This window comes from Grus americana, chromosome 20 (genome assembly GCF_028858705.1).
Source record: "Grus americana isolate bGruAme1 chromosome 20, bGruAme1.mat, whole genome shotgun sequence".
Lineage (NCBI taxonomy): Eukaryota > Metazoa > Chordata > Aves > Gruiformes > Gruidae > Grus > Grus americana.
Window position 1 is genome coordinate 9,278,164 of NC_072871.1, and position 1,064,204 is coordinate 10,342,367.

The 1,064,204-nt window shown below is 46.3% G+C and overlaps 24 protein-coding genes and 1 non-coding gene across 99 annotated transcripts; 10 read left to right on the forward strand and 15 right to left on the reverse strand.

Annotated features, from left to right (window-relative positions):
• Positions 1 to 1,125: 1,125 nt before the first annotated feature.
• LHX6 (LIM homeobox 6) lies at positions 1,126 to 24,762 on the forward strand. 8 transcript variants are annotated; one of them, XR_008580019.1, is made up of 11 exons: positions 1,126 to 1,522; positions 2,036 to 2,176; positions 2,310 to 2,492; positions 2,568 to 2,689; positions 8,463 to 8,683; positions 11,350 to 11,450; positions 11,531 to 11,626; positions 13,618 to 13,792; positions 14,490 to 14,593; positions 16,412 to 17,097; positions 24,648 to 24,762. XR_008580019.1 is itself a non-coding variant. In XM_054848847.1 (10 exons), the coding sequence occupies exons 1-10, from the start codon at positions 1,448 to 1,450 to the stop codon at positions 16,430 to 16,432; spliced, it is 1,239 nt and encodes a 412-aa protein (XP_054704822.1). In that variant the 5' UTR covers positions 1,126 to 1,447; the 3' UTR covers positions 16,433 to 20,236. The 8 variants fall into 8 exon arrangements, 4 of the variants coding, with proteins under 4 accessions (XP_054704822.1, XP_054704823.1, XP_054704824.1 ...); XR_008580018.1 differs by lacking the exon at positions 24,648 to 24,762 and adding an exon at positions 21,855 to 22,037; XR_008580016.1 differs by lacking the exon at positions 24,648 to 24,762 and adding an exon at positions 17,318 to 20,236.
• MORN5 (MORN repeat containing 5) lies at positions 19,481 to 34,559 on the reverse strand. Its single transcript, XM_054848851.1, has 6 exons — positions 34,437 to 34,559; positions 34,219 to 34,366; positions 33,773 to 33,884; positions 32,722 to 32,853; positions 20,808 to 20,923; positions 19,481 to 19,577 (listed from the first exon to the last, which is right to left on the reverse strand). Exons 1-5 carry the CDS (start codon positions 34,481 to 34,483, stop codon positions 20,844 to 20,846), a joined length of 519 nt encoding a protein of 172 aa, XP_054704826.1. The 5' UTR covers positions 34,484 to 34,559; the 3' UTR covers positions 19,481 to 19,577; positions 20,808 to 20,843.
• Positions 34,560 to 34,583: 24 nt separating this feature from the next.
• Positions 34,584 to 36,900, forward strand: NDUFA8 (NADH:ubiquinone oxidoreductase subunit A8). Its single transcript, XM_054848853.1, has 4 exons — positions 34,584 to 34,717; positions 34,822 to 34,985; positions 36,036 to 36,201; positions 36,659 to 36,900. Exons 1-4 carry the CDS (start codon positions 34,667 to 34,669, stop codon positions 36,794 to 36,796), a joined length of 519 nt encoding a protein of 172 aa, XP_054704828.1. The 5' UTR covers positions 34,584 to 34,666; the 3' UTR covers positions 36,797 to 36,900.
• Positions 36,901 to 52,317: 15,417 nt separating this feature from the next.
• On the reverse strand, positions 52,318 to 90,215 carry LOC129215576 (carboxyl-terminal PDZ ligand of neuronal nitric oxide synthase protein-like). The gene is made up of 11 exons (XM_054848975.1): positions 89,934 to 90,215; positions 85,976 to 86,047; positions 61,928 to 62,020; positions 61,165 to 61,223; positions 59,586 to 59,694; positions 58,998 to 59,139; positions 58,427 to 58,587; positions 56,709 to 56,876; positions 55,560 to 55,725; positions 54,970 to 55,327; positions 52,318 to 54,507 (listed from the first exon to the last, which is right to left on the reverse strand). The coding sequence occupies exons 1-11, from the start codon at positions 90,036 to 90,038 to the stop codon at positions 54,018 to 54,020; spliced, it is 1,923 nt and encodes a 640-aa protein (XP_054704950.1). The 5' UTR covers positions 90,039 to 90,215; the 3' UTR covers positions 52,318 to 54,017.
• A 9,100-nt stretch (positions 90,216 to 99,315) lies between these two features.
• Positions 99,316 to 154,097, forward strand: TTLL11 (tubulin tyrosine ligase like 11). 2 transcript variants are annotated; one of them, XR_008580013.1, is made up of 10 exons: positions 99,316 to 99,748; positions 106,664 to 106,760; positions 108,563 to 108,696; positions 116,460 to 117,035; positions 117,657 to 117,752; positions 118,289 to 118,407; positions 143,113 to 143,370; positions 145,748 to 145,854; positions 149,846 to 150,641; positions 151,449 to 154,097. XR_008580013.1 is itself a non-coding variant. In XM_054848821.1 (9 exons), exons 1-9 carry the CDS (start codon positions 99,386 to 99,388, stop codon positions 150,133 to 150,135), a joined length of 2,040 nt encoding a protein of 679 aa, XP_054704796.1. In that variant the 5' UTR covers positions 99,316 to 99,385; the 3' UTR covers positions 150,136 to 154,097. The 2 variants fall into 2 exon arrangements, 1 of the variants encoding a protein (XP_054704796.1); XM_054848821.1 differs by having other exon boundaries at positions 149,846 to 154,097.
• A 13,808-nt stretch (positions 154,098 to 167,905) lies between these two features.
• DAB2IP (DAB2 interacting protein) lies at positions 167,906 to 413,454 on the reverse strand. 18 transcript variants are annotated; one of them, XR_008579993.1, is made up of 17 exons: positions 333,509 to 333,872; positions 311,539 to 311,642; positions 288,777 to 288,895; positions 215,488 to 215,641; positions 208,398 to 208,496; positions 205,628 to 206,182; positions 195,116 to 195,260; positions 192,640 to 192,784; positions 188,201 to 188,437; positions 186,334 to 186,535; positions 185,532 to 185,710; positions 183,046 to 183,919; positions 180,019 to 180,171; positions 176,149 to 176,351; positions 175,038 to 175,125; positions 173,191 to 173,417; positions 167,906 to 172,030 (listed from the first exon to the last, which is right to left on the reverse strand). XR_008579993.1 is itself a non-coding variant. In XM_054848432.1 (17 exons), the coding sequence occupies exons 3-17, from the start codon at positions 311,605 to 311,607 to the stop codon at positions 173,250 to 173,252; spliced, it is 3,390 nt and encodes a 1,129-aa protein (XP_054704407.1). In that variant the 5' UTR covers positions 311,608 to 311,642; positions 398,369 to 398,489; positions 413,366 to 413,454; the 3' UTR covers positions 167,906 to 173,249. The 18 variants fall into 18 exon arrangements, 17 of the variants coding, with proteins under 17 accessions (XP_054704407.1, XP_054704401.1, XP_054704400.1 ...); XM_054848432.1 differs by lacking the exon at positions 333,509 to 333,872 and adding exons at positions 398,369 to 398,489; positions 413,366 to 413,454 and having other exon boundaries at positions 167,906 to 173,417; XM_054848426.1 differs by having other exon boundaries at positions 173,347 to 173,417; positions 333,509 to 333,873.
• TRNASTOP-UCA (transfer RNA opal suppressor (anticodon UCA)) lies at positions 264,781 to 264,867 on the reverse strand. The gene has a single exon. It is a non-coding gene; the product is annotated as a tRNA-Sec (tRNA).
• A 658-nt stretch (positions 413,455 to 414,112) lies between the features above and the next one.
• STOM (stomatin) lies at positions 414,113 to 427,494 on the forward strand. The gene is made up of 7 exons (XM_054848262.1): positions 414,113 to 414,269; positions 419,745 to 419,848; positions 420,709 to 420,781; positions 421,662 to 421,744; positions 423,147 to 423,350; positions 423,617 to 423,751; positions 425,603 to 427,494. Exons 1-7 carry the CDS (start codon positions 414,221 to 414,223, stop codon positions 425,795 to 425,797), a joined length of 843 nt encoding a protein of 280 aa, XP_054704237.1. The 5' UTR covers positions 414,113 to 414,220; the 3' UTR covers positions 425,798 to 427,494.
• A 155-nt stretch (positions 427,495 to 427,649) lies between these two features.
• GSN (gelsolin) lies at positions 427,650 to 453,760 on the reverse strand. 3 transcript variants are annotated; one of them, XM_054848259.1, is made up of 18 exons: positions 453,636 to 453,662; positions 452,832 to 452,888; positions 439,452 to 439,653; positions 438,328 to 438,482; positions 437,047 to 437,208; positions 436,660 to 436,809; positions 436,284 to 436,373; positions 435,251 to 435,383; positions 434,711 to 434,799; positions 433,679 to 433,894; positions 432,766 to 432,899; positions 431,884 to 431,974; positions 431,248 to 431,418; positions 430,216 to 430,390; positions 429,822 to 429,946; positions 429,212 to 429,289; positions 428,611 to 428,671; positions 427,650 to 428,135 (listed from the first exon to the last, which is right to left on the reverse strand). In XM_054848259.1, the coding sequence occupies exons 2-18, from the start codon at positions 452,862 to 452,864 to the stop codon at positions 427,966 to 427,968; spliced, it is 2,235 nt and encodes a 744-aa protein (XP_054704234.1). In that variant the 5' UTR covers positions 452,865 to 452,888; positions 453,636 to 453,662; the 3' UTR covers positions 427,650 to 427,965. The 3 variants fall into 3 exon arrangements, with proteins under 3 accessions (XP_054704234.1, XP_054704236.1, XP_054704233.1); XM_054848261.1 differs by lacking the exon at positions 452,832 to 452,888 and having other exon boundaries at positions 453,636 to 453,760; XM_054848258.1 differs by lacking the exons at positions 452,832 to 452,888; positions 453,636 to 453,662 and adding an exon at positions 440,896 to 441,114.
• A 9,454-nt stretch (positions 453,761 to 463,214) lies between these two features.
• Positions 463,215 to 480,062, forward strand: RAB14 (RAB14, member RAS oncogene family). 3 transcript variants are annotated; one of them, XM_054848774.1, is made up of 8 exons: positions 463,215 to 463,434; positions 471,501 to 471,559; positions 472,899 to 472,952; positions 474,473 to 474,650; positions 475,785 to 475,851; positions 476,746 to 476,833; positions 477,152 to 477,182; positions 478,017 to 480,062. In XM_054848774.1, the coding sequence occupies exons 2-8, from the start codon at positions 471,508 to 471,510 to the stop codon at positions 478,192 to 478,194; spliced, it is 648 nt and encodes a 215-aa protein (XP_054704749.1). In that variant the 5' UTR covers positions 463,215 to 463,434; positions 471,501 to 471,507; the 3' UTR covers positions 478,195 to 480,062. The 3 variants fall into 3 exon arrangements, with proteins under 3 accessions (XP_054704749.1, XP_054704751.1, XP_054704750.1); XM_054848775.1 differs by lacking the exon at positions 463,215 to 463,434 and adding an exon at positions 473,805 to 473,898; XM_054848776.1 differs by lacking the exons at positions 471,501 to 471,559; positions 472,899 to 472,952 and having other exon boundaries at positions 463,224 to 463,434.
• Positions 480,063 to 480,704: 642 nt separating this feature from the next.
• Positions 480,705 to 517,488, reverse strand: CNTRL (centriolin). 6 transcript variants are annotated; one of them, XM_054848777.1, is made up of 45 exons: positions 517,077 to 517,480; positions 515,506 to 515,761; positions 514,938 to 515,071; positions 514,247 to 514,377; positions 512,855 to 512,996; positions 511,834 to 512,020; positions 511,542 to 511,735; positions 510,625 to 510,681; positions 509,626 to 509,745; positions 508,542 to 508,767; positions 507,953 to 508,062; positions 506,825 to 507,019; positions 504,096 to 504,249; positions 502,853 to 503,073; positions 501,987 to 502,163; positions 500,895 to 501,029; positions 499,689 to 499,834; positions 499,091 to 499,271; positions 497,918 to 498,097; positions 497,416 to 497,595; positions 496,717 to 496,833; positions 496,165 to 496,309; positions 494,960 to 495,099; positions 494,292 to 494,478; positions 493,712 to 494,022; positions 493,181 to 493,389; positions 492,812 to 493,004; positions 492,301 to 492,431; positions 492,026 to 492,166; positions 491,785 to 491,911; positions 491,153 to 491,317; positions 490,230 to 490,389; positions 489,380 to 489,495; positions 488,132 to 488,349; positions 487,576 to 487,733; positions 487,245 to 487,318; positions 486,378 to 486,566; positions 485,235 to 485,460; positions 484,718 to 484,923; positions 484,280 to 484,420; positions 482,880 to 483,155; positions 482,708 to 482,770; positions 481,951 to 482,154; positions 481,632 to 481,739; positions 480,705 to 481,264 (listed from the first exon to the last, which is right to left on the reverse strand). In XM_054848777.1, the coding sequence occupies exons 2-44, from the start codon at positions 515,726 to 515,728 to the stop codon at positions 481,641 to 481,643; spliced, it is 7,089 nt and encodes a 2,362-aa protein (XP_054704752.1). In that variant the 5' UTR covers positions 515,729 to 515,761; positions 517,077 to 517,480; the 3' UTR covers positions 480,705 to 481,264; positions 481,632 to 481,640. The 6 variants fall into 6 exon arrangements, with proteins under 6 accessions (XP_054704752.1, XP_054704753.1, XP_054704754.1 ...); XM_054848778.1 differs by lacking the exon at positions 517,077 to 517,480 and adding an exon at positions 516,885 to 517,069; XM_054848779.1 differs by lacking the exon at positions 510,625 to 510,681 and having other exon boundaries at positions 517,077 to 517,479.
• Positions 517,489 to 518,914: 1,426 nt separating this feature from the next.
• C5 (complement C5) lies at positions 518,915 to 547,498 on the forward strand. Of its 2 annotated transcripts, XM_054848783.1 has the most exons (41): positions 518,915 to 519,057; positions 520,049 to 520,241; positions 521,148 to 521,310; positions 521,891 to 521,961; positions 522,568 to 522,659; positions 524,718 to 524,800; positions 525,288 to 525,378; positions 525,698 to 525,803; positions 526,528 to 526,654; positions 526,995 to 527,110; positions 527,339 to 527,539; positions 528,127 to 528,330; positions 528,808 to 529,017; positions 529,200 to 529,349; positions 530,243 to 530,372; positions 530,676 to 530,741; positions 531,327 to 531,527; positions 532,186 to 532,276; positions 532,716 to 532,792; positions 533,435 to 533,574; positions 534,194 to 534,415; positions 534,988 to 535,048; positions 535,636 to 535,725; positions 535,997 to 536,209; positions 536,359 to 536,434; positions 537,315 to 537,474; positions 537,950 to 538,045; positions 538,342 to 538,513; positions 539,388 to 539,593; positions 540,379 to 540,531; positions 540,905 to 540,967; positions 541,789 to 541,870; positions 542,484 to 542,535; positions 543,239 to 543,341; positions 544,087 to 544,161; positions 544,258 to 544,363; positions 544,524 to 544,610; positions 545,008 to 545,097; positions 545,643 to 545,726; positions 546,551 to 546,689; positions 546,965 to 547,498. In XM_054848783.1, the coding sequence occupies exons 1-41, from the start codon at positions 518,993 to 518,995 to the stop codon at positions 547,092 to 547,094; spliced, it is 5,037 nt and encodes a 1,678-aa protein (XP_054704758.1). In that variant the 5' UTR covers positions 518,915 to 518,992; the 3' UTR covers positions 547,095 to 547,498. The 2 variants fall into 2 exon arrangements, with proteins under 2 accessions (XP_054704758.1, XP_054704759.1); XM_054848784.1 differs by lacking the exons at positions 518,915 to 519,057; positions 520,049 to 520,241; positions 521,148 to 521,310; positions 521,891 to 521,961; positions 522,568 to 522,659 and adding an exon at positions 522,725 to 522,748.
• Positions 547,499 to 547,630: 132 nt separating this feature from the next.
• On the forward strand, positions 547,631 to 585,141 carry TRAF1 (TNF receptor associated factor 1). 4 transcript variants are annotated; one of them, XM_054848786.1, is made up of 15 exons: positions 547,631 to 551,620; positions 553,088 to 553,186; positions 555,516 to 555,577; positions 556,351 to 556,448; positions 559,420 to 559,547; positions 567,245 to 567,466; positions 569,158 to 569,242; positions 573,108 to 573,206; positions 574,800 to 574,961; positions 578,422 to 578,493; positions 579,285 to 579,350; positions 580,065 to 580,502; positions 580,998 to 581,175; positions 581,754 to 581,902; positions 583,053 to 585,141. In XM_054848786.1, exons 4-15 carry the CDS (start codon positions 556,353 to 556,355, stop codon positions 583,266 to 583,268), a joined length of 1,911 nt encoding a protein of 636 aa, XP_054704761.1. In that variant the 5' UTR covers positions 547,631 to 551,620; positions 553,088 to 553,186; positions 555,516 to 555,577; positions 556,351 to 556,352; the 3' UTR covers positions 583,269 to 585,141. The 4 variants fall into 4 exon arrangements, with proteins under 4 accessions (XP_054704761.1, XP_054704760.1, XP_054704762.1 ...); XM_054848785.1 differs by having other exon boundaries at positions 555,516 to 555,566; XM_054848787.1 differs by lacking the exons at positions 547,631 to 551,620; positions 553,088 to 553,186; positions 555,516 to 555,577; positions 556,351 to 556,448; positions 559,420 to 559,547 and adding an exon at positions 565,348 to 565,724.
• A 6,617-nt stretch (positions 585,142 to 591,758) lies between these two features.
• On the forward strand, positions 591,759 to 601,910 carry PHF19 (PHD finger protein 19). Of its 2 annotated transcripts, XM_054848841.1 has the most exons (15): positions 592,231 to 592,561; positions 593,306 to 593,506; positions 593,748 to 593,829; positions 593,943 to 594,038; positions 594,113 to 594,213; positions 594,329 to 594,477; positions 594,830 to 594,925; positions 595,205 to 595,273; positions 596,505 to 596,625; positions 597,705 to 597,772; positions 597,868 to 598,038; positions 598,106 to 598,193; positions 598,461 to 598,546; positions 598,690 to 598,785; positions 599,091 to 601,910. In XM_054848841.1, the coding sequence occupies exons 2-15, from the start codon at positions 593,315 to 593,317 to the stop codon at positions 599,440 to 599,442; spliced, it is 1,767 nt and encodes a 588-aa protein (XP_054704816.1). In that variant the 5' UTR covers positions 592,231 to 592,561; positions 593,306 to 593,314; the 3' UTR covers positions 599,443 to 601,910. The 2 variants fall into 2 exon arrangements, with proteins under 2 accessions (XP_054704817.1, XP_054704816.1); XM_054848842.1 differs by lacking the exons at positions 592,231 to 592,561; positions 599,091 to 601,910 and adding an exon at positions 591,759 to 591,916 and having other exon boundaries at positions 598,690 to 598,789.
• Positions 601,911 to 602,423: 513 nt separating this feature from the next.
• Positions 602,424 to 613,561, reverse strand: LOC129215532 (translation initiation factor IF-2-like). Of its 2 annotated transcripts, XM_054848843.1 has the most exons (7): positions 612,521 to 613,561; positions 609,698 to 609,846; positions 605,985 to 606,044; positions 604,690 to 604,735; positions 604,286 to 604,335; positions 603,860 to 604,026; positions 602,424 to 603,718 (listed from the first exon to the last, which is right to left on the reverse strand). In XM_054848843.1, the coding sequence occupies exons 1-6, from the start codon at positions 613,427 to 613,429 to the stop codon at positions 603,861 to 603,863; spliced, it is 1,380 nt and encodes a 459-aa protein (XP_054704818.1). In that variant the 5' UTR covers positions 613,430 to 613,561; the 3' UTR covers positions 602,424 to 603,718; position 603,860. The 2 variants fall into 2 exon arrangements, with proteins under 2 accessions (XP_054704818.1, XP_054704819.1); XM_054848844.1 differs by lacking the exon at positions 603,860 to 604,026 and having other exon boundaries at positions 602,427 to 603,718; positions 612,521 to 613,543.
• Positions 613,562 to 613,914: 353 nt separating this feature from the next.
• PSMD5 (proteasome 26S subunit, non-ATPase 5) lies at positions 613,915 to 621,996 on the forward strand. The gene is made up of 10 exons (XM_054849081.1): positions 613,915 to 614,137; positions 614,335 to 614,479; positions 615,159 to 615,272; positions 615,719 to 615,847; positions 616,582 to 616,691; positions 617,116 to 617,258; positions 617,733 to 617,924; positions 618,744 to 618,853; positions 619,513 to 619,653; positions 620,157 to 621,996. Exons 1-10 carry the CDS (start codon positions 613,944 to 613,946, stop codon positions 620,412 to 620,414), a joined length of 1,536 nt encoding a protein of 511 aa, XP_054705056.1. The 5' UTR covers positions 613,915 to 613,943; the 3' UTR covers positions 620,415 to 621,996.
• A 1,609-nt stretch (positions 621,997 to 623,605) lies between these two features.
• Positions 623,606 to 625,174, reverse strand: B3GALT9 (beta-1,3-galactosyltransferase 9). The gene is made up of 2 exons (XM_054849158.1): positions 625,169 to 625,174; positions 623,606 to 624,742 (listed from the first exon to the last, which is right to left on the reverse strand). Exons 1-2 carry the CDS (start codon positions 625,172 to 625,174, stop codon positions 623,606 to 623,608), a joined length of 1,143 nt encoding a protein of 380 aa, XP_054705133.1.
• Positions 625,175 to 634,154: 8,980 nt separating this feature from the next.
• Positions 634,155 to 725,724, forward strand: KCNT1 (potassium sodium-activated channel subfamily T member 1). Of its 12 annotated transcripts, none has more exons than XM_054849141.1 (32): positions 634,155 to 634,740; positions 650,456 to 650,635; positions 697,925 to 698,004; positions 699,092 to 699,191; positions 700,395 to 700,451; positions 700,798 to 700,846; positions 701,429 to 701,488; positions 702,308 to 702,382; positions 702,746 to 702,829; positions 703,183 to 703,277; positions 705,051 to 705,231; positions 705,327 to 705,491; positions 706,346 to 706,482; positions 706,728 to 706,791; positions 707,633 to 707,741; positions 708,264 to 708,372; positions 709,333 to 709,482; positions 709,646 to 709,884; positions 711,402 to 711,618; positions 711,936 to 712,041; positions 712,147 to 712,319; positions 712,544 to 712,615; positions 712,903 to 713,037; positions 713,230 to 713,341; positions 713,996 to 714,097; positions 714,218 to 714,301; positions 714,685 to 714,813; positions 715,194 to 715,214; positions 715,955 to 716,258; positions 718,369 to 718,431; positions 721,389 to 721,473; positions 721,924 to 725,724. In XM_054849141.1, the coding sequence occupies exons 1-32, from the start codon at positions 634,598 to 634,600 to the stop codon at positions 722,042 to 722,044; spliced, it is 3,801 nt and encodes a 1,266-aa protein (XP_054705116.1). In that variant the 5' UTR covers positions 634,155 to 634,597; the 3' UTR covers positions 722,045 to 725,724. The 12 variants fall into 12 exon arrangements, with proteins under 12 accessions (XP_054705116.1, XP_054705118.1, XP_054705117.1 ...); XM_054849143.1 differs by having other exon boundaries at positions 715,961 to 716,258; XM_054849142.1 differs by having other exon boundaries at positions 711,408 to 711,618.
• A 7,210-nt stretch (positions 725,725 to 732,934) lies between these two features.
• CAMSAP1 (calmodulin regulated spectrin associated protein 1) lies at positions 732,935 to 768,875 on the reverse strand. Of its 5 annotated transcripts, none has more exons than XM_054848835.1 (19): positions 768,702 to 768,875; positions 759,409 to 759,571; positions 749,699 to 749,961; positions 749,350 to 749,511; positions 748,451 to 748,531; positions 747,445 to 747,477; positions 743,797 to 743,938; positions 742,704 to 742,843; positions 742,514 to 742,610; positions 741,900 to 742,077; positions 741,091 to 741,185; positions 740,174 to 740,258; positions 737,375 to 739,811; positions 736,060 to 736,196; positions 735,761 to 735,969; positions 735,572 to 735,674; positions 735,074 to 735,189; positions 734,716 to 734,834; positions 732,935 to 734,391 (listed from the first exon to the last, which is right to left on the reverse strand). In XM_054848835.1, the coding sequence occupies exons 2-19, from the start codon at positions 759,569 to 759,571 to the stop codon at positions 734,089 to 734,091; spliced, it is 4,863 nt and encodes a 1,620-aa protein (XP_054704810.1). In that variant the 5' UTR covers positions 768,702 to 768,875; the 3' UTR covers positions 732,935 to 734,088. The 5 variants fall into 5 exon arrangements, with proteins under 5 accessions (XP_054704810.1, XP_054704811.1, XP_054704808.1 ...); XM_054848836.1 differs by lacking the exon at positions 768,702 to 768,875 and adding an exon at positions 760,449 to 760,630; XM_054848833.1 differs by lacking the exon at positions 768,702 to 768,875 and adding an exon at positions 760,098 to 760,241.
• A 4,794-nt stretch (positions 768,876 to 773,669) lies between these two features.
• UBAC1 (UBA domain containing 1) lies at positions 773,670 to 798,411 on the reverse strand. Of its 2 annotated transcripts, none has more exons than XM_054848695.1 (10): positions 797,977 to 798,411; positions 792,202 to 792,322; positions 790,048 to 790,121; positions 788,658 to 788,765; positions 787,503 to 787,605; positions 786,682 to 786,790; positions 785,006 to 785,237; positions 783,372 to 783,458; positions 782,320 to 782,458; positions 773,670 to 779,803 (listed from the first exon to the last, which is right to left on the reverse strand). In XM_054848695.1, the coding sequence occupies exons 1-10, from the start codon at positions 798,112 to 798,114 to the stop codon at positions 779,688 to 779,690; spliced, it is 1,227 nt and encodes a 408-aa protein (XP_054704670.1). In that variant the 5' UTR covers positions 798,115 to 798,411; the 3' UTR covers positions 773,670 to 779,687. The 2 variants fall into 2 exon arrangements, with proteins under 2 accessions (XP_054704670.1, XP_054704668.1); XM_054848693.1 differs by having other exon boundaries at positions 787,503 to 787,620.
• Positions 798,412 to 816,971: 18,560 nt separating this feature from the next.
• On the reverse strand, positions 816,972 to 883,880 carry NACC2 (NACC family member 2). Of its 7 annotated transcripts, XM_054848501.1 has the most exons (8): positions 883,792 to 883,880; positions 882,540 to 882,835; positions 881,551 to 881,610; positions 839,065 to 839,991; positions 828,980 to 829,147; positions 826,021 to 826,126; positions 825,641 to 825,738; positions 816,972 to 822,622 (listed from the first exon to the last, which is right to left on the reverse strand). In XM_054848501.1, the coding sequence occupies exons 4-8, from the start codon at positions 839,927 to 839,929 to the stop codon at positions 822,123 to 822,125; spliced, it is 1,737 nt and encodes a 578-aa protein (XP_054704476.1). In that variant the 5' UTR covers positions 839,930 to 839,991; positions 881,551 to 881,610; positions 882,540 to 882,835; positions 883,792 to 883,880; the 3' UTR covers positions 816,972 to 822,122. The 7 variants fall into 7 exon arrangements, with proteins under 7 accessions (XP_054704476.1, XP_054704477.1, XP_054704474.1 ...); XM_054848502.1 differs by lacking the exon at positions 882,540 to 882,835 and having other exon boundaries at positions 883,792 to 883,872; XM_054848499.1 differs by lacking the exons at positions 881,551 to 881,610; positions 882,540 to 882,835; positions 883,792 to 883,880 and adding an exon at positions 880,575 to 880,749.
• Positions 883,881 to 900,557: 16,677 nt separating this feature from the next.
• On the reverse strand, positions 900,558 to 905,040 carry TMEM250 (transmembrane protein 250). Of its 2 annotated transcripts, none has more exons than XM_054849127.1 (3): positions 904,843 to 905,040; positions 903,267 to 903,447; positions 900,558 to 901,130 (listed from the first exon to the last, which is right to left on the reverse strand). In XM_054849127.1, the coding sequence occupies exon 3, from the start codon at positions 900,993 to 900,995 to the stop codon at positions 900,576 to 900,578; it is 420 nt and encodes a 139-aa protein (XP_054705102.1). In that variant the 5' UTR covers positions 900,996 to 901,130; positions 903,267 to 903,447; positions 904,843 to 905,040; the 3' UTR covers positions 900,558 to 900,575. The 2 variants fall into 2 exon arrangements, with proteins under 2 accessions (XP_054705102.1, XP_054705103.1); XM_054849128.1 differs by lacking the exon at positions 904,843 to 905,040 and adding an exon at positions 904,544 to 904,797.
• Positions 905,041 to 963,013: 57,973 nt separating this feature from the next.
• LHX3 (LIM homeobox 3) lies at positions 963,014 to 969,445 on the reverse strand. The gene is made up of 6 exons (XM_054848830.1): positions 969,376 to 969,445; positions 966,249 to 966,420; positions 965,842 to 966,044; positions 965,485 to 965,636; positions 965,207 to 965,378; positions 963,014 to 963,432 (listed from the first exon to the last, which is right to left on the reverse strand). Exons 1-6 carry the CDS (start codon positions 969,443 to 969,445, stop codon positions 963,014 to 963,016), a joined length of 1,188 nt encoding a protein of 395 aa, XP_054704805.1.
• Positions 969,446 to 972,438: 2,993 nt separating this feature from the next.
• Positions 972,439 to 1,001,364, reverse strand: QSOX2 (quiescin sulfhydryl oxidase 2). The gene is made up of 12 exons (XM_054848856.1): positions 1,001,100 to 1,001,364; positions 996,319 to 996,419; positions 994,988 to 995,036; positions 993,750 to 993,855; positions 993,461 to 993,551; positions 990,952 to 991,097; positions 989,813 to 989,956; positions 987,491 to 987,620; positions 985,053 to 985,175; positions 983,730 to 983,880; positions 979,346 to 979,534; positions 972,439 to 976,790 (listed from the first exon to the last, which is right to left on the reverse strand). The coding sequence occupies exons 1-12, from the start codon at positions 1,001,332 to 1,001,334 to the stop codon at positions 976,240 to 976,242; spliced, it is 2,016 nt and encodes a 671-aa protein (XP_054704831.1). The 5' UTR covers positions 1,001,335 to 1,001,364; the 3' UTR covers positions 972,439 to 976,239.
• A 2,107-nt stretch (positions 1,001,365 to 1,003,471) lies between these two features.
• CCDC187 (coiled-coil domain containing 187) lies at positions 1,003,472 to 1,048,534 on the reverse strand. 12 transcript variants are annotated; one of them, XM_054849100.1, is made up of 34 exons: positions 1,048,419 to 1,048,479; positions 1,048,186 to 1,048,316; positions 1,046,951 to 1,046,994; positions 1,046,039 to 1,046,132; positions 1,044,878 to 1,044,947; positions 1,043,804 to 1,044,327; positions 1,042,299 to 1,042,424; positions 1,041,771 to 1,041,869; positions 1,038,478 to 1,038,606; positions 1,036,995 to 1,037,743; positions 1,036,537 to 1,036,628; positions 1,035,371 to 1,036,050; positions 1,034,463 to 1,034,562; positions 1,029,790 to 1,029,980; positions 1,023,226 to 1,023,332; positions 1,022,712 to 1,022,822; positions 1,021,691 to 1,021,794; positions 1,020,928 to 1,021,061; positions 1,020,262 to 1,020,407; positions 1,019,938 to 1,020,125; positions 1,019,215 to 1,019,302; positions 1,018,243 to 1,018,419; positions 1,017,971 to 1,018,149; positions 1,014,510 to 1,014,694; positions 1,013,830 to 1,013,942; positions 1,013,152 to 1,013,320; positions 1,012,070 to 1,012,188; positions 1,011,695 to 1,011,822; positions 1,011,174 to 1,011,253; positions 1,007,809 to 1,010,708; positions 1,007,074 to 1,007,415; positions 1,006,234 to 1,006,377; positions 1,005,653 to 1,005,778; positions 1,003,472 to 1,005,358 (listed from the first exon to the last, which is right to left on the reverse strand). In XM_054849100.1, the coding sequence occupies exons 2-34, from the start codon at positions 1,048,202 to 1,048,204 to the stop codon at positions 1,005,203 to 1,005,205; spliced, it is 8,613 nt and encodes a 2,870-aa protein (XP_054705075.1). In that variant the 5' UTR covers positions 1,048,205 to 1,048,316; positions 1,048,419 to 1,048,479; the 3' UTR covers positions 1,003,472 to 1,005,202. The 12 variants fall into 12 exon arrangements, with proteins under 12 accessions (XP_054705075.1, XP_054705081.1, XP_054705074.1 ...); XM_054849106.1 differs by having other exon boundaries at positions 1,007,335 to 1,007,415; positions 1,048,186 to 1,048,534; XM_054849099.1 differs by having other exon boundaries at positions 1,048,186 to 1,048,534.
• Positions 1,048,535 to 1,064,204: the final 15,670 nt, after the last annotated feature.

The window sequence follows — 1,064,204 nt, forward strand, 5'->3', positions numbered from 1 at the left end:
GTATTTCGACAATCTTTCTGCCTATGGTGCAACTCTCTCACTTGGGGCAGGTACAAAATTGTGCCTTCACCCCTGGGAACGTGTAACTGCCTAACCCCAAGTCTTGGGATTCTGGCTGGGTTGTTGGTTGACACGCAGGCTCCTTGTCGCTGCCTTGTACAAGCTCCAGTGCTGGTGGGGGGTAAGAAAGGAGGTGAAATGGGTGCTCGTACCCGGTAATTCCACTGCTTTGTGTTCCCTAAGCACTGCCTGGGCCATATTCCTCGTGCTTCGGAGTTCTACCTGCTCTCAGCAGGCAGGGAGGGTGGGGGACCGACTGCCCACAGGGCTGAGACTTGATCCCAAGGCCGGGAAAAGGCAGAGGTTGGGCTGTAGTTGCCTGGTTCCTGAGTGAGTCTGACTGTGGGGCCTGGAGTGCCTGGTCTGTAATTATTAGGGAAAGCCATCAGTGTTACTGTGTTGTGGCGGGCCATGGCTGCTACAGCCCTCTCGGATGCAAACAAAACCCTGTTGCCCTGTTCTGACCTGCACTGTGTAGGGGGCAGACAGCTTTCATGGCTGTGTCTGTGAAAACTCCTACGTGTTTCTTCTGGAGCAGTGGGAGCTAGCTCAGGCCCTGCCAGGGGGATGAGTGGCTTAAATGGTCCTTTCTCAGCGCTGCTCCTCTGCGCTTGTCCGTGTCCCCCCGCTGCTCTGCCCTTGCAGAGCCGAGGACAGAGGGGAGGAAGAGCTGGTGGGCCTTGGGCTGAGTTTCCTAGGGGTTTCTTGGGCTTTCTTGCAACCTCAATGTTTAAACCTAATGTCTTGTATTTATTCTAAAATGGCTTTCATCTGATTTCCCTCTCGGTTAACAATTTAGCTGTCAAAATCAATAACGGCGAGGATCTGTCCCTGGCCGCCATCAGCTCACGTTACCGTCCTGCAATTACTCCGTGGTGGAACCGCTGCCGGGGCTTTGCTGGGGAATTATCAGGTTACTAATGAAGCCCGGGCAGAGGCGGGCGGCCAGACGCCGCGGCGGTGGGTGCGATCCCCGCTGCCGCACCCGATCCCGCCCCGCGGGCAGTGGGGGGCTCCGGGGCCGCGGCCGGTCCCGGCCGTGCGGGGCGGTGCTGCCCCGGAGCCTGCCCGGCCCGTACGCCCCGTCGGGGCGGGCAGCGCCCGTGCGGCGGGGGAGGACCGAACCGGTGTCCCGTCCCCCGTCCCCCTCCCCCCCCGCCGCGCCCGCGGGCGGTGCCGCTGCCGGTGCCGCAGGTAGCGGGGCCCGGCGGGGCGGGCGGCCCCCGGGGCGCGGCGGGGGGGCGCCGCTTCCTGCCCGGCCCGCGGCCGCCCCCGGCGGGGGAGCGGGGCCGGCGCGGCTCCCCGCCCTTCCTGCCGCGGCCGCGGGACGCGCCGCCCGCGGGCACGGAGCGCGGCGGCGGCGGGCGGAGCGGGGCGCGGCCGCCCCATGCACCGGAGCCATGAGGGCGGGCAGCCCCGGGGCCCGGGCCGCCGCGCTCCGGCCGGTGCCGAGGCGGGCAAGGTGAGCGCTGCCGCCGCTGCTGCCGTCGGGGCCGGGAGCGGGGCCGGGCACCCCGGGGCGGACGCGGGCTGGGGCCGGGGCTAGGGCTGGGCCGGGGCCGCTCGGTGCCTCCCGCGCCCGAGGGGAGGATTTTCCATCCCGGCGTTTTCTGGGGCGTTTTGTGCTCGGCGGAGGGAGAGGGGGAAGAATTTCGATTTTTAATTACTACCATTAAAAAAATCAAATTTGCAATTCTTTGGGTGGCCTGATGGATTCCCTGATTGACAGCCGGAATTGACACTCTGGGTACCTCTTATCTCGGGCATTTACGGCAATTTCTAATTGCAGGTAGTTTGTGGGGTTTTTTCAGCGCTTTGGCTCGCATGGGAACCGAGCGATTACTTCAAGAGGCCCGGGTTAAGTGCAGGCAGGGAGAGAATTCAATCCACATTCAAATTGCTTCATTAAAGAGACGCAGCTTTTGTTGCAAAGGATTTAAATGGCCACTAGAAAGTTCTTATTTATTGTTTTGAGGCGGTTTATATAGGGTGCCCCGCGCTCGCCCGGCGCATGGAGCCGCAGCCTCCCTCTCCCGCTCTCTCCCGCAAGGTGATGCCGCCGGAGCCGCTGCCCAAGGGGAGCGCCCGCTGCCTCGACCCTCACTCCCGCGCCATGGTAAGCGGGGCCGGGGGCGGCGGGGACCCGCCGGGTCGGGGATGCTGGGGGGTCTGCGGGGACGCGTCGGGACGCTCCGGGCCGGGACCACCGGGGATGGCGGGGCCCCGGCTAACGGCGGCTCTGCCCGCAGTCGCAGCCCGACGGGGAGCCGCTGCCCGGCGCCCTGGAGAAGGAGGACGCCCGCTCGGCGCCCAGCACGCCCTCCACACCGTCCGTCTGCTCCCCGCCATCCTCCTCCTCCTCCACGCCGTCGGCCGGCAAGAACGTCTGCTCCAGCTGCGGGCTGGAGATCCTCGACCGGTACCTGCTCAAGGTGAGCGGCAGCGGGGGGTGGCGGGCGGCGGGGGGCGGCGGGCGGCCCCGGGTCTCAGCCCCTTCTCTGCCGCAGGTGAACAACCTCATCTGGCACGTCCGCTGCCTGGAGTGCTCCGTGTGCCGCACCTCGCTGCGGCAGCAGCACAGCTGCTACATCAAGAACAAGGAGATCTTCTGCAAGATGGACTACTTCAGGTAGGGGATACGGGCTGGGGCGCAGCTCCGCGCTGAAGCCCCAGCTCCAGGGGGGTTCAGCGTCCTCACTCGGGTTGCCGAGAGGCCGGGTTCGCTCCGGCGCTGGCGGGGAGAAGGTTTGAAAAAGCTACCGGGCTCCCCGGAGCAGCCCGGCGGAGAGGCGTCCCCTCGGGGCACGGGGCGGAAGGAGATTTGGGGTGCAGCTGCACCACCTCCCAGAGGGGTTCCTGACCCCTCGCCTCGCTGCCGGGGTGCCCGTGCCTTCCGGCCGGGGCTGTGCGGGCCGCCCCGAGCCCCGGCGCCCCTCGGCACGGCGGCGGGAGCCTCTCGGCGCCGGCTTCGCGGGGATTGCGCGGCAGGAGAATTGTCCGCTCTCCGGGGAAATGCTGGTTGAACGGCATCTCCCCGGCTTCTGCCAGGAGGGTAAATGTGTACCCAACGGTCTGCGGTGCCGAACGGTTTTTAGAAACCTCTGTCTGCGATGTAGCATCTCAAACACCGAAGCGTCCGTGGCGGGAGCGTGTTAAAGAACCGAAACAAATTCCCGGCGGCGCAAGGTCCTGCGGCCGGGCCGGGGCTCGCCGGGTGCCGTTGTGTTCCGTCCGGACCTGCGTCCCCCGGGGGAGCGCGTCCTGCAGGCAGGCTGTTTCTGGCTTCGACGGTCTTTTGGTTATAAACGTGAAACCACGAGTTTTCCTCAAAAAGAGTGGCACGAGGGGATGGAGGATCCTGAGCTCCTTACTGGGGTTTAACTAAACATCAGAGCTCCCCGCTCTGACTTTCCATCTCATCAGGATGAGGGAATACTGTTTGCCCCGGGGGAAAGGGGAATCGCGGGCAGGCAACGAGAATGACCCCGGCGAGGGGCGCGGAGCGTTCGGCAGCATCCTCCCCGCCGCGGCGGAGCGGGTCCGGGGGTGCCTCCACGGAAAGGAAAGGAAGGAAGGAAGGTTTTTTTTTTCGGGAGGAAAAACCTTGGAGATTTCTCTAGTGTTTTTTATTGTGAGGGTCTCCAAATACTCGCTAAACCGCGGCTCAGCCCCCGTCCCCGCCGGGCTCGGTGCCGCCGCGGGGTGCGCGGCTGCTCGGGCTCCCGGAGGTGGGTGCGGGCGCTGCTCGGAGCCGGATCCGTCCCCGCGGGGCCGCGGCGCTCTGCGTCCTGCCCGGTTATTGCTGTTGTTATTTCTTTAAACTGCTATTTTTTGGTGATTTCACCAAAGCTTCCTTCACTCTCAACAGAAAGGTTCTGGCAAGTCCGAGGTGCTGTTGTGCTGCTTCGGGGCGCTTTCAGCGTTTTTCATTAATTAATAACCGTTCCGATGCCGTTAATGTTTTCTGTTTTTAAGAGTGGATCTTTCCAAAGGCAGTTTTAAAGTAGCGAGTGGATCTCTAAATTGCCTTCGAGCAAATAACAGCGAATAACATCTGTTAAAAATAAACCTATTTAGCTAGAAATCCCGAGCAGCACCGTCCCGCCCGGCGGAGGAGCGGGCGCTGCGCGGGGTCTCTGCCCGTCGGGGTCCGGGGATGCCGAAGGGAAACTAAAACGAAAATCGCTGAAGGCGCCGCAGGACGCCCCCGATTCCTGGGCGGCTGGTTTGGGGGGCGGGGGGGCTCCCAGACCGCACTTCGCACTTGCCTTTTTACTGAAAAATCTGAGTTGGGGGTTTTTTTGAGTGAAAAGCCGTGCGGCGGCAGCGTTCGGGGCCGGGCGGGCATGGGACGGCCCCGTTCCCCCCAGCCCCCTGGTCCGCGGGGCTCGCTGCGACCCTCGGCCGAGCCCCGGGCCGGTCCCGCTGCGGGGGCAGCGGGCGGGGGTCGCTCCCGCCGCCTCCGAGGGCAGCCGCGGCGGAGCCCGCCGGGATGAGCCGCGCTGCCGCTGCCGTCGGTGTCGGTTTGCGGCCGGGAGCCGCTCGCCAGGGCCGGGCGGGTCGGGGCAGACGCGCCCCGGCAAACCCGGCTCGGGGGCCGCTCACCCAGCCCTGGCTCCTGGGAGCATCCCGGCCCGCAGCCTAGCGAGCCCGGGACAGCCGGGACCCGATACTTGGCAAAGGACAAAGCTGACTCTGGAGATGGTTTTTTGTGTGTATTTGTTATTTGCTGCTGCTGAAGTGTGGGTTTTTTCTTAAAAGCAAAGCAGAAAACCCATCCTAACACATGCGGGTCTTTGGAGCCAGGGCAGATGGGAAGGGGCGGCGGGATGCTCTCTGCATGGAGCGCACGGCGGCTTTTATTGCACGGGCGCTAATTCCCCAGGAGCCGGGGCTGTTCACGGGCAGCCAGGGCTCGGGGTCCGTCAGGCGTGGGACCATCCATGGGCACTGCCCCGCTGCCCAAAGATGAATGCATTTTGGCCTGGTCTGTCCGACCTTCCCTTCCTCGTTCACGTGAGGGGCTGTGTAAGTGCTGGCGCTGCCGCAGCTCCGCAGCCTCATGTGCATTTTTAAGCAAACGCTGCTGTTTCCTGTGTCTTGTCAAATAATTGCATTTGGCATCCAGGGCTCCAGCACTTCGAGGAGAACCAAATTAAAATTGGAGCTTATTGAGCAGAACATTGTGTTCCCGGGTGATGCGAGGGCAGCTCACGGCCAAGCTCCCATGGCTGCGGTCGTAGGGAGGCCCGGTGTGATCCTGGTGTGATTCCCTCAGCGTCCCGCTGTGACCCCCGTGGCTCCCTGCTTTGCTGGGCAGCCCTTGGGCACATGAGCGTGGGGTTGCCGGACCCGACGTGTCTCCCTGAGGGCCAGGACAACAAAAGAGCCGTGCCGCGGGTGGGCCAATGCCTGCAGCCCAGCTGCGGCCCAGGTGGCCTCCGTCGGCCCTGCTGGGATGATGGTCCTGCTGGGATGATGGTCCTGCTTGAGCACTGCTGTGGCTCAGCCCACTGCTGGTCTGCTGTACAATTTGGGGTGATGTCTGGAAGCCGCAGCTGACTCCAGTGGCTGTGTTACAGGCTTCCTACAGAGAGGCCCCAGGAGGAAATGGGGACATTTGGAGCTGTGGGTGGCCCTGGGCACCGGGTGTCCCTTGCCCTGTCCCCGCAGGCAGGGATGGACAGCAGGGCTCAGGGAGCTGTACACCCCGGTACAAGCGGTGTGTGAGAACCAGGACACACCAGGGCGTCTTCCCGCCTCTGCATTTCCCGTGCCCCAGATGTTGCAGCTGCTCCTGGGGGAGGCAGAATGAGTCTCTCTGGGATGAGTCTTTCCTGGTAACGTCGCTGGCGCTTTCCATCTCCTGGCGCTAACGGTCGTGGAGAGCCGGCAGCATCCACTCACCTGACCACAAACCACACGTGCGGGGCCTGAGCCAATGGCTCTGGCAGATGTTGGTGATGCCCCGGGCTGTGCTGCAGTGCTGGGCTTGGGGAAAGCCTCTGGCTCTGCATCTCCTGCTGCAGTGCGGCCCCATCCCCATCCCCACCAGGCGGGTGGCAGGAGCCACAGGGAGCCCCTCGCCTTGTGTTTCGCAGCCCCAGTTGGGCAGGGCTTTTTGGGCTATCGCCGCCCTGCAAGCTCGGTGAACTAAAGCCTATTTTATTTTTGAGCTGTTATTTCCAGTGGTGATGGGTCAGGGCACCCTGCTCACCGGCATTTCTCTCTCCATTCCTGCGTCGCTGATGGTAGTGGTCCCTGTGGTGATGGTCCCTGTTGGGTGACAGCGGGTGCCCGTGCCCAGCCCCAGCTCAGCTTGCTTTCTGTAAAACCTGATCGCTGCAATTAGTGCCAGAGGCAGGTGCTGCCCGAGAGCTGTGGGCGCAGCACTGGTGGTTGTCGGTGCCGCAGCCTCTGCAGCCCCTGTGCCTGCGTCTGGCTGCCGAGCCTCAGCCTCTTGCTGCGTGCTGCTTGTGCCGTGGCTCTGCGGGGGACAGCGGCATCAGCCCCTGCCTGTGCTGGCTGCTGCGGCCCTGGGACCCCCTGTGCCCTCAGCAGCCCCTGCCCTGCTCCCTAGGGACCTTGGCTGGGGGGACACCGTGCTGTGGGTCTGGGGCCACCTGGGTCCCACACAGCTGGTGTGTGACAGGGACGGGACGGGTCACCTTTCTGCATGGTGCCCCGTGCCTCGGTTTCCCCTTGGTCCCAGAGGCGCTGGGACGTGCCTGTCCCCGTGCTGCGTTCCCCCCTCCCCGTAGCAGGCTGTGATTCGAGCGGGGAGCAGCGATTACCACGTGCTATTAGCTCGGGTAAGCCAGCCCCTCGTTTGATACCGTTCAGCAAGTACAACTGTTTACATAGCACATTGTTCAAAGTAATTCAATTTACAGGAATGATCTTTACTTCTAAATAAAAAATTAATACAGTTCTTTTGTTTGTGCGTTTATATAAACTAGCTGGCACAAAGTCAGTTTACAATGTTCCCATCTGAAGTAAATTAGTGAAGTCTCTTAGCTAAGTCTCTGTATAATTTCAGCACAGAAATGTCCTCTCTAAAGCAGCCTTTTTTTTTTTTTTTTGGTCAGCTATGGTCAAGCTGAAAAATTTAAACCTTTCTTTTCCTCCCAAATAGTTTTGCACTTAGTAATTCCAGCACAGGATGGTCTTCCCGCATCTCGCTGAGCCTGCGGCAGGCGGCGGCTCTGTAGCATGGGGTCGGGCACGGGCAGCGTGTGTTGGCTGCGGTGGGCTGACCTGGCTCTTCCACTGCCCGCCTGCAGTGGCCGGGGCTGCTCTGGCCAACCGAAACCGAGGGACTCACGGTACGGGGTGTCTCCTGCCGCCTGGTGTGGTCGCCTCGGTGTTTTGTGCCTCCGCTGAGAGATGCTGGAGCCGCTTGGGTAGGGGTGGCAGCGGCTCCGCTCCCCAGCCAGTGTGAGGTTGGGGGCACGTGGGACCCGGCTGCGGTGAGGGGATGGGGGGGAGCCCCCGGGGAGCCCGAGGCAGCGGCGGCAGTGGCTGCGCTGGGGGTGCGCGGGGAAGCGTGGTGGCTGTGATCAGGGCTGTGTCGGAGGCAGCGCCAGCTCTGCGGTGACACAGGAGATGCTCGCTTCTCCCCTGCTGCTCTTGCTGCTGCTCACTGCATTTATTTTTTCAAGCAGCAGTAATATTAAAATGCAGAAGCCAAACCAAGGCCGTGCCTGACCCTGCCCGCACTGCAGGCAGCACCTCCTGGCGGGTGCTGGCCCAGGGGCACAGGGCTGCGGGTCTGTGTCTGCGCCTCCCTGTGAATCGCCCAGCCTTGGCTGGCGGCATCCTGGCAGAAATGGGTTTTTCAGAAGTGCGGGGGTCCTGGCCGTCTTGTTGCCTCTTCGTTGTGCTGCGCTGCTTTCCAGCGTAACTCACTCACTCAAGCACGATCATCATCATCCTCTTGCAGTGAGGAGACTCCTCATAAGAGGAAAAAGCAGATGCATGCGGCTGTACGTGTGAGGAGAAAACACATGGTTTGATTTATGGCAACGGGAGAGAACCAGCTCTGACACAGTTTCCATCTGAGTCTCACACTGGCTGTTATCAAAATAAAAAGCCCATGGGCTTGGAAGCTGATTCATGGTGCTACGTCACCTCAGCCCCTCGGTCGTGTCTGGCGCCTCGGGGCCGCGGTGTATCACGTCCCGCTCCTGCCCGCGCTGCTGCCTGCGCCACTGCCCGCACCGCCCTGCCGCGGGGGAATGGACCGGTGGGATGGTTTCGCTGCAGCCCGTTCCCTGCATCAGTGTTGTGGGATTTGGGCGGGACGGGGCGAGCGATGGGGCTGGCAGCCGTGCCCGTGCCCCAGCATCGTGCTGCCTGCCCTCACCCTGCCTGCCCTCACCTTGCCTCTTCTCCTCCCACAGCCGGTTTGGTACAAAGTGCGCCCGCTGCGGCAGGCAGATCTACGCCAGCGACTGGGTGCGGCGAGCGCGGGGCAACGCCTACCACCTCGCCTGCTTTGCCTGCTTCTCCTGCAAGCGGCAGCTCTCCACCGGTGAGGAGTTCGGCTTGGTGGAGGAGAAGGTGCTGTGCCGGATTCACTACGACACCATGATAGAGAACCTCAAGCGAGCGGCGGAAAACGGTACGCAGCCCCAACGCCGCGGTTGTGGCCTCACCCCAGGCCGTCCCTGTCTCCCACGCTGACCCCTGTCATGGGGTGCCAGGGCCAGTCCTATCATCACCAAAAAGGAGCAATGGGTGGCCCGGAGGGGAGTTGAGTGTGAGGATCTGGGCTGGCAGAGGCCTCCTGGGGATGGCCGATGTGCCGGCAGTGCCCACAGCTCATGGGAGACCCGTGTGCCGTGGGTGATGCCGGGGACAAGCCCCCGGTCCCACGCAGCTTGGCACGCCGCGTGCAGGGAGTGAAGAAGCTACTGGGATTTTGAGGCTGTGAGTCATAAATCTAGAAGGTGGGAAAGCTGGCGATCCGTCAAAACCTTCCCATCATTTTCCACCCGCCCTGTCTGCCCGGGGACGTGCTGCTCCCAGCTGGACTGCGCCGCGCGGTGCCGACCCCACCACGGCACGCCATGAGCAGCTGGCCAGCCTCTGCTTTCCCAGTTGAGTCCCCCTCCCAGTGGGGTTGGGCTGGTGGCACCGAGGTCAGGCAGCGCAGCACCCCCTCCCCTTGGGCACGGCCCAGCCCCATCCTCCTGTGTGGCAGCGGCCAGAGAGATGCTTGGAGGAACGAATCGGTGGGGTTAGTCTGACATAGTGCACAGGGAGGCCAAGCAGTGCTGGGGCTGTCCTGCATTGGAAGCACCCGAGATATGTTGATATGGCAGCGATCGCAGCTCGGGGGAGCAGGCAGCCTCCTGGGCTCAGTGCTGTGGGAGCTCGCCGTGCCCAGGGCAGGAGGGAGCCTGGCTGGGGCAGAGGCCGGGTCCGTCTCGTGCCTGCAGGCAGCAATGGCTGCGGGGCTGTTTGCTTTTATCATGTGGGTGCTGCACCGGGTGAGGGGAGGCTGCCCAGGGACGCTGTGCAGCCGCAGGGTCACTGAGGGACGTGCCTGGGGCTGCCTTCCCATGGGTCCCCATGCCCAGGACCCTCCCAGGGCTGGGGCTGCGTTGGGACATCGCGCCCAGCTGGGAGCAGGGTTCCATCCCTCTGTGCCCCTTGCTAGCGCTTGGTGGGCACCGGGAGGCAAATGCCGTGTCCTGGCCCATGCAGCATGTGGAAACTATTAACAACCTGACGTGAAAATAGTCAGTGTTTCTGTTTACAGTGTTTGAGTAAGAAGATGAGAACAGAGTGCCCGCTTGGGCTGGGAGGGTCCCGGCTCGGGACACGGCTTGCGATGCCTTGGTCCATATGGTCGGCTGCAGCGAAGGTGTGAGCAAGGCAGCAGGGAGCAGGGATGGTGGGGAGTAGGGACAGAGCGGGAGAAGCCATGTGGCCAGGAGGAGCAGGCTGGTGCGAGGACAGGAGGGTCTGGAGCTGTTATCCCAGTTGAGGGTTGGGGCGGTGGGATTGCCACTGCTCGTAGGGTCCTGCTGGTGTGGGCTGAGCCCCAGTGTCGGGGCAGTGCTGGGGCACATGGCGTGTCCCGCGTGGGTACCTGTGTCCAAGTGTCCCCTGGTTTTGAGAAAGGGATGGGATCGCTTTGGAGAGCTGCAGTTGCTGTGGAGTTGGAGGGCCATGCTCCCCCCTCCAGTAATTACCCAGCAATTTCTTCTGCACATGAGGTTTTACATACAAGAAAAATAAACAGATGTTGCTGAAGTCAGAGTCCCATTCATCATCCTAAAAGAACAAGTCAAACTATATGAGAAAGTCCTTCAACTCAAGCCAAGACAATCACAGCCCAGTCCAGCTTGCAGAGCGAGCGACGGGTTGTGCAGGCGCATCCTGGGAGCGGGGCGAGCGCCAGCCCTGCTCAGGCATCCTCCCTCATCCATCACTCGTCGGTGCTTCACCCGCACCGCCGAGAGCAGCGGGGCTGGGTACAACATGGGCTGCAGCGGGGACCCCGGCAAGGAAGAAGGGATCCCAGCTCTGGGCGCTCTCTCCGCAGGCTCCGTAGCTGTGCAAGCACGACTGAGCTCGCCCTGACGCTGTGCTTGGCAAGTGGGTGGACAGACCCCCCCTTAGCGCGTCACCCTGAGTGGGGTTGCTGCTCAGAGCGTGGGCACCCCGAGGCCATGGGCACGGTGTTGCTCCTGTTGCTGCTCCAGGAGCTGGGAGGAGGTTGGGGTGCCGGGATGATTTGGGGCCAGGGAAAGGAGCAAAGAGCCCGTTGAAATGCTGAGCAAATGAAACGACTGATGGAGGCAGCGCCTGCAGGGGAAGACGGGGTCACGGGGAGCAGCGTGGGGCAGGATTGATGGATGTTGGTGAGCCCGGCGGAGGCAGGGTCCCCTTCTGAGCCGCTTGCTGGAGGACGTGGCCAAGTGGTGACCGCGAGTCAGGGCCAGCAGGACATCACCTCAAAATCCATCTTCATGCTGCCATTTCCCCATCCCTCATTCCCTGCATCTTCCACCAACTTGCTGCATTTTTCTTAATTCAACAGTAAACTCCTTGGGGCTGGTGGTGTCTCCTGGAGGGGCTCAGCACCCCAGGGCAGCTCCCGAGCCCCAGAGCTGGCTCCACTCTTTCTGCTACTGCTCGCAGCAAGGGATGCTGCGGGTGCCCACGCTGTGATGTCAGGCGTGTTTTCCCCCGTTGAGTGGCTGTTGCTCGCGGGGGCTGCAGGCAGGCGGGCAGGGGAGTTTCTGACCCGCAGCGCACGGGGTTTCTCTCTTGTAGGTAACGGGATCACGCTGGAGGGGGCTGTGCCCTCGGAGCAGGACAGCCAGCCGAAGCCGGCCAAGAGGGCCCGCACCTCCTTCACCGCCGAGCAGCTGCAGGTAGCGGGGCTGGGCCTGGGGGGCCAGAGGGGCCGTGGCTGCCCAGCCTCATCCTGACCCCCTCTTTCCTCTCCCCCCAGGTCATGCAGGCACAGTTTGCTCAGGACAACAACCCCGACGCACAAACGCTTCAGAAGCTGGCGGACATGACGGGGCTGAGTCGGAGAGTCATTCAGGTGAGGGGCAGCCAGGGGTGGGCAGGGGGCAGGCAGGGCTGGGCAGGGTGCGGGCACCATCGGCCGAGCAGGGCCGAGGAAGGGCAGAGGAGGTGCACCAAAAGGCTGGTGCTAGACAGGGCTCGTGTCCCTGTAGCCCCTCGGTCCCGCACATCAACCCCGGGACTTGCCACATCCAGCAGCTTCGTGCTGCCTCACTGCTGTGTTGGCTTCACCGGGTCCCGTAGCACTGCCGGGACCGTCCTTTCTTTGTTTCTATTTGTTTTTCCCTCTTATGATGTGATGAAAAAAACCCCCAACCATACAGCCTCAGCCAGTCCCAATAAACTGCTGGGTGGGAAAGCTGTGGCTGGCGTGCTGCCCCGGAGCTCTGCTCTGCCCTGACAGCAGGCACGGGCAATGCGGGCGCTTCCCCGACAGCCGTCCCCGCTGGAGCAGGCAAAGCCAGCTGCTTTGGGAAGCGTTGGGATTGAGAAGTTTAAAAAAAAAAAAAAAAAAAAGGATTTTGCAGCCTCAGGGGAAGCAGTGGCAGGAAAGTCCCCGGGGTTGTGCTGTTCAGGAGGGGAGGGAGAGCGGTGCCGCAGGGACTGAGAGAAACGTCCCCTCTGCAGCTCCCAGCTCGCCATCCCCGTAGACAGCCCGGCTCTGCTCCCCGGTGACATTTATACTCTTCACTTTAATGTTCTGCTGACATACTTTCTGCATACAATAAAAACATGAGCGATTAAAATAAATTTGGAGCTTTCATCCAGGATTGTTTTGCCAACGACACATTTAAATTTCATGTGTGAAAATATGGCTCAAGCCTCAGTTATTGAGATTCTCCGTTTAGCTAAAGATCAAGCAGTCTGCAGACTGGGCTATTTTTTATGTGGATAATTTTTAAAGGCGCTTTGAACAGGAAACAATTTGTCAAATGCTTACGACTGTTTCCTTCTCTGTGGTCCAGCATGCGTGGCCTCAGAGAGCTGATCTTCTCTCAGCCTTGGAGAAGATTTTTATTCCCAGCTATCTTTGAAAAATTAAGGCGTAAGAAAGAAATCACCACATTAGCACAGAACCCCCTTCCATGCATGTTTTAATTCTAGGGTGTAATGCCCTAACTATTCCTTTAATTAGAAGCAGTGAGATATGGTCAGAGGGCTCATATCCGCTGCTCGGATGGAGTAGGGCTGTATCCCACAGTACCCTCCTTTCTCAGCTTTAATGTCCTGCTGATGTGGTTTTAAAATACAATAAACCACAAGTGATTAAACCAGTATTGTTTTCATTGTCCCTAAAGTCACATCTTCTCCTAGTCTAAGGTTTTACTCAGCTGTTTCCCCTTGTCTCTTGCCTAGCCGATGCTCACGCATTTCCCAGCCAATCTCAGCTGCGCTTTTAGGCCGGGCTAGCTGGGGTTGAAGGTTAAAATCCAAATAAGATCTCGAAGGGTGCTCCCATCATTTGCTGTGGAAGGCATGCAGGGATGAGGGTTTCTGCCTGCAGGGATGGATGAACCCAGCCAAAGTTCGGGTACGGGGGGTGTTTCTGCCCAGTGTGGTTCCCAAGGGCTTTCACAGCCCTTCGAGCTCAGGAAGCAGCTTGCCGTTAAAATGATTTTAGTGTGGAAGGGAATAGTGCAATCATTAATGTGAATTTCTGCGTCACCTAGTCAGGGTGTTTCACTCAGTGACTCCTGCGACAAACTTCAAGGTTTTAATTACCCTAATAAAGAATAGTGTTAGTTTTAACCAAGACAAATTAATAGCAGAGATGCACTTTGGGCACCCTAATGTCTGTGCTGTCTTGAGACAAAGCTCTTGCTCTAGTGAGTGTAAAACAAAGCTATGGAAGCTGGTGGAACACTGGTGAGGTATTTCAATGTGCAAATGTCTAAATTTGATTGCTTTTTTTAAATATTTGAAAGAGACACCCATCATAGGGTCTTGGTGAAGAACCACGCTTCAATTGTCTCTCCATTGACACAGGGTTTGCTGCTTTTGTTTCAGGTTTGGTTTCAAAACTGCAGAGCCCGCCATAAAAAACACACCCCCCAGCACACGGTGCCGCCCTCGGGAGCCCCCCCACCCCGCATCCCTTCTTCGCTCTCTGATGACATTCACTACTCGCCCTTCAGCAGCCCGGAGCGGGCCAGGATGGTGACGCTGCACGGATACATAGAAAGTAAGTGCTGGTTCGCGGGGCTCCAGCAGCGCGGCGCTCGGGGACGGCGGGGCAGTGGGGTGCTCCCCGGGAGCAGGTGGTAGCACCACGGCACAGGGCGCTGTCAAAAATGCCCTTGTACTGCGGGTGCATGGCTGGTGCGCACGCTGCTCCTCCTCCTCCTCGTGGTCTGATGAACTTTGGGATTTTTTGAAGGGCCCTTTACGGGGAAGCCCCAGATGAGAGAAGGAGGAGGGAAGGGGCTGCTGCGGCCTCTTTCCTTCGGTACCTCATCCCCAGGAAAGTCACTGCCCGGTTTTACCCGACTGGTCCTTGGGCCTCCTTGTTTCTTTGTCATGGAGAAGAGGTGTGAATGTGCTCTGTTGAGCTCGGTGGTCAAGTGGTCTCCTTCCTGCTCACACGATCAGCATTGCTTTCTCTAACAGTTGCTAAGTGCCGGTGAAATCATTTGTGAATGGCTGGCAGCTTTGGTCATGCCTGGACGGAGGTTTTGGCTCCGTGACTCATGAGGCTTCTCCCCTGGCTTGCCCACGCCGCTGTAGTAAAACGTGGCTCCTGCTGCACCTCTGCCTGACCCACCGGGCACCTCTTTTTCCACGCGTGTCCCGAGCTGCTCCCCGGTGCAAGCCCGACTGTGCCGGTTGCAGGGCGTGTGTTGTTTGTAGTAACAGAGGCTGAAGCCTCTTCTCATCCACAGGTCAGGTACAGTGTGGACAAGTGCACTGTAGACTTCCCTACACTGCTCCACCAGTGCACCTCAAAGCAGACATGGAAGGACCACTATCTAATAGGGGTGAGAAGGTAATTGTAGTCCCTGTTTCAGGCTTTGGGGCCAATCCTCAACTGTAGCAAAGATTTTTGTGTAACACCATTGCCACTGCTGTCTCCTGTCAGCATCACTGCTTCTCCATGATCTCTGGCAGCTGCCGCCCGCTCATGTGTCTTTTCTTAATTCGGGTGGTCCTCGATCGACATACCAACCGTTGGTCAAAATGGCATCACTTTGTTCTTCACTAAATGCCCCTCGTTGTCGTGATGTGCTGGGATGCTCTGCCTGCGCTCACTGAAGGCTTTTGACATCCTCCTGCCTGAACTCCTCTCTCTGGTTTCTCCCCTTCCCATGTGCAATGAGCTCCGTCGTCCTGCTCCGTTCCTCGCTGTCTGTGCACGTCGTCGGTGCAAACAGCAACTGGCTGTTAGCAACGGAGCAGGGGGGACCTTTAGCATGTGCTGACTTTCCAGTTTTCCATGAGTAAATAAGAAATATTCGTTTCTAGGGGATTCCAGTATTGCTTAAAAAAATAACAACTGGCTGTTACAATATCTGAAGTAGGAATGTTATTTCACAATGTCTGGCCAGGAAACAATATTGCATATTGATATTTTGCTGTTCAGCATTTAAAGTAGCTGTCTGTTCTAACACAGCATATTTGGGGGCAAGACTTCTGAAATAGGCTTAGGCTCCTAGATTTTATTTAGGATCTCAATTTAAGTGGCTTTGTTTTGAGGAAACGCTGAGCTTTTGGCAACTCTTATTGGTTTTAGCTTTTGTCTTTACTGTTAGAAGTTCTCAACATCTTATTTCAAATCTCTCTATGCAGTGCAGCAACTGCAGATTATTGAGCTCTGTTTCAATAAGCACAAGCAGGGGTACAGCCAAGTTACTTTTTCAGCCTAAACGCTATCATTTTGTGATATCTGCACAGCAAGCTGGAGAGTTTTCAGAAAATATATAAAAATACATTAAAAAAATATAAAAATATTATACAGGCCTGGTGCTGTCATTCAGAGAAACTTCACTGCAGCAAGTAGTTCCTATGATTTAAATGCGATTACGTGCTCGCAGCTGTTGCAGAACTGGGTTCTCAGGACACGGAGCTGCCCCCCAACCAGCTCCTTTTCCAAACAATCACTTGCATGTTGAATTCCTGAAACCTGAAGCAGCCCCTTTTGCAACATCCAAAATTTTTTAAAAGCAGTGATAGCTGAGATCCTGGGAAAACAGATGTAACTGCTAAGTCTCCGTTTTCCTCTGCACGTGGGGCACACTCCCCACTCCTGTCGGGGTACCCAGCGCAGCGGCTGTGGGAGAACCGAGTTGTGCCCAGCTCAGTGGCTGCTTCCCCCGACTGATGGCAAGGACAGATGCTGCATTTGCAGAGCAGCACGGTACAGCGGTTTGGGGGAAGCCTGTGCTGATTAGCAAGTGAGATGGAGAGAGTACCGTCAGCAGTGGTCTTCATCTTTCTTGGTAGCTGCTGTATCACCGAGCAGATAAATGAACTGCTGGTGTCAGTGTGTTGCCCAGCACGGTAGTTTCATGGCTAAAGGTGTGCCTGGAGGTGCCTCTCTCCTTAGGCAGTGTGCTGCCATAGTGCCGTTACCTCCGTCTGGGCTCCTTGGCTGTGGTGCGTGCCTTCCCCGGCCGGCTCCGTTCCGTTCCGTGGCAGGGCTGGCGGCTCCCAGACAGACAGTGGTTCCAGAGAGGGGTTTTCATGGGGAAGCGGCTGCCACAGCGGGGCACGTGTCTGTTCTGTTGGTCCCTGAAAACACATTTTCATCGCGAGGGCTGTCTGTCTCTGAAAGCAGCTAACGCTCCGTTCCCGTTTTTCCCACTAGGTCATCCTCTTTCAGTACTGACCGCGCAAACTCTTCCTCATCTGCCCATGGCGCTACCAGCACCACTGCCCCTCAGCCGCTGAAACACAGCGTCCAGCCCAAGGCAACTGTTATCAGTCATGCAGGAGAAACTCAAATCCAGCACTCTCAGTTGTTTCCATTGACCAGCACCTAACATCCACTATTATTTCTCCAGCGACACTCTGTGTATGTGTGTGTTGAGTGCAGAGTTACATTTTTCACTTGTTTCTTGTGGACTTGTAGAATGACCGTGAGTCTCTCCAAGGCAATGCCAGACACAGTCAAAACTAGTGACTCTACTGTGCTTGCAAATCTTGCTCCCAAACCCATGGGAATACGAACAAACCAGAACATGCTGAATCTCAGGGGGGTCGATGATCACCTCTGAACATAAAGGAAGGAGGAATTTACGTGGTTTGGCCTGATTCTCTTTTTGCACCAGTGAAGCACTGTTGGTTCCCGGACATCCCTCCTTATTTCCACTTGTGAAATCTGAAATGGGCTTTTTTTGGCTCAGCAACTCAATATGTACACAGACCTTCCTGAGCCAAACTTGCGGGTAGCTGAGGCTCCACTAAGTGGAAAACATGATGCCAGCTGGAAATAGGCAGTTTTTCTTCCTCCTCAAAGTGCTTTAGAATCACATGCCCTTTGATCACCCTAAGGTAAGTAAATCTTAGTACTTTTCCCCTCATTTTATAGGAGGGGAAACCGAGATGTCCTAAACTGAGAGGAACCGTGGGGGTTGGTGGCAGAGCCAGGTTTAGCACTCCGAAGCTTTAGATTGCTGACTTGTTCTTAGAGCACTGAATATCTCTCTCCTCTCACAGCCATCTGCCAAATCATCTTTGCTTTTTTATTTTACTCTTGTTCTTTATTAACAAGCTACTTTATTTCCTTGGAGTCATATTGGATCACAGATGGGTGATTTCAGAATGTATCTACACAAAACTCGCAGACACTTCATACTCTGGGACTGGGAAATCCTCAATGGAAGCTGACCATAAATGTGTAGAAATGTTCTGCCCTAGTGTGGACCCAAGTTCAGTTAGTGGAAACAGTGGGGTAGAAACTGGAGACCTGTTAAAACGGTGAAAACCCCAGTAAGGCCAGCAGGAACAGTCACCAGCAGAGTGGACAGCAAGGTGATGGCGTATTCCTTTATCTGGCAGCATCGCTCTGATTCCCTCTGCTCTCCTGTTGCTCTCCCTTGCTGGAGTACGGCTGTTGCTCCTGCCAAGTCCTCAGACGAAGGCGCAGCCCGGGACGACTGCTGCCGGCGGGGCAGGCACCGCAGGGCTCATTGCAACAACAAAGGAAGTGCTCAGCAGCCTGGCCTCAAATCAGGAAAAAAAGCTCCAAAATGATCTTTCATTGATGGTAATAACAAAAAGTAAACAAGTAACCTTTGCCAGCCCTTCTCAGCTTGCAACAAGCCAAGAGCAGGTCTGTAACGAAACCTTTCTCCACGCAAGCGCACGTGTCTGTCTTGCTGCTAAGTGTCTGAGGCCACGTTTCCAAGAATGTGAAAGCCTACTATGAGCCACAGTTAGTGTGTAATATGACTGAACTGTGCCTGAGGAACAGAAGACAGGAATCCATCCGTTACGTAACTTGTTTTTAATGCGAACTGTAGATACGTGTGTTTTCCTCTCTGGGAGATCCTGGATCAATCTCCAACATCGGCAGGGTGGGCAGCCATCCCACTGGTTTGGCCAGTCCGTATTGCACACGTGGCAAGCCTTCTCCTGCCCGTGCTCCCGAGCTCTGTGTGACACTGACGGCCGGACACGCGGCCCCAGCTAACCGTGAGGCACGCTCGCTGCTCTGACTGCACGGGGAGTGGTATACGGAGATGTGGATGTCTGCTGAGGTGGCCACCAAGATCTCTTGGTTTGAGAAGTAACTGCCTACAAGCATGCGTTGATATTTGTTGGGACAAATATATATATACACACACATATATACCTCTGTGTGCGTGTATATATTGAAAAAAAAAACAAAACAGAGAGAGAGAGAGCGATGGTAATACCTTGGACAGTTAGGCCAGTATTCTGTCTAATTACAGCTAGCAGCTCTGTCCCCAATTCAAAATAACATTTGAAAGGAGAGAGGACATTAAGTCCTCCAAGTAGTATTGTCACCTCCTGACGTGCGAATGACCGCTTCCAGTGCGTAGGCAGTGACGAGGCACTCCCGCACACCTGACCTGACTGGAACCAGGGCTGCAGAAATGTCCCCTCAGGGAGGGGACCGGCCACAAGTTGCACCGGTTGCAGTCACTTTTCTCCTGGTCTGTGGCAATGAGCGCAGGACGGGCGTTCCTTTTGTTGACTGTTGGTGGAGCGTTTGTAACCGGGAGGTTGAAGTGGATTGTGTCCACATGCGATAGCCTTGAGACGCTGGTGGTGGTCGGCGGGGTCGCTGGGGCCCGACTTTCTTCTCCATTTGTACTCACGCATCCTAATGATCATTTAGTTGTGGAATTAGTGCTATAAACAAATGGGTGGCTGTTCCATTTAAGACTGAAGGAGAGACTTCAGGCTGTAACATGACCTGACATCCCGCAGTACTCGAGATTTCCACAACCGTTTTGTTGAGGGAGAAAATAGTTTGATGCGTTTCTCTTCTGTCTCGGCAGTGCAATGAAAACGAAACTATAAAATCTGTATCTGCTAGATACCAACTTAGTTACTGAACAAAAAACCCCAGACAACCAAACCCAGTTGTGAAATGTACTGTATAGCAAAGGTTTTGTAACTGATGCCACTGACAGGACCGGAGCGCAAAGCAGAGGCCGAGGGAACGCAGGTGCTTGTCCAGGGGAGCAACTCACGGCTGCCCGCGGGTGAACGGCCCCGCGCAGACTCTGCTCCGGGGCACCTTCTCCCAGAAGTAGCCAGGAGCAGCTTTGCTAATTCAGAAATCAGGCTCTGTTTATATTAAGCCCAAATTGTTTGCAAAAACTGGAAGCAATTCAGCTTGTGCAGTTTTAGAGCTAATTATGTGTATGGAAAATACTCAACTGTACCAAGAATGTAAGAAATCCTCTAATTTATTCAATACATTGTTTCACAACATATTTCACACTGACTGTTGCCACTGAACCAAACCTTATCTCAGGTCATTTGCATTCATCTCCTGTCTGTAGATTAAAAAAAAAAAAATTAAAATCATTCTCATTTTCTTAGTTTATTCAGTAATTGCCAAATGGGTTCTGGTGCAGCAGTGCAGACTCCACGTACTAAACTTTTCCGGTTGCTATTTACAAACCCTTTTGCAGACAAAATCCGAGGAAGATAGCCAGTGAAAGGCTTTTCACTCAAGTTTAATAAGGTAACTAAATATGGCAAGGGTCTGAAAGTGGAATGGTTTACAGTTTTATTAGCAGTTATTTTTTTTTTTGGCTCATGCTGGTTAACCCCAATGCCCGAGCTAAAGGTGCTTACACAACTTACTAGTTGGGACGGGGGAGTGGGAACCAATCCTGCACTACTATCAGTGATATATCTGTAGGATGTCAACTATAGACACATCAGTTTTATTTCATCCGCCAATCATTTTGTTGTAGCATGTTGCAATTCTGCATGTCTTGGCTACAATGGTTAAAAAAAAATTCTCTGAATGAGTGGACAGTCAAGACTAATATTTATTTTAAAAAAGTAAAACTAAATTGTAAGCACTTTTTTGTAAAACCAATGTCTGTTTTGTTACATACTTTTAATGTTGTGCTTTGTAAATGTCTTATTTGTGTAATAAATAAAGTTAATGCAAGTAGAAGTGCTGGCACTTACATCCAGAAAATGATGTAATTCCATTTTATTTTATTTTTAAATACTTTCTGGCTTACTAATCAAGCAGCAACCCACCCAGTTTTCCTCTTTTATTATTTTGTTAAACTCTGGCTTCAGGAGAGTTCAACAAACGTTCGTAGTAAATGGATATAATTTCCTAGTTAGCAAACCAGTCATTAAAGAATACCTCTGGTGTACATTATTACAATGATCAATCAATATCAAAGTACTGAGCAAAAAGAGAGGAAAGGAATTCACCAGGACAGCTAACTAAAATCTGGGAAAATAATGTTGATTAAGATGGATTTGAATGACTTCAAGACCGAATCTGAGGCACTCTTTTTAACAAATTGTTTTCAGGCTTAATAACGTGTATATATAGTACACTACACACCTCTCAGGAATACTATTGTGAGTACAGTCTGCTTTTTTTCCATGGCTGTTTCTCAGCATGACTGATTAAATGATTATTCCCATTTTTGTTTGTGCTGACAAAGATGACAAAAAGATTACATTCCTGTAGAGGGAAAGGGTGAGACAAATCCAGAAGGACAAATTAGATTTATTGTGAGTCAGATTACCTGCTTTGGAATATTATTGTCTAGCAAAAACTGTTTTCATGGTTTTGGTTTATGTTCAATTGTTTCATCCCAAGCTTTCCGGCAGGTCCGAATGATCCATTCATGCTCATCATCGTCTAAAAGGGAGATAAAGAAACACCAAATATCACCGTGTCAGATCTGCTCTTTGCATCACTAGGGTCCCGCTCAAACAAGTGATTTTTCCTTTGAGAAATAAATCAATTTTTAGCCATTGGCATCTCTCAGAACGCTTTTTGTTTGTTTGTTTCTTTAAAAGATTGTGCACTTTTCTGTTGGAATTTGACAAGGCAGGAGATACTGGAACTGTGGCAATGACTCTGCTTATTTGTCTGATAAGATTAGCTTGGGTGAAACTAAGAGAGTTACAAGTATATATTTTATTTTTTGACTTTTTGGCAGGCAATGTGCAGGAGCTATGTTGAAACTATCAGAAATGAAGATACACATTTTTTAAATACTATGTCTGTGTTGCTTGTTGGTTTATGAAAAGCGAAGGTAAAGAAAAATCTATAGTCAAATCGTAGGTTGTCTTCCAGCTTGTCTTGCAGTGCTGTTTTTGAAATGTACATTATGACAGGTATCGATAAGCTGATACAGTGGCTGACGTGTTTTAGACCATCTTCTGTGTCCCTTGTTAGTATTCATGTCTGTCATATTTATTCTCAGAGCATAATGACAGTGTGGAAAGAAAAAAATAATCAAAGACAACGTAGGGAAAAACAACTGTCCAGCAAAGTTTGAATAGACATTTTGTGTATTATTACAAAAAAAAAAAAAAGTTGGCAAATGTTAAGTTGTGGCTTCTTGATTCCAAGGATTTAAATAGTCTTGTCTTCAAAAACTGTTTTGCAGCCTTTTCTTTTGTCTTTGTGTAGGGAAAAAGAGATCTGTGTAGCAGACCAGGAAAAACAAACTTCAAAAAGCCTTGAAAAAAATCAAAGTATTATTTAAAACAATACCTGTATTTATTTTTATATAAATGAAATGTATTAGAGCTACTTCTTGTGTTTACCACTGTCTTAACAGATCCATATTAGCTGCTTGTGATGTGTGCGTCTAACCTGCCTCCATCTAAATTTTAAGGGGTTTGTAGCAGCCCTTATTACCTGAAAAAATAGATGATTGCAAGAAGCCGAGGGGGCTGTAGTCCCGGTACTGTGACCATTGCTTGGCGTTGCACGTAATCCCACTTACGGACACAGCTGCCCTGCCCAGCTGAGCGCCCTGCTTGGGTAGGTCAAAGTAATCAAAAAATAAGAATGTTGCTTGTAAGGAGTCAAATTTTCATGGAGATCTTTTGACTGTGGAGTCATACCTTTATCTTAAAGCGACATAGTAGCATTTGAAATGCAAAAGGTAGGAAGGTTCTGGGAATGAAGTTGTGCTAATCCGAGGAGTGTAAATTCACAGAAGCGTACGTAACAAATTAGGTCTGATGCACAAGTCTTCAGGCTTGGGGGTTCATCTTACTGATTGCAGTGGGTTTTGAATCAAGTCAGCTTTGTCCTTCCTTTTTTTCCTTCCTTTTCTTTTTTCATGCTACCCTCCCCTTTTTCTCATTCCTGGCCGAGTGAGTGGAGCGCAGGCCTTGGCTTCTCCGAAGGCGCTGCTCACGTGCAGCTCTGTTGGCATCCTGGTAAAAGCGGGCTTAAGGAAGGCACGTGCCAAGGCACTTGTCCCTTGTCCGAGCAGCAGCGCTCATCTGCCACCCTTGACAACCGGTAGTCAGAAAGGCCAGTGACTCATGGGAGGTTCTCCCTTAGAGCCTGCTCTCCAGTTTGCTCTTGGCATACAGTCACTGGTTTCCAGACAAAGTGCTGGTTTGCGCCTACTGACCCTCTTCTCATTTCCCTCTCAAGGGTGCTGGCTTGCAAAAGCTTGGGTTTGGTGGTGAGCGCCCACCTCTGAGCAGCACCCCAGTGACCGTGAATGGGTTGGAGAACGCACTTGTACGGCCATTGTTCCAACAGCTCAGCCTGCAGGCTCACTTTAATCACTGAGAAATGGTTACCGTTTGGATAGAATAGCTAAGTTCAGCTCTTTCTGTGCTTCACTGACATGATCTCTTTTTTATTCCCTATGCCTATGAATCAATAGGCCCATAACAAAATACCCTGTTAATGGCATGTTTCTTATTTGGGTATAATCTAGGAGAAAATAAATGCTGAAAAATATGCTAAAAGGGAAATTACAAAGATGAGCTTAAAGACCACGCAATCCTTACAGAGGCAGAGATTCCACTGAGGGCTGCAGCAGGAATGCAAATGTAGTCCTTAAGCTTTCTTAAAAACAACATCAAAGCCATAATCAATGTGCTGGCTTTTGTTCTATGCACTAGGTGTTCCAGCACAGTAATGACGTGATCACGTGAGCCTTGGCTATAACAGAGATTGTCCAGCCTGGGTATCTCTCTGATTTTAGCTGGAATTGCCTTAACAAAAAAAAAAAAAAAAAAAAAAAAAAAAAAGGTTTATCTGAGCTTGTAATAATTGCAAGAAAATGAAACTTTGTCTATTTCTGCCATGGTGAAGGAATAAACAAAACTTACATGTGCTATACATCACCACTATCTGGCTCGTATTTGGGTCTAGATAGACGTGGCTCACTTGAGTACTAGAAATAATCAGTCAGCCTTCCTGGTGAGAAATGTACAGCGCTCGCTTAGCTGAGCAGCGAGGGAGTAAGCACTAAGAAAGGCAGATGCTAACTGGCTTCATCTAACAGGTTTCCAACATCGCCTTGGTTTGCCTAAATTGTTTCCTTCTGCACTCTGGGTTTTCATGGTCTCCTGAGAAAGCACACGAGGCAGGTTGCTCTAGGGATCTTAGCATCACCAGACCCATCCTAAAATGTCTCAGTTTGTGCAGTGATCTGATCCCATGCAAATTAAATACACGTTCATAAGCGCAGCTGAACTTGCATAGAGTTAAATCAGATGTAAAAACTGAATGAGCTATATGAATTTCAACGTTGTATATGAAAAGGAAAAATCGATGTAATGACTCGTAGCATACCGTGCTACTGGTCCTTGGTCTAGGTAAGGGGAAACGAAAGAATTGATCCAGCATAGTGAGAAGAACACAAACCCAGAGATGAGAATGGCTCCAGGGCTAGCTGTGTGAGAAGAGGCAGGGAAATATTAGAATGTAAAGAGTTAAGCTATGGTAAAACATACTTTTGCTACACTAAAGAAGACTGGTTGATAATTACTGTAGTTTTAGGGCTATTTGAATCAGTGCAGCTGCAACCTCTTCAGTAGTAACCCCTGAAACAAGACAAACTGGGTTTATTGTACTGAACAAGTCTTAAAGCTCCTCCCTGATTGTTAGTAATTGGCAGCAATGGACTTAACAGCCTCTTGACTACCCTTTTTACACTCTACCTGACTGTGCAGCTAACAATTTAAATCACAGATGCCGATCCTTCTTTGTGGCAGCTGCTTGTTAACTACACGTTCCTCTTTTTCTGTCACTGGCTGCTTCCATAACCCCGCAACACCAGGGTTAGATTGGAGAATCACATTTCATCAATATTTAAAATGGAATTAAACCTTGAAGTTTGATTAATGCTACCAGATAGTGAGTTGTAATTACTATTTTACAAATTGCAATTGTTTGAATATGTTAATATGATTGTCTAAGCACATCTTCACCTTCAGAAGTAATTTTCTCTTTAAAAAAGATTGGAAAAAAAATACAAACTCTTTAATCAGTGGCAAATTATCACCCTGTGCACAATTAGGTAGTATGGGGTTCTTCATGTTGTGTGCTGAATTTTGTGTCAGCGTATTTATCTTTAAAAGTTTATCCATTTTTTTAGATTTTCCTCAGTAGAATACACATTCATGGAACAGACTTTGCTGAAACTGGACTAACCATGTTGATAGTTGAAGGTAAAGGAAAAAAGCTTTCTCTGAAAATTGTATTGCAATCTGGTGTATCCCTGTTCAGTTAGTAAATGTTAACAAGTTATTTCTTCCAAAGTTAGTGAAATATAATGGTTATTATCATGACATATCATTGAAATCTTGAAACGGAGAGAGATCGTGAGAGATTTTAATAGATGTGCTGTTAGAATATATGTAAGTATTGACTGATTCTTTTGAATTATTTTCTTGTGTCTCAGTCAAAAATAAGATCAGTTTTCTAGCACCCACAAACACATTTTGAATATTATGGGCCAGATCCTCAGCCAGCCCAAACTGGGATAGCTTCTCTTATATTTTTGTAATTAATTCAGGCTGTTTTCATTAAGCAGGCAGAGGCATACGGAGCCAACCCTGGTAGCCACCTGTACAACTGATCCCCAGAAACAGCATCTGCCCCCCCACAGATGATTAACAGGGGTGTGAGTCCTACTGATCTGCTGTTGGACACTGTCTACACAGTCAACAGGTCGGTTTGGATAGAGTCTTTCTAGGCAAATAAGACCCAACTAAATCTGTTGGTCATACCGTGTTCCTGTAAGTAGCCCATTTCAAAATTAGTTCTTCTCAACAGATATTGCTTTGCAAGTTTCTTCCTTGTTTTGGCTGGCTTTAGGGGAAGCTCCAAATGCCAGCAAAGTCCACACAGGTGTCAAAAATGCTGTTAGGTGTATTCCACGGTGAGCTCAAACTGCAGGCCACTTAAATCAGTAGATTTCTGCTCAACATCTCTGCCAAATGAAACCACTTGTCTCATTTTCAACGTTCAGTTTAAAAGTAGTGGCAGAAGAGACTTCCCCAACTACACACTCCAGATTTATCTCTCCACTGGGATTAGAAACAGCTGAAAATTCAGGGTGGGCTTGCTTCAGGGTGCTTCCAAGGGACGACTTGAAAATACTCTGTAATTTAGGTGCATTTAATCTTCCTATATTAAATGCATATTGCAAATTTTAGAATGATTTGCTTCTAGCTATTGCATTTCTGTGTTGCTTATGGAAACCTCAGCTGTGAGAGACTTCTTAGGACTCTGCATGCTTAGGTGTCTGCCATGATGCAGAGTGGAGACCATCAGCAAACAGCAGTATTGCCATCTAGGCTTCCTAATTTGCCCTCTTAACTAATGCTTTCCCAGTAAACCACCTAGAGGTGTGCAGGAAGATGTACTGCATTGAAATAAGAATACTTAGTGGCTTAGGGAAAAAAAACCCTACATTGTTTACCTTAAAAACCTTGTCTGACTCTGTTAGGTCTTCATACCGCACTTTGTAGCTGTATGTGTTCCTGGTGTCTTAAAGGCTTTGTCTACGCTGGAGGCCTGATGCACTCCCTGATGCACTCCAAAATTCAGATCCTTGGCTCCCTCCTCTGCTCAAAGGCGAGCTGGGACCAGATGTGAGTGGGCATCGTCCCTTCCTTCACTCTCGCTTCTGTTAAAGGCCATGCGAGCGAGGAGGGAAGTAGATGTGCCCTGGTATGTCCCTCCATCAGGACGATCAGAGGCTCAAGCTCCAGCGGACCCTGGAGGACACAGCCATGTGGTAAGAGCAGCTTTCCATGACTGGTTTGTAAGAGAGTGTGTTTACAATAGGCAATCCTTGAACCAGAGCTGAGTTTCCTTTCTGTTTGCAGAGGGCCAAGCACACGCAAACCATTGTAAACAACAATATCATTTAATTCTTTCGCATGCCTGACTCCTCCCATCACCCGCGGCGCGGTTTACCGTGTTCTTCCACTACACAATTACAATCACATGTGATAGCATCTCAGCCATGGATTCTGCCTGGCACACCCCTTTCATTTCCACTGCCCCCTCTGGGACCCCAGCACCACTTTCCTTACTGCACCTGACCCTACCAACATCAAGGCTAGCAAGAAAATGGAAAATATGTTTTCAATTAACCTTTGCTTCCACCCACAAATTCTCACCCTTCCATTTACTTTCAATTACTGTAATTCCAAAATGGCCCCCAAATGAACTTTCCATCTCTTGTAAAACTTGTTTTCACACAAACTGTATAGTTGAGTATATGTGCCTATAAGACTTGTGTATAACCTATTTAATGGATTCACAATAGGATGTCTAGCACACAAACAAAGTTGTTATTCTTGGCGTGCCACTATTTGGAACCGAAACTTTTGCAGTTTTCAAAATGGTAAGTATTTTAAGACCAGGAAACCACAAGGAAAAATGTATCTGCAAAAGCTATAGCTACTGAAATTACTATAGTAACTTACATCATGATTCATAGATTAATATTATCATTGTGGGCTATAGTCTTGAATATAAATCATATTGGTTCATAATCTATTTTACCAAATGGAGGATATTTTATATTAAAACAAGTAAGTCAAATTTAATCTAAAAGTATTTTCTTGGTTACATAGATGAGAATTCTCCAACTATCTCTGTCACCTGAGCAGACTTTGACACTGAGAAAGGCATCATAAGTATGCATTTTGCAATGGCATTCAAAATGTGCCTGATCTTAACACATTTCTACATAAAAAGATATGAAAAGAGCATATGATGGGTAGGAGAATTAGTCCAACATTTTAAAATGTGTTTAAAAAAGTAAGAATAGACATGAAGCTACTTCTTGTAGGAGTCTGGGATCTTCTCTTTAAATTAAGTAGACTCAATTTCCTTCTGCCATCTTCAGTTCAATACTCATTCATTTGCCTTGCCCACTCAGCAGTCCCCAGTTTGACACTTGCTAATGTTCTGCCTTTCCTCCTTCTAAGATCTGGCTCCTCAACTAATTTATTTGTTAAGCATTGGAGATAATGTAGGTACAAAGCTCTCACATCAGGACAAAAGCTATCTAACTAAAAAATAGGAAGAGATAGATGAGCAACACTTGGAGATCCAGATGAAAGAGCTATAATGCAATTTCTAACCTTCCAATTAATGTAATATTCTTCAAATCTTCTGACTACCATAGAAGGAGTGAGTCTGGAAAGCAAGGACCAGAAAACTGGAATTGTATGAATGTAGGCAAAAACCCCTATGTCCTGGGACTAGACACAAGAGAAAAAAGTATATGGGAGATGGAGGAGACAAGACCAAAAGGTGAATTTGTACAGACTTGTGTAGAGCCTTGTGGGCAAAGAAAACAAGCTGAGTGCCATGGCAGAGAGAGAAAATATGTTTTGCAATGGTATTTTGGAGGAATATGAACCAAAGAGGCCAGAAAGAGGAGTTAGCAGTAAAAAGGACAAGCACTTCAGCTGTTGCAAGAAAAGCAAAGGGCTACTCGCATTCGTATGCTCTACTTTTGTAAACGGAAAGTAGTATTGGCTCTCTGTTTTACAAAACCCTGTTTTCAGAAATAAGTTTTTCAGCCAAAGTAAAAAGATCAATGGATTGCAATAAACGGCATTTAACATAAAAATGAGTAAAATTTACAATTCAGTTAACTTGTTAAATGTTAAAAAATCAGCAAACAATAGACACAATTTGTTTTGTTCAGAGCCCAGAGGTAGAGACCAAATCCTCTAAATTAATTTCTGCAAAAGCTGGGGTTTTTTTCCAAACAGGTCTGGATCCTATTCGTTGTAGAATATACTGATTACCAACTATTTTTAAGAGCTTTACACAAACATTATTTCTTTTGTTGTGTGAAATGCAGAATCAGCCATCTGGCAAATGCCCCAGAGCTAAAATCTTTTACATGACATATAATTCAAAATGATTAAATATACAACAGAAAATAGCTATAGCATTGCACTTAAAATAGCATGAACTTTTACTGCCGATCAAAACTGATTTCTTTAGCTTAACAAGTATCCAAAGAACAATTATTTGAAGAGCTTTTAAGAGTTTCAATATGTAGGAACTAAACCTCATCTAAATTCAGTATCTTAAGTCAAATAAAAAAGAAACAAATGTACAAAAGATTAAATGGTCCTGTGTTATAAGTAGACATTTAAATCTATGGGAAGCTAAATTCATTCGAACAAAAATACTATATTCCCTCTGTATGTGTATTGCTGGGGCTTTCCTCTCCATTGCTAAGGGCATCTGCCAAAACAACTCTTACATTCTTAGGCAATGACTAGGGACTAGCCTGGATCAGACCGTTCATCCACTCCCTCCATCATCAGAATGGGCAATTTCAAAGAAGAACAGGGAATAAAGCTCCGTGCATGATCCCTAAGTGCAGTCAATCTTTTTTCCTGCACCACGGTTGACTTTAACTTAAACTTGCTGTCTTTTTTCCAGAAATACTCCAGGCCTGAAAAATTGCCAGGTCCTCACCCCACACCCAATTCTCCAGTAGTTTATGAGAAAGAGCACGCAAACATCTGCATGTATTTGGGGTACATGAGGGTAGGTACAGAAATATTACCCTGTGTAATTATTGAGTGGTTATGGCTCTGTTTCTCAACTACATTTTTTCAGACAAGTCAAGTCTACATTTCTCAGAAAGCACTTGGTACAAGTCAGATCTGAGTTGTAAGACAGAGAAGTCTAAATGTAGGAGATTTATCTCATGGATTTGCATACTTGGATAAACCTGAAATGGATGAATAAATCGCTGCCGACGTTAAAAAAAAAATATTGCTTCTAAATTCTTTCAGAACAAGCATTAGAATCTTTTCCCCAAGGTAACAATGCAAGAAAACTGTAAGTCTGTGATTACTAAGGCTTAGAATTAAAATGGCTTTGCACCCTTGCCTGTGGAGTTGGGTCAGCCTCACAACCAGGGAACCTCAGATGTTTTAACCCCAGACTTTTCTAAACTATAATAAAATAATGTTCTTGAATCTTGATCTTTTCAGCTCATAATGACTCCTGAAGCAGCAGGATTTTTCCTGCTGCTTTTTACAAGACTTTCAGGCTTGTAGAAATCCTAAACTGTTTGCTGGCTTGGGATTGCAGCAACACCAAAACCTCTCCTCTTAAAAGGACGCTTGTGCTGGTTTTCCAGGCCTAATCCTGCTCTTAATAACATGCATGTTAATTCAGTTACCTGACCCAGCTTTTAGTGTAAAGGCAGGCTTTGTGTCTTCCTGCTCTTGATGTTATATGAAGAGATGCCTATATTTCAGGTAATATTGACTGGAGTATAGAAAGCTACCCTGTGCACCATACACATACTAATTAAACCTGAAGATGGGATATGAAAGTAGTAGCACAAATAGTCTCATATTACCAAAAGCAAAAGCACGTTTTATAGTATTTAACCCATCCTTGGGAGAACCACAGGAGAAACAGAGCAATTTTCATCAGAAGTATCTTCGCGTTTCATGAAAAGAGAGGTGACCCAGGCAATCTCCTCTAATATCTTCCATCTCATCAGAACAAAATTTCTATTTTTCATAGTATTTTCTCTTTGAAAACTATGGGCTTCTCCGATATTCAGGGGTCCTTAATCCTGAACATCACTGCTCTTCTTGTACCTCCCTGCTTTGCATTAAACGTAACATCATATATTTTCCACTGTTCTACTGAAAAAATTGGGAAATCTTCCCATCTCTCTATTGACCAAACTCTTACAAAGGTGCCAGGCATCCTATTTCTGGAAAAAAAATAAAGTAATACTACTAGTGAAACAGGAGTCTTGTCCCAGTATCTATTCAAAATAAACAACGTATCTTCTTACAAATGAGCATTCCCATTCTTATTTATGTGTCCAATTTTGTGTACTTCGCAATACTGGAAAAAAGAAGAGATTGAAGTACACATGGAGAATCAAGAGAAATTTGAGCATCCCCAAGGAAACAGAGGTTTAGGGTCGGAGTAATAATTGCAAGATTGTAACGAGAATTTGGAAAACTTCGCTAGATAAAAACGTATAACAAAACTGTTGCTGTCATTTCATTCCCTGGGCCTGATTATGTTTTCTTGATGGGCCTTTGCACTGCTTTAACAGTAAGAGCTCTTTAAGTAAATGAGTATCAGACCTCCACGCTAGTGAAATGCAAGGCTTGCCAAATTTAACAGAAGTCTCTACGGTACTCTACATACACTCATCTTGACAAAGAAGTGGTGGAAGCAAACTCAATAGTTTCAAATGGCGTCTATTTTCTTCTCTTTTGGAAAGGTACCTGGATGCTGCCAGTTTGGAGGCAAGTCACTGCCAAGGCTGTAGGTTTCCTTGCCCTTTTTCACAAACATCCAAGAAACAATCAGAAATTGCTTCATAATAGGGCTGGGGTGAAAGGTGAGAACTGGAGTATTCTGAAAGCCTGCTGCCAGACCTGAGGAAGATAGTGTCATTTTGGTAAACCTGTCAAGCTGTTGTAAGAACTTCCTGAATGCTTCCTACCATCTGCTTTTGATGCTTTCAAGACTTGGCTGGAAGCCTGGAGGTTTTCCTGCTCCTTCCTGCCCAACCTATAATGGAGTAATTCTGGATCTGTTCCCTGTCATCCCAGCCTCTTCCTCAGTTTCTTCTGCTTACAGCTGGGTTTTTTTAATATTTTTTTTTTTCTTTACTGCAGTGGCCTTGTGCCCTGAATCATCTCTCCTGGGGCGGTAAGAGTTCCTCTGATGTTGAACAAGTGCCGGGTTTTTCAATTGTGTTCATGTTCTTGAGAGGAAGGGTCTGGCCTACATGACACATTCCTCCTTCACACTCACATCAACAAGTTTAACTTTGTGCAGAGGGCTTTCAATGGAATGGCCACACAAAGCACATCTCCGACAACTCTGTCGGACTGCACGCTGCGCTGCTCTGGTTAGGGAATATTGATTGATATAATTTGTAGGGTTTGAGATAAATGTCATAAAGGACAATGAGTTCAAAGAACAGATTAAAAAACAATAAATTGAATTCCAAGGCGTTCCCTCCTGTACTAATCTGTGCAGGTTCCTGTGTTTTTGGAAAGCATGTTGCTTATCTTCCTCATCAGTAGGCCCACTGCATTCCAGTATTTTGGATCAATGCCATTTGTAATAATCTAGATCAGTTTTTATTCAACATTTATAAAACAGGCCATGTATCATAGGGTATATTTTATAGCAGATGGTATCTCAAATTCATTTAACCCTCCCTTCACTTCCCTCTTCCAATATCACAGTGCATACTTATAAAAGCTCTTGAAAGTAGAGCTGAGTGGAATTTTTTTCAACAAATAGTAAATTTGCTGAATAATGGAGTTTCCAAGCAACAAAACTGTTAAATTGTGGCACACTGAAAATGAAATGTTCTGGCTTCTAGAAACACCAGGTCTTGCAATTTGGACATTTGGGGAAAAAAAAAAACGCAAAAGTGAGGTGGGTGGGTGGTTGCTTTCAGAAAACATTTCATTTAAAAAAATTCTGCACCAAAAAGCTGATAAACACAATGGTTAAATAGTCAGAACACAAAGCGTTTGTCAGATTACATTTTTTTGAGTCATTCCAGTGTCAACTGTTTGGGGATCTTCTGTGTGTTTTTAATTTGAAAAGTTTCCCTCTTGGCTTGACGAGAACTAATTTTCCCCAAGGCTTATTAATTTGGGGACTTATCCACAAGACCCAATATTTGCCAAACTCTACTCAAAACACAGCTCTACATGGTGATGAGTGTTTCCCTCTCATAGCCCTAAGACTCATTTCAATAAAATGGACTACTCTAACATGTAGAGATAAGCAGATACCTAAGCACTTTGCTGGTTCACAACACAAAGTTTATTAACTTTCAGGATCAGTGATGTACACCTTACAACCACTCCCTTGCTTGAGGTCATAATGGAAGAGACTGAAGATTTTCCTGAGATTAACATACCAAATGGTAATAAAATATATTTATTCATAACTGCTTGTGAATACTTCACTGTAATTTTGGAAAACATGATTTATACAACTCTGGGGATACATAAATCACTGATAAAAATAAATAAGTAAAAAAATATTTTAGCTCAGTGAAAACAGAACCAAATAATGGACTTTTTTATGTTTTAGCTTTAATCACGCATCTGAGAAGATATGACAAACAAACTCATCTTAGTTTACCTAGCAGAAGTAGTTAATCATACCTGCATTTCTCAGAAACCTGAGTTTGTAGTCAACAATAACTCTGGTTTCAGGATTATAGAATCCATCACCACAGTCGTAACATCCTTCCGGGATTTTTCTGGGAGTATCCAGATTTGTAAGCTGAGAAATGCCTGAAGAAAAAAAAAAAACAAAGGGTTTGCTTTATTTTGCACTTTTTTTTTTTTTTGTGCATTTGATCAAGGTAACTAACAAATATTACATCTCCATGGCTTTTGCTATAAAAACAACGCAGTTACCTTACAATAAACTCTCCAAAACATTTTGCCAATTTTGCAGATGGAGAAAATGAAAATGGAAAAAACCATACACAAAATGTGTGTGATAAAAAGATATCACTTTGATTTCCTCATTCACGGTCCTGTGATTCACCCCACTAAGCTAACATTACAACTATGACCCCAAACTCCAAAATGGGGCCAGGAGAGTCTTGCTGGCCTCACGGAACAACTACATGTCATCGCTAAAATATTCTATGTATAAAGAAGAGTATTTTCTGTATTACATCATATATTTTACTCGCTTGTTCCTTATAAATCTTTTCACCTTTTGACTACACACAAATAATAATATTATAAAACTATTTAGCAAAAAACCAGACTGGACACAAATGTTTATTTCGGTATCTACTGAAAAGCTACATGGGACAGATGCATTCAAACTTGATTTGATGTTCTGGATGTAAATTAATTGCTTTCGCTCAACTTTTCTACATGAAAAGCACACTGCTAATGTAGTGAAGGTGAAATGTATAAAAGGGTTAATGAGGATATCAAAAGCTGCGGATAACAAAGCCCTGTCCTGCGGGTCATCGCTCCAGAAGAGACCACGCTAAGGATGTAACGCTGCATCCTGCGCTGCACTGGTGGAAGGTGGTGTCAGCATTCTTCTGGCAGCGTCGTATGGTCGGGTCCTGAAATTAGCCAGAGCATTTCTGCTCCATGTTACTCATGTAGCCAAATTAATCTTTCTTAAGCAAGTTGTTAGTTTAATTCCTTCCAGACTCTTAGGATCGCAAACGCAATTCAGTACCTGCTGGTTTAAGACCAGAACAGATTTCTGTATAAAATCTTCTGTTGTAGCCGTCACAGTAATGCCATTTTTTATCTTTGTATTTGAGACCATCTGCAAAAGTGTATTTCCCCTGCAAAACATGTTCGAGCACAGAGTTAATAAACATGATGGATGGATTGAGTACGAACAAGGCCAGTGTTCCCACTGCCAAAACCGCGCGTTAGCTGAGCAGGGCGAGTGCGTGGTTCCGCTCGGGTTTGAGTAGCGTTGGGAACCGCATCTGTGAGACGCCCCTGGGAGCGGCCTCGCCATCACACCTTTGGGTGCGAGACCCCGCCGAGGCGATGAAAAATTGGCGTGGCTTGGAAATCTGCTTATTTCACCCCAAACCTTCTCCGCTCCCCAGTGGCAGGGTCCCCTCGGGGTGAGGTGAGGCGGGGGCTGGCCCCCCCCGTGCAGGGTACCTGTGTGGGCACCCCGCGGTGCCAGACCGCCCAGTATCTGCCGCCGTTGGGGAACACCAGCTCTCCCTCGCCGTCAAACATCCCGTCCCTCAGCGTGCCCCGGTACTCGGTGCCCGTCAGCAGCGTGTAGGAGCCCTGTCCCTCCATCCTGGAAGAGACAGGGCGGTTGGGAAGGGGAGGTCGGGCAGCCCCGCGCCCCCGCGCCCCGCCGGGCCCACCTGCCGCGCACGGTGCTCCCGCTGTATCGGCTGCCCGTCACCTCCATGGCGGCCCGGCCCGACGGCGCGGCCACGTCGCCATGACAACGCCGCCGCTGCCGGGGCGCCGCGGAGACGTAAAGCTCCGCCTCCCGCCCACCACCGCGCATGCGTGCTGCCTATCCCTTGCCGGCGGCGCATGCGCGGTGGTGGGCGGGCGCTGAGGGGAGCTCAAGGAGAGCGGCGCCGCCATGCCCGGCTCCCTGCAGGTGCCCTCCCTGGAGGAGCTCGACGTGCAGGAGGTGAGTGAGCGGCCGCCGCCGCCGCCGGGCCCTTCCCCCGCGGGGCAGCGCGGTGGGCCGGTGCCGAAGCGGGCTGCCCCTATTGCCGCTCTGCCCCGCTGTAGGTGAGCGTCAGCTCGGCCGTGCTGAAGGCCGCGGCCCACCACTACGGCGCGCAGTGCGACCGCCCCAACAAGGAGTTTATGCTGTGCCGCTGGGAGGAGAAGGACCCGCGGAAGTGCCTGCGGGAGGGCCGCCAGGTCAACCAGTGCGCCCTCGACTTCTTCAGGTGAGCGGAGCCCCCAGCGAGTCTCCCCCGGCGGCCGCCCGTCTTCCAGTGCCCCGGAGGGCGCCCGGACGCAGAGACCCGCTGCTGCGGGCGCCGGCGGCCCTCGTCTGCCCTGAAGGTGAAGCTGTTTTGGGGCATCTCCCGGTGTAGTGCGTCCTTGCCGAGTTTTGGTTTTCGAGCGCTGGCAGTCACTCGGCTTAATTAAAAGTGCTGCCACCATCATGGCCTTCAGAGCCTTTATTCTTGCTTCTTAAACGTGAACTTTTAAAGATAGAGGCTGTGCCCTTTTCGTTTTAGTTTATTTATTTGTATGTCAAGTTACCTTTTCAAACAAAGCTCTGTGTTCTCCGCCTCAGAGTAAGCGGCCCAGGTTTTTGTTAGCCTAGCAAAGGACTGAAGGGTGTGTGTGTGTGGAAGGCTTGCTGCTTCTGCACCTGGCATCTATATAATGAAATCCAGGAAACCAACCTAAGCTTTGCATTGTCTGTCCCCTGTTTCACAGGCATACTACTGTGAAGCTCGAGTAGATACACCATTTGCCTCTTTTCACCAAAAATGTAGATCAAGACATGTCCCAGCATCATGTTCTTAAGTTACTAGCAAAAGGCCTAGTTTAATTAGCTCAAAGTGTGTCCACTTCTAGTATAGCAGCTAGTAATCAAAAACTTCTGTCCTAAACATGTTTTCTTGAGCTTAAGACACCAAATGAATTTGGAAGCCTTAGGGCACTGTGTAATGTACACTGTTACTTACCAAAGCAAGCATCCCCTATGGGGAGCTGTAGACACCTACCTAGCCAGAATACCTTCCAAATATTGGTTAAGTTATATTGCTATCCCTACTTGTAGCTACAGTGCTACAAATTTTACTGGTGTTGGTATCGAGTTCTGTTTAATGATGCTTCAAATATTGGCTTGTCTGAAGACTTTAAGTGTTCCCGAGAACTTAAAACTACAAAACCACTTTATCACAAGTTGAAGTTTGATTAAGAGAGAAAAACATTAAAGCTACAACACTTGCTAACCATTTTCTGTCTGCAATCTCTTACAGGAAGATTAAGACGCACTGTGCAGAGCCATTTACTGAGTACTGGACGTGCATTGACTATACCAACTTGCAGGAGCTCCGTCGATGCCGAAAGCAGCAGGCAGTATTTGATAACTGTGTGCTGGAGAAGTTGGGTTGGGTGAGACCTGATCTGGGAGAGCTCTCTAAGGTAACTTCACACCTTTTTGTTTGGATAGCCAGATTCTTCTCTCCCTTCTTGTGGACATTTTGTCCAGATCAGGTCTTAAACTCTTTTCCCGGCCAGAAGGTGATTCATGAACTCAACACGGGAGGCTTGTGGACTAGAAGTCAAGACTCTGTCAGAATTCTCCAGGGTTGCTTTCCCAGAAGACTTGTGCTTTTCTTACGCAACGCCGCTTTTCCTAGCGCAGAGACCTTTCCTTTAGGAGTCAAGCTCACACACGTGCAGAACTACTCTGTAGTTATGAGTGAAATGCCCCTCCCCTCCGTCTTTTTTGGAAGTACTCTGGAGATAGCTTTCATCAGATCAACAATGTGTCCTTAGTGTTGTTTGGAACTTCTTGGTAGTTCTTCCTTCTGACTCAATCTAGCTTTTCTATTAAATGCTGTAAGAAATTGTGTCATTTCTTCTTTTTTCTTTCCAGGTTACAAAAGTGAAGACAGACCGTCCTCTGCCTGAGAATGCCTATCACTCTAGACCTAGACCAGAGCCAAACCCACCCATTGAAGGAGAGCTGAAGCCTTCTCCATTTGGCAGTAGGCTCTTTTTCTGGTCCTGGTAGAGTGGGCAGACCACGCTGTAACTACAGTGCAAAGATGTATTGCTTGCAAATTGTCCAGTATGTGTTGGGTATAACTTTAATGATTAAAGAACCCCAAACTGTTACATGGCTTAGTAGACTTCTTTAAACATACTTAAACATCATAGCAACTAAAAAAACCTACTTCCCTGTTTTGCACAATGCTCTCTGCTGTCATATAGCCCTTAGGACCATCTTAACACTAGTAGTGTCAGTTGCTTGACAGTGGCTACCAGGCTCGTTCGAGACATGTATAAATGTAGCCTGAGTCTTTGACTACTGCTTCAATCAATCAAAAACTGGCGTGAGACTTTATTTGCTTACTGAAAACACTGTCACTTGGATCAAGGAGACTTTGAGAACAAACAAGTTGTTAATGTCTTCGTTTAGTCTTGCAACTGATAATTGTGCATTTTTTTTTTTTCCCCAACGGAATCCTTCTGTATAGGTTTAACCTAAAATCTGTCTTGGAGCAAGGATCTAGTCTGAATCTGTGGCTTTTGCTAGGTATGAAGTCAGTGCTGTTTCTGACACAAAGATCCTTGTTCTGCTTACCAGCTACTCCTCATGCAGCTAGGTTAGTGGCTTCCATTTTTTTTTATGTCTTTATTGGGGGAACACAAGCTATTCATCAGAAAAATTACACTGTATTTTCAACACCTTTAAGGGAAAATTACCTCCTAAAGGATCTTCCTGCCCCATTAAGCAGTGTAAGAAGGTGGCTTGTCTTATGTCTCAAGGCTCTGACTTGAGGCATTTGAGGTAGATCCTTCCCATTGTTTCACTGTTATATTCTTTTTGATAGAGGAGTAAATCAGTTTTGTTTCTTTTCTACAATACCTAAAAGTCATGTTTCATAGGAAGTAGATCTCATCTTTCCTCCACTTCTACCCAATAGCAAAACCTTATTACAAAGGTCAGAAAAAAATTAAATGAACTTGTTTTCATGAAGCTGTGTGCAGTTCAGCTTGCTCTGGGCCAGATTGTGTAGCCTGAACTGTAGCAAATATTTGAACAGTGCTTTGCTCCTTGAGTAGCCTAGCCATTATTAGGATCTGAAGATTTACCATCTCCTTGTTTGAGGTAGGATTAAACTGTAATGGGTTTGTAGCTGCAGCATATGTTTCTGATCCATGGAGCTAGAGGGAAAATTGTGTAACATCTAAAAATAGCTCAGGCACTGTGGCTCATGGGTTCTTGCTACTTTCTGCTTGGGTATGTTGACTGAAACTCAAAGCAGGTGCTATGGCATACATGTTTGCATTTTAATGTACATATCGTGCTGTCTTAGCAGCTCCTTGTCTAAATCAGTGAGGTGGTGTGCACCTTTGTGGTTTCTCCTTCCAGATCCCTGCCAGCATTTCAGAGCACCATGTATTACTGAAGAAAGATAACCTCTTTTCTGCAGAGATTGAAATTAGGACAAGCTTGAGGTCTGATTACATTCAGCTGAGTGAGTGAAATGAGGTTTGGCCAAGTAGAGGATAAATTGTTCTGGGATGTTAACACGTGTCACTTCTGATCTTTTGTTGTTGACCTACTCCAATAGTTAGTCAACCTCGCAGAAAGACTTTTTAGATATTAGTTTGTTTTGCTAATAACTTACTATTGTCAGCATAATGTATGAAACGTTGCACTGCCGAACATCTGCTTTCGCATAAACAGGCATGGGCATTTCAGTAGTCAGCCCCTAATCATAATTAAAGAGTATTTTTCCCATTAAATTGCTTCTGAAAAAAATTACATGCATAAATAGGGGGGCAATTCTTTTAAACAGCCTTTGATGAACCTCACCTTTTAGTTGGCCAGTACTGTAAGACAAAAAATAATCAGTGGTTTATGCTGCATCCTCAAAGGTTTGAGATAGTTCATTCTGACTTTTAAACGTGGTCAATGCATCATTACTGGATCAACCACCTCTGACCCAAGGGGTAGTAGATTCAGCTGGTGTGAAACAGATTAACAATCTGCTCGCCTAGGTTCCCACTTCAGTTTCAAGCAGAAGTGGGCAGGTGAATGTACGAAAGAGAACAGCAGAGGACAGCACTGAAGGGATAAAGTCAAGTAGAATTCAGCTGTACTGTGAGCACTTCTTTCATTAACCTCTTTGTGATAATCGCTTCTTGTCTTTATCTCTTGGCTGAATCTCTGAGAAGTGTTGCCAGAGGTCTGTTTCTTGGTGCTTTGGACAGCACCTGTATGTAGCTATTTCTGTTCAAAATCGTTGTGTGGCTTTACTCAAACATAGATGCCCCCTTTGGAGCTGTAATGTTTTCTTGGAAACTTTAGAACAAGTGAATGTCAAGATTGAGTAAAGACCATAAAAGTATTTTTGAGGAATGTATCTTGACATATTTTTGGCAGATGGAGAGCAGACGCTTACAGATTCAACACAGATATTTTACTGGTGATGTGAGAAGTGTTATTTATTATGTTGTAGGCTCTTAGCTCTGCCAGAGCTTCTAATCACATGTGTCAAATAAGCAACATTTTAAGCCAGTGTTGTGGTAGCTTGCCACACCATGGGCTAGATTAGGCAGAACCTGCTCTGTTCTTCCAGATTATGGGTAGAAAGAGTAACGTCCTAGTGTAATTTCTAATCTTGGAACAGTAGGAGCGTGCATTTCTGGTACAGCAGAATTGCATTGCGCTAGCACAACAGCATCCTTCTGAAGATAAAGTCCTCCTCCAATACACCTGGCAGTTCGACATGCCCTGGTCTCAAATGGTTCTGCTTAACTCCCAAAGCGAAAGGGCTGGAGAAGGTGTGCTGTTAGCCAAAACGGCCAGGAATCCAACAGCAACTCCTACTCTGCTCAAAGCCACCAAATCTGAGCAAGTGGTGGTGTAACTGGTTTTATTTAGCCCTCTTGCCAGTTTGATAATTCTGTTGCATGTCATATTATCCATATTATCATCCCTGATAAAAAGAGACTCCCAGGAGTCAGTTCAGGTGGAACCAACCTTTCAAGCATTTGTAAACTGAGACTGGCTAGGGCACAACCCATTCCTGTACTCCTCTTCCTCTGCCTTTAATTGCAATATGGTTCTAGAATGGGTAAATAAAGGTCGATTTCTCCCCCCCTGCCCTTCATAAGAGAAGAAAAAAACCTGCGTCTTTATATCAAGGATTCATAATTTTAAAGAACCTTTATCTTCAGAACAAGGATACTCCTATAAAGACAGAGAAGACATTTGGAGCTCAGGATAACTTCGCAAAATCCTCTTGAAAGCTTGCTGCGTACTCTCGTACTAGAAGCGTTTTGAAACTGGATCCATTGGATATTAATAGGAGATTAAGACTCCCTCTTGTGGCTGCATTAAGCTGATCTTGGGCATATGTGTGAAGATTTTGCTGTCACAAAAGTCCTAAGGCTACTTCAGTATTGCTAATAGAAACTTAATTAGGTCTTTTGTGGCTGCTACAAAATTCACTTGAAAGTTGTCTCAACTTGATTTTTCCTACACGTGAAAACCCTTGAATTCAGTATGAAGTGAGAAGAGGAAGAAAAACAGTTTGAAAATGTTCTGATCACCTCAGTCACACTTGATGTGACTTAAGGAAGTGAAGGCAGAGCCAAAGTAGATGGTGGTGGTTGGGAAATCCCAGCGTGGATTATATTTGTTTCTCTGAATCCAGAAAGGGGGAGTCCCTGGAGCTGCAGAGACCAGGATGGTTCTGGACCTGTGGGCCAGTGCTAGCAGTGTGACACGCAAACATGGGAAGCACGTTAATAGCACGTTAATTAACTTTGTGTAAAAGCACATTATTTCTTTTTATTAGGAATAGACACAACCTGACTGAATGTCTTAATAATGCAACCTTGCCTTTCTGTTAATAGTTTCATGGTTTTTCATGTGAGCCCTTCTAACTGGGGACTTGATCTAAGTCTAAGACACTTTCTGCACGGTTGAGTGTGGTATAAATAGTACTTTGGCAAAGGGAGAAGATCTGAGAAAATACAGAACAGCAAACTAGAGGCAAAAAGTCTGTAGTATTATTTTGGATGTTAAGGCAGTAAATCAGCCCTGCAAGCAGAAGCAGATGCTGAAAAGGGGGTGGTGGCTCCCAGACCCCAAAGGCAGGTCAGCGACACAGCTCACTCGGTGGTGCAGGGGTTATTCCCGGTTTTGGTTTCTGCTTCAGCAAAAAGTTTCTCCACTACCTTACACATGTTGCAAAAGCTTTGGCAAGCCTAACGTGTGCACTGATGCAGGTTCCTCTTGTGTGTGAGGTCTGTGCTTGACGAGAGCAGGCAATGCGGAGAGCTGCGTTGCCTGTGTGCTCCGAGTCTGCCTGGCTGGTTGAGAGCTGGTCCAGGCTATCACGGGGCTGGGACACGAAGAGCTTTGCTGTACCTGACTGGATCCAGGAATAAGGGCTCAAAGAAATGAAATGTGAGCATTTAATAAGGTAAAAACTCTGCTGTCTTGCCTGCATCCCAAGCATCTCCCCATCGCTGCTGCCCTTTGCTGTCTGTGAAATAGCTTAGATTGTGTTTGTCTGCATTTGTCTGTTGCAGATGCCTGAACAAAAGGATTCCAACCTGTGTGTTCCTGTGCTCTTGGCTGGGCTGGCAAATGCAGATGGTTCAAGTGAGTGTTTCGTTCACGCTGTGTTCTGCAGCACAAAATGGCGAACAGCTTTTGCTGTTTTGATAGGGTTTAAATTAATTTCTCCCTTCTCACCAGGGGAAATGAGGGCTGGGAAGAATGGCCATGCCTGTTGCTTTGTTAAGCTCGGCTTTGGCTCTGATTCTGGCACCAAGAATGGAAATAAAATACAGGGAAGGGGAGCTTTATAAAAGAGCTATGGGTCTGCTCCCAAGTTGATAGGTTAAACTGTACAAAACACTGACTCTGAGGCATTGCTCTAATATTTGTAAAATCAGCATGGCAGCTCTGTTAAGGGCTATGAGTCACCCTGAGGGTGGTTCAGCTCTTTATAAGTAGTAGCTCAGCTTTCTGCTTCCATGCAAACGGGAGCGAGAATTTTAATGGAGTCAGAATTACCCCTTTGGTTACAGCACCGTCTGACCTCTGCTTTGTTCTCGCTGCCTCCCGTTTACAGCTGTGCGGAGAGTGGAACCTGACCCATCTTTGTCTGGGAGAAAAGGACTGGATAGAGCCCTTAAACGTGAATCACATCGATTGTAACCGTCCCCCCGCTCCTGTCCCCCCTCCGCTGCCCCTCAGGTCCCCGGCTCGCAGCTCTCTCCAGACTCCTGTGTCTGAGCTCTGCCCGGCTGCTCCTGCGGGACGCGGTCAGGTGTGGCCCGACTTGGCTTTGGTTTTCAGGAAGCCGCTGACAGCAGGGCTGACCCTGGCCATGTGCACGCAGCGGGAGGCTCTGCCTGTCCCCAGGCACGGCCTCAGGCGCTCGTGGCCAGCCTGCGCTCCAGGCTAAACAGAGGAAGGTGAGGGTCAGCAGCAGAGAGCTCTGCCCAAGACTCAGGAAGCACATTTTGGCAGAGGAAAGAAATACAATACAAGCAGGGAGGGAAACTCAGCTTCCATCCAACCCCCTCCAAGAAGCTTTTGGCTCCCTACAGCTGCTGGAGTCTTTACTATCAGTTATTGGGCTCTTTATTGTTACAGGCTTTCATGTGTTTGTTTTCTGTCTTTTACACCAGCATGTTGCAGAGAACGGAGCAACACCGGAGTAGCACGGACCAGAGGGTAGAGCCCTGCACTGGGGGACAGGCAACCCGCCTTCCCTTTCCTGCTTGTCACTATCTCATTGTGTGGCCTTGGGGCATGTCACTTCCCTCTCTGCCCTGGCTCCTCTGTGTGATGGGGTGGTTCCACCCAACAGAGCACACTCTGCTTGTTTACTCGTCCGTGTCCTTGTGAAATGCCTTAGAGGAGTCTTGGGGGAAGCTCTGCATGGCCAGGGCAGGCACAACCCATCGCTCAAGGGGAGCCGCAGCCGAGTGCTGTTCTCCTTCCCCAGAGCCAGCGCCAGGATCCACGCATAGCGAGGGTGCGCGGGTGGGAGAGAAGTGGCAGGCCCATCGCCCTACCCTTGTCGCTCAGTCCAGCAGCTGCCGGAGGTTTGAAACGCTTTTCTCTGCAGACTCTGCCCGTTCTGCCCTCTGTAAGCATGCCGGCAGGCAGACAGCTCTGCGATGGGGAAGGCAGTTGGAGTTCTCACTGTCTGAGGGACGGGAGATGCGGTGTGTCACTCTGAGCAGTCTTGGAAGGGTATTTCCCAATTCCGAACACCAGGGTCTCTCCTGCCTTTCAGAGATCATAAGGGCAACACCCTGCTTTCAGCTCTGAGCAGTTCCTTGCAGCTGTGGCAGCGTGATGTGTGGAAATGGCTGCATACAGGGAGCCAAGGGCAAGGAGGTGGTTACAGGAGCAAAAGTCCCCAAAACACATGTTGCCCAGTGCACAGCGCTTGTCCTTGCAAACCCGCTCTGCTCCCCATCATCACTTGTTAGAGCCTTTGTTTGTTCTACCCATGAGTGAAACCAGTTGTGGGATGTTGTGTTCAGGGCATGACATAATCCCAGTCTGGGACTCCACTGGAGGAATCCTTTTGAAGATTTACTAGTCTGGCTAATTACAATAAAACTATGAAGGTGCTGCACTCTAAATGATTAACAGTTAATAAGTGGAGGTTTCTGCTTTCTTGTGCTTTTTGCTAGGAGACAAACCAGAGCAATGCTGGCTACGTCAGGGGTGTTTTCTTTTAAGAAGGAGGTCTGTCAGAGGCTTGCTAACACATGTTCACACAGCCACTGTCCAGCTCTGTGTTGCTGGGAGCAGATCATTTGATTAAAAATGTCAGTCGCTTCTTTGCCCCTTTCTCTGTATGTTGCCTTTCTGCGTTTCTTTAAGCAGTGACAATAGCCTGCGGGATTTATTTGCTCTTTGTTGACATTTTCGCTTTCTGATGCGCATCCTTATGTTACCCTGTAGAGTTCAGCTTGTGTCAACCACAGAGGGATGGTTTGAAGAAAGGCAGCATTAGCTGGAAATGCCCCTTCCACCCTCAATCCCTCTCAAAATGCCCATATTTAATACACTTAAAATCTGAATTTGAATATCTGCTTCTATATATAGTCCCATTTAGCTGTTACTGTCCTTAAAATATTTATTCGCTATCCATTCTAGGATCTTTATCATATTTTTGAGACGATGTATCATTACGTGTCATCTGTAACAAAGCCATAGTGTCTCGTTTTCTGCGGTGTGACAGGTTGGTGTCACACCTATAGCTTTAGCAGCCACAGTTCTTAGGTGTGAAATTCTGTGTGCTAAATGGGAGCTGCTAGGGGTGAATGTATAGACATGGGAAAGTGATGAGAGAGGGTTCTGGGCTAAGCTGGCAGCTGATGGGTGGAGGTAGCGGCCTGGCTCCCATGGGACTCCCAAGCCACCGGGAACCTCAGTAACATCAAGCTCCATCTTGGGGTGTCTTTCAGCCATGGCAGGCTGGCTGCCCCGTGGGTCTATGGGGGAGAAAGGCCAAGCCCCACAAGCGCTGCTGGAGCCCCATGGCCACCTGTCTCCAACATTTCCAGAGTACCGGCAGCTCCCGAGGAGCAACCAGAGCTACTGGGTCCTGGCCCTGGGCCGAGCCCGTTGGCGGGATGTGGGTGGCTGGGCCCTGGTGTGGCAGGCGAAGTGCTGTCGGAACAAAACTGAATTGAAGTGATTCTTTTCTTCTCCCCTTGGTCTGTGAGGAAATCTTTTTCCATTTACTATAAAACATGGTCCTTAATAGTGCTGAAGTGTTCTACGTATTTTAAATAAACATGAGTGGATTTGAGCCCAGGAGGACATGAAAGAATGCAGCATTTGCGGGGTACCGGCCCGGCACACATGTCAGCAATTTGGCTGCCTTGTGTACTTTGGCTTTTAAAAAAGCATTTAAAAGTAAACAAATGAAGGAAAATCTGGCAGCTGGATTTCAAAGTAAATTGCTTTCAGCTGATATACCCCGTTTCCAGCTTGCTTGGGTAGTATCAAGCCATACACATCCAGCAAGAAGAGCGAGCGGCCAAGGAGAAGAGCGGGGGCGGGAGGGAGAACAAAAGCAGGGAAGTTCTGTGGATTTAATTCTTCCATTTCCTTCCTTTGCACCACACACTCCCTGCCTGTCACTGCCCTCGTGTCAGACAGGCAGGTTAATGCTTCAGACAGCAAACCATGCTCCATCTTCCCTTGGCCCCCGTTCTGCCAGGCTCTGTCTCTCTTCCATCAGGCCTGGAGCAGGGATGGGATGGGATGGGATGGGAGTAGCATCCATGGCACAGCATTAGTTGGCAAAGAGCTGAGCCTTACGCTTAGCTGCTCCATCAAACCTCCTCCCTCCTGCTGCCCTGACGAGCGTGGGGAGAGCCCCGTCCCGCAGAGGGCACAGCCCAAGCCCCATGGACCAGCAGGATGAATCCATCCCTTGAGGGATCTGCACAGGCGTGGACCAGGGCGCTGCTCCCCCGGGACTGCCAGCCCGGGCAGGGCATCACCCCTCTGCCGGCGGAGGGAAGCGGAGCTGGAAACGCCAGAGATAACACAGTCGTTAGAGGAGCGCGGGCTGTGGCGAGGCCCCGCTCCTCCGGAAGGGCCTGGTGCGTCCCCCGAAGGAGGAGACTCAGCAAATGCTGACAGATAATAACGAGGTCCCAGGCTGGACAAAGAGGGGAGGTTGCTGAGGTCACGCTTTGGCTCAGCTTTGGGCTCCTTCTGCTTTGACTCGCGTTTCCTCAAGTTTATAAAACTTTCTGCGGGTTGGTTTAGTGGAAAGGGCAGAGGAAACTGGTGGGTCTTAAATCCTGGCGGCATGGGGCCGGGGCAGGGCTGCTCCGAGCCCTCCGGCAGGCCCTGCACGCATGGAAAATGTGCCCGGGGCTGTGAGCGGAGCACGCTGTGAGCTCAGGGTGAGGGCAGCAGCCACCAAGTGTCCCTTAGGGGCTTCCAGCAGTGACACGAGCTCCTGCTGTGGCACGGGAGCACCCGGGGGTGCGATGCTGCAGGCAGGGCTGCCCCGGCCTCAGCACCCCTGCAGAGCCTGACGGGCCTGAGCAGAGCACGGGAAGCCCTGGGGTGGCCTCGGTGTGAGCACGGTGGCTCATGGCCCCATGGAACAGTGCACATAGCTGGTGGGACCTGTTGTGCCTTTGGCGTTTGTCCGTTGCCCCTCGAGTACCCACAGGCTGGGGAGGGAGGCAGGCAGCAGCAAAGGGGACAGCATCCCTGCACAGTGCTCCTTGCTGCGAGAGCCAGCTCTGCTCCCTAGCCGTGCTCGTGGCTGCAGACACGGCTCTGTGCAATGCTCGGTGCGATGCTCTGTGCAAGGGAGCAATTAGAATGATCCCCTGCAATGGCTTTTCTCCTCCCTGTAACTCAGCAAACGAGCTCCCTTTCCTGGCTCGGGACTAAACCTCTCGGCTCCTGGCAGCGCAGAGGTGCTGCCAGCTGTAACCTGCAAGGCAAAACCTTCTGGGCGAGCAACACGGAAGGCAGAAGGCAGCCGGGACGCAGCCAGCATCCTCAGCACGTGCTGCCGTGATGGAAGCCAGCGGGGCTGGCTGTGCCCGCGCTCCGGCTCGGCTCTCATTATCCCTTGGCACAGCAGGCCCCTGGCACCGGTGTCGGGAGCTGGCAGTGCCCGCACGCACCTGCCGGCACAGTGAGCTCACCGGCAATTTCTTGGCTCTTGTTAATGTGATGGAAAGTCATTTTTGGGGCCCTTTCCCCTCTGCCACCCACATGGGCTCCAGCACCCTGCCCTGGCTGGTGGGCGCACAGGGAGCGGCTTCTCCCTTCCAGGGAAGGCAGCCTGCCCCCCCCCCCCCCCCAAACACATGCAGGGAAGAGGCCACAGGACATAATGCAGAAGAATCTTCCAATTTGGTTTTTTTTTTAAGAAAGGCAGTTGGCTCCCAGCTGGTCCCCATGGGTAGTAGACAGGGCTGCTGAGCTTTGGTGCAGCTTGGGAGGCATGTCTGCACCCTCTGGGTCCCACCAGCATTTAATCGCTCCTTGGATGTTATTTTTGAGGGCTCAGGGACAGCCTCGTGCCGGCCACGGGGTTTGCAGGAAAGCGGCCACAATGATGGAGGACTCTAGATGCAGCCTCTGGATTTGCTCTGTGTGGGGGAACAGCCGCAGGTATGAGGTGGGGAACACTGCAGCCCTCCTTCGGCAGGAGGAAAACCACCCCCGGTGAAGACAGTTGTTCTGGATGTCCTTGTGATTAACGGGAAGAATATGTAAATGTATATGGCCGTTGCCGTAGCTACGGCAGGAATCCCGGCTGGTGCTGGGGAAGGCAAAGCCCCCGGCCCAGCTTGGGTCAGGATTTGCATTCCCAGCACAGCGGCACCCCGTGAACCCTGCAGCGCTGGTGTGGGAGCAGCCGGGCTGTGCCAACCCCTGTGCCACTGCCGCATCCCCAGCACGGGCAGGGGGACAGTCCCTCAGCGCCCCATCCCACCACTGCATGGCAGCATCAGCCTGGAGGGCTGCAGCCTCTCGCCGAGATGGGTGCACCCCCAGCCTGGTCACGGGGTCCCATGGAGAAAACACCCTCGTGGGAGGGATGTCCCTCAGGTCCCACGGTCAGGTCTTGTCACGCAGCAGCAGCAAGCTGGGTGCAAGCGGGAGATGAACGGGGCTGGGGATGCCCAATGTGCCCATGACCCTCCTGCTCCAGGCGCCCCAAGCCCCCAGGACCACCCAGCCCACCTCACAGCCGGCCAAGGAGAAGCCCTTCCCAGCAGCTCGTTTCTGGCTGATCCTATAAAGCTGGGTGGGAAAAGAGGCTTCTCCCGTATGGAGCCTGTGGAAGCACCCTGCCTGCTTGCGGCTCTGGTGAGTGCTGCGGTTTCAGGGTTGCAGGGGGGTGGGTTGTGCCACCGGTCGGGCTGTGCCACTCACCAGCATGGCTGTCACGAGCCCTGGCAGGAGCCCCTGCCCGTTGGTGAACATCATGCCCGCTGTTGGCAAGCACTTGTGCCCATGCACGAGCCCTGTGCCCTGCAGCCAGAGGGTGAGGATGAAACCTGCTGGTGTTCAAGCACCCAAAGCCAAAAAGTTCCTGGTTATCCGTTGTTTGCACATCTCCTCCTGCCTGCAGGATGGGCGAAGGGAGTTTAAAAGTGTAAAAGAGACCAGTTACTCCCATAAACTGAGAAACGTGGGAGGGATGAGAACTGAGCCTGCACCTGGTGTAACTCACGCTGCGGATGGTGTTGCCAGACCGCGGCCCTTCTGGCGATGACGGTTGCTCAGGGATGGGTTTCATGCTGAAAGTGTTCGTTTTCATATTTATTCTCAAACTACTTTGCAAACCTGACTTGAAGCAAGACTGTAGATTGCCTCTCCCAAACTGAAGCCCCTCCAGGCGTGGTGTGTGGGGCCGGGCTCAGCCCCTGCCTGTCCCCGCACCGGCCGCAGCCCCTCCTGGCTCCGGAGGGCAGCAGGGGCACAGGGACCCCCGGTCCCGCAGCCCCCTCCCTGCCTGGCCCCAGGTTTCTCCGCCGTCCGAGGGCTCAGCCGTTACCAACGGCAGGCGTGCGCGGCCAGGCTCTCTGTCTCCTATTTCCTTATAATTTAAGAGCCTTCCTCACATTAATCTTTTTATTTTTATTTTGACAAATGTATGTTTCCAGGAAGTTGCTGAGGTCAAAGCAGCATCTGTTGCTCGTTATTTTGGGGGATGCAGAGGGTCTTTGTGAGGGTTTCCAAAGCAACAAGGAATTAAGTGGTTTGTAAAGCGGAGAGCAGGAATGAGGAGCGGGCTGGGGCTTCCCGAAAGGCGGCTGAAGATGCTGATGAAAATCAGATCAGCTCGCCTCTATTTTTCTGGAAACTTGATCTATTTTTCTTGTACGACTGTCAGCCTGACTCCCGTATTTCAAGTGCTTGGCTGCCGCAAGCTCTGTGTTTCAGTGCTGGGATTAGCGTGGCCCCGGTCAGATTTGCTTTCCCCGGGCCCACACCGTGCTGTGCTGGCAGGGAGGACACAGGCTCTGCGGGATGGGAGCAGAGCGGAGCTTCTGGGAGCAGCAGGGCAGGTCCCCTGGTGTGGCTCTGGCTGGGAACACAGGCCAGAGACCTCCAGGATGGGCAGCAGCCCCCCCTTCCTCTGCCCCGGGGAGTGCCCTCCTTCCCCAAAATCACAGCATGAGTTGTACAGCACACCCCATGGGGTACCCGTGGCAAAAAGCTGTTTTTTCTTTCAAAACAACCCAAGTCCGGAGCCAAGGCGAGGGCTGCGAGGAGCCCAGGAGATTTATTGCTGAGGAAATACTTTCTCCAGCGAGGGCTGACGGCCGCAGCAGGAACAATGGGAGATTCGCAACGTGAACAAAGCTGATTTCGTTCTTCTTTTTATCAATGCGTTTTTCCTTGCGGAGCCTCCCTTCCTGGAAGTGGGAGATGCAGCTTCCCCCGCACGCTGGCCGTGTAATCAGCAGGAATGGCCATATCCTGGCTGGGAAGCGAGCTGTGAAACGCTGTCGCCTGCTGTGATTTATGAGCCCGTGGCAGCGGCCAGCGGCGGGGCTGGCCTGGGGACAAGGTGCCAGGGCGCGTGCAATATCCACGTATTCTTTCTCCTCTTCGCCGGGTCCCCGGGGAGCTGCCAGAGGAAGTTAATGGATTAGACACACACGTTCCACTTGATTTTTATTTTTTATTGCCGTGTCTTTCCAAACGCCTTTAGCAGACGCGTGAGCACAATGGGGCTGGGCGGCGAGCATCCCGGCCGGGCGGGCAGCGGGGCAGGAGCCTGCCTGGAAAGGTCAATACAGAGAGCGTTTGTCTAGGGACACGGGGACAGCCTGTCCTGAGCAGGTATCATCCTTTCCGCCGGGAAGGGCTCGCAGGGTTGGTGCTCAGCACCGCACAGGGGCAGAGTTAAGGTGACCCCAGCTCCTCCGCAGCCCGTGCTGACCAGCACCCTCGGGGCATCGCAGCACCTTGCCCACAAGGTTACTGGCACCCATCAGAGGCAGCGGGTGCTGAGCAGGTCTCTCGCCGTGCCTGGAGCCATAACGTCCTTCCCGGGGGCTCACAGGTGTGAAAGTGGCCGGTTTTGCTCCCAGGCCCGCGTTCCTGCCACACCGCATTATGCAATCCTTGCCCGATACCGGGAATATGAAATAATTATTCCAAGTGATCAGATTTTAATTATGCGACACAGAGGATGATTATTGTATGCCAAATTGGTGCCGAGTGCTTAGTTATGTATATGCCAAATTTAGTCTATACTATTATACCCAGTGGGTGGCCGTAGACAATCAGGAAGTAATTAGTTTTGCTGGAGGTTGTTCGCCTGCCTGGTTCGCTGTGCTGTCTGGGGAGCGTCTTGCTGCGCTCTGTGAATACCGCGGGCTTTGAGTTCAATACCGTCTTTTTGTGACAAGCTAATAAGCTGTCTGCATGGCGGCCTGTAATTAGCACTGTCGATATTCATTTGGAAAGGGAGACCGCGCTGAGCGGCTCCGCTGACGGCGCTTCCCTTTGTCGAGTCTCTCGGCCGGTCCCTCCTCGCCTCTGAGGAGCAGTGATGGGCGCAGAGAGATGGGGATGCGGCCGGGTGATGGATGTGCCCGTGTGTGTGCAGCACCCGCGGGTCCCCACCCAGGAAAGCACCCAGCTCAGTTGGGCCGAGCCCCCAAATCTGAAACCTGCCCCCCATCCACCTCCATTCCAGCTTGGGCCCATCCTCCAGGGGGGGAGCTGCCATCGGCCCTGGGCGCGGGGTGTCCCTGTGCCCTGTCCTGTGGTGCCAGCCAGGAAGGCTGAGCCAGCGTGGGGTGTGTGTTGTGGGGCAGATGGGGGTGTGCGGGGGGCTTTGGTTGGGGTGGCTGTCCCCTCCCGAGCCGAGGGCTGCTCTCCCTGGGAGCCCCGAGCGTGGCTGGGCAGTGCCAAGGTGGTCGCACCTTTCCAGGCGGCCTGATCCTGCGGGGTCCGGGCTCGTCTGTTGGGGTCTCACATGCAGAATTGCTGGGGTGCCGGGGGCTACATTGGCTGGGAGGTCACTGGGGCATCACCCCCCCGGATGCCGTTTGCAGCCGGTCAGTGTCGGGGGGCACTGGGAACCGGCCGCCCCCACGGGAACAGCCTGGATCTGCTGGGTGGGAATTGTCTGAAGTACGGAGCAACTTTTACCTCTGTTACACAAAGGAAACTTTCCTCCTCTTTTTGTCGGAGATGCTCACTCCATTGAGATGATTGGCATACTGGAGAGCTGAGAAACTAAATTGTTTATACACTAATGAATAGAAGCTTGATTGCAAGATCCTGTTTGGAAAATTATAGTGCTGAATTGAAGCCGTACAATTACATCCAAAATGCTGCATATTCATTTCATCTGCTTTGCATAGAGATTAACAAGCGAGCCCTAAAGCAGACTCTGAAATTAAAGCTAACACCAGATTTAGTCACAGGTTACAAACTAAATGGCATTGTTTGATGGATATGAATCTTTACCACCTGCCTGCCTGATGATTGCTAGCAGCTTACCAGACAGCAAAGGAAAAAGTTTCTTCCCATGAAGGAAGCATAATAAGATGCTGGGCTGGAAGTGCCCCCTCCCCGCGCGGGCGGCCCCCCAGGCAGATGTCTGCGGTGGGCCTGGGGAAAGGGCTCCCTGCGCCCGGTTCTGTCGTGCTGGAGGCTGCACCCGCTCAGGGAAGGGATGGAGAGTGGCCCCGAGACCCCTGCGGAGGTCCGGGGTCTGCTCAACCCCCAGGGCTGGGCTGGGTCCCTCCAGCTGGGTCCCCCCTCCTGCACGGGGTGGGGGGACAATCTCACAGGGTCCCCGTCTGTGCCGGAGCCTCCGTGCTGAATCGCCCATGGGTTCCTTTCCTCACCTCGGGGGGCCAGGGTGCTGCAGAGGGTAGGGGTCTCTTGCTCCTCTTGGCTGCGGGCAGCCCCTGCGGGGTCCCAGCACCCCTGGCACGTGGCTGGTCCCGTCCCGTCCCATGCTGCAGCATCGGGCTTTGCCGCCTGCCTGCGATCTGCTTCCTCCACCCGTGGTGCTCCCATCCTGCGTGCTGGGGCCAGGGTTTATTTTAGGAGCAGAGATGGGGACAAGAAGGGGCAAAGGGGTTGTGTGGAGAGCAGGGCCGTGCCCGGGGGCTGCCTGTCCTGGCAGGGGCGGCAGCAGGCAGCAGCATTTGGTGCCACGCAGTGCAGTGCGGGTGCTGCTGGGCTCGGGGCGGGGGGTTTGCATTGGAAATGGGCCCCGTCCCTGACCGAGGAACCTGTCCCTTGTGTGGGGACACAGGACCTCCTCCTGTCACTGACACCGCAAGGAGGAGCAGATGGGGCTGCTGGGGCCTCTGTTTGAACTGGGGCTGCAGGACTGGGAGGGTGCAGGGGAGCTGGCTGGTGGCTCAAGGCTGTTGTCATTCCCAGCAGGGATCCTTCTTCTTTGGGAATACCTGGGGGATCCCAAATCCACACCCGGGGCAGCGGCACAGCTGGGGGCTCCCTGTGCAGGGGCCCAGGTGGGGCAGAGACCACAGCACTTGTTCTGCAAATTGGACACCTTTATTTTTTCTTTTCTTTAAAAGTCAGTTACAAACTGCAGCGTACTTTATTCCTACAGACGGGCTGGTCTGTCTCTACCACACTACGGGACAGCCCAGCCGCAGCTTTACAAGCCCCCAGGCCCGGTCACCCGTGGTGATGCTGCCAGCCCCCCCCCCCGGCTCCTCCTGGCCAGCTCCGGCATTGCCACGGCTGGCTCTGGGGTGCATGTTCCGTCACCCCCCATCTGCCCCAGGGGACCAGCACCGTGCCAGGAGCAGGCAGCGTGGCTACTCCAAATCTCCATTTCTGCTTGACACTTCCCCAACTCAATCCTCCAAGACTTTCCCAACACCCTCTCACAAACAACCGAGGTACCCTTGGGTACCCTCCCCAAAACCTGCCTGGGCTGAAGGGGAACCGTGGCACCGCCGGGGCCTCGCCTTGGTCCTTCACCCAGGGCTGGGCTTCTTCCTTAAACCTTAACTCATCCCAGGACACTCACACTTCCGAGACCGAACCCAAACCACGCCATAACACCCCAAAATCAGTGCGATAGAGCAGCCTCCTGCCTGCAGCCACCCGCAGCTCGGAGAGGCACGGGAGGGCTCTCCCACCCCGACCCCAAAACATGGGGGGTACCCTCCCTCCGGGGGATCATCTGCTGCACCAGTGGGCTCCCAGGGCCAGCCCCGCACCCCATTAGTGGCCTCTGGGGGGGGTGGCCCCGGCCTGCACAAGCAGTGGGTGCTGGGGCGCGGGAAAAGGCACCTGTGGAGGGAGGCAGTGGTGGCTTTGCTGCGTGGGGACACGGCAGTGGGGCTGCTGTCCCCAAAAGCAGGGCTGGGCTGGGCACAGCGTGGTGGTGGTGGACACAGGCTGCCCTGGAGAGACCCGGCCTGTGGCAGCCTGGCACCCACCGCAGGGAGCCGGGCAGGGGAGCAGCACCGTGGCTGTGCCACACGGCCCCGCTCACGCTGCTACCACGGGTGGCAACCGATGGGCCGGGTTAGTGACACAGCGTTGTGCCTGTGTGTTCACAGCCCTGTGCCATGCCCCTGCCCAGTGGCTCCTGTCGTTCAGCTCCCGGGGATGTTTCTGCTGTGGACATCCCATGGGGAATGCTGGCTGGGTGGGAACCTCCCTGGAGCAAGTCAAACCAGCGCCATTCCTGTCCAGCGTGCCCTGGCCCTCAGCAGCGCTGTCTGCCAGCTCCTCGCCCTCCGGAGCTGCCCGGCAGGCAATGGCACGCATCCTGCCAGGGGCTGGGAAAGGCACCGGGCTGCTGCGGGAAGGCTGGGGCTGGTGCGGGGCTGCCTGCAGCCGCCCGGCCAGCAGAAGGGATGTAGTGATGAACGTGAAACGTGCCTCTGCCAGGCAGCAGCGGAGAGAGCTGCCCAGAGACAGGGACCCTGTGCAGCCCCCCTGGCTGTGTGGGCAGGGACAGGACAGGCAGCAGACCAGAGGATGGGGCAGAGGGAAGGCAGTGTGAGCTGGTGCAGACCGAGGGCAGGGGCTGGCCAGGTCACAACCTGCGTGGCAGCCCCGTACGTGGCAGGAGGAGCGTGTGCGGAATGGGGACAGCAAAGGGACCTGCCTCCCAGCCTGGGCACAGGGGGCCCCAACCCCAGTGTGGGCTGGTGGAGCAGCGTGGACGGAACTGCTGGGACTGCCTGCCAGCCAGCTGCCACCTACTGCGGTCCCACTAAGAGGGGACCCTGCTGGGCCCCCCAGCACTGTCCAGCTCTGGTTCAAGCAGCTCATCTTCTGAGAAGCTGATGTGCAAGCAGGTGTCATCCAGAGGGGAGAAGGGCAGCGTGCTGTCCATGGGGCTGGCCAGGGCGGCCAAGTCCTTGGCCAGAGCCTCGCTGGCTGCAGGGTCACGGATGCTGGCCAGGGGGGACATCTGCCCACTCTCTCCAGTCCTGTCCTTGCCTGGAGCGCGCTGGCAGGTCCCAGCAGGGACGGGCTCTATGCCGGAGGCAGCGCTCCGTGCAGGAGTCCTTGCCTCAGGGTCCAAGAGGGTGAGTGAGCTGGCAGCAATGCTGGTGAGGCTGGAGATGCTGGGGCTGGGCAAGCTCATGTGGGCAGCACTCTCAGGCTTCACCTCTACTTCCAGGCTTGGGGAGGTCTTGCTTGACCTTTTGCGCAGGATGGGCGGTGGTGGGTTGAGCTTGGGAATGGGCTGCTGCCGCCTGGGAAGCAAAAGCAGAGAGGGGAGGTGGCAGACAAGTACTTACCTGCCCGGGGGACTTGGGCTGGATCCCCAGGCTCTCCAAAAGATGTTTGCTGGGTCCCATCAGTGCAACCCGTCACCTACAAGCGTTGGACCTGGGGTGAGGTGATGTGGCAATGACCATTTGTGGCAGGGGGACAGGCGCAGGGCAGGCAGTGACCCCACAGGGGACACGGTGGGTTTCTTGCCCTGGCCTATTGCAGCTCAGCCAGCACAGAGCCCCTGGGCTGTCTGTCCTTGCCTCTGCCTGCCCAGAACACAGCCCTTCGTCCCCAACCTCTGCTGCAGGCTCTGCTGCCATGAGCCCTCCGAAACGTGGCCTGTGCAGTGGGAGCCCTGCCGGGGCAGCAGCGGGGAGCGGGAGGGTCTGCTCGGGGTGTTCCCACTCCAGCCGTTGGGAGACGGAGGTGGCACATCCTACCTGTCCTCGTCCCCTCTGTCTGTGTCATCCACCTTCTGCCGGCTGCTTCCGTTGAGCAGGGTGAAGTCGCTGACCTCGGAGCCCTCCACGCGCCGGCTGAGCCCGTCCTGCCCCTCCAGCACAGCCAGGCACTCGTCCCCCTCCTTGCTGCTGTAGCGGTGGCCGCCCCTCTCCAGGCTGATGAGGTTGAGGTAGGAGTCCCCGGGGCCCAGGGCTGGCAGCGAGCCGGGGGCCACGGGGCTGCCCAGGATGCTGGCGGGGGTGGAGGTGGACGGCAGGTGGACGTCCAAGCTGTAGTGGTTCTTCAGGTTCAGGGAGAGGGACTGAGCCAGGGACAGGTTTTGCAAGGAGCGGTCAACTGGTGAGAGAGAGATAAGGAGTGCATCAAGAGTTGGGGACCTCCAACCCAGCTGCTCCCCTGGACCGTGAGGGGTGCAGAGATGCTCCAGAGTTCCCCAGAGCATGCCGGGCTCATACTGGGAGCACCCCAGCTGCACCAAGGGGTGCAGAGATGCTCCAAAGGGACGGTGCTGGGAGCACCCCAGCACCCAAAGAACCGCCACCCCGGCCAGGGGGGCCACTGCACTCACCCGGCTGCCGGTGTTGCTCCTGGGCTTCCAGCACCGTCAGCTGCCGCACCAGCAAGGAGACGTGCTGCAGCAGGTCGCGGTTGGTCAGCAGGAGCTGCCGTACCCGGGCCTGCGCTTCGATCCGCGCCGCCGTTTCTGCCGCCAGCTGGTCCTTCAGGAGCTGCACCTGGCACGGGGCGATGCGGGCTGGCACCGGCGGCACCGGGAGCGGCGGCGCGCGGCCCTCGAGCGCCCCCTGCCGGCCCCGCCGCGGCACCCCCGCCCGCCGGTCCCTTCCGAACTGGTCCGGCCCGGGGGAGCTGCGGGCGGGGCGATGCGGCCGCATCCCGGGGCGGGGCGGGCTAGGCCGAGGGGGTCCGCTGGGCCCCGGTAACATGAAACGAGCCGGGGAGGTGCCCAGCCGGGGGGGCACCGGGCTCCCCGCTCTGATGCTGGTTTGGGGGAAGAGGCACGGGGGGGGTGGCTTCCAAAAATGGGGTGAAACAGGAGCTGGGGGCTCGGGGGGGGGGGGGCCCTCCATGACCCTGCTAGAGCGGCCTGGGCTCATGCATGCAGCCAGCTCCATGCCTGGGGGAGCTGAGCCATGCTGCGAGCAATGCTGCGAGCTGTGCTGTGAGCAATGCTGCGAGCTGTGCTGTGAGCAATGCTGCGAGCTGTGCTGTAAGCAATGCTGCGAGCAATGCTGCGAGCTATGCTGCGAGCTATGCTGCGAGCTATGCTGTGAGCAATGCTGTAAGCAATGCTGCGAGCTATGCTGCGAGCTATGCTGCGAGCTATGCTGTGAGCAATGCTGTGAGCTATGCTGCGAGCTATGCTGCGAGCTATGCTGTGAGCAATGCTGTGAGCTATGCTGCGAGCTATGCTGCGAGCTATGCTGTGAGCAATGCTGCGAGCTATGCTGTGAGCAATGCTGTAAGCAATGCTGCGAGCTATGCTGTAAGCAATGCTGTAAGCAATGCTGCGAGCTATGCTGTGAGCTACACTGCAAGAAATGCTGTGAGGTATGCTGTGAGCAATACTGCAAGCTCCCCGTATTGCTCCCACACCAGCACAGGGCGCCTGCCCCCGCTGCCAGCCCAGCCTGGCTGGAGTCTGGAGCAGGGAGAGGAGAAGGGCTGGTGCCACCCGAGGGGAGGGCAGGACACGTACCTGGGCCACGGCCACCTGCGTCTGCTGCTGCTGCTGGAGGAGCTGCTGCTGGAGCAGCTGGAGGCAGTGCTGGGAGGCCAGCGGGGTGATGGAGGCTGAGGAGCAGGGGCTGCTTGGGCTGAGCAGCTGCTGGGAGCCAGCCGGGTGGAGGGAGCAGTTCTCGGCATCCTGGGCATAAAGAAATGGGCAGGGTGAGCAGACTGACCAGCTCAGGCTGGGATTTGGATTGTGCTCCCCCACAGCACAGACCCCAGCAACCCTGGCACCAAGGGACTGGTTGAGGGTGGCAACTCGGTGTCAGGCGCTGCACCATCTGCAGCTGGTTGTAGCTGCAAACAGGGAGGGCAGAGCCCAGGGCAGGAGACATCAGGCAGCGACCCCAATACCCCACCACCTTCCCCACAATGCAGCTCCCCAGGCTGGGCGGTTTCTTGCTGCCTGAAGCATTTGCCAGTGGCAGCAGCAGTCGTGTCAGGGCTGTCAGCACATTAAAAACTGCAGGTGGGCAGTGTGGACACTGAAGCAGAGCCGTCCCAGCCCTTGGAGATACCCAGCGTGAGAAGGGCAGTGCAGACACTGACTGATTCCAGAGCAGCCCCTGATCCAGCTGCCAGTCCCCTGCACTCCAGCACGGTGCTCAGAGCCCAGGATCTGCCGGTTCAGCCCAGGCTGGCTGAGCTTGCAGCCACCTCTTGTGCCCTGGGGACCATGTGGTGGCCCTGTGCGTGGCTCACCGGGCCCTCGATGGCACCGGGGGTCTCAGCAAACAGCCCAGAGCCAGGCAGCGCATGCCCCCGGCAGGCAGCCTCCCACCCTGGCAGCGGGGGTGTTTTAGGATGGTTTCCCTTGCAGCGTGCCCTGCTGGGAACTGGCCCACAGCCGCTGCCTTTCCTGCCCCCTGCCCTCCCCTGTTGGGGCAGCTCCAGCACCCAGGAGGAAAGCGCAGGCAAGCTCTGCCTTTCCAGCCACGGAAATGAATCCCATTGAGTGCATTTCACCGCAGCTGTTTTCAGCCAGGCCCTGCAAGCAATACAATTGTGTGAGATGAAGCGATGCCATTCAGGCTGCCGGGAAGCGCTCACGGAGAAGCCCTGCAGAGCAGCTATTCATTACAGCGAAACCACTGCTTGCGCCGAACGCGCCCTGGGTGCCTGTGCTGCCGGGGCCGGGCCCGCTCTGGGATGCTGCTGCCTGGGCCTGGGGGGTGCGGGGAGCCGGGGGTTGCTGCTGGGGCAGTTGGATGAGCGATGGCCGCAGAGCAGCGCTGGGGGCACAGAAACGCATCCCGCACGGTGGGGAGATGGTGGCCTCACCAGAGACGCCTCCTCTTAGTTTCTGCGTGTTCTGTGGATGCTGCTGCGGGAGGGGGGGGTCCTGCCTCGCTTCTCCCTTCTAGCGCTGGGTGATTATTCCAGCAGATCCTCCTGTGCTCTGCCCTGCCTGCACCAGTGGGCTCTCCTGGGTTGCATTTGGAGCCTGCTCAGCCATGCACCGTGGCCCCACTCCCAGCTCTCACCTCTCCCCCGCCCCAGCACTAGGACACAGCTTAGCTGCAGGAAAACCCAGCGCAGAACACCCTGTGCTGCCACGGGGGCTGCGAGAGCAGGGAGCCGGGGTGGGGGGGTCTGCAATGGGGTCTCCATGGTACTGTGACCTCAAGCAGAGGGACCCCAGCAGCAGCAGAGCACGTGGACTGTCCCCCAGCCCACTCCCGTTACCTGGCAGTTCTTATCCTTTGAGGCTTGCCCAGATTTCAGCATGCCGAGGTCCCCCCTGGTAGCGGGCAGCTCTCCGGGTCCCCTCTCGGACGCACAGATGCCATCAGAGTCGATGCCAACCTCGTCCACATCCGTGATCTTGGAGCCCTTTATCTGGTGAACTTCGAACGAGATGGATAAATAAACCCAAGCCCCCCCATCACAGGATCACAGCAAGGAGTGGGGGCCGAGCAGGGCTGGCAGCCAGGGTGGCAGCTTAGGGACAACGGCCAGGACTTGCTCCGAGTCTCGGCATGCTGCGGAGGGGCAGCAGGAAGGGAGCGGGCTGGCGAGGGGCTGGTGCTGCAGACCCTCAGCCCGCTGGACAAGGGGGCTTAACCTCCGCCTTCCTGGTGCCCCGGGCGAGTGGGCAGACAGGGTGGGTTCCCCGTGACCCCCATCGGGAGGGGCCCGAAGCTCTCGCAGTCACTAGAGCTGGCCCACGAAGGAAAGGACGACCCCACCCCAAAGCATCCCTGCCGCTGCTGCCGAGAGAGGGGTTCGCCCACGCGCTGGGGGAGCCGTGTGTCACCTTCCAGCGGCTGCTCCTCGGCCGACTTGTCGCTGGCGCCGTCCGCCTGCCCGTCGGCGTTCTGCAGGGCGTGCTGCAGGCTCAGCTTGTGGCACACCTCGAAGGCCTGTCCCACGGTGCGCACCACCCGCATCGCCTGGCTCTGCAGAGCAAACCCGTGTGCTGCTCAGCCCCGCAGCAGCCCCGCTGCTGCTGCCGGCCCCACTGCTGCCAGGAAAACTGGGAGCCTTCCCCCTGCATCCCACCCTGGGGCTGCCCCACGCTGCCGTGTCCCTTCCCATCCCGGGGGGCTCCAGCGCTGCCCACCGCTGGACCTGACACATGGCATCCCTCCGGTCCCCCGCTCTCGGGGTCTCGGGGTCTGGACTGAGGCAGACGGGCTGTGCTGCTGCCGCGGCTGGGCAAGAGGGGACAGGCACCAGGCACTTTTATTTGGGGACATCCGGCACTGGTGCTGCCTCCATCTCTGCCCAGGGATCTGCACCCTCTGAGCCCGTGGTTACTTTGGCTCCTGCACGGGAAGGTGCGAGGTCCCTGGGAGACTTCTCGCCTGGGGAGGACCCGGCTGGAGCCCCAGCAGCATCCTACCTTCTTCTTCGATTTGAAGACGTTGCACCTGAAGGAGTTGTTAGCGCCGTCCCTTGCGATGTAACTAAATATCTTCAGGTCTTGCGAGTCGTGAGATACATAGAAGATTCTATATGGGAGAGAGACAAAGGGAATTAAACACCCACGGGGGGGCTCTGCCCCCCAGACAACCTCGGAGGCTCCCGTGCGTCCCCAGGACTGGCTGGCTCACGACACCCGGGGCTGGAGGAACGAGGCGGTGCTGGTGCACGGCCCCTTCTGCGATTTTCAAGGCAGGAGACAACAGATTTAGAGAGTACTTCTTGCTTGATGGAAAAACCTTCTGGTTTCTGAAGTACACAAAAGCTTTTCACAGATGTTGTGGGAAAGCTAAAAAATCTATAGTATTGGAAAGCGCGTGGCTATTTTTAGCCCCAGCAATTAATCCCTGCCCCTGCTGCAGTGTGGCACAAGTGCCTGTACAGCGAATGTCCTGCCCGCCTCGTGCGGCCAGCCCGGGGACCCAGCGGGGGTCCCTGCTCAGCAGCAGGCAGGTGGCACAGCACAGAACCCAGCGTCCCCCGGTGCCTCTCCCAAGGATGCTGAGTGTACTCTGCCCCAGCTGACAGGATCTCTCTCGCTCCTGTTCAGGCCAACTCTTTCTCCTCCCTGTGCTGCAAAACCATTTAAAAAGACCTTTTTATATATTTGTTTTAATTGGGTAAAAATGTGACAAGTGAGTTCGGCTCTGAATAGAGAAGAAACCAAAGGGATTCTTGAGATGTTTTTCTTTTACTCTTTTCCGCCACTGGAATTTTTTTTGTGTTGCACTTGCAATCGGAGCAATTATTGCCCACGTACCGCATCTTGCAATAATCCGTACAAAATGCCAGAAGTGAGAGTTGGCTCGGATAATGCGTCAGCACGTCCTCCGCTCCTTAGGGGCTCTGACCCAGAAAACCAGCGTTGGTGATCGCAGCCCTCGGGGCTGTGGCCTTTCTGCTCGTGGTACAATAATTCACCCGACAGATCTAACAGGCTGGTCCAACCTCTGCTCTTCACTGTGTCCTTAGGCTCCGCACTGTTGCTGGGGTTGCCTTCAAGGAAACCATCGCTGATGGCTCCTGAGGCATCTGGGTGGGGCTTGTGGTCTCCAAAATACTTTGAGATCCCTCGGCAGGCGCTATGGAAAGTCAACGCTATCTTACCACGTCCTGTACGGGTTAATTCCCTGTAAGCACTTACACCTTAGAGTAAGGCCCTTCTTCAGAAGCACACGGCGAGCCATGCTGTGAAGGAAAACCGCGGGAAGCCTGTCTTCAGAGGCAGAACCAGAGAGTAATTCGAGTTGAAGGCATCTCTGGGGGTCATCTAGTCTAACCCTGTTCAAAGCAGAGCCAGCTTCAAAGCTAGATCAGTCCCTCTCACTCTCAAAAATGTATGAAAAGGATTCTCCATCAGCACTAATTCTGCAACCTTGTTAACTTTTCATGGTCCTTTGGAAAGCCAGCCTTGGTGGAGGTAACTCAGCAAGCGGGAGGATGGATACGCATCGCTTGGGGCCGATTGGACCCAGCTGGTGTAAATCCCTGCCGCGTACCTGTACACGGGATCGTGCATCACCACCATCTTACTCTCATCCCAGGTCCACTCCTTTCTCTGTAAGCAGAGGGAAGAAACAAAATTACAGCGAGTCAGGTAAAAATGAAACTCCACCATGCTGATGGGCAGGAGCCCTGGAGACTGGTGCGTTTGTCCCGAGCCAAAATCCAGGCTACGGTTTGACTATGTGAGTAATGGCTGTTACATCAGTATCTTGGGTAAAAATAGATTTCTTTGCTCATTTATCATATCTGGTCAACTGATCACAGCCTTCAGGGCTGAAAATGGTCCCTAAGATTAATTTATAGCATCAAATATGCAGAAGAGTAACACGTTTTGGGGAAGAAGGCTCTGAGCTAGGGCTCAGGAGATCTGGATCCAGCTGCTGGCTCAGCTCGGTGGAAGCACAGGCTGGGTGAAGAGCTGAGGGGTGCTCAGCCCAGGCAGCATGGAAAAAGCCTACTGGTATTAACAGGAAAAAGAAACTGTATTTCCTGAAAGCTTGACATTTTTTGATAGAAAAAAAAAAAAATCCTCTTCCCACAGTGTAATTTTCCCACTCTTTTTTCAGCAAGGTTTTGTTATTAGTTTGATGAAAAATGGAGTGTTTTCTTGTGAAAATTCTGGGTGGTTTTTGAGAAAAGGCCAGTTTTGGTCAGAAGCGTGACTATCCTGAGCAGCGGCAATACCCAGGCACGGTCAAAGCCAACATCCCGGGTGCTCTGGCCCCGAGGGCCCCAGCTGGGCTGGAGAAGTCTCACCTTCTGCTTCTTGCGCAGAATCACCTTCACGCCGTCCACGGACACAATGATGCTCACTTTCTTCTTCTTAATGTTCTTGGCTTTGAATTCATACTGATGGGAACAAAACCCCAGGTTAGAAGACAGGGATTGGGGGGTACCTGGGGGGTACCTGGGACAGTGTGTGGTACTAGTCAGGGTTTTACACCAAAATGTCGGGTTTGTGTTTGATCCCAGCTGCTGGGGGATGTGGGAATTTGTTTGATCCTGCTCAGAAAATCCACGTTGGGAAGGACCCACTGTTGTAGCTGGGATGCTGGGCAGGATCCTGGCTTTGTCAGGAGTGTCCCTTGGGAGAGGACAAGGGGAGCTCGATCCTCTGGACTACATCCAGAGACCGTTAATTCGGATCTGGGAGGAACTTTCCTGCTGTGTTGGCCATGCCTAGTCCAGCGGGACTCTGCACCAGAGGCTTGATGGGGAGGTGGCACTTGCTGCGAACACCAAGCAGTGATTTATGGCATCTCCAGTGCCCTTGTATGTCAGTGCTGCAGCGCATGGGGAATATAAAAATCACTTATGAATTGCAGGGAGGGCCAGATGGGTGGCAATAATGCAATTATACCTCAGTCATTTACATAATCACATTAACCTCAGCGGGCTCGGTATCTCTGGAGAAAATCCCAGCTCCTCACCTGCAGGTGTCTGCAGTCTGAACTCACCTCCATTTGTGTTAAAAATTAAACTGCTAGCTTTTAAATGTTGCTTTTGCTGACAGCTAGAAGCGTAGCAGAGCCCTTCCACTCTGGAGACCTGTACTTACGGCACTGATCCTTCCTGGCCCTGTTTTAGGCACTACTTTCAGCTTCCAAATACAGCATTTTGATACCCCATATTTTTCACAGTCCCTATCTGAAATCCAGCTTTCCCGGGCCAGATCCTCAATTTATCTGAACCAGCACATCCATTACTGTCAATGCAGCTACAGTTAACAGCCACCATGTATCTATTAAAAAATAAATCCTTTGGATTAACTCAATGTACAGTTACCATAGCTGGAAAGCAGAGGTTACAAATCCCCCGTTTTAATAATCTAATCATGTAAACGGTGCTGTAATGGGGCTGGGACTCAGCAAGGGGACACCCTGAGGATGCCCATGAGAGAGGCTGCAGCCAGGCTACGAACGTGGGCAAGCGTGGCCGAGCCTCGCCGAGCCTCCCCCTGCGCCCGCTCTGCCCTCGCACCCTGATGGCTCTTGGCTCTCTCCACCTTAGCTATGGTCTACCAGAAAACAGGCTGCAGACAGGCTCTGGCCGCGTCTTCCATCAGTCTGTCAAATTGGAAACAACTTGCAAGCTTTTCCTGCTAAGGTGCTGGGGTGACGCAGCCCCCTCTGTGGCGTCCCGTCCCCCCACGGACAGCCAGACACCGCAGCAGCGAGCACCGTGGCACGGAGCTGACGGGGCCCGGAGGTGCCCCCGCTCCACCACTGTCTCCTGGGATGCCTCTGCCGCATCGCTTCGGAGAAGCAACGCAGACTGCGTGATTCGCAGACATGGAGGACAAGGCGATGCCAAGCGGCAGAGCGCAGCCTGCAGCCTACCAACACCGTGTAATTAGACATCTAATTAGAAATCTTATCTCTTTATTCAGTCAGCGGAGCTGCAGGTAGCAGTTGAGCTGTTAAGGGAGCCCAGGCACCTCTTCCAGGAGCCTGGAGTTGCAGGACTCCGTGTGTGGCACCCAAGCACTGCAGAGAAGATGGGCATCTTTCCAGCTCCTCAGCACCCATTGTAAGCCACGCCAGCCCTCCAGGCAGAAAATTGGGTGGCTTTCATGTTTACCAGGCTTTTGATGCTGCTCATTGAATTCTTAGCACTCTGCAAGGTTTATGGTATCAGACAGACCCCGGATTAAACCATAGCCTTTTGATCTCCCCATGAATTATTACTCTGAGACAAGCTCTTTAAAAGTCTATCTATAGCACCATTGCGTGTGAAGCCAGAGCTAAATTTGCTATACACGTTTTTTATTTATAGGGAGCAGCGAAATGATGGGTGAGGTGGCAAGTGCATCCTGCAGACTGCCGCGGGCCGGGGGGGACCCGCAGGAGATGTACGCGTCTGCAGGGCCAACGCAGCCGGCCGAGCTCGCCAGCCTCAGCACCCGAGAGGGCTTCTCCCACCCTCCACCCAAGCAGCCCCTCGGTGCCCAGCACCCCCAGCCCAGCCTCGCTGGGTGCTCCCAGCTCCACCGGGCTGGAGCTTCCCCCTCCCCTGCACTCAGCACCGCCAAACTGCTTCTCCTTGTCTGCTTGCATGAATGTCAATAAAAGCGGGATAGATTGTTCTGCTCACTAAAGAGCTATTTATCTTTCTTTATAGACAAATGGCTGGGAAAATACTAGCTGAGCTTTCCAAGAAAGAGAGCGCAATACAGTGTATTTTCCCCTTGTAGCAACAGGGGTGCAATTACATTCAAACAAGGCTCTTTTCTCAAAGGCTTTAAGCAAAGTCCAAGTCTGGATTTTGCAGAGATGCTTTTTCTTTCTCTCTTGGACAGAAAGGAACAATCGGGAGCAGCGGCAGCGCATCTCTGGGTGCTGCCAGGAGGGATGGCAAGTCTCTGTAACCCCCGGGACCTCCAGCCAGCTACCACACCGCACCACCCCACCCCAGCCCAGCCTGACTCCAGGACAGGTATGGGGCTTGAGCTCCCAAGCAGAGCTGCACGGCTGGCGCGAGCTGCCCAGCACGCTCTGCCCTTGCCCCCGCTGCTGGCTGGTGCTGAGCCGCCGAGCCGTGCCGCTGCAGCCGGGGCCGGAGAGGCACACGGGGCGGGCAGGAGCTGAGCTCAGAGCTTCTCCCCTGCCCCAGCGACACGCATGCCCCGCACACTGTGTCTGAAGCAGCTTTGACCCGTGCAAACTGCCGGCAGCACCCTCAGGCTCTGCTCGGGGGTAAGCCCTTTGCCACAGCGTCGTCAGGGAGGAAGGAGGCCGATGAGTTTGCCGGTCCTGCTCGCTCTGCGCAGCTCGCGGCCGCTGCTGCTTGTGCTTTGCTGCTGCATCCTCGCCGGAGCACCTGCTGACGGCCAGCACACGCTGCGCACCGCAGAGGTGCCGGGGCCCCAGCCATGGGCAGCACTAGCTTGGCCTGAAAACAGTTAAAACCCATTGGGCCCCAAAATCCCTTCTAAAGCAGCTGGAGCCGTAGGACGGCCCAGCCCGACCTGCTGCTCAGCAGAGCGGTAACGCCAGCTGGGAGAGAGCACTGCGATCCCGAGAGCAGGGCTGGGCGAAACCCCCGCGAGCCCATGCTGCACCGGCTTGGATCGGACTCTCTCTCCATCTCTACACGTAAGAGGCAGATGGGATACAGCTTCAGTCATTTAATTGCTTCCTATCAAGTAGGAATCAGTATTTTGATTAACTGTGATTTATATAACAAAGAAAAGCACATGAAAAAATGCTCTCCAAGGTAGCAGACTTTCTCTCCTATAAAAATGTTCATGCATACACCAACATACATCTGAGCACGAGGCTCCCTGGCTAACCTGGCACTGCCGTCAGAGAGCAAAGCCTGGCCACCGTTTGGGTTTTTTTTCTTACTATTGAATTGATGTGATTTTTTTTTCAATTTTGTCAAGGCTACCGACAAATCCAAACCCACGCAGCAGCGTTCATCTTCTCTGCTGCCTTCTGAGATTCAATCGTTATTCTCATGCTGCTTGTGCTATCCTATGGGGGAAGCTTTCCGCATGTTAAAGGATCCGGAGTTGCCCTTACAAGTGGCGATTCAGCAGGCAAGCCTGGCAGCTTTCTGAGCTATGGAGGCAAGATGGGACATTTTATAAAACATGCAGGTCGAAAAAGGGCAATGCATCTCATTTAATTTAGCAGCTTCATTAATTCTATTTCTGATGTGTCTGACCTGGAATACTTTCCATTTCTGCTTTTAAATCCCTGTGTTCGAGTCCTTGCCTTTCATACGGTCCCACACACTGTTGGCATGTAATATTAACTTACCCAAGAGCTAAAGACTGTATGACTAGAAATGTTAATGGCACCGTGTAATGCATATTTCATCTGATAATTCCACCCAAGCAGATATAAATTACACATGCAGTTACCAGCTTCCATCTGCTGATGAAAGAGATGGGCTAATGCACATTGGAAATCATATGCAGTTTCCTGCACTAAGAACAACTTGCATGAATAGAGTTATTCAAGGAAGCAATTCTTAATGTGATTAATTACTGAAGGTATCAGGGCCTTCATTATGCAAATGAAAACTGTCATAAAATGGAGAGTTTGCAAGTCTTAGAGGCAGCCTCTGTTTCCAAAAAACACATCTTCCTCATTAATAAAGAGCAGAGGAGCCAGACTCGAGAGCTGGCAGAGCCAGGGCATGCTCCCGGCCGTGGTTCAGATGGCGTTTGCTGCTGTGCAGCCCAAGTTGTGCTAAGGGAAACCAAGGCAGAGGCTCTCGAGGTTTTTGGAACAGGAGGACATCAGTGCTCCCGGTCGCTGCTGGGTGAGTACTTTGTTTGCATGCCCAAAGGAAGATGCCACAGGCTTGGAAATGGATGACTTCTTCCTGCAGCTGTAAATTCTCCAGCCAGGCCTGAGCCTGCTGTCCTGCCCCCGGCCTCCCCTCGCCCTGTCCCGGCCTGGCAGGCTGCAGGATGGATGTGTCCATAAACAACCCCTCAACAATAAGCAGTCCCAGCCCCTTCCCAAACCCTGCCCGCCAGACGGACACCGGGAGCATGGCAATGAGGTGGAAACCTGCTCGGCTCTGCCCCCCGACAGACCGGCTCCGGGCAGCGTCACCCCGGCAGGACCCTCCGGTCCCTGCTCCTGCTCCCAGGCTGGCCCACGGCCGCATCCCAGCCGCCCGGGGGGCATCCTTCCCTCCCACTGCAGTACGCAACCTCCGATGCCATACGAGTGCCATTTTAGGAATTAAAGTCGTGACGAATCCAAGTATTTCAAGTTCAGGAATGTTATTAATTTCAAACTAAACTGACCCGCACAGCACGAGGACACGGCGTTCTCTCGACTGCTGTTTGAATTACTGATGCTTGGAGTGCTGCCGCTTGGAACTGATGCTCCAGAGAACTCCTGAGTTCTTCTCCCAGCAAGTGCAGCTTAGCGGAGCGCTGCGTGCGCCTCGGAGCTGACAAACGAGCAGTGTCAGTTCCCATACCCTTTGGACCGCAGGCTGCGGTCCAGCCTCCAATCCCCCTGCGTCACCGTGGCCCCTTCTGCATCACATCACACCTTCCCGCGACAGCCCCGCCAGGCAGCAGCGTTGTCACCGGTCAGCTCCGGCCCGCTCCATCACCGCCTCCGACTGGAAACCGCTGGGTTACGGCCTTTCCTTTGTTCCTCTTGGGAAGCATGTGCCTGTCTGAATCCTCTGAACTCCCAGTGCCCGGCGGCGGGGCGCGCGCTCCCAGGGACATGGCCGGTGTGAATGCGGCCGGGCATAGCCTGGGTCTGTGCTGCAGTAACTGGGCAACGCGGACACAAAAGCGACGCAGGAAGCAGTGGAGTCCAGGAGCGTACCTCCTGCCCGGTGGAAAAATGAGAATTTATGATCCTTGGAAACATAAAACCGTTCAGTGGAAAGCAGAAACCGAAGGGGGAGTACAATAGGCAAGGAGAATGCTGGCAACATACCCAAAGTCTTTTTTTTTTTTTCTCATTTAAATTAGCTCCTTCCACCATCCAACACATTCTCTGTAGATACTGCAGATCGCTCCCCACACAGTGAGCTGAAGGGGGCCGAGGAGCTATCATGGCCCCACTGAGTTTCTGGGAGTCCTTGGAGGGGCGGCAAGGAAATGTGACCACAGCTCATCACACAGGGTTTATTTGTTTATTCCTAGGTCTGTGCTTTGGTGACGGTGCTGCTGCCTGCAGAGCCAGGCAGGATTGGGACTTCTCCAGTGATGCAGGAGAGCGTTTGCAGGTTTGTGCCCCAGCCCGGGAGTTGGGGCTGGGGTGCTGGGACGTGGCTTCAGCTCCCTTGTGGTGCTTCTGCACCAGACCTGGGTCAGGCCCCACCCACGGCTGCAGGCTTCGGCTGGCCCGCGGTCCCCTTCTCACCTTTCCCAATTCTTCTCGGGACCTGGTCGGTCAAGGGCTGAGTTTGCACATCTGAGTGTAACCCTCTCTGTCCCCTTCCTAATCCGAGTGCCCTTGCCCCTCTTAGCACCATCCATGGGGTTCAGGACTCCAGTGACCACCCACCAGAAGGTCCCACCGCACTCTCCTCCCCAGGACTCCTGTGCGTTAGTCCTTTCCTGCCCAGCAGATCACAGAGATAACCTCCAGACGTGGGCAGCAGGAGCAGGGTCCCTGGAGCAGCTCCATATGGTCCTTCCCAAGGACTCCACCTAAACCACAGGCTCAGTCTCCACACAACCCACCCGGCAATGCCGACGTCCCTGGCCACAGCCTGAGCTGCAGAGACCTGCTTACAGACTAAGCTTTGATTAGTCTTGCCAAGAAAAGCACCACGGGATAGACTAGCCACAGGTGATTTATTGAGAGGACTACTGCGGCTGGCCTGCAGCCAGTGCCCTGCGCGCAGCAGATCTGCAGATGCTGCTCAGGTGCAGGAGCTGGAGACAACTTGTTGCAGAGCTGTGATGAAAGGGTTAATGGGAAAAATCCAGTCTACGTGCTCAAAATCTCCCCAGCAGACTGCATCTGCTTCCCAATGCTGGCTTGGTCAGGCAGATGGGAAACTGCTCTTTGAGAGCTGGGAAGTGCAAGCAGAGGTACTCATAGGTTGGCCAAGGGGCAGGGGATGAACTCCAGGATTATGGAGTTCCAGCACTTGGCTCTAGCTGGAGGACAGCCCTCCTGCTCCAAAGCCTCCCAGCCAGCCCAGCTGCCTTGCTGGGACCATCTCTGGTGAGCTGTGCTGACACATCTGGCTCTTCTCACTTTGGCCGCTTCACAGTGACCAGCTGGGAAGAGGTGTTAATGGTTGGGACCAGCCTCACCTGGGGCCTACACCCACACCCTGGTCCACAGGTGTAGGTGGAGCCCATGAGCTCCATTTAAGCTCAGCTCTGGGTCTTTATCCTTTTCCTAAGCTCCAGTATAGGAGTGTTGGTTTCCAGCTCAGTCACAGCCATGCCTGCCCATGGACTTGCTGATCCCAACCTGAAGACTGACCACCCAGCTTGGCCTCAGATCTGTCCCATCAGCATGGATCTGCCTGGTGATCAGGACTCTTGGTTGAACCTGGCCACTACCCAGGGTCTGCTCTGCTCATCTTGCTCAGATATGATGGGATGGGGCCCTGGCTGGTGAGGCCCCTGCCAGCCACGTTATTGTGGTTGGCTTCCAGCCCCTCCTTGCTGAGGGAGCAAAGCCATCCTGGCTGCTCCTGGACCCCAGGGCAGAGTGTGGCTCCTTGCAATGCTGCCTGGGTGTGTGGAGATGCCAATCACCTCACTAATGAGGGGTCTGTGGCCATACACCTTGCCAATGCCCAAACTTGGTGGTCAGCCCCTCACTGCAACTAGAGCTGAGCTGTGGATTGAGGGGGGAGGAGGGATGAAGGGCAGTGGAGGAAATAGTGAAAAACTGAATTAAGCTAAGAAAATATTTGCATTTCTGGAGCCTCCCATTTGGCATTGTCAGCATTATTTTAATTGGTCTAATCTGCAGGTTTTCTTGGACCTGTGCCCCACAACCCCTCAGCCAGCAGGATGGCACTTCAGCTGTGTTCAGCCAATTCCCAGCTTAGCTCACAACTGCAGCTCCAAAAGCAGCTTCTTGGAAGTTGCCTGTAAATGGAAAAGGGTGTGCAAGCTCAGCCCAGTCCTCTTAGGCCTGGCTCTGGCCATGTTTCAGCTTGCCGCAGAGGCACAGCATTTTCTGTCTCTCTTTAAGACCCTTTTCAGGGGGCAGAGGTTTCTGGAAGAGGCAACAGTGTGAATGCTGGGCATGTCTGGCCTGGCTGCCTCCTGCTAACTCCTGGTTTGGCTCTGGAGATGCTCTGGGGTGATGTGTGTGAGTGAAGCTATAACAGTGCTTTGGGTCTAAGGGGGGGGGGAAAATCCCTTAGGAAGCGGTGCCAAGTGCCACACTCCTGCCAGCGCTTTGGAAGCCACAGAGAAGTAGTTTGTGGATAACAGAGCAACCTGTGGATCCAGGCTCTCCAGCCACTCCTTCCCAGCAACAGCTTTAGGGCTCCAATTGTATTGAAATAAAGTACTGACAGGTTGCTTCAGCCCTGCAGCTTGCGTGCCCTCTATGTCCCCTTGCAGACACCCTGCCTGCTATTGTCCTAGACTTCTCCTGCCTGTCACCTTGGTGGAGTGGGAGCTCATGGAGAGACTGAGGTAAACAAGCCTCCAAGCACTGTTTTGGGAAAACTGTTCCTTTCAGGAAAGGAGCTGTACAGCTTAGCAAAGCAAGCCTGACAATCTTCTGCTTTCATAAATATTCAAAACCAGCCACACTGGGAGCTGACTAATCTGAAGACCTTCCCTGAACAGAGCTTTCCATGCTTCAAATTCTTTTGCAGACATGAATCCTGAGCTGTAGCTTTTCCCTGAGGTGGGCAGACATTAGCCAGAGTCCCATCATGGGGAAACTGAGGCTGGCTTGTTCATCAGGAGTTCACCTGGCAAGTCAAGGCAGAGCAGAGAGCTGAAATCAGGAGTTTCCAGCACCCACTCATGGTGAGGATTACGCATCCCCACTGCATGGCATGTGTGAACTTGTGATCCCCAGTGGGGCTGCAGTCCCCAAGGCCACCCAGCAATCACCTATGGAGTAGCTCTGGACCCTGATGTGCCATGTTCTCTCTGACTTTGAGAGCCTATTTACAGTTTAGGTGGATTTGGAGAGAAACACTAAACTGCCCTTTAGTGTAAGGATGGAGAAATGCAAGCAGGGACCCACTTGCATCAGTAGGACCTGAGGTCTGCTCCTCTGGAGCAAGGTGCAGGTAAGGATCTGCCTGATGTCCCCTGCTCAGGAGGGCTGGGAGCCATCAGTTGTACTGGGTGGCCTGAGAAACACAGGTTTCTAGGAGGGCTGCCCTAACTACCAACAGAGAGGGGGTTGCTGTGGGTTGTGCTTCAGTTTGGTCATTAAACCTTTGAGAACCTCTTTCCACCCCTTTGTTTGGCGGAGAAGCTGGGAAGGCTTGTACAGGGTGGCCAGTGGTGCTGCCTGACCTGCAGGTGCAGAGCGAGCAGGGGCTGTGAGGGTCCTGGCTCTGGCTGCAGCAGCTGGAGGTTGGTCAGATAAGGGGGAAGCATGGGAAAGAGCTGCCTTTTATCCAGGTCTCCTTTGCCTTCTGAGAGAATCCTGCTTTCTGAGGCCCTGCAAAGCATTCAGATGTGCATGTTAATACAGGCTTTCCTCTCCATACCCCTTCTCCCCATCTTCAACAGATCTTATCCTTGGGAGGTCTGACTGTTGGGAGTCTCAGGCAGCCTTTTAGGTGGAAAGATCAAGATATCCTTAAAGTGAGGTGATGAAGGCAAAGGATGTGGCTGGAATGAGTTTAGATGTTCCTCTGAGCCAGTCAAAAGGATGTGGAGCAGAGTGGCCAGAGTTACACCCATGGGGGAGAGCAGAGCTCCTGTAGGTGATGGGAGCTGGTGGGGAGACCAGCACTGGCTCTTTAATTAGTTTCTTCCACCTCTGCAAACAGGCAGCCTGTTCTGGAACAAAGCTTCTTTTAAAAAAGGGTGGGATAAAAGCAGCCTTTTCAAGACCTCCTCCCTGTTAGAGATACTGTGATACTGCTGAGCTCCATCCCAAGAGGCACAAGCAGCCTCACAGCCCGGCACAAGGTGACATCATCTGGCCTTTGGTGCCTCTCTGACAAAAGCACCATTGTGTGACTGTCACTTCCAGGAACCCCCTGCTGTCCCCAGGTTTAATAGGGAGCTTTCCCACACACAGCCCTTCAGTCCTTGACTTGCCAGGGCAGGCCAACCCCTGCTCACAGGGAAGCTGGGTCTTATTTTTCCCCTCTACCTCTATTCACTTTGCAGGAGAAAACAAATTACCTTTTCCATCTGCAGTGCTTTGGATGATTAATTAGTTTTAGTAATGAAGTACTGTCTTGGGACCCCACCCCTATGGAGCCTGCTGTACCAAGCACTGAGTGCACAGGAACATGAAAATGGTCCCTACCTCAAAGAGCTGCTAGGTTACTGCAGATAAAAAGTGCTAATTGCATTAGAAGCAGGTCAGATTCACCTGAAATAACCCTTAGAAGTGAAACTGCAATTATACACTCTGATACCTGCAACTAATTCAGTATTTCCCTATAAACATCAGTGTCAAGAGGCCCTGCAGAAAAGGTCTTGGTTTTGTACACATGATATTTCATATCCTAGTTGCCCTCCAGTCTGGTATGTAGGACAAGAGGCAAGTTAGGAGATTGATTTTTTTTTTTTAAACCTTGTTCATCTATGTTCAAACAACAAAGCTGAGAAGAGCAGGAGCCAGGACTCTGCGGCAGGCTCAGAGCTCCATGAAAAAGCCTCAGACCCCCTACACGGCTGTGGGAAGGTAACGCAGTGTTTTGTGCATTGGTTTCTCATCCACAAAGCAAGGATGTTCATTTTCTACTTCATTCATTCAGTTGTTCTGGTTACAGCCAGTGCTCTGCTAAGCGACAGCTACCCAGCACCAAGCCAGCAGAGCCAGGGCACCAGATACTGCTCATACAGAGATGTGAGCAGACAGCAACTGAGGATTTCTGCTGCTCACTCCAAAATCCCTACTGCACGTTTGGTCCCTTCCCATCCCTCCCCATGAGCCTGACAGGCCGCTAAGGCAGCGGCACATCAGCGAGCTGTACGAGCCTGGCGGCAGGTAAAATGCTCCTCACTTGCTTCTTGGTATCATGGCTAAGGTGTGCAGAGAGGGAAAAGAGGAGCTGATGCCCTCACAGAAGCAGGAGGGGGAGATGGGACGGGGTGGTTAACAGGACTGCTTTGCAAGTCTCTGCAAGCTAGTGTTTATTGCTTGGTTGGAGAGAATAAAAATTGAAAGCCAACGTTTAGTTCTTTTGTGGCTCTTCACAGGAGTGTTCGTAACAGTTGTTCTTCAGGGAGCAGAGCACCCATTCAGAGCTGGCAGGACCCACCATGGTGCAACTGTGTGGGTGGAGGGAGCAGCAGGGGTGCTCAATGAGAGCCCTTGCAGGGGCACAGGGAGAAATCCTCATCCCACTGCCATGCTGAGGTGCTGACAAAGGCAGGTGCCAGGATTTCAGGCCTCTAAATAATGTAACGCTTCCCTCCTCATTTATGTAATGATGCTATTTTAGTGTAGGTAGTCCAAGCAAAGGAGGACAGCAAACCGGAGGAAAGGCAGCCAGAGAGGCAGGCTGGGTGAGCCATGTACTGTGTGCAGGGATGGAGAGGAAGCATCAGTGCTCCCAGGGCTCTGTCCAAGCTGGTGAGGTTCAGATGTAGAAGGCAGAAAAGACCCATGTGTTCAAACCGGTAACTAAGTCAGGCCAGCCCCTGCTCCCAAGAGGGCCAGATGTGACCTACTGTGGTTCTTCACTTCCAGAAACCAGGTGGCTGCAGCTTCTTCCTCAAAGCTTCTGACTTCAGGATGCAGGGGAGGGTGATGCTGAGCATGGCCACCTGGGGCAAATGCTTATCTAAAGGAGGAGGAATCTAGCTTGCTTTTGAGAATTGAGAAGCTACATCTGCATGACTAACACCTGCTTTTGGTAAATGCTGCAGGGAGGGACCATCTCCTGGCTTCTAATGTGCTATCACACACCATATGCATCTTGAGTGCTGTCCTACAGCTCTGTCTTGTGGTTTCTCCCAGCCACCTACTAGGGAAATCAGCATTTTCTTTGCGTATCTACAGCAGAGGTAGGAAGCTGGACTTGGCACCTCTATCTTTGAGCAAGCAGAATTCAAGCTAGAATGAAGACTTGATCTCCATTTGCATTCAGAAACAGCACTTGATTACAAACTAGACCAGAATGAAAACGGGAGGGATGCTGAGCTGCCTAGCACACTGCTACGTGCAGACCAGGTTTCATGCACTGTTTGCTAGGTGCAATTAGGCTTTGTTCTCTTTCATGGCAGAGAGCTCTTTGCTAGCTCAAGCCCTGGGTGCAGCTGAACCCTTCTACTTCTCAGTGCCAGCGAGTTTCATGAACAGCCTTGCTAGGTACTGGTCTGAGACAGACAGGAACTGAAATAATCTGCTTTATTCCCAGGCAAGGAGACTTTTCTGTGTAGCTGTTAATACTATTGATCTCCAACAGTTCCACTTGAGAAAAAATTTCTTCCTGAAAGCCTGGTGATTTCTAGTCAGCCTCCAAGTGCTGCACAGAAAGGAGGGATCGGCATCTGAGAGCACCAATACAGCAATTCCATCTGGGAACAGGCCATTGAGCTTGGAGGGGGTCAGTCGCTGCAGGGCCACAGGGACTGTGTGTGCAAGGTCTGTTAGTAAAGACTTGGTGTGCAGTCCTGAAAGATCCTGCCTCCTTACTAAAACCAGCAGTCAGGTCTGATGTTTAGATGCAGCTATTAAAGGGATTTTTCTAAAGCACACAATTCCTAATGCCTGTTGACTTTAGAAGGAATCTTGGTTGTTCTGAACAACACACAGGGCACAAATGTCTTTTGACATCTGCCCAGGAGCTCTTGGATCATGCACGCTTCTGGAATACAGCAAAATAAAGACAGAAGGGAGCTCACCCTTCTCCTGCCAGGCTGCCCCTGGGCAGACATCAGTTGCACACAGGTATTACCCAGATGTGGAGACCTGAGCAGAGGCACAGCACAGCTGGCATGCTGCTTCTTGCTAAGTGCTCCTTGGTTAGAAGTTATTGAATGCTAATAAAATTGCCAACAGACCATGGTACCCCTTCTTTGTGGCAATCCTTAAATCTAAAGGAAGGTCTCTGGGTTCTCCTCGAATTGTCCATAAAATCTTACTCAGATTTGGAAAGAAGACTCTTACTATAAGAGCAAATTCAATGCTAATTGTGTTATTTCCAAAACTCTGGAATATTAAGCAGTTCAAGGACTCTGGTAGCCTCAGGGGAGCTACTGAGGTTAGTGAAACATGATGAGAGAAACAGCCTGAGTTTAGATAGTGGGAATTATGGATAAAGAGGGTTTTATGGTATCAGTATTTATTGTCACAGAGGTCTTATCAAAACTGTACCAGGGCATCACAGCCGAGTGCCAAGGCAGAGGCAAGCGGCCTGAGCTGGGCTTTCAGGCTGTTGGACAAGAGGCTACTGGAAGATTTTTTTTTTTGGTCAGTTTGCAGGCTTGTGGTGCTAGGCAGTATATGTGCCCAGGTCTTCTGGAGGCACACCAGGGTCCTCAGCTGGGTACATGGCTACTTCACAGACAGGTAAGTAAGGATGAAAGACTTGTTAGCCATAAAAGCAGCCACAAAGAGTGGGAGCCCACCCAGATGTGCCTTGTTCAATACAAATACAACTGTGACATGCTGTTGTCCCCCTGCTCAGCAGTGACTGGCAGCCTCCCCTTGGGGCTGATGCTCATTTCTACTTTCCTCCTGTCTGCTCTGCTCCCCAGTGCCAGTCCCAGTGTCCCTGGGCTAGCAGTGCTGTCAGCAGCTAGCTGTGAAGCTGTGGACATTAATGTGTCCTGCACTGCTCACCTACAGCTCAATGATTAACCACAAATGGTGTTCCCTGCCCACAGCTTGCAGCTTCCCCTGCCCGGGGCTTGGATGCAAGGAAGCGAGATCAAGGAGACCAGCGTTGCCCTGGGGGGCAACAACATGAAAAGAAGAAAATGTGCCTGGGCTGGAAGTTTAGACCCTGAAATCATTAACGCAGGAGCACAGGCTGCAGCAGGACCGAACTGGTCCATGATGGCTTGGAATCACTGAACCTTAGTGTTTTGTGAACCATGTACGGCTCTGCAGTAGGTACAGGGCACTCAGAGAGGTGTTAATGGCAGACACCAGCATTTGGGCTGGTTCTACCAAAGGGATGATGTGTCTGAAGAGTAACTGTGTGCCTTACACCCTCCTGGAGCTGGCTGTAAATGCCTAGTCCTCTGTCACACTGCATCTACTCTTAACATGTCTCACTGCTCTTCTGCCTGTGACAAAAATAATTTCTTTTTAGAAAGAAAACCCTGGACCACAGGGGGTTTGGTGGGATTCCTGGGGGTATGCTGGCTGTGCAGGCAGCAGGGTGATTTGGGGCCGTGACTGGCGATGCTCTCTGTGATGCAAGGGACCATGTCCTCCCCTCCAGCAGCCCCACCCTGGCAGTATCTCTGCAGCAGCAGAGTGACAGAAGGATGGAGGAAGGGGGAAGTGACTCAGGTGTCCTGAAAAGAGTCAGGCGATTGCCAATTAGTTCAAATAACCCATCTGGCCCAGGGAAAAGCCATTTAGAGAATGTCTGATCACTACTGCAGGAAAGAAAGAAAACCATTGTGTGATGCCTTTGAAAAATCCCTGCTCCCTCATCAAAGTATCCTTCCCTCCAGGGGCCCATTCAAGATTTTTATTCTGTAGATTTATCATAGAGTTATTTGGTAAAAACATGAAGTAGGTTGTCAAAGTATTATGTTAAGTAGCACCAATTCTGTTTACCTTCAGGCCTCATTTAGTACAGAGCAAAAGCAGAATGAAGAAAGCAAGTGTAGAACCAAGCCCTTGTTAGCAAATCTTGTTTTGCTAGGCAGAATTTTGCTTTGTGGTCGTGGCTCCTTAGGGTTCCCTCTCCTCAAGACACTGATCCATAAAGTACAAAGGACCCTTGCATCGGACAAAACAGAGAGCATCTACAAAGGCACCCACCACTGCAGCACTAGGTCTAACCTTCCTCCCGTGTCCAGTGCAGACACTTTTAACCTAAGAACCAGAGAGGCTGAGGTCAAAGCATGAAGCTGCACCACAGCTACAGGCTATTTTTTCCCTGCATGTAGATAGCTTCCCCCACGGACAGGTTTAAGTGTTTGTATTTTCATGGACCGGTCTGTTTTGTTCCTGAAAGGTGTCAACCTGCTCTGGTGGAAATCAACTCGTGCACTCACGTTAGCTGCACGAGGATGGTCTCTGCTCCACCAGCTTAGCACAAGTGCTCCTCACCATGGGCAGTCCCAACTTGTGTGTCCCTGTCCATGCAGTTGTCACTCAGATGAGGGCACCTCCTCATTAACAAGCTAATCCAAAGTGCTCGCTACCACTCTGGTTGCCATCTCAATTACATTTTTTCAGATGCCAATAAAGAAGCAGCTTTGAGTTGTGGCTGATTGTTCTACACCAGAATGTAATTTGAAAGCCATTATATTTCATCTTTGTAATACTCTACGACCAGTAACATAATTGTTGAAAAAGCTACTTTATTTTAAACTAGATAGAAGCTTTGCAGAGATCTCATACACTGATATTTTAGTGAGTGAAATCAAATGCTTCAGTAATATAATGATAATACTGTTAAACCCACTTTATTTTACAATTAAAAGGTACCTGCCTCATTGCCAAGATCCAGCATCAGACAAAAAGCTCTGTCTTGTTCTATTTAGTACTAACATTTTAATTTAGCTTTTATCTGTTTAACTGCTGCTTTTATTAGCCTTCAACTAAACTCCAATCCATCATGACTCTTATGCAAAACAATATTAATATGCCTGACTAGTTCCACCCCCTCGTTGGAGAAGCCATCCAGTTTCCAGCACTCTGAGGAAGGCATTAAAAGGTTGCTGTTGCTTAGAGATGACACATTTCACTGACTGATCCCTCCATCCATCTGTTATCAATCATACATAGCACACTCTCTGAACAGGGTATAAGACCTGAAGCATCTATAATCACCAGTCACCTCTCAAAAACCAGATCATAGTGTGTGGCTACTGAAAAAGCTCTAAGCTGTCTTCTGTGACAGTGGCCTGTATTCACGGCTACACCAGTCCCCACTCATTTCAGCTCAGAGTGTAAGTGGCAGAAGATAACTAATCATTATTCTGCAGCAAGAAGTCCTGACGTGATTTAGGGTTGGAGATGAGCAGGGTGGAAAACCGCAAGAGATGATAAGTCAGTGGAGCGGCTCTATGGCATGGTGAGACATCCCCAAGCAGTGAGCAGAAGGCTGGATCCTCATGTAATCTCAGAGGTGTTTATTCCTCTCCTCCCACTCAAGACATACAAGCAGAGCACAGTCAGTTCTCCACCATAGCCACACAATGCTGCCTAGAAACACTGCACATGACACCACTGCAGCATCTCATCAAGAGCTTCTTCCCTTTGCGATAATGTGAAGAGCAGAAACAGGATGAAACAAGCTTGGGTTAGTCTGAGATATGGCAGACTCAATTCTTCTAGAAAAGCAGCTTCCACATTTTTAAAGCCATTTCTTCAGCTTATGACAATTAATTTGTTATAAGGCTAGTAAAGCAGCACATGCAGGAAACACACTTGAACCTGCCAACGAGTACAGAACACATGTAGAGAGGCCTGAGGAGCTGCACCTGCATCACCCATTCTTCTAACCCTAGCCTTCCCCCTTCCTTGGGCATTCATGGCAAGGGACCTCTGGGAGATATAGTCCCACCTGGCATTTTGGCTAATTAGGGCTGTGGGGCATACTGGGAAAGGGGAGAGGCTATAAACCTCAGTGGGAGGGCAGGAAACTCTTCCTAGAGGTGGGTGTGGTGGCTGGGAGGCTGCAGCTCAGCCCATTGCAAGAAGGCCTGCAGCCTCAAGCTGTGGCTGCTCATTTTGCCTGGAGAAATGGATTCTTGCCAGAGCTCGCCTGCTTCCTCAGCATCCTGGCAGTGCCTGTGCTGCAGAAAGGTAAGACCTGTAATGTGGTTGTCATCTCCTAATGTAAGGTGGTTTCTTCTCTCAAGGGCACCTGTCGAGTCCATTATCATCTTAAAGACCTGCAAACAGGCTGTGGGAACCCAACTCTGCTGCCATTTGCAGTGTGGAACAGTAAAATGCTTTTCAGTAGAGCAGGGCGCTGAATAGTAGTAGCTTCAGTCCTGCCTGTCCTTGCTAAACCCACTGATCCTCTGGCACAGGAGAGGGCAGAGAATCTGTTAAGGAGGCTGGGGGAGGGTGAAGGCTCCAGTGAAGGAGTAATATGAAGGGATGCAAAATCCACTGTATCATGAAAATGGACTAATGTTTGTGTCTGGGCACACCAGAGACCCCTGTGGAGCTGCTGCCTAGATAGTAACTAGAGCATGCTGTTCTAAGGGCCTCTGTCTCCACACCTGGATCTCCTCCTCTCGGGTAGCAGGAGGTAAGAGGCTCCCTGGCATGGCTCAGGTAGGACCCTTGGAGAATGCTGCAGGACTCCTCTGCCTCCAGGGAAGCCCTGCCTGATCCCCATCCCTGTGCAGGAGACTCTGCTATAGCTGCAACAAATAGAGGAAAACAAACTAATGAGGCATTAGGGCTAAACTTAGCTGCAATTAACACTTAATTACCATCCTGAAAACACTTGCTGTATTTTGCTAGGGCCTGGAAAGGTAAAACCAATTAGCTTAATCTCGTGTGGTAGAAACCTTACACTGCCTCAGATGCTTGACATGGATGGGACCCTGGGAGTAACTGGTGTTGCTGAGACCCTGGAGCTGAGCTGCCCTGCAGACGGGTCAGGTAATGGGACACAGCCCTGCCTGGGGAAGAGAAGGGCTGTATGGCAAGGATGCCTTCAGCCAAGCCATCCCCTCTGCTCTTGATGCCCTCATGCCAAGCTCAGTTTTCTGAGCCTGCTTGTCTGCAAGACTGCTCTTCTGTGTGCCTGTAGCTTTGTTGTGTTGACTAGTATCTTCCCTTAATAAAGCAGATGGCAGGCAAGGTCGCAGGCAAAGGTATGTGGGCTGCTGGACAGGGGGACAGGAGTACAGAAAGACCCAGAGAGTAGGCAGAGGACAGAAAGCCATGCATGATGGCCTGTAAATCTCCTTCCGAGTCACTAGTGCAAGTTCCTTGGGTGTTTTTGCAGCAGACTTGCAGGCTGTTCTGAGGAGGATTGACTATAGTCTGATCACGTACTGCCTGCACGAGTCTTTCTTAGGCCTCTGCTCTGGAGAAGAGCCAAAACTAACACCTGACTTTCTGCAAAAGGTACCAGAGCAAGTTTGTACATGCCAATGTATGGTTGGTTTGGATACCTAAACCCACTGCTCTCTCCTGGAGGCTATAGGATCTAATGTGTCAGTGTAAGCAACCGTTGCACGGTTCTCCAGGGAAGCAGGGAAGGTATCCTAGAAAAAGATGCTCTCTTGGAGCATACTTTGGGGTGAGTACATAGTTCTTTTGCTTTGGGGAGAAGGAGGAAGAGAAACGTACAGGCTTGGGGAAGCTTGTCTCTCTAGTCTTCCTCTCATCTTCCCACACAGTCTGTATGCTTGTCAGTATAAATGTTGATTGGACCCATGACCACAGCATGGGACTATTCTTCTACAGTACTGTTCCTCACGTGATCTAGTGAATGTCACTATGTGATGACAATAATTATTTAAAAGCCTTGGGTGAACTGATATGGCCCAGCTCTCCTGTCTGTAAAGCATCTAGTAAATGAGACTTGGTTACCAACACTGAGCATTTCCCTACCACCACCGTGTACTATCAGCTGTGTCCTGAACTGGCTCAGGGTGCACTAGCAGTCTGGAGTAGACACGAGATGCTTGTGTTTTACACTCTAACCATGTAAAAACTGTCATGTTTTTCCTGCACCTTTCTGTAAATGAAAGGAAGGTGCATGGTATTCTGAGAACTAACGAAAGGTCCACGCCAGCAGTCTGAAGACTGTTGAAATATTTTAAGACACTAGGATTGTTTTCCTTCACAGCCCAGGGCTGTCATTAGCTGAGCACTTGGATGCTCTTCCAAAGAGGCTGAAAGGAAAAGCCCTTCAGGGGCTGCAGCAGAACAAACTTCCATCCAACAACAACAGATCCTGGCATGCAGCTACAGAGGTCTGTACCCAGGCAAGTGCTCCAACAGTTTGCACCTCCCCATTTGAGTCTGTGCTTCAGCTGCAGCAGACCAAATAACTTCACTATAGTGGGAGAGGCTGCAAAGCTAACCAAGAAATCCAGCAGCTGGGAGTTCAGCTTCTATCTTTTTTGAGTACTGATCACAACTCCAGCTCAGATTAACATGAAGCTGGCAGGAAAACTTAGCTCCAAGCATAATAACTCAGGAAGGGCTTATGGGCAGAATATATTGGAGGAATCTATGCAGTGGTTATCTTGGCAAACTTCTCTTCTGTAGTAAGGCGGCTGTCAGCCTGGGAAAAAGGAACTGTATTCTAGAAGAATCTTGTGAACAAGTCTATTAAACATCTCTACATCTGAAGTCTGCCACACAGTGATAAATTAAACTGAGGTGGCTGAAGGCATCACCCTGCCCTCTGCCAGCTATTCACTTGGTTCCTCTCCTTCTGTAGCAAAAGCAGATAAATGACATCCATATTTGCTCCTCAACCACTGCAATTTACAGCCTGGCATGGCTATAAGCGTGCCCAGCTATCAGGCTGGGAGCTGCTGGGGTGCAGGAGAAGCAGGTTCTGTGTGGCTATCCCTGCTGTCTCTGCTTCACAAGGACTGTAACTCTTACTCATTCTCATTTAAACTGATGTCATGTCACACTTCAACACTACCAGTTGATATCTGGCAGTCAATATGACCTACCGTGTGGTCAGATTGCACTTCCTCACTAGAATACCATGTGGAGAAATTGCACAGTGTTGAGGCTCTGCTTAAGAGCATGGATGCAGCAAGAATGATGATGATGATAAGAGGGAGGCTGAAGGGAGAACTTGGTTCTCATGCCAAGGAGAAATCAGGCATTTCTGATGTATCATATGTCAAGATTTATAAATGCTTCGGCTCTTCTGGCACATTGGCCTCTGGGGAAAAAGACTTCTCAATTGAATTAAGTCTAAGAAATGTGGAAGTAACAGAAGAAACACATTAGTCTGGATGCCTGCCTCCTGTTTGTTCCTTCTGGTTCTTGAATGGGCGCAGCACCAGTTGGCTGTTCCCTTATGAAATGATTAAATAATCCAACATCTGGCTCCTTTCTGAGCATTAATACCTGCTTAAGTCCAAGCTAGACCTTCCAAACAGACCTGAAGTTTCTAGGCTTCATAGAATCTTAAGTGCAAATTCCAGGGAAACTGATTCTGTGCCTTAAAGGTAATTAAATGGAGCGACTTGGGGAATTGCTGGCAGCCGGCTGTCTGTGGGGATGACAAGCTTTGACACTTACTCCTACCATGTCCTTGTACAACTTGCCACTCAAAATAGCAGTACTTTACTAGGGCTGCTTGACTGGCTGTGAATTGCTGGACTGAGAGTAGCATTGCTCTAGGTAGGTAACAGCTGGCTGTTTCTCCTCTTGTCAGTGTTAGCTCTGGGGAATGTATGCAGGACATGTTGTGATGTTAACCCTTCACACAAAGCCATCCATTCCATGGTGTCCCAGGGCAAGATTTCCCAAGCAACCTCAGAAGTGTCAAGGAAATGTTTTGCATTTTACAAAACTCATCTTTACCCCAGGCCTGTACCCATAAGCATCTTTGGCAAAGATTTCCTGTTACTCTTTTGGTGTTGTGTGGGCTCCACAACATCTTTCCTCTTAACTTCAGTGAGAGCCTTAACCTGGCTGGGGGAGAACTTGGATATTTAGTCGTTCACTAACAGGCAGCCAGGAGTAGTGTGTCTAGGGAAAGGGGGACTCTGCTGAATTGGGGAGCTATTTGGGTCCTTGAGGAGGACTTCCACATTCTTTGTATTAGCTGCCACTTGACTTCTGCATGAAGAAAAATCTTGTGTTGTACATAAGCTCCCTAGAGTGCTGAGGAGGCTCAAATACCTGCAGATGAATCCACTTCAGCAGAAAGCCAGCTCCACCAGAATGCTGACTCCAAATGCAGGAGCTTGAGCGGGTGCTGCCAGACACCCAGACCTGGATGGCCCTCAGGCAGAAAGAGACAACCGATGTGGCATGCTGCTTCTCCCTGGGAGGTGGAGGAACGCCTGCCTGCGCTGGGTGCGTGGAGCAGCACAATGAATTGGACTCCCATAAACAGCAACCTGATGTGCCTGTCAGAGCACTGCGTACTTATTCAAGTAGCAAACTAATTTCATCACCTCCCTAGCCAGGGCAAGAGGAGGTGGAGGGATTAGTTTGAACTTTGACAATCATGTAATAATATGGCAGCTGTATGCAGCTAATAATCCACTGGAAGGATTAGCAAACTTAAAGTTGTCTAGCTCTGCATAATGGGAAGCTAAGAACAGCAGCTTCCCTGTTGTACCTATTGCATTTGCATTCCCTTCAGTGGAAGCACAGAACATGACGAGACAAGGTTTTCCAGTCTGTTATGAAATGGGAATCTAATGTGTGACTAATGGAGTGTTGCTAGCAATTCCACAGGCATTCATTCAGACAGGAATATGGATTTAAGCTTTACTGTGAGAGTGCATCTAAAACACCTACTGCAAAAGAGCAGATTGCAATTTCAGTGGGCTAATGTTAAAATGTGTCATTTGAGGCTCTCTGGAAGTAATGTCCCATAGCCTGTGTGCTCTGCAGGTCCTGAAGTCTGCAGACTTCTCCGCTAATGCACAGAGAATATCACTGAACTCCTCCCAGGTTCCCTGGCATAATTCATGTGCAACTTGCGAGAGAGCCCAACGCAAAACAGAGGACAGTAAGATGCCAAGGAGTAGACTTGGCAACTGGAGTTGCTACATTCCTTACCACCCTCTCTCTCCCCATGCTCTAAGGAAAACTTTGAGTGCTAGGTAGCTCAAGGTTTTTTCCCTGGGGCAAGTGCTTTTAGTCACAGACTGGAGACCAGAATCAGATGTAGTAGTAGAAGGCAGTTTCAGAGCTTCTATCAATTTACTAATGAATAACTAGAGTCAGCAGCTCTGTCAGAGCCTGGAAAAATACAGGGCTGGGACTCTTCATCCTCCTCCCTGGTGCATTTCTGGAGTGGCAGAAGCAATGAGTAAGACCCTGCCTGTGCTTTGGGCTGCCCTGGTGCTCAGCTGGCTCCGTCACCAACTGCTCGAGTGATGGCTCACGCTGCCTCCTCCCATGTCACAGGGCACAGAGAGCAGCATAGGAAGTGTTGTGCTAGGGCTTGTACCGTGCCACTTCTCTCTTCCGCTCCAGTAGAGAATTCCAGTGGAATACTGGAGTGCACAGAGGATGAAAGCTTCAGCACAATGTGCCCCTGTGCCAACACTTGGCAGGGCTGCAGGACCTTTCTCGCTCTTGCAGTGCAAACAGGCACTACCACTCACAATAAGATGGTAGCAAAATACTAGTTTCCACAAATAGCTTCTTCCAGTGTTTCCTCCCAGTTGCAACTGGTGCTGCTGAGAGTCCATGGGAAAAAGCTCTGGAATAGACAAGGCCTCTGCATGCAAATGAACATTACATAAATAACCCCATCTTCTCTCAGTTCCTAGGTTGTGTACTCTATGCACTAGAATTCTCTTCAAAGACCTCCCAGTTCACTCTTTATGCTCTAATTAAGGATCAGTGCCAATTAACTATCTTCAATAGAGGAGCATCTTCCGCTCAGCAGCCAGGAAGTGTCTGAATGAGATCCTGCTGTACAATACGCACATGAAAAGGGAAGCCCTCCCTTTTTGGAAAGGGCTTCCAAGACTTAAAAACCCAGTATAGAATACAGGATGCCTACTTTAAAAATATTGTGTGATAAGATTAACTGATGGCATCCATGAATGCAGAGTGGTTTCTTATATGCTTCACGTAACACTCAAGCATGTTATTGCACTGCCAAGACTCTGAGCTAGATACTATCATGGCAATAGCAGGTGTGAAAACAGAATGCAACACTTTCCAGAAACTGATATTAAAATACTGTCTGCTTTTTCTTGCAAGGGTGTTATCCAGTCAAAGATCAGTGGAAGCACAGTGCCAAATCTGATGCTAAACATTGATTCAGATCAAAACTTAGCAATAGTTATGCCAGCATCTAAACCGCCCCAGCAGGGCTCACCCATTGTGTTTGCTTCCTATAGATGTTCACCTGTTCCATAAATAACCAGGCAATTTAGATTGCTGCTGGACTGTGTTCTGAGCAAGAGCTGTACTAATAGTCTGAGCAGGCAAAGGCAGGGGAATGTCATTTCTGAGCTTGGCTGGAGATGAATACATCAGCTCCCCAGCCAGTTACAGCCGAAGTTTAAAAAGCGCTATTCTAAATGAAAATTAGATGGTTAAACACTGTGGGGGGAGAGGGCAAATAGCATAATCCCTTCAAAGCTTTAAATGCAAGATTCTCAAACCTGCTTCAGCTTATGTGAGACATATGAACAGCCTCAGAATTAAGACCCCTGCAAAACTTCAGCCAGGCACAACAGCTGTGCTGCCTTTTGGGGTAGATACACTTGAACTGGTTATACACGAAGCAGATGTAAGCTAGCCACCCTGCTAATCATAGCTAAGCCTGCTGACCATTCACAGGCTGTTCTGAAGAGTCAAGGGCTAGAGGAGGAAGAGCACAGACTTGATAATGAGAACCGGGAACTATAAAACTGTATTGGAGGATGGGGGAAAGCAGCAAATTATTCCACGAGCAGCAGAATCCACAAAGTCTAGTCTGATGGGATTTACATCCATAACATCTGCCAGGCCACTGATATTTCAATATAGAATAATATATTTGGAACGGTCAATGAATAAGAGTGCTTTTGTGGAGCAGATTGTGTACATCTCATTTTTCACATACACAGAAACCCAAACAGGCTAAGTCAGTGTCTCGGGTTCAAGGAGAATCCCCATACCTGCTCAGCAGAAACTAGGGATTTAGGCTTGAGTTTTGTTAACTGATCCGTTTGCAAAGAGCAGGGGATGGGTCTATCCTAATATGCCTTTGGAATTTCTGGAGAAGCTTGTTACAATCCCGATTGTGCTGAGATTTGAGCTTCAGATTGGAAGGGTGGGAGGGAATGCAGAACAGTGCACTGCAACCAAGTCACTCAGCTGAATGTAACCTTTTATTTCATGTGAGGTTCAGCTCTTTTGAACTTACCCGAATCCTTCTCATGGCTGCCACAATCTCCACGCGGCTGTTGGGCCTGGGTACGTCCAAGCTACCGATGTACTGAAAGACAGAACAGTGAGATGTCTGTACAGTAATATACAAGCTAATGGTGTAGGCTTCTTCAAAACAAACAGCATCTCTCATTAATTTTGTCCCTGCTTAGTTACTCTTTTGACCCAGGACATGATAGGAATATATCGTGGATATTATCAAAGTCAGGGAGAAGTTAATGGATTTCTAATGTTGGGTGTGACTCTCTGACTTCATTCAGATTCTGGATGTGCCTCTACCAGTGCTTTGCAGAGCAGTGTCTCTTGCTAATCAAGTCACAGTCCTGTGGGTCTGAAAATGGGACTCTACATCCTTTGTCATTCCTCACTACACCCACTTTTAAAAGACTCAAAGCTAAAAGCATATAAGAGTTGGAAAGTTGCCAGGATGTGTAACAACTAGCTTTCCTGGAAAAGGCTCATAATTCCAGCCTAACTTTTCCGTCTGCACCGTCCTCCCTCTGGACACCACTGTCCCTGCTTGGTTGGACCAGCTCAGCTGTCTGCAGAATCCTGGTAAACTTGCTCAAACCTGGTCCTACCCCAGCTCTTTTTAACTATGCTTACAGGAGCTGCAGTCCTGCACAAGCTGTCTGGCTGAGCTTGCACCAATGTCACAGCGGCTGCCCTTGTCATCCAGTGCCTGGAGTTAAGTGTGACCATCAGTCCTAGCAGGGCTGCAGAGCCCCTCACTCGGGGGCTGAGATGCAGGCAGATGGTGGGTTCCCAGCACCTCTGCCTCTACCACTTCACCACACCTACAGCTTTCTGCAAGTTGGTTGCCTGTTCTCTCATGCAGTGTCAGTGTGCTGCTGATGCTGTGCAGGTTGTTAAGGAAGACCTGCAGGCAGACAGCTTTCTGCAGCTGGCGGCTTTCCCTCCCCTGTGCTGTCTGTACTCTCCCCTTATGCTGGGTTGTAACGCTTGTGTACCAAAGCAGACTCTGGTTGTGCACCTGCTGCTGCAGCACAGTGGTACCTGTGACAGCACACATGGCGCAGATGCACAGGAGTGCTGCCTGCACTGCTGCCAAGCAGGGGAGGCACAGAGCTGCCAGCTCAGCCTTGGGAATGAGGAAAACATGCCATGTCCTGGACAGTCACCTCATGTGTGGAGTAAAAAGCCATTACTGTTGTAAAGCGGTGTGGCTCACAGCTCTGAGGAAAGACTTACACATCAAGGGCATGTTGGTGAGGGCAAGAAAAATGCCATCAGAGTGAGAGGGTGTGTGGCTCGATGAGAAATGCCAGCATCCTGCCAGCATGGGCTGGTGCTGGGTGTGGTCCTGTGGCTCTGCAGCTGAGGGAAGGGTGCTGGACTTGGTGCTGGCAGGGTCCCAGTGGGGTCTGTCAGCTCCCTGGCTGTAACACAGCCTGTCTCTGCATGGCTGTCACAAGCAGGTTATTGGAGGGCAGTTTACAAAGTTTAGTCCCCCTCTCAAAGCAGTTGGTTCATGGATCGAGTCCGAGTGTGCGGTTTCAAGTTGTGGGTTGTTTGTTGTTTTTTCCAGAACTTGTTCCCCAGTGGAGAGGGGGCAGCTAGTCAGGAGACCCTTGCAAACATCCAGGGTGATAATATACATGTCAACAGAGACAAAATACTTCATGAAGAGCAGCCCCCTAGCTATTGCTGTTACTGACAGTTCTGGTTTTATTTCTCTACTGTAACGCTTACAGCTTGCGATGGGTTTTATCTTGAAAAACTTCTACTTAATGGGCTTTCAGAGATGAGTTCTCCTGGCTCAGTATTTACTGCTCTTTCATCTGCCTTGAAATAAACACCGCAAACAATCTTGAAAGGTCATCTGGCTTTTCTGATGCTTCTGTAAATGCCTTTGCAAAATGGCATTTTTAAAAGCAGTTAAGTTCAGTTATAGCCTTTGGTAAGCCACAGGAGAGTCAAACCACTCAGACCATGAGAGCTGGAGGGCAGCAGGGAAGGGAGCAACAGAGCTAAGATTTCTCTCTGCCCTGGTGGTGAGGGCGTATCTGTATCGCTCCAGATCGGTGGTGTCTTTGGTTTGCAGGCATCTCTTTCCCTGCTCTGAGGTGGCTGTCAGTGCAGTCATAGGTAATCCAGATCAGTTCAGTGCAGCCGGCTGGCCTTTTGTCTGTGAACAACAGAGCTGCAGTGGAACAGGCCACACTACCAAAAGTAAATTGATGGTGGGGGCAGAAGGAGAGCTGGTGAGTGCTGAGCCCAAAAAGATTCTCCCAGACTGCCTGCTCTGGCCTTGCCGCAGAGTTTGGGTACTCGAGCAGAGCCCTGCCAGCTCACAAAGCTCTGCACCAACAGCCACCTTCCCATGAGCAGCTCCCAGTACTGACCTCCTGAAGTTTGTCCCTGAAGATTATAGGGCAAGTAAGACAGTTTGGTATGCAGAGATTAGAGATTAAACATAGTCAGTAGGATTGCCTGGTGCGAGATACCTGGCAGCTAGTGACAGCCTTGTCATTGTCAGAGCTGCAGCTGACTGATGTGCCCACAATGAGCATCCTAATTGGAGAGACTTCAGAGCAGAACTGAGCAAAGCATGTTACTAAGGTAATGCACACCCCATCTTAGACCCACACATCTTACACTGCCTTATCCACTCTCTGACTAGCTCTGGATGCCTGAAGCTGTCAATCTGATGAAGCCCATTTCACTTGGTTAAAGGTGCAGTTGCTTCACATCTTTTAAAATTCAAAATAAGGATTTTCCTTCTCCTCAGCACAGTCTGTGGCAGAGCAAATGTTAATTTAAAAAAAAATAAAAAAAATTGTTTTTCTTCCCTAAGGAAGGGAGATTTTTAAAATACATTATCAACTGTCTATTCAGATTCATCCTACATCCTGCTTAAATCTTAACAGCTCTTCTAGCAGGAAAACCAAAATGCACAAAATCCACATTTCAAAGCTTTTTTTGAATATATATGCCCCTTCTTTCCAGCTCAGGAGACAGCAGGCGTGAATTCCATTTCTAATCTGTGTTCGGCCACCTGCAAAGAGGGGAAGGGAACCCTAGAGTTGCTCCAGCAAAATGCAATTCTTGTCAGCTGAATTATAAACCCATTCCCTGCACTGTCTACAGAATGTCAATTCCAATGGAGTCACTTTCGGAGAGTGATGCTGTGCTGCCAGACCATTCTTCATGATCAATACAAGATTTCTGACAATATCAGTATTTCTTCACCTGAAGACTGCATGCATTTAAACAAAGACCTTGCCTGCCCAGCTTTGCATGCAGGGAACAGGTCAGTTGGAATGAGGCACTAATATGGTTTTAAGCAGCACGTAACAGTCTGCTGGTTTCCAGGGGAATACAGAGCTGTTACCATCTGCAGCAGAAATGGGGTCCTGCCTGATGGGGGACACAGGACAGGCACTGGACCCAGCAAGGATGTGCATGTGCATCTGGCACAGGCAGTATCCGTTGTGCTGTCAAAAGGGGTCTTTCCAGATCAGCTCTCCAGTGAGGCACACAAGGTGGTTTCTAAGGATTAAATAGCTTAAAAATACTTGGAAAAGAGGAAGAACCTGTTTGATTGTAATAATTAAATACAAGGCTTTCATAATTTATTGGTTTGGGTTTTTTTGTTAAGACTTTCTTAGAAGTGGCACACAGTGGCCTGGGCTAGGGGCACCTTCAGGGTGAAGAAAGGACTGGAGGGGGGCACAGTGTGCCCTGGGCCCCCAGCCCGCGGGGACCTTGCACCTGAGGTCGGTCTGCAACAGGTGAGGGTCAAGGGGGATCTGGCAGGGGAAAGCCTCGGCCTCTGCCGAAGCCCCTGCTGCCTGGAAGGGATGAGGGGCTCTGACAGGCGGGGAGGGGGACGGACCCCGCTGCGCCCCCCGACCGAGGGCTCCGCCGGGCCCGCCGCCGCCCGGGGCTGGGGGAGCGCGGCCGGGTCTCACCTTGGCCTGGAAGTGGATGCCGTGCTGGAAGGCCTCCTCGTTGTGCAGCGGGACGCGGGAGTCGCAGCCATCGTCCACCAGGTTGTACCGGTTCTTCACCGGCATGGCGGCGGGCGGGCGGCCGTCTCAGGCCGCGGCCCCGCCGGGCATCCCCGCCGGCAGCGCCCGGCCCCGCGGAGCCCGGGGGCGGGCGGAGCGGGGGCAGGGGTAGGGGGCTGCCGGCGCCCGAGCCCGGCCGCGTTTTGAATGAGCGTCCGCGGGTGCGAGCGGGGCCCCGGCCCTCGCCGCGGCGCCATTGGCCCGAAGTTCCCTCATGTGATGCGGGGGGCGGCGGGAGCCCGCCCTGCCCGCGGCCGCCCCGCCTCGGCCGGCCCCGCCGCTGGCCCCGCCGCCGTTGGGAGCCGCGGCCCGGTCGCTGCCGGCTGCAGCAGCGTGAAGGTTTCCCGACCCGCATCAGCTCAGCCGCACGCCGCTGCACCGGCTGCCGAAGAGCAGCTGCCCCGGCGCTCCAGGCCTTGCGGTGCCTCCGTTTTGGTAACGACGGTTTCTGTATTGGCTGGGCACCCGGCGAGAGCTGGCCTTGGCCAGAGCTCCGTCAATCTGGGAGGGAGGTTTCACCTGGCAAAAGGTTTGACAATAAACACCTGAAGCATCTTGTTGAAGTTTGGCTTATGGAGGTTTTGTCTTTCTGCGTGTTGGGGGCTATCCTGGCCTGATGGCACCTTTTTAATACTGAGGATCAACACCATATCGTAACCTCCAAGGGCACAAAAATACCAAACCCCAGTTCTCAGCTGTAAGCGTTACAGCGAGGAAGTGTCCCGAGCACTCCTGGAGCAGGTGGTGGTGCCTTGACTGTGGGCTGCAGCACTGCGCTCCTGACGGCAGGGGTTACCGATGGAGTCTCATCTTAATCGAATTGTTTGCTTTTTTGGACAGTGTAAGTCACGCTGTATCTTTGGACAGTGTAAGTCACGCTGTATCTTGTCAGCAGCGCCTGCTCTGTTTCCTGTGTTAGAAATTCTAAAAAGATGGTGTACGCAATGATCTAGGATATCACTGCGGCTCCCACACAAGAACGGGAGGCTAACGCCATTATGTATGTCTGACGTTAACGTGACTTGCAGCTCTGCCAGAAACCGGTCGCACAGTCGGTGTCCACTGCCTGACTCAATGTACAGTCAGGACTTTTGCTGTGGGCAGGGGATGTTACCACTCTACCTGTGTGCTCCGGGCGTCCTTCCCTCCCAGCTCCGTCTGGGTGGTGAGGCACCGCTGGCGGGCCCCTGCGGATGCTGCCTAACAGGCACCAGCATGGGTAAGGGATGGGAGCAGAGGCACGTGCACAGCGCTGATGGCAAGACCCAGGACTTGTCTTCTGACTGCTAGTACAGCCGCGCTCCTAGCCCTTTACTGGAATGATCAGAAATGGGAATTGTGTAGAATCCAAGGGGTGGAGGCTTATATGTGCTCCAACTGATCTCATCTGGGTTCCCCAGAATTATTTTTTGTGTGATCAGTTATAACTGTTTGTAATACAAATAACTCCCCAGCCAGATGTTTGAACGTTGTTGGACACCACCTTTTATGTGGCTTTCACATTAGCAAGAGAGAAAATTTTGGCCACAGGCGGACAGTGCACAACTCCCTGTCTCCACCTCAGCAGCGTAATCATCCTGAGTTTCTTGGCATCTCTGAGTACTTGTAAGTCAGTGGGAGATGGGCAAGAGCCAAAAATCCAGAAACTTATAATTAAGAGAGGGAGAAAAAGCCCAAAGAATTAATATTGGTTCACTGACTGTGAACTACATGTTCAAGTATTTTGTGGTATTAGCAGCTCATTCTGGCACTTGCGCTGGGATGGGTTCTGTGGCCAGCCCCGTCTTTGCTAAGTTCTGTTTCCAGACAGGCTTCTTTTTTATTCTTCCAAGTTATAACATTGCATTACCTTCCCATTTAAATATTCACATGTTTGTGCTAATCCCTCTTTTATAAGGCATAACTCAAAACGGGGTTTGTTTCAGTTATGTGAATACATTAATTGGTTTCTGTCCAATACGCTACTCTAGCTACACATCTCACCTGCAGATTCATCAGTTCTCTGTTGGTGATTTTTTGCGTGTACTTAGGACATTTCATGGGACTTTTCTTATGTTGTATGAATCTTGATTTAAAAAATATCTGTTGACCTGAATGAATAACCTAGATTTCGTATGCAAATGTCCTTGGACTGACTGAGCTAGAGTCAGTCCTTTGGTTCTCCTAAGCCCAAAGAGGAGGAGATGCCACCCAGTCAGCCTATGCTCATGCTTCCTTTGATGCTAACGCCAGCAAAGCTCAACTAGTAAGGAAAAAAACCCGAACACAACCACTACTGGTGAGTTTCTACATTGATTCTGCAATACTGCATTGTAGCTGAGGCATGCATGAACCTGTCATGGTGCTGAGCTGCTTCAAGTTCCTCCACATTACCCTCCCATTGCCACAAGAGCATTCCTGTACAAGTGGGAGCACATGGACTTTGCTTGGGATAGGTACATTTTTTAATCTGATAGAAAGAACAGGATGAAATAACAAGAATGGTCTTTTTATTTCCATTCTGGTGCTCTCCAGTATCCTGCAGATTATAAAATCTTTTGGGTAGGGTGAAAGAAACATCTCATGGGAATCCTGAGAAAAATAAGGCAACTGTGATTTAATAAAGCTTGCAGTGCCAGACTGTGTTAGATCACAATTGAATGGAGGTGTTTAATATTCCATGTTCATTAACTTCTGTGAACTTTTCGTAAGGCTTAGCTCTTCTAAGGTTAATGGTTTGGATCTGTGTTTGAGAATTGAATTTGAAGGCTGCTAAACTTACAAAGCTGTTAACTTTCTGGTTTGTTTGTTGGGCAAAGAAAGTTCTTTGACTCCATTGCAGATAAGAAAGCTGTATGCCTTTTCTTCTGGATAATAAAACTGGGCAAATATCTGGAATTAAAAAGTTACACAGTACATTGTCATGGATTTAGTATAAACAAACCCCTACTAGCATTACCCCTTCTTGACATGAGCAGTTAGCCAAACTTCATAGTGGGTGTTTGCATCAGATGAAGGTACTGAGCTAGTTACTCCTTTGATGTGCAAAGCACACACAGAAAGTCCCATTTCTCTGAACGCAGTAGGAGTGAAGCACCAAAGACAGCTTCTTGGCTCGTAGCTTCAAGAGGTTTTGCAGAGAATAGGTTGATATCAGCTTTCTTTTTCAGGCGCAGGCTACCAGGATTGCGTTCCTTCTCTTTCTCTCACATGGATGCACATTTCTGCCTGCATTGACATTTACTCTGCATGGTAATCTCTCTTCATATATGGCTTCATTTTTTTAAGAGCCCTTGAATGTGGTGTAAATCAGGAAGTGGGTATTCTATGCAGGGTGTTCTTTAATCGTTTCATCAGTTGGTTTGCAGGGAAGGTAGCAGTTGCTCCTGCCTGATCCTGTCAGGTTTCTTCCAAACCCACCTTCACAACTCAGATAAAGGAGTTGCAGAGCACTGCGCGCTTTCCAAAAGAGACCTGGTCTTGATGCCAAGGAATTTTCCTCCCTTCTGCTAACCATTTTAAGCACTTAGTTCTGCACAGCAGAGCTGCAAAGATTCTAAGTGATAAATAAGATGTGACACAGCAAGAACAACCAGACAGACATCCAGTAATGGCCAACAAAACCTCCGTTAGAGAGAATCACTTCCATGTCATACTTGTAAGAGCTGAGAGATCTGTGCGTGCTCACTATCTCAGCTGATCTCGTTTTGTCATGCAACTTTATCGATATTATTAATACTTAGTTGTGCTGGTGCAATTTTTAGAGCAAAGTCTCCGGTGTACTGTCATGCTAGCAGATTGCAGTGTGCCCGTGGACGTCCCTTTGAGATTTAGCAGCTGAATTCACTTGTTGTTCTGCAGGAGATGGGTGTTTGCCTGAAAGCAGCATTTTTCTGTCTACATTTAATAAAGTGGTAGAATGAGGCATAGTACGCTCGATTCATAGTTACTGAGAAACAGCAGTCACTGCCGTAAAGTTTCATCAATGAAGACCCAAGGGACTTCCCTGACTTACTGATGGCTTCATAGGACAGAAGGATGAATGCCAGTGAATCATCTGGGGTGTGCATCAAAGCGATAAAACCTTTCACTAGTTTCAGTGACTTTGGATTTTCTCTCAGTTATATATTATAGTCATTTAAGAGTTTGGGAGTTGCTTTTATGCATAATACTAACAAGCTTCTGTCCCCTCCTACAGAGCAGGATGTGCTGATGTGGGGGAAGGGGAGGACAGCATATCACGGGAATAATGTGCTCTGCTAGTGGAGGGAAAAATTGTATATTGCAGTTGGATTTCCAAAATTTCAGACACATTCCACTTCCCTTACAATTGCCTTCTTTACTCAAGGAACCAAAATGAAGCAGCACTACTACACAGCAAAATCTGTTGGCTTTTCTAGATATCTTAAGACAGTCAGCGATCAAAAGTGAAGACGTAGACTTAAGAGGAGCAGCATGTCAGGAGTTCTCCACAACCATGAAACGTTATCATACAAAGCTACTGCAAGGTCAGAAGGTTACGGATGTGGTTTTCCCTCTGTTGTTCTAGGAAGCTGTGCTCCCCCGTAGTGAAAAAAAGACCTGGAAGCAAAGAGAGGTAAAGATTTGTATTCCCAACCTTCATTTAAATGAATTGATCTTGAGCTTCCATTTAACAGAAAAAATGGGAACCAATCAGAAACCCCAACCATTGCCAAATCGGAACTTTTCTGTAGAGGTAAATTGTCAAAATAAAGATGGATGAAGTAGTTCAGAAATGTGTTTTGACCTGCGGTTCCTCTTGTTTGCTTTACATCAGATAACTCTCTATCACTCATGATCACCAGGCGATAAACTCTTTGTGTAACCAGGTAAGTCTGGAGGCACCAACCATGTCCTATAAATGCTGCTGTGTGATGAAATACGGAGGCAAGAACAGATAAATTAGGTACCGCTGACTGAAATTGTGTGATGTTACCCTCTATTGTTTTGGGGATTTGAGGAAAACAGAAAACTTGCAAGCAAAATCTGTGAGTCTCTGCAGCTGCCACATGACGTGAACTCAGACGTGACATGTGGAACTGTCATTGTTTCAGCCCCCTCAGTCAGTGCCGTATGTGTCCTCTGCGAGTACAGGGTCTGCCTGGTTAGACGATTATACCAGATTTGTGTTGCTCAAGAAGAAACAGAAGCTTAATGTCTTGAAGGTTCAGCTCAACAGCACGGCCAGGCAATCTGCCCGTTAGAACTGCAAGCCTCTTTCATGCATGGCCAGTTCCAAAGTTCTGTGCAGCAGGACACGGGAATGAAAAATGTCATCTACAATTATGCATATTTTCATCATCTTCTATCATGCAAATCCCCCCACCCCAAGTATGCAGCAAATGTTTTGTTTGCATATGTAGGTCAACCGCAAATCTTCAGTGGTCTAGCATAAACATTGGACGCATAGATTGATGTATATGGATTTAAACCCAATCTGAAGCATAACACCACTGCTGACATTTTCCAACTGGAGTCTGTTTACTAGATACATTTTCTTCTCACTTTTCATTTTATAAGGCACTGCTTTCTTATTGATTTGTGAAAGTACAACTGAGAAAAGATACTCACCGTCATTGCAAAAGGAAATATTAACTTCAGACACGGATGGATAGTTCTTAATGAGTAACTTTTTTTTTTAATAATACCTTGAGGAATGCATTCCTTTTTCAATATGGTACATTAAAGTATTTCTGCAAACAATTCTTACTTTGCCACTGGCAGGAGGCCAGTTTTATATGATATTTTAAAAAGATTGCATGTTCTTTTTGCAAATTACATGCTACTTAATGTTTTCCTTGTCTTGGCTATCTTTAAAAAAAGAAAAATATAGAAAAGAACACATTTATTGTCCTTATGATGCTAGATAAAAGATAGAAATTTTGATCTAGACTCAGCAACCAAAAAGCTTACTAGAAGAAGTCAAATTTATTATTTAAGAAAAATGTGACTTATTAAACTCATAAGCTTGATGTGTTTGCATGTCTGACTCGTGAATTCTGCACACCACGAGTTGGCAGTACAGTTCACCATCAGAATGAGCTGCTTGGATCAGCACAGTATTGTGATGTGAAACTTGTACTGTTCAGTTTACTGTCTGGAAAAGTGTAATTCTTAGAATTGGGTTTTTGGTGAGGATATTCCTGCAGATGCCTGCAGAGCGGCAGCTAGCACAGTTCAGGGAAACAGGCCGATCTCTGGAGTGGTACTGCAGCGTGTGAAATCGCTTTGTTACCAGACTCATCTTGCATCTGACGGTTACCTTGCACATCATGGAAAGGCGTGTATTTGCACACACAAACATCAGGTTAGTCATGTCATGGTATAATGACCCAGTAAGTTACGATTTAGGATAAATGAGAGTGAAGTTGTTGGCCCAAGAGATGAGTAAAATACTCTACAATCAGTGTCCTTCCCCATTCCATAAAACTAGACCAACACCTCTGTTGTATTTGATATCCTGAATTTAACTAATAGAAGTACGGGGACATTACAGTAGGAGTCAGGGCTCTTACAAGGCCAAAATACTGTGAGACTGGAGTTGAAGTATCTCTTAAGGTATGTGATATAGTCCCGATAAATGTACATGTGTACCAATACTCTGCCAAATTCCCCCATGTAGGAGAGCACGCTTTGTTCTGTCCTGTCTACAAATACCATTGCCACTGTGACACTGGAAGATGATTCAGAAAAAAAAAAAAATTACTGATTTTTTTCCCAGCATAGTCTAACAGATGTACAGTTCCAGACAGAATACACATTCTTGTTCACTTGGTATCACAAGATAGTAACAATTTGTTCTTAGCAACAACTCCCTCTGAGCAAGGGTAATAAGCTTGTGTTTAAGAGCGCACAGTAACTTTAAATTTCCCCTCTTCTCACAGGGGACAGATGCTCTGAAGTTTCATATTTTTTCTCTCCTGCTGCTACGTCCAGCTTGCAGCATTCAGCACGATACACTCTCCTTCTGCATTACCTTGCTACCTTATTACTACTCAACCTATACTTTACTCCCCTACCTTGCAGTACCTGAATACCATATACAGTCTGACTTCATGCTGCACGCTACAGACCATCTCTATTTATCTCAACATGAAATGAAGGTTTAATCCACACAATACAGTGCAGACCAGGTATCTGATGTATTACAGCTTCTTTGGTAGAGAAACAACTAGTACATTATTATATATTTAATATATATATTTAATAATTAGATATAATATTTCTCCTTTGCGATCATTTTGTTTGGTGTTTCTTTCCCATGCTCCGAAGCCTCTTAATGCCTTGGCCCATCGTAACTATTTCCCTGACTTGCCTTTAGCACCACTGACATTGGTGAGGATAAATCTCTAATATATGTTAAAACATGTTCATCCAGGGGCCTGGCAGTCCAATAAGAGACAGAGTCAGGTCACCATTTTAAATCACACTCCAGCTGGAAGACATCAACATCTGGTGGTGGTTGGTGAGACAACCAGGATGTGCCCTTCAAGGATGGAGAAAGAGAGGACAGATAATCCATGACAAAGTTACAGTCCCCTCTGAGCTCCTGCCAGCACAGGGAAATCCTCCCAAGTTCTTAATTAAGAATTGTCACAGCTTTAAAAAAAATAAACCACATCATTTAATAGCAACCTGAGAGAACTAAGAGTGAGCTACGTGACCTCAGCCTTCCTGGTCATTTCATATTGTAAGACACAACACTGTAATTAATGAATGAATGAGTTTCTTTGTTGCCTGCAAGGGTAAATGGCGGAAGATAGGTGATGCACTGAAAAAATATGGGTAGAGTTAGAATTGCAGGTGAAGCTCTAGTTTGCTGTTGAAATAAGACAGTGTCTTGGGGATTAAACTTTCTTCTTTATAAACTACTGCTGACTTGTGGGAAAGGGTCCATGCATACGGAACCACAGTTACTGGCACATCGTGTCTCATATCTTGGTTTCTATAAAATACCAGGGGGCATGTGAGGTGAAGATGTGATATTAATCCAGATGTTCCTAAAAACAGATCTAGCAGGATAAAAGATACATCCATATTCCTCCTGCCCTGAGGAGTTCCACAGTCAGGAGCTTAGTCTTGATATGACCTTTTAATTTTAACTCATAGCTAACTGCAAGTCCCAACTTCTGGCTGCATTTATTTAAATTTTGCTTTCATTTAAACGATTTCTTCTGACGTCCTGTTTCAGTCCCGCTCCATATGAGCCCCACGACTCTGGTGCCGGCTCCTTCACACAGGATCCCGATTGTGCCTGCCTTTTTTCTCCCCTTCCCAAGCTTTGTCCCCCGAATCCCTGGCAGCCGGGCTGGATATCCCAGGGCGCAGCGCCACCGCCTGCCCACGCCGCCGAGCTGCCCGGAGCTTTCTACCTTCCAGAAATCTCTGTTCTTGCTACTCTGCAGACAACGGCTGGTTCATTCACGTGTTCTCAATTTCATCACCTCTTAACTAACATTGTGAGGGATTCATCTAACCGCTGGTAAGATTATTCGTTCCGTTACTGACACTGTATAAGTGGTTTTCATATTCTCTTGCTGTGCGTTTGACTCAGGCACTGTAGGAGTGTGTTTAAAATCCAGAGATTAAAGCGACTCTAGCAGCACGCATTCAGCTGAATCTGTGCAACACTACATATTTCACAGAAACTCCCGTCTCGGATGTTTCCAGCACAGAGGGTTTATGGCCGAAGGGCCCTTCAGGGAACATGCCCCACGCTGCCCCTCAGAGCGAGGCCCTGGCATGGGCTTTCCAGGTGGCTTTTGATTAAAAACAATTCAATGCAATGCAGAAACTCATCAAACCATGCAGTAGACACTAGTGCAGAATAGCAGGTTGGTCATTACTGGACAAGCGTGAGGAAACTCAAGAGCCAGGCCGCAGTGACGGTCTAAGGCAGAGAAATGGGGCTTTGTCCTGGAGTAACGGCACCGACGCCCCGCCTCACGTGAAATTCACTCCACCAGAAAATACGGAATGGATTTACTTTCTAAGCCACGCGGGCAGCGGTTTCGGTAGCAAAGGCACCGTCTGCCCGGCGCTGCCAGACCCGCACGACCGACCTGATGCGGTGATCACCACCCACGGGAGGGGCTTTCCCGCCCGGCACCGCCCGCTTCCAAGATGGCTGCCCCGCCCCGCCCCGCGCCTTTCCGAAATGGCCTCCCCGGAAGAGCACCCTGCCCGCTCCGAAAATGGCCGAGGCGGCTACAGTACGTCATTGCCGGCAGGGCGGAGCGAGCGGGGTCACCGCCTCACGGCGATTGGCCCCTCGCGCGCCCCGTCCGCCGCTCCGCTCTCATGGCAACGGGCGGGGAGCGGGGGTGGCGGCTGGGCCGAGGCAGCGCCGCAGGATGGAGCCGGCCGGGGCCCCGCCGCAAGGCTGCGCCCCGGCCCGGGAGGCGGAGGAACCCCCGGGGTCCCCGGCCCTCCCCGCGGAGGAGCCGGAGGGTGGCCAGCCCGCCAGGGCGCCCCCGGGGGAAGGGGCGCCGCCGCCGCCCGCCGCCGTCGGGCGGGAGCGGGGCCGCCGCGGTGCCGGCCCGCAGGGCCCGCCCGGTCGGGCGGCGCGGGGCAGGGGGCGGCGGGCCCCGGGCCGGCGCGGAGGGGAAGAGGGGGGCCGCGCCGCCCGGCGGCCCCGCGTCACGGTGGATAGCTCCAAGGCCAAGACCTCGCTGGAGGCGCTGAAGATCAGCCTGCGGCAGCTCCGCTGGAGGGAGGTGAGCGCCCGCCCGCTCCCCTCGAGCCCGGCCCTCAGGAGCACCTGGGACGCTGCCCGGGACCTTCTTCCCCCGGCCCTTCCCTCTGCTCCCCCGCTGCTCTGCCGGGGGTGCTGGGGACGCCTCCCCGCCGTTGCCCTGGGGTCTGCCTCTGGCAAGCGTTTCCCCTTCACCCTCCTCCTCCTGCCCCTGGCTGCCTGAACCAGCGCCAAAGCAGGCTCCTGTAGCCGGGTGCTCATCCCGGCCGGTGTCATCTCGATGCTGGGGTTATTTCTAATTAGATGTCAGGTCTGGAGGCTGATCTGATTCATGATGAAGCCATCACCAGTTATGCAAGCCAAAATAGGGGTAATCGGATATTATGCTTCAAAGCTTAAACTGCTCACTGGAAAGGGCAAGAAGGAAGCCTACCCCAAAGTAGAAATGTTTGGCGTGTTGTGTCGATTTGCACTTCTTTCCTTTCAGCCTTCCCTTGTAGTACGGGTACATGACATAAGGCTCATGACAGAGTACAAAAGGTATGACCTGCTAGATCAGCTGTCTGATCTGATGGCAAAGTCTCTGCATCGCAGATTATCTTGAAGGCGTGTCAAAGAGCATTGTGTATAAATGAAATAGTATTAAACCTCCTAATAAAGCATACATAACAGGCTTTAGCCTTCTAAATTATTGTATGTAGAGAAGGCATGTTTTTTTTTTTCTTTTCCTACAGCTTGAGTCATATGTCTTCTCTGTGCTGTGTGAGGAGTTCAGTGTCTGCCTGTCTATGCTGAACTGGAGACATGACAGTATGGGAGCCTGAACAAAACTGATGCTTTGGAACTTCTTATTTAAATCTCAAAGAGATTTCTAATATATATATTTTTTATATATGCTAAATTGTTCTTAAATTGCAAAGATTTTCTTTCCATAATAACTGTATAAATGGCTTTGTAGAAGTTGAGATGGCTTCTAGGAGCTTTTCAAGGAACTTCTGTAAGAAGAAGGGTACTTGTGTAGTCTGTGTGGAAGAGGGAAGCTGGTGGGGACATAAAGTGGAGGGATAAAACCTGAGGATGAACTCTTTCTTTGTGTGCAGAGCTAGGGTGCAGCAGCGTGATCTATGACACCTGCTCCACTTTACAAAGCTGCCTTTGGGATGCCCACTCACAAGATACTAATATTTCTGGGCACCTGATGCTTTTTTAACAAAACTTATACAGACTTGTGGTAGACAGTATATTCTGTGTTGTTCCTAAACTCAGAGTTAAATGCTACAAATTTATTTTCTGGAGGATTGAGTGGCAGTAAATATTACCTGTGTTTATTCATAGTGTCCTAAATGCCTAATATCATGAAGAGGTATGTACTGCTTGCCAGGAAGAATAATGCCTTCTCACTCTCCATCTTCATGAAATACTATTTCAAGATTTTTATTATTTGAATCCAGCAGGAGAATTTCAAAATCTCATTGCACAAAAGTTACAGTTCTCAACTCCTGCTCTTATGGCAAAATAGTAATGAAATACCAGAGATGTGAAATTAAAACCTCTTACGCTTGACTTCTTTTACCCCTCAGTGCACCTGTGGTGTGTCTGTCAGCAGCCTTGCTCAGTGTTTTGCTTGGTGACATACAGAGCGAGGGGGACTTCACTCTTAATGTCTCCGTTCTTATGGCTAAGTTTTATGTTCAGAGTGCCCAGTGCCATTCCAGTGAGTGTTTCTGAATGGCTGATTTAAGTTAGCCTGCAGATGATGTTGGAAATGAGCCATACTTACTGGTTAATTTTGTCTTTTCTGTTTCCTGAGCTTTTACCATTTTGCATATCTTATCCCCTGGATTCTCTGCATTTGGTATTCCCTCCTACAAATTGACTCATTTCACATGCTCTTGTTCCTCTCTTGAATATCTGCACTGCGTTATCCGTGTTCTCCTTCCTGCTCCGCATCCCACAACAGCAATCGCTTTTGGCTTTACTTCATCTTTCTTTGTTTACTGTCTCATTCAATATCCGCTCTCCTCCATCCATTAGTTCAGTCAATACTTTTCATTTAGTGTGTTGCTTCCCCTTCTGGCCGCTTCATGCTCTTAATAAAGAAGAGACCAAATATGGAATTTTATGCCATTTGACAGTACCATTTAGGTGGCTAGTAATTAATTCCTTGTAAGCAAGTCACTGTAATGTATTTCTGTATTTTTTCAGCTTATTATAATAAAGAGATTAATATGTATGAATGTGTCATTATCTTTTGTTAAGAAAGTCTTTTATCAATGTATATGTGTCAAATCAGTTTTCTCTTTTTTTTTTTTCTTCTTCTTTCCACCCACCCTCAAAGGTGGAAATAGTAATGAAAGGGGAACCAATAGTAACTTATTAGCTATGACTCTAAACTAGTACTGGTTACACTGGGGAAAATAAGAAGATGGGAGCAAGGCAAACTGTTGACTTCAGTAGATGCAGGGAATCAGTAGGCAAGAATCTTGCCTAGATTTGAAGAGAAAAATAAACAACATTAAGAAGAGAAATCCAAGAAAAACTCTTTTATTCAAGTTGCATATAATTTTGCAACCTCTCCCTTTCAAATTTTTAGAAAAACAGCACTGAAGTATTTGCTCAAACAACTGTCCTTGATGGCTGCAGAGCCTTGGAAATGGTTTCACTGTTACAGCAGGACCAGCAGAGGGAACACATATGTTGTTTCTTGCAGGAGCCATAAAAATAATGTAAAAAACCTAAAATCTTAGAAGTAGTAAACAAACGCATATATTTAAATACGGATGTTTTCTACGGACTGGTATTATACTGTTGTCCCTTGTATAACACTTCTCAAGATGATTGCATCGTGGGCTTTGGTTTAGTATATTTGATCCTTCTTCTCCCTCACCACTTCTTTTAAATTTTTTCCCATTGCTGTTTTTGTTTTGTTTCTGTTTGTTCTTCTCCACTGCAGAATGTGGTGGCTTGAATATTTTGTTGGGCAGGAGATATTGTAATAGGCTTTTAAAGTGGGCTCTTTTTTATCGATAATTTTTTCTATCTCATGGATAGCATTATTTCAGTATCATATAGGCTTTTGGTTTGGTTTGATTTTTGGTTTAAGTTGTAAGTTCTGAAATCTCCTTGCTGTGATTACCCTGACTTGCTGGAAGAGCTTTGTTTCAGTAATAATCTGCTATTGCAATATGCTCCCTGATAATTTCTAGAAGTAAGGCATAATGCACTGTGTGATTACACAGTTGTCCACATGGAAGTAGTTCATTTTAATAAATTAACATATGGTAAATGCCACTCTAAAAAAAAAAAAAGGAACAATGCTCTAAACATGGCTAATTTTGGCAAGCAGTTTATTCTATGCCACTGATACATGAGGAAGAGGTGAAAGCGTTCAAGAGCACGCAATTTGACTATCGAGATTCTGTTATCAGAAGCAAAAGATAGAAAAAACTTTTTTTTCAACTCTGGGGGTCTTGAGTAAATTAAATTATCATCCATGATAGCTCTGTCTGGGTAACGCACAGGGGTGGACCTTTTAAAAAGCATTGCAGAGTTTTAATGTGCATGCCAGTGAAGAAATTATTCCCATCACTGTGTTGGACTATCTGATTTGGTGTGTCAGATTCTTTAAATGAACATGATATGCCGAATGAAATAATGGGCACAAATTGAGCTTGCATCCTGAGTTTATTCATCACTTAATAAATTATTTCTTCGGCTAGCTTTCAATTACCAGGAAAATGGAAGAAGCAGATGTCTGAAGCATCAAATATCCCAGCATTAAGTGTTTCATTAGTCTTGCTGTTCAGTAGCTGTGTGGAAGCGTAAAAATAGTTTGAAATTTTATGCTAGGAAGAGTTGACTAGAAGACAAGAGTCATTTAACTTGTCATTAAACATGATGGAACAGACTGATATGACCCGTGAGACAATTTAAATTATTGGCTTCCAATCAAAAGGTAGAAATGACCTGTCAGACCAATTTGACTGTGATTGATTATTAATAGTGTCAAAGTTGTGAAAACAATTCTATTCTCTTTGTGGCTCCTGTTTTGGTTTTTTTTTGGTTTGGGTTTTTTTTTTTGTTACTGGTTTTTGTTGTTGTTCTGACAAATGGCCCCCAACTCTGAATAAAAAAGATTTTAAATACATTCTTGGAAGAGTTAGTGAATTGATTGCAGCCTGGAAGTTGTTTACAGGGACTGATCCTGGGACCAGACTCAGTTTTTCTGCACAGGACGGGCACAGAGCGGTGAGGACGGCTCCAGCCACACGTTTGCCACCTCCATCCCCCGTGGCTGTGGGCACCTTGGCTTTGGCACTGGCTAGTGCAGATTGGAGGCTATTCCAGCTGACAGGGTAGCCAAAGAGAGAAGTTATGAGAACAGCAGACTGCTTCACCTTTCTTTTCAGCTCGAGTCCCCTGCACCGGGAGTGGGGAGGTGGCGGAAAGGCCTCTTCTCCCATGATAAGATTAATTTATATCTGCCTGGTGCTGCCAGAGGGAGCCAAATAATCTAATTTGTTCCTTTCCAAACACTATACTTATGTAAAAGTATAGTGCAGAGGATAAGGAATCCTCCCAGCTCAGGCAGGAGGTGAGTTTGATCCCATCGTTGGATATATCCAAATAATCTTGATCTGCCAGGAGCAGGGAAGTTGCCGCCCTATCTGAATTGCTGATGCAGGGGTGTGATGCTTCCATTTTCCAGTCCAGAGCCGCTTGCTCTTCATCTGTTGTGGAATGATTTCTGTGCGGTGTTTGTAAAGAGCTGTGATATCCTCTGTGGATGAAAGGTGTTATATAAATGCAAATTTCATTCCTTTAATTTCCATTTCATTTAATAAATAAATAAATTGATCAGATTTTAGTGGGAAGGGTGCTCTAAGACCTAATACTGCATCTGTATTCTGGATATACCTGTGGAGAGAGGTTAAGGCCACTGATTGTCTTTCAGAGCCTAACAGAATTAATTTTCACTTGTACAAAAACAGATTTTGCAGGCTGAATAATAATGAAATAAGTGAAGAATCCACTGGCTCTGTTAAATTGGGTATCTCATCCCTATGAGTAAGGAAACAGAGAAAGGATGTATTGCTCAATTTGCATTTTAAATTAATTTTTCAAGGCTATTTACTGAGGAAATTGAAATTTTAATTAAAGTAGCAAATAAAGTAGTTCACTCAAAAGCTTTATGAGATTTTTTTTCTGTCATATTGAAAAAAATCCAGTGCTGAAAGAAATGTTTTAAAGCAAGAAAAGTTACATTTGGAGTAAAGAACAAGTAATTTCTACAAAATATTGTGGGTCTTTCAATAAGTAAATGGTTACTGAAGTCATTGGGTGATGAGGGCAGTAGATATTTAATACAAATGTGTTCTAAAAATGCTGTTGTCAGAAATATAGCATATTTATTTGAAAAAGATGTATCCTAATAATAGAAGAGATTCCTATGAATGTATTCCATATGATATTTAAATGGCAACTACATGGAGTTGCAGATACAATGGGTTTGGGGTTGATAAATGGGACTGTGAGTGAACAAGCATGAAAAAGAAGCATATCTTTTTTACACAAAACTAATTATGTATTATTATTATAACATGGATTACAAATGTTTGATTTTTACTTAGTGGTGGTTTGGGGTTTTTTTTGCTTTGGATTGTTGATACTGCTAATCCATGGGGCTTTTGTTCTTACTGCTGGTAGCTTTTTTTTTTTTTTTTAAAGAAATCACTTTACTACTATTAGGAACTGTTGCTATCAGTATTTGGCAGCACTGTTTCAGAGCTCTTCAGGCCACTTCAGAAAAGGTTAATCTTTTTGATAATAGAAAACAAACTGTATAGTTTTTCAACTTATGGTGAAATGTTATGTGAATGGGGAAAAGAAGCTGGAATATTTAATATTGTTGAAATAATTGCCTAAGTTCTTAATAGTTGAAATATATATGCTCAACAAATGATTAATTGAATTGCAAGCTTTTCTTTTAATTGCAGGCTATTAGTACCAGAAAGGAATTAATACTGTATAAATTAATACATATAACTGAATATATAAAAATGAATAATACAGTTATTTCACTTAAATATCTTGCTTTCAATATCCATTTTAAATTTATTGCAGCTTGGATACCAACGTACATCAGCTTGCTCAGAAAGTGCTTTGCAGTCACAACTTACTATTAATTTACCACAGTATTATGGGCTATATGTATTCCCTGAAAATAAAGAGTAGGGAGCAGAAGTGTTTCATGCTCGCGCGAGACGGAGCATGTGGAGGTGCCACCCGGTTGGGGGTGAAGGGCTCCAGGGGTGTGGGTGCAGTCTGGGAAGGGATGTGGGTTACCAAGCTGCCCAGGGGGACCATAAATACTGGGCGTGGGACTGTCGGCACTAAATGGTGATCTTTCTAAGAACAGGAGTTGATTTAGTAACTGCTAGGAATGACAGTTCCTCTGCGACATGGTTGCTTATCACCTCTTAAACTGAGGAGGGGAAAAAAAAAAAAAACCAACCCAAAACATGTCAGAGTTTGTTTACTTCAAGTGCAACACTTGCTATTGCTGTGCCTTCATGTGCCGGAATTAAGTGCTTCTTAATGAAATTTTATTCCCTGTGATAGTATTTTACATTACAAATGAGTCATGCCTTAATTGTGGTTGATAACAAGCTCGGGGTTTCTCAGTGCAGATCATGCCTCTCAGTCATTTATTTTTAGTTTGTTGAAACCTTTCCCGGTTTGTTAACATCTTGAACTTTAGAGTCTTGAACTGATCAAAATATTGCTAGTTTTGCAACCAAAATAGAGAGCATGTTTTCTTCTGACAGTCAGAAGACTGTTCCTGAATGGTTTATGCTTAATGTGTATGTTTAGAAAAGTAAGGAATGAACCGGTATTGCCAGATTGCTTCAAAACATATCTTCTATCTCTTTTCCAGTTTCCTTTTGGCAGACGCTTGCCATGCGATATCTATTGGCATGGGGTATCATTTCATGATAATGATATATTCTCAGGTCAAGTCAACAAGTTTCCAGGTACCTTACTTCTGTTTCTAGTTTACACAAATGCTTTAAAAACATGATTGTTTTAATTGTTTCTGTGTTTTATTCATTTTTAATGTGAATTATTTGCCTAATTGGCTGATGATAGTTTTACCACATTACCATTTTTGGTAGGAGATTTCTGCTTGGGGGTAAGAATATCAGAACAGGTGTCTCAATTTCTGAACTGAAATTTGCTTTGGAGAGAGAGTGTTTTTGATGAAAAGAATACTTTATACGTATGATTTTAGGAAAAGTAAGAGTGTTAGGCTGTAATTTAAGTGAAGCATGCAATTATTGTCTGTTATCTAGCATAGATATCTAGCATAGATAACAGTGCTGTATCTTTGGATTTGGTTTTGACTCAAAGTGGAAATAATCTGTTTTGTTTCATACTGTGGCCTATCTGAGGGAAAAACTCGAAGTGGAGTTCCTCAAATGGATTTTTTAATATTGAAGAGTTCATGTCAGCCCTCATCTTATGATGCCTCTTCTACTTTTTTAAGCTCTTTTTTCTCATTTAATCCCTGTTGAGATCTCTCTAAATAAGAGCTAAGAGCTTAGGTATTGACTTATCTAAGCCCTTTACTTCAGATTTATTGCTGCTGTTAGTATGCTGTGAGAATAAGAACCCTCGGATATCGAACTTTATGCTTTATTTACCCTGACTTTCTCCTCTCTGTGGGAAGTTCATATTCAAGTATCAGATAGTGTAGTTTCCTGGTGGTTTAAATCTGTGTTAGATGAACGTTACCCTCTCTGTATTCTGGCTTCTACGTGCAAGTGGCACGCATAGTGGTCAAAACCACAGAGTCCTGCAGATCTGGACCTGATTTCCAGGAACATTGCGCTAACTCGATGCTGGGTTTTACTAAATTCTTTCTCTTGAAGAGATCTTGATCCTTCTCTTAGTTGTGAGAGACTCAAAGAATCTGAAAGGGTTGGTCCTCAGAAAGGCTTAGAAACTTTCCCATAAAAATAGCTTTTAAATCATGTTCCCAATGGAAATAAGACTTCAACAAATGCGTGTGTATTCCCTGTCACTTTCTGTCCTTGTACCTTTGGAACCTCCTGGCCAAAATCAGCTGTGCTTGACAGAGGTTGGCAGTCACAGGCTACCAAGTTCCTGTAGGTTTTGTGGAAATTTGCTGACAGTGGAGAAGCCCACAGATGACGTTCTAACTGAGAAAAGTTGCAGCATGAATCTTATAAGCTGTAATACCTGAAAGTATATAAACAGTGTGAGAGTAACCCGTAATGTCCCGACCTCGGGAAAAGCTTCTACTAGAGCTCGCATGGATCTGGACGTGGCGTGATTCAAGCATGAGACTGAAAGCTGCAGGAAAGCAGCGAAGTTTGGCTTCTCGCAAAACAACCTGTTCTTTCTGACATAGTCACTTAAATGAATGCAAAGTAAACACAAAGTGATGGATTATATTTAAATGACATTTTTACCTATTCCTGGAATGATAGCATGCCAGGGCAGTAATTTTGGATTATGCAAAGTCTCAGTAGTTACTATTGGACTAAAACTTTCCCTCTATTCTGAGCTGTGTTTTGGATAACTACTTAATTTTTTCTAATACAATACAGTAATATATACAATATGAAATATGGCAGGGGAATGCTACAAACATTTTATCAGATTTTAAATTTTAAAAAATTTTCAGCTTTATTGAAAGCAATGACTAGAGTGTCTACCAATAGTATGATTAATGGCATAACAATTTACTTTTAGGATGAGACTTCAGTGTGGATTCTTCATTGCTTTTAGACACTGTCTGTTATTTTCCCAGGCATGACAGAGATGGTACGTAAAATTACACTGAGTCGGGCAGTGCGAACAATGCAAGATCTATTTCCTCTTGAATATAACTTCTATCCCCGGTCCTGGATTCTGCCCGAAGAATTTTCCCTCTTTGTGGATGAGGTAGATTACTTTTACTCTCAGAATACTATAACTTGTTGGATATTGTTGCTGTATCAGTCTTTAGTTTTTCATACCTACCAGATTATTTAAAATCACACTTGGGTGCTGTGGATGACAACTTTTCCAGTTTGCCTGAGATCATAGTCTGGATGAACTGCTTTGGTTTGTTACGTTCTAGAATAAACCTAACTCCAATTATGCTTCTTTCCAGTGCCAGAAGAGATGTCTGAAAATTAAGCATGGTAGAACCATAAGCCCTTTCCCTGCATATTCTGCTGAGTTTAAAAGGGCTGAGGAAGTTCCAATACAGTAGTGTGTGGAGTGTGGGACTTCACCAGGTTCATTGTCATTGAAGTCTTTTTAGTCCATCCTGCCTGTTCTAGCCAAATCCTTCAGAACAGCATTTTGTAGTGTGCATTGTTAAATATGCTCACATATTCCTGAATAAGTGTTTGTTTCAATTTCTTGTTAGACTGTTGCTTTGTTTAAATATTCAAAATATAATAAACCACCATTCTTTTTCAGCTTTTTTTTGGAGGGAAAAAAATGATGCTGTGTCTTAGTGTTTGGTTCTGTTATTACAAATATATTTTTACAAATATTGTATGTGTTTGTTTTAACCCTGACTTGCCCAGTGCATTCTTGTATTCTACAGTATCCTCTACTTGGAAAAGCGAGAGAAGAAGGTACGGACTTTAATAGACTTCGATACTGTCTGTTACTTTTTAGATAATTACCATATCCACAATCCAATTAAATCCATGAACATCTTTTAATACATACTCTGCAAGTGTGCTGGGTCAGTGTTGTGGCACTGCTGGTAACAGTACAAATGAATAAAATCCCAACAGTACTTCAGTCTTATTGCTTTAGCTGTAAGACCAATTTGTAAAAGGAGTGTAAATTATCTAATCAATTTAGCTATGACAGGTAGATATGTGCAAATAACTTGGAAGTAAACTTTCAAAGTGGTGCACTGGGGTTCTAGTGATGACCCTCTTGGGAACTGTGCCTGTCTGGGCTACAAGGTTCTGATGAACTGAGCGGCACGTAGCAGTGTGGTCTGTACATCAGCTAAATGCACAGACCCGTGTGCTGTCAGCAGGTGGCACTGCAAATAAATACTTTTCTCTGGTTGAACGGTTACTGGAGTGAAAACGATTCTGTTTTTGTTCCAAGAATAACAGATGTCCAGTAACACACTCCTAGGAGTTTCCTTTGCATATGTTCTTCCATCTGTGTTTGAGAAAAGCATAGTTTGTGTTATCAAACATTATATTTTATGTTGTAAGAGTTTACGTTCTACTTAACACACGTTGGTAATGTAACCCCTCCAAAACAAGAAAAAATACAAAACAAAAAATTCCAAATCCACTGTGAACCATAAATGGTTCAGAATGCTTTTTTCTTGCAGTTTCATGAGTTCTCAGTAGGAGCTCCCCAGTCTTTTATTGTGTTTATTTGTGCATATGTGGTTTATGTTTGCTTTAAAACCAAAGGACCCTAATGCTGCTGAAAATGTCATCTCTCTCAGACTTTTTCAGGTATTCACAAAAAAAGGTACAATACAGCATGTGTGGTGCCTGCATGTTAGTCTTGCCCCTATAGGAACTGGCATGCACTTGAGTATGTGAATGCCATGTGTACATTTATCTGAGCAAAAGAGGATTTAGGCATCTCCGGTACTTCTGGAAGTAAAGCTGTATTGTCACAGGCTGCAGCTGCTAAGTATGTAGCTCTAGATGAGCAGGGCTGTGACTTGCCTTGCTGTGCCTTTGCTATTATTAGTATTCAAGTTAATTACTAAAGGTCACAAATTATGTGTGTCAGTGTAGCTGTAGGTTAGACATGAGAAGATGGTTTGCTGCCATTTGTAGCAGAGGATTTTGTTGCAAAGGGCTGGACTGAGAAATTAACACCTCTGAGAGTTTGTCTGAATAGAAATGACTACTGAAAGAAGAGACTTCTTGAATTTAAATCTCTCTGCCTCCTCCTGAAGCACTACGACATTTCAAAACAATTTCTCTCTCAAAAATTCTTATTGTGCCTCCCTTCTGTAGACGATTGTGAACTTTTATCATACATGCATATAATCTTCTGTGCTTTAAAAGCCAGTGATTGATGAGAAAGCTGTACTCTTAAGTTTGTTGTGGATGAGCTTCATATTGGGAAATACCAACAAAATGGTAGTTCCCTTAGTGTCATTTGCATTGAAACGAAATGGTGATAGGTATTTTTAACAAGGGCTTAAAAGTTCATTTTACTAAGTAAATACATATTTAGCTATTTTCAGTATTCGCCTACTTTTTACCTTCTAAACCACTCTGTACTAGCATGTCACTATAACAGAAGATGAATTACAGATAAGCCAATCTCTCAGGTGCTCTGGTAATCGCCCCTTTGCTAACAGAGAAGAATCGGTTGGAATCTGTGTGTTAAGAACCTATTTCTAACAGGAAACTCCAATTTCTGAAAAGTAACTGGCTTGCGATTCAAACCAGGGCCTTGATTGCTCTCGTACTGCTGCCTTTGTGTTGTCTGTGAGGATGATGAATAGGCCTAGTATGATTAATTTTTAATAAGAATCTAATTTGGACAGTCTAATTTCCAGCACAGCGTATTTTTGGTGCTTTAATCAGGTTTTCAGCTTTTGGATACCTCTTAGGCATAGACATGAATATTTTAGTCTTTTTGCTGTCAAATCTTATAGCCCATTGTATGCATTTTTTTCAGAACATTATTTTCATTCAGCCTGAGTTTGCTCATGAAAGGCAAACCAGCAACTGGATCAGAGTTTCATGCCGTTAGATATCATACTATCCTCTTGCTGTTGGCTGTAAATGGTTAACATGTTTTTAAAGGTAGTTTCCTTCTGTCAAGCTCAGTACACAGAAATACCTCATTTCATATGAACTAATTTTCCTACATGACTGACTTTGCTAAGTCTGGACAAGCCTCCTTATAATGAGAATTTGAAAGAATGTAGTTGAGAGGATTGTGGAGAATTTGAAGACTGTCAGGAATTTCCTTGAAGATCAAGAAACCATCTGCTTTCTTCAAGACAGTCAAGCTGCTGAAAACCAGATTGACTCTGGATTACTATTCCCCCTTTCCCCACCCTCCTATCTTCATCTGCCATGTGTAAGTTTTGATGGACTAGAAAACGATGGAGAAAATTACTTCCATTTCCAGCCTAAGGGAAAAAGTTAAGTATGAGATCTATGACTGATGATTGTTAAAATGCAGGACTTCAAGAGCAGGTTGCTGTTGCATCTTTAACAATAGTCCCTAGAAAGTATTATCCTTTTTGAAAAGGTGCCGCAGTATCAGAGCAGAAGTAGCCTGAGGCGTGAACAGCAGACGTGGGAACGGGAGGCAGATTGCCCCAGCTGGTTTCGTAGAGGTTCTTTATTACTTTCTGCTCTAGCAGACCATGATTGGCACTTCGTACGTACATCTAGAGTCATAGTAGGGTATGTTTAGTTGTGGAGGTTTAAGATTAACCAAGTATCTTTCTGGGATGCTGTCTTTAACAACGCTCCTCTAGTATGCAGAGTAATGTCATGTCAGGGGAAGATTATTCTTTAGTGGTAAAAAGACTAGAGCATAAATCCTGCTTTCCTTCTTGACACATCTAGGCCTGCTGATCTACTTGGACCTATTTATCCACGTGCCACTTATGTAAGCCTGATCTCCATTGTGGCGTTTCATCCCTCAGAGTGACCTGTTTTGAAGAAGGCTCTTGAGTTAGTGTGACGCTTGTCCATGAGAAAAATCCTAGTCCAAATAACTTGAATCTTGAATTTCTGCTGTAGTTAGTAGGAGGGCTTTTAGCAATGTGATTCTGAATGAAATAAATATCCTTCAGGCCTTGGGAACGTAGCCGCTAGCAGAGCTAGCTCTGGGTCAGCAGCCTCATGTAGTCGTAGCAGAGGGTGTTGTCTGAAAATCACGATGATCTGACTGGCGTTCAGCCTTTTCCTGTGTGTTAATATTTTTCTTTCATTCTGCAGTGCCAGGGCCAATGGTGGTAATTGATTCTTTTTTTCTTCGTTAGCTTGTATCCTCAGGCATCTTAAAGTCAATCTCCCGTGGTTGCTGGTGGGCTACAGGCCTGTGTAAAACCAGATCACTGACTTTGTTCAGCAGGTTGCTGGCTGAATGGAGAGAATAGCAGCTGCAGGTCCGGTGCCGTAAAACCTGTGAAAGCAAGAAAAGAGTGGTCTGTACTGTGGCATCCCTCCGTTTTGAGAAGAAGAGGTTTTAAGTGCTTTATTCTTCTGAATCCCATGAGTAACTGATAAACATGTAGCCAGCATCCTGCGTTTTCTTTGGCTGCATCCTTTGTTAGGGATCCCTGTGCCAGTGCTGTTAGGAGTTTCATGAGCTACAGTCCTTCAGCATCTCTTCATTGAAACCTGTATTTTATAGTCCCATTTTGATGAGTTACAATTTGTGCTCTTAACAATTTATTTTCTCCTAAATATTTGTGAATGCAGGGCTACTATATTTACACCAGTAGAGACTTTATCTACGCGCAGAGAACAGCGATAGAGCTGGGGGAGCTACAGAGGCTTCCTCGTTAGAGTTCTGTTGATTTACCATGAAGTTAAAGGGCTGCCCGAGAGGGTAATGCAGCAGTTCATTTTCCAGTTCCAAACCAGTTGCCAATTAATACCACTTCCCTTGGGTTTTCTTTTTGTTCTCGGTATGTGCCAGTTGGATCACTACATTCACACCCCACCTGCCAAACAGCTTCTGATAGCAGCGAGCACCATTGGTGCTGACGGGATTTGGAGAGACAGCAGATGGGTCTTTGGTCAGCCTGTACCCCACGTAGCTGCTTTTTTCCTCCTATGCTTCTGAAGGCTGAGACATGTTAATTCCCTGGCTTAAATATCCTTTCCTTGCTACGTGTTGTAAAACTTGCCATATATAATGAGTAGTTTTTAAAGTTCATCTAAGATAACTCTAAATCCTTCCTGACTTCCTTCCTTTCTTTCTCAGTTTCACCTCTACTAATTGAGGCATCCAAATCTCTGCAGTTCTTACTTTTGCTATACACGTAATAAATAAACTAAAACTTATCTAGGCAGTGAGAGATACGCATGTAACATGAAAGATCTGATATTCAGCAGATGTGTCAGGCCCTTACAGTGACCTAGTTACTGTCTTTGTGATTTTTTTTGTCCTCAAATAAAATGCATGGAAGCTTAGGTTTGCTTCTTGGAAATGTGAGCTTTGTAGGCAATTTAGATGGTGTAATTGCTCTTTTCTCTGATGTAAAAGGATTCCCTAATTATATTGACTTTTTTTTGGAGAGAGAGTTTTGAGTGAATATATGCTGTTTACAAAAATGCAGATTTGAATCCAGCAGTTAGTTATTGGTGCCATGTTTAATTCTGTCTTGCTGTACCCAGTTGGGAATGACACTAGCCTCCAAACATTCCCTGCTAAATGAATCTATCAGTTTAACGTGTTCAAAGGCCAAAACAACCTTATTACAATAATTATGTTTTGGACTGCCAACTATTAACAGTCTGTTCCAGGTGGGATTATCTAATTTTCTCACAGATAACTGATTCTTTAGGAAAGAAAAATGGCCATTTTCCTCTTTTTAATTTTTTTTAAATTTTTGCTACTTTATGTGACTCCTATTCGTTCGTTAAAACCAAAAACTCCAAAGATATTTATTGTTGCTTCCAAGAAGCTAGTTTCTATAAAGGCTGTGTCTGTTATAGTGCCAAGCCCTGTTTATGCCCCAGAAATTAAGCTGCTGATGTCAGTATGTAGAAATGACAGTGCGATTGAGCGAAAAGTTCAGATTCAATTGCCTTTTGAATTGGAGGCATTTGGATCTAGATTTGAGTTTTAGAGCTTTTTGTTTCCTTTATATTCTCCTCACTCTCTGTGTGAGGATAGAGACTCCTCTCTAATCCTATAATTCTCTGTAATTCTGTTAGTTTTGTGTTTTATCTTACTAAGGCCACATCTGGGATTCTGTAGGACGGTTAGGTTCTGACAAACCACGGGTACTTCCCCATCACTGTTCCCGTAATTTTTATTTGTGTTAAACCATTTCACTTAAATGCCCCAAGAATCTAGGGCACAGCGTGGAAAAACCCTCAAGATACAGGTATAATGGCTTATCCTGTACTGATGGATATCTACAAAGCAGCGAGAGAACTGCATACATGAGTATGGAGGTCCGAGCTGCTGTAAACAATACAGAAATAGGTCATACAGTCCTCCAGCAACATTCTTACAGAGTATTAAAGTTGACTTTAACAAACAGAGATCTTTAGTGGCAAGGCACTACAAACAATGGAAAGAAACTGATATGGAAAGGTCCTGGTTTGCTAACCTTTCCTTTTTTTTTTTTTTTTTTTTTTTTTTTTTTCCCTCCCTTCTCTTGCTGTTTCTGTGTCTGGATGATCTTTATACACATGCTCACAGAATGTTAGTAGGTGTCAAAATTTCTTACCTGCTGTTTTCTTTGTAGTGGGGACATCTCCCATCACCCTATACATAGTAAGTTCAATTGTCAATGTGTGTCTTTTGGAAAAAAATGTTTTCCAGAATGATTCTACTAATTTAACTTGTTAGCAGTAAAGAGTATTTGACTTAACTTTTTAAAAAATCTGGAAACTGGAAGTATTTCTCTGTTGGAAAAAAGTGAAATGTATCTAGTGTAATGACTTTTCTAAGCATTTTTGCATATTACAGTGCTGGTAGACATTGGTGTTAGCTGTTTGCGAGCTTGTACACTAGAGCGCACTGTGTTTCACGCTGAATCTGCAGAACGAACGTCTGAACACAGCTTGAACATCTGTACTAGCTTGAGGAGACAACAGGTCAGGCATAGACTGCTTTGTAGATTCATTCAAACGTTTTGGTTTGGTACAAAACACCATCAAATTCTCCCCCAACTTGCCTTGCTTTCCTGATTTCACACTAGGTACATCGAAAGAAAGCATCTGAGTTGTATGTGCTAGGAACAGATCTTCCTAAGACAAATCAAAGCCACTGAGAAGAGTTGTTGAAATTGTGACAGAATTTTCTTTATCTTGCATTGGGTAGAAAGGTAGTAATTGCATGCCAGGCTTGAGGGGAGTTCTGGTATAAATTAGAAAAACCTTAATAAACTCTTTGTTTATTAAATTTGTGGTATTTGTATGATATCTGTACATGGCTCACTATTCCCTAGTTTTACTAACACTGAGTATCTGATTGTGAAAAATATTCAGTGGTGGAAAAAGGTATTATCAGTGCCAAATTTTTACTTTATCTTTCCTTCTCCTGGCATTGTTTGTCTGCATTCATATCTCAATAAATAAGATGCCTTTCCTTAGGTTAATGATTATCTTTGTCAGTCGTTCAAAATGTAGCATAAAAGTTTAGCTTTGCAATTTCATATATGTCAGCGACCAATAACACGGATCTCGTGAGATACACAGCATTTCATTCTGTAAATTGGTATATAACATTAAAATGAAGTTCCTGGAATCATTTATACGAAGACTTGTTAAATAAAATGACCTTTTATCTGCGCTAGTAACTCCTTACTAATGGTTTTTCATTTGTCTTTGTACTCATCAGTACTGTTTATCTTCCACACTTTTGGCATGGTGTTTACTACTATAGCGATGTAGTCATGTTATTTTTATTTATTTTTGTTTATGAATGCAATTTGTTGGCTTTCATAGTATCAGCCCTTCTTCTGCCCTAATTAGTATCTTTCAGTGTAATTCTTTTCCTTATAGGTTCGTATGATGAAAGATGGTGATCCATCCTGGAAGCCCACTTTTATTGTAAAACCTGATGGAGGGTGCCAGGGGGATGGAATCTACCTCATTAAAGACCCAAGTGACATCAGACTGACGGGAAGCATCCAGAGCCGGCCAGCTGTGGTCCAGGAATATATTTGCAAACCACTGCTTGTCGACAAACTGAAATTTGATATTCGTCTTTATGTCTTACTGAAATCTTTAGAACCCTTAGAGATTTATATAGCCAAAGATGGACTTTCTAGATTTTGTACGGAGCCCTATCAAGAACCCACTCTAAAAAATTTGCACCAGGTTTTTATGCACTTAACCAACTATTCACTAAATATCCATAGCGGGAATTTCATCCATTCTGACAATGTAAACACTGGCAGTAAGAGGACTTTTTCAAGCATTCTGTGCAGACTGTCTTCCAAAGGAGCTGATGTCAAAAAGCTGTGGTCAGATATAATTTCACTGGTGATTAAAACAATTATTGCACTGACACCAGAACTGAAAGTTTACTATCAGTCTGACATACCAGCAGGAAAACCTGGGCCAACTTGCTTCCAGGTAGGTTGGAATTTCTGCCAGGAATGCAGTTGTTTCTATGCATGGATTAATTTCCTGGGTGTTTAATTTTAGACAAGTCTAAAAGCTTGCTCTCGTTACGATCACTGGTTGGATGTAGTGCATTGACTGAGTAGTGCAACCCAGGCAATGCATTGCATCAGCTCAGAGCTTAGGTTCTCCTCACCCCAGTTTTACCTTACAAATCTGTCTCCTGACCTATGTTACTACTTGTCATAAACATATATGGAGCATCTTCAATGGGTATCAGTTGTTAGTAGCAGTATTCACTACAGTTTCCATCTTCCAGGTGTTATAACTGTGAAGCTTTGCAGCTTCCTGGTGCAGCTATGATGATGGCAATTTTAAGACCCGCTTGTCATAGGTGCTAAGATTGATTCCATGGTGACAGATGCAGTATTTGGAGATGGGGGTAGCGTGAAAGTAGCTATTAGTATCAAATTATTTCAGTAATTATTCAGCAATATAGCATGTTTCTCAGTTATTTCTCTTTTGTCCCTCAAATGTTTGTTTCTTCTGGATGTTGACACATGGATGACCATTGCGTTCTCTAGAAGAACACTGTGAGTAGAACTGAAGTAACGCATTGCTTGTTGTGCACAGATTTTAGGGTTTGACATTCTCCTGATGAAAAACTTGAAGCCCATGTTACTAGAAGTAAATGCGAACCCCAGCATGAGAATAGAACATGAGCAAGAGGTAAGACCTCTCAATATGATACTGATATTGGAATGAAATTGTTTAGGTTTAGTTTTCTGGTCTTTTTTTCCTCGTTTGAAAGATGAAAGCTGTCTGGTAATATGAAACCTCCAAGGTTCTCTGTAATTTTCTGCTTTGAAATCATTGCTAATCTTATACACTGGAAATATGACTTATTGGAATTGTGAAAGCTCTCCATCATCTTTGTCATAAATACATTTATTCATCATCCCCTGCAGTTGACTTAATTGTGTTTAGGGGATTGCTAATAATTTTCTTCATGTTTATATACATAACATAAATGGTAACATTGGTAACAGGTTTTTTTTAATATTTCAACCTACTAGAGATACTTGCCAAAAATTGTTGTAATATCATACTGAAAACGTTAAGGTATTTGTGTATTCATTAAGAATTATTTTGTAATCTGTCACTGTGTATTTAAAACATATATGACATGCATGAAGTTTGAGCAAATGTGGAATAAATAATCCTTAGTTCTATACTGAATAATCATATCCCTTTGTAATTTAAAGCTTTCTCCTGGAGTATTTGAAAATGTCCCAAGCCCTGTTGACGAAGAAGTGAAAGTAGCGGTTATCAGAGATACTCTTCGTCTAGTGGACCCTCAGAAAAAAAAGAGAAAAGATACTCAGTAAGCATATTGACTTTATTTGGGTTTTGCCTCAGTGTTTTGCAATGATTATAAAAGTGAAATATTTTTTCCCAATTATGTTACTTTATCCAGGATAATGAGTTCCCAAGTATCTGTGTGACTCCTTCTGCATCCACGGGGTAACTCTTTCAAAAAAGCTTGTAGGATTGGTGGCCTGGTGCAAAAAGAGTACTTGGATTTGTGGATCTTCCAGGGGAAGGTCAGGGGAAAAAACCCAATTCTTTACACTCTCTGTTTAGTAGCAGCAGGTCCACCAAATGGTATTCTCACAGCTCGGCACTGACCACTTCACATGCTGCTTTCTTACAGAAACAGTGGAAGTGTGGAAGGAGCCATGCAAGTGCTCTAGCTCAAGGAATTGAAAAGGTCCACAAACTGATAGTAAATCAGGCTTTATCAGTTCCCCTGGAATATCCTACCTTTGATTAGGAACTGGTGCAAACAATTTAGTGACTCAGGTTTATTTATTTGTACTTTTACTTGAGGCCTCTTTTTTTTTTATTTTTCAAAACAGTCATGAGATGTAAACTTGTGTATTTATTAATTTGCTTGTGTATTGGGTCTGGCTGAGATGGAGTTAATTTTCCGCACAGCAGCCCTCGGTGCTGTGCTGTGTATCGGTAGCTAGCAGGGTGTTGATAACACCCCGGTGTTTTGGCTACCGCTGAGCAGCGCTGGCACAGCACCAAGGCTGTCTCTCCAACATCCCCCTCACCAGCATGCTGGGGGCGGGCAAGATCTTGGGAGGGGACACAGCCAGGACAGCTGACCCAGACTGACCAGAGGGATATTCCATACCATATGGCGTCTGCTCAGCAATAAGAAGCTGAGAAAAGGAGGAGGAAGTTGGGGCATTCATTATTTATGATGTTTGTCTTCTGGAGCAAGCGCTACGCATACTGAAGCCCTGCTTCCTGGGAAGTGTCCGGACATCACCCACCGATGGGAAGTAGAGAATAAATCTTTTGATTTTCCTTTGCTTCCATGCACGACCTTTGCTTTTGCTTTATTAAACTGCCTTTATCTTGACCCATGAGGGTTTTTCCATCTTATTTTCTCCCTCTGTCCTGCTGAGGAAGGGAGTGATGGTGATAGAGCGGCTTAGTGAGCACCTGGTGTCTAGCCAAGGTCAACCCACCACAGCTTGTAAGTCACAAATTACTCGGACTGAATTGCCCCACTGGAGCTGAAAAATTCCAATATTGTATTTAGAAATTGCTTCCTTGATCTCTGATAATAAACATAGTTAAATCTATGATTTAGGAATGAGCGGAACTGCCTGAAGCAGCTTGCACAGAAATGCTTGTGGTAGGATCAGGCTCAGAGAAATATCATCTTCCTTTTTGATGAAACACCTTGTCTTAAGCAGCCCCTTGGAGACATGAAAGGGAGATTTTTTGTTTTGTCCCTAGAAATTCTTGCTTATAGACCTGCCTCCATATTAGAATATTGATTTTGTTGTTCTCTTGGCACTTAGTGGCAAGTTTAAATATGTTTTTCATGTTCTATAATGATTTCAAGGGCAAATTTGCTGTCCTTTTGTAGACAGAGTGCCATGAACAAGACATGATTGATAATACAAGTTCTGTATTTTTGTAGTATTATAAGATCAAACTATCCTTTCACAGGCAGTGGCATACATAGAGGTTGCTGTGGTCAGTGTACAGACTGTCTTGCAAAGCAATCTATACTGTGTGTAACCTGTACTTAACCTTCACTCTTAAGATTACTTTGGTGCACAGAGCTGAAAAAAGATCATTTTTTAATCTGTAATTATGTAACTGGTCACGCCTTTTATTTTTTATGCTGAAGTTATGTCAGGTTTTCATTAACTACGTATTAGATATGGAAAAAAAGGCAAATGATAATTACAAATAAATTCCTGGAGAACGCCAGTGTGTGTGTCCTCGTTCAACTGAGGATTCTTCTCTGATACATTTTGAGTCCTAAATAATTTATAACAGGATTAGTCGATGAGATAAACCATTGGCTCTTCACGGCAAGAATTCACGAGCGAAGCAGCTTTTTTCAGGATAATCTGGTTAACAGAGCATCTTGGTGAATATCTGCGTGTCTTCACCATAAATCAGTCCTGTTTCTTATTGCAAAGGGTACTATTCCGGTAACTTTTTGCGTGGATATACAGGAACTCATTTGTGACAACTGCCCACCCATTCAGCTGAGATTTACCCCTTCTACTTCCAAGTACTTTTTATTGAACTGGGGTTGGTAAGTGGAACTTCTTGAGAGACACACGATCTCACCGTCGGCTTCAAGTAAAGGACCTGGTTCTAATCACCTCTGGAGATTTACACCAAAGTAAAGGCACTTGAGAGAGGAACCTAGCACCAGTTGCTTTTGCCTCATCTTCACTAGCAAAGGTTTTGCAATGCTTTTGCTTTGTGTCCTTCCCCTCACTCGTTTCAACCAGCTCTAACGTGCACGCCCATGTTCCCTCCCACTCCTACCAGTAACTACAGAGAAATGGCATTATTCCTCTGCTTCCAGGACAAAGGCAGTAACTAAATAATTGACTGGAGCTAGAAAGCAGTAGATTACCTATCCATTGTAATATTTTTGCTGGCCTAATTGTGCCCGGCAGCAGTGAAAGCAAAATTTGACCTATTAATAGAGAAAAAAAAATCTGAAAGAATTCCTGTTCTGACAGCTAACCAGCAGCAAACATTGCAGACTCTAGTTTTGATGCTAATTAGGTAATGGACATTAATTTAAGTGAAGTTCTAATGATACATATTTGAGTTTGAACACACAGGGGAAATACTGAGAAGTCTGACTGCATCTCAGGTAAATACTCTGCTGTGGAGATGGATTTGATTTCCCTCTAATTATCTCCCAGATTAAAATAAATGAAGCATCTAAATGTAAGTGAGTTTTAGAAGTCATCCTGAAGTACTTCATTATTAGGAAAGATTAATAGCTCAAATTTTTTTTAGTTTAATTTTTCCTCATCTTTATGGAGTTTTGATTATTTTTTTCTCGCTCCTTTCATGTGACATGTAACATTGAAATACAAGTTAAGTCAAATAAGAGCAGTTTATCATGCCATACGTGTCTCTTAATTTTTCCAACACAATTCCAGTCTTTACATGCACAAATCACTAGTAATTATCGTGGCACTGCCAATAATTAGACATTGAAAATCTGCACTGATACAAGTTCAAACAACTGTACTTAAATATACTTAGTGGCTGTTGTTCCACAGTATGACTGATCTTTTTCTTAGTTTTAAGACTTTGTCCTGGCCATTTAAGTACTATGGTATGTGCTTAATATTTTGTGCGTATAACATGTTTAAACAGAAACTTTAAATGCATGTGAAGATTTTTTTTTTATTACTGTTGAGGAAAATCTCATTTTCCAACAGAAGAGGAAATCTCTTCTGTTGTAGAGCTGAGGGAAGGCTTTGTGTTATTCTGTGGTGCAAAGAACATAAGGAATTAAAATAGAATAAAAGGTGACATGGGCACATGTGCGGCTTTTGGGAGGAATGAGCAGGGTGGGTACCGCACAGCGCCTGCCGCTTCTGACGTTGTGCGGGACACATCCCGTGTACCTCATACTCGTACGACCTCTCCTGCCTGTCGGGCTCCTGAAGGCAGCAGGTATCCCTGTAAAGGTTAACGTCCTGCTTTGCTGTACTCATTTCCTTGCTGCTTCTGAATCCTCTATGTTAGTACAACTGTAGCCAAAGTCTGACGGCAGCAGAGTTTCCAAGTAACTATTAATGGAGAGATTTGGAGCCGCATCCTGCTCTGCAGGGTGAAGATGTATGTCAGCAGCGTGGAGCCTCTCAAGAGGAGAATCTGCGAGTGGCTCTGTGGGTTACTTTGTTAGGCTGTGTTCAAGCCATTCTGTAACCCAGAGGGTGAGTGGTGTCTGGCTCTGCCTGACCACCTAAAGCCTGGGTAGCCCTTTCTGAAATGAAAGATGACAGTTAATCATGTTGCATGGTTTGGTTTACATTTTTTCATTTAAAAAAAAAAAATCCAGCTAAAAAAAATTGTTATGGTTAGAAAAAGAGGGTTTCTGAGTTATTTATTTTTCCCTAATGGAATTTTGCAGGAGCCAAAATGTAGAGCCTTTTTTGCCCTTGCTTTGGTTCCTAAACTAGTCCTATTTTCCTTTGGCATCCTTAAGTTGGAACTGAAGTTTCACTCATAATTAAGAAATTAAAACATTTAATAAAATAATATGGAAAATACTAACTCTCTTGTTTGTGCGGCAGTACTGTTCTCATGGATTTTAAGGCTTGAGTAGATCATCGCAATCATCCAGGCTGATGACATGTTGGAACACACACAGTTATTTGTGGCTGAGCTGTTTTCTTGGAAAGATGGAATTTTAAACTCCTCTGTAAATCTGTTAAATATTATCAAACAAGGCTTACTTTCTTCTAGCATTACTAGGGAGTGAATTCAGGGGGTAGTAATGGCCAGTAATCTTGACTTCTATTCTGAACATCTGTCACTGCTAATTTCAGAATTATCGTGGTGTTTTTTCCAGCTTACATTTTTTTCAGCAATGGTAGCTCTTTCGACTGGAATTTATGATCTAGTGAAGACCTTCAGTACCTTATTAGCCAGTTGGGCATTGTATCATCAGGAGGGAGCTTTCCTCCTTGAGTAAAAAAAGATGGGGAAATGTAGGGGTTTTTTACTTAACGTACTCAAAGCATGGTGTAGAGCAGGGTGGCACATGTCCCTTTATAGGGCTGGGAAGCAATCCCAGGATGCGGTTTTGTCCAAGCCTGTAATAGGCAACATGGCCAGAAAGCTCAGCTACGCCCAACTTCGAGTGACATCCTCGTCACGTAGTGGTATAAGGTGAGGGGTTGGACTGTGCTCCATAATGTCTCTACAAAGAGGCTTGTATAAAGCTTGTATAGTATTAAATTTGCTCTGGGTTTACTTCTTGCAGCTCAGGTGCTGTTCACAGTCTGCTGAAGGTGGGAGAAGACTTCAACTAAAGGAAATTTGCACAATTAAAGGAATGGTCTAATGACACTGAGCAACGTTTAAAGTAAATCAACATTACTTATGTAAACAGTAGTTTAATTAAGATAATCACTGATGCAAATCATTGTTTATATTGTGACTCCAACAGAAAATTCACTTTAAAAAGCTTTGCAAACTTCTGCTTTTTTTGTGCCTAATTTTGAGTCTTTATAGTAGTAAAATGTTTTTGGTTTAGTGTTTGTTTAATTATTAGCAATTGATTCTTTTTAAAATTGCATTAGATTTGAGGAGCAAAAGGGAGTCTCAGTCTTGTATGCAAATATTGTATATTCCTGGCTGTTAGCTGTAAACTATTTGACTGGTGGTATAATTGCAAGCCGTGGGTATCATTTGGAGCGAGTCTGCTCTAAATGTCTTAGGAAGATCATTTATATCAGCTCATCAATGCTAATGACCTGCTTTCCGGTCCTGTCAAAAATATTTGTGCCCTAGTTTATTAATGCTAATTAATCCGGAGATAAGAAGAGACTTCTTTATATTTTTCTTGCTGTTGTTTATTCTGTGTCCTGGTATGATCTCTTGCATTTACATGCCTAGTTTCTTACATATTTCAAGACAAAACCCAAGCATTTTATTCTTTTGACAAAGAAGGCATAGTATTATGACGTTTGTCATTAGAAATATGAGTTGCTCATGGAATAAAATCTGCTTTTTACTTGCTAGAGATGATGAAGGTGCAGCCCCCTAAGTAATATAATGACTTATTCAGCACTGAAATAGCCATTGACAGAAGAAGGAATTGAAACACTTTGGAAACGGAATGTAATTTAATCTATGGCTGTTATAAAAACAATCGATTCATTGTGCCCACAAAAATGAGTGGGTTTGTTTTATTACCTGTTATGGTATTGCTGTTTCTTTCCTAGTTTATCTTTTCTTGAGTGCTATTCTCTGTACATACCACTTCAGTGTTCTTCTATTTGAATTCAGCCTTAAAATTTATTTGTGATGTTCTGATTTTTTTTTCTTCTTTTTAAAATACGTCAGGTATGATTCTCTTCTCTGGATTCTGTGGCTCTAGCAAACGTCAAATATGATTAACTAATTTTCTGAGCAGGAGGAACCCCAGTGTGGTGTGTCTCATATTTTTGCAAGATCAGCAGGCAAACGCTGGCTAATGTCACTCTGTTCTGAGAGCACCCTGTAAATATTCATGTATGTCAGTTGAACTTTTTATCTCTACGTGTTATGTAGTTAGGAAGAAATTCCAGTCAAGGTTATGTTGAACTCACTACACAGAAGATCTTACTCTCTTCTTGCACAAAACAAGATGGTTCATTTTTTCTTCTGTGTGGATTACACATCTTTCTCACTTTAAATGATTTATTTCTCTGCTATAGGACAAAAATAACGGTTTCTAGGAGGAGACTATGTGATCTGTATTAAATGAAAACATGAATTAATTTCTGGACATTCTACTCATGTACTTTCTGCCTTAAATGTACCCTCTGTTGAAGTGGGAGCTTCTTCAGGAGGTGTCTCCTGCTGTGCTGGTGACTGGTGGGTCTAACCTTGGCTGCTAAACTTCAAGAGGAACGTGGGTCTTTACTTAAACAGGCCTCTCGGTAATCTTTCTCTTCTGTCTGTTTCAAAGACATTTTCCAAATCCTAATGCTATTCTTAATTTCTTGATATTGAGGAGCCAATTTGTACTTCCTTAAAGAAGAAAAAAAGAAAAAAAAAAGTCAAGAAATCACATGTGTGGCTGTATACCATTTATTTTCCAGGTACTCTTTATTCAGTTTCATAACCTCCTCTGATGTTTGTGTCATGTTTAATGGAAATATGAAAATATACTGTGCAAAGATGCCTGGAGAGTATGATTATCCTAGATTTTGATGATGATAAAGTCATTCTTGCCACTGATTACTGTATTTATCTCACTATCCATATTCTAAGGTTATGATTGTGTGACGGATGGTTTAAGAGGGTCAGAAACTCAGTGCATAAACATCTGGAGAGACTGAACGGGAGAACGCTGGTGTTGCAGCTATCACTGATCGGAAAATAATGACTGTTCTTCAGTCTTGTTGTAATGTATCTGTGAGTAACTGTATTATGTTTCACAGAGATTCATTACTCAGGGTTGTCAGAGCCTTTTGTATTATATGGGCTGGGTTTAGTGCTTATAAAAATAAGCATGTATTGCACCTAGCTATGGTAGTATCAGTGTTTCGGTTTCCATTTGCTAATTGACACTCTGAGCTGACTGCCAGGGCTGTAGGTTGATTCCTGCGTCCCTTTGCTATCACTTGGAAGTCTGGTCAGGTTTTCAGCTATTCAGACGTTTCTCAAGCACCACCTCTTCATTCCAAGCCTTATTTCTGCCCGAGAGTGTATAAACTCATATGTGTGGTTTTCTTGAGATTGATCTCTCTACTCTGGTTCATTTTGGAGGCTGACACAATTTTTTTCTCCATCAGTCGAAATGACACAGCATTCATATTCAGGATCATTCTGCCAAAGCCCTTTCAAAGTACATTGAATTAGACCTTTTCTCTTTCCTAGAGGGCTTTTTGGTTTATTCCTTCGTCAGGCAATCTGCCAACTTCAGTATCAATTCTTGTCTGTTACATTAGCCCATGCAGCTTTTGATGAGTTAGACATGTGAGGGAGACTTTTAAATGTGATGTTTGTCAATGTTACTTCAGTTCAGATTAGTGAAACGTTAACTTCAGGTTTTTTGTATTTGGGGAGTATTTATTTCTACTGCTATTTCTCATCCTGCTCAGAAAGAACTAACCTCAACTACTCTGTTCAGGTTTGTGAAGCAGATGCTGTAGGTGCCTTGATCTTTGCCCTCTGTTCTTGCTTTTCCAATTATTTATCTGCTTCATGCTTAAGAGCTTTTAACCTTTCTGCTATTGATTAGGACAGGTCCTGTTGGAAATTCTACTATCTACAATGCGAGAGATGTCCTTCCGTGAAGGGAAGGATCTGGTAGCGCTTGACTCACAGAATAGTTCTACGTTGGTTTTAAGAGCCACTTAGAGGACAATGCCACCAGACTGTTTACTACAGCAATAGAAAATACTGAGTGCGGAACCATGGCAAATAATTTGAATGTGCTGTGGTCCTAACATAGAAAAGAATAAAATCTGCTGATAAAAGGTCGGATCTTTTAGTTTATGAGTGGCTCTATTTCACACGTAATCTGAAATGCTTTAATTGACTAAAAATGTGTAAATACATGAGCAATAATAATGTTTCTTCAAAAATAGCTAAAACCGTATCCCTAGCATAGATACAGTTTTTTCTCTATCAAACCATTACACGAAAAGTTGGTTTTGTGAAAACTCTGGGCTAGGACATAAAAGATGCAATTTCTGTTCCTGATTCAGCCAGTTTACTCAGTGGCCTTTAAACAAAACGTTTTCCTTCTGGTACCATTTTCATTCTGTGAAAAGAGGATGATGTCTCGCTTCTCCCATGCATTGCCAGTCTTTCTAAATTATAGTGTTCAGGATATGGCCTGTTACTGTGCTTAGTAGTATATGAGGTCAGTTTATTTATTGTTGTTATATAAAAATATTACAGAACAGCTTCAGTTTTCTTCTCTGGAAGACTCTATGTCTGATTCTACACTCTTCAGTAAATATCCCTGGTGGTTACTAAGGTTTGCAAAGCGTTCTGCATGTTTTGCCAACCTGATTGTCATTGGTCACCTCCTTGTCTTTTACTTTCTCCCATACAGTCACTGCATTTTCTATACAATGTCATAACTTGGAGTATGGTGTGCTATTTGAATATTCAGGATATTAAGATTTAAAAAAGGGGTTTTCTCAGTGTCATTCTTTGATGGTGTTATTTTCATCTTCTCATTTTTACAGTCCTTTGTTAATAAAACAGAGAACTTATGGAATATCATTGTAGTGCACACAAACACAGCACTAAATAACCCCATGCCTGACAACAGATAAATTAATGATTATTTCTATTTTAACCTTCACCACTGCAAAAAGTGCTGTTATTCATAGTCCAGTTTTGCAAGTTGGTCTGTGTTTGCTCATATATTGTATTCTCGGCACTAATGTCTTGAATGCAAAGACTGTGTTTTAACTTCGACATAAAGAGTGAATTCAGTCTTATTTTGAATCTCTTGAAATGACCCCATATTGAGGGACAGCTGGAAGCGCTTAGAATGTACTAAGCAAGCAAGCTGATGACAGGCCCAGTTCGTTTAAAAAATTTAATGGACAAGAATTGATATGGGTTGCAGAATTGTAAAAGGTTCCATTTTCAGTGCTGTGAAATTAATTGGTCCAAAACCGTGGTATGCTTTTGCAGTAATTGGCGTGCTGCGGTGCCCCTAGCTCTGGTGTGAACCGAAGTCTGGTTTTATGTTATCAAATTGCGAACGGAGACTGGTTTGTCCAATTAGACTTGAATCACAATGTTTTGAGATGCAGCTAATCTAATTACATTTTTATTGACATTTCTTTCCTTTCTTTTTGCTCTCTAAAATTTCTAGCAAGCAATAGAGGAAGGATTGGAAATAAACTGAGCAATGTGACCTGTCAAGAGTGTTCCCATAAAATCTGAACTTTGTAAACATTCTAATATATCAAAATGTGCTATAGCAATTATGTGTCTTAGATATTCAAACTGTATTACATTTTAAGTTGGTCATTAAGAAGTCTTTTTGCTTTTTTCCCCCCCCCCTCTTACGATGATTCTTAAATGAAAAGAAAACCTTGGTGATAAAATACAGAGAAAAGGAAGGTTTTATCAGAATATGTCACTTTCCTCTAGCCTTTGTAGTGCAGACACAAAAGTTGCTGTAATCTTCAAGGTTTGCTCCAAAAGAAGGGAGGTCAGGAATGAAGTGGGGTGGCTGCTTAGTCTCCTTCCAAATGGCATAAAAAGGAATGTGGAGGCGGTGGGTCTAAGTACATCTTTGAATTCAGTTATTTGATTAGAGATTATAAGTGAGTCTTAATGGTGATAGAATCTGGCTTCAGGCACGCTGTGTTTTGCATCCCTCGCAACCAGTGGTGATGGCTGGGGCAAGAGGAGTCCCGCTGGCTTCACTGAGGTGGGATAAAAGCCCGGTAGCGAGGCTTCGCAGTGCTTGGCGGCTGTTCGAGCCTCGTTCTGTATCTGAGAGCATAGATGTTGGAGCTCCTTTGGTGCGCGCTCCTGCTTTGACTGAATTCTAACAAAGTAAGCTGCTTTTGTGTTGTTTTGGGGTTTTTTGTGTTGTGTGGTTTTTGTTCTTTTTTTTTTTTTTTAAATATAAACTCGGCAATACTTCAAAACATCCCTGGGAGCTTTGTTGCATACGGATGTTTGCTGGATCCAGCCATTGTTGATGGCAAGCTTCAGCTGAAAATTCAGATTGAGCATGGTCAGAAGTTTGCTCAGGTTACATTGGATAGGATATAAAACAAATAGCAATGTTGACCTTAGTCATCAAGCACTTAAGTGCTACTTAAGTGTTTTGTAGAGTTTAGCGTTCTGTACCTTTGAGAGAGTGAAATTACTGTAGTTGTTAAAGCCAGTCACCTTTTCCTTTTACCTCAGAGGTAAACTGGCTTGTAAAAATAATATGGTAGAGGAGTCCTTCATGTTCTTAGATCTTCTTTCCACCGCTCAGGGCTTCTTGTATGTAGCCTTCAAGGCTGACATCTCTTCAGCCTGAAAAGGCTTAGTGGTTTTGTGTTGAACAAGGGCTTAATTTCCAACTAATTTTCAGTACTTGGCTTAGGTTGGTTTGGGCTTCTCTGCCTCAGTCATCTCAGCATCTATCCAGCTCTGAAAGTGTAACACGTTTTGTCAAAAAGCGTTAACCTGGACTAACTCTTAAGTTGAAAAACTGTCGTGTAGAAAAAGCTAAACAAATGTATTTGTGCCTAGTGAATCCACTGAAGAGAGTACCACAGCTTAGCGTGCCGTCTAACGGGAAAACAGACTGTTCAGCAACGCTCCACAGAAGGAAGTAACTTTCTGCTTATAAACTTGATTTAATTGAAATCTAATTTCTTTCTCTTATAGGGAAAGAAAGTTTATTCTGTCTTCTGTGCTCATTCTACAGATGCCATCTCCTTTCTTCCTCTGCTAGACTGCATTAGTCGCAGCCTGTCTAGCGCAGCGCAGGAAAACGAGCAGTTGTTTCCTTTAAGGGAACTGCTTAATTTTTTAAAGTACATTTTTAAGAGATAGTACTACATTTTCTTGCTTTGGGTTTGCTCTATTTTCCTTTTTAGTTTTCCATACAAGAGAGCTGTTGTGTTTTGAAGTTAAAACCACTTTTTTTCTCTCTGTCTTAAAGTATGGGGCAGAGGCAACATCTGCATGCCTTGTCTGTCCAAGTGGGCTCACCGAATTTCCATGTTCATCCAGGGAAGGTGATTAGTAGTTAGACTTGAGTGCAAATTCTTTTTTTTCCTGACACTTCAGTATGCTAATCATTTGAACTGAGGTTCTGCTATCAGCAAAATAATCTTCACCTCTACTTTCCCTGTAGCTTGCTAACATAATCTGGGCTTTGGGTGGTATCTTGAGTTCCTGCAGGAGTAGTGTTTCAGCTGCACTCTTCAGTATATAGCTTTTTCATGGCTTTTGTATATGCCACAATTTCCATTATTAACCTGCAGTTAAATACTTCTTGAAGGAAATTTGATTTTCAGAATGTTAGCTTAGTTGCCTTGTCTAAAATTAAGGATATATGTTTATTTAATTTGACATTTTCCCCTTTTGCCTTCTTGAATGTATGTTTGTGCTGCACAGAAGTAACTCTGCTTTTAAATTAATTTTTCCACTTAATCTATAATGTAAACTCCAGTAACTTCTAATTTACTGTAATCTTTCTGATACTAAATTACTTCCCACCAGATAGTTTTCATAAAATAAGTGTACAAGTGTTTACTACAAAGGTAAATTGTAGTGTATAAAGTGTGTATTTGTGTATATATGTCTGTAGATACAGCATGCCTATATGTATCGTTGTATAAGGTATAAAAATGTCTTATTTCACTTGTCTCCTTGCCATCTTTACAATCTGTATGTTATGTGTACCTAAAACTACGACCAACTGTTATAGTTTTGATTGCATGAAATGTGTGGGGTGAGCCTTGAATACTTTGTCTTGGTTTTCAGTTATATCTTTGTAAATTCTTATGTGCCTGCTGACTTGCAGTATGTACTTTATGTCCTCTCAGGAATGGCACAGGCCACAAACAAATTGATTTAAAAAATAAGTTTTCACGCAAGTTAGATGATGTTGTAACAAATCGATCGGTCAAGGGCATACTGAGGTATATCACCTTACTAATAAAAGAAACAAATCGTTTCTGTGAAGTAGGGCGCCTGGGCCACATAACAGTGTTTTATTAAGGTAACAGTAAAATGGAATAAATGAATGCACGGGCATGGATTATATCCCTGAATACCAGTGGAAAGTTCTTACATGCACATGCCTTCTAAGAATTATTTATTTGCAATGTATTTAGATGTCATGGTTAAGAACGGGAGAACTCGTAGCAAATCGTTGTCAACCTTGGTGCAGCTGTGAACTATAGAGCAAATTTAATGATCTAATTACCCCATGCCATTATAAGAAATAACATAATTCATTTATGTATTTTCATTTGATGCCAACAATCAATTCACTGTACTCTAACGTGAAAGCCCAAGTTTAGTGCTGGTAGTTTGAACAAAATACATTCCGTTCTTTATTTAAGACAGACTGAAGTAACTGATAGTACTTTCCATTGACCGCAAAGTGTGTCTCAGCCGGCAGATTTCACAGACTTGGATGCATGATTTGGGGTGAGCACTGAAAAAAAATCAGCTCAATTCTAACATGAGTTGGAATTTTAATGGAAGGAATTTTTTTCTGCATGATTTTTAGATATTTCCGAATATTGAAAATGGGGCAATACTGTTTGAATGAGGTTATCGTATTCTTTTCAGTCTGAAGAGTGAGTTTGTTTTGAAAAAGCCCTCTTGCTTTTAAAAGGTTTTGAGTAAAACTGTGAGGATACTTGGAGGAAGATAGAAAGGATCCCGGTTTTCATTGCAAATTTAATTTTGCTGATTTTCACACACAGTCATTAATTTTTTTCAACTGAAGTTGCTGAGATCTTAATTCTTTTTCATCCTTTAAAATAAAATAAAGCATTCCTAGGTTTTTCTTTACCCAAATAACCTCTGAAGTGGGATATCAAAATGTGATGTAGGGTCTTCTTCCTTCACAAGAAAATACCAGAACTAGAGGGATTAGAGATTTGGTAGTTTCTGAACAAGTATGTCCTGTAAAATGTAAGTTGTGTGACAGTCCTTAGAGGAGAAGCAAAATCAGCCTAAGGGAGCACAGAAGTAGAAGACAGGGAGATGTGAATAAGATGGAGATTACCTGAGCTAAAACCTGATAGACTAGGGAAATGTAAGAATTTCCTGTTGGAATTAGACTTTTACCCATGGACATTTAACTGGAAATTGTTCCTTAGACTAATTCTAGGGCACTAGAAAGTGCCCTAGTTTAAATGCAGGTTCCTAATCTGTAAAAACAAACTTTACGGCGCTGTCTTGGGACGTATTTAAGTGCATTCACTGTTCCATGCTTTGCACGTCGGTAGGTATGGCGCTGTGTTACGTGTGTGCTCGCTGCTCTAGATCCGGAGCCTTGAAGTGAGCGGGTCGGTCTGTGCTGCCTCTTCGCCGGCCGTCGGGGCAGTCGTCTGCCAGGAGGGACCCGCTCAAGAGCTCTGGGACACATAGGGCAGAAAACAGAGCCACGAAATGGGGCCAGCTTGGGCTGCTCGTATTTTGACAATGTTCCTACTGGAGAGAAAAATCCGTCATTTATACTAACAATTTAATATAAAGATATATAAATAACAAGATTTTTGAGGGTATTTTTAATATAATCTCGGGCCAGGTTTCAGGCCTGAGGAAATTATAACAATTCATGTCAGACATTCTTACAAGACACTTGATATGGTTCTGGAGTTTAAATATTACTGCACTCCTTTAACGTGTTCCCAGCGTTACTGGTTAACGTGTAAACGCTTGTTACTCCAGGGAGACTTACGTGGGCAACTACGGGCACTATCATATCTCTTTGCAGAAACAGTCTTAGATGAAGCACTCAAACCTGCAGTTTTGGATTTTCTTTTTCTTTTGCTACTTGACTTCTGTTCACCTCCTAGGTCTTCCTTCCTCCATTCTCTGTTGCTTTGAACTTCTGTAGATTTTTTCCACTGTGTGGTAATATTGACGGGCTGCTTTGCAATCATCTCTGCTAGCTGCTTTCCTCTCTGGAAGAGCATCACTTTAAAATAACATGGATAAACATGACAGCTGGAAATACCAATTTTTTTGTTTGTTTTATGTCCTTCTACATGAATACTGTGATTTGTTGGGACAAAGTTGAAAATGATATCTTTTCCTGGCAAGACATATACTTTTCAAGACTTTTTTTCTGTTGTAACTATAGGGTAAATGCAAGCATTTATTTTGCTAGCATTTGGTCTTAAATAGACCTGGAATGAGAAGTGAAGGAAAAATGGAGATTATTTCTCTGATTTTTTTGCAGGAACTTTATTATTCTCATCAGCTTCAGGCCATCAGAAAGTTGCGTGTTCTCAGATACTGCACATAGTGAGTATGAATATTAGATCAGAAGCGTATCTGAGAACTGTTTGCTTATTCCCCTGTTTATACTCACATAATAATGGTGAGGGAGTGCAGAGCAGGTTTTTAAGGGACAGCAGAATGAAGTGCTTGGGATTTTGGCTTGACTTAAGCACCGGCATTGAGCAGAAAAATAACATTTTTCCCTCTTACAGATATCCTTCAGGTGTCAGTTCTGCGGGATCCTGGTTTTATTACATCAATCACCAGCAGCTTAAGGCTTCCAAAAACATAGTCACAGACAGATGTTGAGCCTGTCTGGGGATTAGAAATATCCTCTTCCATTAAGTATAAATTAACTTAATCATCAGGTATGAAAGATAAGCAGCATAAACATCATTCCCTGAAGCTTTCATTAAAATTAAAATTCTATTTAAAACTAGGCTCGTATTTTCTATGACTTGATCCCCCTTCAAAGAGATTATATCTGCTGTAAATTTTTACAGTGACAGAGTGACAGAAATTAATGTATTGGGGGCAGTGATGTTCTCTATAATTTAACTTCTGCTGCTAGTCATCTTTTAGCTGGAGAGATGATTGGCTTATTTTTAAGTAATAATTGGTCTCCAGTCTCTGAAAAAATTAGAAAGCAATAAAACTGCCTAGCACCCAGTTGCCACAAAATGAAAGCAGAAAGCCGCATGACTTAGCAGCGCAAGCGGCAGCAGCGTTATTTTGTGTGTGTAGCCTTCACCTGCTTTAATGGGAGGATTACTGCTGCTGAGATGCAATTGCACTGCTGCTTTCTGCTCCGCTGGATGACAAGGGGAAAGCTCCTTTTCCACCCTCGCATAATCACGACTGCTTTCTAAGAATGATTTCCACACGGGAAGAAATACCGTGGGGTTTAGGGGTTTTTTTCTGTTCTACTCTAAGACACTTGGTGGTCTAATTTAATGTTGGTTTCGATATATTATCAGGCTTTACAACTGGGTTTGCCTTTGCAGTATCCTATATTGGTATTTTTCAGGCACACTTTTCTAAAGAAACAAAGGAAACTGGAGAAATAATGAGGCACATAAGTACCTTAAAAGCAAACAGTGAACACAAATAAATCTGCTAGGAATAGTAAAAGCTACCTCCACAAAAAATAAAGTATTGGGGACCATATTTAATGATCTTTGTTCTATAATAATTTTTTTGCTACAGTGGAACAAAGCCTTTCGATGCAGGTTTTGCATTGCTTAGCCATTATTTCATTATAGTAACGCCGTATTTTCTGCAGCACTCAAATAAATGACAGGTAATAGCATAAGCATTCACTGCTTCTGTTACATGAAAAGAAAGAAATCTTTAGTTAATGCAGACTGATATTACCATTATTTTTAAAAAGAGAAAGTTGGAAATAAAGAATCTCAACTAATAATTAGGAAATAACTATTTTTCCAGCGCATTGTACCTGGGACTCCTCAAATGCATTTTTTCACTTAAATTATTTAAACTATGTATTAGGGAGTCCTATGGAAATAAAACCAGAGCTCAGATGCAACTGTTACATCCCGTTGGATGTTTATTCCAGGTGCAGTATCTGCTTTGTATCTCTAAAGGATGTCTCTCCTCTTGCTGGTGTGCCGCTGCACTGATTCCTGCCCTCGCCTAGTAAGGTAGGAGTTTAACAAAACTAGATTTAATCACAGTATCACTGGTGAACGCTTAGAGTGTTGGATATCAAGTTTGAAATGGTTTATTGGATTGAGCTGTAGTTTAAAATACAAGGGAATTAACATAGCTTTTCTGCCTTCTGAATTGTGTAGTAGGCTTGTTGAAAACCTAAACACTTCTTTTCATACATGTTTCTTTTTAAAACACCCTAAAATTAAGCCCTTCCTGATCTGGAAGATACTGAGATCACAAGAACCTAAATTGTCTAGGAGAATAAATTTTTCTAAGGATAGTGGAACAAATCCTCACTTCTTAATCAGGGCAGATAAGATCCATTCCAAACTATGGAGAATTCTTCAGATAACGAAGTGACTTGACTTTTGGGTTTCTCTGAACCAGTGGTTTCTCTGGCTGGGTCATCTGAAATCCTTCCATAGCTGTGTTGTCAAGGGAAGGATGTAAATCTCTTGTGTTCCCAGTGCTTTGGTATTTTACGGACGGCTAACAGTGTTAGCTGTTGCCCATATTTGAGGACAATGGAATCTGAAAGTTTATTCATAATATGAATATTGGAAGCTATTATTTCTGTAGTATTCTCCTTATAAAAGTAGACAACAGGATCTTGAATGGTATCATCTAGGAGTGAACAGAAATGGCCATGTTCGTGTAGGCTAAAAGTGCAAAGTTGACCACAGTGTGCCTCTGGTTCAGAAACTCCTCCGAGCAATGCACGATTCAGGCAGGAAAGGCTCTGTACAACTCCTTTGAAAGGGAAGTCTTCATCCTTGAATAATATTGTTGATACTTGCAGTAAGTATCATTGCTTGTGTGGCTATTGGACATGTTTCCCAATACAAACTGCATTTCTCCCTAAACAAAATGTCCAGGACAGCATGTTAGCTTGTCTTAGGTTTTGAGTTTGAAGTGGAGGCTCTAGTCTTCTCTGCAAACAATATGAAAATGTCAGTAATATTCTCATCCATCGCTTTGTGTCCTTGGAGTGGAGCAAGTCAGGATGCACACTAAGTTTCTGCATCTTGGAAATGCTCATTTAATGATGAGGTAAGGCAGCAAACTTTCAGTCTTCTGTTTTCTTTCAAAAGCTATTTAATCTTTAATGAGAAGTGTTGGTTTTTATAATAAATCCACCCAATCTGAAGAGGCAGCAAAACATCCATCTCAGAAAAGGGAGTGATGTCTGTGGAGCTTACAGAGTATGATAGGTGGTAAATACATAACACTCGAGGGACAGAAAATGGAAATAGCACAAATAGCAATGTTGTGCATGAGAGCTGCTGTGATTGTTGATGACAGTCTGCTGGGACTTTCATTTAACTTTTTCAAGAATCTGATAAATTATTTTGGTTATGTTAAGCAAATGGCAAGGCTATGGAGTACATTTTTAATTTATCCTTGGATTCACCTAAAATGTATTTGCCAGCTCTCAGAAACAAACTTAGTGTGCTCCATTTCTTTCACCCTCCCAGAGTGAATGCAATATTGAAGTTGCAGGCCAAGTTAGACATGGTCATGCTCGTGATGAGGTTAAAGTCGAAGTGAGGTCATTTAACTGCTTTATTTCTTTGAGCCATGAACGCTCCAAGAGAGATGGAAATTGTAACTGCTTTCAGCACTTTTTGCTTCCAGGAGACAGGATAGCTGTTGCGTTTGCCAACTGTATTTTGTATGATGTGAAGTTAGTTGACTGCCAACAACGTGCTGATTTTCAATCCTTATTTTTAATGTGATTGATTCTGCTCTTTGAAATACGGATTCATTGCTGTGGTTGCTTTGACTGCTTCAAAGCATTCTTGAAGCGTTGAGTAAACTATATGTAAGAGCAATAATGTTTCTAACATAACTTCAAAAATCTCTTACTCTGTGGGGTTTAATATTCTTTTAATACTTTTATCTTTGTGCAACCTTATTATTATTTTGAAAGTAGGAAAAGCTAGTGCTATTGATGTTTTTTATTTGCCAGAGGGTGAAGAGGAGAGGAATATTCAGTTTCTTCAAATGAAACTCGCAGGTGGCCGGTACAAACCAGGAGATGCTGATGATTCCCTGAACGCGCAGTCAAACTGTGAAACTTCTTGCTATCACGTACCGTGAGTGCTAGAAGTCTCTCTGTGTTAATACAGTAATGGGATTAGTTCATAAAAGACAATTCATGAATGGTGGATAATACAAAGACCCTGTTCTGGCTTTGACTTACTGTTTCCTAAACAATTTACTTCTGTGAGTGAGCACACATACTCTTGCCTACACACTTCAGTAACAAAACACCTAGCTGTTTTTTGAGAGGTCCATCTACTGTGGTGATAAATGGGTGGATAGATAGATTTGTCGTGCAAAATATTCTCTGCTTTTAACTATGTTAACATAGTCCTTGCTTTGAGAATAGTGGCTCAGCTGAGGGAATAATTATAGCTTCAGAATCCAGAACATAATGTTTTCTTTTATTAGGTAAGCAGTTGTCAGCTGATATAAAAATTGCTAAATTTTTACTTCTAGCAATGCCCTAACTGTTAAATATAGCAAGTAAGCATTCTTAGAAATATTAATATTGCAATTCTTACCTAATTTCACTCTAAACTTGGCAGCTAAATTTTATATACAAGTATACAAAATGTTGGGAATTTTGAAGCCTTTAATTAGTAGTTGCAAATTTGTTTGTCCCTTAGCAACTTGTATTTGCATAAAGAATAAGGCCGGTCAGAATGAAAGGGATAAAACATAGATGGAGGAAGCATTAATAAATTAGTAATCATGTATAAAAGATTAGTCTTAGATGTCGTTTCCATAAGCTTTATTAAAATTGAAATTCTTTTTTAAAGATGCAGTTAATATCGTCTCCACAGTTGATCATTTCTAAAGAGAGATCTGTCATGAGCTGCAGAATTAGAGAAATTAATGTATCGAGGTCAGACATTAGTATGTAAATTAAGCTTTGCTTTTATTCTGTATGGCAACAGAAGCATTACCTTATATTTGACCTTTCATTCATTTAGCCTGACTCAGCTGTGTCAGTCAAAACAATTAATTCTATGGAGTGGCTTTAAAGCGCGAGGCTCAGCTTTCTTCTCCTCCCCTGGCCTGTTGGAAATCCCAGGAGAAAGGAGCTAATGGAGGAAACCTGTGCGAGATTCTCTGTCTGGAGATTTGTTTCAGCATTTTGGGGTTTCTGATCCCTTCCCCACAACTTCACTGCAGCGCTCGGCCACGCATTTTGCCAGGTTTTCAGGGAGACTAGGGCCAGGCGCAAGAACCCTGTGTGGTGTGCCCCGAATGACACAGTGTATAAGATGGTAAATATGCATCCGAGTTTTCAGTAACACTTTGAATCCGACAGGTAACATTACAAAAACGTGTACTTCTGTATTTTCCAATTGACTGATGAGTTAATGGTAGAAATGAAGGTGAAAATCCCCCTTGTATTTTCATTGTTGCCGGACTTTGAGCTGTATTTCTGCTTTTTGTAGGTGCGCTGCCAGTGCTTATACCAGTCTTTGATTGCACGACCCTTGGGGAGTTATGTCATCCGGCTCACCCTTATGGTGTGGCGATGGCAGATGGCAGCGAAACACAGAAGAAAATGTAATGGTGCGTTGCAAGCGAGTGTAATTTATCTAGCACTAGGGCAAAAATATGTTGTGCACTGTTTCCTTGCAAAAATGTGCAGATCACAGTAAAATTCTGTTTTTATAGATACCGAGTCTGGCTGTAATATACCTAGGTAAGCAGTTTTTCTTAATTAGTTGTGTTGAGACCACATTGAGATTGGGTGCATGCAAGTGTGTTGAATAGATCTGCAGAAAATAAACTTTTATTGAAGTACTGTCTGTGGAAGCAGTGGAGAATTATACTCTGAATATAGCCAGTGTAAATGCCTGCAGTTAAGGTGAGCGTGCAGAATAGGCAAGTCTTTGTATCAATTCAGTTTTACAGATACGGACAAGCTCTTGTGCAGGTTTGCTTTGGAAAGTCTTGATTTTATTAAAACCACAAAGTATAACTCTAATTAAAATTAGATGATCAAATTAATTAAGCTTCAGTGCATCAGAAAAGGAAATCTTGGGTGGGAAGCTAAAGAATGAAAACAAATCATTAAACTACATAAAAGAAATAACCTGTAAAAGCAAATTAAGTGTATGTTCTTTTTTATTTCAGGGAAGTAGAAGATTTGGCAATAAAGATTAGAATTAGGTTTTCTTGTTCTGATTTCAATATTTTATAGACATTCCTAATGTATAAGTGGAAAGGAATGAGACATGCAGTAACATGCAAAAAAGCTGGTTTTATTTTAAAAATACTTTTCTAATAAAAAATGTGGTTCTAAGAGCTATTATAGTAAAAGTTTGAAATGGCCTGCTGGTTTTGAGTTTTCATCCGTGACCTCAAAGGCAGCTGTAGGATTTTCTCCATAGAAAGGAGGGGAAGATGGAAATTCTAGATGGTAGTTAGAGCCTCTGTTTTATTACATTCAACAATATTTTTTCTTTGACCAGAATACAGGTGGGTTTTTCTTCTAGGAGCACAATTTTCTATGACCCTAATACAAACCAAACGTCCCATTTAATAATCTGACCGTGTCTGTTCCCCCTCAATTAGGTAGACAGTCTCCTCTGGCTCCCAGCAGCAACATGTCCAGAGTATTTGTTCACCACGATGGTTTGGGTGTTCCCTTCCTGAGCATTTCACCTTTCTTTTGAGGATGGGGGTTTAAGAATGAAAGGCTAAAATAAATCTCTCTTAAACTACTGTGCTTCCCCAGAAGTTCCAGGGACCGTTACTTCAGCAGGAAGCAGTATGGATTTGCAGGTGAAGACCACGCTGAGAGGCGTTGTTCCCCAAGTCTCGGTAACGTAGAGTGGATGGACGCGCTCCAGCCGCCCCGCCGCTGGGCACCACGGGCACCAGAGCCTGGGGCTCTAATTAATTTCCCTGAAGCCGATCCCTTGAACAGTCTCTTCAGGATTTTCTGTAAAAAATGAAATTGAATGAAATTTCCCCAGCTCTGCTTGTGCCTTTTAAAGTAAAGCTTTATATTTTTTTTTAACTGAAAACATTAATGATGAATGAATAATGTACAATCCAAAGGACTGTTGAATTTAGAATGAGAAAGGGTTCGGGGCTTCCAGGCGTCATTAAATAGAGTTCTGTTACAAACAAACAACACAACCGTCTCTCCTACTGAGTGTACTAGGTCTCACATTTGGTCAAGGTCTAGTTCAACTGGCTGAAGATTTTTAAATTCCTGAACAGATCTTTTAAGATTAAAGATAGAAACCTGCATGCTTATTGTTTCTTGGCTGTATGTACTCTCGCTCGTTTGGCAGCCAGAGGGTACTCAATGGCAGTGAAACCATCCAATCTTACATGAGAAATAACAAAACTAATAATTTATTAGTTTAAGCTTTACTTAACTAAAGACAAAAATAACATTATTTTTCTACTTTGCTATCTGCAGCAAAGAGGAACACTACCCAAGCACTACCTAAGATTTTTAGTTACTTTTTAAAGACTTTTTGGAGTCTTTTATCTCAAAAAAATGATCACATTTACGGATACTATTGATGACTGTAAGTGTGGATGCAAAAGAGCTACCATCATTTTAGAAGTTTGTAAAAATAGTCTTAGAAGAACAGATTCTTGGTGAATCCCAGCGTGACAGCCCCATCCGAGGTTCTGAGTACTTAAGCACCAAAAGAGGCCGAACATGGGTGCTTTTCACAAAGAACTGTTGCAAGGTCTGCTGACGTTCAAAGTTCATCTAAATAAACTTGGAGCTGGCATTTGGTGCGGGGAGAAGTTTCCAGCCCCAGTTCTGCATCGAGCATCGGAGGTTACGGTTTGGGCAGGGGCTGCAGCGGATGGCGAGCTCTGCCGTCTGGAGGCGTGAAGGAGTTCAGAGCCCAGATTGAAGCAGGGCTGAAAACTCGGCCCCAAAACCATCTTTTAGAAATTAGAGATCACAATTTAATTCATACTTACTAAAACTTTTTTTTGGCACTTATTACTTTTTTCTTTCTGTAAGGGCCCTTTGTCTTACAGCCGCCATACATTTATTTTCAACGTACCTCTCACTAGCAGTTAAAAGTATAACTTTGAAGTATTCTCTACTGAAAGATGGGACAGTGTGGCAATGGATTAACGTCTTTCAGGGATATTTAGTAGAAAAAGAGAGGCAACAAATCCCATGGGGATATTTATTGATGACTGACTACAGGATGGTTGTACAAGGGCTAAGGAAATCTGCTGCCTTTTGCAGTCGAAGTTGGAAGGTACAGATTTACTGTAGATTTGACTTACCTTTTACGGTGCTGTGGGTGGATGATAATAATGTTGATTGTTATCCTCTGCTGGAACAGAACTTTCTGAAGGACACCAAATCTGCTCAGGAACACAAAAGATCAATGTAGTAAAAGCGCTGATTTTTTTTTTTTTTTAGTACCCAGTGTGAATTATACTTATTCCTGATGATGGGTACTTAGAAAAATGATTGAAAAGAAAATGAAACCCTGCATATGCTTAGTGCGTGCCAAATAATTACCATCAGCTATCAAATTTTCTGAATTTACGAGAATTTTATGTAGATATGTCAAACGTGGAAAAAAGTAAAAAATATGTCATGCTGAATAAACATGTAACATTTATTTTGGAACATCATTATCTCGATCAGCTTTATTTAGGGAATTTGGCAACAACAATGAAGATGAAATAATGTATTTTGACAGTATGCACAGAGGATTTGAAGAAAAAATAATGGGATTGCCCAGAAATTGTCTTCTGAGTAGTGCCAGTGTGCATTTATGTGAACCATATTGCTTCTGAATGTATTGTTAGATTTTCTTTGCAAATATATCTTCCTGTACTTTTTGTACCTTACTTATCAGGGAAGGTAAAAGCTTCTTTATTGGAAAACAAGTTTAAATATCATTAGATTATTACAATCTCTAAGCACTTCCCATGAAATATCCCATGAAACTCCTTTTTTTTCTACGTACCTCTATCCGTTTGATGCTGTTAACACCAATGTGCAGTTACTATCTGGTGTTTCCTCATCTATGCGGAAGAAGATAGCTTGTTATCTTTTGTGAGGTTGTAAAGACCTTTTGAAAGGCATATGGATATTCTACAGCATCCCAACGAATCTACATCGAGAAAAACATTTTCTGTGTTATGGGAAGGTTGAAATGTTTGGCTTTTAATCTTTAACTATGTGGATTTAAAAAAAAATCTTGCTGCCATCTTAGAAAAAATTAACTCAGTGGGGCCTAATTTGTTGAGAACTTGTTGTTACCTTGGCTTTATTAAGCGCTCTAAGGAGCATTAGGACAAGGAAAAGCAAGAAGGGAAGGAAAAAAAAAAACCAAACCAACTTTGATTTTTTTTTTTTTCTAAAAAAAAGATCATGATAGAGAAATATTGTTCCAGATCAGGGATGCAGAAAGGAGCAACACAATCTGCTCTCCGTCCAGGCTTTCTGTTATTAAAGATAAACTAAAATGTCTTTATCAATGGATGCACTATAAATATTTTTGAAGCATTGTAAGGGAATCTTGCAGGCATACCTTGACTAAGATTTTCAGAAGTAACTACTTGTTGTCAGTGCTTCAATTTTGGAATGTTTTCTATGAAATAAGGGAATTTGAATTTCAGAAAATGCTGAAGAGTCATGTGGAAAATTTAATGTCTTAAATTGTCACAATTTTTAGGTCCTAAAATCACCCGTCTTTTCAAAAAATACTCATTTTTGTAATTTTGTAGCTGGATTGATAGCCATCTGCCTGAATTTCTGAACACTGGTAATATTTTCCACGTGTTTCTGCAGCTTGGGCAGTGCCCAGAAGGTACACAGCTAGAATTTGTTGCAATTTAATACCTGCATAGCAAATTACTGACCTCTTCCTAGGAATCAGTAGCCAATGGTCCGTATAAAAAGAACAGCGCGGGGTCAGGACGACTGTGCGATGTCACGGTGACCAGGCGCCCACTCCTGCCTTCTTGGGGTGATAAACCCAAGATTTTGACAAAGGAGCGGTTTTGTATAAAACAAAATTTTAAAACTTACAGAAAAATGGTATGATTGTGTGCATCTCCCCATCGTTTCAAGGGGAGTTATGAGTTAATGGTAGCTCTCACAACCTGGTAATGGTGCAGCGTCTCTTTGTCAGTTGTATTTATAGGTGTTATTTTTGGCATCAGAAAATGATCTGCTTGTTAACCTTTTAAATACTCCTATAACTTGATTTCTGCTTCAGGCAACCTTAATATTTGTTCTCGAGTTTTCATTATTGTAATGATCTCGTAAAATTACTTTCTATAATTAAAAAAAAAAATTCAGGAAGCATATTGACTGTTGTAAGAATAAGCTTAACATAAGCTACAACTATTTTATGTGCCACAGGTGTCAGACTTTGGAGCACGTGCCAGAAGCGAGCGAAGAGCTGCTGGGCACAGGACCGGCAGGCAGAGGGGAAGGCGATACCCCCAGAAGTCCGGAGGCTGGCCTCCCCTCCCTCTGTCTCAAGCAAGTGTTTCCCAAGTACGCCAAGCAATTTAACTATCTGCGACTTGTGGACAGAGTGGCTGCGCTGTTTATCCGATTTCTTGGTGTAAAAGGGACAACAAAGTTGGGGCCAACAGGTTTCCGAACGTTTATAAGGTTAGTAAGGTGAAGGTTTCTTTAGGAATTGCTTAAAGCGTAGTGAACAAGTTAGAAACTCTGGATCCTATGGGGTAGCACTGCTGTCCCTTTGCTTATCTTAAGTTTTGTTCAATAAAAGCAGGCGCTAATTGCTTGTAGGTTTAGTAATGCCTTCTAAAGGAACTTTTCCCCATAAGTTCCATCAAACCATTGCATATTGTTTTATAAAACAGATTTTTATCATTCCAGGCTCCCAAAATACCTGACCTATGAAACCGTGTCTAGTAGGAACCTGGGTCTTTATTCTACAGCAGATCAGTCATGCTTTGGGAGACAGTATTTGCAGTCTTAGTCAACATGTCATGTTCGTGGTAAATCGTAGGAATACCGTTGTGAGAAAGTGCCAGCCGGAATTGGGTCACCGAGATCTGATTGTGCTGGCTGGGGGGCACAGGAAAGGATTTCCAAGTGCCCGTTGCTGATGCATTGTGCACTAAGGATTTGCATTGTGAAACTGCAACTTGCGATGGCAAGGAACTCAATTTATTTTTTCACATACTTTATTTGTGAGAGTTTTTTCATTGTTTTTTATGGATATATCTGTTCTAGTCATGGCACAAATATCTCATTTTCTGTTTTTCATTGACAATGACAAAAAGAATCATCATCAGCAGCAGATGTACTTTTAAAATACAGATCCTGTTTCTATGCAGATGCATTTAGCATTCAGGAATGAATATAAACAATTTCATTTATACGAATTACAATATATAGAAAACAACTGAAGGCATCTGCTCTATCCACAGACCAGTACAGGATTGTTTCCAGTTCTGTATTTTTCTGTTGTTTAGTCCAGCCTTAATTTGGCACTTGTCAGAGGAACACAGAATAAATGCCAACATTTGCTTTTAAGAATATTAAAATAAATTGTCATATCTCTGTGAAACAATGTTTACAGTTTCCTAATGCATGTTAAATCAGACTTTTTAATATTGGCAAATATTTTGTTTATTTTTTCCTAGAGGATCTATAGCAAGTATACAGCCCTTTTCTGACATGCTGTCATTACTGCTCATTGCAGAAATGAGGTCATGTTCCTAAGATGTGTGCTGTATCACTTTTCAAGAATAAAATGGTACACAAGTGTGATTTTGTGTGTACGTGTGGCCAAGTGGTTGCAGAGACTATCCACTCCAATTTTAGCTAATCAAAATCTGTTCCCCTTCAAGAATTTCTTAATTCTAAAAACCAACTAAAAGGGAAACACTGAAGGTGGTGGCTCTAGTCCTTGCTTAGATGCTACCTAAGATTTTTTTTTGGGGGGGACTATCTAGGCCAGACCTTAACTCTCTGTTTTAAAAGAGCTCTGCTCGGGCTACTAAAGAGTAAGATTCTTTTAAATTATCTGGGGTTTTTGTTTGGGTGTTTTGGGTTTTGTTTTTTCTTTCTTTTTCTTTTCTGGCTAGAAGTTTTGGCCAGCTCTTTGGTGTGTGCACTAGTTCCAGCCAGGCTGCCAGACATCTGGAAAATCTGGACAGATGGCCAGTTCTCCTATTCTGATCAACTGCAGGCTCAGACCACACAAGTGTCAGATCTCCTACATGTGCTTATCACCAAACGCCCGAGATGCATCCAGAGATGCTGCTGTTTCCTGTGCAGTGCTCGGTAACACACAGGGTAAATCTGTACAGTGTTCAGGCATGAACAAGTAATTGTGTGCCTGAAAGCTTTCCTCCAACCCTTTTCAAACAGGATCAGTCAGTCAAATAAAAGAGTATTTCTCTGTGCAAACTCTGCCTCATGTAGATAGTCTGTGCAGATTTGTGTTGGGTTTCACAATGTACCATTTAATTCCATTCTGTTACGGCCTTGGAGTACTAGCAATAACCTAGGAGAAAGCTGTACGTAACGATCAAGTTGTATTTTTCATTGAAATATTCAGAGTTTTCTTCCTTTTTGCTTGTTTGTTGAAAACCAAGACAAACCAATTAATCTGTAATCTGACCTGCTGTCTTTTTGCGGCTCGAGATTGACGTGAGATTGCACGTGCAAATTGGATTTAGATGCACACGTGTAAGTGGGCTGCTCCTGCCCAGAGCAGAGGTGGTGCCTGCATGATCTGAGCAGGCAGCAGGACGAAGTACATCCAGGAGACTTTCTGCACGTGAAGAATTCAGGGCCTTTACCATTTCAGATACGGACACTCAATGAACATGGGTTGGTTTGCTGTCTGCTGTACGCGTTTTGTTAACCTAAGCCTGTTACAGTGGGTGTGTACATAGGACACGAGTAAACTTTTCTTCCAATGTCTCTCAGTTGCCCTTGGAGAATTTTTCCTAACTTGGAAGTTCGGATGTAATCAGAATTTTTTCTTTATTTTTTCTATTTTTAACAGAAACTGCAAACTGAGTAACAGCAATTTTTCAATGGCTTCTGTAGATATCTTATATATTGACATCACAAGAAGGTGGAACAGCATGGGAATCGACCACAAAGAATCAGGTAACACTATTTTGTATTTGAAGATTGTGGAAGGTGGGGGGTTTTTTTTGTAGTTTTGGTAGCTCAAGCACACCTCAAACATTCAGTAAAAATAATGGGAACAAGGTATGTACATCTGAGGCATGTACACATTCAACAAATTCTTCTGTTTAGTTCCGTGGCAGTTTCCCTTTATCTATAAAATAGATCACTCTTAGTTTTCAATTTATTTATTGGAACAAATCTTCTGCAAGCCCCTTTTATGGTTGCAGTTTTGCATTTGTAATCCTCGTTGCTGTTTGCAGAGAAGGATTTAAAAACATTCCCCATGGAACCTGCAATTTAATTACAGTATAAGAAGGTATGTCCAAATCAGAGTAGCTTACGTGGTCTAGCAAAAAGCTATGCAGGAGGTAGCAATAAATACACGTAACTTCTCATTTTTATTTCATTCTGTTCCCCAAAAAGGTTACTTTGGGGACAAACATAACTACCTGTATTACTTTGCCTTTCCCAGAGTGTGTGTGTGGGGTGTCCCCATCCAGCAGCACACTTTTTCATCTTCCTTGTCTGTGTGATAGGTAAGGGAAGGACAACAGGACTCTGCACAGACTCGCACAGTGCTCGGTCCCGTTAAGGATGAGTAGCAGTGCTTTTTGCTACAAGCACCCCATGCTGGAAATGGTGCTCCTGTTTGTCCATATAGGAGAACGCGCCAGTTAAGTCACTCTTAAACATTTTCACATCCAACGTGGATTGTAATGCTCCCTGTAAGAGTGTACTCAATGGCTGAAAGGCTTTTTCAAGAAATTCATCTACCCCAAAAAAGGATTCACTGGTCCCGTGGCTTCTTTCCTTTAACTGGGCAGAGGCCCCTTCTGCAGGAGGTGCCAGGTCCACACCGCAGCGTGCCACTCCGTGTCCTTTCCATCCAGCTGTCTCTGGCAGAAACATTACAAGTCATTTATCTAAATTATTTACTTGTAATGTAGGAATATGCATTTAAATTAAAATACAGCACTTTAAAGATATTAGCCAAGAACATAGGCTATGGGAAGTTGTTTGCTAAACAGCAGTAAGGATTTTCTACAGCTTTAAAGCCAAAAGGAAAATGTTTATTAAACTGTGTGATCTTATTCCCAGCTGCTTTGGTGGTTCGCTGTGTTACCACCACATATCTTCTTGGTAGGGCAGTTGAGTGGTTGCAAAAATGAATGTACGTACTCTCCTATTACACAGTTTCATTTAGAATACTAAGCTATTACAAGAAATCTCTCACAATTTAATAAGCAGGCCAGAGGGAGCATTCCATCCAAGTCTGGGTTTCTGCTTAAAGTTTGATTACCTTGTTTGGTTATTTTTTCTGGATTTATACATAAACACGAAAATCAGTTTCATCTCCTAGAAAAAACAGATCTCTCTGCCCAAATCCCGACTGTATAAATCACATTGTTCAGTCTGAAGTTAGAAACTGTCTTCAGTTTACCTGTAGCCATGGTAGAGCTCGTCCACATCCACTTCTTGGGCTTATAAGACAGATTTTTCATAAATTCCTTTCAAAGGAAAACAAACTAATTGAAATGTCAGTGTGGTATTCTTTTGCAAGTTTTGGCTCTTATCTTCTGCTCGCACTAAAGGGTAGGTGTTTTTAGATGTAATTACTTTCCCCACAGTGAAGAATGGTTACAATAGCTTTGGATCCAGCTGATAACCCTTGGACCCCAGAGCTGACTTTGTACGTGCAGATCAGTGAGATAACTTTGATGTAAATATTTTCTGTGTTTGGAAAAGATTTCTATCAAGAAAAAAACTCTTCAAACCTAGTTTTTCTAAATGTTTGAATGCTTAAGTTTTTTCCTAAGTGGTAGCACACTTGCTGCAGCATTAGATACTGGAGATAATACAAGGATGCTCCATTTTCTGCTACTTAATACAAGTTGCATTTTTCCCTGAGGTTGTTCAAGAAAATTACTTGCTTGTGAGAATAGGTGATTACTAAACATCAACAATGGGTTTCTTCTGTTGAATGTCTTATGGACTTAGATTTTTAAAGCAAATATATTTGCTTCATAAATATGTCTGGAATAGAGCGTTCACATGGCTGACGGAGAGAATAAATGCGGACCTAAGATTAGGAGGGAGAAAGTGCAGAGGAGATAGAGTGGTTCATTATGTGGGAACTCCTGTACTACTTTAGGTAGGTTAGGGTCACCTTAGCTTCACAAGCACGTAAAATTTGAGTATTCCCATTTAGCATTTCAGTGTGGGCGTAAGTCATTTATGTGCTTAGCTGATAGACTTTCACTAACAAAAATAGTAGAAATGCAAGTGAATCTTCAGGCTTTCAGTAATGATGAGATTTGCTGAGAATTGCAACGAACCAGATGTTTTCTAGGTGTTAAAACACAAACCCCAACCATTCCTGTTGGCTTTGCGTTTGGCCCACTTCCAGCAGGAACCAACACAGAAGCTATGGCCGTTGTAAACCAGCAGCTTCTAACTTTGTTCATTAAATGCTTCACGTGTGTGTCACTTACAGGGGAGAAAGTGTGTACGCTACCAAAGGTGCTTCCCCTGCCTGCAGCTCACCGTGACTGATAAAATAATTTACTGAGCTGGCAGCTGCTGCTTCCAGATAACCCAACAATTCCTTTGCAAGCTATTTTACAGCCGAGATCGTAAGCGACCCCAGCTGCAGTCTTAGTTGAGAGAAATTATACTTCAGAATGCAATTGTAGTATTTTGAAAAGTTGCCTTTCCTGCAGCATCAGTAAGCCAACATTAAGTTAAAAGCCCCAAACCTTTCAATATCTCATCCTAGAATAATCTTCTTAAGTGTATGTTCAAACTGGGAGGAGCAGTTAAAGCACAAAGCAGCTATAACTGTTCCTTGTTGCTGGCATTCTGCAAAACCGATTGTGGTCTGGCTTCTTAATTAAGAATTAAAGTAGGTATTACTTCAAGGTTTTAAGTACAATAATTAGCGTTAATATGCAGCCCCTCTTTCCATTGGCTGTGGTAATACGTTAGTAGTGAGATGTGATCGAACAGCACCTGAAGAGTCTGTTCTGCAGCATGTGGCTTCTGCAGGGGACTTTTGTTTGTGAAGGGGCAGAGCAGAGGGTTTTCTTATAGCAGAGAAATTTTTTGGCACTGCACCGCTTTCCCTTCGTACACACTTCAACTGTTTGTTTTTCATTCAGCTGAAACAAAACCGCAATTGTGGAGCTACTGGGTATGGCTGAAAAAACGCCCTTTCGCCTTCAGAAGGCAGGCGCAGGACTCATGCCTAGGACGCAGAGGGAAAGCAGCACTTCACATAAACTCATTTCTGCAATAGGGTGATCCTTGGTAATGGGGTCATCTTTGTAGTGCTACAGACTGAAATGCCACGCTCTTTCAGTAGTTCTACATTTGAACTTTTGTTTTAGGTCCATCTGTAAAAATACAAGGTTTAAATAACCTAATTCAGTTGCCGATATAAACTTGTTTTTTCTCTCCAGGTGGATTGTTTTCCTTGAAGCTCAATGTGTTACTGTGCGTCTGATTTGGTTTCAACTTAATATTTGAGGCAGGAGAAATCAAGGCTGATATTAGATCAATTTAATTGTACAATATCTTACACCCGTTTGCCTCTGGGTGCCAGGCTGCTGGGCAGGCTGATGTCTGTAACACTGACACTCCTCAGTGATGGAGTATCGCCCGCCGGTAGCCCAGCCTGGGCTTACCCTCTACTGAAACACTAAATGAGGCCATGTGCATGTTACGTACAAATAAAACGTCTTTTGGTTTCTGAAGGACAGGCAATTTCTTTTGCTAGTGAGCATTCTAGATGGCTGCTGTTTAAATTAAAAGATTAGATGTTAACTAACGCGATTGTGTGTGTCCACGCCCAGCACGTACACGTTTGACCTTGGTGCTAAAGAAACAAGAGATATTATTATGTTTAAAGAATGCAGTTTGCTAGCCAACATTGTGCTATGAAGCTCCTATAAACACCTTCTCCTTGCAGGAATGTGTTTGCAAGCCTTTGTCGAAGCTTTCTTCTGCCTGGCTCAGAAAAAATACAAGTCCCTCCCACTTCACGAGCAAGTGGCATCGCTGATCGATTTTTGTGAGTATCATCTGGCTGCCCTGGATGAAAAGCGCCTGGTTTGTGGCCGCGGGGTCGTGGAGCGCCGAAGTGCAGTAGGTCCTTGTCAGACAGACGGACTTCACCTTACACCAGCGGCACATACACCCCTCCTGAATCGCACGGCCGCAGCCAGTAAATTTGCAGATTATAGAAATCCTCGCTATTAACGGTGCTAATTCACCTGGACAGAACTGAGAATTAATCCCCAGATATGTGCGTGTACTGCAGCAGGAGAGGCAGAGTCTTGAATTCCTTCATCTGATAGCCACAATTATTTATTTCAGCGGTTTTTATTTATGTTCTTCAAAAAGTCTACTGCAAGCTCCCATCCTCAAACGATGATCCTGGCAATGGCTATTGATTTGCCTCTCTGTCGGACCTACAGTACACCTCGTGTGACAAACTCTGCTTTCATCCCGAGCGCACAGAAAAGCACCTGTGAAGACAAGGACCAAAATACCATGGGACGATAACCAGCATCACGGGATCAGTGGCACTGATCGAGGGACACGCTCACATCGAAGGAATTGCATTGCTTCGTATGCACTGGACGTATCATGGAAACTAAGGAGCTGCAGTCCCAAATCCCAGTTGTGGACTTTGGAAAACTGAAACCTGAAATTATGTTTGTGGCCAGACTTCAGGCTTTGACCCTCTTTCGGTGGCCTGGACTGTACGTGTTGGAATCGATACAGATTTGGTCATTGCTTATAGTACTTATTTTTTAAAGTCAGTCTTAAAACACTGAAATCCTGTTTTGGCTTCTACTTCTTTGTACATGTCTTTGCTGTGACAAGTACTGTTAATTTTTTAAAGTAAAACTAAAGGTGTTTATCCTTTTGCTTCCACAGAAACGATAAGCTCACACTTATTCACAGAAAAAATTTACTTCATTCAGTCAAATTTGGTGAATCAAGTGGTGGTATTGTCTTCAGGTACCAAGCACTGCTGCTGCAAAAAACTTTAGAGTGTAGAGGCCTAAGAGTTCATTTAAGTTCCAGTGAAACCAATCCTGTCACTGACTTTAGGCTAAACTAATTGTATTCTAGGTTTGCTTATTTTTTGCCTTTTGCATGTTTGTTACCCTGTTTGGACCTGCAGTAACATCTACAGCAGAGGTTTTTTTTGGTCTTTGCACATATTCTTCATTTTTTCCCTAACAGTATAGCTCTGTACAAATTAGATCTATATTATTTAACAGAATATTTTGTCAGGAGTGCTAGGCTGTACCACTGGAGTTGTACAGAGTAGTCTTATTTTTCAAGAAATGAACCATGGCTTCTGTAATCACGCTCTTGGCGGGGGGGCTAAGCAGAACATGAGACTGGCTGAAAGGACATGAATAACTTGAAACTTCAGGGCTCTTCAGTCAAATTCTTTTTAGTCTCACCTTTTATTACAGTACTGTATGTCTACATTCGAGCTTGATTTTCCTCCTTTGTTCTGTTCTTTAATGCTAATGGGCTTGCTTATGTTCTAGTGTCAAAACCCGCACAGCTGTAAGATGGCGCGACGCCTGGGCATTTACCTTTGGACTGGAGAAAATTCCCTGAGCTGGGTGTCAAAATGTTCCAGTGGTTGGTGTATCAGAACCGTGACCTCGGAAGCACGCTGTCGGTGCAGAGGGAGTCCACCGGTTCAATGCCTGGACTAAATGCACACACAGTATTGAGTGAGTTTTTACTTCAGGAACAATGAGAGTTTCTTTCCTGATGTTCGTTTTAAGCAGCATGCGTTTTTTTGCAAAGTGGCAATCAGCAGCATGGCAATACAATGCTGAGCCCACAAAAAACTAATACCTGGCATGTGTTACTATCCGATGTGGGCGTCCCTTCTCTTGTAACACCAATAAGAGTAGTAGTAGTAGATCTTTTTTTAGTTCAATGGCTGGACTGTTTGAAATTTTATGTATTGTACATAAGAGGACAATTGTAGACTAATGTCACTGCCCTCGGCCTGGTTTAAGTTTCATAAAGATTATTGCAGTATGAAGATAAAATGCCAAACTCCAAGGTCTGGCATCTGTCAGAACAAATGAAGCTGAAAGGGTCATTTTTTTCACACTTTCATTGTAATATATTTGAAGACATTCACAAGTTGAAAAATGGTTACTTCTCATTTTGTGACATCTGACATTTGTCTTGCGATTGGCAGTGTGTTACTAGAAAATAGCTTACAGTTTCTCTTATCATGTGATTGATGTCCTGTAAAGACAGAGTTATAGAAGAGTAGGATTTGAAATGCTACAACTGCGAATGCCTTTCCTTCCAGCTTTCTAGCAGTACAATCCATGGCCTAAAATACCCAGGTTTTGCTATTGTATACGCTACCCTGATAGCGGTGGAATAAATTAACTATTGTATATAATGAACACTGGTAAGATCTCTCTCTATTTTGGAGATCTTTATATTCTCTGGATGTAGTACAGACTTTTATAGCCTGTGCATACGCAGGCTGATGAAGTACGTCCTGTTTATCTCCCACTTCAAATATGAAGGGTCCCTTGTAGAACAGTCAAAATATTCAATTATCTGCCTCTAGCAATCCAGTGTTCATGTATTTATATAATTGGAAAATTGAATGCCATATTATTCTCAGGGGGAGGAGGGGGATAAAACAAGAGGGTACTTTAGAGACTTAATGACAAAGTCAGATTTCTCTTCCCTCCCATCTAATGCCATTTCCTCTGAGTATTACTTAGCATCCAAAGCAATTTCACATAGCCTTTAAGTAACCAGTCTGTGTACACGCAATAAAATGACCAGAGACACTTTATTCAGAACATGAATGCTAATACACTGATAATCACTTAATCTCAAGGTACCTTTCTAGCAAAAGAAACAATACATGAAAGATAGTAGGCGCTGGTTTTTTAATAGTACTTTTCTATACATTATTTTCAGAGAATAACACAGCACTCGCTATTCCATTTATGAGCATATATGATGTGAACATTGCATGCCAGTGAAGTCTTTCTCCTTACCAGACACACTGGATCTGGTATTCCTCACTGGGTATAAATCAGAATAAAACACTTCAACATCTAAGGAAGATTTGAGGCAAGTGAGTCCAGAGTTTCATTCCAGAGATTCCCCTTCCCTGCAGGTTTGTATCTCGCCTGACTGTGCCCAAACTCACTCGGTCACTCCTTGTTCAGTTTTGAGATCTTTCTCTGCATAAGGCTGTTGTAGGCTGTCACCTGAAACTTGTCTTCTGCCTAGTCTGGTTTGGGCTCTTGAAAGTGAATTGCCCTGTGCCCAGCGCCCAGCTCGCCCCGTTACAGCCGTATGCGTTGGGAACGTTAACGTACACCAAGCGGGTTGCTTCGCTTGCCACGCACTTGAGAGACTTTCTTTTAAAACACAGCTGGAGAGGGGGGTACTGGGATAATTCCACACTTACTGTTCAGGTGAGACACCCAAGCCCACCTGCTTCAGCACCCATCTCTCAGCTGGAGCTCGTGTCCGTGCCGTGCAGGTGACTCCTGTTTACTGGCTGCACCCCTCTGGTTGCATTAGTCTTGCTTCAGCCCATCATCAGGAGGTCAAAGCATCCTCCCCAGAGATGGGTGACAGCAGTTTAGGAGCCCTTGTGATGAGGAGGGACCTAGTCCTCCTCCGGCCAGAGCCTCGTGCAGTTCATCGACAGCAAGGTAGGTGCGTGTCCTCTGGCTGCCCGAGTCGGAAGGAGCTGGAGCCTCTGCGGTGATTTTGGGGGTTGGCAAGGGCATTGTTCCTGCACTGCTGGATGTGGAGCCCTCGAGGATTCTCCTAAGGCTGTAGGAAGAGCTGCCCAAGGAGGAGCAGCTGCCAGCTGGGTCCTACCTGGATGATGCCTCAACTCTGCTCTTGTTTACTATGGCATGAGATAGGAACAACTTTCATAGTCACTGTCACAGCTCCTTGTTTCTAGCCAGCACCGTGTCTGACCTTATTCTGATCTCTGCCTGATGGACAGTGACAATCTGCTTCTAAATATTACCCTTTTCCCTCTAATCTGTTTTCTTTTCCATCATGCTTTGCTGTGTTTCTTCCTAATTCCACAGTTTTGCTTCTCAGTTTGCCTAATAAACTGCTGTGGTCAATTTGGCTGAATCCATTAGTTCAGCTTCCTGCGTTGCTGTACAGCCGTTTCTGGCAGACGCGTGTCTTCATTTGGAAGGTGAATCCATCCTGCGTCGTCCCTTCCAGGTGTTATCGTGCATCAGCCTTTGCTGAGTCGGTGCATCAATTTGAGCTTTTCTCTGTGTGCATGGTTAGAGGATCCATCTCCATGGCTCTGTTGGGTGGGTGCCAGCCCTCCAGCCTGCCAGCCCCGCTCCTCTCCGGCCCACGGCCGTGGACACAGTGGTTTCCAGCACGTGGGCTGCCTTGTGGTTTCACAGAGCAGAAATGTGTGATAAATTACTGCTTGGTCAAGTCCTGCCCTGGCAGATGGAGTCCCCATGGGATTCCACGGGAATCTCCATGGAGCAGCCATTTCCCACCCAGGGCAGCTGCGGGGGAGCAACAGTGAGGGAAGGGGTGCCCTGGCCGCAGCGGGGGACCAGCGGGGACCGTCCCTCAGCAGTAGGTTCATCGTCGGAGAGTCCGGAGTGAAGTTGGTCTTTTTCATAAGGATTGCTGTTGTTTATCGAGAAGGAAACAGGCTGCGGGAGCCCGGGCGGGCTGTACGCCGTGAGCAGCCGAGGGGATGCTGCGCAGTTCGTTAGTTTGAGACGGGGAGACGAGGTTGAAGGGATCGGCACATCTGTTCTGGATTGTGCTTTTTCCAGCTCTGACCTCTGCCACCCGCAGGGGCTGATGGAAGCCTCCCGCAGCAGGGAGCTGTGCACGGCATCACCTGTGAGGTGGGGACGGCGCGGTGGCGTCAGCGGGGGGATCCTCTCCGTTGTGAATTCCTCACGAGCGCTGGTAGTCAGCGCTGTGCTTACCGTTGGCTTTGCTAATATTGTTCAATTGCTATTAAACGGACCCAAATTCAGTAGCTATTTATAAATATCAGTAGGAGGTACATCAGTTACAATCCTGGACGGGTTGTGCTGGGACTTGGTGGAGGTGTGGAGATGAACCTGGGTCTCAGTTGCTCCCCAGCACTGGGTGGGAGAGCAGGCGGGATGGCTGCGAGGCCCTGGGGTCACAGCACGTTGAAGGAGCGAGTGATCTTTAGAGGATCATAACCAGATCTTTAGAAAAGGGATTTTTTTTTTTTTTAAATTTTCCTCCCCTCTGCTGACCCGTTCCCCTCTCTGTTTTAATCAAAGAACTTCACTTGGTTTATTTTGCTTGAAACTCTTGTTCTCACAGCTTTTAACTTCTGCATCTTTTCCTTCTGCTTTTCCCTTTTATTTTCCTACCTTTCCCTCCCTTATTGTCATGATGAAGGAGGGGAGAACTGAACTCCCTCACCTTCCCTCTCCCAAGCCTGCTTTTTTTGATATGATCAAGAAGTTAGATTATTGAACTCTACACTTCCTATTGATGTTACCAGTTTTGGAGAGGGTTGCTTTGCAGGGAGGCTTTGTCTGAAGCCCTGGGAGGTCCCCGCGCAGCCCTGGCCAGGGAATCTGGTAGTTGGGCTCTTTCTGCGCCCGTCTCCTCTGAGGGAGCCCCGTTCCCCCTCTCCACTCGCTGCGTGCCCCATGGCTTGTGTGCCGCAGAGCCGGGCTGGGGGTCAGCACAGACCTGGCACTGCCTGATGCCGTTATCCACCAGCGTCTGCCACTGCCCAAACAGTTTTTGTGGCTGTTCCCATTTCTGCGACGCACAAACAGGTCTGTGTGCGGTTACCTCAGTCTGTATTATCCACTATTACAAAATGACTGTCAAAATCTCTCAATAGATTAAAGCAGTGATACCTAGTGCTGCCTTTCACAAGGGTTAGGAACGGCCGCTTTCCCTGCTCTCGCGGCCGTGCTCGTTTGCGGTCCCTCGCTGCCGGCCCTGCAGCAGCTTCCTTGTAGCCTCTCCTGCCAGCTCGCTGTCAGAAACAAGGCTCGTGCCCATCGCTCTGCCTTGCTGACCTGCAGCTCATGCCAGCCCGATCTCCCAGCTGCCTTGTGCAAAGCCTCCGTGTGCCAGGACGGAGTGGCAGGCGAGCTGGCCGGGCTGGAGGCTCCAGAGGTGCCCTGTCCTGTGCAGCTCAGCTTATCTTCTCCTTCTATTAGTGGTCCTGTCTTGGATCTGACAGGACCAAGATGTCCCTCTATACGGACTGGGATTGTTAACTGGGAATGATGTCTCCGTCTCCAGATGATGTCTCCCAGCTGCATTGGAGGGCAAGGACTTGACTTCTCCCCATCCCTGTGGAAAAGAAAGTCTAGCTGTTGGCTGGCACTGGCCCAAGCTGCTTAGCCCAATGGTCCGTCGTGCTTTGCTGTCGTGCTATGTGGGTTATTCACTTCCTGACTGAACTCTGGTAAAATCCCAGACAGCTTTCTGTGCAGTGATAAACTCATCCCGGCTTTGTGCAGCAGCGGTGCCGCTCCCAGCACAGGCTCCTGGCTGCTCCTCCCAAGGAAGCTGCGGCTCCTTGCTGCCCACTTGAGCAAACCCAAAGTACTCCAAGCAAGGGCCGAGCACTCGCTTTTCTCCGGCAATGACTCCGTTTGTATAGCTGTCACCTCCTTTTGGAGGTGCTGACTGGCGTGACTGCTAACGCGCCTCTGCCTGCAAGCGCACGCAGGTTCTGCAGCAGCACTCAAGTGTGTTCAGTAATTAGAAACCTGTCCCAAAAAATGTGAGTGCTGTCACCACCTGTCTTCGTGTCTGTGTCTAGCGGTTCTGCTGCTCGGTTCCCGGCTTTGTTACCTATCTCAGCTTTCAAACTTGTTTTTGCGTGGGAGAGATATTTAGTCCCCTTCTCTTTTGGTGCGTAGTTTTGGGAGGAGGGATGAGAGCACGGTTCCCTTCTGAGTCAGTTTTCCTACCAGCAGAGGCTTCCCGCAGCAGCAGACCGTGAGCGTGCGGAGGTGTAGGATGCCCCAGCAGTAGCCAGGCAGATGGCAGGGCACGGCTGAGACACTTAGCAGTGTTCGCTGCGGTTTTGGCTGGAGCTCTTTTCTGTACCCATCTTTTCTCCCTGAGGTTACTGTAGTCATCTAGAAGCTCAGGGACATCTACGGTGCTTGGAGAGTGACTTGTCAGTCTTGGAGGCTTCTTTTGGTGATACCCTTTCCTGTTGGGGGGCTGTTCAGATCTGTCTGGATGACAGTAAGAGTTGTCTGTAAGGAGATGATGACAAAAAGACCTGGTTTCCAGGTCTGGGCTGCACGCTGTGTCTGTGTCCTACGCTGTGTTCTAGACAGTGCTGATCCAACGCCAGAGGGGCTGCTTAACCGTTTCTGGTGACAGCAAGGGTTGGGAACCTGAGCTCCCAGCTCCTCCTCTGGACTCTGAGTCTGATGTGTCTCTGGTGCAGGGTTGTTGGCCATCGGTCACAAGGCACGAGTACGCTGGGGGCCAGACCAGCGTGCAGGAGCCAGCTCTTTCCCAGCCCTGCTCTGCTACCCCATGAAGCGTGGCGCTGGGGAAACCGGGCGGCTGCTGGCAGGGGCGAGAGCTGGTTGTGCACGCCTGGCACCGAGATGGAGGTGCCTGGACGGCAGCAGCACAGTTTGATCTCTGTATACCATTATCATCAGCCGCTGCAGCTCGCTCCGTGCACGCTCCCTGCTTGTGTCTTCTTGAAAGCGGCAGTACGTGCCGGCATGTGAGAGGCAAGGGGGATGGCATCAGCCATCTCGCTGCATCAGGATTCCCCAGGGAAAAAAGCATCCTGAGGCTGGCGTGCGTACAAAGCGCTGTGAATCCTGGCCGTTTGCAAAGGAGAAATGAGCTCGTTCAGAGCCTCAGCCAGTTTCTGGCTTTCGTGTTATGAGGGACGTGTGTACTGATCCCGCTCAGAGACGCACGGCGTTAGGTTTGCCCAGCTCTGAGCGGAGGAGAGAGGTGTTTGCTGTTGACTTCCCGGATCTGGCTGTATCCCCATCTTCAGCCCACCGCTGCAATTTCTTTTTGTTATTTCTCTCCCACCGTGAGCCTTGTTTCTCTGTCAGTCCCTGCTGCAGCAGTGGTGTCAATTCTGTGCCGCCGGCACACGGAGCCGTTGTCCTCCCCTCTGCATGCCGGCAGTGGGCACGTTGCATTCCCAGGAATGCAGGTGCTGCACAGGAGCTATTAACGCTCCTCGGCTGGATGTGGCCCCATGATCCTGTGCTGGTGTTTCCCAGCACCACTACATCTCAAGGAATTTAATTTAGACTTTATTTATTGCCATCTACTTTATTCCATAACAGCCCTTGTCCAATCTTGCATCCGCCCTTGAACTATAAGGGAGAAAGAACTATGATCAGTTTTGACAATTAAAATTCTTCGCTGAGCATGCTGTCACTTGGTGAGCTGTAATAAGCGTCAGCCATGTGCCACCTCTCTCTTCATAGAGAATCGCTTCTGTTTTCAAGAATGAGCTCATTTACTTGAACACTTAGCTCTGAACTGAGGAGTTTCATTCTGGCTCTGGAAGCCGGTAAGAGGAAATGCTGGGAAGCAGGTTTGGGTGCCAGAGCATCGTTCCCCCCTGCACAGCCCCGGGACGGCGGAGCCTTCCAGCCCAGCGCTCGTCTTCACGTCATCATCATCCTCACTCTGCTGGGGCTCTGCAGCCTCCCAGGGCCAGGAAATGTCCTGGCTGTTAGATGCGGCCAACTGTTGTATTTAACTTATGCCATCATTTCCCTTGTTTACAAAAATGTGAAAATTGGCATCAGCGTGCAGTGTTAAAAGGGGCGTTACGGGGCACTGCCACTCTGCTTCAAAACAGCTCGTCTGTCCCGTCTGCCCCCTCTGAGCTCAGCTGCTGTGAGATGGAGATAGCGGTGTTTTTCACTGCCGGAGCCGTGCACTCTGCGGGGGCCGCGGTTAATCCTGGGATCGTGGGGGGTTACAGCAAAATGACCCTGCTCTTCGTCCCAATAAATAACACGGACTGCAGTTGAGACCTTATCAAATAACCTTAGAGCTAGTTCCCTTTCTGCACTGAGCTTCTGACTATGTCTGAGAGCTGTAAGACAAGTTGGGTTTTGGTTTTAACAACAAAGACCTGTGAATAGCTGCATTGTAAGGAAAAAACCACCCGTGGGAAATGTCTGCTTTATGATGATGATTGGTGTTTTCAACCAAAGACCCACAAATCCAAGCACTGATAATCTGTTTTTCAGCATCTCCAAGTGAAAATTCGAGCAAAAAGTGTGTTTTGGCTCAAGTTTCACATGACTAGCTGAAATGCTGAGATGCTGGGAAGCTGAAATCCGGGGGAAAAGTGATTGAGATTTTTTTTGGATGGCCTAAAATCCCTTTTGTTCCCAAAGGCATTTTGTTTTAACCTCCTAACAGATGCCCTCTGTGAGAGCTCGAGGCGAGTGCCATAGCGCATACGCAGCGGTGCCTGCGTGGCCGGGGCGCTCTGGGCAGGTGACGCGGGCTCTCCAGGGGCCGTGGCTGCAGACCGGGCTCCCCATCTCGGCTGCTGCTAGAGGACCGTTTCCTCTGCACAGGCTGGGCGCTGGGATGCTTTTCCCCAGGCCATATGGATTGTGTAGGCAGTACTGCCCCGGGACTCACCCCACAGCTCCCGGAGGATGTGGCTGCTGCGGAGGACACGCAGTCACATTTCAGCAGCTCTTGTGCAATTTAGAAGGCAGTGGGAAAAACATCTCTGCCTTGTGAGGGTTACAACGCGCACAGAGGGGCAGAGCATCGCTGTGGCTGGACACGGGACCAATTCAATTCCTTCGTGTGCTGCGGAGGTCCTGGGTGGATTAGAGATGGCGTCTGGGCTCGAGTCCTGCAGAAGTCCCAGAAGTCAGGCGTCTAGATCTGCCCCTCGTCTCTGCTCAGCTAGGCTGGCCTTGTCTCACTCTGCCCTCTGGTTGTTCCTCCGTAAGGTGAAACAGATCCATGAACGCTGCCTCGTGAGCATCCTCCTGCTCGCGGGGTTTGTTTCAGCAGGATGAGTCCCGAGCCTCCTGCTAACCGCATGCAGCCGAGCTCATGCTTTTCTCAGATTATTTCTGCCTGCCTTACCTTCACTTCACCTTAAGCACACCAAAAAAAAAAAAAAAAAAAATCAGCACGACCCAGATAAATCCATCTGGTCTCTGTCTCAGCCTCATTTAACCTCCCATTGAGGAGATTGTATCACATGGTATTCAGCTGAAACCTATTACCTTGCATGCCCAAGCATATCATACTGAATTACCTTCACCCGTAGGCCTGGAGTGTTTGCTAATAGCTAATGGCATCTTTTAAGTTTGAGATGATTTATTCGAATGCGCTTCTCTTTCGTGGCGCAGCAGGGGTTGTGCGTTGGTGTTTTAAGCGGAGCTCAGCGAGGGAACGCCAGCGGGCTCCGCAGGGAGGTCAGAGGGGCCGAAGGCGGGCTGGCTTCACGCCTCCCGCGCGAGACAGGGCCGGGCACCGACCTTTCCGAGTGTTCCCGTTCCTCACTGCTGGCCCCAGGCAAAGCAAGCCTTAATAACTGGGAGCGGCTGCTTCAGGGTGCCCAGAGACCCAGAGCGCACAGTGCTCCGTCTGCCTGTTGTCACCATCCGCTGGGTGCCGGGAGCGTGCGGTACGCCCGTGCGTTCAGGGATTTCCCGGGAAGGAGGCAGTGTGCCGTGGACCGCCCCTGCACACCATTCCCTGCTCTCTGCGTTAACTGACCCTACGGGAGATGATTATTTTTTGCAGTTCTGGTGGCAGAAGCAGGTTCAGTCGTGCCATTGCTGATTTTTGACGTTTTACTGTAGGTGTAGGGTAGAACTGGTATGAAATTGCTCTAAAGGGCAAAATCAAAAGCCTGTTATGGTGACGTGATGCAATTTTTCCCTCCTCTTCCTCCTCCTTATCAGTGGAAGTCTAAAAGCCCTGCTGCAGGTCAGGGTCAGATGCGCTAACGAACAAGCAGCCTGGATGTAATCAGGGTCTGGGGTGCGAGCAGCCGTACGGGGGACGCCAGCCACAAGGATCTGAACCACCTCGACGCTACGGCAGCAGTTCAGGAACAGCAGCTGGGCCTCTCAATAACCGGATGGTTTCCATCGTGCTGCAGCAGCCCCCTCCAGCGCCCGTGACGCCCAGCCAGGCGCGTGCGCTCCGGCTGCCGCAGCAGATGTGTAAATCGCCCAAGGACAGAGCACAGGGCCAGGTGTTGCCGGTCGTGTGAAGGAAGGATGGGGGCTGTGGCTCTGCAAACCTCCAGGCTGATTTCTTATCAGCTTGGAGAGGTTTCTGTTAAAAATCAACCCTTGTTGAACCGTTTGATCCTTGCGAGGCTGGTTTCGTAGCGGCTGAGCTGCCAGCAGCACTGCGTCTGTGTGCAAACACACTGCCCATCGCTTGCTGCGCAGTGGGATGGGGGGGGATACGCATTTTCGTGCCCCTCCAGCTCCCTGAAGCCGACAGCAGTATGGCAGGGGGGATGCGCTGGCCTTGGGTGTCCTCTGCGGGGCTGAGCATTTGCAGGGACCCCAGGAGAAAGAACCCCAGGACACAAAGCCAGCTCCCTGATTTGCAGTTTGCAGACCGAGCGTTGAGCCTCACGTTTGTCTTCTCGTCTGCTCGGGTGCCCCCAGCACGTTGCTCTCCTCGCTTGGGGGGTGAGGGAGGACTGTGGCTTCCAGGTGGAAAAACAGTGACTGTAATAAATCAAAGTCAATCAGCCCGGGACCTCTGTTATTCAGGTTTCATTCCTCAAAGATGAGGCACAAAAATCAAATGGTCGAGGTTATTCAATTATCACTCATACCAGTAAAGGGGAAATCTGATAATGTAACGGGGCTGCATCAATATTATTTATGTGAAGAGGAGCTGTGGTGCTGTCAGGTGGGAAGCTGCAGAAATCCTACAGGTGTCCAAGTTTTTCTCTGTCTCCCCCTCACCTCCTTTTTTAATAACCGAGTAACCTAATCTGATGTCTCTCTCTAAGATCAATAATAGTGCAGGGCACATAATGACAAACTGGAAAACATTTTCCCCCGAGTGAAGGGAGCGCAAAGCGGAGCCCGTGAGCAGCTTTCATCCTAATACAGCCAGACGGAGGTGGCACAGCACGGCGCAGTAAATGAAAGCAGCGTGCAGCCTGCTCCTCTCCCGCTGCACCCACCTTGCTAGCCCCGTATCTTTCATCTGCTCTGCCTCTGTTAAGGTTGTTTTCAATTGGTATTTCAGGGCAGCGTTCGGGGGCTGGCTCCCGTTCAGCAGCCTGTGTGCTCCTCCATGTGCTACACGGGGTGCAGGCACGCAGCGCTGGCGTGGAGCTGGCAGCTGTAATTCTGCCTAAGGGCTGGGAGGTGAAGTTTGAAGATACACGTTGTCTCCTCCGGTGCTCAGGGTGCTCTGACTCCTTATCGTGCAAGGAGAGGTGAACCCGGCTGTGCAAGAGCTTCTGCAGCTGCGGAGGTGACGGTGGGGAGGGAAGCACTGCTCGGCAGGGGGGCTCTGCTGCCGGCCATCTCTTTGGGTCGGGGGCTGTTAAACATGGCCCTGACATCCAGCACGGCTGCTCGGGCGCTCAGCACTGGTTATCCGCACGTTACAGTGTGGGTCAGAGCCTCTCTGCGTCTCATCCATGCTGAGGGCAGCGTTCATTAGCATTTGTTGTCTTCAACTGCTCGGCACACAGTGCCATGCGGCGCGCACGTGGCGCCTTAGCAGCGGCTGCACCTTTGTGCCGGCTGCGGCTGTTCCCCGGTGCTGGTGTTGGTGGGTGGCTGTTCGCCCCGGGGCTGACGAGCGGGCTCCTTGGGTGGGGGTTTGGGCAGCAGAGGTGGAGGGGGCACCGCGTGGCGGGAAGCTGGCAGCATCAAGCACAGACTCTGCAATATTTATCTGCCCAGTGCAGACTGCTGCGTGCCAGCGTGTGGGACAGGCGGAGCGTGGTGGAATGGCCGCAGAACATTTCATGCTTCTTTGCAAAGTAACGTTAATTGCACCTCCTACAGACTAATCTGCTGTCTGTTCTGTGCCCTCTCCCCTCCCTTCCCCGGGCACCCAAAGGTCTCCTTGCACCCCTTGCCCCCGCAGCACGGTGCAGCCACCCCCACAGGAGAGCAGCCGCTCCGTGGCAGGCAGCAGTGCTGGGGGAGCGCGTGGGACGGGGAGAGCCCAGCTTGGTGTGGCTGGGTTCAGCTGACACCGGACCACCGGGGATGCGCGTCCCCTTGCAGAAGCCTCGTGCGAGCCCTTAGGCTGTGCGCGTGAGTGCGGGGGGTGTTGTCGCTGGGAAGGACTGGAGGCTTCGTCCCCTGAGCGCCGGGGTCGGCCTCCCCCCGGGTGGCTGGTTGCGCTCCCCCCTGGCACGTGTGTTTGCCTCGTCTTGCTGCGGCTGGTGCTTGCCGCAGTGGGCTCGGGTCAGAGCATCTCACCATCTCCATCCCGCTTGGCTGCGGGCCAGCGTGGCCGGTCCTTCCTGCAGGATGTGGAAGAGCGTGGGCAGTCGATAGACATGGATAAAATAAAGTTGTGAACAGGAGCTGAAATAGCAACATCAATAGCAGTTTCCAGATAATGATCTAATTAGCACAAACAACAAGTTTCCACTAATGACTCTTGTTCTTCCAGCCCCTTCCTTTCTGCTCGCCCGTCATTATTGACTTCTCTGGCAGGGAGCGCCTCCGCTCCCCCCGTCTCTGGGGCCAAGGCTTTGGAGGTTTGTTTACTGGCTGGCTTTGAATTACTTCTCCAGAGGATGTTTGCTCTGGAGCTTGGGCTGACGTGCGTGGGATGGCTGCGTGCAGCAAAGCGGGGCCGGGGGGGGGGGAATCAGCTGTTTGGCTTTCATAGCTTGCTAGAGGCCTTGGGAAAGTTGTGCTCCTACCGCATGTCCCCAGTTGTAAAAATAAGGATGCTGACGTCCCCCCACTGTGGTGGAGGGGGCAGCTGACTGCTTGTGAAGGCTTGCAAAGCTGTGAGTGAAAGATGCTTGACAGGAGCAAAGATTAGAGATTATTATTAGATGAGCAGAAACAAGCTGTTTCTGTCCGTGCCCTGCCTAGCTTAAAGCCTCGTCTCTGCACCTCCCTGCCTCCCACCAAAGAGAAAGGCTCTTTTGTGCCATTAAGGCCCCCGCTTGACAAGTATTGATTTAATGCTGTCACCTCCTCGGCTGCAGTGGCCACCGTGCTGGCTGTTGCTTTGTCCTCAGTTGCGTGGTGCACAGGACCCTCGCGTTTGCCCATTTCAAAGGTGCTGGAAGCCTGCGGCTTCCTCGGGTTTGAGATGGTTGGCAGGAGGTGGCTGAGGGGATCTGAGCCCTGGCACGTGCCCTGGGGATGCGCGTGGTGTGGCCGGAGCTGCAGCCAGCGTGGCCGGGACTCGCCTGGATGGGACGGTGGTTGGAGCAGAGGGAAGGTGGGGGAGTGGCTGCCCGGTCCCTCAGCAGCGTTGGGATCCTGGCGAGTGAGACTGGCGATGCAAAGCTGTGTTACAATCTCAAGGCGCACACGCTGTGTTGGGGATGAGGTGGACGTTTGCTTAGAGGCTTGCTCCTGGTGGCTGGCTCTGGAGCAAGGCAGCACTGGGGTGCTGCACGGGGACGGCAGTCCCTGGGGGTACCCACGCTCCCGGGGATGCCCATGCTCCCCCGTGGCTCCCGGTGGCCTGGTGTATCGGTATTAGCCCAACTTGCTGAAATAGAAAATGGAATTAGCTTTTTCCATGGATGCTTGGGTTTCAGTCACTTCTCAGGAGAGGTTCTCAACCTGCACTGCTGAGGAGATCTGAGATCAAGTTAGTTTTGGGGTTGTTTTTTTTTTTTTTGTCTCAATCCCAAGACCACGCTGCTCAGTCGTATGCAGGGAGCGCCCAGCCCTGTGGCAGCAATGACACGTCTGGGCCGGGAATGAGGGACCCCCATTTGTTTCTGTGTTGATTTTATGCTTCTGGTGATGACGGTGAGAAGAGCAGGGCTCTGGAAGGCTGTGCTGTGATGGGGGTGTGTGTGGGTGGGGGTGTGTGTTTAACAATCACACACACACAAAATGCAGAAATAATTTTTTTAACTTGTTTCTCTTCACTGAAGGTCTTTCAAACCAGCTTTGCCTACACACCAGATGGCTTTGCAGAGCCCTTCCATGCTCTGCTCTGTGTGATGCCCCACTTCTGTGTGCCCTGCACGTGAGGATTTGAGTCCACTCTGGTCCATAAAATCAACAGTCCCAAGTGTTTAACAACCAGCAATCTATCTGTAAGGCTGGCTTAAAAATTATGACACAAATTATTTTGGATGGTTGTTCTTAAGTTTGTCCTCTGCTTGGTAAGGTTTCAGGGTGTCACTGCCAAACTTTGCCCTGCATCTGCAAGGGCTGGGACTCCTGGCTCAGGACCAGGAGAGGTGCTGGATTCATCCCTTACATCATGCACACGTTTCATAGAGTTTTACTGTCTTTGGCCAGTGAGTTTCTCATAGGACGGTCTTGCTCAGGTGTCCCAGTGTTTGTGAAGGATGGCCAGCCTGCACGCCGGCGAGGTGGGCTCAGTCTTGGCCGGTTCTGACATCTGATGCTGGGCGTTGCTGCTGCGGCAGCTGGCTTCGCCCAGGCGATGGAGCGGGACCGTGGCCGCACCACCTCAGCCCTATTTGGGCAAAGGCTCTGCTGCTTGCTGGGTTGTGATGGAGAAGGTGCTGACCGGCACCCTGAGCAGCCCACAGTGTAGTGACTCTCACTTACTAGGCTCGATACAAACCCTGCAAGGGTGCAATTACTAGAACATCGTTATTGCTGATGAGTCTTGAGCCAAAATGACTCTTCAAATTAAAAAAAAAACAACCTCAAACACATACGTCGTGATCCCCAGCCTCCCAGCCCCATGTTCCCCTTGTTGTTCTGGCTGCTGATTTGCAATTCCGAGTCTCACGTCTCCCAGCCTTGCCCTTGTGCCGAGCGGCGCCGGTGCTCGAACCTGCTGGGAGCGGTGGCAGCCAGACTCCGGAGCCTCAGCTGCTGAACGCTGTCAAGTGCACAGAGATGTTCTGGGTATTTTCAGCTGAGAATTTAGCTCTGCTCTAATGGAGCCATAACAGCCTACTAAAGAGGTTTTATTCAAATTAAGGTGTTATTGACTAATCCTTCCTTGCAGCAGCTTCTGAGATGCCCTGTGTTTCCTGGGCTGGTTTGTTTTTTTTTTTTTTGTTTCTCTCTCTCAACCTTCAAAATGAACAAGGTCAAACGTGGAGGCACAGGAGCTCCCCAGCCCGGGCTGGCAGCACCAAGCAGCAGAGCCGTGGGTTGGTGGAGCAGGTGGGACCTTCCCGAGCGGGCTGCGCCACAGGGGCCGGGCTACGGGTGCAGAGCGATGGTCTCGCAGTGGTGCCCAGCAGCAGGCAAGTAGCCGAGGCTCCAGGGATGTGCAGTGAGGACCAAAGGTTCAAACCCCCCCCCCCCCGCCCCGGCAAAGCACAGTTTCAGTGCCCGGGTGTGTCATGAAGAGCAGTCAGGCATTAGCGCTTGGGCCGGGCAGTGTGGAGTGCTCTGCGTGCTGTGGAGCCTGCTCGCGGCTCTCGCAGTCGTGGTGGAAGGGCGGCAGGAGCAGTCGCTGCTACCTGGACGCTGGGGAGCTGCTGCCCAGGGACCTTCACCTTGATCGAGGTGACGCAGGGAGGGTTGTGAGAGCAGCGCAGGCTGTTGGCACCTTCTAATGGGAACCCTGCCTTTCGTGCAGGCTGTGGCCAGCGCAGGCCCTGTGCGGGGCCACGGGGCTCCTGCCCAAAAGCGCTGATGTGGTTAAATGCCAGTGACTGTGCAAAACGCTGCAGGGGGGCAGGAAGGGTCTGAGGGGGAAGGCAGTACCCGGAGGGCGGGGGGAGGATTTTAGCCTGGGCGGCTTTTGCCTTCCCTTCTTGGGCAGCTGCCGGTTCCTGGCAGAAGCAGCAGCGGAGGGGTCTCATCCTGCCTGGCCTGTGCTGCTGGGAGCCAGCAGACCCCAGTGCCCAGCCAGGGCCAGAGCCGCTGCGGAGCTGCTGTCGGAGCGCACAACAGCCACAGGCGCTCTCCATGGGCCCAAGTCATTTTGATGCAGGCAGCCTGTCTTCCCCCTCTCTCGGAGGAGCTAATTATGGTGATGTTAATGAGGCAGAGGTGCTGATGCTGCCCAGGGTTTTAATGACTCTCCTCCAAGTTTTCTGCTGGTTTTACTGGAGAGGCAGAAGAAGGGCGGTTTGGGCGGAGAGGTGGGCAGGGGGTGGGGGTGCACGCAGGCAGGGGTGGGCAGCAGAAGGCCTGCTCGTCCGGGGTCGGCCAGGCAGCAACACGGCCGCACACAGCTCCAGTGCCGGCCGGGCGGCTCGGTGGGACAGTGTGCCCAGCTGTGGGCTGGAGAAGGGCTTTCCTGGGCTGGCAGGGACGGGCTGGTGCCAGAATTCAGCCGGCCTGCCCTCCCTGTCAGGAGGGACAAGTGGGGTGTTCTTCCCTGCGCTGAGTGAGCCCAACCAGTCCTCTGCCGCGTCTGCCCTCCCTCAGGCCTCGGGAGCGTGGGGCCAGCCTGTTCTGCATCTTCAGTCGCAGCTCTGACCCTCAGCGCGCCGGCTGGTGTCGGAGATGGCGGAGCTGCTGTGAGCATTTGCTGCTGCCTCCCACCGAGTCATCGTCTGGCCTCTACCGCTGCTGCAAACGTGCCCGAATCAGGGCTGTGGCTCCTGGCCAAGAGCCCTTGGAGCTGCTTGTCCCCTCAGTGTCCCCTGGTGCCCAGCCGTCCCCCAAAGCCGTGCGCTGTGCCGGACAGGATGGTGCTGGTCAGCTGAAACGCTACTGGGAACAGCATTCCCGATGATCTGTCTGGGGAGACAGGTGAGACAAGTATTTGTGTGCACGTGTGCGAGGATGCTCTAGAGACTGGAAATGACTGAGTAGAGGTGCTGGAGCACTTATGTAAAATATCTAAATAAATCTTTAATATTTCTAATTGCAAATGTACATAAATTGCACGGCCACATCATTTCTTTGAACACCAACAACTTTCTCTGTACATTATTACATAGTTTAAAAGGAGCTGAAGGAGATTCAGCAAACACTTCCACTTTGCTCTTTTTTTTTGTTTTTAAACATACTTACAAAAAAAATTTTTCTTTATAAGAGGATATAAAACATAGCGACTGCTTATCAGGAACAAGTATCAGCCTAAGCAGATATACAGAGAGAGGTATATCTTAAGACACAGTGATGTATGATAAAGGAATATGTGAACATGGAGACTGCACGCTGGGTACTGGTAGCTGATGCAGAACCACATGGCATTTACAGCAATGGCACAGCTCAGGGGATCTGTGCAAGTCGACGCTCGAACATGACGCCCTTTTTTGAAAGCGTGGTCGTTTCTGAACGTTGTGCAACGCCCTCAGGACTGGATTTGGTTTGTAAAGCGCGCGAGCTGCATGTTAGCATGCTGCTGTCCTCCTTCCTCTCCCCTCCGTGTGTCATTTTCCCCAAGGGAAAAGAAAAAGGTAGCAGGGACCCGCGCACGGGGGGAGCGGGGCTTGGCGGGTCTCGGGCAGGGCAGTGCCACACGTCCAAACCCTGCGGCCAAGCAGCCTCCTCCAAAATGGCCCTGAAGAGTCAGAGACCCACTTGGAGACGGGCACTGCCCCTTCCTGCGGCCAGTCAAGGGATCTCCCGGTGGCCATGAGGCCGTGGCCTCTGACGCGGGGTGGAAGCTGGGATTGCTCCGAACCTTTGGGGAAGAGGTTAACCCCAAGAGCCGCTGCGGGCGGAACAGAGGGAATGCTGCACAGGACCCTCCCGCCCACCCTGGGGACGGTGTCACAGTCGTTCCCTTTAGCCTTTCTGCTGCCCGTCGCCAGGCCCAGCCGCGTGACAGACAGGGCAGCGACCGTGGTGGGGCTGCGGGGGCACAGCTGGCCCAAGGTGCTGCTGTCAGAAAGCGTCTCCCAGGGGCTGCTACCCTGCCCTGGGACCGCTGGGGGAAACGAGCCCCTCACCGACCAGAGCTACTACGAGCCATGCCTTGGGGCTCTCCTGGCTGAGTGCATCGGTGCATTTTCCATCTCCTGCGACTACACATCCTCTCCTTGTCCCACACAGACCAGACCTCGGGATGTTTTCTATTGCATCTGGATATGGACATCAGTAACAGGGCAAAGCCTATGAGCGCTCTAAACTTTGGAAATGATTGATTACTTGCTGATTGCTTTCCTAGGAGAGCCTGTGATGCCTAGCTCGGGTCCACCGAGTCCCTTCTCCCTTTAGGAATAGTTGTAGTAGCAGAACCTGTGTCCTGCACCCTGCAGCAACCTACGGGGCTGGCTGCCAGGCCAGAGGCTTCAGCGTGTTCTCACAGTGCAATCAGTGCTTTACAACTGCAAAAGCAGAAAACAAAACCAACCAGACTCAAATGACAATGCAGAGTGACACAGGACTCTTTGGATGGCGGCAGGATTTGCTTAAACTGGTGCAGAGGGGCTGGTGACTACACTGTAGTATTAGTTGGCATGGGGAAGGACTCGGTCCCTCCCATCTTTTGGCACTGAAGCCATAATCCCTGTCCAAAATGATGATACTTACAGTCTGCAGAGACCTTGGGATACTCTTCAGTCCATTTCACACCCCCCCTTCACACAAAACTTTGCTCATTTTTCAGAAGTGTTCACTACAGTTTAACAAAACCCCAAATCAAAACTCTTAAAACAGAATCCTTGAGGTGGACCAACCCCAAATCTGGATCCCCGGCTGCTCCCCCTTCCCTCAGATCCCCAAAGGGAGAAGGCTGAAATCAAAACCTGTGTCCGGATCCAGATTTGCTCATTTGAGTCCACCTCTCCAAAACAGCAGTGAGATACAGCCAAATCCTGACCGAATAAGCAGCACCAGAAGTAAGTTACTATATACAACTGTTAGTGAGATAGATACGTTACAGTAAACACTGAAAACATTTACAAAAAAATATTAAGACTTGTATTAGGATAAAAATCTGAGTGTGTTTTCATTTTGTTTACACTTTGACGCATTTGCACTAGAACAGCCTCTTACTGTAGAAAGCGCAAGAACGAAAAAGAAAATGGAGCCGATCACAAAACGTTACGGATAGTGGTTGCTTTGCTCTGGTGCTGAGCACCTCTGGGGATTGCCTCTGGTATTGCTACGCCAGATACCAGGTCCGAGGCCGCATCGGGTATCCTGGCCATGCGGGGCTCTCGCTGGCTCCCTTGCACACGCGTGTGCACACACGTGCACACGCACACACATAGAGATCAATGTACAGTTTATAAATAACAGAAACACAAACTGAAGCAACAGAACTGAACTGAGCCTGGATCTTAAAAACTGCCCCCAGACCTTTGCGGGGAGGGGGGGTCACGTTTAGGTCCAGTTGTTGGCAGTTGTGGGGAAGCAGCTGGGAAAAGGCGGGGGTGGGGGGGGAAATCTCTACTGTAACGAGACTTCGTTCTGATTTGAATTTCTTTTCGTACTGGCTCAGGAAACTAAGCAACAACTCCAGAAGGTGTTGGCACTGGAACTTCTAAGGTTTTAGTAACTCGCTGTGGAAGGATTTAAGCGTTCCTGCTATTTCAGCAGAACAATGTGTGTTCAGTAATTTGCAAGTTTGAGGTTAAGCAGGAGTTTCTGACAGATCAGGGCAGGGAGGAGCAGTGCCTTGGCTTGTGGTTGAGCAGAAGATTAAGATGTACTGTGCTTAGCTTCGGCACTAAACAATTGTTTTGTGGGTGTTTCTTTTTTCCAGCGCTTACGGAGAGCACTGACTGCATCCCAAAATTACTCCCATGTACGAATGGAAACGTTGCTGGTGGGCGCTCGCCCCCGTGCCCTGCTAGCGTTTCCATTCCTCTACGCCACTTCTCTCTTGAAAACCTTCCGTCTCTCGCAACACAAATATTTTGGAACTCAAAAACAGTATCAGCTCTAAACATACATCTCAGGGCAACAACAGTTTAAAATAGTCTTTTTGCAGGGTTCTTATAATGTGTTTGACTCTGAGGCAAAGGCAGATGTAAGTGTACGTACCCAACGGTTCACAGTACCCTGTGTATTCCTAACCTGTCTGGGTCTTTCTCCAGTTGTAACCGTGTCAGTTTTGTGAGGTTCTTCAAAGCCATCTGTGCTAGTCTCCAAAATTCAAAGGTGACTGTACTTGTCACAAATACTTAGTTATTACTTTTCTCTGAGGAGCTCCGTTTGGGGTCTGCTGTGTGATTGCACCACTCTGCAGGCGTTGGCGGGGTGTGGAGACCTCAGTGCATCACGTTTGCTCCTCCAAGGACCAAGCCGCACCGGGCTTGGCCCAGGGCTTCCAGGGGACAGAAAAACGTTTAGGAAAAAAAGAAAAAAAAAAGCCTCTTTAATTTTGAAAACAATTGCATGTGGAAGAATGCTGTTAATGAGCCTTACGGCAGCGGGGCAGCATGGCAACGCAGAGCTTACTGGCAAACAGTGTCCTGCTCAGGCAGCCTGGGCAGTGTGAGGCTGGAGACGGTACCTAAGCTGTGCAGAGCTCAAGGAACAGCCTAGTCCCTTTGACTGTACATTTACACATGGCAGGAGGAGCTAGGACAGGCGTTGAGCAGTGTATTAAACTTTAGTGGGAGGAATAGGCAGATGTCCTGTACACTGTACACTGTCATCCGTATCTCAGAGAAATCTCTCTGGCTCTCGGTACGAGTGACCTGCTCTGAGAGTGGGAGTCATGAAGTACTAACTTAAAAAAAAAAACAAAACAAACCACAAACCAACAAACACACCGTGGCGGCAGGTCACCGGCACAATCCCCCGTTAAGGAGGTGACCCCTCCGCTGAGCACAACGTGTCTGAATGTGCCAAATCTGCGTGTTTCAGCAGTTAGGAAAGTCTAATCCTGGCTTATGCCTGCACAGTGCTCCTGACAAGGGGGCTTTCGGTGGTGGCTGCTGTTCTTGTTGGTTACTCCCTTATGACCATGTTTTACATTCTTCGAGCCGGTTAATTTCCATGCAGTGCTCATTCCCAATTTAAAGAGGACAGTATTCCAGAAAATGGGATCTTTTTTTTTCTAATGCATACTGTGAAAGAAAAGAAATACAATTACCGATCTTCATGGTTCTTCAGGGCTTTTTCTTGTTTCTTTGTCTGTTTTTCTCCCCAGAAATAGTAAAAATCTCTGCACAGAGCATTACATCCCCATAACGAACCCTTGGTCAAGCAAGAAGCTGGCCATTTCACGTAGCCCCTCGCTCCCCCTCTACCACAACGGGCACCAGGAAATCCAGCCCCTGCACCTCATTCACAGCTCGGGGACCAAGCTCAGGCAACGGTTACTTTATTGAGTGGCTAAAAGTATGCGTGGGGGGACAGCGCCCAGGGGCTATTGCTTACAGAGACTCTTCCCCTTATTTGTGAGAGCAGGATCTGCAGAGAGGAATCAAGTCCCAGTCACCAGGTGCCAGCTCCTCTCTCCACTCGCGTGCCAGAGCCTTGGCCTTGCTCTGCTCCCCCCGGGCTGCCCGGCACCCCCAGGAGCCTCGGCAGAACCCGTTGTGCCCTTCTCCTCTGCCCTGCCGCTGCGGTTCCCCACGCAGCACCCCTTCGGCTACCACACGGCACGGCGTGCACCCTGACCCTTCATCTGGACTGTGCTCCCTATATGGGTGGAGTTAATTAATTAAACACTAATTAGCTGTGTAAATGCCCCGTGGACAGTCACCCGCTGTAAAAAAAGTCAGTGGCCTCCCAAAGGAAAGACGGCTGGGCTGGGCTCGGGGTTTGCTTTGGGAGAGGGCTGTGCTCCAGGGGGAGTCACAGGAGGCGCGGGCCAAGCTTTGCTGCCATCCCTCGTAGGGCTACACCCAGCAGCACGCTTTAACTGGACTCACTGGGCCACTGCCTGCTGCAGGCTCTGCCCAGCTCCCTTTATTTCGCTTACTGCAACGACAAGGACGTTATTCCTTGCTGGGAGGGGTGAGGCATATCCTTTGGGCAGTTTAGAAGGAAAAGGTTACTTCTGTTTAAACATTAAACACTGATTTAAATCCGACAGTGACAGCGATTCTCAAATATATGTTATTTTTCCTTATGCCACTCATCTCACACTCGATCTTTCCGTCCCCTCAATGTGCTGGCATTAGCATCTCCCACAAAGGCTCAGTCAAGCGCGCCGTCCGCAGTAAGGAGCTGGTTTCTCTGGGGGGAGAGAGCAGCCGTTCTTTGAAGCCGCGGCTCACACCTGCTGCTGCACGGTCTCTCTGGCCAGGCCTCCTCTCCTGCGGCAGCGCCCTCCACGCGTTAACAATTACTGCTGTTTCTGAATTCTCCATTCTCTGTAATCTGCAATTTAGTTGGGTTTGTGGGGGAGATCCCATTACGTGTCTGCATGCTGTACCTCTCTTTCAGCTGAGTAAGGGCACTCATTAACCGTGCGTTGGCAGCATCCAATGAAGCAATGCGTTTCTCCTGCAAACAAACGGGCAGAGGGGAACGGTCAGTGGAAACGCAGGAGACCTGTCCCTCTGCCATGCCAGGGCTTGTCCTGAGACACTGACCCAGAGGCCTCTCGGACCAGGACCCTTCTCTTTGGCGTTCTTAGCTGTGGGGTTTTTCTGAGGGCCATGCAGCACGTTTTTAAATCCGCCGCTATTAGCAGGGCCACAAATGTACTTTGCCTGTGGAATGTGAGCTAAATTCATTTTAGCATCCTGAACAAAATGGAGATAACATAGTTTCTCTAATTCTTCAGTTACAGAGAAATTCATTGTACTGTTTGCTCTGGCTGCAGCTGTTACAAAGATGATAAGATTCCTCCTCTAAAACCCAGTGCTCTCCCAAGATAGTTATTCTTGTCAGTGTTTAATTGATTTTGTTAGTGTAAATTAATAGTTTAAATGACTTGTGGCCTCCCAGGATGGCTTTGATGGCAACTCTCACTGATTACAGTATCGTAAGGATGGGAGCAAGAGCTCCCATGTTGCAGCCTGCTTCTGCCACCGCTGCTCCTTGCGACACTGAACGAGTTGTCGTCCTCCTCTGCCTGCCATTAGCGGAACAGAACCGACTCAGAGGGGCGCAGTAGTTTGCCTGTGTGTAACTTTGAACATGTCCAACAGTATTGTACAGCCTGAGATGACAAAAAGAGAACAGTGTAGACTGGCTCATGGGAGGAGCCTCACACGTACCACACAGGGTGGCAGGAGATGGGACAGCCCGTCGAGAGCTGCTGGCAGGCTGCGGTCTGTGCCGCTCACACCTTACAGATACCCCTGTATCTGCTAGGCTTTGCCCCAGCGCAGGAGGGAATGGGATGATTTACTAGCTCTGAACAAATTACTCTACAGAAAAACAGTGATTCTTTTTACAAAGTTACTACTGTCTCATCTCCTTTTAAATTAGCTATACAGTAAATTAGTCATGAGCAGTGACTCACAAGTGATTAATAGGGCTGTTACGAGTAAGCCTAGAATATACTATCACCTAGCCACAAGCTGCTGAGAAGATGCTGATCTCTGCCTAGACAAATTAAAAGATTATGGACTGTATTTTCAGATTCTCCTTTCCAAGCATAGTGTTTTGCACCCATCATCTGATGCTCCTCTGCCACTGTAATCTATAGCAAGAACTGAGCTTCCCAATCCTGCAAGCCACAACCCAAAGGTTGAAAAGACATGTTGGCTCTGCTCTGGCCAGGCTTTATGGTCCTTCTGCCCAGGTCCTGCGAGCAGCACTGGAATATGAAGCACCAAGCAAAGCTCCGGGGACCTCAGACTGAACCAACGAGGGCATGATCCTTCCACAAACTGAATTGTGGGCATGATTCTTCCACAAACTGCCACCCCCAACATCCTCTGTGTCGCCTGCCAAGCTCCAAGGCTGAAGACAGCTGTACCAATGCGAATGCTGGGACGATAAATCGCATCCTGCTGAAGTCTGACCTGCTCTGTCACTGACTGCAGCTTGGTGCTGACTCACCCACGCACAGAGTCTCGCCGTGCTTGTGCTGGCGCTGCTGCATGGCAGGGAGGCTGCGTGTTGGCAGACTCACCCTGGAAAGTGCTGCAGCCCTTGGTATCGGGGACTCACCTGTGCATCGATAATCTTCTGCTTGGAATCCACGGCAGCCTGCATTTCTGCGTGGTCCTTCTTTAATTCCTCCTCAACTGACATCAGTCTGGTGCCAAACAGACAAGAAAAAAAAAATTACATTTGTTGGGCTCTGCTAAGCCCAGATATTAGTCTCATACACATCTAAATCAGCCACCCAGAGTGAATGATACAGATCATGTCCTTGTTTAGTCTTTGACACCAAGGAAGCAAAGGGGTGATCCCTGAAGCACGTAGGAAGAGCTGTGAAATACCAGAGAAGTTGGTCTACAGACAGAACTGGTCTCACACAACAGCCCCATCATCCACACCAGGTCAGACCATCTCATCTGAAATTGCAATGCTGGGGCGTACACGGAGATGCCTCAGGACGCACAGTTGTGCATTTGGGCACAACAGAGACATGCAGTCATTGGCACTACCTCTTCTTACGCACAAACCAACAGTTTAGAACCAGGCTTTATTCTAGCTCTGACTCTTCTCTAGAGACCCTTACAGCAGACTGCCCCAAGGCTTAAGTGACAGAGAACCGTGAAGGCTGACCCATTTATGAGGGCTGATTAAAAGCCCCGGGTCGGCTTGGCTCAGGGGAAGGTGAAGCTGCACTGGAACAGTCTCTGCCCTGGACAAATGTAAACACTGCACCCCACTGGCTGGGAGAAAGGGATTTCTAGCTAGGAGTAATGGGATGGTGAGGAGATCTTTAGCTAAACATCAGAAAAGCACCATTTTGACCATTACATCTATTGCTCATATGAACAGAAGAGCAAGCCTGCCAGGTCCTCCAAGAACTGGGGCGGGCTGCCAGCTCTCCCCTCCTGCAGTTTTGCCTTTGTCAATTAGGAAAATGTCGGGGTTTGCCTTGTCCCAGGTACCACCGATGGGGGGGACCCAAAGAGTCAGGGCTTGAAATCCCCCCCCAGGGGCTGTAACTCAGAAGGGCAGGAAGTGAATTAACTGCTGGAAAACCCACATGGGAAACCTGCCTGCACCGCCAAAGAAACCTGACTCTCCTGAGCAGGGGTCAGCTCTGACGCCAGCCTGGCTGCCTGCCTTCCTGTCATCTCCAGCACTCCCACCTCCTCTGTACCTGCTGATGATGCCCTTCATCTGGATCTCCTTATCCTCCTGCTGTCTCCGGAGCCGCTCCTCGCTCTCCTCCAGCCTGGCCTGGTACTCCAGCATCAGCTTCTGCGTTGTCTCCTCCTGGCACTTGAAGCGAGTCTCATACTCCTCCAGCTTCTTGTTGGAGATGCGAAGCTTGTCCTGCAGCACCACTAGGTCCTGTTGGTACTACAGCACGCAAGGACAGACACAGGAGGAGAAAACACATGTGGCATGTTACCCAGTAGGGCTTTGCCCTTGCCAGGGTTTCCCCACAACCCAGTTATGCCCCTCTCCTTGCATTAGACTAGCTGCAAACCCGTATCAGATAACCCCGCTTGCCGACACCTCCTCTTCAGTCTTCTCCACGCTGCGCTAGGAGCGATGCTGCGTTCCGCTGGGCGGGCAGGTCACTGGCAGGTTCAGAGAATGGGTTGTTAGCAGAGTCTGGCATTTCACATGGGGAATGCAGGTTAGAGTGAGTGAACGGCAAACGCGTCTGGCATCTTCCTCACACTAACAGCGCAGGGCTAAACACAGGCAGGAGCAGCTGCACTGGTGGGAGTTTGGGTTTACACAGGAGCTCTTCAGGCTACGACAATAAATGTGGGCGCTTTGGAGCTGCTGGAAGCCAGGCAGGAGCTGTTAGTGCTGCCTGCCTCCTGCCAGGCTGCAGGCTCTGCGGCAGTGACAGACGTAGGCCACCACCGCCTCGGCACAAAGCGGTCACCCCTCGTCAAGGAGAGGGCAACTCGCTGGCGTGAGCGGGGGCAGTGAGCACCACTGCCCTTTGGGACCCGGCGCTTTAAACAACGCAATCAGATGTCAACCCGCGGTTCAATCTGAGAAGAGCTGCTGCGTGAAGCCAAGACCCCCACAGTTGTACTGTTCATTCAGATGAAGCTAAAGATCAGCAGCAGCAGAACCACATAAAGCAATTAAAAAAACTAAGAGCTTTCTAACTCAGTAAGCTAGGTTCAGCTATTGCAGAAGCACAGCATTCAGTACAACTTGCTTTGCTAAAGGAAAATCCAGTGTGTATCTGTACAAAAAAACCCCACCCCCAAAACAACAGACCTTAATTTCAAAAAAATTATCTTTGGATATTGTTTTAAAAAAAATCTCAACCACAATAACTTTAGAATAATTAACATGCAGCTGATAATTTGACAAGCTGCTTTTAAAGAGTCAGATATGGGAAAAAGATTTCCATGAGAGTCATGAAGTCTGTCACAAAGCTACACGTGTTATTCATGAGCTGATCGAAATGCGCTTAATTGTGTATTGACTTGGCTACCTGAACACACGGCCTTCCCCTTTGGCCATCGCCACTTGTGTTAGCACTCAAACGATGGACTTGGATGGGTCCCAGTTTTCAGAGTCCTGCTGGGACTCCGACCAGCGGATCAGCTCTCTGTGCGAGGGGAACGCAGCCAGGCTGCTGCCTCTGTACCGGGCAGCCGGACCCCCAGCTCGTATAAATCCACGTTGCTTTCCTAGTTTCACTCCGCTGCCTGGCTGACAGCAGAAGTAACTGTAACAACGCCTAAGGATTGAAAATTTGTGATGCTGATGGTCCTCCTGAACTGCCAAAGTATTGGAGCCGTGGCAGGCAGATGGGCAGGACCTCTGAGCTCCTTCTGCCTGGGCAGGGACAGGCACGACAGATCACGCTGCTTTTCCTTTAGCAAAGCTTTTACTGCGGCACTGGAACGACACAGTTTGCACACGTAACCTGGAGCGATGAAGGAACACAAATGCTCATACAGTTGCACAGAAGCACTAAAGAAGTCAGACAGAAGGGAGTTGCTTGAACAGGAAAGATTAAATACCTACCCTAGCCTTAAAATAGAAGCAGCGTAAGTGAGCTCAAATGATAGCAGGAGAGGCCTCAGAGACCGAAGGAGTTGCTCCTGTCTCTAGAACACTTGTCTCATTCTCGGTTACCATTCATGTCTTACAGTCGTGGGGAGAGAGATTATGCTAATGGCGATCTTTAATGTCAGTGACTGATGTGACAGCAAAGTGACAAAAGATGCTGCATGGGAATGAGACAGCGGGCTCCTGGGGGGTGGGGGGGCTCCCTCCGAACTTGGGACAGGGACCGGTTTGCTGCAGTACTGTCAGAGTTTGTCATCCCACCGCTGTCTACCTTAGCAGGGCCCGTGCTGGCAAGCCCCTCCTTGCACAGGACGGGGCGAGCCCGGCACGTCCCAGGGTGCAGTGGCCCCTCGGGCTGGCGTGGAAATAGAGCGGTCCCGAGTGCCCACCTGGTAACAGCTGAGCCCGTTTCATGGGAAAGGGAGCCAGGAAGGGGATTAGTGACAGCGCTGGCATGCACAGTGCCCGTGCTGGAGGGCCATCTGCCTGCCTGCGGGAGCTGGCAGGTGTGAGCTGGAGAAGGCCAGCGCATGTTTCTTAGTGTGTGGTCCTTTGGCGTTTCACCTCACTCCAGTTCCACTGCCACAGTAAAGCTTGCCACATCGTCTCTGTTACAGACTCGAATGAACCCTTTTTGAAGCCCTTCAATGCCTCAATGCAGCACTAACCCGGCACGCGATGCACCAGCCTGACAAAGCCTTCTCTTTGATTTGCTGCCTACTAGTGTCTCTGCTTAGGTGGCACTCAAGATTTCTATACCTCTACAAACAAAGTCTGCTAAACATGCACATTTTCCTGTCTCAGCTGCTCTCTGATCAGTACATGTCTGTATTTTCAGGAATACCCACGGAGCAGAAAGCCAGTAAGAAATGGGCTGAACTCTCACAAAACCCTACCACGCTTTCGCTGGGGCAGCTGGGAGCCGTTGCCTCGTACCTCGCAGTCCCTACGATACCTGCCTTCGGCGTTTCACTTGAATTTAACGGGTGCCAGTCCCAAAATGATACAGTGCAGCAAAATGAGAACAGGAAGGCTATCCTAACAAAACCAGAAACATGTCTGTGCTGGAAAAACAGGAAAGAGGCTCAGGGAGGGTGATGGCTGCAGTTCTGTGGGACCGGGTGGTAACACGTGGCTGGTGTGAGAAGAGAAAACACATTGAGGAAACATCCCAAATGCTAACTGTGCCCAACTGCACCAGTCCTGGCAGAGCCAGGCTGCTGAGAAAGCACCTTGCAGAAGCAGCAATCAGCAAAGATGGGATCTTCTCATTTCCTGACTGCTGGATCAGTATTTCCAACCCTCCTTCTTCACCCCTAGCCAGCCCTACTCTGTCTCTTCTCTGCTTCTCCTGATGAATACTTGGGAACTGACTTCCTGACAGCCCCAGCAGGTCAGGCCCTCGTCTGTGTGACACAGCCGTAGCTCGGGGCAGTGTCACTGCACCACTGGTCACCCCAGGCCCCAGTGCTGTCTCTGGGACCAGAAGATGCACTTAATTTTTAGGTCTGTTTACAGCCTTTTGACATGGAAGCTGCTTCTTGCTACATGTGCGTGTTGTGAGGCATGATGCTGCCTGTACCTTACTCTCACCTCTTCTATAGGTGTATTTAATTCACTTTTTAAGCTTTCTCCCCCTGCAGCCGGGGGTAGTAGGAATGGGGGAAGTAACAGGCACTGGCTGGCTTCAGAGTTTGTTGCGGAGCAGCACCAGCACTTGATTCCTGGCTCCTGTTTTTCTTACTTGCTTTCATCAGAGGGTAAATGCATTCACTGAGTGTGTGGAAACCCCCCCAGCCCTTCCCCAGAAGTGCCCTGTGAGGCTGAGCAGCCAGGCGCAGAGCAACAGGACACCCCTCTCTCCTGGGCAGTGACTGCCACACAGCCCACCGTGTCCCCAGGGTGCTCAGATGAACGACATTCAAGGAAATCCTCTCTCTAGTTAGAAACTTGTTTCAATCCAATCAGGTTTTACCTTTTCTGCTTGGCTGAGCTCGTCCTTATTCCTGAGCTTATCCCTGTGCTTGGAATCTGGGTCAATGCTTTCATCTTCTAAAAACTGCATGTTCATATTCAAAAGCCAAGCAGCAGTGCGGTCCAGGGCATTGGGGTTCACAGGAGAAGGGGCCTACAATGAAACATACAACCATAACAAAAGAAAAACCTGTAACAGAAATGGTCATGAAGCTGGAGAGTGAGAATTTCCTTCCAAGCAAGCCCTCTCCCATGCTGCTCCATCAGCAACGAACAAGTCTGAGCTACCAGAGGGGTTGGGGCTTGGGGGGTAGGAACACCTCCTGGTCTGCACCTGCACATTATTTTAGGTCAAACAGCCTTTGACAGGCCGAATCCTTCCCTGTGCCACCCCCACAGAACAGGCGTACGACGGCGCGCTGCAGGCGTCCTGCTGAAAGTAAGGGGCCTGGGTTTCTGAGCAGGACCTGCCCCTCAGGAGGACACCAGCTGAGAAGGTGCCAAGCTGCAGGCAAATGGAGCGGCTTGACGTGGTGTAGTCACTCTGCAAGCAGAGATTTCACTCAACTCCTCAGCCTCTTCTACTGAGCCGTCTTTTTGCTTGCTGTGGAGATGTCGTACAGATAAAACCAGAACTGCAAACTGAAATGCCCCTTTTGGTCATGCAGGTGCCTTCTTGGAAAAATAAAGGTTTCTTTTTGGCTGAGACTACACTTATGATGCTGGAGAGCTCTAAATGCTTCATCTCTAGGTTTGTTCATGTAGCGATGGGAGCTCAAGGAGTTGTGCTGTTCTACAGAGCCAGAGCCACAGCTGCTGCTTTTCAGTCCTAGTCTGGGCAGGGACTGCAAACGGCATTGCCTATCTATTTTCCACCACATTACAAGGCTGAGGAAGCGAAGCTCTGGCTTTTTCCCCTCCATTCTGGCTCACTATAAACTGCAGTAAACAGTTTCGTGAACACAAGGGATCTGGATGAATTGGTCAAGGGAATTCAAGTTAAGAAGTCAGAAATGTCGGGGACTTTCTCCTTCATTCCAACCTCTGGTCAGTAGAGGAACCAAGTCACCGGCAAGCAGCAGAACGGGAGGTTCTGCACTTGGAAGGAGTGGGGACTGGTTTCATCCCCTCACTGGGACTGAGGGCTTTCCCATGCCATCTTCCAGTCTGGTCTTCTAGAATTTAAACTCAGAAGTTTCAGACTTGGCTCCTGAACATCACTTGCTATAAATCCTCACCCGGCTTGTGGCTTTCTGCTTTTCCTTGCATCTCCAGCTCGGGCACTGCACCTGTGGTGGCTGTTTGGAATTTCTGGCTCCAAGGGACAGTGGCCACCCGGGCTCATTTCAGCAGCGTAAAGACCACTGGTAAAGGATGGCAATGAACAGAGCTCAGCCCACTGTGAACAGGTCCTTCTGCCTCTTTCTTTCTTCTCTGAAGATGTAAAAAAGGACATCCAATCTGGCCTGGGACAGTTTGGAAGTCAGTTCAGCGGATGAACTTACAGAGGTAGAGGAAGTGCTTCTTGCTGGCAGGAACGAAGTTCATGGACTTCTACTAAAGTGCCCACCAAATGGGATTTCTTTGTTCTCAAACAGCATCTAATACCACCAACTATGAGCAAGGAGTTTCATTACGGTTTAGAGATGCTGATAACATACAAGTAAAATGTGCAGATTAAGGGTAGGAGAGGCATTCTGAGGACTTCAGGTCTTGAGGGAAACTTTGAGAGGCCAATAGGGGTGGGTGGAGGAAAATCTGCAAACACAACTTGCCCAGGGCTTTCCGAAGGTCACCCGGAGTCCACCGTTGCCTTCTGGAAGAAACTCTGCTACCAAACAGGCTGCTGCTGCTGGCAGAGCTCTGTGCCCTCTGCACCTAATGAGTACTGATCCACATTATACAAATGCTGCTACACGGCATGCTTGCTACTGTCAGCACTTATGACTCAATAGCGTATGCACAGAACAGCTCCAGATGGGGCTGACAGAAGAGCCTTCCGTGGGCAGCACTGACAAAGGCCTCCACGGCTGCCTTTTCAAGGAGGGGTAGTTACACCAACTCGGTTGCTCTTTCAACACCGTACTGGAGAAAAGGTGCCTTAGTACTGCGTGTGTCTGGGCCGAGATGCAGCGGGCTCTTGTCAGTCGTCCACATTCTCTGGGTTTGCATTACTTTTAAACCTCTTCCTTTAGGCACTGAGAGGCCCTACTGTGTTAATTTTCTATAGGGTTAGTTCTGAAATGTAGAATGAATAAATGAGCACTAGAAAAACAATTTATCCATGCCAGGAGAACCAGAGGGCCCTGGGTCTGTGACCTACTGCTTTCAATTTTAGCACCACAAATAGTGAAATTTATTTCTGTGCAGAGCAGCATGCGGTCTGGGACCTGACTCCCAGCAGTGTTCTGCACAGCAGGAGCTGCGCTCTCGGCGGGGAGCACCCTCCTTCCCTACCGCTCTGACCTCCCTCGGTGCACTTCGCAGGAGGCTCTCACAGAGCAAACAAACAGGAGTGTCCAGGAGTGCCGTGGCTCTGCTGGGACAGGAGCGGCAGCAGGGAGACTCTTGGTTACAGGAGAAGATTAGGGTCTGGTCCAAGTCTGGGAGATGGCGTGGGGTTGACTATGGCATGGGATGAGAGCCTGGGCATGGAGAGGCAAAGCAGTGACAAGATGGTAGCGCAGGACAGAGGCATGGCTGCCATCGTCCTCGTGTCTCTGCCACCTACCGCCCTGCGGCAGTCACACGCCAACGTGCCACGCAACGGAGGAGCACAGAGAACGAACACTGGTCTGTGTCCCCTTCCCTGGAGGCCTCCGGCTCAGGCCAAGCTGGGTGCAAGAGCCAAGGTACATCCCCACACGCAATGCCACCATGGGGTTGGCACTGATGTGGCGGCTCAAAGCCAGAATGACGTCCCCTTCCATTGCAGTACTCCCCACCAGCCAATTTCTTCTCCAAGTCCACAGGCTGACCCCTGCCCGGCGCCTTCAACGCCCCGAGCTGGCAGAGCCCCCGAACTCACCTGTTTGTGCATCGTGCGCTGCTTCATCTCAGGGCTGTCGCCCTTGGAGGAGGAGGACTGCTGCCGGAGGCGAGCCCCGCTGCCGGGCCAGTCTGGCGAGGAGGACATCATGCTGCCGCTGGCGGGTCGCTGGTACTGAACCGTGTTCAGCAGGGAGGGCGGCGTCCGGCCCCGGGTGACAGGCGGGGGCGGCGGGGGCGGCTGGTCTATCCGCCTCTGCGGTCCTGCGCTGTTCTGCCGTGGCATGGTGGGCTGGCCGCCCTTCTCCGTCAGCGAGAGCTGCCGGCGGGCCAGCTCCCCCGTCCGGCGGGTGAAGTCCTCGCTGGCGGCGGGGGCGGCGAAGCCGTGCTTGTTGGCCGTCAGCTCCTCGCTGTTGCTGTGGGAGCTGAGCGAGCTGTGGCACTCGGAGCCGGAGTCGCCCAGGCCGCGGGGGGAGAGCGGCAGCCCGGCGGCCATCTGGTAGACGGGGTTCTGGAAGGAGAGGGGCGCCAGGAGCTGGGGCCGGCCGGGTGCGCTCTCGCCGCTCGGCGTGGTGGGCGTCTGGCCCACCCGGCGCACGGTGGCCATGCCCGTCACGCTGTTCTGCTGAGTCCGTGCGGTCCATACGCCCTGCAACTGCCCGAGGGACGACTGACTGTCATTGAGGGAGTCAGCCGTGCCAGGCGCGTTGGCCCCACTGTCCAAGAGCCGATTGTCCTGCAAGTCCACCATGGACAAACTCTTGCTGCCATTAGACATCTGCACGTCGGGCTCATTGGCCTCTGAGTAACTGGAGCTTCGGGCAGGCGAGGGCTGGGCCCCAGCAGACCTTGTGACAAAAAACAAGTCCTTGTTTTCAGGGGTTGGAGATGGTAACCGTGTGAAATCTATCAGACTGCGGGGAAGTCAGTGCGTAAGGAAGAGGAGAGGAAAACAAAACAAAAAAGAAGAGTTGTGAATGCTGCACCGGAGCAGGAAAACGAAATCACTCAGAAGAAATCAGCGTGGCGCAGCTGTGCGGGACGGGGACGTAATCCAGCCCCTGCGGCAGGGCTGGCCCGGCCAGGGCTGCCTGTGGGGAGGGACAGTGCAAGGGAGCGGGGAGGACGGAGCGGGGAGAGGAGCCCTGGGCCAGCGCTGCAGCAGCAGGCAGGTGTAGGCAGGGGAGCCGGGGCGTGCGTGTGTGTGGCAAGAGCGTGCGCTGTGCAGGAGCCACCACAGGCACGCTCTCGGGGGGCTCTGCCTCCCCGGCTGGATCTGCTCATCATGCCGACAGCACGTGTCACCCTTTCTGCTTCCAGCTGGCTGTATCCATGCCACTGTCATGCCCCTGGCTCTGTCCCTGGGCAGTAAGCTCCTGAGGGCACACTGGCCACCGTTTGGAACACCACGGGGGCCTGATCCACACTGGGCCTCCAAGGGTCAGACAGAGAGCTCTAACAGCAGAGCTCAAGCCTAGCAGCTGAAGGTTATCCACCCAGCCCTCCTGCTGCAGCATACATTCATGCAATATTGATTTCTTGGGGACAGGAAGAAAGAGCTTTGCAGTAGCTTAATGTGAATATACTGCTGATCAAAGATGGTGCATTGTAAGCAAGTATTTGGGTGAAAGCATATTGTCAGAGATCCTCCACAGCATTAGATTTAAATAATTGTACCTCACACTGGGAAGCATTAGAGATGAAAGCTCTGATTAGAGCAAGTCCAGCCCCATTGCTGCCCTTCATTCCTAATTAAACTGTTAAATATTACGTAGTTTCCACTTACAAACTATTTTACTAGCACAGTCTTGCAATTTGTGTGGGCTCCATTTCATTTTCCACAAACAGAAACATTATAGATCTGCAGCAGAGTCATCTTCCCCATGAATGAAACTCCTCACATAATTAGGCCAAAAAGCGTGTTAGGCGACTGTGTCTGTGAATCACTGCTCATCATTAAAAACACACAGTATTATAAAAACTGGACAGAGTGGACTGGAATTCATTGTTAGGCCTCTACAGCTTAGCAACTGTTAGAGAAATGTCCAGATTTGGATCTCAGTCAATTCAGCATATATCCTGTGTCTTACAAAGATGGGTAAGGCCAATCCTATAAATCTTACATACTCAGAGACCTAATGAACTTAATGACGACACCCATCACTTTGAGGTTAGCACAAACAAGCCCTCAAGTCCTCAAAGGATGAACATTTTGCTTCTGCAGCCACATCTCAACAGCTGAGACCAGAACTGCCACGTTCTTGATTTCCCAGAGCACATCCCCAGTTTGGGCTCTCAAGGGACCCAGGATGGAGCCGTGTGTTTGCGCTACCGCCCACGGCTTTGTCTAGATTCAGACCTGAACTACATCCAGTATCATTCTGCGATTGGAAAGTCTAGTCAATGGATCAGGCAACTCCATGCTACACCCTCTCCTGCCTGTCCCCGCAGGTGCCCAGGTTTTGGGGGTAGATGAATATTCAGTATTTCCCTGGTCTGTGGCCAGGCCACCTTTCAGGCTCTTACCCAGATAAGTCATTCTCTATCACCATTTTCTGTAGCCCGGCAGAGATGCTGTTGCCAGCATTAGGTGTGGATGCGGCGTGGTCGGCCGTGACTGAGACCTGCACGCAGGCTGGGTTACTGAGCGCCGAGTTGACATCCCTCAGGATCCGAGGCAGAGGCCCAAGTTTTGTTGCAGTGCCCTGGGCAGAAAAGAGAGCAGAATTACTACCAACATCTTGTATTTTTGCTAGAGAACTGTGGGCTTTGCCAGTTGCTGGACAGTCTCTTCAGCGAATCACGTTAACAACATACATTTTCTCCATCATTTACCCCCACCGCTGAGGCTATGGGATGTCCCAGAACATGTGGCTTTAGAAACCATTAGCTGCTACGGGGCAGAGGAAGCAAGCGTGATTAACAAAGTTCAGATACAGATGAAGACAGCTATAGCCAAGCCTGGTCCAGGTCTCTTGACAAAAATCCTTTTAATTAAAAAGAAACATGTTGAATCTGCTGGGACAGACAAACTCCTGGTGTTCAGCAGCTCTGCCTTCTCATACCACCTGCCCCTCCAACGATAAACAGCAGAGGAGGGAAAAAGCTATACTCCCCTGCCTCCAGGAAGGATGGAAAGAATGAGCTACTTCTGCAGGACGTGCAAAGGCTGGGGAAGTGTGAAGGGTTAGTGACAGCCGTGCTGTGCACAGATACAGCTAACGGATGATTCCTGCTGGACATGGGGAGGTGTGCGGTGTGGTACACATGCCCAGCACCGGCCAGCTGCGCTTCCCCCAAAGCCTGCCCCTGCGATCCCCCCGGATACCTGCTCCAGTTGAGAAATGACTTCCCAGAGTAGTGAGTGCAAAGTGGAGAGTTCCCGGCCCAGGTCAATGTAGCCTTCGAAGCCAGCTGTGTTTGAGATGGTTTCGGGATTGGAAATCTCCAGGAGAAATCTCTGCATGTTAGTCCATTCATGTTCCAGGAACTGATTCATAAAGGACATGTATTCCTCTTTGCTGCCAAACCTATCAAGACAGCAGTATGAATTTCAGCTAAATCTTGTAAACAGAAGTGCAGTCAACAGGACGGGTAGGTACATACGCAGGTAAGAATGCCAGAGCCTTCCTCTGGCATCCGAACCCTTCAAAGCCTTTGGGATCCCTGGGTTGCCAGCAGGCACCTGGTACACCTCACTGATCATGGAACCAAAACTAACTCCAGCCTAATCCAGCTAAGTCCTCATCAGCATGGGATCTCCACAGTGGAAATGAAGGTGAAAGCTAGAGAAACAAAGCCGTTCTTGGCAACGGAACGTATCTGACTGCTGGGTCAGGGCACAGCCTCCAGAAATAGGACCTGTCACTGGAAATAAAGACATTGTAATACCAAGCACCACCAACTGACTGAAGCCCAGTGAATGGTGGTGGTAGGAACGCTGCACTCTCCCCGCTCTCCCACGGGCACTGTGGTTAACCCCAGCAATGCTGGCTGCTGCTGCCCCGGCACAACCGCTCTGGGGATCACCCTGGAGAGGCACACCTGCAGCTGGGCCAGCCTGTTCGTCCCCTCGGGCTTCCTGCAACCCCCTCCTGCAATCTCTTGCTGTCCTTCTGCAACCTCTTCCTGCCCTCCAAGCACTCCACCCAGACTTCACTCCCAGTTAGATGTCTTATTTAGAGTACAACAGGGAGGGCCTCGTGGTTGAACTGTACCAGCAGCGGTTGGTGCTGTGCCAGTGCCGGCGATTCTGTGAGGCTCGGCTCGGCTGTATGCCAGCTGCAGGACCGCTCAGCTTGATCACTTTGGCTTGACTAATGTCAGCTTAGTTAAAGAGTCTTTCCTGCAAAGTGCTGAAAATCTGAAAACCCTTTAGTTAGGGATTGGTCAGGAATATAGAGAATTTCTGTCATCTAGTGTAACACACTTGTATGTCTTCTGTCTGCGTCTGCGTGCATGTATGCGCATTCCTGACTCTGAGCGTGTGTACTAAGCTAGATTCCAAATCTAAGAAGCTTTAGATGGAAACTGTCCATTCATGTTTCGGAAAGCTCACCATTTTATTATCAGAGCTCAGGATAAGTAGCTCAGCGCTGCAGCCAGTGGAAAGATTTTCAGAAATCTCTCGCTTTGTTTCCATCAAACCAATGGGCTTAGTCAGAAATTGATAGTGTCCCCATTCTATTTTCATACCTTCCCAGTTCAGACAACTGCATTTTAACAGAAGGGAAGGTCCCGGAGCTCACAGGAGGGACAGACCAGCTCCTGAGCCATGCACAGCATTGCTGCGGTGTGGGTCGTGGTCCCGCCGGTGCCTCCGAGGGGAGGCAGGCAGTGCACTGCCGCCAGCCGTGCCCCGTGCAGCCGGCACCGGACTAAGCGCCTGGCTGCGCCGGGGCGTTCCTGCTGCCACCCCGCCTGCTTGTCTCTGTGGTCAGAACGGCCCGTTTTCCCGCCCATAAAACATGTCCTGTTTTGGAAACTCAAATGATCTCCCTGACCCGACAGTGAGGGAATGGGTCCCAGAGAGACGTGGGGGGAAAAGCCAACAGGAAACAAGCAGGTCCCTTCCATCGAGAAAGGAGCGGCCAGTGTGGGACTCCTGATGCCGGAGTCGTGGCTCTGCCTACGCACCCGGAGGTTCCTTCCCCTCTCCAGACCTGCCCCCTCCCGCTCCCACACCCCCCGCTTACTTGGCGAAGTTGGCGAGGTTCTGGGTGACCTTGGCAATGAGGGTCAAAGTGCGTGCAGTGCGGTCATCCGGGTACTCCTGCAGGAGACTGAAGAGGGACGGGGACATGATGGCCGGGCAGAGGAACCGGAGGAACAGGGAGGCACTGATCAGTCGCTCACTGATGTCTGGGCGGCCTCGGTTGCTGCATTCTTGTCTCCATGAGGCAAAAACTTCTTTGAGCTCCCTTGGGAAGACGCTGAAACAACAGAAGGACATGCAGGGATGGGAAGTTCAAGGCCAGGGTGTTCAAACCGCCACAGAGCAGTAACCAAACACGGTGCCTATCAGCCGTGGGGCCCGACACCCAGACCTGTACACCAGTAGAGCCCTCTCACCCTGTTGATCCCCAGCAGCGCCGCTATCTACACCAGTCCCAGGCTCTTGTCCTTTCTTTTTGCAGAGTGGCCATTAGGGCACTCAAACTGTACAGGAAAAAGCAAAGCCACTCCGTAAAGTTGTAAGAGAAGCAGCTTACATCAGACTAATGTTCCTGGGTGCGCTGGGTGCCAAAACCCCAGACAACTGGGAAGACAGAGATATGAAACAACCTGCATGAAGCAGCTCAACACAAGCCAGGTGGCTGTGTCATGGGCACTTCAAACTGGTGGGAGCTCAGCCACCAGGCTGGAGAGCTTCTCCTGAAGACACACAGCATCGTGGGACCCCCTCGGCAGGATCACTGGCAGTACCGGGATCACCGGCACAGCTGGGGCTTGGAGGGAGGGCTGTGCAAATTGTAATACTCCTGTTCGAGCACCTGGATCAAAGCCCTCTGTGGCTAGTACAAATGTGGAGCCCCACCGGAGTCACTCCAGCCTTGTAGCTGCTCAGACGTCAGCCTGGCTTTCCTGGATACCAGAATTCCCCCAGGTCCAGCAGACGCTTGCTGCAGCAGCCCTTATCGCCGGAGAACTTGCTGCCTGTTTCTGCTTGGCCCTCCCCAGCTCCCTGCTCCCACCTTATCCTGTTCCCAGCACGTGTTATTTGTTCAGCTGGACGCTCCCACCCACGGGAGCAGGCTGGCAGTGGGTCCCACCGCGCTGCCGTCGGTCCCCGGGGTCCCTGGCACACCCGCCCCGGAGGCTGCCCCGGCCAGCAACCACCGTCTTTGTCTCAAAACCAGAGCTGTTTACCGACAGAGCTGGATGGTACAAAAGCAGACTGGAGAGGGGGCAGACTCCATTTTGGGCCATAAATCTCCTTACCAAACAGCCATTTCAGAGGACGGTGTCCCAGTTTTGCTGCAGGGACTGTCTGGGAGAAGCAAAGCAATGTCAGCTGGCTTCTCACTGCCTGCCTCCTCTCTGGGACTAACCGCCCCGCGGCTGAACCTCACACGAGTCGGGAAGAAGAGAAAAAACACAAGAGTTGCCTGGGCAGAGGCACCATCCACCGTCCGGCAGCAGCAGGAACCAGGTGGGAGGCTCCGAAACGGCAGAGCACGCAGAGCGAAGAACCCGGCCGTGCACGCTGGCCCTGCGGCAGCACCGTCAAGCCTCTGGGAATACAAGGGTGCTCCTCCTGCTGCCAGCACCCCCCGGTCTCCGGCCTCCACTTCCCAGGGCTACGGACACTCACTTCATCAAGCCCAAGTGACTGCTCCTCGCCACAGCTGCAGAGCTCACGACCTGCGGGGTTTGTGGTCCGTCAGAGTGGCACGCACCCTGCAGCCAAACGGCCGTGGCCTCTAGCTCTGCAGCCGTTCTCCGAGCCAACGGGACTGACGCTCAGCAGGCAGAGCCCTGGCCCCTCGTTTCATTAATCTGCCAGCTGCAGACCGCACTGCCCGCCCGCACGGCCCAGGTCTGAGGCTGCTGCTGTCCATCGAGGCAGCGGGCACCCCGCCGCGCGCCTCCCACCCCAGGCAGCCCACTCAGCACAGCACGGCTGCGTACAGAGCCCCACACGGCTGCGCCCCAGGTTTTCAGGGTTCTCTCCGACCTCCTGACATGGGTGGTGACACTCCATGGAAGTGCTTGGCAATGCTGCCATCACGTTCAGCTTCTGCTCCACGTTGGCTCCATGCTCTCACACTCGTGAGCTTTTACCCTGTGCTTTATAAATAACGTTAACTAACATCTTTAGCTGGATAAACTCCCCTTTGTCTTTGGCTTGATCCACACAATTGGACAAAGCCCTTTTACTTCATGGTATTTGCCCAGAAACAGGAGAATCCTTTAAGCAATTTAAGGCTTGAATGATCAGGACAGGTTGTACTGTTACTGGAAAGTAAACCCCTGAAAATGTATGCACCGGCTGCATACAGCCCGTGAGTACTGCTCACTATCACAGGCTGGGAGACCATAAAAGTTTAATTGTGTAACAGCGGATGGAATTCAGTTAGCCGGCTTTATGTGACAAACGGGCCCGTAATTCATTACCCAACTTTCCAGTAACGAGCTTCCACATGCTGAAATTCTGCTTACACTGAAACTTTCCAGATGTCCAAATTATGTCATAATTATAACAATTTTCAGTTATTGTAAACCTCTTCCCTCTCTCTGACTCTCTCCGGCAGATGAGCACGCACACTCTGGCACTCAGTTTAAAGCAGGATTGTTAGCTGTCAGGATACCTCGGCCAATCCCGAACGCTCATCAACCCAATTAATCCCCAAGAACCGCTGAGCACAAAGGACCGAGGGGAACCACTCAGAGCAGCCGCTCAGCTGCTCCAGCCTTCCTTGGAAAGGCAGGACTGGAGCAACAAACTTCCCTGCAGGCCCGGCTTTCCTTAGGTCACTGTTCAAGCCTAGTTTTAGAGTCACCTTTTAGTGCTGCTTTGGGTATTTGTAGGAAGACGTTAATTCAAACCATTATAATCCACTGGTGACTAAAAGCAGTGAATCCCTCCTGGGAGAGCAGGTACACGCCATTCCTGAGTCAGAGTTATTAACTGGCCCAGGATAAGGTATAGGATACCTGTAAAGAAATCTGCCCTTTGCTTATTTGTAGTAGATAAAGGCGGTTCCAGGCTCACTGCTTGTTCTCTCCCTGAGCAGTATCAGGAAAAGCAATTCCCTTCCCACGCTTGCAGGAGGGCACGCTCAGCACCCTGCGAGATTGCATATAATGAGTTTTCAGACCTCAACACAACAGCTGGGATAGGAGAGAAAATGAGAAATCCCTATTATCAAAGAATTCCATCCTCCAATATTATCCTTAGTTGATGTTTTGCAACAACGGTGTTGCTACTAAATACATTAATAAAAACTAAGCCCAGACTTTTAAGCAGGAAGACAGCAAATTCAGCAGTAAGACAAAAATGATCATTCTCTCATACGATCAGGACAAGAGTCTCTGGGTATGTTAGCGAGAAGCAGAAAGCAACTATTTTTATTTCTGCAAGTAAAGAGAGTCACAAGCCCATTTTCCCCCCCCTTTCAGGTCAGCTTTGCAGACAGCATCTGTAAGAGACCCAAGGACTCCTGGCTCCCGTCCCCAGCGCTGAGCAGCAGGTAACCCCGTGAGCACAGCCACGCTTGACAGCCACCGCCACAACCAATTTTGCACACTCGGGCCTGTCCCAACTAGTTGCAAGAACTTGTATCCTGAGAACAAACGACTGGGAAATGCCTCAAACTGCATACCAGGCCGTGAGCCAGGGAGGCGATGGGCTCCCCATCCCCACCTCAGCAACCACCCGGGGCTGGGAGAGAGAGGGGTTAACCCGGAGGAATGCAGGGTGCTGAGCCAAACAGCAACCCGGGAGTACCAGCAGCATCCTCCCGGGCTCCAGTGCTCTGCAACAAGAGAACATCTGCCTCAACAAAAGCTCCCGGTGCTGGTGCAGCTTCCTTGCAGGCAGGCGGAGTGCCAGAGGCCCTGCCTGCTGCAGAGAGGATTCCAGAACTTCACCTGACGCTCTGCGGAGGCAGGCAGAGTCCATCAGTCCGATCCAGACTGACATGGGTAGGAGAGCCAGGATAGGCATTTCTGCCCTTTATTCCAGACTTTCACATACAGTTGGCGTCAAGTCCCTCTGAATTGGTCACACTAGCAAAGGCAATTCGTGTTCCTTGACTCCACTGCCCCGTCCCCATGGCTGTGCTCCAGTAACCCTTCACCACCCCCTGCAAACAAGCGTGACGGAGAATCCGTGAGGCTGTTGCACCCCCAGAGCAGATACTCCAAACTCTGGCTGAGCAGGAGCTGCTGTTTCACCCCCTGGCCATCCTCACCCTTGCTCCAGGACCACCGGGATTTCCTTAAATGCTGCAGGACGTGGGCAGAGCCTCGCAGCTCTCCCTCCGAAGCTGACAAGGTGCCCATCAGCACAGCTAAGGGACGGGTACAAAGAGCCTGAAGATGGACGGTGCCACCCGTGTCCCCTGAAGCTGCATCGCCTCTGCGCTAGCTGAGGGCATGCGGAGGGGAGCGATGCTCGCGGGATACCCACCAGTAGGAGTTGATGATTTTGCAGAAGGCCAGCTCGCAGCACATTTTCAGGTTGCTCTGATGTTCAGGAAGGTCCGAAGATGAACACTTACTGGGATCCACCTCACAATTCTCATCCGATTCGTACAGTGCCTTGATAAATTCCCCTGTAAAACAGACAGTCAGTGATGGGTTTTGGAGACACGAGGGATGCAGCCTTCAGGCAGTTCTGTTCGTAAGCCCCAGTGCCCTACGCCCCATCACGCTGGCTGAACAGAAGCCAGGTACAAGAGCCAGCGGCGGTGGCTCCCGGGGCAGGCTGTGCCCCAGCCAGCTCTCCAGATCTCCGAGCAGACCCAGGAGCAGCCGGCACTGCCCTGGGAGCTCACAAAACAATACAGCACACCCTGCAGAAAGGCACCCGGACTCCCGAGGAGCACGTTTCATCCCTCTTCCCCAGTTGGCAGCTCGGGCTCTGTGGCTATGGGCTATTGCATCAGAACTCCGCTGCCAAAACACCCGCTTCCTCAGCCTGCCCCGACCCCCCATTACACCACTTCCAGAGACGCTCCCTCGGGCTAATCCAGTAGGAAGTATGCTGGCAAGTTCTGTAATTATTTGTAGGATGGCCTGCTACTGCAGACTGTGCCCTGGCGCTGACAAGCCAGTGTGATTCACAGGAGAAATAAGTAATTAAAGGAAAGAAACAATTTACTTGGTTCATTTTGAGCTGAACATCACACGAAATTAAATTATACCATTTCTCTGAGTTTCCCTGCCCTCCTGTTTGCTGCCTGGCTGCTCCTCACCCTTGCGGAGACTCACACCGTGAGCCTGCTTCGCCAGCTCCTCGCTCTCGTGCCACCTCTCACCCCGGGGTACCCAGGCACAGACCCCTGCCGCCCGGGCTGCGGGTGCTTCCCACCACCTGCACACGTGTCCGGCTTGGGGATGGCAGTCCTCCATCCCAGTTAGCACACTGCAGGGGCTGGGGAGACTGGGGAACTGGAGAACAGGGATTAAGAGGCAGCATTTAGCTAGGGACCTGCAGGCTTGCTTTGGTTTTCTTCTAATTCCACTTGGTTTGCTCATCTCCTAACTCCTGACCGTCTTGGATTTTCCCATCCTCCTATTTTTGCCCGCTCTAGTCTGCATTCCTCCCCTATTGCCAAAACAGATTTTAATTACGTACTGGAGAGCCTCTCCAATGTATTTTCAGCTCTGCCTGGGAGCTCTGGAGCCTCTCTGCTCGCCTGCAGGTGATGCCTGCTGTTATTAGCCAGCCCTATTACTTGCTCGTGCTTCATGGTTTAAAGGAAAGCGCTATGCTGTATTGTATTACCTTGTGACACACAGATGAATCATTTCACTGATAAAAGGTCTACACAGAATCAGGGCCCCGAACAGCGAGCGAGAACCGCAGGCTCCTCCTGTACTGGATGGAGCTGGCTTGGCAGCATTTGCATTGAGCCCTGAAAGGGGAATATTTCAAAATTCCCTGCCTTCATTGATCTCCTGGCTTTTTAGAAGTTTTATGAGGTAATCTACTTACAGGCTTGCCTTCAACCAGAAAGCATTACAAGGCAGAAATAAATAATATTCCTCTTCCTATTCTTGTGGGCTATCTCTTGGTTTGACTGACTTTGCTCAACGATCTCCTCTTCCTCAATGTTGTCATTATCATTATTATTATTATTACCTTAATAAAGTATTTAGGGTACTTTCCTCCTTGCTAACATTACACAAATCCATTAGTAGGAACCCAACATACTGAAAAATTAACAGCTCAATAGAAACTCTGCTCATCCTACTGCCAGGCTGTGGATCCAATCTAGCCGCCTTCGGCTGAGGTTCAGACGTAATGCTTCAAAGGCAGCCTCTCCCCAGCCTCGTGCCGTGCTGGCTGCACACACCAACACAGCAATTCCTTCCTGACCTGCCCAGGAGCAAAAGCTCTAATTATTTTCATTTGCATCAAGAGAAATATTTTTGGAGCCATAAACATAGCCAGCACTGAAAGAAAAAAAAAAAAAAATAAAACCACCAGGAGGGTTCCCAGTGCGATCTGGAAGGCAACTCATCACTGTAACTTGGGAGATTTCATCTGACTCACTGGTGCTGCGAGGAACCGGGGGAGCATCTCTGGCGGGGGTGTGCAATCAGGGGAAGGATTCAATCAGCCGCTCTGACACTGCCAGTGCCGAGACAGAAGACTTGGCAGGCAGCATAATGCCTTCAAATATCAATTTGTTATCTCCTCTGAAAGCAGATCAGAGCGCTAACTCAGCGGTGACCTTCACCTTGGAGCAGAGAGCTGCCCGCTGCAGCCATGGCTGAGTCCTGGGCTTGGTCCCTGCTGCCAGAGGAACCCTCCGGCAGGTAAAGGCTGGTGCCTCCCATGGCCATCAGGGCTCAGCTGATGGTCTCCACCGCATGGAGCACCCTGCAGCTGAGAGGAAGACCTCTCCGGGAGAGACTTGCCAACGGTCTGTACGTACCTAAGGCATCTTGCAAGTATTTCTGCCCCACCAGCTTCAGGTATTCTTCGATTGCTTTGGTGGCCAGTGTATTCTCCCTGAAAATGAGATGCTCATTCTCACCACAGCGATCAACTTCAGACATCATCAGGTCAGTCAAGAAATCCTGGAAAGCAAAGCCCACGGTGGGTCACCATGCACTGACAAACGCTTTGTTCAGCATGGCAGGCAGCCTCCCCTTCTCCGGAGAGGTCTCACCTCCATAAGACACAAGAGGGAGTGGAGGTGCTGCGGGTGATCCGGTGTGTGCACACTGCATTACTACCAGCCCGACTCCTCTCCTGTTTCTCCAACCTCATGGAGACAAGAGGAGAAATAAACCTCTGGAGAGTCACAACCTTTGCACCCCAAAAACTCAGTCCTTTCAGGTCTGCACCACGTTCACCCCTCCATCAGTGCCAGTTTTTGGTTGGGTGCTTATATTAGCCTCACGTTTTGTGGGTGAAGTGTTTTCTGCACTGTTGAATTGGCTGCATTTGGTGTCTAACTGCACTGGTTGCAAAACAGGGGCATACTGAGATGTCGTGGGCTGTGCCCCACAGTTAGCGGCTGAGAATCAAGCCTGTAATATGCATCAAGATGCTCAAATGTGCTATTTCCTTAGTATTCATGGACATAAACAGCACTGCTACAGCACCCATTTTTGGGGAACATTTTTGGTCTGATGTGCACACAACCAAATACCATGCAATTTTATAATCCTCTGTGTCGCAGAGCAACGGAAGGGGTGAGCAGGAGCAGACTGCAGGCTGACAGCTGCCCTGTGCATCAGTCTGGGCTACTGAATTGCAAATTCTAAGAGAAAAACAGCACTTCAGACGGAGCTCCATGTCTGCTTCAGCAACAGCATTAACTGATCAGGGAGGGTCACGTAGCTCCCCATGCATTCTGCTGAAAATCCGCTACGTGGTGTAATATTTACCGTGCTGTAGTTAGCGTCAGTGCAGGAGAAATGCCATGCAGTTTTTAATGCTAATACATATTCAGCTTCTGTTCTCTGCACTGCTAACGGGAAAAGCAGCTCTGGGCCCCTGCCCAGCTCCTCGCTGCGCTGGGTGCTGAAAGGGCCGACCTCCTCCCAGCCAGCGCCACTCACCTGGACCCTGGGCAACAAAGGGAAACAGGCTGCTGGCACCGCGTAACTCCCACGCATTAAACCTCTTACTGTTTTGCCGTGCAGGAGACAGAGCAATACTGACATACGAATTCACTTCTACAACGAAGGGCACCTTTTTTAAACTGCCTTCCTCTAAACCAAAATAATCTGCTCAGTTATAACCTTTCACGAAGACATTCTCCTTCATTTGTCACAACCACACCAGATGTCAGGGGCAGCAGGAGCACCCCAAGCTGCCGTGCAGGGACCCTGGTCCTTGCCGTCCCCACGCAGCTCCCAGAGCTCCCCGAAGCGTTGCGGCCGTGACCCAGCCTGCCCCAACCCCGACTCGGCAGCGGGGACACTCAGGTCCCATTTCCTGCCAGCTGCTGTCCGGGAGATTTGCAGGAGAGACACTTAACTCCATTTCATTTTTCATATGGACGCCCCTGCATTGAATCAAGGTGCAACAAACAGCTCTGCCTGAACCCAACGGACCCAAATCATTTAATCCACAGGCCCTTCACTCCTGTACTTCTGTCCCAGACCAAGGAAAACCCAGGCGGCAGGCAGGTACGTCTCCCATCGGAGAGCAGGGGAGGAGGGGAGGAAGGCTGGCACCCCTGCAGCACCTCGTCTCTCCCACCTTCCCACAAGACAGTGACTGGGACCAACGCGCTGCCGTGACCTTCCCAGAAGAGCCTCCAAAAAGGCCAGAAGAGGAGTTTTGGGGGGAAAAAAAAAAGTCAATTCCATTATTTCTTTAGCCAGAAAATCCCGTTCCTCAGATCCCGCTATGTCTGCAATGCTCTGGCAGCTGCAGAGGCAAAAATCCCTCCTGGAAGCAAAGCACGCGCCTCCCCCTCCCATTTTCTCTCATTTTGCCCCTTTTATCAGCCAAGCTGGAATGAAACGTTAAACCCCTGCTCAAATCCCGTTAGCTGCTATCTGGGTAACTGTATCACCTTTATCTTCCTGGGTCTCTCCCGGGGTATGTTTCAATTCCAAGCCACAGCTCAGGCTGACACAAGGTGCTGATTCTTAATTAGCAGCGGCTGACCTTGGCTTTGCTTGATTCTCTTTCCTGTCACTTTCCCAACATACTAATTATCTCAGGAACACTGACTTTTATAGCTTCTCTTAGCCAAGTGTTTGTTTTTTCCCCCTCCTGTCGGCTGAGGACCGGCTGCCGCGGGATGTGGGGCCAAGCTGCGATGCACAGCCCAACTGTGAGCCAAGGCTGCCGGGCGGTGGAAACCCAGGGGCCAAGTTTTAGCCAGCGATAATGTGAGTTTTGATGATTTTAGCTGATCTACAGAATTCACTAGAATTTAAAACGAGGCAAAATTCCAGTGTGGGACTCAACACAAAGCCAGAAAAGATCCTCTGAAATCTCTGCTGCGGTCGTTATCCCCTACGGACCCCTTGTCTCCAAAGTGGAAAGGAAAGCTGCTGAAATCCCGCAGAGCTCCAGCACGGCGCAGCACCCAAAGCTGGGGAGTAACGTGGCCGAATCCAGCCTTTTACTGACCAGGGGATGGAGGCAAGAGCCAGGACACCCAACAGCATCCCCCAGGCCAGGGCTTCTCACCGTCCCCGGCAGGTCCAGCTTCCCTGGGCTGCGGGAGGCATCTCGCCAGGCTCTACGAACCGGCCCCGAGACACATCAGGGATCAAAATACCCACAGCCAGCGTCCCTGTGCGAGCCGCGGGAAAAGAGCCTCGTCCGTGGGTCAGTTCCCATGACATCCTGCAATTTCTGTCCCAGGGCCATCTTCCAGATCTCGTCTTCCCTCCACGGAAAAAAGCCACATCAGCTCTCGATCACACGTCTGGTATCTCTGCCTTAAGTACACCAGCAGCCAGCACTCGGAAGACACAAATGGAATGCAAATACTTGTCGAATCCCTCCGGGGGCCTCACTCACCCACATACAAGGCTCTGAATAAAATGCAATAACTAAAGCCAATAAAACTCCCTGTTTCTGAGCAGCAGAGATCAGCAGGGGGTTGTTTTTAGTTAGGGCCCCTGGCAATGGAAGAAAATAAGATGCTTTATTTCATTACATTGGAGTCGAGAGGGGAAGGAAAAGGTCTACAGTAAAAATTAAGGGCTGTGGCAGTGTTCTTCAGGCTCGCTCCCGTGTTTATTTTTAGGATATTTGCTTCAGACTGGACACAGCTGAACCTGTGCAACTTCAGTCACTGCACATACGCTGATAAAGAAGAGCTATTCATGAATAAATAGATTCAGAGCATGACGGCACAAGGCTGCACTGGTTTCCAGCACTTTTCAAATAAACCAGGCATGAGCCCACAGCAGCATGTGCTATTCTAAGGCAGCTCCTCCACTCCTCTAGAAACGCACACAGGAGTTTCGCTGCTGGAGTGGCAGCCTGGACCCTGCAGCAGGCAGCAGCAGGCAGCAGCAGGCAGGCGGCAGGCAGAGTCCTCAGCACCACCTCAGGGCTCAAACACGCCACCACAAAATACTTCCAGCGCTGCAGCTTCCCCTCTGCCTGGGACGCCCGCGCTGCTCTGCAGCTCACCTCCCCGCATCCTCAGCCACAGCATCCTCCGACGGCCGCCCCGGGCTGCGCGCCACCCCCAGCACCCACCCTGCCTGCACGGGGCAGCCAGCAGCGCTGGCCTGAGCCTCTGTCCCTCAAACCTCTCCATCCTGATTCACCTGTAGCGTAGCCTAAAAACATTTCCATTTCCCCTGGGTCTTCATCCGTTGAGCTTCAGATCCCCTGCCCCACCTGGGTGAATTCATCCTCCTGTGGCAAACCACAACCAAACAGCATCTTCCTGCGGGTGAGGAACCGTGTTCCAACCCCTGCCTCGTCCCTCACACACGCAGCAATTCAGGACATCTGACTAAATAAGTCATCTGGCAGCAGGACTGCTTCACGCTGCCGCGGCGGATCCCCCACACCCTTGCCTGGGGAAGCTGGAAGGAGAATATGGAAATAGGGGTGATGCCCTGGAAATGAGCACGCTGAAGCCCTGTGCCGCTCCGGGTGAGGTCCCCGCGGGCGGATGTCTGAAGCTGCTGCCCCATGTCAGCCGGCATCGGCATCAGTACGGGGGTGGCCAGAATTTGAAAAGGCACGTTGAAAAGCGAAGTCCACTGAGAGAAAAACCAACACCTGCTCAAGGAAACAATCCTTCATTGCCCATGTCAATAGGGCCAAGGAAGCGGACTAATTGCGTTGCTCAAACACAAAATACGGGAAGAAAAAGCTTTTTTGCAGGGGACGAAGTCAGAGCAGAGCAGACAGCTAATTCAGTCACACGTCCGATCAATAGCTGACAGCCCTGCCTGCCCAGAGCACCGCTAGCCCTCAGCCCCGTGCACCCCACCGGGCTGGGGGGGGCAAGCACCCCCGCAGCGCCTGAAACTTCCAGTGCTTGCACTTGCCAGTGCCAGGAAAGCCCAGCTCACCCCGGCAAGGGGTCCGTCTACATCAGCTATCCCAGTCCTGGCGGGGTTCAAGGTGCCGGTCCTTGTGCCGGGGGTGCCACTGAGCAATGCCTCCCTCCTCCAGCTCCTGAGCCCAGGAGGCAGAAAGACAGAGCCAGCCGGTGCCGGGCATGGCGGTGGTGAGAGCGGGAGCATTTCCTAGGAAAAGGGAGCCTTTCCAGAGACATAACCAACAAGCAACACACGTTTTGCAGGACGTATCCTGTCCACGCCCAGGAAGGATTTTGCACCTCGCCACCCTGGTGAAGGTGGGCAGCTGGAGCACGCAGGGTGTCACAGGGCTGATGAGACCCGTGGCCCCGCACACGCCGCTTGGGTCAGGCACCCCCCTGGGCTGGAGCTGAGTGTTCCCAATATCGTCAACTGGCTGATGGGCAGATTGACTTTGAAATAATAAGGGTCTCCACATCACAAGCCTGATTAATAGGATTGACTTAACCTTAAGAGGATTGAATTGATAAAGGTAATAAGATTACTGCTTATTTCAAAGAGTCCAGCTGGGCTTTTATGCAAAGGTGAAAAACACCAGGGGTTGGTAGGGCTGTAGGTTACAGGTAGACGAGTGTCAGGGCACACCTATGTGTCAGCACTGCAGTGGCAGAGAAACGCGGCACTCGATGGTGCTGAGCTGTGCAAGGAGAGCAGCCGACGGGCAGCGACTGGGTCCTGGGCAGACGGTGTGAAACCAGGGACCCCAGCAGCCAGTCCTCAACTCTTCACCACCACGCAGTTCCTCTGAGGAGCTGCGCTGGGCACTTCTCTGCTGGGAAATGCAGTGATGTTCCCTCCTTTCAGCACTGGAGCTCATCCTCGACACTTCTGGCATCTTCTAATTCTCCTTGGGAAAGGAGGTGAAATGGCAGTGCGAGGGTTAATGCACAGGAATCTCTGTCCATCACCTTGCTCAGGAAATAAGAAAACCTAACTGAGGGATGTAACACTAACGTGCTGAGCGACCACACGCCACCCTGACAGCCAGAACCCTGATCTCTACAGCTGCCACTCACCGCCTGTCTCCGTCCTTTCAACCAACCTCACTGTTGTGTTTAGGGAGAGGGGGAAAATCTGTGGCGGTGCTCATAAAACTGATTATAAGACTAATTAGCTCAAGTATGGCTGCTATAAAATATTATCAGTAAGATAAACTCTTTGTTGGGGAAATGATATGGCTGCTGCCAGTCTCGTCTACGGCTGAACACCTGCAGCATCCTCGCTTCCCTGTGTCCGCAGCCTTTCCAGTGCAGATAAGGGAGCGGTGCTCCCCGACGGGACCGACCAAGCCCTGGTGCCACCAGCCCCCAAGCCCAGCCGTGCCACTCATCTCCCGGTCCCCTCCCCGCGCTGAGCAGTCACTTTTAGGCAGCCCTGTGCGATATTTGCAGGTCCTGCACTTGAACTGGTGCTGCCAGCGCAGCTCTGACCAAACGCCCCGCACCGCCGAGGAAGGGAACGTGGGGAGTTTCCAGCAGGCTCGCAGGGGGGAGTAAATACATCTGCTCAGCTGAAGCGAATCCTTGCAGCATAAACAAACAGGGACACATGTTTATTCTTCACTCCATTCACAACCCAATAAATATTTATTTCAAGTGAGCAGCTGGTTAGTTAAAGCTTTGTCTAATGCTGGGTTTGATCTACCAACCATTTGGACAAGATATCTTTTTTAAATATATTTATTGTCATGAAGTGAGCTCCAAATGCTGTAAGACAGCCCTGAAACAAATGTAAGCATGGGCAATACTCTAGAAGCATCAAAAGTCACACTCGGTCTCGCTTTGGGAAGGATGCAGCCTGCCTGTGCACAACCACATCACACCAGCCACATCAAGTCACGCTACTGGCAGGGACGAGCACTCCCAGTAACACCGAGGATGGCAACAGAAAGGCTTTTAATTATGACTTTGTGTCTTTTGTCTATAGGTTGCAAAACACATGAAAATAGTTAGGCATCTCTCCACACCCTTACAGGTAACATTTTACCAATGCTCTCACTGGGAAGATGAAGCACACAACAAGCCAAGGAGAGATGCCGAGAGCCTGTGTCTCTGTGTTGAGCCACAAAACTATCTCCCTCTTACGGCACAGCGATGTCTCTTCCAACCCCTACTTGCCATAAATACAGGTAGCCAACAACCGCTTGCACTGAGAGCGCCGATGCAGTCCTGGATGTTCGTCAGACTTTCCAGCGGGCTGGGGCAGCTCCCTCAGCCAGTCTGTTTGCACTTTTAACTTTATCAAAAGGCTCTTCCCCCTCCTCCCCACCTATTTGCCTTGGCGGCTGCTCAGGGGTTTCCAGGCGTGCCCCGGTGCACACCGAACTCTCGCGCAGCGCTGCAGGAGTGAAGCTTTTCCCTTTCCCAAACAGACATCAAAGGAAGCATGGACTTCGACTCCAGGGAGGACTCTGCTTTCGCTCTCCACCTTTCAATCTATTGTGATACAGCTATGAAGGCCAGGAAGACGCAGATACTTAGGGAGAAATTCAGCTACAGCCCTTGTCCGCCTTCCGCCCGCAGCTGTACGTGCTGTGCCCCTCCGGCAGGAGGGACTCGGGCAGCGCCTCTGGGTTTTGGGAGCTTCAGATAATGCCACCTGGCTGGGGGGGGGGCAGCTCAATATTGCAAGGGAGCGAAGTGGGGTGTCTGCAGGGAAGGATCGCCCTTCTGCCGTCCGTGGGGCTGCACGGGGACGCTGGTGGCTGGGGGTCCGGCTGTGGCGGCACACACGGCGTCATCCGCACAGCACCGCATCACACCTCTCCTGCACGGGAACTCCCGCAGCGTGGCTCTGGGTGGACACGCGTACCCAATCGGCCATGCCTCATTAAGGGATTACACCATATTTACAGCAAATCGCTACAGGAAAACAGGACCTGAAACAGTGCAACAGCAATTAGCTGCTAACGAGTCTTCATAGATAATCTACCGGACACTTGTTTCTCACTCCAACTGTAATTGCTGCTTTAGCGTTGGCTACAGCAGCCAAGATCCACAAAAACCCTTTATCAGCAAAATAAATTAGTGGTTGCCGATTGCCACGTCTGCGCTCTTCGGGGCACCGGAGAGCTCTGAAGAGGTCGTTGGAAAGGCTCTTGGCAAGGCACAAGGACGGGGAACCCACCCCCAGCCCGGGCAAGCTTCGGAGGGTCACAGGAGGACAGAGGCCTGGAGGACACCAGTGCCAGGGAGCAGGGTGCCTGGGTGGAACGAGGTCCTCCCCCAAAGCCAGCAGAGGTGGGACCCAGCCCCACCTTGTGCAGCCTCGAGCCTCAGCCAGCAGCACGGCAGCTCCCCTGGGATCCCTGCCCGCTGGGCTCCCGGCCCTTGGGATCTGTTCTCCTCCCGGGGCCCTGAACCCCATTTCAAAACCCACCGTGCCCCACTTCGGGACGCGGGTGTTTTACCTTCCTGCTCAGTGTCGCCTCGGAACGAGCAGGCGAGTGGTGCTGGGTGAGTCCGGGCTGAAGGGACTGCGTCCTCAGCACCAAAACCAGACACAGCTCAGAGCCAGACCTGCCTGCAGGCGCATGCCTTCCCCGACACACGCACGGAGCCACGCTACCTACGAACAAAAGAAAAATAAATTGTTTCTGCTGCAGACTGGCTGGGAAGAAAAAGTAAGAGACTGTTTCTGCGCTGAAACTCCAGGGAGGTGCTCAGAGCCCTGCTGAGGGGCCGGCCGGCGATGCTCCGGGAGAGTAGGCAGCATGGCAATCGGACTTGTTTTAAGAGCTTGGACTTCTCCTGCCCGGTCCTTCCCCCTGGGGTGGGCGGAGAGGGGCTGCCCGGCTCTGCTGCGGCCGTGTCTCCTCGCTGTGTCGTGGTGCTCAGCCTCACGGGAACTTTCCTGAGTGGTGACAGGGTGCACCATGTCACACAAGCCGGGGTGATGGGGTCTTGTCCTCTCCCATTCATTTTTTTTTTTTTTGCCTTTCTGCTGCTTTTGCCTTTCTCTGCTTGTCCAAGTCCTCTACCGAGCATGCACAACCCTGTTCCCATGCTCCAATAACTCCTGTTGCTCTGACAGCTCCCTAAACCCTCTGCTAATGCTGATGGCAGATGACAGGCGGGGAAAGCAGAAGCTCCATTTTAAAGGGAAATTCATCAAGTCTGTTTACTGTTTGCTGTGTCCCCCGTGTAGAGCCTCTGGGATCTCGAGCACTGATGCAGACACATGTCTAGAAACACACTTGCTCTCTCCAGAGCCTCTCCAGTATCGATGAGAAAAGGAAATGGCAGGAGCAGTGACAACAGCTCTCAGCCATGCCCACACATGATCTGTGGTGACTGAGATCAGGGTGACACCTGAAGCCTTTTGCACCAGAACCGTGTAAGCCACGGGCAGGGTCTTTCACGGCAATGTCACTCCCACAAGAGCCCTGGCACGAGTGCCACCAGAGCTGCCGTGCAGCACAGCCCCGGTGCGCGGGGAGGAGGCAGGGCCGTGCCCAGAAACCCTGCGCTGATGGTGCACAAGGAGCGAGGAGGGGGACACCTACGATGCTCTCCTTGTGTAACCCCAGAGCGTTATTTCACACGTCGGGAATCACAAGCCGCTTCCGTCCCCACTGAGGGCAATGCGGGCAAGGGGACTGGGACTGCCACCCTCCCCTGCGCTCCCGGGGTCTGACACTGCTGCCTGGGATCAGGAAGGCTTTGACAGCTATTTTCTCTGCCTCTGCAATAGCAGGCCCACGGCTTCGCAAGCCTCTCAGCGAGCTTTGCCTGCCTTGAACTAGATCAGGAGGCCAAGCCACTTCTCTGTTCGACAGATGGTAACTAAATCTAATCCACGAACCCTGCCGCGGTCCCAGGCAGCAGCGGCAGCTGCAGAGGAAGCAGAGCCTTGCGACTGCCCCTAAGGTGAGGAGCTCACGTCTCCTCAGCACTGGAAAAGCTTCGGAAATCTTGCTCTTCCCCAGCTCCCCCATGCAGAATTCAGGGAGACGTTAACAGAGAAAAACACTGATGCTTTAACTCCTGCGTGGCTGTGCCATGCCACCTGCGGATGAAGGATGCTCCGTGGCAGATGGGTCCCCACGTGCCAGGGACCTCAGCGCTTGCCTGTGCTCTCCAGTAAGGGGGTTTCCAGCTCTGCTCACCCTGCCCGTACTGTCACAGACCACAACCAGGAATAAATCCTGCTCTCTGCCTCCTCCTGGCCTGCTCCTTCCCCAGACCTGGAGGGGGATTCCCAACCATGAAGGATGTTCAGACAAAGTGGTCCACAAAACCTGAACTTCCACCATTCACAAGTCAGCTGGCATCAGCCCCCCAACGAGCACTGCCCTGGGAGCACCCCAGGACCCGTGGGCTTTCCCGCACTGCTGCCCCCCTCACACCTCCCTTCCGAACGCATCAGGACAGACCCCAAAGACAGAGCCGATTCAGAGACACGCGTGCCCGCAGGCGGGCTTTGCTCTGAGATTCTCAAGAGGCTGTTCACTCCCGTTCGGCTCCCGCGGTGCCGGGTGCTCAGCGCAGCAGCACGGCGGCAGGGAGGGAGCGGGGAACGTGCCGGGTTCCCACAGGAACACCCAGCACACACAGGCTGCTTAGCTTAAGCTGGCATTGCTCACATCTCATCCCTGGAAAGTGCCTTCGTGCTTACGTTCACATTTCTGCCTGTTCATAAAGTAAGAGCCTGGCCCCCGAGCCTCCAGGAGGAGAGAAAAACGACTCGGTTGGTATCTTGTGGTCCCATCGACCTCTTCGCTAATTAGGCTATTCACACTGCATACGCTACCAACTTGTTTGTAATTAAAAGTGAAATCAGAGTGTATTAATGATGGCTAGGCCTGAAGCCCAACCGATGTGGTGATTTCCAACAACCCAACACAGGAGTCTGCTCCTGACGGTCTCTGGTGGGATGGTACGGATGGCGAACGGTCTTACCTTGGCCTTGCCTGTACTCTGCAGGATGTGCACCAGCGCAGACGCCATCTCCTCTTTGTTCTTCACGCTCAGCGAGGGCTCCAGCACCGAGCACAGCACCATGTAATTGTTAGTGATGTACTCGGCAAACTCTTTGTACATCTCCATGGGAAGAATGCTCATGCTCTGGTAGCGTGACTTGATGCGGATCATGGGCCCCGGGGACTTGCCCTTACCGGGGTTGGGGCTGACCACCGGGTACCATTTCTCTACAAACTGCCGGCCCGTGACAGAGCTGACGGGGATGTTCACTTGTCCAATGAAATTGGTCTTGTCCTTCTTTTTCTTCTTGTCAGTCTCTTTGTATAAGTGCACCGTTATGTTTTTGAGCGATGGGAGGTTATTAAATTCAAAGTGCTCCCCCCAAAATACATTATCAGTTTTCAATTTACAGGTAGTTCGTGCATAAAGAACATCATCCAGGCATAATTCACACAAGTACTTTTTCTTAGCTGGCAGGTCCTTGGCTTCAATAATCCATAACTTTAACATATTCTCTACCCTTCTGCTGTTGTCCTGAAAAAAAAGATGCAAAGAAAAAAAGGTCAATAAAAACCCCACAAAGCCAAGCACAACAGAACTGGAGATATGAGTTAATTATTTCGGATGTGCTAAATGAGCAGAGGCTTAATTACATTTTATTTTAAGGAAATACTGGCTCTCAGGAATTTGCATAAAAACACTACTTATGTTAATTTTCCAAATATCACCGTGCTCTCCATGTCTGTTGGTGCCAATTAACATAAGGAACAAGGAGGATAAAACCCCTACAAATCATAAATGTACTGTTTCCCATTCACTGCCAAGAGGGCCTCAGAAGAAACCGAAAGACCCTCACCGATCACTAATGGCTTTTGCAAAACAGAAGCTACGTTACAGGTATCTCCCAGCCACCTTCTTTTTTAGTACAGCTGCTTTACAGCAGCACTGGAATACATTTTCTTTACTGTAACAGAGCAGCAATAAAGGGATCTGATCCCACACCCAGGGATCACCTCATCCACGGCTGCAACGCAAGCACCTCTGGCAGGGAAAGAAGCATTTACAAAACCTCATGATATTTTAGGGCAGAAGTCCAGAGCACATCGAGAGGAGTTATGGGAGACGGAGTGAGTTCCACAGGAGAATCATTACAATTCCGAAATAGGAATTTGGCTTGGGTATCTTTTAAACAATAAAGGAGCAAAGGATACTGTGGATCTTTAAGAGCTCCCCAGTGGCGCTGACCTCATCCTGCAAGAACATCCAGGGGCATTTGCTGCAGCAGCGACTTGAAAGATAAAGCACTCGCAGCTGAACCACGGCTAGGGGTTCTGCAGTAACCTGGTTTGTTTGGAAACCCCTCGCTGAACCAGCAACCACGGCTTACTCTGCTCAGCCTCGGAGTTTGGGCAGGAACATTTCTGCTGGAAGTCCACAATGGGGTACTGTAGGTTCAGGAAGCACACACAGGAACTATACAAGAACACTGAATTCCTGACAGAAAGATCAAGTCAGATATTGAGAGTTTATTGTCTATGAACTCAAAGATGGAAAGTTAGCCATCAGATAATGGCATGTTTTGAGATGAGGGCACACTTCCAAATGAGTTTCCACTGACCACCACATCTCAAAGCTACAGCGACGTGGCCAGCCCCAGCTCACATTCCCGGGACTGTTCTCACGGTAAGTGTGACCACGCAAACCTTACACAGCTCTTTCAGATTGTTACGACCAGGCTGTCGCACTCGGAAAGCACCGGAGTCACTGAACTCCACGTGCAGGAACACGCTGCTCAAGGCAGAAGTCCACCTTTCCCCTCTGCTGCTCCCGTTCTGATATTGAAGGAAATCTTTTATACTGACATTTGGCACTGCGCTGGGAACAATGAACTCTGACACAGAGGGCTCCTTTAGCAACCCGCCAGGCCTGGACCTAACTTGTTCTGTGCACAGCTCTGTGGCTCTGCTGCCAGGAATGAATTCACAGGATCCCATCATTTGTGTCTTCTCTGATCAGCGGGAAAAGACTTGTTGATTGAGCTCATCAGTTGTGAAATCCTGCAGCTGATTAGTCCTGATCAGTCTTTGTTAGCTAACTCCAGCACAGGGAGGGAGAAGCAGCTGTAGATTTTATTTTAGGATGTACTTAGTCTTAGTGGGCCATAAAACCGTGTATTGGGTGTCCCTGTGTTCTAGTGAAGAGAAGGATTCGTTTCTGCAGGCCCCAGAGAGGATGACTTTGCCACCTCAACTGACTGGAGAAGGGAAAGCCACGTTCCACTACCACCTCAGAGAACTTGCTGCGATGGGCAGCTGAGTTTCTCCGTCACTGAGGCAGATGCTGCAAGTACTACCAGAGTCAGGAAAGGTGGTATGGGAACTCCTTCGACTATTCAGTCTTGTGACTTTGCTGGCAGCTATCTGCCATCTGTCCCAGAGCTTCTGGGAGGTGGAAAGTCCTACGTAAGTGGCAAGTATCATCAGTAACAGAGCAAGACTGAAGATTCTTCAGGTCTGATCAATTCTTAGCAACAGCTGAAGCAGCATGTGCTGAGAAAAGAGGGGAAGAAATAATTGGCACTTGCCTGTAAATATAATTGTGGAAGAAAGCAATATGGAAAACGGCTGACCCACGGTTACACTTACTCACTAAAATGACAATACGTCCCCTGCTGCTACTATGCACTGGGCTATAAAATGTAATAATGAGGAACTGAACTATAACAGAGGCAATTCCTCAAAGCCACTACCTTATTTGGGTGCACGGCACGCCTCAGGTTTTCCATCCATTTATCTCGCTCTGCTGCAGAACGACACGAGAAGCACTTACTTCCTGATGAAGTCGTCACCTACAGGGAAAGGAACAGGATTATGTCTTGACCAGCACACTGCAGACTGTGATTTGGGGGGAGAGGGGGACTTAGGAAAGATGCTAGTGGATTTTTTTCTTTTTTTTAAGTAAACAGCTTTACCCAAGCATGAAGCAACAGCCCCTAAGGCTAGCAGAAAAACAGGGCAACTCTGTATGTCACAGAAATAATCATGGAAGCAAATTCCAATTACTTTTCCTCTTGCACACCAGAAAACACTAAATAATGGGGCCCATGCATGCGACACTTTAAACCACCAAGTCCCACAACTGAGGGAGTGCAAATCCTTAGATGAACTAAAGATAACTTGCAACCACTTGGCATTCCTCCAGACTCAACCCAAAGCCTGTGACAGTAACGACCCAGTCCTTGTTTTCAGCAGAACATCACGCCCGGAAAGGCCGGCTTCATACCTTCTCCCTTCATGTCCTGTTCCTTCTGAAGACCACGCTGTGAAGAACCTGGGCCCACAGTCCTGGCAGTGGTAAGAGCAGGACCCTGCAGCCTGGCTGGAGGCACTCCGGTGCTCACAGCACCTGGGGCTCCCGGACCTGGAGGTGGCCAGTGAAGAGGTGCTGAGCCCTCCTCTCACCTCTCACGCTTCCATATCACTCCAAGGGATCTTTCTGAAGTATTTGTGTGACCTTCTCTGGCCATTGGGACTTCATAGCCAGGTTTTGAAGAAGCACACTCACAGCAGTGACACTTCCAGTCGTGCAAATGCCCCTTATTCCTTATCACACCCCTGCTACAACATGGAAACTCAACCCTGTTGAGAGCCCACCAAAGCGACTGCTGCCCAGCAGCCCAGGATGACAGGCACCAAACATTTCCTCCTATCTACCACACCAAGCTTCCTTGGCATCAATTACTGGGCCAAGGTCTAAAAGGCAAATAGTTCTCTGCATCTTCTCACATACACGTACCCCCCAACCCGTTATCTCCTCCAGCCAAGCTGATAGACCAACTCCGCGCTGCCCACAAAGCCCTCCGCCAGCCGCTCTGCCCCCCCTCGCGTTTGGTGATGTGCAGTACTATTCCTTAGGTACAGCTCTGCCCGCAGGCCAAACGGACCCGGCGAGTACTTTAAATAACTTCCCTCCAAGTTTCATTTCTGCCAGTCTCAAGCTGCAGAATTATTTGTGAGTACTTTATCATCTCACAGCGTTTGTGTTTACACTCGCTGGGTTATCTGCTTCTGGGAGACACAATCTCCTCTAATTTCATGTATCTCTCAGAAGCCTAACCTGTTCTTACAGCAGAGCTGGCACTTGCTGAGATTTGTCATTAGCTAACCTCAACGATGAGTTGAACACATCCCTTCCTTTGAACACAGACATCTTCTAACCAGGACAAAATGACAAGAGGCCTATCCTGTCTTTACACAGCAAATGCAAGAAATCTTTCAACTCCTGACATCCCAGAAGCTCTCTCCTTCAGGCAGACACTCTTCCCTGTCCTTACACACTTTCATGCTCTGTCCTGTAAAACTATACATTCTTCTGAGCACAAGTTATCTTCTATTTCCAAGAAAAGACGACTCCAGTAGCACGGTCTTTTCAGCATTCTTTTCACGCTTCAGTGTATTTCCAGCTTCTTCGAAGTTTCCCGTCCCATATCTGGCCTGCTTCATCTCCTGTTTGCTGCTCCAGATGCCCATGTGAACCTTCATCCCTGAACCTTCACAAACGGACTGCTGGTGGTACAAGAGATGTATCACTTGAAGATTGTGCCTACAGCGTGCGATCCCTCCACCTTGCTCTGCCAGAGGGTCTGGCAGTTCTGCATCTCGATCCTCTTCTCAGGAAGAGTTGCTGCAACAGCATTTCAGCTGAGCACAGCCATACAACTGACAGGTAACAGCACAGGAAGAGAAGCAACGCACGGGTGCATTACTGTTGACACGGTGCTGCACCATCTTAGCGCTGAATTACAAATACGAAGGTCCCAGAAGTACCACTTAACAACAGTTTTAAGAATGGAACTTACAGCGAAGTAACATAGAAGATGCACAGCAAACGAGCACTGGTCCAGACAGCTCCCTCGTTGCTCGATCGATGTGAATTTCTAAGGCTTCAAAACTATTCTTCAGGCAAGAACCTAATAATTCAGAACTTGAGCCCTGTCTTATTTGGCCCATCTAATTCAGCTGCGAAAGACTCAAAATCATCCATGTCCAAGTCCAAAACAGCAAAGTCCTGACACTACTGTACAGCCACGCTGCCCCGCCGGTGTTACGGCCGGGTTTCCGCACCCCACAGTGGGAAAAACCCTCCCACTGACAATCTGATTAAGGTCCACAGAAGTCAGGCTCCACTGATTGCTTAGAAATCAGTTAATAGAAGTGGAATAGGTCAAATACACCTTTCAGTAAACTATCCCCTTAGTCCATTTCCTCAAAGACCACTCCTCACCTAGCTTTCTGTTCGGCTCTTTTGCTTTGCTGGGAGTTTGGCGTACAAACGCATTTGAAAACAATGCTCTCGGATATACAGAATTTGGTAGGGAACCTGGAAGCTTTTCCATAAAAGAGAATTATGACTTTGATTGCGGTTGAAAGACGCTCTCTTAAAGACAAGTTCTCCTTGATGACACACATGGATCCCACAGCTGCCTAGAGGATTTGTATCCAAATAAATAAGCATGCAATTTAGCTGTCCTTCTATTGAATCTGTTAATTAAATGCTATCTGTTAGGGTGAATATCTAATATATTTTCTTGCCACACTTAAGTCAACATGTTATCATTGAGTTATCATGGTAAAATTTATGATTCAATTCCAAAACAATTACCGATTAAGTAATCACTCAAAACCTAAAAACCTGTGACTGTCATACTTAAGAGAGAGAAGGGGAAAATCCTCATGTGTCAGACTGATTGATCTGATGGGACTTGAAGGTCGTATCTACCATGTGTGACCAAAAATGTTAATTTTCCCCAGCTCTGCGATAACATTCCAGCTTTGACCTCTGACCTAAACATCATGTGGCATTAATGATCTTCACAAGATATTAATTATCTTGATAAAGAGAGTATTCTGGTCTTGTCAAGATTTTGGATATGCTAGAATACTATTAATGTACAGGGTAAACTCAATTAATAAAACTCATTAATTTCTAAAATGTTACTTATTCACATTCATTATCCACAGTCCTTGGATGGGGGATCTCTTAAGTCAAATAAAATCTTGTCATTTTAAGAACATCTTAGGTGCAGCACGGGTTCCTCAAAGCCCACTTCGAGGAATCTCACCGCTGTAACAACAGAAGACGGTAACTGCGTTACCAAAGCTGCTTCGCTCAACGTGTTCACAAGATTCTACGAGGAGGAGTTGGGGCTCAAGGTGGCAAACACCACCATCCCCAAGAGCAGAAGGCACGTCGGCGATGGCTGGGCCAGCCCCGCAGACCCCCGACGGCTGCACAGGGCGCCCGAAGGGCCATGCCAGCAATGGCAAACATTTCCTCAGCTGGACTAAATTTAGCAAAGCCAAACTTAGCGCCACTAAATTCGCCCTTGCTCAGGCAAGGCCAGGATGCTGCGACACGGTTTCAGTTGCGGTGCAGCAAGTACGGTTCAGCAGTAGCTTTGTCTTTCTCCCGCTCCACATCCCCCAGCTATGTCCTGCAACAGCCCAGACATGAGCTGCGCCACAGGACAAGACTTTGGTCTGCCAAGACAGCAACAGAGCCCTTCGGTCCCAGCTCCCCTGCCGGGCCCAAGTCATGAGGACCCCGCAAATAGCAGAGCCAGGAATAGGCTCTGGGAGTCCGGACTCCGAGTCTCCTTTACGGGACTAAGATGCCCACCGTATATTTAGCACCCGCAGCATGTGCAGTGTCATTAGATGATTGTGCTGACTGGGAAGTCTTACAAGGGGAAAGATGATGCTGAGTAACTTTTTTAAAAAAAATCAATGAAGAAAACAAGTAAATACCAACTGCCAAGTACTCAGCAAGTCAGAAAAAAGCAAGTTTCATAGAACTAAATAAGCAGAAAAAGCCAAATGCAGCATTTGAAAAAGCACTGCATTACTGCCGACTGTCCCTACCCCCGGCAGAGCCCAACTGAGGGGGGGCAGAGCTGAGCAGCCAGCTTCGGCATGTCTTAATGCAGGTCAGTCGAGCCAAAGGAGAGAAACAATTGCACTGTACCTTCCCACAGCCAGCTCCCTCCAAACGAGCCACTTGGTTTTTTTCCACTGCAGATGGCTTTGGCACCTCTTGCTTTTGTCTCCGTTTGGGTGCGCTGCCAGTTCTCTCTCTGAACCTGCCCTCTTCAGCGCGATTCCATCTGCAGCCATGTCAAATCCTGCCGTCTTGTTCTTCGAGCCACGAGGCCGCTGCTGCAACTCGGTGGAGGAGGACCTGTGGCACGCCGTTCCTCGCACTGCCCATGCCGGGCAGCCTGGACCGCAATCAGCTTCTGGAAAAGCTGCTGCACGCTGTTGTTGCTGAGGGACCCCAGAGAGCACGCTGAGCCAGCCCGGCCAACCGAGCACCAAATGAGAACGAAGAGACGCCAGCCAGCTGGTAATGGAAGCGTTCCTAGGCACTGTCCACCACCCCACCGCAAGCAGAAGGTAGTTAAGAGCTGTTTAAGGCTGGCACTGTCCAGCAACTGCAACGCTTCGCTTCTCCATTTGAGACAGTAAACTTGGCCGTTCCTGACAGATCTCCCTAGGGAACGGATCCACAATCACCTCCAAGTGCAGGGACAAGTGCAGCACTTTTGCGATCCACTGTGCAGAAAAGGTCCTGGTTCCCCTCGTCCCCGTGCCTCTGGCAGTAACTTCTCACTCGACGTTTCTTAGTCAGGGCCCCTTTTCCAGGACATCAGCCGAGCTTCTCACTCTTCAGCGTTCCCACACGCAGCAGTGCCACGGCTCTTGGCCATCAGCCTTGGGTTTCCTTGCAGCCTCATGCAGACTTCAACCAGAGCTTTCCCAGTTCCGGGCCACAGGAACCACCACAGGTTTCACTGCTCTTTGCTGAGCTGCCCCTGACGGGCGGCAGCAATCTTTGCCAAGTCTTGCCTGGACTTTCAGATAAAGCAATGCTGAAGGACTCAGGGTCACAGGCCACAGACGGGACCCTCAGGACATGACGATAACTGAAGGCAACATTTGAGCCCCAAAGAGGAGAAGACGCGTGTGCAGTTTTGCTGCTTGACTTTCGCTATTCCCTGACATGGAGAGCCATGTGATAAAGCTGCCCGTGCCGACACAGGCCGGGGTCCGGAGGGGGCAGCCCCCGCCGTCCAGCCCGTCCCAGCACACGCCGCTCCTCTGCCCGGGCCCAAGGCACGTCCCAGGCTCGTCCCTGCCCTGCGCTGCCCAAAGGCAATGCCAACCCTCTGCCTCTGCCAGTGGTCCCGAAGCGCATGGCAGATTGTGGTCACTTCCCGCTACCCACCAGGGATGCCGGGAGATCTGCAAACTCATTTCAGTGCTGACCTCACCCCGAATTTGAAAGAGGCTCTCTGGAGATGCAAGCCCAACACATTAACACAATATGCCATTTAGCTCTCACCTCAGTCCTTCCCGCTGGAGCTTGCTGATGAGTAACCGTCAGTTACAAATCAATGTCCCTTTTGTTTTCTGGCATTCTTCCTTTCCTCTGCAGGATTTGCAGAACAGCAATTAACATGTTCTTTTTTTCTGTATGACTCCTCTTTATCCGACTCACTTAAAAATAAAATTTTCTTCCTCCTTACAAGTGCATGACTTGTGTAATTTCCCTCTCAGTCAACTTTCTACAAGTACTGTTCACATCCCTTCCTCTGCTCTTGTGCGCTGAACAGAATTGGTAAACAACTCTTATATTATGGATGTCACATCTATTTTCCATCTAGCTTCATTTTATCTTTCTTGAGTGGAATGTAATAGAGGCCATATAATTTACAAAACTGTTCTCCTCCTGACCTGCCACACTTGCTCAATTCTACAGAGAATGAACAGCACTGGAAAATTTATACCTCAGCCCACTTCAGAGTTTATGTTTGGGGCTATTTTTTGTAAGACTGTTTTTGTGTTACCTGCTTAAATGGATCTTTTAACTCATTTCCTTCCAAGTGTGCCAATTTCAGTAAAGAAAAAAAATCTTCATCTCTCCAGTCTGACTCCTCTTGCACCCTGCCAAGGCTGTCTTCCCCCAGCACTGCCCATCCGAGAAAGGCTGCCATCCCATCACACCCTACGGTACGATCCAACCATGGACAGACAGTCTATCTGCTCTTCTATGTCCAAGTACAAGCAGGTTACCTTCTCTCCACAGAAACACAAGTATCGACCACCTTATTACTGTAAGGAAACCATTTCCCAGTTCTATATCCAGCCACTGCCATAAGCAATAATACTTTGCCATCCCTGATGCAGGACAAATGATTCCCAAGACATAGTACACTGAATTATCCAACTACAGACTGGTTTGTACGTGTCCTACCACCTCCCGCTAGTACAGACCTAACCACATGCCATAACAGATGTTAAAAAAAAATCTGAAATACTCACAGATTTTTCTATTTACCCAAACAAGTGAAGCTTCAGTTTTCCAGACAAAGTGCTCAACACCCCCACTGACAACAGTAGGCTATCTTTGTGACCACGCATGACGTCTTTGTGAACACTGAGTAGGTATTAGCACTTTCTGATATCTGTATGAACATAAACTACAAATTTATGCTCTGTTAATACACAGCCTGAAGTAGTTCAGCACCCGTGCCAGCAGCAAGCTCTGCTGAGACAACGGTTACGAGGAAAAGAGCCCATTGCTCTGATTTCGTGGATATGATCCTCCTTGGAAAGATGGGAGCAATTTTCTGCCTATAAAACAGTCTCTGTGTAGCAATTCAGGGCAGAAACGTTTTACAACAGCGGGAGCCCAAGACGCAAACCCAAACCTGGCTCCCCAGTCAGCCCCCTCACGTGGCAGGAACGGCCCCAGGATGGACAGAAAGGCACCCTACTTACCTCAAAGCAATAGTCTTGTCCCAGGATGCTACTGTGGACCGGCTTGATGACCACTTCTTCCTCCATGCTGAGATCCAGAGCCTCAACAGCACTACTGGGACTGAGCAAAGACTCGTGGGAGCGCGATTCTTTCAGCCTCGGCATTAGATGGGATCTAGAGGAAAAATGCAATGGTATCAGCGGATGCTTTCCTTCTCAGAGAATTTAGTCCATCTGTTAGCAGCAACTGCAGAATATTCCTGGGAATTTTTTTGCCATGAGATAACCGAGAGCCCAGAATAGCAGGGACTGCTACGTTGTCCCATTTATAATTCGGTGAGCAGGTTCTATTACAAGCTGTACGTTCAGTAAAAACATTTTTTCCAAACTCCGATGCAGTGAGGACTACATTATTAGAGGTTTGCACACTGCAGGTCTCTGCACAGCTGAGTGTGTCTTTAAACAGCCACCATACCTGCTGCGTGAGACTTTCCGGGTGCGCTGCAGCACGAGCGGATCAGGGAGGCCGGCTGGCCCCAGCACGAACTACTGCGCTCATCAGTACCGCAGCCGGGTCTGCAGCACCCGGTGCCGAGTCCCGGTGGTGCTGAGTCCCGGTGGTGCTGAGCCTCGACTGCCAGCACAAGACTGGGTTTGCACGCGCATGGGAGATCCCATTAGCACCCTACTTCACCTCGGGCTGCTTGGCAGCACCCAGTCCCTACTGAGAGAAGGAAGTCACCTGCAAACGGGGAGGAACTAACGACAGATCCTCCCCAAACCCCAGGCCTGCGTTTGCTCCTCCCAGTGCAGGTACCCTTCTCCCCACCAAAACGCACACATCTCCCATCGCAAACGCAGCCGGTGTCTGGATCCGCGCCGTCACCAATAACCCAAGGGCTCGTGTGCTCTCTCCAATTGTTACACGCATCCCCGGGATGGGGACAGTGTGGAAAATAAGGCCATGATAGTCCCATCGATTGATCTAAATGCTCTGGAGTCCCACTGGCAGCATTTAGCAGCAGGGAGCCCACAGACAGCAAGCAGCACACCATTTTTGAGACAGCCAATACAATCAATGGTGCTGTAACTCTTAAAGCAAAACCAGAGAGCTCAAGGGAAAAAAAAAAAAAAAAAGAAAGATAGCTAGGTACTCCCAGGGAAAATGGCAAAACCATAAAGTGGTAAGGGAAAAAATAACTTGAGAGCAAAGGGAGCAGCTGCCTTTTCTATAGCCCACACCATGTAAAATGTTCCTACGCCAGCCAGCTTACAAAAGCTCTGATCCCAGTAACTCTGACCTTTAAAACCTCTGGCAGGCACTTTAGGGTCTTCCAAAGAGACCACACGCCCCTCTGTCTACAAAGAGAGCACGACGCCTTCTTCAAAGGCACGCAAGGATAGAAATAAGGGGGGTTTGAGATATTCTCAGCACAGTCTGAGCGAAACAACAATGCTCCCAGTATACCCTCAGATTGCTTTGCCTATGTGCGTTGAGTTCTGTTGTTCTCTAGAACAAAGCTGACCAAAACACAGAGAAATGTCAATAGTGCATGCAAAATTCAAAGCTTCCAGTGAATCACACGCCAAGCTGAATCTAGAAAACAGCCAAAGGAGAGTCCAAGATAAACAGCAGCGGAAGATAAAGAGGTGCTTCTCTAGATTTGCCATTCAGATTCATGCCACCGGTGAACCCCCAGGTGACAGCGGATCAGCCTGCAGCTGGGCTCTCCAGCTCCGCACGCTAAACGGAGACTCTGCAAGCTGCAGGCCACCCCTCCCTGCCAGCAGCGGGCAGGATAACCAGCCTGGGGACATGCTGCCCGAGGCTTCCGTGGCAGCACAGCCTCCAGACCCTGCGCGCTCCCTGCATCCGCTGCGGCCGGCAGCCAGGACCAGCTGTGGCGATACCTGTTACAGCGTCTGCAGAAAAACAGACGACACAATCTTTTTCTTAGGGGACAACCACCAGCCCTCAAATGTCAAAAGCCCTGGGTTAGCAGAGCCCTGTGCTGGATCAGAAGCGGTGGCTTTGAAGCAAAAGGCTCTCTATCCCATTAGCGATTCTCTAAACTGCCCACTCACCCCATATCTCTATGGTGAATAAATTGATCTTTAGGAACTGAGCACAGTCATTTCTCAGTACTTTGTGGCAATTTTACACTACTTTCACAGAAAAGGGTCCATATCCTTTTCCTCTGAATGATACTGTAAATTAACTCTAATCCAGGCAGACAGATCAAGTTACCTCAGGATGCTGAGTGCAGAACTAATATCCAGCAGCTCCAGAACTGACCATACAGACTGCTCACCAAGCCCTGATAAGCCCAGAATCAAGGCATTTATGGTAAATCTTATTTCCATATTTTACAGTTGAAATTAGAAAAGGTAAGTAACCAAGCTGAGACTTGCACTCTTGTCTGGACAAATACAAATATTGACCATCTAAACCCTCAACTCAGGAACTACATACTGTAATGCACACATGTACATCACTGAGCTGGACTGCCTCATGCTGGCCTATGAATTTTTGTTAAAATTTAAACAAAACAAGTCTATTTTTCATTTAAAACTACTGCAGCTGCAAGGCCACGGGTGGGAGTGCAGATGTGCGATACGAAGAATTACCAAGGGGGAGTTTCTCAGGACATACTGTGTTCTCACCAGATTCAGCAAATGCGTATTTATATCCCTCCATCCTCTGCCATATGCCTCTGGGAATCCTAAAATTAACGGGACTTTTCTTGGGCAGGAGGTTATTTGTCAGGTTCTTGCCTCGGCAGGACCCGCTCCCATGACGTCTTCTACTCCTGAATGCCGATCAGATCCAACCCAGGTCAGTAACAGAAACATTTTTCACCAGATGCTGCTCTGTACGGAGGGAACTCTGCAGGTCTCAAACCAGCCCTAAAAGGCCCAGCATCTGCCTGCGTATCAAGAGCTAAGTGGGAGATGTCATTAATTAGAGACTCTCAGCGGAAGGGCAGGACGAGCGCTGCCTGTGCAGAGCCTCCTCCCAGGGCCACCGGCCCCATCCCCTCCCCAGCACCCGCAGAGCCAGCCCTGACGCTCGGTGCTTAACCCGCGGCAGCCCGGCGTGGTCCGGAGGAGGGCTGCAAACGCAGTGTGAGAAGGGCTGTACACCACCCGTCTTCAAAGGACACACGGCCCTTTCATTTTAATGCCCTGCTCTAGAGGAGCGAGCATTTCTCATGTCCTTCGGTAAGTAACACGACATTTGCGGCAGGAGTCCATTTACGGGAAGATGTTTGCAAGTCCCTGTCGCAGCTCCCACGGTCTTCCCTTTGTATGAAGAAAAAGCTCCTGCTATGGCCATAAGCTGCCTCCCTGACTCAGAGGGTGAGGGCACTCTTCTTACCAAAAGGACCACTCGGCCTTCCCCCCGTTTGGGCAGGGAGAACGTAAACCCGCTGCGTGTGTGTTACAGTGAAGCCCTCGCAGCGGTAACGCCTGTCTTGTACTGCATCGAGCCATAAAAGACCTGGAGGGCTTCATCCAGGGACAATTTACTGGGTGAGGGCTGGCAAGTGCTAAAAAAAACCCCCAACAAATCCACTTGCTGATGAAGTGCAGAAATATCAAGCGCTGCCTGCTTACCACTGAGCTCTGCCTGCTGCCGCCCAGCATGGGCAGTAAGCACCGTCCCTGGGGACAGAGATACCAGAGTCCCTGCAAACTCGTGCTCTTCCCTGGCCATCCCAGAACCATCTAACGTCCTAACAGGCAAGCTCACCTGGAACATCATTTGCTGACCATGTACATACACTTCCAAGATGACAGAGGTACTTTGTTCAAATTCATCTCTCTACCATCACTTTTCAAAAAGCTGCTGTGGGGCCATCCAATCTCTTGCTGTAATAACTCACTGTGTATTCCAGGTCCCGTCCCGGCTTACGTGAGCTGATCAAATTCAGTTCCTACACCTTTGTTTTAATATGGTGGGAACGGCCAGCTGCTCAGAGACATCTCACAGCAGGAAACCCTCTTTCCGAGCAGCACATTCAGTTCCTTTTGCCATGGGCCTTATTTTAATCCCCTTCTACTTGCCTAAAGTTCAGCTGAAATGAAGGGGGGAAAAAATCTCATAAAAGACCACATTAGTTCTAAATAACATTACTGCTACCGGCACTGACCTGGAGAGTCATACGGAGAGGCAGCCAGTCTCTGGTTATTAAAGAAAGAGGTTTACTGCCCAAGAGCAATGAGAGAGGATTGTTGTTCTAAATAATAAAAGTCATAAAACATTACCATGTGAAGGGATGCGATCCCCCTCTGCCTGCTTCCTTCACGGGCAGCCAGAATTAGGGACATCAAGTACTACCAGGCTGTGACAGCACACCTAACCTAACCAAGACCTTGTAGACGGCAGCAAAGACTTTGCGGACACAGAGAGACAAGGATGGAGGGACAATCCATTCTCTCCTGATCAAACTTCATGGCTGGGTTTTGAGCAATGGAGGCGGCAACCATCCGTCGCACCAGCAGCAGCTACAACTGCCGGGGAGTCCAGGCTCGATGTTCTTTCAAGAACAAAGATACTCTGCCGAGGCTACAAGGAAGGAAAAGATTTAGGTGCTGCCTGCACAGAATTATTCTGGAATAGGTCTTGTGTGTTAAACTCATACGCTCTTAGTCCAGAATTGCATTCTTGTGAAGACAAGCCCTCAAAGGGGCAACCCCGTCGGTTTTCATTTCAGAACCTCACCTGCCTGGAACCACCCAGCTGCCGCTTCTGTGGTTTTATGATGAAAATTTTCCTGATCTTTTTGAGACAGAAACAAACAGGGAACCTGCCTGGTTAGCCGCAGAGGGATGGAGCAGACACAAAATGTAACACTGAAACATGAAGAAAAAAACATAAAGAGCCTTCCTTAAATCTCCTACTGTTCACTCTGAGAGCACAAGCAGATTGGGGAATTCTGAAGGAAGCCCAGGCACTAAGCTGAAGGTGTCCCATTAATACCAGCTGCAGAGCCGGCCGTTGCAACGTGAACGCCTCCTCACTGTCAGAGGGATCTGATCTCCTAAATTACAGGTTTTACTCTGTGACACGTCTCCTGGTCAGGAAACATTCCCTGCATGCAGCTTTTCAAGGGCTGATGGTTCTTTTCTCTGACCAACTGGGAAGAGGGTCTTTAGGGCAGTCCTTACCCTCTTACCAGCACACGTCCGCTGCAGGGGGTCCTATGTGCACAAACGCAGCGGAACAGACTGTGAGATCCACGTGCAGCATAGACAGAATTTAAATCTGTCTCCAGCCTGGGGATTAGGTTTTGTTATGACTGAGAACAAAGTGGACAACTCCACCAAATTGATTTGCAACATCAGATGGGAGAAGGATTTTAGCAGTCGCAGATGGGAGTAAATCACACGCCGTCCTCTGCCAGCTTCACCAGGGCAGCACCGTCGGGCGCCGGCAGCTCTGCTGTGCCAGGCTGTCCCACCTGAGGCTTGGACCCGCGCTGAGCCTGGTTACGAACCGGGACTATGCTCTCTGCGGAGCCCAGACTGGTCCGATGGCTGCGTTTCTTCCCGCAGCAGATGCAAACCAGGCTCTCCTACACAGCAGCTCTCCCCCAAGCCCTCTCCTTGCCTCATGCGCAGTGCCTGTGTGACCCCCCTGCCTGGCGCTGACTTCCCGCCAACCTCCTGACCGCTGCTGGGAGTTCTCATCCATTCCTCCCCAGTGTCTCATCCTGCTTCAATTTAACAAATAAATATGAAAGTGATGTTATGGGAATAACCAAGAACAGCAGCAGAAGAGAACTTGCACGCTTCCAGAGGATGACAGAATGTTTTCTTTCCTGTAGGACAGGATGTGTGGATGAAGTCCCAGCATGCAGCATATCCTTCTCCACGTTCCGCTACCATGAACCTTCTCCTGCAGTTTTCTGATCGCCAGCTGCTGATCTCTGCCCTGACAGTGCCGCAGTGGGCTGAAGCGGAGGGGGATGCTCTGCAGTTTTGGGGGCTCTCTGGACAGCAGGGTGCTGGGAAACACCTCTCAGCGCACTCAGGATGGAAAGCTGGTGTCACATGTTACCCTCACTAACGCAACACCTTCGCTGAGCAGCACAAAGGACATGTAATTAAACTTATTAATGCCTGCCCTTGTTTTTAGACTGTTCTCGGTTTTAACTGGCAGCAGAATTAATTACATTCAAAAGGACTCTGTCAGCTCATACCAGATTCCAAATGTTGTTTTTGCCAGAGCAAACCTGAAGGATGATTTCAACTCGTGACATTCCCCTGAGCATGGGTATTTGTTTGTTCAACAACATGCCACTGCAAAGTTTGTCAGTGACAACCTGAAAGTCCAGCACGGTATAACCAGCAAGGACGCCGACTGCATTTGTAACGTGCAAGATGAGAGAAACTGCAAAAGCAAGCAAAACGCATCAAGAGCAAGAAGCAAAAGGTGATCAGAAATATACTTGAGTTTCAATAATCAAAAATGTTGTTAAGAAGCTAAGGAAGTAACTTCTCTCTCTTTCCCGAGAGCAGAATGGCACCACCATCTCGCTTTTAACAGAAATTGACGTTTTATATAAAAATTCACCTTTTCTTATCACATCAGCCTAAGCCAGCACAAATAGTGCTGTATCTGTGATCATGGGATGCAAACAGCAGTAACAGATCCACCACTCCAATCTGGAGCTCAAATCACAGCACAGCCCTGAAAACCAGTCGTTCCCACAGCACCAGTCTCTGGAGCAAGTAGGGACTGTAGGGCCCCAAAAACCACTCGGGGAACTTGCCAGGGGGCACAGGCAAAACCAGGGCATACGGCTGCTGTGAGCGCTGACCTCCCAGACCTCCCAGCTGCCTGCCCCACCACCCACGGGCAGGAGCCACCGAAACACGGGGTGCTGCCCAGCTGTATCTGAGACTCACAAGTTTCCACGGTGGGAGGAGGGTGGGGATAAAGGTTTTGGGTTTTATCACTGAAATTTTGCTTAACGTAAGTCTGGAGGCAGAATCTGGCCAAGAAAGAAAAAGCATCTCTCCTCCTGGATTAACCACAAAAGGAAACTGAAGTCGCAAGCCCCATCTCCCACGCCACGGCCCTCGTTCCTGAGCCCGGCCATGAGCGGCTGCCTGAGGCAGCGACGATGCTTTAATAAATAATGATGAAAACAAATTCTTAACACACAGAATCATGGACGGAGCGCTGCTAAAAATAAACAATCCCTGCCGAGGACCGGGCTGAGCGAGCGGCAGCCTGGAATCACCCAGCGGCGGGTGCCCAACAGCCGCAGTGGCCTCCGGTGCACCCCGGCCCGCTCCGGGTGCCCCGCGCCCCCTGCCCAGCCCCAGCCCCAGCCCCAGCCCCAAACCCAGCCCCAGCCCCAGCCCGCCGGGGGCGCGGGGAGCTGCCGGCAGCCGCTGTGACAACCGGCCCCGCCCGCGCCCGGCCCCGCCGAGGCAGCGCCGCTTCGCCGCCGGGCGATGTGCGGGGCCGGTCCCCGATCGCGGCCGCCCGCAGCCCTGGGCGAGCGCTGCAGCCCGGGCGCGGAGTTTGCTTAGGACGCGCTGGAACCCCGGCCGTGCCCGGCGCTGCGCCACGCGGGGCGCGGACCTCCGCCGGCCCACGCACACGCATGTACACACGCGCGCGCACAAACACACACACACGCACACATGTACACACGCACACACAGACGTACACATGTACACACGCACTCACCCGCAAGGCCCGGCTCCCGCCGCGCCGCCGCGCCGCCGCCCCGCTCCGGCTCGGCCATGCCGCGCTCCCGCCGGCCGCGGGCGGGCCGCCACCACCCCCGGCCCCCGCCGCCCCGGGCCGGCCCCGCCGCCGCCCCGCCCCGCTCGGGCAGCCGCGCCGCGCCGCTGCCGGGGCCGCCGGATTGGCTGCGCTGTAGCTGGGCAGAGCGCCCCGGGCCCGCCGCCCCCGCTCCCCGCTCGCCGGCCGCAGCCCCGGGAGCGGCCCTGGAGGAGCCGCGCGAAACCCGGACTCGGCTCCGGGGGGGTGCGGGAGGAGATGGCGCTTCGCAAAGCGCCGGCGGGGACACACCCCCCCCCCCCCCCGCTTGCCCTCCTGCCGCCGCAGCCCAGCGGCGTTCGCTGCTGCCCGGCGGAGCTGCCACCGCCGCCGCCCGCCCCTCCGCGCACCCCCGCTGGGGCGCCCGCAGCCCGCCCCGATGCCCCGCGGTCGCCGAGCCGCTCACCCCTCGCCAAAGGCGGCCTGTCCCGCGTCCGGTCGCCGCTTTCATTCTGTTGTGATAAACCTCGGGAAAACCCGATTCTCCGGGAGCTTTTTATTTTTGCAAAAACTGCACTAGGGCACTTCTTCCCTGACCACTTCCCTCCTGCGCGGCTCGGAGGCTGTCCTGCAGGTTGACACTACCGGGGAGGGGAGAAAGGCGGCCGCAGCCCGCCCGCCGCCAGGCCGCCCGCTCGGCTGTCCTTGCCCTGGGATGCACACGCACATTCCTTTCCCATTTCGGAAAGCCGAGTCACTGACCTTTGCAACAGCGCAATCCACAGTAAGGAGTAGCGTCTGCAGCAGCAGCCAGCCGCACCTGCGTGAGCCATGATCCGTACCCCGGCGCCCCGCACGCCCAGAGCGATCCCGCATGAGAGCCGGACGCCAGCCGGGGCTGAGGTGAGCACCGCGCTCACGGCCCGGCTGCCCGGCGCTCCCGGCGCAGCTCGGGGGTGCTGAAGTGCAGACTCACGAAACACGGTGCCCGGAGCAGCAGGTAAGTGCGAGAAGACGCGAGACAGCGGAGAACAGAGGGGAAGGCTACACAGCATGGTCCAACTGTCCTCATTGCCACCATCCTCACCCAGCCCACGCCGACACGTTCCCAGAGCCAGACTGCTGCTGTCATCGTGGCGTATTCAAATGCCTCCATTACTCATCAAGAACAAAGTAAGACTATCTAGTAAATGAAAAACCACCACATGGCACTGTCCCCTGCCTGTTATTTATGGCTGCTTCCTTTTCCACTTTTCAAAGGCTACCGTCCATGTCTGCAGCAAATCATAAATCCTCCAGCTCGTGCAAGGCTGCTCCGGATCAGGGGAGAAAGCAGGTACCTGGGCTGCAACCTCTGGTCAGCATTGGAGGGGAAAATGAGAGCAAAGGTAAATATCCCTGATGAAAAAGAAAACTCAGGGTTTCTCCACACCAGAGGGGAAGGAAGCAGGTCTCAGAGTGGGAGAGGGCAGGTCCCGCCCGAGGCAGCAGGCACGAGTCTCGCCTCCTCCAGTGACTTGCAAGCCGGATTCCCAAACGGACTGTCCCTCCAGCCAGCACCACCGTGCACGGTGCTGACAGATGATTCAAAATTCGTAGGTTCTCTGCCCAGTTCCAACACTAACTCCCTGCACATCCTCACTTACGTGCCTCTCCTCCTCAGCCAGAGAGGTGGGCATGACCTTCTCTCACCTCCAAAGGATCCAGAAAATGTGAAGGAGTGGAAGCATTATTGCTGGGCTTGAATAAAAAGGAGCAAAGTCTGTCACCTAAGGCCAGTGGGGTCCTTTTCTTCCTTCCAGGGTAAACTGGTCCCCACCACGCGCCGGGGACAACGGCACCAGCTCACCAGCCATGCTGGCAGCAGAACGCCCCAGTCAGCGCATTTCCCGCCTTGCCTCCTTAGCGGAGCACAGGCAGACCCCTTCCCCTTGCAGTCTGCAAACAGTGCTCTGGATTCAGCACATTTTGCCTCCTTTTTGCCTCCCCCCCGATTTCCCCCGCCAGCGGTTTGAAGTTTTCTCACCCTTTGCTGGCAGATGCCATGCAGAGAGACAAGCTCGCTGTCCTCGATCTGCTTTTCAGGGCTTCTATAAAGTAGGGCACCAGCATCAACCGAGCGTCAGGTTTTTGATACATTGCTGGAGTAGCCAAAAATAATAACAGACAGCTTCAGTCAATCTTTTCGTTCTCAAATCTGCGGCAGCAGCAGCACAGGGGTCCTTTGTGCCGCAGAGCAAAAATACGGTGCACGCCAGACTGAAATCCCGGTCAACAATCCACAGCCATTCCCGCCTGTGAGCCGCGATCGCCAGCAGCTCCCAAGTAGCGCACTTGGGTTCTCAACGGGGAGCCCTTGCCTTGTGGGGTCCCCTTTCCCACGGCCATCAGCACTTTGCTCTCCGTATTTCCTTTAGCACCTTATCTCCCTCGCTGCAGCGAAACGCTAAGGTCAAGTTACAGTTTTACCAACCCTTTTATCTTTCTGGCAAGGCACGAAAATGCAGGACCTGAACTTTGCCATGAGCCCTCCCACTTGCAGTGGGTGGAGAGCGGAGCAGACCGAAGGCAGTGGGAGAAGAGAGAATCCCGGTTCTCTCTGCAGCCCAGCACTGGAACATTTTCTGTTGCACGTTCAGACACATTATTAGGACAATCTGGAAGGAAGTACTGAACCCAACAAGCATGTGCTTTTGGCCTGCGTTCCAGCAGGAAGCCAGATGTGGTGGGAACTGCGGCAGCTCCAGCTGACGTAGGGACCCAGCACAGCTCCACTGCTGCCACCAGACAAGGAAGACCAGCAAGACCCAGCGAAAGGGCTCTGTCTGCTGGGAACTGCCCAGCTGAATTTCCCCTGTCCCAAACCTCAAATTCCAGCTGGTAGATCTGTGCAGGGCTGGCACGTGAGCCAGGCGTTGGGAGATAAAGTGATGTGTGAACGTGGAGCCCCCAGGTGCTCTGTGGTCCTGTCCTGCTGCACATTCACTGCTCACACTCTCACCTCTGCGAATGACAAATGTGTTTCCCGCAGGTAACCCGCTGCCGTGCCCCCGTCCCAGAGGGCTGCCCCATCCATCACGCTGTACTTGGGTTGGTGTCTAAAACACACAAATTTCTTGGGGCTACAGGTCTGTAATGCACAGGTCGTTCATTCCACCCCCACCTTCCCCATGGACTGAATGTCCCTGTGAAGCTCAGCAGATACAGATGCCAAAACTTTGCAGACCAGGGCCTTGGGGACCGCTCCTTCCCCCTCCCCAGGGAGTGCCAGGCAGTGGAGAAACTGCACTCCGTTAACTCAATGCTTAAACACTGCTGCAGTGAGCATTACGACTACCAGAAAAGAAGTCTGTACATTTAAGCCTCACTTAGTTTTATTTCAAGCCAGGGTTTATCCTAGCTTCCTTAAACCAAGCTTGTACCTGACTCCTCATCTGCACCAGGTGGTGTTTCCCTGCAGACTGTTGTTCTCCCCAGAGGCAGCTCCGTTCGGAGGGTGATACGCAGGTGTACAACACGGTCAGAGCTATTACTATCATTGCCAGCGCCGGCGTGCTCCCCGGGGCACCGTGCCTGACCTCTGCTCCTTCTGCACATCTGCGCCTCCTGTTCCTTACGGGATCCCAGCACCCACCCACCCAACTCACTGCTTCAGAAACAGCGTTTGCAAAAGGAAAGCCACTGTGCTTCGTCAGAGGGCAAGTAAATCAGTACCTTCAGTGGGTTATTAGAGTAAGTTTTCCATTCACAGTTAGGCTTGGTGATTATTATTTGTAGTATTTGTAGTCCTCTTTTCTTGGGTCGCTTTTTCTCCTTTGGTCCCGGCCAGGCCTGGCTTATTCTGTTCCCTTGGCTGGACAGGATGGTCAGACACGGCTTTGGCTCCAGCAACCTTTCCAAACTCCTGCTCTGTTTATCTTTTTGAGCTATTAAACCCAGGTATCTCTCACTTTTTATGGACTGTGAAGCCAGTGCTTTACAACCATGCTGTCTATCACTGGGAAATACCAAATTCCCCAATAACCTTGAAGAGTTAGAAGTGGAAAAAGGCACTGTGATTACCCAGATTTATTCCAAATTTACAGTTAAAATCAAATGCCTGTTGGTGTCCTAAAGAGCACTTATTTTAGAAAGTTCGAACAATCCCATATTTCAGCATAAATTAAAATTAAAAGACAGTTGTAATTGCACAACTGGCTGGCTGTTACTGGGTTGCTGCTCAAGCGTTGGGGTGGGCACAGTCATTATTGTGGGGGTCTTCTGAAAAACTCTTCAACGGATATACTACAGCCCATGGCACTGTCAAGCACCGTACAGATTTCCCTGCAGATACCATTAAATCGATGCCCAGGACTCGCAGTGTTCCTCCATCAAACCGCATATTCATACAGCAGCCTCCGAGCGCTCAAGAAGTCCAGCTGAACAGCCCGTAACCCTGACTGCATTTGTGTTTGGGTACTTCGTCCTTCAGTTCAGTTTCAGCAAAAAGGTAATCTGAGGCTGAAGGGCACAAAAATTACCCAGGCCTTGCAGACTACAGGAACAATGGCGAGATTAAACTAAGAGATTATGAAGAGATTTCTTCACCTGCTTTATTAAAATGTGCTCCATGTTCACAAAAGCCGGGCTGCGGCAATGTAGCAGAATTGACATCTAGCACTTCTGAAAAATCAGGCACCCTATCAAATAGTATTTACACTAAAGGAATTTTTAACCTCTGACTAATGCTGCCTTTTACTCCATATTTCAGAGCGGCTAGACAGTAGATCCGGACCGGCCAATTTCTCTTTCTGCTTGTAATTAGCTTCACTTTTCTGCTCTCCTGAACGAGCATTAGACTTTCCTCTAGGAATGTAATCCCCATCAACAGGAAACCTGTCTTTACTGAGATGCCACTCATCTTTTCTGGAGGTTTTATTTAAAACATAACACTGTTATTAGCAGCAGATTTTTATAAACCTTTTTGTGAGGTCCCATTCCTGCAAACATTCAATATCATTTTGTGCTATTAGTCTCGCTTCAGAGACACTACTTAACATTCAACGACGATTTGAGCCAAGAAGCATTTGCAGGAGTCAAGTTTTGAATTTCAAATCTAAACTACACAGGGGTACCAATGGCGTATGGCTTTGAGCCTGACAAACACAAATACATGTTTTAGCATCTAAACTACATTTTATTTTGATTTGTCCTTCTGTCTAACAATATTGGCATATAGAAGAGCTTCAGTTTAATAGGTAATAGCTGACTTCAGAGACTGAACGATCTTCTTAAACTAAATGATGTTCTTAAAAACCAACATCCAATCAATGAAAAGTTTATGCCCAGAATAAAGTTAGGAAAACGTTCTTTTGCTGCTGCTGAACTCTTGCTTAAAAAAAAGGCAGAAGAAAAGCTCAAAGCATTTTAAAGTTTGTTTTGATTGTGTGTATTTTATCCAGAGATGGCACCAGGATATAAAGCTAATTTCTTCCAATTGCTATCTGCCTTCTAGCCAGAGAGATTTCAGTGTCTTTTAGGGATATAAAGCACGTCCGTCTCATGGGAACCTTCTTTTCAGATGGAATGAGAGAATCACACCAATGAAGTCGGTGATTTTTATATGGCTTTCAGAGCTGTAACTGTAGGCAATCCATCCCAGGGAGCGCACACACCATCCCCTGCTCTCCTCTGCCTCCAGCATGTTAAAGGAGACAGAAGCCCTTGGAAGACACCGAATATTTCTGCACTCTTGTACGCAGCATCCGAGCATAGGCTGACAAGGTAAAGGGAAATCAGAGAGCGCTAAGGAATGCTGATGGCAGCCCCGGTGCCTGGGTGGGTGCACGCTCCCAGCCCATTAGCTGTCCCTGGGCTTGTCTCACAGGCACCGATGCTGGAGGTAGCTACGAGCCCCCTTCTCCCGACAGCCTGGGGCTTTCCCTTCTGGGCTGCTCTCCCCAGCCAGCTACCAGCAGAAATCAGTAATGCTGACACAGGAACCACAGTACCTCCACAAACAGCCACATCCATACTAAAAACATCCCCAAATCCCCAAGTAGTAAGACGTGTCTGTCTGCAGAATCCGTGCAGTGATACCTGACAGAACGGGACCTCGGGAAAAGCCATCGGCACCGGAAAACTTGCAAATCCTGCCTGCAGTCCCCATCTACTCCCAATATACAGGTAGGAAAAGGAAAGATATTTTAAAGATCACCTCACTGTTTTTTCCTGGCCTTTCCAAATCTCTTTTCCGACTCACGCTGATAACCCATTTCCAGGGATGACCTGTTTGTTCTTCCCCGAGCAGTGTGTGGTACAGCTCTGCACCGAGCCCGGGTCAGCCCCAGCGACCTGGCTGGGACCCCCGCCTCCCCCCGGCCAGGCTGGCTCCCTGACTCTGGACTCCCTGACCAGGAATTAAACTTTGCAATACTGGGGTGCACTGCATCAGTTCTCCAGCTCGGTTTTTAAAGTGCAAGTGTCATTACTGCATACTTCATGCAATGCCAGGGGCAGCTACTTCCAGAGCTGATGTAAAAATTGTTATTAAAACTTACAAACTGTGAAAAAACTCTTGAAAAGTCCAAATCCTGGCACTGCCCTAAATTAAATTACAGCCGCAGCCTGCTAGGGGTACATGGATAAGCACAGAGCCAAGCCTGCATGCAGCCCTTATCCACAACCCACACCTGCTGCTCCTCCTGAAAGTTTAACTAATGAACACAGTGTACAGCCCAGAGGATTTAAGATATGGAAAAGGTCAGAGTGAAGATTCAGGAGTGAAGAACAGATTGAACGGGGTTCATAAATGACAGCCCCATTTTAAACCGAAAATTAATTTTTTTCAATAAATTAGGGCAAGCGAGCTTTCCTCCAACTCAGAGAATGCAGCTCTCCCCGGATATAGACTGCTGGCGGGAGGAGGAGGGCACGTGCACTCAGGAATCGATGCTAATACCCTAAAAAATTCATCTCTGAAAATTACTTCAATGGAATAGAAATGATTTTATATAAATCTCAGTATAGCAAGAGCTGATAAAGTATAACAGTGATACCTAGAGCAAGTACAGCCTGAAAAAAAAAAGGCTTTGTCTTTTTTACACAGGGTTGGTGCGGCCACTCTGCCTTTTTGTGCCTCAGTTTCCCAGCTGTGGACACAGGCTGTTACATCAGCGAATGTGTGAAAGCTGCCGGGCTCTGTTAAGAGCTAGTTACGGTTACACAGGACTGAGGATAGGATGTGGCTTCCCGAAGATGAAAACTCAGGCTATTCTACTTTAAATGAGAGTCATGGTTTGTGATCTGAAAATGCAGTCGGGATGGCACTCTCCAGGGAAGGGAGGGACAGGCTCTTATCAAAGCCACGGTAAGCGTATTGGGCTCTGAATGCATTTACAAATGCGAATGTGTTTGTCCAGAGTGTGCCTTTTGGTTCCTGCAGGACAAAGCCAGCCATGGTGGCAACGAGCTTTGCAAATCTCAATCAGACCTCAGAAGTACAAAGTCTCTCAACCTGGCTGAATAACAGATTAATTAAAGAAGATGATGAGCAGCTGACCGTTCACTCAGGGAGCTGCAGACCTACAGCCTCCCGTCGCTCCGCCTGAGCCCTGGCAGGGGTGACCTTGCTCCTGCCCCGCTGAAGTCCAGTCCCTTTACTCGCGTCTAGCCCTCGCCTCTGCACAGACCCTGGGGAGGGGGACGTGGAGCCAGGCTGCCAGCCTGGAGGAGAAGGGGCTGCAGAGCCGTTACTGCAAACGCAGAAGCACAGTCCCGTGTTCTCCGCGACACACGTCGGCTCCAATTTACCCTCAAGCCTAGAGAGCAGACGGGGTGCCGGGTTCTCACACCCATCTTCCCTTCGAGGGATGAAAGCTCAACTCTAAATTTGGTCTCGGCTCTCTTTTTAAAGGGTAGTCTGTGATAGCGAAAGATAACAAGTTCAGAAAACCCTAATTGTCGTTACCAACATAGAAGCTTCAGAGAGGTCAACCAACATTTGTTTTCCTAACATTTGATTACTTATTTCTCTCAGAGAGATGAAATTAGACCCAGTCAATCCTTCTGACCAGAAACACTTTTTATCACCTTCTGGATGAGACGTGAAGAGATTCCTGAGGGAGCCTGGTGAGCAGCCCTGTCTGATACATGAACATCTCCATCCTCATCTACTGCATGAAGGAACCAGAAGGGACTTTGACCAAAAGCTTCATACTGCAGGAGGGGAATGGAGGCAGGAACAGGGACAGCTCTGAGCCCCAATTCAGTAGCTGCACAGGAGAAACAATTTCCTTTTGTAACCACGTTATTTTAAATCAATCTGGTTAGACAGATGCAAAGCACTGACACAGATGCACTGAGACTGGTTTGATCCTCGCCTGAACAGGATTAACTTGCCTCAGTTATTAACCAAATTAAACTCCAGCTCATCTTCATTGCAAAAATGGCTGTATTTTGCACTGATAGTTGCGTTGTACAGAATTTTTACAGAGGCATGGTCTGGGAGGGTTTTCCTCTGCAGTAGGCATTTGGGGTCACCACACAGCTCCCCACAACCTGGCTTGGCCTCAGTTAACTCCTCTGAGGTAGAAGTGTGCCTGCCTCTTCTGCAATTTTACTCCGCTCTTAATGTGTAAACCTACAGGTTAGGCCATTAGCCTGTACTGATCACAAGAAGAGTTAAAACCATGTAGATGCACTACACTAAAAGCCTGAGTTGATGTAACTAGATTAAGTTAAAATAAACATAATTGCATGGACCTACTTTTTTCTGCAGATCTAGCCTGGGTTCCACCCCTTACGCACCGTCCTGACTCCTGCCTTTTCCACTCCCTGTCACTGGCTTTGCTTTGTGGTTCCCCAGCTCCGAGGGGTTAAATCTGCATAGCAGAAAACAAAAATTCGTATCCTGCTTTCTTCTCAGAAAATTCAAAACATTTTGATCCGGGAAGTTAGGGGTTAGATTTTGTTCTTGCATTTGATTTCTTAAAACATTGACTTCCACAAATATTCTTCTTCCTCTGCTGGAATAGAAAACCGTCCCTCAAGAGGGAAGAGCCAGCAACCCTCTCTGCCCCACTCCCCACCCCTGAACTGCCACTAGTCCAGTGCCACTAAACCACTTGTTCTTATCCTGACAGATGCCAAGCTTAGGTCAAATCCCGGGGAATACACAGGGCCAGCGTATGTTCACATTAACCAAATTGCAATCTGCTCCTGAGCTGATGAGGCTGCCCCGGATTTACACCATCACAGCTAAAAACGGACTCCGTTTCGGAGGGCTGCGTGTCCGTGGACAGCATGGCTGAGGGCTCGGTGAAGGGCTCTGCGCCTCCTCTGGTGAGAAATAAGGTGAGGCAAAGAGAAGGGGCAGAGTACAATGGGCCATGGAGTTCCCACCCCAACCAGGGTAACACCTCCGGCACGCTGGGGAGGTTTAACCGGCGCAGGGTTACGAAGGTGCCGGACTCCCATCAGCTGGCTGTCAGCGGAGTGATTTACTCTGCTAACGCAAGCTGTAAATCGGTGAATCAGAACCCACTCCACTTGGGGAGGCAGCTGGCAGATTTGTAGGTTTAAGCGGCTGTGAAGATCAGCCTACTTCACCGAGCACGGCCACGCTGGCCCAGGGAGCTGAGCTGCCCGTGGCAGAGGCTGCCGACAGCACGCCAGCATCCGCCCCGGCACGTGCGCTGCCGGCAGCTCCCCTCGCTCGGCTCTGACCGCGCCTGCCGGGCCCCCACCGTCAGACAGGGCACGCACGCAACGGGTCCCAGAAAGCTTCTCCAGAGCCGACAGCTAGGGACTGAACAATGCCAGGGCAGGGTTAAGCCAGAGTGGCCCAAAGCACGAGGCTGAACTCTGGGCTCCAGCTCTGCAAATTCCTTCCCAACATCCACTGCCCTCACTTTGCCCTGTTCCCTCTGCCGCCGCCTCTCCTCACTCCCTACACCTCGTTTCCCAATCAGACGGGAACGCAGGTAGAGGGCCTGAAAGAAAAACAAGCCCCTAGAAACGCAGAGCCGCCCAAGAAGGTGGGTCCCGCAGCATCCGCGGAGCGGGCACGGCTGGAGGCAGAGAGGCAGCAGGCTCCCAGAGGGTACCGGAGCCTGCCCTGAACTCCCAGGCGCAGTGGCCAGCACCGCAGCAAGGAAGCCAGAGAGGGGAACAGCGGGTGGGGTGCCCGGGTGGGCTCCGGGCGGGCAGTGCCAGCAGACAAGCGTGACTCACCTTCCCCCGGCGGCAGGAGCCAGCTGGCCGGCACTGTGCCGCCTCCTCTCCCTGCCAGCCTCGCAAGCGAGAGGCCGGATGTCTTTATATACCATGTCAGTGGATCAAAACTGAAAGCAGCAGGTTAGTTCCCAAATGAGCAACAGCACTGTAAACACCGTGAAGCAAAGTCCAGCCCAGCCCAACCAGTCGCAACTGCTTTGCACTTGCCATCACAAACACGAGCCGTAAGCCACTGCGGTCACCAGTCCTGCACAAGCAGCATTAAAACCTAAAATGGCTTCATAAAATAACTGGAGCCATTTATAAAGTACACGCTGCGTGGCCCTAGATTGTACCGTCTCTCCTTCCCAGGACAGGGCTGACCCCCAGCCAGCTCCAGATGTCTGTGTTACAGGGCTGGAGGCAGAGCAGGATTCATCCGGGCGACACAGGCGCTGCCAAACGCTCGCGATTCAGCTGAAGCTCCCAAACCAGTTCTGGTGAAAGGGGAACTTTTTCCAGCACAAGCTGTGCCACCTCTCCGGCCAGCAGCCCGGTCAGGAGCCCGGCCAGCAGCCCAGCCACCGCTCCCCGGCCAGCTGCCCCTGCCCAGGCTGTGAGGGGAAAGACCTTGGGGGTCTTGGGACCTTGGGACCTTGGGCACCTCATACAGTGCCACTTCTCCAGTGCTCCTCAAAAGCTGCAGCTGGCCATCTCAGTCCACACCGGTTTCAAACTGTGAGGTGAAAACCTCCATTTCCTATTATCAGCCCCCTAGTAGTACTGCTCCCTGCCTGTGCCGTTTTTATAGCTCCCTGCCTCCATCTCCCACACCAGTACAATTGCTGCTAGCTTCCGAAACCCAGACACACACACAAACACACTCGGGAATGGTCTCGCTGGAGGTGATCACGTGAGGGGTGATCCACGCCAGGCCCTGGCTGGCTCTGCGCATGCCTGCGGTGTCAGGGCCATCCTTCCATTAGGAAATCATCAGCTTGTCAACAGGAATTACATGAACGGACCCTGGCTGGTGATGAGTAACTGAGACTGTTTTGTGACTAAGTCACTCCATAACCTCCGGTCATATCTCACTTACAGAGCACGAGGATGACAATTCAAATTGCTGGGCTTGTTCGGCATCAAAAGGGTGGGACAGGGACAGTACTGATAAAATGCAGTCTTAAGAGAAATTAAAACAATTGCCAAGTGAGAAAAATGTTCCACGGTATCTTCACTTCTCCTCCGGACACTTGAGAAATGCACAGCTGATGAGGATCTGGTTGGCTGATTACGGGGGTAAAGCAAGGATAATTCGAGCCCATCTCCCCTGATGCAGAGGGACGGGTTAAACGCTCGGCGCTCTCCAACCCACACGCTTCTGCAAAAACCAGCTGCACCCGCAGCTGCCATGCAGCGTATAGACAACGTCGGAAAAGCTGCCGAGCACCTTCTCTCTGAAGTGCCCACAACGCACACATCCATGTTTACAAATGATGGGATAATAACTTAAATTTTTGTTTAAGGGTTTTTTTAGTTTAGCTTTTTATTTTTTTATAAAGAGGTTAGAGCTGGTGGAAAGTGTTACCCCAGTCCCTGGGCAACAGAGCGATGTAGTTGGGGCTGGCAGCAGCAGCATGGGCTCCCCAGAACGGATCTCCGGGGTTCACCTCTGGGAGGGAGAGCCCAGGCCTGCCCCCGCTCTCCTGCCTACCTGCCCTGGCGGACCCCAAGGATGGCGGCGCCAGGCAAACACTGTTTTTTTGGGTCCCGGTCAGAAGCACTGGTCACTAGCACAGGGTTACATGTGAGCCCTCCTGGGTGAGAAAGGACGCAGCCTTTGGAGCAGTCCAGTCCCTCGGACAAAGCGCATTTTCCTAAGCGTACACATTCCTGCCGAGGTTGAATTAATGACACTCTTTAGCAAAGCTGCTTGGGATGATGAATCATTTTGCTCCCCTTCTGTTTTTATTTTAATAATGACCAACGTAATTGTCTTGACAAAAGGAAAACAGCGCTGGAAGGAAGCTCGGGGAGGAAACCCGAACGCTTGTTCCAATGCCCGCCTGCGATGCGAGGTCAGTCAGACAGCGCCTGACCCGGGTCGTCTTCCTGCTCAGACAGAAAGCACCGAGGATGCAGCAAAGGACTGAACGTTAAATCTAAGTCTGAACGCTATCGTTTGGAACAAGGCAATGAAAAGAAAAACCTGCATTAGGTTGATGTGCAATTTCCACCTTTGACATGTGGCTTCCCTTATACCATCCCTTATACACTTTATTACCTTATACGCTTTACGAAACAGAAATGCTTTTAAATGCCTTCGACTGTAAATCCAATGAGATCCCAAGTGGAGCCAGAAAGCCACTTGAGTTGTGCACCATAAAGACTTCCACGATGTAAATTAATAAGTCTCTCTGAGGATTGGGAAGTGTGCCACATACAGCATTTCTGAGTCCACAGCCCTTTTATCTAAGTTGTTTTTTCCTTTATCCTTGTCTCACTCCATGACAGTTTTGAGATTTTTGGCATCGTAACTGCAGCCTGGCTTGTCAAGCTAAACATCAACAGAGACTTTATATGTACGTGAGAAATGAGAATAGAGATAAAAATAATCATTAACTCTGCTTTTAGAATTCTAAACAAGCAAAACAGCTGTGTTCCAGTGAAGGAAGAGGTTTGAACCATTTCTGATCCACATCTGTTTCACACTGTCCAGTATCACTGGCTTCAGTGGAATTACTCCTCAGGAATGGACGGGAGGGCTTTCCTCCTCCGCACGGTTCTCTTACCCCGACAACGCCGTATTTGGGCTGTGACCTCACCAGCAGGTAGCACGGTGCACCAGGAGCAAACTGTCAGTGGGAAGAGTCGGTGCTGAGGATGGATGCCCCATCTGTACCCCATGGAAGGGGTGGCTGGAGCAACGCCGCTGCTCCTGGAGCGCACCCGTCCGTTCAGCTCCTGCTGAAAGCACTCCAGGGGCTGAGGCTGCTCCGTGGTGCAGACCCAAGCCCAGTAACTGGGAACAACTGGGAAAGTCACCTGAGAAGCACATGCCCGATCCACCCTGAGACACGGACATGGACCCTCTCGGGGACCTCAGCCTTCCAAGCATGAGTGGGAGCAACGTCCATCCCTTGGCGTTCACGGGGCTGGAGAGCTGTGCGGAGACTTTCGTGCTTCCAACACGATGACGCTGCCTTGCTCTAAATCAGATCCAGACAAACTGTTTCTCGGAGACCATCCCAGCTTGCTGCAAACACTAAAACAAGTTTGGAAACACTGGGAACACTGGACTCCATTAAAAAGAGGCGATCCGTGCCAAGGCTGAGAGAACAAGAGTGTGACCTAGCGGGACTGTCTTGGCTTGCAAATGGCTCGTGGACAAAGCTCTCTCTTTCTCCCTTGCTTTTCACCATTGCCAATCAGTGCCCTGCTCCCTTTATTCTGGCAAGCGTCTTAGGTAAAACGTACAAGAATTTCTCTCCATGCCAGTGAATTTTAGAGGAGAAAATGGCAAGCGGCGCTGGGTGACAAGCCAGAGTTCAGCAAGGCGCCCGAGCAAAATCCTGCATACATGCGCAGCAGAGAATGGACCAAACCACTGCAAAACTACCACTGTGCAGAACACCACCTGGGCCCGCTACTGCAGAATGCTGCAATACTTGTGCCACACGCTGAAGAAATTTTAATTATAAATAGGAATAATAGGCATGGGCCAGCTACTCACCCACTGCACGGTACTTTCCCCACGCTTTGAAATAAACCTACTAAAATCAGAGATGTTCAATGTCCATTGTAAGAATGCTAAAACCCCCAGCTACTTTGGCAATTACTATAAAATACTTTCAGGCAGTTTTAAAAGGCATTAGTAAGATAAAACGAAGAAAAGAAGTATTGCTTTTAAAAGGTATGTTAAACATTCGCCTTATCATCCAGCCACTTTATTTTAATGAGGTTTGTTTTACTTCTTCTGGTATTTGCTTTGTCGCACAGTGTAAGTCCCTGAGTATTTCTGTCAACGATAAATGGTTTTGCTTGAGCAGGTGGGGGCCGAGAGTGCTGGTGGGCACCGGCCAGGCAGGGCACGCTGGTACATGCAGTTGCCACTCGTGCCCCGTATCACTGTGGGCAAGCAAAGCCTCTGCTTCCATCACACAAAAGCTTTGAGTCCTGCAGATCAGAGGCGTTAGGAAAGAGCCACAAGCCGATCCCACAAGTGGAAACACAGCTACAGGATTTTTATTTATGGTGATATTAAATATGTAACAATCATTCCCCAACATCAGAGTAATAAACATCACTGCTCCATCTGATCTGAAATCAGCAAGCGTGCTTCTCGCATTCACAGAGAGAGACAAAATGCTAAATTATTGATGCTTTGAATATGAACAAATATAGAGAAATAAGTTAATTCGGTACAATGCAGCAGAGCAGATTCAGGGCAGATTATTGTACATCCTTCAATCAAAACATACTCTCCCATTACTCTGAACAATTGTTTCTCCTCCAAAAAGTGGGTTAAAGAATTCTAATTAAGGGATCAGCAGAATCGTTTCTGACAAGTTTTTTTAGATCTGACTACACATGTAAAACCACCACCCCTCTAAATCCTTGAGCATTTATTGGGATACAGCACCAGGGCTGTGCGCAGCACGCCGACCGCAACAATCAAATTAGGAAAGTAGTGGTTGACTGACTTTCCAGGACACGAGCAGATTCAATTGGTTGGTAGGAGCAAACATATTCCCAACTATGTTCTACAAAACTCCTTCTAAAACCAAACAATTCTATCATCGTGGTCACTAAACACCAAAGAAGCAGAGGCAAAAAAAATTGAACCTTTCTGCCTCATATTTGCACTTCTCCTTATCACTAATCGTACTGTAACAGACTTTTCAAAGCCAGTGTCTGTCTGTCTCAGCAGAGTGATTTATCCTCCTGCCCTGTTCGTCACAGAGTGGAAATAACCCTGCAAATGTCAGTCAGAAGTCACAAAGCTGTCACACAGCTATAAAATGCCGCATCCACACAAACACCGGCACGAGCTGCAGGACCTGCCCTGTGCCCAGAAGCGGGCTGTTGGCTCAGCCAGTGTAATCACAGCCGCGGTGAGGACAGGCATTTCTGAGCGCTGTCACGCAGCCGGTGACACAGGCAGCAGCACCCACGGGCACCGGAGCCCCGAGCCCCCGCTCCTGGCACAGGGCTGCAGCCCCGCGGGGGTCCGGCGGTGGCACAGAGCCCTGGCAGTGCGGGGTGCCACGCTGTCCCTCCAGCCAGGCCGGCCTCAAACCACATCGTCTTCTGGACTAGGTGAGTCATTGCAAGGACAACCAAAAATTTTAAATCCAGCGTCTTCATTGTACCTGCACGGGTTTCTTTATGTTTTATTCAACATTTCCCTGCCCATACAGAAGGCTGTAAATACCAGCACCTTAATGAACTTGCATTATAATCATTATAGCTATTAACCAAGGAGGGCTGTGAAGTTTCGGGGCTGTTGTGCAAGCCTGCACTCTGGGGAGCTACAGAACCAGCCACAGTCTCATCCTCATGCTCTGTCTGAAGCAGAGGAAAAGTTCTCTGAACTTGGGGTCCTGTATGGCGGAGCTGTGCCTCAGCTCTGCCACTGCAGGATTTTAAACATCCCAGAAAGCTCAGTCATTAAATGAATGAAAGATACTCCACGGCTACACAGAAACCTTCCTACTTTCCATATAAATGCAGAATCACTATTACACCTTCCACGCTGACCTAGGGCCAGTATTAGCCAAGTGTTTGTCATGCTCTGCTGACAGTTCCAGCTTGGCAGGAAAAAAAATCCACAGGGAAAGCGGTGCAATTGCAGGAGGAATGACAAGAATTCTGGGACAGGAGTCCCTTCGGGAACAGATTTTTCAGGAACCACATCAAGCCCTCTGCTACCCACGCGTGTGTGCATGTGATAGGGAAGGGGATGAGATGAGAAAGAGGGGATGAGAGCTGTCCTTCAATTTCTCAACAGTTTCTTAACTTAAATCCTTCATTCTGAGCATAAGTACTAAATCAGGCTCAAGGCAGGAAAAACTTAATTAATCAGAGGTAGCTAAGTTCAAAGTGCGCCTGGGGTCAGCTTTATTACTCTCCTTTGCTTTGGAGGTACAGGGTTTATGGATAATCCCTGTCTGCTGCAGAATGACGGCTATGTGGTGCCTAGTATTTTCTGGCGGTAACTAAATTGGAAGGTCTCCTTTCTTTCCACTCATCTTTTTAAAGCTTAATATTGTCACTGAAATATAACCAAGGGCTGTATATAGCACGAGGGGTGACATCATGTACGAGGTCCATGTAGCACCTTGCAGACTCCCCTAACTAAGGCTTTTGAACGCGTGGTTTACGCCGATCCCAGTGAAACCGAGAATTACTGGGGATGAGCAAGGGCTGTGTGGTACCCCGCTGGGTAACAGGCCAAGGAAGCCCATCGTCATCTGCTTATTTAATGTCCCCACATCCACAAATCTACTGTTCAATCCAGGGAACTGAAATCACCATTACAAACACTTTATTATCTGTGCAGACAGAATCACTCAAGAATTTAACCAATACCAACAGCCGTCAGTTAACTGATTAAATACCAGCAACGGTAATGCCATCGAAAGCAAAACCAGGTCTTTGTGCAGTACCTGGCTCGGCAGGCACACCCTGCACGCCGACCAGGGGCCTTGTACCGGCCTACAGACTCACGTATTTTGATCCCTTTCACCAGAGCTGACACATGTTCCCTGACAGCACTGATAACGAGCAGCCGGCCTCTTATCAGACATTTTTCTTGGGTACAGACAACATAGCCACAGTTTCTGTGTTGGGAGAAGGGCGCACAGGGGGTTTCTGTGCCCAGCAGTGGGTTTCCCCCCGGGCTCGGGGAAGAAGGGCTCTCCCACAACACACGCACCAGAGGTACTTGTTTCTGCTCCACAAACCCAGCTGCTGCCTTGGTGTCTGCCATGATTCCCGGCCAGCTGCCAGCAGGCTGGGGTAATTTATTTTTCAGTCCTGGAGACGTTTGGCTACGGATCATCCACGCAGATTTGCAGAGTGTTTTGACTGGGCATAGCAGCCAAGCTGGGAAAGTGCCCACCTCTGCTCCATGGGATGACCCGAGTCTCCATCCAGAGAGGGGTGGGGGGAAATGTCACCCGCTGGGTCGTATTCAGCTCGATGCTGGAGCGTTGTGACACTCGGCTGGCTCAGTCTACAAGAACAGACTGAGGGGCACGAGGACTATACGTAATTCAGAGTGGGTACGTGAGAAAGACAAGAGCTATTCAAGCTGCAGGGCAGCACTGGTGAAACAAGTGGCTAAAAACTGGCTGTGAATAGATTCAGACTTGAAAATCAGAAGAGGGCTTTTAACCACGAGAGAAGTGAAATTTGAGATCAGCCTTCTCGAAGGAGGGAGAATGGGGGAGAAAACCTCAGTGATGGTAAGATGGAGAAAATATGTTTATGAAGGATGTTCTAAAACACGCTCGTCAGGAACAGAACAGGTCTGGATCTGCTGAAGGAAGAGGTCCCTTCTGGTCATATGGAAAATGGCCCGCCTGGTCTAATGATTGCCTAGGAGAGTCTCTTTGGCATGCACAGAGATGTACAGCCAGTTCTCGGATATCCTTCCTGGAGGTCTGGTGAAGAAGGACAAGTTGAGACAGAGGTATCCAGCATAATAGCTGTTCCCAACTACCGCAGCAGCCCTTGCATGAGGAGCGCACATCAGGCCAATCCGGGAGGCTGCGGTCAGCTAGTCTGAGGCTGGATTAGCTCCTGTCCCATAGAGTCAGGCAGGAACGTACATATGGGAGAGGAAGAGCCACGTTCCCGTCAGCCCCACAGCTGTCCGCTGACCTTGCCCGGCATCTAACTCCATGGTGCGGAACGGCTGAATGGGAAGAGCCGCTGGTCCCCGGCCAGGAACAGGCAGGTGCACGGGGCTCCCCAGGGGCTCCCCACAGCACCCTGCGATGGGATCCGCGCCAGAGCCCCATCACCAGCCTCGGCCAGGGAAACATTTGTTGGACCTGGCATGGTGAGTTCTACCCCATGCCTAAATAGTAAAGCCAGCATTTAGTTCCTTCATCTCCACACGAAGTATCTCATTTCAATTTAATTTCACAGTTGTAATGGATTTTTCAAAAATATTCAAGAACATATTTACTTTCCAACATCTTATTTCCTTTCACATTTGAAAAAACTTTCTATCTAATCCCCCAAGTCATCCTACAGTCTGAATAATTTCAGGTTTTTAATCAATAGCTGTCAGACTTGTCAAATTACTTTAGGGACCACAAAGCAATTTTTAAACATTCATAAACCCTCGTAGAACAGTTAAGTGCACTGAATTTTAAAAGAAAGAGGAACTGAATAACACTGATCAAATAGGATTATATTCTGGCAAATTATAAATTAGTTTTTTATGAATCATCTCACAGCTACTTATCTAGTGTCAGGCTTCTACTGCTGTAGGAAGGAGCGACTGTTCACCTCTAGAGAAAGAAGCCTTTTCTCTTTTGCTTCCAGCCCTCCTAAGCAGGAGCAGGGTGCAATGGGGTTTTTTGTTGTCCTTTTTAAAAGCAACATCGTTATCTAGCTAGCTACCTTGGGGTTCTCCACATCATCCTGCTGCCTAGGCCAGACATGGCCAAGCTGCTGCTCCGAAACTGTACAAATGCCTCTTGGCTCCTGGCATCATTCCCAACTCAGTCTTTGCTTCCCAGTGTGCTTCTGGCACGTGAATCTGTCTGACATGTCAGTTTAGAAATGGGGGTCAACGAAAGTTCTCAATTTATTGGACATCTGTACCCAAACCACAGCTTGAACCCTTTATGGGGACGATTTTCCACATTGCACAAAGTCAAACTGTTAGATGGACGTGGGAGCCTGTGCTGCTGTTGCCTGTTTTGTGCCTGTTCTAGGAATAAAGAGAGATCAAGAACGTCTGAAGAAGTCGAACATGTTTATCCAGAAATGACTTTATATATAACAGTCCCACCTCATCATCACAGCGTCTTTCTTAAATTTGAGGGATGTGGCCTGCATAGGGGAAAAAAACCCGGAGCTTCATAGCTACACCAAGAATCTTGGAAGTCTTCCAGGAAAAAGTACGGCTCAGATCAAAGCCGGGATGAAGGATGATCAGAAGGAAGGAACGTTTCAGCTGGCCACATGCAGACTAACAAGTCCGAACCCTCCGCCCTCCCCCTTCCAGCTGAACTTACTCTTCCAGTGCCTCAGAGCCACCCCAAACATACCTGCTCCTGTTCCCGTGAGAGACCGTCTCCCTCTGTGGCAGACCTCCGTGCATTTCGATTAGGAGAGCTGAGCACCGGTGCAGAGCCCACATGGAGCCTCACCGGCCCCGAGGCCGCACTGAAGGACGAGTCGGACTCTGTGGCACTGGATGCACCATGGCACCAGGGAAATTCCCATTCCTTGGCTGCTGAAGACAGGACGGGGCAGGACAGTGTGCTCTCCTGTGGAAGAGCTGCCGACACCAGGGATTACGGCTCAGGTAGGGGCGCGGGAGCCAGGCAGCCCTGCAGGCAGGGCTGTGCGGGACGCATCCTGCCTGCTGCAGGCAGGGCGCGGGGGGACGCAGGGCTGCTGGGCACACGCACTCTGCTACAGCTACACGTCCAGTACAGACATGGCCATGAACCGGAGCACAGGCCTCCGAAGTCCGTCTTTGGAATGATTTACCTTACCCTACGCCGTGTTTCAGCATCGTTTGCCTCCTCTCCCTTTCCCGGAGCTCCGGCACACGCAGATGGGTGGGTGCAGCCAGCACCGTCAGTTCTGCGAGTCGTGCTTCCTATCCCGCAGACTGCTGCTTCCTGAGGCATTAAATACATTCCCTGGCTATCTGCAACCGCTGCAGATGTCCTTTGCCAGAGATGTGCAATTTTATCTGTAAAGCCTCTAAATACCAAACAATGACTGCTTTTAACCTTTACGCTGGTTTCTGGTTTCCCAAAGGACTCTTGCTGTTGCCATCTTAATCAGCGCAGTACTGACAGCAACAGCAGAGACCCATCTCACACAGTCGCGTTGCTGTACGCCGACAGCCCGCAGTTGCCGTACGCTTGCCCAGGCTCAAATGCCCCAGAGCGGAATATCCAGCAAACGCAGATTTTGATATCCAGCTGACCTAGTTTTGACAATGGTTCGATGTCTAAACCATCGCTCTGGAAGCTGAACCTGTCCCGGCTTTGGGAAGCCGTGCTCCGAGAGCCCAGGTGGCCAACATCTGCCCCAAGTGCCGGCTCAGCCTTCGGCTGGGCTCTGGAGAGAATTAACACCAGCGGCTCCGAGCGGGAGGTGGGAGAGGACAGCGTATGAACTGCTGGCTAGGCCACCTCGGAGGAAATGTGGGATTGCCTGACTGTTTAGAGTTGCTTTTTTTTTTTCATAGTTCAAATTGAAGATGCAAAATTACTTCTCAATGAGAACATTTCAGCAAGTTCAGATGTTTTCAAGGCTTACTTTGCGTTTCTTAGTGAGGTGCTTAGTAGGTTTGTCAAGCTAGACATCTCAGACATCAAAAGTCTATTATTCTCATTCAGCTTTCCCAGTATTTAGCTTATTGCTAATTGTTTGCCCAGTGAACTAGAAACCCAAACACACTCAAGCACACTGTGCTAACATACAGAAGCTCATACAAACATAAGTGCAATTACATATATTGTATGTTCTAGGCCAGGACAATATAGCCTCAAGATCTAAATAGTAAAGAACTGAGCAGATCAGTTCAGCATAAATGATGGAGCTAACTTTTCCTTTCAACTTAAATGATTAACCCTTTGAATTAAACTTTATAAGGATTCAAACATTTCATTATTTTGCATTAGTAATAATAATAATAATAATAAAATCAGAGTGCTTTTTGTCTTGAGATACCCTGCCCAGGAATTTGTTAAAGAACGTTTAATTACAAGGCTATTTCATTACATGTAAAAATTAAACTAAAGACAAGAGGCTGTGATTTTGGGGGGGAAGAAAGAAAAAGAAAACAAGGAACATAGTGGAAAAGAGGCACTTACAGGCCATAAAAGGAGATAGAGAAAACACCCTAAGAGAAGCACTGAAGAGCAATTTCTCCTCATATTTAGAGAAAGAAACTTGCCGGGACGCCCCCAGCGCGGTCCCAGCACACGTGGCACGGGCAGGACTACCCCAGCTCAGCCCGGGACCTGCACGGAGCCGGGGAGGACCGGCCAGCACCCATGGGCACCCTGCGGGTGCATGGGCCATCCTGAGGCCACGCTAGCACCCACGTGCCATGCCGTGCTGTGCCGTGCTGTGCTCTGCAAAGCTGCACTCCCACTCCTGCCAGCCCCCGTCCCGCAGCTCAGCCCTCTCCTCCCTGTAACTACAACCAAAGTCAGAATTAAAATGATGGACCTCAAGGAGCTGCGGGTACCTCAGGAAAGCTGGGCCCCGCTCGCCACATCTCAATAAACCAGCGTTACTGGTATTTGAAATGACCAGAAGTCCCTCAGCATTTTGCATTCTCCTTTCGCCTCGGAGACTTTCCCACACAAATAGCTGTCTTTAGGTACGGATTTGCTCAGCACGTAGCAGCAACAGGACGGGACTGCTGTGCATGCTTGGCTGTAATTCAAAGAAGTAATTAATAAATAACATTAGTGACCATGGGGGGCACTGCCAATATGAAAACTACTCAACTTAAAAATGATGAGACAGGGCAGTTTGAGTTCTGGCAGCTGCCGGGGTTGGGTTGTGCTTTCCCTCCAGTGACAGACGCTCGGACTGGTTGTACCGACGAAACCGGAGAGAAGCCGACCGAACAAAACACTATCAAGCAGACAAGGGGGAAAAAGCTTACGAAATGTCGTAAGAAAGCTGAAACAACTTCTTTGAACATGAATCTTCAGTTGACTGTAGTGTCCTCGACCCGTTTCAGCATCAGCTGGGTGTATTTGCCTCCCCGGGAGGGGAAACCAGAGGCAGCAGCGAGGCAGGAGCTGCCCACCCCACGCTCCCCGGCTCTGCCCACCCCACGCTCACAGGCAGAGGAAAGGTCGGGGGAGAGTTCGAGTGTTTGTTTCTCAACTGTTTGTGCTTATCTGTATTTGTGGAAGCATTTCAGAATCTCCGTCAGCGCCTCGGGGAGCTGTTTCCCGGTCTCAGCGGACGGGGAGCTGGGAACGCCTCGGGAACCAGCCGGAGCGGTTCAGCTCCCCCACGCAGAGGAGTGGGAGCGGATCAGATCCTACCTCACTTCAGTCCCGAGGTGGGTGGGAGGGAGAGAAAAATATCAAACAGAAAAGCTTAGATCTAAAGGCACCAGGTTTCTCTTTACCCAGGCTGTACCTTTTCTTTCCAGAACGTCTCCCTCGCACCTGCCAATGCATTTTTTTTTTCCTTTTAAAATAGTTGGTGCCGCTTCCAAACTGCGTTTGCATTACTTCCAAAAGTGATAGTTTCTTTAATATGAAAAATAAAATCCAACCTGAACGAATGTTAACATTAACAATGGCCCCAAAATCATTTACTGTCACGCTGGTATAGTGTTATTACTAAATATACCCAACAGCCATTTAATCTCTACCTGCCAGCTCAAGCCGCCTCTCCGAGCCCAGCTGTGGGACTGGGACTAAATGGACTCCCCACCCAGCTGGGCTTCTGCGAACACTGGTGTTAATGGACACAAACACCCTCTGCTTTCAAATCCATAAGTGCTTTTCACAGCTGAGTAACTCCAGTCACCATCAGCCAGGCTTACAGCTGTATCAGTAAATAAGACAGAAAAAACAGCCATTTGCCTCCAAAAAGTTATATGCTTGTCATCGTCTTTAAAAGGATGCTCTGAATAGAGATCAGCTTATAAAGAGCACGAATACATAAAAATTGAGACACACTTTTTTAAGCTCCGCTGAAATGCTCAATGCCACAGGAAGCTTTCTAGGCGGAAAAGCGGAGAAAATGCCATATAAAGTGCTAAAGTATGTGGACAGTCCTGCTGAGGAGCGTGTTCTGGCGCAGCGCTGCCCAGAAATGTGAACAGTACTGGGACAGACGGGTCTTACAAGTCCAAGACCACACAAGTTACCCTGTATTACAGTTCATTCCTCTCATTAAAACAATAAATCTGGTTTAGGAATACAGTTCCATATAAATACCCTGAGATCTGGCCTTAATACACTCAGCTTTATAATTAACACCAACTTTAGTGTCTACAAAGGCTAAGAGGTCTCTGGGGTTCCTGATGAGGGAATAAGTCTATTTAAGGCCTAGATTTATGGTGTAGCACAGCTGTGTGTTTAGCAGGGTCTCAGGGCTCCCACGGTTTGGTCCGGAGCACTTCCCGGGGATCTTCTCCCGGCGCAGAGGGCATGCACGAGCCCCGTCTCTCAGGTGATGGGTGAGGCTGCCAGGGCAGGGAAGAGACTGGAGCATCGTTTCTAACCAGATCTTGACTAAGCGGGAGGAAGAAGCAGAGATGGAAAATACCCTGAGGTTATGAGATGGTATTTAAAAAAAAGAAGTTCCATTGAGAAACTACTGCTGGGATTTGATTTGCTGCCATTCCCATTGGCATTTCTGAGAAATTTCCTCTTTATAAATAAAACATATTTTAAAGTAAAATGTCTTGCTTCTAGGTGTTCTGGTGCAACCTAGTGAAGAACACTGCACAATATCTTTGTAGAAAATAAAGCTCAATTATCTAATAGGCCTCGGATCTGTGTTGCAATCATAGCGACGGAGATCGGTGCCCCAAGCAACAGGAATTGTACAAATATATAAAATGAGCAAAGCCACAGAGACTCACCGTTCCAAACACAAACCACTACAGTCATCCAGTCACTCAGTTTTGCCATCTGTGAAATGGGAATGCAGTCTACAGCTGCTACCTTGAAGAGGAGGACTTCTGCAGGAGTGATTAGAAAATATTCTTTATGCGTCAGACACTACTTTTCCAAGCGCATTTTCCTGTAAGCTGCTGGGAGGCCTGACTCACTTCGTGGTCTTTGGCGAGATGCTTATCTTCTCTGTCCTTTCATTGATGTTTCTAGTCCAGTATCCCATAACAGCTTCTAGTCTATCTAATATGGTACCCTGCCTCCAGCAGTAGCTAATAGCCGATGTTTCAAAGGAAGGCAATCTTGTTAACAGAGGGAAAATATAGTTCCTGACCCTTGAAGGCAGGCAGGCAGAGCCCTGAAACTTTTGATTTATTCTTCCTGCTGATGTTGGTTGCTTAGCTACAAATATTCTCAATGCTCATAAAAGGCTCTCTCCCCTACTCCTCCTCACCGCTATGTTTTAAGTCCAGCCACAGTTTATTTTTCTTGAAACCTAGGTGATGAAATTTCGTGTTGATGTTACATCTGAGATGTAGAATGCCCCGCTCCCTCCCCAGCGCCTGGCTAATTGCCACGAGCATTAACGGGAGCAGAGGGGGTTCCATTCCACGCACAGGAGACAAGTCACCCTCCGACACCGAAGATGGGCAACAGCGCCCAGCTCCAATGTAGGAGCACTCGTAAAGAAGAAAACAGAAAGGAAAAAAAAAAAGTGAGTAATGAACCAAACTGAACCTGTAGCTAAACCAGACCTGCTGGCAGCTCATTCCATGGACCCATCGAGCGTCCAAGGCAATGCCTCAAAATCTGACGGGTCTCTGACGCGGCGCTCGGCATCTGCTGACGGGCGACGTGTGTAGCCGGAGGGTCCCAGGGTACGCCATCCGCGAGCAAATTAGGCTGGATGGGGTCAGCCGATACACGTCTGCCGTGACAAGGGGCAAAACATCCCGAAGACATGACAACGTCCCCTACAGATCTCCTCCCCGGCCTCTTTGCACGTTTCCAGGACCGAGCGTGCGGCTGCAGCCTTACAGCGCTACTGCTCCCTCCTCTGCGGGGCTTCTCGTGGGGCTGCTGTACGGGTGAGCATGGATTAAACCCGAGGTCCAGCCACCATCTCCATCTCCCGCCCCTGCACCGCAGTTATGTGAGGGACAGGAAGAAGCCATCGACAGGTGACGTGAGTCAATAGGAAACAATGGTCTGGTCTCAGTCAGGGAGAAATAAAATTACTGCAAAAACAATAACCTCGCAGAGCTACCCATAGGAAAACAAAGCAAGCGGTCTGGGTAGGAACACTGGGACAATTGCTAGCACCAGCTGTGGGCACAGGGCAGGCAGCAGAATTCAAAGGTGGGTTTTTTCCTGTCTGCTGAAATTAGAGAACAATGAGCAAAACCTCTCCCGTAGGAAAGGGAAGCAGCTCAGCAGGAACACGTGGCTCTGGCACCCGACTGCCAAGCCCTGCCGTGCTCAGGAGCTGCGCGAGGGTCTGGGGGGCTGCGGAGGAACGGTTGCCTCTCCCGTGCGACGAGTCACTTGGACAAAACACCCGCCCGCTGCTCTGGCTTCTCCTTACTGACCGGGAAGATGTATGGTGCTGTGGGTTCACGTTTGAAAGTGCTTTGAGATCTCTCACCGAACACTGCTAAGAGAGACGTCAGAATTATATCAAGTGTTAATAAGGTTTTTATGCTTCTGCTACACAATGACTCTCCACTTTGTATTTTAGAAGTCATGCACATACACACAGCTGTCCTTGTAAACACACAGACACGTGAACACCGTTTCCCACAGAAGGCCAGGGGATGCTACCTGGAGCTCAGGGAAAAGGAAGCCAGCTGACTTGACAATGACATCAGGTTTCACAGGCCACGTGCAGGAGCCAAGAGCCATTTTTAACTCATTTTACTGTGGCACAGCCCCTTTAAAGCACCTGGGAGTGCTTTAAAACCAGAGCTCAGCCACTCTGTTGCTTCCGTGTAACTGTGGAAAGGAAGAAACAGAGCTTGAGGCAAAGGCCTTTTGGTCCCCGTGAACCTCCTGCTGAAGCCCAAAGAGAAGCTCCTGCGCAGTTTGTTCTTTAAGCCTCCAGCAGACCAGCGGTACCCAGCTCCTCCCAGCCCTAACTGGAAGGCAGATCATTACATGATCCCAAAATTACTGGATAGGAAGCGACAGACAAGTGCAGAGAACTGTTAGTGCTGTCACCTTCTGATGACTAAAAGCTGGAGCAACTTGAACAGTAAAAAGCAGCTTTTGGGCCAACAGCGCCTCATGTTTGGTGAGCAGGTAACAGAGGAGACAGGCGGGTGCTGGGAGTCAAGGGTCTCTGTATCAAATTCATTTTTTAACTAACAACCTTGCAACGATGCCAAGAGAGAACCAGAAAGCTCCCAGTCAGCACTGCACCACAATCAGTGATTAATTTGTTGCATGACACTTTGCTTGCTATACATGACAGAGCTCATAAATTCTCATTTTTATTGATGTTGTCCACAACTCCAGCAGACATCAATGCCCAACAAGTCTTAAAAACTGGGTCTAGAGCACCTAAAATCGGGACTGAACAGATCAGCGCCTTTACATTTTGCTATCCTAGGTGACACAACTCCAAGTTCTTTGAATAGCTCTTCTCAACACAAATGACAATTGTATCTTATATTATTAAATCTGTCATCAAATTGCAGGTCTCTGAAATGGTGAAAGTCAAAGAGAAGCAAAGCAGGGGGTGTTTCTGCACAATACCCAGCGGAGCTGAGGGAGCCTTTTAAAGAAGAAAAGATGTTATTCCTGCCACTTTCAGCAGAAGGAAACTCACAGAATTACTGAGCGCTTTCTCATCCCACTCACTATCTTCCCAGCTTCCCAAGTATGCACCCGAGGCCACGGAAGCCTGGCAAGTTGCTGTGATGAAACACCAGACACGCAGAGGGCTGCTGCTCGGACCGGGAGCGAAGGGCGCACCGCGCGCTGGGATGACGTCTCCTGCTGAAGCTCCCCTTTGTCTACAGCGCTGCTTCTCCACCCACTCCGTGCACATCTCCCTCTTCTAACATTGTCACTAATGAAGCCACAGGAGGTGGTTTAGCCTCACAAGAGTCTGCGTTATTTGTACAAGCCCCATGGCAGCCCTCTTCTCCCGTGCGCTGCAGCCATGCCCAGGGACACCTCCCGCTAATCGCTGTGTAGTGGGAAGGAGGATGGTGCCCAGAGCGCAGCCACGGCGTTGCAGCGTCACGCAGCGCAAACGTGCCGCAAGGCCGTGTGTTCTGCTGGCTGGGGCTCTCCAAAGACCGTCCAGACCCAGCCCTGCTTCATCTGTGCTGCTCAAAGGAAAATGACTGAAATGATGGCTGGGAATCAAAACGAAGCAAGGACAGTCATATCAGCTTACCTCTGAACATTAACATGACTATTAATTACCATTTGCTACATCAAGCTATGATTTAATGAGAACAAATACAGATGCAGCCTGGACCTTCTCTCCCTCACTGCGCACTCCTTTCCTCACGCCCCTCCTAGAAGCCGTGATCCCCGACCATGACCAGGGCAGATGCTCAGCGTCGCTGCTGGGGCAGCCCATCAGCTGTCTCCAGCTCACAAGACCAAACGAAGCTTGGCTTAATACAAGAATTCACTGCTTTTGTTACATTTAGGTGTTCCTAGTTGTAGGTATTATTATAAACATGCTTCATTTTCAAACTGTGATTATTATTTGTTGCATTTATTGACTAGAGAATAGCTGAGAAGGATTCTGATGCTGTTTAAGATATCGCAAGCTATACCGGTCATCCTGCTAATTTTGGGGAAAAAAGAGATGGGAGGGAGGAAGTGTGTCTGAAGCCTAATTAGAACGCAAATGCATGCCAGACTTTAATTTGAAATACTTTTTTTCTTTTCAACAATATCCTTTTCCGCTGGGCTCTGAAAAGAGCGGAGCTGGACAATTGTACAGGAAGCTGGGAGAGACTAACAATAGAGGAGGAGTGGAGAGGGGAGTGAAACCAGCCTATCTCCTTTTACTCAAAATCAAACGTGAAAAGAGACAAATTGCATAAAGGATGACTAACAAAGACAGCTTTAAAAATCATTTCAGGGTTAGTCTTTTCAGGTTCACAGCAAGGACGTCAGGAAAGGACGTTCAGTTTCCTACATTACATAAGTTTTAGGACATCTCCCTTTAAAGTTAGCTCTGCTGTACTCTTACCACGTACACAGCCGCCTACACACAGCCGGGACTGCTTGCAAACACACCCTACCCCCGTCCATGGCCAATTCTTTTTTTACAATCATACAGATCTTTTACAATCGCTTCGAAAAATCTATTAATTCTGTATGCAGTGCCACGGCCACTCCGCACGCTCCACTCCCCGCGGACGTGCGGGAATTGCTTGCCTGTACACCGTGCTCCCAAATCACCGGATCCCTTTTGCAAGAGTACCGGGGCCCTGAGTAACCACCTTTCAAGCAAACCATTTTATCATTTGCTTCCTGCATCTTTCCCTCTCGCCCCGCGAACGTCTAGAGAAAGCGCTGAACGCTCCTTTCCTCGGCGGATGATTGAATGCAGAGGTTGGCTGGAGGCGCAGCTGCCTCGACCCCCACAGGCTGATTTCACAGGAAACAGCACAAACATCTGCACCATTGAACCGACTGACAGACCTCGGGAGATCTCTGTTCAGAGCAATCCAACATTTGAAAATCCAACACATTGCAAGATGCTGTAGCCCCAGCAGTCCCCACCAGCTGAAACAATGTGCTGGAAAGTCTGTTTTCTCCGTATCTGCTCCCTGGCCCTTTTTTAAAAAGCAGTGTATGAATTCAAAGGATTTTAAAGGTCCAGCTTTTCAAATCTGGATCATCCACTTCCAGAGCAAGCTCACGAGGATGCAGGAAATACTTTGTCATTGCAGTTCCATTGTAATTTGGCAAATCCTAGGGAACCACTGAAAAGAAAGGTAAGTGGAAAACTACCAGACACTTACCCAAACCTCCACGGGACAGAAAAATAAGATTGGGATAGAAAACCAATTCTGAGGTCCCCAGGAAAGTCAGCTCCTCCGAGAGCGGTGCAAGTCCATCTTCTGCGCCGCCCTCGCTTGGCTGGGTCGGTCTTGGCTTGTACGATTCAGCTGGCTCTTAAACCGCTCGCAGACTCCGGGACTGCGAGACTTCCTCTGCAGCTGATAGCGGGGTTATTAAAGTAAACTGACTATTGCCCTTTGTGGAGGGAGGTGGAGGGGAGGGAAGCTCAGCCCCTTCCCTTCCTTTGTAATTCAAACCCTTCCTTGAGGCTCACTGCTTTGGAGGAGAGGCATCTGCTCCCAGCCCCTTCCCTGCTGCCTGGGAGCTCACGCAGGTACTGGCTGCGGTCCAGGCTGAAGAAACGGCGCTGCACTCCAAGTTTACATGACAAAGCAGCTCATTCCTAATTAAACTTCATCTAGCATTTTTCTTTCTCATACCTAATTAGTGCAGTACAGCATACATCCAGGTAAGGAGTGAGAGAGTTTGCACATAAGCGCAGGCTCCGCTGTCTGCACCTCTGATTAATTTTAAGATTTCCTCTTCATTTATTCAGCAAGAGGCTCCCGTCACTTCCAAAACGTTACATTTTCACCATCCCTACCAGGGGCACTGGCCAGTCGACACTACAGAAGACTGGGCGGACGCTGGTCGCAGTAGAGGAGTGCACGTTTCCGAACCCTCCCAGAGATGCGCTGCTCCTGAAGCCTGTCATTGCAATGTCAACGTGCTTTCATGGACAGTTGCATCGGGATCGGGCAGCTCTGATCTTTATTACTTCCTGAGGGCAGTTAATCTCTAAAGCTGAAACTATAAATGCTGTCAGCTTAGCTTGCAGCCTTCTTCTATTGGTATTTACAATTCACATCTTAAATTATAAAAAAGTTCAGGCATATAGGAATACATCCACCATCCAGGCCTATAGGAATTAAAGGACATTTTCCTCAAATCCTCTCGAAATCTAAACTTTCGTTATTAGCCATACCCAGTGTGGTAATAAACTCTAGTCCCTGACAGCAACAGACATATCTCATCTCCACTGTATTTCAATATTACAATACTCCACAATGACCGGGTAAGCAGCCTCAATCCAATAGATTTTACTTCACCCTGTCAATCAGAAAATTCTGGCACATCACAGAAGTAAAAGAAAAAACAAACCCTGAACATTTTGTTTGAGGTCCCCCAACTCCCTGTGCCTCCCCCCTTCCCTGAAACACATCCTCCTTGAGGCAGTGGTTTTCACTCTTTTCTGACGGCAAATGTTTAGATTCGCTGCTCTGGTGATGACCGCAAACAGCGGGGACGGTCCGATTATCTATTTCAGCTGTTTGTACCGTTCCCTGAGTTAACGAGAAAGGGCACCGAGAGCATCTGCTATGAACCAGAACTCACTGTGCTTCAGGAGAGCACTGAGCAAGGACCTGGGGTTCTGCTGGACACGTGTGTGCTGGCAGGAGTAAGTGGAAGGGTGGAATTGCAAGGATGTTTTCCATTGCATCCCTGTTCAGGGTCCCAACCTTTTGCTAACAGCTTGGCTGTGACTAGTGCGTAATCACAAGAAGTATTTCAGTGTCACCCCAACGCAGACAGGCATCTTTCTAATCTCCTAAGTGCAATTTGCACAAGGGGCTCTCAGGACACGCGGGCACACCCTCCTTTCACTCTGGGTCCCTTTTCACCCAAACTCAGTTCTTCCACCAGAAATCATGCTACATCCAAAACGGAGGACTAAGAATGAAACCCTTTTTGCAATAGCCATGATGAAGCAGGTGTTTGGTGTCCGCAGGCCAAACGCCACTTCCACTGAAGTCCCATGGTTATGTTCTCATCCACTCGACTATGAAGCAGCCGTCATGGGTAACTGCAAGCCTCCCATTTCCTGGGATCCCTTCCCTGCTCACCCCGATCCTGGGCTGGCTGTGCTACCAAGCTGGCAGACAGGCACGTCACAACTCAACTTAGGGGCACTACTAGTAGGTAAATATGAAATGACACAGTTAAAACATGGACAGTCTAAGCTGAGACTGGTAAAAACGATCAGCTAAGCAAACAAACAAATGTGCGTGTCTGTATTGTTACAAGACATGAGGAACTCGCTTTTCTTCTATATTACGCTGGTATAAGTTCAAACTACTTCCACTCATTTATCCTTTATATACACGGGCATATTAAAATAAGAATTGACCCAGCATCAAATATTCCCTGTCTTAGGAACTATTCCCCGCTGCCAGTAACACAGAAGGTCCATGAGAGCCTGGGAGAATGTATCCATATGCACGCTTATCTCTTCATTTCAGACCATTCATCATTCCTTGCCTGGAAGCAACAGTTAATTTACAATAACTCAATGTCAAGATGGAAGTTTAAAATCCTCTTGAGGATTGCCCTAGGAGAAGATTTTGTCCCAGCCCTCTGTATCCACTGTAGATTCAGCTGAGCCTTTTTTGAAGTCACTTAGTTTTAGAGCATGATAGAAATAAAGAAAGAGAGAAGACCTACTCAGCTGTGGCTACTGCACATCCAAAGCCAATGCAGGATCATCTCTCCAGTGTGTTCAGTTGGGATTTCAGTAGTCACAGAAATTAGAGAGAAAGGAAGAATACAGCCAGTCAGAAACCCCTGCATGCAGCGGAGATGATTTCCTATGGTTTATTGTTTTGTCCAGATACAGATTTCAATAACACATGACTCTTGCACAGAGTAGGAAATACTTCCAACCTGGAGTGGAGGAGAAGGTACCCCTCGGCTAACATCAACAGATCGGACCTTTCGGAAAAGCCACCTCGCAACCTGACCTTCCCCCCAAAACCTTCCAAACAGCAATCCAGACACAAGGACCCTCTGAGCAGAGCTAACTACAGACTGAGTCTCCGTACCCCGCTCTCCCCTCTTCTCTCTCTTACATTTGTTTGGACTCTACTTTGTCATTTCATTTTCAGGACTTTGCTCACCACATTTTACTAGCGTTGATGGCCCTTGCCTTTTATCACGGACCATCTGCATCTACTGTTTTGGAAAGCAATTATTTAAAACTCCGCAGGTAGTGCCGCAGACAATGGCTGACACGCCATCTATGTAAATCAGAAGGTGTCTAAAGAGGGTGTTTACAAGCAGAACGCTGCTAAAAGTCTGCCTTGGTTGCAGATAACAAGGCTGAGACAATGACAGATTTCCTTCTCCTCGCAGCCAAGAGCAGCTCCCTCTGATTGGCTTCGGCGTGTTTATCCAGGATGCTGGGAGAGAGCAGGCACCAAATATGCAATTAATTGGCAGTTTGCGAGAGCATATTGCCTAAAGATAAACAGAGTGGGTGATCGTGTCGTATGTAAAATGGCTGAGTGCTGCAGATGTAGTGTTGACCCAATTTAAAAAAAAAGAGGGGTTTTTTGTTCTCTTGGAAAATAATTGTATTCAAATGAATACTTTTTTGCACGGTCCCTCTGGTCTTTGAATATTTTGTGTACGTAAGCCATTCCAGGTCCTTCCTTAGTCTGGAAGTACTTAGTAAATTAAGAATTTGCTGCAAACTTTTACTGCTGGCATCAGTAGAGCATTTCACCAATGGAAAATGTTTTGCGCAGGAGTAGACAAGTACATTGCGACATGGTGTTAATGGCCTTTACTCTTCACAGCGGGTGTTTTGCAAGCAGGAAAAGACAAGACTACTGGATCTGAGTCTAACTGGGAATCAGGTGACGTGAAAAGGAACGGAACTCCCTAGGACAGACGCAGGTGTGTGAAGGAGATCGGGTCTACAGGACTAGAGGGGAGGACCTGGCGCAGGGGAATGACTGATGCTCAGGAAATGGAGAGTGCTGTGAATGGAAGGGACGGGCTACACTGTCTAAATACAGGCGCTGTCAGACAAAAAGGCACAAGGGTGCCATAAAACCCAGAGTCAGGTAAGGAAATAAAATGATAAGGGCGAAGAGTGAATGCTACTTAGGAGCTCAAGATACACTCTGTGAAAAAATACGTTGAGGCTGGAAAGGGGAAAGGCAACTTGAACGTGATGCTAGACAAGCTGGGTAGCTTGAGAGCCTTGGGAAGGGGTATCTATGACGTCATCAGAGCGGCAGCACAAACTTGTGGATCAAGCGCGAGACACAAATGCTAAACAGAAAAGCTCTCAGTTTCAGGAGAGAGAATGCGTGAGAAGAAAAGTCCTTGATGTGGACTTTCAGACTTCATGTTCTGCAGAACAAAACAGCGGCCCACGCAGCTCCCAGGCGCAGCAGTAACAGGCAATGAAAATCAATGACCTCACCGGACAAAAGGACACTTGCCTCTCTCCGTTTTTATATTTAGTGCTATAAAACTAAAGACTAAAGCATGTAACAAACCTCTCACTTCATTTTACTGAGACGACATCGACATTACCAGCGCCGTTCAGATCGAGCAAGAAAACAAGCCATGATCTGGCAACTGCTTTGCGAGGGACAATGCACAGAGATCGTATCTGGCCTGACCAACGTGACGACTTCAAAAATGCCTTTACCGGAATTACTGATTTTTACAGCATGCATTGACTTGTTGTTTTGCTTGATACTTTCACTTTGCCCTCAGCCTAGGCTGTGAGCTGGCAGCGGACAGTTTCATGTGCACTTCGCCCTCCGCAGATGACGTCCTTCCTTCTTCTATGCCAAGGTGATTCCAGATGAACTCTTCACGCAGGGCTCAGTCCAGCTTCCCTCTGAATCCCCCTGAATGCCAGGGCTCAGCCACGTGCTGAGCTTGGTGTTCCAGAAGCATGGCAAAAATTCTGCAGCGTTTTAAAAAATCTTTTTCTTTTAGATCAAAGTTTCTGTATTTGGGTACCTAAAATTAGCTAGCAAAATAAGTGACATTTTAGTCAGAGATGCAGAACTTCCATTGATTTTAATGGATTCAGCATCCCAGAAAAGTAGGCCACTTATTTATGTACCTACATGAGCATCTGCATGCCTAACTTGAAGGAGCCAAGTTTGTAAATGATGACCTTATGCTTTAAAAATCATGAGACAACTCTGCACGCATCAGTCTGTTATTCCCTTTATTTCTGTCAGCAAGTCTCATTCGAGAAGTAGATTTAAGCTGTAAAATGTGCCTTTTAAAGTTTCTTGCAATAAGGTCTCCTCTATTTAGCAAAACACTTAGGCGCGAGCGTAACGTGCTCCTGAAGAGAGGCACTGCACTGAATCAAGGCTAATGGCTTTCTCACACTCCTCTGCCTGAGACGGGCAACGAATCTTTGTCTCCCCACAGCAAATTTCCGATCCCGATGGGAATGGCTCAGCAGCCTTGAAGCCCGTTTCTGCCTCATCACTTTACCCTAGGAACATACTGTAACATCTTACAGGGCTTCTTCAAAGCACAGCAAGCTAAACAACGCCGGAAAAAACTGCATCACATTCTGCAATGATGCTTTGGGCAGGGGCGCAGGCACCAGCGCCGCGGGTGGAGGGAGGGGAAGGGGGCACCAAGGAGCGGGAGGACGCTGAGCCCGCCGTGTTCCCGGGGAGGGCGGCTGTAAAGCAACGAGGCACGAGCCTCTTGCTAATGCGCGCGAGAGGAACTCCTCAACCTGCTATTTATCTTGCAACTTATCTATTTTAATCTTGTGCAACTGAATGACTATCAATGGACTGCCATTTGGCTGCTTAAGGAAATAGCTGTATAATTTAGCTCTGATTGTTTAAAGCACTTGGCAGGAAACAATAGATAAAAACTGACAGGACTTTCACAGTTAACAATACAAACTAATGAAGTGAAATACTGCTCAGAGAAATATTGTGACGGGTATCCACAGATTGAAATGAAGGAAAAGAAGTGGCAGGGTAGATTCTGCACTGCAGTCCCTCAGTCTTGACTTTGAAGAAAAGTCATCAGATCTTCCTTCTGTCTACTGTGCTATCACGCTGGTTTGGTTACACAGCACTGTGTGCAAGTTTGTAAAATTACACTAGTTAAAAAATTCCCAGAGAGGAACCAGAGATGGGCTTAGCTCAGATCTGCCACACTTTCACATGCCCACAGCTGTTACCAGCAGGAGTTCACCTGTGGAACGACACGGACCACCGAAGGGAAGCGATGGGGAAAAACCCTGAACTCAGAGGAATACACAAGCAGCACCGAGCTTCCAGCACGAGCGTTTGTGTGCAGGTTGTTCACAGCGACGGCGCTACAGGAACCCAGCACGTAGCCAGCACAGGAGCGCAGGACTCTGACCGTCCGACTCACTCCTAAAGGCAATTGCTGGATATTGAACTTTGGTAGAAAGACTTACTATCGCTGCAGACAGCTACAGGCACTTTTTATTTTCCTTTATCTTACAGATTGCAGCTCAGAGTCTGAATTATTCAAAGCAGACTCCGCTGACAGCTTCTTGAAGCAGGGGGGCACACACACACACAGATGGCGACTGTAGTTTTCCCGTGCGCATGGCGTATCCCAATTCCCAAGTGTGTTTAACTGGACAATTAGTGCAATTTGTTAAGCAGGCAGAAGGCAGCGAGGTGGAGCACACGGTGCTGTGCACACAGAGGGCGTCGGTGCAGAGCCCCTCTCATCTTTGTGTCTTCAGGACAGAGGATGCCGCAGAGAGGCAGCAGCCAGCCCGCCCTGCCCACGAGTACCCTTTACAGGATAAACTGGTTTGATTATTTGTGGTCTCACCCACCGGCTCAGCTAAAAGGACATTTTGGGCTCCCTAAGAAACTAATGACCAAAAGCACTATTGGGGAGGATTTCCCTGTTGTATATCTTACCGTAGGCACAAGAAGATTGCCTTGGTGTGCTGCGAGGAGGTTCTAGGCACAGCAGTAGGATCAATAACTGGATGATATATACTGTTGACTGTGATACAGTGCTTGGTATTCCCTAACACACAGCGATACTGCTGGCCGTTTGGCCACCCTCCACGCTACCGGCCTCCTTTCTGCCTTGACCGCACTGGAGGGAGACGTAAGGGTGCAGCTTTCCCAAAAAATTATGTGCACACAGAGCATCTGGACTTTGAGGGAAGTTAAACACTATTAACTAATTTGGTTTCCATGGTGAAGGACTGCAAAGCTTCGCTTACCCTAGGAAGAATGGGAAGTTTACATTTTCTGGCCCCAGGTAAAAGCGTAAGGAAAATGACACCTGGTTGGGAGTGGAGACAACTTACTTGTAGAAAATCAGGAAAAATTTTTTTTGCAGGAAAGTGGCACAGATATAGCAGAGCGCTGCCTGAATGAAACCCAGTGTAATGCACCCTGGCCAAATTTTTGTTATTGCCTGTCCCACTATTTCATACAACTCAATAAAAAACCACCCTGACCTACGGTGGGAATGTGCTCCAGCAGCTCCGAGGAAACAGGCAAATCCCTCGAAAGCCAAGAGGATGAGAATCGTGCCTGCGCGGAGAGCCAGCACGAACCCCGTGCAGGGCTCAAAGCCCACTTAAACCCACTGCTGACCCCTTCATCCCATCCCCTGGCTCCCAGGGCAGATCCACCAGATCTGTGGCCACACACGAGCCCTCCGCACAGGAGTGACTTTATCTGCTCTGAACAAACCTGGAGAGAGAACACTTTTAGAAGCATCTGTATCTGCTCCTAGCAATCCCTTCCAGCATCAAGAGGCTGCATTCCTCAATACTGCAAGCTAAAGCTGTTCAAGTGAACACGGGACGTGCCAGACTCCGTGTTTCTAATGGGAGCTGACACTGCCAGCACTGAAAATCAGACAGGAAGAAGTCCTCAGACAAGGAGACTAATTAACAAACATAACTGACACTGGAAAATAGCTTAAAAGATTTAAAAACCCAAAACCTAAACCCATCCTCATCCCAAAAATAAAACACACAAAAAAATCTTTACTTTTATACAGGTCAGAGTTAATTCAAAAACAAGGAAACACTCTAAAGATCATGTGGATCTTTCGTATGTATCCATATACCTGAAAGTCAAGGCACTCTTTTCAAGTCCCACCTGCAATTTTGAAGTTTACAGATGTTTCTGAACTTCTTACACTAGAGCTGCACAGGAAAAGGCAAATAGGGGCAACCAGATCAGCTCAAACACCGTTTTCTGAATGGTAAGAGGCAAGAGTCCTGCTGCCTGGAGCACCGGCAGCACAGGAACGATGCCAGGAACTCTTTCTTTGAAATGGCTGCCCCTCTCCCCGGGCGGACCTGTGCACCCCAGGCTTTGGAGATGTGTCTCCACTACCCAGCTCCAGCCTCCAAAGGAGAAAAGTCTCACCTCTGCCGCAGAGGCTGCGGTGGTTTGGGGCTGGTACAGCCTGGCCCCACAGGAGGAATTTGCTGCACTGCACAAATGTTCTCACCGGAGAATGCCACCGGTATTGTCTTTCAGCATATTGTTCTCTCTGGGTTAAATATAACTTATGTACCGTTCACAGAAGAAAGCTATTCTTTGTGTGAGAAAACGCGTAGAAGGCTTTTAGTTTGACATTGTTGTTACCACACCACTGCAAAGAAACAATAATAATAGTAACCAAAACAAAAATATCTCTATGCATATTTCACTATGTCAAGAGATTAGGATGCTTACCTCTAAAATTGGGTGAAAGAAAGTATTTAAAATTTGTTTTTGCAATTTTGACTGAAAATACAGGAGACTTTTTTTGTTTCTACCTATTCAATGACTTCATTTCAAGATATTTTTCAACTTTTTCACTACCCAAAAAGGGGAAAAATAGAAGGGAGGAAAGAAATAAAATCATGGCTTTTGACTGGCGAAAACTCAAAGCATGTCAAAGTTTTAAATATGATTTTACGAAAATGAAGGATGTCCTTAACATTGACATGAATCAGGGTAGGTTCCGGAAAGCTGAACTGTTGCAGCCGGTACAACACCCTCTGCCTTTCCAGTCTACGTCGTACCTGCCCACGTGAACTGCGGCGTCCCACGCACGGTTCCTTCAGCCTCAGCCGGTCCTGCCCCTGCCACTCGCTCTGAGCGCTGGCACGCCGCGGCTCTGCAAGTGATACCGGCCTGTTGCTCGAGCCAGGACTAGTATTGCAAGAGAGCAACTCTCTGAAACAAGGTGTTTGAAGACTGCAGACGACCTGGATGTTCAGTGTGGTGAATCACAGCTTGCAGCAGTCCATAAAGACCTCCGTGGCTATTGTGACTATGATTAATCTCTCAGATACATCCCCAAAATCAAAGTTTCAAAGGCCCCTGGCTGCATCCAAGCCGTGACAGTCCTCCTGGGTCACTGGGGTATTAATGCTTCAAACCTGACGCTCCTGAAGGCAATGGCAAAGCTCCCGTTGACTCGAAGGGTAGAGGAACAGACTGCAAAAGGCGCGGACGTAGCTTGAGTTTCCTGGCTGAATCGTGCCGTCAGCTGCTTTGCTGTCGTGAAGGGGGACTGTCCATCACCCTGGGAATACCAGAGGCTGTTTACTGGAAAGGAGCTCAGCAGCTGGGAGGGATCAGGGGCACCTGAGCTTCTACACTGATGTGTAAAGCAGTGGCAGTAGTAACAGACTGTGAGTGGGTACAAAGGGGAAATGTCAGTCTCTGCTTTCTCTGAGCAGACCCGTGCCTCCTGTGGTGTCAGCCCATCGCCCTTCGCCAGTTTGCCAAGCGCTCAGGAACCACAAAGGGAGGGCAGAGAGCAGCCCTGCGGCGTGAAGGTGACTGCAACGAGACGAAGGCACTCTGTCATGTCAGGCAGTGGGGTCGGACTGTGCTGGAGGCTGGACAGTTGAGCTGGAGGCCCCAGCTGTGAGGACAGGTAGCCACATGTGTTGGGTTTGCGTGGCAAGGTTTTGGTAGCGGGGGGGCTACAGGGGTGGCTTCTGTGAGAAGCTGCTAGAAGCTCCCCCTGTGTCTGATAGAGCCAATGCCAGCCGGCTCTAAGACGGGCCCGCCGCTGGCCAAGGCCAAGCCAATCAGCGCCTCTGTGATAACATATTTAAGAAGAAGAAAAACACTGAGAGAGAGAGCTTTTGCAGCCGGAGAGAGGAGTGAGAAGATGTAAGAAACTCTGCAGACACCAAGGTCAGTGCAGATGGAGGGGGAGGAGGAGCTCCAGGTGCCGGAGCAGAGATCCCCCTGCAGCCCGTGGTGAAGGCCATGGTGAAGCAGGCTGTCCCCCTGCAGCCCATGGAGGAAGGATGAGGGGGTGTAGCGATTCCACCTGCAGCCCGTGGAGGACCCCACGCCGGAGCAGGTGGAGGCACCTGAAGGAGGCTGCGGCCCGTGGGAAGCCCACGCTGGAGCAAGTTCCTGGCCGGACCGGTGGACCCGTGAAGAGGGGAGCCCACGCCAGGGCAGGTTTGCTGGCAGGACTTGTGGCCCCGTGGGGGACCCCATGCTGGAGCAGTTTGCTCCTGAAGGTCTGCACCCCGTGAGAGGGACTCCATGCTGGAGCAGGGGAACGATGAGAGGAGTCCTCCCCCTGAGGATGAAGAAGCGGTAGAAACACCGTGAGATGAACTGACCGTAACCCCCATTCCCCGTCCCCCTGTGCCGCTGAGGGGGGGAAGGTTGAAGCCGGGAGTGAAGTTGAGCCCGGGAAGATGGGAGGGGTGGGGGGAAGTGTTTTAAGAGTTGATTTTATTTTCTCATTCCTCTACTCTGTTTTGCCTAGTAATAAATTAGATGAATTCCCTCTCTAAGTTTGGTCTGTTTTGCTCGTGACAACAATTAGAGAGTGATCTCCCCCTGTCCTTATCTCGACCCGCAAGCATTTCGTTATGCCTTTTCTCCCCTGTTTAGTGAATGAGGGGAGTGAGAGAGCGGCTCTGGTGGGCACCTGGCCCCCAGCCAGGCTCAACCCACCACAGTCTTTTTGGCGCCCAACGTGGGGCATGAGAAAATTGAGATAAGGACAGTAATTGGAAGAGGTAACGAGCAAAACATTGACTGAACGTAGATTGAGAGTGAAATAGCGGTGAAGGGACGGGAGGTGGATTCTGTGTGTATTGTCTACTCTTGTTTAGTGTTGTGATAGTGTTGCTTTGATTCTGGTGGGGGGAATTCTTTTTCTTTTTCCTTGTTGATGTGATTAGTGTGTGTGTAGTTTTTCTGTTGAATGTATGTTTTAATAATTCTTAAATATGTGATTCACAGAGGCGAGGGGTGGAAGAATTCCCCCTATCAGACACAAGCCTCTGGAAAGATCGAGAGATATAATGGACTGTTAAAGACTATGTTGAGGGCATTAGGTAATGGGGCATGGAAGCACTGGGATACAAATTTAGCAGAAGCCACTTGGCTGATTAATACCAGAGGATCTGCTAACCGTCCTGGTCCTGCCCAAACGAAACCCCTACATACTGTGGGAGGAGACAAGGTCCCTGTAGTACACATGGGAAAGTGGCTGGGGAAGGCGGTGTGGATTGCTCCTCCCATGGGAAAAGGCAAACCCATTTCTGGGATTGTCTTCGCTCAGGGACCTGGGTGTACTTGGTGGGTAATGCGGAAGGATGGGGAGACCCGGTGTGTGCCTCAAGGAGATTTAACCTTGGGGTAAAATAATCTGTAATGTGAGTTGTACGTTTTAGGAAGTAATGTAGAAGGAATGACCCAAACCAACGAAGAGCAAGTTTCACAAGGAGCCAGATGAATGCAACAACAGCCCGAAGCAAGCCGGTGTTGGTGCCCAACAACTGAACCTGAACAGCCATCCTGACAGATTGGGCCCAAGTCATAGTCGGTTCATGAACATCTGGAGGAGCAGAGGAAGCTCATGGAACGGGAGAGTAACATCCATCTATTAAAGGACTGGAGATTATAGTTAATAAGAACTAAATACAATGAAACGGTTATAAAATATATACATATATGTATTAAAGTGTGTGGAGCGTGAGCATGACACAAATGGTATGGAATAAGGGGTGGAGATTGTATTGGGTCTAGCTGAGATGGAGTTAATTCTCCCCACAGCAGCCCTCATGGTGCTGTGCTGTGTATTGGTAGCTAGCAAACTGTTGATAACACACCAGTGTTTTGGCTACTACTGAGTAGTGCCAGCACACATCAAGGCTGTCTTTCCAACATTTCTTTTTCCCCAGCAGCACGCTGGGGGTGGGCAAGATCTTGGGAGGGGACACAGCTAGGACAGCTGACCCAAACTGACCAAAGAGATATTCCATACCATATGACGTCTGCTCAGCAATAAGAAACTGAGAATAGGGGGAGGAACAGGGCGGGGGCATTCGTTGTTTTTTTTTACAATGTTTGTCTTCCGGAGTAAGGGGTACGCATACTGAAGCCCTACTTCCCAGGAAGTGGCCGAACATCGCCTGCTGATGGGAAGTAGAGAATAATCTTTTGCTTTTTGCTTTGCTTCCGCGCGCGGCTTTTTTTGCTTTAGCTACATTAAACTGCCTTTATCTCGACCCACGAGTTTGGGGTTGTTTTTTTTTCCATCCTCCTTTCTCCCCTCCCTGCCTTACTGAAGAGGGGAGTGATAGAGCGGCTCTGGTGGGCACCTGGCCCCCAGCCAGGCTCAACCCACCACAGTCCTTTTTGGCGCCCGAAAGGTGGAAATGAACCACTCTGTCGCTAGACAGCTACAGGTTTGAAGCCTGCACCCCAGACCACTGAGGGTCATCCGGGCCACAGAAGCCACACAGTCGGTGTTAACCTTCTCTCAGTGTTGCAGGCTTAGAGAAAGGCCAAGGGATGTATGTGACCAAGCTCTACTGTGATTTCCCCAGGGGAGCTCAGAAATGCCTGTTTTTTTGTGATGTTCCCAATTTAATCCCTGCCAAGTCATATTTTTAAAGTTCATAAAAATATATCCCCATATAACAAGGAAGACCAAAACTACACAGTTAACCCCAGAGTCTGTCTAATCAATGTATTATCTTCCTGGTAACTTAGTATAAGCGTAAAGTTTTCTGCAGTCCTCGTAACAGAATCCATCACTTCTGTGTCCTCTGGATATCATTAATAAATAATAAATGAAACCGCTCAGAAAAAGGGAGAAAAAATATATCTGGGATTTTTTGGAGCACATTGAGAGGCCAGTAGCAGTGACAGGCACGAAAGGAAAAGTCTAACGGGACAAGCTCTGGGGAACACCGGCTTTGCATTGTCATGGAGACAGGCAGAAAGAACAGGCAAACGTCCAAGCACAGGCGGGGTGTGCCGGCTCCCCCCGGGAGGCAAAGCAGGCAGCAAAGCCCAGGCCCCGGGCAGTGGCACCGGGCACCCCGACAGGATGGAAATACAGTTTCACTGACAGCACCAACATTTGCCAGAGAAGGTCAATATATTTTTGCTGTCAGCTCTTGGGAGGTTTCTTTTAACATGGTTTAATTGGGGTTTAGCACTGGTGAGAGCCCTGGAGAGAGATAACTTGTGCTTAGTCACAGAAGAGTTATGAGCACTGGCAGTGGTAACGTCCCTCCTCGCACGGTCAACGTACCAACCCGCTCTCTCCTCCCTCTCTGCAGTCCGGCCTGGCCAGATCCAGGAGTCAACCCTCCCTTTTCCTCTTTTCTTCAATGCACAGTATTGTCCATCCCAAAAGTTCCTCTTCCCTCGCACTGTTAATAGCGGTGAGACAGGTGGGTGGTGTCACCGATTGGTGGCACAGGGAAGCTCCTGGTCCTCAGGAAACTGCCTGGATCTGCCTGTCCCTCCTGCTTCATGGATGCTCGTGACCTGGCCTGACCGGAGACGGCTCATTCTCTCCTCTCCACCCCTCCCCATCGCTAGAGCCATGGCATGTACTCCACCTCTTCTCAACCACACCACTTTAAACCATCTTCCCATGAGTGCGGGGCTTGGAGGAAAAGTTTTGACCACCACCCTACCTGCACTGCTCGAGTCAGCTATAGGGAAGCCCTGCTATAGGGAGCTACAGGGAAGCCCCGCATCCCAGTAACTCCGCCGACATCTTAAGGAGTAAATAAATAACGGGCATTCAGTTGTTTCCACAGATTTCTTTCCTAACCCCTGCTCTTTCTCAGCTGCTTTGCACTCACCCTGACTCACAGATATCAGAAAGAAGCAAATAATGAAAATGAACAGTAAGAGGAATTCCTTTTTGTAAAGACAAGCGATAAACTATTCTCAAAACAGCTGCTTTAAAATTAACTAGAAAAGAAAAAAAATCCAAACCCAAAATACAGACAAGTCAAAAACACCCTGTGGTTTGGAGAAAAATGTCTTCATCGTCCTTTCCCTCGTGTCCCAAGCCAGCTAGAGCACAGTGAGGGAAAGCAAGTTGCTTTTCATTTCCTGAACACTTCTTAAACTATGGAAGATTCAAATTCATCATTCCAAACGTGGCTTCAGCCATTTCTCTGCCTCTTCTGTCCTGCTTCTCTCTAAGAACCTCAGTCTGCTGGAGCTTTGTTGCAGCCATTTTCCTTGTTTCAGAAAGTATTATTTTGAGGAATGCACTGCCCCACGTGCAGGAACCAAAGGGTTATTTTCACCCCCACACAAATAATGGCCAGTGAATTTCTTTAATTTACTGTAGCCTGAGATGGGATTTCAAAACGCGTCCGATCTTCCCAAGATCTTGTTCCCGTTCCCACTCCCTACCCCACCCTCTGCTCTTCAGAGTGATCCTTTGGGGCGGCTGAAACTGAAATCCATTTCCTTGCCAAAGAGTTTTCCTTTCCACCACCACCACTTCCACTGGTGCTCACGTGAGGCCCCTGGAGCGTGCTGCTGCTGGCACGCAGTCCCGCTTCGCAAACGTACCTTGCTTGACTGGGACTAAGAGTGGAAGAAATCTGCTTCGCATCAGTTTTTCTAAGTTTGGTTTGTGGGAAGGGTATTATTTCTTAGAGGATGAGTCTGTTTATTGGCTGGGGATATTTCTAGTGCATTTATTTTTTGTTGTTGTGAATTTGGATTAGAGGCATCTCCTTCCTCCTGACAGTTGCTGGCAGCATGCTGTAAAAATATGATTAATTAAAGTGTGACTATGAATCCACTCAGAGGCTTACACTTTTCCTCCTCTAACATTAGATAGAGAAAGGGCCATTTAACAAAGTTCAGATCTTGAAGCAGATGTCAAAGTACACTGCAGTTTAGCTCAGCACAGCTAGGAGGTTCAACCTTCAACATTTAAAAGCATTGAGCCCTTGGAGAGAAGAGACTTTGGCTTCTGCTCCAACCCCAAATAGAGAAATAAATAAATAAGAGATAAACAACCAAGCTATGCTCAAAAAGGACTTCAGCAGCACAGCAGAAATACACTGGTCACCTGAGGGGCTCCTTCTTAGCCTACGTGACATTTGTACCTTTGTAGGCAGTTCAACCACAGAATACACGCAGTCCTGTTGCACTGAGATTTTAGATTAAAACAACACATTCTGGCTCTTGCTCTGCGAGAAGCCACTGGAAATCCTGGAAGACCTTCAAAAATGAGCAGTATAGTACTTGAAAAAAAGATACAACTTTACTAAATTGAAAAATTTGAATTTCCTAACATGGACTTAAAAGGTACTACTGAATCTTTAATGACCGCAATATAGAGATGGCTCAATCTGAGAAGGGCTGAAGGTCTTCCTTTGAAGAAGTCAAACTTGAAAAAAAAATAAGAAGAATGTCTGCTACATTCCAAGGTCACAAAGGGTTTCATGCAACTCTGTATCCCTCCCGACTCTGACTTCCCAAATGATAGTCACTTGTTAATCCAGAGCACCTACTTGAAACCAAACATAATTAGCTGGGGAAAGGAAAAACATGCCAGACTAAAAAAGTATTTCTGTAACAAGAGGTTGCAAGGAGCAATGTGCTGCAGCTACAGATGGAAAATGGGCTATTTATTTATTTCAAGAGCACCGAATTCTTATTCATTAAATGTTACTTTCAAGCTTGACATGTTTTACGCTCTTTGGTATTCTACAGCCTTCTGAATGACTGATAGCTTGGAGGAAAGGATCAAGAACGGGAAGCACGGGCTTTGTTACTCAGCAGCATCCGTGGGGTCAGTTACTAGCCCACTTTTCCAAGCTAGCTGTCACACTATTTCCCGCATCCAGTGTCCTCTTCAGTCCCCACAGTCAGTTCCTCTGTCCGCACCACATTTCAGATCACCACCCACATACTCCACTAGTTTCTCTTGAACAATTTTCTCTTGAGAGCCTTAATGAACAGAACAAACCTCTAGTTTGCTGAATATTGTAGGAAGCGACCTGCTAGACAAAATGTCCCATTTTAACATGTCGGGGCCATGAGGAGTCTCCAGCACGCACAAGGCTCAGAGGTTTTAAAAATAGTGGCTGAGTTGTATGACACAGCCCAGCGCTGGTGCAAGCAATGCAAACCCGGGATCTAGAGACCAGCAACCCACCACGCTGTACCCGTGCTGCCTAAACCTCTGTTCCTGTCAAGCCTACAAACAAGTGTAACATGAAAGAAATAGCCATTTGCTTCTTAAAAAAAATAAATAAACCAATAATTCTCTGTTGTTAGGCAAGAACACAGGCTATAGTAAAGGGCCTGAACAGACAAACTGTTAGGCGAAGCCATAAATTTAGATGGTGCAAGACTAGGAATGTAAATTTAAAATGAAACATTTGAAGTTTGGGTGAGGGTAAAAAATGAATAAACTCTTCGAAAAGACAGTAATTATTAGAGATTATAAATCTTCATGCTGGTTTATGTGATTTCTATTGATGTTTTCTTTCTAATTCAGTTTTTATTCATTTTATTGCATGCAGATAAATTCTAGATAAGAGCATTGTGACATGCAGAAGGCTTAATCCAACAGAAACCCCCTAATATGCAATTTAAGGATCTCAGGTTCATTAACAATCCTGGGAACATCTTGTTTAATCTAGTTTATTTGCATGGAACTGAGTACCTCTGAGTGAGACAGGGTACAGCAGACACTGCCTGCCCTTTGGAGACACCATTTGGTGTGTCCACGCCGGGCACCCTGGGGGGATGGAGCTCCTTTCAAGGGCATTCTCCATCCTCTGTCCATTTACTGGGCAGGTAAAGACTGGCCAACACTAGAAAGGTCCGTTTTGCAGAGATTGCACCATGACCTGTCCTCTCTGCTGGCATTTTGATAAGAAAATAAAATTAATACCCAAACGCTATCCTTCTCATCAATACATCGATTCACCTACTGGCAGTTTCAATAATAAATTAGATCAATATGAATTATTGTGTGTGCAAACAGATGTCCAGTCACAATATGCTATGATCAGATCAGATGGGTGTTTCTTAGAAAAACAGTATTTATCCATATTTGGTAGAGAAGATGCATCTGCTCATCCAGAACCCAAAAGGGGTAAGTCTCCCAGTGAGGCTTGGACACTGTAACTGTTTTGTGGACTAAATCCGGAAAAGAATTGCTTTTACTCTGGGAAACAATTTCTTTTTCCTAGTTCTGTGCTCTATCCAACTGCTTCCTCTTCAATAGATCCAACTGTAAGAAAGCCTAAAACTTCCTTGAACTTTGTAGCTTTCAATCTATGGGCATGTGTCAGTATTTTATGGCCGTGAAAGACAACATCTGAGGCTTATACAGGAGAGCCCAAAGGGAAAAAACAAAGACCCGCACACCTAGCCAACATTTGCTAGAGAACAAAACAGTGCACCCAGGCTAGCATGCTCAAACGATATGCACCAACACATTCTCCCACTCTTCCCCCCCCAGCCCTCCCTTTCCCCCATAAATCTCCCTGCTCTCAGACCCTGATTGGGATCCTCAGCTGCTAATGGAAAGCAGAAGAGACCTGTTGGGTGGTTGACTCCTCCAGCACATCCTCAAGGACCGTGTCAGTCACAGGAGAGCTTTCACTGCTTCTCCAGGCAGCCAGCTCCAGACCGGCACATTGGCGTACGCAGGTAATTTCCTGATGCCTGGATGCCTGCACCTTCCCACCTTGTCCCACATTTATCTGTCAGTTATCCACCCTAAATTCTTTCACCTCCCCACTGTTGACTCCCTTTAAATACATGGTTATGAAATTCATCCTCTGTTATCTCTCAGCCGACCTAGATAACAGAACTGGCTGTGCTCCACACTTCGCTCAGCTTCTCAAAAACTTATTCAGAGAGAGATGTTTCCCAAACCAAACTCGATCCTGTCGAGGGGCTATGTTTAGATCACACATCAGGGCCTCGTCAGACGCCATCCCAAAGAGCATCCATCATGGCTTTATTCTACTTTGCTGCCTCCAATCTAGCTTGTTAACCATTCCCAAAAATGAGTATATTTTAATTACTGTTTTCTGAGAATTGGGATTATTTTCCTCCTAAATGTATTCGTCTGATTATCTCCAGGATGAAATTCATTTGGCTAATTACCATCCTTTTAATTTGTTTAAGACTATGTTTCTGTTTGCTGTGCTGTAACACCTCCCTGCTAGCTCTGCCTGCATGTATTCAGTGTCTCACAGACTCCCATTTTGGGGAACAAACAGAAGATTTCCATAAAAACACACACTGAACGAAGCCTTGCAGGCAGAGCTTGCGATCTCGCCTAAAATCCAACGTAAGAAACATCATTCAGATGTGCATGTTTATTGTTCATGTTTATTACTGGAAGTCCCGACCCTGTGCCCATTTGGGCCCTCCGGTATCACTTCCAATCTGTACGCGTAGTCCCAGCTATCCTCCTGTCAGCCACAATCTTTTCTAACATCTCATTCATGTGCCAAATCCCAACAGTTTTGTACCTAATGTCCAGCTTATTCTACCATTGTCTTATTACTACCCCGAAAGAGAGGTAGTCGAATTCCAATTTCATTATCAAGATCTCAATTCCAGTCAATGACGCACATGCTGGAAGAAACCTAATGTAATTTTATTAGTTTTCTAAACTCTCCTAATTAAAAAAATAATCTTCCATGGATAATGCAAATGAGACCAATGGAGACATTAAGAGAAATTTCAAATATTCTTAAGCCAATGGAAAAGCCTCCCAAGAGGAAAGGTCGTGGCACCTAATTAAATTACATACATAGACTTGAACTGCAGTAACACTAGAGAACATCCGATAGTTTGGGAAAAAACCCAGAGCTGTACACGATTCCTGCTACACGTGTGACACCGCTTGTCCTAGCTGCGTAGACACGAACCTTGCTCTCACTGGTACCGGAGCAAGGACCGTTCCCCTTGTAGTTTACGGGACATTTGGACGGCAGCTCAGGACGCTGCCGCTCGAGCCTGTGCCTGTGCCCCAGCACAGCCCCTGTGCCACCCACGTTTCTCCTCCATGCCAACATATTTCCGTCTTATTCAGAAAGCTGTTTGTCCCTTAATAGGGCACATTTTCCAACGAGCTTTGTTGTTCTGCAAATTATGGGCTATAAAGAATTAATGGCTGAATATAAATCAATTTAGTTCACTGAGAGAGTATGTGTTTTATGTGGCAGAGGTTTTCAAAGAAAAGTAATTAGTTGATTTGGCATTTTAATCTCCAGAAAAATAAAGAAGCTATTTTTCTGCTAAGAGGATGTGTTTGAACACATAAACATATGCTGTATTTTCTGAAACTATATTAAGAAATATTATTTATCGGCTAGATGTGGCATAGCTGATAGTTATTTCTATTGTCTCAAGAAGATTCTTTGTGATAAAGATTTCACCACAGAGACTGCATTGCACTTTCCAAAGTGCCTGACTAGAGGCTTTATGAGAAGCCGGCCGGGTCCCTTTCCCTCCCAGGTAGGTTGCTCCTAGGGACTGTGACAAGGAGATGAAACAAATGAGACGGAGGTCACCCATTCCGACCGGAGCTCGGCTGCAGACGGGGCAGCGGGTGCATCCAGCAGCTGTTGCACAACCTGCAGGAACCCCATCGGGGGGTCTGGGGTTCGCTTTGAACTAACAGGCGCTCACCCAGGACTGCGCGGCCGTCTCCTGGCTGCGGCTGCCACAGGTTCCTCCACGGCTGAACTAGGGACTGGCCATCCGGCCGCTTTCATACAGCAGCAAATACGTACCAAGGAAACAAAAATACTCTTCTGCTGCCTGCGTCTGAGGAACGGACAACCTCGTTCTACACTTGAGAGCCTGAAGGAGCTCAGACAGACCGTGCGGGATGATTCCGACTGACCGACCCACCTCCTGGGGACTATTGCATAAGGTGCCACTGCTTTGCAATTTGCTTTCCTCCATCGTTGGACCATGGATATCTCAAGCCAAAAGGCTGGTTTGTGCTTTGTGAGACAATAAGCCTGTCCCACTGGTGAGTCTCACCTGCCCTCTCTAATGTCCCTGTCATACAAAAGAAATTCCACCTTTCTCCATTTGTTGAATTTCACACATTAATACCCTGGGTGTGTTTAGCAGAGACAAACCAAAGCTACCTTGCAACTCATTTAAGTTTGCTTTCCCCCTACTCCTCACTAACGACTCATTTAACAGCAGCACAGCAATTAGAAAATCGATATTCCATTCAGACACGAACGTTTCGTCTAGAGCATTACTTAAGAAACGTCTCTTGCAGCCTCATCGTTGCCTGGACAAAGGATAAGGCAGAAAGGACACTCTGGCGTTCGGTTATCTGATTGATTTAAGATGATTTCTCTTCAGGCCCACGCGGTATTTGCAAAATGTTTCAGGCTGGGTATAGCCACTGTGGATATGACATTCTACTAATAAACACCTCTGCGCCAGGGAGCGTGCGTATAAATACAGTTGCAGAGAAATGCAAGCTTGCTTTATTGTTTAATATCATACCACCCACCTGAATAAAACAGAGCCTGACACATGTCATAAGGAATTACTCTAAGAATGCAAGGCCCTTAGGCGTTGAAGCCCCATTTGTATTCCAGCCGTATTAACCAAAAATAAAATAAATAAGTAACAATCACATCTTCTTTGCGATGAAAGGATTTTCCAGCCATTCAAGCGCTTACTACCTTGCTGTTACAAGCTCCCTCACTGGAAGCGCAAGGGCAGCAAAGGGGAAGAAAAGCAGAGACAAAGCGAACAGCAGAAATCGCAATGGAGGAATTACTCTGATTTGTGCAGGAAGAGTACAGCACTCGCCAGTACAGCCTTGCACACTCCCGCCCGCCCCCGGTCCGACGCAGCGCAGCAGCCCCGCCGTCTTCCCCGAATTCTATAATTAGTATCAGTGATTATTCAAGCAGGATTCAAAACACTGCCCATCTGCAGCGTCCGGGGTGGGAGCAGTCTGTTTTATTTTCACGTTATTTTAAATAAGAGCTGTAATTGCCAATTGTTGTTGTGGAAAAACCACTCCCTTGCAGGAGGATAAGCAAGGATGGTCAGGCACTACGTGGACTCAGGGAAAGTCACCACCTTTCCGAGTCATTAGAGAGAGTGGCAACAGCAAAAATTCCCTAAGCTCCGAGCTCCTTCCCATCTTCTCCAGAAAACTGAAAAGCAGATAGATGTGTTACTAAATTAAGTAGCAGGAATTCCTTTCGCAGGGAATACTAGTGATGAAAGCTGCACAACGCAGACTTCCCTAATCCATCCTCCATATTAATTCCCTGGTTTGTTTTTTTGTGTGTGTGGTGTGTAAGCCATAATTATGCAATCTCACAATTTACCATTGAGCAGATTCTCAGCTTGTTACAGCTCAGCAACAGACAGCAGCTTATGACCGTAACAAAAAGGCTAGATTTTTCTGCAAATTTACTGACATGGATAATGTGACCTCTTGTATCATGGAAAAGGGCAGTGCAAAGATGAGCTCCGGGAACAGGAGCCACTGCTGACAAAAATTCCTGGCAATGGACTTGGTTCTCTTTCTAGTTAATGCAAAATTAAGCTGATCGTGGGAGCGACCTGCAGAACCTTCACAACAGGTCTGTGATGAGGCTCCTATGAATTGGATGCCACGACACAGAAAAATTGGAGCTCTCTGACCTCAGCAGCAGCAGCACAACCAACTACACAGAGCTAGGCACTTGACTGAGATAAAACATTTTCCAGTGTTCTTTTTGATACAAATGGTAGATAAAATCACTGGACAGAATAGCCCATCTTAAGTAATCTTCACAAACTGCTGAATTTGATGATTTTTTTTTTTTTTTGGTCAGGTGATTAGTCACTCATAATCTTTCAACAAAAAATAATGAATTCTCAGTAGATTTTTCATGTGAGACAACATTAGTATAGTTTTTAAGGTTTACTAACAGTTGTAAACAGTGGTCAGATTACAGGAATAGCTGCAATGCCAGTTCACAATCTTTATTTGAGTTTACTAATCACTGTTTCAAACAGTTGGCCTCCCCTAATCTCCATAGAGATATACACTGGGTTTTAAAGATCTATATATGTTTAATTCAATTATAAGGATGAACATAGTTAGGAGGAGTCAATTGCTCCAACATATTTTACTGATACCAAACAGTGTTATTCTTTATGTACCAGATACCAACAGCACAAATCAAATTTAATCCTGCATTCTTTATGCACTGACATTTATAGAAAGAAAAAAAAAAAAAGAGGAAGAAAAGTGTCCAGAAAAACTACGCAGAGCTGAATGATGCTTTTTCAGCTTATTGGTGACAAGCTCTGTGGTTTTAATACATCACACAGGAGAATATAAAGGTACCAGAGATGCAAGTGATACAGCACTCATCCTATCCTGAAAACACTAACACGTTGCTCTAGCCTGTAACTTCTTGGAGTCAGGAGCAAGAATGTCACGTACTGATTTGAACAGAGTAGGATAACGGGCTGGGTGAAATCAGGGACTGTGGAATTATCTTACATGTTTAAGGGAATTTGATACTTCCAAAACCTTCAGACTTATGATTGAGTTGGTGGAATTATTTAAGCCAAGTCCTGTTTTGCATTTTAATTAAAAAAAATAATAAATAATCTAACCTGAGTCTCAGAACACCAAGGCCAGGACAGTTAGCCCAGGAAATTATTGACAACTCTTCAAACCACAGGTAGTGGTGTAGGACTAAAGCGATTAAGCGTCACCATTCGGTTGCCAGAAAGCAGCCGGGTGACCCGAGCCCAATTCTCAGCAGCGGGAGCCTAATCCTCCGAGAGCCGCCAGCCCCGCTCACAGTAACTGACCGTCCCCGGGGCACGCGTCGGCCGAAGGAGCGCTGGGCACAAACCAGCCTGGCTGCCGTTCGCGGGGTCTCTGCGGGGGGCTCAAGGCATGTTGTCCGGGAGGCAGAAGAGCTGCCATCACCACACATACTGTACCTGTTGGGAGGGCAGGGAGAGGAGATCCCCACGCTGTCAGTCAGAGCTACGTTCATACAGAGGATTTTTTTCATTTCTAAAGGTTGTTATTGGAAAATGTCACTATTCATTGCCGAGAGTTCCCGTGATGCAGTAACTCTCATTACACCTAAGCCCTCTCAGCACAAAATAGCCACACACTGATAACCTGAATATATTTGCTGCAGCTGCTGTTCCATAGACTGCACTCTTGTACAGTCAGGTTATTTTACATGCTTATTAGCCCCATTATTTTATAACTCATTCCTCTGTGTAATGCTGACTCTATATCACTTCATTTTAACAAAAGGATATGTTCCTCCGAGACAAGGAGGGATGAGGAGTCTCAGAGATGGAAAGGGAGGGTGGAGTAAAGGCAGCAGGTCGTGTTGTGCCGGGGCTGAGGAAGTGGCCGGCAACGTGGGGGCCCTGGAGCCCCTGTCCCCGTGGGGGCCCTGGAGCCTCTGTCTCTGTGGGGGCCCTGGAGCCCCTGTCCCCATGGAGGCCCTGGAGCCTCTGTCCCTGTGGGGGCCCTGGAGCCTCTGTCCCCGTGGGGGCCCTGGAGCCTCTGTCCCCTTGGAGCCTCTGTCCCCATGGGGGCCCTGGAGCCTCTGTCCCCGAGGGAGCCCTGGAGCCTCTGTCCCTGCTGCTGCTGCTCTTCCTGCTCCGTACGGTCCCCTCGGGGAGCTCTGCCCTGGACGGGTGCTCCCAGGAGAGCGGAGGCGGGAGGCAGCCTGCACCCTCCTGGGTGCCAGCCAGGAGCACTGTGCTCAGACGCAGCGCAGAGTCCCTCTGCTAGAGGCAGGGGGTTTGCTTGGGCCATGCCACTTCAGCATCTCTGAAACACCTGACACGTACAGCCACGGCACTGCACCAAGGTCGCCGACGCTCTTGCTGTCGGCCATCAGCACCATTCAGGCTGACGGCCTGACCGCCCTGGAGAGGGAAACGGTGCCGAGAGTTCACAGTCTTTGTGCTGCTGCACACACTGCTCCAACCAGCTATCCTTGTACCGCTCATTCAGTAACGCTACCTGCGGAAAAGTCTTCCAGCAGCCAGCCAGCCCGTTTTCTCCCTCCTCCTCCACCCCAGAATTTCTCTTAAAAGTCCCAAAAGTGCAGAATCTGGATGCTACCAAACTAACATCCTCATGTTTCTCATCTTTCAGTCTTCCTCAGTTGCAGCTCCCAGTTCCGCTAAGACACCCATCTTACGGATGCACAGAACATATATGCAAGCGCTTTCAAGAAACACAGATGTAGAAAAGGTGTCTCTTCCAACGGCGCACTAATGTACATGTACAATCCATTTACTAGGGAAAGCCTCAGGAAGTGATATAAACCATGGAAAACCATCTAAGAGGAGTCTCTTTAGCTGGAAAAGACAAGGAGAGACGACATGACAAATGTCCCCTTAGCAAATTATCAGCAAATAATGCATGGTAAAATAAGAAATAAACCATCTGTTTCTATTTACTGTTTTTTGCTAAAATGGCCAAGGAATAGATAATAAAGATGAAAGATAACTAACAATAGATTAAAAAATGATAGTGATATAAATTATGTATCATACGTCTCACTGTGTCTGCGGAACTCAATGATACAAGATGCAATTGAGAACAGAAACTTCATGCGACTCAAACAGGTTTATTATTTTTTAAGACAATGAAACTTTTTACTACATTACAGAGATAACCAAGCTCTTGAGACAGGGAATAAGCCAACTGGGAACCGGCAGCAGGCACTGGGCTCCTTGGGCCATTGCTCTGACGTGCTCTTGTCGTTCTGTTTTCTCACCCCCTGCTATTTAAATGTTTGCTCTAACTGAGGGGTACGAGGAGGCTCTGCCTGTTGGGTGAGAGGGTCGGAACGAAGGCTAATGAAGTGAGTGAGAGCCTCAACGTGAGTGACTTTGTCTGAGGAGGGTAAGACACCCTGACTGGGTTTATACAAAGAAAGAGCTTTAGATATAAAGGCATCAAGTAGGAAAACTTCTCTCAAGTGCATGTCAGAACAGGTACAAGAGGGCCATGGTAATGAAAAAAAGACAAATAATTCTTTGCCCTTTTCTTGCAGGTTTCACTCAAGGACCTGGAATTGCTTTATGAATACATATCACAGAAGCTGCCAACAGTCTTGGGAAGCAGCAATGTTACACAAAGATCGTAAGCCACATTTAAGAGATGAGAGTTAAAAAAAATCAAATGCAGAAGTCAGCTGATGATTTTTCCTAAGTTACATGTTCTGTTAGAACTTGTTAAAACAGAATCAAAATTATTCCCCGCTCTGTAGGGCTCAAATGTCTGTGTAAATGAAGCCAGGAGTAACTAGTTAAAGGAAGAAGGATTGAGGAGATTAATATTAGCTAGACTTACTTCCCTAGATGGCTCATAGAGCTTATAATAGAATAGGGATGCAGGAAAGCAATTAAAAGAACGAACTTAAATAAATCTCTAAGTGCTGAAGGTTTGCCAGCATAAACCTCTAAATTCTTCTGCAATGCAACTGGGCCCCTTCCTCTAGGGACTTTCTAACAACCTTTCAGACATCAGGATAATTATTGCAAAGTGTGACCCAGACTGTGGTTACTGGTGTAATCAAGAAAACCCCTGGAGGTTTCAACATCAGACACAATCTTACCAGTAAAGCAGACTTCCAACTGTTGGCTAACATTTTTGTAATGACTAAACTTAAAATTACATTCTCTGCAACTGGGCGATGCACCCAGAGAGGCTTCGCTATCCATTATGGATCTACCACAGCTGCAATCCCCAGAGAAGACGCATGGCAAAGAGCACACTCAAGGAGTTAGAAAGGGGAGAAGATAGATAGATAATGGATGGAGAGAGACGATACCGAAATGCTCTTATCGTAGGGCAGGATATGGCTAGTGAAGTGTTCCTGCTTTGGCAGACTGCGCACTGCCATTTCCTTGCAACATTTTCTAAGCAAAACTTGCTCCCCTGATGTTTCAACTCCTCAGATTGACCGAGTGTTTTATCTCTTTGGGAAGCTTAAAGACTGCAGTGGGTATGCTAGTTTCTGGTGCACAGGGAACTTCCACCGCTGGGATATAAATCCTTACTTGGTTCTAACATGCAATCTCCAATTTAAGCAAACGGGGAGTAAGGAAAGAAATGAAATACTAATTGCAATCCAAATTGCTCTGTCTTCTATCCACCCCCTGCCAACCCTCCTCCCTGCTCCCTAATCCATAAGGTCTGAGTGATGATTGGTGAATAATTAATTCTGGGTGAACTGGAGAGGTTTCATGCAGAGAGCCTCTGCAGATACGATATCCAGTGGAGGAAACGCATGGCTGGCATTCGGCGGTTCCCATCGGTACCCCTGGGTATCTGGCACTCACCAAGGCACTCCTGTGCACGCAGCCTGGTGTCACCCCACTGATTACACCTCATTGGTCAAACCCTCTATGCTCACCAACACAGACGCTGCACAAACACACACCTCCACGCTCACTTAGAGCATCACTAACAGGTACGGTGAAACGGCACCACATAGGCTAACCGTGAACAGTGCCAGGTCAGTGATTAAAACTATTACGGTATAGCATTAAAGCAACCATTTCAGCGTGTATCAAAAGAAATTTAAAATGCTGCAATGTGGTTTTTAAGCCATGCAAAACTGATCTGAAAGCGCAAAAGTTAAAATAAAAGAGAGCTTATAAACAGCCAAATTCTACACCTCAGTCTCCTCCACTGATTGAGAATGTGAGTGTGTAGGAGAAATGCTGCCCTGCGAATGTCTCTTCCCTTCACAACAGTCCTAAGCCGAACCTCAAGCAACTTGAACCGAGAGAAGATTCCAAAGCATCTGTGTCTCACCCTGTGCTGGTTACAGAATTGGTCTTTCCATGCCTGGAGGGAAATCCAGCGCGCAGTGCGATGGCTGAGCGGGTGGCAATACGGGAGGCACGTTACCCCTCGTCAGGGAAATGTCACATCCCGGCTCAGGAAGAGCTGCCCGGCAGCCTGGAGTCACGTCCCGACAGGACGGCGCTTGGCCATCGTTTGTGCCCGGGAGGATTATGCCCAGGCAGAGGATAAACAACAGATTCCAAGATGAGCTAATAGCAGCCCTCAGCCTTTCATTTCAATTCTCAGAAGCACGGCATTTTTAAAAAATTCTGTTCTCACAAAAAAAAATTTAAAATCTAAATCCTTCTCTCTCTCTCTCTCTGTGTATATACATATCATTTAAAGTGTTACGATATAGCAACAAACACATCCATAATGGAACAAATCTCCCCACACAGCCAGGAGAGCAAAATATTAATTATTCAAGGTACATCCAACAGAGTTATGTAAATCATTTGGTAACTACCGCAGGACTACTTTCCAGAGGGACTCCGACGGGGAAGAAGCACTGAATGCTTCAAATCGGGGATGTGTGTAATCTCTCACATACCAGCCACGGAGCATGGGGGTTATTGTATAGGGTCGGCAAAATCCCAGAGACATTTGTAAATGGGAGCAAAGGGGACAGTCTGATATAATACCTATGGCTTTATAATTACTAATACATTTACATCATTTTGTGAATGAATGCCACCCTCCTGCACGCTATCAATCATGTACAATGCATGCCACATCCCTTTCTCATATAATTACTTATATAACACGTAGATTAAAGCTAAATTCATAATTCTGGCTTTCATTCAAATCAGTTAAGTATTTTTAAACAAATTATGTTTTAATTCCAGCTGCAATGCACTGGTTTAATTCAATTAAAATCAGTTCTTCCTTCTTTGCATCACACCTGACCTGAATTTTGCTGAAGAGAACCTAAGCGAGACATTCTGTAATTGTACTGAAAATTAAAATTATAAACACTGCCAACCAGATAAACAAGATCATAATATCAATATCATAAGAAGATAGCCATATGTGAATGACCGACTTGAAATCTCCCTAATAATCATTTAAGAAGCTCCAAATCATAAGGTATTACTGAAGAGTATGGTAGGGAGGAAGGACAGAGGAGCATATTTTTCCTCAGTCTGTTTTTTTCTTCCCTCCCAGCTGATGGATGAACTTGACATAGTTATTTTATATTCACAAGTCTTGAACATCATTATATGCAGCGCTCTGCACAACTAACTGCCAGCAGTGAGCTCAACGCACAGGCTGCCTCCAGCTACAATCCACGGATTTCTGTGCACGACCACTGCAATATGAAATTGGATAACAAGATATACATGTCAAACATCTGCAGCCGCCAGCGCTCTGAGCAAAGGCTGGGAAACCTTGCCCACCTCGGTAGTTACATGTTCACTTACAACTCTGTCGTTGCCCCTCACACAGACTTTGCAATCGAGGTTTTGCAGAGTTTCAATAAAGAACAGAGCGAAACTTGGTTTTAAACGTTTCCTCCTTCCAAGAGAGAAAGACATTTAATTGCCAGTACTAATTGCCAATAGAAATGAGAGAGTAGAGGACAGAACAATTTGATCCATCAAGCGATGTACCTCTCCTACGAGATGGGAAATTCTGCTTTGAAAGGTGGCAAACTGAGGCAGATGCCGCGTGGATACCCCTGCCCCGTGCCTGCACAGCGCTCGGGGCAGAAACTGGGCGTTCAGTTTGACATTATAGCTCATCAAACGCAACTGCACACTGCGCTGAAAGGAAAAGCCCTTTTCCTGCCATCCTCCCATTGCTCTGGGGTCACAGGAGTTGGTTCAGTGCCCCAACCAAACAGAAAATCACCCCCCTAAATAATAATTTCCCATTGAATCAACTTGCTCGCCTTCCTAAGATTGCGTGATGACTGGATCTGCTGCAAGGGGAACACGTGGCCAGGAGACAGCAGGCTGGGGAAAGCGAGACTGTTCTTCTTCGTTTACAAGTAATGTTTTCATCATGAGCAGTTTTCATTGTGTGCCAGAATGCTTAAGCCCGGGATAGAAGTCTCTTAGTTTTTATTGTAAACAAATAATAATTAAAAAAAGCAAACAGAAGAGTCTAGAACTAACAGAAAGCATCTTCTGGTATAAGAGCTATAGTAATGGCATTTTCCTTCTCTTTTTTTTTCTTTGAGTTTATTGACATGAAGAGTAATGCTAATGTAATTGCACTGAAATTCATGCACATGAAAATCTCACCAGGGCAAAGTCAGAATAAATGGTCTGTTTGGAAACAAAATGTTAACGCAACGGAGTAGCAGTATCCGTCTTCGATCTGAAGAATATCAAGACACCATCAGCCACAATGCAACTGAACTGTCACCCTCGCTTTGCTGAAAGGATACGAACAGAACTATCTGCTTGTAACCCTGGGGTGTACACTGATGCACCACAACATCGCGTCTGCCAGGCAATGGCCAAATGAGTCAATAATATGTATTCAGACTGTGAGAACAGTAAAATGAAAGAAAGCCTCCTTCTATCCATTAATCAACCTGATCTTCCGCTGCAGAAACAATGCCTTCCGATTGTCGGCATTTACCAAACATTCTTCAAATGCTAACCATCTGCAGCTGTAATACAATGCTTTGATTACAAACGTCAAAAAGATAGAGCATAAAATTAACTTCTCCTTATTTAGTAGGTTTAGAGAAATGTGGCTTCACGCTACACTAATTCAGTGCCCTCAGTATGAAAACTCCCCATTATGATGTCTCGTCAAATTAGAGCCAACGATACAACGATGTCATCTCTATCCTCACACAACACTATATTTTGTAATTAAGCAGGACAGTGAAACAATGGCCTTGCTTATAGAGAAAAGGTCAGGAATGCAAAACATATTTTTGCAAGCTAATTGTAAGATGCATGAAGCCAATTATCCCAGTAGCGCTGCATATGCCTAAGCAGGAAGGATTTTATAATTTTGCTACATGACTCCAAGTGGAGTCAAAGCGCGAGCTGTACCCTGTGGGGCACTGTGCTGTTTGTTTGGACTGTTAGGAAACCGGGAAGTGCAGAAACGTGGAGAAGGCTATTAAAATAATTCCAGCCTCTTAGCCCTTCCCTTGACATTCTACTGTGGCTTGAAACATTTCTAGGAATGAATATACAGTCTTTTACTGAGAGGTATTAGAGACAACCTCCCTGGTCAATTAGGAAGTATTTGAATATGTAGGATAAGGGAAAGTGTTTATATATTTCTTTGAGAACGTCGAATACATTTACCTCAGGTAGCCTCAGATGCAAATCACAGATTCACATGCATGTGCAAAATCCTGAACAAATATATATATGTGAATAACAAACTCCAGTTTAACAGGAGAAATAGTTGAGACCTTGCTGTTGCCTTGGCAGAAGCTGAAAGGCACCCCATTGTTGTCATCCGTCTCTGCCCCTCTCGGGGTTATGAAATGGCTTTAGCCACGAGGATCAGCATATTGCTGAACGGGGCATTATAACAAATATTTCTATATGCACGGGCCGGTGCAATTGATCTGCACCCTTCCAGACTTACCAGGAGCCCTACTTCCCGTAGTCAAGAAAATGGAATGCAAAGAGCGCTGACCAGGGAAGGGCTTGAGCTTTGCCGAGCCTCCGTGGTCAGCGCCGGGGCTGCCGTGCTCCAGGGGCTGAACCCGCCGGTTCCAGCCTGGTTTTCACCATGCTCCAGCTCTAACCGCCCTGCCATCATCAGGCTGACGCCAAAGGGGAATAAATGCCACTCTTAACACAAAGGAAACCTGAACCACCTGTATAAGGGAACTGTACGTTATTTTTACAAAGCAGAGTATTAGTCTGTCTTCCTTATAAAGGATATTTTTTTTCAATGCCTCCCAAAAAACCCCTCCAAACTCTCCTCTTTCCATTAAGAGCATTATCCTTTTAAAAATAAATTTGAGTACCAGTTTCTAAACTTCCTAATACCATGAGAAGAAGATGAGGAACGTAACAGTTTCTGGGGAGAACCGGTAATTTCCTCTCACATCTTTCCTTCAAAGCAGTTCTCTCTGATTTTACTCTAGCCTCCTAACACAGCCATTAATTAGAGATCAGTAATTAACTTTCTGGTTGAAGAAATATTTTGCAAAGGAACCCCATTAAAAGGCTGATTTGCATATTCCAGGACAGAGTAGCCTTGATATAAATGCAGGTACTATATGAGGCTAGTCTCAATCCTGAGACTGTCATTGCATCCTTAAGCCACCTCCACGTGTTCCCTGACCGCGGGGTGCAGCGGGGAGAGGCATCACCCACCCCACGAGAAAGCCGACATCGTTACCTGCTGGATGCTCCCGTTCCTGCCTTTGCAAGACGTTCTATTTTGCATTTCAGTTATTGTTGGCGGTGCCGAATGGTTTCCTTATACAAACTCAGCAGTGTTTCCTCAAAATATTTTCATTATGATGAAAACCAGAGGCCCTGCACCGTACTTAACATGCCGTTAGTGTCACCCTTCACATGCACCTACTATTATAAGTCTTCCTACTTAGAAAGCTTCGCTGGCTAACGCCAGTTCAGTAAGGAGGCAGAAGAGAAAGCAAGCTCCCCAGCACTTGTTCACGCAGGTCTGAAAGCCCTTCATGTGCTCTGGGGTCTGCCAGCGTCCCAGTTCTGCTGGATGAGTCATTCCTCTGTCCAAAGGAAACAGTGACTTCTTCAGCCCTTGTAATGCAGCACTCCCCATGTTCTCATCAAACTTAACCAATTTCATCATGCCTAAAAATATTCGGCATATCAAGTTTGTGGGGAATAAACAAATGATAATTAGATCTAAAAAGAATTCACAAACTAAGTTTACTGTAAGAGTACAGATGTTCCTAAGTTATTGATGCTCTCCTATTGCATCAAAATGAGCTTTATGAACATTTGAAAGCCCACACAGCGGACTGCATTAGCACTAACTTAGGAACTAAATGCACTGCAGTACATGACCTGTACACCTCCTCTCCCCTCTGTGGGTTATAAGCAAAAATTTCTGATGGGATTAAAAATAAAAGTAGTTTAACGAGGAAGTAGCAGTAGTGCAAGTCGTTGCTGTTATTAATGCACGGCTGTACCCCTTCCAAGGCTGAGGCTCATTTAACAATCAACCATATGCTCAGGCTTTTGTAGTGCCAAGAACAAGCTTAAATAGAATGTTATCTTCTGGAATTATGAAAAAACCCTTGCAAAATAATCACAAATGTTAGCAATTGAGAGTCCTTTAGGATTAAATGAATTCTAGGTGCACTGAGGTGTCCCTAGGAATGATCAATTTGAGATTACATCAGAATATGGAGTTACACAGAGTACCCATCTTCCTCCAAATCAAGAAAGTCTGAAGGTATTAGTCCCACAAAGTGATACTGTAAAATCATGGCAGCTTTTGCCAGTTCCAGAGGAGTTGGGACCAAGTTCACGAATTTAGATTTAAAAAACCCCAAACAACGCCCATATAAACCTAGTTTTTAAATTCCTGACAGTCAGAAATTCTTTTTAAAAGAATGAAGCGACAGTGGTGACTGAAAAGGTCACTACCACAAGACAACAATCAGAAACCCACTAACAACAGTAATTAACAACTGCAGCAGAATAACCTTCTCCCAGTTCTCTGGCTCTACTCCTGTGCCCAAAGTCCAACCCAGAAACTTTCTACAAATTTTGCAGGAGAAATGTGGGTCCAATTAAGAAAAATCCATCTGCCAAATGCTTGATTTGTGGCTCATTCCAGAGAGGCTGCTACAAAGACAAACATTCAGCGCTCCATGATAAAAACTTTGTTAGCTGCTGTAATAAATCAGGATGTAGGAGACATCGTTAGCAAAAAGCCACTTTAACGGAACCCTTTTTAGCTCTAACAAGCAATCTGACCAGCCAACAAATTGAAAGGAGCGCTCGTCCCACAATCCTCCTGTAAACCTCACATTTATATAAACTGATTGTACCAGATTAATGCACCTCTCCTGCCGAATACCAGTTATACTTGGTCTGATTTTCCTTCTCTAATTCACAATCAATAATTTTATTACTATTACTGTAACAAGACTCCTAGAAAAAAATCCGTATGCGAAAGACTAGCAAAATTTGGCCAGCTACTCCAATTGAACCCCATGGTAATTTACTGAAGTTAGCGTAAACCCCTCATTCCACCTTTTTTCAAACAAAAGGTCTCACCTCAGTCAACGTAAAATCCAGTACTATGAGAAACAAGCATGCTTCTCCTACAAACATAAGCTCTGCTTGACTATAATCAGTGGTTTTTTCCTAACACACCACTTTGAGCAATTCCTCAGATGTTCTCTGTAGAGAAAAAATGGTTGGCCAAGGTTTTACTAAACCAGAAAACTCTGAGTTTTCTTAGTTGCTCCAAACATACGCGCACAGGCCATGGCAGAACTGCAAACAGCTGCCTGGCAATGGGCACAGGACCCTGGTCGATGGCACATCAACCCGACAGAGAACCCCCCGACGCTCTGCAGAGGTGTCAGCTCCTCCCCAGGACGCCGTAACCACGCTTTGTACGAGCAGCTCTGCAAAACTCCACCGGAAACCTGGCCGGCCTCTTTGTGCCAATGCAAGGTAGGAAAACCAGGCACTACGGGCGCAAAATTAACACGGCGATTCTGAACCGACGCCAGTGAGACATTCGGTGACTTTTCCAATGTTTAACGGTACTTCCTCGCTTTCCTTTGTTATAAAACTCACACTGGACAAATTTCTCACTATTGTACGAGGTAATAATTTTCCATTTTAAATATACGTGATGTATTTAAATGCATGTATTAATCAAACACAGGATAAAAAGCATAGATATGTCTGTTTATATTCTCTTCTCTGCTCTGCATACACGACACGACCACCCGTCTGTACATGTATGTGCACATTTCATATACTCATACACATCTGCCATACATAGCAGGGTAAACAGGACATGCAAGAAAAGGAAAAATAAAGAATCTAAGAGGCATGACACAGTACCAATTTAGATACACAGAAGCCAAGTAACGGAATCATTTATGATCTACTATAGCTCAATATTTCAACCTGGAGTGCTTTGACTGCATTTATTGCACTATTCATTCCTGCTATGGCATCTCCTGCAAAAATTCTACAAAGCTCCAGAACACAACGCTGTTATAATGGTTACTTCCATGAGCAAAGGAGCGGTTCACGAACAATCAGCTCGGATACAAGATGGAGTCAAGAATCAAATATTTAAGAGGCAAATATTCCGACACCAGATGCTTCTTTGAAACAGGTCTTGGATTTCAAGACAGACAAGGAAGCACAGCAGAAAATGCACGAGAGTGATCTAAGAGACTCGAGCCCTTTCATATACAGCAGTGAGTTCATTGTGCATTTTAGCAGACGTGGATGGGAACATTCAGGAAGATAAAATTATCCTCCGTAACCAAAACCTCAATGCATGACTGAGAAGCCCAGCTGCTGCTTTTCTTCCACCTCTGCCAGAGCACCAGTACCTAAGGCCAAGATCTTCTGCAGGAGGCTGCTTGCTTACAGTACAGATCTCACACTACTACGAAAGCCAGGGGACGAAAAGCTTGCCGTCAAAAGCTACCTACCGTCAGACAGTTTCCTCCAGATCAGGGCACGTCTATGTATCATAGATGAAGTGTATTTATGAGGGATACCTGCCTAATGGAAGCCTCTCGTTTTCAGTTCCTAAATACTCATAGAAGCAAAACCTTGGGTTTTATTCAAGACTGCCAAACGCTACCTCTCCTCTAACCCAGCCTTTAAGCTCCACACTGAAAACGCACCACAGCCACGCACTGAATCTCTTTAAAGGAAAGTTGCAGTAAATCTGGCGCTGTCTGAAAGGACGCTGCCCAGCAAGCTCCAGGGCTCTTGGGTGGGAGGGCAGGGGAATTACACAGCTTCGTTTGGGAAGAGGACTTTGGCTGCAGGGCTGGCCGAAACAGTTAATTCCCATGTCCTGGACTGTCAGTTCACAGAAAGAAACAAATCTCATCTAGGTGGAAAGAAAACATTGTCTAATTTGCCTGTTCTTTGAGCAAAGCAGCAGCACTGTAGGCAGATTCCTGGCCGCCCGGCTACACTCGCTTCTCTTCCATATGGAACACAGTGCCCTACTTCGAGCGTTTGTGAAAACTGCAGCACAGGAATCAAATCAACTCTGTCTTCCCAGATAGTAACCCCTGAAATATGACTCTGCACTGACCAGCACAATCCTTTTATTTGCAGAATCCAGAGGGAAAAAGCTTAGGAGGCTGTAATAGGTCAGGTAAGGAAAAATCCAGATTGACAATTGTCATTTGCGGGCTTCAGAAATTCATGGCCCCTCCAATGAACGAGCAAGTATAGCTAAAACAAAGTAAAAGTTGTCATTGCTTTTAAAAGTGAAGCATTTACTCAATGGACTCTAAAGTACCGTCTTGATATTTTAAAATGCCACTGCTACAAAATGGTTACATCGGTGTATGTCCAATTTGGCGTATTTTTCAGACACAGACTTTTCTTGGCACTTCAGTACTTCTGTGTCATTCCCCAAAATGATTCACATAAGGTTGAAAGATCTTCCTTTTGGAAGCAAACCACTAGATTGTTTCTGTGGTTTGTAATGGAGTCTGGCTTACCCAACCACGACCTTGATCTGCATGTGAATTTACACATAAATTTACCTAGAATGCGTGTCCGTCTCATGCGCACGCTGACAGAAGTCTACCCGTCCATCCATACATACAAACCCACTAAAGGGCTACTTTACTTTCTAACTGAGCTGAAGAATAAAACCGAGGTCTCATTTCCCCTGTATTTTGCTTGCCATTTGCTCCAGTACTGGCCATCCCACGTTAAATGCCTCCTCTGATCCATCTGCACATTCCCTGCAACGCATCCCTCCTGGACCGAAAGATCCTGTCATGGCTCAGACAGAAAAAGCAGCTTCGGCCACACGCCGAGAATCCATCTCAGTATCGTGACAGCAATCAACGGCTGTGCTGAAGATGTACGCGTGTGGAAGGGGGAGAGGGGATTTGGGGAGATTACGGTGGTTACCGTCCTATGTTACTGTGCATACAACACGTAACCCAGTAATGTTCAGTGCAGTCCAGCGTGCGAGCATCCCTCCCTCCCTCTCTCCCCCACATCAGTCGGCTTTGGCTGCTGCATCTATGTGCTATTTATATGCTGGTGCATCAACTTAGGATTTATTGGGGGAAAGAAAGCAGAGCAGTCGGGCTTCTCTGTACACGTTGTTTAACCTAAAAAGGGAGGGCTTGCACTGTATACTCGCCGACAGATTAAAATTACCCCTCTTGCAATTAAGCGAGTCTACTTCTATCACAGATGTGGCCCTCGCTCTGAATAAGATAAGCAAGATATTAACACTGAATAAGATAAGCGAGATATTAACAAGACTGGAAAAATCGATATCCCCATTCTCTCTCACACACCCTCCTCCCCACCCTCCGAGAACCGTCCCCTTACCTTTCATTGTCCACACTCCTGAAGCCAGGTAAAATGTGCCGGAAGCTGCTGTTCCTGTCGAGCTTCGGTTGGCTCTTTGTCCTTTTGATGGAGCCCTTAAGCCGACGGCTGAGGAACCCCTGTGGGGTGAGACAAGAATACTAAATTACAACAAAAAAGGGAGAAAGAGAGCGCGAGCCCTGAACCTGCTCTCTTGCACCGAGCGCAGCCAGGCAAATTGTCCTCTCCCGCTCCCTTCATGTGCGGCTGCCGGCAGTGCCGCTCCTCGCCGCCAGCCCGGCTCCCCAGCTCGCAGCCAACATCTGCTCCCAGCGCTCGCCGAGGCCAGGGCGCTGCGTCGGCGCGAGACTCCCCGAAGCCTCCGTTGCCCTGGCAACCATCAGCTCACATAAAAATACTGTCTGAAAGACAAGACTAGCACATTGCAACTCCTGACGAGAGGAGCGGCTGCGACGCGGGGCTCCGGCTGGCCCGGCCGGGCTGGCAGCATCCGCTCGCCGGCACGGGGACCTGACACCACCCCATCACCAGCGACCAGGAGACGGGCGAGGACTTCATTACCCGATCGAAACCCCCCAGATTTTCAGCCATGGCTGCCAGCATTGGGCTCAGGTGTTTTAGCTACACGTAAAGATAGCCCATCAGGCGTGCACACACGTATGGACTTGGCAGCTATAGGCACTACCTTTACAGAAGAAAGGGACCCTTGCACTGAACGTACAGCGCCTTCTTCGCCGCCGTGCCTCCTCCCTCATGGAACATAAGTCACGGCTCCTGTAGTGCTCCACGGCAAAGCCAGCACTAAATGTTTTAATAGCAAAGCTTCTAATGTGTTATTTGCTTATTGTTAGGAGTTAATGTTCTACATAATCTGAACATTACATTTAATCTCTTGGCTAAATAAGGCAATAAAAGTACAATACTACTGTGGTGTCCAGCATTTACAGCGTATGAGAATAATCTTAGTGGGTCAAGCACGTTAGCTGGAGAAAGTCGGGTAGCATTTTAAAGAGAAAGCAGGATTTTGGGGTGCAGCCTAAAGAAATGTTCCTTTTACACACCCTCGTAGCAAAGAAATAAATTAGCTAGGTACAAACAACCTGGCAAATCCCTGCACAACCTGAGGTTCTGCACACGCTGCTTCCCTTCCCCATCCCCAGGGAAGGGGGTGAGATATCCACGGGATCAAGCACAGATTTTGACATGCATGAGGAAAGAAAGGTGAGAAGAACGGGTATCTTTGCACTGGGTCCTACACCAGCATCCCAGATGCACCCACGGAGCACTCCTCCACTCCAGGCGTGAGCCTCAGTAGTTTCTCCAGTCAACCTTAAGGAATGGATATAGGTCATGTAGCCCTTAGCAGCTCCCTTTTATAAATTAATACCCTTTATATGTCTTGCAGGAAGATAATCACAGTCTAACTTATGTGTAGCCTGTGATTTGTTCTTGCTATTTAAACACTCCCTCCCCACCTAGGATATTCATGGGTCACATTCTGTCTTTCTCAGGTTGCAAAATTCCCTGGGGCAGTCTGTGCCGCTCTTGTTATGGAAGTGACTTTCCTGTTTGTAAGTGCATCAAGAATTTGAACCATCTAGATAACCAAAGGTGTTTCACATTTATTAAGTGCCACTTTACTTACAAACGAGGTATGTAACATGCATTCATGTGAACTGAATATTTCTCCGGGAGCTATTTGCGTGATTGAAATAGCATGGTGTATATAACACAGGACATCAGGTTATTAAAAAGCCAACACATAGGATAACAAAGGTCTTATCAAAAGATTTCTGTCCAGGAGAATTTTTGAGAATTTTTATAGTATAGAGAAACATGACTGTGAAACAGGGAATTTGAGGATTTGCATTATCTAGAACATTACTAAGATATTTCCCTTGGTACTCAGACATCAGCCAGCCTCATACTTATGATATCAACATGATTATCAGCCTCATACTCATCATATCAACTCTTCATGCTCTTGTTCTTCTGGCTAGATCAGGCCTCTGGTTGCCTGCTATGGAGACTGGCCAATATTTGCTGTGAAGGAAAAGATCAAAAATGTGCAACCGGCCAATCGTGCAGTATTTCCTGAAACGCCACTGGTGAGCAGGTTTTGCCCATAAGCAAGAGATTGGACTTGCTTTATCACTGCCAGCCTAGCCACAAGGATCTCATCATATCATCCAGCCACTTCTTCAAGTCCAGGAATAGCTTTGCACTCTGGACAGGGAATTGATAAGGGAAAAACCAAATACTTTCTGCGGCAAATGATCACAGCTTTCTTTCTTTCACTACCTTGTATTTCACATCTCAACAACTGTTAGATGATTCGTGCAGGATTTGGAAATTAGAATTTAGGGTTGCAGTAAGACATTACTTTCCTTCTGTTTCCCATTGTTTTTACATTCACTGCTAGCAGAAGGAGATCACACTGTGCCATTTTCAGTTTTCATTGCTAGCTTCCTTGGGAGAATGATATGTCAGAGATTTTAACGCTGATAAATTATGCTGCTATAGCAATACTTTGCACCTCCATAGTGTGTGCCAGAGATCAGAAAGTCTAATGTGTGAATTACTACGTTCTGTAATTTTTAGATGGGGTAAGAAAAAAAAAGAGAGAGGAGTTGGTCTCCACAAACACAAGAGAGAGACAATCCGACCTGGGGTGTGACCGCCATGCTTCCCTGGTGAGATCATAAGAACATCATCCATTTCTTCTTCATTTATGACTTTAAACAACATTTGATTCTGATCTCCAGACAAGTGAGGCTAATCCTACCCTATGAACACTGCCTACTCCTCTAGCCTTTCTGCATTCTTGTGAGTTCTAGTAATTAAAGTGTTGCCCTTTATATTACATGTTCTTTATATGCTTTTAAGTTTATATTGAGAGCTGTCTAGGGCAGAATTGTTTCTTCCTATGTGTGGGCAGCATTTACCACCAGTAAAAATATCTTAGAAAAGATGAAACTAATAACTTAGGAAGGTTTCATTCAGAAGAAGTTAATAGACTGTATGAAACGACAATAAATAGAAACCTGCAGGGCCCAAGCCTTCAGAATTTGCCCCAGCAGAAAACCACGAGATGCCCCAACCTGTGGTGCTGAGGGTCCCCACCTGAGCCTGAACTCAGCCCAGCGCAGGGACACCCCGTCCGTACAGGGAAGGGGCACTCGTGGAGCACTTGGCCAGGATGTCGCGTGGCTGCGTTGCTTGCACAACGCGACGTTCTTTTACTCCGCCGCGTTGCGAGGTGTAGCCATGTTAGCTCGCTCCGAACTAGTGCAAATTTCGCACAAATGAGAATAATGCTTCCACTTCATTTAGTACAGATTTGTCTTTGTTTAGCCCAGATGACTTTTCAAGTTCTGCTGGAATACAATGAAGTGAAACTTAGGCTAATATGAACTTCCTTTTAGGCAGCGGACATAAAGTAAATCATGAAATATCCTTTTAAATGTAAGCAGAGGTACTAACTACATAAATTAATCCCTTGCAAAGTCTAACTTCTTCTGAGCAAGAGGAGATATTTTAGGGTCATTGGAGTAGAGACAACCATTCTGGTCAAGAATACCGTTCCACGCAAACCCGCGTAGCTGCAGGGAAATTTGCCATCCATCAAAGCCCCCAGTGGAGTGTGGCACAGAACTCAACTAGAAAAGACATACAGAGCTCACACTGTGCAATGATTTAACTTTCTTAAGTGCAAGGGCCTTCCTTTTCTTGTTTTGTTTCTGCAGTTTTGACCCTGACATCCTCAAGTCTGGAATACAATTGCTCTAATCAGAAGAGCTGACTGAAGTTATAATAAGACACAAAGAACGAAGGCAGAAAAAACCAAAACAAATCCTTTTGAGGAATGGCTTAATCACAACCACTGCTACTCAAGCTAAAACAGGACAGGCACAATTCAAAACAGGCCAATTAAGTCTGCTGTGATTTGGGCTGTTTTTTCTTACATATTTGGACAAACCCAAAATCCAATGCCATCATCTGGCTGCAGCTGGAGGAAGGTGATGAACTCTCATTTTAATCTTTCCTGCTTATCAATTTTGGCATTTCCAATTACTCTAGATGTGGAAATAATCTTACATTATAATATTTGAATATTTTTAATGTTATAATACTTTTAAGATATATGTGCAAACCCATCAGAACCGTATGCCTTTGAGATGCAAGAAGTGTGTACTTCCACACACCCTGGGCCAATGATAAGAAAACTGGAAAGAGAGAAAAAAGGGAGGGGTGCAAAACTGAGGAGACTATTAAAGACAGCAAAATCTTGAGCTCCTGTTTTATTAAACAAAATGTAATGATGCAAGTCTGGAACTGACTCCCACGCTATTAATGTTCATTCGCAGTGAACCCACATGATAAAGTTTTAAAGGTAAAAAGTCAGCACCATGGAAACACAATATATATGAAATAAAAAAAAAAAAAATCAATCAAGCAAGCTGGATGCATCAAGAGCAGCTTTCTTTGGAAGAGTCCTGGCAGCTCTCAGTGTTTTCTAAGCACAATGAGCAAGGAAAGCAGGGAGAGGGAACAGCCAAATGCACATGGAGCAAAGTGTGAGGGTTTGTGCCACGGGCACTGGGCGAGTGCTGGTCCAGCAGGAGCACTGGAGACGCAGACAGAAGTCCTGGTTTGTGCTCTTATCCAAAGACCATACAGAATAACCACTATAGAGACATATCACAGGAGCTAGTGAACAGATGGGGTTATTTTTATAGTTCTTCCATATCTTTTTGTTTCAGTTCAAGCAAATCTCAAGCACAGAGGACTTGAGAGGACATCTTTTCACTACTCATAATAATGAAACTGTCGTGAATAAGTACTTGCCGCAAGTATAAATGTGTAATGCAGTAATTCATATCGGGTGTCCATTTTTTCTAGTATATCAGGGATAAGCCTATAGGTATAAAATTGGGAGTAAATCTTTTCCACCAGACCTGTCCTTATTCTGGGCTTTAGAATCTTAGTTTATTTTGTTATATTAAACTTCTTTAATTCTGGAATCAGGGTTTTTCTGCTCTTGCACAGCACCTATGCTGCTCTTCCACAGCACATGGAAATACCCTTTTACTGAGGCTCCACTGAATGGATAATTAATATTTGTATTTGTGAACCAAGTAGAGCCTTGACAATGCTAAGCATCCTATTATAGCCATAAATGTACAAAAAAGAAGTGAGTTTACCCATTTCTACAATTACCAATGTTAGCCTTAGCTTTCGAAATAAAATAGAAATCTTTTTCAGGCAGCATTTCATACTGCTTGTTACCAGGTAAAGACACCTAAGTGCACATCTCTGCTATTCTCTTTGTAGAACATGACTGCATTAAGCTACAGCAAGAAGTACGCAGACCAAAAAAAACAACTGGGGGTGAGTTTAGGCATCAAATGCGTCTCTGGGAAGCCCAAGAACAGAAGTAATCCACTGAGTGGTCTCCTGGCATTGATACAAGAAAGGAAGGGAATTTCATGCATAGCACTGACCTTTATGGATCAAATATTTTTTATTTGTTCAGTGTATAGAGGCATGTGCCTGTAAGTATATGTATCCTTTCAAACACTTCATATATAATATATTACTGTCGGCTCTTTTGATTTAAACGTGTAAGTTACAAGTTGTTTTCCTATCATCCAGTTCTCCTCCTGCCAGATGTGATAAAGGGCTCTATTCAGGATGTGACCGAACAGACAGCCCCTACGGAGTCCCCCCCTGAAAAGTGCGTTTCTAGCATATGCAATGCTTGCGTAGGATCTGTTTTGAACTTGGGTAGGCGGGAGACGGTCAGCCAGAGTGTCCTTTAAAGACATCCCCAAACTTAGGAGAATCCTGGCCAAGTTAACCTTGAGAAGTTATATTCTTGCAAGTTTATCAACGAGTAAACCCAAATTCTGTTTACCTGACAAAAACCAGCTTGCTGCAATCAGTAAGACTTGCCTAATATGCAAGCCCAGGGAAAGGGCAAAGGAGAGCAATAACCGACAAAAGTCTGCAGAGCACAACAGATGTGAACTTAAAAGGAAAACCAAACCAGTTTATTACCTCTGGACCTAGAAATGCACATGTAGATTAACGTGTACTACTCCTCCTGTTTGTAGGAGGCTGAACGCATGGTTCAAGTGAGTGAAAAGTCTCTCAGTTTCTCTTTCTCAATTTTATTTCATAAATATCAGGACCCTTCCCAGTCATCCTGTGAGCCCCTAAAGAAACACACAGATGATGTGAAGCAAGGAACTCTTATGTCTGAGAGTAAGAGCAAGTAATCCATGAACCATCACCTTGCTCTGACTGATGGCACCTTAAACATTATTCTACGGGGATAAGGAAAGCCCCTCTGAGACATAAGCGTCTTGGAATTAGGACGAAAACCAAAAGAATGACAAAAATAGTTGCAAAAACATTGCGTGTCCAGTGATAGATGGCAATGAAAACTCAAATCCTACTGCTCCACACGCTGTGGTCAGACTTGTGCTCTGGCACCCAGAGTTAGAGAATAAACACGGAGATACAGTACTTAAGCGCACGAGAGGGTATGTCTGTGAGCCAGGCCATAAAGCAGTCCTGGAATGTGAGAAACAGCTCATGTTGGTAAGTGCTGCTTAGCAACACTGCCCTTCTATGGCAAAAGATTAATCAAATTTGCAGTGTCATTGGAAACACTTAGTTCAGTCCATTTGAAAAATCAGATGAAGATGCACGGAAGTCCCACAGGTCACCAAAGGGACAGTGTGGGTCTGTCTAGGTCATGGAAACTGGAATTACGTCAAATGAGAGGCACTGAGGGTTAATTATGAATATGGCAAATATAATACATGCAAGTATCAGCAAATCACAGATAGAAGAAGCAACAGCTTCAACACATAACATCTCATCCCTTTTCCACCTCTGGGCAATAAAGGATTGCTGCTTATGCTCTATTTTTGTAAAGATTTTACCTATCTTGCTGAAAATGTCTTGGTCACAGGGTCTTCTCCCACTGCCCTGGAGAAAGAATTACCCAGCCTGGCAGCGCTCAGTGCCGCGTTATGCCTCTTCTCTCAGGACATTTTTCCTGATATTCAGCTAAATTGCAGAATTTCACTCTGTTCCTTTTCTGCTCTTTTCTACCAGGGAAAGACTTCTCTCCCAGCCTCTGAAACAGTCGCCTTCAGCCAGCACACACCCTTAGTCCCCGACCAAGAGAACTACCAAGGAACTTTAGGCAAGCCAAGGTCTTAAGGTAAAATAACAGAAAACCCGGGAAGTCTCTGTCTGTACTCTCCGACTAGCGCTGATGACTTGCATCTAACACGCACATGGAACAGGCAGGACGTTAATAGAGTCTGAATGAAGGAATGCGACTTCCAGGAAGGATCTAGAAAACAACTGCAATTCAACAGCCATTGTTATTCAGGGATCGCCTGATTCTTCAATTTGGATTCTTTTGTTCTCCTATTAAAACAAAACCACACAAGCCTGGATTATTTGTTCACGGTTCCATAATTATCATACTGTCAACATTTCAGATCCGAACAAGACAGATAAATATTCCTTAGGAAGGTAGGAGAAGGGTAATTGAGCAATCAGGGATGAATGATGCAGAGACAGAGATACAGGTAGAATGCAAGTAACCTTGAAGAACAAAAACATTATTTACCCAAAGAGAGGAGCGACTAGGAAGAAACTGCCTACGTGAAGCCAAGCAAGGATGCCACCTGGGAAAGGATTTCAATGGGGTGAAACAGTTTTCTTATTTAACTGGCACAATGGAGTCAACCATCCCAGAGGACAAACCGTTCACAGAATTGTCTGTTCTTTAGTGAGAACATTCCTGACAGAAGCAGAGCACCTCCTGGGCAGTGCCAGCGTGACAGAGGTGAACAGAAGGTAGCCCAGGTAACACCTTGCAGGAGCTGTTTTCCATCCAGCTTGTGGAACCAGGTTTGCCGCAGCCATCCCAGGACTCTGTTTCTCCTTGGAATGCAGGAAAAGAGACTCTGAGCTTTGCTTTCCTCTGCTCGCTCTCTCCTTAGAGAACTGTGCTCAAATTAGGTTCTCGAGCATCTTTAGTCCCCTCGAACAAAGCTGTCACTGCTGAACAGAAGTCGAAACCAAGTGCTGGCAACCTCCGTGGCAGGTTGTAATTGCAGCAGAGGAAAAACTATGTCCTGACAACCTCAGGACTAAGCAAAGTGCCTTCTGATAGTCCCTAAAGATCCCAGCAGTGTCTGAATGAAAAAAAGAATTCACGCTGTACATGAAGCCTGCTTTCTAATGTAATTATGGCAGTCATTTAGAAAGTAAACAAAATGCATCACTTTATCCATATTCTGGGACTTGTTACTGCAAAGAGTAAAATTAAGTAACATAAAAAGACATCTCTCAAGTAAGGTTTTAAGAAACAAACTAATCCAGCCACAGTAAGGATCACCAAGGAAAATCTGAGGGAACATCCCAAAATCTATGAGTCATTCTTACTATTATTTATGAAAAAAGTAAGGCATTTAACCTCAATGGTTAAAGCAAGCTGGTCTTATCTGGAGCTCTGGAGATTGAGTTTCATACAGCCAGGAAGGAGAAGGGAATACCAAAAACATTTACAATATGCCAGGGGTTGTTAGGACTCCATTTCCCTTTATCATGTAATGTGGGGAAGCCCAGAATCCTTTTGGTAGAGATGAACTGTCCCTCCTCGAACTGTCCCTCCTCCAAGTATCACTACCAAAACATACTTACTCCCCCAGTTTAGACTTAGAGAGTGATTTATTTTTTTTTCCCCTAAAACCTCAAAGCTTATATGTTTATTATAATTTCACTGCAGGTAATTGCCTGCATGTTAAACCAACTGTATCTTGGCCCTCGAAAGCCAGCCAGGACAGCTGACTATCACATATATACCATGCTCCATTAAAATGATTTCCAAGACGGTATTTTAATGGCTTCTTTGTGATGCACACTCTTGTTCATGCAGTTCAGATCATGGACCTCTGAAAGGAAGCCTGCAGGCGGTATGCATCTGTAAAACCTTACATGTGAGCCCGTATGAGCTGTGCAAAAACCTTGTTTGCATTCCAAAACTGCCCATTCTTACTTGTGGAATGGCAGATATGCCTGCAATTATTCTGGAAAAAAGCATTATTACTACAGACCTGGCATCCATCGTATTGCTGGGGGAAACACCCAGTTTTTCAGCAAATACCCAATGCAAGATAGAAGCCATAGGTAGAAAACCAATTTCTAGACCCCTAAGAAATCCCACAACGATTGTCTATGCATTGTTTTAAAGAACCATCCTCATCGGGTTAGACTCATGAGAGTTTAAGCGACTTCAAACAAAACCTCCAAATCCAGGAGATGATAGATACACAGCTACACCATTATTCCACACTTTGAAAACATATCCTATGAGTTCAGAGACTTCAATTGTTTATGATGTAGTTTTAAGTATTTGACTTTCAATAAATGTACTAAGTTTCACATTTACAGTCACCCATGCACGGTACATGCAGGAGATTTATTTTACAACAGAGAGCAACAGATTCCAATCAGGCAAATATTTCTGAAACCTCAGATATGGAGAGAATGAGTGCCCTTTAGATTAAAAGGGATGATCCCCAGCTGACAGAAAATTATTCACACTCCTATAAATTTAAACTTTCACAATACTTTTTGTAGCATAATAATGACTTAAACACTCGATATCAGCTGTGAATCATTACATGCATCCTGCTTTTCAAATGTAGTTGTGATTTAAACGAAGATAAAGAGTTTATAGGACATGGTAGCAATGTATATTTGGATGCTTGGTGATCCCATTCAGGCATGAAAAACAACCAAACTCTGCAAAGATTGATGGTTTCTATCACTCAGACTTTTTATAGAAGGCATCCAAGGGAAAACACCTGCAGGTTCTTAAGACTTCAAGCCTGCACCCAAGGTACTGGCATTTAACTCTATAGAGTCCTGCTTGCCCTGATAAGTAATTCAGTGCAAGGCGTACGGCCATAGACGTCCCGATCCACAGACCTTCGGTGCTTTTGCCACGGTCTAAGAAGCCCAGGAACTTTCAAAAGCTGCACTTTGGAACTGCTACTGCGGGGCAGAACTTCAGCTCCAGTGGGGAAATGACCACCGGGCTCAGTACGTTTATACCAGGTACATAACCTGCGTATGAATAGTCGGGATAAACCAATCTGCCCTTCGATTTTGGGAAAAAAGGTGTATTTTCATATAAAGCAGATTAACTTAATTCTTTTACAATATAAGAAATGAGAACGTGCCTTTTAAAAGACAGTCCATAGGAAGATGCATGCTTCAACAAGCTTACTGTCTGAGAAGGGGAGAAATGAGGGAGCACAGGTAGAGGTGGGACGGCAGGTAGGAAATACTGTCAAAAGAGATGCTTTTGGCAGGTCACAGAGGAAATGAGTTGGAAGGCAGAGGTGTCTAAGTGATTTGCTACACTGACTATACAGCAGATGATAAGCTGCAAAGCCAGGATTACTTCTCTAGAACGCCTCGCTCCTGTGCCAGCAGGCTAACCAGTCAAATCCATCGCCTCACGTTAAAACAGGTATCAGAGCTCTCCAAGATGAGCAATAAACACACAGGGGAGATGAGAAAACCATCTCCATAAATCTGTTTACATTACTGTTCTCTTTTAAAGTCCACTTTTGCTATATGATACAGAGTAAACTGTTTCATGACTGTGTTTTACACGTGCTGTCTCTACTTTGATTTATGGCCTTGGAGCAGCATGCGGATGTCGTGTTGTATTTAGTCATCAGGCATCTTCCTACTCACTTCCATCTGAAATCTTCAAAGCAGAGCCAATACTGGAAGAAATAACCCCATTTTCCACAATATTGATGACCAACTCTAAGTCTACAGAAAGGTACCAACATCAAGTCGCTGCATTTTCAGTGACAAATCTTGTGTGCTTTTAATAACACATTTTCTACAAAACCAGCTGGTAGGCCAATAAATTTTAAAAAGCAGTTGGTAGGTGATATGTTTAGAATAAAAATTATTATCATCCTTTGAATGTCGGGATTCATTGTGTAATTTTGCAGTAAAAGTTACTCATTCAAATATGAAACTCATGTTTCAGGCAGATGCTCTTGGCTTCAAAGACTTTCACCACATTTCTGAAGCTTAAATTGGAACATTTGTATTCAGCAATAATTACAGCTGCAATCAAACAAAAATGTTGACTTTTGTAAAGGTATGGTGAATACCTACTATAATTCAGATAATACATCAGTCTTGCATTTTTCCCTATCTACCTTTCTAGACAACTTAATTTCCAGACATTGTGAAAATACTTAAGATGAAGCTCATTTGTCCTAACCTCAAAATTTATGAAAATGATTATTTCAATTTGATTCACCTTCTGCTTACAGCTTTGAAAAAAGGGAGAAAAATTACAATGAAGGGATAAATATAACACACGTATGACACTTACAGGAGTACAGCAGCCTTGCTTTCAGCAGCTTTTCTGTCTTTCATGACACACAGATCAGACAATTTTTTGATTAAGAAAGCTTAGGACTGTAACAGACAATAATCCTTAGGAGGGGGCAGAAGGAATCTTTCTCCTTGAAATTATACCACAACAAAATCAAGAACTTGAGGTAGTTCTATAAATGTGTAAAATAGTTCTCAAGATCTCAAAGTCCCCTCCTAATTAAAATAGAAACCAGAGGCTAGAAATACGCACGCTTCCATCTAGAGACTGGAAGTGAGGTCTCTGCCTGCCCCCTCTATGCAAAATAAAAATGAAAAGTGCCCAACAGTTTTTCCTTCTCAGATGAAATCACAAATATTCAATCATCAATTTGAATTGAAATGAAAGCCAATGCAAGACTACTCCCTGCAATTTTTCTCCACCTTTACTCCTTTCCTTTTCCTCCCAAGCTTGTACCTTCTGTCTGATCTTTGGGTTAAGGTGGCGAAGAATGTGATGTGAGGAAGCAATAAACTACAGAGCTGACAATTATGTTTCCTAGGACACTCAAATTGAAAGTTTGCCAAAGATATAAACGAAAGAATATCCTTCAAGAATTGGAGGCAAAAATTAAGTTCATTGCTGGTTTATCCCTCAAAATAAGAAGACAGACGTTCTAAGTGGCAGATCCTATTTTTGGGTCTTAGCAGTGATTATTTCTTGCTTAATTATTAGCAGTAGATTTACTATCTTTAAAGCAGAATTTTGTCACCCAGCAGGAAATTTCAATTCTATCAGGCAGATTTAAGTCTCATTCATTTATTCCTTAACTGCTTTTGACTCACTTGCTAATTATCAAGGAAGGCTTCACTCAGGGTAGGTCTGAAGCCAGGAGGCAGGCATGGTCTGCACGCTGTCCCTCACTCAGCGCCAGCTGCCACACCAGTTGTGCAGCTTTCTGGGTGCCCTCTTTCCTATGAAGGAATCCTCCTCTATCTCCTAATATTAGCAAAACTTCAATTACTATTTGTAAATCTGTAAAAAAATCTGGATTTGACAGGGAGGTGCAGAACACCCAGCAAGGTATATGGATGCCTTTTTGACCTTGTTCTTCTGAAAGGTGACTGCAGGGCTCAGAAGCTAACGGACGTAGGGATATGGGGGAGCATCACTGGGACATGCCGAGTTCCCATCTTGTTCCACACCCCATCCCTATTGCCCAAGTATGTCTAAAGACATGCTCTCAGTATTGAACTAGATAATAAACTGCTAAGTAAAATTAGTATAGAAAGAAAAACTAATCCTAGATTCCACCCACTCCTGCAACACCTGCATAAAAGAGGTGAACCCAGACCTGGGCTGCACCTTCCCTGACACTACCTGCATGCCTCGGAACAGTGGGCTGCAGAGGTCACTGCGCGGCTCCAGCAGAAACGCTCGCGGTCACGGCAAGGAGGCAGAGTCGTGGCGCAGCCCCTCAGGACGCCCAGCTGCTCTCCGAACGTGACACGAGTTTATGCAGCTCTGCACGTCATCGCCCGGAACACACACCCAGGCGAATCTCCCACCAGTTGCGAAGGCGGCATGGGAACTTGATTGCTTACTGTCATCAGGCCAGACTGTCACATCATGGGAAATACGTGGATACGATCTTGCAAGTGGCAGGAACGAAGAGAGGGGACACGGTTATGCCGATCGCTGTGAATCCCATTCTGCAGAGCAGTGTATGTAACTACACAGAGCGATTTAGGAAATAAAGACATGATTAGTTCTGGAGCTAATTTCCTTGGTGCTTTGAAGAATGTTGCAGGTAAGATATGATCCACTGTAATTATGGAGGAAGATAAAGACAGGAAAGTTGCTGGCAGAGCGCCAGGCCCAGGAATACCTGAATACCTCAGGAAAGGCATTATAGCTCGTGCCGTCGCTCTCAAATTATCCTTGATGCCTGAGCATGACTATCACTGTTCACTAGAAAAAAAAGAAGGTGGGGAGGACAAACACAATCTATTCCTTATCAGAGCGCAGCGCTGAGGGAAAGCAACGGTATGGAGAAGAAAGTGAATCTTGTTTCCATGGCAACTAAAGTTTGAAAAAAAGTATATAGAAATCAATGTCATTTTAACATGTATGTTTGCATACAGACCCACAGCAATAAAAGGTCATTCAGCTGCAAGTATCATGAGACCCTGCAATCATCATGAGACCATCCGAACCAGATCTGCCGTTTCAAGTAGCTGCACTTGGTTTGGAACAACAGTGTCACCACCTGGAGAAACATTCTCACATTAGGCAGCACCAGGTTGGGATTTGCATGGGAAGAAGAAACCTCCAAAACAACTTCCAAACGATCTAACTTCGCAGCCCTACTCAACAGAAAGTGCCGTAAGCTCTTCCATGCCGGTTAAAGTTCCAAGTCAGACGCTTCCACAGGGGTGAACAACACAGACAAGATCACTTCCAGCTGGGATGGAGCACCTCGTACATGAGTTCCTGTCACAGCACCCTAAGTTCTCACCGAAGTACGCAGGTGACATGTGAACCATCTACCACAATGAAAGTTCCATAAATTATGGCGCATAATACGGCATAGTTATGGCTATTAAAGAGAAGTGTTTTGTCTAAGTGAGAAAAAATGTCTCGGAAATTAAGTTAAAACTTGCAAGAAATTTGCTGATAACCATTCAGTGTTAACTGTGGCAATGACACGCATTTCTATTAATTCCACTGCAACCACTTTAATATCTAAGTTAATATCTAATACCCATGAGCTAAGGCAATACAAATTCCCAAATGGAAAAAATTCAGAGATGAAGGTCCTGATTAAACGGACACTCATGTTCTACTGGAGCTCTCTAAGAGATTCAAATAATACCTTACACTATTTGACTTGTTTTCTGAAAGCACAATATATCTGCTATTGAAAGTGGGAGAACGGAATGTGTTTATTATCCTACCTTTTACATCTGCAGTACAATTCTTTATCTGTGACCCAGAAACAAATTAAAGGGATGCTGTCAAGTCGTATATTTTAATGGTTGCCTTTTCTCTGTGCTACCAGCAATCTCAGACTTTTTCAGTGCCTAGAGGTTTAAACAAATAAGAGCTTTTGTTTGTTTACTTTTTGCCTTTCATTCATTTCACAGAAATGAAACTAGTCAGATTCATTTGTCTCCCTGCAGCCTGTTAATTAGTACAGGGCGTTTGCATTTGGACTTCCAGGGAAGAGTCTGAAATACTACCAAATTTTTTCTTGTAGTAGTTCTGAAATGACAAGAGGTAGCCATCTCTGTTCAAATCATCCTCTGGAAATGGAAGACTCTAAAGAACTGACAGGACTCCCAGTATGTTGCTGAAGAATCCAGTGAGAGTTCGAGGTGTCTGTCTGCCTTTGTGGGGGAAATTTGAACAATTGCAATGGATAAAAATACAACAGAGCACCTGAGCATATATTAAATTGTGAAATTGCCACAAAAAAAGTCAAACAAACATGTTTTAGAGAGTAAAGGCCAGTCATCTGGACAGTTTCAATAATTTTCACCATTTTAAATAATGCCTTGAGTTGTTTTTGTTCCTTATAAGATGATCAGCAGAACTACTATGCAGTCCCAAGTCTTTTATACAGATTATGAAAGATGAGGAAAGTCATACAGTCTTTCCATGCCTTAGTTTCCCCATTTATTTTAAGGCATTAGGATAAATTGCAACCCCACGGTGACTGCAAGCTTGAATTCATTCAGATTGGCAGAACACTTTAACAGCCTCAGATGAAAGGTGCTACAGAAGTGCCAAGTACTATCACTGTGATTATCATTCAATATACACCGATCAAAAGAATGAAATGTGAATTAGCATTTCCTATTAGCCCTACTTACAGCCTAAATTTTAAATATTCCTCCCATGGGGTCTCTCCATGAAAACTTACAGGAACTGTTGGTGTTTCTCTTATGGCTACAACACTGCTTGTAGATGGGTGGAGGAATGGAGGGATCTAAAGACAAGAGTCAAAAAATCATGAGAATAACACAGGTTTCTCCTACAAAAGCTTGCTCAGGCTTTCTGGGAAGACCTTGGAACTGCTCTCTGATTCTCACTCCTTCCCTGTCTCCAGTCTCTGTCCTGGCACAAGGACGTGATCTCCTGGTCCAGCTCTAAGGATGTTCTGCCGTCGGCCTCCTTTGGACCCTGAACACCACTTCTCTGAGAGCCACTGGGCTTCGCGTACCCCACAGGAGTGGGACCAGCTGTCCTCGAAGGATGAGAAAGTGTAAACATTTGGAATAGCTAGATGAAATCAATGGAATCATGCTAATTTACACCCACTGCAGAGCCAGACAACTTGCTGAAATGTTTGTTTTCCCCTTTCTCACCTGGGAACTACCCAGTATGTGACTTTATTTCCCCCAGAAACAGAAACTCCCCCACTAATCCACTGCCCAGACCTAACTCAGAAGCAAAAATGTGAGCTTCTCCCCTAGTCCTGAATATTGCACAGCAATTTGTGATTCATGGCCATTTCCCTCTTGGAGGAAGCTGCCACCACTGCAGATTAAACAAGGGGTCTGACTGCGCGCTGTGTGCATCCTTGCCCTTTAGGAGCTGACCAAGCTCTATTAATTCTTCTTATACAAAGCATCTAAGAGATGCTAACAATACCAGGTCATCTTCCATCCTCTCCTTACTGCCACATACCAGAGCCAGCCTTGCTGCTGTCTGTGCAGACCCGGTGGAACAGAGGGCTCTGCTGTCCAACCGGGCCAGTCTGATAGCAATCAAAAGCAGACCAAAACCATGCTCCACCTCACAAAAACTAAAACAGGATTACTAATACTTTTAAAGAAGAGTGGCCTCAGTACGTGAATTAAGCTGTTGATGAGCCCTTATGCCTCTTCCTTTCTGTAAAACCGTCCTTTAGACAGCTGAAGGCTCTGAAAAAGAGACCTCCCTGGAACATATTCAGCTCAAAAAGGAAAAGAAAAAAATCCCTACCCTGCCTTGCTGAGTCCTTTTCAGTGAAGCAGGTCATAGCACCATGTCTTTTATCCTGTCATTCCTGTCTCCTGCTTGATGCACATAATAAATCCACAGTGGTTTGAGCTGCAGCTCTGTGCTGAAATCTGACAATCCCAGTTATCTTTAACCACGCTGTCTTCCAGTACTCCCCCAGCTGGAAACTCCAAGTTTACTTAGAAATTTTTCAATACCCAAGGTCAGACTCAAATAGTTAAACACATTACAGTTACAATCAGTTTCATTTTTTAATTCCTGTGCTAGGTAACACTGAGCATGGGAAAAGATTCCCTTTTTTAAAACAAAATCTTTCATGCCTTAACTCAATTTATCCTATGTCTCATGAAGTACCCGCAAAAATTGAAGAGCAAAAATACCCAGAGATTTACATTCTAAGCTGACTTAGAAAAATAAGACAGAGGGCTCTAATTTTAATAACAAGCAATTGGAAATTTGCCAGCGTGGGGTGCTGGCAGGGAAAGTAAGAAAGCCAGGCATGTCTGACCTGGGAACGACGACTTGGGAGTCCAGGAAACCACTTACTCATTTTCACATGACAGCATCGAGTTTGAGAAGAATATTTAACTCTCTTGAAACTGAAGGAGGATTTCAGAGAAGTATTTAGGAGTAGCTTAGCTAGTGGTTAACACCAGGACTGGGAATTAGAAATTAAGAAATTCAGCCGAGGACATATTTCCTGGCTTTGCTGCATGATCACATTTAAGTTAGTTAACTTCTCCCTGCTTCGGTTTTCCCAGCTGTAAAATGAGGGTGCTAATAACTAGCCACCTTCGTGGAGAGCCTGGAAATCCATCGACAAAAGATGCTTTAAGAGTACAAAGTCTGCATGCTGTCGTTGTACTGACAAAAAAGGATCTGACAGTCAGGTTAGCACTCCTAATTTTTGCAAAACAGTACCAGTGAGACTAGAAATAACTGCAAATGCTCAAAATGACCTCATTCTTCTTCCAGTCCCTAAAATGCTCAGAAACCCAAAGCTTCCAAGCATGTCCTGTTCCACAAGCGGTGACTGAATTGACAGATACATTCTCAAAGTAATTCACATATTTCTTGCTGCCGCTAACACTGGTTATCCAAATTCAGTTGCAGTTGACAGTTTAATGATAATAGCTTTCTGTTTATATATCATCTGCGATAATGTTCCTATTCTCCTTAAATTCAGTCCCCGTAAAAGGGGTGCTCTAATGTATGCAGCCACAGACCAAAATGATAGTAATTTTCCCTTCTAGTTGGAATGGTTTAGTAAACAATTACATTTCAATTAAAGACGGGGTGATCATGCCGAGGGAAGCACCATTCAGCTCTTCACATAACACAGGAAGATAAATTCTCCAAAGTCAAACTATTATAATATAATTTACATGACTGCTTTTGAAAAAAAAAAAATTAAAACAAAATGGAAAATAGTGTATATTACGCACAGGCGAAAACTTGGGAAAAAATCCTTCAATATCTTGTCCACAGCAGCTTGAACTAGGATCCCTTTATTTAGGATTATGTTCAGTGAAGAGGAATGGTAGAAGGGTTACTCGCTTTCATCTCTCCAGGAGTTTCCATTTACTGCTATGCCATTAGTATTTAATACTTCATTTATCAAGGATTAAAAACAGGATAGATGGAGGAATGCCATAAGAGTAGCTTATAAGGTATCACTGTAAATTCAGCTGTGTACCCAACCCAAATGGGCAGAAAAACTGCTGGAAAACAAGTTAACATTACAAGCAGAAGAAGAACTAAAACCTAAAGAGATCTCATATTTCTTGTGACTATAAATGCTTCATTATTAAAGGGCTTGAAAGGCAGAGCAATGACAAATGAAACCACAAAGGACAACTCCTGCTCCAAGACCTCACATTCGAAGTGCAGAACAACGGACAACAAGCACGACGAAGGAACATGGGAAAACGGGGAGATGATACTCATCGTCGTGACTGACAATGAACCGGTGAAGAATGTCTTTGTACCGCTGGGTTTGGCCTTTGAATCTTCTCTGAGAATTGTTTCCCTTCCAATCCAATGTCCACAATTCCATGGATGGACACCCTGATCGTGTAGCCTACAGCTGCAACGTGTTTTGGTTTTGTTTCGTTGGGGGTTTTTTGTAGCCAGTGTGGCTTCAACCAGAAGCAGCACAGAAGTGTTTCTGAGATCCTGGAAAGCAAATGATTGATACTAGAATCAAGGACTAAAGGTCTGGAGAGAAGAAAATCCTAAACCCTATGTAGCGTTTGGGGTAAGAGAGAGTATACAGATGTTTCCTCAGACACAGCTCTGTAAGAAAGGCAGAGAGCCATTTTCAAACTGTTCAGAAATGCTCAGACTACACATGTTATACTAATTCACTCTATGTGGAAGAAGGCTCCTTACACTTGGGGAGGTCGAGACTAACGGCAAGAGATCATTCTGGTTTCTTGATCCAATCACTTAGTCCAACTCTTCTGCACAAGTTCTTTGGCATTTTGGACTTCTGCTTAGACTGGAGTATTTCCACAGAGAACTAAATAAATCAGGCTGTAATGAAAGCAGTCAATAGATGGCAGTACTCCAAAGAGATGGGAGAGAAGTCACCACGCAGCAAGTCTCAGTAATCCCACCATTGCTCATGATTTCCCTGTAAGGTGGGCAGAGCAGGAGGATTTAATACCCACCAGTTTCCCATCTTCTGGTCCCCGTGTTTGATAATATACAACACAAATTTCTGGTTTAATGCATCTCACACCTTAAGCGATTTGGATTCAATGCAGAGAGGCTAAATGCTTGTCCGTATTCTCCTAAAAGGTAAATGTCAGTCAACAGCAAGGCTTCGCTCATCTCCCCTTGGGCACGGAGAAGAGTCCAGCCTTTGCTTTTGGTGTCCACAGCTCCTGAGCATTATCAGCTGCTGCCAAGTACTCGTTCTCAGTGGAGACAACTCTAGGTCACTACCTGAGAAGGCAACATTTTAACTGATGTCTCATGCTCAGTCGAGCCTTCTGTCTTCCTTCTTCTATCCTTAGATACTGACTTTTCTTGAAGCACTTGTGAATTAGGTCTCTTCATTCAAGGGGCAGAATCATGACAAATAGGAGGACAAGACCATTTAACTGCAAAGATGTCTCCTGCAAACGTGTGTGTGAGGATAGTCAGTCTCTTCCATGAGTGTATCAGATATAATAAATTCATTAGGACCAAAATTTCCCTGCTTATAGTTCAGTTTTCTGCTGACATGCATGAAATCTACTGTTCCTAGGCTCCGATACAGCAGCCAGAAAGGTTTCTTCTAGCCCACACGAAGCACTGTGTAGCTGGCAATGTGAAGTACATTCACGGTTCTCCAATCAGACAGAGACTAAAAACTGAATACTGAACTTGGTGCCCAGAGCAGATTCCCAACCAGGGACCTCAGATGAGCGGTCACTTGGATTAGAGACTGGGATTCATTAGACTACATCAGATCATACAAAGCTATGAGAGTACTGAAGTGAGGTGGGTTTACGTGGAAAATAATCATTTTACAACATGACATAACTAGGACTAGGGAAGAATTTTTCATGTTTAAGAAGCTCTATTAAAATTTATTTTTGTAGAAGGAATAAGAACAGCTAGTTCACATATGAAGATGTCGAAATCTTAAGGCTTGATTTTCAAGGTTATATTCTATAACACAAAAAAATAGCATGAGCTATTGTTTTCCAAAGTTGTTACAAAACCCATAATGCCCAATTAACTGTAACTTGCCTGGCAAATTGCTGTATGGGAAGGGAGCACTTCCACCCTAGTTTGCTTTAGATTTCAAATGAAAGCAAGCAACTGGGAGTGCAACACTGTCAAAACAGCTGGATCCAATGGCTCCTGAGCTTACTAGTCCCGTGGAGACTCAACAGCAGAAGGATGGAGATGTCAGGGAAGAACAATCAGCTGTAAAATATGAAAAGCTTACAACATCAAAACCTACAGCAGCAGGCTCAAAAGTAATAATCCCATTACCACTAAACTAAAGCACTAATTACTATTCCCAATGGCTGGAGTGGACTGACTGCTAATGTTCTTCTGGTTAATGAAGGAAGGTGAGGGAGAATATTTTTCTTAAGTCAGACATCTGCTGAAATCTGGGCAGCCATAAAAACTATGTATGTAATGAAGCCATTCATATTAATGGCAATAACATTCGGAGGGCTGAGCAGGAACAGAAATGAGATGAAAGTGGATTGTAAGTCAGAGAAGAAAAATGCTCTGTATTATCCATGTGATGACTGCCCCTGTTTAATCCATACCAAGTAAGAGGCAAAGCAAGGAACCACATCCCATACAAGCTGTTTCACTAACAAGAGCTAATCTGCTTAAAGACAGGTGTAATTTCTCTAAAAACATAAAGCGGTATATATGCCATTGGAAAAGGAATAAACAGCATTTTATTTTCACCGACTACAAGTACACTAAAAAAAAACACTCCCAAACCTCTGTTTTGCAAACAACCCAGATTTTTCCACCATTCTTTGCGTTTTTCATCAACAAGTACTACATTGTTTAAGGTTCAAAGATACTCATTTACTGAGATGGATAGATTCTGATAAATGAAAGGTGCAAAGCAAAAGCATGCCTATTCAGTTAGCTTTACCGAGTTTCTGTCTGCCACGCTCAGAGTTTTAGAGCATTTGTAACTGATAATCAATTCAGATAGAGGGCACATGGCTTGTGGAACAAGGAGGTTAGAGAAAAAAATTAGTTTCCCTCTTGGCATTAAAACAAGATGCACCTTGCTTAGCAAAAAGGTGAGACCACAGGAGGAGTCAGACCAAGAGAGGATCCGTCTGTGTTTTGACCTGTTAGAACAGGGAGCTGTTAGCAGAATAACTTTCATCTGCTCCAGAAAAAGAAACCCAAACATGCCCCTAGAGCAAATGCTTAAAGACATCTCCTACTTCCATAGTTATTTCTGTTGTCTTCAGTATTTGCCACATACTGTACACGCTCCTTCAAAACGGAACTCATCTCCTGCCATCCACTCACTGTTTTCATCACTTCTTCCCATTTCATTTAGCAAATAGGGCAGTACCAAAACACATGCTCTCATATATTCAGCATATGTTCAGGCTACAGAATATAGCACTGCGGGACATGGTTTAGTAGACATGGTGGTGGTGGGTTGACAGTTGGACTTGATGATCTTAGAGGTCTTTTCCAACCTTAAAGAGTCCATGTTTCTATTCTATCATTCTATAGCTCACAGAGAATGTTATGCATTCACAAACTTACAATTTATAGAACTAAACTAAACTACGTAGACAAGCTGCTATTAATGATTCATTCATCGGTGCAAATGTTCTCAGGTGAACTGGGTGTGCTCAGATTTTTTTTAGATTGCACCATTGTCTTTCTTTTGCAATTCTGGTTCTACCTATCTAGGTTTGTTATGAAGTAGCTGAGCCTGTAAAGTAGGTGTGGCCTGCAAAGAAAACCTATAAACATACAATAAGAAAACCAGCTCCAAGACCATTTGCCTCTTCTCTGAATAAAATATTTTGAAAATATAACCTTCTGACTGCCTTGGCTATCGCTCATACTGGGTATATCCACCTCCAGCTGCATATACTTTATGTTTGTACTTATTTTTTAAAATGGCTCCCTTCTGTAAAATGGACGCAGTAGTGCCCTTCCCCGTGGAGCAAAAAGACTGTTTGTCCTGTTTGATTTTGCTATCAGTTACTCGTGTTAGTGGTGCGGCTCTGTTCCACTCCCAAATGACTTCCCGTTCTTTACACACTGCTATCACAACAAAACAGTGATATCAGCAGAGCATCTCAAAGCAAAAGGACTGAAGAAATGGAAAACAGTGAATGGCTCCTCTAGGCTCCTGCCAGGAGAGGACATCAGCCTCTGGGGAGTCACTGGCTTGGCAGGTTTTCTGTTAGTTAAGGAAAGGTTCTTCTACAGGAGATTTTCTCTCTGTAGGAGTATGAGGACGTACGGTACAGTTGCACACCAGTAAATACTTCTATGAATATACCATGCTGCCCTAGGATGCACAGAGGAAACCTCACCAGGAAAGTCCCCCAAAGGAAACAACTTACCCAAACCTGCTCCAGAGTCCAATTCAAATCTTGTTGCTTTACTAAGAAATATTTTACAGTTGCTTGTCGCTACCAGTATCTAACACCACCACGTTTTCTTAAAAATAAGTAATCAACTAGTTTTACATATACCAGCTCTTCCCTTAAGATGAGCAAGTTCCTCTTCCTCCTATGGGGCAAAACCCCATAATAATCATTAAGATGCCATAACAATCATTAAGACGGGAGAGATGCTTACCGTGACCCGGAAGGGCGTTGTGGCAGCAGGCTCCATGGTGGGGTTCTTCTCTGTGACCCCGCTGGGCATGCTGCGCCTCTGCCCACACCTCTCCGGGGGGGACTCTGTGGATGGAACAGAAAACAAAGGACAATTACAAACACACAGGCACAGGAACAGTCCAGGAACATCAGCAGGCCATGCACAATGTGGCTTCTTCCTTTGAGATGCCCTTGCAAATGAGCCAACACAAGCAGCCCGCTGTATCTGCTCGCATTTCCCACAGCCGCCTAGAACAATGTTCAATCAGCAAGACTTTCACCTTCAACAATTAGCATTTTTTATACAACTGTAAGCTTCAGATAATGCCTGACAGGTTGGCATTATCATTATTTCCAGTCTGCAGATGGGTAAACAGAAAATGTATTGAGCTGGGTGAGAATTATATGCAAAGTACAGATCCGTGCACTTGTGGACTTGATACTCCTACGGGAAACTGCTAATGGGGTTACAGGCACAGGATGCTTAAGTTCCCTCTCTAATTCCTCTAGCAATTTGCTTTGTAACTAGGAAAAAATTATTAAATCCTATATTTGCTACAGTATAAAACGTGGATAGGAATACTTACCTCCTTCCCTGCTGGTGAGGAAGGGAGAGAGGGGGCTGAAAAGGCTAAATTAACAAATGTGCCAAACACTGAGAAGATTTAGAAAGATATTAGGTGAGGTCAGCAACAGCGCTGTGAGGTGGCGTTTCCTCAGTTCACAAACCCTCTTTGAAAGCACCACGGAGCTCATAAAAACAGATCTATTTCCAAGCTGCCATTCAGCGCTGCTCAGACCTGGTAATAAACTTCTCTTCTCAAACAGTTCGAGAGTCCTTACTAGCCAAGCATTTCCATCGCCCCAAAGGCAGAGCTGCGTCATCTCCACTCTGTTGATCAGGAAGTCTAGAAAATGGGCAGGGCTTGTGGTCACGATCATGTAGCATTTAGCGATAATTTCAAGAAAAAACCCTCAGGCGTCCCTACTACAGAGTTCTCGGGAGCGGATGTGTGGCAGAGGAGCAGAGAATGGCGCTGTGGCTCTCCAGGCGAGGAGGCTCCTGCTCGGGGGACTGCAGCCTTCTGCAGGATCTACGTGGGGCAGAGAGCTGGCGGGGCTTTGCAGGTTAAGAGAATGACTTCGTATAGATCTGCACAGCAAGGCAAGAAGGTTAGAAGTAACAGCTCAATCATGTTTATGAGCAGGGTTTAAGCCCATATAAAGTGTCAGGAGCACAAAACAAAGGCTTGAGGAGATCTCCTGGGAGTGCGCCTTCATCTTCAGACACCAGTTACTTTGCTGCTTCCTTTGAAAGTAAGCACACGGGATTCTTTCGAGCTGAATGCTTCTGTTCTGCTTGTCCCTGCCTGCTGTGGCACCAACCACATCCAACAACGGGAACTCTACGGTTTTCACTCAGAGCCAGATTTTTGGGGACATGCAGAATTTTTACATTCCAAATCAGCCCAAAACTGTTTAAGAATTCTCAAAATGGGTACAAAAACTGAACAAGTATCAGGTAGTATATAAATACACTGGTAAGGTGCACGCTGGGGATAGACTTTTGTCAAAAACTGTCTTCTTTTGGCTTTTTTTTTTCCCCTACACAATAATACATATCAAAATATTGTCCTCTGCCATCAAATCATGGTCTCCTGAATACAGAATAGTGGAAGTTTTGGAGAAGATGAATGAAGCTCATACTTCTTATTCTGCCAGGCCCCAGAATCTTCTCTACTCTTATTTATCCACATCCACTGGGTTGGACTTTTGTTAATTGAATTTCTCCCTTTCTGGAGGCTTCTTTGCCAGACATACCTTCTGTCCTTCATGCCACCTTGTCAACAAACCCTTCTGATGTCTAGAAATCCCTATAACTTTTGAAAGACAATGTCTGGATATGTAACACTGAGTTATTTACTAAACAATATGGAATCCAAGCAAAGACAACAGCAAATCAACAACAATTTCAGAACAACACTGAAAAGCAGATTTTTCACACAGTTGTTCTTCTTGTTTTAAAAATGATGAGCATAAAAATAAATTAAAAAATGGAGCTGAAACAGACTCTGGGGGGACTCGTTCCCATACACAATTTCACAGGCAACAGGCATGCCAATGAATGTTACATCATTGCTGGGATTCTTGGTTGGGAATGAGAGGTAGCCTGAAGAATAATACCTGCTGCAAAAGGAAATTAGATGGTAGACTCAGCTAGAGGAAGGCTTCTACAAATTAGTATGCAAAGAAATCTAAAGATGGAACAACCTATACTTCAGAACGCCTCAGACAATGATGTTCTCATAACTAGTGTAACTTAGAGGTGGTTTGTTTGCCAATTCTCAGCCTCTGCAATCTGCAATTTGCTGCCATCAGGTCTTGGCAAGGAGGGTTGTCCCCTTAGCAAGGTTCTTCCCTTGCCAAAAACTGCCATCACCTGAGATCTGTAATAAACAACTAATACCTGCAATTCCACTCAACATTTTCTGAGATATATCTTAAACTAATCCAAAAGGACGGACTATGAGATTCCACCTATGGTCTGGGTGAAATGCCTGTTCAGCGACATCTTCCTTGGCTGCAAATCCCACCCATAATTCCTCACCAGTGGCCACGTAACCTGTATGAGAGCCAGACAGCCAAAATCATCCAATTCATTGCTTTCACAACTTCCAGCCAAGCCTTCTAATGTCTTGGCCACTTTCTCTGCAGAGTGCTGCACTTTGAATCTCCGAGAGGCAATCAAGTCCTTTGGTGTCATCTCCTTTCACACCAAGGCTCCCACCCCATTCTTTTGAACGGTGGCCCTTTTTTTTTTTGTACTCTCACAAAGATTGATTACAGCATTTTGAAAGTGAATTTAAGATGACAAGACAAGTGAAGAAGCTGCTTTGCATTTTCATAATGACCAGAAAAATAAATGTTGTTTAAAGCATTTCTCATAGACACGGCTGGAAAAGAGGAACGATGGGATTACGTGAAAAGCAGCTGCAAGAAATGTCTTTCCCCAATGCCTGCAGCACAGAGCTGTGCTCCCCAGCCCAACACACCTCTCACCTTCAGCACAGAGGGAAAGTACCTGCTGTTCCGTACAGGTGTTACAGCACTACTGGCTTGCACCACAGTGGTTTGCAGACCAAAGTGCACAATTGTCTCACTTTGGGTAATCTGTCGATCTGCTTCCTCTTTCAACCACACAGGTCAGACCTCTTCAGAGAAAGGGAGAGTGTGTTATGGCCCAGGGCTGATTAATATCTGGGTCTGACTGCACTGAAGTCACAAGCTGTACTCTTCAATTCTTACTTCATCATTAAAACATACCCAAAGCAGAGCCAGCAAACACACCAGTTTGACCCAGACCAAAAGACAGAGAAGGGTTAGGACCTAAAGCTTCCTAGTATTGTTAAGCCTATGGTTCGTAAAGTGTTTGGGGTCCAGTCTCCATTTTAGCTTAGTTTACGCACCGTGGGTATCACTGGAGAGAAATATTACAAAACTCTTCCTAAGAAACCAGAAATAACTAGAAGGAGGGGTGGGGGTGGGGGAAGTTGTTTGTTTTAAAGGGACGTAAAAATAGCTTACAGGTAAATTAGTAACTCTAACTACCAGAAATGCACAGCAGAACAGTTTTACATAGCAAGCTGTACGAATCCATAAAGGTTTGAACCGCTCTTTTTACTTCTTCAGGGTTAGGGGAGAAGTCTTAGGCCAGGTGAGCGGCACTACCGATGCCGGCTGCAGCAAGCCCACCGCAACACCGCGCAGCCAGCCGCCACGGGAAAGGTCGCGGTAAGGCGACAATAAAAGCTCTCTCCACAACCACTAGAGGCTGAAAAAGAAACGTATTAATTTACAGCAGGAGATATTTAGGTTAACCATTGGCAAAAGGCTTCTCTTGGCACGGACAGTTATACGTTGGAATTGATCGTCTAGAGAGATAAATGTATGTTCCAGCTGATCTTAAGCCTTTCTGCGGCAGACGAGGTTCAGGAGCTTCCTTCCCTCCCCTCTCCTGGGGACGGACACCAATGATCTCCTGAAATCCCTTCCAGCCTTATTTTCTGTGATTTCTGACAAATTTGCCCACTGGTGCATAATACAAGCAAGCTACAAGAGATCAGATTCAGTATCTGACTTCAGCCTTTTGTTCACAACCTCTGACACATCTTCCTCCTCGCCTGGACTTCCACTCTGCTTCTGGCAGTTCTGTTACACCTCTCAATAGCACAGAGGGTCCAGGGTCCTACACCGACCTCTGTTACAGGCTCACAGTGTGGCCCTTGGCCATTTTAATGCTTTTTATCAGATTCACAATTGATAAAAACCTTGACAATCCCACGGGAACACCGCAAAGTTTCATTAATGAATGTCTGCCATCCATTTTGTATCCCAGGAGAAAGGATTCCAGAACAAGGAACAGTATTCCTGCAGGCAGCGAACCACAGAATGACATTTCCAGAAGCGCTTAGTATTATCAGATAACATCTTCACTAGACAGTGAATTTCTCTGTTAGCTGAATACTATCCCTCAGCTCATAGAAATTCCAGGATTATACCTTCATTTGTCCATTTATTTGCTCTAGATCAGATTTGATCTGGGGACTTAAACACACAGTATCTCAGGACACTATTTGCTGTCCCAAAGTCCTCAACTTGTTATGAACTTAAAACCTCCAAATCTTTCTTTTATGACACAGAGGCCTGAAAATCACTGAAGTAACAGTCTATTAAATGAGGATTATAGTGCAGGCATACTGGATCTGAAAACAGATTCCATGGGTATAGCGAGGAAAGCCACAGCAGAGATGCCAGGGTGCAGGAACGGATGCCCACAGAACGGGCTGGCTTTCTGGTTCTCCGCCATCCCATGTATTTCCATGGGATATATACAGATGAGCAATAAGAAGTTGTCTAATTACTGTTGGACAACTGAATCAGGCAAGCTCACCGAAGTGTATTACCTGGCTTTTAGAAGCTCTTAAAAATCTCAGAATTAGACAGAAAAGGTTCATAAGTTCCTCTGAAGAGGACTGTGGCCATTCTGATAGAAAATTCCTTATCTAATTTTCTCCTCATTGCTGATGGCATTTTTGCTGTACTTTTCTAAGCTTGCCCAATGCTAACTAGTCATTTCTACTGACACTTCGATTTACCCCGCGTGTTGTAGAACCATGCTCCTGTGGGCCCTCCCGATTCTTCTTCACGAACACGTACAAAATCTCGCCGTGAGCAGCACTGCTCCGTGTCTGCCACAGACCCACGCTGGGCTGGGGCTCATCCATTATGCAATCACAGAACCAAGAAGAAACAAACAGAAGTGCTTCCTGCTTTCCCTACTATTTACAAAGGGCTGCAATGTTTTGGGGTTTCCCCAGTGCAAGATAAGATCTTCAAAGAGAAACTTCCTTGAAATTATCAAATCCCTGAAGCCTCTCCCAGGTTATCACACATAGCTGGGTCCAAAATGCTGCCTGGTGCGTATTGCCCCAGGATTATTTTTTTTTAAGCTGCCAGGGTTGAAAGTATCCCACTGAGTTCATTGCCAACAGGACGCTAACATAGCACTGGAAGCACTTCACATTAATTTAGGACCTAGGGCTTATGAAAACTGTTTCTGTGAAGTAATAAACACAGTTGATTTGTTAACTAATTCGAGGCATTTGAATTGACAGAATAATTAATCCTTACTACACTTTTCCATGCCCGTTCTTCATGCTGCGGAATAGTTACAGCAATCCCCCCAAGGCTTCCAGGCCCTCAGCAGCGGAGCAGGCTGTGAGGAGCTCCTGGCACCCACGCTCTTCTGTAACCCGCTCAACACCACGGCCGCCTCAGCCGCGCCGTCTCAGACACTGCTGCGGAGCAGGTCATTATGTGTAACAAACACACAAACAAATATTAATACTGTTTACTTTTCACTTAGCAAGTGAGATGTTTTTCCATTTGCATTACCTGCTCTTGTGAATCACAGCTAGTCCAAGAGATCATCAGGATTACGCTCTCATTAGTGGGAACGAAGTGCATTAACTCTTTCTGTTTGCTCATTTCTCTTCAGGCTCTGCCCCTCTCCTGCTCCACACTCACACATAATTCCAGGGATCAGCCAGTGGAAGAGACAGTATGAACAAAAGCAAAGAGAACCAGCTGGAGGGAATACCTAACAAGCAGGCACTTCCCAGCAAGTTGATTTTCTGATACGAAACTCTTCCAACTCCAAACAAGAAAGGGAGGTACGACTCTGAAGGAGCGTCAGAGAAGTTAGCCACGAGAAAACGTCTCCCTCAACTCACCAGAAGGAAGCCGTGCTTGTCAGCAACACACATGCCATGGCACTCCGCACGAGCCAGGAATAAGAGGAGAAGTAGAGATGATGACTTCATCAGAGGCAGCAAGAAAGAGAAGTATGACTGGAATGCCAGACAAGCCAGCAGCGCTGGGGAGACGCGGCAGGAGGCCAGGTTCCTGCACCGTACCGCAGTGACGCGCTTTAAGGAAAGGAGACTTTAGAGGACAATAAAACTTCACCAGATCGCCTGGATGTAATGCAGAAAACTGAGAGTTCATGGGAACCAAAAGCTGGTGGAAAAGGTCCTGCCCGCAGCCCCGGGAGAGGTGAGGCAGCGATCCGCAAGGCAGGAGCGCTCCTCCCTGTCCTGCCCCTTCGCTTCTGTGCCTGACATCTCCAGGGTGCCCCAGAGAGCTCAGGGTGGAGTTTCTGTGAAACCAGGGGGAACAGGAATTACCAGTCTCCTGCTCATACAATTACACTCTGTGAATTAATTTTATTGCTTAATGAATTTAGGTGTTATTCCTCTAATTTCTGCATTATCTAATAACTCTTTAGTACAAACCCAACAGAGGAGAGGAAGAGGTACAGAGTGACAGAAATGATTTATTTAACATGGCTTGCAGCAACATTTATGAATCAAAAACAATCCCTGGAGATTAGGTATTTGTAGTGTCTGTGAGATTCCGAATACTCAAGAGAGGCTGCAGAAAAATTTACATTTCAGACAGCTTTAGGTGGCCACATGAGTCCAGGAGGAAAGATGGATCTTTACTCTGACTCCAAAGGAGTATTTAAAGTTGCTGTTAGAATAATGGCACTTTTAAAAAGTGGAATATTACCCCAGGAATAGACAACAACAGAAAATAATAACTACCGAGTTGAGCCAACTTTCCCTTTTATGAGGCGTGAATAACTTTGGGAAGCAGAGATGCAAAAATGCCTGATTTCCAGTGGACAAAGGTCAGTTAAGAACCACTGATGGGTTATGAACGCCCTCGCTGACACTCCTCCTCCTCCCCTCAGCTGGACCAGAAATACAGCTGCAAGGCCAGTTTCGTTGCTCAATTACCTGGAGAACTATTTATTGGAACATATCGTCCAATGCCCTGCGGATCCCGCAGTGAATTCCAGTTGATCCTTTACAGAAATATTACAACCATTATGCCACACAAAATTAATTAAAAGTCAAACCTTTATTAGGCAATAAAATTGACTTTTAAATAAAAATGGTCGTGAAGCAAAAGTTTAGGGCAAGGTAACGCTACCCTCTGAAAAATCAGACTCATCTAAAAGCAAAGCTAATGAACACTCAGAGTGGGTATTCTCCAGGCTAATGAAAGTTTGCATCACCACAACTTTTTATGTTAGAATAAAATTATTTATTTTTGCATCGTAGAATCTCTACCTTAAAACCCCTTCTCTAAAGCACAGCAACCCCACTGGCTGTACCCACAACTCTTCTACATCAGAATCAGTGATTTGCTCCCCACTCATTTAATGCTCTAAGCAGAAATAGTTTCAGATGTTCTCATGCTCTCACTACCTTTTCAGACAATTAAGGATACTGTTCACAGAATTACAGCTTGTAAAAACATTTCTCACTTATCTAACCATTTACATAGAAAACAAAAAAAAGAATTTGGAATCATTACTTGCCTTTTGTGCTATACTCTGGTGCAAGATATTTAGAATTAAGCAATTAGAGGCCGGTTGTATGCCTATAGCTAATGCTATCCACAGTGACTACACCAAACAGGTCCAGCTCCTTACCATTACCTTCGTTTCCCTCACAGATGACTTAAGCATTACAAACCCACTGTCTTCAGCTTAGTAGGGGGAATGCCATCTCTGACTCCACTGTGTCTCTGCCTGAGAGCATAAAAAGGCACCTGAAGCACCGCTCAGAGTCATACAACCCTCTGCGGCGACAAGAATGGTGGCTGGGACAGTTGTGTGAACTGAAGAGCCTTATTAGAACTGGCTGGAAAACAGAAAACAATTTGACTCACAGAAAACATCACACCACTATTTCCCATCAGCTAAAAATTATGACCATCTTCCCTCAAAGTGGGACTAAGATCTTCTGGAAGAAGAGCTTTTTCTTTGTTAAATAATGATTTGAAGTGACATTGACCTTTGCCATAGCACGCTGTGCACTTTAATGGATCTCATATCATCTCTGTGTCAGGTTCCCGGATATCGTGTACTGTGTAGTATTTAATATTCCTCATACTGCTCCTGAGCAAGAGCTATTAATGGCTCTTCAATCTAGCCCTGAAAAAAGCCGTGATATTTTTCTGCGTACTTGACATGTATCTATTCCTCTATTTTCTCGAATATTACCCTGTAAGAGAAATCTTTTCCCAACAGCGTGCTTTTTGATGCAGGCAAGAAGAAAAGGGACTCACTGCCCTTTCCTCTCATCTTTCTGCGGGCTTTGCCTGCCTGGTGTTGCAGCCTCTTCTCTCCTGGAAACCTCAGTCAGACCTTCCAGCCTCCCAAGCTGGAGGAAGCCGTGTTTCCCTCAGCACCAGCAGTGGGGTGAAGGCAGCGTTGCTCTGATCCAGCAGAAATCCAGCAGCCTCACTAGAGGGAGCTGAAGCCCCTCCGCTGCCCAGCCTAACCCGCAGGACAAAGGCGATCTGCGCCAATCTGCTCCTGACACGACACGGGGGCTGTGGGATTCCTCGCTGGTGGGGTTTCTCTGCTTGTTTGCTTGACGTTCGGTATCACAGTTAAGATAGTTCAGAGGATTTTCCCTTGTCCGTACCCGTCACTGCTGTGAGGGCCATTCCCTGCCCAGCAGCTAACGCATCTCCGGCCAGTTCGTGTCCCCACTGCAGATGCTGGTCCTCTCCCTTCCCCCTTGTACCTTAGTGATAGCTATCCAGGGCAAATTCTGCCCTCCTAGAAATCGATGGGGGATATATTCTTTACCTGATGAGACGGGTCGGACGTGTTTGTCAAGAAAAAAATACTCCCAGAGGGCAAAAAGGAAAGAAGAAAATAGCACAAATGGGAAAGGAAAGCTTAGATAATTCTCAACATGAGGAGTCTGAAAATATACACCCTAACTTCTCTGTACTACAGAACTGAAGAAACAGATCCACATCCAAAAGAAAGACATAGCTGCAGGTCCCCAGACCTGATGTCAGGGTGGTGACAGGGAGAGAATATAAGGCATCCAGAAAATGAACCCCCCTTTCTAAAAATAAACAGCAAATCATGCTGATTGAGCAGCCTTTATTACAAACTCCATTTTTACTGTCTGGTATTTTTTAATTAGATATGTATATATATATTTGGTATTTTTATTCTTTATTTATCAGTCTCTGAAATAGAATATGTATGATATTTATCTTTCTTTGGTATGATGTCTAGAGAACAAATTCGTCTTTTGCTAACGGCATATCATTAGGAGCCTTTTCTCCAGGGTAAAATTGAAATCAAGCACAGACTTAAAAAATACATCAGAAAAAGATGAAATTCTAGCCTGGTTGGGGACCGGATCGTGAAGTCTGCTAATACCCTGGTTAAACTGGAAAGGATGATAAAGTGAAGTGGAACACCAGCTTCCTCCTCTGTGATGATAAAGACAAGCAACACGGAGTCTGGAGAACAAGAAGTCAGCTCTGGGGAGATTTAAATTAGGTTCATCCATCATGCTTAACATTTCTGCAAAGATACAACACTGTTACCGGGCTGCTTTCTCGCCGCACTTAACCAGCGTGGCTGCCTATTCACAGAGGCAATCCCAAGCCAGGGAGAAACTTTTACACTCTCTGTAATCTGTGTCACTGCGGATGTAAACTGTGCCACCCTTACACGCCATCGGGGAGGGGGCAGGGAGGACACAGCCAGCTCCACCTGAGGCTGCCAGGATGGACTGTCCCTCCTGCAGCTCCATCCCTCCCGGTGACTTCAGAACAGCTGAGGCAGGTCCTGCCAGACCTCCCGTCTCGTTAAAACTCCTGGGATTGCAACAGGGAGCTGGAAATCTCACAAGAAGAGATTGTGTGGCGGCACGTTGGCCCTCTTTGCTTCCAATTTCAGAGAGAACTGCGAAGTAGAGAGGCAGGCAGTGCCACGGTGGCGACCCCAGTGAGACGGGCGATTCGCAGCCAGATCGCAGCCAGGGTTTTGCCTCCCGTCAGTGAGGTTTCCTTCCTTGCCAAGCTGCTGTTAGGTTTGGTTTTGGGGTTTCTTAACAGCTGACTTGGGCAGGTGAACTACAATCTGGTTCAGAACAGTTTCCTTTGTGTCTGAAGCAGCAGCACAGTAGGAACAAAAACTTTGTGCGGTTTAATTACCAGGCCATTTTTCCAGTCGTGAGTAGTGGCTGCTGTAACAGGTCTGTACTGGCAAAATGCAAATTAAATAAATAAATACTTAATTTATAAGCATGATTCATCAGAGATTTCATCTTCTACAGCAAAGAAACAGATGTTCTATTGATGGCACTTCATTAGAGAGATAAATGGGGTCACATACATATCTCTGTTCACATCCATCTGCATAATAGACCAAACATTAAGATTTGAAATTCACATAGTACATGCAGCTCTTACATCAGCCTGAAAGAGTCTTAATGCCCAGAGCCAATTAATCCAAGTTAGAGTGCCCTAACATTAAAGGAACTTTAATATTGTTCAAGAAAGCAGAAGGTTGGGATTTAACACTGGCTGTTTAAGGTACAGTTTCATTGGAAACACTTACAGAAGAATAACGGATTTTAACTAACTGGGTTTTGGGTAGCTGCTGGACAAAATATGGTACCCCTCCTGATGAAGCAACTCAAAGCATTAAAAAGCCGCAGTGACAACGAAGTCTGCAAACACTGTTCTTCCTCAGTCACAATTATCAAGGGTTAGGATTAGCGCTAGGGTTGGGGGTAGCTGAGAATATTTTTTTTCTGTTTTGCAGGAGGTCTAAGAGCTCCCCTTACAAATAGGAACAAGTCTCCTTCATTTTAATATGCATTAGATAGAAGATAATGCTTATAAAAAGAGTGTCATCTTCTCTGCCAATCTGATTATTTTTTAAAGGTGAGTGCACACACAAATGTTCTGCATTTGCCTGTGCGTGGATGTGGGAGTGTACGCACGCACGTCAGCATATGCTGCAACACGTTGGCGATCTACCTATGTGCCGACGTACCCAGAGTACTGCTGAAAACCCATCCTGTCTTTACTACTGTTATTCATGCATCATTCTTCTAGCTATTCAGACTCTTCTAAGCAATCGTTTTACATTCCACAAGTCCTAATTGTGAAACGTAAATCCTAATTTATTGTGACTGATACTTATATTTCCTTTGGGGCTGGGGATTTCTGCTTCTCTTACGCATACATGCTCTGAAAGCATACTTGCAGGTGTCAGCTTCCCAGGCTCACTTTTTAGTTTTCAAGCAAACACCGCCGGTGCCAAAGACAGGAAAGAAAACACTAAAGAGCAGTCATGGTTTCTTATTTCATATAAAAGACACTGTGCCATGGATGGACATGCAGAAACCACCATTCAAACTACTATATTCCTTTATGCATTTAACCTATAGCAATTGTGCTGGCTTTGTGATTGTGTTGCCATGCTTTTTGTAAGTGATATCCACTGTTTACCTACAAACCAGAACATGTAGGAGATTACAAAAAGGGACCTAGCAGGGCTGTATGCACTTGTACGTTTCCCAACTTGTTTCTGAGGTGGGAGGGAGCGGGAGGATGTTCTTACCTACATTACCACTGACATTGCATTTTCCATCCTAAAAACTATGCTGGGTATACGTAGGGATTCCTTCCTCCACCACTGAACTGCAGGCACGCCGAGGAGCAATACGGTAGCTGTTCAGCAACACGCTGCACCGCTGCAGAACAATTTAGCACACGTTGTAAACAACATTCACTCCTCCTGGGGAGACGAATGCACTACACCCCGCTCTCAGAAATTTTGGTTTGGTATTCACCCAAAATTTGGCTGGTCCTAGAAGTAAAGCTATGTAAATGAACACCAAATGTTCTCACTTTAAATATGCCAGTCAGATCAAAATTTGTTCCCATCTAAGGGTATAAAGGTAGTAACTGTTAACCTCTGACTGCTAAAAATGTAAAGGGAAAATATCTTTCATTTAAAACTTGCTCGTTTGGTTACCATGGACACTGCTTAATCATGAAGGATGACTATTACTTGTTACTATAGTAACCAAGAAGCTTAAGAAGCATCCTGTAATTTAACTCTGGATGCCAAATTTTACAACAGTCCACCTATTACCACATTTGGATACTTCAGAACAAGCCCAGGCTTGATCTCCGACTCTACAAGAAATTCACTGATGCAGAAGTGCTGTAAGAAATCAAAAATGTGAGCATATAATGTACAACAGAAACTTGCACTTCAAATAAATTGGTTTCTTCAAAAAGAAACATTAAGTGCTCAGCATCTGAGGATTCCTCTTTCAGTGGAAATGTTAATGAAGCAAAACTTTGGCTGTCTTTATTTTTGTCAATGTTTCTCAAAGTCTATACAATTGCAGGGCATGTTTTTCCCCACAGTGAATGCTTCAATGCTCATCTTAAAATGAACTTCTGAAGGGATGCTGAGTGGCCAGTATTCAGAAACGAACCTCCGAGAGCAGCTCAGGACTCCCAGCCTGGCTCTCAAGAACAAACCTACAGTAACAACACGTGTCCCTCATGCAAGCAAGGAGCAATGGACAGGACAAACCTTCCAAATTCAGGCAACCAATGTGTTTCTCTAGACAGCCTTTTCTAGTATTTCTGCTTTTTTAAAAACCCGTAACACCATAAAGCTTTACCTTCAGCACCACCAAAGGAATTTTAGTCAGAAGCTTTGTCTCCTGTAGGTCTGGGGAGATGAAGCTTCCAGAAATTACCTGTGGCTGACACTGTTTCTTGACCCTCAGCAGCTCTATGTTGGGTATGAATTCATAGTTTTCAGAAACCCATCCATTTTTTCATTCACTGATTTCCAAAAGGGCCTGAGGAAACTCAGTTTAAAAGCCTGACCCCAAGGCTGTATAAAACAGAGAAATGAGTAAGGCAGGTCTGGGGTTTGTGTTCCTTTTTTAATATGCATATACACAAACAGGCAAGCAATTAATACCTAAATTTACAATACTCTCTGCAGTGTTTAAAAGGAAAGCAAACTACCCTCAGATAGCGTCTGAGTCGAAAAAAGCAAAACTGATAATGCTCAAGTATGGCAAGTGACCCAGCTTGTTCCCCGTCTCGATTGAGAGCAGCGTAAATTAAAGGATTACAGAGTACCTTCAGTGCAATAACTTAGGGGATTAGTGGCACACTAGAAGACCTTCAAGGGAAATACAGGTTTAAAAGCTTTAAAAGGCAGCTCTGTGTCTAAATTGTTTGGACTGCCACAGCTGTAAGGAGACAAACTTACTCTAATACATAAGCGATCACAAAAAGTCTGCTGAAACCCCTCAGAGCATGCTTTTGGAAGCCAGTCTTTTTTGGATTCAGACCAGGGTTTTTAACCACTTTCTCATTTATTACCTATGGCTTTTAGATAAAAACTCACTCTGCATTACTTGGGAGCAACTCTGCTACTTCTTTCCTTTCAGAGTAATCAGCCCCTCTCAGCAACACTGTTAGGGGAAAGTGAGGTTACTGCCAGAAGAAAAGAACTTAAAATAGAGATAAAGCAAAAGATGAAGCAAGAAGAGACAACAGTCAATCTTCAATTGCCTGAAAGTTGCTGGTACGATTTCCAAATTTCTGTCACAGCAATAAATGAGCTGTTCCTTGGATAGTAATTTCCTGAGTTACTCTCAAGCAGTATTGACAATTCTCACAATTTTATCAAGACTGTTGCTATATTTAGTTACCCCTTAAAAGATGCATCTGCTGGGACCATGGGACATTCAGGTATGGGACTATGGTCACGATTTTAGAGAAAGAACATGAGAGTCAAAATTCCTGAGTTCTCTTCTGGCCTTGGGGCAAAAGGAAAGTCTCAGAGAGAAATACAGAACTCCTGGAGTCTGTGCCATTACTGCGCCGCTGACCACCCGGGGGATTTCCTGCCGCTTACCCCTGGACGCCTCACTGGTGAAATAAGAATGCGTCTACCACAGGCTTCTTTCAAGTCCACCAAGTATTTGCAGTTCTTAGAAACACGCTAAAGAAAATCAAACAACTATTATAAGGCAGTGTTTTGGTTATGCATGAAGATATTCAGATGTTTACCGTTTTGGGTAGTGCCACAATGGACATGTAGCACACACTAACGGCATCAGCAGACGCATACACCTTTCCAGTTGCCCAATTTCTTGAAGATTCTGGGTTCTTTAGTCAATCTGTTTCTTTTCAAGCTGTTTATCTGACTTGCAGAACTCGCTGTCCCTGCCTCAGCCCACAGCTACAGCTGCGGCACTGCACCAAGGTGGCTGTGTTGTCCTGCATGAGCCTTCCCCCACGTTCCAAGTTACTCCCTACAGTTCTCCTGTCCTCCTTTTCCTTCCCTTCCTTCCCCTACCCCTTTCGTGTCTCACTATCAAAATTCCACATCCAGCAAGTCTTAAATCACCTCCTCTGCAACGTTCCTCTTAAAATTTGACAGAAGTTACAACACATGAAAATCAAAGAGGGGCAAAACAAAGCTCTCAAACACGTGGAATATTGTCGTTTAGAGGACAGGTGAAAAGTAAATAAGCAGTAAGGTGTTACCTCAGCCTGTCACAAACAAATAAAATGACTGGTCTCCAAAATCCCAAACATACTCCGAAAGCCACCCCATAGTTTGTTTACATCAGATGTTGGGCACAGTCCTTTGGCAGCACTGACCAGTGGTTGCACACACAGCTGATCAGGAACTCTGTGTCTCTGGAAATAGAGCCTGTTCCTTCCACTGCTGATGGCAGCAAGATGGGACGGGAGATTTACAAATCTGGCTTACTACATGTGGGTTTCCAGCTTCCTGTGCAAATACCAGAAGGGCCAGTGCTCCTGGGACATGAACCCTGGTGTTTCCAATGGCTCCTAATAGGAAGTTTTAAAACTTGAATATTTTTTTATCTAGGATATTGACACACTTGTCACAGAAAATACTCACGAAACGTCGATGTTTCTGTGTTTCTGACATACTTCTATAGGAGGTGGTGTAGGTCAGTGTGGCATCACCAGCACCACAGGAGCAAAAGAAGGAGCTCAAGGCACTACTGCCACCACGCTCCTACTGAAGGGTCTGTCTAACATTTGCCTCCATCAACAACAAATCCACTGTAAAGTTTTGCTTATTAAATGGATACTGAGAATTCTACATCCATTGTTTTCATATCAAAACAATTCAAGAATTCCTCCATCATGCGCTACTTCCCAAGTTATTAAATTTAGTATAGATTTTTATTAGACAATTAAGCATTGAACAAATACGGCAAAGTCTCAGCTGGAGCACTAGCGCTAAAAATAGCGTGGCTGCCAGTGAGTATTTCTTACAAACAGTACAGCTTAAAAATTTTTGCATATCTTTTCTATGGGCATCTGTCAGCCATGCTGTTAAAATTTCAATGAAAAACTGCAAGAGTTCTGCAGTGAAATAGAAAATGCCAAAAAAGAGACTTGAAAAACAAAGCGATGGTCATTAAAAACTGTGAAGCAGGAAGGTTTCCTTTTCCTGACATTTAAAAGACACCACCCTTGGAAAAAAACCCCTATTGCTAATATTTATTGCCTGCTCCCAGCCCTTAAATGAATAAAATTGCTTATGCAATATTCTTTAGCAAAATTATAGGTATTCTAAGGCACATGATTTGGATTCTTCAAGAAATCTCACATACAGGAGACAGGCGAAGTGTACACATGTACACTTTGGCTATCCAGAATATAATGCAATGTAATACAATAGAATTGCACTATTGATTGGCTGCTAAAGTGAATAACTTAAAAATTATAACTTAAAATCAAGTAAATTATAAATTAAGAATGGCAACCCACATGGGAGTCCCAAGGTACAGTGACTCGTCTCGCCTCAGAGACCAGATCGACCAGGCAGATTGACCAGTAATATGTTAGTACGCTCATCCGTCTTTCCAGACTTGACTTCCTACTGACCACACCTCGTTCAGTATCAACCAATGGTACAGAAAGATGTGCTGGAAAGGCAAAACCACTCATCTTGTCAAATTTTGTAGGATATGAGTCAGAGAACAACAGTAAACCTGGAACATTTTACGCAGATTGCTGCCTGCCAATATAAATGCAACACATAGGCATACTTGTATTTGCAAGGGTAACGCCGTGTGTTTCAAACTTCTACACGCTGATGCAGAATCAGTTTCATTTAATAAAAACCCATATTCTTTAGTCATACAGACCACTAAAAGCTGCTAGATGTTTGTCAGATAGATATGGTCTCTCTCAACAGATTTATCATAAAACAATCTAGATGCAATTCAAAAGATCAGAACACCCCAGTGACAGAAGCGAGGGTGAAAGCAGAGGTTGGAGTAACCTGTGCCCTTTATAGGCAGGTGCACAAATGGGGTATTGTATTCATAAGGACTATTCCATTTGTTAAAAAACAGAGACCACAGAAAGAAAAATCAAGGCTCAGGGGCACATGTTGGTTTGGCAGGCCTAGAAAAAAAAAAAAAAGAAAAAGAAGGGTAGGGAGGTGTTCTGTTTGGACAACACCTGATAAATTACTTATTTGCTTATTTCTTCATTAGTTGATTATGGCACTGTTCTGCTGAGATAGGTCTGGCCAGTACTGATCAATCAGGAAAGGCAGGTTCAGATAAGATGCAGGTATTCTAATACCCAGGCCCTTGCCATTGCTAGAACTACCTAAGCTAAACTTCATTTAGAGTACGCGTGGGCAAAAGACGTGCATTGAAACACACGTGCTTTCAACAATCTGAAAGGCATGCAGCAAAGTGTAATTCAAAGGAGAGCTAATTGTGGGTCATGAAAAGAACAAAGTATTGTTTGAACTTTTCACGTGAATTATTTACTTACAGAACCCTGAATCTTGCTTAACAATACAGTGGGAATTTCAGTAAGGACAACATTTCTGATCAGGATGAGCGAGAGATCCCTTCACCCTACCGCAGGTACTACAATAGTGTCCAGGGCACTGCCCTGGGCTACAGGACAAAGTCCTGCAGAGGCGGAAAGGGAGAAGTTCCACATGGCATTCCTTGTCAAACATCGCTTTTTGTTATCACGCTGCAAAATAAATTGTCAGTTAGGAAAGATTAGAGAAGCATGTGAAATTTCAGTTAGCTTTAAATATAATAAAACGTCCTTTGTCATTAAGTCATTCTGTTACATGCTGGGACAATTTTCAAGTCTCTGCTTCCCTTGTCCCAAGTGAGTGCCTTAACCTCCAAGGTATTGGCTATTTGGGTATGAGTTGATCTCTCGTTTATCACTTAAAAGGTTTTGATTTCATCAAACAGAGAGAGAAAGACTAAATTCCAGCCATTTTCAAGAGATGTGTATCTGAATAGCCTGCACTGAGAAAAAAACCAATCTGACCTTAGCCTCCCAGCTCTCAGTGTTTGGTGTACTAAAATACTGGGCTTTGCTGAAGATCAGTCAGTTTTCTCTTCACAGCAGCCATCAAAGGAAAAGAAGAAGAAAGCCTGTTTAATAAAAATCCTTTTTGTAGAACACCTTGAAAAGCCTTTCTGATAAACAGAACTTAGAGCAAGACATTTATGTCCAAGGAGCTGACAGAGGCAGAAGTATCAGGAACACTAAACCTTCAAGATCAGGAACTTAAAATGTTCTCAAATTCTTAGAGCTTTGATGACAACTGATTGCCTACAGAGTTTTACACAAGAAAGACCTGAAGCCAAAGCTGCATTTGGCTCAGCTATGGAACCGTGCATGGAGCACCCGTGAGTAGTTTCTATGAGCAAACTGAATTCTCAGAACGCTTGCCACTGACCCCTGTTCCTTCATTCTACCCGTAATTAAGGAGAAGCGGAGATAGCATGAAGAAAGCCACAGACCAAAGTACCGCAGGCAGAAGCAGGTGTTGCTTTTATTGATAATTTTCCTCCTACCCCCTCTGCCTCTCAAGTACCTTCCACTACATTAGATGGATCACCTGGTAGTAATCATAATTACTGCCATGATTCCTCGTATAGCTACACACATCTCTGAGCTGAGCAGATGGTCCAAGAAGAGATGTGGTTTCTGCAGTTGGTTTTTTAACTAACTAATGTATACCCACAGCGTGTCCCGAATCTCTGTGGAAAGCAGACGCAGGAGGTTTCAAATATTATCATTCTAACAAAGATTAACAGTGAGGTGAAACCTGTCTTGTTTATCTGCTATCAAATAGCAATAATTTAAACGCGCTGGAAGCATGATCACATGAGCCTCCTGACAGCATACCATCCTGTTCTGGTCTGATTTGCCCTCCCCATCAGTTTTACTGTTCTTCAAGTATTCTAGCCCTGCACCTCTCAAAGGGACAGACTGGCAAACAGACTGAAACGTGATGAATGTGTTAAAAGCACCCGGGCTAACCAGCGAACTCTAGAATAGAGGACACCATCACACAAACCATCAAATAAGCTGGCTGTCATTGCAAACAGCTGAAAGCCCTATACATTTTTCTGCATGCTACATCAGATTGCCTCCATCTGGAGTCCCCACAGAAAGTAATCCCCTACTTTCCTTAGATACTTGCATAGAAAAATGCAAATTCTGTTCACTGTGCCTATATCTCAAACACACTACAGCAGAGCTTTCCTGAGGGAGCGGTTATCTCTTTCTTTGTACCTCAGGAAGCAACACCAATTTCCCAAACCAGGTCTCGGCTAGAGCAGCCACCGCCTATGACTGGGATGCAGCTGCGCAAGCTATAACCCAGCCTGACGTGGACTGTTGGGCTGGGGCAGGCTGCACTCCAGACTCCCAAAAGGCCAGCAGGCAGCATCCGTGCGGCAACGCGCATCGGAAGGCCGCGCGTGGACAGGCGGCATTGTCCCCTCGGCGGGGAGAGTGGGAAGTGGCAGTGTACAAATATACGCTTTTAAACACAGCCTCTTCTTTATTCCAAGAGACTGACTGATATAAACCAGAGTGGGCTGAAAGAGGTCCTTTGGCTGACAGCAAAGAGGGTGTCACAGGTTTTGGATCAGGAGCCGTGTTGGCAGCAGATGGCAGCACCTCCATCTCCTGGGTGCGCAGTGTCCGCGTCGGCAGCCGGGATTTATCATCTGGGAGTGCTGAGCACAGACACTGAATGATTCCAGATGGGGAGAAGGGCTTTTGTGCCGGCAGAGCTCTCCCCCTCCCTCGTAAATGTGTAACAACTGCCTCATCCTCAGCAAGTTCCCTGCCCAAAAGCATGCTGACAGTCTGCTGAAGTGACACACCTTGGAAAGCTCAACTGCCAGGTATCAATCGCTGCACCTCCAGCTGAGGCTTACCTGGGCTCTGTGGGGATCCTGGCGAAGGATCCGGAGGCTGTAGAGAGCAAAAAGTTGCCAAGAGGATATCCGGGAAACACACACGTGGCAAAACAGACCACTGCCAATTCCTGTGCAATAACTCCAACGCTCAGGAATTTACGGTAACCTCTCAGTAAGGATATCTGATCTTTAACTGTCTTAGCTAGGGACAGCAAATTGCACTGCAGATCAGCACTTGAGAAGGGGACCCTCAGCTCTTGCCTTCAGCCAGACTTGTAGGTTTTGGACATGAACATTACTTGATGTACCCAAAAAAGCTAGGACCTCATTCAGATGTCTGCGTTCTCCATAGCTCCCATGCCTCTACAGTCTCCTGTTCATTAACCCTCCAGTGGGATCAAAACCGCCAAGGCAAGTATTTCTTTCACTGCATTCCAGCACTTCCTTCGCTCTGTCCAGCCCGGCAGCCAGGCAGCGACTCCAGACTCTGGGCCAAGCCCCACCACTGACCTTGCCGTATGACGCGGCCACTGCACAACTTGCTTTCTGCATCTCAAAAACTTCAAGAAAATTCTCATCCTGATTTGCAAATCCCTTTAAGACCTACAGATGAGAAGAGCTCAACTAGTGCTGAGCATTACGATCCCCCTAGCAGGCAGGAATCCTAGAGATAAAGTGTGACAAACACAAAATACTCAGGGAGAGATCAACAGCAAGAAGATTTCAGTTGGTTCAAATCCAATTTCTTGCAAATATTACACTTGATTTCCAGTTCCATCAAATTTGCCTGCAAATTCCTTGTGTTCCTGACAAATTACGCCATTAAGTTCATACTGGGTTACCTAAAGGAAACTAACACATTTCGTTTGTCACAGTAACTGAAACGACAGCAAAATATTTTGGTTTTGAACAGTATACAAATAAAGGGGGAAAAGGAACTGTTACATGCTTCTGAGTTTACAAACACTCCTCCCTGACAGGCAAAACAAAACCAAATCATGACAAGAAAAACACTCTCCTCTTAAAGGAAAAGATGAAGCTCAGGGACTGATTTAGCTTCCTATTGTTTTCTCAGTGATGATTCAAAATCCTGAAAAAAGTACTGAATGCCAGGAAAAGAAGAGAGAGGACATTGCTCTAAGGTAAATCTCGTAGTGCTAGAGTCTACTTTACAATCTGCTTCGTAAATCAGAATTAACTCCAGCGAGACAAGTACAAGCCTGGGTTTGCACAAACACCTGATGCAGGGCTGCAGTTGTGCTTTTTACTAGGGCTTTTTATTCACACAATAACAAAAAAAATAATGTTTTTAATTAATGGCTTTGATTAAGCTCAAGACATTATAAATATGACTGGATTGTCACACTAGAGGCCAAACACAACCCTCTCCTTTCTGAAAAGAGTTCCACAGCAAAATGACTCAAAGACTCCCACTTCTTTGACTGCTTTAACGATAGGCATAAGCATCAATAAACATTTATTTCACACTGGAAGAGAAGGCCAGAATACCTTATTTTAAAAATGCAGCTGGGTCAGTAGCTGCCTGAAGTAGAATAAATGGGCTGCATGAGTGACTATGCCCTAAAGAAACATTACTCTGTGGACCTAACTCCTGCTGAGGAGGACAAATAGGCCCTTTTAGAGCAGGATTTTTAAAAGCCCAAAGTGATTTGGGAATACAAGTCCCACAGGTTTCTGCAATGCCTCGGAGGCACAAACTTTAGGCTCTTTTGAAAATCCTACCCCTAAACTGTGCTCAGCTTTGTAATTTCAAAACCCCTGGTGATACTCGGCTCATGCAGAACAAGAAGTGCTAGCAGTACATCTTTGCGTATAGATACCATCTCTTAATCAAGGATTTTCAAAACGCTACAATCATCAATTAGGCCTCCAAACATCTCAGCTAAAAAAGTAGTTACCTTAATTATACAAATTGAAAAAACTGAACCACAGATAACTGAAAAGACCGGGTTAGTTACAGTTACACAGGGTGTTAAAGCCATGGTAAGGAACAGCACCCAAGCCTGACTCCCCCAGCTAAGCTCTTAAAATTAAACAGTCCTCCCTCCCCAAACATGACTGCAGCACTACGCAAGCAACGGACCCCCCGTAAAGCTCGATATACGCCTCGCAGGGAGCAGGTACACTTACAAATACTCGCACTGGTCACTCTTATCTACAGTAACGAAGCTACCTGTAAGCAACAGCACGTATGTCTTGGCACTGTCAGTTAAAGAGAACTGTTGTTGCAATTACCCCTACTAAGCGGCCTGTTGCGGCTCCGGGATCTGCTTCGCTGTCTCTGAAGTCGTGACCTCCGGAGCAGTCGATAGTAGTAAGACGGTCTCCCAGAACTTTTCCTGCTGTTCATTGACATTTTTGTATCTATTTTACACATGCACACATGCAGGCACAGGTTCACTCTCCCCTCTGGCAAAGTAGCAACAATTCCAGCGTTTAATTAACTGGCGGTTGGTTCTTTGGAGTGGAAAGGGAGAGGGGGGAAGAGGAACTCTTCACTTTACACATTTAAAAAGAAAAACAACAAGAAGAAAACGTAAAAAAGAGAGAGAGGAAAAAAAAAGAACGCGGCACCAGAGTACATGTCTCAGCTGAGGGAGGACTCGCAGCGAGCAAGATAAACTGTACTAACAATTCCTGCCCCAAAAAAGATAAGCCTGCAGGAGTTGGAATAGGAAGCCAGACTTGGCCTGGGCTCTTGAAACGTGAAGAATAGGCTGGAAGAAATCCTGGACTGGATCCTCTCTGCCGGACAGCAACATCTGATCAAACGGTACTGGAAAAAATCAACAGCTCGCTGCAGGAACACGGCCGGGTAGCCTCGGGAGCCAGCTCGGTTCTACCTGCCCCGGCCATCGGATCATTTCGGAGATGAAGTTTCAGGCGGCTCGGTCTGCAGCAGGAGGCATCTTTGAAAGACTGGGTTGGGGAAGGGTATAATGATTTCCTGGCCATGGGACACATGTTAATAATCATCATGGAGCAAAAGCCCCGGAAAATAAAGTGAAACTTGAGAGGGGAAAACTTTAATTAGAAGTTGAATGAACAGAGCTCCAGACTTCCCTGGAGGCCCATTTCCTTTCAACATTCAAACTGAGTTATAGCACATCCCACAAATTAGAGAAAGAGCCTATTTACCATTTGGGTTCTGATGGCAGTGAAGATTCCGCCTCCGGCTCATATTGCTCAATAAAATTACATTTCAATGGGCAGAATTAACACTTTAAGCCACGGAGGAAAAAAAAAAGAAAGAACAGAGTCTAACCAGATAAAAAATTTCACTTCACATTTACAGTCTAAAAAGGTCAGAAGTGAATTGTCCAGAATCCTTCATCTAAGCTCCTTCCCTTGCCAGCACAAAAAATGCTCTGAAGGCAGAGTGATAGACAACATTTCAGAAAACCAGAACGGTGGCCAAAAACTTAACACACTGCCACTTCTTCTCACAAGTTGGCAGATAACAGCAAAACCTCATCGGAGTGGGATGAACTGCAAAATGACATTTGCACAATACCTCTCTGCATTGTGTCCTAGTTTTGTCATTTTTCCCAGACATTTGTGCAAATTTATCTTCGTGGTGTCTTGTGAAGTTAGGTGGGCTTGGCTGAAGACCAGCAGGAGCTTCTTCAGAAGTTTGAAAGCTTCCCCGGATTATACTGTGCTGTACCTTCAATAACAAGAGGCAGAAACTCTCAGACTTCAGTACCCTCGCCACGACACGAGTCCCTTCCCTACCACCAACCATCCACCTTAATTTTCACATTTCATAAACTTGTGCAGTCATGGAAAACATCAGAATTCTACAAAACCTGTATTTTCTTATTTACACGAGTAGCGAACCCATGATGTTTATCAGCTGAGAAAGGCCCTTCCAGGATGTAAAAACCAAGTCTCAATCTTCAGCGAAGTCCATGCCTGGTTTTGAGGCCAGACGTGAGGAATTCAGCCCAGGCAGGGAGGAATGAGCCAATCCAGAGGGCAAGGACAAGTTCAGGTCGGGAGGCAGATCCCAGCTGGACACCAGGGGCTCCCTGCCCCGGAGGGGGATGCTGCACAGGGACCATCCTCCGCTTCCACCCCACGTTCCATCACTCACCAAATCCCACATCAGATCCCGGCAAAAAGGAAAAGGCTTCAGTCACTACACATCTGCCCTCTTCTTGTTATCCAGATTTTTTTTCTTTTCATATTTGGGTAGATTAATAACCAGAAAAATACAGGAACAACTATAACCTTTTTCCAGATGACCAGAGACATCCTGCGCAGTTGATTCAATTCACAGAGCTGAGAACATCTAGAAGACAGTGATGGGGAAGTCTGAAAATACTGAGGTTCAATTAAAGATTTGCTATAGACACGAAGCCAAATATTCCAGTGTCTCTCTGCATTTTTGTGTCTTAATAACTGAGGTGGTACCTCTTAAAAGAATCTTTTACAATTATGCTTTTATCACTGGAAATGTCTTTAAAACAGCCTATCCAATTTATTTTTCCTTTTGTCATTCCCAACAGCAAAAAAAAGGCACTGATGGAAATGGAAGTTTTAACAAAACCATTTAAAAAGCTCACCCAAACTCAGACAATCTAAAAGGGGAAGATTCGCGTGGTTGGTTTTGCTAAATTGGAGCCAGGTGACTCATCCTCAAACCACCTGGGATGCAGGGAGAGCCGGGCTGATCCCCCACGTCTGTGAGCAGGTGGAAATGCTCAGGAGATGGGGAGGACGGGCCTGCAGTCACTGCGCACTCACCCACGGGTACTTCAGCATCTGGTCCACGTTTAGGGATTTTTATTTTTAATCAACCTAGTACCTTCAGAAACATTCATATAGGTGACCATAAAACAGGAGAAGTTAATGAGGGACTATAAACTATCATGACAAGAGAAAGCAGCCTTACTATAAAAGCATTAACGGCCGGGAGTTTTGTTCAAGTTCGGCCAGCTTGCCTCTGTCTCTCTGACTTCAACAATGTTTTTGAAGGCTTTAAGTTCAGATGCTACACAGCAGCAGGCAACAAAATGAATGACCCATCTGGGAGGGAATGTGACTGGTCTGGACCTTTCCAATTAATCCAGCGCTGCTCTTTTTTTTCTCTTTCTTTTCTTCTTTTTTTTCTTTTTTTTTTTTTGAAAGCCACATTCTGATACAAATGCTCTTTTGTGTATAGCAGAATCTATCACTTGCAAACGTTAGAAATATTAACTGCTCTGGAGGAAAGCTGACAACATTAAAATCTGTATCTCTAAAGTAACACATCACAGTCTGGCTGTTCCCTCCGGAAAGCAGAAGGACGAGCTCAGTCACGGGCTCTGCTCAATCTCTCAGTAAGAGGAGCAAATGGAGCCAAACACAGCAGTGATTTTTGGGGTGTTAACTCCTCCTCCCCAACACCGCACACAAACCTAACCCATGAAATTAAATAGCTACCAAACTGTCACATCTCAGCCACTTTGATACACTGTCGAGCTGTAGAGGATACTGGAGCACCCACAGCTGACCTGGTGTCCCCTGCCATCTACCTCCGTTATCCTGCCATTAAGCCTTCTTAAAACTGCATTTATTTCACTCCTTTACCAAAACTAACAACATGTGAATGAATTTTAAATTACCACCAGAATAAGTTCTGGGATGGAGAGCTACACAAACATTGGCTTGTTTGCTTTGACATCAAAAGGAGCAGGCTGTTGCCTGAGGCTTTGCTCAGCCATAGCTGGGTCCAGGGAGGCGGACAGAAGCCGTGCCTCCCCAGCGGCTAACACTTGCCTTTTTTATCATTTGTTTATTGCTTTGTGCTGGGAAAATAATGACGGCACTTCAGAACGCACGTTCCCAAGGCAGCCCCTGCCATTAAACCTCTTGCTTTCCCAAAGGGCTTTAGAGGGAAACAATCATTCCTCTTAACTCCCTCTGATTTTATGGCAAGGAACTTGAATTCCTTATTCTGAAAGTGAAAGTTTCTGGGTGTCCTGGTTTCAGCTGGGACAGAGTTAATTTTCTTCCCAGCAGCTAGTATAGTGCTGTGTTTTGGATTTAGGATGAGAATAATGCTGATAACACACTGATGTTTTCAGTTGTTGCCAAGCAGTCAAGGACTTTTCAGCTTCTCACACTGCCCTGCCAACGAGGAGCAGGGGAGCAAGAAGCCGGGAAGGGACACGGCCAGGACAGCTGACCTCAGCTGCCCAAAGGCATACTCCAGACCATATGACGTCATGCTCCGTATAGAACTTGGGGGTGGCCGGGACGTGGCACGGCTCAGGAACTAGGTAAGCATCAGCTCCAGGTGGTGAGCAGTTGTGCTGTGCATCACTTGTTTTGTATATTCTTTTATCATTTTTATTATTATTGTCTCCCTTTTCTGTCCCATTAAACTGTCTTTATCTCAACCCACGAGATTTACCTTTTTCTTTTCGATTCTCTCCCCCATCCCACGGCGGGGTAGTGAGCCACCGGCTGCACGGTTGTTTTAGCTGGGTTAAACCACGACGCTGTGCTCTGCCAGCAGGGCCCAGCCCGGCCCCAGGAGCTCTGTTTGTACAGGCATGAGGACACACCGATTGCACACACGTAATTAATGGCCTCCGAATTCAGACTACCTTCTGGAAGACAGCACCTTTAGTAATTTCATTTCACTTTCCCATGTTTTTTTCACAAAGAAGTGAACTGAGGCTTTCAAAGTTAAAACAAACAAACAAGAAAAGGTTTTGCCTTGGCCGGTAGAGAGAGGAGTGGTGGATATCAGCTTAATTCCTAAATTGCATCGGGTCAATGAACTGCAGACAGATCATCGAGAAGCTGAAAAAAATGAGATTGCAGCCCAGATTTCCCTGTCACATGTAACTACGCTACCTCTGAAGAATGATTATATTCCTTTCACAATCTGAGGCAAAAGGAATAGGGGAATAATCTCTACAAAATATCTGTCATTTAAAACATAAGAGAAATATAACAGTGTTCTTGTCAGTGATCCTAGACACTCTCAAGACATGCCTGCTTGAATTTGCTTACAAGTCCATTGCCTTCTTCAGCTCAGCGCACTATGAAGCTGGAAGATTTCCAGGCTTATTGCCTCAAGGCTACCAGGGATACATCAGCTCATATGCAGAGCCAGAGAGGAAGGTAATTTCCTTTGTGTAAGGATAACTTCACTTTCCATTCAGCTGCACCCATACCAAAATCTTCAGTGACATATTTGTTTGAAGACCTAAAAAGGAAAGTTTCATGCACACAATTAAAGGTAAACTACTTCTTTTTAATATTATAATGGCAAACGATTATTTTAAGACTACCATAGACAAATTGTTTTCCTTACCACCTTAGGTGGAACGTAGCAGCTTTTTAATAGCCTCACAACAAAGTGGTACACAGAGTTGGGATCAACAGGAGAAAGAAACTTTTACAGTAAATTTAAGCATATAATTCATTGCCATCCATATACTGAATGGTGTCATAGCTACCAAGACACTATGGAATACTCTTGCTCTCTGTATAGTGAGGAAATCCAAATGTAAATGGAAAGTAGTCATTACACATAATATAGATATTTAATGATATTAATGAGTAGAAAAAGCAGTGCCACATAAAAAAGGCAAGAAGAATAACCTGCATCTGAATAATTTAATATTAAACAAGCGTACAGGAGGTCTTACAGAAGTTAAATCAGGACATGAATTCTTTTAGCATTAGTGTCCCCTACATACAGACAATTACTACTGTTTACTGTCATTATGTTCATTATATGTTTACTATGTTGGTGCCCAGAGATGCGAAAAAAGATCAATGTCACATTGTTTTGGGACCTACATACACCACTAATTACGAGATGATTCCTTGTCCACAGTACTTCTGATCTAACTAAATGCACACACTAAAGCACACACCACAAGCGTAATAATTACCATGCCCATTTCATGAATGGCGAAGTGAAGCCCCGAGTGATTTATACAAGGTCACGTGGGAAGGCTGGGGCAGAGTGAGGGGTATACCCCGGATACCCCAGATCCCTTAGTCCTTGCCCAAAGGATTAATGGAGCTTCCTCAGTCTCTCAAGACAATCCCCTCATGACGAATAAGTATTAAGCATAATATGATCTTTTTTTCTACAGTGTCTTTCATCCAACAGAGCACAGATGCTTTTGCAACTACTTGTTCAGCTTTTTAACGTACTTAAAATATACTAATTTCCTCTTTTTTATTCAGGTTAAAAAAAAAAAGCAAAGCAAAGTGCCCAATGTTAAGCAAGAAAGTCAGTTGTTTAGCTTCTAATAAATAATGTCCTCATTTTAAGAATGTGTCATCATATATTTTAAAAATGTGAACAAAAGAGTTTGTCAAATATCACGCACAAGAAAAGGAAGCAAGAGAAACAAAAGTAGAGCCTAGGAATTCCCTAGTTCCCAACAAGTCTATGAGCAAGCTGAGTTTGGGACCACACTTGCTTTCTGCATACAGCAAGCAGCTTCTTGACAGTGCGAATTCAGTACAACGTATCGGCTCCAAATCAGTGCGGAACAGGCAAACAGGAGGCTGAGAAACATGTTATTCATTGTGCTGGAAGGACGTGTAGAGCTTTGGGAAAAACATGGAGTGATTCACATAGGAAGGGCTGCCCAGTCCCCGGGCAGGTTACAGTAACGCCAAGGAGAGTCAACGTGTCTGAGAACTGAACGGGAGACGTTTCCCGTGCCCCGCAATGGACTCTGTACTGCGAGGCAACGGGGAAGAAACACACAGCCTGACCTCAAAGCACAACACGTTTCCTGACTACTTCCCAGTCGAACAATAGAGCTAAAGAACATAAACTTTTTCAAATCAGCTTTCAACTAGCTGGGGAAGACCAAAATAAAATCAGTTAACTTTTACTCTAAATTTATTGACGTGTATTCCCAATGATAAAGAATACTCTACACGGATAACTTGGTTTATGACCTGACTGGTAATGATGCTAAGAGAATTTAGAAAGTCAAAATCCATCTAAGATTTGTGCTATGATTTCCATAGACCTAATGAAGTAATTAAGCACACGGAGTCCAACACAAACTGAAGAAGAGACTTTTACCAGAATCAAACATCCCATGCCTCAAAACAGCCTGCTGCTTTAAACGACGCGGGAGAATAAAAAACATGACTGTAAAATCTCCATTGTATAGCAAGAATTCCCATATGAGAAAGAAAAATCTTGTACAAACCCCCACATCAAACAAAGTTCCTCCTACATAAATGGGAACTGTACAACAAACAATTCCTAGCATCATGTGTCTTCCATGAGTAGCTGCTGGGAGGAAATATTTGTTTAAGCCTGATTATTCTTTACAAAAAAAAGTTATTGCTAAAATAAAATGTTAACAATGATCCATTGAGTGATTAACGGAGTAACTTCAGCTCTGGGTTTCCAAAGATCTCCCATTTCCTTCTCCAAGACAAAATCACAGCAGTTCTCTGCTATGACCTCTGCAAGCTGACCCACGGGGCCTTCTGTGAACTCAACTTACAGCCAACGTGAATGTATCCATTGAAACTCTTTCACTCGTTCCCTGCACACAGTTGAGCTAACTCTGCTATTTAGAGGGGTCACCTAGCCAGCCAGACTAAAACAAACACATTTCCTTTTAGCAGAGGGATCCCGCCATAAAGAATTCCCTCTGACAGACGACACCCGGCGCAGGAGGAGCTGTGCAACAGACACCGAACACACCGCGTGCCACTACTGCTCAAGACTCAAGGGATTGTTTTACAACAGGAGAAGGAAGAAAGTTGTCTGGATTGCTCAGAGATGATTCACTTCACTCTCGTAATACAACCGTTCGGGATTTTTTAATTTACAATAATAAACAATGATGGGAATTTTTTCCCCAGATTTGTGCTAATATTAACCACGACGTTTACCACGCAGTTGCGCTTTTTTGGTACTATTATGATTATTTTTAAAATAGCCTCTTTGCTCAAATGAAATAGTCAGGAAAAAAATGTTTTGTCAAAATTTTTTTATTATTTTTGCACTTGGAAACAAAAGCACTTTTACATTAGTGCCTACCACTTTTCTAGAATAGTAAAAATGGGAAAATTGGCTTATTTACTGTGAAAAAAAAAAAAGGAAGATATTCAAGATCCTGCAAATCTCATGTTGCAAATTTGAGGGGAAAAAATGAAACATATTACAAAAACATCACAGCATAGGAAAGCTGTTGTTTATTTTATTTTAAAAATAAAATGTCCTTATCTTGTGTTTTTAACCACCTTTTAAACAGCTCATCTATCTTGCTTTCCAGAAGAATGTTGGCTCTGTGAGCTGCCTTCTCTCCACCTTGTCACTGTTGTGCAGGTGTGTGAGATTTCCTGTGAGTGACGAGGACTCAGTATGTGCTCAATGGGTAAGATTAAAAAGATGGTTGGAGGACAACTGACTGAAAAGCCAATGTTTTCTAAGGCAGCTTTGAAGTGAAACTTGTGCAAGACAGCAAAGCTCCCAGACAGCTTAATGGTGCATTGCTCCACAGTTCCCAGAGATCAAACCAACCACAGCATCCCAAAGTTTGCACCTTCCAAGTTCGGCTCCGGTCATTTAGTCTTTCTGAAGCCATCTGACATCCTGACCAGATGCAGCCTCTATCATCCACGGTAAATAGCAGAGACATGCAACGTGTTTGGTTCAGGAATCACAGAATAGCCCAGGTCAGGAGGGATCTCCAAAGATCATCTGGTCAAACGTTCTGTGGGATAGGGAACGTACATCATGGATTTTTATGATGAAAGGAGACTTAAACATTGCAATACGTAATGCAGAAGACAAACCGTCAAAGACAAGTACTGCCGGTCAAGTCTGGCAGAAAGTAGGAGCTAGCAGACTACTCTGTGCCACTGAGGAAGAAAGTACCGAAATTCAGAAATAAAGAGGGAGGTCTAACGACTAGTGAACAGCTTGCATGTGGAACTCTGATATTCAGTTATTATTACAAGTTATCAATGTTAATACAAATAACACATTCACATGCTCCTCCCTACCTATGCAGACATGAAACAGATGCTCATCTTTACTTTCCTATCTGCAAATTTAAATTAAAAAAAAATCATCAACTGTAGATTAGGTATCTAGTTATTACATGTAATAAAAATTGTTGTAATAAATTATGTATTATGCATTAACCTTGATCAAAATATTCATATAACAACAAAAAAAAAACCCTCCTAAAAATATTTTTACTTTGTATTTCAGTACTAAACTTGCTGTTGTGTTGCTGCAGGGAACAAGTTGATAAAAGTCTGGCATCACTGGCTTCCTATGCCAAATTTATTAGTTATTATTAGCAGGAGTCTCAGCTATTTATTATCTGTTCTAATATAATGGCTTTCTAATGTGGCATCCTAAAAAGTCAGAAAAAAAGAACAACCTTTCTGAAAGTTGCTGGAGGGCATCACTATCTTTGCTTGCATGGAAGTCTAGTCTGCTTTAACTCAAAGTGGGGAGGAGAAAAGGGCTTTGCAGGTGTTAGAGTAGCTTAGTAACTCACTATGTGCACAAACAACATTTCCTTAATCTGAGGAATCCAGTTTGCTCCAAGGGAAGCAGACCCTCTTGTGCTCACCTCCCAATGCGTAGCTGGTTCCAAACTGCGATATAAGGACACGAGATTTACACAGCAGTATGAATCAACAATTGGGGTGTTCGATCTCATGATAACATCACATTGAAAGCAGCATCTATGTTGACAAGTGAAATGAAAGATTAACTTGATTACACATGCTATGTAAAACTTACTTCCTGATTAATTAATAGATTAGACACTTCGAATTCATGTTTAAATGCCTGATAATGATCTTACGCTCATATAACAAATCACTGATTTATATACACACAATCCAAACTTCGTTTTTCATGTGACAGATTATTTTCTTCCTTTGCTTGCCACATAATTTGCAAACTACACTACAAAAATAGTTGCTTCTTTTACTTGCTTTTTGGCATCAGATTACTCTTCCAAGGAATATTTTGGCAAGTATGTTCTTTAGCCATCATCTTCATCAGGCTTACATGACAGTGTATCATAGAAAACACCATGTAATTTAAAAGAATACCCCGATAACAAGTTAAAAAAACAAAAATGTAACTATTGTTTTTAAAGATTGGTTTACAAAAGCAACTGGAAATCCTGCAATCAATTTTTAACTACCATTGTGAGGGTCATTTATTTTAATTTATGTTCTTCCTTCTGGCACAACACCACAGTGCTGGTCTGAGAGAAGTTATTGTCCAACTTCAGCTGATTGCAAAAAGTGAAGACTCTCCTTAAAATAACAGAAATATGAAAAACAATCTCAGAGCAATACCAGGGACAGGATGTTTTTCAGTGTGGAACCTCAGTGAAAACAACTAACATCTCCAGTCCCTGAGCTCTGCCAAGTCACCATCCATCCCTGCAGATTGTCACATTGCTGGGTCTTCACCTCAATGACCTCACAAGCCCTGTACAGAGAACTGGTTGATAATCTGATAAATGAAACTCCAAATAAAAATGTTAGAAAACACCCAGCAAGGCACACAGTTATTCCTGCCAAATGACGACGTAATGCTCTTCTATTGCAGTATCAGTTCAAATAGAATTTTTTCTGCTTATCCTCCTAGTTATTCATACAGATGCTCCACTCACAAGAGGAACTATCTAGCCTACATATACCCATTCCGCTAATAAGCCTGTTACATTTTTAGAGGAAAAAAGCTACAGCAAAAACTCTTCCTACTGAATGTACATCCTTTATTCTTCTAACATACTCTCTTTACTGGGTTAACATGTCTAACTCTTTCCTCTGAGCCCCTGCAAAGGGGGGTATGACAATGACAGATTGTCTTCGTGGTGCTAGTACATCCACGTGGCAGCAGGCTGGGATGATCTGGTTTACAGGGTTTATACAATTCATTAGTCAAAATGATATACTAATGCAAAGGCGGCAAAGTTTTCTGATGCCTGTTTGGTGTTTTATTTAAAACAGTTGGGTCTCCTCAAAACACTTCTCCTAGGAGACACCAATAATAGCTCCTAATCAATAGAGCACATGCTTGCTCATGAACAGCAATGCAGGAATCGTCATAGCATTTCCTTATTCTCCACCCTAAAAAAGAACTTTGTTCTTGACCTCTGGGCTGAACCGCACAACAGGTACTTCTGAAGTAAACACTTAACTCTTTAAAAAGAGAGCTAGCACCCAAACAGAGCAAAGAACTGATCGATACTTGTGATTGTTCATTAGGAGCACTCTGCACACATTCATTAGATTCTCAGTACAGAGAAGAAAATGCAAACGCCTGCTACAACTCAAAATGCAAGATTTCAAAACGAGTTCTACAAAGAATGAAAAGTTCAATGTGACTTAGATAAAACCCACACCTGAGTCTGCAGCAATGCATAGATACATACATCACAGCAGAAAGAGACCCCCAGACTGTCCACTGCCTCCCCCCGGCCCCTGCGGGCTGCTGCTTCACAGCTGAAACTACGCAGTCAGTCTTTGCTAATCTCAGTCTAACTCCACACTCTTCTTATCTTTTTCTTTCTAAATCATCCCCAGGACAAGACTAGAATCCCTTTTGAAATGTAAAGGCTCTATAATAAAATTTAGAAACAACATATGGTGCAAATATCAAGCGTGAACATCTCTTCCCATCTTGTACGTTTCAAAGACTGTGCAAACAGCACTTTTCCCTCGTTTTGATCCTCCAGCCAAAATGAGTCATCTGTGAACAATTACGGCTCTGGCAGGGGCCTGACTGTTTGAGAATGAAAGGAAACACTTTATTATTGAAATGAACAGTATGCCAAGCCAAGAGGCGACTGCGGAGAAATGTTAAGAGTCCTTTGTCCTCCTTCAGCCAGCGAAATCGAAAGCAGGGGATGCAGCACCCTCCTCTCAGACGCCCGGTAACACCTAATTTCAGCACAGGCAACGCAAAAGCATACGGAAGTGTGAGCTGCGGAGATGAGCGAGGATCTGCATGGCGGGAAAAGAAACACAGGGAGCCTTAAAGCAGGAGGCCTGGCTTGAGACAGCGTTGGTTATTCCTGGCTGAGTTCTCCCAGAGGAGTTGTGAACATATTAAAGGAACATACAGTCAGAGGCGACGGAGCTGAAATCTGAAACTATTAAAGGACATTTGTTGGGCGTTTAGTACTGGCTGAGTTTAACAGGCTCTTCTGAAAGGGGATGAAGGGAATTCCCCTCGAGAAAAAATAGCAACATAACAATTTAGTAGGGACACTGATCTTACTATGTGCAGCCCATTTTTGGCCTTGATACTACTATATCTGGGTTTGATGCCTACTGTCAGCAGGGGATAGGTAAGAGCTCTCTGAAATTGTAAGGGTAACTTTTGTCATGTAGGCTGCACACGAAGAGGTGGACAGGGCAGGTGACTGGGTAGGTTATGGGTTTGATGGACTTGGCAAATGATACAAGTAGGAGGTGATTTAAAAATTGGGCTATGAACTACATATGAGCAAGTAATTTCCAATGCATTCTCATCTTTTCTGTGAGCAGCTTGCAGAGGGAGGAGGAACAATATGGTAATCATCACCCAGAGCCTATAGCCTATTTAAAGACTGTTAAGGTTGATAGGATGACAAGGGAGAGCAGTGTACACAGAACTGTACAGGGAAGAATCTGGGAAGAGCACAGTTTGCATTCTGAAATTCCATTCCAACCCCCAATAAAAGAGATGTTTGAGAGTAATATTCTGCTAGCAGGACCACTCAGGTCAGGACATTAGCTGAAAAATAGCCCTTACTGTTTCTGAAACTCTGAGCTTTGAAAACCTCTGGAACAGATTATACCACCATTAACACAGCTTGGGCAGCACTGATCCCCAAAACTAAGTAGTCTGGCAGGCCCGATGCCTAGGCTAAGCTAGCGTGCTCTATTCCATGTTGAGAAAGCTGTTGAGCATGCAGGCTCTCCAGTATTAGGGGATTCTTGCTGGCCAAGGCTAAAATGCAAAACCCCTATGATCCTAGGAGGGGTAGAGAACATTTACAGACATTGTATTTGTCTTGGCAGTCAAGAGACAGCTAGTAATCAGCCTTGGAAAAGGCCAGATCCTCCCTTCTTCAGAGATTCTGACACAGGTCAGGAACCCCACGCTCACTGTATTAGGCTAAACGAAGCAGACTCCAGAACTCCTTGAATCGAAGGAGTTTTGAAGGGTCCTGTTCAGCTCATTATACAAAGGCACTTTTGCTCCTAACAGAAGTCCTTAGGGTCAGAGGTACAGATTTCCCGTAGATCTACATCTAAACAAAACACTGACAAATCTTAAGTGGTAAAATACTTAGCAGCAATGCTCAAAACAGACATCAGGAAGAGGAATTCCCCAAAATCCTCATTCCTTGCAATTCCATGAAGTGGCCTATGGTTACCTTTACACTGTATGCGTAATACTACACAGAAGGCATCTTGTTACAGCCAGAGTCATCTGGAATCTAATCTTGGCAGCAACCAGAGTGCTCTTTTGTTTAGGTCATGTCACTCATAAACCTCATACCATAACAGAGCTGTGTATAAATCAACATAATGCAGGGTATTGCGAAGCTTTTGCTAAAGGTGCTATGCTTTACTTTGCATACATTAAGTGTACACCCCTATTCAATTTGTCTTAATTTTTCTGAGCATTCTAAGTAACAAATAAGCCCTCAGAGTCCATCAATACTTTGACTATTCCAGCAGAAATTAGATAGTTACAAATTAAGCCATATAAACCAAAGACAATTAAACCGGTGTCAGCCTGTGCTGAGCAGACAGGAAAAACATTTGTTGTATACACTGAGCAGAGAACACGGAAGAAGCAAGGAAGCCTTTTCGGCTGAAAATGCCAGAAACCCTGAGTGCCCTGTCAGCACTTTTAAGCCTAGTGGAACGCTGCCATGTTCTGAAGATGGACCTGCATTCAAATACATCTCAGAGGGAAGTTTTCTCTACCACACCAGTTTCTTTCATAACAAGGCAACACCTCGAGAAGCGGCAGCATACCTATGTAAACATACAATCTTTATCTGGTCAAAGCAGTCTTCCCAGGTGAATTCCTTCGTTACCACTGTGCCTCTAACCCAGCTAATGAACATTCACATTTTCCTCTAAGACGCTCTCCGCGGTGTTTGTCTCCCCATCGGAACTCCTTGGTGTAGGCAAGGGAACACAGCGGCGTGGCTGGGCAGGGGCTGGGGCAGGACAGGGGCCGGGGCCGGCTGGGGCTGGGGCAGGACAGGGGCCGGGGCCGGGGCAGGACAGGGGCCGGGGCAGGGACCGGAGCCGGAGCCGGAGCAGGGACCGGAGCCGGAGCAGGACAGGGGCAGGGGCAGGGGACGGGGCAGGACAGGGGACGGGGCAGGACAAGGGGACGGGGCAGGGACCGGAGCCGGGGCAGGGACCGGAGCCGGGGCAGGACAGGGGCCGGGGCAGGGGCAGGGGCCGGGGCCGGGGCCGTTCCGGGCAGGCGGCTGGGCGGCCCGCGGCGCTCCGCACGGCTCTGCTGCCGCCCGCAGGAAGGACGGCGCCGGCTCCGCTGAAATCGCTGCTCGCCCCGTGCTCTCTCCTTGCTTCGGGACACGGGTTTTTACCCAGAAAAAAACCCCGCCCTCGCCATGGAAATCAGTCCCCAGAACCCACATTAACCAAATCTAGATGTGGTTCTATTTTCCCCCAAGATCTGTTTTCCCCTTAAAAATCCTTTTTGCAGAGCTTAGAGAACTAAGCCCCCCCCCCCCCGCCGGAACTGAAACACCATGGCCAGGCCTCTCATACTTGTTATTTTAGCTGAATAAACTTTGCCTTTGGCATTAAAAATAGTCTAGGAAAATAAATACAAGGTCATACTCTGCAATTGCTGTGTACAGTCATTTTCATGCACAGATGCTAAAGAACGTTAAAAAAAATTACATCCATCTTACTTGGTTAGAAACCCCAGTGAAGTATCCAAGTGAGTTAGTTACTCAAGGCTTCAACACTTTCAACTTAAAAAACCCCCCAAACCACAAACCCTTCTGTTTTGAAATAATATTTAAATGAGATATATGCAAAGCAAAGAAATGGTCCAGGTGAGCGACTTACAGTACAGTTCAGAGTACAATCAGTGGCAAAACAGCAGATTTAAATATGCGTAGGGCTTATTGTGGTTGGTTTTAGTGAGAAACTGAGACAGGCAGGTTCATAACTCACAGTGCTGTGTCTGAGGTAAGATTGACCAGAATTCACGTACAAAGAGGTAAAGCTGGGGTTTTTTTGGCTTGCACTGCATTATCTATTTTGTTCATGAAAAAGGAGTCAATTATATAAGATGCTGAGCAGTGTGAGGTCGAATTAGCAAAACTCTTACACGTGTGTTTCATTTCAAGAATCTGACTAGTCTCAATGAATTCTAAACACTACAGGTTTCATTACTTCCATCTGTAACAGCACACAGTCCTAGGTACGCTCAAAATCTCTCACCCGAATCAGTTCCTGGCCCTGACGAAGGTTTTACAGCACTGCCTGGTAACTTTAACAGCTTTCCCAACCTTCTATTTTTTCCATGGCACGCTAAAAAGCATATGTGGACTTAATAATTGCTAATCCAATGACTATATTACTTTACTGCATACAACTGACTTAAACGTGCCAGCTGCAAACAATCCCAGAGTCCTAGCTAGAACTGAATGTCTGAAACACGCCTCTGCTTTCAGAAATGCACGGGATACAACTGGTAACTCGGTATGAAACACGTCCTGTGCCCAAGGTAGACCTTTGACAAGGAGTAGTGTGTGACTCTGAGATGAGAGCAGAGGACCAGAGATCTGAGTTACGGTGCCCAGCTCTTGGAGCAGGCTTCAGGGTATCTGTTCTCCCTACTAAAAAGGGATCCGAGAAGATTTCAAGCTCACCAAGAGTTATGCGGCTTATTGAGAAGGACTTGCTCAGTGTTTTGTGACCATTAGATGAAGCAGCTTCTGCTCTCAAAGTTATCTCCCAAATCCACCGTGACCTTTTGCCCATTCCCAGACAATTTTCCCCTTTTTCACTGGAAGTGGCACGGAGACGAATCACGCAGAGCGTGTTTTTTGGCAGAGCCTGCCTTACCTCGTGCAATGGTGTCATTCACCCACCCTTGGGAAGTACACTGACCCACAGCCCCTGCTCGCCTCTCGGAATGCACAGAGCCCTTCCAAAAGGTGGCAAAGATGACTAAGAAAATCTCCCCAAGTTAGCAGGAGAAAAGGTGGCGGTGGAAGCTCCTGGCTATCTGCCAAGTCTTTCCACTCCGTTTTTTCATTTTTAGTTTCTGCTCTTTGCTGGAAAGTTTCTACTTATGCTCTGGTTGCCATGGCAACTGCATTTCTTGCCTTTCTTCTCTAGCATTAAATTTTTTATTTGATTTCCCTTCTTCCCAAGACATGGCTTTCTTTTCCTTTTGAAAAAATGGAATTAAGTGTTCTCTTCTCTTTGGTTGGTGATATTTTTAAAGGAGGTGAGTGAGACTTTACTCTCAATCTGATGGAGCATCTGCATATAATAGCGGCAGAGAGGTAATCTTCCAAGTAAGAATGTCAGGGGATTCCCTTGCAGAAAGGCCATTTACCGTAACTATCTTGACATGTAACAAGGTTATAAGAGTTCCAGATACTGTGGAACCCAACATTTTGTAAAAATTGGCCAGTTGTTTTTATGGGACCAGACCCGGCCATTTTTTCTACAACTAAACATTCTTTTTTTTTTTTTTTTTAAGCATTACTTGTGATTCCTGAGCAGTCTCAGGAGAATACATAACAGTTTAATAATTGTAACTGCACTAGGAATGTGGTCTTCGGTTCCAAACTGTAAGAGCATTCAAATATTTTCACTGACAACCTTCTCACTTGGCTGGGAATAGTATTAGGGTGGGTGGGAAGCTAAAGGGACCCTTCCCCTGTTAGTGGCTAATCATCTGAAGCAGTGCCCTGCATATCCTCACGCAAAGTACACGGAGACAAAACCCTCAGAACTCGTGGAGCTTAAGCTAATTAATTTGTCTTGCCCATGCCATGTTGGGACTGAATTAATCTGACAACCTGAATTAATTTAAGAATGAAAAAATTCATCAGAATAGCAAATCTGGATTAGATCTAGTCATTTGTTTGTTCCAAGCTTTAGGTTTATCATAAACAGAAATAGTTTACATGCTGCAAAGCACTAAAATAATACAGGTTTTCATCCCATTTCACTATGAAAGATTCTCTCCACATCTAAATTCTCCAGCACATTCAGGCCATAAACTGACCCTCCTGTACAGTTGCAGATTACAAGGTTTTTAGTCTTATCTCTCCTGGTGGGATTTCACAGTAAATTCTTTCAGGACTGAATAATTAAAAGCAGCAAAACCACAGCATTTGGCTCACATGGCAACACAAACAAATCTGTCCATGGGTGCTATCTTCTTTGCAGCACATGTGCACAGATTTACATGTAGGATTGAGGCTTAGTGCTCTGTTTGTTTAGATTTTTCATTTGTTGGTACCCCAAGCATAGTGTCAATTATATAAAGACTGAAATTGGAACAACTTTAAGAGTGAGCTGACCTTATGATCATCCTAAATGATTTTATTAACCCCACTTTGCATGTTTTACATTCTTACTACTCAAAAGAAATAAGGAAAATGGGTAAGAAGTGAGGAGTCCTGTCTTCCATACTTGATTCACGCTTCCCTCCTCTTCTTGAATTCCCTCCTCCAATGAATATCTAGGTCAGGAATTCACAGGATCTTATAAAAATCTGGCAATGTTCAGTGTGTTTGGCAGCCAAGCTATTTTAATTGTCAGATATTAAATATATCTGCCAAGATCCATGTTGTAAAATCCCATTACAAGAGACACTGTGCATAAACTCCCATCGATTGGCTTAACTGCAGGCCAGATCCCCCAGTTCAAGTAAAAGTCAGGAGAAAAGTTTCACATAGCTAAGTATGGCCTCCCTGTTTTCCTGCCTTTGAGCTGACAGGATTAGGGATTCAAAGAACTGCTCTAGGCGTAGCCCCCTAAATTGCAGCCATAATGTGCCTTTTATGTGGCTATGGAGAGGCTTCATGTCTCCACTGTTTGAATTCCCAGCACGGGGATTGATTTAGACAGACAGCAGCTTACTCAGCTGCTGTACTGAGGCGAGAACATCCAGGCAGCCCCTTGCTCATCTCCGCTTGATTTAATGATTTGCTGGCCAGACTACAGAGAGCGTTTCAGTAATTCATACACCAGTACGGTGTGATTTGTTGGTTGCTGTTCCACATTCGTAATTGCAATGAGAAATGCTCATCAATCATTACAGCTTTCTAATATAATGTTTTGAGATACAGCAATGAAGAGGCTTCGACCTGGCATATCTTTTTGAAAACATTCTAATCTTGCAAATAAAGATCGGAAAGCTCTCCAAATGACAAGCCTTAGAAAGGCTGAGCGCCGTGCACTGCAGGTGCTTGCTGACCCTAAGGTGCATAACCACTCCCTCAACGAAAAGAACGTACAGGGGTAAGAAGAGGCAAAAAGTAAGATTTGCTTGTCTTCATTGCTGTGGTCATTAACACCAAACTCTCACGTCACAGAATCAAAATACTTTTGCTGATGTTGCTGGTCTGATGAATTTGTTGGTATCAGAGGATGCTCCATTCATCCTACTGCGCTTCCCCACTAAATAGAATCTTTCTCCTTTCTTTCTGTATTATACATCATATCCAGCAAAGAAGCTTTCTAAGGATGAAAGTGCTGACTTCAGCGGCTATAATTCCTGTTTTCGTCTTAAATGATCCAGAACTATAGTTTGACAAGAAAATGTCCTTTTCACAACCTCTGTATCTGAGCTATCTGATCACCATTACAAATGTTTCCTCCCCTCCATGAAGCGCAGCCTGAAAATCATCATCAGTTAGTCCCCAGTGGGACAACAGAATCCCTGTGGGTAAAACGCAAGACTGAAAGGGGATTCCTGCATAGCTGCACTCTGTATCTCTACAGTCCTTATCGCCCTCATTATTGCCTCGGCCAAATTTTAAAACTTTTTTCTAACTGTACTGTTAGCATCACACCTTCCCCATAATGTCCATATTTGAATTGCTCTCATTAATTTCCTGGAGTCTAACAGAACACAATCTTAACACAATTTATTGAGACGATTAAAATTCTGAAAACAAGCTTCTCCGTGCTCCATAAAGCACAGCAAATTTATTTCCTGCAGTCAGTAAAACTCTGCTGCCTAAAGCTGTGCAGTAACTCAGCAGAGCTTGAGCAGTAACTGCAGGACCCTTAAAGCTGCGCATTTCAGATAATCAATTAGAGCGGTGTTTAGACCCTTGGGGGCCAGCTGCAGGCAGACCACAGCTTCAAGTGGCTTCTACACCTGTAGAAGCAGAAAAAAAGATTCAGAAAATAAAAGCTGAGCAATAGTTTGGAGAGTTTATGGTTAGTTTGTTGTGTTCAGCTGGTAGATACCACCTTGCTGTACTGAAGACTGGTTACCAGGAGCGGCTTCTTGAAGTCAACATAGTCGCCTTCAATGTTCTTGTAGAGAACTCAAGAAAAACCGTAGCTGCTGAGGTTCACCAAGGAACAATTAACTATCAGGGCACCAATATATTTAACACACACAAAATACACAATGGAGAAGCTCTGGGTTTTCAAATGAGACAATGTGGTCAATTGACAGGAGCACTAAGCTGTCCTAGGAGTGGTCTGCTGCATGATGGAAGTCATTCCATCTGTGAGGTCTGTGAGGGCTCCTGGGAGCAACGCTGGCAAGCTCAGCATGCTCTTAGATTCACTCTACTTAGGAATTCAGTGTTATTGGGATTCCAAGATGGAAAATACAAAAATGCAGTGCGTGCTAGAAAATGTTCCTGTTTGAGCAATGGGCCAGCAGTGTCTTTTACTACAATTTTTTGAATGTAACTTCAGGAAGGTACATTAAGAAGTATGCAGGTTACACAGCTGTCATTTCTACCAATTCTACCAATTATTCTACCAATAACTGTGACAAATTTTAAAGCTGTACGTTGATATAATGTAGTATCTTAAGTTTTCTTAACCAAAGACAAAATAGAATGGATTTTTCATCCACCAAATAAAAAAAACCTACCCAGCTGGAATCATTACAAATCTGTAAAAAGGCTGCAAGCATTTGGATACACCACACTCAAGCCCTAATGAATGTATTTATTCAATAAAATCACTTTATTCAAAACAGATCACCAAAAAATCAGCTTGCATTTAGACTGCCTCAAAGGAGAGGTGTCACACTAGAGATTTTTCCAGTTATTTATAAAACAATCAGCTGTTTAAAGTTATCTGTCTTTGAGAGGTAATTATTGAGTGAATTTAGATTATAATTGGTCTGAATACCAATAAACTTGTATTGTACACTGAGTAAGCACTACAGGCAGGTGATAAATTGCAAAAGTAACACTACACCAGAGTTTAACTTTCTGCTGAGTCACCCTTTACTGCTCCAGCATTGTACAAAATAGCCCCTGCTTTCATTACTAATAAAACACAGAATTAATTACTCAAAATAAAAGAAGTCTTGAAAATGTGCCCAGCCAGCGCACCATGCTGGCTTTTGGCTTTTTTCCCCCCTTTTTTTGCCTATAAGGGAACCTCAGACCCATTGTTAGTTATTTCTCTGAAGTCAGCTGCGCTACACGTAGGTTACTTCGAGGTCTCTTCTATTCCCAAGCGGGTGTTTATGACCTGCAGACTACAGCAAACACTCTAGTCACAATACTCCTATCAAAATGCTTAAACTGATGGCCAACGGCACTATAGGTCTGATTTCTCTGACTGGATTATGATAAAAAATAGTTCAGTTTTGGAGATTCAGTCAGGCAACGGAAATATTTTAGACTGGGATCCAAATCCTTCAAATGTGTAGTGCTGGACTGGAATTCTTCAGGGACTTCCAAGCAATTCTGCTCCAGCTCGAACAAGAGAAATCCTAGGCTTGTTATTATTAACAGCTGGAAATCTTTATTTCCCTACTCTACAGTAAGAAGGATTCAGCTTCTCCCTGAATTTCATCTTTATAGAATATGCAAGCTTTTGCACAGAGGATAGCTGTGCATGGTTTCATCTTGGCAGTTCCCCAGACGTTTGCTTCAAGACATAAAGAAATCACACCAAGCTTCTAGGAAATTTTAGATTGCGTCACATTTTTGTTACTCCCCTGACAAACTGAGGTAGGGCTCTGACAGTAGGCTACCTGCATCCTTCTCCTCTTTCAAAATAACCTTGTCGTGAGCGGGACTAGGAACAAGCCACAAAACTCCTTTGGAGAAGTACAAACACAACCGACAAGGTTTCCACCAATTCACGACCCAGTGTATTTAAAACCTCCTGGGCAAACGTCCAGCCCTTTTGGCAGCGCTGCATTCATGTAGAAAGAAAACATAGGAGAAAGAGGCACATCCAACAAGCACAAGAACCATTCAGCGGCCAAACAGCTGCACGCCGAGACCAGGACTTTCTCAGCAGAATTAATTTCTGGCCTGGCCGCTGGCAGCACTCGCACTGCGCAGCCCTGGGCTTCCCGACAGCCCTGAGCACAGGCTGGGAGCCCTGAGACCTTGCCTGTATCTTTGACAAATAAGCTGTATGGCCATGGGCAAGTCCATTAATCTTGCTGACCTTTAGTTACTGCTTTGTCTGCCAAGAGAATAACTCTTTCTCACTTTCTAGAGTGCCTTGCTAGCTGTGGATGAAAACAATTATGCAAAGAGGAGGGTTTGGATGTTTTTTTCTAATTGGCAGAGACAGTCTGAAAGGTGCTTTATCTACCTACCAGCATTTTCCTGCAATACCTCCCTATGTAAGAACGTATTTGGTCTGCCAAGATACTGTAAAGTCAGCTTTAGGTTCTCTGTGGCAAAGCGTGACAGATAATGAAGGTAGAATTTACAGCGTGGGTTGAACAATCTCATGTGAAAAGATTCTAATTGCAGAGGTAAAGTATTAGCTAAATTTTATAATCACGGCGTTAATTTTTTTTTGCTAAGAAAAGCAAAGCCAAGATGAGGATTGGCTCCAAAGATTACACAGTGTGTGGTCTTCGCATTTGAAGAGCTCTGCACGGCACTCACTCATGTTACATAAATTACTTTAACAAAGTTAGATTCAGAATAATATTTTTAAAGCTAAGATCCGCAGACATTTTTGCAATCACCTGGGTACAATCACCTCATTCACAAGAACTAGCCATCAATTATGCTAATCAGTGAAACATTGAGAAGATGAAGAGGGGTTTACTGTGTAATTTTAAATGGATTCCCTATGAAGAAAAAAATTGGGGAGATATAAAATTATAGAATTTCAGTGAACATCCTGTTTAAAATCTAACTTACCTGTTGTTGCATGTCAGTAATATAAAGGTTAAAGCACTATGATCAGGAAATTTAAAACATCATTTTTATTGTGGGACTCCTTTCACCTCTCCACAGTGATTAAACATAATGCTGAAAGGCTTTCCTCTACACAGATGTCACCTTAAGCACCGGTCCTGACCACTCAAACGAAGCCTAAATGAAGTGGCCATAATTTTGCTCTCAGGATGACAGCCCTATCTCTGAATCAGTCCCGCTATTACATCTTACCATTACTCTATCTTAAAAATAAACCTTCTTTTGTTTTGTGTGGTTGGTTGGTTTTTTTAAATAAAAAGTTAAACACCACAATGAGATAGAGGTTTGACTTTACATCCTTTGGTGGATGGTCTAGCCTACCTCTAATGTATATTTCAATTGGTGGCAAATTCCAGTGCATTATTCATCTAAGACAGTACCTGCTGAGCACTTGGTACTCCTAGGAAGCAACAGGTAGTAGAAGTATAAAATATCATTATTTGTTAAGTTTGTGGTTCTTCCTATAACACCTGGTATGTCAAAGCAGAACATCTGACTAGCTGTCATGACTGAAGATCTTGCACATCAGGTCTGTAACCCTGTTTTATGGAGAGCTGGCAGATGTTTAACTTCAGAAGCTGTATTTCCACCTGCCCAACACCACGGGACCTTCTTTGATCACTGCTCGCACTGCCCAGAGGGCATTCCTAAGTTCCCAGAAATGAGGCGAGCACAGCAAGGGAAGTAGCTGGCTCTGAGGTGATTTCCCATATTTCAACTCAGATTCCACACTGAAGTAGAAGGGAAGCACAAGAAAGGTAATATTCCACATGTTTTTAAACAAATCACAGGATTTGAAGGTGAAGTACAGGAAATCCCGTATTAGGTGTGACATCTGGCAACTTTTCTTTACGGATGGATGATGAGAAGTAAGGAGGAGCAAATGACTTGTCTAAAGCCACAGAACAAAACACAGGATTAGGCTGTAGGACATAGACTACCCTGTTTACCTGCGACTGCTTTTCTCCATCTGTCTTTGCATAGTCTTGCCTTTTCTAGAATCAAAGCAGAAGTACCACAGGCTTCTATAAATGCTGACCGACTATTTCACAGAGTAGTGCTTCTCCACCTTTTTTGCCCAGGTTTCTCTTTAATCAAGTAAGAATTTTTCACTCTTCCCTGCAGTTCAGAGGGTGCTCTGCACTTTCTTTACTGTTCACAGCACTTCACCAGGTATATACAGCAGGTGTATAATCACGAACTACTTATGGGCTCTTCACCTGACTTCTCTGTTCAGATTCCATGAAATGAAAATCTTCCAGTCAGTGGTTGTAACACTAAGCGTCCAGACTTTTGTATGATTCAAACATTTTGCAGCCCACCCCTGATACCTGTAACACAGCCCTAAGGGCTTTAAACCATTAAGGAATCTACTTCTGTGTCAATTCTTTCTGGTTTCCATGAGATTGTTTGCACAGACATTACACAGTGATGATACTTGGCACACAAAACTCCATTAACAGGAGTGATGTGCTGTCTAAAATTAACTATGTATTTGTTTTCTCTTCAGTTTCTATAGAACATGAGGAGTGATGCAGATGGTTGACAGCAGTGAGATTATAGTCATAGCTGTAAAATTTGATGACTGTTATCAAAAGCATCGTATGGCTTACGATAGCAAGTAGCAATTAAAAAAAAAAAAAGGAAAAGAAAAAGAAAAAAGATTTCAAAGCTTACCCTGGACAGGACAGTTTGCAAAACAATTTTGTCATCACACTTCACAGATTAGCATTAGCAAAAGTAAGTTTCAAGCCAAACTTGATTTTAACATGAAGCGCTGATGCCCACTTACCATAAATAAATAAATATCTTAAAGGAATACATCTTAGGGTGCTCCCTGTGCATCAGGAAGTAGTAACAGCAAGGGGGTTTACAGCCAGTTTCATACTAAAGGTTTTAATAAACTAAGATCACTACTTCAAACCTTAACAGAGACTGGTTATCTGAAGCAATTACAGGAATAAATCTGAGAATGAAATAAATGTGCTGTGTCCTAGCCTGAATCAATGACAAAGGGGCTGGGAGTTTTCCTGCTCAGGAAAGCAGGGCTGTGGTCAACTGCCTTCATCAAAGACAAATGCTAAGCAACTTCCTCCACTATCTCTGGACTAACTTACTCTAGATGGATCACCATTTCTCCATTGCTAGGAAAATGTTACACCGCAAATGTTATACTGACAAAGTAAGCTAAATCCAGTAACCTTCTATCACTTTCAACCACAATAAGACTTTGTTCCACCTCTACAGATGAAATATTAATCTGACCTGTAAAAGAATGATAAACACAATCTTCTATCACAGACCTCCCTGTTCAAACTCTCCTCTTCTTTTGAGAATTACCTTTGCTCTTTACCAAGCTGGCAAAGCTCTCGTATTCTTATTTCCCTCTCCCTCTTCTGAATTGCCATGGCTGGAACTCCAGACTTTTCAAAGCTACAATGATTTATTGAAACTGGTTCTACTTAATAAGAACTCTGGCAAGCTGAAGCTATACTAAATGCACCAGGCAATTCACAGAACACGATAAAATCTCCCAAGAAAATTTTCAACCAGTAAAAAGGAGAAACAACTAGTGAAGGGCTGACAGTTTTCAATGCTTCCTGAAACACAGGAAGATCAGAAACAGAAAAATTAGTATTTTTTACCTTAAGGTGCGCATCTATCTATTCACTAGCTGAAAAATAGGAATTAATTCATTAGAAATTGGGACACAGGAAAGCACTGTTCCTTGGCTAGGCCTCCAGAGGATAAGGATATAGCCAAAACATCTCTAAGAGATGGGCACTGAACCCTTAAACATTATAGAGTTTTCAAAATATCCATATGTTACATCTACTGGGATGCAAGTTTTTTACAGTAGGAGGAAGTTAATTATAATCCAATGGGGAATATGTTTCTCTGTGTTGGTTTTTGATTTATATTTAATCTCTATCCTACACCAAAATATGTACATATATAATTAGCTTAAAATATTTAAGAATATTTCTTGATGTGGTATCCATTTGTAAGGAACATGATACTGAGCACTAAGACTGAACTGATTTACTGACAAAGCATCAACATTTTCAAAAACATTTACGCTGTGGAGAGTATGGAATTTGATAATTTACAAATTTCTATAACATTGGCAAGTTTACAACACATAAGGTCTTCACCCTGAAGTATGTCAAGTTAAATCATGTGCTGCTCTTCCTCAAATATGACCAGACTTTGTGCATAAACTCTTTCCCTTTGAAGAAATCAGAGCACATTATTAGCTGAGATAATTTCTTAATTTAGTTAAACAGCACAGTAATATAAAAAAGACTAGAGAAAATGCAAGCACAAATTGCTGGCTCACCAAGGAACTTCATTTCTACAAATATTTACTTCATAGAGGACAGTACAATTGTGCTTCCCCTCGTTAATGACCCCTCTCCTGGTCATCCTGGGGAGTAAATTAATGAGATTCAGCCTCATTTCTTGTAATTCTACATGAAATGGTGACATCTTTCCAGAGAGTTGATGGGACACTGGTTCCCTTCATCAGAGAAAGAATGTTCCAGGGTTTAAGACAATATTGATTAGTACTGCATATAAAAACCCAGACTAACAATGGACTTTGTAGATGTTGGCATGGGTTTGACCAGTTTTGTTTTTCTAGACAGTGTTGTGTTTAGCAGTTTAATCAGTGTCAAGGGTCAGTCAACACAGTAATTAATTCCCATCAAGGTCATGATTCCTGTTATCAAAGAGGAGGTTAATGAGATGCATGCAAACCAAGGATTCCAGAACCTGTTATGACAAATGATTCAGTACCTACAACGTACACACACAAGAGGGAAGGGTTCAGGTCCAAGAGGTAAGATTAAAGTCAAATGAAAACCAAAAGTAAATCCATTGAACTTAACTGGCTTATTTCCCAAATAGGCAGTGATACATATCAGAATTTAATCACTTAAATCCTACAATTTTACAGCTACTTCTAAGCCCAGTCACTGTACACAGCTCTTCCTGAACAACATACACAGAGTTCCTTTTGTAAAGTCCTCTCCAGGTTGACAGTATATAGAATAGTTATGCTCAAGACTGAATAAAGCTCAGCACTCCTTTATTCCTCCTCCACTCATTGCCTTTTGTATTTTGAACACAAGGAGGGAAGAGAAAAAAACCCAAAAATCCAGTACAAAACAGCTGTACAATGGTTCTTCACAGAGGTGTAGCTGCTGAGACAGGCATCAGCATTTCTACGTATGTGTGAGAGTGATTCTCGTCTGACTGTTCCTCAGAGGCAATAAACCCAGCAATAGCAAAGGAAGGAGCTGAAATTGCACACCGTTTATAATGAGCTTTGGGTGATCCTCATGTCCATACAACTGAGGAGTGGCAGTCACAGAGACAGTTTTGATCATTAGTGTTCTATGAGTTTATTTATCCTTTTTGTTATATTTGAGGTTAACATCTTGGAGCAGTTACTGGGCAGATGAGACTGTGATGAAATAAAGAGCAGAGAGGCCTTGATTCTCCTCCCGCTTGCACTGCCACAAAATCAGTTCTACTCCACTGCACATAAAAGCAGGGGGTGAATGAGAGCAAATGCAGTGAGAGCTGGACAGGAATCTGATCAGCTGTCCACAAAATGCTGGGGGGGGAGCTTAAAAAAGTCTCCATTTCACTTTTAGATGCACCAAATGCCTGAGATCAAGAAGCCAGACAGCAATCTCAGAAGACCCATCAGAAACCAAGAGGAGTTTATCCACAACCTTAGGATATATTTATAACCGGAAAGTTTTGAGGCAGTGTAAGAGAAATCACTGCCGCCTTTATCCATGCCAATTTACCAAGAGTTATTAAAAACCCCAAAGCAAAATGACATCTTTTCAAAAGGGGATGCCTTGTATTTACAGCTTGTGTCCATACTTCTGCAGGAATGGCTTGGCTCCTTGGTTTCATGCCTATTTAGGATGCAAAGCTGTTAAAGCTCCTATTCACAGATACTTTGCAGCCACAGGTGTTTGCCTGTGGAAATCCCACATATAAACAAGAAATCTGAGACAAATATAAACTTAACATAATGGAATTACATTTGACTTGAATTAAAAGCTCCACTGAAAGCCAGAACAACAGTGACTAGGACAGTGGCACCAGAGGAACAGCTCTACAGACAGGACTAAATGGGGGAAAAAAAAAAGCCCAATAGCTTTCAATCATTTGTGCAATTGTGGCTAAGGAGGAGAAGGGCTAATGATGACAAAGTAGACCAGGGTGAGGTATCAGAAAAGCCTGGAAAGGTGAAGATGGCCAAGAGAAAGGTGGCAGGCACCTACATATCAAAACTTCTAGGTCTTAAGTGTCTGACAGAAGCCTTTTTGACCTTCTTGACCAAAAATATGAAAATATATTACTGGAGAACAGAACTTCCCTTTACTGTCAGTTCTCCTCCCATTGCTAACATACATAAATGGAAAACACGAGACAATCTGTCCAATTCTGTCTTGGACTGATATGGTATTGACAGAACACTGGGTGAAGCTCAAAACAAGTTTATTTTTCCTACCCTAAATTTAATTTAGACTTGAAATACAATGGGAGGTCTTTCCTGTTAATTTGTAAATGTCTTTAAAAAAATGAATGACCTATTTGGACTGGTGACTTTTTACGAAGTAAGGAAAAACTTGTTGTCACAAAGCCTGAAACTTTAACAGATTTGTGTTAGATATTCCCGTAAGGATATCGCTTCAGTCCTGAACACTGGTAGCTCTTTCAAAGCCAAGTAGTTGGTTAGTCTTGCAGCTGAAAACCAGAAGGGGTTTCCTCTTAATGGTCCAGGATATCTTCACCTTTTTAGCATGCCAGTGTGACAAACAGGCCAACAAGCTCTTAACCTGTTCTTTCTTCCTGAATCTTTTCATTCCACCCATAAAAAAAAAGGTCTTTTTCACTGCCCTGAAAATTGCCTGTTGGAAGATGCTCTTATTCCACATTTTCCACAGCAACAATGTTATTCAGCATTCTTGGGAAAGTTTGTGTCACCTTCTGATACTGGCAGTTCTTCTTCTGGGTGGTGGTGGGGGGCTTTGCTTTTAGAGATAAAGCCATGTGGATAAAATTATAAGAAAATTGAGGAAACCATACATACTAAGATATGAATCTTTCTGTAAGAATTTCTTTTTTAAGAATAGATGTATTCTCTCTTACTCCCCCCCCCAAATTCACCCACACAAACTGTATTAAAAGCACAAGCTTGCATATATTATCAGTATTCTCCATTTCTTTTTAATCCTATTAATAATTATCACCATTTCTTCAATTAATACTATCAGGAAATTCTTCTGGGAAAAATCTATAAACTACAGACATACCCAGCAGCCATTTCATATACTGCAGTTTGAAAAACATACTGTCCTAATCTAAACCACATCCTCTTTTTTCAGTGAAAGGTATTACACATGCTTAAAACTTCTCTTTCTCAAGACACCTATTTTCAAACCTTGACTTTATTCCAGAGATTCAGTTCTTCTACACTGCCCATAAACCATTTACTCTTAGTTCTATTAGACACGAGACTGGACAATGAAGAACAAGACTCATTTCAACTGACAATATTCTTTGCCTTCAATTCTGTACTACTTCATTAAAAATTACAGTCTCAAACCAAGGGAGGTTCTTGTCCTGCCTTGAGGATCCTGTAGTCAGGATCAGGAGCTAAGGACGCTGTGTGGGACTTCAGCAAGACAGACTGGTAATAGAGAGTTTGGACTATTATTGTATGCCATCCCTTTTAGATTTCCTTATTATTTGGTATATAGGTATATATTTGTAATATACATATGTATTTTACAGATATCTACAGATATTTATTATTTGAAATATTGAAGAATGTCATTCTTAAACAAGACCTTTAAAATGTAACAGGTTTATATATTCTAGAGTGCACTTTAGGTTTAACCTATGGCCTTTACTGAAATACCCGTGGCTCTTCCAGCTTCCCCCTCAGCCTGCTGAAGGCGCATGACGCAGTTATCCCCGCAGTTTGCCAAGTGACAGTCCCCAGCAACCAGAACCCCAGAAAAAAGGGCCCTGAAGTCTAAACTAATTCTTACAAAGGAGGTGTAAATCTTCAGTTCGTGGCTGAGAGGATCACTAATGCAGTTTTGTGGTTATTCTTGTACAGTTACTCTCGGCACAACACCCACACAGCGTTTAGAGTTTAGGTAGCAGCCTTCCACTTCTCACAACGCCAAGCACAGAAATGGCAGCCAGGCAAGTACAGAAGGCCAGCAGGTAGCACAGTACAGATCTGGGAATTAATTTTCAGCCTACAGTACAATGCAATGCATACTTCTGCAAATTACCAAGAAAAACATATAAAACCACTCAAGTTTTGACCAAGTTTGATTTAAATGTAGCAGTTAATTATTTTAAAGAAATAACTCTAAGGAATTAAATGCTAAACTAATAAAGTCAAAGAAATATCACCATTGTCTGATATTCTTTTAGCAGTACAACATGTTTTCTTTTTTGTTCCTGGTAGTAGGAATAGCATTGCTTTAGACACTGTAAAAGTCAAAGACATTGTAACTTTGTAAATAAATACTACCTAAAAAGACAAGTTTGGAGGAAAAAGACATAGAAAGCTGAAATTAGCTGAATTTTCTTTGGGAAATAATTTATTCTATAGAAAATCTGATTTTGATCATTCAGAAGCCCTTCACGTAATTGCCATACAGCTCTGGCTACATTTTTTCAAGACTAAATTCCCAAGACAGAAGGAAAGAGTCACTACATATTGTTCACAGCAGAAAAGGTTAGGTAGGGATCCTGGGTCAGGGGAACTAAAGACAATCCACCCCAGAGCAAGGTAGTTAGCACAGTCTCTGGTGAGAAAAGAGCAGATGTGGGCTTAAATACCTTGAGAGAAAGAAGGACTTTCAAAATTTCCATAAGGAAATTCAAAATCAAACCTACTTCTGCTGATTTTCACTTCCACAGCTGCTCTGCAAAATGGTTTCACATAGTCTGAAACAGAAACCAGGAATTCTCTGGTCTACTGTGCTTGCCACTAGACTGTCCCAGTTTCTCTGAAGTCTTTCTCTCTTCATTAATGCTTCTCTTCTGTTTAAAACACGGGCTTCTGTGCTTCATCTGACCTAAACGGAGGCAAGATAGCCAATTTTTACCTTGATGTTGTTGTCTTATCTTGATTTTATCTTGATTTTTTAAATTTTTATAGTCTACTGGCAAGCACCAGAAGCGATGACATCATAGCAGGAGGCGGCATCTATTCAGAGGAGCTCAGAGCCAGCAAAAATACTCCCAAGAACACACAAATAGTTCCTATTACATTTTACTCCTTGGCAAAGGAATGCTAGATTATATAAAAGGCAACAGAAATAGCTAGCACAGATATATGCAAAGTATTTTAATGTTAATGGTAGTGCCTCATCACTCTGGTTCATGCCTGCAAACCTGAAACCTATATTCTAGGTAGGTCAGATTTTTCTTAAGCTGAAGTTCACTAAAAAGGTACTGACCTAGACTCAAGGCACCGAGTGTGGCAGAGGGAGCCACATTCTTTGTGAATTAAGTGAGACTGAGCTGCCAGAGTAAGTCTGGCAACTAAGTCAGGCAAGAGAGTTGTGGTGGAGGAGAAGAGAAAATAAACCTACGTGGATTCCTGAAATTAAGCTGGAAATGCACAGTAGTGTTGTTGCACTGTCAGAGGTGCCACTTTAGCAAGAAAGAACTCTTTCCTATAGTGAAAATGACAATTCTTCAAGGAAACAAATACCCTGGTCTGCTGAAAAAAACCCCAGCACTGAGATTTTCCAGATTCACAGAGACATGTCAGGTGGATAACACTCTCCACAGCAAAATGACACATGTTGTCCATCAAGAAGAGAAGAGCAAAGAAGGGGAAATGGACAAGGAGGAAGGCTGTGGGCAAGAGGAATGGCTAAGGAGCTAACCAGGCACACAGAAGATCCAATACAACTGCAATACAATGATAAAAGCTTCCTGTGCGTGACCCTGGGCAAGCCACTTTTAATTCAGCTCCTCTTTACAAGAACGGGATAATAGCAACACATTTAAACTGGCATGAAGATATCTGGATTAGAGAGACAAACATTTAAGCATCACAGTACTGATGATCATACTAGCAACAGGCATGCAAACCAAAAGTGCTTTGCAGCTAGACAGGATCACATTAAAAGGAAATATTAACCAGTACTAAGTTGTGGAGAGCTTTGTTGAGGGATCTAGCAGTAACCCTCTACAGAAGGGTTGCGTGTTAAGTCCCTAAACAATAAATTCTACCCATGCAAAAACATGTATCACTGAACCAAGTGCTTACTGTGTTTGATGAAGGGGAATATAAAAAGCCTGTCCACTCTGACCAAAAAATAATCACACTTTTACAATCAGCTGGTGTTTGAGTTGAGTGTGTGTATGTACATACGACCGAATTAAAAAGCTCTGATTCCACTGTCCCATACACTATCGGTTATTGCTGATACTTGGTCACTACTGCCAACGGCTAAAAAACCTTCAGCTATGTCTGGAATGGAAATGATCTTCACCTCTGGAGTTTGAAGGTCAGAATTTTATTCCTCGTGCTACTTCATTATAATCATGATTCTGGCCCAATGACAGATTAAAAAAGGGCACCTGGGAAATCTACGATTGACAATACAATTCCCCTGAAAAAGACCTAAGTGAGGATTTATTAGCAGCAGCAATGAATGAGAAAGTTTTTCTATCCCCAGAAATGTGATGATTACTGGAGAACCCCATTTGTACTGGTACACACATGACCTTTCCAGGTTTTTTAATGTACATAAAATGCGAGACACACACTTGGCTTGCACCAGGCACAGTGAGACCTTAATCCATATATCCTATATTCTAAGCAAGTACAAGTGACCACCAGTCAATGGACTGTACTGGTGTTGCACCTCTGCTTCTTTGGCTTGCAACAATTTTCCTGATTCAGGCTTCAGCAAAGTAAGGTTTTTTTCTCATTAAAAGAGTTGGTTTTGATGATCTGGCATTTTGCCACAAAAATGACTAAGTGAAAAGATGTCTAATTGTTAATCTTTCTTTTTTAGTGAAACTGCAGACAGCAACAGCTCTTTTCTGTATTACAAGAACATTAGCTCAAAAGGCCTGAGTGTAAGAGAGCATACTAGATGTAAGATCTTCTCTTGTTTATTTAAAATTGATTCAGTATGAAAAGTCTAGGTTAGATCAAGTATCAGTTACATAAATCCACTACTCCCTTATTTACAGGTACTAAACATTTCTCTTAAAATACAAATAAGTACATGCAAATTACACACTTACTATACAGTTACAATTAACAAAACACAAAAGACAAAGCTAAAAACCAGGTATTTGTCAAAAATAAATTACAGTGAAGCCTTGAGCAAACAAAGTCTTAGAAAAATGCTTTGCAGATTTCTCCTTGGAACAGATAACAGTATACTGAATAATCTGACTCACTGGAAGGAAGGCTAAGATTTTCTAAAACATCAATATTTCATGTCCTCCCTTAGATAACTTTGCCTTGTGTAGGTAGAAGTGTCTAACTGAAATGTAAGCTTCAGAAAAAAATATAAATTATAACTTGGTTTTAAAACAGTAACATCGAAAAGTTGAGTATGTGCTAACAGTAATGGGAGAGAGTGGTGGCCATCAATCGTGTTGGTGTCAGGCCTGTTGTTTTGAGGTTAAAGGAATGGCTACAGTTTTCTCTCTAGTGACTGAGTCTACACCAGCAGGTCATTAGTGAGCAGGATTTAATGGGCTCAAACTACATCTTGTCTTCTTGAAGTGGAATGCACCATTTGACTGCAAATCCGGACTCCTGAAAAATAGCTGTGTTTCGTCTGAGATAACAGTCTGAAAAAGAGATTCCATAATCAGGAAAACAAGAGTTGAGAGAGTTCTCTTCATAAAGATGCAAATCAAAAAAATAAATGCCGTCTTGAATTACAATTACACTTACACTGCAGAAAGTTTGTATTAAGACCTATTGTTAAACAATTTCTATACAAAAGAGTAAGACAATCATCTTTCCAACTCTGCTCATTTCTTCGGGCTCATTAAAGACATTCTGAGACAAAACACAGTCTTTGATCTCAGGCATTGCTACAAGGCAACTGCACATTTCAAATGAGACATATTCATTCCTAACGAAACAAAACCTCTATGCAAGTAAAAAGTCAGTCCCTGAAATTCAGAAGTCCTTAACTGCTTACCTTTTTACGAGCAGGTCAAATTTTTGTAAGTAGTTTCTCAAAGCAACCCAGACATTCCATGTTAACTATTGTGCTGCAATAAACAGCTGCAAAACTTGCTGATTTATTTCCCCATTTGGTGTGCATGCTGAACTCCAGAAGAAATCCCATGCAGGAAAAAAATAAAGGAAAAACAACCCCAAAACCCACAGGAGAAGCACCTCAGCCCTTGAGCAAAGCACAATAAAGTTTAACAGGGAAGCAGAAAGGAAATCCAGCAAGAACTAAAAGTTTGGATAAGAAACAGGAAAAGCAAGCTTGCTCCCCTTGCCTGTAGTCCTGGCTAAAGGTGCCTCTCCAAGCAAAATTCGCTGAGGCTCCCAGCTCCTCGGAGCAGATGGTATTCACACATTATTCCCGAACAGCAGCATTCCCCAGTCCAATCAGGAGGCAGCACTCAAAAGCCAAGCGCTTCCCAGACTCCGTTACAGTTTTCAATAGCTATAGCACAAGATGAATGACTCAGAAAATGAATAAGCAGGGAAAACAGAACACGCCTCTCTCCTAGTCAGAGGCACAGGCAGGCAGTTCAGCAACCCTGCGTGTACCGAGCATTGGCTTCGAGTTGAATGCACCTGCTTTTTTCCCTAAATCCTAAATGCTCATTACATTTTCCGTATCTTTAATTTCTGTGATCGACTTCATCTTGGGTTAGAAGTCACAGTAAGAATTAAATCTCTGCTTTGCTTTTTTTTTTTTTCCCTTCAGTCTTAAAAACAGCAAACATTTGTAAGAGTCAAAAAAAGGATGAACTATATGTGTGCTCTTCCAGACAAACAATTTCCAGCTAACTCAGCGAAACTCCTCATGCCATCTCTTGCTGAATACATACATAAATATTTCTAAGATTAAGGCCTAACTTTACAGATCCTGTAGAAAAGAAGAAAGGTTCATTTCAAAACTGTCTTTCCTAAACAGATGAATGTATCCTCTGGTTTTGTCTAAAGTTTATCAGGAAACTTTAAATTACAATAAAACAAATATATCTAAGAAGCAAATGAATTAAGAACGACTACCAACTTTCGGGTGAAGTACAACCATCACCCAAAAACTGGCCAAACCGAACTGGTAAGCTACTGCCAAGGGCTTTGCTTAGCTTGGAGACCATTGCAACCGTCTCCTCCAGAGAGCACTTTTAAATACAACTCCTCAACTCGATGTCTGGCTTTTTCTGACAGCTGCAACTGAGTAGTAAAGGATGATCTGCTAAACAAAGCAAGTTATTCATGCAAACAAGAGTTGCACAGCACCAGCAGGTTTCTCCCCGGAATACAGTAGTGCACTCGCGAGCTTTCCAAAACATACTGAAATTCTCTTTAGTTTTATAACAGAAAAGACTGCAAGGAGGTAACACTGTGTTTAATGTTCCTACAGCAGCTCTCACTGCAGTCTACATACAATGTTTTTATTGCTGCCACTCAGAAATTAACTCCAAGTTAGCTGAAAACGCACTGCAGTCTGACAAGTGGAATCGGCTAAATCAGTAAAAGTATTTGGGGTGAGAAGCATTCTCCCAGGTCCCCCTGGACATTTTCAGATCTGTGGCTGTAAATTGATCCTTTGCATTCCTGTCTGACACATGAACTGTGAAAAACTCTTCAGGGATACTCTCTCTGCCATGAGTAATGCTCTAAGAGCATTTCTGTAACATAGAAGACCAATTGCAGAGACAATAAAATATCGTGAACTCTGGTCTAACTTTTACTATTTTAAGTTGAGGTTTTTTTCTACATTCTGGAACAAGTAAGAGAACTCTACAGCATCTTAGTTTCCTACTTTCAAAACACCACGCATCAGGATTTCTCCAGCTTGGATTAACGACGGGACCTACGTTCAGAGGCATTGATGTGCTACAGAAGCCGTGCCATGCCCACCCAACGCTTAACCAAACCAACCCACACATACAGCTACAGGACAAAGAACAATGGCTTGTGTTATTACATCTGCCACAGCTGCGTACCAACCTCCCAACTACATCCAGAGATGTACTTAAAGGTGTAAAACAAAACTAGAAGCATATCTGGATCTGGTTAGAAAACAAACAGCTCTTGAAACTTCATTTTGGCAGACATTTTCTAATCACTGCATTAAGCTCTATAGCAGCAAAAATCATTGACTACTGACTCACTTAGCAAGGCATCTGGTAGGCCTCCGAGCCCATATCAGCTCTAGCAATGCCTTGCAATTAAATCTTTTACATGTGCTAGTTCCTTGGAGACGCTCAGAGGGGAAGCACATCTAAATATAAACATTATTACCATAATGCTCTCACTGGCATGATAACCACATGTATGCACTGAGAAACCTCCTTGGCAAACATCCTAATCAGACATAATAAAGACTATTACAGTGAAGTGGCTAAAGGTAAGCAGCTATTTATTCTTTATATCCGTTGTGTACAGTACATTTGTTAGACACGGATGTAAAGCATCAGTGGTTGTCAGTCTTTCTGGGCATCGCCAGAAGAGGAGGCTGCTGTCCCACATCTTAGTAGTTACATGTATGTGACCACAATCACCCTTGATTAAAAGTCTCAGGAAAATCCACTCGATCGACTCTTTGTCAAAATGTGGGTCTCAGCTCTCAGTAAGGACTGACAATTTCTTCTGTAGCTTCTCCAGTTTCCATTATCTACTACCAGAACCTTATGAATTTAAAAGTTTCTGACCTATAAATACCTTGATACATCACATGTATGCTTTTAATTCCTCATCATCTCTACTCCCATGAAATCCCTTGTCCCCTATCTCCCAAATCAGACACATGAACAAACCTTAAAACCCCTCGTCTTCACTATCCCTGCAACATCATTCTGAGGACTTTTCCTGTGTAGCATCCTCACACAGCTGATACACCTCACTGCTATTAACAACTACTTTTAGATACCAGGTCCTGGACAGATTCCAGTAATCGCAGAAGAAAGAACAGATTTATGGAGTACATTCTTCCATTCCATTTCATGATACTGAATTCACCTCTCCAATGGTAGGCTGTTGCTGTAGAAAGTTCTGAGAGAGACCTGTAGCGGTGCTGCATTTTAGAGATAGAACCAGGAGGTTTCCACACAATGCTGTGCTTTGAAGTTCCTCTCTTTTAGAAGCAAAATAAAAGAAGCCTTGAACATGCTTGACTACGAAAGGACCCTTTTCTTTACTACCAAAGAACAAAGATGCTACTTTAACTGTTTCCAGTACCTCCAAGTATGGATGGTTACAGTCTAGCCATCTAACGTTCCCCCACGATTTCATATAAATGGTTCTCCCTTATTGCATGTTCATAATTTGGTGGGGTGCTTGTTTATTGTTTGGCTGTACCCTCTTCTACAGATGTCAGTAGGGAGAGAAAGGAAGAGACCACCTGCAACGGTTGTTCATAATTCAGTTACAAACTTGGAAACTGTAGAATGCATTCTACAAATCATTATATAATAATCTTCCTAATCCTTGGTCTCCTATTCCCCTACATCTTTCTGCCTTTTGGATACCGTTGGACACTTTATTAAAGCTATATTGGATCTTTCCATTTCACTGCTTAGTGTAAATTATAATGAAGTTACCAGGTAGTGCTTGCATCTATTTTTAAATCTTTCTCTTTGTTGCCAAAGAGTTTTGATGACAATAGAGAAACCCAATTACACCTGCCCACCTACTTTAAACTCTGTGATGGTTGCACTACTTGCCACATGGTCACTGACAGTTCAGGCAGATTATTTACGATCCCTTTTGAACAATGATCACTGCACATACCTGGATCATTTCTTTGGAGTAAGTCCGATACTGATCATATAACTTGCAGGAACCTCAGAAAATAATGTGGAACAGTGGCCTAATGTTCCTTGCGGGGCGAATCTGTCATTATTTCAGATGTTTGCCAATAAATAATGCCCTCAGGTAAGATATTTTATTTGATTTTGTCACCAGTACTTCTTATGTGCAGATATCCCACTTTGGTTTTGCCCACCAAGATTTAGAACTTTTTTCCCAGAAAAATTTATTAGCTGCTTCAGATTTACCTTTCAGTACAATACATCTTACCTATAAATTATAGTTATACCTGAATACAGTGTAGATAAAATGAAGAAAACTACAGCAAAATAGAAAGAAAAGAGTTGCCACCCAAAACATGCCTACCACTTTTATGTGCGATTCATTGGGAATTCTGTCTGCATTTATCTTCTCTATGTATTACACTGCCATTTGTCTTTTTCTTTTCAATTTTTCCTATCATCAAGAACATGTTTCTTTACCTCTCTTTTGTCAGAAGCCATCAGATAGACATGATGTAAGAATGATAACGAAGAAAAGAATGAAGCATAACTGTCTCAACACTCCATAGTCCTCTTCTAGCTCAGCCTTGAAAACTGGAATTCACTAAGAAACATTATGATTTTTTAAAAACTGTTCAAAAGAGAGACCTCACTTTTCTAATGGAATATCATGAAATAACACATTTTGTTGAATAATCTGGTTGCTCACAGATGTCTAGGATAAATATTTCTCGTAATAAGATACACTTTGTTTCTTTCATGTATTTAACCCAAAGAGTTCTTTGCAAACAATATAAATGTTGCCTGAGGTAAGCAGAGAAAGAACAAATAAGTTTTTAAGGATCTATGTCACAGGCCACATTACCAACAGCAGACAAAGTTCAGGCCTGGCTGTCATCCACGTAATTCAACTGGTTGAATGTATATGTCAGAGAGTGAAAAAAATATGCCATAATTCATAGAATGACAGAATCATTTAGGTTGGAAAACACCTTTAAGATCATCAGGTCCTACCATTAACCTAACAGTGCCAAGTCCACCACTATTCCATGTCCCTAAGCGCCGCATCTACGTGTCTTTTTTAAAATAATTATTATATAATAATTATACATTGTTGTTATTAATATTATTGTGTTATTGTATTGTTAATATATTAATTAATTGTATTATTTTATTATTATAGCACAACAGTTTAATTTCATTTCTTTGTGGTACAAAATTTACATCTGTGATTCACACTCATTGTGTAGGAAATATGATTTCACTAAAACCAGTAGCTGGGATTTGGTCTACAAGGTTGTACAAAAGGTCCACTAAAAAATACTGTGCCCTTAAAAGATTAACAACTATTTAATATTGTCAGGATACACAAGAGAAGAAACTCAGAGGTGGTACCAGTGTTCACTATAGCTATATAAACTGTGATCTAAGCAATTAGAAAACGCAGTGAATCCACAATTCATAGTTATTTTGTACTCGAGAGTTTGTACACAAATACAGTATCTTATAAATCTTCACTGGCTTGCAAAAAGCTGCTGACTTGTCTTTTATTCTTGTAGCTGCAAGTGGCTATAGTACAAAAGAGAAATCTGTAGCTCTGATATGTCATCCCTCTGAAATGGGTAATTTAGGGTTATGGTTTCAGAATCAGCACATTCTTCAGCACTTTTCTTCCAAGAATTTTTTTTTTTGTGAAAAGAATCAAGTAAAACCATGCCAGTACATTAAATAGAACACATCAGAGAGCCACAACTGTGAGCCATCATAAAAAGACAATAATCTTTCTTTGTATTCCTGCATTTCAGAGACTGGAAAGACAATATTGGGGGGGAAGGGGAAAGGGGGTGCTTTAATGATTTTTAAAATCCTTACAAGAACCTGTAGCTTTATGCGAGCTTTTATCCTAGGCACACATACAGAAAAGTTACAGAACTTCTATCTCCTTTCACATATGTCAAAATGGACAGCAACCTAGCAAGCTTGTGTTCAAAGTAGTGCAAGCACTACAGCTCAATGAAGAATCACAGAGAAAAATCCAATAACCAGTTCACCCACAGGTTCTGATTTCATTCCAGAGTCTGTTACGTCAAGGCAACTAACAGAGCTTAAATCTCATTTCAGGCCCCCAAATAAATGAGTGGTCCTTCTCTGTTCCAGTTATAAGCAATAATAAATCTATGAGGTATCTCCATGAAAAGCTGGCAGTCTAATTTGATTAGGAAAAGAAACTCTGCTGAGAAATGAGACACAAAGCTTCTCAGCCTTGAATATTCCACTAACGTCCTTCTAGCTGATTTCATACATCTCTGTAAGCAAATGAAAGGGCTGCAGAAGGCAAAAAGAGCAACTCTAAAGCATATTATTCTTCAGAACAGCTTTTACCATCATTAATGATCTATTGATTGGGCTGGCAATAAGAAACTAAGAATGAACTGATGCTGAATTTTAAGGTGGATGGTTAACCAGTTATCAGGTAGATCAAAAATTAAGTAACAGTTTTCATTCTGCTAGCAGAAAAAGGAATTTGATTTGACATTCTTGAAGGTAAAAAGGCACTTCTACAGTGCCTTTCAAGTAATTTCAAGTTATGATCACTTCCCAAGGCATTAATATTTGTCACATGAGCAATACAGTAAGATAAACACGATAGTTATCAGCATGTTCATAGCAGTTCACTAGCTGTTTGATAATAAAAGGGACAAAGGGGCTGCTTCAAGAATGACAGCTACAAGAAAACATTCTCAAAGGCGAAAATCTTTCTTAACAGCACTCTGCTGGCATATTTTTGAGAACTTTCTGTTTAGTGAATTCATGCAAAATAATGCATGGTAAGTCATAATAAAAGATTAATCCCTCAGTCCTGCATATTGCTCCTGCAGCTCCAGCAGAAGCAATTGACCTTCTGATCAAGAAATGGTTCAACACATTTGTTTTACAATGGGATAGTTTAAATCAAAGTAATAAAAAAAACTCTAAAAGGAAGATGGGAACTTTACATAGTTAGGAAGGGGAGCCAGTGATGGTTCTTCTCAGATACCTGGTACCATGAGTGCTTACTTAGCTCTCATTTCCCAATTTACAAACATTTCCAGTGTCCGCCCACTTACTCAAATATTTTGCAGGAAAACAAGTTTCTACACAATATGATAGACTACACTTTGCATATCCGTAAGGAGAAAAACGAGAAACCTGTGTATCTTAAAACATGCATTCTAAATTTAGTGAGCATTTTAGCATATTTGAGAAACCAAAGTTCAACTTATATTTCCCAAGGAATCAAGACACTCTCTTGTGACTCCTAAAGACCAGATTCTAATGTCGGGACAGGCAAGAATACTTGCTTATATGTTTGTTAACATCAGCCCAAACTATGCATGCACTTCTCTGATAATCCTAAAACTTCCTCCTTTAAAGAAGAAAATAAGATATAATTCTACGCCCCAGTGGTCCAAGAGGAGGTGTAAGACATGAGAGGTCGATGCTGTTCTAGAGAGAAATTAATATAACTACATATGAAAGAGAATAGAAAAATGAAATAAAAAGTGTGATCCTTCCCTCTTCATCTTTTCATGTAAATATTATCATCTGAATCAACATTGAAATCTGTCCTTGATTATCTTATACAATTCAGCTTCAGCATGGCACAGAGCCCAAAGTAACGCAGTGCTGCCCACTTATATCTGCCTAGTCAACTGTTCACATAGTTTAAATGTTACTTCATCCCCTTAACCACATTCCTTCCATACAGTTTTAGGTCTACTGTGATATTAACACTGCAGTTATGTCGTACTTGAAGCTTTAGGTTATCAGCAGAGACTATGCTGTGGGAAATACATAACTAGTTCTTGAACAGTATATATGTAGGAAGTGCAATACTTTGCAGATTTCAAACTGCATCCAGAATAGTACCAAATACATATTAAAGAGCTGAGAATCAATTTGTTCTAAAAATCACCACCTTAAATTGTTTCCATAAATGTGAACAATTCGTTGTCCTCAATGCAGCCAATTCACTTTACTAACAGAGAAATAAGACTCGCAATTGCAAACAACTTTGTACCCCAATTTATGCTTTTTTGTATGCCTTCCAATAGACTAGATACCAGAACATCAGCATGTGGAATGCTATAAATCCAGGGAATAGCTGCAGTTTTAACCATGGACTTTAATTCCAGGGTGAATTTATGTGGTCCCTAGCTAAATATATCCTTCTAAGTAAATTACTCATGCAACTGCCTGTAGGAAAGCCTTCTGCAGATAAAGAAACTGTTTCCAAATGCTACGTTTGACAGCACATACGGCATAAAGTTACATTCTTTTCTCACTGGCAAAAAAGACCCCCAAACTGAATAATGTAGAATGCATAGGTTCCTCTTCTCTCTGCAAAGACTGTCCAGGAGATAGGTTAATTCTGCCTGCTCACTGCTCCTTGCAATGCACTGTATGTATCAGTCTACTATATGTTTATCTCCAAACCCTGTAAACAGAGTGATTTCTAAGATAATGTGAAGCACATTACCACATTCATTTCTACTTATCCATGCAGAAGACAGTAAAAACACATGCCTAACCCTGCGCCTTTAGTAGGATGTGTAACTCAGACACTCTCTCACTATCCTTTTTTTCCTCTTTTTTCTATGTTTTCTACTTCTTACCATTGGAGTTGTCCTGGTCCAAAGGATTATCTGGTTCCATTACTTCAAATAAAAGCATCCAACATGCAGTTCTCCATGCAGCAGAGGCATAAAAACACAGCAGTTGCCTAAGCTGATTCACCTGATTTATGAATTAGTGCTGCATCCATAAGAGGCTGTGTTTCTTCTTTTGTATTACATCTGGCTCCTTTTCCAACTAGATGGCTGGGTATTACAGCATGCAGGCCTTTTTCCAGCATCCTTTTAATGCATTATATTTAAAGTAGCAGCAACCTTTTTCTCCCATCCCCCAGACTAAGTTACAGCAGTAACTAGGCTGAGCTGGCAGAGAGCGGAGCTCATTCAGAACAGGACCTGCAAGCGTTCTCCGATTCGTGTTGCTGCATAAAGAGAATGATTGATACAATAAAAAGTAAGCGCGGTTTGACACAGTACGGTATGCACTGCAGAAAATCGCACCAAAACCAGCAAAGGTCTTGAGGGTTTGGGGAATGCCTTGTTGAAGCCACCAGCACGCACCCCCTCACACACAAACACAAATTATGTCCTGTTCCCTCCTCCTCCTCCCCCCCCCCCCGCTACAATCTTTTATAACCCTGGATCTCCTCCAGCAATAGTCTGTTCCTTTACTCAGTTTATAATAAACTCTGCCATTCCCTTGTGTCCCTAGGGCTGTCTTGGAAAGGAAAGAGGCTGTTTGCAGAATGAATAGACCAGCCGGTGCCTAACAGGGAGGCAACTCAATGACTCCGCGCTGGGCAGTTGTAACTTGCTGCAGCAACAGCCTTTGCTGGAGACCTTGTCCTACATTCACCTCCTTTGCCAAGCCAGGAGCTGCTGCTAAGTTGGCGTTTTAAAAAGCCTTCTGCAAATGAGCCGGGGGGGCAAGCACCAGCTTTGCTAGAATCATACGGTAAATTGTATCAGTAGGCAACTGCAGACTCCCTCACCAGAGACACTGTTAGCAGACAGTCAGATCATAGCATTGGAAGCCAGGTCACCTTCATTCTGCTACTGGGTCTGCCACTAACTCCCTGAGACCTCACACAATTCATAACTTGTCTTTGCGCCTCAGTCTTCCATGATATTGGCATTGAAATTTGCCTTATCCCACAGGAATACAGCTGAAACTTCCAAGTTTTACATGCTTTGAACTTCTTGGATAAATGATACAGCACAAGGACTGAGGAAGACCCTTTCACCTAGCTGAGGAATACAAAATTTTATTTTCTCTGAAGATATCTCCAGAAAATAACAGAAAAAGATATCAATGTGCAACTATAAACCAAGATGTGTCTCTGAAAGGTAAATTCATATCACTGTTACAACAATCCTGAAATAATTCTCCAAATCCAGACTTTAAGGATCAATTTTACTTGGAACCTACCATTTAAACTCTTTCTTTAATACTCCAGCTAATGCATTAAAACCTATCTATCTTGTTTAAAAAAGAACGCTTTTGTCTAAATCTAAGGCAAGGATCACTCTAAACATCTACAACAGATTTAGTGCATTTTGGGTTTGTCGTGGCTGATGACACAGGATTCTGAGGCATGCAGGGGTTTCTATTTTGGTGCTCCTGGGTAATGCTTCTGCCTTACTAGCTCACTCTGTAAAGAGTCATGTAACTAGTGCTTTAGAGCTGACTATTCACGCCTGGTGCTACAAGCTGTAGGCGGACAAATGAATGGCTGGCTGAAGGGAGAAAAACATGCAGTTCTGTATGGAGAAATTAACCTAGCAGGTTGATATGACTCTGCTGTAATTGTACCTTGCAAAACCACTTTAGTACTGTTCCTGAGGATTATGCCGTATTAATAGAAGAAAAACTCATTTCCATCTATTTGTTTTAAGTATGGCACAGTATATAGCCTCTATTAAATTATGTTCTGAGATCTCTGCCTTGGTCTAAATTACAGTGCCGCAAACCCTATATTCTCTCCCCTCACACCCTACGCTCCCTATGTTCTTTACAACTTCACTACTTCTCCCACTCACTGACAAAACAAAAACGCTCCCTCTTCCCACCTTCCCCACAAAACCACCTACTCTGTGACTACAGGAACATGGCACTCTGCCTGTTAACAGTCCTCCACCTGTTTTGGGTCATGTATACAGTCTAGGAGTTAGTATATGATAGAAAAAAGTGTGTTAACTCTTGACTGACACATATTACATCCCTCCAGTCTGAATTCACAAAAGCTGACAATAATAGGTATAGAAGGGATTCAGAGAAGTTTTGGGGGTGAGGAGTCCTGAACGGGTATCATCTGTCTATCCTGTAGCCCAGGATGTGGAGATACACACACATGACTCGTTAACACAGCCTACTTCGATCATAGAGGACAAGAAATGCCTGGAGAATCATGATTGTCAATGTAAAGGAATACATAGTTCTGTAATGAACATCTGAATCAAGACAAATTCTATAAAGAGAAACAATTTGTATTCTTCATTAAACAGATGCTGCATACACATAATATACTTTCCACAGACAATTTAGTACCAGAAAAGAAGAAACACCTGTGAAGTCCTTCCTTGTGGAGAGTCAGGAATAATCCAGGAATGCTAACAGAATAGCTAAGATCAAGAAATCAAGATAGAAAAGTGAAAAACCATAGTTATTTAGACTTCAATGACTTTACATGACAACTGATGTGATTTTAATGTCATCCAAATGATTTGCTCATCTGTAGTTACAGGCCTAGTAAAAATTCATCCTTAATGTGCAAGTCAGAATGATGTCAATATTTTGGCTAAGAGAGTATTCATAATTTCTAACAATTGAGCAATTGTCATACCTTCTTTGTTTGAGCACAGCTCATGCAGTTAGGAAAAGTAGCTCATGCAATGATTTTGAAAAGAAAGGGACAGTTGGAAGACCAGAGCTTTGATCACCAGGGATTTTAACTGCTTGGGCACTGAATGGGAAATTGCAGAAGAGAAGAGGGAAATGATTTTCAGACAAATGGCCTGAATGGTCAGAGGCTCTGCTAGACCAAATCCTAGGAAATGAGCCAAGCACACTGAACTAATGAGTGTGGAAAGAGAGGTCTAGCTAGCATATTCTCTGGAATACCTATGAGGTTAAGTAGAACACAAAATTTAGAGTTTTGGAAAGCTGACTCGTCAAGGAAGGAATTTTGAAATGGTGGGAAGGAAGTGGCAATTAAATGTACCATTTCTGTCTAATCAGAGCATCTCCACATTCCCGTAGATGGCTAGCTTTGAGACAAAAAAGGAAGTTATATCTGATTGCCTAATGTCTGCATGATGTTTGTTTCAACATCTTTTATATACCAGATTCCAGTTGTGCTCAATATGTAAGACTTGACTTGGTAGGAATTGGTAGCTACTACTTCTTAGCTTCTCTTTCTTTTCATAAAAGATGGGAATCATAGCTCACATCGGCCTTTATTTCACACTCTAACATGAAATTATAAACAAGAAAGATGGCACGTGTGTTTAGTTTGCTGTAAAACTTTGGGCAAATCACCTTGTCTCTCTCTTATCAGCTGCAAGGATCTGCATTGAACCTATTTGTTATTCTTTATCATAAAGTCATTTAATATTTCCAGATTAAGCAATAAAGTCTAAAAGTTTGAAGTAGTATAAATGTGGCAATATAACTGGTCTTGGATTTATTTCCAGGGAAAGGATTTACTTCATAGGTCTGTGTGGATGAGGTTTTGCTACTTTATGTAGGAAAAGTCCACTTTCTTTTCTACCAGGTGTTGTAAAGATCTATAGGAAAAGGTAAGTAGAAACACTTGTATGTATAAACAAGCACAGCCAACAGACATTTTGAAAACAATATTCTGTTCTTCAAAATAAAATTCCATTCATCCAGAATAAAGTGCTGGTATCATTTTTATGTTGTTTCTGGTAATGCAGGAACATTTTGCTGTCATACGGCCTATCTCTAACAGCCTAAGAATGACGCCAAAGTACATCACAAGCATTAATTAGGCCTTGCTCATACCAAGTAAACATTACCATTTCCATATTGTAACAAGACACACAGAGCACAGAGCTCCAGGACACCTCTGCAGTCATGAATGTTAGTTTGAAAGTTATAAAAATTTGAAGAGCTTTAACTATTTAAAGTCCTAATAGTCCTAAAAAGAGTCTTTTTGAGTATAAGCAGGTAAAAAAAAAAATCAGCAATTACATTGCAGTTGCTAATATCTGTGCAACACTGATTCCTGGGGATCCATGCTCAGTATGCCACTTCACTAGTGTTGCACAATGTGAGAAGACCAAGTTGGAGATGGAAAGATCTCCATTTCTTCAAATAAGAAGAAAACATTTTAGGTTGCATATCTACAGAAATGAGTGAGAAGAGGTTCAGTTGCTTTTCCCCTTGAGAAACGGAAGAGTGGTACATTATTTTGCCTGCTGTTTGATGCAGCCGTTGTTAGCCAGTGTAAAAGATCAGCATGATGCCACAGCTGCCCGCCACCACACAGTCCTTCTTTGAAACATAAATTCATATGTAGGAGGGAGCAATGAAAGCCTGCAAGTTGAAAAGCCAGTGAAGCACAGACCTGCTTAACAAAACAGTTTGCCAAGGTTACTGGGGGTGTTGTCAAAACCTCCTCTTTTGTGAGGGCTGAATAACAATTCATACCAAGTAACCAGCTTCACAGTTTCTTTGGCTTTACCTGGCAAGTTTTCAAAGTCACTGCTCATGGCTGGGTCTGTTCCCATTGAGATGCAGCATATCTCGCCCTGGACAGCAAGTGCAGGGATGATCCTACTCCAGAAGTTCATGCCAAAGCCCTATTGTGCTGGTTTTCTGCTTGAACTCGACTACGTCTATCATAAATGTGCTTGAATATGACATGAGCACAAACTGAAAAATGACGCATCCTTGGTTACTTCATATTGGTAGGAAGAATCCCTCTGCCTTGGCAGAAACCGATAGCAATTTAACCATTTGATATAAGAAATTCAAATATAACTGGGATTTTCAGGAAGCTCCAGCTGCAGAGCAGTCCCAGTTACCAAGATGCTATCCAGGCAAATGCTCCTGCTAAGCAAGCACAAATCTAGTTAAGAGAAGACTTTAACCTCTTTTAAGCTTATTACTCAAGAACTTTCAAAAGGGTGATCTGTCTGCTGAGCTGTCCAGTGCCGCACGAAAGCCTCTGTTCTCAGCTGAGTCCCCTTTTGGAACATGCCATCATATAACCTGCAGCAATAGGACAGACATCCTCTAAGGATCCTTTATTTGGGGAGATGGAAATTTATACTATTAAATTGGCAGACTTTATATTAATTTTCTGAAGAGGGTTAGGCTCTAATCACACATCTGAGGTGGCAGCTTTTCATCCAGAACTCAGCAAAGCCCCACCACAGAGAAAAAGTATACGCAAAAAAAAGGTGTCACAATTAAATGGAGTGTGAAAAGCTGGAAATCCTGTGTTGGAGAAGGACTCTATGTGAAAGACATTACCTAGGATATCAGTGCAAGAATCGGCGTCTGTCACATCTTTCCCTTCAGCTCTTTGGTTCTGTCAACCATTAGGAGATTTAGTTTGTAAGAATGTTCTCTGGTGTAAGAGCAGGTCAGTATCTGATACGTGCCCAAAATATGGAACTTACGGAAACATCTTTGACTTCAGAAACTTTAAAATAAACCAGTTCTTCAGTTTCTGAAAAGACTGAGTCTTGTATCTCTTCTCAAATCTCTGCCACAAACTACTAAATCTTGTCACCATTAACAAACAAAACCCTAAAGAATAAACCAAACAAAATGCTTCAGAGTTACAGATTCTATAGTAATCATGATTAGAAAATACAGCTATGACTATGAAAGGAGTACACATTAAATATTCTACCATGAAAAACACCAACAATCAATTTAATGTAGTCAATATTTCCAAGACCCCCAAAATGAACAATACTATCAGGATATTCTTTCAGGGTAACTAGAATATAACATTACCTCCTGCTACTGTACACTTCAGACTGAGGAAAGTGTCTTTGAACTTCTTTAGTAAAATCCTACTGTTGGTTTAACGGAGGAAAATAAAACTAAACCGACTCCTGGGCAAAAATAACAAAAGGTCTGCAACGCACAGAGTTCTGTGCACAATTTACTGAGCTGTCTGTTGAGATTCCACCCTAGCTGACTTTACAGATTCCTAACTATGTTTCTGCAGTTGTCTCCTAGAAACAGGAACAAGAAGCATTTGCTGTTTTCTCAGCTCTTTTGAAAAACTCTGCAACAGCTTTCTTCACTTTCAGGATGCACAAGTAATCAATGTATATTTCCTTAATCAACAGACAGCCTTAAAGAAGGGGTTGTTCTTTGATACCATGTTATGTAAATGTAATACAATAGCCACTGGCGTAATGTATCATTAATAAAAGCTTGGACAAAAAGTACCAATGGAAAATGCAATTCAGAGAAATACTCACACAAACATTTGGATACTTAACCAGAATCCTGAGGGCATCCAAACATTGGATTAATAATCTTACAAGAGCAGACTAGATATTGAAAAGTTACACACACTTCCTCCTTGCATCAAGCTAAATTCACAGTGAATATAACTGCTGAGGGATATCTTACTGAACAGCAAAATGGGGAAAATTAAGTGCAGTTTCTTGAAACTTGGGCAGAAGTTCCATCTGAGGTTTCCGTGAAGGTTCAGGCTAAAATTACATACTGTCCAAATAAAGTAATATATCCTTAATGACATCTGCTGGGAAAAAAGCACTGGTAGAGCATTTATAATATATAAATATCTTTTTGTATATCGAAAATCATCTTTTCATCTCTCTTCCAGACACGGGCTATTCTGCTACTATTTCTGCACGCTGCTGACTGGGCATGATGGGACCAAGACTAACCGCTACTTGTTTCTCCAGCCTGGATCAGGGCACCAAGGGCTTTTAGTAAATTCTTCTACATTTGTAACATTCTACAAAAATAAGAAATGTTATGAAATGCAAATACAAGGTTCACATTTAACTGAGATGATTTAATTTATGTGATTCCAAAACAGATGGAAGCAAGGTAAGTGACATGAATAAGGCCTTGCATTTTGTATGGAAATGGACCTGTCCAGATGAAAGCGAGCATCATACTGAGTATAAATGGGAGAGAAAACCAACATCTTCTACAGATCTCTTCTTCTGGAACCTTGGTTTCCACAAATCAGTACATTATTCCCATACATCCATAGTTACAGCACAGAAATACTGTATCAAAATATGTATTTCTTTCCGTTTGCAAGTTCTCCACAGAAATACATGCAACTTACAAAGAAGAAAAAGTTCCAGACAATGTTTAGGGACATGAACAAAGCTCTTGCATTGAGAGAGAGACATATACTGAATCCCCACAGGCTGTCAGTCTGCTTGCTCCGAGCCTGCTCCTTCTTCTTTCCTTCACTTATTGTTTCCCGCCTTTTCCTCCCTCTCTCCTTTTTTGTTTAGAGATTCAGCCAATTGTTGTCCTTCCAGATCAAGCAGTCTCTTCATTTTAATAGATTTTTTAGGCTAAATTACTCCATATGGTCTCTTGCTTTATGTGAAATTCACACAACAAAAAGCAAATATTTTGAACTAACTTTTGTTTGTTGCTGTCACTCGAAAAGTGAAACACAAGATAAATGATGTCTTATTCTTTCCTCATGTTTCTAATCTGTTTCCGATAAATAAAGGCTTATAATGTCTCTTCTTTGGAATATTAGTGTCATTCTTCCTTTTTTGTTGTCCAGTAACTTCTGATTTCACATTCACTTTTTCAATACTCTTTCTTGCTTTAGGCAGAATAAAAGTATGAGAATGCAGTCTCTGTTCCTACTCAATTAGTTTTGTCTGAGCTAAGACTTCAGAAATAGATCTAACTATCTGACAAAGATAAACCATTTTTTAACCCAAGGTTTCCACAGAATTCTTGAGATATTGGTGTGGGTATGAAGCACATACAGCAAATCTAATTTCAGACTTGGATAGAAAATGAGAAACTTCACTGAAATCAACAGGAAGAGGAAGGGTAAGGTGAAAGGACAGAAAATAAACACTCATATTCGCATGTGACAGGAGACTGCAAGGTTCAAACCTGCTATTCATTACCCTGATGAATAAAAAATCCTGAACAATCAATCATCTGTCACGGTCCTCCTTTCCAGAACCCTATAATACTTCTCCGATTAGTCCATGCTGCTACTGTAAGGGTTATCCTTTGTTTTTTCTACAGAATATGCTGGGAATCTAAAACCGTTATTTAGGAATGACACCATCCTGGTTTATAGTTACACCACAGATTTGCCCTCAGGTGAGGGGTGCTTCTTCCATTTACCCTGAGATACTTCTTAACTCAGCACAGATTAAGGTAAAATAGAATTAATATTTATTTACAGCACTTTAGGCAACACAGCTACAAAGGCAAGAAATGATAGAAAATCATTTTAATCTACTTAAAAATTAAAGGTTCCTCTCTCCATGTATGTCAATGATTGATACACTCATTTTTCTCACGTAGAGGCATTCTGTCTTTCTGCGTACCTTACATTACAAGTGCCACTGATTAAAGACACCCTTTCCCAGTGGAGCATGCTGGTTTTTATAACTAATCTTCTTTTATAGTTTATCTCTTATAGAAGCTCCAGTGAGGTGTATACTACTTCTCCATCTTTTCCCAGACTTATTAATTTTCTTTTTCTCTTTTCCCTAATCCTTTTTCCCTTTCCCCTCTCTCCACAAAATACATATGTTTGGGTTATAATCTTGATGCTAAGATAAGTCTTGTCTCTTTTTCTTGGAGATTTACATACCATTTTTCTAGACCAAGTGTCACTGCCTATGCTCGACTGGCAAATTAACAACTTCCCTAAGCCAGGAATAAAGCTTCCACCTCCTCTTTAGGAAATCAGTGTGTAATTTTCATTGTGAATTTATTATTTTAGATTTGCCTAACAATTAACACATACACTTGATACCAATATTTAAAGAGGATAAATGCATTCAGTTCTTTACTAGCTCTTGACTTAAATCAGACATGAAGCCCTTCTGGAGTGACACTTTATCCTCTAATTTAGGGATACCATGAAAGTTCCCATAATAACCAAACCTAACCCAAAAAAACCCATGTTGAATTGTTAATAATGAATAGAGTTGAGATCTTCCAGTTCCTTCAATGGTGTAAAAATAGGATTATGAGAAAGAACATCTCCTTCTGAGGAGCTCTGTCCATTTCTTGCCCCAGTTCCTCATTTTTAACTTTCTCTTCGCTTAGGATGTTTTCCTTTGCAAAGACAGTTTGTTTTGCTCAAGATTATCAGGTCTCTGCAACTAAAGATTCTCTCTTGCAAGCCATAATCTTTTCTAGCCCTTTATATTCTCTCTCTCTCTACTACCTCCTGTCCCCCAACCATCTAGCTATTTTGCTCTGTGAAACTGCTAACAGCTCACTGCAAAGGAGTGCCTACCTTCTTACTAAACACAATCGTAATTTAAAACATGATGTAGTAAAATCAGAAATTTCTTAATGAAGCTATATTGATTCTAGCCCTTCTAACCTAACTTACAGAGATGCAACATTCCTGCATTTCTTGAAGAATCTGAATAATCCTTTCATATGTAACGCTCGTCTACTAACTCTTGCTTTGCTTATTGCTCACTTTATTTTTTCTCATTAGCTTTAAGTAGTATTCACCTTTATTTAATAGTTTGCTTATCTGTGATTTCCCTTTGGTTTTTTCCCATATGGTTCCTGGTGCACTGCAGAAGCTTCTCTTGTTGTTTTGACAATTTCATTTTATTTCAGTGATAATAGAATGTATCATCCCCATCTGGGATTTTATTTTCAAAATTGCCTCATTTAAAAAAAAAAAAAAATCTTTCTGTTCAATTGATTCTAGTTAATCTTCCCCATTCATTTTTCTATAATATTATGTCAAATCTCCCTCTACCAAGGACCTCCTGTGAACATGTGAACAGATAACTTCGAGCTGTGCAAAGGCCAGTACATGGGTTGTAAGGCCACACATGGGTGTAAAGCAGTTGGGAAGGACAGACCCACACCACCTTGTGACCAGCACGTCCTCTTACCACCGGAGTGCCTGAGATGCACAGGGTGGAGCTGAAATTGAGCTACAGTTTTTCTGCTCCGCACCCTGGTCTACCTGTGCCTGGGTTTCTGCTCTGCCAGAACCATGCTTAACCTGCCCACTGGGGAGAGCTGGCCACATATAATGGCCATATACATATATATATCGATACGCACATAAATACCTATCTTATAAGTTACCAGAGACTCTGAAAACACAGATTGTTAACATTTCGGCCAAAAGAATAATTTCAATGTTTAGTTATATATGCAATCCCCAGGTTGCTGTTTCACAATCCATTTGAAATTTAAGGAACGTGTAAAGTCTCTGGAAAAAAATATGGACTGTATTATGTAGTCTAACCAACATGGTTTTCATTTACAAACAAGAAAAACTTTATCTAAACTTATTTATTTTATTTCCCCTCCCATTTGTTTGTATCCAAACTTACATGCAGGAGAAGGTGCACATCACTTTTTCTGTAATTTTAGCTTTTGTTACTATTTCCCACACCCTCTTTGCTAGTTTACAGCCCACAAACAGTCCACAGACCACACAGGTTAGGAAACACTGCTCCAGGTGGCTTAGCTTTAAGAAAATATCTATATATGTGCATGTTTTCAAGCATATTCAAAACCAAACCCCTTCCAATCAGCTTTTCTGTTCTACTTCCATGAACACGTGACCCCATGAATACTGCATGTGCTGTAACTGGCGGCATCTAACTGGAATTACCAAGTTAACTTACTGCAGTATATAACTGCATTGAGTTGCTGATCTTATTGACTGTTCAGCATCTTTTGCAGACATATGTGTACTCCTCTCCCTGTGCAATATTATCATCTTCAGACTCTCCAGCCAGACTTCTCTTCTAGCTTTGTTAGAGTAACTGAAATTATGAGAATGGTTGGAATAATTTAAAGTACATTTTTTTCTCCTTTTTGACAGCCTACTTTTATCTGAATTAGCAGTGTCCTGGTTTGCCTTCTTATTCTGACTAGGAGATACAACACATTTCTGTAATCAGTTCCCATCACTTGACAGAATAATTTCAGTGTCAGATGAAACTAGCTTTGCCTGATTCTAGGAAATGCCCCTCAGTCTGCACAGGCTACAGTACCCTCTGTCGGGCTTCTCTTCTGCTGCAGGTCTCTACCAGCATCTAACAAAATCCTCCCCACGTCTGATTCTCCAGCCACAATGGGCATGTCAGAAGAAGACTCTCACAGGACTATATAAAGTGCACCTTAGACACTGGAGCCAGGGGTTCAAAGCTCTTTGAGCTCCCATATGAAGCAACAGTTTAATTTCCCTTTCTTCATCAATTCTCCACTCTCTTGTGATGTCTTGGCAACATTTTGTTCCTGTTCAACATTCATCATTAGCTTCTTTTTTTCTCTCACTTCCTTTTATATTCCCTTCCCTCCCCATCTGCTAATTTAAAAGGAAATTGCATGGTATTCAGCAATATCAGCCAATCTGTTTACTCTGCTCTTGTTCAAATGAAGACCATTTCCCACACACAGAGCTGCTCTCTCTCACTCCCATACACACTATTATTATCCTCAAAGCCTGTATTTTCTTCCGTATGCCACCTAGAGAGCTAGAGCTTCCAGAGGTATAGATCTTCCAAAAATTTTAGTCTCTCTTTTCAAAATTAAGACATGGAAATAGAGATCCATGGGGAAGATGAGAGATGTCCAGATTTAGGCTTTCTCTCACTCCCAAGCTGTCACGGAAAAGGAAGAGGAGGTCCTGACACCATTTTGGCTATCAGAGGAGCAGCATTCAAAGCCACAGATTCCCCACCCAGCCAGTGGAGACCTCCTTGGTTCACAAAAAGCTTTTTCTTGAGAACCAGCTTCTCAGTGGGCCAGAATCCCTCACCTCCACCAGATCAGCACAGTCATTCTTAGCAGAAAGTCCTTGAAGCACTCTAAATAATTACTGTTCCACATTGCTGTTTTTGCAGATACTGACTTGCTCAGTATTACGCAGTTCACAATTTCATTACTGAAAATAACATTGATTTTGACCTCATGCTCCAACTCTTTAAGATACAAGATTAATAATACAAAGTCTCCTTTGATCCCTATCGGAGTGGCTAATGCTAATAGCAAAATTCTGAAACAGTTCTTGATAGCAACAATGTGAAAGCTTTGCATACTCAGGCACAATATGCATAACTGGTATTAATGGCTTTTAAAAGCCAAAGAGAAACAACTAATGGGAAAGGCTTTATTAAATCTGCAGGTGCCAGAATTCTCCTCTCATGATCCACTGAAATGTTTTAGAGAGACATTATCCTTTAGAAAGTGGGCTAACATTTTGAGTGATGATCCTGTTGAATTATTTAAAATATATATATAAACAAAACCTGAACTGAAATATGCATCTGTTTCTATAGAGATGAGATCAGCTGGCAAAAGTGATCTCCACTATGAAATGTCATATGTGAATTTACAAATTGGATTACAGATTAGATTTTTTCAAATTCATAATTAACTTGGCTCTAAATAGAGGAGTTTGGAATAAATGAGATAACTGAGATTTCACCTCATCAAATATTATACTTTGTATTTCAGGCAGATGTTATGAAAATAGATGGGTTTGCTTCTGAACATAGATTTGACATTCTGTCTCCGCTCTCAAGCTGACCCATGTTTAGCAAGGTATTCAAGCACATGTGTAATTTTAAGCAGGTAAGCAAACAAAAAAAAGTTGAAGCATTTTACTTAACTGATGCTTTGATAAAAGCAAGTCTTGTCAAAGTCAGTGAAAGCTACACAACTGGCGAAATGGCAGACCAACTTCTCTGAGGTTAATTAGGAAAAAAAACATTAATGTAGATGTATTTAGCACTTGGGAATTTAAAAAAAAGAAATGTCCAACTTTAGTATGAGTTTGATACTATTAATACAAATCTTTATGTGCTGAAACAAGTGGATTCTTGTGTGACGGAAAAGTAGATCAGAATAATTCTGTTGAATATTGGAGCTTGACTTCTTACCAACTGCAGGAGGATATCATGCTGTTGTATTGTATGTTGCTTAGCAATGTAATGTGGGAAGCAGCACCACAGTCCTTGACAGCACCATTGTCCATTGAAATGCTTGTGAAATACTACCTGGGTTATATAAAGATAGCATACAGTTACAGAAAAATAGCATAAAGTTTCAAAACAGGACAAAGAGGAAGAAGGCTGTGAAGAAAAGGCATTGCTATGCCAGTGGCAAAAAGGTCTCCCTGGCTGATCTTTCACTATCTGAATATACACAGTATAAATTAAATATGGAGAAATCATACCTGTAAAATCTCATTACAGCTATGCTTACGAATTATGTACTGTATTATAGACTAACTACCCTCTAACAGTTGAATAGCTCTGAGTCCATATATGTGCCAATGCCTCTACATTACTGCCATATAAAGAAGACCTATCATTTATTGTTCAGATGTTTTGCTTTGGAGGCAAAGTTTTGCGCTCTAATGTACTGATTACTCAGATCGAGCAGAGTACGGACAAAAGGAGGATCACTAAGCAAAGATGGATTTGTTCTACAAACAGATTACACGATAGTGTCTCTTATCAATTAGACAAATGTGAATATTCACCTTTTGTGGCTTCACAGAGTACCAGAGGTTACAAGTCTCACAGGAATACCCTCCCATATTCACTGCACTTGCTTTTTCTCTGGTGCCTTTTGCACAGGGAAGTGTCAATCTGCTCTTGCTTGATTGGTTTTGACAGCCTCAGTACAACAGCCTCTGCCAAGATTTGCCTCCATGCATGCCCTGTAATGTTTCTTTGGCCAATCTTCCAGCCATTCACTATATTTTAACTAGCTAGAGAAAACAGCTTGGGTAATCTGTTTTCTGACATTCATAGCAGATGCCAAGACCTGTGTATTGAGGCATACAAGAGTGCTGCTTCATTGCTTACTGTTGCAACACTCTAAAACTTCAGCATTTCCAATGATACCCTCTTTTCTCCTGCCTAGTTTCATATGTTCACCTTTCCCTGGTAGGGGCGTTGCATAATTTTGAAATGACACGTGAAGGAGCTGATGTGATAGTGTCATTAATAACTCAAATGGTAATTAATTCCTCTCAACTGCTGCGATGTAAAGAGAAAATACACAAAACTAAATCTGTACACAGGAAATAGAGCACCATCAGACTGAATCTAAACTCCAGTACTTTGCAGTTATAAGCACTACCATTGGATTCACCATAGTCCCAGTAATTTTTGTAATTTGAAGAAGCATGCTCATATTCTTACTTTGTCATATGGAACAAGCCTCAGATTATGATGGTTCATAAAGACACAGGAGCATATCTGCACCTTAGTAAAAAAAAAACCTGAACAGACATGAGAGATCCTAGGGGCCTTTCCAAGGAACAATTCAATATTCCCTTTTATAGTATTTGGCAGGAAAACACCACAGAGTTTATTCAGCTTGAATTAACTAATGGATTTGAGCATTCTCTTTAACAAAGAGAAAAGATGTTGAGTTGCACTGACTGCAGGGTTACAGAATGCTTTGGATGAATCTCATAAACTGATTTACCACAGAATCTGTGTTGGCTTTTCTCTGAACTCACAGGCAGTGATGCTTCGTATTTTAAAAGGAGAATTCCTAAAATTTGTTTAGAACATTTATTTTTGCTGGTGTATGTATGATCAATAAACATGGGAAGTTATTTGCCTTTATTAAAAAAGTGAAGATGGACAAAATAAAAGATATGCTGTTGAAAGAAACCGTGTAACAGAAGCAAAAGTTTCAGGCGGGTCATACCCTTTCAACATGCCAACAAACCCTACTGCATAAACACATGGAGAATGGATTTCTTTAGAGAAGGACTTAATTCCTTCCCACAGAGCAGAACCATGTATAAATATAGGAGTACCAATGGTGAGATTTACCCTGTAGTAAGCCTCACTCATCTTCAGCCAAGAGGAATATTGTTTTGATCTCAATGAGTATGTATTTGAATATATAATAACCATTCCCCTAAATCAACATTAAGTGAGTTGTTTAAGCAGGAAGGGCACTTAGCTGGAAGTAATTGCATTTGCCTCCGTATGAAAACGGAAGTGTTTGTTGTGGAGACCTTCCTGAGCATACAGCTACTAGCTGTATCAAACTGTGCAGACTCCACACAGTGTTAAGGACATAAATGTCCCTTCATGATACAGGAATTCCAGAGAGACTGCACTGGAGGAAAGCCCATAGAAAGAGCTGTTCCCCATGTGTTAACATGTCTACGAAGGCAGTATTTTCTCTCTGGAAAAGAAAGCAGGAAAGTTTATGCAGGTCAAAACTAATCACTGGGAGGTGTTCCCAAAATCATACTTGATTCATAGCTGAAAAGAATACATTTGATGATTCAAAATAGTGAATGCAGAATAATTTCTGGCATCAGAAATATAATGTTTTCATGACAGGCTTCCTTTGGTCTTTGAATCATTTCATATTTCTTTGAATTCCTTAATTTGATTCCCTTAACTTAGTTTTTTAAGCTTCTGCCATATATTCTTGGTGTTTCAGCCTTGGCTTCCTTTTATCCGATCTGAAATTAAGATCTATTCTGTGGCCTCTGTGCCTCTAATGGATTTTCTGGTTAAACATAAGTGAATGTATAATTCAGCCAGAAGGTTTTTCATAACAGTGCAGTCTTACAATAGATTAAAAGCAGTTAGCTTTTACTAATGCAAGCCCCTTTTTGGATCTAGTGCTTCAGAGGAGTTCAGTAGAGACAGACTTCTTCCTTTATTCCTTACTTTCATCCTGAGGAGAGGTTTTTCAAATTCACTAAAATTCAATGCTCTTTATTTTTTTCTATTTTTAACAATTTGCAGCTCAGAACTGGAGAAGCTGGCTGGCATGATACAATTGCGCTCTGTCTTGTTCTCTGTATAAATAATTTTAGCAAGGAAAACAACATCTCTATTATCATAATCAATTGCTCAGAATAACTTTCAAAGTCTGCCCTTATGTTTTTCACCTTCCCAAGCACGTTGAATTCTGGAAGCACCCAGAAATGGGGAACAGTTGCAGTTAAAGGGTGAAGAGCAAGATCGTTCCTGGCTTCCTCACAGCTGAGCCTTTCAGTATCAATCAGCATCATTTACTCGGCTTGTCAGTTCAAGGCCACAAACCCATCTGATATTCATCCTTGTATTTCCCTCTGACTAAGCTAAGCCTTTGGACTAATTCCCTCTAGTCAGAGGATGAAAAACACACCTGAACAACAGATGGTGTATGCATCTGCCTCCAATGTAAAAGTTCAGAAGTGACCAATGTTAGATGAAGCTTCTTAGCATTTGCAGACCGACACTCTCACCAAAACACCTTTCCTCTGACGCTGCATTTCCTAAAAGAATGACTACAGAGCTACACACAGCGAGATTTATCCAGACTGATTTGGCTGATAGCATTTTGCATTTGTGTATCAAAAAATGTAAAAATGCAGGAAAAGGCAGGGAGTCTATGGAATGGCTGCAGGCACTTTAACTCTTCATTTTGTTTCTAGTTAAAATGTCAGGGAAAAAACATTTCATCAGGACAGTCAGAAGCAACAGCCTTTCATAGCTCTTCAGTGTAACCAAGGTCAGTTCCACACAGTGAAACAGTACTCTGAAGCTATTGCACAAATTCCACACTCCACCTGGGCTGGGGCCTCCCTGATGAATTTGCTGAGGCATATTAGTGCTTATTATGATGATTTACCTTGTGGAATGGCCACCTTTTTTGAAAGACTGGCATAAGGTTTATATTTATTTCAGGACTTCCAGTCACTACTAATTTGGATTGAATCTTTAGAAATAAAAAGACTTCTACTGCTTTTCTGTGGAGACACACAACTCCTCAAAGGAACCATTTAGGTAACTGATGATGGGATTAATTTGTGTCTTTGCGAGAGAAAGTAGAACTAAACTGGCCTCAGTGGAACAGGACCAGCAGAGCAGTTGCAGTGGTAGATCAGCAGTGAAGGAGTTAATACAGTTTCCCTTCAGAGAAGAAGATGAGGATGTCAACACTCCTTTCACCAGCCATATGACAAAATAAGTGCTGCACTGACACGCAGCAGATGCCTGGCATGCGGTTACCTGTCTACCACCAAACCAAAGGTTACAGCAAACCCGGAGCTAAGGGATGAAAGAATGGCACCCACTCATGTTCCAAAGGCTCCTTGCCTGCATAGCAAGAAGACTCATCATCTTTAATGCACAGCTTACCAACAGCACGTACAATTAAGTGACAACAGAGCACCTAACTATATGCCACGGAGACACACCAAAGAAAACAGCTTTTCTCAAAAGACCCCGTGGTTAAAGTGCAGCAATGATGTGAACACCCTCAGCCTGGGCTTTGGGGTAATGGGTATCGATGCATTAAGCCCTTTTAACTGAGGTTAACAGTTTCGGCTCCAATGCTTGATGGCACATTTTGCTACTACCTTTCGTTTCCCTACAGAAAAGGTTTAAACTCCCTCTTGTGGGTAATTTGAGAAAATTCGTTTTGTAACAGAAAGACCACAGCAGAGTTGGCAAGAAATAAATCTCTTTCTTTTAAACCTTCAGTTTTTCCCATACTATGTCCTCTGGCCATTCTAAAAGGGGTTGTGCAGTCTCTGTCCTTGGAGGTCTTCAATACCAGACAAGACAGAGCCCTGAGCAACCTAATTTACCTTACAGCTGACCCTGCTTTGAACAGGAGGTTGGATTAGAGACCTCTTGTGGTGCCCTATATTCTTATGATCCTATACACACAAAAAGGAGAAAGCATACTCTAAAAAGAACACAACAATCGCTACAGAAGATAAGGAAGTATCAAAGCATATTAGGAACTTCTTACTACTCTTTATTTCATTAGTTGGCATCATCTGTTGTTGAAGATTTTAGGCAAATTACAGTAGGAAACATGGAAATGTACTTCACTGTCCTAATTCCCAAAACAGATGAAGAGAGGCTAAGAATGAAACAAGTACAAATAAATATACAGGATAGGGTTGAAACACACTGACAGCAGCATCAGAAGTATTATCTCAAGAGTGTCTTCTTGTATCTGTATCCCAAAGTAACCAAACTCAGGCATACGTACTGCTAAATTACAATTTTGATTCACCACAGCCTAATTCTTAAAGTAGTAGCATAGTTCTGAGCATCAATATTCACTTTCTAAAAATAAATAAAACAATACATCTACATAATGTTTTAAATCCATAAGTCTCAAAGCACTTTAGAAAGTCAGAGGAGCACTACAGATCCACAGAGGTTACAACTGTTTGTTTAAAGTTATGAGATAGGGCAAGTGCACTGGATCTTGTGCTTTGCTGTTGAGCTCAAATCATCTAATGAAAGTTCAGCCCAGTTGCTTTGGGTGCAACATAATGAACATTTTATGAGATGGCAGAAATGGATACAGAAGACACAAAGGCAAAACAGAATTTACCACTTGGGAAATGTTCACATTCAAAGCCTATATATAAGAATAAACTCAAGAAATAAAAAGACCATTTGAGTCATTTCTTACAATGAAGCTTTATAGCACTATAAACAAGATATCAAGGCCATGGTAGTCAAAATGCTATGCCAGTACAGCTATACCCCTTTGTTGCACACGTTTTTAACTGGAGTCAACTGCTTGTCCTTGAATTTATTTTTTTAACAACCCAGCAGTCATTTCAACTGTGGGCAAAGGGCACTATAAGTGTACGCTTACAAATTCTGTGATGTGAACAAATAAAAGAAGATGACGTCCAAATCCTTCTAGATTGTATCCCATTCATAAATTAAATGTAGACCTCATCCTCTAAAGTTATTTAATATAATGTGGAATGGTAATTATGTTGAGTGTTTCCTCTTGGCAGATCCAGATTTTGCAGCTTCCTCACCTTGCTCTACTCTGCAGAGTTTCTAGATTATGCCCTGACCTTATGTTCAACTGCATTCACACTGTCAAACCTCCTATGGCAATCTAGTCACCTAATCCAGTGCCAGTGCAAATAATGTGCATCTTCATGGCATTTACCTTCTTTCTCATAGGAAAGGACCTTACATCCTACTTCTAATATCACCTGTTTGTCCTTTCAACCATGTGAGGTGTAACATTATGGATGCATTCGGTTCCCTTCGGTGACAAAGTTTCTCACTCCCTAAATAAACACCATATTTGTCCTACTATCTAGGGTCTTCTCCCTTTTATTTCCAGCATCTATGAAAGGTGAGTTGATTGGACAGGAATAACCAAGTCTGGTTTAGTTGAATCTCACATGGAAAACCACAGTTATGTGAAAACAGCACCCCTTTTTGCTGGATTGTTCAGTCACACAGAAGGGAACAAATTTATTTTTAAAATATTATTCTTTTTTCTCCATCAGAGACACTAGCTATTAAGAAAAAGTTCCAGGCTTGCATCATAAAACATTAGCGCAAGGCAATGTTAGATCTTATTCCTGCTTCAGAACTGCTCAGACAACACAATGAAAAATATGGGCTTCTAATGTCTCCCTATCCCTGTGCAGTCTGCATCACAGCAGTCAGTCTTTATTACAAACGTTAGAAATACGCTAAATGCACCAGCCTATTCACATAAGAGTAAGAAATTCTTCCTGAGAAAATAATGATGTGACCTCCTGGGACATGCAATACACTTTGCTTTCAGCTCTGATGATTACACGGCATTAAGGCCACTTTTGACAACTAACAATGCACCCAAATACACTGTCAGACACAAGACAGGCAGCTGATGAGTACTGACTAGTAGAAACGTGCCATTAGCAGCCAGGGAATGGCCCTCCTTCCGTAAAACCTCTGGCAGTAGGTGCGCTGGTCCCTGTGGAGGTTAAGCACATCCAGAAGCACTTCCTCCAGCTGTCGTTCTTTGCGAGATTCACTTTGGTAATTAACACAGCACAGTCCTCCACACAGTGGTTAAACCCAGTAGGAGGCACAGAAATTTCAGCTTATGTTTGAATGTTTTTCCTTAATGAACCAAGTCATTTTCAGATGGTATTGTAAAACATGAGCAACATACAGCCACCTCTATTTCAGCACTCCTGGACCCCAAGACACAGTTAAAAGAGGTTAAGTTCAACCAAAGATCACTAGCTCTTCTTGGTTTGTACAATAATTAGAATACTGATTTTCACATAGGTCTTTGAATTAATTAAATTTCTTCAATGGAATTTTTCTCCATGTGTTTCATAATGCAGAGACTGGGCAGTTTCCCCCCTCCAATCAGAGTTCTGACAATCTAAAACAGGTATGGCTATTTGTACTAGCTGGAGACGTCCTCTCTTCTTAAAATTCAAATTCGTGTAAGCACATACTTAAAATTACACTAGAACTTTAATACAGGTTTAAACTACCTACTGACAAAGATCTTATTTCTAGATTTTATTTTAATTGCAGCAAGAAAATAATTTATCATTTCAAAAAATGTATAATGGCACCCAAGAGCAACAGAAACTGGAAGAAATCTCCATAACGACAAATTATATTTAAAATCAACAATGAAATCCAGAGGTGTGGGGGTTTTATGCATAGGGCAAATTCTTTGCTCAGAACCAAAATCTTTTTTACTGAAGAGGTTGTTATAGTATAATACAGAACCTTTGGCTTGAAACCGACTGAAAAGCTGGGTTTACAATTTGGTATTAAAGGACAATCAATGACTGGAGAATACAATGAGCAAGACAGTGCCTGATATGAAATGCTACGTGTCAAGCTTGACATTTTATGTCTGTATTTATATCAATCTCAAGGAGGTGGAGTTTGCTGACAGCAAATCCCAGCCATTAAAACAGGATAGAACCTGGTGGAAAAGTTTGTCTGACTTGGTTTAATTGGGCTATATCTATCATTAGCATTATAATCTTTAACATCTACTGAAATTACTTTTCTCTTTCAAGTCTAACTTCTCTAGTGTCATAAAGTCTTATAAGGTGGTTTTTCTGCTATTGTTTTTCAGAGTTAATTACTTTTGGCTCAGTCTAGTGGTGCTCCAAGTTCCTGACAAAACCCAAGACTGAACAAGATCATTAGTGTGTCAACACAAGCGATCCCACACTGCACCATACTCTGAAACATCAAGCTATTTCACCTCATGCAAGGTGGATGCATTCCACCACTTAGGAAGCACCCGCTTACAGTATGTAGTGGCATAAAGAAATGCTGCTTTTTTGGCCATAGAAAATACACATATACTCACAGTGAGAGTCCAAATTTCTATAGTAGGAAGCAGCTGTCCTGTCTGTACAGCAAACACCCTTTAAGATGGCTGAGCGTTGGAAGCTGCCTACTGACATCTATCTAGAAGGACAGAAGCCCTGTGGGGTGAGGAGTTTGTCTTCTGGCTTCTATTTGTGAGGGGACAATGAGTTAATGTGTCATTTGCGCTTAGGCTAAGTAACAGTTTGAGACATTCTGGCTACATATAGACGCAGAGGTAATAAAAGGATGACAAATCTGCAGCAAATGTGCTAACAATAGGAGGCCGCTCTGACCGTACCTACATCCTGGTGTGTTAGAAGGTGCCTGGAGATAGGGTGATGAAAGGAATCCTTGCTTGAAAACTTTCTGCAAGAACTGTTCTGAGCACTGCATGCAACTAAGCCTCCTCTGAATTTTCGGCACAGCACTAAAGCAGCTGGCAGAGTAGTGCTGGCACAGTAGTGCTGGCACAGAGGCAGCTGTTAAGGCAAGAAGAAATAAGACTGCAAAGACTGAAATTCCATATAAACAGCGGCTGACGTGAAAAACTGAGGTCCTCTTTCCTTATCAACAGATCTTTTCAGTGGTAATTAAGCCCCCAGAGAAGTACGTCCCTGAAGAGCAAAAGATGGACCTGTTCAGATTTTGGACTCTGCCAACCCTGAAAAAATTGACGGGAGTACAGGGGAGGAAGCAGCTAATGCTAGGATGCACTGCCTCATTAGATAGCTCCAGCTATGAGAGGAGAACTCACATTAGGCTTCTTGCCAAGCTTTGCCACATTAGAGGGAGAAAGCAAAAGGACACAGAATAAAATTGGGAGAAGTAGTAAAATAATTTATACCAAAGGGTGAGACTCCTCCTCCTCATCACTGCACTCTACCCCTCGTTCTCCCAGAGTGAATGATACAGAGTAAAACATTCCCAAGTAAACTGCAGAATGTCCTTCCTTTTTTTTTTTAAGTTCTAATGAAAGAATCTTATTAATGACAACCAGAGTAACATGGCTCATGTAAGTGGTCAAATGGACAAGATTTGTCTGACAAGTAGGTTTTTGTCGTGGCAGCATATATTAGGAAGACCAAACTGGCCACAGAATGGGAACGTGGGGGAAAATAATTTAATTTCCAAATGAAACATTTTGGGTTTTCTCCATACTAATTAATGTTTTTAGACTAAATTTAAGTACACGTTAAAATATTTTAAAGAAAATTAAGGAAAGAAGAGAAACATTTAATTTGGTATCAGAGAACAGAAACAACCAATACATATTTCTTTCAATCCACCTTTTTGTTTCTCAGCAAAAAATAGAAGTTGGCTTTTTTGGGACATTTTTTAGTTTGAACGCATATTCAATTATTTGTATAGTTCTCCTCTGAAGTGCCTGTATTAGACTTTCTTCTTCTCTTATGAAGTTGGTATTTACCCTTAAGGAAAGGAAAACTGAATAACTGTAAAATAGAGATGGTAGCTCATGTCTCTTCCTGGTACTACTGGCAATAGCCCAATAGAAAGAATATATCAAGAGAGAATTAATATAGTGTGCTCTAAGGAGGTAAAGGAAATAATTTCTGTATATCAGAGTAAGTAATGTATTTTTCTCTACAGTAATATCGAGGCTTTCAGAAGTACTTACTGTAGACCTGTGCCAGCTTTCAAAACACAGACAATGCACAACATACCAGCTCTGAAGGTGCCATCTGCTCCACAGTTCTTCAGTCCTGGGCCTTTTCTCCCACACCATGCTACAGGTCACTATCTCCTCCTCCATGCCAGCACACTTGGCTCATGGGTTGCTAGGATCTGGAACACCAAAATGACAGCTGAAAACAGTCATTGTTTTTTAACAGATATTTTCAACTGCATCCTTTCAGTGATCTGGTTTATGCAAACAAACAGTTATTCTCCCATTTTGACAAGCTCTAATTGATAGCCATTCCCAACTTTCTTCTTTTTAAATCACTGGGTACAGTAGAAATAGCACAAGTACCAAAAAAAGAGATTACAAACCTTCGTATTAGCAAACTATAGCATATAACACCAAAGCTATGTATATGTGTATACAGTAGACTGACTCCTCCATGCTTTGATTCCTTCTCCTGTTAATATGTTTTGGACTTACCTTTTACCTCAATTTCCTTCTTGATCTACAGATCACTGAACATTCATCAGAGAAGGAATCCATTTACTGTCACTACAGCCAAAACCAGTATCAGTTTCTGAGGAGCCAGGGCTGTTGAACAGAATGTGGGAAACTCATGTCGAAGTGTGTCATATAGCCCTGGGGAACAGCAGATTACCGGTGCTGTAGGTGAAAACCTTGTCTTACAACGTGTGAGTAATGAAAACCTGAAGATCGGAACTGCTGAATGGCAAATGCAAACACAGAGCTTACATTTTATGCTTAGTGTAAATGACTACTGAAAAGCTGACATCTCCATGTGTAAATGGTACATGGACACGATGGAAAATGTCATCATACTTGTCTAACTTCTGATCAGCTGGTCCCATGCCCCATAGCTACCTAAGCCTAGATATAATTTTAAACCTATGCACAACAGTAAAAGTTGAATGCATGAATGTGCAGATGCAGGAACCAAACTATTGGGGGACTCATCAGCAAAGGAGGAGTAAGTACACAGTAATTTCCTCTCATAGGCAAGAGTACTTGAAAAATGATATAGGGAGACTACCAGTACAATTCTGAGCACAGATGTGTGTAGCCAGTGCTAAGCGGGAACTGCTCTCACTCCTGGCCAAAGAGAACTGGGCAAAATAGCTCACTGCAGAAGTTCCCAGAGCCAAGAGAGCTTCTCACAGCAGTATGAACATGTTGCTTGTAAGCACTTTACTGCCTAGGAATTTGGCACATTTCATCCTGGGTGAGGATTGTTAGACCTTATGCAGATTGCTCAAAGGAAATAGTTGAAAATTTGATTGCACATATGTGATACCCTGTCAGCAAAGCAAAAAAAATCAACTGCAGATCTGAACTGGAAAACGTGTATTGAACACTGATTTTGAGCATGTTAGGGGGGGAAGAAACTCATAAGGTACTTTAAAGTAGGTCCTAGTCTGCATATTGCCTGGAGAGGCACAAAGGCTGAAAGTCCATGTGAAATGTTTCTCATTTTTATGTTTCTCTGCAATCACAGTAGAAACAAATATTAAGCCTAACATCCCCACTAGCAGTGAGGCTCATTAGGTACAAGTTGCACCATTTCACTAAGGAAAAATAATACATTTCTCTGTGATTTATGAAAGCCAGAAGTCAGCTGACTGCTCGGGTCTCTCCCCAGTTGTGTTATAATTCAAAAATTTGCAAATGGACATTTAAAACATGTTTCAAAACAATTTGTGTCTGAGTGTACATCTTGTTTACAAGAACAAACTACTGAAGCTGAGTAATAAAACTTGGAGAAATGCATTTTATAGTGGAAACACTAGCACAGCTTTAATTACTTCAGGGTAACCGGCATCTCTGTGGACAGACTGTTCAGCCACTTCCAGTGTATTTTAAACCTACATGAAAAAGTCAAAGAAAAAATCCATACAGCAAGAAATAGAAACATAAATCCCTTCCAAATGCAAGATGACTTCAGCTGAGAAAGCTTGCAACCCATTAAGACACAGTCCTTTAGATGAAAGGAGAGGCAAGCAGTGGTATTTCACCCATTGTCCGTGTTGATTCCATTCTAACCAAAGTCAGAGGGAGCTTTACTAACCACTTAATAAGGAACAAGACCTCAAGTCTTTTGCAAATTGAACAAAAATAGTCATTTAGGAAATAGATTGCAGGCTTAGAAGGAAATGCATCTGCAGCTGCTGTATAAGAGACATTCATACCAATGTCCACTCCCTAGATAGAAGGCATCAAAACAGAACAAAAATAGGTGGGATATCAGTAAGGGCCAAACAATTAGCAACTTAATAGGCTTTTGCTAGGAGTATGCAGTTTTCTGTGTACAGCACAGATCCAGCCTGGGAGAGCAGCAGTGAGCCGGTCATACACCATACTGCTAATTACATCGCCATTCCAGTAGGTAGATACATATTAGAGTAAAAATACAACCTGATGCAATAACACACTGTCATCTAAAGTATTTTGCAGATTTAATGCAACATATGAGCTGTAGTGGAATAATTTCACCCACCACTGGGGCACACTGCAGCAACTGCTTAGGAAGTAGTAATGATGCCTGTAGTAAAACACTACATCCAAGGGACGTGGGGCACAGATAAACCAGAGTGGATTAAGAGGGCTCTATTGCCCCTATTAGCCATATTCATTTAATAGATCTCACTCTTAATGCAAGGTCCTGTGATATGGTCACAGGCATGTGACTGAGCACAGACAGATCAATCCTTTGACACAGCAAGATAATTAACTTAGCGAGGCACAGCGAAGCTACTCATGACTAGAATTCAGACAAGACAGAGGCCAACGGTTTTGAAGGAGATGTCACAGGATCTTGAATGGCACACAAGATGTCAGGGATTGTTTTATGCTTCCACTGTAATTTTTTTAACTGTGGCTCTATATTGATTACCAGTGAACACTTGCAGTTATTGAAATCACAGCACTATTCCCTCCTGGCCTGTGGTATTCCTTAGAGATTTCTTCCTAAAATCAGGCCCTGCCCAGCATATGGAAACTGATGTGAGTTAAACGCAAGGCAAGAGACTGTATACAGAAAACCAGCCACTGTTCAGGAACATCTGCACTGCATATTATACACAAAGTAATTGCTCCTAATTCATCTAGTTCAACTAAAAAGTAAAAATAAATGAGATACCAAAATAGCACTGAAGTCGGATTATTCTTTTTTTTTATATATATATATCAAACTTCTCTCACGTTGTAAATTAAAAAAAAGCATCTCATTAAGTAAAATAATTAACAGTAATATTCCTTAAAAACGCTTCCTGTGTTTCAAAATATGGCAAAAATCAGGCCAGTGGGGAGTCATAAAGCAATATAGCTGTCACAAAACTTCAAAACAAAATCTATATAGCTTCTTGGGGCTCCCTCATGTTACTTTAGCTATGACTAATAAGAACAGATGTACTTGATATGAAATTATCCTGCCGAAACAGTAGAAATAAAAGTAAAATATTTCTTTCACATAGCGTACCAGAAACTGTTCTATTATCAGATAATCAGCTACTCCACAAACATTGCATAGAGGCAAGCAGTAAAAGTCATTGACTAAAGAGTCATCTTGACAGCTCTAAAGAAAGCTGGAGTAAAAGCTTCTAGAAGCAGTGCTTCATGAGAGAGATTTACTAAATATATCAATATCCTCTTAAAAAGTTCATCATATCTAGTAATTTAAACACAGTCATCAAATTTATCTAATCGTCTAATCAACTAGACCTTGTCAATCAAGTTAGTAAGAGGCCATAATGGTTGAATTATTTCTATTTTCTTTCTAAATAATGTTATTGCTGGCCCTATGGGGTAAACATTTTGTTGTAACTCTCCTGTTCTACTATATAATACTGCGCATATTTGGAATTATTGTTGCAATTTCAGCTCAGTCAGGACTTGCAGTTAACCATATTGACAGTGTGGATACAATTCCTAAAACAGATGGAGGTAAACACAGAAGATTTAGATGCTAAGGAACTACACGCTCCATCACAAGGCAGAGAGTTTGAACTGCTAGGTGTAAAGCATGGGTGGTCATTAAAATCAGTGACCCTACGCTTAATGCAATCCTGTTAGCAATCTGTAGTACGTGTCTGAAATAAATGTACATTCCTTCTTTAACCACCTGTAAAATGGGCATAAGAAAGCTGACCTCTCTGGGGACGTAGGAGATTTCACTCAGCAGCAGCAATCCCAGAACATGTTGCATAACGAACAAAGCAAAAAGCACTACTCGTGACTGAAAAGGACTTTGTCCTTAGTGCCTCATCTGTGCCTGGCTGGCTGAGCCTGGGTGGGAGGAAATTGCTGCCACCGTGACAGACGGGCACATTCTCCTCCTCTCTCAAATTCAGACTAAGCTGTGAAATGAACGGGTACATATAAACCAGCTGATATCTTCAGCCACCTTTGGACTGTCTCCCTTTCCACGGCCTAAATAAGTGGATAATCTCACCAGCAGTGATGGAACAATGGTTTCAGATAACTGGCCTTAATTCAGAATTTGCAAACCTCACAAATCTGCAGTAGTTTGAGGGAAGCTTTTCATTTTGTATCTTGTCTTTTGCCTAGAAACATCCGCTCCCTCTTCTATCCTACCAAGTTAAGAGGTCAAAGATAATTATCCAGAGAAGAATTTCCTCTTGCTTAAAGTCATTTAAATTTGCTGCAATGACTATTTAAATGCTGGAATGAGCCACAGCATTTTAATGACTTTTAGGAATCCCCCCTTTCTTTCCCCCAAGCAATCTGTCACCGGCTCCTCTTTCACAGCAGGGCTAAAAAACACATGGAACTGCAGGAAAGAAAAAGCCCTTATCACTTAGTTTCAAAATTCACATTTTAAAAAAGGGTCTATTTCCTACAAATGTCAGGCATCCTGCTCATCTTCTATCAACAGATTTGCATCCTGTGATAGAGGATGTATCCTCACATAACCTAGACAGAACTGGATTAAGGAGGTTGGTTTCTCTTTGCACATTAATGAACCATCTCACTACGCCTCAACCAGCCATTCTACTGTTTGCTGCACCTTTACATTTGCCTTCATGCTTCCTCCAGTTCCCACGAAATAACTCATGATCCCCACTTCTGGTCTATTGAATTTTTTAACTGATTTGGCAGAAGTAATTGAGCAAATTACTTTTGAAAAGCCACTGCCTCACGTGATAGATTTCTCCCTCTGTCTTAACATGTCAAGGATGCTAATTGCAGGGAAAGATTTAGCAGATAAACTCTGGAAAGATGAATGTTTATGAGCATGTACAGTTCCTTATAAGATACAGGACACAGAAAGAAAAGGAGGGTGGAAGAATAAAAAAATCTCTGGGACTGTCAGTGGTCTAACTAGGTCAGATTTCCATGCACATGTATACTTTCTCATTTAGCTCTTTGCTTTCTTTGCCAAGAATTACTTGAGGTCCTCAGTATCTTCACAAACGCATAGGATGCTGTACTGATTAAGCCCTCTGTCTCTGCAATCGCATTATAAATCAGGAAATGAAAATAAAATCTCTTCTAACTTGGCATGGTGATAATTAATCCTTTTCAAGCCCTCTGTCAGCAATTTAGCTTTCTAGAATCCTGCGCTGGTATCCCAAATTCTGGGGAGAATGCATACAGAAGTGAAACAAGAATGGAATTTTGAAGGCCAGAAATGCATGATACTTGTGGGTTCATTTTTTTTCTTTTGAACTGTAAATATGTCATTGGGAGAATTTCAGTCAGTTAGCTTAAACAGCCTCATAGAGCTAAAGCGATGTCATTATTATACATTGTATAACTGCTGGCACCAGCCTATTTCTGTTTGATTTTGTACAATGGAGACAGTAAATTTTTCTCCCATTAAACCACTGTCACTATCTTTAAAATTATCTAAACTCATATTAATTACACCTTTTATTTTGTGCTAGAGCTCCAAACACCTGGTGTACTCTACTCAGTCCCTTTAAAGTAACAAATCAGACTAGTCAAAGCAGAAATACTTAATTTCCAGTATCAAGAAGTTGTGTCAGAATGAAAAATCCTGAACTGTAGGGTTGCTTGGTAGCTGCTGTTGGAAATGCTGCTCTACCTTATTTTCCACATACTTGTGAAACAGTATTGCATGCATCCCCCAAAGGAAAGTAGCAACAAACATGTAAAATAGTTCATAAATGATGAAGAGCCAAAGTGAGAGAAAGGATACTGCAGGTACCTCTGAGTTTTCTGAGGCGGTGGGAAGAAAGAAAATTCCTTAAATTGGAAACAAATTTCTATTGTTTTCCATATTACTCTTAGATTTAAAGCACCAATTCAGAAGAGACTCTATACTTAGTGTAAAACAGTCTCAGTAGTTCCTGGAGGGTGGGTGCAATAGTGGCTTTAATTATCTCGCTAAAAAACAAATGAGAGATCACCAACACACAGGTGCTTAAAGTGTCTTCCAAAACTATCCACATCATCCTAGATTTGTAACAACGCCCTTCAAATCTCAAGAAGAGTTCTTCTAAAATTCCAAGTATTCCATTCACTTATAGACAAATATATTTTTTGTGTGTGTGTGTAGTATGTTCTTATTTGTTCTTTTGAGACTGAAGAAAAAGTATAAGTTAATTTATGCTTTTTCTTAAAAAGGTTTCTCTTACATTTTGGGTCATGTTGTTTAATAATTTACTCACATCTATACAAGAGAAATACAGTCAAAAAGGCTATTTTCTGCATACCTACACCATATTTCAAGAGCATTATTCCACTACTACAATCTCTACAAACACGTAGCTGTGCTGAGATGTTACAATACATACAGAAGGTGCAACGCATCTAAAAGGTGAGAGTCAAGTGCCAGGGCTTTTGTTCTTGGCTGCTAGAGCCATCTGTTGCTTTGTAAGAAACCATCACCATGCAGAAGGGAATGATTCCTACTGTGTGAGAGAAGAGACACAGCATTTATTACTATTCAGATAGCCTTAACTCAGTATTTTTCCTCATTAGAGTGAAAGTAAAAATACATATGTTATTTCATTTGCTCTGACAGTCAATATTAGAAGACAGTCAAAGATGAAAATGTCTCAGCCTCAACCAATTCTAAACATGACCATATGCTATTTTCATAATGAAGCTATTTGTATGGCCCGTGGAATTGTGAAGGAATTAATCACAGCTAGCACGAAGTGCCACTGACTTCTGAACAAAAACTTGATTAAGTGAGGATCAGTCTCTGTCGTGAACTACTGAAAGATCCGGTAGAAAGTGGGGATGAATAGATTGTACATAATGAATCCTAAGGCTGTGAACCGATCTATGTTGATTAAGAAAGTGAAATCAAAGCGAATAAAAGCATGGACAGAAATAGCACTATGGCTTAGTGAATCATAGCTTTCATCTCTGACCAGCACGTTTCACTTAGGATACGATGAATAAATTCTACAGTCTGAGCCTCGTCATCATTGCCCTACAGTCCACATCGCAGTATCCGTACGAAGGACGGTTCAGCACAGCATAGCCAGAGGTCAGCTCTCAGACTACCAGGAGGCCACTGGCAGAGCTGGGTGGGAATCTGGGACTGGAGTAACGTGGCTCAGGAGGTCAGAGGAGGCATTTACCAGCAGAGGTGACCGGGCAGAATGAGGAAAGCAGAAACATATGAGTCAGGACTGGAAATCACCAGAGATACACACAGGAAATTTCCACAACCTATGACCAACTCTAAGTAAGATGTTATGCTCTCACATTCAGACAAAGTACAAATTATTAAATATTTCAGCAACAGCAGCTGAATGGAAATGTACACAAATACGTTGACTGCTGAGCTGCAGCTTCTTACAGCAATCTGTCCTAAAAATCTCATCATTAAACGCAATGATTAAGACGGAAATGTCACCCTACATTTATACAGCAGTTTTCATCCTGAAGCACTTCATTAACTATCTTTCCAAAGATCACTTTGCAATACTGATTTTGCTGTATTTATCCTCTGTCTACCCAAACCAGAAAAAAGAGGCAGATTGTACTCTTTTTAGAATCTCATCAGATAAAACCTTAAATGGTAGTTTCCATAGAAACACATCATGGGTCTCTCGGTCTCACTATCAAACCTGTTCATAAACTTTCAGCTTTACTTAATGCTAGATTTTCAAAAACACCAATTAGCTCTTTCATTATTTAGTGCTCTTCCAGTCTTTTGTGCTTACATTAAATGAAGGAAGTACAGCTCGACACAATTGAACCATGTCACTGTTACACAGTGTCTTGCTTTCAACTTTATCTACTGCATCTCTGAGGTGGAAAAGTAGTAAAGAAAAGGAGTAAGGGACAGTGACTTCATTCACCCACACATAGCCTGTCACAACAGATTTAATACTCCCTAAAGTCAAAGGAAAGTATCTGAACTATGTTGGCATTGTTCTAGTGAGAAACAAGCTTTTCTTTGGGGAAACCTGTACAACTGTTTCTAATTGCACACACCTGCCTCACTGAATGAAAGACTGATAAAAGAAAAAGGGAAGAGAAGAAAACAGCTGCCAGGGAAAGGGGAACAACAGGAAAAATAATATTTTTTGGTAATCTAGTAAAATCTCTGAGTGTCAGTCAAGTCCCATTTGCACTTACAGTCTCCCATCAAAGGTTGTTATAGATATTTGAGCCTCACGTGAACCCTGACTATGGGAAAAACAATGCCATGCAAATGATGAACACAGGTCTGGGGCATTTCATGAACATTCTGACACAAGCATATTCCATATAAAAATATATTTATAATATTTTTAAACAAAGAATGATGCTGTGTTTACAAAAGGTATAAAATTGATCTGTACTTTAAACCCAAGGATTACCTAACCTTTCAAAAACTCCCTTTTGCATGCTGTTGCCACAGGTGTTTCCTTCTACAAAAGCACACAAATATTATGGAATAGGTGACAGGCTTAGAAATAGCAGTGTCCATGATAATGTTTATGTTCTCTACAGTTGACCTGGCACCTTCCCTTTGTGTAAGTGTGAGCATGGAAAATAAATACCACCGCACGCACCGTTCTGCAGTCTATTAACGTGACTAATACCACTCGCCAGACTCTACTGCCACTGACACCCTGGCTCAGACTCAATTTTGTTGTGAGTAACAAGTCAAGTAATACAAATGTTTGTCTTTATTTTCTTAAAGTTTCCTTTAGTTCTTTTATGAATCCAATATAGTTGAATCACTGCTGCCAGAAATGTATTTGCAACAGAAAATGTCCTCAGAGGCTTTGTTACTTTTTGTCATCAGATTCAGATTATACTGTTTGTCCTGAAACACTTTCAGTGTCTTACACGGTTACTCTATTTTAAATTACAGAACTATCAAATACACTAATAGAGTGAAATGTGCAGAACTTTAATGTAGGGGTTTTTTTCAGTAATATAATCTCTTATTCTGCAACTAACTCTTTCAAGCATGCCAGTGTCTTGGAATGCAGTTCTGCTCCTAAATTCTAGGGATGCAGTGGTTACAAGTGCTAAAACCTCCAGGCTATCTAAGTGCGAAACAAACTTGTAATTTCAGTGACATACTAGAGGAGGATTTCTTCTGAGACTGGGTTTCTTGACTAGTAAAGTGACATTCCATTGCTGCTTTAAGGCACCTTGATGACTTTGACTTGTTCTAGTAGGTCTATTTTTTTTTTATTATTACCTAAGGCTTTTTCTGTTTTGTTAAACACAAATTTTCTCTTTTGCCAAACCTACAGAAGCAAAGAAATCATTATATTGAAAAATCAAAAAGAGCACTGGCTAGCCAGAGGACTTCTGGGTAAGACCAGAAATGACAAGTAAAACCTTTGCACACATGACTAGCATATGAAGTGGCAGAGGGAATAGGAAAAAGGTTTCACAAGAAACTTATCTGAGAGCACTGGGAAATCTGCAACTGTTACATCCCTTTTTTTTTTCTTTCTGTTTTTTTTCTTTTTTTCTGACAGTTCCTTCTGAAGGGGAAGTTCAACACAAAGCCAGCAAAGCTGGTTCCTACATCCATCTCCCCACATCATCCAGCCAAAGGATGAGAGGAATGTGGTGTGAGAAGCAACAGATCGCCCTAACCTGGATCCAGGGCCATGACAGGAGACCTTAGATTGCTAACAAGCAATGAAAACTCCGTCCTCTGCCTCTCTGAACCATAAAAAATACTTCAGAAAAAAAGAATTATTTCCTATGTATTATCTGTAAGCAAATATCATCAGCAAAGACAATTTGACTTTGACTTGTATTTGTGGACCTAAATATCGCTCAACAGGATGTATGGGAGAATTTAAAGGAGTTAGTTTTACAGAATTTGCTACATTTCTAAAATATACATATAATGCTTGTAGATAGATTGGAAGTAAAATAATTTGCTGGAAATTTGACCTGATTTTCTTTAGATTTTTAATAATGAAAGCATGCTAGGTCTGAAAAAAAATAAAATAGCACGCATATTATCTTACGTAGTACTTTGATTCAAAGCTCAAATGTCCCCAGCAGCAGCAACCGATTGGAGACAGACTGCTGTAGAGCCCTATTCTTTCCTGTTACAATAGACCAACTGCAAGACCTCAGTCTTCCCTCAGGACAAGCTTTGCTCTGACTGGTTTTTTATACGTATTCTGTATGTGTAAACAACACAAAAATAATGAACCTCCCAGACTCAAAGATATTTTAAACAATGTATCTTGTAATATGGGAGAAATTATTCTGTTTAAAGAAATCCAATTTTAAAACATATCTATTTTGGGATTATTGATTCCAACATATACATATTCTATTTCCACTGAAAACAAATAAACCAATGATATAAAAATAGGCAACTAAATGAAATGCAGACTTTTATAACGTGGGAAATGTTTGTTGAACTCGCATTCTGGTTTTGATTACTTTTAGACATTTTAGGAGGAACTGACTCAAAGCAGTGTTCTTCAGAATAAAACTAAAATTTATGTAGACAGACCTACTGCAAATGTGTAATGTTAAGTAAAACAGTTCTCCAGGGACCTAGCTCCAATGCAAAATTCAACAAAATATTTAAACACACATATAGTAAGAATATAGATGTCCTAACATACTTAATGTTAAGTTCGCCCTTAAAAACTCTGAAGGGTAAACAGCAATGGAAAACAATGTTTTTGCAAGAGTCCCTTAAAATTTATTGTAAACTGGGAAAAGTGCAATAAAATAAAGCACAGTAACACGCTTCATTACCAAATTGTCATGTATAACCCCCGTGGGAAGCTAACAACACATAACACTTCATGAGCTTAGAAGAGCGCATGTATAACTGAAATTTCACATAAAATTTAGTATAGCATGAGCAGCTCCAAACAGGATTCAGAAGCTAAACATTCCATGTCCAGCAACTTTTTAAGGTAAGCATCAAAGACAGTTTCAGGAATAGCCTTTGATATTATTCCATAATCATTATGGACTACAACTCACTTTACTATAAGAATGGGTTTTAAAACAAAGACTGAGGTGACAAAAATCAATATACTTAATACATGCTTCAAAGACGACTGTCATTGGTACTACTTGTGGTTAATATCATGCTGACATCTAATGGTAACTTCGTATACTGCTCTCAGTTTTTTCTGTTTAAGGAAAAAAATCGCATATTGATAAACAACATAGGCTAAATAAATATACTGATTGTAGACTATTTCCCTCTTGAGATACGGCAGAAAGCTGCAGCTACTGCCCACACAAGAAACAGAGCAGGTGTTTCCAAGGCTCATACACCTCACACAAATGCTCTTTCTAATTAGCTGTCTACTAGACACATTAGAATTGAAGGAAAGATTAAATAAATGCAGGCTTTACTACAGATTAATACTGAGGAGTTATTGTTGGCGGGAACTTTCATATCTGAAATCAAACTGACTTATGTAAATGATAAAGGCAAAATCCAATGAAGGCCTAGAGATTAATAAATCAATTTTCAAGTCTACTGTTGTCTTCTAGCCAGACAAAAATCAAATTCTTTAATTCCTTTATTTATTGAACCCAAAATTGGAATGAGAAGACATTCAGATATTATTATTTAGTAAAGGTTACATTTATAATTTTTATCTTTTCTTACTTAGCCTTTTAGTATTTCAGGAGCCTTCACAGTCTGCGCAATGCATCTAATTTAACTCAGATCCCTTGAGGCATCTCACTGGTGCGTGGTAAAGGACTTCTGAGTTACTACAGCTCTTGTTTATTTATCCTGATGCTTTTCTTAACTTCAGCATTTAAGGAAAAACTAAAATTGTATTAAATGACATGATAACATCACTCAGTTCACACAGTTGAAATGAGAGGGACTTACCAGGCTGGTTAACTTCCCAGATTTACCTGTGCGAAGCACACACCAGACAACAGTAGATGGCAGCAATAACCCACAGAAGCATCGCTGCCCACCATCGCCCCGGGGTTTTTCCAACTTCACTGACAAACACCCAAAGACAGTAAAATAAATGGAATGAGGGCCGATCTAAAATAAGACAGAAGGCTTTCTCTTCTTGGAGAAAAATGCCAATATAAATGTGTACATAAGTACACAACGTGTTGCTGAGATATTACAGCTTTGGATAAAGTAAGGTTGCCAGTTTCATGAAGGATAAAGGTCTGAATTGCGTATTTTTTACTTTAATGCCAGGGAAAATGAATAGGTGCTTCCTCCTCTTTGCTGAAATAAGATAAACCAATGCAGTACATTTTTTAATGCTCGATTCATATTAATTTTAAAAGCACTTATTATTTGCAACAGCTTAGATTTTTCTAGTGCCAAATTTGCTATGGGTGACGAGGGTTCATCGTAGCTTATCTACTCTGTTTTCACAGAACCTGTTCCTCCCATTTCAAGCACATCCTTCCTTCCTTCATAATCATGTTGAGAGACTCTAAGCAGTCTATTTGCCAGAAGACCCTAAGGTCAGCAAAAAAAGACAGGTAGAACTGCAGACACTCTCAACTTCCTTATAAAATTATGAGCTTCAATACTATACATTCTACTGTGTTGTTCTCCATTTTACTGTAAATGCGTTCTAATCAAAGTTGCACAATGTGTGCTCTGACCAGCCACCTGTCTGCATCACGGCATCCCCTGCTTGAACAAGATTATGCATCTGATTACTTCATATGTCGTTATCCCTACAAGGTGCTCTCATGGCAGTTAAATGTCATGCTGCTTTCATATATAATCATTTCCATCCTTTGACCTCTTCCATTAATGGAAGGGAATACATACATACCTTCGTTATGTCTATGGTAACTGGGTAAGAGACTCTTTCTCCTACTTCTTAGATGCTTATTCTAAATGCATTGCTATTGTTTTAAAAAAGAAGACAAGAAAATGTGGCTCAGCTCTGCTGTTATCATACATGCCATCTTACATACTATTTTATGAGATTTTTTTAATGACAAATTTTAACTACACTTTTACATGACACAGGAAGGACCTCTACAATATGAGGAACAGGATCCAAAAAGTCCAGATTGATAGTAATCAAACTTTTTGAGCTGATGACTTTTTAATCGTTTATATAAAAAAAAAATATTGTGAATGTTTCCTTAGATGCTAACAATGAAAAGACTATATCCCACAAAGCACTGAGTAATTAATTATCTAAATAACAAGGCAAAGAACTGGGTGATACTGTTGTCTTTGGATCTGGTCTCTCTGGATGAGGACTGAACTGTTTTCACACAATGAAACACAAGCTCATGGAATCCCACTAATTCCAGTTTAATTATAACATGGTGATATTTAATTCTCATGGTCAAATACCATATTATATTGCAAGCTGCTTCATGGTATTTTAGAGTTGTATGGAAATGACAACTTGAGCCTACATAAGAATGATTCTTTACCAGTTCTCCCTTGGACAGCTCAAAGGTTCTTTCTTCCTTTTACATATTTCAAAGAACAGCCCTCCATGTTAAATATACACAGCAGTTTCGGGAATTTTAGCATTTTCTTCCATCTTTCTTATGGATGGTTTGCACAGTAGGGAAATGGAAAGAGACACAATGAATTTCAGAGAAGCATCTCAGTAAAATCACCTTAAACATTTGCTTGCAATTGCACTGCTCAGGGTTAGACGTTTTAGCAGGTCAGTAAAACTGCTGCTGGTGGAACCACTGTCATCCATAGTGGTTTATCAACTGAATCTACTCAGTGGATAAAGAAAGACATAGCCTACAAAGTTGTTTAGATTACTTTTGCAAGAGGTAAACTCACACCAATTTTAGACAATAGAACAAAACAAAAATATTGAGGAATTACTAATATCAAAACAGCACATGTCAGCACTCATAAACACATTAAGAGCAACTGCCCACAAGCATGTAAGCAAAGATAAAGGACAGAAGGGAATTTTCAAAGGTCATAAGCACTCAAGGATCTTGAGACAGGTTTAGTCTTTAGTTTCATATACTGCTAATCCAGATCTGTCTGAAATCAACTAGCAAAAGTGTGGTAGTAGGAGTCACGCCAGCAAGAGAAGGACTGGTCATTGGGTCTCCTACTCTCACTGGGGAAAAGCGTTGGTCTTTCCCTGATGCTGTTCATATCACTTGGAGACTTCAAGAAACAAGACTACATTTCAGCATTCAGACTTCTCCATCAATCATGCCACCTAACCAAAAACTTTGCTCCACTGGTACATAATGGAAAACGAAATCCAGGCTACTTCCAAGGAGTCGTCTAACCACAGAATAATACGAACACTTAAAATAAATCTCTATGTATTCTAATAGTCTAATACCATTTTTCGTTCGTAGGTTGCAATGCATTTTACAAAGAAGCTAGCAATTACACAGTATCAGTACAGCAATGCAATATGGTAAATATGAGATCGCACATGGCCCTCTTTGTCTATGAATTACCAACATCCCATAAACGAATAAAGGTTAAAGAATAGCCATGAATCATTTATAGTTCGTTCTCCTAATGCAGCCTACTATAGAACTCAACCTTTGAACTTCTTTCAAATGTGATGTTCTTTATGGCAGCTGGTATGTAATGACTGTATGTGTAATTACGTGTTTCTACACACACCTTGTTTCTGTGCAGTGAACCTTCCGGAAAAGCAGCCAAGATCACAACTTTGGTGTCTACAAAAAGGGATGCAAGCTCCAAACTCTCCATCGGCGTCCTGCAACAGGCAAGGAAGAAAAGCAGTAACATCTTAAACTTGAGGGAAAATTTTTAAAAGCAGGGTTTTTTTCTTCAGGATTGTTTTAATTCCCATCCCATTTTGGACAAATGCTTCAGCACTATCACAGAAAGAATTACAGTGTGCGTTAGCCTATTACTCCTCAAGCAGAGTGGCTAAAAGGTAAACCTTAAGAGTTTGAAAGCTGCTCCTTATTCATGTTTTTATGTCAGACCATACCTCACCCATTAAAACTTTCACTTGTACGTTAATCTAGGCACGAGGCCGGGCCGCAGCTCGAACTTTCCAGGCCGCTCCCCACGCGAGGGGCTGACGGGGCCCGGCTTACCTCAGGCGTTCGAGCCGCCCGGCCTGCTCCGCTCTTGTTCCCTCGCCTTCCCCTCCTTCCTCCCGCTCCTGTTCCGCTCCCCTCCTCCCGCCCCGCTCCAGGCACCCCTCCGACGGCCCAACGCTTCTCCCTTCACTGATGCCCCTTCCCTTCCCGCTTCCCCGCTGCTGCCGTCCCCCGCCACCGAGCCCTGTGACTGCGGGCGGGTGACCCAACATCCCCTCAGGCCGCCTCAGCTCCGCAGGCGGTGGGGGGGAGACGGGGGCGGGGGCAATGGCCGCGGCCCCACCCTCGCCTCGAGGGGCAGGGTGGGGCGGGGCGGGAGCGCGGGGCAGCTGGAGCTCGGCGGCGGCGGCGGCGAAGGGACGGCTGTGGCGAGGAGAGGAGACGAGCAGCGGCAGCAGCAGCCATGGCAGACCACGAAGCGGGGATCGTGCCTAAGGCCCGGCGGGCGGAAGGTAACTATGGTAGGGGGGCGCTGCCCCCAAGGGGCAGTGAGGGCACGGCCCCTGAGCCAGTCGCTCCCCGCGGGCTCCGAGCCGCCTTTCCGTCGCTCTCCGGTTTTTTGTTTCAGTTTTGTTATTTTATTTAGTCGCTGAGGAAAGTTTGCAGATCCTTCACCATAGTTAAGCCCGCGAAAAGAACGAGGAGCGGTTCCTCCTCGCCTTCCGGGCAGCCTCCCGCTTTCCTCAGTACCGCGCAGCTCCGCGGGCCTTGCCGGAGAGGCCGCCGCCTGCCCCGCAGCGCCCTTTCCCCCGCCCCGCAGCGCCGGCCCCTCCGCGGCTTGCCCGGCTGACGGAGCCCGGCGGGTGGTGGTGCCCAGCATCGCCGCAGTTCGCTGCTTCACGTCTCTTTAGAAATAGCGCCCGGGGAAGTAGAAGAGCATCGCTGAGAGTTGGCCCCAATTGCGTAACTTGGGGTTTTCTTGAGTGTGGTTTGTTTTCCTGTACGGTAACTGCAATCGCGAAGGGGAAAGCTAAACAAATAATTAAGAGCAGCGTCAACAGAAGTAATCCCCGAGGCACTGCACCGGTAAATGAGAACAAAAAGAATTTGGGCACTGGTTGTTTACACCACTAGTGCTTTTCACTTGAGCAACATGTTAACAGGTGTGACTGGAGGAAGTGGTAAAAGTCAGTTATATTCCCTCAAGTGGGGCGATGAAACTGTAGTGAAGTTTTACTTCTTGGTATGCTTATCTAGTGGGGTTTGGCCTTTCGGTTAGTAGGTGTGAGTGCAACCCGGGTCAGGAAGTTTGGGAGATGATACACTAAAATAGCACAACTCACAGTTTCTGTCACTGGAAGCTGCTGTGTTTTCCTGTTACCTGTCTTGTTGGGAAAAGTCATGATTTATGTTTTTGTCATTAGCAACTGGAGAAGGAAGTGTATTTATAAGATCGCTTTATATACGAAGGCTTTGGCTAGGTAACCTGAGTTGTTGTATAAATAACTGTAGATGTGTTTGGGCCCCATGCCTAATGGCACATGCTAGTTCTTGTATCCTTGGAGAGGATCGACATTTCATTCTGTATGTTAGCTATTAATACCTAACAGTGGTCACTACGATGCTAACCTTGTCTGGGACGCAGCAAGCCTTTCACTTTACGTGCTGCTGAGGTTGTTTTTCTGCAGTTACTGTGTGATGTGTTGTTTTGGAGGCTAAAGCTGACTACTGATTATTTTTGTAATAATAAAGTATCTACACAGTAAATGACATTAGACATAATTTTGGCTATTAGACATAATCATTTTGGCTATTTCCCATGTGAAATGCTTTGAGAAGCATCTGAAAAGACATTTGGTTCTCATTGAAAGTAGTATCCCATATTACTCCTGATTGATTGCTAATTAGCAAACAGTTGAATGTCATAGAGTAACACCCTTCAGTCATTCTCAGACTATCCTGCATTTGACGAAGCAGCATGGAAGTGGACATCTCCCTCTAGTATTCTTGCCTTGTATTCAGTCCAGTTGTTCTCCCATATACATTTTATTTTAAATGTGGTGGGTTATTCACACGGTTGTGGGGGAAGGTCCCTTCCTCTCATGGTACCTAGGGGCCTTGCACATTTTTGCGATTTGACGGTGATGTATTTGTTCAAATTGTATAGTCTTTGCAGAAGAAAATAAATCGCAAGTGCATGCCACACCTCAAGCGGTAAGAGGACTTCCCCTTTCATCTCAGCCTCCCACACTAAGTGTTTATTATAAATTGTTAATACTATTTGACTATCCAAGTGATAATTTCTTGCTAAAGTAACGGTAACTGTTCCAGTCAGCCTTAAAGGAGTCAAAGGCTGATACAATTAAAATTTTTTTTAATTTTTTTTTTCTCCTTGTGGCTTATTTCTTAAAGAGGTATGTAATCTATCGCAGATGGTCCACAAATAAGATTCTTCTGATTAAATTCTAGGTGTGAGTTTTTAGTATCTTGATAATAAAAGAGCAAGAATATCGCAAGTGTTTGAACTGAAGGTGTAGGGGTATACAACAGAGTGTTTGGCACGTTAGAAAATCAAGCAAGAAAAGAACCGAAGTTGAGTAGCTACAGTTACTGCAAGTGAAAAAATTCCAACAACTAAGCATATTATTCCAACAGCTAGTTGCATATATCTATCTGCTCAAAAAATGCTAAGCTCAACACTGTTTCCAAGAGAAAAGATAGTTATAAATTGCTTTTTTTTGCAAACCAATTTTTGCCTTTAATCAGAGGCCTAGCCCATACCTGGTATCTCTGTGTTTAATCCCTTTGAATGATACCATGTTTTGCAATTCCCTAAACTCTATTTGAAATAAACTTGAAGTTTGAAAACCTCTTAAGGAAAAAAAAAAGCTTTATACATATCTAAAAGAATGTACCATTTCTGGAACATGGACTTCAAATGTTAACGATAGCATTGGATGAATCTGCAGCACCCGTGTTTTGTAAGTAGTTTGACTTTTAATTAAATTACTTCTGTGGTGTGTTTTCCCCCATTCTTTTTAGTCTAATTAGAAAATTATGTGAATGCTGGATCTCCAGACCTGAAGGGATTCTCTTTGTTAATGAGAAATGATCCAAAGTCATGATGTATCTGACGTTGCTGCATGTGTGTATGGCAGTCAGTGCCATAGAGGATGACTGAGTTGATGGCAGAAGAAGATGGGTGGAGGTCTATCCTGTAATGAAACAAACATTGTCATCCTACAAGGAAAGGAAATAAACTAGGCAAAAGAATGGCTTTTTCTTTTTTAAATATATATATATATGTATTTAATATGTGTATTTAATAATATTAAATCTTGCATGAAAAGTTAAGCAGGGGTGCTGAAGAAGCAATTATGCTACAGTGCAGAAGCCTTCAAGTTGCACAGTTGCTCAAGAATTTTTGCATTTTTGATCGGTTGTCTTGATTTGCAGACCAACAGCCTGCTATACGTTCAAGTTGTAGGCTTGTCTGGTTTTTACCTTACAAGAAAATGCCAGTGGAATGGTTAGAGATGGTGGAATTGGGCTTTTTCTGGCGTAAGTGGGGCTTTGAGCATCTTTTCATGGCCAACATAGGTGAAATGGAGTTGATGTTTTCATCATTAAAGAATATTATTTCTTAATATAAATTATTCCTGTAATTAATAACTTCTATGAATAATAGTAACAGCTGTAATACAATCATCAATTTGTCTTTTTCTTTCATGATTATACTTTCTAGGTCTTGTCTCTGCAAGTCATAGTGCCTTTAAAACGAGGGACAGTTCCCAACAGCCATAGCAGTGGAGAAATTGCAGTGCACTCTGTATGTTTTTAACATCATTTGAGTTTTTGGTGGTGTCTGTTTTTTGAAGCCATTACATTGTTTTTCTCGTTGCTTTTTCAGCAGCTGCATACATTACAGTATATAAATATTTAAATATATATCCCCAGCAATTATTGTTAATGATCACGCCTCTATTATATGAGCAAGGTTTTGGTTTTGTTGTTTGGGGGTTGTTTTGTTTCTTTGGGAGGACTAAATTGCATTTCTCCTTTTTGGGTTTGAGTATATAATGGTATCAGAACTGTCACATGAGGAGTCTGGCTTAGGGAGAAGCAAAACCCGGTTCTCTAGAGTTCCCAGGCAGAACTCTCACTTCAAAACCATTTTTCCTTATTTCTTACTGTAGTTCTCTTTAGCTAATCTTGAATGCTACAGATGCAGCTAAGAAATAAAAGACAAACTTTTAATTGTTGCTTTGCCTGTGGATCATGAGATATGCTGAAAGTCTGTTTTCAGTAGTTCTCTAGTTGTTTTGTGGCGACTTAGTGAAAAGAATATCTCTTTGAGCTGTTCTTTGACGCTGCCTGCCAAAAACAAAGATGTGTTTTGTCCGTTAAAAGGTGCACATCTGTGATGGGTGAAAGAGGGCTGGGAGGCGGTCTGCTGTAGCCAGCACTTAGTGTGGTGTAAAATCTTTTTTTTTCTTTTTTTTTTTTCCCCCCAGCATGTTGGGTGGGCAGGGATACATCTCATCTGCGAGGTGTGCCTGAGGCTGTGTGGTACCTGCACGACCTTTGTCAGTCTCGTTTCAGTGCTGTTGAACTAGCTGCTATTTAGAACCCAGTATCGATAAGCCTGACTGAGAAATCTGGCAAGAATTTGAAGTTGATGAAGTTATCCAAGTCCCATGAACGAGACGTTAAAAAATCACAATAAGCTCATTCCACAGATGCCAAGCATGTTTCTTGTATTTCATATAGTTTTTCACAAGACAGCATTTCTCTCGCTTTTTGTATTGTGAAATATACCACATGATGGGACAGTCATTGTTGCTAAATGAAGGGTGTGCTTAGTCTTGTAATTTTACATTATTTGAGTTGTGACTTCTATCTTCATGTTCAACAGAGAAGCAAATGGATAATATTTTTTTCCATGCTGTAGTTCTGGTAAGAGCAGTTAGGTGGTTGGCGGTGAAGAATTGATGTTAAACTGTAGCAGGATCCTCAGCTCCTTTAGGTTTATAAAAGTTATTAACTAAAAGAGAGAGGAAGGCTTTTCCTCCCTATCAGTATAGATTGTGAATACTTTTTATGGTTGTAGGCTGACTAGTACCTTGTTGCTAAATGAAAGGTAGCGTTCCCTTCGCTAATGAGCCTACAGATGTTGCTTAATGCTGAGAGCTGCTTCATACCGATATGTCTAGATCATGCATTTCCTTGACTTTCACAGAAGGCCTGGAAATTACTCCTGATATTTCCACTACATGATAATAAACCTGTGGGGGAATATCTTTAGGTAACTTCCATAGAGAAATTCTAATACCATGCATGATATGCCATGTCCTTGAGGGCTGTTATACTGGCGTGTGACAGGGATACAAATGACAGGTAAGATAGCCAACTGGCTTCAGAAGCTTTGAGTAACTTCATAAAGTTCAAGATACTGCGTGAGACAAAAACTTACTATTCTCCACCACCTCCATATTCCATCTTATTAGAAAGGCTAGGAGTAGCTCTATGACCCACAATCGGTGAAAAAGAGAACTGGAAACTTCAGTGTTGGTTCCCAGTTATTTTGCTGACTTATATGACTTTAGTCAAATATTGTGGATGTAAATTTGCAAAGTATATACTATTATCTGCTATTACTCACTTTCAGGGTTAGCTGTATCTAATAACTGATCTCAGTTCCTCTTTATCCAAGGGACACACTGCTAATGCTGAGTTCAAGTGTGGGCACAATAAAATGCTTACTCATAGATCTGTAGTTGTTAAAATCAATGTGACTAGTGAAAATAAAAGCAGAATTTGGCTTTTAATTTGACTTCTGATCTAAACCTAATGAGTTTCGCCAGAGGAGTAGTGTTAGCAGTGGCTTATTTCAAGGAATTTCCAACATGAATATCCCATTGTAGGCACTTTCTTTAACAGGCACTCTTGGCTTTAAAAATCTGAAAATTTCTGCTCTTCTCTTGCAGATGAGTCTGATAGTGGCCTTGGTTTGTGCGGATGGATCCTGGTCATCACTTCACTTTTTTTCACTGTTATTACATTTCCTATATCAATCTGGATGTGCATAAAGGTAAAATTGTTCACTGCCAAATTGGATTAAAACTTAAGCAATGCAGATGCTTCCTAGTGGTTATTATTGTTCTCTATTTTATTTATTTGTTTTAAACACAGATTAATCTAACTCTATTCTTTCTTGAACTATAGCAGACCCCAAAATTTCAGTGCATTAATCTTCAAACAAAAAAAGTATTTAGTCAAAATGATTTCTGCATTGACATCTTTGCTATGTCCACCCAGTTGTCATTAGTATATAAGCTAGTTTGGAAGATCAGAATAATTGCAGGAATGCATAATTTCTCTTGGAGGACTGATATTTTAATTTTTAATTTTTTTTAAGGAGATCTCTCCCTGTATATGTGTAAATATGAAATATGTAAATATAAATATATAAGTATGTACATATATGTGGCTGTATGTGACAGATTCTTAGAGAATGTGTCATCTGTTATCGCTTTGAGCTTGATGTTTTCAGTTTCCAGACCAGAGGAAATAGCTCTTGCGTTGTTTTGGTTAATATACTGCATCAAAATTAGAGCTGGAAAATTTCTGCACTTTGTTTTGTTGTTGCTGGGATATTCCTGATGGCTGCTTCTAGGACTTGGTCGTGCCCAGATGACGTGCTGTTGCTTCTGCTGTTGATAGATGGTGCCACAGTCTGAAGAATATTTCTTGTGGGATATTGTCCTGATTGTTCCTTTTGCTGTTTGCTTTTTGACGATAAAGTTTAGGTTAAAATTCTCAAAAGCAGCCAGTAGAGAAATGTACGTCACATTTGAGACTCAAGACTGTTTTAGACTAGTGTGTACATAGTTTGGAATCCATCGTGTGGCCTCCGGAAACCCTTGCATGACATCCAACTATATCTTACAGATTATAAAGGAATACGAGCGAGCCATCATATTCAGACTTGGACGCATCTTAAAAGGGGGAGCAAAGGGACCAGGTATGTCCTGCAGAGCATTCTTAATATTTGTTCTAATTAAGTCATCGGCAAAATAATAGCTGTCTAGAGACTGCATTAGACTGACAAATAGATTTCTCAAGAATTTTGTAACTTCCAGTAAGAGGATATGTTACTTTATATGGAGAAGATAGAAAACTAATTATCTGTGAGCCTTCCCCAGATCTCCTTAGGTAATGCATGGTCTTCAGGTAGAATCAAAAGCACAGAATGTAAAGGGAGGAATAATGGCAGCAAACGTGCCATTTTAGTAACAGAAGTTTAGTATGTCAGTTAAAACCCAGATAGTCTGAAAGCCTTGATGCTCTTCAAAAGAAATAGAAGCAATTAAATTATCTGATAGTTCTGAAATGTTTCCTGTGCATATTAGAAATTCTGATGAGATCTGAAAAAATGTTATTTTCAGCTGTTGCTCCTGCTGCTCAAAGTGACAGAAAGGGGCAACAGCTTCTTCCTTCATTTTCATCCAGGTTTTGCAATACTTCCGCATTGCTGTAAAGTCAAAGAATTATGGTGATCCACCAGAACATAAGGAGGTCAATAGCTTCTGCTTGCCAGAATTAGGCCCCACAAGTAATTACGTGAGACAAATTTTCAAAAGTAGCTGTTAACAGCTCTGGGGATTTTCCCAAATAATAAAGATCTCTAAATAAGTTAGACCTGAATAAATTGAAGTTTCTCAGCATACTCTTTTGAAAATCTTATCTTGGTTTGAAAGTCAGTAACTAACATGCTGCTGAGCTTGTTACAAAGAGAGCTATACAGCTACAGTGGCTGGATTTAAGCTTATTTCAGTAGCAGGTTTCATCTGTTTTAATGACCCATTTTCACATCTTGTTGAATGGAATTTTTTTTTGTACAGGTTTGTTTTTTGTCCTGCCCTGCACAGACAGCTTCATCAAAGTCGATATGAGGACCATCTCTTTTGATATTCCTCCCCAAGAGGTGAGTTTGCACTCCCTTTTTGTCTGTTTGCAGAATTTTTTGCACTTTCTTTTTTATTTCCCCTTCTCAGTATTGGGTAGCATGTAGATTTCTTGTGCAGCTTCAATGTATTGTGAAGAATACATATGTTCTTTAGTAATAGCATTCAGCAAGAGAAGATGGCTGAAAGAAAACAAATTATGCTGTCCTCTAAGGACCAAATAAGATAACTTAATACTGCCTAAGAGCTAGAATGGGAGGGGTTTGGAATGAAGGCTGCTGGACTTCATGCAACATTCTCTAATTGTTTCTGCGAAATCTGGAGGATTTCCGGAAACAGTGGTGATCTTTCCTATGTCAATTTATCTAGATGTTTAAACTAGCTAAAATAACAGGATGAAATTATTATATACATGAAAGGCTATGAATAGGAACTCAGGGTAATGGTCTGCTCTCTTATGTAGATTTTGTGTACATGTTGCTTCTGTGTCCTGCTATGCACAGGAATGTTATGAAGGTGCACCACACCTAATGTCATCTGATGTCTTTCAGTTTGAAGGTCCTAAAGAACAAAAAAATTACTTTTATTTCTAGTTTGTTTTTCCTTGGACATATTAATTTTTAGTAGAATCTCTCAACAGCGTTAAACTAGCTGAATTTGGTGATGTTAACTCAATGGATAGCAAAAGAATAAGAAACAACTGGCCCTCTAAAAATGTTAGTGAGCAATTAATGATTATAACTGTATTCCTCATGTATCTGGTGTATTTTGCAAGACAAAGATGCTTCATGCAACCTGTCTGGTGCATCTGTTTCCTGTCATATTTGCTAGTAGGTTTATTGCTCATCATTAGTTGTAGATTTAGACAAATGGCAACTGTCATGGTACACTCTAAAGGGTAATTGGTAGAAACCTAATCACTGGCAGGCAAAATGTGCTTGCAGCTGCTGCTATGCCATTAGTGAAGCCATCAGTTCTACAGTTTTTCTTTTGGCTTGATTAAATTATGCTTATGGATTTAGGTTTGTTTGTTTTCAGTAGGTTAAAGCAGAAATACAGAAATACATTTTTATTTGTACAACATGATTTCTGTGCATGCTACTCACTCTTTGTTTATCTTAACGCTATTATGAAAAGACTGCTAAAGCAGGTAGTTTGAGGAAGGACAGAATAGGTAAGTCTTGAAGGTTAAGTAACTCGCATGTCCCGCTCTCTTGTCAAATAATGTGATAGTCTAACATGGAATTAGGACACCTCTTCTCATGGTTGTGCAGCATATTCCCATCTCTTTTTAACTTTAAAATATAATTAATGCTTCTTTCTGGTGTACCCTCTTACCCTCGAGTAAAACAAATATGTAATTATCATTATATTAAATAAATTTATGCTTAATTGTTATATACTTTCCCCATTGCTTTTTAGATCTTGACTAAGGATTCTGTGACAGTTAATGTAGACGGAGTGGTTTACTACAGAGTTCAGAATGCCACCCTGGCTGTAGCAAACATCACAAATGCTGACTCGGCCACCCGTCTTTTAGCACAGACTACTTTGAGGAATGTTCTGGGGACCAAAAACCTTTCTCAGATTCTCTCTGATCGTGAAGAAATTGCACACAGCATGCAGGTATGAGCACCTTTACCTAAGCAATCCACAGGTAACTTACAGGTCAGGATTTATTTTACCTTCCAAGTAATAAGCCAGATTTGGAGTCTTTTTGTTAGTTTACAACAGTTATACTTTTATAATTATCAAATCATAATATAAATACAAAAGCCCTTAAAGTCCAAAAATTGTAAGATAATTCATTTGGTTTATTGGTCATTCTTCAAATTTGGACGTTTGTTTGTAGCCAGGTAGATGGCTTAACTTAATTGTCCTGCCTTGTCTAGGCCACACTTGATGAGGCAACAGATGATTGGGGCATTAAGGTGGAACGTGTGGAGATCAAGGATGTGAAATTACCTGTCCAGATGCAGAGAGCAATGGCTGCAGAAGCAGAAGCTGCCCGGGAGGCGAGAGCTAAGGTAATAACGTCAGCATCTGGGGTTGGATTTTTTGGTAATTTTCTTTTTCTTCATGAATAATTTAACGTGGTGATGTAGAAGATGAAGATTCTCAGCCAGATTGTGTTGTAGCAAATAGGAGTGTAGGGCAGGATTTGCGTCTGGGTGCTTGCTCTATTTCATCTTGGATCATGCAGGTGAGATTTCCTTCAAAAATGCAGAATCTCAGTTTTTTACCATACTCCAAGAAGAAATCATAAACAGAACAATTTTGAGGTTATTAGCTGGAGCCTGCAGTGAAGTAGAAGCCAAACTTACTTCCAGCTTTTTCCTGACTAGCCCTGATATTAGTCAAGTCCTTTGTTTTCTGTTTGTTACATCCTATGAGAAATAAAACAGGTGTAATACTTAGTTTTACTGTCACCCTTAACTGATCAGCAACCAGTTTGGCTGTGACATCTTATTCCCTTCTGAGGTTGGAGAAGGTGATGCTAAATATTCAGTTTCAGAGTAAAAATCCTTAGGGGCAGTTAGAGCTGTCCTTTCCTAGGACTCCTCTGGTGGTTTGTTAATCCTGTCTTGAAAACTTACTTGGGCCTCCATAGATGTAACTGTAGAGTCTGTTTTTTAAAACACAAACACACACAAAAAAAAACCCCTGGATGTCCAAAAAACCCTTTTTTGGTAGACTAAGCTGATAGATGAGGGCTTCTGGTAGATATTAGTGGTCTATTAAGCTGCCTGCCCATAGAAAAATGGAACTTGCATTCTAAATACTAAAAATTTGTCTTGGCAAAGGGAGATTAGTTACTAGAGTTCATCTAATGCCATGAAAATTACATCTAAACTTATGATGCTCATCTCACACACACGTGTGAGTGATTTTTATGCACATAATATGACTGATTTCCATATCCGCTACTTAATTGTGAGTTTCATTAACTTTAACCTATCTTTAGGTTCTAATTATTTTTATTTTCATGGGAAATAATTGCTGAACTGAATTTCATTAGACTTTGAGGCTAGCAATTATTGAATGTGAAGTTGGTGGTGTACCTAGGAAAAGATCTTTAAGCCTACAGTAGTGCTTCCAGTATTAATTTCTACATTTTTGGGGGGAAGCTTAATTACTTTGTGATTATTTTTTTAATTATTATTATTTATTCTGATGTTTAAAATAATATCATGCCTTTGCAATAGAACTCCGTAGGGAAATACGCACTTGCCTGTGCTGCCACGCATGTAAATTGCCTCACCAGTAACTTACCTGTTAAAACAGGGCCATCCTCCAATCCAGCTGCGCTTTAGAAATACTCAGAAAATGTTTATATTGTCCGAATGAAGAAGGGCTCTGCTTGTAAAGAAATGTAGTACCACAAATCTGTCTCTAATGAGCTCATAATTAAACAGAATGAGGGAATAAACATGTACTTTCCAAGTAAGAAACATGCTGTTCACCTGTCAAGCCCTTGTTGAGACAAAATCACACAGCTTTAAGTAAAAAGTATTTTCAGGTATATCTGGGGAGTGCCCTCTGATTTTGAGAGGCAGTGCTGAATGAAGCGCAAAACACAGTTTTGAAAATAGAACAAATTTACCCATTGCATTTCAAGATATGGCGCCAGTTTTTGTGATCTGGTGTCCTGACGGGGTGGGAGGAGAAGGGGCACGTGGGGCCTGGGAGGCCGACAGGAGTGATGTATGTCCGAGCGAGGGAAAAGACAGAGCCGGTGACAGAACACGGGAAGAGCAGGTCACTCCACTCGAGTGATCAGCAATGTCTTTGGTTGATGACTTAAGGCTGAACTCATCCTTCACATTTCTGGTTTATTACTGTGCCTTAATTCTATTTCATTCATTTTGCTTCCCCAGGTGATTGCAGCTGAGGGTGAAATGAATGCTTCCAGGGCCCTGAAAGAGGCATCCATGGTTATTACAGAGTCCCCGGCTGCTCTTCAGCTTCGTTACTTGCAGACCTTGACCACCATTGCTGCGGAAAAGAACTCCACCATCGTCTTCCCACTGCCCATAAATATGCTGCAGGGCCTCTTAGGTGAAAATCGCTAGGTAGAGCAGGAGGAGAGAGCTGGGGTGGGCGCTTTTTTTTTTTTTTTTGCTACAGCGAATGTTTGCAACACTGAACTCCCTGGGTATTGTAGCTTATGGCGGTGTTAAAGTGGATTTGCTGGAGAACCTCTGTTGTTATACTAAGTGTGTCTATAAGACTTATATGTAATGTTTGTGAAAATGGACAATCAAAATTATTTAAAATTGAAAACCTCCCAAAATGAGTACAATCACATTGTGATCTTAAATAAGCATGTATCCACACTGTCCTGGATGGACACCTTCCATCTCTAACCTCCCAGTTTCAAATAGTATATAAAAGCGTTTGTAGTAAAGATGAGGTGACCCAACACTTGGGCAGAGAAGTGTTCCTTTTAACCAGTGTGTCTGGGCAAGGGAAGTGGAGGAGCCCTGACTGTGTTCTCTGGGAGTGTAGCTCTGTGTGATGAAGTCATCCCATTGACGTCGTGTGGATTGGTTCTCTAGCTCACACAAGGAAAAGTAATGGGAGTTGATACAGCAGTGAGAACACTGTACTGGGTGCTTCTGAAAATCAGGCTCGTACTTGCTAAAATAGTCCCCGTTCATGAGAAACAGTTGTTAGCCAGTGTTACTGAAGTGGAATTTCCCATCTCTGTCCTGCCACAGCAATGGCACAAACATGCCGTAGTTATGGATACAATGCACGTGCTGTCACTGACGGGCTGTTCTGTGGTTCTGGTGGTGTGCCTGTATAGGTTTATGCTTCTTTAAAGCACTGAGAAATTGTTTGGTCTGCCTTTATCTGTCACTCTTAAAAATAATTTTAAAAAGCCAAAGTACTGACTCCTGCATTTTATCCAGGTCTAAACCCTTGCTTCTCCAGGAAGTAAGATCTCTGTAATTAGCAGGGGGAGGTGATGTTTACCAGCAGATGCTGTACTGTTTGTGTAACTTCTAACAAATTCATGATTTACCTGTTGATGCTGCTTCTGAGCAGACCTGTAGTATTTGTTGTGATACTAAGGGCTTATACTTAATACCAAAAGCATGTAATCCTCAGTTCATGTAGTCTTGAGCTGTCAGTCTGCTAAACTGTATTCCTATTTTGTACCTGCTTAGTAGATGTAATTACAGATTAAAATGAGAAGAATGAGAGTCTGCATGGGGGGAGGCTCTTTGGGCTACCATCTGGTCTTTAGTGGGAGGCGGCAATGAAAACAGAAAGCCAGGATCAGTGTCCTTCTCACGCTGGCCAGCAAGTTCCTAACTTGTTTTTTGTTACCTTTCTGCTATGATCAGGTCTGTGTTTACAGGTTTTACTTGTAGTAAGGGCAAGGTCTGTTCAGCTGTGCCTTTGTCACTGGTCCTCTCCTGCCTCTCTGCTGTAAAGTCTCTTCCCCTCTGCGTTGTACAAGCAGTATACCTGTCTGCGCGTGTGTCGGTACTGCAGTTAACGTAAGCTGAGCTTGACTTTTTGCTGGGAGAGGGGGGAGAAAGATGGTTAACAAAGATGTAGTAATTAGCATTATTGTGCTCACGCACCTGAAGTGGGAAACAGTAACTGCAGAGCTTGAGGTGAATCCTTGGGGAAGATGAGTGAAGCTGTAACTCCTCCGGTTGCTGCTGTAGATGGCCTCCCCTGTGAATTCTTGTTGACACCAGGAGCACACTTTTTGCACTCAGCCTGAATAAAAAACCATGCTGTTTACTAATGACTGACTTTCTGGAAGAGTATAATACTGTTAATTTATCAGCATCTTAGATGCTAATAATTCTGGCAAGGGGAAAGCAAACCACTCCCAAACCCCCAAAAGTCATTTCTGGAACCATTTAGTAAAGAGCGCATGTGCAAAAGACGGCACAAAGCAGGTTTACTTTTCTAAGGTCTATTTGTTTCAAGCAAGTTCAAATGTGGGATCTACAGGTTCTGTTTAATGTTTTCTTCTTAGTAACAAACCCCACTGTTTTTATTCTTCACATATTCCATACAAGCTTTATTGTATTAAATATAATCAAAGCAAGGAGTAGGGTCAATGACTGGTCGTGATTGTTTCAGTAATTATTGCACAGCTAATTGGCTATTAACATCATTGCCTTGTTAACATGCATCCTGCAGGAGGAAGTAGCTCTTGAAGGCATTGAAGGCATGAAACTTGCTCCATTTAAAAAAAGAAAAAACTTGTTCCTTAGACGTCCACGTCTGCCATTGCTCGCTGTAGAGGATCGACAGCCCAGTAGTCGTCATCCCAGCCCAGGAACCAGCCGGAGAAGGTTGGTGGCTCAAACCCTTGCTTAACAACTGTGACTGGCGTTCTCTTATCTCGGCTGGCCGGGTCGGTGTCAATGTACCGTTTAGCTGAAAGCACACAAGTAGAAGGAAATCTCACAGGGTACCAGTCTGGTGGAGCAACAGCTGACCCAGCTTAACTGTAGCTAAGTGGATGCTAGAGATACAATTGCAGATTGCTCACTTGAAAGAAACCAAACCCACAGAAGCTTTCACTCTATGATTTTTACCTACAGCTGTTAGAAGACTGGCACTTCTTTGTAGAAAACTATTATGATTATAAAATGCTGTAATACCGTGGCAGCCTACACCTGCTTTCCCACATGGATATTACACTCGCTGTTAGGGGTTGAGCACAGCATGGCTGAATGCTACACCTCCTCGTCTTGGGCATCCTCCTTTCTTGAGAGAGGTGATATCTTTGTTCACAACATTGAATTTTATGTTTTGATTAAGGTATGTTTCTCAGTATATTAAACTGTCTGCCTTATGATCAGTGGGAAAATAAGAAAGGGTTCATTCAGAGAGGAAAATGCAATATTACCAGACTTCAAAGCCTCAGTCTTTTCTTCTTCTTGGGCATCTTTCCCAATCCATACAAAGACCTAAAGGTAAAAAAACCCAAACATATGAATTATTTCAGCAGCAATCAATCTCTTTAGGAAAGAAAGGATGACTTGGACAAAGTCTCAGTGAGCAGAACTGATAAAAATTCTGCATAAATTCTAGATACACGAACAAATTACACTGTAGCTTAACATCAGGAAAAACTAGCACGTTTGAACTTTTTTACATAAAACGTACAAAATTCATCTCAAAGTTGTCTTTTGGTTGATTCATGCACAGTAACTGACCCGCCCTCTGTTACTGAAAAAGACCAGAAAACATGTCAGCAGCTTCAGCTGCCGCATCCTACAACGGTTCTCAGTCCTTGCTGGCTGGGACAGGGATGCTGCAGGACACCAACTCTCTTCTCACATTCCAGGCCTAAGTTCTGTTCACTGTCACTGCTGAGGTGTTTGCTCTCAGGCCCAAAGATGAAGGATACTAGTGCAACTATTCCAGCTATTGTTGTTTGGGCCTCAATCTAGAGCCAGTTTGCGCCAGTTCTTTGCTCCCCTCTTCACCCGGTAGATATGCCATACCTGATCCCACGTGTCAAGGAGCATAACATCATCTGTAGCAAGGTCATCCTGAGTCAGATCTCCAGGAACTTCCTCAATCTGGAAAACATAAGGTTAAAAGATGAGCACCATAGTTCAAGTGCCCTTTTACCTTTACAGGAGAAACCCAGTTCACACAGGTCCTACTCAGCCTCCGGTCGGTGGGATGCCTTGAGCTAGACACTGGCACGGAGTTTGACCATGCAACTCTGGCTACGTCACAGAAGCGCTCTCAGACCACAGAACCGGTCTCTGTGTGCCTAGGGATACTGTCTTTCACACGTGCCCAAGACTCGTACTGCTGCCTCTTTGTACTTGAAAGAGTCACAGGTTAGAATTCGAGGTGGCTGTGTGCTAGCTGTTAACCAGGGCAGGACCAGTTTGATGCTTCAGAAAGTCGTTGTGCTGACACAACAGTGCAACAGAACTAGCTGCTGTCTGCAGAAAAAGGGTGGCGATGCTTTCCTTTGGAGGCAGCGCCCCAGACGAAGGTAAAGTGTAACAGCCTGTTGCTTGGCTCACAGCAGACTGGGACAGAATTTCTCCCAGCTTTGTCAGACAATGTTGAATTAATTGACTATTAGATACTCACAATGAAGCGCCCACTCTTGTTGGAGCACGCAAAAAGACGAGGGGGGTGAGCATCCATCTTCTTGTCCTTCAGCCGGGGAGAGGTACGGTAAGGAGCTTTGCCACCCAAAGCTGCCCAGAAATTATCTGGAAACGAGAAAGAGATACCAATGCTTCAACACTGCATGGAAGCCACAGTAGCAGTATGGTTTGGGTAGGACTTGGTGGTGTTCTACGTCAGAAAGTCCCAAAGGCTACAAACATGAGCGCGCTGTTAAACATAATGAAGCTACTTTGGAGAAACCCCTCTGTCCACATTTCCTTGTTCTGAGGGACAAAAGAAACTATCCATGAAATAATCCTGAGAACATGCAGCTACACAGCAATGACCTTGGGCTCTGCTGTGCCTCCCTCACCTGGCTCTCTGCCCTCAGAAACCTGTACTGGGCGAGCACCCAGCGTCTTCAGCAGCTCTTGTGCTCCTGATTTCTCAGCATCGCTGGCTCCTTGGCCCACCCAAAGGTAAGCAGCGGAGGGAGTTTTCAGGACAAAGGCATCGTTGGAGTTCAGCTGACTGGCAGTAGGATCCAGCTGAAAAGAACATGGCATGTGTCAGAGGTAATCTTCTTCTATGCAGAGCCCATTATTTCAAAATAAAAATTAGCACCTACCGTTGAATAAACTGCAAACAAGATATTCTACACAAGCATGTAAGGTTATGAGATACATTGTATATTTGCCTGTATCTGAGTGATAACTTAGACTTAATCATATGAGAAGAGTAAATAAATGCATGTTTCTGCGTGTAATCTACAGATACACATGACCTATGGGAAGAATGTTTTGATCTGTCATTTCACCATTCTTTATGGTTATGACAGGAGACTTAAGAACTCGCTGGGGAGACCACTGTAGAGCAGCGTCCCTGGTGCCAAGGCTGATCAATCATTAACGTAATTTCCTCTGTGTCAACAAGGACATGTCATCTTGAAGCTAGAAACTTGGGCAGTTGCTGCAGACATAACAGGGTGCTCTTGCCTCACCTATAGCTACGGACTAGGATTTAGTCTCTCTCTTGTTGTTACATGGGGTTTTTGTGTGCCTTTTCTTTCAAAGGAGTAGGGCTCTTGCTCTTCCCTGGCAGTTCTATTTGCATGTAGGGTATTTAGCACTTCCTGTCTTCAGTGCTGTTGTCACACAGGCTTAGAACAAGTCACAAAGGCCAGACCCCAGTGGTTTTCAACAGTGTGATATTTATAAACTAATTAGAAAATAATGATTATCACCACTTATCCATGGAGAAAGGGGAATCTTTTAACAGTTTGTAAAATTTTCAAAGTGTGTTTCAGTTTAGATAAGAAAGCTCAATTTGGCCCATTCTGGTCAAAGGGACTGTGTTCCCATCGCAACCTACACACCCAACGCGGAAGGCAGCTCTTTCCACGTACCTCTACTGCTCTGGTAGCTCCCGAGGTGCTGGATCGGACCTGGAACAGCCGTGTTTCTGCAGGTGCTGTCTGGCCTCCTTCCCTAGAGGTTCCACCCTTGTAAACAATCAAGGGCTTTCCACCAAACAAGCTCATCAGATGAGGTGGCTCTTTTCCTTGCACCACTCGTTTCTACAGAAAAAGAAACCTGCTGTCAGTTTTAAGCTGTTGCTGCAGAGTAGTGCAAGATGTACTAGAAATGGCCTTTACAACCTTTTTTACAGCTGGAATATTCACATAGCACCCAGCTGCTCACAGGAGCTGAGCTATTACCTCCTGCACCAAGACAGACCGGTGTTTAAACTGAGCTCTCCCAATTGCCATCTCATTTGAATTGGCAAGCGATCCACTGGCACAGAGGTAACAAGTAGGAGCCATAAAGAACCTCCAGAATCTCATACAGGCCACTTGTAAAACTTCCTTGTGTTATAGCTGCAGCATAGGTTAGGCACACAGCCTCTTCATAACCTACACCATGGCTGGAGGCTGCCACTGCGTGACTGGGTTTCTCCACTGCAAATTGGTATCATTTAACTATATATATATAAAATTTATTCCAACAGCATTGGGGTTTTTTGGTTGGTTTGGTTTTTTTACCTGCACAGGGCTGCCTCCCAGCTCCTCATCCAGCTGTACCGTGAGGAATGCAGACGTCGTAATTTCATCTTGAGTGGAATCAGCACCCTGCCTGAAAGACAAGGCAAAATTTGAGTTTTATTTCCAGCCCTTTCCCCCACCTTGCAGAGATCAGAGGAGGTAAAGAAAACCTTTGTTACCAAACCTCTGCAGCACTTCATTCAACATGAAGGAGAAATTCACTGTTCTATATTGTGACACAGTGATTACAGAGGGAGAGGGGAATGTTTTCTAGATAATAAGCACAGATTCTTTAGTATCTTCATGCCTATCTCCCATTATCTTTCTAGCAGTTTGTTTAAAAATGTGCCTGTTGGTACTGTTACCAGGAGCTGCACATGCAGCCCCTATGCAGACCGCATCCCTTCTGGTGTCAGGCAGCCTGTGCCCGCTCTGCTTGATGACAAGCAGGAAGACCACTGTGAGACTGCCTGCTGAAAGCTCCTCTTTAAGGGCCTGGTCTGGGGACTAAGAGTCACAAAGCCACCAGCCGAGGTGGCAGAGTATCAAAAGTTCGTTACAGCGGTCTCAATAGATGTAGGAACTCTGCAAAAAGAACTAGAGCTTGATTCAAAGAAGGGATTAACTACTACTGGGGGGAAAGCAAAAGAAAAAAAGGAAAAAAAAATACTAGCACAGTAATTCCCCCCATTGTTCCACTTCAAACAAAACATTCCAGACCTCTGGTAGTTTTTTGTTTGCAAGAGCTTATCCAGGGTGAAGCTTCATCCCCCAAGGATCCTCCATAAGTGAGAGCTAGCAGTGATCCATTTTTGAAGAAGCAGACTCTCAGCCCCACATCTCCCCAGTGTTTCCTGACTTGCAGCAGGAAAACTTGCTTACCAAGTGTAAATAATCTGTCCCTGTTTTCCAGCATGCTGGTAATTGTACAAGATGATATAGCTATCCCCTCCGTAGAACTGGCCATACATTGAAGGATCCACTGGCACTTTCTGTGAGCCTTCTATTCTCCAAATCTAGAAAAGGAGAGGAGCAGAAATATTCCAAGTTGAAGGTGACAGCAGAAGCAGCATATTTCCTGAGAGCTGCTGTTGGGCTTCCTCCAGCAGCCCTGCAGCCCCACCTGCTGGGGCCACCCCAGGGCCGGGCACTCCTGCCTGCAGCCAAGCCCTGGAGGGCTCAAGTCGCCTGGCCTGGCTGGGGCTCCCCAACCCCAGCAGGGTTCAGCCAGAACCGCTGCAGAAAACGCGAGTCAGGCTGCTAGCACTGCCAGCGCTGATGCCCGTGTTGTACCTGACGTGATGATTTCAATTCCTCTCAGTTGAACGGTCAGGAATTGAGCTTTTAGGCTTTACCAGGGACTTTCAAAAAGTGTAATGCTGGCCAGAACCTCTGTGGGCTTTTGGACAGTTCTCAGCCCTTTCAAGCCCACTGCACCACTGCTTCTGTGTGCAAATGCACACATCCAGGTGGGTGAGATGGGTGCTCTGAGACAATCACCCATCACACAGGTGATGGCAACAGCTAGAATAACAGTGAGGAGGAAGAATGAGTGTTTCACTGTTGAGTGAAACAATGCCCCCAGGAAATTCTGGGATCAAAATTAACAGCTCATCTACACCACTTAGCCGCAGGGCTCTGCTGGTATTTCTGGTGTTAAAAATTCTCCCTGCATTTACGAAACTGCAATGCTGATGATTCTCAGGCCTCCATTTGTCTCGCTGCTCTTAGGAATACCATCAAGTAGCAAAGAAAATTCTGGAAACCTTCCCAAAGGGGTTCTGACACTGCTCACCTGTTTCCTGCCAGAGCCGTCATCCTCCATTCCGTGCTGGGCAGCCATGGTCTTGGAGGTGTGCAGAGTGGCAGCATCGAAAGGTACCTTCTCGATCTTGGCAACGTGTCCAGAAACGTAAGCCTGCCCCAGTCCTTCTGTCTGGTCCTTGTCCCGCCAGTTCTTGAAGAATTGCTTAAACAAGGGTGTCTCACCGCTCTCAGGGAGGACTTGGACCTGAAACAAAAGAGCCAGCCTATGGGGAGCAGCAGCCTTGCCCCCATCCCACACAGGTCCAGCTCTGGCTACTCCTTGCTTCACGTGAGCCCTGGCTTCAGGCTGACAGAGAATCGCCTGGTACAACCCTTCGGAGGTCGCAGCAGTGACATGCTTGGTGCCAAGGTGCCGTACTAAGAGCAATGTCAGGTCTCACTGCTACCACAGTCACACACAGCAACCAATCGTACCTTCTGCTGTTACTGGGCAGATCTATTCCAAGGGAACAGACACATGACAAACTATCTGTTTGATGCTTCTCACCACTAGTCTGAAGGGATCTGCTTCTTTCAAGCCAGTGTTACTCAATCTTTAAGCCTCTGTGTAACTACACCTGGAAGGCCCATACTATCACCACCAACAATACAGGTCTCAATGTGCTATAGGATGCAGTCAGTCTCAGGTGAGCTCTGAGGAAGGCTGAAGGGATGGTAAGCCATTAGAATCATCTCCCTAAGAACAAGAAGGACAGGGTTATCTAGGCTGCTCTTTTTCACTCTTTGGAAAAGGTCATGGAAAAGGTAAAAAGGTATCCAAGAGGGAGAAATATTAAATACTAGTTGTGTTGGGGTAAATGCTGTCTTAAGGACGGTGTTAGCCCAGGAGCAACACTGCAATATCTCCCTGCAGAAGAGCAGATCACCCAAAACAGGAGCTACTTGAAAGACTGCTAGTGACACTTCACACAAGCCGTGCTTGGGAGTCAGTGGTCTGTGTGGCAGAAAAGTAACCCCAGCAGTGTCGGGGGGTGGCCACAGGTGGGCTGCACATCCTTACCTGGGTATGTTTCGGATAACCCATCTTATCAATGAATTCAGAAGCTGTTTTCAGGGCTGCCGCCTTCTCTTCAGAGTTGGCACTCCTGCCTTTAATGAAAATAGAGAGAAAAGAGCTCAACTTTTTAAAGATCTGCATTTCCAGAGAAGAAACTGCCCCAGGTACTTCTACCTTTTGCAACGCAGAAGGGCCCAGCCTTCCCGATGGATGATGCCAAATAGCAAATGACAATTGTTCGATCTCTTTTATGCCTTTTGTGATGGCTGAGAGAGCATAAGTGCCTTTCTACTTATGATACCAATTTAATTTTTTCTTCCTGGTTCCCAGGACCCTCCCTTTAATTCTCTACACTAAAGACTCTGTACCTCAGCACCTAACATTTCCAATGGGAGTGCTTTTCTCAGATTGTTCACGCTATCCGAATTTGCCCTGAAAAGCACCACCACCACCAAGAGCACACTCCCCTACCCAGCTTGAAAGAAACAGGGACGCGTAACTGGATGAAGATCAGCAGCAGCTTCACCCACATCTCTACGGTACCTTTCCAAACAAAGATCTTCCCATCTGTGCCATGGTCCAGAATGAAGCAGTCATCTGTACTCAGGGCTGCCTGGGAGAAGGGGTTCTCATCTGCCACCAGGGAAACTGCCATGTTCCCGGCCCCATTGGAGACCTGTGATAACACAGTGTGCTGCTTAGATAAGGCATTGTCTGTTCCCCTCCAGCTTCATGGCAATAGTCCAAAACTCAGGGAGTGGAAGGGAAATAAATTTGAATGCACTGGCTGCTTCAGGCACTATTGTTTTTCAAACAGGATACCTTTGACACGGCAATAGTATGACAAAAACATAACACTTACTCTGAAGATTTCAAGTATTTCTAGCAAAGTGGCTACTGCTGGGACCCAAGATTGAACCGAAAGGATAAATATCCTTGGTGCACAAGCAGCCAAGAAATATCTTCTAAAGCAAACCAACTGCACTCAAGAACTGGAGTGGACAGTCCTGGTAACTGCCAATAGGCCTCCTGGGGTCAGGTGGGTTTAGCAGTTTGAGTTCCTGTACTTACTAATGGATAAAGGTCCACATTACAAACCATCTTGGCAGAAAATTCTTCCCAAAAATCTTGGATATTCTCCTACAGTTCTATTAGCTGATGGCAAACGTTACCTCCCAAATCATTGCTTCATCATGCTCACTGGATGGGGAAAGGGTTCTCAGGCTCACTATTTCTAGTTCTTTCCTTTCATCTTCCTAACACAATGCTTGATAACACAAAGGAAAACTCCCTTTTTTCCCCATTTGTTTCACACTCCGCTTTTCAAAAATTTCTGGAAAGTCCCAACTGTCTCACTACAGTCAAAAGTGGTGATAAAGACAACAGAAAGCATGTGAGTATGCAGTGTAAGCAACTGAGGTTCATACATAAAAACTTCCTAAAAACCTTACAGCAGAGTGAGGCAGAAGCAGGACTCAGATCAGCTCCTCTCTGCTATTCCAGCTCCATCTAATTGCACAAAGATCGCTCCGTTCTCCACAAGGTTATTTGTCAGTGTCCATCTGTTTCTCATTACCTTATAAAGCTTCGCCAGCCTTCTATTGGCTGTATCAGTTTTGGTCTCATCAGAAATTCCTGGTGGCAAACTGGGCTTTGGTCCCAGGACCTGAGAGAGAGAGAAAAAAAAATTACCAGCCAGTCCAAGAGAACCTCTGTTCCCCAGATGCTCCAGCCACAAGAACATGTAGAAGAAACTTCTAGATGAACAACAGTGAAAATATACTCTGATGTTGCAGCGATGCAGAGGACCGAGTCTGCATTGAATTGAGTGTTTATACCACTAACACTTCACATGTAAAGACACACACTACTCAGCCTATCTACCATCTCACCCATTCTTCCGCACATCGCCCTGCCCACTCCAGCACAGAGAAATGGACAAAGTGAATAACCTGAAGCATTTCCTCCCGCTCTGATCCCTCCTCCGAAACATAGACCTTGGCGCGACCGTTCCGCTCATTGTCCCGGATCCCCTTGGCCAGCACAGTGGCCTTCAAACGTTCTTGGCGGTTGCTGTTGGAGCCGCACCACTGGAAGATGTTCTGGAGGAAAAGAGAAAGACTGTGCAACTGTCAGAGCTTAACAACCCCCTCTCTAGATGAGACAGCAGTATGGCTGGGACTGAAAGATGTTGAAAGACTGGCTTAACAGTGTTTCAGAATGCTCAACACTTCAGAGAGCTTCAGCTGAGTGGGAAAAAAAAAAAATCCTTAAGTGAACGAATCAGACATCTCCTGCCCCTGAAAGTCTACTAGGCCTGTCTTTTACATGGTACTTACACTGCCGAGGTCAAGGATGAAACAGTCCCCTGTGTTGAAGCTCTCCCAGGTCACAGGGACCTCCGTCGCTCGGACTGTTCGCCTGCCTTTGACCTGCAGAAGCCTCTGCACAGTTACTTCATTGGGAACCACGTGTCTGAAGCCAGAAGACACGCCACCAGCCTAAGGGAGAACAAAGAAACAACGATTCACACTTGTGCTGTTGCTTCAGAAAAAAGGAAAATCCAGCTGGTTTGCTATCAGTGACCAGTTTGTGCCTCTCACAGGGAAGAGGGTCAGCAGCAGTTTGAGGAGAGTGCTAGTTTGCCCAGGCCGGGCTTTTGTATAGCATATATCTACCAATACATCCCAGCTATCCATTCCCACAGTGTCTAAGGGACACTGATACAATACAGTTGGAGATCTCAAAATTTGAAAAAGGTCACAATAAGTTGAGATATTGATAGGATTTTTACTGGTGAGGTGAAGAATGTATTTCCATGTGTGTTATATGGCCTGCCTATCAAAGATTATCCCAACCTCAGGGTTCACCTTCTCTGCTGATAAAGAGATACTTGGAATGACTTGTCAATGTAGACAGCAGGACTAATGTTGCATAACCATATTCAAATGAATGAAAATAACAACAAAAGAGGGGGAAATAAGCAAAACAAAAAGACTAGGAAAGTCTTAGACATGAGGAAATGTAAGCACTTCACAAGCATTTGACCTGGTATCACTTTCCTTGTGCCACTGGATTCCTAACAAACATAACCATTCTTGACTGTATGTTTTTACTTCTTCTATTCCACTTTACTGCAATGGCATGGAAGAGTAACTCACACTACTATTCGTCTACTTTACCAAAACATTACATATGCTAAGGAGGTGGGCTAAGCACAGAAAAAGACTGAAAAGGTCAAACTCTGTTATGTAAGTGGGGAGAAATGAAATCTACTGGGTAGGCGTTTCCCATTAACTCAGATTGCTATTTCTTAAATTCATTCCAGACGTCTTGGGACTGTTCTTTCCTCTGCTTCTCAAAGAAAAACAAAACCTCGATTCCTAAAATTTCCTGGGGCTTTGCTTGCATATTATTAATTCAGCCAAAGCTCTCCCACTGGGATCTGCTGTTCTCCACCCTGTCAGTTCCAACTCATTGAAAACATGTGGATGAGAATGGTTTTTAAGCAACTGGAAAAACGGCAATTCTCAGAAGAATGAGAATTGGGTAGTGGGCAGGATGCCGTTTCTTGCAAATTTGATTCAGCCTGGCACTATAAAGACCCAGTCATCACCTACCTTGTACTTGATGCCAGATTTGAAGTACCCCAGGAAAGTTGAGGACTCATGGCCTTGCACTTCGCGATGCTGAACAGCCTTCCCTTGAAGGTAGTCATCCATCTGGACAGTGAATATGGCAGCTGCCCCACGCTCATCTTGAGAGCTTTCATCTCCTAAGAAATTAAAAGGCAACAGCTTGGAGGGAATGCAGGGTTTCTGCCTCTACATTCAACTGTGCAAAAACACCAGGGAGAAAGCAGACTACGGGGAAGTTTAGTTTCCCGGAAGGTCTGCAGAACAGCCATTTCCAAACTTTTCTAATAATGACCCCAAAGAACAGTGTAAACTGTGTATTTTTCTGGCAGGCTTACAATACCGTCGTAACTGCTGCAGCCCCACTGCTGCACAGTTGTCTCTTTCATAGGTATCATTCACTTTTCTTTTGCCATTTCACCCTGTCCTGGAAGGAAACTTGCTATGGAGCAAACACACTGAGATATGAATCCGCAGGAAGACATTACCAGGCTTTATGAAGGCTGTAGGTACTAGTGGGGCACCAGTTCCACAGCAGTTTGCCTCTCTGGAGCTCTTTGGTGTGGAAAACCTATTGGCAGATGGCAGATAGAACAAGCCACCATGTGAGTATCTTACATAGCTTTAACTATGATGTTGTCGGTCTTGGTTTTGCAGGATGTGGAGAAAGCCTTGCCAAGTTACTTGGCGACATTTATTGCAGAAGTCCAGTTAGGAGGTCTGAACTTCAGTGGGAAAAATCCCACTTGCTGAGTCAGGAGGATAATAACTGACCTCCATCCTTTCACATAGAAAGGATTTCAGCCGCCCCTTTCATCTGAGATCTTGTCTTCTCTGTGGGCCTGACAAGAGCCTCTGGAGAAGAGGGACTTACTCTGTCACTTTGATCAGAAAAAGCTATTTCTAGGTATGGAGATGGCTGTACTCACTATTGCAGAAACTATTTCAAATATTTACAGTCAGTAGCACTATATGCACCCAAAATTGCATTCTCACTGTACTGCCAGTTCTGCCTTTTATTTCCTTGGGTTACACTTACTGGAGAAGGCTGGAGGGACAGAGCTCACTTTGGGCTCCCAGTTGAGCAGGGGCACTCCCATCGGACTTACCTAACCAGAAATGCAAGTCGTACTGGAGGTTCCCATTCCGCTGTTTGATGGTGTTCAGCACCAGATAGGAATCTCCTGTGAAGAAGTCTCCATACAGATTTTTTGGCACTGGTACCAAATCAAATTTCTCGATCCTCCAAATCTGAAGGCCAGGTTCCTTCCCAGCCTTCGAAAACTCAGCGTGTTCCACCATGCTGACAGGCTAGGGGTGAGACAGAGAATGTTGTTCATTATGCATAGTACAAGGAAGCGCATGTTTAAATTATATTCCTTCTGATCTCTTAACTATTGTTCCAGGCAACAAATGGAAAGTTTCCTTTTTCCTCTTGCACTGGATTTTGAAGGAAAAACAAAACAAACAAAAAAAAAAAGGACAGGGGTGTGTGCATCTCAATTGATCACTGTTAATTTTCACCTCCAATCAACTCTACTTCCTGGCTTATTCCTGACTTATTCTTTCCTAGACTCTCTTTTCTCTGTTTTCTGTCTCCCTTTCCCGAGTTTACTGTACATATTTTCTTTACTAATTTACAGCTTTTCAATATGGCACATAAGTGAAAGACTAATCTTGCTAACTATTCTTTTCTATATAAACGCTGCATGACATGCAAGACTGTAGAAAATAAGCCCCTTTTAACTACGCATGTTGTACATCTTGCACAAACATTATTTACAGTTTTTCTAAAACCTATGTTATCTTATCCAGCTCTTTTTGGAAAATTTTGTGAATATCAAAGTTAGATAATTAGCAGGTTTCTTATATCTCTTCTGTTCTGACACATTACTTCAGTACTTCTGTGTAACTGTTCCCTTATAGGAATTACACTAATATACACAACATCCTGCCCTAAGGACATTGCAATTTTGGTTTAATATGTGCACTGTCATATTAATGCAATGTGTTAACAATATGCAATCCATTCCTTTAACAAACATAATGAACACTCTTCTATAACTATATTACAAAAGAATTCACTTTGGTAATACTGAAAGAAAATAAAACATTTCTGTTGTATTGGCAAAGGAAGTTTGTCCATAAATTACAGCATGCCTTTGAGTGATATCAGGTAACAGGGAAGAAAATATTAAAATGTTATATTAGAAGCATCCAGTATTTTGACAAAGAAGATAGTTCACAGTAGCTGATGGACAAAAGTACAATATGCTCAGCTTTCAAGGCAGAAATAAAGAATGTTACAAACTAGAAAGCAAAATAGCAAGTTAGCTACCAAAGTGATTCCTAAGCTGAAACCAGGTATCAAACAAAGATGGAAAACAATGAACTTTTAACGTTATGATTCCAGTCAGCCTGACATAGTTTCTCCCAAATTCCCACTATAAAATCAGACAAACTCCATAGAAAGAGTTAAAAGAGAGTGTGACTCTTATAAGTAGTTGAAACCCAAAACTTTTTCAATGTTTAATTGTGATGTTCATCACTTACCACAGCTGAAAGCACAACAGCTGCTGTAACAACATATCCAAGCCCTGCAACAGACATGGAGCTAACACAGTTCAGCTTCAGAGCCACTGTGCAAAAAATGGTGAGAAAAATATAATTGAAGTCCTGTTTGCCCATTTTTAACAGCAAATGGGCTTCTCCCTTCTTCTGCAGAAGCTGTAGGGAGTCCCAGCTCCCTCCTCCTCTTGCTGCTAGTGGAGATGAACCGCAGAAGCCAATCTTTTATCAGGGAAAAACACACCCACCCCCTCGGCAATATAGGGGCGTAACATGTTTGTGCAAATGGTCCTGCTGGAAGTCTCAGAGATTCCTTCAGCCATTTACAGATGCTTAATCCCAGCAGGCAATAACTCAAGACAATATGCTATCCATTACAGCCGACAGTGCAATAATGTTCAAACAAGCCAACTATCTAGTCATAAGGCCAATGAGAGAGGAAGAAATTAAGAGACATCAGCAACAGAGGCAACATTTTGTCAGCTGAAAACTGCAAATAAATGGAAAGTTGATGAGACGCAGAGGAACAGAAAGGCTGTTCCAGATGGCAAGAGATGCAGAGAAAGAGATATTTGGAGATGAGAAGAACAGAGAAGCACTGAAACGATACAGCTGAATAACCTGGGGATGGAGGGAACGTGCCTGCATCTCTCTTAACTTGTCAGAGGCACAAGATGCAAAATTCAGCATGTGCTTTGTGTGTCTGGCATCTGAATGTAATCCCCACACTAGATACTATCAGAGTAATACACTCTGGAGGCATTTGAGATGGACCAATGTATTTCAGCTCATGTGTTAGTAAAAGGGCATTAGTAGTATGGTAGGTGACAAAACAAGAGCTAATTCAGTAATTTCACAACCAAATATTACTGAGAGTGCAGCAAGACCCTGTGACAGGAATATAACAGCCATGGAACCTATTCAGTTCAATGGACCTACAACGCTGTCTGATCATAGCACGCCAATGATCTGCTACCAGTGAAGAGCTTGTTCTTCCAACCGTCTCACACTTCAGAAAGCCAATCTATCGCATTTTCCAAGTGTTTGCAGTAAGTGAACTGTGCAGTAAACTTTCTACTGTGGCCCCCCAGGAACAGAGCAGCCCTATGCTCTTACCAGAGGGTGGAATGGCTCCCGGAGGTGCCAGCAGCACTGTCTGCGATACAGCATCTGCCAAACACTGCCCAAGGGATGAGCAGAAACCTGGTGCCCTCTGGTGTGTGGCTATGAATGTCCTGGAAGGCCAAACAAGAATGCTAGAAGGAACGTAACTGATGCCTACGTGCGGTTGTGCTGCTGGTTACTCTTTTCTCTTAATGCACCCAGGGATGAGTTACTGACAGTCTGAGGTTCCCACTTTCAGAATTTCGCAAAAGATGCTTAAATAAGGGGCCAAATCCTCCACCCTCAAAAGTTCACAACAAAACTTCCATGAGGGAAATATCAGACCCACTTTGTCTGTGCTTGCTCTGCTCTCCACAAGAGCGTTTTCTTTCTCTCTCATTAGAACACTCTGCTTTTCTGTTGTCCGAATTGATGCATTTTGTTTTGAAATGTCACCTTGGCAAACTCCAATTTAGTTAATGTACCTTTGAAAATTTCAGTGGAAATTCTCAAACTGAAATAGAGAATACAAACAATGTCTTAGTCTTGCTGGTATTTCTGATCTCTGTGAAGGAAGTTCAGAGTGTCAGAGGTCTAAGACCCAGTGAAAAAAATGTTGGAACCCTGACTCCGAGGAAGCCAGCTGTGAAAGGCTTCTGCAGCTGCAGCATGCCCAAACCGAGATGGCTGGATTGCATAACATTAGAAAGAGATGAGTCCCTTCCAAATGGAAAAATACTTTGCACTTTTTATTAATAAAAATACCTGTGTAGTGCCACACTTGGGCAAACTTCCCCGACTGAAGGCGAAAAGACCTAGGATAACCTTCTTTCTTAGCATCCCGGTTTAGTATCTATCCTAATCTGCAGATATATGCTCATAAGCATACATGATATTTTAGAAAAACAATTTATTTGGTCTTCTAATTAACTTGGGGTTTTATAAGTTTTGCCCTCAGTCCAAGTTTGCATTGCCGATTAGTTGCAGAATATAAATACAGGCAAAAGAGGGAAAGAGGGCTACAATGAATAAATTGTATACTATAGTGTTCTTTGATAAAAATTAATCTGAAGCATGTCGGAAGGGAATAAGTGTAATATACACCAACAGCTGGTATGGTTTCTTATTGTTGTCAGCAAATGTTGCATTGTTAAATCAAGCCACAGAAATCTGTGCTCTGGGTGTTTTATTGAGGGCATATGCCAGATGAGATTGCCAGGACACTACCGAAAAGGATGTTCTGCTGGAGACATGGCAAAAAGGCGAATTTCAAGTTGATGGTAATAAAACTCTCCAGCTTAGTTACAGAAAGGGTGCTACGTAGAGCCAACATCTTATGTAAAGGAAAGTTATTTAAGGAAAACAAGGAAAGGGCTTGGAATACAGGCTTTTGGTGCAGATGGATCATCTAAATGACACTTGGCTGCACAGTGATAAAAACAAGAACTTACGAAGTCCAATGATTTGAGCAAACAGCGGAAGACAACAACTTATTATGGTATCCAGATGTGCAGTTAACACAATCACAACAGGTCTATCTGAGAACGCCATAAATGGAGTCTGGCCTATAGAAATAATTGCAGGGATACACCCCCTATTTCCCAAACACAAAACACGAGCCTTGGTACGTGAGGGACGCTGACACTGGGCAAAAGTCTGTGTCTGGCTCGCAGAGCAATGGCAGAATTTAGAGATTGCTCCTTCGAGAAAGCGTTAAATGATTTTCCTGAAGCTGGAAGCTGCTTGCTTCAGAGGAAAGGCCAGAAAATTCAGAGAGACCCTGCAGTCTGCTCAGCAAACGTGATATTCTTACCCTGCTGCACATCCTCTCTGTTACGCTGCTGTTGGAAGCCCTGACAGCTGATGCTTCCACAATCTCTCTGATCCGGGACTCAGTAGTTTTCTCTCCTGGTATCCAACCCAAAACACCCTGCAACTTGTAATAAACAATTCTCTTTGCCTCCTCCCTAAATACTTCCATTTATGCTCTTTACATTCATCTCTGCGGCTGTGCCTCCCACTCATCTGTCACAGAGTCCCTCTACGCCCTCATAAATCGATGCTATCAGCACTTTCACCATTTGTCTTTACTCTCCTCTGAATTTGTTTCTGCCAAGAAGGAGCCCGGTCCTGCACCGCTCAGATGTGGCCACCGCAACTATACTGAAAGGAATGTCCTGTTCTCTTCAAGAAAAACCAGTGGACACAGAGCCCAGAATCTCTTCTAACTCATCACACTGCAAAGGCCATTACAGGGAATAATTAATGCCTAGTTCCTCCACATCAAATATACTGTCATATCTTCATACCTACCACTGCCTGAAGCATCTAACGATGCTATCTAAAGTATCTTTCTATGAGATAATATCATACAATAGTGACAGGGGGAAAAGAGGAGAAAAAATTTTTATTCTGTTAGGGTCCAGTCTGATTTGACCTCAAACATTCAGAGCAGCTTTACCAAAGCTGAAGGAATGCACACACTCAACCAAAACATTCTCTGACTTCTGGTATTGCCACAGTATTTCAAAAAACAAAATGCATAAGACAGTAATGATAATATTTTAACAATTTTAAAATAAATAATTATTAAAGTAAGATTAAATACTATGGAATGGGTATAAATATTTAGCAGCCAGTTCCTCTATGTGACACAGCAACTATTAGCTTACAGGGCTGTCCTCACAACACTTTGTACTCTGATGTTTCCAGAGCTATAAAGAACATATATATTTTTAAGTCATTCAATTATGCTTCTGGATGTTTTTTTCCTGGATACTTAGTGAAGATGGGCAATTGGAAAAGAAGAGGTGGAAAATTACTGGTAAAAACAGTGAGTCAAAAAAGAAATAAGTGCAGTGGTTCATTTAAATAGACTCAGCTGTAAAGGGGTCTATGTCTTGGGAAGGAAAGATACACTTTAAGTGAGTATTTACATGAAACAGAGACACCCAGAGGTCTGATCACTATGTTAACAGCATCCTGATTTTAAAAAAACAGTGCTTGTGGGGGTGAGGGGGCTTATTTTCCTTTGTCTCTCAATGCAGAGAGAGAACTCTATCTCCCTCACATTTCAAAAACCACTGTTCAATAGTTTACTCTCCTTGCAACTTTTATTCAGTAAATGGCCACTTACGAGAGAAAAATAAGCATAACTTTTTTTTTTTTTTAACTACAGTTAATTTGTGGCAGTTCACACACGTATATACCCACAAATATAGCAAGGACTTACCTGCACAGGGCTGCTCAGAAAAGCTGAATTAAATAAGACTGTAAAATAAGCAGTGGTAGGCTGGATCACCATGTGGTTGTTCTCATTTACAGCTCCAATGTCTAGTTCATGATAGGTTCAGATAATTTGTCTAAACTTGCTGCATAAACAAAGCCCACACAGGAAGGTCTGCAGCCAACATAATATTACACCACAGAGCATCTGAAACACCCGCTGCTTACTTCTGGAACAATTTCTGCATTTCTGGACAGCAAAGGCTGTGTTTTTTATTTTAATGGATAATACTTACAGAGCATCAAAATAACTTGCAAATAGAGACTGAATTTCTAAAATACGGGGAGAACAGTAAATCTTAGTAAAGTCTGTATCCACACAATATTCATGCTGCAAAAATGCTTCTTGTGCACCAATCCTTATGTACCTTGGGGGCAAACAGTTGCATTTCCACTCACCTAATCCTCTCTTTCCCTCTATTGATTTGCCAAACATTGCTCAGAGAATATGGACTGCTCCAAAGAAATAGTAATATATCTCCTCAGGAAAAGAAAGACTCCCTTGTCTCACAGCATTCCAGACCTCCTATACCAAGTGCCAGAAGAAGTAAATCACCACTGTATTTCTGCTGCAACAACAGGAAAACCGTAAGTCACTGTGTTTTGCAAGCGGCAAAGTTGTACAAACCTGGTAGCATTATCAATCCCAACGAAATCAACAGGTACTTGTGACAGTAACGCTCCCAGAGTAAGGGCTGCATTCTCCAGATCACTGTCTGAAATAATGCCACTGAAGAGATCAAACATACCACAAATCAAGTTATTTGCTTGCTTCAGGTTTAGCTATTTGTACACTTTGAAGAGAATCTATACTTTCTGACTACCCACACAGACATTTCTTTTTTCTCTGATCATTTGCCGAACCATAAAAACTCAGATGATTGTGACAGTGAACACTACAGAATCATTCAAGTTCTGACAATAAAAAACTCAAAGACATGGTGCTGCATAAAACAGAGAAAGGATGACAGTTCAGCACAGTATTAACAGCTGATGACAGTGCATACTGAAAACGGAAATACTTGTCTATCCCTTATAGCCTCCTTGCCAAAACAGTATATATTATGACCAACTCTTCAGCAAGCCACTGAAAATAAATCTGGCGGAACTTCAGCTTTGTTGCCAAGGTGATAGGCATTGAAAAATACCTAAAATGATAGATTAGATCACTTTTCAGTCTCCAGACAGCCCTAAATTCACGTACACATAAAACTAAAAACAACCCCTTTCCTTCCATCCCTTGAACAAGCTAGTAAACAAAGCTTATTTGGGACAAGAAAAATTGGCATGGAAGAGCCTCCTCCTACCCTACCCATGGTGACTCCATAAACTATTTGTTCTCTGCATGAGGAGCAGCATAGTTAATGGTATTCCTAGCAGCTACATCTTAACAGACGCAGCCAGCCACAAATCCAAAAAATTCCAACTGGCATTGTCCTTCAGCAGCTTCCCCCTTCCTTTAAAATATGCATCTGATTCCAAGAAGAGCTCAGATCAACAGTCCCAAACACAAAGCACAGCATTATCTGTACAACTGGCAAGTAGGTTTTTGCCTTCATAAGTTAAAATTCCTACCAAACCACTTTAGCAAATTAGAACACCCAGATGATTTGAGTATTGTTCACTTTTTCCAGCTGTTTGTTTGCATTATGAGTCATGTCAGCTCTATTCTGGTCTACCTTTTGAATATGATCTACTTAGTAAACACAGAGGGTTCAGCCCAACGCACCAAGGCTAAAAACTTCAACACAAAAGCCTGAGTTTCTTCCCAGTTGCACTGATATACATAGGGAAGATTATTACTTACATGGGAGAAATTTTTGGAGAATATATAGGCCTCCTATCTGAGACACACCCAGAGAAAATCTGCTGATACAATCAACTGTTTAAAAGCCCTACCTTAAGAACATACATGAAAGCTGAATCATGCGCTTAAATACACACGGCATAGGTAAGTATTGGAAACCACTGACTACTTTCATTGTCGTGAGCAAAATGAATCCTGAATTAAACTCAAAACATTGTTCAGTGCTGAAAACATGTCTTAAAAGAGTGTGTGTATAACCCGTAAGACATAATCCAGTACATTAAAATATGACTACCACCCCATATTATGTCCCATAGAGAGATCTGGTGATGACAGCCAAAACACATTCATGGAGACAGTGAAGACATGCCTGTGGTCAGCTGCAGGGAAATGACACAGATGTTCTTCCTCCAGTCACCAGGTCCTGACTGTGTACAGGGGAAATGATCTGCAACTTTATGCAAACTATTTTTCCCTTGAGAACTAGCCAATACATTCCTCTGTAGCACAGAAGCCTGTTCAATCCATTATCCATAACCCAAAGAAGAACAGAGTAATATATTATTACTGGAGGAGAAGGGCTGGAAACCCTAAATGAGTCCAAAAGGGAAGCATGAAACATGGCCTTGCACTGTAAGTGTAGCATCAAACACAGGCGACTAGGTGAGAGGACTTAGAAAAAGCCATTGCTACACGTATGAAAAGGACAGGAGAAGTACATGCAAATATTACACTTTAGTATAAAAAATTTGTGAGTAAAAGTCACGTAGATGAAATTTTGTCTTACGCCACACTGATGCAGCACAGGACGTGCAGCAGCAGTGGGAGCCTGGGGTGACTGCACAGAAACTCTGTCTCGGTGAGCTCCTGCCTTCCAAATCAGCTCCACACAGAATTTATCTTTCCATCTCAAAAACCTCCACACGAGACACAAAGCTACTCAGAATTAACAGAAATTAGTTCACTTAATGGATACATTCAAAATCAAAGTGCTGCTTCTAGATCAGGGACAACGATCAGAATGGGAGGCATGGCTGAGAGTTACAACCAACGTAGGTTTTGGTACCTGCATTCACCTGCAGACAGGCAAAAGAGACAGACCTACTGCTATGATCAAAAGCTTCCTCCAGCCCTGCACCCAGCACACACAAGTGCTGGCAGCTTCTGCACCTCTGCACCATCCTCCTCCTCAGGGGCACTAGGAGACAGGACACCCCCATTTCACATGAAGTGGTTTTCTTCACAAACACCCGCTTCTGAATAAATCAATATCGAGACATACAGAGTTACTAGAGTTACCCTTTCCACCTTGCTATCGGTTCTCCTAACGTATACAGGTGTGCCCACTGCATTAATGACTCTGACTTGAAGAGACAGACTTTCTCACAAAGGCTGTTTCAGCTCCAAAACCAGCTGCTGCAACCCCTGGGCAAGCACCACAGCCCGGGCAGCGGGAGCGTGCAGCTCCCATCCCCACTGCGCACAGCCACAAGAGGGCAATGCCATAAACAGACATGCCACAGTTCTCCCCTCTTCCTCACAGCAAAGCGTTTGCAGCTCTGCCTCTGGTGAATAACAGAGGGGGGTTTTATTTTATTTTTAGCAGGATTCAGGCTTCGGTATTGAGGAACCACAAGCATTCTCAAAGCAGACAGCCTGAAAGAAGGGAAAGTTCTAATGGTGATAGCTCTCGGCGCAGCAGCCTCCATCCATCCTGAAAGATCCCGGGATGATTCATTTCCTCCACTGTTTTAAAGATTCTGTTTTGAATTGTAGCTGTATTTTTACTGTGTGTGGAAACATTCAGTAAATAACATATGTTTAAACTTTGGTTTTGGATAGCATCCCACTGGCTGACTAGCTCCTAATACAGGCAAACAGTTGTTTCTCCCTCTTGCAATTGTGCTGGGACATGGCTGAGATCAGTTCCGACTCTTCAGGTTCTCAGTGGGAGGTGAATGAGGGGCAAAAGAGAAGAGGAAGGGAAAGAACAAAAACACAGCCTGTAGTCAGAAAAGAACACTTTGAAGATTTTTTTGTTTTTTTCCTTTTACCTGTTTCAGAGTCCATACCATCTAATCCTTCCACCCAGTCACCATCACATCCCAGATTTTGATCAAAATAACCTGACAACCTGGTTTGAATATCCTGACTGAGGATGCAGTTACTTGATAAGTCCCAGTCCACCCCAAAGTGGGGGAAAAAAGAGACAAACTAAAATAAAGGTCATTCTCCAGAGGGAAGTGTAAACAGGCAGAAAACCCCAGATATCAACCAAATCAACCACTCCAACGTCAGCACCACCACAACGCTCCCTCAGCTGTGTGTCAGCGAGCCAGCATGGCTATTCCAGTCTGGCATTTTAGGTTGCCAAGCACTGCAAAGCACCCCAGGAAAAAGCTGTAGGGCTTTATTTAACTCCACTACTGTCAGAGCTCTATTTAACCTTGCAAATGCATCATCAGTGGATAATCAGAGATAAATACTTGGCAATCCTCCTGAGAGTCAAAGCTTACAGGCTGCTACTTCCTTTAAGTGAAAGTTAAAGGCTGCTACTTCCTTTCCTAACTTTTCTGACCATGCTTTCCTTCACTAAGCAGGTGCGAAGTACTGAAAGTTGACATCTTACAAACACTGTCTGATCTGACCTCACCTATAATGGGATTTAACAGTGACATACTACCAGGCAGCTCTTTTCCATTGCCCTGGATACATACCCGGATCAGCAGACTACGTACTCAACTTCTCTGTACAGTGATAGATAGAACTTGTGCTACTGCTAAAAAAGCATTCACTGCTGTGATCAGGCAAGCACCAGCAGCATAACTGTGTCTGGAGGGTATGAGCATATCGGTATGTGTACAAAAAAAGAGTCACCTAGCAGCATGCCAAACAGCTAACACGAAGTCTGATGAATCTACTCTGGCAATCAGTGTACTTTTGCTATCAGGGAGCTGAAGACTGTAGGATGTAGTGTAAATATTGGAAATTTGCCAATGCCTGTGACTTCTTGGGAAACAGACATGAGACAGAAATATATCTTCTGAAATCCAGGCCTGGCACATATAAAGTCTGTTCAGACACTCCTACTGACAGTTCATTTACGTTTATTCTTACTTTTTTAAAAAAAAAAAAAAAAGTCTGAATGCAACCTTCAGTTCAGGAAATCCCTAATCTCGACAGTTCTTGACTGCCAGAAGTCACAAGGATAGACCTAAGAAACACTGCCCATGAGTTTTTCCATTCTCTTCCTTTGTCTAAACATCTGCTGTGAGCTGCCTCAGAGCCGAGATACTGATGAACCAGTGTGGCAGCTCTGCCCCTGTGCCCGGAGGACTGTATCTGGCTGCATTACCTTTTCACACTACCATTGCTTGGTGGAGCCTCCTGCAGAAAAATACTTCATAAACTCACAAACCACAGTTTTAGGCTCAATAGCTGTGCACTATCCCCACCTAGGGAGTTTGTGCCTGATACGGAAAAAAGTTCCAGCATGGCTCATAGCTGAGAACTCTGGCAAGTTTATTGCTTTTATGGGAAAAGAATTAATCATCCAGTGCATTTCTTTCCAATTGCCTTTGTCTTCTCAGTGTCTGGAGTGATTAATTAATGATTAAGAGACTGAAAAGACAAGGACTTGAACTAATGCTGTGAGAAGCAGAACAAATGATGTGAGAGAGGTACACAAAGCGATAAGCTGAACAAAAGAAGATAACTTGAGGTTTTCTTCTTAATGTAAAACTTCAGTGACCTTTGAAAGCCACTGCACAAGACATCTTTTCTGTCTTGAGTTTGAAAGGATTCAAATGAGATTAGAAGTGGACATATAAAATAACAATATATACAATTTTCTTTTCAGTTTAAATTTTTAGAAGGGATATCAAATATCTAGTTTGGAGAATCAGACAACCACTAATCAACAGAAATAATACACAACTTGTTACTGCCAAATTGCCCGTATCAGAATTTTTTGCCTTTTCATGAAAAGCATTTGATACCAATCTGGCAGAGACATATTCAGAACTAGATTACTCACATGGCAATTCCTAAGTGCTGTGAAAGTGAACAAAAAACAAGAGCAGCTGCTTCTTCCTAGACAGTAGTTAGTTATTGTGCCCAAACTACTTTATATCTGTGTTTAACCATGTTCTGCTTTACTGCAACCAACCTGCAACTTGATCACTTCAGCTCATATTAAAAAAAAAAAAAAAATCCTGTTTCTTTTGGTGTTAGGATTCCACAGCAAAACTGGGAAATGGTTGGTTTGTGAAGTTGCATATTCCTGTCCAACATCATCTTTCACATATATGCTACTCAGTAGCAACACTAATGTCTGAGACTGGAATTAAAATGGAAAGCTTGTGTTTGTAGTGAGTTGAAAGCAGATATAAATCCTGAGTAATAAAATACGTCACAGTGCTATTTTAAGGATGGCTTAGTTCCCACCAGGACTCTGTAAAATAACATTTTCTTGTAGGTTGGGTGTTTTATATGAACTTGGAGTGGGGTAAGCATTGGTTTGATATGGGTCTTTAAAAACAGCTAGCTGCTGCTTCTTGTCCTGTAGGAAGGCTCTTACCTTTTCCAAAGAAGCAGCACTTAGTGATGCTGCTGACAACACTACAAACTCAGTAAGTGGCTGAAGCGCTCACAAAAGTATATAAAGTATCTACAAAAACAGCCTTGTAATGGAACATGTCAGGCAGTCAGTCTTTTAGCCAGAGCTGGCAGCAATCCCCCTCGGTAACATTATCAGAACCATGAGACTAAATTGTGGAATGCTATCTCACATCCCTGCTTTGGTGATGAAAGGAACAAATTCACAAAGGGTTGGATTTGTGCCTGTAAAATCAAAGTTGAAACTAGCAGGAGCATTTTTGCTTTGTCACCCTTTGGACATTCAGAAGCAGCCAAAGATTGATGGCTGGTTCAATTTCCCAGTGTTTTCCCCATCGCACTGGAATTTCATCCAGCTGGAGAAAGCCTTCACTCTTCTGAGAGCAGGAGATATTCTCCTGGGCACACTGCAAGTACTCAGCTCTCACTAAAATGAACTGTTATCTAAACACTCAACCACTGGAAAATCCCTCCCTGTATTTAAACACTTAACATTTAAGAAGTTCACCATCCACCTATGTCACTGAGGAGGTATAACTACAGTTCCTGTCCTATCTTCAGGATGAATGTAGTGCCAGCAGCAGCCATCCTGTGGAACAGACGTTAACAACGCTGACTTCTGCTTCTCTCTGCTAGTGGCATGAGTTAAACTGATCTCTCACCTCTCTGTAGTAGGGACTACGGAATAAACTATCTCATGGACAAGATGAGAGAAACCAGTTGCAATAGCCAAGCTTGTGTGAGACCTATTCCTCAGTACTCGGGTTTCACTTTATTTGCTCAGACGGATGTTATACAGTATTCTGTACAATAGTTTGAGAAACCTAAAGGATGAGAGCTGTTTAAGGAACCCCCCCACCCATTTGACTCCAGGGTAGGACACCCTCAGCTGAGCCATGCCATACCCCAGCAGAGGAAATTTTTTGCTGATAAACTTGCATCATGCAGAAGGTTGGTAGTGGAAAATGGAAATTGTAATGATCAGTAAGAAAAATAAGAGATTTAAGGGGAAACAATGCTAGTATCATCCTTGTTAGCAAAGTCGGATTTTTTACATCCAAAAGCAAGTAACATTCAAAGCAGTTTTATTCAAAGAGGATCTACTTACTAATGAGGCCTCCTTGAAACAAGTCATCCCCATAACTTTTTTTTTTAAACACTCTTCCTAGGAAACATTTTAAATACGTTTTAAGTGTCTACATTTTTTGAATTTCTATTCAAATAGAGCTTTCAAACATTCTTCCCCCAGGCAAAGAACAAAACAAACAAAACCCCCGCTGTTCCCATCCCGAAAGGGACGTGCAGTGTTTTACCAGGGTTCGGCAGGCACCCCGGGGGGGTGGGAGCGGAGGCAGCCCGGCCTTGCCCGCCCTGCCCGCCCCTGCTCCTCACCGGTGACTCCTCGGGCCCGGCCCAGCCCAGCTGCTCTGGGGCATTTTGGCCCTTCCTTCCTCGGAGTATGTCCCCCCCACGCTCTCCGACTTTACCGGGCGGGTTAAGGCGCCAAGCCAAGCTCTCTGAAGGACGGTAACTGTTACACTGAGGCACCGCAAAGTTTGAGGCGTTGTGCTGATGGCAGTCACGGAGCCCGATCACGCAGCCGGGCCGCCGTCCTCGCAGATGCCGAAGGAAACGCACCGAGCCGGGACTCGGGCGTCCGCCTCCCTCCTGCGAGGGGCTGACAGGCTCGGGGCGCCACGGCCGCCTCCTCCCTCCGTACTCCCCCCGGAGCCGCCCCGCACCCCCTGGGCGAGGATGTCGCGGCTTTCCCCTCAGCCCAGGCGTGCGGCAGCCGGAAGGGTCGCGGGAAGGAAACTCCCCCTCACGGCCCCCTCAGCGCCCCGCGCCACGACGGGGGGGGGAATCCCCGCCGCTCCCCGCAGCCCGTCCCGCGCACCCGACCCGGCCCTACCTGGTGCTAGCGCTGGCGGGGTAGAAGCAGCTACCAGGAGCGGGGACGGGCAGGGCCGGGCAGGGCCGGGCAGCCCCGGGGGCGGGCCCCGGCGCGCCCCCGCCCCAGCCCCAGCCCCGCCGCCCGCCGCCAGGGGGCGCGGCTGCCGGTAGCGGCCGGCGGGGCCCGCGCGGGGTGTCCCGGCCCAGCCCGTGGACGGGGCCGCCCGTGGCGGCGAAGCCAGAAACGACGCCGGTACCGTCCGTGGTCTCCCCAGCGCCGGTGCGTGCCTCAGCCTGCCCGGGCCCTCGGCCACCATTTTGTGGCACGCGCGTTACCTCAGCCCCCGCTCGGCCCGGCCTCCCCTGCCCCCAGCCTGCACCGAGCCGTCACATCGCGAGGTCCCCAACTCCTTCGGCCTCCCCGCCGGAGCCGGACCCCGGGCTGGGGTGGCTGGATGGAGAGGTTGTTCCTTCGCTCCCTTGCTCACACGTGGCAGGCATCACCGCGAGGCCGGGGTGACAAGGCGTGTCGTTGCGGGGCCCAGCCAGGGAAACGCTTACCAGCAAATGTGGAGAAAGCGTGGTGCTCCCGCAGCCCTCTTCTCAGCTCCCTCTGGGCCCTGTGCCTCCCCTCTGCTCCCAAAGGAACAAGGCGTGCGTTGAGCCAGCCGAACAAAGCAGCCCTTCATGTCAGCCCCGTGGGAGGCTTGGCGGCTGCATTGCCCTACGGCAAGGCAGTGGTGCTGGAAGACTTGATTCTCCACCCGAAACTGGGCAACAAAGCGGGAGATGAAGGCAAAGTAAGGCTGTGAGGCCATGGCTTTCGCGTTGCGGGAGGCTCCCGTGGGGCCGCATGAAGCCATGTCTGTGGTGTTTGGGTTGTGAGCGCGCACGGTCAGCATCTCCGCAGGGCTATTGCAGGACGACGAGCGGCTTGTCTCCGAACTGCGGCTCACCCCTCTCCAGCTGTAGATGTCCACAGCCCCTCTCCCCAACTCATCCTTCTCCAGGTTTCTTTCATACCTTTAACTTGAGCCTGTAAAAGATGTGCTGGGATTTGTTGCATGTTACTAGGTTTTTCCTGGCTTTATCCCTGTGTCATGAAATACATCCAAGTCAGATGGATTGTTTTTTCTGTTTAGCTGAGTTTTTGCTTGTGGTGTGGAAAACTTTGCACTAACTGGCAAATACTTCCCTATTTCTTGATATATTGCTCTAAGTTCTTCTAAATGGGTTTGCTTCTGCCACATCTTACTACCTCTTCAATTCCAGATATTGTTTTAATGATTTCATTTGTCATATGAGTTTTCTTGTTTGTTTTTATATACTTTCATCCAAGTATTGATATGTCCATGCAAGAGCACGTGTACAAGAAACTTGTAGTACAGTCTCCTTATGGAGTATACAGTCATTAATCAAACATCATTTTATGATACAGTGGTTTAATGTCATAGCAAACCAGTCGTGTGCCCTGGGAGACTAGTACATGTGCATGGCCTGTGATCCCTGCTGTCTGCAACACTGGGAGAGAGGACAGGCAGGACTGCTGGGGCCAGCGCTGGCGATTGCCTGGGTGACCAGCGACCAATTCCTTCCTGTCACCTATTTATAGAAGCCGCTCCCTCCAGCCAGTTGTCTAAGATATGGTGTATATGCATGCACAGATATGGATGTGTGTATGTATAGATGTCTTTCTGGCCCGGAGCCACGAGAAGATGATTTTTTATGCTTGTTAGCTACAGTGTACTTCAGAATATCTTCTTTGCACACAGTGTGTGTATGAATCTGGTAAACAAATTGCGATGACATGGGTAACAAGTTATAATTATTGATTGGATAACCCATTTAAACTCCTAAGAAATTTAACTTAACATTTAATTTCCAAAGTCTGTCAGCAGCAGATGAGTTATAACAGTACACACGCGAAGACGTGGACTTTATGACTCGTGTACTTGGTATATATCATACAGAGCAGATTCATTCCTCCTGTGGTTGCGTTGAAGCTCTAGAAAGGAACATGATCCTTAAAATCAATTTACTGTTAACCGTTTTTTGTGGAACATTGTATGCAGTAACACATCAGAGAGATAGTAATATATTTTCAACATTACTCAGAAACAACTGAAATTTTTTAACTTCTTGCATTTTTCATGTAGTTTTCCTAGATACTACAAGTGAGTTGTGGTAAATCTGAGGCAGGCAGGCAGGCAGGCCAGCCGGCCACAGACGGCTGTTGTTTTTCTTTCTCTGTCTGCATCATGTAATCAGAGAACTGTCTTGTGTTCTTGAGAGAAGCATTGTACCGAGACAGTGCCACCCTGATATGGGTTTTTACAAAAACAGTTTCTATGCCATCAACAATGCCTTCAGTTGCTGCTGGCATTGCATGGAAGTGTAACAATGACATGGTTAATGATAAAAGCCAATGGTCCATATTTCTCCTCTGTCATCGCTGTAACTGAAGAAGATCACTGTTATCCTTTTGTTTTATGAGAACATTATTATCCAGCATATTTTACAAGGGCTAAAAACTATCTGCCATTTTGATAAAACTATCTGCCATTTTGATTCTACTGTCTGGTAGAACTGTGCATAACCAGAGCAATAGTAAGCCTTTCATTAAATCAGGAACATACATTACAAAGCGGTACTAACGCTGTTACACAGTCACATGGATTCTGTTTTCATAAATTAAATTATCTACTTGATGTTCTGCATCATGTTCATATCAAGGAAAGGTACTATTTAGAGCTACAAAGGGACAGGCTCCTCATTACAGCTAATAATGATGGGAAATTCTGCTCCTTCAAACTGTGCTTTCATTCCAAATGTAAATGTTTAATTTTGTTTTTAATTAAAAATAGAGACGTATTATAATGCATAATAGGAATTGCATTTAGAAAATAATTATTACACAGCTAAACAAAAATTATTTAAATGTCAAATATGATTACTGTAAAATGATTCAACCTTTCCAAAATTTATTTATTTATTTTGAAAAAAATGCATTGTTAAAATTGTAATGTTTCCCTGGAAATTTTAGGTCCCAGTTTCTACAACAAACCTATTCAACTGGAAATGCAGCTACAGCTGTGTTGTTGACCATAGAAAAGAGTGAGCATGGCATGCTGAAACAGTTGAGATAGTTGCATTTCAGGAAGAAACCTCTTACTACAGAGACAGTGGGATGTGGAATTTTACCCATATCTAAAGTAGAATCAAGATAGTATAATGATGCCAGGAAGAGCATCAGGATTCACTGTGAATGAGAAGAGCAGAAAACTTTCTGAGACAAACTATGGTGCTGTGCCAGCCTTACATTCTGCGCTTGCAAAGTACTGCTACACATTTGTCCTTCAGCAAGAAAATGCCTTGAAATTGTGCACAACTATCTAAAGGTGTTTGTTGTTAGCTTCAGTCATTGCTTTCTGTTCCTGAGAAGCTCTGCATGGATCTTGATTTGTGCAAGACGATTGACTCATACATTCTTTCATCACTTTTAAGATTTGGTCGATGTGTATGTTGTCATATCAACCAGGAAAACTACACAACTTGCATGTCTTCAAAAGGCCAGTGCTGGTATTTTGCAGACAGTTCTATTGCTGTAACTTTTTTTTTCTGGTGCCAAGATATAAGCTACTTGCTAAATGATGCATACAAGCTTGAATGCAGCATTCAGGATTGAGCTAAAGGAGAAGTGAAGCAGACATCAGAGTTTAAATGTGATATCCAAAATAAGTCAAATAAAGACAGTGCAGCTCAGCTTTATCTATGTCAGGACAAAAGAGTTCATGCTGAACACTGACACCGTCAACTGGAGTCACTGCTGTAGGTACGTGAAAGCCACGCTTGAAAGTGAGCGTTGAAAGGCAGGCAAAGGGGAATACTTCCATTTTGCACTTCCATTCCCTGCCTTTAGTGAAACGTAACATTAGCAGAGAGAATCCAGCTGATCTGCATCTACTTACACCAGAATTACTATTGGCCCAAATTTTCTTACATTATTAATAAGTTTAATTTGAAGTGTTGAGATTGTGTAAGTGCCAATGAAAACATGGTGCCTATTTTACATGAAATGAAGGAACTAAAAAAACATAAAGAAGGAACTAAAAAAAAAAAAATTGACCGCAGGGATATTTCTACAGGCACCACAAAGCTGAAATGGTAAGATAGGAAAGAAGAACCTAGTAACTCAAAATTAAAATAGAAGTAAAGGCCAATGAGTAATTTCAGACCAATCCAGTATTACATGATCGACTTCTACAGAAGTATATTTCAAAATAGTTCATGAAAAATCCCATGCTGCTTCTTTCTGTTCTTGCCAACATAAACTTGAACAAAGCCAGAAAAAGAAGTTGGGGTTCAGGGAAAGAAGACAGACAGACAAACCAAGTCTGAACAAACATACCTTACTTTAGCTACCTTTTATTGACTGTGTTTGTGATGTGACAGTTTAAATTCCAACATTCTGGTCAATGTTGCTGCTGGGTAACTTAGATTTTCCTAACTGTTGCTAATGACTGCTTCCATGCTGCCCTATAAGTGCCAGCAGTGGCAGTTTTCTGTAGCTGCACTGTATGGATCATTTCTATTATAATAAGGTTTTTATTGCACTGTATGAAGTAATAATTCCTGTAGGATAAGCAAACTTGTGTTAGTAATGGCAATATTGAGAACCTGTGTTACGACTTCACAGCAGCTGTTGTGACTGCAAATAAGGAACTAGTGACCAATTGTTTGATATTTGCTTTTACTCAAAGTTGCTGGGCTTGTCTGCCACGCACAATGTTCCCTAGTTTTTCCATGCATGCAGGATGATGGGAGACCTACTTCCTCTGTGATTTCAAATGTATTTTTCTATATTGTTGTTTTCTGCATTTCTGTGGTATTGTCACCTCTTCATATTTTCAGAATATTTCTGAGTTGCAGCAGAAAGACAAATCCTCACTAGTTTTCACTTCTTGTGTGAACAATGTTATAGATTATTGTGATATTGTTCTTCCTTTTTCCTCATTTTCTTAGTGAAAATCTATTTTAACAAGGAAACTAAAAATTGAACAATGATTTGTTTAAAGCAATGGTCCCACCGAAGTGGGAGTGTAGCCATGGTCTGAGCAGGGAGTTAGGATTCAGAAAGCCTGGCTCCTCTTTGTCTTTTTGGTGTATTTGTGTTCTAGGATGAGGCCCTCAACCACGCTGTTCTTCAGTTCTTGTATTTGTAGCATGGGGGACTAGAATACTTCCCTTCATAGGAATGTTGTGAGGATTTTATTTTATTTTGAAAGCATTTACTTGGCGTTATGTAATGATAAAACCTATTACTGGCAAAACTATTAATCATAGGTAGATCCAAGACATTTTATTATATTGAGGGTAGAGAATTTTGAAAATACAAGAAGTAATATTATGTTGTCAGAGAGTGCCTGGAACAATACTAGAAGAGAAAAATATTGTAGGATTAAAATAATATAGTGTTGGCAGTTTTTACCAGTAGGGATACAAAATGCAGAAGAGCCTTGCAAAAAGAAATGGGTTGTTTAGAGTATTTTAAAGCAGCTTCTTGCAAAGGAGTCGCTGAGTGTTTCTCTTAGGAACAGCTGTACAGCAGAAGATATTACAGACCCCTCCTGCTCTGAAAGCTTATAACGTGCTTGCTTTGTTTGTCATTGTCCATCGGTCCTTGGGCTGAGCTACGTTAAAAAGGAGTGTTAGAGACCTTAGGAACGGTATGGCGACTGTTCTTCTCATCTCAGAAATAGGTGTGCTAAGGAAGCTGTGTGATACCCCTCCACTCTGCATTTCCTGGGGCCAGGAATTGAGAGAGCTGTATTTTGCCCCCAGGGACTTTGGGGCATCACAGTGAGGTCACTGACAGCAGACTTTGGCAAGGATGGAATAGACTGGGTGAGGGCCAAAACTTCCCAGCCTGGAGGTGTCTCTGCCCAAGTGGGGTGGTTAAAGCAAGCCTTGGCACTGCTGTCCTCAGTAAAAAGAAAGTGTTTTGGATAAAAAAAATGACTGTAACTTTCTGTACTGTTCAATTCCACGTTCTTCAGGAATGCTGACATATAATTTAATTATTATTTAAAAAGTATTTTACGAGGATGCATTCTAAAACAAGGAAGCAGATATTATAGATCATTGTATGTAATTTATATGAAAAGAACAGAATCCTCAAACCTTCTATCAACTGTATTAACTCTGAGTCTTTATTTTTCCTGAGGTTTGTGGTAAAAAAATAAATCCAAGAGCAATGCTCATGTGACCAGAAAATTTGGATGCCATTCTTTCTTGACAGAGACTTCAGAAAGAGACACGTAGAAAAGACTTTTCAAGAGCAGGCTGTATTGACCTAGCAGAAATCCACAAAGAAGGGTGGGACGATAGGCAGTATTCCATCTCTAGCAATTTGGTATTGTTACGAGTTTAGTGGGTTTTAATTACTGTTGTTAGGTTCTGTCCAGATGTTCAGAATGAATAGGCTGAAGTCAGCCTTTTCTCAATAACTGTTGTTGAAAAACTGCTGCAGGCTTTCAAGCACTCATAAGAATGAAAGAATCAAAGAAGAAATATAGATGCCATTACTCAATCTTCTGTCTTGCTTCCATCTTTTGTGTACTTTCAACTTTATAGGAATATTTGACAAAAGCATACAAAATGATGCAAAACCAGAACCTTTAAAGCAAATCTGTATTGCCTTTTACCTCATCTGGCAAATGAAGACAGTTTTATATAAAATATCTTTGGGAGTAAATCACAGAAGTAGGAGTTTCAGATTAAAAAGACTAATCTCACTCATAGTTAGGTAATGGCTTCTAATTTTTTTTGTTGCAGATAAGTAATAACAGTATTTATATTCCAAAACAGCTTTTCATTTCTGTTCAGGATTAAAATACATTCTTCACAACCATTGAAGTGATTTTCAGAATTGTTGAGTAATCCTGAAGATGTGTCTGTGCCCACTGGAGGGGAGAAGTGCTGTCCTGTCAGCGTCACTGAAGTGGTGCAATGTTCTGCTTCTCTATTAGGCAAGCGGTTCTGAACGGGGTGATGGGGTTACCGAACCCCATCAGAAAGCCTGATGTGTATGGAAAGCAGTGTGTATGCCTGCAATTTTTACTGGAAAAGAAGATACCACTCAAATCAGCTACTCGCGCCCTTTGTGGTCTGTGCAGTCTGTCATCCTTTCCAGGGCATCACAGATAACAGTGACCATTACCTGTCATGAATTCCGTCTTGTAAAAACAGGGAAGCTAACACCATTTGACTAACTCTACCAAGACTGAACCATAAATAGAAAAGTAGCCAATGGATTTTTGTGTGATGTTTTAACAATATGTTCGTAGAATAATATTTGGGGAAATGCCAAATGATTAAAGGAACTGTATTTTATTAAAGACAATAAACCAGACTGTAACTGGGTCAAAATAGTCAGATCATTTTCCGTTTAAAGACTCCCTCTTGTGGAAATCATTCTGACTGGCTTCTTTTGACCTATTTTTCCTAGTAAAAGTCACTCCATATAAGGTATTGCAAAATTTGAAAATGGTTCTGTTGCACTGTGTTATCTGTTTAAAAGTTAGGACCCTGACAGTAGTTGTGTAACTGTAGTAGATTGCTAGCAGATATTATATCTTTCTACTGACTCCTTGCTTTTTATTACTCAGAGATTGATTGATTTATTATGTAGATAAAAAAAAATCTTACTGTTTTTCATCTGTGCTTTTCACCCTGTGTAAGACGTTTCTGCCCCGATGACGTGGCGTGCAGCACCCAGCCTCCCTGGCAGGGGCTGAGTAATAGTTAGGGGCTGGGTGGTTCATGGAAAGCAGTCACTGCAGAAAGCAGAGGATTCCCTGTACATTGCTATGCTAAGAAAATGGAATTAATAGTGTCATAGTGAGGGAGATGGAAAATGCCCATTCAGGAAAGAGATTTCCGTAGGAATGTTAGTATCAGTGGCATGTTGCCTTATGGGAAGAGACAATTTGAGTCTTGGACACTGATACACAACAGAATTTGATGCTTTCCATTATGTGTGGGACTGAAATATTGTCCTCTAGCAGTCTGTTAGGAAATCACATTATTTAGATTCAATGCCTAATACGTATTTGGGCAAGAAGAACCATTAGCTTTTTTCAGTCACCCTTAAGCCCTAATCAACTCTCAATTCTAAAATAAGTAGAATCCCTCCACTTGCTTTAATTGAAGCTCTTTGCTCTTGTGGCACTAAAGCTGACGAAGCATCCTGTTGGTTCTCAAAAGCATAAATCATCCACTGAAAACACGCTGTGTGCCTGCCCTCTAGCAGCCCTTGTGGTAATTTCTCTTTAAATAGAGATGTAACTAACAGGTTTGTAGGCCTAAAGCATTTCAGAAAGACAATCTCAAAGGAGTTTCAGTTAAACGCAATGTAAAACTGAAAATCTGAATAGTAATCTGCAGTACCAGGAGTCTTACTTTTGAATGTCTGAACTTATTAACTGTTTCTAATTTCTGTGTTCATGTAAGTGGAGTTTGTATGTTGAGCTGAGAATCTGGGTAAGTTTATGGAATTGGAGATACATAGAGCCCTTCACAATGTTACTTTTATTACTTTTTTTTTGTCTCCTGAACCACTGAATATTTTTTAATCCCATGAGCTGTGAGATTTGAGCAGCGTCTTGCATTTTTAGGTCTATAGTACCGCCTGCCACAAGTGTTTAAATAGCATATTTAAAAAAAATCAAAGCCAAAGTTAAAACAAAAATGGTTCAAGTGTTTCACAGGATGTTGTAAAAGAAACGAGATAGGATATTAATTTTACTGGAAACTGGAAACAGAGCTCTCTACTGTTCCTTAGAGATTTTGCATGTTGGACTATGCTGGAGCATAACTGCTGTGTACCTGTTCCTTGCCTTGTTTGCGCCTTTCCAGAACAAATCACCGGCCTCGGTAAGAGACGGGTCGTTCGGGGGCGCTGGCTGCGTGGGGTTCTGGGGAGGGACGTGGTCCGCCTAGAGAGCGGGTCAGGTATCCCGGCGTCTGTGGTTTTACACTTTATTAACGTTCCTGGTTCTAGAGATTATCTAAAAATAGAAATTGGAAGATAATTGTCACAACTCGGGGGCGGATACAGCGGTGACTTCTGAAGTGGGGACATCGAGGGCCGTGGGCAGCGCCGGTTTCTGGCGGGCTGGGGCTTCGGGCGGATCACTTCGCTCTTCCACCACCAAAAGCTGGCCAAGCCCAGGTTTCCTTCGGTGCTGACGCGTCCCCTCGCGTCCGCGTCCCCGGACCCCGCTCGGCCGGGCAGGGCCCCGGGACCGCCCCGGTACCCGCCCGGAGCCGCTCTGAGGCGCGAGCACCCGCGGAGGAGGCACTGCCTGAGGGGGCGCGCGCACCCGCCCCGCCCCGCCGCTTTCCCGCCCGCCCCTCGGCGCGCGCCTGGCGACGGGATTGCGGGCGCGCCGCCGCCTCGCGCCCTTCCCCGCCCCGCCTAGCCCCGCCCCTCACGCCGGCGGGAAGGCGGGGCGACTCCGGCGCGCGGCCTCCGCGATTGGTTCCGGCGCGGCCTCTCGCGCCTACCTTTGTGCAGCCCTGGCGCCCGTCGAGGGTGGGAGGGGAAACCCCGTGCGAGGGGCGCCGCCATCTTGGATAAGGGGGGTGATGGGGGCGCAGTGGAGCCAGCGGAGCCGAGCCTGAGGGAGCCCCGGAGAGAGGCGGAGACCAGGCCCGGCCCTTGCCCAGTCTGAAGCAGAGCGCTACAGTGCCCGCAGGGTGGACCGGGCTGCCGCCGACAGAGCCACGCTGCACAGCCACTCGCTCCCCGAGCCCAGGTACGGAGGAGCCGGGGAGGGGCGCCCCTCCGCCCGCCTGGCCGGGCCTAGAGCACTAGGCCCCGCGCCGGTGCCCGGCCGCCGGCGGGCTCCACTCGGGCGGGCGCGCCGCCCTGTCGCCGGCAGGTCGGGGCAGGCTCTCGGCCGCCACCTGACCCGGATGGCTGCGCTTCCTCCTGCTGCTGCCCGGAGCCGGGGCCTAGTTGGGGCCGCGCTCCCCGTCAGTGAGCCGCTGCTCACCTCCGAGGACGGTGCGGGCTGGTCCCCGGCGTCAGCGGGGCTGGCCGCCCTCGCTCCCGGCGGCAGGCAGAAAGGGGAGGGGGCCGCCAGTCGCTCTGAAGCCGAGGGGGGTGAGGCGGGCTGGGCAGGAGCTAGGCCGCTGCTGCACTGTTTGTCGCCACCGCCTCCCATTCCTCCTCTGCGCTGCACACTCCCTGTGTAACACGCCACCATCAAGTACTGCTGCACATGCAGTATATATATCTGTGCCGCTTACTAATTGTTGCGGTTACGTGTAGGGTGCTTACATATTACATATAATACGTATGTATTATACTGCGTGTGTTGCCGATGTGTGGTGGTATCTGTACTTCTGATTCTTACGTTGGCCTGTGCTGTCATGAACTTTGACAGAAAAATAACTTTTGGGAGGGCTGAGGGGAATGCCACTTGCTATTTGAGGAAGTGACAAAGTGTTCTAGACTTGTTCTCTGTTTTCTTTTGTCAATGCTTATTCGGGCTAAACAGAGGAATGAAGTTCTCTTCTTTCACCTAGTTGTGTATTGCCTGTTTGCAGTACTCTGTTAAGGTTTCTATAACATCTGTGGATAGCTTTGTCTTGAATTAAAACCATACTGAATTATCCTTGTAGTAAAGCCAGGAAAATACATCTGTCTGCATTGGGGTCTCTGGCAATGGCTCTATTGCTCTGGGGGTTGCTTGATGTAGACTTTGCTTTCTAGGCCTCTGAAACAGGGTGGTCCTATGTTGTTGTATGATGCTTTTTCAGAGGGGAAAAGTACCCCTTTGTGAACAAGATCTACTCAAGTTGTCTGTATCCTAAATCATTTCAAACCCTAAGTCAGAAGTCTAACTTTTCTAGTAGCCAGATGTTATCATATGGAATGCATTGTTTTGGGGGTTGATTTCTGTCCCGGTTTGGATTGAGGGCTTCTTGTGCTTGGGCATTACTCAGGAATGGGAAGAAAATCCCAGCCTTGGGGGGGGACTTAATAACTAAATATCATATAGCTTAATATGGATTAAAAAGGAATTTGCTAGCTTCCTGTAGGGATTTGAGAGTGTCATACATCTGAGTGGAAGCAAGAAGCTCCTATTTTCCTTTTCTAGTTTATGAATAACAAAAAAAATCTAGAAGGACAGCAGTTTGAAAACAAACCTGTTATACTGGAGGTACCAGGATTTAAAATGTAAATAGATCTTTTAAAATTACTTGTGCATCTAATGGAACCTGCTTACAATTGGCTCTCATTTTGCTGTATCTTTCTGAAGCAAAGGAGATAGACCTTAATTTTGTTCTAAAATGTGTTTGTGACTTCCTGTGTTTTCCAAGGTGATGACTCCAGACAATTGCATGCTGTTCTGATTTGTTAGAATGACAACAAAACTCTTCTGGTCCCTATGCTTACCTGATGTCTCTGGAACTTGGTTCTCCTACTGCAAATGCAGACATGTGCTACAGGTTAGGCTCTTTTATAGGCAGAGAAAAACAGGATAAATGAGGCTATACAAACAGATAAAGAACTATATGGCTGGGAGAGCAGACGTCAGAGAAAGTGCTCTTACTGATGAGGACAGGTATGCAATATTTAATTTAGCTATGGTGCTAGAGTGTGGTTAGTAAGAAATGAGGTGTGCGCATATGAATGCAGGAAGCTTAGGAAACAAAATGGAGGAACTTAATGGAGCAGGATGCGAAACCATTAAAAGGATAACCAACACAATGGGTGTGGGACTAGATAGCTGCTGAGGAAAATCAAAAAGTGAAGATAGTTGATACATAGCCTTGATTTTAAAAAAATAAAGTCAAAGTTCTCACGTAGGAAGAGAAGGCCTGTGAAGTCTCTTAACTCAGCCTGCAGCCTCGTAAGTATTTCTAAGGTGGTTTACATGATTAAAGAATATAGCAAATGCATTTCTTCAAGAGCAACTTGAAATGGGGCTCTGTACAGCTGAGGCTTGTTAGTCCGAGCCCAGTAGCATGCAGGCCTGGTGTGCTTTCAGAGACAGAGTAACTGGACGTGGAAATACTAAGGAAGTGCAAAGTGATCTTCAACAGCAGATCATAAGAAGCTTGCTGGGTTGCTGTCTGATCAAAGATCAGTTCAGCCAAATTCACTGTCTAGTGCTAATCAGATGCTTTAATTAAACCCAAATGGGGAAAGCTAGAAAGGATGACTCTTAAAAGAGCTGAAGAGTGAGTGAGGAACTGGCCAGCAACATGTTGTCAAATAGATGTGAAAGAGAAACTATTAGGCTGCTAGCAGGCTGCTAATGAGACTCCTCAGGGATCAGTCTTGGAAGAGGGCTTTTTAAAGACAGGCATGCAAAAATAAACAGACCAGGGAGGCTGTGGGGCCATCATCTTAAAGAGGGCAGAGATGTTTATGTGGAAGACCTAAATGTCCTCGTTGTGTGAAAGTCATAGAACCACAATGGAATTTAATTGTAATAGGCCTCACAGCTTACTATGGACAACAGGCTTGTGGGAATTCACGCTTGGCTGAATTGATATTATTATTAGTTGATAACTAGACTGTTATTACCTTCCAGTGTAGTGTGATTTTACAGAAGACCACAACTGAAGCACTTGTGGACTGTATTTCTAGCAGCCTTCTGAAGTAAGGTACCAGTTAGACCATGTTGTTTTGTGTGCTTGAGAAAAGTCTACATCAGGCAAATAGTGCAATTAAGAATTGAAACAGTTGTACCTCTCCCCAGTTCTTCCCCCACTTATTGATCTCTTCTCAGTGTTCACTGTTAATTAACATCTAAGTAAATATGCAGAGAAGAGAAGGAAGATTATGCCCTGGGAAAGAGTTTAACTACCTATTCATTTTGTGTAGAGATTTAGAAGCTGTTCTAAATAATAGTTACTGGTTGTGTAGAGTTTCCCTTGTATGCAACTAATATTTTCTTCCAAATGAAAAAAACCTAACAGCTCTTTAAAAGTTGTTTCAATTTATGAAAGGAATGATATGATGGCATTACCCTTTTATAGAAGGGCACTGGACTTCAACTGTGAGATCCTCTCCTGTTGCATATCCTTGAGGAATGACCAAAAGAACACTTGGATGGCCAGATGAAATACAAAATGCCCCTTGCTTCAGACTAACCAAACAACAGTCCTCTGGCTGCAGAGTGGTATGTTTTTTAAGGGGAAGCTGTAATGAGACAGTCCTGAGTTTGAAGTTGATAGCTGTTTTCAGAGGTATCAACTGTGTGTGGATTGGCCAGCTGATGGTATCAACCACATGCAGTGTCTAATAAAACCTGTGCATACAGATTCTGGTCTCTTCTAATAACATACCTGCTTCTTGCTGAACATAAAGCTGTGAAATTTCTTTATGCAAATGATACCCAGTGAAGATTTAAAATTGACTATGTCCTTGAGTTGAGCTAGAAGGAACTGCGTGGGTCTCACGAAAGCTGGCGTGGATATGATGTTTATGATTATGTTATTCTGGTAAGGAATGTTACGGCAATGCGCCTAGACCAACCTTATCTCAGTTTGTATGGATGTACATTGATACTTGCAATAAGGCTTCAGTGAGATGTCAAAATACCTATGTAGTACTTGTTGATTGGAGGAGGAAGTGTAGGTGTCACTAGTATCCTATTAAGGTCATCATTAAGTTTTAATAAATAAAAGAAGCCTCTAAGGGAGAAGTTGATATATAGAAAATGGATTATGGTGATGCTGTTCAGTGTAAAACTTCTAGTCCTAACTAATACAGTAATTAATTGTATAGGTTTTGAAACGAGCAGAAATCTGTGTGTAGTGAAGTGTGATCCTCCTATTAGTTGCTATCCTGAAATAATGCTCTAAACTCTGGGGAGGTGTTACCTCTGAAAAGGGAGCCAAAACTTGTTTGAAGTTGGCAGACTTTGCCGGAAGAAAGATGTCAGGTAGACCAAGCTTCCAGACTAAACTGCTTTTACTTTCTGTTAACTGTAAATTCACGGTTAGTTAACTTTGATGTCATACTGTATAATGTCAGTGGTGGCTGAAGGTATGTTGTGTATACTTCCGTGCAGCTTTCTCAGTCCTGCAGTTCTTGTCCCCCAGCTCTCCCAAGAGGAAAACCCCAACCCTCTGTATTGGGATTATTAAGATTCGCATGTCTGGAACAGAGCACTGTGAAGTGGAGGTAGAGCTCCAGTTTCTACAGATGGCTGATGCTATCAACATTTATTAACCCCTTGCACTAACATGTAGCTAATATTTTTTGTGTTTACTGAATCCTCTTTTGTGTTACTTACTCTTGTCTAGACTTCCTTCTTTCATCTGTAGTAAATGCTGATACTCTTTAAGTTTTCTGAGGCTGAATTCTTGCCATGGCTTCTGTGTTTAGTTTGTTGCATTTACTTTTCCCTTTCAGCACAGAGTCCTTCTGGAATATCAGTTTTATTCCAAGATCTGAGTACAGTTTGGATTCCTGCTTATCAGAATTTGAGTGTTTAAAGGTTTGTTACTCTCTTGTTTTTATAAAGAAGTCATCTCTTCATCAGAAAAGATTTCTGACCTTTAGTAGTAATTTGGAGTATTCTGTAACATGACCCTTGGAATAAATGTAATACCAGAGTGTTGCTTTGTTTTTGTTTAACTCCTGAAATTGTGTTTAAACTTACTATCTGTGTTTCTGCAAGCTTTCAATACATGTCTGTCAGTCACGATAACTTCTCCAGCAACTCTCTGGGACTTGAGAGGAGGTCTAGACACATTGTATGAGTGAATTTCTCTATTGGTATTGCTATTAATAATATTTCTTTAAGCTGTGGAGAGTGTGTGCGCTAGGTCTGACTGTACACAGTGGGGGATGTGGGATCTCTCACCTCCTCTTTCAGGGGCCTAATGTCACTGTAAGAAGGAGGGTGAAGTTGTAACAATGAGACCTGGCTTGAAGTTAGTCCTCCCTTCCCGCCCAGTTCTTAGTAGACTTTGTTGCCAAGCACAGAATTTGGTTTCTAACTCTCACTTTGAAGTGGGAACTGATTTTGATGCATACGTTGCAAAGCAGTGATAGTTTTTTATATTGAAACAGCGTAGTTAGACTTCTTTACTTAGAGTATAAAGAGAATTGATATATCTTAGCAAGCAAAAACAGTCTGTCAAATAGAGATGTATATTTAGCAGTAAAGATTCTAGTTGAGACTCACTTCAAATTCAGTTTGTGATATATTTTGCACAGAATTTCTACTTTGTCCACTCTTTTTGAAAAAAGTCATCCTTACCTTCCAGTGATGCTGCCTACAAGCTCCGATAGTAGGACACATTCCCCTGCCTTGTTATATACAACAAAATTGTGACGTCAGATGCTCAGAAACATGAAATTTCTTTGAGTATTTCTGAGTACTTAGTATTGCTTAGCCAACTGGTATTGTGAAGGAAGAGGTTTCTGCAGGACAGATTTCATAGCCATACCAGTGGCTCCCTATCTTGGAGTTTACGATGCTCAATTTTTTTTTTCCTAAAACCAGTGTAAGTTACTAGATACTACCATCCTCAGAATGCACCATAGATCTTTCAAGCTAGTGCATGTTAGTGCTCTACGTCTTCACCTTTCTTTCTCTGTTGTGGCTGTAGCACCCACCTGTTTTCTGTGGAAAACAGTACGGTTCATGCTGTCCTCCTGAAGTATTTGCATGTATAAATTGGCCTTTTCAAGCTTTTTTTTTTAACTTCCACTTACATACCTTGTAATCCTCCAGTTCAACCTTGTCTGATATCAAACTGATTTGAGCTGTGAATATAGTTGTCCTAGTTCCACTTGGAAAGCAAGTGGCAAGTAAAGTGTCATGTAGGAACAAGTGGATTGTATCAGAAGATGCTCAGTTTGAATGTTGCTGCTATTGGGACGAGCAGGAGAAGAGGAGGCATGTAATCTGTGAAGATGTGTTCAGAAAATTTGAAGTATTGGATGTTTCCAAAATGACACATTACTTTAAAACTCTACATGGAGCGGTTACTTGTCTTTATTTGTTGGGGTTGAAAATAATCAGTGCATGTACTGAAGCTGATACTATAACCCTGGAATCTTCCAGGAAATAAGGCAGTAAAGTTGCTGGCTTGTTTGGTAAAGAGCAGTGCATTTTTCAGTCATGGAGGTAATTCTTACCCGGTACAGTGATAAGAAGTGGTCTGTCCACAGGGTGGTTATTTGCCAGAGACTGAGGAGGACAAAGGTGGGGTGGGGTGGCTGCATGAGATTTCCCTCTGCTATGGCAGAAGAGTTTCCTCTAAAATTTTCTTGACGGAAATGACTGTTCTTTGAACCTGTGCAGCACTTGGTGTGGATTTCTGTCTTGCCAACACAAGAATTACTGTCCAGAACTGTCTTTTGTTTACTATCTTGTTTGTGTATATAGGACTTAGTGTAGATGCTTTACATACTGCTTGCGGTAGAAGGACTTGAGAGTTTCCATATCGTGAGCCAAACACGAAGGAAAGGTAAGGTGCAGATCAGTGACTAGCACTTGGTAAACCCTTCTTAACTGCCTGTTGGAGTTGTTCCCCCTCCAAGGTCTAGATAAGAGCGTTTGCTTTAAAGCTCTGCTGTGTGAAGTGGTGGCTGTTGGCTGTGTACTGTGAATGAGATTTGTTGTCAGTCACCTTCTTTCTTATGACTGCGGTTCACCGTTATGGATTAATTGTGGTTGAGGAAACAATACTTTGCTTTTGAAAAAGTTACAGGCTTGTAAGCTCCCATGTTTTTATTTCTTTACAGTACTGGTTTCATGTGTCATGTGAATGACACATGACTGAATGAAAATCTTTCTAGGCTAAAGCAATGTTCTTTGTATAAAGTACCCTGTTTTTTCGTAATGGCTGGTTATCTGTCTTGCAGGAGCAGGAAAGGAAATAGTGAATTCCTAGTAGAAATTTTCCACTTGCTTAACTGATCACACTATATCTAGTTTAACTTAAAACTTGGGACAGAAGCAGGCATTTTTCATCCTTCATGTTAACTGGCAATATCTGGGCTGTATAGACTTGTAATCCTGGTTAACTGATGTATTTCAGCTATTGCTCCTTGTAGGGTTACACAGCTGAAGCCAGTTCTAATTCCTCCTGCATCTAGGAAAGCATAGGAAAACTGTGGAATATTGGAAGTACTTCAATCTAATTTTGACTATCACTTAAAAAAGAGAAACTTCTAAGCCTTACTGTAATGCTACTATGCTGATAAAGCCACAGAGTTGCTAACTAATTTCCTGAACATCTGATTTGTGGCTTGTACCACTTCTCTGACATGGACATGTAGCGGTCCAGACCACAGTTAAGGCTACTACGGCATTCTTTTAAGTAATTCTTGGCTGTTTGATGCAAGCTGCGCTGTTTCCTTTGTTCCTGTTGCACGTCTCAAAAGTGTGAGGTAATAGTTCCAAATTGCTGATTTTTGTTAAACATCTTCAGATTTTTTTCTTTTGGAGTCAGATATTATTTCAGTTCATGTATCGGCTACTTGGCTAGTGAGTGCTGGTCCACTCAGTGACTGTACAAAGCGAAGTTACTGGAGCTTTTCAACAGCTTTAAGTCTTTGTGCATGAAAGTGAATGAGTATCAATACTATGCAGAGCATGTTTCTACCTAGAGGCCTTACTGACAGGGGTTCAGAGCAAATGATGTGGGAGTTTTGCTGGATGTCTCTGGCACTAATTCAGTGACTGGGGGGGAAGTACACGAGCTTGAACTGTGAACGAAAGGAGAGTTGGGGAGAGGAAGGGGAAGGGGGTCTTGTTTGCTTATATAAACTAAATTAGATGAATTGGGTTGAGTTTGGTGAACAAGTAGCAGTTCTGATGTGTTCTGTTTTTTGTTTTAGTGCCACAATGGCAACCGCACCTTACAACTATTCCTACATCTTTAAGTACATCATTATTGGTAAGTATTGCTGGGTGCATACCTGTTTATGTCGATGTGTATATGCATGACAGCCTACCTACAAACTCTATGGCTGTACTCTCGTTGACTTGTGTTGCGTGGTACTTGCTACGTAGTAGTGATTCTTGTCCAACCTCAGTCCTTCACAGATCACCACACTTGCTCTAAAGCTTTAGCAGCTGACCATATAAAGGCAAATGCCTTTGTGTGCCACTTTGTAATTCTGTGTATCACAGAATTACAGCTGTGTAATTGGTGGCAGGTGAACCAGGAGTGGGGGTAAATAGCAGTGCCTGTATGGAGTTCACTTTATTGCTGAGTTACTGTTAAAAATAATTGTTCTTTACGTGTGTAGTTCAGTATTCTTTAATATTTTCACTTAGGGCCATAATGCTTAGCCCTTTGCATTCTAAAAACGTGTGCATGTGGTCCCTTTCTACGTAAATCAAGTTTATATTTAGAAAAATTGCTAAATCCATTGGAAATGGGGAAAAACTTTAGTGGGAGTCACCACAACTGGGATGTTGTGTTGATTCAGGTTTGCTACAGTGCTTTGACTCCCTCTGTATCGCTAGTCTCAAAGGTTTTAGACTTTTTGTTGAAGAAAAGTACTAATTGGAATCTATTGCTTTAGACAGGCTTTTAAACTTCTGTTGCACTTTCTTTTGTTGTTTAAATGTTGCTTTTAGCTGCAGCTTTCTTGGCTGTTTAGGGTCAGAGACTTGATTGCATTTGTTACTATCCTGGAAGAACTGGTCTTGCTGTTAATTGTTTAATTCTTAATGATCTTGTGTAAGTGATCTGCAATCTTATTGTAATGGCTTGTAAGTCAGGCTGCAGTGACAGCCTCAGTCTCTGGAAAAGTTGGTTCCTAAAAGATCTTGCTATTTCTCACTATTGGCATTGTGTAATTGGATCAGAGGAAGTGAAGCAATTTCTTGGTGTGTTCTGGTCGGTTGTCAGTGGTTTTGATGTCCTTACCAGTGATTGCAGGTAAAACAGGAGCAGGACAAACATTCAAAAGGTGTGTTTTTACATTTCAGTTTCTTACAGGTTTGCTTCTCATAATCTTGTGAAATACAGCTGTAAAATCAGTAATACAGAGAAACTGCTCTTTTCTGCTCTGCCCTTGCCTGCAACCCAGTACCTGTTACCAAAACTATAGTGCAAAAGTTGATTAAAAAAAATTTAAGGACTGTAGCCAGGTGTAGAACGTGGCCCACTAGGGCTGAGACAGGAATGGCTGCCTGTCTCTGTATCAGTTGTTGTGTGGGATGAAGAAAATGTGCTTGTTGCAACAATGATGTGGTGTCAGTCTTAACTATTCTTTCTGTAACAGGGGACATGGGTGTAGGAAAGTCCTGTTTGCTTCATCAATTTACAGAAAAGAAGTGTGAGTATTTCAATTCACAATATTTATTCTAACTGCTATGCTTTATCCTTCTTTCCTGCCTTTTTTTCTTCTGTTGTGCATGAGCTTCATGTGATGTCTGTCTTAATCTGTATGGGTTTGTATTGTACTTGGTCAGACTTTTGTTTTGACTCCTGCAGATGTAGAAACAAAATGTTGATGTAGTAATGGCAAAACTGCTGCTTCAGTCGGTCCTACCTGTGATGAGTGGGAAGACCATGTCTGGTTTTACAGCTCTTTCTGGGGAATCTTGATATGGAACAAAGTGAAATTTCTTGTCTGAAATGTGCATGTTTTCAGTATTGGTGTAGATTGAACACAAGCAGTGGGAGGTTTTTAATGCTTTTAAGCACTTCAAAAAGAAAAAAAGGATTCATTTTTCTTTGACTCTTTGTTTGCAGACTTAAGTAGCACTGTCATTCCCTGCACTGCGGTGACTCATGACACTTGGACTGTCCTGTGTGATGGGGTTTATGGCTTACTGCAGTCTGTCTCAACTATCATGTTGTTTTTATGATGCTGACATGACTAAGAACTAGCTTCAGTTCTTCTTAACGTGTGGTGCATTGGAGTTTGCAGTGGCGGTTAGCTCTTACAGCTCTCCGTGCAGCTCTCACTCAATGGATAAGTCCCTAGGTGTTTCTTAGTACAAAGTTAGTCTTTACTGTGTGCTACTCGGGTTGTGGCAGTAAGTGGGTAGGAGCTACAGTTTAAAATATTTCTGTTTAATACTTTTCTAACTGTAGCTTTTAATTAAAATCCAGTATCAGCCAATTGTTTAAGTGCTACTTTGCATGCAGTGAGATTCTTGACGGGGCTGTGACTTGTTCTTAGTTTGTCAGCGTTGGGCCAAAGCAGCACGACTGAACAAACCAACATACCAAACCTCTACTACAAGACTGTCACTAGCTGAGGATAGCTTGAATAGGTACTCATCCCTTCTGTATTTTCATGAGTGTTCTTAAAGATGAGCTTATTAAGATGAGTTTATTTTAACCAGAAAGATGCCTTTCTGGCTTCGATTTGCTGTGTTGATAGCTACTCAGAAAACTGTCTTTTTCCTGTGGACAGGCATGCTATTACCCTGTCTGAAACAACTTGGATATTTGTCTTTGAAGCTGTGTTACAGACTTTTAACTGTACCTTGGTAATTCCCTAAAAGTTATCTCTTCATACTGCATTAAAATAGTTAACAGTTTCTGCAAGGATAGACTGAGAATCAACTGACTTGATACTGTTTGGCCATACATATCAGAAGGTATCAGTGTACGTGCATCAGAGAAGGCATGGAATCTTATAACTGTTTTTAAAACTACCAGCAGTTCAGGAAATAATTTTGTTTCTGGTTAAGTGACACAGTTTGGGTACTGTAGCTGTAAAAATGCTTTCTTAGAGACTGAAAATCTAGTAAAGATAACTGAAAACTGGGGATAGTAAGGTCTTTGTAGCAAGGAGGCCTTGTACTAGAAAGATCTGATCTTTGCTCTTGTTTTTCATGACAGTTATGGCGGACTGTCCCCACACAATTGGTGTTGAATTTGGCACAAGAATAATTGAAGTTAGTGGCCAAAAAATTAAACTACAGATTTGGGATACAGCAGGACAAGAGAGATTCAGAGCTGTCACACGAAGCTACTACAGAGGAGCAGCAGGAGCTCTCATGGTCTATGACATTACCAGGTAAAGTGCTCTTGACTGCTGCATTGTGTACGGTAGCTCTGTGTGCTTGACAAGCTGTTTGGATACCACAGCCTCATATGTACTGTCTTGTCTGTCCCCTTGACTTAGATTTAAAGGAGTCTGGATGGATTTGTATCCTGTTGTGTGAGGCTCACCACACTTCTTTAGCTAAATACTTTAAGTGTTTAAAGAGCTGAAAATGAAACAGGGAGTTTTGTTGGAAAATCTGACTGCTGACAGACCTGAGGATCTTGCCTTTTCAGTCCTTGACTTGCCTGTGTTGAAGTTGTCTAAAGAACTTGCTTTGCCCTTAAAATCTGCCCTTCAGTACATGGATGTTCCTCTTCCTGGGAGGCAGTGGATACTGCTGCTTACCTGGCAGGAATAGTCTTAGAGTAGTAGGCACCGGATGGACCACTACCTCTGTTGCAGTGGGCTACATAAATGTGCTTAACAGACGCTGTATAGATGAGAGCATTGGAGAAGACTGACTTCTGGGCCTCTTCATGGGCTCATCCTCCAACAAAATAACACTGCATAGAAGCTATCCTGTCTGGCTTTTATAGATGAAAAATAAAGATGCTGCTAAAAGAATAATTAATGAGATGTGCAACACAAAATACTTTTGCTTTCACGTCTTCCATCTTCCTCTGGGGCTGTTCTTGATATTCTATAAGTGCCTTTTGTTGTTGTTTTTTCCTGCATATATAGGTGTATCTCCTGTTTGGTTAAATCTTGAGTAAAACAAATAATCTTGTGCACTGTTTGTTACTGAAGTGCTATTCTACTGTACGGTGTTTGGTAACAATATCTGACAGGAAATCCTTTACTGTGTTTTAGACAAAACAATATAAACATTGTCCTTGTGAAGACAGTAAAACCACCACATCCTAGAAGTGTGAATTGGTCTCTCTCTCCACCTGTGGAGTAGGAGTTGCTCTGTGGGTTTCATGTTGTCTTGTTGAAATCTTGGTCTAAGTCCAAACAAGATGCTGGCTGCTTTGTCTTTCTTGAGGGTGGGGAGAAGAATGGGGATGACAGATGTCGGTGTGTTTAATGGATGCTGACTGTGCTGTTAGCACTTACGTAGTTCTAAAAACCACTGTAGCTAAACCTGTACTCGATTCTTTATAGAAGAAGCACATATAATCACTTAAGCAGCTGGCTGACAGATGCAAGGAACCTCACCAATCCAAATACTGTAAGTTGGACTTTATTTAGCTTGAAAACAAGATTGCTTATCTCTAAGCAAGAGGTGGAGGGCTTAGACCAAAGCATCTGCAATGGTAGCAGTAATAAGCTGTCTGTGTCTTCTCAATTACTCAGCTCCGAGTTATCCTGATGTCCCCATTTTGCAGTGTACCAGTAACTCTTTCCCTTACTGCAGCTGGAGGAACAGTGTAGGCTCCCGTGCAGGAAAGCAGTGGTTTCTTGTAAACGTTTTGTGCTACTCACCTTTCAGGGGCCTGTTTTCAGCAGTTGGAGACAAAACTGTGATTAATTCTGGACAAACCTTAACTCTTGTTTCTATTCCTTTTTGCTTTGTGGTAATGATGAGGTGAACGCTATCCTATCTTAGATTGGGAAATAAATGGGATCTCCAGCAAAGCTGACCAGGTCTTCTGGAGGGCTGAGGGAAGCAGGTTCTTCTGGGTCTCTCTGACCATACCACAAAACTGTTGTCCTTCAGTCTTTTTCTGAATGCCCCTGAAATACTTTAGCACTGAGCGCAAGGGAAGACCCTGCTGTGATGAAAGAAAACTTTTAAAGTTTCTGGCTGCATTAGCAGATGATTAAACAAATACAAGAAGTTGTTCGGAGTACAACTTCCATGAATAAAAAGTAGGACTACTGCTTTTTTAGGACCTCATCTCATGAGAACAGCCTAAAGCATTTGAAAATGACAGCTGGAGATGCTGTTCCGGACTTCAGAGGGGCATTGCTAGAGCAGTGTTTTCCTGAAGATGCATGAGTTTTGCAGTTTAACTTTTCTGGCTATTTCCTTTGGGTTTATTGTCTTTATTAATAAATGAGGGTGGTAGTGAAAAAAGCTAATAAGCTCTTTCCCAGACTAATTTTCTCTCTTCTGAACTAGGTGATAATCCTCATAGGAAATAAAGCAGACCTGGAAGCACAGAGGGATGTTACATATGAAGAAGCCAAACAATTTGCTGAAGAAAATGGTGTGTTTTTTTTTCTCTTGAGCTGTTATTTCCTACAAGATAGCGATGTTAAAGTGAATCCTCAGCATTGATAGCTGCAAGCTGACACTTCCAAAGTAATGTAATTATATGTACAAACTTCTGCTGTGCCTCAGTCTGGCTTAACTCTAACTGTGCTTAGTTCTGGAAGTCAGCTTGTGTACTGATGCCTTAACTTTAGTCATAAAATACTATTTAGTACTAAAAGAGCATCTTGCATGTAATCTGAAGGTCATGATGTGACTGAGGGCTATTTGAAGTGTATTGTGCATTGACTGTTAAACCTCTGTTTCTGCACAGGTTTATTGTTCCTTGAAGCAAGTGCAAAAACGTAAGTTACTTTTGTCTAGAGTAATGATTCAAATGTGATCTGTTGAAGAGGAATATACTGGTTATGACTAAGTACAGCCATAGAGTTCGGGTATAGTAGGGTTTTACAAGTGGGGGGAAAACCCGTTATTTTTGAGTTCTCATAGAGGGTGAGGTGTGTAGAGCAGTTTCAATTACATCAGCTTTGACTTGAAGGTAACTTGGAAATTTGACCTCTCACTGTATTTCAGGCAAAGACTTGTTGAATTCAAATGAACTGGTTTAGTTTTAAGACCTTATTTGAGTGTAGAATGAGGATGTGTAGGTAACGGTGGTTCCCAGTTAGAGTTCGTCCCCTCGGTGTGGTGAGCTGTAAGCAGCACACAGCCAGCCCCTCCGGTCGCTGGGAGGAGTCATGGCACCGTGCTTGTGGTGGGCTGCGCAGCCTGTTGGATCGTGACACTAGTAAATGTGTTTCCAACTGGCACCTGTCTTTGTGGAGCCCTTTAACAAAAGGTTTTGATTCATAGTAGCTCCCATCTCTCTCAGCCTCTTCCAAAACTGCTCTGTACATGTGGCTTGGTGCCTTAGCTTATTGGGTTTTTTATTCCTGGCTAGTCCTAATAGATTTCATGGCTGGGGAGTGAATTTCCCTCCCGAAGGCTGTCCCAAGGATAGGTTATCAAACTTTGTGTCTGCCTGAAGTCCTGTCGGCTCCTCTTGCATGGAAGAGGGCAGGTAGCAACTGCTGCTACTTGATGACCCATCAAATCCCAGCACGGGGGTCAGCTACCTCTGTTGCGTGCACTGCTTTGCTCAAGTGTAACCTAAGTAACTCCTGCCGCTCTCTTCCTAGCGGAGAGAACGTGGAGGATGCATTCCTGGAGGCTGCCAAGAAAATCTACCAGAACATCCAAGACGGAAGCCTGGATCTGAATGCTGCAGAATCTGGTGTACAGCACAAACCATCGGCTCCGCAGGGGGGGCGACTAACCAGCGAACCCCAGCCCCAGAGAGAAGGCTGTGGCTGCTAGTGACCTCTGTTTCGTGGCTCCATTTCTGACCTTTCACCTCTGTCTGTTGGAAGCAGTGCTTTTGACCGCTTCCCTGTCTTCTGTACATCTTACTGGGTTTAATTAAAACTCTGAGACAAGTTTAACACAGTACTAAACTGCTAAACGACTTTAGATGTAATCAGGTTATCAAAGGCAAGTAGAGTAATAAAACCTCTCCTGCATGGTAAATCTAGAAGTTTTTTTTCCTTGATTGTCCTTGTGATAGTGTCACCGATCCATAATTTAAACTGAGCACTGATGCTGGACTCATGATTTTACACTTTCGCAGGGCTTTGTCTTGTACGGTTTAATTTGATGGTTCTTTGGCCTTTCTTCCCCACCTCTAACTGTTTAGAGCTGTCCGTAGTAAAGGATGAGTTTTTGCTGTGAAATGACTTCCGACGGTAGCGAGGGGCTCTGTAACAATGTGCTTTTGTTGAAAGAATTCCCTGTGGTGTGTGTATTGGGGGTCAGGGTGGGCTGGTGCAGGAGTGTACAACTTGCACAGGGAAACAATCCATTCATTCTCGTGCTCATAGCTTTACGTCATTTTTTTGCCACTTTTATCCTTTGCATTTGTTAACAGAACGTAAATATGTATAAAATTTGAAGGAACTGAGCTAACAGTTAAATACATCCTGTGTATATGATTTTAATGAAGAAAATGATTACTGGCATTAGAACAGTATATAAGAAAATATCGGTTTGTACAGTATGACCTATATGTGACCACGTTGCCCCGTTAGTGCAGAAATCGGTGTAACTGCAGCTCACTAACACAGGCTTAACCCCTGGTGTCGGCAGTGGATGTTGCGCTGGGGGAGCTCCCATCCTGATGCAGAAATTAACACTAGTGGAATCTCATCTTTGCACTGTGGTATATCTATGCCATTTTATTAATCCCGTTCTGTGCAATCAGCAGTGTGCTAACCTGCTTCTCTCTTCTGTAAGCGTTTTGCATTATTGGGCTTCATCACCTGCCTTGCATTGTATACGAAGGCTGGTTCTCTTGCACATCTTACGCTTTTATACCTTTACCTTTTTGAATGGTCAGAGACTGAACTGGACAGTCAGAACAACAAGTGTGCTCTCTAGGGATTTTTAACTACTGTTGTATTTTGTAAGTGTCCCATGTGAGGGGTTTCTTAAGACTTGGGCTCTTTCGTCAGGCCTTTGAGTACCTCCTTCGTGGGGTGACACAGCCTGTACTGCTTGTGCGAAGGGGAGGTGTCACACGGTGAGCGTGCATGTTGCTGGGCTTTGCTTGGGGGAAATCCACCACATACAGTTTAAAATCGGAAGGGGTAAGTGCTTAACCACGATCAAATGTCTGACTTCAGTCTTACTGCAGCCTTTGAAATACAAAGTAGTCTTAAAATCCCTCTCTAGACACTAAAACTATACAATGTTCAGACTTGTAAGTAAACAGTGGTACCAGAGTATTGTACAGTCAATGTTAAATAAAAGCCAAAACTGGAATGTGCAGACAATAGGATTTGGGTAACTTGTGCACTGTCCCTTTGTTTTGTCTGGTTAGTCCTTTTTTTTTTAACTAATATTCTTAAGTAGATGGGTATGTTCAAGATCTACAGCTAATGCATCCTGCTTAAACTGAGGTTGCACCGCAAAGGGTTTGCCCAGGGACCACGACCTGCTGCTGATGTGAAGTACACATTCTGATGACTACAGCTTGTTGAGGTGCAATACCTGTACTCCCAGAGTAAGTTACAGTGGGTCTTATTGTTTCTGTCACAGAAAGGATTTGTTTGGACTGCTGTACTCCTCATTTGATGTAACAATGCTATTAATCTAAATATTTGTAAATAAAGTACCTGTATCTAGATAAACTAGATGTGGTGTTTGTGCTTTAACTGGTTGTTTAAGCTGTAGTGGTAGAAACTTCCCTGGCTCTTCACAGGAGGTGGCTGCCAGTCTCTGCTGGAGCCTACAACTCTTCTTGAAGAGGCCAGTGCTGAGGCCAGAGCAAACAGCCAGAGCTGGGGCTGTTGGTTGCTCCCTGGGAGCTGGCACAAGCATAGGGGACACCTGGTGTGGGGAAGGGCACATGGATAATGTGGGTGAGGAAGGGCAGGATGGAGGAGGAGTTCAAAGCCTGTCTCAATGGAGGGGGGGGGAAGGAGCCACTCTGTGCAGGTGTCCTGCTGAAGGGGGAGAGCTGCTTTGGGATGTGCAGTTGTGTGTAGCTGTATGTCCTTGTTCCTGTCTCAAGGCTTTAATGTGGTTTTTCCACTAATTAACAGCAAGCTGCTTGGAACTTTGTTACATAACCATTAACCACAGCCGCACATTTCAGACAGGTGATACAGCAAAGGCAGGCTTACAAGCAGTAGTCAGTAGTAATAGCTACATAAACACCAGTATTGGACAAGTTCCACTTCCTGCAAAGAAGTGTGCTACTGCTGCCTGAGTGCAGGGCAGTGCAGTGCAAGCATAAATACCTTAAAAAAAAAAAACCCCAACAAAACAGACAGACAACCATGGATAAAAGCAAGCATCAGTCACTCAAATTTATATCAAGTACTCAAAAATAATTGTATTTAAAACATCCAGGCATTTGGCAACAGGTAAAGGGACAACTCTGTCCTTGGTACAAGTTTTCTTTAAAGTGGAAAGTGACAAATACCCACACTTAAATAGGAGTTGTTCTGGCTGCAGAGTTAAATCTGCATTTAAAATAAAGTTTTTAAAAAACTTTATATACATCAAGTTCAGTTACTCAATCGTACAAGAACTTCACAGTAGAGCACAGGCCTGCAGCCAGCAGTTTGTCAGTGGTGGCAAATACCCTTTTAGAAAACACTTGCAGTGGTGTGAGGTAGAAATCTTGCAGGGTGTAACTGATGGTGCAGGTCAGGCCTTGCTGCCTGCGTGGTTCTGCCCCCAGCCTGTTCCAGCTGTTGCACAGGTGCAGTTACAGCTGTACAGAGGCTTTCCTGGTCCTGAGGGACTCTGTAACTCCTGCTGGCAGGCCACTTCTGAGGAACAGCTGGAGATGCACTTGAAGCTTTTCTTCCAATGTATGGCAGCTCTTGAAATAATACATTTTTAACTTAAATCATTACAAAAGAATGCTTAAGTGCCAGGCTGGCACTGTAACTACCTGTAAATGTCATTTAGGTGCTCGGCTATACAGGTATTAAACCCAGAAGCATGTTACTCAAAGATCAAGGATGGCAGCAGCTTAACATCTAAGTTGGTCATAGAGTGGTAATTTCTCCACATCACATGAGACTTTACCAGCATCTCTCACCCACAGTTTGTCTGAAAATACAAATCTGAGAGCCAGAACAGCATCAAATGGGAGGACACCGTGCCCAGGCATGCTTTCACTGGAAAGGGGCCTGCATACCCTCCCACCCCACAGGGCTCCTTGCACAGGAGCTGCACTCTCTCACCTCTGGCCTTCACTGAGAAATTCCTTGCAGGCTGGAGCGCAGCATCCGAGACCCCACTGAAACACCTGTTGGCCTGCTGGGGAAGCGTGTGAGTTGTGTCAGAGTAGCCTAGAAAAAGCAGTAAAAGTAAGGCTGAATAATAAATTAATGTCTTCAAGTAGCAGACACACATTAATCTTAATTTTTTTTTTTTAAAATCTGGATTTTAAAGAGTAAAAAGTTAGACAAAGTAAAAAACAAAAACCACCAACTTAGCCATATGGCTGTAATAGACTATAAAACCCCCAAACCAGAACTCCTGTACCCAGAAGAGTATTACCTGTGTCTTTGTTAAACTCAGAGCATCGTGAAGAGCTACCAGACTTGAGCTTTGAGCTAGAAACAGCGGGTCTGAAGCAGTGCTGCTGACCAGGTCATCTAGCGCATCCACCTGTCGTTGCAAGCTGTGCAGGGTGCCTTCTGTTTGCCGTTTTCCTCTGATTAATACTTCCACTTGCTTGGACATACACTGCCGGAGCTGGGCCTAAACACATCATTACTTCTATTTATATCCAGATAGCGTAATTTTCAAGACTGTACTTAGAAAACATCTGATGACTTTACTGTCAAGCCATAAGGGATGTAATGTCAGAGTCAGTGAATTATTTAAGTAGTTCACCTCCTCCCAAGTCAGAAATAAGCTGTTTCTACAGCCTTTATCACTGCCTGCATAAAGAGAGAGCAGCAGATACGTCCTAACTAAACTTGGCCATCACCTGTACTTAAAGTGATTGTAGGTGCTCCTTAACTGTCATTTGTCATGTTGCTAACATACCACAGTATGATGTCAGTGAGGGTATCTTGTTGGAATACCCAAACATCCAATTAACTGTTAATTAGTATTATTCATCCTGATAAGGCATGCAGTTGCTAGGCTTGTTTTACTGTCCATTCCCCCCACACACACACACACACAAGGTAGGCTGCAGCTAGTTGCTGTGTGCACAGCATGGGTAGGCCAGGACCCCCACGCTCCTGGGTCGGGTCCCTTCTGAAAATAACGGACAGGACAGCCAGACTGGGAAGAGACGTGTCACCTTCAGCCGATCCTCATGATGCTGCAGTTTCTCTCGGAGAGCCTCTCCACGCCAGTGTTCGTCCTTTTGGAAACAAAAGCCCATTCAGTAACAGAGCATAACAGTTAAAGGTACTGATACCGACGTGCTCAGCTGTAGCATGAGCAGCAGCTACAGTTCAAAAGCATTTTACCATTAGGAAGACTTTAGAAAAATTCAACTTCTCTTCCAGTGAGAGGAGTCGTTTGTCAGCAGCAGCAAATGGACCAGTCTCCTCCAAGCTATCAGATTCACACTGCAGACTTCCCTTTTCTTCAGACGATGCATCCAAATCTTCCAACAGTTGCAGAGAAGATGGGCTCGAAGATTTAAACCCCAACCTAATTTCATCTTCAACCTCCAGTTTAAGCAACGTTGTTGCATCCTTTATTTCCCTTTGTCTCTTTTCCAGGTCTTCTTGAGTTTTAACCTACACCATAGAACACTCTCACCATTTTGCTGTCACGTTACAAATGCATCAGTCCAGAGGGATTTTCCCGCATAACCAAACAAGGTTTATTTCTTACTTTCACAAAACCTCTGAACAGACCTTGCCCTAGTTCTGACATTAACTTTGCCTGTGAACCCCCTCGGATGGTGATGGAGGCAACTAAAGTTACCGGGACACAACTCCTTAACTTAAACCTAATCATACTCTGATCTTGCATAGTCTTCCCTGAACGTTTTCTAGTTGCTAACAACGTTATTCTCTGAAGGACCCTACTCTTAAAGGACTTTTAAACAATTTATAAGGGATTTATTAAAAGATTAGGAGTCAGACAACATGGAATCACCTTTAATTTAAAGTGAGTATCATAAGAAGAAAAAGCTGGCCCAGGTTGGCACTAACAAGTTCTTCAGTGCCTACTGAGTCGCTTTAACGTTGATAACACTTAGTGATTTGCATAAATTATGACTAGTTATGCCAAGTACCTATTACCAAACCATAACGTAAACAGGAGCCAGAGTCTGAATTCTTGACTGAAGCACTGCCTGAACTGAGCTCCCAGCAGACATTATGGTGCATTTGCTACATCTGTTGGGAGCATGCAAATCCACTCACTCCTAATGAATAGCTGGGACTCACCCCCTCCACCCTCAGCCTGCCTCCAAAGAACACAGTCTCCTTTTCAGGTGTCATTCTTCTGGGCGAGAGGGGTTGATTCACTTGAACCGGCCTAAACAGTGCCTGTAATTCACCGTGCGATGGGAAGGCAACCATGCCACTCTGCCACAGCCTTCAAGATCTGACAAATGAAGTGCCGCTTTAAGAGCTTGCAGCCCTACTCTTGAGAACTCTGCACGTGACTGGCTGGCTGGCGTTGGTTTGTTCATTTTTTAACAGGGATTACCAAGCTGCCTGATCCTACTGATTGCTAACAAAGCTTAACTTCTCCCAGATGGGGGGGGGGGGAAAAATCACACTGCAATTTTAAGTGGGTCTATTTCTAACTGTGATACAGTGGACAGGAGGAGATTGAAAACCAGTACAACAAACTTGTCTGGGAGACAGCTTTCCCTCAAACCCGCCTGTATCGGGCCCCTCAGTTATACCTGGGCGTGGAGATCCACGTAGTCCTGCTGGATCTGCCCAAGGTCCTCAACAAGGCGCCTGGCTCGTTCCTGGTTACTGTGTGCTACTTGTTCAGCAGTTGCTATATCACCCTGCAAACAGGTATTTTCATGCTTTTGTTCCTAGGAAAATGCAGAAGGATTGCCTTTTACTGTGAGCATCCACTGCAGAAAAATGAATCAAGAAAACCCACACAACACAATTTCTTCAAGTTAAAAGGCAGAAACAGCATTAAATAGGAGGAACTAGAGGTGTTCTGCAGCCCAGTCTAGAAATACCAGAGTTTGGTTGCCTCAAGTTCTGTCTAGTCATGACAATGCATTACTTTGTTCCTCCCACGATAAAAATGGGTGTTATATCATTTTGCTGTTTAAAAATAACCCAGATCCCCAAACATCCTCCCCTCAGCCAGGACTTACGTGCAGTTTTCTTTCAAGCTGCATCCTTTGCACTTTCATTGCTTCTTTCAGACTCAAGATTTGTTTTTCTGCTTTTTTCCTCTCTGATGCTATCCGATCTTGTAGATGGTTTAGCTCAGACTTGGAGACTTCCAGTTCTTTTTGAAGAGACTGTATGTCTCTGTTTTTTTGTTGTAATTGTAATTCTTTTTCTGAGAGCTGATGTTCTGTAATTAACATTTTTTTAAAACAATCCTGATTAGCAGAAGTGTAAGTCTCTTGGCATACTGCATACACATTAGATATTTTTTGAACACATTAATGTGCTGAGCAATGGTTTTTAAGAACAGACACAAAGTGAGAGGGGACAGACCACCAGTTGGCTTTAGAATCTCAGTTCTTTGAACAAGTCAATTTAAGGACTGAGTCAATCCCGAGGCTGCATTAGAAACCAAGCAAGATTAACAGAAGTATTTGTTGGTTTCGTTAGACTTAGAACCCATAAATGGTAACAATTTGTTTGCGCAATTAATCTTACTGCTTTTTCTGACAGTTTCTTCAAGTGCTGCATATCGAGACTCCTCCTTTTCCAGCTTCCTGATGTTTTCTTCTGCTAGCCTTACTTTCGTTACTGCCTGCTCCAGTTTCTTTTGTTGATCTGTTAGTTCCTTTTCCAATAGTGTTTTCTGATCTTTCACCTTCGCAATACGTTCATCCATTTTTTTCCCTTCACGCTCTGAATTTTGCTTGAGGCGGTGAAGAATCTGCCAAAAAAACCACCACTTCCAGCCTTAACTAGCACCAACTTCCATCACCAGAAGACATTATAGAAGTTAAAGCAGCATAAATTGGAAAGAACTGTAGTCTAATACTCTCTACTGGCAAAAAGAGTTTATCAATTTTTCTTGCCTCTTATTTTCAGTACCACTCCCTCGGTTTTTCTTTTGGTTAACACTTTGTTGAAACTGCTCAGCCAATGTAAGTTAATCTTATATGCCTATAGTAAAACTAAGTCCTAGTTTTCATGAACAGTTGCTGAGCTTTGCACATAAATACTATAGAAGAGAACAACAGCTAGCTACCAATAGTGATCCACTCAAAAGCAGAAGGAAACTTCAGGATAAAAAAAAGCCCTGGAATTTTTTCTGCTTAGTTTTGGAATTATGGAATGCAGCTGGAGTTAAGCTTTGATTAGTTTCACTTGAAATCCATTGCAGCATTTCAGGTACTCTCCATAGTTTTCTCATCTCCCAAGAGAAATCAACAGCACAGGAAGAAGTTCTCTGAACTATACCCAGCTGACAAGACAGAATTCTAGAGAATAATCTGTTCTAGTCCATCTCCTCACCCCATCCGCTACACCAGCAGCCATGACACCACACTGCACAGTGCCTCCCACTACCCCACAACCTTTCTTGCACTCGGGGCAGTGTTGGTTTTACAGCAGTTTTGTTATCAGGTCAGTATAGGATGGCACTGCCAGGAACAATGACAGTCCTTTGTTGTGACACACATGTTTTAGCAAAAACTAAACTGAATGTTGAAGCTTTTTCCTCTGAAAATGAAGCTTTGTGTTTCTTAAAGCACTGGTCTATTATTTGTAAATGTGCACCCAAAACCTTTTGGCCTGCATTATTTTTAGAGGTCAGAAGAAAGTGAGGCAAGTCGGCAGGCTCATTACCGCTTCTTGTTTGGCGAGTTCTGTTTCCTTCTCTTCAATCTCTTTCTGGAGCTGCTGCAATTGGTTCTCCTTCTTTTTCTGTCTCTCTTGGCAATCCTTATGTTTCCTTAAATATTCTAGGATATCTTCTTTCAGGGTTGCCTGCTCTCTAAGCAACTCATCCTGATGCTTTGTATTATTTTTCAAATCCTGCAATATAAAATGTAAAAATCAAGGGACATAACTAGCTGATAAGATTAACAGCCCTCTGGCTAAAAGGCTTGCATTTGAAGGAACATAACTGATCATCCCTAATCATGCTGAAGACTACCTTCCATTTAAACCAGCCACTGACTGAACTAAAACAATAGGAACCATCAGATAAAAAGCCAGAAGATGCTGCTTTACTTTAAAAAAAAAAAAAAATTCTTCTTCCTAAAAACAATAAACCAGGGTCTGGATTGTGTTCTAGAAAGATGACAAATTCTGGATTGTTTTCGAGAAAGAAGATAAATTGAAACCCAAACGAATCCACAGGAAAAAAAAAATATCCCCATCAAACCAAACAACCCCAAAACAAACCAAAATGCCCCACACTTCAAGCCGGGGGTAACAATCTGACTAGAAGAGTCACTGCAGTTGGCACACAGAAAACCCAAACCAGAAATCTCATCTGGTGAGGTACCTACTGTAGTCCACACCACTCCAAACTCAGCAAGAACAAGGAAATAAACTAGCCGTTGTTTATTAGCGCTGCAAGTGTCCGATTTTGAGCTAATGTACCTAGATGAAAAAACGGGTGATGGACCGTCAACTGTTGTGATAAATGACACCCCTCGATTCTGTGCTAAAATTGTGAAAATATGTACATATTTCACCAAAACTAACCTGCTCTACCAGTTGAAGCTGTTGCCTGGAGTCATTTAATTCTCCTTTCAGTGTTTCTAGTTCTTCCTTTTTTTCTAGAAAAATATTGGCGACAGATTTTCAATCAATTTGAAATACCTATACAAATAAATTATCTCTTTTCATAAATGAAGAATAAACAATAGAAAAACAGTTTCTAAAGTTTCCATCTTTTCAACATGTTAAATACTTTCTGCCTGTAGATATTTGAGCATGTTGGATATTTAGTATCATACAGTACAGTTACAGTAGACCTTTTAACACAATTTATCTTAAAATATATTGCAGCTTAGAACCAAAAATTGATCGCTACCTTGAAGATCTCTCTGTACAACAATAATGTCTCCATTCAGTGATTTTTTTTGTTTGTTCAGTAGATCTACCTCCTGCTGCAGGTTTTTAACATCCAGTTCCATTTTTTCTACGTTGGCCAACGCAGTTCTGCTGCTGTCTTCAGTAGCAGTTAAGTCTCTGTAACATGCGAATACAAATTCTCGGTTTGTTGGAAGTACTTGGTGAGGACTCTAAAACCAGCTGCATTTCAGTAAGTCTTCTCAGCTCAAGGGGATGCTACCTAGTAGTCATAAGAGCAAGACAGCTGTCCTGTTCCAAGACTTAACACTTTGCTTTTCATAACTTTTCTCATTGCACTGCCATGATATAACATGTGTTGTTGCATTCGTCAGCTTCATTGCTGAATATTTTCTGTAAGTCTGCTGTAGACATGCTTAAAATAAAACCTCCACAGGATATAAGAAATAGCATATTCTGTATAATTGGGCACCTCAAAGTTATAGCTATATTTTTAATTATGATAAACAGACATCCCATCACTTCTGATCTCTGCGGGAAAAAAAATTCCCCCCCACCTTCTGGTTTGTGACAACTTCTTTTCCAAACTCTGACAGTCCTCTTCAAGCTTTTCTTTTTCTTTATTCAAAGACTCAATATTATTTTGCAGAGTGCGCATTTGAGAAACCAGATGTTCATTTTCCTGACGGTCTTTCTCAAGCAGTTGTTCCTGCCAGTCTACTTCCCCTTGCTGACACTGGAATAATCTCTGAATCTTCTCCAGTTTTAACTTCTCCTACAAAAGAAGGCATTGTGAACAACACATTTATACAGTCAAGAAGTAGCACAAGTTATTAACATCTTTAGCTGCAGCAGTTTAAGAACCTTTCATTCAGAGAGATCATACACAGGCTAGAGTGCCTTCTAACTACTACTGCATTACAAATGGAATAACTGCTTAATGCCAGATTAATTTGTTTTTACAATGAAGGTTATGATGACTATGAGCACGAGGACTTGAAGATAGGGGTGCAGTTCTTTGTTCCATCATAGTTTAACCGCCATTTTCCCCCCATCTGTAAGAGTAGCAGATCCCTTCATCACAGGGATTTTGAGAGAATGACCACATTAAGGGCTGCGAGATGCTCAGGTAATGTAGTAAGGTGATCACTTTAAGTGTGGTAATAGAAAGGTACCAAGCATATCAACTAGTCCCTTCTTTTCCCTGTCCTTCACAGAAAGGAGTAGAGAAAGAGATATAAATATCTGCTTAGAAACGCTCTCTTAGCAAAAGCATGTTAGATTTTCTGGAATTGCACAACTAAGTAGAGGAGGGCTATCCTGGACTCTGACCTAACAATCCTGTAGCTACTACGAGACTGCCAAAGGGATGCCACTGACCTCTCTGCCCACTGGTAGCAAAGTTGAATGTCTGTATTCACTATAGAGAAAAGAGAGACCAGCTGAGCTAAAATACCTTTTTAATGGTAGAGAAGATCATTCAGTTGAGTTAGTAAACTGTCTTCCACACAGATAGAATCCAGACAGACAGACTCTGGAAGCTAATACTAAGAAAACAGTATTCATCGTTCTACAGCCACAGAACAGCCTTCTGTCCTTTGCCCTCTCTCCCTCATGTGCACCAAAAAAAAAAATCCCATTATTTTAAAGGGCCGAAGCAGACCTAAGACTTTTATGTGACAAGCTGAAATCAGACTAGAAACTGATTTCACAGTGTAAAGACTGTTGCCCAGATCTTAACAAAACCACAGAATATGCAGATCTCTTCTTCCAGTTACTATATTAGCTGTAGAAGAAACACTTACTTCTAGAATTGCAGCCTGAGTCTTTTCTAGCTCATTGACCTTTTGGTCATGTTGTAGTTTCAAACCTTGAAGTTCATTATTTTCAAGCTCCAGCATTTCCAGAACATGTTTCAGTTCTAGTAAGAGGAAAGAAATCAAAGGTTATTACAAGCACATCAAATGCATTCTATCTGGAGAGAAAAAAAAAAAAAAAAAAGCAAAGCACCAAGGAAAAATTAAGAGACACTGTACGCATATCATCCCTGTAAAAAACTCTTCACAGTTTCAATTGCTGTGTCAGACACCAGGTATTGTATCTGATGCTGTTCTACCAGCAAGTTGCAGGTCCCCAGGTCTCCTGTGCTCTTCCTACTCCCTAGGGAGTTAGCCCGGGACAGACTATCTCACTGATGAACAATGAAAGAAAATATTTCAGAAAAAGTACAGAAGTTCCAAACTGCCGCTGCTTATACTTCCCACAATCTGACAGGATGTAACTGCTTGGGAAAGAGATTCCTCCATTTCCCCACACATCCCAGTGTTTCATTCTTCTTCTGTGAATGTGGCACAATTAGCTAATGTCTCCTAACGACTCAGTGCCGAGTGTGAACTGATCAGTCCTGACAACGGATTTGCTCACATTTCTCTGGCATGAAAAACTCACGTCCCAGATACAAAGCAGCATGAAGCGCTGCCTCGACTTGAGCGAAGGGTATCTGTCAGCTCCCTGTAAGCTATGAGAATTACAGGGGACTCTTTCTCTGCAGTCATTCACAGTATTTCAAAAGGAGTGAGGAACAGAAGACTGCAGGGATGTGCAATTAAGAGCTTGATTCGCACAAAATACTGTCTAGTAAAGCCGGGGGCATACCTATCTTATGCCTGGTAATTTGCCCAACTATTCCTTGAAGATTTTCTTCCTCTTTTCCAATATCCTTCTTTATGAAGGAAAGCTGTGCTCTTTTCTCATTAATCTGGACATCCAGTTCTTTCCTCTCAACATTAAGCTCTTCCAGAAGTAGTTTTATTTCCTGTGGAAATGTATCAGTGTTACAAGGAATGCCATTATTTGCCATTTTCAATAAACTCTTCCTTTAAATAGAAGTTCTAAATAGTTATAAAATTTAAGGATTCTCCCACCAATATTCTGGTCAATTTAGTTCCAGAGTTTGTTTACAACATTAACTGTAACTATAAACAAAACCCCCATAATGTTTAACCTAAAGTCCTGTTTGTGGACAATTTAAAGTAGCAATCTTGCAAAGATTTTGATGTACAAGTCTGACCACAATACCCTCATTCAAGTAAACAGTTTGTAGGCCTTAAAACAGGAAGTCAGACAAAAAGCCCCCACAAAATATAATGAACCTTGATACTTTGTTTTTATTTCAGAAAGGAAGTAAGAATCCTTTCTAAGTAAATGAGGATGGAGACAGAGCTGACTTACACCAGCTTTGTTGTGTTTTACACACACTGATCAAACTGATTTGCTTTAGAAGCTGCTTGTCTCAGCAACAGTAAGTCATTCCGAGATTTCTATTTAACATAATTTAGTTCTCAAGGGACCAATTCGGTAAGTATTACTGGAACTCAGGAGTTCTAATTTGTGCATCTAGACCAAGCTCTTAGTCGCACAGAATCGTAAGCTTGCTTGTTCTATTTTTCAGTGGGTTTTGGGAGGCTGTAGAAAGCAAAACTGATTTTGTGGAAACTTTTTGGGATATTTTTGATACTTCTATTCTTTCGTTGTTCTTCAGAAATATAATGAAGTGAAGACTCATTTGGAAAAGTTACTCTTATTTGGCGTAGCTTTTCATTTGCTTCAGTCTCTCCGTCTCGAAGAGCTTCTTTGAGGTCACCTTTCTTTTGGGAAATACAGTCTTGAAGGACATGGAGCTCTTCTTTTCTTTGGTTTAACTGTTGCTCCAGAAACAAGAGCTCTTGTTGCTGAGCAGTAATCTAAAATGTAGAAGTTTAACAGAAGAAGCATTTGAAGGCTTTTATTTTTGTAGCCACACACATGCACGAGAACAAGTGCAGTACGCTGTTCCCTGCCAGAGATTTATTTGAATTGCATAACACGTAAGGATCCCATCAGAGCAATGAGCTTCATTTGCTAAACCTGTATAACATAGCCGATACTGAAGAGTAAGTGCTGATCTGGCCACTGCAGTCTTGTACCTCAGAGAGTGCAGTAAGAATTGTAAGAGAGAACTCTGCAGTAACATTTATTATGCAGAAACGCCAGAGAGATTGGGGTCATACTTATACGACAAACCAAGGAGAATTCAAATTACCAACATTAAAATAAACTTAAGAATTCAATTCTTCAGACAAGGCAGTTCAGAACTTAAGATTCTTCTCAGCTTTCAGTTACATCAAAACCAACAAAATTGATAGTCCAGAGTTAATCAGAAAAGCCTTACCTGATCTTTTAATCTTTCCAATTCGGTTTTCTTGCCTTGAAGAAGGTTTTCTGCTTCTCTGAGGATTTGGAGGTGATGTTCTTCATTACCTTCTGCAACTTGAATATCTCCTTGAAGCTTCTGAAGACTAACAGTGAGGATAAAAATGTGACTCAGAAGAAACAAGAATACCTTAGGCAGCAACTTATTGGAGGTGGACATCTTTATCTAACATAGTTTACAGTAAATTAAAAATACTTACCTTTCAGTTAGCATTTCTATCTTCTGGTTTAATGACTGGAACTCAGAGTCTCTTGCAGCCACCATTTTGTTGATTTCCTTCAAAATACCTTCTTGTTCCCTCTTATGCTGTTCTAAATCCCTTGTATCTGCCTGTAATAACCTAAAGAAGCATTTATGCCTTTTCATATTAACATTTTAACAGCTCTCCCTCTCCAATAGCATTATCTTTATATTTGAAAGAATCTTGTTCTTCGCCTCATCCCCATTTGATACACGTTCACAAGAACGGCATACCTTAATTGTTGATCTGCTTTCACAAGTTTAACGGCCATTTCCTGAGCCCTTCGCTCCAGCTCCTTTGCCTCAGTTTCAGTGCGGGACAAACACTGTTTGGCGTGATTGTGCTTTTGAATAGTGTCTTTAGTCTAGAGCAAAAATTGAAGATTGAGACAATACATTCCCATCTTATGCTTTCCACATCCATAACCTGCAGGTTAGCTATCTGAAGATGACCTCCTCCTGGCTTGACTATTCCACCTCAGCTTTGTCCCTTTGTATACCATGAAGTAGAACCATTTCTTCTCTCTTGTCCAGAGCAGAAAAGCTTCCTCCTCTTTGGCAATGACTGAAACATTTTCTTTTAGTACAGGTTATCCCATGACTTATTTTCAAATAGAAGCATTTTAAGAGGCTTCAGGTTATCCAAGTGAAAATAAACTGCTTAGACAAACAAAAATCCTCTGCTTAAAACAGTCTTAATGCAACACGTAAGTCCTTCTGCACTTAGAGTTATGGCTTTACTTACCTTCCCCCGTGTGCTCTCAAGTTCCACTTCAGCTTCTGCAAGTAGCCTATCTGCCTCTCTAAGCTCTGCTCGTCGTTTCAGAAGAGTCTTCTCTATACATTCAATTTCATCTGCAATATCTTCATGGTGTTTAAGAGACTTTTCTAACTGCAATTCTGCAATAACGTTGTTGGTATACCCTTCAATAAAGTCCCTAAAAGGTCAGGAAGACAGACATGGAATTAAAATACAAAATGCCAGAGGCCTGGAGCCTCTTGAAGTTCTAGTCCATTTACATTAACTGTAAACAAGTCAAAATTGACTTTTGTTGGAAAAAAGTTTAGGTATTTCCACGTTTACTTTAAATGTATTCTAGTGCAATATCCTTACTTGCGTTTGTTATGTTTTTGAGCTGCTCTTCGTAGCTCTGCTACTTCATGTTCCAACTCTTCTCTTTCATGCAGAAGTTCTTCAATGTTTTGATGCAATTTTTCCACCTCTTTTTTGCATTTATGCTCAGCTGCCTCTGACCATTTATCTTTGTATTTCCGAGACTTTAAATAATACACAGTGTCTTCTAGCCTTGAGACTTCGCTCTCCTACATACAGGAAACAGAACAACAAAATTAAGACCTATTTTCTATTTCAGTCCTCCTGAGACACAGGAACAACTACAGATAGCAAAGACTGGACTATTAGCACTGAAGATGAAGCATTCTTATCAGCAAGCTCCCTCAGATCCAGAGCCTTCCTAGCAGAGACTTTTTTTTTTTCTTTTTTAAATGGACTAATCTAATCTGTGAAAAATGAGGTTTTAGTAGTTTGCGGTTTTGTTGAGAAAGCATACGTTAACAGATGCTCCCAATCCATTCCTAAGTCAGTTGCCTATGGTTAAACCTGCAGCGTACAACTCTATCTTACCAAATCATGATGTTCAGGCACATTGCAGTGAAGCACTCCAACAGGAATGAGCGGGACAGTGAAGGCTGGAGGAAGAGGGCCGTAAACAACCTGGGCTCCCACAGGAGGTGGGCCATAGATGACAGATCCAGGAGCAACTGAACCTCCATTTGCTGCTGCAGGAGGAGGGCCATAAACCACAGTTCCCTGAGGTACGGGGGCACCATCTGGAAGGACCGTGTAAATAACTGTACCAGGTGGTGGTACAAAGGGAGGGTCTTTGGGAACACAAGTTTCTTCATTTCCTTCGCTATCTCCTTTTGCTCTTCTATCTTTACCAAAAGAAAGAAAAAAAAGGAAAAAAAGTTATTTTTAAATCACTTTTTCAGTAAGATACATTCTTCAAATGCACATTTTAAAATAACACACATTCTATGTACTGTACAAAAATGTAATAAACACTGCTTAAGATGAATAACGAGCTCAACACTAATACACTTTTATAATTCACTCACACACATCAAAAAAATTCACTATGAACTCTAAGCAAGTCCATCTTTAGTATGCTCCTAAACATTCCGAGGCCATGAGACTGACTTACCTTTACCAGAATTTGATTTGTACAACCTATTTCTGACAGGTGAATAAACCCAACATCCTCCATGACTGGGCAAGCCTTCCTTCCCACACTGCCTGTTGTCACCGCACCCTCGTCTGGGTGGGGATGTGCCAGAACAGAGTAAACAAACTCCAGAATCTTTTGTGCTACGGGAACCGGGAGTTGAAGCCTAAAGAAAAGAGAATACACGTTAATCTATAAATAACAAATAATGTAAAACAAATTATTTGTTGTAGACATTTTAAAGCACTGATTTTTCAAGAACAGGCTATACATACTCTGCTTTCTCTCACTTCCAAGCATGATGCTGCTTTAAAGAGAGCACTAAATATTTTTTAACAATATTTCTCTTAAATTCAGACAAACAGTGTTTTGCAAGAAATGTTTGTCTGCAATGTCCCCTTTTAAACCTTTACCTAAGTGAATTTATAGAACTGTGTTTTGAATAGTTGTCTCCAAATTTTATGTATACTAGATTCTTTTTTCTACACAGTAATCGCTTTATCAGGGAACATTTGCGTGTGTTGTTTCAGTATTTCTCTTATATGCCAGCCAGTAATTTTTCTTAAGTTCCTCCCACACCTAGCAAGTTTATAATGGACTTTCCTGTATCAAATGACTTTCCACATAATAGGACTTTTATTTCTGACCTGCGATGATGGCATGTAATACCAGTATCCCCTCCTTCTCAATGGATCCGCTATACTGGTGATGTAATCATTCTGGGATGAAAGCACATTTCTGAGTGCTGCGATTTCATCTTGTAAGTTGTCAATTTCATCTTTATTACCTGTCAATTAATCAGTTTTATAGACATATAAGACAAATAATTAAATCATAAATACTGCATTCAGCTTTAATTAAAGTAACAGTTTAAAGCTTTTCCCTCACTGTTGTCTTGTTAATCTGAAACAATGTTTTAAAAAAATGAATTGCCGGGATAAACAAACTAAACATTACACAGCCATGTAGATATACCCCGGCCCTTGCACGATTGTAGAAATACAAGTTCATATACAGGTAACTGATGGTCATTCTTCCTTGTCTATAGATCTCTGACAATGTTCTAGAGCAGTATAAACACGATTAGTGTTTTCTAAATAGCTGTAAAAAGTGTTGTTAATACAAACTAATGAAAACTAATATACTGTCATTCTGATTCTTTAAACTGAGGCAAAACTTAACTAGATTTCATAGAATCCTAGAATGGTTTGGGTTGGAAGGGACCTTAAAGCCCATTCAGTTCCACTCCCCTGCCACAGGCAGGGACACCCTCCACTAGCCCCATCGAACCTGGCCTTCCAGGGATGGGGCATCCACAGCTTCTCTGGGCAACCTGTGCCAGTGCCTCACCACCCTCACAGGGAAGAATTTCTTCCTCAGATCTAATCTAAATCTCCCCTCCTTCAGCTTAGGCCACTCCCCCTTGTCCTGTCACTCCATGCCCTTGTAAACAGTCCCTCTCCAGCTTTTTGGAATATTTCCAGAGGTCAACTGGCAAAGCTGGAAAACTAGAATTGCTAGTGCCACTGCTGGTCCTTAACCATCTGTTTTTTCCATTCTTCGTACTTGAAGACGCAAAGACCCATACACTTCACACAACTGCAGTTTGTTTTGCTGTTTGCTTCATGCACATAGATACAGAGAATCCAATGAAGCACAGTGATTTAGGACTGAATGTATTCCATATAGGAACTGTAAAGGAAGGTATTCTCAACAGTTCATTCTCCTAGAATAACCTTCCAGAGCTCTGAACAGCTTCCCAGATCAAACAGTGAGAAATACGGAGAAGAAAGTGACATCTTCTGCATCCATGCTTATTCACAAGAAGGCGGGGGGGGGGGGGGGAGATTACCTGTACCAATGTTATCCAACAACCATCTTAAACGGTCAATTTCTGCTTTTTGTTGCTCCATAGCTTCCTTTAGTTTATCAATTTCAAACTTCTGGGAGTTTGATGCAACAGTCTTCTCACCAGCTTTCTCCATTTCATGCTGAAACTATTTAAAATATAATTTTAAATCAAAGCAAATCAGTTTAAATTAGATTTGCTAGAACTTTTTCAAACATGCCCATCTGTCCCTACAAAAACGCTCATTCAGCAAAACGTGTGTACAACTGATGCAACAAAATTGTTCTTCCCATTCCCTCCTATGGCCAAGGCTTACAGACATAGCCACGGTAAAGCAGTGAAGTGGTGAGAGTTTTCCTTAAAAGTCAGCGAGGTTTTCATTTTGTCCTTTGGCAGATGTCAGGGGAAGGAAGAACATCATGCCTTGGGAAAACTTGAGGAAAAAGGGCAGGGCCGACACCTCTAAATACGGCATTTTCAGAAACTCGGTGAACCAATATCTCTAAGTATTTTACGTTCCTCACATAGCATAGAGCAAACATCACTGCAACCTACTTGTTCTTCCTTCTCTTTGAGGAGCTGTTGTAAGAATTCTATTTCTGCTTCTGCTCTGGCAAGATCCCGAGCTGCATGAGCTGCCTCAGCACAGAACTCTTCGGCTTCCTCAATCTCCTAAAATTGAAATTCTAGTTTGAGCTTTAGTTTGCAGGAATACTTCACAAGCTTGCAGATGGCTCATGCAGCTTTGTGAAAAGCTGACTAATAAAAAGCATCAGCACTTGTCTGCTCTGGAAATTCCAGAAACTGGCAGTTTATGTAAAATAATGTTTCTCCTTTAACTTTACAGTATTTCTACAGAGGAGATGTTAGCACATAGCCAAAAATGGTTCCCAGTTTTAAAAACTTGCAGCATGAGAACAAACTTCCATAGTCCCTTCTTTTGCTTTTCTATCTTACGTAACAACGTATTCTCTACTGTTTGACTTTCACTTAGTAAGAGATTAAACTTGCCTCTGTGTCACCTTCCAACACACAGCAAGAAAGCCTGTCCATATCCAAATTTACTCAGGCATTCATCTACTATATTTCAAGATGAGACTCTGTCTGAAGCAAGAGCTCCTGTGCAGCAGGACAACTAACTCGGAATAAAACTGTGAAGCTGCATTTAAGAGACACCACCAGGACTGTTCCCATTATGATGGCATTAGAAAGCACTGCTTATATACAAGCAATTAATTACCAATGTTGATTTACCTCAGCTCGCTCCTGATTAATTCTGAGAACTGTCCCATGAAGAGCCTTTAGCTGATTTTTAGCAATGGAGAGTTCTGTAGCTGCCAGTTTATCTGAAGTGATGATTGCTCTCTTTAACTCCTTCAGTTCTTTATCTAGACTAACAAATTGCATTTGTGCCCTGGCATCTTCTATTTTTTTCTGAAACCAGGAAAACAATAGGTTTTATAAGTTTTAGGTAAAAAGCAGCATGGAAGAAAGGTTTTCTGTCAGTATGACTTTTTTCCCCCACACATATCCCATTTTGTATTATATGCATAGAAGTAACAAAAAAAAAAAAAAAAACCACCAAAACCCCAAAACACTAAAGCAAGGACCAACAATAAAATTTAAGGAAAGAAAGATGTTATATTTAACCTCTGTGTTCCTTCCTGTATTTGATCTATCTTAGAAAGCAAAATAATTCAGAAATTTTTGAATCATCTTTTTGTGAGCAAACACACTTGTCTTTATTCATTCCTACCCTTTTCTCTAAATCTTCCAGCTGAGCAAGAATAGTCTCTTTCTCTTCATCTGCCTCTTGGAGCTGTTGATCAGCAAGGCCCTGAATTTCTTCCATGCTCTTTATTTTTTCATGTAAATGTTGAATTTCATTCTCTAACTGATGGACTTTGTTCTTATTCTGCCTGTTTTCAGCTTTAACCTAGAAGTGAAATAAGTTAGAATGAGTAGCCAGAATTTTATTTTTTTTTCCCCAACCAAAAGCCACCCTATTTTAATGATTTAAAGAAACAACTTTTGGGGAAGTGCAGTTACCAGCATGCTTTGTACCATAAGAGAGAGAAAAAAAGAACTGCTTTGCCACTGTAACTATTACATTTGAAAAGTGCCCAAGTTATTTTGGTAGTGGTATGTACATTGATCTTTTGAGGAGGTTACTGGTGATATTTTTCTACCTATAATTAAACTCTTTGTTGCCTCTGAGACATATCATTGAGCCTAAATTCTAATTCACCAAATTATCAGGCAAAAATCATAAAGACTATTAATTAAAAAAAGAAAGACAAAGAAGACTCCACTGTTACATGAACACCAAAAACTGTATCTCTCCTTGTTATCATACAGCTAAAATTAAGAGTTGCCTCTGGAAGTTTTAATGCACATTAAGCCCTTCTCCTCCATGCAGTATTTTTGCAAGCTTTATATATAATAAAAGCCAACAAAAGGCTGCAAAGGAGCACATGTCCTGTCAAATATCCAATTTAACGCTTACCAAAAGAAAGCAAGAATGACTGATGTATTTCACTACTTCAACCAGAATTTCACAGTATACACAGCATGGAAGTGGTCAATTATTTGTTTTCCCTCTTTGGAAACTTGTCTGTTTATACAAGTTCTTTATAATGAAAATTACTACATGGTATACATTTATGCATAACAGGAAAATCAGAATTCTAATAATAATTAGTATTCCTAATCATGAGTAACGGCATCCTGCTCTGATGTGAGTTGTCAAATTTGTTTCTGACAAGCAAATGCATTCAATTTGTCTACCGTCAGTAAAATCATACTTCTCTGAAAGATGGAGGGTAGCAAAGCTACATTCATAGTGAAACTTGATCCTTCACCTGCAAGTTACATTTTTTAGACTAAGCTGAAATTGTTTTACTCTTGCTTTTGTTGTTTTGATACATGCCTGTTTATATTTCTCCTGTACTTCTTCCAGTTTTTCCTGCTGTGATACCATTTCTTCCTGCAATTGTCTCTGTCTAGTCCATGCTTTCTCTTTTTCTCTCTGAGCATCAGCAAGGATGTCATTAAATTCTTTCTGCAGATTTGCAAGGCTTTTTCCTAAGACATCAGCTGAGTTCTGACATCTGAAAGAGAAAGATCCAGGTTCCAAGATAGAAAATAGCAATTTTAAATTGTGATACCAGATATTGAAATAAAAAAGCCTAGTACAATAGTGCTAGTTTAAGACATCCAGTGTAAATGAATTCAGGTGCACATGTTACACTCCACACAGACCTCCACCCTGGCACTATTTATACTATTCTTTGTTCCTGGGGACAATGCAGGGAGGGAAGTTTGCCCTGTCCCTTGCAGTGAAACCCAAGGGGATGGCATACTTCCCTCAGCAATGTAATTACTGAGCTCAGGTCATGTGCTCTTAACAACCACAGGGTGCTGAAGTTGCACTCAGTAGGATGCAGCACGTGTACCTTGTTGCTCTCCTGTACTTACCAATTTCACATGCACAAATCTAACACTGCTTGTACTTTTATTTTACTCACTTAATCTCTCCAACGCCTGTCTGAAGCTTTTGCTTGAGTTCATTTATACGAGCTAAGACTTCCTCAGGATGAATTAAGTTACCGACCGCATGGTTTAGCTGATTCTGAAGATCTTTAAGCTGTTGTTTCAGGAGATTGTTGTCTCCCTAGGAAAAAAAGACAAGACAAAAAAACCTGACACAACCATAAGCAAACAAATGCACAACTGGTAGAAGCTAGAATTTTTAATACCTAGATCTGTTTTGGACTTGTTGATGTTGGGTTTTTCTGTTTGTTTGTTCTGTTTTTTTAAAGAAAGAGTCCTCTGAGTAGTATGTGAGATAGGAAAGAGGGATCTAGATACAAAGGACTGAATTCAGCCTTCCCACAACAGGGGAAGTTGCTTTAATCACACAGCACTTAAACCTCCCTTCATTTTTTTTTTCTTTGCCAGCCATATTTTGAAGATCTTTAACTCAGTTTGTTATCCTTGCCTAGAGAAATCCTGTTGATTGAGCCTTTCAGCAGCTTTAGGAAGAATCACAGAATCATAGAATGGTTTGGGTTGGAAGGGACCTTAAAGATCATCTAGTTCCAACCCCCCTGTTGTGGGCAGGGACACCCTCCACTAGACCACGTTGCCCAAAGGCAAGAGGAACACTCAGTTTCAAATCTCAGTTCCTAAGATGAGGCCCTGATCTGTGTCACTGTATTAAAGTAGAGGTGTTTCTGTACACCTATACAGTTCATGCAATTCCTGTGAGTTCAAGGATCACAAGCTCTGTTGCCTATTGCACTTAGATGTCATTACCATTTTGTGGCAATTAAGTAAGATTCCTCAGGATCCACAGCTTTAAACAGAGGCAATAAATTCTGCTTTAGGTATTTGATCAGTTTTTTTCTTCTGCATCCAAATAGTTTTCTTACTGACATGTAGTGGATGAAGCTTGTGGGAAATTAAGATACATATAACAATTTATCAATCCCTCTGGAACGTAACTGAGCAGCTCTGAAATTATTTCAAAGGTCAATCTAAATAAATAAAATAGACAGATAAAAGACTATGGCGTAGGGTCTCCAGACAAGAAAATTAAAGTCAGGGAAAGTCATAAATACTACTGAACCTCAAAACAGATCCATACAGAATCCTTCAAAATTCTTACGCTTTCGCCTTGGGGGAAACATACTGTGTATCAGGTAACTTTTTGAAGGAAACAAATACTTCACCTGCAATTGTTTGAACTGAGAAAGGAGCTTATAATTTTGTTGTTCCTTCTCTTCTGCTAGTTGTGCTTTGGTCACAGCATTCTCTAATGCTTGCCTTTCTTTTTCAAGTTCAGCTTGCAGGGCTGACAGTTCCATCTACAAACACAGAAAACCTTCAGTTTAATATCCCCACTCCCAACCCCAACCTGTCACCCAAATACTCAACAGCTATATTTCATAAAACAGTATGACAACATCTCCTAAAAACCCCAACAAACCAACTCCAACCATCCCAAATCAACCCATCACCACATATACGTAACAGGTGTATTTCCTAAAACATCGTTGGTACTGTAAATTCTAATCTAGACCTAGCATGAGCATGTCCTACCCACTAGGTAACTGACAGATTCACATTTTATCTGTGTTCTACAGAGAGCTTTCAAGTTTTTCCTGAAACATCAAAACTGAAAGATTTGGAGGGGTTGGGGACAGAATACCACACTTTCCTGTTTTGCATTTTCATTTCTGCCTGCCATCTGGAAAATGTCTTGCAAAAAACCCACCATGTTGATTTCTGATGAATGGAAACTGAACCAAGACAGTAGTTACTGTACATCATCATCCACAAATCCAAATGAGGATTTTCAACAGTAAGATAAAATGGGACTGTACAAATTAAAACATACATTGTTCTTCCCTGTAAGAAAGCTACTACTTTACAATATATTGTAAAATAAATAAAAAAAAAATTTGCTATAAAACTCAGTTTCTACTACAAAGAGCAAAGGCAAACTTCGTCTTTCACCCGCTACTTTTCACAGGACTGCTTTAGCATCACTTCTTTGATGTGTGCATGGTTATCTCTTTCCAAAAAGATACAGTTTATTATTTTCCCTTTAAAGACGGTGAATATTTTCTACGGGGTCCCCAAATGATCTGTACCTTGCTTCAATGCAGAGTTATAAATCCTAGCAAACTTCCATTTGGGGGCACACCTAAATCAACAATTATTTGCAAGTCAATGTTGGAGCTGTGGTATGGAGGAAAGCTTGGTTGTCCCTTGCACCAGGGTAGATTATCCCTCTGGCAGCATAAAAGCTCTGTTCTTACCTGGCTAAGTTGTTTCAGTCTTTCAAATTCTTCTTTTTGCTGATTGGCTTCAGCGTCTCTGTCTCTTAGCTGGGCTTCCAGTTCAGCCTCATAGGCACTGATGTCCCCTTGTGCATCTTTAAGCGATTCGTTTATTTCTCGCTGCTCTTGGAGTGCACCTTCGAGCATTGTAATTTCCTGGAATTTTACATTCATTTTAGAAATATGTACACAGGACAGCCAGGATTTCTTAGAGTACATTGCCTCTCTTCCTCTGTTATTCAGGAACTCATCATCAATGTGACAGCAGATAGATCAAAACAGAGACACTAACCCTAATCACTAAACATTAAAACTTAAAGCTAGGTGGTACTACTACATACCTAGGTCAGGTCAATGACACTACTGTGACAGACTGTACATAAATCTACACTTCAGTTAGAAAGGTGTAGCTTGAAGTGATACACATTTGTCCCTGGTATTAAGGTTTACACAAAACTTATCAGGATACTAAGACAGCTCTCTCAGTAATTGGTTGATAGGACTGATGCAAGCTAGCAACATGCACATCCTCAGTTAGAGTCCAGACAGTTTTCACTAATGCAATTCACTGTGATACTGATTGCAAATCTATTTTTAGTAAGGGCTGAAAGGTAAAGGCTGAATTTCTGAGACATCTTCCACAAAGTACAGATTTACTGTATGTCTCTTGCAACCAGGTTTAAAGGCCAAATGCTCTTCTTAAAGTGTGTGGGCACATCTGATTGAAGTTACCATACAAAAAAAAATATTTTGTCCAAGAAACTGTGCTTTGGTCATTTGTTAATTGTTTTCAAGCTTATTCTTAAGTATCTGAATTTGAAAAGAAACATAGTATTAAGCCTTACTTTTCTCATATTTTCAGCATCCATGGCAACTATTTCCAGGTTGTTTCTTTCCTCCTCTAGATCTGCCAATCTTTGTAGCAAAGATTCTTTATCCTTCTGCAACTCCTTACATTCATCATTGGCTTGTTTTGCCTGACACTTAACACTTTCCAGGTATTCCTGTAATCCAATGATAATACTTTCTAAATCCCTTTTCAGTGCTTCATTTGTTGCTATTTGACCTGCAGAAATGCAAAACAAATTTGAGATAGTTAAGAAATCTCACTTATTTATGAAACAAACAAAACTGCCTTTCTTAATCTTCTTTAAGATGGTCACCTATTGAAATACATAGTAACAACAAGAAACTAGAACTCCACCAGAAAAGCCTGTGCAGTATTTTAAAGGCTAGGAGTTCCCATATTACCTTATTAACCTGATCACTGGCAGAGTGAAAAAGAAAATGCAGTTCCTTGTGCATTCCCATCCCCTACCTAAGATGACATTTACTACCTTTATAACTAGATCAGTTTTGTTTCAATTTTTATATTCATATTCTTTTCTGAGACATTTACTTTCACATAGATTAGGTATATAGTAAACGTATACATAAGTTTAGTTCATTGGCTTTAAGTCAGTTTCCAAAACTCAGAGGATCAAACTGATGTAAAAGACACTTCTACAGAGGCTATAATCATATTACCAAATCTCAGTCAGCTCAAGTACTAGGTACATGACAGCTCTTTAATATTTTAGATTATTATCTGAAGTATAAATGAAAAGACATCATCATAAGGGTATTGAACTATCAATACTTCACCTCATACAATTAAAAGCAGAGCAATCCTTTCTTCTGCTGGGACAACAAAATTGCAGATCATAAGGCTATGTTAAGTAATCAACAAAACACTCAGCTCAGACTTGATAAAGGGCCTTCCTGCCTTGACATTTTGATTCTGAACCCCAGAGCAACAAATCAGTCACTTAAAGCAGTTGGTTGCTTCCCCCTCACCTTAAGGAAATAAATAAATAAATAAATAAATATCCTGCAAACTACCCTCTCCCAACCACATATAAGTGAGGCAACTAAAAAAAAAATAACTTAAAAAATGTACACCAAGTCTCCTTTTAGATTAGTTAAGAATAGTTTTCAACTTCTTCCTACACATTCTGTATTTAAGCAAAGATAAACAAAAGTGAATCCTCAGTTCAATTGTCATGTTATCCTAGATACAAGAAACAGTGCAAGAAAAGAAAAATTTACTATCAGTGAGCTGTTGCTCCAAGTCCTTGATTTCCTCAGTTTCCTTAGCAATCCGAGAGAGCATCTCATCCAGGCGACTCTCAAGCTGTTTGTAATGTTTGTTCATTACATCAAATTGCTGTTCTTTACTTGCTTTTTGAGCTTTCATGTGAGCCTGTAAATTAACAGTTGGAAAGGTAAAGCGGGACATCGATACAGATTAAAAGAGTCAAATCAATATTTTAGCTCAGTTCTGCAGTGTCGCACTACCAGCAGTAAAAGTCACAAGTGCAGCATGTGTTGTGATGCTTGGGGTTGGGTTTGTCTGGGGTTTGGGTTTTTTTTATATTTTCCCTCCTTACTGCCCCACAAAGAATCCCAGATAAGCAAGCAATCTGTGTGACTAACAGCATCGTTAGTAGTCTCCCCCTTGCCCAGGCATGATGAATAAGGCCTGCATTTATAAATTATTACTCACGGCTACTACCTTTCTTCCTGCCTTTACTTTTTGTTATACCATTTCCTCTTTCAGTCAAGAACAAACATGATTTTCTCCAGAAGCTTTAATCCTGTCATCCTGCATTGCCTTCACAGCAGATGATGCTTTAGAACATGTCAGGTCAACACCCGAAGGAAAATACCCTGAACAACCAGCAAGTCAGGCCAAGTTTATAGCAAAGATTTACTTAAAGCAGATTTATATATATATTTATATTTCTGGGAAATACACTGTACCCACAGCTCACACAGACTTTTGTCAGGACTTCATGCACTTCGTATGAATTTAGCTGATTGTTTCAGCTGCATACAAAACTTAGTTATCAACACAATATAGTGCTAGCTGTTTCTCACTGATATGAAATTACTCACAAGCGACTCAAACACCAGAAAATTTGGAAAAATACAGAATTATACTGTCATGAAAAACAGCACCTTTTCCCTAGTACTCAAAAAAAGAAAATAAATCAAGCTAGCAGTATAAATTTTAAATACAAGTTCTCAGAAAAATAATTTATAAACTTGCTTCTACAATAAAAGTAATGGGTTAAAACACAGCTTTATGTTATTTTTAACGTATTAAACCAGAAGTTATTTTTAACATTCACATTAGTAGAATTCAACTTGTCACCTTGTTAAAGACAAACTACCATTTGGCTTTCAAAAGTGAAATTTCAACAAGTAAAACCCAAGCAGAGGCGCTGCTGCTGAGTCATTTTGCCGCAGCTGCTGGATGTCACAAGAGAGCTGTTTTAAAAAAACCAAACACTTACAGCTTTGCCTTTGTCTTTTCTTCCTTCGATATCATTTGCAAAACGCCCCACCCCTGATCTAGAGGTCATTTGACTAGAGCACCGGTATCTTCAGCACAGAAAACAGTTAAGCGGAGTCTCCCATCTGCTCCGATCCCTCCTGCTCCCCCCGCAGCCCCGCAGATCGCAGGGGCCGCAGCTCCCAGCCGCTCGCCCGGCCCGTTCCCGGCTCCGCAGGCGGTTGGCCCCGGCCAGCGCTTCCTGTGTTGTGATTTGAAGCGAGGGGCGGCCTGCGGGAAGGGCCGGGCGAGGGGCCCGGCCGTTGGTTTAGGGATCTTGCCCGAAACGCACACGGCCCTTCTGATACTGAACAGCAGAGTTAAAAAGAAAAAAAAAAAAAAGACAACTAAGAAAAAATAAAATAAATGTATTTTTAACAAGTGTTTGCAGGCCTCAGCTGAAAACAAGAGCCAAGCATAAAAATTCTTTCTTTGCATGCTTAAAAGCATCAAGCTGGCCTGAAAAACTCTCATTTAAAAAGACATAAGCTTTTTTAAAACACTATTATAAAAGTAACTGCATTTCATTTTAATTTAAAATTTCTATAAATGTTTGCTACACCTGAACACAGTTAATAACTCAGAAATCAAAAGTCTCGCTCTTCTGCAGATCAAAAAAAAATGAGAGTATCAAGCTAGAGCTCTTCTCAGTACCTCCAGCTTTGCCCCAAACCTGTAACCTGTACCTCCGAGACCTTATTGAATCTCTTAATGCCAGGACTGTATGTGACAGCAGAGAAAGGGCATTAGACCCCACCAAAAAGGCAGTATAAATCTTTTCAGAATTAGAACTATTTATTGAAATTTGATTCTAGTTTTAGGATGCTTGACTACTGTGTGAAGCCCAAGCTGCTGCTGCCTTCAGCTGTCTGCAGTTCACAGGCTGGAAAATTAATGTAAGCTGTCACCATCTCAGCCAGGTCAGCTATATCGGCTACTCCAGGTTTTTTTAAGCTGATCCTTGCAAACAGACTTTTGTGCCAACACAAGAGCTCTCTGACACAGCAGCACTTCAGTTACAGGCCTGCAGCAGTTACAGTGACCTTTAAAAATCTTTAAGGCCAGATTCTACAAAAAGATGCATTAAGGATTTCTCACACAGAAATTGTCTCCAAGGCTCTGCACAGCATGTTTTTGCAAAGTATAGAGCTCTAGTTCCTAACATGCTGTACTGCAACTGCATTGAAAACAAGTTGCCCAAATGTTTTACCAAAGTTGTTTTTTTGTTTCATTTTTGCTTTTGTTTGTTTTTTTTAATTGTGAGGAGTTGTATGTTTATGTTTCTCAAATAACAGCAAAGGAAATTAGTAAATAGCAAAAGAATATATAATCCATGAAATAGGCGCAACTGAATGGTTATCAGTTAAAAGAGCCTTTACTACATTTCCCAGTACATGAATATATGCAGAACATAACAACTTAAGATTTCAGTTTTACTTGCCTGTCTTGGATCTTCAGGATTTACAGAAGCAAGAGATCTCTGCAAATCTTCAAGCTCTTTCTGGTTTTTTGCTATTTCTCTTTTCTGTTTCTCCATTTGTTTTTCCAGTTCTAAAGCTCCCTTGCATAGCTGGTGCAGGATTTGTATCTTTTCACTCAGTTGCTGTTCAATACCTTCCTTGTTGGCCTGTGATATCTGGAGACAGCATTCAGAGGTTGGGTAAAATAGTTTAATTGGAAATACACAGCTGATCAAGAACATTTTTAAAATTTAAGTCAGACTGCCAGTTTAGCCTAACAGGTTACCTAAAAATGAACTATTCATTGTTTTGAATCCTCTTAATTTTCTTAAGGTAACAAAAACTTCTAAGATTTTCTCACAAAGAATTAGACAATAGAAAGACGGTTTGCTTATTGTAACTAGAAATTTCATAACCTTAGTCTACCATACCAGGAAATGCCAGAACCCTTATTTTGACCATCATCCTATAGAGTTTTGTTTTTAAACAAGTCTTCAGAAGTCTCTTATATAATTCCTTCTTGCAGTCTTAAGATGACTATCTGAAATGTCTTTTCCCCCTCCACAGTTAGGAGTTCTTAAGTTAAAATATGGAAGATTGATTGTAAGGCAAGTTTAAAAACTAAAAATAGCAATAATTTATGACAGTTGTTGAAGAAATGAAAGATACAACTTTAGTTTAATGCTGATAAATGTTTTAAAATTAATTCTTGCTGCCAATTATGTAGTTACATTGCTTATTATTAGATGCACAACTAAGTTATAGTCCTTCCTGAAAGGCCTTTTCTGATAAAAGTGACCTCTAGATGTCCACTTACTGCAGTACTCAAATCTATATTCATGTTCTTCCAAAGCATTCTGGGGAAAGTTAATAATCAGCAGCAGCATCACATGGAACATGCTTAGATGAAATTAATTGCAATACAAGTCTGACAGCTTATCTATAAACAAGCTAAAATCTGTAAGATTTTTCTGATGCATGACAAATGGATTTACATATGTACAATGGCCCCTTTGAGGAAGAATGGGGAGAAAAAAGGTTCTATTTTCTACATCAACACTGCTCTGAACACTTTCTCTTGCTATTCATATAGCAACTTCTTTGCATACTTTTTTCTGAGCCAGAGCATCCTCCAGTTGTTGCAGTTCCCCTGTTACTTCCAAAATTTGTTGCTCTGCATTTCCTATTGCACTTTGCAGTTCTTCTAATCTTCTCTGTGCTGCAGACAAAAAAAAAAGCCAACACAAAAAAAATCCCTCAAACCCACAACATAAGTTATACTATTCTGTGTAACATTGATATGCATGTTTTCTGTTATAACGTTAATCAGAATACATTTTCTTAAAACAGTGATAATCAAAGCTAATATATTATAGTTTCTCAAAAAGTATGTCTACAGTTTTTTTAATGAGTCTTATACAATCAAATTAATGCATCAAATATGCAAAAATGCAAAAGCATTCTCTTTTCAAACTATTTAATCCTTTCGTCTGGAGTTATCTTACAATAATAGCAAAAAAGAAATTGTAACAGTTTTGACCCAAAATGCATCAAGTACCTGTTTAGAAGTTACAGCACTTACAGCCTTTGACACACTATTGCTATTCTTATGTCAAATGTGTCAGGCATTTAATCAGTGGAATAAAATACATTGATATACATAATGTTTACCAAATAAAATTTAAAATAAGAATTTACCTGAATTAATCTTTTTTTCTTTACCCTCTAGTAGCTCATCTAGAGTTTGGAGCTGCAATTTCAGCTGGGGATTCCTAGAGAAGTCATCTTCATCTAGTTGCATTTTTCCAATCTCCATCTGCTGAGCTTTGTTAGCAATATAGCCTTCTCTTATAAACATATTTCTTTTATACCTAGCCTTACCAATGTATGGGCTTTCACCAGGTACATTATCAAGTTCAACATCCTGAAATGTATGAAGCAGTATATCTCAGAAGTATGGCTGCAATCAGCTCGTAATACATGTTTAACTCTCTTAACAAGCATATAAAGGAAAATCAATTTGAAATTCAAATAATTAGAAGAAAACAGACTACACTTGACTTGTTTGGTCTTGAACGTTCTTGTTATTTTATAACTGAATTTAAAACAAACAAACCCAATTGGGGTATGATCAGTTTGTTCCAAATGGGTAATGCAAGTGGATATCTAACTGAACAAATTTTTCTTAATATTTTAGACTTAATAGTAATATAGCTTATACTTAGCCCATTACATTGTTGCACTTAAATGTAACTTAAAAAAATAATTTGTAGTTAATGATTACTGATCTTTATGTTTCTTGTGCAAACTCCTTTCATTCAGGCATCTCTACAATTTTTTTGCAAGTATGACAGAGGTTAGGTCTAGTAGGAAGAAAAAAAAAATCAACAGAAAAGGACAGAAATTCTAGTACCATCTAACTCAAGAACATTCTGGCTTGTGGAATTTCTCCAGTGAAAGGCCCTCCAAAATTAAGTGAGAAGAAAGGACTATAATTTGTTTGGTTAATAAGAATGAAATGCCTGTTCACTGACTCTACCTAGCTAAAACATATGCATATAGGTATTATACTAATACTCAACACATTAAACATCATCCCGATTCAGTTTAGTTCAAATCTTGTAACTTATGATTTTAAAATGAAATGTTTATATTTTGTAACTAATAACTATTAATAAAGCAGTATATATTAGAATTATAGAAAACCTATTAAATTTTCTATTTTCCAAGATGAAAAGCAAGAGAAACAGCAGTGAAAAGATCATTATTTTCAAATCATTACCTCTGACGGAAAATAATTTAATGGCTCAAATTTTGCATCAATCTTATAAAATGCCAGTTCCTGCTCCAATTCATACTGCTTCTGGCAAGCTCGGGTTAGCTCCATTGTCTTCTGCTTTAACTAATAAACCAGTAAACAAAGTAAGTTGCATTCATTCAAGTTTCATCATTATCACAAACATTTCAATTCATAGAGAGCAGGGCAAAGACAATAACTGTGAAACAAAGCTCACATCAGAAAAAGTTAAGATGGTATATTTTGGATCAAGAATGTCACAAAGTGCAACTCTGTACAAGATACAATATGACACCTAAGAGTAGACAAGAAACCCACAATTAATATCACACAAATGATCACATGAAAGGCCTTTTAAGTTTACACGCATCAAAGGTTTGAAAATAAATTTGTCACTAACTTAGGCGAAAAAAATACTAATTTAGGTACAATCCTTTACCAAAATCTACAAAAAATAACAAATGTATTTACTGCTACTAATGAGCAGTGAGAGCTGTTAACACTCATTTTCTGTGAAAGAAACAAAATATCTCAGTTGTCAAGTATAGTATAGAGCCTACGCATTTCATTTTAGCTTAACCTTGTGCTAGATAGGTTTTGAGGTTGTTTTGGTTTTGTTTTTTTAATAAAGGTCCATCATGTGATTTCTTTTTTAATCAACTTTTCACACTGAATACCTGAGGGAGAACATGCAGCAAAACTCCAATAGACAGTGGAAAGCAGGACTAATGGAAGAAAAGAAATAGAACAGACTGGAATAAAGGAAAGGCTTAAAGAAAGATTTTTAAAACCTATATACGTCATGCAAAAGTTAACTGTGTTTCAGAGAAAAGAAAAAAAAAATCAAGAAAATTGTATTCAAAAAACACAGTGCATATAAAGTCTCACCGGAACACCTTATACAAATTTTCCTACTTTAGTAAACATGCAAATAAATCCTAGAAATAAAAATAACCATGCAACCCAGGAGCACAGTGGGGCTACCTTTAGTGAGGAATAAAGGCTCTGTGGAAAGGGAACTGTGACAAACCAATACACCAGCTAAAGGAAGAAAGAAGCAAGGAAAGTTTGTCATCCAAAGGACAAGAGTGGGTTAAGTTGCAAAATATATGCTGCTAAATCTCACTATACTGAAAACTACATTTTAGAAATAGGCTGCTGGTTAGCGTGTGTGTTTCTGTGTTCACAGAAGAAACAGCTATAGAAATATTAGCTATAGAGATTCTGAAGAATAAAATTTTAGAGGACAAGTTTAACAAGTGAAATAAAACCCATAGATTAAGTTCTTATCAGATCATTCACAACTGAGCACTCTCAAGTCAATAGGATTTTTTTCCAGGACCGCCGTACAAATCTTGCATTTTATAGCTACCAATGAAAGATACTTGTCAAACATTAAGATTTTAGGATTATGTGAATAAAGTACAAGTAAACTAATTACCCAAAATAATAATCAAGGGGTATTACTAACACACAACTTGTATGCACACCTTGTGTTTGTAAAAGCAGTTAATCTTTTCCCTTATTGCAGCAGCACTTGGAAGTCCAGACAACGCAGGAGATTCAGTACGCCAGCAATTTAGCAGCTAGGGGATACTTAACCTTTCATCAACGGACAAAATTTTAAACGAAAGAAGTTACTGGAGTCAAACAAAAAAGTTATCATAAACCATAAAATGCCACAGTGACACTGATTGCTGGGCCAATATACTTACATTTTTCCCCAGAAATATTGAAGAACTACTGGTCAAGGAATAATCTCTCTCTAAAGAGTTGAAGTGCCTAAGTTCTGTCTCTGTATTTTAAACATAAATCTCCAGCCATTTGAGCTCTCACACTGGCAACTATTTCTGACAGCAAAACTATTCCAAATATTTACTTAGGGCAAGTGATTATCTTACCAATTCATTTTTGGTGTCCAGGTCCCTTTGTAGGTCTTCGTAGCTTTGTTTCTGTTGCAAAGTCTTTTCTTTTAATGATTTGTTGACTTCATCTTGATGGTGAAGTTGCTCAAGCACTTTGGACTGGTTAAGTTTAAGGTTCTCCATCTCCTTTATTGTGTTTTCCAACTCTCTCTCTAATTTTTCTATCTCTTCTGAAAAACAAAATAATAGAAAAATTCAAATAGAAAATCTTTTCCTTTTAAAGTTAAATTGTGTGTCATTCACTTTAGTTCTAACATATTGCTATTACCTAAATTAAACCTCTCTAGAGCTTTCTGCCTGTCATGATTTGTCACTGGCTGTCCATCCAAGTTCTCCAGTGCTCGCAAGTGGAATATGGTGTACAAGCGGTAGTGAGGCAGACTTACAACTGGATTATCGGCAAGGAATAGAGAAGTCAGATCTTGTAGAGGCTTTAGTTTAGCTATATCGTGGAGCTAAATCAAAGACAAATGGAACAATCATTAGATATCCTTCCAAGAACAATCAAACCCCCATTACTGAATTTCTGACTGTATAGAATGTTTTATGTTAGGTCCATCTCTAAGGATCTATTTTAACATTTATGCTAAAGTGGAATCTCTAAAACCCTACCAAAATACACAGCACTATGACTAAAGTAACTTCCTAAAAATCAAATTGTTTCTTCTATGAAAAAAAATATCACTGCAAAGAAGGCAAATTTCACCAAGCTTGACCTTGGAACTTTCAAGATAACAAGGCCTGTGGATATATATAACCTTCCATTTAAAAGAAAAGGGAGCTTCTATCAGGAGGAGTACTCAAAGCTGGTTCATCTCTCCTCCTAAGCAGCATGACTCCTTCAGAAACTGTATTAAGTTACTTCATTTCATAGACACCCTTTTGTAGCTGCAAAACATGGAAATTAACTTGGACCACAGAAGTAAATCTAGTCACATCCTAGATACAAAATATAAGCAAATAAATTATTTACTGGTCTCCAAAACCATATAATTAACTTACCACCACCAATAACATGCAAAAGTCTTCACATTTTCACAAAGTTTTTCCCTAAGTTTCCAAAAACTTATGATTTCCTGAACAACAGAATATAGGCTTATGCTTTGAATACCTGTCACAGAATGAGCGTTTTTCTGATAAACAACTTTACTAGCCTCACAACGGCTGTATGTCACAACAGACTTTGTTGAAGGACACTCAGCAATTATTCATGGTAAGTCAATCAGTGTAAACGTACCAGTTCACTAAAAGATTCTGAACAATTATTATTCCTAATTATAATCACTTACTGATGATACTTTATTCTGTTTCAAATTAAGGATGCGCAGGGATCTCAGTTTCTTCCCTACCCACGCAGGAATATGCTCAATCTCATTCCTTGCAAGGTTGAGCTTTTGTAGATTCTGCATATGTTCTATACCTTCAATTTTACTGAAAATAAGAAAAAAACATAACTTATTATGAAGCACAGCAAATTTACAGTGTAACAGAAGCATTATGGATAAACTACAGCAAAATCTGTCTCAATTATCATCCAAGAAATTTGCAAAAACAGTTGTTTACTGCCATGGACTCACAATTCAAATTAAATTACACCAGCCTACTTCCAAGTACTACATGAAGACACAAAAAAAAAATTCTCAGCAAGATTTTGTTGCTCACTGTGGCAAAACCTTTACTTTTAAATCTCTTTTTTTTAATATTAAAATTATTTTAATGTCTGGTAATTACATTTTAGTATGAAAATTTTGTTCCTTTTCTCCTGAGAATGTTATGGGACACAGATGAACCAGAAGAAAAGTGTTCACTTTTTTTTTTTTTTCATAGAAAATGTGGAAAACATACTAGGTTTTAGTTTACTCGGGCATTTATCTAAAGATATGAGTATTATAACAAAGTACAGTAGAACATGCTCTTGTGACTGTTTTATTTTTTCAGTAGGAACCAACTAGAGCCTGAGAAGACACAGCAGTAGCTAAAAGCTACTCTGACCTTTCCAGTTCCTGTTGAGAGAGGAAGTTGTGTGAATGCAATGTGTAGAAATGCTAGTGTCTTGCTTACTTCCTATTGTTAACTTCTCTACTGAAATTGCAGCTTCTCTACCACAATGCCAGTCTCATGTAATGATCATAATTCACTAACAGAAAAATTAAAGGAAACAAGGAATTTTGCTATTGCCTGAACCATTACCCTTCAACCTATTTATATGACTCAGAAAAGATACCAGACTCAAACCAGTGGAAGTGAAAAAGCAATTTAGTGAGTTTACAGCCTGCCTGATTAAGCCCATTTAGCTTTCTCTCCTAAAAGAAAACTTCTTGTATTTACCTGCAATAATATGCAGTAAAAATTTAATTAAATCTTTAATGCATCTAATTGGGTTATTGTACACACTTCATTATGGTATCTGGAAACTTACATTTCTGGCTTGGTTTCCTAGGGAAACAAGTTTAACTGTAACCATGGTACACTAACAGCACCTCCCAGAACTATGTATCCTTCTAATACCTAAGAGCTTGTGCTTTTTAAGAAAATCTGACCAAAGCCTGTTATCCTTGATATATAACTGATGGGAAAGTCACCTTACCTGTTCACACATGTGAGAGAACTCAGTTAAACAGTAAGAGAAGGTCAGCTTTAGTGTATCTGGGCTTACCAAAACCGCTAACGTTTCTGTTTACCTGATTTTGTTGCAAGACAAATTGAGTTCACGCAACTTCATCAATTTATCCAACTTCTCAATCTTCTCTATTTGGTTGTTACTAAGATTTAGTGTCTCTAGTTTAGAGCACTTTTCCAAGTTTTCTATGTACTATAGAACAGAAAGTTAATCCATTAGCATTGCAGCTTTATTAATTTTTTTTTTTTTTAAGAGAAAGGCATTTATCTTTTTAACAGGTATTTCTCTATTTTTAACAACGGCCTATTCATTACAAAATACAAAGTATCCTAACATTTTTATTAATCAGTTTCACTGTTGCATTCTAAACCCCTGCTTTAGGTACAGTCTTCTATACTATTGGAAGAGGAAAACTAGATTTTAAGTTTACAGTGTACCACTCATCTACACAAAAGGGAAACTGCCATTTTAAAAAAATCAAACAAACCACCCACAAAAAACAGCACAATCCAAAAGCTAAAATATTACACAAATGGATGGTATTCTAAACTTCATTCTAACTGATCCAAATTTTTTTCTTTTGCACAAGTCTCCACTGACATATATTTTTAAACAGAAGCTGCTTGTACAACTAGGCCAACATAATTAGAATATAGCTGTTTACATCCACTTAAAATTAGACTTTTACTAAAAAAAAAATCAAAATTAATTTTTTAACTTTGCTCAATTACCAGTTATTTTCAATAACTTACCTTAAATTTCTTGTCCCCATCCTTTGGGGAAGAAAGATTCAGTGAGCTTATATATGCCAAATTGTCCTGTTTTGACAGACTTTTTATAAGAGGTTCGGTAATGTACCTAACTCCTGCACTAACACCATTTTCATCTGAAAGTAAACAGAGAAACTAGCTTGAGTAGTGAAAGAATTGGTGATTTTTATATTAGTCTTTTATTCACACTGAATACTGGAAAAACATTGACAATTATTCCCCCCCCACAGGGGATGAGAAGAAACAGCACACCAGAAACGTTTACAGGAAATTACATGTTGGAGTAAGCGGGTATAGCCTTTTGAAAAAGGCACTGTCTGCATCTGCCTTTGCCAGTCTTCCCCCCAGCACAGAATGTAAGGAGTAAAAGTCTCGTTATTCTACACAGCTTTCATTACTATCATTTCCACATTTGAGTACCAAAAGAAGAAAGCAAATTTTTCAGGGTTGTTTCCAACAGATCATACATCTTTAATCACATAGTTCACAGAACATTGCCTTTTTATGCTTTTAGAATGTACTTTTATAACAGCAGTTATTTATACAATACCTTTATGAAACTTATACTCAAAATCAGCTTCTACATTTTCTGCTGTAATATCAAGTTGTTGGTTCCTCTGCTCCGTGCTTTTGCAAGCAGATGGAGATGTCTGTTGGCTAAGAGGAGATGGCGATCTCATACTTGAACTGACAGGAGACATTGGACTAGGTGTCCGAGATGCTGACTTCTGTGTTTTTCTACATAATGCTTTTCTTACTGAGCCTTTCTTCATTGCCGAAAGTACAGAATATCATATGACCAGTATCTGTAAGAACAGAAATAAACATCAGTCTGTGCATAAGTCTAAATCTTAATGGTTTGCATGCCAACAAATTGTCTTTTTAGCATAAGAAAATATTTCCAGCAATGATATGGTGCCAAAAAAACACATCCAAGCCAATTCTCCAATGGGTGACAGCTTCCAGTTTTCATGAACACATATTCAGAGGAACGGTATACCTGTTTACTTACACCATTCTACAGCACAACACCAGGAGTTGCCTGAACTGCTTTCTGTTTTGCAAATTCGTCTTGGTAACTAACCTGCAATTTATAGCTTACACAAACCCTGTCAGGTCTGGAGATACTCTCAACTCAAACTAGCATAGTTGGCAGCAGACAGAAAGAAAGGACTAGGATCCCACTTGTTTTTACCAATGCTAGAAATCACCCACTTTGCAGCTAGAAGAGCTAATACAAGCAAAAGAGGCAACAGGAGAAAAAAAATTAAAATCAGTCTAGCTCTGGCATTCCTTCAGTGTTCCCCTTTCTGCAAACAAGTTATTCTGTGACTACCTGGGAAATTCCAGAGAATGTTAATAGAAACTTCCTCCAGTGACAAATATATTTCCCTAGGGGTAAGCATAGAAACAGTCATGTACGCATTGTGTCTGTAAGAGCCCTTGTAGCAACCATCTTCAAGGGACAAGTTTTTACTAAAACCTAGACCCAGTAAACAAAAAAGCAAATTTTAAGATATTCCTTAAGATAGAAACATATGCTTTTAAGGGAACTTTGAGCTCTATGAGTGATTACATTGTGTCTTAAGTTGAGAAGAGTTTCTTCATTTAAAAGGATTTTTTTTTTCCTGAATCTTCAAAAAGAAAGAAAGAAGGAAGAAGCTACTGTCTCCAACACTTGGAGGCACAACTCATTCAGGGCGAGGAAACTGAGACTGGAAGGGGCAGGAGAGGGGGAAAGATGATGGTGAGCTAGTGAAAAGCTACTTTGGGAAGATTCTTCACGTTTTAAGACGGGTCCTCGGTGCTGCCAGCTCCTCCCCGCCGCCCCCGGTTAACGGCTGCGCACCCGCCGCGGCCGCTCCATCCGCAGGCACCACAGCCCAGCCACCGGCCTCTGCCCGCCCTGCCGCCACGGCCGGCCCGCACCTGACAGGATGGCGACTACCCAGCGCGGCACGGTGCTGCCGGCCGAGCCCCGAGCAGAGCTCCTCTCCGCGGGGCCGGGCTGCGGGGCACCGCCGCGCCCCCAGTGAGGCGGCCGGTGAGCAGCAGGGCTCGCTGGAGAGGGATCCCGGTTCCCGCCGAGGGCGGTTCCCCTCAGGCCTCCGCTTTGATTACCTGCGTTGACATGGTAACGCCGTTTCACCGCTTCCCGCTCGTCGCCGCCGAGGCAGTGGTGAGCAGGGCGGCCTCCGGGCGACCCCGCGTGAAGGCACCGTTTCTCCGCACACCTCTCTCCCACTTTCTTTCCTCCACTGACTGTTGGTCGTCTCTACCGGCCACCAGGCCCGGTGTGCTGCGGCTCCTTTAAGAGCCCAGCGTGAGGAGCCGAGCCGACGCCATTTTGTCTGGTTGTTGGCTGGCGACGGGTGAGCGGGCCGGGGGAAGGGGCGGGGCAGGTCTTCGCGAAGCCACGCCCCTCTCTAGCGCGGCTTTCCCGCCGCTGACGGACCCTGCGGCGCGTGCGCTGCTCTTTCTCCCATTCCTGCTGCTGACGGCCGCTTCACCTCAGCGCCAGGCGGCGGCTGCCGGTCCTCTGCCCGGTCCTCTGCCCGGTCCTCTGCCCGGTCCTCAGCTGCGAAAGGGTCGATTCTGAGAGATTTTGTTACAATTAAAGCCTAAGCCGCGGTATAAATAACAAAGCCTGCTCTGGTGATAGTTGATTTTTTTGTGTTGTTTTTTTGTGGTTGTTTTTTTTTTTGGTCTGTGCTTTATATAGCTGTATTTATGTATCATTTATTAGCCTATCAGTGTAAAATTGTATGTAGGCAGGTTTTACTCTGAAACGTTGTATGTGGTGTTGGATATACACGCTATATTTGATCATGATAATCTCTATGCAGTAGGCCTAAATTGCCACCATTTTCACAGAGATGTTGGAAATAAATAATGGCTTTGGATTGTGTGTGTTAGTTTGGAATTTATACAACTAGGTGTGAAATGTAGGATTGAAAAATCAGTAGGCCATATCTGAAAAAGAATGTGCAGAAGGGACATAATTAGATTTTAAAAACATTATTTCAGAGTATTGTTAGACTTAAAGTGCTTTCTGGTGTTCTTTACAGTTTGCTCCCTATTGTTTACATACAACCCATACAAATTTGCTGTATAAATTCTCATCATTTGGTATTTAGTAATAGGTGTTTGGGCCATTATTTTTAATAATATTAAGCACCTTACATTTTGTAAGATTTTCTTCTGTATGTTGTTGCTTCCCTTGTAGTTATTACATCTGTTGGGAAGCCCATGTTGGTCTTCCTGTAATTTAATTTTCTATTGATCAGAAAAAGTTTTGTAAATGTCTTTCCCGTAAAGGTTGACCATGGTATTTGTTTAAACTCGAGAAGTCTTGCACAACTTTAGTTTAACTTTTCATAAACTTATTTGTTGAGGTCCTATGCTTAGATATCAGACATGCAAAGGTTTTATCACCTGGGGTTTTTTGCAAATGCTGTTTAAAATTGTACATGTTGTAGGTGTATTGTGCCCTAATATTTTCATATTGCAGTTTTATTTGTAATGAAAGGACACAAAGTTGGTATAATCAGGAATACATTTGGCTAAAAGAAAATGGAAACTTCTGGTATAAACATATCAACGCATTATGTTTGATATAATTCAAATGCTTTTTTTTCTTCAGATGCAAATTTAGAATTACTTTGATTTAAATAAAAATTATTTTCTGAAGGGCAAACTGAATCTAATTTTTTGTTGTTTGCGGGTTTTTATGCTACCTCTGAAAATTATTTTTTCTTCATGTAGTTATCAAACAGAGAAAAAGTTAGAACTGACATAGGATTGCTCTGGACATGTTTAAAAATTGAAATCCTAAATTTAAAAAATTCAAAAAATTTAGCTGTTCTGGCTTCCTTGGATAGGGGCAATAACATTTCAGTAAAACATGATCTGCAATTAATTATTAACTGTGAGTGAGATGTGTTGGTGGTATTTCTGTTCATCTTCTGCAGAGGCCAAACACAGTTTAATCCAGAATCATTAGCATCTATGGTTTGCTGTTTGTTGTCATAGACACTATGACTATTTTAATATTTTTTTTTGTTTTGCTATTTTCTGGAACAACTTTTAGCCAAGAGAAAACGTAAGTAAAGCAAATACAGAATTTACTAGAAATGTTACTTGATTGCTGTCCACTGTTTTAGGTAAATATATACAGAATTTATGTAGAGCCAATGGTGTGGTTTCACAAGCAAAATTCTCACTAGTGTATGTGGGACTAATGGTAGAAAAAGGACTTATGCCTCTGGAATTAGTTTATTTGCTGGCAAAGAAAGAGGTAAAGTCATCTCCATGTGTGCCACAAGATAAACGTGCAAAAACATTAAGAAATAAAGCTGGTGCTCATTAGCTTTTGTATAGTGCCCGAAGACAGATACTTCGCTACAGGTTTGATGAAAGCTCTTACATAGATGTGTATTTTACATTTGTACTTAGTGGTTGTTTGATTCTTATAACTACTAACAGTGGTGTATAGAAAGTAGCCAACCTAAGTGCTTTTGGCATTTTAGAAAAAGAAGATGCACATACATTGAACATTTTGTTTAACGGCATGTATTTTAGATACATTATGTGGTCAGGTACCAAAGCCTGGCTTGTGCTTTTGTGGAATGATGCATACTTTAGTTTATAAAGCACTGAAGAAACTGGAGTATTCCTGCAAAAATATATTCACATTTACCTTTACTGTAAGTTGTCCCATTCATTTCAGTAAGAACTTTACTGGTGGGAAAACTACACAAGTATACTATTTGGAGGATGAGCGTTTCAGGGTTTAATTTGGCAAAAGGAGTAATTATTTTAATTTAAATAGCCTGATTTAGTAGACATGCTTTTGTGTGTCTGCAAAATGAAATCCATAAACATTACCTAAGCTTTTATTTAGTAATGTTACATTACAGTTTTCATAAAAATTTTTCTGACTGGGCTCTACTTTTTTAACTAGTGTTTTAGAATAAGTTAGCCTGATTATCTCCTTTGCTTTAATGGTGTATACGTAAGTGAATTACAAACAGAAGAAATCTGAAATAAATATAGTTCCATTACCCTTTTATTGTTTTATATTTCATATACAGATATGTCCTTACAGCACCAAAGATCTTCCGAGTTGGGGCATCTGAGAAAGTTGTAGCTCAAGCTTTTGGTTATGAGGAGGAGTTTCTAGTCAATATTGCCATAAGAAGCTTTCCAGATAAGCTTGCTGTTTACTCTTCTGGCCGTATTTCTTTAACTCCAGCCAACAAATTCCAAGATGCTGTAACTTTAACAGTAAGGAATTCAGACTTTTCTTGCAGTATTTTTATTGTCACAGTTGTAAGTGTTAAAAAAGATTATGGCAAGTTTTCAGTTGTTTAAACTGGGAAGGGAAGCCTAGGGCCCCAATTTCTCAGTTTGCCACATGTAGTTTATTTCATTTTAGTTTGTCTGAAATTGAAATTACATTGGATAAAAGTAGTGTAAAGGAGTGACACCAAAGTTAAACATAATCAAACTATTTTAGAAACATGATCATAGTTGCATAACTTTAGAAAAATAAAAAGGGAGAGAATGGAGATCACAGAGTGTTCAGAGTAAGCTAAAATGTTAACTAAACTGAGATTCAAGACTTGGTCTTGTCAGTGACAACCTCCAAAGGGGCCCAGGTTTCACCATAAAGCTTTATTTAACTAATTTGCTTGAAGCAAAGAGTGCAGGAAGCTAAACAGATTTTTTACTGAATGCTGGTGACCAAGAAGGTTTTACTTGGGGTGGTGCCTCCCAGGTGGTGCTTCTCACCCAGTTTTTCTTTTCAGCCAAAATAACTATTTCACCAAGCTACCGACCACAACAGCAACTTTTGTGTGGCCAAGATTCATCATATGTATAAATGGAAGTCTGATAATTAGTACTATTGTAACCTCATAACTGGCTTTTGGGTTTTGCACTTTGCTATTTTAGTTCTGTACATAAACAAAATGCAAAATTTCAAAATATCTCTTTGTAACTTAATACTCCAGACCATCATCTATGATGTAAACAAGAATAAATGCTTGTGGATGTTGATGTTTTTATTTAATAATAATAAACAGCAGGATAGTAATTGCTATTCAGATACTCTTCTTCATAAAAAATACTGTAGGATAAAATACCTGAAAAAAAATTTAATATTATTTTAAAATCTTTAATCTTCCCCAGCTTCAACCAACAGATTTACCAAGAACAGAGAATTCAGTCAACTATGTGTATTTGGAAGCTGTTTCTCCACATTTTACAAGATTAAAAAAAATTCCTGTTTCCTATGAGAATGGATTTCTTTTTATTCATACAGACAAACCAATTTATACTCCTGATCAGTCAGGTAAATAATGCTTATTTCTCTTGGCTGTTATTTAATTTTTAAAGTCTGTTGACTTTGCCAAGAAATTAGGATTTAAATGTCCTTTAAGCTCTTGGTTATGTTTTATTGCCATCGGCTGTTATTTTTTAAATCAGCAGAGTAATATTTTGAAGTACTTGATCATACTGTAGAAATTAATCACTTCTCCCAGTATCTGCTCGGTCCCTACACCCTAAATGACTAACTTGTGGCCCAAAGAGTGACACATTTTCCTGGGAATATGTTAAAAATACTTGTGAAGAAATGATAACCGAATCATTGGTTTCAATGTAGATTGAGATCTTTTCCTACAAAAGTGATATGCTAGGGTTGTTAAAAAATTATATTGCACTGTGATGATTCAATATGAAAGAGTGGTCGTGCAGGGTCTCTTGTTGCTAGCACAAATAAATACTGTTTGGACACCATACTGTCAAAAGGTCAAGAGCATTCTAACAATACCAAAAACAAAAAAAAGGTTGTTTTGAGGTTGGTTTGTTTGTTTGGTTTTAAAATCTCTATAATGGTATGACTTTGAGATTTATTATAATAATTCTTACAGTGAAAGTCAGGGTTTACTCTCTGAATGAAGAACTGCAGCCAGCTCGGCGAGAAACTGTCTTAACTTTTGTGGTAAGTTGTAATTTAATTTAATATTCTGTAGAACATAAAAACCGTAAATGTAGTTAGATGGTAAATGAGTATCACGATCAGTATTTAATAAAACTGTTAGATCTGTTTGCAGGTAGCCAGACATCTTTTAAAAGATTTAAAAATTACTTTGCACAGTTGGATAGAAGTTTTCAAGTCATAGATCTGAAGTTGTTACAGAATGGAAAAAAAAGAAAAAATATTAATTATCTTTAATACCTGGGGAAAGGATTTATGAAGGAATTTTAATAATATATGGTTTTCATACTATTGTTTATTTCATTTAAGATATAAAGATAATCAGTATCTACTATACAATAGTTTTTAGCCTTTAACAATAGGGTTGTTATTATAGTAATTTTGAGCATTGTGTAGTAACAGCTTTTAATTGTTGGAACCCCAGTAAAATGTTTTATCAGAATTTCTGTCTGAGTTGTTTCTAAAAATGTTTGTATTTTCATGCTGCGAGATGGGCAAAACTCAGAAAAATATGTTCTGGCCAGGCTCCCACTGAAATCACTGAATTAAGATTTTCCTTTTGATAAGAATGATCTGTAACTGCTGGTTCTTTCCTGTTATAATTTAAAGGATCCTGAAGGAGTAAAAGTGGATATTATAGAAGAAGAAGATTTTACTGGAATAGTTTCTTTTCCTGACTTCAAGATTCCTCCTAATCCTAAGTAGAGTTATTTAATGCTTTTTGAGAATTATTAACATAATACTGCCTTTTCTTGAAGACTGTCAGCGTGTCTTTTGCCTGATACACAGGGTGTGTGTGACTTGAAACTTGGAGATTACTAACACTTCACATAGTGTGTAACTATCTATTTTCCTGTTCAGTTGACTTCCAAACTAATATTGTCTCCTCAAGCCAAGTGGAAAGCTTACTCTCTCTGTTTTCAAATAGATGGCATATGCTTGCTGTAATGAGAGAAAGTAGGGAGATGTAGTGAGTGTAAATACTGGTGATAAAACTGAAATTAAAGAACAGTTAGTGGTAGGTTTGTCATGCTCAGTTAAAAAGGAAGATAATAAAAAATAAAGCTTTCTACTGTAGATATAGAAACAGTGTCAAAAATGTATGGATTTCAAGGAGGCAAAACATTCATATTTCATACATATATTCATACCATCACCAGCATTTTTCCAGTAGCACCAGCATACAAAATAAATATCTCTTCAGTTCTCCATTTAGTCCTGAGAGGGTGCTGAAGATTCACTGAGTTGGCAGAAGGATGCTAGCAGGTGCTTGGAAAATTGATTTTTGACTGTTTTACTTTTCATTAGGAAATTAGCAATAATTTCAGTCTGAGTAAAAATTAATTTTGCATCCTTCTTGAAACTGAGTATCTGTTAACAGTCAACTTGCATAATGTTTATCATGGTGCTATACAGCCAAAAGACTGCAGGAGCTGATTTTCGGTAAATTATTACGTAAATTGCAGTTGTGCCTCAGTGCTCCAGTCAGAAAGACCCTAACAGAAGTCTGCATGAGTCCTTTGGAGCATTTTCTTGGCTAATATATCTTACAAATACATTTTTCAGTGTAGATACATGTACCCATTCTCAGTCAAGATCCGATTGCTCTAGATTAACATGGTCTTCATTAAAGATGACCTTTCTGATAGATCTAATCACTGTGAACCACTTGCTTTTGGCCATAGTACAAAGTATTGTTGGTAGAGTTTTGTTGGTTTGTTTTACATTGTTTAAGATGGTGATGTGCTGAACAGCTCTCTCTTTTTTTCTTTTTTTTTTTTTTAAAGTACAAGATACTGCATGTTAGAACTACAACTTAGATTGTCTATGCAAGAACTAACATGCTTAATGCTTTTTTTATAGTATGTATGTGTCAAATTATTATTCATTCCTTGATCCAGCTTGAACTCTAAATGTTTCCTTAAACTCATTTGCTTTTTTGTGGAATTTCTGAATTATTACTGTGCTTTATAACCTTATATATGGGCTAAGTGTATTGAGTTTACCTTTATTTAACCAAAGAATTGATAATTGGTCATACCCTCTGGCCATGGTTTTTTTATTAGGGAAAAAGACTGCATTTTTCACTTAGGTTGAGCAAATTTAGCTATGTTACAAAACTGGCAAAGATGAAATGGATGTAGTATGTCAATTAAAGCAATTGGGATCAAGTTTCTTTGAGTGGTTAGATAGGAAGATATACGCATTTAGATATGTTCTGTGCATAGAAGTTCTGTGGATTTAAGTAAAGCAATTTGAAATGAAGCAAATGCTTTTTGAGTGCTTCTAGTGGGAAAGAAAAATCATCCAAATTACAGTAAATCAGGTAGGTACTAATCCTGCTGCCTGCATTGAAACAGACTTGTAGCCACAAACAGGCATTTGTCTGACCTCAGGGGTGGTAATTGAAAAGTGAAAGAAGGTAGCAATTAAAGTCTTAATGACCCTGGTTACATTTGCAGTCTTCAAAATCTGTGTCTGCTTGTAACTATAAAACAAAATTCTGATGATAGTCATAATATAAATGATGGAATATTCTTTTCCAATTTATTTCAATGCTTTAAAATAGGTTTCAAATAATTTTAAAATATCAAAGCAGAATCTTCTCAAAGTAGGCACTGACTATGTGCAAAAAATTTGGTGCAGAATTTTTATCTCTAAATAATTATCAACGTGAAATATTGTTAAGTAGTAATATTAATTTTTGTCTTTGACATCAATTTTAATCATAACAAATTTTGATTGTTGACATTTCATAGGTATGGAATTTGGAAGATTGAAGCCAAGTATAAGAAGAATTTCATAACCTCAGCTGTTGCCAAATTTGAAGTTAAGGAATATGGTAAGATGTGCCCATACTGTGAACCTCCATTTGTATATGTTTTTTTCAGTGAAATTTATAGAGGACAGCTATACAACAGAGAGGAAGAAAATGCAGAAATGCCTGAGGCAACATTGGCCTGTTTATACACAGCAATGGGATGCCGTGTAATGCCAAGTGGCAATGTCGGTTCAAGCTAATCACTCACGTTGGTATGAGACTGTGTTAATACAGCTTACCTCTAAATAGAGTTATTCTTTAGTATGCTGACATAGTTGCACTGATGAAAAATGTGGAGCCAGGGCAACTGCAGACAACTTAGGGCTTTATAACTTGTGCTTCACTGTGGACAAGCTGACAGGTATATTTTGAGGCTATAATATTGCAATTCAAATCAATTGAAACCGACATGATTCTTTGCTGGCTGTACAGAGACAGCTTTCTGAGTACCTGCGGCCTACTGTATAAAAACACAGCTAAGTGGCTTTCTTTTCTATTCAATTTTCAGCAATGCCAAGCTTTTCCATCATCATAGAGCCAGAAAGTAACTTTATTAGTTCTGATAAATTTGAGAACTTCAGGATTGTTGTGAAAGCTAGGTAAGGAGATTTGGCTTTGATTTCTAAATATGTGTGTATGTCGTCTTCTTTTACCTGAAGAATGAGTCTCCCATGTGCAGAAGTTTCCTCTTTTACTTCCTCAAGAAGCCCTATCATCACAATCCTTTCTGCTCTATAAGAGAACTAAGTGACCCTTTTTAAAATTCTTACAAAGTGATTTTTTCCAACAGAAGTGTTTAAATCTGCACAGACATTTGTTTTTTATCTCTTGCCTAGGAAATTACTCTTCTTCAAAAACAAGTGCTTTGTTGCACCCATTAAAGAAATCTTAAAAGCATTTATATTGTTTTGTTCTCAGCTATTTTTATAATAAAAGGCTTGCAATGGCTGATGTTTTTCTTCGTTTTGGAATAATTGAAGAAACTGGAAAAAGAATGATGCCTCGTGCAATGCATGTAACTAGGGTAAGAAGAAGCAAAGCTAGCTTGTGTAGATTTCATATGCCTAGTTCTGGACTGATCCAATTCCGCTGACGTTTTTATGAGAATGGGTTCCAGCTCCTAGTTTGCATCGACAGCTATTCAGTGTCAACTTTTCCTGTGTAATCGTATCATTGGGGTCATAGAAATGCACTTCAAAATGAAACTCAGAGGCAGCATCTGAGACAGAATGTGATTTCAGTCTGGTTCAATTACTCACTTGAGCAAACTGTGTGGTTGAAATTTCTATGAAATAACTTTTATGCTATCTATTACAGAATAAATGAAAGAAATCAAATACAGGATCGATGTAGTAATACCAAATCATGACAGACAAACAGATCAAAATTATATTGATGTATTATGGGGAGTCTGTTCTCCACCAGTTATCCCTCCCTCATTTAGTCTGACCTTTTTGATTCAGTCATTGAGGAATGATGAAAGCATCATCTTTCCTCATTTAGTGAAGATATCTGTGTGTTATTGCTACCTCTTGTTGGGCCTGCACACAGACTGCAGTATGTACCATTGGTTGATTAATTATCAATAATTTGAGGGAATAAAAAATTCTTCATTAAAACATACCCACCTTTGATTTCCTCTGAAAATAGACAATGAACAGAAACATGTTGAAGTTAGAATTTGTGTATAGTGTATCTATATTTCTAAATTATTGACTATTAAGTAATTATTTATATTTCATTTCCAGATTGTAAATGGAGTTGCTGAGATCAATTTTAACAGTAAGAAAGCAGTGAGTTTTATAGGGTTTCAAAGTCTAGAAGAATTGGATGGGTCATATTTATATATTGTGGCATCAGTGTTGGAGTCTAGAGGTAAGCTGCTTTTTAATAATTTATTTTAACATATCTGCATGTAAATAGAACTAGAAAACAAACTTATATGGATCAATGTCTTAGTATCAGACCTTCTTTAGTATTTAGAAATCCTTCCAAAAACTTACAAGGAAGAACAGCCCAGCCATCACTGTAAAAATGTTTAGGGATTAAACTTTGTTGTTGTTGCTGCTATTTCTTTTCACAATGTTGCTAGAAGTTGATTCTTCAGATGCAAGAACTTCACTCTAACAGACAGGTTGTACCGCCCTTTGAAGGCAGGTGGAGAAAACACAGGCTCTAGGATGTGATTATTAAAAGGGGCATAATGTTTTGTTAGGTGGCCTCAGTGGTGAAGCAGAATTTGCTGGAGTCAGATTTGCTGTATCTCCTTACAAATTGAATTTGATTGCTACTCCTCTCTTTGTGAAGCCTGGACTTCCATTCTTCATTAAGGTTAGTTAACATAAGCAGTATTGTTGCTAATTACAACATAAACCCTATAATGCAGAAACCTTATTCGTTTTTGTATATATTACTGTAAGTCTTAACACACTTTTAATTTCCATTGACCTTTTACATTTTTTTAACTTGCTATTGTAGAAGAAGCTTAGCAGCTTGAAAGCTTTCTCCTTGAAAAATGTCACCATTCACATAAGAAATATTATCTATTCTGATGAACAGGTGCAGGTGAAAGATATAGCGGATCACTTTGTTGGAAATGTCCCTGTAACTGTCACTGCAAAATCATTTAGTGAGCAAATGGATGAGACTGAGTTGATATCAGAGGGCTCAGAATCTGGGAGAAGAAAAACAAGCACAAATGATGGAACTGCTTTGTTTGTTGTTAATATCCCATCTGATAGCAAAATATTGGAGTTTCAAGTGAGTTAAATCGTTCCATTAATTTATTTCTTTGAGGGTTTTATTCTGTACTTTTGCAAATGTACAATACCGATGGGAAGATTTTATACTCAAAAGTTTAAGAGACTATTAAGAATAATCAGTTATAAAATGCAAGTGCTATAATGAAATATTACTTCTCTATTAAATTCTTTATTAAGGTCTGAAACAAAATATCTTCATTTGTCTCTTATTTATTTCATAATAATTATTAAACAACAAATCTAAATGAATTGTATGAAAACAAATCGCTGAGTGCTTCCTTCACTATGTAGGGAGGCATGTCATTAACCTTTTCTGCTCTATTTATTTATGTATGTGCTTCTACACTACCATTTTATATTTGACTTGATATTTATAGTTCTTTTTGTTAAAGAAAACATGAAAGTCTTGAGTTGGCTTTTAGTTTATTAGTACCTCTAAATAATATGTTGCAGAATGCTTCTAATATTGTAATTATGTTTTTTCTTAAGTATAGTTCTGTACTTAAACTATTCAGAAGTCAGAGCACACAGTTTTTGTTTCCTTCTTTACTAAATTTTTTTTCAGACATTTTAATATCTTTTCAGGTAAAAACTGCAGATCCACGTCTTTCAGATGAAAACCAAGCAAGTAAAACCTACGAAGCAAAAGCTTATTCATCATTAAGTCAGAGTTATCTATATATTGACTGGGCTTCAAACCACAAAATACTGCAAGTAGGGGATTTCATAAATATGAATGTATATCCACATAGTCAGTATATTCATAAAATACATCACTACAGCTATTTGGTAAGTAACAGATGTTTCCACATAAAATATTGAATTGTGATTTAATATATGCTCGTAGATGAAAAACCTCAACAATCAAGAGCTATACTCAGCATAGAATACATGTAGCTCAGAAAACTGTTCCTTCCATGTACAATCTGTCAGTCTTATAGTAAAAAATTATTAACAGTCTCATATTTAAATTACAAGTCTTCATTGTTTTGAATTCTCATCTGACATAGACTGGGATTAAGAACAAGTAGTGCTGGTCTCGAGACCTATGTCAGGACTTGAAATGGAGAGGAAGGGAAAAATGCGCAGACACAGCTTCTTTTTTAGGGGATGAGGGAGAGCGGTACCTTCCCTTCAACCAGACCCGCTGGTCCCAAATGCATTTTTGTATGTGTGGGAGTAATCTAAATACAAGTAATTCCACGTAAGAAATATATTAAATATAAAATTTGACTTTTTTTATTCTCCATCATTTTTCTATTATAGATTGTGTCAAAAGGAAAGATAGTAAGCTTTGGAACTCAGAAGAGAATAAAGGATTTGGAATATGAGCATCTAACTTTTCAGATCACCCAAGAAATGGTTCCTTCAGCACGTCTTGTTGTTTACTACATAGTCATGGGAGAAGAAACTGCTGAGTTAGTAGCTGACTCAGTTTGGCTGAATGTGGAACAGAAGTGTGGGAATACTCTTGATGTGAGTAGCAAAACAGGCACTAAAATTTGTGGGTGTGCATTCATTTTACAGTCAGATTTTAACTTGGACTTACACAAATTCTTTAACACTTCCTTGATTTTAATTAAAGTATCTGCCTTCAAAAGCATTTATTTTGGAACACTGTGCTTTTAAAATTACCACTATTTGTTTTCAATTTCTAGATTAAGCTGCAATCAAGCAAAGAGATACTGAATCCAGCAGAAGTTGTATCGCTTAACATGAAAACACAATTCAATTCCTTTGTTGCTCTGTCATCTATTGACAAGGCAGTATATGGAGTCACAGAAAGAGGAAAGAGAGCAATGGAAAAAGTTAAGTGGTAGCCACAAAAGAAAAATAAGTTGCTACTTGTTTCATGTTCATATTCAGATATATATGTGTCATGCATTCAGTAAGCCAGAAAATAGGCAGAAGAGCAATGCAATCCAGAATAAAAGTTGCCAGTTTAAATTTGAGAGTTCAAAATGATAAAAAGAATTACTGGAAATCAAAATATTGTAAAGTAAATTGTGGGTTTAAAGGCAGATCTGAACTGTCTCATCAGAACCCTTCAGACTTGGCCAAAAATAGATTGCAGTGTTAGAGAGCTCCTTGATCAGAGAGGTATGGAGACTGCATTTTACTTCTTAGTTCTTCCTATAATCTTTTCAGGTTATATTTTTAAGGCATACTGGTACAATGGTATGGCAGATGCTATTATGTTCAGTGGGTTATAGAGGTTTTCAGTCCTTGTAGAATTTTAGATATGTGTGTATCTAAGTAAAACCTAGATATAATCTGTCACTGAAAGAATTCAATTCCTGTGATAAAACATGGTGGTTTTTTTAATACTTCAGAAGAGTCAGCTACAAAATACATAGGAGAAGAATAGGAGAATACTTTTGCACCAATCTTGAATCATTTCAATCTGTTTTATAGCACTATCAAATCGGTTTTAAACAAGATAGTCTGAGTATCAGAACTGTTACAGACATGTTAGTGCAGCATTCCCCCTTGGTTTGTCTGCATGACTCTAACTCTGATGTGGGCTACAAGAAGGTGGCTGTGTTGGTGCTGGTGCTTGAATTAGCTCAAATATCACTGAATGGTATTCAGTGCGTTATGAGGACGTCTTCCAGACTCACATGGCTTTTCCGCATGCGTAACTCTCTCATTCATCATATATTCTGCATTTTAGTTAGCTGCTGATGTGTTTTTTCCTCAGATAATGCTACATTTGGAAAAGAGTGACCTCGGGTGTGGTGCTGGAGGAGGACGAAACAACGTTGATGTATTCCGAATGGCTGGACTTACATTTTTAACGAACGCAAATGCTGATGATTCAAATGAAGCAGGTACGTTCTTTTGTTTTAAGCATGAAATTGTGGATTTTCTGTTCTGAAGTATTCTATTGTGCTCTCAGTTATGATGTTGGAACATAATTTAATTAATAAAGAATGTATATACTAATGATTTTTGAGGGAGGAAAACTTGTGGATCAGTTACTATAATTGAAAGGAAAATACTTTTTTTCTGTTTACTGTTTTAACTACATAAGTGTCCCAAATTTAGAATGTGATTTTATGGAATTATTTTTAAGTGTGCTATGCTATTACAAAAAAGGTCATGTCTTTTGTACTTATTTATTTTTTGAACAGGTGAAACTTGCAATGAAGTTTTAAGAACCAAACGCTCTGACTTCAGGGAGCGGATACTCAATGCAGGTGTGAAAAAAATCTTTTAAAGTATATAATTATGAAAAATACCCCACATCCATTAGAAATCAAGAATCTGAGTGTTTTCTTACTACTTTTAACTATTGTTATTAACTTAATGTAGTGGAGAAAGAAACTGAAAATTATGGAAGATGACTTTAGAGAGGACCTCATTTATAAAGCTTCTTTGCCATATGCTGAATTTGGAGTTGGCAAGATTTAAGTACACATTGAAAATACAGCATATGTTTAAGATTTTTTCTGAGGAGGCATAGCCTGAAAACTCACAGTACTACCATATGGCAGTCTTTCCCAGTGACCACCTGCCAGGGACCAAGCCTGTCAGAAGAACCTTTGACTGTTAAATCTTAAAATGTAATATAACTCCTCTTACCTAATTTATATTTTTAATTCAGAATAGTAGTGAATAAGTGAGTGTCACGAGCTTTTGAAAAATGATGAGTTTATGTTCATCCTCAAATCTGTACCTTCACTGAAATTCTGCAGCTTTTAAAAATGTGTTCAGTATAATGAGTTAAGATGTATTTGGAAATAAAAACTTCATCTCAAGGAAGGGAGTTGTTATTGTTTCAGTATCCAAATATGCACATCCAGAAATTAGAAAATGCTGCATGGCTGGAGTAAAGGCATATCCGGTCACTGAGACTTGCAGCGACAGAGCGCAGCGAATTCGGAGTAATGAAAAGTGCATTTCTGCATTCAGAGATTGCTGTGAATTTGCAAACAGACTGCGGGAGGAAGAACCTAATAAACTTCTAATATTGGCAAGAATGCGTAAGTATGAGAGCTTTAACTCTTCTGTGGACATCTGCTGAAACACTTCCAGCAGAATATGGGTAAATATAGAGATGATAGCTTTGTTAATCTATTAACCCCTCCCTATTACCTGCCAGGGTTATTCCAGAAGGAATTTTACCAGTCTCCAAAGTCATTAGTTGTATACCCCCTAAAGAGGGGTAGCAGAGCAGTTCTTTATTCTGTTAAGAGCTATATTCTATTCACTCATATTTGGAACCAGCAGAACTGCAATAATAGAGCATGATTGTCTGTGAAGGCAATGCTAAATTAGAATGCTAAATCTGAATCCTTTGCCCAGGCCCAAAACAGCCAACGGGTAACATCTCAGAAAAGATCAGTGGGAGTGTGAAATTTATTGTCTCCCATTCTCTCCCTATAATTGCTTGCTAACAAGTTAATCTGTCTGGATATTGGACAGGGATTCACATGCGTAAATAGATGAGGTGGGATTAACACTGACTTTTGATTGAGGGTATTCAGGTACCTTTTTGTTTATATCAGGACTAACCTGAGACAAGTAAGCAGAATACAGTATCACAAAAGAAAAAGATAATGATGTTGAAGCCTTTGGTGGAAGACCATTGGCAAGTGGTTTGGTTGGGGTTTTTTTACTGCTTTTATTTATGTTCTTCAGATTTTGAGGCTATTTTGGAACTGGATGAGGCAGAAGTTCGTAGCTACTTCCCTGAAAGCTGGCTATGGGAAGTTCACCAAGTTTCTCCAAGGTACTGCCTTTCTCATATCAGTTACCAACCTTTGACTTAGTCATCATCTGTTTTAGAGCAAGTAAATGCTAAAATTAAGGTAAGCTGGGTAGCCTTAGTTGTACCCAAAGTGTGTGCTAAAATGCAGTGTTATACAAACAAATTATTCCTGCCATGTTTTCCTCCATGCAGGGCATGCTGTCTGGTGCCCAGATTGTTAAATCATTTTTCCTTTCACTTTTGACCTTGCTAAAGGTTGCTTTTTAAAGTCATCTAAACCCTAGTTTATTCACACAAAATCCAGAAGTCCTGTTTTCTAAATATGCTTTCATATCTGGTCTTACATAAGTCTCTCTTAGATACAGGAGTCGATCTGGGCACCTACTTTGTGTTGATTAGCTGTTGGTGTTAACAGATGGATATTGATAATGCAGAAATGTACTAACACTTATAAACACAGGTCAAAGACTCTGTCTATCACCTTGCCGGATTCACTGACTACCTGGGAAGTACAAGGTGTTGGCATTTCCAATAAAGGTAGGTACTGCAACCTAATTAGATTGTAGCTAAAGAATTAGGGAGCTTTTCCGTTTTGGACTTTGCAGAACCTCTCATTGCAGTTGATACATAAGTTCTAAAATGAATTTAATTATCTAGTTGATAAACAGGAAAAGAAAACATCAAAATATATATTTTAGAGAAAGGAAATTACTTCATTTCTTGTTATGAATGTAAGTGGTTGGGGAAACAAAGGTCTGTCTAGCCTATCTTGTGTTGGACAGTGGCCTATAATAAATGACTTAGAGGAATATAAGAACAAATAGTGACTCTTTCCTGGCACAACTTTACAGTGTCTTCCTATCAATACCTTAGGGACTTGAGGAGAGAAAGAAACAATTTTTTCAATAGGTATGGTGGTCCAAACAGAAAATTTGTTTCACTTTGGGAAGAAGGAGGAGAAGCCCAAAGGACTGGTATTTCAGCAAGTATGTGTGAACAGTGGGAGACAGCAACTTGGAACAGGAAGCAAGAACCTGGTCACTTTTAAAAAAGCTTGGACAATTTCAAAGTACATATTGAAAAATGATAAGTCATCAGTAAAGGTGACAAGTATGTGAAGACTTTTTCAATCAGAAGGGTGGATAAGATAGTCTGCTTTTACGTTTTAAATTTTCTTAGGTATATGTGTTGCTGCACCGTTGGAAGTGCGAGTTGTAAAAGATATCTTCCTGAGCGTTTATATTCCTTATTCTGTGGTGAGAGGAGAACAAATTGAGTTAAAAGGATCAGTTTATAATCATGGAGCTTCTACAATTAAGGTAATTTGTGGTCTTAATGAGTTCTACAGAAAGATTAACATAATCCTTGGATCAGATTTCTCCAGTCCTTCAGCTAGTGTTACATACGCTCTACATAACTATGTAACAATGAAATCCAATCATCAATTGTTTCATTTCCAGCCATTCCACTGATTACAATGTTGTCCTGCTCTTGCCTAGCAACTTTGTCTCATGAAAGTTAAAATGCAATTTATTTGGACACAATGTCAAAAAAGCATGGGACTTTTTTTTTTTTAATGACCCGCTCCAGAGCTCAGAGATTACACTGTCTAGGTTTTTAATATAAAAGGACTATTTTTAAGGCAATACATTCAAACAGAAGTGCAAAATTATTACTGAAAAAAATTCAAGTATAGTATGCACAGGTATGCATATGAAGCCTAATATAGTGGTTCTCTGGTGTCGCTAATGAACTTTTGTTAGTGTGTCGCTAGTATAAGTAATAGTACTTCCAAAGTTAGTAACACTTGCTCATTTTAAACAGAAAAGTATTATTGCAGTAAGAGAATGCTCGTTATAGTGTTTCAGTGGCTTTAATGTTTCTCTGGTGTTGTACCTGTTATGGGAGTGAAACATTTAAAATCTTTCAATATTTCAGTTCTGTGTTAAAATAGCAGCTGGAAATGGAATCTGTTCTTTTGGAGACTCTGCAACTACAGGATCAAGGATACACAATTGTAATTTTAAGAATCTAGATAGCAGTTCTTTGGCACCAGTGACATTCAGAATACTTCCTTTGGAATTAGGTCTTCACACTATCAACTTTACATTGCTGACAGCCAGGAACAGTGAAACTGTGGTTAAAACATTACGTGTAATGGTAAGAAAAAAAAAATCAAAATGTATGTAGTGGTTTTGAATTTCATATTGATTCAAGAAATAAAAATATATTAAATCAATGTAAAAATATTGCTTTATTTTAATATTATAAGAATCCAAAATATCACATGATATAATTGAATTCACTGAGGTGTATGCAGTGGAAAAATGCATGTCTGAGTATTTGAGTGCACACATTTTTAAACCTCGCATATAGGAACTGTCAGAATGATTAGATCAATAGATAGATTATAACAGTAAGCAAGGAGAATACTGTATTCTAAGTTACTTAGTTCAGATTTTCAACTGTGTAAGCATGCTTCATTCAAAGGTGCTTTTTTTGTAATTTTATACTTTCCTAAGCTTTTATTTTAATATTTTGTTAAATTCTCTCAAGAATTTTGAGAGATAGAATACTAGCTTAAATGTATGTAGAACAGTTAAGTAAAACTCAGCTACAGAGAAGGATGTAGAAGGCAAAAGTACTATGGTTTTAAACTGTTGTTTCAGCTAATATATTTGATTTTAAAAAAGTGTTTTCATTTTCTACTTCTTTCCTCTTAATGATTTCAGCCAGAAGGCATTAAGAAAGAATTTAATGCAGGTTTCACTTTGGATCCACAGGGTGTTTATGGTAAGAGAATTGATCATATATGTCTTTTTTCATATTCTTGATTCATGATGATCAAGTTTTCTGTAATGTGAAAAAAAATTGGCATTTCTCCTTCCTGAAATATTCTTCGTATGTCCCTTCCAAGGATTTGTCCTTTGATTGACTAACAAATCCATCTCAAAATAGCTAGTCTTTCAAAAAAAAAACCAACTTGGATTCATTTCTTAAAGGAACATTTATATATATCTTTCACTATGATATAATGCTAAGCTTTTCTCAGTGTCCTTGGAAACAAGTTATCAGGTGCCTAATTAATGAAAATAGAATATGTTCTCATTTAACCAGAGACGAATCTGAAACCACAAAGTTTAGGTCCAGATAAAATTTTTTGCTTAACAGAAAAGGCAAAAGAAAGATCGAATGTTTGCATATGTTATTTTTCAAAGGTTGATATTGTTTGCATGTGCATTTAGGCATATTTCTAGTTGTCATGTTATCATAGGTATTTTTGTTGCTGACTTCTCAGCTAATTGTGACCTTTAAATCTGGCCATTACATCTGAATAATCTATTGGTTTAGATTGTGCATATGTACATTTTCAATTACAGGCTCAATCAAGAGACGACAAGAATTTCGATATAAAATCCCACTAAACATGGTCCCTAAAACGAAAATTGACAGAAGTGTCAGTGTAAAAGGTAAATGGAACTGGAATTTTTAGTCTACTGCATATGTGCTTTCTGTATAGATGTTCTTTTTCTCCTATTTCTTATTCCTTTTTTTAAATCTGTCTGAATTTATTCCTAGGTTCTCCTGTTTTTGACAAAAGGCTTTGCAGATCACCTTTTTTGTGTAAAATTTTAAATATTTCATATAGAATGATTGATTATAAGTATCAGTCAGATTCTGTCCTTGGATTCACTTTCATGATCTCTCATTTATCTAAATTATTTTTTTTTCTTTCCACAGGACATCTTATGGGTGAAGCGATTGCCACAATCCTCAGTCCTAGTGGTCTTAGTATTCTTACTAAACTGCCAAAGGGCAGTGCAGAGGCAGAGTTGATGAGTATTGCCCCGGTATTTTATGTGTTTCGCTATTTGGAAGAGTCAAATAACTGGCATTTACTGGGTCCTGAAACCTTAACTTCAAGAACTCAAATGAGGAGGAAGATGAAAGAAGGTAGAAAAATATAACTTCTTCTCTTGCCTCAGAGTTGTAGAGGTGCATAAACTTTGCTGAATGAGAAGGATAATATATGCAAATGAAAAAATAAAATTTTAATATAAATCCCTTTTCATAACTTATTTTCTGCCTAATGTATCCCTTAGGAATTGTGAGCATCTTATCATTCAGAAATTCTGACTTCTCATATAGCATGTGGAAGAATGGGCAAGCTAGCACATGGTGAGTTAAAAAGGTCTTTCGATTAGAATGGATGGAAAAGGCTTGTTTCACTCCTTTGCTTTCATATTAGAACTATTTTTAAAGGGTGATACTTTCTAGTAAGCATGAGAGGTCAGCTTGATGGTAGATTTAAATGGTGCTTACGACTTTGAATAATATCTTTTCATTCCTTGTTTTCACTTGCTAAATTTTTTATTTGTGTCTGTAGTTCACACCATTACAACCAAGCTGGGCCAACAGTTAGGAGCAGACATACCTGAGATAATTTGTAGGATTTTGCTTAGTTCTGAAATCTGTTCTTTGGGCTTGGAATTTTACAAAAGCACTGTGTAGACCTTGGCTCCCTGCAGAATCATAAGCTCAGGCAAAGGTTGCACCCCAGCTTTGAAGAAGGAGAGCTAAGTACAGGGACACAAGCAAAGGCAAAATAGTCATGCCTTCTGTTCACACAAATATGATATTTAAAGCCTATCAGACAGGAGGGTAGTACTGTTGATGGAATACAGAATCTGCCATTACAAATTAGGCAAAATACATAGTCACTCTTGCCTTTCACGATGGCAAATGCAGTTGGCTTATAGAAGGAAGGAAGAAGGTGCTTCAAAAGCATCTTGCTTAAGTTCTGTGCATAAGAAAAAGTAATCTTTTGAGGATGTAATGAGTTCATATCCTGAAACATGAAATTTGATGCTAGTTTAAAATTGAATAATCATTGCCCATTTGTTAAGTTAAATTCAAAATTCATCTGCAATATTTCTTTGAACTGAGGGAGTGTGTAGCATACCTGAATTATAAATAGTACAAATTTGTGTTCAGCCACTAGCAATGAAGTAGTATCTGCTAATCAAAACAAATATGATCTGTTTGATTTCCTTGGCAGGTTGACTGCTTTTGCTTTAAGGATTCTTGGACAAGTTAATCAATATATAAATCTTGATCAAATTTCTGTTTGTAATTCACTTCTGTGGTTGATTGATAACTGTCAAATGCCAGATGGGTCATTCAGTGAATTTTCAAATTACCAACCAGTCAAACTACAGGTATGAAAACCAAATGTTTTCTGTGCATACACGGTAAAAGCTGACATCACCAGGAGGTAATATGTTTTAGGAACACAAGGTATTTCAGGCTGCATTTCATCAGAACACCTATTCAAGACAACTTTGCTAAATTTGGATTTTTCTAAATTCATTGAAAGAACAGCACGACCTTGCAAACCTTTCTATTTTCCAGCTAAAAGTAGCTGCTTGCCACTTCTTAATATTTAGAAAAAAAAATATGTAGGTTGATTTTACAGTATAATAGTCCTGACTTGCCAGTAACTTTGTATAATTTTATCTCTTTTGTACAAATAAGCTATTACCTTCAAAAGAGTCGACATATTTTCAGGTTTAACCAAACTGATATTTCTTATAGGAATTTCTATTTGTTTCCTCACCTAAACTGTAAAAAGTTCTATTTATTTAGATTAACTGTTGTTTCTATTTAATTATATTTACATATTTGATTTTGTAGGGTACATTACCTAGAGAAGCTAAAGAAAAATCTTTGTATCTCACAGCATTTTCTGTTATTGGAATTGAAAAGTCAATTAAACTATGTCCTACTCAGGTAAGTAATATTTTTATTTCTGCCAGCAGTCATAGTCTGGGATTCTAATTTCTTCCATTTTATTTAACATTTGTTCAAAGAAAGCAAGACACTATTTTTAATTTCAAAGATTAAGATTTATTTGCTTTGTTAGTCTTTGTCTTTCAAAATCTATAAAAGAACAATAATGAAATTCTGCATCACTTTTATAATAAGATATATTGTAGAAGATACTATATATATAGATTGTCTTGGTAGATGTATTTATTTAAAAATAAGTCTAATAGGTGTAAGCTGTAGCCTGTTCATCTTTTCAGAAAATCCATGATGCTAAAAATAAAGCAGGAGATTATTTGATGAAAAATGTGCAGTCTGCGCAAAGCCCCTTTACTATGGCAATAACTTCATATGCTTTAGCTCTTGTGGATTTGAACCATTACTCTGCACGGTCGGCATTCTCTGCACTGAAGAAGGAAGCATCTGTCATAGGTATTATTAAATTCTCTCAGAGTCTGTACTGTAGTTGGCTCTCAGGTAGACTGTTCTTTCAGTTTTTTTAAATTCTCTAATGTGATGGCACTACTTGAAGAGTGAATTTAAGTGATGCTTGCTTTGGCATAAGTGAATTTTTAGTCTTGTGTGTCTTAGTATTTTTGCTAGATTGAATTCTGCTTTCAGTGTTTCAACAGAGCAGTTTCTTTAGCAGTATGCAAGTCAGCTAGGCATGTGTCATTCCCCATTGTACCATGTTTGTTCTATCTATAGGCTTTCCTTTTATGCAGGTGTCCATAATGAATTACTTTTGTGTACCTCCTCATCCTTATGATATGTCCACTCTCTTCCTTGGCTCAGAGTGGAATTTTTCACAATATCTGCCAGTGCCCTCGCTTTCGTTGTGTTGGATTTTCTTCTTAATTTCTCACTAGTTGATAAGGGACTTTGTAGTCTCTTATGAATGCTGTTCCTTTTTAGTGTATTTTGTCACAGGCAAGGGACTCAGACTGTTCTCTGCCAAGTAATGATTTCTACTGGAATAGAAAAGCTTTGTTCTGTCTGTTGAAAGTGGCTTTAAAAAAAAAAAAATTAAAATCTGTATTCTGTTTCTTTGGCCACTCTATTGCTGTTCAGGGCCAGCAATATTCAGATATGCATCAGATGTTTTACATGAAGTCTGTTTATCATCAATTTCCAGTATAAATGTCAGACTTACTAGCGTAGGAGAAGTACATCTTCATCTCCTGTTAAATGCAGAGTGAGTTCCTTCTTTTCTCCTTGACCTGAGTAGGCAATACTTCACCTTGTGTAGTCTGGAGAGAGCTGTTGCTGTATTTCAGTCTGAAACCTTCCTATTACACTTTTGTAGGTGACCCTCCTATTTATCGTTTTTGGAAAGATACTTTCAAAACACAAGACCAACACACTCCCAGCTCTGCTACTGCACAAATGGTTGAAACTACAGCGTATGCCTTGCTTACTACTTTGCTAAGAGGGGACAAAAACTATGCTAATCCCATCATCAAGTGGTTGTCTGAAGAACAAAGATATGGTGGAGGATTTTATTCAACTCAGGTGAGCTCTAAAATATTTCGTTCTCATTCTTCAAGTACCAAAATCTGAGATGTTTTAAGAGTGTGATATCATTAGAAGACCATACTGACAAGTTCGGTGTCCTATGTATGGGAGTAATATCGAAGGACTCTGTTACCATGATAGTCTTTGTCTCTGGGAAATATGACTTCTTTTCATGAAGTCTGTTATAAAGAGAAATTTGTAAGCTGATTCCACTGACTTCATATCTGCTGAACGAAAGGAATCATAGGAGGAAAACTGTTTTCCCAGGTTTTTGATAAAACAGAACATTTCATTTCATGACACAATATTTGTTCTTGTTTTCCACAAAAATGGAATGCAATGTAAGAAGGTGTGCATTTTTTAATTGTAAAAACTGTGTTAGTATGCATGAATAGACTAAAAGTGAAAGTTGCCAGATTTCTAATACACTATCAACCACTCATACCATATAGAATATTCCAATTCATGCAACTTCCCTTTTTAAAAATGATTAAAAATCTATGAAGAAACTGTGATGAGTGCTGTTTGTTTGTTGCTATTTGCTTGCTTCCTTTTTAGTACTTGTGTTCATTTCTTTAAATTGCAGAAATACGTCTATGAGTATAGTGTTAAATGTTACCACCATGTTAAGTGTACTGCTGAGATACTGCTAAGCTGTTTAGCTAGTAATTGTTAACACTATTTGTAATCATGTTTAAGTGGCAGAAAATAAATTGCTTTGTAATACATTTTCACTTCTTTGAAATTTCTGGAATTAATTCTTTATAATTGATTTCTGGCAGGACACAATTAATGCCCTTGAGGCTTTGACTGAGTATTCCCTTCTTGTCAAACGGCTTAATTTGGACATGAATGTTAAGGTAGCATACAAAAACCACGGAGACCTTAATCTATTTAAACTGACAGAAGATAGTTTCGTGGGAAGAACTATGACAGTGAGTGAATAGTATTGTTTTTGAAAAGTGAAAGCAGAATTCTTAGCAACTTGTTAAATGATTATTTTAACTTTGAAATTGCTGCTAAAGTAGCTTTTTCTTTTACTAAACCGGTAGTAATTTGGTAAAGCAAATGTTTAAGGACTTTGCTTATCTGCTAAATTTGATGTGTTTGAATATTAATTTAAATTTAGTATCTCTGCTTGTTACTATGAAGTTGGGGGGGTTTTTTGTAGAATCTGTTCGTAGCATCAGGCCTTAATATGTATTTAAAATGTAGAAAAGACAAGCAGATGATCTGACCTGAATTGTTGCTAATAGCGCTATCTTTATTATTAACTTCTAACTTTTTTGCTTAACATCAATCCTTTAGGTACCTTTGGATGATGACATATATGTAAGCACTGGAAGCAGCACTGGCATAGCTACAGTAAATGTAAGCATGCAATCAGGTTTTTAAATGGAATCTCTGGTTTGTTAATATCAACATTAAAAAATAAACTGAAATTTCTCAAACTATTCTATTTGTTGCCCTTACCTTTACACGGAAGGGATGGATGTCATTATGGCTACACTTCAGATTAAGTACCAGCCATTGTATGACTTAAGGCTAATGAGAGAGAAGTTGTGAAGTTTCTTCCTTTTCATCGGAGGTTTTCTGTTCCATAAATCTAAATAGATGATCAGCTTGCTTTTAATGCTCATCAATTGTTACTGTCTCTGCTTAGACAGCCAAACAGGGAAGACCCAACTTGGCAATCAGTTTTGAGAAATTGCTCAATTCTCTGTTATTCTGATGTTTACTCTTAGTTTATTAAGCAGTGTCATTGAGAAACTGTTTTCCTGCAATATTTAAAGGAATAATTTTTGTGTGCCTAAATATTAAGCTGTTGCCAGGATATATTTTCTTCTAATCTTTTATAGCCTCTTCTAGCATCAAACTTAATAACTTCTGAAATGTACATATTCTTGTGTACTAGGATTTATATTAATAAAAAATCAGGAGTTGTTTGGATAATATTTTTAGTCTTGTGAATACGACTAGCAAGAATGGTGTGGTTTTGCTGAAGAATTCGTCATTTCTTTCTGTGCTGATCATTTATTTACTCTGCTTTCTGTCCATCAAAACTAATCATGCTGTACAGGTTTGGTTTTACCAGTATTATATTCTGTATATTATGAATTTTCACAGGTTTATGCCAGTTTCGAGGATCGTTTACTGCTTCTGTTTTGTCTAATTTATTTGTACATGTGTAGGTGAGGACAGTATATAATACAATTGGTACTTCTGAAGAGTCATGTGACTTTGAATTGAAGATTGTCCCGAAGAGAGATGATGGTAAAGGGTTAATATGGTTTTAAATATTACTACTCAGGTCAGTGCAAGGGAGAGAGGGAAAAAACTTTACTTTGTTTAACAAAATGTTTCTTATTAAGAATGAAACTGTAATTAATTCCTGCACTTTCTAAATGCAAAACTGGAAAAGAAATTGTTAGAAGCCTTTTTAGCCTTTCTTGAAGCTCTTGCCTTTTTGTGAATAGAATTAATTTTTAATGTACTTTTATTCATTTATGAAAGAGTTTTTGCAGTTGAGGGAGTGAGGAATACAAACATCCAGCAGAAGCAAGAAATGTGATGGGGGGGTAGAGGGGATTACAGTGAGTTCTAGTCCAGATACAACAGGGTATATAACCACATTCTAAGCTTTTGCCATCAAGTAGTTTTAATAACACAATGAAGTACATTACGCATTAAAGCTGTCATTTCACCTGAATTATAAAAGAAGTATATTGTTACTTGTTTGTGGCTAGACAGTGACTTCCTATAAAAATAGCCACCAAAACAATTTAAAGAATTATCTTTCAATTATGGAAATGCTTTATGACAATTTTGGATTGCTGCTTCTGAAGAGTTATAAAATTACTTATTTGTCTCTATTTGATATGAAAAGGACGCAGAAAAGAAGATGGTGAACCACTTGGGCGCTTAGAGGCTTGTGCAAAGTAAGTACAGCTGATGGGGTTGTTGGTTGGTTGTTGTTTTTAATTTCCCTGATGGTTGAGCCAATGTTTTGCATTTAAAGGTTTCATTTTACTAAATGCTGGTTCTAAATGTTCTGGATTTCCTAACATTCAACGCTCCTACTTGCAAAGGTAGAATTCCCAGCTGACATGTTAAGGAATTGAAGCAGTGCAAAGCAAATGCACTGTGGGTCTACGTACGCATTATGAAATTAATCAAAGAATGTTACAAAGGCTTTCTGGTCTTTTGGTTTTTCTTATTGTTTTAATAATACATTAACTGACATCTTTATATTAAATTTAATTTTAAAGAGATTAAAATGTTTCTGTTTGTTAATAATTGTACCTGGTCTTCTGATCTTCTTTTCTTCCTGTTTCTTCACTTTGATGTATGTGTGGGGGAAAAAAAAAAAAGAATTGGAGCCAAAGGTCATAATCTCTTTGGGAGGAAGTTTTTCTTTAATTTATTTATGAGTTCTCCTGGAACATAAGTATTAAGAAAAGTTTCTTCATGCCAATATCGGCATAAACTTGAAATGATTCATCTGGACCATTTTGCTTCATTATGGGTTTACTGTGGTCTAAATGTTGGCAACGTTCTCCTTAAGTTTTTCTGAGATCACATTTGAAGAATTCTTTTTTATTTTAGTTATGTTTCACTAATATTATTTTTAATCTATGTTAGGTACAGGCCTGGTGTGAGAGAGCCGCAGTCAGCTTCTGCACATGCTGTGATGGACATAGGTTTGGTTAGTGGATTGGAAGCAAATACAGATGACTTATCTACTGTAAGTATTAGAGAACTTTTTTCTTTTACTGAAGATTTTTTTGACAACTATAATATTTACTGTTCTTCATCTTTCTAGATTAGAGTAGTAGTGCAGATTTATATCATTATATCCTCATTGCTTCTAAACACTTCTAATACTAATGAGAATTATCTCATTAGTCTAGATTATGGATTTTTGATAGTCAGAAGCTAGACATCTAGTTAAAGTTTGACATCTAGGCTCCCTCTGTTGTTAGTGGAAAGACAAAGTGGATTCAGAGTGGTTGTCGGCTGTGTTAGGGTGGTGTGAATCAACCTCTGGAGGTGCTGTAACTCCTAACTGTAAAGGGAACACTTAGTATACACACCTCACTGTAAGTTGGCTAAAGTCTGTGGACTGAATCTTAACTGTAGTGCTTGTGTTCATCCAACTCCTATTGACAAGCATGCAAGTTTTAGTTAAAGGCAATTAGAGTTACACTTACAGGATTTAAATAGCATATTACACATGGACTAAAGTATTCTTTTAAGGACAACTAGCTCTTTAATTCTTTATTATCTTCATGTAATGAGTAAAAGGATAATTTCCTTAAAAGAAAACCAAAACAACAAGTGAGAATATAAGCATTATAAAGAAGCAACCTTAAAATAAGTTCTTTTTACATCTCAGAATTATATTAAAGCTACTGATTACAAAACCTTCAAGATCATCCAACAATGTTTAACTTGTATAAAAGATTTTTCTTTGTTTTCCTCCCCTACAGCTTGCAAGTGGAGTTGATCAGTTGATAGCAGATTATGAGATAAAAGATGGGCATGTTATTCTGCAGATAGACTCTGTATGTTACCCTTTTCATAACTGTAAGCACTGCTTTAACTCTTTGGAATAATTTTGTTTCCTTTAGAGCTCCTTAATTCATATGTCTTTCAAATAGGTGCCAGCTAATAATTTTCTCTGTGTTGAGTTCCGAATAAGTGAGCTTTTCCGAGTTGGAATGCGAAATCCTGGCACATTCACTGTATATGAATATCATGCTCCAGGTATGTGTTCTGTATCTTCATTTTTTCTTCTTCAACAACTTTTTAATCCTTGTTATTTTAAGCTCAGGTAACTTTTGACTCACAAAGTTTCAGTGCTGAAGGACTTTTCTTGGACTTTGATTTTCCATATGTATTTATTATTTCTTTTTGGATCTTCTAGATAAAAGGTGCACTATATTTTATAACCCCTATGGAAATGAAAAACTTGTGAGATTGTGTGAAGGAGATGAATGCAAATGCATGGAAGGTAAACTTTTTTTAAGATGCTTTCGCATTTCACTTGGTGGGAAAATGCAGTGTAGTGCTTTGAACAAAAGCACACTAAACACAAGGAAAAAAATGCTCATAAGAGCACAGCTGTTGTCCTCTCCACGTTTTACATTTTTTAAAAAATCTAAAAAAAATTGTGCAGTATGATCATAGATGTCTGTCTGACTGGATTAAGTTCAGGTGATTACGGGTGTTATTTTGTATTTTAAATATTCATTGTTCCAGCATGCAATCCCATAATTATGGTGTTTCTTAGTTACAGTAGTTTACTTAGTTACAGTAGATTGTCGCAAACAGGTAGAGGTTCATGATGTTTTATTTGAGGACAAGTCATGACATGGTCTTAACACTGGCTTTTTTCTTTCTCAACGTAGCTGAATGTAGTAAAGTACAAGAGAGACTAGATCGGTCAATAACTGCTAATACCAGGAGAGAAGCTGCATGCCAGAATGATATCACATATGGTAATATTTGAATTGCCATTACCTATTTTACATGCTCTGACTGAAATATTTACTTGTTTACTACTGCTGCAAAACATTTTGTTCCAATTAGATCTTTACTGATTGAAGTTCATTAGGCTTGACAGTGGCATACAGTATATGAAGGTGACATATTGGAGCGAAGAAGAGTAAGTGCTACCCATACCCTCTGCTGAATAAAAGTCACATAACCAGGGTTAGTGTACCAGTGAGCCTGATCTGATGAGTTCTGCTAATAAGCACTGTGTTTCTCTTTCTTGGTACTGTTTTAACATGATCATGTGGCTTTGGGGTCAGAGGAAGTTGTGGGGCATCATGTGAGAGCATGGGTAGAATTTCCATCACATTAGAGTATGGGTAGAACTTGTTAATGTTTCTTAGCCCTACAGAGTAGCTATAGCCATCGTTTTCCCAGAAATTAGTATTGTAAAGGGACATCGTATTGTCCATCTGAGCATCTGTAAGATATTTAGTATGTATTGCAGGAGCAAGGAATAACAAAAACTTTGGTTTGTGTTGTTCTGCAGTTTATAAAGTGAACATCTTATCTCGCAGTGAGGAAGGTAATTTTGTAAAGTATTCTGCAGCTCTTCTGGATCTCTATAAAAGAGGTGAATATCCTGTTCTTAATCCATATAACAATTTATTTAGAGTAAAAGCTGTCTGGTTGAGACCACTGAAACAGCTGACAAAAATCAGCAGTCAAACTGAGTTACTCCGTGACAGTAGAAAACCAAGGTCTCACATACAGCCTTTGAGAATTCTTTTGTGACCTGAGAAGGGCAGTCTTTGTTTGATGTTTTTAAACAGCTTTTCTGTATTATAGCTGTTAACAAACCTAAACTGTGATCAGTTAAATACCTTTTATGTGACAAAACACAGTGAACAAATTCCATAGTCAATTAATACAGTTGTGAGCTGTTGTTTAAATGTCTCATTCATTCCAGAATGCCCTCCCTTTCTGTGTATACAGTGACTGAAGTGGGGTAGTATGTAAGGATATGCCATGCCTTAACTCTTCTCAGATTTTTGTAGGTTAGGCGTGTTTCTGCTTATGGGAGAAAGGACTTTTGAATATGCTTGGGCACTCACTGTCTTACCCTTGGGAGCGGTAGCTGCTCGTGGGTCCTGTGGAACTGAAGTTGATATTCACTCATTTTTCCTCTGAGTTTAAGCACTCAGTATGTCCTTATAATTATTGTAATATAAAATCATTTAATGTGCACGAGGCTTATTTACCATTCAGATTTAATTTTAAAAATCTTTTACAAGAAATGTGTTTTATATCATCAAATTTTCCTGTCAGTTATAACTAGTGGCAAATAGATCCCTTGGCTGTGCTGTACTGTAGAACATTTTGGTGTTTTCTGTCTAATATATGCATTACTGGAAATTCTCTGTGTGAAATTTTCCAAATCTTGACATTCTACTTCAGGGCAGGCTTTTGCTCAAAAAAATAATGAAATAACCTTTGTTAAAAAGAAGACCTGTACAGATGTTGAATTGAGCCCAGGAGAGCAGTATTTGATCATGGGAAAAGAAGCCTTAAAGATAAGCATTGGTTACAGTTTCAAGTAAGTAATTTACCATCAGAATATACAGAGATTTAATCCTGAAGTGTGCTGTGCAGTGGCGTTTGTATGTAATAATTCTTATGTAATATATAATTGATTCAATTTTTTATGTATTAGTTCGATCAATAGTTACACAATGTGTTTTCAGATGTGTACATTTAAAACAGGATTATGAACACAAAGCAAGCAATTTTATATTGTAATTTTTTTTTTCTGTTTGACATTTTCCTCCCCAAATCTTAGCAGCAAATGATCCTTTTCTGTTGTCATCTTAGATACCAGTACCCTTTGGACTCCAGCACTTGGATTGAGTGGTGGCCTTCAAATACAGCATGCACATTTTGTCAGGAGTTTTTAAATACAATGGAAGATTTTGCCGAAGATCTCATCATCAGTGGCTGTTGATTTACTTGGAGAATTTTTAAATTAAAAATATAGATCAAATCTCATATAAAAAAAAAAAAATCCTCACCTGTTTAATAATTCTTTCCTGAACTTAACATTCATTAATAGTTCATCTTGAAAATGGTCTTTGCTTGTATTTCATAGCCATGTTCTTATAACATAAAAATGTTCAAAGTATGGGGTTTTTTTTTAAGCTTGGGTGGGAGAATAATGCAGAATACTGCAAAGACATTTGAAGTCAGATGAAGTGGATCAACTGTAAAAACAAACACGGAAAGTACTGTCTTGTGCCAGAATAACACTTAGAAGCATTAAAATCTGATGTCTTACAAAAACATAACCCTTCCTTCATTAAAAAAAATAAAAGGAAAAATAAAATTGTTTATCAAATAATTTTGATACAACTTTAATTTCCAAGCAAATTTTTAAAAAATAAAAATCTGTCTAACCTAGCATAGGACAGGTTAGGACAAAACTTTACTGCAGCCCCAGCTCCTTTATAGTGACTATTTGAAATGTTCAGTTTCCAACTTCATTAAGGTACTGTAGTGTAAGAAAGATGGAAGACAACTCCTGAAGCTATTTTAGATTATGCCAAGAGCCACATTGAAGCCAGGTACTCCTGACCCCATTGTGCTTTTCTAGTTCCTTTAGACCTGCAGATGACAAAATCTTGCTCTTTGTACCCTAGCTAGTATCCAGGCATTTATCTGAACTTGTTCAGTGATTTTTTTTCATTCAGCACATGGTTGGAGTAACAGATTTTTAAATTAAATAGTCCTGAAGATTTACTGAGTTTTAATAAATTAGGTTTTTCCAATCCATGTCTGAAAAGCAAAAATTTACTTTTAACAGTGTACTGAAACACTGCAATGTGTCTCAAATACACAACCCCCAGCCCCTGCAATGGAAATGAAACATTGGCAACTTACGGTTCATATTCTATAGGTTGGAACTGTTAAGGGCAACTTAAACTCTTTTTAATTAAATAAACTGAATTTATGATGTTAAAAAACAGTCAGGAAGACCTTAACTATACCTGGTGCCATTTCAGTTATGAAGTGATGCTTGTATGTGTTGAAGATACTCTCATTTGCAGAGCATTTTGGCATGGAAAGTTCTCCAGATATGTTAAAATTCTTCTTATTGAATGTTTTACTTCTTATTTGTGTACAAAAGAGAGAATTTTCATTAGAAGTTTGTTGAATCTACACAGGCAGTTATTATTTGTGAAGTGGCAGTGGTATACCCAGAGGATTAATAGTCTTTTCTAAGGAATCTTTTTGACAAGAGCCAATGGATTATTTTGGACATGCCATGACAGTGTCTGATGAAACAAAAAGCATTTTTCTGAAGTGTTACATAGGTATGCTGCAAAAAAAAAAGCTATTTTTTGTAAAACCTCGATATTTTACAAATAATGAAGTCACACAATAGATTTCCACTCAAACTTAGGAAGATCTGAAAGGGGTGTGTTAGGGTACATAAGAACTTCTTTGCAAAGTGTGTTATGTATATTAAACAAGGTGGGCAGTGTGCTACCTTGTCTTCCTTGCTTATTTAAGATAGAAGAGTGCTGATTGTTTTGCTTATATGTCATCTTCAAATCAGGCCTGCGATGATGAAAAAAAATTAATGTGCTTCTGCTTTATAAGCAGTATTTTTTAATTAATACCAATATCCAGAATACAATAACTATTTTGCAATTTGCATGTTCAGAAAAGTGGAACTGCCTGTGATGTATTTCTCTGCAAAACTGTTATTAAAAAAATTTCATCTTTATTTTTATATTTCAAAAGTAGAAATTATACCCTCTTCCAGCTGATTCAGTCTCTTAACAATATGAGCAAAATCTCCTTACACTAATGTAAATGCTGTTGGTCTAACGTTAAAAGAAGGCAGTGTTAAACCAAGTATTAAAAAGAAAATAGTCATGCTATTGAAAACCCAAGCATGTGATACAGAGGAATCCACTTTGAGAGAGATTAAATCTAGAGTTTCCCCTTGCTGCTGATGTGCTAAGAAATTCAGTCGTTAACCAGTTTGGTAAGTCCTTTTTCCAGACATCGTTAATTATTATTTGTTATGTGAGATATTTTGACTAATTTTAAATACTTTTCATGTTCTTGCATTTGCTGTTTCTTCCGATAGATGGATGACATACCAACACTATCTGTGTAGAGAAAATAGACTATTTTAAAACTAGTAGTATGTTTCTCACTGCTTGTATTTTAGAAAGACCGTATTTTGGGTATTAACCCTGCAGTCTTGGTGAAAATTATTTGAACAATTGTGATAGTAAATAACTATAGCATAACTTAAATTACAATAATATTCAGAATTCAGGTGGAATTATATTTTGTTAGTATTCTTAATGGAACAGACTTTAATGTTAAATTAAAGAAAGCCCAGGTACGTCCATGACATTGTATCATGCCTAAAGGCTTGCTTTCCAGATAGATGCTGCTTTTTATCCTGAATTTTTACACCATACTGCTTTATTTTAGAAAATTCTTTTGCCGGGAGAAACAACTAGCCTTTTTATGCAGGCATGAGTATTTCTTACTGTATATGAAGGAATATACACAGCTCTTGACACACTCCCGGTTTTCCACTGTGACGGAAACAGCAGAGGGAGCACAAGAACATCATTTTCATATAGGTCCTATGAATATTAGTACTTTAGTGTCCGCCCCCCCAAAGAAAAACCCCAAACCAACAACTTTTAAAAGACTTTTTTCAAAAGTTTAGCTTCTGAAAATGCTGCACTCATTTCCTAGTAGATGGGAAAAAAATCTATTTTAATGTGTAGTGCCATAGTATTAATTTCATGTCTGCTGGCACAATTTTTTTCTTCATATCACCCAAATTATTTGTCAAAGAAATTCACCTGCAAGACAGTAACCACCCCAGAGTCTCTGTGATTCTTGGACAAATTTTAGATTTACCAGAGGTGGTATCATTGTCAGGACTGTGTGACAAAGTATGGGCAGAGGATGCAAAGCCTTTTCTGATCAGAGTTCTGAGCAAGAGGCGATGCAAGCAATAGGTCAGGGTGCAATACTCATTTTAAGAATCACATAATTACCTCATTTCTGCCCATGGGGAAATGTGATATTTGAGAACTCAGAATGGGAAATGTACTTTAGTGCTGCTTCCTGCCTTTTACAGAGATAATGTCATCTAAATGCAGCTTAAAACCACAGAAATAAGGAAATTCAGCCAAAAATAGTTCTCCTTTTCTTGAATTAACCTGGGCATTTTCTGGCAAGTGCATCATGTACCTGGTAGCTTTTACTGAGTGACACTTCAGCTACAAGTTAAAACAAGATATATGAAACAGAATATGTTTTAATTTTAGAATTTCCTGGAGTTTGTGATTTTAGCATAGACACTTGATATTTCAGCAGACTAGGTTACTCGGTTTAATTTTATATGGTCAGCTCACTTTAAAAGCTTCTTACCACTGTGCACGTTGTGCTGATAATGACATTGTGAGTTCCTCAAAATTGTTAGCCTTGTGGTAAAAGACATGGATCTAGAAGCACAAGTAGGGATGCTTAATATAATTCCTTTGCATGAAGAAATCTTGCAATGCTAAAAAGTATCGGTAGCAAAATATGTGCAGTAGCAGCCCAGAGAAACAACATATAAACTAATAAAACGTGTATGAAATAGATATGAGGAACAGAAATCAGGGAAATGAAAAACAATAAAAGAAAATCTAGAACCATAAAAGGTCAACCTGTTTCTAAATTCATAAGAGCTAACCATAGTAGTCTTTGGTTTGCAATGCTGTCTTTTCACTCTTACACTCTCTCAGCCTGTTTTTTCTGTCTTGAAATCTCTACTCCTGTAAACCTGTAGCACTGAAGGAGGATTTACCAGAACAAGATTTCTGAAGCAGGTCCCCTGAGGCTCTATTTTTAGGGCAACATGGAATGATGCCTACTGGAGAATACCAATTACTGCTTTTTTCATCCTTCCTCTTAATTTGGTTTGTGTCTTCACAATTCAAATTTTTTTGGTTTAGAAATGAATGAGTTGTTATTTTTCCAGCCTTCTCATTTGTTTTGTTAGGTTGATTCATACTGCAGTCCTCAAATTTTTGATCTGCATTTAAAAATGCTATAAGTGCATGTTGATTGGCAGCTTATCGGTTTATTTTAGTGTATGCCCAATGCTAATCTTTTTCTTCAATTTTTCTTCAGGATTATCTTAATGTCTGCAGTTTAACTACAAGTATAACAGCAAAAAACAGTGATGGCTTTAGACTAAAGTTTTTTTGTTTCTCTTCGTAAGAGAACATCTTCCAGCACCGCTGCATTTGGAAGATCAAATTTGGTGTCAAGCATCAGTGCATAAGCTATGAGTAGCGCACATACTTCTGAAGAACCTATGGAAAAATACATGAATAATGCTTCTTCCATATACATTTGTCCTTTGTGCAAAATGTTCCTGCAGAATCCAGCACAGATACTATGTGGGCACAGTTACTGTATGTCCTGTGTCATCTGGTTGTTAAGGTAATTCTATCATAGAAAACAATGATATTAAATATTTTCAGCATTCATCAGTAACTGCAAACAAAACTGTACTATGCCTAGATGGGATCCTTGCGCAGTATTTGTAAAACTCGCATTTTGGAAGGGGCGCTAACCTTATGGCTAGCGGCTATTCTGCATTGCAGCGGCCACCTTATGCTCAGTCCTGGTGGAGTAGCTGGAGGTTAAGCAGGTGTGAAGAGTCTTGTTCTTCTGCTAGTACGGATAATCTTTGCCTGCTGGTATAAAATTATGTTTGTACAGCTTTGTAAATATATATGCATATAAATATATGCAGCCACTTCATATGCTCTCTGTGAAAGAAACTATTTTATTCCCTAGGTTTTGCTTTTGTACTCTTTTTTTGAATTCCTGCATTTCCATTCCTGACACTAACTGATGCTATTTTTATGCTCTGCTTTCTTGTTTTGTTTTGTTTTGTTTTGTTTTTAAAAAAAAGTTCCTAAATAAGATGTATGCCATTCATTATTTGTATTTTAAGACACAGTAGACTGATTCAATGTCTACTGTAACTTAGGTAGATTTACAACAAATGTTACTTTGGCATTTGGTGACTGAATTGGACAGTTAAAAAGTTTGCCTTGCCTCCAGGAAAGTGGCAGATGAAGGGCCAAATTTCCTTCCCACAGCTCCTGGCACAAATCAGCTTGGTTCTCAGTAAAACTGAGGAGAGAGTTTGATACAAAGTACAGTTGCATGCATTTTTATTTTTATTGAATAGTTGCCCAAAAGCAGCACGTCCAAGAACTTTAAAATTACTGTTTTCCCTCTCTCTTAGAAATATCCTTGATCCGGAGTTTTTAATATGTGAAAAGAAGATAGTCATAGATGATGCAATTTTTAATTTTAGCTCTGTTTGTTTTTTTTTTTTTAATCCTCTAAACTTTTCTAACAAGCGTAAGAAGATAACACTGTATCCAATAATAACTGGATATAAATTCAAATTGCAGAGAGAAGCACACTTAAATACTTAGTGAGGTTGTCTGGGCAATCCACCTGTAAACATTTCTGCTTCTGAACTGTACAATATTGTTGTGAGGGTAACTGTGTATTATGAGGCCTAATTATCTCTCAAGTGTGATACATCTTCTTATAAACTCCTGTTTGTTGCATCTGATTATAAACACAGAGATAGAACTATCCCTGCTAAGGTGGAACCTGAAGATTTCTTTAAAGCACAATGATGTCATTGTATGAAAAAGATCAAATTCTATTCAGATGTCATAGCCATAGGTCACACTACTAAGATATCAGTTAGTTAAAATAATTCCCATTCTTATTGCATGGAGTAGCTAAGATGGTCTTTATGAGCTTTACTTCAAACTCTGCCTATGTGATTAGTATACCTTTGCTCTGGCTTGTGGTTACTAGTATTTATGAGATTTATATCAATCTGTTTACCAATTTTGTATTCACCCTGTGTGCTAGATAAAACCAGATGAAACCAAGAGCAAGGAGATTGAAGGCATTATAGCCAATGGTATGAACAAGAATTTTCTTCATTCAGGTCAATCAGATTCATATAAGGTAAGTCATAGTTGACATCTACAAGGACAACGTAAGAAATAATATTTAATATGTATGGATTATAAATAATTAATTTTCAGGGAACTAACTCTGTTATAGCCATATCCCTTAACCTTAATCAATGTATATATAGCAGGGCCAATTCTGCATTGCATGGGAGAATTTCCTAAGACTGGTGGGACTAAATCATCCCACAAGGCTGTTGATGGTTTCTGTTGCAACTTTAAGGATTCAGGGATTTTCTTTGCCTTCTCCAGCTGACACTCTGGAGTACCCAGAATATCATATATGCTGAATATCAAACTGCTGCACAGTATAGCACTGCATAAAGGGACAGTGTTTTATCTCTCTGACTTCTACGCAGAAGGGTTGGATATATATTTTTTTTTTCATAAGCAACGTTTGGCTTGGGAAAAAACCTTAAAATATTCCATTGTTGGAATGTCTGCTTTTGTCAACATCTGTAAATCTCAAAGGGCTTTATAAAGCCTAAAAAATATTGTCAGTACTGTGACGCATATAGTACTTAGAAATACAAAACTATAACAAAAAAATACTAACAAGAACTTTCAGGGGATTCACTTTATGGACTCAAAGCAGTGAATTATAGATGAGGAAACTGTATTACCAAGAGCAGTCAAATGACTTTCTCAAGGCTACAGACAAGGCCAGTTGCAGAACTGGAATGTTGACTGAAGTATACTGGCATTCGGTGTGAGTTTATCAGGTCGCAGTGACTCCAGAGAGAAAAGAAAGAGAATACAAGAAAGGAGATGGCTACAAAAGCAAACCAAACATGTTCTACTGTTTTCTCTCTGTGTCAGAGAGGCTCAAATCAGTGTCAAGTAATATTTTAAGATCAGGCACGAAAATACATTTTCCTATTAACTGCTAATGGCAAAAAAGACATCTGAAAGAAAGTTGACTTTATCAAGCAGTCTTAAAATAGATGAAATCACAAAGACAGATATGGTCTTCGTGGGCTGTGCGAAACGAACCTTGGGTCCTGTTAGCTTATTCAGAAATGTAACTTTTGAAAGGTAAATTACATTTTAAAAACTTTAAATGACAAGGAGCATGTCTTATTTTCACAGGTGACTTGTGAAATTTAAGTTCTATTGATTTTTAGTGAAACAGGCTACAAAAAGGCTGTATTTCTCTGGAAGACCTAGGAACCTAATTTAAAAATTACGTATAAAAATGCTGCACTTCTTTACCAAATTAGCAGTAGTTAAAAATGTCTTTAATCTTACTTTTTGTGTTTCTGGTTCTATCTAGAATTATCTATCCAATATATCATTGAGATCACTGAAATATTTTAAATATATGTATATGTGTATATTTTTATATATATTTAGTTGTGTGTGGCATGGATGTGTGTATATATACCAATGTAGGAAGATTTACCTTACTCATGTGGCATCGCATGACTTTCATATGAAAACCACGTGGGGGAAAGGCATATTTATGTCTTTATCTGTTTCAGACATGCAAATTATGTTGGCAGATTTCCATTGGATGTAATTAGTAAGTCAAGAGAATATGGAAATGACATGGGATTGATTTTAGAATCTACTGCCATGCTAGCCTTAGTGGCTGGTAGTCGGAGAGTTCTGAGGTACTCAGTAACTCACAGGATTAATGCCAGCAAAAATGGAAATTCTTGGAATAATCACTGCTTAGATGACTCATCTGTATTATTAAATGGAAATTATTTCAAAACACATTCTGTACTTCCATGCTTACTGGGGATCGTGGACATCAGAAAGGTCCTTCTATACATGAATTGTACACAGTGTTTTTCTATTCCATGGTTGTTTATATACATGGTGTGCAAGCCTCCAAATGTTCCAGGCTTTGACTCACAGGCTAATAGCTTTAGTGGTTCCAGAAAAACATGCATTCAACTGCTACACTTTTATAGTCTACCCAAAGGCCAGCCAGCCTCTGTATGTGGGATTACTGGTCTGCTTACAGATTAACACACTTGCCCAGAAAGCTGTGTACTTTAGTCCAAATTTATTCTCACATCTCCTAGAATAGAGATGACTGGCCTCGTCTGTCAATTCTGGCAAGATGCCAAGGATCTTTATTGTCATTTATTGACATAACAGCACATCACAGTCAAACTAGCCTCCAAAGTGAACTTCAGAGTTGCTCCTAGTGATATGCACAGATCATCTCTGAAAGCAGGACCCACTAAAATCAATTAAATGAGTTTGGTCATTATACTTCTATTCCTTTTTAATATATTTCCCAGATTAGCCTTTGAATAAGAAAATTCACCAGGTGCCACTCTAATGTGATTCTCTCTGAATACTCTTGGCAGATATGTAAGACCTGAACTGGTTGGATTCCTGAGACGATAACAATTCTAAGGGTTAGTACTATGTAAGCCTTTTAATTCTTTTTAAAAATACATATTTCTGTAAGTTTCCATTTGTATTTTACTGATTTCTAGATAGCTAAGTGTCACAAAATTAACTGATTTCACTCTTCACTTCATTGCAACCAGAAATTAATCTATTGATCCAAGCTAGTAAGTGACTTGAATAGCCCAAATTCCACCCTATTATGCATAGTGACACATGAAACTCGCACTCTTTTAGTCTGGTCATGAAAGCCGCTGTGCTGGATCTAACCACTGTGACTAATTTAGGAAGAGAGCCAAATGGTGCCTTTCTCTGGAGATTGCTTTACTAGCAGTGCAGAAATGATTTTGTGTAAATAATCCTTCAGGATATGCCACAAGTTCTAAGTAGCCTTAGCCAGACGAGTACTCTATCAACTCTTAAATTTTTTTTTTAACTAGGAATACCCTACAATTTTAGAAGAGGAACACTAAATCCCTGTAGCAGGTTAAAATTCTTGGGTTTTAATACCTCCATACCTTTAAGTGACTGCCATAATTCTGCCTGGCTGACCTGAAAACATATCGTATTAAATACTAGATGAAAGAAAAAATTGCTTACATGAGCTAGTAGGATGCAAATGCAAGTTGAAGTTACCACATAATTTTTATTTTGTTGTGATGGATACTCAGAATCTGAAATCATCTGGAAGAGGACAAATACTCACTTCATCACACTGAGTTGTTTGTTTAGTGTATTTGGGCAATGTAAAGCCAGAATATCACACCAAAATTATTTTCTGTCTTTTTATAGTGATGAAAATGTTCAATATAGGCACAGCCACTCTTCTGATTCAGCTGCGGGATCCTGCATTGGGTGGAGCAATACAAAATCTGAGAACTGAATCCTTAGTAAGGTTTCTTTCAAGTTCAAAAATATTTTTTTCATAAATAATCTCAAACTCCCATTTCTACAAACAAAGAGTTGTGGAATCTACTGACAGGGGTCAGTAGATTCATTTATAGTAGGGGTGTGGAAGACATGAGTGAAAACATACTAAGGAAATCCATTTTTTTTTCTTTTCAGTGAATATTATTTTGTAATTTAAAAAAATCATTCTCTGAGGGCTGCCAATTTGGTGTTCATCCATCATGAGTTGTCTCACTTGACCCTACCTACAGAGGCTTATTTTCAGTCTATGTAAATGTTAATGTTTATGCATGTCTCCTAGGAAAATGTGTTCTTAATCTGCTGCTGAATTCTTACATCAGAACACACTGAAATTTGGCATGGCCATCAGTTTTTTTCCAGTAAAAAACCACCTTATAAGAGTTACATATGCTTTCAATTTTTAAGATATTTAATAATGTTTTCACCTCTAATTAGGAGAAATATCTGGGTTTGGCTCTTTCGTTCTCTTGGGAACTAAGAGTTTGGTTTTGCCAATTGCTGGATCATTACAAAATTCCATTCCTTGTGTTAAATTTTGCTTTTCAAGTTCTGAATGAACTTGGAATTTGGATACATGTTTAAGCAGCAACTGATTTCCTGGAAAATACTAAACTGAATTAAACACCACAAGTGTCATAAAAAGAACATTCAAGTTTAGAAAACAATAGCAGAGAAATCCTGAGTGAAGATTGCTATATTCAACCCTTTCTTTTCTAACCCAAGAAATATTTGTTACACACAGGTGGCTATTTATAAAATAGTTATATTTACTCCTGTTCATAGCTAGAAGTCATGAAATGCAGATTATTCCTAAGGTGCCGCAGTTCAGACTATATTTCCTTTATTTATTTGCTACTTGACAACTAAAATGGCAATTTCTTTTGCAAGTAAAGCAAACAAAAAGTTATATTTGATGCACATTGAATCAGCTGAGATATTAAACCACAAAAATTGGGCTTTACAATGGAAAATCAATTTTCTTTTAATGACAGCAGCCCCACTGGCGCTGGTTAAAAGTACTCCAAAAGAAACAAAGAGAGGTTCAGAGTCTGGGTTTAGCACACTGCAAGTGGGTTTCAAGGAGCCCTGTCATGGACTTGCATTGTCTAATTTGGCTTTACAACAGTAACCTCAACAGTGCATTCTTTCCACTGGCTATTATATGTTCTCTGCAGTTTATGCTGTGAGGCCATGGAGCACATCCTCAGCTAACGCAAATCAGTGTTGTAGCAATTATTTTGGAGGAGCTATACTTTTTATGCTTGATATCTAGATCTGTAGCTAGAGTATTTCTTTAACTGAATCACAAAAAATAAATGTGAAAATTTCTTTCCAAAGAGAAAATGTTTTATAAACCACTTGCACATCTACACACAAGGAGATTCACCTTTCACTATGCCAGTTCATACCTGCTAAAATGTGATTTACAATAAATAGATGTAAACACTAGTGTTGGTGACAGACTGGGCATAAACTGCAGCTGTAACTGAAGACTCGCACTTTCTACATGCCTGCATTGTCTGTCTCTGCCAGAGTCTGATTAGCCAGTTTTCCTTTGTAATTTATAAAAAGTAATATGCCATACAAATGTTATTTTCACTGCCCAAATCATAAAATTTTCCATAAAAGCCTACTGTTGTAAGGTCATAGAGAATATTCAGTCCCAGACTCTGACAGCTAGGTAGAGATAGGTAGTAGTCTCCACCATTAGTGCAATTCCAAAGGTTTGGAGCCACCAGTCTATGCAATATTAAAAGGTGTTTTGTTTCTTGCCCCAGGTAGTTGGGATATATTGAACAATTGTTTTAAGTAACGTTTGCAGTAGCTTTTGCTGCAAGGAGGGGATCCAGAGATACAATTATAAAATGGAACTGGAACTCAGGAGGTCTGTTTTGATCCTGATTTTCACTAAACTTACACCACGCATCCTTCATGCCATGTTCAGCAATGGTTTTGGGAGAACCATCTTGGCTGATAACACAGCGTTAATCCCCAGAGTTCAGTGTTTGCTGTCAGATAAGAGCTTTTGAAGCAGCCAAGAAAAAACATTAGCTTGGTGAAATTTAGGACAGGGTGCAAGGACTCTTGTAAAGGTGTGTGCTCCCATTGACAAGAGAAGTCTGGAGATATATTTGTGGCAGGAATTTAAATTTCTGGGATGAATCTCTTTGTACATAGTGACTGAAAAGGCAGCGCATGTTTATTTTCTGCACCAAGTACCTACATATAGTCAGAGATGTATTTTCATGCTAAAACATCAAACTCCATGAAACTTGCCTAGCTTGTGGTTATGCACAATTACTCAACCCAGGCTCATGGGGGAATCTTCTTTATGTCCCTGGTGCCATTTGTGGCTTCCTATCAGAGCTAAATAACTTCACCATTTCACAGTTTCCATATGACACTGCAGAAGCCTGGCAGGATCAGCTAAGCTTCTGTTTTGGTCAGGAATCTCAAAAACAAGCTATGATCAAAAACCTTCCATGGAAACATGAGGGGTCAAATTAATCTGGGATGTAATTTAACAGGATTCCATGAATTCATAGCAGAAATTGGGGGAAGGTATCTAAACCCACATGAGTTCAAAGCAAATTTTTAGAATCCCTATCTGTGTCCATCGCCCCCATGCCTGTGGTGGTTCTGCCGATCTCCATGCCCAGTTCTGAACAGTTCCAGGGCGAGTCCTGGCAGAGGGCAGCCCAGCCCAGAAACGCATCCCAGGGCTCTGCCTGCCAGTCCTGGGCTTGGAAGCAAAATATTCACGATCAGGAAAAGCATTAGTGGTGATTTTAGATAGCCAGATTAAAAAATGCTGAATTTCCTTCCTGCGCATATCTTGCCACAAAGAAAATACAACCTTAGCTTGTGAAAACTTGCCACAATTCTGAACTGTTGCACTATGAAGCCAATCTGTATTTTGATTTCTTCCAGGATGACCCATTGTTACTGAACCTGAACAGATGGGAGCATTCGTTTCCTAAGCACTTTGTGCCCCATCCACTTGCTTTGGGGTTTCCACATCCAATTTGTGATGCAGATGTTCGACATGGAGTTACGAGGTTTGTTTTCTTGGCTGAATTCCAAGGACGCTGCTGGGAACTTGTATGTGATGATGTGCTTTTGGAGTCCCATCACTGGCAAAGCTGCCAAGATACTTGGCCTCACGAGAAGACTCTTTCTATTCAGGAATTTGAACACTTAAGTCTGCTTGCCTCTGTTCAGAATATAGACCTGTCTTTTTCTATGCCTGCTTTCTCCCGCTTCCAACTTTACTTTTTCATTCAGGCTTCTCCTATGTTTAAAATATTTTTTCCTTTCTCCTTCAGATTCCTCCTTAAAAACATCTTGGTTTGTGAACTTGAGTTTTCTTTCAGTAGCAATGTTTTGATGGGGGCTTTGGTTCTCTTTACAATACATTTTCCCTCTCTGAAACTTTGGATAATGCCTGGAACTTCTGTGTTCCCTGGGTTTGTTGCCCATAAAATACAGGTACAAATAGACATTGTCAGTGATGATGTGGAAATTATTCAGATTTATGAACCACGTTGCAAAATACTATTGGGAAGAAAAGCCCAGTGCTATTAGTCACTCTACAATAGCAAAGTGAATTATGGTCTCAGTGGAAGAGAGATGCCAGTTAGCAAGTTAGTGCATAGTCAGTCTCTTTCTGCTTTTATCACATGTAAAAGAACATCTTCTAAACATATCTTTTTTTTTTTCTTTTATTAGTGAAATGAGTAATTTCTGAAAGGGTTAATGGAGATTTACCATAGCCTTGACTCTCCCCTCAATTCCTGTCATTAATGAGAATTAATGAAGACATTAAAGAAGCCTGTTGTTTTCTTTTTCTGTTTCCACTAATTAGTCCTACTCAAATATACTGAGTTTTCTGATAATGGTATAGGTTTCTATAGCACACTGTTTAAGTGACCTGAGCTATCAATAGAATATCCATATTTTGCCAGCTATTTTATAGTCAAAAGATGTTGAATCCAAACTTGTTTTTTCATGTTACATCCAGAGCTTTGGAAGAGTGTTTTGGCAGGCTTCCCAGTGGGCACAGCTCCCATTCCCAGAGTTCTCTCCAAAGCATTAAGAATGGAAATAAGCAGCTAAGAATTTTCCAGTTTAGATCAGGCTCTGTGTACGTTAAGAGAAACAGAAGCATAACCACAAGTACCAGTATAAGCCCTTAATGTAGCCAGGCTGCAACAAAAAGCAGAGCTTAATCTGGTGGGACTGTCATAAACTGGTCTGTGTCGGCTTCACACATTTGTACCCTGTGTTTGTCCTGATACGGAGACATAGGGACCAAGACAGGTATACCACGAAGAAGCTTCTTAATGTAAAGAAGGTCTGCCTAGTTAGGTTGCCTAAAATCAGAGGCAGGCTCAGTAATCTCTTAATGATGCTTTACTCTGTAGTAGTATTGCTTATAGGAAACTGTCGAGGCCACTATGACAGACAGAAACATTTTTCTTTTCTCTAGCCTCTTCTCTTCAGGGTGATTCTTTGGCTTGTATTGTGGAAACTGCTTCAGTGAGTGACCGAAATAAGATAAATGGTATATAGTGTCCATTTTATGGGTGCTTCTTTTCTGACAAATGCTGAAGAGGTGCTCCAGAACATCTATTATTTGGAGAAAAAAAAAATTACTAGGAAGCAGAGGATAATACTGTATTACAGAGAATATGATCTGGAAAAAATCTTGAGGCAGAGTGGGGATGAAGAAAAAAAAAATTGATTCCTGATGTCACTTTCAGGATTACAGTCCAACTCCTATGGAAGTTAGTGGGAAACTTTCCATCTCCTGTAATATGAGTCGGGCTGGTTCCTCAGGATAGCACCATAACAAAGCAGAGCTACAACTGGTAGTAGGCACAGGCAGATACAACAAAAACATTTTAAAAGATATTATTGTAGACAAGAGATTGAATTGTGGCAAAGTTGTGAAGTTTGCTGAGGATAACAATATATCAAATTTCATGATTCTTCATGTTGTGGTTTTTTTTTTAATCTTCAAGATTAATTCATGAAGTCTGACAGCTACTCTGTTGTACTCCAATTTTGTGGGTAGCTTAAGTCAGGAAAGAAGTAATAGCGTAGAAGTTAAAGAATTACTCAATATCAGAGGTACAAACAGGCAGGAATCTTGACTTGGAGCAGTCGGCTCCAGTTCCTAGAAGTACTGCATCTCATGGGGACTGCATCTTCTTTTACTAACAAGTTTTCCTTCCTCTGTTTTACCAATTTTTCAGGGTTTCCTAGAACATGTGCACATTTCCAGATAATTTATATTAACTGAAAATTGTGTTTTCATAGAATGAGACATCCCTATCTCAAACATCTCTCTGAAATGAGGTTCTCAGCACTGGAAATCCTATTTGCACTTTGACTATAATCTTTAAAACACTTTGCATCTGAGCCTAAATTCCATTTTTAAATGTACTGAGAAATCTGTTTCATTAAAAATCTCAACTCCTTGGATTATTTTTAAAAGATAATGCTCAAATTAAATATATTCCCTTACAATCTTTTTTTCTTGGATGTAAAAAATGATTATTCACCTTAAATAGTAACACTGTGCCCCGCAATGCTAAAAGCATTGGTGGAATGGCTCTACAATAAAGTTAAGCTTCAAATTTTAATCTCTCTCTGAGCCACATCCTGTTTTCGGTTAACTGATCTCATACGGGGGAAATTTACCAGAGGAAATATCTCTAGTTTGGAAAGTACCAAAAACTTATCTTTAGTTTCTTTGTGTAATTCAGCACCTTTTAAGACAGAGGTGTAATACTTTCGAGAAGTCTCAAGGCAAAAGAAAAGGAGCAAGCTAAGAGCAGAGAAAGGAGGCAGATAGGTGCCTCTTCATCCCGAAACAGAAACTGAGCCACTGGTGTAACACTGATCTTTCTGAAATTATTAACTTACACCTCTTTATATGCCGAAAGCTTAAAAATTCCACATCCAGAAATATTTTAAAAACTTTTCCAGAAACTAACTCACATCCTGGCAGAAACTGCCTGCACCAGATTAACTTGCGGTGACTTTTAACAACCCTAATCATAAAACAATGAAAGAAAATGTTTAAGGCCATAAGGACTACTAAGACTGTATCACCCTTTCCCCATAGGCTTTTAACTTTAGTTAATACGTGGCCATGATGACTTTGCATTTAGAGCATCTACAAAGAAGAGCATCTACAAATACGTTTCCAGCACGGAGATGTAGAGAGAAGGAAGTGGAAATGAAGAGATGTTACATGTGGTTCTGCAAGTATTACTAGGGAAAGTCTTCCCACTCACATAGGTGGGTGTTGACATTTAAACTGGAAGCCTTAGAAATAACTTTAAGAAAACTGGCATCGTTTTCCTCTTCCACAGTTTCATTGTGAAATCTTATTAACATCCTGGCTTTTAAAGAAGGTTACACATGGAGGGACCACGGCTGTATACGATCGGATAATTGCACACCCACCTTGCTAAATTAGTAATTTTCTTGTGCTGTGACACCATTACTGAACTGCACATGATGCTTTTCATCTGGTGAGATCTAAGTGTTTTACCAAAGGAAGCAAATGTTATTCCCTCTTTTCAGAGGAAGGTGGAAGCATTTCCTAGGCTAGTGCCTTATCCAACAGCACGCCAGTGACATATGGCAGTAAGCCACATGGATACCCTAAAACTGACTCTGCAACTGGCTCCATCAGGCTTATGTTTCCTTCCCTCTATAGCAACACTTTCCTTTGCATCATCATTTTTAAACTGTTAAAGCCTTCAGAAAAAAAATCATGTCACTTGTCAAAAGCCTGTCTAATTCAAGGGAAAGTAAATAAAGGATTTTCTGACTAAGTGAAGGATCAAATCCTTCTCTTGGAAACAGTCTTGCACCCTGATTCCTGTGGGACTACAGGGTGGAACTGAAAATAGCATTTGGCCCATAGGTGAATTTTTAATAAAACAGTTAAAGAAATAGTGGACATAAACGTAGGAAACCTTTTGAATAAACTGCAGGCAAGAATGGGACTTTTATAATTAAAAATCCTAGCCACCAAAAGGTGGTCATTACTTGTCTCAAAGTCCCGTGAATGAACTAGCAGAGAACTGTGAAAAGACATTGCCCTCGCAGCAAATGAGCGAAGCTTGCTCTGTTGCAGACACCAGAGCTTGAAACAGTAGAGAAAACTGAGCATCTGTCTGCCTTAAAGAGACCATGTACGTCCTTACTGTGTTCTGAGTATATTTTAATACTTCCTGTTATTTTCAATTTACCGCAAAAATGATTGAAATTTGCAATCTTGATTATTTTGTATAAATATTTTTCATTCTGTTTTTTGGTAATATTATGGGTTCCTTTAGCGTCTATTCTGCAAACAGTGCCAGGCTTGGTGCTTATAATATCCTCACAGTACTGTATAATTACTAGATAAATTTTTCCGGTGTGTATATAGATTTCCAGTATATCAGCTGTACAAAGGAAATATATATCCCACCCATGGACCTGGCTCTCTTTTTAGAGGTTTTCTCCTTAGGTGTATTTGATTTGAAACTAAACTGCCCTTTTGAAGTCTAGAAAAATATTTTGTTTATTCTTGCTTTGTTTGATGTTGTCCTTTTGAGGAAAAAAGGTAGAAGTTTGATGGACTTTTTTTCCTGGGAAATCTTCAATACAGTATATGTGTAGCAGAGGAGCGGATGAAAAAGAATAATGTTGTTACATCATACAGGCAAACATAAGGGCTAAGTCACACAAACAGCTGTGTGAGCAGAGCTTATGAATATTCTTTGCTTCTTCATGAAAACATGAACATAGCTGTTTATAGCAATGTGAGGAGAGAAAAGTTCAGGAATTAATTCAAATATTTCTCTTAGCAATGGAACAAAGCACTCCAGCATATACTGCACTTACTTGAAGGAGGGCTATGTCTTGATCCCAGAAGCCGCCCTCCTTCCCATCTGTTATTCAATGGAGTTGTAGTCTGTCTGGTATTGTATTTGCTAATCTGTGATTGTGTCGGGGGGGGGGGGGGGGGGGCAGTTGCCCAGGGCAGCTGTTCCAGATGTGGAACTATTACCTGTGCACACACAACACAGGGAAGTGCCAGACTCTGGGCAGACACTTACAGATGAGTAATAACCTCTTCATCAACTGCCATGCAGGCAGGAGGTACCTGGACGTGAACAGTGATACGAATGCAGCAGAGTAACAAGCCAAGTGAAGCAACTAGAGAACCACCTCCGCTTTTTATTTTTAATTTTTGGCTAGGACTCACCCCCAGTGGTACTCCCCAAGTTTCTTTCACAAGGAAGAGCTAACAGATTTGCATCTGCAACTTTCTCTCTTCTGACTGAATCCTAGTAGGTAGTGTTGCAGCATGTGATTTCAGAGTGAACTTTGTCAGTGGGAAAGAGGACCTTCTTCTGATAGTGAAACTTTTCTTTGTAGAATTCTTTACTGGACTGCCAGCATCTTAAAAAGATTTGCATACATTACTTAACTTGTCTTGTGTTAGCCTTGTGTTGTAAATATTATCTGCGTTTGAGGGCAGCTGGAGGGCGAGACACGGCAAGGCACGCTCGGTTTCCCCGTAGGGTTCAGAAGGAAAGCCAAGGCTCCGCTCCCTCACTCGGGGCGGCGGGTTTCCCCGAGCAGGCAGAGGTGTGCAGAGGGCATTTTTCACTGCCACTGTGCTCTGGGTTGGCAGAGGTTTCTGTCTGAGTTACAGGGCCAGGTCACCGTGTCAGCCAGCCATAGTCACACCAGTTTCAGGAACTAGCTACGCAAACAGATTCTCCGTTTCAGCTGTCCTGGGGGGAATTTGCTCCCTCGGGCCTTTCCTTAGTCAATTCCCCTTCCCTGTCCCCGCGGGTCGGTGCCGGTCAGCCTTGACGGGGGTGTCCCTTCGCCGGCCCGGGACACGGCTCGCTGTCGCCTGGAGCCAGGCCGCGTCCCGTCGGCCCGGGGAAGGCCCGCTTCTCCCCGGCCCCGGAGGCGCCTTTCGGGTTTCCCGCTCCTCCCGGCCTGAGCGAGGCAGCAGTCGCCGAAGTTCAGACGAGCCGCCCGGCTGCAGTTCCTCTGCCCGCGACACGGGCGGCCCGACCGCGGTGAAGCCCGCTACGCGCCCCGGGGCCGGCACCGCCCCGCCGGCCGGCCCACTCACCCGGCCGCCCTCCCTCCCCGCTCCGCGCTGCGGGGCCCGGCGCGGCCTGGGCCGCCTCTGGGGCCGGCGGGCTCAGGTAAGGGGAGCGGGAGGGAGGGAGAGCGAGCGGGCCCCACACGGGCCTGGGCCCCGCAGCGCGCCCCAGGGAGCACCCAGCGGGCAGAGGGGGCTGCCCGGCCCCCGAGTCTGCCCCGGGGGTACCGGGCGCCCGCCCGCCCCGCTTCCTGCTGCCTACGAAGCTGCCGGCTCTCTGCCCTGCTGAGCCGGGGATGGGGACGGAGGGTACCAGCCGAGCAGGGCCCGCTCCCTGCCCCAGGGCGGCGGTTTTACCGGGTGTTATCGATGTAAAACACCCGCGGGGGTGGGCTTCCAGCCCCACGGAAACGCCGGGGTCTGTTAGCCCAGCCAGCGCTGCGGCAGAAACCAGTGGGCGGTTTCCAGCGTGAGCGCCGAGGGTGCCGTCTGCCCCGTCCTGCCCGGGTACCAACCCAACCACGCCGCTGACAGCTTCCTCAACTCGCGTGTGCACATTTAGTCTTGTGGGGTTTAATTTACTGTCCTTGGCAGGTCGGGCAGCCCCTGCTAAGCTCCTCATCAGATGCCTTGGAGAGGCCAAGGAAATTGCCTAAGCCAGGCAACAGAAAATGCTGTTTGTTCAAAGAGGAGTGTGTTAAATCTGGGGATGCCCTGTCCACCTCATGGCAGTCACACTGCTGTTTCTGGGCCTGGCCTGGCCCAGGCAGTCTGGCTTCGTTTTTTTAGAGACTTGTTAGTCAGTGTTACTTTTGATAATGCTGAGATAGATAGTTTATTGTGTGTCAGCACCTGTTATGGGAAAAGGAAAAAAAAATTATAAAGGCATTGTTATGATCAAACTGCGCCAGGTCCCTGGGTAAAAACTTTTCTTGAACTTTCCAAGCGACTATGGAGACACCAGCATTAGTTATTGATGTATTTCCAAAAATATTCAACTGCACAGCTCTTGTTAACCAAACCCAATACTGAACATGCATGACACCTTGGCATGTGTGGCTCAAGGTGTATCTGGTTCAAGGACAAGCATTAAGCTTTTTGTGGGCTTAAGATTTCCTTTTTCATTTTGCCACTAGTTTTGTGACTTCAGGAAAGTCACTGTAAACACATCGTTTGCTCAGTTTCTGCATCTATAAAATGTAATCGCAACTTTTGGTGCTGGGAATTGAAGGTGGTTGGGGATTTACTGTACAGGAAATAATTCTATGTGATGTGGACCGATGGGATTGTGGCTCTAAGATGATGGCAATACTTACTTCATCTTTCTACAAGCTAAAAAACTCTGGAAAGAAAACCCCAAGCCTTCATTTTAATACATTGTTCATTTTCATGTTGTGTTTGAGGGAAATTTTAAATCTGTACAGTAATTTCCTGGTACCTAGTCAAGCCCCACTGTGACATTGAGTCACGCATGTCAGCTACAGACTCAATTAAACAGATCACTAGATTACTGCATAGGTTTGGAGCTGCTTGTGGACTTTGATGCCTGAAATATTCTCTCACATCAAAGTGAGCGTGTGTCTGCTTGTTTGAGCACTTTTTTTTTTTCCTTATCTCTGATAGTAGTTTACTTCAGATGGCTGAGAAAACAACCAGAGGCCCGCAGGATGTCCCCGGCTCTTCTCCTGGTGAAAATGAATTTCCTTTTGGATATCCCACTAACATTTGTGAGGATGTGCCTGATCAGAAGTACCTGTGCAGCAACTGCAATAACATTCTGAAGAAAGCCCTGCAAACGCTCTGTGGGCATAGGTACTGCTCAGCCTGCCTCTCCTGGATTGTACGGTAGGTCCTTGCTACAGAGGGTCACACCGCTGTGGCGGATTCTGTGGCTGCGAGTGCTCCTGAGAGCTGCGTTGTGCCACTGTGCTCAGTAGATCAGCCCGTGGCTACGTGGCCTGCTGGCCCGCAGTCATTTTACTACCTGGAAGTACTTGCCTGCGGTGGACTGCAGGCTACTCTCTGCCTCCTCTTGTTTCCAGTGTGAAAGCCTACAGCGTGGGGAAGGCTGGGTTACTGGGCTTGACAGATGTCAGGTTTTCGCTGCCTAAGTGTGAGGTAACGATACTGATTTAACCTTGAAGAACTAGTGCAAGGCTGACTTAATACTTCCACGGGACTTCACAGTCCTTTGGTAAGTGGTATTATAGGATTGCAATGAACATTATCTTAGAGGGAGTTTTTTTGATAACTCCACTGGGTCACTCCATATTAAGGTGCTGCTGCCATTAGTGACAAACAATGACAGCTATCGTCCTGGAGATCCTGAAAAGCAGGGGCTAGGTGGGAATTTGCTTTGATTGATTAGCTGTTTCTGTCCTGCCTTTTTGTTCAAGAATTACACCTCGATCCAGAGCCTTTGGAAAAGGTAATGTCTGCCCTGCAGGTGGGAGGTGAAATTGCAGTACAATGCCATGAATATGAGCTGACTTCAGCTTTGAGGTTCTGGAAAAGAGCAGCTGTCAAGATTCAGTGACTGGGCTTTAATACTGGCTAAGTAAGTCTCAAGCCTGCTACTGGGCTTCCTCATGGATGTTGTTAGTAAGCTAATTTGTGTATGCCAATTCATGCAGTGCCAGCTCTGGTCACAGTGTGGGGCACCGGAAAAGCTGAGTCAATGCACTGGCCATTTGTGATTTGAAGATCAGTGTATAATAATGTAAAAATGTATTGAAATTAATGTATTTGACCAACTAACATAAATCCATTACTGTAAATCTAGAACAAAGCCCTTTAATGAAGCAACATAAACCGTAAATTCGGAAAACTGTCAGCAGAATCTAACCGGAATTGTCTTATAGAGTCTTATAGCACAAATGGGAAACTGGCTCAAACAAGCTAATTAGTACAGTTTGAAATCAATTATGCTCTGGTCGGATGGATGTTTTTCTTGGTCTGTGTTAGTTCATTATTTACCTGGAGGCTAAACAGCACTGGCAATGAAATACATCTCTAGTAAAGTTTTATTTTTTGCTTTTCCTATGTAGAACTCTATGTTAAATGTTTTGAGAGTAGATCAAAACCTTTTTTAGCTGCAGTAGAATGTTCACTCTCTAGAACTCTATTCTTTACTGGTTCTACTATATCTTTGTAATTTGAAGTCTATATATATCTACCTTGGGCATTTTCTGTGTTTTAAAAGGCTTTAGTTTTCATGTTACCTTTCCTACGTCGTGTTTTTGCATAATTGATGAAATACATAGGTTCCCATCTTTATTCTTTTTTATGATCCAGGCTGCTCTTATTTTGCTGAAATACAGGTAAGATTTATGGGCCTAGTCCTAGTCTTGAGGAATAGAACAGCAGGGGTTTTTTGATGTCAGTGTTCAAGAATTGGCCTTTTAATGAACAAGGACTATGGATTCTGATGGAAATGACAATTTCCATGTTTTTATTTGTGTCGGTGTCTATACAAAGACCTCCTAAACTACAGTACAGCAGCTGATTGATATTTCCTTCTTCTTTCTTTTTACCAGAAACAATAAAAATGCAATTTGCCAGAAATGTAAAGAGGAAGATCCCAGCACTTTAAGTGAGGAAAGCCTATTGGCAGAAGAAAGGGTAAGTTGTAGTTCATGGTTCATTAATTTATCATTAACCATTCTCTGTGCTACTCTATAGTCATCATTGGACTACAGTTTAGGAGGGAATAATATAAAATGTGATAGCAACTGATAGTTACACATTTTAACTTATGCTTTAATCATTTGGATTTCCCACAGTTTTGGATTTAAAAAAGTATAATGACAGTCTTAGGACTTTCTAAGTCTGTCAGGTTCTGCAACATAAAATCCCATGCTCTTCCATAAAATTAACTTTTTATTGTCTCAAAGTAACCAGTGCTTTCCTACTTGTAATAATATGTATTAGCTGTTACTTACTATCCTTAGTAAGTATCCTGGTGGATTTTCCAGTCTCATGGTTCTCTATACTCCTCAAACATGTTACCAAACTCACGGGTGGAGTATCCCTAAGAAATAAGCTGGAGTATCAGCTAGCCAGCTGAATTGCCTAGAAAGTATTTTTTTGAGGAAATAGTGGAAAACATAAAGCTGAACATAGTAATTGATAAAAACTATGCACTGGGAAATGTTTAATCTGTAATTTAACAGTGCGGGTCTCTTTTACTGTTGTGTGATTCTCCAGGCAGACTGCTGCACCGTTCTATATCCTGAATACAAACTGGGCCATAGCGCTCAGTCCCAGCTTGTCTTTTTTCCTCCTTTCTGACTACAGGAACACCAAGAGACAGACATTCTGTCTAAATTTGTTAGGAAAAAACAAAACCAAATAGGCAGCTGGCAGTGAGGTAAAAGGTGAAGTTCAGGAAGCGGCTGCAGCAAAATAATGAATCTGCAGTTAGTGCTGAACTTGGTAACACCTCAGAAAAAATCCTCAATTCTACAATAAATTTCCCAGTAACAGAATTTCATGCATCATGTAGCCACAAATAGGTACAGTTCTCTTATAACTTTGGGATTTCTCTACTGTGGGATTCTCACTAATCTGCTGGGACTTTATGCCTAATCTGTGGGTGCGTTGTTGTAAACGGGGCCCCACTCTTGCAAGCTGATCTGCCTGGGCAGATTCTTACGCCTGTTGAGAGTCCAGATGAAGTCAGTCACCACAAAGGCATGAGGTTCTGCCTGTGTAGATCAACTTACAACAAATGGTCGGAGTTTGTAAACAATGTGAATAATGAAGATCATTTAGTGGGTTTGTTCTTTATATCTATTTCTGATAATCTCTGCTTTACCTTTGCTGTGGTTTTGCTTAGTGTTTATTTTCTATGCTATCTGTTTATGTGTTTGTATTTTAAATAAGATACCTACAGGAAAAGAAAGGCCCTATCAGGATGTGAACTTGCCTTAGCTTATCCCATGATCTATTTCTGTGGTAACTCCCATCCCTTCCCTATTACACTTTTAATTTATGATCCCTTCCTATACAACACATACAGTCTTCATAACACTTCAAGTCTTATCATGGTGCCGGTCATCACTATTGCTTACTGAGCATCTGCATCTGTCATGGAAAGCAGTCAGAGGAGTGGGGGCACCCTCCCAGGCCTCTGCTCACTCCCGCGCTGCTGTCATTCGTGGGACTGGCTTAGGGGACAGTTCTCTGCTCTGAACTGAGCACGAATCACTTGGAGGTCTCCCCTCCCTGGCTGTGTTAGAGCAGCTGAAGATCCTGGCTCAGCTGCAGAGGGCCAACCTTAGCTGGAGAGAAAATAACCACTAGATTTATCCTGGAAAGCTCTTGGTGGGATTGATCCATTTGTTAAGCTTGTTGCTAGCTGATCTTCCTGACCACGAGCTGTAGACCAGAGTCCTCCCTGAGCTAGAGGCCATAAGATGCACATCGTGTGGGTCAGAGTGCCAGGAAGGATCTCTCCTCCTTGTGTCTGGCTCTGGTTCTTGGATGGGACGTGTCAGGGGACCTCCGCTTGTGTCACAGTCAGCTCTGGGACAGGCAGGACTGGGCAGATACGTGTGCCATGACAGCCACCCACGATCGTCAGTAGCAGCCCCTGCACCAACATCTTCCTTTGAAGTAGCTAAAATGAAAGAGGGGAGATATGCTACTACAGTATATCAAATCAGAGAGAAATATTTTCTGTTTCCTTCTGTTTGACCCAGAACACTTTCATGTCAGTGAGAGTCATCTCATTTACTGTATGAGGGTCTGACTCAGGTCCCTACAGAAGTTCTGGGCAAACTCAGGTTCCCAGATAAGACAGCAGAGGTTCTGGTGAATATTTTGAAGCAGTGACCTGTGTGGATAAAAGAAGAAAAGAGGATTTCCTGCCTTGGTTTTTCATAGAATGAATGGTTTGGGTTGGAAGGGACCTCAAAATCATCTAGTTCCAACCCCCCTGCCATGGGCAGGGACACCCTCCACTAGCGCAGGTTGCCCAAAGCCTCATCCAACCTGGCCACTACCTGAGTAGTGTCCATAATGATTTAACAACTACAAGTGTGAAACAAAAAGCACAGGGAGTGCACATAGCAGTAGGAAACCTATGCACTGCCAGGACTGTCCCTGTAGTTAAATATGTTTTAAATGATCTATTTTGTAATGTCAGGAAATTCCTTGAGTTTTTCTTTTATGACACGGGGAAAAAGCCACCATGTGCCTGATAACTTGAATTTCTGTTCTTTGATTTTGCTCATAAATTAGACTAGAATGTTTTAGGGGCTAGGCTGGCATGCTTTCACTAACTCTACATTGATTGCTAGCTTAATACATAAACTCTTCCATATATGCAGATGGAGCAGTGCATGGTTTTGTACAACCTACATTTTTTTTTAATTCCTTGTTTGTGGAATTGTTTGCCATTTGTGTGCTAAGTTATTCTGGGCTGGACTTGCTTGCAGGTTGAGATTAGGAAAGGAGTTTCTATGAGACCTTGCATATAGAAATGTATCTTAATTGGTAGCACTGGCTGTGCTTTTTGTGTGATATAATATGACAAATGTAGGTAAGTACAAACATCTTGTATCTAGCTGAAAAAAAACAATCAAGAACGTTGATTCTGATGATTTTGTTTGCTTTTTTTTTTTAGCTTGTTGTGTAGAAATTCAGTAACTTTATTGAAATGTGAGCATCATTTGTAAATACTTTCCTCCCTCTATTTGTAAAGCTTCCCCCTCGAGTTCTTCCCTTGCTCTGTGTAGTGTTAACGTGGGAAATCTGCAGCCCTCTGTAAGGTGTAGTTACCAGCAGAGTATCTAAAAACATGCCATTACCTTCCGTAGGGCTTGAACCTGTGTCAGTGTACCTATTTTGATTGTGCAAAATGAAATAGTCAAAGTGTGTAGCGTTTCATAATTTACATAATAATTTACAATTCTTCATGGTTAACATAATAAAAAAATCTACGTAGTGCAAAAAAACCCCACAACCATTCACATATGTTTTACATTTCTTTAGTACATAGTGCCATGCTAACTGGAAACAGCCATGGTCTGAGAAATGTACTCTCGCTGCAGAACAGTCTCGAGTCCTCCCTGCAGCACGTTTAGGAGGTGTTAATGACCGCAGTAATGAAGTGCATTCATTAAGACTGGCACATGGCAGCACCCTATAGTTAGGGTCCTGTCAGCACATTCATTGCATGTGCTTCTGTGGAAAGAAACTTAAATAATAACTGTAGTTGGCTAGGCGTATTTTCAGTATATTTATATCACATCAAATAGTTTATTTTTGAACCATATGAAAGAAATTATTTAATAATTATTTGGGTTTCTACTACACCAAGATTAATATGCAGAGTCATATGGCAGGACAGTTAATTTAAAAAAATAAGGGGGGATTTATCAAGATTTGAAATTTTGAGACAGTCACCTTATTCCTATGTCAAAAGTGCATGCTGGAGTACTTTCTGACCAGAGTTTTTTTCCTTACTGTGTTTACTTTCCAGGCTTTTGGTGATGCTGCCATTAACAAAGAGATTTCTGAACTCAAAGTACACTGTGTGACCCTTGGATGCAGTTGGTCTGGTATCATGAAAAATTTTGAAGTATGTTTAAAGGCAATTTATTTAAATTAACATGCACTCTTACTTGAATGGGGACAGAATGACAATGAAACTAGGTTCTCAGCAAACACAAATTAATGCAACTTCATTCGAATCAGCGAAGGTATCATGATTTATACCAACACACTATCTAAAAACATGCCATTAGCTTTAGCAGGGCTTTGACCAAATCCAGAACATGCTGAATGATTGTGAAATTAATGTTGCACAAATTTACGTCAACTATTATTATTTTTTTGTTTTTCCAGTGGGTTTACTTATTATTTAAATGCAAGGATGCTACAAACAGGTTTTGACAGACCAGAATACTTCAGTCTCCAGGACTGGGCAATATGTTATGTCATTGTTATGGGCAATATCCTTAGTATGTTTTTATAAGAGAAATAATTTCTTCCTGTGTAAATGACTCCTATTGATTGAATGTGTTTATAATTTTTTTCAGACTGATGTGAAATGCCCCAGGTAAAATATTTAAATGGGCAAGATCTGTGAATCTGCCATGCAAATTAGAATAATGAAAAAATGCAGATAATTCTGATACTAAAGCAGCTCAATTTTGGTCCCCTGGTGTAGGAACAGAGGGGTTTTCTGCATTTATAACAGGGAGTCTGCTCTGTACCTTGTATGACTGTGCAGCTGATAAGCATCTGAGGTGCTGCTGCCTTTTCTTTGCTCATTTGGCACAAATTTTCTATTTGAGTGTATTCCTTTTTAAGGAAAAATCTACCCAGTTTGCTTAGCTTCATAGTTTTGAGAACCAGAGCCCCTCTCAGCATGAATACATGGCAAAATTGGTTTGAGAGTTGGGCGTGTGATTGAAATTGGCATTTCTGAGCCTGTTCTGTAGGGCACAGCCATCTGCCTTTAAAGACAAAATCAGTTGTGACACAGTGCCTGCAGAAGCTTCAGTAAAAGAGGTCAGTAAAGAGATTTTATTGAAATACTGTGTTTTGAAGAATCTGAAAGTAGACCTGTTGCATGAAGGAAGTAATGCTGATATTTTTCCTTGTTGAGATGAGAGGATGCAAACAGTGAAAAGGCAATGTTTTAAAATTATTTTGAATATAGGTAGGGGTTGTTTCCTAATTGTTGCATAGAAGGTGTCAGATGTCCATTCTTTTATGCTATGCAGAGATGTCAGCAGACTAACCATATTCATCCTACCAGCCAGAGCAGGATGGTCTCAGTGCTCAAAAATCCCCCACCCAAAACCCCACAAAAACCCAAAAAAAACAACCAAAAAAACCCCACCCCGAAAAACCCCAGGCAAAAAGCTGGGACCAGGATCATGTTATTTTCAAACAAAAGCACTAGAGAGACAGTTCAAGGGAGACCTCATGTTTGAATTTATCAAAAGTTTTGTTTTGTTTTGTTTTTTTAAGTTAAGAATTAACAAAAAAGCCCCAGTCAAGTTGGTGAATTTTTCACCAGTAATCTCAGTAACATTGTGGAGTGGGACTTTACCCAAGCTTAGAAGAAATGCAAAGCAAAGATCTAGGCTGGCAGAGTGGAGACTATTTACAGATAAATATGTAGCTGCAGTTTACATTTGGGTTTATAACTTTTTACTTCCAGGAGCATCAGAGCTTATGTGAATATGCTTTAATCCCTTGTCACACTGGTTGTGGACACATGGTGATGAGAAAGAAACTTGCAGATCATTTGGAAAATGGATGTGTTAATAACGTGACAATGTGTCAGAAGTGTAAGCGGAGCTTATCCAGTAGTGAATACCAAGTAAGAACATTTCTCTGTTTCAAATGAGAGCTTTCTATTAATGGCTTAAATAATCTATCATGACATTTTTCATCCTGATTTCATGAATGTTATTGGACTTGGAGAATATTTAGTTTTCCTGAGTTTGCTAATTTTTCTATGCATGTGTTGGAGGGAAAAAATGAGCTGTATTTGATAGTCTGCTTGCGATGTTACAGCAGAGAGGGGAATATCTGTGTGCTCATCCAGGGCTTGGGCAGCCCATGCTTCAGCTCCTGTCCCAAAGCATGTGTTGCAGCGTGAGGTAGGTAAGAAGCAGAAGAACGCAGACAGTGGCATGGAAGAGATCTTGAAAGTGGCTGGAGTTTTATTCAAACTAAAACTGCCCACAAATGTGAGAGGCAGGATTTCATCAGGTAGTATTTCTATGAGATATGATCAGGTATAACTCCAAATTAGCAGCAGTGTCCACATAGCCCAGGAAGAGCATACTCTGAATCTCCCACAAATTTCTCCGTGACTACTTTATATTTTTTATGTTGAAGTTGTGTTTCTCACTGTTGTGACAGAGACTTGCAAAAATGTATCTGTATATACCCTGTATATATATATACACACACACACGCACACACACTGGGTAAGGCTAGTCTGTCCCCAGCATTTGCTCAAAATCCTCTTGAAAACAACCTAAGTTTATGTTACTAAACCTATTGCATTCTTTCTTAAAAGTAATGACTTTTTTCGGTCGACGCTCACAATTATGATAGCAGAGCAACATTATGCGTTACTGACTTGCAGATTTTAAGTGCCTTTGTACATTAATTTTAACTTAAATAAAAAGTGCTCTTTATTTTTACCCATTTTTGTAGATGCAGCATGGTACAAATTCTGGGAATGGTCTGAGGGCATAAAGTGAGCTAATAGAAACTACTCTGTGTTGCTGAAGAAGGAAACAGTGTGGTGGGGCAGATGAAAAGCAATAGAAAATTGTCTGCTCTTGTATGAATAAATTGTGGAAGATACAGCTTCAGTGGCATGCTTCTCAATCTCATCATGGAAGTGCATCATATGTTGTTTAGGACATTTAGTGATTAAAAACTCCTGGAGCAAAGCAATAGCAGCATGAATGAGAGACGTCCCACACCTCCTAACACTGCTATGTGCGTTTTGATTTGAAAGCCCTGAAAACATTCTCATCCCAGCCCCACCTAACTTCAGAGCCTGTGGGCTCTATTATCACAGAAAATGTCACTGGGGCAACACTCTTTTGGGGTGTAGAGCATAATAAATATTGTTCCCTCCAGATGATTTAAAGAGAATTAATTGCCAGCCTTGGAGTTTTGCCCTGGAACGGGGCCATAGTGATATAAGACCTCCTGGCAGGAGGGTTGTGTCTCAGAAATGTAGCCTGAAGTAACTACTAACGGACAGCTTTGCATGTCATAACTGTCACAAATTTATGCCTTTCCAAATGCTGAGCTGTAAGATTTACTCAATATGGGGGTAACAGTCCCTCTGGGGTAAGGATAAAGTGCTCTTGCTAAGACATGCTCCTTGGGAAGCTTTTGCATGTGCTCTTCATATCTTACTAACTCTTACAGAGAGAGAACATCTGGACCCAGGCACATTGTACGAGTGCTAAATACAGGGTATGTTTCAGAGAGACAGAAAATACCAGAAGGTGGCAACACTTAATCCCTTTCAGCCTTCTGTAAGTGCAGTGGGCAGGCTGGAGGAGGAAACCTGAGCTGCGGGAGTGTTCCCTGAGCACCTTTCTCTCTTCAGAGGTCTGTGATACCGCAGGTCCACCTCAGCAGGCTTCATTTTCCTGCAATGAAGAACCATTTTCCTCCCACTCATTCTGGTTAGCTATCATCTAATTAATTTTTTTGTTAGAAAACCTTGGCAACCGAGCAGGGGATTGGCCTTGAGATGTTGATTTTTCTCTGCCTGCCTTAATTAGTATTTGTAAAATTGAAATTTTGCTGGTTACATGATCTGCTTTATTAAATTTGCAGTTATGTGGCACAAGAATGTTGATTATTTGTGTGTATTCCATGTATCCACAATCCTCGGGGAGCAAATAGTAAATTTTGGGCACCACTCTCGCTCTCTCCATCTTAGCTGATCAGTTATTGGTCTTGTGATTTTTGCATTTTCATATTTTAAAGCAACTTCTTACCAGCCCCTCTCTCCCTCAAGAAATCAGTGATCTGAAGGAGTCAAATAGCAGAAAGGAAGAAAATACAGGCATACTTTGTGCAATAGCTAAGCTACAGAGTATTAAAAAATGAGTTAAGGAGTGAGAAAAACCTATGGCTGTATTTCTGAGGATCGAAAGAGAAACCTTGGGACTCTTTGCAGGGGAGACTTGAAGGTTGCTGGAATGGCTTTATCAAAAAACTTCTAGACTGCTATAGGAAATGTACTGGCTTGCAAAGGTGTTTGTAAAGATTAAAGACAGTCCCCTGAACAGTATGAATTGAAAGCTGGTGGTTGCCGTGTTAAATACACGTATTACAGTTGTATGAACCAATGGCAGGATTACTTTACCATTCTTGGAGCCAGAAATGGCAGGAAGTCTCGTGTTAGCGGTAATGCATTTTGCATTAGCACATCGTGATGGAAAATTTGGATTCCAGCCTTCAAAATGTTAATAAGCAGGATGCAAGAAGGGTCTGTGCATTAAGCAAACTATGTGAAGTCAATGCAAGAAGAGTTTATATTTGGCTTTCCTGTATATTTGTTTTCTGTTCTGTAACCCACCTGCATGTCATTGCATATATATATGTTTGTGTGTACATATGTGTGTGTGTGTATGCGCATAACTATAGTTTGAACTGGGCAAGACTTGTACATTGCCAATCTTTTATCAAATTTCCCAGGGTGACCTTGCAAAGCATCTGTAAGCAGTTTCGCAAAGCTCCAGGCCCCATAAGCAAAAGATCACACTTGGTACTTTCACTTAACAGGTATTGCATCTGGAGATCCGTCACTGAACACGCCGAGAAGAAGAGTAATCAGCTTAGAGGTTTAGCTCGAGAAACCTCTGGAGTCTGCAACTCATTGTACAGGGGGCGGTAGCACCTGCTTTTAGCAGATGTGCTTTAGTCCCAAATTTCTGAACATTATTTCCTCTAAAAAGAAGCCAGAGCACTCTGCAGCCTATTGTGTAGTCTCTGGGCAGGGGTACAGGATTTTGCACCATGCGTTGTGGAGCTTGTAGTGGTCCTGGGGAAGTTACCCTTCCTTCCTCTACTCTTCCTTAAATCCACACCTTCCAGGAAGAAAGCAAGAAACTAATTGTAAATTTTTTATTCCATAACACAGAATTTCTTGTAGAAAAGCCTCCCAAATCCCCAAGTTTCTGTAAAATGGGAATAGCATTCTAAACACTAGCTTTGTTTCAAAGACTCATAAATAAAGGTGTTCAACGGTTTTAATAATGTAGTGAATTCTTTTCTTCTTGTTTTAATGACAGGAACATTCATGCGAAGGCAATTTATGTAAGGAACAAAAACGTGTGCAAACAGAAACGCCATCAAAGGAAAAGGTGAGTGAATGCAATACAGCTTTATTTCAATTCATAATAGCATCACTTGTTCATTTAGATTAAATGAACATCTGAGAACATCTTCAGATATGGCAGTTGTATCTGGGTGCTTTTTACATCCCAGCATAGCTCTGCTGACTGCCTTCTCTGCCCTGCTCCCACAATTAACTTTACTAAACTAATTTCTCAATCAATCCTACAGAAATGGGGAAATGTTCGTTTCCTTTCAAATATTCGGGGAGACCCACATGAGCAAAAGAAGAGTAGGCTGTACAGCAGCGCATTTAAAGAGACACACTTTTGGTTGTGCAGGGGACTAAATCTGAACATCAGTCAGAGCTTTTGGTCTGATAGATCCATTCATTCCCAGGACGTGCTGCACGACACAGCTCTTGTGTGCGTTCTCTAAGAGCAGGAAGAGGGTTGGAGTGGCTGTGTGCGTGGTGTTACCCACTGTGGCGGGCCACTTTGCTTATTGGCATCTTATTTATGAGAAGTTGTTGCTAGGAGATCGCTGTGGTTTGTTAAATTAGGTTATATCATTATGGAGTCTGTTGGACACTTAACTGCCAGGCTGCATGCAAGAAACTTGGAATCAACCACACTCTTGATTGATTTACCAATGAATTTTCAAAGCTGGTTGGATGCTGTAATCTGTGGTAATGCCTTGACTTGAATTAACCTGATTTATAGCTCCTAGGATTATGGCCTAGTTGTTTGTAGGTAACTAAAGGAATCCTTTTCAATTGGTATTTGATTATTTCCTTTCCTTTTTTTTTTGTTTTCAACAGAACCGCTCTACACCTGTAATCAACAAAGATGGATGTCGTTTTTCTGAAGTCGGCTGTTCGTTTAGGGTGAGTGAAACGGCTGCCTCCAGGGAGGTCTCAAAAGGTGTACAACTCAGCACTGTGCCTTTGGTCTAGCCAGCCTTTGTGTTCAAGGTAGTAGGCCTTGATTCAAATACATCTTTAAGAGAAAGTCTACCCACTTTTAGTAAACTGGCAGAGGTGATGGAACTGCCCTGGTTACACAGTGTGTAAGGTGCGATTCAGCTGGTGATACTCTGTTCCCTGCACTGTGCATTCACTTCAGAGGAAAACAGACGTTTATTACAATTCAGATGGTTTATCAGATATGCTCTTCTACTCCATTTTGGATATTCCCTTCGGGGTAACGCCTCCTAAAACACTAACGGGTCTTCTTTGCATTTTAGTTTGCATCTGTTGCTTTATCTCATCTTTTGTGCCCAGTATATGTATTAAATATTGGCTTATTTGAGAATCTTGCTGGGAGTCTGCCTGGCATCTTGTTTAATACAGAAATTGTAGGCAATTGTTTTCTTTTTAGTTAGTACGTGTACACATGTGAACACATAGCCTAAACTGATCATTGGAGAGCTTGTGTCCGTGTCTCCTCTGAGAGTCAGCTGCTATGTTGCTGCACCTGTACCTTTCAGTTCTTCCATCTCTGTCTCTCCCAAGAAGTCGAAGGGAACATCGCTTGATTTGACCGCAGGCCAGTTATGGCAGTTGTACGGAGAGTGTATTGACAGTGTCGTCTTCTTACAGGGAAGCAAAGAGAAGATAAAGGAGCATGAAAAAACTGCAGTTGGGGCCCACATGCTGCTTCTGCTGCAGCACATAAAGCAACTGAAGGCAAGCTTGTGCAGTGCTGCTAAAGCTGCAAATGGTTCCATCCCCCAGTCAGAGCTGAATGTGAATGGTGCAGGAAAAAGCATCTCTGGTCTGCAAATCCCTGTGGGGCTGGAAATCAATGGGGATCTGGAAGTAGACTGTTTTCCGGGATCTTCTGTTTCTGAAGATGAATCTGTTCTGCAGCAACTTGTGAGGGAGAAAGTGATCTCTGAGCTAGAAAATAAGCTACATGTGTTTGAGAATATTGTGGCAGTGCTCAATAAAGAGGTGGAGACCTCTAACTTGGAAATCACAGCCTTTCGGAGACAGAGTGAACTCGATCAAAATATAATACGAGGCCTTGAACTGAAGGTAACTAGTTATGATTAGCATTGTCCGTGTGCTTGTTTTATTGATAGCAAATATTTACACATATCAGAGAGAGGTGGTGTAGAGATCAGGACAGGGACGGACACAGGACCTGGAGCTGTGTTAAGTTCTGGACACATCTACAGGATCCTTCTGTTGGTTTGGATAAATTTTCAAATGGGAATTTCTACTATTATCTAAATCTACGTTTAGGTACCTAGATATTCCTGAGAGTTTTGAATGTTCAGAATTTGCCATGATCAGACTGTGAGCAAGACAGCTGTTTGATTGACTGATCCTCTTAAAGCAGTATGTTGCCTGGAGGACCAAAAAAAGGTCTATCCAGTTGTTTGCCTTAGGTGTTGACACATAACTGTCACTTAAAAAGAAATCAAAGGAGGCCCTCCAGAACGTGAGGACTCCAGAACGATTCTGCTACTTCTGCAGCACAACAGTCTGGAGAGGTGGGTTGACTGAGAACCGATTTGGTTTTCTTAGATTGCAGAGTTGCACCGGTGCCTGACACAGAAGGATGCAGGCCTGAGCAGTCTTCATAAGAGTCTTCTGTTCTCTGAGCAAGCTTCCTATGATGGAGTCTTTCTGTGGAAAATAACGGATGTTGGCAGGAAGTTACAAGACTCTGTGACTGGCAGAACAGTCAGTTTGTATTCACCAGGTAAAACACATGACGTGTACGTGTGGTAGCAAAACCCAGCCCTTTAGGAAACCCACTTACTTCTCTAGAACGGTGCTTCTTTCTACTCATGCAGACAGGCGGTCCTCTAGAATAGCTCCTTGAATTAAGATGCTGTTTATGCAGAGACCTCGTGCTGTCCTGCCTGTAGTTCAGAGAGCTGTGACGTGCTCTTCCACGTGTTCTGTTTGGGCTTTCATTTTGCAATTTGCAGCTACTTGCAGTGACATCTGCTGGATCCGCCTCATCGAACCCACAGCCTGGTGCCTGATGGTACCCGGTGGCTTTCTGCTGCAGTTATCTCCCATGTCTGAAGCAATTTGATTAGGTAAAATATGCTCATGTAGCTCATAAAATGTAATTTTCACCAAGATGTGAAGCACAAAAGGATTCCAACCACTGGATTTCCACTGGTTATAATCTCCAGGGTGTACTGGTTTGTCTGTTCTCATCTCCATGATGGCAAAACACATCATACGCTATCTTTTCCCACGTGCCAGCACACTCATTATATCTTTTTCTCAAGGTAGGCTTTACTAATGAAGAGTTCTGATTTTCAGCTTTCTACACTGCGAAGTATGGCTACAAGGTCTGTCTGAGGGTTTACCTGAATGGGGATGGGACAGGAAAAGGAACCCACGTCTCCCTCTTCTTTGTAGTTATGAAAGGAGACTACGATGCTCTGCTCCCATGGCCTTTCAGACACAAGGTAAGAAGGACAACCTTTTCAGATCCAATCCCAGCATAAACCCACTACTTCTCCCAGTGAACACAAGGGGACTTTTAAGTTTAGTGGAAGTTGGAGCATTTTCCCATTTTCCTCTCTGGTGGCTACTAGCCATACTTTAATCTTGGGTAATAATTTGTCTCTGAATGGAGTGATTTACACATGGGGAAGGCTGCTGTTACCGAGATTCCATACTTGTAGGATTTTCAGACGCCAGAATACTGGTGTTTGATATATCCCAACCTGTGTCCACCTGGGCTAAAGCCAGAGACACATTTTTTCCTGGCTCTTGCTATACATAGATAATATCAATTTATGAGGAAATTATGATTTGCTGCCTGAAGCACAGGTGTTAGAAACGCGAGGTCAGAGTTCTACTTACAAACATGCCATAGATGTCTTATGTAATCCTGATCTTACTTTTTCTCATTTTATAAGTGCAATCTGATAATGGTAACAATGGTTAGAGCAGCAGTGAAAGTGTGTGCAGGCTTCTGGTCTCTGTTCTAGCACTTGCCTCCGTGTGGTAACAATTCTGTAAGCCTTTCATATAAATAGCTTTACTACCATTCAGCGGCCAAGAAAAATAGAAATCAAAGTTCCCAATCCTCACTGTATTAAAAAATTATTACATACATTTTGTGTTTCAAGCTAAAGAACAGTGAGTTAATAAAAGCGGTAATGAGATAGGGAGATTCTATACAGATATTTAGGTTGTGTCTTTTACATATTTGTGTACAGGCAATCGAGCTGTTTCTTTTGATTCCAAACCACAATAACAGAATGAATGTAATGACTGTTCCCAAACTCGGGGTTTGTTTAAGTTGTCAGGACAGAGAGGAAAAAAGTCTTTGGACTGTGCAGTTCTCTACCAAGTAATAATTCCTGACTTTATTTTATTTAATTTTATTTTATGGGTGGCAAGGTTTTAAATACTTCATCTGGGAACCGTTACAATCTGCCTTGTTCACATTAACTGACCTTGCAGGTTGCGAAACATTAATTATATTTTGTATTTAATTATCGATAGAGCATCCAGCTGTTTTTGCAGCATGTTTGCACTTCTGTCTCTGATATTTCCTGGTTTACTTTTCAGTTCAATAACTCATCGTTGCCGCATTCTGTTTTTCAGGTTACGTTTATGTTGCTTGACCAAAATAATAGGGAACATATTATCGATGCTTTTCGGCCGGACTTGACGTCTGCTTCATTTCAGAGACCAGTGAACGATATGAATGTTGCGAGTGGCTGTCCCATGTTCCTCCCTTTGTCCAAACTGCAGTCACCTAAATATGCCTATGTGAAAGAAGACACGCTTTTCCTTAAATGCATTATAGAAACAAATTAGTGAATCCAGAGAGCCTGAGCTCCACAGAATCGGTTCACATCAGTTGAAGATCTGCCTGCTGGAGTTAACTACTGCTGAGCATGCTGAGAACTTTACGCAGTGCCCCACGGAGCGTGCTGTTGCAGACGAGATCTGTCATTATTTCATGAAAACGGCCGATACTCCCGGTTCAGGTGTAGGTTACAGTCACACCCCTCCCTGCGGATGCACTTGTGGAAAAGGCGCTGTTCTTGCCTGGGTGTCTGGCAGGGAGCTCCCCTCTAGCACCCGTGGGTCAGGAGGTTTCTGGGATGCAGGGGGTGAAGCTGAGCTTTCCCCACCCTCCAGCAGCGCCGCAACGTGTGCTGCTCCCTGTCCCGGGAGGCACGGGGCGAGCACCTGTCAGACTGCGCTGGCTGGCAGCCCTGACGTGGGATTTTGGCTGTTCCCCACCAGGGACAAGGGCAGATTCCTTCCCCTGAGGCACCGATCGGGTGTCTCTGTTTGTGCTTATTGATGACCTTGAAAGCAGTGAGTTGTGGATAGCATTTGTAGCTTGAATTCGTTATACCGGATGATTTATTTCTTGCTATTTATTTTAGACCTGTATTTATGTGCTCTGTAAAGAGATGTTCTATTGCATCAGCAATCGGTGACCAGATTACACTGTGCCTTGGGGAAATTACCTCTTGTACTTCCAAAGGAGTCGGTTGACTTTCCCATTTCAGATAGGGAACTCTGAGAGTTGTTAACCCTGGGAATTCCGGAGCTGCCAGTCCAAGCAGCGGTAGGGACCCCGCAGTAGCTTTGTTTTAAAGTGTTCGGTCACTTCCTGAACCTTCAAGGCAAGTGACTTATTAGAAAGTATTGATCTTTTTTTTTCCTTGCTTAATTCTTTTTATGTGCGCTGATGTTTTTCACATGCTAAAATAGAAGTAACTACTAGAAATATTTTTGTCTTTTTTTATTAAATAGAAGTAAGGAGTTAATTTTTATTTTATAAGCAAGTCAAGCTTGGAAATGTCTGGATGTGCGCGAAGTTCAAATGCTACACCTTACCCCCAAAAAGCAGCAAGCCTTACCCCCTTCCTTCCCTGCTTAACAACTGTTTGAGAGAATTGGTGGAGTTGAGCTGGTTTTGGTGCAGCAGTTTCTGAACTTCAAGCAAACTCACACCGCAGTACGGTTTGCTTGTGCAGGACTGCGAGCTGTTCCGCAGGACAGGCGGGACGGCAGTGCACAAACCCGGCGGCAGGTGTGTATGTATAAGTGAAAAACCTTTATGCACTTACTCTATTCATTTTTCCTCTGCAATATTTCCCACCTCTCAACTGAAAACACAAAGCTGACAGACAATATTGTGCCCGCTGTGGGAGGAGGGAAAGGAGAAACTGTTTGTCCACTTATATTTTGCAAACCATGAAACCGCAGCCCTCCAGCAGGGCTGGTGAAATGTCATGTGCTGTGACTAACCTTCAGCCCGACTGCTGGCATATGAGGAGATTTTTCAAATCTCTTATTTCTATCTTGACAGCATCCTTTAAAATAATTGATTGTGATGAAGTGTCAAATTTAAAAAAAACCCCAAACCACCCAAATAAACAAATATCTATCAAAGCTCATTTGGGAAAGAACTGGATATTCTTTGCCATCACACACACACAGAGTCTCTCTCTCTCTTTTTCTCTCTTCCATGTTTAAAATGTTCTTTCAGGGACAGAAAGTTATTTTTCCAGTAATGTGCCAGACCCTGTAACCACACTGGAGTAATATGCCTAAAAATATTATGCTTTTCATGGCTGTGTAATTTTGACAAGTGCTGTATTTATTACAATCATTCATATTTTCTTACAATTTTATTTATTTCCTAAATAAAGCGCACTAACTAAAAAAAGGTTTGTGTGCTATTTTCACTGTAAAATAGGGAATTGAGCAACTTGGAGATAGGATGATAGCTAGCGACGTGCGATAGAAACAGCTGAGAAGTGCTGCAGCCCTCACTTATTTCTACTGTAGTAGCACCAAGCAGGTTTGTTCCGTGCAGAACCCAGCCGTGCTGAGCGCTGCCCGCTGCCCCAGAACTCACCAGCCCCTGTCCCGAGGAGCTGCTATCGCCACCAGTGAGCCGAAGCTCCTTGCCTGTGGTCCTGCAGGCAACGGGTGGAAACTTTGGGAATGAACCCTAAAGCATCTCTGCTCCGTCCGTGCAGTAATGGTAGGGTCACCTTTTCATCGCCTGCGGAAGCTGGCGGGTTTGTGTGGAGGATGTAGCACCCAATATACGGGGTTTTGACCTGGAAAATGGGGTAAATGGTTGGAGAACTCTGACCCCAGCCAGGGTGAGTGCACAGGGGAATCTGGGCACGGGGAGGTGAGGGTGGGTGAGGACGGCACGATCTGGCACACCCAGCTCGTTTCCAGAGCCTCTTTTGGCTACCGCAGCCGGAGCGGGAGGGAGGCGGCGGCTGATCTCACAAGAATTACTGCAGATTAAGATAGTGGTCGGCTCTGCCTGGTTGCCAGGGGAGTCCAGTTCCTCCGTACCTGTGTAAGCCATCCTTGGCCCTCGCTGGCCGTGGAGCTGCTTTTCCACGGGGGCGGTTAATTAGCTGCTTTTATCGTAGCGGGCGCTGACTTCCCAGGGCGGCTTGGCTGCCTCTCTGCTCCACTGTTACTTTTTTGTGCAAAATCATTTTCCACATAGAGCTGTTATTTCTTAAAAATAATTAGGAGGGTTTTCCTTGTGTGTGAGAGACAGAGAGAGAAGGTGGGGGGAAATGAGTAAAACCGTGTGTGGGTGAGAGCTGGGGAAAGAGAGAAAGTGTGTGGGAGAGAAGATGCGACTGTGTGTGAGAGAGAGTGTTTGTGTGTATGTGTCTGCATCGAGGGAAGTAAAAACGTGTGTGCGTGCGTACGTGCATGTGCAGGTTGAGAGGTACAGCCAGCGGAGAGTGAATGACCTGACGCCTCCGTGCTTTTCTCTAGTGTGATTCTACCAGGAGAATTACACTGATTTTCTTCAAATCCTGCGCACAGTCAGGATTTCACTGATGGCAGGAGCCTGGTGTCGCTCCAGGCAGGAGGTCAGATCTCACAGAAGCAGCACAAGCTGCAGGGAAGCAGAAGCATCCACGCTGGCCGAATAAATACCCTGGAGAAAGGCTGCGATGCACGGGGGCTCTGTCCATCCTGGCGCGACCAAAACCAGCCTGTGCCTGACCTGCCCTGGACGCAAGAGCAGGGCAGGACGGGGGGGCTGGAGACCTCGCTCGGCGCATCCCTTCTGCAGCCCGCCCGCCTTGGAGGACAGGGCTGACAATAAAAGAAGGGACCCACTTGGTAAAAATCAGTTTTAAAAATTTATTGGAAGTCTTTTAGTTCCATTTTTCTTTTTATATCAGAGATTCCCAATGGGGAAATCCCTGAAGTAAAATGGGAGGAAAGCTGAAAGGCTGCGGAGTTTGCCGGACGCTGTGCTCATTGTCCTGCAGCGCGGGGCTGGGGCAGAGGTGCGGGGCGGACAGCTCGTTGGTGTAAAGCCGTCCCCGGGATGGACGAAGCATTGCTCCTTCACAGCTGGTAAGAGCCGGCCTCGCGGGAAGCAGCGGCAAGCTGAACCACCGTGAAACTTGTGAAAGTGGGACATTCATTGTGGGATGTGTGTAATTAATGGCAAAGTCCTGAGGTTACTCGAGGCCCGAGAAGCAGCGGGGCAGCCTGGAGCCACAGGCTGAAGCCACGGGACGGAGCCCGTGAAGGAGCATCGTGGGCTGGATGAGCAGGACTGGCTCTGGGCTCAGCCTGGCTCCTGACGAGCAGAAGCGACGAGCCGGAGCCTGTCGTTTCCGCGCTGCAGGCTGGCGTCCGGGTTGGGAACACCCTGCTAGAGGAAAGGGGGAGCAAAATCCCCCCAGGCAAGCGAGGGGCTCCCAGAGCCACCCACGGGGGCATGGCTGGACTCAGCGGTGGCCGGGGCACTGGGCGTCCCTGTCTGCACAGCACCGCACCCCACAGACACAGCCCGAATTCTTCTTCAACGCTGGTAATTACAGTTGCACTAACAGGCATTGGCTTACTGCAGTTCTGTAGCTGGGTGAGCAGTGCAAACATCCCCCCGTAAATACAGCTCTTCACTCTCCATTTCTCACTTTTCCCCAAGAACAAAATGGGCTTTTCTTTTTCTTTCTTTCTTTCTTTCTTTCTTTCTTTCTTTCTTTCTTTGGGAGATGTCTTTCCTGAGCCGTGCTCAGGAACTGCAGACGTGTACATAACATATCTGTGTCAAAATTATGTAAGGGCTCCATTAATATAAAACTTGCACAGCTGTAAGAACACTTACAAGCTCTTCATGTCTTATGCAATTGCATAGAAGCAAGCAAAGAAAGTTAGGTTAAAAAAAAAGGATATGGATTAAATTCATACTAAATAAACAATAAAAAGACATGAAACCCAATGCCTAAATGCTCTTCCTTTTAAAGGCACAGCTGGCATAAACCAGCTGAATGTCAGATTTAACTGCTCTGCTTCTAATTACAACCATACCTTTGTTCGAATATGCCCTTTGGTATATCACTTTTCTCTGAAAGGGCTCGAACAAGAGCTAACTCCCCCTGTGCCGCGGCGCACGAGGCACTGCCGGAGCATTACCACGTCCATGTGGAATGCATTGAGCTGCAGCGCTTTCCAAACACGGGGCTCCGCTCTGGGCTCTGGTCTTCCTGGAACAGACTCCTGATGTTCATCTCCAAGACCTTCGGCCACAAAACCATCTTGATAAGGGAACGGATGACAGTGGGAAAGAAGCTGAAATCAGAGTGGTATCAGGAGTTCTCTAATTCAGCAAGTCATTTCTGTTGCGGAAGTGAACAGCCAAAGTGATTTTTTTTTGGTCTGGACCAAATCAAATGATGCAGAAAAATCAAAGAAAATTTTAGTCAGGACTGGTTGCTCTGTGTTTAATGGCTAGGTTGGCAAAGAGTAATAGTGCTTCTGTAGTTACAATGGTCTGAAATAATCAAGGACAAGGTTTGTAAGGAAAGATAATATTTTTTTGAATTTACTTGTACAGCTGAAAAAAAAGCAGACAAGCTTTTAGGCCTATAAGCCCTTCTTCAGGACAGAAAAAGAACTCATAACCTTGCACACGGTTGCTTTGAGCTTAACTTGGTTGTGTTGGTCAATCAGGTGTTTTCAGAGAAAAGGTGGAGCGGAGCGAGGTGTTGGCCGAGAGAGACATCACCATGTCAGTAGCCTCCAGCTACTTTGGTTGTAGCTACTTTCCTTGGCGTGGATGTGTCGTGTTTTACCAGCTGAATCTCCAGACGGAAATGGCACTTGCAAATTGTTTTGAGCAGCGTACGAGAGCTGCGCCGGGTCTCGTGGTGTCTGCGCCGCAGCCCCGTGTTGCTCGGCCGCAGGAGGCTGCAGCCAGCGCGAGTCGTTTCTGCAGATCCTATCTCCACATCAGGCCTGTAGTTCATAGGCAGCTTCATGTTTGGGTTTCCATTCAATATTCCTCGGCTTCGGTTTCCAAGACTACAAGCCAACATACAACCCCTCCTCCCACTCCTGTTTTCAAAGAAAAAAAAACCCCACTGTGAAAAGAAGCTACCCGATTTCTGGGCAGTTTTCAAAGCAGAAAGAAAGGCAGCGCCGGGAGCCGCTCGCCCCGCACACACCGCAGGCTCTGCTCCGGCCAGGGCTCCCGCCGGCTCCCGGCTGGGCTGAGCCACGATTCTCCGGGTGCTCCGTCCTCGTGCGAGCAGGAAAGCGCCTTCCCCACCTCTGCAAGTACAGGGTGTGGAGGAGCGACTAAAAGTTTTTAAGGATGAAATGGGGGTGTCGGAGTAGTTAACTACCCGGGGCTCCATTCAAAGGCTTTGCAAAGGCTGGTTTTGTTTGGGAATTCAATAGCGGGATGGAGCCACAGGGATCTGCCCTGGGAGCCCGCGCTGGCCCCGCTCCCTGGCCGAGGAGGGTGGAGGATCGCCGGCACTCGGCTTTGCACCGTCACTTGGGGTCTCATTCATTTCTGGTCATTTGCTTACAGAATAGTCTGCTTCTAACGACTTGATTCAAACAGGGCTTCCCTGCTTACCTGGCACAGAGAGCAGGTCGGCATCTTCTGCCAGCTCCGCACGCCGGGGCACCGAGGTCTCTTCAGCTGGGGATGTGAGCGCGGCACGGAAATATTCACGTTGGCACGGGCCCAGGTGGGTGCTCCTTCCCCAGTGGAGCATGTCAGGCGTCATCCCACCGAGGTCCCTGGAGCCCCACTGGTGCGAAACCAGTCACTCAGCTGTGTCCGACCACTGTGCCTGCTCCAGGCGCTGCCAGCAGCCCCGGACCGGCATCTGCCAGGGGCCAGGAGCCTTTGCATGGTGCCAAAGAAATGGGATCTCCAGCGGCTCCCCTGACTCCCCAAGGGTGTGCGGGAAAAACTGGGTGGGTGTCCAGAGGAGGAGGAGGAGGAGAAGGAGGAGGAGGAGGAGGAGAAGGAGGAGGAGGACGAGGCGGAAGAGGGCAGCACCCAGTACCTCACTGCAACGGGAGCTGGGGCCAGGCTCGATGGGGGTGGTGTGGCAGGAGTACCTGCAAAGAAACCAGAGTTAAATGCGATCGTGTCGCTTCATTTGTGTTAGGAGATAGAGGATGCATCTCAAATTCCTTTTTTTTTCTTTCTTTTTGTTTGGGACTTTTCCAAGGCAATGTTACTGTGCTCTTTCCATTGCAGGTGCTGGGTTTGGGGTGCCCTCTCTGTGCTGGAGGGTTTTCAGTAAGGTTATCCCTGCTTTCACCCGTGGTGAACTTCATCCAGTGTTTGATCTATGTGTCACATCATCCGCGTTCCCATGGCAAGCGACCAAGATGCTGCAAACAGAAACCATGGTGGTTGGGGAGGAGGGTGCAAGCGTGTCCCCGTTTGCTGCTCCACCAGCACCACGTGGGGACAGGAGTGCCGCTCTGCAAGTGCAGTGAATGACTTGCTTTTGGTCAAACCCAGCACCACCAACTGCAGCGAAGCGAGCAGCGGTGTTTGTCCAGGGGGAGAGTTATGGTGCAAGAGTTATTTTAGTCCTGCGGTGACTCACGGTTAACACATCATGACTCACCGCAGATTTTGGTCGTTTGACTGTTTTGAAGATGCGTCAGGTTCCCCGTGAAGGCGAAGGACGGTGTTTCACACCGGGGGAATGAGCTGCCATTTTTTTCAGTCACCTAAACCTCTGCCAACACGGGCCCAGGCTTGGGCAGTCAGGCATAGGCACAGCATGGCCGGGCTTGGCACGGCATGGCACAGCATGGCACGGTATGGCACGGCATGGCATGGCACGGCATGTTGGGCCCCTGCCTGCCACCATCTTTATGCTGCGCTGGGCTTTGCCTTACACAGAGAACGGCAAAGCAAAGAGAACAGTGTTACAGTACTCATCGCTCGGGGAACTGCGTTTCCCATCAGGTTTGCCCACGTGGCATCGCCTGCACACTGCCAAGGGCCAGTCACAGTGCGGGGAACGCTCAGACACCAATGTTTTATGGAAAAGTTTGATTAAAAAAAATATATTTCTAAGATAACAGAATTACACAAAGGTGTTTAAAAGGCATTTAGCACTGTGCCATTCATTCCTGATGCCCCAGGGAGCTGCTCACTTGCAGCGTAAGCTTTTTGCAGGTATGCTGTGAACCCCAGCACGGGGGAAGCTGCCCCGTGGTGCTGCGCAGAGCTCATCGATTACAGGCAATAAAATTCACATCGACTCTGCTTGTGCTTGGCCCAGATCCTACACCAGGAATCAGATTCTCTGCTGCCTGAGCAGGCCTGAAAACATTTCTTTTTTGGCAGCATTTTCCAACAAACAGCAAATCCTTAAGATTTCTTCTTGGCACCGACCGAAGCATATTTGCAGTGATTGATTTTCTCTGTTGAGATTCAGAGAAAGGCTACCCCCGTTTCTAGGAATCCCGACGAGCACAGATTGTTCCCTCGCGCCGGACAATGCCGCGCATGCGGGGCACCCCTGCCCGCACCCCGGTCCTGGGGGTCCGGGGGATGCCCCTACCTGGCTGCAGCCACCGGCCGGGGGGAGGGCAGGCAGGGAGGTGCCCTGCGTGTGGGACAGGGTGACGCTGCCCTCTCCACGGGCGGTGGGTGCGTGGCTGGGGCTGGGCGCCGCTGCGGACTCCCGTCCCGGGTGCGTGGGTGCAGACGGAGTGCTGGTGGGTGGGTGGGGTGATGCTGCGTGCGGGGTGCCCCGGGGGGGGGGGTGGACCACACGATTCTGGGGTGCGATGGTACCTACGTGGGGCAGGGGCAGGTACCCCGCGCCCCCGCGTGTGCTCTGCCCTCGCACGGGGGGGGTGGTGCTGCGTGCACACGCGGGGGCACCGGGGCTGGGTACGCGCCGTGCGCCGGGGCCGCGCCGTGCCAGGCCGATGCGATCCGAGCCGTGGGAGGCGGCGGAGGCGGCCCCGCGCTAATTGCATAAGCGGGACGTCAATGCCCGCGGGAGGCGCGGGGGGAAGCGCGGGAAGATGGCGCCCCGCGCCCTGCCCCCGCCGCACGCCGCCGCTCCCCGCCGCGGCCCCCGGGCGGGCGGGCGCTGACCCGGGACGGCGGCGGCAGAGGGGCGGCGCGGCGCCCGGCCCAGCGGTACGGGCAGCGCCCGGCGGTAAGGGCAGCGCCGCGGGAGCCCGGGCCCGGGGGCGGCGGGGGCGCAGCCCGGCGGGAAGCGCCCGGGGCGGCGGGGCCGGGGCCGGGGCCGGGGCCGGGCGGGCGGGAGGGACGGCCGGCGCCGCAGCGCCTTTGAATGAGCCAATGGCGGCGGGGCCCGCGGCCGCCGCTCCGGGGCTGCTCCCGCCCGGCAGGTGCCGCCGGACCCGCCGCCCTCCCGCTCCCGCTCCTACCGCGGGGGCTGGCGGCGGGGGGGGGGGGGGGTGGTGGTGTGGGGGGGGGCGGCTCGGTGCTCCCCGCCGCCGCTGGCCGGTGGGTCCCGCTGCCCGGCACGGGAGCGGCGTGGGAGCTCCCACACGGGACGGCGCGGAGCGGCCGGAGCTGTCCCCGTCCCGTCCCGTTCCCCCCCGTCCCCTCCGCCGGGCGCGCTCCCCGGGGCTGGGTGGGCGCGGAGCTGCCGCCGCTTTCATCATCGCTCCCGACGCGAAAACCCGCGCTGGCGGCTGTGCGCTGCGGGTGACATGTCGCAGCTCGCTGCTGCGGCTCCTGCCAGCCCCGGTCCCGGTGGAGCTCGCTTTTACTTTATTTTCTTGTTTTTAATTTTTTTATTTATTTTTTTTTTCCCGGTTGCACCCGGTTTACCGTAAGTTTAATTGCTCCTGCCCATCCAGGCTGTTCTCGGGAAGCGGGGGTGTTATTAATAGCACGGTCCGGGCAGAGGGAGTTTGTGTTGCTTATGGCATGGTGAGGTTTCGTGTTGTGATCTGCGGTGTGAGGTCACGCGTGTTGCCGTGACTGGAGCGCAAAGGGGGGAAAAGTAACTTTTAAGTTGTTTTACTGATGCCTGTTAAGGATCGCAGCTCAGGCTGCAGGGTCGGCGCTGCCGGCTGAGCACGGTTTGTCTGCCCTGTGCGCTTCAGACCTTGACGGTAGTGCAACTCGGCTGCTCGGTTTCACTCGCTTTACGTAGTGCTGCCGCTTCCCTGCACGTGCAGCAGTGGTTTGGGAGCTTGTGAAACTGCTAGGAAATTGTGAATTAAAAATCACCTTAAATTTTAAGCTGTTATCCCTCAGATGCCCCTTCCCGAGCCTGAGCCCGTGCAGGCCTGTGGCGTGTCCCCATGCCCCGTGCCGGGGTGGCTCCATGCTGCGGGAGCTGAGGCAGTTGGAGGTTAATTCACTCTTCCTCGAGAGTAGCGAAGATTGCGGCTGCTCCCGCTGATTTCACATAAATTACCCACAGACAAACCTGGCTCATCCGTGCTAATTTTGTGGGTCCTGAACCAGCCCCGCGCTCGGTGCTCCTGGGCAAAACCCTCCGGGATCCGATGCTTGGCCGACGTTGTCGTGATGTGCATGATTTGACAAGCATGTGTGTCACCTCCAGGCTCTGCTGATGGAGACCGCCAAGCTCAACCCCATCATCCGGGATGTCTACGGGGCTGCTGGTCGTGTCCAGCAAGCACCAGCCGCCGCCTCGGCGCGGAGGAGCAGCAGCTGCCGCGAGCTCATGATCAAGCTGACGGAGGGGCAGTACGTGCTGTGCCGCTGGACCGATGGGCTCTATTACCTCGGAAAGATCAAAAGGGTAAGGTGGGCACCCATAGTGTAGCTAGCGCCGTTCCCTGGGTTGGCTCGTGGCTCAGAGGGGTGCTGGCCTGGGTTGCAACGCGTCTTTAGTCATCGGGGCATTTCAGTTTGACGTTCTGCCCCTGGGTGTCACACCCCAAACCCGACTTCCCGCAGCCCCGAGAGGGTCACCAGGGAGAACAGGGAGGTGCTGGGAATGGAGCTGATGCTCGGCGGTTCTTCCCGCTCTCTCCCCGCAGGTGAGCGGCTCCAAGCAGAGCTGCCTTGTCACGTTTGAGGACAACTCCAAGTACTGGGTCCTCTGGAAGGACATCCAGCATGGTGAGTGCTGCCCATCCTCCTTTCCCACCGCCGGGCCAGGAGGGTCTTTCCCGGCACCGCGGAGAGGTGGCTGTGCCTCGCACGCCTCCGACTCTGCCATCCCTGTCCCGCAGCCGGCATCCCCGGGGAGGAGCCCAAGTGTAACATCTGCCTGGGAAAGACGTCGGGTCCCATGAACGAAATCCTCATCTGCGGAAAGTGTGGGCTGGGTGAGTGCAGGCGCGTCGCCCTGGGGGTGAGGGTCCGGCCAGCCCGGCGGTGCTGATGCCGAGCCCTCCCGCAGGTTATCACCAGCAGTGTCACGTCCCGGTGGCGAGTGGTGGCGAGAGCCCGCTGGGGACACCGTGGTTCTGCCGCCGCTGCATATTTGCCCTGGCCGTGCGGGTGAGTGGGGCTGCCTGGTGTCACCAGCTCTGCGTGCTGCCCGCCCTCGGTGCGGCGGTGCAGGATGTGGCCCCCCGGGCGACTGTGCTGACCCCTATCCCGCTTGGTCCCGCAGAAGGGGGGTGCCCTGAAGAAGGGAGCCATTGCCAAGACGCTGCAAGCCGTCAAGATGGTGCTGTCCTACAACCCCGACCTGCTCGAGTGGGACTCCCCACATCGGACCAACCAGCAGCAGTGCTACTGCTACTGCGGGGGCCCCGGCGAGTAAGCCCCCGCCCGCCTGCCTGCTGGGAGGGTTGTCATATTTGGTTTTGTGGGGAAAAGCATTTGCAAAGGCAGGTGAGATCAGGTTGGGGAGTTTTTTCCCCCAAGAGAGCAGTCCCCAGCTTGCAGGGCATTGCCCCGGGGCCAGCGGCTTTGCTGCCCGTGCTGCCTCTGCCATTCGGGTCTCTGCTCACTCCCGGAGGCACCGTTTGCACCCAACTCGTGGCTGCAGAAAATACAAGTTAGGGCCAGACTTTCTCTCCCTGGCTGGGACATCCGTGCCTGGGAGTGGGACAGGGCGGTGGCTGCTGCACGCTGCCCATGCCATCACCCTCCTCCTCTCACTCCCCAGGTGGTACCTGAAGATGCTGCAGTGCTACCGCTGCCGGCAGTGGTTCCACGAAGCCTGCACCCAGTGCCTCAGTGACCCCATGATGTTCGGAGACCGGTATGTCCCTTCCAGACTTTATCAGAGCTGGCTTCCTGGGGGGGCTCATGCATGGCCACATCCCCAGTCTGTATCTCCCCGACCCGGCTGTGGCACTGATGCAGATCGGCCGCCCCGGGGGCAGACGGGTGGCCCCGTCCTGCAAAGCCCTGCTCCTCCTGGCCGTGCTGTCACCCTCAGCACCCAGAGCACTGTCCTCAGCCCGACCCGTCCCCAGGCCCTTGCAGGGCTGCAGGGCTGACCCCCACCCCCAGCGCTCTGCTCCCCGCTGTTTTCCAGGTTCTATGTGTTCTTCTGCTCCGTATGCAACCAGGGGCCTGAATACATCAAGCGCCTGCCCTTGAGATGGTAAGGAACGGTCCCGGCTCCTTTGGGATGTGCTGGGGTGGCCGCGTGGCGCTGGGCTGGCTGGTCCCTGGTGCTGCTGAGCCTTGGGGCCAGCCCCAGAGCCGGGTTTTGGCAGCGCAAGTTCACAAAGCATCTCCCGCTCATCCCAGTGTGGGCACAAAGCTCAGGGTGGGGAGCGGAGTCTCCGGCTGCTCCTGTCTCCATGGCCCAGCTCTCCTCAAGCCCAGCCTCACCAAAGGGCTCCTTGCCTGCAGACCAAGAGCAGAGCCCGGCTCTCGCACCGGGGAGGCGGCGGGACCGGCCGAGGCAGAGGCTCGGTCCCCGGGGTGCTGCAGCCCAGCCCTGAGCTGTGGGCTTTGCTCCTCCTGCCCTTGCCCTGTTTCCCAGGGAAGCCGTTTCTCAACGTGCCCCAAACCTACTGTTTGTCCGGGAGCCAAGGTACAAGGTTTGCCAGAAGATAACTGCAAAAATCGATCGGGTGTCATGTCATCAAATTCTGTGATTAAATACAAGTTTGCAGGTAGTACCTTCTGGCGTACCTTGATGGTCTGAAAGCACTTTATAAGTACATTAACAGTGCCAGCAGCCCAGCTTTTCCCTGCTGTTCCCCTTGAGCTCGGCCGTGTTGGACGTGCTACCAACGCTAGCAGGCTGCTGGGATGCAGCTGCCTCGGGGACGTTGCACTGAGCAGCGCGGTGCCACAGGCTGGAAGAAGAAGAAGGGAAATCCTGCAGGATATGTTGCTTGGCTTTCATTTTCAGAGATGCAAGTGTAAAATCTCACAGGATAGATTGGGTTGTTAAAATAGTTTTATTTTCATGTGGGTAAGAGCTGTCCAGCTCCAGTACCTAACTGCAGCAGGAACACACATCTGGGACTTATTAAAAATCTGGAAAACTGGGCATTTGTTCTGGGAGCGGCGTGTCCTCCAGCTTCTGGGCTTGGGGGTCTCGGTGTTTGGGGTTCCCCCCAGCTGTGGGCAGCGTCCCACCCCTCCCCAAAGCTCAAGGGATGCTGTCCTGGCTTTGCATCCCCCAGGCTGCACCTCCAGGCTGGGTGGCTTCCCCCGTGAGGTGTGGGAATGGTCCCAGCCTCCATCGAGTGGGTTTTGGGAGGACCGTGCCGGGGGCTGCGCTCGAGCGGCACTGGTGGAGCAGAGCATTGTGGTGGGTACCATCCTGCTGGGGAGAGGGTGGGCTGCTGACCCTCTCACCCCCTTTGCGCCTGCAGGGTGGATGTCGTCCATCTCGCCCTCTACAACCTGGGTGTACAGAGCAAGAAGAAGTACTTTGATTTCGAGGAGATCCTGGCCTTCGTGAACCACCACTGGGATCCGCTGCAGCTCGGGAAGGTAAAAACACACAGCCTAGGCTTGGGTCGGAGGGCAGCCGTGGGGGGGGAGAGGTGCTGCCAGGGATGTAAGTCACAGACGGCTGTCCCCAAAGCCCCGGCTGCGAGGGACCGGATCCTCCTTCCCCGTGACAGCCGAGTCCCCGAGATGGGGGCAGGTTGGCTGGTGCAGGGCGATGCTCGCGGTGCAACGGTGGGGCAGGGAGCCTGCCCCTTGGGTCGGTCGGCTTCTCCTCTCAGCAGCTGCCAACCTCGAGGTGTGTTTGTGGGTTGCTTCTTGGGAAGGGGTCGGAGCTTTGGGAGCGCCCGCTCACCGTGACCTGAGCCGGCTGCTCCTCGGCTGGTCCCTCACGGGGAAGGAGCTTTAAAACACCTGCCTGGTATCTCTGGGTGGGCAGGAGCACGCGGCCTGGAGTGTTTGCACCCGCTGGGAACGTGTGGCATCTCCCATGTGCTGTTCACCCACCCCGGGGTAGGCGTCAGAGCGGGTGTCCCCACCGGGCAGCGCTGTCAGTGGAGGGTGCTGCTCCGTGAGCCGGGAAGCGATGCCGACCCCCGGGCACAGGCCCTGGGCAGAGCCGAGGGACCCTTTCTGGGTCTGGGACGCAGCTGGGGCAGGCGGAGGGTGAATGGCAGGAAGGGCCATGCCTGCGTGTCGGCAGTGCCACTGTGCCAGCAGCCCCGCGGCGATGAGCTTGGGCATCTCTGCCAAGCCCCGCTTCGTGCAGTGCTTCTGTTTGAAAGCAGTTTAATCGCCTTCCTCTGCACTGGGGTTTCCCCTTGTTCGGGTGTTGTACCCGACAAGTTTCCTGGTTGGAGCTAGAGCTGGGAGAAGTGCTAACACTGAGGCGTTTTGGAAACCCGTCACCGCATCAGGACGGATCGGTTCCCGCGGACGCCTCCCTCCCCTGCACCAAGGGCGGCCGGTGCCAAACCCGGGTGGCTCTGGGCTTTGGCGTCCCTGGCTCCCTGACCTTGGGCAGCAGCTGAAACCCGGAGTTCGGGTTCCCCCGTCTGTTTAGTTTTTGCATAACCGCTGCCGGCGCCGAGCCCTGCCTGACCTCGGCCGTCTCTCCGCAGCTGACGGGCACCCCCATCTCTGAGCGCGGCCCCCACCTCCTCAATGCACTCAACAGCTATAAAAGCAGGTGAGCCCCGGGCACGGCGGGGCGAGGGACGGGGACAGGACGGGATGCAGGACGCCCCTGCGGACCCCCAGCTGAGGGCTGTTTCCTCCCCTCAGGTTTCTGTGTGGGAAGGAAATCAAAAAAAAGAAATGCATCTTTCGCCTGCGCATCCGCGTCCCGCCGAACCCCCCCAGCAAGGTGCTGCCAGAGAAAGCCCCCGGCGTGAGTGAGAGCAGCTCCTGCGAGCTGAAGAAGAGGGGAAAAAGCAAATATGTCCATAAAGACAGGTGAGTGGCCAAATTCACCTGGGCCCCCCCGAACACCCGGCAGCCTCACCCCACCCTTGCTTTGCAGCCTGCTGCCGCGGCAGATCCAGCAGCAGAAGCGGCGAGCGGCGCGGCGCAAGAGGGCCAAATTCCTGCTGGAGGACGCCATTCCCAGCGTGAGTCCTCCGCCCCCTCCTCTGCGCGACCATCCCGGGCTTCGGCGGCCGGGTGGGACCCCGCTGGCCCCGTCCCTGGGGCTCCCCACGAGGTTCCCCAGCTCCTATGGGCAGGGAGAGCCCCCGTCCCTCGCCCTGGGGTTTGCAAATGTTCTGTGCCAACCCGCTGCCCGGCGGCCACGGAGCCGTGGAAGGGAGCGCGGTCGTGCCAGGGCTGCGGGCAGCACCGCTCTGCTCGGCGGTGACGGGTGTGTTTTCGTGGCGCAGAGTGACTTCACCTCCGCCTGGAGCACCAACCACCACCTGGCCAGCATCTTTGACTTCACACTGGATGAAATTCAGAGCCTGAAAAGGTCCGTGTGGCCGGGCCCGGGGGTGTGGGCGGCAAGGTGGGGTGGTCTGAACGCCCGAGCGCGAAGGCAGGGCTGGGGAGGCGGGGGGCCGGCCGTGGTGCCCCTTGCGCTGGGCTGGGGCCGACGCTGCCTCCCGTCCCCAGTGCCAGCTCGGGACAGACTTTCCTATCGGACGTGGACTCCACGGATGCTGCCAGCACCTCGGGCTCAGCCACCACGAGCCTCTCCTACGAGTCCAGGTGAGGGCTGCGCCCCTCGCCCCCTTCCAGAGGGGTCGCGGTGGCACAGCCGGGGGGGTGAGCACCCATGTGTCCTGGCACAGGGATGTCCCGCATCGGAGGAGCCTTTCCTCCCTGTCCCCCAAAAAGGGGTGGTGGTCCCAAAGCGGCGCTTCCTCACTGGGCACGCAGGGTCGGAGCCGTTGGTCCTTGCTGGGCTCGCCCGAATTCCTGGCGTGCTCCCTCCAGGGCAGTGGGCACAGCCAGCGTGGTGGGGGACACCTTTGGGTGCTGCCCTCACCCTTCCTCTATCCCGTCCCTCGCAGCCGGAGGACCGTGGGCAGCCGCAAGCGCAAGCTGGCAGCACCAGCCTACGCCTCGGCGGGGGTGAAGAGGAGAGGTGGGGAGGCGGGCGGGCGCCCGGCCGGGGGCACCCCCGAGGGCAGCGAGGCAGCCTGCGGCCCCGACCGCCCGGACGACGGCATCGACAGCCACACCTTTGAGAGCATCAGCGAGGACGACTCCTCGCTGTCCCACCTCAAGTCCTCCATCAGCAGCTACTTCGGGGCGGCGGGCAGGCTGGTCTGCGGCGAGAAGTACCAGGTGCTGGCGCGGCGGGTGACGCTGGAGGGGAAGGTGCAGTACCTGGTGGAGTGGGAAGGCACGACCCCCTACTGAGCCCCGCCAGCCCCCAGACTTCTCCCGGAGCCAAAGCAGAGGAGAGCGGGGTGACGGGGAAACCCTCGCCGTGAAGCGGAGGAGGAGTGCTGGCCTGCGGCGGGGGCGGGGGGGCTGGGACCCCTCCATGCCGGGGGTCCCGGCTGGGGCCAGCTCCCCGGGAACCAAGCCGGCGCCGTCAGCAGTGCTGCCCAGGGGTGAATCCTGCAGCCTTGCCGCCGTATTTTATTCATTTTAACAGTTGTTATTTTATTGGCCGTGTATATGCAAAGAGCGTGGCCCAGCTGCGCTCTCCGGATGGAGCCTTTGGCCGAGCCCGAGGCACCATCAGGGTGGTTGGTAAGAGCAACGAGGGGGTCTGGCCTTTCCAGACGGGTCCCCCCAGCATGGCTGGGCACCCCTTGGGGAAGCTCTTGGGGGGCACCCCGCAACCTGCTCGTGCAGACGGACGTCGTGCCGGTGCCTGGCGCACCCTGACCCGTCCCCATGTCCAAGCCTTACAGAGCGGATGGAGGGGGTCCTGCTGCGAAAGCAAAAAGCACCTCCCCCAGCCGTGCTTTCACAGCCCGTCCCTGTGCCCGTGGGAAACAGTGGGCAGCTCTCACCAGAGCCGGTGTACAGGGTTTTCCTCCTCCTCCTAAATCCATTCATTAAAGGAATGGGATTTGTTTTAAATGAGGGGAAAATGCCCCGTAACCAGCCCACGTGCAGCCGGCTTTTGCGGCCACGGGGCAGACATACGTGGTTGCTGTCGTCCTGCGACCTGGACGGCGTGCGATGATACACCAGCTTTGCTTCCCTGTTCTTCTGACAATCACGGTCTTGGAAGAGATCAGCCAAAAGATACACCTTTGCCTTAAAACCACCGCGGGCATTTCACAGACTGGAGCCCGAGGCCTTTATTCCCGCAGGAATCCTCGTCCTGAACGTGCCAAACAAGCAGACAAACCAAAAAGGCTGAAGAGGACAGCAGGGGCGTGGGAGGGGGTCGTACCGGGGTCCCTGCGGCCATCCCCATGGCCTCGTGGCTGTGCCTTGCTGGAGGGAAGCCACGCGTTCTGTTACTGGGGTAGTGGCGATGTTTGTGAGTGCGTCGGGTGAGTTTGTCTGCAGAAGAGAAGGAGCAGCCCCCTTCAACTAAAGCAATACTGCCAGGTTGTTCAGGAGCAAAGCAGTTGTCTTTTTTAAAGAAAATATAATATCATCAGACGTATTTGTTGATTTTTTTCTGAGAGAGAGATGTATATATTTTTAATGTTGTCCTCCTCGTCTCTCCCCATCACCACCGTGGCTGTCCCATGGGGACGGAGGGTGGCGATGCCAGGGGGGCTGCGTGGTCCTGCTCTATCAGCACCCCCCATCCCTACAGCCCCATCGTTCGTACGTGTGCTTGAGAGATCTGCCAGCCGCAGGGTGAATTGAAAAGGTGGCTTTATTGAAAAAGTACTTAAGACAATTTGTCAGTGTGATCAGCACAAGCGAGCAGGTGATGTTTGCAAACCAGAGGCCAGAGCATGGTCCTTAAAAAGAAACTCCTGCTTCAGCTACTGCCAAAATAATGTAGTGGAACCCCACGAAGGGGGGATTTGCTGGATGGTGTAATTCATCTAGCACCACCAGAGCATTGTACGGCTGTGAGGTGACGATGCCTCTCGCAGGGCTGTGGTGCAGAGCAGCAGCTTCTCTGCAGCCCCAGGATGTGCCCGCCTGGTTTGGGCCAGGCATGAGCTGCTTCGGTGCCCATACTATGAGCGTGAATATTTGGCTCGGCAGGTAAAAGCATTTTAGCTCCTTCCTGAGGAGTTGCCCAGGGTCGTGCAGCCGGTGTCTCAGTGGAGAAGCTGCTGGCCGCTTGTGCAGTGCGAGGGCTGGGAGAGGAGGCTCCGTCCAGGGCCAGCCATGAGATGGTTTGAGCCGAGCGGGGTGAGATGTGCTTTGGGGAGAGGTGCTTGGCACCCTTGGGATCTGCATCTCAGCTCATCCGGAGGGACCATCTCCGGATGGCCCTGTCGTTTTGGGCGGTGTGCTGCTGGGACCCCCTGTCCCTGGCAGGGATGGGTGCAGCTCCTGCCTTGGCTCGTCACCAAAGGATTGCTTAAAGTATTTCCCTTTCATGAGTGCCTGTGAAGCCCTTGTTAGTGTCTGAGTTGCTGCCTGAGGGGCTGGGGGCTGCCAAGAGCCGTGCTAGAGCCAAGCTGGGTTATTCCCACGGGATGCCCCAATGGACACTGCACTTGTGGGAGCACCCACCACGCGTGGCCCCGGTTCCCCTCCTCTCCCTCTCTTCTTCCTCTTTTCTCCTGGCCTCCTGCGGAGAATGGAATGTGGAGCCTTTAAAAATATTTTTGTTGCAGAGTATATTTTGCATTAGCTGTAATAGATATTATAATGACTGTGCACCTTCTAAAGATTTATGAGTTCAGGTTGCTGCTTGTAATAACCAACTCTTGTTACACCCAAGTTGTAATTAATATGTCTGATGTACAATTAAAAAGTCTCTTTTTTTAACATCACTGGTTCTTTGTAGTGTCAGGATTATTGAGTTTGGGCACTGGGGGTCAGTGTGCGCCCGGTGCCCGCCACGATGCTCCGTGCCAGGGTGAGGCGTGCCCTTGGCCAGAGAGCAGAACGGCAGAAGGACGCAAAGGGGTGAGCGTGGGCGCAGCGCAGCGGGGTGCAGGGACAGCGGGGGACGGGGACACCCCCGGCAGCGTTGGGTTTTGTCAAGAGGGGCTGCCCTCACTCACAGTCCCGTGGAGCGGTGAGGTCCCCCGTGGCCCCTCCCAAACTTGCCACTGCACAACGTAGCCCTGAGGGGCTGAACAAGGTTCAGCTTTGGGTGCTGCAGATCTGGCCTGGGGGTGCTGCTGCTGCTTCGTGTGCTTGGCTCTTTTTTGCCAGACAAGGTGCTGAGCTGGGATCTTGCTCCTTCAGATTTAGCACTGAATAGTTTCCTGCTCTCAGAGCTCAGACCATTTTCCCTCTTCTCTTTCCTGCGCCTGCGAGCCTTCCCCACGCTACCTCTGACGGCTGATGGGGCCACGCGAGCGTGTGAGCACAGCTCTCCGTGCCTGCAAAGCGCCTGTGCTGCTTCTCCACAAGCCCGATTGTCACAGGTGGGAGCCAGCGGAGCATCGCTCGGCATCGGGTGGGACAGAGTCGCTGCAAACCCACGACGGGCCCTTCCTCTTGCCCAGCTCACTGCGGGTGCTGAGCCCACGAACTGCGACAACACGTGAGCCTGCCCAGGTACGAAACGCTCCCGTTTATTCCCTTCCCAGTCACATAAGTAACTCGATATTGTTCCATAAGTTATATCCCATTAAACTATTAACGTGAGCGTCTTTTCACAAGGTGAAACCTGGCCCGGTTCGAAAGTCACCGTTCAGGCGTGGGTAGGGGATGCAGGGCCGGGGCAGTGCTGCCCCGCAGCCGGGCGATGCCCTGGTCCTGCTGGCACGTGCTTTCCCTGAACTGGCAACGGACATTGCCCAGCTCAGCCCGGCTCTCCCCGGCTCGGCAGGCAGGGCAGGGTCAGCGCGTGCGCTGCTTGCGGCTCCTGGTAAATGCTTGCAGCGTCTGCTCAAGTTTGCCGTTTCCTCGGATTTTGTAAGACTCAAACCAGCACCTCGCATGACGGCAGGAGAGGGCGTGAGCATCGCGGCGTGCCTGCGGGCTCCGGGCTGGGGAAGCAGGAGGCAGAGTGGGGCAGGATGCTGTGACAGCCGCTGCGGGGGAGCAGGGGGGCCAGGCAGGGTTTCGGGCCCAGGCTGCGAGGACGCACGGCACTGGAGGGGCTGCCGGGGGCTGCCAGGTCATGGCTACCAGCTGGCACTTGCTGCTGGGGGCCTGAGAGAGCCCCCAAATGCCGCAGTGTCCTGACCTGAGCATCTCTGTATTCTCATCTGCAATGCTGCAACAGCCCTTGGTGCGTGGAGCCCTGCCCCACTTTGGCCCTGCCGTCTCTGGGCTGCTCGGTGCTCTGTGGAGCACAGGATCAGGCCGAGGAGGGGATATTTGAAGTGCGAACGAAATTCCCAACCCCAAGCTTCTGTGTTACAGCAAACCCGTGAAAATACAAGCTGCCTCCCCGCGTGTGTATAACTCCTGCCTACGCAGGGAGACCAGCGCGGCTCAGCAGTCCCAAAAGGGAGGGAGGTGCTGGCTGTTCAGTTAGTCCCGTGGGACACTTTCCTCTATCCATTTGAGGTAGAGAGGGTTTCCTTGGTCAACAGGCAGGCTGATGATTTCAGGAATTTCAAAGGGATGGATGGATCTAAAGTGGAAACAGATGCAGAAGAACAGTGTCACCGACAGCCCCGCAGCAGAACAGACCCGCTCCCGCTCGCAGGCGCAGGAAGCGGAGGTCTCCGCTCCCAGCCGTGCGCACCAGCCCTGCCCCACGCTCTCCACTGACTTCAAAGCACCCGCATCTTCTTTTTGCCATGTGAGAATTTTGCTTTGAGTTTAGGGTTTACCACAGCCAGCAGCTGACTGCCAGGGGCCCTGGCCCAAAGCTGGCTGTGCTCACCACTCTGCTTGGGAAACGCAGGAAATCGTGCCCCGAGGCGGCCAGGGAACAACCTGCGTTAGGAGAAGGAGAATCCCTCCTTGTACCCGGTACGGAGGGGCTGGTTGAAGCCCAACAGCTGATATTTCCGCCAACCTTTTCTTTTCTGCTGATGCCATCTCTGAGTTTTGCTGGCTCACAAGGTACACCAGGAGCGCTTAACCCCCCCCGGGCTGGAGGGGGCTCAAGGAACCTGACTCCTAAAGCCTGAGCAGGAGACGGCAGCCTACCTTGGATTGGAAACCCGGTCCTCCCACAGAGCCAGAGCCTCACCTGACGTAGTCGGACAATTCGCCTATTTTGGATGTCCTTGTTTTCACTAACTGTGGGGAGTAAAAAACACAAAACAAAACAAAAACCAAGGGAGAAGTAAAAGGGATGGAGAAATCCTGTACGTGCAGTTCCACTGCGCCCATCCAGCGTGGCCGGTGGTGCAACAGGAGCCTTCCTGGGCTCTTCCCCCATGCGATGTCCACTGTGGTGGCAGGACGAGGGGCTGAGCCAGGCCACCACCCCCAGCCGCCACTGCCATGCCCACAGGCAGGTGCTCGTGGTCCCTGGGTACTGTCCCAAATCTCGGGCAGGTTGGTGCCACCCTCCCCAAACCACCCTGCAGTCCCTTTTGGCTGGGGCTTCCTGGGATGGGGATTTTCATGATGTGGGGAATTGTCACTTACCAGCAGTATTTCAGTGGATTCTTCCAGTTCCCCCTTCCAGAAATACCTAGATTTAAAAGAAAAGAAGCATCAGCAAATACAGCTCTGGGTGCAGCCATGCCGATTCCCCTGGGGGGGGTTAGTTTCCCTGCTCGGTGCTTTCTGCACGTGGCCGTTCCTTTACAAAGTGGCGCTGAAGACACATCGCTGGCCTCAAAAGTCTGCTGTGCACGTGATGGAGCACCCTGGATTTACAGACCAGAGCCTCCTTGGCTGTGCCAGCCTCGAGAGAGATGCCCAGGGGGAACGGCAGGGCAAAGGAGCTGGGACTGGGGTGGCCGTGGGGGGCCATGTGGTGGTGGTCCTGCTCCAAGCAGCGGCCAGGGACTGGTGCCTGCAGGGATGCAACTGGGACGCTGAGCGCGGCAGCATCTCGCTTTTTTCCTCTCTCTCCCTGCAGGAGAGGAGATGTACTTCTCGTGAGTCAGATATGACCTTTCAAAACATTTATGTTGACAGAAGGCCATCGTGATTTCATCTGCGTGCTGGGTTCCTGCGCGAGGAGGCATTCGGAGGCGTCGCGGTGTCTCCAGCGTGGGGCATGGAGGAGAAACCAGCTGGTGCAGGCAGGGCTGTGCATGAGCAACTCGGCTCTGGCCGCTGTGGCTCGCAGGGAACCAAGCGCGAGGGGAAGAAGGGTGTTACTGCGATTACAGCGTGCGCCGTAGCTCAGCAGCCTCAGCTGGGCTATGGGGGTGCACTGTGAGGAGCCCCTCCTGCGGGGAGGCTGCGATGGGGGGCCAGGCCAGGGTGCCTCTGCGAGCAAATGGCTGTTTTGGGGCTTTGCTCTTTAACCCCTCTAAAAGATGCAATCCCTTTGCGTGGGTGGCTGAGGACACCCGCAGAGCACAGCTGGTCATATTTCAAGGTCAAAGATACTGTTCTTCCTTCCCGAAAGTGCTCCTTAATAATGTAAAGGCTCTTTCTGGTCCCTATCTTTGCTTCTTTTAGATCCTCTAAAAACCAGTGCGATGTCCTCAGGACCATAAATCACCTTGCTTTTTGCTAGATCTCCATGTAGCTAAGTAACCAACAGATAAATGGTCCCCACTGGCAGACGGAACATCTGCGCTCCTTAATAAGCTTAGCGCACTTTGCACGGCTGAGGATCGTCTCTACCATCTGCAACAACAAACAAACCCAGCAGCCTTCTGAAAACTGTCCCCTCTCCCCGGGGCCGTGGGGTGTCCGTCTCCTCCTTCCCCCCGGGAGCCTGGGTTCGCCTCCTCCGTTGGGGAATATTCAGCCCAACTTACAAGGCCGAGCTCTTCGGCAGGATGTTCACGTATGCAGCCAGCTTCTTATCCATGATGGCCCTGGGTGAGACAGGAGGGGGAGTTAGCGCCTGTCCCCGGCTCGCTGCGTCTCAGCGCTTGCCCCCAGCCACGGGGACATTCCCTCGTGCTGCCCCTGACCACCAGCTTTGACATTGGAGATGGGGGAGTTGGGGTTAAGGCAAAGGTGGGCAAAGGTGACCTCGAGCTGCTCCAGGCCAGCTCCTCCTGGCACGGCTCTCGGACTGTCCCCACAACCAGGAAGGCTTGGTGTTGCTCCTGGCCCGGAGCAGCACGTGAGACCCGTGCCTCGCACGGTGCAAGGACCCTGCCCAGCGTCACCCTGTGCCCGTCCTGCCGTGGGGACACCAGGGCAGCGGCTGAGCCCCAGGGCTGTGAGAACCGGGGCCGGGGCGGGCGCCGAGGGGTTTGTCTCCCAGTCGTGTATTTATGCTGTCAAACTGTGCCTCTTCCTCGCACAGCAGACGAAATGTGGATCTTGTTAAATTAAAAACATCAAGGTTTTTCTACCCAAAACGTCCTAGAAATCTGAAGCCCAAATAAATTCCTTCCCTCCGGCTGCCTCCTTTAGTTGTGGGCTGATTTGTTATTGCAGAGCTGCTTGGGTCTGCCAGCAGAAGTGATATTTAAGTGATTAAAGAGTACTGAAACAATCTCAGGGTGGATTTTTAGAAGAACTAGGTCAAATGTTGTGTTTTCTGACCACAGCAATGTCTGGGCTGTTCTCACAGAGATGGCAGCCCCGTCCCTCTTGCAGGCAGCTCCGTTAAAGGCGCTGCACTAGTGACCTCACCTTCGGTTTTCTGTAGCCCTGGCGTCACCAGGCACCACTTTATACCGAGTGCTTTGACAATGCAAACATATAACTTCTAGATGACCCTGAACTGCAGAAAAGGCAGGAGGTATTAGATACTGGAAGGCTCAATTCCACAACCTGCAAGAATTAACCCTTAGTGAGCTAAAGAATGAAAACCATTCCAATTAACTACTGCTCCAATTCAAAATACTCTCCAGAATGCTTTTGCCTCAGAACAAGTTAAAAATTTATTATCTTTACATCCAGGGTATGATACAGCCTGGAGGTGACTACGAAACAAACTACAAGAAACTCTTAGCTTTCAAAAAGATAACATTATGAAGTGTAAAAACACGACAGACGTGGTCGCTGGCTATCGTGCCCCCGAAGACGAGCAGAAGGAGCACAAGAGGTGCCTCCCCCCCGGCTGTCACCTGAAGATACCCCAGCCAAGGCGCTAACGTGCAACTGCATGGTGCCTTGCAACATGGCCTCTGACCCGTGCGGGAACCTGGGCTCTCGTTTGAACGTGCGTAAGCTCCTTTGCACTTCTTCAGCAGCAGCAGCCCTGCTTTCTGGGTCCGTTTGTAGAAGTTTATACCTTGCAACTGTGAGCACAAAGCAAAGGTGCCCTCGTGGGGCTGCACAGGCTGCTGCAGCGCAGGGAGGAATCGGGAGCAGCCCGGGCGCTGGGAGGAAAGCCGCCCTTCCCAAGGATCCTACAACATCTTGCCACTCCAGCGGCGCACTGGAGAACCAGTGCCTGGACCCAGCTAACTCGTGGGATGGGGTTTAATGTTTAAGCACAGCAAGGCAACGGAGACGGACGTCTCTCTGCCGATGGCTCAGAGGCACCGTGGCCTGAGAGGACAGCCATCTGCGGAGGCTCTGGGTTGTTTGTTCTCACCATGTGTAGCCAGTTCGAGGCATTTAATGCTTGTAGAGCATCTTGAGTTAATCTGTAGACCAACAAACTGCAGCAGCCTGAGCGGAGATATCCCCGCTGCGTTTGTCATGTCAAACACATGGCACAAATCATTTTATTTTTGCTGCCTGCAACTTCCAAGTCACTTTAGCGCAGGAACCTTTTGATTTGGGTTAGTACCTTCTAATTTCTTCTGCTTTGCCCCAATAAACTCTGATCCTAACTGAGATCCTGAACTTTGTTCTAGCGAGCTGAGCGGAAACAAGTGGCCACCATGGGAACGGGAAACGGTATAAGAAGCTGAACGTGATCTGTGGAAAACATCTGCATAATACATGATATCTTTGGATTGGGTACTTAATGTGTGCTGCTTTGTCCCTGCCTCACAATAGGCTCTGAATTGAGGCAGATGAAATATTAATAAGCAGAAAAGCAAAGAATATGATACGCACAAATCTAAGGCAGAACCGGAGGCTGCCAGGCTGTTCGGGTGTGAGCTGTGTGAGGTGCAGCGGCCACGCCATCCAGCCCAAAGGGGTCAACTCGCAGCAGGCACCGGGGAGAGACCAGATCTCCTGCGTGGCCTCGGGGGTTTGTTCTGAGGGTTTTAAGTTAATAGTAATCCAGATAAACCGGGTTAGAACTGACGCCACGAACAAGCCAGATGCTGAATTCTACCTGTGGCTAATCTGCTTTCACAGAACTCCTCTTCCTTAAAAAGAGTAGGAGATTTCCTTGCAGTTCGATCCATCAAAGTGAGTGCTCCACCGAGCAATGTAAAGGAAGAAGCAGCACAGCAGGACAGGAAAAAGGCGTGTAGGAAAATGAGTGTAGAAGCCCTGTGTCATCCTCTACAACCACGGCTCATTCCCCCAAATTCCAGAACAAAGGAATAATTACTCCACCACTAAAAACGCAACCAAAGTACATATATCTCAGCAATGGGGAGTGATTTATTTCCTCTCCCTTCCCTGCAAGATAAGGAGCAGAGTGGGAAACATTTCCAAAGCTGTTAAGATGAAGCATTTTCAGGAGCTGAGGGCTCTTTTCACCAGCCAGGTACAGTTACTCCTTTTTTCAGAAGACATCAGGCAATACAGATATTATTCTACTTGGACTTCTTAAAACAGTTGCAGTATTTAAGGTGACACAAAATCCCTTTCAGTAGCCTGTCAGTTCCTGACCAACTGTTTGGGAGCACTTTACAGAAGCCAGAGTTTTTGGCAAACAGCAGGGAAAACAGCGCAAGAGGTGTTGCAGGAAACTTAATGGTCCATCATAAACATTTCCCCAGTCAACACGGTTTCAGTACTTTGAACAAACCATCTATTGAGTCTGGGACTGAGGATATGTGAAAAAAAAAACCCCAACCTCTGCATGCAAAATATCATGCAAAGTATCTCATACATTAAAAGAGAGGGGAAAAAATCAAGGTAAAGAGAGGGCGGGCTTCCAGGTGGTACCTCACAAGTGCCTGTTCTGTGTTTGCTGTGGACCACTCTCATCTTTTATTTATTTTCATGGCAGTGTACTGTGCTTTGTCCCTCTCCATAAACACCTCTCCTGGAATTTGTTATCTGTGTTGTTCTAGAGAAGAAGAAAGACTGTGGCAGATCAGAGAACATGGGGCTGGGGCTTAACCCATCTGAGGACCTGGAGATTTAGGGCCATGGCTTTCAAATGGGTCTTGACAATGAATGGCAGCGGAATAAACTGAGAATTGGCTCAAAACTTACTGTGGCATTGACTTCAGAGGCTTTCTTTTAGAAAGCACAGCTCTTGGTAAGTGGGTATGTGGTACAGGGAGAGTGTGAGAGAAAAGGAGCAGCATTCGGATAGAAGCGCAAGGTACAGAGCAGTACAGCTCCTCTCGAGGGACCAGGAAAGCCTTTCTTCCACAAGAAGAAGCTTTCGAACAATTCAAGCAGACAAGCAGGGGAAGCGTGTCTGTACCTTGCAATATCCTTGGCAATCTGCTCGTTGAGGCAGTTGATGAAGGCAATGGAGTGGGTCCCAGAGATGTAGCTGCCGGTGACGGCAGAGTGCAGCTGAAGGGCGAGACTCCTCAGCACCGGGTACATCAGCAAAGACAGAGTCACCACCTAAAATGCAAAATATATGTGTGAGTGATGTCAGGTGAAATACTGCCTTTTGTAAAACTAAGCACTGACATTACCTGTGGCTCAGGAGAAGTCTCCAGTCTTCTTTCTTTCAAGATTACTGTTAGTTGTAATTTAAGTGAAAACCCGTTCATAGGGAGATTCATTTCCCTCCAAAGGGGCCAATCTAGTACCGTGCTGAGTGCTGGGGCAGGAAGGGTCAGATCTGGAGGCTGTACCTGCCCAGAGGTGCCCAGACCTGTGCTGCAGCAGGGCACACCCCAGACCCACAGGGGTTACAGACCCCACTGCACGGCCTCAGCAGCCAGGACTGGTTTTCTGAAGAAGAATAAGGAGGTAAGTCACCGACTGTCTCTAGTAAAATAAGTTTCTGTTGCAAAAAGGGGCAAGAGGGGAACCACCAGGCATGGCTCCCACATGAAGCACATCTTCTTTCCTCTGAGGACACATCCTGCAGCCGTCCTTTGGCTGTGTGCCCAGGCTGAGGCATGTCCACCTCTCTGGGAAATGGTGGGGATGGGACCCACTGCTCCCCGGGGATGCGGGAAGGAGAGCGGTATGTCAGGCAGGGGTAGGGATCCGGACGTGGGAAACAGATTTGGGCTGGAGCCTGATGCGGGACCGGAGCCACGGAAAGCCTGGGATAACACAGTCTGTGCTGGGACCCAGAGAGCTTTCCTCCTTTCCTCCTGCCCCGCCAGCCCGGGACGATGACTCTCTTCTACCGAGAGATGCCGTGCAGCCCAGCCAGGCTATGACACAGACTCGCACAGCAGGCAAGGGAGGATAAGACTTAAATGCAGGGTTTAAGTTCATGTCATCTTAATCATCTGATACTGACAGGACAGTGAAATTGGCTCCTTTTGGGCGCAGAAATCCTAACGGGCACAGCCCAGGTCTGTAGGGCTGCCTCTGCCGGGTGCAGAAAACAAGAACGCTCTCTCCGTGGACTGGCAGCGCAGTGGCAACAAGTTGGTTTTGCTGTACCTTAGATGCTATTCCTGGCAAGCCCCTTAGCTGCTCTTTGTAGTCCCATGCCATAAACAGAGTCATGTAAAAATACATAATTATCTCAGCAGGGATGTTGCTGGAATAACAAGGTTAATTTGGTGTGCTGAGTAATAGCCGAAGGATGGTGCCTGTACCCGGGGCTGCAGCGCTCGCTGTCTCTGCACAGCTGCTCTTCTCTTTGTCTTTTGTCTTGTTTTTGAAATAAACAGCATCTGGACCTTATTCAACTACAGTGATTAAAAAAAAAATGCTTATAAGACTCAGAATATACTCCTTTTTTTCCCTTTATTTCCACCCTCCTTTGTCCTCTGAAAAACCTCCCATTACAGGGACAATGTCAGAGGTTTGTTTTTTTTTTAAAAAGATTGAATTTAAAAAAATCTCTTTTGTCACCACACAGACAAGAATTCCTTTCCATGTGGAAAATGACTGATATTCGTTGTCTCCTCTTTTCCAGTCCATTTGAGGAAATATTCTTTGTTATCACAAGGTTTCTCATAATAATTTTTAGAGCTTCTTTTGTGCTCTTTTTTTCCACTAAGCCATTTAACAAATATTATGCAACAAATCCCAGAAGCTACTCGGATAGTTACAAGCCAAACAGAGATATGCTGGTGTACCTGTTTTTCCAGATTAGAAGGTAATCATGCTCCCTGCTCAGGGAAAAAAAAAAAATAAATCCAACCTGTTCAGCATGGCAATCATTAATCTTCTTGGAGATGTATGTGCATGTGATGAGGAAAGCCCCACAAATATTTGTGATTAAATAGTAGTACAAGAGGGATCACTCTTGGGTTTTTGGGTGTTTTTCATCTTTTTTTTTTTTTTTTCCAAAGAGAAGGATAAAAGCTCTCCCCACCCCCTTTTTTTCCTTTTTTTCCAAATAATGGTATTTGCCAAGGGATGGTGCAAAAGCGAATGAGTGAAACTTTAGGATTCCTACCCGATAAACTGAATAAACTCATGACTGCCAAAATGTTACAGTGCACAAAATTGAAAAAACCTGCTGTGAGATTGTAAGTATTTCACTGAAAAGCACTGACCAGCAAAATGATAGTTGAGTTTAGAGAGACTAAGATTTCTGCAAGATCTGTCTTGGCTTCGATGAACTAAAACCAGCTTTAGGCTTTAAAATTACCATGTTAGGAATTTTTGCCTACTTTTGATGAGGTTCCGTCAATAACACCACAACCAAACAACTTGTGGCAATCCTGAGTAGGCTGTGAGCTTCCTTGGCACGAGTGAAAAAAACCAAACCAACCCACCTCCCGAGAAATTAGCTTTGCTGTCTGCAGCGACGGAGAATACATTCCTCCTGCATGATCGTTTTATTTTTTCTTTCTTTTTCTTTTGTCTTTTGTCTTTATTTTTGCTTTACTTTTTTTTTCTTTGTCTTTTTTCTTTTGTCTTTATTTTTGCTTTACTTTTTTCTTTTTTCTTTCTTTCTTTTTTCTTTACTTTTTTCTTTTTTCTTTACTTTTTTCTTTTTTCTTTTTTTTTCTTTACTTTTTTCTTTTTTTTCCCCCTTATTTTTTTCTTTATTTTTTTTTTTTCGCATACCCCGCTCTCCCCAGCGCCTCACTCGCGTCCCCCCCCCACCGCACGCCCGGAGCCGGCCCTGGCAGCGCGCAGGGTGCCCACTTACCAGCAGCAAGGTGCCGCGGCCGGGCCGGGGGCAGCCCTGGGCAGCGGGCAGCAGCGGGCAGCGCTGGCTCAGCCACTCCATCTCCCCGGGGCCGGGCGAGAGGCCGCGTCCCCTCCGTCCCTCCACCTGCTCTGCCCCGAGCCGGGCAGCCTGCCCGCAGGGAGCGCTAACTCCTCCTCCTCTTCCTCCCCGGCTGCCTGCGGGCCGGTACCCGCCTGCCCGCCCCAGCCCAGGGGCCAGCACGCCTCGGCCTCCCCAGGGACCCTTCCCTGCCGCCCGAGCAGCCGTCCGGCCCCTCTGCCCGGGCAGCTGCGTGCTCAGCCGCAGGGCTGGGGCGGGCGCCCCCAGAAGCGGGGCCGAAGGCGCAGCGGGACAAACGGGTCCCCCGGTGCTGTCGGGGCTGCCGGAGCTCCCGCGCCCACGTCTGCTGGAGAAACCTCTCCCTCCAGGGTCAGCGCCGGGGTGCACCGGGCTCCCCCCCAGCGCCGCCTCGGTGCTCGGAGCCGCTGGCTGGTGCCCCTCGGCTCGCGTGGTTTTCCCACGTTGGGGCTCCGTGCTCTTTGACACACGCTCCCGGGAAGCTCCCGAGCCCCCGTTGTGGCGGCTGGGCCTAAAACGCTCCTGCAAGCACCGCAGAGCCGAGGAGCGGAGCGCTCCGTTCTGCCTCACGCCACGACTTGATGACGTTACTGCCCGTTCTGGTGAGCTGTTAGGAAAACACAGCGTCAGCGCCCGGAGCCCGGCACCGCTGCTGCGGCAGCCCCGGCCCGGGCCGAGGCCTCGGGGAGGTGTGAAACACCCCCAGGCCCTGCACAACGCTGACGGCCACGTATTTGCTACGCTCCGGTGTCCCCGCTGTGGTCCGTGGCCTGGAAGCCTGACGTTTGCCTCTGCTGGTGGGAAGCTCATCCGCTGTCGGCTTGCAGCGCGTCCCACCGTGAAGCGGCCGAGCGGTCCCCACCGCCCTGAGCAGGGATCAGCACGGGGAGGGGCGGGGGGGGGGTTGGGGGGCAGCGGGACCCGGCCCGGGGCGCTGCTCTGCCGTGTCCCCGTCACACACCCCCCGTCACACACCTGGCCCTGGAAGGGGCTGCTCTCGGGACCCCGGGCGGGCTCAGGGTGCTCGCGGGACGGGGCGGGAGCAGTTCTCATTCCCGCCCTTCCCCCCCCCCAACACAATTTTCCGCCGTTTCCCCCGAACCGGGCAGCGCCACGCGCCCCCCGCCCCTCAGCCGGGGCCACGCCCCTGCACCGGCCCCACCCCGCTCTAGCACCGCCCCTCGCGCGCCTGTCCAATCAGAGCGCGAAGAGGGAGGAACCAAGAGGGGGCGTGGCGCATCCACCATTTTGTTTACGGCGTGGCGGACGCGAAAGGGGCCCCTGGCGACGGCGCGGCGGTTGCTAGGGGCGGCGGGCTCTCGCGATGCTTCCCGGCAGCGCCAAGATGGCGGAGGCGGTGGTGGAGCTGCTGGAGCGGGCGGCTCGGCGGGAGCTGCCGCTGGAGGAACTGCGGGCCCTGCGGCTCGCCGTGCAGGCCGTGCCGCCCGCAGCCCTCCGCGCCCGCCTCAGCGACGACCACCTGGGAGCGCTTTTCGCCCTCCTCAGCGTCAATGACCGGTGAGCGGCGGCCCCGCGGACCTCGCTCGGCCCAGCCGCCTCCCCTCTCCCTTTCCCCCGGAGCACTGTGGCTCCTGCTGCTACCTCGTCTCCTTCCCTGCCCTCCTTCAGGGCTGGAGCTGGCACAGCTGAGGATCTGGGGGCACCGGGCGGTGGCCCCCTCCTGAAAGGTTTGGTTTTGTCTCTGTCCTGCCCAGGGAGCAGGTGTCTGCGTGTGTTTCCATCCTGGAGAGGCTCCTGCAGGCCCTGGACCCGCTCTACGTGATCCAGAACCTCAGAGCAGAACTTCAGAAAGGGCTTTTCCACCCTGACGACTCCGTGAAAATCCTCACCATATCTCAGGTACTGGGTTTTCCTCCAGGAGGAGGGGACAGAGTTCTGTCTTGAGCCAGGCGGGGTTAGTTTTAATCTCTTACTGTTGTTTCATGTCCTAATTTGTGACAAAAGTACTACAAGTGTTATCTACAGGAGTTGTGCTCTTACACTCTCATGCAGTTTTGGATAAATACTATGCAATGCGTTGGTATATAATGCTTTATGATGTGTCTGTTAATCATAATGTATAAAACTGTGCCTTGACAGAAGTAACTTGAAAATCTTCTATTTATTGTGGACTGTTACATGTTCGGGATAAAGCTTTCTAAGCAAGGACTGACAGCAGGTACCATAAGAATTAAGAGCAGCAGCACTTTGATATTCAGGATACTTTGAACAATATTATAGAAACACTGAAGAGAAATAGGCTGTAGTAATTTGACACGTGTTGCATTAATTTTAAAGAACAGAATTGTGGAACAGTGTAGTTCAGAATGGATTTCTGGAGGTTTCAGGTCCAGCCCCCAGCTAAAAGCAGGGCCAACTTGCAGCAGGCTGCTCAGGGTATTGACCAATTGAGTTTGGAGTATCTCCAGAAATGGTGGTTCTGTCAGTCTCGGTAGCTGTTCAAGTACTTTAATGTCCTTAATAGTGTAAAAAGTTTGTTTTAATGTTATATTCTATAATTATTTAATCATGTCTTTAGGTTGGGAGGATTGTTGAAAATTCAGATGCTATTACAGAAATTCTCAACAGTCCTGAACTATTACGGCAAATAATAAATTGCATTGGCGGAGAGAAAATAGCAGTGGCTAAAGAGGTAAGCATTGCTTTCCTTTTTTCTTCCTCTACAAACTGATGTAGACGCTGCACAGAACACCCTTTCTGCTGTGTCTGAGAGGACAGCCTCTCCTCTTTGAAGAAAAGAGACCTTATGTTGCTTGAAAGGTGTTATAAGCATGTAGGTGTCCCAAGCCCAGAAGTTACTTAGATGTGATAGAAAATTTACCTAGAACTGTTATCTTTTGGTAGCTGTTAATGCTAAAGTGAACTCATAAATCTGAATTTAATGCTAGGGTCACAGTAACCATAACTAGCTCTTGTGAATGACATGGTAATTCTCATTGAAAAGTGGACCACAATTAAAATTTTAGATGTGTAACATGATTTAATATGTTAGTAAAGAACAGCAAAGCCAAGTCAGATCATCATGGATTTTCTTTTCTTTGTGCCTTTTTTATAATAAGTTGTTGTTTTTGTTTCCAGGCCATCAAATCTCTTGCAAGAATAGCACAAACACAAGATGGTTTAGAGGCTTTATTTGTGAGCAATTTGTTGAGTGACTTGAAAAATGTCATGGCAACAAATGATGTTGTTCGATACAGAGTATATGAGGTAGGAATGTGATCAATGTTAGCATTTGAGTGACATGATACTGCAGTTCTCTGGGACTATAGTTCTCAATTACCATCTGGATTTTATTGAATTCCTCCTATTCATCACTGCTTTACAAACTTTTCTTCCTGTCTACATTTTGTCAAGGCTACAGCAGTGTTGGTCCTCACATAATGTCATAACTTCTTTTTCTCAGTTTACGGTAAAAAAGCGTGAAGTATTGTTTACATCTTTTATTTTCTAACTTGTGGTGCTTAGGGCATTGGAAGGGCTACACAGAGTTTCTAAAGATACAATAAAATGTTTGTTTCTCTGAAAGTAAAATAGCTGCTGTAGCCTCTTAACCTTTGGATGTGAAGTGCTATTAACATGTCTGGAGTGAGGAGAAACTGAGAGAGAAGTGCCAAGTGTGTCACTTTAGATATGTATGGCAAAGGAGAAATAATGCAATTTAGCCATTCTAGAGCTTAATGGGGATAGCAGTGATGATCCTCTGAAGAAAAGATGACTGTGAATAGAAATCAAGTGCATGTGCTGTAAACTTGAAACTCCTTATGAACCTGTTTCAGGCAAACGTTTAGATTAATTATGAAAACGTAATGAAATTTTGTATTTTATACATCTATATATAGGGTTAGTCATCATTACAAGATGTATTTGGCCATTTCTGTGATTTGTTAACATTATAATGTTTTTATAAACAATCCTTTTTTTCCTCCTGTGCTTTTATTTAGTTAATTGTTGAGATTTCTTCGGTGTCAGCAGATTCATTAAATTACTGTGCAAACAGTGGATTAATATCAGAGTTAATTGGAGAGCTGACTGGAGATGATGTGCTGGTCAGGTATGTTTGTAGTGATTTTGCCAATAAGATTGTCCTCCATTGTTAAAACTGATGTTAAGTCTTAAAATAGCCCTCTTTAAGCACATTTGTGTGTCTTTATCCTGAAGCCCTTTTCAGGAAAACACCTTATCTACTTCTTAAACAGCCTTGAATGTAAAATACTGTATACTTAAATTTGTGAACCAAGATGAAGTTTCCTCAGTATGCTGTGATAATTATAGTGCTGGGCTGCAATGTAAATATTTTAGAACTCTTTCCAGCTATATACCTAAAGTAAGATAGCCCAGCTTGGAGGGGTGTTGAACAGTTGGGTTAGTTTGGTTTTTTGTTTGTTTGGTTTTTGTTTAAGGGTAGAAAAATATCTTTTTTTCTGTATCACTGAGTGCTTCTGAAATAGGCCAAAATAACTGTTTGTCTGTTACAGAGCTACGTGTATAGAGATGGTGACCTCACTGGCCCATACTCCACATGGGCGTCAGTATCTTGCTCAACAAGGAATTATCGATAAAATTTCAAACATCATCGTTGGTGCAGAGTCTGATCCTTTCTCAGGCTTCTATTTACCAGGTTACATCACACGTTTCTTGTTTCCAGTGTTTACTGCTTGCTTTTATTAACGAGTTAAACAGAGGCTAAATAGTCCTCTCAAGTTTGAAAGCTCATGTGAATTTTTGAATATTAGTATGTGTATGTTGGATGTACACAAAAAATGCTGAAGGACAGTCTAATTCATGAATAGTATTACTTGTTAATAGTGGTAGTACAGGTAAGATCTGGAGAGACTGTACTATGGGTTTGAAGTTTGTATTACTGTAGTCTTTCTTTTTTTAATGAATTCAAGACGACAGTTGTTACATCGTGAATTAGGTAGCTTCCAAAATCCTGGTTTGTTCCTAAGTTCTGTCCTTATTCTGATGTCTTTCACAAACAGTATTCAGATTTAATATGCTAGTTTAGCAGTGAAACAATCTTATGTTAATTTTGACATTGCTAAAGTTGTTGTTCCTTCACTCTGAATACTTTTTTGTCTTGTTCTCTCAGGATTTGTTAAATTTTTTGGAAATCTGGCTGTTGTAGACAGTCCACAGCAGATCTGTGAACGGTACCCTGTCTTTATGGAAAAAGTCTTTGAAATGGCAGAAAGTCATGATCCGACCATGATTGGAGTGGCTGTGGACACGCTGGGAATCTTGGGATCAAATGTGGAAGGCAAACAGGTTTTACAGAAAACTAGTTAGTATTGGTTTTTTTCTTTAAGAAAACTTTCTCAGTATATGATAATATACAAGAGTGAATTGGTTTGGTGTAATAGAAAAAGGAATTGAAACATGTATTTATTTATCTAATAATCAAGGGTGTCTGAATAGCTGTGCTGTAGCAGATAAGGTGTTTAACTGCCTTGTCAGGCATGGCAGTGTGAAATGCCGGCAGCTAGAATTCTGGTTTCACAAGCATGGCTCGAATTATTCTTTTCTAGTGAGCTGTACCATATGAATGGTCAGTAGTTGTGTTATTTTACATTCCTCCTGTTTCTACTGATGTCATGACCTTCTCACCAGGATTAGAAAAATATGAGCTATCATGTAATGATGCTTTCTGTAAAGACTGCTTTGTTTCTCTTGATATAAAACTATTCAGAGGATTCAAAGTAGGTGCTACACTTGCTGCTGGTAGTCTGTTTTTTAAGTGAAAAATTGGTATTAGAAGCTATTGGAGCATTGTAGAATGGGATCGAAGATTTCTAATTAAAAGTGTGCTAGGGTCCACACTTCCCAAGGTAACTCCGTTATCTGTGACGCTACTTCCTTTTTGGAAATGTTCAGATAGTCTGGAAAATTAACATAAAAGCTTTGGATTTGTCTCTTAGATCCATATGAAGCAAAGAGACTTGTACACTGCTTTTATTATAGTAGATCAAGAAGTTGTCTTTCTCAGGTTTAACATACAATACTTTCTACCAGTTAATGTAGTATAATGTGACTGGCAGGTAACTGTTTTCCTGTAGAGGTCTGTCTGAATTTAGTTAAAAGCACTTTGTTTTTATTTTCAAAGGAAGTAGATTTCAAAATCTGTTAAACAGAATAGGACACCAGGCAAAGAATGCCCCCACAGAGTTACGGCTTCGATGCTTGGATGCGATTTCATCTCTTCTTTACTTGCCTGTAAGTTTGTGTGTGTTTTGTTGTGTGGTTTTATTTTTTTTAAAGCTACAAGAATGATATTATTATGTATCTGACTAATTGTGTGAAGACCTTTTGCAGCATCTAGCTTAGGTAGAAGTGGTAGCTTTCTAGTATTCTGAGTCATTAACTTTACTGTTTTGAAGTTCCCTGATTTATTTGTTTGCTTAAAGTTTGAGTTTGTTTGTAAGAAGCCAGGTGTTCTGAAATCTCTTTATAAAACAAAGACAAGGCATCATTGGCAAGGGAATGAGAGTAAACAGTTTAATATTCTTGTGCTTTAAAGGGATAGTGGCAAACTGCTCCAATCCCTATGCATGTTCAGTGATCTGGTTTTAATAGTGCATCTCAGAATGAGTGAGGAAGCCATTTTCATTTGTCTTGCAGGACTGCACTCCAGCACAGCACTATCTTGTCTATCAAAATCAATTTATTTAAATCTGTCCTCCAAACTAAATGAAATGTAGAAGGCCATTTCTTCATTCATGAAAATAAGTTTAAATTGTCAACTAGATTAGTTTAATCTGCTAGCAGTTTGTTTTAAATAACTTCCTTAACTATTGAACATGTACTCAAAACTTGAAAGCTTTTCATAATCCTAATCAAACTCTAATTTCTGTACATTTTGGTGACGTGTATAGCCAGAGCAGCAGACAGAAGACCTTTTAAGAATGACTGAATCATGGTTCACATCCTTGTCCAGCCAGCCGTTGGAACTCTTCAGGAGCATCAGTACTCAGCCGTTCCCTGATCTCCACTGTGGGGCTTTACGAGTATTTACTGTAAGTGCATTTGATCTTAAAGATCACATAGTGAATTGTATTGCTGTTTGGTCTCAGTTGGTTTTTGTAAAGTGAATGCCACAAACTTGTTGAAGCCCTGAAGTGGTCAGAAATAAGGCCTTTTTCATTGTCCCCCCCTTTAATTCCCCATTTAAATAATGCAGCAGACATGTCACATCTGCTTATTTTGTACTTATTTTCTTATAAATTGGAGAGGGAAAAAAAAGCAACAGCTATGCTCTAGCATGGTGCTTCGATATCAGAGGCACTGCTGTGATAATTCACTTAAAGTTTTAAGGATAAGCACTGAGCTGTACTTGTTTTCCAGTGTTAAACCCTGCCGCTTGATCTGAGCGGTGATTGTGCAACTACTGTGTAGAATGAATATCCCATTTCATTTTTTCTGTTCCTTGACTATTTGTGTAACAGCCTACTTGTGTAAATGTTTTTTTGGCTTTTAAAATGAGGTGTTTCCCCCTCCCCTCTTTTGTCTTCGTGTTTAGGCTATTGCAAATCAACCATGGGCCCAGAAGTTGATGCTCGACACTCCAGGGTTTGTGGAGTACATTGTAGACAGATCTGTGGAACCTGACAAAGCTTCGAAGGATGCCAAATATGAATTGGTTAAGGCCCTTGCAAACTCTAAAACAATTGCGGAAATCTTTGGAAATCAGTATTACTTGAGGCTTAGGGCTTACTTGCGTGAAGGCCCTTATTATGTTAAGGCCGTTTCTACTACAGCTGTGGAAGGAGCAGAGTAATGTCACTGATGTCCTGGTTCCCCTTCCTGCAAACCATGTTACCAAAATAGGTGTTAAGATATAAGGTGTAAGGACTCCCCACCCTGGAGTTTCTTTAGATTGTCTCTTTAAAGGAATGCGAAGCACTTTGACTCTATTTGAAATGAGTCATGAGAGCAAATCAAAACCTCTAAGGGCACAGCATAATTTCCCATAGAATGTAATGGCAGAAGTTCTCTGTGTACTGTTGTGAGACAAGTAACCAAGGTAAGCACTCTACTGCTGACTGCTGTGTTTTATTTTACAGAAATTATCAGTGTTTAGTTAAACTGTTCTTGGGTTTGGAGTTCCTATCGTGTCTTCTCAGTAGATCACAGTTCAATTAAAAAAAACAAACGCCAAAACACCTCGAGGTTTGTAACCTCAGATGCTGCCATAGTTTCTCTCTCTTTTTAAAATTTTTTTATATCTGCCAAAGTTGGCACTTGCATGGAACATACTCTTTTAGCCAGTCATATTCTGTCAGAAACCCTGTTGGTAAGAATAAGCTAGTAATGTTCTGTCCACACGAGGGAGTACGAACTGGATTCTCTGCTGTTTTCAACTTGCTGGATGTAAGTCTTGCTTGAATAAATAATCCTAAATATTGTTTACATTTTATGCTGAGGATGAAAAAAAGCTTTTAGCCCTTTAAAAAAAAAAAAATGCACGCTCTAGTGTATGAAACCAAATTGGGAGCTTTGTCTCCCTTGTTGACTGCGACTTTGTATGGCAGCTCAGTTTACTTGCTCAAAAGGAGCATGAGCTATAGCACTACAAGTCTACTTCAGAACCAAATCTTAAATTGTTTACACTATTTTTTAACAGAGATAAATTTTTTAATTTTAAGTGTTATTTAAAAAAAGTATGACTTCAGTTGCCTGAGTTAGAAGCAAATGGGTAAGAACATAAAGCTTTCATGTTCATGCCTTTAGGCATAAACTGAATTAGGAGTATGGAAAGGTAGTATCTTACAAAGTTGCACATCTTCCTCTGAAGATGGTCAGGTAGCTTCAGAAGAGATGCAAGACTAGCTGGACACTAGTGACGCAATGTGTCTTTGTCCATAAACAGAGACCACAATGTACTTTATACAAAAGGTTTATATTATTTTTGTTGAGGACCTAAGAAACAAATCTGAGGAATAGTTGTGGGGGAGCATAATAAAACATGGAATTACTACTTTGGGGCTTATTTTAGTAGTGTGTCAAGTCAGGTATACCTCTGTGCAAAGTACATGCCCTGTGTCCCCACTCTGCCAGGTGAAGCAGAATGATCTAGTCATGCAGGAATTTTTTTTTTTTTTTTTTTTTTGCTCGCAGTGGCTTTGAGCTGCAGCAGAGGTGATGGCATTGCCTGCCAAAAATGGCTGGCGAGGGGTCAAAGTGGGCACAGAGGGGCAGGGTAGTTGGGGAAGATCCCTTAATGTGTAAGATGCTTTCTGAACGCAGGTGATCTGCCTTGTTGCTTATGATCTAATATGTACAAAATCCGTCATCCAACTTTATGCTACTGCTACCACTTTCATCCTAGGTGTGCATAATAAACATCTGCTAGTGAGAAATGCGGTACAGTGTCTCATTTGTGAATGGAGAGAGCACAGAAGCTTCATGAATCCTGCATCCAGAAAAAACATGAAAGCACTAAAAAGGAAGTGAAAGAGAGTATAGAAGTCCTTAGTTTGCACTTGTATTGGACAGTTCAGCTTTATTTTAGGTGGCTTTGTGCACTGGTAGCTCTGTATGAGCCATATACTAAAATCTCAGTAAAAGAAATGAATATATAAACCTTTTCTGCAATTCCTGAGTCTCTTCCGTGTGTGTTTTCAGCTGTTGCTTTTGAAGGCTACTCTGTGTGCTAAGTCTTTAGCATCTGCTTTGCATGATGCATTTGCCAAATACAATATTTTAGAATACACAGAGGTGCCAAACAAGGGGATTTTTTATGTATGCACATATGCTTTATTTTGTTGAGCTTTGAGCTCAACATTCCCATTAATTGATCAGACACTCCTTATTAATCACATGTGGTTCCCTACCCATCCTGTATATTGCCATATGATTCACATGTTGCTGCTGGTGTATCTTATATACAATGGAAAAATTGAAGTGTGGTGTCTCTGTCCTCCTCCCTCTGTAAAGTAACAGGTGGAGATAATTGAGGGAAAACCAGAAATGGAGTTAGGGAGAATGAGAAGTGAGGTAACATGCTAAACTTGGTTTAAAAAAACCCCACAAAACAAACCCCCAGACCAAAGCTCATCACTTGACCCTGGTTAACAAGCAGCATAACCTGGTGCTTGGGAATTGTGGATCCTTCAGGGGACACCTCCCATGCCTTCAGTCCCAGCAGGAAGGGTAGATGGGGCCCTCAAAGCCCACGTGGTTCTGTCACGATTGCAGAACCAGTCTGTCCAGCTGCTCTTTCAGCTGCTGAAAGAACTGACATGGAAGAGTTAATCTGGAGGATGCAGGGACGAGCGGGTTTTGTGCTCTGTGGCTGGTTCCTAATTTAGGGGATTTTTACACTTTGAGGAAGGTTGGTGTTACCAGCGTGCTGGTGAATTTGTTCTGACTTCACTGCTGGTGCCGCTCTCCAGCGTAATGATACGGCGTTGAGCTGCTTGTGTTGGTGTTCTCTGATGCTGTGACTGACTAAAGTACGAGAGTCTTTAACAGCTGAGTTCGGTTTCTTGCCTAGAATGTCCCCGGGCTGTTTACCCAAGCAATTCCCACAGTGGTTCAATGCCTGTTCCCACTCCAAGCTGTTCTGTAGTTTCACGGTACTGTAAAACAGGCTGCTCAGAAGTGGCTCCCTTTGGTGGATGGAAAGATTCCCCTTTGTAAGAAAATACTTTGGAAGTAGGTGATGCCTCACTCGGATAAAATGCAGAAGGAGCTTTGGCATAAAGTAGAGGACTTCAAAAGCCTGGAGAACGCTGGATACAGACAAAGTTTCCTGGAATACTCATTTTTTGCTTGTATGCATGCGCTTGTAGGTACTTACGTAGCTAGGACACATCCGTTCTCTTGCTGCTTTAACACTATAGCATTGAGAATTTGTTTGCTGTTGAAGGGAAGAGAGCTAACTTTGAGAGATCGTTATTATTGAATGTTAACAAGACAAAATAGCTGGTAAAAGAAAATGCAGACTTCCTTCAGAAAAGTTAAATCTTAATCAACAAAATGAAGAACCTCATTTTTTATTCTTTCTAAGTTAAACTGTTTGAACTTATCAATATAGGTCAAAACCTTGCAGGACACCAGACCGTAGTAAGTTTCCAGCAATGAGCAATCCTTCCTATCGCTTGTTTCCTTCCAGTCTTTAAATAACTCGTCCTCTTTCACGTTGGAAGAGGTGAAAATGAATTTATAGCAGCATCGATTGTAACTGATGTGCTTTTCCCCAGAAAACCGGGAGCTGTGAATGGGAGTGATGCCAGCTTTTTTAGCACAGATTCCAACAAAGATATCGGGGGGCACTGAAACTGGCACCTCCTTGGCAGCCACGTACACCTTGCGAGCAACGTCCTGGGACATGACGAAGGCGCTTCCGTCACAGTAATCTGGGTAGAACTCTTCTGAGTAGTGATGGATGGGAACAAAGCCAGGGCTTTGGGGGTCTCTGTCGGGCACTCCATGATGAATGACCCTCCCCATGTAAATGTCCTCTAGCTGTGTTAAGCTAAGCAAGTACCCAGCCAGACTTGGAATACCGACAAACATGTTTTCGTCTGTTTTAAGAATATACCTTGCATGGGGACAGAAAGTCACCGTCCACTCCAGGCTCATCAACACCTTCCGTGTCTGTGTCTCAGGGGAATCAATGAAACTGCCTTCAATAATGTCTCTGTGCTTTTGAGACTCATCGTTGATCTCTAGCTGGGTGGTTACTGAAGCTGGCTTTCCTAAAGCAAACAGAGTAAGGACAGCATAACCTCTGGCGTCTGTCACGTTGCCCCATGTCTGCCTGATCACGTTGCGCCTTGTCCTGTTTTCTGGGCTACTGCAGACAAGAATGAGCAAAAATATCTCTTGATAGGAGCATGTTGCGGAACTGCTGACAGTGTAAGAGAGATTGGCCTTTAGAGGATCCATATCTAGCTTCCTGGCTCTCTCCCTGATTTCGAGAGTCTTTGCGTCAGTGTAAGAAAGAGGTAATGACCGCAGGAAGTATTCCTCCAGTAAATCTGCTCCAAAAAGCAGCACGTGGAAAAGCAAGACATTAAAGAGAATGAAGCACCACTGGTGAGTCCGGAGCCTGCAGAGCGTCAGCTGGGGAAGAGAAGACACAGACACTGAATTCTCTTGCTACTAGAACAGAAAGACTTTCCTGCATTTTATAATGTATTCACGTAAAACAGAATAATGACTCTTAGACCACGATCTTTTAGTGTAAGGCTCTTTTCCTCCTAGAAACCTAAGCAACCCCACTTCTTGAGGCACAGCAAGCTCCCAAGCTGAGGACATTACCGTGCTCTAGTTTAGAAGGCTTCTCTCTGCGCATCCATGTGTGGAAATACTGGAAAAATAACTCACTATTAATATTTTCTGACTGTTTTTAACCTGTTACTGAAAGCCCGAAATGCTAGCGTTAATGTGTCCTCAAAGGAGAGCCTTTGGTACTTGGCCTGACAACGCCTTGTGGAGCCCAGCAGGGTAAGAAGCCGAAGGGAAAGCCGTTATCCCTGCTGTCCCAGAGCACCGAGCCGCTGAGCACCGAGCCGAAGCACTTACCTGCATGGCAGTGGGTGTTCTCCCTGCAGCAGGGTCTGCGTTCACAGCGGAGGCAGTTTCTCCCTGGCAGAGACTTACGGGGCAGCGTCTGTATCTGGGTCTGCAGGATCCCGTTACTGCCCCGTACCCGGAGATGGTGGTTTCCACCTCACCTGCCTGCGGGAGGAAAGATGATCCCAGGGAACGATCATGTTGCAGCTGCATGGAACACAAAGCAAGCAAAACTCTAGCCTTTCCTGTTATTAATTTCTGAGACAACTGCTTGGGCTTACTTGATAAAACAGGGGCCCTGGTACTCTTGCGAAGCTGCGCTAGCTCTGCCAGTTTATTGCGGTTTTTCCAGGGTTTTGGTTTTTTACAATTGCACCATTTTGGTGGTGTTTGCCCTGTCCAGGGTGGTTGACCCCTGCACTGAGCACTCTGCTTCTCCTGAGATGGAGGTTTGGTGCATGAACCTATGGGTTTGCCTTGTGTGGGGTCCCCGTGGACGTGGGGACGCCCGAATACGTGGGCACGGCGGGGCCAGGCTGTCCCTAGCACGTGGGGAGCGGACTGAGCAGGGAGAGGGGTACGAAGAGGCTTTCCATGTGCTGGGGTTGCAGGGGATGGGGCTGTGACCCCGCTCCAGGCGAGGCGCCTCGCTTTGCTCTCTTGATTGCTCCTGGAGCTGAGGACACGCAGGGCACCGTTGAGTGCCAAGCGCGTGTTCACTGGGCCCCGGGAGCGGGTGCGAAGCAGGGGCTATGCAGGAGGTGCCGAAGGTGCTCAGCTGGAGGGCCCGTGGCCAGGACCCCAGGGGCGTTTTGGTGTGTCCCCCCTCCCTCCTGCCCCTCCAGCATCCACGTACTGAAGCAAGGCTGTGAAGTGCAACGAGCTGCGTTGGATGGTGCTTTGCTTTCTGTCCGCACAGCGTCACCCCGTGGCTGTAAATGACTGCGTGCGTTTATGCTTTTGTGGTGGTTGCGTGGCCTGGCGAAGAGCTGCGGTGATCTACCCCCGGGCAGGCTCCTGCCGTCGGCGGTGGCCTTGGCTGTGCCGGAGTCTCCGCGTGTTGATGTTGGCACGGCCACGGGCTGCGCTGGAGCTGCCTGGGCTGGGGAGCCGCAGGGGACTGGAAGCTCTGGAGGGGGAAGTGCCAAAGACGCCACAAACAGGATGGAGGTGTCAGCAGGGGTGAGAGCTGGGTTTGGCAGCAGGTCTGCGAGCTGTGGGGCCCGCGGAGCGCTGAGGGGGGAGAGGGGCTTGCAGGTCCCTGGGGAGGGTGTGTGGAGGGTGCGGGTGGTGGTAATGATGCTGTTTGATGGGCAAATTGTGACGGGAGGTGTCAGCCTTCATCAGCACGAGTGTGGGAACTCCAGCCTCCATGTCGGAGCAGAGAGATCATGTGTTTTTGGTTTTTTATTTTTAATTTCTCTTAGGTAAGGGTGCATTTCTGTTACTGCATCCTTGGGTGAAAAGGTGTAAGGAGAATGCAGCATTGCTGTGGTTTGCCTTAGCTGTGTGCCCTGCAAGAGTGTGATGCTCTGACTGTTGCAATCCTCCCCGAAGCATCCTTCAGGGAGCCTGTGTCAGCCCAAAGTCCCAGGGAGGTGGAGAAGAGCTTTGATTTCTGACTTGGGGTGACCAAGGGTTAATCCCCCAGCGCTGGCTGAGCCCCTCAGCTCTCCCAGCGCCTGCCCCTGGGTCTGTGGTAGTGTGGGGAGATCTTTCCCACGTGTTTTGGGAAATCTGTGCTGATGTAGGGAGCAGCTGGAATTACAGGAGAAACCAGGTCCCCAAAATGTGGTCACAGCTTGGAAGTGACATCGTGCCCCTCTGAAAGACGGCCCAAACACACACAGCGTGTGAGTCCCAACGCAGACCTCGGCTTTAGGCTCTCCAGAAATGGGAAAATCTCCTTTCACAGAGCTTGTGTGTCAGCTGGGACGCAGCTTCATCTGGACCAGCCTCACAATCATTGTAATCCTTGCAGAAGATGCGCTTTGAAGCTTGGCAAGCTGTCAGCACGGGAAGTGTCAGTTAAATGTGTTCTCTGAAATAAAAAGCTAATAAGGAAATATTTTTCATGTGTAATAGTATAGCACTATAGCCCCAGATACCCATTCTGGGGGAAAAAAAAAAAATTCCTCCTTTGAAGATGCTTTGTCTCCAGCTAAACCATTTAATAAGCAAATAAATACTAGCATTTGAAACCACTTCCATTAAAAATATTGGCTTTCCCAATTGTGCGTTTTTAGAATAATAATAAAACCCACATGTGTATCATCCCTGTTGCAATTACGCACAGCGTGGTGCTCGCAGTACTTCTGAAGTCATTTCTTTAGCACTGCTTTGTGGTGGCAGCAGGAACTTCAAACGGTCGCTGATATCGCGTACATAAGATTAACACTATCCAACCACAGCTGGGGCGCGGGCAGCTCTCGGACCTGGGGTTTTGTTTATCCGAAGAGCCTGGATGGGTCCCGCTGGGAGAAAGCTGAAGAACAGAAATGAAAAGACTGCCGAAAGGTAAAATAACTGCTCTGGGAGCACCACAAAGCCCCTCGGCTCCAGGGAGTTTGCCTGGGGGTGATCCCTCCGTCGCCTTTAAAACCCAGGCTTCAGGCAAACGTAACGCACAGCAGCTTATGTGTGACCTTACCTCGCTTTTCAGATGGGTAAAGTCAAACACATCGAGGGAAAACCTCGCTCCCAGTGAGATCCAGGAGTTTCCAGAAGAAGAGTGAATTCGGGACCCCAGAGTGGCTGAGGTCAGGTCAGTCTGGGGAAAGGACTGCTGTTCTTACAGATTCACTTAAACCCTGAGAAATCTTGTGGGTGTAAATTAGGGAGACACACCAAGCAAGCAGGTTTTTCTGAGCCACAGGGCTATAATTTATCTACAATATTTTCAATTTTTCCTTAAACTTTATGTCCAAGCAAACCTCATTATGGGAGCAGGGATGTACCAATAATGCTGTAGACAGTTTGACCTCCCATACGAGCAGTGAGCGTTTAGACTGGAGGCTGTTTGGGTTTGCTTTGTCGGAGAGGACAGGGCCCTGAACTCCCGTGGTACCCAAAGATGAAAGCGGAGGTGCCCGCAGGGCGGTGGGGGATGCTGGCGAGCCGGAGGAGCCCGGGGTGGGCAGCTGTGCTGCAGGGGAGCAGCCTTACCCGCAGCTTCTTTGAATGTCTCTTAAGTCTCCTGGCTTCCCTCCCAACGCTGTGAACGTTCGGAAGGGGGGAGCGGAGCCCGACTTGTTTCAGTTCTGCTTGGCTCCGCTTCATGAAAATGTGAAGGCTTTGGATGACGCACCGTTCTCAGGCAATGGTGCAGGCGAGGGCGGGCGGACGGGGTTTATTGGGGGAAAAAACAGTGAAACTTGTTTTTTCCAATGAAAATTTGCTCAGGTATAAAAGCCCAAGCTCTGCCTGCCCCAGATGTCCGTGCGGTCGCTCTGTGCCGCACGCTGTCCTTCCCTGGATGATGGACGTCCCTCTCCATCCCCACCACGGTCCCCCTGCTCCCAGGCTCTTCCCAAAAGCCGGGTTGATTCCCACAGGCTTTCAAACCTTCACTCAACCGCTCCAGAGATGCGCCGGATCCTGTTTGCGTAGCCCGCCCGGAGGCAGGCGGTTCTCCTCGCACAACGGCCTCTTTCCACGAGGCGTTCCTCGTGCGGCCGCTTGTGTTGTTTTAAGGGTCAGAGATGACCCGTGTCACAAGGGATCCTCCTTCGGCCGTGGCGGTCTGCCAGGTCCCCAGCCGGGATGCTCCTGGGAGCACAGAGCACCTTCCCCGGGTTTGGGACCCTGCCCAAAGGGTCCCCTCTGTTTACAACCTGCCTCTTGCAGCGTTTCACCAGCACGCGCAGACCCCACAGCGCAAGGGGCTGGGAAGGGACTTGTCTGGTTTTTAATAACAGCATCCGTTGCAATAAAGAGAGACAATTGTTTTGGTCTTAGTCACCTAATAGCAATGTTTTTGCTTAAAGATATGATTCAGCTCTTGCAGGCAATTCTTCACCTTGAGTTCTCCGTGAGGCTTGGGAGATGATGGAAGAGGAGGCTTTATAGAAGTTACGCATTGTGCATTTCGTTCGGGTTCTGATATTTAGCAGTCCTTCAGCTGGTAAACGTAAGTAGAAAACTTAAAAACAATCCAACAAACCCGAGTGCTGACACACGAGACAGACAGATTAGCCGCTCCTGGCACACTAACGAGGGTGTCTTTTCTTCCTATTTAATGGCTCAGTTGACTGGGTTAAAAACATGTTTTTATAGCCAAGCTCCTAGCATTCGTTTTTTCTTTGCATACATCAGTCTCGGAGTTACAGAGCTCAATCTTTTTGTATGGGTGTGTTTGATTATTACTTCTTGAGTTTAACGACAGCTTTGACGACTAACTACTGCTGTGTTTCTTGATAAAGACAGCTTAAACCCTCTGTGCGTGCTGCAAGTGCTGCGTTCAGCCTCAGAAATACGGAGCTAAATGTAAGCTGAACGGGGAGAGCAGGAGCTTGTGAAAAATGTTGGGTTGCGAGGCTCCAGGGCTCCAGCCCTTGGGCCGAGCTGGTTCCTGAGCCGTTGTTTCTCTGCCCAGATGTCAACTTGACAGAAAAGTTGCCTGTTTTGCAGTGGGCCAGAAGTTTTCCCCCCCGTTATTAACTTGCACTGTGTGCCATGCAGGTCACTTTGCCTTGCGCTTTCGTTCCCTGCAGTTAGGCGCAGGCTGGAGTTCTGCCTGTCAAATCTAGATTTCACGTGAAATTAATCTGACACGCACAACAGCCGAAGCGTTTGAGTCTTGAATCAAGATCCACCCTGATTAAATTCAGTCTGCGCTTTGACAGTATTTGCAATTGGGAGCAGATCAGGCGTTGCCGTGCCTGACTCCGCAGCCGTAGCTGCAGCGAGGCCGGGCAGCACGCTGGGGCGTTTCTTCTTTCTGGGGAGCTCCTTGCCCTGGGGTTGGTGGGTCTGCGTGTGTGTGTGTGCGTGTGCCGTACCCAAAAATGCAAAGCTTGCCCGAGGTCCTGGAGGGAAACGGGAACTGAGTGCAGGTCCTGGGGCTCGTGCAATGCCCTGGCCCATCCTCTCTGGGTCCCGCGGTGCTGGATGGATCCCGCTGTGCTCCAGCCCTGCGGAGCTGGGGGTGCCCCAGGGACGAGGAGGGGGCTGCAGCCCCCAGCCGTGGCCAAGGCTCCCGGTGGTGAGGCTGTCCTTGTCACCCTCTGGCAGGGGCTTATCAGGGAGCTCGAGCAGGACAAGGACACCCTCTGACACGAATCCTCGCTCGGCTCCGGGAGCACCGCAGCGTGCTGGACTTGGGTAATGCGTTCCTCAGTTGACTTTCTCTCCCTCTTGCCTCTGACTCATCCCCACCGTTGCCTCCCACAGATTTATTTATTGCTCTCCCAGACACAGACACAGCAGAGTTGAGTCTCTGCTGCCCCATGCCGTGCCCCTCCTTGGGCAGCCGGGGGTGACCATGCCCTCCCCGCGCGTGGCCCTTGGGGGTCACAGACCAGGGGTTTGTCTCTCCCGGGAGCCACACACAAGCCCCCCCCTGCCCCGCTCCGCTCCCCGAGCCTGGCTCTGCTGCAGAGAGCTCCTGTGCGTGCACAAAGAGCACGTGGCCGTGCAAGGGGCACTCGGCATCCCTGGCTGGCTCCGCTCCCTGGCACTGCACGCTCCCTGGCACTGCACGCTCCCTGCCCAGGCGGGAGATGATCCCGCGGGCCACGTGCTCGCTTGCTCCGGGGTGCGGAGGGGAATGCCGGGGTGCTGAAGGGGCTCCCCAGCAGAGCCGTGGGGGCTGCGGGAGTCGAGAGGAGGAGGCACGGTGTCGCAGTAGGCACATGAAATCCTGCTTAATTTTACTTTTTGTTAATAAGACAACTGTTGGGAAATGAGGACTCATAGAATCGCTGGCGTTTCGGCGAGTGCTGCAGCTGAAGGCGGGGGGACCAGCTCAGCCAGATCCGTTCCCCAAGATACCGAACGGCGCCTTTGCTGAGAGCACTGCCCTGCCCCCCCCTTCCCCCCTTGGCTTTGGGAGTGTGGGGCAGGTGTGACAGCCCTGAGCGGGTACCCACAGCACCCTGCCTGATCCTGCAGCGTCTCTGGGGCTGAGAGGCCGAGTGCTTGCAATATATTGGTGATTAAAGACCATGTTAAATCACGGCAGCTGGGAAGACGCAGTCTTTATCATGTGGTAGTGCTGGCTGGGACCCGAAAGACCTAAAAGAGTTTCCAAAGAAAAGAGAATTTTACTACTATTGATCCTGGAAGAGTAGAGGGGAAGGGCAGCATCTGTGGTCGGTGCTCAGATGAGCAGGTAGAAAAGGAAGAGTGTGAAGAGAGCCCCCCAAATTACCTGAAGGCTGCAGAAAATGCCTTGGGGAGGAGGGAGAGCACTCAGCTTGCCTTGCTTTTTGTGAAAAAAAGGAAGAGGTGTTTTGTGTTGCAGTATGTTTTCACGGGGAGAAAACGCAGGATAAAAGCAGACTCAATCTAGTGGGAAGAGGCAGGCTTCGCCGCGGCTGGAAACTGCAGTCAGACAAATCCTCGTTAGGAGGAGGGAGTGCAGCTGACTAATGAGCGAGGTGGCGTGTGGGGAAGCCACGGGAAAGAAGTACCAAAGGAGGGAGATGATGTGATCGCAGCATCCCCAAATGCCTCCCTGGAGGTCAGGGCTCCTACCTGGAGTTCAGGATGAAGTCAGAGCGTGCTCTGCCAAACGGCAGAGGAAGAACAAGCAAGTTCAGCCTGGGGGCTGACACTGACCCCACAACAGTCAATGTCAAATAAACCCCATCCCGTGGTCATTCCCTGTTTTACAATACACGCTATGCCCTGAAATACTTTCTGGAGTTAAATAATAGCAGGGCAAGAAAACAATAACTGATGGGGAAGGGAGGAAAGTATTTTGCTTTTTATTCTGTTATCTACAGGTTGTAAAGTGGTTTGTTATGGAGGATCCTCTTGTACCCATTCAGCAGGAGATGAAGCAAAGGCTGCAAAGTCCAGCGTGGCTGATCCGTGCCGGAGCTGGGAGCGGTCCCCAGGCAGGGGCTCTCCTTTCTCAGGTAGGATCCCACCAAGTGCCATCAGTGGGACAGTTTGTCCCTGTGCCCAGCAGCCGGACCTCTGCCTCTGCATCCCCCCTGCTCCGCGGCGGGACCGGGGAGGCACCAGCACCCTTTGAGGCACAGCTCCGTGACCGGTCCATCGCCGGTGGCAGCGCCAGGGTGGAGGGAGGGTGGGACCGGGCCAACCTTACTGCTCGAGCTGCAGCATTTGGGTGGGGATGTTCTCTTCTTCTGGCTCTTTCTCTTTCGTTTTTCATTTCTCTTTTCTCACTGTCCCCACCCCCACCGTAACTGTTTTAAATAATTCCTCCTCCACGCCTGTGTTATCACCTAGCATGTCAATACGCTGCTGTGCCACCCACCCCTCTCCTCGCAGAGCTGCACGTTAACATTTTGCACCCAATAATGTGAGGCAATTAGTGAATGAAGAATAACTTTCCTACTTAAAAGCATGATGGGTCAGGAAGCATCACACGGATGGATTGCACGGGGAGTATTAATTGCTTTTCTCTCAAATGACTCCTAGTGTAGGAGAGTCCATATGGAGAGAGAGGAGGAGGAAGAGATGCTGTGGGAGAAACAAAGTCTCCGGTCCTAGTGAGAAGCGTAAACCCCAGCACATCTGAGTGGGCACTTTCCTTTGGAGCTGGAGGCTGCGGCAGCAACCGGGCACCGTGTGCCGATGCATCACGCGAGGGCCGGGGCTCCTGGGTGCAGTGGCTGGGGAGTGCAGGGGGTGGGGGGCAGCCTGGGGCAGGGGGGGCAGGGGCTGCCTGGAGCTATCGGAGAGAAATCACTGCTCTGGAAGCAGCGAGCTCCTGGCCCGGATGGCGTCACCCTCCCCTGGGGTCTGACTGAAGCGGGCTTTGGGTGACTGAGGTGGCAGAGGAGTGTTGCGGAAGGCACAGGGCTGTCTGGCCACCGTGTTTCTGTGGGAGCGTTTCCCTTGTGATAAACGGGCCTTGCTGGGCAGCTCTGCTCTCCCACGCAGCCCCGGGATCCTGCAGATCGGCTCGTGGTGAACTCCCCAGTGCCCGTGCAGCAGCGTGCTCTCTGGAGAAGAAATAAAAAAGTGAAAAGGAGAGGAGCGTGCCAGAGCTGGGGCGGAACTGCTCCCGGGGCTCTGTTGCCTCATGGGCTGTATGGCCGGCCCTGAGCCAGCGTGAGTCGTGGGTGCGCAGTGGGAGCCTGCGAGGAGGCTGCTCTGTTTGCAGTGACTCGCATCCAGCCCCGCAAGGGGGGATGCAACTCGGGCAGCAGCAGCTTTGGGGCACTTTGGGCTTGGTCGCATCGTTACGGATGGCACCTCCTGACTCTTGGCACGCAGCATCCATGGGGCTGAACGTCGAGGGGAGAGAAGGCACCTCGGACCCTTTTCTGGAGGCGGCCGGCTCGTTTCCAGCTGCCCCCGCTGTCCCTGGGGCGGGGACGTGCCCGCAGCGGGGCCGTGTTATTGCAGCAGGGCCCCCCTGGAAGATCAATGCTCCCCGGCCCAGCCACGCAGCACGGCACAGGAATTCCCCAGCAGGCCGGGGCTCGGCCGGCCTGTTTGCTTTCGGCACAACCCCAACGCGCAGCAGCGCTCAACGCAAATATTTGTACGGCTAGTAGAAAATAAAATAAAAATGTATTAAAAAAAGAAAAAAAGCAATAAAAAAGAAAGCCAAGCTCCCCCCCGCCCCCCCCGGGGGAAGCGTGCGGGCAGAGGCCGGGGGGGGGGGGTGTGGGGCGCGGGGACGTGCCCTGGGCACCCGGTGCGGTGCCGGGGGGGGCTCACGGACCCGGTGCCCGCGGAGCGGGGGGCGCGGGGCCGGGGCGGGGGACGCAGCAGGTGCCGGTGCGGGCGGCAGGGGGCGCCGTGGTGCAGCGGCGGGGCCGGGCGGGGGCCGGGGGGGGCCCGGCGGCGGCGGCGGCGGCGGAGGGAGCAGCCAGGTGGCGGCTCCCGCCCCGCCGCTCCGCGCCATGGGCTGCCTCGGCGGGCAGGGGCAGGAGGAGAGCGGGGCCGCCGCGGCGCCGCTCTACCGGTGCGCGTAGGGCAGCCCCCCCCCCCCCCCCCCCGCTCGGTGCATCCCTCTCCTCCCGCCCCGCAACTTTCCGGTACCTGTTGCTGCCCCGCGCCCCGCCGGGCTCCCCCGCGGCGGCCGCCTCGCCCCCCGGGATGCCGAGCGCCCGGCCGGCCCGCGGGCTGCTGCGGCGGCGGCGGGGCGCGCCGTGATGGGCGGCCGGGAGCGGGAGCGGGACGGCGGCTGTGGCTCTGCCCGCGGCCGGCAGCTCTCGGCCGGCGCCTTCGGCAGCGCGGGGCGCCCATGCTCTGCTCCGCCTCGGCTCTCCGGGCACCCGCGCCGCTTCGCTGATGCCTTTCTCGGGCGAAGAGCGGAGCCTGCAGGGGATCTACAAGCCGGCGGGGCCGGCGGAAGGCAGGGCGGCCGGCGGGGCCGTCTGCACCGAGTGCTACACCAACCGCTCCTTCGTCTACGACGATGGCAGCGCCCACAGGTACCCGCCGGCGGGACGCGGCGCGGGGCCGGGGGCTGCCAGCGGGGGTCGGTCCGTGGGTGTCGGGGTGGGGGGTGTCCCCGGGGGCTGCCCCAGCCGCCGTCGTCGTGGGGAGCCGCGGGGCGTGCAGAGCCGAGGGGACCCCCTTCCCTCCCCGACGGCCGCGCCAGGAGGGGCCTCGCCGCCGCCGGGACCCCGGGGGGAGCCGGACCGGGCCCAGCAGCACCCTCGCCCCACATTCCCACCGCCCTTGCCATGCCCTGAGCCTGGAAGAAAGTTTCCGCAATGCTTCAAGGCCTGGCTGGGGTCCCCCGCGAACACCCCTCTGGGCAGCATCGCCTTGGGAGCGGGGTAGTGGGAGGCCGACGGGGGCAGGGGATGCTCGAGAGATCCCCGAGCTGTTTGTTCCCAGTTATACCCTCCGTGGGAAAAGGGTCGATGCCGCCCCTGTCGTGCCTGGCACGGACGGAGGCTGTGCTCCGTGGTGTGCGGGTCAGGCGGTGTTTTAGAGGAGCTGGTTTGGCCGAGCCCTGAAGCCACCCCAAAGCCAGAGGACTAAAATGCACGCAGGCAAAAAGGCTGCATTTTCCTGGGGCATCACGCCCCACGCTCCAGCTTTAGGCTGTTTTTATGCCGAAGTTATAATGTCCAGTACGAGGGAGGGGCTGCGGTGTAGCAGCGAAGACCTGCTCAGAGGGGATCACGGGGACCCGATGCCACTGTCCTCTCGTGCCCGGGCAGCAGCAGACGTGTCTCACAAGGGGATGAGTGCTTGTTGCTGAAGTATCCCAGCTTTTCCTGATAAGTCCTTTATATTATCATGATTATATTTACTTGTGTGGCTCTTCTGACTGTCACACTCATCAGATGTCAACTTAAATGAGCAAATGAAGTGTGTGTATCAATTAATTCTTGGCAGATAAGGACCTTGGCTGGGTTTGTGCCCTGGGCTGCTCAGCTGGGGTTTTTTATGTTGACATCTGCTCGCTATGATTTAGGGACACCATCTTTTATTCCTAAAAGCCTAGATGGAAAAAGAAGGAACAGCCTATTCGATGAGCTCTTTAACTTTCAGTACTTTGCCACTGACTGGGTAGTTGGTAAAATCCTTGAATGTTGGTTCTTGGGATTAAGTCCCTCATCATTTCCCCGCTGTCCTCTCTGTCAGAGGCACAATGTCCAATGCGTCCAGGGCACCACGGTGCCTCAGGAACCAGGACCACCTAACTCCTAAGAAAACCTTGGTTGCCTTGGGCATGCTGGGGGGGCTGTGGAGCCATAGTGCCTTCACCACACCCGATTTCCTCATTTTGCAGCTGTACTTGGTGTGTTTGCAGAAATGACGTCCTTGAGGAGGTTATCGAATGCGTCTGTGTGTGGGGGGAGATCAGAGATCGGGCTAGAGACGGTAGCTTGCGGAGGGTTCAGGCTCCAATGTTACAGGAAAATGATGAGTTGCTCAGCTCAGACAGCAGTTATTGCTCCTTATTACTTAGACTGCGGTACTGCTCGGGGTCATTTATCCTCCTCTAATGCACAAACACAAAATCCTTGTCCAAAGGTCTTCTCCTCTGTCTCTTTCGATCTGACAAGAAGAGCTTTGTTTTCTAATTATTATTATACAGCTCAATGTGTTTCTAACCCCCTTTGGCTCCGGAGAGGTTGAAATACCATTGCTTTCTGTGGCTTGTCTTGCCTGCCTCTGTGTTCAGCCCCTTTGCTGCCCTTCCAGAGATACTGAACAAGCTGGCTGGAGCCCTCAGGACTCAGCCGCTTTGCCCATAGCTGCCTGTTTCCCTAGCACCAGCTCGGAGCAGCCTGGATCTCTACTGCACTTTTTCAGTGCTGTTCAGCTGAAGAAGCAGAAAACGATTGTTGTAAAATGGCTAAAAGAAATGTGCAGGAGCAGGCAGAGCCATAGGCACTGTCTCCCCCAGCAGATGATCCCAGGGGCCCACTGGCTGATCTGCTGTTTGGTTTCCTCTTCTGCAGCCTGGTCTGGGGGTGCACATCCCCTTTCAGTGGATGATCGTCCACGTTTAACAACCTGCTATCACTCAGCCGGTGGTACAAGAGTTTCCTCCTCACCTCCTGTGGGTTTTACCTCTGTTCAGTTGCAAGGGCTGTGCAGGCAGCACCCTGCCCGTGTCTGACGTGGGGTTTGTGTCTGATGGGTGCGCAGTTTCCGGGGGAGACCCGGGCTCGGGAATCCTACGCAGGCTCCTCAGCTTGTCTCCGCTCCGTGCATCCAGGCGTATAGTCATAGCTGTAGGTGTGATGGCAGACAAGCAGACCTGTCACCAGAGGTGTGTGTCAAGGATGTGAGAGCCAGAATATATCTGAGCAGCAGAGATGTATGACACGTTCAGCGTGTCTTCTGCTAAGTGTTCAAGGGGACTTCAGCTGGGCTGGCTCCATTAAAATAAATGGAAGCCTCAATTACCCCCTTGCTTAGCACATCTAGAGATGGCTTACAAGCTGTTGAAGAGAAATTCCACCTTCTCGGTGGCCTGAGTGTGGAGGTGTGTGTGTAAATGTCTGTGTGCTTTCTCCTGGCCCTCTTTATGAGGGGACAATGGTCCTGGAAGTCCCTTCCAGTCAGAAAGCAAGGGGTTAACTCTAAAAGCACTTGAAAGTATGTTTGGAGAGTAAATACACACTTCTGGCACCCAGAGGGTACAAATAGCCTAAATTTTACTTTCCTACCTCGTGGGAAATCTGGGTAAATGTTTGTACAAGGAGCTAGTCTGTCATTTAGGGGAATACAGGATTTCCTCCGGCCAGCAGCTCTGCTTCCTCTGCCTTGCCCATGTAAGGGCACTCTGTGACGAAGCAGTGATGGATGAGGCGCCATATGGAAGAACTCACGCAAAAATATCCTGCACAAGTAAGGGGACCTACAGGAGAAGCAGGGACGTGCGAGAGGAGACTTGGTTTTTCCATCCGCTACCTCCCCCTACTATGGCTCATTTAAGAAGAAGATGAAAGAAGACAACATGCATGATGACACCTGGAGAAGCTGCTTAGGAAGATCACGTCTTTGCATTAGACGTACGTGGCTTTTTTCGTGTCTGTTTTTAATGTCCCTTAGGGGAGATCTGTCTGTCTGCTAGACCGCACCGCTCTGCTTAGATTCAGCGACGCTGTTTATACTTGGAGTAAACAGTACGAGTCCTGTGCTGAGCAGGGCGAGTTCGGGTACCTTGCCATGGATTTGGGAGCGGGACGTGGAGGGAAGGTGGGTCCCAGCTGGAGCGGCTGCTCCAGTGCAAGTGCTTGAGAAGCTGAGGTTGGGGGCTGGAGAGCAGCAAGCAGAGAGCTGCGAGCGCTGGTGGCGTGGCAGCTCTGGATGTGCTTGTGGAGTGCCAGCTCCAGAGGGCTTGGTTTGATAGGGGCTGTGCTACAGTGGGGTCTGTCCTCAGTCCCACCTGAGTGGGCAGCCAGGACCGATGGTACTTTCTGGCCCCAGAAATCACAGCAAGAGTTGGAGCAGTGGCAGTGAGGTTAAAAATATCTATAGGCACCTTCTGCCGCTCTGGCCAAAGCCTCTGAATCCACAGGTGGGTGTTTGCCTGCTGTCCTCGCTGAACCCGAGGTGATCGGTGGGTTCCCAGGGCTGTGTCTGTGTGAGAAAACTTGGGAAAGTTCATCTGAATCCATGGGGGATGTGAATAAAAAAAAAAAAATAAAAGCAAAGAAAAAAGCATTGATTAAACTGGATTCTCGCTCCGTGTGAACACTCATCCAGAGGCAGGATGACTCTCCCCTGGCTTCTCCTGCTACACTTCAGGCGTATCAAACAGACTCTTAGTTAGCACAAGGATGGTCCCTGCAGCTGAGAGCCTGTTGTTGTCTCTTAAGTTTTCCATTTTCTGGAAATGAATGGGCAGATGCTTCTTTGGTAGAGCTTGCACTGAACCAGACTCTGTAGCTCATTAATAACCAGTTCCTCCAGGCAAGATTACTAGCTTAGACATTTATCAGCTTCCAAAAAATCAGCCTTGTGGATTGCAACAACAGTTGCTCTGGCTGCCCGTGGGGATCCTGGCCTCGCTGTTCCAGGAGAAATTGCGATAGGGAGCCATAAAACTACAGGGCCAAACACCCTGTGTTTTCAGAGTGCTTATGTAGCAGAGATAAGAAGGAATTCTGCTCTTGTTTTCCTCAGCTGATTAGGAAAGGGAAGCACGCGGCTCTGGCAGGAGTCTGAAATCCAGGGCTCGACAGGGCTGTCAGCAGGTCGTGCTGCCGCAGAGAGCACCCACCAGCACACCGGGGCCAGTGGAAGAGGTTTTGGGACCCCCCCTGCTATTCTGTTTAAGAAGGGACCCCCGGCATGCTGAACGTCCTCCTTAGAAACTGCCGTTGGGTTCTGGCATGGCTGGGTCACCCTTCGCTGGAGAACAGCAAAGTAGGTCATTGCCTGCGCTCAAGGCTCTTTCTACTTTGCAAAAATATTTACAGCATCTATTTGAATCCTCCCAGCTCTCCATCAGCGACCTCTTCCTGACCTCCACGCCCGGTTCCCAAGTGCTGAACACAGTTTGTTTTGGAGCCCGTTAGCGTTTCTCTTGCATGCACGCCAAGCTGTGCCGGAGTGTGGAACATCTCATTCATCCTTCTTATGAATAAAAACAGGCAAAGAGCCACACTAGGCCTGGGCACAGGTGCCTCTGCCCTGGTGTCCTTTGACAGTGGCCGGTGACGGGACAGAGGATGGGTGCTGAGCACCCCTTCCCGGGGCTGTACTGCTGCAGCCTGTCGGATCGGGATCCCGAGGGGGAGGTTGTACCCAGTGGCTGTGCTTCGAAGACGTGGATGGATGCCGCCCCTGGGATTTGCCTGGTCCCTCTCGAACCCGTTGGTACTTTCTGCTTCTGCAAGAGGATGTGACTTCTCTGCTGCAGCTGCTCCGTCAGAAAACACGCTGCTTTGCCTTTGAGCCTGCCTGTGATTTCCCTGGGTCCCTACAGCTCTTGTGATGTGCTTGCTCCCTGGTCGTCCGCTCTGATGTCACCTGCCTTTCATCCTGTCTCTTTCCAGGCTAAAGACTCCTCCTGATCTATTTAGTCTCTCCTTGTACAAACCGTTTCACAACCCTGTAGTTATCCCCGTTGCCCTTCTCCGTGCCGTATCATCTCAGAAGAGGGGAACCAGAAGTGTGTGTGGCTCCGCGGTGGATTTATCTGTAGAATAACAGCCTCTCCTAACGTTTTGGGTTTCGACTACCACTGACAGTCAGCTGTTGGCTTTGTGGTGTTATCTACCGTGACTTGGACTCTTTTCTGAGTGCTAATTTGCAGACCTTCTAGTGCCTGTGCAGGAAGGTGATATTTTTTTTTCCTCCCCTTTGGATTAGTTGGCATTTAGTGATGCTAATTTTTATCTGGCATTTTATCATCAGGTCGCTCAGTGCTGCGAGATCCTCCTGAAACTTTACAGTCAGGTTTAGATTTGACCATCGTGGATAATTTGCAGTCACCACCATCACTTCTGAATCCATGGAATAGCAGTGAGCCTCGTGGGACCCCACAGAAAATGTTTGCTGTAGTGTTCCCCTCCTGTTTGTCTCCTGTCTTATAATCCAGGAGACATCTCTCCCTTTGTCCCATCGCAACCTGGTCTGGCAAGCGGGTTGACAATCCTGCCTCTCCGGTTTTATTTCTGTAAGTCTTTGTATCCTTGAGCACTGTGAAAAGACTCTTCCTCCTCCCACGCCTCTCTATTATTTTCTGCTTTCAATAGAAGTGAGTGTTCTGCAGGGGTCTGGAGCGCAGAGAAGTTTCTTCTCCATGCTTCCTCCCTACCTGCTTATAGCAGTTTGGGGCTGTGCAGAAGGGAGAATTTTCCCAGCAGATCGTTAGCAAGAATTAGCACTTTCCTGATCTTGCAGCCTTTATTTTTTTTGATGTGAGCCTGAAAAATACAGGGCACTGGCAAATTTGGTGGAGGGTACAACAGCTTGGGGTGAGGGAGGAGTGAGACACCATCAGGATAGTGTTTTGTGGGATACCAGATACACTCCTGTGAATAACGATCCTGGAGAGTAACGAGCTCTGCCTTGAGAGCATCTCTTTGCTCATCCTGATGAGAGCTGGGAACAGACAGCATCGTGCTGCTTGCAACTGGTCGTGTGCCAAGACAAGGGTTTTGGCTGGTTCCCAAGGTGGAGAGGGTGACATTGGTCCCAGGTAAGCTCCATGTGGGAGGGGAAGCCCCAGGAAAAAAAATGGATTGGGCAACAGCAAGAGGGCAAAGGACTTTTAATCCTCGCTTTAGCTAGAGGTGAGCTTTTCTGTCCCCCGGCTGGAGGAAGGAGGGCTGCTGCTGCCTGCAGAAGGGCGCGCTGCTGGGACCGAGACTGTGATGGGCTGTTAGGATTTGTGGGGGGCAAGAAGGTTCCTCGTGGGAGAATTATAATTGGCCAGGACCCACTTGGCTTTCTGGCCTTCCTCGCGATGCCGGCTGCGGGAGCAGGGACCCGTGGCACTGCTGAGGGGTAAGTCTGGGCGGTGAGCATGGCTGCACTGGGATAACCGCTACCCAACGGCTGCGAGTAGAGGAGTCGCTGAGGTGTAGAGACTTGCTGTAGTGTCAGTAGGAATTGTATTCCCCTTCTTATCAGGTAATAGTAGAGAGTTGGCTACTGGCTCCAGGAACAGAGCTAGATGCTGTGACAAGTGAATTGCTCTCTTTTTAGTTGAATAATCTGTTTAGGTTTAAGATTTTTCGTGGTTGGTTGGCGTGACTCACGAGCCTGGTGTGTTCTTCCTGTGTGCAACAGCACCCTGTCGTTAAAGGCCGGGTGATTTCCCAGGGGAGCCTGGTGTGCACGGCCTCCGAAATCCCCAGCGGGACTGGTGGGGCCTCGTGGCGAGGGATTGTTTCTCGCTTCCAGCAGCATGAGTCTTTGTTGCTCGATTTCTTGAGCATCGGGGATGATTCTGCTTTTAAATGAACCTGCACGTGCTCCCAGGCCACTTTGCAAACCCAACACCATGATAAGGAAAAAAAGGGTTATGTCCTTGCTGGGGCAGGGCTGGGTGCTCTGGGAAACCTGCTCCTCAGCATATAGCTCCTACAAGGAAGATATTGTTTAATGTTGTAATCCATAAATAGTCCTGGAGATTGCTGGGTCAGAAATTTCCCAGCAGGGTTAGTGATCTTGGCTCAGCAGGCTGAGCGTTTTTCGGATTTGACCCTTCTTCTGAGATTGTTCGTGGCCGAGATGCTGGGAAGAGTGCTGTGGGTGCTCCTGAGCCTGTCCCCAGTGGGAGGGGTCGGGTTGGATGGGTGGCTGCAGGCACCTTGGGTGCAGATCGCTGGTGTAAGTGGTTTGCTTCCAGTGGGGATTTGAATCTTCAGCTCTGGCGGAAGGTGAGCGGTGAGGTCCTGCGGGTGCTCCTGGGGCTGGAGCCCTCTGGAGACCCCTGCCCAAGGGCGCTGGGATGGGGAGCAGAGCTGTGGCCTTAGGAAAGCAGGGGCTGGTATGTTGTGCTGTATGTGATCATCCGAGCTAATTTGCACTCTATTTGCATATTTACACAATAGACTAGGCCGGTTGCAAATGGACGATTATGCTCCATTGTCTGGCTGTCACTCCGATGGGCAGCGTGAAGCCTGGCTGGGTGCTGTCCTTACCCTCGCTGTGGGGATGCGGCGCTGGCAGCGACTCAGCACCAGCGTGAGGAGGTGTCTGGTCCAGTGGGTCCATCTCTGCCCTGGGCTCTGGTCGAGGGCCTGCTCCTGGCCCTGCGCTGTTTGTGCGCTCCCTGAATTCCTCCTTCTGACCTCGCGTTGATGGCTCTCCCGGGCAGCCATCAACATGAGCTGTGCTCGTGTCCCCAGTGCATAGCAGGGACCTCTGGGTGACAGACACAGCGCTCATGAAACCAAAAACGCCTGGAAGCTGCTGGGCTGGAGAGCTGGAGCCCAGGCTGGTTCCCTGCGCTAGCCACTGCAAATGCTTTCTTCAGCTTTTTCTTTTGGTACTATTTAATATTGTGAAGCAAAGATGAGGAGATAAGTGCCTTTTCCTTCTAGGAGGCTCTTTGAGAGAGGCTGAAGACTGCTGCCAGAAGTCAGGGAATGTTTTTTGAATTGTAGCAACGTCTGCAATACAATCTTGCTGAAGGACGAGGGTTTGGGGTTGCTGTGGGTGGCCCTTGGTGCATGCCTTCTCCTGCGCTCCTCATCCCCCTCCCCATCAGCCCTTCCCTCCCATCTCCAGCCTGTTCTTTGTCCCACACGATTGCTGCCATCTCACAAACCTCTGCAAGGGGGAAGGATGGGACATGCAATGCCAAAAGTAAAATAGCGAGGATTAAACTGGAAAATTGGTGCGTGTGTGGAAAAGGCTCCCAAGGCTGCAGGTGTCTCCTGTCACGTCCCCGCTATGGCACGTACCTGTGCCTCTGGCAGAGGAGCAGGGAGCGGGAGCGCAGGAAGGCACTGGGATCCAGGCAGCGCGCTGCAGGACAAGGTGCATGTCAGGAGATGAAGCCTGGCCACGCACCGCCGTCTCGCTGCACTGGTGTGACAGCCCCAGCCCAGGCTTGAGGAGAGGGAGACGGTCCCCTCACCCGCCAGGAACCGTGTCAAGGGTGTGTAGGATCTGCTTCCCCTCCCTCCTGTCTCCCCGTGCTATTTAGGCTTTGCGATCACCAGGGACATCACCGTGACTCGTTTACCTCTGCCTCTGTTGGAAACACCCCCAGCACTGCCCGGGACCTCCCTGCAGGATGCTCTTGAGGAAGGGGCTGGCTGCGGCTCGCTCCTCCTGGCTCCCTCGCCCCTGGCAGGGCCACCGACGGATAGCTTCGCTGGCCTCGCTGCAGTCGGGGCTGGAGGAGCTGAGCTGCCTGCCTGCGCCACCCGTGCGCTCCGCGTACTGCTGTTGGGATCAAAGAAGAGTGAAAAGACTTCTCAGCAGGGCTTTGCCGTCCGTGAGTGTTACCCTGTTGTACAACGTGTACGTGTGCATCAGGCCAGAAGGGAACGGGGAGACGTGGGGCTGAATTGCTAATACGGGGTTGTCTAATAAGAAAAACGGCTCTGGACCTGGACGGAACAATTTCTACTTTTATCTTCTAGAAAATAGCATTGCCAGCGGGGGGAAGGCTGGTGGAGCTTTGCACTGACTCACGCTTCCTGTTCATTTTCAACATGAAATACACAAAATGCTAATTTTTCAGTGAGGCCTGTGGTGCTAAATTGCCTCCGCATGTTGAAAGCGAAGCGATGGATGGATTTGTCACAGGGCTCAGCAGTTCTGTGGAAGTTTTGAGCAACAGCAGCCCCTGACGTGGACAGTCCAGCTGTCCATGGAGGTGCAAATTTGGATGCAGGAGTTTAATCTGGGAGATGGAGCGCTTCATATATTGCATATATATATATGTGTGTGTGTGTGTGTGTGTGCGCTCTGCAGCTGTTGTACCCACAAAACGTGACTCAGGCCAAAGCTGCTCAGAGTATCTGGAGGTCATGACTTGGGTGGTGTTATGGGCCCGTTCACATCCCTTGGAGCACTTTAAAGTCTTTGAATCAAAAAGTATTAATTCCATGACTGTCGTACAACTTACAAGAAGTTGACAAAACAATAAAATGAAATGGAAGGCAGTTGCTTGTGGACACAGAAGTGTTTGTGAAGCGGCAAAAATTATTGTATTAAAGGAAATAGACCCCCCCGTTTTCCCTGATTCCCTGTTTCTGTATCAAGCTTGGGGCGTTAGTGCCTGGGGGCTCAGTGCTGGTCGTCTTAGCTCTTTTTCCTGTGTTATCAGAGAGTAACTTTGCACGTTCATTCGTTCATCATTCCTGTCCCCTTGGTGTGATCCGTGGGGTTGTCCACAATAAACGTGGGTGTTCCACGTGGGTGTGACAGGGGCAGGGTCTTTAAGGTTGGGAGTCATTCTGGTTGCTACGACTTATCACTTGGTCATGGGGCTTGTGCTTAGAAAATGGAAGAGATGTTGTTAATGTATTTTGGGGGGAAAGAACCCCACCACTCGGCCTGTGCGTGGGCTCTTCCCCACCGTGGCTCCTCTCAGAAGGCCGTTTGGGCCACACCTTGGTGTAGAAGATCCTCTCGTGGCTCTGGACATGTCATCTGGGTTCCAGGGCTGCTGATCGCTGTGAATGACATCAATGAGTCACCACATGACCTCTGGGGAGAGAGAGGGGACTGCGCGGTAAGAATCTGGGCCTCTTCCTACGACAAGCTGAGACATAACTGACAGCGATGTTAGCCAGTGCTCACGGGGAGATAAGGTACGGTGCTGCTGCTGAGCACCCCGACTCTTCCACGGGGACGTCCCTGCAGGGAAATCCTGCCCTGACAGCCGCCGAGGTTGGTGTCTGGGGAAGGGTGACGCCGAGCCGGTGTGCGAGGCAGCCTGTCGTGGGACCTAGCTTGCGTGTGTGTTTGCCCGCGCGCGTGCAGGTCTGCTGCTTTCCTTCCCTGCGTGGTCTTTGCCCTCTCCTCGGGCTGGGCCGTGTGTTGTGCTGCCGTGCCAGCTCGCTGCCCCTGCTTGCCAGGAGAGCCGTGCCAACGCCTGCAGCGTGTCACCGGTGTGGGAGGGGGGTGCTGCCTTCCAGCCCGGCTCTGGAGACGGAGCATGCGTCTCCCCACGCACTCGGGCCATTAGGAGACCCCACAGGGATGTCACTCAGAAGCAAAAAAAACAAAAAGAGAGGGGGGAACAACTGTAACCCGGTAACCATAAGAGCTGTGGGAGGAGAAGCAAATAGAAGATGATTGTGTATATTTTAATAAATGTAGAAAAAGAAAGGGCAGAATTTCCTGTATGGCTTTGTTCACTGGAGAGGCTCTCAGAGCCTGGCAGTGGCTGAGCTTGCCTTCACCGATGGACCAGGGATGCAGGGCCAGACTCTGCAGCCACGGCTGGGGAAACGCTGTGGCAAGGAGGAGAAGACATGGCAGGGTCCTTGCTGTCTCGAGGCAGCCTGGCTCCAAGAGCCCTCATGAGAAGAGTCCCATCCCTTCAGTGCAATCTAGACACCGTTGCCCTACGATGGGTCTGAGCCAGCAAAGAGCAGCTGGAGGCTCCCGCCCCACCAGTGCCTGCCTGCTGCCCAAAGGCTGGGTTTAGCCTAGCCACGGTGACGGCCAGGCTGGCTTTGCCTCTAACACGGGTCGTGCTGCAGCCCCACATCTCTGCCGACAGCAAGAGAAAGGTCGTGCCCTGCGTCTGACTCTTGCTCCACCGTTGCTCTCAGCCAGGGGTTGTCCTTCCCGTCCCAGTAGAGGTGACAAGTGGCACAGCAGCAGCTGGCCGTGGCGTTGCAATATGTGCTGAGTACTGAAGCTTGAGGAAAAGTGGCTTTGCCTGGGGAGGGGGTGTTGAGGTTGGACACAAGGTACTTGCTTTCCTGGCTACACATCCAGACTCCCTGGACATCCTCCTGGGGAAAGGATGGAGTTGGGACAGACAGCTGCCAGCAGGACCTTGTGTCTCTGGCTCCTTTTACAGCACGGAGCAGTGGGAGAGGAGGGATTTAGGCTGTAGGTTATGCAAGAATTTGCCCAAAATGTAGGTTCAGCTGTTTCTTATGTTTGCGCACCCCAGCCCCTAGAAGGAGGAGAGGCATTCTGGGAGGGTCTTCAGTAATTTTTGGTGCTGGCAGAGCAGGGGGTGTCACTGAGAGCTTTGGAGCTCCTGATGATGCCTGGCAGGTTTGGGCAGTTACATCAGGCAGGTACCAGAACGTGGGATTATGGGGTCTGTTGATGACCCTGGGCGGTTTGGGACTGGTTTGTGGTGGGAAGCAGGAGGATGCTCGGTGGTTTCTGTGGTGAGCAGCGAGCAAAGAAGCAGAAGAGAAACTTGGGTTGCGTCCTTCCTCTTCTTTGTCATATACAGTAAAAAATAATAACAAAAATCCTAAAATACATTGCAACAAGCTCCCAGCCTGTGGCGTTTCTTCTGAGGCAAAGGTGTCTCTTGGGTGCTCAGAACCAGGACAGCCTCTGACAAGCTCTGCAGAGCACGCGCCTTGCAGAGCCGCCGTAGCCAGGCGCAGGCAGATGTGTGGGCTGTCACTGGTCGTGTGCCTGCGTTTCCAGTCTCAGGGGATGGTGCTGTCAGCAGCGTAGCTTTCCTGTGTGCCCCGGGTGGAAATACAGCGAGGGAAGAGCAGGATTGTGACCAGCCCACGCATGAGAAAGCTTATTGAAGAAACACAAGGTTGGTGCAGCTCTGAGGCTCCTGCTAGAGTGTGCTCCAAGGGGCAGCTGTGTTTGCTAAACTGGGACGGTGATTGTGTGTAGCTGCAGTTTAACGGTAGGAGAGATCAACGGGGAGATCTGGTTTGGGTCACACTCGGCTTGATCCCCGTTCCCGTGTTCCCAAGAGGCTGAGCAGTAGGGTGTCCCCGTCCCGGCGTGCCAATCGCTGCTGGGGAGCTGGCCAAGCTGGGGGAGAGACGGTGTCGTAGCAAGAAAGTGGAATAGTGTTGAGGTTTCCATATGCTGATTACAGCGTGCATTTTTAGTGGTACATGGTTCTGGAGGAAGGAAGGAAAGGGAAGATAAAAATAAAGCTGCAGTCCTGTATTTAGCTATAAACCACTTTGGGATTTTTTTTTTTTCAGTAGTATTTGAAGACTATGCAATAAACAAGCTTGTTCATGAATTTTTTATTTTATACCACTACTGCTTTGAAGAAGTAGCCAGGTTGCTGTGGCATTTCTATAGCTCAGAATCCCTATGTTTGGGCGGAGAGGAGGGTTGCAAATTCTCTGTGCCAATGTCAGGAAATCTGTGTGCAGTGCAGGAGCACTTTTTTTGAAGACACTGACGTGCAATATTTCTTAAAGACACTGTGTAATTGATAAAGACACCTTTAGCAAATAGGTGCATGCAGTATTTGTCTCACTGAACCTTCATCCAGAATAAACAAATGTGCCAAATTTTTTAAATTCTGAATGATTTCATATGCAAAAATAAGAGAAAATATATTCAAAATGTAGCTGCTACTGCGGATGGGAGAAGAAATTCAGATGCAAATACAGAGCAGAAATTGTGTTTCCAGAGAGACTGATAAAATTGGATTTTACTACAATTTCTTAGCACTAATAAAGGACAGGGGTAAATATTTGCTTTGTTTCGTGAGTCTACCACGTGATCCAAGACCAAGAGAGATGGATTAATTTGGTTTGAAAAGAATCATGTGGCATTTTAAAAAACCCAACACCCCAAACCCAGAAGACAAGGATTGGACTTTTGAAGAGGACGGTTGTGTACAGCTATGAGCATCCTTAGCTTTCAGGGTACCAGTGGCCCTGTCCGCTGGGACCGCGGGCAGCGGGAGCCATGGGGACTGTCAGACAGGGTGGTAGCTCCGTGTAAAGGTGCCCTTTCCACATGGCAGTCGGTGTGTCCATGGCTGAGCAGCCGGAGCACTCGGGCTTTCCTCCGGGAAAGGAAACAACGTGCTTCTTTAAACAGGCACTTAATGGAGATTGCTGTGTGTGACAGTCTCCTTCAAATGCAATTATAATCACCCACATTTGGAGTCAGACACCTGGCTCCCCACTTTAAAGTATGCATTATAATAAGAGAGTGGATGATTTTTAAAATTTATTTTTTCTCTCCCTGAAAGTCTGGTTTTAGGATGTTGTCCTGGCCTCACAGCAATAAGAAATCTCAGCTGGGCAAGAACTTTACTGGGGGTGGCCTGGAGAAAGTATGCTTTTGGCACAATTTATCATAGTTAAGCTCTAAGAGGAAAGACTTAATTGTGGCTTTTTGGTGATTAGATTAATGTTAGAACCTCCTTTGCAATGTGAGCTAGATATAGTCAGCTAACTTCTGTGCTTCTGTCAGTCGATCCAGAGGGAGTCCTTGAGTTGACAGGAGTTTGGCTTGGTTTCTCTTAAAGACCAAGTTTTGGATCAATGTATATCATAGAATAACCTCCCTGATGCCCAAGGCCCTGCACAGGTGTGTTACTCGGTGCAGAGCTTCGGCTGCGGTGTGCATATGGCAGCTAAAAGGAATTGAAAAGCTCTGGGGGTATAGAATTAAGTGGCAAGTAACATCAGTGAAAAATCATCCGAAGCGCTGAGAGTGAGCTGCGTTGTCTTCTGGGGCTGTGTTCAGCAGAAATTTCGCATGCTGGTTGCTCTTCCAGAAACTCGGGAACAACAGCTGATCAGGACTTTGGAACCTGGTCACCTGGGAACTTATTTACAGGGGTTTGAGTTGTTAAAGGTAAAACACGGTAGGAGCCTCAGATTGCATCTCTGCAGCCAGCAGCAAAAACCCTAGATGTCTGCTTATTGCTAATTTAGTATTCAGCTGTTTGAAGCTCTTTTACTTGCATATAGCTTATGCAGTATGTACTGGAGGCAAAGCTGTGGGAAGGTGGTAGGAGTGGGCTGGAGACGCTTTGGGTGAGACCCTTGGAAGTACATCTGGAAGGAGTTGGAGCCTTTCAGTTCTTTGCCTGCCTCACACTCCAAAGTTACATGTGAGGGACAAAGAATCAGCTCACTGCAGAGGCACCATGTCTCCTCTTCCAAGCTCTCTCTGTCCTTCCCACTTTCCACAAAGGGTCTGTGACATTGAATTTCCTGTCAAGGCACGGATAAATTTCGCTGATCAAGCGAGAACCCAAAGGCTCAGCACGTGCGATCTTGCCTTGTGTGTCTGTACGCTGGCTTTACAGCATGGCATGGCTTTATTGCCTTGTGAAGGGAAGTTTCAGCTCAACCCTGATCTGCTATAATTAGTAGCTCTAGCTGACATGGGGAGCAGTGTCGTACCCATGTTCTGGTTGGTAAATGTGGTTTGAAAAAGGAGACCAAAGACAAGCTCTTAACCCTCTAAAATGATAGTTTGGGAGCTGGTTGAGTTTCATCTCTTTTTCTGTGTGGCAGGGCAGACTGCATGTAGCTGGCCATACACAGCTTTGTCTGAGCAATCCCCTTGGGTCTCTCCCAGGCATTGCGATTTCTGCCCCCCCTTGATCAGAGACTTCAGCACGCCAAGGGATGGGTGATATATCCTCCCGGCCACGACACTTGGCAGCTGGACAGATGACTGACTCATCAGTGTTCACGGTTTCTCATTTAATACTGGAGCTGTTCAGATGATTTAAGTGCTGGCAGTCCAGAGAGGAGGTTGTGCTTCTGCTTCCAGCACGGTTGTGGAGCCATCGCCTTGTCTGCCTCCCATCCATACTTTTCTTTGCGGGGGGGAGGCTGGGGGTGGATCTGGGTTTGGTTGTCAGCGTAGATCTATCTTGCGAGCGGTTTTATTTCCTCCTGGCGACTGGGCTTTTCCATTGGCTCCTCTCGCTCTCTGTTGTTTGTCTGCTGAGGAGCAAATGTCCTGTGCACAGCGCTGCCCTGCGCAGCGGGCTGCGGGGCGCTCCGGGGGACCGGGCTCCGCGCCGTGCCCACCCCGCCGGCCCCTCGCCTGAGGCCGGCCGAGCCCCTCGCTACCCATGCCCCCGGGGGGAGCGCTCTGCAGGGGGGGCACCGCCGCCTGCCCCGCAATGTAATTGCAGCCGGCGGGCTGCCAGCCTCTCCCGGCGCGGGGGGCCGCGGGTCGGGGCAGCGCCGGGCGGTGCGTGCCGGGGTGCGGGGTGTGCGGGGCCGGCCCCGGAGGAGGTGCCGGGGCGGGCGGCGGGGGCGGGCAGGGCAAGGCAGGGCGCCCCCTCCATTGCCGCTGCCCCCTTCTCTCCCGCAGGCTCTCGTCGCCCGGCGGCTGCGGCGGCGGGGACGGCGGCGGGAGCCGCAAGAGCGGGGTCATTCTGGACATCGCCGCCCTGAAGATGACGGAGCTGGAGTCCGAGGTGCTGCCCCTGCCGCCCCGGTACCGCTTCCGCGATCTGCTGCTGGGGGACCAGTCCTTCCAGAGCGACGACAGGTTCGGGGCGTACCGGGGGGGGGTGGCACGGGGGGCACGGACACACACACACACACACACACGGGGAGGTGGGGAGGGACACACGTACCTGGGGGGACACACTCCCCGGGGCCCGGGACACATACCTGGGCTTGGGTCACATACCTGGGACACCCGCGCCCCCCGCTCCGGGTGGGACACCCACGCGGGGCGGCTGGGGGGGACACGGAGCTCTCCGCGGTGCTGAACCCCGCCCGGCGCGGAGCTCTCCGCGGTGCTGATCCCACGGGGCGCGGAGCTCTCGGCGGTGCTGGCGGCCGGTTCCCGTTGCCTCGGCGGGCGGCGGTGGGTGCGGGTGCGGGCACGGGCACGGGGCTGGAGGGCACTGGGATGCGGGGGGATGCGGGAGGCTGCCGGAGCCCGCCGCACTGGGATGTGTTCGCAGGAGGCGGTGGTCATGCCCGGGCGAGGGGGCACTGGGATGCGTGTGGGCATGCTGGGATGGAGGCCGTGGGGATGTGTGTGGTGGGTTCGCCTCGGAGAGTAGGCACGGGGAATGTGTGGGTGTTCAGGGCTGGTGGACACGTTGGAGCCACTGGGCATTGGGAGTTGTGGGTATACTGCGCCAGCAGACATTGAGATGTGTGGGTATGGTAGGCAGCTTGCTGTGTCTGGGGGTCCCATCAGGGGTTGGCAAGGAGGAAAAGGGGCCACTGTCTGGGAGATGCATGGGATACAATCAGTCATGTGAGGGGCTGGTGAAACTCCCTGTTAAGCCATATGCAGAGTTTGAGCTGAGCACATACATTTATTTAGGAAGTAAGGCTGATCCAGAGGCTCTGTTCTCAGAGGCTATCTTTGCAGCAGGGAATACTGATGGGAGCAGAGTGACTCTAAGGAGCTGCTGTGCATGTGGCACAACTCTTCCTTTCTTGGACTGCCTAGAGAAATGGTCTTTATGGGTTGAGTGCCAAGCCTGCTATTCCTGTCTGGCTGGCAGGGATTTATTGCCAGATTGAGTAAGCTAAAGCAAAAGGAGGAATGCCATGAGTGGCAAGTGAATTCCATGAGCAGAACAGTTAACTGAAGAGGAACAAGAACAACCCTCCCTTCAACTCTGTTCATGTAATAAAAATCAAGGAGCTACAGCAGTAATGGGGAGTCAGTAAGACTGTCATCTTTTCCCACCAACTAATTGCATGACGTAAACAGAGAGAGATGTAACTCTTGTTGAAAAAAACCCCTTCCAATTGCTGGTGAATTAGCCCTTGAGTAGCTGCTGTGTATTTGCTACACCTGCATCGAGGCTTTTGTGCATCTGTGTTAAAAGGTAGATTCATTTTTTTATGTGTACAAGTGTCATACAGAAAAAAAAAAGCAGTAATGAATTTGAGTTTGAGAATCTGGGATTTACAAATGTTCTAAATAAGCATTCCTAACTTTTATAGCTGCATAAGAATTGATCTTTTTTGAAAATGAGTGTGTGATCCTCAAGATTTTAAAGCCCAGATTTCCTTAACAGGCACTTAAACATTAATGTAGTTTTATGGCATCAGGTGAAAAGCTGATTGGAAATTCCAATGCAGAAAATGTCTGGATTCCAGAATGGTTATGATATGGCTCATTTGCATATGTTTGGAGATTAGAGTTTTAATAGTTTTCATATTTAAGTATTTGAGTGGATCTGAAATAGAGACGATGACAAGTGTAGATTGTGGGGGTTTTTCTGCATCTTGCTGCTGTACCCCTTAATCTTCAATTTCATCTAGATTTGAGTGTTTCTGATTCAGAATCTCTCTCTAATTTTAGTGTGGAGATACTCTGGATTATTTTGGTAGATTCATTAGCCTTGTTTCTCAAGATATCTTTGTTTCATTGGCTTTATGTGCTGTTATCTTTAGTTGTTTGACTTTCCCCTTCATCTAGAAAATACTGAAAACTTCACAGCGTGTTTGGGAATGCAAATCTATGAGCACACATTTGCTATTCACATGTAGTCCTCTTGACTTCGATGGGAGTTGAGATCAGTCACTGCCATCGGCTTTTGGAAATGCTGTTGTTAGGCCTCAGTTTCAGTCCAAGTCATTAATGATACTGGGACCTTGTAGATGAAGCAAGCTTGCTGGAGTAATTATGACCAGTAGATTAGTCTGTTCCAAACCAACTGAGTAAGGATCTGATTCAGGCTAGCAGAAGAAAAGCTGAAAGCCTTTTTTGGCTTTGCTGTCCTTATAAATACTAAGCAGCTCAGACATGTGCTTTGAAGTGCTTTGTTGCAGCACTGACAGGAATGTGCTGAGGAAAATTCCCCCACATAAACAGTACAAGGAACTGTGAATGGTAAAATAGAGCTCAGTGGACTTACAGATGTATCACTGAAGGAAAACACCCATAGCAGTAAATACCTCATTTACTTATAAAAGCAATGCTAAAAACATTAGCGTCTCAAATATCTGCTTTTGAAAAACTCCCCTGGAACGATAGTGTGCTGATGGAAGTGAGGAGGTTCTGGGGCAGCAGAAGACTGAAAGATGGGAGGCCATAGGGGAATCCAGGTTTCGCTGCTTCTGAGGAGATGTATTAATCCATCCTCATCACACAGGATGCTGAGGAGACACCGAGACTCGTCTGAGGTAAGGAATGAGGTAATGCTGGAACTCAAGGAGACGAGAGCTTGCTGGAACAAGTGGATAATTAGAGAGCTGTGGTATGGCAGAAGGAGAGGGCATGTCCAGATAACCCACGGAACTGAAGGAACTAATCAGTGAATATGAGGTGGAATAGGTAAAACAGGCTGCTCCTATTTTACTTTTCTTTTTAGAATGTGAAAGGTGAAGGCAGTCTAACTAAGTAGGTCTTACTCATTGGCAGGTAGACTGATTGACATGAGAATTAAAATACTACTTTGAATGTTGTGTGGAGGATGGTAATAAATCAGCCAGGAAGCAAATAGGAAAAGACCGACTAGAAGAGAAATGGGGGAGGTAAATGGATTTGTGCAACAGAGGGAGAAAAGCCTAATGACAAGCAAATCTAGAGCTGTCAAATGGAAGTTCTCCTTCCAACATCTTCTTATTCATCTTTGGAACTCACTACCACGAGGCATCTGGAAGAGTTTGGGCTTAGCTGTGTTTCAGTGCAGGGCAACTGTATTTAAATACGATGCTTGACATTTTTGCAAGGCCAATCTTTGGGTTATAGAAACAGGATTATCTGTCATTCAGCTTTAAATTTCCAGAGGATACAAGCTGCTGTCTCAGGACATAAATCTGACTAATGGGTACTAGGAGGTAACTTCTTCTCTGGGGAGGGAAGGTTCTCTTTGGGAACATAGAAGTTGCCTCAGTTGTCTGGCATAAGTCCTGCCTGGTTCAGAAGTTTCTTTCCCTCTTTTTGGAAGGTTCTGTCAATGTCAATACGGGAAGAAAAAGAGATCTGTTCTGGTCTCTTATGGCAGCATTGCGTTTCTCATCTCACTGATGTTTTGTTGCTGTGAAAGTATTCAGAGCCGCTGGAATAGAACAGTAAAGGCACAGTTTAAGATGTTGAGCCTGTAACAAAAAGAAGGTGAAGAACCGGGGGCACGAGTACCGCTTGTGCCTGGCCACCCTTTCACACGCTTGGCCCGTGACTCCTCTGGTTATGGGAATCCTCTGTGCAAGGGCACCTGTGTGTGCAGGAGCAAGGCCAAGGGGTGCTGCCGGGAGGGAGGAGGAGCTGAAGGCAGCATCCCATCGGGGCTGCCAGTTTGGGCTCTGGAAGGAAGGCTTCTGTTCTAACGTGATACTGGTGTTTGCTGATTAAAGGCAGCTGAGAAAGCACATCTGCTGAATTGATAAATATTGTTTTATACCACAAGCTGTGGCATCCCTTTGATCTTTGCTGTCCTGACTATGGCAGTTTTTGATCTCCTGCATTCTCTTTTCTTGGGCAGTGATGACAACTGGGTTGAGGCATGTATAAAAAAAGCCCATAAATAAAATTAAACTGTATCTCAGAGAAGTGTCATTAGGAGCTTATTTGTTGCCTAATTTAAATAGTCTGAATACTTTCCAGAAAATCGTCGTCAGAAGCCACAGTCCTATTTACAGTAGCAAGAAGTAATGGCTGTCACTTTGATTAAGTGCATTTTTCTGAGGCTAATTATCAGCAAAGAATCGTTTTGATGGATGAGGATGTTTGGAAAAGCTGCTTGTGCAGAAGAATTCAGCAACTTCTCTATAAAAATTTTAACATCTCCTGTTTCAAATGAAAGATTTTTTCAGATGTTGCATAACCAGGAAAAGAGAGACTTTTAACAACGGGCAAATTCTTTTAAGTTTTTGCTTCCAGGTTAGATAGATTTTGGAAACTTCTTTATATGTTAACTGATGTCTGGTCTTTGTCTCTTAAATTTGTCACTAGGTGGTGGCTCTAAATCATGGGTTGTTTTATACTTGGCACAAGCAAACCGGAGCGCTGAAATATCAGGCTTGTAGGATCTTGTTCTTGCAGTTTTCATGCTAACATGCCCCAAGTGACTTCCTCATCGAGTGCATCATTACATTAATGGATCCGAGCAGTTTTGTGTCCCTCTGTCAGCTTCCTTGACTATGTCTGCGGCTGAATCCCCACTTCATTGCCATTTGATTTAATGGGCAATTTCTGTCATTTTATTTGGAAGATGCAGATGCTAATTTGAAAATTCCAGTTTGTGTCCAGAAGTTAGAGACATTTATTTCTGTGATGGTGAGGTAATGGCCAATATTTTGGGTTCTGGACTGTAACGTCTGTCCAGGCTGTACCACCTGTGCTTGTGCAGGTTTGTACCTGGACTTGGGAGATCCAGCTCAGATGCCTGTGTGCTACAAAATTCCTCTGGTGAAGGCATCTTCATGTCCCAGCAGTTTGATGCCCTCCTTGTGAAAGCAGGATGAAGGTATTTATTGTCTAATACCCATTCCCTCAATCAGAGTGTGAAGACCCCGTCTCCCACCAGCCCCGTGTGCAGAATCTCTCAAGGGGTGACTCAGTCTCAGTCACGGTGCCTGAGCCCAGCTCCAAACCAAGACATAAATAACACTGGTGAAGCTGGTGGGATCTGAAACAGAAACTTAGAAGTGCCTGTGTGACCACTTGAATTGAATTGCTTCCCCTCTGCTTTTGCCACCTGGCAAAGCAAAATCAAAACATTTATTAATTGGATTAGCCTGTTTTCCTGAGTCAATGCTTTGTCAGAAAGTTTCTGTCTGACAGTAGACAAGCAAGTATCTGCTCCTGAGAGCTCAGCCAGCCTGCGGCAGGAACCCTGCTCCCGCTTGGAGCGATTGCCGCTCCATGTGGGCTCCTGCTCCTGCTCCAGGCAGCACGGTGCGTCGGGCAGGTGACACGTACTGGTGTAGCCCTTCCCAAAGCAGATGCCTACAGCTCTGCTGTGTCAGCCAAGGCTGTGGACAAGACCGAATTCAGTCCCCAGGTGCCACCTAAGTTGTCAGAGAAGCTGCCAGAGCTTTCTGGAGGGGGTGAGCAGACACACGCACTCCTCCGATTGGGCTTGTTCCTGCGCTCTGAAGGAGTGGGCAGGGGCATCCCAGGCCACCGGGCATGGCTCTGAGGCACGGCGCCCTAGGTCTGGACTAGCAGAGCTTATAGCAATGTAGGGAAAAAGCACCTGGGGCAGGGCGTTGGCGTACTTAAATCTGCTGCCGGTCCCATTCGCCACCTTGCATGGAAGAGTAACCAAGAAGTCTGCAGTCCTGGGTGGCCGGGTCCTCTCCAGGGAGGGTGGCTGCAGCAGGTCCTCTCCCTTAACAGAGGCAAAATCAACCTGTATCGCCACTGGATTCCTCAGCCCGGCTCCAGACAGGATACACTGGGGTAAGGAGCATGTTGGAAGCCTGGGGCAGCTTTATAAAAAGGGTATGGGTTGTCTTGTGTTTGTAGATTTTTTTTTTTATTATTATTTTAATGACAGATAGCATTCTTCATCGTGGTTTGCTTTTTCTGTCGTTCTCAAAAGCTGCAGTCATGTTTATTAACGTGGTGTCTTAATTGAAGTGCTGTTAGGAATTTTTTAAAAAAGATTTCCTTGTAGCTTTTGGTGTGCCTTTGAATATTCATCTTAAGGCAGGAACCCCTGGACATCAGCAGGAATGTCAGGAAAGTTGTGAAAGTAATAGAGGAAGAGAAGAAATGCGTTTCTCTTATAATTATATCTATTATTTTTTTTAAAAAAAGTCATTACTCTCTTCAGGGATGTTGCTTTCACTGTCAGTAATGGACCCTTGCTAGTAATAAAAGCAAGCGCATGTAGCAGTCTGGGGGAATGAGAGGAGGTGTCCCTGGAGTGCTGCAGTATGTACAGCTGTGCCCTGATGAAAAGGAAGAACAACATTGATTTTCAGTTATTTAGCACAATTTAACATGGCTCAAATTTCCATCCCTCCCTGGTGTATTTTCTCAGTTTATTTACTTTCACTTCGGTTTCTATTCAATTTATTGGGAAGATGGGCTTGAAAGGGAAAAACTTTGTGTTTCAAATTACCTGAGAGTACCTGTCCGAGCGAAGGGGAAAGCGTGAGCAAGGGTGGCAGGGGGCCACGTCCCTGCTGAGAGCGGTGGCTGTAGTCCCGGCAGAGACCTGTGCAGCTGAGGAGCTGGTGTTCGGCTCGTGTTGTGTGCAAGAGCAAAGGGGAAGGGCAGGGCCACGGGGAGGAGCGACAGCCCTCGCAATCCGGCGGTGAGCACCGGGTCTCCGGGTGCTCTGTGAGGTGGGCACGCTGCGAGGGGAGCACCTGGGTGGCTGACATTGGCCTTACTGAAGGAAAATGAAACGCATTGGCGAAATGACCGTTTTTTACTCCCCTTGACTGGTTGTAAAGGACACGCGGAAAGTCACAACTGAAAAGTTTCCTGCAGTGAAACTGAAGAAACGGAGTGCAGAGTGGCACGAAAAATGTTGGAGTCTTGGGTCCTACCATGGTTAACTAGGGCAAACCTCCTTCCGCGTGTTCTTGGCGTGAGACTGGAGCCCGGTGGGGACATTGCCAGTTGCTCCAGCTGTGGGTGGGCCTGGTGCACCTTTCTGCCTGGGGCTTCTTGGAGCTCCTGTGCTCAGATGGACAGCTGCTGAAACGTGCCGGTAAAGAGCAGAGAACAGAAATCACATGTGAGCCAGTGGAAGAAGCTTGGTCGCATCTAAGATCTTGGCACAGATCTACACGGGACGTGGGTCCCTTTTGCACCAGGGAAGTATCATGAATGTGAGTCTGTGCCCACAGATCTGGTGAAGAAATGATGGTATTTGTCATCGCAGCAGAACCCTGTGTCTGCAGAAAGCCGCGGGAGTGTTGCCGTTGGCTTGGGTGAGGGTGGAAGGTCAGGCTGAGACCGAAGCTGTCACCGCCGCCGTAGTGACAGTATGAGAAACAGCTTGGCAGCTGTAGCTGTAATTGCACAGAATGCACGATATTTTTCTGCTATGTTTTCCCACTGCTTTATCTCATCCCAGTTGCGTCTTTGTTCCCAAGGGAAATAACTTATTGCCGTTCTGACGGTGGTGCTCATTCCTTTTCCTCTGCTCAACCCGTTCAGTGACTGATGGCGTGTAGGGAGCGTCGGAGCTCAGGCTTTCCCTGCTCACTGCCTTGGGGGGGACGGGGGTTCCTGCCCCACCATCGCTGCCTTCTGCAGCCAGCCCTGTCCTAATGCCGGCTCTGCTTGGGCCTGAGCTGCTCTCGTAGACCCCTGTGTGGTCATGGGAAGAGAGATCACAAGCAGAGCCTAAATAAATTGGTTAATAAATCCCCCCTCTACAGTCTCTTGTTAAAGCACAGTGTCGCAGAGAATTCATTTTGTGGCAGACTATGCAGCACAAGGGTATAGAGAGGAATAAAAGGCCTGAAATTTTAATCAAAACATCCCTGTTTCTGAGAAGTTGCACCAATAGAGAGGATTAATTCTGCATTGTCTACTATTTTCAGCTCTGCTTATCAAGAACACATTGCCTGCTGAAGCCCTGCAGCTAGTGCAGATTTCCTTGCCATGCTGCATTTGCCTCTGCTCCACTGGCACTTGCCTGGGTCCGCAGCAAAGATGTAGGTATTAATTTGCAAAGGAAATACCTCATATTCCTCCTGAGTGACAGCTCAGCTAATGGGTCATACAGGCACTGTGCAGATCTCTTGCCAGCTGCCTACAGAACTGTGCTGGCTGCAGTTCGGCCGTTTTACTGCAGGGAGACGATCAAAGTCCAACCTGCTGGAGAACGCAGGTCCCTGGGAGTGAAGGTCTGTGGGGAACAGCAGTCGTGTCCTATTCGGTCCCAGCAACCTTATGGTGGGTGTCTTAAAACCTCCCCTGCGCAGCCAGAGGGCTGGGAGGAGGTTTCCAGGGTTGCAGATCCCCTGGGTAGGCTTCAGCATCGCCCCTTCAGTTAGTCTAGATGATAAATGATTGATAATGAAGGAGTTTGTGATGGTAGAGTTGAAATACAGGGCTTAAGTCTTGGTGGGACGGATAGGTTGTAGACGTTAGCGTGTTACTAGCAGATTAAAATAAATAAAAAAGGCATGTTTTCCAAATCTCTCAAGCTCAGAAAACTTGTCCTTCAAGCAGGATCCTGTAGTAGTGGGTGAAGCAATGCTCTGCAACTGTTACGTTAGCTTGCGAGCTTTTTTAAAGAGTTATTTTCTGTTCAAAAGCTACGTCAGTGCCGGGGGCAGGTGCTCTGCAAGGGCCATCCACAGCTTTCAGGAAGAAGTCCAGGAGCTTTGAGTCAGCTTTGCCTCTTTGGACTTGCACCGGGGCCACGATCGCATGGTCTTGCTTATGTCTTCTTCCTAACGATAGACCATCTGGTTCTCTTCTGACCATCTTTCTTCAAGAGATGGTCTGGGGCCGTGCTGTTTTCTGACGGTCGAACAGAACACAGAAGCAGTGTTTTGTGAGTGGAAGCTGCAAAGCCAAGTCTACAGACAGGAGGAACACGTCGAGATCGTGACGTCTCCAGAGCAATCGCCCTGCGGTCGGTCCCGACGTGCTGGGTGCAAGCCCTCTATTTCGGGAACGAAAGTTTCTGCAGTCAGATGGTATTTGCTGCGTGCGGGGGTACCTGTAGGCAGGCGTGTTTTCCCCTGTGGTTTTCTGTGATTTTTTTTCTGCATTGAATAGGATCCCTCTTGCAACGGGGAGGGTGCAGCTTGCTCACGCTCTCTCCAATACGAGACCATCGTTATATTTCCCTGCCTGCTTTTTTGCAGCAGTTGTGTGGGTGTGCATATACGCGTAGCACAATGTACAAGTAGCCACGGCCGCAGCCTCTGAGAGTTCAGAGCCGGGCCAGGATGTGGGAGGGAGGGAGGGAAGGAAGGGAGGAAGGGAGGAAGGGAGGAAGGGAGGAAGGGAGGAAGGAAGGAAGGGAGGCAGGAAGGAAGGAAGGAAGGAAGGAAGGAGGAATTGTGCTGAAGGCTGAGGCTCACAGCACACGCTGAGCGAGCCCATTAGCCGGGGGATGGGGAGCTCGTGGGGTCAGCTGGGTGATGTAAATGGTGTAAATGAATGAAATGGGTGAGATAAACGATTTGCTTCAAGGGTGAAAGACCGGTATGGCAGTAGAGGGAACGTGAGCAGCGAGGTGTCACCTCGGTGATGCCGAGAGGTTCATTCACCTCTTCCCTTTGTAGAGTTACTGTTTTGATGTATTAAAGTCTTGCCTGATGTGAGCTAAAAAAACAGCGTGAGGGTTGGTCTTGTACCTGAACGGGTTGGCACGAGCCTGCTTTCGCTTAGTGTGCAACCGCTGCTTGCAAAGTTGGGCACTAGTGAGGTGTCGGTTGGAGCTGCAGGTTGGTCCCCCGCGTTGGAGCTGCTCCCAGCTGCGGTGTGAGGAGCAGCGCTGAGCCCTCGCCTCTTCCCTCGGGGAGCAGAGCAGCGCAGCAGCCTCCCACCGCCCGGGGAGGGGTTTGTGTCCCCGGGTGGGGTGTTGGGTGTTGCAGGGAGCTGATGGAGAATGGGGCGGGTGTTCGCTGCGGCCAATGCAAACCTCCTTGTGTTGCTTTGGGGTGTCCATCTGGGACATGAGCTGCTTCCTCCCCCACGTGGCATCGCTCCCCTGACCTGTGTGGGGCTGCCCAGTGTCCGACCCTCGCTCCGTGCCCCACCGCGGTTGGTTTACGGAGCTGGATTTCATGTCTACTGTTGTCAACAGTTTCTTTGACACCGATGATTTTTTGCTGCTGCTCTTTCATAATACTGTGGTAGAGCCCTCTTGAGGACAACACAAACATGACTCCTCTCCAACAAAACTCCCCAAACCCGGGGCTAAATTGTGCTTTTATTATTCTCTCCAGGACTCTCTGCTGTCACCTGTCTTCTAGTTTTTGGTTGTAGCTTTGCATAAAGCTGACCGCTGCGGTGCATTTGCGTGTGAGATGCTGGATATCCTGTCTGTGGGGTGCAGGGGGGTGTGGAGGGGGTCTGTCCGTGTCTCCTGTCTGGGCAGCAGTCCTTGTGCTGCCCCAGCAACAGCAGCTTAGCCAAGGCTGGAGGCTGAGATCCTCCACCCGGCCTGATCCTGCCTGGGGACGTGCGAGGGTCCTGAGGAAGGTGCTGTCATCCTCCTGTCTGCAGGTCCTGACACTCTTGGAGTTAAACATGGGTGTGCAGGTTGTAACCCCCCTTCCTCGTGCGCTGCTTGCTCTTCTTCACGTGCTGGATGTTTCCTGGTCCTGGTTTGCAGAGAGCTGTGGCGAGGTCCTCGCTCTGCGCTGGGGCTTGTGGCTCTCCTGCAACGGACGTGGAAGCTCTGTGTTGGTCAGCTGCCGTTATCTGGTAAAACAGCAGGATTTTAAAAAAAAAAGTTTCATGTTAAGGTCAGGTGAAACCCACCACATCTTCTGTGATCGATCTGTGATTGAGATCTGCTGGGTTTTATTAAGTTTGGGTGGTGATTTCTGCTGGATGCGACCACCCGTGCTCTCTGCTCTGCAGGCTGTGGCTCCCGCGGGGTCTTTCGCAGCTGCCTGGGGCTCTGCGCTGCTCGCACGGGGTCTCCAGCCGACGGGCTCGTGTAGCCGCCATCCACAAGCGCTGCAGATCGGCACGGCAGCAGCTCTGCCGCATCTCTGGGATGGAACCGTGGGGGAGTGCGGCGGGGAGGCTGCGGAGCGAGTGCCGGTACTCTGGCGGCTGTGTTTGGATTAGTGACTCTGCCGCGCTTCCTGCAGCCCACGCAGGCTCCCGCAGGAGCGGGAGCGTCGCTCTGCAAATTTAGCAGCTACCTTTAGGTGGGGAGCAATTACTTTTTGGGCTGTGGGTAGAGTCATCGAGCCTTTCTGCGTGTCTCATATCCGTTCCCGGTAGGCTGGTGGTGACTATTAGCAAAGCCGTTGCTTTGGTTGAGCTTTGCTGCAATCACTTTCTGACTTCGGATCCGTACAGGGAAGCTGATTTGGGAACTGGACTTTCCGGGCTGCTGCTTTGGCACGGCCAGCCCTCTGTGAACCTTGGCCGTGGGTCAGCACCCACGAGAATCCAGCACCCATCGCTGGGGTGCTGAGCAGCAGTTAGAGCAGGAAGGACAAGCAGCATGGCTCGGAGGCAGAGTACGTGCTAGCTGCCCGATGGCAGGAGCTGTCAAGAAAAATGTCTCCTCTGTCTAGGAGAGAGGAGCGTTTTTGGGGAGCAGGTGGTGAAGATGTTTAGCAAATGTCAGCTTGAGACCTTGCCATCCTGTGGGCAGAAGTGACATCGCTGAGAAATGTGTTATCCTGTCAGAAAGCAGCAAAAAATCCACCAGCTAAATGTTTACGAGCAAGGCAGGCCTTTGCCAAAAGCGGGTGTTTTTCCACCCGAGACTCACGGAGCGAGAGCGCCTCGGAGCAGCGGGAATCCTGCTCCTGCGCACGCGGAGGCTGAAGGCAGGAGCCGTCGGCACCATGCGGGCAGGACGTGGCCGTCCCTCCCGGGCAGAGGCTGCCAGCCTCTGCTGCCTTTTTTTGGGTCCTTTGGCTCCGTTCTGGGTTTTAGCGAGAAGCAGCCTCTGAGCATCCCCCTGCCTCTGCTCGGCAGCGTGGAGCCTCGCTCTGCGGGGGCGGCGGGGGGGATCTCGCCTCCTTCCCCTTCCGCAGCGACCAGGCAGGGGCGATGCCAGACGAGCAGCTCTGGCGAGATGCTGATGCCTCCGGCTGATGAGCGAGGCTTGGCCTTGCGGCTCGTGTAACTTCATTTTTCACAGGGCTCGGGGAGCTGGGGCTCAGCCAGCGCTGCCGTTTATCGCTGGTCCCGACGTGGTATCTCTATTTTTACCGGAGAGACTGGGCAGCTCGTGCCTCGCTGCAGGCGGAGAGGAAGCGAACGCTCTTGGTTTAGAGATTGTCTCACGTCTTCTGCAGGTTCAGCTGAGTTGGTCTTGTAACTCTTACCGTTAGGACACGAGCGTGTGGCCAAGCCATGCTGCACTATTTCTGAATGCTTTCATCAATCCCTTAGAGCAATTTAATTTGAAAGTGGCCTTCTTACTGCGTGCAGCGTGCTAGTTTGTGCGTGAGCAAAAAAGCTTAAACAGAAAGGTTTCCTGCAGACAGGCGCTAAATGCAGTTTTTCAAAGCTACAACACTGTCTAAAACTTTTCCTTTCAGACCAGCTGTGGATGCAATTGCAGGACTGGGAGTGGGGAGAGCCACAGAGACTGAAAGAAACTCCTGTGCCCAGTGTCCACGTGTCAACGTGGGAAGCCCATAATTACATCTGGGCTAATAGCTCCGTACGGGAGTATTGTTTGAAGAAATTTTAATTTAATAAAATGGGTAGTAATTGGTTATCAGGAGAGAATTTAATTGAAATAATTGGTATGGACACTAGTGTGCTAATTTAGTTTGGTGTGTGTAATGCGCAGTCACGGTGTTTGTTCAAGGACAGAGAAATGGGTATGAGGTGGTGCCCGTATTTCTCAGCGAGAAGTTACAGCTGGTCTCTGGAAAGACATTTTTTCGAGGAAGCTATTTAGTCGCTGTTCTTGAGCTTGGATTTTGAAGATGGATTTGCTTCATTACAGTTTGATGCAATTACACCCACACTGCTGAAAGCGAAGGCCTTCTCTGACACTTCAGTTCCCACTTCGGATGACTTGAGATTGGTCTTTCTAGTCATCCGCAGCAGCTCCACCTCCCTGGCACAGGGACATACCCTTCCTGACGCGCTCACACACACATATGTGCATGAGTGTGCTCGCCCACGTGTCGGCATGCAAGCAAGCAAGGGGACGTGCATCTTCTCTGTACACCCTTTCAGCCCTTCTTGTCTGAGGTCCATCAAGACCTGCACGTGCGGCATCGGTTCCAGCTTGGTAGAGCAGCACCACGAGGTTTTCCCATGCGGAGAAAGACTTTATAGGCCCGTTCCGGAGCGGAGACGTCTCACGTTGCCATCTCAGAGCTCTTGCGCAGGGATTGCTGTGAGCTGGAAGGCTCTGCTGCAGGAGTTAGTAATCTGTCGGGTCACTGGAAGTGTTTTGTGGCGAAGGGATGGTGACATGAAGAACCATTACGTCTCATCAGCCTCTTCCAGAGCTGCCATTCAACAATTGTTCCTTTTCATCTTTCTCCAAAGTGCTTTTAAAGCTCGGTATTGTCACTTTGTTTGGATTCTTCCCACACAGTATCTGCACTTAGTACTGCCCAGTGCTGATGGAGAGGTTTACTGCCAGAAGCTATTGTGCTAAAATTGAGAGGAAAAACAATTTCTAGTCAGCTCTTGTTATGGTCTCTAATGGCAGATATTTCTTTCTTGCTAAGAACTTGTAAATGCGTTTTAATGCCAGATGCAGTGCTCTGCGGCCAAGAATTGTTCAGCCTTCCAGGGGTCAGCGGAACAAATATTTCTGCTTGCAGACATGTGCAAAACCCATTGCACATGTACGAAGGACGGATGCCTTCCCAACGGTGCAAGTTAAAAAAAAAATAAACCAACAACTCTGCGAAAGAGCAAAGCCCAGCTGTCAGACCCCAAAGCGTGCTCTCCAGCGCCCAGGGCCCTGCCTCGGGTGGCTCTGAGAAGGAGCGCTGCCTGTGCAGCAGGTTCGGGTTAAGCCCAAAAGGGGAATTAAATAAATCCAGAGCCGTGGTTTGCACGGCAAGACTATGCTGCTGAAGGAAACCCTGCGCTGGTATGTAGAGGAGGGCAAGCGTCTTCCGCTCCGTGACATGCAGGTTTGTCCACGAGATGCACTCTGCCCCAGGAAGGCATCCAGCTTTGGGGGCGAGGGGCGAAGTTTGTTCCTGACGTGGGCGTGCTGAAGCAGGCGGCACTCTGCCAGGCTTCGCCCTGCTGAGCGGCCTTTGCGTCCCCAGGGATTGCTTTGCGCTCCGGCTGTGCGTGTTACCGAGCTCCTGAGGGACTGCGCTGCTTCGGAGGGAGCACGGTAGGGGAATGCGGGTCGAGCTTTTAGCGGGAGGGAGAAGGCAAAGGAGGGATGTTCATCTCTGTGGCAGGGAAATCTTAAAAATTATGAAAGACTGAGATGAAACGCACGTCTCGATGAGTCCCGTGCCCTTTTCCAGCTTTGTGGGTGCTTTTTTATGTGCCGGTGTGATCCCCCGTTTCCTTTCACAGGAGGATGATTCATGAGAGGCACAGCGGGTGCTGCTGAGCCGGTGCGTGTTAGCGAGCGCAGGAGAGCGCTGAAATCCGCTTTGGGGCCTGACGGCTGCTTTTCTGGAACAACTTTTGAGACCTGGAACAATTATCCCACCTTTTAAAGCTTTTTTTTTTCCCCTCTAAGCTGCCCTGTTTCCCACTACCAGATCTTAGGGAGAGAAAGGAAAACAACTGAACCTGCTGGTGCAGATATTAACACAATCATGATATAATTTAATCTTGATCCCATTAAACACCCTTAATGATCAGAGAGTTTCTCACTTGGTTTAATGGACTCTTTTCCAGATGATGAGGCTGCAAGATCAGACACTTGTTATAAATGTCTGTTTATTAAACAATCTTTCTTCCTAAAAGCTTTTGTCTGGCCAGGATGAATATAAACGGAGAGGATGGTGTTTGCAGTTCAGTCTTTAAGGAAACACTGTGTAAAAAAAAAAAAAAAATTGGGGCCTATTCCTTTTTATTTTTGTGTGTCTTTATCTGAGAGATGAGAATGGGCCAAGACATTTTTTCTTTGAAGTGCGCTTTTTACTTCAAACCTATGAGACAGTCGAGACCCGGCATCCATGAAATAGCATCTGCTGTCCGACGGGCTCCTGGAGCGGATATTCCCTTCCCATCAGATGATTCGGTCATGGGAGTTGAACCAGAAGCTGACGAGCAGATAAGACCAACGGTGTATAATAACCTGACTGAAAACCCTTTTCCATGGCTTTAGTTCAACTTTTGCTCTTGACCGGGTGTGCTCAGCAGAAGGCAGCGCAGCTCTTGCATGTGTTCAGCAGCGTTCATCTCCTTTGGGGAGAATTTCAGGGGGGTTTTGTGCAGAAGAGGCCCCTGGAGCCTCTTACATCAGCGACATGGTGTTTAACGCAGTCATCTGCACACTTTACTCATTTATTTCAGAGTACACGAAGCACGTGGATACCCAACACTGTAAAAGACCTTTGCCATTGCGCAAACGCTCTCTTAAGGCTTTTAGGAACACGGTGCCTGTTCGTGATGGCGGTTTGCGTGGCCCGAGCAGGACACAAGAAACCTTTTGTTCCCTTTTCACGTCTTGATGCTGAGCCCTGCTTTTGGCTGACGGTGGAAACAGAGAGACCCTGTTTGTCAGATTCCCGACGGTGTCGCTTGGGCACGGCGTGAGCATTGGCTTGGGCACGGCGTGAGCATTGGCTTGGGCACGGTGTGAGCGTTGGCTTGGGCATGGCGTGAGCGTTGTTGGCTTGGGCATGGCGTGAACGTTGTTGGCTTGGGCATGGCGTGAGCGTTGGCTTGGGCACGGCGTGAGCGTTGGCTTGGGCACGGCGTGAGCGTTGGCTTGGGCACGGCGTGAGCGTTGGCTTGGGCACGGCGTGAGCGTTGGCTTGGGCACGGCGTGAGCGTTGGCTTGGGCACGGCGTGAGCGTTGGCTTGGGCACGGCCCATCGCCTGGCTGGCAGGGACTCCTGCCGCATGGCGGAACTGTCAGCTACAGCCCGCTATTGATCGGTAAGCAAATTTTTTCTTGTTGAAGTTAAAATAAGAAACGTACTTGAAGATCAATGGTCTGGTACAAGCCCTTGTTCTAGTCCTTCCCACACACCGTGATGAGGCTGTCGTAGGCTCCGTGGAGTTCACGCTTCATTTCTGCAGCACGTTGTGAATTTCTTTTTATACGGGCTTGCCATTTTCTCTATCTTGTATAATGTATTACCAAATGAATGGTGTCAGAAATGGAAGACGTACGGCAAATGGTACCTAGCATGATCCGGGGACCCTGGGGAGGGAAGGAAATTTTATTACTGTGAGACACAGTTGGTAGAGCTGATGGAGAGCCCTAAAGCCTAAGTTTCTCCTTTGTGGATTCATCTTTTTAAAAAACAAAAAAAGTCCAAGAAAAAAGGTTTTAAGAAGGTTTTTAGATGCTAAAATTCTCCACATTTTAAGCAGAAACTCTTAGAGCCATTTAATAAGTAAACACTGTTTTGCAGTCTAACGGAGCATTTCATTAGAATTTTAATACTTCAGTAACAAAGTTGCCACAAAAATGCCATGCAGAAAAGGCTCGGAGTCCTTTACAACTGCAAAGTAGGAATCACTTTGGCATTTGGAAAGTCTCTGTGAAATTGCTTCCTGGCGAGCTCTGCCGGGGAGCTCTGCGAGGTGTTTTGCAGCAGCGAGCGAGCCGCCTGTGCTGCCGGCTCATTAAACGCCGTAGCGTGTCTCCATCCGGCGCGTCGCCGGCTCCCGAAGGCACTTTGCCGCTGGGCTGGAAATAGCGAGCGCTTGAAGGGCTGGCGAGAGGCTGCGTGGGGAGGCGCAAGGAACCTTTGCAGCTCTTGCTGCCTGTCGCACCCCCTGGGAAAAGCTGGGACGAGCCCCAGGGGAGCGGGGCGTCCCCAGGAACGGAGCGTTATTGCACGGCGTGCCGCAGGAGCTGGGGGCGAGCGGGCTGCTGGTGCCTGTCCTGCCCTTAGCCGCTGGCCGAGGATGCTCAGAGCATCCCTCTCCTTTCTCCGGGTCCTGGCTCAGCCACCCGCAGGAGGAGGGCAGCACGGGGAAGGTCCTGGCCTCGGAGGGCAGCCGCGGGGCTCCGTCCCTTGGGAAGGCCGGAGGGAAGTTAAACTGCCGCGGTAATTACGCGCCGTGACGTGGGTTTACTGCCCGCTCCTGCCCGACAGCTTGGGTGCGGGGACCTGTCCTGCCCCGCTCCTCCTGCGGGTATCACGAGTGGTACGGAGGGATTGGTTACAAGGTGTTTTCAGATTCGCAGGGGAAAAGTACTGCACGAACGCTTAGAGCAATACACATCTATAGCGCAAGGATTGGTCCAGCTGGGAGGCAATAAGCTGCAGCTAACGGCAGTTAGGGCGGTCACCCAGCCCGCTCGTCGCTGGCACGCAGCTCTGCCAGCCCCGAGCCCTGTGCTCCTCCTGCCCGGGCTTGGGTGCTGCCCTGCCACCTCCTCTGAGCATCGCTGCTGCCTTCCTGCTCACCGCACTGCTCTGCCTGCCTGCGCAGACCCGCGGCTGACTCATGCTCTGGAAAGCGCTGCCCGTCCCTGCCGGCGCAGGCTGCCAGCTCTGCCTGCGCGAGGTCCCCGGCGCTGCTCTCATTAAATCTTGGGAAGCGGGTGGTGACCCCGTTATGTACTCACCTGGAAAAGGGACTCGGCCGTGCCTGATTACTGTGCTCTGCCTGGAGACTTTTCATGCTTCCCTTGCAGATATATATTTAGATTTTACCCAAGGGCTTTTAATTTCCTCGCTGGCTTGAGCCCCTGTGACAGGTATACAGATACCTTCCCTTTTTTCCTCTGGCCATTTTAACCTGTCGTCAGCTTTGTTAAGAAATGGGAAGAGATTACGAGTCACTGTAAAGCTTCAGGGTCTCACTGCTCTGCTCGTAAGCACCACACAAATAGGAAACTGCTGTCGGAGGTACCGTGACTTTGTAGGGGTATTTGTTCAGCATCTGCTCGAGTCTGCTCTATTTCTTCTTCTCCCTGCCGAGCAGTCCCAAGTTAACATACCGGGTTTGCAGCTCTCACGTCCGTCGCCGATGAGCCACACTTAGAGAGGTAAAAATGGGTTTGCGAAAGCTGCGATGACAGTTCTGGGATTCGGCGCGCGAGGCTCCTGCGTCGCGGTTATGTAATGGCTCTTGCCGGCTCCCCGGGGAGTTGGGGAGTTACTCGGTGAAGGGACCTGCCAAGAGGGGACTGGTTCCCACCCACCCGCGGGGGGCAGGGGGTAGCTGTGGGGGGGTCCCCCCGGCCGCGGGAGCAGCGCGGTGCGGGGGCTGGCGTGGGTGCTGCTGGGTGCACCAGGTGGGAGGAAGCCGCAGGGCACGACTGCCGGTTACTGGGCAGGTTCTGAAGTCCTGGGGCTGAGAGGGAGATGCTCTCCCCTCTTCTTAACGCTAACATTCTGAAATTGTTAACGTTTGAAATGTTAATGCGGAGAACTTGGGGAAGAGGAGAGAAATGAAAGGCTCTTCTACTATCAGACACACCGTACCCTCCGGGCTTGCAGCCTGCCTGCGAGCTCTGTATGTATTTTCTTACTTTACATAATTTTTCCATCTCTCTCCATCAGCCCAGCTCTTCAAAGGCTTCCTTCTGTTTCCGGCTCTCTTGCTGCTGCTAAATATGCTCTCCTCCATGTTTTCTAAACTGTTCCTTCTTCCCCGAAACTCCAGCGCTTCCGTTTATTAGAGAAGTCTCCCAAACTCTGCCGAAGAGATGCCGGGCGAGGCAGCGAGCTGCTGCCAGGTGCCGTTGCCTGACTCAGCTGCCAAGACTAAATAGGGGAAGCGAGGGAATAAAATGCAGCCAGTTAATTTCTGCCTGTGTCACGCAAATCTTTCAGGCGCCTTTGAGTGCCTGGCGTCTGGTGCAGCACCGGCTGGCCAAAGATTTCTGCAGCTGTGCGATGGTGTCGGTGAATGTTGGTGTTCAGGCTCTCTCCTGTTGGGTTTCTTTGGTTTGCCGTGGTGCCGAGCACCCTCCAGAAGTGCACCGGGGGGGGGTGGAGCCGCCCAAGCCCACCGTGGTGGGCAGCAGGGAGGTCCTCGGAGGTGACACCCTTCCCCAAGCGGATGTGGCTGCGGTGGTGGCATTGGCTGCAGAGAACGTGCTCCAGCGGAGGCTCCTGAACGGAGACATGTCTTCAGCGCGGCCGCGGTTTTGGCAGCAACCGCTCAGCCCAACTGCCGTCCCAGCCAGCCGCTGTGACGACAGAAATCCCTGCAGTTCGTGAACTTTCCCTGGAACGCTTTTAATGACAGTTTAATAATAACACTTAGCGCTTGGTACAGAGCTTCTCACCCCTGGAACTGAAATGCTTTACTGAGAAGGGTAAGGACCATTATCCCCCATGTTCACAGGGGGGAAATAGCTGGATTTTATTTGTGAGAATAATTATAACGAGTGGAATTAATCAACTTTTCATATGAATGGTGTTGCTTTTTAAAGACAAACGTCGGGAAAGAGCATCAGATACAAAGGAGAACTCACAGTGGTGTAGATCCATCTGACGGCTTCTCGGGGAACTCGTCAGTGCCTGTGGAGCAAAGGCATTAACCCTGCCAAGGCAGCGCGCGGAGGGAGCAGAAACCGGTGGAAATAAATGCAAGACAGGGCGCAGCGTTTCCTCGCGGGTGCCCTAGATCCAGGTGAGCAGGCTGCGCGGAGAGCGGCTGTTGCCCCCGTCCCGGCGCGTATTGCTCCGGCTGCACGTCGCCTCTCCAGCCGCTCAAAGCCCCGCTGCTGGGGAGGACCCCCCCCCAGCTCCCGAACGTCCCTTGGGTCTTGGTGTGCTCCCCAGAGCGCGTGGAGAAATTACACTGAAATGATTGCTGTTTCTGGAGGGCTCGGAGAGGCCGTAACCTCTGAGCAAGCTCCTGTGCAGTCACTGAGGGTTGGGCTGCTTTTTTTTCCTCCTTCTCTATCCTGCTCTACATCCCCCTCTTGCATCTTGGCCCCGTTCAGACCGTGGGCTTCCAGGGGAAGGGCCTGGGCTCTCGTGCACAGCCCGGGGAAACGGAGGCTTCTGTTGGCTGGTGCCTTGGCGTGACGGTACTGCGCACGGTGAATAATCGTGCCTCTGCGCACTGTGAGCGCAGGGGGGAGAGTCACCGAGACGCTTTCTCGTCTCGCTGCCCTGCTGCTTCCAGCCCGTTACTGGGTCTGTTTGTGGAGATGCCAAGATGTGGATTCACCTCAAAGCAAACCGAAACCCTGGGAAACCCCCCCCGTTATCTTTGGCAACAGGCGCTGCGGGAGAGGGGAAGGCAGGAGCTGCGATCCCTCAGATCCAGAGCGCTGCAGGAGCTGAAGCGCAGACCACGTTTGCGAGTACTTTGAATCGCAAAGCGCTGCTGTGCTCTCGCCCGGCCCCGACCTGGCGTGGAGCAGCGGTCTGGCCGCACCGGGCCCTCGGCCGCTCGCGGGGATCCGCGTCTCTCTCGTGGGGAGCAGCCCCTGGGAAGCCCCAGGTCACCCATCTCTGTCAGCGGTGGGCAGGAGTCGCCATCCGTCCCTGGGTTTTCCCAGCCCTTTCAGGAAGGATTTGATCGTCTGTGTCTTTTAAACCTGACTTTTCGTTGCACGCTCACCTCTGAGAAGGATCTGCCGGCTCTCCGCAGCAGCTGAGCGCCGAGGTCCTGCTCCCATGCCGGTGGCCGTGTGCCAGAGAGGACCTTCCTCTCCAGGCTAATGGAAAGAAAACAGAGAGAAGTTTTTAAATTGACTCTGGATCGATACGAGCAGTATTTCATAAGCACTTTTATTAAAAAATACATACATCCTTGCTGTCCAGAGAGGACTGCCAAGCATCTCTTGTATATTTGAACAGCTCTGCAATCTGAAGTAATCCTTCATTGGTATCGTAGTTTTGACTGTAAAAGGAACTAAAACTCTTTGGATTCAGCCCTCTCATTAGCTGCAACTCCACCCGCTGATCGATAATCAAAAATACGGGCAGGAGGAGCTGCCTTGTTTGGAAAAGAGGTACTTGGGCCGCTCCTGTGCGTGGTGTGCTGTCGAGGGGAGTGGGCGAGGGGCTCCCGGGCGTCTCTGGGCTCTCTGAGTGTGTCCGTGTGCTCTCACCACGTCCCTGTGCGGAGGAGCGGTGCTGGCACGCCACAGGGATGGAAGGGCCAAGTCCTACGCAAAGAAAGAGGACGGAGCATCAACATTATTTTTTTTTTTTTTGCATTTTTTTCTTTTTGGCAAATTTGCTGTTTTAACTGAAACAAATGTCAGAGGAAAAAATATTCTAGCGAGGAAGCAGAAGCTCAATTTTGTGTGATTTTTAATTTCCCAATGGAAAAGACAACAATTAGTAAAGAGAAAAAAAAAAAAATCTTTGTATTTCATCCAAAATACTGATATTTCCAGGCAACTCCGCTGAAGAGGGGTGCTTCTGCCGGTGCTTAGACAGCGCTGCTTCATGCAGCTCGGTGCAAGCCTGCTCGCCGGAGCCTCGCGGCGGGGTGTGGAGTTGTTTTTGCAGGGCTGTGCGTGATCCCTGGCAACCTCGAAACACGGGCAGCTTTTGAAAAGCTGTTTTGCAAAATGCACGGTGACAATGTAGGGCGTTCCCCGGGGACTAAAGGGCAAAACCGGCACGTGTGCAAAACACTTCGGCAAGTGGCTGGGTCAGAGGGATTTATACCGTTCATCAACGTCTTAGCGGTGCTCTGAAGTTTACTAAGCCATTCACGCCGTGCTCTTACATCTGTTGGGGTCTTGACGTATAGGAAGAGTTTGTGCTGGTGATAAAATCGCACGAGACCTTGCTTTGCTTTGGAGTTGTTAAGCCAAGGGAGGTCAGGGCTGCCCCGCGAAGGGAGCACACACTCAAACCAGCCTGACGAGGAGCAGCCCGAGGGGCCGTGCGAGGCGCCCGCATGGAAAGGGGATTTTCCTGGGGCAGCTCACCGGAGGGTCCGCAGAACCGGGGGTTCGTTAGAGAGACGCTAATGAGCCTTCATGACTTTTCAGCTCAGGGTCCCTCAAAGTATTGCTGTCTTTGTGTGAACACAGCCCCTCCTGTAGAGCAGCAGCTCTGCGGCGGCTGATAACGTCTCTCGTGAGATGATAACGTCTCTCATGAGATGATAACGTCTCTCGTGAGATGCTGACGTCTCTCGTGAGATGCTGACGTGGTCGTGAGCACAGACTTTTTCTAGCAAATCGCACTCTCCTACACAAGTTACCTTTTGCGGTTGTTGGAAGTATCTTGGCATAGTCGATGCCTTTCGGGGTGACTTTTCGAGATTTTTAGAGGTATTGAACCGGCTTTTCTTACAGAAGGCTTTGCACACTGACGCCCGTGGGTCGTATCTCAACAGGACAGGTTGGTTTGCCAGAAGAATATGAAGAAATCCCACAACCCCTTCCTGTTTCATCAACCAGTTATAATGGGCTAGGCCATGCTTCATTAATAATAAGTCGAATAGGTGCATAAAAGGAGTTTTGGCAGTTGGAAATGAAAGCCACCTAGATAAAAGGAGAATATTTAACAATGCAGTTGCTGCAGATTCAATTAAGGCTGATGAAAAATCTGCTTCTTTCTAAATCTTGTTTTCAGAAATATTCTTGCGACTGCAACTGCTGCTCAGCAATTCCCAGCCCTCTCTCCAGCCCCCGGCACAGCAGTGGTCTCTGCATAATGCAGACGATCAAATGAGAAATTAGCAGTTTGTAATGGGCTCTCGAACGAAAATTAAACATCGATTTCCTGGCTTCTGGTCAGATGCTTGGCATTGTTAGCTGGGCAAATATTTCCAGACCAGAGGAATTCTTATTTGGATTTTGATGTTACCGAGGTTGTGTTTTGTTGATTTTCGTTCCTGGATTCCCTTGGAGAACGCGCTGTACAAACAAGGTGTTCGATGTGTAGCTTGCCCTGGTATGCCATGGGTGGGAACGCAGACGTGCCCCAGCCGAGCAGACTCTCCGAGCTGTGCCCCAGGTTACATTTACAGCCGTGGCTCGCCGTAGGAACATGCAGTTTCCCAGCAAGAGTGAGGGTTCTGGACGTGCCGAGTGACGCATTCTGCCTGTCGCATTCTTTGGGTTCGGAGTGAGCATATAGCAGCCACGAACGGGCATCGCCAGCGCAGGGGACCTGCAATTAGTCTTAAACGTCTTTTCCTAAGTAACAGCCCTTCGCTTTCCGTGTTACAGGAAAGCTGCTCTCGCCATTCCTGTGATCCCTCACCCTCCGACAGACAGCGATGTACCCCACCACCAACCCAGCACCCGAGTGCTTTCGTTTTTCCTTTTTTCTCATCGGTGCCCTGGCTTCCCGTCTCCCAGCCGAGAGGACCAGGGTGCTTTTCCTGCACTGCTGGTGGCTCAGGGACCCAGACAGCTCCGCGTTCCCTACGCCCCGAGTTCCTGCCTTACTCCTGCTCCGCCAGCTGCTCTTACTGAGGCGACAGCGCCCGGTGCCTGTCTGGGAGGTGGCTCGGGAGGAGAGACGCTGCCAGGGCTGTAGGTCTTTGGGTGAAGCGTGGAACACATTGCGTTGCCTGAGAGAAGAATATTTTTCTGACAGAACTACGGCAAAAGAATTGCTCCAGCAGCCCGACACAGATCTGAGCAGCTCTGTGGGATTTTTCAGCCTCGGAGCGGGTTTCCTCAGCATCAGGCGACCTCTTTTCTCCCTTGGAAGGGAAATGGCTATTCAAACCAGCAGTTTGTCGTGACCCTGCGTTGGATCGCTCCCCTCTCTTCTGGTCTTTGTGTCTTGGTTTGTGTTGAAGTGCTTAACAGAAAAGGCATCTTCATGTAGAGGCTCCTGCAAGCGGGAACCGAGTTTCTCAAGAGGTTCTTTGGTGTGGTTTTTGTCACCTTCTATATGGCAGAAGTATGACAGGAGAGTTTTCCATTTTTTGTTTAAATTCCCCAGGTCTTTCCCTAATACCTCTTCTGTTCAGTGGCGCGGCTTGATGGCATTAGTGCTGAGATCATAATTTAAACATAAGCCACTTTTCACATCAAACCTCAATCCTGAAAGTAATGTTCTTCTGCAATTAGAAATAATACGATACAATGTAGAATTTGCAAATAGCTCCCTAAAAGAGAGACCCGACTGCCCCAGTGCCAGTGACTCCTGTTGTCCGGGAGGATTCGTCGGGCCCCGGAGCTGGGCGCAGTCCAGTGCAGAGGGCTAACAGCAGTAATTATACGTGGGGATTGAGAACAACACCCTGAAGTAAACCGATACGGAGCAATAAGTTGAAGATGAGGCTGAAGCAAACCATGAAGCAGAGAGGACCGGCTCTGTTGTTAGAAAATGAATGCATTGAGCTAATGAATCATTTTGAGGCAAAAGGAGAAATTAAATGTATGCTGAAAGCTGGCACATTAGTAAATGGGCTGTGGGTTTTTATCCATTTTACATTTCAAAATGCTGAAATAAAGTATGTCTTACAGTGAAATCCCATTAAGAAATAATACTCTGAGTAGGGAAACAAGGGTTTGGTTAACAGGAAACAGGGACTTGGTTTCTCTTCCCAGATCAGCCAGGGACTGCCTTTGTGTCATGGGGTAAGTCACCTCTGGGTACCGATCTCAGGGGGAAGAGCAGCGAGCGAGCTCCTGCCTGACAGTTCACTGATAAGAGAGGAGGAAGAGGATTGGCCTTTTCTTCCCAGAGTGTGGCATGGGACGGAGGGGCCGGTTGCTCCATAGCCTCGTGGGGGTAGGGAAGCGTGTGGCGTGGTTAGGGCACACGGCTGGTGCCAGAGGAAAACGTCGGCTGTTCATTCTGAAAGTACTTTGGATCCCAGATTTCCCATTTCAGGGCAGCTTCTGCCCTTATCTCAAAGTCAGTACGCACACAGCTGTCCTTTCGCAGACTCTGGGAAGACCCTTTCAGGTATCAATATGTTCAATCTTGGTACATAAAGCTCATTTTAACGAAATCCTGTTGCGGAGTTTAATTATTTGCATTGGCTATTCATGTCATGATGTCTCGCTGATGACCAGTCGGTGAATTTAGTCTTTATATTTAAAGTATGCAGTGGGGCAGCATGGCCACGCAACGCTGGTGTGCAGTGGAGCAACACTGGGCAGAATGGTGTGCTGTGGGGTAGCATTGGCATGTTGGCATGCTGTGGGGTGATGTTGGTATGCTGTGGGGCAGTGTTGTCATGCCATGGGGTGATGTTGGCATGCTGTGGGGTGATGTTGTCATGCCGTGGGGCAGTGTTGGCATGCTGTGAGGCAGTGTTGGCATGCTGTGGGAGGGTGTTGCCATGCCATGGGGCGGTGCTGGCATGCCGTGGGGTGATGTTGGCATGCCGTGGGGCAGTGTTGGCATGCCGTGGGGCAGTGTTTTGGCATGCTGTGGGGTGATGTTGGCATGCCGTGGGGCAGTGTTGTCATGCCGTGGGGTGATGTTGGCATGCCGTGGGGCAGTGTTGGCATGCCGTGGGGCAGTGTTTTGGCATGCTGTGGGGTGATGTTGGCATGCCGTGGGGCAGTGTTGTCATGCCGTGGGGTGATGTTGGCATGCCGTGGGGCAGTGTTGGCATGCCGTGGGGCAGTGTTTTGGCATGCTGTGGGGTGATGTTGGCATGCCGTGGGGCAGTGTTGTCATGCCATGGGGTGATGTTGGCATGCCGTGGGGCAGTGTTGGCATGCCGTGGGGCAGTGTTTTGGCATGCCGTGGGGCAGTGTTTTGGCATGCCGTGGGGCGCTCCGTGGGGCGGTGCGGGGCCGCCGCTGTCCGTGGTGCTGAGCCCCGTGCCCGGGAGCGGCTGGGGCCCAGCGCGGCGGGACCCTCCTGGTGCGCTTGAGGATGCTCTGTGTTGAGGGCTGCATCAAGCACGAGCAGGAGCAGCTGTGGGCTGGCAGCAGCCCCAGAAGGGGGGGGTGTGCACGAGTCCCCCCTTCCCAGTCCCACCTGCGCGCTGGGGGACTCACGGGTTTATCTCCTGCTCAGGACTCCGCTGGCTCTTTTCAGTTTGACACCTTGAGAAATGGATGCCAAGCATGTCCGAGGAGCAGCAGGTTTTGTTCTCACCTGAAGAGGGACAGGTAGTGCGCACCCCTCCGGGCGCTGATTTAGCCTGGCCAGGCGAGCAGTGATTGAGCCCCTGTGGCCGCTGGCAGCTCAGAGGGGAGCAGCAGCAAGTTCCTCTCTGCTCAGTTCACAGTGGGTGCGTTTAGGAGGGGACCTTGCTCTGGTGCTTTGTGTCTGCGAGCCAAGCACGCTGAGTCTATTCCCTGGCATGCAGTCCGCATGCTGCTCTTTACACAGGGGAGTAAGATGAAATAGTTTCCTCCCCCTCGCATTGCTACTGAAAAACAGGGATAGGGAAAAAATAATCCCTCAGCCCTTGCCCTGCTTGTGGTGATAAGAGCAAGGCAATAATTTCTTTAAAGGAGGCAGCCAAGGCAATTACATTATTTACTAAACAAAGCGGTTTCCGAGATTTCTGCATTGTGGATGCTTTCTCAGTCGTTTTGCACCAAATTCGTTGCAGCAGCAAGGCCAGAGAGTTTGCCTTGACTCCCCTCACTACCAAAATAAATGTACAGGACAGGATTGTTCCACTGAGCAGCCGTGAGTGGGGAGAGAGAAGAAGGAAGGAGATGGTACGTGCCGACAGCTCTAAAGTGAATGCGGTGAGGATTGCTATGTATGAGAGAGTTCAGGGGGGAAAGAGGAGGAAGTCACAGAGGCAGCCAAAGCTCGCAGGATGGCGAGAGCCAAGCTGAAGAATTCCCCGTCAGAGAGCAATTCCCATGTAAAAACTGTCCCACCAGCGACGACAGAAGATGTCCATGGGGTGAGCCCCTTGTTACCGGCTCGGAGAATGGGATCCTTGGGGAGTGATGTCGGACAAAGGTATTGCAGGACTGCAGTGATGCGTGGGGCTTTGTGGGTGGGGGAGGCAGCACCTTTATCTTTTAAATGAGAGGGAAAGGATTAGTGCCACCACGGGCTGGAGGGGTGGTGGATCAAATCCTTCTGATAGCTATGTTAAAGAGCCACACCAGCTCCAAAGTTGTGTTATGAAATAGGTAGCCGGAGCACAAAAAAAGCCAGTTCCTTTACATTTTTTATAAGTGCTTCTTGTATTTTTATATGCCAAAAGCATGTCTGAACGGCAGCCCCGAGATGCTGGGGCTGCCACACAACACTGCTAACTTGCATTGCGCCTTATCTGTGCAGTATCATACTGAAGCTTATTTACACTGCTAACGCCACAGTATGCACTGTACATAAGCACCATGTTTGCATGGAAGAAGAGATGCTCAGTCCCCCATCTGAGGAATAATTTATTTGTAACTGCAAAAAAAAAAAAAAAAAAAAAAAAGCTACCGTACAAAATGCTGCAGCCTCTTTCTCTTTCTGCAAGCACACAGCTGATGTGTACAGAAAGAAATGAGCTGTTTTTCAGGAGATAAAAATGCTTCACGTTGCACTTGAATTACAGTGTTTCAGAAGAAGCCAGGTCCCCTAGTTATGATGAGGATGCCTATGTCAGTAATTCAGTTCTTGTGCTGTTCATTCCATTTTCTGTTCCATTTTTCCCCATCTATTCAGCCTTTCAGCCCATCCATGCTGTCTTCCTTCTCGGCAAAAATTGCCTCGCCCGTGATTGTGTACTGTATATCTTCTAGGATGTAATTTGGTGCTGTTTCTAGCTCCGCTTTCCAGTGCAAATGAGCACCGTAGGAAAGCTTCTGCTCGTGGTGAATTTTACTTGTTTGGCTTTAGATTGGAAGGAATTAACGACTCAGCTTCAGTATCTTGGTGTATCTCACTGGTGGGCTGGGGGGAAGATGGCAACGAGCCAGGATTAGCAGACGTGGTCCCCACTGGGGAAGCCGAGGAGGGAGGTGTGCGTTGTGGGAGCAAGGCAGGAGCGTCAGCGTGGTCATTGCCCCGGTACTGAGCTGTGCCGGGCACATGCCTTAGTCTCCAGGTCTGGGAGGCAGAGTCCTGGCGTACTTGCGGAACTAAGAGTGCGTGTCTCGGTCTGCTGAGTGGTGTGGCAACTCTCCAGATGGCACCCATGCTGGTTCTCTGGTGAGCAGACACTTGGATCTTGTGGGTCGTTGCTTTCTGACTTCGTGAGGCAAGGGCTTACGCGTGTGGAAAGCTGCGAATGGGCATCGTGTGGGTGCGTTGGAACTAAATCCCCGAAGCTCGTGTGGTCTCAGCACGTTTTGGCAAGCAATCTGAATCTGCTCCCAGTGTTGATCAGACTGCTTTCACTCTGGTTTTGTGCCTTGCTCGCATTGCTTCAAAAAGACATCAAAGATGGACCTGTTCTGGGGGTACCTACGTCTCTGAGGGCACGTCCTGAACACCGCTGTTGGCAAAGCCTTGGCAGTGAGCTTGCTTCCTCTCTGCGCCCTTTCCGGTACTGCTGACGTACCCTCAATAACAGTGCCGGTGTTCAAAGCTGGATGCACTGGAGCTAGAAAAAGACTCATACTTGCAACTGGGGGACTCTTACAAACTCAACCCAGCCACTGCTAATCAGCTGTGATTGAACATGCAAGAGGGGCTGCTTCTCTCCTGCTCTCAGGGGTTTGGTGGGTTCCTGCCCAGGACCAGGGAGCCAAACCTTTGTCCCAGGGCTGATCCTCTTCGTCTTTTGGGGGGAGCGTGGCACAAAGGAGGGAGGCTGCAAGAAATCATTGGATCTGGGGAGGGCACAGGGGGAAACCGTTCCAAAAATTGCACAGCTACAGAGTTCTAGTGGACCCTTGCCAGAAGGCCAAGTGTGCAGAGCACACCAGGGTGCCTCAGGGCTTTATAACAAAACCCAATGCCCTGGGTTTCCCTGGAATTTCAAGTGTTTTGCTGCAGGCTTGTTGTAAAGAACTGATGCCGCTGAGAGGTAGAGAAGTTGCTGGCGACACTTTTACACTCCTCTGGCAGTGGGCAGAGCCCTGCGAGCTGCTGCTTGGAGTGTCTGAATTCCTGACTGCCGGGCTTTCCTTCTCTGTGCGCTGCTTCCCAACAACTGAGCTGGCAATTAAGATTTGTGCACTTCTCTTTCACTGCGTACACAAGCAACAAAAGCAGGAAGATTGCTTCGGAAATGATGAACAGTGTGTTTGAGGTGCTTCGTCTCCTCCAAAGCCAGACCCAAGCAGCGTTATCAAGTCAGCAGTGACAATTGTCACTGGGAGTTGGGAGTGAAATTACCAGGTGATGGTGGAAGAAGATGCTGTTGCAGGATGTTCTCAGGGATGCAAATGAATTCTCTAGATGACCAAAGGTGGTAAGGTTTATTCTCACCTACTTTATTCACCTCCTTACTCTGTCTTTTGGTCATTGCAGCATCTCAAAGCTTTTAGGGGTTCTCACTCAAAACAGGAGGAAAGGATTTGAATTCATCTGAAGAGAAACCACTCCACAGCCACGTAGGATTCCACACCTGGAGGCAAAAAGGGGAGTTCAGGGCTGGCCCTGGGCATCCAGGATGGGGGTGCTTTCCTGGGGGTGGAAAGCTGCGGGTGGGATGGGACCAGCCCAGTCTACTGCTGTGGAAGTAGCTCCCATGGAAGATGCTTGGAGCTACTTCTGTGCATCAGGGGCTGCTCTGAGAAGGGGATGCAACCAGGACAGCCTCCCAGCCGCTCCGGGAAGGGCAGGCTCTGCTGCCAGACCTGCGCTGCCAGGGCACTGAAACTGTGCCAGCACTCAGCAATTGTGAGGATGGAGCAAGCCGTGCAAGGTCGAACCTTTCCCCTGTGAGCTGGGCTTTTCCTGAGGCAGGTTGGTCCCGTGTGGTGAATGTTGGGGAGGGAGATTTGAATGAGAAAGGTGAGATGGGGAACAACGTTACGGAAGAGCCAAATGCTGCGCTGTGCTCTCCGTGGAGCGGCTCTGTCTTTGGGAGGAAGCTGCTGGCAGGCGGGAGGATGTGTAAATATCTGTCTGTGGCTCCCGTTTCATGGCTGGTGATCTCTGTAATCCTGGAGATGTGGGTTTAGAACCACAAACAAACATTTCTACAAGATAATCGTGTCCTGTTTATGCAGCTCTACTGGAAGTAGAGGAAGCTCTGACCACTGCCCGTCCCGGGGCGCACTGATATTCGTAAGGGATTGCAAACGTACCCTTAAGGTGTCCGGTTCTGAAGCTCTGCCCTAAGCCTGGGAGGGCCAGAGGCTGGCGGTGCTGCCTGTCCCCTCCCTGCCCCGCGTTTCCACCCTCGCCTCTTTGAGTCGCGTTTGCTGAGCTGCCGGTAGCCGAAATCTGAACTGCTGAGGTTTGGGGAAGGAAATTATCATTGCAGAAGAGCTGAGGTTGGAAGGGACCTCTGGAGGGCTCTGGTCCAACCCCTTCTCAAAGCTGGACTAACTTTAAAGTTGGCTCAGCTGGCTCAGGACCAGTCCAGCTGAGTTTGAACATCTCCCATGCTGGAGATTTCTCAGCATCTCTGGGTGCCCGGTTCAGGGCTTGATCACTCTCAGGGAGAATAATTTTTCCTTTGCTGCATCTTGTGCCGGTTCCCTCCTGTCCTTTTACTGCGTGCATCCCAAGGGGGCTGACTACCCCTCAGCCAGCAGGTAGCCGAGGGCAGCGATTCCATCCCTCCCTCCCTTTCTCTCCTTCAGGCTGCACAGTCCCACCTCCCGCAGCCTCGCCTCGTCTCTCGGTTTGAGATATTTTTGGCAGGAAAAAAATGGGACTTTGCTTCAGCCATGTTACAGTCAACAAGGTGGCTGGAGTCTGCTCAGTGAGAAACGGCAGCACTCTGCTAGGGCGAGCTTAACGCAACGTTTCTTGGAGGTAAAGCACTTTGGAGAGTGAGGAATCCACCCAAACGTGTCTGAAAATGTAATTTCTGACCAATCGATGTTTGTTCCCCCAAGGGGCAACCAGGCATTAACAAACACGTCTCACAAAATGAGTTTTCATCGTCTGACACTTGCACACCAGCAGACCAGCAGAAAGGTCCAGTCTGGCCATTGAAACCATTACTGTGCCAGGCACCTCCGAGCCCTGCTTTGCTGGGGCCGTTCTCCGCTGGAAGGGCTGAAGCTCTCGTCCTCGAGCAGGATTTATAGCAGAAGTTGAGAAATGCTGAGGCAGGGGGAAGGTATTGGGGCGGTTTGCTTATGGGAGGATTTCTGCGTCTGTGCCAGACCCAGCTCCTGCACTTCTCCTCGCTGAGCCAGGACTGTCTGCGCCGCTTTGCGAAGGCGGCACTGCCGTGTGTCCCTGGGGAGGGCAGGAACCGGCATCGCTGCAGGCAGGGTCCCTGCAGGAGCCTTCACGGAAAAGACCTGGAAGAAATCCCAGGGGGCTCCGGAGGGTTTTTGCTTACAAAGTGCTTTGGCCTTGATCCGCTTTCCCTCCGGCTGAGCTGGGCAGCCCCTCGCGGGGACGTACTTCTGGCAGCGGGTATTTCTGTACGGAGAGCGGCTGAGCCCACGTCAGGGTTCACTGTGCGGCACGGCTGTTTGCCGACAGGGTGTCGATGCTCTGCGGTGGTTGCCCAGACTGGCGCGTGGCATCTCCGAACCTCCCCCCAGCAGTAACCAAACGGTGGGCTGGTCTGAGAGCTGGGCTCCATCCACCCAGCCTGCCCGCGGGTCTGTGCCTAGCGTCCCCGTGGGAAGGTGCCCGCTGAGCATCGCCTTTCCTCGCAGCCTCGGGTGGAGTTTCCTTGGGTTGTTCTTCCAGGCACCATCATACGGCTCTGCAGGGCTGGCACTGCTCGCAAGCCATTTATCCTCGACATTCCTTTCCCACGTAGCAGTGGGCATTGCTGTGCGATGCTGAGTGGGTTTTTGGTGTAGGACCACTGCAAAAACAGGCAGGGTGCTCAGCTGCTGCGCTCCATTGCGAGGGCAATATGCAAATGCACCGCTTGATCCCGATGAACAGGAAACGATCCCGGATCCCGGCTGCCGGCACAGCGAGCTGACAGCTGGCATCCTTCGCGCTAAACAGAGCCGTTCGTAAACACAGCCACAGATTTCATCCCGGGCTGCGGCGCGGGGGCTTGAGCCCGGCTGTTTCTTGCACCCATCCCGGGGCTGCGCTGGAGCAGCCCCCGAGCTCTGCTCATCCTCCCCGGTTTGTACCCACCCCTCTGTGGGGGGACAAGACCCACATCACCACCTTCCAGCCAGGGCTCATCTCCGAGCTCCCTCCTGCCGGTTTCAGAGCTGGTCCCGTGTTTGTGGTCCCCGTCCTTCCAGTCCCCGTCCCCGTCCCCAGGCACGCTCCAGCAGAAAGCACGCGCACGCCCCTGGGTGCGGGGCGATGCTGAGCCCTGAGCTGGCAGCGCTGCAGCCGGGCGCCTGAGGGGGACAGGCTGAGTTTTGGAAGCGCTGAGCGCTCCTCCCACGGCTGCTGGTGAGACGCCAGCGCCACTGAAAATCTCGGTGCCCTAGATAGGCGCCGACATGCAGACGAGGCGCCTAAGGATGCCTCCGCTCGAAACATGCACTTGGGCTTTTTTGGTCCCTCATTCCCATCAGGTCCCACCAGGGCATGGGGATTAGCACGTTCCTCCTCCTCCTCCTCCAGTGGAGGCTTTCCTGCTTGTGTTGGGAGCGGGATGCCAGGCACGGCCATCCCTCGGAGCGGGCACCCGCTGCCAGCCCGGCTGTCGGGGTCGTGCGGGACTGCGACAGAGCGGGTTCTCGCAGCCCACCTCCAAGCTCGTGCACAGTCCTTCCTCCGCAGGGCTCAGCCGCTTGACGGGACCGCAGGGACTCGTTTAGCTCACGAGGAAAGGCAGGGAGATGTGCATTAGAGCAGCCGCAGCATCTGTAGGGCCATTTTGCCCCACGGGCAGAGCCCAGTGCCCAGCCTTGGCGGCGCCCACCCCTCTGGGAGAGCCAAACCGTTCCGGAAGATAATTGCAGAATTATCCCGGGCAGCGAGCGGGTGAGGGCTGGTCTGGCTGTGGCGGGCAATGCTGCGGTTTTGGCACCGTGCCTGTTTTGGGTTTGCGTGGCAAGATTTATTTGTTTCTAAACCTTACGTATTTCAGTTGCGACGTAGGTTTTGCAGAGGGATGCCAAGGAAAAACCCGTACCTCTGTGATTAAATGAGAGCCCCTCGAGGTGCCGCTCGATGGGGAGGAGGCAGCTGTTCTCACGCTGCCCGCCTGCCTGCCTGCCTGCACAGCGTGGCTTGCTGCCGGTGGCAGGAGGGTTTGTGACGCTTCTCCAGCCATCGGGCAGCGGTCGGGGCTGTGCCTGGTGCCTGCCAGCACAGCTTGCAGAGCTTCCTCCGGACCGGGGGGTGCTGGGGGCCGGAGTCCCTTCCCCTGGGGTCAGCCCTGCTCCGTCCCGCGGCGGGGGGGGTGGGCTGCCCTTCCCCAGCGCCGAGCACGGCCTCCCCTCTCGCACGTGTTTGCGAGCAGGACGCGTGCATCTTGCTCTCCCTTTCCCTTTCCTCTTGCTCGTTCCTTCTCCCCCTCTTTACTTTCTTTTTTTGTCTCCTCCCATCTGTCCTTCTCACATCAGGCTATTTTTGGGGGATGAGTTTCTCACTGTCAATATGGTAGGAACCATGGTGCATCTTATGTCTTAGAGAATGAACGCCACTTCAGGAAGCCTTCCCTAGCAGTTACCTTGCTTGGTTCATCTTAACCCCACTGCCTTGCCGCTGTCTCGGAGGCATTTCGAGACCGGGGGCTAAAGGGCACTAAATCTGATGGCGCTCTCCTCCGGCTCCGAGCCTTGCAAGTGGTTATGAAGCAGCCCGAAGCCAAGTGTGGTGTTGGCAGGTCATTACTTGTGTCTTTGTAACTTCCAGGGGCTTTAAGTCAAGGCATAATTTTGGGGTTTTCCACTTGGAAATGATGGTTGTAAATTGAATAGGAACTGCATGACCAGAAGTGAATTTTTAATCCCCTTCATTTACCAAAATACCTCCCAGAAAAATCAGGAGACAGCGGCGAAGGCGCGGAGCTGGCAGGGAGTTTGTTGGGAGGGAGCAGCTCTCTATGCAAGCTCAGCTGAGCTGCCGCCGTGCTTTGCTGCTCTCTGCTCTGTCTCAGCACCTTCAAGCACTTTAAACACGGGGAAAGTATTTAGCCTCAAATTATCCGCACGAGGCGGATGAGCTAAATGCCACCCAGCTCCCGCAGCGCCCTGGCAGAGCTGGAAGGAGAGCTGGGGCTCGGGGCCGGCTGCCTTCCCCTCTCCGGAGTGAAGGGGCACGGATCCGCAGCCCGAATCCTTGGGGGAGCGGGGCTCGGGGGGTGCTGCCCGCATCCCTGCCCAGCCCGGGGAGGAGCGCTGCCTTTGCCAGGGGTGAGCTGGAGCCGGAGCCGGAGGAGCCGGGGAGGCAGGACGGGGTGAGAAGGTGGCTGCTCAGCCGAGGAGCTGCTGCGCAGCGTGGGCGGGCAGGTGGTTGCTCTCTCTTGTACATAAGCAAGGTTTATTAGTGGCTTTTGTTCTAATAATAAATACGCCATTGTCTCTTTGCCTTCTAATAAACCCCTTCTATTTTGTAAGGGGCTGCAGCTCGACACGCAGTGACAGACGTGTCTCAGTGGCAGCAAAGTTTCTTCCCCCTCTGCTCCTCTCCTTTCTCTCCTTCCCTGCTCTCCTCCGCTCTCCGGGAGGTGCTGCTTGTGCCGGCCGGGACCTCGGTGTCCAGGTTTAATGGTTGGCAGCACCGGGACGAGGGGCCTCGGCTTCCCCCGTGCGGCTACGGCACTTGGACAGACCCCGGACTCCGGAGGGGAGCGATGGTGGGGCTCACCCCCCGTGTTGTAATTAGGTGCCACGTAGGAATGAGATGAGTCGAGGTTTGTCTGCACGGGGGATGCTCAGGGAGGCTGATCTGGCTGAAGTAAAAAGGTGAATTTGAAGTAGGTTATCTAAAACGCATTAAAAGCCAGCGTAACCTTTCTGACTGGGTCAAATGGCTTTAATTCTGTATATTGTGACTCTGCTCTTTCCTTTCAAGGGAGTCTGTGCACAAAAGGGTTCCTGCCGCTCCGCCAATCCCCTCTAGCAGTTAACCCCGATTAATTGTCAGATAAGTGACGCTGCAGCCGAGTCCGCAATGGCTGGGGTGGAGTTTGTGAGGAGCAGCAAGGGGGGGATGCTCACGCAGCCCCCCTGGAGCTGGGTCAGCAGCTCTGCTCGGGCCGTGCCGTGGGTCTGTCCGTCCTTCCTTCTCCCCGCAGAAAATGTGCCCTTTCCGTGGTAAACTGAACTCGCCAAGCTGAAACTTTTAAAAAAGTTTTTGGGATCTGGAAAACAACTGTTTTTCAGATGATAATTTGAGTGATTTTTTTAGTTTTCTTTAAAAAAATCTCCATATTTTCTCAGCATTTAGACTGTTTATGAGAATTCGGGTGCCTGGTGGGAAGGAGAGGCTTCAGCGTGCCATCCCAGGGTCGCTTCCTCCCTCTGCGATCAGCATAAGGGGGTTCATTCATTTGGAGGCCAAGAGCACCTTTTTGTTACCGTTTTATCGCACGTGCTTTAACCACGGCACAGAGTGGCCGAAGCCACAGCTGGGGAGGTTTATGGTCTGTCCATCACCTCGGAGTCCCTTCGATTCATGGTGCAAGACGTTTATTCGCCTCGCGAGCCCGTGGCTTGCTTGTCTGGGGAAGGTGTCCTGGGAATCGTTTCGGCTCATCCCGCTGCTCTGGGACCCACGGTGACACCAGACCTTTGGGGTCTGCAGCACCCCACCAAGCTGTGTGATTAAACGCGCCACGGCTGTTTGGTTTTCAGGAACGTTCCTCTGCCTTGGGGAGCGGCAGCTGAAACAAGCCCCTGTTCGTACAGTCTTCCCAGTTGCCAGCTGGCAGCGCGTTAGGAGCAAACCAAATCATTTGCCGTTTCTTTCCCGTACACGTCTCTGCGAGGCGGAAAAGGCTCCTGTGCAAAACCGAACGCGAGCGGAGGGGCTTGAACAGCCCCCGCTGCCAACGTGGGATAATCCAGTTTGGCAGGAGGGAGGCTGAGCTGGCTGGGCTCCTTCCCGGGGCCGCGCTTGCCTCTGGTTTGCAGCTGGAGAAAGTCTGGGTCGTTTGTCAGTAATAAACGCCAGGGCTGCTCCGAGGGGCACGAGAGACCAGTTGCGTGTGAACTAACTTACCGCTCCGTGAGCGTCGCACCGGCGAGTTAAAAATCAGCAGGGCGGCGGGGGCAGGTGGCAGGTCGATGGCTTTTCACAAGCGGATTATTTGTGGGCAAGGCTGGGTCTGCAGCCCCGGGGACACAAACCCAGGCGGGGGTGCTGGGCTGCCTGCGGCGTCTCCTTGTGCTCCTCGGAGGCCGGGAGCGGTGGCAGAGGCTCGGCCAGGGCTGAGGCTGCAGAGCAGCGGTGGGAGCCCCCGGCAACTCCTGCCCCACGGCCCCCTGAGCGGCTCCCCATGGAGGGCTCACGGCCAGGCTGGGTGCGCAGCCCCTGCTCGTGGGGCGCGGGGCCGCGTGGGTCAGAGCACCGCCTCAGCCCCGCACCGGCTCCCCCGGCTCCCTCCCCTCCGGGCCCCCAGCATCTCTCCCAGGTTGAGCATCTCTCCCAAGGTGAGCATCTCTCCCAGGTTGAGCATCTCTCCCAATCTGAGCATCTCTCCCAAGGTGAGCATCTCTCCCAATCTGAGCATCTCTCCCAGGTTGAGCATCTCTCCCAATCTGAGCATCTCTCCCAAGGTGAGCATCTCTCCCAAGCTGAGCATCATCTCTTGCGGGTCTCCTGGGTCTGACATGAGGGAACATTGCTGCCAGTGTCACCCGGGACGGTGGCTCTGGTCGGCACAGCCCGCGCTCTCTGCAGGCGTTTCGGCTGCGGGGCGATGAGCTCCTCCCTGCAGCCTTCGCACGGATAATAAAAGAAGAGTAGTAGCAAACTAAATCACGTCGCAGGGAGGCTGCCCTGTGTGCCTTGTAGCTGAGGGATGAATTAGCTTTTCTTTGGACTCACGTTTTAATTGAAATGTGAATTTATTGCCTTTATTTAGTTCAAACTATACCGGAGTGCTGTGGACTCGTAAAGCACAAAGCAAGATAAAAGAAAAACCTTTATGAGCTGCAACTGCCCCTTTGCTTTGGTTATATTTCTCGATTGCCCAAACTCCTGTTACACAAGGAAAGGAAAGAGGGCACTGCTGGACACTGGGAGGCAGGGAAGGGCTCCAGCTCGGGCTCAGGCAGTCTCAGCTCATGCCCGCGGTGACGGGGACCCGTGGCCACCCGTGGGGATGGATACGTCTGGAAGAGAGCGTCGGTTTTGCAAAGGGAAATTTTTCCTTCGCAGCTGCAGTTGCTTTGTTTCATAGTGCTGGGCTGGCTGCGGGATGTACAGTACATGAGCACGGTCCCTTCGCCTCCCGCCCGCTCTCGTACATCTTTATGTTTCTCTTTCTCCCCCTGCCATGACCCCCATGTTACCCTCATCGTTTCTTTCTGTTCTTCTGTTGTTGTTGTTGTTTTGTTTTCCCTTCTCTGGGTGTCACCTGTGTTTGTACAATCAGCTCCGTGGAGGTGTGTGTAGGAGAAACACAGTGGCAGGCTCCTCAAAACGCCCCACCTGCATCGTTCAAAATCTAATTTCTCCACAGGAGCTGTGACACTGATTTGAGACAGAGCAGCGATGCAGTTTGCAAGACTCATTAAAACAAAACAAAACAAAAGAAAAAAACCCCCAAAAAGCATAAAAATTGAGTCCTTAAAAGGGCCGTACACTGGCATAGCCACCAGAGCATCACTGTGTCCCCAGTGTCCCCACCCTGGGGACCTCAGCAGGGACATCCCAGGCGCGGGGCAGCCCCTGGCCGAGCACTCGGGTGGCTGTTTGTCCGGCCGGCGTTGGCGTTCCCCATGGCACGGCTCCGGCCGTCGCTCTGGTTTCTGGCCGGCAGCGGTACGTTTCCCTCACCTCCTATGATGCTCTCGCTCTGTAGGCCTCACGCCGAGGACTTCAGCGTGGATTCCTCCTTCTCGCAGTAAGTGCACCGCGTGCGTTTCCCTGCGTGGGGAGGGGGCGAGGGCTGCGGTGGCACCGCTGGCCCCGGGGACCGTCGCTCTTCCAGCGGGGAAAAGCCAACCGTGTTGTCCGGAGAGCAAAAACCCCTTGCAATTTGGGGTGTTTGTGCGGTGCATGTGTGCATGGTGTCTCGTGAGCCGAGTATTTGGGGCAGTACCTGCTGCCAAGAGCAGTGGCCAGCCTTGGCTTTAAATTAGTGATGGATTATTCTGGTTTTAAGGGAGCTGATAAGCTCTAGGTTGGTCCTTTGCTGCTCTTGGCACCAAGGAGTTGTGTACGGGACCAGCAAACCCTTCTGAGCGAGCAGTGGTTCCCACCATGGGCAGGACTGTCTGCGCTCAGAGACAGACAAGTTTCTTGGGGGAGAAGTGATATCCTTGGCAGCAAATTGGTGATTACCCATTAGTGATGAGCTCCATGCGCAGACTCTAATTAAACAATCCAGATTCATCCGCAGACGCAATTATAGGAGCAGACTCATGAGTGTCAATCTCCAATGTTGCAAAACAAATAAGCCAAACATAACACAGCGTGTTATTCCGTTGCTTCTTCTCTTTCTGGTTTTTAATCTATTTTATTTTTTTTTTTTTTTATTAAGACCAAGCGGTGCCGCTGCCTGGCCACGGGCAGCACGGGGCCAGGGCTGGGTAGGAGGTGCAGCGGGAAGATGATTTGGGGGATGAGTGTATCCCGTTACCCGGAGCAGTGCTGTCCCCCGGGAATGGCCCTGAGCCGGGGCTCCCAACCCGGGGAGGCACCGGCCAGCCCCGCCATGGAGCAGCGTGTTCTGCTTCACCCCAGCGCCGAACTCGCCTTTTCGGGAGCACAGGGTGCCTCCAGGTTGGTGCCGCGCTGCCGGCCCCGCCGTGCATCGCCACCCCTTGCTCTTTGGTACCAAGGGCACTTGCATGGAGAGATCTTCAAGCCCAGCCCCTGAGTTCACCCCCGCTGCCTCCAGTGCTTTGGTGCCTGGAAATGAGCTCTGCAACTGCTGCATACGGTCGGAGAGGGATTATATCTGCCTTTGGGGAGCGAGGAACTGATAAAAAGCCCATTTCCATTGCAACGTCCTCCCTAATTAAAAAAACAAACAACAAAACAGGAAAAAGAAGTCCAGCAGCAGATTTCTTTTTGATCACTACAGATGCATCAAGCCTTTTTCCTGCGGGGCGTCAGGGCTGGCGAGCGCTCGTGGCCCAGCTCAGCAGAGCCCTTGTGCCCTCGGCGCCTCCTGCCCAGCCTTCGTCCTCCTGAGACCCGAGCGCTTTGCGGATGAGTGCGGGGCATCGCTCAGCGTGTGGTGCAGGGATGAGTGGCCGTGAGGACCGCCCTGGGAAGCCAACCTTGGTCTCGGGCAGAGTTTTTTGCAGAAGTGGCTGCTTGGAGCTTGCTTTTCATCCCCAAAAAATAAAATTGCAGTGTTCATGCTGGAGCCAGGCTGACGTTACCTGTATCCAGCTGTGTTTAATTTGCTGCAGAGTGGCTGGCAATATCACTCCTTTTCCTTGGGCAAAAATCACACTCCATAATAAAACAGATGCTTTTTTCCTGATTTATTCCCACAGTAAATGCATAAAATCTTGAAGAAACAAATTTTTGAGCGGGTCCTGGGGCAACGTGTGCCACAGCATCCTGGTTCCCAGCGCAGCGTGTCTATTGGTGTGGGACTCAATTTTCCTAATCATCATTTGTGACGTGCCCGGAGCCCGAGCAGCTCAGCAAACTCGTTCCTGGTGCTGCGTGAGCTGCGGCTCAGGGTGCTCCCTTGGTCTGGCGGGGCTGTGACGGTGCCATGGGGGCTGTGACGGTGCCGTGGGGGCTGTGACGGTGCCGTGGGGGCTGTGACGGTGCTGTGGGGGCTGTGACGGTGTCGTGGGGGCTGTGACAGTGCCATGGGGGCTGTGATGGTGCCATGGGGGCTGTGATGGTGCCATGGGGGCTGTGACGGTGCCGTGGGGGCTGTGACGGTGCCGTGGGGGCTGTGACGGTGTCATGGGGGCTGTGACAGTGCCATGGGGGCTGTGACAGTGCCATGGGGGCTGTGATGGTGCCATGGGGGCTGTGACGGTGCCGTGGGGGCTGTGACAGTGTCATGGGGGCTGTGACGGTGCCGTGGGGGCTGCAACGGTGCCGTGGGGGCTGTGATGTTGCCGTGGGGGCTGCAACGGTGCCGTGGGGGCTGTGACGGTGCCATGGGGGCTGTGACAGTGTCATGGGGGCTGTGACAGTGCCATGGGGGCTGCAACGGTGCCATGGGGGCTGTGATGGTGCCCGCGAGAGGCTGCTGCAGGACGTGCAGAGCACTTTGGGGCTGGGTGCTGCCCCAATCCATGGCGATCGTTGGGGACTCCGCAGAACAAGGGGACAGTGGCTTCAGTATTGCACCTACTAAAGGATGGGGGACAAGAGTGATTCGTAGAAAATGGGCAGCTTTTCCCCGTTTGCAGCTCTTGGCCTTTTGGCCCGTGTGGCCTCACCCACCGGTCTCCCGAGGGCTCTCACGCGCCTCCCCGGAGCTGACACCTGCCCCCCCGGCCCCAGCCCCGCGCCCTGAGACACATCTCCCCTCTCGCCGTCCCTCCGCAGGTCGGCAGCAGCGGCCAGGGCAGGGACTGGACCCCCCGAGGGTGGGAGAGGCAAGCGATGCCCCGGCTCTCAGTCCCTCTCTGGTTGCTTCGTGCTTTCTTGTTTAAAAATGTGCCGGAGATTTAATGGAGAAGCTGCTGCAGCAAGAGGTGGTCGGGGCTGTTTGAAGCCCCCTGGAGAAGCTGAGATATTTGCGGAGGAAAGCTCCCGGCCGAGGCGCTGGTGAGCGCGCTGGTGGTGCTCCACGGCTCGGTGGGAGAGCGGCCGGGTGTCCAGACGCGTTCGACTTGCAGCACGGCGTCAGTCCTGCCCGGCTTCTCGGCAGGAGGGGTGAACCCGCACATCTCCGCGGCTGATGAGGGACACGGCGCAGCACGCTGCTGCTGCCCTGCGAGCACCGCGGCCCCGGCCAGCCTGGAGCTTGCAGAAGAGGCAGTGAAGCAAAACCAGGCGGCAGATTTTTGGGGTTGGTCCCCGCAGGGCTGTCCGGTGCACGGGGGGACGCAGGGGACAGCGGGGCTGCAGCGGGAGATGCTCCCTCGGAGCCGTGCAGCCCCTCGCGGTTTTGAAGCCGTTTCTGGCATGCTCGCCGGCACCGAGCCGGTACAGCCTTGTCGAAACCCACAGCCCTCCTCCTTTGAGTAATTGTTCAATTACTGCTTATTGAGCGTGGGGGCAGCCTGTTCCCTGTTTCTCGCTTTGGCAGGCGCCCAGGTTTTCTCTACGCACGCAGCCGTGCAGCTATTCCTCCTTCCCCCCTCAGAGCCGTGCGCTGGGAGCAGCTCGTCGCGCCGGTGAGCCTGGAGCTCCGGTGGGAAGGGCCGTAGCTGTCCCCTACCCCAACTTGCCCTGGCTAGATGGAGGATGGCAAATGAATGTGCCACAGGGGGGGTGGTCAGTACGCGAAGCTCACTCAGTGTCGTCCGTCTCGCTGTGGCTTTTGAACCCGAATGCCTGTTACCGTCAAGAAAACAGTGGAAAAAAGGAAAGAGCATCTCGGGAAGAAACCAGGAGCCCTGGTAGCTGCCGGAGGTGTGTCTGTGGGTAGTTCATGTAGTTGTCATCAGCAGGTAGCCGAGCCTCAAGCTGGCTCGGTGGTTTATTCGGGAAGGACGTTGGTCTCTGCTCAGCTTCCCTGGGTGTGATGCCTGGCGTCGCTGCCCGGTGCCTGGGCCAGCTACGGGGCAGAGGGGCTGTCACCCAGCCAGGGGCCGGGCAGCTGTCCTGGCCTGCCGCGGGGCTCTGCCGGCACCGGCCGCCTTCTGTGCCGGGCCGGCGGCTGGGCGAAGGAGCGGAGGCAGCCGGGCTGCGGTGCGATGCCTTTGCTGAGCAGCACGCTGCCTTTTGCACAATGTCCTCTGCTGTTCCTTGCGCTGCAGGGCGCTGAGAGCGGAAACATCGCAGACCTGCGCTTCCAACGCTGCTCCTCACCTTCCTCTGCCCAGGGCTGCAGCTGGTACCCACAGCCCGTCGCCGGCGAGCCCACCTGGGCCGTCAGCACGTCTGTAACCTCAGCTATTGTATGCCACAGCCGCGCTTCTGGTGTATTCGACCCGTGTGGTTTTGCAGGGAGGATGCAGAGTCATCCTCTGGGCTCAGCCAGAGTGGGGGGATGAAACGGGATCTCATCTGGGACTGCGCTGTCTTGGCAGAGGTGCGTGTTGGCAGCCACCAGATTGCAGAGATTTTGGGTTTGGTTTGGGTTTTTTGTTTTTTCCCCCCCAAAATGTCTGAAGAATCTCGTTTGCATCCCACTACTCGATGGGAGAAGCTTCTTGAGAATTTTTCTGGAACAAGAACTGCATTCCCGCCCAGCTGGAGTGTGAGAGCAAGGCTTAGAGCTGTGGAGAGATGCTGAGAATTCTTTCTTGTCTTTTGTTTGAAGGTACGCTTCTCATGGCAAGAAGGCTCTAGTATGAAATAGAACAAAAGCACCCTGGGCACCTAAGCCCCTCTTTAGAAAGCAGTCAGGAGCCTACGGGCAGCGTCCCGGCGCACGGGGGGGTGGCTCGCTCCCTTGGCTGGCCGGTGGATTTTGGAGCTGTCTCAGTTTTCAGGCCGTGCGCGGCGGCTGTCACATGCCGCGGGGACCGAGGGGAGCTGCCTGCGCCCGGCCGCCCATGTAAGTCTGCCGGGGACGCAGAGCTCGGGGGGGTACGGCTCCGGCCCCCGTCCCTGCCCGCGCGGGTTTGCCCCGGCACGGGGCCGCGTGTGGGTCGCAATTTCTCGTGGTGTACTTGTCTTTAAGGGGAGCGTGTTTATCCCCAGCTCTCGGGGAAGGTACAAGTATGGAGCTGGGGCTGTGCTCCTCGGTGTCTATTTTAATGCTGGTGAGCCGGGCTGTGCTTATCCTGGTCTTGCATCCTGCACTTTTCTGAACAAACTATTGTGTCTTTTTTGGGAGCTCATCGTCTTATAACAAATTGCCTCTAATCTTAGGTTAATAAAGTACAATAAATAACCGAGCGAAGAAAATGAAATTGCTCAGGCATTATGAAGTGCATAATAGCAGTAATTACACCTCCAAGCAGAGGGCTTGTAACTAAACTTGTACTGCAATGATTATCTGCACGGCCTGGGGGGGTTCAGCTGGGGCGAGGCTGGGGGAGCGGCGTGCTGCCTGCTCCCTTCCTGCAGCGCGGGCTGCTGCCTGTGCCCCTCGGTGCTGCCCGGGCTGGGCTGGCACCACGCTGCCCGGCCGGCGGGAGGGATGCGCGGATGGCAGGAGGGTTGCCCGGATGGCAGGAGGGATGCGTGGCCATGGAGGGGGTGGTTTGAATGGACCAGCTTGGCTGAGATGTTCTGAAGGCAGAGCCTGTCGGGGTGTGTTTTTTTGGGGCGGTTAATACAGTCGGAGTTTACCTTGATTTTTATTTGAAGTTAACTTCTTGACAATAAAATTAAAGGGTATGTTTTAGATGATATAATCTCCTTCCCTCAGCTGGAAATGGAGCAGGAGCTTTGATAATTTCTGATGGTTGCTGGTGCCTGGTAAGAGCCACCACCCGTTCAGCCGTGGGTCGGCTCTGGGGTGTTGAGTTAACCTGGCGCCTGCAGAGCGGGTGCCAGCGCTGGAGCGGGCTGTCGGACCGGGGTGATGTCCTGACCCCCGTCACGCCGAGCCCTTCCTCTGCCCTCCCTCCCCCTGCAGACAGAAACCTCGGGGGACGGTCACCCCGGGGGGCATCACGGATCTGTGGCTGCGGGGTCCCACAGAGCTCCAGGGGCTCAGCCCAGAAAGCAGCGAGGGCAGGTTGTCCCCAAAGGAACGTGTTCTTTCTACTTACTTTCACTCCTTCATCTCTTTGCAGTGACAAACACCCTCTTTCTTCCCCCCGAGTTCCGCTTCAGTTGCTTTCAAAGTGTTTCTTCTTGCCGCGGCCGCTATGACGGATGAATACATGGGCTACTTTGTCATAAAAAGTTAGATCTCTTCTAATCATTCAGTTCTTTCACCCGTCAGCGTTTATATTCATAGTCTTGAGGTGGGCTGCAGCGCTACAGATCAGCAAACCATCTGTCTGGCGACAGAGATTTATATCGCTGTTTGTTTCTTTGGTACGGAAGCAAATGTCTGGGAGAGGAATCGTGCTCCCTGAAGTCTCCCTCTCCTCAACGCACTTAATCCTCGGGGACGCTGATGAATGGGGTGCCCAGCGCTCACGACAGAGCTGACGGCCAGTTCCTAACATATCCCGGGCATTTTTAATAAGGGGAAGGAGCAATTAGCTTCTGTGTGCAGCGTTGTGAGCAATTGTGGCAGCTGATTTATGCCCCGACACAGATAAATTATTTGCCAAGTCTGGCTTTGGAAACGATTAATTTTAGGATGTTAAAGCTGTGCTTATGAAGCTCTGCGTTTATGGCTGCTTGCTCCTGAGGCATCGTGCTGGCTCAGAAGTTCTCCCGCTCGCTCCCCATGTGTCTGCGCTGCCAGCGCTCGCCTCGTGGTCCCCACAGCAGGGTCCGCGGTCGCCCACCCACCTCCCCGCTCCCTTCTTGTGTCGGCGAGCATGGCTGGTGAACCTGCAGTGGGGTCGGTGCAAAGCCCCCCCAGCCGCTCTCCGGGCAGTCCCCGCGAGCGTCGGGGTCCCAGGGGAGACACAGGCTCAGGTCCCGTCCCTGCTGCTGCTGGCTGGGGACGTTGGGGTGAGGTGCGTTCTTGGCGAAACCCCGCTGCTCAGGTGCGTTTGTGTTTTAGCATTTTCCTCAGCTGATGCGCTGAAATGTCCCGGTGAGCAGCGACGCGCTCGCATCGCTGCTGACGGGTTTGCTGAGTGCCGCCAGCCGTACCTGGGCGTCCTTCCCCCTGGCATTGTAACCGGCACAAAAGCCAAATGTCTTACCAGGGCTGGTGACTGCCCCACCGAGGCTGTTGGTTATTGCCACCTCCGTTACGGAGCCACTCAGTGCGTGACATCCCCCCCTCCGAGGGACGCAGGCAGGGCGCAGGGTCTGCAGGGGACATGCCTGCGGGTGGGCAACAGGAGCTCAGCATTCGCTTCCTGGTTTTCTTTCCTCTCTTACTACATCGCTGGGGACAAGATGACCCCGCAGCGTGGAGCCCCTCGGCTCTGCCCTCAGCAGCTCTGGAGCCGGAGGGGCTCAGAGGGGTGCGTCTCACCCGCCCCCCTGGGGCTGCGCCTGGTCCAGGCTGTGCTGCTCAGCCACCCCGAGCCCATCGCCCGGTCCCTGCCAGCCACCAGACCAGGCACTGCCGGTGCGTTCCCACTGTGGCACCCCAGGGCAGGTTAAAGCAGAGAGCGACTAACGGCTTACGGCAGAAGCATGCAAAGTTTGATAGCCCGTATAAAATTTTATCCCAGCTATCATGCCTGAGGCCATGGGTTTCTCTCTGTGCATTTGCTTTTTGTACTTAAGAGCCTTGTAAATTAAAGATCTGACTTTTCAGCCTGATAAGGGAGCCCACAAGAAGCCCCAAGGAGCTCTCTAGGGCGTGCCATGCTTTTTACATGCCGGGCAGTTTCCCCACAAGCGGTCAGGCTGGCTGTGAAATGCCGGTGGGTGCCAGGACGAGGGACTCCCGAGCGACGAGGGTCTCCTAAAACCCTTTCCCAATTAGCTGCCCGATCAGCCTGGCATCAACGCTCAGTAAATATTTGTTTACCCCTGTGTTGTCAGAGCGAGCAGCAGCTGCTTTCCGATAAATCAGGATTCGGTGGCGTGTGCCAGGCGGCACGCTCGGCTGCAGCCGGCAACACGTGGGCACGGGGGTTGCACAGGAGAAATAAAATGAGGTGGTAGATTTAATGACCGTCACTGTGAATTTGCTCACCTTGGTCTATGCCTTGGTTCGGTAATTTGCCTGATTAATGAGATCTTGATGACCTCTTCCAAGCAGTTAAAGAAATAGTAATAATAGTAGCACTTACTTAAAAGACTTGTTGAATACAGTGAAATAGGAGAAGCGGCTAATTCATTGCACTTAACTCCATTATCAGCTGTAACAGTAATGAACAGACTTTGTCTTGCTCAGAGTCTAAAGCCGAGGCATCCAAAACCAATCCCTTTTAGCCTGCACTTAGCAGGCAGGAGTGTAATTTATAACTCTGCCTAGTGTGAATAAGTGAGTTTGCAAAGGGCTGCGGGCGTTAATGAAGTGCTAGGAGCAGTGGGCGGCAGACGAGCTGTGCAGGGACCGGTTTTGCCCGAACACCCTTAATTTGGGTGTGCTTGATCCCAGACCCCGCTGACAGCCATGGGGAGGAACCTCCAGCCTTGGCGAGGCTTTCCCCCGTCCACACGGTCATGGGCATCCACCCGGCACGTGGGGACCCCCCAGCGAGGAGCGGGCAGCAGGAGGGCTGCGGATGGGGGTCGGTGGTGCAGACCGGAGCAGCTGGAGATGAAGAGGCGCCCATGGTGGTCACAGCGGTGGACGGGGCATTTTCGGTTTCACCTGCGGCTCCTCCTGGCCGGTTTCTGTGCGGTGCCCCGGCGGGCGGCTCTCTGCCGCGGCACCTTGTCCTCGTGCCACAAGTCACCGGCAGCTCCGAATGCCAAGTGACGTTCGGAGTTGGTTGGCAGCTCCTGGGTTTTTCTGGAATGGCCAAATGTGGTATCTTAGCAACAAAGGGAATTTTTCTCCTTTTAGATCGGATTTATTTTTTAACAGCTTCGATGCTGAACGTTGCTCCTGCTTGGGCAGAGCCAGGGCATGGGCGTACCGGGGACATCACCCTCCCTGGCTCCTGCTCTGCTGCAGCCGTGGTGGGTCGGAGCAGATAAAACATTGCTGGGGCAGATTGCTCCAAGGCCACTGCTTTTCTGAGAGGCTTTGGCCATTGTAGATGGTGTGGGAAAGGAGAAGTTTGCACGTGTCAGCCGGTTGCATGAGTACGAAAGCAAAGCCCTTAACCCGAAGTAGAGCTGGCCCCGTGGGTCGCATCGGCTGCTTTGGTAGTCGTCGATGTGGCACGTCTTGGTGCTCACGGCTGGTGGTGCTGGCGGTTTGGTTCAGTGGGAGCAGCTGGGAGCCCAGGGCTGAGCCCGGGGTCTGCTGTGGGCTGCTCCGCGGGGTCACCCAGCTGGGGTGGGGGCACAGGGCTCCTGGAGGGCTCGGGGTCCAGCCACCCGCCCTGCTGACGGGCTCCTCTGGGCGCTTTCCCCGCAGGGTGCAGGTCGAGTTCTACGTGAATGAAAACACCTTCAAGGAGCGACTGAAGCTCTTCTTCATCAAAAACCAGCGATCGAGTGAGTGCTCCGTGCGTGGAGCGTCTGTGGGGAGAAACCAAACGCTGGCCCAGCTGGGAGAGCGTGCTCCGTCCTGGTGGGACGAGAAGCCATTGCCATCTGCTGGTGGCTGTCTCTCCGTGTGTCCCCAGCGCTGGCTGCCCAGCCCAGGGCTGCTGCTGCCTGTTGGCCTTTCTGCTGGGTGCTGGACAACTTGGTTTGGGGGGGATGCGGATGCACGGGGAGGAGGGGATGCCGCCTGCCACCTTTGCTCGCTGGGGACAGACAGCACGGGAACCAGCTGGGGTAAACGGGCTGGGAGCAGGGTGGGCGTCGGGAGCTGCCCGGGGGGGTCGGGGAGCAAATGTCCCCGCCACGGAGCCGGTGATGCTCCGCAGGGAGGCCGGCGGCTGTGGGGACAGCCGAGGCAGGCTGCTAGGTACCCGCTCCTGCTTCAGCCATCCGGATTAGCCTCCACTTGACGAATAGTGTTTTTATTTTCTTTCTCTGATATGTCATTAGCTGTCTGGAGGGAGTCTGCTCGTTAATTTATAAATTCACATTTTCTTTTCCTCCCTGCATCCTGTCATCTCGTTAAAAAGCTGGAGCGCAGCACAACGGGGTGCCCATGGGGAAGTTTTTAATGAAAATGTGATGAATTTCTCACTTGTAATTTGAGTAATAACCCAATGCACTGGCTGGGGAGGGAGAGCGGATAAAGCAGCAGCTCTTGCTTGCTGTCCCTCCTCCTGCACAATGTTTGCAGCGCGGCCGGCGGAGCGGTGCCCTGGCCCTGCCAGTCTGATGCTTTTTAACGGATGCCTGCTAAAGCGGGCGATACACTCCAGCAGCTCCCTTGTTCGCCTTTCACATCTACCGGGGCCAGCAAGGAGCTGACTCATCGTTATTTATTTCTATATTATTTTTATGTATTTGACGCTGGGTAGGATGTGTAGAGCCCCGGGCAAAGCGTGAGCAACGGTTGTGTGGGGTCCCGTGGTGCAAGGGACCCTGCAAAGCTTGTGGGAAGCGAAGGAGGCTGTGCTGGGGGGTGCGGGGGGTGCGGGGGGTGCGCTGCCTGGCCCACACGTGTTCCCCTCTGCCGCAGGCCTGAGGATTCGCCTCTTCAACTTCTCGCTGAAGCTGCTCACCTGCCTCCTGTACATCGTCCGCGTCCTGCTCGACAACCCGGAGGAGGGCATAGGCTGGTGAGTGCTGCTGCCGCCGGGCCCCCCACCCCAATCCCCCCGCAACGGGGAGCGCGGACGCGATGGCAGCTACTCACGGCGGGTGTGAAGATGCGCGACGGATTGCTTTTCTCGCTCCGGCTGTTTGCATCGATAGTTTAGCCAAACTTGCCGGTCCCGGTGGGCTTTGCTCCCTGCCCAAACCCCGTGGACAGGCGCGTGGGCGGCCGCCGGCCCTGCACGGTGCACAGCAGGAAGGGGGTGGGGAAACTCAGTATCACGTTCGTTTCCAAATGCCGTCTGGCTCTAACCGTCAGGGGTGCAGCGTGGCCTCAGACGCAGGCAAGAGCTCATGGTTGCAGGGCATCGCCATGCAAGTATTTTCCGAACCCTGATGCCCTTGAAGACACTTATGCTAAATCCCATTTAAGCATTTGGGAAGGAAATGTGTTTTGCCATTTAGATTCCCAGGGTGACAGATGATTACATACATCAGCTTTGCCCTGGGTTTCAGTGTAAGCCTATTTTTAATATGTCCTTGCTTTGTTTAGCTCACATACAGTGTGGGGGTTTTTTTCCAAGAGCTAGGAGAATTAGCAATTGGATTTTCTCTTTGTAAAGGTTGCAGACTACCAAGTACATCTGCATTGTCCAGAAGCGGTTTCAAATCTGTAAGAATTAAGCGTGACAGAGGTGCATATCCTGGAAAGCTTTAGCACAGCTACAGTTCAGGAAACTCCACGTTCCTGAGGCTGTGTGGCAAAATAAAGGCTGGCTGGTGGGAACACTCCCTCGCAGCACGGCGGGGGGAGGTTTGGCTTCGGTGCTGCCGGGCGGCTCGGAGCCCAGCTAGCCTTGTCCTAGAAGCCAAAGCTCAGCAGCTTTTGCTAATTGTAACCTGGTAATTCCCAGCTGCAGCCCTGTGCCTGGCGAGTAGCAGCGTTTTGCAGCATCTCTGGTACGGGCTGAAGTACCCGAGGGGTCTTATTCTGCAGCAATAAGATGCTGAAAACTGCCCAGGTGAGATGGGCTCCTGTGCAAAGCCCCGGCTATAGAGACCAGTGTGTGTTTGGCCCCAAGGGAACGTGTCCGGGGGCCTCCCCCAGCATCAGGACAGAGCGGCCAGGGCACCCCAGGAGCCCGGGGAGTCGATGCCAGCACCCCTTTTCCGTCCTCCCCCCTCTGCTGACTGCTTTCCCCTGCTATGTCTTTCTCTTCTCCTAGCTGGGAATGCGAAAAGCAGAATTACACGGCGTTCAACCAGTCCACGAAGATAAACTGGTGAGTCGAGAGTCGCTCCAGGGCTGGGGTCCAGCTCTGCCAGGATGCGGGAACGCAGTGATGGACGTGGCTGGTGCTGGCAGCTGCCCGTGGCCATCTCTTGGTCACGGGGCTGCTCAGGGGACCCTTCCAGGATCAAATCAATTGCCAAGTGCCATGGCTGCACCCTTGGGAATGGCTCGTCCTCAGTGCAGAGGCTGCTTGAACAAACTGTCCAGTAAGGAACACCAGTACCAGTCCTGTGCTGGATCCTGCATCAGTGCTGGCCTCAGATTTGCATTCGGTGGGGGGTAAAGGCGCTGCTAGTTAGGCTACAGTTTAGAGCTGGTTGGAATTTTCTTTGCAGGTCACACATCTTCTGGGTGGATAGAAAAATGCCGCTGTGGGCTGTGCAGGTGAGTGCCCGGACCTTGGCCACGGGTCGTGCAGGAGCACAGCAGGAGCTGGGGTCGGGGCTCTGCTGCCAGCATGTCTCCGGGCATCCTCTGCCTGCAACAGCGAGGGGCAACGGGTTCTCCTGGGTGAGCAGAAAATGAGCTGGGGATTTGGTGGGAGCAGCCACATGGCCCTGAGTGAAAATCCCAGGAGCCGACAGGAGAGGCCAAGCTGTTGGAAGATCAAATCATGAGGCTGGCTCAGCTCCTCCCCAGCCTGGAAGCAGCCGTACCAGTGAGGGGCTATTTTCAGGCTGGGCAGCTGCCCGGGGAATCGCTTGTACGAGGGCTGAGCACCCGTCGGCTTCTGCTCACAGCGGCGGCTTGCACGCCTGTTGCTCGCGCGTGGCAGACGGTCACACACGCGGGTGCAGAGAAATCAAACGGGGCTGTGCCTGCGATACCCACGGGCCCCTCGTCGCCCAGGGCAGGAGGCTCGGCAGAGGCGCTCGCAGCCTCTGAGCAACTGACGCCGCGTCGGTCGAGCCCTCAGCAGCCCTCATCCATCCGTCTGTCTGTCTGTCTGTCTGTCTGTCTCCGCAGGTCAGCATAGCCTTAATCAGCTTCCTGGAGACCATGCTGCTCATCTATCTCAGCTACAAGGTAGGTGCCCCGGGGCGGGCGGTGGACAGTGATGCGCAGTCTGGGTCCGACCCCCCGCCGTGAATTCATTTCTTTGAGCTGTCTGAAGCCTGAAGCATCCTGAGAGGGTGTTTGTCTGAGCTGGCTGTGGCTGTTTTCCTTTCTCATTCCCCCCGGGGCTGCCGGATGAGCGTTTGGCAGAGCACACCTGGGGCATCTCTTCTTTTTCCACCTTCCTTTACATTCAAACCTGTTTTACAAAAGGTCACCGTTTTTGTTTTTTTTCGCGGGGGGGGAGGCAGTTTCCTGAGGCTGAGGACCTGGAGCTGAGCTCGGCAGCGTGACTCCTGCTTGTGCCGAGGTCTGCTGGCTCCGGAGGTAGCAGGCACTGCTCCAAGCCAGGCAGGGAGAGGCACAGGCTGACTCCTTTGGACCAAAACCCCTTAAAATGGCCAAGAAAAGCGACCTTAACAAATGGCATCTTCTCGGGGTCCCTGGGACAGTCGGCAGAAGAGACTCAGCCCCTGCATCACCCGCCTGGTTGGAGTGCCAGCGATCCGTGCCAGTCGCTCTCGTTCCCCGTCCTTGCACGAGGCGTTGTTGTCCCCTGGCTTTGGGCAGCAGCAGCAGTGACGGACAGAGGGACGCGGTGGCTGCAGAAAGGACTGAACAGTTTGGGAAGGTTTGACCCACTCCGGCGTGCCTGCCACCGAAGCATCTTTCGGGCTGCTCTGGCGTACTTCCCCCGTCTAGCAGGGGCTGCGGCAGAGCGGGAGCTTTTCAGTTGTCCTTGGGTCGATTTTTAAGCTTACTTTATTATTATTGTTTTTAATTCCTCAGGGGAACATCTGGGAACAGATTTTTCGCATTTCATTCATCCTTGAGATGATTAACACGGTGCCGTTTATTATCACAGTGAGTGTTTCCCAGTGACATTTTAAAACAGCTTTAAGTTTAATAAGTACTGTAGTTTCGGTGGTGAAATAAAGAAAAAAAAAATGGATGTCTGGCCAAGTAGTATTTAAAGCTGGGGGAAAATTTTTTTCTTCAATATTTTTCAACACAATGACTTTCTCTGGAGCGTTATCCCAGAAACCATCCTCTGTTTTCAGCTGCCCCGCTGCAGCTGGGGGAGGGGGCTGCTTTCAGTGCCGCCTCTGCGGAGGCCAGCGCTTGGTTTGGAGACGGAGCCCTTCTCAACAGGGCTCCAATTGGCTGGTTATAGCTTTTTATGACAGACAACATGGATTTTTCTGCGAGTAACTCTTGCTTTCATAGATATTCTGGCCTCCTTTGCGGAATTTGTTCATTCCCGTGTTTCTGAACTGCTGGCTTGCCAAGTACGCCCTGGAGAACATGATCGTGAGTCACTGGTCCCATCCCACCCCTTTCGCCCGGCTCCTGTGCCCCGAGGATGCCGAGGGCAGGTTTTCGGTGCTCGGTGCGTGCAGCCGTGCCGGGGTCGGTGGGAGGTGAGGCTTTGCCAGCTGGCGGTGCTGGGCTGCGGACCTGAGCTCCCACTCGAGCTGTCTCTCCTGGCAGCAGAGCCCAGCCCTGCTCACAGAAATGCACGTCCCTTCTCACCGGCCAAATTCTGGCCTGACCTTCATCTGGGGGGGGCATTGCTGGAGCCAGCAAGACGGCAGTCGGTACTCGGGGGAGTACTTTACCCTCCGCCTCTCTGAGCTGGTGAGAGCCTTCTCCTCTCTCCCCAGAACGACCTGCACCGAGCCATACAAAGGACACAGTCTGCGATGTTTAACCAGGTGCTCATTCTGATCTGCACCCTCCTGTGTCTCGTTTTCACGGGGTGAGTGTTGCTCTTCAATTCACTGAACCATCTTCTTCATCCCGGGAAACCAGCTTTGCACGTCCCAGCGGTGACTGGCGGAGCCGGGCTCTGGCAGGGCTTACGGGGGGGGTTGGGGGGCACCGTCCCAGCTGTGGTGGGATGGCATTGCCAGGACGTAACGGAGGGACTTGGGAGCCCGGAGGGGGTTCTGCCTTTAGGCAGGGTCTTCTAGCCTGATTTTTCAGCCCGAGAGGTTTATGCACACTGAGGAAAGCATAATTACTCAAGGCCGCTGATTAAAGTCCCAAGCCTCTGGCATCCTTCCTTCGCTAACGGGACAAGTCCCAGTTCCTCGGGCTGAGCTGCGGAGCTGGGGGAGCCGTGGCCAGGGGTGCGCCCCAGGTTTCCGCTCCTGTCCATGGGCTTTGGCTTGGGCACAGCCATGTCTGCTGGAGCTACGGGAGGACCCCCTGCACCACCAGCCCCCGGCGCCGGGCTCCTCCCAGCTTCGTTCCCCAGCGCGCTGAACACTGGGAAGAGCAATTCCTATTTTAGAACCTAATTATCCTCCCTAGTTATCTGATTTTAACAAAAAACTTTTTAACGGGCGCGTGTGAGGATGAGGGCATTGTCGGGGGGAGATGGGTGATGCGGACAGGAGTCTCGGGGCAGGGCTGGGCTGTGAGTGCCGCCGAGCCACGGGCAGGGACGGCAGCTTCCCGCGGGGACACGGGCTCGGGCGCGTGCGACGGCTCCTTCAGCACCAGGACCCTTTGCACCCGCTGGCTCCCACCGCGCTCTTCCTCCCCACCAGGTTACCATGGCTGCCGAGCTTGTTTGTGTAACGAGCCACTGGGGCTTCTGCTAATTAACTGGGCCCTTTACCCCGCGCATTGCCATCAACAAGGGCATTGGCTTTATAACGGAGCCACTTCTCATCGCTGGGCGCTTAGCTTTGAATTAGGCTTCTTGAATTTTCCTCTGGCTCCCTCGGTCTGGATTTGAAGCACATAATACCAATTAAGTTGCTGAATGGACAGGAAATGAGGCTTTTAGGCTCATGAGTCTTTGGCAATAAAGATGATCCTCTGATGTGAATGACTAATGCAATTTCGGAGCTCATCAGTGCTCCCCGCCCCTGGCACCCCCCGCCCGCTGGGGCCGTGGACGCGTTTCCTGACGGATGCGGCAGGGCTGCAGTTCGGATCCAGGACAACTTAGGGGACACTCGTGTTAAGCAAGACAACTTTGAACCTGTGGGTTTGTGGAATTACACCGCCCGCCTAACCGCAGGGAGCGAGGTGGCTCCGCGGCATGGCTCTGCAGGGGCAGCGGCACAGGCAGGAGCAGGCAAGGCGACCTGCCTCCTGCCTGCAGAGCGCATCCCCCCTGTAACTGAGAGACCTTCCCGTGGGCTGAGTCTCTCCAGAGCCCCCGGCACAGCTGCTTGCTTCCGCATGCTGGTTTTTTGCAATGCAAGGGCAGCCCCCGGGTGATGTCCGACACGCTGTCCATGGCGTGGTCTTATCGTCACCCATCACCCAGGACGTAGACTTCCTCATGCTGCTTTGGGGGGCAACCACATCAAACCAACTCCTGTTAGCTGAATCATTTCTGTTGGTGACATAAATCCACTGCTGATGCTGACAGCATGTTACAGACAAATTTCCTCCGTGGACACGGGTGTAAGTCACCTTCTAGGGTTCCCCACTGACTTCAGCAGGCGCTACGGGCACTGCCTGTCTCCCGGGCAGGGAAGCACTCACTGTGATGTGTGCTTTCTCCCTGCAGGACCTGTGGCATCCAGCATTTAGAAAGAGCAGGTGAGAAGCTCTCCCTCTTCAAGTCCTTCTATTTCTGCATCGTCACCTTTTCCACCGTGGGCTACGGAGACGTGACACCAAAGATCTGGCCTTCCCAGCTCCTCGTCGTGATAATGATTTGCGTCGCCCTGGTCGTGCTGCCGCTCCAGGTTAGACCTGCGCAGCTGAGGATGGAGAGGGACGCAGAGCCTGCGCCCGGGCAGCCCCGCCGATGGGGACATCAGCTCTCTGCTCCTGTTTGCAGTTCGAGGAGCTCGTCTACCTGTGGATGGAGCGGCAGAAGTCAGGAGGCAATTACAGCCGTCACCGTGCCCAGACAGAGAAACACGTCGTCCTTTGTGTCAGCTCCCTCAAGATTGATCTCCTCATGGACTTCCTCAACGAGTTTTACGCCCACCCGCGCCTGCAGGTGAGGACCGGCGTGTTGCCACGCTGTGCTCGGTCAACGCTTGCCCTTGCCAGGCTCGCAGCCTTGCGGGGCACGGCCGGGTCGCTGCTGGTGCCCTGCCCAGCCGCAGTGGATGTGGCAAAGAATAAGGCAAAACCCGTCCAGCCCGGCAGCGGGAAGCGTGTCACCGAGCACGGGTGACAAGTGGTACCCCAGGGCCACCTCCCTTTGGCACATCCGTGGTGGGGCTCGCTCTGCCTGATCCACCCCGGTTTATGGCCAGGCCTGTTACAGCCCTGTGCAAGCGTGTGGAGAGGGACAGAGGGACTTTTCTAAATGTAACGATGTCTTTGCCGAATGAAGAATCTCAGACAGAAACAGAACATGTAATTGCTAAACCTCGGTGGGGTTTAGCCAGCTCTTACTGGAGTATCCCCACATAATAAGTGATCTTCTTGCAAATGACTGGGCCTCTCCATCTCCCCAGGACGAGAGCATCCCAGATGTGTTTCAGATTTGCATTTCATTCCAATACTCACATATGCTTCATTACCATCGCCCAGCCTTGATTCCCTACGTTCAAGCTTTAAAATCCTGCTCATTTCTGTAACTGCAAGAGGCTCCGCTTTGCTGTGGGTGTGCAGCTCCTTCCTAGTTCCGCAGTCAGCTGTGCCTGGCTTTGTTATGCAGAATGGGGTGGAGAAGATGCTGATGTATTTTCCAAGATCCTTGCAAGTCCCTAGAGCAGGGGACCAAATATCAAAAGCCCCAAAAGAGCTATTTGCTCAGGCAGCAAAATCCCGTGTCTCGGCTCACTGCGGCAGGCGTGTGCAGGACTGCCAGCCCGCCGACCCACGCCAGCCTCTCTCTTGCAGGATTACTACGTGGTGATACTTTGCCCAACAGAGATGGATATCCAGGTGCGACGGGTCCTGCAGATCCCTCTGTGGTCGCAGCGTGTGATCTACCTCCAGGGCTCTGCGCTGAAGGACCAGGACCTCATGAGAGCCAAGTGAGCAGAGGGACGCGCCACGCACCCACAGCAAGGCTGGTCCTGCTGCGCTGCCAAGCTGCCCGTGGGCTTCGGAGCTGCGGAGGACGGTCCCCGGCAGTATCAGCCCAGATGCGTGATGATGGGCGTCCCTGCATGCCTGCACTGGGGTCTGGGAGGGGGCTGGCAGCGCCCCGGCTGGTGCGGGCAGATGCCCGGCTTTGCCGAGCTGTGTTATTCACAGGGTCGCTGCGATCTGTTTGCAGGATGGACAACGGAGAAGCCTGCTTCATCCTCAGCAGCCGAAACGAGGTGGACCGCACCGCTGCAGTAAGCCAGGCCTGGGGGATGGCACGGTCGGAAGTTATTCATTTCTCAGGCCGGAAGGCACCGGGATGATCGCTGCATCTTGCCTCCGCACGGCACAGAAGTGCACCAGGAGGCAGCTGGGGCGAGAGCGGGGGGATGAGCGCTGAGCTCTGCCCCGGGTGCCCGCACAGGCTGCGTGCCCTGCGTGCTCTGGGACAGCTCGCCCCAAAACCTCCTCGCCTAATGCAATCTTACCCCAGCCCGGGCAGGGCCTTTGCTGGGAGGATCTTAGTTTGGGAGCCCCGGGAGAGGGAGGGGGTGGCAGCAGTGACAGGTCTCGCTGCCGGCCAGCTCCAGGGACGCCGCTCACGCCGCGGCAGTGGCTCCTGTCCGCCCGTGCCGTCCTGAGCCCGCGCGGCCCCGCCGGAGGGTCTTCTCTGCAGGTGCTGACATGCGGAGCAAGGGGTGCCATGCTCCCTCCCCGCTGCCGAGGCACCGCCTGGCCCTTCCCTCCTTTGGCACTTGGCGTTCCTGCTTGTCCTGGCGCTGCCGAAGGTCCCCGCGGGCAGGCGGTGACCATGGAGGAACGCAGAGGTGGCACAGGGACGGCACGGGGACATGCAGCAGCACGCTGCCAGCCGAGCAGGGAAGGCTCACCTTCCCTTTGCTGTCCCAGTTTCCCATCGGTGCTGGGTTTTGGGGAGCAGGGGAGGGCAGTTACGCCCCGTTAGCAGTGGGTGTTGGAGGAGCCCTTGCCGTCTGTCTCTGCGGTGGCCGGGTGCTTTGCAGTTCATCCCGAGTGTGGAAGCATTGAGGAAAATAAGCCATCAGACAAGTAGCTCTTGCTCTTCTCCTCGGCTAGGACCACCAGACCATCCTGAGAGCCTGGGCTGTGAAAGATTTTGCTCCCAACTGTCCTCTCTACGTTCAGATCTTAAAGCCTGAAAACAAGTTTCACGTCAAGTTTGCCGGTGAGTCAGAGGGGCTGCGTGGCAGCGGGCAGCACTGCTCGCATCGCTGGTCTGGATGGTCTTACCTGCCATCACGGATGTTTCCAGCGGTGTTTCCATCTCGGAGGAGTCAGTGACGCGGTGCTGAGATCCCTCCCGATTGCTTTATCACGATGCACAATAAAGCCTGCAGCAACGTGCCTGGGGCTGGGGGAGAGCTGGCTCCGGGCTGCGCCGGGGTGGGCTGCGTGCGGGCACACCAGTCCCACGTGTGCTCAGTGTGCGTCCCCATGGACGCAGTGGTGCTGGGCTGGTGCCTACCTGGCTGGTTTCCAGCCTTGCATCCCTGTTTTCCTGCCTGCATTAATCCCATTTGTGGTGCTCCCCGTGGGCTGTCGATTGGCTGAAAGCCCTCCCAGACTGGCAGGAGGAGGAAGCACCCAGCCCCCAACACCACCCCAAAATTACCGCATCCCCAGGCACCGCCGGCTGAGGAACCCATCCATCCCCCTCCCTGCCGTGACCGTCCCCTCTGCCTTTCAGATCACGTCGTCTGTGAAGAGGAGTGCAAATACGCCATGCTGGCGCTGAACTGTGTCTGCCCGGCCACCTCCACCCTCATCACGCTGCTGGTGCACACCTCCCGCGGCCAGTGAGTGCTGCCTGCCCCTGCCTGCCCCTGCCTGCCCGCCCCTGCCTGTCTGCCCCTGCCTGCCCGCCCCTGCCTGCCCCTGCCTGCCCCTGCCCAGGCACCTGCCCTCTCCTCCACTGCCCCAGCCTGAGCACAGAGGGGCGGCAGAGCTGGTGGGGGGGCTCTGGGCCCAGGGGGCAGGATGGGGGTCTGGGGGAGCAGTCTGGGACCTGGGACCCCCCAGCCAGGTCGGGAGCAAAAGCCAGTATTGTAGGGGGAAAACACCAGTGCAGCTGGGCTGGCCAACGCCTCCTTTCCGGAGACGGGGAATGAAAATGTCTCCTTTATACTGGCACGGTCCCGCTGGCGGGGGGGGGTCAGTTCGCAGCCCGTGCAAACCCGGAGCCTGCAGGCTGGGGGCGGGGGGGTTATATAAAGCACAGCTGGTAACGCAGCGGTGTGGGTCCTGCGCTCCTTGGCCACTCAGAAATGTCTGAGGTTTGGGTAATGAGGCATCAAAAGAGTTATGAAACATCACTGCCCGATGACTCTCGCCCCACGCTCAGAGCTGTTTGCCAACACGGGCTCTGCGCCCCCCGGGAGTCCTCATTAGGTAGAAAGGCACTTACAACCAGAAATGAAAACGAGCTCATCCTCAAACACCGACAGCTCGTGGAGACGCGTCGCCATGATCTCACCGCTGTTGATCCAAACGGCAGCTTCAGCGCTGATGAGCACTCCCGCCGTGCGGCTCTGTCCCGGGAGCTGGCTGGTGTGCTGGGGTCTGTGCCGGCACCGACTGGGGGGGGTCCCGTCCCATCATGGGGGGAGACACCTGTCCTGGCATTGGCAGGTCCCAACCCGGCACAACGGGGGTCCCGGCACAATGGGGATCCCATCCTGGCACAAAGGAGGGGTCCTGTCCCAGCACCACGGCGGGGGGGGGTGTCCCATCCCAGCACGCTGCTGCTGTCGTTGCAGGGAGGGCCAGGAGTCCCCGGAGCAGTGGCAGCGGATGTACGGGCGCTGCTCGGGCAACGAGGTCTACCACATCCGGATGGGCGACAGCAAGTTCTTCATGGAGTACGAGGGGAAGAGCTTCACCTACGCTGCCTTCCACGCGCACAAGAAGTGAGGGCAGGGGGGCAATGGGCAGGGCTGGGCAGGGCGTATCTGCCAGTCTGCGTCCCTGGGGGGCCGGGGCTGGAGGGTACCGTGAGGTCCTTTGTGCAGGGACAAAGCTCCGACGGGGGTTTCTCCAGCCGTTAATGCCCACGTCACGCTCCCGGCACAGGTACGGCGTCTGCCTGATCGGCATCCGGAGGGAGGAGAACAAGAGCATCCTGCTGAACCCCGGCCCGCGGCACATCATGGCCGCGTCCGACACCTGCTTCTACATCAACATCACCAAGGAGGAGAACTCCGCCTTCATCTTCAAGCAGGAGGAGAAGCAGAAGAAGAAGGGCTTCGCAGGGAGAGGCACCTACGACGGCCCATCCCGCCTGCCTGTGCACAGCATCATCGCCAGCATGGGTGAGTCGGGGGGGCCTTGGCGGGGCGGGGGGGGCAGCGGGGCTCCCCAGGAGGGCAGGGTAGGATCCTGCACACGCTGATCCGGCTCCTTCCCCAGGTTTGGTTTGGTTTTGCAAACTCCTTGCCGTGCCCCCGACCTGGGTATTGCTGGGAGCCACTGAAAATCCCTTTCCATTCCCTGTCCTGGTCACCTCACCATTAAAATACACGCTGCTGCTTGTACCCTGGGTGCTCTCAGCAAGCTCAAATATCATCATTAAAGCTTGTGATGTCCATTATCGTTAACAGTATTTGCATAAATCCCCCAAGCCCTGGCTGGAAGAATAAATGCCGTTGGCCACATCCAAAATCGTGTTTATGATTCACAACCTGACAAAGAGCATAGTTTGCTCTGCAGCGAGTGGTGCATTTGTGCAAATAAAAACCACCATGAGTCATTACTTCCAGCTTGTATTTGGGGAAAGTGAGTTTTGGGGCTGCCTGGAGAGGCTGCGCTACACGAGCAGATTATATTTCAGGCAAATAATTTATGCATTTGTACTCATGAGCAGCAATTTGCATAGATTATCCCCCAGCAAGCCACAAAGCACTTTGCTGAACAGCGTTTGTCAGTGTTCTCATTACGTGGCTCGTTTGCAGAGGGACCTTTGGCAAAGAGGAACGAGAGGGAGGGAAATCGCACGAGCGCAAGGCAGCGGTGCCCAGCGAGCCCAGCGCCCGGGCTTTGCGTGCTGGGAAACTCCCTGCGTTCCTGACCACCCAGAAATCACTGTTTGGCCAAGACTCAGATGAGAGCCTCGGCAGGGGTTTCTGGTGGTGAGGACAGGGTGGGGAGGCCTCTCTTGTCCCGCATAAAGATCTGGAGCTGATCCGGAGGGATGCGGGAGGTGGATGAGAGCGTTGCGCTGCGTTGGGGACTGCCCGCCTGCCTCTCCCTGGGGGCTTGAGGACCACCGGGGCGAAGGGGCATCCATGGGGAGGGCAGCGTCCCAGCAAGGGGCAGACACGGTGGCATCAGCTTGTTCCTAACCTGGTTGGTGTCTCCCCGAACCTGCAAAGATCTGCAGGAAGGGGTGAGGCTGGAGGGCTGTCATCTCTGAGATGCATCAGAATAATAAAAACTACTGTCGAAGCAAGGTTTTGCAGGTTCAAGGAGCAGCAGGTGGGCAAGAGGTTCAGCCGGCACAATGCAGGTGGCCACGGCTGGGGGATGGAGAGGGTGACAGTCCCCGGGGCCAGCAGCCTGTACCCACGCCGGGAGCAGCGGAGCCATGCCCCCAGGGAGATGCTCCACACACCAGTGCCCAGGCAGAGGTCGCTGGTGGGTGCTTTGCCCGCACTCCCCGTGCCCATGAATGGTTTAGCTTCACCTGGGTTGTATTTAACAGGCACAACGCACGGCCCCGTGTGCTCCACCTCGTCCCCGTGCCGGGCTGAAGGGCGCGATGCTTTGCTGACGCAGCTCTCTTCACCTCCTTATAGCATGTTTGCTGTGCTTCCTTCCCCACCGTGTCCAGGTACAGTAGCCATGGACCTGCAAAACACGGAGTGCCGCCCCGCTAACAGCAGCAAGCTGGCACTGCCGGCCGAGAACGGCTCGGGCAACCGCCGGCCCAGTATCGCACCCGTCCTCGAGCTGGCCGACACCTCGTCCCTGCTGCCCTGCGACCTGCTCAGCGACCAGTCGGAGGACGAGATGACACAGTCGGACGAGGAGGGGTCGGCAGTTGTGGAGTGAGTCGCTCGCCTTTGGTCGAGCTGTCCCTCGTTTCAGAGAGACGGGGACCATCGTAAATGACGGGCGTTCAGCGGTGCCTGAGGGATGCTGCGTGTTTACAATCTCATAAGCCTTTGCATAGCAAAAGAGATTCCTAAATACGTGTATTTTGTAAAATGTCCAACTGCTGTGGGAGAGTTTTGCAAAGCATTTGCCAGTGATGTGCTCGAGCCCTGGGTCTGCTGCTTTCAAATGTTTTTCCCGGCGTCTGAGTGTTGTACACGTGAAAGCTCTCCCCGTGTCCTCACACTGCTGGATTTTCTCTCTGCTGCAGGTACGTGAAGGGCTACCCACCGAACTCCCCCTACATTGGGAGCTCCCCGACTCTGTGCCACCTTTTACCCGAGAAAGCCCCTTTCTGCTGCCTGAGGCTGGACAAGGTACGATGGGGATGCAGGCGGCTGCAGCCCCCCGCCGGGAGCGGGATGGTGGGTGGGCGGCTGAGAGCTGCGCGCTGAGTCCCTGTGCTGCCTTCCACCACGCAGGGCTGCAAGCACAACAGCTTCGAAGATGCCAAAGCCTACGGGTTTAAGAACAAACTGATTATCGTTTCGGCGGAGACGGCTGGAAACGGACTGTACAACTTCATTGTCCCCCTTCGTGCGTACTATCGGTCCCGCAAAGAGTTGAACCCAATTGTGTTGCTGCTGGACAACAAGCAAGTACTCTTCCGCAGACGTTTTCCATCGCGCCGAGCCCTCCCCTGTGTTTTCATGGGCATCTCGGACCGTGGGGATGGGAGCGCGGGGCAATGGCAGTGCCACTGTTGGGTACCTCGGCTGACGTTGGCCCTGGGGACTGCTGTGTGGGTTTGTGCCTGTGTTTGACACACATATTATACTTGCTGAACCACATTGCTCTCATCTGTTGCTCTTCCTCCAGGCCCGAGCACCACTTTCTGGAAGCCATCTGTTGTTTCCCCATGGTTTACTACATGGAGGGCACGATCGACAAGTAGGTGTTTTTGCGTGTGGCTGTACGGTGATGCCTAAATGTGTTGCATTCACCCCGGGCCAGGCTTTTGGGTCATCCCATGAGAAGTCCCAGGGTTGGTACCGTAGAGCTGAGCCCACCCTTGGCTTCTCAGGTTGTTGAACCCCCCCCTGGTAGATGGGAGCAGGTGAAGAGCTGGTGGTTGGGAGCAGCCTGGGCTCGCTGTAGGGCCACACGTTGCAGCGTGCTGCTTCCCTGTGTTGTTTCCAAGAGCTGACCCAGCGCTCTTCTCTTTGGCAACTGCCCAGCCTGGACAGCTTGCTGCAGTGTGGCATCATCTACGCTGACAACCTGGTGGTTGTGGACAAGGAGAGCACGATGAGCGCCGAGGAGGACTACATGGCGGATGCAAAGACGATTGTCAACGTCCAGACCATGTTCAGGTGAGGGGTGACCGCTGTCACGGGTCCGTCACAGCCACTTACCTCTGCTGGAGGCAATACCAGGAAGGGTGCTGGTGTCTGGGGTGGTGGCTAAGGGCACTGGGATGGTTTTGGTCCTCCTCAGGTTTTACATGCAGGGAGTGCTCTCACTTCTGAGTGAGCTCCAGGACAACAGGTCTCTTTCCATTGCAGGCTCTTCCCCAGCCTCAGCATTATCACAGAGCTGACCCACCCCTCCAACATGAGGTTCATGCAGTTCAGAGCAAAGGACAGTTACTCTCTTGCCCTTTCCAAGCTAGAAAAGGTAAGAGAAGGTCTTCCCCTGCACGTGGGGTCTGGGAAGTCAATGCTGAGAGTGACTCCATCTGAGCTCCTGAAGGTCCTGTGCTCTTCTGCATGCTGCAGCTACCACAGTCAGTGTGCATCTGCCCGAGCTAACCTGCAGCAAACAACTATGTGGGCAGTCAATCTTTGGACTAGCTACCTCCTTCTACATATTTACGTATTTATTCGGTGAGCGGAGGTTGTGCTGCTTTGCCTACTGCTGTGCTGGGCACACCAGACCTCTGAATCAGGTTTAATGCTGTGACTGCAGTGGGGTCAGTGTACTGAGACTGATCTTCTGACAAGGGGGAAAGTACCCCTGAACCAGACACGGGGCATGTGAAAGGGCCCCCTCCAGCCCGTGTCAAAAAACCCAACCACGTCTCACACATTTGCGTGGAGAAAACCCCTTTTTCACCCAGTGTGAGGATGCTGCCCTGGTTCCCTCCTGGCACACCCACCAGAAACGCTATGCTGGTGTCCTGCCATTTTCATGAGTCTTCTAGTTTCTGTGCAACCTGTGCGTGGGGAAACTGCATGGTTTTGCTTTGCTAAATGCCCTGGAAGGACGTGAACAAGCCCCTGCCAACGGTGTTTTGCCTGTGGGTGCTCACATCTCCCCCTCCTCTTCCAGAAAGAGCGAGAGAACGGCTCCAACCTGGCCTTCATGTTCCGGCTGCCCTTCGCGGCCGGGAGGGTCTTCAGCATCAGCATGCTGGACACGCTGCTCTACCAGGTGAGAGCCTGACGGGCTCTGGGTCATGCACCCCTGCAGCTGTGGCTGCCCCTTTGCGTCTCCCAGTGAATAACCGAGCAAACCTTTTCTCCGGCTTCCTGCCCAAATGTCTCTCCCTAGTCGTTCGTGAAGGACTACATGATCACCATCACTCGGTTGCTGCTGGGTCTCGACACCACGCCGGGCTCTGGTTACCTCTGTGCGGTAGGTGCCAAGTCCCTCTGGGTTGAAACTATTGAGCCAAGTCATCGTGGATCTGGTGGGATCTGTCACCCTGAGCATGGGGGTGGAGGGTTCCCCTTTTCTGGGAATGGGGGAAGGCAACGTTAGGCAGAACATGCCGGGTCATTGCTCCCCTGCCTTGTGTGTGGGGAACCTCAGTGCCACCAAAAACCCAAGAGCTACCAGGGACCCAAGTCCCCATTCTGAAGGCTGGGGTCAGAAATCGCCCCCAGTCTTTTTGTGGAGTCCATCTCGCTTTTGGGATTGACGTGGCTGAGCTGGGTGAAGCTCAGGAGCAGCCCAAGATGCTCCTCAGTGGGCTCTGCACAGCACAGGGTGGTTGATGTTTGTCCTCTGTCGCTCAGATGAAGATCACTGAAGACGACCTGTGGATCCGGACGTACGGCCGCCTCTTCCAGAAGCTCTGCTCCTCCAGTGCGGAGATTCCCATCGGGATTTACAGGACTGAGTCGCACATGTTCGCAACCTCCGAGGTAGGGGCATGGCGGTGGCGTGTGCCAGGAAGGGGCTGCTGGTGGTCCCAGCAGAGATGCGGTCCATGAGGGTGGCTGGGTCCACGAGGCCCCTGGGACCTCGTTGCAGCAGCGGTGGGGGGGGGGGGCGCGAGGGGAGGGGAAGCTCTGCCTTTGCTTCGTTAGTGGCCCTGCATCTGCGTTGTGGTGGTGGTGTCCCGGTTGCCCAGGCGGGCATGCCGGCCGGTGTGAACGCCCGTCTGTCCGGGCAGCAGCTGGGCGGGGGGGGTTCCTCTGCACAGCTTGCAGTGCCACCGGCACCGCGTCCCCGGGGAGCAGGCAGACGGGGCACCGCAGGGCTGCTGACGCTTTATTTTTCCTTGTTTTTTCCCCCGCTGCAGCCCCACGACATCAGAGCGCAGGTGAGTGCGGCCGGGCGCCCGGGCGGTGTGGGGCATGACCCTGGCTGTCAGCGCTGCCTCCTGCCCCCCCTGCCGCAGCCCAACCGTGGGCCAGCGCCTGGGCTGGCCACCCGAGCACCAGCTCTGGCCACCGAGAGCCGCCGCGCGCCTTGTGCCGGCCATCACCCCGGTGCCGGCACGGCGCTGCCTGGCTCCGCGGAAGGGCGATGCCGACTGAGCCTCGGCAGTCCGGGATGACAAAAGTCATGCAGTGTAATTAAGTGGGATAAGGAGCAGGGGAGGGAGCCAGGCTGCGCTTTAAATACTTTTGGTTTTCAGCTTTGTAGCAAGCAGCCACAGGGAGCCAAAAGTTAACGTTTAATTAAATGCGATCCACCTCTTTCTTAGAGATGCTTTAAACCACTTTATTAACAAATTGCTGCTCACCGGTGGGGGGTGCCGTGTTGGAGATGCAGCGGCACGGCTGCCCTAAGATGCGAGAGAGGGAGACGGGGCATGGCCGTCCCTTGGGCAGCCCAGGGATAATCGTGCGAGAGATGGCAGGAGCCCGTTAGGCTCCACTCGACAGCGCTCATCCCAGATCTGCTGGCCGGGTAGTTTTAGCAGGACAGAGATGATGAGCTGGGAGAGCGCGTGGGGGTCAGAGGAAGGATCCCATCCCACGGCAGAGATCCCACCCAAGGACAGGACAGGCTCCCCCCCTGGTCCCCCCACCACCCGGTGACCTGCTGGGCTTCCAGTCACAGATCTCAATCAACGTCGAGGACTGCGAGGACACGAAGGACGTCAAGGAGCACTGGGGCATCAAGACCAGCCACCACAGGAACTCGTGCTCCAGCGACCAGTCCGAGCACCCGCTGCTGCGGCGCAAGAGCATGCAGTGGGCACGCCGGCTGAGCAGGAAGGGCAACAAGCACTCCAGCAAGACGGCCGAGTGGATCAGCCAGCAGCGCCTCAGCTTGTACCGGCGCTCTGAGAGGCAGGAGCTTTCCGAGCTCGTCAAAAACCGTATGAAGCACCTGGGCTTGCCCACGACCGGGTACGGTAAGTGCCGTTCGGTTGCGCTCCTCTGCCGTGGTGCATCCCGCTCGCGGGCTCCTCAGGTAACCCTGTGCCGAGCCTAACCCCAAGCTGAGCCTAACCCCAAGCCGAACCTAACCCCAAGCTGAGCCTAACCCCGTGCCAAACCTAAACCCAAGCTAAGCCTAACCCCAAGCCGAGCCTAGCCCCGCAGCAGGCGCTGCCCCTCCGAGCAGCACCTCGTACCCCAGCTTGCTTCTGCTTCTGCAGCCGAGCTCGTTCCTGCCCGGGGTGCCGCAGCGCGGAGCCCCCTCACCTGCAACCCCCGGCCAACTGCAGGCAGCCCCCCCCGTTTCGGGGCTCTGGGACGGGTCCAGGCAGGAGTTTGCAGAGCAGAGTAATTCCTCCCCTTCTGCCTGCAGCTGGACCCAGTGCCGCAGTGCAGCCTTCGGGCACGATGCCCCGCTTGCCCCCCCTGACCCCCCCTTTTCTGACCGTGCAGAAACGGTGGTTCAGGACACACTGACTCCAAGTCAGCAAAACCCTTCTGCCCGAGAGCCCCCCTAGAGCGGCAGGGAGAGGTGAAGCCCCATCAGCAGGCACAAACCCCTTTTCTTATAGAGTTTAATCCTTCAAAAAACTCTTCCATGGAAAACATTTCGGTAGCTGTAGGGCTGAGTGGTTTGCTTCGTTGTGTGTGAAACGTGTCTCCGGCTGCGATGAGCCCACGCGGCCCCGGGGCGTCCACAGCGCTCAGGGTCCCTCTGTGCAGCCACATTTCTCGTGAAGCTTCTCACCTGCCCGTCGGTGCTGGCGTCTGTGTGTCCCCCCCGGATGATTCCCCATCCCTTGGTTAGGACAAAGTCTGTAGCCCACAGCTTGTTTGGTTTGGTTTCTGGTTTGTTTTGGTTTTTTTTTCCCCCCCTTTCCTTCTTTTAAGCCATCCTGTGCTGCTGCCTGTTTGCTCCATCCTCGAAGAGCGTCCGTCCGCCCCGCGCCAGCCCCTGCCCGCACGCAGGCTGGCACCGTGCCCCGGCCGGGATGGGAACTGATTTTGGGAGGCTGGGGGGAGGGAGGGAAGGATTCCTCCTCTCCCATCTTGGCTTCTCCCTCGCAGGCCTTTAGGCACGTGAAGGAGAAGGAGAAGATGTAAAGAAATGCAGCGCAGGATGGGGTTTGGAGCGGAGGGCGAACGCGCTGGCTGTGGGGCTGTGGGCATCAGCCAGCCTTACCAGGAGAGGCAGGAGAGCCGGCTTGCGGCAGGACGGGGGGGGGGGCACAGGGCACGACAGGCGAGGGCTTGCAGCGGTACATCCCCCCGCCCCTCTATTTTCCCTACATTACTAGTCCCAGAAGTTTCTGCTGCATTTTCTGGGGGACTTCCAGCTCCCATCAGCTCTGTCGCAGCGTCTGGAGCACGGCTCATGGCATGCATGGCCTTAGAGAAGCTCTTGTACACAGCTGCTGGGCGTGGGAACCGGGGAACCCGTGCACCCCAAGCACAGCCCAGGCACCTGAAGCAAGAGCTGCCACGGCGTGTGCTGCTGCGGGCAGGCCGCGGCGTGGCATCCCCGTCAAACGCAGGCAGAGGGTAAGGCAGAGGCGGCTTCCCTGCCTGCACGGCCTCGGGTGAGGATCCCAAGGGGCCGCCCTCATCCCAGCCCCGCCGGGATGCTCCGGGCACCCTTGGCTGGGTTAGCGGCAGAGTTTGCATCCTTCTCCCGGCTGATCCGGCAAATTTTGGCTGGAGCAAACCTGGGCGGGGGGGGAGCGGCTCCGGCAAGCGCCGAGGCAGCAAGGGGTGCAGGACCCGTTGGGGCGGGAGGGCAATGCCTGGCCAGGACCGGGGCATTGGGCACGGGGGGGGGACACCAGCAGCTCCCGAGCCCCTGCGGCATGTCTGCAGCCAGCTGTGCTGGGACTGCGCGTTGTCACCGTGTGTCACCGTCGGTGTCTGGACACTCATGGCGTTTTGGAAGAACACGTTGCTCTGCCTTCTCCCCCTTTCCTTTTTCTTTTGCTCATTTTATTGCTGCAGTGCAGGAGCTCGTCTCTGATATTTGCCAAATCATGGCTTGCTGACCTCTCTCTCTCTCTCTGTTTATGTCTGTGCCTTTCCCTGTATGTTCTGTAGAGGATGTAGCAAATTTAACAGCCAGTGATGTGATGAATCGGGTAAACCTGGGATATTTGCAAGGTAATTCCCTTTCCCTGGGAGTCCCGCGTGACTCATGGCGTGCAGCGTACAACAAGATCATGCCAGCTAAGCCCAATCCACACCCTTGCCGGTTTTCACCTTAGATACCCGAGCCTTTCAGGCACTCACTTGTTGGGTGGTGCTGGAAAGCAGTGCAAACACAGCGCTCCGCAAAGCCACGGAGATTAAAAAAAAAAAAAAACCTCAGGGACCCTTTTCTAGTTGAATCGTTGCAGGGAAACCCCAGCCCTCAGCTGTCATTAAAGGAAACCCTCCCTCCGTTGCTCTGCGAGTTGGTTTTGGTCTGTAAAGCCAGTGGCAATTTGAGGAGGGGATCTCCGGGGGGGGGACGAGCGCAGCGGAGCTGCTGGCGTGTGTTGCGATGAGATGCTGGAGCTCCTGCACTGGCCCCTTTGCCTCGTGGCTGCACGTGGGTCAGCCGGAGCTCGGGGCCAAGGCAGCACTTGGAAAGCCCTTCGCAATCCTTGGTTTGCGGTCCTGGACAACCCTCTGCCCTTAGCAGACCCTGTTTTCTGACGGGGGGGTGGCGCTGGGCTCGGCGCGAGGCAGCAGCCGCAGGTGCCCCTGTGCTGCAGACACCCCGGGGCACCTTGGTGGCCCCTGCGGGAGCTGCAGGGTCGCTGGGTCATTTACACCAGTGGTGTAAAGAGCCCTGGAAAGGCCCCTCTGTACTGCAGCAGCCTAGAGATTAGCAATAGCCCGACCTGGCTCTATTTTAGGCTTCACTAGCCCGCGCTTAAGGTGAAAAGTTGGCATTTTCCTATAACCTGTGTCCTTCATGAGAAGCAGCCCCAGCTGGGGCTCATGGAAGCCCCACGCCAGCAGCGTATATTGCCAGCTGGCCGGCGGGTGCTGGGCAGAGCTCAGACCCCGCAGGTATCGCCCCCTCCCGCAGAAGAGCTGGGGGCTGAGCGAGACCCCGTGTCCTGCCGCAGCGGGGCCCAGCACCGTCGATTCGCCCCAGCCGCCTGCTGAACCAGGAGACCCCACGGGTGAATGTCCGACGTGGCGGCGGCGCTGCCGGGGGTTGTGTGGGGACGGGAGCTGGAGCTCTGCACTGGCTCCCCCCCCACCCACCCCAAAAAAAAATCCTGCCGGAGGGTGCTGCTGGGCTGAGCCCTGCCGCTGTGCCGCGGGGATGCTATGGCAATATACCTGGTGGGTTTAGCAGTGCCTGGCTCAGCTGCATGGGGGTCAGGAAAAGGTGCTTCCATGGAGCAGGGAAACCTGCTGCGAGCCAGGGCCCTTCCTCGCCTCCCCCGTCATGGCAAACCCCCGTGTCTCCCGTCGGCTCCCAGGGTCCGTGTGCCCCCTGCGCCCCAGCATTGCCACCCCCTGTCCCCGCCTCGCTGTAAGGCTGAGCACTGGGGTGGCCAAAGCTCTCCGGCGGCTCCAGGGACAGGCCGGTGCCTGGGGCTGGGCACCCCGGCACGGGTTGGGGGGGGGGTCCCGCACAGCATCTCCCTGCAGGCGATCCCACTCCGCCGCCGCTGCGGCACCTTCTGCAGCCTCAGAGGTGCCAGGGAGGTGTCTGAGCCATGGAACAAGGGTCTCGTGTCCCCCCGCAAGTGCCGCTGTGTGCGGTACCGGTGCGGTCCGGCCGCAGGGATGCCCCAGGGTCCGTCAGGATGTGTGCTGGCCAAATGCACGGTGAACCCGGGGCAGGGGGAGCCTGTTTGCATCCCTCTGCAGGGTGCCAGGCCAGGCGGCTGCGGTGATTTAAGCTGCTGTGGCTCATCTCGGTGTGATCACGCACCCATGGGTGCTTTTACGGCAGGAGACTTGGCCTGTGTCCCGCCATGTGGCAGGGCAGCCTTTGACCGGGGGATCTGCAGGGGGACGGCAGGGACGGGGTGGTGGGAGCGGCAGGACAGGTCACGGGGAGCAGCCCCCAGCCAAAGCCCCATCCTGGCGGCCGGTCCCTGGGCCCGCTGCCCCCAAGCCGAGCTCCATTTATCCGACAGCGGCAAACATCTGGTGGGCACCGATGCTCTCAGAGGAGCCCTTCTGCTAGCCCGGAGAGGCACCCCCCCAGTGACAAGCCTTGCAGCGAGCTGGCCTGCCGCTGTGCTCATTACGCTGCCCCTTGCGTCCGTCTGTCCGTCCCCTCTCCATCCTGTCCATCCGCACCCCGTCACCCCGTCTGTACACGGTGTTACTTGTCGCAGCTTCCACCCCCTCCCCGGCCGCCCGCAGCCTTGCACCCCCCATTCATTTCACCCATGATCTTGTTCTCAGCCAGTTCAGAAAGAACAGCCCCCCCCCCCCCATGGCCCAAGGGCCACCCGTTCGCCCCACGCAGCACCCATGGGTGCAGCTCTCGGTGGCCCCGAACCCCTCCCCGGGGAGGTCACTGCCCTGAACGGCATCGACGGCTCTGAAACTCCACGGAGGTGGTTTCCCGTGGGCAGGGGAAAGAAGTAATCGTTGGACTAAATCCTGCTGCTGGCCGGTGCTGAATGAAGAGATTCAGGAAGGGGAGGAGCGGGCAGAGCACCCGAGTGGCCGGCGGGGGGGGGGGTTTGGCTGCCCGGCCCCGGTGGTTGGAGTCGCTGTGCTATACCTAACGTGGCAAGACTAACTTGTTCCCTTTTTTGCACTAAACCAAGGTAAGACAGCTTTTTTTTTTTTTTTTTTTGGGGGGGGGGGTGGGGGTGGGGACTTTGCAGAGTTGTGTCTGCCGGGCCCCTGGGCCGTGCTGTGGTGGGGGAGCAGCTCGGGGGGGGGTGTGCAGGGAGGTGGCAGAGGGGTTCTGGTGCTCTCCCGGTGGCCACGCCATTGCCCACGGGCTCCCTCCGTAAAGGGACCCCTGTGCCGTCCTTGGGGACGAGCTGTGACCCCTCGGAGCCGGGTGCTGCGGGACCAAGGGCCACCGCGGCGTCTGTCGGGGCGTCCGTCGGTCCGTCCCTCACCGGTGCTTTCCCCTCCTCTCGCAGATGAGATGAACGACCACCAGAACACCTTGTCCTACGTCCTGATCAATCCCCCCCCGGACACGCGGCTGGAGCTCAACGACATCGTGTAGGTGCTGCCCCCCCACCCACGGGCTCCCCCCCCCCGGGCAGGAGCACTCCCCGTGCCCCCAGACCTGCCCCAGCACCACGGGCTGCCCCCGTCGCGTTGCTTTCCACGAGTTCTCCTACGCACCTGGGGGTTTTGCCTCCTTCCCAGGCCACCCCCCACACCCCCCCGTGTTCCTGAGCAGCACCCAGAGTGCCCCGGCCCCCATCACTGCTCCGACCGGCAGCGTGGAGTTTTTCCCATGGAGAAATAACTCCTAATTAATTTAGCAGCTGCCACGACCAGCAGCTCCCAGCACAGCGCCATGGGCCATCCCCGCGTGTCCTGGCCACCGGGATGAGCCAGACCCCAATTTCGGGGTTGCACAGCTCCCTTCTGCCGTCGGGGAACAGGGGCGGGGGGGTGTGTGTGTGTGTGTGTCCCACAGTGTAACCGGGCTGTGCCCCACAGGTACCTGATCCGCTCCGACCCGCTGGCCCACGTGGCCAACGATGGCCACAGCCGCAAGAGCAGCTGCAGCAACAAGCTGGGCCCCTGCAACCCCGAAACACGCGACGAGACCCAGCTGTGAGCACCCCACCCCCCCCCACCCCCCAACTCCCGCGCCCCACACCCCTGCCCGGGCCGGCGGCTCCGGGGAGAGGCAGCGAAGAAAAGGACGGCCAGCCAGAGGGGAAGGCTGCTGCCGCTGCCCGCGGGTGCCCGGCGCCCCAGGGGAAGGCGATGCCCAGCCTGGCTTCACGCCGCGATGCCCGGAGCCCCGGGAGGGATGGGGCAGCTGGACAGCCCGACAGCCGGCGGGCGCACGCCCCGTGGCTTTTAACTTTTTATACGAATACCGCAACTAGTGAGAAAGTCTTCGCTGGTGCTGGTGGGACGTGGCTGAGACCCAGATGACAACTGACCCTGTGTGAGCAGGACCGTGTTTAAAATTGTCCCCAGATGATGCAGGTCATTTGCATTTGATGGGGCTTGTCAATACAAGAGCAAAACTGCACCAAAACCCTCCTCCTCCTCCTCCTCCTCCTCCTCCTCCGCCAGGTATCCCTCGGGGTACCCAAACTTCTGCTCTTTCACCCAACTCATGTTCTTCATCCTCTGTTGCTTTTCTGTTCCGGGCATCGATGTGAGGAGCGCTCGGTGCCGCGTGGGCGGCAGGGGAGGACTCGCCGGTGGCGGTGGGATGGACAGGACGGGGTGGGACGGGGCGATGCGGCGCTCCCCGGTGCCATGGCACCTGCTGCCTCCAGCGTGTCGCGGCATCTCACAAACCAAAACGCACCGACGCCAGGCGACCGAAGCCATGCCATCCCCGCGGCAATGCCTGTCGTCACACGTGGAGTCACAGAACACGCCCAGCCCCGGCGGTGGGCACGGTGTCCTTGGCTTTGCACCCCCCCCGGGTGAGCTTGCCCCCCCCATCGCTGCTGCTGCCGGAGCTGCCCGGGGGGATGAGGGACTCGGGGGTCCCTGTACGGGGCAGGGTGCCTGGGGACACGCACCCTTGGGTGCTGTGGGTCACGTCTCCGCTCAGCCCCTTCCCCTCCTTCCAGGGCCAGTTTGGGGCCTGACACCCCCCCGGCTGTGCAGCCCGGACACGACTCCCCCCACCCCATTCCCCTCTCCTGGGTCACGGAGCGGTGACACCGTTGGCCCCCCCGTGCCCGCCACGGCCACCCTGGCAGCTCTGCCCGGCCTCGCTCGACTTCGTAACCCCACAAACCCACGCGTCCGCCTGCAGCAGAGGTGCATGAATGTACAGAACGGCGTTAAACCATACCATAGCACACGCTGGCCAACTGCTTTCGGTCTGCATCGGCCGACCCATAGAGACCTTTCGATAGCAGAAACACGAGATGTATTTTCCATATATTTTTGCACACTTTACAACATTGATGTGTAAAGGTTTTATTTGACTGCCAAGTGAATAACTGAGTTGTTAACTTTATATACTTTTACATTCATATATTAAAACTTCAATGTGATTTTTTTTTTTTTTTTTTTTTTTAAAACGAGAAGCCTGTAAAGCACAACGTTGCCATGAAATCCCATCAGCCATCCCGGACTCGCTGCCAGCTGAACGGTTTATTGCCATTAACATTCGCCGTTCGTTCCCTATGACACCCCCAATAAAAGTTGTTTACAAAAAAAAAAAACACCCAACCAACCAAACCTATTTAAAATTGCAGTTTTAAACAGTTGGGGAGACGTCCCGGGGCAGCCCCAGCCCGCAGGGAAAGCAGTGCCGGGCGAGAAACACGCGTGTGAGTAATGAGGGTGCCTGGGGAAGGGGTAGGACCCACACCGAGACTGGTGTCACCTCGAGAAGGTGTTGAGAAAGACCTTCTGTGCCTGGATGGGCTTTTTTTTGTTATTTTTTCCCGATGCGCTGGCCAGGAGGCCCCGGGTGACCTGCCCCAGGCGGGGGCTGGGAGAGGAGCCGCAGGTAAAAGCCCAGTCCCCAGCCTGAGCCTTCCGCTCGGCACAAAGAGAACAGTCTCTGATGCTTTTTGGGGTTGTTTGTGGCGGTTTTTTTAATTATTAATTTTTCATCTATTTGGTTAAGGCAGATACATGTTTTATTTATTTCCATTTGTAACTTCACGTGCCAAAAATATGATTTAAAGGAATAAAAGAAGGAAGTTTTTGCAGCTAAACAGTGAGCGCAGTTGAAGGACAAAAGCACGTGCCGGGTCTGTGTCAATTTAAAGCCTCAAGATACTCAGATCTAATTCCAGAAATGCCTCTTCAGGTGTGCATAGATTTAATTGTCTGGATTTCAGACAGATGCTTTTCCAACCCCCACTTAGCTGTCGAGGGAGAGTGGAACCAAGCCGTGGTACAGGCTAAACCAAAAGAAACCCAAACCCAGGTAGCATGCGTGATGTGATTATCTGATTATCCGCATGTGTTTATTTGGAATGTAGCAGGGTTTAATTTTATTTTTTTTATTTGACTGGCTGTTGGGGCAAGGGACCCGGTAAGCAGAGCGTTTGCGAGGGCAGAGCAGCGAGCACAGCTGCCGTAGTGCCGCGTTGGTCCACGCTCCGAGCACCGCAGCCCCGAGCATCCCCGTCAGCCCCACGCCGCAGAGAGCCAAGGGGCTTCGTGCCAGAGACCCCGGCTGCAAAGACATCGGGTCTGAGCCGGAGCCCAGCTCTCCGTCCCTCTCCTTCCTCTCTAAATTCTTATTGACCCTTAATTCAAGGCGATAATTAACCTAAGACAAACCCCACATACCCAAAGAAGCAGAGCCTATATATGGTTTGTGATACTATTAAGAAACCACCTCGATATTACTGTATTTTGACAACGCTTCTGTTTGTTTCATGTATAAATATGTGTATTTAAAAAGAAAGCTATGTGTATAAACCATACGCATTTTGCATACGTTCTTTCTATGGTGTAAATTTATAGCAGACATTCTAATGGGATGTCGAAATAAATACTGTAGATACTTACCTGTGGTCAATGCAAGTCTAAGAACAAACGTTTAATTTTTCTAATTCTTTAGACTCGGTTAAAATACTAATGTAAAAACAAAAGTATTTTATTTTTCTAATGGTCCTGGAAACGTTGATGCATCCAAGAGTTGTTTCTGCTTATAGAAGGGCTGTCTTCGAGGGGTGCACAAGGGAGGACTTTCCCCGGAGCAGCCCGGGATGGGGGCGGCCGGTACAACCCCCCACCCTGCCCTTTCCCTGGGGAGAGGGAAACGATTGCATCCAACCGCTGACAATAAACTGAGAAAAATAAGATTTTTCTGAAGGGAACGGTTGCGTTTCAGTGCGGAGACATGACAGCCCTGGGGGAACGCAGAAATGAGGATGGCTGCTGTAGTTTCAGGTTTACCAGCAAACGGCTCCAGCACGTTATGTGTCCACTAACTGTTTCATACGCTAAATATGGGCTAAATCCGTATATCATGCATTAAAGAAATCAAATATCCAAACAAATGTTAGAGTATATTTATTTCCTGTTATACCACTTTTTACTTCAATCTGTATGGAACATGACATTTTTATTTCCCTGAGCGAGAGACCTGTCATCTCTCACGCTCAGCTCCTGCATGATTTTTACCAGCGACGGCAGATAAAACTCCCACCTTCCCTCGCCGAGACGGAATCTTGTGACATGCTCTGCTGGGACGCACTGCAGCCAGCCCCCGGGAGACGGTTTTGTACAATTATTGTGAAGATGCTTCACATTTCTGTAAAGACAAACAAAAATAAAAGAGCTGCATGCAGCAACAGTACAGCCTGCTGTCGTCTTTGTTTTCTGGGAGCAAACATTTATTTTAAAATCCACGGGAAAACGTGGCCAAAGTCCCAAGACTTACGAGCCCGTGGGTCGAGTCGTCTCTTCCAGAGCTGGGACACATGAAAACTTTTTTTTTTTTTTTTTAACCTCAGTTTTCAAAACTCTTTGTGTACGACTGCAGAAAGGGCACGTTAGATTTGCTGTTGTGTTACAGTAACACCACAACTCCAACAATGTTTAAAGGTCATTTAATTTATTCAATCCTTATTTTCTATGGTTCAAACGCATTAATTTTTGTGGCTATTGAATTGAACTTTTTTTACCAAAGCTGAGCCAGGATTCCGTACATGCTCTTCTACCTCTAAATACTTCAAAAGTTTTCACTGAGTCTCCGGCTGACATCCACACCCCAAGATTTCCAGAAAGAGAACCCCTTTCTAGAGCTTACTACACACATACACACGGGTTCTAGCTCTGTGATCAGACACCAACAGTGAGCAACTAAAGATTGTTTTTATTAAGCATTTTAAGAAAATACTGTAAAAATTATAATATATTTATTTAAAATCACACAGAAGGACCCAAACAATATACCTTAAGATAATTCTAGGACTACCATACACGCACAAGTGAGACATTTGGGAACCATCGAGTCGTTTTGCTGTAAACTGACCCAAGTCAAGGACAGGAGGAAGCCAGGTCCCCGTTAGAATTACTTTTAAACTATTGCGTGCAAACAAGACAAATCTATACACAGAGAACAAATTCCTTCAGTTTTCCAGGACAGCTGAATTACAGTGATTCCAGCCCAAGGCAGGGAATTTCACCACCACCAGTAACAGCCCTCGCTGGTACAAAAACCCGTCGAGGGCTGCAGAACAGGATTTAATCCTCCGTACGAGCAGCCACCGATAACAGCTCATTCCGAACAAGCATTGCTAGTGACATGGTTCATTAGCTACAACACAAAACTCCCTGTTTCTTTTTCAACATCTCCGCATTTGCTGCTGTTGGCAAAAAAAAAAAAAAAAAAAAAATAAAAAAAAAATTGTTAGTACTGACCGTGGTCTTTCTGGTGCAGTTGTGAAAGCCCGTCCGCACGCCCACGGCATCGCGGCACTTCGTTTCTCAAGTGGACTTGGTTTTGGTTGCCCCCAGTTTCTACTTCAGATCCCTGGCCGCGAGATCTCCCCTAACAACCTTCATTTTTCTAGAAAACCCAACCAGTGAGTGTTACGGCGTCCAGGGTTGTCTCTCGCTTCACTGGTGGTTGTGTGGTCGTCACCAGACGCCGGTTCTCAGTTGCTTTGTCACCGAACCAAGGGGGCTTCGTTGCCGCTCTCTGCAGTAGGTTCTTTACCTGGATGCACCCGCTTTTCATCTCGCTTCACCAGCAACGGAAGCAGTACAAGAGGAGGAAATAACACTGCAAAATGAGCCAAAATTCATTTAAAACTTTGACCCAGTTGAGAAAAATTAGCTTCTGACACTGAAAACTTCTTTTAGAAGAGAAAAATCTAGAGCACTAAAATATACATTAGAAAGAAAAAAAAGAACGGTACTGATGTGGCTGGGTAGCAAAAAGCAAACCAAAACCATGAAGGGGTTTTTATTTTACTGTAAATCCCATTTTTATAGCTATTCCCTGAAAGACATACATTCAAAAGAAAGAAGTTTTTTCTTCAGTAAGATTTCATGTAATACCATGGTAATTCTGGGAGTTTTGTATGCTTCAAAATGTTCTTTCAAGCAGCTCATTTGAATTTTAACAAATGCTGTATATTGAATATTTAATCATCCCTGCTGCACACATCAGTTTAAGAAGCTTTCCCCAGAGTTCCCCCCCCCCCGGTATAATAAATATATGTTATTTCTGAACCAGTTCAGAGCGATGCATCAGAAAACTCTGACAGTATTTCAGTACCAAGATGTAATTTGAAAGTAGATTTATATTTGGCACAGACAAGCAAATAAATCCATCCTGTAATTTTGCAACAGAAACGTGCCTGTCTTCAACATTCATTTTGCAAAACAGCATTCCACTGAAAAGGCAGGCTGGGGGATGAAGTGCGTAAAATAACCTTGCTGTCACAAAAAATGTGTTTTGCAAAGCACAATATGAAATAACGTACGTGCCTGAGCAGGCAGCATCTCAGCGAGGACAGCTGAAAGTCAGAAATGTTCCCAAGAGCCATTCCTGTCGCTGCTGGGGGGAAATCTGGGGAACGAGGCGAAGAAACACTCCCGTGAACAAGGCAGATAATTTCTTTTCATCTATCAGGATTTAATCTCCTCTCAGTTTTCAGGACAAAAGATTAAAGATGTCCTAGTCGGATTATGAAACAAACATCAATGTGAAAAATTAACCTCTTGTTACTAACACGTAAGCTTTTTTTTTTTAAATAGCAAAATTTTCCCAATTCTAATATAAGTACTAAACAAATGGTTAAATATAGACTAGAATTCTAAGAAAGGTCTTTAAAAACCTGTTATATTAACATAGATTAATATAGTGTACTGCCAAGAACATGGGCATTGGCTAACTCTGCAGAACACTGTAGTTACAGTCTGCAATTCTCCCCCCCCAAATTACTGACAAATAACTAATGGTGAGCCCAACCAGACCGAACCGACATTCAACCACCAACATACTCCTGTTTAAGAAAGCTGAAGTGGTAGGAATGGCATTTTTGATAAAAGTTTGGTTTCGTTTTTAAAATAAAGAGTTTAACTTACGACTCGGAACAGAAGAGCAGAAATACACTTTTTCGTACACACACTGGAATCTTGAGATCTTCAAACCCCTAAAACCAAAGCAACAGTAAATAGACCTGAACCAGAAAGCTCAAAGCCGTAAGGGAAAGATTTTGCTTATAGAGTAATTTTTTATATTGATAACGTATCCAAACAAAATTAAAAAAAAAAAACCAAACCAAAACCCCCAAAATATTTTTTAATCACTAAATTATAATAGTGGCCCACTGTCTGAACGGTGATCTCAAGTTAATTGCAAAACTTTAAATGCAACGCGTGCGATATACTTACGTTTTGTGATGTGCAAGTTTTTTCCTGGGATTCTGGTACGTTTGTCCTGACAAGGTGTGTGAGAGAAAGGACTACAACAATGCACGTCATACCCTTTTGTCAAAAACCAAGTCAAGACTCACTCTTTTCTTCTCTTAGCTCCTGAAGGACATGATGGAGGCGGATTAAACGTGCCTCTGTGTCGTGACCGCTCACCATTACCTGTGGGGAATCCCGTAGGACACGTCACATCCGTGTTCCTTGGTGGCTGCAATAACGTCTTAAAGCTAAAGCCATCATCAGATTCGCCATCCATGTCATAATATCCATTTAACACCCAAAAACCAGTTACCGAGCTAAGATGAAGTAAACTTTTTCGCCCATTTTTAATACTCAGTCTTCATATATATAATTAAACAATAGAACATCTGATCAATGTAAGTGAGGACAAGAATTCTATTTTTTTTTTTTCCTTTAATGGGTTGAAAGATGTATTTTAGACATCTAAAAAAATATACTCAAGTGGACCACAGGAATATCGCAATTTCAAACTGTCCTAAAGAACATTATATGAAAGTTTTCACCTGTCAGCAGCAGACACAAAACACCTCCCCCACAAAATACTTCACCGATTTCTCCAGTTCTGTGTACGTAGCACAGCAGTAAAAACAGGTACGAAAATCAATCTCTCAAAAATCTTCTTTGCCTGTCACCTTCTGGTGTCCTTGGAGCGTCACAGCGAAACCAGCCTCACCCGAAGTCTCAGAATTCAGCTCCTGAGCCACGAAAACCCGCCGCAGAAATCGTACCCTGCGCCTTATCCCACCGCTGCCATCCTCAGTCACACCAGAACGCGGCCGCCTGCATCCCGCTCAACGGCTTCAAATGAGCGAAATTTAAAACCCTAATGAACTGAAAGCTCTTTAATTGGACAAGCATAGCATGGATGATAGCTTAATACACCACCATAAAGACTGGCTACACTAACGTACGAGAGAAGAAAAACCCCAGGTGCGATGCTGCTCCCAAAGTACAACAGTCACCGGATTCCCAGGACAGTCAGGTCAGAGCGAAGATGACACATCTTGTTTGTTGCGATATTTAAAAAAACCCAACAAGACCCCCCACAAAAACAAAGCGAGGGGCTTTTGAGCTCTCTGACACTGCCTCTAGTGATCAGATTTGAAGACTTGTGAGGAAAAAAAGCAAAATTAATGGAAAATTCAAGCCCTGAGAACTCATTCCCGTTACTCTTTATACGACAGCCCCAAACCATTGGCCCCAGTAAGTGAAAATCCCACTCCCATCACCGGTTTCTATGCTCTTACCGCTCTAGTCTACTGGGGAGAAAAGTCAGATTTATTTTTTTTTGCACACTCAACCATTCCAGCAGCCCAGCACATAGTGTTGAACTGTTTTAAAGTTTTCAAAGTCAGTCAGTGTTCTCAAAATTCAGATTATTCTTTGCCTGAATAATTACTCTACGGGAGAGCATGATGAAAATGAGACAAAGACACATTAACTACAAATACAAACAGCACGTGTAAATACACAACAGGCTGAAGTATGGAAGTTTGAGAAAAAGAAATTGCATTTAAAAGCACTTTAAAGATGTACATTCTTGTATGTATTACGTGTAAGAAACTAGTAAGAAATCCAGAGAGGTCAAAGACAGATCTACTTTCACAGTACTCAACGTAGGAAACGAAGTCTCTAGCCAGAGCGAACACAGCAAGTGTGTGTGGGGGGAAATCACTTGGTTTTAGACAGCTATTACAATTTACTTCCTTTCTATTGCCAGTCGGAAAAGCCGATACCGCAGCTGTACCTGCAGCTCCCACTCTCTCCTCCTGCCCAAACGCCCAGGAAGCACGATGAGAACCCTGCGGGCGGCCGGAAGGTTGTTTAGCTGAAGTTCTGCTTGCTTTCACACGGCCGAGGGGGAACCACCCCGGCTCCAGTTAATCCTGGTGAAAACCAACCTCAGCCAACAGCTGAGGCCGCAGGTCTAGACATTATTTCTATTTCTCCACAGGAGGTACCCAGACACGGAGCAGTGCTATGCTACTGCAATATCCAATACTGCCTTGCGTTTCAACCGTACGCTCATGTGGCTGTGGGAAGGACAGGTCGGTTTCTAAGCAGTGATTTTTAGAAGTGATGTGAGCAAATAAGATGCTGGCACCATTCTTCCCTGACAGTTAGCAGTGTAAGATCCCCTAACTACTCCTACAACATAATGCTGCTCAGTCACCGAGAGTGAAGCATGACGTCACTAAAGCCACAGTTAGAAATCCTACATATTCAGAATTCGATAAACATAACACAAACCCCAATGCTAACGAAGACATGTAGTCACGGTCCTACAACCACATTTTACCCTGGGCTGACACCAAGAAGTGAACACGGTTAAGCTGACATTTTTGGTCACAGATTATACAAAACCTATTTAAGAAAATGAATTATTCTCCCTCCTACAAAACCCTGCCTGCATCTGCCCACACACATCGACAGTTTTCCTACATTCCTCTGCAGAGTCACCAACAAATCCTGTTACATTCTTTACAAACAAGCTTCTCTTCCTGTTTTTCCACACTACATCAATACACCATATTCCTTGCCAAGGTATTGCAGATTAATGGGTTTTGATAACTAAAACTGAAGACTGTTAGTTTTTCAGAGAATTTAATCTCTTAGAAAATGACTTACTCTATTTTCTCTATTGTTTCTAGGAGGAAATGAAGCCACGTTGCAGCAGGAAAAACAAGGACTTGATCTAGTGCAATGAGATCCAGGAGGACACTGAAGGTGCCATCACCTTCCTGCAGTCCAGTCCTTTCTATGGGCAGCCATAATTCAGCCTGAATGAAATACAGAAAAGTACAAATCACTGGAATCACGGATTTTTTTTTTTTTTAATCTCTACAAACAAGGGCTATCTTCTTTGAAAAATTTATTGTACAGTCACAGAAAATTATTTCTGCATTGGAAAAGTCTACAGTTTTGAGAATGCAAATTTCACTTCCGTGCAACCAATATGGATTCATTATGAAGCTTAAACAACCGGCTTATTTCTAAATTCTAGAGGCAACTTGTCTTTACAGCTCCATAGCAAGCTAACACTGAAGAGCCCAACAAAAGAAATTCTCTTAGTGCTTCCAAAATTCTGTCACTAACTGAATATACAGATCAAAGAAAACCCAGCAGCCAGATTCAAGAGTCTGAAGCCTGATGAAGAAAATCCTTAAGGAGACTGTTACATTACTTTCCAATTTTCTGAAAGCCTTTCGGTCTAATTCTTGCACATCGCAATCAGGGTCACGAGAACTAAGCTCTTGCCATGAAGTTATTACAGCTACTTACAGGTGAAGCTTCCTAAGAGCACAACTAAACATAGAATAGCACATCTTTAATGCATATTAGTTCTTTGAGGGGATGAAGTGTCACAACAACAAAAAAACACATGAAATAAAAAGGAAATCAGTTAATGATTTTTATTAAATTTCAGTGTTTCATAAAATAAATATGGTATATAATATCAAACAGTGAGAAATAAAGCACAAGCATGAAAAGCATGGTAACAAAAGTTACACTCATGACGGTGTTTAATACTTAGCACTTTAGAAACCATAAAGCCTTTTAATTATTTACAAGCAGCGAACTATCTAACATAATTTACAAACTTGCAGCAGCCTAGTCAAGGAGTACTGGAAGGGGAAGAAAATGGAGAGACCGCAATGGAAGACCTTCGCTTTGCTCTATCTAGTTAGCACTTTATGACGTACCCTATCTTCCCCTTATGTACATAACTCTTTGTAACTTCCATTATTCTCAAAGTTTAATAATTACACTGTATTGTATTTTAGAGCTCAGTTCATCTCTAGGATGGTGTAGTGCCTTCTGCACTTAAGAGATACATATTCAAGTAACACTTCAAATAAAAGTAAACATGTGCAAACCAAGGTTATAAGCCTACATGACCCTCGGGTAGTAGTGTCAAACCAGACGTAGCAGGCGCACGTTAATAGATTAAATTAGGTAATAGCTACAGAAACCTACTCGGAAGTCTAGCCGGGGCCAAAAATGAGAAATAGGAATATTAAAAGAATGGAACTGAACTGCAAATATACCCTGTTACCACAGACACAAATTTAATCTGCTGAAACACAAAGACTTTTAAGGTCATAACTCAAGATTTAATATTTCAACATGAAAAGAAATCCAAGCCATTCGACTTATCTGGGCTTTTGAAACAAATGCAAATGTCTCTGTTTAAAAATTGCTTTTAAATGAGAAAAACAAATCAATATATTAATTTATCACCCAAAATAAAAAACATAACACACTCTTCATTTTAGAGCATGCTGCTCATTCAGAATAAAGACAGGACAAAGAAAGTAGAATTACATTTCATGATGTAATAAAAACATTAAAATTTGTGATCATTAAGTGCACCATCGTACAGGAGTAGCGTGCTCAGAGTGGAAATGTTCTATACCTACCAGAATCCATCTTTAAAGCAAAGAAATCTTTAGGACACTACCTGAAACTGAAATCAGTAATAACTGTGCTCCATTCAGCTTGCCTTAAGTTTCAGTCAGGCATATTCCAGCTAGTAGCACCTGTATGCCTCTTCATGATTGTATTCCAGAAATCTTTACATTTGCGAACAATTTGTTTTTAAAAAAGACTGGCTTTTGCAATCCTTGCAATGCTTATCCTAAACAGATACTGCAAGTAAACTCTGTTCTGAGCAGCACAAGTTGGGGCTTTTTTCAGAAATCTGAGAGCTGGACTTACGTTGGCAGTAGATACAGTACAACAGTTTGATGTATTAAACAGTTCCTCAAAAAAGTCTGAAAGGAAGATTTCCCTAAAGACTGTTTAAAAAACCAAACCAAACCCAAAACACTTCACCCAAGGTCTGTTCAATCCGTCTACTGAAGTTCGGACCTTGCCAACTTTAAGAATGACAGGAAAAAGGAGGGAATGAGGCGGAGAGGAAACAGAACTTAATTATTCCCAATTTGTACCGATGAAAAGCTTCAAGTAAAAGGAAATCCACTTGTTAAAGATCTTGCTACATGCACAGTCCCTCATCAGTTGAAAGCCACAGTAGTTAGCATTGGGTGTAACAGCAGATTTATCATTCATAAAAAACACTGGCAATGTTCCTTCATCCTTAACAACTTGTATCCACGGTTTCTGTTTAGAAGCTTCTTAAAAAGTGTTTATGGTTCTGCACATCTCATATCAAACTGGAGGAAAATGGTAAACATGTCTTCTTTCGATGCAATCCCATTCAGCAATCTTCTCCCCAAGAACTCAGTGTCATTTACGAGTCTGACTCTTCTTTGGCACTGCAGGTCGCTTGGCTTGCCACAAGTGGTTATGAATAGTAAGAGCATCCACGCTGACAGACATGGTTTTGGCTGGAATCACGTTAAACTGTTTTCTGTCCGAACTGTACTTATAAAGTTTGTCAATCATTTTCTTGGTGATGCTCTTTGGCCCTGTTCCAGTCAGCTTGTAGATTTCTTCAGTGTCAGGATAGTAGCAATAAAGTGCTCTAAACTGGCAGCCAGCATCACGGAACAAAATGATGTAGTGGTTGGCATCACATTTTTCTAGTTCCTGCATTAAAAATAAACAAACAAAATACATAGGTTGTTCACAGTGAAAATTCCTGTATTGTATCAAGCTTTACGCTTTCAAAGTTTTTCGAAACACTAGATCAGTAACTATGATTTTCAGTCCTTCCATAAACTTACGAGTTGAACTCTGAATACAGGATCGTGTTTTCTGTAAATCCGTGCAGTCACGAAAAGTAAGGGATTCTCAACACAGGCACATTTTAGGAAATGGCATTCACTACAATACGTCAGTGGGATTATGAAGTGAGCATCATAGATAGATTTTATTGTCAGTGCATGAATAATTTGGTATTTTAATGCTTACCTCTAATATTGAATTCTTATGTGGTTCATTCACTTTTCCAGCAAGACAGCAATGAGATATAGCATTGTGAATAATATGTTTGTTTGACTTGCTGCTGGGTTCCTTAAATAATTTTGGACCTAAGGAAAATAAATAAGTAACAATTATTTTCCCTACATTTATGAACATTAAGATTTTCATTCAAAGTGAAAATAAACCCTTAAATGTTTTTCTACAGTAACTTACTTTTAGAGATATTAAACAGAACAAAATACACTTGACAACCTCTCAAAAATAGCAGTGTGTCACATCAAATGTACCACAGCTTTTTATGACCTGCTATTCGTAACAAATGCTCAAACTAAAACAAAACAGTCACCTGTGTATTCTGCCACTGAAGCAATAGAAGATGCTGTTGAAGCATTCTCCCAATCTCTTTCTGTGTTTCTGCTAGGATTTCTGCTCAGTATTGGTAAGGACTCCATAGATTCAACTCTATTGGGGGGAAAAATAATAAAAAAAAGAGAGATATGCCAAGATTTTTTGGGTTTTCCCCCCCTCCAGTCTTAAGTAAATTCACCAGTCACTGGCCCTGAATGGAGGAGGCTACTGTCCCTTTTCCTCCCCCCAAACAGTCAGAATCTCCCTGCTAGACTATCAAAGCAAAATTCTATTATTCCTTCGGGAGAAAAGAAAACAAAATCACAAGTCTGTACAGAACATTGGAGTTGGCAGCCACATAAAACAGAAGATGAATTCACTAATTACTACTGTGCCTCCATGCCAGTGAAGTGAAGCAAACAACACTGAATCCCAACACTATTTCATAACATAGTAATAAAATAAAAAAAAATTAAAATTAAGCATATCTCTTTACCTCTGAGAAGGCGTGCCACCAGAGTGTACACTTTCAGGTTCAGTTGTTGCTGCTGAGGCCAAAGACAGACTGGAACCAGACTGAGCACTGCTCAAATTATCAGCTACAAAATAAAAGAGAAAGCGCGAAACACGTTTTGTTAAAGTGGATTTGCAGACTCGGTGAGAGCAAACAAATCAAAATTCTTACGTGTGGAAGAACACTTTGTCCCTGAATCACTGTAAGATTCTTCACGATGGACCGACTTTGGCCTGGGTTTTTTGGGCTTTGATTTGGGCTTTCCAAGCCCTTGCTCCTCCAAAATTTGCTGCTGTTTTTTCCTTAAATATTCTTGCTTGATGAGTTCTCTTCGAGCCTTCTCCTCTTCTTTCCGTATTCGGTCTTCCTCAGCTTTGCGACTGAAAAGCAAACACAACGTTATATTCAACAGATAAAATTTTTCCTCATTTTCAAGATAAAAAGAAGTATTCTTTTCCACATGTTATTACCGTGCTTCATCTCTTTTTTGTTCAACTTCAGCCTCCAACTGCTGTTTCCGAATCCGAGCCTCCTCTGCTTTGCGCTGCTGTTTTAAAAGGAATGCTGCACGTTTTTTTGCAAGCTCATCTTCTGCTTTCTGTTCATCCTGCAAAATTCATAGGGATAGTGAGTTTTTAAGAATAGAAGAAAATATATTAAGCTGGACATCACAAGATTGCTGAGGATACCAGGAAAATTTTAGGAAAAATATAAGCTATTACTTTTGGAAATCTTTCCATTTTTAGAATTGTTGAGTGTAAATCAGAACTGTATTGAACTTTTTGTTGCTCAAGCAGAATTTAAGAGGCAGTTTTAGTGTTCCCTTAAGTCTGTGAGGAGGGGAGAAAAAAAAAAAGTCTCATCTTACTCTAACTTGTTTTTAAGTACGCCTAACCAGCAGAAAACCTTCTAGAATGCAAATACCATGTAGGCACAAATAACCCCAGCATAATGAGAACCTCTGAGTCAATGTTTATCATCCTATACAAAAGCAGAAGTCAAATTCACTGAGATTGAGACAACCTAGCTCAACTTTCTTGAAACAGAAATTACAAAAAAAGTATGGTCATGTCAGCACATTTGAGGTATTTACAATAATTATTGCTAAGCACAAATGAAGATACTAAACGTTCTGATAAGCAGTTATGAACTTCACTAGAATGAGCAGACACATATTTTTTACTTGCATCTACAGCCACACAACTAAACTCTTCAACAGAGCACATGACTTTTAGGCTGTTAGGCTGCTCAAAATCAGAGAAATTTGGGTGCAAACGACAAAAAAAAAAAAACCAAAAAACCCAAACCCCAACCTGTTCAGACTCTCAGCTCCCTGACAAGTTTTAAAACCTGTTCAAGCAGGCTTTTACTAAATACCCATGTTCCATCAGATTTTTTTTCTTTCAAGGTTCACAGAAAGCTGGGATTTCAAACCAGTAAATTCTTCCCATTGTATTCTGTGTTTCTTTTGAGCTAAGTATTTACAAGACATTTGTATGTTTGTCTGTTTCTCAGATAGAAAAAAAAACAAAGGGAAAGAGAAGAAAAGCAAGATTAATCCTGGTTCCTGGTAAAGACAACAAGAGCCAGGATTTCATACATTAAGTCAAAAGCTTTTTTTCCTCCACAAGCAATTATTTTTCAATGCAGTTTTTTAAAATCCTAATATTGCAACCAGAATATATTACATTCCATCAGAAGACTGAAGAATGAAGAAGGGAAAAAGAGTTCTAAAGCTGGGCAAATATGTAACAATAACTAAATATACAAACGTAACATATTTACCTTGAAGAAGAAACCCACACCGGACTTCTGATCACCTTCACTAATTATATCTGTAGAGCTGTCCTGGTTTTCAAGTTCTCCTTCATCTGGAGCTTTTAAGTCAGACAAGTCTACTTCAATGAGATTAGCCTTGCTTCGCAGTGGCTCATCCACTGGGACATTTTCTTTTCCTGAGCCATCAGAAGAATTCAACCCTGTTTCCTTGAAGCTGTTATTCACCTCTTTGCTCATTTCAGAAATAATATTTGCATCTTTGGAGGTGGAGAGAACAAGTGCCCGTTGGTTACTCTCATCATGAAGTCTATAGGTATCAAAGAAACACTTTTCTTGAGAACCATTTCCATGATCAGGACTATTTTCCAAGCCGATTTCTGTTGGTGTCTTTGACAAGCTGCTGGATGGAAATGGTCTTAAATGTGGTAAGGTTTCTAGACTTTGTGTTGGGGTTTTAACGCGTGTTGAATTTTGTTGTCTGTCTTTAGTGACTTTCAGATCAGCGGGTCTTCCCGATCGAGGACTCCTTCCTTGACCAAATCGAGGTGGTTTACGAAGACTGTTCATTCCAGTTGGAGATAGGGGCTCAACAAAATGAATTGATGGTTTTACCTTTTGGTCCTGAGAGTTACTTCTGGTTCCTGGTGATGGCACTGCTGGAGATTTCATAAGTAGTTCCTGTTGCTGAGAAATCTTTAATATAGCCTGCTGAAGCGTGCTGATTGTTTCATTTAGTTTTTCAATAGAAAGATCACATTCATTTATATCTACTTCAGTAACATTGTCTTCTAGGAGGGCAACAGAAATAATTTTACTTTTTTCCAAATCATGTATAGCAGCAGAGTCTTTCGGTTTATGTTGCTCAGCAAAAGCTAGGCTTTCTTGCATTTTTACTTTTGTTACTTCTGGAGAATCATTAAGCATTTCTTCTCTCTCCTCCTCTTTCAGAAGAAACCCCTCAGATTTGGAACCCAAAGAAACTTCATCTAACTCTTCACCATTGTGCCGAGAATATTCCTTTGTAAAATGTTCTGGTTTAAGCGGTTGCGGAACATCAGGAGATTTCCCTTTTTTAACAACATGCAAGAAAGCAGCCTTACCCAATTTTAGTCGCTGCCTTGCTGATAAGGCTTCCATTTTCTTCTTCTGAGCTTCTATTGCTCTTCGTTTCTCCTCCAACTGCATGTGAAGCTGCACCAATTCAGAAGCTAAAAGATTAACGTTATCTTTATTTTGGCTGTTGGGGCTTTGCTCTCGCTTTTGTTTCCATGTGGTCAGTGGTGCTGGGCAGCTTTCTGATCCATCTGGTGTCGTCTTTTGTGAACTACTTGTGCTGGACTTTGTTTCATAGCTATTAAGTCTCTGAAGCTTTCGTTCTGCGAAATTGGTCATTCGGACACTCCCACTCGTCATTGACACACTGCTAACTTGAGAAATTGTACTCAAACACGGGCTGGAACGTCCACTAGCATCATCCTTATCTTCATGTTCTTTTACCTTCATATCCTCTTGCAATTTTGCAGATTCTTCCTCGCCAATGTATTTAGTGACTATAGGATGGTCATCTATGACTACCAAATCCTGTTCAGCATCTTCTATGTCTAAGAGATCTGAATCAGAATCCTGTCTCACCATAGTCCACGTAGTATCTGGAACATGCGAATTAAGACTTTTCACATAACTTACATTGACTTTACTTGCTATGTCATCATCAGATTTAGCAGCATGAAGAAAAAATCCTCCAGTGGATAGCTCCTGAGGGGAAGGATCTAAACTGCTACTAGCCAAAGGTCTGGAAGCTTCTAACCCTGCCTCCACCAGTGCCACCGAATCTGCAGCACTAGGATCTGCAACTGGAGTGAAATCAGAACTAGAAATTGGAGTAAAAGTCCTATTGAGGTCATGCTCACCATGACTGCTATTTGTTTTCTTGCGGATCAAAGGCAAGTGTCCCTCATTTAATCTCTTTGTTATAAAACTCCTTTGTTTCCCCTCCCCACATTCATCCTCTTTATTGATTATCTGTTTTTCCTTTGCTGGTTTTAGAACTGCAGGCAGTAAGGGCTCCAAGTAAAAACTGTCTGGTTTGCTTTCTGAAGTCTCGCTATTTGTTTTTGGAGACCATGCAGTTGCAACTATGCTGGGCACCCTGGCTGATGCATTCTGCAATTCAAGATCACCGTGGTTTGGCCTTTCTTCGGATCTGATTATCGCAATAAGCTCTTCATCTTCGTCCTCAATTTCAACGTTGTTCAGCAAGCTCTTCCCATTAGTTTTCACTGATGGAGGATGGGGCTGATTTTTTGGAGTTACATTAACAATGTTTGAAGCAAGACTGTCCTTGCTGATTGATCTAGCCAGACTAATGCTATCACCAGACCCAGGGTCCACATCACTACTGGCAGAATGATGAAGAGCAAATGGTGTTGGCTGAGACAGAGGCCTAGAAAAGATAAGAACACTCTACTGACGCTTAAGCACAAAAAGTTACAATTTGTTGAATTAAGGACCACGATATAGACAGTTAAAATTTTTGCTCCATTTGAAAAACATATCCTGTATCAAAAATGATCAGCAATGCTAAATAGTAACTTCAGATACTTAAATTTTCAACAGTGCTTACTGAAAATCAAGTATTTTCAATTGCAAGCCTAAAAATCAGTAATCTCTGAAAATGTACTTTAAAAGAAAACAAAATTAAGTGACTCAGTCCAGTCCTAAGGAAGGGATACCACATTACCACAATGAAATTGTCACAGTATTCTTTCACTAAACAGTATTGTAATACTTAAATGCATCTGTTACCTGGGTTTCCTCTCTGGCCATGCAAGAACTGAACCTCGTGGCTGCCCGTCAACACGGGTCAGAGAATTAGAACGATGCCGATGACCTGAAATAGTTTTTAAATTGTTAACAGTTTAGAAATGGTCTTTAAACTAGCACTTTTACTTTATTTCATAGCAAACAGAATAAATTCTTTCACCAAGAGATGGCAGCAGAAAACAGATTTGCTGAAATATTGACCAAAGACAAACAGACAAAGCCTGAATAAAAAAAGACAACGGAAAGTATGCACATATATGTATCTGACTTCTGGATTTCCAAACACGAAACTGTTCAATTTGTTTTCCCTACGAGCCCCTCAACCTTAAAAAAAAAAACCAGAGAAAAGAAAAGAGGAAAATTAAGTCCTCACTGCACGTTGTTAGAGCAGTTGGAATGTTTGGTTGGTACCTTAGCCGATAAAAGAAAAGAAATTCTGAGCACCTCTGTGTAAGTGTAAAACCTGACTTTTCAGTAATTAAAAAAAAATCCATTTACATAAAAATACGTCAAGTACTAGAGAGAGTTTGTCATTCTGGACAACAATCGTACTTCCTAAGACTTTTGCTAGTCTTATGAACATTTGACAAGTGGCTTTTTCCTTTCTTTTCACAGAATTGACATTATTAGCCTTAATTTCTTGCACTTGAGATTCTGAGAATTAAGCTCATTTGTGTGAGAAAAAAGAAATTAAAAATCCAGCAACTTTCTTAAAAGATCTTTAAAATCTTTTGATGCAAACAAAGATACTTTACCCAAACTAAGCATGCTTACCACTGGCTGACTGCAGTTAAATTCGGTTTTAGATCATTCACATACATGAACTTAGATTTTTATTCATTACTGTATTGACATTGAAGGTGATTGCCTGTTGAAATGCAAATTCAAGGTAGACTTACCAGGGCTGTCTTCTCCCTGTAAAGATTTTTGTTGCTTTTGTCTCAAAGGGAGCAGTGGATGGGAAGGGCTAAAGGCAGGACTTCCTCCTTTGCTGCTAATTCAGAAAAGTAAAAATTCGTTACCACAAGAATTTTTTTTCTATCATGAGAGAAATTATATAGTTGTGAAGTTACATTGGTAATAGTTACCCCCATCCTCTTTAAATAACAATAATACATCATTAAAATTAATGTTAAAGAAGTTACTTAAAGAGAAGAAAAGGTTTTCACATGTAACAATACAAAAGTAAACCTACTACCTGAAATCAAACTGTTTTAAGTTTCTAAATACAGCAGATTTTAAATGTAGCTTATGTACATAGTACATTAGAGACAAAGAAAAGGCTGAAATAACTTATTGGTTGCCAATAAACTTAGATCAGCTGAAAAACCTTGTCATTAACCTTTGTGTACATTACATCTATTTAAGTTTGTTTTCATATCACCATTTATAGAATACAGCTAGTAAAGACGAGCTGCTTGAGCAGTTTTCACATTTTTTTCGAAACAGAAGTTAGACTAACTACTTCTATAATGCAATGGTGACATTTACTGGTAGGGCTTATTGTCATTTGCCAAACAGAGATCAAACGTAACAGCGCAAAGTAATTCTCTGAATGTGAGAATTGAGAATATTTTAGAGACCGACTGCACACAACTCAAATTCACTCTGTAAGCAAAATCAGAACATTTAGCAGCAGAAGTTCCTAGGTTATCTGAACGGAAGCATAAATTGAAGATTAGTCTGAACAACATGAAAACAGACTTACAGATAGTCAGGCTCCTCAGGGTGCAGGTAGTATCGATTGCAAGCTTCAGGGCCCGTCTGAGCCGAGGGCTGCAAGTCTGCTGGACTTGTACTAGCAGGGCTAGCCATGAAACTTCGCTTAGTTGCGTTGGAAATAGGAACAGGCGGACGACTGCTCTTCTGCTGCAACACTGTTTTAACTGTGCATACATTTATAGCATTAACACAACTTATACTTGCCATTAAAATAACAAAACAGAACAGGGAGTGTTCAGATTGCAGTACGTTAGAATGAAAACTTTACAACACAATGCTAAAATGGAACTGTCAGTACCAGTGTTTATTTAAAATATGTATCTTATTGTGACCTTAATGGAAAGAAAGTTACAAGCAAATAATTAGTTTTAGGGGGAAAAAATTACCTATCCATCTCATTCAAAAAATTAGAACTCAAGTGGATCTAGTGGATCTAGGACTAAATTTCCTTCCATTTTTACTGCTTTCAAAAGATCCCCAGCAAGTAGAAAGTTTGGGTAGAAACAAAACTCCAAATGAAACACCACTGTGCAACAGTTTCATGGTAATCTAAGTAGTTTTTAAAAACATCCTAACATTTATCAAGAGTAAAAGACTTACCATCTTTTATTTCCTGAATATCTCTTGGTTGTACAAAGTCTGGTTTGACATTCTCAAACCACCAGAAAAGTTCCGCAATGAATACCATGACGTTAGGCTAAAATAAAGAAAAAACACACCTCACAATAATAAACCACTTATGATTTACCTCATTTTATTTAAAAAATATATCCTTCATTATGTTTCCTACCTTTAAAACCAAAGGAGCATATAACATGTCCTCCAATGTGAGGTAAAAGCATTTGTTTAGATATTCATTTGAGAACTCTCTTAAAAGTTGAATATTATAGAGGCTGTCTGCAATTGATGTTACTTCCTTCAAACAAATATCTAGAAAGGCGAGAAAGATGAGTAAGTTGCGAAACCATTCCCACGTATTGACCTTCCACCCACAACTAACAGAAACACTGCATAAAGGAACTTCACAGACTGCTTATACACCATCATTTAAATATTTATTTGTTACCAGTGACATTTCTCTACCTGTTAAATAGCAGAGGGATAGGAAAAGCAGGAAGAAAACCACAGATAAAACAGTATCAATTTTGCATTCATTATAGAACTGGATTCTGTCTATCACAGCAACAGAAAAGGTAAGCAGGCTACAAAGAACACATGTAATGACAAAATACAGAAGTAATTAAAACCAGACATCTTGATTTGCAAATAATAAAATGTTACTCCTAGGATTCACAGTTGTGGTTCCTTCTGAAAACATTCAGGAGCTCCGCAAGGTACAACATATCTGAGAATTTAGAAACCATTACAAAATGTTGGCTTGTAGAAGTTAAATGCAACAAGGACATTGAATTATTAAGAAAAAGATTTTCTGGGAAAGGGAACTCATGTTTGATATGCTGAAGAGTGACAATTGCTGAAGACTGGGAGAAACCATTTTAAAATTTAGATTTTAAAATGTCAAATTACATCCTCCTACAGAAGAACATGAGAATTATCAGTTAACAGTAATGGACATGTATTCCTTTTTTATGGTCTATTGAAACGAAGCTCAGTTATTTGAGCAAAGAAAGCTCTATCTATAATATTGTAGCTCATAGTATATTTAGAAGGCTCTACTCTAAGTAAAAAAACCCAAAATCAAAGAGAGGTTACTTTTTAAATCCACTGATTTCATGCAGATTCCATATGTGACCTGATTCTAACTTGCTGTAGTCTGCCACCTGTTAGCTGTGTCACATTTTTATAATGTATTTCTAGGTCAACTTTCAAAGATTGAAGAATTTTTGTAAATTTTTTTTTTTTTAGAAACCTTTATTACATACCATCTAGTTTCATTTGCTCTGGACAATAATAGTGTATCACAGCTAGAAGAGCAGCACCATCGCTACCATCCTTCATCAAATCTTCAAGCAAAGGAAAGTAAGGTAATTGTCTGCTTGAAAGATGGTCTCTTCGGTAACGCACCTAACAAAAGAAAACAAGTGTTCGTATGATGCTAACAAAAAGGAAAAAAAAAAGAAAAAAAAAAGGAATTTTTGTTAAGCACTGAAAACTCTTTACGGTGGATCCTTCAGAGCATTCTGCTCTAAGTCAAAACCAATTTACAAGGTTATACTTTTCTCTCAATGCAAGCCAATTCTGAAGAATACGGTGCTTCCCTTTTAATCACTCTCCTTGTATCGGGAAGCAATCCGTGCTGCTGAATTCCTAACTTCATTCACACGCTTTAACTTATTACAAGCAATTTAAGTCAAAATCCTTCCACACATATGCACGAATGCAGCAGATCCAAAGAAAGAGACACAGATAACTACATGAAAACACTTAAAGCTTGGGAAAATAAAACAAAACCAAAACACAGCAAAAAATAATTCAGATGAGCTAGCGATTTCTGATACGTTACCTACATCCACAGACTTGCCATCATGTCCACAGACAGCAAGTTCTCTCACAGAGATTCAGGACATCGTATGTCTGGCAAGCCAGTATACAATACTAATGTCATGCAAAAGAAAAAAAAAAACCAAACCATGGCCTCTTCCAAAAATGGTCAGCAAGAGGAGCAAGTAGGCCTTTCAAATCAACAGCAAAACTCTCATTGATCTACAGTGAAATCAGTATCAAACTCTTCTGCAAACCACCCCCAAGCCCTCGTGTAATTTGGAGCATAGATGAAGAGTAGCTAAAGCCAGTCAACTAAAGACAAAATCTTGGCATTGCTTCTTGCAATTTTTTGCAAGAAAAGTTTTAGCGTTGATACTAACTAAGCATCCACATGCTGGCTAGACTAGAAAGCTGCATCTAAGTTAGAGCAGCAAAGCGATCATGCAAGCAAAAGAACAATACGCTACAGAGCCTAGCAGAAATACCCTTCCTTGTTGGAAAAAGATTCCTTTTACACTTTGGTGCATTAGTATCACTTAGCACTTAAACTATCTTGACTGATGTGCTGGCCTAACATGCAGATATACAGAGAATGTATTTAATCATCAGGGAAAGTTGGATTTTACCAATGGTATCATACACTTTCCAGGACAACCTAGGAAAGCTCTACAGAAACACACACATACTCCTACGGGTCAATTTAGGATGGCACAGGCTGAGAAAAAAATCTGTTCCAAGGAACGAAGATCACTTACGATCAGAGTAATAACAACCAGTTTCATTCATTTATTTTGCACAAATATAAACACGTTATGTTAAGCTTCCCTGGCAAAGGCAAGTTAACTCTAAAAGCTATCTCTATATGCTAATGCTATTTTTCCTGTCCTTTTACCAGGTGTAAATTATTTTTTTCCCCAGCCTGGAGCACTCCACAAATATGTAATGGAACGTGAATCATACTGTACCACACGAGCATATTCCACTGGTTCCAGCATGCAGTGCGATATGGCATGCATCAGATCAGGCTTACACAAAAAGAAATAGTGAGATATACGATGGTGATTATTCAAACAAGAAACAAATCAAATGCATTAGCAACATCCATTATGCACTGGAAATGTGGTCATTAAATCTGATAAAGTAAGTATGCAGACTAAGGTGAACTGGTTAGCTTAAAAGGTTTTTATCCACTTAGTTGAAGTAAGCATATTAAAAATAAACTTCAGAAATTTCTTTTTAAACATTAATTCCTGCTGTATTTAAAGTAGATAGAAATATTTCCTTTCTAATAGGCTTAAATGGAATTTAAATCAACCACAGTCACTACTAATAACTAAAGTTTATAAGAATTCCTTGTTTATTTTAGCTTTGGTAAAAACCCACAAATTTATAAGAGAGGTATTTTATGGACTTAAATTAGTTCCTTGTTTTTTGCTCAACTATTATTCTATTACCCATTCAGTCTTTTATACTGAAAATTCTGAATTTTCTTATATTCTAAGCTAGGTTTCGTGGTTTGTTTCATCGCCCCCCACGCATACAGTTAATTACATTTGTATGCACTCAAGTGCAGAAATGGGTGCTACTGAAATAGAGGTAACTCTGTATTAAAAAAGAAATGTCAAAAGAAAAAAATACAGAAATGACGTGGTGTGACAACTACTACGGATACTGCAAAATCTGTCAGTAAACCAGTATAATCTAAGTGGTACTGGACTAGAAGCGAGATAACCTTTATTTACTCCTTCCTTTACCACCAACTTGCTCAACCATATCCTGCAAGCCAATCCCATTCCTGTAGTTTCCTCTACTCTCACCCAGTTGTCTCTAAACAAAACATAAACCTACTCCACTTCCTCGAAAGGCTACCAAGTGTACGCCTCAAATACAGACACGATCTTTAAGCACACTGGAATGTAAGTGATAAGCACTAGTCAGTACTTTGTTATGGACTTGTGGAGGTCATTAAATGAGGCTGGAAGACAGGGCTCTGTCACAGGTTTTATTAGCCTGCAGGTCCCCACTCAAATTTCCTTTATTGCAGATATTTAAAGTTTTTACTATGGTCCACACATTTGGTTCAAACAAATAAAAGATGATGAGGCAGCGGAATGGGACTGAGCTCTCTGCAGAAAGGCAGAGAGATTGTGGGGACAGGCGACTGCCTGATCACGCCTGCCTTTTCCAGGTGCACTGTTCTTTGGAATTTGCAACCAAGACAACAGCTCTCATCTTTCCAGAGAGAAAATGAAAACCACCAAAACCAGCAAGTGCAGGAGAAAGGCTATCATGGCTAAGGAAAGCAAAGGAACAAAGAAAAATCTCTTCAAGCTGAAATAAAATCAGGCAATTGAGCCAAAAGCAAGCAGGCTTGTATATGGGAAGTACAATTTTATTATTGTTTTATATATAGTGGAATTGATATTCCATTTTCACACTTCACCGTAAAGAAAATAAGTATTTTGTTCTGATATGTAAAATGTTAATTCTGTCTTTCCTCCCAGCTCCAGTCTCATTAATTTACAATACAATTCCAGCAACTGTCACAATGGGTCCAAACCGGTTTGTCAAATCTTCTAACCCCATCTCAATGAATAACGGTGTGCTGGTTTTGACAGATTTACAAACCCGTGCAAGAGCAGGTGCAAGAGCATTACTTAATGAACGACTACAAACATCTGTGTATCTTAACTATGGATTCAAAGATTAAGCAACCATTTAAACCGACCAGCATTTATATCACCTTAGTGCTGTGATCAATTGCCTGCTTACAACAAAAATAGTAAATGCAACCATTTCAACTGCTGTTAATTTTCTAGTTTTTTGCTGCTACTCCATATCCCTCACTCCTGCACTATGGAAACATTTTTTTAAATGCTGTGAAGTGATTATGCTATATGCTGTACAGTATGCAAAAATCATGTTATGAAAACTAAGCCTGATGACCCAAAAGCTTACACAGTTTTGGGTTTGTTTTTTTTTTCAAAGACCATCTAAGAAGCATTGTAATGGAAACAAACACTCTGAAGAAATTTAAAAAGCCATGATTTTGTGGATGACAACTGGTGTAAAAGTAGTTCACTTACAGGTACTAATTTCCAATACCATTTGGAAGGAGACTGCTCAGGAAGCAAGGAAAGGAGCGTAGGAATAGGAGAGGAACATCAGCAATGCAAGTTAAAAGCAGTAATACTTAAATGCACTTCAGCAATAAACACTTTCATATTTTAGAGGGGTTGCAGCCTAGAAATTTAGATTTTAAAATATTGAAATGAGACCCACAAGTCAATAGAGTCAAATAGTTAAAGGGATCCTTCAGACCATGCATCAACTTGTAAATTAAACAGTTCTTTAGCCCCTTATCATTGAAGGATACTATCTTACATAAAAAGCACATAAAAATCCCTTTGCCACTAAGATGAAAGTTAAAGAATTGTGCCTTGTTCATACATCACACTTTTATCCCCTTTGCACAGCAATGCCAATTTGAGTAAAGAACATAGGAGTTTTTCTTACGGCTTCATTAAATCATAAATCGGGGGCTCAGATAGCCAATATACATTATGTTTGAGAAAGATCTATTTTACACTCTCCAGAAATGAAAGTGTACTATGGTTTGCAATGTTAGTGCATTGTGATAGAATTTCAAGGGAAAAAGGTGGAAAAAACTACAAACACACAGGTATAACATTTGAATGCCAAGAGTATGCTTACTGGATAGAACTTGAATAAGCCTCTGACTATACATTAGACAATTAACCCATGCAAAACGAATATGCTCCAAGAGCTTTCAAAATATATAATATATATTTTGTGCTGTGAAAGCTGAGTCATATTTACCCATGTAAAGTTATTTTAAGTTGAAACAAGTTATTTTTGTCCAACTGAAACAAGTCAGAAGATACCAGTGAGCTCAAAAGGTAAGGAAGGGCACTGATGATAGACACAAAACAATTTGCATGCACAAAATCTCAGGAGTTTCGAGGACTGGATGCCTCACATTTCTCTGACAAAGAAAATACCAAAATGTTTATATTTAAATCCATTAATCATCAAGACACAAAATCAAAACTGAAGACAAATTTGGTTTACCTTTTGATGCCCTGGGCTTTCCATTAGTTGCTGTTTTAATTTAATCTCTTTCTCTGTTATCTCTCTCATTTTAAGGTTCACCTAAAAGGGCATAGCATAGCAAAGAGATTAAAATACATCTGAATACGTTTCCTTCTTCCTCCCCTTACTTAATGGACAATCCATTCTACGAACATAAAAAATTCATAGAATAATGTGTTACAACAGTTTTCAAGAACAACTATCTAATTAGCAGTAACTATAATCACAACAAGGGAATCCTGGGTTTGCAAAGAAGACATTCTCTTTGGAACGCGACTCTGTTGTAACTCAAAGGGTTTCAGCAACTTAACCTCTACCCTTTGAAAAGGTTCAGTATTTCCGTTAACTGTATTCAAGCCAAACAGAATGAAGTCTATCCTATTATTTTACATGAAAAAATGCTTCACCCAAAAAACCCCCAAATCTCATAGCAACTTGTCTAAAAAGAAAGAATCCAGTTTCTACAGTTTTCCTAATTTTATTCTTAATTATCTTATTTTAAAATTGCCTTAAAAAATTTACCAGCTTTATTACATCATCCCCCCAAAAAAAAACTTGCATTTCCCCAATAGTCTGACTCTCTTTCCCACTGATACCGAAACCTTGGGAAGCCAAGCAAGAAGATGAAATTAGAATATGTTGCAGTAATAATGAAATCCAATACTATTAATAATGATCTGTATTAGAGGATAGTATACCCGACTACCATTGGACTTAAGGTAACAAGTAACAAAGCAGTAATTAAAGCAAATTTTCTTCATCTGAAGTGGAAAAGATGATAGAAGTGCACAGGTAAGAAAGATACTTATCAGAACCCTTTTCCAAATCTGAAAAGTGACAATAAGAAGCAGGCACCCTTTTTTCAAAGTAAATTTTACCTTGTTAATCCAGAAAACCATTGCATCCTCCAAATCATAGGGTAGTTCTTTTGAGGCACTGAATGTAGAGAAACGCTTGACACTAGCAACCACCTTTTCAATGCTGATCATTTCTACAGTATAGGCCATCATAAGAGCGTCAATCATTGCCATATGAGAACTCTAAAAGAGGAAAACAATTAAGTATTGAAAAATAAAATCCTTCAAGGAAAAAAAAAGTTATATATTCCAACTGTGTTTAAAATTCCTGAGGTTGGTGACCTAGAAATTAAGAGCTCTTCATTCCATTAACTATTTTAAATAGTGTTAAATAAAAAGAAGATCATTAGGTGGATTTAATTAAGCTAACCATTTTGATTGGTGCACAGCCCAGATCAGATTCAGACACAGGTGTATCATCACTCTCCATGACGTAAATCCCTTTTCGAGACAGAGCCTGGATCACGGACTGGTGTCCCTGCAGAGCAGCCACCTGATCCCCCTTTAGAATGAGGCTACAGACACGGCAGTACAGCTCGCTGGACAGCAGCAGCTTGATGACGGGTGGTTTAATATGTTCTTGCTCATACTGATCTATGTAAAATGGGTCCTTCAGCTCCTCTGGGACGTTATCTGAAACACGGAAGAAAAGTTTCAACATGTGACACCAGTAAGTGGCATCAGTTATAAACAAAAGCAAACATTTTTACTTGAATTCAAAGACAGTATATGAAAGAACAAAAAAGCACAAAAATACTGACTGTAATTAAGTCTGCAGTTTCACATTGCAAATGGTTTTCAATAGGTCTTTGTGCTTATATTTTAATTAAAGCATATATAATTGGCTCCCGCCATATACATACTTAGTAAAAATCCTATACATTAGCAGTTAGCTTTCTCAAGCTACTAGAGTCCCTTTCAAGAAAGCACTTCAACATGGACAAAAATGTCCCACTGTCCTCTACGCATCTCTAGCTGTTTCACTGAGTAAGGCCCAGCTTAATCAGAATGATACACTATCAGCTCTACTGATTAGAGCATATTATTAGTATTTTAATTGGAATTATAAGTTATTTACTTAGATCACAGGCTAAAATGCTCTGTGTATCAGACGAGCAAAGTATACATATCTTCAAAGCCAAATTTACAGCTACTTCAAGCAATATCCCAAAACATCTGTGCACAGCAATTAAATAACCGCAACACTCAGTCACTAAGAGGGGCTGGCCAAACATTCTCAAACTGAAAAAGAAAACTAAGTCACCTATTTCTTGGTTCTAAACTGCCAAAGTTCATAGACAGACCGAAATATTTGACTAAAACCTTGAGCATTTTACAAACGGTTTGCAACAACTCAGTCTCCCGTGAGCTGATTGTCTATTTTTTTGACGACAAAAGTGTTGAAGCAAACTACTGCAGCTTTTCAGCCTTTAAATAAAAATTAGAGCCTATGAAGCAAAACCACTCCACCTGGATTAAACATGAATTTTAAACCAAGCCTAAAATTAACTACTTTTGGAACGGCACAATTTCCACAAGTCGTCTTATGATTTTATCAAACCGAACACAGATCCTGAGTGTGTTAATTTTAACTTGCACGTAAATTAGTAACACAGAAGACTTCATCCTCCCACATCACTTCTTCCTCACCAGTTCCCAACCTTCATAAAGACTTCCACTTTTGCTAGGAATCAACACAGCTTCGTAGCTGCCAGGAAAGAAAGGCACTAATGACAACTAATATTCTGATGACTCTAAACATGTCCAAGGCATTTCAAACCCATACGTCGCTAGCTGAAGTACTGCTAGTGTTGAAGGTTGTAACGCTACAGCACAAGGCAAATGTCAACTGATTACAACAGTTGGAAGTGGGAGGAAACGCTGTTGTGAGCAATAGTTTCTTGGTCTTACTGAAAAGACATAAAACAAGTTAAAAATTGATATGTCCCAAAATAAATACTTCTACTTATGTTCAGTAATCAGACTAGAAGCTATTGATCTTTATAATAGCCTAGCAGTAATAATGAGTCTTCAACTCCAGGAAAATACTTTTTAGCCTCAAGTGTGTTGTCTTACTAGAAGCCTGACATTTCATAATTTTCAAACATAAAATTCTATCTTATGCTATCCAGTCACTCTGAAGATCTTCCCCCGAAGTCACTTCAACAGTTCATTTTAAATATGTACATCTACAGTTAAAAGAATTAATTTGCCAGCATATTCACTTTTCATTCAGCTCATTTCTAGAATAACTGAATTTCTCCATTCAATAAACCTCCTACCCATAGCATATTTTTGAACTCCAAAGTAAGCCGCACAGTATTTGTATACTGCAGAGCACTTAATGTTCATAAAGAGAAACGGAGACCAAATGTTATCAATTACATGAGCCAGAAGTACATCTCACTTAAATAAAAATATGTAGTAAACCAGTGTTGTTGTAACAGCTCTCAGTCATACAGTACTGCCCCTATTTTTCAAAACTGAAAGCTTTTTGAAGGTTTTTTAAAACTAAGATCACTGTTTTTCCTTTATGTGACATCGAATGGTGATATATGGACTATATAATGAAGATGGTTGGAAGAGACACAATAAAACCCCACTGGCAGTACATAAGTAGCATTTGTTAACGTGGGTGTCCATTTTTAGTGAAATGGATAATAAATTCAAATATTTTTAATCTTCTTAACATTAGACAACCTGACCTAAAATCAAAGGCCGTTGAAAGCTAATTCCATTTAATGGTCATTGCCACTTCCAGAAAGCAAACTAGAGCTCCCATTTCTAAAGGCTGGGGAAAGATCCAAAAGTCAAAACGTAAAGCAGCTCACGTAATTCAACATTTTAGCTTCATTACAAGCAGCTACACCTTTAACAACCAAAGATACATTGCTTTTTACTAAAATTATGTGTGAAAGGAAACAATAGAATAGAATACTAGCTCATAAAATATACGTGAAATGCATTTGTGCTAAGAGCATTAGCACCACTCCAAGTTTTGAAGGCTTTTTGAAACAAAAAAATGCAAATTCAAAATGTCTGAAATCTGAAGGGTTTTAGTACGAACATCTGCCCTTCAGCAGCTCCACAGACCCCCGCGGAGCAGGGGAACCGAGGTGACAGTCTGCAACTGTGCTGAGAGTAATGGCTGGACAAAGAAACCCTGAACTTCCCGCAGCACATCAGCTGCCCAGCCACCTACACAGACCTGCATCGGCAAACAGCCGGCTCACTCCTCATTTTCTTCAGGTCCCTTTTCCACAAGGTAGGCTGCAATTATTTTATAGACTGTAACTACAGAAAGCAAAAAGCATTCTCTCCAACACTAACATACCCACAAGGGATATAATCTATTGCATTGGGGTCTTTACACAAATTATTAAAACAGAAGCAACTACTGGAACGTGATGCTCAGCTTCCTGTGTGCCGGGGCAGTAAGGCCTCCCCCATTAATTTTTATTTAAACTAGCAACATTTTAATGATTTTTAAAAGCCTTTTCTAGCAATAAATGGATCTAGTTCTTAGTGATGAGATTCCACGTCACAGAAATCAATACATTAAAAAAAATACAGCTGGTATTTTTGCTACTGTTCTTTAGTCTGAATGTCTAGTCGAGAGATCTGAAATCTTCTTGTATACTGAAGAACCCTCTAACTTCATGTTTCTGATCTCCATATAATTGCTTAAGGAGTGAAGGGATTTAGATTGACCAGGATTAAAGATACAGGGAGGTGGGGGGCAACTTCTAGTACCAGGATTAATAATTTGAATACTATCATAAGAAGTTATTCGTAAACATTAATCCTCCCACCACTGCAACTTAGTTCACTTGCCCGGTTTTATTTTCTGCATTAGAGTACACAGCACTTCTGCCAGCTAAATTTGCCTATCTGTGACAGAAAGGAGCAGTTTTATAACTCATTTGATGTCCTGACTAAAGGCCCACAGAAATTTTAAGATATAAAAACCACATCAAAGTTCAAGGGTGATAATATTAACTTTACTATTTAATTCAAATTTATTTTATACTGGACATAATAGTACTATTCACACGGCAGGCACAAATAAGTGAGAAATAAGTGGCAGGAAAAACTGTGATGCAAAAAAGGATGCTATAGAAGTACGATATTTGGAAGTTTCTCAACTCAGTTACATAGTTGGAGATGCCTTGTACATAAGGCAATTCTCTCAAATGGGGTGACATAGCCTTCCTAGACACACACAGACACAAAAAGTATTCTAACTGTGAAGTATCTTCAATATTTGAAATCCCCATCTGAAAATGCTAGATAAGAGTCCTCTCTTTCACATCTCTGCTAATTGTTCTTATCTGTAGTATAATGCCACATAAACCACTTGCAGCACCCAGGTCTGCTCATTCTCCAAAATATCTTTAAAAATGTCAAAATTGCCACATTGTCAAAAACCTCAGAAATACATTGTCAGTTTTAGAACAATTACACACAGTTAACCTAACGCTAATTTAAATAACACACTATGGATACACAAGTAGCCACTGGTATTATGGATAGCTTTTCTCCCCAGTTTTTATGGATCAGGCAAACTCCAAACGTGTCATGTGCTTTTTGCTTGCCTCACTGCAGAATGTGTTGATGTTTTTTTTGAAGAGAATGTCCCGGTCTTTCCAAGTCCCAGTTTCTATAAGCATCTTTTTCAACACCTTACTTTCATGACCTATAACTGAACTTAGATGTTAGAAAAATTCAGTTCATTAAAACTTGTATTTTTACGAATTTATGCTTTGCAATATGGAAAAAAATCAGTATGAAAAATTAACTTCTGAGCAATTCTAAGCTATAGCTACAAAAATTTCTGCTCAAGCAGTTTAACAAAAACAAAGCAAACCAAAAACAATTAAATCACGTCCTTTTTTTTTTTGCTTATGAAAAGATCTCTGATACCATCTTAATTCCAAAAGGAAGTCACTTTTATTTTACTATTGCATGTTATCTAAAAGCCTGCAAACACCTTCTGCTTTTCCTAATGTGCTTTCTGAGTTCTTACCCCAAGAAAATTTTAGCATCAACTTCAATGCAAGCTTTACAGTTGCCAGTTTTAGACAAACTGAGATGTTTGAAAGACAAAGCTCAGAAACTACCAGTGTTTTTGTAGTAACTTAAAAACAATGGCACGTAACCTGATCATCAGATCTGTGAAGGCATGCATCATTAATCCAGTTCGTCCTAGGTTTTCTATCAAGAACTGTCGAAGAATTTACGACACCACACTCAGAGTATCAGAGTTCAGTGGATCTCTTTCACACATGGATTTTATGTGAATTTTATACCATGATACTTAGTTGCATGCAGTCAGCTTATTATAAGGCAAAAGTGACCATTTTTGTTGTTTCCCACACTTATAAAAACAAAGTAATAACATTTTTTCCAAGTTTCAGCAGCACAAACTGTGCTCCTGCCTCACTAAGCCTCCTGGAGAGATACCTCTACCAGCTATTTTTATAAGAGATGAAGGACTCAAAAATAAACCATCATAATTTCTCACGCAGCAAGTCTTTTGGCCTGCTCCATCATATCCATGAGCTCTAATCTCTCAAAAAACCTGACAGTTCCAAGTATAAATCATTGTGTCCAACAGAATTTACAGGATTACAGAAATAACTGTACTTGTAACAACCACCAGACAATTATTGCCAGACTCCCCTCTCCTCACTTTAGGGTAGGGACCATTTCTTCACCATCTCACTTACAAAAACCTGTTCAAAGACTATTACCTGATTATGATTCAATAAAAAAAAATAGAGCAATCTGAACAAATTTGACTTATCCCTTGAACTGAAGAAGTGGATACACCCCAGATCTTATTTTACCTCCAGAAGCATGAAGAACTGGTTTCACATGGAAAGAGAGCCAAAGCATCACAGTAAACAGAATGAAGCTTATTCAAATTCTGAGCAGGATTTCATTAGTATCAGTATCTGTTCACAGAATTATTTAGTACTGTATGGATGTCTCTAAGCTGCAGATCAGGAGCAGAAGCTACACTTTCTCAGCAACTAAGACCAACGGCATTATAATAAAAATATTCTTTGTTGGTTCTTACTACAGAATTGTATTATAAACGCCGTAAGAGATCTGTAATATTACATATGAAAATTTACATACAACGGGCAGGAAAAAAAACAAAAACAAGCAAGCCAAAGACTTTGTATACTGCTGGTGAGAGTGGCTGCACTCTCATTATCATATCTTTTGATCAAGCATAAAGCCACAAACCAGGATGAAGCAGAAGAGACAAAATAATAATTATGGAATCCTTCACCCCTATAAACTTCACACAAGTAGTATTTGCAAAACACATCAGCTTTCTTGAAAATATTTTCATTATGGAGCTGAGAAGAAAGCTAACAAAGAACAGAAGCATGGAACCCAGAGGTTTAGGCAATTTAGCCCAGGAAACATGCTCACACTGCCCCTACCAACTGGTAACTGTGGGTAGCTATTATGATACCGTAAAACTTTATTTAACAGGTAAGTATTAAGTACTTCAAAGACAAAAAAAAGCCACAACTTGCATTTCCCCTACAATGCATTAGAATAGTGCTTGGCTTTCCTGCCTGTGTCTTACCAAAAGTCTCAGGCTAATGTTAGCACTAAGTCTGGAAACTATGTAAAGCTCCTAGCCCTAATAAATAAAATCCACCAAGTACCTTTTGAAAAATCTGAATTTTACAAGCTGTTTTAAAGAAGCAACAATATTTATTATGGAAAGGGCTGCAAACAACCCATTTGCTCACAGCAAGCTGCGATGCTGAAACACTTCCATATACTTCCATATCTAAATTTTAATATTATAACCATGGTGACGGAAAACATAATTTCTAACCATGGTGATGGAAAACATAATTTCTACACATAAATTAATGCTGTAATAACTAAATCTGGTCAGAAATCAAAATTTTTCATTGTTTGTTTTCCCAAGTTGTACCAAATGAAAATGCGTTCCTTCTGACTGCTGCTGCGCAGAGCCCGAGGCTTTACAATCTCTCAAACGTATAGGTTTCCCGATGTTTGTGCACAGACTTTTAGAATGATCCATGACAGTAGTCCCAGATCTATCTGGGGAGAGGGAGGGAGTGACACTGAATGGGGAAATCCCTTCCTTCACAACACCTTCCTCTCTGTCCTCTGGAATTTGGACAAGCAGTTGTAAGACTTCCCTCTGGAATCCATCTGTGACATCCAGGCAGCCATCACAGACAGCCATCACAGCTACAGGCTTCCAGAAACAAACCATTCAGCTCAATTCCTATGCAAGAAGAGGGGTCGTCTCACTAGCAGTCTTTGTGTTGAAGAGAGAAGGTAGCTGTGCTCTTGTTTGGCTACCAAAATTCTCTCTTTTCATGGCCAGAAGGAAAAAAAGGAGGAATGCATCATCAAATGAAACAAAGCCCAAACTGGGACTTCAACTCCAAATTATGTTTCATGCATGCTCTCAGTAATTTGTCCTTGAGGAAAAAAAGAAAGGATGAAGAATTTTCCTACTTAGATGCCAGCTTAGATGTGGAGAATTCAAATATCCTGTAACAATAAATACAATATGTGGTTTCAGGTAAAACCTGCAGTGATGAATGACTTTTAGTAACAGTCTACACTAGAATCAAATTCCTGTTCTTGACCATTCCCACACTTAAGCATGAGCTTAGCCTTACTCAGATGAAAATGAAATCCAAGATACACACTAGCATTTGAAAGCTTAATGCATAAAATTATGTCAATTCATGTATGTCAATTCCAAATCTAACATTCCAGAAAAATACTCTTTACTTAGCCACCTGAAGGCAGTTATGGAAACCCTATCAGATAAGAATTACTTCAGAACATAAAAGCATTTTAATATTATAAACAGAGAAGCATTTTTTCTACCAAATTGACCAGAACAAAGTCTAAAATAATTTAAAAAAACCCCAAAACTTTCACCTGTATAGTAGAGATTTTATATAAGTCACAATTGCTTGGTAGCTGTACAAGACCCGCTGAACAACATCCAATATCTTAAAACAAGAACATAACCCTGAGAGATGACAAATAACATATTAAGTTCAAATATTATTCAAAACAATAATCACATAGGCAAACCTTTTTCAGCTGATCTCTCTATGAACTGAAGAGGCTAATAAATTTCTAAGTATTTTGCAATGCTACTCCAGAAGTAATGGTTGCTACGTGACAACGCCTTGCAGGAGCCATTTCAAAAAAATCAAACTAAATTTCCATGGGCCACGGTCCTGCAGTGGTACTCTCACACACACACACACACACACACACACAAACCTTACTCACTGGAGCTAACCAACAACGCAACACCAAAAGCCCCAGCAAAAATATTTTTTCCTACTGTTCGTGGCATTTAACTTCTATTAAAATGTACTCCGAACAAGCCTAAATAGAAGCAGAAAAACTGGCAAAGGCTGCTACAGACTTCTCTATGCTAGAGATCACATCACTGTCACTGTGAACGGTGGGTTTCTTTGCCGAAATTTTTAGTCAAAGGAAAGCCAAATACTTATTCAATGTAAGTCCGTGTTGTTGAGTGCATAAACAGACTTGCTGTTAACCAGTTAACTGGTCCAAGACATAGAGATACAACCCTGAGTTCTAGAGTCCCAGAAGACACTACCAAGAAACACAAGGCCATAAAGCTTTCTCTGCAGCGTAGGATCCATGCCAGTCAATTCTAATTTAGGATTAGCTTTCTTTCGAAACACAGTCATAATATAAATAGTGCGTCTCCATGTCTGGAATATCCATTTTATCTCTGATCACTAAAAAGTCTTCAGGAAACATTACAAACAGTTCCAGCAACTGAAAAATATTTACACGAGGAAATGCCTGTTCGGTTCTTTTAAGTTATCAATGTTTTACTAACACCCTCCCAAAATTCCCATATTTTTTAAATGTCATCTGATAAATGGGGTTTTTTTGTCCCTCGTTGCTTGTAATGAAGTATCTTCACTAATATTAAACATTATAAACCCATGATTTTCTGTTTTTCCTATAATCACTAACATGAGAACACTGACAGAACTGGAAATATTAAAAAAGAAAAATAATTTAGGAAAATATTCCAACAAGGATTAATATTTAACTGCAGGAATGGACTGCTTTTCTTCAGCCTTGTCACAAAGTAAGCTAGTGCTAATCCATTAAGCATATTATGAGTTTGGCGAATTAGACTTAGATTAACAGGGCTACCTCATTTTCCAAAACAAGATTCTGTACATGTTTTTATCATAGGTTTTGTTCTGGATAAACAAAAAACACATGTATTCCATCATATATCTTCATAATGAAGCTACTTAAACTCAAGATGTAATTCAGAATAGACAGATAGATCTAGTTCAAAACAAAAAAGCAAATTTCAATAAATGTCAGGAAAATACTGTACAAATAATACTCCAAGAACCTTTATTTTTATGTTTGACTGAAAAGGTTTATGACAACAAGAGAAAGAACAACTCCTCTATCACCTACAACCTGCTGTTTAATGTCACAGAACACAAACTGTACCTGCTCATTCAATATTTCTTTTATGTAAAAGAACGTTGGTGATCACAAATGGACTGCTTTTTTAGTTCATTTGAAGCCAAAACCACAATCTGACCAAAAAAAAAAGTCCTAACTGAACATACAAAAGGTATCGAGGTCCTAGCATCCGTTGGCCAAGATGACTAGCCAAGGAAGCACACTAAAGCCTTCGCAGCCTGGAGGGACTTGGGGCCTGCAAGCAGTGACAGTTCTGTGGAGGAAAGTCTACCTAGCTACAATGAGGATTTACACATTTCAATGTATGCATTCCTCACAAGCACAATCTGTAAACGTTCACCATTAGGTTTGCTGATTCAGGGCATCTCATCTAGTTCCATTATTCCTGTCGAAGGTACCAGGAAACATACAATATTACAAGAGAACAGACTGTCATATTATTGACATTTAAAACAAAGGTCATTTAAGCCAAATTTAATTACTTCTGGAATGGCAGGGGGGACCAAAAAAGCAAGAACAAAACCAAGAATTACTTCCAGATGAAAGTGATCTTACCTATTCCGTAGGCTTTAGCACAGATCCATTGTAGATTAGCAGCTATTTTTGCTCTGGCTGAATCATAGAGCTCCAAAGGGACAATCTCAACTGCACTATCTGTCAGGGCATCCATTTTTCTCCTGGTACTATCTCCACCCGCACAAACATCAACATCCACCATCTAAAACAAAAACAAAAGACAGCGTTCTTGTGCGCAAGCGATCGCTCCCATTGCATTTTTAAACCCGCACGGGAGAGGAGTTGGCCGAAGGGATGGCCAGCGCGCATTATACCAGGCACAATACGGTGGGCTGAACACCACAGGCCCGACATCCCTCAGGATTTTCATTGGAAGGGCTTATTTAGCAATTTAAAATCCACTCGGAAATCAAGAGACATCCGAGCCCGGAGCGAGCATCCCTTTTTTCGGAAGCCGCGGATTTGCTCACAGAAAGCCCTTTGCCAAGGCGACGAGCTGGCGGTGGCGAAAGAAGAAAGGCGCAGCCCCATCACCTGCCCGACCGCCGGAATAAAGAAAGGCTGGGGCGCTCCCTCCCCACCCTCCCCGCGCACCCCCCGCCGCTCGCCCCCCGCAGCCCCCGCACCGCCTGGCAGCCGAACAATGCGCCCAGGTACCGCGGCCCCCGCCCGCACCGCCCCCGCCCCGCGGGGCCGCACCGGGGACAGGGGCAGGCCCGGGGCAGCACCTGGGGCTCCTTCCCTCGCCTCGCCCGGGAGAAGCAGCAGAGGTTTCTCGCCCGCACCCCCATGCCCGCGCAGCTCCGCACCGCTCGCCCCGCCGGGCGGCGGGAAGCCGCGCCGTGCCGGAGGAGGGCAGGGGGGGACGGCGGCTCTCCCTCCCCGCCGCGGCCCTGCCCGCATCCCCGCCCCCACCCGGGAGGAGGAGGAGGAGAGGGAGGAGGAGGAGGAGGAGGGAGAGGGGCGCAGCCCACCCGGCGCCGGGAGGCTGCTCCGCGCACGGGAGCCGCCGAGCCCCCACCGCCGCCGCTTCCCCCCTCACGCCCGCCCGCCGCGGCCTACAGGCCCCGCCGCCTCACCTTTCCGCGCTACCGCTGCCTCATCCTCGGGGCGGGGGGCGGCCACCGCCGCGGCGGCGCCCGGGGCCCCGGCAGCGCGCCGAGAGGCGGGAGGAGGCTCGGCGGGCCGGGGCCGGGGCCGGCGCCGGTGCGGGAGGGCGGGCGGGAGGGGAAGGGAAGGAGCCGCCGCTGCCGCCGTCGGGCCGGGGCTGCCAACGCTCGGGACCGCGCGCGCGCGCATGCGCCCGCCTCGCGCGCGCGCCCTCTCTTCTCACCCCCCCCCCCCTCCCCGTCCACCTCCTCCTCCTCCTCCTCCTCCTCTCCCGGCCGGCCGGGGCGGCGCGCGCTCGGCGGGAAAGGAGGCGGGGCCCGCTCCCGCGCGCGCCGCCAGGCCCGGGCCGGCGGGCGAGCGGGTTGGGGGGGCAGCACTGCGCAGGCGCGGGGCTCGGCCGCCCGCGGCCCTCGCTAGGCAACCGTTACCAGGGCGACGGGGACCGGCCCGCGCGTTGCGGGGAGCCCTGCTCCTCTCCCGGCCCCGCCGCAGGCCCGGGCAGCCCCGGGCGGGGGTAGGCCTGTCCCGGCCCGAGAGGGGGTAGCCCTGTCCCGGGCCGAGCGGCGGGCCCGCTGCGCGGAGCTCCCGGGGGCCGGGCGAGCCCTCGGGTCCTCAGCGCCCTGCCGGGCCCCGCAGCCCACGGGAGGCGCAGAGGCCCGCGGCCTGGTCAGGCCGCAGAGACTTCCCCCTTGGGAGGGAGCCCCGCCGCCTCCCCGGGTGGTGACCCCACGCTGCGGCTTCCCGGCCCTGGCTCCGGGGTCTGCCGTGGGGGAGTGGTGACAGTGACGGAGCCTTGGTGGTCAAAACTGGGGTGGACGGCGGGAGCGACTTGAGTCCCCGCCGCGTTGCAGCGATGCGTGGGGCAGGGCCTGGCCCTCTAACCCGCAGCCCGGGAGACACCCGGGGTTTGCACGGGGAACCAGCTCGCAGGCAGAACCGCGGGGTCGGGGTGTGCAGTGACTGGTGCGGCCGAGCTCCGCCACCACCAGCCCGCTGTCCCCTTCTCCCCCCCGGGCAGCCTGGCGTGCCTCTTCCAGCCGTGTCGCAGCTGGTTGTCGTCTTCACTTGGGCCTCCCGTTTTAATGCAGGGAAGCGCAGAAATGCCCAAGCAACTTTGTGTCCTGATTGTAAAGCACTAGTTGTGGAAACCTTTAGGTACACGATAAAGTCCACTGTGGTAAAATCAGATGTTTGTTTAATCACGTGAGGGATTGAGGTCTCTCTCTCTGCTGCCAACCACTGTTGATAATCAGAGATACTTTTCTTCAGGTTATTACAAATAATTTCCCGCAAGACTCGATGCGTTGGTATCTACGCACGATCAAAGGATGTCAAAGATGGTTTTCAGGCAGAAGCCTGGCTCATGCGTCTTGTGTGTTTCTTAGCAAATAGAGAATTTCTCCACCTGGTTTGTGTCATGGTCCGTAGATAACAGCAAGAAATGTTTGACCGGCGTAACATGTCGCTTGTTGTTCTTTGCTGGGTGCAGTTAGACTATCGAAATCACCTTGGGGCTGTTCTGCTGGGCACAGTTAGACACCGTTGTCTACCAGCCGCTGTCCTGCCGCCCGCACGGGACCCTCCGGGCTCATCCCACCCTGCGCCGCGCACTGCGCTTGTGATCAGAACTCGATCCCGCAGATTAACTCGCTTGACAAGTGAGTATCAGGGCTCATCTGAAAAATGAAGCTACATGATTAAGTGAGTAGAGGTTCAAGCCTTTAATGCCTGTACTGGGTAGATGAATTACCTTAATATCCATCTAGTGAAAATGTGATTAAAAGTTTAGCTGCACAACAGTGATAGCAGACTGACCTACCTAATTTTGTTATGATTCTCATAAATTATTTTTTGCTGCATGTAACTGGTAGATTATATAAATGTTTCAAAATCATTAAAGATTAATTTGTGTCTGTCTTAAGATTCAACATTTATTTCCCTATGTCTTTTCAAAGCGCAAGTGGAGAGCATTCTGCTTCGTGTCACCAGGAAATACGATCTGGCGTTCAAAGGTTATTCCAGCCTCTCTCGCTCTTCCATATTGCAAGATCGTATGCGATTAAGGTAGAAGTCCTTTGCAAACAACTGGCTAGTTGTTTTGTAATCTCCGTTTGAAGAGTTCCATTTTCAATACAGTTTTTCCAGGCTGTCGTTTTGTGACGTTATCATTATAACAGGCTGCTCTTGTTTTTAGATTAAGCATTAAGGCCCAAATCGCCTTAAACTCAAGAAGAATGTTTGCATTTATGTGGTGGGTCAGGCATTACGTGGACTGCAGGAGGAGAATGGCCCTTTGACTCAGAGCAGGTGACCTGTATGCGAGGGTGAAGGTGCAGCCGGGAGAAAACGGACCTGCTTTTTCCTCTGACGTATTTTTGCTAGAAGTAAAGAATGGATCCAGTTAAACTTACCAGAATCACTTAGAAATACATTTTAAGAGGATGGCGGACTACCCCTGCAAAACCAAGCCAGTATTACCTGGACCCTTGGAACTCTCTGAATAAAAAAGTGGAAAAAGTTTGGCTCAAGAAAATGAACATTGTGGAGAAAAAGCACAGGGGGAAGTCTAGTGGTAAAGGAGAACACTCTCCTTTTGCAGGCTGCTGATGCTCTTAGGATCCTGGCCTTAGAATTACCTCTTGCTCTCCCCCTTGCCCTCACCCAGCGCTATCCTCCGACCTGCGTTTATGCATCGCTGTCTTCCAGCCCTGCGTGAAATGAGCTGCCGCTTCTTCCTGCACGGTGACACCCTGCAACGCTGTCACTTAGGGCATTTGCCTGGCCTTAACTGGAAGCTGAAATGGATGTCTGGGGAAACTTTGTAGCTGCTGATGAAGTGGTTTGTCAAGAACTCGGCACCATCCCACACCAGCGTCCTCAAAATTGTCCCGGAGATAAAAAGCCTGCATTTAAAGTGGGAGGGTCATCAGTGGATTGCTAAACGTGTTTGCTTTTTCCATGAGAAAATAAATGACTCTCCCATTTTCAGCAGCAGTAAATTCATCTTTAATTTGTGTACCACTTGTTTCTTTCCTGTACTCCACTACTAAACATGCTTTGAGGCTTTTCTTCTGGAAAATGTTAATACAATTCTTTTCTATATGAAATAATTTTCCTATTAGTCTTCTGGATTCCTTAACCATTCAGAGTGGGCGTACATGTGAACTGACAAATACTGCGCAACTTGTCTTCCAGCAGAACTCTGAGATTAATTACTGGCATGTAATACCTTTGAGAAATTACCATATTCAAACACGACGCCTATTCCATGTAACAAAGCTAAACTCACGTGCTTGTTTCCTGCCGTACTGGCAGAACGTCTGGGATCTCGGTTTCTTCCACCATCTTTCATTTATCAATATGGGAGACTACGCGTAGAATAGGAATATCGGTCCCTTGTCAGGTCTAATTCATATTGTAAAATAATGCATAGTCTGTAGAAATATAAATGTGCTGTGCGCTGGGGTCGTATGGGGTGGAGACACCTCCCGGGTCTGTAGGGGAAGCGAGCGCTGACCCGTCAGCGGCACCGATCAGGACCTGCCGGTTAGAAAGCCAGCAGGGGATCGGGATTCTCCCCCAGCATTGCAGAAAGCACCTCCAGATGAAGGAAAACGCGTATCTGCTGGAGGCAGCGTGAAAGCCCGTGCTTCACTGTGTCCCTGCAGCTATTTCTGGAGGAGGAGGGCCCCGTGCGATGCGCCTACCTGTCACATAATGCTCTTAGTGCTAAAGTTGGCGAAAAAGCAAAGCAAGGGGCTGTAAGTTGAGAATTTCGACGCGCTGGGGAGCCCGATTTCTGCTTCGTTTACTTCCCTCCATTAGGACTCACCACTTTCGAAAGTGGTGATTTCCCATCTTTCACCTTTTTTCTTCCTCTCCCCAGGAAAAGAAGAGTTATTAGCAGGAGGGAGAGACCTTCCCTCCCCCAGCCCCTCCAACGCTGCCCGCGGCCAGCCGAGGTTTACCCTTCCCCACAATCAAACCCTGTACAGGTGGGTTTGCTCCAGGCAGCGTCGCCACCAAGCAAACAAGAAGAATCCACTCTGGTCTGCTGTTTGCTGCGCTCCTCTTCCCTCCGGATGGTTTATAGCCCACATCCGTCGGGACCGAGCTGCCTGCTCATCAGCACTGCTGCGGGAGCGCTTGCTAATCCGCCCCTCCTCTTCGGCAGCGTCTAAAGGTGGGAGGCTCTATCTGGGAAGAGGTTCTTTGATTTCTGTCTTGTTCAACAGCTCCCGCCTGTGCTCTCAGGAACAGCGAGAGAAGACAGTCGAATGAACCAACGGGAATTTTTTCCAGTTATCCTCACAAAATTTCTGTGATGCTCAAAAGTGCTGAGGACGGCCGCGGCAGGGGAGCAGCTCGTGCGCACTTGCAGCCCAGGCTGCCTGCAGCCCTCTCCTTACGGCTCTATTTTCGACCCTGGACTTATTTTGAACTGCTTCTCTGTGCTTAATTCTGCAGGGCCTCGTTTGCCCTGGTGCTGAGCACTTAATAGCCCTGGCTGGGATCGACTTAGAGCCTGGGCGCTTCTCGAGGTCGCCGCAAAGGGTGGGCGCTGGTACCACCACTGCAGGCTGCCGGGAGGAAGAGAAGTCTGTCTTCTCTGGGCCCGTAGGCTTTAGCATCCCCCAGCACGCGCTACAAAGTTCAAGAAAAGTTACGTCTTGCTAGAAATTCACTAGGGAAAAAGAGATGTAGTCAAAAAGACATTTAAAATATCGCCTGAATGAACGGAGCGGGGGTACTGTAACATGGGGGCGAAAGGGGGGACTGGCACACCCCTCATTCCGTTGCTTCTCTGACAGCTTTAAAATGTCTTTTCCTCCCTTGTACAAAATAGTTTCCTGTGAGAGTTCATCATATCGCCAGCCTTAAGGAGGAGGGAGCAGAGTATTATTCTCAGTAATGGAACAGGCATTTCAGTGCAATTGCCAACACCACGGGAACAGTTTCTACGGCATGATGCCAGTGTCGGTAATTACTTATATCCAGTTCTGTAACTCCTGAGGAATATGCAGTGGCACGGCCTTGTGCATCGGGGAACCGCATGCAACTATATTTCTCATGCAAATAAAGAAAACAAATTATGTACAGATAGTAGGACTCTATTTCATTCATGCGTTCGTGTTACTTTAAACGCAACGTGTGTGCAATTCAGCTATTGTGCTGATGAGTGCAACAAGTTTTCAGATTTATTTCTTTTCCCCTTGCTTAAAACGTCCGACGTGTATCAAACGATGCCGGGGAAGTACCGCTTCACACCTCCGCCTGCCGTTCGGGCCTTGCCTGGGCTTCCCCTGGCAGCCCACGGGGCTGCTCCTGCCCCTCCGAACCCAGGGACCGCTCCGGGGGGAAAGGAGCCGGGCAGGGACCACCGGCAGCTCCGGTCCCCGCAGAGAGGGGCTTCGCCCCCACTGGCGTGCGCGGTGTGAGGGCGATCCCGGTCGCATTTAAAATAATACTTCTATTCGGCGCTTATCTTGGAAGCGCTGTACAAACATGAATTAATGGCTCTGTTACTGCCAGGGGGAGAGGGAGGGCTGACGGCTCGCCCTGCCTGGCTCTCGTGGGGAGCCAGACCTCCCGTTGCTGCCGCCGGGAGCGGGATGCTCCCTCACCGGGCTTGCGGTTATCTGCAGCAATTGCAGTGCTGGAGGTGCTGGCTGGGGGCTTGAAGTGCCCGCATTAATAATAGGAGGGGGTTGAGCGTGTAAGATATTTTTATCTATAAGATTATTTATATTTAAAGTCCCTGGGCTCTGTTTAGGGGGATGACGGGTCAATAGCATTTACAGCCCACCAGGTTTTCCAGAGAGACTTTCCTACGAGGTTTGGTCCCACATGCCTTCCGTATGCCTTGTCCTTCCTCGAGCAACCCCAGCCAGAGAGACCCCAGGGACGAGCTGGGTGAGTGCTGAAAGGTTTCTGGGTGTTGCAGTGATCTAATTAACAAGCGAATGAGATTTTTCTGTATTTCCACGTATCTTTATATTCATTAAACCCTTTTTAGCAGTCATATTTGAATAGTGTTCAGACAGAAATCAGTTTCGATGGGAACTGTTGATTTGCTTTACCCAGATGATTTCTTTTTAAAATGCGCTTTTTTTCCTAAGGACACTTTGGAAAGTAAAACTATATTTACCACAAATGTATAACTATGCAAAGAAAGAATGACTTATCTCCCAACTTTTGCACCGCTATTTAAACATTATTGGAAAGCAATGAACAATTGAGAGGCAGAAGAAACAAATAAGAAAAAAAATAAATCTAACTGAATTCCAAGATGCGACATCTGCCCCCTGCTCCTGGCTGCGCTTTGCGAGGTGCAATAGCCGAGAGCGAGACAGGACGTACTCAGCATCTTCATCCCAATAAATGCCCGTCAGGTTCATGGCCGGAGCAGTACAAAGCCTCGGTGCCCCGATAACCCGACCTTCAGCGGAACAGCACGTAACCCTCCTCTGTCCCCATGAGCCGGTGCGTGGTTATTCTCAAAACCAACATCCCGAACCACTGCTAAGCGTTACCTTTGGGAATTCACAGCAGACTCCAGCCAACCTTTCCCAAAAACCCGTTACAACATCGTTATTTCACCGAAATGTTCTACATGCGTTGCACGGAGGGAGGCGTTCGCGTGGGAACAAAACCGGGGCCGCCTTGTTCCAGGTGCCCCGGGGGATGCACAAAGGCAAAAGCTGCCTGCCGGGTCCTGGAAAAATCACCTCTTGCATCCCGAACGCGGGAGGGACGGACCTGACCCAGGCGTTTCTCTTTTTCTGTGCAGGTTCCTGTTACGCTCTGGAGACACGGGGTATTTTGAGGAAAGGGCTGTCATTTCTAGATTTTAAGGCTTCCCCCTCCATAAATACAAACCACGCGCCGAGGGCTGAGGGCACAGCACCGCAACTCGCTCCCGGTGATTTATATGTGTCAGGCTTCAACCCAGAGAGTTTCTAAAGAGCAGAAACTGCCTCAAAAGCAAATTAAAGCTCCTCTAATTCCACCACAGCAGGGTCTGGCCAGGGTCGGGCGGTGCCTTCCCACTGCATTTCGACTTGTTCCCATTCAGTATTTTTAGCTCCTGCTGTTCTGGTGGAACACAGCTCCTGGTTCACCTTGCTGCCGGCTCCGCACCGTGGCCGAGCCCTTCACCGGGCAGCCCTGTCCTCTCTTGCCTTCAGAGAGGTGCCAAAACAAACATTTGCCTTCCTCACCCCCTTGGGTCCCTGCCAGCTTACACATGCTGCACTTGAACGCTCTTAAATCTGTAGCCAGAGAAATATATTAATGTACAAATTAGTCAGAGTAATTGAAACATCCCGATCCTGCTTGACCGGGTCCTATTTACAGCAAGAACTTGACGACTGTAAAACTCAAGGCACAAGCAGGAACCAAAGCCACGCCGGCTCCGTGAGCCACCGGTGGTAAAGCCTGGCTGAGGGACCCCAGAGGCGATGCCCCTGGCGGGCAGGAGCAGGCAGGGGGTGGGCAGGGGCCAGCCCGGTCCCCACGCTCCCGGCAGGGATGCTGCTGCCCTGGGGCACGACGGGTCCCTCCCCGCTGCGGAGCTTGGCACACAGGGGTCCCCGCACGCCCCGGGGTGCTCAGGGCAGGGTTATCCCCTGTAACCCCTTCCAAAGGCTTCGGCACGCCCCAGGGGTGGTCGAGGCAGCCCGCGGCGCTGCGCCAGGACGGGTCCGAGCGAGGAGAGAGGCTGCAACGCCACGAGCAGCACCTGGGGCTGAAACGCAACGCGGCTCATGGGGGTCCCATCCTGCTGCAGTGGGACAACCTCGCTGTCCCAGTCAAAGCGAGCACGGTGCCGGTGACTCGGGCCACCAGGCATGGATGCTGCCCATGCGTGTGGGGCTGTACGGCCCCAGTCCCCCCGCATGCAGCGCCGTACCACCCCGGTCCCCATGCGTGCTGGGGCTGATGCCCGCCCAGCACTGCTCTGCCCTCGGCTCCCCTCGCTCCCCGGGGTTCGGAGCTGGCTGAGAGCGGCCCGTACCACCCCGCTGGCCCTGGGAACTGGGGTGACGAGACCCCTGGGGCTGCAGGAGCGCATGGAGAAGGGGATGCTGCAAAGGACACCCGTATCCATGGGGCTGGGATGTGGGTGCTGCTGTCTGTGCTGCCAGGGAAGATACACGGATGCTCCAAGACCCCTGGCAGAAGCCCCCCGGATGGGTAAATCCCGGATGGCGCTGACTTACCGGTGGCAGCCGCTGGCATCCTCGCAGCCTTGGGGGTCACGGGGGGCTCTGGGCAGCAGCCTGTGGCCTGGGAGCCCATGGCACGTCCCGCGGGCTCAGCGTCGGGGGCTCAGTCCCCTCCACTCCCTGGGAAGAGCCGGGGGGGAGCGGGGCAGCGCTGCGCTCCCCAGCATCACTGGCGTCGCCACGGCAACTGCTGAATGACTCACGCTCATTTATGAATGACATCAGAGATGCAGAGGAGGGGGCTGGGGGCTGAGGGCGATGCCGGGAGCAGATTTTCCTGGTTCAGTTTTGCTGGATAAAGCTGGAAGGTTTCGTGCAGGGAAAACACCCAGAGCCAGCCCTGCAGCCCCCCAGGGCAGAGTCTTGCCAGGGTCCCGTGTTATTGTGTGGGAGACCCGCGGAGTCGGGAGGGGAGGAGACACCGGGGCCCCTCCTTGGGTCAGCTCTGCTCTCTGCCCAGCACTGCCCGGCGCTGGCAGCGGGGTGCGGAGCGGGCTGGGGCAGAGCAGGATGGACACCCCAGGCAGACGGGGCCCCTCTCCCCCGTGCTGCCCTTGGGCCTTGATTCTGTTCAAAACAACCAGATTAGGGAAAAGAGTTTAGAAATCACTTGCCTTGACTGGCCTTGCCTTCACGCCGGGCACACGATCAAGGGGAGGTTGAGGTTGCATTTGTGGGGGGCACATCAGGCTCCTTGTCTTTGGTGATGCTGTGCCTGCACATCATCCTCACCGGACCCTGCCTCATCCCCTCTGAATCCTGTGGCATCCCCTCCGGACCCTGCCTCATCCCCTCTGGACCCTGTGCCATCCCCTCTGAATCCTGTGCCATCCCCTCCGGACCCTGCCCGCACCGGGGGGGCACTCGCAGCTCCCCAGCACAGTAACACCACGGGAGCTGAAAAGGGACCTCGCTTGGAAACGCGTCAAGAGGAGGGAGAAGCATCAGCTGGGCACGTGCCCAGGGGTTGAGGCCCCACCACACACAAACACTCCACGTCAGGACGTTTTCCAGAGCGTTTTGGTGGCCCCTTTGCTCACGGCCGTGCGGGGCTCCGTTACACCCGTCGGATAACCACAGCCAGAAGCGCTGACGCTCTGTCCATTCTCGCTCACAGGCTGTTAGGTCAAGCCCAATGAGACAGAATGAAATATTTTTAGTAGGATGAGAGTCCTCCACGAGGCTCTGTACTGAACAAGAGCAGTGCCAGGTCAGACAGTGACGCAGCAGCTACACGATCTCCAAGAAATAAATTTTTCTCAGCCCTCTGTGGGAGCAGCCCCGGGGGCATCACTCAACCCCTCCCCACCCAGACACCCTCTCTCCTGGGCATCCCTCCTTATGGGAGGCTGGGATCAGGGAACCCAACACTCGAAGCTTTTATTTTTAGCACGACAAGCTATAAATACAGCCCACCGTAACCCACGGAAATCTGAGCAACTGCTCGGCCCGGGAAGTGACGGCACCGGGGAAGCCCGCGGCGGCCAGAGCTGCCCGGCCAGCGCCACGCTGCCAGGTCTCCGGTGGGGAAAGACACTGTCCTGCTTCCAGACACCCGAGATGTACGAAAATACGAGGCACTTCAAACTGTTCAGGGGCTTGGCTGTGCTGGGCACGATGCTCCTGCAAGGGGGAAGAGGGGGCCGGCAGGAGGAGCGGACGGCTGCTGTCTCTGCCTGCGCGAGTGGGGAGAGGAGGGATGGGGAGGCATCGCTCAGGGGCCAGACTGCAGATTTCATGGAGGATTGTGCATTTTTTTCTGTCCTTGGGGAGTGTTCATATGTGGGAGCAGGGAGGGAAGGTGCCCGTCTGCGAGGAAGCCAGGCGTACAGGGGTAAAGGCGGAGAGCACCCCGTGATTCATCGCACGCAGCCTGGCAACAAGCTCCTGGGTAGGGGAAAACACAGATGGAAGAGGGCTGCTGCGATGCTGAGCCAACAGCACGGAAATAGGCAGCTGGTATCCTTTTAAGGATGATTTAGAAGGGTCCAAACTATTTTCCTTTTCTTGCACACTTCATGGAGGAGCCACGGGGGGTGTGCGGGGTCCAGCAGCCCGCAGTGCCTGGCTGTGCTGCTGCCCGGCTACGGGGACCACACGGGAGCAAAGATCTCACCCCGTGTGCCAAGAAATCCAGAGCGATGTCCCGAACCTCCCACGGCCCTCGCACGACGGGAAGAGGTGGAGGCGGCTGCGTGGTGGAAGCAGCAGGTTCAGCGCGGCTCTAGGGGCTGTGCTATCCCGAGGGCTGCCCCGCACACCGGCGTCAAGGAGGAGCTGAAGAATTCAACCAAACTCTGGGGTGCGGGAGCTGCCGCGGGTACGGAACTCCTGGGCGCGGATTGCCTGGGGAGCAGTCCTTCCTCAGAGGACAAATAGAGGTTCACTGCAACATAGATGTGGTTTATGCCCGAGCTATGGCTCATAAAAGCCAAGTAACCACATCATGCATAAGTGCTACAAGCCTTCCATGAATAATATTTTTTTTTTTTTGGGTGCACCAGCAGCCACTCACACCTGCACAGCACCGAGACGCTCAGACAGCCCTCGCCAAGAATTAAGCACGAAGCCTCCACAGCCACGGATGCACCGTGCAGGCAGAGCCCTGGCGCAGAACCAGCCCGACCAGCTCACCGCACGGCGCACGCTCTGCACACCGCTTCCCGGAGTGGGAGAGCTCGTTACACAACTGCTGATGGCATCGCTAACGAAACCTGTTTGAGAGCTGCAACTCTTCCCTGTGACAGCAGCGGGGAAGCGGCAGTACTGCATCCTGGGGTGCAGGATCGGTGCAGGACCCCAAGACGTGAGGTTTGCAGCCCCCCAGCTGCTGCTTTAACCACCTGCAGCCCAGCACCCGGGAGGCAGCGGCCGCGCTGCCGGAGCCCAGCACCCAGGGCCACCCGTGACTCCTCCTGGGCACTCGCGGGCCTTTTATTTGGGCAGCGGCTCCTCGGCCAAGCATCTCATTTACACCCTCGGGTTTGAGGGAGCTGGTTGGTTCTCCAGGTTTATTTTGGTCCGGTGGGGTCTGGTCCAGCACATCTCGAGTTACTGATGTTCCTTGCAGTGACCGGATTCCTGGTGACACTGGATACCCGGGGCTCGGGCACTCATGACCCTTCTCGGGTCACGCTCACAGGCAGTCGTACCAACGCTGCTCACACACGTACGCTACAGACCTGGCCACTTTCAAGTCATTTTGCAGGACCAAAGCACCGGAGGGATAGTCCAGTTCCTAAGTGCAGGTCTTGCATTTGAAGGGAAGAATTTTGAGTAGTGAGAGAAAAGAATTTGCTCCAATAATTCTGCCCCAAACCCCTGTCCCCTATAGCAAAACATCCCCAGCAGCTTCCAGAGCTGCTGCTGCTTTTGGCCAATTCCTCTTTTGTAGGAAAATAAGCATTAAACCAAAAGAAAAGCACGGAGCAAGCGATGAGATTGTCCCAGCGGGGACCGCAGCCTCGGTGGGGGCCATGGGGGTGCAGCAGCTCCCAGGGGCAGCATCCGCCGCTTCCTCCGGTTTCTGCCGAAACCCACTCCGGGCAGACAGGCTAGAGGAGCCGCCAGGTAATTGTACAACGTTCTACTCCTTTTTATGGCTCAGCGCGACTAGTGACTGCCGATTCACGGGAGAAGAGGGAGCACGTGGAAGGGGACAGCCCGACCACTGCGCAGCTTGCTGGGAGGGGGGACGGTAACCCACCCATGGAGGGAGAGGGAACGGGAGCGACTCTCGCCACACAGTTTGCGGTGTTAGTAACGTCTCACCTGGCCAACACCGAGCTGTATTTTCACAGCCGAGTGCAACCTGTACTCACCTTCCCCACCTCTGGGGTACAGCCTCGGCTCAGCTGGAGGTGGCAGCGAGCCTCTCTCCTTATCGGGGCTGGAGAACGCCAGCAACGCGTCTCCGTGCCGAAAGCACGCTTCTCATCTGGAGTGACAAACACTACAGCAATTACAACCCATCTTGTCACTCAGATAGCAGCGCTTTTTAAAGGTGTGGATTTCTGCCCAGACCTGCTGTACCAGTTTAGTGTAAGTACTATTATCTAATGATACACCACAAGCTGCTTTATGGGTTTTTTGGATTTTCATTTTAAATTAGTGGAGAGCTGGACCTTTGAACTGTCCTGCGGCCTACTGCTAATCCGGGCATTAAAGGAAATCTGAGTTAGGGGCCACCTGGCACCAAGAGAATCCCCGGATTTACCGCCACCACATTTACAAACCTGCACCCAACAACAGCGTTTAGATGTCTCACGTGCTAATCCTCCATCTTTCAAAGGATGCAACAAAAATTACTCTGCACCCCTCACCAGTTGCTGTAACATGTGCTAAACAAACAGGCTGCTGGCAGGTGCTCGTCCTGGCCCTGAACATTGTGTGAAAATGCTAATAACCCCACCTCTTCCTTAGAGAAATAACCTCACACGTTTACACTCCCATCAGTTGCCTCTGAGGCAACCGCACACACGTGGGAAAGCTCCGAGGCGCTTCCCCGCTCATTGACAAATAGCCAGAAGGGCTTTTTGGTGTCACCACGTGCAAGTGGCCGCGTCCCATCACTCCGCCAGCTGCTGTTTTCCTTAAAGAGGGTTCCCTCCTCGCAGAAATAAAGGCTTCCAATTTATCCGTCAACAACCGTGAAGATAAGTCCCTCCCGAATGGCATCAGTCCATCGCAGAGGATCACGAAATCTTGTTTCACATAGCCCTTGCAATGAGTCTTACTAATGCAACTTTTCCTGGAAAACAAAGAAATAACTTCCAGAACCAAACTCAGCTCTTGAACCAAGATTTTCTGCCCAAATTTTTGTTATAGGTTTGTTGACCAGCTATTGAAACATCTTATTTTCTGGGAAACAATTCGAGCAGCCTGCAGATACAAGGAACATTGAACGATGTGGATTCATAAACTGCGCCTGAAAATGATGTTTCGGAACACCTTGTAATAAATCAAAAAACTTTATTTTTAAGATATATTATAAATTTACAACACACAACAGCAGTGTCTTTAGTGTGTATGTGTGAGCAGGTTTAAAGACTCAGCACTCATTCTAGTCTCACTCGTGGGTACGACTTCACACGCCACGGGTACGCAACTGTTTCAGTCTGAACAGGTCTGGCTTTGCGAACGACCTCGATAACTTCCAGGAATATATTTCAGTAGACAACAGTGACTGCTTAAAAGGATAACAAATTAGTAGCATTTCTTGCCTTTTTTTTTTTTTTGTGCCTGGAGGGCTACTGTCCGGAAGCAAAGCCTGCTGGTTTTCCCCTCAGGGAGAGGTCAGTGACCCACGCGAGCACATCCAGAATGAACCCTGAATTCCACAGGCTCAGCGACGTCCGTCCTAGTTAAGCTTCATAAAAGTAACGTTACATTTTAGAAACAGCTGTGCATGCCACACATCAGTGTCAGTGCCGTATAAAAATTATCATACGCTGTACCTAATTATTTTATACACAGGTGAAATGAAAAATGTTAACTCAGTACCTGGCAATATAATTTTACTGGTGCTGCCTTGTGGTAAGTGCTGGATAGCAAATCACATTCTTGTACAGTTCATTAAACTATGATAAAAATATGCAAATTAAAAATCTCTACAGGCCTCTCTTACCTGCTGTAACAAAGACACTTTGTTTTGTGGGGCTTAGTTTGAAACGTGATCCAATTTCTTCCCTCTCCCCAGAGCATGATATAAAACTATACCCCAATTCAGTAAGAATTTAATGCATTTACATTTATGGAAGTTCACATGCTGCAAACAGGAGCTGCATTAAAGATCTTCAAATGTAGGGCAAGAGGTGCTTAAAAAACCCCACCCCTTTTGTTACACCTAGATGATGGGATGCAGGTGAGATCCACCACCACGACAGCACATTCACGGAGACATCATCACAACGCTTGCGGTTTCCCCTGCGGGAACATGGGGACTGCCACCCCGGCCGAGCTCACCGACTGTCCTGCCTCCGACAACAGCCACCACAAACCCTTCAGACAAATAATCGGCCCGGAGAGGAGCACACAGTCAGTGGCTTGCTCGTGCCTCAAAGCACAAGGACTTACGATGGGATGGAAACAGCCAGCTGCAAGTGCCGCTACTCCACTAGTTAATAAAAAAATGCTATTTATTAAAAGTAGAAAACCAGGGCATTTACTTTGGATGAAACACTATCCTGCACACTCTACTTTTGTAAAATTGCCACTGAAGCAGAGATCACCGTTAACCTCCGTATCTCTTCTACAGGCAATATTTGCTGACAGTGTTACTATACATTCGTTTGGTGCAATGCTTATTTAAACAACTTTCAAAATACATTAAAAGATCCTCAGCCCATTAATCACAATGCCTAAAAAAAAAATAATAAAAATTGTAACAGTCCCAACTAAAAAGGATTTCCATAACCACTTAAGAGTTTCCTGGATATGAAGATCAATCTCCAAAAGACAAGTTTGGTTCCAGGAGAGTGAGGAAAGAAATGGGGGTCAAGGTTCTGGGACACGTCTGCAGCAGCCAAAAAGCAGCAATTAGCTGGAGGTCTCAGAGCTCTTGCAGGAGTGACCCTTGCACCATCCCAGAACAGCCGGAGTGCAGCGATGCCTGCTTTAAAACCCGTGCAAGTTAATTTTCCAGCTGCATGGAGAACAGAAGCATCCTTGAAATGGTGTAAAGATCAGCGAACTGTGAAGTAGCTGGGTAATCTTGTGTGACCACTTCCACAGAGTGATGCAGCAACCTTAAAGGAAGACTCGTGCCACTGCTCACAAGGAGAAAAGGAACGGCAGATTCTTTGGACTGGACCAGACACTAGAGGTTTATTAGGAGAGTTACGCTAGCTCAGTCTCACAGGTCAAGACAATCAAGGTCCAAGCTGTAAAGTGGCCACTGGCATTTTTTCCAAATACATCCCTTTAAATGCATCCCCTATAAAGAGAGTATAAACATGAAGCCCTGAGAACAAACTTCCATATAGAACATTTCTATTAAAAATTTCAGTGTTTCGATGACAGAATTATAAGTTACATACATTTAAATAAATAGCTAGCTAGCTTTCAAGAGTCATGTCATATCAAAAGGTAGAAGATTGTCTGAATCAGCGGATGGGGCAAAGAGCTAGGACTGTAAGAAATAGTCCCTGCGTTGTATGAGCCACCTGCCACCCCACTTCCCTACTTCCCCTTGACTTCACAGGCTTCCCGATATTCCCTTGACCACGTTATGAGACACTTAAATATGACATGTCTTTGCTAGTTATAACTTGAACACCAGAGGTGCAAGCACAGGCCTCAAACCTGTAAATCCTTACTCCTGCATGTAGTTCTTCCTCACAAAAACTTCCTTTTTTTAAACAAAACCTACTCCTGGGTGCTCCGGGACCTCTCACTGGCCTACAGACCAGATCCACCAGTCCTCCACCCATCAGCCATGGAACGGGACAGTTTATCCCCAGGCAGAGCTCTCACCACACACAGTCCTTGTGCCTGGAGACCCATCTGCACGTTCTGACTCAATAGCAGTGATCTTTCTGTTTTTCTGCGGGTTTTCTAAAAAAAAAAACTGAGATAATCAGTGCCTTTGCAAGCACCGTGGACTTAACTCCCCCTTCATTCCCTGCGATGGAGTAGCAACACAGCCCGGTGCGATGGGGACGCAGAGCTCTCAGTCTGCTACTTCATACCCTAACAACAACACCGATGCCTTCAGCAATTCCTCGAGCATTCGTTTAACCTCAAGGGCAGTTTTTGTTTGTTTTAAATCAACTCCTATGCCTTGCTGCAAACATCACACTTCCTAAGTTCTGGCCTCTTTCAGCTGTTGGCCACTGCAAACTCCAAGTTCCTGAAAGACAAGCGGGGCGATGTTAAAGCCATACCAAGCAAGAAAACTGTTTGGCAGATCAGGAAGAACACACTCTCCAACACTTCAGCTGTGTAAGTGTGAGCTCTGGAATAATGAAATCCAGAAATAACCACATATTCTCAAGTCTTCAAGCATTTTAAAGATGTAGTATTCCTTTATCACTAAGGGCCTCTAACTGCTGCTGCAACATCAGGTTATGTTGTTGAACCTGGGCATTCAAGCATGAGTTGTTTTACTGATGCTTTTCCCCCCCTTGCTTTATAAAAGGCTCAGTGGCACTGACTGTGTGCTGGCATACCAAGGGAGGCAGCTCTGATAAAAGTTATCACCCCGATCAAACTGACGCTGAAGAACACACACAGCCATTAGCAGGACCCGGCAGTATCACGCTCCGATCCCGCTGCTGTGGGGCTGATGCAGGGATACACAAGCAGCAGAACCTTTACCCTTAGAAATGAGCCACTCTGCTCCTCCCAAGCGGGTCAAACACCACAGATCAGGAACACACCCAGCTTCAACCCCCCCCGAACTTGGGGAGCTGGTTCATGATCCACATTGCCCTGGCAGCAGCAGCCAGTCCTGGGCAGCTCCTCCCATGCCAGCAGAGGCAAGATGGGTTGCTTGCTCTTGCCATGTGGCTGGTCACCCAGGTTCTGCCAGCAAACCAGATGCCAAACTTTTAGATGGCTCTGAAGCTGACAGATGATCCTTGCCTGGTCTGTCTGGAAGCTCTACAGCCAATCCAGAGTCTGATCATGTATTACTGAAATCAAAAGAAACATTTCGACGAGCCTTCACATTCTTCAAAGACCCAGACCGCCACTGAAGTATCTGCTCGTTAAGTCTGAACCTGTACTTATTCATTCAGAAGCCAAAAAACCCCAAACTACAGGGTAGTTCTTCCCCAACTTTGTCTTCTAAAAACATTCATTAAAAGGAATATTTACAAGAATCCTGATTGATAGAGAAGGACATGTGCCTCTAACATTAAGAGCTTCAAGTAACAGTGTCTCCTGGTAGTATTAGGGGCAAAAAGCTTCAGGGAGTAAGAAAAAAAATGGTCAAAACAATCAAAACCTTTTATAACACTACAACATTCGGTCACAACTTCTCATGAGTAGTTGTGCTGTACTCACTGGGTTGCAGGACCAGGTTCCTAGCTTTTACAGTTACAGGGCCAGGTCACAATTTAATGTCAATCTGTTCCTAGCAAAAGTCCAGGAAAATAGTTTTCCTGTCCGATTTGAACAGAAGAAGCATCTCTATAAAGCTTGGAATTTCTATGTGTAGAAGTAAACATTTCAGCAGTCATGAACTATAAAGCTTAATATGAAATTAGAAATAACAAAAAAAATCCTGGGATAGAAAGCCAAGATAAAAATCTCACGCTGTTTTGATTTCCCAACCCTTCATATTAATTATGTGAAATTGGCAACTTCAGTGCCTTGACTGCATAACAGCATAGATTAGATGCCAGGTTCAGGCCAAAACTTGTTGCAGGGTTTCGGGTTGCATTTTTTTTTAGTTTGAAAGAAAACCTCAACCACACAAAAAACCCACCCCAGCACTTAAAAAGGTGACTCGCAGAGCTGCTCAGGATCTCTCTGTCTGACAAGACACCTTTGTGCCATTTCAGGATAGGGTCTCCATCTGGTTATTCTGCATTTTGGAGAGGCAGGTCTTGCCTGGCCTGCCTTTCCAAAAAAAGGGCTGTGAAACACAAGACATGGTGAGGATTATGACAGATGTCAATCGTGTTTCACTACCTTGAAAACAAAACCCATTTTTGTTCAGACTGTTCAAAAAGTAACACCTGCGGAGCCCCATCATAACAAGAGCTAGCTGTTTATCACCAGTAAGTTCTCTTCCTAAAAGCTCACCACTCCTGCCTGAAATCTCAAGTCAGTCTTCTAACAAAACAGGAAAGACACAGCCTGACATTCTCAGTATTTCCAAGGTAAAAATAAGATTCAAGAAAAAACACATCTATCTCAAAGATGATAATTTCAAGCGTGCTTTTAAACATGTTAAACAAGATAAAAACCTAAGTGGTTCTGCTTTACAGATCACCAATGAAAACCCCATGCAAATTAGTTGCTTTTTTGTAAACAGTTTGAAACAGTCAAAACCCACAAGTCTCCCTTTCCAACACCGTGCACATAAAAATGGAAAAACCCCCGCTACATGAATATCATAGAATCCTAGAATGATTTGGGTTGGAAGGGACCTTAAAGCCCATCTAGTTCCACCCCCCTGCCATGGGCAGGGACACCCTCCACTAGCCCAGGTTGCTCAGAGCCCCACATATCCCTCCTCGCGCAAGGACGTGGCAGAGTGTGAACTCAGGAACTGCAGCCTACTTCAGAATCCAAGCCCTGGCGTAGCGAGTTCTGTCATGAAAGACATACTGCATCTTTAACGTAGCTGACAGAAAATCTCCTACAAGTATAACCACAGTGAGTCTGCAACAACACTAACGCAGAAAATAAATAGGAAAAAGTAATGCTATTTATTAAAAGAATTCCATCTCTGAATTATTCTGTTTAAATTATAATGCAAGATAAACTAGTTTGGATAGAAATGTGCTTGCTCTCCCAATATTTGGACTTTTAAAAAACCCTTTCCTAAGAATCAATTTTAAAAAGCATTTTATAATTTGATATAGCCATAAATTAATACTGTATGGAGATGATTAATACCCTATGCTAGTGGTCAGTGACCTTTTGTAAACACCAGCCAGATGCTAGCAAAACTGGCTAGAAAACTACTGTCACAGGCCTTTTTAACAAGCATTATCATATTTCTTTCCAACAATCAGATTCTGAATTGTTTTCACAAAACCTTTTCCTATTTTTTGATATACTTTAAACCTAATACCTGAAAACATAAACAAGTCTTCAAACCTCTTCCACTAACACTAAATCCACAAGGCAATTAGCTTCAGTTGGCCATAACTACATAAGCTCTCGTGCGAGAGACCCATTCAGACAGGATCTCCCCCTTCTCCCCTTCCATCCGCCCCCCTCCCCAAACAATCCATGCACCCTCCCGGTGAGGCGAAGGTGAAGCGAGGGACAGTAGGAAGTGGCACAGTGGACTGGCATTCCCCTCTACGTGCGATTCAGCGTCTGGAAGATTCGAGAGATCTGTAGCATTACAGGCCCAGTTTCCGGATCGTTCATCCACTGAGTGCTGTTCAAGGGGTTTTCAAGCATATCCTCGAAGGCTGCCAAGAGATGGAAATTGCAACACTCAATTAGTCCTTTAGTCAGCAAAGGCTTCAACGCTTGGGATGCTTCAACAGCAGGACAGTTAGAAATAGCCGCACCTCAAAGGCAGTGGGCAAACATCACCCCGAAATGGTGGGAATGCACATTTACTGTTTGCACTCCTACGTCTCCACAGCCTGGGGTGCGACAGGCTGTTACGCTTTCCCCATTCCTCAGCATTAAACTCACTGCAGACAGAGGCTGATTAAATACTCAGCCTGGATTATGGTCCGTCTCACAAAACCCCAAGGACATGGGTTTGAAGAGCTAAAGTCTTAGCAAATGCCTACATGCAGTAGCAGGGAATATGCTATGCAATTAGTCCATTGGTGAAAGCCCATCTCAGAACTGGGTCATTTGCTGCCACTGCTCCTGTGGGAAGGCTCTTCTGCAACTCCACTCCTCTGATCAAAGATTTTCCGCATCCCAGGCTAGATCTCCTCATGGCTAGCTCTTGCACCAGTATCTTTCCCCCGGTGGTACTTAACCTTAAGAGAGTTCACAGAAAGCACCGACACCCCCTTGGCTCTGTTACCTTTGCTTTCCTATGCTGCACTTTGGTTGTCCTATGGCTACTCTCTCATAATATCTCAGAAGAAAAAACTAGCCCAGCAAAATAAGAAGCAGGTATGCCAAAGGCTACCCAGGAAAAAGCAGCAGAGCCAGCAAAAGTGCAGCCCCTTGAGCCCTCAGATCTTGGAGCTCTCTCTTTTTGTAGAGGCCCCTGGAGCCAGAAGGGAAGCAGCACCTTCCCTCCGAGCAGCGTGTGCTTTCGCCTTCCCCATGTTTGGAGAGTAGAGGGTGTGAGGGAGGCAGCCAGTTCCACCCGCCCAGGCATAGGCAGGAAAGGCTGTCTGTGCAGAACAGTTACCTCCATTTCTGAACAGTGACAGTGAGAGCAGTTTCTTCTTTCTACAGCTGTCTCTACAATAAGCTTTGCTGTTTTGTTTGGTTTTTTTAAAGGTGCCAGTTTTCACTCTTCTACTTATGCTGAAGGAATCAGACAGCTACTGCAAGAGCCAAGCTGCAAATTTGTCAGAAGAACGGTCCAGGCAATAATTTATAAGCCTTATGACAGACACTGAGCTAGACTACTGGACATTTGGAGCAGTCACGGAGCAGGACAAAAAAAAGCAGTTGCACATCTGATCTATTCAGAAGTCACCAAAATGTCAGTGTTGTAAGAGTCTGGCAGACCGGCACCAAGGTCAGTGTCTTTATTTTCCCACGAGCGTTAGTGTACAAAGCTCCAACTGACATTAGTGGGAGCCGTAAGTACCCAGCACCTCCGAAAGGCTCATCATTAATACCTTGCTCAAGGTCACACAGCATGCCTACAGAAAAGCCCAGAATAGAGTACAGACCTCACTTTTCACCACTTCAACTATATTCTTTTACACAGACTCAAAAGCTTAAAACAAAAGATTTATCAACATTCTGTAAGTATCTAATTAAATGCAAACACTCATTACTAAAATCTGTGACATAAGCAATTTGTAGATGTATCATTAGGAATATATTCTCTGATGTTCATCCAAGCTTTACAAGCGCATATAATGGCATTTCATTTTCTATTTATATTCTGAGCTGCAGTGTGGAACCCTTGTTGGAAATGAAGAGACCATTTGTTCAGAAATCAGAGTGGGAAGGTTCTGCTCTTGAATTATTTAAAGGCTTGCAAACTCTCCTAATTACATTTAAAGTAGTATTTTTAAAAGCTGTCTTGAAAGAGATATACACCTTTTATTTAAAAGCAAATCTTCAAATAAATTTTGAAGCCAAAGATTAGATGCAAAACTTTTTATATCCATCACAGAGCCAATGCCATTCTTCTGTATCACCCTCCAGCATCAGAGACCAATTGATCAGAGATTTATGTTTCACTGTCAGGCTCATCAGTTGGGTACTTGCTGTGCTCGCAGCCTTTCTGACCAGGAACTTTACCATGGAGCGAAACCCAAGCAAGGGGAAGTTATCTCAACTTTGATAGAAAAGGCCTTAGCTCAGACTTCTTGTTTGGTTACTCTTCCACAAGTTATCTTCCGTCTCAATGATCAGGCCTCAGCACACAGTAAGCTGTACAGGAGACAGCCTCGTTTTTCCTGTGAAACAGTCAGAGTTCCTGACAGACATTCCTGATTTTTCCCCTCGTGGCCAAAGGGAGCACGCATAAGGTCTCCTAAATCCACAAAAGCATTGTGGCCAGCAGCTATTAAAGTTCTGAGTTCAGCAAGTGTAATCAATCCAGTAGCCTGGAGAATTGGTATCGTTTCTGGGACAGCCCCAAGTTCTGTTCTGGGTTTAGCTGAGTTGCAGTATGACACAAACCAACAATACATCTGCTGAAAGGGAGGAAAAGGGTACAGACCCGCAACTATCCCACAAAGTGTGCTGTCATCATCCAGTCTCTACTCTTATTTGCTAGCAGCTACAGAGACAGTGTACATACATCAGGAATGCACGCAGGACTTACCTAGTAGAGTTTTAGGGTTGGTTAGCCCTAACTGTACCACTGGGTTTTCTAAGATGGCTTGGAAGAGAGGGCTATTGGTGTCAATTCCCTTATCTAAGTCCTCTGGAGAAGGCTTTCTGTCTCCCAGCAGCCATTCACACTGAAAGAAATCACCAGGCACCACAGACATCACAATCGGTTCCATTAGAATGAAAGTCTCTCAAAAGTTTTGACAATGTGGCATGTTAAAAATATTTTTCCTCTCACAGTTAAAGACTGAGTTACACATTTCTTTTCACGCTAGATTACTATTCATTTGTGTGTTGCTCCCACACCTTTATTTCAGCAGGATCAGCAGCAGTGCTTGGTATGGTAATAAAATTATACCAAGTTTGGACGTTTCGAGGCTCAGGGAAGATGTTTGTTATCCTACGTACGTACTGCCTCAAAGGAACCCCACCAACACGGTTACAATGCGTTACGTGAAGTGCCATCCAGCCCAACATCCTCCAACAGTGGCCAGCACTGGATGCTTAAGAAGAAAAGATTCCTTGGCTGTCAGCTGTGTCCACGTGATTTTCCTTAACATACCATCCACTAGCAGGGGACTAATCAATCTTTGAAAATCTTATTTTTGATTACATAAACTGTGGAATGCATTGCTGCAGAATGGTAATTTACACACTGCATGGCTTGAATCTCTTGTTTGATCATTTATTCCTGTACTTTAATCAGTTGTTAATTATTGGGAATGCCTTTTCCTTTCTCATGACAGCATAATCTCTTTGCAGGCTGGTGAGGGAGCTTCTCAAAAGCTTTTTGAAAATCCACATGTGCTATCCCAACTAGATCAGCCTCGACCTCATGCATGCTGAGAGCCTCTAAGAAGTCTAAAACCTTTGTATTCTAGTTGTGTATCTAATTTGAAAGAGGCACAGAATACATAGCGCTCATTTCATCTCCAGTAACAGGTGGGCTTTATGCTAGATCAAAACATCAACCAATTCAATGATAAAAAAATCATTTGAGCAGACTATTATAGCAATAAGGAACAGAAATGACACTGTACTCACGGCTGCATTTTGCTGGTTGTTGTTCACTCTGAGTGCATCTACCACTTCTTTTTCATCAAATCCCATCTCCATCAGGGCAACGACAGCCTGTATCAGATTTGCACAGCTTAATAAACATAACATTTAAAACAGAAATGAGGACAATCACATCCTTTCACCTTCTGTGCAGGAGCTTTTTGTGGGGCTTCCATTTATAGACCACTAAAGAATCTTATCTACAAAGTTTTCAAATACTGTATATAAAAAGTGACTTTATTATGGAAGAATAAATCTTAAGAGTGCAGGTAGTTCCTATCCTCATCTCTGAAAGCTGAATGCAAGTCAAAGAGCAAGTATACCTGGGGTAGAAAGGAGAAGAGCAGGACAGAAACACCTTATTTTAGAACTTCTCTCATGTCTCAAAGCTGTCATTCACACCTCACTGACAGATCAAGCTCCACATTCATTTGTAGCTCCATTTATTCAGTTTAATTTTACTTCCTGGATTATTATATTGCTAGTGAGCATTATGTATTTAGACAAGTGTACCCAGATACCGTTATGAGAATGTTTCGTCATTTAAAAATTGTAGCCAGGTCAAATACATTTGCAGCTTTTGACTGAACTCACAAGAAACAGCTAGTTGTAAAAGCACAGTGTTGGATTTTAAAGAGCACCTCCTGGTGAGTTAACAGTGTGATAACAACACATTTTCACTTCAGCTAATACTGTGCTCTGAAAAAAGCTAACTTCTGCATTTGCTGCGAGACTTAAATCTGCTGGTGATACTTTTCCTTGCCTCTTAAATACAACAACACTCTTCTGTCCTTTTCTACAGCAAAAGGACCTACTCCTTTCCTGCAACCCTTCCTTCCCAGATAGCAGTCTTAAAAAGCAATGCCAGGAGTCTGGCAGCTTGTTTCAGTCCCATCAGTTAATTTTCAGATACAGAAGTAACAGTGTCAGCAATTTAGATACTGTAATCTGACACAACGACACATTAATTAGGTAATATTCCTCTCAGCAACCTGAATTTAAACAGTCCCTAAAGACTTCCACTAAACTACTGTCAAGCCAGCATAATATACACAGAATCACAGAATGATTTGGGTGGGAAGGGACCTCAAAGCCCATCTAGTTCCACCCCCCTGCCATGGGCAGGGACACCCTCCACTAGCGCAGGTTGCCCAAAGCCCCATCCAACCTGGCCTTGAACACTGCCAGGGAGCCAGGGGCAGCCACAGCTTCTCTGGGCACCCTGTGCCAGGGCCTCAGCACCCTCACAGGGAAGAATTTCTTCCCCCTTCAGCTTCAGGCCATTCCCCCTTGTTCTGTCACTCCCTGCCCTTGTCAACAGTCCCTCTCCAGCTTTCCTGTAGCCCCTTCAGGTACCAGAAGGTGGTCTAAGGTGTCTCCGGAGCCTTCTCTTCTCCAGGCTTAACAACCCCAACTCTCGCAGCCTGTCTCCATAGCAGAGGTTCTCCAGCCCTTGGATCATCTTTGTGGCCTCCTCTGGACTTGTCTCCAACAGGTCCAACATCTATCCAGATGCCCCATTTCATTTATTAACTAAACATTTACTTGGATTTCATAGTGCCCACACAGTCCCTTCCAATCCCAACAGTTAGATAAATAGTGAAATAAACAGCACGTACTCGTGGGTCTGGACGAAATTCTCTTTTCCTCCGGATCTTCTTGAATATTTCTGTCAGCTCGTCCTTGGCCTCTTCCCCACTCGCTTCTGAACTAGGACCTGCAGTTGCTTCAGCAGAGGATGCACCAGCTTCAGCTGCAGCTTCTGATGGAGTCTGACCTGGAAGCGGAGCATCCACCGTAGGGTCGTCTGCGTGTTCTATCAACCACTCCATGGCCTGTGTCACTGACATACTGAAAAGCAAATCAAAACACAGGGATGAGAAACACTCCAGATGTACACTATGTTCCACATACATTTGCCTTTGAATTTATTCCCGTCGTTTACTGACTTGCAGGTAACTTAGTATCCAAAAAGTCATAAAGTTTTGGAGCAGGTCTCGGAACACCTTAATTCTCTGTGCATTCAGGGCACCACAATCTTCTCCGAAGCCAGGAAGACAGAGGAATGAAGTCCAACTTGGACAGCTGCAACCCAGATTTTAAAAGGCATTTCTGAGGGAGTCACCTTTTTCTCCACATTTGCTTTATTTCACAACAAACACTGACTATTTGCAACTATTGAAACTGCAAACAAAGCATGTTCCAAATTTACATGGAACTACATCTCAGATGCAAGCTGCTTTGTTGCTTCTTAAGGAGATCTCTCAGACATCCACCCAGCGATCAAGGAATGCCATTAACAAAAGAAAAAAAAAGAGGGTGAAAAACATTACATGTGCACAATATGCCTTGAGCAAGAGCAAAATTCAACACAGGCAATTGCACTTGGACATGTACCACTCTGTTCTTCCTGTGCTCCAACTTAAGAAATCTGTGATTCCTCAAAGGAGAGCCCAGCCCAAGGGAACAGAACATCATGATCACAACACGGTCACTTGCTATCCAGTGCGAGTGCTCAAGCTAAGGGATCTTCAGAGAGCCCTAACACATCTCCTCCCAATAAATATGGAGGAAGGAAAGATAACGACAAGGCAACTGGACATGTAATTTCATTTGACACATGGGAATTATTACATGTTCATAGACAGGAGAGGAAATCCTTTGCCTTTACAGTTCCAACATGAAAGATGGAAGTCATTGGGGGAGAAAGTCTTCCTGAGCCCAAAGGGAGAGATACTGGAAAGGAGTGACTGGAATATGTTGTGGGTTCTCTATCACTAGAAATTTTCCAGAATGGACTAACAAACCCCTCTCAGGAGTAAGGCAATAGAGCTGATTCTTTTTAGGGCGTGAGAAGAACTACAATACCTCTTATTTTCCTACAGTTGCTGTCTGGACTTTACGATATTCTTGGAATGTTTTTAAAAGACCAGCACAAAGTATTTTTCTACAGCTGAAAGACTGATGTGGATGGGCTAGGTTTGCTTTTTTCTCTGTAAAATCTGAATTCTAAAGCAGAACCTAATTTGAGTTTAATACTTGGAAACAGTGCCAGCCTGGCAGCCTTGTGAACTGCAGACCAGCTATTCTTTCCAGAGCAAGTACAGCGCCGTTACTCCCTTTCTGTGCCATCTGCACCTGCGTGCTGCCTGCGGCAGCGTTGTTCTTTGACTTAATGCTTTTTCCAACCTAGTTTTAGGTGACCCACATGTGGAGACTTTAGAAAAAAATGCAATTTTTTTTTTTTTTTTAACGATATCAAGTAATTTACAGGCAGCGTGCTGAGTACACTTACTGATTTAATCGAAGGGCTTTGACAGCTCTGCTTTCTGGAAACCCCATTTCTGTAAGCTGTCGCAGAGCTATCTCATCCACTCTGTCTTCCTCATCCTCATCCAGCATGGCTACACATACACAAACAAAACAATGTTCAGATTGACTTCAAGCTAAAATAAACCCCTTTCTCAATGGAATGGCATGTGTTAAGTTCAAACCCCATTCTTCTCTTCAATCCCTGCCTTTGTTTCTGCCCTGAATTTGCTATCTCATCATTTAATTTGCTGCACTCAGCTTTGTCAGGCTCAGATAGATTCTTCCAGGGCATAGACTGCGTCCAGATGTGGTCAAGATCTCAAATGAATGACAGCTAACTCTCACATTACCATGTTATTTCCACATAAGTAAACATAAATGATAAACAGATCTTCAGGGAATCTCCTGTATCTACAAAGTAGGTTGGATCTGGTCATAGCAAATCTCAGGGGCAAGCATTTTCTGCAAACTGAACCAACACTTACCCCTTTCTCTTCATTTTACTATCTCCTTGTGTATTTTCAACTATTCTTTACTATCCCTAAAGTGCAACTCATTTAAGTTTTCCTATTTTTTCCACCACTAATTATTTTTAAATGGAACTTCTCATGCATCCCAAAGGGACCTTAGAAATTCACAAGTTTTACACAACCTATATCCACAAGGTGAAATGTTTGCCAGAAAGTTTGTAGCAGCTTTGCTATTACATTAAGGTCTGGACTTCACTCTGCAAGCCTGCTCTTCTGCTACGGAAGCAAACAAGTTCTGAGGATGAAACTAGTGATTATAAAGATATGTCCATACCATTTGCCTTCTTAAATAGTTCAACTGCATCTGGGTTCAGTGCTAGCAATTTCTGTGCGACTTCTATGAGAGACACTAAGATCTTCCGGAGCTCTGTCTGGAACTGCAAGAAAGGAAACTGTCAAAACATTTAGACAGGAAGTTACCAGACATCATTAAATCTTAATATATCTATTGTTAGTACCTCAGCAGTAGTCTGAGGGTACAGAGGGTTGCTCTATTAGGGCTTTATTTTCATTGTTTAGTCTCCAGGCCTCTTCTGTGAAGTGGTACATGTAAGTAAGAGCTACGGGGCAGAAAGGTCCTTTTACTTCTACCACAGCTTGCTGCCCAGTACCACAAGATGTGCAGTGTTCAAGAAAACACATTGGTTCACAGAAAACCTGACTCCCACCTTGCACAAGTGCTGTAAGATGACAGTAACAGTAGCTCCGTACCAGCGCTACTTGCTTCTGTGAACCAAGGAGCCTTCCTGGTTAACCATCTGTTTTCTAGTAATCTAAATTTGAACAACATAGATCAAAACTATTTTCTAAACTGAAGCATCACAAATTCCTTTCAGTTGGACATTTGTTTTTAAAAATGCCACGCTCAGTAGGTCACGTTGGCCATTCAACAGCTTAAATGCCAGTTGTCCCCTTTAGGTTACCAGGGCACTCTGACAGCATGCAATACGTAGGGAGCTTCGCTGCTTCATACCCCTGCTAGTACAGAAGGGTAGAAGTAGTCGCCACACTGCTGAAGACAGTTAGAAGCATTACAGACTCTATCAGCATTCAATTACCAAAGTCAAAATTTATGCCTAATTTCTCTTTTCAAAACCACAGAAGAGAAAAAAAAATCACTGCAAACCCCTGAACTATTTAAGACTGAAGAAATAAACACCCCTAACTTCACATTTGCCAGATCTTGAATACATTTACTGAGGCTTTCCTTTGGACAAATAAAACATTTAAAATTATAGTTTAGAACAGAATGTTTTATTATCACTAAATAGTATGTGTCTAAACCTTTAAGTTATCTACTTTAATATACATTATATACATCTGAATTTATCTTACAGAGAAAAGAGAATCACGTTCACATGTAAGAAAAGGTTATGCAAGATAAAAGCCTATTTGGATGTTAGTGTGTGAGTTGAAGTCTAATACTTACATCCCTCATGTTGTGATGGGCCACAGTGCGATCTACATTGCGAGAGGGCAGATTTGCAGTTGCTTTGAGAATAGCATCCTTATCGGGAGCTTTCTGCTCTTGTTTCCTCTGAAGGATAGAAAACATGATCAGGTTTCATAACCCATTATCCACAGAACAGAGAACACAGCACAGTGGAGAGCAGTTTCATATTCTTCACCAAGGCATCAAGCAGTGCTCTGTAACTTGCAACTAAGAGAAACAGCAGTCTAGCAATACAATGGATTAATGGCACCGCTATCATTTTGCAATTATGGAGCAAAACTGGACCTATTGGGTTGCCCCACTTTCAATCCTTATACCTATTTCCGTTATCTAAACACGCAGGGAAATTCCAGCATAAAGAGGGCAAGTGATGTATCAAACATGGAGAGAATTCTGAGGCCTCAGTGCCCAGGACCATATTCTGCTCATAGCACGCTCTCCTCAAACCCATGGTTTGTTGAGAGATGTACCAATACTATGCACAGACTAACACTTAACTGCTTAACACTAGAAGTGCTTCGCTGCTTGCACATATCATGCAGAGATATACGGTGCCTTGGATTTTCAGTCCATGCTTATAGTCCAGGACAAAACATAGCAGGGTACAAACTACAAATATTTCCCAGTCTTATAACTTAGGCTCTTACAGTGACATTCTGCACAGCAAGACCATACTGAAGAGAGAGACATACACCAATACCTACAGGAAGGGATAGAGACATACACCAATACCTACAGAAAGCAAGAAGAAACAAAGCTGTGCAAGGACAAAGTAGAGACACCTAGAAATTCACAACGTCAAGCACAAGCATTGCTCAAAGTGTTTATGTGATAACACCAACTGCAGTACTACTCGTGCATATGCATCATCCTGGGCATCACTGACCCTCAGTAACAATTACATTCCAATAAAATAAATATGTATATAAAAAAAGAATAGTAGGGGGCCAATGCTTCAGCTCTACAGACCCAGTTAGAGGGTGACAAGCCACACACAGATAAAGACAGAAGACAGGCTGGCAGCAAGTCAAGTTATTTCTATTGGGTTTTCAAACAGAGACAAAGCAAGGCACTTGCTGAACTATGCTTATGCAGTTATTAGACATTGGTTCAAAGATCAAATCTATACCACTTCCACAGAACATATCTGTAGGTCTTATTCTTAGACAAATGTTCTCACAACCAAAGTTAAAAATGGAAAATCAGCTTCCTCAAAGTTTGGAAGAAATAGGACATAATTTCCCTAGAATTTAACTGGCAGCATTTGCCTCTACAGGTAAAAAGAGTACACCACAGTAACCCTTCTGCAGCTTGTTAATAAAGCAGATAATCAAAACAGTCAAGTCAAGAAGTCTTTCAAACTCACTTTCTCCTCTGCTGACACGTCTGCCATTTTGGGGAGCGGAGGTGGCGCACGTTTCTTTATTAAGAGCAAGACATCTAGAAAGAGAATTATACTGAAATACATTAGAAAGTAATGTGAAAACATTTCTTGTAAGATATCTCACAAATTCAGTTTTTCCTGGAGATGAATTTTGTATTAATTCCACTGTAGCATCAGACCTTTTTCACACTTTAAAACCTGCATGGCTTTACATCCTTCCCTTCAGTATTTGCAATTCCTTAGTGCACAGTGAATTCAAAACATGGTCCATTATTAGTTACACTTTGACTGTTACTGGTTTCTTCTCCTCACACACCACCATTAAAGAAAGGGTGTTACAGGCTCCAGTTGTCTTTTGTACATTAGTAGCACATCAGTTGGCTCAACATAACAAGAAAGCATCAGCACTTGCAGTGCTTCCACTGAGAAGGAAGAAGTAGAGATAGGCCATGGATGGGTTTTGGTCTAAGCTGGGGCCATCCTTCAACTCAGCAAGGCAAGTGCCAAGCTTCAAGAAGAACTTCCAGCATCAGGCTGAAGCTCACCTTTGTGTGGGAACGGCAGTAGAACGATTCACGGTCTACAGCAGGAATTTGCCACTGGCAACCCACCAGAGCAAGTCTCCAGTCTCAGACATCCCGTATGACCTGGCACAAGCTTGATTTGGTCTTTTTAGACTAATACTTTCCCCTTATAAGGCACCCTTTTTCTAGAGATCGCATGATGCTTTACAAGTTTCTAGCACCTCAGTCACTACCGTGTACATTCTAACGGTGGAAAGATGCAGAAACACTAGGTAGAGCCCAAAACAGGCCTGTGCAGCATTTGCGGTCCTTCAGCCAGATATGGCCTGACATGCCGTTCTTACTCCATTGCATTAAGCAGGTAAAAAGCAAACAAAGCATGCTTTGCACAACATGTTTCCTTGGTCTGGCTCAGCATGTAACAGCCAAGAGCAACAGCTGGTGAAGGCTGTTAACTCTCATTTGTCCAGCTGATCAGAACGCAAAAGGATCCGCACGCTGACTCTTGGCTGCCCTGCGCAGTCAGCCGGTGGCAATCGGCTGTTGGCTGCGATCTCATCTCCCTGACAAGCATGGCACATGAGAGGTAGAGCACGTTGCAGAGGGAAAAGCGAAGAGGCATTCGCATGACAGTTTACTATGACTACACAGTTAATACTGCTTAGCTGCCACAAACTGCAATTCAAAATTCTGTAGGAGCCGGCACCTTGCCTAGAAATAATACACCACCAATCAGCAAAAATACTGTCCCTCGCCTTTGCCCAAGATGGCACTTCTCAGCTCTAAAGGTGATAGGTGACACCGCCTTGGAAGAGACACCAAACCGCTTACATTCACAGCGGCAGTTCTCCAGCCTGCATGAACTCGGGCAAAAACCCAGGAACTTTACTCCTGCTGAGATTCTGGTTCAGGCAACATTTCAGTCCACAGCAGACCTGGAGATAAGGGCAGTGGTGCAGAAAGCAGAAGGGGCCATTAGCTTAAGTTGTCTAGTTAAAACTGACTCCAGCTCTCCTCTTTAGATCTTGTTTTGTTTCACATTACTCCTATACACCTTTAAGTTCAGGAGTACACGCATACCTCACATACTCTACTGTAGTTAGTGATGCCATAGGGTGATGGATTCTGACCTATGTTTGCAGAGGGCAGAATGAGATCTAAACTGCAGACACTCAGATACACTTCAGCAACCGGGTCAAGCAGAAGGATGGAGACCTCAAGAAACCCCCCAAAAGCACTGAGTTGTCTGTCTTTGAATACTCAGCCATGACAATTATTTTTGAATTGTTTTGAAGGCTAAAAGCTGCCCTGGAGGTTTAAAAAAATTCCTTTAAAAAAAGATGAAAATAATCTGTTTAACTGATTGACTTAATGAACACACCTAATTCCTTTTCAACTCTTAAAAGGAAGAGTGAAGACAAGGAAATTGCTCAAGGTGCTTCCTCTGGGGAAAAAAGGGGTTTTTTCCCCTCTTCCTTTTTTACCACCTTATTAGCTTCCTATGTCAAAGCAGAGAGTAGATAGTAAAAAGGTTACTGCTTGGAACTTGCCAAATAGTTAAACACAATCTCATGTTTCCAAGCTGATAAGATTAAAAACCAGACAATCTTACCTCTATCCTGAATGTTTTCCTCCAACACTGTTTTTGTGTCTGTCAGCACCTTCTCAGAAGTAGCATGTATCAATTTATGATGGGTCACGGTTTTTGGATCCTCCAAACTCCCAGGTACACACTGCAGAAGATAATAAATACTGAAGATCAGAAGACAGAAATAAGCCTACTGCATGAATCACTGCACTTTGCACTTAAGATTCTCCACACACAAACTGTGCCATCATTTACTAGCTTCTTAATAGCTTAAGCTAGAGGCCAGTGCACAGAATGTATTTTATTAAAGAAACTAAGGCATGATTAGTGCTGTAACGATACTGACTGTGGTAGGTTTCCACCTGCATACCCAAGCTCCTGGCTGGGAAGAATAATTGACAAAAGGAAGGAATCTAGCCTTCCTTCCTTGATGCTGTTAAATTAATACCTATATCAGGGACTTGATGATCCTTACTGGGCCCTTCCAGCTTGAGATATTCTATGATTTAAGTTCCAACTGATTGTGATGCTCTAACACACTTCTAACATTACAGCCCAATCGCCCCAAATGAGCCTGTCAAGCACACCAGCCCATGTCAGTGGATTTATACTTCTGCAGTACATCTCTATCACCCTTAATTCTGAGTGCTTGGTCCTATACTCAGGCCTCTTGAGATCTGGAGCAAAGCGAGGATGCTCTAGGACCCACAGCTACATTAATTCTGCAACAGATCACAAAGGTCACTCACTTTTTGTGAGAAGTCTGGGAGTAGCAATTAGTATCATGAACTAAGAATGCAAATCTACAAAGAGCATCCAGTGTTTTTACAGAAGGGAAGGCTATAATAATGCAGTATGTTTCTGATTTGTAACTAGTGTCAAAATAGAGGAGAGACTCTCTGCTTCGCCTAATAATTATTATTTACACATGCTGTCAGACTAAACAAGCAACTGCCAGCAGTGGTTTTGGTATACCTGACCTTAAACTGGGAAGGAAATAGCAGTTTCTGCACCTTGTTGCAAGCTGAAATCAACAGATTTGGCTGCTGGAGCCCTAACCTGGGCTGAAAGCGTTGAACAAAAGTTACATTCGCAACTTTTCTTGCCAACCACAAGTAATCAGCATACAGTAAATTTTTCCATACATGAATGTTGTGTTCGATTCCTTATTACAATTCTAAATTGTATGTCAATTAATTCACTGGGAAATCAAGTTCAAATCCTGAAAAAGGAGTGCATGCGCACACAGGCCTTGAACTGACTCATCTTCACACCAGAGTGGCTCCCAGATCCACAGCGATAGGTTTCAAGAACATTACATCAGTGCATCTAGAGGCTTCTAATTTGAGTGGAAAAAGAAAGCATAGTGGTTGCAATTCCAGAAAGGCAAAATTAAAAATAACCCACCAAACCCATGAAATTGATGCTGCTGTTTTCGCCACAAAATAGGACACTTAATACTGACCTCACCTGCTCTGCTCACAGAAAGCAGCTTTTAATGACACTTTTTTCAATACATGTTCCTACCAAGCCACTTTTACCGTGTCTGTGCAGCTCTGATGCCTCAATAAGATTGAGGCAAGAATGTTTGAGTCCTGCTTTGTATAACAAGAGCTTCTTACTAATTCTTCAGCATATTAACTGCTGAACAAAAGCCAAAGAACACATTAAAGCCTAGAAGCAGCCGGGAACACCTTCTGTAATTGAGCTGATAAGTTACCCAAAATGCATAAGAGTGTATCAGTGGAACATCTCGTCTCTGAACAAGCTCAAAATATTACTGTTACAGACTTTGAGAGTCAGACCCCAAAAGGAAGAACTGGAAAGTAGGAGCTGGGAGGTGGATGTTTGGGGTGGGACAGGATGGGACACACATGGATCTATTATCCATTTTTTCCCAGCACATATGAAAGGGGGTGTGTGTGTGCAATCATCATACTTACTAATAAGGTGCAAGTAAGTGAAAAAATGAAAGCCTCTGGTTTAAAAGTCCTATGGACACCTATTATTACTTCCTGTTCCTCTAACCACTTTATTAACAACTGCATAGAAAAATAAGCCATACATGGACAGTACATCTATCAAAGAGACTGCTTAGTGAAATACTTAGCTTATCTTAACATGCCCTTGAAATAGAAAGGCCATCTTAACAGGCGATGCCTTTGCTAGATTTAAACAGCCCACCAAGAACTATCACCACTAATCATCACATCTCACTGTGGAATCTTGCTTCATGAGAATCATACCTGCCAAAATACAGTATTTTTGTATTAAATACAATGCTTTCAAGTGTAACTGAAAACATCTTCCTGCCCAGAGAGAGAACAGCACTGGTAATCCACAGGAAGAGCGGTGAAGGGGAAAGGAATTCCCTGCACAGTGCAGAGTAAGCATCTGTCACACAAGTGAAAGGAAGCCAAGAAATTGAGGTGCACCTTGAAGCCCCGGGACATGGCTGGGGTTAGTGAGCACTGCTCCCCCAGCAATCAGAGGGGCAGCACACTGGGGAAGATGAGCACGCTGAGCGCGCTCTCATCTTTTTGTACAAAAGGATCATAAGGAGGCGATCTGCTGTTTCATCATTTTGCTTCCAGCATAAATATTTGCATTTCTTTTTAACACTGGAGTTTACAGCAGGCTGCTTTGCCAGGCAGGTGAGAAAACTTTGTTCGCAGGTGCCTGAGCAACTGCTGAAATTGTAAGCCCTGCCGATGCTCAGTGCTGTTTGCAGAACCTGGAATCCTGGTAAACCACAAGGCTTTGTTTTTAAACTAAGAAAAAAGCATTTTTTGTTTGCTTTTATTAACAGAAACATTTGAAAATAGTACTGACACTCCCTACTACTAAGCTTGGGTGGCTTAAACCACCTGCATCCCTCACAAAGTATCCACAACATGCCCAGGGGCATGAACCTACCTTATCTTTGTACTCTGAGAACTAGCACCTTGCATCTCTGCTCCACAAACACTCCTTATCATACCTTAAAACCTAGGCGAGTATCACTGAGGCAGCTTAAGACAAAGGGGAAAAGAAGCATTAAAAGCTTGCCCCACACTGCCAGGAAAATTACAGGTAGAGCTTAGACACACATACAGCCCACATTTGTGCATCCCAACCACAAACTACATTAGTATTTCAGAAATGCTGCTGAGCCTCAGCAAGAAGCAATGGTCTCCTGTGATAAGAGTATCAGAACCAGGACAGCCTACAGCACCTCCGGACAGTGCTGTACTTGGATTGTCAATGCTGGGCACAAGAATTACGGGTCATAAAAATATTTAAGTCAAGCTTGAGTTTCTGTGGTTAAGCTGACCCTTCTTAATTCTGGTTCTGAAATGAGCAGTTGCTTTTTAAGGAAACCACAGGAGAGCTCCGGGCCTGCTCCAGCTGAGGTGGTGGGGCCTTGCGCAGGGACAAGTGAAGACTTTGCTGGTAAAACTTGAATTAAAAAATAACTAGGAAGGGAAAGAACTTATTATCAGGTATTTGTGCCCAGACTGCATAGCATTACTGAAAGCAGCAGTTTAACAACACGTAATCACTACTACATTGTTAGATGTCAGGGGATAAAACTAGTGGGAGGGTTTTGGGGGTTTTTATATGTAACCAAAATGACCCAATATAAAACTCAGGGAAAAAAAAAAAGACATCAAGAGTGACACTTCAGAGTTCAGCAAGTATTTGAATGTTATTGAGGGAAAGTGGCCACCTTCCTTAGTTCAAATCTCTTACAAATACTATCTTCCTCTGCCTCCTGAAAGAACAATTTCAAAGACTTTAGGGAATGTAATAATCAGCATCTTACAAGAGATGGCTGCATAAATTATCTCAAGGTGCTATCAAGATTCATTCCAACATACCCATGATCAGGAGTCATGATTTTTCCATTTCTATTTTTCCCCTCCATAAAATGATATATTATCCATAATGGTTATGCAAATCCACACCATTAGCACAAAGCAGCAGAGAGAATGAAATCAAACATCATGCCAAGTTATCAATTGTCTTCTGCCCTGACTTGCGCTACAATGCAAGCACCTATTCAATTAAGCTTCCTGATAATTAAAGGCCTTTCAGCTCTGCACACACTCATGTAATCATTACCCCACCCCGTTTTGGCAGTCTTTGCACCACTCTTATGCTTAATCACTCAGCTGCGCTGAAGGGGGACAAGAGGGGAGCTTTAGACTTCTTCCAGGCACGTAGGAGTGCGGGGAGACCCGCACCCCACTGTGTTCAGCAAGGTACCCCCATTTTCCCCTCAACAAGGATCACACCTACCTCAGACGAAGCAAACCCAAATGCAGCCCTAAATCAAGAAGCACATACAAAGACTACAGGGCAAGAAAAAAAAAAAAAGCGTGTGCTATGACCTGTAGTTCCCAGGGGTTCTAGCTGAAAGCAAACAACTAGCAGGCCCAAGGCAGAGGGCACTTGGCCACCCTTACTTCACAGCGTTGTTGTTCAGAAAATAAAACCTTTTACCTGTCAAATGTGGGTTAAGTAATTACATATTACAGGTATGTTCTACTATTGCAACTGTGGTTTATAAAAAAAAGTCTTTGCAAGACTTTGAAGACAAAAAACACTATTAATGTGGTTTAGTAAATTGCACACCCAGAGATGGGAGTAGAGGGTCTTGCTTTCACTGCTCACAAGTTACACATCTCTCAGCAAAGCTCTCAGCAAGCCGTTCAGCAAGTTACGACTCGAGCTGCCAGACCACGTTATGTTGGTTCCAGAACGACAGACTTTAGGACAGGCCTGGTCATGGGTCACAACCTCACACACTGTTGTTGTCAATCATGTTTTTGCTTTAAAGTAAAACACTATCATGGCAGATCTTCAAAATTCAGTCCAACAGTTTTGAAACCAGTGGGTTTAATTAACACTCAACACTCACAAACACACCAGTGGTAATCAAGCATGTGAGTACAAAGAGCCTGTGTTTTCCAGCTCAGCTTCTATAGATTGTGCCTGTACATTTTTATGCATTTTTCTCTTCCAGACACTGATTAGTAGTTTACGTTTTGGAGGCGTCCATTAAGACCTTCCTGTGTAGAGCGCAGGGAGAGCGTTAGAAGAGCCTATTACGTCCCCACCAAATACCCCACTAGCTACTGTGCTAACACAGGGTGAGGCTGCACTACGACTTTTTCAAAAAAGGGGAAGTTCTCCACCACAGTTACTACTTTCCTAGTTTGTTCTTAACTAGAAAGAAGAAATAAACCAGGCAATCATTTCTGAGGGGAAATCAGTTGACCAGTCTCTTGCAACGCACAGTCACCAGTTCATAACGTGCACGCAGGAACTGGTCATCTCCAATACTACCACAAAACACATGCCAAATACTACAACTAAGGTTACAAAGTAACGTTCCCCCAAAATTCTCCTCTTCCAACACCCAAACCCCTTGAAACGGGCATTTTCTTCCTATATGGAACAGTTTCACCCAGTTCAGGAGGGGTGGCAGACACAGCAAACCAGGAAACCAGAACAGAGACACACTTGTTTACTTGAGCTACTTTTCTTTTTTTTCTTTAAGACATTTACGGGGCCTTAGAAAAAAATCTGTTTTCTTCGCGCGGGGACTTGCCTGCCCTTCCTCCCGGCCACGATTTTCAGCCCCGGCCCGGCACACGCCACGTACCGCAGAAAGCGCAGAGATTTCGGCGCTACCTACGGCTCAACCCCCCCCGCACCGGGCTGCCGCTCCCTCCCCGCCCAACCCACCACCGCCGAGGGTTTCCCGGGGGAACAGGGCAGCCCCAGGGGCCGGGTCGGGACACCTCTCCTTACGTGCTTCAGGCACCGCTCCTTCAGCTTCTCCACCGTGGTGTCCTCGGGGACCTCCTCCAGCCACTCGGCGCCCTCCATGGTGCACACATGGAGCTTCAGCACCTTCCCCGCGAAGATCTTCTCCTCCTGCACGAACATCGCCCCGGGCCCCGCCGCCGTTCCCGGCCCCCGCTCTGCCCCGGCGACGCCTCACCAGGCCCCGGGCACCACCGTGCGCCGGGCCCCGCGCTACCGCCCGCCCATGAAGGTGACCCCGCCAGGCCCGAGGGGAGCGGCGAGCCCTGCCGGGCCGCGCTGGGAGAGAGAGGGGAGCTCGGGGTGGGGGGGGTCCCTGGCGGCGCTGCCCTGCCCGCCGCGCTGCCCCGGCCCCGCCGCCGCCCCTGTCACCGCCTCGGCCCCGCGGTCCCTCCGAGGGGACGGGGGCGCTCCCGCGGCTGCCGGAACCGGAAGGGCGCGACACCGCGGTGCATGCTGGGAGATGTAGTTTTCTGCGTCGTCGTCAAGGTTACGCCGGAAGTGAAGGCCGCGACAGCCCCAAGCGGGAATAAAGCCCCTCCCGCCGGGTGCGCAGGGGAGTTTTCTCGACGTTTATTAACGGCTCCGCGCCGGGCGGGGCGGACTTAAAAAAAGAAGAAGAAAAAAGTTTTCCCGGTGCGCTGTGGGAATTGCCGTCGCTCTCTTCACCCCGGAGCACTGTGGGAAGTGTAGTCCTTCCCTCCCGGTGCACGCTGGGAGCTGTAGTCCGCGGCGCTCAGGCGTCGCCCGTCGGTCTCGGCCAGGCCGCTGCGGCCGGCCTGGGCAGCGCTGGGACAGCGGGCTGCCCCTCAGACACCCACCCGGGGGGCGCTCCGGGGGGGCTCGGCGGGAGCCTGCCCTCCGCGCCCGAGCAGGCCGGGTCGGCCGGGGGCACACGGAGTTCTCCCTTCCGCCGTTAGAGGGGGGTCGCGAGCTGCCTGCGGGGCTGCCGGGCGGGGGACACCTCCCCGCCGCGGGGTCCGGGGCCAGCCCCGGCGGGGAACGGGTGGCGGGCCCTGGGGACGGGAAGGGACTAAAGGCGCCCTCGGGATCGTACCGAGTGGGGCGGCCCCAGGGCCACGGAAGAGTGGCCGCTGACAGCGAGCAGGTGATGGGCGCTGCGCTGGGGCCTGTCCCGTCTGTCCGGGCCTGTCCATGTGTCCGGGCCTGTCCGTCTGTCCGGGCCTGTCTGTCCGGGCCCGTCTGTCCGGGCCTGTCCCTCTGTCCAGGCCTGTCCGTCTGTCCGGGCCTGTCCGTCTGTCCGGGCCTGTCTCTCTGTCCGGGCCTGTCCATCTGTCCGGGCCTGGCCCGTGTGTCTGGGCCTGTCTCTCTGTCCGGGCGTGTCTATCCAGACCTGCCTGTCTGGGCCTGGCCCGGCCTGACCTGAAGGCAGCTGCCCGTCTCCCATCCTTTCCACACACCCGTGGGTGCTGCAGGGTGCGGCGATTCGTGTCCCAGGGAATGTGCGATATTTAAGGCTAATCCATAGTAACACGCTGGTCACACGCTTTCTACACACTCGGTATGCTTTGGCTTGTTTTCCCTGCCTGGATTATTGCCTGCAGCCAGACAGGCTATGGGATATTTTAAATTTTTTTGTGTGTTAAATACACTGTTAAAGGGAGCTTGAAATGAAAAAAGGGGCACTGCAGCTATAGCTGCTGGATTTTTATGTATGTATTAAATGGAGCTGTACTTGTCTAGAAAATACGAGAAATATGTCATCGTTTCAAGTGAGTGCTGCAATATTCATGTTGCACAGTTGGTCTGGAGTTGGTGGAATGGCAGCTAAAGCTCTCTGGAAGAAATAAATCCAGACAGAATTAGCAGACCCAGAGACAATAAAGGCAATAAAGTGTTATGTGAGAAGTAGCTGAGAGCTCTGGAGAGCCAAAATTCGATCCCATCCAAAAGCAGATTTAGTCTTGGATTGTCAGAAGCAGTTGGTACTGCTGAGGCCCCGACCCAGAACTGTGTCTCGGGGGTCTGTACGCTGATAATGCACTGTGCGGCATCTCCCAGGGGTCAGTCCGGAGATTTTCTTTCCTCTTTTCCCAGATGCGAAGGAATCCCATCCCTTTCTGCAACTATTCCTGGTGTGCCGGGCTCAGACATCAGCTCCCAGAGCCCACGAGAGGGAGCAAAATCCCCCTCCGCAAATTCCCTGCTAGCAGCTGCTCCTTTTGGGGACAGCGTGAACAACTTTCCCCTTCCACAAGCGTGGCCCTGGAGCTGTGGGCTGTCTGCTGGAGCTAACACGAGTGGAAGGTGCAGGTCCAGTGGGGTAATCCCAAGTCCTGCCCTTGCGAAGGGCCAAGCGGGGAGCCCTGGCTCCAGCCAGCCACTGTTCCAGGCCAAGCCCCAGCGCGCCGACACGTCCCGGCCAGTGAATCCGCCCTACGTGGGCCTCGGTGCTGGGCGCCCTGCCCAGGCAGAACCACTCTTTTCTTCTGATTACCGGCGTTAATTTGCTTGCTGCAACTTTTCCTGCTTCATGGGGGGAGCTGGAAGTCTGGACACCGACTCGGGAAGTCGATTCTTGGTGACCCTGGCAGCCACCCGGGGTGGGGGAGAGCAACAGTAACGTTTTGCTGGGAGATAGTTTAAAACATTGGTGATTTCACGGCAGGCTAAATTCAGTTGTGAGCTCTTAGTGTGGGGAGGATGCGTAAAGGGGGCTCTTAGCAGTTGCTACTGCGAGAGGAAGCAATATTTGGAGATGAATCTGGAGCTGAGGTAGAAAAAAAGGAGATTTCTGCTTTCTGGCCATATCTTGCGTCAAAACAGTGCTTGCCTAACACAAGTGGAATACTTTATTTTCATGCTTTGAATGCAGCTCCTGTGTGCTTGATAAAATGTACCCATAAAATTGCAAATACAAGGCAATTTGACTACTGATGGCTAATGCATCACAACGGCTAAGGAAATGTGAGCATTTAAAAATACCCCATTTAAACGTCAGGCAGTACCTCCCTTACTTGCACTATAGCAGAATAAATAAACAATATGTGTGTATTATGTTAATATTGTCCAAAGCCAAAAGAGCGAGTGCTCAATGTGTTACTTGCTTTTTATGACTGATCCATTATGGCCAGAGACCAATGTGTGAACCAGGAAAGGGGGAAATCAGCAGCTCTTTTCCTTTGAGAAACGGCTCCTTTTGTTTCGCCTCTCCAGGTGAATTATTTCCCATGATGGCATCTAGCAGCAGGAACCTCCTGCGATACTGAGAATTGAGACCGGTCCCAGGGAAGATGGTTGCAAAACTCCATTGAGTTGATGATTGCGTTGGCCTGGGGGCTACCCCGCATTTTGGGGGGGGGGGGGAGCAGACCAGGGAAGGGGGGACAGAGCCCACCCACAGTCAGACCCCCCCCGCGTAGAGCCACGGGCTCGCTGGGCTGTACTTGGGGAGCGGAGTACCAGTAAGCGTTGACTCCTGCAGGAACCAAGGAGGGGTGTGGGAGCAGGCGCTGCTGCCCAGGGTCTCCTTTGGTACAAATTAGAGGAGTTTTGGAACGGTTCTAACGTCTGCAAGTTGGCTGTGGCCCTCTGGGGAGGACGCGGGTCCGAGGGGGGCTCGACACGGGGCGCTGGCTGTGCCCCTCCTGGGCCGATCGCTTCCCTTGCCAGGACTCCAAGGAGCTCGTTCCAGAGCAACCAGCGCTGGCGAAGCGGGGACATCCAGCTCAGGGAAATCCACACCAGCAAACCAATAATCTCTTTTAAATTGTCTGAGAGTGGGAGGAATAAAAGAGAGTGAAAATTATGCCCTTCCCCCCCCTCCACTCACCCCCCCCAGCTTTTCCTGGGCAATCTCAGAATTTATTGAGACAACTCCTGTGGGATGCTACATCATGTCATCCAAGACTTGTGTATCGACTCTCTTTTCCTGCTGCTGCTGAGTGAAGAAATATGATAGCGGGAGGGATAATGAAGCAGACATGTTTTCTTCAAATCAACCCGATTCTCTCTTAAGATGGGATAAAAGGGTAAAGAACTTTCCCTTCGCGATATTTTTCTCAGTAATGTGTTTTGACAATTTAATTTAGAAGTCATAGAGTAGCGAAGACAAAGTCACCCGGTGGGTGGACATCGGAGAGTTGGGTTGCCTTTGTGATGAATTGGTGATAGTACAGAGATGACAAAACAACACAGGGGGACAAGAAGGAGGCTGGCAGCACTGTCGGCAACACGCACAGGATAAATTGAACACTACACTTCATCCAGGATCTTCAATAGTCCCAGGCATCCCGATATAATTTATGAATTGCAATTAGCATTTTATTATGGCTCGTGCTCGAGCTGCGTACCTATCACTTTAGTTCAGGTTTTGCTAGAGTTGCAGAGCGAAGTTTTTGTAAGTTTACCTGTTTATTTAAATTAAAGCAATAAAAATGCTGAAGAGGTTGCTTTCCTGTTTTCAAGCTGCAGAGAGTGTGGATTTCTGGCAGAGGCTTCTTGGGGTGCTGGCTCATGTCCTGATGCTTTGAGGCCGATGGATCCCAGATTAATTTCTCTTTTTCTGAGATGTGGAAACTTCTGTCTCTTGCCCCTTAGCAACTTCCCCAGGCAGACGGAGGAGGAGCAAGCACTTCTCCTGCTCCCCTCTCCATCCCAGCTGGGGAAGCAGAAGGATGCTGCTTCCCCTTCCCTGCAAACAGGATGATCTTCAGAAACTTTCAAAAAAAGGATGTCTTAAGCTGGAAACTGGAAAAACTTGTGGGCAATATCCGCCGGGCTGTAACTGCCGGCACTGGTTCAGGACCCGCAGCACCCCGGGGCCGTGGTCGGGCAGGAGGGTGCCCAGCCGGGGCTGCCCGTCTCCCCCAGGACATCTCTGCCCCGTCCAGCTTCGCCTGCAGCGGCTGCGGCTGGTACCCCAGCGCGGAGACACGCACATCTCTTGTACAATTTAACTCCGGAATCACTCTGCAAGGCCCCTGACTGTGCTCCAAACGATTCTGTAGGTTGTTATAAATATACAAAGCTTTTTGTGAGGATATTCATGAAATTCTATCACCGCTTACCCTGGCTGGTAATGGCCTTGTTTATGTATGGGCTCTGTACCTGGCTTTGCAGCCTCTCCAAACACAATTCTATTACCGTGTTTAACTGCTCTATCAGTGTAGCACTTAGCGCGCTCTGCTTTCCTGCACAGCTCCGTAATGGCCAGGGAAGGCATTAGGCGCTGCAGTTTGTGAGTATTCAAAAGAAAGTTCAAATCTCACAATGTCTTTATTTTAAAATTCATGGAATTTCTAAGTACCAACTTCTAAGCCATGACCAAATAGTCATTTCTTTCTTAAAGAGCCTTTTATTTTCCCCTCTTCCCCCCCCCACCAGTTAACCAGCTTTGCGGGACCTGCAGCTCTGCGGATGCTCGTCCCTGCCCGTCCCACCGCATGGGTCCCCGCCACCCTCCCGGTCCCCACCAGCTCTTTTCTCCCTGGAGCAGCCGCAGTGCCGCTCTGCCCACATCAGCCAGGGGGGCATCGCTGTGGGGCACTGGGGGGGGTCACTTTGGGGCTTTGCACGGGACATGGGACACCCCCATGCCCTTCCCGAGGAGTGCTGGGTTGGGCCAGCGGCCAAGGCAGCTGAGACAAGGGGGGGAAAAGAGAGTTAGAAATCAGGGGGGTATTTAAAAGGATGTGGCGGTACCTGCGCGGGAAGGGCGGCAGAATCAGGCCACTGGCGGTGCTGGGGTCGCAGTGGTTGAAATCATCCTTCCAGTCCTTCCTTATAGTCGGCATTTTGCTTTTTGGTACTGCATGGAGCCACTTCACAGATTTCTTTCCTAAAAGGAAAAGAAAAACCTTTCAACTTTAAATATAAAGTCCCACTTCCCACGCACGCCGGCAGTGAACGGTGAATACCCACGTCCGCCCGCCGCCGCCTCATCCATCAGGTGCTGTTTTACCCGCGACCGTCACCGCTGCGTCTGGGTGGCAGGAGGCAGCCGGGAGGATTTGCCTCCTCTTTCCAGCTGATCCAGAGCGTTTTCTCGTTTCCTCGTACGTTTTGGCAGAATGTCACAATTTAATTGTTGGAAACAAGAGCAGGAAATATTAGCAGCACTGGCACAATAGGATTTTAATTTAGCTTCAGGATAGAAATGGGTCTCTAGCAGAGTGCCAGGCTCCAGGATTGCCTGCGAGTACGAGGAGCCTGGAGTTTGCCTAATAGTTTGCACAACTGGGGTAATTCCGTAGGTATGTGAGGGACTTAATTGGGCTCGTGCTTGAACATCCTCGTAATGCGAGGCACACTGCGTGCTCTGAGCATTATTATTAAACAGCCCATTTCACTTTTTAATGATCGTCTTGGATCACCGTAACAGCGATCAGCAAATAATCCTGGACAAATAAACATCTGTCTTCAGCGTTTCCCCAGCCGGAGCTGCCGCTGGGCTCCCAGCCCGGCTGACACGGGGGTTCAGCCAAGCCCCCAGCCCCGTGGGAGCTCCACGTGCCCCCCCCGCTCTGCCCAGCACCCTTTGTCGGGCCCGGGGTGGGGGGCTCAGGGATCGAGGTTAGTGCTCAGCAGCACGGTACCCCACGTTTGGGACATCGATGTCTGCCCCAAACGCCGCCGGGCTGCGCACGCAGGAGGCATGTCGCCGCCCGCCTTGACATTGAGGTAAAATATGGGGCATCACTAAATTATTCAGTTGGTGAGAGGGGCTCTCAGGATGGTGTGTTGCTCTTCTGCAGTGTAATTAATAGTCTTTAGATTAAATATGAAATCATTCCTAGTCATTAATAATTTAGCCGCAGCGTGGCGATCTTTAGAGAGCAGCAGCATTTCATATTCTTCTCAAGTACGTCGCCTGAAACGCTTTGGGGGAAGCCGGCCGCCCTTTCATCCATCTCAATTACAATTGCTGGCTGCTCATTTCCTTCTCGAACATTGTTTTACGAAGGTTTAAAACTCTTCTGCTCCCGCTTTTCTTAAGTTGGTGCTTAATAGCATCAGCGTGTCCTGGAAACGAGGGGCCAGTGCTCTACATCAACAGCGACCAGGCGTAGAGCCGAGGGGCAGACCCGCAGCGCTCCCCACGGTGTCCGGGCTCGAGCCCTGGCAGGCGCCGTGACAGTTTTTGGGTTGAATTTAGCTCAAACGCAGCTTCCACCGTCCTCACCGTGGGACGGACCAGCCGCGGGCCCCGAGAGAGGTCTGAGCGTGCCGCCGGTCCTTGCCGACATCGCAGAGGGAGGGGAGGGATGAGAAGGGCTTCCTGTGCCCGAGGTGCCTGCGCTGCCGCCCTGCCGTAGCTTTTGCCGCGGGGTTGGTGACCTGGGCCACGGCCGACCCGCCAGCACCAGTCCCAGCTCCGCAGCACAATAACCCGGTCCCTACAATCTCCAGAAAACAGGAGCCGACCCCCCTTTCCTCCGTCTCTTCCAGCCCCCAGGCCCCGCCGTGCTTTTTACGGGCAGGACGGAGATGGCGGTTTTTGCTAATGCTGACAAGTACCATAATTTAGCTTTACGCCAGCACTAAAACTGGAAAAAAAAAATGCATGTCCTGGGACATCTGTGACACAGTTGCAGCTGACGGCGGATTTATGTGCAGCTCCCAGCAAGGAAAGCACCCCGGCACATACGCAGAGGTGTAGCAGCCCCGCTCCTCCGCCCCCGAACCGGCTCCGACCTTGTCGGTGAAACACTTTCAACCGGCTGTCCCGCTGCAGTTCCCATGCAGACCCTTCCTTCCCTGTGGGGACAAACCCCTGCTTCGCCTCAGCCCAGCGCAAGCAACGGGAAAGGCGGGGAAAAGCCCATCCGTGTCCTCCTGCCACGCTGGTGGGCTCCGAGGGGTGCGCCGGACCGGGCCGTGGGTGCTCCGGAGAGAGCGGGGATGCTCAAGAGCAGGAAAAAGCAGCGGTCTGGGCAGAAGCACGGCTAAATCCCCCCGCCATGCCATCCCAGCTCGGCTGCAAAAGGCCACCCGTAGCAGGAGGAGCCCCGGGGTGCCGGGTTGGGGCTGTGCCAGCTGCCGGCAGCGGCCCCGGAAGGACCTCGCCTTTTGCCGAGCGCTGTAATTCCTGTTTCCAAACAGCAAACAAATGTTAGACAGCTGCTGCAGTAAAATTTGAAATCAAAGCCAAGTCCCCCGGGGGTGCCGGCAGCGGCCGGGGCGAGGAGGGGGTGAAGGGGCAGGATGAGGCCGACCCCGGCGCGGGGCAGAGAGAACGCGGCCGTGGGCTCTGCGGGGCGACGGCAGCGGCTCCGAGGGGTCCCGGCGAGTCCCACGGCCCCGGCAAACGTGGGCACTAAATGTCACGTCTCCCAGGGAGCCCCAACCAACCGCGCGGCTGCCGTAACCTTTACGGAGCCCCCGATTCGCGCGTGAGCCGTTACACCAGGGTACCCTGTTTGCACACCTGGCGGTGGTTGCAGCAGGTTCCATGCCTTTGTGCCTCCCCACAGCTTCCTCTGATGGCTCAATGGCTGCCGAAGGCCGAATGCTGCCGGCTGCGACGCGCGCCCGCGCTGGTGGGGGGGGGGGTGTGGGGGTGCGGGGGTGTCCCCAGCAGCGTGTGGGGATGTGTGGGTGGGAGTGTGTGTCCCCCCAACAGTGTGTCTGGGGGATATGTGTGTGTGTCCCCAGCAGCGTGTGGGGATGTGTGGGTGGGAGTGTGTGTCCCCAGCAGTGTGTCTGGGGGATGTGTGTGTGTGTCCCCAGCAGTGTGTCTGGGGAGGTGTGTGTCCCCCCAGCAGTGTGTCTGGGGGGTGTGTGTGTGTGTCCCCAGCAGTGTGTCTGGGGGGTGTGTGTGTGTGTCCCCAGCAGCGTGTGGGGATGTGTGGGTGTGTGTCCCCAGCAGTGTGTCTGGGGGGTGTGTGTGTGTGTCCCCAGCAGCGTGTGGGGATGTGTGGGTGTGTGTCCCCCCAGCAGTGTGTCTGGGGGGTGTGTGTGTGTGTCCCCAGCAGCGTGTGGGGATGTGTGGGTGTGTGTCCCCAGCAGTGTGTCTGGGGGGTGTGTGTGTGTGTGTCCAGCAGTGTGTCTGGGGAGGTGTGTGTCCCCCCAGCAGTGTGTCTGGGGGGTGTGTGTCCCCCCAGCAGTGTGTCTGGGGGGTGTGTGTCCCCCCAGCAGTGTGTCTGGGGGGTGTGTGTCCCCAGCAGTGTGTCTGGGGGGTGTGTGTCCCCAGCAGCGTGTCTGGGGGGTGTGTGTGTGTGTCCCCAGCAGCGTGTGGGGATGTGTGTGTGTGTGTGTGTGTCCCAGCAGCGTGTCTGGGGGGGGTGTGTCCCCCAGCAGCATCCCCCGGGGTGGCCTGGAGCCGCTTGGGCACGGAGGGGCTTGGCCAAAAGTGCGGGACTGGCCCCAAAGTGCTGCTCTTCCGTGGGAGGACGTTGGGCGATGGGGGCAAAGGGGCAGCGAGAGGCCAGACACAGCTCAGGGCTCCAACAGCCTCCGGCGGAGCCCCGCGCTATCCGGCCCCCTCCCAGGAGGGGCTGACCCCCAAATCCCCTGGCAGTCCCGCTCCCCAGTAACGGGATCCCCACATCCTACGGGGAGAGCGGCCAGGGCGATGGGCGACGGCACCGAGCTGGTGCTGGCGAGGAGGGGACGGTGCTGGGGCTGGATCCATCCCCAAGTCACCCCAAGGGTGCTGGTGTCCCCCCACCGTGACCAGGGCACGGGGCAGGGGGGCTGGTGAGACCCCCCCCGGCATCCTCCCCGCCGGGCTGTCGGGCGGTACCCGAGCGGTGATTGCTAATTAAACGGGAGACAGAACCGGGCAGGGGTTGCAGAGCGGATTACCAAGACCCGTTTCATTTTGGGGACCCAGTCGGCGCTAGCCCTTCTGCGCGGTACCGCGGGGTGTAAAAATAGGACCGTAAGGGAGCATATTAATGAATATGGAAACCTTCTTTTCTGGTATTGCGCACTCATAAATGAATCCACTTTATAGAGCCATAGCAGGGAGGAAATGACTATTCGGGGCCTGATTTATCTGCTCAAATGCTTTGTAGTACTTCAGATTAATAAAAATATTTAATAAAGAATCAAGATGGTTTATCTGTAATGCAAAGAGAATCACATCCCCTGTATTTTTATTACTGAAAAATTGGAAGCGGGAAGAAATAATGATATAAGCTACTGTATAAATGACAAAAATACCCATTCTAGTTATATGCATTGCTGTACAATCTTTTTCTATCCTATAAACATAATATATTCTTATGCCTATTCCAACTGATTCAGTAGTCATATGCTGCATTGTGCAGTTTAATACCATCCCGTCCTCAACAGCTCTGGCAAGTGATTAAATAAGAAATAAATTTTGCTGTCATTGCATTTAAAATCAAATCAAGGATCATTTGTTACCCCAAACGAACCAGTTATCCTTCTCTGCTCGTAAGTAGGCTGCTGTTTGCTGAAGCATTTAGAAATGTATATATAGTAAACTCTTTGCATAATGGCTTGTACTGTAATATGATCTTTATGAGCCTGCCGCTCCGGAGACACTCGGAAGAACCAATAAACAGTACATTGCTTTTTTAATTTAAAGTTATAGGTATGGAGACATTTCATATTCTCCTTGTATTCATCTGAGCCTCGCTGGCCGTGCCGCGGGGCCAAAACTCCTCGTCCCACCCCTGCCCAACCTCTGGAGCATCGGGGGGCCCCGGCACCGCCGAGCCCCAACCATCCACCCGGGAACGCGCCCGGGAAGGAGACCCAGACTGTCCCATTCGCCGAGTGCATTAATTTTAACGTCACCGCCTTGTTAAATGGCCCCTCGTGCTGGAATGTGTAATATAAACTCACAAATTAATTGCGATACCTTCCAAAGCTTCTTTAACTGCTGCTGAAATGAAACCTGGCTAATAACCATAATTTTAAAGTCCATTCTTGTTAGAAGATTGTGTCTGACCAGATTTCTTTTGTTGGCTCATTATTTTAATTTCTTTCCCATCCCACCCTGGGGGTTGCCACTTTTCGACCACCTGCACCCCCTCGGGATTTACGGAGAGCGGCTGCTGTTCCTCACGGGCCTCCTCATCGATGGACGGCCCTGCAAAACGTCGATGAACGATTTGCCTCGTGCTCCAGGTGTGTGACAAGCCCGTGATGGGAACCCCTTTTCCTAGAAAGGAAAAAAAAGATAATTTTCCTTAAAAAAATGACCATTGTAAGAAAAAGGAGGTTGCCCGGGGTGCCCCGCACGGGGTCGGGCATCGCTGCTGGCTCCCAGCCCCTCGCCGTCAGCCCCGCGCCCGCCACGGACCCCGCCAAATCCAGTGGGTAAATTATTTGTTGCAAATTATTTGCTCAGCTTTAATTATCAAGTTTTGGCACCCATTAGTTAAACCGGTTAATTTTATTACAGAGAAAACAACAAATCACAAGGCTGACAATAATGAGGATGAACAGGCATTTAATTATCCTTGTTCTAGACAGAACAATTATTAATTTTAAATTGCAAAAACTCATTTGAAAAGTTTGGAGTCTGGAGAATTATTGCGGGGAGCGTAATATTGCTGCGGGAGATCTACGGTCAGCTGTTTCATTAATACCAGTAAATCAAGCAAATCAATTCCTTCACCAGCCTCTTCCTCCCTTTGTAAAACGCAGGAATAAAACTAATAAACGTTGGTGCTGGGCTTCGTCGTTACAGAGGGCTGGTGGCCCCGGGACAAGGCTGGTCTGGAGTCCTTCTCCCAAGTGCCGTGCTCGTGCCGGACCCGGAGGTGTTTGCATCCCCTCTCTAACGGCATTTTATCCTAAATCAGGGGAAGGGACCCCCCCACAGCTGGCTGGGCAATCCAGCCTCAACAGGCACCCATGGGTGCCCTTTGGCGTGAGCACCGGCCCCCGGCTGCAGAAATCACTGCTCGCCCTGGGCACGATGTCCCCAGGTGGGGACAAGGAAGGTGGGATGTCCCCAGGTGGGATGGTCCCAGGTGAGGATGAGGAAGGTGGGATGTCCCCAGGTGGGATGTCCCAGGTGCGGATGGGGGAAGTGGGATATCCCTAGGTATGATGTCCCCAAGATGGGTGGGATGTCCCCAGGTGAGGATGAGGAAGGTGGGATGTCCCCAGATGCGGATGAGGGAGGTGGGATGTCCCTAGGTATGATGTCCCCAGGATGGGTGGGATGTCCCCAGGTGAGGATGAAGAAGGTGGGATGTCCCCAGGTGCGGATGAGGGAGGTGGGATGTCCCTAGGTATGATGTCCCCAGGATGGGTGGGATGTCCCCAGGTGAGGATGAGGAAGGTGGGATGACCCCAGACGGGACGGGAGCAGAGGGATGGCACTTGCACTCACCAGGGCATGGTGTGGAGGAGCCCCATGACTTTGGGACACTGCAGTTCCCTCTGGTCCTGCCCCGAGCAGCTCAGCGTTGAGGCAACCGATAGGCAAAAGGGAAAAAAAAACCCCAAAAAACAACAACAACAAAAAAAAAGTTGGGAAAAAGAATCTGAAGCTTGAAGAAACAAATGAAGTCTCATCATTTATCCCCAGTGGTCAGTGGCACAGATAACATTTTTCAAAGTGTAATTGCAGTCAATTGTACTTTCCCCCCAGTGCCCGTCAGCTCATCTTAGCTGGCGTGATAAATGTTAGCTTTTAAGCAAGAATGGATTGATTATTAATAGCTTAGATACCAGTTACAGGAACTGCAATAAAACTAGATTTTAATTTCCCTCTCTATTAAGGAATCTCATGTTTCATTCAACGTAGAGAGAAAATAGGGGTTTTTGCAAAGATATTAGATTTACTGCCACTATAAAAGATCATTGATGCACCGAACTCCGGGTTACACTTGACCAGTTTCTCAACAAAAGGCAGCTCGGCAGGTCGCCGCGTCTCCCCTGCGCCCAGCTCGGCCCCCGCCGTGGGAAGGGGCTGGGGGGGGACGCTTTGAGCAGGAACCAGGCGTCGCCTTCAAACCCCCAGCACTTCAGGTGCGCGGTCCTCTGCCCTGCCGGGGAGCTCGCTGTCGGGGGGGGGGGGGGCACAGCACCCCGGGGTGCCCCTACCCATCACTTCCAGCCCAGGGCAGCACTCGGGGCCCCGAAACTCCCCGGTATGGGCGAGCAGAGGGTTTCCACAGCTCTGGTGTGTCGATGGCAGCAGAGCCCGGCGCCGGCTCCTGATCCGCTCTAACCTCCCTCCCGTGCGCTCCTGCTTGCCATCGAAACAAAAATCCCTGCAGAAAATCACTTAATCAGGGAAGGGATGTTTCGGCTGTGATTTGTGTCTAAATCAGGAGAAAAAGCATAAAAGCTGCCTTGACTGAAGAATATAGTTGTGCATTTTAATCTCTTATAACTTACTTTTATGATGTAATTCTGAATTATGTTATTGCATTTGTATTTAGAGAGCACACCAGATGGTGCATGCAGTAACACTTTAAATTAGGGTTTCCCAAATACACATTAAATTTAGATTTAATAAGACAGTTATCACATGGGAATTAAATACCAATTGATTATTTATAAAATATCACAGCTCAGCAAAGTGTGCGACTCAGCCATCCTCTTGCACCGCAGCTGGCGCGGGGGAGACGCACCTTTAGAGAGCGACGGGGGGTCCTGCCCCGGCTCCTCTGGGCACCGCTGGCCACTGGCCTGCCCGGCTGCTTGCCACCTCGTCCACCTCCTCAGCACCTTCTTTTTGGCAGCGGAGGATGGACACGAAGGGCGGGACACTGCCATGCACATGCCCGGCGTGCTGTCTATCCCAAATAACGCCCAAATCGGAGCGGTGACTCCCGGTCCGGTAGCCGGAGGGGGCCCACGGCTTGGCCGATGGCTGCTTCAGACCAGCTTCACCCCTGGGTGCATAAAATCCCACCCCTGACGGCTCCTCCAGCCACATAAACCTGTGCATGTCCCCTTCAGCTGCACACAACCATGCCTATCGCCTGCCTGCACCTACACCGAGCCAGGCACCTACACCGAGCCGGGCACCTACACTGAGCCGTGCGCTACACTGAGCTGTGCACCTACACCGAGCTGTGCACCTACACCGGGCTGTGCACCTACACCGAGCCGTGCACCTACACCGAGCCGTGCACCTACACCGAGCTGTGCACCTACACTGAGCTGTGCACCTACACTGAGCCGTGCACCTACACCGAGCTGTGCACCTACACTGGGCTGTGCACCTACACTGGGCTGTGCACCTACACCGAGCTGTGCACCTACACCGAGCCGGGCACCTACACTGAGCCGTGCGCTGCACTGAGCCGGGCACCTACACCGAGCTGTGCGCTACACCGAGCCATGCACCTACACCGAGCCGGGCACCTACACCGAGCCGTGCGCTACGCCGAGCCGGGCACTACACCGAGCCGGGCACCTACACCGAGCCGGGCACCTACACCGAGCTGTGCACATTGCTTTCAGGCAGGGAGGTGCCTGACACAAACCAGCTCGTCCCCTGAGAGGGTCCCAGTGGCACAGGGGTCCCCGGGGACACGGGCACAGGGTGCCCTGGCACAGGGACCCAGCCCCGGCTCCGTGTCGGGCAGCGATCGCGGCTCAGTCACTGCGCGAGCGGCTTCGTTCTGTGAAAACATTTAAGATCTTTTGCTGCCGCTGATTTATTTTTTTTTATTGTTATTATTATTCAGAACCGCAATATGCTGCTCATATACTCTGGGTAATTTACTTTTCTAATCAAATTGATTTCCATTCAAATGAATTCTCTTGTCCATCTCTATTCCAGTAATGTTATTTTAAGCATAAGCTGTGTCTTGGTACAAATGTATAATCAAACGGGTAGATGCAGAGGGCATTGTGGTACTTCATGGTGAATCAAATAGAAGTGAAATTATAGAAGCTTTTAGGTGCAATAATTTATGTATTGTAACTTCTGGTTGGGCCCAGCGAGTGAGATTACATTCCCCTCCTGGATTTATCTGTCGTCTTGGTTTGTGGCTCGGCATTTCTTCCTTTTTTTTTTTTTTTTTCCCCGTTATGTCCTTGTGTTGAATTAGACTGATCTAATTCCTGTCCCAGGGGGAGCAGAGCTCCGGGGGGGATGAGGCTGGGCGAGGGCTGCCGGCCCTGCGGGACCCTGCCCCACCCGCAAGGACTGGCTCCCACCACCGCGGATTTGGGGTGCCGTCATTGCCCCCAGCCCAGCCCCAGCGCAGGCAGCATCACCCGGGGCCAAAAAAAAAAAATCAAGCGCCCGGCTCACTTAGCCACCCTCCCGCAGCGCATCCCCCCGTTAGCTGCTCGGGGAGCCGCCGCACATTAATTACCCTCGTGCCGGTGGCGGCTTTCCTGCAGGAACGTGTTAATTGCTGCCGCTGGCTGTCGCCGTCCTGGCGCGACCCCGAGGACGTGGCCAGCCGCCACGCTCGCACTCCAACCCATCCCTGTCACCCCCTCCCCATTCCTTCACCAAACCCGGGGCATTATCGTTACTATTTTTATTATTACTCTTAAGCTACCGTACAATAACACTCCGAAGATTCTCCCTGCGGCACTGCTTGCTGGGGCTGATTTATGTGCCGGTGGCAATCTTAATTCAGCGCCGGTGCACCCAAGTCAGCACCGCAGAGCAAGGCGGGCACGACGGCGTGCGTTGGGAATGATGCAGTTCCTACCCTTCACCCTTTATTTGTATTTTCTGTCCTGCACGATATATATCAGCCATCACCAGTGCTGGAGTGCCGCTCCACAGTCTATTATAAAATGGCTTGGTGCAAAAGATGCATATAAATAAGAGAAGCCGTGAAGTGTTCCTCAGCCGCTGGTGCAGGGCGCGCTCGCAGCGGTGATTTATAGCATCTGCTCGATGGGCCTCTCTGACATAAATCTCACACTTCATTCACATGTACGGAGTTAGGGAGAGGGAGCAGCGGCACCCCCAGCACCCATGGGTGCACGCCATCCCCACTGTCTCTCCCTGTGCCACGCTCCTGGCAGCGGTGTCGGGGAAAGGGAGGTGAGCTGGGACGGATCCAGCCGTACCCGGTGTCTCGGCTCTGCCCAGCCCAGCTCTTGCTCCCTCTTTCCCATGGGGCTGAGAACATGGATGGTGCTGGGCTCATGCAGGACCTCAGTGCTGGTGGAGCAGCGTGGTGTTGGGATACTGCAGCCCCCACTGTCTGCTGGCCACCCACCAGCATCCCCCGGCTGCAAAGGCAATGGCCAACACCTTCTGCAAGGACCAACACCTGCAATGGCCAACACCTTCTGCAATGGCCAACACCTTCCGCAAGGACCAACACCTTCCGCAGTGGCCAACACCTTCTGCAATGGCCAACACCTTCTGCAAGGACCAACACCTGCAATGGCCAACACCTTCTGCAATGGCCAACACCTTCTGCAATGGCCAACACCTTCTGCAGTGGCCAACACCTTCTGCAAGGACCAACACCTTCCGCAAGGACCAACACCTTCTGCAATGGCCAACACCTTCTGCAGTGGCCAACACCTTCTGCAAGGACCAACACCTTCTGCAGTGGCCAATGCCATTTGCAATGGCCAACACTGTCAGCACTGGCCAAGGTGGGTACTCCTGGGTACTCCTGCCCGGGGCTGTGCTGCTCCCTGGCCCTCCCGGACACGGTCCTGGCCAGCTGCTTTCAGAGCCTCCTGCTTTCCCCTCCCTCCAGCTCACATTTCGGGACCCCTTCGGCACCCAGCAGCACGTTCCTGGCCCTTTCGGCTCGGCCGTGTTTGGCTGCAGCTGGGCGGCCTCACGTCCCGCGTTGCAGTGGGTGCTGAGCTCCCCTTCGCCCTCCTGGGGTCCCCATCATCAGGAGCTGGTGCAGAGCAGAGCTGGAAAAGATAAACTATCAAAATATCAAAAAGCAGCCTAAATCTGCAGCCCAGTGGGGATTACAACAAACGGAAGAGCTTTCACTCAGTTTGGGCTTTTTTCCCGGGAGGAGGAGGAGGAGGAGGAGGGAGCCGCTGGGCACCGCGAGGGACCTGGCTGTATTTTCCCCGCCGGCCACGCAGGGGGTGCGGTGTCCCTGCCGCCCCGGGGCTGGCTGTGTCCCTGGGGGCTGCAGCGGGGACAACCTGCACCCAGGGCAGCCCTGAGACACCCCCGGGGCCAAAAACCAGCCGAGGTGGAGGTAAAGAGCCAAATTCAGAGAGTTTGAGTGGGTGCGGTGCTCTGGCGTCTCTTCTGCCGGAGCAGATCCCGAGAAAATGAAGAGGGGTCAAGTCTTGAAAACTCAAGAGTTACCTCTGGGGAATCAGCTGCGATCCCAGCCAGCACCAAAAGCGCTCATCTTTTAATGCCCTGGGGAAGAGTGCACCCATGGGTGCACCCATCGCCCCGTGGCTCAGCCTCCTCCCTCTCACCCGGAGGGTGCTGCCGCAATCACGGCCCCGCACCGGACAGAGGGGGACCGGCCGTTTTATAACAACGGCAACAAAAATAGTGACATTAACACGAAGAAAAAAAAAAAAACAAACCCCTTTCTCCGTCCGCCCCGCGTTTGCTCCACCGGTTTCCCCGCACGCCGTGCCGGCCACTCTCGGCTGCCGCAGTGCGAGGGACGTTACGGCGCGGTCCTGTGCCCCCCCCCCCCCGCGCTCCTTCTCTCTGCACATTTCTACAGCAACGTCGTTTACTTGGTTAAATAACTCATTTATCTTTTTATACTCTCTGCAGATCATAATACACCCACTCTGACAATACCGCACACCAAAGACCTAATTTTAGAAATGGTGTTTATAAGTAATCAGTTTGAAATATTGGAGCGGTCGTGTGATGGTTTTTTTTCTGAAATACTGACGTTTGCAAGAAAGCTGCTCATAAGGAAAATTCTGATTATAACAACTCATTTAGAATAAATCAGTTTGAAATGGTTTATATAACACGGCGGTATGTGCCGTGCACGAGCATCCAAGTTTCTGTGTTTTTCCTTTCAGTGAGATGAGATTAAATGAAACCCCAAATGCAAGTGGTTTTGGGCACTTTTTTTTTCTTTTTTTTTTTCTCCTAAGCAGAGGAAATGTAGCTTCTCAGCAATTTTATGGCCAATTGGGTTGGGGAAAAAAAAAAAAGACTAAAATTACGGAGAGCAGAATTACCACCCTTGCAGCCAGCCCTGCTCCCGGCCGCCCCGACGCCCCCAGCCCTCCCTTCCAGCTTGGGGGGGTCCCTTGCACCCCGCTCCGCCCGCCCTGCAAGGGCACCTCGGGCTCTTTGGGTTTGCCGGGGGCTTTGCAACCCTCTTCCCCCCCTCCCCATCCCAAAGACAACGTCAACCCTCACAACAACCCCATCCCGGAGCAGGGCTGGGGAGCATCCTCCACGTCCACGTCGGTGCCTCGGACCCCCCCCCCGGCAGCACGGAGCATCCTCATCCTGCGCCGAGGCCTGGCAAACTCATCACAGGAGTCTGTGGGGCTGGGTGCTGACTCCCACCCTGGAAGCGGGGCTGCCCAGCGGGGGTGTGGGGGGAGCCGGCTGGCAGAGCTGCCCCCGACAGAATCATTTACCTGCCTGTATTTTCGGAGCCCGGTTAAGGTTTTCCCCTGATGAAGAGGCAGAAAGGGCTCAGCGGAGCGGGGCGGCGGCGGGTCGGGCTGACGCTGCATCCTCCCTCCTCGGCCCTGCTCCCTGGCCAGGCGCCCGAGCGCCAATTCGGGGGGCTGTGAAGTCAATTTGAAAAAAATACTAATAAATAAAGTGAGCGCAGGAAGGAGAAGGAGAGAACGTGTGAAGCGTCCAGGAAAAAAAAAGCCCGAAGACGCCCAAGCCAGCTCAGGTGAGGTGGGGGGAGAGCCCAGGGCAGACACCTCCAAAAACCCCAAAATTTGGGCAAAACCATTCAGTTGGCCAAGGTTGGGGTTCGTCCCGCACCCCGAAGTGGCGCCTGGTCCTTCGGGGCAGCGCGGGGACGCGGAGCCCCTTCAGCACCAATAACACCCGCTTCCGATCAGCAACACCCAGGACCCAGAAAGAAAGAAAACAGAGCAAAGAAAAGCTTTTAATTGTAATTTACTTTATTATTTTGTAAATGTGAATTTTACAAAGCGTTTTACAATTAATGATCACATTGAGGTTTGTTTTTTTTTTTTTTAAATGGATTTTTCATCATATGAAAACAGCTATGAGCACAGTTCCAACTCGGGGGGGTCTTAATCTTTTCTCTCTCTTTTTTTTTTTTTTTTTAGTTACTGATATATCATGTCAGCCATGGCTACAAAATAACAGTCTTAACTATACAGAGTAAGAGCACATAAATACTAGTGAATAATGCACGATAAAAAAAAAAAAAAAAGAAGCTAGCATCGTTCGTGGCTGAGACAGTTGAGGAACATAATTCAGTGGTACTGTGAGATTTCCTTACAGCACAGAAAGTATTTTTAACAGTCATGAATTACAGTACTACTTAATACCCTATGAAGACGCTTTAAAAACAACCTTGTACTTTAAGTCCTTTTTTCCCAAACATTCTGTCCAAAGGATTAATGTTCTATTTGAATCAAGTGCCATCCAAATGTTCAAGTCAAAAATATTTATACATTTATACTCAGTTGTTTTATTTATTTATTATTTATTTATTTATTTTTGTCTGCTAAAAATAGTATTGCAAGTTTTGGCTTTTACCTTGACATAAAAATCACAATTTTGTGTGCAAAACGCTTAACAGTGGAAGAAACTCATCGGAGGCGTTGAGGGGTTTCCAATGTGAGTGCGTTAGACGTCAGCCCCCCACCCCTGGGGAGCGGGGCCGAGGGGGGTAGGGGGGGGTCCCCCCGTTCCCTTCCCTCCCACCCCGCCGGCTCCCGGTGCCAGGCAGCACGCTCGGGGCTCGCTGGTTGCCGGCACGGCCGGTGCGGCCGGCGGGAACGCTCGGAAGGGCAGTTGACGCCCGAGATGGCCGCGGGCCGGCAACGTGGCGGCGGGGGTTCACTGCCGGGGCTCCTCTGGGTCGTGCCCCCCTCCCCATTATCGGGGCGTACGCCCCCTCCCCACTCGCGATTTCCAGAAAACCAAGCGATCTCAGCAAAACCCCGGGGGCGAGGGGCTGAGGGGAGGCGGCAGCCCCCTGCACAGCACCGCGGCCAGGATGCTCCGCTCCCCTCCAACGCCGGTTAAGCCATGGGCGATTCCAGTTTTGGGGGGGCTGGGTCGGGTTGAACCCCTCCCTGGGCCGGAGGAGGGGAACCCCGGTGCCTGCCACCCGCGACCGGGCTCCCCGGCACCCCTGGGGGGGATTTCTAGGGTGAAACCACAGTTAAAGAATTAAACCATCAAGATGGCAAAAAGGACCCGCTCCCCATCTTCTGCCGGCAACGCGGCAACACCGTCCCCGTCCCTCCTGCCGAGCCTGCGCCGGCGTCGCCGCGACCAGCGTGGAAGGGTCACGGGCCCGTTGGGACACCGGGGGGGTCACCGTGACCCCCGGCCAAAGCTGGACCCGCGGGACGCCGAGCGGTGGGACCGCGGTGCGGCAGAAGGTCATGCAGCCCTTCCGCAAAGCAGCAGCTCTGGGGATGGTGTTAATTGGCGCTAACGAGGAGGAGAGGGGCTGGCTTCTACACTATATGGCAGCTGCAGGTAACTTGTATGCTTACACTCCGTTTTCTTTAAAGGTGCTTGGTATAACTTTAGATATATAATATACATGTAATATTGCTAATAGTCAAGCATAAGAATAAAGGTGCAGACATACCATAAATACTGATGCTTTGATTTTACACTATCAGACCTAGATGAATGCAGTTTCCTATTCACATTATAAAGCAGCCCCAAATTCTATAATTTAAAATAGTGTCGTAAACAAAGAGGAGGAAGGAGTCGGTTATGATCTGATCTTCTTAGTCTGTTTTCCTTGGAAAAAAATGATCAAAAAATTCTAAGGCACTCAGGAAAGCCGCATACAATCGATGGACTGCTCTGTTCCCACCTTACATTCAGTATTTTAAAGGGGTTGCTTTTTTTTTGTGGTTTTTTTTTGGTTTTTTTTTTTGTTTTCAGAAGAATACAATCATTACCATATAACATTTTCAAACATATCATTAATCCTCCACACACAGGAAACATTAGTGCAAAATGCTTGCCCTCATCTACCAGATAAGGAAAAACCCATCACCCTTCACATTTTAGAAGTTTGCCTTCCTAATAATAATAATTAATAAAACAAACAAACCCAAATCAAACAAAAAAAAAAAAAAGGAAAGAAAAAAAAAAGAAAGGAAAAAACCCCAAAAATATACAGGAAGTTGTGCTAGGTATAAAAATATATATTTTCACTGTGCAACTTGACTCTCTTCAGACTCTCTGTCCTAAGCCATTCAAGTACTTCTGCTGCTGCCCCCCGGGGTGGCCCCCCCGGCCAGGGCCGTCTCTCTGGGCGCGGGTTTGGTCCAGAATTAATACCTAATTAATACCTACAGCCAAGTGCGAACCCCGGCTGGAGGGCTCGGCCTGCTCGCCAAACCCCAGCAAGTGCCAAAAAGGAGGAGGAATCCTTCGCAGTATCCTTAGAACATGTATAGATATATAGATATATATGTGCACAGGCACACCCACGCATCCGCGCACAGACACACGCACAAGGGACGACTTCTGATCTCCAGCGCCCGGACCCGCTCTCCCGGCTTGCCTCAAACTTTTGGCAAACCCAAACTTTTGGGGAGGTGAAGAGGGATCGGGGGGGGGGGGTGTTGTCCTCGGCCAAACCTGACCACCCCCCCCCTCCGAGCGCCGCCAGCCCGGCCGAGCTGCCCCGGAGCTGGTCCCCCAGCAGCCGCTCCCGGGGGGACGGGGACACCCCCAGGGCCAAGGGAGCTGGGGCGCTCGCTCTCCTCGGGGGCGGCTGGCTGGGGAAGCGGCTCACCCCAAACTCAGCCCTCTGGTCCCCCCGCTCAGCTTTGTCCTCCTCCCACGGTGCCGCCGGGCAGGGGACGAGCTCCGGGCTTCGGCAAGAGTGCGAGTTTCGTTTGCCGACGTGGGTAAAGTGCAAATAGAGCCCCCGGCCGCGCTCGTCCCTGCTCCCCAAAACCGGGCTCACCGCACCGGCCGCCCCCCCAATCCGCTGCGGCACGGCACCCAGGCCGGGGCATCGCGGTCCTCCCAAGCCGTGCCAAAAACCCAGCGCGCTGTGCGAGACGTGGGGCAGAAACCACGCCGTCAGTGATTTTTTTTTTTTTTTTTTCCTCGGGGCAAGGAGCAGTGGAACAGGCGAAGCTCCGGACAGCTTTGTTATTACGATGCAAAAAACTGCTTCAAGTATCGAAGAAAACAAAACAAATGGCCAAAAGTTGGGTTATCCTCTGCCCCCTCCCCCTTTCCCAATGGAAATACAAAGAAGGAAGAAAACCCTGAGCAAAGCGCCGTCTGGATTGAGGAACCAAAGCAGGAAAGAAAAGAAGAGCACGGCCACCGAAGGGCCCCTCGGTGCACCTCGCCCCTGTTCATAGTCCCAAACTCGTTAAAGAACAAGCTGCAAATAGCATTAAAGCAGGCTGTTTAGTCACAGTAAAAATAATAATTAAAAAAGAAAAGAAAAAGAGCCATACTTGGCTTTCACGTCACTGCCCCCATCCCTTGGGGGCACCCCGGCCTCAGCACCCCCGCGGGCGCCTGGCATCCCCCTGCCCGCACCCAGCCTGGCAGCACCCTGGGCGATGCTGCGGCGACCGGGGACGGGCAGCGACTGCACCCTGCGGGAGCCGGGTCTGCACGAAGGATTGGGGTCACTTTGGGGGGTTTCTACGGGCAGAGCCGACGCAGGCAGGAGGCGGCGTGCGGGGGCTGAGCTTGTACCCGCTGCCTGGCCAGGCTCCAGGGGCACCTGCGGGTCCCATCCTGCACCACCCAGCCGGGGCCACCAAAGCCAACACAGCCCGGGGACGTCAGCTTTCAACAGAAAACCCCCAGGAAGTAACTCACACTGGGCTTTTCACCAGAAGGGCCTGTCCGGAGCGTTAGCAAGAGGCGAAACGCTTCCTTCTCCCCAAAACCTCTTTACAGAAGGGCACAAAGCGGATTTATTTTTTCCTTAAACTTTTTTGCATCCAATACACTCCCAATTATTAAAATCAGGAGAGCCCAGCCGGCCCCGCTCTGGCTCGGGTGCGGATGCTGCCAGGAGCCGACACTGAGAGCTCCCAGCTCCATGCCCTTCGGAGCGAGAACTCCGCAGCCCTTTGCGGGCAGCTGAGGGGGGCTACTCCCCCCCCAGGAGGTGGCCCTCAGACTCGGTTCGCCCTCCCGCACGCCCCGAGGCAGCGGGGTGCAGCGCGGTGACGCGAGCCCATTCGCCCGAGAAGCGGGTGACGTGAAGGTGCGAGCAAGGAGAAGCGAATGAAAAGGAATCGCTCGGAGGGAGAGAGAGAGAGAGAGAGAAACCAAACCCAAACCCCAGCCGTTTTGGGGAAAAAAAACCCGACAACAACCACGACACCAGCCAGGTTCTCCACCTGCATCCCACGCAGTCCTCCCGACACGTGCAAGCCTGAACTCCCACGGAACCATCCCTGCTCCGGGGAACCGGATAAAAATCCCCGAGACAATGGCACCGAGCCCCCGCCAGCCTCCGGCAGCGGCCGGGCACCGCGGCACCCAGCCCCGCAGCACCCACGGCAAGGGGCTCCCTCCGACACCAGAAGCCTTTAATGATTTCCCCCACCCTGTCCCACTTGGCTCGAGCCCTCCTGCTAGAGACAAACGTCGCCAGTCACAGCACCTGCACCCTAACGCACCTTGCTTTCCTGTTAAGTGACGGTAAAACTTTCTTTAGAGGACAAGGTTAACGATGGCTTTACTTCTGAGCTGAGTAATGGATGGGGTGGTGATGATGGGGGGTGGTGGTGGTTGGGGGGGGGGGGTGGCTAGCTTTTCTCCTCCCCTTCTTAAAATTAAAAAAAAAAAAAAGAAAAGAAAAAAAAAAAGAATAAGCTACAATCTTATAGACTAACCTCAGGAATATCAAAAAAGGAGCCCAATATTTTTTTTTTTAAGTAGGTCGCCACAGACCTAGTCGTTTACAGTATAACGAATGCGATTATTTCCTTCATAAATTTTAAATACAAGCAGAATAAAAATCACATTTTTTTCAGGCAACAGTAGCAGTTCAGTAGGTAAGTGGCTTGATCACATTTTTTGTTTTGTATTAGTAATGCATGCAAGCAGCTTTAGTATTACAGATCCCTTATAGGTCACGAAACGTTTGCTCTCTTTATAAAGTCCCTCCGTAAGTACCATCTTGTCTTCTCACGGGAGTTTCGGGCCGGCTGGAGGAGCCCGAACCTTGTTCAAAAGGTTGCGGAGTGCTTTGGGTATCCGATGCCATAGCATCTGTGGCAGCTGCCTCCTGTATCACAGAGCCAGCCCCTTCGGCATCCTCGTTCTGTTCGAAGGACTGGTTGGATCCATTGCTCAGCTCTACGTTCACTGTGTTAGTTCTCAAGGCTACTATAGTTCCCGAATCGCTCCTCCTTTCTGCATAGATTCGCTGCTCAAAGACCTGAGCAGTGTTGGGCTGGAATTCAGGATCCAGGGGGACACTGTTTGTGGTGGAGCCCATGACCGTGCGGTACATCTCCATCCCTTCCGGCAGCATGGACTTAATCTTCGGCAGCCAGCGCTTGCGGACCCGGCGGGCGTTGGTGCACATATCGGCTGCTATAACATTCATCTCGCTTTCCTTAAAGCTCGGGGCAAAATTCTGACAATACACTGCAAAGACAGGGATACATACAGCTGAGGATTCAGAGAAAGCAATACGAAGGCGGCTGCGTGACCACAGCCTCTGCCCTGTCCTGGAGATCTGCCGCAAGACCCAGCACGGGCAGATGCCAGGGAGCGGAGGTTCACCCACGGGCCAGAGCTCTCGCAAGGAGAGACTTACAGACGAGGTCTCCTCAGCTCGAGACAGGCACAACCAACAAGAGAGAAAACCAGAAGGCATAAAAACCCCAGGCGGCACGGGGAAGGGGGCTGGAGAAGACCACTCACTCCCCGGGGACCCGGCGAGCCCCGGAGGCTCCAGCCTCCAGCCGGAGCGCAGCACCCACGGCCGCAGCACGCTGGATGGCCAAAAGCAGAGATGGACCCAGAAAGAGTCAACACAAACTCCTCACCAGTAGATCCATCACTGGCTCTTAAAACCACGGTGGTGCAGGCACAGCTGCGGGGATGGAAAACGCCGGAGCTGCTCCTGACCGAGCAGAGCAGATTGCCCAAAGGACCGTCCTCTGCCTGCCCTACACCTCGTGCCGGCCACCGCGGGGCCAGCCAGCGCCGCACGGACCTCTGGCCTGCCCAGGGTGGCCGCTCCAACATCCCACCACCACGTCATCCCACCACCACATCATCCCTCCCGCATCAGCTGGCACGGACCCTGCGGAAGCCCAGCAACGCCTCGACTGCCGCCCTGCTCCTCTACGGGGGCCAAGCACCTGACGTTATGGAGCAACATCATCACACCGCCATGGTGCGTCATTATCAACTAAAACTTGTGCACAGGGTATTCCTCTGTAAAATTTGGGCAGCTAGAAGTCATCTTATGCCCTGAAACATGACAGCGTGTCGTAGGCACTGCCACTGGGCAGCGATGCCTTTCCAACCCCTGAAACTCTCTGCAAGCCTCAGCAAGGACCAAGGCTGGAAGGTCCAGACCCAGGGCTCTCCGGGATGAAGCTGCTAACAGGGCAGCTGTCTCAGGAGAGCGCCATGCACAAGCTATGAGCAAGCACCAACGGCACAGTCTAGTGATTTTGTCTTTATGTGTTGAACATCTGCCATCTTAGCCCTTTTCTCCACATGCGGCAGATCTCAGAGGGTGGCTGGAAGGCCCCTGGAGTTCAGAACAGCAACAATTAGGGAAAGGAAAGATTTATCTTCCAAATCTTAAAAATAAAAAAATAATTTAAAAAAAAATTGCTTACAGTTTCATTTTCCAGTGCAATAATATTTACACAGAGATTTACTATCCAGAATCCAGCGAGGGTGAGAGGACACGTTGCTTTCCACTGTTTATCAAGCCCGCAGTAAACAGGCTTCGCTGCACTACCCCATCAGGGTTTCCTACGCCACCCAGGTCCTCACGCACCAGCGCGCACCTTTTGTCCCGCAGCACGCTCCTTCTACTCAAGGGCGACTGCAAGAGCCAAATACCGAACCATTGGCTTCTGGTGCCTGCCATAAATAAACAAACTACCTGGATGGAAGTGACAAACCTCTCCTTTTCTCGTACAAAGACCAGGCGCCGGGCAGAAACGTGGACGGGGAAGCAGGTAGTCCTGCACATCCCGGCCCTGGCTAACGTTAGGGCGCTGTGTAATCCCGCAAACGCGGGGGGGTCTTACCTGCGGGACAGCAGAAGGGCTGTGAAACAGCTGAACCTTTTGTACCCCCAGCTCCGAGACGGAGCTCAGCAGCTCTACAGACAGACCGACCCGACTCGCGGAGCCGCGCGGCACAACGCAGAACTTTGCGTGGAGCGCAGATGTTAAAAACAAAAGCTCCTGCTGCTTTATGCAGTCTTTTAAAAAGGCAATTATTTGCAGCAGGGCTCCCATTTTACGGTTTTGGATTTTTTTTTTTTAAAAAAAGAAGTTTACAAAATATATTCAAGGAAATAGAATCCCAGAGTGGTTTGGGTGGGAAGGGACCTCCCAGCCCATCTGGTTCCACCCCCCTGCCATGGGCAGGGACACCCTCCACCAGCCCAGGTTGCCCAAAGCCCCATCCAACCTGGCCTTGAACACTGCCAGGGAGCCAGGGGCAGCCACAGCTTCTCTGGGCACCCTGTGCCAGGGCCTCAGCCCCCTCACAGGGAAGGATTTCTGCCTCACATCCCATCTCCATCTCCCCTCCTGCAGCTTCAGGCCATTCCCCTTGGCCTGTCACTCCCTGCCCTTGGCACCAGCCCCTCTCCAGCTTTCCTGGAGCCCCTGCAGGGACTGGAAGGGGCTCTAAGGTCTCCCTGGAGCCTTCTCTTCTCCAGGCTGAACCAGCCCAACTCTCTCAGCCTGTCTCCATAGCAGAGCTGCTCCAGCCCTCAGACCATCACAGACTGCAAACCCCCCAGAAAGGCCACCAGCCAGACGTGGAGCAGACCCTCCCACGCTACCGGGGCTGAAGCAGCCAGCAGATTCCCTGATTCCCGGGGACACATTTACTGCTGAAGACCAACAGCCCCAAAAAGCACCGAAAAGCACGGCTGCTGTCAGGCACCGACACGGTCTGGGCACCGCGGGACAAGCACCTCCGAGAGATGCACCAAGGGTGTCTTTGGGAGATGGACTGGAGCTCTAGGCTCTGCTCCTGCATTTGGCAGAGCCCTGCACTCAGCTGAACCCGAATGGGAGCTGGAGCCCCAGGGCATAAAAGCCAGCCCACAGGGACGGCCTGTTTCAGTGGTACCAAGCTCTGAATGTTGCCAAAACCATAATTTCAATTTCCTTCTTAGAGCACCTATCAATAAAATAATTAACTGCAAAATCAGTGCTTTGAAATACAGTAAAAGTCAAATAGCAATAATGTTTTATATTAAGATACCACCAAACAAATAAAAAAAATATTGACGTCAGCCCCCTCAAAAATGATGCAAAATAAATTAATTTTCCTATAATCTAATTTCAACATATATAGTTCCCATATTACGCAACGGAGATGGCTTTCCCTGCTTAGGTTTGGGCTTTGCTCACGGCATGCTGTTCCAACAGAGCAGCAATAAATCTCTTTCCTTACATTTGACTGCATTAAGAACCCTGCTGTCCAGGGGCTTCCTGCTGGGATCGCTCGTGGAGGACCGGATTCCAGTTCCGCAGCTGTTGGCAAGCGTGTTCCTGCAAGAAAGGCAAAGGAAGATCCTTACACCGGGGAGTCCAGGGGACCACCGCTGCCTCGTCCTCTTCCCCGTAGGTCCTTACGGAGGCATCATCGCGCTACACGATTTTAAGGCAAGGAATTGGAAAACCTGGTGCTCGTGTTCAAGCATCATCGAGAAAAAGCACAGTGCAGCATACAGAGAGGATGAAGCGCTCACGACACGTTATCTGTTAACACGGTTAAAACACCGGAAAATAAACCGAATCTCTTGGGAGAGCGCAAAGAGCAAGAGGACGTACCGATCAAAGAAGGTGGCCAGAAGACGTCTCAGAAGGACCTTGTGTTTGACACCAGCACATAAGTGGCAATTCATCAGCTGCCCCCGGGTGATGTAAACACCTGAGCCTGGAAGGGCCGGAGAGGGAGAATTCAGAATTAAACCCTTGTCTCGCTGGCAGCATCGCCTCCGAGCCACCACCACACTGCTGCTCCTGCGCCAGTCGCCCTGACTCGGTGTGACACGGAGGGAGCGGGCGCTTCACGTGCTGCTACGAAAACCCGACAAGGAGAGCAGGAGTTTTTGGAAAAGCCTAGCAGGGATGGTTATCGCGGTCCGTCAGGGCCTCGGCAAGTCCCGGGTAATAATAATTCCTAATTTTATCCATACAGAAAGGAAGTCTATGGAAACGAAATGAAAGGACTCTTTTTTTTTTTTTTTTTTTTCCAAAGACACACAGTGCAAGGCTTTATTCTGTGATTTTATATGTACTGATCAGATTATTTATTCTTTCTGAAGGAAGAAAACCCCAATCCATTTGGCCTTTTCTTTTCTCAAGTGAAGGACTGTAGAACGTATAACTAGAAAGAAAGGAAAAAAACCCCGTCTAGCGCAGAAAAGGTACTCGGTTACACTACAGACCTGTTTCCAAAAACCCCAGCCCATCACCTCTTGATTCCCTGGAGAGCAGGGAATTTTCCTTGTAACGCACAGGAACTGCTGACTTTGAAATACCCTGCCTTTACGGATGTTCTCCAGCAGAACGCGGAGCCCCTGCCAAAGCGGCTTCACACGTCTAGGGGTTTGGCAGCGCTTTGTAGCAGGTTTCTTATCAAACACTTTGACTTTGCACGTAGCTCACACAGACCAAACCGTTGCAGCCTCAGCACTGGCATGCAGGGAGAGGTTAGCCTATTTTTCAAGCTTACCGTTACACGAGAGGGTTTTGGTATTTGCTTTTAATTAAGAATAAATAATGGGTTGTATCTGGATCCAGAATACGCTCTGTTCTCAAGATACAAAAGCATCTATTGGAGAAATGAAATTACCTCCTGGATTTCCAGGAAAGCCTACAGATGACTGTCCCTCATCTTCCGGACGAAGACAGAGCTGCAGAGCAGCCCACGCCGACGGGCTGCGCCGGGGCAGGCGCCCAGCACCTCCCCGAGCCCGACCCTCTCCCCAGGACAGGCAGCTGCCTGCACTTTCCCCGCTGCCGCGGGCAGCCCAGGCACCGGCTCTGCCCCAGAAAAGAGCAAGCGTCACTCCAGATGTGAGCGGTCCTGCTTCTCGCCATGCTCCACGCGCGGTACCTGTCCGTCAGATGTACTACGGTGACTGCAAGGCTTGCTGAAGACGCTCTCGGAGAGAGCTGCTGAAGTTTGCAGAATCAATTTTGGCACAAAAAATTGGAGACAAAAGGAAAATACTCTGAATGGAGAGTTGAGGAAAACTTTTGCTGCAGGATCCTCCCGCGTGCTCCGGGGTCAAGCTCTGCCCCAGGACTCGCCAGGCTGGAAACAGCAATTAGCTGCGGAGCCTTTCTTTGGCAGCGCTATTTTGAGAGATAAGCCATCAGAGGCAACACCAGACGCTACCGAGGGTAACTTCACTTTAATAAATACAAAATAACCGAGGCAGCCACTATCGGTTAGAGATATTAATCTACTTTTTTTCCAGATTGAAAAATGTAAATCAAGCAGAGCTGCCTCAAGCCAATTTGCAGCTCTCACTGTGAAAATAACCTGCACCACTTGATGGTTTTAAGAAGTCTCACATAAAATGTAAATGGGTACGAAATGAATATTCCAGATAGAAAATAAATACTTGTGGTTGTACGCTGTGTTACAGCGTGTGGTTTTACTCCTGCCTTCCGTCAAAGACCCATCCTTGATCTGACGGAAACCTTTCTGGGCATCCTCTGAAATCCACATTCCTTCTACAGACTGAAAATAAAATCATGCTACTCACCAAGAGATAAATGACCAGAAAGAAAAGGCAACTGATTTGGATTGACTGCACTGCCACGTGTCCTTTTTGTACTAAGGGCTTTACCGGTATTAATTAGAGCTCCTTGCCCGGGCAGCGGGTACGGGCAGTGGTGCAAAGATCGCTTCATCTAAACGTAGCTACGTCCAAGGGAAAAAACTTCACGACAGCACAAGCTACAAGCTGAGAGGACTACTGCAGCAAAGAGAAGCTGGGGGGAACTTATAAAAGCAGAATATAATTATTTAAACTGGAATTTGATCTGGACACCCCAATTAAACATCTGTTTTCTGCGCAGCACTCAGGTACCCGGGCTGCAGGCTGGCACGGTTACTGGATTTCACTCTTCATCCAGCTCTACGACACCAGCATCATTAAAAGCTGAACGGACCATCTTCCACCTCAAGTTGGCCATAAATCCTGCGCAGAGTAGTGAATTCTCCTGATATTGTAAATTCCCCCCCAAATGAAAATAAAGATAGAAGAAAGGACCAAACCCAATTCCTTCTCTTCCTTCCTACTGCAGCGTTTCATAGTAACACCCCCAATTTAAAAAAAGAAAAAAAACCAACACCTTTTACAGGTTTTTCAAAGCTTGCTTGCTGACACAAATTTTACCTCCATTGCTTTGTAAATCTTATAATGCAATGGGTTTTTTGGTTTGGTTTTTTTAGATCTGTGCATCTAAATCAAAACACAATTGCGATGCAGCCCACACCAATCAGGAAGAACACAAGCTGGAGAATTCAATTAAAATGCTAAATTAATTCAATTGAATAAATCCTGTTAATGACACATTTTTCTATCAGCAAATTAAAGGAAACTTAGAACTTTTTAAAAGATGATTGGCGATGAATAATCCAGAAAGACACAGCAAGGGCACACAGGATGTGCGACTCCAGCAACGGTACAAGATGAAGAACCCATTTCAAGGTGGCAAACATCCGTGATCCCAGGCATTCTCGAGCAAAGAAAAGCTGTCCCTTCCTTACCTGCAACGAGCTCAAGTTTTTCTCCAGGATCTCCCTCTGAGTAGAGTTTTGGGTGGCAACGGTACCCAATTTGACTGATAAGACTGGCTGGGAGAGCAACTAGATCCCGTCGTATGAGGACACAGGAGCGGTTCTCCAGTGGGATCTGCTCCGGCTTCTCTTGAGCAACTTAAAAATTAAAAGGGAAAACCATTAAAACAGTTTATTATGCAGGCACAACATTAACAGAAGGCCAGATTTTGACTTTTTCACGTAGCTCTTGGAAATATTCCTCCCTCCAGAAGCACCACCATTCGCCAGGGCTATCGGCCGCAGGGCAGATGCCACCTGACAGCAGGGAAAGATCCCTGGCTCTCCCCCACCACCCACCACAGGAGTCTTGTAGGCGTGTTCGGGTTCTGCAGAGGGATTCTTGGAATCTAATTACGCTTTAACTTTTCCTAAGTTAATCATTTATGAAAACGGGCAACTCTGCACAGCTGGCATCGTTCTAGAAACGCAGCATACGGAGCCGGCTTCCCCAAACACTCCCAGAAGAACGGCAGATGACTTCACCAGGGGTTTCTAAAACAGGCAATAAATTGCCCAAGTTTGATAAATACCTGCATCAGTTCCATAACTACTTCTCTCGATGTTTTTTTTTTTTCCTTCTGAAGTTAAAAGTCAGACTCTGCAGATACCCCCTGCACTGAGAAAGGTCACCATTACTCCTCCGAGGACGGTACCCACCAGCCACCTCCCGCAAGCTCCAACTCACCTCCTGAAGCACCTTCTCTTACTCTGCCTTTCGCAGGCTAACTTCTCCTCTCATTAACGAGAGACCCCCATCCAACAAGCCAAAAAATGTTATTAAGCTGTGGCTTCAAAACCAAATTACCAGGTTTTGCTGGGACACGGCCGTGGCTTCACTTCATGCCCTGACGTACCACCCCCGGAGCCCACCAGCAACCATTAACGTCGAAAAGCTGAAACTACCGAGCTGTACTACCAGCGCTGTGCAAGTCTGGGTCTTGCGGGCATACAGAGGATTCACTTTCTAAAGCACATTTACAGTGCAAGTCCACAGGTTTGCTTAAAATTACAATTTTTGACAGCAAAAGAGGCTGACACGGGTGTACATCAATCAACTCCAGCTGCGGTGGGACACGGTGGGAGCAGTTACAGTTCTGAACGGCAGCCCAGCTCTACAATGATCCATCTTTTTTCCCAAAACTGTTTGATAACGTGGCACATGCCACGCATAAAATCAAACCCAGCTCTGTGCTTCAATATCTGTGAATACAGAGAGAAGAAAAAAAAATCCCAGCAATTAGCGTTTCTGAACTCAAAACGTCTCCTACTCAAGAGGTGTCCTTTCCTGCGATTATTTCGGTGTTCGGGGGGGACATTTTTCCACTCTCTAGATAAAATAACAAGTTTTGCAGACTTGTTGCTGCAGTAACCAAAGGGTGATGGCTCCCGTACAATGGGAGCAGTGTTCTAACTAGGACATGACCCGCGACGCTGTGCGGTGCCGTGGCGTCCTATCGCAGGCGCGGGGCTGGAAGCATCCCCGCTCTCACCAGGAGCGGATGGAGCACCAGGAGGATGTCTCCTGCTCGTGGGGCTGCACCTCGGCAGAGCAGCGTTTCCTTCAGTGAGTAAGGACCAACGGCAGCAGAAGAATTCCCGTGATGTTTTAAAACTAACTCCTCTTGCCATCACGGCCCGATTATCTATGCAAAGCGGCAGGGTTTTGTGGTGCTGACGTGCAGCCCCTCTGACACACGGACTTTCCACCAGCCGCGGTGTTTCCCCGTTTAACAGCGCTCCCAAGCACCCAGACACCCTCTCCTTGGAGATGGGAGTCATCATCTGCTCATGCAGAAGAAGCATCTAAAAGACCCGCTAATATTCCTGATGCTTTCAAAGAGTGATAAGCAGAGTGTATCTATTAAATACCAGTATTTTTTCCAGCTTAAACAAATCGAAAGCGGATGGGCGTTAGGTACGGGGGAACCAATGCCCAGGCAGGCTCCAGCACAAGGGTCACTGCAAAATAAATGCAAATCCCGAGGGCAGAGGAAGCAGCAGGTCTGGAGGACACCACCGCGCAGAGTCCTCTGCGGGTTACACACCGGCTGACCTAAAAGGTAGAATCCCGTACACCACGTAGGAGCTATCGCTCTGCCGATAAATCCCAGAAACCAGACTGGGCCGTCCAAGGTCCTCAAGAGCAGCTACAAAAGGTAGCATCATTCACCTTTGGGGGTAAAATAGAATTTGGCAACAGCTTTTTGTGCTAAATGCACGTCCCCGAGCTGTCGGACGACAGGGCAGGTGAGGACGAGGCCATGCCCGCGCACGGGGGTCCTGCTAATTGCAGGCAGCTCGTCAGGGCGAGCGTTCCACAACGCCGGGCTCTCGGTGAAGCCACCGCTTCGGCTGCCCGGCAGGAGCAGGAAAACCATCGCGACCCCTCGCAAGCACAACGCTCTGCCCAGGTTGTGTAAAACCGCGTTTCTATTATTTAATTTCTACGTTTAACTAATGACTCGGGTCAAAAGCACCCACGATATTCATCGCCACCTAGAAACCAGCAGACGTTAAGCTGCTGAAGGGAAGCTGGGCAGGCTGGTACGGCTTCTCAGAAACTTTCTCAGAGGCGTCCAGTTATTTTTTAAGTGATATAAAGGCTGTAGGTCTCCAGGGGAAGTAGCTGCAATCAACACCCCAAAGGGGACGGAGTTCAGAGGCAGGGGAAGGCCGTCGCAGCTCGTGACCCAATATTGCTGTAATGGGAACAGAACTCAGACTCGAAGGGCTATCAGCCATGCCCTCCTCCTGCCCGCTTCTTCATCAAGACTGAAGAAATTAAACACCTTCAAGATCCAAGTGGCAAACAAGTGGACAAGGACAAACCTACCTGCTCTACCATTTTCCACAGGCAACTGCTCAATAAAAAAACCAATTTTGTAGCCAAAGAGATCATGGAATCCCAGAGTGGTTTGGGTGGGAAGGGACCTCAAAGCCCATCCAGTGTCACCCCTGCCATGGGCAGGGACACCCTCCACCAGCCCAGGTTGCCCAAAGCCCCATCCAGCCTGGCCTTGGACACTGCCAGGGAGCCAGGGACACCACAGCTTCTCTGGGCAACATCCCGAGGTAGCAATAATGGGCAGGATCCCAAGGTAGCAATAACGAGGTGGGCAAGAGAAAGATGAGCACAAGCACCATGTCCACGCTACCTTCCTGCAGAAATGTTGAAGGATTCGGTGTCAAACCTGCTCCCTGAAAGAAAAGCAGCTTTTCAGGAAGACAACGCTGCCGCGCTGGCTGGTGACAATCCTGCCTCGAAGAAATTCTTTGCTTTTGAAGACATTTCACTTCCTACACATGCAGCCATCAAGAAGTTTACATTTATTCCTGTGAAATCAAATACTTCACAAAACAAACTAAAATTCGGGCTAAAATGACCAAGTGTAACTCAATCCACTATTCTATTTTGGTTGCATCTGTCCTGCTGGCTCGCTGTCTATAAATCTCTTATTAAACATGGGCATGAATCATTTTTTTGGACTTTGTTTCCATTAAAGCATTAGCACAAATTCAACGATGCTAAACAAAAACGACCGAAGATTTAGGCCTTTCAGTGCCACCTCAATTCAGCAGATAGCAATCGGTTATGTAAAGAAGCGGGATACAAGAGACACTTTGGTCCCATGTTTTCAAAGAAAGCCAGTCTGTTTGGCCTTTATGCTCTGAAGAACAGGATAGTATTCGCTTCTAATTAATTTGTATCTTCAGAGGGCAGCGGCTCCTTCCCTTTGAATGAAAGGGCAAACAATGTGAAGTATTGTTTAATACAGTTTTGTTCTCAACCAAGAAAGGAGCCTACCAGCTAGCGGAGAGGGGCAGGAAATCATTACAGAGGAAGCAATGCGAGCTGCCAGCCAAACACTGGTATATTTTATTTATTCAGATATATACTTTGATCTCAAACCTATATGGATGCTGCAGCTGGCAACAAGTGGTCCAGAATGGGAAATATCCCGGGTTTTCTGGCTGAAGAAGCAACCTCAAGCCAACTCACCAGTGTGTGCTTGGAGGAAAGGTGGAGTCACAGGAACCACCGGTGCTCCACGGCTCCGGGCTTTGCGTGATGCTTGGGGCACGTGGCCTCCTTGTCCCCAGAACGTACCGTCTGGCTCAGAGGTCTGTTACACCACCTTCCTGCTGAGCCCACGATGGTTTTGGTGACGCCGGGATGGTTGCATGTCCCACCCAAGGTGTCTGGGACCAGAGATGCTGAGCCCACAGACCTCCCGTTGACCCTCATGGGTGATGGGCAACAAGCTGCCCAGGGTCTGGCAGTGCTGGGAATTGCTGGCCACACACCGGGCACCACTATTGACTTATTGCCTTAGTTCCTGACAATCCAAACACCAGGGCTTCAAAATTATTCATGAACACCCAATTCCTACCAGTCTGGGTTCTCCTCTTGACCACTTGATACAAGCTTCAACATACTCCCGTGGGTAAGAAATGGCTATTTCTGGTTTAGGAATGGGATTCTGAGATACCGAAATACCCGAGTGACGGACCCTCACCCAAACATTAACATTCACAGAGCCCCAACATGGAACCACAAGTCACGAGCCCTGGTCCACCACAATGGCTACAAAACCATCTCCATCTCCTCCACCACCAGTCACCACGTATGCAAACACGTGGATAATTCTCCCCTGTTCTCTACACGGCAAGAAGTTTCTTTTCAAACAGCAGCATTTTACAAACATTTTTATCCCATTAGCCTATTTTCCACTGGCAGTGGGACTACCCCAAAAATAGCATCCCCACCGCAGCCCCGGCATCGCCAGCATCTACTTGCGTACGTAAACCTGCACCACAGAGGACGCACGCACGCACGCACCGTGGGACAGATATATGATGTAGTCCCAACTGGGATGGTTTACGTTTTACAAATAGCACATTTATAACAATGTACTGGAATGCAGAGATTTGATTTGTGACCTATTTATACAGGGAGGTAATCTGGAATTAGTATAGGAAAAATATTACTGGTTTATAAATACCCCTATCTCGCCTTCGCTTCAGATCTCAGCCAGGAGTGAAACATCTGCCAGCCTAAAATTAAACATCTGTGTTTTACGGTGAGGAAACAGGGACTGGAAGTTTAATGCCAAAAAAGGCCAGAGGCTGCGCGCCCCCGGCGTGGGGCTCTGCCTTCCTCCGGCTGCTCAGCGCCACCGATCCCCGTGCCGGGATGGGCGATGCCGGCGCCGGCCGGCTCCCGTCGGCACGCAGCAGCGCTTCCAGCAGTGGGGCTGTTTGCAACCCTCAACAAAAAGCCAAAGGAAAAGAGCTCTGGGGAATAAACAGGGCATCCTCTCCTGACCACTTCATTTCCTAAAAATAACACTAGCTCTTTGCTCGCGAGCATCCCCCGCACGCAGCACGGTGTCAGACCGGCCACCGCACGGCACTGGTCCTCGCAGGATCAGATCACCATTCCCACAGCTGGAACCAGCCACCCTCTCACGGCTGCAATTACCTGGCGTGGCGAGCCACGACGTACATCGTTGCAGCGGGTCGTTCCCGGGCTCGGTTCGGGATGCCGCACGGGCTGCGCCAGAGCCGCTCGTTACGGATTCTGGGTTGTTTCTTGCCCTCTATCCTACTGTCAGGAATCAGAGGCCAGGAGAGAAAACTATTCTCTCAGCTAATTACCACAACTATTCTATAATGGCTATTTTAGATGAATTTTTAATGAAGCGTGCTCTTGTCAGTTCGGGATTTCATAACTTTCAAGTCCAGCCTTTACATTCCAGCCATTTGCTGCATAAAGATTTTTTCTCTCCTCTGCAAACCGGTGCAGCAGGAGCAGGGGAGGAGGATGGACCCTCGCGCAACTTCGCTTGCGCCTGTCAAAATTAAATTAACTGCATCTGCTAAGCAGCAAGCTGACTGACAAGAACGCGGTTCAGTGCAGAAAAACGCCGAGCATCTGCAAGTCCTGCTGAAACCCACTTCAGATCAGGCCCACGACGCTGTAATTAACAAGGATAAAAATACTTTGCTTTTGTTTAATATTTTCTGGAGTTGTGCATTCCTCAGATCAGATGCTAGAAACCTCATTAAGTCTCACTCGTGTCCTCAAGGCCCACATGTTCTGCACGACCAGACCTAGTTACAGAATAAGGAGCCATTTTACCACGATGCTCCCAGCCTGCCACAGCAGCAGGCGGACGTGGGGACAGTGGCAGTGACACTGCGGCCACCAAACGTGGCCAGAGGCCAGTGGGACCTGACACACCTCTTCCTACATCCCTCTGCAAGCTGCCACCCCGTCTACTGACACCTAAACCTAACCCTCCCATCAGCCTGTGTTTAAGACTGGGCTTATCCCTTCGTTCATCTGCTTCTTCTTTTGCAGGTCCAACACTTGTCCTGGTCCGTCACACCAGTGCCACCATTGCATGGTCCATCACACCAGTGCCACCACTGCATGGTCCATCACACCAGTGTCACCACCGCACGGTCCGTCACACCAGTGCCACCATTGTATGATCCGTCACACCAGTGTCACCACCGCATGGTCTGTCACACCCGTGTCACCATTGCATGGTCCGTCACACCAGTGTCACCACTGCATGGTCCGTCACACCAGTGTCATCATTGCATGGACCATCACACCAGTGTCACCATTGCATGGTCCGTCACACCAGTGTCACCACTGCATGGTCCGTCACACCAGTGTCATCATTGCATGGACCATCACACCAGTGTCACCATCGCATGGTCCATCACACCAGTGTCACCATCGCATGGTCCGTCACACCAGTGTCACCACTGCATGGTCCGTCACACCAGTGCCACCACTGCAGGAGACACATCACTTAACGAGACCTCCTCCTCACTCCCTCTTCTACCACTGCCTTGGCCAAGGCGATGATGAGCTCCTTGTCTCTCTGATCCCAGCTTGGGAGATTCACCTTGGTTCTGACTATAAAGAGGTGAACAAAACCAAATAAATCCCCCCAGCCTTGGGGCAAGAGGCGGCTTCCTGACCACCCCTGGGCTCGGGGGGGTCCTGCCCCACTCTGCCCAGCCTTGGGAGCGGTGGGTGGTGATGCTCGAAGCGGGTGATGCTCAAGGGAAGCGAAGAGCATCAGCCACCAGCGTCCCACCGCACACTCGCCGGCATTAGCTCAGTCAACGCTTCAGCCGGGGAATGAAAAAGCAGAGAAAATGAAGGAGGAAAAAAACCCAACACAACCCTCTCTGAAATTCAGGGCTTCATCTGCTGTGCTCTTCTCTGGCTTTGTTTTTGTTTTTACAAACGGGGCTCCTGGAAACCTTGGCAATCACTATTTTAAAGGGCTCCCCCCTCCCCCAGGCCTTTGTGAGGCTGTCGGGATCTACATGCCAGGAGCAGGATTAGCTGGCTTTCTCTCTTCCATCTTATGGTTTTATTATTCTGCACCTTTTGAGGGTACAGTTTATCCCGAGTAATTAAAACACAGTTAGCTGTACAAGTCCAAACCATAATGGAATAGCTTAGGTTTTATTTTTTTTAATCTCTTTTTTGTGCACCCTCTTTTCCAGGAAGCCTGATATTATAGCTGGCTTATTTAAAACAGGAAACTCCCTTGAAACGTGCTGGTGCAGAAGAGATATTTTAGCAGAAATGCGGTATATTAGAGCCTTACAGCAGGGCCGGGCGGCACCGCGCTCCCGACTCGCCTCCTCCCCACACGGCCCCTGCCTCAGCATCACGGCACAGTTCAAGTCTTCCCCCTCCAGAAACCAAGCAGGAAAACTTTATCGCGGGATGCCCGGCTCCGGCGTGAGGGCTGGGTGGCCGCAGCATCACCAGCGACGCCCGAGAAAGCTGCTCCTATTTTCCCTTTTCCAACCGGGATGACTCCCACGCCGCAAGAATTAGGTACAGCCTAATAGCTCCTGCACCATCCCGGGGCTGGTCCTGCCCTCACCTTCTGCATTTATTTTGTTCTGTTTCTGCAGGAACTGGCCCGGTGACGGGGAAGGAAAATGCCGTGTCCCAAGGTATCACCCCATTGCTCCGAGGACTAACGCCACGAGCCCCAGCAAACCTACGTTACTCACCGCATGCTCTACAGCGGGGAAGTGCGAAGCACGATAAAAACAAAACCAGCCCAATTTCTCTTCGGTCTGACTCTGACAGCAGCCGGGGCACGGGTGGGCAGCTGGGGAGGAGACCCTGACCTCGTCCCCATCCCCTGGTCCCACTCCTCCTCGCCCACCAGGTACCAACCGCTGGGACCAGACGTGCGGCCAAGAGAGCAGACAGGCTTTTGAGGCTCGTTTTCTCCACCTGGCTTGGCCACTTTTCTCAACAAATAGTTCTAATATTAAAATCATAACATTGGTACCAGCATGTTTTCCCCCTTTTGCACAGGGTGCCCAGAGAAGCTGGGGCTGCCCCTGGCTCCCTGGCAGTGTCCAAGGCCAGGTTGGATGGGGCTCTGGGCAACCTGGGCTGGTGGAGGGTGTCCCTGCCCATGGCAGGGGTGGCACTGGATGGGCTGTGAGGTCCCTTCCCACCCAAACCACTCTGGGTGGGATTCTATGATTCTATAAAAACGCTTGGAAAATATTGCTCCTCCGCTTGCTACCTGGCATGGGGATGCACCAAAGCAACGCTGGGCTCCTGCTCTTTGGGGCGGACGGGAGAGCGTTGGGGATGAGCCCGTTCTCAGGACTAGGGAAAGCCTGGCTTTAGGTAACAGAAACGGTCCTATCTGTCAATTCTTCTCCTTTGCTTGAGAATAAAATCAAACGGCCATGAGGAAAGCATGCCAGCTCTTCAACAAACGAGAGTCAAATCTTTGCAAAACTAGCCCAGCAATTTCAGCGCAGAACCGTAGCGGGGAAAGCGGCTCCAGGTGAGAGGATGCTCCGCGCTGCCAGAGCCGGCGGGAAGATGTCCCTCCCCAGGGAGCGCCCGCGGATCAAAGCTGCCACCACAAACCCCCGCAGCTCCAACGGGGAGGCCGCTGCGCGGAGGCCGAGCCTCCGCAGCCAGCTTCGGCAGGCACGCCAGAGACCCAGCCGAGCATCTCCCCCTGCTCTGGTCCTGAGCCCCCGGCTCCGTAACCCCCCCCACCTGCCTGAGCCCCGCACGGTGCCCGGGGACAGGGGCTGCGCGCCCGACGAGCCCCCTCCTGCGCAGGAAGCGAGAGGGAAGGGGCCTCGTGCCCCTGCGCCCGCCCCCGGGGCTGAGCCGGCAGCTCCCGGCTGAGCACCACCACAGCGAAGTCACCTCCTCTGTCTAAGGCATGCCCAGGGACTCACCTAACAGAGAAATAAAAATATTAGCAAGAAGCTCCCAAATCACTTTTCCCTTTTTGACAGCGATGCGCTGGGCAAGGCTGGCAAAGCAAAGGGGGGGGTCACTTCAGGCAGTGGGCATGGAAGTCCCTCTTTTCTCCTTTTTGCAGATATCCCTAATTAACATCTATGAAAAAGATGTATTTGAGGTTTTTCTCCTTTCCTCCAAAGTCACATTTTCATCACTTTTAAAAAAATTTTGTTCTAAAAGGCCAGGACAGAGGGAAGGTGCCTCTGCCTCCCAGACCGACCACCTGACGCCCGCCGGGCCGGCAAGGGCTGACGCTTCCCCTCCATGGACGGCCATCCCTCGCGGACGACCCCGCTGAGCTCTGCCATCGCCATGGGCCGGTGTCACCACCGCACGGCTCCCGTAACACCAGGCTGCTTGTCGGCAGCCTCAGCCAAAACACGAAGGGCTAAGCCGACCGCGGCGGGTGACGCAGCCTCTTCGATCTAAAGAGCCTCTGGGCTTGGGGACGCAGTCCCTGAGCGATGGCACGGGGGGCACCTGCCTATGCCGTACGCGGACACCAGCACCGGGCCCACCACGTGCACCGCCTTCTGCGCCACGCTACGTAAACAAACAAACGAAGCCCCCGAAGACAAAAGCCTGACGAACGAGCCCCAAACTACCCGTGCTGGCCGGAGAAGGACCAAGCAACCACTGAAGGAGAGCAGATAACCCAAGGAGAGAGACCGTCCATTACCAGAGTAGCTTCCCGAGGACTTGATGTACATCTGCCCGTACTGCTCCTCCACCATGGTGTCGTACGCCTCGTCGTCCTCCTCGTCCTCCTCGTTGTGGTAGGAGGTGGGGCTGTCGGTGGTGGGAATGCTGCTGGCGCCGGGGCTCGTCCGCTCCCCCTGCGAGTACTGGACCTGCTGGACGTTGGGGATGAGGGTGGCCAGGTTGGGCATCCCGTAGTAGGAGACGCGGGAGAGCTTCAGGGGACCGGCGTTGGGGCCGCCGCCGCCAGCCCCCTCCCGGGCGCCGGGCTCGAGGGGCCGCTTGCCGGGCAGGCCGGGCAGGGCAGCTGCCTGCAGCTCGAGGTTCTCGTGTTTGACACGCGTGAGGAGCGGGATGGGCATGGAGGGGGACATGACGTAGGGCGCCGAGGCCGACTGCAGCTGGTTGCAGGGGCTCTGTGGCTCGGAGCTGGGGTCTTCGATCATGGTGGTCTGAGAGTCACAGTGGGGAGAGCTGACCTTGAACATCAAGTCCGTCCCTTTCTCCACGATGTGCTGGATCTGCAGGAAGCCCGCCGTGTACATCACCACCAGCTGCTCGCTCGCCGCCATGGTCAGCTTCCCGGTGTAGCAGAAGGAGAGGATCTGCTGGAAGCAAGCGGGGGGGACGGTACCCGGCAGCTCAAAGGCGTTTTTGCTGTTCCCACTGAACAAGTCTCGGAAGTAGAGGCTGCTGGCGGCCAGGACCGCCCGGTGCGCCTTGAAGGCTTGGCCCTTCACCACGATGGAGACATCGCAGTACAGCCCCAGCAGCCGCTGCTCGTTCAGGCAGCCCAGAACGGTGTTCCCAAAGTTGGGAATCTCTATGTGCAACATCTGCGACATGGCTCAGGATCGGCTGGAGCTCCTCAGACATTCAATGCAGGAATATCCAAAGTAGGGCACATCTGAAAAACGGAGAAGACAGGGAGAGAGGCACAGCGTTTTTAGACAGTTCACCAAAGCAGGCGGAAGCAGAGGAACCTCACCCGACATCAAAGGCTCAGAGCTCAGCTCTGAGAGCCGATGCGGAAAAGCAATCGCTTATAAAAATTACTTATCGATGTTTTCAAACAATGTTGGAAATGCTACTGGTAGATGGCAAAGGATATTCCAAAAATGCAAGTATTTTCTTCAAGTTGTGGTCTGTTTAAATAAGCACCACTGATTTATTCCCCCGGGGGTTTTACTTTATGCAGGAAAATCTGAACGGTAATGGGAGAGAAGTGCACAGCAAAGCAAACGTAAGGTAGTCAGACAGATCTCGGGTAGCATTATATAAGAAACACAACAACCAGCAGCTATGTTGAAACTACAGAAAAGATATTTATAAAACAATGTGCCATTCTGCCTGAAATAAATACAGGATTCTGCCCAAGCGACAGCTCCCAGGAAAAAGCACTTTGAAAAGCAATCTTCCCATTTGCACCAGAAAGAGGGAGCATTTCAACAGTTAAACCCCTTCTCAACAGATTTATCCTCCAACAAAACGAGGCTTATCTCCAAATTAAGCCAGATATTTGAGCCCCAATAAAACAAACCAGACGTGCCGCAGCGAGCCGCCTACCAAGTTGTCTTCTAATTCTTCTCCCCTAAATCTGAAGTGGGGCAGGGGGAGCCCCAGCCCAGCCCCTCCTGCGGCCGGAGCCCCCGGCCCCCCCAGCCCATCGCTCCTGGCCGGGGTACCGGCCCCAGCCGAGCGGCATCGAGGACCCTCCGAAAAACCTCCCACGAAACGGGCTCGAGGCGACGGCTCCGGCTTTGCATCCCACCGCGGCCGCTCTTTATGGCCAGCCGTACCTTTTGGCCACGGGGATAATACCTCCTTTCACCGAGCAAATAAAGCCTCGCGTTCGAAGGGAGCTCGTACGCAAACCCCGTGCAACGGCGGAGCAGGTAGCGTTAGCGCAGCCCGTGCACTGAAACTCCAGCGAAGCAAATCACTGCGGATTCACCAACACGAGCCGGAGCCCAAACCCCCCCCCCGTCTGCCCCCCCCTCCCGCTCCATGCAAGAGTCCAGGATTAAAATCCTGTTTGCCTTCAATACTACTGAAGAAAAACTATGGTTAACTAGTAGTGAAAGCTCGTAAGAACTATATAAAAAAAAAAGTAAAAAAAAAAAAAAAAAAGTAGTGTATCTGAGAAAGATTAAAAAAAAAATCTCTGAAAAGAAAATAATAACCCACAAAGAGCTGCTCTGTTCCCACTGCTGGGGAAAAAAAAAAAAAAAGTCCTATCTGCAAGGCCACGGGGTAACAGGAAGAAAAGGGAACACACTTGGAGCCAATTTAATTGTATCTGCATGGTTAAAAAAAAATTCTTCCGAGCAAGGAAGTTCCCGGTCCCTTCGCCTGGCTGGGAGCGAACGTACCTTCGGCAGTGCCCGTCCCCAGCGCGGCCGCTCACCGGAGGGGCTCTGCGTCCCTCCGTATCGCCCCGGCTGCCACGCTATACGCAGCGACGATGATCGCTCAGGGGAGGAAAAAAAAAAAAAATATAGTATCAAACCCTGGGTTTGTATCTGCTGTAGCTCAAGCTTTTACCAAGTCAAATCTCCCCGGCAGCGCGCAGCATCTAAATGAATAGGCCGGATGCAGATTAACATTCAGGCTGCTCTCTGCAATGAATAGAGCCCTTTGATTAGGGACCTGAAGTAAATGCCAGTTTCAAACCGAAGCTTTAAAAACAGAGAAATATCAGTGCCAGAGGAATGCTCTCAGTGTTGGTACAAGACAGACTTTTGATGAGTCACTGCAATGCAAACAAAGATGGCAGAAATACTGTACTGTATGCTGATGAAATGCTTAGTGGTGCCACGGCAACTGAGACAGGTTTTAAATTTATAGTGCAGTTTTGCATATGAATTACGCTGTAAACTGCCTCCCCTGCCATCTAGTACATCCAGAGTGTCAAAGCATTTAAACTATTCCAAACAGTCTGCAGAGCTGGCACTGCTGCTGGTTAACTCCTGCGGCCGGAGGAAGGCGCGGCGAGCATCCCCCCCGCGTCCCCCCGCATCCCCCTGCATCCCACCTGCCCCAGCATCCCCCCAGCGCCCTGCACCAGGGGCTCCCCCCAACCACCTGCCCAAAAGGACAGCTTTGGGAATGCCCCAATCTGCCCAAAATAAAGGTGCTCCCTGGGCAGCCACAGTCCTGATTCCTGCCCCCCCAGTCCCCCCCCAAACAAGAAAGCCTTTCAAATGCAGGAAAAATGTTTACCCCTTGGGGAAAGCTTCTTTCAGTCTGTGGCTGAATCCACTAAAAGCAAATCCATTTGCTTAAGTAATGAAATCCTAGTCACATTGTCTCCTGGATTCAGATTTTAAATTACCTACGCATTTATTGAGCATGTTTGGTGCTTTTTTCTGGGAAAGAGGGTGGGGCCTCACTTTGCTTACTTCTCTCTTGTCTAGAGCGTTTTTATTTCTGCTATTGCTCTCGGATTTGTTGCAATGGCTCTGCTCGGATGGTCACACACAGTTAAAATTTAAGAGATTAGAGGTGAAGCCATCCTTAGAGAAGAATAACTGTAGGGAGCGCAGACGGGGCCGGTGATGCTCCGGTGCGACGCCTCCCTGCCGATCGCGGTCGTACCTCTGCCTCCACCCTCCAAACAGATGTTTGGTGCATTAAGTTCAACTCCACAGCAGCAAACTGCTGCCGCTCCCGAGCGCCCGGGGGCTGGCTGCCTTCCCCTGCTCTTCCAGCAAACGGCACTAACACGTCTGCTCGGCATCCCACAGGACCCACAGCCTCCCAGTGCTTGGCAGAGCCGTGACGCTCTCAGCTGAGGACCTCCAGGACCTCCATGCGTTGGGAGTGCTCAATGGGTTCATCCAAACCCGGTGGCAGGTCAATGGGATCTCTGCCTGGTGTTGACGAGGAGGCTAAGGCACCGAGAGGGGACCGAGGTGACATCTGCGAGGAGGTCCGAGATGACACCACAACAGCCAAGCCCAACAGCCCAAGACCTTTTCCAACCATGACACCACCAACCTCTGTTGGAGAAGAAAAGGAGTCTGCCCTGGCAAATGCAAATCCTCTGGATCTGTGAAAATTACTGAAATTAAATGTGTTTTACAGAAACACACTCAGGAACCTGACGGAAGCCTTGTCCATGTGGATCGCAGACTGTGAGTGGAGAAGGATCTCCTCTTTTTTTCCAGCAAGAGCTCCCTTAGAGCTGGAGGAGAGACCAGGGAGGCACCGGATGGGACCTCCTTGGACCTGCTCATGACCCCCTGCCTCAGAGAGACCCAACGTGGCAGGACGAGTGGCACCAGCCAAGGACAGCTTGGTAGTGCAGAACAAACTAACTTAAAATATATATCAATTATTAATATTGCTTAGAATCTGCTCTATAAACAAGCCAGGCATGCCAGGAGAACTTCATGTCTGTCTCTAAAAACACCAAAATCGTGCCGGTTCAGGATACATTAAGCCTGTGAGAAGCACCAGAGTGCCCCAGCCTAGCAAATTACTGGCAGATTTCATGTAAAACCTCCCATGAGACATCAGAGTTTCAACCAAGATGCTCCACACCACTGACCCCTCCCAGGGCATGCCTTCCACAGGACTGCAGCCTGGCCGGACCACCCCGAAGGCATCCCACCCCCAAAGTCACATCACTCCAGCTCCTGGGGGCCTCTTCTCCAATTCCAGCAGATTTCATAGCTGCTGGTCACAAAGTGGCCGAGCGAGCAGGTGAGCTTCCTGGTGGCACTCGGTGAGGTTCTAAACCTCCAGTTTTCCTGAAGAAAAAAACGCCTTGAAATGTGCTCACAGGGAAATGGTGAAAAAGAGTAACTGTGTTAGGTCTAGAAACAGCACCGAGGAACGTGAGCAAAGCCGTACCAGCGAGCTGTAAAAGTCCAAACCACTTCAATAAACCGTGGACCAGGGCTGCTGGATTTTTGTTTCTCCCTGCTTTGCCCCTGCCTTTTTATTACCAGACTATAGAAGAAGAAAAAAAACCCCAACGCCAAACCCACGAACAAGCCAAACCCCCCAAAAATCCAAGACATAAAAGATGACATTCTTGAAAGTCACGGAGAACCTGCTCACCACCCTTGAAAGCCAAGGAGAACCTGCTCACCACCAGACCTCACATGCCCTAACAACAGCAACAAAATATTACTATGACTAGATAGCGAATGCAATAACACTTGATAACGTCTAACTTCAAAAATCTCCTCTAGAGCACCAAGCGACTTTTGAACGGTCTGAAATGGCTTCACTCCATTTGACACGGGAAGAACCGTGCTGCAGGAGAAATGACCTTAGCAATTACAGATGTAAACTGCGTTTTGCAATCCCGTCTCCCAAGCTGAGCTGTGCCCCTAGGTGCACGAGGAGCCCCCCCCAAAAAATCCAGTCCCCCTTGGGCTGCCATGTCCTACAGGTGACAGATCATCAGATGGACACCTCCTACCAAACGGGAAAACTGGGACAAAACTGGATTAAAACCAGCCAACCCCTCCCCGATCATTTAAAATACATGACCCTTCGAGCACATCATCGCTTTGTTTTCTAATGGCAGCCTCTTTTTTCCAGCTCTTGGATATACCAGGACGATTTGTACATGTCTGCACGATTTTTGTAAAGTCATAGCCTTTGTCACAAGAAGTTCATAAAAAATGCAGTCGTTATTTGATACAACTTCCACGAGAGTTTGAGAATTCTCAGCTTCTGCGTTCGCATGCTTTGGGGGGAAAAAAAAAAAAACAAACCACAACAGGTTTGTTCTTTTCTAAACTATTTTCCTGCTCCAAAGCCTGAAAGGTCGGGGTGAGGCGACAACAACAAAGGAAAAAAGCATCGACCTGGAATAAGATGCTGGCATCAGAGCTCCCCCAGGAGTAATCAGAAATAATTAGATAATGTATTTAAATTGCCTTTTTCCTTAGCCAATGTACAAAGAGGCTCGGAGACTTCACTCTGCCCCCCCAAAAAAAACCCAACCCCAAAAACCCACCCCCAAAATCCCCAAAGCCCCAAGTTTCCCGCAGAAGGTGCGCTGGGCGGCAGCTGGGGCAGCGACAAAGGCAGCGGGACCCTCCAGGGGTGGGAGACAAAGCGGCCCAGGGCTTTCACCCCCACCCAGCCAAAGCCCCTCAAAAGAAAAGAGATGAAAAGTCCTGCCCTTGAAGGCCCCAAAGGGTCAAAGGAAACTTCCCTTTCTTCTGTAAATGAGGAGAAAGGGGGGGAAAATCCCACCCTTGGATTTGAGGCTGGCAGGGGGACATCACCCAGCCGGGCAGGGGCCCCCCAAAGCCGCCCCAGCCCCCCGCCCAGGGCACAGGGGTGCCACCCGCCCAGCTCGCTGCAGGGGTTTTGGGGTTCCCCCCCCCCCCCTTTTAATGAAAAGGAAATGCACTTTTTACATAAGCCCGAAGGAAAATACGCAACAGCTAACTGCAAAACTCGGTGGCGAAGTACCGTTCCCTGAGCACGGAGCCGCCGTAACGCCTCAAATAAAATAAATAGTTAAATAAAGTCAAATAAAATTGCACTTCAGGTCTACCCTGTGCATACTCCCCATGCACTGCAGGTTGCTGTGTCGGGGGACCGAGAAGCAAAAAAAGAAAAGTCTTTGCACCCCCACCCCAAAAACGAGCCTCCCCTCTGCCCGCGGCGGGGTTTGGGGTGAGAACACCCGGGGAGGGGACGGGAGAGGGATTGGGGCGCAAATTGGAAACGCCGCGAATGCCTGCACAGTTTAATGCCTGTCTTTGGCAGGGGAAAGGAAAAAAAAGAAAAAAAAAGAAGGTTAAGTTTGGTAATCAAATGACAGTCATGCCGAGACTCCTTTTCTCTTCTGCAGCATTTGTTTTCTGCAGCTCCGAAGTATTTATTTTTGAAATGCTGCAAGTGGCAAGCAGCGAGCAGTGCTAACGTACCCTATTTTTAGTGTAGCAGCCAGTGGCAATGGGTGAAAGATTATTTCTGCCTTATTAAGATAGCAGAAACTGAATTTGCAAATATTCCCGAGTAACACATAAGGCACACGCAGCAGACGCGCGGCACGGAGCTACCTTGGCTTTAGAACCCTAAAAGTTCACGCAGAAAGTAAAAGACCTGGAGGCTTGGGCAGGGAAATGGGGGAAAAAAAAGATGAAAAAGTGAATTCAATGAACGCTGCTGATGCAGCCCAGCCCGGGCACCCACAGCCCCTCTTCTGCCAGGGCAGCCTGGGGACGGGGTGCTGGGGGCTCAGCCTGGGGACCCCCCCGCACAGCACCGGCACCGGCTCCCCGGGCTCCGTCCTGCTGCAAGGTGAGTCACCGGCAGCCTGGGCGCAACACCATCGCTCGAGGTCACCCACCCGGCAGGCTGCTGGGTGACACAAAGTGCAGTCATTCAGCCAAGGCGAAGCGTGTTATTGCCATTATTTTTTAATTAGGGTGGGGTTTTTTTTTTTGTTTGCTTTTTTTTATTCCTTTTCTTATCTATCACTGATTTTAAGAGCTCTCAAAGCAAGGAGAAGCAAAAATAGAAAAAGCAACGTTTTAGGTTTTTTTACAGTTTGCTGCAAGGAAAAGGGTAAAGGAGAGACATGGCTAAAAAAAATACAATTATTCTGCAGAATTTAATTTTTTGCAATCTAATACAAGCTCAAGACCCCGACTAAGTTACATCCACCAGCAAGCATACAGCACCCCATTACCATGCCTTCCGCAAAGCGTGCATTGCCTGCATCCCATCGCAAACATTAATTCCCATCCGTAACACATCAAAAAGACAAGTGCCATGCTGAATTGTATTCTCCTCACTCCTAGTACACAACAGCAGAGCTAGCAATATATAACATGCATGACTCAGTTCTACCATCGTGCCACTACGGAACAGAAAGCCTTAAAATAAAGTAAATATCTTAAAAGGTCAATTAAAACAGCTTACAAAACATCAGACGCTGCTTCTTGCTAGAGCTCATTACCTAGTATGGTGGAGCTGCCTGTGTGTTTTTTTCTTGTGCAAGTTAGTCTGTGAGTCAGCATTAACACACATGAGAACATCAGGAATACTGCCTAGTTCTGATGCAATGGAGGTTGTAAAAAAAAAAAAAAAAAAAAAAAGAAGAAGAAATCGCGCTCCGTTTGGACAGGAGCCTGTAATTCAATTGCCTTTACTTTTCAATTACTGCATAGCCTACCCTGACCAACCTGCAGAGGGGAAGGAAACTTTGCTTACATCTCTGTCTTAAAATTAATGACTTTTACTTTTGGCTACAGCTTATTCTCCCTGCTTTAAAAAAAAAAAAAAAAAAAAAAGTAGGCATAATACAATTAACCCTTCAAGGGCAGCTGATCCCTTGCAGCTATTGGGATCTCCATGTTTTTGTAGAAATTTCAGCACTGGAAAACAATACTGCCAAAAAGTTCTGGCGAAGGAAGACATTTATACATTAAACTTTTAATACTCTGTAAAGCGAAGCTACAATTGCATCTGAGCTTGATCCTTAATGGAAATATAAGCTTGCAGGAAAGGAAGGGTATAGACCGCAGAAATTTAACTCTGTACCTCCAGGTTTATAGAAGCAAATACTAGATTGCACAGGGTGTTTTTCAAAACTGAGCTTTCTGGTCATTGGGCAAAAACCCTGAGAAACCTAAAATTTGTGACCTGAGCTAGTCACCTCAACCTGATGCCCGCTTTCCCCAGGACAATGGGGACAAAGCAGAAGACTCACGTTTTTCATATATCGCATTTATTGCTTGCACTTCAGCAAACGCTTCTCTCTCTCCCCCCCTTCCCAGGGGGAAAACTCCCCGTGGACCCAGCTCCCACCCTCAGGATCGCAGCATCAAGGCAGGAATGTATGTGAGCCTCAACACCGGCTTTTCATTTCTGACTTCTCTGCTCTTGCAACACAACCCTTCAACTGGTCCAACGCATTCTGCCCAAAGCTTCAGAACGTGACCGTTTCTGTAACGCGCCCTAAAACACCCCCCGACAATGCTGCAGCCCAGAATATTATATTATATATATGATATTATAAGAGATTATATATGGTCAATACATATTTTACATATGATATTATTTTTTTTTTCTATATATTATATATGGTCAAGTGCATCTTCAGAGCCAACAAGCTTAGCGCTGCTGTGCCACAGCCGAACAGCCAACATCCCGGGCCACCCCGCTGACGCCCAGCTCTAGCTAAAGCACAGGATACAGTGCTTAAATTTGGGGGCTTAACGGAGAAACCAAGGCTCGCGCAACAGAGGGGGGTCAGAGCTGGGAGGTAAGAAAGTCTCCCCAACGTTCACAACGTGCTGCAGACGGGGGGTACGACCACCGAGCTGATCCCACGCCAGCGAACACCAGTCGATCCCTCAAAAAAAGGAGGTCTGAATAATGCATATGGATTAATAATCCAGTGGGTCGCAAGCATGCTCTAAATCCCAGTTTAGAGCGCTGGTTGTTTTTATGAGTAGACACAAGCACTACAGAATTCTTCTTCTTTTTTTTTTTTTTTTAATACACAAGTATAAATAGTTATTAATGCTCATTAACCGACAATGAAACCCCCTAATATTAGAGATCAATCACTTCTGCCACTTCCCTCGCACACAAGGGTCTGTCTCAAACCAGTGTGAGCCTGGTGGGGTTTTTTTTCTTAAGCATGTGGGATACTTGAATACAGATGAATTGAGTTTTAAAGGAAAAAAACCCAAGCAGTAACTTCTGGGCCAAGTTCCTGTGTGCCAAACTTTTCAACTGCCACAGCACAGCTCGACAGTGTTTCAAAAGAATTTAAGCACTGTTTTGAATACTGCTGACAATCTTCCTCATCAAAATTTGTAATTTAAATACCTCAAATCTGAAAAGCACGCTCCCTGGGGCATGCTTCGTTCTCCCTCCCCGCCGCCCACCCTCCCCAAGCCCCATTTGGCATTAAATCCGTTGCTTTCCCTATCTGGCTGGTTTTTCCCCCACCTCCCGCAGCCCCACATCCCCAACCCCCCCGGCATCACCCCGCAGCATCCGCTGCATCCCACAGGGACCCCGGTGCTCGAGCAGAAGTTTGTTCTTCAGATTACCCGGGGATGAAATCTCCGTACGCACTGCAGTGCCCCAACACGCCCTTACCTTCCTCTTTTAGAACTACGATGCTCATTTAGAGGTAAAACTGTTCACTGGTTTAGAGATAAAACCGGGCTAACCGGGCTGCCCAGACTCCTACGGCAAGAAAGGGTTAACGCGAGGAGCCCCGCTTCCCAACCCTCTGCTATCCAGTAGATAAGATGTTCCTTCAAATGCCTCCGGATGTGTCAATAAACCCTAAAATAATTCCCCGTCAATAAGCCTAACTGGGGAGGAACAGCAAAATTCATTTCTTGGGGTCTATGTGATGTTAGAGGCAGCAGCTCCATTTTGGCAGGAGCGTGTTTAAGATTCCCTCCCAGTGCTGCAAAGCACCTTGAAAGGTCGACGAGCGCTTTCATATTCTCAGATCCATCTACAACGCTGCAGCAGATGAAACGGATTGACCTAGACGAGAACCGAAACAGTCTCTGTGAAATAATCCATCAACACCCTTCGCCAGCCGCAGCCGCCTTTGTCATGGGCACGCTTGGAAATCGCACCTACCTACTGCAGCTGAGCTGGGGCTCGAGAGGGTTTAAATCACGGCCCCGCTCTCCCGGGATGTAACCGAACACGACATCGATAGCTGCAGAGCCGGCACACAACATAAAATACCTCCATATTAAAGTGTGTGCGAAGCCTGTGCCCATTACCGAACTCATTAAAGACAGTGATACTTTGTAACATACTCTAATCTTTAATATTCATAGCTTGCTTCATTTGCATATCATGCCATAAATAGTTGAAGCAGAGGTAAAACACAAAGCGCTCTACTTGCATTTCTAATTATGCCTAAAATCAAATGTAAATCACAACACATCCAAGACACAGAAAATATTAAATTTGCTGTGTCTCAGTTAAAAATCTTAAAAACCCCAAAACCAAAAAAAAAAAAAACCAAACCCAAAACCCACACACGCACAAACCCAATTATTTTTAAAAAGAAAAATCGAAGGGGCTTAGAGGCACGTGTAGCAGGGACGACGATGTTTTCAGACGGGAGCTCGCACGCCCAAGCCCCAGCCCTGGCAATGGACCCCGGCTGCAACCAGCTCATCTCCCCAACCCCGAAAAAAACCTGCATTTACCACCGAGCTGCGCTGCAGCTGCTCATTTAACCTTGGTCTTTGAAGAAACAACAGGAGCTTTTTCCTCCGGGGCAGCCGGGAAAGCTGATCTCCAGCAAAGGAGGTAAATTTGAAGAATCAGCTTGAATTTAAACTTCTGCTACAGCGTTGGGGTGGCTGGAGGTCGGTGCTTTGGCATCACGAGCTGGCGCGGGAGGGAAATCAGCCCCGGGGCTGGAAGCTGCTAAACCCAGAGGTTTGAGGAGGAAAGAGGTGTCGTGGGGTGCTTGCACCCACCAGCTCCCCGTCCACGAGAAGCAGGATTTCTGTTCATAACCTATAGAAACCATGCCGAGGTAACCCGGGGTGGTTTTCTCTGCTCTGCTTTTTCCTGAAGCGCAGAAGAGCCCTCGGAGCCAGGAGCTGCCCCACGGTGCTCCCGCGCCTGCTGCGGCACCCACCACTGGCACCCACCCCCGCCACCCACCCCCGGCACCCGTCCCATGGAAAAGGCTCAAGATCCCATCCAAGTGCCGGTGGTGGCATCCGATGGAAAGGCTCGGTGTCACGGAGCCCGGTGCCCTCCAGGCGCATCCCAGCATTATCCCTTGCAACAAGGACTGGAGCAAATTCCCCTGCCTCCCCCAGAAAGGGGCCGGAGGGGCCGGGTGGTGTGGTTAATGGCTCGTTGGACCGCAGTCCCCAGCCACCGCCATCCCGGAGGGTCGGTTCCCACAACAGCTCTGAAGCCACCGACTTTTAAGGAAAAGCGCAGTCCCAGTCCTGGACCGGCACAGGAGAGGAGCCAGGCTGAGCTCAGGGAGGGGGGGGCAGAGATGAGGCCTGGTGTCCCCACCTGTACAACTGAATTAACCGTGCTTCCCCTACTTCACAGAAGCATCAGAAGCCTTAATATCTGTAAAGCAACACGACATCCTCGGATGAAAAGTGCTGTTAGCACGTTGCTGCCAATGGCATAAATAATTTCCCTTTAACAAGCTTGTTTCTGCATCAGGCACCAGGGTCCTCTTGATTTTATGGAAGTCCATCACAGCAACATGTGAAAGTGGACTTTTTTTAGTTCAAGAGCGCTGCCAGGGGCATGGTGCGAGCTTGCACCCACCCGCCGGTCCCCACGAGGTGGGTTCCTCGTGGCTGTGACCCCCAGGACCTGCAGCAGCCCCAACCCACCCCCGGTCCTGCTGCCACGCTCCCACCCTTCCCCATGCCCCGACACCGCTCCCCCCCACTGTGCCGATCCAACGTGCTGCTGGTGTTCCCAGGAAGCTCAAAACCTTCCTCCTCTCCATCTACCTCCCCGTCCCTCCTCTCCATCCACCTCCCCGTCCCTCCTCTCCATCCACCTCCCAAGAAGCTACTCGCAACAGAGAGATACCAGCATCCACGGTACTCAAAATAAAATAAAATTTTACAGATTTACGCCCAAAGATTTAATTAAAATCAAATGAACTAAATTTTGCAAAAGTAGGACAAAACCCACACGTTTTGGGAAGCTGCAGGTGCCCTTGCCCGGCAGAGGAACGCAGAGCGAGGCAGGCTGGCTGCCGCACGGCGTGGCCGGCATCCTTTCCCACTTACCTTCCCTTTACCGCTGGGACTCCAGCAGCATAAACCCACTACGTCTTAATGAAAGGCTTTTGTGGGTGGCTGTCCCCAGGGAAAAATGCATTTTTAAGTCACTTGAACCGAGACTGGTTTTGAAGAAAGAGCCAGCTAAATATCACCAAAGGGAGCAGGGCACCCGGCAGTCGCCCCGGCTGAGAGTGCGGCTCCGAGCCACAGCCTCTCCCTTATCAGATTTTTCCCATTTCACAAAAGGCTTAAAGAGACTTCTGAGAATGAAAAGCTGAAAGGAAAAAAAAAAAAAAAAGTGTAGCATCGCCATGTTCTGCTCCTCCTTGTATGCCGGGTTTGCAGGGTCCCCAGATCCCATCAGGGAGCGGGTCCAGGGACGCGTGTGAGGGTCCCCCCCGGGTCCCCCCAGCTCTTGTCCTCCCCTGGTGCTACAGCTCGTCCTGCCCCTTTCCAGACTTGTGTCCGGCTCAACAACAATATTGCACCGGTTCTACTAAAGAGTTAAAAGCTCTTTTCTGCAATATTGACTTCCAAAGAATTCCAGAGATGTCGTTAAATTTAACCCCAAAAGGTGAGCGTTTGCTCCGTCCCCCCAGCCCGCACCCAGGGAGAAGTGAAAGCGAGCTGCTCGCAGCCTGCAAAGCTTTTTTGCTGTTCGTATGTACCCTGGCATCTTGCCCGGACCTATTTTTAAGCCCATTTACTAGAAATCCCACAAATTAAAGGAAATACGGATAATGTTGTAAGAATCCTTTGGGCCAAATAAAAGCTACACATAATTTTCCTTGTGCATCAGAGTAAGATCCTTAACCACAAAAACCAGATTTCCCCAAAGCTCTTTTGCAACAGCGAGAGAATCTTGTTTTGTAAAAAGTTGCTTTGATTCACTCCTGGATTACAGGGAGCGCGGCAGACACCGCTGCCTCCCGGCCAAACCAGGAGAGGTGATTACTGTTATGAAACAGAAAGGTGTTAGGAGAACACAAACAAATTAAAACATCTCTACCTCCGGAAGGGTGACTGTTAATGACAGCGAAACATGCAGAAAGTGCTCATGGAAAGAAGCTGTAGGATGGTTATTGGGGTTTTTTGCTTTCTCTCTGCATAGGAGACAGTTGTGCGGTTTTATTTTCTAGCTTCTTTCAAACCGTGTGTCCATGGTGCTCGTGAAGGGCCAACGTGCTGAAAAGCCTCCTCCAGCGCGACGCCGTCCTGGGCAAATTCCTTCTTGGTGCACCCCAACCCCACCCTATCCCAGCTCCGAACCCCCCCGATAATCTCATTTTGACAGTCCGTCAAATACAGAGACCGCCAAACTCATGTCAGTTGTGCTCATGCCAAAACCTGACCTGTCCCAGGCAGGACAGTCACCGCGGGCCCACCTCCCCCCTAACTGCACCCAGTGTGGCGGGGCTGGGGGTGCTGCCCCCCCCCACACTGCCCCCTGCCCCCCCCCAGACGGGGACAGGAAGATGCCAACGTGGGCTGCGCATCACGCCGGCCGCAGCGACGGCTCTCCACAGCATCTCCTCGGGGATTTAATGCGAAATGGTGATTTTATGCAAAAACGAATCTCTGCTCTGTATCTCTGCGTTTATACAGTCACAGCGGGGTGAGCAAAGGGAGGGGCAGCAGGACACAACCGATGGATCCACCTGCAGAAAGCTAACCCAGCGCTCTGGAAACCTCCGTCCTGGGGAGCGCAGCCGGTGCCCGGAGGCAGGAGCCCCCCACGTTGGGTGTCAGCCCCCCCCCTCCCCCCCGTTTCCCATGGGCACCCCTCACCGCAGCAAACGGAACGGGTGGGCGAGCGGCACCAACGGCCCTTCCCTGCCACGCGCCGCCCCGTGCCTTTCACCCCTCGCCCACACCCGTTAAATAACGGAGCGTCGGACTGCAGCGTCGTCTGCACCGCGGCCGTCGGGAAGGAGGGAGAGAGCCTGGGTTTGGTACGGCATCCGCAATTTTAACTACGCAAAGACTCCATCGTGTTAAATAAACTCCAGTAACAGCTCTTGTATCTTGGTAGGATTAAAAGGAAACTAGCGACCAGATACATGTTTCAATAAAACTCGTAAGACAAGCAGAAACAGCCCCAAAACACGAGGGTAAAAGCGGCATTTGTGGTTAGTCCTTGCGGGGAGGGGATGAGGAGAAGGTGCTTCATTTCCAACAGCAATAAAGCAAAGCGAAGCAATCATCATTAAACCTGACTCTCCCTTCGCTCTTGTTCATCCCCAGCAGTCACTTAAAATGTCTTCCTTGCAAACATTTCAGCTTCCTTTTAAAAAGAAAAATAATTATGCAGGGGAATAACCACTTCTATTCTACAAACGCACAGATCTGAACAGTTAAACACACAACTTCGGGAACTTTTCCAAGATTTATATGTTTTGCATGGAAAGCAAATGTTTTTTTTCCTGCCTGGGAAAATATTTAAGTGCTAAGTTTATGAAGCCAAGTCCATTTATTCCTGGTTTATGTTGCTGCTCGGATGGAATCTAATTAGCGATTGAACCGGCAGCGTGGGGACGCGGTGCTGGCCGATGCCGCGAGCCCCCGAGCCGTGGCCGTGCCGGCACGTGGCCCCAGGGATTCCGGCCCAGAAATAGTTTTTCTCGGCGGCTCAGGACGGCAGGACCGGCTGAAGGACGACAGCACGGCCACCCTTTGCGGAGCAGCCCGAGGGCGGGCAGTGTGGCGGTGCCCAGGACAGAGCCCGAGGTTTCCTCCCAGCCCCGCCGGCCGCGGTGCATTGCTGTCGCGCTTTCTGACACAGGAAAAAAAAGTCTTTTCACGGTGATGCTCTTAGAAATAGCAACACTCGACTTGTGTTTTCCTGCGCACCTGCCTTTCTTACTGAATTGCTGGCTTCACCGTGTGCAGATTGAAACTCCTCCTTGTCCTTTTCGCTCAGAGCAGCTTCCACCTCCCCCAGTCCCAGGCAGGATCGGTGCCCGCGAGCCGAGGCAGCGGTGGGCAGCGGTTCCTGCCACCAGCGGTTGGGACCAGGACGGGCAGCTTTTTCCCTACCGAGATGACGTTATGTCGGCGAGACGGGCGATGCGACCCTCGCGGTATGGAGCACCACGAACTGGGAAGGAAAAACATCCCTGTTCTCCCAGGGAACTGTTAGCCTGGGAATTACTTCTTATTTCTAAGAGGGGCTCGTTCTGGCCTGCCCCACAGCAACGTCCAGCAACTAAAAGATGATAAAACTCCGAGATCTGTCCAGCCCTGAGACACAATTACTTGCTCAGACACCTGGAGACTTTTCACCCCGGACTTAAGGTCTTTCAGCTTTTTGCAGCAACACGGCACATGATTTGCCCCTACTCTTCCATTTATTTTTGTATTTTTGAAAATCTTTCTGGCCAGTTAAACCAGAACCATCACGATTGCGAAATCCAGGAAATTTGCTGCAATGCTCTGTAACACTTGCAAGGCAATTAGCCAAAACCTCCCACAAATAAGCTTTTTTGCCACACCATTCTAACCACCAAGCATCAACCCATTTTCTTAGGAAACAACATCTGCTGAAATAACTTCCTAATCTAGGAGCAGGCATGGAAAAAAAAGTCGCTGCAACTATCCCTAGCCCATGGTAAACACAATTTTCAGGCAGGGTTGTTCCACTCGGAGGGTACCGACTCCAGGTGCCGGAACTTGTCACATAGACCCTCTCCCCAGAAGATTTATTACCCGGTCAGGAAAGCCAACGGGGTTGAAGCTTTCCCTGCAGCGCTGATACGCGTAAGAGATGGTGCTTCCCCGGAGGAGCCCATGGCAGAGGTGATGGTGGAGCAGCCTGGGGCTTCGGGGCAGGAATTTGCACCCTGAACCCGACCGTCACAGGGTCTGAAATCCTGGGAGCTACGGGAGCTGCGTCCTATAGCTGTAGGAATAAATCACGGCACAGGCAGGACAGCTCCTGGGTAATCGTTGGTGAGAATAAAGAAACCTCTGGGCAATAAAGCAACCGTTTCCATTTCCTACCCCTGCGTTTACACGGCTTTTCTTCCTGGGAAGATGTCAACATATAGCAAAAATTAAGCTTAATTATTTGCCCTAGGAAACAGTTATCACACACAGATAAACTGAGGCAGAGCACGATAACGTAACCAACATTACGCAGCGAACCGGTGGCTGCCGGCAGCAAGACAAATCACGCTCGATACTTTTCCTTATTTCAGATTAAAATAGCAGCTATGCTTCTGTGCTATTTGTTATAATTCATTCCCTCCCTTAGTCTCTGTCCCTGCTTTCTCCCCCATCCTGAAAAACCAATAAAATAAAATAAAAAGCTTCCTTTTGGGAACGCGGCGGTAATAATGCTGCTACCATCTGTTGATAAGTCCAAGGACCTGCACAGGGAGGAAAGAGGCTGCAACGCTGAAAGGGAGTCAAGTGTTTGCATGGTTTTATTGAGAAATGAAATCCAGCTTTAAACACAGTAAATCGGAGACTATTCTGAATCACCTCTTGAATTTTTTAATGCTACTCCTGGGAGCACTGAAGGTAAATATGTTAATTTGACTTCAATCATGGTGCAGGGAAAAAAAAAAAAAGCAAGCTGTATTAGTTTAGGGTACCAAGTCTTAAAACTATTCATGCATTTCTGCATATTTTATACTCAGCAAATAAAGTTCCAAGGTTCTATAAGGAGGGTGAGAAATTATTCTGAGTAAGCAATAATGAGGTGTGCATTATATAAGGCTGATACTAATGGTAATCTATTATTAAAATTTAAGAGTTATAGCAGCTACATTTCAAACGGTCCTACAGCAGTTATCCTTCGCTAGGAAGGGAAAGCAGCACCTGGAGGAGGGCGGTTGGCGAGACAGCGGGTTTCATACGTGGCGCACGGGGTAACGGTCTCTGACCAAGCCGTACCCCAGGTCCGTGGGTAATCTCTCGGATATTTCCCCAATTAACTCCTCCACGGCGTACCACCACCGCTGCGGCAAGCAGCTCGTCCAGCCGCTCGGGCACGCTCGCAAGCCACGGCAGGTTCATATTCCCCGTGTGTTTAATTCTCTGCCTGATGTTTCAGCGTAACAGATCTCCCAAAACGCACCAGGCGTTAAAAGATTAACAGGGTTTCAAGTTTGTACATCTTAGTGATCCTCAGGGCTATCCTGACCCTTGCTTGCTGCTGCGATACCCCGCTTAGGCTGCAAGGAGGAGAGGAACACGACCGGTAAAACCCGACGTGCTTTTCCTACCTGTGCTCCTGCCAAACCGCCTCCAGGACCCTGAGAAAAGCAGCATCACGACATTCACGTCGGATACACGGACCACACCGGCATTCAAACCCACCAAGGGGAGAGCGCAGCATCGCAACCTCGTGATGCTCATCAAGCTTAAGCTGAACTTTGCTTAGTGCTGGTATGAGCTAGACCTGCTCGGCCCCTCTCCCAGCCCCGCTCCTTCCCGGGTTGGATGCTTCCCAGAGACCCGGGCTGGAAGAAGAGCCCCACGGTCAAACCTCGGCATGGGGCTGGGGACCGGCCACTCACCCCGATGGGGAATCGCTGGGCGCTGTGGGACCCATCCCAGCGAGCGATGCGGATTATAAGGACATGCCATCATCCAGTGCGACGGCACCTCTTGGCACTGCTGCGAGAAACAAACAGCAAAAAAAAAAAAAACCCAAAAAACCAGTCTGGCTCATTTTCCTCCTTCCTACATCTTTTGGTGAGAATCAAAAAGAGTCTCTGGGGGCTGTAAATCTGTATCTGACAAACCCACACAGGAACAGGCGCATCAGCGAGGGACCAGGTGCTGCAGCAACACCGGGCATCCCCCTGTTTAACCTGCTACAGCCGCGTCTTGCAGGGCTCCCGGACCCGAACACGCGCCGGGAACGCGGTGGTCTCACCGCATCACCTGCCCCTTGGAGGAAAATCCCCCCCTCGGCTTGCATGAAATGCAAAATTAAATTTTAGCTACATTTCAGAGCGTATTGCTAGCATGCCGCCAAGTTCTTTCTTTAAATGAATTTTTTCAGTAAGTTTAGATCCCAAAGGCAATGTTCTGCTCAAACCAAAGGATAATGAAACACGGCAATTTCAGGAGAAACAAACTTAGTCTGAGACCTTTCTGCACTGAAAAGGAGCTTAAATAGAGACGAACTCTTTGCTCTCCAGGCTGGGAAGCACACCAAAGCAGAAAGGATGGAGGGGGCAGAGAGAAAGTTGGCATTTGCCGGGTGCTTACGGCATCCCCTGGCTCCGTCTGCCCGCTCCCTGCTGTCTCAGCACCCACCTGGGCCGAAGGAGTTAACAACTCTTCTGGGACTGTGTAACAGGAGACGGGAGTTAGTCATCCAGGCATGTCCGGATCGGTATGAACCGGGAGCCGGCGTATGAATGAAGTTGCCTTGGAGATGCAGCCAAAACCAATGACCAGATATTAACTTTTCACAACGGGCTGCCAAGGGAGGCAGAACACGCGAAACCAGCAGGACGACAGCTTCCAGTGGAGGCGGGAGCATCCAGATACAACGGGAGGGACCCCTGAGCCCCCCTGGAGAAGTAAAACCCTGCACATTTTTGCTCAAGAGGCAGAAATTTCCCCTCGCAAAGCCAAGCGGGCCAAGGGCTAGCAACAAAACCCTGGTCTCGGACCTGCCGGCGTGGGTAAATGACGCCAGGATGCAAGATGCTGCCTTCCCTTGGTCTAATTTTAAAGTTGATAACAAAGATACCAGCACCCAGCTCCCTACTTCTTTCTGGAACCAGCTTCATAAGCAGAACAAACAGCTCCGGGCACCTTAGGCAAGGCAGCCGAAAGGAGATGTCATTAAACAAAACCATTAACAAGTCATTCAAAGGCTGGGCCGGTGAAGGACCACCCGTCAGCCAACATCCCCCTGCCTAACCTCAGCACTTCAGCTCCACTTCCAAGGGCAGTTTTGGAGGTGGATGAGCAGGAAGGAGCGGTTGCTCCAGCCGTGTGCTGGGCTCCTCTGCTGGCACCCGGCACGGTCACTTGGCAGGAGGAAGCTCAGCTTCAAGCAGAGGTTTCTCCACCTCAGCTCAGAGCAAGGTAGCTTTCCACGCGGCGTTTCTCCCGCCCTGACGAAGGGGGTCAGCCCGCTTCCCAAGGGGACTGCGCGAGGAGGACAGCGGGCGACCAACTAGAAGGCAGCAGGTTGCACCAGCAGGAAGAGCATCTGCTGAAGCCCACGGGTGAAGATCATGGGCAAAGCTCAGCTCACCTGGACCTCACCTCCCTCCAACCTCACTGGAGCACCGAGTCATGGAAAGAAATAGCTTTTCAACCACGACAAGGCTTGCGTTGCTTGAGATAAACTGGTGCAGCGTCTACTCAACCTCCGGGCATGCAAACATCACCCGCCGCTGGAGGACGCACGCTGTCAAAGGGCCACGGCACAACCGCCCCGTTTCTAACCCAAAGTCCGACCTCTGAAGGCGGAGATGCTTTTCAGGCCCTGCAACGTACCCCACCTCGGCTCAGACAGGGGAGGGTGGGATGCGGGAGAGCCACGATCCCCCCATCACGGCCGCGCTGGACACGGGACCCAGCCCCGCCACCAGCTCCAGCGCCCGGCCAGCCGGCCAACGGGCTGTAAAACTGCACCCCAGGCTGTCCGGGACATCACAGAGCTGAGCAGCGCTCGCCATCGCTCTCGTTAGAAGAGCGTGAGATGAAACGGACATATTTGTATTAGAGCCTGGAATGCAGAACGCTCCCGTTCCCGTCCGCGCGCCAGCCCCTTGATATTTTTTCCCAGAAGGAAAAACAGAAGATGCTTTCCATAAGCAGACGATTTCAGCAGCTAATTTTACCATCGCTTATGGTCGACTTTATGACTAAGATTTCATGCTGACTATATTAATCCTGTCAAATTTCAGAGTGAGAGAGAAATGATACTGTATATTTTATGGCTGCAATAACTTCTAAGCCATTAGACATGCATGCTGACATGAAAGTAATCAAATTGATTTTTTTCCTATTACAATGAAGAACTTTGTATGAGCAAATAGTCTTTCTGGCACAGGAATGAAACCCCAAGAAGCCTGCACTCACTCAGGAAATTAGGAAATCGCCACAAGCCATCGTTCAGAAATTTGGGTATTCTGCTTACTAACATGTTATTGTCACCAAAGCCGAAGAGGACACATTAGTCAACGAACCAATTGACAAAAGCCAACGCAAGGGATGACTGGAGGTTTTCAAAGCAACGTTAAATATTGCGTTAATTGCTTTCCCAGCATCAAAGGCTCCACTGTGCCTTTTTTAACCTCATCAGACGCACCGAGCCCCTCACACGGGGCAGCAGCTTGCTGGCCGCTTCTCCAGGTGTTGGGTACGCGAGCCAGAATAGATCACAAGAAGACATTTGGAGAGGTTCTCAGCAAGTCCCGAGGACCTGGAAGCATTAACGGACATCCTACAGGTGCCAAGACGAAGGGCTTAAGCCCCGTGTGCAGGCACGTGGGTGCCGAGGCAGCAGGGAACGATAAAGCCCGCGTGCCAGACGGTCAGCTGAGAAACCAGCTCCGTCCCTCTGCAGAAAGCAGAGACAGATCATTTAAAAGAATTCTTTACATGCAAATAGGCCTTTAATTAGAAATTCCACTTGCTTAGTGTTTCGTTGTTTTTTTAAACCCAACTCACATCTACACTCCAGACTAGGAAGCCTTTCTTTGACTTGCAGCAATTACTTAAAATTCTAATTTAAAAGCCTTTAATCTGACGCATTTGTGAAGTTCCAGAGAAAGTCGGGTCAAAACAGACCCCGCGATTGGCAGACAAGGCGCAGGGCAGAGGTGACGGTCGGGGCGTCCCCTGCCATGTGCGGGACCCCCGTGTCGGGGTACCCCGGGGCTGCGCGGCCGCTGCCTGCACAGGTGGGGGCAAACCCAGCCCAAGGCAAACCCAGCCCAAGGCAGGGGCTCTGCAAGCCAGGCCTTGCACAGGAAGGGTGAACCGGTCTGCACACCTGCAAGGTGCAAAAACCCGTGAAAACCTGTTTTCTTCCTCTGATGCGTGAGTACGTGTTGGGTGTGAGAGGACAAGATCGGCTAGGTTCACAACCTTGAAAGACGCGGTAACCAGAAGCAATTAAGCGTAGATAACATGTATAATGTAATAGACTTAAACGGCACCCTGACGGGCGTAGCTGTGTCTCTCCTATAGCCAATTAAAATGAAGATTTTCTTTTAATTTTAAATATGGGTCGCATACCTTTTTGTAGAATATTGATATCACTCATTAAATAACGTCAGATCTTTCAAACCAAGTAACCTGCACATAAAAAATTTGCATACATATGTGCCAAACCTGTCAAAAGGCTCAAATGAAGACGTGTGTGTGTACGTATGTACGTATGCATGACTTCTTTGGGCGAGCAAAAGAACTGCAGATTTAACGTGCATTTAGTTGAAAATCAAAATGCTTTAATGACTCTCTAGCATTAAGATGTATTTTTGGTGTGGTTTGGTTTTGTGTTTTTGGGGGGTTTTTTGAAAACAAAAAGAACTTAGAAATAGAAAACCATAAACCCACAACCACATGGATCACCTAAACCAAGATTTGCTGAGCGCCAATTTTAGTGAATTCATTTGTCCTACATCACAAGACATTTGTAAAGTCATTGCTGTTGCTGCTGCAACCCAAACACACAAAAGGTTTCCATACCTGTTAGTAAACAAAAGGAACTCACTTGTTGGATCACTTTTACGCTTGGGGTTTTTCTTAAATTTAGCTTTAATTCTACTTTAAGATTCACAAACAGACGCTCACAAAAGCACAGAGACCCACGCTTGCATCTATAAAGCCTCTTGCTGCGCACCCACGTAGGTGCACGTTGTTATCCATCTCTTACCTTGCAGAACCCGAACAAAACCATCCCGTGACTTTGCCATGATCTCTTTTAGGAGAGGAGAGCTCTGCCCAAGCAGGGCTGAGCAAACATCCCCTCGCTGCCTTTGCCACTTCTTCCAGTGTTTACTGTTCACATATTTTTTACATGAATCCCCTCCCGCCCGATGCACAGGAAGCGGCAGAGCGGTACGCGCGATCCGGGGAGTCACAGCCCAGCGACGCGTGTGTTTCATTGCCCACATTCCTCCGCAGTGAGCGCAGTGCTCAGCACCATCAGCGCTCCCTGCGCTGCTACAGACCTGGAGGGAAGGGACGGACACGGGGTGACACCCCCAGCCAGGCTGGGGGACAGGGACAGCTTTGAGGGCTTCCTATTGCTACAGCTCCAGCTAGCATCACCTCCCGCAATTAAGAAAGCAGAGTTCATTTGGGGGGTTTTTTTGGGGGGGTTGGGCTTTTTTGAGCTTTTTGTTTGGTTCTTGGGTGGGTTTTTTTTTAATTGCATACAAGCAAATCCTTTCCTAACAACACCCAAGCCAGAGCCCGTCCCAGCACACTGAGCACCATTAACCAGCGCCCACCAAACGCATCCCCTCCTCTGCCGCTGCGGTTGGTAAGGACCCCCCTCCCCGAGCAAGCCTGCTCCACGCACCGGGCTGGGGATCTGGCGGGCTGCAGCTGCCGAAGGAAGATGCTCCATCAGCACGCGAGACACGAGCCACAGCCCGCGACCAGCTTCACCCGAACCGCGACGCCTTCAGCTACCCGGTCCGGAGGAAGGCGATTTGTGCGGCCGTCAGCGGGCATCGCTGGCAGGCAGGGGCTGATCCGGGGCACCCGGCGCTCCCAACGCTCCCGCTGGCTCGGCCACAGCGGAACACAAGCGTGTTATTCAGCAGAGAATCCTTCTAGCCAAACGGTTACAAAATGGTGCTTTAAAGTTACCACCCAAACCCCCCGAATCCGTAGTTTTGCGAAGGTAGGAGAGGTCTCCCGGGAGAGGCGGCGAACAGTATCCATGAGTTTCTCGTGACCTTACGGAGATTGCCATGACAACACCGCTTCGATCCTCCAAACATGGATATATTCATTTGCACTAGTGTGATTGAGAATAATTAGAGCGAGATTCCCCGAGCCGGGGAGTCACAACCGTACAGCGGTTCACGGCAGCGGAGCCCAAGTTTCGAGGGAAGCAGCCTCAAATTTAAATGTAAAAAAGAAAACCCACAACACTCTTTAGAGCCGCGTGACCTAATTCATTATAAAGAATGTCAGTTAGCAAACCTTTTAAATAAAACATTAAGCCAGAGGTAATTTGAAGCCTTGTGGATTTTGTTTTACTCAATTATTTTCTAATGCTTCAACTTCAAGAATAAATATGCAGAAATAAAAAAATATACTAAGGGTTTCATTTAATTCTTTTTCAAAAGAAATGAAGACATTCATCCTAAACCAAAATACCCTCAACCAAACCAGATTTTTAATTAAAACTTTTATGTCCTACAAGATTCTTCAAGGTTGCAATATCTGCTTCCACATCTGAGAGCTAGCATCACGCTTGCAGAAGGGTGAGCCCATAATTCACGTTAGAATAACCTGTGCTATGCATTAGTATAACTTATTTCCGAGACACATACTCACAAATTAAACCAGGTTTCAATATTATTTTTTTATCCTTGCCCATAATTTACATAACCAGCTGCAATTTTCACTCTGTTTGTTGGGAAGGGTTTCCCTCCAGCACACACAGAGACAGCAGAAGATCACGCCGGCCTCCGCTTCGGTTTTATTAATGCATGATGGCAAGGACGTGGCTGTAGCGAGGCAGGTAGGAACATAAAACCTGGCGAGGAGCGGTGGAGGATAAAAGCTACTGTTGATATGCACAGTCTAATATGAGGTTAATTGGGAAAGGGGGGAAAATAAAGGGAAGGAGCTTCATGATTAGTGCTGCAAGTGCTCTTCTAAGAAATACTATAAAACCCAAAGAAATTCTATTTCTTCTTGCTGCAGGCCTTCACAGAGGTTGGGCTTACCTACAGAAAGAATAATTTAGAGTCTAGACAATTTCACTGTATTTTAAAAGACTCTGAGGCCTTCATTCAACCTGGACAAGCTTTTCTGAGCACTCTGCCAGGTCACGGGATGGGTTCCCAAAGGGAAACACGCGACTCCCGCGAAGGGAACAGGGTGCCCCCAACGGGCACCCAGACTCTCCTGGGGTCCAGGTGCTGCTCTCGACGCAGCCCAGCTCCACGCCGGGGTCACGCCTCAGCCCGCTGCCATACGGCACTCCTGATCTTTACACTGACCGTCTGTTCCAAAAGAAAAAACCACCTATTTATATGCAGGGCTGCTCAGTTGTTGGGTTTTTTTAATTTCCTAACCGCTGCAACAGTTCAAGGGAACAAAATCCACTCTACCCCATTGATCGGCAATATTGCTGGATATATTTCCAACTGGAAATACAAGGGGAACACGGGAAAAGAGCAATCAGTTATCCAGCGTGAGAGATAACCCCGCTGTCCTGGGTAAAGCCAGCCCTGGGCACGCACACAGCGGGACAGGCAGAGCCGACAGCAGGGCAGCCCACCTCCGAGGACGAAGCCCACCCAGGACAATCTCCAGCCCCACGGCCCCCGGGATCTGCAGGGACAGAGGCTGTCGGCGGGACGGCTGCTGGTCACTCCTGAGCCTGTACTCTGGGATAAGCAAATACAGTCAGAAGGAGGAGTCCTTGGGAGAAGAAAAAAAAAAAAAATTGTTTAGAGCTAAATATTTGATTTTCATTTGGCAGCATCACCATTTTCAAGAGGACACCAGAAAGAGATTTGCAGAAACGTGCTTAACGCTGCTCCGCTAGCAAGTCTGCACCACGAAACATCCAGGAAACAAAGAAACCCAGAAGATAAAAACACTCCTTTCTGCCACCGTGCTTAGAGTAAAACACCTCACTACTTTGATTCACCCTTCCATGCAATCTTTAAAAAAATAAAACCTCATCCTTTCCCTGGAATTCACCAAGTGGGCTCCAGTGCGTATCTCCGTGCGGCGAGCAGGGTACCCGGAGATGCCCGGGGCAGGCGACGGGGAGCACAGCGCAGAGCCAACGCTTGTCATCGCTCCCTGCTGTAATTATCACATCGCAACCACACCCTGGGGCTATTTTTGGGGTATTACAAGTTCTCCTCTGTGCCACCGAAATAGGGTATCTCGTGCTGGCACAAGGTACAAACGGTGGGACCCAGCTGAGCGCCGTCATGCACATCGCACGGAGACATCCACCCGCCCAGGGCACTCCAACGCCGCTCTCACCAAGGGCTTCTGCTACAGATCGAAAACTACTGATGGATCTATTTCTCTGCAGCAAAGAATAAACAGGGATTAGTATTCACCCGCTCAGAACAGGGAAACCCTGCAGCTAGAGGTGGAGTCAGTCAATGCCTCAACATCCAGCCTAAGTTGCTCGACGAATGCTAACTACGACTTCCAGCTTATTTATCTAATTTGGTTTGATTTTGAAATATTGAGTTATCTAACCAGACACAAAAAGAAGTCTGAAAATTAACCACGCTAGTGAAAACTCTCTCTGCCATTTTATGACACTGTAATTCAATATGTATCTTGGAATATTACTGACTTTTGTCAATCACATTTGTATTGAGAAATGCCTAAAAAAAAAAAATCAGGACAAAAGCTACAGCTTTTCAAAATGATCTTAAGCGTCTGAAAAATGGGGTTCTACAGTGAATGAGCCTTTTCAACTTTTGACTGCGACCCACAGCCTGTAAATATTTCAGTCATTTAAGCCGGTTACAATATTTGTTAGGGTCTGGTTTTGTCAATCGATCTGTAATAAGAGCACAACAGCCGATACCTATAAAACAATCCTCTCAATTTTAGTAGAGTCTGGTTTCCATATTAGAAGGGGGCAGCTCTGAACTGATACAACCAGTTTCTAACAACAACAACAACAACAAAAAAAAAAAATATATATATATGTATGGAGGAGGGATGAAGCCAATGGCAAAATCCACAACGACTTCAGCCAGGGCCAGGATCTCCTCCAGGAACGTGCTGATGCTCAGAGAAACCCAAAGAAGATGCCAAGGCTGGACCGCCCCGGGGCAGGATCGCCCGTCCCACCGTGGGTGTCCATGGTCCGACCTCCCATCGCCCAGGCAGTGCCCCCCATTCCAGATGGTCTTACTGGTACCAGAGCCTTACCAGTGCAATAAATGTGTAATATCGGACATCCGGGGAGTCTGACACCGTGAGTCAGGTACCTAGAGGCCGCTGCTCATGGCGAGGGCGATGCTGTGCACCCCCGGCCACTGCAAACACGAGACGCACCACCGAAGAATTTCAGAGCGCGACGGATAGCTGCAAACTAACAGAGCCCGTAATGACTATCGGTGCGGATTTGAAACAACGATCTGAACGCAAAAAGCCTCCCTGTCTATTCCTGAACCCGTGAGGTACAATACTCTCCCCCTCAACCCAGCCCTCATTTTAAAATTCATCCTTTATCAGCTTGAGTTGAGAAAATCCAGCAGAAAGGCACAAATGGATTGTGCTAGTAAGCAGAAAAACTGTTACATCTTCTGAATGTAATTTTGCCAAAAGCCTCTGCACAATTTTTTTTGTCACGCTTTGCATTATGAAGGAAATTTCTTTTTAGAAGAACAGGAGAATGATTTGCATAATATTCTTTGCAAGTTAATATCAGCCTCTGATAATGATCTCTGCATAATGCAAAAACGTTTGAGAAGACTGTTACAACACTAAGTAATCATATTTTAAATTATGTTTCCCTTTATAGAAAGGTGTTGCAAAAACACACAGACATGAAATCTGTCTGTTGAAGTCCCAAGAACCACCTGACCATCTTCCCACTATTCTACTGTTACAGATTGCAACACCGCCTTTCAAAATCTTACAAAACAAATTACTCTGCAACAGTCTGGCTTCACAGAAGGCAGAGCTTTTTCCTGTGCCGATGCTCCAGCACATCACATTTCACAAGAGCTTCTGATGTACTGCGCAAGTTAAGCAAGGACCTGGAAATTAAGATGTAATGCAATTAGATGTACCGCAGCAATTAAGGCGGACTCTCCCGCCCGTACTCGCACCGAGCCGTGCCGCGCTGCCGAGCCGCGAGGTAACGTCGAGATGAGGTGGCATCCCCTAAATGCCACCAGGTCCTGGGGACGCTGGTTTGTCCGGGCTGCTCCGTTGCCTGGCTGGCCGCAGAGCCATCTACAGCACGTGCCACCAGCGCCACGTCCCCACCGCGCAAGGTGTCCCCTCCAGCAGCCAGCGATCTTCCCGAAATCTCTCCGAGGGATTAGGTGTTGTGCGATGCAGTCACAAGATCTCTGCTAACCCCATCGTTCATGCCTAATTAGGTCAGGAACTAAACATAAAAAGAAGAGGTCCAGGAGGAAGCCGTTTATACAGGCACGCCGAGCAGCATCCTATTAGATGTGGGCACCGGCTATTTCCCTCAACCCATCTCAAACGGGGGATGTGGGTGGGAAGCTAATGCACTTGGATATTAAATGCTTAATATGTCACTAAGACTTAACAACCACAACCAAGTGGTTTAAACCTGAGCTAACCTTCCCTGAACTAAAATAAAACTGCGCAAGGAATGCGGAGCGGTTCTCGGGACAGCCCTTGCGCAAGGCGATACAATGCAGGCGGCGTACGCTTCCACGAAGCCAAGAAAGACAACGCTTGCACGCCAACCTATTTCTCATCGTACAAGCGATTAACGGTCTCAGATTTGGAAGAAAGCACGAGGTGGGACCCATGGCATAGGCTCTGCCCCCGCGAGCATTGCCATGCAGCGCCAACGCCGGGACGTGCCCCAGAAAGCAAACGTCCCCCGCCGCTGCCCACAGCACCCTCGGGACCACAGAGAAAAGGACACATAGTCCGCTTGCGCTGCCCACGTCTCTAACACATACAACAGGGCATCATTCAGCGGTGAGGGTGGGTGGGGTTTTTCCCACCTACAAAACTAAGTCTCAAATTCAAATACGAGATCTGCGCAGCCACGGCACGGAGAAAACGGCCTCTTGCACGTCAGAGCGAGCTCGGCAAGGCCGGTGTGTCTGCTCAACTGCTGCGCTCCAGATAGAAACGGTAACGGGGACCCGTGATCGTTCCTCTCCCCTCCAGGTTCTGGTAACTCGCAGAATTTGTCCGACCGTGTTCAGTGACGGGCGGGAGAAGAACAACCAGGGTAAGTTCTCAGACCACAGACTGGCCAGGCAGTTTTGGGGGGAGATTTTTGCAGGCATTCATTTCTTGGTGGCGTTGGCCGTCGCAGCGTCATTAGCCCGTGTACACACTCGGGATGTTTCTCCAAGGCCTTCAGCGCATTGAGTCTTCGTACAGCAGGCTGTACCCAAGATGCTCTGGCACTGTGGACACAAACCCTTCCACCCGCCCGGTTTTCAGCACACTGGGGAGCAAGATGTTTTTGCAGGGTATTGTCAGGTCCCAGCACACCCCACGCCAATCCTCCAACAATCCTTCACTCCTCCCCACCCTCTCCTCTGCATACCTTTTAGCAAGTTCCAAGCGGTTCCTTGCTACACCCCAACACAGGCTTCCTCGAATTTGCAAACTCCTTGCCCTCTCTCCACCAGAAACACCGATGCTGAACCCACCAGCAGCGTCCTCGTCTCTGTGCTGGAGACGGGGCTCCTCTGCAGCTCCAAAACTCGTGTAACAGTGACCAAAATTAAAACCAGCGATGGACGCAACACCAGAAGAAGGGAAAAATCCAGCAGCTGCCCCGGGCTCCCATGCTCCGGCGCAACCCATGCCGGCGGCCACGGCACACACCGAACGGCAGTACGGGGTCAGGGCGCAGAGCAGCTGCTGCAGCCGCAGACCCGGTGCTGGGCACAGAACTCGTTACAACTCTTTAACGAGCAGATTTGAAATCAGTTGACTTGGTTGGTGGAGACGCAAGCTGTGATCATGATGAGGAAGCCTGGCCGCTGGCTCGCGGGGGATGCGGCTGCACAGAAAGCCCATGGAGAGGCGGCCACCCCACGCGTGAAGCCACCACCACCTCCAGCCGCATCCAGCCGTGTCTCCAGCAAACCTGCACAAAAGCCTCCACGAACAGCAGTGCGGGCGATGCATTTGCGCGCCTCTCTGAGTATCAGATCAAAACTGATCCTTCGTCAGGACACCACAGCATGGTGGGTCCCAGGACGAAGCCCCCAGTGCCCTGACTGCTCAGTGACACCAGGCAACGCAAGCAGCATTGAGAACTTGGTGGGGTTTTGTTTTGTTTTCAAAAATCACAAGCAAATCTCTCCCTCCCTTCCCCAAACCAGCATACCCATCCGTACCGGCGGGTGGTACCACCAAATGCAATTCATGTGCCCCCTACCCACCTCCTGCGTGCCCGACAGCTGTCCCCTCCACACCAGGAGGGAAACCTTCCCCGAAGTCCCAGCAAACCCCGCAGCCATCGGCATGTGCGCTTGGGAGATCACGAGGGTGTGGGAACCGCCTCGTGAACTGCCTGAACCCAATATTTCTATTGCTAATGCTGCACGTCACGTTGTACGTAACATTTCTGAGACACAGAGGAGGAGGTCAGGAGCAGGCTGGAGGGGGGGGAGCGGACAGACACCTTACCGGCTGCCTGCCAGACATCCAAATGATTTCAAAAGCACGTATCCGTCGAGGGAGGCTGCAAGAGCAGGGCTCCTGGCGGGTTGGCACTCGGCATTAATTTGTGTTGCTCTATAAATATATTGCAAATGAACTGCATATAAACGCCTTTAAGAATCTGGGGGGGAAATACCAGTTTGGAGGTACAAGGGCTGCATATGTTTTCCCAGGTGGTATACACAAATCATGACTTTCACTACCTAAAACCTCACAAACCAGTTAGTAAAGGCTACCGGAGTATTTTTGTTGTCTAAAATCACTTAGACAACACGATGCACTGTGGACATCGCCAGTGGACACGTGTACCACTGCAGCGGTTCTCCGTATTTTGTTGGTGGCCAAGCAGAAAGAAATAACCCTGGATGCTCCGCCGAGCCGCGGTGGGGCGCGTGGCCTGACCCCGACACACGCAGACCACGGGTTCTGCTCGGGATGCAGCCCGGGAGCGAGGTCTGCCCAGAGCTCAGCACGGTGTCAGGCAGGCGGTACCCGAGAGCCGGCAGAGCTTTGCTCCTCTCTCAGGCAGGAGCTGCCCTTCTGCAGGGGCTGGCCAGCCCGGCAGCACTCGGGCGAGCACAGACTGGGTCTTTCTAAAAGCATCCATTGGATTTTGGTAAAAAAAAAAAAAACCCAAATAATTAGCGCTGTCGGTAAGATCTGCGAGCCTCGGTAAAAACCAAACAGCTCTGGGCTCCCTGCAGAAAACATCCTATCCGTGCAGCGCGAACACTGCCAGGACTGCTCAGCTCCAAGCCCTGCCGTGCATGCGGCTGCTGCCTCCGAGGCCACGCGGTGATTTCATCACTCGGCTCCTCCACCCCCTCCAAGCCGCACTGCCCTCCTGTCCCACCGCCCCAGCCTCAGCTCCCTTCCAAAGAGCAAAAAGTTAAGTCCTCCCTTCTGCGTTGTTTCTCGTGCCAAATCCAGATCAGTCAGCAAGTACTGCAGGATACACCTCCCCTAAGGGCACTCACAAACAAGACAACAGCCAGTTCGGGATCTTAAGGGGAAGATAAATGAGAAAACTTCCTAAATTTAATTGTAAAAATATTCATGAAGATACCAAGTGGCTCGGGTACCTCCAGCTGCTCTCTGCAGGAGCGCCCGCTGACCCCCACGGGCACGCAGAGGCGCTTGTCCAAGCCTGCGAAGGGTCTTGAGTGGGGGCATCGGGCAGCCCGCGTGAGCCCAGGGAGAGGGATGGACACCGCCACAGGTACGACTGATGGCAGGATATCAACTGACCTCACTCACAACCGTGACAGGCTCCGAGAAGACAACAGCTCGAGATGCGCCCGGCTCCCGTGCTCCTCTCCAGGCTGGTGCCCGCTGGGGAGCGGGATGGGACAGCACATTACGGGCTCTTTCCCAAATCGGTTCACGAATCTTCAAGGATAGGGGACTAGAAATCTTAACAAGACCGTGCGAGGATATAAAAGTATACATTGTGCTGAGATCAGCGTTGCAATCTGGAAGCAGAAGCGCTGCCACCATTAGTGGATCTGAAATCAACCCGGAGGCGAGCCGCCCCAGCTGGCAACCTGGGGTCTCCAGCCCTCGCTGCCCGACTCCAGGGCAAACCAGCCTCGGGCTCGACGCTTACATTGCAAAACCAAAGTGCTGCGTGTACATTGGGCTCAATCTACATTTTTACAGTCTCACAACAAAAAACACCAATGGAAAAAGAAAAGAAAAAACCAAACCACCCAACAGTCATCTGAAAGACCAGTTATTAGATCGCTTGAAATGAAATTCCCACAGATTTTATTGGACTACTCAGATATTGATTCTGGTGTGCTGCTTGCTCAGTCTGCAACACAGAAATTCACCTTGCTAGAAATCCCCCCTGCGCGCTGGGCCAGGAGCACACGTTTGGGAATATTTGGGGTTGCTTTATTTTCCTCCTTCTTCCTTGGCCTACAATTGCCAGTGCACATCAATAAAATAAGCCAGGAATTTCAAGCAGTAATTTCTTCGTTCCCTGCCTGCGCGTTTGCCACCACGCCGAGAGACGGAAGAGCGCGGGAAGCCTCAATGCCCACGCAGGAAAAGGAGCGTGCAGCACAGATGCCACATCTCCCATCCCCGTCCCAGGTGGTCGTCACCTGGCTGTATCTCTGCGGGGTTCTGGAGCAGACTTGCGTGTACCCCTCGGGTACCTGCCCTCGGGAATTCCCTCCTCGTGCCGGATCCCCAGGGGACCACAGCACGGGAAGGCAGAGACGGAGGTCGAACACCCCAGGGTATTGTGTCGGTCTCTGCGTCGCTCTCGTGGGGTGATTTCCCTTCCCATCCCCAAAGGCAGCTTAACTCGAGTGGCATAAACGCCGTGGGTTGGCACCCCGGGGTACGCCTCTGCCAGCAACACCCCCCCAGTTCCTCCAGCCAGCAGAGCTGGGACACGGATGGGTCACGCTCCAGCGGGGCCTCCCCCATCCCTGGCAAATAAGATGATTTTGCATCCCCATCCCAAATTCTCTCAGGTTATAAATTCACGCGATGCCTGAACACTGGACACAAAACGATGACAGTATGATTTCATTTTTTTTTTTACCCACATAAAAAGGGAATAAAACAATTAACCCCCAGCCTGTGTTGTGTGTGAATAGCTAGTTCAGAGCTCCAAGAACGCGCCTCCATCACCCCGGCCGTCCAACATCCGAGTCCCTGTGATGAGGTGCCAGCAGCACGCTCTGTGCTTCACGGTTCGCTTCACAAGGCACGAACCCAGCCCCAAGAAACCGCCATCACTTTCCCCAAACCCCTGCAGATGTTTCAGCTCAAGCCTCCCGGCCGACACACCAGCATCCACTCCCTCGTCCGCCTGCCCGTGCAGTAAAGCACCGTGCGACGGCACAGCGAGCTCGGAGCGGAGCAGCTGGAAGATGACAGCTCTGCAACTTCCAAATTTCTATTTAGCTTTTTTTTTTTTTTTTTCTTTCTTTCTTTTCCTTTTAAATAAGCACAAGCTGGGCTGGTACTCCACTCCTCCCTCAGCGGGATGTGCTCATCCTTCGGCTTCACAGCTCATCCACTCCTGAGCTGCATCACTTGCACACCCACCCTGTTAACAAGTCAGCGCCCCGTCCCGATGCCGGGAAGGACAGCTGCGTTCCTCGCCAAAGGATCTGCCCTTCCCAACTTCTCCAGCATCCCACAGGAGGTGCGGGAGGTGAGAAGCTCTTGGACAGCACAGGGCAAAGCTCTGGAGAAGGCATCCAGAAGCCAAGCGCGTCTCAACCGACCGGCACAGAGTGTTCTGGATGGGCTGGAGGCTTGGCGAGGCCGGAGTGGCCGAGCACGGCCCATGGCCCTGACGGAGCCGTGGCACGGATCCGGGGAGACGTCTGATGAGTCAAGAAGTCCCGTTGTCCGATTCACCACGCAGCCCGTGAATTAGTCAATCCTCCTCTTTCGCCTACCCTGCTGGCTGGGGGTGGGGCTGGCCCCCATCCAAATATTGTGTAAGCAGCAAAAAAAAAAAAAAACCTATTAAACCCCCCCCAAAACCAGTTAATCTGTAGAAACATTATTTTAGAGGAACGGGGGGAAAGCCGAAGTCGTAACGGCAAACGATTACCTGCTCTTCTCCCACTCCCTTCCTCCAAGAGCCCTAAAAAGACTTCCCACGTCCCGCCGGCCCTTCTCACGTTTCACCCCGGCGCACCGAAGAGGAGCGCGGTGCCGACGTCCCGCCAAGGTCACGGTGACAGCGAGCCGCCCAGGAGGAGCCCGGCCCGGTGATTCCCAGGGCTCTGTCCCGGCCACCGGCCCCGGCGTTCCCGGGCTGTGGAGCAGCAGCTCCCGGGCAAGACGTGCCCCGGCGGGGACAGCACAGGCGGGACGCAGGCAGGGGAGCGACGGAGCTACGAGGCTGTTTGCCGTCGGCTTCATTTCCACGGGCGCCCACGCAGAAAGCTAACGCAAGCTTCCCAACTTCTACTTTTTTTTTTTTAAAAGGGTTTTTTTCCTCTTTTCCCTCCTTTTCTCTCCCCCTCCCCCCCCCCCCCCCCCTAGTTTTTAAAATCCAATTATAGCACGGCGCTCTCAGCAGGGGTCAGTGTAGAATAAGAATCGCCCGAGTTAATGGACATAAGACCAAGGAAGATTAATGCCTAAATGGTTTCAAAAGTTGTATGATGCCGATTTCATTAACATTTTAATTGTAATGTATCTTTTTAATCTTCTTTCACACTAACGGTTTTATATGCTTCAAAAAAGAAAAAACTGCTGACAACAAAAATATCAACATACCAAAATTAACAGACGGAACCGAGTGCTGTAATGGGAACTGAATGAAATGCAGAAAACCGCGTTAATGATGCATTAAGAGTAGGAATTGTGCTCAGACAAGAGTCAAAAATTCAGCGCTACAGTTGCACGCCCTGTCTTTGCCTTCCCCAGACACTCGGCACGACCCCAGACACGTGCCCTTTTAGCGGGGTTGCGGAGAAGCAACGACCCGGGCGGCGTTACCAAACGCATGCATAAATTTACCAAAAAAGCCTGCTTTAAACCTGGCAGTTCATCTAATTTAATCAGGGTGCGAGAGCGGAGCAGCAGATCCAGAGGAGGCTTCTGCTGCTGCTGCTGTCGTCCACGACCCTCTCCACCCAACAGCACCAACGTTGTTGTCCCCGCTCTGCAGCCCCAGGTGCCGTGGCCGCAGCAGCACCCGCAGACGTGAAAGATGCGGTTACAACCGCCGTGCAAAATTTTATTTTACTTCTTAATTAGAAGACAATTAAACCTAAGCGGTAATGTTTCATTAAGCATGGGCATGTATTGATGATGCTAGCACGTATAAACGAGGAATGCACAAAAGGAGGAGATAATTGCAGAGCAGACAGATGAAGTTTCAAACAACTTTTCTTTGCAGAAATGAATGACTGAGCGATGCAGATGCTTTCGGCTGCCCGTGAGGCTGGGCTGCAGCTACAGGAGCGATGCAAAACCCACAGCATCCATCGGTCAGAGGGGAGAAGATCTAGGCAGAGTGATACACACCCGCCGTACAACCGCCAGCAAATCCGAAAACCCGGCGTTTGCAACGAGAGCGTGATTCCAAGCCGAGCTCCCACGGAACGCAACCAAAACGCACATTGTACTCCCCAGATGAAGGGGCACCTGTGGCGGGGGGGTCACCCCTGGTTGTGGGAATTTCATTCCAGCGGGATCTCAGCCAGGAGCTCAGCACCAAGAGCCTTGCCCAGGAGGGGTCCGTGGTGCTCCAGGGCCCTCGGGCACGTCCCGTCCCGCCGGAGGTCTCCCACCCAGCGCCGGCCATGCCCATCTGCCTCTTCCCTTGGGAATCAAGTCATTTTAACCGCCTTCAAATGTATAAAACCTCCCTCTCCGTGTATTTCGGGCACCTGGCCGTTGCCTTCTGCATGGCACACCTTGAAATGCTGACCCTTTATTTATACACCTGCATGTTACACCTCCACGTAGCATAATCCTGCCAGAGCTCAGCACCCAGGGAAGCACTGAGCACCAAAACATTATCGCTCCTTTGCCGTGTCGTTGCTAAACAGTGTCTTCTACAGCATCAATGCACAGAATTACATTTCTTCCAAGCCTAACCCTTGTTTTCCTAACGCTTCACATAGTTGGAGCGTAAATGTTTGTCCTATGACAGAGAGAACTGGCATGTAAAACATGTACCCCCCCCACTATATATAAATATATATATATATATATATATAAAACCAAGGCTGCCATATGCTTCCCCAGTGGATATCATGATAGCAACACGCACGTGGAGCCGAGCCAGCGCTGGCACCCGAACACAGGACCCTTTCCACACAACCGCTCTGCCACCGAGCCCACGAGCCTGAGTAAGCACAAGCTCGGTCACATTTAACTTGCAATTCTTCGCACATGCTCTTCTTCACCGCGCCGCCGAAATTTGGTCTCCAGACACCCAGGGATGAAAAACATCTGGCTCTTCTCCCCAAATCGATAGATCCAGAAGAGCCCTGATTGCTACAAATGAGATGCTGCAAAGAAAAGAGGATTTCTTCTCCTCCTGTTTTCGTGAGTGATGAATAGATCCTGATATTGGCTTTATTGCTGTGGGGATGACTCCGGGAGGTGAAGTATTTAATCTCATCCCAGTGACTATATATGGTCACTCTGATGGAGTCACCTCCCTCCCCTCACGCTCCGTCGCCCTTCGCTCCTGGCACTGGCCTCGGCAGCAAACTGGCGGCGCTCGGGCACCGCGCCGGCAAGCCAGAAGTCAGCAGACTCCCCACGTTACTATGTGCTCTCTCCCCCCCTTTCCCAATTTTTTTTTTTTTGGGGGGGGCTTTTAAAAAATCTTAAATTGCAAGAAAAAGAGAGAGAATACACAAACACTGTGGGGGAAAAAAAAAAACATTTTAAGAGTGCTTTATAGAGAATTGTTGCACGGGGAGGGGGAAAAAAACCCTGTCAAGTTACTTATGTTTAAATGTACAGTTCATAATCACTTAGAAGTTAAAAAAAAAATAAAATCAATCTTTTTGTGAAAAGTATATCAATTTATTCAGCCCACACACAGTGGTTTGTTATTGGAGGGTAGTTTGTGGCTGCTGAAGCAGTAGCAGTGATTTCTGCCCCCCCATCCACCCACCTAAGGGAAAAAATGCACTGAAATATTTGTCTTCATAGGAAACGAAACACAAAAATGTACTTGACATGCAAATTTTTTTTAAAAAGTCTGATGCGAGGACCTCTAAAGAGACCGAAGCCGAACTGCGACGTCTGTGAACAGCCCTGGGAACACACGGCACAAAACGCACGCCGAGGGCTACTGATCTCCATTTTACCCCACCGAGCTGCCGGCTTTCGGGGGGTCTCGGTCACCGGACCAGATAATTGCTCTCGTCACCACGGGCCCCAACGCCTCCTCCGGCGAGGGGCTCAGAGGAAGAGCTGGTGTCACGCACGGGCTGCAAATACCAGCAGCCCCCCCCGTCCCTCCTGCCCTCCCCGTCCGTCAGTCCATCCGCAGGGCAGCCTCTGCCCCGGCCGAATCTGGGGATGAGGAAGAGTGTGGTACCTTCAGTGGGCTGAAACCCCCGGCCAGGGAAAAGAAGGAGGAAGCTCCGCATGCTCCTTCCATCACCCAGGGCTCTACGTGGCAGGCTCCGTCCCAGCAGTCCGATTTTTATTACCTCCGTCCCCATTTAGGAGTAACCACATGACAAAACCGAGCGTAATCCTGCACAGCAGAGCTCGCCCGGGGATTGCGTCTCCCTCGCCGGCATTTCAGCAAGTTTTCCCTTAACAGCAGCATTTACGGATACAAAGACTGTAAGATTTAATTTTTTCTTTTTTTTTTTTTTTTAATTTCTGTTCTGCCTCCAAACGTTTGCTTAAAAACAAGTTGAACTTAAAAAAAAAAATAAACTGCTAATGAATCACAGTTCCTAGCAAATGAGCAATTGCAGTTGACACAATGAATTATGCCTGAAGCAAGCTGGGAAACATATTTTGCAAATGATCTCATCCACAGGCAAACCTGGCATGACACTTGATTTGCTAAAAAAGACACAAAGCCTGTCAAAATTCCTGTCACTTCGCAAATAAAGTCAGGTAGAGAAAACCAACAGCCTCACCCTCTTTTAAGCACGCTTCACCTATTTCTCAATTGCTCTACAGGCTTGATTAAAAAAAAAACCCAAAACCCAAAAAAACCAAACCCCACAACAAAACCAAAAAGCAAACAGAAAGAAACCCCCCCGCACAACACCCCTTTTAGGTGTGCCCATCCCACTGGGTGCTGAAGGCTATCGGCTCCGCTGCCACGGCCCCGGATGAAGGAAGGATGGGCTGGGAGGCTGCTCTTCGGATGGCAAACACGGGCTCGGGCTCGATTTGAAGGCTAATTGCAGCAAGATACAATGCTCGCTCTGGCCATTAGGTATGGCAGGGAACTTACAATTCAGTTTAATTTCCTCCGGCTGAATGCCTGTATTTTATTTCTTTCATTGCATTCAACTAAACTCAAAGAAATGTAGGGGGAAAAAAAAAAAAAAGCCATTAAAGTGCAGCCCCCTCCCGCTCCCCAGCATGCCCGGACCTCTCCAGGACCCGTTCCTTTCAGCCCGGCGCAGCCCACCCGATTTCCCCACCTAAAAAAGAAGCTGGCTGGCTCAGAAAACCTGGGAAAATTCAAACCCATGGCTGAAGCCTCCTCCTAACCCCATTTTGTCAGGCCTGGGTATTTTTAAACCCAGGCATTGTAGAGAGCAAAGCGAGAGCAGAGCCGCATCGCCCTTTCCAGGCTGGTTCGCTGTGTTCATCCCCCCCGTCCCCGCCACCCCTCACCACGTGCCCCAGCGCCGCGCACCAATTTAAGTACTGGTATGCCAATAAAGCCGGCTCCCCGACACGGCGCATCCCCGCAGAGCTCCGCAGCCCCGGCGCGAGCCCTCCAGAAGGCCTGGCAGGGAAATCGGACTTTATAAGAAGACAGTCTAAAATAAATATTTCCATTCCGAGGCGAGATGGTTTGCGTCCCCGGCCCCCGTACGCGCGCGCCGCTCTGCAGGTTCCTCTGAAGCAAACGCAGAGCTCGCCCAGTCGAACTGGCTCTGGCAGGAGATTTCTTGGCGCTTCTTCCCCGAGTGCCGGACCGGCCGTGCCGCAAAGCGGCCTCGCACCTCCCGGCACCTCGGCTTGGGATTTACACCAAACCCTTGTCTGGAAAGGACTTACCTGGGCTTTACAGCCAGGCTCCTTCAAGTTCAAGGAGAAGGGATTTTTCTTTTCTGGACTTACCAGCAGTAAGGATGCTCTACGTGCCCCGCACCCACAGCGCAACCACCCCACGGTGATGCCCGCGGGGATGCTGACCTGTCACCAGCACCCACTGAGAGGGACCAAAATCTGCCCCCCTGCCCCAAATCCAGGGGGACTCCCTGAGCAAAGCAGAGAGTTACGGCGCGGGGAGCGAAAAGGCTTTTCCCATGCAAGAGGGCACTGAGAATATCACTTCCGAAGCGACGCAGCACCGACGCACGCATCTAACCAAAGGCGACCATCTTCTCGGAACAACGGACGACTCTGGGAAAAGCCTGAGAGACCCAAAACCCCCCGGCGCCGGCCCCATGCCCCCAGCCAGAGCCCGGGCTGGAGGGGTGGAAGGGGAACATTTCCCAAGGCCGGCCCAAAGGGTGACCCCCAGGAGACCGGGAACCGAAGGTGTTTTGGGGAACGCTGCCCCGCGCGAGCGCACGGCCTGGCCGAAACACAACCTGCACGTTTCACCCCCGTGGGCGTGAAACGTCCCAAACGACGCAGAGGAGACCTCCCGCTTGTGCACTTACCGACGTCTGACTTTGACCCAACTATTTTATCATTCAGCAAGCCTCGGAAGTTTTCTCTGACCAATTTTAAGCTCTAGAAATCCATCCCCACCCTTTGGTGTTCAAATATTACAGCTCTTCTCCCACGGAGCCTTAGAGACAAGGCCTCCACAGGAGGAAAATCCCCAAACCCACAGCAGGTACAGCTACGGAAGGGCGTTTATGCTCAGGAGGAGGAAGAGAAGATCCCTAATTATTTTATATTTGCTTCTTACTTCAGATCAAACTACTATTACCTCCATTATCCACACCTTGAGGTCACGGACTTGTTGTCCTAGGCTGGGCAAACCACATCCATTCAGCTAATAAGGAAAGGCTCGGCTTTTACTCCTCAGCTGAAGGGTTCTATTGAATAGCAGGGAATTTGGGTTTCGCTGCGCTTGAACGCCGCGCTTTTGAGGGGCACCGGTTCTCTCGGCCTCCCCTGGCACCCGGCGGGCACCAGGAACCCCGCGGGGTTTGCACAGCCGCTGCCAGAGTCGCCCCAGACCCGCCGCGGCTATCCCCACCGAGAAGCCAACGTGCCACAGAGAGGGCAGCAATCATTCCGGTTTGTTTACCGATTTCAACTTCTCCTACTGTTTAATATTTCAGCTGGAGAAGGTAAACCGGCACGCCAGCCCCTCAATTACACGGGGCGCGAGGCAAACATTTGGCAGGCGCGAAGCACATCAAGCCGCCCGCAACCTCGCAAATGCATCCTGAAAGGAGGAAAAAAAGTGAATATTCAAATTAATGACCCAGCGGGTAATGGAGACTTGGCTGGAAGCGATCCTGCACTTTGCCGTAGGTCAGTACGGGTGAGCCCGGCGGAGCGCAGCACACGATGTACTGCTGTCGTTTTATTTTCCTACAGCAGGGAAGATGTTTGGAGAAGTCCTTGAGCACAGCAAACGCACTTTAACTACAGCAGGCTGCAGACTGCAGCAGGCAGGGGAACGCGCCGGCGCTCGGGAAGGCGCTTACCCAAGAAAAACCCAACCACCTACCCCAATTTTCCCCCCCCCTTAGACACCAACAAACAGATTAACGTCCCTGCCCCTCGCCGACGGACGGGTCTCGTGTGCCGGGATGGGGGGAACAGCCGCGCGTCCCACGGCAAGCCCCCAGCCGCGGCCGTGCGAGGAGGGCACCGGCCACCCCAACGACCTCAGGAATCGTTCCTGAACTCGGGATTTAGGCGTTTGGCCAGGTTTTGCTTATTTTTTTATAATATCTCCCCTTTCACAGCGTTCTGCTCCCCCGGGAGAGAAAGTACGAGTCTGTGCCTGCATTTAGCCGTTAAAAAATAAAATATCCAGCCAGCACCGCAGCCTCTTCAGAAAGGTATTTGTAATAATAACCCGATTTTCCACATTCGTGCAAGACTTGAAAACACAGCAGGAACTAACCCAATTCATCCCCAAACCCCACTTCCCACGGGCAGGGGGGGTGGACCCGGCACCCCTGGGTTCCCTCTGCCTCCTCCCAGCACCCCCCCCACCCCAAAAAAAACCCCAAAACCAAACCCAAAACCCCTCGGCTGAGCCAAACCCTCCCTCTGGGTAACCGCAGTGAGATAATGAAAGGAAAGATTAAGATTAAAGGCGAGATGTACGTGTGTGTGTCCCCAAAAAAAGCGGGGGGGGGGCTGAGGCGCGTTTGCGCGTTGCACAGCTTTCCCCGAGTTTTAATATCATGGGGGGGGGGGGTTTGATACTTATTAGAATAGAAAAGGGGGGGGATGCTGGGCGCGCTGACTCGCGGTAACTGCACCGGACCCCCCCCGCACCCTTCCCTCCTCGCCTCCCCGGGGTCCCGGGGCCGGCCGCGGCGCTCACCTGCGGGGCACCGGCCCCATGGACGCTGCCCTGGGCCTAGCGGCGGCGGGTGCCGGCGGTCCCGGCGGCGGCAGCAGGAAGTGATTCCAGCCGCTCCTCACATGGACTTTCCCTGACCTCGCCCAGCAGCGCCGGCAGCCGCGGCCGCCGCAGACTGCCGGCCCCGACGGGACCGGGGCGGGGGGGGGGGGGGAGAGGGGCGGCGGCGGGAGGTGGGACCGGCCCCCCCCGAGGGGGGGGGGGGCCGGTCCCACCTCCCGCCGCCGCCCCTCTCCCCCCCCCCCCCCGGGGATGCCCCCGCTCGGGGAGGAGGGACCGCGGGGGGGCGGGACCCGGGCACGGACACACGGGGACACACGCACGCACCCCCCCCCCCCCCTACACACACACACAGAGCCCCGCCGCCCCCCCGGAGCATCGGCGTGGAGGGAGGGGTGCGGTCCGGTCACGGGCGGAAATTTCTGTTATTTTATTTTATTTTATTTTATTTTATTTTATTTTAATTTTTATTTTTATTTTTATTTTATTTATTTTTTAATTTTTAAACTATGTTTATCTTGATGTTATTTTTATTTTCATTTTTATTTTCATTTTATTTTAATTTTAATTTTTATTTTTATTTTCATTTTTATTTTATTTTTATTTTCATTTCATTTTTATTTTCATTTTCATTTTATTGCTTTATCTTCTATTCCATTTTCTAATTTCATTTTTTATCTCTTTTATTCCTTTTTTACTTTCTTTTTTATGATTGCCTTTTCTTATTTTTCATTTAATTTTATTATTTTTATTTATCTTTATTTATTTTTTAATTTACGTCCCCAGCAACCCCAGGCCTGTGCTGACCCACAGCTCTGCAAACCCGGGTTAGAGCTCAGCCCAGCCTCCTGGGCTGCCTCCAGCTCCGCTCTCTTCTTCCGCACCCTTCTCCTGCGGTAAAAAGCCTTTTAAGCGTTACACAGAAAAGCAGAGTTACCTGAGGTCGGACTGCTCGAGACTTGTGGGCAAGGTTTCATTCCAAATTTCATTCTACAGCCTAAAAAAAAAAAAAAAAAAAAAAAAAAAGTTGGTTTGCTTTCTGTTTTCTCTAAGCCCAAAATATTAAAATCAGCAAACCTATATGCATGATTAAAGTGCGCAGTGTTAGCCCTACGTCTTCTAAATAAATTTCAAAGGAATAACAAAAACCTCTTTAAAGCACAAGCCTCTTTCTGTCTGTTTTGCATGTAAGATTGTGTCAGAACTTCTTTGAATCTGGAAGTTTCTTTTCTCTCACACTCTCGAACACTTATCAGCTCGAGGCTGCCTTAAAAATCTGCAGCAAAATATCCCCATAGTTTAAAAATCAGCATCGGATGCCTAGAGCTGCTCAAGGCTGAGGAATTTCATTAGCACTTGACACTTTAAAAAACAGTGTCAGGTCAGGACAAACACATTTTCTTTGCTGTGCGAGATAAAATTGGGTTTTTTTAGAGATGATGCATGAGAAATATGTCCCCAAACTGCATTCTGAGCTAGAGCAATCGTACTACCCTCGAAACGTGACGTTCCCTGCTCCCCTCCCCTGTTTTTCATTGAAGCATCTCAACACGATGCTACAAACGCTTCCGCAGCTGCACACCCATCCACCCGCCACTTCGCAGACAAGGGAATTGGGCCAGCGGTGGCCCGTTTGGCCACTTTCCGGATGGAGCGGAGCCGCTGAGTTTCATTCCGGTAGAAATCCGTGAAATATCTCCTGCCAGAGCTCCCCTGGCGCAGGAGATGCCCCGGGCGCGCCCGGCTGGACCACCACGGGCTGCGGCACTGCTCCTCGGGGGCAAACGTCCCTGCTGGGACAGCCAGCACCGTCCCCTTGTCCCTCGCGGAGGGACCACAGCTCACGTTGGAGCATCCCCGCGTTGCAGAGGACGCGGGGACGCAACTCGAGCGATTCGTGTTGCTCCGAGATGCTTCACTTCCTACGTTTTCCAGCAGAGCTCAGGCTCAGCGTAGGGATGGGAGTCAGAGATGGGGATTTTGGGAGCCCCCTGCACCTCTCCAAGCTTCACGGGAAATGCAGCCACGTCCACGGGGAGCTGCGAGATGCCGCGTAGCTGGAAAACTCCTGTCCTTCCCCAAGCGCTTATAGCGGGGTGGAAAATCCGAGCGCCGTGACTTGCCCAGGGCCTCCCACAGCCTTGAGAGCGCAGAAAGGCTGCTAACGCTTCAGCCAAGAGAGCATCTTCCCTCCCTTCAGCCACGGACATTTTCAAAATGTTCTGTGATGGAGAAAGAAACATTTCTTAAGTACCATTTGATGTCTCGGAATGGCTCCAGGGCTAGAGAAAACATGTTTATTTACTACTATGCTGATTTTAATGCAAAAGATTGGTTCAGCGACTAGAGGAAACAAAATAGGCAACATTTTCCATAATGTCTGCAAAGCGTTCTTGGGCTGACGAAAATATTTTCTTTCTTTCTCTCTCTTCCCTGCATTTTTTTTTTAATCTAGCATTTCAAATTGAAGAATGGCTTGAGGGCTGAAGAAATCACTTGACAAAATACCCAACATTTACATTCTTGCAGGAGAAAAGCTAACTTTTTTTTTCTTTTTTTTCTTTTTTTTTTTTCCCCATCTGAACGGTGATTTAGTGAAGCAGAAGAAATAATCCTGCAGTATCCCACATCTGTTTAACCCTTCCTGGCTGCAGCTCTCCAGTTAAACATCAGCTGTTTGCTGCAAAACTTTAGAGATTTTGTTCCTTCTCCAAATCTCGGGCTCCGAGGACACTGAAGATGGTTCAGACGGGCTTTGGGTCTTGCTCCCCAGTTGTATTTTCCCAGCGTGAGGCAGCCGGCCTGGCTGGTACCAGCCCACGGCAAAGCAACGCTGCGCCGCTCTCCGATGAAACCAATTGTCATAGCAGGATGAATTTTGGTAACTGGGACAGAAGTGTTCTTTGTATTATCTACCCAGTCCAGCACGCGCAACCAGTATCTGCAGCGGGCTGTGAGCTACGAGGCAATCCGGCAGGGAGAGGAAATCACCTGCTGCCAGAGCCCGTTGCTGTGGTGGTCCATTCAGCTACCACTTCAGCGTAACAGCTACTCGCAGGAGAGCGGAGAGCACGCAGCGGCTATGTCACAGCCGTGTAAAGTTCACTGGGATTAACATACCATCATGAACAGCAGCGAATGACAAAACAAAAAGTATCAGAAACCCTCGCTTACGTACTTTATTCATGGCAGAGGGATGTGCCTCTTCCTCTCCCCACCGCACCGGCCTTTGAACCTTGCCAGACGATGAGTTTTGCTTGTGCTCCAGCCTGCAATAATAGAGACAATCTTTAACGTCCTCGTACAAAACTGAAGCACTGGGAGGAAAGAGTCGGTTCCTCGGGGGATTTGTCGCAATCAGTGTAGCAGAGCGGAGCGGTGCGGGAGGATACGTAGGCTCTGGCCCTATAGAGCAGTAACTACCTAGTTACACACCTCTTGGCCGCGGAGCTGAAAACAGGCCTGAGGGTAGGTATTACGCCTGCCTCTCCGTCTGGAAAATGGAGATAAAGAGGTTAAATGACAACCTGTGACCACCACGGGAATTTATCTGCTGGCTCTGCCTCGTTAGTCTCTTGCTCCTCTGCTCCTTGACCACTTTGTGGTGTCTTCATTTCACTTCCCACTCTGGAATTACACTCTGCTCCCATTAGGGAGCCTTGCTGGCGTGTATTTCACTGGGAAAGCTTTAACCCTGCTGCAGTAAATCTCTCCTGGGTCACGGGGGGTCTCATTCCAGCCCAGCAATGTTTTCATGTCAGCCCCGCAGAGATCTCCCGGGAGGCCCCGGGCTCAGAACCGGCATTTTGATGGTGCCTGAGCTCTCTGAACTAGACCGTGACCCTGGGAGATAACTGCCATCGCAGCCTACTTGTAACATTAGTAATTGCCATTGCCAGGCGCGATCAACTGCGACGGGATAACGAACGGCATATTCGCCGCGCCTTGCTGTTACCCGCCACGCCTGAGGAGGGACGGGGTGCTAACCCCGCGTTTTGGGACAAGCCCTCAGCCAAAGCTGCAGGACCCAGGGAGACAATTTCTTACCCAAGAAAGCCTTTCGTTTGTTGGCTTTGGTGGCTGTTCAGCTCGGATATTTTTTTCTCCCCCGGGTATCGTCCTTTCCAGCTTTGAACGTGGCGTGACGGCCCCAGCTACCCCAACCCTCTGCCTGCTCCAGCTCACGTAATGCCGACCAGAAAATGGGAAACACCGCCGGCAGGCTCTGCCACCTCCCTCGCCCCTCTGGGCAGCGCTTTCCCACTTCGGCATCCCCAGGAACATCATGAAGTTGCTGATGGGATAAGACATCGCTCAGAGCGAGCCCACGTGATGGAATGGGATGTTAGAGCTGTTATTTTTTATAAAGAAAGTCAATAAAGTACTTTGCATTAAGCATCTAGCCAAGGCTCGGGCACTGCCCTGTGCCGCACGGCTGGCACGGTGCAAGTGGTGGTTATTTTTACTACAGCCAGGCTTATTTCGTTTACATGAAAATGATCAGGAATAAGTTAAAACAAACAGAAATGAGAGTGTCTCCAAGGTGGCCGCGTTGTCCTAACTAAACTGGTACAAGGTTGTGTGTAAAAAGGCTTTACTTGTTGTAAATAGAGAAATCCTCCAGATCCCGTCGTGAGAATTGCTCCGGAAGCGCAAGGCAGTGCTCCTTCCCAGCCCGGCCTCCCACGAGGTGAGAGCGGGACAGCAACAAAAACAACGCATCGTTGGCCTGTTTTAATGGCGATTTATTACATAACGGTAGGGTGACTCTGCAAACAGGAGAGGAGGAAACCCCGTCCCGGGAGGCATTTTCCCCCGACCGTTAATTCACGTGCAGGGACTACACGCCCCGGCTTAGCTGAAGTTGCTGGGCTCTGCTGCTGGAAGGCTCCTGACCCCCCTCGACACGGACTGCAGACTTTTTTTCCCAGGAGCAGCATTAAAATAAAATTTTCAGAAAAACAGGTGCTTTCGACGTAAAGACTCAACGTGTTGGTGGATAGATACCTCTTCTTGCAAATGAGCCTGATTTTTAATTGCCTTTACCGCTCAGAAACTGTATTTAACTTGAACTGGCACAATTCATGGGATTTTACAAGTCCTTCCCTGGCTGAGTGCTGTCTCTTCAAGGTCTGACCATGATTTCTGCTCCCAGATCCATCACCTTCCACTTGGCTGTGTGAGATCAGGACTCGTTAGCGCAGGAACTACTGTACCAAGCAACCTGGGTGACGGCGAGGACTCTCGGTAGGACTCATCCCCGCTGCAGCGTGTTGCATTCGAGGTCGCCCGTTTGCTTCAGAGAGTTTTGAAACCCGGGTAAGGAGCGTTCCTTTCTGGTTTAGCAGAGAGGGGGAGGCTGGGCTCTGCGTGCCCTCGTAACGTGGAGGGATGTCTGCAGCCAGCCTGGAGGTTTTGGGGACGCCGAGCAACCCCCTGTGATATCTCTCGAAGCAGAACTCCCCGCACACTGATCTCAGGCTTGTCACACAGGATGTCTCATGTTTTTTTGATACAACCATCACTTTTTCAAAGTCTTTCTTGGATAATAATTTTAATTCATTTAAAGTTGACTGCTCAGTTGACCGCTGAGCAAATAAATGGGGTTCAGCCGCTCCCTACGGATTCCCTTCCATTCCTCGGCATTTTGTGATTTAGATGCACAGAGACACGATCGAGGTGCCTTAAATCAAGCAGCTCAGGTCACTCTTGGAGGGCAAAGAACTCTGGCCAGGTGGAGAGGGGGCCGGGTGGCCGGGTGTCTGCTCTGCAGGAGGCAGTGATGCCCTCAACCAGAGTGTGAAACTGCCTGAAATTAAGTCAGGCGCTTCATTTTTCTAAGATAAGCATGTAAATGAGACTGGCATAATCGGTTTGTGCTTCCCCTTCCTTTCTGTAGAAGAACATTTTGGGTTGAAGTGTCTGTGCTGTGACTGATGCAGCAAGTCACTGCTGTCGGAGCCGTGATTCACGAGCTGATGCTGCAGTGCCGGAGGTGGAAGCGGGTAACCTCGGCTCCCCGCTCCGCCCGGGCAGGCGAACCCCGCTCCTCCTCCGCCGCGAGCCCAGGATCCGGCGTCAACGGCAGGCGCTGCTGGGAGGTGGCTCCTTCACCCCTGGAAATGGGCTAATGCTAATAGTGACACCCCCTGAAGATTTTAGCTGTTACCGTCAGCACGTGGGCAGCTGAACCAGCAGCCCTGCGCTCCTGTCCTCTCCAGTGACGGCCAGTGACGATGGGATGGCCAGAGGGGACGGAGCAGCCCTGCCTCCCCGCAGCTCCTGAGATATTGCCGCTGGACATGAGATAGTCTGGATCTTTATTCTGAGCCATCGAGGTGATCTCCTGAACGATTAAGCGATAACTTAATTCACGGTAAGAATTTTAATGTCTTATGACTGTGAAATTTCCTAAACGCTTCGCTCCAACATACTGCGAGAATGTCCTGAGAAAACAGCGCCTGACTGTCAGCTCCTCTCCCACCTCCTCTGCCCACTCAGCCCAGCCTCTCCTGGGAGAGGAGGGGATGGGACCTGGGAAGCGCTCGGCAAATTACGGGATCAAACATTTGCCTTTCAGCAGCGAGACACGTGGGGCAGGGAAAAGGCGAGCGGGAAAAACACCCTGCATTGCGGGGTGCCTTTCACACCCACGTATTGATACAGGTCGAGGATGCTCTGCAGGGGCTGGCCGGGTGTAAATAACAATAAAATATGGCACAACTGCCCAAATACTCAGAAAAGCGAGAGGAGCCAGGTATTTGCCTGTTGGGCTCATCCGACAGCCGTTCCCCGAGCCCACCGCCATGCTCCAGAGCCGCCGGCGGCACCATGGCCGCGCTGGCGTTCCTCCCGGGCAGTCACACCGCGCCCGACCTCTGCACCATCAAATCAGGAGCATCCAGCGTAACCCCGAAGAGATTTTGAGGAGAGAATTGTGCCCAGGTTCTCCGTTGTTTGTAAAGGTGGCATCCCATCGCCCAGCGAGAACGGCTCCAGCAGCCCCGAGTCCCATCAGAAAACACACGTTAATTCTCCTTTCTACTCTGGAAGAGCTTCCCCGGTCCCTGCTGGGGCTGAACTCCTGCGCGGAGCCCGGCTGAACACGCACAGCAGCGCCTGCAGCACCGCGGATGCGGCCAGGAGCACGGGCTGCTCTGGGCAGGACAAAACTGATGGCAGACTGTCAGCGCCAAGCAAGGTTTTGCTCATTTTTCAAACTCAGGCTATTCTGGTATCTCTTTTGGCAGAAATCAAGAGGGGGAAAAAAAGTAAAAGAAAAAAAATTTATTGCACTTTGATGCCTCCCTCTCCTACCTCAGTGAAATACAAAGGAAAAATGAAAATTTCTTTGGGTGACAATCTCACCCGTTGACGTTGTGTTTGAAAATACGTTTAGTTCCAGTCAAACCAACTTCTCCCCAGGACAGGTGCTCCACGTAATTTGTTCTGCAGAGCTGCTGGAGGATTTTAATATGGCAGCTACGCCAAAAAGCAGATCCTGAAGATGACCTCTCTTATAAGGTTGGTGCATTGCACACAAAAGATTTCCAAAGCGACTCCTGCTGCTGAATTCAAGCCAAAACTTTTAATATTTCCCACACAACCAGCGTGCGATCTTATCACGGGAGCCGCAGTCAGAGCCCGTGCACTGGCACAGCTCCTTCGCTATTGTTAAGAAAGTTTCAATTCAAGAAAATTTAGAGTAATAACGATCCCCCCCCCCGCAAAGTGCATTCTTACTCTTTATTCTGTATTTGCCCTGGTAGCTCCACCATTAAAAACAGAGAGGCCAACCCAAGAAAAGCCGTCGCTTTGACTCCCTCAGGACAATGCTCCAAGTGATAAGAGCTTTGCCAGCCGAAGATCTATTGGAAAGACGACTTCGGTCTATTAATTCTCCAGGTTTCCCACAACAGTTTTGAGACCTTTTGTTTCCCATTGTTACAAGACAATTTTCTAATCTGTTCTTCATTAGGAGCTCTGCAGCGACGTGACGTCCCGCCCGGCCCCCGGACTCATCCATCGTCGCGGGATGTCTCGTACCTGCTCCGGGGTGCTCCCCGCTCCCGGCCGGGCTGGGCTGGGCTCGCCGGCGCCAGGAGGAACTGGAGCACCGGTTCACGCACACAAAAGCACGGAAAAAAAAACCTACTGTGATTTACCCACACGGAGTTCAATAAACATTAGATCTGATGGCATTCATCGTTTTTTCATAGCATGCTCGATTACTGCTTCAGTTATTGCTCAAATGACATCATTCCTGGCACAGGAATTGATTGATTTTTTAATGAATATTCATATGGCATTTCAGCCAGGAGTAGGCATTAATATTCTAAGAAAGAAGAATGAAACGTACATCCTAATTTAATGAATGATTGTAAATATGTATCTGATGGATAATGTGACGATGAGCATTTTAAAAGGCATCCGTAGCCACCTCGGATGCTTTTCTTAGGAACAAAGGGGCAACCGGGATGCCAGGCAGGGCAACCGGGGCGAGGAAGAGATGGGACTGGGCCACCCCGTCAGGGTGCTCCTGCCCAGCTTGTCACGACACAGATCTCCTGTCGCTCAGGTCGGGATTCTGCACCCAGCCCTGAAATACCCTGAGATAAATCATTTAATTATTACTATTAAATTGATGAAGCGTACCGGCCCCAGGTGATACTGGGGCTGCGATGTGGTAAGCACTGGAAAACACCGATGAGAGCGAGCGGTGAAGCTCTCCACAAAGAGGCAGGAGGAGAAGGGAGACAGGAGAGCGCACCCATCCCCTCCATGCCCGCCGGGTGCTGGGCACCCATCCTGCCCCCCCCGCCAACGGCTGCCATCCCACCCCAGAGGTGCCGGCGGCTTGTTTGAGCCGGTCCTGCTGAGGCAGGCAGGTAGAGCATCGGCTCTATCCTCCGTGGAGCTCTGTCATGTTCAATACCCTTCACCGTATTACAAATTCAAGGCTCGCGATCCCTGAATGTACATATATTTGTCAGACACTCTTAAGATGTCTCCCTGTTCTGAGCACTGATCCTTTGTGAAGGCAACAGTTGTAGCACTTAAGCAGCGACACCGGGCTCAGCTCTCCCCCTGCCTCGTGCCAGTCCCAGCTCTGGAAAGCGTTAAAGCACGGGCTTAGTGCGTCGCTGCTTACAGCCTCTTAAACAGGCGTTTAATTTAAATGCGCGTTCGGTCCCGTGGGGAGAGCACACACCTGAAGCATCTTCTGGAAGCAGGGCTTAAATCAGGGCATCGCCATTAAAGTCACCGAGGTGACAGGCACGAAAGGCTATTTATACCCAGCGGCTTTCTATTGTGCAAGGCAGAGAACAGGCCCTTCTGCTGACAAAGCAGAAACGCGCCTCATTCCCACATGAAGTGCAAAAAGTAATACCCTAAATTCACTGCAACCTTTGCAGAATCGCAGCCACGACCGCACTGAAATCTCCCCCTTATATCGAGAACGAGAAACAGGGACCCCAACGGGTACGGAACTTGTTTTTCTTTCCCTCTCCAATCAAATCAACCACTTGCTATTCCTCTTAGCAGCTGGCAGCTGGCGGGGGGGGGGCGGAAAAGATACCTTTGCAGGCCAGCTCCTGCAACTCTGACTTAAGAAAACAGGGAAGGAAACCGGCTCCGTTCTCGCCAGCGCCCGGGAAGAGCGGCCCTGCAGCCAAGGCTCTTGTTTGCGCATCAAGATGCGTGGGACCGAGTTTGCCGATAAAAATATATACAAAGTTATGCTTGGTATGGAACAAGCAGGCAGTAGCTGCTGAAGACTTCACAACATCCTGCTTTTGGCTTGCCTCCAAAATACCAAAACAAAACAAAATTCAGTTGGCATCTCTGCAGATTGAAGCAAGTTTTCTTTTTGCAGCAATTGCTGAACAAACGTTTCGATACTGTGCCACCGCCCCCGTCCCTGCTTTCTCCCCCGAATCATGCGCTGGAAGGATGCAAAAGATGTTCAAGGTCACAGGCAGGCTGTGAACAAATCTGGCCGTTGCCTATCTCTGTCCTCTGTGGTTTTTCTGCACCGTATCGACCAACACGGAGCGCGAGCCGAGGGCGATGGGTGCATTTGCCCAGCGGGACCCTCCGCAGTGGGGTGGTTTCTCCAAAGGGGCTGAGCCGCAGGGGTCGGCCCCGCTCGCTGCTCATTATGCCGGGGGCTTTTGATTCCCCCCAGGGAGGTGCTGCCTGCACACCTGGGCTGAATGCAACCCCTCGTGCTTGCCCTTCACATGGCAAAAGCAAAACCGCCTTCCTCCCGACGCTCCCGTCCACGCGCGGCTCTCAAAGGCAGCGGGGGGGTTTCTGTGCAAGCCAGCAGGCACGGCAGCAACGCGGGAGCTGGCACGGCTGCAACGCGGGAGCTGGCACGGCAGCAAAGTCAGCCCGGGAAAAAACCCACCGCAGGAGCCTGAAATGAGGGACTGCAGGATTTGGCCTCATATTTCTTGTGCTACTCACTGACACAAAGCAACGCACATCTTCCGTACGTATGCACATTGCAACTTGACCTTACAAGCATTGCTTTCAAATGTTTTATTTATTTTCCTGAGAACAGGCAGTTTTGTTTGAGAAGAACACAAGGTGAAATCCTGACCTCGCTGAAAGCACCGAGAGTTTGCCATTGACTCCGGCAGAACTAGACATTTACCCAGAGCCATAACTAGGTTAACAGGTCTTGGTTCTTGCTTCGGTTCTTTCTTAGTGCTTGATGCTTTAAAGGAAGAGACCAAAAATCCTACAGCCCTTTCATGCATGCCCAACATTCCCAAAGAACGGAAAAAAGGCAGCATCGGTCCCCTCCTGCCCTCTCTGGTAAACAGTTACAGTCCCTGAAGCGTGAAATTTGCTTGCCCTTATCGTAGCACATTGCTATCGTGTTGTTACTGATCGTAAAAATTATCCCATGTTTTCTCAAAACCAGGCACCGCATTCATCCCTTTCTGAAGGCATCCGCGATGTGCGAATATAGGCATAATTTAAACAAACAATCTCTGTGGAAACCACCCGCCTGCTATCGCAAAGAGAAGCACAATCAATGCGCTCCCCTTGCTTCGGACAGCCAGATTTCAGAAATACATCTATTTTTTGTGATTTCTGACCTGGCTAGCACTGCAAAGCCCTAACAGCAGCCCCCCTAAGCACAGCAACAGCTACTTTGCAACCAAGCCTTCCCACGTACCCAGAGGAGCTCCCTTTGTATAGTGTCTTCATCAGTACCCAAAATGCTTCCAGTGAAATGCTGCCTTCTTCTGTTTATTTGTCACAACTGATGCTCTGGTGAACAGTAAATAGGAAATTTGTTGGCAAATCAGCACTACCAGCTTGGTTCATCAGGAAAGGCCGGAGTACGAGAGAACCGTGTGCGAGTCCTCGTCGTGACTCGCGCTGGACCCTCAGCCCTTGAAGCTCAGCGAGTTGTACGAATCCTGAAGGCACATAAATCTCTCCTGAACTGAACCTGGCAACACTGAGACTGCGCCTGGCTATGTAACTCTTAGCAATAAGGACCGGGTTATTAAAAGGACGGTGGTTGATGAACTCAATGTACACACAAGAAGAACTCACCGTCAGTTTTGCTAAGAAAACCTCACATTTTAGCTGTGCGTGCTGCTCCCCGGTCGCCTGCCTCGCCCCCAGCCCCGCTGCATTGCACAACGCCGGGTTTCATGTTTGCCACCAGACGGTTTGCAGTCAGCCTCACATGGAAAAGAAGGAAGTAACAGTGCCTACATTGCACATAACTGCAAGCAAACATGTTTCCAAGAAACTATTAAGCAGTGTTCATTTGAAGTTTAAATGGAAAAAAAAAAAAAAAAAAAGAAAACCTTGGAAGACTTTTCCTTGGCTTGGAGCTTTTTATGAAATGCAGATTTTAAGTGAAATGTGCCCAGGCAACATCAGTAACGCAGCAAAGCCAGGCTGCATACAGGGATGCGGTGTCTGAGGCTCTGATGGATGACGCAGGGATCCCAGTCCCCCCCAGCGCCAGCCACCCGCCGGTCCCCAGCCCGGGCATCGTCCCCTTCCAGCAGGGCTGGCAGGAAGGAGCAGCGACCCGCAGAGCAGAGCCTGGCACCCCAGTGCCTCCCACCCTGGGCAGCGATGGCGAAGGGGCTGGCGGGCGCGTGGGCACGCGTTCCCTTCTGCTGAGCCTGCAACGAGGCGGCACCGTCCATCCCAGGGACGTGCAGGCAGCTCCTGCCTGGGACCGCTGCCGGGCTCTGCCAACGCCTGCCCCAGCCCAAATGCCTTTCCCCGGCCAAAGGCTGCTCCATCGCCCCCCCTCCCCTGGCTGGGGCGGGCTTCGGCCCCAAATCCCAGACGGGGTAGGGTCAGCCCTGCGCTCACGCAGCGGGGCTGGCTGGGGACCGGGGGTCCCGGGGCTGCGTGGGTCCCCGCACCCAGGGGTGCTGGCAGGAGACTGGCCAGGACACGGCGGCTCTGTGTGAAACGGCTCCTTCATGCCGGGGGTACGCAGAGCCGGGCACAGCACACAGCAGCAATTGTTCCTTTGGAGGTCTGCATGGACAAGGCCACTGTCCCCCGGCGGCTTCAGACACCCTTGATGTCAGAATAAATGAACAGGCATCGTTGAAGTAACCGCATTAGGCTTTTAAAATATACATCGCTGTAATTTATTTTTTAAATCATTGCTCATTTTTAGAGGCACGAAGATAAGGCTCCTCCAAAAAAAAGCTCTTTGCCCATCTAAATTCTCTCCATTACTGAGCAAATGGTTTGCAACAACAAATTTATTCCGCAGCGTCTCCTGTGCTCTTTTTTGTTTGAAAAAGCCACAAACAGATTGTGATTTTCTCTAACGGATTCACCATCTGGGAAATTTTTCATGCAACTCCTTGTCTCACTGGGAGCAAGTTACTCAGAGGGGAATTCCCAGCAGAGAGCAGACTCTGAAGGGATGGGTGGTTCATTTAATTAGCATGCATAATCTTGACGTCCTTACTCAGGCAAAACTCTCACCAGGGCCAATGGGAGATTTTTTTAATTTTTTTTTTTTTTTTTAAAAGAACCAGCTAAGGACTTTGGTATTTGTCTCTTGGTGTTACATACAGTATTTTCCATGCAGGGGAAAGTTGGCTTTTGGATGTATTAAAGACTCTGATTTACTACAGTCTTGTGCATCCAAGGTCAGGATGCGGCCCCTCCAGCCTCCATCACATGGCTGAGCGCTGGCAGGAGGAGAGCTAGCGCCGGAGGAACGACTCCCTTTCGCACACTTACGCAGTTGGGGGAACATCACACATTTTTGGAGCACGCTGTCTGCAGCCAGCGCAGTGCGGGGTGGAGGTCAGCGGGGAAAGAGGCTCTCCAAACCCTGACGTGCATCAGCTCAGAAAAGCGTCGTGTTTATACAGCCCTTGTGCAAGTTACGTGGTCCTTTATTTTATTTTTTTTTTTCCCCAGTAGATGAATTCATCGCTTAAGAAAGATGCGAGAGATGCAGGGATGCTCCTTTCATCTCCGTTAACTTAGAGCCATTCCTATGGTAAATCAGCAGGCGGACAAGCCTTGAAGCACAGCACGCACGCGGTCTTGATTTCAAGCCACCCGAGCGGAGAGCTCAGAGCAGACCCCAACAGCCCAGCTCTGCTCTCACCTAAGCACAGTTTTGATAGCTGCACAAGAAGATCTTACACTAAACAATTTTCACTGGCTCATTACTGGACAAAACTTCGCTTTGAACTGACATTTTCTGGGCACGATGACTGCTTTGAAGCAGGAAGACAAAATTAGTGCAGAGAGTTGGCAGGTGAAGAAATGAGAGGGTTTTTTGTTTTCTTTTTTTTTTTTTTTTCTTTCTCCCCAGCAGCAAAGCTGTCCAGGAGCTATGGAAACCTTGTTTGGCTAAATAAGAACGCAAAAAGATAACAAGGCTTCATATTTTCCAGCAACATCTTCACTAGAACAGCATGCTATCTATGTGCGCTAGAGGCTCCAGAATAGCCAAAGCCATTCCTGAACGTAAACGTGTCGTGCTATTTTCCACAACCGGCAGCAAATGCCATCTCCTACCTCCCCAGGAGGGAAAGAAACAAAATCAGCAATTTATGAGAACCCTGGGAAGAATTACAATGAGCTTTTAGCCAGGTAAGGCCCTTTAGGGTAAGGGGCTGGTCTCTTCTCCAGTCTGCTCCCAGTGCCTTTTTGAGATTTACACCTGTAGACTGGGGGAGAACCTGCCCCCAGCTTGCTTTCATGGAAAACGCCAGTCCTGATCCTAAAGCTGCAGAGGCACAAGCAGAAGGCTCAGCTTTTGGAGCGTGCCCTGGGAGTAAGCGGAGTTCGCTGGCGCGGCGCCCGCCTTTGAGGAGCCCTGAGGCCGTTCCCTGGGGACCCCTCGGTCATTCGGCTTCCCAGCCCCGGCCAGCTGCACCACGGGGTGCCCGGGGTAGAAGCTCTCTCTAGGAGCTGAGCAAACGCGTTCTTCCCTAGGAGATGGCAAAGGCTCAAGAGATGTATTTAAAAATAACATTCGTAATAGAAAATGCACATTTATATAGGACATTGTTGAGCCTTTTACTGTCATTGAGTCCGATGCTCCACAGCGCTCAACCAACTTTGCAACCTGCCATCGTGCTAATAGCACCAGCCACATTTTTGAGCATTGTTTACAGTTTCCTATGTAATAATGAAAGTGAAAATATATCCACCCGTGCCCAAATCATTCTCTCTTTTGGAAACCTCCTTCCCCTTTCTTTCAAGTCTTCCACTGTGACTCTCCAGCTGAGATAACAGGAAGGAGCATCTCATACACGCACAGGGATGTGGGCTGCTCCATCCACACAAATATTTTGCCAGTTCACCTCCAGCTCGGTCTCCAATGGTCCTCTCTGTGCTGGTTCTCTGAAGCCTGTGCCTCCACTAGCTCCAGTCTTGCCACTCACTGGAGAACAAATCCTGTCCAACATCTATGTTAGGATTTTGTGCTGCTGCACATCACTGTAGCACCTTCCACATAAGAACAATAGGAATTACAAAGTCCATCATAGCAGGAATATTCCTCTTGATTCCCATAGGAATCATCACAACTGCGTCCTGAAACAATACAGCTCTGCTCTGCAAGCTCAGCTCCACGCAAGGAAAGGAGGAAAGACGGCACAGTCTAGCCATTAACCGATGCGCACCTCAACACGAAGCGACAGCTCCTTCAAACCACTCAAACGCCCATGGTGGGCCAACACAGTCTGCTTTAGAGCCTCAGCCTAGGAGCTAGACGGCTGCGCTGTACTCCTGGCTCTCCTCGGAAGTCACTGTTGAACGTCCAGGAGTTTGAGAGAGGAGTTTTACCCAACTCTCAGTGAGGCATAACTACAGAGGGGCTGATTCTCCTCTACTACGCGCCTGCTCTGACTCTTTGCAGCGGTGCAAACAGAGGAAGGGGATTAGGACATCCTCACACCAGCATTGTAGGACAAAATTCTTCCTTTTTTCTTCACAACCGATCAATCCATCAACATGTTAAAAAAAAAAATAAGTTTAATGTAGGTGGCATGTTTCATACAGAATTTAACAGGCACCAAAACACCAGCTGGTGTCATGTTCTGAAGAGTTATCAAGGTGAAACTCCGACACTTCAGTCTCGTTCGTACATTCACAGGCTGAACAACAGGCCAAGGCAGCTTTGCCACCGCACATACCGTCATCCCCAGTCTTAAGTCTGCGCAACGCAGCCGGAGCCTCTCTGTTGCCCAAACGCTTGGAAAGCTCTGGAGCGAGCAGGACTCACGGGGGAAGTTCTCCAAAGAGGTTGGCATGGGTCTGGGATGGACATACTCTCCAAAATCAGTATTTCTAATATTTTTCCTAATTTTTCCTAATTACTCTTGAGGCCATTTTTAACCCAGTAAGCATAATAGCAATATTTAAAACCCAAACATGGAAAGAAAAAACAGGGAACAAACCAGTTGCTCTCGCTGTTCAGAATGGAGTCGGCATGAAGGAATGCTGAAATGAAAATTTCAAAAGATTTTAGAATTACAGCCATCTACATAGTAAGAGAAGACATCACACATTTTGGAGCCTGATCCATCCCTCCCAGCATTGATTCATTTGGAAAGAGCAAAAAAATCCAAAATAATAGGAACTTCCCCAGTGGGGCACACGTCTGCTTAACATGAACTACTTCTGGCGAATATCATTATAAGCCACTTGACTCTTGAAAAGCAGAAAGTTCAGCTTCCCGTTTCCTTATTTATTGTATTCTACAAAGTTTGCTTCCCCTCCTTTCATTAAAAATGCCAGGTTTTGCAATTAAACTAAACGGGGGGGGGGACCCCAATATCTTATTCTTTGCATATACTTAATACAACATTTATCCTGCCTTTCCCTCCCTCCCTCAGTTGTGGCTTGGCTCCCCTTGAGCTTATAAATTTTTAGAATCTCAGCTCCTTGAGAAAAAAATATTTTGGCAAAGTAATCCTAAAAGCTTTTTTAAAAAAAATCTCAAATTTAAAAACACTGAATTTAAATTCTGAACCATTACCAAGATCTTATTTATTCTGCAATCTCCTGGGGATGTTGTGAGGTTTAATTAGCTCCAGTTGGGAAATGCTTTGAAGAGGGAAAGTGCCATAAAGGTGCCAAATACTGTTCCACTCATGTAGATCTAAAATGTTCAAATTATTACATAAAACAAATAATTGGAAAATTAATTCCTCTTCCTTGCCAGCATGACTTCAAAGGGACCTCACTTTCCCCACTACCCTGGTAGGATCGCACCACCTGAGCACTGCAAGGTGGCCAGGAATGGGAGTATCCTGACCTTCGCAGTCCCTCCGAGCCCTCCTCCCCAGATACTCACCTTGGGGTTCCCTACCTTGGTGTGCAGCTGCAGACTTGAGATTCAGGCCATGCCGGCAGTAGGTATTTGGCTGCCTTTGTAAAAGCAGAATGGGGAATCGCTTCCCACTGTCTTCTAAGCAACCTAGCCCCAAGGTCTCTCTTGAGGAACATTTGGGCATTTGGCAAACATTTTTTTTTTGTGATTTGATAAGGACGTGTGCTTTTTCCTGGGTATGCACTACTGAATCTGGGTGCAGAGGGCTGACGGGAAGTCTGTGCAGTAAAGCAATGAACTGCAACGCAGAAGCCCTTGCTTGTTCAACTGCCGCTGCAGGAGTGTTGCGGAGCAGATCTGGACTGCTCAAAGAACCAAAGGTAGCAGCAGAAGTGGTTTTATCGAAGTAAGATGTCGTAAAAGTGAGGCTTAACAAAGTCCAATGGCAAGGGGCAACCTATTACTGCACAGAGGATATAATGATTCCAAGTTACCTAAACAAGATCTTAATGCCCTGCGATACAAGGTTATGCGCTATATCGGTCACTTACCAAAGACCTGCAGTTGGTAAGGGATGTCTCAACCTCGAGGAGTAACCCTGAGAGGCGTCCCAACTCAAGGGGAGATCACCACCACGCAGCCAGCTGCATAGCAGGGAGAGCTCAAACAAAGCTCACTCGGGCTGTCATATTTATGGAATAAAGTGACTGGCTCGTAGTCAAATTACGTGTGATGGAAAAGGTAAGTATGAGACTCCCCGTACCCACAACCTCCTTTGTTCCTTGACCAAATTAGTCTTGGAAGAACCACCTGCTATTCATGTGTTAATCGCATGATCAGCGTTCCGGTTTCCAAGCTCATATACATCAAAGCTCACCATGTCACCCTGTTCCTGTGTGGGTTTTCAAAGAACAGGTTGGAACTGAGAAGTTCACGACCCAGTCACAGCCTGAACCTTCACTCTTCCATCGGAGCCTGAGCCAAACTATCACGACTTTGGTCAAGCAGTTGAGTGTATCTGTCAGAAAGCGCACCCACCAGCTGAAGCAGGCACGGGTGGGGAGCGCAGCAGCACCCATACGTACCACAAGTCACCCTTTTACTCCTCATTACAAGGAGTGCTGAAATACAGTCACTCCAAGGTGATAAAGGTCCTACCATCCAACCTCCAGCCAGTCTCCGTGCTGTGCCTCCTGCGAAGGAGGAGGGAGAGCCGCTCTTGGCTGTGCCTCGCTGGGGTCCCGCTGGTCCCTCGGCTGTTTGCTGGCCATCTGCAATGTGTTTCCTGCAGAAATTCGTGAGCACAGCCACCCCAGGAGTCCCGCAGTCTGCACGCCAGAGCCGCAGTGCCCCAGGCTGACAGCTGTACTGGGGAGGAAAGCTCTGGGCTGGGAGTTACTGGGAATTCCCCCTGGCCACAGAGCAAGCTGCAGCTCGGACCTGCAGGACACTTGAGGACCTGCGGTCCAGAGAGCGATCCCAGAACAAAGCTCTGGGGAGCTCCACAGTTAGGAGGAAACTTCCAGACCCTGGTTTGTGACATATGCTGACACATCTCTCCTGCAGAAACAGCCTTTGGCTCTCGCGGGGCTAATCTAAAGTTCACACCACCATGGCCCATTATTTATTCAGCTCTGCACATTCAGTCTGCATTATCTGTAACACTTGATAATGAGATAATTCCTGGGCTTGCTTTAGCTTTGGGCTTCAGACAGAAGCTTCTCTATTTTGCATCCATAAACCTACAAATCAAAGTATGTCAGCAAAAGACTGCAATACTCACAAGCTGAAATACGAAGTATGCTTCCCTGTGTGCAAACCAGCTTTGTTCTCAGCCACATTCATATCTCGAGATCATAAAAGAACAGTCACGCATTTCCAGTCTTGCTTATTCCATTATGATCAACTCCAATGATTTTAGCAGAGGAAAAAAAAGGGTCTCCATCATTTTTACCAACTTGTTTTTAAACAGTTCTTTAAAGAACACAAGGAAAAGAGCAATACTCCATTATAAGGAAAACCAAACAAAAACAGACTAAAAATAAACTTTACACCAGCTTCTGGACTCGACAAAGTTACTTGACTGACTGCAGAGGAATAGTCTGAGATCTTAGATCAGGACCAGTAAAAGTGGGTTTAACTCCTTATGAGCTGTTAGCAGAGCTCTCCAGTGACCCCACTCTCACTGCTGCAGGGGTAGGAGAGAGAATGTTTTCTGTAATCACAGAGAACAATTATTGCCATTTCAGACTGTACTCTGCTTTCAGTCTCTCCTAGGAAAGACAGTCTGACCTCACCATGCTCCGTAAGACAGAAGTACCTCTACAAGAAAACTGGAACTAATCGAATCAGGGAAAAGTAGAACCAAATGCCAAGACCTAAACACCAAGTTTCCCCTTAATCACTACAAAACGGTAACGTATTTGCTGTGACTGGGAGTTTCAAGAGTACACGATATCAAACTCTGCTCCCATCACTCCCGTGGATTTGTACTATTAGGGTAAGACTCAATTACTCAGCACTGCCTGCCTGAAAAGAACAAAGCCATTCAAAGCTCCATAATTATGTTAAAGTGAACGGAACAGTATAGTGGGTCAAACGCACGTCTTGCACAAATCTAAAAACAAAGAGGAAAAAAAAAAACCCCAAACATCTACACTCTGTTGAATCTGGCCCTGTATTCTTAGCAAGAAATATGCAAAATACAAACTACATAGGGAAAGGAAAACACTGGTCAAGTAGGGGACATATTACATGCCTGAGACATTAAGGAGCATTTAAGGGTGAGGATAGATTAAGAGCATGGGGTGCAAGGTTATCTGGCTTCTGCCCTCCAGATAAATCACTGCCTTTTTCATGTCCACAGGAATACAGGAACAGTGGCAAGGTAGGCTCCTAAGGACCGGAAGAAATTTATATTAACTTGCACTGTGCAAAGAAAAACCACCCAAAGTGTTGCACTTTGATAATCAAAATGGCACCTCGACCCTCAAAAAAAAATACAAATTCCAGAGACAAGTATGTTAATTTATCAATAAAAAGTAGCACTGATAAATAAATTAATTTATATAAAAAAAAGAAAATAAGATATTGACACATTTGGGGGTAGAAGAAAAGTCACCTTCTCAGCCCACATGCGCTTGTTTTATTTACATATCCACAAATACCATGAAACACCATCCCAGCCCCCCCACTAGCAGCATGGTCACATGAATTCCATAGATGAGCAGTTCATTCATGAGGCTGAAGTCTACCCGCCTTCGCCCCAGTAAGAGGAGGATGATGGAGAGTTTGTACTGGAAACGCAGAAAGATCCGGATGCCAAGGTACTGAAGGCAAAACAAGATAGAGAGTGCCACCCAGAGGATGGAGGTAAACAGGCTGCAGCTGAAGTACAGCAGGAAACGGATGAATCCATACATCCATCGGGATTTGAGATAGATGTCGAAATTGTTGTACTTGGTACGCACCAAGTGAGTGGTCCTTACCGGGCCACAGGCCGAATGCAGGCAGGTCGTGTGGGGGCCGTGGAACGAACGGACCCGGCGGGGAATGGGGATTACAGGCATCAGGCACCCCACCGGTCACAGAGTCCCAGGGCAGGATTTACAGGGCACATATCAAATATTATCCATTAACATGGAAGAGAGATCCAACAGCCTGGGAACGCTAACTCTTTGCTGAATTTCCAGGAAGGAAGAGACCTGCAGGAAGGCAGAGAAGGAAAACACGTTTAAGTAGCCCCAGGAGGAGGACAGGCAGCACAGCAGATACTCTCCAGCTGGGCAGTTAGTTACAACTGCTTTGCAAAACTCAACTTCCTCACTTAAACCAACTTTGCTTTGCTTACTGTTTACCAGGCAGACACAGAGAAATACAATTATGCTTCCAGCATCACCATGTTAGATTCCAAACAGCTCCCTAGTAGCATGCAATACCAGCACTTGTCGCAACCTTTTATAAGCTTTACAATGTTAATGCAGGAAAGATGAGAACTTTATTCTGGAATTATCCTGGCTAATTCACAGGTCCTTCTTAATCAAACAGCTGTCCTGCAGCAGTCCACCCATACGAGTAGTAATATTAACCTATGTGTTTGCATTGGATCATACTTCTTTTAAAGAAAAAAAAAAAAAAAAAGTTCTCCAAGTGCTTTTGCAAGTGAATTCTACAGCCCAGGTCCAGCGGTGATTGTAGATTTCTGCTCATTTCAAAACTTGGCAAAGTTTCACCAAATAAACAAACTGAAAATAATGGAAGGTCTTGCAAGAACAATGAGGCAATCATGTTTTTCACACTCTACAGGATGTACCTCCCCTTGCTCAGCTAAGCCTTGCAGTCTCACTGTCACTGCCTCCAATGGCAAGGCAGCCTTTCAAAGACATCTACTAGTTTATTTCTCCCTTTGGAACCCACAGAGATAAGTGAAATATCTTGATCTTCTGGAGTGTTTAGGATTTATAATCTTAACATCCTTCCACACACCCATTGTTGTTATGCGAGTGATGAGCAGTAGCCTGTTAGCTGCTCTCTGCTTCACCCCAGGCTTACGATGTGCCAAATTCCGGGAATTATGAAATGACAATGCCCTCATCAGATAATGGCAGAAAACAACAGGGACTTCCCCAGCCTCCTCGCACACCCAGGCGTTCAAACCCAGGCATTCAGATCTGGGCAGATCTTTCCTTTGTTGAACCAGAAATCCTACTCCTCTTAAAATTAATTTAAAAGTTACTGCAAGATTTTTTTACTTTGTTACAAACAAAGCTAATCATAGGGTAAAATATATTGCTGCAGGAAATTGCAGTTTGATATCAAAAGCCTTCTCTGACACAATGTGCATCACTGGGTAAGTCTCTTCACTGCTTCCTGCCACAAATTACATGTAAATGCAAATTACAGTTCTGCGCTCTTCTGCTCGGCCCCAGGTTCTAATTCCTTTTTGCCGTTACAGAAATTTGCGGGCAATCTGTTGGCTCTACATGAGTCACGGACTAATAAAAAGAAGCATGGGTTAATTTATGATTAAGGAATTTAGGAAATCGAGGTCTGTTCTCAATTATCAAAGACACACTCATAATTTTAGGTGCCTCTTTGCCATAATTTCCTACCTGTAGAAAGGAAATACTAAGCAGCTCGGAAGTGTGTTACAAGAATGTATTTTGCAAGACACTTGAATTGGTCAGACACTAAACCAACACTACTTAAAACCAACATAGTTCGGTGCCTGGAGTATACAACTGAACATGCTTCCCACATGCTGCGTATATACTGCTCAGTGTTTGTTTTCAGAGATATTTCTGGAGGACCAAATTAACAAGATAAATTCACATACTCTGGATTCAGAGCATTCCATATCTGATGACGCAGCCTGTCCTTATAACCTCTTTCACCAGGACACAAAAGACAGCTTATCATTTTCCAGCAATCTCTAACATAGTTTCTTAATCTGAGCCCCTGAGCAGCCACAGGGAAATCAGCGCATACACTATTAAAGCACTCGGCAAGACCACGCCTGAGTGACGGAGCACAAACCCCGCTGGCATAAGCTGTAGTTTGCAGGGACAAACTCAACACGCTGGCTTCACGTCTGAGTCCTGTTTTAGAAGGGGAGTTTTGATTCTAAGAACACCTTCAGTGGATGAATCGAAGAGAACCACTCAAACGGCTCAGCTGCAGAGACTCTTTGTGAACAGCAGCAGCTTCTTCCCATTTGCTGTGCCCTCCACATAAACAAGCGGCCTTTGGTAGGTTGACGCCCTTTAGATAAATATCAACACTGGAACAGCCACGGAGCAGAGGGACATTGTGAGAATAAAACAAACTTTCTGAAATATTACATTTTTAATGGTGCTGCCATCCACTCAGCAGAAGGTTGGTAATCCGCTGCCGCTTCTGGATGCCACTTAATTCTTGTAACAAAAAAAGTGAAGTTTTCCTGTGACACCTGGCCTTCTAGGAAGAGTGAAAGAAACTGCTAAGGTGCTTCATAGACTCACAACACTCTACACATGAGTTGATCTAAAAGATAAAATGAGAGAGTAAGTTTCAATTTGCTCATTTTCTGTGTTAAAAAGTTCAAAATTACAAGACCCCTCCCCAAACATGAATGTTTAATCCCATAAAGATTCTAAAAAGAATCACGTGCTTGATAATGCAGCTTAATTTATACGTGCTGGAAAGACTCACTCAGCTTGTATTCAATGCCATACACACTGACAGGAAAGGTGAATCAGAGAAAGAACTCTCGTCAGTCACCTTCTCCTCTCACAGAGCCGTCACCGTTCACCCAGGGCGCATGAAACACGATGCAGAGAGCACGCACAGGCAACGTTTTCCAAACAGAATACGGAGGAGCAGAGCCCCAAACCTGTATGTTCGCACGTGATGTCTAGAGACAGATTTGAACACCCATTCCTCAAGATAATTTTTCTGGGCCTTTCTGTTTTAAAGCACATTGTCAGGAGGCCGAGTCGGTCTCTTCTGGGTGTCATCTGCAGCTCAAAGGATTTCAGCTCTAAGGTCCAGGCAACTCCATGTTAGCCATGCTGCCGGTACCCCAGGCATCACATTAACGATGGCCTCATCAGATGTTAAAAACCTGGATAACTATTCCCTTTGGTGAGTTTTCACTCCCTCTCCTTCAAAAACAGAGCGTACGATGAGAAAGCTACCGAAATACAGAGCTACATCTCCTCATCTATCACACGTTCCAGGCAAGCTCTGCTCCTGCTCAGGGTATTCATAATTTGTGGAGGAGGAGGGATGACAGAGAGATCGCAATGTCCGCAGATGACAGGACCATCAGTCAGGACCAGCGGGCCCAAAGTGTTCCAGAAGGAGCCAAACAAGGTGAGGGACAATGACAAATAAAGGTTAGTGCTGATAAATGAAAGCAGGGAGTACCGGAAGGAGGGGAAATCCGAACTCCTCCTACATCCTACCAGATCCGAAATGAAGCCGCACCGCCCCGGGAAGGGACCCGGAGGCAGGAAGCTCAGCCAGGGCTGGCCCGCGGCCCGCGAGGCCGAAAGTTCAGCCCAGCCAAGGCGGAGCCCCGCCGGGCGGGCGGGCAGCGACAGCCCGGCACGGCCCCCGCGGCACGGCCGCCACTCACCTCAGGGAAAGCGGAGCCCCGCCGGGAGGCGACGCTGGGGGACGCGGGGCGGCCGGGCTCAGGGGGCCCCGGGCCCGGCCCGCACCCGCAGGCCGCGCTCCCACGCGAGGCCCGGACCGGCAGGCGCGGGGCCGCGGCCCACGGCGGGCGGTGACCGACCGCTGTCACACCCGCCGGGCCCGGCGCACCCGCTGCAGCGCAGAAGGGGCCCTGGGGCGGAGGCCGCAGCAAGGCGAGGCGAGACCCGGGGCCGCCGCCTACCCCCCAGCCCCGTCGCCGGGGCGTCGCCCCGCACTCACCGTCCTGCCCATGGCCTCCCGTCGGGCGGCGGCCGCCGAGGCCAGGCGCCCCGGGCCCGGGCTGATGGAAGGCCCGGGCCTACGCGCGAGCGCCGCAACGCGCATGTGCGGGGGGCAGCGGCGCTCCGGTTCCGGCCGGTGGCGGCGGCGACGGCGGGCGGGGAGCGGCCGGGCAGGCGCGCAACGATGGCGTCATCGCGCCGCGCCGTACCGCCCCCGCCGGCCGGAAGCGGGAGGGCGCCGCGTTGCCCGGGCAACGCGGAGGCGGCGGGGGGCCAGGAGCGCGGCCTGCGGCGGGGCCACCCGTGTGGGGCCAGGCAGGGGCGGTAGACGGGCCTTGCCACGGCCGAGCGAGCCTGGAGGGTCGTTTCCAACGTAAACCGGACCGGCGGCAAACACCGCTGAGGGCATCGTGGGTCCGGCTCGGTTCGTCACCACACGGACCCCCGCGGCCTAGGGCTGGACCTCGTCCTGAGGGTGCTGGGACATCCCCGGTGAACGAATCGCCTGCAGAGCGTACACCTGAAACAGGACGTGGCAAAGATTCCTGCAGGTCCCTCGTGGGTTGGCCCGTGCGTGACGCCGAGCGCGGTTCCGTGGCCAGGCGGGTACGGCGACTGGGCTCAGAGTCAGGTCCGGGCTTGCGGGGCGGCTGGGGCAGTGCGAGCTGCTGGGCTTTGTGGGTCCTGTCCCGGGAGAGCCCCAGCCTGTGCTCCCGGGAGGGACCCTGCTGCTCCCAGCGCCTCACCCCGCCCAAGGAGCACTTTGAGGAAAGCAAGGTGGTAAAATAGCAAATGTGGGAGACCCAGACGTCTGGGGAGGCCAGAAAGACCCAAAATGTTTCTTAAAAAACAAAGAGGTGGAGGAAAATTCAAAAGCAATGTATAAAAATAAGGAAAAGAAACTTCCTCCCTGCTGTTTTTCCTTAGATTTAATTAGGAATTAATTTCTGTAATGGGAGAGCATACAGAACCTTTTCATTGGCTCCCTGCCCCGCTTGCCATCTAGGCATTACCACAGTGGAAAAACATTAAATAATAATAAGCCGAGCCATCTGCCAACACCAAGACCCGCCACGCTGCACGGGCAGTTGGGGCACCAGGCCAAATACCTCCCAGCGTCCCAACCGCCTCGCTGATGCATGCTCCGTTCCCCTTCCTGCCCGTTCACCTGCGGCACCGCCGGCCCTGCAAAGCAGCTTTCTTCTGCAAACACAATGAGGGGCCTGAGGTGCAGGACGTACATCGAGGGGAAATTATAGCCGAGGTAACGAGCGGTGGTGTGCTCCTAGCAAATTGCCATTTCTGTGTCTCCACATACCTTCTGGCGGGAGGGAGAAGGGGAGGTGCGAAGCTGATACATTTTCCCAGTAGTATGAAACTGGGAACATCTGTTCGGTGACTAAGATAAGCAGGAGAGCCACATCCCGTTTATTTCCCTCCGCCCTTGCCTGGGACTGAAGCCACAACCTAGAGATGGGAATTTCAGCCCAAGCAACAAAATTATGAAGGTACTTTGGCTTTCCAGCTTTGCCCTGGAGAATTACGGGGCTGCTGCTGAATGCAAGTGCTGCAAAGGCAGGGATGCTGGCATCCTGCAGGAACCCCGCAAGGTGCGTAAGGAGGCATGGAGGTCTTTCCTAGCCTCCAGAAAAACCCAGGCAGCTCCACTGAGCCACCACAACACGTGTGTGCAAGGGTGCAGCGCAGCGGCATCGGTGCAGAGACCGACCCTTCTAATTTCTTAGGTCAGGATGACAAAAAAGCAAGATGGCATTGCCGTTTTCTGCCCGAAATATCTTGACCCCTTTGCTGCTTAAATGAATGTGCATCTTCATAAAAAATAAACTGTCCTCGGGTCAGGCATGAATTGAAGCTTTGACATTCAAAGAGGTAAGATCTGAAGGACCGCTTGCAGTTCAGCCCGAAGGGAACCCGCCCACGACACTCCGGCAGCGCTCCGGGTTGTATTTCTTTCCTGTGCTAATTTTACTAAAGACACAACTCATATTCCTGTTGATTGAACAGTTTTGTGTTGACAGCGTTGAAGATTTGTGATGAAACTTATCATCAGCCCAGAGAGCGGGCCATTAGTACTAGTCACAGCGGCCAGCTAGTGCTGATATATTTTATGGCACGCTTCGAAGACAAACATACACATTTATATGTCACTTGTTGCAATATAAATGCTAACTTGTACTTCTTTCAAAACTTTTAATGAATTGTATACATTTCACAAGATTTATAGCATGAACTGAATGGCTCAAAATATTACTTTAAACATATTTGTCACTTTGGCAACAGAACAAAAAAAATCTGGAAGATATTACGTTTAGAAATAAATCATAAATATATGCATCTTAAAAGAGTTTATTTCGGTCATTAATAGTTGATGGGCCCCCCCAGTGCAGGATTTAAAGTTAAATTATGCAAAATCAAAAACAAACCTTATAATACTTAATCAAACATGCATAAAACTGTCAGGGCCAAATAAATTCTCTCAATTAACTTGCTTCAGATTGTGATTGCATTTACTAATTTAATCAACACTAGAATAATTTGGAGACTGGGTAATGATAAATTACTGTGGTGCTGCACATGAAGGGCCACTAAGGTAGTGTGCTGAGACAAGAATGCAAGAAACGCTTCCTAGGCTGAGGGCAAAAAAGTAACAGCTGAGTCTCCACAATCATTTTATAATGGAAACATCTTCTTATTCCCATTTTGGGGGGGGGGGGGAGAGGGGATTTTTTCCAGTAAATCCTTTAAACACCTGTCATGGATAGACCTTGTCTGGACGACTGACTTCAGTGTTAGCCCCCGCCCGGAGTCAATCTCATTTCAATCTGAGACGACTGAAGAAGTCAAACCTGGGTAGCATTCCCTCCACATTTGTTACTCGTTTTGTGAACGTGATCTTGTGCTCTGAACGCCAGGACCTGCGACTTCCAGTCCTGCTTTCTGGCACTGGTTCCTACTTCAGCCTCCGTCGAGTCATTTAGGCTGGAGCTGGAGTAACAACGCTGTAATACTGAGATGTCTTTAGCTCAATCCTTTTGCTCTTTGAATGGATCTGCACTTACAATAAAATGGGTCTGACCCCTGTCTAGAAAAAGCTTTCAATACTATTACTTGTGGAGAGCTAAACATCTCATTTTTGCAAGCGTAAGCAAGGTTTTATGGAGAGGTTCTCATTTACAGGTTCATGTGAGGGAGGCTGTCAGGTATTCAACCCTATAAAATACCTGGACCTCTGAAAATCAGACCCTTATTTGGTCTTTAACCTTTCTACACCAGTTTTACAAAAAATAACAATGTCCATATAGCTGCTGTAGGAATGAACTCATCATTGCAAAGCTCTCACTCTCTGTTTCTTTTTTTTCCCTCTCTCCCTGCAAAATATACTTTCCGGAGGCTAACTGACCATTTTTGTCACCTTTTATTTGAAACGGGGATTGTGCTTTATAAATGTATAGCACCAAGCGCTATTTGGTCACCAGCAGAAATCAGTAAATAAAAATCCTGTGTGCTGAAAAGTATACCCAGGAAGATAGCTAACAAGTTTCCTTCGGTGACCCAGAAACAACTACTTCCACAGTAATTCTATAGCCATAGAGATAGCCATAATTCTTAAGGTCTTAAAGATAATAAATGTGTTAACATGATATTTTTCAAACTCCCATTCACTGCTGCCTTCCAGTCGTATCCAAAAACACCATTCAAAGCCAACGACGTCTTGTGCAAGTCCCTTGGGTTTTGCTGAGCCAGCCCGTAAAGCTGAAATATAACAAATTAAGGAATTAATTCTTTCCTTTTCCTTAAGGAGATTTAGGGTCAAGTCTGGGCCTTAAATTTTAAATGTAATCGATCCTCCCTGCAAATCTAAAGTGCAAAAGCTTGTGAAATAATTTTTCCTTATTACTTCTTTCCAGATCTCATCTCTTTGGTGAAATGTCAGCTTTAATCAGGTTGAAGAGATTTGCATCTGGTAAATAATAATGCAGTATATTAGACTAATCAAATAAAAATACGGGTAGCAGAAAGTGGAACTAATTCCCACTTCTGCAGCACTGCAATACCCGCGTGCGGCCCCCGCGCAGTGCTCGGAGCCCCGGGAAGTCAGCAGGGCTGCGAAGCAGCAGCCTCGGCTCGTGGTGGTATTCGGGGTTTCGGTGGCACGAGAAACCGAGGGGGCCAGTGATGTACCTGCGTCACCACAGCCCCAGCTAGAATACACGCTGCGGAGCTGGAAAGCAGCAAATGGAAATCCCAGCCCAGATGGTAAGGTTGCAGAGCGCAGTGAGGGCAGGCTGCCTGGCCCTGCAGGAATCCTAGCTCCTGTAATACTTGTATAGATATATATTTTACAGGTGACTTGCGAAATATAAAACTAGACCATTCTGCAGTTTTTAAAGAAATAAATGGTTCGTGTGAGGCATGGTGAGACAGCAATGTTTGACGTATTCAATGTACGTGACACATCAGCGTGCTTTTTGGCATAATAATCTGCCAGTGCTGCTGCCAGCCTTCGCTGCCCCGCCAAGCAGGCAAGGTTGGGGGGTGCTCGGAGGGGCTGGGACAGCCTGCCTCCCCTCTGCCCCTGCAGACTGCTCTCTCCCCACCGCATGAAACACGACAGAAAGAGAAAGACCAGCACCAACGGAGCTGAGATCCCAGTGAACCCACAAAAGGTTGATATACGTAAAAAATGTGTGTCATCCTATAGTGGGGCTGCTTGACTGCCTCGATAAGATAGCGAAAGACAGAGCCTCGCTAGCCCGGCTGTTCCCCCCGGCTCTGGAGAACGGGAAGGTCGTTATTTTAGAGATGCTGGAGTCATGGAAAGATTCCTGCTGATCCGCGGGGGCTGGAGCAGAAGCCAGCTGCACACATATGGTGGGTGAGAAACTGTCTCTAAAACAAATGAAAATAGAACCGGCCGCTTTGCCAGGGACAGGACTCCTGCCAAAGCTTGTTGCTGCATCATGCTGGCTAGCCCCAATCTGGCTGATGTCAGAAACTGCCTATTATGCAGAAAACTCTCATGGAGAAGTGTCATTATTGCCTTCTGTTCATTTGTAGGCGAGGTCTAATGTAAGCACAAGGCGTTAAGACAGACCCAATCCATGTTTGCCTCGTGAAGCTGAGGTTTGGCAGGCAGGCTCAGGCAGCCTCCCAGCTCCTCTGGCTCTGCCAAGCACTTCTCAGAGGGTGATATTTCAGGGCAAAGTAACACCTTTTCTCTGGGAATCTCAGTTCCCTGTTTTTCCATTCATTAATATATCTCAAATCGTATTGTGGCAGTAGCACGCAGGTCCTCTTAAACTCATTGCATAGACCCGTCAGGAGATTTATCTGCTCTAGGGTCATTTTAGCAACCGCAACCTGCCCCGTGGGTCAGCAGCAGAGCTGGGGCATCTCTCGTCTCTCGCATTTCCCGTGCCCCTGTCTCTATTTTCAGAGGTATTTTAACACGCCAGGAGGGTGCTCAGCACCACGTCGGCACTTAGAGCAGAAAGGTTTTAGGACAGGCAGTTTGCAACAGGAGCACGCCGTGGCTCTGCACATAAATAGCAGCACCACCAGCAGCTAAATGCTAATACCATCCCAAAATGTGAGGACTCAGAATGAGCTCTTCAGGGAGGAAGCACGGACCAGGTCTCACTCCATCATTCCCCAGCGATTTCCTGGAGAAAAACAAACGATGAGGAAAACCCACAAACACCACCAAGATATCCAGGCAACCCCAGCCAGTTCTCCTTCCATCCCTCTTCCGATGCTTAAGCCTCAGTTATCCAACGCCTGCACGCAAGGACAGGGCAGGCGCTCGGGAAAGATGGAGAGTGACAGGAGGGAGCAGAGGCAAACCTCCACTCGCCAAAGGTGTATTTCCCCCAGCTCCCCCCCGCCCCCGGTACCTCCGGTTGTGAATCAATGAAGCCATCTACTCTGGGCATTGGCTAAATGTCAAATTTAGAGACAGCATTCATTTTTCTGAGATCAATGGGAAGCAGAGCTTGCCTGTATTTCTTAAGCATCATTACAGAGCATCAGTCAGTGCCCAAGCCCCCCACTCGCCAGGATGAGCTGTGATGGCATCGTTTTCAGGACTAGGGCGTTCACTGGGCCAGGAATCCTCCGGTGCTTTTTGTTACGGTGCACAAAATATGTCCATAATATTTTAAGGCAAATTACTCTGAGTTCTTTGTTTTTATTATTGTTGGGGTTTCTTTTAAAGCAGCCGGGAAGAGCGGGTGAGTGACTCCCAACGGGCAACCCCAAGTGCAGCACCTCCCATCCTGGGAAGCACATTGCAAGGATCAGCCCCGAGTTCCCGCGGACCCGGGGGCGTGGGCAGGGTCCGGGGTGGGGGGGGTGGTGGTGGGGGTGGTCCCCGCGGCGTGGCCGAGCGTGGGGCTGTGCCTGCGGCCGCGTCCCGCGTGGCGGTGCTCCTGCCTCAGGGATGCTGCTGCTGCTGCTGCGCCCCGGCAGCGCCGGCATCAGAGAGGCAGAAGCAGGGAGGGAGGGGAAAAAAAGCAACTCCAGAAAATTCAAAACGTTGAGCTGAGCGCATTACGCAGCGCGAAGCCTCTTCTCCAAGGCTTTGCAAAGCCTGGCTGCAGAGACGAGCCCTTAGCCAGGCGCGCTGCCCCGCTCCTCGGTGCCAGGGCGGTGGGGGTCCTGGCCCGGCCCTCCTGAGGTACCGACCCGGGGTGCGTGTGGGAAGGACCCTCGGTGGGACCCCCCTGCTTCGTCCGTGGCCCTGCAGCCCCCTGAGCCGTCTCTGCCTCTGGTTCCTGGGGGGTGAAACCAACTCTCTCATCTGTGTGGGGCAAACTGCACCCTTTGTCCCTTTGTCCCTTCTGCTGAGTTCTGCCCCCGCATTCCCAGGGGAATTGGCGCTGGCTGCCCAAGGTGGCTGGGGAAGAGTTTGCCCTCAATTTAGAAAAATGCTTTGCTGACAGTTTGAGAAAAACTTCTGGTGCTTAATACATTTCAGGAGTCTTTTTGGCATTGCCTACACTTAGACCGTGCAAAGGAGAAAATGACTTTCCCGCATCGTAACAGCAGCAAAATCCATATCAATAAAAATGATCAAGAAAAAAGGAACAAAGGATTTAAAAGACAAAACTATATTCAAATATATCCGCAATTAACAGCAGTGTCTTTTCAAAGACCCTGTGCCCGGCTGGCGGGTGTCCCTGCAGCACCCTGCTCGGGGAGTGCGGCAGGGTGAATCGTGCTCCTTTCTCCCTAACTTTCCTGAATTTGTTGCCGGCGGATCAGCCTGTAACTTCATGGGGCAACATTTTGCAAGCAAGAACATGGAGGAGACAAAAACCCAAAGCCCTCATCAATCACAGCCTGGCTCCTGGTACAATTAGCAAGTTCTATTATCTTAAGAATGACACTTGTAGCACAGAGCAAAGCAAGGCGCACCTAATATTATAATACTGCATGTAAAAAAGGGAAGGCTTGAATTGCATTAGCATTGCATTAGATTCCCATGACTTTTTATATCAGCACTTGTGAGTTATTTATGAATTCATTTATTTACAAGGACAGCCCTTTCTGCATTCAGTTGCCATGGTTGCTTTAAATCCTGTATCCTATTAATTCTGGATGTTATGAAATAAATATAGATCAGACAATCATTGTGTGGTGGGGGTTTTTTTATTATTATTATTCTTATTTTACAGTTTGATTCCCTGTGTCCTGGCCAGAAAGGCTTTAACACCAGGCATCTCTGCAGAGCATCCACTGCCAGATGGCTGGGGAGGTGATCTTGGGGCAATTCACAGAGCTCTTCCCCCTGCCAGTCCTTTCTGCCACAGAAATACAGCCTGGGCCAGGGCAAAACGTGGTGATTCCTAGCACTGAGCCACCCGCTTTAGTTTAAGGCAGCAAGCGGAGAGCAGAGCTGGGAGCGAAAAGGGAATTTAGCAAGGCCAAGTGTTAGCGTGGCAGCATGACGAGGCGTCAGGCACCCTCGCCGTTGGGAATTGCCACAAAATCTTTCATGATGTGGATTAGGTCTTCCTACCTTCACCCTGCAAACGGTCTGTTTGCAAAAAACACGGTTATCCAAGAGTGCCAAAGTAGGCACTGCCCTAGAGAGAACCGGAGGGTTTCTCATGTCACCTCGGAGAGATCAGAGCGTGTGTGAGCGCACGAGTCTCACACGCAGCGATTACCCCAGCTCCTTTTTGAGGGAGATCGGTTTGGCTGCCCTGTTAGCCGAGAGACAGGGAGTGACTTAATTTTACAAGGGTGAGAGCTTTGAGGCTGCTGCCTGTCACAGCCAGGAGCAGCCGTCAGACCCCACGGAGTGGGAATGCCCGGGGATCTGCTGGCCAAGAAGGAGCTTGCGTTTGGCCTCCTGGAGAGGGCAAAGGTGCCGTTCGGGGAGGAGGATGGTCCTGTAGACAGGATCCCAAAGCCAACGTGCTGCAAGTGTTTTGTAATGGAATTCCACAAGAAAATTAAATCAATTACCGAGTCTAATAAAGCTCTCAAGGTTTTTAATTAAACTAAGTTTTAATTAAAGCAGCATGAGCCCACACTCTTTTGATATTCTGCCTCAGACCCCAGGGGATTGCAACTCCTTTTTGTAATTTGCATGGGCTGGATCAATCACTGGAGTCATGAAAATGTGAGAACTTTGTCAGTTTTACAGGATGAAATACTGTACGTCAGCCCGGGAACTCCGGTGGCTCAGGGCTGGGAGAGGCGCGTAGCTGGGGGTGACCTTTCCTGCCCTCGGCAGAGAGGAACGAGCAGCAGCCTGGGCTGGTACCGTCCTGCAAAAAGTCCTCTCTCAAGCAAAACTGTCATCTAATCCAGGAGGCCTCTGCCAGTGGGAAGTTGTAACAGCTCAATAATTCCCCCGTGCCATGTCAGAGCTGGTTCTGGTGCCTCCTACAAAGACGTGCCCCGCTCCCAGGCTGCTGCTCGGCGCTGCTCTGCCGCAGGGCACCCCAGCAGCACCGGTCTGGGAGACAGGCAGGAAAACTGCAGGCAAACCAGACCCACGTCCTCCGACCTGGACATCTGGTAAGTGGCCCCAGAATGTTCTGCCTCTATTTTAGTCTTGTTTTGTACACAATATGCCCAAAACATGCTTTATTTCTTAAGGAGATAAGGATCTTTATGTAACCCATTTTTCCTTAACGCTAAGTCCTTTGTCAGGATTAAAGAATCCTAAAACATCTGTACGGGCTTGGGTGGCAGATGTATGGAGAAAGCAGCCTAAAATAACACAGAATATTAACCTACTACATGAGGTATTTAAAAAATAAAAGGACCCTCTTGCATTCTCAGTTACAGCCAGTTCCTGACCCCAGCTACCACAATGCCGGTGGATAACACGAGTGTGCCATCCGCAGGGATTTCCACCTGAATGGTCCAAGAATTTTTATCTGATGCCAGGACTCAACTTTGCCAGGACTCTCGGCGGTGCCGGAGGAGCAGAGCTGCCCGGGTGAGGTGTGCCGGGTCCTCCCGAGTCGCTGCAGGGCCACATCCATCCATCAGGAGAGTCGGAACAGCCGGCTTAAGGCACGCTGCATAACGCCTCTGGACAGCAGCAACTTCATTTAAATTTATTCGATACTACTTAAAAATCAGTCCTTTGTATTAAGCAGATTGATGGACAGACACTTCAGATAGGGGGGAGGTTTGTGCGAACTGGAGGAAGGAGAAACTCTTCTCTTGGCCGCGTGGTTGTGGAAATGCAGCACCTGGCCCCCAGGTCACCCTTGCCGGAGGAGGAGCTGTGCTGGGCGCTCCGTGAGAGCCTCCCTCCTGTCTGACTCCCAAATAACTCCCCTTCTTTTTAGTGGGAATAGCATCACTTTTCCTGCCCAAACCTATGGCACCTCGCTCAGGGAGGTCTCACAGGTCCTCTGTTTGCACCCAGGAAAATAAGGAGCGTGGGGGAGTTAACCCAAGGCTGCATTTGTCACCTCCAGATCCGCTCGTGCCCAGCCGACACGCTCCCTCGCACCCGGGAGCACAGCCTACGTAAAACGCCTCAGCTGGGCAAAGCGGCTGCTCTGTACCACCTCTGCCATCACCTCCCCGAAACGTGGCACCGCTGCACGCCCGGGCTGCTGCAGGGACAGCAAGAACCACCAGCGCCCACCTGGATTCCCCGGCACAGCGGCAGCATCCAGAAGAGGCGAGAGCTTCACTGCTTGCCTCGCTGGCTGGCCCTGGGGGGACCCAGCTCCCGGGGCAGCCACTGATGGATTGCAACTGAAGAATGAGACGCTTTAAAGTTTTCCAATTCTACAACCCACGGACAAGCTATAAAACGGAGCCATTTCAGAGGGATGAGGCTTTTGCTATGGAAGTGTCTCAGCCCCAGTGCCCCCCCACCCCACCCCGAAGTCTTTTGAATCGGCGCTGAGCAGTGGGAAGGCTGGCAGGCTCTGCTGCCTGCTCCAGAGGCTTGCGCTGGAGTTTTCTCTGCGTGTGAGAGAGGGAGAGAGATGTTTACCTGAGTTTTCTAAAATCAGCAATGAAGAAGAAACATAGCAGGGAGAAGCCAAGAGCCTCCCTCGTTCCCAGGGAAAATACACTGAAGGTCTGAAAATAACCTAGGAAAAATGTCTGCAACACCTTGCAGAGAGGGAAGTGCTAAGTGCTGAGCAGTATTAATTCAACTTATTCAGCCTGGAAGTTAACGTGACCTGACTGGGGCTGCTCAGGGCTCGGTCAGTCGGGTTTATGGTTTTGACTCTGGTGTATTGTGTTTCTTCCCCCTTCCTTTTTACAGATTTACTGCAGGGAGCAACTCTTTTGAATAAGCGATTTGTCCTTCCGCTAAGAAAAGAGTTAATGAAAAGTACATTTGCTTAAAGAAGTCAGCGAGGAGAAGCAGGGGCACCTTCGCGCACAGCGTGTCTGCACAGGGGCCAAGGGGAAACCTGCCTCCAGCTTCGCCCTGGCAGGGGCTGCCCCTGCAACACCGCGGCGGAGGGAACCAGCATCCTTGTGCTGCTCCTGGCCACCACCGTGCACAGCCGGGCTCGGACCCCGGGGCCCCTCTCCAGCCCCAGCCAGCGCTGCTGGTCCTTGAGGCACGTCGGCAGCGTCCGGGAAAGGCTGGGAGCCCTGCTCCGCTCTCCAGTGAGCGCACACCAGGAACTGCCCCGGCTAGCCCCGCTGCTAATCAGACGGATGCTCGTTAGCTTTAACAGCTCGGCACGGATGGATGGACGCGCGGGCGTGGGGATGGATGGCCGAGAGCACTCAGCGACTGCTTTCCCAATGTCTTTGCCAATACCCGTGATCAAACCTGATGCAGATGAAAGTCTCTAGAGCGGGTCAGAAATAACCTGCAGTGCCTCGGCCCGTTAGAGCCCACCGTTAGCAGCCTGTCCTGTCCTCATCTCCCGGCCCATTTCCAGCGATCCATACAGGTCCCATCAGTCCTGGCCACAGCCAGCTCCCTCCCAGCCAGCTAAGGCCATTAGTGTGATTACTGGAGGTCGTGAAGTTCAAACCAAAATGTCAATTTTCATTTGGAAGAATGGTCCCGTTTTAGGAGCAAAGGGATATTTTTTCTCTCTCAAAGAGACCCTGACTGGGAAATCATTGCTCCCCAAAGACTTGCAAATTTCTGGCCAGCGAAAGGTGCCAATAGCTGCTGGAGCCAATAAAAAGATTAACAAGGGTCACTGGTGCTTTCCTCTTTCCCTGCACTCAAAGGCTCTGGGGCCTATTTTGAAGATATTAACCATTGCCTTTACCTTCTGCACGTTCATCACCGGCTTTGGGGGTCTTTATGGATTTATTGACAAGACATTGCCATTAATCTTACCCGCAGAATGCCAGCCTGGGAGTCACTTAGGTTACATCACCCCTTCAGACAGAAGCATTTAGCCAGAGAAGTTTAAAAGGAAGATTGAAATAAGACAAAGTAGCTGGTGGGTGAAGCAGAGTGCTGCTCTGCGAGGCCCTGGGGCCGGGAGAGCATCCGCCGAGCAGCCTCTGAGAGTTGGCGAAGGCAAAGACCTGACCCTGGGGAGGCAGCTGGGTTCTGCTCATTGATTCAGCAGGGTCAGGATGCCACCCCCATGCTCTGGGGTTAATGATCCACATCTGGGAGCGATTCGGGAGGGCGGAGAGCCGGCAAGAAGACGGGCGCTGACCCTGCTCGGAGTGGCCCAGGCAGAGGTGGTACGATGCGGTTATTGGAAATTGTAGATGTCTCCTTTCTGGAGAAACTCAAAATAGCTCCAAAAGGCCTCGCTCACAGCGGGCTGGGGATGCTGGCGGGGCTGCTGGCACCACGGGGTGGCACAGGGCAAGGCTGGGTGGGCTCCTGCCCACCGAGGAGGTGTCACGCTTCTAAAGCAGGTTTTTTTCTTCTATGTCATTGTGTTAAATAATTAAGTCTGTTCCATCTTTACCTACTGACAACGTGGCACTTAATTAAGTGGTTTAATTAGAAGCTGGCAGCTTTAATTAAGTTTCGGACTGTAGAGGTGACTGGGAGCCTCCAGCTGAGTCGCAGAGCCTTTCCCTGGGGGAGCGACGTGGGCTGCTGGCGAGGGAGAACCCTCGGCTCCCTTGTCCATCGTCCCTAGCCACGCTGGGATGGAGCCACCATCTCGCTGCGTTCCCCCACCGAGGGGCTGGGTGGTTTGGGCACCTTTTGCTCAGACATTTAGGAGAGTTGAGGTCTTCACTGGGACCATGGAGTAGGAGGGAGACGTGAGGGGTATGGCCAGGCAGATGGGTGGGCCAGCAGGAGGTGGGTGTCAGGAGCTACAGGCTCTGCCCAGCAGGTGCCCATGTCTTCTCACTCCAACTAAACCAGCTGAACACCTGGGATGGACGGCTGTGAGCAGGACCAGGTATCGGAGGTGAAGGCTGCGGAGGGCTTAGGAACAGCATCTGCAATTCTAGACCATGCATGGGGCTGTCTAAAAGATGTATTGCTTTTTAATAATGTAAATATGTAAATATTACTGAGGTGCCATTAATCCTCGTTGCCTCAACATGATACCACTCTTAAGAACAAATGTAATAAGATATTATTAATATGCAAAGTAATAGTACATTAACCTGACTAACACCAATAAATTGCAGAGCTTAGCACAAAGTGAGAAGTTGCTCACGGAGCAGCCTGCACCCCGCTTGCCTGGGGGCCACCTCTGGCAGCACCCCAGGCTCTGCAGCGCAGAGGAACCCCGGTTTGCCCTGGAAGACCCCTTGCCCTGGGGAAACCAAGGAGCTGGGAAGGAACAAGGAGGCCCTGGGAGAGGAGGTGGGTAGGAGCAGGCTGGGCTAGGCAGACCCTGCTCCTATCATCCGTGTTTTGGAGCAAGAGCCCTAACCGCTGACACTCCTTTTGCAAAGCCTCACATGTTTTTCTGAGGGATTTCTTGACCCCTCTCATAACAGATTTGTTTTAAATCCTCTTGCAAGTGTATATTAGGAGGGAGAGCCTTGTTGGTCCCAGAAGCATAGAAGTTAACCCAGGCTTTGTGCCAGCTTTCCTGGCTGGACTTGCTAAGAGGTGGCCAAACCTTCATCTCCTCAGTGGCTGGATTTTTCTCCCAAGAAGCTGTGTTTCTATCCACAGACCCCAATCCCAGCTCTGTGAAAAGCTTCAAGCCACCCAGCTCTCACTGCCTGCCTTTGGTGGTGTATTTTTGCTTGAAATACAAGCACATACAGGGATTAAAAACTGGAACAATTTACACTTGCCAGGCTGTGAGCACAGGCTATTGCCACCTCTCCTGGGCCCTGGCAGGGGCCGTGGGCGAGTGGGAACGGGGGCAAAACACGTGGCAGACCAAAAGGAGCAGGGGAAGCCATAAAGTCTGAATTTAGGGCTTGAAAAGGAAATTATTCTGTGCAAATGGCTGCTTCAGTTCAAATCAACCTTGCCTTGTAAATCCTGCTCATCCTTCTCACAAGGGAACCCCGGTGAAATAACCAATATTTCAGCAGCACACAGACTTCTGGAGACCTTCACCTCTCAGTGTCCTCTGAGCCCCGCACCCAGGCGTGGGACTGGAGAGCAATTCAGGCATGAGCACGGCCATGGTTTATGCAAAAATTAACCTGTTGCCCTTACTAGGGTCAAAGTAATTCCGTTTAATTTGGTAATCTGGGCCCTTTATCATTAATGAGTCCTTGAGGGGTGGGGGTCAGAGCATCTCTTTTTTGGCTGAAGAAAGCAGCAGAGATTATTGTTAATATTCAGGCTGTTCAAGAGAGCAGAAAGACCCTTTGCTATTGACAGCACTGCTGGTTTTCACCTCATTGGTGAATGGAAATTGCCAAATTAATCTCTCATTAGATCTGAAATTAATCCTCATTTTCATGATTAATGAACCTCAGAACCACAGATTTACCTGGGTAGATTATATTGAGAATTGTATACAGTAGATGTCTGCAAATAATCAAGACTACATCCAAGAAAAGGAGTAAAAAATAATTCTCGGGTTTTCTCTGTACAAGAATTATGTAGCACACAGTTAAATTATCAGGCATTAGGCTGATTTCCCCCCCCCCCAGCATTAATGAACTGTGGAACTCACTGCTGGAGGATGTTGTGTCAGTTATCACTATGAAGGAGCTAGACGAGACTACACAAATCCGTGTATTATATGTCCACCCGCTGCTTTCAACCCAGGAGGTCTCTCGTCAGTGGGGAGCTGAAGGCTGGAGGGGCAGCAATGAACAGCAGAAGGATTGCCCTTTTTTAAAACTCTTCCCCTACACATTTGCTGCTGCCTCATTAGAGATGGCTCCTGGGCCAGAGGGACCGCTGCGGATGCTCGTGTGGGTCTGGCCCACAGGGCAGGTTGCAGTACCGTGCAGGGATACCAATTAAACCACTCCAAACTCAGGTAGATAAGGCTTTAGGCCAAGCAAAAGAGCTCCAGCTTATTTGCCTGAGCTGTTTCGGTGTCTCTCACGGATGCACTCCGTGCACGCTCTGCCAGAGCTCCTCTTTCTCCTCTTTCTCTGCTAATTGAAGCAGGCGGCTGGAGCTCGCCGTGTACAAACTGCCTTTCCCTTTCCACAACGTGAACCTTTCCTTTCCTTCCAGGGTTTCTTTTATGCATCATCATTTTAGTAGGCCCTATTGTACTGGAAATCTGTTTGCCACATGTTAGCTGGAGCTCATCTGCTAAGATCCTCGGTTAAATATTCATGGAGAGGTAGTTATTAAACTAGGGGCGAGAACTCAGGTTACACAGCGGAGATGAGAAGGGTGCGCTGGCAGAGGAGACCGACTCAATATCAAGTTAAAAACCCTCGTGGAAACAACTTAGCCCACGTAAGGCCTGGGCATAGAGAGGCAGGAAAAAATCCCGATCACATTGTGCTGCTGAAGTACGTTAATTACCTCAACGTGGCGAGGAACATGGCGTATTGGAGCCCTAAAGCAAACCTCTGGCAGCAGGTGAAGTCCTGCATGAGCCTGTGGCCATTAAAGAAGCAAGAGGGAGTTTCCAAACGGGTTGAGCTTTCAACGGGGCAAAGAAACCCAAAGTGTCCTTGCACGGCATGTGTCCATGCCCACACGCACAGGGCAAGGAGATGGGTTGGATGAGGAATAGCATCAAACCTGCTCTTCCAGTCCGCATGAGCCGCTCAAGTGCTGCTGCAGGCAATGCTTGGGCAGGGGACAGGACAGAGCCTGTGCCTCTGCAGGAGGAGGCTGGGGACAGACCACCCAGCAGGCTCCTCTCCACCGCCTCCTCCCTGGCTATTAACTCCCAAAACCTGGGGGCAGGAACAATAAGGGCAAAAGGACAAGAGAGCAGAAGTCAGTCTGGGGTGTCAGGTAACCGGTTACCTGAGCTCTGCCCACAGGTAACTTCCTCATGAATAGCCCACAAGCGCTCAGCCGAGCCCCGACCTGCGAAGCTGGTGAATTATGCAGGGCAGCAGGCTGTGCCGAGCAGATGGCATTGCTGCTGTAACGTGAGCAGCCACACTACACAAAACGCAAAGCCCAGCAATTAACCTTTTTGAAGGTTTCCTCTTGTCTCGGGGATTAAACCTCCTCCAACCCCCCTGTGCTCCACTCCTACCCAAGAGAAAAGAGTAATCCCCCAAATAAATATGGGAAATGGACTTCGATACCTCCAGCAGCCCTGCGAGATTGTCACGCGGGTTCCCAGCCCTCCGCCCAAATACCAGCAGGTCTGAAGAGAGCGCGGGAGGAGCGAGAGCTCTGCGCTGCGTGTACCACTTGCTCTTCCTGGCTGCGACAGCTTCTGGTTTTGCACCGACCCCAGGATTGCTCCCCGTTCCCACACTACCCTGCACCTCAGGCACAGGCAGCTCCTACCAAATCAGCAAGTCTTGTGTCTGCTGTTGCACAGCGCGTGTCTGTGCATTGCGTGTGCGTCGCTATCGCTGGCCAAGCAAACGGATCTCCCTGGGTAAAGCAGGGCTTGCCCTGACGCACGCACAGCACTGTTGCAGGGCAGCTCCTGGCTGCGGTGGCACGGCCTGGGGTGCAGTGGGGTCCACAACGCTGCTCTCTCGCACCAAGAGGCGTTTTCTGTCCCCTTCGTACCTGCTGGCTGGGGACAGCAGGATCACTCCCGAGTGACGGATCGCAGGATCAGCGCAGAGCCACTGCAGCTGCGGACTGCTCGTGCAAGCAATGCGACATCACGGCGCGGGGGCTTGCTGCTGCCCTGAACCCATGCCATCCTGTTATTTTTCTTTGAGATGAACCTTTGGCTCCAGAGGATGCCTGGAATCTGTTTGGGATTCAGTTTTTATTTACATCCCCAAGCTTCAGCATTTTATTCTTTCCAGAGCCTGTCCTCCTGGAGCCTGGGCCAGGGTTGATTTATGAGAGGGAAATAAAAGGAGAATAAATCATTTTTTAAATGAAGAGAGCAAATTGATCTTTTCCTCTTAGAGTAAAAAAGATCTCACTACTCCCAATAAAAAAGGTCTATGGCCATGATTACTGGGTTAGAAGGAGGGTGGACAAAAGAGAAGGGGCCAGGGAAAGAGCAGCCCTCCACAGTAGGGTGCAGTGAGGGGGGTTGCTCATGAACCTCTCCTGCCCTGGGCCCAGACTTCCAGGCACCTCACTGGAACGGGCAACACGCTCAGAAACCTGAGAGTAGATTTCGTCCTTTGAAAAGCAACTCCAAAGAGGGTTTGGGGTCGCTAAAGTCAGGGAAAACTGGAGCACATTCCCTTTCGTTCCCCTGTGCTCCACCTGGGCAGCAGGTTGGTGACCACACGGTGCAGCGGGGAAGGAAAACACGAACATGGGCAATAATTTACTATTTAAAGGAAAAAATATGTATCACGTGCCAGGCGTTCTCCTCGGTGTATGTCAAAAGCTATTATTTTAACTACTTAATCCTCTTCATAATTAAACTGATTAATTCACAACAATGGAGTCTATATTGCCTAATACTTTTAATTAACAAAGTGTTGTACATATACTGGCAAAGCATTACTGGCATGCTTCCTATGCAATACACTTAATTCTGTAATAAATTATTAGTACAAATGACTAAGATACATTGCACCCTGGAAGAGACTGTCAAGAGAGAAGGACGTCAGACTCTGGGTTGCTGGTAGGACCATCACGGAGCAGAAGAGATGCCCGATCTTTTCCTCGTTTCTGTGGTGCTCTGCGGTCGGGACAGCCTCTGTCCCTGCTGGGGACATTCGTGCCTTTGCAAACGGCAGTTCTGCTCCAGACCTTGGAGAAAACCAAGATGGTTTCTCCGTTGCTTTCCAGGGATCCTGCCTAGAGAAATGCCAGGATGACATTTCTTTATCTCAGCACAAAAGAGAACCGTCCCTAAAAGGTGAATGGTTTGTACCACTTGACCTGGAGGCTTTGCTTGTTTTCCGAGTAGCATCCCAATCAGATTCACGCATGGGGATTTTGCCTGCACCAGTTTTTAAAGACCTGGAGTGTCGCTGCTAAACAGGGTGCCCCTCATTCAGGATCTGCTTCAGAGGAGCAATGCAACGTACAAAAACAAGCTTGTGAAATCAGTGCACCGAGGTCAGAGAAGGATGAAAGTTAGTTTTACAGTTAGCATGAATTTTAATGTGAAATAATCACTTAGTTTAGGACAGTGCCTGGGGAAGACCACAGGAAGGTAAATTGTGTGCAAGTACAGCAACACTGACAGCTACAGCACCTCCAGAAAGCCGACTACAGAGCCAGGTCTGCTCCTGTTAGTCCCAGCGTACAGTGACTCAAGCTTGGGGTCAACGGTCAATGCAGGGAGACCCCGGGAAGGACAAGAGTGGGGTTACCGGGGGAGAAAGCACCCAAAATGGAACCAGCCACCAGTGCAGCAGGACTTGGTCCTTGGGGCATGCTGGACTTCAGGGCAGAGGGATACATCTCTGCCAGCAGTTGTCCCCATAAAAAGGCACTTTAAAGCCTCTGGAGGAGTTTTCCCTGCGTGGGCATGCTGGAGCATCTGTCACATCCACGTGGCCCTCACAGAGCAGAGCAGCCCATGCCTGAGCACGTGTCCTGCTGCCGAGCTGTGAGGTTAGAGGTGACTGATGTTTTTATGAATGGTCATTAGGCCTGAGAAGGAAACTACGTCTTGTAAAGTAAGGATATGAAGGATTAATGGAAGGATTCTATGTTTTCCCAGGTTTCTTACAAATTAGTTAAGAGACAAATACCCTGGGGCCACATGCAAAGCAAAATTCATTCCTGCAACTTTTATTGGATCACAGTTGAAGAACCTCGCGGTCAGAGGTCATCAGTGTTGCTTTAAGACACAATCACTGGGGTCAAGCTAATTAGCACCAGGGATCACATCACAGGCTTTTCCCTTTTCTCTTTGTTTCCGAGTCCTCTCTGACCCCGGATCAGAGCCTCCCAGCCACCACTGCCCTGCAGTTAGCTGGCTGACAGACCCCTGGCTTTGCTCACTCAGCTCAAGAAACCTCCCAGTTTCTTCCTCTTCCAGTTCAATTTGCAACCAGACAGGAGATGACCTATGCCAAACACAACTGTATCCCTCTCTCCAAATGGTGCGAGCTGTGCCTGCAGCTCAGCACAACCGGAGGGGAAAGGGATGCAGAGAACTGGGAAGGAAGGAAGGGAGGGAGATCTCCCCAAATCAGAGTTTCAGCGTGGCACGCCATTTCTTTGTGGCAGTTCTCATGCACATCTCTATAAAAAAAAATAATCTGTACGAATTTGACATTAAAGGATTGTGTTGACTGTTTAGAGATCAAGAAACTAGGACCTCAGTGTCATTGTTATAGCACAATGTGGTTTTTCTGGCTGTGCTCACTCCCTTATGAGGACACCAGATGAGCACTCAGCCCTGCTCTGATGGGCCAATGCTGGTCACCTACCCAGGACAGAACCTCAGGGACTTCCACGGGCATTAGGGAGGTGGCTAGAAGACAATGGAAATACACTCTCACTTTTCTGTTGTATTTGTTTTGTTATCGTTTTTATTACAGGCTCTGACATACTGCTGCTGGAGAGACGTACCCATGACTGGTAATGTTGATAAGGGCCCCACAGCAACCGCAGCTGAAGGTTTTCAGCAACATCCAAATGCACACAGAGGCTGGATTCCTTGCCCGTGTTTTCCCTGGGATAGCCCTGCAGCGGCCGTGGCCTTGCTACGCACGGATGTTGTCTGTGCACCGACCCAGCACCGAGCATGTCTCCCTCCTGTCCCTGGGCACTGTGGGCCAGCACCGCTTCTCCGTTGACTGGCAGATCTGAGCCCGCTGTGCTTGGTCAGCACATCACAATGATGAGTTTCATGCAAAAGCTGAGCCTAGCCCCAGTCTCATAAATTTGTTATGCATTACATCCAATTAATGTAAATTATTGCAGTGACTAAATAATGGCACTGCCATCGGATAAGGGAATAATCATAAGTGAGCCTGCAACATCCCAAGGTCCGACCGAATTAACCCTTTCCCCTGACTCCACCGGACCTGGTGTGAGAGCTGGGTACCAGCCCTACTCCTTTGACTGCAGGAACCGAGTCTGCCTGATCTAATGCTCTTATCACCATCCACGAAGGTCTGGGCAACACCAGAGCGATCACAGTATCTGCAGGTGCCTGCTGACAAAATCAACATCTGTCCTTCCAGTCACCAAGTAAGAGACACCCCTGTCCCTGCAGCTCTTGCTGGGCTCCACTGCCCCAACGGGAGACACTTTGAGAGGAAGGCAAGATCCCAAACAGCTACAGCTTAACTCAACAGCAAGGTCTGAAGAGAGACCAGATATTCATTACGTCAGGGAGGGAAGCGAAGGTAGTGGTAGAAGAGAACTATGCTGTGCTGGTGCACTTGCCCAGAGAGGCCAGCATTTCACCTGAGTGAGGACAGCCATGCTCAGGACCACAGGGATATGTCCTTTCTTCCCCACTCTCCAAGGCACAGAACCAGTCCGAGCTGGCCACCCACCTCCCTGGGAAGCACAGCCAGAACGTATTGACCCTGGCACCACCAATTCCCACGCCTGTCTCCCTCAGCGTGCAACACGTGCCATGCCCCCGTGGACGCGGAACTCAGGATGGGTGCAGAGCATCACCTGGCAGGGCAAACACGGAAGCATAGTCCTGTCTCAGTGGCAGATTTAACGCGTGCTGCTGGGGGCCTACGGTCAGCGCACCCCAGGCAGGGGGCTTGTGCTCATCAGAAATGCCTCCGAGTGCCTGTGCTGCTGAGACCTGGAGGGACACCTGGTGTGTTCTTCAAGGCAGAAGCGATCATCAATGTTTGCAATAATTCCTGGGCTCAGATTAAATGGAATAAAGGCACAAGTTCAGAGCAATAAATAAAAAGTCCTCTCCCTGCCTCAGTGTGCTTCTCATGGATTCATTCGCAAGCTTCCCTGCATCGTGTTCCTCCCTGGCTCGCCTGTGCCCAGTGCCTCGTGGTACCCATTTTACCTTGGCAGAGCAGCCCACAAATCATAGTGACACACCAATCAAGAGACCCGGAAATTTTTACACCACTCTGCCTCTTGAAAGATGAGTCACCTTCTGCACCACGATCCTGGGCATCCAGATAAATCTGTCACAAACTTCTCCTTCCCTCAAGGTGCAAAATTCTTTCCCTTTTTCAGTAGAGCTGTATTTCCTCTTTTTAAGCTCCTCTTTCGTGCCCCAACACACACTCACACCCCTCAGCCATCTCAGTATATTTCTCCCTTTGTCCCTGTTTCACTGACAACTTCATCCTAATAGTCTCCTCAAAGGAATGATGAATGCATAAGCTGCATATTGATCACTGCAGTGATTGATTACCAGATCTCTTTGACAGATGAGCCTACTAAGGTAGTTGCCAATATGGAGGTATGGATGGCAGGGCCCCCTTGTACAACAGTCTAATGGTATCTGACCTGATAGGGCAGAAAGGCAACTCCCTCATTTCAGCAGGAAGAAAGGCCTCTTTATACTCTTTATAAAATAATTCATAGGAAACTTAAAACACTCAGACACAGAGAGATTGCAAATGGGGAAATATGATGGATTATGGGTTGAAAGGAGCCGACTTCTGGAAGCTAAATTGATCCCCAGGAAAATGTTTTTGTCTGCTGTGAAAAATGGGCAATATCTCAGCAGCTCTGGAGGGCTATAATCTGGAAAATAATTTGCTTTTGATTTCCTTTAGTTTCATGCAGGTTTTTTTTTTTTTTTAAGTTGGTTCCTTGCAGGCTTTGTTGCTCAGCTGGGAGAATCAGTGATGAAACAGGCAAGGGATTAGCCATGCCGACAAATACGAGCTGATCCTTACTTATGGTTATAAAGCCCTCACCCCACCCATTGTCACTTATTCCACGGGAGATGTTACATCCCCTGCGAGAAGTACTCTGCCAACCAAAAAAAAGAGAAGTCAAGCACATAATTGAAGATGAGTGTATATGTGAGAAGTTAGAGAATCTCCAGCCATCATCCTGCAGAGCCTTGCAATCAACTGACACATGTAAATGTTACACACACGCTCATTTTCTAAACATTTCCTGATTGCCCATGTACCTCACTAACAAGGAAGAAGATAGTGCATAAGGATTGCTCAGTCTCCTTACTCAGTCCTTGCTCAGCGAGAAAACCGCTGCCTGTGATCCAGTGAAATGGGATTAACACTTTTGTGGAGCACTGCTAGCAACAGCCATGCAGGGAGAGAATCCCAGCAGCGAGGAGGGCTGCTGGGGGCTGCGCTTCACCCACTGAGCAGCTCCACCGCAGAGCTCGGGCTCCTTCCCACAATTACAGAAGTGCAGGGCAAAACAACGAGCAAACTGACTTCTTCTAACCCCCTTCCAACTCAATATGCTTAACAACTCTTAAACAGTCATGGCGCATAGCTCCTCAGCAAGACAGCTCCAGCACCACGCCTGTTTGCGAATGGGGAAACTGAGGCATGGAAAAGTAACGAGTAACCTCAGATCTCAAGAGCTCGAGTGGGACCGACTCTGGGGTCCCAGAGCCAGCTGAAGTCAGAGCTGGGGTCAAAACTGAGTTTTTTATTTACTGCTTCTGCACTCTAGTCACAAGGGTGTCCTGCCTCCCTGGCTGAGGGGCTGGTCAGGGAGAGAACATAGGATCAGCCAGTAAAACACATTTAGAAGCTTCCCTTCAGAAAAGTAGTTTCTCTTGCTCTCATTTTTTAATCAGCTTCCCACTTCTAATATATAATAACGAGAAATGTTGTTCTGGCAACAACTAGAGGATTTTTTTCTGAGTTCAAAGTGCTAAGAAGAAAATTTATAGGGAAGTAGTTACAGCCTCCCAGTGCCTGGAAATTCCTTGGCAGAAGGCTTTTGCTCCACAGAAATATTGAGTCAATGGTGTGCTAACAGCGCAGGAGCCTATTACAATAACACGCATACCTTGAGTCCAGACAATCAATAACTCAGCAGGATGCAGCTACCAGAAAACAACAACAAATTAGTTAGATTTCCATAGACTATACACGTGGTGAGTAATAATCAGTAAGTAGAAATGAACCCAGCCTGGAGAGACCACCGAGCCAAAGGGAGATCTTTTATTCATGGCTTCAACTACTGCATTCACTGAGTAGGGTGTTTGTGGAGGGCTTCAACCCTGTAAATATACATGTGCATGCTTGACTTTACACATATTCCTACTGAGCTCGGTTATTTTATTGTTACCAGGACTTCTGTTTGCAGAGCTTTTTCAGTATAAGCCAGTACAGAGGTCCAGTAGCGAAAGCCTGCCAGGCTTAAATTTAACATATCATGTAATTTGCACATTTCTACTTTGAGGTACAGCCAAAGATCCCTCTGCCTATCAGTAAATACAGCCCAGAGGTCAAATCTTTCTCAGTTTACATATTACTGCTGCTGGCTTATATTCTTAGAAGTCATCCAGAATTGACCTCTGGCTGTATAAAGCACTTTGAGCATAAGAGCTCTCAGAACAGCAGAACCACAAATCACCACGTCTAAGTACTACAAACGGTTTTGAGGCTACTTCCATGGTATCTATACAGCCAAACTGCTCTTTCATTGGAGAGATCTACATTTATTTTTCTCTCTCTAGAATAAAAAGCGTTTTCATGTCTTTTTAATCATAAATATCTATCAAAAGTTGATAAGCTCTTTATTGCTAGAGCTTCTATTAAAGCTAAATGATAAAGAAAAGCTTGCAAAAGCACAGGTGACATCCACACACACCAAATGAATTCGGTCCAGCCACAGTTGTGGCTGTCCTGCCCCTCAGCTTTGTGTGTCTCAGCAGCAGTCTTACATTTTGCCCAACACCTTTACGGAGGGGGCACAAATGATGATCTAAATTACACTTGGTTAAATTCAAAGCAGCTCAACTTATTCACCTAAGTGTAAAATTGGATCAGAAGGTAGCCCTAGAGCATCAGAATTTTAAATGTTTCTCACACTCATTTGGTAGGCAATTTCTGAGGAACCAGATTTCACAAGCTGGTAGTTGATTTTATCTGCTCAGGTATTAAAGTCTCCTATTCTTGACAGATTTTAAGGAGCCTTTTTCTGAATATAAGGTTTTATTTAGTAGTAATTCTCCCTTTAGAGCTCAATCTACTCAGATTCCCTACGGCTCAGGGCTTCTATAGGATGTTTCTATAAACTAACATAACTTACACCTGCCAGCAATATCTAGGGTACCCATTTGTGCTCCTTTAAAATAAATACCGTTCCTGAAATCCTACTAAGATTGTACCTTCCAATAGAACCAGCCCCTGCAGCGTCACTAAGACAGAGAATATTTATTTTATTCGATATCTGCTCTGAAAGGAAAGAAAAGGCTACCGTTGCCTGCTGGTCTCAAAGGGCTTTTCCCAACCTCCAGCAGAAGGCTGGCCGGGAAGCGAGTAGGATTCACCTGGAGGCACCAGCACAGTCGTGGGTTGTGAAGTCTCTGCCCAGCAGGCAGCATGGTTCTGCTGGGTGGGAAGAGGTTTAGTAAGCAGGTCTAATCAACCACTGTGTACAGAATTAATTACAACTTTTGCTAGCTAGCTAGGAAATGACTTTGCACCTGAATGTTGTTGTGCCTGCTCTGATTTGTCTTGCCAGCTGAAACACAAATACCAGATAGGATGTGTTATAGACATATATTAGCTTATTGCTTTTAGTAAAGTCTAAATACCTACTGCAGGCTCTCTGAGGAAAGGACATCTGCATTAGAGGTGGCCTTCTTCAACAGGAGAGATCATTCATAGCTATGGTATTAGTCATAAAAGCTTTTAATTACATAGTCCTCATTCCAACTATATCTAGTGAGCAGCTACATCTGCAGATGACACCAACCAGAGTACTGAGCAAGTGTATATTTGCCTGTGTATTTATTTTGATTTCATGTTCATTACTTAATTCTCTCTCATTTATAAGGAACACAGATTTCCAAAAGAAATAAGAATCCCTATATTAACCCAAAACTTCTGGAGATTTCACACCCATCCCTGCATCACTCTGATCCAAGCTGAGAACAGGCAGGAAGGGAGGATTATCTTAAATGAAGACATTAAAGATAAGTCTGTGCCTATCGGAAGAACATACATTAAGTGGCTTCAAGAACATATGTACCTATGGGGGTGCTGGGGAGGGTCCAAAATTGTGAATTCCATTTCAGAGAGACATTTTCATGTCTGTGGGGAAGCATTCAGCAGCGTCATGAAGTGATCTATGTCTATTGCCATCAGCAGCATCGGCACAGTCCAGGCACAAGCGCTGCACTGAACTTACACACTTGTGCACGTGGAACTATTTTTCATGGAATTGATGAATTCTGCAGTGACGTTCATAGCAGTAGGACACATTATTGCTGCAATATATGACTATCAGTAACACCTACAAGCCTTTAATATTCCACAGCTGAACTGTGGAAACAGAAGAAAGTTGCTTGTAAATGCCTAATTCACAGTTTAACTGGGCTGTCTGTCAAAACAACTCTCAGATGTGAAACTTCAAGTAGGAAGCCTAAAAATCAGAAAAATATGAGGAATTTCTTGACGTTAAAAGCATTTTAGACAAAAAGAAAACTAACAGAGTACTTTTCTGCTTTCATCCTCATCACTGAGAGTTTCAATTAGCTCTGTCCGCACAGCTATCTAATCCCAGGCTTTCCTGCAGTCTTAGCAACTCCATTATCTGAATCGCAAATACAGTAGTTTCGAGCGACAGGGCTTCGTGGGCAGAATATGGCAAAATGGATCCTGCCCTTCATTTTCTCACTATAGGCAATGTTTCTTGCTTATTTCTGTTTCACAGTTCACTTATTTTGATGGGAGTGCTGGTTAAGGGCTGCACTCCCTGTTTCTGTCCTTCTCTCTACAGATGAAGTTGCTCTCCATCAGAGCACTCACGGTACAGATGCAGGTCCCCGAATCTACCCCTCTGAGCAAGGATGCAAGGCAGTTGGTTGCAGGAGAACCACGGACTTTGAGCAGGAATGGACAGAAGGGTTGCAATGCAAAAAATATACTAAGAAATGAGCCTTTTGTGTTATGTGAAGGGATTGTTCACTCCTGCCTTGCTCCAACCGCAAGCCCGTTGCGGGATCAAGGTGATTCATAGCCTATGAGTTCATCAGACTTTGCCTGTCTCTTCCTATACATTTGTACTGCACCTAGCACCGTGCTGTCATCATGCAAACAAGGAGCAATAGTCGCAGAAGCGGCAGCACAAAACAAGCGGTCAGCGGCTGAAGGGAGCTCCCCTCTCCAGAAACGCAGCGATTCAGCCGGACACGTCTTAGTTTGCATTCCCGTCATCTGAATCGCCTGATAGTTCATCGCACGAAACATTGTCCAAGGGTTTGGCAGGAAGTTGTGCTTAACGGCAGACTCTCATAGGAGGCACTTGATTATATTAGACAGATAATTATTGATCCAGCTATAGTTTATCCTTGTTGCCAAATTTCAATAAACAGCAGCTTGGGAGAATTAGCAAGGGATTCTGTTCCCCCTCCCCCTGCTTCTTCAGGAATTGTCAGAAACAAGATGATTTATGTGTATTCCAGTAAGATTCTCGTTTGTTGGCAGGCTGCAGGGATTGTTTGGGGTTGGAAGTACTAAGCTTTTATATTTAAATGCTTCCATGCGAGTATTCATGGGTCTCACTGCCTTGCATTGTAATATCTGAATAATAACTGTGACTTATGCAAACCAGTTTTCAGCTGTTCACTGTGATCAATTTTTCATTTTAAGCAACTCCCTGCCATCCCAGGGAAAAAAAAAAAATAACCTGATAGGCAAGAAGAGTGAGATCCAAGGAAGGTAGTAATACTCTTCCCTTTTTAAATAATGCACAACTCATTTCTGGAGCACTTTCAAATGTGTTGCTTTCTATTAACCACAGATAATACTCTGAAGATGTTCCCCCCTCCTTTCAGGTGAGGCTTTTGGAATAATAAAGGATAAGAACGCAGGTCTGCCTGGCACAGTGTGGACCAAGGCTTGGCTGGACAAATGTCCAGGCAGGACCGCAAAAGCTCTGTGTTTGGCGTAAAGGGAGAATTACTTCCCGGTGCTGCGTGCTGGTAGAGCAGCTATTCCACCCCATCTGAGACACACCTGCGTTTTTACCAGTGACTAGCATTTTCAGAACTACTGATGCAGGAAAAGCGCTGCACAAACACGACATATCAGAGCAGGATCTTCTAAAAGCAGCTGAGGGAATGGACCATCTCTCCTCCAGGAAGGTGGTTTGGCCTAAAGGGCAATGGCTGCTGTTGAACTGGGGAAGGATTAGGAAAATATTTGCTCCCTGACAATATTCAAGCAGACCAAGCCTATTAATAAGGAAAGGCTCTCCTTCTAGCAGGAAAAGTGATGCTTGACTAGTTAATTTCACTTCATAAATGTGAGCATCCCAGACAATTTCACCCAAACATGAGCCTGTGGTCATTCTCCCAGGTTGATTTCACTAGCGTGCAATGGAAGTTTCCAAATTTCACTCACTTGATAAATAACTTCAGTTCCTTCAGGGAACACTTTGGTGTCTTTTCTCTTTTTTAATGAAAACCTCCCACTCGGGAAGTGAAAGAAAATTCTTACTACTAATAGTTAGATCTCTGTACTAATGCTACAAGAAGTTTAAAAAAAAATCTTGATTTTATTTCTACTTCTTGCGTCATTTGGAAGCCCAAGCTGCTGGAAGACTGCTAGGGAGGTAGTTTTCTCTTACTGGTACAATTTGGAAGCTTGCTATATAATAAACACTTAATTAAGCATCAGACTGATGGACTATGCCACAATTTACAGATGAGCACTTGGGAATACTCTGCTGGCTTCCACGCCTGGGCTTCCCAATGGGAACCAGATGACTGCTTGGGGTTTTCTCAAGGCCAGTTAGATCGATGCTGTGGTATTTCACTTTATGCCCTAGAGTCACAGTAGCCAAAAATCTTTCCTTAGCTACCAGATACAACAGTCACATAGAAAATGACTTTGATGTGCATCCATGAAAACCCCCTGAATCAGCAATATCCAGGTACTCCCAGTCCGAGATGCTTCATGTAGCTCTCTGCAGTTAAGAGGAGCCAGGACTTTTTGCAGGCATCAGCAAGGAGTCCTTTTGTCCAGCAAAATACAAGATAGACAGATTCTACACACAGCATACGATATTTCATACTGTCACTTGATTAGTTACTTTCAAGAAAGGTTTCAGGACAACCCTTCTATTGCATTAACCTTTAAAAACTGAAAACTAAAAAAACCCCACCAAACCCCCAACCCTCTTCCCATCTTAATTTCAAGGGCTCCTTACTCCTGTCTGAGACATAGACCTCATTATAAATTGTAAATTTTGCCAAAAAAAAAAAAAGGGGTGAGAGAAGGATCTGTTGTAGCTAAGAATCCCAAAATAAGCTGTAAAGCTGGGCTGAGCACAGCCTGCCCGTTTCCTTTGACCTCCCACAAAAGGACTAAAGCCCTTTTCCAGAAGCTTTTGAAGTGGTTGAGCAAGAGAACAACCTTCTGACAGGCACCCAGCCTTGTTTTAAAGCTTTCAGTGGCGAACACGGCCACAGCCCATGGGAAGTGAGCCCAGCAGTGAATCTCTAGCACAGCACTGCCTGAGAAAACCTCACAGGTTCAGACAAGAATTATTGGAGTGAGACGGTTTTCACAGACAAAATATTGAGGCTCTTTTAGACAAGATCCTGTGTTATTTTTCACTCTCTTGCAGTACAAGAGTCTAGGATCTCCTTTGCTGAATATTTAGTGAACAGCATCTGCAGCATCTTAATTACAGTAGCTGTTCTCATCTTAATCTCTTGCTTCAGAATAAGGTTAAGTGTAATCTGTCCTAGATTCTTATACAGATGGTTCATTTCTTAAATACTTGAGAAGAGTTTAGTCGATCTTTAATTCCTTAATCTGGGAACCAAGACCAACCAACCTGATTCCGAGTGATATTTTACCAAATTTTACAAGAATAATGTAACACACACACCCCAACACAGGTCGATTTCTTTTCAGTATTTTTTTTTTCATTCCAATGAAAGGTGCTGAAGGTGAGAGGATCCACACATGACTCTCCCTCCCATTAACCCCAATAACTACACAGCATTACGGATAAAGAGCATCTGAATGGCAGGAGAAGCTAGCAAGTACCTTTTTCTGTAGTTGAAATACAGCAGTTTCTAAACAGTTCAATTATTATTTGACAGCTGGTTTTTTTAATCTATAGCCAGATTGCTGGCATCGCCAAAAAATACAAATTGTCGTCAGACATAGATTTCCTTTCTGCAAGAAAACTGTGCCTAACCAATTATGACTCTGGCAAGGAACAAACTAAGGCACATAATAGCAGTTTTCAATTAGGTTCATATTGCAACACAGCGTGATTACAGCTGTGAAAATTGCCGATATAAAATTTGAAAATGAAATTTTGTTTTGTAATTGTTTATCTGTGTCTTGAACCAAACTTCTTGACCTTCATGCAACTATAAACAAGAAGGGTGGATTTTTTCACTTGGACCAAGGGAACAAAAACCATAAGAGTTTTCATTACACTTTTTCTTGTCTGGTTCAATTCCCCTTTACGAGCCGAGTTTTCCTCTCACATTCTCAGTGTTGTACCAAGGGAACCCCAGCTGCCAGGAGAGCATGGTTATGGTAGCTGCTCTGTGCTCCTCGTGAGAAGAGATGGCAGCCCCCAGAAGTTGTTTCCACCTCGGTTGTCAAATGAGAAATCACAGCCCTGAAGTCCTGTGGCAGAGTCAGGAGTGCAGCCCGGTGGCCGGCACACAGCCACTCTTTTCAGAGGAAATAACCGTGTGTTCACTCCTTTAAGCTAATAATCACTTCACCATTTTAATTCCCCAGCTCTTGGCTCGTGCCTATGATTTCAAGCTTTGCATTCAGTAAGACCCTAAAGGAACCTCAAGAAATGAGCTCCCCGATAGTCACTCCTCCTCGGGAACTCTTCCAGAAGGGAGTCTGTCTCTGTTGACCTCAGGGAGGGCATTTTATCACCCTTCCTAGCAATCCTGCTAGCTCCACATAAGAATAATCAAAATGTTTTATTGCCCCCTCACAAAAACTTTCTCTGTTTTGTGGCCATTTTAAAAAAATAACCACAACGATGCTCCTAACACCGCTCTGCATTAAAAGCGGCTGGCTCTGGAGAGCCCTTGAGATGTTCCTGTTAAATGCAACAGTCAGGGCTTTCTGCAGCACGGCGCAGAAGCATGCTGGCTGTGGGTGGATGCCATTGAGAGGGATTTGTTGCAGGGATGCAATCCCCTGCCAGCCAGCAGCAGCAGAACCCAAGGTCTCCATTGCCCCCTTCCCCAGGTACAAGCGAGGGGTCCCGAGGAGCTGCAAGATTCCTGCACCCGCCCTGACAACACCCCCGGAAGCCTCAAAGCCACACGTATTAACACATTGATCTCTGAATTAACAGTAATCTTTATTTCTCCTCAATAAATCAGTAGCTCTTCAGGCCGAAATCTCATGGGCCTGACAGGACCCCTCCTGCCCATACCCCCCTGTGCGGGCTCTTTGTCACAGCCCCTTCCCCCCTGCACGCCCTCAACTTCCCCAACTTCCTAATGGGCCTCTTGGCAAGCAGCAATTTTTCTCCAAGATTATAAATTTCAGCTGTTGCCCTGATACAGCAGATGTTGGTCTTCCAGCTCTCCTCGATTGGTCCCCTGTGACAGGAACCAATCGATTTTTCGCCTCGGACTGCGTGGACGGATTAACACAGTGATAAATGGCTAAGGATTGATTTGCACTTAATTGACAATTTGGTGAACCTGTTCTAAAACCCCGAGGTTTGGCCCCGGCAGCCAGCATGCCGGGGTAATATACGGCCGGATCGATGAGGCCTGGCCTGGCCTCGCCCCGCCGCCCGGCTGAGGTGCCGCGGCCGCGCGGGCCGACAGGGGGCAGCAGAGCCTGCGGGACGGCGGGCGCGCGGGGCGGCCGTTGAAGCCGTTAAAACCGTTACAACCGGTAACGCGCGTCCTTGAGGCGCTCCGCCGGCTTCCCTTCAGCGCGGGCAGTCACCGCTGCCCGGACCCCTTCCACACCACTCGTTTTTTTCTCTCTCTCTCCCCGGGCCCATCGCCTAGAGCCTCTGCCTCAGGAAGGATCGTGTGGAGGGGCAGCCTGCTGCACCGCCCCAATGATTTGCAAGGGATGTTGCGGGAGCTGGGGGGACAGAGCTGCCGGCACCCTGCCTGCTCCCCGTTGTCACACCCTGCCAGCCACCACACCCTCTGAGAGTGCTGGGGACAGGCCTTCAGCATGCTGCTTCCTGGTGTGGTGATAGCGTGGACCACACCATGCTCCCAGGCCTGCACCAGAATAGGAGAGAAAGCCCCCAGGCCTGGCACCTCCCTTTCCACACCACATCCACCTGCCCCATCAGGGGCCCAAGCTCTCCTGATCTCCATCTGTGCTGCCTGCCCCCTCCACTCTCCCTGGCCCAACTCTTCTAACAAGCCCCATTTTGTGTGTTGTCTTCGTTACTGGTGAATAATCATACCCCACCAGACTTGGTGCTGGAGCTCCCCTTGCCCAGCTGCTCAGGGAGTGGTTCCAAATTCATTACCTCTGGCTCACCTGCAGCCTTATGTTTATCTTAAATGTAACATAAACTCCCCCCAGGATCAGTCACCTATGACTACAGGGCTTTAAGGACAAAGCAGGAATTGGAGTACTGGCAGTAGTGAAAGTAAAGGCCAAGAAGGAAGTTAATTAACAAAAACTATAACCTCTATTTGCCTTTTCTGTCATCTTCTGTTCTTTCCTTCTGTTGTGCCAAATCCCAGAGCTTTTACCCAAGTAACAGCCCCACTACATAGTCTGCATTGAGATAAAAGCTCTGTGCAATTCCCAGCAGCAGAGCAACATTATCCTCCAGTATTTATCTATTATTAATCAGCAAGTACTTTTAGAGTTGACAAGAGAAGCCCTGTGAAGTGAACCTGTTGAACAACTCTATTCAGGCCCATCTCACGTGTATGGATTTTCTGAAGGCTGTGCCCCGGTGAGCATGACCCACTGATCCCCTGAACATAACAGATAGAAAATTTGATTTTTTTTTTCCCCCAATAGCTTCTCAATTCCAACTAACCCGGGCTTCAGCTCCAGCAACATCATCCAGAACCACCTCTGGATTTCAGTCCCTAGGTTACAACCACAGCTGCTGAGTCTGGTTAAATAAATTGCAAACAAAGCTAAATCCTTCCTCCTACAGAATTACCTTAGGCTTCACACCTCCTCTTCCCACTCGCCCCAGTCCCATCTCACCCCGGGAAGTTGGTGTACACTCTGCAATAAGTTTAGGCTTCTGAAACAAAGGCAGGACTCCAGACTTGATGAGCCAATAGTCTGATCCAGCAGAGCAGACCCTGCGTTCCCATAACCATGCTGTACACACACACTCCTCTGAGTAACGGAAGCTTGGAAACTAATTACATGGACTGCAGTAGGCATCCCCTTGCAGTGGGCTCCGACACAGCAAGGGAGCCCCTTCCTCCAGGGCAGCTGGGCTTTGCGGAGCACACAGGGCAGCGGTAAGGCTCTGATCGAGGGCAGTGAATTTAATTTACTTCTGCCTGCTGCATGCCTAACTCACAAGCCTATGCCGCTCACCAGCTTGGGGTTCTTTCTTTGGGACAGAACCGGTGTTACTGCTTTCTCCTTCGCTGCACGTCTTGACTATGAAACTGCCCGAAGAACCAGCTGCTGGCCACACACTTTGCATTTATTTTGAAGCAGTGAAGGGACATTTCGCTAGTGCAAAAGTAAGAATGAGGAGAGATGAAGACTTCTCAGATTTTCCTGCATTCCTTTTAAAAGCCCATCTCAAATACAAAGCAATAAGTTTTGTTTTTCCAAACCGCAGGACTTCAGCTCTGCTTCACCCAAAGAAGCCCAGTACTACCAAAAAAATTAGGCCCACCTTCCCTGAAAATAGCCCTCTGGGCTATTTTGTGACACTGGTTATATAGTGGGATGGAGATAGAAGGCAATTAATTATGTAGGATAAAGAAAAGTTCTTTTTAATGTCACCTGTAGCTTTGTGGCATCTCTGTATTGATTACACCAAAGGGAAAAATAGTAGATTACAAGCCAAGTCAGAATGCACCATCAATACATTTAATTGGAAATGAAAAGACAAGTTTACTAGTTAATTAAGAACCATATCAAAAGAAGGCTAAAATTACATGGAAAGAAAAACTTGAGATTTCTCTGGCCCCAGACTGACCTCTACTCCTGCCTGCAGCTTGCTTTTGTATTCAGTGCAGCCAAATCTGTGTTCTTTGACTGGAGAAATAGGAATGTAGCTGATAGCGCCAATAAGCAAAATAACTCTGTATTCATTTATTATGCCAATGACATCTAACTCCTTAGCATGGAGAGGGTTTAAACATTCATATGTTCAATAATTTTATTTCCTTATGCAAGAATCAGTGGGTTAGGTAGCAGGATTGTGCTGCTGCTACCACTAGAATGAAATAGCATCTTCTGACACTTTCAGCATTGTGAAAGTTGGTGGGTGCTGAGCATTAGGGTTTTAATTATTGGACACACACAAATCATTTATTAGACATTGATTTGTTTTTTAAGAATGTTCTGGTAGTGTGAAAATAGCTGGTAATTAACCTATGATTAGATAGATTTACCTCCCTTAGCAAAGCAGGGGAATCTCTGCAGGCTTACATTTATCAACAATTTCACTGTTAATCCTGAAAACAGGTCAAAAGCTCGTGTGGCCTTGCTGAAGACAATGAAGAAATGAACATTTGGAAAGCCATAAAAAAAACCTGTCAGAATTCTCACTGTCCAGAAGAACCAAGACTAAAGATTCCAGATTCCTGAGATTTAGGATTGTGCCTGTGATTTTTATTAGATTTCTAAGCTGTATCTGAAGGAACAGACAATTAATTGGATATTAGGTGTTCATTAGTTGTTCAGAAAAGCAATATTAGTAGAAAATAGCCGAACCCAGGAACAGCAGGAGCTGTTGGTTTGATAGATTTTTGCATAATGTACCACAACATCAGGTTCTAAATTCTACAGCAGTCCTGAGCCCAGCAGCTGCTGATATCCAGCATTTCTGCAGAAAGTGCAATTTATCAAATCTGTGTGAGCTTGGAGAGAAGAAAAGACATAGTAAACATCAAGAAGTATCTTTATTCATCCAAAAATGGAATTTTTTTTCTATTAGATAGTTCCTACTGTACCTATTTCAGCTACAGTTGTCCCTGTGGTAAAGTTTACTGTTCTCTTAGAGTGTTTCATTGTTCTGGATGGGAATATTTGGGGGAAATTTGAGTGGAGTGCCAACAGTGCCTTTTGTGAGTTCGGTTTCTGAAGTTGTAGGTGTGAGGTAGCAGCCTCTAAATTTGTGCATTCAAATCATCCTGGAAGAATTATTATTCCCATTTCCATAACAGCTTTCAGCCAAGGATTTCAAATCACCTAGTAGCCACAGATGAATTAAACTTCCACCTAGCAGGTACAGAAATATTATTTATCATTTTAGAAAAGGGAGGTTTTGAGGTAGTGCACAGCTAGGAAACAGAGCCTGCACTCTCCAGCTCCCTGTCCTCTGTTTCATTCCTAGGATCACCCTTCCAGGGAGCAGGTTCAAAATTAGGCATTTTGGGTAAAATCCCAGGCTCACTAAAAACAAGGGCCAGACATCTGCTGGCTCCTGTGGGGTCAGGGTTTCACCCAAAGGCTTGAAAACTTGTCAGCCGATAAATTGTTATATTTACTGCACTTTTACAATAGAGCTTTTAATAAGGAGACTTTCCTCTAAAAACAAACAAGGAGGAACGGAAATGAACCCCTCTAATCAGGTCAGTGCAGCAAACGAGACTGGCTGGCTTGGACTTCTCATTCAGATGCTATTCAACGCCACTGTTATTTCTGAACACGATGGTGTGGCCGCCAAATCTGGAAATGGAGGGATTTGAAGAACAACAGGAAGAAATTCCATATCCCTACCTCTCCTGTGAAATGTTACAAGAGACCAGGGATAATTATTACAGGGCTGTACTGATTGCAATCTGGGTCTGCACCAAGTGACAAAGGGTTAAGCCTGAGTTATTTTGAACAATAGATTTCACTATTTTCCTGTGTTTCCTACTTTGCAGACTTACATTCTGAGGCTTTACTACTTAATCCCCACTGTAGTAATAAAATTTTTTAATCCTGTGTTTAAAATATGAGATTTACTTGTCAAAATCTGGATATACAGCAGGAATTATAATCGCTGTTCAGCAAAAGCAATTCTCCTCAAGTTCAGGCTGGTGTTTGGAAGAGTTTGTCAGGTGCTTTGTGTTAGTGCTGGAGGTATGCAGATTGCAGAGGTCAGGGAAGCTTTCCCTTGGCATCGGGGACACAATAAGTTCAAGAATTTCATAGGTACCAGCTCATGTTTCCTATTTTTCTCTGTTTTTTTTAATCCATCCATTCTTTTGGTAAGGTCAGCTCCCTCAGCCAGCACCTGCCAGGCAGTTACTACCTGGCAATGAACAGGTAAAGTCTTTGGCCAGAACTAAAGTGAGGAGCAGGTTTGCTATGTCAGCATCTCACAGCCGCTGTTGGGCAGCACTTCGCTAAAGCCTTTTTTACATAAAACTTTAGTCGGGGGTTTTAGGTAGTGGTGTGAAGCGTGACCTGGAGAAGACAGCAGGAGAGTCCTGCAAGCCTTAGCAGAGATCGCTCACCTGCTCTGAGCTCACTAAGCAGACCCAGGACAGCCAGACCTCCTCAGCATGGGCACTGCTTCAGTGGGTCAAGGCTAACCTTTAATTCAGGAGAAGTATACATGCTGATAAGGAACAGATGTGGGATCTAATACAGATTAACATCTAATTGACAGTACTGCCTTTCTGGGAGGGTGAATTCCAGGCTGGAGGATAGACATGACCTGACCACTTTAACAGTAAACTTGAAATATATTCCTCACTTGAACAAAATTTATTTTCTCCACCCAATATTTATTCAGAGCAGATTTGGAATGTGCCACCCACACCTACCAATCTTTTATTATAGTTATATGACAAAAAAGATTAAACTCCTTTATGTTTTAGTATGGCAAAAATAATGCCAATGTCCCTGAGCTGTTGAGTGAATTCTTAAACAGCTCAAAGTTCTCACATGTATGGTATACAGATATTGCCATAAGTCTGTTTCCAACCAGTGCATCTCCAGAAAAAAGGTTAAGTGCCAATTTATCAGCAGTTATGTCTGATTTTCTTATGTTTGGTTGGTTTTGAGACCAATAAGCTGGGAATGTTCTATTTGTCACACTGTCACCTTTCCCAGTGTTGATGTTATTCCACCTGAGAAAAAAGTCACTGTTTTGATTATTTAACTTTTTTCTTTTAAACACAAAATCTGCCACTTTGGTAATTGCACTATTTCCTTTACATTTTTGCAGCTCATCTTGCCTTACTGATTCAAAAGTTTGGGGCTTGGAAAGGAACAGAACATACCAGTGTGAGCTAACCTGCATTTGTGGCAGGGGAGGCTAGCTTTTCTGGGGTTAGTCTTTGCAGAGTAGCTGGTTATTTCTGCATTGCTTTGAGATGATTCTTAAATGAGCTACTATTTCAATAGAGCAGCCCTTTGTCTTGTTCAATGGCAAGACTTTTTCCTTTCTGGCTAAAAGAAGGTTTAAATCTAGATGAGAAAGAAAAAGCTAGGAATAGTGATTGTTCTTTCTTAACGGAAAAAATAAGGAACTATCAAATAAATCATCCTTCATGCTAGACATGACAGACTTAAGTACTTTGAAATTATTTGTTTTTAAATATTATGATTTCATGGTTGAAACAGTTATACTTTTTGCTTCACCAAACTCTGCACATCAACCCATTCCTTACCTAGCAGAGACACCATTAAGTATCAATTGGGGGCACTTATTACTAGCAATGGAAATAAAATGACATGATTTTGTTTGTGTAATGCCCACATCTCTGTGTGCCAGGTCACAGGGCTGGCTTACCCAGGAGAGAGCGCTGCCCTGCCTTTCTCTTCTTCTCAAGAACTGCCCTGGTGGCATCTTTCTGGTCAGGCAGTGTGGGCACAGCTGCTGGCTGTCCCACCCAAATCCCACCTGCTGCCAGCCCTGGCTTTCTCCCTGGTGGATAAGCCACTGCTTCAACCAGGCAAAAAAGCTTCAAGGAACACATCAAAAGCCTTGAAAATGCAGCCAGCACTCAGCTGAAAATCATTTCAGTCAGTTATCCTGACTGGAAAGCCTGTGCCACAGGATCAGCTGCAGGTTCCAGCTCCAGTAGCTTGACAAAAAGTGAAGATACTCTCCCTGCCTCATTGGACCCAGCACAAACTCCCTTCCCGGCACATCCAGATGCATCTTTGTTCAAACACTGTGACCTAAACTGCAACAAATGGAGCCAACCTTTCCATCAAGAAAGGCTTAATTTATTGTGAGCAAAGAACAGCAAATCATAGGCTTTCAGATTTATGGCCCCCAGGATCTGAATTGACCTTACAGCAACACAGCCTTTCCAGCACTCTACTAATTTCTTTATTACAGTTGAAAATGTAAAATATGCATGCATGCAGAGCCACCCAATCTGAATTTTATGTAAAGTGCACAATAAGTTTATGGATGGTAGTAACATATGACTCCTTGTAATTTCATTATGTAAAAAGACACAGTTGGGATCTTAGGCCCCTATTTAAACATTTATGAATTAAATAATAGAATGTATGCAAGACATACATTGAAGATTGGAGAACAACATTTTCCAACAGGCAGAATTGATAGGGAAGGGGTTTTCAGTATTTTATGAGGCTGTAACAATCTCTTTGCTGCCCAATTAGGAGAGAGAATCTGATGGAATGAAGAAAACCAAAGGAACACAGAAATCTGTCAGGATGGAAGAAAGCAAAACTTAGCGCAAATTTAGGACCCCAGAACAAACCCACCCTGAACTTCATGTAGTTCTAGGGTCAGACCGGGGTGCAAACTTTAAGACTTGCTTCTGCTGCTACTGGGGTGACAGATGAGGTTCTTGCTTTCCCTGGCCTCTTACAGTATGGCACCAGTCTCACAGCAAGCACCAGAGCCCTGTCTAACCACTCCTAAAAGAGGCAGCACCAGAGCTGAAAACCACTGAAGAGCCACCAATGAAGTGCAAAGAGTTACTTGGTGTGCCATGCTTCGGCAGCACGCAGCCATGAACACAGCACGAGTACCACAGAGGAGCACTGGGAAGGCAATGTGAATCATCATCCTTGCTGAACTGCAGTTGTAACCTCCCCATGCTTTGATCTCTGATCCCACTCCCCAAATCCACACACGAGCAGATGATACAAACTCATCATCTTGGAAAGTTGCTGTGTAAACTCTTCTGTGGCCCTTTCCAGAGGAAGCTTAAGGACACCATCAGGCACATCCAGCTATCATCACTCAAACTGCACCCCAGTTACAGGATCCCAGGACAGGTGGTGGTACCCAGTAGCCACAGGTGGACCCCTGTAGCTCCAGTCTGAGTTCAGAGCACCTAATGGTTACTACAGCAGCTGTATATGTGGATAAGCAATTGCTATATCTTAGACTAAAATAAGTGTGTTCGTGCAAATAAACCTGCTCATGCCCTAGGTCTGTTCCTCCCCTCACACCCCCGAAAGATCTTGTTTTTCATTTCATTAAGCACCTTTCACCGGCTTCTTTGTAAAATGGTTTGGTCACAGTGACAATGTAGCCAAGGGAGGAAAAGGATCCAGTAAGTTTTGGTTTTATGATAGTATGCATGGGACATTTCATGCCCTAAGTAAACTCAAACCTGTTCAAGCAATACCTTTTGGTCAATAGAAATGCCATTATTTAGACTATCACAATCAATAAATTGGATTTTGCTTTTGCAAGTGAAAGGCCTGTTATTTTTCATACAGTTTGTCAATAGGCTCTAGGTTATGAGATGTATGAAAGATATTCTACGCAAGCCAGAGAATTACGAGCTCTCAGGCAGATGAATTATTTAAGTTCTTTTCACTTCTATAAAAAATAGATAGAGACATGGCCAAAACAGATGCCATAAATTGTGTTTTTGATGTAGGATTTCCATCTTTTCTTGTCTGTTCTAAAAAGCCCGAGTTCTTTGTACTAAAAATCCTTTTACCATTCGCATCCATGCAGGGAAAGGCATTATTATGCACTGAAATAGCATCGCACAAACTGGACTTACAGGTGAAGACTTACTACAATTGAGAACTGAGAAGCAAAAGTGTGCAGTTCTGGCTGGAAGCCAGAGGGAGAGATGTAGTCTTCCCAGGTTGAAGCCTTTTCTTGCCCAGTAAGGGTGGCTTGCAAACCAACACGGGTAACTGCTGTCTACGGAGAAGTAAGAAGCACCATCTCCTAACAAAGAACTCTGACAGCCATCTTCCAAGACATTGCACTGATTGATCCAGAGAAGTGCAGACATCTCCTTCCCTCCCCCTTGCTCTCTCCAGAAGGACTCACAGCTCCAGTCCCCAGTACATCTCAGCCAAGGAAAAAGCAAAAGGGTAGAGTTTTCCTTCCATTTTCTCCTGACAGCTCCCCCTGTCGTTCCTGCCTCTCTGCCACAGTCTGGAGATCACCTGTCCCCATGAGCTATTGTAAAGAAACCTCAAAGGAAACTGTAATTCACTGCAAATAGAAATTAGTTATTTGACAATACAATAAAATCTGTGTAATCTGAACAGAGAACTCTTATGTTCCAATGGTTTGAAATCTGTCTTCCAGCCTGCCCCTTCTCTTTGGCTTCAGTAATTGTCTCCAGCCCTCACACACCAGTTCAGCAGTTTTCTGCCCTATCACTCCACTCTGACATGATCCATTATTTAATCTTAATGCACTCCATATACCTCATCAGCACATTCAATATATGTTATTTTTTTCATTTACAAGTGTGCTCAGAAGAGCCAGGCCAGAGAACAGAGCCTCTTTGTTGCCAGATGCTGCAGGGATGTTTAAGCAGAAGGGGAGTTCTTATGTCCAATCTCATGTATTAGGATATTGCTTCCTTTCCCCACCAGCATGCACTTGAAGCACTCTAAGACAGCCTGCTCTGCCCTTGCTCTTTCCTTACCCAATCCACTCTAGTTAAATACCTTTTTCATAAGGAGTTTTAAATTATAAGTCTAAATGAGGCCAATAAATTATACTTCATAAAATCCTGTGCACATCATTTTCTCACAGAAAAGGCTCCAAAGAAATATTTTCCATGCCACCACCTATGTTCCCATCCCTTTGCAATATAACATTTATTCGAATATTAAAATGGCAGCTGCTCTATAAATTGTGAATCATTAGCACTCTTCATTGATTTTTCCCTTGCTGCCTGCAACCCTGGGCAGCAACTGCATGTGAATATCAGTCTATTGGATTGAGATTCATATCCTATTTGAGGGTCAAAGACCGAGACCTCATGAGCTTGAACTTCTATCAGCCTAAAGCTGATCAATACTTGGAGATATATTTGATCCTGGCTGCTAGCACAGATTAAGTGGCCATAAATACAATCAAAACCGTGAGGCTGCTGGGATAAGTGACTGGGGAATGGGAGGACAACCGCACATTTGCCAGCTCCAGTGGGCTTTCTGGGAGCAGGGACAAGCCTGCAGGCGCTTCCCCAGCCCAGGGCTGGGTCCTGCACTTTTGGGAAGCGGGCTGGAGGCTCAGCCTGGCACGCAGCACTGCTGGTGGAGGAAGAAAGGAGGACTTGGAACTTCAGGGACCTCAGAGACAAGATGCCTCATTGTTTCCCAAGATTGGTGTTCAGCCTCAGACATGGGACCCCTTCAAGTTCCCCTGCAGCCCACACCCAGGGTATCCCAGGAGGCGAGGAGGACTGCTCCTGGCATGCAGAGCCAGCTGCACGGCCACACTGCACTCAGCGTGGCTCAGGCACCATGGGTGGGCACACCCTGAGGATTAATTGGAAAACATTAAAGTTCCTCTTTTATTTTGTCTTCCCGCTCAGCCTCCTCCTCCATCTCCAAATAAAACTTTAAATATATGATTAAAATGACCTATTAAAGAGGAGAGACTCATTCCATTTGAGTATATTAATAGTGACTCTGTACTGGCTGAGGAAGAAAAAATCCATAATCATAAGCCTTATTAAAGAACAATATCCTTTGAGGGCTTTTTGTTTTCCCCTTTAGATAATGTGAAGCCTTGAAAAATAGACATAGAAACAGAAAGAAAGAGAGACATTGCATTGCACTGCTACAGAGACCATGGCACTCAGAGAAATTACCTTCCTATTTCATGTTCACAACATGCCTATTTGCAGTATTACCTTTGATCCTAAACTCCAATTCAAATGATTCTTTTAAATGCTTGGGAGATCCAGAATGGAAATAATTAGAAGTGGCATGAAGTTGACAGGGCTCTTTGGAAAAGGTACTAACTCCCTGCGTAAAGCGGTTGTAAGAGGAGATGTAGGATGTAACGTGTCTGGACAAGCAGCAAAGGGCCCAAGCCACCCCTCACCATGTGGGGAGGGACCCGCTGCAGCCTCCCACGCCAGCATCGCTTCGGTCAACTTTAGCTACAGTCAGATGCAAGCTGGTGTTTATATTTACACAGCATCGTGTCCTTGTGGTGTCCTTGTGGGAAGAGACTTCATTATCATAAAGAATATGTTTTTATTCCACTACATAAGTACTACTTATTATAGTCTCATATATTTTCTGACACAACCAAGGGGTCTTTATTGTTGTACATCAAGGTCACTGACAAGTAATATATTCAATCTATTAAGTTATTAGGGAGATAAATAATTTGGATGCAAGCTGAACTCTGAACTTTTACCTTTTCCCCTGACAGACGGGTAGTTTCTTGGCGTTCATACTAATCTTGCCTGTGCTCGAATAGTAATTCCATTAGGGTTATGACTGCAGCTGTACATATGCAATGACCTCAAATACAATTTCTTTATGGAGATGGGCAATAGGAATATTAAAATTTTAAGCCAAAGAGGATGTAATATAACTTTGCATTATTTATTGTAGGCAGAAATCCTTTATAATATTAAAGGATAAAGAATTAATAAAAGAAAGATCACATAAACAATCCATAAAGTCAAATGTAGTTCTTGATTTAATGCAATTGCTTTTTAGTGTCTTCTGGTTACAGACTTGCACCTCATTAAAAAACCTGGTCAAGAATCAGGAGTGTCCTGACTGACTCAGTGGCCTCTGTGTGTTTTTGAAAGGTTTTCAACCCTCTGGTTCTGCTCCTGCCCAGAGATATCCACTCTGGCATATTTGTGCCCAATCTTAATCCAGAGGTTGTTAAAATTAATTAGTCCATGAAACTGGGACCTCTGCACCTGCCAAGCAAGGTTCTGCTCTCTGCAGGACCTCAGAGCAGGCTCACGCAAGCCAGGTCTTGGCTCTGCCAGCAGACCTTGGGCTAGGCTTTAACCTGGCAGTGCCCCAGGGAGGATCTCTAGGGTGGGGAAAAACACAACTCCCACCCATAATATTCTACCAAATAGCTTTAATTCCTGATAAACCTAGCTGCAGAAACTACGTGCCTTCAAAATTTAGTATGTGAATGTCATGTGCTGAGTTCTGGGAAAGGAAGTCTTTGGAGCATCAGCCCTGAACGCTGTAGCATGTTCTGACACAGAGGGGCCTGGCCAGCTTCTGGGCCAGGCTCTAGACACCAGTTGCACCCCACAGTTTTAAACTGGGATTTCAGTCTCTCTAGGTACAAGCACTCTCATCACTCTAACATCTTTCTCTGGGCTGATGTCATATTGCATGAGATTGTGGTCCTGGTATCAAGAATGTTAACTATGCCAAAATCACATCATATATTTAAGAGGTGTTGACAACCAATGTGTTAAAGCTGTTTTCATGTCAATTCTCTTTAATTTAGACTTATGATGTCAAGAGAATGTTTTCAGCAAGGTTTACATTGGTAGTCTAAATAATTAACTAAACTTTGGAACAAGCTTCTCTCTAATGAGAGCAAAATGAAAGTGGGGGAAAAGCAATAAGAATTTCCTACCATGACTATTAATTTTCCTATTGCAAATACCAGTATATTCAAATAGGTCCTTATTTTAATAGAATACTTAGTTTAATGAAAAAAGGAATTTGAATAATGAAGTTCTCATTAAATTCTAACCATCAGATGCTGTCAGTAACTGTCACCTTTTGCTAGAAATCCCCAAAATCCTTTTGCAGAAATGATCAAATACAAATTTTTACATCCCTGTTTCTAAGAAAGCAAGCTTGCCAATCCTTACATTCCTACAGCAGTTTTCATCTGCCTCTCTCACTTTTTGGAGGAGAAAGCAGAAACCTTTACCTGCCTGAAAGGTGCAGAGCAAGCCCCTTGGCAAGCAGCAGCATTACAGTTTTGTCCCCGGATTTTCTTCAGGTCCAACCTACTGGGTGCAAGAGCACACACGTGTCTGAGCCACAGCCCGCAGGGCCATGAGGCGGGCAGAAATCCTGCCTTCTCCCCTTCACGTCCCCAGGATGCTCACGGGACCACAGCTCAGCAGAGCAATCGGGCTGGCCAGTTTTACACCTCTGAAATGCCCTCCTCTACCAGGGAATCTGGGAAAATGGGGTAAAACATCTCCGGCGCTGCTCAGAGGGAGCTTTAGGTGCAGCTGAGAGGTCAGGCAGAGCACTGGTGAGGAAGAAGCCCTTGCAACCATGAGCACGGACAGTGAACCACACACTCCTCTCAGGATATTTTCTACAGCACTTCAACGTGGCTGCAAAAGGCAATTTCCAGGCATGAGACCAGCAGGTGGTTTTACTTGGACCCCAACACCTCTGTGGGACTGCCAGCAAGGGGAAATCCTGGGGAGAAGAACAGTTTCTTTAACATGGGGATCACACCCTGCAGACACCAGATGGCGGTGACCAGGGTAGGTCTGTCACCCCACACCAGATCGGAGCCTTCCCTGGCCTGGGCACACAGGCACAAAACAGCAAAAGCCACAAATCTGAGGAGCTCCAGAGCCAGTGAGGATCCCAGCTGCAGTCTCATGTAATCATTAGCATCATTACTGGATGGGCGCATGCTGATAGGATTCAGGTACTTGGTGCTGTAACATGGAACAAGAAAATAGCTACGATTATTACTTCTTATTCTGTACTTTGGTATCGAGTTTAGTTTTTAGATATGAGAGACTGTTCTAGTTACCTCCTGGGCTTTAGAACTATCACTGCTAACTAACCTGTTTTATTTTTCCTGTCCCAGAAAACTAGCTGTGCTGATCCTGCCTCTAATTATCGAGGGTGATGTTTTATTCCTGCTGCTGAATACAGAAGTCAAACCCATCTGTGGTGTAACGCTACTGCAGTCAGAGTTCAAGCACTTCTTTTCACATTCTCCATTCTTGCCTCTTTTTTTCCCCTCCTCCCTCATTTATCATCCCCTGCCCACACCCTTTCACCACTCCTCAGTGTCTTCTTCTGACTAGGAAATTGCTCAGGGCCTCAGAGCAAGTTGCTGCCCAGGCACCTGCAGCCCCCTGCCCCGGCTGTCCCTGGGCACGAAACAGCCCCCCCAGTGCCCAGCTCGTACAGACTTGCACAAACACCTCCCTCAACCCCAGGGAAGGGTGAGCTTTGCCCATAGACAACATTTGTGCATGTTTTCAGACTGCTATGGGCCAATAAGTTATCTCAATTCAAATTTGAGGGTTTTCCTTTTCTGTCAGTGCCTGTTGGGCATTTGGGCTGGCCCAGCTCTGCTGCTCTGTTACAAACACAAGCTTTGTATTGCAATAAGTGATGAGCAAAATTCACATTACCACTTTTAAATCAGATGTCTCACATGCACTATTAATTTAGATTTAATCAGAGCTATTGCTGATGAAATAATTATCCATTGATTATAAGGGCCATTTATTGAAGATGAATCATACCTGGTGCATTACATGGCTGGTAATCCTCCTCTAGCATGCCTTAAATATGTGATTGGTGATTACTGAACTTGCAAAAGGAGTCATTGAGTAGTTAGACTACAGCGAACCTGTTCTGCTCAGAAGGGCCGGTGGGCCCGTTCTTGAGAGCAAACACAGCATCAAGCAGAGCAAAGAGCTTCAGGACTCTCCCACAGCAGCTGGTCCCTTACCCAAGTCTGCCGTTCAATAAAGCCACATCACACCAGTGATGGATGGATCTGTCAGGTGGACACAAGCCCTAAATACCACCACTGAGTTCCATGGACTGGCTGGCTGGCTGCTCCCTGTGTCATCAGGATAGTCCTGGGCCCTTTCAAGTGAGCAGTCCTGCCCAAGGACAGGTCTCCTCTGGCCGGGGTGGGCTGGGTTATGGCTGCAGCGTGCTGGGGAGCACAAGCCCTCATTCTGTTAAGGAGGGAGGGACGGACGCATGAGGGTTTAGCTTTGCTGTTGCAAATCAAAAGAATGACATGGATTTGTGGCCTATCATCTTTGACAGCCTCCTTTAAACTGCTTATTTTAAAACAGGATAAACAGAGGATTAATAACCTTGCGGAACACAGAGAGCCTGGTTCCTCCCAGGGCAAAGGGAACAGGGAAGCCTCTGCAGCATCCCTCCCCGGCAGCTGGGCGAGGATTTCACCCACCTCCTGCCCTGCACTCTAGAAACTGTGTCCCCCTCAGTCCACATAAAAATATTCTGCAGGCTTAGGATACACCCTGATTCAGTTATAGGAATAATACTGAAACTTGACTTTCCCCTGCACTGCTTGAATGGGGGGGGGGAGAAGTCTGTGGTAAATCTGGACATTTTCTTAATCAGTGAAATAAAATAATTTCAAGGTCAAGTCATGCTTCAGCACTGAGGAGGAGTCTTTGCTGCTCCCACACCCTATTCAGGTTGGATAGAGATGCTCATTCAGAGCATACTTGCAAGTTAAAGCTGTTGAAAAAAACAGTTTCCCCCCACTAAAACACACACACGAGTATCTACACTGAACAGCATAGGGGGGGTATTTCAGTCAAGTCCTCATGTCACTCCATCATTTGAGGGCAGATTGTCCATCCAGCGCTGCTGCACAGCCCCACAGAGCCTGCAGGGTGGAAGGGCGAGTAGGGAAGAGCAAGGGGGTCCCTTTCACACTTCTGCAAGACCTCGCTGACTTGAAAATGCCATGTTTTCAGCAAAGCAGCAGCACATCTAATAAATCACATCTGTACACTGCTTTATTCAAAGGCACTGACAGTTTAGGATTGACGACACCCAGGGCAACCTAGTGTCAAGCACTCCTAATGAAAACTATCCCATTTTGCTCCAGTAGTAGCAGCTGCCAACAGACATAATCTACTGGCATATGGAGAAGGCCATGCTAATCCCTGCAAGGTCATTAACAAGAGGGTGAAAATTACATGCAAAGCACCAGCTGTGGCATCCCCTGCTCCCTCACACTTGATGTAGCAGGGGCAACAGAGGTGAAAAATGCAAGTACATCTCAGCAGGCCAAGCATTTCTATTAAGAGCAGAGCTATTTCTTCCCCAAACCGAGGTTCAGTACTGTTGAAATTCTTTCCATGCAGAAGAGCAGCTCTTGACCCACCTCATTACGTGGGCTGTGCTCTGCCACAGCAGGATGCAGATTGCCACAAGCAGGATGCAGATAGCCACGGCCCATCTTCCCCAACAGCCTGGCATCGCTGGCACTGTTGCTCTTTGTGGAACAGGTATGGGGCTTTCCCTTGTCAGGTGCAGAGAGCATCTTTACACCCTTCCTTCAAATGTTTTTCTTTAAACCACACTGACAAGCCTGAACCTTCATTTTTAAGCACCCATCCCTAACTTCCAGTCCCTGCTGGCTCAGCCTCCTCAGGTCAGGGACCTCACCTGGTGTCCGTGCAGCGTTTGGCACTTGCATTGATGCTTGGCAGGTAATGGGTACCAGAAACCCACAACAGCCCGTTGGCGTCCTAGCTGACTGGGACACCAGGTAGCTGAACTCCAGCTTTGCTCTGCTCCTCTGGACTGGGTCTTTGCCGAGTGCCTTAGCAGGTACGGACTTTGTTACAGTGCCGGGTTTGCAGAACACACAGGTCCCAATGCCCTCGTGGCAGTGAGGAGCAGCACTGTACAGGGCTGAGGGGAAGTCTCCAACCTATCTTCCCTCCAACCCTTGATCTGCAAATAAGGACCCCTACCAATCGGTGAATCTGTCCGATCCTGCCCCTTCAGGCTCACCTCAAATCTATACACTTTAATATTTACATGCACACACAAACCCTGCTTCTGTAACCCCAAACTCATTCCCAAAGAATATTCTACCCTCATATTTGCCTGGGAACTCGGGATTGGGTTTTGTCTTTTCATTAAATCATGCAAACATTTTTGTAAGCAATAAATCAGAAAGTCTGTTAAACCCCCCCAGCAGCAACTACCCAAAACAAATCTTTTCCAGTTTAAATCCCAGCCTGCATAACGATCAATCCCATAAACCCCATGATTGTTAACATTACTTTAGGTAATGTTTAAAAACATTAATTTCAAAAAATGTAATAGGAAAAAAGCTCTTTAAATCGGCAAAAAGATAAATGGTCTCCAGCAGCATGACCTTTTTCCATACCACAGTGACATTGAATCATTTTAAAGTTATTTACATTTTCATTCTTCCTTGGAAAAATGTTGACAAGGCTTTCACGGGCCATAATGGATACTCAGCAACATCTATGGAAAGTGTAACTGCATCAAGAGCCCTTCCTCAATTCCTCTTCACTGCTTCGCACCAAACAGCTTTAATTAATGGAGGAGAGGTGACTTCAGAGCAAGCCTTCTCATTAGCGCGACCGGCTAATCTGTGGGAAGTGACACAGCTCCCCAGACCAGAGCTAATGCAACCTGTGAGTTGTGGGTTGGGGTTTCTAACAGCAGTGTCTTTCTGCCTCAAGCATATACACCTTCAGCTCCACTTTTCTGAGATTAATTTGACCTCCAGGCTCGTAATTGTCATCAGGCTGCAGGTCAGTCTGTGACAGCTGAAAAATACCCAAGATAAGTCTTGGCTTTACTTTCCCATCTGTAACTGGAGCATCCACCTGCTGTCAGCTCACCGGTGAGAGGCAGTCGTAGCGTACACACATAACCCACGGTGCCCAACATACAGAGCGTACACCTTACATAGAATGCACTTGTAGGCACACATGGAGCCGTAGCTATGGAGCTATCAGTAGAGAAATCTTTCAGACCCGTGCACACACAAGCGCGATGGCGCACGCACAACAGCCAACGCACGCGGAGTCTGGAGCAGTATGTGGTAACTGGCTCTGCCCTAACAAGTGCTGGTGCAGAGACCTGTTACCTTACGAAGCCATTCCCTGGGGTAGGCTAAAGTTTGACACCTTCCCTGCACAAACTCACAGCAGGGATGGCCTTAAAATAAAGAGGACTCTGGTTTTCCCTTCCTCCATCCTCTGCTGAGGATTTGGGTCTTTCTGCCCAGACTAGCAGAAAGTAAAACATCTGCCATGCTGGAAGCAGGAGGTGACATCCCCACAGATGCAGCAAGCCGGGGGCTATGGGGCCAGACTCAGTCCTGGGTCATGAGCCTTCAGACTTCCATCATATTCCTGCTGCCAGATCCACCCCAATTCCACCCCAGCCTGTTGGGCACAGCAGGGAAAGCACAGCTGTATCAAGGCTCCACGCACTGCAACTTGATCCCTGCTTGGCTTGATATAATATTAATGACAAGTAATCTGTCAACCCGGAGCCACAACAGCGATCATATTCCAGCTGTGCTATGCCTGAAGGAGAAACAGAGGCTCACCTTGGCTCTAGGGCCATGCTAGGGCCCAAAACCCTGCGAATGCACAGGAGAGCGGGGAAGCTCCTCGCACCCGCGGCACCAAGCACGCTGGTGCTGTAAGGAAAGGTGCAGCCAGCTCGGGTGGTGCAGGGGGACCTCACCCCAAGCATGGGGGGGATCCTACCCCCAGAGGTGGCTTTGGGGCACAAGGACACGTCTTACGGCTGGACACCACAGCCAGGTCTGATACCAGGCAAAAATCTGAGCGCTCAGTTATTTCACTGACAGCTCCTGTGAACACGTTTTATTGTGGGGTCGCTCAGGAGCCCAGGGCATCATGGCTTGGTCTGAACAGTTAAACTTACACACAGGACATAATCCACTGCCCTTTATTGAAGGGGGAAAGAAATATCCCACCTGATCAAAGCACATCCAATTAGTTCTTCTAAGTTAATGAGACACTTCAACTAACACAAGGGAATTTATTTCTGAAAATTATGATTTTCATGTTGGCAAATCTAGTGATAAAAACTGCACAAATCCATATTTTAATGGATCTGGGCTACAGCTATGTCTCCAGACTGACTCGGTGTGGTTACACTGCCCCTGTTGCTGCAGCATGGCTAGTTTCAGCATTCCACAATTAGCAGGCAGCATATTAATCCATGCTAATAAGTGAGCCTGGTCATCTAGTCCAGAAAAACACTTGGGGGACCAATTCTTTATTTCTGAGTGTATGATTAGTACAGATTAAAACCAGAATAAGTTTTAATTTTGCCACATCAGGCAGGTTCATCAAAACACCCTTATGCCCCTGAGCCAAGTCCCAGTAAGAGCACAACAAGGGGATGTTTCAACTGGAATGATTAGGATAGTCCAGGAAAATTAATTTTGAAGTTCATGGCAGCCTCCTGTCAGAAACAGGCCACAGAGAGGAGAGTATGTTCAGAAAATGAAAATGAAAAGGCTGTGCTGAGTACTGCTGGTGGCAAGGAACAGAAGCAGGATCTGGCTCTGCTCCTTCTCAATCACTCCCATAAAAGCCCCATTTAATATGAAGCCAATTCAACATGGTAGCTCAACAACTGGAGCCCAGTTCCCAAACAGGGAGGTCTGCTGTCCAAATCCTCCCTCGTTTAGCTAAAGGCTCCCTGCGGCTCTGGGTTTGGGCTGGTCAGAGCCATCGGAGCAGTTGCTGCTAGAAATGAGCCTGAGGGGCTGCACACTGACCAGCGCAAGCAGGGTACCCAGGACCACACTGGATGTTTAACTGAACTTGCCAAAGAGCAGAGTCACAACGCTTTATCTTTTTAACGCACCCCCCTTCTGCCACCTTGGTCTGCTCAGCACACGCAGCCTTGCTCTGCTCCACCATCAGGCACTGCCTGGGCTGTGAGACCTCCAGCCCACCGCACCTGAGCCAGCAACAGTTCTGGTGCTGTGATGCACAGAGTTTAGCCCTTCCTTAGCCAGAAGGTAATCGCCATCCCTCCTCTTCTACACACACAGGCACGGCTTGGTTTGTCCCTCATTGGCCAGGACCTCCCCACCCCCAGCACACACAGACCCCCAGAGACGAGGCAGGAGCAGACCCATGGCAGGGCTGCCCCCGGGAGCAGGCAAGCAGGAACGTCAGCATCCAGTCTCCAGAAATTTTTCTGCCTTTCAGATTATAGTTCACATTTGGGAAAGCAAAGCAAATCCCAACAAATCCTAGTGCAACTTGCAGCACACAGAAAGAAAAGCAGCCACAGCATTGTGCGGCCTCACAAAACAACTCCAACCCCTCAAACCCAAGCTGCGTTAAAGCAAAGGCAGCACATCAAACTGAGACCATCACAGGTTTGTTTGGGGGATCTTTAGGTGAGAAAGAGAGTCACATGTTGGGAACCATCCTCCTTAAGAACATAAGGAAACACATACTGCTTAGTCTACGGCCCACACAAACACCAGGACAGATCCTGGGGAAACACCAGGCACCACGTTCTGGAGACAAGATCAGCCCCCACATCCCACAAATTCACAGCAACCTCTCCCAAACCCAGCCCCACACAACTGACCTTCAGCACAGAGGGAAGGCTCAGTCCCAGGTCCCAAATGGTCAATGCAGGGTGACCCCATGGTGCTTGGGGGAAGCCAGGAATCAGCAAGGACCCAGCCCTAGAAAAGGGGCAGCAGGGAGCCATTAAATAACTCCCCTCGGGCCTCACCTGCAGAGCCCAGCTGGCACTTGTTGAGGCTGATCCCTCTGTACGGGCAGGTTTGAGTAAATCAGTTGTTTCAAGTGGAAATAAACTTTCCACCCCAAATCCTGCCCAGCCCTGCGTGGGGTGTCTGTGCGAGGACACAGCCCTGGGGCCCCCGTTTCACTCTGCTGCTTTGCACTTCTGTGAAATGCCTCCTGATTTACACCGCCGTAAGAGAGGGGAGCCTGACATCGCATCCCCCCGTGCCTGCTGTTAATAAGTATTCTCCTGATGTGCTATTTCCATAGATTGAGAACAACATCCTCCCTCGGAAAAACAGAAGTGATTCCTGAATTAATTTAGATTTCCCGCTGCCTTGTTAGACCAGCTGGATATGGCACGCTTCATCTTCTCTGCAAACAGTGCCGCGGTCCCTCGGGGACACTCAGCACTTTATAAACCTGTCAAGCCCTTAAAGCTGGTGACCATGAGGCTTCACAACAAAACGCGTTGAGGTTTATGGCCACACACACACCCCAGCCAGCCCCGGAGACGAGAACCAGCACGGATGGTTTTGGAAGGGAGAGGATGTTGGTTTGTGCTACGGTTTCGTTTAAAAGCAAGAAAAAAATAAATGCACGGAATGATTTATTCTAAAGCATCCAAGCTGCTGCAAACTGCAATGCTTTGAGAGCGTATGTATAGACATGGAAAACAGAAGATTGTCTCCAATGTCATTTGCATTTGTCCCTTCCCTCCTGCCCTCATGCAGGGAGCGCTTTTACAAGAACTTATCCTGGAGACGGCTGGAATACCTGCAACTTCTGCGGAAATCAGAGACTTTTGGGTGCAGAGCACCTGATCAAGCTGATTTCTATTTACAAAACATATTGTGCTGCCAGTTCCCCCCCGCCCAGCACCTCCAACGTTGATTTATTTTCTCTACCCTTCCGACAGGCATCAGAAGATTTTTTTTTTACACGAACAACACTGATTCAGCATCCCTGTGACCTGCTCAGGACCAGGGCTCCCCACGACCCTCGGCACGCAGCTCCCGGCCGGTCGGCAGAGCGGCAGTGGCGACGCGTGACCGACGTGCCCTCGCATCCCCTGGGCTTCTCCTTCTGTTTAGAGTGATGCCCATCCCCGGAGCACAAGGCAACGCGGTTTTGGGCACGGAGCCGCAGGTTGGTCCCTGTGAGCAGCGCTCAGCTGGCCAACGCTGGCTGTCTCCCAGCTGGAGGGGGCTGCCGGCTCCTGCCCGCCCCGGCCGCACCGCTTTTCCTCCCACATGGCAGTTTGCTCAGCCTAACAAGTCAGCATCTGATGAAGTCTCTGCCGTTTGGGTCCCTCAGGGATTATAATATGACTGCAGCAGGTCCCAGCTATTCTCTGCAGCCCAGCATGTTGTTGCTTCATTAAACGCCAAATTGTTACATTAATTCTAACTGCCCTGTAGAGATGTAGCTGTCAGGAATGATTTACTCACCTCCAGCTGACTCGGAGACTTTTTACAGGCTCCTGTGTAGGAGCTGGAAGAGGCCAGCGCCCGGGCGGGAGCGGGACGCAGGACGTGTGTCCGGCCAGACACCGGCAGCAAGTGGCTCTGCCCTCCCTGGAGAGACAGAGATGCTCTTCAGACCACAGTGGAAAAATAACTGGGGAGCTAAAAAAAATAAAGAAGGTGTAGAGTTTATTTTTGTCTGAACTGGGGGCTGCCGGTGAGCAAAGTTGCCTGTGAAAATGGAGCATCTTTGTTGGAATATTTACTGAGCCCAAACCTCTGGGATCTCTCCTTCACCCCCGCAGCCCTGCCTGCGCTGTGGGAGGAGGGTCTGGGTCATATATGTGTCAAAAACCAGCTCTGGTGAGTCAGGACTGAGCCATTTGTTAGCTTTCCTCTGTGTTTTCCCTGGGTTCAGAGCAAGAATCTCAGTGCTTCACACACAGCAAATCGGTCAGAGGAAGGGGAAGGGAGCCAGGTCCCCTCGGTTCGGATACTCCTCCCCGGGGAGCATCGCTGTTCCCAGAGCCCCGAGACAGCAGCGGGGGTGCGTTGGCCAGAGCCCGGCCAGGCAGCACGGCTGTGGGACCCCGGGGCTACCCCGGGGCTACACCGGGTCTCCTTTATTCGTTTGTTAGAAATTCCCTGAGTCTTCATTCAAAATGGAAAGAAGACGAAACATCTTGGTAACCAATACGGAGTTTCTGCTTATAAACCAGGAAAAGACCATTTAAAGAGCATCTTCTGTCAGGGGATCACGGTCTGTGTTTTCTGCAGGCAGTACATATACCTTCCTGACACTCTGCTCACACACACACACACACACATATATGTGTGTGTATCCTGCAAGAGAAATAATGTGCAGAAACCGACTGTGTTCTAACATGGAAAAGTTCATTTAAATCCAGAAGCCTAGCATATTCGGCTATTAAATTATTTTTCATCCCCAGATTGCAAAATGCTGAGCACAAAAGCAGTGCTTTCTGCATCCTAAATCAACGTTTTCCCCAGGCTCTGTTCTCTATCCACTACAGCGTGTGCCAACAAACACGCCTGCACGTGCGGTTTAGTGCAAGATGCACTCCCACTTAGACACATAATAAAGATGTCAGAAAGGAAAAAAAATAATAATTTAAACACCTTTGCTTTTTTTTTTCCTCGGCATATTTTTGCTAGCTTGGTTTTCTTGTCAGGTTTTAACAAAGTCATTTGCTGCTTTTCAATATTATTTCAGTGTATAAATCCTGCAGGTCTCCGCTTTCCTGCCTGCTTCCCACGGACCTTGGTGCGGGCAGGGAGAGGCAAGGCGGGATGTGCAGGGCGGTGACAGCACCGCTGCTCGGATGCTCTGACACGCCCCGGAGAAGCCACCGGCGGGGAGCCCGGGGACAACCTGCCCCAGCCACCTTCTCTGCTCCCTGGGACCTGTCCCACGTCCCCAAAGGGGCACTAACGTCCCCAAACCCTGCGCCCCGGGAAGCGGGCTGTCCCCCGGGCAGCCCCAGGACCCCAGCGGGGGGGGTCACACCTCATTCCCCTGGATGAGGCTGGATAAACCCCGATGCCCTGGCCCTGTTTGGCTCGGCTGGCGCTGGCTCCTCAGGTTGTAGCTCGTGTAGAAGCTGTGCGAGCGGAGCCGGGCGGATCAGCCACCCTCCCGGCACATGGGTCCCGCCGGCCTCGCTGCTCCCAGCCGGGTTCACGGGCGTTGGGTCACTGCTCGCCGCGAGCGCCGGCAGCCTCGGCCGCTGCAATAACCAGGTTCCTTTGCAGAGCTGACACCCCCGCAGAAAGTGCAGAAAATATTTAACAGTAAGGTGGTGTCGATCCCTCCCAGCAGCAGGGGTTTGCTTTCAGTGGCCTCATCCAGGAGATCAGAATGAGGAGGAAAAAAAAGTTATTTCTACTGTTTGACACGAAATCTAATCTTCTCCTGTGTCTGTAGGGAATGAGAGTTTAGGCACAACTGCTTCTAAAGGCTGAATATGCTGTTCAGAAAAAAAGATTCAGAAGTTAGATTTTCCTCACCGAGAGCACAAAAAATTTCCTGCCTCCCATGTCAAGCACTCACGCAAATCAGCGGCGGTTGTAAAGCTCACCTCCAACTTGAGCAATGCAAAACCCCTCTTCCTAATTCTGCTTGGGTTTTACAAGCTGTCAGTCAGTTGGATAGTGTTAGTTTTATTTGCTTCTTTCAAATTGGTTTTCTTTTTTAAGGGGAAGAAAGCATTTATATTAATGGAATCCCTGAGCCTCAGCCCTGAAAGGAGAGGCTGAAATGCAATCCCTGAATTTTATATCAGGACGTTCAGGGAGCTCTTCTCCATGGGCAGACGAGTACAAGCACCGGCAACTTCCAGCCCGTTCTGCCTTTCAGAGCAAAGCACAAAGGCAGAGGGGGAAATTTGCATTCCTTCCTTTCTTAAATTCAGCCATCCGCTGGGAATTTTCCTGAGTGAGAGGAACAACAGCGCCCGTTATTTGCTGGGAGGGAAACAATGAAAAAAAAGATCTATAAAATACGTGTTCAGTTACTACAGTTTCTAGACAGTGGTTTTATAACAGCAGCATTATCCTAAAACACCTACATTTCCATCTTTCTGATCTTCTTATTTCCTTGTTTTTTAGGAAATAAGAGTCTTTTTGAGTCTTTTATAGAACTTTTCTATAGGAATTCTTTATAGGAATTTTCTATATTTGAACTGTCAAAATGTTTTGATGCAAAACACTTACCCAGATTTGCTGGGGGTGTTTCTAGATCATAGGGCAAGATAACAGAAACCACAAAATTCTGGAAAACACAAACTCTTGTTTTCTGTTTGGGTGAAGCTTGCTGATCCGCTTTTTTAAAATCCCATGGTTTTCTAATTATTTCATAAGTTTCATTGTCCTTGCGATATACCTACGGGCTAACAGCAACAGTTCTCTCTTTATTACTCAGTTCTGGAGAAGGAAGAAAAAGGCTGAGCCCAGCTCTGGGCTCCGACTCAAGAGCTCAGACCCAAACAAGGCAAATTTCTGCCTTGGCTGCAGGAGACACAGCTTCACCCATCTGAAACATCCCCCAGGAGCAGACACACGAGCAAATTTGCACGTCCGAACTGGCCCGGTGTTTTTACCCCAAAAGCCCCATGCTGTCACGCAGTGGGGCTTCTCCTTTTCCTGCCATAGCTCTTGGACTGGGTCTCCTGAAAAAAAAAAAGAATGAGTTTCTCTGTTGAGTGAATATTGGAACACTGAGCAGTATGCGTGCACCCATTTTGCTTTGGGCAGGCTTCTGACAGCTCACCGAGAGCAGAAATTGGACATGTCTCTTCTCCTCAGGTGCAATGCATGTGTAACAGGAGGGGGAAAAGCTATAAAGATGCTTACACAGCGCTGGTGGTTAACAAGGATTTTGCAAAACTAAATCTTTCTGCAAATATTATCAATACCTGCTGGCTTCCCGAGACGTCAGCGTCCCACCCTCGCCGAGCAAAGGCCCAGAGCGGGCAGCAAGCAGGGAGTGACGGCTGGGTGTTACGGCAAGCACACATCCCCCTGCAGCTGCAAAACAGCGAGGGCAATTATAGCCAGAGACCCGAGACAACGACGCGTCTCCCCGCTCCGGCGGCGGCGATGTCTCCTTTAGAAAAGGTACGGAATAAAAGCCTGGACTTTCCAGGTGTCGCCGCCTGACATCTGGTGAGTCCCCAGGGCAACGCGCACCGTGCCGGGCGCTGGCAGCCTCCCAGGGACAGCACGGCTCTTCCCCTGGGGTCCCTGCAAAGCGCAGGACGGCGTGTGCCAGAGCATCGCCCGCGGGGCCGGCGACGGAGGCAGCTGCACCCCCAACCCCGGCGCTGCCTCGCTGCCGAAGGGTGCTGCTGGTCTCCAATCCACACGTTCTCCGAGATGCTTGATGCACGGAAGACCCCAGTACAAATATTCCCCAACTTTCCAGAGGACTGAGAGTCTCAAAGCCCGTGTGCTTTAAAAATTGTCTCCCATCTGATTCTTAAATCAGAGACTTCAGCCAAGTGCTTCGCTCTGCTCTGAGGAGCATGACCACAGACGTTTGTATATGAAGATATGCGTGTGCACGCACCTCTCGTGTGTGTGTGCGTGCACACGGGATGCATATGTTCGGTCAAGCTTAACTCCATAGGGTTTTTTTTTCTTTTCTTTCTGATTTCTCTTTGAAATATTCCGATATCTGACTTTTAGTGTTTCATGTGCACAACTTGCTGTCTGACAGACAGTATCAGGCTCTGCTATTTTCTATTGCTTTACCAGCACAGGCTTCTGCTTACACCTTTGCGATGAATGCTGAAAAATAACCATCACCCGTCAAAATTAGCTTGACCACTATCAAAGCCTGTGCATGCATAGAGCAACACTGTTTGGATCTCCCAAGGACTGCCAGCTTCCAAAACTGTCATTTTTTGTTTCTGCTTATCAAAATGTTTTAACGTTGGTGGGTTTGCTACTGTGTTTATAGGGAAGAGTGTATTTCAACACTTTGTTGAGTCCTGGCATCGAGTTTTGAGGGCTTTTCCTTTTAGTTTCAGGTATTGTATTTGCCTATATTGATGCTTTTGATGTGAATTTAGCAAAAGACTATTTAAAGTTTAGCTGACAAATTTATTTGTAATCTTGAAGTATTAGATCATCAGAGAGAAAGCGAGAATATAAATAAAAGACACTGGACATTCACATAATCTACAGTTAATTCAGTCATTTTTTACAGAGAACAATATACATATTGTCTTGCCTTTCCTCACAATCAGCTCGCGCTATATCTGCGGGAATACACAAATGCCTGGAACAGAGAAGTGTCACCAGGAAAGCGTGTGCTCGCTCCGACACACTCCCAGCGGTGCCTGGAGAATGGCTGGAACTAAACCAGCCGAACCCCCCTGCTGAGAGACCCCCCGAGAAGGTATTTGGCAACAAGACATCAGGGTGATTTTTGAGACCCTTTGCAGTAAAACTGTGGCAAAGGAATTTGAAAGAAAAGCGTAAGATTCACAACCCAGAGCCACTAGTGTTCCTGGGTCAAGGAAAATCACCTCTTGACCTCATGATAGAAGTGTAGTTATTTGGTAATAAATACATCTATTCGTGGTTTAATGCTTATATGGAAGAATAAAACTAGCAATCTACAAATTAAAAAGATGAGAAGCAGAATTAACGTATGATTTTCATTTTACAAAGGAAAAGAGTTGTTGATAAATGATTGGCATATCAAAGAGCATTTCATTTTAGAAAAGTTAATGTAAATTCAAAATAAAACATACCGCATCGGTGCGCTTTTTTAAAAAATCTGCTGGAAGAACAGAGAAGTTTTCTACCATGGATTTCTGAAGTGATTCACTATTAACATTTTTCCTATAGAAATATAGACATTGTCACACCTGTTACCGTGGATGAGGACTTTATTTTCTCTTTAAAAGGTTTCGGTGTGGATGGGTGATGAAGCAAGTCCTTGCTTTGGAGAATGCACTGACAACAGAAAGCAAAATACGTTATATCAAATCTGTAAAGCACAAGTCCTGGTGTTTAGTAAAGACACAATAATCAGTTCCGTTCGGACGCTCCGTGTCACTGCGGCGTGACTGCCTTCGCCCACCGTCCTCTGCTAACCCGCCGCTGGGTCACTCTCCGAAAGCGCGTCCGCTCTCTCCATGTCGTCACAGTTTCAGCAACCACAGTTTGTCCCTCCTTCATTTCCAAGAGTAGATGACGTTTAACAGCACCGAGTCCTTTCCCTTCCCACTGCACGGTGGTGGACCCTGTATCAAAACTGAGCGTGGTCGACTTCATCCAGCCAAGAGGCCGGGCTGGCAGGAAAATCCGGGTATCCCCCGCTGCTGCCGGTGGAGAGGTCGGAGCTGGGTCCGTTCCCAGCCAGGACCCTCATGGACTGGGGCACCCCTTGTCCGCTTTGTCCCATGATGCCTAAGCCGTTGTCTGGGTAAACCAAGCTGGAGATTAAAGGCTGGTGGCCTGGCAGTGCTTGCAAGGAAGCTGGTGACTGGGGTATCCCATAGGGGCTGTTGGATCGCAGGTCGTGGTACTGGTCCTGAGCTGGGATGCCGCTGTGATCCAGAGCAAAGCTTCCGTTGGTCCCAGCCTGTCTCCCCAGGGCAGGGGATGCTTCATTGAGATTGCTGTAAATCCCATTGGAATGGCTCATTTCAGATATAGAGGGCTCATCTGAAAGGGAAACGGACTGGTTTTACTGGGAGAGCAGTGGTCACGGCTGGCAGCAGTTGCACGGGGACTCCTGCAAGCTCAGGGTATAAATAGATTAGATGGATGGGAGCTGAGCAGCCACGCACTTGCCACTTGTAATTCCTTATTATTCCCGTCCTTGTTGACGGATCTTCATGGAAGGCCACAGGATTATTATTTTTTCTGAGTACAAACATCTAATACATTTTGGATTTTAAAAATATGCATTAAAAGTACATATTAAAATATAAGACTGTGATTTAAAAATAATCCTTTAAAGGGGAATGTAAGTTCAATGTCTTTCCACCTTTTCTTCTGCATTTCTATTTGGCTTTGAGGTTTATCTTGAATTTTGATGTCATTTTTAGGAGCTACCTGAACACTCACTGATACAAGAAAAGCTCTCCGTTGTTCAGAAAAAACAGTATTAAATCTCAGCAATATTTGTCTGCTCAGGAACAGGCTAATGAAATGTATTTGTATGACTTAAAAACACTTCTGAAAAATGAGCAATATTTTTTAAGTTACTGGCAAAAATTGTTTGCATTTGTTAGGGGCTTTATGGACAGTGAGAGCCGCTCTGTTGCCTAGGATACAAACCTGTTTGTGGCATCAAGCTATCAATAATTGTTCAACATTTTTTAGTTATTATTTATGGTATATTCATATTTAATGACGCTGATGCACAATGTGTATAAACAGACTTGAAAATCAAATAGTTATAAGGAACACGGGAGAGAAGCTGAGATGCAAAGCTGCGTGTGTATAAACATACGTGCATTATAGACGTATGTCTGGGTAAATATGTACACAGAGTTTTGCATTTCAGCTTCTCTCCTGTATTCCTAGAAACAATACATACACACACATTTGGACACTGTGGTAGCACAGACCAGATAACGTCGCAGAGAGCGTTTGGCCCTGGGCTGGCTCTGGGCTGGAGTTGCGGCTGTGCAGAATGTGCCCCCACGCAGCACTACAGGCACCAATCCTCCCACCCGGCACAGGGCCGTATCCTGCTCCTACAGCAGATGCCTTGGGTCTGGAGAGTGTGGGATGAGGCTCTGCGGGAGAAGAGCCAGCGTAGCTGTGTCCTGGGGTTTGTCAGCAGAGATCTCTGCTCCAAAACCAGGATCCTCGGATGCAGAAACCTCCTAACACGCAGCCATCTCCCCGTTACAGCACAGTGGAGAACTAACAACTCCCACACAACTGGGAAGGGAGTCCTAACTAGTGACAACACAAATAAAACCACCTCTAAATAGGATGAAAACAAATTCTACATACTTTTCCCCACAGAAACGTTCAGTGATTCCGAACTCTCTGTTTTTTGTATTTCCAAGAGTCCCTTGAAAAGGCTGCACATGAGCAGCGGCTCTAACATCCGCAGCGCCTGCCCGGGGAGCTCTCCCTGCGCTCCCCGCTCTTTTCTGGACCTGACACAGCCCCCCCGGAGGAAGAGCGGAGTTTCCCCTGCAGTTTCTCACCCACAGCTGCCCCTCGCTGCCGCGGCTCCGGCTCTTTTCCCCCGCAGCCCTGCCCGGAGCGGGCAGCCGGGGCCGCACCGCGGTAAATCCCGCAGCTCTGCACCTCTCCCGCCTTGGACACTTGTTTTCACTCATTGTATTATGGCTGAAAAGTATTAAAGTAGCACCAAGGGGGTGAAAGGAGCCGAGGCACGGACAGCAGCTTTGCAGGGAGGGCACAGACCGCGCTTGGCGAAGCCCCGGCTGGGAACGGGGCTCCGGGGACCGACCTGTGAAGGAGACCTCGGCGTCGCTGTCGGGCCCCTCCTCCTGGATGCTGTCCTTGTCGGATTTGGAGGTCCCCCGGGACCGCTTCATGTTCCTGAAGTACTGACCCCACCGCTGTCTCCCCGCATCCTTCTTCAGCCTCTTCTCCTTGGCCCTGCGGTTCTGGAACCAGACCTGCGAGCAGGGCAGGCCGGGGAGCTTCCTCTCTGCTCCTTCCCCACCGCCACCCGCCCCGCAGCCCGGGCAGACCCGGCGGGGGCCGAGAGCCGCCCCGTCTCACCTGCACCACCCGCATGTCCAGCCCCGTCTCCGATGAAAGCTGCTCCCGGACGTGCCGCGCCGGCTTGGGCGAGTTGTTGTAAGCGTTTTTGAGGGTTTCCAGCTGCTTGGCCGTGATGGTGGTGCGGGGCCTCTTGGCCGTGGACTCAGCCTCTGCCGACACGGTGCGAGTTAGAGGCGAAGTTGCCACGGAGTGGCCCGGGGACGTGGGACCCCCGTCCTCCCTCCAGCTACCCCCCGACGGCAGATGCTCCCTGCACCCCTCCCGCCCGCTGCATGAGCGTGTCCCGGAGGACAGGAGAGCCCCGGGGCGTCTCCCTCTTGCCCTCGGGGGGTGGGAGGGACGGGGAAGGGGTACCTCTCTGCTTGGCCGTCTCGTAGTCCGCCTTGCAGACCAGCCTGCTGTCCTCCATGAGGTAGAACTCGTCGCCGGTGGCCAGCTGCCGTTTACAGACGATGCAGGCGAAGCAGTGCAGGTGGTAAACGAAGTCCTGGGCCCGGCGCACCACCTGGGTCGGGGGGATGCCCTGCTGGCAGGCGGCACACTTCGTCCCGAAGCGCCTGAGCGGGGGGGGACAAGCGGCGGCCGCTGAGCGCGGCGGGGAGAGGGGGGGGGCGCGGCCCGGCCCGGCGCTGTCCGCGGTGCTGAACCCCGCCCGCCGCGCCGCTGTCCGCGGTTCTGAACCCCACGCGTGCCCGCGGTGCTGACACCCACCCGGGCTGTCGCCCCCTCCCCATCCCCGGCCGCGTCCCGTCCCCACGCACTTGAAGAAATCCTCCTTGCAGTAGACGCCGTCCCCGCGGCTGAAGCACTTCTCGGCCAGCTGCGTCTGGCAGTCGGAGCATTTCAGGCACTTGCTGTGCCAGTGCCGGTCCAGGACCTTGAGGATGAACCTGTCCACGATGTGCTGGTTGCAGCCGGCGCACAGCGGGATCTCTGCGGGGAGGCAGCCCCCGTCAGCCGCCGCCCCGACGGCCCCGCTGCCTCCCGCCGCCGTCCGAGACCGGCCCGCCCCGCCGCCACCGGGGTTGCTTGCCGCCCGACGGCGGACCCGGGGGTGGACCGGGGAACGACCCGGAAAAAATCAGCATTCGTTTAGATTCGTTGGCGCGGTGCCGTGTGAGCCTCTCCCCGCGGCGCGGAGACCAGTGATCCCCGGGCTGCGCACACCGGGGGAAGTGCCCAGGAGCACCGGGGAAAACGAGAAGGGAAGTGATAGGAACGGAATTAACTCCCGAACCGAGCCGCCGGCAAAGTTGCAACGCAATTATTCCAGGCTCTTTTTCCTTTTCCCACACTTCCAAAATTCACCTGCAAATAACGGCGGGGTAACCTCGGCGGGGTGGGGAAAGAAACTGCCAAAAATTATGAAAATTGCACTGAAAATAAAAACGCAGTAGGCTTGTCCTGTCGCCCTGCAGATATCGACAGAGATGATATAGAAAGCGATGATATAAGGATACAGATATAAAGAAAGAGAGATATAAAATTAAACAGATACAGTAAAAAGAGAACGATAATGTACAGATATATAGACATAAACATATAAATATCTGTATAGGTATAGATAGAGATAGGTAGGTAAAAATGTGGATATAGAGGTACATAAATATAGATATACCAGTATAGATACACACGGAGAAATATATAGACACGGCTGTATAGATATAGATAGATGCAGACATAAGAGTATCTATATGTAAAGATAACTATATATAGATATATAGAGATGGATAGGTGTGCGTTGGGGTAGAGGTGGAGATGATATCGTTATAGGTATTAATCGTCTCCTCAACGATTCATCGCGTCCAAAAAAATAACCCCAGTAACGGCAGCGCTAAAGGCAGCGGCCCCGGCTCCGGGCCGCCCGGGGAGGGCTGGGCTCCGGCACCGGCACGGTAACACGGCACAGCCCGGCACGGCCCCGGGCCCGGTAACGCGGCACAGCCCCGCAAGGTCCCGGCCCGGCCCGGCCCAGTCCCGGCCCGCGGTTCTTACGCTGCATGGTGACTCCGCGGGCCGCGGCGGTGCCGCTCCCTCAGACGGGCCGCGGGCACTGGCGCATCCTCCGCGGGCGCAGCCCCCGCCGCCCCCCGCCCCGCCGCTGCCGAGGCCGGGCCGGGGTGCGGAACCGCCGGGCCGGGGTGCGGAACCGCCGCGCTTCCCCCCCGCCGGACCTTCCCGACCCCCTCAGCCCCCCCAAATCACGGCGGCAGTTGCCCCCCCTGCGGCCGCTGCCACCCCCGCGGCGCCGGGGATTTAATTCGCTAAAGCGGGTTATTTTTAGATGCCGGCCCTCCCCGCCGGTGCCGGTCTGAAGCGCCGGGCAGGGCATGACGGCGCACTGTATTTAATCCCCCCCCCCGGGGCCGGCGGCACATCCCCTCCCGCCGCCCCTTCCCGGCCGGGCACGGCGGGAGGGCCACGGCTCCGGGGCGCCCGGAAACGAAACCCGGGCGGGGCCGCCCCCCGACGGGGCTGGCGGCGGGAGGGGGGCCGAGCCGGGGGGGCGCTGAGGGGGAGGCAACGTCGGCCGCTGCCAGGAGGTCGTTGTGAGCCGCAAACCCCGGGATCTGCCCCCGGCCCGGGCAAAGCACCGCGCGGCTCGACTGCTCCGGCGGCACGGAACCCCCGCCGGGCCCGGTCCTGCCGCCTCCCTGCCCCGGCCCTCCGCCACGGTAAGCCCCGCTGAGCCCCGCTGCTCCTTTCCGCTGCCTCCCCGGGCCCCGACGGAGCCCGCGGTGCCACGAACGGGCGTCGCGTCCTGCGGGCAAACGGCGTTTTCGCGTGGTTCCTTCTACCGGCGGTTCTCTTCCGGCGGTGTCGCCTCGTCCCCCCGACAGCAAAAGCATCTCCTAATTGACGGGGTCAAACGCGCAACTACCGCGGCTGCAGTGACCGCACCGCGGAGAGCCGCCGGGGATTGCCACAGAGAGACAAACCGGGCGACAAGCACGGGGCAGGACCGGGGGCACCAGCCCGACGGCGGGGGGCTGCCGGGCTGCCCGGCCCGCGGGGTCGGTCCCGCTCCTGGTGACGTCTCGCCCCCCGCAGCCCGGCGGGGCCCCCGTCCCGGATATTCGTTGTTTTGTTTTTAAGCTCCCGTCGGCCGCGGTCGATGCTGGCGAGAACCGGGACGGTCCTGCACCGGGACCAGACCCGCTGCCCCGGACCCGGCTCTGCCACCCCTCGGTGAGACCCCCGGCGCCCCGGACACGCCTGGGGAGCGCGGCCCGGTTCTCCCCGCCTCGACAGCGCTATATACGTTCGTTAAACGGGGGAAAAAAAAAAATTAGAAGACGAATTAACGAGAGTTTTTCTAGAGGGGGGAAAAGCCGGGTGGGAGCCGGGCGGGGTGGCGCAGGGGGTGCCCGACGTTGGGGGGTAACCGGTGGGTAGAAACTCCCCGTTTCGTCCCTGCCCTCGTTGCGCGGGGAGCGGCCGGACCCCGGGGCAGGATCCGCCGCTCCGCGGTGCGGGGCAGAGCTCCCGCCGGGGCTGGGGCAGGGGTGAGCCCGGGGCAGCCGCCGCCTTTCCCTCCGGGAGCCCCGGTCCAGACCCGACTGGACCCAAACGGGCTCCCGGACCCGGCGCGGGGCTGGACCCGCCGGCGTGCGAGGGGCAGCGGGGTGGTCTCTGATGCCGGGGACGAGGCAGAAGAGAACGAGAGGGAGCGCGGGGCGGGCGGAACGGACCGGGATGGACCCCCCGGGGCCGTCGGGCCGCCCGCTCTCCCCTGCAGCCAGCCCCGACCGCGGCCCCGACGGTGCCCCAGAGAGCGCGGCACAGCCACAGGCGGGGGCACGGCGGGGCCCGCTCCCACCGGGGCTCCCAGACCCATCACCGATGCCTCCGCGGGAGGACGCGGAAGTTTGCGCGGCCCCCCCTCACCTGGGCTCCGCGGGAAGGGACAGAGCTCCGCTGCCTTCTCCGAGCCGGCGCGGACCCGCTCCAGCAACATCGCGGCCTCCGCGGGCGCGCCGGGCGCCGTCCGAGGTGCGCGGGTGGCTGCGGAGAAGTGGCGGAGCGGCGCGGAGGGGAGCGCAGGGAGCGGCGCGGGGGCTGGCCGCCGCCCGGGGCGGAGCGGGGCCGGCGCGGGGGGGCGGGCCGGGGGCGGCACCGCGCCGTCGGGCCGGGCCGCAGCTGGGCCGCGGTTCACCGCGGAGCTCTTTAGCATCAGAAAAGCGGGAGAGGAGGGGGCACTGTCCCCCCCACGTCCCACGCGTGGTTGGGGCCGCCGCCCCCGACGCGTGGGCTCAGGCTGCAGCCGCCGCCCCCGAGCGCAAAGCGGCCCCGAGGATCCCGCAAAGCCCCCGACGGCCGCACCGCGCCGCGGCCGGGGGTCGAGGAAGTCGCTGTCGGGGGGAGCCTCCCCCCGGGACCGGCCGCTTCCCGCCCGCCCCCGCGCCCGGATTTCGTTTGTCCCCGCGGCGCGTGTCAACCCCGACACCGCCCGTGGGGAACGGGGGGGGCTCATCCCCCTCCGCTAATTAGTTAATGAGCGTGGAGAGGTAACGGGTGAGGACTCATGTCTGACCCATGGCAATCAGCGCCCTGCGGCTGGGGCAGGTTAATTGTACTCACTGAGGATGGGGCGGACATGGACGTGTGTGTATTTGCATGTGCATGTGGGGTGTGTGTGCACATAGGGGTGCAGGGGCAGGCACATGTGGGGCTGTGTAGTTGTATGTGCGTGCGTGTGTGTGCACTTGTTTGCAGTTTGCTTGCATGCACTTGCGCGTGCAAGGGGTGTGTGTGCCAGCCTGTGTATCTGTGTGGGTGTGCATGTACAGGTGTGCACGTTTCTCTGTGTGTGTGTGTGCAAGCAGGTGTGTGAGCCTGTGCCTGTACCTGTGTGCTTGTGCTCTATTCCACGTGTGCTTGTGTGCCTGTGTGTGCAGAGGTGTTGGTGTGTGTGCAGGGGTGTGTGAGCACGTGTCTGTGTGCTTGTGTGTGTGCCGGGGTGGACAGCCCTGTGCATGTGCTTGCCCCAGGCAGCCGGAGCTGATAATTGTGGTTGTTACTGTGAGCCCGTTAATCCCCCGAATCCCTTTACCTCCTGCTCGCAGGGGATTACAAATTAATAAAAGCAGCTTAGGGGCGGGAGCCTCCAAACACACATATGTTCCTGCCGGACGGCAGCACGGAGACTTTCGCCTGCCCATGGGGGCAGCCGGGGAGTGGGCCCAGCACCGAGCTCCTGAGATCCCCGACCAGGTGGTGCCCACATTGACCCTGCACTGCTACTGAGCACCCCTGGGTGCCAGGCTCTGTTCCTGCCTGCTCTGGATCCTGCACAGCGCAGGGCTGCGGGGACCGACGGCTGGGTCAGGACTGTCCCCTCAGATGGTTCATCTGGACAGGGAACAGGTCCCAGCCTGGGGGACAGCTCAGACCCATATGGTTGGAAAATAATGCAGGGAGAGATTTTGGGGACCAGGATCTGGGATCCCCAAATAAAGTACCTGGAAATGTCAGGCTGGGGTACAGCTGGGATACAGCTGGGATACAGGTGGAGCACTGGTGGAACATGACCAGTACCATAATGCTGGGTACCACAGCAAGTCCTGCTGGGTACCACCAGCACCAGCTGTACTGGGGCACCCCAACCCTCCCTAGGGCCATGAACAGCTTCAGGAGGGTGGGGGAGGTAGGTGATGACCCATATGGTCTCTTTTAAGCTCAGTTTTATAAGTGGATTTTTAGTCTGATCCTCTAAGGAAGCAGTTTAAGAAAGTGTGCGTGGTGGTGGCTGTTCCCCAGTGCACGTGGCATGGGTCAGGGCTGCAACAGTTGTGGCTGTGCAGGACAGCAGTGGCTGATGTCCTGCTCAGGACCATCAGTGGCACGTGCCAACCCCTCATGTTTTCAGCCCGACGGGTCAGTCGCACTGTGGCACCATCTTGGCAGGTTCCACAAAAGCTCCTTTGGATGATCTCTGCAGGATACACGCTCTTGTGCCCTCCTGCTCAGATTGTAGCAGGCATCAGACCCTGTCCGGAGGCTTCTTCACCATGCTTCTACCACCATTAAAAAAACCCCAAAACATCTATTTGTTTTTCTCTCTCTTCCCTGGTTCAGAAGGTTGCTTACAGCCCCTGAGAAGTCTGGGCTTAAACATATTCCCCTCCCCGTTGCCTTCTGTCAGCTCTTCTGTGGACAGAGCCAGCAGCTGCACCTTCAGAGGAACCTGTGCCAGGTTGTATATGGCAGCCCTCATCCCCACCACCTTGCTGAACAGTTCATCAGCAAGTTCCCAGGACAACCCGCTTTAAACCGGGGCAGCAGATGCATTAACTTTGGGTGGTAAGGACAGGGCACCCCCAACCCTGCGCCGGCAGGGACAATGTCTGTATTTGCCCTCAACACTGAGGCCGTGAGCCCATTCATCAGGTTCCCCAGAGGAACTCTCTGTTTTCCAGGCAAGGCCACAGGCCAGCAAGGAAACACTTTTCCCCCACGGGGAAGTGGGTTGCAGCACCAAACTTCAAAGAACCTTATCTACAGGTTTAGAAATCTTACTGATTTCTAAAAATATCTTGGAATACTTCTGCAGGTAGATGATCAATATTCTTCACGAGTCACCTATCCCAGCTCCTCGGCAGCACTGCGGACGCCAGCAGAAGCTGCAGAAAGATTCAGAAGCACCCTGTGGAGGTGAGCGCCATCCCGGCCAAGGAGGAGATGTTCAGGTTTCAGGGAAAGGAAGATTTGCGTGCGTGTGTGTGTATATAACGTGCAAATAATTTTCCATCACTCCTGCAAAAATTCAGTGACATTTCATGAAGTGAAAGAAATGGAATAAAAGTTTACCTGTTCCTGGTACTTTTCAAAATTAAGTACCTACCTAAAATGACCAATATGGTTTGAAACAGACATGTACACAAGCCATCCTTGCAATACAGGTTAACTGAAAAGACAGTACAGATAAAAAGCCCAAAGGCACCACTTTGTCCAAATGTTTGCCATTTATTTTAAACAAGCACATTAGTTTACAATTTAGTACAAAACAGTCACTTTTCCTCCCTAGAGAGGTATGAGACTGAGTAAAAAACCAAACCAAGCAAAACAGAATAGACTTGAAAATGTCAAGTTATTGAATTAAAATAAATAAAACATTTAAATTACTCAACTGTTATATTCACTATTTTCAACACCTCATACGCAATGCACAGACCTGGACAACACACCTTTTGTTAAGATGACAGTTCCCATCCAGTTCTGAGCTGGAGTAGCAGGATGGATACGCTGCTGGAAATTAAAAATTGAGAGTTCTCAGGAATAACTTCATTCGGTTTCTTTAGCACTTGAGCTTTTCTTTCTCTCCTGGCACATTCCACAGTACTCCTTTTATTTTCTCTGCAGGTTTAATATTTCCTCTTTAAAAACATCTGAAGAGTGAAGGTGGCTCCATGAATTACAAAGGGCCAAGAAATCCTTCTCGGAAATGCCTGCCACCACTACAGTATAATCCACAAATGAACGTGGCATTGCAGAAACTTCTGTGGTCCCACACAATACACCCACAAACCCGCCAGGACTAAGCAGATGGTGGTTCGAGGCAATTTTTAAAAAGGAAACACTTTCTTGTAACTCACCCACCGATAACGCACCATGACAAAGCAGCATCACACCTCACCCAGCAGATGTAATGCATCTTTACAGCCAGAGTACATAAGAGGATATAATTTGTCATTATAAAGATAGAAAATAGGAACAAGTAAACCAAGATTTACACAACTGATGTAACTGATAATTCCCAGATGAGGTCACTACTAGCAATTACAGTGAAAGCCACAGCCAGTTAGCTGGCAACAGCCTTAGAACACCGACACGGGTAATCAATATCCCCATTCCATGCTTTTACACTCTTAAACAAACCAACCAACCAAACCCAACCCACTGGAAGTTTGAGTATTGGTTCATTTTGTCATGTTTCCAGCAAGGTCAGAGCAACATGAAAGTTATGAAAAACCTTATTCCAAAACCACATTTGCTGCTGTTTTAATGGTAGAATCATCCCTACAAACCTTCAATGCCTTTTCTTTTCATACACAGATGGAAACAAGCAGAATGAGTCAAAGTTAACAAACTCAGGTCTATATACCTGGTAGAGTTCAAAGCAACAGCAGTAATGACTGATTTTCAACTTCAAAATGTGGGACAATACTGACGGAGGGAAATTTGGCCACAGAAACTGGCCAAATTCTTCAGATCCAATACTTGCTATGCTGCGGTTTCAGTTTTTTGGTGTTTCGGTGGTTTTCTTTGAGAAACTAAATGTCCTTGCTTCTTGGCTGATATCAACATCTCCCCAGAATAGCTCACTTAGAAGTTGTCTGATTTTCAAAACTAAATTTGAAAAGTCTGGCTTTTCCTCTGAACTAAACTCCTCCCGGGACCCCTCACTGGATTCCAGCACAAAGCAACCGAGGAGCCAGCCTGGACCACCTTCCACCACTGGGTCACTAGCATTCTAGTTACAAGTTTGTTTTACCATTCAAGCCCAGGTGCTATAAATATAGGGACTCCTAAATTCCTAAAGAAGAGAGACCCCCATGACAGCTCCTTGTGCCAGAGCTCCTGAATAGTGAGGGTCCTTAAAAAGCCCAGACTGCCATCACGTCGCAGAATTAGAGAAGATTCCATGTTAGACCACAGGCAGCAGCAGTTGTCCGCAGGTGCTCCCAGCCCCACAGAAGCCATGCCTGGCAGACGGCAGGACCTGGCCTCCAGCTTCGCGGAGAGCACGGAGTCAAGTTTCTCCCATTGGAGCAAGAGCCATCGAGTGCATACAATGAAGAGTGAAGAAACTGGCTTAGGAAAGCACAGATAATGCGCCTCTATGTACGTCAGACTCACAGTGCCATGTTAATGGAGACTTTATCTCTGACATGTTTACAATAACCACTGAAGGTTATTACTTTGTGTATACTATTTTGATAAACTTAAGGAACAAGGGACAGTACATCTTTGAAGCTCAATTTTCTTATTCCAATTGGAAGCTGCAGAAACTCGTGTCAGAAATGTTCAGTTTTGTGAACAAACCAGATTTATTATGAAAAAATATCCCTGTTGAGTTTTTGTGCTTTTAGACCATTCTCATTGCTAAGCTTTAAACTTTTTGTTCTAGGGCTTATGATGGAAATAAGAGGAGGAGACACTAACAGTATAAATACAATGAATTGGCCAGGGACTATTTATTCCTTCTCGCGTAACAGAAGAGCTAGCGAACGTTCAATTAAATTAAAAGTTGCAAATGTAGAATTGAAAGGAAAAGCCTTTTTATATAACATAATTAATCTGTAGAACTCACTGCCACAAGAAAACATTGAGGCCAAAACCTATTAGGATTAACTAAAGATTAGGTAATGGATAACTAGAACATGCTCAATTACATTGGATAGGATTATAAACTTCACTATCCAGGACGTGAATTATCCCCCACAGCTAGGATCAGAAAGGAACTCCTATTCTGAACGGTAATTTTATAACTGTTTTCATAGTTTCTTCTAACTGCTGCCAGCCAGGACCCCAGGCAGACCCATAAAGGCAACTGCTGTATTCCCAATTGCTGCCACATCCCAGAACAGAGCAGCTCTCGGACTTAACCATTAGTTAAACCCTCCCTGAGCCAAACAGAGCAGCATTCCAGCAGAAGGGCAAGAGAGATGGGCTGTTCTTCTAAGTACAGACAACTTCAGAGCTAGCAGGGGATACTCTCTGTGAGCTCAGAACTGGAAGTACCAAGTGAAGCGTTTATGCCACCTCACAGGAAGAAAAATTACTATATTGCAACAGAGATGTGTAAATTTGTTCTGGCATGTAAATCTCACTATCCTTCACTAAAATCAGTGTTTCCCTTTACTGGAGTTCATCAGAATTGGCTTCTGTCTGGATAACACAATAATTACTCAGCTACTTTTCTGGTTCATAAATGAATGAGGCGAGTTATCTAATGCTCCATCAACACATCCAACAGAGAAGCAAGTAAAGCACTGGGTCTGAGTCTGCCTTTGCTTACATCTAAACTCCATTAAAATAGATGACAGCATTAGCAACCAGAATTAGGCTGCTTATTGAGATACAAACTGCCCCAAAACTCTCATCCTAGCAGAGACATACACATCCTTGGCTGGAACACATGGGAGAATGGAAGACTTATGTGAACACATAATGCTTTCTATTTTAAATATGCAGTGGAAATAATATTTGAGAAAGTCACATAGGTTTAGAATTGATTTAATCAGAATAGAACTCTTGTTTCCTGAAGAAAAAAAAAAATCAGAATTCTTGCTTCTCCAAATGAAGCATCCAAGGTAACAGCATAACTGTTCAGTACTCTGGTAGGTAAAATCAGCTCTGGATAAATAAAAAAAACCCCAACAACTGACTTAAAGAACACAAGACAATATCCAATTTCCTTCTAAACCCAGGCACAGCTGATTGCATAATGTAATGTTTACTCTGAAAATGAGTAAAGGACGTAGGTGGTTAAGTCACGGAAAAATCTTAACTGAAAAATGCAATGCTTACTTCAGTGGACATTTTATGATAGCACTATGTGCCTCAGTTAAGGATTAGGGTTCTTACGGGCGAACTCTGTATTAAACTAGAACACTTGTGAAATGACTTGGGCAGAAAGGGGTTTTAAAGAAGGAATACTGTATATAAAATCCCTGATCATAAATATTAAAGCTGTATCTGGTCCTGAACAGCCACACACAATGAAAACTTTGTTTCTGATTTAAACTTCTATACAGATGAACGATAATACTTCACTTTCCACCGTTTCGATCTCATTCGGAAAAAAAAGTACATTATCATTAAAAATAAGGATGACGCTACATACAGTATGACACATAGACTCATGTCTAAGTTTGAAAATCCAATCCCTAAGAAAGACACAGCCTGCTTTGTCTCTTTAAGGTTAGCCGACTCAACTGCGCTTTTACCACTATCTTTGACAGGTCCATGATTTGCTATTATCTTATCTAACACCTTAGATTCTGAATCTAGTACGTTTTCTTTATCCTGGATCTTATTTTCTCTGTTTCCACTTGGTTTCTTCAGTAGGCTTTTGTCTTTCAGCTCCCTTGTATCTCCCTGTTCAGTTTCACTGGAGTCAGTCTGGCTTTCAGTATATTTATATACAATATTTTCACTGTTATAGTGATACTTCATGAACTGTAAAACTTGGGCTTCATTCCAGCTGTGTAATCCTTTAATTTCTTCATGACAAGCAGGACAAATGTCTGGAGTTGGCCACTGAACTTTGGGAAATTTTGGATCTTCAGTCAAATCACCTAATTGGGAGGAGAAAAACAAAAATATCAGAAGTGAATGAACTAGGAAAGCTGAACCATCAGACACTTCACTGGAAACCAGAGAGAGCATTTTCTACTTAGAAATAGTGAGGCTGGCAAAAAACCCCCCACAGCACAATAATGTTGGTATTAAACTGAAGACAATCATGAACAAATTTAGGAATTCATAACTGATGCATGCATAAGGACACTTATGTTCCAAAGTATTGCTTCCTCTTTCAAAATACAAACACAAAATCATAATTATGTTCCTTTTCTCTCAGTAATAGCTGTAGCGTTCAAATTCTAATACAAGATACTACAATTGCTATAGTTTTAGAAGGCAGGAAAACACCACCATCTGGGCCTTTCAGGAGTTAACTTGAATTACGGTTCAAAACAAACTGCTCTCGGGCACTCACTACTCTAATCCTGAAGCTTGGTTTGCAGCAAGCCATTTCAAGGCCAAAGACTTGCAGATATTTTCATGTTTCTATATTGTGAACCATTCCATCCTAAGCTTGCTTTTTCATAGCTTGCATTATTACTATAGCAAACTATTTTCAGTACTTTAAAACCCATTACCATATTTAAGATGTATTTTTCAGCTTGCTTTTCAACATTTAAACATACAATGCTGTTTTGAACCAGACCCAATTTTAACATTCCAGTTGCTCATGGCTGTGGATGAACACTGTAGCTAGTGTTGCATTTTGCTCTAAAAAATAACATCTTAGAATGTGGATAGAGATAATTTTTAGAACAAAAATTTCTACCTAGTAAAAAAACCTAATTTATTTCACTGATCGTTATTAGTACACAAATGCTTAAAATATTTCAGAAGTAAATATACATTCTTATTTTACTATTTTTTCCTTTCTAAAGGCAGGAAACTTCCCCATGATTTTGAACAAAGTATTGTTTAGGAATTCAAAGGATGCTTAAAAATACTTGTGTGTCTGATATTTACAAGAGAGTAAGTGTGCCTTTCAGGTATCTTAAGTACAGATCACCCAGTAACCAATTTGTTTCAGTAGAGAAAGCAGAAACAAAACATCTTACACTAAGATTACAAACAGATATCTTGCTGTTCTTCATGTCTTCCTGCCCAAAAGAAGAATGCTCTAAGTTCTGTACATTCTAGAGCCACAGGAAATAATTAAATAGGGCAGAGCCACATACAGCAATCTCATGACCCACACCTGAAGGCTGTGTTTCCATTGACCAGTCACACATCCTTTCTCACTGAAAGCTCTATATATTTTACCAGAAATACCAGCGCAGCTTTTAGGAATTAAAATAAGTCATTGTCCCAAAGAGAAATTCTAGTAAACTTAAAAAGCATAATTTAACATTATTATTTATTCCAGTTATGTTTATACTTCTTACTAAAAGGGTATTTTAGCTGGCTGTTGCATCATCTAAATCAATATCCATACGAGTTTTCCAATAACTTAATGTTCTAAATAAGTATATTGCTCCATTACTTAGCAACTTCAAGTTAACAAGACGACTTTTTTCCTGTGTTCAACCTGGCAATAGTAACAAACATTAGGGGATGTTTTTATTTAATACCTCGTCATTTACTTTTTTCTCCTTGGAGAAAGGAGACAAACTGTTTACGCTCACAACAGTATTTAATACTTCATAAATCTAGGGAATTCAGCATAACCATAATATAAACACAATATAGCATATTTAAATTGTAACTAATGCTACATTACACAGATCCATAACAGCAGACAGGGATTAAGTGCAAAGAGAAACCAATTTTCTTTAGTGCTTTAGTTACTTGATATCCCCATAACAGAACGGATTAAATACAACCAGTATTTTAATGGTACTTTTAGTCTAACTGAAAACATAGCAATCTAGCAGGGGAACAGATTTTCTTCATACAGTAATTTTATTTTATTCGGTTGCTGATCTGCTAATAGTTTAGGCTCTTTTATCCTGAGAAAGTCTCCCGTTCAATTATCATCATTTTCTACACAGCATCTCTCCAGAACAAAATGAAGACAGGTTTTAAACATCTATTTAAACTGTTACAGAAAGAAATTTAATTATTTTTTATCCACTGGTAAGTAGCTGAACTGTATTGCTCCTTTTTGAAAAGGCTTCAATTTTTACTTTGGAAAGATCCCCTCATCAAGCAACAGGTGAAATCTCAGAAGAAACAGTATCTTTGAGAATGATGATGTTTTTTCATTATATATCATAAGAGATAACTATGTTACTGGAGGATAGTGTATTTCTTACTCATGCAAATGTTAGTGTGTTGGTCTTTATAGTTGATTGGGATGCTCGAGGTTTTGCTCTATACACAAGTAACCTTTCTTGTACGCCCATGCAAATGCAGAGTTAGTCTTCTAAAGTCAGTATTTAATAAAGGAATGTCAAGCTGGAACTGTTTCTGTTGTTTCTAAACTCGTGTTACACAGGCTAATTTGCATATCTCTCTGTTCAAATACAAACCCCATTGTATAAAAGGCCAGAGCCTTGTCTTTCAGACACAGGTACCTTTGGTGGGTTTTCCAAAGCAAGGTCTTCCATACCTGCTAGCCTGTTATTCACCACGTTGTGTTTCTGCCAGAGCCAGAGAACAGCTTTGTCTAAGGTTTTAACAGAATCCATGGACTCTTTAGCCATTTCTTCAAAATGCTGAGCACAAGCCTTGCATCCAAAAAAGTGGTGAATGTATCTCCGCATGATCTGAAGTACTACCTGGGGATTGTCTTCAAGACCTAGGAAGACAGATGAAAGATACATTTAGCATCACCTGAACAAATGTAGCTTCAACATAGGCACTTTAACGAACATAGAAGTGAACTGTGGGAAAAGGAAAGGAAATGTTGCTACCTTCTTGCTCCATGCAAATTTACACCTCCACTTCAGAGATAAGAAACTAGCCACTTATAATTTAAAGATAGACATAGCATATGTGCCGTCAAACAGAACCTATACATCAGGAGTCACAAAGATATTAGAGGGATTAAAAGCTCCACACAGTTCTTAGAATAAATACTCCTCCCCAACAAAATACATATATAATATTGTCACTAAGTAGTTGAGGTGAGACATTTAGAAATCAAATTATTTAGCAATAAATAAAGTAGAGTTGAAAGTGATCTCAAACAGTACATTTCAAAACAGTACGTTTTATCTGGGATATCAGACAACTACAAAGGAATTATTTCAAACACACTAAGGTTCAAAAAGTGCCAGGTGAGCAACAGTGTTACTAAAAATGTAAAGTAGCTATTTAGACCAATACATACTAACAGATTTAGTCTATACAATTGTGTTCAAAGTTACCCTGAACAACACATTAAAATAAGATTTAAAAGTCAAGTGTTCTTTACAGCAAAATATCTCCTTTCAAAGAATATCTTACGATTGGGGGGGGACACACGACACAAACTTAGTTAAATGAAAATCAGGCATTAATATTTGTTTTCAGAGGCCCCTTTGAATACATTTTGAAATTGTTAAAACATGCAAAGTCCATGCTGTCTATACTTCACACAGTTCTTCTGGAAGTAGAGATTTTCTCCAATATCTTGCCCAATAACTAAACGAATATTTACATTATGCATTCACCATTACATTTATGCTCAGGTACTAAAGTTATGGTGACCTTGCTGCTGAAAAAACAAGAGTCAAAAACCCTCTGGTAAGTATTTCACAAGGTGCCTGTGATATCTGTTTGTTACTCCATAACTCTGAGGTATTACTGAATACCAGAATCTCATTACAGTTTTTAATTCCATGGCTTTTTTGGCAGGCACTGAATGCATACATACAATAGCTACTTAGCAACATTTGAACTTTCAAGAATAACTCTGGAATTCCTCCAAAAATAAACACATCCTTTCTGTAACATTCACATTTTTTACATTGAAGATAATGCAAAAGAATAATTATTTTATTCAGATGTAAGAGAAGGTCTTTACAGATGGAGAACTTTGTCCTGGGCCTTTATTGTGACAGCAGGTAGTCCCTACATCTATAAGTGGCTTGAAAACCTGATATAATTCGTTGAAATCCTAATGGTTTCATCTCCGTCTCACAGATTTTCTGATTCATGCTTAATTGACCCAGTAAATTATGCCAAAATGTATTTCCAAATGTACTATACGTTATCACAAACATGCACTTGTCAAACGAAACACATTTTATGACGCAGATTGATCAAATTACTGACTCCTGCAGTTGAACACTTCTACCACGAGTAATTTACAATGCAGGTTTTGTAGGTTCTGTAATAAAGGATTATGGTGCTTTGCTCACTGTCCTGTTCTGGTAGTGAATAACAAACAGTTTGGTAGCACATATGCCCTCTGTACATGCATTGTTTCTTGGAGAAAAAAAAATCCTCAACAAAATCTATTCAAAGCTATGACAGTACTTATCTGTTATGTATATAAGAAATGCATGAAGATTGCCATGAACACCTTTATTTAGAACAACAACATTATATTCTTAAACCTGGCAGAAAAAAAAAGAGTCTTTAAAGCCAAAAAGAAATCATAAAAAGCAAACAATCTCTACTCAGACATTCAATATCTGTGATTGAATAGGCATCTATAAATAAAAGCTATGAGATTAAAGCAGATTAAATTAGAGTATTAAAAGAAAGACTGAAAAATAATTTTGGAAAGTTGAAACGAATTTGAGGCAAAACAGTTTTACCATGTATACTAAAATATGTATTTAGAAAAAACCCACAATAAACACAACAAAAGTAACTACTAGCAAACAACCTCTTTATGGAGGAAAAGAGACTCACACACAAATTTAATTATATCTGTTCTCCTGTGTAATGCTATGCTTTTGAAAATTCATTTTGTGGGGTGGTCTTTCGAATTCAGCAACAGATAAAAAATAATTCAGATAATTTTTTTAAAAACCCACAAGCCTGTCTTATTCACACCAATAGATCCTATTACCTAAAACCATGTTTCATAGAATTAAGCATGCTCAGGACTAGATTTCTACAATGATTTTATACACCCTCTGATGTGAGCAGTTCTGTTCAGAGTTCCTTTGGATTCCCTTATGCTGATCCCACTGCAGATTCAAATTACACCATTCAACAGCAGAACACGTCAAATATAAACCAATAAAAACATTATATCAAGAAAGCAAGCTCACACTGACTGCAAAGCTCTGCAAGTAGAGGAAACTATCAAGAAAAATACAGCTGCTTTAAAAAGAAAACAAACAATTGCAAAATGGCTCATTTTGTTTGTTTTTCTTTTATCAGCCCAGAGATGAATCTTCTATTAACATCTGCCATGTATCATCGTGTAATCCTCCTTTTCTCTTTCCTCCCAAACTACTGCAATTCAGGGTAACCCTAATCTTTAAAGTGGACAAGAACCATAAAACCCTACCTGTGGTGGGAAGGATTAGGGAGTACATCATGCTTTTTAGTAGATGGGATTTAAACAAGCAATAAGGAGAGGAAAACCTCCCAAGACATAATCCGACAGTCTCAGACTGACCCAATTCTTTCGCCATAAGAAGTGATCATCACATATCTGTCCCGATTTAAATCGATGGTTAAGTGTGCCAAAGAGTTCTCAGGTTCTACAATGTATTTTTAACTTCAGAACAACTAGAGCTCACACTTGAAACATGCAAGCGATTTAAGATGCAATTTTGTGTAGTTAAGAACATTTTTACATTTAATTAGAACACTTTTGGCAACTGGGACAAACAGGAAAATTTAACTTTTGCATGATCCTGTTGAACACCAAATAAATACCCAAACTCACCAGGCAGAGTACAGTACTAAATTAAAGGGATTCAACCTACTGTCCCATGAATAACAAACGAAACAAGACAAAACAAAAATCAACAATAGGATGATTAGCTATCAAAAAAACCCCCCAAACAACAACCCTATTCTGCCAGATATTCAATACTAAGAACTGAGAGATTTTCCCTGTGATTGCAAGTAATGCTGGACAAACGTTATGTGTCCATAATTTGAAATAATCAAATTAATTTCTTTGTAACATACAATCACCAACTGACAAATTAAAAATTTCTGAGTTTTATGCTCTAGTAACAGTCCATCTAGCATCCTTATATTCCTTGGAAAAGACATTAAAAAGGTTTTATATGAAAACTAAATAGAACTATAACCAAACAAAGCACTGTCCTGGCAAGAATAAAAACATACAAAGGCTAGTATTTTAGCATTAGTAACTCTATTTCCATTGTATGAGGAAAATAGATTATATATCCAGCACGTTTCTTAAATAGCAATCATCACCAGAATATTAACAACCTGCCTCACAAGATGCTGCAAGTCTAAAAATAAGCAATTTTACAGAGTGCTTGCAAAGTAGTATACCACTGCACAGATTAATGGTCACTAGGCACATTCAGCTGAAAAAAACCCCGAACAGTCATAACATACGGTATTTAAGAAGTAACATTACACAAGGATTGGCTAATGGTTGTACATCTTTTATAGCTACTAAACTGTACAGTTAAATCTCATTCTTCTCAAATTAAATTAACAGTTCAACCTCAGGTAACCTGAACAATCTTCATCCCTCTTCAGGTAGTTCAAAATTTCTTTGTTTGAAATTGTCTCCTTTTTCAGCTTTATTGCTGAAGGCAATCACATCTCTACAGATATTTACAACCACATCTTTAAGGCCACATACTTTATTTACCACATTTCTAAGCAAGGACAAACTGACCCGCTTTCCTTCAAAGTCTTCCTGCTGCCGCAAAGCTACGCTCTGACCTCTGCTGGTAAAAACCTGAAAGCTAAGCCTCAAAAGCCACTGTCCTCCACCAATGCGCTAGTTGAGTATTTATGCAGAAAAAAATGTGCTCTAATCACTTTTTCTATTGCATAGCAGAACTGCTGCACATATTTGTCTTGTTCCTCAAGCGTCTCACATAACTGCTGCTTACCTGTATTTAGCAAAGCTTTTGGTCGCAGTGCAGCTTGAACAGTTAGGGTATGGAACAGCTTCCAAAGGGAACAGGTGTAACCTCTCAGCTCTGGTCTGCTGCCCTGACATCCGACCCACTGAACTTTCTTAGTGAGAAATATCCCAGAAATCTGAAAAAAATATGTATTTAAGATATAAAGAGCTCTGGGACCTAAATTCACTACTGAACATAACAGCAGTCACAGTTGATCCTACCTTGAAGTTGAGGTGATCCAAGGATAAAGAACAGTAAATGACTCTGCACTTGTTGCTAATGAATTCATGCTTAGGGCAAACAAATTTTAAACTTTTAACAATCCTTAAATCTGAGCTACTCTGAGGCACCATTATAAAACTCATGCCTCTTATGAACATATTACATGATGTACAATGTATAGTCTCTGATGTTAAACCTACTAAAATGCACATCACAAATGTCTAATTAGTCTGACAGAACACATTAAGTAGCTTAACTTGTAAAGAGTTTTTTAAGCACAGTATGAACACAACACACACAACAAATAGTACTGTAAACTGACAGAGTTAGTTTCCCTGGGCACATGAAAAATTCCCTATCACTCAGCAAGATCTACATGAATTACAGTGATAAAGTCTTAACAGGCTCAGATGTAGAATTCATTATTATTTCTTCTTAAAACAAAACCACTACTTACTAATTATAACTAAAATCCAGTGCAAGATTTTAGTTTCTGAGACCTATCTCTCTGTTTCCTGAGACACACCGGAGGTTTCGAAATTTCAGATAGAATCCCATTTCACAGGAAGAAAGACTCATTTTAACTTCTGTACAAAGACGGCCCTATCACAGGGCATTACCAAAGCGAGATGGGATTCCTAGCAAGGCATTTACTGTGTCAGGAAATTAAGGAGTATTTTGGGAAACTCTTCAGGAATAATGCCCATTTCAATGGGTAAATTTCCCATCGCTTAAACTCTGACCTTCAAGACAATCCTGCTGATATAGCAGGCACAGCAAGCAAAAGCAACTCAAGAATTTCTGCTGGGAATCTTGTGTCATTTGAAGCTAACATTAGGGAACGTACACATGTTAGCAACTGCTTGGTCATTATAAAACTGAGACAGGATTGTGTATTTCAATTCTCTCATTTCAATTCCTTCATGTGGATTTTTTTTCTGGTAATGATTTCACTTTATTTTCATTTTAACCTTCTTATAACTCCATTATGACTGAGGGACCATCAGTAAGTGATGTCTTAGATTTATATAGAATCTTATCCTTTTCTAAAGCTGTATTTTATGCTGGAAACTAGTAACAGCTTACCCGCATTTTGTTGTTGACCAGATCTAGGATAGCATCATAAGGGATTTTGTCTAATGGAAGGCTCACCAGCCACTCCTGCAAGGTCTCTAACAACTTTACCACAGGCTGACGGCCAGGAAAAAGCTGAGGGGAAAAAAAAAAGAAGAAAATACTCATATTTTAAAGCACAAATCTCATTAGCAGCAAGACACTTTTATTTTTATCTAAATGTGTTTTTCCTGTCTTTAAAATGCTTCAGATTTTATTTGGTTATGAGCAAATTAATTACTTGTTCTGCTTCCAGTAAAAAGCCATCTCACACTAACTTTTGCTTACAAAATTTAACAAGTTGCATGCACAAAATGCTAACCAGTCAAATGGAGCTACTCAGCCTCTGTAGCAGGCAGAACTGCTACAGAATAACTTCTGAAAGATTACGTAGAATTTCTCATTAAGGTGATTCAGCTCAGTAAGGAACAAAAGACCTAAGTGAATAGAGAGGCTGAAACCCTTCTCACTTTTAGAAGATTAATTACAAAAATTAGTTCTTATAAAATATTTGTTCAGATTTCTGTAAATGTAGGTGATGTTGGTTATCTAGAAGGGCATTTTCCTTTTCATACGTGTAATAGCAGTTTCCAAATTGATTTGGAAATAATGACTTCCTTAATTTCAACTTAAAGAAGTCAGAATCTGGCAGATGAGTGTGAGGAACTGTAAATCAGTAGTAATGCCATTATTTTACACTAGAAATGGTATCTTGCTTTAGTGATGGCTGTAATTACTATAGAATTAAGTAGCGTATGCATACCATTCTCTAAGTACCCTTCCAGAGGGAGCAGTATTTCAACAGATGGGGAAATAAAGTCCCTGTATCCACTACATTAAATACATAAAGCAAATTATGACAGAACATGCTATACATATGCTAGTCATCCTGCAGCCGTTGTCCAAGTATTGATAGTATCTCTAATTCACAGACCTCTAAGTTGATACCATGCAAATCTAATGGACAGGAACTCCCTTCTGCTAATTGTCTGTATTGTATCTAACACCAGGGGCCGTGTGCATTGTTCGGGTTCAGAGACAACTCTTAAATAGTCTGTATATAACCAGCACACATCTGGACCACTACTGTATACTATAATTAAATTTACTCCTGTGGGAGTCCCAGAATACCATGCATTACCATCTAAAAGACAATAGTATCTCAGGTAGGTATCAGTCCCATTAAGGATTCAAAAACCAACGGACTTCTGCACTGATTGCCAAAACCCCCTAATTCTACAACAATGAAAATTCCCCATGTAGGGAACCAGAGACGTTGTGACTTAGGATTTATCATCGCTATAAATGCTGTTACATAGGAGGATATTATAAAAAGTTTCCTAACAAAACCACCCGAGAATCATGAATGAGAACTACGAGGAAAGCGTTCCACAACCAGAGGATGCAAATAAAGGACAGCGGTCCCCACTTGTGCAATGGCAGTCTGGAGATGAGCATGCAACCAAGAGAGAGCATTCCCCATTTATGCACTAATAAGCAAACGACATCAGCTGGCCAGGAGCCATCAGGAAGACCAGAGGATGTTTTAGGGATAATATGATGGAAAGATTACCACTACACTTTCTTAAAGAAATGAGGCCAGCTAGAGATTTCTGACCTCTGATGGCCGCGGGGGGGCAAGAAGCTGTCTGTCTGATTTTCAGATAAATCCAGATATTTGGAAATAGTTCATATAGGCCTTATTATTCCCTTAAACAGATATTGATTCACTTTATTTAAAATAAAAGTGTTAGCTGCTCAGTAAGTAAATATAAAGTGACATTATAATGTCAGCCTACTGAAATGACCAAAGTTAGTTTATTTCAATTGTTTTTCAAGTCATATCACATTATATTACATATATTGTCTCTTCACTCAAATGTAATATAAGCATCTTTTTTTAATACTCAATTATATTTAATACCTCAATTATTTTTAAATACTCAATTAACTTCAATACCTCAATTATATTAAAAATTTAGACAGAAGTTACTAATATCTCTAAATAGAACACCATTTGTCAAGTAAGCCCTAATGAAATCCAAAAATCAAAAATGAAAAACAAAGGGTTTTAATCCCACTCAGTTACAATAGCTACTTATCCTGAAAATCTGATAAATGGACTATATTTACAGTGTTTGTTCAATATGCTGCAGACTACTTAAGCTTTATTTAATTTTGAGCCCACTAAGATTAAATTAAAATGCATTTCAACCCTATAAGTATGTCAGAATGGCATACAATAACTCAAAAATAACATTTAAAGAAACCCACGAAACTATTTTTTAAGCTAGTGAGGAAACATATATTTAAACATTCTGAAAGACATTTTGAGAGACTTATGTCACATAATAAATTTTATGTTAGACTCACTTTATTCTTACAAATAATCAAAGACTAGAAGTGTATACCTTGGCAGAGACGGTAACAAAATCCTTGAAGGTCTTTAGCTCAGCTCCCTCAAGTGTCTTGTGCGTAGCAAGCTCTACCCTGAGCAGGTAATGCAATCCCGATTCAAGGTCAGCCATGTACAGCTTAGATCTGAAACACACATATATAATGTTATAAAGTGGCAGGTTTCTTTCGCTCATTTTCTCACCAGTCATGAAGGTAAAATTGATATATAGGAGGTGTCATTATAACCTCAACATTTGCCACTCCACAATGATTGCATATATCCTACACCAGTATGGGAAGACACGGCAGTTACTTCAGGTGTGGGGTATGGTGAATGTCAAGTTCAATGAGTTTCACTGTACTCTCTTCAAAGAGTAATTTTAGGTCATTTTGTTCAGTTTAGACAAGTGAAGCATAACCACATACAAGCATTTCTTTTATACTTGACTAAACTTTTTGTCTCCCAGCCAGTTTTACCTTGTAATGAAATTATAACCCTGACATTGTGAGCAAGGAAATAGCTAGTGTAAAGAAATTATAGCTTCTCCTCAGGACTGACCACAAATAGAAAAATTATATGCTATGAAAAAAGGGAGACTTGTTGAACAAAAGTAGATTATACACAGAGCAGGAGTGCAAACAAGACTGAAAAAGGTCAACGTTGGAAAGGACTGAATCTAGAAATCCTCTCCCAAATACAGTAGTTTTACTGTAGGTTCTTTGCATACAAGTTTAACAGTTAATTTTAATCACACCAGCTCTTAAGACAGACAGAATTAGGTACCTTGACAGGTACAAGTAAAACATGGCAAACAAATCAAGGATTTTAAGAGTTCCTTTTCACAATCAAATATCTTCATAACAACAAAAAAAACACTTTCCAAAGTACAAATGCACCAAGTAAACCATCTACCTTTCAGTGCTTTCAAAGTACGAACTTTAGACAGTATAACAGAGAGCAATGTAAGCGAACAAACTGAAGTTCACATAGTCAATAGAGTAAACATTCTTGTAAGAGTTCAGCAGCACTATTGCTTTTAGAAACAAATAGAATTAAAAACCCAATCACTCAAGAAACTGGTTGGCCCCACCTCCTAAATAACATGCAGGAAATAACATATTAAAATACAGAAAAATCTATATTCTTAACAACTCAAACTACAGACTTATTCTGAATGTATCTCCTTAATTAATAATGTACTCACTTAAAATTTAAAAAACAGCAAAATTCTGCTTCAAGTTTCTTAAGTAAAGAGACATCCATGTGAATGCATGAGGTTCTCCCAAAGAATCCTATTTAGAAGATACTGGGACTGGAGATTCGTATCATCAAGATTTTGTCTTCCTGGAAAGCAGCTCAATTTAACTAAATTGTTTTGATAACAGAATGTTCCATATAAAACATTTTATAATAGTCATTGAATGAAGATGACACTAAAAGTGTCCATGAAAGGAAAATAAGTACAAAATGAAGCGCTCAGTCCTACATCTTTTCCATCTAAAGATGCGGAGGGATTATCTCTCTGCAAAGCCTTTGCATCCTTCTCTCAAAGAGGGAAAGAGAGTGAAGATAAACCTTACCGGATTTTGTATGATAAACATCTTTTACAGTGACTTTTGTATTTTCTACTATATTTGCATTTGACAAGCACTTTTTAGTGGGCGCCACTTCACTAGTATACACACAGAGAATTCTCGTTTTCTACAAAAATATTACAGCTTGTTATTTTACTATTGATTTTTTCATCGACACTGGTTACTTGCTGAAGTTTTCCAACAATTCACATCAGTGATCTGTACGCTTCAGGTAATGGGTGATGAGTGCTTGGTATTTTTAAGTCATCTAAGTATTTAACAATACTTTCAGAGAAAAAAAAAACCCACATTCCTTCCACAGCAGTGCACATGCTTGCTGCTAAAAACCTAATACTAGCAGCCCTCAATTTCACCTCTGAATTGTTTGAAACGCTGCTCACAATTGTAAAGAAGTTGTAACCTTGATGCTGGAAGGGAACTGATTCACAAATGTTATCTGAATATACTGAGAAATGGAAAAAGTTGAAGCAATAGCTGAAAGCATTATGGCTTCGATGCCATAATTTCTCCAGTATTAAGCACAAATGCCTTTCATTTTACTCAGCAGAAGAATACAGATCATTCAGTAGTGACCAGCCTATTCGACTCAAGGTGCATCACCTGGGATGGAATGAAGTAAAATTTTGAACTGCACTAGGATTTTATAATAAATTACAGCACAGCTTTCCACACGGCAAGAAAAAACTGCAAGCAAATTTTAATAGCCAAGCATTGATCTGAAAATGGAGGGTATCACTTACTTATCAAACTCTTTCCACACTTTGATTTCTGTACTCTTCTCTTTGTTTTCTTGAACAGGTAGCTGAAGTGGCAAAAGAAGTTTTTTTCTTACACCTGGCAGTGACTTTAAATATGAAGAAAAGAAAGACCGTAGAGGCTTCAAACTGCATATAAATGGACAAAGTAAAGATTACTTTTAATCTCAGACTAAGTGAAAATCCAAAGTAAATTAGTGTATTTATAAAATAAGATATTCACTCCGGTTTATGTTTTACAGCCCTAGTACAACATGTTATGTTTTGATACAAAGTGAAATGAAATAACGTTCAATTTAGTAATAGTAGTAACAATCATTTGGATTAGTGGTTTGAAATTCTGTTCAAAACAAGAACATATCAGGTTCATCAAAATGTCAGTTTGCCTTACACAGGCAATTGTCACATGGAACAAGTATTTTGACTTAGAAGCAAGTTTTTTTAAGAACTTTGATGCTTCATTAATTATTTTTCCACTTTTATTCCAAAATGTTTTCCTTTCAGAAGTACCATAGCAATATGTTAAAGCTATAAATAGGCAAGTGCTAAGCAAAAGTAATATTAGCTCTCTCATTAAAAAAAGAGGTAACAATATTAAATGGTTCATTAAGAACAACCAGCTCATTGCTCTCAGAATATGAAACTCCGTGTAACAAACATTGGCTTAGAGCTTTTATTTCCAGTTAGAAACACTACTTCAAATCATCTACTAACAAGTGAGTTTTGTCAGCAGTATAAACTTAGTTTTGTAGTCAAAGACCACAAGGGTTATAGTTAGCCACCACACCATTTTGACTAATAGTCGCTACTATACGATGAAATCCAACTTCCACTGGCATAACCCATGTCTGTTTATTACCAGCACTCACAAAGAGTAAACAAGACCACCAGATTATTTAATAATTGCTGGAGAGTGCTCAAGACAGGCAATTTTCAAACACGAAGAAAAGGAAGACACAACTTCAGTCAGTACAATGTAGTGATCACATGCCAAGACATAATGTCATTATATACATGAAAAAGAAGGTTATAGAATAACTTATTTTGTATGAAAGCAAGCTATAGAAACTGTTTTTATAGCTTAAGTGAACCTCCCCATATTCCTCAGACAAATAACTACTTACATGTTAATTAATCCATGGGACCCATTTGGATACACCAGATAGCATGAAGGGACCGAGGTAATACCAAGTTTCTCGAGAAAAGTCTTATCAAAATTCAACGCTCTCTTTACGACGATATTTTCATACTGAATCAAGTCTAAAATAACCTGGATAATGAAAAGATGACATGAATTATACATTGTTCAAGGAATATCCAATCTTGTAGGACAAGACATATAAGTAAGTGAAGTGCATCATCCTTTAAGAGTATCATTAAGTTGTTCACCAAGGAAGTACATCTACGAGTATCCTGTGGATGCTAAATTTCAGTTAAAGAAGATTTATTCTTCTCTGGAAATTATTTACTCCTATCTTCCTTTTTTTTTCCTTGGTCTGTGCTGATCTTTTCCCTCTGAAGTCTAACATCTGAAGAAAACATGACAACAAAATGTCCTCATAAACCTCAAAATCGCCCAGAGGATATTCCACAGGCACCAACAGGTCTATGGTTTATGTTATATAAGAGTCTAAAGGCAAGATTTCAGGTAGTGAAGAAACATTAGTCCCACCACTTTACAGCATTCTGATGTCCAAGTCCATGACTTCAAAAAGGATTAAGGGCTTCACAGGAGTTAAGGCTTTGCCTGGCAAGCCGAGCCAAATCAAGCTGTATCTGTTCAGTTCTTCTCGTTTACCAAGCCCACAGCAGAGACTCCATACAGGAACACATGCCTATATCTCATGAATTCCAGTTCACAGTCCAGGATCTTAGCTCAAACCAATCTTCATCAGTTGTTTAAACCTGGTGCTGGCTTTTGCACCAGAGCATCTGGGAGTGGGCACAAATTTCTTTGCAAGGCGTAAAATTCAGCGAAGGGTGGAGGAGGCAGCAGGGGGTGGTAACATCAGGATGCCTCAAAGATTTCCCAGGACTCTACTATCAAAATTCTTTGCCAACTACAGCCAAAGCTGCACCTACTAATACGACGACTTGGTTATAAGTAATGAAAATTTGCCCTTTAAAAAAAAAGTTTAAATACTCATTTCTTCTCTTAAATCCTTGAAAATCCCACTGCTACAGCCATCCCCTTTTGCCATGCTAGTGACCACACTCCTCACATCCTTCCATTAGCCTATGCTCTTACGCTACCATTTCAAATGTTCCATTCTTAACTACAAAACCTTCCATGCTTCTGAGACTTCTTACATTTCTACTTGTCATTCTTTTACTTTTACCCCTCTCTGACTCTTCTATATCTTTTTCCTAGTGTTTCACAGTTTCCACTATACTTTTCCTTTTCAGGTGATTATTCTTCTTTGCTATGTTTTCCCTCACTTTCAAACTTGTAATTTAAGAGACCCTTCCTTCCTTCCATCCAGCAGTGATAAATGCATGGCCTTCCTTTCTTCAGCTGTTGTGACTTCTATTAAGTTTGTCCATATTGTTTTATACTGTAAATCTGAAAACAATGTTATTTTCTACTTCACTAAACTATTCTATAAAGCTAAAATACTACATAACATTAGCAAATATTTTTTCTTCTGAAAGCAGACTCCACTTTCTGTTAATCAGATGACACTCAGTCTTTCCCTATAGCAGCAGGTAATAAAATTAAAGTGAGTGTGATAAAAAGCTGAAGAACTTTATAATCATCACATCTCTTCTCTTCAGTAATGCCCACTTATATCAAGACAGCAGCTTCCAGAAAACGAACGTCTGGAAGCAGCCTGCTTCTCAAAGTGATTCTCACTTTTGGCAGCACACTCTCCTCCACTTCTGCAACTGGGCCATCTCAGCATCAAATCGAATTACAAATGTTTCACAGACATTGGATGTTTCTACACAGATTATGCCTAGATAATTATGCAATTTATTTTCTTTACTTATCCTAGATCTTGGCAGGAAAAGAAAAGTAACAGTTGTCTAAGCTAACAGCAGGCTCATTAGGTGGTAAAATGATGCCAAATCAAATATTTTATTGAGGGGGTGGGGGAAGCAAAAAACCAAAGACTTCTACTTCCTCAGTGCCTCAGAGCTGTGAAAATAATTTTATGCTATCATCTTAATTCAGAATGTAATTTCCTAAACCCTATATGTGAAGAAAGAGAACCAGAGAATTTAGATTACTATAAACAGTTGAAATCACAAAAGCTGCCCAGAAGAATGAATATTATGAATGGTTTTCTAGCAGTAACAAAAAACAGTAACATAATCTGACAATATTTTTGTTGTGATCTTCTAAATCTTGAAAGAAAAAAGAATTGTGCTAACAATGAAACTGATAAATTAATCTTCTACTAAAACATGAATGGAAGAGGTTAACACAACATCCCATTCATTTGTAAACAAGTTCCTCTGTGTGACTAAATACAACAGCCCTATATAATTCCTTAACTTTGTGATATCTCACAAGCTGCCCTTTATGACCCTTTAATTCAGTCCTATAATCAGAAATTTTGTTGCTTGGCTAAATAACATATAATTGAGCTGTGTTATGATAACATTCACTCACTATAAGTCATACATTACCTCTCGACCAACATAGGAGTTATTACTTTCAAACACAATGGCAGTATAACGACGGCTGTTCTTGTCAAAAAGAGAAGTAATATCACTGGACCTTTTAAGAAAAGAAAAGCTATTTAGCACAGGTAGAATGCAATACACCCATTGTTATTGATGGAACTTCCTTTTAAAATGTCATAGCAGAACTGACAATAAGAAAAAAAAGCTTACTTCATCTTTAAGAGGACCTTCTACATTTAATTTAAATAACACAGTAAGCATACACCAGCTGTATTTTAAACAAGGAACTTACGAAACCGGATCCAATGGTGGGCAAGCAGGCGGTCTGAACTCTTGGGAATGGTTCTGTAAGAAGTCAATCATCATCTGACGAACTGTTTGCAGCTCTCGATCTGCTCCTGCTGAGTACAGGTTACAAAAAAAACACTTCACAAAACCAGGGAAAAATGACTCACATGCAGGTCTTCATACATTCTCTTGCTTTTCTGTGTCAGTTTTTTGTTTTAAATTTGGACTTAAAACCAGAATGCAATTTGGCTGAAGAACAGGGACTACAGATTTAGTTGTAGGATTTCATTTTAATGTTGAGATGAGATCATATTTAAAAGCTGTCATCCCACCCCAAAATTAATAAAACTTTAAGACTTTTCCAAATCTAACCATCTGCCTGCCTTGCTGATTTTCTCTTCAAACAATGCTTCATTCTAAATCTGTGCTCATTGTCACAATAGATGGTGTGGGCAACTTCAGTAGCTTTTTTGGAATAAGGATATTCATCATGCATGATGATGCACCGCCAAGGTGCACCATTCTTAACAAATGGTCCAGGTGGCGTTACAAAGCCACATAGCAATATGGGGAAATATTTTATTTTTCTTTAAAAGAAATAGATTAAAAATCAGAAAATCTCACAAATGCCAAAAAATAACAGGTACAGCTATGGTCTGCTTTTACATGAAGGGTTAATGGTGCAGGTGGTCTCTCTTCTGACCTCTGGCCTTTTAAATGTTAATCCATTGAAAAAGACAACACTACTTTTGTCCCCAGACAAACCACCTCAAGCTGTGATCCTGTCAAACACACAGGATAAGCCTGTTTTCAGTTAGTCAACATCTAAATGGGGGTTCTCCCTGTGAGATTCAGGATGCCTGGAAAGTGGCTGACAGATCAAAAAGCAGCAGAGTCAGGATTGAGCAAATTGGATCTCAGCTGATGAGGTGTGTGATGGAAAAAAGGAATTTTAAAAAAAATTATCTAGCCATTTGTGAAAATTAAGAACTACATTTCAAAAAAATGAGGAATGTGAGCCCTAAGTTCTTGAACAAGCGTTTTGCCTGTCTAAAATTCTGCCTGACACTCCATTTTCATCACAGTACTTGTAATATCATATCTTAAAGAGCTATTTAGTGTCCATCCCATCTCTAGCTGTCTAAACTAATAGACAGGCAAAGGAATTTTGCTTATTGTGTGACACATTCCTGGCTGATAGGATAAATTCTTTAGGGATTTCTTACAGTAGGATATTCTTACCTTTGTAATTTTCTCCAGTAGTAAACTGCTTTGTAAATGCTTTGAAGTACTATGTGGGAGAAAAAAATAATAGTATTGCTTTGAAAATAACTCACTCTATAAGATAAAAGCTGTTTAGAAACAAAAATGGCTTTCAAGAATTTTTACTTTTTACAGCCCTAATTACAAGACATTCTTATCTGTTCAGAAGACAGTTTTCCCTCTTAGCCTATGACTTCCAAAGACCTACTTCTCAACTATACAAGGGTAGCTCATAGGTACCAGATATACAATAAAGCCAACTTTTAGAGGAAAAACACCACAATGCATAATTCAATACCATATATTGATCCATTACTGCAAACATTAACCCAAACATGAATTAACTGATTACCAAATCAGTATGTATACACTTAGAACACTTCACATTTTCTCAACTCCCTCCAGTGGTTAAATAGGATATATAATGGAGCTTGACTGCCTTCTGCTATAAAAAATAAAACAGATAAAAATTCAGTGTCTAATAAAGAGTGCATTCCAATTTACACCCAAAACTTTAAAGATTAAAAAAAGAGAATATTTTCTTTCTATCAGGATAGAACAACATAAATTCTACAGTGAAACGTCTCCTGTTCCCTCTCCTGTCCTACCAAACACAGTTTACTCAATTGTCTCAATCAAGTTCTGCTTACGCTTACAGTCAATAATGTGATTATACTGATTGACAAAGACAGAGAAGTTAAAAATTGCACTTAGACCTGCAGATGAACAATGGTAGATACTTTTGGCAAATGCGAACTCCCTTTTAAAAGCCAGTTTAAGTAAATTATGAAATTAATTAGAAAAACAGCAAAGGATCAACCAAGGGTAAATTTTTAATTAGAGCTCTGGTCATGAAATCAGCTGATTTCATTATGCAATTTCAATGTATTACCTTTACTTTCACATACCAAAACAAAAAACACTATTAATAATCATGAATATTTGAATTTGAAAAATATTTCTACATATTGTTATTATGTAACGAGTATATCACAACTAGATATCATATAAATGTAACAACACAGCACTTTCTAGAATGGTATCTTCTTTCAATAAGAATTTTTCAGACTCAGAACTGAGGACTGAATTACTCCTATAAATAACTGCACCCACTATTGCATTCAGCAAAAAGAACTTGAATTAATCTTTTATCAACCCTGCAGCTTTCTCACCAAAAGCAAAGAAAAAGTCCAGCTAGTTACAGAAAAGAACAGCTAGTTACACGTAATACTGCACAAGCAAGTTTGTTATGGTTTTAGTTACTATAAAGCATGCATCATTTACCTAAGGCAATATATTATGCCACTTACCCTAAAAGTTGGGTAATAGTGAATACCATATTCTTTGCACGTCTCATAGTTCTCTTCTTCCCCACAATCCAGCACACCAACTCTAATTGCAGCTTCCCAGTCTGAAAACAAAGATATCTTTCAATTTTCAGCAGAAGCAATCATGGATCCCAGCTGATGGATTACCCTGCTTCCCATGGAAATCAACAACCGAACTCCGATAGATTCCAGTGGCATAAAAATCAAGCCCTCGGTCGATTCTCATTTTCTATTCATTTCTATCCTCAAGTGTAACATAATCTACTGATTTTTAAAATAACTAAAACCTCCCTGTTTTTCTTAGCTGCACCAGTATTTTCAATACACCTAAATAAGAGGAATCCCAACACACAATGTAGTGCTTCCAGGGCCGAAGACATTTTATTGAATCCGGGAAGATGAAATAGGGGCCAGACCAACACTTGCAAGATACTGGATTGTATTCCCTAGCTTTTCCCATTAGCTAAACTCTTAAAATAAAGCATGAAGAATATATATAACTGAATATAATATAATCCAACAGTTACTCATCCACATGGCTGTCAATTACAAAACCACAAATTTGATGCATCTTGTATTATAGCTGTTTTAACAAGGACTCACTATTTACCGAACTTCCAATTTTCTCAGGGGTCCCCAGAATTGCACACAACCCAAGGCTCACAGATTGTCTACTGAAAGCTGTCTTTATCTCTTAGTACTCTTCAGGAATACATTAGATATACCTCAAAAAATATGTGAGTTTTAACCAGAGTGCTAAATAGTTGAGTTTGAACATCACTGTAAGTTTCCTTTATAAATGTTTCATAGCAATAACCACAAGAGTTCAAGTATTTCTATAAATATGCTTATATAACTTCAATAAAAGCTTTCAACTCATTTATAGCTTTTTCCTTCTCATTTTGCTAGAAACTTATCTTTTTGAGCCATGCTCCGCTGCAGCAATCACTTTAAGGAAGAATCTCTCCAAGAGACTCCTTAGACAGGTACTTTTTAAAGCTAAGCTAAATAAAAACAGCTGTGGGCAGAATTTGAAGGTACACCACAATTCCCAAGTATCAATAAAATTTAAAAAGCACTAAAATTAAACTTGCTTTTATAGCAAAGAGCATGAAAGCTTCATCAAGTTCAAGATCTGATTGACAGCTGCATGCCTAGCTGCTTTTGAAATTTAGCTTGACCTTTATTTGTCTTTGGAGGAGGATGGGGCAGCTGATGGAGAATTTCAGTTGTGCTGAACATGCCAACAGCTGAACAGGCACCAGGAGTAACTACAAGCATGCTAGAGCAGATGGGCATGTATTCACAGGAGCACAAAAGATACAACAGTCTATTGCATCAAATAAAATGCAAAATAAAAAAGTTTGGCTTCTGGGTATCTATCTCATTCAACTTTCCCCATTCCTCCTCCTTTTTCCACCTGTCTTGATCCTCCTCCATACAATGAATAGAAGCACTATGAACCTAATGCAAATAGCCTACTCACAACAATGCAAACCCATTGCTAGCTAAATACTTGGGTTAAAGAGCACCAGCTGGGATGTGTGCTGCTTAGCATTTGCTTCTGCTTAAAAAGGAGCTTTTTCTTTTTAAAGGATGTGAAAGTTGCTGGAGTGCACAGCCTGAACTGTGTAAGCTTACAGTGGCACCGTAGCCTGGATTGTTTTCTTTTAATGCTGATGAATTTTAAGTTAGCATCAGTATGTTTTTAAATACTAACTCACAAACTATATGAAAGGGTTAGATGAGTGATATCACATTAACCAACTATTTCTGTTTATGCTAAACAAGTTCCAATGAGTGACCTGAATGTGTTGGACAAACTGAAATCCAGCAGGTTGGTCAAACCTCCCACTTAAGAAATGCTACAGAACACCAACACACCAGTCAGTGTATTATGAGGAAGATACTTCCTTTGCATAAACCTTGTGTATTCCCTCCAGCATGTGTTATTTTCCATTATGAAGTTTCAGACAAGGAGACAAGAGATGCATCACAAGGACCCTCTCCCTGTGTGCTACTTGAGCGTCACGTATTTTAACACATAGGCTGCTTTCTGAATAATGACAAGGCTTCTGCAGGTCCCCACCAAACGTGTTCAAAGAACAATTGCTAGAAGGAAATCATTACTGCTAGATTTGCAACAGTTGTTCCAAACCCACAGAAGTGGATTACTTCTGCGTATAATTCAAGGGTTGTTGTATATGGGATTTCCAAGGGTTTGTTACTGCTACACAGAAAATTACTACACATAATTCCAGCCCACAGGCGTTTTGGTGGATAGAAGCAATCATCTTTTAAGACAGAAAAAGTACGATTAACTATAATGGCCACTTTGGACACTACCGTAATAAAACTAAATGTATGATTAGGAATGCAGCAGCAATGACTCTAAGCTTAAAGCCTGTTCTGAGAGGAGAGGGAGTAGCAAACTCAAAACGTAAATTACACAAAAGCAACCACCATTCCTATTTTTCAGGAGGATTATCTTCTGCTATGAAGTTTGTAATGAGAGCATTGCCAAGATTTAACAAATGAGAAATGAAATAAAAAATAAGTGTATTAGCGCAGGCCTTTTATGGACAAAGTAGTTGCACCAATTTAACTGAACTATACCAAATTAGCAAATACAACCACAGTGATCTAGGAGTTCTCCAATGTAGATTAGTCTGCAGATAGCTGTAATATCCTAGCAGATGAGTAAATATTTTTGAAAAATAAATGTTGAGACAGCCTAGGTGGGTGACACGTTTTTAGGGGTTTTTTGGATGAAGCTACTAACAAAAAGTGTGACTGTTCTCAGTCTCACTGAGTCTACTAAAATCCATTCATTCCAACTTTAAAATGGAAACATTTTGCTGACAAATAACACCAGAAGCCAATTGCATTTGCTGGTAGTGCCAATGTCCACAAACATAAAAATCCACTTTTTTATATAAAAGTCTTCATAAAAACTCAATGGATTAATGAGTAGATAGGCCTTTCACTGGTTACAGTAATACAAATGCATAACATCATTTGCAGTTATCATGACTGCAGATGAGAAAGAAAATACATATTTAAAGAAGTCATTACAAGTTGCAGAAAATATCGCCTACAAAGGTATCATGCTGCTGTAGTAATATATAAACATGTCCCTGCCTTATTTTTACAAAAGCTCTGGTCAGTTCAGGCTCTTCATGATCTTCACTGCAGTGTTCAAACACCTCCTTGTTCTTACTTTTCTTCAAAAAAGAAAATCTCATACTATTTTGGCCACAAGCAAATCAAATGAGAAGGTGAAAATGTTACACAAACTTATGCAAAGAAAACACAGAAAAGCTACTGCTTTAATAAACAAAACCCCATGCAACTAAGGAGCATCTGAAATGCTCTGAAATCACTACTGCTCTGTGTTTCTTCGTTTTTGAGTTTCTGCTCATCGGCCAGCAATCCTCAGCATGTGACAAGTTCATCAGGACCTATTTTTGGGTAGGCCTCCATTTCCATGTATCTAAACCCATGTATGCCTAATTCTGCACCTACATTTCATGCTAATGGTTAACACTTTTCACATACAAGGCTTCCAGAGAAAAGTCAGAGCTCTTCATTCCCTCTCAAACTGAAACCATACAAATGCAGTAGAACTGCTGTCTTCATCCTGGAAACGTCTCTTGGGTCAAATACTAAATTAAGAGTAGTTTAAAAGCCTTTAACACCACTATATTAACCATAACGTGTCCTACATATTTGATCTCGGGTCTTCTCCTCACCAGAGATACTGAATTTAACCAATACCTGAGGGGCCTGTTTGTTTCCTTACCTTAGATCTACAAATAGAGTAAAACACTTCAGCGCTTGCCAAAAAATCTGAGCAGACCAAGACACAGCGATGCAAGTCTCTCTCAGTATAAACCATGGAGGACACCATTTCTTTTTAAGTCAGTATTTGATAAATCTGACTCTCACTTAGCCTGATGTTTGTATTATTTCCTAGCGGTCCTCTTCTCCCTTCTAGTCCATTCACACTACATTGAATTTGCAAGATATAAACCAAACACATGCATGGCCTCTCCAGTACCGCAATATTTATTTCTTGTTTTGCCTTGAAACCAGGCCACTCTCTTTACAAAACACACAGAAGATAAAGATCTTGCCTCAAAGAGCTTAGACTAAACATACCTCCTGTGCTTTAGCACGTCCACTTGCACGCTGCAACGCACACAGACACGCCTGCGTGTAAATCCGCAGCTGGATTGCTGTGTGTGTGAGAGGTGATTCCTATGAAACCTTTAATTTGGAGACTTGCTACTGCCATCCATGCCTCACTTTGTCCCGTGTGCCATTCTGGCAGGGTGGCAAGGGCCGTGCCCGCCACCGGAGAAGCACAAGAGGGGCGACACTGCCGCGCCGAGGCACCGCGGCCCACGCAAAGCGCAGTCACTTGTGCGGTGGCACCGCCAAAGCCCACGGGTGACACAGCGAGCCGAGGCCCCGCTGCAGCCGAGCGCCCCACGGGTGACCACGTGCGCCGAGGCACGACGAGGCACCGCTGCGGCCCACACGGACGCTCCGGCCCCAGCCCCAACACCGGGGACTGACGGCCGCGGCCCGGGGACCCGAGAGAGGCCGCAGAGGGCTGCGGGCCGGCGGGTCAGGCCCGCGGCAGCCTGGCCTCACGCTGGGCAGAAGCTGTGGAGAGCCGGGCGGCGGCGGTGACCGCTTCCCCGGGTGCGGGGGCCCGGTCAGAGCTCGCCGCGGAGGGGACGGCGGTGGCGCCTCACCTTTGACGTCCCCCGCCAGGGCCCGCCAGGTGGGGGCGAAGGCGATGCAGTGGCCGCAGGACGAGCTGTAGAACTGCACCACCCAGGCGGCCGAGGAGTTGAGCAGCGCCCGCCGCACCGAGCCGGCCGCCAGCACGGTCAGCGGGTCCTCCCCCGCCCGGTACAGCCGCGCCGCCGCCGCCGCCAGCAGCAGGGCCAGCAGCGCCACCGGCCCGCCGCAGCCCGCCGCCGCCATGTTGGGACGCCAGCGGCGCGCGGCGAGGGGCGGGGCGGGGCCGCGCCATAGCAACGCGCCGGCCCTGGCGACGCGGCCTAGTGCCCGGGCGGCCCCGGCGGGGCTGGGCTGCTGCTGTGACCCGCGTACCCTCAGTTCCTTCCCGCCTCAGCGTCCCAGAGCTTCGGCGGCCGGAGGGGGAGGCCTGGCCCCTGTTTCCCTCTGAGGGGAGCGGGGCGGGGGGTCCCCCGTTCAAAGAGGACGCACCTGTTGGCAGCCGCGGACCGCCAGCCGCCATGTCCTTCCCCCTGGCCCAGGCGGTGCAGGGCGGTGGGGGCCGTAGGGTCGGCTCCGTCCTTCCCCCTTCGTTGCCCGAGTGGGTTACCAAAGCCTGGTGACAGGGACACACCGCCAAAAAAACCTTTGCTGCCGTGTTTAGAGCCACGTTTCCCTCAGCGGGACTAAGGAAAAATGTAGAACTAATGAGGTTAAAACAACTGAGATAGCTTGGGGGCCGATTTTATGGGGCAATCTGCTATAGAAACAGAAGTTTCAACATCACGAAGCTTCTCACTGAGAAGAGTTTAAAATAACGCAGCCTTTGAGAACTGTTTCATCCCAAAGTACATCACTCGGCAGGAAAGAGCTGTTTTTCCGCAGAACTGAAGAGACGATAAAAGGTGCAACATGGGATGCTGTGAGCTCTGAGGAGGATGTTAGAAACTGTCCTTTTATTGAATTTGTTTTGGTTGTGCACTAGTAATGGATTTTGGCACCTTTTATAGCTGTAGCCAGAGGATGAAAGTCTCCTTTCATTTGTAAATACAGGCTCAAGAATTTTCATTACATTAACAGAAAACAAACAGAGAAAATGTCCCCAGAGGCTGACTTCAGAGGAGTTTAAAACTCTGACAATGAAAGACTGAGGTCCCCCAAAAGATAATTCCAGCTTCTGTTACTCACAAATGCTTCTTTTAATCCTTCAAGAATAAATAGGAAACAAATGGATTAAAATTCTTAGTTCAGGCCCACCAGTGTAAATTCAGAGGTTAAAATATAGTTTATCATTGTTCCTGGCCAGTAATTCACAGACAGTACAAGGGTGGGAATCTTATATACAGTAAAAACCCCCTCCTTTGAGAACTGAGTAACAGATTCTGCCACCTTTGCCTTTTGCTGAACTTCTTTTCTTGACCATTAGTATCTGAAGTGGCTCAGTCACATATCTTTTGTACCCATAGCCACAGCTATAAGTTACGTGGTTGCTGGTATCCCCTCCGAGCTGAGGGATTTTCTGTCTATTTTTCCTGGGTACTGTGAGCAATAAAATTAGATGGTTACAATAGCAGAGTCCAACCGCTTCAAAGAATTGAAAAATGTTGTGGCAGTTGCTAATTAGGATTTTAATACCTGCAGTGCCTAAGATATTTTACAGTGCATTTTATTCAGAAGAATTGTTAAATGTGTGAAGATGAAAGAGATGGATTACAGGAAAATTAAATGTAGGGTTTAACTGAGAAATAATCATTTTCTATGAAAGATAATGACTCCTCTTGAGGCTAGTATCAAGATTTATTGACCCAGGAGGTTAATATTGATCAAAACCAAGGCAAACAAAATATTAGACCTTGAAGGAGAGTAATCTTGATATTGAAGTCTTGCCACTGACTGAACAGGTCAATATATCTGGGTGCCAGAATCTAAGGTTTTGAACACAGAATGGTGGGGGATATTAAAGATGTCTGACATGTTCTATGTATACACTTTTTATTCTTATCAGCAGTAGTTACTTTATAGCTATGTCCTTCTCTATATAGCATCTTGCAAGGGTTTAGGCTTTGCTCACAAACGTAATTACAAATATAATCATTACCTTCCTCAAGTGTAACATACAGCGTAACATGAGGCAGCAGTCTGAAATAAAATGAGTCCTTCATCTATTCATTCACATATATAAGTGATATTTTTAATAGCTTTCATTCCAAACACAACAAGGATCCTGCTGCTGCTGCAAAACCTTAGTGACAGTAAACTGAAAAACTGTAGTGCTTCAATATATAGATTTGTCATTGTATCCAACAATGTGTCTATAAGTCCAGGAGAAAAAAAATTTAGTTAAATTCTACTATAAACTGACAGCAAGAAAACATTAATCTTAGAACAAATAATTTATCTAAATTAATTAATCAACGAGGATAAAAATCAAAGAGTTAGAAAAATGTATCACTAGGGACATGAAAATAGTTTACTAGATAAGATCAACAGTTAATGCGCTTGGGGCAGAAGTTGCCTTTTTATTTCTGTTCATATGGCAACCACCAGGACAGGGCTTTTTAACGTCCCCAGGAGCTGCCTTCAAAACAACAAAACTACTCCCATTCGCTAATGAGAATAGCAGTGAATACAATATAATCTGAAATCAATTAGAAGTGCAGTAAAAATAAAGTGAGATACATAGGGTTTATTTTGTTTATTCAGAAAACAAACTATTCAGTATGAAAACAGTTAAGCCATCAGTACTTTAAAAATAGAAACATAAAATATATTTCTATTTCCCACCAAAACCAGACTGTAAATATTGTGATTTTAAATATAAGTTTATATATATTTATATTTAATTGTCCTGCTTTTCATTTTATTTGAAAGACATCCTGAATGAATGGGATTTGAATAAATCAGATCTACTTATATTTAATTTATTCAATAATGAACAGTTTCTGAATTCCAGCAAGAAATATTTGCATAGTATTTATTTTTTAAAAACTAACAAGTAAAAATTTATCATTGGTCTTCTCTTAATGCAAAATAAGTGGGACCACAGCAGTATACATAGTGAGCAATTAGCATGCTCAGGGAATGCTTCTATTTCCTTGTTAAAATCTTGATTTTTCCAATTTTGCCAATACAGAATAATAGGATTACTGATCTCCTCTGTTTTGCCAATCCTCAGCACCTTATGTTTAGATGTTGTAAGAATTCAAAGGGCTCGCATGAATTGCGTGATAAATAACCTAATCACATGCACATCTTTAATTTTCAGAAATTGAAGTTACTGATAGAAAAGTATCCCATTTAAAGTGCATTACATCAGTATGTGTCTCATTTACATAAAGTTATAGACATTAAAACTGACTGTCTGGCTCTAGATCCTGCCAGGACAAAATCATTCCTTATACTACATTTCTGAAGCCATATCAGGCTACTTTTAACCAGTTCCACAGTGTATTAAAAAAAAAAAAAAAAAAGGTGCACAGTCACCTTTGTAACTCTGCTATACCCCCCAGGAAAAGTTTTAGACTTGTTCCAATTAGAGGAGTTTCTTCCAAACAACAGAGGTCCACAGCAATTCAGTTTCTGGGAGATTTCATTCCATATGCATATTTATGTTCTTAAGACAGTCACCTACAATTTTCAGAACATTATTTTCAAAATATGATTCACCTGTCATGATTCACAACCTGAACATGATAAAGAATACCATAATTTACACATAAATTAGTTTTGAACCCTGTTTGTATAGATGTGTATACAATTTTAAAACATGTTGTGCTCTTAAAATACATAAGTGCTATCTTGACCAAAAAAACCCAACAGACAAGAATAAAATTTCCACCCTTTAGATTCTGTGTGGAATCAGTATAAGAACAACATTGATCTCAATGAATATTCCCAAAGCACAAAACACAAGGAGAATATTTTGCATAATATTTTTCTATCTGTTTAAGTCTCTGCTTGCATCCTTTCATTGTAAACATGAACATATAAATTAGGCCAAGGCCGCACTGGTGTTAGGTACAAGTTCAGAACTAAAATTCTTCAGTCATGCATTTCTTGCCTTAAAAAAATCAGAGATTAAAATTCCTCCATGAGGGGTTTTTAGGGAAAACTTCTAATGGCAGGTTTTTCTCAGGTAAATCTTATTAAGAACACTGATCGTATCTAGGATCAAACTATCAAATATGTCTTCAGTCAGTCTCATCTTCACAGTTAATTCATCATCATCATAGTAAGTCCACTGAGATTCTTCTTTGCGGAGCTCCTGAATCTAAAATATAACATGGATATGAATGGTTACTTCAGGAATAAGACCATGGTCAGTTCTGAAAGGTACTAAGACACTGTAACTAATCCAACAACTTTATACATGCATTGTTAACTTAATTAATTTAAATCACTCACAAGGACTGGAAATACTGGATGATCACTGCAAGTGTACTGAAAAGGCAATAACTAGCAGTTCTGAAGTTATTTTAAGTAAACATAATTTTTGCAAAAGCACGAGAATTTCTAGTTTAAACCTAGAGAAAGTAAACAAATCTCCATTTGGAAGTCTGCTTACCAGAATAAGGTCCACTCTGTCTCTCTTACAGTTTCCATACTTGGTTATATTAAGGAATTTTCTTTTCGTTTCCAAGTCATTCTTTTCCAGGTTCATTATTTTAATAATTTCACCCTGAACAAATGCCTACAAAATAGAAAAGGCTGAAAAGAATTCTGCTCATAGGAATTCTGTCACTGTGAAGGTTGCAAATGAGTGCTACAGTGAAGATCCAGCTTTAAATCTAGAAACGTCCCAAAGTTTAAGGAACTGGTCCAGAAGCAGCTGATCAATACTGGCCAACCAACACATTTTAAACATAAGATTACTTCAGAGGTTACACCCAGGATAGTCATAACCAGGGAGATTTAGAAGCCCCATTCCCATTCCTCTACAGAACTCTATACGCTTGGAATATTTAGACTAATTAGCTCACTCTATATACATTCAAGCATTTCAGAGCAATGCTGTTTTCTTCTCTAATAACTTCAGTTACACTGCTATAATCCTCCCAAATGTCACATTTTTGTCTTTTCGCCATTGCAATATCTGCTCTCTCCACTGACTCTTGTGATTGTACACTTTCCATTTCCAGAACGTACCTTGGCCTCACTGACATTTGTTCTTCTGCAAAGATGCCTGGAATGGTGACATCTCAAATTTTCTTTCATCCATGGAAATGTATTTGGATTTGCAGATACTTGATATTCTGCACATAGCAACTCATGAGTCAAATCAAATATAACCTGTAACAACAAAAACACAGTACTGACATAAAGTGAGGCTCTCACTGATGCCCTTTCTAAAGTTTTCTTAGCACTTCTGAAGGATGTTAGGCTGGTGACAGTAAAGGTTTGCATCTCAGTGCAAAATTTCCTAACGTCACCTGCATGACTGATGTTCCTATAGCTGATGTCATGATGACCATTACCGATGGAGCATGTAAACCTGTACAGCAGATGTTGGACAGTAATGTGTGAACACTCACTAAGTATGGGTGGCTTATACAAGAGACCCTGATGGGACCATTTAATCTCCTTGTGCAGACAGAGGTCCACAAAACTCAATAGTTTCAGGATGCTGAGGAACATGAAGATCTGTCCGAACTCAAAAGGACATCCAAGGCAGGAGACTTGGACTTTTTAGATGGCAGCTTTCCAAGAAGCTTGGCTTCTTCTGAACAGACCCAAACCAGACACTGGCCTAGATGTCCAGGGTCTTATCATTGAAGAGCTTTACCAAAAGGCTTGTATCACAGCAAAGACATCTATTCTAGGAGAATTATTTTGCAGTAGATTACCAGAAGCAATATTTTGTACTACCTCTTTCAGTGTTCCTTTAGCTATATTTAGTGTTAGCAGCTAGAATAATATGAAGTACTAGCTAATATGAGTCAGCCTACAGAACACTAGACAAGTTTAATAAAAGTGCTTTAAATATACCTGATTATACATCCTTTTGCTTTCTGTTTCCAGATCGTTCCCTGGGAGATCATTACATTCAAAGTGCTTTGGCACACTGATTTGCCTGAAACCTGAATATATGTTTTCTGGGGTCCATAATTCTTCTACAGCATAGGCAGACAATTTCTTAACATATGAACTGTAATGTGGTATCACAAGAGGAACTTCCACAGTTTTCTTCCATGGAGCTGAGTGCCACTGATCTAATTTGTACAAGTATTGCTTTTGTGTTTTTCTCACCAGCATATATTGGTCACAATTAGGCTGATCAAAGTCTTCAGAGCTTCCAAAAACACCAGCATCAAGGATTTTTATAAGGAACTTTAGCAGAGAGAAAAAGAAAAGCCAGGTGACATACTCCATATTTCTGCACAATTCTTAGAAGTATTGCAATTATTAGCAACTAATTAAGGTTATACATAAAACCATCTTCTTACTCATGGGCTCAAAGAAAGGCTTACTGATGTGTCATAAATAATACCTATTTTAACTGTATTTGGCAGAATTCAGAATTAGAAAGAATTCCAAATTTGGAGTTCTGTGGCAATTTTTGACATTTTGAAACATTTTTGTTCTGAATTGGGACTGCTCCCCCCCCCAAATGAAAATATATATGTATTTTTTAACTTTCTGTGATAGTACTTCCTGATGGACTATTTAAGAAGTAAAAATTTCAGGTCCAACACTAGACAAAAACTTTCTCACTGTACTTACTGGCAAAGTGGTCGGAGAAGTCTCTGAAGATAAATGAAATATCTTGTCTGCTTTTGATCCGTGTTTTCTTTTAATCTTCTTATATTCTTTAACTGCATCATCTACGAATTTACTTACAATTCTTTCTGCTACTGTGTGACAACCATGAATGCTAAGTGTATCGAAATCACGCAGTAAAACATCAGAAACCTTTGTTGATTGTTCAGATAAGATAGCAGCTGAATTTTCTTTGAGGAGAAAGAATTTCTGATTGTCTTCTTGTCTTAGGCCTTTGCCATAACTCATCATGTCTGTTTCAAAGACACTTTTATATTTGTGTTGAGCTGTTTCAGAAAATGCAATTAAAGTGTCAAACAGAAGTTTTTTACTGAGTTCACTTGCAATATCACCAGCAAGTTTATTTCTTTTCTGATCCTCTACCAAGCTACGAATATTTTTGCTTGTATTTACCTCATCTGTGTTACTGGTCTTACTTTTCATTGGAAGCACATCTACAAGAATCCTTTGTTTTATTTGTGTCAGTTCTGTTTTTTCTTTATCTGATCCCAAGCATGTCAAGTTATTTTGGCAGAGGAATTCATTGCACTTACGCTGGTCAGAAAGTGGAAGCTTTTGCCCTTTTCCAGACAGCAAGGCATTGTGTATCCTAGACTGATTTTCTTTCACTTGTGATCCTCCTGCACTTTTTGTGTCTTCTGCTTTCTCCTCTGTAAACCCTGCTCTCTCCTTATCATTGTCAGAATATTTGCAGTCTCCTTTGAAGGATCCATCATCACAAGAGTCGTCAGAGTCTTCATTCCCCATGTAATTGGAACCATTTTCCTTAGCCCCCAACAGATGTGAAATCTCACTGGGTCTGACAAAAATACCACAGTGCTGAGCACACTCAAAATACTTCACCCCTTTGTAAGTTCCAGCATTGTCACCTTCAGCTTTGTCAAGTGCGACACCCGCCCAATGGCCACTATCAAAATAAGTCTGTCCTTTGAACATTAGGGTTCCGGGTTGGGTCTGCTTTACTAGCACTCTGTCCCCAATTTCAAATGATAATAATGGGTCGTCACTGTCCTCCTCAGCTTTGGGCAGCATTAAGCATGTTTTGCGTTGTTTCATCGTGAAGTCAGGACTTTTACTGGCCTCACCAGAAGAAATAGGATTTGACACAGGCAGAAACTCCAAATGCTGCAAAGGTGTCTCATCTTCTCCTTGTTGGTATTCTAATAAGCCCCCCTTTGCACTGGAAATATCTTTAACTAAAGATTGTTCTGAGACACTACCATGCCGAGTTGGAAAAGCATCAGTTGTCTCTTGATTGAGCAGGGGAAATTCTTCAGGTACAGTGTTATCAGGTAATGGGGGTAATGCATCCATTTTCAGTGATATATCTTCATCCATACACTCTCTGGTCTCTGAGACTGTCATTTGTTCTGGTGGAGATGGGAAATCATCCATACTGAAGGTAGAATCATCATTTTTCATTGCATCTGCACCTAAAGGGGGAGGAGGAAGATCTTCACTTGGAAATGACAAATCCTTTTTATTAGAGGATGGCAAGTCAGCACTTCCATAGGACAATACTTCATCAACAGGAGACAGTATTTCTGACAAGGTATCCTCATCAGCTGGAGGGAGACCCTCATCACTAATAAAAATTGTATCATCTTCATGTTTGGAAGAGCAGTTCTCAGCTTGAAACAATTGCTTTTTTGAGGAGACAGAAGAAAACAATCCCTTCCTTGCTTCCTTTATGGCTTGCCTGTTAGTTGTTGAGTTGTTTTGATTTCCTGTGACCATCCTTTGCAAAGACTCAAATGAATTGTTTTCTGTATGGACTTCCTCAGAAATTCCTGGCATGGATGTGGGCAGAGATGCAATCTTATTGAGTTTGATGGATGCGAGTCGCTCCTTCAAAAGATGTGCATGATTATTTTTACCTCCTGAAGCTGATAAGTTTCTTGAAGAAAGACTTGCTAATAATTTGTTATTTGTAATATCTTTGTCAGGTGGGAAAGAGGCAGTGTTCCTAAGTTGGTCAGTAACCAAATCTAGATGTTTCAAAGAACCTGTCAGCAGAACCCCCATTAGGTCTCTATTTTGATTCAGAAATAAACTGTTAATTTCATTGTCCTTTTTCACTCCGCTAGTTGTAGAACTAGGTTTCTGCTGTTCATAGATCTTAGGTGAGTAACTATCATCACTGCATGATGAGCTGGCAACTGCATCATTACCTTGTTTTGTGATCTCCTGAGAACATGTTTTGTTCCTACTGTAGTTTTCTGAGGCATCCAGATGTGGCTCATCTGATCCCTTGGCAGGGTTATCAGATTGGGAGGAATGTGCAGACTTTGTTTTGGAGGCATTTACTTTGTCTGATGGAATGAAAGAAAGCAAATTATCACTGCAGCCATGATCTGAAACATCTCCAGGGTATTTCTGGGAGCGCAATGAAGTCTCAGTGCTGTCATCTTTGGGAACTTCATGGTCATCATGTTTGTCACTAGGTAACGTTTCCTTTCCATTACTTATTGCTATTAGAGTCTTTTTTGAAACATTAGGAAACGCATCACCATTGTCATAGATAAACTCTTCTGGGATACTGACATCTGTGTCCTCTCCATTTTTCAGCTCTAATTCAGAGTCTGAAATGGAGCTTTCCGAGATGTCAATCCAAACTGCAGACACCTTCTGAAATTCTGGGAGTGAAGAGTCTGATTTGGCACTGTCACGTCTTAGAGAGAAGTTGTTTGACTTGGACGATGATTCAGTGGAAGCTAATCCTTCGGAAAATGCTTTTAAATTTAGATCTTCATCAGAAGCTTCATGAGAAATATGATCCAAATGCTTCAAACACTGACTACCATCCACCTGATGGATTTCATAAGGGACAGGCACTTCCACTTCTTTAACTGGAACATTTAACAGAATTTTAAAAAAAAAAAAAAAATCAGCGTTTCAGAAAAAAAAACAATTTATAGAAGAGGTTGCTGACAAGTAACTTAGACTTCAAATCCAATAATCCTCAGCTGTAAATTGCACTCAGAAGACAGTATCATTGCATACACAGTCAAGATAAGGGCTATTTTTAATATCACTGTACACAAAAAAAATAATCAGACTTATCAAATAAAGATGAGGAACTCAGTAATGTATCAAACAAGCAAATGCAATAGTGTCCAATGTAGCTGATCAGAAGAGTTTGAATGCAGGATTTTTATTAAGATCTCTATTATTTTAGCCCAATAAGTAACTTCACTACCTGGTACAAGGAGTAGGCTATTAGCTCTTCCTGGAGTCTGTCCATAGAGGATATTACTCAGGCTGTATGTTAAACTACAGAAACTCTACTGGGAAAAGGTGTTCCTTACCTTCTGACAAAGGGTTTTCAGAAGGTGCTTTTTCATCTATATGTGTGATTTCCAATTTTCTCTTAGAGTCTGTGCTAAATCTGAAAATACAACATTATAGTTGGATTAAACTGAAATTATGAAGTGTATGATACGCACTATCATTCAAGAATATTGATTAGAACATGAAATTTGTTTGGGTGTGTTAGCTACCTACAGGCAGCATAATGCAAAGTGGTTTAGCTGTTACTTCAGATGCTTTCTCTCTAGCCCAAAGCCTTCTGAAGATGATTCCCCACCACCAAACTGATTTCAGCACACCTTCAATTGACTCCAAAGAATTAGATCACCTAAGATAAACTGGGAGACAACGTTTGACAAATGTGACAAGCATTATGTCAAACTCTTTTATAAAAGGAGTTTTGTTTTGTGGGGGTTTTTTTTGTTTGTTGGGGGTTTTTTTGTAAAGCAAGGCAAGGTTTGACACGTCAGTAAGAGTCAGAAGGTAGGACTGAAGGTTTTGGCCTTGACAGGTACAGTACCTCTGTTCTTCGGATGACCTTTCTTTTCTTAACTGGGTTTTCACTAATGTAGCTTCATCTGAAATCAGTGCTGATCTTCTTTCCCCATCTTCATCATCAGAAGAAAACTCTTTCTTCCTTTTCCCAGCCTGCAGAGAGTGTGATCAAGAATCACTGAATATACAGGAAACCTAAAGAATACCAGTGAGTTGCTATTGGACTGCCCCCAGACTTTAAGGCAGTGTTTTAACATGGTACAACAAAACCTCAGCTTCTCTGCCTGCGAGCTGAGTTCCAAGCACAATATCTCCATGACAGCAAATACTGAGGATTTCTTCTGTTGAAAATTTACGTGAGAAAACCCCAGTTAAGATAAATTATAAGCTTGCCACATGCCTGAAATGGACTGCAGGGGTCCTGCTCTTCTCTTGGAGTTTTTTGCCTTCTCTGCTCCTTGTGTGCTTTCTCCACTATCAGAGACTCTTTCTCTAGACCTAAGGATGATTTTGCATCACCTGAAATACACAGATTATTCAGCACAGAAGGCAAATACAGGGTGGTGCTTTATCTCAGTCACACAACGTAGCTGCGACTACAGGGACCTAAGGCTTGCTACTAGAGTTTATGAGTTTATGGGAGTGCTTATGCACTGACACTCTAGGTTATGAAACAGCACAAGACTTCTTGCCAAAGAAGAAAAAAAATGAAGTCAAAACACCAATGGTGAAATTGTGGTCCACTGAAGTCCATCGAAAAATTTCTCTTTGCCTGAGGGACAGGATTTATTTCAGACAATTTGATGCCCACATGCTCAAAGCTAGGCTTGAGAATCTAGTTAAGGTGCAGCCTATGTCAAACTTCTATCATCAAGACCACTATTTTTAAGACTTAATTACACAAATCCATAGTCTCCCTCACTATGGTATCTAGGAGTAAATGCAAAAACACAGTTCATTAGAAAAATAACTCAAATACAAATTATTGCCACAATATGTAAATATTTATAATACAGAGATTATGCATACCCAGAACTATATAAATGATATAACTGGCTCATATATAAGCAACCAGTTTTATTTTTTATATATCCTACTGAAAGCAAGAAATATGAACTGAGGATAAAACCTGGAAACAAAAATAACTCCAGCATGTCCTGTCGAAGTCTATCTTCAGCTGATCTATGGTCTTTTAAAAAGAACCCCTTTAAATTATGTAAAAAATGCCTCAAGAGAGAGTAAATTGTTAACAACACAATCAGAATAAGTTATGATTTTGTTCTGAGGAAGCAGTATAATCATAGCTCATAATAAACCTTTGAGAGATCTCCACCATCTTGCCTAGCAGTGATTTATACATTGGGTATAGTGAGCAAGACACCTAGGTAATAAATGAGAAGATTGTCTCTCTTTTTGTCTGGATTAAAGTTTGATTGAAGTGTTTGAAACAGATTGGACATAATAGCATTAAACATGATTTACCAGTTCCTTGAAGAGTATTTTCTGCCTGAACCAGGCATAAGTTACACAAAGTAGAAAGCATCCCCAAGCCTTTCACTGTGAACTTGCTGTCACATGGATTGATATCTTCATTGTCTTCAGGATCTACCTTTGGGTTTGAAATAAATGCCTCTTCCTTCAGCACAGATTCCTAGAATGTAAATATTTAAGAGACAGAGTTAATGTCTTAAAAGAAAAGGACTTTGCTGGTAGCAGACTGGCACAAAGAATAGTTAAGAGATCAGAGATTAAATCTACATGTTCACACTAAGATATATTAGTGCATATGGACTCCTGTGTGTATGTACCACGTTGGGTAGGACATCAGAAAGGGACTAGTCTCTGCAGCTGCTATGGGCAAGTAATAGTTAACTGCTCCGGGGACAGGTTTAGTTTCTCCTGGAGCAGCACAGCACTAATCCACAGGAGATAGCTTAAACACATCACTAGTTAACAGCACAGAGAAAATAGAAGCGGCAGGAAAGTTGTGGTAAACCAGCACATGTCAAAATTTAGTCTTTAGCTGGAGTGCACAGAATCAATACACAAGACTGATTTCTACTTGATGTTCATAACTGCCAAATGAGTCTCGTGCTGGTCCTATGCTAAGGCAAACATAACCTGGGGCATGATTTCTGTAGGCAGAAATGGAATTCTTACCAGAAACGCACACTTTCTGCCTTCTCCTGTAATGGGTGTGGATATAGGTTCATCCATGCTAGCTGAATTTGCATGTTCCAGACGTAATAAAACATGATCCTGAGCATTAAGTCCTGAAAGGTACAATATTAAGTTACAATTTTCCCAATGCTGCATTTTTTCCCATTAATAACTTGACTATAGCTTTTTGTTTAGCTCAGTCATAAAGGCTTATTTAAAAATATTTACAGTTTGAGTAACTTAGTTTTGCCCTCCACATTCCTTGCCACACCAACAGAAGCTGAAAGGGCCAATGACCTTATTTATCCAATCACCTTGCGTATTGTCCGCTTACATAGTAGGAACTGTAATGCCCTCTTCCAGAAATATCTACACTCTTCTCCTCTTTCTTCATCTATGCATAGCTGCTACCTCAACAAAACAACTTACACCTTTGTTACACCTTCTTCTTGCTAATCCTGAACAGACCCTGATACCAAAACCCACGCTGGAGGTAACCAAGGCACAGATCAACATCAAAAGTTGTCCCTCATGGGCTGATTAGCTCGACAGTCCTCTTCTGAAAGATCATTTGAACTGCTCCCAAGAACAGCTGAGACTTCAACTTTTGCCCTAAATCATTCAGTTTAACTAAGTGGTCACAGACATGGTTTGCTACGTAAGTCGTCTTTATTGGATACCTGTGTTTGTGCAATCTTTAATCATAAAGACCGAGCCTGTGGTTTGACTCGTAGCACCGCACACTTTCTCAGCTACCGTTTCCGACGCATCAGGACCTTGCACACCAAGGGACTGCTCCAAACCTGGAGGCTCCTCTGCCTGTTCCTGGTATTGTACCAGTGTTTTCTTGCTCTCAGTAGAAAAGCTGTAAACAGTTAGACAAAGAATTAATGACTGGGAGTTGTTTTCATGCTCCCAAGTTAATCATGACAAATCTATGTGAAATCAATAAAGGTATGAATCAAACTCTTCTGGTAGTGCTTGATAGTACCTGTAGAGTGCTCACATGCACATGTGCTTATAAACCAGCAAATTAGTAAAGCCACAAGCACTCCAAATAGCTTATTTATTTCTCTATTCCCCTCCCTCTCACTTGATACTGTATTTTATGTAGTCAAGTTTCTAATCTTCACAGACAAGAATAGGAGGAGACCGAAGAAATCATCGGCACTGAAAAGGCAAAACCAGGGTCAAATGCTGAACCTGTGTGCCTCCTCCATTTCCAGTCAATGATACAGTATTAGATCCCAACAGATTCCATTAAATTTTCCACTTTAAATACAGCCTCACAACTTTATGGATATTTGGGACATCAGATACTGATTATGATGGTGACTTTGAGCTTTCTAAAGTCTCCTTACTGTAAAGGACAAGGCAACACAATCCGTACTTACAGGCTTTTCCATTAGTGGTTCAAATTCTAGAATACACAGTTGAGTAAGTTATTCTGTCCAGAAAAAAGTGATCTACATGTGGGGGTTTTGGTTTGCTTTTATTGTTTTTTTGGTTGTTGGTTTGGTGGGTTTTTTGAACTCCAATAACACTTTAAAAAGTTAAATATATTCAATAGATTAAAATTAACAATATGACAGTGTCTAGAAGCTAAATCCCTATGTAATTCTTTTTTAAATGTGAAAAAGCAGGCCTGTAGAGGGTTCAACACCATTAATGTTTAAGGACTTCAAAATAAGTATCCCAATTCAGAAGATATATTCCCAATTCTTAGTTAAAAGCTTGTCCATTTATAATAATTACAAGTTTCTGTATTCCTTGTTTCTAATATTTAATATCCATTAACAAAACCCCAAACCAGCAACTTTTTCTGCATGTCAGTAATTTATTCAGTTTGCTTTCATTTTTAGAAGTATCTCCCAACCCTTTCTATCCCCTTACCGCCCTGCTTATTAACTATCTTCCTGATCAGTATAAAATATGAACATACCTGCACTGGTCGATAATTAGCAAAATTACCACTCTGCACTCTTAGATAAGAAAGGGCTCTATAAGCAATCATGCAGGGTTTGGGTGCCTTTGAGTTCCACCAGGCTCTGTCTGCTCTAGACTGACACTAATATTCACTGTTCTCCTATGAGCAGGCTTGGTAGTAATAAGAAGTGAAAGCACAGCCAAGAAACCTTTTAAAGATTTCCATGACTTGTAATCAATAACACCATGAATTATAGATCAATTCCATGCAGGGATTTATTTGAAAGCCTTTCCCTGTGGGGACTTAAGTAAATGCACAAACCTGACTCACCAGTCTGCTAAATGTCTGCGTAACACTGAATGAGAGGGGTTACTTTTTAATCCATATAGATATCTATTTGTCTTTAACTGCATTTGTATTTTTTTTTCTGAAGCACACTAGATTTTTGTTCATCTGAGCCTGCTTTGGAAGACTGCTCTTCTGAGCAGTGTGGGTACTACTGGGTCCTCACCGCACTGCTCAGCGGGAAGCCAACGGGGACGCTGGGGATACGGTGCCTGGGGAACAGGAGGCCAGCACTTTCTCAGAACAGTCTGACTCAACTCCTGAATTACCTCTGGCTACGAGCATTTTATATGACACCTCTACGCTTCAGTTTAAGCGGAAAATTAAGGCCCGTGTAGTACACAAGCCTTCTGTGGTTAAATCCTAAGTGAAACAGAAACCTGCTCAGAGGGGTTGAGTGACATGTAGGATTAGAGCCAGAGGATGACAAAGGAGTGAATTTCACCAATTAAATCAATACAGTTCTATGTGTTCCATATGGGTATTTTGAAGTTTAATTAATGTATAGTTGCAAAGAGGTTGTAGTTAAAAGCCATCATTAAAATGTGAATTATCATTAGCTGTTGTATAGCATCATTTAAAAATATCCTGGTTATTAATGCTACGTAAATTAACTTACCTATGCCTGATGTCAAAGCTACATTTGTTCCTAACATTGCAATGACAGGCCCCAGTCCCACAGACTTAGACAACACTGCTTAATGTTTTATAACGCAGATAATCATTGTGAAATGTGTTTACCTACCTGCACAAAAATGCAGAATTTAAAATTAATATATACGTTTGCAACGATTGGCTTGCTTAAAGCCCAGAGGATTGTGACAGTGAATGGAAGAGTATGGAGCCATTCTAACAAAAGCACAACTGCCTGGGGAACAAATATTACTCCACTTTTTGCACACAGGATTAAGTAGTTTATTACCCAGTGCACAGGGAAGGGGCTGTATTAAGCTTATGTTAACAGACCAACATGGCCCTTTTCAGCATGAAACAGACTTGTTCTAGTCATAAACCCAAATCACAGTACTACATTATTACATATATATGAATAGAGACACAGACAGATATATACATGTACTCTCTAAATTTCAGGATTAAGGCTCAGATTTAGCTTGTTCTATTGAAGGAGTTCATATTTGTGATATACAGAAGTACTGAGATCATAACGTAACTCCCTGTAACCACCAGGAATTTTGTTGGGTTTTTGGTTTGTTGTGGTGCTGTTGACAGCACCTGGAGGGAAGGGATGCCATCCAGAGGGACCTGGACAGGCTTGAGAGGTGGACCTGTGCAAATCACATGAAGTTCAACAAGGCCAAGTGCAAGGTCCTGCATGTGGGTCAGGGCAATCCCAATCCAATACAGGCTGGGCAGAGAACGGATTGAGAGCAGCCCTGAGGAGAAGGACTTGGGGTGTTGGGGGACAAGAAGCTCAACATGAGCCAGCAATGTGTGTTTGCAGGTCAGAAGGCCAACCGTGTCCTGGGCTGCATCCCATCCTGAAACTGTTTACAAGGAGATGGAGTGACAGGGCAAGGGGGAATGGCCTGAAGCTGCAGGAGGGGAGATGGAGATGAAATCTGAGGAAGAAATTCTTCCCTGTGAGGGTGCTGAGGCCCTGGCACAGGTTGCCCAGAAAAGCAGTGGATGCCCCATCCCTGGCAGTGTTCAAGGCCAGGTTGGATGGGGCTTTGGGCAACCTGGGCTAGTGGAGGGTGTCCTTGCCCATGGCAGGGGGGTGGAACTGGATGGGCTTTAAGGTCACTTCCCACCCAAACCATTCTGTGATTCCATGCCATAACTGCTTTTGTCTTCTCCATTGGATTGGTTCTTATCTTCAGCTCTCACTGTGGAAAGGATTTTACTTACCCCTCATATTTCTTGCTTTGTTTATTCTTTAGCTGGATGCAACTCTCTCTATTCCCTGACAGATCAGGCCTTTGTGGGTGGGCTGTAGACTCTGCTGAGGATGAGTATAATTTTGGGCTAAAAATAAGTCTCATTGTGTTCAACTTTATTGCTTCTTCAGTTGCTGGACTCCTTGTAAGCTGAAAGGAAAAGGTAACACATAAGGGTTCACCTGGGTTCCTTAGCTATAGCATCAGCTCTGACTTCAGTTGTTATCCACTCAAAAAACCCACCAAGACATCTAGTGACTGTGACTTAATAACCTCTTGCTTTGCAGTCAAATGATGCAGCTTTTCCTGGAGGTGTGCTGTTGAATGCTGCATCATTAAAATTTCTCTTTGCTGCTTTAATAAAAGCTTTCTTTCTTGATGTGCTGCCCTGTAGACATTTTGCAGGTGCTGGATTTCCACCTACGCAAAGCAGAAGAGAGGAGCATAAGAACTAAGCTAACAGAAAAAAGACCTACTTAATGTGCATAGTCTTAACATAAGGCAATATTACTCACAAAACATCCTGAAAATTCAAGATGCAGGTTTTGTTCCTTTTTGAAAACAATTTTTGCAGTTTTCTTTTTCACTAGTGGTGACTGGGGGCTACCTGTGAAAACTGATGACAGTTTAGGGGATGTTTCACTGCCTGGATGATGGGGTGTCTCCGAGAAATGAGACCTTTGGAAATTAATTATCTTCAGGTTATTCAAAACTACAGGATGCTTGTGGTTTGCACAAGAATGCCTTGAAGTAAGGGAGAAGCTTGTGCTACATAAGGAGTAGGACAGAAATTTTCTGATTACCAAGTGTAATTATGAGCCCAGCATTCCTCTCCATAGTGGGGGGAACTGAGCCTATAAGATTAGCTGTCAGATTAATATATTTCAACATCAGAAGCATAAATCTGCATAAATCAGTGGAAACCTACATTATAGGACCTGTTTGTTATGGCACAAATAGAAAAATCCACAGTAACAGTGTAGCAAGAAAAAAAAAAAGGTGTTTTCTTTTCTCTAAGATTTATAGACTGCTGACTTTGGCACAAAAACACCTCACTGAATGTAGGAAGCAAAACAGAATAATGCATATGAAGTGACACCAGTGGCTTTTTTTTAAAAAACAAACCCCACTTGCTCCAGCAGCTCCAGGCACCTCCCCAAGTTGCATCCTCCCACTTTACAAGATGAAATCCAGCTCCTCTTGCTGCAGCATTACCTGCTCCTGTTTCAGCTCCGTTCGGATTTTGCGCTGCTTTGCGGCCATGGCAGAGGCTCCCTTACTATCTTGCAGGTTTTCCAGACAGCTGGAGACCAGAGAAGGATGGGGATCACAATCAGATAATGAAATGCTGTGGATTTAATGCTCTTCAGAAAGCAGTGCCAGGGATAAGAGCAAAGCTCCTCTCAAAGCAGCTGTAAAAGCAGCAGTAGCTATGGAAGGCTCTGCAGAAAGTTCTGCTAGATCTGGCGGACACCTCACCACCCTGGGGCCATATTGCCTGGACCTCTCCCAAGGCAGCCAGACTTCCCTGAGCACTCAGCACCAACTGGGGAGGGACGCCATGCACTGGGGGGCTCAAGTTGTACCCCACATGGCACCTCAGCCCAGCCAGCACTGAGGGATGCCTCGCACCAAGGGGGCTCACACTGTCCCCAACGGGGCCTCAGCCTGCGCTGAGGAGGGGCTCACACCATGCCTGAAGGAGGCTGCAGCAGGGAGCTCGACTGTGCTCTGGAGAGAATACAACCATGTAGACTCCTCTCCTTCTACTTTACCCACACTTATTCTGTAAGAGAAAGACTTTATATTTGCTCTTTTCCCCTGAGCCAGGACAGTTTTTCTTCCTCTGAGCAGACAGCAGCACCTCCACCTCCTGCTGAGGGACCTGTCCCAGTCAGGGCAGGCCTGTGCTGTCCTGCCCATGCATCTCCCCCTCACCGTTTCTGGTGGCCCAGCCAGGCCAGCTCAGCCCTGGCCTTCTCCTGGAGAGCTTTTTTGCGGAGCTTGAGGAGGGCAGCCTGGTGTCGAGCTCGCAGCTCTTCTCCCCTCAGACACTGTTCCACCATGGCCAAGCTGAAATGGCAGAAGGTGCTGGAGCCTCCATAGTGCTGGCCGACTTCACTCCACTGGGGACAGAGCAGAGCGTCATGTTTGTTGGAGAAGTGCCATGCAGGTGATGAGTTTGACATGGGGACTAAGAGCCAAAGAAAATCCCTAAAAACCCAAACACCCCCCACGCTAGCAGGAGCCAGCTGGTGTTACCTGGCTGTCAGAGCTGGCCTGTTCACTCCTCTCTCCAGAGCTGTCCCCCGCAGAGGTCTCCTCACAGGGAAGATTCACAGCAGGTGACAACAGATTCAAGGTTTGATGGTCATGCAGCGGCTCCCCGTGCTCTGCTGGCAAGGATCCTGAGGAGAAGATTTAAGTCACTGTAAGTGAAATATTTCACTGTAACAGAAGGAAAAGAGACCCTCAAAACCTGTTCCCACAGCACATCAGTTACATCCATTCCCGAATTCAAGGCGCCTTTGCGCAGTTTTGGCAGCCAGGCCTGAGCGCTGCCCTTGGCAGGAGCCTGAGGAGAGTCGCCCCACAGCTGTCCACTTACAGGAGAAAATTGTGAACACCAACTTTACTTTCAAGTGAAATCATGGTAAACAGGTAAAAAGAAAGGGGTTATAAATAGGGTAAATAATTTCCAACTCTCAAGATTATTTTCTGTAGAAGTGTCAGGAGCACAAAGGGAGGTTGCTATGGTTTAAATATGCATAGTGAAAATAAGTATTTAGGTCAAAATTTTCAAAATCAGTTAGAAAATTAGTGAAATTTGTGATTCTGTGTTCCAGTCCCTGGATGCTGTTTCTCATGCCACGCTAGAAAGTGGTGTTGTTCGCCCAATACCACCAGATCCTGTAACTGGGTGTTCACCTCCTTGAAGCACTGAGCAATATGAACCCCTTCCTCCCAGAGGTTTTCTTTCTCCCACTATTTTGGGATCCATTGGACTGCGATCTTTTTCTGTCTTCAGTGCAGGTTGTTTCAGTGAATGTGTCTCTTGATTACTGAAGGTAAGAAAGGAAGGAAATATTTTCTCATTGCAGTCAGAGATACTATTTCAATTCCTAACTTTCATAGTGAAGTCCTCTATGGAAGCTGAATCTTTTTCAAACTAGCATGGTGCTCATTTTTATGCAATATTGGAAGTTTTACCTGTGCAAAGTTCCTTTCTGGTACTTGTATCCATGAAATTCTAGAAGCAATTTTCAAGTCTTTGATCTATCTCACTTTAAATGAATGTAAAAGTGTGCACATACATTATTCCCATTCATACCAAGGTATATAATAGTAAAGCAAAATGAGGAAAATTATATTTTCCCCACAAGTTTCAAAGGGGCTTCTACCTTAAAAAAAAGAAAAAGGCAAGATCACCCACAACAAAAGTGTTTATATTATAGTTTGTGCATAAATCAGAGTAAAAAGACTGTATTGCAAAGATTGATACTTCACATCAGAGTTCTGAATAAGTAAAATGTTCAGGCCATAGTCAAAGACTGTGACAGCCACATACATGAAATGAACATCCATTTTAGAAACCATGCACAGTGCAAATGCTCTAGAGCCTCAAGTCATTCATGTAGTCAAACCACAGGCTAAACCATCGGAGTGCGTCATTATAGACTGCCTTCCATACCTGCCAGCTGCGTTATCACCTGCCAATTGGTGTCCTCTCCACATTTCCTCTGCATGGTCCAATCTTGGCACAGAAGAAAAATTGCCTTTGGAGCTACTGCACTCCTGCAAATGCAGAAATTGTCCATAGACCTGAATGATCTATTTGAAAGTCAGAACTTTTAAGACTTCTTCCTTCATCCTCTGGGGAAAGCCCTTCATTGTAGCTAATGCTTTTCATATGTCAATAATTCCTAAAGAGTTGGATTAACTAATGAGCTGTATACTACTCACAGTGAAATAGCTGTGTGGGCATATGGAAGTAAGATAGTATAACAGCTTACTAACTGTTGCATATTTAGAGCTGCTTTCATGGGAGTCGGGGTACTGTGTTCATCCTTAAGGGCTTTAAAAACAAACAGACAGAAATTACTTCTGTCTGAACTGTTCAAACATATTGGGGCATTAATTGAGCTAAAGTATCCTCCAAAGCAAATACTCTCAACGATGTAACGAAAGCTTGGAATTGCACATGAGGTCTAAGCTTGTGTTTATATGCGTGGGGCTGAATTCCTATTCTAACAAACAGGCACTGAAGTCCATCAGTTCCTAGCTAACTTCAGAATCCAAGGCTGCAAACAAATAGCATGCTAAAAAAAATATTTTTCTTTTTTTAAAAGGATACTTTTTGGTCAAGATTAGCATCTCACTAGGCTCTCATGCCTGAGTAAGTATCACAGTAATTAATTCCAGGACTTAAAAACTCTCCTCTTGATATCACAGCAAAACCAGCCACAGACACCAAAAGCTGCAGTACCTAAGTGATTCCAGATCACAGTCCAAATGACAGCCTAAGGGACTCTGTTACCGGAGAGACCCGAGCACTTCTAAAGAGTTACTCTAATCTACAGGTTTTATCAATTAAAAAAACCCCTTTTGATTAAGGGACTCTAAGTGGAGGGAAAAAAAAAAAGCAGTGGGGATTGTAGGAACATTTTGCTGACTCCAGAAGCAGTAGCACAGGATCTGAAATGATAACTTACCTCTGGATTGTGCTGAAGCAGGTCACTCAAAAACCTCTGGCTCTCTTGAACCTCTAGCTTTGCTTTCTCCCTCAGCACTGTAAGCTGTTGCTTCTGCTGGAGCTGGTGGGCCTACATTAGGAAAGGACATGCTATAAATGATATTTTAACCAAGTCACATGGGTCATCAGAGCTGGGGAACCAAAGGGCAGCAAACTATGAGAAGGCAGCACAGGTATTATGCCACCAACTCCTGTTGCATCCTGCTGCCTTTGGAAGGCAGTACAAACTCTTTGGCTGCAGCAGAACAATGCATTCTTGCCCACCAGTGATAAAACAGGATCCCCAACTATCAAATTAAGGTTGACACCCCTCCCTTGTGGCTACATGGGCTTTATAAACCTGATGCAGAGTCAGCTGATGCAAACTGATTACAGCCTGCATACACCTGAATCCAGGGATAGTTAGCACCTTTTTTCCTGGGATAGAAGAACTGGAATTGCTCTTTGCTTGTTGTATAGGTTGTTTACTGTACCTTCAGTTTGTGAGCCAGTAGTAGGGAGGTTTGCCTCAAATTGTCCAGATGGCTCCTGTGTTTCTCTTCCAGTGCTGTGTAGCTAGGGTCTCCCTCACCTGCAGAAGCTTAGGAAATAGGCATTAACAGTCACTGTGTCTTAATTTAAAAAAAATACAAAGAAAATAATTTGTGCTCCATTTAATAGATGCTGGTGAAAGAAAGTATCAGAATTTACCAGAGGGAGGCAGTGGAAGCAGATTCCTTCAGATTCCAGGTGCTGCCTGTGTTTCTACACTGTCAAAGTCCTCGGTGATTTAGGCATTTGCTAACTGGCTTGCTGGCTTACCACTGAGGTCAGCACACCTTGTAAATAATCTAACAGCATCATGATATTTTCAGTGAGGTCCCAGGGCATCTGCTCCTCAGCATTCTCTACTGCATTTCAGGTCTGGCTGTACTGCTCAAAACATGCCTGAGTCCTCATACGTAGACATAAACAGGGGATTGCCAAAAGGGAAAGGCGGGATGTGAACATTGTTCCAAACTGCATTTTCCTTTCGAATCCTCCCTGGGCCTGTTTTGGAAGCCTCCCAAATCTGACATCTGCCTTTATTCCTGGAATAACTTCTCTGCATATATTTACTTCTATCATATCTGAAGAAGGAAAATGTCACTACCTACATCCCGTCAATAAATCTGTTAGCGTAAAGTCCTGGAAGTATTGGGGAGAGGGGAAGAGGTAGGACTCAAGAAGCCTATGCTGGGAAGGGGAAGGACTGGGGAGCAATTCCCATTCTAAGCCCGAAGTCCAGAGCGTGAGCTATGGCCACTCTTGCTCCCACTGCTCCTTCGCTGCACCAACAGGATCAGACCCACCAGTTACAAAAGAAGAAAAGCTTCCCAACCTGGTCACCTCTATGGGAACTCTAGCAGCATCACATGTGCCCCCTCCATCTCGCAGCTTCTCCCTGTACGGGGGTGCAGGCTTGATTTCTCTCTTGTCACAAGGGGAGACGAACCCGTGAAAAAAAACTTTCGCTTTTAAGTGGGGAAAACAAATCGTGTTCCAGGTGCACCCATTTCACTACTACTTCCTTATTGTAACTCTCCTGTCTGTCTTTTACAGTACAGGTGATGTAATGTTTACCAGTGATATGTTCTTGGCTGCTTTGAGCTTCTCAGATGAATTGCTAAGCTTATGCAAACAGGTTGCATGTTTACTCTGTGCTGTGCCACTGTCACAGCAACCAGAGTCATAAATGAATTGAAATGTGGGTCATAAATAGAAATAGGTTTGACTTGGAAACTTCAGATAAAATCTGTACCCCTATGCCAGTTGTCTGAATCCAAATTACCCCATGCCTCAGGATAAGCCCACAACATGCAAGGTTTGGTTTTGCTTTAAATACTGAAGGATCTTTAACATGGAAGGAGCAGAGTTGTGGGCTTCTTTGCATGCCAGGATGCTTTTTGTGTTCATGTGGATGTGAGTAAAATAAAATGCTAATGCTTCAAGCCTGATGCAGATTTTCTGTTGGAATGCTGCTGTGGTTTTATAAACAGCTTGACTGCAAATTTCACTTACTTCACTTACTGTAGGAGGCTTTCCTTAACCCCCTGCTTTTCAGAATCAAGAGACTGGATGAAAATCTCATCTTTTATTTCATTAGTGTGTATCTATCTCCTTATTCTGGAGGGTTGTTTGAAAAGGCAAAATCATACTGAATTACCCAGAAATCACATGCCCAATAAAGAGTTCATCCTTTTAAAAAGATTTTTGGTTTAACCCAGTCTTTCTAAATTTGAGGACTGATTCAGACTCTTTAATGCTTATAGTTACCAGAGCTGATTTTGTGAAATGTTATATTTAGGAAAATCCTGCTTCTACGGGGAAGTTTTATTACTGGTTTTAAGCAACGTAATAGAAAAAAGACAGGTGAACAGTCCTTCAGCGGGTATACAGACAGCTCATCACTTTCAAAAGCCAGATAAGGATGCCTCCTTCAATATTAACAAATAAGGTCATTTTATAAAAAAAAAGTACAAGCTAAATTTATGGTTGCTAAGTTGTCTTAGTAGCTTTTAATACTAATATCTGGGCCATTCTAAAGTATGGGAATCTATTAGAACATACTTTAAAACTGGGAAGTATTTTCAATTTGTGCCTCAAACTGAACGACGCTGTTGTTGTTCTGCTCAAAGCCTGACCAATAGTATTGATCTCAAAGTGAATAAAAAGTTTGTTCTGATCTGTTTTCACTCCTTTTGAACATAATTTTCCTAATTGTGGCTATTTCCAGATGCATTTCTTGTGTTGCCACATGCTGCGTTAAAGAAATACCATCTGGCTAAATTTCACGTCCTCTTACGTTATGATGAATGGCATTTTACTGCATACCCAGATAGCTTCAATGCACATATGCTCAGTCTTTAAAAAAAAAATGCTATTTATTAAATCACTTTCTGCTGCACCTGCAGAATCTCAGTAAAACCCTGTAGAATCTCTGTGACATATAATTAAAAAAGCTGGGCTAAAAGTCTCATTTTTCTAATCACTTGAAGCTAGGCAGAAGCACTTACCGCTGCTTTCCTCAAGGACAGCTTTTTCTCTTTCTGCCCATGTCAGCAATCAGTCCAAACCAGTTATTACAAAAATACGTATTTGCAACTTTAGATGCAAGCACAACTTTGACTACATTATTGCCTGGAGGTGTATGAAGATGGGGCATAAAGAGTCCTGAAAGGCTGCTGTGGAATGGAGCGACAGATCCAGAAGGAATTAACCTGTTTGATACCCAGGTCAGGGCAATCCTTCCCCTCCAAAGTTACTGTGCTAGCTCAATTGCTTCATTATTGTAGGATGCTGTTCAGAGAAGGGAAAGGATGGGTGAAATACCACCCAGGCATTTCAGTACTTTGTTAGCATGCAAGAACTGAGCTGTAGTGATGACAGGTAAATGGAGATGCAGAAAAGATGTTTGCTAACTCCTGATTACAACCGAGAAATGCAGCACAGGGGACAGGATGGCTGTTTGGCTCTTCTTCAGCAAGACCTGTGAGCCAAGAGCAATCCCTAAGCAAGAGTTTTCTAAACTTGAAGGCTATACTTGTTTATGCAGGAAAATCAATGGGCTCAGCTGCACTCTTGAGAACCTTGGAGAATCTGTATTTCCACGCCTGCTGAATCAGTTTCTTCTCTCCTCTATAAATACGTCTGGTAACCCACTTGCCATTGGAGAGTAGCTGCTTGCTAAACAAGGGGATTAATGTGGCCTGTGCTGCTCCTGTCCTCCCCATATTTTGTGTTTATATCTAAATCCTCTAGTGCGGAGGGTTGGCCAGAGTTCAGCTTCCAGCCAGATGTTGCAGCACATGGCAATATTTCACCCTGCTGCTGCCCCTTCCACGTGTGGCATGTCACATCCAGAGCAGCAGAGCAGCTCTTGCTGCAGACTAGCAAGAGAGGGCTGGGCCTGAATCTGGACCTAATCAGAATCCTAAATTTCCTTGGAATGTTCCTTCTATTGCTCATCAATTATACTAAATTCCCTCAACCCACTACACTTGCAATACGGATACCAAAGCCCCAGCCTGTATGGCAAAGCAACAGTGGACTGTGCAGAGCAAGAAATGCACATGTGTGTCCAGATGCTTTGCAGTGGTATTTTGCAAGTAACAGCACACTATGGAGTAGCAGCACGGAGAGGGACAAAGTCCTGACTTCGTGTGCGCACACAGGCTATAGGATGATTTATCAGCCAGCTATTAAGCAGTGCAAATACAGACTCTGAGTGTATGGAAAGAAACTAGTTCAGAGGGAGAAAACTGGTCTCAAAGGAAGTGAGCGCAATTCTCAAAAGCAATTCTCATGGTGCCTGTCATAGAGTCAAGCAGCATGCTATGCTTCAACGCTGCCATCACTGCAGACAACTTCAGGGATGTTTGGAGGCTGATGATGGAGCTCACTGAAGCTTCACCAGGCAGAAGCTTTGTAAAGTACAAAAGGCAGTGTGAGATTTTGAAGCAAAACACGAAGAGCTGTCTTATCTCAAAACTATCAATCAGAGGACAATTAGCTGAAACCATGCTGTTACACTTCTTTGCTGATCCCACTAATTTAATCATTTCTCCCTCTGCTACAAGCAATAAGGCAGCTCCCTCTAGTGATATGAGAAAATATGTCAATCAGCAGTTAAGGGGAAAGATGTTATGTCTGAATGTATTTTCTTTGTAGTCCAGGTTAAAATTCTGCATTTTCAGAAAAATGGAGAACATGCCATTTGCTTTTCTAATGCCAATTACTTTAAACCAGTAGCTATGCTTAAGCTTCAACATTTAGAAAATACTTTTTTAACAATGAATTTCAGCTTAAACCTTGTTTCTGAAATACAAAAAAGGAAAAACTTCAGAGTCTGGCCTGATGAAATGAGCTTTCTGGCTCGTTTAGTTCAATCTGCCTCACAGTCCAGTTGCAAGGCTGTAGGAAGGGGCACGGCAAAAATGTTTTCTTAGATCACCTAGTTCCCTTATTTAATAATGATACAGAAACTTGGGTACTGTGGGCTGTATTCAGGGGGTGTGCTGCAGTATCAAGGAAAGTATAGCTCATCTCCTCAGCTCCCTGTGGAAGAGACCTGGTGGTCTGGCAGGAATGATAGAAAGATCTGATGTAGCGGTGTCTCTGAGATAAGCAGACTGTGCAAACCACTTCCTCATCAGCTCACTTGGTTATTCCAAGTTTTGTGCCTAAACTGATTAGAGATGCATGTAAGACCTACGTGAATTACTTGCTAGTGATGCCTGTGGAGACGATTTGTGTTCATCACAGTATGTGCTTATAGCATTTGCAATTCTGGATTTTATGCTGGCTGTGTTTAAAAAGAAAATTCAGCTGTTCAGAACAGGTTCACTGTCTTACTCCAGGCAATAAATAGTTACAAATATTTCATGAATATCTGCTTCTTATACTGGTTTTATTATGTTTGAAAATGAAATTTGTTATTTTGCCAAGTATGTTTACTACAGAAGATTTTTCATCTCTTTAGCATAGAAATTAGCGTTAGGTGGTGCATGTATCTTTAAAAGGTAAATATTTCTCTTTTGCAGCAGTTGTATAGTTACACATTATGCTGCATGTGCACGGGACTTGTGTGTTCTGTAAAAGAGAACAGAATCAACTCCTGGCGTGATGCATTATAGCAGACAATACAGCCTTGCATCTGAATGCCCTTTTCCTGACAAGAGTGGCGAACGGATCCACTTGTGACCCATATTTTAAACCCACATTGTCTTCAGAATGACAGTTCTGTGCCTCATCTGCAGCAACATGGCCCGTAGTGGAACTGCTGGCTTATGGTCAAACCTTGGGCTTGAGCTCGCTCAAATGCTGTCAGCTCCTGCAGATGCTTGGAGAAGGTAAAGGTTTCTCCTGGCATAGACATGAGGCAGCAGTTCCTACTGTTCACGTGGTGAATAGCGGATGGCAGGGTCTTTTTGCCAGATAGCTTCCAGAATTGGATCCCTTAGTTATTAATATTAAATAAATACAATGTCTTTTGCTTATGGTAAACACTTCAGACAACAGACTTACTGTCCAATCATGTCAGATGCCCTCCTCATCCCTGGGGGGTGGGGAGAAGCATAGTAAACAATGCTGGCTTCTCTGCCACCTCAAAATCCAATATTACATATAAAATTTTGTGGGGAAAACAATGAAGAATCCTTAATAAGAGCAAAGGCTTTTTGTAAGTACCCTCTTTGAGAAAAGGTTATCTGATCTTGTTCTTTTGTCTCGGAAAAGCCCTTAAAACAATGCACCATCTGCTACTGTTTGGTGGAAGCAAGCAGAGATCTCTTCATTCTGAGCGGCCTACGTGCTACTGTTTGCCATTTAACCCTTTCGGCCACAGACTTTCCCTTGTTTCTATGCAAACATTTGTTGTGAGCAGAAGTGGCGATGCCCTGCACCCCACCCTTGCCTTGGCCAGCTCTGCAGCACCCTCGAGCAGATCTCTCCGTTCACCCTGCATCCTTCGTTAACACCTGTAAATGTTCCGTGCCTTGATGTCTCTTGCTGTACATTTACAATAATATCCCACATTTATCTGATGTGGTAATTATGAAGAATTAATTGCAAAGGTCCTTGAGACCTTCAGATGGAGCTGCAAGGTGCTGGAAAATGGGCTCTGGTCTGCAAGGGGTTTGTTCTTTTGGGGGCCGTCTGTAGCTGTTGCTGTGTCATTCAGCACAGGAGCAAGCTGTGAGGTGACACTGTGGTGAATTCACACCTGTGAGACAGCACAGCACTGTGTGGAAAACGCAAAGCATTTCTGTTGCATTTTTTACTGGGGTGTATCTGTTAGATTGGCCATTTTTTCATTTTTCACCTTTAAATCTGGAACATGAACCAGCTATTTGAAATTCCCCCTCATCCTAAAAGTTTTTCCAGTCCTAGTCAGAACCGTTAGCAAGAATTCTCTTGCAATGAAGAGACTACTCATTCTTTTGCAATAGCATAAGACGTGTCTTGGGAGGGCACTGAGTAACCACTGCACTCTGACACTTTGGGAAATGCCACCTTACCAAAGTCCAGCTCAAAGCCGTGGTGAGTCTCAGCTCCAGGGCTCGGAGCGGCAGGGGGCTGTAAGCTGAGGCTGTCCGGAGTCCTCAGGGTCCCTCTGGGAGACCAGTTGGCAATTTCCTCTTGATTCTGAACTTCAAAAATAGTCTCACCCAGGTAGTGATTCCTCTCAGCTGTGAGTTCTCTGTGTGGACTGTGTCAAGGTAACAACAACAATTACTCAGAGCTTTTGAGATTGTGCATGAGTATAAGCAATCTTTTGAAGTAAAAAAAAAAAAAGGTTATTTCATTTTAAGAAAGCTATCATTTATTAAATTTTGTTAAATGGAAACAAAAGACTCACTGAAAAATCATACCTGCCAATGTACAAAATCCCCTTGTACCTTGATCTTGTCAGGAAAGCTAACAACACTTGTCTTTACCTCCTCTAAATACAGCTCTGGAAGAGCTGGATATTTTTCAACCTGGTGGAAAGTAGAAACAGCAACCTTGCAGTTTGAAGCTTAATTTATGAGGGCTGCATTGTACAATCCGTGCCATTGTTACGACTTGGTTGCACAATCTAGCTCTGATCCTTGGCAAAGTTTTCTGAAATCTTTAGAAACAGAAAGTACTGATCTCTGTTCCAGCATTTCTGGAACATGTGTTGAGCACCAGGTCCCAAAGTCCTGATGAAGATCTCAGCTAACTGGTTTTACTTTGTTTTGATCTGTAACTATCTGAGCTTAACTAAAAAGATTAGGAAGGAAGGTGTGAAAATGGGCATTTATTGATCAAACCTCAGCTGAAACACAGGCAGAGACACTGAGACACATTGAAATGGCGACAGATGTTTTCCTCTTTATACAGAAAAATGAACGTGGAAATTTTTTTTTTTAATCGGCAATCAGCTTAGGGAAATCTCATTTCATTTTTCTCATTAATAAGCTTTTCTTTGTTTTTCATGACCCAGAAACTGCTAAAATGATTAGAACAGCTTCCACTAACGTGTCTTGGATATAGTCTTCAGAACGTGGGAACAAAGGTGGATGAGAGAAAAAGATAAGATCTAACAGGGATTTCTTAAAAAGCAGTTCTAATATTTGTTGGGCAAATACACTGAGTATTGTCTCTGCATTTGTGTTGTGTTAGTTTTTTAGTCAATGCCACTGTTTGCCTTGGCTCTTGAGAAATGCCTCCTTCTGTTTGGAAAGATTGATGCCAAGGTCCAAATCCAACCCTGCCTGTTTCCTGGGAAGGCTACTGCCAGCATCAGTGGAAGTCAATGCAGATTCTACAGAAAATACTGGGATTAACAGGAGTGGCCAGCAACGCCTCTCCTCCAGCCACAACCAGCTCTGCAGCAGGCATAAACCATCACAGTTCCCAGAGGAGGCTCTTTGGATTTGCATCCGCTAAAGAGAAAGCGTTCTTGGATCTGCAGTAGGAGGCAGAGCTGTGATCCGACAGCTCCCCGTCTCAGGGCATCAGGCCTCTGCCTGGTGGCTGCTTCCTCTGCCCTAGCCCGCCAGGCTGCCCAGTGCGCTTTCAAATCTGAACTTACGGCAAAACTTTATGAACTTTTTGACTTTCAAGAATGTAACAGAAAGCCACTTATATAGGTAACCGAATCAAAATAAGGATGAACTTTGCATACACTTTTCTGGCGGTTTGGAGAATTCCCATCAGTGAGTCATTAGCATTAGCAACAAATCTCCGTCAGCCGCCCCTGCGGACTGCAGAGCAGCCGTGCATGAAATGGGAACATTTCTTATGGAAAGAGGCACCTGCGAGATTTCTTGCGTGAACATGAGTCACTGTTTTTGCAGCTATAATTAAACATGTAAACACAAAACTGTACTGTTGAAACTGGCTGTGGATAAGATCATGTTCAAGAGTGCTGATGTTGTAACACTGGATGTTTTGTATTTGTGAATGAGGCTGGCAAACGGTTTTTAACAGGTGGCTTCGTTTAGATGAACTCTTGAAGAGAATATCTATTGTAGTCAACTGCGGACTGATAACTCATTATCACTGGTAGCAACAGCGGAAGTCAGAGCATAGACCCAATTCAGCCACTTTTACTAGCACATTTTCTAACCTAGATGAGCTATACAGGCATGGATTTACCAAGGCCTAAGAACACAGCACTATCCCCGCCTGTTAGCAGAGTTCTGTAAAGTTTTGTACGCTAGTCAAGAGACGGACTTCCTTCGCTCCCTGCTAACACTCCCCCATATGGACTTCATGCACTCACAGCACAATTGTGTCTGGAGCAGGAGAAATGATGACCCTGGAAAGTGTGTTCCTCAGTCGCATCCTGAACACGCAGGTGTTCCTTTATCATGGGACTTTGTGTCTGATCATATTGTCCCCTTACTGTCTCTACTGCTGCATCAGAGGAAGCCCTCAACCCACAGGAGATGAGTCTGGAGTTGTTCACAACATAGCAACACTTTCCACTTCTAATCTCTAAATACGGCAGTATTTTATCTGCAAGTAGCTCTCCTCATCTTTTGAAACAGCACTTGCAACAGGGTTGTGATTTATTTTTTGAGAGGTTTTGTTGGTGGGTTTTTTTCTGTGATGCTCTGAGGACTTTGTTTGACTCCACTGCTCAAACACACGGGAGCTTTGCTTTCTCAGTAATTGCATTGTTCAAGAGATCAGTGCAATCTGTCTTATTTCTACTTTGTCTGATGCTTGTCCATTACAGCTGAGGGGCTATTCCCTTCGGGGCCCATGGGGGTTCTGCACCTACCTTCCATTACTGTGAATTAGAGTTGCATGTAAGCACACACACATCAAGACAAGAGTAATGGACCCCACCATTTTCTTCAGACTGGTGGGCTGCGCTCTCTATGGTGCAGTGCACACGCAGCTCTGACTCTCTTCACTGCACGCTCTGAGTGCCAAGTGCTCATGTTTTATACATTTGCCATCTTCTGTGACAGAACAGCTCCATAATCCTTGCAACTGATCTCTCGGAGCAGAAATCAGCCCAACCTTTGTGAATGTGGTAGTTGCGCACAAAGAACAGGGTTTTAACTCAGTAATTCCAGTAATTACTGTTCATAACTTTGGTAAACTGAGCTGTCTGGACTTATCTCTCCAATTTTCATTTTCCTCTTGTTTACTTTGCACTGTGAAGCTGTAAACAATCTTCTTAAAAAGAATGCTGTGCCTTATATCCTGCCATCAGTTAACAAAACAGCTCTTCTTTCCCCTAGAGCTTTCTGGAGTTTTAACTGCAAGTCAGTTGGCACAGCCAGCTCAGTCCCAGGCAGCAGTGACCTGCCTGTCAAGCAGAGCCACGGTGTCCCTGCCTGGGCAGGAATCCTGCAGTACCAGCTCCTCATCCTTCGCCCTGAATGGGAAGTTGGGGACATGGTGGCCAGTTTGCTGCACACATGTCCTTTCTTTGGTAATGCCTGTCCAGGTCATATTTAATCGCCTAGGGCTCAGGGGATTTATTCTCTAAGGGAAGACCTCTCTGCAAAGGGATGTGTGTCCCCTGTGGGGACTCTGGCTTCGTCCTTCTCCATGGCTGGACAGGGGCACAGCCTGGTTTGCCGTTAGTGATTGCATCTGAACTAACAGGTCCCTTCATGGTCCTCCCTGTCACCAGAGATGACCCACCTGGGGCAGTTATACGTATACATCTTTGCTAAGATACAGGCTAAATGCGAAGTCTTCTATCAACTGCCATTTACATTAAACATTTAATTAATGTACGCTGACTGAAAACAACCTACATTAATGTAATCCTTTTTTTCAAAACTTCCTGCTTCGAAACCTATTTTCCATAATAATCACCATGCTCTGACATGTGTCCTGTCCAAGGAAACTTAATGTTTGTGAGTAGGTGTTGCTCCACTTGGACACAACCTGTAGAGCTGCAGCAATCAGAATTTTTCACCCACTTTTGGAGCAAAGTGAGTGAAAACAATCACTAAAAATAAGTGTATAGTATTCAGTTGATTAAATCACTCTTTAATCCTCTGCAAAAAGGAGATCAGTGGAGATTTAACTAGGTACTCGTAAAGACAATCAATTTATTCTCCTGCCAATGCCATGCGTTAAAATACTGAGGGTTCATGCTCAGTGGGGAGGGAGGCGCGGGCTACGGGCTACCTTCCAAACACAGAGCTCTGACCCGGGGACGCCGGCCCTCACGCTCCCGGGGGGCGGTGACTCCGCAAGCGCGGAGGGGGGCGCAGCGAGCGGCCCCGGTGACTGCGCGGCGGCGGGCTTGTGGCGCCACCTGGCGGACAGCCCCGGCGCCGCCGCGGCCGCAGCCTCCCCCCGGCCCGGGGAGGACCCATGTCCGCCCGGGGGCGGGAAAGGCAGAGCGCCCTCGGACAGGCGGGGCCGGGCTTGGCTGGAGAGGAGGAGTTCCGCCCCGTCTGCTCTCAGTCTCAGCAGGCTGCTGGGAGGTTGCATCGAGGGCAAAACTCCTGTAGGAGAGATCCATCTCCAAAAAACCCCAGCTGAACCTTTCCTATTGATCTTCCAGCTCTCTACAGCTAGGTGGTTCCCTCTTTCAGTATATCTTGTGTCAAAATCTGCCTACTTGGCAATTCGCTGGGTAAGGAATAAAAAGCAGTCTGGCTCCATGCTGAATTGGTGCTATTTATTTTAACTATGTGTGTGTGTGGTGCATTTAGCAGAGAATAATATATCCAAATTTGTTTACCTTCTAGCGAGGAATCTGTGAGATGGAGAGGCTGGACTGGTTATTGGCTTTTCATGCAATAGGCTTATGTCCACCTCAGAGCTCTTATTCGCAGGAAAACCTTTTAAAAAGACAAATGAAGGCATTTAATAAATATGCTCTTTGTAGAAATGAAATGGCCCAAGCTTTGACATCTATTCTGTGCCTTTTTATGTGTAAGCACTTAACTTTCATATAGCTCTTCTTATCCACAGTTTTCTAAGTACACAGGGTTAGGTTTATAATTCCTTTCTTACTTCTGGGAAAGCCTAGGCACCAGAAGGTGAAGTGATGTGTCCAAAATCAGTGGCAAAGTCACAGATAAAATTAAGAGATGTAGTTGCACAGCAGAAATAAGGGGAGAAGAAAGTAATTAGATCATTACCCAAGCTAGATCATTACTTGTTAATGTGATAGCCCCTACTTCAGCCCCAAGTCACAGAGGAACTGACAGACTTCAGTGCTAACCAAACAGACATATAGGAAAAGTCACTCACTGCTAACATTCTGGCCACTTTCTGATCTGAGATTTGCTGAAATTTCATGGTTCTGCCCTATTGATATAAAGATACTGAACAGTGTGTGGCTTGATACTTGTATTTGCTGCTGCCTAGGCTGCCTGTGCTGCTTGCTGAGGGCACCTCTGACTCTTCTTGGCATTAGATTTGTGAGCTGTGCAGAGAACAAGCCTGCAAACACTCAAGGCTCCAGCAGCTGCTCCCTCTGAGCCGTACAGATACAGCCTAGAAGACCCACTGCTCGGGGATTTTCCAGACACAACACTTCCAATAGCCAAGGGGATATCAGGCTTAAATACTGCTTTTGTAGCTTTGAAAGATTTGGGCCATGGCATCTGAGCCTCCCTGTTGCATTGTGTCAACATGATCTACCTTTCAATGTGTTGCTCAGGTCTCCCCCAGTGTCGAGATGCCTTTGTCCTGCGCTATGAGTGATCCATAGTAATTCTTTGCTCGCAGTACTCCCATCAGGCAAAGGAGTGGCTATTTCCTTCTCTCTGTCCAGGGCTGTTTTTCCCTCAGTGCTACCCACAAGGCTAATCCTGCCCAGTCCATGACATTCCCTATCTGATGACACACATAACTCATCAGGATCTGGGGTGTCCACAAGCATTCGTATAGTCATTGCCCCATCTTGCTCATGCTTGGATGTCTCAGGCTCTGGGACAGATGAAGACTCATTGAAAAGGTCCAAAGTTGTCTCTGTCAATGTTTTGTCAGTGGAGTCTTTAACCGTGCTTGCTTCATTCAGTCTCTTAGTTGCTATCTCAATCTTTTCTGCAAGTTCCTTGGATAGATTATGTATGGCTTTCACTCGATCCTGTTTACTTCTGTATGGAGACAGATCAGAAGTCGAATCCTTGGAGTAAGGTTTTGCATCTTTCTGAGGAAGGAAAAAGCTCAGAGAAGGTGTGTGCAGAGCTGAGAGAGAGCAGTCCCTCAAGTCTTCCCATTTCAGAGGACTCAGAAACAAGCATTTGGATTCCAGTGGTGCTGGAGAAGCTAATGCTGCTCTTTTTTTAGGTGATTGAACCGTTTCTAGTAGCTGACTCCTGTTTAAACAAAAAGGAAAACTGTCAGGTTATAAAGTTTTCTGCACAAACCAGTATCCTCAGCTAGAGTCCTTCACAAAACAAGAAGCAGCAGGTTTCCCTGTCTGTAGATACATTTGCAAATGACAGATTCAGGATGGAGCATGAACTGCTGACAAATGCAGAGAAGAATCAGCCTGGGGCTGGCAAGGAATTCTTTGAAAATACAAAGCATAAAAATACAAAGCATAAAAGCAGGCTGAAAAGTTTGCCTCAACCTGGATAGCCAGAGCATTGGTCTCCTTCCATGCTCAAAAGCACTCCCAGATGCTCCCAGGATCTGTAACTGCGTTGGACTAGGGTGCAGTGAGGCTGATGGTAAGGTGAGATGTGATAATACGTTAGGCCGTTGCTCTATTTTTTTATAGTTTACAACAGAATCCTGAGAAAAGTCTGCAGCGTGTGCTGAGAAAGAGGCTTTCTAGGATGCTTTTTATGTCTGAGTACCTGCCTCTGTGATCTTTACTTAATAGAGTACAGGATGGTTTATCCAGCCAGGCCGTGAAACTCCTCTCCAGGATTCCACCACTGGTTTGCTCCTGAAACAGAAGTGACCATTAGTGTAAGCACTAAATAGCTAGGCAACATGACGGTAATATTTGGCTTCTGTTCCACTTAAGAATTGGTTCATGTAACTGGAAAACTGCATGTACCAAACAACAAATCTGTTCTTTTAGCTCAAGCAATGGAGATTTCTAGGCTTTTGGCCCTACAGTCCAGGGTTCAGCCTTACTAATGAGCCCAGTAGTTCTCACCATAATTAGAAGCTAATTGCTGTATGTTTCTAGATAAAACTTTTTCTCCCTGACACTTCAAAGCATTTGTATGAAGTGTATCATCTCCTACATGGTGCCATACTGATCAAGATTGGAGGGTTTTCAATCTGCCACTCCTTTATGACTTACTTGCTCAAGTTTACATTGAGAACTTTCTTCTGCAGAAGCTGTTTCCCTGATGAGCTTGCACATTTGGTCAGAACACGTTTTCTTTCCAATAGCTTCTTTCTGTTTCCTGTATACTTCTTGCAATCTCTTATTTCTCATATCCCTAGCCTGCACCAAAGACTTTTTCTCTTCTAGGCTTTTTTTCTTTCTTTCTTCATTCTTTCGATACGTAAATTCCTGAACAATTTCAGGGCTGTAGGGATGAGGTTTTTTAACGTTTACCCTCCTCTTTGAAGCGTGTTTAAGGTTTTCTTTCTCAGACCATTTCTGTGCAGGACTGTTTGAGTCTTTCTGTCTCTGAGGAGATGTGCTTTTTCCTCTGCTGCAGTTTCCTAAGCTGCTGGGCATGGCTCCAGCTTTCATTAATGAAGATCGTATCTTTTCTCCACTGAAGGCAGAGGGAGTTATGGCCCGAGGTCCAGGTGAAGGAGAATGGATCCCTAGGTATCGCTGCAGAACTTCTACCTTTCCTTTCACAGTATCTTTTGGGAGCCTAGTATGTCTGTGTTCACCATGATACTGGCTTTGCAAATGTGGGTTCCTGAGTATTTGTTTTGTATCCTTGGTTGGTGCATTGCTGCCCCTTTCAACAGGCTTGCTGGGGGGAACCACACAGCTTTTGAGTTCAAGGCTTTTCCCCACAGGTTCATTTCCCTTTTCTCTAGAGCTGTTTTCCGTCACTGGCGTTGCTACAAGTCCTCTACCAGGTCCTGTGGAAAGCATTTGGAAACAACAGTGGTGTTATTACTTCAGAGATGTATCAATTCCTGTATCTATCACGTGCATCTCAAAACATGCTTCCTGCCATAGGCCTGAGGACTATTTGTATGCATAGCCCAGGCTTGTATGTCTGTTGTAACATTTGCAGTGTTCTTGGGAGAAGATAAATCTCTAAGGGTGAAATTTGAAGTTGCAGTGGCCAGTCGTACAAATGATGTGGAGTCCGTGGCCCTTCAGTATAAACAGAATTTAATATACATGGGCAGTGAAACCCTTTATCTCATAAACCCCTTGTGCTGTTCACTGTAGCACAATGAGAACCCAGTGGCCAGCCTCAGCTATCGGAAGACCCAGGGAAGCTTTACAGCTGTGTCTGGCAAAGCAGCTCAGCTGAATGACAGAGTATGCCAAGATGTGCAGGACATGGAGCTGGTGCTGTATCTCTGCTAGGGAGACATAACCTGTGTCATGATCCAGACAAGTCTTATTTTAAGGACACAGTGCATTTCCATTGTCCCTTCAAAACCACAATGGATTCATTGTGCCAGCTGACCATGGACAACAGCTTTACTGGTGGTTGTTAACCTGACAAGCGAGTTATTGCAAGAGTCATTAAAGATAGATGCTCAGAAGGGCCTTGAAACCTTTCGTTTCAACTAGTTTTAATAAACCACTTTTTTGTTTCTGTGCCAAAATAAGTTGTGTAGCAGAGAGGCAATGGTACCAAAGGTATTTGCTGTGTTCTGCTCTTCAGCTGTGCTCCTCAGATTTGGAAGTGTAGGGGGTGGACCAAGCAACTTTCTAGCTAACTTCTGACCTTCTCTCCATGCAGAGGCACTAGGTAGCTTTGTACCTGAAACAGAGGATTTATATTTAATTATTAAACCCTCCCATGTTCTTCGAAAGAAAATTGTAACTCTTGTTATGAATCTTTTAAATGGTGATTTCCAGGAATCACACTCAAGGTGTGGGGAGATCTAAAAAGTTTCAGTCAGAGCAGGTTTAAAAAAAAAAAAAAGTTAATGCTACTTTGATAACAAAAAGTTTTTAAAGCACTCAAACTTTGGAGGCTGTCACTCTGCTAGGGTCTGTTCACTGACTGATGGAGAGCCAGTTCCTTAATCAGATGAAGGCAACACATGAAGGTTCAGTGATTTCCTAACACTTTACCATTAGCATTTATATCATTTAACACTTGTAGCATGTTCACATAATTCTCAAAAGTTTTACTCAGAAACCATTGACTCCCAGAGTCCTGAAGAACACTAAAAGGAGGTCGGAACACCGACCTGAGAGCATCTGAGAGCATCCTTCTATGATGTCAGCAGCAGACAGCTGGTACTTACTGGGTACCAGCAGACTTGAGAACTGGAGGGAGAGGGATAACGAAAATATGATTTTCCTTGTGATTAGTTCAAACTCACTAGAGTAAACTAATTCATTTTTAAACTGGAGAGAATCAGCAGGATGCAGTGGGAATCAATGAACGATACAGGACGAGGGACAATGTATAATGCAAAAATAAATGATGCAGTATGCAGCACAAACAAATTATTCTTGCGTAATAAGGGGTGTCACATAATAGACAACATTTATCACTGGTTTACTTCATAATTTCAGATTGAATTCACAGCATGCCAGTACTCACACTGGCATAATTATGTATTTTTTGCAAACACTTCTCCAGCAGAAGGTGGCTAAACAGGTACATATTTGTTTTTTGCATGGAAATCCTGCCCACCAAATTCTCCCCCAATTAAAATATTCAAGCCTTTTTTTTGAAGAAAAGATTTTACTCTTGAGTCAGTATCAGCCTCAGTTCAAAGATATGGTTCAGCACTCAGTCAGCTGACTGAGCCAGGCTTTTCTAGCTTCTGTTCAGTAAACTTGTCTATGTGCTGAGCTGACTGTGTGCAGCACCTCTGAGAATCATCTGTTGGACATGAAGCTCTTTCAGAAACTGCCTGGTTAATGGAATTGTCCTGAGATTCCCCTTTGCTTTGGTAACATGAGCTGTAAGGCAACATCTCAGCTAACAGCCCTGGGCTCTGTACCAGGGCCACTGATGGAGATGCAGCCACTTACGTCAGCAGAATTTGCAGTAGACTGAGATGCTCTGGAGGCTCATCTTAATTGTGCAGTTTAGGTCGTGTCACAAGAGAAATGATGTTTTTCAGACAAGAAAGAGCTTCACTACCTGTGGGGCTGAAGTCACTTCCTATAATCATGTGGACTTGGGAAACCTTCAGTGGAATTATTCACTACATCTATGCAGTTCGGTGTTTGACAGCACGAATCACAGATGGAATCGCCAAAATCTGTTGGACTCAGGACAGCTGAGATCCATCAGTGTTTTTAATGAAATACCTTGCTGTATTACTTTGTTTTCTAATTTAGTAGCATTAAAAATGCAGGATGCATTTATTTTTACACTGTCTTAGTTTTTCTGAATGTGACTGACAAATTAATACATAAATCTAACAATCTTCGCTTCGCCATGTTGACTGATTTCAATTAAATCTTTTTTTATCTACACGGTGTTTATTAACTACAGAAACTATTATGCTAAAGTTCAAGAGCAGCCTGCATTTCTGAGGAAAACACTTGCTAGAAGGAAATCTTTTGATTTAAATATTCTCTCGGTTTTTTTCTCCCTATGAACAGATGAATATTTTATAGCTGTTGTGACTTAATTTTTTGTTAACTACAGCAAATTTATAATTCATCAAATTCTTGAGTACTCTGGCTCTGACCCCTGCCCCTCATTCATCTCTTCGTAGCCCTGCCTTGGCTCTTTCACTGACAGAAACTAATAGCCAATAAAGATACCATGACACTGGCAGTTACAATGATGAATGCTTCATGTGGCATGGTCTTATTATGACCCACTCTCAGAGGAAGATCAAGCCATTTTTCAAACAATCCATTAAAACAAAAAAAAAAAAAGGAGGGAGAAGGAAATTATTATATATTTCATGCATTTTAAATAGTACTTAGGTAGCAGGGCACATGATGCCACTATGCTCATAATTTCATTTGCACGGTATTAGATAGCTTGGATTTCTTTCTTTCTGTTTCACATAAGTTACTTATCTAGTACCTTGGCTAGTGTAAAATACAACTGCTTTGAGGGAGCAGCACCCATAGCACTTCCACTATTTTCCTTGCTCCCCGCAAAGTCTGAATGCAACTATTTGTAGCGCAAAGTACTGGCATTAAATGGGTAAAATTACTCCAGTAATTTAAATCTGCACTTAGATGTACCGGTCAAAGAAAATTGAGAACTAGTGTCTGGGCCTCCTGTTCCTGCTGTTGACTTTGTAGTAACTCTGTGGATAATTCATCTGACTTTTTATGACTTTGATTCAGTCCCTATTTTGCAGGCCAGGAAGCCCTGTCTTGTGGTGGCACTCTTAATTCATTAGGGAACACAGAACTGAATAGGTGACAGACAGCTCTTCCCACCTAGGACATATGGCTTATTTTTTATTTCTGATGATTTTTAATCCTGGCAGGTCTGGAATTCAACTGCTGCAGGCAGTGGCGTGACAAATTGTCAGAGTAAGAAAGGCTGGTCCCTAGGTAATGCCTGTGGGCACAGGCATGAAGCATGCTGCAAATCCTTTGCACATGGAGCGCCGGCGGGAGGGTGTGTGGAAGTGACTTGCCAAACTTGACCCCAAAATCCAGTGACAGAAAGTGGTACCAGGTGGCCAGTCTGATACCCCACCCCAGGGGCCTCAGCACCATTCACCCTGAAATTCAGCCTTGTGTCCTCGTGCTGCCTGCGGTCATCTTCTGCCTTCTTGAACAAATGCCGATTTTTGTCTGTTCCTCAGAGGTTTTCTTTGTTACCTACTTGGTATAACTAGGCCCTAGTCCTTGACTGTAGACCCTAGGATTTGGTGTTATTTTAATAACCAGCTAAAGATTTTGGCAGGTGAGCGCTCAGATGCCACTGACCTCTAGTAATTCTGTCTATCAATCCATGTCATTTCTCATTATTTTCATCCTTACCTTTACCTGTTGCTGCTCTCTCCAGAACAGAGGTCCTGGGTGAAGGCTGCCTCTGGCTTTGTGTTTGAATTCTCTGTGCTGAGCTTTTCTCTCTTTGGTCTTTAATCAGGAGGAGAAAAAACACAGAAAAGAATTAGTGTGCAGGTAAAATCAAACTGCAGACATGCCTGCTGTCACCACCAAACCGAACCCAGTCCCATTCACTTGAAAAGCAAAAGCAGGAGTGTCTCTAATGACACTGGTCACAAAACAAGCAGGACTCCCTTTTTTGTGGTACTGGAGATGTCCCAGCACAGCAGGCGTTGGCCTGGATCCCTGAGGTTGTGTCCGTGACCCTGTCTACCCATACAGCAAGTGTACCTTGCAAATGGCCCTGACCTAACTGGGGCATCCAGTGCGTGCAATGGGACACCTTTCCCCTGGGTGTCTCTGTGGAAATGCAGACAAACCTTTCCCTGCAGAGTACACAAACACTGCATGCTTGGGCAAGTTACCTGTAACAAACTGTTATCATACAGCATTGCTAACCTGGGATCTTGGGGGCTTTTTTATAACCCCTCCCTTGTCCAGGGATGGTAAATTCTTCTCTGCCTGGTATTCTGTGCTCTTCATCAGGCAAGGAGAGAGCGGACCTCAGGTTCACAGCACTAAAACCTAGACAAACAGGTATTTGAAACCTCTTAGGCTACAAGGAGCAATGCAAATGCTGGTGTCTGATAGCACTGAGCTTCTGTACGTGTGAAAAGCAGAAGCAGGCTTCCTAGGCCAGACTGCAGATATCTGACAGAGGTAATATCTAGCACAGCAGCTGTGACACATTTTTTTCCAGTTGTACAGTCAGACAGACTGAACAAGCTGCATCTGAACTGAGTGTCTGGAGTTGTTAATCTTCGGCCTCAGAGGCTGCCTCTGTTCTGCAAATTGAATTGTTTGTCTGGCAGTTCACTAACTCGGTTACGTAAAATGATCTAGGTTAAAAACGAACTAAACTAGCCTTCCCCCTGAGTATGTTCAAAAGAGGCTCAGCAGGGATTGTGGCTGTGGCTTCTGGGCATTAGGAGGGGTAACGCTGCACAGCGATGACCGAACGTGCTGCCTGATTCAGCTGAAAGGGGTAGACGGCAGCACAGATGTCTGGTCCCACAGACCTGAGGTGAGCGCCATAAAATACTTTCATACATCATTGTAAAAGGTGATTTGGAGCAAATCTAAGGGAAATGTCCATGGAAGCTGGTGGTGTGTGACAGGGATCATGGTGCCCAATGAATTAACGCTAATGCTATTATAGCAATAAGATTTATTATGTACAGCTTTTCAGCTCGTCTTCTCTAGTTTAATATACCCCCAGTAATCCCCCGTTGGCTGAAAAGATTGCCAAGCGGGCAGGCTAACCAGGCTAGCCAAAGGCAGTCCTCGCTCTTGAGTCCATGCATTACTGGCAGCAACCTGAGATCTTAAATCACACTAAACTGAAGTGACAGCTGTAGATGAATGGTACTTCAGGCCCAAATTTAGCAGCAAAGCAGGATAAGGAAGTCTAATAATATTTGCTTTCAGATCCACACCAGTTCCACTGAATGAACTGTTAAATCCCCTGTAATGCCTCTGAACTACACAATTCCTGCTTTAAATACCTGTGATGCCTCTCCGCACTACTGTGCTGCTCTTTCCCATTTCATGCTTTATATGTGGCAAAAGGAAGAATGTGAGAGGAAAGGGGACAAAAGAATGTATTTGCAGAAAATTCTTAACTATTTTGTGGAAATAAATTTATAAATTTGTGCATGCTGGGGAGTAAATCCAGTGGAGAATTGAATTCGGTAAGCAGTTTGATACGTGTAGCACAGGGAGGTTTATATAGCTCCCCTAAGGGCTGCAGAAGTAAATTAATTTATCACATGAACATGGTTGCTGCCCAACATAACCCAAAGTGTGGGGTGGAAGCTGTGTGGTTAGTTGCTCAGCTGTGCCAAAGCATTGCTAGGTAATACATGGTTTCAGCCTTTCTCCATAGATGCCAGGCTACTACTGACCTCTGTAAACTGGAGCAGGAGGAGCAGATGCCACTTTGCACACCTTTCTCTTCAGGGGTCTTTTTTGCAATGGCTCTTTAGCATAGGCAGAAATCAGAAACTTCTGCTCCTGAGATGCCGCTTGCTGCTTTTGCTTCTGCTCCTGGATTCTCTTCTTGAGTTGCTCTAACTTCTTTTGGGGTGATTTTTTCTTCAAATTTTTCAGCTTCTGATCACTGGACTTGCTGGCTGATGAAAAGTGGCATGTAGGAAGCAGGACAGCCATGGGCATGGGAGCATTGCTCTGGCTGCCACGCAGGACACCTGAGAACAGACTGCTCCCCACAGGGGAGTGAGGTGGGTGATGCAGAGAGCAGGGAGATTTTTCCTTTTGTACTCTGCGACCTCTTGAATCTGCCTGCTCTCTGAAATTGTCCCTTCTTGGTCTGTACAGGCTCTTTGCAGGAGACCATGTCCCAGCTGTGCCTTCGCCATCCGCAGCCTCCCTCCGGGCAGGGCTGCAGGGTGCTGAGCGCGAGTCTGCCCTGGGGGACAGAGGGGTCATTCTGGATGGGCCAGAGCTCACGGCAGGGCTCTCAGGGAAACAGGTCTATGACCAAGCAGGGGAGAGAGCAGTACAGTTTCCTTTTCTTAAGAAAAAGACTGAATATGTAGGGTGTATTATTAAATTGTGCAACAGACTGCTAATATGAATGGCAGTTGGGTTTCTACAACACACTCTGCTGGTGATCTCAGTGTCTCCACAGAATCAGCATTTTGCCAGTTGCTAGCAGTTTGGCAAATGAAGATAATATTGGGAAAGTGCAAAGGGAACTGGTCTGATAAGAGTTATTACAAGCATGGGCAGATAGACTATCATGGGGAACTGATGTCAGGGCATTGGCTTGTTCCACTGGCATGTTGGTCAGCATTTCCTAGGCTGAAACTGTTTGGTGACTTTTTCTTTTTTTTTTCCTAACAAATAGTAAGGTGCTAAACTTTTTCTGAAGTCCTGCATCCCAGAATTGTAAGGTCCTTTATGTGTGCCTTCACCTCTTCATCTACCAAGTGCTGTGCATTAAGGTTATTATTTACCTGCAGGCTGGAGGAATATCATTGCTCTTTTTCTCATTCAAAGCTGTTTCATCTCTGTTCCTCTCGCCATCTACAATGTAGCAAAATTATGTCAATGTCAAAATGTCAAAAAGGTTCCTTAACCATTAAATTAAATCAGTTTATTTTACTGTGGACTGTTCCCCCACCGAATCTGGCCCTTTGGACACCTGGGTACAATTCCGTTCATACTTGGTAATGAGCCTGCCAGCACTACAGTTCTGGGACGGAAAAGTGGGAGTTTGTTCTTTGGTGTAGAAATCTCTGTGTACTGTCTCCATGCCACCCAGGTCTGCAGGGCAGGCTGAGTATTTGGTTACTAGCTTGCACAGAAACTCATGCTACCTTTAGTACCTTGTGTCCCAATTACTTGAGTACCATAGTATAGGGTGTTAAAGTGTGCTCCACCAGATCACATCATGCCCTTGTCCTTTAAACCCAGTGACAAACATTCATCTCATCTTTCCTTCCCTTGTTCAAATGGCTTGGGAGCAAGAAAAAAGATTCATGTGCAAAACCACAAGCTCCAGCAAAGCCTGTAACGGATCAACTCAACACGCCTCTCTTGCTATCCTGAGCATAGTGCAAAGCCCTGATGCTTAGGGAGGAAATAGCATCCGTAAATATTAAAGGCTGGCAGCTTAAACTGTTCCCAGCCAATAAACCATCTCAAAAACAAACACCCAGCAGATGTGAAAATAAAAATGAAGTCTGTTCTTGTCATTAGTTTTTAAGAGTTTTCTGGAATTTGGTTAAATGTCCTGCTTTTTTCTTATCTCACTTTGTCTTTTAGAGATGATTTTAAACACATTATGTATTTCCTGCAAAAGTAAACAAACAAAATGCTGCATTAACATCGCTTCAGTTACCTCTAGGAAAAAAACCTCAGAGTACAAGCACAAGCAGCATTTACTTTGCTGTAGCTGGTGGGTATTAATGCTGCATCTTATGCCTGAGCTCTCTCCCGCAAGGTGTGACTCCTTGTGCATTGTGATATTCTTCTGGGAACATTTGTAGAAAGCCAATGAAAACAGACACTTTCCTCAATAAAGAGGCCCTTTCACTATCTCTTGTCACCTTCCCTTCCCTCCAGCACCAAAGCAGTCCCCCATCTCAGCAGTTTCCCAGTAACTCAGAACTCACCAAAGCTTTTTTCATGCCAAAGCTTTCTTCTGGCTGCCTGTGATTTGGCACAACTCCACGTTTGATGATAAAATTTGTTTTCAATCCTTTGTAGCTGTGAAAAGGCAGATTTTTCTTTTGAAGGGAGACATATGTTTTTTTTCCGTGGTAGCCTTTTGCTGGCATACACTGCTTCTCTGATTAATTTTGCAGCTCCTAGTTACTCTGTAAATACTGGCATGTCTGAGCATGTTCCATGTGGTATTTCCTACGGCTGGAAAGAATGCAATTGACTGGGAAGATAAGAGATGAAATCACCTCTCTCCATTAGTTACACTTTGCATGTATATGTGCCTCAGATTTTTACTGGAGCTGCTCTGATGTTTTGAAAACAGCATAAGCTGGAAGTAACCCCAGCCAATAGCAACTCCAACAGCGTGATGCCAGTGTCAGGCCTTGACTGTGCAAGCAACACTGCATGCATTTCGTTAATATTATGTATTCATCCAAGCAATTTCACTGTTAAGATTCCAGCTGCTGTGCCTGATATAAACATTATTATGTTTCCTATTAAGAGGACAACAACACAGGGAGAATTCAGAGGATGTCCCAGATCAGTCAGTGTCAGCTATTATTCTGCTCAGGGCTTCAACCAGAAGCAAGACAAACCTTTATCTGGTCTTGTCATTAATTTTGAAGAGTGTTGTGAAATTTGGTAAGATTCCTTGCTTTTCTCCTTATCCTCTTTTTGTCATTTACCAAATGATTGAAGAGGTTATATGTTCATGGCAAAAGAACAAACAAAATGGCATGTTTACATTGCTTTCAATTACATTATAACCATGAAAAAAACCTCTGTGGAGGTGATGCACAGGTAGCTTGCAGAGAGCGATAAAGGTACATGACAGCAAGTGTTCCCTGAACTATACATACCACTGCTTTGGCTTTCTGAAGACTCTTCCAAGCCAAGGCCACATCTGCGGAAGCAAGAGATGAAAGATGTGTTTTAGCATCTCTTCACACCTGTCTTCACTATAGACAATTTCCCCTCATGCTCAAGCCAGAATAGCTGGTGGCTGAAACACAGGACTGCTCCTGAAACTGTCTGGACTGCTTTTATATACAGCTTGTTTTCCGTGTGTGCTTAGTTCCATCAGAGCTAACACTCTTTGAGCTATGTTAGTGCTTATTCAGCAAAATCCTCACTGATATTAGCTGGTAGATTTGCACGTAGTTAAGAAAGTGTGCTGAATTTCCCAATTCAGTTCTATTTGGTAGTAGTTACTTACAAAAAACCCGCACCATACAGGATTACTTGTGAGACTAAGAATGGCTTGTGTCTTTTTACAGAAAAAACAAAGCAACACATCAGATGATAGAGAGAAGCTCCTAGAGTGAACTTTTTGCATACGTTCAACAGTAATTGAGTCTTGATGACTTCAGGCTGAGGAAGATTCATGGAGCAGGTTTCTGTTAGAAAGCAGCATGAAATGGGGAGTTTTGGTGTTGCTGTAAGAGCTACAAGCACAGTTACAAAACCGTCCAACACTCTCCAGACTTCAAAATATTTGTTCCATGGTGTCTGAAGTCATGCAATCCAGATTAAACTAAGCACTAAAGTCTTTCAATAAGTAATAAATCCTTGGTTTAAAAAAAAGTTATCCATGCCTCTGCTATGACTGTGCAGAGGAAAATGGAAGCTCATTACCCATGTACCAGCTAAAGGATCTGATTCTCCACATGCAAAACTGTTATCTGTCTTCCAGCTGTGCTAGAGCTCTGCTTACTTGATATCCACGTCTGAAATAACCATGCAAAAGGACTAGTCATTGCTGCCCTTTATGAACAGGCTAGGTCATTTTTATGCCTATATATGTTTTTTCTATAATTGCTGACTGCCCATAAAGACCCTCCTCATCTACACTTCTGTGGTGTTTGCAAATGTTACCTGTTATTATTAATTTTCTTAGCCTTGTGAGGGGGTCTTGGGGAGAGACAGGGATGTGACACAGTTGGTAAATGTCCTGCTCTGGGTCAATACACCCTGAAGAGCTGCCCTGGGAGCTCAGGAGTCTAGTGTGCTCACTTGGGGCATGACTATACAATCAGAGAGTCAAGAAAGTCAGCTCCCTCCCGTGTTCCCCTGTTACTGCCTGGTTAACACTTACCTTTTGAAGCCTCGTCCATGCACGGAACAAGGTCTCCACTTAGGAGCTGTGCAAAAGCACCTACAGAAGCACTTTAGAGATGATCTGTGGGAGGGACGCAGTCTCTCTGCAGTGACGAATCTCAGAAGCCACTTCCAAAGAGAGGTGTGAGAAAGATCTCAGCACTGAACATCCCATTTGCTGCTCTGTCCCTGGGCTGAGCTTTCCACAGGCACCAGCTCCCTGGCACTTACTGGGAATGCAAAAGTTCCTCTGAGACAGCGCCAGGTCAGTCCCTGCCCTGCCTGTGAGTGCTGGGAGGTGCAGTAGGACATCCAGAGGAGTCTCACCAGCCCGGCTGGCCATCAACCATCGCCGCACCTTTGTTTGAGCCCCTCTGTGCAGGGCAACAGTAGCAACAGCACAGGGAGAGGCTGTTAGGAACAGAGGAGAAAACAAACAGCAACAAGAGGAGCCTGAATGCTGATCTCAGCTTGCAAACATGTGGCAAGATGCCAGTAGCTTTCTTGACAAGTCCTTGCGTCCTTTCCAGGGCGTCTGGCATCCTGGCAATGACCATTCCCGGGGCTGGATGGCTGCAGAGGAGAGGGCAGCGCAGCAGAGGAGCAGGGTGACCAACCTAGGGCCCAGGTGGAAGGATGAAGACAGAATATGGTGCCCATGCAGGGGGAGAAACCAGACCTGAGTCCTCATCACAGGGCACCTTTCCTCATTGCAGGGCACCTCTTGTCATCCCAGGGCACCTCTCTTCACACCTTCCTCTGTGGGCTCATCCAGCCTTCGATCCTGCTCTCAGCAGCACTGTCTGTCACACCTGCATCCCTGGTTTTAGGAGAGCAGCAGGCTTAATTCTGAATATTGTATTTTATTTAGAGGGAAATGAAAAAAAGGGTTTCTGGTCTTTGTGATGATAAAGAAAAGCTTGAGAATATAAAGTAAGTGTATGCTAAAGTCTCAGATGAGGCTTTTCTACCTTTCGGGGTGTCACTTTTTTTAAGTGTCACAGTTTTTAAGTATATGTATTTGAAATCTGGGGGTAACCTTTCCAGTTCTTCAGGTCTTGCTGTTCTTACCCTCCCATTTTGGATCAACCAGAGGGTACACTTTATTCAGCAAACAGCAGAGGGCAAACTCAGCTCGCAGACAGGAGATGAAGCACTCGGGGCTGGGAGGTTCCCAGCCCGTTTCTGCCAGGACAACCTGGGAGAATGGCAGTTGCCACCTTGGTTAAAGACAACCTGGAATGAATAGCAGCAGAAAAACTCTTGCTATAGCAGTGATTCACTCACCTCTTTATTTTCATACTTTTCACAGAGCATCTTTCTGATGGGCTTCAATGGGCAGTTATATCCTGGACTGAGGCCTGCCAGGGCATTTCTTAAACCCTCCTGAGATTATGGCTGCAGATGGCTAAGCATCCCTTAAGGCATATCTCAGCTGATGAACTTGCCTTCTGTTTGCCTGCTGCCCATGCATTGCTTTGGGAGACTTGTTTTGTGCAGCTCTTTGCCCCAGAGTTACTCGCACTTAATTCCTGGATCTGTGGTTACAACCAAAACTACTACAATCAGCATATAATGGCCAAGACTAGGCTGATCATTCAATGGCGCTTCTCTTCCTTGGTTGGATGGTCCTTATACATTGGTTTCCTGTGAAATGTTTCCATTTCTGAACTGTAAATTTGCTTCCCACAAATATCTTCTCATATATGCTGAAATTCTGTGTGTCCCAAGGCTATACTTGCTGTTGGCTCAGATATTCATGTAAAGTATGTGAATATGATAAATACAAGCAAATAAGGATAAAACACTTTTCTTGTTACCCTACGGCAGTGGCCATCGCTTACTGCTGTCATGGGTTGAATTTCAGTAAGGACCCTGAGAAGGGGCTGTGAATTCTCCTCTAGGTCCCACCTCACTGCAGAACAGAGAAGACTGAGGAACTGTTTCATCAGCATTTTGGTTTATATTGAATTTGGTTCTTTTTTCTGGTTTATGTCCTGAATTATTTATTCATGCTTTATAATTCTACAGATTTGCTTTAAGCAGCAAAGTCAGTATTGTCAGTGTTCGTTATTACTGGAAAGTACTCAGATGGTGAGGCAAGATACTGACACCACATCCTTTCATGTACATGGATCCCTGTGGTCTCTAGAGAAGATCTCTTGAAGAAACAGACTCAGATTGCTAATCTAATAAATGTCACTGCAGTCTGTGCTCAGATATCCCCAGCATTTCAGCTTTTCAAGTCTAACCAAACAAGGAATTCCTGAGCTGCAGACTGGAGTCGCGAAGTTCCCATTTCAAGCTGTTCCAAGCCAAAGTTTTGGCCTGATTAGAGGTTTCAGTGCTAGGAATGCAGAGCTTGTCCAAGAGGGGAGCCACAGCTATTCAGGGTGTGCAAGTGATAAGAGCCCTAATTGCAGTCTCGGGGTTCACGGGCAACCACCGTGCCAAGTGAACTGGTCCACCAAAGAGAGAGGAGAGAACAGTAATGTGAAACCTCAGCAGTGGGAGGGCAACTTTCAGTGAAGATTTGGGAAGATGGGAAGCTGCAACCGTAACCAGGAAAGCCCAGGGCTGTTCCCAGCCTGCTGGGTTGATGGAGGAGCCAAGTGGAGCAGGAATGCACGTGCTGCGACAGGCAGAGCTTTCGGCTGCGCACAGGCGATGCTTCTCAAGTCCCTCAGGTCGGACTGGCATCTATTTTGGCGCTGTTTTTTCTTAGCAAGCTGTTGGAGCTGACGAGAGCCAGGAGAGCGACAGATTGCCAGCGTGTTATGCTGCACATCTTGGAGTGTTAGACCACAAATCTGCTGAGAGATGAAGTGAAACCTATCATTGGGCCAAATCCCACTTCTGCAGTGTGCAAAACTCCCCAGTCAGGGAGCCAAGTGTGAGCTGAGGCAGATAGGAGCAAGTCCATTTGGATTTGTATTTTAGATCTGTATGAACAAAATGAACCAGTCGTGTACGGCTTTGGCTTGCTGACTCCACAGCTCCTGTCACATGGAACTAAGACAGAATTAGGCCCCATGTTTTAACTCATATGGCATTTATGATGCATCAGCCTACAAACACTGAATTTCCCCTGCAGAGGTACTCAGACTACCACCTACTCATTTTAGCAGATTAGACTACAGGCTATCGCATACCCAGTGGGGGTTTTACAAAAGCCATTTTAGGCTTTTTCTGGAAAGGATATTGCAAAGTTTCTTGCAGCTAAAAATCTGCCAAGAGAGATGCTGCTAGCCCATCACATGGGATTATCCCACGGAGAGCATATTGTCCAGATATGAGTCTCTACTTTTTCCCAGCCAGCAGTTTCCGCTACCATTACACTTGAATGCACAGTGATGAAGTGGGACAAGAAGTGCCCAGCTCTGCCACACTGTGGCACTTGGAGCTTCAGCGTGGTTTTCTGGTGTTTCTGCAAGGCAAAGGCAGGTGGGCTCAGTAATTGCTCAACCCGGCACCAGGCTGTTTGCAGTCTGGAGGTTGGTTTGACACGGTTCAGGCTGCAGGCTCACCTCCCAGAGGCTTCATTTTCCACTGTCGTGCACTGTCGCTGTTTAGGAAATATTTAAATCAATAACCCACAAGGCCTAGCAAAATTCAGGAAGTGCATATTTATGTGAACCAAAACCAGAAATTCCTCCTGAGTCTCTGGGTTTTGAAACAGCTGCGTATCGTGCAGCTATACTTCGGCACCCACCAGATACACTCCAAGGATCTTATAAGCAATAATTCACAGCTCTGGTGGACACGCTCCTTTCTTTCTCTTGCTGGTTTGCTCTGTGTGCCTAACTTTGTGAGTTCCCTCACTTTTGGTAAATATGTCCAGCTAAAAGGAAAGGAAATGGTACTTGTTTGTTGGGGTTTTTTTACAGCGCTTGACTAAGCAATTTACATTGTAAACCACTTCTCACAGCAATTCTCAGTTAGCAAACAATCAAAGCACAAATCTAGCCTTCGATTGCAAGCTGGATGTGACATGAATTTTGTAGTAAACATATGGTGGGAAGAGGCAGCTGATAAAAAAAATGCCCAAAAACGTGTAGTGCTCTGAAGTCTGGCAGCCAAGGGCCCAGCCCTACACCCACTGAAATCTGTGACAAAACACGAGCTAAAGTTAAAAAGGACAAAGATAAAGCCACTTAATAAATTGGGATTTGATTTGAACCTGCAAAGAGCTTAGGGTTGACCACTACATATTGAAGTAATTCTTAAGGGTACTTATCGTCTCTCAAATCAGCAGCATAATAAGACTGAGATAAATGGGCTGCCCCATTAACGATGCCTTGTCACAGTTCCTGAGATAAGACACAAATTTCTTCCTCCACAGGTATTGTTGTAAGATAACAATATTCATGTAAAACACTCAGAGGTACGGAGGGAGGAGTCTGACCCCGGCTGCAGAATTTTTGCTGGTACCGCTGATCTTTTTTCTTTTTTTTTTAATCCTAGCAGCTCATTCAGTTTCCCATGTTGTTAGGAATATGTAGATACTTTTCCCATAGTCTGTGTCCTACACTCGGTTACTGAGTTGGACTGAGTGCTGTACAGAAAACAGCTCAAATGCAGGTGAGAGGCTGCCATGAAGCTGCCCCAAGCCTAGGGAGGGATTTGCTGCAATAGAGAGACACTTCCTTTGCAGTGATTACAGCCAGAAACACAAGGAAATATTAAGCTTCTATTTTCCTATTGATGTCTTAAAATAATAAGAGTAATGTGTGTCAGAAAAGAACTAGACCTTCAGAATATCTGGTTTTTTATGCCACATGCCAAATGATGTCTGGAAAAGGGCAAGTGTTCTCTTTATGTGCTAAAATACATATGTATCATTCAGTTATTGGGGGAAAGTGTGTTAAGATAGGGAATAGCTATCTATGGCCTTTTTATTCCCCCCCCATCATAGGAGACTATGTGAATGGAATCTAAAGTGATGAAGGGAGGGCTGCCTGCACTGTGCAGCTGAATGTGGGAGAGCGCAGGATTGCCATGGAAACCCACTGTAGTAAACGGGTCTCTCCAGCTGCACGAGAGGATTTATAGCACCAGGCTGGGACTAGGCAATTTAAATCAATGATCTACATGTAAAATGGCACATTTCCTGGCACATTGTCTCCATCCACTGTAAAATGAAAAAGGAGGGGTAGGTGAGTGGGGAGAATTACAGAAGAACAAAGTTATGAGGTGTCTTAAAGCCTGACCTAAAACCCACAGAGGCTGGTGCAAAGATTCTTGTGGCTTTTGGTGGGGGCTGGACCAGGCATGCAACGAGAAGGCACATGTTCCCCGTGCACCAGAACAGAGCAGTAGGCACAAGGGTGCACCAAACCTATGCCCAAGAAACTCAGAGAGAGGAGAAGCAGAGTCTATTCCCTGCTGGCACAACCCTGCAGATGGCAGACCTTACAGCTCAGGAATACTGCCCGGTTTGTGCTTTTGGTTTAGAGCTGGGCAAGAGTTCATCTGGTAAAGGCCCCCAAAACAGCTTGTTACACCTATAAGTGAGACAGATGTGCTATAAGGCACAAACAGTGCTTCTGTAACAAGGGATTGGATGAGTGGGGAATGATTTACTGGTTTCAGATTCTCCCATTTATTGACATTCAAGCACAGTGATAGATGGAGTTGTATGAGACAGCAACAACATTATTTTTGCAGTGCTGCCTTCATCACCATACATTATTACCAAGACCTGAGTGACAGTGCCACGTAATCTTCTCCTGGATCAGACACTGCACACCTGTCTGATCCTGCTCCCAGCTAAGGGCACTGGTTAAACCTAACTTACATGGAACCACCATGAGGCCAGTGTGGTCAATAGCTCCTGCAGAACTGCTTGCGCTTAAGTAACTTGCCTTGTTTTCATATCTAGTAACAAAGCTCAAAGTCTCCTGACTTACCATGTGTCCTGGGCTTAGTGTGACTGGATTTAAATATGCGGTTTTGTACATGCCTGGGTATATTTGTGACATTAAAGATAAGAAGGAAAATTCCTTTTGAGCTGGAGAATACTGAGACCTTGGCAGCAAAGACTTGACGCTCTGTATACTCTGTGTGTTTTACTGGGCTCCACAGCTTTTTCTTCAAATGTTACTTTGTTCTGCTTCAACCTTTCAACAAAGCATCAAACAGCTACAAGAATGGCAAGATTTCAGCCTCTTCAAGAAGAGTTTTATGTTCAAAATCCAAATAGTCCAATCAAAATCTGGGAATTGGGTCCTCCTGCCCTTCCGCTGCTGATGCCTGTTTCTTTGCCATCAAGTCCTGCCCGCACAGCAGATGCTGCCAGCCAGAGCTTCCACTTCCCTTTTGCATGTTTTCCTCTCTGTAGTGCCTTCCTTGGACCTTCAGCGCTTTCAAAATCCCTCTTGCCACCTTTCAGTTCTTTGTATCTACTCAGCAATTTGCAGGTTATTAATCTCAGACCTGCATCATTTGCAGATGACAGAGTGAGAAGCTTATCTAATTATCTAGGTAAAAACTCTTGGGCAGGCTAGTACATTGTGGTGTGTACAGATGCATGGTGGCAGCTCATCTCTGATGCACAACATCTGTCTTGCATCAGAGCTGATCTGCTCTGTCCCTTTTGGGACACCAATATGGGCAACTACGAGAGTTTATGAGAGCAGAAGAGCTTTATACATCCCAGTTACTAAGAACGGTCCCAGGGGCCATTAACACTTTGCTCATAAATTCACCCGATTTCCCCTTGATTATATTTGTTTTACCACTAAGCGCCAATCCAAAATATTGTCAATGGAGAAGCAGCAGGGTAAGTTAACACTACAGACTGTCTTCTGCCTTTTTATGCTCTGTCAAGTCAGGTTGCCCTCAGATTTGCCAGAGTTTCATTGCTGCTATCCCCTGGGATGCTAGACAGCACAGTCATTCAACCCAAGATCATTTATGACTGTGACTGGAATTTGCTTGTCTGGGCTTTTTTTTTTTCCCCTGTCTCTTCAGATAATAATGTAAACCAGCAAAAATATTGCCTTATTATTGACAAAATGAATCTATATGGAGCTAAGTGCAAAGGAAAATAGATATTAGCCGCATACCCATCTCCAATGGAAAATAAACACAGCGTATGTTTGAAGGCTCAATTCTCTGCTGATGTAAAGTGGTGCAGCCCTGTGCCAGTAAATAGAGCTATCCCAGTTTATGTAAGTAGAGAAGCTGACCCTGAAGAATTTCTGTTTGCTTGCAGCAAACTTGGTGGGCGTGTTACTTCACTGAGAGAAAGAACAGATGATCCTGGACACCTGGAAATGATGGTTAGTTAGGGGCTGAGCCACTGTGAGCAAGAAGTGCCAACACTGTGCAAGAATTTGATAGGAAAACCTGGACTTGGTTAGTTGTGCTGTCTGGTGGAAAGGTAATAGGTTTGTAGAGACCTAGATACACGCGAGTGAAATGTGCTGTCCTGTGCGTAGCCTGGACTGGAAGGGTTCCCAGATGCCCCTTTTATGTTTCTATGACAACACCGTTTAGCAGCTCTCAGTGAAAGTCAAAAGCAGCAGCCAGGAGGTAGACACACTGTTCTGAGGAGCAAAGCGACTACCTTCACTGCCTTCGCTTTTCTGAGGAACAGTGAGGGGATGGGATTGTAAATGTAGACTGACGCTGTGCTTTGCTGCTCCCAAACCTTTCACTCAGAATCAGGACTCTGTTCTTTTCCAAGAGGCCAATGCAGCCTTCAGGCTCCAATCAACAAAGGACACAAATATTTGATCTCAATAGATGACTTGAGCAAACGTTAATATTCATTTCGTCCCTCAGGCAATACAGGCTGTTAATCACACAGCGTGATCGATACTGCAGTACATGTTACACTAAAAACACTACTGTTGCGTCGACCATAATGTTGAGATTTGCCAACCCAGGAAAAATATCAAATATCAGTAGATAAAACTGATCAATAGGTAAAACAAGAAGAGTGGTTTTACAGATAACAGAGCAGATTGTCTAATTAGAGTTCTGACATAACGCAGTGTAAACACTCTCAGTCAGCAAATGCTGCATCAGACTCAGAACTTGTGTTTGAACTGCAGCATATTTAAACACCATTCTTCCAGATATCAGCTAATGCAGGGTGCACTCCGTTCCTAAGTTAGTTGTTCCACTGTTTAATTACCTACATTTAAACACCACATCTTATTTCCAGTCTGAATTTGCCTAGCTGCAAGTTCTAGATACGCCACTTTCTACTTGACTAAAAAGCTTCCTATTCCCAGAAATTTTATTGTCTATAAAGTTAACTGTGACCTAAGATGAAGTCACACCTTAAAATTCATTTAAGCAAGCTAAATCTATTGACATGCTAATTTTGCATCACTCCTGTAGCTGATATTTATGTTCTTTGCTACAGCATTGCTTTGTGGTCTCACACTTTGTTAGCTCCAGGTACCCCACAGCCTCTTCACAGCCCCTTCATTTCTGCATGTACATTTTCATCTTACTCTTGTCATCAGAACTGTAAATGCAGTGATGTTTGGCTGTGCTGGAATGCATCCTCCAAAGTGTCCCACCCTCCCAAACCAACCAATTCCACCTCTCTCATTAATTGTTACTGTTCTTCCAAATTTCATTTTTTACACAAACTTGGCCAGTAATGGCAGATCATTGATAAAAATGCTGAATAACATTGAATCAAGAGTAAATCCTTTTGGACACAGTAGAAATTCCTCCATCAGATAATTACTTTTAGATGCATGTTACCAAATTTTCCATTCAGTTAATATCAGCATCATTGATTTTCTTGAGTACTATTTTTAACAGAACGTCACGCAAGATTAAATCAACTGCTTTGCAGAAGTCTAAGTCTATTATGTCAGCAGAATTACCTTTATTAACTGAATTTATAATCTCCTCAAAAGAAAGACTGCTCGTTTGATGAGCAGTTTTCTGGAGCAATGGATTGACAATCCACGGCCCTTTCGACTATGTCCCATATTAGCATGGCATCAGTATTGGACTAACGAGGCTAAAGCTACTTGGGTCATCCCAGTTACTTTTCTAAGATATTTTATTTCACTATTAGTCTCTTTCCAGGCTTTTGAAACTTTCCTTGTGTTCTGTTATTTGCTCAAAAATCAGCATTAATGGTGCAGAGAGTGTGCTGTGTGCCAGTTATCAGTCCTAAAACGAGAATTACTACTTTTAGAAAATGCCGCTTAATGTTGTTATAATATTGTCCTAATATTCTATTAGAATGATAAGAACAGACTTATCTTCAGGTGGAAGAAAAGTAGAAAAAAAAGTACATCCTGCCATAAACACTTAGCAGAGTTGAGCAGTAAATGGGGATATTTTTGCATTGCCTTTCATTGCTGATTAAGAAATTGGGTTTAGACCAGAGCCTGTGTGGTTAGACTGCAGCCTTGGTTATAACCAGAACGTGCTTCCTGTCACAAAGAGCCAGTTTGGGGACTGCGAGGGGTGACGCAGTCTGGTGCTGCTGCAGGAGCTTCTGTGACCTTGTGGTGTGGTTGGTGGCAGTCACTTCACTGGCTCCTTCTGCCTCTCATTCTCTGAGCTGTTGGTTAGTTAAATAGAAATAAAGCCTGTCGGTTACAGGGTGAGTGTTTGGAAAGCACTTGCAGAAGCTTGACTAAACAACACAATTAAAGTGTAACTATTGGCAATCCGTTTTAAAAACAAAAACATCCTTCCTTGTAATTAATGTCATTACCAACACTTAGAATTTAAAAAGGAAATAAAGCCCCCTTTAAAGGTGAAAATGTGTATTTTTCCCCTGGGCTTTCAAGTATAACAAAAGATTGTTTCTCATTTTGGTTAATGCTAACAGGAGGTTTTCCCCGACTTCCAGCAGGAGAAATTGGGGTTTTGTCTGTTGACTATTGGAAATTGAAATTGGTTAAACAAACTCCGGGGTATTTGCCCGAGCAATAAAGCTTTGATAAAGTGCCTCCAAGAAAAGCTCCCTGTTACTGCCATTCAAGTCTTCCAAGCCCATAAAAAAGCCAGCATATTTCTGATGAACCACAAGAGAGACTCTTGGGGTTTCGGTTGAAGTCCTAAGAAGACCTCTCGAAGTTGGCACCTCCAGGCTGTTAAATTCTCCTGCAGGAACAGGGAGCGGGCAGGGCCCACGCTCTGCAGAGCACATGCCCCCAAGCAGTTAGAAGCAATGGGAATTTACCAAGAGATGAAAAGGGAGCAGAAATCCATGTGTTGCTCGAGCATGTCCAGCTTGCTGCAAACATCACTGAGATGCCCAGGGGCACATGTGGGAGGCAATTAGCAATGCCAGGGCTGTTCACATCCCCCCAGCTGGTTATCAAACATCACCAATCTTGGTTATCGCAGTCAGCTCCAGGTTTCCCTCTAGGCCCATTGGTCAGACCGGCTCTCAGGTAATTCATGGTCATGGCAAAGCCAAGCTGAAATGCAGACCCCACCAGTAGCCAGTTTTGATTCCAGACAAGGAGGAAGATGAGTGTGTCTGCAGAGACCCTGAGCACCCTGCATTGCGTCAGAGCAGCACTGGGGCCGCAGCGCCAGGCAGGCTGGGCCAGCCTCCCCTTAGCGAGCTGCATCCAGAGAGAGCAACGCCCGGGCAGAGGAGGAGGTTGGCATGGGGAGAACGCTGTTATAACATGCATCAGTTGCCTGTGCTTGAAACTTGCTGAGTTCAAAAGCCTTCCCAGGCACTCTGTACAGTCATTCTGCTCTGACTTAAAGAGCAAGACTTCAGCTGAAGAGGAGGTGCTGGCTTTTCGGATACAAGGTGTACATGACATTAGCACAAAGAAATCAGGACAGTCCCCTCTGGCCCTGCCTAAAAAATCCCCATCTACCAAGCAGGCCAATGCCAGGCCAGAAGGTTTCATTTCATCAAAATCGCTATGAGATTGAGGGCAAGGGAATTTTAAGGTTCTCTTGCTATTTATTTAATGAAGTGTTTTCAGTCAAGCTTGAAGGCTAAAGGAAGCGGATGAGTTCTGCCTCTTTGTTTGCCTCTTCCGAGGCTGAGAGTAGTATTAATGAAAAGGAAATTCAGGGACATCAGAGACACAGGATGTATAAATACGCACAAAGCTGGAAAGGCCAAATCCTCAACTGCTGTGTGCACCCAAACATAAAGGAATGTGACTTGTGAAAACTGTTAAGGTGTTAATGTGTGTTTTCATGCTGTACCAGAAGGCGGGGGGGGGGGGCATGAGGCCCTTACCCTGGGCTGGGGAAAGAAAATTAAGAGCACACTTGCTGTGTTACAACCCAGGTTCTGGGAAGGGGTTTGCATCCAGCTTCACTGCCCAACAGGCATCTTACCCACCACACCACCGGCTAGCCTGGGCAGCGTAGCTCTGGGTGGGAACGTGAGCCCCAGAGAGGGTCTCTTTGCTCAGCAGCTGTGGCTGTTTCAGGTGTCATGCACACAGCTAAATTATTCACAGAAGCTCGTTACTCAGAGCTTTTCCCAGGTCTCTGTGCTCCAAGAGCTTTTAAGAGAGACAACCACAGTCAGCAAACCAACTCTTCATTCTCAGATGATCTTCCTTATTTCAAGTATGAATAATATTCCTGGCTGTGAGTCTTTATTACAGGTTATCTGGAGATTGTAGTAACCTTTTGTGTTTCTACTTTGGAGGGGAAATAATGGTTCCTCATCAAGTCCCACCCTCTGAACAGAGGAGTTTTGTTGCCTTGGGACCAGATTCAGTGGAATGAAGGATTGCAAAACCCCTTGAAAACTGTAATTCCTTTACAGATCCTGAAAAAAAGCCGTGCAGCACAGCAGTTTTATTTAGACCTGCTAAATCTTCCAGATGCATGCAGGGCTTTTTTCCCCAAAGAAAGATATTGAATCTTGGTCTTAATATGTTGTTTAAAATAACAGGAATGGCTAAGCGCTCCTGCTGAAACCCATCCCTGTCCCCTCACGAGTTTCCTGCGTGGCTCTGGGCTGTTCTGAGGAGACTGTTGTTGCAACTCATGTAATTATGTTTTATGAAAATCCCAAAGCCAAAGCAAATGTTCCTGGTTCAGACAGGCTGCGTGTGGCCCCAATTTGCACACCAGCCTTCGCACCCTCCAGGGTAATTTCTATTATTCCCTTTTTCTTTAACAAGGTGAACTCCTCTCTTACCCATCTTTGTGCTGGTTTCAGGCTTATTCAAACTACTTTGCTTGCAGCTCAGTAATACATTTAAGATCTTCAGACATTAATTCTTATTCCTTCTCCAGGAGGGATAGGTGGAAGTTATTCTGTTATCTCCACTTTACAAACAAGCATATGGCAGCACCACTGATGTGTCACGAGAAAGCAGTCCTGGCCAAGGCTACGCTGCCCGTCATCCCCTCCCTTCCAGTCCTGTCTGTGTTCATCGGCTGGTGCCTGCATCTGTGCACTTGCCCAACAGACTGGGGAAGAAATGGATCGAGCTGAAAAATACCCACTGTGTGCAGATGTGCAGAGCACGTGCTGGTTGCTTTTCACTTGGGTTAGTTCTCTGATTCAGTTCGGTGTATGGCCATAAGAACACTTGTGCTGGACCAATGCTCAGGAACCACAGGGACGGGCTAGGAGAAACAGAGGAAGCTTTACAGGCTCAGCTGTTTACTGATCTAAACAAAGTTTGAAAGGTTAAATGACCTGCCTGGTGGCACAGCCTTGCTCAGTGACCAAGAAGAGCAGAGGTGATGTAGATATAGATCTGTGTTTGGAACAAGACAACTCACTTGTTTGTTATGTAAAGGTCTTTTGACATCTATGGATTTTTTACTGTATATTAAAAGTTAAAATATAAACAACAGCACAACACATGCATATTAGAGTTTGTCTGGAAAGAAAGAGCACGTGCACCAGCCTGATTTAGCCTGTGTCTACAGGTTTTTGTCTCTGCTATTTTCGCCTTTACCATAGAACTCCTTTTGGCAGCCGTTGTTCCTTGCTTGCTTATTTACCTCTACTCTCTGTAAACTACTATTGTTGGTTTTAAAGGAATTCTGCTAATTATAAATCTGTCCCCCCCTCTCTACACTTCCTCCTACTTAGGTTAGCATTTAGAAGCCTGTACACAAAAGGAAGTTACATCCACCGGGGTACTTTGATATTCAAAAGGTGCAAACTTCCTTCAAAGATCTGTTTATCTCCATCTAAATTCACAGCTGTAAAACCATCTGATATAAGCCAAGACAAAGTTTCTCCAGTTTTGCTGTGTGATTCTTTTTAGGATGGTTTAAATTAGTACTATTCTGTCTCCAGACTAAGATCATCGCGTTTACTGAGAAATTGGATGCACCTGTCCATAGACAAGGATCACCTGTGCGTTCTTTCACACCAAAAAGAGCACAAGAAAAAATACTCAGTTCTACACTCACAGAAACAGAGAGCAGAGGCTGCATTTCCTTGCAAGCTACCTTTACAGAAATTTAGAAAATGGCGAAGTCTTTTCAGTACACTGGACAATAGCAAGGTGCTTTCAGAACCTGCCAGTTTGAAAAAAAAGACAGTGGATGGTGATGGTGTTTAATTACAGCTGTTGCCAGTAAAAGTTGACAATTATAGTGCCAGTTCAGCAGTGATTTCAGCTGGGGTCTGTCAGCTTCGGGAATCTGAATTGTATTGCTCTTTTTGCACATAAACCCCAGCAGAGGCCACCAGCAATCCATTTCATGAGCTGCAGGAAAGCTTCTATGCTAATTAAGAGAGCTCTTTGTGTTTTAAAGGGAGTGCCTGATGCCTTGGTGTGTCTGGATGGTGAAGACATCAAGGCAGTGGAGGAATGTTCCTATGTCTTATCAATCCTTAAATGATCGGCAAAATTTGCTGGTTGACTACAGTACCGGAGTTCTCTATTACTATCTCACGGTCTTCCCTTCAGCTTTCTGTGCCTTGTTGCTTTCACGGTTGTCTCTTCAAAGTGGCTGGAAATGTGACAATAGTTAGAGCTCTTTCATATTGTGTTATGATAGCTTTGGATATCAATTTTTAAAAGAAATATTAAAAGCTGCTTAAGAAGTTTTAAGGATCCTGCAGTGCTGTTGCTAGTGTTGTGATTCTGCCTGTGTTTGTAAGTGAAGATGTAGAGATATTCAGTAATTAAGAGGAACAAGATGATGCAGGTAATTCGATAAATCTTGCTCTTTACTAGGAATCAGTGGTGCCTGAAGACTGCAGAAACAAAAAGCTGTTGGAGGTGCAGAGGTACGCAATGTCTGACTAACTAGAATGAACCCTACATTGCCTTTGATGAATTCTAGCCCAGCTATTTTGTACCCTACCCTCTTTTTGATGCTCCATTCCTCCTTTTTGCCGCTCTTTGCAGCAGCCCTTTTTGTGTTTAAAGATTACTACTCTGCTTCCTCTTGATCTTAACTGAACGAATCGATCTGTTACCTTTGTCTCGTAGGTCACACTTGTCACATTCATCTGGAGGGTTTCTAATTGCTCCATGTCCTTCCCAAGACATGACACAATGTGGGCATAATTCACCGGAGGAATTAGTGGTGTTTTTAAAGTATTGGGGTTTCTTTCTCTCTATACTCTTGCAATTGGCCTGTTTCATCGCTGCTGAGCAATGGATCTGAGTCATGGCTTAGGTCCAAGTACTTGCAGGGAGCTTCTTGGCATGAATATGTAGGGTTAACCAAACCCAACCCACAGCAAAGTAATTGAATTATTTCATCTAATGAATTCAAATCTATTGTGACCTGTTTGCCACTTCTATAAGAAGAAAAAGAAGCTGAGTTTGTCAGATGATAAATTATCCATTGCAAATTCATGAATTTTAAGGCCAAAGGGGACCATTATGCTCATCTTAGTCTGACCTCCTGCATAACCCAGGCTGCGGAATTTCACCCAGCGATTCCTGTGTCATTAATATGTGGGTGACCTGTTTGCCCAGAGCTCTGTGGAATACCATATATCTGGCCAGAGCTCAGACTGGAAGCTAGCCTCCACCCTCCTTTCTTTTGCTCCCCTTTCCAGCATTGTTTCTCTAAAGGGTAATTACTCTATCTGCCCACGTTCATTAAATGCCGACCCAGCACTGTGGGCCTAGTGCAGCAAAGCACCCTCTCTCTCCTGTGGTTGAGGAAGGGCTGTAGCCAGTGGCAAGAGCAGCTGGTTTTCATCTTTTGCACTAGTATTCTTGACTTGAAGGGGGGAGGGGGCATGGGCAAACACCCCCTGGAAATACCAAAATCTTAGGGCTGAACAGTTACTTGTTTCCATGCACTTGTGAACAGCTGTTTGCACCAGGATGCTGGTTGCTCTCAGTGAAACCACAAACCTGGGTAAAAACTGGCTGGTGTGAGGCACAGTGTCCTAGTCTGTCTCATGGGTTCACCTGCAGTCCCTCCAGCGGGGCTTCTGTAGCTGGTTGCTTGGGGGTGCAGAGGGGTTCCTTTTTTTTGAGGTGGTATAGCACATACCCAGGACACCATGGCACCTCCCTGGGTGAGGAAGCAGCTCTTGGTAAGATAGTTTCAACTTTCTCTGCTGTGGTTTATCTACAGAATTGAGACTATTCCTAAGCTAAGACACAGATACAGGTTTGTTTATGGGTTTTTGTTTTGGATTTAAATGCCCAATCAATTAGGTCTTGGGAAAGAGGCTTTTGTGGTTTGCTAGTGGGGTGTTATTGATGATGACTTTTCCTGAGCAGGATCTCTGCTTGCTCTTAAAAGGAGCTTTTGTGCAGGTCCCCAGGGTGAAACAGTCCAGTAAGTAGGACATGGCTCTGGGTTCCCCTGACCACAGGGTTCTCATGTCTGCAGAGCAAGCTGCTAGTATCTGCTGAAAGCCATGATTTATACCTGCACTTCTTTGGGGTATCTGTGACAATAATGATGTTTAATTTGGTGTTGCTGGATAAGTGGTGCTAATTTACAGACAAGACTCTACTGAGTGACCAGCTCCCTAACTTTTACAGGAGCATCTCAAGCCTTGGAAAACAGTATTTGGAGATGACCTGCATCCCCCTTGAGGTGTTTGGTTGACAATAAATAGTAAAGGCCCGAAGGTTCAACAGGACAGCA

What these genes read in the sequence shown, in the direction of transcription:
- LHX6 (XM_054848847.1), top strand. Translation starts at nt 1,448, where the DNA reads ATGCACCGGAGCCATGAGGGCGGGCAGCCCCGGGGCCCGGGCCGCCGC. An exon ending in TCGACCGGTACCTGCTCAAG is followed by an intron (nt 2,493 to 2,567) that starts GTGAGCGGCAGC and finishes TCTCTGCCGCAG; the next exon opens with GTGAACAACCTCATCTGGCA. An exon ending in TCACCGCCGAGCAGCTGCAG is followed by an intron (nt 11,451 to 11,530) that starts GTAGCGGGGCTG and finishes CTCTCCCCCCAG; the next exon opens with GTCATGCAGGCACAGTTTGC.
- MORN5 (XM_054848851.1), bottom strand. Translation starts at nt 34,483, where the DNA reads ATGGAGGTGACGGGCAGCCGATACAGCGGGAGCACCGTGCGCGGCAG. An exon ending in GGGAGCACCGTGCGCGGCAG is followed by an intron (nt 34,367 to 34,436) that starts GTGGGCCCGGCG and finishes TGTCTCTTCCAG; the next exon opens with GATGGAGGGACAGGGCTCCT. An exon ending in CAGGTTTCTGAGAAATGCAG is followed by an intron (nt 20,924 to 32,721) that starts GTATGATTAACT and finishes TCTCCCTTTTAG; the next exon opens with ACGATGATGAGCATGAATGG.
- NDUFA8 (XM_054848853.1), top strand. Translation starts at nt 34,667, where the DNA reads ATGCCCGGCTCCCTGCAGGTGCCCTCCCTGGAGGAGCTCGACGTGCAG. An exon ending in AGGAGCTCGACGTGCAGGAG is followed by an intron (nt 34,718 to 34,821) that starts GTGAGTGAGCGG and finishes GCCCCGCTGTAG; the next exon opens with GTGAGCGTCAGCTCGGCCGT. An exon ending in TGCGCCCTCGACTTCTTCAG is followed by an intron (nt 34,986 to 36,035) that starts GTGAGCGGAGCC and finishes AATCTCTTACAG; the next exon opens with GAAGATTAAGACGCACTGTG.
- LOC129215576 (XM_054848975.1), bottom strand. Translation starts at nt 90,038, where the DNA reads ATGCCGGTGAAGAACCGGTACAACCTGGTGGACGATGGCTGCGACTCC. An exon ending in CAGCCATGAGAAGGATTCGG is followed by an intron (nt 62,021 to 85,975) that starts GTAAGTTCAAAA and finishes TGTTCCCATCAG; the next exon opens with TATGAATTCAAAGCCAAGAA. An exon ending in CGAGGAGCAGCCGCTGGAAG is followed by an intron (nt 58,588 to 58,997) that starts GTGACACACGGC and finishes TCTCGTTCGAAG; the next exon opens with TTCACCAGATAAAGGGCTCC.
- TTLL11 (XM_054848821.1), top strand. Translation starts at nt 99,386, where the DNA reads ATGGAGCCGGCCGGGGCCCCGCCGCAAGGCTGCGCCCCGGCCCGGGAG. An exon ending in TCAAGTCAACAAGTTTCCAG is followed by an intron (nt 106,761 to 108,562) that starts GTACCTTACTTC and finishes TTATTTTCCCAG; the next exon opens with GCATGACAGAGATGGTACGT. An exon ending in AATCGACCACAAAGAATCAG is followed by an intron (nt 145,855 to 149,845) that starts GTAACACTATTT and finishes TTCTCCTTGCAG; the next exon opens with GAATGTGTTTGCAAGCCTTT.
- DAB2IP (XM_054848423.1), bottom strand. Translation starts at nt 333,650, where the DNA reads ATGTGTAAAATAGATACAAAAATGTCAATGAACAGCAGGAAAAGTTCT. An exon ending in AACCTCGCCAACTTCGCCAA is followed by an intron (nt 186,536 to 188,200) that starts GTAAGCGGGGGG and finishes CTGTCTTGATAG; the next exon opens with GTTTGGCAGCAAAGAGGAAT. An exon ending in AGCGCACGATGCACAAACAG is followed by an intron (nt 180,172 to 183,045) that starts GTGAGTTCGGGG and finishes GTTTCATTGTAG; the next exon opens with GCCCCTTCTCCTGTGAACCC.
- STOM (XM_054848262.1), top strand. Translation starts at nt 414,221, where the DNA reads ATGGCAGACCACGAAGCGGGGATCGTGCCTAAGGCCCGGCGGGCGGAA. An exon ending in TAAGGCCCGGCGGGCGGAAG is followed by an intron (nt 414,270 to 419,744) that starts GTAACTATGGTA and finishes CTTCTCTTGCAG; the next exon opens with ATGAGTCTGATAGTGGCCTT. An exon ending in AAATTGCACACAGCATGCAG is followed by an intron (nt 423,351 to 423,616) that starts GTATGAGCACCT and finishes TGCCTTGTCTAG; the next exon opens with GCCACACTTGATGAGGCAAC.
- GSN (XM_054848258.1), bottom strand. Translation starts at nt 441,030, where the DNA reads ATGGGCAAACAGGACTTCAATTATATTTTTCTCACCATTTTTTGCACA. An exon ending in ACGGCTCTGGCAGGAAACAG is followed by an intron (nt 432,900 to 433,678) that starts GTGAGCAGTGTC and finishes CTCCTTTTCTAG; the next exon opens with ATTTGGAGAATAGAAGGCTC. An exon ending in TGGGAGGCAGCCCTGTGCAG is followed by an intron (nt 431,419 to 431,883) that starts GTAAAAAAACCA and finishes CTTTTTCTGTAG; the next exon opens with AAACGAGTGGTGCAAGGAAA.
- RAB14 (XM_054848774.1), top strand. Translation starts at nt 471,508, where the DNA reads ATGGCAACCGCACCTTACAACTATTCCTACATCTTTAAGTACATCATT. An exon ending in TCAATTTACAGAAAAGAAGT is followed by an intron (nt 472,953 to 474,472) that starts GTGAGTATTTCA and finishes TTTTCATGACAG; the next exon opens with TTATGGCGGACTGTCCCCAC. An exon ending in ACAATTTGCTGAAGAAAATG is followed by an intron (nt 476,834 to 477,151) that starts GTGTGTTTTTTT and finishes GTTTCTGCACAG; the next exon opens with GTTTATTGTTCCTTGAAGCA.
- CNTRL (XM_054848777.1), bottom strand. Translation starts at nt 515,728, where the DNA reads ATGAAGAAAGGCTCAGTAAGAAAAGCATTATGTAGAAAAACACAGAAG. An exon ending in AACAGAATAAAGTATCATCA is followed by an intron (nt 512,021 to 512,854) that starts GTAAGTGATTAT and finishes TCTTTGATTTAG; the next exon opens with CTCCACGATATAGCTAAACT. An exon ending in AACTCGCCAAACAAGAAGCG is followed by an intron (nt 485,461 to 486,377) that starts GTAATGAGCCTG and finishes TTTTTTTGGCAG; the next exon opens with ATTCTTCACCGCCTCAAGCA.
- C5 (XM_054848783.1), top strand. Translation starts at nt 518,993, where the DNA reads ATGACTATTTTAATATTTTTTTTTGTTTTGCTATTTTCTGGAACAACT. An exon ending in TTAAACTATGTCCTACTCAG is followed by an intron (nt 538,046 to 538,341) that starts GTAAGTAATATT and finishes TCATCTTTTCAG; the next exon opens with AAAATCCATGATGCTAAAAA. An exon ending in GAGGATTTTATTCAACTCAG is followed by an intron (nt 539,594 to 540,378) that starts GTGAGCTCTAAA and finishes GATTTCTGGCAG; the next exon opens with GACACAATTAATGCCCTTGA.
- TRAF1 (XM_054848786.1), top strand. Translation starts at nt 556,353, where the DNA reads ATGAAAATGTTCAATATAGGCACAGCCACTCTTCTGATTCAGCTGCGG. An exon ending in GTATCATGAAAAATTTTGAA is followed by an intron (nt 573,207 to 574,799) that starts GTATGTTTAAAG and finishes TTTTACTTCCAG; the next exon opens with GAGCATCAGAGCTTATGTGA. An exon ending in CATGGCCTTTCAGACACAAG is followed by an intron (nt 581,903 to 583,052) that starts GTAAGAAGGACA and finishes TCTGTTTTTCAG; the next exon opens with GTTACGTTTATGTTGCTTGA.
- PHF19 (XM_054848841.1), top strand. Translation starts at nt 593,315, where the DNA reads ATGGAGACCGCCAAGCTCAACCCCATCATCCGGGATGTCTACGGGGCT. An exon ending in CCCATGATGTTCGGAGACCG is followed by an intron (nt 594,926 to 595,204) that starts GTATGTCCCTTC and finishes GCTGTTTTCCAG; the next exon opens with GTTCTATGTGTTCTTCTGCT. An exon ending in AAATATGTCCATAAAGACAG is followed by an intron (nt 598,039 to 598,105) that starts GTGAGTGGCCAA and finishes CTTGCTTTGCAG; the next exon opens with CCTGCTGCCGCGGCAGATCC.
- LOC129215532 (XM_054848843.1), bottom strand. Translation starts at nt 613,429, where the DNA reads ATGAGCTTCCCACCAGCAGAGGCAAACGTCAGGCTTCCAGGCCACGGA. An exon ending in ATTGCCAAGGATATTGCAAG is followed by an intron (nt 606,045 to 609,697) that starts GTACAGACACGC and finishes TGTCTCACCCAG; the next exon opens with GGCCATCATGGATAAGAAGC. An exon ending in CTGCCGAAGAGCTCGGCCTT is followed by an intron (nt 604,736 to 605,984) that starts GTAAGTTGGGCT and finishes TTTTAAATCTAG; the next exon opens with GTATTTCTGGAAGGGGGAAC.
- PSMD5 (XM_054849081.1), top strand. Translation starts at nt 613,944, where the DNA reads ATGCTTCCCGGCAGCGCCAAGATGGCGGAGGCGGTGGTGGAGCTGCTG. An exon ending in CTCAGGCTTCTATTTACCAG is followed by an intron (nt 617,259 to 617,732) that starts GTTACATCACAC and finishes TTGTTCTCTCAG; the next exon opens with GATTTGTTAAATTTTTTGGA. An exon ending in GGGCTTTACGAGTATTTACT is followed by an intron (nt 619,654 to 620,156) that starts GTAAGTGCATTT and finishes CTTCGTGTTTAG; the next exon opens with GCTATTGCAAATCAACCATG.
- KCNT1 (XM_054849141.1), top strand. Translation starts at nt 634,598, where the DNA reads ATGCCTTTCTCGGGCGAAGAGCGGAGCCTGCAGGGGATCTACAAGCCG. An exon ending in TGGTCGTGCTGCCGCTCCAG is followed by an intron (nt 705,232 to 705,326) that starts GTTAGACCTGCG and finishes TCCTGTTTGCAG; the next exon opens with TTCGAGGAGCTCGTCTACCT. An exon ending in ACGCCCACCCGCGCCTGCAG is followed by an intron (nt 705,492 to 706,345) that starts GTGAGGACCGGC and finishes TCTCTCTTGCAG; the next exon opens with GATTACTACGTGGTGATACT.
- CAMSAP1 (XM_054848833.1), bottom strand. Translation starts at nt 760,160, where the DNA reads ATGGGGGTGCGGGCGAGAAACCTCTGCTGCTTCTCCCGGGCGAGGCGA. An exon ending in GGTATTGGAAATTAGTACCT is followed by an intron (nt 743,939 to 747,444) that starts GTAAGTGAACTA and finishes TTCTTTTGTTAG; the next exon opens with GTGCGTTACCGAAGAGACCA. An exon ending in ACAGGGAGAAGACAGCCCTG is followed by an intron (nt 740,259 to 741,090) that starts GTAAGTCTACCT and finishes AAACTATTTCAG; the next exon opens with GTCATCGGCATCGTTCTAAT.
- UBAC1 (XM_054848693.1), bottom strand. Translation starts at nt 798,114, where the DNA reads ATGTTCGTGCAGGAGGAGAAGATCTTCGCGGGGAAGGTGCTGAAGCTC. An exon ending in GGAAAACATTCAGGATAGAG is followed by an intron (nt 790,122 to 792,201) that starts GTAAGATTGTCT and finishes TTCTCTTTCTAG; the next exon opens with ATGTCTTGCTCTTAATAAAG. An exon ending in CCCATCACAACATGAGGGAT is followed by an intron (nt 787,621 to 788,657) that starts GTAAGTATTAGA and finishes ATGTTTTGACAG; the next exon opens with TTTCCTTTCTTGCAGTTCCA.
- NACC2 (XM_054848501.1), bottom strand. Translation starts at nt 839,929, where the DNA reads ATGTCGCAGATGTTGCACATAGAGATTCCCAACTTTGGGAACACCGTT. An exon ending in GTCCTCGGGAAGCTACTCTG is followed by an intron (nt 829,148 to 839,064) that starts GTAATGGACGGT and finishes TTAATTTTTAAG; the next exon opens with TTGCTCAAGAGAAGCCGGAG. An exon ending in AAAACTTGAGCTCGTTGCAG is followed by an intron (nt 826,127 to 828,979) that starts GTAAGGAAGGGA and finishes CGGCCCTTCCAG; the next exon opens with GCTCAGGTGTTTACATCACC.
- TMEM250 (XM_054849127.1), bottom strand. Translation starts at nt 900,995, where the DNA reads ATGCCTGTAATCCCCATTCCCCGCCGGGTCCGTTCGTTCCACGGCCCC.
- LHX3 (XM_054848830.1), bottom strand. Translation starts at nt 969,445, where the DNA reads ATGTTGCTGGAGCGGGTCCGCGCCGGCTCGGAGAAGGCAGCGGAGCTC. An exon ending in CGAGACGGCCAAGCAGAGAG is followed by an intron (nt 965,637 to 965,841) that starts GTACCCCTTCCC and finishes CCGTGTCGGCAG; the next exon opens with AGGCTGAGTCCACGGCCAAG. An exon ending in TGGACATGCGGGTGGTGCAG is followed by an intron (nt 965,379 to 965,484) that starts GTGAGACGGGGC and finishes CCCTGCTCGCAG; the next exon opens with GTCTGGTTCCAGAACCGCAG.
- QSOX2 (XM_054848856.1), bottom strand. Translation starts at nt 1,001,334, where the DNA reads ATGGCGGCGGCGGGCTGCGGCGGGCCGGTGGCGCTGCTGGCCCTGCTG. An exon ending in CCTGGCGGGGGACGTCAAAG is followed by an intron (nt 996,420 to 1,001,099) that starts GTGAGGCGCCAC and finishes CTTTGTTTTCAG; the next exon opens with ACTGGGAAGCTGCAATTAGA. An exon ending in TGGTCAACAACAAAATGCGG is followed by an intron (nt 983,881 to 985,052) that starts GTAAGCTGTTAC and finishes TATTTTTTTCAG; the next exon opens with ATTTCTGGGATATTTCTCAC.
- CCDC187 (XM_054849099.1), bottom strand. An exon ending in AGGCCAGCTCTGACAGCCAG is followed by an intron (nt 1,020,126 to 1,020,261) that starts GTAACACCAGCT and finishes CTCTGTCCCCAG; the next exon opens with TGGAGTGAAGTCGGCCAGCA. An exon ending in GCAGAAAGTGTGCGTTTCTG is followed by an intron (nt 1,013,321 to 1,013,829) that starts GTAAGAATTCCA and finishes TTTACATTCTAG; the next exon opens with GAATCTGTGCTGAAGGAAGA.